This window comes from Phacochoerus africanus, chromosome 4, assembly GCF_016906955.1.
Source record: "Phacochoerus africanus isolate WHEZ1 chromosome 4, ROS_Pafr_v1, whole genome shotgun sequence".
NCBI lineage: Eukaryota > Metazoa > Chordata > Mammalia > Artiodactyla > Suidae > Phacochoerus > Phacochoerus africanus.
In genome coordinates this window covers 112,494,400-113,647,832 of record NC_062547.1, presented here as the reverse complement: position 1 = coordinate 113,647,832, position 1,153,433 = coordinate 112,494,400, and the positions used below count along the sequence as shown (strand labels likewise).

The window sequence follows — 1,153,433 nt, the reverse complement described above, 5'->3', positions numbered from 1 at the left end:
AATATGATCATGACTGTGCTATAAGCAAAAATTCTTTTTTTTTTTTTTTTTATGGCCATACCTACAGCATGTAAGTTCCAGGACTAGGGTTCGAATCAGAACTGCAGCTGCCTATGCCACAGGCACAGTAGTGCCAGAGCTGAGCCACATCTGTGACCTACACCCACAGCAACGCTGGATCCTTAACCCCACTGATTGAGGCCAGGGATCAAACCCGAATCCTCATGGACACTATGCTGGGCCCAATGATCCATAATAGGAACTCCCTAGGCAAAAATTCTTTAGCAAGACATATAAGACATTTAAATATATTGGGGAAAAAAATGTTAAATTGGACTGTAAGACTAAGAACTGTGTATTAAAGGACATAATTATAGGAGTAAAACTATAGCTCAAGATGTAAGATATTTGTGATACTGATATGCAATCAAAGATTTGGAAACAACAGTGCAAGCAAAGAATAGTGCAAGTCAATAAGAAAAAGACAATATAAAAAAATGAGTTTTTACGTGGACAGAGAATCTCCAAATAGACAATAAGCATTTGAGAATGTACTCAACTTCACCCCCCCTCCAAAAAAAAGCTACACTGAGTTAAATAAAATAAAGCTTTCCAAAAGGTACAGTTTTGTCACCTTTTAGGGTATTTAGTTCTTTGAAGTTCTTTCTCCCGTGTCTCTATGTTAGTACATATGGCCAATTAGCCAAGTGTATCAGGTAGGTCTCATGTAGTGTCTACCTGTACTACATGTACAGGTAAGGAAGGTAGCATTTAGCTCCATCCTGGATCATGTGTATAACTATTCCTTCTATCCAGTCTGTCAACTCAAAGCACAGGGTCTATATATTCTTTTCATGTGGGCTTATATGCAGGAATACATAGTGTCTGTATCTGGGCACTGATTATACAGGTGTGCTCAATTTATAAAACTGCATCCAACTGTGCTCATAATTTGTTTACTTCTCTGTATAAATGTTGTACATCTGTTATAGCTGTTATACTTCAGTAAGAAAGTTTTAAAAATCAAATAACATCTGAACTCAAATGTTAACAGGTTCTCTTTGCTACAATGCAGAAACATTGAAAGATTATTAATACAATTGGACACACATATACTCTATACCTATATTTACCAGTTGTTCCAATTTTGCTACATTTGTTTTCTCTTTCCCATTCTCCATTCATACATACATGATTTGATCTAAACCAGTTAAAATTGAGTTGTATACCCTACTACACGCCACTTCTAAATTCTTCAGTTTGTCTCCTAAGAACAAGGATATAACCACATAAATGCTACGTAACTGCAATTCTATTATCATATTAAAAACATTATTTCTTACATAAATTCTGTTTTCAAATTTCTCCATTGTCCCAATAATGTCATAGAGTTTTGGGGTTTTTTTTAAAAGAACCAGGTTCCTAACAAATCTCTTCAGTGGTTATTACTCTTCTTTTTCTGGCCTGCCTTCGGAGGGAAGCGAACTACCTTCTCTACCTCCTCACCTCCAATCTGCCGCCTGCCCCCCAACCGCCTGGAACAGCTTTCAAGCACGCACTGGCATCAGGGAGAGGAACCTGGAATTGCTATGACATCCCTGTGCATATGAGGTTCCCGGAGGCACTATGTTCTTTTGCTTGCTCACCCTCATCTTTAGCAATTCATTAAAAATATGATGGTCACTTGCATAGTGAACCTATCTTTCTCAGTGCCCTGCCCTAGGAAACCAGGGCTCATGCGCTGCCTCTTCCTGAAGGCATCATTTTTACTCATCTTTCATGATAGTTGGATGCACTGAAAATAGACCTTACATGGGTTCAAGAAAATGGCTTTATACAATATGCAGCATTTGCCTCATCCAAGGGTTGGAATAACATACTTCCCAACTTTCCACATCCTAAGAAGCAGCTAGAAGCTTACTCGGTTTTTAAAATTCAATGTATTATCTTCACAGTTTTTCTTTTTGATGCTCGAGTTGTCCCCAATTCTAAATTTTACCAGTCATGAATGATGTCCTTAATCTAGCTCTTGTGACCTTCCGACAAGTTGTCTTTTGTCCTTGAGCACTTTCCTTCTAGCTTAAGATCTTTCAGGCTCACTGTGTGTATCCTTGCCTCAGGCCTGGAGTCATTTCTCCATGGCTATTTGTTTTTTTCTGGGAGGCGGGGGAGGTAGCAATGAGAAACCTGAGCGCTGAGTGTGCTCATCACCACATGAATCATTATTTCCAGACCGTTTTAGTGATAAAGTGAAGAAATATGAGGTTTTTAAAAAAGATCCTGAGTTCATACAGATACTGCCTATTCCATTTCAATACCATCTCCATTCCTTTTTGTATTCCCACTCCCACAGTGAGAACTCTGGTTCCAAACGCTATTAGATTTAATCACTTACTTTATTCTATAATAAAAACAAAATTAGTTTAGCATCGGTATACTTACACCACTACCAATGACAAACCAATTGAATAAAATCCCAGATATCTTTGCAGTTCTGAGTGCATATACTGTGTATATATAGTGTACTGTGTTCAGATATTACTTGAATTGATTCATTTTTGTGCTCATGTTATAAATTTGATAGTGAAAATTTTAGGTTCATTTGTTTTTGTTTATATTCAATTTTAGGTTTTTTTTCCCTCCTTGTTGATATAATTTTATTGTTCTAAATACATAAAACATTGACTTGGTTCAAAGGTAGAACTAATAGTAAAAGATACACTCAGAATGTCTCACTTCCTTCCCTGTTCCTATTCTCATTCATCACTTGTGGGTAATCAGTTTAGATCTATTAGTTTCTGATTTACGCCCCCCCCACACACTCATATTTTCCATTCTTGAATTAAAGATCAGCAGAGTATTCAAGAGGATTCTGGCAGTTATCTTGCAAATTCATTGGCAAGAGAAGAAAAGTTCTGAAAAGATTTTTTTTTTCATAACATTGACAACTGACTTGAGTGATCAAAAGCTTACTGAAAATAAGATGGCATCATTTTTCAAATATAATTTTGGCTGTATACACTATTCACAATAGCCAAAACATGGAAACAACTAAATGTACATTGACAGATGAATAGATTAAGATGTGGTATATATACACAATGGAATACTACTCAGCCATAAAAAGAAAAAAATAATGCCATTTGCAGCAACATGGATGGAACTAGAGACTCATACTAGGTGAAGTAAGTCAGAAAGAGAAAGACAAATAACATATGATCTCACTTATTTCTGGAATCTAATATACGGCAAAAATGAAACTTTCCATAGAAAAGAAATGCATGGACTTGGAAAACAGACTTGTGGTTGCCAAGGGGGAGGGGGAGGGAGTGGGATGGACTGGGAATCTGGGGTTAATAGATGCAGACTATTGCATTTGGAATGGATAAGCAATGAGATCCTGATGTATAGCACAGGGAATTATATCTAGTCACTTGTGATGGAACATGATGGAGGATTATGTGAGAAAAAGAATACACACACACACACACACACACACACACACACACGTGTGTGTGTGTTTGACTGGGTTACTTTGCTGTATGGTAGAAATTGACAGAACACTATAAACCAACTATAACAGAAAAAATAAAAATCATTTAAAAAAAGAAAAATTAAAAAATAAAATAGCAGGACCATCATGTAGCCATAAATTCCCCTATTGAATTTTTAGAAGAAACAAATGATGGAAACCTAAGAACTAAAATTCAACCTGCTGTTCTGTAATACCTATCTGTATACACACAGAATAAGTGTAGAAAAACCACATTTATTCTGGACAATTTGAAACTGCTGTGACAATGGCTAAGCATCATTTGATATTCTGATATGAAAATATTTTAGTTTAATAAATCCTACTTGGATGCCCCCCCAAAAATTTTGGCTATATAAAAGTAAAATAAGGAAATATAATTGCTAGTTAAGAATCATAATAAAGATCAACTAATTTCTTCCACTCTTGCACCTATTTTTTTCTTCCTCTCTCCCTTCCTCCTTTTTTCCTTTCCTCTCTTCCTTTATTACATGGAAACCCATAATAAAGATCAACTAATTTCTTCCACTCTCGCACCTATATTTTTCCTTCCTCTCTCCCTTCCTCCTTTTTTCCTTTCCTCTCTTCCTTTATTACATGGAAATTGGATATCCTTCTATGCATGGCAGTACAGAGATGAATACATATGAAATCCCTGCTCTTAAGAAACAATTCTATTTGGAGAGACAGTCCATGAATTATAATAAAGCAGTGTAGAACAATAGGCTGCCATTCCTTTACTTTACAGTGGGTGATAATAGCAGTTAAGGGGATGGAGATCAATAGTTGCATCGTGTTAGTATCTTGGTAACCACAGAAGTCAGGAAAAAGTAATGAATGGAATGAAATTTTCTTTCTTTGTTTAACTGACCAAATTTGCTTTGACATGTTATGTTGAAGATAGGAGTACTGTGAATAAAGACTGTAACACAGAAGCTCCTCTACAAGCCAACTTTCACTTAGGAATTTGGAGAAATTAACCAAAGCTGCATTCTTGTGAAGGAGTGTCATATCAGCCTCCTCTGTGGAGAGATGGGGTCAGCAATTGTGAGGTGATACAGTGTTGGCGATTAACCCATAGCAAGTTTGTCATATGTGTGCTTTTGTTTCCATATCTGTTATAAACTCTGTCAAATCCCATTAAGTGCAAAAGCATAGTAGTACTGAATATGTTTAGAAAAAAAGTACATGATTATGATGGAAACTAAGTGATCCTGTCTCTACACAAATATTTAAACATTGTCCATATACATATTGTTCTTATAATAAACGGATCAAACTTGGAAATCTGACCTGTACATTAAGCATAGGAGCTCCTAACTTAAAAATATAGGAATCAATTCCAGGTTTTTTTGGGTTATACATCTTCTAGGAGCACTGGGTTTTAAAGTCATTTGTTTGTAAGTCAAAAGTCCACTGCAGTCAAAACAGTTTTTGAAAATTTCCAAAATGGTTTGTGTATGTAAGTTTATATGGTAATTCTGAAGTTTGAACACTATTGAGTTAGTCTTTTTAAAAGGGTGGGAGATGGAGGACAAAAATAAATTCTAAATTCTAATGGCTTAGCATGAAAATCATAGAAACTTTAAGATAATCATCAAATCCCTAAATGTAATGGAAACTGCTTTTCTTATCCTTAGACTGACTTAATGTTTTATAAGCAATAAGCACAGTTATTTTTCACTCATGTTAACTTGTGTGTTGTTTCAGAAATAAATGAGGTATATATGTGAAAGCACTTACTCCAGGGCTTAGCTCATGGTTGGTTCTCAATATACAAATATGAACTGATTCTGAACCTAAGATTTGCTTGGTCAGATACATGTGTATATGATTTTAAAAAGTAATACATGGAGTCCCTGTCGTGGCTCAGTGGCTAGCAAATCTGACTAGAAACCATGAGGTTGCGGGTTTGATCCCTGGCCTTGCTCAGTGGGTTAAGGATCCGGCGTTGCCATGAGCTGTGGTGTAGGTCGCAGACGTGGCTTGGATCCCGCACTGCTGTGGCTCTGGTGTAGGCCGGTGGCTACAGCTTTGATTCGACCCCTCGCCTGGGAACCTCCATATGCCAAAGGAGCGGCCCAAGAAATGGCAAAAAAAGACCAAAAAAAAAAGTAATACAGAAATACTCAGCTGCCTGTTGCCTATAATTTAAATATGGGATACTGCTAAACCACTGTCACACTAATGCCTTTAGGAATTGGCCTCAGAGTCCCTCAGGAGAGGTCATGCTCACCCGGGGTGGGGGTTCTCAAATAGGTATGAAAACTATATGCATTTAGACAATCTGACTAAAGAATACATGTCTCCTTATCTGTAGTTCAATGCACAATTCAACTTCTCCATCATTCTTGAATATCTCTTTCCTCTTCCATTCTCCCACTTTCTACTCATCAGAGCCCATAGAAACTTAAAGACTTTTCCTTGCTCATTTTTTCAGCATTTTTCCTCTGTAAGAATATACAGTCAGACAATATTACAAAGCTACAGTAATCAAGACAAGTAGTACTGGTACAAAAACAGACACACAGACCAATGGAACAAAATAGAGAACCAGAAATAAACGCAGACACCTATGGTCAATTTATCTCCAAAAAAGGAGGTGGGCATGTAAAATGGGAAAAAGACAGTCTTTTCATCAAGTGGTGTTGGGAAAACTGGACAGCTGCCTGGAAATCAATGAAACTAGAACAACCCTCACACCATGCACAAAAATAAACTCAAAATGGGTTAAAGTTTTTTTTTTGTTTTGTTTTGTTTTGTTTTTGTCTTTTTAGGGCTGCACCTGCAACATATGGAGGTTCCCAGGCTAGGGGTCAAATCGGAACTATAGCCACCAGCCTACACCACAGCCACAGCCATGCCAGATCTGAGCCACGTCTGTGATCCTACACCACAGCTCATGGCAACACCAGTTCCTTGACCCACCAAGTGAGGGCAGGGATCGAACCTGCAACCTCATTGTTTCTAGTCAGATTTGATTCCACTGCACCACGATGGGAACTCCTTAAAGTCTTAAACATAAGACAAGACACCATAAAACTCCTAGAAGAGAACATAGGCAAACCATTCTCTGACATCGACCTTACAAGTATTTCCTCAGGTCAGTCTCCTAAGGCAACAGAAATAAAAACAAAAATAAACCAATGGAACCTAATCAAACTTAAAGGGTTTTGCCCAGCAAAGGAAACCATAAAAAAAAAAAAAAAAAGACAATCTATGGAATGGGAGAAAATAGTTTCAAATGATGCAACAGACAAGGGCTTAATCTCTAAATATACAAACTTATACAACTCAACAGCAAAAAAGCCAATTGAAAAATGGGTAAAAACCTGAATACAGACATTTCGCCAAGGAAGATATACAGATGGCCAACAGGCACATGAAATAATGCTCAACATCACTAATTATTAGAGAAATGCAAATCAAAACTACCATGAGATACCACCTCACACCAGTCAGAATGGCCATCATTAATAAGTCCACAAATAACAAATGCTGGAGAGGGTGTGGAGAAAAGGGAACCCTCCTACACTGTTGGTGGGAATGTCAATTGGTACGACTACTACGGAAGACAGTATGGAGGTACCTTAGAAAACTATGCATAGAACTCCCATATGACCCAGCAATCCCACTCTTGGTACCCGGACAAAACTTTCCTTGAAAAAGACACATGCACCCGCATGTTCATTGCAGTACTATTCACAATAGCCAAGACATGGAAACAACCTAAATGTCCATCAACAGATGATTGGATTTAGAAGAAATATAAAAAAGAACAAAACAATGCCATTTGCAGTAACATGGATGGAATGAGAGACTCTCACACTAGGTGAAATAAGCCAGAAAGAGAAAGACAAATACCATATGATATCACTTATATCTGGAATCTAATATACAGCACAAATCAACCTATCTACAGAAATGAATGAAACTTGTGAACATGGAGAACAGACTTATGGTTGCCAAGAGGGAGGGGAAGGGACCGGGAGTTTGGGGTTAGTAGCTATTGCATTTGGAGTGGATAAGCAATGAGATCCTCCAATGAGTCACTTATGATGCAACATGATGGAGGACAATGTGAAAAAAAGAATGTGTGTGTGTGTATACATACACAGACATATATGTATGACTGGGTCATTTTGCTGTACAACAAAAATTGACAGAACAATGTAAAGCGACTATAATAGAAAAAATAAAAACCTAAAAAACAAAACAAAAAAGAATATGCAGTCTCTTGGAGAAATTCCTTTGTAATTATTTTAATTCCCAGTAATGAGATAGAAAAAAAAATAACACATTTTCTTAATTTTACTCACTTGAGTATTAATTAATTTGGAATGTAGTGTGTGTTTTTCTCTGTGCATATTTGGGGCTAAATTAAAATTAAGCCCTAAGGGAAAATATAGACTGTCTATAGATGTGTTCTTCTTTAAATATTTTTATCAATTTTTATAAGGAAATTGCAAAGGTATTATCCTTATTACAAACAGTGAGAAGACTATAAAGTGAAGATCAAATACTACCACCACCCCCTAAATTCCAATCCACTCTCCAGAGATAGCCAAGTGCTCTCAACAGGTTTGTATGTATCTTTCCAGACTTTCATCTTTTTATTCATATATGTATATGCACACATAAAAATGTCTTAGCATTGGGAATTCCTGCTGCAGCACAGTGAGTTAAGAATCTGATTGCAGCAGCTTGGGTCATTGTGGAGGTGCAGGTTTGATTCTCAGCCCAGGGCAGTGGGTTAAAGGATCTAGCATTGCCAGAGCTGCAGTGCAGGTCACAGATGCAGCTCAGATTCAATCCCTGGTCCAGGAACTCGAATTCCTGTTCCAGGAACTTCCATATTCACAAGTGCGGCCATAAAAACATGTGTGTGTGTGTGTACAGTATTGTAGCATTGTTTCTTTACCTTTAAATAACAATACCAAAATTAAATAACAATGTATTACAGTTCAATTAGTTGCTTTCAATTAATGATGTATCATGGTCAGCTCTCCCTGACCATGATCTATCTCACTTTAACTTGCTCCACACAGTATTTCACAATAATGCATGCACCACATAATCTATTTGATGGATACTTAGTTGTTCCTAGTTTTCACTACTACAAATAATGTTTCAAACAACATTATTGTTCCTGTCTCTTTGTGCACATTTGTGAGTAATTTTTCTAGGATAGATATCTGGGAATGGACTTTTTAGGTCATAGGTAAAATCAGAAGATTTTGCTAGATACTACCAAACAGTCCTCTAATAGAGGTTTGGTCATTGTACATCAAGAATGCAAGAGAATACCTGCTTCTCTCACACCCTTGCCCTCCACAGATATTGCCCTCATTTTTGCAACATAAGATAGAGAATAAATTATACCTATTTATTTTAATATGCATTGCTCTCACATTTAAAGAAGTGAACCATTTAAAACATTACCTTTATTAGTATTCATATATTTTATTCTGTGTAACATTCTTTGTATGCATTTTAAAGTTTGAATCTCTCTTTTTCTTAAAAAGTTTTAAGGACTCAATGTAATCTTGACATTGTTTTGGGTTTTATGTTACTCATCTTTTAACTTTAAGATGTCATTGCATCTTTTCAAAATTTTCAACTGTTAAATATATAGTCAAGCCTTTCATTTCTTTATGATTTCTGAATTTTGTTATCATTTAGGAGAGTCTTCTCCACTCCAGTGTTATAAAAATGTTCTCTTATACCTTCTTCCAATACTTTTCTAAGTTTTTATTTTACACAGGCAATTCCTTAATCATAGGAATTTCTATTGGTATATGGAGTAGACATCTGATCTTTTTATTTTTCCAAATAGAAAACTAGTTGATCCAACTATTACTAAATCATCTATTCTTTGCTTGTGTATTTGGAGCATTTCCCTCATCATCTTCTAAATACACCTATATACTTGGATTTGTTTCAGAACTCTCAGTTCTGTCTATGGATACATTTGTAAATGTCCGCTCCAATAATACCCTACTTTAATTGCTATATATCTTTTAAACTTTTTAAGTCCGTACACGCAGCATATGGAAATTCCCAGGCCATGGGTCCAGTCAGAGCTGCAGCTGCTGGCCTATGCCACAGCCACAGCAATGCTAGATTTAAGCCATGTCTTCGACCTACACCACAGCTCATGTCAAGGCCGGATGCTTAACCCACTGAGCAGGGCCAGGGATCAAACCTGCAGCCTCATGGATACTAGGGTTCATTACCACTGAACCCCTTTATTTTTAGCTTTTTAGGGCTGCATGTGTGGCATAACATTACATAATTTTTTGATATCTGATGGATTATGTCCCATATTGTTCTCAGTTTATGGGTTTCAAAATTCCTTGTAGAGCTATTAGATCATTCTTGTTAATTTTGTTATTTAAATACTATATACCCTTGATTATTTTTCATCTGTTTTGTCAACTATGAGAAGTTGACATCTCCTATAAAAATTGTTTTGTTGACTTTTCTTTGTAAACTTAATAAGTTCACATATCAGTAATTGTTACCATATTTCAAATCTATTTTTTCAGATAACAAAGTTTCCTGTTATGATGACTTGGGACTAATAACTTCTTGCTAAATTTAAATATAATTTTGTTTGTTTGTTTGTTTTCTTTATATAGCCACACCTTCAGCACATGGAAGTTCCTGGGTAGGGGTTCAATTGGAGTTGTAGCTGCTGGCCTATGCCACAGCCACTGTAACATGAGATCTGAGCCACGTTTGTGACCTACACTGCAGCTTGCAGCAATGCTGGATCCTTAACCCACTGAGTGAGGCCAGGGATGGAACCTGCATCCTCACTGATGCTATGTCAGCTTCTTAACCACTGAGCCACAATGGGAATTCCTGCAGCCTTTTTAAAAAATACATTTTATCTTTCAAATCTGTTGTTACATTGTTTTATTTCTTTTATTTATCTCAAATATCTGTGTTTTCCTTTTACTTTAAAAATTTCTTGTCATTTTAAATTTGTCTCTTGGTAAATAGCACATAATTGGATTTTTTTCTATAATGCTGGGTTATTTTATTTGAATTTAACTCACTTTTTTGTATTATATGTGGACTTTTTCCTTTCACATGTTTTCATTGACTTACTATTTTTTATATTTTTGACAATTCAATTTTATTTTCTTTTTTAGTATTTCTGTTAATAATTTGGAAGTCAGTTATACTAATTCTAGTCTTCTAGAAGTTGTTTTTATTTAATGGACAAATTTAAACAATTTTTTATTACTACTACTCTGGGATAATTTTTCATGTGTCTAGTTTTTTATTCTCTCTTCCTCCATCTCTCTTTTTCTCTGTTACTCCTCTCTTTTCTTAATTTGCGTTCGAGGATATTTTCTAACCTTGATTCTAGAACACGAATTTTTTTTCCAGCCTCATCCATTTTATCATTAAAACTTTCTGATTTTTAAAAAAATTACAGCAATCAGGAGTTCCTGTTGTGGCTCAGGGGTTAACAAACCTGAGCAGTATCCATGAGGACGTGGGTTTGATCCTTGGACTTGCTCAGTGGGTTAAGGATCCGGCGATGCCATGAGCTGTGGTGTAGGCTGCAGACGTGGCTCAGATCATGAGTTGCTGTGGCTGTGGTGTATGCCGGCAGCTACAGCTCCGACTCAACTCCTAGCCTGGGAACCCCCATATGCCACAGGTGCGGCCCTAAAAAGACAAAAGACACAAATAAATAAATAAATAAAAATAATTTTTAAAAATTACCACAATCATGTTTCTCATTTAAAATAAACTTTTTGTGCTTTTTAAAAAAGTATTATTTTCTTATTTCATGGATATAAGATCCTCTATGCAGAGAATATCAATAAGCTTTTTAATAGTTATTTTCTGCTCTCTGAATTATCTTTGCTTTCTCAGAAGTCATTTGTTCTTGTCATTCATTTTTGTCCTTCTTGTTAATGCATTTGGTAACCCTGGTTGTCAGGGCACTTTTATGGCTGAAAACACTAGGTTCAATGATAGGCAGTACATTGGCTTTCTATCGCTTCTGCAATAAATTATGCAAATTTATCAGCTGAAAACAAAATAAAACCATCACCTCACAGTTTTTGTCAGCCAACTGGGTCCTCTACTTAGGCTGAAATAGGGATATGTCCTGGGGTTGGTGTCTCATCTTAGAGTCCTCTTCTAAACCTACTGGTTGTTGGCAGAATTCAGTTCCTTCTTGTATGACCACATCCTTGTTCCCTTGGTGACTTTCTTCAGGGCCACTGTCACCTCCTAGAGGCTTACCACATGCAGTTCACATGATTGTTTACTTCTTCAAGGACAGTAGAAGTTCTCTGCTGCTTTTACTTTTCCTGACTTATTTTGCAAGCTCATCTGGTAATTCCAGGCCCAATCAGTGTAATTCTCTTTTTGATTAACTCACAGTCAAATTATTCGTAATCTAATCACAGGAGTGAAATCCCATCATATTCATAGGCTCTGCCCTCACTCAAAAAAAGGCGATTATATAGGAGGTGCACGCCAGGGAGCAAGAATCTTGGGTGGCATCTCGAAATTCTGCCTATCACAGGAGAGCATTAACTTTCTTTCTGTGCATATTTCAGATCTGTTTCCCCTACAGACCGGCTACTTCTTCCACAGGACAGTGAACTAAAAACTGGCAAAGTAGAGTGGAGATGGAAGCTTGGTGACTGGCTGGTTTTACAAGTTATCCAAAATAAGGAAGCTTTACATCAGGGATGAAGGTCTTTAGGACATTTTATTTCAGGATAAAGAAGTTTTTTTCCCTATTGGATATCCACTAACCATAAAGGCTCTTCTACTTCTCTTATTTCCTACACTCAACCGGGGACCTTCTTAGGTAGGTAGTTCGCTATCTTCACCATGAGAACCTTGAGTTTTAACCTATGATCAACTGTTGCTGATATGGATTGAGTTGGGGGTCTCACTGGCCCTGGTATTCTTTGTTCATCTCTCTAATTGTTTTCCTAAAAGCTGCCTCAAGACCCTCTCCTGAGCTTGGATCTGTTGTTACCTTTGAAGTTGTTGTTGGTATGTGTGTGGGTTTGAGGCTATGTTTTCTCCATTTTTGTTCCATCCACTTTCTATCATCCAGGAATTTCTATCTTTTATCTGTTGACAGCACAATTTTAAAATTTGCTTTCTTGTTCTGCTAAAGATTTATTGTAAAACATATTTTCTATTTTCAAAAGGGATTTGAAGTAGGAAAGGAGGTTAACATTTGTTCTTTTCATCATTCTGTTCTATTTCCCAATTTTGATGTTTTTAACTTTTAACACTGATGCTTTTAACTTGATTTTTAACAAAATTGAGAAATTTTTTTTGCAAGTAGGGTTAACTGTCTATATGTAAATAATTTAACCAACTTTCAAGTTTTTATCCCCATCCTTTATTCTTCTAATCTTCACTACTTTTCCCTCCTTAGCTTCCTAAGAGGATAGAGAGAAGGCAAATATGAAAATCAAGTAATGCTTCCTTCTGTGTTCATCTACTATGAAAAAGTTGATTTTGGTTGAAAATTCTGGCTATCATGGAGCCCCTCCCTGCATTATTAGTGGATTCTCTCCCCACCTGAATTTGCCTGGATAACCAGGGCACTTTCACTGCCTTCAAGTGACTGGAACATTTTGATGAAACAGGCTTACTTAATAAGCCATCAAAATAAAAAAGAAAATGGAATCAAGTTAGTAACCTCCCTTAGGGAACCAATGTGGAAATAGTGAGAGCACATCCTCACAGAGAATAATGAAGTTTCCTAACTGGGTGATAAAGTGCAGAAGTCAGGATGCCACAGAAACCAATATGACTTGCATCCATGAGGACGCAGGTTCAATCCCTGGCCTCGCTCAGTGGGTTAAGGATCCAGCATTGCTGTGAGCTGTGGTATAGATTGCAGTCATGGCTTGGATCCTGTGCTGCTGTGGTTGTGGTGTAGCCTGGCAGCTATAGCTCCAATTCGACCCCTAGCCTGGGAACCTCCATAAGCCACCGACACGCCACCGCCCCCCCCCCCCAAAAAAAGACAAAAAAATTACAGTGCAGAAGTCTTATCAAGAAATAACATGGAATAGTTTAGCTCGTGATTTAAGGGAGGGGTTTTAAAAATCAGACTTTGAAAGGGGCATGTAAGTATTATATCAAACAATATATTTAGCTTATATAAGTTAACTGGTCCAACTCACAGATGGTCAGATTTGAACTCAATTTATAATAGACTTGAATGTTAAATACATATCAGATACCACAGCATAAATTCTCAGGCCCTAAGAGAGTAACCATAACTGACATACAGGACAGGGAGAGCCATTTCATATGTTCTTTCAGCAGAAAGTATAGTAAAGACAATCAGAGGAAAAATGTTTTAGAGAAAGCCAGGGCTTGCAAAATGGGCCAGGTGAAAAAAATATTAATTCTAACATACAAAACAAGCATTCAAGGGTGAAGGACTTGAAACTGTAATCTATCCTTTTCTATGCCAGATTGAGTGCCATCCATACCATGCCAAGAAAACGATCTATTTAGGGCCATGAACACTCAGTGGAAAATTGAGTAGCATCTATCAATTCTATTCACTTCCTTTTCCAGTTCATTAAAGGCGTTAAACTAGACCAGACCCAACATGGACCCTTGCAACACCCCACTACACATTGCCCTGGAATTAATTATGCTATCATTGATGATTTGCTGATTATTTATCACCACTCAAGCATTTTAAATATAACTAGATTCTTATTCAAGCCTGTTTTAAGTTAATTTTGTAATTAAGATTTGGAGGACCCAGATACAATGATCCATTAGCACTTACATCCATCAATTAGGCAGCATTCTCTCACACTCTTCCTTGGGAGTTGTTCTGGTGTGATGTGCCTTATATGCAGATCCAGTTTTTTGTTAGGGAAATACCTCTTTTCTATTCTGGTTGCTTACAGCTGTCTCTATCAAAAGCTACACCATAACTTTTCTTTTTAAATGATTTTTATTTTTTCCATCATAGTTGGTTTATAGTGCACCATAACTTTTTAATCTGTTAACATAAGAACAACCAGATGATATTGACTCAATCACACTTTTTCCATAAACACAGGTTACACATCTCTTTTGTTCCTTGTTCATTTTTTTTTTTTTGGTCAGTCAGGAAAATATATTTTCTTTTTTTAATGATTTTTATTTTTTCCATTATACTTGGTTTCCTTGTTTACTTTTCCTATGTGTTTTCAAGCAATATGCCTTATTTTTCCATTAAAAATAACTTGATACATTTTTACCACTTATGTCCATTTATGCTTGGATGTGTTGACATACATTGCCATTCTGGATGTATTAAATGTTTTATAACTTTCTCAGACTACATTTTGAAAAGAGCTATTTTTCTTATTTTTTCCTACAGACTTTAAAACAATTCCATACTCACTTTTAAAAATAGGATACACATCTCTGCATTTGTTATGGGTTCTATTTTCTGGACTCAATCCCTTTCTAGCTCTCTGTATATTTCTCCTTTTTTTTTTACTAATAAAACATAAGTTTTATATGTACATACTTTAGAATCAAATAGTTCTACAAGGTTTTTAATGAAAACATGTAGTCTTCCATCCCTACTCCAGCATTTACCTCTCCAAGACATAGCAGATTCCAACTCTTAGCTGAATTTTGGTGTTTATCGCCATGACTTGAAATAATGTGCTTGAATTTTTATCATTAATTTTTATTGTAGACATTATATATTGCCTTCCCATTATAAAAAATAGGACTTTGTTCCTTTTTCCTCCTCTGATCCTATAATATCTGTATTCCCTTTCATTCACCTCATCCTCCCAATATGATTGTATCATTTTTATTAGGTTAATAAATATCAGGGTTTATTTTATTATGATTGAGTAAATGCTATTCATAGCTGAAATACATGGGAAACTCTTATAACTTATTCTTGCACAATTTTTTCTTTTCTCTGGAATTAATGATTGCCTTAATTTTTTGTTTCCTTGATTTTTTCTTTTTTTTAATTACTCAAATGAATTTATCACATCTGTAGTTATATAATGATTAGTAACAATCCAGTTTCACAGGATTTCAATCCCGTAAACCAAGCACATCCCCCCCCCCAAACTGTCTCCTCTGGAGACCATAAGTTTTTCAGTGTCTGTGAGTCAGCATTTGTTCTGCAAAGAAGTTCAGTCCGTCCTTTTTTCAGATTCCACATGTCAGTGAAAGCATTTGATGTTGGTGTCTCATTGTATGGCTGACTTCACTTAGCATGATAGTTTCTAGGTCCATCCATGTTGCAAAAAATGCTGGTATTTCATTCCTTTTAATGGCTGAGTAATATTCCATTGTGTCTACGTACCGCATCTTTTTGATCCAGTCCTCTGTCGATGGGCATTTAGGTCATTTCCAGGTCTTGGTTATTGCTAATAGTGCTGCAATGACCATCGGAGTACATGTGTCTTTGTGAGTCATGCTTTTCTCTGGGTAGATGCCCAGGAGTGGGATTGCTGGATCAAATGGTAGTTCTATGTTTCGTTTTCTGAGGCATCTCCATACTGTTTTCCACAGTGGTTGCACCAATTTACAATCCCACCAACAGTGTACTAGGGTTCCTTTTTCTCCACACCCTCTCCAGCACTTATTGTTTGTAGACTTTTGGATGATGGCCATTCTGGCTGGCGTAAGGTGGTACCTCATCGTGGTTTTGATGTGCATCTCTCTAATAATGAGTGATGTTGAACATCTTTTCATGTGTTTTTTGGCCATCTGTATGTCTTCTTTGGAGAACTGTCTGTTTAGATCTTCTGCCCATTTTTGGATGGGGTTGTTTGTTTTTTTGGTATGGAGCTGCAGAAGGTGTTTATAAATTTTGGAGATAAATCCCTTGTAAGTTGATTCATTTGCAAAGATTTTCTCCCATTCTATGGGTTGTCTTTTCATTTTGTTTAGGGTTTCCTTTGCTGTGCAGAAACTTTGAAGTTTTATTAGGTCTCATTTGTTTATTTTTGTTTTTACTGTCAATGCTCTAAGAGGTGGAGCTGAGATGTTGCTGTTGTTTATGTCAGAGAGTGTTTGGCCTGTTTTCCTCTAAGAGTTTTATAGTGTCTGGTTTTATATCAAGGTCTTTAATCCATATGGAGTTTATTTTTGTGTATGGTGTTAAGGAGTGTTCTAATTTCATTCTTTTCCATGTGGCTGTCCAGTTTTCCCAGCCCCACTTATTGAACAAGCTGTCCTTTCTCCATTGTATATTCTTGCCTCCTTTGTCATAGATTAGTTGGCTGTAGGTGTGTGGGTTTAATTCTGGGCTTTCTATCCTGTTCCACTGATCTATATTTCTGTCTTTGTGCCAGTACCATATGGTTTTGGTGATTGCTGCTTTGTAGTAGAGTCTGGAGTCCAGGAGCCTGATTCCTCCAGCTCCATTTTTCTTTCTCAGGATGTCTTTGGCTATTCTGGGCCTTTCGTGCTTCCAAACAAACTTTAAAATATTTTGTTCAAGTTCTGTGAAAAATATCCTTGGTAATTTGATAGGGATTGCATGGAATCTGTAGATTGCCTTAGGTAGTATAGTCATTTTGATAATATTAACTCTTCTAATCCACGAGCATGGTATATCTCTTCATCTATTTGTGTCATCTTTGATTTCTTTCATCAGTGTCTTGTAGTTTTCAGAGTACAGGTCTTTTGTCTCTTTAGGTCGGTTTACTCCTAGGTATTTTATTCTTTTGGATGTGATGGTAAATGGGATTGCTTCCCTAATTTGTCTTTCTTTTCTTTGATTGTTAGTGTATAGAAATGCTATCGATTTCTGTGTATTGATTTTGTATCCTGCAACTTTGCCAAATTGGTGGATCAGCTCTAACAGTTTTCTGGTAGAGTCTTTAGGGTTCTCTAGGTATAGTATCATGTCATCTGCAAATAGTGATAGTTTTACTTCTTCCTTTCCAATTTGGATTCCTTTTATTTCTTTTACTTCTCTGATTGCTGTGGCTAGGACTTCTAAAACTATGTTGAAGAGTAGTGGCAAGAGCGGACATCCTTGTCTTGTTCCTGATCTCAGTGGGAATTCTTTCAGCTTTTCACTATTGAGAATGATGTTCACTGTGGGTTTGTCATATATGGCCTTTATTATGTTGAGGTAGGTTCCCACCATGCCCACTTTCTGAAGGGTTTTTATCAGAAATGGGTGTTGGATTTTGCCAAAGGCTTTTTCTGCATCTATTGAGAGGATCCTTGATTTTGTTTTCTTATCACCAATTCATCCCCCGACTTGCCCTCAGTTGTGAAAAGCTCCTTTCAAGACTGTCAGGTTCAGAGTTTCTGTCGTGGCTCAGCTGAAACGTATCTGCCTAGTATCCACGAGCATGCAGGTTCAATCCCTGGCTTTGGTCAGTGGGTTAAGGATATGGTGTCACTGTGGCTGTGGCATAGGCCAGCAACTATAGCTCCAATTCGACCCCTAGCCTGGGAACCTCCATATGCCACAGGTGTGGCCCTAAAAAGACAAAAAAAAAAAAAAACCAAAACTGTCAGGTTCATTAGCATCACCTCCATTTATCTTTCTAAAGAAAGACCTTACAGCAACTTCTAAAATTGTCAGTCTGGAATGGTGGCGCTCCAGGTTTGATAAAAAACTCTTATCCTGGGATCTCTTTTCACCATTTTCCTGGCATTCCTTTTGTCTCCTATTCTGTTAGCTCTCCTGGTCCCTCAATCCTATGTTTTCCTCTTTCATGACTTAATCTTCAAGAGCCTTAAAAATAAAGGGATGGGAAGGGATGCTTTGAGGAATTTGCATGTCTGAAGAAGTTTTGTGACTCTCACCAATTGGTTGGCTGGGAACAGATACCTAGATTAGGACCATTTTCTTTAATTATTGAAGGCATCACTCTATCACCTTCAAGCTTCTGATGTTGCTGGTGAGAAGTCTGAAGCATTTTGACTCCAGCTTTGTTAGTATTTGAGCAGTTTATTTGTCTTCCTTGTGTCCTGTCCTGAAATTTAACAGTGATGCACTTCAATGTAGATCTCTTTCCACCCACATGTCTCCACACTTGTGCTCTTTCAATCTGGGAATTAAGTTGTGCAGTTCTAGGAAATTCTTTGAAGTTACTTTGTTGATTATTTCTTCCCTTCTATTTTTCTTTCTTTCCCCTTTCTGGAACTCCAGTTATTTGAACATTAAACCTACCCAATTAATCTTTTAATTTGATTTTCATTTTGATCTCTCATTTTATTTGTTCTCCTGCTCTACCTTCTGGGCTACTTCCTTAATTTTTATCTTTCAATTCTTCCATTAATCTACTTACTTTTGCTATATTTTCAGTTTGTAATTTTTAAAAAAATAAGCTTAGTTTCAGGTTCTAGTAGAACCTAAATCCTGTCTAGTTTCATATTTGCATTATCTTTTGTTATCTAAGCATATTTCCCCCAATATTTTATTACAAAAAATTTCAAAACTACATAAATGGTGAAAGAGTAGTATGATAATAACCATATACACACTTCTCAAATAACTGTTAACATTTTGCCGTAATTTGTTTTATCTATCTCTATAAATGTATATATACATGTATGTACACAAATTTTTTGCCAAGCCATTTCAAAATCAGTTGCAGATATCATGTCGCTTCACTCCCTCCAAATTCTTTGGTGGGTACACGGTAATAACTTCATCCTCATTTCCCCAGGATTTTCCTGGTTCTTAAACTAAATATCTGTGTCTTGAGAACCCTTGCCAGTCCCAGGCACACCAGAACTGTTGTTCAGCCTAAGTGGGTGACTCTAGGGATGACATTCTCCTACATAACCACAGTATGCTCATCACACCTGTGACAACTAGTAGAAATTCCATCATGATATCATCTTAGTTCTGCTCCACATTAAATTTATCTAATTGTATTTTATAGTGTGTATGATCGCGTCTATCTGCTCTGTTTCTCTTTTTGTCTTTGACTTTTTAAAAAATTAAACCAGTCATCTTATAGAATAATGTTTCATATAATATTTTGGATTTGTCTGACTGCTTGTTCTTGATGTTATTTAGCTTGTTCCTCTGGCAAAATTATATCCAGCATATTAGCAACAAGGTCTGAAGTTAAGTTAGATTGAGGTTAAACCCGTTTTGCAAGAACATTCTGTAGGTTAGACCACACACCTCAAAATCTGTCACATCAGAAGGCACAAAATGTCAAGATTCCCCACTATTAATGATGTTAAGTTTGAACTCTCAGGTAAGTTGGTGGTCACCAAACCTCTCCATTAGGAATGCATGTGACCTCCTTTGAAATTAGCAAGTAATCCATGGGGTGATATTTTAGGACCCTTCAAATATTCTGCTCCTCACAATCTATCATGTCATGATTTTAACATCTATTAATAATTATTTTTATCTGGGACATTTTTTCAAATGGTGTTACAAAATGGTGATTTTTCTAATTCACTCTTTCCTTCTTTTTGAAAAGAAACTATATTTTCTCTTAAGAAGGCTTAATAAATGTTTACTTTTTTGTCTTTCATTGCCAGTGTTCAGAGTGAGGAATAGCACTACTGCCTCCTCCAAAAGTGGAAAATTGGGTCCCCCTCCTTCTCTCTATCCAATGTGGACTTCTGTATTTTGTTGTTGTTAATATGAGAGATTTAAGAGTTAGTTTACTAAGGTTTTCTTCAAGTTATACTACATACAAAAAGATGGATGTGTTCTCCTGATGGTACTGTTTGTTTCCTGGTTATTTATTTTTTTTTTGTCTTTTTGTTGTTGTTGCTATTTCTTGGGCCGCTCCCGCGGCATATGGAGGTTCCCAGGCTAGGGGTTGAATCAGAGCTGTAGCCACCGGCCTAAGCCAGAGCCACAGCAACGCGGGATCCGAGTCGCGTCTGCAACCTACACCACAGCTCACGGCAACGCCGGATCGTTAACCCACTGAGCAAGGGCAGGGACCAAACCCGCAACCTCATGGTTCCTAGTCGGATTCGTTAACCCCTGCGCCACGACGGGAACTCCCTGGTTGTTGTTTTTTTAAACCCAAACACAACATCAGATACATTTCTACATACACTGATACCTATCTCTACATGTAGCTCCTTTTCCAAAACAGAATCTTAATGGAGGTGTCTATCTATAGCCAGCAATATCTTTTTCTTTTGTATTTGTTGTTTTAGGGCTGAACCCATGGCATATGGAAGTTCCCAGGCTAGGTGTCAAATTGGAGCTGCAGCCGCTGGCCTACACCACAGCCACAGCAACACCAGATCTGAACTACATCTGCGATCTTCACCACAGCTCATGGCAACGTTGGATCTTTAACCCACTGAGCAAAGCCAGGGATCGAACCTGCATCCTCAAGGATACTGGTCAGATTCGTTTCTGCTGAGCCACAACAGGAACTCCAATATATCCACCAATCTCAAACACCTTTGCATCTGTTTTTACCATGTGACCTTTCTCCTTCCTCTGCTCTAAAGGTCAAAGTTGACTGGACTTGGCCAGTGAGCATCTGTCCTAAATGTTGGTGATCCAACCATGGTCCATGTGACCTGCCTTAAAAAGAATAATTGAGTCAGTAAGACACCTTTACCAGGAATTTGGAATTGGGAAACTATTTGTAGTTAGTGGTGACACTGAAGTAGAGGTAAGAACAGAGAGGCCTTGATGAGCATGTTATGCAATAGTGACATGAAAGTCAAAGTTGTGGGAGGATAAACTGTGAGAACAAAAAAGGAAATCGAGTGGGTTGCTCATCCTGTTCTCCATCTCAGGGAAAGGGACCCTCATCCATCCACTAGCCCCAGCCTGGTTGCAAGACATTGTTCTTGGTCACCTGGAGTAAACGGCTTAACTTCATGCCCTCCACTCCCTCTCAAGCTGTTCTCCACAAAAGAAGTGTAAATCCAATCCTGTCACCAATGTGCCTACCCCATCCTCCACTCCTTTGAATTTCATCAGTGACTTCCCATCTTATGCAAAAGCAAGAGAGAACTCTTCACATGGCTTATAATAATGTGCCATATAATCTCCCTGCTGTATCCACTTCTTACAGTGCCTTGTTTTGTGTTCTTGGAACTTTGTATGTACTGCCCCTGTGCCTGGAAGATAATTGACTGTTTCTTAGACAATTCTCTCTCCCACTTTGCTTAAACATCACTTTTTAGGAAAACATTCCTTTCTTACAGTCTCTCACAGGTCCTTGAAACCCCACTTAATAGCATACATTATAGTTAAATTTTTTCATTTTATTTTTTATGACAATTTGAATAACATCTTTCTCTCCATTATTCTAGAAGCATGATGGCCACAATGTTGGTTATTGCTCACCATTTAATCTCAGCATCGAATACAGTTCTCAACACATAAAAGGGCTCAGAAAATATTTATTGGGTGCATGAAAAGCAAAGAAGTCAGAGGAGAGCATGAACTAACTTCTCTTTGTGTTTCCCCACACCACTTTTAATTCAATCAGTGGTGTAGAATTCACTTTCACAATGTAAATTTACACCAGAATCTGAACACTTCTCATTATCACCTATGCTACTAGCCTAGTCCAAACCACCATCAATTCTCGTCTGGACATTTTATTACCCTTTTTTTTTGGTCCCCTTTTTCTGGTCCCTACTGAGCAATTAAAGTGGTCCCTTAAAATACTGACCCTTCATAATACCCTCCAACGTCTTTCCGTGACAATCCAAATGAAGCCTTAACTCTTTATTATAGTCACGAGTCTCTATAATATCCTTGCCTACCAATTCCATTTTGTCTCATCCATCTCCCTCTTCATTCTCCCCAGTTACCTGGCCTTTTTGCTATTTCTTCTACACATGAAACCCATTCCGGCCCCAGAGACCGCTGAAATCTATATTCTGTCTGGAATATATTTCCTCATATTACTTCCTCTATTCTTTTAATATTCTATATTTCCTCATATTACTTCCTCTATTCTTTGAGACATTTGCTCAAAAGTCACTTCTTCAGAGAGGCCTTATCTGACTATTCTAGCCAAAATTGTCTTCCCCTGATTTCCATACTTTATGTCACCCACTGTCCATTTTCCTTATGGAAACTTTTACTCTCTAAATTTATATTGCATATTTATTGTCTTATCTTCCCCAGGAGGATGTAATCCTCATGAAGGCACTCTGTATTGAAATCTAGACACTCTGTACAAGTATTGCATTAACCAATAACCAGGACTCAGAACAAAGACGATGTAAATTCAGTGAATATATTTAAAAAGAGAACTAGCACCAGGACAGTGCCTGATACATAGTAGTTGCTCTTCAAATAATGTTATTAAATTTCTAAAGATATTTAACTTTTGATACCATGAAAATCCAGTTGAGAGTACACTCTCAAATTAAGACAAACATAAATGGCACTTTAAAACAAATACATGCAATGAGAGAAAGAATAATCTTTTCAATAAATGATATTAGAACAACTAGGTACCTCATGCAAAAGAATGAAGATCCCTGCCTCACACTACATATAACAATTAACTCAAAATGATCAAAGACCTAAACTAAGAGCTAAAACCATATAATTCTTAGAAGAAAACCCAAGTGTTAGTCTTTGTGATCTTAGAATAAGCAGTGATTTCTTAGATAGGACACCAAAGCACAAGCCACCAAAAAAACAAGATAAGTTGGATTTCATAAAAAGTTAAAATTTCTGTGTTTTAAAGGATATTAACAACAAAGTAAAATGACAGTCCACGATATGGGAGAAAATATTTACAAATCAAATATTTGAAAAGGATCTAGTATCTATACTATATAAAGAACTACTACTGTTCAAAAATTAAAAAAAAAAAACTTCTTTTTATGGGCAAAGAATTTGAATCCACATTTCTCCAATGAAGATATGCAAATGGTGAACAAGAACATGAAAAGATGCTCAACATCATTAGTTATTAGGGAAAGGCAAACAAAAACCATCATGAGATACACTTAACACCTACTAGGATGGCTGCTGTAGTGAAAAAAAGAATAAAAGGAAAATAAGCATGGGTAAGGATATGGAGAAATTAAAACCTTCATACACTGCTGGTTGGAATGTAAAATGCTGCAGCCATTTTGGAAAATAGTTTAGTAGTTCCTTAAAATGTTAAATGTAGAGTTACCATTTGACCCAGAAATTCCATAGTCTAATGGTGGCAGCAGTCTCCCTGTGTCACAGTACTCCATGGCCATTTCCTCAGCCCAAGGAGCCTAAGAACTCTGCATCCTCGGTGCCTTGCTTCCTCACTGATGACAGTTGAGTAGGTTCTGGGGTCCTGGCCTGGAGGGCATCTCTAGCTGAGATCTGCCTCTTCAACGGGGCCTTGGCCCTGGTGGGAGGACCCAGACTGAGTGTTGGACGAATGCTTCTGGGCAGGGTGACCAGTCTGCCACCCGGTCCCTCCCCTCTTACTCAAGTCCTAAACTTCAGAGAGTGAAAGGTGATACTTGAGATCTTGAACAAGTAAGATGAGGGGTAATGATGTCACTTTGCTTATGGACTCTGTTAAGCATTAAATGCTGCAACTGGAAGCATGGAGACAGAATTTAAGACAGAATTTATTACACCCCCTTGCCTTTCTTGTATATTCTACCTTTAGATAAAAAGTTGCAGAACAGAAAACAACATTTGTTTTGACGGGGGAGGGGGGAAGGCTGTTTATAGGAATATCATGACTTATGTGGACAGCTCCAAGAACAAAGGATCCAACTAAAAGTTTGCAACAAACAACCAAGCCCTTCCCTCACCTTTCCTATAAAAGGGCTCTGCTGAAAGCCTTCGAGGAGTTTGGGTTTTTAAGGCATGAAAAACTTAAAACTCCTTGCATGGCCCTGCAATAAACCTTTTTCTGCTCCAGACGCTGACATTTTTGTATTGTTTGGCCTCCCTGTGCATCAGGGACGTGCATTTGGTAATACTGTAGCTTTCTTTTCATTTTTAAAGTTTTAAAAATAGCTTTGAAAGACCACTATTAAGAATTTTCAATAAAATGAAAGCTAAGAAGGTGAAAAATAGAATGAAATAATTTAAAGTAGCACTTGATCGTTTTATACTTCCCATGTGGTCACTGTATATCTGAAGAGGGTTTCCCCCGGGGCTAGAGGTCTTCCCAGATCCCATACCTGTTTTCATGATGTCCTGCTGTACTGTGGTTTGTATTTCTGGACTTCCATGAGAGTCTCTTTGTATACAAAATAACCCTCATTTGGGAGTTCCCATCATGGCTCAGTGGTTAATGAACCCAACTGGTATCCATGAGGACTCGGGTTTGATCCCTGGCCTTAGTCTGTGGGTTAAGGATCCAGCATTGCCGTGAGCTGTGGTGTAGGTCACAGACGTGGTTTGGATCTGGCGTTGCTGTGGCTGTGGTGTAGGCCATTTGCTACAGCTCCGATTCCACCCGGAGTCTGGGAACTTCCATATGCCATGGGTGCAGTCCTAAAATGGCAAAATAAATAAAATAAGGTAAAATAAAATAACTCTCATTTAAGTGGACTGACATAGCTAAGTTACTTAAATGAATACTCAGACAAATATGATGAGAACAAGTATTTACCCTCTGTTTTGTAACTTCTTCACTTAATTATATAATGTGAAAAATCTTTTCAATATCAACAAGCATATATATGGATCGTTGAAAATGACTACATAGGGTTCCACTGTGTGACTAAAACATAAAATTTGACCAGTCTTCTACAATTAGACTTTTAAAGATAGGATTATCTTCCCCACTTGTCTGATTTTTGTTCTATAATTAAAAATTGAATTCCCAAATAGGTTTTCAATTAGACAAACCCTGAAGTTTTTCTTTGGAGAAAACAAAAACCTTAAAAAGATGAATGATCTATAATGAAAAGATTAAAATTAATATTCTAACATTTTATTTTTCTGTAACATGGGGCTGAACATGAACCAGATTTCAGAATCCTGTAAAAGAGACCTGATGTCACAGAGAACTGTGTCACAGAGTCTGTGTCCTGACTGGTGAAAAAGATAGAGCTCCCCCAAAAATTAAAAAAAAAAAAAAAAGAGGTGTTCCTGTTGTGGCTCAGCAGGTTAAGAATCCAACTAATATCCCTGAGGATGTGGGTTCGATCCCCGGCCTCACTCAGTGGGTTAAGGATCTGCCATAGCCGCAAGCTCCAGTGTAGGCCACAGATACAGCTCAGATCCAGTATTGCTGTGGCTGTGGTATAGGCCAGCAGCTGTAGCACAGATTCAACCCCTAGTCCTGGAACTTCCATATGCCACAGATATATTAAAAATAAATAAAAATAAAAGATAGAGCCAAACAATGACTAGACTTCTAGCTTTAGCAGAAAAGTGTGCTTCTGAAAGCCAGATATTAAAACATGGATACTACTTATCCATAACAAGGACCCTTCCATCTTCCTGGAAGCAAGTGAAGGCCTTACACTGTAACATCCCCTATCAAGGGGATAATAGTCTGCACACACTGAGGAAAGAGACAGCAAGCATCCAAACCAAAAGCAGCCCCTGTGCCAAAGACAACAACAAAAAGTAAGCCCTCATAAACTACCAAGGGGTTCTCTTGCATATAAATAGCCCTCCAGGACAACAGTAGCTGTCTTCCCTAAACTCACATAATAAGAAAAATATAAGCAAAATAAAGATCAGGAACCATTCCCAGTTAAAAGAAAAGGAGAATTTCCCAGAAGGAGAAAACAAGGAAACAGACCTACGCAGTCTAACAGAGACTAAGTTCAAAAAGGAGAAAGTGGAATTCTCATCATGGCTCAGTGGAAACGAATCTGACTAGTATCCATGAGGAGGCAGGTTCAAATTCTTGGCCTCGCTCAGTGGGTTAAGGATCCGGCATTGCTGTGAGCTGTGGTTTAGGTCGCAGATGGGGCCTGGATTCCAAGTTGCTGTGGCTGTGGTGTAGGCTGGCAGCTGTAGCTCTAATTCAACCCCTAGCCTGGGAACCTCTATGTGTCATAGGTGTCGTCCTAAAAACCGCCAAAAAACAAAAAACAAAAAACAAACAAAAAAAACCCCCAGAAATTTGTTGTATTCTGCATACCAAAAATGAAATGTTAGGAAAGGAACATAAAAATATGTTTTAAAATTACACCCCTCAAAATTAAAAACCTAGGAATAAACCTGACCAAGGTGGTAAAAGACTTATATTCTGAGAACTCTAAAACATTAATCAAGGAAACCAAAGAGGATTCAAAGAAATGGAAAGATATCCCATGCTCCTGGATTGGAAGAATTAATACTGTTAAAATGGCTATACTATCTAAAATAACCTACAGATTTAATGTGATCCCTATCAAATTACCCATGACATTTTTCACAGAACTAGAACAAACAATCTGAAAACTGATATGGTACCACAAAGACCCAGAATTGCCAAAGGAATTCTGAGAGAAAAAAAACAAACAGGAAGTATAACTCTCCCAGACTTCAGACAATACTCTCTCAGACTTCAGACAATACTACAAAGCTACAAAAATCAACACAGTGTGGTATTGGTATAAAAACAGACATGTGGATCAATAGAACAGAATAGAGAGCCCAGAAATAAACTCAGACACTTATACTCAATTTATCTTTGATGATGGGGGCAAGAATATAAAATGGTTGAAAAAGTCTCTTCAGCAAGTGTTGCTGGGAAAATGGGACAGATGCATGTAAAGCAGTGAAACTAGAACACATCCTCATGCCATGCACAAAAATAAACTCAAAACGGCTTAATGACTTAAACATAAGACAAGAAACCATAAAACTCCTAGAAGAGAACGTAGGCAAAACATTTTCTGACATTAATGATAGAAATGTTTTCTTAGGTCAGTCTCCCAAGGCAATAGAAATAAAACAACAACAAACCAATGGGACCTAACCAAACTTACAAGCTTTGCGCAGCAAAGGAAACCATAAAAAAGGAAAGAAAGAAGGAAAAAAGAAAGAGAAAACCTACAGAATGGGAGAAAATAGTTACAAATGATGTAAAGCCATAAGCACTTAATCTCCATAATATGCAAACAACGCACATAACTAAGAGCAAAAAACCAAACAATTCAATTGACAAATAGACAAAAGACCTACATAGGCATTTCTCCAAAGAAGGCCTACAGGTGGCCAAGGAGCACATTGAAAAAATGCTCAACTATTAGAGAAATGCAAATCAAAACTACAACGAGGTATCACCTCACACCAATCAGAACAGCCATCATTAATAACACTACAAATAACAAATGCTGGAGAGGGTGTGGAGAAAATGTAACCCGCCTTCACTGTTGATGGGAATGTAAGTTGGTACAACCGCTATGGAAAACAGTATGGAGGTACCTTAGAAAACCAAATATAGAACTACCATATGATCCAGCAATCCCACTCCTGGGCATGTATCCAGACAAAACTTTAATTCAAAAAATACATGCACCCCTATGTTCATTGCAGTGCTATTCATAATAGCCAAGACATGGAAACAAGCTAAATGTCCATCAACAAATGAATGGATTAAAAAGATGTGGTACATATACACAATGGAATACTACTCAGCCATAAAAAAGAACAAAACAAGCCATTTGCAGCAACATGGATGGAACTAGAGATTCTCGTATTGAGTAAAGTCAGTCAGAAAGACAGAGACCATATGACATCACTTATATGTGGAATCTAAAATATGGCATAGATGAACTTATCTACGGAACAGAAACAAACTCACAGACATGAAGAGCAGACTTACAGTTGCCATGGGGGAGGGGGAGTGAGTGGGATAGACTGGGAGTTTAGGGTTTATAGATGCAAACTGTTACTTTTAGAATATTTAGACAATGAGGTCCTGCTGCCTAGTACAGGGAATTACATCCAATCATTTGTGATAGGCCATGATGAAATATAACATGAGAAAGAATGTGTATAGATATATGACTAGGTCACTTTGCTGTACAGCAGAAATTGACAGAACAATGTAAATCAACTATAACAATTTTTTTTTAAAAAAAGGATTGGGATAGTCCCAGTTTTTATAATTAGTATTTTGAAAAAAAATCCTTCTCTTAGTCATTCTCAAGGATTGTTTTTACCATGGCTTACAGGAGGGAATTAACTCTGTTTCACAGTGAGTGTATTTTGGAATTTCTAGGAGTGTGGAAGTGAAACTGCTCAAGCACGTGCCAGTTTTCTGTTAGCTGCTACACATTATTTCATATATCAGGGAAGAGTAATTCTTTCTGATTTTCTCCTTTATTTTGCACCTCAGTCTTTTTCATTCATGATCAATCCTTTTTCCCACTACTGAGTCAACATTAGGAAACTATGTTCCCTGGAAAGTTTTATGAGTCTTTAAAAAAAAAATACCGAAAGATTTTTAGTAGGAAGCTCTTTCTTCCTCCATGTTGAGGAAGCATGTTGAGTTTGCCAAGTGGCTGGGGAGGGAAGTTACACGTGAGCCTGCGCTTCTCTACCCGATGAATGTGAGTCTATTGGTGTCATCACATAGTTTGTCAGCATCTTTGCCTTCTGCATGGTTTTTGCACTCATGCTGATTGTTTTTCTCAGCCTCAAATGTCACCCTTCACTTCAAGTTGGCAGTGCAAATCTTTGAGTCACTGTGGTTTAACAGTTTGAATAATAGTCCCTGAAATAGGGTCTCTGGGTGTTGTCTGGTTGTGCAGAATCTTTCCTTGATGCAATGGACATGCAGGCTCTGCCACGTGTAAAGTCAGGAACAGGAGGGGAGTTTGAAAAACAGAGGTTAGATTTAAAATCCTGGCTGTCTTCTCTTGATCGGGGTTGTGACCTCATAAGAAGAATAGTCTGCCTGGTGGAATGTGAGTCAGTGCAGCTTTGCTACTGTTTTAAATAATTTGACTGAGTTTAATACCAAATATTCAATTTAACACATCAGCTGCAGCCCCAATCTGTCCTAGGCACTATAGTCTTAAGACACTGGGGGATGGAGACAGGAGTCTCTGCCTTGGGTCCATTCAGTTGACCAGGTGAACTCTTGCCTGAGTTAGAGACCTCTTTAGCTGTTCCCTTTTCTCATTCACAGATACCTTAGGGATAGTGAAGTGGTCTATAGGACTATGGCAAAATTAAGCTGTTGAATCGAAGTCCTAGGGGACAATAAAAAAAGTGTAGATCAGACTACAGAAAATTAACTTAAATCTCCTTTCAAAATGTTTTCCACTATTTCTGGAACCAGGGAGCAATCACCCAAGTTTTTACATCTGAAAGCTCTAGTGCTCTACATTTCTGATATACTTGGGGGTCCAGATTGTTCCTGATGTTATACGACATCAATGTCACTGGCAGTTAGATGCTTTTATGCCTAAGTAGTCATATCCTGTCATTTCATACACAGATAATTTCTGTAGGAGACATGTACCATATTCAAAATAAGCCAAAGCCTTCATAAATTCCATATGCACATTTTTTTGGGCCATACCCTTGGCATGTGGAAGATCCCAGGCCAGGGATCAAACCTATACCATAGCAGCAACCCAAGTCACTTCAGTGACTACACCAGGTCCTTAACCCACTGTGCCACAAGAGAACTCCCTATGTGCACATTTTTGATGGGCATGAGTCACTTCTCTAGAATTTGCAAATATCATAAAGGAGTAAATTTTTCTGTAGGGCACATTAGAATATACTATACCTGAAAACAGATTTGAAATATGCACTTTATCCAAAGAACATTGGTGGGAACATTTCTAACACATATATTCTTCTTTTTTTTTTTTTTTGGTACACTGTACAAGTTGGAATATTGCTGGGCTTCTTTCAGTTTTAGTTGATCCATCTAATTTTCACTTGGCTTAGTGATAACATGATCAGCTTAGCAGCTCTTGCCCTGAATCACACATCATTTTCTTTATAGCCAGTCAAAAAGGTTTCTATTTTTGTGTGTACCCTATAAGCCTTATGAAGTTTTATTTAGTCAACTATGTTTAAACATAAATTATAATTATCCTTCTTTTGTAAAGTTGTCTCAAATTTCACTGGTGGGAACCCCTTCAAGCTGGTTCCTGTGTTCTTTTAATACACCTCCATAAATCTTTGGGTACTGATTTACTTTTTGGCAAAACAGCTTGTATTTTACCTGCCCTACATCTAATCAACCATTTCTCCAAGGAGTCCTGATTCTGTTAGTGGTAAATCATATAGAAACCAGAAGCTTTCAGAAAATCATAATGACTACATCACCAATAGGGAAATTGGGGATACTTTGGAAAATGCACTTTGGAAAATGCACAGAAAATCTGATAGAGGAGCTTCTGCTGTGGTGCAGCAGAAATGAATCCAACTAGAAACCATGAGGTTTCAGGTGTGAACCCTGGCCTCCCTCAGTGGGTTAAGGATCCAGCATTGCTGTGAGCTGTGGTATAGAGAAACCCCCATAATTTCTCCCAAGCAAACCTAAATACATATAATGAGAAATTTGGAAGAAATTATCAGAAAAATACATTGTCACTATTTTCCCTTGTGTCAGGGAAACTTCTTTTTCCTCTTCTCATTTGTGGTAGTTTCAAAATATATCTACAAATTCTTTGACCCTCTTCTTTTCAAAAGATGAAATTTAATTCCCCTCGCCTTGGATGTAGGCAGTACTCACTGCTAACAAAATGTGTCAGAAATAAAGCTCTGTGACTTCTGTCTGATTCCTTTCTCTCAGGCCACCTGCCATTGGAATCCAGCCACTCTGTTGGGAGGAAGCTCACAGCATATAGAGAGACCACATGGGTGCTTTGCTCTACAACCTCAGCTAGGTCCTTAGCCAACAGCAGGATCAACAACAAGACCTGTGGGTGAATAAGCCTTCAGAAGATTCCAGCCCCTCAACACTGTGGAGCAGGGACAAGTCATCCCCACTCATAGAAACCATAAGATATGATAAAGGATTATTATTTTTTAGGCAAGTCTCTTCAGAGAGACTGAAAAGGAAAAAAAAGGTTAATTTCCCCCTGAGATATGTGCTTAGACTTTCAGAAACACTGTGTTGACCTCCTTTTCAGGAGTAAGGACAAGAACAAGGTGTACCAGTTGGCTTTTTATTTCTTAACAAATTATCATGCTGTTCAGTTGATCATTCGTGGCTCTCTTGGTCACAAGTTTTGAAAAATTCAACCAAAAGTAGCTTATCAAATGAGGATTTATTGCTTCATGTATCTGATAGGTCCAGTGTAGATCTGGCTTTAGAGATGGCTGAATTAAGGAAATAAAACAATGTCCTCAGGACCCAGTGGGTCTCCAATTTTCCGGGGCTCTGCGACTTTTCTCTTTCTTCATTCTTAGCTTCCGTATAATGACTCTTAAGATGGTACCAATAATTTCAAGCCAATATGGACTTTTCATATCTAAATCTAATAGCAAAAAAAAAAAAAAAGTGCCTTTTTCTCAGCATACCCGGCAAAAAAATTGTACTTCATTTCATTGGCTCTGATTGGGTGTATGTCTCTCTCTGAACCAATTGCTACAAATCAGGGAGTACTATACTCTGACTAAATGAGTCACCTGATCTTCCTTGAGGCACATGAAATGAAAATGGAGAAGATGATTTTGAGAGAAAATCAGGATTTAGTAATCAAAGAAGAATAAATTGGGGAGGGGGTGTAAAAATATTTGTACTGCAAAGTCAGGTTAAACGTAACATATGGATAAGCCAACATTTTCTGGTACACATTAACAAAACACCTTTTGGAATTTCTTCCCTCCTACCTTCTCAACCTAATGAACAAGTACAAAAGGTATATTGCTCAGAAAGGTGGTTCAATAATTTCATTTTTCCAAAGACAATATTTCCCATCAACTTGTAAAGCTGTTTACAAAAAGTGTTATTTACTACTTCTGCTTTTAAATACATTAATCACTTCTAAATATCTAGAAATACCAGATATTTCAAACAAGAAATGACTTGTCTACTATGTACACAGCACTGCTAAATCAAAGTGCATGCACATAACCATGGCTGTAATCTGAGATATCTTCTAAATATGACAATTTTGGCCTTGAACCATTCCCTCCTCATTTCCTATTTTCTGCCACCCATCCAGTGGACAAGTACAGACATATGCAATGCTTAGGTAGCTGAACAAATGCGTATCTGAAAGTCATTGAGAGAAGACAAGCTTTCCCATGAATTTTAACACAAACTACACAAAGTATGCTAATATTACTAAATATTTTGTCACATAGTGGGAACATCTTTAACATCTAGAGATTAGGTGTTGCAAAATAAAAACTCTTTTTCCGAGTATGAACATACTAGCCTATTACCTTTTGCAATTTTTCCCTCCTACTGCCTCCAAACCAAGGAACACGTACAGATAAGTGTATATTGCTCACAGAGGTGATTTAACAATTCTATTCCTCAAAGACAATATTTACATGAATTTTAGCAAAAAGATATTTACAAAGTAATATTTTTCCTACCTCTCCATTTTACATATACCAGACACATCCAAATATCTAGATAAACTAAATGTTTCAAATAAAAACTTAAATTTTCACCTATATACACACATCAGTCTTGAATAAACTGCATATATGTAACATAAGTTATAATATGAAACTATCTTCAAAAAGTGAATATTCTGGCCTAAAATCCTTTCCTTTTCTCCCTCCTCTCCCCACCCCATGGGCTACAATGATCAAATCTTTAGTTTTTAAAAATATATATTTATTTTTTTCCTTTTTAGGGCTGCATCTGCTGCATATGCAAGTTCTGAGGCTAGGGGTCGAATTGGAGCTACAGCTGCCAGCTTATACCACAGCCACAGAAATGCAAGATCTGAGCCATGTCTGTGACGTACACCACAGCTCATGGCAACACCAGATCCTTAACCCACTGAGTGAGGCCAGGGATCCAAATGGCACCCTCATGGATCCTAGTGGGGGTCGTTAACCACTGGGCCACAAAGGGAACTCCAAATGCTCAAATCTTTAGAAGATAAACTTTCCCAAGAATGTTTGTGTAAAATGTACAAGTTTATTAGTTTACTAACTCTATTTTTGTCATACATTGCAACCTCTTTAACATCCAGAAAGACCAGATGTTATAAATTAGGACCCATATGTCGGTGATGTACATTACATACATAGCAAAGTAAAACAAAACACAGCTACATGGGAGACAGTGGTTAATTCCTGCCTCAGTATAAACACACTGGCACTGAGCTCTCCTCACTTCCTTCTCCTCTGCCCTCCCCTGTGTCCGGCTTAAAGAGGTGCATTGGCTATTCCCACCCCCCCAAAAAAAAATTTCATATGAATTTTAACAAAAATCTATTTACAAAATGTGATGTATTACTACCTCTACTTTTTAGCATGTATCACTTACTTTAGAACATCTAGAAAGATTAGATAGTCAAAAATGCACTTAGAATTGTCAACCATATATGCAGTAGGGAGGAACAAAACACATGTACAAAACAATAATTATAATATGAAAATGCCCTCTAACTCTGATCAGCCTGACATAGAAACTTTTTCTCTCCTTCTTACAGAAACAACTTGAACACAGTGATTCTCATCTGTATTACCACTCCTTGATTCTAGTCTTAGCATGTAACCTGCTTGTGACAGATGTCATCAATTATCAGAGCACTGCCCGCTTTTGTGCTTAGTTTCACTTCCCAATTCTCAGCCATTTTTGGTGCTCTACCATTGACCCACTGGCCCTTCCACAGGCTTCATTGGTTTGGCTCCAAGCTAAATCCCAATTTTCAATATAACATCACAATAGGTATCTCTACAGACTTTAAATTTCCCTAAGTCCTAGACAATAGGCTTTAGTTTGCTTTTTTACAAGCTGAAGCTGAATTCCAGTATAAATGTAGAACTGAGTTAGTCCTTGAAGGCCATCCTAATTGGACTTGACTTGAACAGTCTTATTATAAAACTCAGTCAACCAGACCTCTCAGTCTCTGAAATTCTTAACCATCTAGGACGATGAGAATAAGCCATAAGTATAAATTCAATGACGCTTTTTAACAGCAAGAAAATTGAACAGCAATTTGAAAATTGGACAGTTCCTATCTTTGTCATAAAGTCTTTTCTCCTAAAAATCTGCTGTATATGGCTAAATTTTAATTTGCAACATTACATACCTCAATTCAGCAGAGCTTATCTGAAAGAAGTGGTTTAATATTAATTTTCAATTATTTATAACAAAGGAATTTCTATATTATGATTTTGCTTATCAAAACAAGCAAGGATTTTTCCCCCCTTTGAAAGTTTTCCATGTTGTTTCTGTAAGTGCACTTAGAAAATTTTCTCCCCATTTTTTTGGAGTTCTTTACCAAATCGATTACAGGATGTTTTATCATCCATACGGAAATCACTAGGTAAGCAATCTGCTATGTATAATCCTAAGTGATATGGTATTTTTAAAAATGCCTATCCACTTCTGAACTACAAATATGTTTTGCGCAGTACACCAATACAAATATGATTATGAACCTATAATGAAAAAAGGCTTAAATTTATATGAATTATTCTTTAGAAATTACATAAAATGCAACCACAGAAATGTATTTATAATGACATAATTTTCTTTGTAGTTACATTTTTAAAATACATATTTTTCCAATAAGTTTTGTGCACAAATTTTAACCATCATTTTAATAAATTTTTTGCTGTCAGAAGACTGTTCTTTCATCTGCTATGTTGAAGAACAAAAAGAACCCTGAGTTAGATAAACTGAGGCTTTAGAGCTTTATATTTCAACTATGTAGAATTCTGTTTTAGCAAACAAGAAAAAAGGTATTTTATACACTGATCAATTACCTGATGTTATTATTCATGCCTCATGCAAATAGAAAATGGGTTCAGCCGTAGAGAGAGCAACCTCTTTTATTTACCAGTTAACAAATCCAAAGGATTCTAAATTGAATGTCATTCTATACTTCAAACACATGTACATTCAGGATCTATTATTATTGTTGTTACTATTGCTGATGCATTCTAGGTCAGTCCTTTCTCTACATGTCTACTGATCATCTGCTTTTTGCCTTCCATGAGGTGATTCTGCATAAAGTAGAATGTGTAGCATTGCTCCCCATAACATGGGGCTTGCAAGGTCTATAGCTGGGCTGATGACAGTCTTACTGTGCAGGAAATCTAGCACACTGTTAAAGTATAGCGGGAAGTAGTGCTCAGGTCTGACAGCCTCTTGTTTCTGTGCTCTCTAGAACTGATATTTTATTTGGTGGACCCAATGATTCCATAAATGTCATAAAGGTTAGACAGAGACAAGAAATATGTCTTGATCATCCAACATTTCTGGATATTTCAGAGGGGCATTTATGACAAAGATGAACAACTTGTCCAGGCTCTTCTGGTAGGTCTATTTCTTTTCTTGCTCCATTCTGGTTAGCATGGAAAGTAATTTGGATAATATTGTTCATCATCCTTCAGATCCTTTGTTTCTTTTACTTAAGTTTTAGGTTGGCACATCACTTACCAGTTGGACATTACATTTCTCCAGCTTGTGTTGTAGCTATGTAAGGCCAGATAGGATTCAGGTCAATGGGATGAGAGCATTAAGAAATGTGGGAATGTCTGCAATGTCCATAAAGAGAAGCCCCTTCCCTTGGGCTCCCTCTTTCCCCCTCCCACTATTGAGGGAAACAGCAGCAAGAAGAGGAGCTGCCTTTGATGGAGGGATGGAAGCTGTGTATTAAGGATGGTTAGGCCAACTCAGCAGCCTGGTCTTTGGATAAGATGTGCAGCACAGCCATCCCTCAGGTACACAGATTGCTTACTTCTGGGTTGTTACAGAAAAAAAAAAGAAAAGAAAAGAAAAGAAAAAAAGAAACTTTTTTTTTTTTTGCCTTTTTAAGGCCGCAGCCTTGGCATATGGAATTGCCCAGGCTAGGGGTCAAGTTGGAGCTGTAGCCGCAGGCCTATGCCACAGCCACAGCAACACAGGATCCAAGCTGCATCTGTGACTTATATCACAGCTAACAGCAATGCTGGATCCTTAACCCACTCAGTGAGGCAGGGATCGAAACTGCGTCCTCATGGATGCTAGTCATATTCTTTTCTGCTGAGCCATGATGGGAACACCAAAAAGAATGAAACTTCTAATTTAAGCCATGTTATATTGGGGTCTTTTTGTTACATCAACATAGGCTGTGTCCTAATTAATGGAACAAGACAGAAAACTGCTTCACTGTTGTAAGATCCAGAATAATCATCATTTTTCGTTATCCTAATGATATACTTTGGTCACCTGATGTATGCACTAATAAACTGCTCATGTCAAGATTACCATATTTAAAAATTAACAATGACAACATAGAGCATAATAGGTACAATACAACATGTGGTGAAGGTTACAATGACAATAGCAAACATACACCCTGAGCAGTGATTTTGTGCTGAGTTTTGTGTGCATGTACGGACTTCACATCTCTTCATCAGAGACCAGAGTATCAGATGGAAGGTGATATACCTACAGATCCTTTGGAAAAGGCAAGAGTGTAATGGGAAATGGGAATGGAGAGATGTGGCTGAAATAGGAAACAACAACTCATATCTCTTGGAAACACATTTGCTGCTAAGTAACTGGTACCAAAATTTATTTTGAAACTAAAATGGATAGTTTCAGTGAAACTTTAGGGCAACTATACCACTCACAGAGGGCAAAAAGACAGAAGAATAACAAGCATCATTCAGTTTGTGCCTTTATGTAAAATTCATCACCTGATCAGACTGCCATGGAACAGACCTCTTTTCTGCCACTCCCCCTTTGACCCTCAAGAGGGAAGGTTTTGGCTAAGCAGAGACTCCAGGCAGCTGCAGGCTGACAGGAATTCCTGGCAGTGAACCTATCTTTGGGTTTCCGTGGGTTATTTTAACTATTTCTAAGGATTTTTTTATGCAGCAATGGAAGATATTATAATACTTGTATTATCCACTAGTCCTGCTTAGCTACACACGAAAGAGTTTATTCTAGATTCAGGGCAATGTCCCTGGGTCTTAAAAGTTTCATAGATATGTATACTCCTTTTTACATTCTATAAAAGAGGCCAATGTGAGAATTTCTCCTTGGAAGAGAAAACAGCCTCAAGCATCTGAGACCCTCCTGCCACAAATTTACCCTCTCCTAAGAAGCTCATATCTCCTCTCCCAATGTATAAATATGTATAGAGGATCTTGCCTCTCACGCCTAAATACATGGGGTGTCTACTGCTGAAAACCCCTGGAAAATAGACTTAATGTAAGAATATGCCTGAAGCACTCATATAGAGACAAATGACTCTTTATAAAGCTCAGTAAACTGAATGTTTCTTGCCCACAGATCCTGAAAATATGAATTCTTCATTTTAAGTGCTCACATTTATAATTCATATTACTGAAATTATCATATTCCATCAAGGTCAGGGAAATTAGCGCTACTGTGACCCCTCCATGATGTGTCCCATCAGTCATTCAGTGCCTTAAGTCACTGTTGAGGGCAAGGCACTGTGACAGGTCCACGCAGGGTGAATGCCTTCACATTTTCACCAACTGTACTATGTGTTAGATGTTTCATTGAATGTAAAGTATAATGACTACTGTCTTTATTCTTTATTTCTTCACTGCTTTTCTGAAACCTAGAAGCTAGCTGAGCAGCTGACACAACTGTGACAGGTTTAACACATTTTCAGGTATTTCAAGGCCAATCATAATTAGCTGCTACATAGAATGAGTGGTCACAAAAGTAGTCAAAACTCTTAACCATGTGCCCAGCCCTGGGCCAAGGACATTGTCTTATTGTCTCACCCAATCTTCTCCACAACCTCTGAGCTATTATCCCCATTTGGAGGAAACAAATTTAGAGAGGCAAAGTGATTTGATATAACTCATGTAATCTAGTAAGTTAAGGGTCTAGGGCTAGAATTTGGACCTGTCTCCTCCAGTGCTTTGAGTTTGTGGAGGGGAAGTGACTTGATTTGAGCAGAGACTTAAAGTAAGCAAGCTTTGGCTGGGCGAGGAACATAGGCCTTCTGAGTTGGGGTCTGAAGGAACCACGGATGGGGAGATGGAGCCTGAGGTTGCCTACCTGCCCAGGAAATGCCCACAGTCCTGGGGTTGATAATATAACAGAGAGCTAAGCAGTTGGCTGTCTCTTCTATACTCACCTTCTAATGTTGAGTGAGTTTTGGGTGTAGAAAAACCTGCACTCTATAATTTAAATAAAAAGCCCTCAGTTTATGTAGAAGACCATCTGGATATTAGCTTTTCCAATTGTGCCTTGGAGCCAGGAAGTAAACAAACACATCAGAAAGCTGACTTTTCATTATGTCCTTGAGCAGGTCATTGCAATGGAAACTTTAGCCCGATTAGGGTTTATGCCACAGACCTAAGATTCCAATAAAGCCACTAAATTTGTAAAGAAGATTCTGTTCTAAACCTGATGGAAGTTTCAAGCTGCTATTTCCCAGGGTTTCTAAAATACAGTTGTCTCCAAATTGGCCCTTTGTGTAGTGCCCTAGGGCAGCATGGCAGTGTTGCAATTGTGTCTAATTAACCTCCTGCTAAACACAAAATGTCAGAAAAGAGAAACATCAAACTAGAGCTAGATGCTGGGTTGTTGTTAGTTTCAACAGGACTAGACCTAGATGTTTTAGTTTTTGAGGCAACTACTCTGAAATTTGGCAGGATGTCAGCACTTTTACGTTAGGATATTTGCATGCCAAAGATGAGATTGAGGAAATAGGTCACATTTAAAAACCAATAGTTGAGAAAGACATAGAGATAATGACAGCTGAGTATTGATTTGAGTGGAAAGTTTTTTTAACCAAGTTTGGTTCCAGGCAAAATTCTGTTCTCTGCATAACTCTAGGTGACTAGCATAGCTGGATTTTTTGTTGTTGTTGTTCAAAAAATGTGGTAGCGGAGTTCCCGTCGTGGCGCAGTGGTTAACGAATCCGACTAGGAACCATGAGGTTGCGGGTTAGGTCCCTGCCCTTGCTCAGTGGGTTAACGATCCGGTGTTGCCGTGAGCTGCGGTGTAGGTTGCAGACGTGGCTCGGATCCCGCGTTGCTGTGGCTGTGGTGTGGGCTGGTGGCTACAGCTCCGATTCGACCCCTAGCCTGGGAACCTCCATATGCCACGGGAGCGGCCCAAAGAAATAGCAAAAAGATAAAAAAAAAAAAAAAAAGTGGTAGCCAGGTGGGGAAAGAAAAAGACTTTGCATTTTAATTCAGCTGAGATAGGCTAAACTATGCTGCAGTAACAACCTCCAAATCATAGAGGCTTTAAATACCAAAGCTTTATTCTTCAATCATACTACATGTTCACTGGGTCATCTAGGACCTAGCTGGGAGGTTCTATCTCTGTACTGACATAATTGCCAACTCATTTTCTACTGCTATGTATCAAATTACCACAAACGTAGCTGCTTAAAACAACACACACTATTATTGTACAGGTTCTGTGGGCCAGAAATGTGGACACAGCTTGACTGGGTCCTTGGCTTTATAGTCTTTTACAGGCTTCAATCAAGGTATTAGGGCTGGGGAGTCTGATCTGAAGGCTTGACAGGGGAAGGATTCACTTTCAAGCTCCTGTGATTATTGGCAAGAATCAGTACCTTGCAAGCTGTTGGGATAGGGGGGGCTCCATTTTTTTTTTTTTTTTTTTTTGTCCTGTGGACCTTACCATGGGGCAACTCAAAACATGACAGTTTGCTTCCATAAAGCCAGCAAGGAAAAGAAGATGCTTGCAAGACAGAACTTGAAATCTAATGTGATATAATAATGGAAATGACAACCCACCACAAGGGACAAGGACAAGAATTCCAAGATGAGACACTCTTAAGAGTCTGTCCACCATCCACCATGCAGAGAAAAATAAACATGAGGGGCCATGTACTGACCCTTAAAGACACATCACTTCCACTTACATTTCACTGGCCATACCAAGTCATATGGCCATACCTATTTTGGGAGAGGGGAGGTATGATTCTACCTATGTCTGGGGAGAGGAGAAACAGAATATTTGCCAACAATCCCAATGACAATCATATTTTGTCTATGAAATAAAATTACTTTGGGCTCTATAGAGGGATTCACCAGTTACAAACAGCTCAATGCATAAAATAACAAGTTAAAATTAACTAAATAAATGATACCATTATACAATTGTCTAAGCTTCCCCAGAAGCAAACTCTGAAATAAGAAATTGCGTAGAAGTAGTTTATTTTAGAAATGATCACAGGGGGTAAGGATGTGAGAGAGGAAGGGAAGAAAGCAACTTTCTTCAGTGTGTGATAACTGTGGGTTACTGGGGCTCAAGCTCTCTGGGAAGACTCTAAAGCATTCTCCCACCTGCAGGATAAGTAAAATAGGCTATTTCCCTTTAACTCTTTTCTGTCATTGGTTGAGGACTGTTCCAGGGGTATTAACTGTGCTGCTTTGATTGGGCTGAGAGAAAGCACTCAAGAGTTTCAAGTGCTTGTGTTATCTGCATCTACTAGCATAGTGAGTGATGAAGGTTTTTATGGGCTGTGTCCCACAGCGTCTGGTATAACCATTAGACTTGTCGTATATGTGGACTGGAAGTCAAGGGAACTGAATTTCAGAATCAGCTGTGTGATTTGATATTTGTATCACTGAAATTCTGAGCTTCTCTCCTGCCCTGAGCTCAACCCTTAAGTGTGTTTAGGAAAAAATAAGAAGAAACAAACACTAAGCTTCTTAGTTGTAGATAATCAATATAGCTGCTTCATTACTATTATTACTAAAAGTATTACATAATAATAATTATGAGTCTGAAAGACCAGGCTGGCTCTTATATTACTGGAGGATTGTAGAGGAAGGGGAAGAAGGAGGGGAGCAGTTTTTTATCATTACCAACAATTTTCCTAACTTTTATCCACAGACAGTTGCTAATGAAGGGCTACAGAAGTTGTAAGGTCAAAGGCATTAGAGGCTGGGGAACTCCGGAGGTTGTGGAGACACAGCAACAGGAAAATAACCTCATAACCTATGGTAACTTCGGTCCCTGTGTGTTAATCTGCTAGGGTTATAATAATAGCACAAATTAGGTGGCTCAAATAGCAGAAATGGTTTAAGTGTGTCACTGCATTCTTATTTTTATTTTTTTATCTTTCAGATTCTTTTCGCATTTAGGTTATCACAGAATGTTGAGTATGGTTTCCTGAACTATAGAGCAGTTCCCTATTGACCATCCATTCCATACACAATAGTGTGCAGATGCCAGTCCCAAATCCCCCAACCCATCCCTCCTCTCCGAACTTCCCCCTTTGGTAACCTTAAGTTTGTTTTCAAAGTCTGTAGGTCAGGTTTTGTTTTAAATAAGTTCACTTGTTTCCCTTTTTTAGGTTCCACATACAAGTGATATCCTATGATGTTTGTTTTTCTCTGCCTTACTTCACTTAATCTCTAGTTGCATCCATATTGCTGCAAATGGCATTATTTCATTCTTTTTTAATGGCTGAGTAGTATTCCACTAGATACACACACACACACACACACATTTTCTTTACCCATTCTTCTGTCGATGAACAACTAGCTTCTATGTATTGGCTTCAAACAACAGAAATGTTCTATCTCACAGTCTGGAGGCTCCAAGGTATCAGCAGGACTGATGCCACCTGAGGGTTGTGAGGAAGATTCTGTTCCATGCCTCTCCCCTAGCTTCTTGTGGTTTGCTGGCTATCTTTAACATTCTTTGGCTTGCAGAAGCATCACTGTGATCACTGCCCCCATCTTCATATGATGATGTTCTTGGGTTCATGTCTGTGTCCAAATTTCCCCTTTCTATGATAGCAGTCATTTGATTCAATGACCTCATCTTAACTAAATGTATCTCCAACAACCAACCCTATTCCAAATAAGGTCACATTCTGAGGTCCTCAGGGTTAGGAAATTCAAAACATTAATTTGGGAGGGGGGGACACTATTCAATCCATAGTACCACATAATTCAAAATATATTATTTCCAAGTCCAAATTTTAACTTTCCACCTAAATCCTAAAGACGTCATGAAGTTTCTCTCTTTCTTTGTAACCCTATAGATGTTTGCCTTCATAGCCTAATAATCTGGATGTCAGTTTTAGATAATCTTGCATTCCCCTAGCCACATATGTGCAAAAGTCTCCACATCAAGTTCCTCAAACACGGAATCATGGGAAACACAAATACAAGACAGTACACCTTTTGCATCCCCTTAATATGTGTTGACAGAACATCAGGTAACTGACACCCTTTTTCAGACTAAGTTCTAGAAGAGGAATAGTTCACAGTCTTATAGAACTTTATAAATACACATTGCTGAATCCCATGCAGATCTAAAGAATCATATTTTGGGATATAAAATCAAGAAGCCTGCATGTTCATAAGCTCATTTTGTGACTTTGATGCAGCTATGCCCACAGAACAGTACCCAAGAATCTCTAGGGTCCTCAGTGAAGTCTTTTGACCACTGCCTGCCAAGTCCACTGTCAGTTTCATATATTTCTAATTTCTTCTGAGGCAATACAGAATAGAACATTAGGAGTTCCCGTCGTGGCGTAGTGGTTAACGAATCCGACTAGGAACCATGCGGTTGCGGGTTCGGTCCCTGCCCTTGCTCAGTGGGTTAACGATCCGGCGTTGCCGTGAGCTGTGGTGTAGGTTGCAGACGCGGCTCGGATCCCACGTTGCTGTGGCTCTGGCGTAGGCCGGTGGCTACAGCTCCGATTCGACCCCTAGCCTGGGAACCTCCATATGCCGCTGGAGCGGCCCAAGAAATAGCAACAACAACAACAACAACAACAACAACAACAACAACAACAACAAAAAGAATAGAACATTATTTCTTAAAGCTCCTAGGCATGATACTGGCAGAGATCCATGATCAAATATGTTTGGGAAATGCTGAGTTAATCAGAGTGAAATAAATTTCCTTACCACAGGACTTTTAAAAAAAAATCAAATCGTGAACTGGAGTAGGGAAGGATGGTATGAAACTCTTCCTATCTTCTATCACTAAAGAAACTCTTGTTTTTCCTAGAGTACCTTCCAAGACTATTCTTTTTAAGAACACATTTTGGAAGATGAAATCTGGAGTCATTCGCAGGAGGCCTAACTTCCAACACCAAAATATTATTCAAAGAAGATAAGACCTTTTTGACTTTTTTGTTCATCTATAAAATTGAGGGCATTTCCTCTAAAATATTTTTAGAGCTTGTAAAAATAATTTACTTATTTCGGACTCATATTTGTCATGATGTTATTTAATATGAAATCTTCTTTATTCTTGTGCCTTGATTCTTTCTGTTACATTAGGGAGAAACTGAGTTTGCACCATTACAAGTTCTGTGCTTGCCACTTTTGGGAAGATGCATGAGAAAGAGTAATGACAACTCTCCTCAAGGAAGCTTTCAGTCATGGAGAAGAGACAGCCATGTACATCTTTTTTTCTCTTTCCTCCGTCCCTTCTCTCTTGATATCACCCATGCCTGTCTTTGATATTCAGAAGAAATATGTGCAGCAAAAGTTGCAATAAAGTGCTATGTTATTTCTCTATTATAATTCTTCTAAAGATATGCCTAAACATGAAAATCAATGAAAGATTAACTGTCCCTTTCTTCTAATAAAGGCAATGATTTAAATGATTTCTTAGAAAAAAAAAAAATTGGCCTTGGCTCCCTTTATGATTTCCTTAAAATTAGCACAGAGAATGGAAGGACGAGAAAATACAATGCTGTAGCCAAGTTTGGACTGACCCCAAAAAACAGAGTTTCTGACATGAGAGAACTTCTGCATGTTGAATGGAGGACAAAAGAAAGTAGCTGTGCCCTCACACCCTCCTGCCTATCTCTTCTCCTTGGAGATACCCCTGTGCCCTGGAGTCATGATTCCAGAAGTGAGAAGTTTGTTTTGAGATCTTGAGAATAACCAGCTGAGCGGTAGTTCTCAAAAGATCAGTACCTCCCACTAGGATATGGTGGCAATTTTAGCAAATAAAATTATAGGATGCCTAGTAAAATATGCATTTCAGAGCAATAACATTTTAGTGAAAGTATGGGTCAAGGATTGCATAGGACATATTTACGCTGAAAAGTATTTTGTTATTAGCGTCTCTGAAGTTCAAATATAACAAAGCATCATGGATTTAATCTGATAACCCTACTCTAGGGAAATTTTTTTACAATTCGTGGAAGGAATTTTGTCATCACATCGATGGAGGGAGCAGGGATGCAGGATATTATGCATCTGCTGATTAGTCTTACACCATAGAGAATTATTCCATAGCCACATGACTTTTGAATTTTCCACTGGACATTCATGAAAACAAGGTAAGGATAGTTTTAAGGTATAATGAATTTAACATTTACAGAGTCTTAAAAACCAGAATGTGACAACTATGTAAATTGAAGGATGATTTTACTTTGTTTTGATTGGTATGTTGCCAGCAGGTGTTCATCATTCCAGAAAAACCATATCACTGTGGCAACAGTTCTGGTGATATCTGAGTCACCAGTATTCCATACTTATAGCTGAATCACTGTCATCATTTGTAGCTCTATCATAGTGATTCTACACATGTGTGTGCAAGCACCAGATTCATTATTCTTATAATATTATTGAACCCCAATTCTTATATATTAAAATATTATATTACAAATACCTTTTATTTCTCTTTCACATTAAAATGAGAGCATGTATATTTTGTTCAAAATATTTGTAGAAATAGATCATGTTACCCATCAAGTTCATTTTAGGAGAGTTAAGAGGGACTTGGGTCTGATAAGGTTAATACTCACTGCTGGAGAGGCTTCACTGGAAAAAAAAAAAAAAGAATGAAGGAAGAAAGATTCTAAAATTTTAGAAGAGGGAGTTCCCGTCGTGGCGCAGTGGCTAGTGAATCCGACTAGGAACCACGAGGTTGCAGGTTCGGTCCCTGCCCTTGCTCAGTGGGTTAGCGATCCAGCGTTGCCGTGAGCTGTGGTGTAGGTTGCAGACGCAGCTCGGATCCTGCGTTGCTGTGGCTCTGGCGTAGGCTGGTGGCTACAGCTCCGATTCAACCCCTAGCCTGGGAACCTCCATATGCCACGGGAGTGGCCCAAAGGAATAGCAAAAAGACAAAAATAAATAAATAAATAAAAAAATAATAAAATTTTAGAAGAAAAATCAAAATGGAATGACTACACAAACATTGCAACCTCTTTATCTCTTTTTCATCTCTCTAAATCCCTCTGAGTAGCAAATAATTTCAAGGTTGTTTCGGCTTTGGACATTTTTTAGATGTTATTTTTTTTCCCCTAACTTTCTGGGCAGTAATTATGTCATTACATATTGGATATACTTCTTTGCATTAATGCAAATTGTATTTTATGAATTCTGACAGATCTAAATGGAAAAGAAATGTAAACCCTGACGCTGCTTAGGGTTTATTAATATCAATACTTCCATCAACATAAGTAATGATAATGAAGATTAGAGCTTTTTAAAAAATCTACTTCTGAGTGAATTCATTGTCTCACCATGTAGAGGGCAGACCTAGATCCTGAAGCTATCCAGACATAATAGTTATATTTCATATTCTAAGATATTAAGCAATTTGTCTGGCAATTAACTTTCCATATGATTTCTTGAACAACTGTTAACATGATAAATACTTTTAGGCAAAATCAATGTTGGCACTGCAATGAGGCTGTCCTAGGGGAAGAAGGGGAAAAACTGATGCTAGTGACAAAGAGAGGTGACAAAGAAGGACAGTAATAAATCAAGGTGTTCTGGTTATCAATTGCTGTGTAATAAACCCTCTTCCAAACAACAGCAGCTCAGTTATAGCTCATGATTTGGGGGTCAGGAACTAAGATAGGGCTCAGATGGGCAATTATGCTCCATATGGCATTCATTGGAGTCACTCAAGTATTCGGCTGGAGGATGGGCTTGTCTAGAAGCTTCAAGATGATTTTTTCATGTGCTCAGTGGCTTGACAAGGATGGTTGGGCCTGGAGTTAGCCAGGCCCTTGTCCTCTCCATATGATCTTTTCTATGAGGTAACTGAATTGTTGACATGGTAGCCCAGGATTGCAAGTTTCCCTTGAAGTAGGAATAGCCCAGAAACTATTGCAGCATTATTTCTGCTGTTTTTTTTTTTTTTTCTTTTTCCAGGTGCACCTGTGGCACATGGAAGTTCCCGGGCTAGGGTTGAATGTGAGCTCCAGCTGCCAGCCTACAACACAGTCACAGCAATGCAAAATCCTTAATTCACTAAACGAGGCCAGGGATGGAACCTGCATCCTCGTGTATACTAGTCAGATTCTTAGCCCACTGAGCCACAATGGGAACTCCTATTTCTGCTGTATTCTGTCAGTATCAAAGATGGTGCATAGATTTAGAGCAAAATAAACCTCCCGCTCAATGGAAAAGGATCAAAGAATTTTTGGCCACCTAACCCACCAAATTTGAAGGAAAAATAAAGATTAATGGACACACATTCAGCACCTCAAGACGCAAACTACTACATCCATGCAGGAAAGATGAAAAAAGAGGAAAATGTCCCAGTGCAAGATGAACAGTAAGGTTGGCAGAGGTATTACAATTGTAGTCCTGGAGGAGCCTGACAAAGAGTTAAATTTACAATGTCATGAAAGGTTGCAGTATTTGTCACGTGACAATGTCATGCTAGCTAGTATAAGAAAGTACAACAGCTTAATTAATTAATTCTGAATTATTATACCACACGTATTTTATTTCTGTAAGATTACTTCTCCAAAGGCCCTCTTCAGAATGAGGAAAGAACACAGCAAAGATGAAGTTTATGTTTCCATTTGGACTTCCTCATTAAGTTCATGAAGTCCATTTCACATAAGAGTGTGAAAGAGTCAGGTTGTTTAGAGCCAATAAAGACCTGCAGTTTCCAATGAGCCTGAACTTATAGGGAATCAAAAATGAGGTTATAAAATGGACCACAGAATAGGAAGGATAAATATACAATTCTTTTCTCAAGAACTGTGACCTGTTATGCAACTTGCAGAGTTACTTACTTTTTATATGTGAATGCTGCAGAAACAAGAGGCATCTGGGCCAGAGTTCTTTGTTAACACAACCAGATCAACACCCAGAATAACATTGCAGCATGGGACTCTCCACACCTAGTCCCCTGGGCTTCTCCATGAGAACCATGGAATCTTTTAACTCATGTTGGAAAGAGGGGGCAGGTTAAAAAAAAAAAATGGATTTTCTGTTTATACACAGAAGAGAAGCAGCATCTACCGGTCTCCCAAAATAAGAGAAGAAAGGAAAACAAAAAAAGACTTTCATTGCTTTGAGATGAGGATGGAAATGATCTTGAGTTCCTGCCCTGACCATTTGGATTGTAAATAAAATCTCTTTAGGAATCAGAAAGCCTGGCATGTTCCACCTAGAAAGGTCTCTAACTTTATGTCTTTATATAGCTCTATTCCTAGGAGCTAACCTGAGTGCCTATCTCCAGATGTTTGGCTTTGGGGAGATAAGAAAAGTTTTATTATCTTTTCAGATCAGAGCACTTAGCTACATCATTAGGGAAACAAATGGCTACAGATCTAATCCTTCTGGTATGTGAAAATGTGTCCAGGGGAAGTGAAAGCCAGTATTCTCTATCTTTATATCATTTACATTTCTGTCGCTCAGGAGTCTCGGGCCATTTATGGGAGCATTAAGGAATTCAGAGAAGTTTTATTTCCCTGCCGCAGTGTAACAGTGGTTTCTAGACATAGGATGGCAAAAAACAGCAGGTAGAGGTATATTTATGGGCAGCAAGACTAAGATAATAATGGTGGTCAAGTTGACCAATTTTTATTGCTTTTAGCTTCATTTACAAGTAATTGATCACAGTGATTAAGTAAATAGAGGTTTGTTTTTCCCCCTCCAACAAGTCTGAAGAGAGTAGTTCAAGTTCATAATCAGTCATCAATGATCCAGATATCTCTTCCCTTCCTACTCTTGCCTGAGTATGGGGCGTGGTGGTTGCAAGATGGCTATTCTACTTCCTGGCATCACATATGCATGCCAGTCAACAGGAAAGGCAAAAGCTAAAGGACTTGTCAGCCTTTCCCCCACCTCCCCAAATCCTGAAAACAGTAGCTTTGGAGAAGCTGACCCAGTAATTTTCATTTAAATCGTATTGCCCACCTCTAGTGGAAGAAGTCTGAAAAGGTAAATATTGGTACTAATCACTTTGGTACACTGAACAAAACTGAGTTTCTTTTAGCAAGGAAGAAAGGAGGAAGAGCTATCAGAATCACAACCTGTAATGTCCCCCCATCCCTTGATCCTCGGTCTGAGGAAGACCATGGAAAATCCCAGGTGTGTTGCAATGGGCTGAAAGTGGAAGAGATTTCTGCCCCATTTTCCTGTCTGGGGCAGTTTACGGATATTGTCACAGAATGGATGGAGTAGGGTAGCAGGGGGAGTAGTATGTTTAGGCAGAAAGAGGACATGAGGACTAAAAGAGGCCCTAGCTGGGGTGAAGAGGATGCAGAAGAGGTGGACTTGGTCACCAGAGGCTCTGGCAAGGACAAAAAGCATCAGCATCCTATTTCTGTTCAAGCCCCTCAATCAGGTGTGACTGGGTTAATGTACCACAGCTGAAGTGCTACTGAAGCTGCTCTCTAAAGAGCTAAGGTGGGCAAAGAGCTAAGGCCAGTCCGTAGACCACATACACTGCCTCCACACAAGTAATGGTACATAAGCTCCCCATGGATCCCAGTAACACTGGGAGGAATGGAAAGAAAGGCTATGAATTTTGAATAGTGTGATTCGAAATCCTGAAATGAACCAAATGAACTGACAGACTAATTTTTAAATGAAATGTAATGATCTTCATCATTTTCCACACCATCTGAGGAAATGGTGAGAGGCAATAGGGTGGGGTCTGAGTCAGCTGAATTCAATCATGAAGGTATGAAAAAGTTACATATCTGCACACTTGAGTAATATATAAATTTCAAATCTGTAGTCATAGGGAAGTTTATGATTATGGTGTGAAAGAAATACCTAGAAATAAATGTCTGACCATTATTTTATATCTAAGTGAAGTGCAATGATCAAGCAGTCTCTTTATTCATCAAACATTGACTGAGCTTCCCATGAACAGATGCTGTGCTTCATTCAAAGGGCCAGATTTTAACTGGTCAAGTGAAGGTGCAGACTGTCTCTGGCACTCTCTGAGCATGGGAGGGGGGCCCCCACAAAGGAGACTAAATCAAGACAGCTTCCACGTGTTCACATTCTTAGTAAGGACACTTTGGGGACAAGCATTAGGAATTCTCAGCGATTTGGGGGAAGATAGTGGACCGTTTTTCTGCCTCAGTACCTAGGCCACTCTAAGAGAAAGGCAGAAATAGAATGTTTCCTCAGGGCTTAGCTGTCACTAGGGAATTCTTAAGAGAAGTGATAGGAGAGGGAGATGATAAGAAAATAATAATGATCACAAATACTTAGAGTAGCTATTACTGGCTGTAAATTTCTACTCTGTGGGAAACAAGAAGATAATAGTTATTTATTATCATCAGTTCTCACGATTCTTGCAAGGAAGGTCTTTGCTTGCATGTGAGGAAAGATTCAGAGAGATGAAGGTTCTTTCCCAGGGTTACTCAGCCAGTGGTGGTCAGGGATTTAAACCTAGGCTGGTGAGTCCCATGCCACAGCAGGGCTCTTTTCACCCCAGTACACGTACATGACTCCTGCACAGAACCAGGGAAACTGTCCTTGGTCATTTACCCAAATTCCATCACTCTGAAAGTGGGAGGACGTTGTTAGAGACAAGGACTAGGGTTTTTCCCTTTGTCCCTAGATACCCACCTCCATCCCTGTCAAAAAGACAGTTCCTGAAGGCCCCTATGCTTACATCTGGGTTCCTTACCAAGAAAATCTGAGTGCATAAGTGGGAGGAACAGGATCTTCAACAGACAGTTTTGTGGTCAAAGACTCCTGATTCCTAAAAAATACAGTCATTCTTCCTAGTATAAACACAGTGGACTTTCTGGAATTCATAACCAATTACATGTGCACTTGGGACTTTACCATTACATTCTTTGAGATACTCCCCCTCAAGGCACAATAAGTGATGTCATCCCTTGCGGGGGCCACCAGGGAGCACAGGATTTTCATGTGTCTTAAATCTGCATCCAGATTACAATAGTGTAACTAAGTCACATTATGATATTTATGAATATTTGACTCATTGTTTTCTTTGGATCACTGGAGTGCAGCACTAAAAAAATCCAAATTTCAACTTTTGGTTTATTTCCCAGAATAGAACTCATTACATCTAGAGCTTTATGAGTCCCTTTTGGAAGATAAGAACAGATCTCATCTTACTCAACACAAAAGCAAACAACTATTGACGATACCCTGTGGCTTGCAAAACTTATATCTAATTTCCTCCTTTTGTCAAAATTTCTAAGCGGTTCTATGGGGGTGAAAAGACAGGGGTGTTTGGACAGGAAAGAGAGAATTACAGTGCAAGACAAGAAAGTTTATGTTGGGAGTTCCCGTCATGGCGCAGTGGTTAACGAATCCGACTAGGAACCATGAGGTTGCGGGTTCGATCCCTGCCCTTGCTCAGTGGGTTAACGATCCGGTGTTGCCGTGAGCCATGGTGTAGGTCGCAGACGCACCTCGGATCCCGCGTTGCTGTGGCTCTGGCATAGGCTGGCAGCTACAGCTCTGATTATACCCCTAGATTATACTGTCCTTGGTCATTTACCCAAATTCCATCACTCTGAAAGTGGGAGGACGTTGTTAGAGACAAGGACTAGGGTTTTTCCCTTTGTCCCTAGATACCCACCTCCATCCCTGTCAAAAAGACAGTTCCTGAAGGCCCCTATGCTTACATCTGGGTTCCTTACCAAGAAAATCTGAGTGCATAAGTGGGAGGAACAGGATCTTCAACAGACAGTTTTGTGGTCAAAGACTCCTGATTCCTAAAAAATACAGTCATTCTTCCTAGTATAAACACAGTGGACTTTCTGGAATTCATAACCAATTACATGTGCACTTGGGACTTTACCATTACATTCTTTGAGATACTCCCCCTCAAGGCACAATAAGTGATGTCATCCCTTGCGGGGGCCACCAGGGAGCACAGGATTTTCATGTGTCTTAAATCTGCATCCAGATTACAATAGTGTAACTAAGTCACATTATGATATTTATGAATATTTGACTCATTGTTTTCTTTGGATCACTGGAGTGCAGCACTAAAAAAATCCAAATTTCAACTTTTGGTTTATTTCCCAGAATAGAACTCATTACATCTAGAGCTTTATGAGTCCCTTTTGGAAGATAAGAACAGATCTCATCTTACTCAACACAAAAGCAAACAACTATTGACGATACCCTGTGGCTTGCAAAACTTATATCTAATTTCCTCCTTTTGTCAAAATTTCTAAGCGGTTCTATGGGGGTGAAAAGACAGGGGTGTTTGGACAGGAAAGAGAGAATTACAGTGCAAGACAAGAAAGTTTATGTTGGGAGTTCCCGTCATGGCGCAGTGGTTAACGAATCCGACTAGGAACCATGAGGTTGCGGGTTCGATCCCTGCCCTTGCTCAGTGGGTTAACGATCCGGTGTTGCCGTGAGCCATGGTGTAGGTCGCAGACGCACCTCGGATCCCGCGTTGCTGTGGCTCTGGCATAGGCTGGCAGCTACAGCTCTGATTATACCCCTAGTCTGGGAACCTCCCATATGCCGCAGGAGCAGCCCAAGAAATGGCAAAATGACCAAAAAAAAAAAGAAAAGAAAAAGAAAGTTAATGTCACTAGCTGACCCAGTGTAAGAGGATATTATGCTTGAGAAGTGATATATTCCAAATAGTCTGAGCTTTCCATATATAAGAAAAATAGAACGTGGTATGTATATACATATTTATTTATTTTTGTCTTTTCTAGGGCCGTACCTGCAGCATATGGAGGTTCCCAGGCTAGGGGGTTTAATCGGGGCTGTAGCTGCCGGCCTACACCACAGCCACAGCAATTTGGGATCCAAGCCGCGTCTGCGACCTAGACCACAGCTCACGGCAATGCCGGATCCTTAACCCACTGAGTGAAGCCTGGGATCAAAAGCTCAACCTCATGCTTCCTAGTCAGATTCGTTAACCACTGAGACATGACGGGAACTCCAAATGTGGTATTTATTGACATGGTTCATGAATTAAATTTAAAACTTTGCTGTCAGCATCTCTTGAAGTAATTTATAACTCAGCCCATACTCAAGTGTCCAATGATATGGGTCAATAAGGGGATAATATCATTTTTGTGTTGCCCGCAGGACCCATAAAGGAGATTTCATAGGAAGAGAAGAAGCCCCAAAAGGCTGGGCATGATTTCATGGCAGGATGAATCACAATGTTTTATGTGGTCAATCACACCTGGGCTTCATCTGACTTGGATCTGGCAGGCGAGTTTTGCTACAAAGAGTTTCTGGAATAGACTGAAGCAAACTTAGACTGGTGGGAGAGGATTGAAGCCAAATGTTGGAGTATAGCATAAAGGATGGGTACAAAGAACAGATTCCAGTCCCCTAGAAAAGACGATAGAAAGTGCTAGGTGGGGCTTGGGCACAATTCTAGTACCCAGAGGACAAAGTACTTTAAGAAACCAAAGCAAAAGCCCAGTTATAAGCCATGGACACCCCCAGGGTGAAGGGGAAGGTCTGCAGTCTGGTAAGCCTGAAACTGCCTGGAAGCCAGCCTAGGTACCACAGACAGTGGCGCAGGTGGGAACGAGGCATTTACATGGTTCATGGATGGATGAATAGGTTCATGACATCAAGGAGCATGCGAATGGTTCACAACTCCAAGGGGCATGTGAATGGCCCTCCCTGGCCCTGCCCAGGGGACAGGACTCAAAGGGATGTGGATGATGACGTCTACTGGAGTCATCTCATGCAGTGGCTCTGAATGGGAGACATTTAGTCCACACATTTAAGCCTTTCGAATTCTTAGCCCGATGCAGATAGAGCAGAAGGTACTGACTATAAACATCTATGTATTTGTGCACATTTAGACTGATTTAGAAATAATTCTAAAACCTCTTGCTCCGAGTTGAGTACAGCATATGGAGGAACGTGAAGAGCCTGGGAAGCAGTTTAGCTGAAGCCAAATTTCCTTGTCAGAAGTGAGGATCAGAGACTTTCGAATATCAAAGTACTTTGATTCTGATCTTTGAATTTACTTGCACGAGTTTCTCGCCTGAGCCTGGAAATTTTTACACAAGGAAGATTAGCAGTCAGCTAAATGGGCCAAAAAAAAAAAAACCTGAACCCATGGCATTTCCTTGGGAGACTGCAAAGCCTGGCCAAGGGAGCACCTTTATTTCCCTGTTCCTGCATCTTCAGGAGGTGCTATGACTGTCACTCCTCACATCAATAAGCCACTTTTTTATTCCGGTGTCCAAACTCACCTTGTACTCAGACTGGAAAGATAAACCACAACCTGCAGAGTTGTAAAGTTTTGCATAGAAAAGAATTCTCCCTCAGATATTCATCTGGCTTCTTGCTCGGCCCAAAGACTGAGGCTAACATTGATTCAAGTCAGTCATGACGGCACAAAGCTAGAGCTGTGATCACTCAGCGTCCTTTCATCTGCGAAAATAAATCAAGAGGAACAGCACCATGTGGCATGGAAGTGAGGTATCCCAGAGCTATTTCTGCGGCAAGCTGGGAGAACAAGTCAGAGATTCCCACAGAGCTTGAGTCTCTCATTTTCATTGTCAGGATCAGATTAGCTACTTTTCAAAGACGCACTGTGACACTCACATGGGGGAAAGCTTGTGTTACTTGGCTCTGCTAAATATGCTGACAGGGAAAGGGTTAGGAAGGCACTTCCCCTTTTTTCCCCTTAGTGAATTGAAAGGAACTTGGAAAATAAATTTAGTGTCTTTGAACTTTTCTGTGCTTACTGCTGGCAGCATTTACAGAAGCCACATGGTGATATAGAAGCCTCATTCTTAAGAGCAAGCTGAGATGACTGAAAATAATGATCTAAATATTCTGTCCTGGTTTAGGTGACAAGGCAGGTTGAGATGACAGTGTATCCCAATGGCCAGAAACTGAGGAGCCCCCCTTTGGGGCCTTCTTCTCTCTTTGTACTCCTTCCAATCCTTCATGAGGCCCTACTGATGTTACCTCCTAAATATCTCCTGAATCCATCATTTCCATCACCACCACTAATACCCAGCCTTCAGCTTTCACTGGGATGGACACACACACACACACACACACACACGCACGCACGCATGCACGCAAGCACACACACAGCCCTGTCACCCCCAAACCATGGTCTCCATCCTCTGACGCCTATGCTCTCATGGTGCATTCCCCACATGGCAGCCAGAGAGACCTTTTTATAACATCCATCAGGTTATGTCCCTCTCCTAAATCACACCCCTTTATTGGCTTCCTTTCACACTCCAAATAAAATCCAAACTCCTGACCATGGCTTTCAAGGCCTTCAATTATCTGACTTCTGCCTCCTTCCATTTTCATTTCCTGCAACTCTCTCCTCATTCATGGCGCTCCAAACACACTGACCTTTATCCGTCTCCTTCTACTTGGCACTTCTCTCTCCTTCTAGAATGTTCTTCCTTTTGATCATGGCTCCTTTGTACCATGTAATTTCATTTAATGTCCACTCCATAAAAAGTTCTTCCTGACCACCAATAGATCTTCACTCCTTGAAAAACTGTCACATTTTTGTAGATTAATAATTTACCCATTTGTTGTTAGTTTCCAGTAGATTATAGGGTCCAAAAGAACAACTATATCAACCTTGTGCCTAATTGTAGCTGGCACCTAGTAGGTATTCAGTAAGTATTCATTAAATGGAATGCAGTGTGAATGAATGAAGGAATGACATTCTGGTTCTAACCTTTAACTCCAAATTGTGGATTCACTGTTCTAGTTACTAGGCTAACCTGCTGCCAAGTGTTATATTATCTGGCTTTACCCTGAAGACACTGTAAGACAATTTGATATTTTAGCCCTCTTCTGACCTATTCTACTTTGAGTTCTGCTTAAGACAGAGGACTGAGCCTATGTATAAGGCCCTGACAACGAGTACCAATGTTCCTTAGCCCAGTTCACTACCTACGAATGGAAAAAGATGATGCAACACACTAAAGGTTGTCACAAACTCAGTATGTGTCTGGGAGTATCTGTCCACTTCCTTTGGATCTGGGTGTGTTCTGTGACTGCTCTGACTCATAGGATACACTGGGAGTAACGTCACTGGCAAAGTCCATTAACAATTCCAAGTAAATAAAAATAGAATCTGGGTAATACAAAAGTCTAGCCTTTTATCCCACCTTGTACTTAGTCTAGTTACACTTGCACATAGGGTGCCATGTGCAAAAGCCTTGCACCTGGCCCTTCGGACCTGAGTTCCTAGTATGAAATGGCTGAGCCCAGCACTGCAGCTGAGAATACCGTGTGCAGAGATGCTGCACTGGGCACTGAGATCTGAAGCACGGGGAGCAGCGGTGCCTGACCCATAAAAACTCTGCCCCCTCCCTGCTCACAAGGATCTTATAAAGCAGCCACACCCACAGCCTTTTCAGGGAGAGTATGTGCATGAGCTTGCACTTCTCCATTATTTCAACAAAGAATAAATCTTTCCTTTGCTTCTGAACCAAAAAAAGTTCGGTCTCATTCTGTTGGCTCAAATAACACCAGACAGAAGGATGCTCAGGAGGGTTGGAGACAAAATTTTTGGTGACCCAGATGGGATGAGCTGTGACTTTTTCATCTGCACCTATCCACTAAGTTCTGGGCTCACTCTGGCTCTAGGGAGGGAGGATTTCAGAGGCTTTGGGAAGTTTACATGGGAATGATGGCCTCTGATCTTTGAGTACACTCTGACAGGGTAGAGTAGTGGCAGCCTTTGGCTGAGTTCAGAGAAACTCTGCCCAGTGACACAATACCCAAGTGTGATGCACACAGCAGAGTCCCCTTGAGGGGATCATACTGTGCCATCAGTGGGGATTTGATACTTAAACTCCTGCATGTCTGCTATTGCCTCTGGCTGACCTTCCCACAGTATTAGACACTGAGATAGGGTGCATCCTGTGGAATTGGAAGATTTCTGGTATCACCTCCTGACACCAAAACACCTGATCTTCAATACAGCCTGGCCCCAACACTACTGGGAGACTACATGGAGAGCTGGCCTATCAATAGGTCTGTAAATTACACCTTTTTATGATTGGACCTGCTATGCCAGAGACAAAGAGATGGGATGAAATTCTCTTACGTTCAGCTCTTTATGGCCTTCTATCAAAACAAGGGCCTTCAAAAGGGAGATGGGATCTCTTCCACTGAGGGAATACCCTCCTTGCCCCTCCCCCTGAGGGCCTTCCTAAGTCCTTCCTAATCCTCCTACTGCTCCTTCTCTACCCTCTTCCTTTATAAACCCTTATTTGAGCCACAAGCCTGAGGGGCCCCTTCCATACCAGCCCCCAACCACATGAGACTAACAGGGTCCAACAACCAGGGTCCAACAACCTGCCAACAAAGGTATTTCCTTTGAGGCAGGTCTCCCATGGGAGGAGGGCTCATCCAGGTGCAAGACCCATTTACTATTTCTGATCTGTCTATAACTGAAAAAGTCATAGTAAGGGGTTGAGGGAAGATCCAGGGGGGCCCCTATACCCGACTAGGGGAATCTTTCAGACCTGTGACTCCATCTGAGCTGACATCCAGAGCCTCCTCAATTGTATTCCTAACAGAGCAAGAAAGGGCCATGGTCTTTTCAAAAGCTCGAGAAGACGACGACAAAGAGAACAGAAACAGTGCAGGTCATGTTATATTCAGACTGAGGAGTCAAGTGGTCCCAGATGAGAAACCGAACTGGGACCATTGAGACAATGGAAAAGGGGGTGGAAGACAGAGGCTCACCCATTACGAAAATATGGTCGTAAAGGGAATCCAGGCAGCAGGAGAGAAATTTTCAATTGGAAGTCGATAAAGGAGATCAATCAGGAGCCAAGAGAAACCCTTCAACTTTCCTAAAGCCCCACAGGAAATGCCTCCAAACCTATCCTACCTCTGACCCTGTGCCACCATTGGAAGGGAATGCAACCCTGAGGTCTTACTTCACTTCCAAAGTGCTCTGACATTAGACAAAAAACTTCAGAAATTGAAAACAGAACCAGATACCACCACCTAGTTGAGGTTGCCTACTGAAATAACTGAAATATAAGGGAGGAAAAGTCAGAGGATAAAAAGGCCTGGAGGCAAACTCACCTTCTGGATGTCACCCTCCAGTGTCAACCTGTCAGTACAGGTACATGGGCTAACTTCCCACGGAGAATCTCCACTCCAATAAGTGACCCCAGCCCCCACCAAGGGATAGCAAACCAAGGAAACTAGGATCCAGTCAGTGCATCACATGTAAACTAGAGGGACAATGGAATGGAGAATGCCCTCGCTGTCCCCTAAGGGGAATAGAAATGGCAGATCCCCTCAAACGCAGATGGTCCAAATAAATGAAGGATGATGAGGCTGTTGGCTCCTGAGCTGGAACTCCAACTGATTTCGGAGGAGCTTCAGCTGATATTAATGCAGGGCAAAAGCTTGTCAATTCAGTCAACACCGATGCCACTTAAAAGTATAATCAGTCAAATACCTGAGACATGCCCCATCTGCACAATAATCAACCCCAATCCAGGTCCCCCAGAAGCCCTGCCCATTCAGTCAAAGGGACATATCCTGGGGAAGACTGGCAGATTGATTTCACTGTCAGGTATCTTTTGGCACTAGCAGACACATTTTCAGAATGAGTAGAAGTGTTTCCTGCTAGAATTGAAATGGAAGCTGAAGTAGCTGTGGTAACGGCCCAGCCTATGTGTCTGTAGCAACAAAAGGGATAACAAGGACCCTGGGCATAAAATAGACATTGCACTTGGCCTGAAGACCCCAATAGAGAGATCTAATCAGACAAACCTTAGTCAAGCTTCAGGAGACTCAAGAAAATTGTATTAAGTTACTGCCAATTGCCCTGCTCTGTGTGTGGTTAGCTCCAAGAGATGTTAAGTGCATTTGAACTTATGTATGATAGATCCCATTCCCCAAAACCAAGAGAAAGGACACCTCAGCCCTCTTGAAATGCAACAACTCAGGTGTGCTGTCCAGGTAGGAGAAATCATGAGACACCTGGAAAACCAGCAGCCTGCAAGACCAACTCACTCCTCAGTGGAACAGGCCCCCCCCCTTGGTGATCCTAACCACACATTTTGCACTGATGTTGCAGGGGGTCACTCTGTGGGGACTTCACACTTCAGTAAAGAGAGGCCTGAGCCCCAACCTCCTGGGAGATAACCTGGAGCAATGGCCCCCCCCCCTTGACTTTCATGTGAACCTCTCTCTGACTTGAAGCTTCTTTTCCAAAAAACAACAAAAGTGTGAGCAGTATAAAATAGAAAAACACAGCTGAGTACCTGGATGCCATTATAAGACTCTAGGTATACCTACAAGGATGGATCACCAGGGTACCAGCCCTTCCAGAACTCAGTTAATGGCATAGAGCCAGTGTGTTTACAAGAAGGATACATGTTCTTGGGTAAGAGGCTGGACATCACAATGCTTGGACACCACCACGGTAAGGGGCTATATCATCACTGGAACAGTGGGGCCAGATTCGAGCCTGATAAAAGTTTACAATCAGACCATTAACAAAGAAGAGAAGCTACAACATTCCAGAGGAGCAGCAGGAGTACAATTGCAGAAATCATGGCACTTACACGGATGCTACTGACCTTGGCTGGGAACAGAGTACACAACATTGTCACCATAAGAAGGTAACAGCCACTGTAGCAACGGTGGTCAACAGATTGGCCTCAACTTCAAGCTATCACAAAAGTCCATTGATTCACTGGCCAGGATGGTCCTGGATAAGCTAATAGCTCTAGGTTACCTATTAGCTGACCAGGGAGGGGGCCTGTGTCCTGGCCAATATGTTGACTGTTTTTATGATAATATGAATGGCCTCATTGAAGAAAGCATAGACACCACTAGAGAAAGTAACTTGGCTAGCAGAAACCAGTCGGCTGAATTTGGCCAAACAAATGTGGGGGAATGGGGGTAGGGTAAAACAGGTCTCACCGGCACCACTTGGTTTTTACCTTTCCTGGGCCCCTAAATGACCCATCATTCTCCCTCTCTCTCATTCTCTCTTTTTTCTTTTCTTTTTTTTTTCCCCCTTTTAGGGCCAAATCACGGCATATGGAAGTTCCCAGGCTAGGGGTCAAATCAGAGCTACAGCTGGTGGCCTACGCCACAGCCACGCCAGATCCTTAACCCACTGAGCAAGGCCAGGGATTGAACTGGCATCCACATGGATATGAGTTTGATTAATTTCAGCTGCATGACAATGGGAACTCCCCATTATTCTCTTGCTAATATTTGGGGCATTCATCTTAAATTGTCTGATGTTCTTTTGTCATCAAAGTTTTTATGGAATAGAGCTAGATGCTTTAGGGCCTTCCTGCAACAGATGCCTCCTTCCCCTACCCCCTCCCACCCCATCATGTCCTCCACCTGCCTCTTGCTTAGAGAAAACATTTAGCCTCCTAGGCCTTCCCTGAGTTCCAAAGAATCAATTTAATCAGGGAAGTGAGACACTACAGAAAAAAAGGAAATCAGTCAAGCAAGACAATGTAATAATAGTTTAGCCATTAAACAAACTCAAGGACCTTTAGTTCCTCCTCAAGGACCAGAGATAATATCCTAAGCCATATCCTTTGAGCTGTTTTGCAGACACTAAAAGCAAGACCAGGTGGAAGAAGTAAACTGCATGATGCCCACAAGCACCTAGACCCCAGGCCGGTTGGCACCAGAAGGTTGATGATGCTGACTCCAAAAATACCCCCATTTACCTCATCACCGACCAATCAGAAGACTGTCTACAAGCTGATCACACACCCCACAACCCTCTTCATCAGCTCTTAAAAACCACGGAAACCTGAAAGCCATCAGGGAGTTCAGGTCTTTTTAGCATTAGCTGTCAGTACCATTTGCATGGCCTTGCAATCAACACTTCGTTTTCCTTCACCACAACCTGGGGTCCGTGGGTCGGGTATACTGCACGAGGGCTGGCAGACCCAAACTTTGTTCAGTAACAGAATCTATAAAACCCCAAATGGTGGTCGCTTATGGAACAGAGCAGTAAGATCTGAGGCCTGGTAACCATCAAACCATCCAAAGGAAGCTAGGAGAAGCTCGGCTCCTCCACTCAGGGTCAAGACAACATCCAAACTCTGCTGGAAGCACTTTCAACTTTCAAAAGCCAACCTGCACCCCTCAGCACCCCTCAAGAACTAGGAGCAGGTCAAAAAACAGCAGGGGTTCATCACCACCAATGCCCATTAACACGTCTCGGGAAATGAACACAAAATCTGGATAATAAAATAGTCTAACCTTTTTTTCCTTTTCCTTCATAGTTGTTGTTTCACTCGCTCACAGGGTGTAGTGTGTAGAGACCTCCAAGCTGGTGTTTCCAACCACAGTTCCTTGTGCAGAATGGCTGCACCCACACCTTAGTTCAGGGTGTGAGCACAAGTGCTGTGCTCCACGCAGGATCTGGAGCCTGTGTGGTGCAACTGCCCTAGACCTGTGAGGACTCTGCCCCCTTTCCACTGAGGAGACCCCCCAGTGAAGCAGGTCTCAGACAGCTGTGCCCCCCCCCCACAAGAGCTCTGCCCCTCAGCTGCTGACCTGAACCCACCTGAGCAGCCCTGTCACAGCTTCTGAGAGTTGTGCTCAAGAGCGCTTGCATGTTCTTTCATCAAAATACACAACTTTCCTTTGCTTGTGAAGCTAACTGGATCTCCTATTGGCGTGAGCCACATGAGATAGAAGGGCTCTTGTAGGGGACCCACTCTGGAGGGTCGTAAGAGTTGTCTTTTAGCACCTTTAACTACCCATTCCCTTTCCTCAGGTCGTTTCTCCACATTTCAGTTTCTACATAAATTATGTTCTGCATAAATTATTTTCGTAATTCTAGTTAATTATGGTTTTACTCTATATACAATGTGAAAATAAGACACACAAAACCTAAACACCACTTCACCTATATGTCTTCAGTCATTTTAGCATCTGGATAAGTGTTTTATATTTAGTATGGAATTCAGGACGTTTTTGCTCTTCTAGAAAGAAAGGGGCAAGAGAAAAGGTTTACTAGTGACCAGCTGCTGTCAGAAAGTGAGGTCAGATTCCTTCCCACTCTTTCCTTTGGGCTTCTCACTTCTTCACTCCACTGTGCCCAAAACTAGCAAGAAGCAGTTTCAGAAGATGATCCGTGCCCCTCAGTGCCCTTCAAGAATAAGGAGCAGGTCAAAAGACAGAGAGGTTTATCACCAGCAAAGCCCACTGACAATTCTTAAGAAATAAAAACAGAATCTAGGTCATAAAGTCTAACCTTTTTTCCATTGTGCTTGGTTCAGTTTCTCTTGCTCGTAGGCAAGGGATGCAGTGGTCCTGCACCCGGTGCTTCAGACCAGAACTCCTCAGGTGAAGGGGCTGAGTCGACCCTGCAGCTTGGGGGCATGTGCGCATGCGCTGTGCTTGCCACTGCGATTCAAGGTGGCAGCTCGGCCTCAGAGTTGCCGCACCTGGCACTGCACTCTGGAGCATGGGCAGCAGCACAGCGGCACCTGATCTGTGAGAACCCCGCCCCTCCCATCCCCACAGACAAGAACACTTTAAAGCAGCCCCACCCACGGTCTCTCTGGGCTAGCATGTAATTTAGAGTGTGAACCCACACCTCTCCAGTCTTTGATCAAAGAATAAATCTTTCCTTTGCTTCTGAACCACCTCAGTCTCATTCCATTGGCTGGAATGACCTGGGGCAGGAGGACCCTTATAGGGCACTAGTTCCAGAGGGTGGGTTACAGTAACACTGTGCCAATAGCTGGGTCCAGGCCTTAGGGGACTGGTAGCTTCCACTTCCTGCCTTTGGGGAACACCCTCTCTTAGAGCCCTGAGCTGCCCTGCAGGAATTTCAGCTACCCAGTGGAATGACCATGTGGAGGAGCTCTGGAACTACAGAAGAGGGAAAGGGGCTCACCCGAGGCCAGACATCAGTCAACACAAATAAGGCACCAGGCAGATAAATGAACCCTTCAAATCCAAACAGCCACCAAATGAATACAACTGAGTGACCCCAGTCAATGCCCCATGGGCAGAAGAACTGCCTGGCTGTGCCCTGCCCAAATTCTTAATCTGCAGATTTTGAGCTTAAAGTAATAACTGTTGTTTTAAGGGATTAAATTTTGAGTGGTTGGTGACAGGACAAGCATGTACTGACTTTTATCCTTCAAAGAAGGCCTGACCCTCTGCTCCTTTAAAAAAGGTAATTGTAATCACTTAGAGTGATGTGGTTGGTATGCAAAGATACTTAAGAAGGACGGTGGTGAAACGTGGCTTCACAGGTTCAGAAGCTGATCTAAACCATGGTAATATCAAGAATATCTCCTCAGGGAGTTCCCTTCCTGGCTCAACGGTTAAGGAACCTGACTAGGATCCATGAGGATTCAGGTTCAATCCCTGGCCTTGTTTAGTGGGTAAGGATCCAGCATTGCCAAGCTGTGGTGTAGGTCGCAGACGTGTCTTGGATCCCACATTGCTGTGGCTGTGGTGTAGGCTGGCGGCTGTAGCTCTAGTTCAATCCCTAGCCTGGGAACTTTCATATGCCACAGGTGTAGCCCAAGAAAGAAAGAAAAAAAAAAAAAAAGAATATCTCCTCAGGATAACCCACAAATAAAAAAACATCATAGTATCCAATTTAATTCCAATCCAATTTTCCTCCAGGCCTATCTAATGAGCCTATCCGGATAGTGTTTAATGTAGTAATTATAAATGCACTTTATCATATGCTGATACAGGATCTAATCACAATTTCTAGGTTTATTTGAGGAGGTATAGCATTCTTAGTAAGGAATCCCAAAGAACATTCCAGCACCCTCTACCAACCCATCTACCAACCCCACTAAAAGTAGATAAGAGAAAATGTCTAGCAATTTCCAGACTTTCTTGATATTGTCTGAAACTGATATGCACTAGAATATAGTTTCTGGGTTTTTAAAAATTTATTTATTTATTTATTTATTTATTTATTTATTTATTTATTTTAGGGCCACAGGGCCATAGGACCACAGGTGCAGCATATGGAAGTTCCCAGGCTAGGAGTCAAATCAGAGTTGCAGCTACTGCATCCTACACCACAGTTCATGGTAACACTGGATCTTTAACCCACTGATAGAGGCCATGGATACTAGTCATGTTAATCACCACTAAGCCACAACGGGAACTCCAGTTTCTGGATGTTTTAATCACTGTAATGTCTCGACACATAGTACGGGCGTGGGACATAGTAGAAGCTCAATAAATAGCATTGATAAATCATTACATTAGCAAAAAAACTGAAAAAATTCTGGGAGAGGTGTTCACTCTCTTAAGTTATAAAAGACCACCAGCACCTCCTCAGGACCTGAGGAATGAACAACTGCTGTTCAGAAGATTATAACACCAATATATTTCATTAAAATTGTTATAATATTTGAGAAACTAAAAAAAGGGAATAAAGAATAATATAACTCGTACCCATATACTAACACCAGCTTAAGAGAAAATAAATGGCCAACAATGTTCAATCCACCAAGTATGATCCTACCCAGGTATCTTTCCCACTCTCCCCTGCAATGGAACCACTGTCATTAATTGGGTGTTTATCAATACATTTTTTTATTTTGTAATTTTATTGTACAGATATATATCTTTAAGCACCAATAGTATTGTTTTGCTTTATTATTAATTGAAATACAGTTGATGTACAGCATTATGTTAGTTTCACGTGTACCACATAGTGATTTGATATTTGCATATATCATTAAATATCACCACAATAAGTCTACACACCATCTGTCCCCATACACAATTATTACAATGTTATTGACCACATTTCTTATGTCGTATATTAATCCCATGGTTTATTTTTTGTGTTGTGTATATATAAAAAATAAATATATATATATATATTCTTTTTTTTTTTTTGTCTTTGTCTTTTGTTGTTTTAGGGCCTCACCTGTGGCATATGGAGTTTCCCAGGCTAGGGGTCTAATCGGAGCTGTTGCTGCTGGCCTACATCACAGCCACAGCTGGATCTGAGCCTTGTCTGTGACCTACAACACAGCTGATGGCAATACCAGATCCTTAACCCACTGAGCGAGGCCAGGGATCGAACCCACAACTTCATGGGTCCTAGTTGGATTCGTTTCTGCTGTGCCAAGACGGGAACTCCTATTGTGTTATATATTTTAAATTGTGTGTGTTATTACACTGTGTGAATTCTTCTGCAATTTACCTTAATCTACATTTAAGTGTATATCCTTCTAGAAGTTCTATACACATACCTGTGTGCACACTTACACACACATATTATACATGCTACTTTGTAACCTCATTTTCTTTTTTATGGTTTTTCATCCTAAAATAGTTCGCATATACAAAAAGTACTATAACGAACTCAGTTGGATGTATTTCAAGAAGTAAAACACTGGAGTTCCCTGGTGACTCAGTGGGTTAAGGATCTGGTATTGTCACCGCTGTGGTGTGAGTTCAATCCTTGGCCGCAGAATGCCCAAAAAAAAAAAAAGGAAAACATTGTAAATATTCTAAAAGCCTATGTATGCCCTTTCTCCACGGCATTCACCACCTTCATTTTTCCTCCACTCCACCTCCCATAGCCAGAATTTGGTATTATTTTATATTCCCCCTAAAAATCTAATATATATATATATATATATATATATATTTTAAATTTATATAGCATTCTTTTCTTGAAAGAAAAAGAAATAGTGACATTTTGAAGGTCTGGACTTTATGCAGAGGTGTCAGTTCCAACACCCTCTCCCTTTGAGGGCCCCATGTGCAGCCTCAGGTACCCCTCCCAGCCTGGTCTCCAGATGCCTGAGGATTGAGATGCCCTGGGGCAGCCTGTAGGCATTACCACCATATCGACTTTATATCGCTCTTCCTTTTTGACATTTGTAGATGTCCATTGTTTTGTTATGAGCTCATCTATACATTTTAAATGATGTTTAACTTACGCAGAATTTCTAGGTGTTTATAGAAGGAGAGTTTTTCAGAATATCCAATTTGCTAAATTTCTGGAAGTAAGTCTCATAAGTATGCTGTAAATATTCTAAATATAGTGTAATCAGCACAAGCATACCATCATCTCCCATAAGAATCTCACAATTTAAATAGCTGACAGATATTTATGAAACACCTGCTGAATTTTTTTTGAGGTGTCTTAGTTTCAAACAACTCACTTTGTTTCATTGTTAATGTATTCAGAGGATCACTTTTGTTTACATAAACACTTTTTTTTATATTTTTAAATAGATGATAAGAGCACATGCCTAATAAGTGAAAAAAAAAAAAAAAACCAGACTTCTCCTTTATTCAGGTAAAAGGAGAGGAAAATCTTTCAGAGGCAATTAGTAGAGTGGTTAAAAAAAATTTTTTTTTTAGAGAAGAACAAGAAGCAGTCTCCAAAGTGGTTAGGCCAGGAGTTCCCTGGTGGCCCAGTGGTTAAGGATTCGACATTGTCACTGTGGTAGCTGGGTTCAATCCCTGGGCTGGAAACTTCCTCATGCCATGGATGAGGCCAAAAAACCAAAAAAAACTATACAAAGTGCTTAGGCCAAGTTTAGTGAGAGAGAACATTTCTGAATTGTGCTGACCAATTCAGTTATGAGGAGGGGCTCACTGTCTATAAAAAAGGGTTTTAGTGATGATGGTACAAGCAAGTATGGATCTTAGTTATGGGCAGTGGAACTCTGTGTACACCTGGGAAGCCTTGTTCTGGAACTGCACATAGACATCCAATAGCCTATTATTCCATCTGAGGTTCAAATTTTGAGGTTACAATAGTTTTTTATTGGTTGTATGAAGTAGTCTTTATTTTGCTCTGATACTCTTTCTACATCTGAAAATCCTTCCTGATTCAGTAGGTATCCTGGCCCTCTTCCATTTGCCCCTCCTCCATTGTCTAGGCTTCTCTGCCCTGCTCTGGCCCCTGGGGGCTGATGCACTGTCAGAATGGTCTCTGTTGGGTGCTTGACTTTGAGTTGAGTGCAACCAATGAGAGGCACTGGGATGGGACTGGAGGGTAGGAAGAGAATAGGTCGGGTTATTTGTTTCCCCAGCACCCTACCTGACAGCTATCTGCATTCCTCTACCCAAAGCCATAACTCCTCCCAGGTAATATTTCCATCCAGTTACCATATTCTCATTATGGTAATTCTTTCCCTCTTGCCCCTTCCAGCACTAGGTGATCCCTTTACTTCACTACTAGTAGCCCCATAGGCCATTAACAGTGCCATATCTTTATTAAACTCTTCACAAATTATTCTACTTGATTATACCTTATAATTTTTGCTGGAACTCTGACTGATATAGATGAATGATTTTAGTATGAGATGAGACACACTAATTTTTCTATGGGGAACAATCATACCAATTTTTTTTTTTTTGGTCCTTTTGCCATTTCTTGGGCCGCTCCTGTGGTATATGGAGGTTCCCAGGCTAGGGGTTGAATCAGAGCTGTAGCCGCTGGCCTACGCCAGAGCCACAGCAACGCGGGATCCAAGCCACGTCTGCGACCTACACCACAGCTTAGGCAACACTGGATCCTTAACCCACTGAGGGAGGCCAGGGATCGAACCCCCAACCTCGTGGTTCCTAGTCGGATTAGTTTCCGCTGCGCCACAACAGGAACTCCTGTAATTTTTTTAAAAATAATTTTAAGAAAGCCAGAATGAATATACGTAGATCAATTAGAATATTTTATCACCTGCCCCAGAGAGATGAATGGTACTTGTCATGGATTAGATGAGATAGTGAACACAGCTCCCAGGTTTCCAGCTTACCTAACCAGATGATATAGTGTCTATAACATGGAGAATGCTGGAAAGAACCAGGCTTTCTAATGCAAGCAGGTGAGCACAGTGAAGAGTTCCCTTAGTTTGATTCAGAATATTTTGGTATGAAGAACATTTGAGGCATCCCAGACAAAGGCAGGTACCCAGCTGGATGTAGGCATCTGGAGCTCAGAAGACACGGTTTAAAAATGTACACTTGATCTTAGCCAAAAGGAAGAGAGAAGAGATTGGGTTTAAAGAGGTAAATTTGTGAGACATGGATTACTTGTGAGACATTAGATTACTTGGCCTAAGGACAGAGTCAAGAGGAAAATGACAAAAGGGCTGGGAATGAGATTTGAGGAATCCCATCATTTAATGACTGGTTAGAGGCCAAGTCTGTAAATGGAATGAGATGCAACAGAGAGAAAAGAGGAAATTCAGCTATTAAAATGGGTCTCTGTGTAGTACAAATACCTGACAGACTGGTAAGAGTTTTTTAACATTCAGACCCATCTCACCTGATGATGACAACCTAGGATGGCTAAGTCTCATTAAGTTTCTCTCAAACCCTGGAAAACTACAGACAGTGTAGCTAGGGCAGATTTAGGAATAGTGGCTCAGACTCAGACAATCCAAGTTTGTATCCTAGCTTCACCATCTATCCATTATGACTGCCGGCAGTTGCTTCATCTGTTATTTGTGAAACAGGGATGAATTATTTCTTCCAGTTTAGGGTTTTGTGGAATTAGTTAAAAGAATGTATTCAAAGTCCATAGCATGGTTCATGACACAGAGTAAATGTCGAGCATCATTTTTATTTTTCACACACACAAAAATGAGGTAATCACCTGAAGAAACAAAGTAAAAAGTAGAAGAAAGAAGAATAACATTTAAAAATGGAAGGCCTGGATGAACATCAGTCAAGGGTTGGAAGAACTGGGGAGTGAGGAAAAAGCAGGGTCAGAGCACCAGTAGTAGCCTCAACCTACAGAACCAACAGTTTTCACATCATCTTCAGTGCCCCACCTTATGCTTTTGCAAAAAAAGTAGGGAAATAGTCAAAAAAGAAAGAGGAAAAAGAGTGGGAAATTGAAGGAAGAGGCTGTGCCTTCCAGTATAGTGTATACTTATTTTCCTGCATTTTTTTCTACCTCACCCAAAACAAGCAAGCTTACAAAGGCACTTCTGCAATTCAGTGAAAAAAAATAAAACAAAATACGTGGTTCACATTGAAGTTTCTGATTTCAGAGATTTTAAAGACCTGGAGAGTTGTTTCATTTTGTTAAGTGACTGCTTTGTGAGGGGGACCAACTTGTCATGGTTGCCTAGAGCTATCCTGGCTTTGGAACTGAATGCCATGTCCTGAAAAACCCTTTGGTCTTGGAAAAATTGGGATGGTTGATCACCTTACTGCTATCTCCCTCTGACATTGAAGAAGAAAGAGACTTCTCCCAATCAGTTTTTATAGCAGGGGACATAACCAACTTGCTGTTTGTGTAGGGAGAAGAGTTGATCCCTATAGGATATAATTTGAAGGGTTATTAAAAAAACCACACTCCTAAACCAAACTGCTTTTTTTTTTTCATTTTTTTTATTACTCAAATGAATTTATCACATCTGTAGTTGCATAATGATCATAACAACCTAATTTCACAGGATTTCCATCCCACAGCCCAGGCACATCCCCCCACCCCCCAAACTGTCTCCTCTGGAGACCATAAGTTTTTCAGTGTCTGTGAGTCAGCATTTGTTCTGCAAAGAAGTTCTGTCCATCCTTTTTTCAGATTCCACATGTCACTGAAAGCATTTGATGTTGGTGTCTCATTGTATGGCTGACTTCACTTAGCATGATAGTTTCTAGGTCCATCCATGTTGCAAAAAATGCTGGTATTTCATTCCTTTTAATGGCTGAGTAATATTCCATTGTGTATATGTACCACATCTTCTTGATCCACTCCTCTGTTGATGGGCATTTAGGTCGTTTCCATGTCTTGGCTATTGCAAATAGTGCTGCAATGAACACTGGAGTACATGTGTCTTTGCAAGTCGTGGTTTTCTCTGGATAGATGCCCAGGAGTGGGATTGCTAGATCAAATGGTCATTCTATGTTTCGTTTTCTGAGACATCTCCATACTGTTTTCCACAGTGGTTGCACCAATTTACAATCCCACCAACAGTGTACTAGGGTTCCTTTTTCTCTACACCCTCTCCAGCACGTATTGTTTGTAGACTTTTGGATGATGGCCATTCTGGCTGGTGTAAGGTGGTACCTCATCGTAGTTTTGATGTGCATTTCTCTAATAATGAGTGATGTTGAACATCTTTTCATGTGTTTTTTGGCCATCTGTATGTCTTCTTTGGAGAACTGTCTGTTTAGATCTTCTGCCCATTTTTGGATGGGGTTGTTTGTTTTTTTGGTATGGAGCTGCAGAAGGTGTTTATAAATTTTGGAGATAAATCCCTTGTAAGTTGATTCATTTGCAAAGATTTTCTCCCATTCTATGGGTTGTCTTTTCATTTTGTTTAGGGTTTCCTTTGCTGTGCAGAAACTTTGAAGTTTTATTAGGTCTCATTTGTTTATTTTTGTTTTTACTGTCAATGCTCTAAGAGGTGGAGCTGAGATGTTGCTGTTGTTTATGTCAGAGAGTGTTTGGCCTGTTTTCCTCTAAGAGTTTTATAGTGTCTGGTTTTATTATCAAGGTCTTTAATCCATTTGGAGTTTATTTTTGTGTATGGTGTTAAGGAGTGTTCTAATTTCATTCTTTTCCATGTGGCTGTCCAGTTTTCCCAGCACCACTTATTGAACAAGCTGTCCTTTCTCCATTGTATATTCTTGCCTCCTTTGTCATAGATTAGTTGGCTGTAGGTGTGGGTTTCATCCTGGGCTCTCTCTATCCTGTTCCACTGATCTATATTTCTGTCTTTGTGCCAGTACCATATGGTTTTGGTGATTGCTGCTTTGTAGTAGAGTCTGAAGTCCAGGAGCCTGATTCCTCCAGCTCCATTTTTCTTTCTCAGGATGTCTTTGGCTATTCTGGGTCTTTTGTGCTTCCAAACAAACTTTAAAATATTTTGTTCAAGTTCTGTGAAAAATGTCCTTGGTAATTTGATAGGGATTGCATGGAATCTGTAGATTGCCTTAGGTAGTATAGTCATTTTGATAATATTAACTCTTCCAATCCATGAGCATGGTATATCTTTTCATCTATTTGTGTCATCTTTGATTTCTTTCATCAGTGGCCTGTAGTTTTCAGAGTACAGGTCTTTTGTCTCTTTAGGTCGGTTTACTCCTAGGTATTTTATTCTTTTGGATGCGATGGTAAACGGGATTGCTTCCCTAATTTCCTTTTCTGCTTTTTCATTGTTAGTATATAGAAATGCTATCGATTTCTGTGTATTGATTTTGTATCCTGCAACTTTGCCAAATTGGTGGATCAGCTCTAACAGTTTTCTGGTAGAGTCTTTAGGGTTCTCTAGGTATAGTATCATGTCATCTGCAAATAGCAATAGTTTTACTTCTTCCTTTCCAATTTGGATTCCCCAAACTGCTTCTTTTTCTCATTTCTCTTTCTGCTTTGATTCCATTGACTGATTGAATCTACCTGAAATTCTGAATTGACAGACTCTTGGGCTGAGGCTACCTGAAGCTTCTTTGCAATGCCAATGTCACCTGGGGAGGAAAGAAAGTTCTTATCAGGTTCTAACATTTTATCTCAATTTAATTTATCAGACTAGTCAGTTCCCTGGCAGACTTTGGTAGAAATGGATTAAAATCATAATTTTTAATGGAGCATGGAGCTGGTCAAGAAAGGTTCCGATCATCTAAGACATTCCACATGCATTGAATTAGGTAGGGTAAAATTGTAGGGGCCCAAATCACTGGTAGTCATTAGTTAAATGCATTTCAGCTACCTTCACTAATTAAGGTCTTTTTTTTTTTTTTTCAGGGCCACGCCCAGAGCATATGAAATTTCCCAGGCTAGGGGTCGAATTGGAACTATGGCTGCCAGCCTACACCACAACGACAGCAATGACAGGTCTGAGTGGCATCTGTAACCTACACCACAGCTCACTGCAACGTGAAATCCTTAACCCACTGAGCAAGGCCAGGGATCAAACTGGCATCCACCTGGATCCTAGTCAGATTCATTTCCAATGCTCCATGACAGGAACTCATAATTAAGGTTTTTTGTTTGTTTGTTTTTTGTCTTTTTAGAGCCACACCCATGGCATATGTGGGTTCCCAGGCTAGGGGTCTAATTGGAGATGTAGCTGCTGGCCTACACCACACCCATAGCAATTCGGGATCCAAGCCATGTCTTCGGCCTACACCACAGCTCACAGCAACACCAGATCCATAACCCACTGAGTGAGGCCAGGGATCGAACCCACAACCTCATGGTTCCTAGTCAGATTCATTTCCTCTGCGCCACGATGGGAACTCCTGATTAAGGTCGTTTTAATTATTGTTACAAGACTTGCAAGTCCTTCAAGCAGAACACAGCCTAAACTATGAGATGTTTTCCTGAGCTGTTTTCTAAGAATTTGGAGTCAGCTGTGTCTAGCTGAGCTGGTTAAGACTGGACAATACCACTGACCCTGCAACTGGGCACATGTAAGCGTCCACTGGGTGACCTTTTGATGTCACAGGCTTGAAAACTCCACCCTCATATCCTGCTAAATGCCTCCATGTTTGTAACTGCAGAAGCCTGCAACTTAGTTACACCTGTGCAGAACAACAATTACCACACCTCTTTCAAATCACCTTTCCCCAAGCCCCTCACACTCCCCATACCTCAGGCCAACAAGCTGCTTTATTCTTTATCCCCTAAATACTCCAAGCCTCTTGCCTTTGGGGAGGTCGTTCTGATATGTGTTCTTCCATTTCTTTGCTTGGCTCCCTTTTAAATAAATCTTCTCTTTGCTGCAAATCTCAGTGCCTCAAAATTTTGGTTTGTCACACATTGAGCCAAATGAACCTGGTTTGGCAACAAAACTTCTAGACAAGAATTTCTAAACATTTTTTCCTTGGAATGCTTGTCCCGCATTTCTCTATATAAAAGTGCTCTGTGGCAAATTGATTTTGGAAAATCCCACACACTCTTTTTTTTTAAGAGATGCAACACAACAATAGCATATTAAGAGCTCTGAGAATCTAGCATCAAAGAATCCTTTAAATTTTTATTTTATCATCATTTTCCCATTTTATTTTATTATTTAACCCCTTTGTGGTAGCATCTTTCAAAAACAATGTGTCATAGAACATTTTTGGGAAAATGTTATAATTTTGGAAGAAAAACATTTTTTTTCCTTAGCACATTTGAAGTAAACAGGTGCTAAAGAATAAAATAACCCAACAAAATTCTTTAACAGTTTTCTTCATGTATGTCACAGTACAGTGAAGCACACATCAATCCATTCGTTCATTACACAAATATTTATGATTGCTCAATATTTATGATCATCCACTATATATCAGACACAGCTTAAATGCAAGAGCTAGACAAAGACCTTTCCCTCATGGAGGTGTCATTCTAACAGAAGACTATAATGTTGAATCGGGACTTTTAACACCTCTTAAAACATGTTTGTAAAATAGTTCCTGCTGTGGCTCAGTGGGTTAAGATCCCAACATATTGTCTCTGGGATGCGGTTTTGATCCTTCACTCAGCAGGTTAAGGATCTGACATTGCTCTGGCTGTGGCATACGCCTCAGCTACAGCTCTGATTCAACCCCAAGCCTGGGAACTTCCATATGCCTCATGTACAGACATAAAAATAAAAATAAAATAAGTACAATAAACCTCTAGAGCCTGAGGTGATTTAAGAACCCCTATTGGTGTTTGAACAATTACCTTGCTAACTCCCAACCTCATGGACCTGGTTCTGAATCCCTAGGTCTATAAACTCTTCTTTCAACATCCTTGAACCTCAGCTTTCTCTGGTGGAATTGTCACCCTGGGTGTCAGCATGCTGAGGTATCTTTGTCAGATTAATCAGCTCCAGCTCTTGACTACAGTTCCTGGCCCTCACATTCCAGATGGATGAGCCCTAGATCTTCAGGGGGCAGAACGGTGGTGAGGTGGTAGTGCTAAGGGAGGAATTCCAAAAGAATGGGTCCTCGAAGAGGCAATTGCAGGTACGCTGAATACACTGAATAGTTGAAAGTCACACGAGCTGATAAAACATTCCATTTTATTAAACAGCAAGGGGGAGAATCACTCTAAAACTCAAACACAATTATTAATAGACATATAAAGTATTTGCCTCCAAAAGCAAGGATTCAAAGCCATGTCTATCACAGTCCTTTTCAAATGTTTCACATTTATTCCTTTTGAGGCAGAACATCTGAAGTTTTATTATTCAGTTATATAAACCTAAAGAAAGGCAAGAGGAGTTATAAAACTAATATTCTCATAGTACTTGAATTTGTAAGATTACTAGTCTTCTGGTCAATGGCCCAGATAATATGCCCACTGCAAAAGTCAGAGTAAAGCCATTTTCAGCATCTCCTCTAAGCAGTCAACATTTGAGGACAGCTGGAAAACAATGAATTTTACACTTTAATTTCCTATAAGCAAAATTCCCCATTAAAAACAAATATAATGCTAATAATTTCTCAAAATGACAACAGTCTCCATTTTAAGTTACTAAAATAGTAACAAGATACTTGTCACTATTTTATAACTTCAGACAGTAATGTACTAATAAATGTTAACAACTGGCTTTTTGAGAGGAAAATCTTCTGACGTGTAGTGTTTGCCACTTTCAATGGTGCAAATGTACACACCATGGCTGATTCCAGCTACCAGGGTGACATGGATTGCAGAACTGAGAAAATATTCAGGTAATCAGCCTTCGTGAGTCCATGACAGTGGTCTAACATGTACCACTAACTCTAAGTTTACATGTTCTTCGAAGAAATTTATTAAGAATCTTTTTTTTTTTTTTTTTACAATTAAGGGAACTGCCACCCAAGATTCTTTGATCTTATTCATGTTTCCAGAAATACAGAGGTATTCATATCATTAATCTTTTATTTTTGAAGTCTACCCAAATGAAAAACAAAAGCTGGAATTGTAACTCTTTATTAGAATTTATAAATCACATAGATATATTTAACATTTTTCTTAAGAGGCAGATAACATAGCGTGTGAAAGAATCAGAGTCCTGATTTCGAGTTCAGGGTTTATCTCTGTGATTTGGGACTGGTTATCTTATCTCTCTCTATGCCACTGTTTCATTAACGTGAATAAATAGGGCTAATTATCACATCAGCTTGTAGCATTATTGTAAGGGTCAAATGCCAAAGTGCACACAAAGTGCTTTGCAACAGTACATAGCACATAATGAAGATTCAATATATATTAATGTTATTAGTGTCACTGGCTGCTTCTAATAAAATAAACTCATAAATTGTTAATGTCAGGGTTGACTCAGCAGCAAAGGATGAGAGGCCCTTGACATTCTAGTGTCAGTGTGTAGGAGGAAATGTCCCAATAAAAATGTAGAAAGGAGAGACCCCAGCCATGATGACTAAGCAAAGTCTAGCCAATGGCCCCAACCACCCCTCCCCCACACATCTGCTTCTGTAAACTTGTTTCCACAGCTACTACCTTCCCTGAGGTCACTCTGGCCCAACTAGCAAGCATGGACCCAGAAGAGGTGGCCCATAAAAGCCTTGTGAAACCCTTCTTCAGGGCTCAGACTCTGGAAAGCGATCTCCTCTGAGCCCAACCATGTAATAAACCTGAGTTCTCCAAGGCTCGCTTGGTTTCTCGCTGCGTAAAGGAGCTAATATGCTGCGGCGCAGGACTGCTGGGCGGCTGCCTTAACATTTCTGGAGGCCCCAGCGAGATTCCCACCATTCTGGCCCCTTGAGCCACTGGAACAGAGGCAAGGCCGCCTGGGAGCTAGGGAGCCTCAAAAGGAATGAGGTGGCGCGCCACTGGACATATTCCAGGTCCTCCTTTGTTAGCGGCATTCCTGACTCCCGGGTGACCAAACCCTGACCGAACTCAGTGGAGAGTCGGACCAACTCACCAGGAAGGCGTCCGGACAAGGTAAGGCCCCAGGGCAAACCCCAGTCAGGTCCTGCCCCAGTGGGCATAGGAGGGGACTGATCACCCCCTTAGGGAGACTCTCCTGATCGGAAGCTGTGCCTGACCAGAGCAGCAGTCCTAGTGCTCCAGGTCAGAAGCCGAGGAACCTCTTGTTTGGGTGGAGCAACTGTCAGGTGTAGCCAATTGAAGGTTGTGCTTAATCAAGCTCCTAGTTAGGGACTCCCAGGGAGTGGGAGGCATTGTGATAACCCCTGAGTGTGTGTGAGAGTGAATGAGCGGCCTGATTCACTTGTGCTTCAGGTTCGAGTTTGTGGCTCCACGGTCTTAGCAACTACGGAGTCCGAGTGGGTCATAACCTGGAGTTCCGTGGTGACCTCATATGGCTTATGGCTGAAGCAGACTCTGAGGGTTCTCTTCCCTCCCTGAGAGTCCAATCCAAGTTCAGGGCTTATACAAACCAGCCAATTGCTAAGAGGCGCCTAAACTCCTGAGAGGGGGGACATCTGAATGGCCACCTTCTGAGAAGGGAACACCCTCCCTTGTTTTGTCTGCGACACCGGCACAGGGTGGCCACATGGGGTGGGACCTAACCCCGAAGCCAATGAGCCAGAGATCCTTGTGCTCCTGCCATTTGGGCCATAAATTCCTCCAAGGAGATAATCTAACTTGACATTGCCCGTGGGCCTCCAGGAACTCCTAGCCCAGATTCTAAACCAGCCGTGGGACTGCCCCTTTTGTCAGTTCATGGAGGCCCAGGATCTGAGTCCGGGAGACAAGCCTGTCATCCCCTGCTCAGCTCAGGGTATAGGGAGGATTGGGTACAAGGTCCCCTGTCCTTTGCCCAAAACATTAGAACTTGTCTGAGAGTGCCTTCCCGAGACCAGGGGCCCAGATGGATCAGAGATACTTGCAACAAAGCAGGTGCTCGCCGTGGTCATAGAGCGAGCTGAGTGGGAACTGTCTTGCTTTCAGGAGTGGCAGAGGCAAAGCTGGGGATACCACCCATGAGGTCAGAGAAAGTCTCATAATATCAGGCCATAGACAAAATCCACAGAAAGACACCATGGGTTCGCCCAAGTCTAAACCGACGGTCCTAGACTGTGCGATCAAACATTTCAAAAAGGGATTTTCTGAAGATTATGGTGTAAAGCTAACCTGATCCTTCATCATTTCCTTTGCTATTACCTCAAATAGAGCTGTGGGGGCAAAGGAAACAGACCTCTAGATGTTAAGACCACTCTGAGTTGTTACCATGCCTGTGGGGGAAAATGAGTTCATGACTAGTATTCATTCAACTTATGCCAAGTGTTTAGTCTCAGAGCCTGGGCATAGTCAGTTTTGTTTTGCTGTTTACTTTCACCCTGGTTGGAGAAATCGATGGCTGGTTCATCCAATTTACCTGTTAACTGTTGCTGAGACCAGCTTAGCAGGATGGGGCTGAAGAACGGGTGCTGTGGAACTTAAGGAAAAAAAGTTAACATAAAACAAGACACAGAGACATTTATATTAAGTAAAGGCGGGAACTGGGGGACTCAAGGTCTCAGGAACCAAGAGCCCTGCCTCAAGAAACCACACTGCTTTTATGGTGCTCTTGAGGATTACCTCAAGTTAAAAGGGGGTTGTAGGTGCAGGATATAGGGTTTTTTTAATTATAAATTCTATTATTATTTTAAAAGTCACTTAGCTGGTAGATGGTTAAACTTTTACTCTAAACTTTAGGCATTTAAGAATCATTAGCATTTGAGTTAGCTATCTATGCATAGCATTTCAGAGAATCCTCACTGTGCTTCCGCAAACAGCATGCCTATTTGCAGCAACCCTGTGTGCCTAGGTTTGCACCTTGGTTCTCTTTGCTAATGCATATTCTGCTAATGACCACTCATAAACCACTTGGCCATGAGGTTCCTCTTTCTCTTACTCTTTAGAGGACATATCATGCTTGTGCAAATGGCGTGCCAATCTGCACAGGTCTGGCTGCCTGGATGAATGTTATTACGTCCTCATTCAGCTGACACCGTGAATAACCCATGCCTTTAGGTCTTTGTTCTTAAGCTTAAGTCATTTACCATTGCCGTGACTGTTTATCAAGCAGGAAGATGGGATAAAGTAAGGAAGGACAAGATGGAGTTTTCAGCAAAGAGGCTAAAAAAATATTATAAAAACATGTCTCGCAACAAACTGTGGCTTAGAAACTTGCCTAATATTAATAGAGGGCATGTCAGAGTGAGTGTCTTAGGATTTGAAAAATCAGGGCAGTCTTTCTTAGAAAGACTCAGAAAGGCATTGAGATTTTCTGGGTTTTCTTTACCTCTGTCCAGAGACAGGCAATGGGCAGGGACGATGGGAAGAGAGGCTATGCTGGTAAAGAGTGGTTAATTCCAGTCAGCCTGAGGTAGGATGGGATATTTGACCACTAGTGTCTAGCTGCTCCATCTAAGAGAGGGGATGCCCTCACATAACCAAGAAGGGGCAGTAGGCGGTGGATGCTGATCTTTTCTCTTTTTCGGATGGGAGCCACATCCTCAAGCCTGGTGCACGGCTCAATAGCAACTCCTCTGACATGTGCCTTGATGAACTGGAGAAAGTTTGACCCTGAGACTCTGAAAAAGAAACATTTAATTTTCTTTTGCACAAAAGCCTGGCCACTATATAATCTGTCAGATGAAGAGCAATGGCCATATGAAGACTCTCTAGCTTATAATACCATTCTCTAATGAGACCTATTTGGTAGACGAGAAGGGAAATGGTCAGAGGTGCCATATGTCAGATCTTCTTTACAATGAGGGAAGACACTACACTGAGGAAGGCTTGTGGACTTTCTCAGTACATTATGCCAACTCCCTCAGGACCTAGGTGCCCACCACATCCTGGCCCAGGTGGGTCAGACCCTCCAAAAGTTAATCAGCCTTCTCCAATTCTACCCAAGTCTCCTCCCCTTCCCCCTCTACTCCCTTTACAAGAAACAGCAAATGGAGAATGGGGACCGGAACAGGTCCATACACCTATTTCACTTCAGGGCTTAAGGCAAATAAAAACAGATTTGGGAAAATTTGCTGACAACCCAGATATATTGAGGTCTTTCAGGGTCTCATGCAGTCCTTTGAGTTAGCCTGGAAGGACATCATGTTATTATTAAAACAGACATTGACTATAAGTAAAAAAAAAAAAAAAAAACAACAACAAAAAAACCATAAAGGCTTCAAAACTGCTCAAAGCTGGGGAAGATGAATGGAATGATGCTATAAATGCCAGAGGCAAATTAGAAGAGCTAGAACAAGATTCCCCACAGGGTGTCAGGCAGTTCTTATGAGCAATCCCAGTTGGTCTGCTGATGAGGGAGATAACCACAATTGGCATAGAAATCATTTTATCACTTGTATAGTTGAGGTATTAAAAGCCTCATGAGTAAAGCCCATTAAAAACTATTGAAGGTTTACTAGGGGAACAAGGGAGTCCATCAGCTTTCTTAGAAAGACTCAGAAAGGCATTGAGAAAACATACACCAAGGAACCCAGAAACAATGGAGGGCCAAATAATTCTTAAGGATAAATTCATAGCTCAATCGGTGCCAGATATATGAGAAAGTTCCAAAAAATTGGCTTTTGGCCCTGATCAGGACCTGGAGCACCTCCTCAGAGTAGCAACTCAAGTATGTTACAATCAGGGCCAGGAAGAATGAAAGGAGAACAAAAGGAGAGACAGAGAAAAGACTGAGGCTCTAGTTACGGTGCTACAGGGAGTCAACTTGGGAGTTTCCAAGGTGAGAGAACCAGGGCAGAGACCTATGCCCAGAGCCTGTTTCCTCTGTGGAAAAGAGGGACCCTTTAAATGGGAATGCCCCAAGACTCAGACCACAGATCCCAAGCCATGCCCCATATGTTGGGGAGATCACTGGAAGAGGGACTGCCCCCGAAGATGAAGGTCTCTGGGGTTGACCCCTCAGGCCCAGGATCAAGACTGACGGGACATTTCCATAATGGCTCCTGTCCTTATCACCACTCAGGAGCACTGGGTGACTCTAAAGGTAGGAAGACAGCCTATTGACTTCCTCCTGAATATGGGAGTCACTTTTCAGTCCTCCTCTCCAACCTTGGGCCCCTCCCTCATGAATCTGCCACATTCATATTTCTGGCAAACCGGTTACAAAATTTTTTACACAACCTTTGAGTTGTGACTGGGAATCCATTGTCTTCTCTCATGCCTTTCTGATTGTTCCAGAGAGTCCAACTCTTCTTTTAGAAAGAGATATTTTATAAGAGGTTAAAGCCTCAATTCACATGGCAATGGAGGATTTCCCATCATGGCGCAGCAGAAACAAATCCGACCAGGAACCATGACGTTGCGGGCTCAATCCCTGGCTTTGCTCAGTGGGTTGGGGATCCAGCACTGAGGTGAGCTGTGGTATAGATTGCAGTCATGGCTCAGATCCCATGTTGCTGTGGCTGTGGCATAGGCTGGTGGCTTCAGCTATGATTGAACCCCTAGCCTGAGAATCTCCATATGCTGTGGGTGCAGCCCTATGAAAAAAAAAAGGCACATGGCAGTGGAGCCTAATCAAGGTTTATGCCTGCCTTTGATGGAAGTATATATTGACCCAGAAGTCTTGGCCATAGGAGGAAAGATAGGAAGAGCAAAGAATGCTCAACTGGTAGAAATAAGTCTTAAAAATCAGAATTTATTTCTTTGCCAAAAGCAGTATCCTCTGTGACCCAAGGCATGACAGGGACTTGTCCCAATGATAGGAAACAGAAGAGAACAGAGATTATTAGTTGAATGTATCAGCCCTTGTAACACTCCTATATTGGGAGTGCAAAAACTTAACAGGGATTGGTTCCTAGTACAAGACCTTCATCTAATAAATGAGACACTGGTCCCATTACATCCAGTGGTGCCCAATCCCTACACTCTTCTTTCACAAATTCCAGAAACAGCAGCATGGGTTACTCTATTAGATTTAAAAGATGCCTTTTTTCTGCATTTCCTTGACCAAGGCTTTGCATATATAAATTCTCAAAACATGGAAGTTAATTAACTGGCCAGAATTAATTTTAGATTCAAGTAAACTGGGAAATATTCAGTATTAAATTAATATCTTAAATTAGAATTGAAGTTTGCTGATCTAATTAATACGTACATGTCGTTACAGCTGTCAACATTAGGTATAATATCTTATAGTACCTAGGTTTAACAGAAGTCAAATGAGACCCTGAGACATCAGTTACTAAACAGAAACTAAAGGTATTTAGAATGATTAATCAAATGATCAATATGATCCTACAAGTGGAGAGGAGTGAGCTGGGGACAGACAGAGAGGATTAGCTTGGTCTCCCAGCTTCACTGCTTACTGATTTCACCTCTTGAAGGCAGAATTTTCTCATATGTAAAACAGGCATGACAATAAAACCTAACTCATGGCACTGTTGTGAGGATTAGTATCAATACATAATAAAGCACCTAGAATAGCACCCTGGCATGCAATAGGAAGTCAGTGGACATTAGCTACAATAATTGTTTAAGGCATAGGCTGTGTTGGAGACAGAGTACATTTTAACTTGGCCAAAAGCACAAGCCTCATGTAGTGATGACAGAAGACTCTAAATATTTGTACTGCCTCCCATTGTTGTGGACGGAGGAAATGGCATGGAATTACATATAAGGACAATTGTTTGAATTAACTCATAGGAGAAAAGAAAAACAAGGAAATGAGTTACTCTCTGAAAGAGATAATTTGATATCTTTTCTGATAACTAATCCTAAATGGTTATGATACCATAGCTCAGTACTCTCTGGCTCATTCTCCATGTTGTATTCATAATTGCCTTCTGACATGTCTGAAATCGCCTCTGGGAGCTACATTGCTCCTAGAAACTACACTGAGTGTTGCAACAATCTGGATGCCTACAAACTGGTTCAGTTATTTTCAGGTAGGATCTGGACACCTGCATTGTTTCAAATGGCCCAGATCATTTTAGTATGCAGCCAGGGCTGAGAACTTCTCTTCTAGAAAAAAAGTGTTTCAGGATCAAATCAATGGTCATCAAAAACATTTTTCTCACAGCTGCTAGTTCTGAGTACTCTAACATAATGAATAATTACTGACTTCCTTTTTCTAGCACTCTACTGGAAGCAGATTTAATTTCTTTTTTTTTCCCCACTAATCAAAACGAGAAAGAAAAAATAAATTTCAACCAAAATATTTTGTTCTACCAATATTTATTGAATATCTGCTCTAGGACAAGAATTGTGTTGGGTTCTGAGGATCTAGTGATGAAGAATGTGAATTTCAGAGCCTGGGAGAGGAATTCATTGTCCAGTGCATTGCACACCCAATAGACTCATATCTAACATTGCTAAAGTTCAAAGTGCAACACTTACCTGATTAATATAATTCTTCAGATTCTTTATGCGAGTTTTTTCTTTAATTGCTTTTATTTTGATAAAATACACTTTTAAAATGTTACCATCTTAACCATTTTTAAGGGTAAAATTAGTAGTATTAAGTACATTCATATTGCTGTGCAACCATCACCACCATCTATCTCCAGAACACTTTTCATCCTGCAAAAACAAAACTCAGTTCCCATTAAACAATAACACCTCATCCTTTATTTCCCCAGACCTTGTCAATCACCATTCTGCTTACTCACTCTGTGACTTTGACTCCTGCAGGTACTTCACATAAATGGAGTCATACAATATTTGCTTTTTTGCGTCAGGCTTATTTCACTTGTATAATGTCTTCAAGATTCATTCATGTTGTAGCATGTGTCAGCATTTCCTTCCCTTTTAAGGTTAAATAATATTGCATTGTGTGAATATTGAACCTTTTGCTTATCTATTCATCTATCAATAGACCCTTGGGTTGCTTCCATGTTTTAGCTATTATGAATAATATTTCTATGAACATGGGTGTGCAAATGTCTCTTCAGTATTCTACTTTCAATTCTTTGGGCCATATACCCAGAAGTAGAATTGCCGGACCATACAGTAATTCTATTTTTAATTTTTTTTTTTTGAACTGCCATACTACTTTCCACAGCAGCTGCATCATTTTACATTCCCACCAACCATGTGCGAGGGTTCCATTTTCTCCATATCCTCATCGATACTGCTATTTTCTGCTTTATTGATAGAAGACATCCTAATGGGTGGGAGATATTATCTCACTGTAGTTTTGATTTGCATTTCCTTGATGATTAGTGATGTTGAGCGTCTTTTCATGTGCTTCTTCGCCACTCCTATATCTTATTAAAGAACCGTCTACTCAGATTCTTTGCCCATTTCTTAATCTGATTGTTTGGGTTCGTTTTGTTTCATCTTGGTCGTGTTTTAGAAGTTCTCCAAAATCCTAGATATTAATCCCTGATCAGATATATGAGTTGCAATTATCTTCTTCCATTAAAGAAAACAGTGAAATATTGCCTTTCACTCTATTGATCGTATCTGCTGAAGCACAGAAGTTTTTAATTTTCATGAAGTCCAGTTTGTCTCTTTTTTTCTTTTGTTACCTGTACCTCTGGTGTCACACACACACAAAAATCACTGTCAATCCAATATCGTGAAGCTTTTTCTCTATGTTCTAAGAGTTAATAGTTTTTAGCTTTTACATTTAGATTTTTGGTCCATTTTGAGTTAATTTTTGTATATGGTATAAGCTAAGAGTCTAACTTCATTCTTTTGCATTTAGATATCCAGTTTTCCCAGCAGCCATTTGTTGAAAAGACTCCTTTCCTTTAAGAATGCTCTTGTGGAATTCCCGTTGTGGCACAGTGCTTAGCGAATCTGACTAGGAACCAAGAGGTTGCAGGTTCGATCCCTGGCCTTGCTCAGTGGGTTGGCCATCCGGTGTTGCCATGAGCTGTGCTGTGGGTTGCAGACGCGGCTCAGATCCCGAGTTGCTGTGGCTCTGGCTTAGGCCAGCGGCTACAGCTCCGATGCGACCCCTAGCCTGGGAATCTCCATATGCCACGGAAGCAACCCTAGAAAAGACAAAAAGACAAAAAGAAAAAAAAAAAAAAAAGGTCTTGCCACTCTGCTCAAAAATTATTTGGCTATATTTGCATCAGTTTATTTCAGGGCTTTATATTCTACGTGTTTGTCTTTATGCCAGTTCTTTGGTTGAAATTTTGATAAGTAAAAGAGAACTATAGCATCCATAAAGATCAAAGGAAATATCAGGAGTTCCCGTCGTGGCGCAGGGGTTAACGAATCCGACTAGGAACCATGAGGTTGCGGGTTTGATCCCTGCCCTTGCTCAGTGGGTTAACGATCCAGCGTGGCCGTGAGCTGTGGTGTAGGTTGCAGACGCGGCTCGGATCCCGTGTTGCTGTGGCTCTGGCGTAGGCCGGTGGCTACAGCTCCGATTCAACCCCTAGCCTGGGAACCTCCATATGCCCTGGGAGCGGCCCAAGAAATAGCAACAACAACAACAACAAAAGACAAAAAAAAAAAAAGGAAATATCAGAGCTATAGAAATCTGGGCCAATATTTTATTTTTAGCCTGGAAACATATAAGCCATATATACCTATTTATAACCCAGCTCTAGCCATCTCCAGTTTGTATTGGCCTCTTTAGCAGGAGCAGAAACAACAGAATAGCCCAGTGTAGCCTTTGTTATTTTCTTCTCATCCTCCTCCTTCCTGTGTGCCTCTGTGGTTCCTGCTTGCTTACCCTGCCCTTTTCCCAATTCCAACAAAAAAGGCTGATTTGGAGGGGAAACTTCTATTTTCAGGATTTGAACCTACTTTGTGTGGAATAAATTCAGTTGTCAGTCATTTATACTTTAATGTAGCATACAGAATGCTGTTACTCTGAGATGTTTAGAAGCCACTGAGGTGTGGAGAGAAACATCTAATCTGACATCTACTTGATTCTAGAGTCAGGGTCATAAAAACACGGATAACATTCAGTGTTTTCTTTGCTCTATTGCCTCGTCATGGTGGAGACAAGAGCAAGCATTTTAGGCTCTGGGGCAAGGATTCTCAAGTACTCTGGGCTGGGTCGTGAATTTTAACAATGTGGAAAAGAACAAAAAAGAAGCTAGAAATGAAAGGCATTGTCTGCTTTTCTATTTTGCTGAGTCCAAGTTCTTGATCAAACTTAACTGAGAGGGATGAGTTGGGTATTTTGGCTTACTGAACTAGCCTCCGAAAAGCTGATGCATATGCTATTCCTACTGAAGCCTGAAAGAAACTCAGAGCTCTTCAGAGCACACATGCAGAGCGCATATTCGAACATCAACCATGGAAATAATGCTATTCTTGTCCTGGGTTTGAAATGAGGATTTCTACCTCCTGCTATTTCACATTCTGCTTGTTACAAAAAGAGAGAGGTAAAATTCTCTCACAGCAGGATCTTTCCCCATCAGTAGAAATTCTCAGGGGCATTGTGGCTTCTAGTTATTCTCAATCTCTGTAGCCTTGATTTTCTGATTTCATCATGTCAAATGATGAAGTCTAATACAAAGGACATCAATCATAATTATAGTTTGAAATAACACTATGCAAAAAAGGAGTCTGATGTACTTGCTATGTAAATTATTAGGCAAAAAACACAATCAATTTTACAAAGGTAATACATTCTCTTCATCATTCCCCATGAATTCAGCCAAAACCCAAACTCTGAACTGATCAAATTTAGGCTGAAACACACTGTACTTCTACAGTTTATTTGGACGGTCTGACTCTGGAGCTTTTTGGTTCTGCATTTGGGATTTTTATGGGCTACCAAGCTGATATAAATCTTGGTATTTCCAACATACGTGTTGGGTATGAAGATTTGTTATTAAAAATGAAGTTAAAACAGGGAGGCGACTCATAACTGCACCAATTTGAGATAATGTCTGGATGGCATTTATTCAAAAAAGATTTCTTCTGTCATTCTTAATAACTATCAGTTACAGTCTAGGGCCAAATCAAGATATTTTAGAAAGGGCTTTTTGATGCTATGTGTTTATCCTTGAAATTATTTGCATGGATTTTGCTGCCACAGATTCTAAGTGCTGTACTTGGAGAGAAATTTCAATGGACAAACATTTAGAACATTTAGAGTACTCAGAGGAAATAAGTGTTTGAATGAATCACTGACCCAAACGAGTAAGCTTCTGTATGATGTTAAATGCATCAGAAATTCTAAAATAATTAGTAGCAAACAAGAGTGCAATGGAAAATCCCTAGATCTTTGCTCCAAGAGCAAAATGCTGTATCATCCTTTTGTGACCCATTTAAAATTAAAGCTCTTCAAAACCCCCTTCATATTACTTACTGGAGGGTAGGCTTAACTTCATCAGAGAAGAGTATAAGTAATCTGTGTTAAAATGTGCAATCTAGCCAGAAAAAGTTTTTTCTTAATAACTTTCCACTTTTCTGTAAAATGCAACTTTTTGATATCACTATCCAAACAAGTCCACCAAATAAATAATGAAAATTAAAAGGTTAATTATAAATTCTAATCTGTCTGAAATGATTCATCTGTTTGAAAGATCTATTTTTGTACTTCATGAAAGTAATAATATGTCCATGAATGCCAAAAATTATATTTCCTCATCTGGATAATGGTTACAAAATGTCTTCACTTTAAAAAATCAAGAATTTAAGTATGTTTTGTGTGTATCCTATATCTCAATAAAATGTTTTTTAATAGGTACAATAAAAGCCTCTACAATAATACACTTGGAAAAAATATTCCCAGTTCACATCACAGACCAAGGGTGAATTTTCCTAATTACATATAAACCTGCTTAAATCAAAAAGGAAAAGATCCACAACCCAAGGAAAAACTGTGCAAAGGATATAAACTTACAGTTAACAGAAAAAAGAAATTCAACTGGATCATACATATATAAAATAGTGTTAAATCTCATTTATAATAAAAGAACTGCAAATAAAACTTTATAGTAATAGCACTTTTTGTTTGCCAGCTTGTCAAAAGTCAAAAACATTAAGAACACCATGTGGCAAGATCAATGAAATCAACAGACCCACTTCTAGGTTGTAGGGAAATGTAAATTGGTATCACTTTTGTGGGAGACGATTTGATGACATCCATCACATTTACAAATGGATTTTTTGACACATCAATTCCTCTACTAAATGTTTAACCTACAGTTATATTTAAGCACGTGAAAACTGAAACACAGGCAAGGATATTTATGACAGCATTGCTTACAAGAGCAGAAGATGGGAAACAATCTAAATGTCTATCAGTAGTCGACTGATTAAATAATGGTATAGGCGTACAATGACATATTCTTAACCCCAGAAAAGAATGGGAATGTTCTTTATGAGCTGATATGGAAGGATCTGCAAGATCGACTGCAGGTGAAAAATAAGAACAGGATATAGGACAGTGTGTTTGATATGCTATCATTCACACGAGAGGAGAACAGTATATATTAAGGTCTGCTTGTGTAGGCACAAATATGCCTGGAAAGATATCACAAAGGAAATTGAGTGTGGCTTGAGAACAAAAATTCATGGAGGACTTTTAACCACATGGCTTTTTTACCTTCTCAATTTTGAAATGTTGGGATGAATGTATTAATTGTTTCCAAAATAAAATGATAAAATTTTAAAAATAAGCCTATGAATTTCCGTCTTCACAAGTAATCCTGAGAGGTCTTGCTGATTGGAATAGATCAGAATCACTACAGGTACACAGGGTGATCTTATCCTACTTTAAGGGGTCAGTAGGAGAGATAGTCAACGTATGGGGTATAGTTATGTGAAATTTCCAGAGACTCTTGTGTTGTGTTGTGTTGTGTTGTGTGCTGATTTTTAGTGACTGTTCCTGTTCTTGATGAGTCGCCTTTGCTATGCAAATAATACTTGCTAAAAGACTACTAAAAAGTAAAAAATTGTGGTAGGGAATTATACAATCTCTTTCAATATCAGTTCCATTCCTCTAGGAAACTCCAGGAATAACTTAGAGAATGTGGTTGTTCAAATTCTAATTCAATTCTATATTTATTGAAATACTGCTTATCTTTCTGAAGAATACCCTTGATAGAAGGCCTTAAATAGGAGCCAAAGGACCCAATAAAAGACTGTCTTGGCATTGAGACAAACAGCTTGCTGGGTTGGTATCACATCTTATTTTGTGTTCAGCAAGCATCTAAGACTCTGAAAATAATCAAAACTGGTTTTGGCAGCTAATTATCAAATGGCAGGTTTGTACAGCCAATCTGATTGACTGTGCCAGCACCAACCATTAAAATTAAAACAGCTTAAAAAATATCAGACCACATATAGCAATGGCCTTGATTACTCTATGGTGGTAAGATATATACTTAGGGAAATTATTTCAATCTCTCATACCATTAGGGTAGACAGACAGTTTTGTAGTGATCACGTTTGGTTTTCTACATGACACAGAAATCATACATTTAGGAGTGGTGAATCTAGCATTCAAACCAATCTTTGCCAACACAAAAGACCAATCTTTTCCTATCACAATACTTTTTTGTAAGCTGCTGCCCATATTTCCTTTTTGCCAGTCACTTATAGCACTTTTCCCGCCTCCAGTACAGGGCTGAATCTAGTGATGAAAAACTGCATATAATTTGCATGCCTCTTTAGCCTCTTTTAATCTGGAACATCTCCATAGGGTTTCTTTTACAATATTGACATTTTTAAAGAATACCGTCCTTCTATATACTTTTTTTCTTAAAACAGAAATTTCCTTCTTTTGTGTTTGTCTAATGTTTTCTTTTAATTGGATTCAGTTTTGCATTCTTGGGTAGAGTATTGCATAGACAGAGATGTTGTGTTCTTCTTAAAGTATTATTATTTGAAAGCGCACAATGTGCATCTGCCTTTCATGGATGATGCTATTTTTGATCAACTGGTTAAAAAAAAATTTTTTTTTTGGTCTTTTTGCCTTTTGTAGGACCGCTCCTGCAGCATATGGAGGTTCCCAGGCTAGGGGTCTAATCGCAGCTATAGCCGCCACCGGCCTACGCCACAGCCACAGCAATGAGCTGTGTCTGTGACCTACACCACAGCTTACGGCAACACTGGATCCTTAACCCATTGAGCAAGGCAAGGGATCGAACCCGCAACCTCATTGTTCCTAGTCGGATTCGTTAGCCACTGAGCCATGACGAGAACTCCAGTTAAAAAAAATTTTTTTTTAAATAAAGTGTTGCCCAGTTTCTCCACTCTTTAATTATTGGGGTAGTTTTCCAAGGTGCAACCAATGAGCAGTCTGTGGCGCGATGCATTCAGGCTATGCAAATATCCTGTTCTTCCCTAAATTTCTAGGTCTACCATGCATTGATAATTCTTGTATAAACCAGTTTTTACCATTAGGGATACAAATGACGATTTCCCAAACCCAACACTCCCTCTACATTTACCAGAAAGGCCCAGTCATTCCACTTGAAGTAAGAGAAGTTGTCTATCTTTCTATCCATAACCAGTAAAAATTCCTGTGTTCTTGTTTTTTCAATGATTTATTACTCATTATTTTACTCATTATTTACATATTCAAATTGTCCCAGGTTTGGCAAGTGGAAATCTATTCAGGTGGCTTCTATGTCTTTGTGACATGTCTTTATCATGTTTGCGAGTACTTTTTTACTTTCTGGAATAACATGATGTTCCTGTATCATTATGTACCAATCCTGAAATCAGTTATTTCTCTGAAGAGCAGGCAGAGATAAGAAATATATGCCTGTATATATACCTGTACATACACATACACACAAATAGAAACACACGTACATACCTGTACTTATACACATGCATTAAGACAGCCAGCCTCCAAGAGGGATCCCAATGATCCCTGCCTCTTGGCGTTCAAATCCTGGTGTACATACAACATTGGGTAAGGTTTGGTCTGAGTGACCAGCAGGACATGGCAGAGGTGATGATATGCCTACTTGTGAGATTAGGTTATTAAAGACACTGTGGGGAGTTCAATGGTGGTTCAGTGGTTGAGGATCCAGCATTGTCCCTGCAGTGGCTAGGGTCGCTGATGTGGTGCAGGTTCGATCCCTGGACAAGGAACTTCTGCATGCCGCAGGCATGGCCAAAAAACCAAAAAAAAAAAAACAAACCAATAAATAAATAAATAAATAAGCCCCACAAAGACACTGTGCCTTCCTCTCTCTTTCCATTTCTCCCTCTCCTTACTCTCTCTGGGGGAACTCAGCTGCTATATTGTGAGCAGCCTATGGAGATGCCAACATGGTGAAGAACTGAAGCTTTCCACCAGCAACTCCATCAGTGAGTTTGGAAATGGTCCCTGCCTCAACCAATCTTTAAGATGACTACTGCCTTAGTCAACAGCTTGATTGCCACCTCATGGGAAACAAAGAGTCAGAACCACCCTGCCAAATCATTCCCTGATTTTTAATAAACAGAAACAGTAAGACAAAAAATATTTGTTGTCTCAAGCTGCTAAATTTTAAGGTAATTCGTTAAGCAGCAATAGATAACTGATATATGCATATACACATGCGTATATACATTTTCACGTTGATGTCTTCAATTCCAATCCCTTCCCACACTCCTCCTTTGTAAGTCCCTTCTTCCTCACTGAGAACCCTTATGCCCATCAATATATTAATTCACTTGTTTAATTCTGTTGTACATCCAAATTTATTTCAGAACTATAAAATAATTAATTTGGAGTGCCTAAGCCTCTACATTTATGGCATTTTGTTAGAGCAGGAATAGGAAGCTAATATATAAGTTTTGAATATTTCTGGTTAAGTTTACTCCTTAGTATTTTCTGTTTATTACTATTATTGTGGATAGTGTTTTTTCTTTTTTTTCTTTCTTGCGGCGTGCGGAAGTTCTGGGGCCAGGGATCAAACCTGTGCCACAACAGTGACCCAAGCCACAGCAGTGAAAACCATGGGTCCTTAACCTGCTGAGCCACCAAGAAACTTCAGGGTGGGGTTTTTCTTATTTGTTATTATCCTGTAACAAGATATTACTTGTGTATCTAAATGCTATCTATTTTTTGCAGGTTAATTTTATATGCCACTACCTCGCTACACTCTTTAATTGTTTGTGTTGGCTTCATCATTGAATCTCTAGGATATTTCAGGTATGCTATCATGTAGCCTGCAAAGAGAGATAGTTCTATTTTTCTTTTTGTATTGTTGTTTTCTCTAGTCAATTATATTGGCTAATATTGCCAAGAAAATATTAAATAGTAATGGAGTGTTACGGCCTGAATGTTTGTGTCACTCTAAAATTCATATGTTGACACTTGGCCCCCCCCAGTGTGATGACGGTTGGAGGTGGGACGTCTCGGAGGCGATTAGGAGTAGATGAGGTCTTGAGAGCAGAGTCTTCATGAATGGGATTAATGGCCTTATGAGAGTCACCAGAGAATTTGTTGGTTTCTGCTCTCTGCCATGTGAAGACACGATGAGAAAAAGCCATCTGCAATCCAGAAAGTGGATTCTCACCAGATGCTAGACCTGCCTGCTCCTTGATCGTGGACTTCCCAGCCTTTAGAACTGTGAGAAATAAATGTTGTTTGAGCCGTTCAGTCTATGGTATGTTGTTACAGCATTTCAAACTGACTAAAACATGGAAACATGGCTTATTGTGGTGCCATATAAGGCATCATGACCTTCGTGAGAATGCCTTTAAGGTTTTCCCATTAAGACTTAGCATTTCTGCTGTAGGTTTGACTGAAAAGACAAACCTACACCAGAATCTCCCCTAGGATGTTATGCAATGACAGCAAAAAAGCACAGCTATTTCTTTTGTGCGTTTATATTTGATTTGGAAGACATAACAGGTTTAAAACAACTGAAGAACTGACTTTAAATGTTACAGATCAAGAAGTATATTGCAGTATAATATAATACAATTTTAATTTTAAATTGAGGAAAAATAAGGTTAATTTTTCCAGCTATTTCTATCAATTGCACAATTCATAACTTTGAGCCTTTTAGAAGAAACAGTGATAGTCAAGACCAACACTTGTTCAAAAACACGGGATTAAAAAAAAAAAAACCTTGGGATACTTAATCTCTCAGATCCTCATTCTCATCATTACATTCTTTTAAAACATTATCTTATAGTAATATTGGATTTGGATTTTTTTTTGTTTGGGTGTACAGTTCCATGGATTTTAACATATGGAGAGATTTGTGTAACCACTAACACAGTTAGGATACAGAATAGTTCCCTAAACCAAAAAAAACCCTCTCTTGTGTGCTCCCTTCACAGTCATAACCTATTTTTAAAATTATGTATATTTATGTCAGGCATTAAACAGTTCAATTTCTTGGCCTATACCTTGATTTTTAAATATGTATCCTTTTTATTATTCCTTCAGAGATACTATATTACTTTTCTATTGCTGCATAAAAATTACCACAAAATTAACAGCCTAAAATAAAACATCTTTATTTTCTACACCTATCTGGGTCAGAACTTTGGGTATGAATTAGCCAGATCCTCTGCTCAGGGTCTTATGAAGCTGAAATTAAGATGTCCACCAGAGGAGTTCCCGTCATGGCTCAGTGCTTAACAAATCTGACTCGTATCCATAGGGATGCAGATTTGATCCTTGGCCTTGCTCAGTGGGTTAGGGATCTGGCATTGCTGTGAACTCTGGTGTAGGTCACAGACGTGGGTGGTATCTTGCATTGCTGTGGCTGTGGTGTAGGCCAGTGACTTCAGCTCCAATTCGACCCCTAGGCTGGGAACCTCCATAAGCCTTGGGTGTGGCCCTAAAGAAAAGAAAAAAAAAAAGATGTTGACCTGCGATGAGGGTCTCATCTGATGTTTGGGGTCCTCTTTCTAAGTTCGTTCAGGATATTGGCAGAATTTAGCATCTTGCATTTGTGGAACGGAGAACTTTAGCTCCTAGGGGCACTCCTCTCTATAAGCAGCTTACAACACGACTGATTTCTTGTTCTTTAAGATCCACAGGAAACTATTTACTGTTGCTTCTTGACTCTTTCAGGGGTCACCTGATTAGGCCTAGCCCATCCAGGGAAATCTTCCTTTAGACTAAGTCACATTAGGCCATTAGGGACCTGAATTGCATCCTTAATATCTCTTGCCATGAAAAGTAACATAATCATGAAAGTAACGCCCGTCATATTCACTGGTTTAGACCACACTCAAGAGAGAGGATTATACAGAGGATGTACACTAGGGGTAGAAATCATAGGGCCACACATACCACAGATGGTTTAGAAAAAAAATGTAAAATGTCCTACTTTTTGGTTTTTGAAGCATACTGAAGTGACAACAGAAACTGCGCAGGTGACATAAATCAGTAACCTGAGCCAGGTGTGGCAAATGACACAGTTTTGCTCTATTTAGCAGAAGGGGCAGCTGCTCACCTCCAAACAACTGTCCAAGGATGTGGACCACTATTGACAGATCACGGGAAATTAGAAATCTGAATTTGTATGTATAATCTGCCACTTTAAAAAATCTTGCAAACTAGCTCAAATTTTTAAAAAATATTGTGTGGGCCAGACAATGGGGACTGCATTCTGACTCCTCTATATCAGTTTATGGAACTAACTTACTGTGATCCCATAACTGTATAAGTAAAATGACAGGTGAAGAGACCTGCCTTAGCTTTTCTAAAGAACTCAATTCATGTGGTTCCTAGCACTCCTTTTACTAAGTAATTACTGAACTTGTTCTGCTGTTATATATTCAAATAACCCACTTGAAATTCAAAATGCTTTAAATAGGTTAGTCATTTCTCAAGACATTTACCTTTCAAACTAAAAAAGTCAGATCATTTTCCCTTCCTTTTATCTTGAAATCAAATACCACAGGGCAGGTTTCTATTCATGGTTTCTCTACTAAGACAAGGTATAATTTATCAAGCTTTAGTAGCATTTTGATGTACAGCTTTTGGGGAAAAAACATCTGTCAAGAGATTGTAATATAATGTCAAGATAAACAGTTGCCTACAAGTTGAAAAGCAAAGGTTCTTCTCAATTAACTTATATCACATTAGATATTTATGTCAAGTGGGAGCTTCATGGAGTTTGACATCAGGACAAAAATTATTAATAATAAATCTTTCAGGTATATTGTAAAGTATAATTTGTTACTATCTGAAGAGTGCTTTACACACAGAGATTGCTTTATAAATACCAAGTACGACTTCTCATTAATAACCTTGGATGGATATGACATTAATCAAATGTGAATTAATTTGACATAAATCAAAATTGCCCATGACCCAAGAGTAGTATAAATGGTGTCATTATAAAACTCAATGCTTCTAACCAAATTCAAAGGAATGAAAAGCAGAAATAAATACAGTTAAATACTAATCCAAAACAGTTTTAAAAACCCAAAGAAAATTGTTGCACAAGGACATGGCAAAATTGTAGGGGAAAATAATAAGATTTTGCTATTTGACTATTGCTTTGAATTAAAGTGAGGTTCTCTTCTTTTGAGAATCAATCATTTGACTTCATGTGAAAATATTAAAGGGATCAAATCAAAGAATAACTACCCCACATAAATCCTCACAGTATTGGAAGACTTAGAGAAAAAATACAAAAATCTTTTACTATTGAAATGAAGAAGAGCTCCTTTTCAAAATGTTGTCCAGTAGTTTGGAATTAAAACTGTTGCTGCTAGATCCCTTATAACTTAATAATAAAAAGAGAAACTAGTTAAAAAATGGGCAAAGGATCTGAACAGACAAGTCTTCAAAGAAGATAGACAAATGACCAATAGGCTCATTAAAAGATGTTCAATGTCATACATAATGAGATACCACTTCATCTCCACTAGGATGAGTAGAATCAAAAATTCAGATAACAAGCATTGGCAAGGATATGGATCAACAGGAAATTTCTGAGAATTGTGTAGCCACTTTGGCCAAGAGTCTGACATCTTCTCCAGAAGTTGAAATAGAACTATAACACCAATTTTCACATACTAGTATGTCTATACTTTTTAAAAATGATAATAGGAAGTGTTGGTGAGGATGCAGAGAAAATGGAATCTTCATATGTTGCAGATGGGAATATAAAATGATGCACCTACTGTGGAAAACAGTTTGGTGGTTCTTTAAAAAGTTAGATATAAAACTACCATAATATCCATGTGTTCCTCACAAGAATTGAAAGCAGGAACTCAAGCAGATATTCATTTGCCAATGTTTATTGTAGCCTTATTCACAATAGCCAAAATGTGGAAAAGACTCAAGGGTCCATCAACAGATGAATCGATTAGTAAAATATGTTGTATACACAATGAAACATTGTTCAGCTGTAAAAATCAAGTTCTGAAACATGATTCGACCTTGATGAACTTTGAATACATTATGTGAAATAATTCAGACATAAAAAAGATAAATACTGTATGATTCTAATTATATGAGGTGCCTAAAACAGGCAAATTCATAGAGACAGAAATAGATGTAGAATAGAGGTTACCAGGGGATGGGATAAGAAGAATTAAGAGTTAGCATACAGAGTTTCAGCTTAGGATGACTGGAAATTTTGGTAATACCAGTATGGTTGCATAATATTGTGAATGTAATTAATGTTATTGAATTTTACTATTAGAAATAGCTTAAATGGCAAAGTTTATTACCTATATGTCACAATTTTTAAAATTAATAATACAACCCACTCCAAACCATTGAATTACACACTTTAAATGAGTGAATTGTGTGAATTCTCTTTCAATAAAGCTATTATTAAAAAAAACTATTGCTACTGAAAACCCAGATACTTAATATTACTTATACACATGCGCACAAATAAATATATTTGTATATAGAATCTCTGATCTCAAGCAAGTTTTCCAGTGAAACTTTCATCCCAAGTTAATCCCATGTTTTTCTTTCACAGAATTTCAAATTGTGGTTGAAATTCTCTCCCCTCTCAGATCCCTTTTAATTCACTCTTGCTTCATAGTGCCTAGCACAGTGTCTGGCACATAATGGATGTTGAATGAATAGATGATTGGGCTCAGGGTTTGCATGAATAGCTATGGGTCTTTTCAGTTAATAAAGTAACATTTGCAGAATTTATGGGTTGAACAGCACAAAGGGTGTTCATAGAAAGCATTGAATAGTATTTGATTCTCAAAATTGCCTTAGAAGTCCACTCCGGGAGACATATTATAAGCATATTGAATGCAAGGTATGCATTTGTCAAAGAAAAGTTCACCCAATTGTGATTTGAAAGGTGATGAAAGGGGTCTCACCACCTAATGGTTAGGGTGGTACTTTATATTTGGATAAAAGACTGACTTAGCCATTATGTGAAAATTGAATTTTGGAGATAAAAGGTTAAGAGAATTTTAATTCTGGAAATAAAACAAAAGAGCTGTCAATTAGAAGAGAAGTACCAGAAAGAGCTCAAGAGATCTGACTTACTTAGATTAAAGAAATGACATTTCGGGTAGAAAAACATTTTTTTAAAAAGTGTGTGACTTACGAGGAAAATAGACTTTATATTGAAGAAATCTAAAGAAAAGTAAAACATGAGCAAGGGCGAATTCAAGCTGAAATTAAGAAAATACTCCTAGAGCTAATTACAGTCAGAAGGTGGAACCATGTCCCTAAAGAAATAATTATGGTAAGCTCAAAAGCGATATTCAAATGGAAATGAAATGTTTGTAGAAAATGTAGAATTCATTTCTCTGATATGGGAAGTTCTACCAGCTGACTCATGAATGCATTATCCTTGTCCATCTATCCTTTTGCTCCCTATGAAGTTTTTCATTTTATCCAAGACTGGGTCTGATGAGTGTTTACAACTGTGTGCTTAGTTGGCATTTTATATTTTATAGGATGCATTTATCTGAACACCATATGTAAAACTTCACCAAAAAGACTAGGCCCATGAATGTCATATAGTATGCTTTTCTCGGCTTGGATTCATGCAAGAAGCTCTTAGGCCAAAATTTCCCAATCGAAATGGCATTGAAGATCAGTAAAATATTCAAAGTATCTTGGAGTTCCCGTTGTGGCTCAGTGGTTAAGGAACCTAACTAGTATCCATGAGGACTCGGGTTTGATACCTGGCCGTGCTCAGTGGGTTAGGGATCTGGTGTTGCCGTGAGCTGTGGCGTAGGTCGAGGACACAGCTTGGATCTGGTGTTGCTGTGGCTGTGGTGTAGGCCAGCAGCTGCAGCTCCAATTCAGCCTGGGAACCTCCATATGCTGCAGGTGTGGCCCTAAAAAAGACAAAAAAAAATCAAAATATCTTAGACAGTTAACAGAAATATAATGCATTTATTATATATTTCAAAATATGAATGAGGACTTCTGGTTTAAGTAGCAAATTTATAACAGGTACTTATTTCCTCTCTCTCCCTAAAACTTAGTAATATGAGAGTAAAGGAATAAATTCATATTACATCAGTGGAGGAGAGATTTTGAAAAACTCTGGAAGGTAAAAAAGAATGAGCGCCTGTTCACAGATTAAACAAAGCAAAGACAGGTGTTCCCTAGAGCCTAGAGGTTAAGGATTTGGCAGTTGTCACTGCTGTGGCTCTGGCTCGACCCCTGTCCCAGGAACTTCCACAGGCTGTGGGCTTGGCTAAAAAAAAAAAAAAGAGCAAACACAGGACAAATCCCAAGCATGCTGTGGAGGTGAGAGGAGAATGCTGATCTTTTTGGCAGAAGCTCAGGGGAAGTTAATATGGGAAAGTAAGGGTGCAAAGGGGAACCAAAAGGTTGCAAAGAGTTTGAGGGACTACCTACCCCGTAAACAACTCCACGGGGCCGACTCCTCCTCTAGCTTTCTACTTCTCTGTCCAGGCTTTGAATGTTATTTCCAGGACAAAATCAGGGTGTTCTCGCAAGCATGTAGCAAACTGCCTGAAGAGAATTAGTTATTAGGGTAGGTGACTGCAGCCATTACCATTTTGACATTTGGAGCCACACCTGCCCCACAGCCAGCTCCCTCTCTGCCCCACCCCCTCAGGTGTGCAGAAGTCTTGGTTAGTCATCCTGATTACACTAGAAAACAGATGAGAAAAAACAGACACTCCAGGCCAGCTACCTGGAGCAATCCATAGTCAAACAAGATCATAAATCTATAAAGAAAACCATCAGCATAGAAGAGATAAAGATATCATACAGATAAAACGAAAATCCTATAAATACGGAACCATTGAATGTGTCTGTGGGCAAAATAAAATGGGCCCAAATAGTCAATATTCAAAGGGGAATAGATGTTTGTGATATGCTTAATAATAATAATAAAAAAAAGCATGAATGTTTTCTCCCTGGAGAAGAAAAAATGAAAAAATTTCAGGGGAAAAAGTGTAAAAGTCATGGTCCAAATAAACAAACCAGATTATGGCTGGATTTGATGCTAAATATGAATAGAGAATTCATGTAGGAATATTCATTATAAGATTACCTTTGGGAGGCTCAGAGTTATGGCAGTGGACCCAGAACACTCCTTTCCTCTTCAATGGACCATATGTACATTATGATAGAAGTGGAAATATTCTCATCCAACAAAGCAGGAGTCAAGAGAAACTTTTTGAATAAACAAATACTTTAAAAGAGGAATTGCCAAGAGATAGAATTTAAATACACAAATGCTTAAATATTCCAGTGTAACCAATAGAAGAATTAAAATAATAACTACCCAAAATTAGAAGTGGAAAATGAGCTATGGAAAAAAGTGATCTAAGTCCTCATCTTTCTTTTCTTTCTTTCTTTTTTTTTGGGGGGGGGTGCTTTTTAGGGCCGCACCCTCGGCTTATGGAGGTTTCCAGGCTGCAGGTTGAACTGGAGCTGCAGCTGCCAGCCTATGCCATCGCCACAGCCACAGCAACACTGTATCTGAGCTGCATCTGCGACCTACACTGAAGCTCATGGCAACCCAGGATCCTTAACCCACTGAGTGAGGCCAGGGATCGAACACGCATCCTCATGAATACTAGTCAAGTTCATTATGGCTGAGCCACAGCAGGACTTCCAAAGTCCTCATCTTTTAAAGCAGGCAGTAAAAGACAGCATCTTAGTGGATAAAACAAGAAAAAGCTTTATGAGCTTATTTAACAGTACGGAGAAAATCAACCAAGAAATACAAAAAACCAAAATTTTTGTTGGCTGCTCCTGTGGAGAAAAATGGGCTAGGAGATTATTACTTTCCATTATAAACCTTCGTATAAATTTCTTTGGTGTTCTTGTTGCAATGTACATATACTGATTTGATTAAAAAGTAAACTTGGCATTCCCATCATGGCTCAGCGGAAATGAATCTTGACTAGCATGCACGAGGACGTAGATTCAATCCCTGGCCTCACTCAGTGGGTTAAGGATCCGGCATTGCCATGAACTGTGGTGTAGGCTGCAGATGTGGCTTGGGTCCTGCGTTACTGTGGCTGTGATGTAGGCCATCAGCCGTAGTTCTGGTTTGACTCCTGGCCTGGGGACCTCCATATGCCACTGTGTAGCCCTAAAATAAAATGAAAAATTTAAAAAAAAGTAAACTCAAATTTGTTTTTCTGAAAATCAGAGAAGGAAATACTAGATATGATCCATCATCTTCTCATTCATGTGAACATTATGTGGTTGATGAAACTAGGGAAAAATAATACAAACTGACGCATTCATAAGGGCTTGTCCCTAAACCCCAAGAAGATCAAACGTGACCTTAGGACTTGAAGAAAGTTTAAAAGACAAACCAAAAAAATCATGCCGGGATACACATGGTGGTTTGGGAGAAGACACAGCCTTTGATTCAGAGCAAGGTGAGGCTATTGCTGGGGCTGGGGAAATCTGGAAGGTAGTGAGCATCTTGGATGAAGGGGTGTAAGGAAACATCCAAATTAGAGCATGCCAGTTTTTCCCTACCTGTTTAAAATGAGGAAGCAAGCCATGAAGGTACCTGAAAGAAGAAACTTCCAGGGAAAAAGCCCTGGGACAGAGCCCATGCTCGGTGCAAGTCTGCTCATTCAAAGGTGTTCCTAACTCAATATGTTCCCCTCAGACCCCTCCTCTTCCAGCACTCCCAACCTTAGTAAATGGAACACACACACAACCATGGCACAAGCCAGGAAGCTTGGAGTCATCCTTGTTGAGAGCCCTTCCTTCTTACATTATCTAATGCCTCTAATGCCTCTAATTCATCCTGAGGACACCCATGCTAGTCCACAGCACTCTCGTCATTTGCAGGGATTCCTCCAGCAGCTCCTCCATGGTCTTAAATATCCACTCTCATTATACTCTACCCCGAAGCACGTAAGCATGCACGTTAGAGTGTGCCTGTCTTCCCCTATAATCGAGCCTTCCAGTGACTTCTCGTGCTCTTAGGGATAGGATTACAATAATGATCTTGGCCTAAAATGTCCTGCAGGGTCTAGGCCTGCTGAACTCTCCAGGTTCATCTTGCACCTTCTTACCTTTGTTCTCTGCACTGCATTCCCAACAGCTTGCCCCCAGTGCTGAGGATGCTATTCTTTCTCCTGCCCCAGGTTTCTGGCATCTGCTAACCACCTTGTATGCCATCCCTTTAGTAGGCTATATTTTCTTAGATCTCATTTCAAATATCATTTCTTCATGGGAAATTTTCCTGATTAGGCCAGACCCTATTTCCATCACTTTCTGGGCCTTTCAATCTCTCAAGTTTTCTGATAGAAGGACTAGTGTCTATTTTGCTTATATTCCCAGAGCTTACAACAGCACCTGACATATAATAGGTTTTCAGTAAAGTAGATCTTTCCCTCTCAAGCTCCTGGCTCTCTATCAGTTCCTGACTTCCTTCAGCATGTGTAACTTTTAGGGTTTCCAGCCTCCTATTACTGCCCTCAGCAGCACTGGTCTGCAGACCAGAGGTGGTAAGCATGGCCCAGTGAGAAGAGAATTCTGCCTGGGCCAGTAAACCCCAACACTGATGCCTGACACCCCTGGTTCACTGATAGTGGAAAATTACCACTGGGGCAAGATTTCCAGCACCAGGGTCAGAGCTCCCCCTCCCTGTAGAATGGGGGTACAGGGGTGAGAGGTATGAGAGGCCATTCAAAAGTCTTTTCTTTTTCTTTGGCCAAGCCTGTGGCATGCAGAATTTCCTGGGCCAGGGATCGAACCAGAGCCTTAACAGTGACAACCCCAAATCCTTAACAACAAGCCTACCAGGAACTCCTCAAAAGTCTTTTACATAACTAATTGCTACAACAATACTTAATATTCATTGCATGTTTTGTATGAGAGAGACACTGAGCTAAGCATTTCAAACACATTAACAGATTTAATCCTATCAGCAACATGTGAGGTAGGAACTATTATTTTACCCATTTTACAAATGAGGAAACGCACTTAGAGAAATTCATTAACTTCCCTTAATCTCATAGCTAAATAACTGGCAGGACAAACTTTTCAAACCAAACCATCATGCTATAATTTGTCATTGGCAATATGGACCTTCTAATGGTAAAAGAGGTGCAAACTAATATAGACTACTGTTGCCAAAGCTAGGACATTAACTAGGCAGTCATGATATACTATTTAGTAATTTTTCTAGCAAATGGAGACCAATACCACTTTTTTTTTTTTAATCAACAACTCAGTATCTTTGCCTCAAAAATATCCATGGTTGTGTTTATTCAAACATAATACACATGAACATACATACATGATTTTAGGCGTGCCAGGTACTTCCACAAGAATTGTTATTCCAAGGCACAGTAGCTATAAATGTGTTAGAGAGGATATGAGCTCTAATGTATTTCATTATTGAAGAGTTTCCGTCTCATAGTCTTTGGGTCAATACTGACCATAAAGTTGGGTCAATACTGGATCATTCTGAACAACTTGATGTCAATCACTGTGTACTATGGTGTGTTGGAACTCCCAAATGTGAGTGTATGCAAATCTACTTCTTAAAATTAAACAGTTGCTGAGGTAGAAAGAACTTCCTTGTTTTTCAGATGTGAAAATGAAGATTTGGAGAGATTAAGGGAATAAGCTTTTTTTTTTTTGTCTTTTGTCTTTTTTGTCTTTTTTTTTGTTGTTGTTGTTGCTATTTCTTGGGCCGCTCCCGCGGCATATGGAGGTTCCCAGGCTAGGGGTCCAATCGGAACAGTAGCCACTGGCCTACGCCAGAGCCACAGCAACGCGGGATCCGAGCCGCGTCTGCAACCTACACCACAGCTCATGGCCACGCCGGATCCTTAACCCACTGAGCAAGGGCAGGGACCGAACCCGCAACCTCATGGTTCCTAGTCGGATTCGTTAACCACTGCGCCACGACGGGAACTCCAGGGGAATAAGCTTTTTAAAAAGTCATTTTCCAAAAGAAATTTCCAGAGTTCAAGATAGTTCTTAATTTATCACAATAAAAAATGTTTGGAGTGCATGGGGAGAGAATTTAGACATTCCATTTATAGACTGGTTCCACTGAGATCCTTTAGGACAGGAAAACCTCTTTCCGTGTTCCTTGTTTCTGTACCTCATTTGCCTATGGATCAGGTATAATTTTATGTTGTACAAAAGCTCTAGGCTTTTAAAATCTACCCCCCAATAAAACCCCAAACCCACCACCCTTCTTATATAAGATGTGTTGAGAATTGAACATCAGCAAGGCTGGGCAGTTAGATGACCAGAGTATAAGATGATGACTATTGAATAGAGAAAATCAATTGCCTTTCTTTCCTCCCCAGAAAGTGCCCTGTAGGGGATAGATAAGTGCAGGCTGTAAATAGTTTATTACTTGGTAGTTCTTCCTAATGGCAGGCAGCAGCGCTGAAACTGACGAGGTAACAAGTACTCAGTCACTCAGCCAAAGGTCACTTTCTCAGGCCCAGCAGCCTTTTCACTTGGAAATACAATCTGGGTCTAATGTTGATTTGAAAGGAGAGGTCATTATACCACCCAGCTCCAGGCATCAACATTCTAAAGGTTTTTAAATTGTGCTTCTTTTAGAAATGAACTCAAACCTGTGATATTTGGGCTTTATTGCCAGTGAAAAGAAATGATTGCTGTGGTTAGCGTAACTGCTTTTATCGAGAAGTAGAAGTCAAGTAGTGGAAAATAAATCTTGTGGCTCTGTGTAGGAAGTCTGAAATATAATTCATCGCTTCAGTTATCTTTCAGCGAAAAAAAAAAGAGAGAAAGATGAGGATGGGCTCTGGTTTCTTTTACGATTGTCCATGAAACCAGATAGGGAAACTGTGTGGGGTCTGGAGAGTATTACTAGGGATTTCTGAACAAAAAAAGGGGGGGTGGGGAGACCTCTGGGCAGTAGAGACTCTGCTCTAAGGAAAGACTAGTTCTGAGTCACCGTGCACTGAACAGAAAGGCTAGAATCCCAAAGACAACTGGATTCACATTTATAGTTTTGAAAAACCCCTGCCCTTGAGGTTAAACCCAAGCAATTCTACTGGGACATGGGGAGTGGAACCTACATTTAAAGATGCAGTTTTCATCTCCATTCAGAGAGAACACTCTTCCACCTCTGAATTTACCAATAATAAATCTGTGTGTTGGCTGCAGCCAGTTCACTTTCAGTCATTTGGCACTGATTCAGTTTTGGCTCTTTGGGGGCCAATTAGCCCCAGATTAAATACTGCTGATTATTATATATGATATGTTCTTCCTAGTTACATTCCCCTGTTTAATCTCTAACACTACCTATGTTTACAATTTTTTTCTAATTTTTTTTTTTTAAGGGCCTCACCTGTGGCATATGAAAGTTCCCAGGCAAGGGGTCAAATCAGAGCAGCAGCTACCAGTCTACACCACAGCCACAGCAAAGCAGCAGGAACTGAAATGTATCTGCAACCTACACCACAGCTCACTGCAATGCCAGATCCTTAACCCACTGAGCAGGGCCAGGGATTGAACTCTCCTTCTCATGGATACTAGTTGGGTTCGTTTCTGTTGAGCCACAAAGAACTCCCTACGTTGTTGGGTTTTTTTTAATTTTTTTTCCTTGAGGTAACTTGAGCTTATAACACTGCGTTTCATATATATAACATTAATTTGGGAGTTCCTGCCGTGGCTCAGTGGTTAACGAATCTGACTAGGAATCATGAGGTTGCGGGTTCGATCCCTGGCCTTGCTCAGTGGGTTAAGGATCTGGCGTTGCCATCAGCTGTGGTGTAAGTTGCAGACACGGCTCGGATCCTGCGTTGCTGTGGCTCTGGAGTAGGCCAGTGGCTACAGCTCCAATTCGACCCCTAGCCTGGGAACCTCCATTTGCTGAAGGAGCAGCCCAAGAAATAGCAAAAAGACAAAACAACAACAACAACAACATTAATTTGACCTATACCGTGCTCACCACCAAAAGTCTAGTTTCCATCCATCACCATACAATGGACCCCCTTTACCCATTTTGCCCGCCCTCCAGACACTTTTTCCCCTCTGGAAACAACCAATCTGTTCTCTGTATCTCCGTGTTTGCTTTGTTTTGTTAGTCTTATATTTCACATATGACTGAAATCATATGGTATTTATCTTTCTCCATCTGACTTATGTTGCATAATATCCTCAAGATACATCCATGTTGTTGTAAATGGCAAGATTGTATTTATATACTTTGTAACACCTGCTTGAATTTATCTCCCATATCTGTGAATCTTTGTAGCCATTCTTAAAATGGAGTTAGAACTCAGAGTTCCAACTGTGGGTTAAGAATCTGGGGTGCTGGAGTTCCCGTCGTGGCGCAGTGGTTAACGAATCCGACTAGGAACCATGAGGTTGCGGGTTCGGTCCCTGCCCTTGCTCAGTGGGTTAAGGATCCGGCGTTGCCGTGAGCTGTGGTGTAGGTTGCAGACGCGGCTCGGATCCCGCGTTGCTGTGGCTCTGGCGTAGGCCGGTGGCTACAGCTCCGATTCAACCCCTAGCCTGGGAACCTCCATATGCCGCGGGAGAGTGGCCCAAGAAATAGCAACAACAACAACAAGGACAAAAGACAAAAAAAAAAAAAAGAATCTGGGGTGCTCTGGTATAGCACAGGGAGCTATATCCAATCACTTGTGCTGGAACACGATAGAAGATATTATCATAAAAAGAATGTATATATATATATATATGTAAAACTGGGTCACTTTGCTGTACAGCAGAAATTGACAGAACATTGTAAATCAACTATAATTTTAAAAAAAAGAATCTGAATACAGTGCCGCTGGTCACTGCAGAGGTGTGGTTTTGCGCCTCGGCCCAGTGCAGTATTCAATCCCCAGCCCAGGAACTTCCATATGCTGTGGGTGCGGTCATTAAAAAAAAAAAAAATGGAGCTAGGACTAACTGCCTATTTCATAGGTCAGCCCATATTACTTGAAAAGGGAAAATGTATTGAACATGCCCAGTAATGCCTTTGGGAAATTTTCTTGAGTATGTGAATATACTTCCGAAGTGAGTTATTCAGGCTAGCTTGGATGTGTGTGCTGATCTTGTAATAACATCATAATACATTGGCCATAGTTCCTTAGTTGGACAGCCCCTCCTTGCCCTGCCTGGAGCAGCACAGCTTTATCTTGGGGCCATCACCACTATAACCTTCCCTCCTCTGAGAGACAGCATCACAGGTCATTTAGAATCACATCAAGCTGCAATCAGAGCTGCAGTTCCTATACCTCCATAAAGAAAATGTGCTCCTCAGTATTAAGCCGACTAAAATGAACAAAGGGTCAGTTCTGCTCCAAAAAGAGATGCATTTATGGCGATTTATAGATTAATTAAACCACAGGCTAGGAGAAAAACTGCCACAAATATGATGACAGGTTTATATTGGTTTCATGAAAGGAGTAATACACATCAATGAGAAAAACAATAAGACTCTAATAAAAGTATAAAGTGCACAAAAGAGACTATTGTCAAAACAGTAAATACAGCCAGTAAACAAACTTGAAGAAATGCTCAGTCTCCACCAGTAATTCAATAAATGCAAATTTTTTTAAAAAAAGATATTGTTTTCATCCCTTAAACAGGCAAAAAATTAAACAAAATTAAAATACCCAGTGCTGCTGAAGTGGCAGAGTCTGTCACACTCATATAGGCTGCCAATCACATTTTATTGGTTCACTCTCTTAAAGAATATTTTTACAATAAACAATGGGAACACTAAAAACATTAAAGTGCACACTTTTGGTTCAATTCTCCCTAAGAAAATAATGTAAAATGAAGAATAAAATCTTTGTGCATAGAAATATTCATTTCAAAATTATTTACATTAGCAAAAACTTGAAACAACCTAGTTGTTAAAAATAGGAAAATGTTGAAGTTCCCACCATGTCTCAGTGGGTTAAGAATCCAACTGCAGCAGCTTGGGTCGCTGCAGAGGTGTGGGTTCCATCCTCAGCCCAGTGTGGTGAGTACAGTGAGTTAAAGAGCCAGTGTAGCCGCAGCTGTGGCAAAGGTTGCTGCGGCTTGGATTCATTTCCTGGCCCAGGAACTTCCAAAAAAATGAAAAAAAATAGGAAAGTGTTCAGTAAATGGCACGCTAATCATAAATTAATGCAATCCTGGATATTTATTTATAGCTAAAAAATTGTTTATAAACTTCTGGTATGATAGTTTGAGTTGTGTGAAATATTCCTCCTTTACCTCAAGCCCATTAAAATTTTACTTATAATTTAAAATTTTTAAGTCCATGAATAACCTCAATTGACTTTTTCAAAAGCTCAGTGCACAAGGTGGAAGGCAGTTATGCTAACCACTATACTGCCAATACTTCAACTCAATGCACAGCCAAACTGAAGTATTGAATTGAGGGACAGATCTAGGAAACACATTGAGAATTCTAAAGCAAGATAAGGAGAGAGAAATATGAGTGAGGGGAGTTCTCACTGTGGCTCAGTGGAAAGGAATCTGACTGGTATCCATGAGGACACATGTTTGATCTCCAGTCTCGCTCCGTGGGTTAAGTATCCAGCATTACCATGAGCTGTGGTGTAGGTCACGGACACTACTCGGATCTGGCATTGCTGTGGCTGTGATGTAAGCTGGTGGCTATAGCTCTGATTTGACCCCTAGTCTGGGAACCTCCATATGTGTGGCCCTAAGAAAAAAAAAAAAAGACGGGAATTTTGAGTTTAGACGAATTATAGTGAAACCAAAGACACAGAGAAAATGTTAGAAGCAATACAGAAAAACAAGATAACTATCTTCAAAAAGACAGTAGACTGATCTGACTTCTCAACAGCAATAGTGGAAACCAGAGAAGAGTGGAAATAAGCCTGCTGGAAAATATAATTGCCATCTTTGAGTTTTATATTCAGTGAAAATATTTTCCAAGGACAGCAAAAACCAAGGAGATTTGCTACCTACAGACCTTTGCTCAAATAAAGTTCCCCTTCTGTTTTTCACAATCACTGAAACTCTTCATTTCTTCTACATGCTAGATCTTGAATATTCCCAAAATCTAGACAAGTTTTATTAGATTTAGCAAACAAAACACAGGACACCTGGTTAAATTTAAATTTCAGTAAGGTATTCTGGGAAAATTATTCCACATGTGGATGTGTTTTTCATGTATTTGTTGGAGGAGGTGAGCTCCACATCCTTCTCTTCTACCATTTCGATTTCCTCCCCCTAAATCTGAATTTCAGGTAAACAATAAACACATCTTTAGTTTCCCAAAAAAAAAAAAAATGGCACAAATGAAATGTGCACACAAAGTCCTGAGGAGAGGGAAACCCGTGTACATTGAACCATATCACAGTGACGCTGAGACTATCCAAACAAGAGAAAATCCTACAATCTGCAGAGGGAAATGTTGGATTACCTACCTAAGAGTGACAAAGTGTTCAGATAATTCACCGCTGAGGTATATTCACATAATAAAGAAAAAATCCAAGTGGAATTACTGGAAATGCTGAGCCTCTACCAGTAGCTGGGTTTCTCACTGTTGCCTGTAATCTATTATCTATGAAGGATATTTATTTCTATATAATTTTGTACTCCAATACCTTACTGAATTCGGTCAGTGTTTACATTGTTTTCCAGTTGATTCTCCTGTGTTTTCCATGTATCTAATTGTATCATCCATAAACAACAATACTTTTACCTCTTTTTATCAATGCATATTCATTTTGTTTCTTGGTCTTGTCTAATTGTGTTGACCAGAACTTCTGGGACAATGTGAAATAGCTATGGACGTCCTTGTCTCACTGGTCACTTTATGGACCACTTGCAGTACAGTCTTAAATTAATATGATGTCTCTCAAGGGTGATGATAGATTTGTTTATAACATGATAAAATGGATCTACTGATTCCTGTTTGATTTATAGATGCTTTATAAAGAATGAATGTTGAGCATTATTAAATACATTTTAGCATCAAGATGATCATGTAATTTTTCCATTTTGATGTATTAATATGATAAATTATATTAATAGCTTTTTCTGATGATGAATTATTCCTGCACTGCTAGATAAAATGTCACTTGGTCATGGTTTATTATCCTTTTAATGTGCTGCTGAGTTTTGTTTGTTAAGGTTTTATTTAAATTTATTACATAGATATTCATAAGAAAGATTGATCTGTCATTTTCTTTTTTTTTCCTTTTTTTTGCTGCCATATTTGGGTTTTTATATTGGTGTTTTCTCATTTTATGAAAAGAATTTGGAAGCTTAATTGGTTTCATCTGCTCTGTAACAATTTAAATATCATTAGAAATATCTGTCTTTTAGGAGCTAAATAGAATTCTCCTGTGAGAACATCTGGACCTGATGATGTTTGGAGGGTTGCTTTTTGACAGCATTTCATATTTTGTCTCTGGTAATGCTTGTTTAGATTTTCAAATCTCTTCTGAGATAAGTTTTTGTAATTTAATTTTTCCTATGCACTTAATCATTTTATCAAGATAGTTGTATATATTATATATATCATATTTTCTGATAGCTCATTATATCCTTATACAATATATAATCTCAAACTTACAGAAAATTTGTAAGCAGTGCAAAGAAGTTTATTTTCCCCAAACCCTTTGAGAATAACTAGTTTACCTGATGCACCATGATCTCCTAATATTAAGATACTTTCTCTATAAACAAGGAAAGTCTTTATAACCAAAATATAAGGAATTCAAGAAACTAATACTGATTTATTACTACCATCAAATCCGATATATATATATATATATACACATATATACATGATGCAGGTCATGACTGTACCAATAATGTCTTTATGGCAAAAATATGTGGTTCAGAATTATGTGTTCCATGAGTTATCACATCACTTTAGCCTCCTTCACTGTGGAAGAAAATTTATTTTTCAATGACTTCATGATCTTGGCACTGTATAACATTATAGATGAGTTATTTTGTAGAATGTCTCTCAATTTAGGTTTGTCTAATATTTTCCTGTGATAAGATTCAGATTAAATAAGAGCTTTGGCAAAAATGTCACAGAAGTGACGGGAAAATTCCTTTATTTTTGAAGTTAAATTTATTGCTCTCTTTTTTATTGTCTCTGGATGTTGAGTCACAATTACAAAGCTTTACCCACAGTAAGATTAGAGAGGTACTACCCATATTTCCTTTGGAACTTAATAGAATTTTGTACTTATATCTCTGATGAATATGAAATTTATTCTTGTGTGTATTGTAAGATTTAATTTTACCTTTACCCAAATGGATACCCAACTCCTTCTTTGTCTCAGTGATTTGAGATGCCACCCTTTTTATCTATTGGATTTCTGCAGAAATTTGAATCTCTGTCTGGGCTTTCTATTCTGTTCTACCTCTGTCTATTCATGAGCCAGTAACACACAGCTTTAATTACAGTGGCTTTGTATTATGTTTCAATGCCTAGTAAGAGTAGTCCTCATTTTTTTTTTCTGACAATACTTGCCTGTTTTTCCAAAAAAAATTTAGGACTAGCTTTTCTAACTCTATGTTAAACCTTGTTGGTGTTTTTATTGGGGTTGCATCATATTAACAAACTCAAGAAAAATATCATGAGTTTTCTTGTTTAAGAGTAGAATATATATTTTGCATTTGTTCAATTCATGTTTATGTCTTTGAGGCATGTTTTAAGGTTTACCATGTATAGGTTTTGAGCATTTCTCAACTTTATTCTTAAATATTTGTTGCTATTATAAGTGGGATTTTTCTTTATCATTGTGTAGAGGACTTTATATTGAAACTAAAGAGACTTGCTTCACCTCTACTGTTTCCTCTCTTCTTCTACAACATAAATGAGTTGTTTACTCCATAAGTAATCCCTCTACATGTAGGTACATCCTTTCATCTATTCTTTCAATAAGTTGAGGGCCCAGTGTGCTAGGCGTAGAACCACCGCAGCTGGTTTGTGTAGGTGGTACACTGCCTGTCTCCAGGGCATACCATTCACTCTGAAGTCTATGGCCCCGTAAGAAGGCCTTGCAAAGGAGTTTCTCAGCTTTATCTCTTATATCCATAAAGAAAGGACACAGTAAGTTCTGCAGAATGTGACTTTTCATAGGATTACAACTGGCATTGGCTAAAAAATATTAGTCACCTTATTCTCTGGGCAGCTCACATTAGCCGTTATTACCTTGTAGTAAATTAATTATTTGCGAAGTTCCCTTGTGGTGCAGTGGGTTAAAGATCCAGTGTGGTTGCAGCTGGGGCATAGGTCAGCAACTATGCATGTTTGATCCCTGGCCTGAGAACTTCCATGTGCCAAGGGTACAGCCAAAAAAAAAAATCTGATTACAAATCCATCTTCCTTCATCTGAACTTCTCTTTGAGAGAAATGATGTCTTAATTATTTACAAATTATCTATAATTGGCAAATAATACTAGACATTCAACAAATGTTTATAGAATGAATGAATGAGTGGATTGTGTCCATCACAAATAGATGCTAGTCTGTGTAAGACATGACTGTTGCCTCTTCTTGTGATTCTAGTTTCTATGCCATGCAAATTCAAAATTAAGATTTTTCCCCCCTCAGAGTAGAAAGAGAATATAGTATTTTAGATTTAATATGTTGTAAAAATCATTAAAGTGCTATTTCTCCCTAAAGTGTTTCTCAGACCATGGCTACTCCTCCATGGATTGTTAGAGCAATGTCCTTGATGGACGGCCACATACCAAAGCCATCTGTTCCTCACAAGCACTTTGTGTGTTTTCAGACCTCACAGTTTTTTGATTTGTTGTCATTACTAAAACTCCTCTAGCTAGACAAGAAAGATTTATCTCTGGATATAAAAACCAAGGATATTTTTCAAAAAAAGTAAATTTTAGGTGAAAACCTACTGAACATTGTGTGTGTTTAGCACAACCACATTCTTTCACCCTAGTTTTACCACCTCTAAAACCTTAACTTGAACTTACAGTGAGTTCTTAAAACTTCAGAAGAGGTGACTCAGTAGGTTAAGGATCCATCATTGTCACTGCTGTGGCTCCAGATACAGCTGTGGCACAGGTTTGATCCCTGGCCTAGGAACTTCCCCGTGCCATGGGCACAGCCAAAAAAAAAAAAAAAAAAAAGTTGCAAAAGAATACAATGCTTTCTGACATTTTCCTGGTTTTCTTTGCTAGGAGAAGAGTTGTTCAATTTCATTCTAAGAGCCATTCAAGTTGGTAAAAAGTTTCACAAATTCTATAAAGAAATATTTCCTACTTTCAGAAACATATAGCTCATTTCTCCCAAGGATTCTCAAGTAGTAAACAACACAATCAATATTCTTAGTAGTGATTATGAGAGGAAGTAGATGTCGCCACTGAATCTCTTCTCCCTTGGAGAAAGTGAGATATGAGAAGCTGGAAAAAAAAAAAAAAAGTGTCAAAGATAAAGGAAAGAGCCACAGAATGCTCTGGTCCAATCTGTCTTTTAAGTGAGTGCCATCAGCCTTTCAGAATCAGTATTCTAACAGTCATTCATCTTCTGATGGGCTTAGGTTTTTACATGGTGGGAAGTGTTACGTGAAGGGGTGGACTGTGTGATGACAAAGGCCAGCTTATTCAAGTGGGGCTAGCCAGCTCTTCCAATTGGTTGAGGAAAGCCACTGCCTCTCAGCTCTTCCGATTGGCTGAGGAAAACCACTGTCTCTCATAAACCATGAGGAAGGGGTAGGAGCAGGAACTTGAGACAGGAAGGAAGAGACAGCACTTCACTATGTGCTGTGAGGAAATGCACTTCAAATGTAAAGACAGGAAACAACTACAAAAACCAGTAGGACATGCCACTGGTGGCTCTTGCCAGACTGCAGGCAATAAAAATTAGCCTGTGTCACTCTTGTCCTTGAAAATATAGACTGTTATCTCTTGTCCTATATCAAAAATTATTTTTAATAAAGATCACTTGGCAGAGTTTGTGACGTTGAACCTTCATCTTTATAACTTTTGCAGAAGGTGGGGGGACACATTACATCTCAAATTTCCTAAAGACCACTTTTTGAAATTAAAGTCATTTGAATTTTTTTCACATTTCAAGATGTAGGCACTAAAACTTTTCTTCAAATTTAGACCATCATAAGAATTCTTTAAAAAGCACTCTTTAGGAGACTCATTTCTTTCTGAGAGACATTTGCACATTCTGTAGTCACTAGAGGTTTAGAGGCACCTAGGGTTGTTGTTTTCTAACTGATAATCTAAACTAAGTCTTGAGGACTTCCTGTAGTGAGTGGCTCAGAGGGTTAAGAACCCCACGTAGCGTTAATGAGGATGTGGGTTGAATCCCTGGCCTTGCTTAGTGAGTTAAGGATCTGCTGCTGCCACAAGCTGCGGTGTAGTTTGCAGATGGGTCTCGGATCCAGTGTTGCTGTGGCTGTGGCTGTGGCTGTGGCTGGGCATAGACTAGCAGCTGCAGCTCCAAAGTGATCCCTAGGCAGGGAATTACCACATGTATCAGGCGTGGCCATAAAAAGAAAAAAAATCAGGTCACCCAGCTGTCTTTTAAATTCTTGTAGCCATTCTCTTGACTTTTCTTATAGCACTAGAACTTTATGATACCTCAGGAAGAAGAGTCACTTTCTCTATTTTGATCAACTTTTTTTTTTAGGATCGGACAACAATAATTTAAATAAGTCCACCTTAATATATGTCAAATTGCCAACAGTCTTAAAACAAGCTTTATAAAGGATCTATAACTACTCCTTCCTCTAATTGGAAAAGAAGCAGAATATGCAAGGTAACCAACAAAATTCTGGATTTACAACCCCTGTGGTAACCATTGATTGGCAAAAATCAAAGAGGGAATCTATGGCTAAATTCATGTGATTATTATGGCTCATGCTCTGATATTACGTTGTTTCTCTTTACCACTACATAGCAAATAATTTTTGTCGTGGGGAAACAGCTGAACTGCCATGCCAACTGTAGTGACTCAACTTGTGTCTTCAGCCATGGTAGAGCTAGCACCTCTATGATCCACAACAAAAAAACAAGAATGTTCTCTTGTAATAAATATTAGCAAAGTGTATGTATATTTCTGTTCTTCAAATGACTGTGTCGGTTTAATCTAATTTTAGTTCAAAGATCCATTTGTCTTTCGTTCTACATCAGAGACAAAAATTACTTTATTTGATTAACTGTGAGGACTGAAAAGAAGTCCTCCATATATCTTAATATTCAATTCTAATGCATTCATTAGGAAGAAACAATTGCATAACCTCAAGTAAATTGTTTCAAATTGGAATGGTCAAAACAGAAATGTTAATATCCAAATAGAATTTAGTGTGTTACCTAAGCGTGTGCAGTCACCTAAAATTAAAACTAATCACTTTGTATCAGAAGCCATAATAAAAGCCAAAGTTCTGCCTCATTGTTCTCCAGTGAAGCATGAATAATTCATGATTCAGGTAGGCTTTCCATCTCCCTTGAGTCTTCCACAAGATTTTACCCATTTCATTATTCAAACTCTGTCTCTTTAGAGCACTTAAGCTACACTAGAATAGAAATAATACTAGATGTCGTACTTTCTGGTGTTACTATTTGTAGATTTGTCCTTCAGCCCTCATGTGAAGCAGAGTAGGACCCGGTTTTCCAGAACAACACAAAAATTCAAGGCCTGGTGTTGCTTTGGGGCTTCTCACCCTTCCTGAATATGGCCTGGTTCTTCTTCATATTCTCCAGTATTCTCCTTGGATTCAAATCTTTTCTCATTCAGAAGTATCTGGTCCCATTTATCCTTTCCAGAAAGCTGCCTAGCATGGAAAATTAAAATTATTCTGGAGTTCCCGTCGTGGCTCTGCAGAAATGAATCTGACTAGTATCCATGAAGGCGCAGGTTCCATCTCTGGCCTTGCTCAGTGGGTTCACGATCCAGCATGAGCTGTGGTGTAGGTCAGATGGCTCGGGTCTGGTGTTTCTGCTGCTGTGGTGTGGGCCAGTGACTATAGCCCTGATTTGATCCCTAGCCTGGGAACTTTCATATGCTACTGGTGCAGCCCTAAAAAGACAAAAATAAATAAATAAATAAAATTATCCTTCTTTATAGCTGAAAACTCCTCTTCTAACAGCACTTTTTACTTCACAATATATGTCCCTATCAAAAGCATCACCCGTTTCATCTGTCACATGTATGCATTCATGTATTATCATTACACATTTATTAGGCTTCTACTGTGGGCAATGTGCTAAAGACAGAAAACAAACAAGCAAACAAACAAAAAAACCCTCCAAAATGGTGACAGATGCAGCAGGCTGAATATTGAAACACCAGTGGTGCTATTTCACATGGACTGGAGATGTGGAGGTGTCCCAGAAAAGGACCACTTCCGCTTGTTCTTAAAAGATGAGTAGGAATATTCAGGTGATGCAGAGGAGGGAGAAAAAGGAAAAGAACTCTAGAACAAGGGAATGAATACCTATAAGGTGGAGAGTTGTGGAAAAGAACAAAGGTTTCAGGACAGGGTTTCCAAACTCCAGCAGGCAGTGTGGATGAGCAAAGCAAGCTGGGTGCAGGCAGTAGGATTTGGGGAGCACTGAGCTGACTGGAGAATGCAGGGCACTTCAAAGGTACCAACCTGTAGCAGCTACTTGGAGTGCAAGCCCAGAGAGGCCTCAAAGAAGCCAGAAATCTGGATTTTTTTATGTAGTTTTTTCATTGTTAGGAAATAAGTCTTTAAAAATTACCACTCTATGGTGGGAATGTCTTCCCTGGTAAGCTAAATAATGGTTCCCAAAGGTATCCCTATGCTAATCCCTGGGACCTGTGAATATGTTCCCTTACAGGCAAAAGAAACTTACAAGTGTGATTAAGTTAAAGATCTTGAGATTTGGAGATTATCTTGGATTTTCTGGGTGGGTCCTAAATGCCATCCCAAGTGTCCTTCTAAGAGGGAGCAGAGGGACATTTGACTGCAGAAGAGACGTAGTAGAGAAGATGATAGAAGCAAGAGGCTGCAGGGGTGTTTAAGGAAGGGGTCGGGAGCCAAGGAATGCTGGCAGTTTCTGGAAGCTGTAAAAGGCAAGAAAACAGATTCTCTCCTACAGCCTCCAGAAGGAGCCAGTCCTGTGGACACCTTGACTCTAATCCAGTGAAACTGATTGTTCTTATGGCTAATAGAATTGAAAAAGAGGAGTTCCCGTCGTGGCGCAGTGGTTAACGAATCCGACTAGGAACCATGAGGTTGCGGGTTCCGTCCCTGCCCTTGCTCAGTGGGTTAATGATCCGGCGTGGCCGTGAGCTGTGGTGTAGGTTGCAGACGCGGCTCGGATCCTGTGTTGCTGTGGCTCTGGCGTAGGCCAGTGGCTACAGCTCTGATTCAACCCCTAGCCTGGGAACCTCCATATGCCATGAGAGTGGCCCAAAGAAATAGCAAAAAGACAAAAAAAAAAAAAAGAATTGAAAAAGAATAAATCTGTGTTGTTTTAAGCCTCCAAGTTGATGGCACTTTGTTACGGCAGCCATAGAAAGCTAATACACCTTCTGATCTGATTCAGCTCTTTGAATTGCCAGTTCCGTGTGTGTGTATGTGTGTGTGTGCCTAGATGGAGAATGAATGGCAGGACATCAGACTGTAGACACAAGCCTGAACTAGGCTGCTGGCATTATTCTTATTGCCTTATTTGGAATACATTTGTACGTGTCATCTACACTTTTTAGGCTGTGAATTCCTCATGGACAGAGACTGTGTCTTATTTTCTTAATTGTCTAGCAGAGTGCTTGGCACATTTTCTTTGCTTAATAAATAAATGAAAGACAATGTAGAAAGGGAAGCTGGAGCCAAATCACCAAGGGGTTATTACTGCCATTCTAAGAAATTTGAATTTTATTCTGAAAGAGAAGGGGAACAAAAAATATTTTAAGCATGAGTGACAACAAGTTTTGCTTCTCAAAAACCGATGATACCTAAGTATAGTTTAGAAAAGCATAAGCTGAAATCAGAACACTGGTTGGAAAGCTCTTGCAGTAACATGGTAATCTTACAAACTAAGTCATTGGCAGTGAAGATATACAGAAAATGATCAGATGCTGGAGTTTAAATTGAAGGAAATTAATAGGAGTTCCCACTGTGGTGCAGGGGGTTAAGGATCTGGCATTATCACAGCTGTGGTGAAATTTGCAGCTGTGGCTCACATTCAGTCCTTGGCCTGGGAACTTACATATACCATGAGCGTGGCTGAAAAAGAAAAAATGAATAAATAAAAAAATTGATAGAAATTAGAGACTGATTCAATATTGCAAGAGAGAAGTCTTGGACAACTTTCTTATTTGTGGCCAATTTGTGGGAAAAGAGAAATTTGGGAAAGAAGCTAAGTTCATTTTTTGAAAAATTGAGATTGTAGGACTCATGGAATACCAAAATGGCAGGAATTCCTGTCATGGCTCAGTGGTAAATGAACACAACTAGTATCCATGAGTATGTGGCCTTGCTTAGTGGGTTGATGATCCCTTGTTGCTGAGCTGTGGCATAGGCTGGCAGTTGCAGCTTCAATTTGACCCCTTGATGGGAACTTCCTTATGCCTCAGGTGTGGCCCAAAAAGCAAAAACAAAAAACAAAAAACAAAATGTAAGTGTTCAGTTGATTATATTTTCTTGGGTTTAGTAGGGGAGGTTAGGTGGACAGAGCCTCTTTGAAGCCATGCCTTTTGATGACATCACACAGAGAGAGTGCATAGATCAAGAAGAGGAAAGAAGAGGAAGAGGGAAAAGTGAGGAGAGGATTAGTATATTTATAGAAGAGAAGCTCCTGAGGTAAACAAAGGATAAATAATCAGAAGAATTAAGAAAAGTCAAAAGACAGTCAAAACACAGAAAAAATCTACAAAAAAATACCAAAAACAGGGGCTTGGTTATCAGTGTCCAACACGGAGAATCATTGAGACTTAAAAGAATGAAATTTGAGGACATCCCATCGTGGCACAATGGGATTGGGGGTATGTCTGCAGTGCCAGGATGCAGGTTTGATCCTTGGCCCCTCTCAGTGGGTTAAAGGCTCTGGTGTTGCTGCAGCTGTGGCATAGGTCTCAACTGCGACTCGGATCTGATGCCTAGACCAGGAACTCCATATGCTGTGGGGCAAAAAAAAAAAAAAGACTGAAATTTGAACAAGAAATTTGGCAGCTACAAGAATATCAGTGCTCTTAGTGCAAGTCAGTGCAAGACAAGTTTCAGTGGTAGGGCGAGGTGGGAGCATCAGGCAAAACTCAGATTGCAGTTGACCAAATAACAGATGAGAGGCAGAAGTATGAAAATGATGAGCTGAGTGGAGCAATTAGCTCTGCACATGGACTGCAAGTGAATGGTAGGTATCTTGGGGGAGAATGAAGAGGTTTCTGCCTGATTAACTCATTTTGTCTGTCAAGTGGGAATTGAGATTCTTTCTCGAGAGTCATGGTGAGTTAAAATGCATGAGGAGAGTAATTAAGGATGGAAATAGTCACCAAAATCATAAAGAAAGAGAGCTGATTAGGAGAATTAGGATAAATTCCAGGCAGTATGGATGGCCAGCATAAGTTAAGGGCCACAAATCTGTAGAAGTTTCATATCAACCTAGCTGTGTGATTTTTCTCCATGGATGGAGATACAAGGGACCAAAGAGTTGAGTGTTTATGTGTCATGGATCTCTGCCTAAAGAAAGGAAGTGAAGCCAGGATAAGGCTGATAGCCTGAGAGATGTTGGAGGGATTCAGGGACAGGATATTTTTAATAAGTAAGGCAGCGAGAAAACCAAAATGATAGGATGTTTTAGTCATAATGTGCAGAGGTCTAATATTTCAGCTGGATCCTATCTGGTTCAGGGATCAGCTATGGAGAAGGTGACTGAATGGGGGGAACATCAGCTGGGAAAGAATGCAATTCAGTGACTTTTATAAAGCTCTACTTTGTGTCGGGTACTGTACTACGTGATGAGTCAGACCCTATACAAACCAAAAGAGTTCGGAGTATAACTGGTAAATATCCCATTTAGCATGGTGGTAAATAGTAATTGAGATGAAATCCCCCACTATAGTGGGCATACATAGGAAAAATTATAGTCAACAATTTGGCAACTTCAGAGAAGACTTTGTTGAGAAGACATCCTTGCCAGAGTTACTTGAGGGAGTGTGAGAGTAGGAAGTAGACAGGTGACAAGGATGAAGAGGGTTTAATGGCATCCAGTCCTTATGATTTGCAAGTGAGAGTTGCAACCACTAAAAGTATTCAAGAAGAAAATGTTATCTCCCTTCCAACATCTCTGATTGCCCTAAATTCCATCAAACCTTTCAGCACATCATTGCCTCAACTACCAGCCTTAAATACCTCTTTCAGTGCTTCAGTTTCCTTTTTTTTTTTAATTTTTTAATTAAAGTACAGTTGATTTACAACGTTGTGCCAATTTCTGCTGTATAGCAAAGTGACCCAGGCAAACATATAGATACATTCTTTTTTTCTCATATTATCTTCCATCATGCTCTACCAAGAAATTTAATGTAATTCCCTGTGCTGTACAGTAGGACCTCATTGCTTATCCATTCTAAATCAATTTCCTTTTTGAATCCTTCTATTTCTTTCCAGTTCCTTCACCATTAAAATAAAAAGCCTCAACTCTTACATCATGGAGAAATGAATGCCGTGAAGGCCTTTTGTTGTATTTTCCCGACACTCCCTGTCCAAAGGTATTTCCCATTACTTACCTATCGTGTACTTCTGCAATGTGTCATCTGTTTCCTTTCTCTCTGATTCATAAACATGCTCATTTCCACATATTTTGCTCATCTGTAGTATTTCTCCCAAATTTCCCTTCCAAATGAAGTTATTTTTCATGGTCTGGCTAAAGATACATGGGTCCCATGATGACTTTCTTTAATTATCTCTGAACTATTTTACTGTATATTGTAGTCCTTAAAACTGTATTGCCTCCTGGTATTCTCTAATAGTTCCTACATGCTAGACTTGTTTGTTCAAATAATACCCTCAGAGACTTTGTGTGATACCCCGAGTTTCCCACCATGGTTTGTAGAGTGTTGAACACAGAATAGACGTTTGAGAGAAAAATTAATATGGCACAAAGTACTTGAGTCAGGAGACCTCAATTTTTTTTTTTTTTTTGGCTTTTTGCTATTTCTTTGGGCCGCTCCCGCGGCATATGGAGGTTCCCAGGCTAGGGGTTGAATCGGAGCTGTAGCCACCGGCCTACGCCAGAGCCACAGCAACACGCGATCCGAGCCTCATCTGCAACCTACACCACAGCTCACAGCAACGCCGGATCGTTAACCCACTGAGCAAGGGCAGGGACGGAACCCGCAACCTCATGGTTCCTAGTCGGATTCGCTAACCACTGCACCACAACGGGAACTCCGAGACCTCATTTTTTAATTCAAGCTTTGCCACTCAGGCTAAATTCTCTTTATTTGTGAATTGAGGAACCTGGACCCATGGTCACTACGATTCTCTTCACCTGTTGCCGTCTGATTCTAGCAATACTAATTATTTTATTTATTCGACCGGAAACAATGATAACGCACACCATGCCCGTCATATTGCTTTTTTTTCCTAAGGTTCTATCACATACCATATTTAATAGGATAAAAACTAGATATTCAATGCACACTTGAATTGTAAGAGTCAAGCCCAAAGTATGATTTAATATAAATATTCAACAGATATTTATAAAATTTGTTCGTTCATTCAACAAACAGTTATTGAGTACCTATTATAATGTGTCAGGCACAATTCTAGACCATGTAGGACACAGTGGTAAATAAGATGGACAAGGTCTTTGCCCTCCCAGAGCTTATGTTCTAGAGGAAATAGACAGTTAGGAGGTAAATACATAGTGTCACATAAGCTGTCACTCAGGACAACATGTACTATGAAGAAAAATAGAGAATAGAAAGAAAAAGGATAGAAAGTCATGGAGTGGTTATAGATGAAGTAGTCATCTTCATTTCAGTTTCATACAGTAAAGATATGGGTATTCTTATAAACATGACATAGACAAGTATAGGTGAAAACATAAGTTCAGGTATAGATATACAGGTGCATATAGAGGTAAGCATTTCAGATACAGCACTGTGTGCCACATAGTGAGCTCAAGTGTGTTCTACTAACTAGTTTATTTAATCTTCCCAATGCTTTGATATGTACTATCCCATTTTACAGATGAAAAGCTCATATTTAGAGTTAAGCAACATATCCAAAGTCACTTTGCTAAAGTGTCAGTACCAAAAACCACAGGTTGTTGGCATAAGCAAAGATCTTATGTTGAATTTCTTGCCCCCAAATACCCTAAATTAGAATAGGAAAAGAAATAAGAGTTCCCTTGTGGCTCCGTGGGTTAAGGATCACATACTGTCACTGCTGTGGCTCTGGCTACACATGTGGTAAGGGTTTGATCACTGGCCCTGGACCTTCCTCATGCCATGGGCGCAGACAAAATAAATAAATAAATAAATAATCATGTATTCTGATTACCAGGAAAGGCAGTGTATTTAATTTTAAATATGGCTTGAAAGTTCAGACACCTTTTGTGTATTTAAGAATTGTGAAGGAATATTATATCAACATAAAATAAAATAGCTGAATATAAAGAGATTACCAAGATATGTTTTACAAGAAAAGGTAAAGTGTAAAGATGTAATATTTTATGATGCCATTTACATATAAAAGTGGATTTCTTTTGTATGAATGTGTATATGCATAGAATATCTCAAGCAGGATACAAAAAATTTTGCGACCAACAGTTGCTCTAAAGATGAATAAGAAGGAGCCGTAGTTCTCACTGTATGTAATTTTCATAACTCTTAAAACTTTTCCTATGTGCATGTATTATTTACTGAAAACTTAGTTTGAAAATCTGTAATGGAATAGTTAATATCAAAAGGACATCCTAATTTATGGATAGAATAAAGTTTTGCAATTAGATCCTTTCCTTAACTAGGCATAAAAATTTTCCAGGAGAGAGATTTCATTAATGTGTGGCCACAGTGAAAATTAAAGTTACGATAAGCTTGGCCTGCTTTATAATTGCTGAACCATCATCCCCTATAACCAAAGAATAGATGGACACTTGGACAATACCTGGAGAGCAGGGACTGGCAACAAACAATCTAAGCACTATAGTTAGGAACATTAATTCTCCAGTAGGCATCCATAGAATAATCGTATCACGAAAGTTGCTTGTAAGTATAACAGAATAAAAATTTGGCTTCTTTTTCAAACTTTTCCTCTCTAAATGACATTTTTCCTTCAAACTTTCATGAGTCCACTGAAAACTTATGAAGGAAAGTGTTATTCCCAAGAAAGTGATGGGAAAAGTGAGAAAGTATCAAATATCTCCTTGTATAAAATTATTGTAAGAATGTCAAATGCCAGTGTTATCCTGTTATTGAATGTATTTTAAATATAAAATGAAGTTTATATTAATCACGTGCTCTTTTGAGTTATGAAATGTAAGTTTTTAGCTATAATGGGTATGTAAGAAGTTTTACCTAATTAAAATGTATGCTTCTGCCTTGAAACAGGAGGTGGAGTCCAAGGTATAACCTCTGTATAATCTACTAGGAATTCAGACCTATAATTAGCCATTCTTGGGTATCACCACTTGTCATTCAATATGATGGCAACTAAGAAATCTTCTCTGGCAATAAAAAGCTTTTTGTATGTTATATGTGTCAACTTTGTATGGTTAATTAGATCTGTAATTTACTCTCCTTTATAAGAAGCTTTGGGAGAAGGTGTGGGAGTACAAGGTGATGAAATATGGCAAGTTGATGCCTTGTGTCATTTTGTAAACTAGGCACAGCACCAGCAAGGAAAAATTCCATAAATTGGAACTCAGCATTAAACAGATATTTAATTTCTGAGATTATTCAAAAACGAGTAACTATGCTTTGACATACACTGACCCTGAATCTCTAGATATGTGGGCGCTTCCCTTTGAAACTTCACTCTCAGTGATGAGGTTGCCTCTCAGTTTACTTCCTTTCTGACAGAGCAGGTGGCTTCATTGAAATCACTACCTACACTAAAAAATATATATATAGTGTACATATTTAGAGCAGAAATTTCGTCATCATAAAACTAATTGGGCTGAAATGAGGCTCTTATGACCTTACTATCATTAGCATCCTGTTGTAAGCAAATGACACAGATACCTTTGAATATTTTGTGGGTTCCATGAATTATTAAGTGGGGACTCTGGTGCCTTGCCCAATTAATTATACACGTTTTACTTCCAGAAAGGATATTATTCATCTCCAATAAGTGTTCACCATTTTATGAGATTTAAAAAAAAAAAAAAAAAAACACTTGGAATCTCCTGATGGCTCAGCAGGTTAAGGATCTGGCATTATCACTGCTGTGGTTGTGATCTGGCGTTATCACTGCTATGGCATGGGTTCTATCACTGGCCTGGGAATTTCCATATGCTCCAGGCTTGGCCAAAAAAAAGAAACCACTTGGAATTGGGGTCAGGAAAACCCAAGGCATTTACATGACTCATCAACAAATGGTTAGAATAGGAGTAAAATAAAGATTATCTGGAATAGACAAAAATAAATAGAAGAAATTTTCCATTAAAGTGATTTCACAAGAGAGGAGAAACGTATTGGAAAAGATTCCCCTTGACGAAGCATAAAGATTGGCATGGGAATAACAGAATTATGGAAAGCCGTTCTTCTATAGTTGGAAATACAAAGGGTTTGGGATTAGAGAGCTATATTAGTCATATATCTGGACAATATGCTTGAAACAAGAAATTCTTCATCCAAAAAAATAAATGCATGGAACCACCTTATGTCTAGAAGCAGACCTTATCTCTCACCTTTTGTGATGTAAGTAGATCTCTGAGGCCAATTTCCTCTAAAGCCCTGCACAGATGTAAAGGAGTCAGCAAGGAATTGCATTTTCTTATCCACTTCAATGTGGCATGACAGCATCCAGACACCTTTAAACAAAGAAGGCTTGTGCCAGAAGAAACAAAGATATATAGAAAGAAAGGCCAATAATTTTGTTCAAATCACTAGCTTTCCTGGGCTACTCTGTCATCCCTGCCTGAACAGATGTCATTTCCTTTCTACCAGACATAAGATGAGATGCTGGGAAGAATATAAAAAGAGACACGAATAATATTCTTTTCTTCTTTGTACTAAATAAGGAACATACATTTGCTCAGAGCAGATAATAACATACTGCAAGATAATAAGTGTGTATTCTCCCAAATAGAGAAGAGTAAGTGATAGTATTCGACAAGCTCTCCAATGCATGGAAAAGACCCTGCAATTATAAACAACTGGAATAGGGAGGGTCTCACGGGGGCCTGAGTTAGAGTCATGGAAACATATGAAGTGACTTAGGAAACATGAGAGGGTTGAGACAGGTAGGAAAATGTAGTTAACTCAAGGCAGCAGTTTAAATGTTGCCTGTGGGCGAGAGCAAGCAAGGTATATTCAGGAAAGAGTGACAAGGTCACTGATTGTCTTGGATTGGCTAGAGAAAAAAGAGGGGTTCAGTTGGAAGAACAACTGATATAAAATATAGAAAATGAATTTGTTCCTCTTGACATTAAACAGCCTCATTGGAAGGTCATGAGTAAGGTAGTGAGCAAGGGAAAATAAAATATTCATAGATGTAGAATTTAGCTATGTAAAAATCCCTGAAATTTTAAATTAATTATAAAAGCACTTCACTTAACCAAAGTTCACGTCCTCCTCTGGACATGGTTGAGCAAACAAGAAGTAAGCAACAAGCAGCCTTTGACTATCCAGAGGGGGGAAAAATAATTCACAAACCCATATATTAAGATCGCCTAATTCACCATGAGAAAATTGACTCCTACTTAGAGCCTGTTCACAACTATTTTAGAGAAAATCTAACTCCTCTCTCCATTGCAGATTAGAAGCAAGAAATTAAAAGTGGTGGCTTCTAGACTCAGGCATTCTGATGGTTGTAATATTTGGTAGCTAACAGTCTGACAATAAAGAAAGCAGCAGAAAAAGTATTAAAAGCAAGTTCCCGTCGTGGTGCAGTGGTTAACGAATCCGACTAGGAACCATGAGGTTGCGGGTTCGGTCCCTGCCCTTGTTCTGTGGGTTAACGATCCGGCGTGGCCGTGAGCTGTGGTGTAGGTTGCAGACGCTGCTTGGGTCCCGCGTTGCTGCGGCTCTGGCGTAGGCTATTGGCTACAGCTCCGACTCAACCCCTAGCCTGGGAACCTCCATATGCCGCGGGAGCGGCTCAAGAAATAGCAACAACAACAACAACAAAAAGACAAAAAAAAAAGTATTAAAAGCAGCCATAAATTGAGAGATGTGGTAATTATTTACTTGAAACTGAGATCAATTACCTCAGTTTAAAAAAAAGTCTTCATTAAATTATTTTAGTGCTTTATTTTCACTCTAATACTTTTGTTACTGCAATAGAAGTTCATGTTGTTCGATATAATCCAAAAAAGAATGGTTTAAAAAAGTGCCAGAAAGCCGAACTTTCTCTGATTTCCTGACCAATTTAAGATGTTACATCCTTTACTTGATTTCCCATTATAACATGTGGTTGTACTTATACTAGACATCTATAATGTTTGCTTCGAGAGAGCTGAACAAAGGCTATTGTGCAAATACAATATCTTCCTTGTAATGCTGTAATCATAGCTTTGCAGGAAATAACAAATTTTTAAGTAACAATGTTTAAAGGCATATGTGGTCCAAGAAAACTTCTTTCTTTTTTCTTACTAGGCAGAGTTCTTGCCAACACGGATTTCTTCTCATTGATTTCATATCATATAAATTGGTCTAAGTGAACATATAAAAATGGAAATTTCTTCAAGACTGAATACAGTCCCAATACAGCAGTCATACTTTGTTGCCTTTCTGTATTAACCATTAAGCTACAAGAAACTGAAAACATGCTAAAGTCTTGGGCTATCAGATCATGTCCAAATACAGCTGGAGAAAATGATGAGGATGGTGTCACATTCCTATCTGGGCCGTATGTTGTGATGCCTAAAATTTTTAATTAAAATATTTTGAGTACTTAGGCTGAAGCACTGTTCTAAGCTTATTGCATAAATTTTATTATTAAACATCACTCTTATTCTAGAGTATTTTTCCTATTCTAAATAAGAAGCAACTATGGCTGAAAGGTTAGTAACTTGACCATGATCTGGGGAACAAAAGCTAAATTCAAAAGCATGTCGAGGAGTTCCCTTGTGGCTCAGAGGATTAAGGATCCAGTGTTGTCACTGCAGTGGCTTAGGTTTAATCCCTGGCCTGGGGAACTTCCTCATGCCATGGGTATGGCCAAAAAAAAAAAAAAAAAAGCATCTCCATCACATGGGAACTCTCTCGTTTATTAATTACTATACTTTCAACCAAATGCTAAGATTTGTTTTAAGATTATACAATTGATGAGATGGTATAACATCAGCATTTCCCTAATTATTGCTTTCTGCTGTTTGAGTTTTATCAGCAGCTCAGCAAAGCAGAATTCCAAAACACAGCATCAGGAACCTGCAACATACTTGCTGATCTTCAGGAATATGTCAACAGTTGATTTTGTGGGCTCCTCCTTGCTATCTAAATCCACGATAAGACTGCTTACTTCCTGGGGAAGGCAAATATAGCCATATAATTACTCTTGAGATTTGTTTTGTGGTCATTCCCATTGTGTTATTCAGGATTCTTTTGGTTGCCAAGGGCAGAAACCAACTAACTTAAACTAATGTAACTTAAGCTAATATAGTATTAGGAGTTTATTATTGACTTCAGGTGAAGCTAGATAGGTACAATGTAAATGTGTATTCTCCATCTCCCAGTTGGCTTACCCTCATGTTACTTTCATTCTCAGCCTGACTTTAAATGATAGCAGAGTGGCTATTAGATGGTTTGGGCTTAGCAACCCCAGAAAACAGTGAGACTTTCTCTTTCCTGATAAGTTCCAGCAGAAAGTCCTAAACTGACATTTATGGCTGTGACTGCCCTGCTCGGATTGCAGACGTACCTCTGAACTATACTCTCTGGGCAGGGCATAAATTTCTCTCATCTGTCACATACTCACCACGGGCCCCAGAAGAAGGTCCAGCCCCGGCTGAATCACAGATCTCAGCTGCATCAGTGGAAGAGTGTGGTTTCCCCCAAAGGAGGATGATTTTAACTCAAATAGGGAAATAGATGCTGAAAAGGATAAACCACAGATGTCTATTCCATTCACTCTGGCCATTTTATCATATCCCCTTGAGGCAATCTGAGGTTCTCCATCAAAAGGACCTTCCTACAATGAACTACTCTGTGATCAGTTAAGACAAGATACTACTCACAGACCGAAAAATGTATGGCTCCCAAATGAGACAGGTTGGGGGGTAGGGGGATGCCTGAGGTTTTGTGATGGAAATGCTATAAAATTTGGTTGTGAAGATTGTTGTACAACTATAAATGTAATAAAATGTATTGCGTAATTTAAAAAGAAAGTATCAAAAAAAAAATTAAGGCAAGAGTGAGCCAAAGAACATCAACAAGTTCTCACTGAATTATATCTATGCAGATGTATACACAGAATAGCAAAATACCCAGCCAGCTGTCACCATCTGAGATGGTGTGGCTATTTGGGCAAAGATGACCTTTAGCATTGAGGGTTGAGAGGCATTGCTACTAAAGTATTTTGCCACACCATTGTCAACAGACAGAATTCATATGGATGACACTTGTTGTGAAAGCAGCTGCAAGTCATGCATGCAGCAGACTTGTAGCTTTGCAAATATGCAGAAAGCAATGTTGTCAGCAGTAATATCTTCAAATGCCAAGATTTCTATTTGGAAATAAAATATGAAAGAGGATTCTGTACCCTCTTGCACACAGAGTTATCCTAATTTAACTCAATTTGTCATGCTGCATAGGTTTCCATTCATTAGAAATTTCAGCCATCCAATTCAGAGAGTTCTCTTATAAATACCTTGTATTTAAAAAAATTCATTTGTAAGTCAGTGCTTTTAAAGTTGGAGTCCATTTTTCCATTGAATACTTATTATAAATGGTGGCTGGATTCCAAGGCTAGCCCATGAGTGTTATTAATCAAGTAATTTGAATATGCTAGGTATAATGCCTAGCACATTGTAAATACTTAGTAGACATAGCTATTATCATTAGTTATAATAATAATGTGAATAAAATGATTAAATTAAAATGGTTTTTTAAAATAACTAGAATTAAGCTAGTGAGTATTTAGAAAAATGACAGAGAAGAAGATTGTTTATTGTTCCTAAAAAAGGAAATTAAGAAGTTATCTTAATATTTTTAATAGTGGAGTATTTTCAAATTATTACATTGTAATTTTAATTTGGGGATACTATGTAGTTGCAAAACTGAGTCAAATATTGCAAATATAACTAGATCCATAGAGATAGGAATAATATTTAACGAACTATCTTTTCTTTACCAAGAACTTTTCAAAACTTTTCCTTTCACCTGCTTACATCTGGATGAAAATCCATTTACAAACTGAGGACACACTATATTTCTACTGCCAAAAAAGAACTGTAATGCGGACAGCCATAACTGAATTTACATCTTAATTATTTACACTCTTCTTTTTGCAGCCTGAATATTCTATGCCTACAGCCATTTTGCAAACGAAATAGCATCCATTATTAGTTATACAGATACTCTTTTGACTTAGTTGACATATTCTTTTTGCTAACTTGTGTAACTTCTCAGTAAAATTAATTTAAGAATTAATTACAGCAGTTTCCATTAAACTCAGTCGTTTAGGGACCCAGCTAGTATCCATAAGGACACAGGTGCCACCCCTGGCCTTGCTCAGTGGGTTAAGGATCCAGCGTTGCTGTGGCTGTGACATAGGCCAGAAGCTACAGCTTGTATGCAACCCCTAGTCCAGGAACTTCTATATACTACAGGTGCAGACATAAAAAAGAAAAAAAAAATGAATCAATTCCATACAAGAAGGACCTACTGTATAACACAGGAAACTATACATAATATTTTGTATTACCCTGTAAGGAAAAAGAATATGGAAAAGAATATATATATATAAGAATGTATATAACTCAAGTTATATATACATATAATAAAATTATTTATATATATTAAGTTTTATATATATGTATATAACTGAATCACTGTTCTGAACATCTGAAACTAACATGACATTGTAAATCAACTGTACTTCAATTTTCAAAAATAATGGGGAAAAGGTAAAACAAAATTTAAAAAGAATTAATTCTACAGATCTATCATAGAATAATCAGATGCTAATTTTGATATTTTTTAATTATTTAAATACTAAAGATATCTAACTGCTATCATTAATCAGTTTCGTTTTTTGGAAGGAAACTTTAAAATCAAATGTCTATTTAATGTCTATTTAATAAATAAATAAATATAGAGAATCATGGATTTCAAAAAAACTCAATGCGTTACTGTCAATTATACTGCCTTAGGAATTCCTGTCCTGGCTCAGCAGTAACAAACCCAACTAGTATCCATGAGGACGTGGGTTCTATCCCTGACCTTGCTCAGTGTGTCAGATATCCGGCATCGCCATGAGTTGTGGTATAGGTGGCTGATGTGGCTCAGATCTGGGCATTGCTGTGGTTATGGTGTAGACCAAAGGGCTACAGCTCAGATTCAACCTCTAGCTGGGGAACTTCCACATGCCATGTGTGCGGCCCTAAAAAAGACAAAAAAAAAGACTGCCTCACTTGGGTTCATACCGCTACTTTCTAGGTATCTGGCACACTGCCACATAAAAAAAGACAGAATAGAGACACCAGATTGACTGACTTTTCTTCGTTCTTTCATTCATTCAACAACTAGTTATTGAGCACCTAGCATGAGTCAGGCACATTTCTAGGCTCTAGTGGGACAGAAGTAAACAAGATAGAGTCCCAACCCTTCACAGAACTCTGAGAAAGACAGACCATTCCTAGATAGTATTATTTTTCCAGTGCAGAAAAATAAAGCAGGGTAAGGATAAGGTGAGGGAAAGAGGGCTGGTAGCCAGGGAAGCCCTCGTGGAAGAAAGTGACACTTGAGAAGGAACCTGAAGGAGGAAGTAAGTCAGGTACAATCAGATGAGATGATCAAGAAGTTCAAAGTCCCTGAGGTAGAACAAGCTCACTGTGTTCAAGGAATAGTAAGACCATGGTGGCTGAAACAAAGTGAGCAGGCAAGAGAGAGAATGCTAGGTGATAAGCCATGGAAGTGGGGAGGGCCATGCCCCATAGAGCACGCAGGTCATGGTGAGGAGTTTGGCTTTACTTTGCTTGTGATGGGAAGCCATTGGATGGTTGGGAATGGGAGAGTGACATGATACCCAGTTTGCAAAAGTGGCTCTAAGGAGACAAGAAGAAGGCCGTTTCAGTAGTCTGGGCAAACCTGACACTAATGCACTATTGCATTATTGACTCTTTTCTGCCTAATTCCAAGATGAAAAATAAAAATTATTTCTGTGCAAGGGCTCTGTTGGGAAGAGAAATATAGCTCTTTAGCTGGAGTAGTAAAAATGCAGCTAAAATAAAATACCCGTTTCTACAATGACTGTAGAGAAACTACTTACCTGAACTGCCAAGGTACAGAGGTTCTTTGCAGATGGTAAATTAGAAGAGTGTAAGAGGTCAGAATATTCTGAGACATCTACCACCTTGTCTCCCATCCCCTCTCCTACTGACAGCCTGACTCCTGGGTGCTGTTATGAATGGAAAAGCAGGACGGTACTGCTGGCATGAACACCTTCTTCCAAAGTAAAATGCTGCCATCCTGAGGTTTCCAGGGTGCAAAAATTATACAAGAGCCAAGAAAAACCTGTTCAATTTGGAAAAAAATAAGTATGTGTAATATAATTAAAACTACATACCTATGTATAAAGTTAATTTGAAAGAAATAGGAAGTAACCTGAGCAGTCTCACTCCCTTGCTTTGCTTGGCCCGACCTGCGGTCTATTAAATCAACCTGTTTTGAGTTGATTTTGAAAACTGTTTTTTGGTGGGCTGTCAATTCATTAAAAAGTAGAGAATATGAATTCATTTGGACTCCCCCCCCCCCACTTTGTAGCAACTAACACTAGATCTGGTACCTTTTCAAGTGGTAAATCTAACACTTCTCTTTCATGATTATTGACCTACTTTGGTTTTTAATTCAATTTTGATAAATTTACATTTTTCTAGGAAAACATCCATTTCTCCCAGGTTTTCAAATTCACTGTCAAAGAGTTGCATAGAATATTCTTCTTTAAAAGTTTTAGGCTCTCATTTTATTTACAATTTATATATTACCTAAAGGTTTTATATGTGATAGTTATATGTAATTTAGTTGTATATGATTTTAATCCTTAATATTATATCTTTTTATTATATATTTTATTATAGAATTTTGAGCAGGAGAATGACATATTTGAACTCTGTAAAAGGAAGACAACTGATGGTTATGTACAGAATGACCACGAGAGAAGATATGGAAATACCACAAAGAGTAGATACGGCGACTACCAGAGTTCCCATCATGGTGCAGTGGAAATGAATCTGACTAGGAACCATGAGGTTGCGGGTTCGATCCCTGGCCTCACTCAGTTGGTTAAGGATCCGGCCTTGCCGTGAGCTGTGGTGTAGGTCACAGATACAGCTTGGATCCTGTGTTGCTATGGCTGTGGCATAGGCCAGCAGCTGTAGCCCTGATTAGACCCCTAGCCTGGGAACCTCCATATGCCACAAGTGTGGCCGTAAAAAGAAAAAAAAAAAAAAAAAAAAGAAGGCAACTACCTCATCTCAAATTAGTGATGACTAGAGTCTGAACCAGGTATAAGGAGATTTAAAGGATTCTATAAAATGAAATCAGTAGGAATTGGTGATTATGGACTTGTGTTATAAGAGAAAGGAGAAGGGTTAACATGATGCTGCAGTTTCTACCCTAGGATGGATGTGTTCTTAACCAAAGTGGGAAAAGTAATGATTTCCTCTGGAGACATTTGAGCTTTAGATGGTAGAAGGACAGCCATGTGAAATGTCCAATAAGTCTAGATTTAGAAATATGTCAAAGCTAGAGGTGATCAATAAAGATGTGAGAAAATAAGTTGGAAAAAATCTACAGAGGGAGAAAAAAAGTGACTGTATTAAAATGTCAATAACTGAGGATTTTTTATAAAGACTTATACTTTCAGGCAGCTGAAAAAAAATCAGGGAGCATATGAGAGAAGCAAGGAGAGTAAAGAATTTAAAAAGAAAGTGGAGGTTTAAGAAAAGCATAGCACGAAACACATAGATTGAAATGAGGAAGAATTTGACTACACAGAAAAACCTGGATGTGGAATAAGGTGTCAAGAAAAAACTAATATAAAAATTTGAAAAGTATTTCCAACACACCTGACAGTCATAGGATGAATTTTCCTAATGTGTGAGCACTGAAAAATCAATAAGAAAGCATAAAAGAAAAAAAATGATAAACTGGACTTTATCAAAAATTAAAACATTTGCTCTATTAAAGGCTCTGTTAAGAAGATGAATGGACAATCTGCAGACCAGAGAAAAATTTTTGCAAACTACAAATCTGAAGGGAATTTCATCTGGGTATTAAAAGAATTCTCATATCTCAACAGCAAAAAAAAAAAAAAATCCAATTAGAAAATAGGTAAAAGACACAGAGACATTTTATCAAAGATGAGATATGAATGGTTAATAAATACATGAGAAGATGTTCAATATCATTAACTATGAGGCAAACACAAATTAAAACCATAATGAGATATAATTACAACCTATGACAAGGTGTGAAATTTTAAAATGGTGATAATACCAAACACTGGAAAATATGCAAAGAATCAGCACTACTCATAAATTTATGGTGAGAATGTAAAATAATACAACCACTCTGGAAAAAATTTTGGAGTTTATGATAAAAACTAAACATGCATCTGTCATACAACCCAGTAGTCACATTCTTGGGCAATTATCCCAGAGAAATGAAAACTTATGTTCACACAAAACATGTACGTGAATGTTCATAACAGCTTATTTGAAACTGTCAAAAACTGGGAGATAACCCAAATGTCCTTCAATGAATGAATGAATGGTTAAACAAACCCTGGTATATTCACACCACAGAATACTACTCAGCAATAAAAAGGAGCACAAACAACTGGAAAGAATCTCAAAGTCATTATGCTTAGTGAAAGATGCCAGTCTCAAATGGTGGCATATTGTATGATTGCACTTGTGTACCATTCTTAAAATGATAAAACTATGGAGGTGCAGAATAGATCAGTGATGGCTAGGAAACAGAAATGGGGGTAAGTCCAACCATAAATGGGTAGTATGAGGGAGTTCCTTTGCGGAGACGAGGAGTTCTGTGTCTTGACTGCGGTTTTAGTTACACAAATCTATATGAGATAAAATTGCATAGAACTTTATACACACGCAGAGAAGAGAACAAAACTAAATACAGTCTGTAGTCAGGTTACCAGTATTGTACCAATGTCTATCTCCTGGTTTGGATATTATGCTGCATCTACATAAAATGTCATTATTGAGAAAAACTGGGTGAGGCGTTCTCAGGGCTCAAGTACTGTTTTAGCAATTTCCTAAGAGCTAATAACTGTTTTAAAATAAAACTTTTTTTTCTTTTTATGGCCACACCTGCATCATGCGGAGGTTCCCAGGCTAGAGGTAGAATCAGAGCTGCAGCTGCCAGCCTACATACACCAACAGTCGTAGCAACACGGGATCTGAGCCGCATCTGCAACCTACACCACAGCTCACAGCAATGCTGGATCCTTAACCCACTGAGTGAAGCCAGGATCAAAACTGTAGCCTCATGGATACTACTGGTTGGGTTGTTTCTGCTGAGTCACAGTGGGAACTGTGAAACTTTTTTTTATCTTTTTTTTTTTAAACAAGCATTTTTTTTTTGTCTTTTTGTTGTTGTTGTTGTTGTTGTTGCTATTTCTTGGGACGCTCCCGCGGCATATGGAGGTTCCCAGGCTAGGGGTCCAATCGGAGCAGTAGCCACCGGCCTACGCCAGAGCCACAGCAACGCGGGATCCGAGCCGCGTCGGCAACCTACACCACAGCTCACGGCCACGCCGGATCGTTAACCCACTGAGCAAGGGCAGGGACCGAACCCGCAACCTCATGGTTCCTAGTCGGATTCGTTAACCACTGCGCCACGATGGGAACTCCTGAAACTTTTTTTTAAGTTATGAAGAAAGATGTTCTTGTCTAGAATGAGGAATTCCTAAATATGGAAAAAGTGCTTTTAACCTTAGGTATGTGGTATATACAACTGTTTTTGCAGTGTTCCATTTCATTACTTAATATATGAAATAAGTAAATAGAAACAGGAAAAAATCACTATGAAAGTAACACATCAACAGAAAAATGAGCAAAGATAGCAGTCCTTTCAGCAAAAGAAATACAAAATGGTCAATAAACATATGAAAAATTATCAAGCTCATCCCTAATTTAAAAAATAGGCATTGTTGTGGCTCAGCAGGTTAAGAACCCAACCATAGTTTCCAACAGGATGTAGGTTCAATCCCTGGCCTCAGTCAGTGGATTAAGGATCCAGTGTTTCTGCAAGCTGAGGTATATGTCAAAGATGCAGCTTATATCCCAAGTTGCTGTGGCTGGAGCATAGGCTGGCAGCTGCAGCTCCAATTCAACCCCCAGCCTGAGAACTTCCCTATGCAGCAGGGGTCCTAAAAAGAAAAGAAGAAAAAGAAAAAGAAAAAAAAATACAAGTTAAAATTAGATATAATTTTTGCCTATCACACTATCAAAAAATTATGATTGCTATAAAAATATATAAAATATGATATATATAATACATAATGTTTTAAATATATATAATATATAAAAATTATATTTAAAATTATATAATTTTTGCCTATCACACTATCAAAAAATCCCAGATTTGTGTGATTATGGGAAAATAGGGGTTATATATTCTTGGTACATTTTTGGAAGGTAATCTAGAAATATGTATCTATTTTTTAACTGGTTATCTTATTTAATGCTACCATTTTTCTCAAGAATTTATCTAACAAAAACACTCATACAAGTATTCAAAATGTATGTACACAGATGATCATTGCAATATTGTTTATAATAATTATTAGAAACATTGAAAAAAGGTCCATTAATAACATGCTATTTAAAATTAAGATATAGGAGTTCCCTTTGTGGTACAGTGGGCTAAGAACCTAACTGGTATCCATGAGGATTCAGTTTTGATCCCTGGCCTTACTCAGTGGGTTAAGGACCCGATGTTGCTGTGAGCTGTGGTGTAGGTTGCAGACGTGGCTCAGATCTGGTGTTACTATGGCAGTGGTGTAGACTGGCAGCTGCAACTCTAATTCTACCCTAGCCTGGAACTTCCATATGCTTCAGGCATGGCCCTAAAAATAAAAATTTAAATTAAATTAAATTAAATTAAATTAAGACATAGCCAATGAATATGTAATGTAATGGGGCATTCAGTTAATGCTAACTACTTAACCTACTCTTCACTCTAATGGCTTTACAGGCATAAACTCAGATAAATACTACAACACCAACATGAGATAGATACTGTCATTGACCCACTTTTCAAATGGAAAAAAAAAGAGCTTTAGAGTTTGAAGTAACTCATCCAAGGCATGAAGCTAGATACAGCCAGTCCTTTCTTTAAACAATAGTTCAGTACAGAAAATTACTACACACATGAATAAAGTAAAGTAATCTTGGTATTCAATGGGAAAATCATGAAATGAATTTTCTTGGAGTTCCTGCTGTGGCTCAGTGGCAATGAACCCTGCTAGCGTCCATGAGGACGTGGGTTCTATCCCTGGCCCTGATTAGTGGATTAAGGATCTGGCATTGCCAGAAGAGGCTCGGATCTGGCATTTCTGTGGCTATAGTGCAGGCTGGCAGCTGTAGCTCCAATTCAAGATGGCCTGCGAATTTCCATATGCCGCTGTGAGTGCGGCCCTAAAAATGAAAAAAAAAAAATTCTTGTAAAAGCTTTGACAACATTTTTAATGTCTTTTCCAAATGCACAGGGAAATAAAAAGTAAATGATACAAGTAATCTTTATTTAGTACACTAATTTAAATGAAATATTTAGAACTATTGAAAATTACAATGTTTTATTTCTTTGTAAAAATGGTCATCCAGAGTAGCTTAAGCACTCTTTCAGACTATATTTCATATAACTTATGGTAGGGAATGAGCATTTTTTTCTATGCCTTGGCAAATTGTAATGCCCATTTTTAAGTTTGGATCACCTTCCAATATTTTTATCCTTTAAGCTTTCTGTGTTGTGAGGTGTTTCTCACATCTCTGTGATATAAAAGTTTTGCTGGTGTCAGTTCCTCTGAGACATCTTCATCTTTCATCTTCATCACAAGCACTTTCCTCATTTATGTCAATAAATGCACTCTTGGGGTTCCATTGTAATGCAGCCCATTAAGGATCCAGTGTTGTCACTTCTGCAGCTCAGATGACTGCTCTTGCTCCTGTTCGGTCTCTGACCTTGGAACTTCTGTATGCCATGGGTATGGCCAAAAAGGAGAATGAAAAAAAAACCCCTCACTCTCACTGAGTTCCCTGGCTGCATATCTACAATCTTTCAACAGGCAACGATATTGACATTTCCACTATCAGTAATTCCTACTAGAAATTCTATTCAAATTTTCACTTCCAGCATTAAAACTTTTTGTTTCTTTCCCTTTCATCTTTGTTGGCTAATCCTCTCTTTTCTGTTACTCATTTTTTGTAAAATGTAAGTTAGATTTATCAACAAGAAACAAGGAAGCAACACTACTATGTGCTTTGCTGTCTGTGTGTGAATTCACAGATATGCAATAACAAATTGCCAACCAACTCTGAAGAAAGTGAAGTCATTGGTCACTGATCATAATATACGTCTATAATTTGTGTAATGGTCTGAAGAATTAGCACCAATATTTTTTCTTTATGCAATTACTCATGGTTAATATTTCATGGCAACTCATATCTTAACTGTGTTGTTGGGAGTCTGGTATTGTTTAACTAAACATTAGCAGTTGAAATCCATGCATAATAGACCTATTCAAAGTGAGGACTGCCTATAGTAGCTTAGCCAGACTTCAAGTCCAAGCAATCTGACACCAGTCTCTTAACCAGCAAGCAATATTGCCTGTTACAATAAGTATGGTAGATATATTAAATCTTAGAAATTTAACTTTTCCTATTGTAATAACATATTTCTAACATATTATCTTATGACCTCACATTTGCAAAGGTAAATTATTGCAAAAACAGTCATTGGTATTTTATACACATAAGAAAAAAAGCTGTAGACATATGCATCAAGTTATGATGTAGTTATCTCAGGGTTGGAGAGCAGATTCTGAGACTTTCATCTTTTAGCTTATATGGTCGTCTTTCTCCATAAAGGGAGTGGAAAATATTGAGTCAATGAAAGGGAAAAGGAGGTGAAGAAGGAGAAGAAAAAGGATAAAAGATGAGATTGTTGTCAACGCCAGAGGCTATATAATGCAAATAGGACAAAGCTGGCGGCACAGAAATGTCCCTTTTATAAATCCTCTCAAGGGTCCAGTATTTTCATTCTCCTTTCTTCTCTGTCAGCTTCTCTCCTTTCTAATATACCCAGCTATCACTTATCTTGATTACAAATTTTATATTTACTTCACCCTGTTGATTCCTCCAGTTCCCATTCTGTTGATTCCTCCAGTTCCCATTCTTTTCTTTTTTTTCTTTTCCTTTTTCTTTTAATTGCCCAAATCTCACAAATGAATATTCCTTTTCTTCTGTTTCTATTTCCTCTCTACCCAATCCTTCCCAGCATACTATAATCTCATTTTCAAAACAATATCTGCACTGAAGTTGATCTCTCAAAGGTCAGCATGGGTAGCAAAACTTCCTTTCCATAGCTACACCCTCCAAACTGGGTGCAGACAAATTCACGACATGAGCAACTGTCAGGAATGCTGAGCTCATTGTGCTGCCTGTTCGGTTGAGACCCAGTCCCACAGTGGTGTTACAAGTCTCCATCATTCTTCCCTAGACAGGAAACCAGAACTCAGAAGAGAACACAGCAACAGAGGGAGGGTGTGAAAACAGAAAAACTGTAGCCCTCAGCCTTGCCCCATCAGACCTGCTGGAGTACAAGACAGCAGGCTATGGGTTTAAAAAGGAGAAAAATCCAGAGTTCTGGTAGTGGCTCAGCAGTTAACAAACCGGACTAGCATCCATGAGGTTGCAGGTTTGATCCCTGGCCTTGCTCAGTGAGTTAAGGATCCAGCATTGCCATGAGCTGTGCTGTAGGTTGCAGACGTGGCTTTGATGGTGCGTGGCTATGGCTGTGGTACAGGTCGGCAGCGACAGCTCCAATTCAACCCCTAGCCTGGAAACCTCCATATGCCTCGGGTGCGACCCTAAAGAGACAAAAAGACCAAAAAAAAAAAAAAAAAAAAAGAACATAAAAGAGAAACATCCTTCCAAGCTCTGCTGTCCTCCACTACAATCAGTGCAGGATGAGATGTGATTTTTATTAAAGGAATCAACAGCTTTTCCTTACAAAATGACCTCTTTATTACCAAATTCAGTGGACTGTTCTCACCCCATCCCCCAACTTGGATTACCATAAAGTAATCAGAATTTCCCTGGGTGGGGGCACTCCCAGATACTACACAAGTGAGAAGCTGACTCAAAGAAGAATAAAGAAAAAGCTCGGTATAAGGAAAACTCCCTTTCCACTGGCTTCAGATGCTCTTTGTCATCATCTAGGGCAGCCAGAGGGTGGTCTGTAGAAGTCTGGTGGAGCTGTGGCCCTCAAAAGAGAGAGAAGAAACCATTAAGCCACAGCCATTGGGTCTTCCATGACCCACCCTAGCTTTCCGAGGGCTGAAACAGGGTAACAGAAAGACCCTGCTGGCTGTGCAAAAAAGGGAAAGGGACAGATGCAGAGAAGGGGCTCAGATTGCAGCAAAAGCCTTCTACCACAGAGCCAGGGATTCAGACGGTGATCTTAGGGAGGCGGGGTGCCCCAGGACTCTCCCCAAACCTGATGGTGCTTGGGCCCAAAGCAGTAAGGCCCCCGCTGCTCTACATGCCCCCTCTCTCTCCAGTGGGTATAGCCCAGTGAATAGAACCCGGAATGCTGCCTCAACTGGGTATATTGGGTATAATGGGCCCTGGGGGGGTGGGAGAAGCCCTGAGAGAAAAAGAAGAATCTCAGGAATCCTGGGATTCTGATGAGGGAAGAAAGAGTTTTGCAGAATGGGATTTTCCCACTAGCTCTTTACACACTTGGCTGTTTCCTCTCAGACCTCAGCTCATCTCCTCCCTGGGGCCCTCCATGATCTGCACAATAAGACTCCTCCAGAATCCTAGTTGTTACCTTCTTTGGGTTCTGAGGATAACAGGAATAAATTATTCTGTATTTATTTCTTTCACTCTTTTATTGATTCTTCCAAGTAGTAAGTTGCATGAGAACAGGGAGCTTATCTGCCTTGTTCCCGGCTGTCCTGGCTTGGATTACCCTCTAAACAGAAAAAGATTTGGTTATTGGAGAAATAAACCCAGGTCCAGGCAACACTGGGAAGGAAGGAGCAAGGAAGAGAGACAGAGAAGTTAGGAAAGCCAATAAAAAGAGCGAAAATGAGAAGTTCCCTTGTGGCTCAGCGGGTTAAGGATCTGGCTTCTTCACTGCAGCAGTTCAGGTTCCATCCCTGCCTGGCAAAAAAAAAAGAAAAAAAAAAAAAGGCAAGAGAGATTGGCAATGAGCAGATCACCACTGAGGGGCTAACTGGCTAATCCTCTGGAAGGTGAGAAGGCTGGGGTTTTTATCAAACATCTCCTGGGTCTCACTGGTTAAGAAGCCTTTCAGAGGCATTAATGCATCTTTGAGCACATGTCCAGGCCTCAGTAGAGAAACTTCAGAAGCCATGGGCACCAGGACTAGGAACAGTGTGCAGACAACCTCCAGAGAAGCCGGAGCAGACGTGGGCTGAACAAGAGCAGCGTCAGCTATGTCTGTGATAGCCTCAGTTCCCAGATCAGGCTCCGGCACCTGGTGTGTGATTCATAAACTACAGCCGAATAAATGGAGGCTTGAGAACTGAATGACAAACAAAGGAGAGGGTAAATGGGATTCTAGACATTGTAATGCAAAGGAGGATTGCCTGGCTTTTCTTTCTTGGTGTTGGCCTTAATTTTGATCCAAGTTCTTCGCCTTCTTCTAGCATGCTAAGAGAGGCGCATCAGATTTCTCCTGCCACACGCTCTTCTCTTCCTCTTTGCCTTCTTGGCTGCAGCTTCACAACCTCCTTCCTCAGAAAGAGGCGTTTCCCAGGCTCATTCCAGCTTTAGAAAAAAAGCGCTTTTCGACTGACTTCATCCCTGCTCACTTTTCAATGAGAAGAACATTGCTAGGTTGCTTGGAAATAAATATACATTACTTATTGATCCAGTTTTCCTGGTCTGTAAGCTATTGCCTATAAATTAGTTGGCCTACTTCTAGAAGTTGTATTAATTCTTTTGGGCCAATTGAGTACTCTTTAGTGCACAAACGGCAAGAGAAGTTGAATTTACAACATCACACACTACAACCATTAATCTAGATCAAAGCATCCTAGGGACCACTTCCTTCTTTCTTCCCTTTTTATAGTTTTTATCCAGGCTATGAATAGGACATCCTGTCCTGAGCAAAGAAGTATTGTATCTTTGGAATATTCAGATGTTTGATTAATAATAGTAAAAGTCTTTTAACCTTAAGTGAGTATTGCTCATGTGCACATTTCTTTTGTTTTCCCCACCCCAGAGGTCTCGGTCCACATAAGCTTGGCTTAATTTTATTACACAGCAAGTACTCTGGGAGAGTAATCATGAATTTGAAGCTACTGAACACATCTGATTATATTTCTAATTGTTTTCAATAGGAACGTCTCTCTCATTTATTATCATCAATCTTTTTTTTTTCTGGTTTCATAATGACCACCTGCTACAACACTCAATAATAAATGAAATTTTCCTGGCAGAGGTCATCTGTAGTGATATTTGAACTTAAAATTATTAAATAAACACACCTCCCTTTACAGTTCCTGTGATGGTAAATTTTTTGGTGTCAAATTGGCTAGGCCACGTACCCCAGTTTTTGGCCAAATACGAATCTAGATGTCACTGTGAAGATTTTTTTTTTTGTATGATTAACAGTTAAATCAATTGACTTTGAGGAAAGCAGACTGACTACCTTCCGTAATGTGGGTAGGCCTTATCCAATGAATTGAAGGCCTGAAGAGAATATATAGAGAGAGAATACACACACACACACACACCCTATTGGTTCTGTTTCTCTAGAGAACACGGACTAATCCAGCTCCTAAATCTTCAGAGGAAAGACCTATGTGACTTTCTACATGTTCAGAAGTATTTGTTCCTTGCTTCTCCATCCTTCCAGATACCATGTTGGGTGTCAAGAACACGAAGAGGAGAGTCTGAAGTTTCAATATGATGAGGTGATAACAGAGGTAGATATAAGGGAGGCAGAGATACATATTACCAGGAAGGGAGGCACTACCCAATGCCAGGAAAAGCTGAGGAAGTTTGACAGAAAAATCACATTTAAGCTGGATCTTAGGAGATTAGTAGGAGTTGACTAGTGTAGGAAGGAAGGGATTGTCTAGACAGCTATGACAGGTGGTTCAAAACCATGGCAGCCACCTGCCATGCATTCATTCAACAAATAATTATTGAGTGTATATTTTATGCCAGATTTGGTTTTTGTCTTTTATTCATTATTATTATTATGTTTATATTTTAGTGCCACACTCATGGCATATGGAAGTTCCCAGGCCAGGAGTTGAATTAGAGCTATAGGTGCTGACCTACGCCATAGCCACAGCAATGCAGGATCCAAGCCATGTCTACAACATATACCACAGTTTATGGCAATGCTGAATCTTTAACCTACTGAGGCCAGGGATCGAACCCTTGTCTTCATGGATGATAGTCAGTTTCGTTACTGCTGAGCCAGTTTTGTCTTTTATTTTGACTCACATTTTTAAAATTTACTGAAGTATAGTTGATTTAAAATGTGCTAATTTCCACTGTAGAGCAAAATGACTCAGTTGTGTGTGTGTGTGTGTGTGTGTGTGTGTGTGTGTGTGTATTCTTTTCCATTATGGTTTAGCATGGGATATTGAATATTGTTCCTTGTGCTATACAGTAAGACCTTGTTATTGATCTATCCTGTATAAAATAGTTTGCTTCTGCTAATCCCCTACTCCCAATCCTCGCCTCCCCCTGGCAACTATAAATTCGTTCTCCATATCTGTGAGTTTGTTTTTGTTTCATAGCTATGTTAATTTGCCTCATGTTTTAAATTCCACATATAAGTGATATTATATGGTATTTGTCTTTGTCTTTCTGACTTATTTCACTCAGTATTATAGTCTCTTGGTCCCTTCATGTTGCTGCAAATGGCATTATTTCATTCTCTTCAATGGCTGAGTAATGTTCCATTTTACACACACACACACACACCCCTTCTTTATCAATTCTTCAGTTAGGTTGTTTTGATGTCTTTGCTATTGTAAATAGTGTTGCTGTGAACACAGGAGTGAATATATCTTTTCAACTTGTAGTTTTGTCTAGTTATATGCCCAGAAGTAGGATTTATGGGTCATTTGGTAACTCTATTTTTAGTTTTTAGTTTTTTGAGGCACCTCCATACTGTTTTCCATAATGGCTATACAAATTTACCTTCCAACCAACAGTGTAAAAGGGTTCTCTTTTTGCTACACCCTCTTTAGTATTTATTATTTATAGACTGATGCCCATTCTGACTAGTATGAGGTGGTACCTCGCTGTAGTTTTGATTTGCATTTCTCTAATGATTAGTGATGATGAGTAATTTTTCATGTGCCTATTGGCCATTTGTATTAACTTGTATTTTTACAGCTGGGGAAGGTGTATCATATTTATCCTGCTGGGTGGTTGCCTCTCATAGTTCTGCTTCTATTAGTTACTATAACAGATGCTGGGGATGATATGGGGAGCAAAACCAAACAAATATAAAAGAGATGTTTAGGATTAGCTTTAGCAACTAGTAACAGAAATTCTTAAGTAGCAATGGCTCAAGCATGATAGAATTTGGGTTTTATCTCATCTCAATGTCTAGACCTGTGACCTAGGCTTGGAATGATAATATGGTGCTTCTTATACCTCACTTCTCTGTCAACCTCATCATGCAGTTATCACTTGATGATTCAAAAATGGCTGTTGCAGCTCCAGTCCTATATTAAGCCAATTAGGAAGGAGAAAAGGAGGAGATGAGTGTTCATCTTTTTACAGACACTTCTGGAAGTCACATACCTCACTTTCTTCAATATCCCATTTTCCAGAATTTAGTGATACAATTATGACTAGTATTCATTAGCAGCAGCCATATGCCCAGCTAAAAACTGAAGAAGAAAAGACAAATTTTGAGACACCATACTGCAGAAGGGAGAGACTCAGGATGACTATTACTCTGCAGACTACACCCTGAAGCTGAAAAATCAAGTTGATAAGCAGAAGTTAATTGTTGTTTCGATGTCTTTAAAGAGCTTCACTACATAATTACATTGTCTTAATGATAGCCATTTAGAGCAAATAGTTTAGGGGAAAAATGCACTTGAATTTTTTCAAAAGTCAGGAAACAAAATTATTTTTCCTGTGTGAATTAACTGACCAATGGTTAAGGAAACTGGTTTTTTGTTTTTTTGCTTGTTAGGGCCTCCCCTGTGGCATATGGAAGTTTTCAGGCTAGGGGACAAATCGGGGCTGTAGCTGCTGGCCACAGCCACAGCAACTTGGGATCTGAGCCTTGTCTGTGACCTACACCACAGCTCACAGCAACACCGATCCTTAGTCCACTGAGAGAGGCCAAGGATGGAACCCACGTCCTCATGGATCCTAGTCAGGTTCATGATTGCTGAGCCATCACGGAAATTCCCTGTGAGGAGCATTATTCATGGACATGTCTCTGGTCCCCTGGAAGTTTCACTCTGAGGCCACCCACTGGGGCTGCTCCTGGCCTGTGAACAAGCATGGCTGGGGTGCTAGAGCAAAAAACTGTGGATTTCCAAGCCTGGTTCTCAAAAGGCTCTGCAGCTTCTATTCTCAGTCTTCACCTGCCAACACCACATGAAGAAGCACAGGCATCCTCCTTGAGGATGAGAGGCTATGTAGAGAGAGTGGCTTAACCAAAAGCTGACACTAACCGCCAGACCTGTGAGGACATCTTGAACCCTCGAGCTCCCACCCAATTTGCCAGATGACTGGCAACCACATGAACAATCTTAGGCGAGACCAGCTAAAGAACTCCCTGTCTGAGTCCAACTCACACTGCTGAAGCACCGGATCATGAGCAAATAAAGGGGTTGCTACGTTAAGCTACTAAATTTTGGAGTGATATAAGAAGCAGCAATAGAGAACTGATACACACCTAAAATATAAAGCACAGACTGGCCGAAGATTAAAAATAATATATCCGTGGGAAATACTAACAAGATGAAAGTTCAGTATTCTATAGTAATACCAAACAAAGTAGATTTTAAGACAAAAGCCATTATAAAAAGGGTCAATGGGAGTTCCCGTCGTGGCTCAGTGGTTAACGAATCTGACTAGGAACCATGAGGTTGCAGGTTCGATCCCTGGCCTTGCTCAGTGGGTTAAGGATCCAGCGTTGCCATGAGCTGTGGTGTACGTCCCAGACACGGCTCAGATCCTGCGTTTCTGTGGCTCTGGCGTAGGCCGGTGGCCACAGCTCCAATTGGACCCCTAGCCTGGGAACCTCCATATGCCGAGGCAGCAGCCCAAGAAATGGCAAAAAGACAAAACAAAAAACAAAAAAAAGAAAAAGAAAAAGAAAAGGGTCAATACAATTCTACACTGAATATACCTAATAAACATTCTCAAAATACATTGATCAGAAAAAAAAAAGAAAGAAAAACATGGAACTACAAGAAGAAGTAGATAAATTCACAATCAACACAACTGTATTAGTGATTAGAATAGGTCAAGCAGACAAAAAAATATAAAGGAGATTTGAATAACACAGTTAAAAAGCTGGATTTAGTCAACATATACAAAGATCCTTATATTCTGTGGTAGGAAGGATCCTAAGGTGATCCCCACGATTCCCACCCTTGAGGTACACATCCTGTCTAATCCCTCGCCTTGAATGCGAGCAGGGCCTTTGAATATGATAGAATAGATACTTCTTTGATTATGTTATTTAGGACTCCTTCCTAACAGGCTGGAGAGAGAGATTATACTGATGGTTTTTTTTTTTTTTTTTAACGGCTGCACCCACAGCATATGGAGGTTCCCAGACTAGGGGTCAAATCAGAGCTGTAGACACTGGCCTATGCCACAGCCATAGCAACGCCAGATCTGAGCTGCATCTGCTACCTACACCACAGCTCATGGCAACCCTGGATCCTTAATGCACTGAGCAAAGCCAGAGATCAAACCTGGGTCCTCATGGTGGCTAGTCAGATTCATTTCTGCTGACCCGCAACAGGAACTCCTCTCCTGCTGGCTTTAAAAAAGGAACCTGCCATGTGTGAAAGCACATGCCTAGCACCAGAGTGGGCTCCCTTTGCTGAGATTCAATAACCATATGAAAATGAAGCACGCAGCTCGCAACTGACAAATCAAGGGACTAAATCCCACCAACAACCCAAATAAGCTTGGAAGAAGACCCTGTGCTGTAGATGAGAAGCCTGGTGTTGGATATTTCAATAACAATCACGTGAAACCCTAAGCAGAGAGCCCATGCTGAGACTTCTGAATTACAGAACTGGAAGGCATTAAGAATGGATGTCATTTTATTTTTATTTTTTATTTTAAGAAATTTTTTATTACTCAATGAATTTATTACATTTATAGTTGTACAATGATCATCATGATCCATTTTTGTAAGATTTCCATTCCCCCACCCCCTGAACTGTCTCCTTTGGAAATCATAAGTTTTTCAAAGCCTGTGAGTCAGTATCTATTCTGCAAAGAAGTTCATTCTGTCCTTTTTTCAGATTCCACATGTCAGTGAAAACATTTGATGTTGGTGTCTCACTGTCTGACTAACTTCACTTAGCATGATAATTTTTATGTCCATCCATGTTGCTAAAATTGCTGGTATCTCGTTCATTTTAATGGCTGAGTAATATTCCATTGTGTATATGTACCACATCTTCTTGATCCACTCCTCTGTCGATGGGCATTTAGGTCGTTTCCAGGTCTTGGTTATTGCAAATAATGCTGCAGTGAACAGGGAGTACCTGTGTCTTTTGGAGTCATGGTTTTCTCTGGATAGATGCCCAGGAGTGGGATTGCTAGATCAAATAGTCATTCTATGTTTCGTTTTCTGAGGCATCTCCATACTGTTTTCCACAGTGGTTGCACCAATTTACAATCACACCCACAGCGTAATAGGGTTCCTTTTTCTCTACACCCTCTCCAGCACTTATTGTTTGTAGACTTTTGGATGATGGCCATTCTGGCTGGTGTAAGGTGGTACTTCAGAGTGGTTTTGATTTGCACTTCTCTAATAATGAGTGATGTTGAACATCTTTTCATGTGTTTTTTGGCCATCTGTATGTCTTCTTTGGGGAACTGTCTGTTTACATCTTCTGCCCATTTTTTTTTTGTCTTTTTGTTGTTGTTGTTGTTGTTGTTGTTATTGTTGTTGTTGTTGTTGTTGCTATTTCTTGGGTCGCTCCCACGGCATATGGAGGTTCCCAGGCTAGGGGTTGAATCGGAGCTGTAGCCACCGGCCTACGCCAGAGCCTCAGCAACACGGGATCCGAGCCGCGTCTGCAAGATACACCAGAGCTCACGGCCACGCCGGATCGTTAACCCACTGAGCAAGGGCAGGGATCGAACCCGCAACCTCATGGTTCCTAGTCGGATTCGTTAACCACTGAGCCACGACGGGAACTCCTTCTGCCCATTTTTTGATAGGCTTGTTTGTTTTTCTGGTATGGAGCTTCAGAAGTTGTTTATAAATTTTGGAGATTAATCCCTTGTCAGTCGATTCACTTGCAAAGATTTTCTCCCATTCTGTGGATTCTCTTTTCATTTTGTTTAGGGTTTCCTTTGCTGTGCAGAAAACTTTAAGTTTAATTAAGTCCCATTTGTTTATTTTTGTTTTTACTGTCATTACTCTAAGAGGTGGCTCTGAGAAGATGTTGCTGTCATTTATGTCAGAGAGTGTTTTCCTCTAAGAGTTTTATAGTGTCTGGTCTTATATCTAGGTCTTTAATCCATTTGGAGTTTATTTTTGTGTATGGTATTAGGGAGTGTTCTAATTTCATTCTTTTCCATGTGGCTGTCCAGTTTTCCCAGCCCCACTTATTGAACACATTGTCTTTTCTCCTTTGTATATTCTTGCCACCTTTGTCATAGATGAGTTGGCTGTAGGTGTGTGGGTTTCATTCTGGGCTTTCTATCCTGTTCCACTGATCTATATTTCTGTCTTTGTGCAAGAATGAATGTCGTTTTAAAGATCTAAATGCATGTTAATTTGTCCACAGGAACAGAACACCAATGTAGATGCAACCATTAAAAATGCATCCTCTTCTCAACTACACATTGAATATTTATTAAAATTGATCACACACAAGGTCTCAGGGCAAGTTTCAGCAGCTTTCAAGGAACTGATGTCCTATAAACTATGTTCTTTGATCCTAGTACAATTACACAACAATCTATTCATGAGCGTCAGCAAATCCTAAAGTGTTCAGTACCTTAGTGTAGCCCAGGGCTGAGAGGGCTGATTATACATAAGGGGGAACCTAGGTGAGGAGAATGGCTGCTACGTGTGGATGTTGGAGACAGAAACATGTGACGGTGGACTCACAAGAGGTGTCTGTGCCTGAAGAGTTCACAAATGGACAGGGACGGGCTGTCCTACCCCAGTGGCCAGTCCAGGGGTAGAAAAGCAGCCCCACAACAGGAGGGCCAGTAATGTCTCCACAGACACTTCTTCCCCCACCATTCCAGAGTCAGGAAAGCCTTCCCACACCCCAACTAACTGGAGAGAAGCAGATTGGAAAGAAGAGAAATGAAAGAGTGAACAGTGAGTCCAAAGAGAACAAACATCTCCTTCAATGATGACAATGAAGACAATTAAAATGGAAACAAATGAGATACTATTGATTGCCTAGTTTAAAAAACTTGGCCCGGAGATCCCGCTGTGGTGCAACAGGACTGGCAGCATCTTGGAAGTGCTGGGATGAGGGTTCGATCTCCAGCCTGGCACAGTGTGTTAAGGATGCCATGTTGCTGCCGCTGCAACTTAGTTCACTCGGATCTGACCCCTGCCCGGTAGTTCCAAATGCCCCAAGGTGGTCAAACAACAACAACAACAAAAACAAAACAACTTGGTTATTTTGAAGAATAAGAATAAAAATTTCTCAACTATACAGCACAGGCGGCTGGTGTGTTATTTTATGCTACACCTGAGAGGATTGTGATTAACATTTTTTTTTAACACACCACACACAGTTTCCTTTAAAACTCATTTGAAAGAACAACCCTTAAATTTTAATATCACATCTCAGGACAGGTGTCTGTGTGTTAGAGATCTGTCTCTATACAAGCATCTGCAACTCAAGTGCTTAACAAGGACAAGGAAGGTAACGTAAGTGAATGAAGTGGACTAAATTTAAGGTACAATATGGTATGGGAATTCCACAGTGGCTCAGTGGCTTAAGGATCCTGCATTGTCATTGCTGCGGCTTGAGTGGCAGCTCTGTCCAGAGTTTGTTCCCTGGCCCTGGAACTTCTGCAAGTTTGGGCTAGTCCAAAAAATAAGATAAAATAAAATAAAATAATTTTAATTTAATTTAATTTAAAAAATAGGATACAGTGGAGTCTTTGGTTACCTGAGGAGCACATGCCCCAAATAAAAGCATCTCAAATTCTGTGCACTGGTTTTGTCCAGTGGACCACCATTTTGCATCTTCCACAGTATGCAAATCATACATATATATATGCATATATGCAATACATATATATGCAATGCATAGATATATGTTTATTTTCTATATTACAGCTTGATCTAATTTCATCATAGTTAAACATTGTTATATCTCTCCCATAAACAGATCTTCCAAATTCTGGAAAAGTGTTCTATTCATCTTTATATCCCCAGGGTGTATCCTCTAGCATACGGTAAGCCTGAAATAAATGCTTGTGAGGGAAACTGTGAATGAGTGAATAAATGACCAGGGGCCCATAGCAGCAAATCATCAAAATCAATGCATTAACTGAATGATGGCAGGATAATCAAATTACAGACAGGAGCACAATGCCCCTCACAACAGTCTGCCTGTCTGTGATGTGACATGCAAACAGCTGACAGTTCTCTGCTTAATGACTGTCTATAACCTGAGATTCTAGAAGCTCAGTGTTTGGAAAAGGCACTCATTTCTTTCATTTTTAATTAGGTGACCAGTGATTAGATTATTATTACTAGAGACAGGCTGATTAAGAAGTCACTGACAGAGTCATTTGTCCTCCTCAGAGGGCTGTCACGCGGGTACATTTACATAATGACAGCTTCCCGAGGGAGCTCTACTCCCTGCTGGTGTCACTTGTGGTGATAAATGCTGGTCCCTCACTGTTTGGGACTTCGGTAACTTTTTCTGAGCAGACAATCTTTCGGAGGAAATTTTTATTGAAAAACTTTAGAAATGGACATGCACCCCAAAGGAATTTGCAATGGTTTCTTGGTCTCTCTCTATTTTTTCTAGAAAATAGGTTTTGTAGGAAACCTAGATAGGACAGTGGAAGAAGGGAAGAGTTCCTCGAGAAAAATTGCTTTGGAGAACTGGTTAAAAGAGTGTCACTATAGAGGGGATAGGAAGATATAGAGGGTGTGTGTGTGTGTGTGTGTGTGTGTGTGTGTGTGTGTGTGTGTGTGTACTGGGATAGAAGTTGGAGAGTGAGAGGTGGCTGGGTCTCTCCTAAATATTGTTGTATCTGCAAAGCAGAAAAACATCTTTTCTCTTGATAAAAATTTCAAACTAAAGCAATTCCAAGACCCTAGGCTGCCTTGTTACTTTTTTTTTTTAAATTTTACATTTTCAAAAGCCTTTCAAGGCTCATTTGTGTTTCTCCATTTTTACATAAACAGTTGATTACATGCATTAAGTGAAATGTTCAGTGAGTAAGATAAGAAAAAGAAAAAGAGAGAGAGAAAATCCCGCCTCTGATAACTTCAGATTAGTGAAGCCTAGGTTATTTCCTAAATGGAATGCCATTAATCAAGTCCCTAAATTGAATCAAAAAATAAAGAGAGAAAGAGAGAGAGAGAGAAAGGAAAACTGAACCTCAAATGCAAACCTCGAAAGAGCTGAAAAATGTAGAAGAAACTGGCTCGTTTGGATTAAGGGTAACAAATTAAAGTCTGGTTAAAGTGGCTCAACTGTGGCTGGCAATTCAACTTCCAAGATAGCTCACTTATAAGCCAAGTTGGTGCTCGCTGTTGTCTAGAAGCTGAACTGAGTTTTGGGAAGGTTCAGATCCTTTCCACAAGGCTGCATGGGCTTCTTCTTCTTTTTTTTTTTTTCATTAAAAACATTTTTTTATTAAAGTATATGCATGGGCTTCTTTACAGCATGCAGCTGGGTTCCAAGAGCAAGCTTTCTAAAAGATTTGGGTGGAAGCTGCAGGGGTTCTCAGGATTCAGTCTTGAGAATTCCATAACGTCCTGTCTACTGCATTCTATGAGTTAAACAAGTCTCTTAAGCCAGCCTAGATTTAGGAAGAGGGGACTACCTCTTCTGGTTTGGAGGAAGCTGCTTTTTGCAGTAGTAAGAGAATAACAGCTGTGTATACCTGGAGATCACGGGGTCTGTGGGAGAGTATAGTTCCTCCTCTCACAGGGGGCAGACATTCTCATCAACACTTACTATTTTTTTAAAAAAATGATTATAGCTGTTCTCGTAAATACGAAGTGGTATCTCCTTGTGGTTTTGATCCTTAAGATCAAATATATATAGTATATATATAAGATCATATATATTAGATCATATATAGTATTTATGAAATTAAATGACTTTACCTGTCTTAAAAAGAGTGGTCTTTGAGAGTTCCCATTGTGGCTCAGCATATTGTCTGTAAGGACGCAGGTTCAATCCCTGGCCGCGCTGAGTAGGTTAAGGATCCGGCTTTGCCACAAGCTGTGGTGTGGGTTGCAGATGTGGCTGGATATGATGTTGCTGTGGCTGTGGAGTAGGCTGGCACCTGAAGCACAGATCTGACCCCTCCCCTGGGAACTTTCCATATGCTGTGGGTGCGACCATTATAAAAAAGTGAGAGAGAGAGAGAGATCTTGGAAAAAATTAACACTTTTGTTTCCTTAACAAGAAAATTCAAAACAGGAGTTCCCATTGTGGCTCATCAGTAACAAACCCAACTAGACGAGGGTTCGATCCCGGGCCCCTCTCAGTGGGTTAGGGCTCTGAGGTTGCTGTTAGCTGTGGTGTAAGTTGTAGACAAGGCTCAGATTGTACCTTACTGTGGCTGTGGCGTAGGCTGGCAGCTACAGCTCTGATTCAACTCCTAGCCTGGGAACATCTGTATGTCACTGCTTCAGCCCTAAAAAGACAAAAACAAACAAGCAAACAAACACAAAACCTTCATCCATTCTGTCAAAACTTAGAGAAAGTAATTATTTAAATTTTTATTGCAATTGTACTGACATAAATTAAAACCTTGAAGCAAACATTGTGTATGTGAATTCAATAAAGCCAGTATATAATTTACAGCAAGCCAAACTCCATGTGAAAGATAATTCCCTCATTCTTTAGGTGACATGTGCTTTAAAGAATTGCCTCTTTCCTTTGGTAATTAAAGCCAAGGAAATTTTTTTGTCTTTCTACTATCAAAATGAACTCCCTTTTAGGTCTTATTGCTTAATTAGAGGATATAAGGCTCCCCTGCTGATGAAAGTACTTTACCACTTGAAAACCAGCACTGCAGGATCTATTTTCTAGCCTCTGGTTGAAATACAGCATGCAGCAAGAGTGACATCTGGTGATGGTATAAGTTCATCACATACAAGTATGCCCTTGGAACTATTTCATTTGGCTATTAAAGAAACAAAGAAACAAACAAAAATAAATTTTTTTAAAAAGTCTCAGTGAGTACTTTTATATTTTATAAACTTCAAAAGTTGTTTTTGGGTAAAACTTGCAGAAGATTCCAAAAGTAATAAGGGATTTTCAATGCAAAGAAAATCAATTAGGGGATATTTTGAATTCCAAAAGCATAAAAAAATGGCAACTAGATTTATCTTATTTCAGCGTTTTTAAGTTACAAAAATATATTGATTGGTCTGAAAATATATGGGGATTTTGCAGATGATTCCTTCCACAAATCAATTTAAATGATATCAAAACAAAAAGATATTACAACCAAAAAAAAAAAAAGCAAAGAATAAAGACAATATTATGAACACTAAACTAAGGGCACATGCCTAATCTTGTCCATAAACCTCACAAGGCATCAATGAAGAATAATTCAATTTACAGCAGGATTAATGTAAATGCCAGGAGTACAGAGAAAAGGACAATGGGTTAGGACAAAACATTGCTGTCCAGTTTGGAAGAAGTGGAATTGCTGACAGAAAAATACTAAGAAAAAGACATAGAATCTAGTCTTTGGGGCCCTTTGCTCATGTTCCAAAGCAGAAGCTGGACAAGATACCAGGCAAGAGAGGTGTTCTTGACCCATCACAAAGTGGAGAAGGGATGGGGAAAATTCCTGGTACCCCTATTTTGACCTTGAGTGACAGTGGCCAGTAAAGGCAAGGCAGAGAAGTGCTGAGATATAGGTACACACACACACACACACAAACGCACACACACACACATATAAGACAAAAGATATGATGACTATTCCCCAGAGTGGTTCACTAATCATAAAGAGAAGAGAAAAACACACTGAAAGTAATATGTCCTCACAATTGCTTAGGAAATATCACCATTTCAATTCAGCTACCCTCAGATGCTAAGCTTCAACAGAATTATGAAGAAAGAGAAGGCAGAGATAAATTTCTCTGAGTATAGTTACCCATAGACATAGCTTCCTATCCATCTCATGCAGCTACGCTAACAAACAGAGAGGACAAACCAACAACATCCAGTCTTCTAGCTTCAAGTGAAGACTCAAATAGTGCCCGGAGAATTAGGGAAATAAGTCAGTAAGAAGCCACAGATGGTATTTTCAGGCAAATAATAATCCTGAATAAACCATTCTGATTCCAAGTTGAGAATAAAAGAGACAATATTTAATAATATCTATAAAAGGGAAAAGGACATTGAACACCAGCACCAATGACCATATTTTGAATGAAGTTTTCTCTTACAAACAGAAAAAAAAAATTAGAAAACAACGTTTGACAATGTCAGAGAAAAGTTTGTATAAAAGAATAAAATAAAACAGTTAAGTATTTTTTTGGTCATACCTGCACAAGTAGAAGTTCCCAGCCCAGGGACTGAAACCATACCACAGCAGCAAGGAGCCACAGCAATGACAATGACAGGGCCTTAACTCACTGAGCCAGTGGGAACTCCCAGATCTAAGTATTTTAAGAGGAAGATAATAATACTGCCAGATCTCAAATCGATTAGGGGCAAAATTTACCCTACAGAAAAATGAACCAATGACATCGAGATATGATTACAATATCCAAAAATGCATAGCAAAAAAAGGATAAAAATACTTTAGAAAAAGATAATAGATATAGAAGAAAAACAATAGAAAGCTAAAATATAAATAATTGGTATAAATAAGAGAACAGACCTTATGGAACATAAATTTTTAAACTTTCGATAAATGGAGGCATACCTAAATCGACAGATTTGAAGGGATCACTGTATTACAAATCAAAAGTAATTAACTGGAATAAACTACCCCACATCTTGTATAACTATGATTAATATCATTTATTTAATTGAATTATTCAGTTTCCTAACTGCTTTGCTAGCAGGAAGTCCAGTTATCTCCCTCTTGAATCTCTATCCTCTTACAGATCTATCCAAGAATTTTCATGACCAGAGAATCTCCAAAAGGTCAAAAAGAGGTCACTCCAGACTCCATGTCTATGCAGGAACAGAACTGTATTATCAGTCCACTCATCTTTAGTCCCCACTGTAACCCAACAGTTTACTGAAAATCATCTCATATAAATGTAAATGAGGGAAATAGCTAATCACTATTAGGCTAAACTGCACAGTAATAATGTGGCAAGTGAGAAACATCAGTGGATACTAAAATTAGTAGCAAAGTGTAATGAGAAGAAGAATAGTCTCAAAGAACCTCCCTTCAAGATATTTATTAATAGAAAAGGGAAAAATCAAAATGTCATATTGGACAAACCCTGCCAATACCGCTTTAACCAAGTGATCTAGATTAATATCATCCTCAGTAATGTGACCTAGTGACATCATTGTACCTCTTGATAGGATGCATCTTCATGAAGAGCATCTTCGTTTCTGTGGTTTGTTTTGTTTGTTTGTTTGTTTGTTTGCCAAGAATGAATATCTCCAATTTAATCATTCATGATAAAATACCAGACACACCCAAACTGAGGTACATTGTAAAAAATAACTGACCAGTGAGTGCTCCTCAAAAAGCGTCAGAGAGTTCCCAGGTGGCTCAGTGGGTTAAGGATCCAGCTTTGTCATTGCTGTGGCTCAGATTACTGCTGTGGCGTGGGTTTGACCCCTAGCCCGGGAAATTCCACATGCAGTGGGCACGGCCAAAAGCAAAAACAAAAACAAAAGCTTCGAGATCTTGAAAGACAAAGGAGGACTGAGGAAATGGGAGAAAGAGAGGAGGTGAAGGTAGCACGCCAACTAAAGCAATGTAGGATATCCAACCACTCTGGTCTGTCCAGTAAAGCCAGGGTGGCGTTACACGACAATCCAGGTGATATTCAAAACGGCTGCGACAACTTGGCACACCTGGGGCTACAGGGGGGAATTTTCATAGATTCCCCAAACTCCTGGTATGCCTGTGACATCGCTGCAGCCAACACAGGATCTGTCAGGAGAGCCAGCAAAGACTGCGGCAGTTTCTGGTGATGCGGCTTTAGCTCCACGTTGGAGTTTGATTAGCGTCCTCTGCTGCCATCTCCTGATCGACAGTGGAAATGCAGACGCCAAAGCTCCCTGAAAGGCGGCAGGACAGCAGTCTGGTTCCGGGTTAGAGTTTGCCGGCCGAGACACCTGGGAGAGATTTGGAAGGTAGAAGCGAGGCGTGGGTTCATTATTCTGCGAATGTTACTGTGGTTAGGGACTGTGTAAGAGGTGCTGGCGGGTCCCGGTTTGTACTCATTCATTCTGTCCCCACTCGCAGCTCATCCCGGTAGCTGGCTGTTCTGACCACTAGCAAAGCAACCCCAGGCCCACCAACAAAAGCTGCCCTGTAACTCGGAGGCGGCAGCCAAGGACAGGGAACAGCCTAACGTCGAGGCTGACGGCAGTCCTTCAGGATCCCATGCTAGCTGGGTGTGTGCCTGGCTCCCACAACCCTAGGACTTGTCCACCTGCGGCAGTGCTGCTAAACAACTAATCTTTTCCCTGAACTCTCCGACTCCTTTTTTTTTTTTTTTTAATTTTTTTGAGGGCCGTACCGTGGCATATGGAGGTTCCCAGGCCAAGGGTCAGATCCGAGCTACAGCTGCCAGCCTGCACCACAGCCACAGCAACGGAGGATCTGGGCCGCGTCTGCGACCAACACGACCGCTCACCGGCAACGCGGGACCCCCAACCCACTGACTGTGGCCAGGGATGGAAACCGCATCCTCACGGGTACTAGTTGGATTCGCTTCCCGCTGCGCCACCACGGGAACTCCCCGACTCCATTTTTCAAACCTTACTGCCCCAGCCCTTCTCCTAGTTGTGTACCATCCAATTCCAAAAATAAATCCTGACTCTATATGCTCATAGGGGTTCTTCCCTGAATGCACTTCACGGAAACACTCCCTCTCCAATAATCCAGGACAGCAAAATGGATGCTCTGCACCTCACCTGCTTCCCTGGATAGCTCTGTGGCGCTAAATGCAAATCTCAGGAGGTTGATGGAATCTAATCCATGTTTACAGTCCTGCAAATCAGGTAGGCACGAAATGTATGGTGTTTTGTTTTTAAGTATTAAAATGTGGAGATGGGGCCCAGCGGGTTAAGAACCCGACATAATGTCTGGGAGGATGTGGGTTCAATCCCTGGCCTGACTCATTGGGTGAAAAATCCGGTGTTGCCACAAGCTGAGGTGTAGGTCGCAGATGCGACTGGGATACAGTGTTGGCTTGGCTCTGATGTAAGGGCAGCTTGCAGGTGGGATTCCACCCCTAGCCCGGGAACTTCCAAGTGTTGTAAGTGCCCCTGTGAGAAGAAAAAGAAAAAAAAAAAAAAGGAGATGATGTTTGCCATGGCTTGTTTGAAAGGGATGGCATCCTTAAACTGGGTAGTTTGGTAAGAATTTAAGATTTGGGTAGGGTTTAGCGAACTTTAAGTGGAGAGCAATTGCAATCACTGGGCCCAGGGAATAAGGAAAGGGAGCAGATAATACAACCAGAGAGAGGTATGGCGGAGCTTTAAATATTACAGTACCTTTAGAAAACCTAATATTTTGCAAAAATAATTTCTTCAATACTCTTTTTTCTTTTCCAATATTTCTTCTTTACCCTCTGAAGTAGTTTATTATTAAAGGCACTGGGAAATTATAAAAATCACATGAGATCCATCCTTTCTTCCTTCCTTTCTTTTTTTCTCGTACCTAACATAATTGTCGTGACAACTCTGATTCCTCCCATTCTTCCATTAGGCAAGGCTTAAAAAAGTCAGGTTGGCCTAATCCATATTCTCAACTATCTCAGAAGCTTTTTATATGAGTTTAATCATCTTTTTCTACTAAAAAAATTCCATTTGTATAGTCCATATTTCTTTATTTTGCACTTGGAGTTGTTACTTTTCTTAAGAGTTTTCATGGAGCTTATTTTTGCCACGGATATTCTTTTTATCTTCTCATAGTCATAGAGACCCAAGACTGTATGCTTTTAAATAAGTTATACCATTTTATGGATGTTCACTTTGAAAGCCCTAAAGAAACTTTATGAAGATTTTAGAGATTCTGGAACAATTTTAAGGAGAATTAAAAGAAACAAAGTTTCTTTGCCAATTTTAGATTCTTAAAGACCTTAGGGAATTTTTCTAAATTAGAAGCTTCAGGAGTTCCTGTGGTGGCTCAGCAGAAGTGAATCTGACTGTTATCCATGTGGAAGTGGGTTCGATCCCTGGTCTCGCTCAGTGGGTTAAGGATCCAGTGTTGCTGTGAGCTGTGGTGTAGGTCATAGATGTGGCTCGGAACCCATGTTGTTATGGCTGTGGTGTAGGCTGGCAGCTGTAGCTCTGATTTGACCCCTAGCCTGGGAACCTCCATATGTGAGTACAGCCCTAAAAAGCAAAAAAAAAAAAAAAAAAAAAAAGGGAGGCTGAATTAGCTCATTTCTCCTTTTTCACCTTTAACAGTCTCTGACTTCTTGTAAGAAATCTGCATTAGCAAATCTTAAAGGCACTGGGGAATTAATTTTTGAGGCAGTTTTGCGTGAAGCTGTAGTCTTCCTTCTTCAGCTGCCTGGTTCTTCCTGAAAGCCTCAAGACATGAGATGGTGTTCTCTGATGAATGATATCAGGCAACGAGAAGTGTCAACTCAACCTGGTGCCACCTCGTGCTTGTGAAATTGAGGTGTAGATGAAGGAACATCGTTTTTTGAACCAGAATACAGAGTTCAAGTTTGTGTCACTACCACCTGATAACTGCATATTTGTAATTGATTTGCTTAGTCTTTCTCAACTTCATTTCCTTCATCTGCTAAAGTGGGAATCGTATCTCCTCCCAAAGAACTGTTGGCAGAGTTAAAGCTGATAATAGACATAAAAGTGCCAAATATGACTTGGCACATAAGGAGGCATTCAGAAGAGAAGCAAGTAAGTCCTGATATCCAAAAAAGCTGGCTGGGGGCTGAGCTATTAATTGGCAGGAATAAAGGATATCAAACAAGCCCTACTCTTTGATTATCCTTGACTATGGTTTTATTTATTTTTTTTAATTTTTTTGACTTCACCCATGGCATGTGGAAGTTCTCAGGCCAGGGATCAAACCAGTGCCCCAGGTCACGGCAGTGACAACACCAGGTCCTTAACCTGCTGCACCACAAGAGAATTCCCTTGACTATGCTTTTAACAGTCTTGTTATGTGCTTTCCCTGACATGGTTTCCTAACATGTTTTTCAGATGGTTTGAATGTATAATGTGAAAGTCATATGTGTAAGTCATGACTGAGAATCACTGACCTAAGTAATTTTATACTAAGGAAAAATATCATCATAACTTCCGAAACTGAGTCCACCTAAGACCAAGTTTCCTGCCAAAATTATGGTTCACCTCTCTAAGACTTTATTCCCTTGTCCCACCCCTGTTACCCCCAGGCTGGAGGAGGATCAGAGAAAAAGGGAATTGAAACTGAGCAGGACCCTGCAGGGTCTTGCCAGGTACAAAAGGCACTCTGTGTCCCCCACCCCCCCCACCCCCGTTTCCTGTTTGTAGAAAAAATATTTTAGTCTCCTAAATCTTCTCTGAGTTCCAAAGAGCAGGCACAAATAGTTACTAAATAAGTAAGTGGGGGAATGCAGAAACAAAGGAAAAACCATCAAGAAACAATAGTTAAACTATAAAACAGAAATCCTTATTCCTCCTCAAGGGATGTACACAACACTCTGACACATATCATTGAGTTGTTCTGCAGGAACTGAGAATTCCCCACCCGGGTGGAGAATGGTGACTATATTCTGACCACAAAAACGCAGACCCCAGACTGGTTAAAACCAGAAAGTTGATGGATTAAAATTCCTGGAACCGGGAGCTCCTGTTGTGGCGCAGCAGAAATGAATCCAACTAGTAACCATGAGGTTTTGGGTTCCATCCCTGACCTCGCTCAGTGGGTTAAAGATTCAGCGTTGCCTTGAGCTGTGGTGTAGGCCGGCAGCTATAGCTCCAATTCAACCCCCAGTCAGTCTGGGAGCTTCCATATGCTGTGGCTATGGCCCTAAAAAGCAAGATAAAAATAAAAAAAGAGAAGTAAAGAAAAAAAGTTCCTGGAACATCACCCTGTTATCTCACCACCAACCAATCAGAAGAAAGTCACCTGCAGCCCTCACCCCAAAAGTTGCCATTAAAAACATTTTACTGAACACCAGCTGTTGGGGCACTTCCATCTTTTGAGCATGAGCTGCCCTTACTCTTTGCTAGGCACCCTGCAAATAAATGCCACACTTTCCTTCACCACAGCCTGGTGTCAGTGAAGGCAGGCAAGCAGACCCAAGATCGGCTTGGTAACACTTTAAGAACAATTGTCCAACTATTAACAAAAGGACATGCTGCATATTAGAAGAAAATATTTGTAAAACACAAATCTGATAAAGGACTGTTATCTAAAATTTACAAAGAACTTGTTACTAAGCAAGGACTTACAGCCTGGCACACACAAAAGCCACCATGGCACTGGCTTTTGAGAAAAGAAAAAGCTTTGTTATGAGAACAGACTGCAAGGAGATAGGTGGCTCTCAAATCTATCTCCCAGGTCCAGGATTCAGGGCAAAAGTTAAGGAGTTATGGGGAATAGAATGGTATGTGGAAATGCTGGTGGGGCAGGTTTTAACCAAAGGACTTTGGAACTTGGCCATTTATGTAAGATATGGTAAAGGGGCTTCAGCCATTGGATCTTCCTGGACAGTAGATCTTTGCTTCTGAAAGGGATCCATTGTTTAGTTCTGGTCAGGTCCTGGTCCCTTGGTTCCATAGTGAGGGACGGAGGGGAGAAAATTTGGTCTAGGTGGTCATTCAAGGTCAAATTTTTCTCTTCTGCACACTGTTCAGCTGCATGACTGGTGGTTTTGTTGCCATCTCTGGAAAACAATTAAGTATCTTGTAATTGACAGAGTAGGTCCAGTTTGGGCTGGTTACAAACCTTCACAGTTGAGTAATAAGACAACTCACAAAGTGGACAAAAGATAAGAACAGATAATTTGTGTTAATCATTTTTTAAAAATATATGATGTTTTGACATCTTACAAAGCTAGCTGGCTGGGGAGAGACTGCCCTTCCCAGGAACAGCCAGTTCTTAGAGACAGCACAGGCTGGGCTGGGAGCACATCTTTCATAGACAAACCAACCAATCCTAAATCTATAAGCCCAACCACATCCTTGTCTTACTCTCACACACTAAGCTGGTATTTCCCCGGCTTAAATCCTCCCAGGGCCAAGTATCGAAGGTGCTCTTTGGGAAAATTGCAAAGTAGATGTCTATGTTTGGATTCCTTTGCAACCTTGGTGTGCTGCCCCTCACATTTCCTAAGGCCTCCCACTTTTCCATCTTCTTGTTTTTCCTATAAGAACTAAGTGCCCTTCTCAGCTTTCTAGGGTAACTGTCTTCAAGCATTTTTGTTCGCTTATCCCTTAAAATAAGTATGAAAATCTATGTACCCTACTGCTCATTTTTTTTTTTTTTGTCTTTTTGCTATTTCTTTGGGCCACTCCTGTGGCATATGGAGATTCCCAGGCTAGGGGTCGAATAGGAGCTGTAGCCGCCGGCCTACACCAGAGCCACAGCAATGCTGGATCCGAGCTGTGTCTGCAACCTACACCACAGCTCACAGCAACGCCGGATCGTTAACCCACTGAGCAAGGGCAGGGACCGAACCCGCAACCTCATGGTTCCTAGTCGGATTCGTTAACCACTGCGCCACGATGGGAACTCCACTCCTAATATCTTTTTTTTTTTTTTTTGTCTTTTGTGCTTTTAGGGCCGTACCCACGGAACATGGAGTTTCCCAGCTAGGGGTCTAATCAGAGCTGTTGCTGCTGGCCACAGCCACAGCTCACAGCAACGCCAGATCTGAGCCATGTCTGCAATCTACACCACAGCTCACAGCAACGCTGGATCCTTAACCCACTAATCGAGGCCAGGGATTGAACCCGCAATCTCATGTTTCCTAGTCGGATTTGTTTCTGCTGTGCCACAATGGGAACTCCATGGATTAAGATTATTCTTGATATTGCCCTTTCCTACCTCTATAACTTCTGTTACTCTTTGCCTTCCGTCACTCTGATTCAGTTAACACTGGCTTCTTGCTTTTGTGATTTCCGCCTCAGGGCCTTTGCACTTCCTGGACTTCCTCCCCCACATATCATCATAACCTACTTGCTTGTTGCATTTTTCACTCTGTTCAAATGTTACCTCACCAAGAAGCTTTCCTTAACCATCTTACCTAAAATAGCCCCAGTCCCCAACACATATTCTATTTGCTAAAATGTAAACCCCCTGATGCAGTTACTTTAAGACAGTTTTATGCAGCATTGTATCTTAGAAGTATGTGGTTCAGAATAGATGCTCAAGAGTTTGTTGATTTAATGAACACACACAGGATCCCCAAAAATGGATATATGTGAGTTACCACATAAATCAAAGAGAGACATATCTAAAATGTTGCACATTCCAAATGACAAAATACAGGCACTCATGGACTATCTTGCTTCATTAATGAAAGGATTTAGTTCAGAAAAAAAAAAAGTGAGTAAAACACCTGGGAACTCTGAGGACATTTGTGAATAAAATTGAACTTCTGTCAACCAGACTTCATAATCTTCAATAGCCGTGGACATTCAGAAGCTAGTTGCAGTCAAGGGTAAACCTGAGAGGAGACACCAGCGAGCTGGGCTGGAGCAGAACAATGGTGATTAACAATCCTGCAGGCTGTGTTAGGGCCCCTCATGATTATTAATTAGCCATTTAAGCGGTCTGTGGTGGGGACTTTTTTTTTTTTTTTTTCCTTTTTAGGGCAGCAAGTGCAGCATATGGAGATTCCCAGGCTAGTAGCCCCTGGCCTGTGCCACAGCCACGCCGGATCCGAGCCACGTCTACACTACAGCTCATGGCATGCCAGATCCTTAACCCACTGAGTGAGGCCAGGGATCAAATCCAAGACCTCATGCGTAGTAGCTGAGCCACAATGGGAACTCCTGGTGTGAACTTTTTATGTATAAGAAGTTCCCTTCATGGCTCACTGGTTCACAAATCCGACCAGGAACCACGAGGTTGCAGGTTTGATCCCTGGCCTTGCTCAGTGGGTTAAGGATCTGGTGTTGCAGTGAGTTGTGGTGTAGGTCACAGATGTCGCTCAGATCTGGCATTGCTGTGGCTCTGGTAGGCCGGCAGCTGTAGCTTCGATAGACCCCTAGCCTGGGAACCTCCGTATGCCATGAGTGTGGCCCTGGAAAAGACAAAAAAAAAAAAAAAAAAAGAGAATATTGACTCCCAGAGAAGTAATTTACTGTAACTTTCATTTTCCTATGCAACTAAGTTAGTGGATTCTATAAGTCTTTCCTAATGGAAAAACAGTATGTGGGTGGTGTTTTGCAATATGAAAGTATGATTTATTGGAATTCTTTGGAGTGGAAAATGCTGACATTATAGTTTTTCCCAACTGTTCACTATGAAAATAAGACAGGGAAATGAGTGGGATTTGTCCAAAACCGAAAGTTGGCCTGGAGATAAAAAGCAAATGGAGGAGATAAATGAAAAGTGTGAAAAGTTGATTTCTTAAGAATGAGTGGTAGAATCTGTTTTACTTAGCATCTTTATAAATAATCTTGAGGTAGCATCTTTATAAATAATCAGAGAATTATTGGATTTAAATTGACTTTTCCCTTGTTTAGCAGGAAGGGTTTAGATAAGAGATCGCACTCATTGGCATGTTAATGAATCCTATCTCCACCTGAGGGATTTGAATAGCCGGCTTTGGGCCAAAAAAATGCACTCTTACCAACCTAGAGATGTGTCTCCTGGGTGTATGTGTGTGTGTAGGTGTGTACGGAGGTGGTGAGAAACACACCCACTGACTGAAGTACTGACTGAAAGTGGAATGTTAAGTGGAAATTTTGGAAGACAAGGAGGCTAAGTGAGTTTTGGTTTAAAAAACTTGGTAGTTTTCTAAGAGGTAACTGAAACCTCCCCTAGGAAATTCTGACATCACCAACAACAGCCACCACAAAATAACCCAAAGATCTCTTCTTACTCTTTTGTAAAGAGTGGGCTTGTTATAGTTTGAATAGTATGTATTTTCTTCTGATTGTTGCGAAAATGGAATTTTTGAAGGGCAACTAAACTCTTTGGAAAGATATGGAAAGGAGGTGGCTGAAAGATCATGAAAATACTAGGTTGAGAAGAAAGAGGAATATAGGATATAAGGTGAGAACAGTGTTTTCTATCTTTTTTTTTTTTTTTTTTTTTTTTTGCCAGTCAAGATTTGCTAAGGTTTGCATATCTATTGCTGGTTTCCTGGGTGTAATTGAAGACTTTAAATAATTTGGATTCAAATGACCATTCCAAAATCATCTTTTGTCCAGCCTTGGACCACCACTAAGTACATCTAACAAATGTTAATTGTTATCATTATAGTTCTTTAAAACCCCATTCAGCTGTCCTGTTCAATGAAGCTGTCCCTAAGGGTCCCTCCCCCTCCTGCATCGGGATTAGCTGATCCTTTTTTCTGGACTCAGAAAGGACTTATATTAACTCCTGTCTTCAGCAGGGTGCTCTTTTCTTAGCCAATTGTTTAGTCTTCTTCCCCCCACCCCATTATTAGCTGTTCTTGTTACATTCAACTTCAAAAGTTGCTCAATATCTCGTTATGGTTTCTACCAGCTGTATTAAAAAAACAACATATTTTTGGTGTCTTTTTTTAAGGTGTAACTGATTTCTTACAAGGTTCAAGGAACATTTAAAGGTTTTAAGAGGTGGTGTATATTGTTTGTGACATTTTTGCACAGGCAGGATGAGTCATTAGTTCCTGTCAGAGGAAAATGATTGTAAAATGATAAAAATTTGTTGTCCTGTACTTTGACATATGCCTTTGGTACTTCCTCAAAATGTTCTTAGAAACTCAGCTCAGAGAAAGGAAAATGAGAACTTGAAATGAATTCTAGCTTTTTGGAGACAGTAAATCATAAAAGTGAGAATTGAAGAGCTGATAAGGTGAACCCAAATTTTATTAATTTCTCTCAAAAATGAGAATAATGAGAATTTTTTCTGAGATAAGAAAAGATTATTGCATTCTTTTTTTCTTTCTTTTAGGCCGGGCCCATGGCATGTGGAAGTTCCCCGGCTAGAGATCAAACCCAATCCACAACAGTGACAATGCTAAATCCTTGACCTCTAGGCCACCAGGGAACTTCCTTTTCTTAGGGCCGCACCTGCAGCACATGGAAGTTCCCAGGCTAGGGGTCTAATGGGAGCTACAGCTGCTTGCCACAGCCATAGCCACAGCAACTCAGAATCCAAGCTGCATCTGTGACCTACACCACAGCTCACGGCAATGCTGGATCCTTAACCTACTGAACAAGGCCAGGGATCGAACCCACACCCTCATGGATACTAGTTGGGTCCATTAACTGCTGAGCCACGACGGGAACTCTCTCTTGTATTTTATTTATTTATTTATTTATTTATTTTTATTTATTTTTTGTCTTTTTGCCATTTCTTGGGCCACTCCCGAGGCACATGGAGGTTCCCAGGCTAGGGGTCCAATCAGAGCTGCAGCCACTGGCCTGCACCAGAGCCACAGCAACTCAGGATCCGAGCCGCATCTGCAACCTACACCGCAGCCCACGGCAATGCCAGATCATTAACCCACTGAGCAAGGCCAGGGATTGAACCCGCAGCCTCATGGTTCCTAGTTGGATTCGTTAACCACTGCACCTCGACAAAGATCAATTACATAATTTTGTTCACAGAATTTTTCTCTAAACCATTGTTAAAATTTTTCAGTGACACTTGTTAAAGATGACTAAGCAGACTTTATTTAGAACCACCAGGTTAGACAGGGACCAGAGCAATGGGACTTTACAGTGGGGGAGAGAGTCTGGGTTCCAATTTGAATACAGCAGTGTGGGCAAGGGGGAATTTATAGCCAGGGAGAGACGGGATGGGTCCATGGATGGGGTATTACTAAGAGGCGTCAGGAGGATTCTGGCAAAAAACTGACCTAACAGGATTCTTGCAGAAGACAGGCCAGGGTAAACAGACATCACCTGGGGGATGGTGGGGAAAGGTGGAGGCGATGAACAAGCTGATCAGATAGTCAGGATGAGCTGATAATAGGAAGCGTTCTGGTTAAAGTCACATAGCACAGCTCTCGCTAAAATTATTTTTTACGGGGAACGTTATGGATGGACCTAGGAAAGGGTTCAGGAGCCTGACTAAAATGTGGTCAAGCCACTAAAAGTCAGGTCAAGCCTGACTAAAGTTTGGTTGCCACTATTGGTGGGAGAAAATATTTCAATAGCTTAAAATAGACATTGTGTATTAAGTTTCAAGAAATTTCAAAGTGTAGGAAACTGCATGAAATGGAAGAAATATGAAAGTAAAAGTAATATTAAAGACTGTAACAATGAAACTTTTAAGTCTTTCAACTCTCCTTAATAAAAATAGGAAACATGACCAAATTTAAATGATCTAAACCACTGCATTGAAGTATCCACTTTTTTTTTTTGTCTTTTTGCTATTTCTTGGGCCGCTCCTGCGGCATGTGGAGGTTCCCAGGCTAGGGGTCTAATCAGAGCTGTAGCCACCGGGCTGCACCAGAGCCACAGCAACTCGGGATCTGCAACCTACACCACAAGTCACAGCAACGCCGGATCATTAACCCACTGAGCAAGGGTAGGGACCGAACCCGCAACCTCATGGTTCCTAGTCGGATTTGTTAACCACTGCGCCACGACGGGAACTCCCTGAAGTATCCACTTTTGTTTTAAGTAAATATAAAACTTTGTAACAATTCTCCCATTATTTGCAAAATGGAAAACAATATTTTGTCACTACACGTTGTACTCACAACTTTTTGTCACTATACGTTGACTTATACAAACAAAACAATTTTAAATGACCAGAACTTAGTCATGTAGCTAGTAATTACTGTCCCCTTCAAAAAAAACATACACTTAACAGATTTCTAAGTATGCCATTTATACCAGCCCCAGCTGTATATCCAGGCTGCTGTTAACTGCACCCCCTGTTACTTCCCTGAGCACTGGAGCTCATAGGACCTTTGCTAGGAGATAGTCTTTAAAGTCAGAAATTCTGAAGATCAAGAATAGCTAGGGTTGGGCTGCCTAAGTGTTTGTCCTACATCAAAAACTTGTTGCCAGAGTTCTCGTCGTGGTGCAGTTAAAATGAATCGACTAGGAACCATGAGGTTGCAAGTTTGATCCCTGGTCTTGCTCAGTGGGTTAAATATCCTGCCATATAGCACTGGGAACTATATCTAGTCACTCAATGATGGAGCATGATAATGTGAGAAACAAGAATGTATACATGTATGTGTAACTGGGTCACCTTGCTGTACAGTAGATAATCAATGGAACATTGTAAACCAGCTGTAATGGAAAAAATAAAAATCATAAAAAATAAAAATGAAACAGATGGACAAAACTAAAGAAAAAAAAAAGGATCTGGTGTTGCTGTGAACTGTGAGTCTCTAATTCCATCCATGTTGCTGCAAATGGCATTATTTCATTCTTTTTTATGGCTGAGTAGTACTCCATTGTGTATATGTACCACATCTTCCTAATCCAATCATCTGTTGATGGACTTTTGGGTTTTTTCCATGTCTTGGCTATTGTGAATAGTGCTGCAATGAACATGTGGGTGCATGTGTCTTTTTTAAGGAAAATTTTGTCTGGATATATGCCCAAGAGTGGGATTGTAGGGTCATATGGTAATTCTATGTATAGATTTCTAAGGTACCTCCATACTGTTCTCCATAGTGGTTGTACCAGCTTATATTCCCACCAACAGTGCAGGAGGGTTCCTTTTTCTCCGTACCCCTACGACATTTGTTATTTGTGGACTTATTAATGAGGGCCATTCTGACTGGTGTGAGGTGGTATCTTGTGGTAGTTTTAATTTGCATTTCTCTAATAATCAGTGATGTTGAGCATTTTTTCATGTGCTTGTTGGCCATATGTACATCTTCCTTGGAAAAATGTCTATTCAGTTCTTTTGCCCATTTTTCATTGGGTTGTTGGCTTTTTTGCTGTTGAGTTGCATAAGTTGCTTGTATATTCTAGAGATTGTTTTAAGTTTAAAGCAATTTTAATCCACATGTCATCATTTTTCTCTGCGAAATAAAAGTTAGTTTGTTAAAAATTATAATTATTGGGGATAGTTGATAGCATATTAGGTGTAAGAGTGACAGAAATAAAATTGTGCGTGTGCTTTTGTTTTTCAAAAAAAAGTTTTTTTCCTTTAAAATAAAATGTGTATTTTTTAATTCCCTGGGCTCCTTTACACTTAAAAATTATTGAGAACTTCAAAGGACATTTATTTATATGAGAAATGTAAAATATATATATATATATATATATATTTTGTCTTTTTGCTATTTCCCTGGGCCGCTTCCGCGGCATGTGGAGGTTCCCAGGCTAGGGGTCTAATCGGAGCTGTAGCCACCGGCCTACACCAGAGCCACAGCAACGCAGGATCCGAGCCGCATCTGCAACCTACACCACAGCTCACGGCAACGACGCCGGATCGTCAACCCAATGAGCAAGGGCAGGGACCGAACCCGCAACCTCATGGTTCCTAGTCGGATTCGTTAACCACTGCCCCACGACGGGAACTCCTAAAAAATATTTTTTGATCATTGGAAAGTAGCAGTATCATATGCGTATCAGTCATACCCACTGCATATTTAAACAACATGTTTTTATGAAAAATAACTATTTTATGAAACCAAAAAATCTGAGAATGGCATTGTTTTGCATTTTTGGAAATCTCTTAAATGTGAAGCTTACTAGAAAAAATCCTGGATTCTCATATCTGCTTCTGCATGTAATCTGTTGTAGTATTTCACATTCATAGCCTCTGCAGTGAGAAAATGAGAATGTAAAAAGCAAATGACATTTTAAGATTATGATGAAAATAATTTTTACTTTGTGCATCCCCTGAATGAGATTTAGGACTCTGTCCTTGATATAGACTGAATATTTGTGTCACCCTGCAAATTCATATGTTGAAACCTAATCCCAGATGTGATGTGATGGTTTTGGGAAGTGGGGCTTTTTGAAGGTGCTTAGGGCAGGTGGGCAGAGCTTTCAAGTTTGAGACTGGTGTTCTTACAAGTGACCCCAGAGAGCTCTCTTGTCAGCTTCCCACCATGAGACTCAGCCGTCTATAAACCAAAAAGCAGGGTTCTCATCAGACAGTGAATCTGCCAGCACATTGATCTTGGACTTCCTAATCTGCAGAACTGTGAGAAATAGTTTGTTGTTTAAACTGCCTAGTCTGTGGTATTTTGTTATAGCAGCCTGTTAACGAATAATCAATAAGCCAATCTGTAATAGGAATAGAAAAGAAATTTATTTGAGCCAAATTGAGGACTATAATCTGAGAGACAGAGGATCAAGAAGCACTTGAATTGTGTTCCTCCAGATCACAAAATATGGGAGGCTTATAAAGGTAAATTCTTTGTCAAGAATTAGGATTGGAGCTGGCAAGAAGTAAGGGTGCTAGTTAATCGAGGATCAGTTGGGATTCAGAATGGCTGCACAGTTACAAAGGGAGATCTCGAGACCACAAAATTGCAGCTGGCAACTGCTAGCAGGCATTGTTTCGAGAGCGACTGATGGTCTTCTTGAGTCTGATACAGTTCAGAAAATTCAAGTTCTCAGTGATGCAAGTTCTCTGAAACCACATCCACAATGGCCACCTGGCTCCATTTTGAATGCCTGAACCACAGATACTCCGTTTTTATTTTTAAATGCATTCTTTTCTTTAATGGCTAAAGCAGATGTAGGCCATGAAACAGGCTGTTCTGGTTAGCATAACGTTTAAGCCAAATCATGTATAAGCCAGAGTGACTTCTCCATACCTCAATATGTGAAAATTTCTCCCATCAAGCCCAATGGATTAATACAGTCTTTAAGAAAAGGGTCAGTTTATTCTAGAATATAAAATAGTATGATGGAGAAAATTGGAAAGAGAATTTTACTTTTTTGGGTTTCATAATGCCTGAGTTTAAAAAGAGGCTATGAAATATGTTACATTTTAGTGACGATTATTCAGGGTATTTTTTGGTCATGCCCATGGCATGCAGAAGTTCCAGGGCCAGGGATCAAACCCTTGCCACAGCAGTAACCTGAGCCACAGTAGTGACAACGTGGGATCCTTAACTTGCTGAGCCACCAGGAAACTCCAAAGATTACTCAATTTTAATGGTTTACTTCCTTGGTTCACTCATTAATAACCTTCAATTATAATATGAAAGCTCATTCTTTACCTTTTGTGTTATCTGTCTACATAGCAGAAATTCTATGACTTAGCAGAATAGTTTTGTTTATTTAAGGAAAAAAACCAGTCTTTTGAAATAACTAAGGTCCTTTTCAATCATGTTATCTTATATGTCTACTTTTAAAGGCTTTTGTCACTTTGATTAAATAAGTAAGCAAGTATTGTTGCTTAGTCACCCATAATCCTATCTTCATGAAGTGTTCGCATATCCTCTGCCAACTCCTTTGAAATTTCCTTCCCAAAATCAGAACCCTAAATTTGAAAAAAATCAAATTAAAATTTTAGGATGTTTTTTACATCTAAAAGTATCTTTGGGAGTTCCTGTCGTGGCGCAGTGGTTAACGAATCCGACTAGGAACCATGAGGAACCACTGCCCTTGCTCAGTGGGTTAAGGATCCAGCGTTGCCATGAGCTGTGGTGTAGGTCACAGACGCGGCTTGGATCCCTCGTTGCTGTGGCTCTGGCGTAGCCCGTTGGCTACAGCTCCGATTGGACCCCTCGCCTGGGAACCTCCATATGCCGTGGGAGCGGCCCAAGAAATAGCAAAAAGACAAATAAATAAATGAATGAATGAATGAATGAAAGTATCTTTGGGGGTTTGTAAAAATGTCCCTGGGAAAATGACAAAGATTTGGTTTCTCACCTAATAAAAAGAGATACACTAAAAACTAATTAGGTTTGTTTGAGAGTTTCCTTTTGTGAGAATTGGATAGGAAGAGCTGTCAGATCAGGAAAGATATTCACTCTCCTCTAGTGTAGGTTAGTATAGACAGTGATATTGAGATAACTTTCAGAGCTTATATGCTTTATTGGATGTTCCTAAAGTTTGCCAGTATCCTTGCTGTCTGTAATAGGTTTTGACTCTCAGGGGAAATCATATCAAACTAATGAAAGAGTATGCACATTGCACCTCAATAGACAATTTTTTTCTTTCATTTTGATATTATTGGCCATAGTAATAAATGAACCATAGCCATTGATTTTTTTTGTAATCTACAATGTGTAGATTATAAAAGCTCAATGACTGTGAATATATCTCCACATTTTATATATATATATATATAATATAATATATATTATGTTATAGAAACTCAAATGACTGGGATATATATACTTGAAGATTCTCTTATGAATTGTAGCCCAAAGTCTGTGTCTTCAACAAATAAGGACAATCTTAGAGACTATTGGAAAGACCATAACAAGTACTTCAAACTACTGGCATTTCAAAAAACAGACCACTGCCCAGGCTTCTGAGTTGATATCACTTAGAATATTTTCAGATCTTACCAATGAACTGGTTCAGAATTTCCAGAACTCTTTTTAGTCCAGAAAGCAGACTGCTGCCCAAGATTCAGCAAAGCAAAAATTAATTAAATTAAAGAGGACTAAATGCAGTGATGGGGGAAATATCTTATCATGGTTACTTGTTTGGAATATTATTGATGTTGTGTTATTTCATTTTTTTGGATAGATTGGGAAGCCCTTTCTCTTTCTTCTTAAGCAATCTGTGATTCATACAACTTAATAGATAGTTTCTGTGAGCTAAAATAAAACATTTTACATGGTATTTAATTCTTACTGGATCCCCCAAATTCAGAACTTTTTACTAAGTCTCATTGCTTTTCATAATGTAGTCATTTGCATACAGTCAACAGGAATCTATCTGTATTTATTACCAGCATAAAATTGGACAGATTGCCTGGAACTTATGATTTGATATTAATACCATTTTAATCAGCTACAGCAGGTCATTTTTATGGAAAACAAAGGTAGATTTTTACATTTGGGCCCAATACCTGTTAAGCTCACCCCCCCAAAAATGATTTTCAGTGTCCCAGGCTTAGAATTGATAAGAAAATGTCATTTACTGACAAACCAGAAAACTTAGCCAATTTGAGGACCTCAAAAAGAATGAAAATCACTGAATTTCTAGGTACTGCAGAAGAAATCTAGTGGAGAGATATTTGGGAACTTGATTTCCTAGCATCAGATAGTAAATAATAGGAGCTTTTAAGATTCCAATTCAAGATTCCTTATGAAATTTCTCAATTAGAAGTTTGTTTTGTGTACTTAGTGCTTAAGTTTAAATAGCAAACTCAGGAAAGCTTATATGGTTGGTTAACATTCTTGCTCACAAACTTTTCTATAAAAAGCAAGTAGTAAATATTTTAAGCTTTGCAACAGGAGCAGCATTAAATGTTGCCTTATCATGCCAAGCCATTTTGGATCCGGAGGCAAAAGGAAAAAAAGGAAAAATCACCGGTATTAATGATCCTGTGTTCATTTAAAATTTTGACATTTTGGTTAATTTTTTTTGAAATTCTTTTGATTTAAAAAAAAATTGCATTGGGATTTCCCTTGTGGCACAGCAGGTTAAGGACCTGGCATTGTCACTGCAGTGGCTCAGGTTGCTGTTGTGGCTTGGGTTTGGGCCCTGGCTCAGGAACCTCCACATGCTGCGGGTATGGCAAAAAATATTGCATCAAAGTATTATTCATTCATTTATGCATTGCTTAGTTTTTGGTGCCCTCTTAAATCTCGTGCCTGAGGCAACTACCTCAGTTGCCTCACCCAGTCCTGGTCTTGTGAGCCACGTATTTTCTGTGACAGTTTCTCAATTGTGCCACTGCAGTGAGAAAGCAGCTGTAAACAGCATGTCCATGAACTAGTGTAGCTGAATTCCAATACATTTTTAATTATGGTGACTGAAATTTGATTTTCATATAATTTTAAAGTAACAACAAATTATGCATCTTTTGTTGTTTTTCGCCATTTAAAAATGTAAAACCTGGGAGTTCCCTTCGTGGCTTAGCAGCAACGAATCTGACTAGCATCCATGAGGACATAGGCTCAATCCCTGGCCTTGTTCAGTGGGTTCAGGATCTGACATTGCCGTGAGCTGTGGTGTAGGTTGCAGATGTGACTCAAATCTGGCATTGCTGTGGCAGTGGCATAGGCTGGAGGCTATACCTGTGATTTGACCCCTAGCCTGGGAACCTCCATATGCCATAGGTGTGGCCCTAAAAAGACCAAAAACAGGAGTTCCTGTTGTGGCCCTAAAAAGCAAAAGCAAAGAAAAAAAAAATTTCTTTGGAATTACCTTCAAATGTACAAGTACACTCTTGTGAATCCTTCAGTGTGGAAATTCATCCATTCAAAGAGGATTTGATTCTAGAAAGAGTCAAAACTTTTTTGGAAAGAATTTTAGTCTCATTGTACAGATATGAGATTAAGGATAAAAAAATGATGTTTTTAGATGATCTCCTTTTCACCTTGAATCTTTTACAACAAAAAAAAGTTGAAATCATCAAAAAAGCCTTTTAGCATTTTAAAGTATATAAATTATTAAGCATAAAATACTAAGAAAAATTTCCACTTAGGTCCTTTTAATTCTTTTTTTTTTGTCTTTTTGCCATTTCTAGGGCTGCTCCCACAGCATAAGGAGGTTCCCAGGCTACAGGTCTAATCGGAGCCACCAGCCTATGCCTGAGCCACAGCAATGCAGGATCTGAGCTGCATCTGTGACCTACACTACAGCTCATGGCAGTGCCGGATCCTTAACCCACTGAACAAGGCCAGGGATCGAACCCGCAACCTCATGGTTCCTAGTCAGATCTCTTAGCCACTGTGCCACAACGGGAACTCCTAGGTCCTTTTAATTCTGTTTCCCCTACCTCATTTACCACTGGTACCACTATTAACCATATGATGTATATCAACACCAAATTATTTAGGAGCTTTTAAAGACAAATGTAAATCAAAGTTTCTGTTGTGGCTTAGCAGGTTAAGAATACGACTAGTATCCATGAGGATGTGGGTTCAATCCCTCGCCTCACTCTGTGGGTTAAGGATCCTACATTGCTTCAAGCTATGGTGTAGGTCACATATGTGGCTCGGATCCTGAGTCGCTGTGGCTGTGGTGTAGGCTGGCAGCTGCAGCTCTGATTCAACTGCTAGGCTGGCCCTAAAAGAAAAAAAAAGGTAGATGTAAATACCCTAATCACACATATATTAAAAAAACAAACAAACCGTGAATCACGCGATAAATATTTTCCTAAAATTTTCCTTTCACTCATAACCATCAAGGTATATAATATAAGGTAACATTATAGGTCAGAGTGTTATCACTATACTTAAAAGACCTTATCTGGTGAGTGCAACTCATGCCCTCAGATTCTTCAGCTAGTTTCAATAATGATCAGCTTTCCTCACATCACCCCCCCATCTTTTTTTTTTTTTTTTTGCAGTATCATTTAAAAGTAAGTTGTAGGAATTCTTGGTGTGCTGCAATGGGTTAATGATCCAGCTTTTCTCTGTGGCATTGCCAATTCTATCTGGATCTCCTGGCCTGGCACAGTTGACTAAGGATCCAGCATTGCCACAGCTGTGGCAGAGGCCATGGCTTGGATTCAGTCCCTGGCTGGGGAACTTCCATATGCTGTGGATGTGGTAAAAAAAGCCAACAACAACAACAAAGATTTGTAAATACTATGACATTTCATTTTAAATCTTTTCAGTCTGCATTTTCTTAATAAAAAAGACATCCTTTAATTTTTTAATTTTAATTTTTTAGCTTTTTAGGGTGGTACCTGCAGCATATGGATGTTCCCAGGCTAGGGCTCAAATTAGAGCTGCAGCCACTGGTCTATGCCACAGCCACAGCAACTTGGGATCCTAACTGCTTTTGTGACCTACACCACAGCTCATGGCAATGCTGGACCCCCAAGCCACTGAGCAAGGCCAGGGATTGAAAGGGCATTCGGATACTAGTTGGATTCATTTCTGCTGCGCTACTACTGGAATTCCTAGTCGTAATTTTCTTTTAATGCCTAAGAAATATAACAATAATTATATAATATCATCTAATATCATGTCCATATTCAAATATCTCTGATTGTACAATTTCATAGTTGTTTTGTTATATTATTTTAAGTCAGAATCCTTGTAGCTTTTTACATTTCATTTGTAATTTTTGTTTCTTTACTCTTTTTAGATTTAGTTCTGATATCCTACCTTTTTTTCATGGCAATGAACTTTTGAAGAGTTTGGGTTAGATGCCTTATTAATTATTGCCCTATAGTCCTTTCTTTTAAACTCAGATTTACTAAGATATATTTATACAGTGTAAAATTCATCCTTTTTAATGGATAGTTCTGTGAGTTTTGACAAATGCATTTAGTCATATACACACCACCAAGATCAAGATATAGAATACTTCTAATGCCCCTCAAAGTTCCATTCTGCCTCTTTGTAGTAAACCCTTCCCCCCACAGCCAGATTCTGGCAACTGTTGCTCTCTTTTCTGTCCCTACAGTTTTACCTTCTTGGGAAAGTCATATAAACAGAATCATACAAAATGTAGCCTTTTGAGTCTGACTTTTTTCACATAGCATAATGTGCTAGAGATATTTCCACTATGTGGATGTAGTTTATCCATCAACCAGTAGAAAATGTATGCAGGTTTTGACAATTGTGAGCAAAGCTGCCATAAATATTTGCATACAGGCTTTTGTGTAAACATATGTTTCCATTTCTCTTTGGTGAATACTTAGGATTGAGATTGCTGAATCATATTGTAACTGTGTGTTTAATTTGATAAGAAACCGGTAGCATATTTTCCAAAGTGATTGTATGGCTCCACATTTCTACCTTCATGATGTTGTTTTAGTTCCTCAATCTTGCCAACACTTGGTATGTCAGTTTTTATTTATTTATTTTTAAAAACAGTTTTATTGAAGTATAGTTGATTTACAATGTTGTGATGATTTCTGCTGTACAACAAATTGACTCAGTTATAATATACACACATACATTCTTTTTCAGATTCTTTTCCCATTTAGATTATCACAGAATATTGGAAGTTCCTGTGCTCTACAGCAGTTCCACGTTGCTATACAGGCCAACCATTACATATTCCACAGTGTGCATATGCCAACCCGAAACCCCCAGTCCATCCCTGCCCGCACCTGTCCCCTTTGGTAACCATAAATTTGTTTTCAAAGTCTATGAATCTGTTTCTGTTCTGCAAGTAAGTTTATCTGTATCCTTTTTAAAAAAATTCTCCATATAAGTGATGGCATATGATGCTGGTCTTTCTCTGTCTGGATGTGTCAGTATTTTAAACTTTAGCCGTTCTAGTAGGTGTGTGATGGTATCTCATTATGAGTTTAATTTGGGGAGTTCCTGGAGATCCCGTCATGGCGCAGTGGTTAACGAATCCGACTAGGAACCATGAGGTTGCAGGTTCGATCCCTGCCCTTGCTCAGTGGGTTAAGGATCCGGCGTTGCCATGAGCTGTGGTGTAGGTCGCAGACGCGGCTCGGATCCCTCGTTGTTGTGGCTCTGGTGTAGGCTGGCAGCTACAGCTCGGATTCGACCCCCTAGCCTGGGAACCTCCGTATGCCGTGGGTGCTGCCCTAGAAAAGGCAAAAAGACAAAAAAGAAAAAAGAAAAAATTGGGGGAGTTCCTGCTGTGGCTCAGCAGTAAAAAACCTGACTAGTATCCATGAAGATGAGGGTTCTATCCCTGTACTTGCTCAGTGGGTTAAGGATCCGGTGTTGCTGTGAGCTGTGGTATAGGTTGCATACTCAGCTCGGATCGGCATCGCTGTGGCTATGGCACATGTTGGCAGGTGCAGCTCCAATTAGCTCCCCAGCCTGGGTTCTTCCACATGTGGAACCTTTGGCCCTACAAAAGCAAAAAAAAAAAAAAAAAAAAAAAAAAAAGAATGAGTTAAATTTGAATTGCCTTAATGAATGATCATGTTGAATCCTTTGTTTTGGGGTCAGGAAAGGATAGTTTCTGGACTGGGTGTCATTAGAAAAATCCTACCCACCAAAACATTAAAGTCATTTCTCTATAGTTTTTATTTCCTCCTTTGAAGCTTTCTTTTGGCTGAGATTATAAACCAAGCCCTGACGCCTGTCTCAGTCTAGTCAGAAGTCTACTAGAATCTTCCAGATCCTGAAACTTTTTACTTGCTTGTGTGGATTAGAGTTTCTCTACCAAAGGAAGAGAATGAGTTAAAATTAAGAATTGTTAGATAGTTCTTGAAAATTATTACTGATGGTAGCATACACAAGTAGCTTTATCTCCCTCTGTCTCTCATTCTCACTTTCTTTCACATACATACCTACATACCAAACATAGTCAAAGAACTGATGGTTTCACAGAAAATGTGTTCCGTCCTCATGTTTTATTTCAGAAAGTATTATTCCCCCATGAACCCACTCTTAAAAATTTCTGTTCAAAGTAATTTTTCTCCAGTTTGATCTTAGCAAATATTCCCTATAATGTGTCTGAAAAGGGTTATTAATTTTCTTCATAGACTATTCTTCAAAACTACATCTATAGGAAGAGTCTGTGAAGCATATCTCACTATTGTTGAGGTACAGTAGTACCAGAGAGAAGTATTTACTACCTGACTGTCATCAAAGAACATTTTCTCATCACTTGGCTAAGGAGGTAACATAGGGCAAGAAAATCCCATAATCCAGGGATTAATGAAGCCAGCATAACAGACAGAGAATCAGAGGAGAGGTGAGAGTTAAACCCCATCACCACTCCTGCCACCCTTCCTCTGCCTCCCAGCTGCCCAGGAGGGATTACACCTTGAAAGGTTCTTTCAGTCCTTTTAGTTTGTGGGTCCTGGATATGATTGTGTTATCTCTGGAAGGAGAGATAAAAATCCATGTTATAAAGGGAACCAGTTAGGGAGGGGCCACTTGCTAGTAGTAATCAGATTTGGGACTGGAGCAAATAAATTTGGAGCATAGACATTTGGCTATTTTTGTAATGGTACCACAGAATTCCCATTGTGGCTCAGCAGTTTAGGAACCTGACTAGGAACCATGAGGTTTCGGATTCGATCCCTGGCCTCTCTCAGTGGGTCAAGGATCCAGCATTGCCATGAGCTGTGGTGTAGGTCGAACACGTGTCTGGGATCTGGCATTGCCACGACTGTCGCCTAGGCTGGCGGTTATAGCTCTGATTGGACCCCTAGCCTAGGAACCTCCATGTGCCATGGGTGCAGCCCTAAAGGGAACAAAAAAATACTGATACCACAAATTGTCAACATGTAGATTTGTAGCTTGCTATTTCTGAGTCACCAAAAGTAATTATAATTACCTGTTCCTTCTTTGTTTATTGTGAGCACATATATAACTACTCTAAAATTATATAATAATAAACAAAAATGTAATTCAATTTAGGAGGGAAAAAACAGTAAATTGCTTAGAGAGTCACATATAGCCTAATTTTTCTAAAGGGCCTGTTTTACCAGTTGAAAATGAGAACATATCAGTTATAACATAGGAGATAGCTGGGCACAGAATGGAGGGAATGTAAATGGCAGAACATCTTGGTGTTGTGTAAATTTCATAGGTAGAGGAAAAGATAAATATGTGAATCTTAAGCAAAAAAAAAAAGTGAAATAAACCCTACATTTGCCTCAATTACCCCATTAATTTATATGAACTTGGGAGAACAATGAATTCTCTGTATTAACATTTGGTTAATTATTTCCTTTCATGAGCTTGAAGCTGCCTTTAATGAACTCTTTGGAGAGTTATGAATAATTGATTGCTTTGCTTTCTTTTTCTCTTGCTCAATTACATGAAGTCTTAGTTTCCACAGGACTGTGTTGGTGAATACATTTCCTATTCCCACAACAACAAATTGCCACAAATGGAATGACTTAAAACACCTTTTATTGTTTCATAGTTCTGTGGGTCAGAAGAGTGGCATGGGCTCAGGTGGATTCTCTGCCCAGATTCCCACAGGGCTGAAATCAAGGTGCGAGAAGGCTGTGCTCCCCTGTCTTCTGGGTCTTCCTCTGCACTTATCCCTTTGTTGGCAGAATTTAGAATTTTGCAGGATGGAGTGCTGGCCATCTTGCTGGCCATTAGCCAGGGGCAGCCTTCTCCACAACATCAGAATTTGCTTCTTGGGAGTTCCATCATGGCTCAGTGGAAACGAATCTGACTAGGAACCCTGAGGTTGCGGGTCAATCCTTGGCTTCACTCAATGCATTGAGGATCTGAGCTGTGGACACAGCTTGGATCTGGCATTGCTGCAGCTGTGGCATAAGCCAGCAGCTGTAGATCTGATTCAGCCCCTAGCCTGGGAACCTCCATATGCTGCAGATGCATCCCTGAAAAAAAAAAAAAAAAGAGGAAGAAAAAAAAAAAAGAATTTGCTTCTTGAAGGCCAACAGTAAAGTATCTGCTGCTCCTTTTGAGTCTTCCTGATTATGGGTTTAGACCTTTTTTAAAAGATTTCACATGATTCCATCAGGCCCACCCAGAATTATATTTATTTATTCATTCATTCATTTATTTTTTAGGGTCACACCTGCAGCATATGGAAGTTCCCAGGCTAGGAACTGCAGCTGTTGGCCTATGCCACAAGCACAGCAACAGCAGATCCAAGCCACACCTGTGCCCTACACCACAGCTTGCCGCAGCAGTGGATCCTTAATCCACTGAGTGAGACCAGGGCTTGAGCCAGCATCCTCACAGACCCTATGTTGGGTTCTTAACCCACTCAACCACAACAGAAACTCCAGAATAACTTCTGTTTAAAGTACAACTGGGAATTCCCGCTGTGCTGCAGTGGAAACTAATCTGCCTAATATCCATGAGGATGTGGATTAGATCCCTAGCCTCTCTCAGTGGGTCAGGGATCTGATATTGCTGTGAGCTGTGGTGTAGGTTGCAGATGTGGCTTGGATCCTGTGTTGTTATGGCTGTGGTGTAGGCAGGCAGCTGCAGCTCTGATTCAACCCCCAGTCTGGGAACTTCCATATATCGAGGGTGTGGCCCTAAAAAAGAAAAAAAAAGTGCCACTGATTAGGGACTTGAGGTGCTGGCGATTCAAGAGAAAAGAAAGTAGGGCTTAATTCTGATGGAGGTGACAGTCAACTAATCCTGAAATAATGGAACTGCAGGCTGTGGTAACTGCTGTGAAGGAAATAAACAGGGCAGTGTAACAGAGTAACCAGGGAAGAACTCTTGTGACAGGTGGTGGCACCTGGGCTGCCACCTGGAAGATGAGCATGCATCAGTCGGTCATGAGAAGAGCTGAGGGAAGAACAATGAGGTAGCAGCTGAACTTTTACATTGTGCCTGAAACAAACTATTCAATAGGACTGATCACTTCCTGAAGGGAATTCTCTGAAAGCATGCTAAGTTTTTTCTCTGTCGCTGGCTTTGAGTATTGCAGCAAAAACACAGTGCAATAGAGGATTAAATTTATTGAAATCATGGGGTGTTGCATGGTTTTCAGACAGATAAAACAATATCTTCCACCCCCAGAGTGTTCCTCTCGGCAGTCCACTGCACCTACCATGATCAGTGGTACCAATGGCACATTAACTGAACTCTACTTAAATCACTGGTACCATAGGATGTTTTAGCCACTTATAATAACCATTATTACCCAACTGCAAGCGTGAAAGCCTTTATACATGGGTGTTTTTATAGGCAAATGTGAATTTCAAACTGAATACATATAGTCTATATCAGCAAAGAAGAAAGGGCTTTTCCTTTAAACTGTTTGCAACATTTTAAATATATATTCTGGTTTTCAGTGTGAATCTGACTGTGTCATAATACATATCTACCCCAGGTTCAAATTTTTTTCAAATATGTAAATATTTATATTATAGAATCCATTATTTCACCACAGTGTTACATATTGAAATAAGTCGTATACTGGAGTGGCTTTGGTTGCTGCAGAGGCAAAGGTTCAATTCCTTACCCAGTGCAGTGGGTTAAAGGATCTGGTACAGCCGTGGTGTAGGTTGCAGCTGCAGCTCGGATTCAGTCCCATATGCTGAGGTGTGGCCATAAATAAAATGAAATAAGTCATATGAATATACAAGGCCCTATTTTGGGGTTCTTCATTTCTTCCCTATCCATCATTCCCTCCTCTACCTAACTCATAAATAAATTACTAGATCCTGAAAACTGCACATAAGACGTGTTTTTCAATCCCACCCTTACTTCCTCAGCCCCACCATGATGACCTTAATTCATGCTTTTAAGACCTGTCCATTGACTCTTTGAATAATCTCAATCCATGCTCCTGCTGAGAGCATCTTCCTACTCTGGTGTATCTTCTATATAATTGCCCAACTATTATCCTAAAAACTGAACAAAATGTCTATCCTCATGGAGTTTACACTCTAGTGGAAGAGACTGAAAATGAAAAATGATTAAACTACACATGTGATAATGAGTTGTAGAGAAAATAAATGCAAGGTAAGAGGAAAGAGTAAGGAGGGTGACATTTTATTTCAGTTTGAGATATAATTGATATATAGCACCGTAAAATTTAAGGTGTACAGCGTAAGGAGGGAGTGATTTTAGATAGAGTAGTAGCAGTGGATGATTACAAATGTTAGTGCCCCGCAGCCAAAGACGAACAGGAACACACCCATCATCAAATCAAGTTGAGTTTATTGACTTGTTACAAAAAGGCATGTCTCACACTGTGGGGAACTGTGGAAGGTGTTCTTCAGTAAGAAGATGTTGTAAAAGACTTATTATAAGACTGGATTTGTGGTAGGTAATTTTGAGAAAGGTTCAAGGCGTCCCTCTAGATTGGATGCTGTCAGAAAGTAGAGGTTATTCTATGATTGGATATTTTAAAAATTGTTATCTAGAAGGTAGGAAGAATGGAGCGAAGCTTGGCTATAACTGGTCAAGAAGCAATAATAATCCCTTATACTAGTTATAATGTTTAGTCATTTTTGTGGTTTGGAAAATGTTCTTGTGTTTACTGTGTTCAGACATGATTACACAGGCATCTTATTTTTGTCTGTTATAGTCACCAAGTGGCCATATCTGATGTTGATGTTTTGTGAGATAGTTTTTGTTCAAAAGAACCTAGCTGAGAAGGTTGAGAAGGCCCAGTGAATTGTTCTAGGTCAGATCCTGGTTGTTCAGGCTGCCTTCCTTTTTCTCACCAAGTGCTATAATTGCCTCTAAGTTGCAATTTATAACTCTGACTCATAATTTTTTCCTGAATATTTAGTATACTTAACAGTATTATTATTTAGGGTAATGCCTTCTAAAACTCATAGCTCTGGTGATGATAGTAGTAGCTTACTTAATCCTTATTAAAATACATGAGACCCTTTGCTACTTGGTGTGGTATAGAGAAAAGCAACCACCTGCTTGTGATTGAATGGCTCTGGAATTAAAAGTAAGAATTAGTGCTGTAAATTTCAGGAGCCACTTCACAAATCTCAGACTCACTTGCCTCATCTTTGTGCAAACAAAAAACTGTAGTTAGATCATATGTGTAGGAGTTCCTGCTGTGGCACTATGGATCAGCAGCATCTCTGCAGTGCTAGCACACAGGTTTGATTCCCTGGTTGGGCATAAGAATCCAGGGTTCCACTATTGTGGCATAGGTCACAACTGCAGCTTGGATCTGATCCCTGGCACTGCACATGTAGGGGTGGGCTGGGGGTGGCCAAAAAAGAAAAATAAAGCATACCATTTTTTAAAATAAATAAATAAATGAATAAATAAATAAATATACATGTAGTTCTGCTAGGTCTGCATAGTGCAGGCTGTCAATGTAATAATCACATGGGGAGCTTGTTCAAATCAGGTGATTCTAGGGCTCCAACTCCAGAGTCTAATTCAGCCTAAGTTTTTGAGATTCATTTGTATTGTTTCCTTCCTTCCTCCATCCCTTTTAATTGTTGAATAGTATTCCATCAAATGAGTATATCAGTTTATTACTTCTTCTACTGATGGAAAACTAGGTTGTAGACTTTGATGATCATGAATAAAGCTGCTTTGAACATTTTCGTACAAGTCTTTTTGCGGATATTGCTTTTATTTTTCTTAGGGTAATACCTGTAAGTGAAAATCCTGGCTCATAATGTAAGCTGAATTTATATGAAACAAATGTGGCCATGATTTTGACATGAAGTAATCAAAAGGCTTAGAACACTCTCTCCTTTTGTTCACAGTGCAGCCTGGAAGAGATGGCAAAGGATCTGTTGTGAGGCGTCAGGTAACTCCTGTTACTCTTAATCTCCTTCCTCACCAGTGAAGCTGTGGAGTCCTGGAAGATCCCTCCAAAGTCAGAAGGATGAGAGCTATGTGAGTAATATTTGTAAGTAAATATAGTTTGGGCAGTATGTTGATATAAATATGTGTGTAAAACCCTTTAACAAATCTTTGCCTCTAGGTTTCTTGGAATTCCATCTTACTGTGATCAAGCTTAGAAAGGGAGATCCCTGCATGTTGGCAGACCTAAAATAAAAGTCACTCCTGACAAACAGGCCTTTATTAGCAAAAGCTGATGGTATGTATGTTGGGTGAAGGCTGGGCTAGGCTGGCCACTGTGGTGGGAGTCAGGCAGGTTCAAACAACGGTCTCTAAGCTGATAGGTCTTGAATCTTGCAACTACCTCCTGAGTTCTCCCAGTTATCCTTAGTAGCGTTTAAAAACATAAGCCACCTCCAGCATATAACCAGGCTTTACCTAAAGGAAAATAGATGCCATCTCAAAGGAACTCTTTCACTTTCTTGCCAGAAATGTTCTCCTATTCATCCTTGATTTATCTTTTTCCCTTTCCTTCTGATCACAGCAAAGACAGCATCCATCCCAAGGTAATCACCATTCTGTCTTCTCAATATTCGTTTCATATGATCTCTCCTCATTTCCCTACCTCCTCCCTTATTCTGGCTCATTCCCATCAGCATTTCCAATTTTTCCCTTGTGAAAACTAACCCCTCAACACCAGGTACTGCTCTAGTTATTGCCATATCTCTCTGGTCACATTTTAGTGATACCTTCTAAAGGGTTGCCTGCAAAACCTATTTCCTTACTCATCTGGGTCTCCAAAGTCTGCCTAGAACTGTTTCTCGCACAGCAGTTACTGCATAACCATTTTTCAAGTACTGTATGATGGATGAATAGCTGGGACTCCAAGGGCGCAGATTATAAATTCATCTATAACTTGCAGTCTGGGATGTTGAATGACTCACTGGGTTTAGAAACTGTGTATAGATAATTTGATATATGCTTTCATCTTGAAATAGAATTTTGGAAAGTCAGTAGTCATCACAAGCAACAAGTATTTTATTTAATTTTAATTATTTTTTTTGTCTTTTCTAGGGCCGCACCTGCCGCCTATGGAGGTTCCCAGGCTAGGGGTTTAATCAGAGGTGTTGCTGCCAGCCTACACCAGAGCCACAGCAACACCAGATCTGAGCCGCATCTGCGACCTACAACACAACTCACGGCAACGCAGGATGATCCTTAACCCACTGAGCAAAGCCAGGGATCGAACCCGCAACCTCCTGGTTCCTAGTCGAATTCGTTAACCACTGAGCCACGACGGGAACTCCCACCAGCAACAAGTATTAAAACAAATGGAGAAACACTGCGGTGCTGCACTACCAGTGCGCCCCTCACGTGAAAACAGGGGTCCGCAACAGACCAGAGGTGCGCATCTGTCATTCCACCAGAAGGGGTCGGCTGGGACCCAGGTCGGCCTTCCGGTGGAACCCAGTTTACACCTCCTTAGAGGTCCTGGTCTCCAAGTCCGGAGGTGGGGGTGACGAGAGCCAAACGTCTCCCGGCCAATGGCAGTTCTTCAACTTACACCTACAGACGTCAGCGCGGCTGTGCCGACGGATGTCACACAGCTGGCTCGGAAGCGTCTCCTCCCGCCCCGCAAAAGGGGCGTGGGCTCTGCAAAGCCTGGGGCGACGGAAGGGAGGGGTGCTAGCTCCTTCCTGCGAGCCCCGCAACCTCGCCGGCCCGCTTCCCAGCAGTCCCTGCCTAGGGGCCGTCCCGGGTGAGCACCCGAACGCTCGTGCCACCGCCCCGAGCGCGCTACCGCCGCGGCTCCGCCCCCTTCTCCAGCGGGCCGCGCGCTCCTGCGGCTCGGAGCTGTGTCGCGGGCGCGCGCGCGGCCGGCGGAGCCGCAGTTAAAATGGTCCTAGCCGGACCCCCGCGTTCCCCCATCCGCCGCAATGACTGACTGAGCCACCGGGCCAGGGTCGGACTGGTCACCTAGCTGAGAGGCTCGCTCTCTCCGTCGCGTCCCCAAAGCTCGCGCCCATCGTTCTCCCGTCTTCCCGGGGCAAAGCATGTAGCCCCAATCGGGCGCCGGGCTGCCCGCAGCTGACGCCCCCCCCGCCCACCGTCGTGTGTGTGCCTGTGTGCGTGTGTGTGCGCAGGGCAGGCGACCCCGCCGCGGGCCCAAGGCCGAGCCAGCGAGCGGCCTGCCCCGCTGCCGGGAGCCCGGCTCTCCGGGCCTCCCTCCTTCCCGTCCCGGTCCCCCTCCTCGGGGCCTTCTATATGGGCCACCTTCTCTCGAGGGAGCCGCGTAACCGCCCGAGCCGGAAGAGGCCTCGCTGTTGCAGCTGGTGCCGCCGCCGTCGCCCTCTCCTCAGGCTACCCCGCCGGACCCCGGCCAAGGCGCCCCCGCAGCCGGCGGCGCCCCGGAGCCGGGACTGCTTCTTCCGCGGGCCCTGCATGCTTTGCTTCATCGTGCACAGCCCCGGCGCGCCCGCCCCCGCCGGCCTAGAGGAGGAGCCGCCGCTCTCGCCGCCGCCGCGGGACGGGGCCTACGCCGCGGCCGCCGCCTCGCAGCACCTGGCGCGGCGCTACGCGGCCCTGGCCGCGGAGGACTGCGCTGCCGCCGCCCGCCGTTTCCTGCTATCCTCGGCCGCCGCCGCCGCCGCTGCCGCCGCCGCTTCGGCCTCGTCGCCCGCCTCCTGCTGCAAAGAGCTGGGGCTAGCCGCGGCCGCCGCCTGGGAACAGCAGGGCCGGAGCCTCTTCTTGGCCAGCGTGGGGCCCGTGCGCTTCCTGGGGCCGCCTGCAGCCCTGCAGCTCTTCCGGGCACCGACGCCGCCTCCGCCACCGCCAGCCGAGCCCCCCACGCCCCCCGAGATGGTGTGCAAGCGGAAGGGGGCCGGGGTCCCCGCCTGCACCCCTTGTAAGCAGCCCCGCTGCGGCGGGGGGGCCTGCGGCGGCGGCGGCAGCGGCGGAGGCCCTGCGGGAGGAGGCGCCTCGCCGCCCCGGCCCCCCGACGCCGGCTGCTGCCAAGGCCCGGAACAGCAACCGCAGCCTCTCTGCCCCCCGCGCTCCTCTCCCACTTCGGAAAGTGCCCCCACAGAGGCCAGCGGGGACTCGGTCCGAGCGGGGGGCACCGCCCCCTTCCCTGCCCAGCAGCAGCACGAATGCGGCGACGCGGACTGTCAGGAACCCCCCGAAAACTCCTGCGACTGTCATAGGGAGCCACCCTCGGAAACCCCAGACATCAACCAGCTGCCGCCATCCATCCTGCTCAAGGTGGGTCTGGGCGAGTGGCGCAGGGATGCGCGCTTTCCCCCAACCCCGGCCCCCGCCTGGGAGGTTTTCTTTCTCCTCCCTCTCAGCGCGGAGGAGGGGGTTCCCTGACAGCCGGGAGCTTTTCGAAGGGGAGTTTGGGAACCCAGTGGGTTGGATGCTTAAGGCCTATTTTTTGAAGTAGAAAAACTTGGGGTCTACTGAATGTCTTGTAATAGCCTGGGTCTGTTTTGCACAATTCAGGGTTCGTCTCTTAGATTCCTAGACCACTGGTTTAGAAACTGTTCATAGGTTTTGTGTGAAATATATATTTTTTTAATCAATTGAGCACTTTACACTTACTGGGTAAAGACTTTGGATGTTAGTGTTTTAAAGTGTCCAAACAGTACTTTCAGATTTGATAGCTGCTAGTTGATGTCAATAACAATGAACTTTTATAGAGTATTTACCTTGATCAGGCGCTGTGCCAGAGCTTTGTATACATAATATCTCATTTAATCCTTCAATTAAAGCTGTGAGAGAAATTGTTAACATACTTACATGCAAGAAAAAACTGGTATTTCAGTGCCATGTGTTTTCAGTAGTAAGTTAGGCAGAAGTGGTCTTTACTTTTATGGAGCTTACAATTTAGTTGGGCTTGAAGAGGCTGGATGACTTGCCCAAGGTCACACACTGACAATAAGGGGCAGATCTTGGGAATTAAGGTCTGCCTGACTTGAAAACTCTTTCATGTATTCTATGTTGTATTGCTTTTCTACATTTTAACCCTTACGTGAAAGCATGCAGATTACCAGAAAGTAAGGACAAATGTATTTTTTGGGGGGAGATGGATGAGTGGAGAAGAGGAAGGTGTCCTGTCTCACTTTTAGCTAAGTAAAATTTGTGATTTTGTCAGTGTTAGGGATAAGCTTAGTTATGTGATAGTTTTTAGTAAGTTATTAAAAACTTATTTTTTCGCTTATTTTCCCTCTTCTCTCTTTTACACACCTGAAACTTTCTGGTGCTTAATAAATACAAATCTCCTTTTTCAGTGTGGATGATATTTAAGCTAGCCAGAAAAACCTAGATAAGAATTTGACTACTTTCATTGTGACTGAACTATATACTTGTTATGTAAACTTGTATTCAATAAACTTCCATTAGGCTTTTTGCATATTTATAATTCTGTGCATTTGGATCTGTTTATTGTGATATTATTATTTTTGTAAATAATATAGTAAGAGAGTGGGGAAGCTTAACTTTCCCTTATGTCAGAATTTATTTAGCTTATGGAGGGGTTTTTTGGGGGGAGTAATTGCCACCTCTCTATGTTTAAGGTGTGCATTTTAGGGCAGAGGGAACTTTCTTGAATCCTTTAGGTTTGTGGATGACATGGACAAATTAAATATCAACAATACTTGGTATAAAAGTTTGATTGCTGTCTTTGTCGTGATTGCTTACTTTGGTAAGTAAGATTGCTTAAAAACAAAGCAAAAACAGGTACTTTCTACTTTCTACCTAAACCATTATTTTATAAGTTAGAAAACATTTTAATATTTAAAAAAAAAGGACGGACACAGTTTCATAATAAAGAGAATTTCTGTAGACTAAGCTTATTTAACTGCTACATTGTTTTTGATTATATTTTTGCTGAAAACCTAGTCCTAGGGACATTTGGCTTACTCATTGGATTTACCCTGTGGTGTTGTAGTATTTAACATGTTATGTATATTTTCATTGCTTGTATTAGAAACTTGGATGAGGATACTCTGTGTGGGTTTCATAGTCCTAATGACCAGCACAGAGTGAGTTGAACTGTCTAGAATGAATTGAAAAAGTTTTGGGGAGCATATCCTCTGTTAACACAGTGTTCATTGCTGTCTTCTCCCCTAAGTGGAGTAACCTGGTACTCAGTAAATACTGATGAACAAATGAATGACCAGGTATTTGGGAAGTCTGCCCCGAGACACTTGGTGAATATGCCAGGCCTAAAAGGGAAGTCTGAGAAATGTTTCTGTCCTGAGTTATTACTGTTTTGAGCCACAACAGAGCCGTGTGATGGTGAAAAGTTTCAGGCTCTGTTTTGGGTGAGAACTGGAGGTGTTTGGCTTGGAGAAGAGAAGACTTAGGGGAGCTATGGCAAGTTTTTTTTTTTTTTTTTTTTAATAGTTAACCAGTGAGTTGTTGCTTAGAGAAGCACTGATCCATTACCCCCATTGAAAAGTATGCCCTACTCTCCAGATAATGGGCCAGTAGCTTCTATAATTGTATTGTCTCATCCTTTATAGCAGAAGTTACTATAGTTGTAGAAAAAGGGAATGTGGAGGGGAGAGAGTTTGGGAGAGAAACATGAGGAAATGTGATTTAAAGGATATTTTTAGGGAAATTGACTCAAGCTACCATACTTGCTCAGTTTTGGTTTTTTTGTTTTTCCTTCTTCACATATGACAAAAACAAAAGAGAAAAACTAAATTCTGTGGTGCTTCATAGGTACATTTTTGGCTCAATATCAATAAGGTTCTTTTTCTTTTTATTTTTTTATAGCTGCGCTGGGGGATGTGGAAATTCCTGGGCTAGTGATTTAATTTTAGCCGCAGCCATGGCAATGCCTTTAACCCACTGTGCCAGGCCAGAGATTGAACCCCTGCCTCTGCAGTGACCTGAGCCACTGCAGTTGGATTTTTAACGCACTGTGCCATGGTAGGAACTGTAAACATTTTTTTTTTGTCTTTTTGTCTTTTTGTCTTCTTAGGGCCGCCCTCGTGGCACATGGAGATTCTCAGGCTAAGGGTTGAATCAGAGCCTTAGCCACCGGCCTACCTCAGAGGCACAGCAACGCAGGATCTGAGCTGAGTCTGCTACCCATACCACAGCTCATGGCAACACCGGATCCCTAACCCACTGAGCGAGGTCAGGAATCGAACCCGCAACCTCATGGTTCTTAGTCATACGTGCCTCCACTATACCATGACGGGAACTGTGTAATCTCTAGACTTTGTAAATTTTGTTTTTATGTAAGAATTACTTGCTTTAAAACATTGAAATAATGTAGGTAAAGTGAAAGTTAGCCTTGGTTTACTCCTACCCTCCCATCTAGTTTATTCTCCAGAGGTAACTTACTGCTGGTACCAGTTTAGGTTGTTCTTCTAGACCTGCACTGTGGACAACAGTAGCTGCTAGCCACATGTGGCTATTTAAATTTAAAATAATTATAATGTTTGGGCTTATCAGACACAACTTAGAATAGATTTACAAGGAGATCCTGCTGAATAGCATTGAGAACTTTGTCTAGATACTCATGTTGCAACAGAAGAAAGGGTGGGGGAAAAATGTAATTGTAATGTATACATGTAAGGATAACCTGACCCCCTTGCTGCACAGTGGGAAAAAAAAAATTTAAAATAATTAAAATAAAATTTAAAGTTCAATTTCTCAGATATAGTAGGTGCATTTGAGAGATCGTAGTCATGTGTACAGTACTGGGCTGTACAGACCTGAAATATTTTTATCATTGTAGAAAGACCTGTGTAAAACTTCATGGCCTTTTTCCTAAATGATACCAAAATGTACATATTACGCAGTTTATTTCATTGACCGTACGATTTGGAGGTCTTTCCTTATTTAGGGTTTTCTTCAGTTCTTAAAAAATTATAGTTGATTTACAATATTATGCCAATTTCTGCTGTATAGCAGAGTGACCCAGACGTAGGTATATATACACATTCCTTTTCTTATTTTATCTTCCTGGGTTTCTTCATTCTTTTTGACTGTTGTCTAGTACCCCTAGTATTAAACCATACTTTATTTATTTCAGTATGGTATAATTCGATGTTTCCAATTTATTTATTTATTTGTCTTTTTACCATTTCTAGGGCCGCTCCCGTGGCATATGGAGGTTCCCAGGCTAGGGGTATAATCGGAGCTGTAGCTGCCAGCCTACACCAGAGCCACAGCAAAACCAGATCTGAGCCGCATCTGCGACCTACACCACAGCTCACGGCAATGTCGGATTGTTAACCCACTGAGCAAGGCCGGGGATTGAACCCACAACCTCATGGTTCCTAGTCGGATTCGTTAACCACTGTGCCACGACGGGAACTCCTGGTGTTTCCAATTTATTACAACTACAAACAGTGCTAATAGATGTTTTCTATGCACAGGTAGCCGTTTTTTTTAAGGATTGATTTCAAGAAGTGGAAATATGTGGAAATTTAGGGTTGAAGAATGTCAATAATTGAAAATTTAGAAAGTGCTTTCTAACTACAGGAGCTGTGTAAAAATGAAATGAATTATTTCTTGAAATGGTGAGCTTCACTGGTAATCATAATTAATGTGACTTCAGAACAGGAAGAGTCTTTTGAGGTCATCTGGTCACTCCCTAATTTTATGCATGAAGAAATAGGCTTGGAGAAGTGACTTACCCCAAAACATTTTAGATAGTGAATGGCAGACACTAGGCTGGAACTTAGCCCAGCATTTCCAGGTCTAGAGATCCTTTCATCATATGGTATAGGAGGGCCTGAATAATCTCAGATTTTGTGAAAGAAATTCCTGAATTGGAGAATGGGGAAAAGCTTACACCAGCCAGCGTGTAACTATATGAGTCAGAGACTAATTTTATAATTGGGCCAGTAGGATTGAATTGTGTCTTTAAATATAAGAAATTTGAGAGGCAGGGAATGGCTCTTCAAAGGTCAGCTGTGGGAATAGCATTTTCTTAAGTACATAAACCTGTTATATATGATCTTGGACTGGGTTCATGGATTGTTTTGGATCAGATAAGCTAGCTTCAGTGTTTACTACCTGTTGCCTATGTAACTTTAAGCAAGCTTGTCTATGCTACCATGGTTAGATTTTTATATAGTGGAACCACTATAACAGTTTTACCAAATGATAGTAAGAGGATATTTTCCTTTAAATAGTTGCTCTTTGAGTAACTGGGTGTTTTGAGATCTGTATTTAAATTTTAGAGGCTTTGTGTGCTATATGTTTAGATAACTTGCTCTCTGTCAACAGACTCTTCTTTCCAAAGGAAACCAGATAAGACCCAAAGTCTAGCACCCCTATTAGAAAACTGCCTCTCCAAGCATGTATCTCTGATAATGTGCCTGTAGGTATCAAATCTGTATTTTTATAGCTCTATTACCAATAGGTTGCTTTAGTGATCAAGGAAGAGTTTTTATAAGAGAAATATGCTTTGGAGGAAAACTTGTGTACCTGATCTATTTTTTTTTCCAGATGTGAAAGCAATGGAAATAGGAGTTGAAGACAAGAAGTAATGCTATTTTTTTTTAAGAGCTTTTAATGTAGATTACTAGTGGGTAAGAGGGATTAAGTTACATGTAGCATTTCATGAATGCTTTGACTTTAAGGCTGCAGTACCATATAAATTCTAGAAGGTATGTCTCTGGAGTCCTAGGGATGGTTTTAGCTGCTGCTGAAATGGGGTGTCTTTAGGAAGTCAAGTTCAACGTTTTTCTTTGCTGAAGAGTGCCAAGTAATCTTGGATAACATAATCAAATCAGACTACCAAGGAGTTCCTGTTGTGGCTCTGTGGGTTAAGAACCCTACGAAGTACCTGTGAGGATGCCGCTTCATTCCCTGTCTTCACTCAGTGTGTTAAGGGTCTGGTGTTGCTGCAAGCTGCACCATAGGGCACAGATTCGGCTTGGATCTGGCATTGCTGTGCTGTAGGCCAGCAGCTGTAGCTTTAATCGAACCCCTAGCCCAGGAACTTCCATATGACACAGGTGGGACCATAAAAGGAAAAAAAAAAAAAATCAGGCTTCTGAAAGGTGAGATTTGTTTTCTTCTAATTTTGAGAAGTGTATATGCTTTGGTGCTGTAATCAGTAGCTGTCAAGGAGGGTAACCTTGAGCTCTTCTTTACCAACTTGGGATACCAGGTTGTATAAATGATAGGGAATGTAAGGGAAGATATGTGAAGGCAGATGTGGAGGTGCTTGATATTAAAATAACAGTTTCTTCAAGAATTGCTTACCCTTGCTTAAATATCCTATTTTGTGCTTATCCAGAATCTTGAAGCAACAAGTATATATTGTCCAGTACAGAGAAATATAGCTATTATTTTGTAATGACTTTAATGGAGTATAATCTATAAACATTGTATCACTATATTATATACTTGAAACTAATATTGTAAATCATCTATACTTCAGTTAAAAGTAAAGAATCTTGCCCACGTCTTGGCCAATTTGGAATCCAAGTGATGAGGTAACGTCATCTATGTGGAGGAAGAAGCTGGCACAATGATGCAGGCTTGGTTGTCTCACTCTGCCCTCTAAAGGGTCTTTGAGCAGCAATAGTACCTGATAACAGCTACTTTACTTAGTATTCAGATCTTAGCTTCTCCATACCGTTCTCCACTAAGCAGAACCAGTGTTACCTGGAGAAATGACTTACTCCAGGGATGGGACAAGGAAAGCACAAGATAAGCGTAGAATATTTTGTACCAGAACACAAGGAGGTGCTCAGAGAATAATGGAGATATGTAAAAGGGACAAATCATTTCATATATCTCCTCCTAAAATACTTAAAAGAATCTTCTGTTTTCTTGAATTCTGTGACTAGCTTTAGAATAAAATGTATATAAACTTCCGACTTTTCTATAGACTAACACTTGGTGGTAATAGTTGGGATTTTATTAGTTAGTTGTGCTTTAAGTTTTGATAATTGTGAGAGAAAATTTTAAATTATAGATGAGATGGTCAGTATAAAATAGTCTCAGGTTTTACTTCTTTTCACTTATTTCTATAAATTGCATAAAACCTGGGTTCTCACAAACCTTAACTCCTTTTACTGGTGATACCTGATAGCAGAGAAGATCTTTCCATCAAGAAATGAGTTGGCCAAATGTAGGTGTTGGTATGGTTGATTTTTTTTTTATTATTTATTTTTTTATTTTTAGGGCTGCACTAGTGGCATATCAAAATTCCCAGGCTAGGGATTCATTTGGAGCTATAGCTGCTGGCCTATGCCACAGCAACACCAGATCCGAGCCATATCTGTGATCTACACCACAGCTCATGGCAATGCTGGATCATGAGCGAGGCCAGGGATTGAACCTGTGTCCTCAAGGATATTCTTCATCATTGCTGAGCCACATCAGGAACTCCAGTTTTTAAGTAATATATATAATATAAAATTCCATGGGATGTCTATGACCAACAGTGTGTTCTCTGGAAGCTTTTTTGTCTGATGTATCTTCTGAAACCTTACATCAGTGCTCTTGTCAAAATAGAATCTTTTGGAGTTCCTTCCGTTGTGGCTCCATGGAAGCGAACCTGACTAGTATCCATGAGGATTCAAGTTCAACCCCTGGCCTTGCTCAGTGGTTTAAAGATCCGGCATTGCTGCAAGCTGTGCTGTAGGTCACAGTTTCGATTCGGATTCTACACTGCTGTGGTTGTGGTGTAGGCCAGCTGCTATAACTCTGATTCCACCCCTAGCCTGGGAACTTCCATATGTGGCAGGTGCAGCTCTAAAAGAAAGGAAGGAAGAAAAAAGAACAAAAAGATAAAATCTTTCACCACTTAGAAATAACAGTCTGGTTCTGTTTAGTTCAGATTATATTATTAATGTAATTTGTGCCTTTTCTGGTAATTAATAGTGTAGTCTTATTGTCCATACGTGCCTCTAAAGATCAAGAATATTAGGCTTGTTTGCAACCCAAGTCTTGACTAGAAGTCATTGCTATTTTCCAATATCCATTCCCCTTATATTCTTTTTAGTAGCAGGACCCACTGTGTTCTAGCTAGGCATATGACCACCTAACTAGAAACTATTTCTTAGCCTCTCTCATAGACAGGGGTGGTTGTGTGATTAAATATTAGGTAATACGATGTGAGTGGAAACAGTGTATACAACTTGCAAGTCATACTATAAAAGGTAGCTGCTTATTCCTTGCTTCCTCTTACCTTTTCCAGGGCTAGACCACCTGGATTAAAACAGTATGTCAACCCTATAAATTAGGGCACTGATGAAAGAGCAACAAGATATAAAATGATAGGCGTCTGGATCTTCTACAGCCTTCGAGTACCTACTTGGCTTGAACTACTGTCAGGTTCAAACCATTGCTAACAGATCTCTGTTAAAGTAAGCAGTTTCATAGCTTGATGCAAGTGCCAGCTCACTTTTTTTCAGTATCATTTTTTTTTCTCTTTATTAAATAGAAGTGTTGTTCCAGGCCAGTCCTTTACAGACCCAAGTTTTCTTTCTTCAAAGAAACCTTTGAAATGCTCTTTCTCTTGAATCCCAAATTATCCAGAGATAATTCAGAAATGCCTTTCACTATATAATCTTAAAGCCAGTGAACAAATCTCATGCCTTAGTCTGTCTTCTCCAGAAGCCTAGGTACATGTGCATAGATGTTTGTTAAATGAATTAAGAAAATAGCATGGGGCAGAGTGGTTATTTTCTGGGGAGTTAGGATATGGGCACGATAGCATTTTAATGACAAAAGCGGGAATATTTAAACATGTGTTAGATATTTATTTCTGTTTAACAAATTATACAGTTTAAAGCCACAAAAACTTATTACCTCATATTTTCTTTTTTCTTTTTCTTTTTTTATCTTTTTGGGGCCACACCTGTGGCATATGGAGGTTCCTAGGCTAGGGGTGGAATTGGAGCTGTAACCAGTAGCCTACATCACAGCCATAGCAGTGTGGGATCTGAGCCACGTCTGTGACCTACACCACAGCTCATAGCAATGCCAGATCCTTAACCCACTGAGCGAGACCAGGAATCAAACCTGCGTCCTCACGGATTCTAGTCAGATTTGTTTCTACTGAGCCATGATGGGAACTCCTATTATATCATATTTTCCATAAGTTAGGAATCCCTTTGTGACTTAGCTAGGTCCCTCTGATCCAAGGTCTCTTATGAGACTATAATCAAGGTATTTGTTGGGACTTGAAAATTTTCACCCAAGCTTACTCATGTGTTTGTGGGCAGGCTTTAGGTCCTCACTGGCTCCTGGCTAGATGCTGAAGCTCCTTGCCATCCCATGTGGACTTCTCCGTGAGGCTAGGCACAATATGGCAGCCTACTTCTGGTAGAGCAACAGAGCCAGGAACGGCCAAAAGGAAGGCCACAGTGTTTTTACCCCAATCCCAGAAGTAACATGCTGTCTCTTCTACCATAATCTGTTCATTAGAAATGATGCATTCAGTAAATCCATCTTACACTCAAGAGGAGAGGATAACACGGGTGTAAATATCAGGAGATAGGGTAATTGAGGACCATTTTGTAGGTTGACTGCCACAAACCATATGCAAAGATCTATTAAATATGCATTGATATTTCAGCTTAGTATTTCGCTTTTTCACTTTTATCTAACTTTGCTGGTCTGGTTTCATTGTCTTTTGACCCACTTATTAAATTTCCCTTCACCTGAATAAGACACATCTGGGTACACCTAGATTCAGTCAAATATCTGTTAATTATAACAATCATCTCACTTTTTGGTAAAAAGCTAAGGTTTGAAGGAGGTACTGTCCAAAGTCAGACACATTTTAAACACGGTGTTTCTATATTCCACGTATCTTGTGTCAGTTTAGGGACAAATTAGCCCTTTAAAACCATGTAGTCCTTCAACCTTAAATAAATGACCTAGTCTCCATGAATCTTTTGTTTCTCCTCTATAAAATGAGGAGGATGAGCATAAAAATGTCCATAAGAGAGGCACTTGCAACTTGGGCTGCAGGAGTTTGGTGAGTCCTTTCCACTATATGCATATTTTGCCCAGTTATATACATATATATTCAGTATATATATTCTCTCGATATAGATAACTGGGCAGAATTGCCCAAAACTATTTGGGCTTTGGAAGTTGACCATAGGTAGACAGCAAATTGAGATGCATTATTCTTAGGAAAGCTGCTAGATAGAAGTCTACATCATACATCAGTCTTGCATGTGGCCCTTACTGTGCCCCCAGTACCTTTTGCAAGAATCAGGAGTTTGGGAAACCAGCAGCTTTGGTGTCTTAAGAAGGTAATTCCATTTGGGGCAGTGAGTAACTACCTGTATTTGTCAAACTAAAAGTGATGAACTTGGTAGGAAAAAAGTGGTGAAAACCCACCTATTTGCCGATCTCATGTTATCGTGCTGGGATGAATAGGAGACGAGCCAGGAATTTAACAGGTCAACTTGGGAAATGAGGGAACATAAAAGAATAATAAGGTCTTCATGTATTTTTGGCTTAATGTGAAACCATGCACATGTGCAGGGAAAACTGAGAGTATCTAGTAGAAAGCAAGGGCCAAAGCAGAATTGAGAACTGGCTAAACTTTGAATTGCTCTTCCCATCCCAGATACAGATTAAAGAGCAGGCTGGAGGTGTTTGAGCATATCTTTGCCCAAATAACTAGCTGAAAACTAGGCAACTTAGAAACAGGTTGACCTCCATAGGAAGCTAGGCTAAAAATAGGTGATGAAGAGTTAAACTTGGGGAGTTACTGTCATGGGGCAGTGAAAATGAGTCTGACTAGGAACCATGAGGTTGCAGGTTTGATCCTTGGCCTTTCTCAGTGGGTTAAGGATCCAGTGTTGCCATGAGCTGTGTGTAGGTCGCAGACGTGGCTCGGATCCTGCATTGCTGTGGCTGTGGTGTAGGCTGGCAGCTATAGCTCCGATTCAGCCCCTAGCCTGAGAACCTCCATATGCCGTGAGTACAGACCCCCGACAAAAAAAAGCAAAAAAAAAAAAAAAGAGTTAAACTTGGAGTTCCCGTTGTGGTGCAGCAGAAATGAAACTGACTAGCATCATGAGGATACAGTTCAATCCCTGGCCTCGCTCAGTGGGTCAGGAGTCCAGCATTGCTGTGAGCTGTGGTGTAAGGTTGCAGATGTGGCTTGGATCCTGTGTTGCTGTGGCTGTGGCATAGGCTGGCAGCTGTAGCTTCAATTCAGCTCCTAGCCTGGGAACTTCCATGTGCTGCAGGTGTGGCACTAAAAAAGTGCCCCCCCCCCAAAAAAAAAGAATTAAAACTTGAACAGAGACATCCAAACTGCAGGGGACTCAGATCCTCCTGTTTAAGGCCAGGGATTGAAGTTGAATAAAAATTTATGAAAAGTAAATCAGATTCCAGAGTTGCCACAATATGTTATCTAAACTGTCTAGTTTTGAATGAAAAATTAGAGACTTGTAAAGAGAAAAAAAATGTGACCTATCCTGAGAGAAAAGAAAGCAGTTAATCGAAACTGGACAGGCACAGGTATTAGACTTAGCAGATAAAAACCTCAAACTGCTATTATAAACATGTTAAAAGAATGGAAGGAAACATTATTCAAATTATAGGAGAATATGGTAACATTGACCCAACAAATGGGAAATTTCAATAGAAAGAAATGTAAACTATAAAAAAAGCATTTTTGATGCTGTTGCAAATAGAAGTGCTTTCTTATTTCTGAATTGTTCATTTTTAGTATTTAGAAATACTTAACTCTACATTTTCTGTATATAAGATCATGATATCTGTGACTACAACATTTTGATTCTTCCTATCCAGTCTGGATGCCTTTTATTTCTTTTCTTGAATAATTGCCCAGGCTGGAATCTCTAGTACAGAGTTGCATAGAAGTGGAGATAAAAGTCTTTGTCTTGTTCCTCATCTCAGAGGAAGACTTTTAGTCTTTTACCATTAAGTGTGGTGGTATCTGTGGGATTTTTATACAGGCAATCTATCACCTTAAGGAAGTTTCCTTTTATTTTTCCTAGTTTCTGAGTATTTTTTTTTTTTTTAATCAAGAAAGAGTATTGGCTTCTGTCAAATGCTTTTTCTGCATTAATTGGGATGGTAAGTTTTTAAAAAAATCTTCACTATTAATGTATGTTCAATGGTTGGTTTTTTTTTTTTTTTTGTATGTTGAACAGTTTTGCATTCCTGGAATAAATCCCACTTGGCATGGCTTAAGATCCTTTTAATATGCTGCTAGATGCAGTTTACTAATACTCTTGACCCTTGAACAACATGGATTTGAACTGTGCAGGTCTTCTTACATGCAGATTTTTTTAAATAGTAAATATTAAAATAATATGCAGTCCTTGGTTGGTTGAGTCTGTGGGTGAGGAACTGTATATCGGGAGGGTAAACTATAAGTTATACTTGGTTTTTTGACTCTATTAAGCGTCAGGACCCCTAACCTCTGTATTGTTCAAGGGTCAAATGTATTTTGTTAAGGTTTTTGCATCTAAATTCTTAAGGGACTTTAGTCTACAGTTTTTTTTTTTTTTTGGGGGGGGTGTCTTTGGCTTTGGTATCAGGGTAACACTAACCTCATAGAATATGTTAGCAAGAGTTTCCCTTCTGCTGCAACTTTGGAAAAAATTTAAGAAGGATTTATATTTGTTCTTCTTTAATCATATCGCTATTGAGGCTATTTGGTCCTTGGCCTTTGTTGGAAGCTTTTAGATTGCTGATTCAGTATTTTTACTTGTTAAGGGTCTATTCAAATTTTCTATTTTTTCCTGTTCAGGTTTTTTTGTATATTTCTGGAAGTTTGTCTTTTTCATCTAGGTTATCTTATTTGTTGTCATACTATTGTTTATAGTACTCTCTTTTAAATCTTTCTATTTTTGTAAGTTTGGTAATAATGTCTCTTTTTATCCATGATTTTAGTTATGTGAGTGTTTGTTTGATTTTTTTTTTTCCCTCTTAGTTTTGTTCTTAGCTCCTCTGTAACATACTTCCTCTTTAGGACAGTCCATAACAATGATGGCCACTTGTACTTAAGATGGTTTTCTGTTTTAAAAAGTTAATTTTTTTCTAACTAATAAAAACATTGTAATGTGCTTTTAAAATGCCTAGCACATATTATATGGTTCTTTTTTTATACACAGATATTTTCCAATTTATCCCTGGATGAGCGTTGCCTTTCTGCATCATTGGTGTGCAAGTACTGGCGTGACCTTTGTTTAGATTTCCAGTTTTGGAAGCAGCTGGATCTTAGTAGTCGTCAGCAGGTATGGAATCTAATTCTGAAGAAACACTCACTTTGTTTTGACCTACCCCAAAAGTACCTTTTTCCTCTTCAGAAATCGCTTCTTTCGCTTTACTTTTCCAAAATAGTTCAAATGACTATATAATTCTGTACTTTAGTAATAATATATATATATTTTTTCAAATTTACGGTGAAGCTAGGTTCCTGTGGCGAAGAAGGTATTTTTTAGTTTGGGTTACTTTTTAATCCTCTGCGTTCATCCTCTTTGTTTCTCTCCCACCTTTCTTTGGCTATCTTTTTTGAAAAGTTATTAAACTTTCCCCTCCTTGGAGGGTCATTTTATGGATGGTAGTTTAATAGTAGAAAATGATGGCAAACATTTGTGTAGTACTGCTGATGTGCCATGTACATACACGTGTGAGCCTTATATATATTCATTTGATCAGCAACCTTATGAGTTGATTATCCCTATTAATATATAATAATTGTTATTATACTCTTTTGTTTTTTTGTCTTTTTAGGGTTACAGGCATATGAAAGTTCCCAGGCTAGGGGTCGAATCAAAGCTGCAGCTGCCGGCCTACACCACAGCCACAGCAATGCCAGATCCAAGCCGCGTGTCAACCTACACCACAGCTCTTGACAACGTTGAATCCTTAACCCACTGAGCCGGACTAGGGATCAAACCCGCGTCCTCATGGGTATTAGTTGGGTTTATTAATGCTGATCCACAGCGTGACCTCCTCTTATAGTATTATTTTATATGTAGAAATGGAAGCAAAGTGAAAAAAGATAACTTACTTTCTTTTCCTTTTGTTTTCTTTCTTTCTTTTTGTTGCATTTTAGGGCTGCACTTGTGGCATAAGGAAGTTCCAGGCTAGGGTCGAGATGGAGATACAGCTGTCCTTGAATATAGTGATATCACTGATGTGGAAGGTGGTTCACATTAAAGACTCTTGGGATTTGGTATAAGTTAGCTCTGTCACATCACCAGTGGTATATGTGTGTGTTTATAACACATATACTTTAAACAAAATAAGCAAGTCTTGCGCATTTGTGTGTAAGTTTTCTTTTTGTTTTTCTGCCTCCTTGGTAAGAGGTTAAAACAATGTCATTACCTGCCTGGGTTCATGAAATTTGTGTCCAGAGGGAATGATGAATATTTAGTTAGTTGTGGCTGGTAGAGTGGAGAGAGGTAATGTGAAGCAGTCCATTGGCCCTTTACTTCATTCGTCTTGGATATCTGAGCTATTTGTTACAAACTCAGACTAAGAATAGCTTTTCTTCTCTGCTGGTAGTTAGGTCTGAAGATGAAAAAAGAAAAAAAAGATATGTTCTTTCCAACAAACAAATAAAGGAAGTTTGAACTTGGCTTTTACTCCTAGTACCCCTCAAAACTCCAGATCTTTCTTACTTTGTAAATTGCATCATATGTGCTTCCTCTCACCATTCATATTACTCAGAAGACTTAAATAATGTTAACTGTTTGTTTTTTTTTTTTTTGAAATATGATTGGTCAGGGAATGTGTTTTTAAAAATTGTTTAAAAACTTGAGATAGCTGAGTTTTTCACCAGATGAATTTTAAGGCTTACCTATATATTTAGCTTTGAGTCTTTTGAGAAAAGCTCTTGATGTGACTTTTGCATATAGTCTTCGGTGCGCTGATAGCCAAATGATATATTTTCTAAGTTGTGGATTTAGTTATATGTGATGTATTTGGATAGAAGTAGTAAAATAATTGAAATTTATACTCCCTGGTCGGTATCATCTAATATTAAGTGTGAAAAGTCAAGATTCATACATCGTAAGACTGATATATACTCTTTGTTCGGTTAAGAACAGAACCAACTCAAAATCTCAATACAGTTTTGTTTGTGGGGAGTTTTTAGTGAATTTGAAGGTTTCATTAAAGTAAGTTTTCCTAACAAGGATGGATTTTTTAGGCTTTTAATGAAACACGTATATTATCTCTTGGTGTTTTCTGACACCAGATGTGTGTTTTTTCCATTCTAACAACAAATTCTCCAATGCCAACCAGGTGTCCAACAATTCAGTTCAATCCTGACACTTAACTCCTGGAGTTAGTACAGACCTCAGAGGTTAATTGCTCAGTCCCAGAAGACTGTCCCCTCTTTTAATGCTAGTCTCAAGTCCCAAGAGCCACCTGTACTCTTGACTGACCAGCTGTAAATTTGAGAGTTCCTCCAACCCCCTCCTCAGGTTTGATAATTTGCTAGATTGATCAGGACTCAGGAAAATACTTGTCTTTACTGGCTTATTATAAAGGTTATAACTCAGGACCAGCCAAATGGAGAAGATGCATAGGGCAAGGTATGGGGAAAGAGAGTATGGAGTTTCTAAATCCTCTCCGGGCATATCACCCTCCAAGCACTTTGATTTATTTACCAACCCAGAAGCCTTTCACATCTCATTGTTTAAGAGTTTTTATTACCCAGGTTCCAGCTCTCCTCCCCCCTCACAGGAAGCCATAAGATGGAGGTTAAAGTTTCCACCCTCTAATCACATCGTGTTTGGTCTTTCTGTTGACCAGCCCCCATCCTGAAGCTGTCCAGGGGCCCCTACTTTAGTCATTTCATTAGTATAAACTTAGGAATAGTCAAAATGGGCTTGTTAACAATAACAAAAGACATTCCTATCACTCAGGAAATTCCGAGGGCTTTAGGAGCTCTCTTCCAGGAACTGGAGGCAAAGACCAAATATCTTTTTTATTATACCACAGTTCTTACTATGCTTTAATATCTAAGTAAGAAGGTTTTCTATTGATTGTAATTTTTATGCTGTAATCTAATTATTATTTATTGGGGAAAATTTAATAAATGGGTAGAAAGTTTCTACTATTTTAGCAAAGGTTTAAATTTATTGTCTTTTTTTCCTCCCCTCTCATAGGTCACTGATGAATTATTGGAAAAAATTGCATCAAGAAGTCAAAATATAATTGAAATCAACATTTCTGATTGTCGCAGTATGTCTGATACTGGCGTATGTGTTCTAGCATTTAAATGTCCTGGACTACTTAGGTATACAGCCTACAGGTGTAAGCAGCTTTCTGACACCTCTATTATTGCGGTTGCCTCTCACTGTCCTTTACTTCAGAAAGTTCATGTAGGCAACCAGGACAAACTTACTGACGAAGGACTCAAACAGGTAAATTTTAGCATCTACAAAATGGTTTTACTTGTGTTAACATGTTTTCTTGTAGCAACATCTTGAAATGTTGTTATGTTAAAAGTGATACTCAGAGACTAAAGTAATACATGCTTTACATTTTTATGTATTGAGGAATGTTTGGGTTAGTGAACTAGGGTACCACATGGCTATTTAAAACAAAATTAACTTTTTTGTATTTTGTAGTTGTGTCTGAACTTCTTTGACCTGCCATTCTATTAATTTATTCTTTTGTTACTTAAATTTTGTACCAGATTTTGCTTTAGGTAACAATAATATGCAGTTTGTGTCAGCGTGAGGGTTTTTTGTTTGTTTGTATTTTTGCGCTACCTCATGGCATTTAGAGTTCCTGGGCCAGGAATCAAATCCGAACTGAGGTTGCAACTACTTTGCAGCAGTGGCAACACCAGATCCTTTAACCTGCTGCAGAGGGCTGGGGGTTGAACCTGCTTCCTGGCACTGCAGAGATACCACCAATCCTGTTGTGCCATAGCAGAACTCCATCATGAAGTTTTAAAAATTAACTTTTAGTTCCCCTTTTATGTTACTAGATGATATGCTTACATGTTTTAAAATATCTTTTTTAAGGCATAAATGGAAGTTCAAGTTAAGGAGTATGAAATGAAGAAAAAGGTGGTAATTACATATATTTGGCACAGCACTTGTATTAAATATAGTATCATGCATTTTCTCTTTGATTCACTTTCTTTGGAAGTGGTGTTTAAGGTTTCTTGTCTCAGAGCGGATACTGAATGGGTTCTATGTGCCAGTCCCTAGTTTTTTTTTTGTCTTTTTAGGGCCGCACCTGTGGCATATGGAGGTTCCCAGGCTTGAGGTCTAATCGGACCTACAGCTGCCAGCCCATGCCACAGCAACACCAAATCCGGGCCGAGTCTGTGACCTACACCACAGCTCATGGCAATGCCGAATCCTTAACCCACTGAGCGAGGCCAGGGATCGAACCTGTGTCCTCATGGATGCTAGCCAGATTCATTTCCACTGAGCCATAATGAGAACTCCCACCAGTTCCTGACTTTTGAATGTTCTAAATATTTAGTAATGTTTCTACTATTGTACCAGACATGTTTTATATTTTTGTATTTAACCCTTGAACTAACTTCGTGAAATAGGTAGTATTAAACTCATTTGTAAAGGAAGAGATTAAGGTTTAGAGAGATTAACAAACTTGCCTCATGTTTAGCAGATGGTGGACCTAGGATTTGAAGCCTGGATTCTTCAAAGCCCTACTCTCTTTTCGCTTTTCCATGCCAATAGATGATACTCTTCAGACTTCAAATAAAGGAGCCTGCTCCAAGAGGGCAGAGACTTTGCACATTTATCACTATCCACAGTATCCTTGGCAAACATTTGTTTAAAAGAAGAATTAATTCATAATTCCATTCAATAATTTTGTCAGATTTATTTTTTAAATTTAGAATTGGGATATAGTCCTAATACTTCACAGTAAAAGCAGAGTATTAATAGAGTCCTAGATTTAAATCTGATCTGAGATGAAATCAGAAGTAAAGAATAAATAAATGTTTAAATCAGATCCCTAAATTTAAATATTACATATGAATTAATTGAAATTGGCTCAGTGTTAGAAGAAATTTGGAAAGACTCTATCCTAAATAGTACTGAGTGTATAAATCCAATATATGTATTAATAATGCTGCTAGAATTTATAAGGAAGCCTATTTTATCTGTAAAGGCTACTTTTGCAATAACAGTCTTACTTGAGATATTTGTCCTATCTGTTTTTGCTGTATGCTAGATTATTCACTAGCAAAGCATCTTATGAAGTTCTTAAATCTATTAAAACAAATTAATCTTTAAAGTAAATTATAAAAAAATTTATAGACATGGCCTAATTTTTTTGTTATTGAAATTTGTCAGCAAATTGTACTTCACAATGAACTATTTAAAAAATGTTTATTAAGAAATGGATTTGGAGTTCCCTCTTTGGCTCAGTGGGTTAAGAACCTGACATGGTGTCCATGAGGATGTGCGCTCGATTCCTGGTCTTGCTCAGTAAGTTAAGGATCCAGTTTTTTCTTTTTTTTTGTCTTTGCTATTTCTTTGGGCCGCTCCCGTGGCATATGGAGGTTCCCAGGCTAGGGGTCGAATCAGAGCTGGAGCCACCGGCCTACGGCAGAGCCACAGCAGCGCGTCTGCAACTTACACCACAGCTCACGGCCACGCCGGATCGTTAACCCACTGAGTAAGGGCAGGGACTGAACCCGCAACCTCATGGTTCCTAGTCGGATTCATTAACCACTGCGCCACGACGGGAACTCCAAGAATCCAGTTTTGATGCAAGCTACAGCATAGGCTGCAGATGTGGCTTGGATCTCATGTGGCTGTGTGTTGTGGCTGTGGTATAGGACAGCAGCCGCAGTTCTGATTTGACCCTGAGCCTGGGAACTTCCATATGCCGCAGGTGTGTTTCTTAAACATTAAAAACAGCAAAAAAGAAATGGATTAAATTTGTTATATGTTTAATTCTGATGTAACACAAATAAGTATCAGTTGAGCAGAGTGCCAGGGGAGTTCCTAGTAAGAATAAGGTCATATTTATGGTTGATGTAGAGCGAACCTAGAAAGTCCTTTAATGAACAAGACATGCCAGTTAAGTATTATGAATTTATCTTATATTTACAGCTGTGAGACTATGTAAATGTCCCCTAGAATGTGAGGTATTTTGGAACTCTTTAATTATGTTAGGTTAGATGTTTGCTCCAAATTTTTATGGTTTCTGAATTGTGAATTAGTTATATATGAGGTAATGATCTGATACAAATAGTAAAAATAACCTAAATCTTTTTCATCCATAGATTTCAAGTATTTGCGTATGAACTTCAGTGAAGTGCAGAGATTAATCCTTTGCTATGCTTAAGATTTTGCTGTTAACAGAGTGTGTTCTAGTTTAGCCTCTTCCATCTGAGGGAGTAGTTCTGTGGTTATAGTAGAAAGAGAATGGCTTTCATGTACACATAAGATGGAAGTAAAAGTTTCATGAAGCAATACATAGGCTTATGAACAGTGCAATTGATATTTTCTGTTCTATACTATGATTAAATAAATGTTGATCTTGACCCACTCAGTAAGTTAATCTTATAACCCAGTGGTGCTTGATAAGCTCTGCCGTGGAGTATATTACAATTTTAGTCAATTAACAATTTGAAAATGTAAAAGTTTCAAAAGGTCTAGGATGGAGCTTTCATAAAATGATGAATTTTCCTGAATTTTTTTCTTTTTTACTCATAAGCATAGCAATTGATTGAAATGTTGACTTTACAGATCAGGTTGAAAGATTTTGGGTTTTTTCCCCTCTTCTGATAGTAACACTGACAATATTTTAAAATGGTATACATGTATTTTATTGATGATATCTTTAAAATATATTTCCATCATAACTACTATAATTTTGATTGACTTGATCAAATACCCTATGAATGTATTTTTTGAATTCTGCTTATTAAAGCAATTATGTAAAGCATTTCAGTCTGGAGGTCTAATGGATCTAAAATTTAATATATTAAGTATCAGATTCTACCTCATCATGTTTCTCAGATTTAAGGTGAAATACTTAATAGGCCATTTTTGATAAACACTGTTCTTTGTGAAATAGCACTTTGAAATCCTGTTATTTTTATTTTCATAAAAATAACTTTAAATTTACCATGGAACATATTTCTATATATATATATATTATATATATATATTATATATATATAATAAAACTACAATCACTTTTTTGGGGGGAAAGAACTATTTAATTAAGAATAATAGACTTTTTCAGTTTTTCTAGTATTTTACTACCGTCTAACATTTGCAGCAGAGAGGAGATAGTAGCCAAAGTATTTAAATAAATCTAAGGAATTATATTCATTACATTAATGTTTTATGTGATGGCTTGTATTTGATTTCAGCAGTTAACACCTCAATCCAATTCATGGATCTTTGTAGAAATTCCTGGAAATGGTCACTCTTGGCATCTCCTCAGATTAAAATAGTAGAAAAATAATAGATATTGCATTAGTAGTTTTTTTTTTTTTTTCTCTTTTTAAGGCTGCACCCACAGTATATGAAAGTTCCCAGGCTAGGGTCCAATCGGAGCTGCAGCTGACAGCCCTCTCCACAGCCATAGCAATGCCAGATCCGAGCCCTCTCTGCTACCTACATTGCAGCTCATGGCAATGCTGGATCCTTAACACACTGAATGGGCCAGGGATTGAACCTGTCTCCTCATGGACACTAGTTGGATTAGTTAACAGCTGAGTCACAACAGGAACTCTACATTAGTAATTTTGGTCTTGCTGTATTATGAGTTTCTAGTCTTTAAAAATAAATATTTAGAGTAACATCAGCGAAATGGAAGAGTAGACAGCTGTCAAATCCCATTCCTTCACAGAAACATTGAAAAACAAGAAGTTGTTCAAACCAGCTTTACCAGAACTCAGAAGAACAGTTAAGGCTTGACAGCAAAGTGAATGCTGGGGCAAGAAAAAGGCAATTAAAAACGGTGGGAAAACTTTGACATATTTTTACTTGTCTGTATCCCCATACTTTCCCCAGCTTGGCAACAATATTGAAGGCAGCAGCCCATGTTCACAGTGTGGGACCCAGGTCCCTGGTTCCAGAGGGAGCAGAGCAGACTTTATTCACAAATTATTGTGTTTTTCTCTTCTATCCTGCCTGGAATAGAAGCTTTTTAAAGGACTGATGCAAGACACTCTGTTTCACCTAATTCATAAATGCATACAGGGTGGAAAACTAGTGGGTATTAAGGCAGATGCAAAAACCTGTAGATACTTGGGATAAAAGATTATGGCAGAGTCATGGAATAGACTACCTAAGGCCTGTGGGGAAAAGCCAGGAAGAGAGTTAAGGCAATTACAAGTGCCAGTGTGTATGGGGTAATTTAGAAAGCCATGTGCATGTCCAGGGAAAGACTCATGCTCAGAAAAAACTTGTGAAGACCTTAAACTTTCATCACTGGCTGCTCTCTAGGGTTAGTGCAGAAAGTGAAGGCCATGGCAGAGTTGTAAATGACATGACTAAATGTTAAAGCACAGAACAAGTCTGCAAAGAGTAGGAGAAGTGTTTTTGATTTTTCTTTTGTTTTACAGTTCTTGGCATTCAAGAAAATATTTGTCGTAACGTTGGCTGAGCACAAGCTGAAACTTCAATAAGTAAAGAAAGCAAACCCTGGCAAAGAAGGAAAATCTGACTTCCCAAGTTTTACTACATTATAATACACTATAATATTGGATTTTCCAGTTTTCAACAATAACAGAAATTACAAGGCATGTAAAGAAACAGTAAAGTATGTTCTACTCAAAGAAAAAAAAATTGATAGTAACCATTCTTGAGGAATCTCAGACATTGGACTTGGTAAAGATTTTAAATCACTTATCTTAAATATGCCCAAAGAGCTAATGGAAAGCGTGGGCAGGGAACTACAGGAATTCAAGAAAATGATGCACGAAGAAAAGGAGACTATCAAAGAACTAGAAGTTATAAAAAGGAGCTAAGTAGTAATTCTGGAGCTGAAAAGTATAATTTATATAAAGAATTTAGTAGAGTGATTTAGCATCAAATGTGAGCAGGCAGAAGAAGGACTTAGAGAACCTGAATAGGACAAATGAAATGATCATGTCTGAAGAGCAGAAAGAAAAAAAGAAAGAAGAAAAGTGAACAGAGTCTAAGGGACCTGTGGGATACCATCAAGTAGAACATTTGTGTTATGGGAGTCTTAGAAAGAAAAAGAAAGGCAGAAGGAAAATTATAAGGAATGGTGGCCCAAACTCCCCAAATTTAGTGAAAGACATGAATCTATACATCAGAGAAACTCTAAGCAACTCCAAGCATGAAAATTTCACAGAGACCTACATTAAGATACATGAGAGTCTAATTGTCAAAAGTCAGAGCCAAGGAGAGAATCTCAAAAGCACCAACAGAGAAGTGACTCATAGCAAAGAGAGGATCCTCAATAAGATTAACAACTTATCAGAAACCATGGAAGGAGTTCCCCTCCTGGCTCAGAGGAAACGAATCTGACTAGGATCCATGAGGACTCAGGTTCGATCCTTGGCCTTGCTCAGTGGGTTAAGGATCCAGCATTGCCATGAGTTTTGGTGTAGGGCGCAGATTCAACTTGGATCTGGCGTTGGTGTGGCTGTGATGTAGGCTAGGGGCTACAGCTCTGATTTGACCCCTAGCCTGGGAACCTCCATATGCCATAGGTGTGGCTCTAAAGACAAAAAAAAAAAAAAAAAGGTGACATTAATATATTCTCAGATAAACAAAAACTGAGAAAGTTCATTAGTGGATCTGCCCTACAAGAAATGGTAAAAAGAGTCTTTTTGCTGAAATAAACAGACACTATATGGTATCTGAAAGCCATATGAGGAAAAAAAGGGACATGGGTAGAAGTAACTGTAGATATGTTTGTATTTTTGGTTTCTAACTCCTTATATTTTCCTGCATGATTTAAAAGTCAGATATATAAAATGGTAATTATAAATCTTTGTTAATGGGCACATAATGTGTAAAAGTGTAATCTATGATAATAACCATAGCAACTGGGAGTGATAGAGATACACAGAAATAGGATATATACTATTGAAACTAAGTTGGTGATATTCAAATTAGGCTATAAGTTTAGGGTATTAATTACAATTTCCATGGTAACCATTAAGAAAATAACACATATACTCATGAAGGTATTAGGAAGAGAATCAGATGATATACTGCATAAAATTTACTAAATGCAAAAAAATGCAGTAATGGATTGAAGAACAACAACAAAAACACATAAGACATATAGTAAATGAATAGCTAAATGGCAGAAATAAATCCTTCCTTATCAGTTATTATCTAAGTATAAATGAATTGAAATCTCTAATTAAAAGGCAGAGAGGCAGAATGGATTAAAAAAAATAAACCATGCATATGAAGTCTTAAAGACTCATTTTAGATATACACACAATGAGGTTGCAAGTAAAAGGACGGAAAAAGATACTTCACTCAAATACTAATAACCAAAGTGAGCTGCAGTGTCTATACAGGTGGTCCCCAACTTAGGATGGTTGACTTATTTTTTTTTTTTTGATTTTTATGAAAGCCATATGCACTCAGTAAAAACTGTACTTCAGATTTTGAATTTTGATCTTTACTCAGGCTAGCAATATGTTGATTGATTCTCTCTCATGCTTGAAAGTGGCAGTTAGCTGCAGCTCCCAGTCAGCCATGCAGTCATGAGGGTAACCAGCTGATTCACTTATAACATTTTGTACCCATACATTCATTCTGTTTTTCACTTTCAGTAAAATTACATAAGTTACTCAAGACTTTATTATAAAATAGGCTTTTTGTTAGAATTTTTTGCCCAACTCTAGGCTGATATAAGTGTTCTGAGCATGTTTAAGGTAGGTTAAGCTCAGCCTGATGTTAAGCAAGTTAAATGTATTAAAACATTTTTGACTTACGATATTTTTAAGTTATAATAGGTTTATCAGGATGTAAGCCTATCATAAATTGAGGAAGATCTAATTATCAAAAAAAATTTTAAGTGAAAAAGTTTGCAGGAAACAATAAATATTATTATATATTGATAAGTTTGAATTCAAAAAGAATATATAGCAATTATAAACATAAATGAACCTAACAACACAGCCCCTAAGTATATGATGCAGAAGTGCAGACTTGGAGGGAGGAAAAGACAGTTGTACATTAATAGTTGGAGACTTTAATATCCTGCTTTAATTAATGGAGAGAACAACCAGAAGGTCAACTAGGGACTAGAGGATTTGAACAATACTGTAAACCAATTATATCTAACAGACGTATGTAATATCCTACACTCAACAACAGAAGAATACACATGAAACATTTTCAAGATGAGACTGTATTTTGAACCACAAAACAACTGTTAATAAATTTGGAAAGATTGAAATGAGACAAGTATCTTTTTTGACCATAATGAAAAGAATCTAGGAATCAGTAACATAAGAAAAACTGGAAAATACACAAAGAGGTGAAAGTTAAAAAACATGCTCTTGTACAACCGATGGGTCATTGAAAAAATCACAAGAGGAGTTGGAAAATAACTTGAATGAAAATGAGGAAATAATATACCAAAAATTATGGCATACAACTAAAATAGTATTCAGAGGGAAATTTATGGCTGTAGAAGTTTATACTTACAGGACTTGCTGTTGTGGCTCAGTGGGATAAGAACCCAACTAGTATCCATGAGGATGAAGTTTCGATCCCTGGCATTGCTCAGTGGGTTAAAGTACCTGGCATTGCTACGAGCTGCAGTGTAGGTTGCAGACGTGGCTTGGATCTGGCCTTGATGTGACTGGTGTAGGCCGGCAGCTGCAGCACTGATTCGACCCCTAGCCTGGAACTTCATATGCCGCAGCTGTAACCCTAAAAAGAAAAAGAAGGAAAAAAAAAAGTTTGTGTTTACAAAGGAAGAAAAATCTGATTTTAGTAATTTAATTGTACACGTGAAGGAACTCGGAGAAAGAGCAAACTAAACCCAAAACTAACAGAAGAAAAGAAATAATGATCAGAGCAGTGATAAATGAACTAGAAAACAGAAAAATTACAGAGAAAATCAATGAAACCAAAAGTAGTTTCTTTGAAAATACCAGCAAAAATGACAAACCTTTAACTTGACTGAGAACAAAAGAAGACTCAACTTACTAAATTAGAGATTTAAGAGTAGACATTACTGCCACCTTTATAGAGAGAAAAACTTAATATTTTTTTAAAATTTAATTTATTGGAGTATGGTTGACTTATAATGTTGCATTAGTTTCAGGTGTTCAGCAAAGTGAATCAGTCATACATGTAAATATATCCATTCTATTTTGCCATATAGGTTATTACAAACTGTTGAGTAGATTTTCCTGTGCTATGTAGTAGGTTCTCGTTAATTATTTTATACAGTAGTGTATATATATTATTCCCACCCTCCCAATTTTTCCCTCCCCCCAACAGGTTCACCTATGATAACCATAAGATTGGTTTTGAAATCTGTGAATTCTTTTTTGTTCATTTTAAAAAGTTTAATTGAATTTTAGTTGATTTACAATGTTGTGATAATTTCTGTGCAACAAAATGATTCAGTTATACATGTACACATAGCTATTCTCTTCCAGATTCTTTTCCCATATAGATTATTGCAGAATATTAGGTATTCCCTGTGCTATACGCAGGTCCCAGTTGGCCAGCCATTCCATATATGACACTGTGTATATGACAGTCCCAGGACCCCAAACCATCCCTCCCTCACACCTGTCCTCTTTGGTAACCATAAGTTTGTTTTCAGAGTCTGTGGGACTGTTTCTGGTCTGCAATTAAATTCACTTGTATCCTTTTTTAAGATTTCACATGGAAGTGATACCATATGATGTTTGTCTTTCACTTATTTCATTCAGTATGATAATCTCTAGGTCCATCTATGTTGTTGCAAATGGCACTATTTCATTGTTTTTTTTCGCGACTGAGTCATATTCCATTGTATATAGGTACCATATCTTTATCCTTTCCTCTGTTGATGGACATTTAGGTTGCTTCCATGTCTTGACTATTGTAAATAGTGCTGCAGTGAACATTGGGGTGCATGTATCATTTTGAATTATGGTTTTCTTTGGATAGGTGCCCAGGAGTGGTATTGCTGGATCATGTGGTAGTTTTATTTTTAGTTTTTTGAGGAAGCTGCATAATGTTTTCTGTAGTGGTTATACCAATTTACATTCCCATCAGTAATGTAGGAGTGTTTCCTTTTCTCTGCACCCTCTCCAGTATTTATTGTTTGTAGACTTTTTGATGATTGCCATTCTGGCTGGTGTAAGATGATACATCATCATAATTTTGATTTTCATTTCTTTAATAATTTGTGATATCAAAAATCTTTTCAGGTTTTTTTTGATCATCTATTTTCTTTGGAGAAGTGTCTATTTAGATCTGCCCATTTTTTGATTTGTTTTTTTGTTTTATAAATATGGAGCTGCATGAGGTGTTTGTGTGTTTTGGAGGTTATTTTCATGTCTCTTACTTTGTTTGCAAATGTTTCCTCCCATCCTGTGAGATGTTTTCTTCTTTCTTTACTTTCCTTCCTTCTTTTCTCTCCTTTCCTTTCCTTTCCTTCCTTCCTTCCTTCCTTCCTTCCTTCCTTCCTTCCTTCCTTCCTTCCTTCCTTCCTTCCTTCCTTTCTTTCTTTCTTTCTTTCTTTCTTTCTTTCTTTCTTTCTTTCTTTCTTTCCTGTTTCCTTTGCCGTGCAAAAGCATTTACATTTAATAAGGTCCCATTTATTTATTTATTTATTTTTTCATTATTCTAGGAGGTGGATCAAATAAGATATAGCCATGATTTATGTGAAAGGGTGTTCTGCCTATATTTTCCTCTAGGAATTTTATAGTATCTGACCTTACCTTTAGATCCTTAATGAATGTTGGGTTTATTTTTGTGTATGATGTTAGACAATGTTCTGATTTCATTCTTTAACGTGTTGCTGTCCTCAGCACCACTTATTGAAGAGACTGTTTTTTCTCCATTTTACATTTTTATATTCTTTGTCGTAGATTAGTTGGCCATTGGTGCATGGGTTTATATCTGATCTTTCTATTGATTTCCACTGATTGGTATTTCTGTTTTGTGCAAGCACCACACTCTTTTGATGACTGTTGCTTTGTAGTATAGTCTGACAGGGAGCCTGATTCCTTCAGTTCTATTTTTCTTCTTCAGTATAACTTTGACTATTTGGAGTCTCTTCTGTCTCCACACAGATATTAAAATATTATGTTATAGTTCTGTGAAGAATGTCATTGGTAACGGGATAGGGATTGCATTGAATCTGTAGATTGCCTTGGGTAATATAGTCATTTTGACAATATTGATTCTTCCAATCTAAGAGCACAGTATATCTTTCTATTTGTGTCATCTTTGATTTCTTTCATCAGTGTCTTACAGTTTTCAGAGTACAGGTTTTTTGTCTCTTTAGGTAGGTTTATTCGTAGCCACTTAACAGTATCATGACCAATTATGTACACCAAAAACTGAATAGCCTAGATGAAATAAATAAATTCCTAAAAATGTACAACCTACAAAAGCTGACTCATGAATAAGTAGAAAATATGACTAGATTTGTTATAAGTAAGGGTATTGAATCAGTAATAAAAAAAATCCTCCCAATAAATGTGAGTCAGAAATCAGATGGTTTCCCTGGTCAATCTGGTCTAACAAGTAAAGAAAAATTAAAATCTGTGGAGTTCCCATTGTGGTTCAGTGGTAATGAAATGACTAATATCCGTGAGGATGCAGGTTTGATCCCTGGCCTTGTTCAGTGGGTTAAGCATCCAGCATTGGTGTGAGCTGTGTTGTAGATTGCAGATGCAGCTCAGATCTGCTATTGCTGTGGCTGTGGCATATGCCAGCAGCAGCAGCTTCAGTTCGACCCCTAGCCTTGGAATTTCCACATGCTGCAGGTGCAACCCTAAAAAAAATAAAGAGAATTAATGCCAATTGTCCTCACACTATTTCAAAATATTTAAAAGAAGATAAAACTTGAAACTTCTATGAGGACAGTATTACCCTGATTTTGACAAAGACAGACAAATGCACTAAAAGGAAAGACAGCAAAAGACCTATTTCTTTTATGACTATAGATGCAAAAATCCTCAACGAAATAGAGCAAATAGAAATTGGCAACATGATCAAAGGATTATATACTATGGCCAAGTGCAATTTATCCCATTAATGCAAGGGAAATTCATCATACACAATCAGTGTAATACACCACATTACCAGAAGATGGAAAAACCTCCACACAACCATCTTAACTTGCTCAGAAAATTGATCTGCTGAAATCTAACCTTTCCATGATAAAAAGATTCAATAAACTATGAATAGAAGGGTACTTTCTCAACATAATAAAGGCTGTATGTGCCTAATCTACAGCTAACATCATACTCTGTGTTGTATAACTGAAAACTTTCCCCCCAAGTTCAGAAACAAAACAAGGATACCCCATTTCTACCACTTATGTTCAACATTTGTATTGGCAGTTCTAGTCAGAGCAGTTTGGAAAGACAAAGAAAAGGCTTTTTAATTGGAAAGGAAAAAGAAAATTATCTCTATCTGCAGATAATGTGGTTTTATATATGTTAAACCCTAAAAAAAAATCCACAAAAACCTCTTTGGGCTAATAAGTAAATAATTCCATTTGTAATAGCATCTATAAGAATAAAATATTTAGGAGTAAATTTAACCAAGCAGTTATAAGACTTATCCACAGAAAATTACAAAACATTTTTAAAAGAAATTAAAGGAGACCTAAATAAATGTAAAGTCATCCTGAGCTTGTGAATTGGAAGACTTAATATTGTCAAGATAGTACTTCCCAAATTGGTCTACAGATTTGATGCAATCCCTATTAAAATTCTAGTGTTTGTTTTTTCAAAATGGAAAAAATCCATCCTAAAATTCATAGGGAAGTGTCAGGGACCGAGAATAACCACAATCATTTTTGACAAAGAACAAAGTTGGAAGATTTGTACTTCTTTACTTTAAAAGTTGCTACGGAGGTGTAGTAATTAGAATCACGTGATAGTAGCATAAGGATTGACATAGTGACCAGTGGAGTAGAATTGGGTGTTCAGATGTAAGCCCTCATTATCTGTGGTCAGTTAAATTTTTTTTTTTCAACTGTAGTGCCAAGAGCATTCATTTGGGAAAAGAACACTCTTCAAGAAAAATAACTAAATGGGTTAAAGACATAAATTTAAGAGTGAAAATTATAAAACTCTATGAAGAAAGTATAGGTATAAATTTTTAGGACCTTGAATTTGGTAGTGGTTTTTAAATATGGCACCAAAAGAACTGATAGCAAAACTGAAAAAAAGATAAGCTGGACTTGATTAAAAATAAAACTTTTTTTTCAAATGGCAGTCTCAGAGAGTGGACAGATAACATAAAATGGGAGAAAATGTTTGCAAATCATGTATCTGATAAGAGTTTAATATCCAGGATATATAAAGAAATCTTATCAACCAACAACACCCTTCCCCAAACTCACTTGAATAATAGTCAAACTACACAAATAATCGTTCATCCAAAGACCTAAGTGGCCTGCAAGCACATGAAAAGCTGCTTGTCATCATTAGTCGTTAGAGAATTGCAAACCAAAGTCACAATGAGATATCACTTCATACCTACTCCATTGTACATTAAAAGAAACAAAGACAAAACCCAGAAAATAAAGTGTTCCTTTGGATGTGGAGAAAGTGGAACCTTCATACATTGCTAGTGGGAATGTAAAACTGTGCACATGCTATGGAAAATGGTTGATTCCTCCACAAATTAAACATAGACCTATCATATGACCCAGTAATTCCGCCATAGATATATACCCCAAATAATTGAAAACTGAATCAAATAGTTACTTGTTCACTTTTCATTATATCATTACTCACAACCACCAAGGGTCGAAATAACCCAGGTGTCCATGAAGAAATGAATGAATAGATTAAATTATGTCTTTGCAGTGAAATTTTATTTAGCCTTAATAGTCGAGTGAAATGCTGTACATGTTACCATGTGAATGAACTTTGAAAACATGCAAAGCTAAATATGTCAGACACAAAGAACAAATATTTTAAGATTCTACTTATGTAACATCTAGTATAGGCACATTCACAGAGACAACATAGGGGTTTTCAGGGACTAGGGGAAATAGGGAATGGGTACTTACTGCTTAATGGATAGAGAGTTTCTTTTTGGGGTTATGAAAAACTTTTCTAAATGGTAGTGATGGTTCTACAACACTTTGAATATAATGTCACTGTATGTACCTAAATATGGTTAAAATCAGTTTTTATGTTACATGTATTTTTTTCACAATCATAAAGGAAAAAATAAATATTTACTTGTTTTTAGATTCTGAATTTCTGTAAGATAAAGGAAAATATCAGTCTCACCTAATACATCTTTACATATTCTAATGATACTCAGTCAAGTAGGTAAAGAGCAGATATGTAACCTTAAAGAACATCTGCCATGTGTCATGTACTGTTCATAGAGTCCAAACTGTATATCCATACATTTCTCTTTTGCTTCATAGCCTCTCTGTGAGGTAGGTACTATTTCATTTTTGTAGCTGAGGAAGCAGTTACAGAGAGACTATAAGTAATTTATCTGAAGTAAAGTAATCAGTAATAGGGCTGACACTCATCAGTGGTATCTTGAGTTCATGCTCAAACTACTTAGCTCATTTCCTCCCCCCTTTAGATGACATGATATTCATTTTATCCCTATAATGATAATTGATGTTTATATTGAGACTGAGAAACTAGAGGTTTTCTTAGAAAACCTTCTCTAGCAAATGTGTTGTATTTAGGTAGTTTAAGAATGTTTTAAATATTCTGTTTCTAAATGAGTATCATAAATGGCAAAGGGAAGTAAATATATTTTGGGTGCTTTTTATATCACAGGCATTGTATTTTTGTACTATCCAATTTAATCATCACAGTAGCACTGAGGTATGTCATGAGTAAAAATTGCTACTCTGCTACAGATGATAAAACTAATGAATCAAACTTTGAAATTATAATTTTTATGACTTTACAAACATGAACAGTTAGCATAGTTGGGTGTAGTTACTAGGAGATACGGATTGGGTTTTCTTCACTGTTCTCTTTTGCATGTATGTAATAGTGACAGTGATGACAGCTCGGGAATGGAAAGTAGAACAAACAGCTTTCTTCTTGTGTTGAAGGCAGCATATCTCATGTTTTTAAGACCTTGGTTTTGAGCAGCTTTCATGTGACATTGGAAGACCTAATCTTGTTTTTTTTCCCAGTGGGTTCCATGTTTTGGTTTCAGTTATCTAGATTCTTTGTTGAAGTATATGCTTCCTGAGGTGTTTGTTTTATCATAAAAATAACCCAGTAACAACAGATGGCATGTTGAAACAAATTCTCTTTTGTAACTTCTCAAGGGTATTATGCAGATTTTTAATTAAAATTTGAGATGCGGGGAAAATCACCTCCCGATATTTTTTAGAAAAATTTGAAAAATACCTTTGGAGTTCTTGAGCAAAATTGTGAATAACCTTCATTGATTATTATAAAAAAGAAAAAATCAAGGGAAGTCCTTTTTATATTTGTTACTCTCATCCATTTGCAGTTCTAGTTAACTGTCATGTGCTAAAATGAACATAGATTAATGAGTGAATGGACCGGCTTTATTTATGAGATGAACTGGCTACTCACACCCTTTTCTTTACGTGATTTCCTTTAGAGACGTCTGATGAGTGCCCTTGGCACATTACTGGAGTTAGAGGAGGGCTACTATTACTATTCATCTGACTTGCACATTTCCTAGGGAATCAGGTGTTGGACTTGTATTGATACAGATTAAGAACCTCTTAAATGACATAGTAGGGTTCTTTGTCTTAGGTTACTAAGACCAATTAATTACTTGGCAGAGAGTAAGAGTTAGGGTTGTACATGGCATGAGTGTAAGGTGCAGATAGCAATGGAGGATAGATTGGGTGTGAATGGAGAAGTGTGGTTGTAGCTAAAAGTTTACAAGGTTCATAACTTCCCTTACCTGGAAGAGCCCTTAGGCAGGAGTTTGCCAGTGTCCCACCAAGGTGAGTGGTTTTGTGGGTCTAGTCAACATCAACCAGATAGGTATTTTTTATCTGATGATGAGTAGTTAGCATTTCAGAATGTCCCTTGATAAAGTAGAAAGTATTATGGAGATAATTTTGAGGAGTTTGTACATTATTTAGGTGTACTGATTTTTCTCTGGGGTAAGAGGTGTTAATAGGGGCAAATTATTTACTTGATACAAGAGGAGATCAATTCTAGTTTAGGGTTTCCTACTGTGGCGCTGGTTCCTGTGGAGGTTTCTTCTAATGGCTTTCTGGCAAGTTGTTTCTCTATATATCTGCCCTTCTCTTTGTCTAGTTCTGGGGGGCAGTGGTTTTCTCCTCAACTTCACTTTTCTGATGGATGCAGGGAGGGTGGTTGAACTTGTTCAACTTTTTACATGTTATTAGGATAGAGTAGGAACTTCTGAGTTCCTCGATGTTGGACTGGAAACAGAAGGTTGATTTTTTTTTTTTAAGGCATTTCAGTTACTTAATAATAATCTTGATTTTGTTTATACCCAGTTTTATTCTTTATTATGGTGAATCTATGGAAAGCCCAAGGTCTTTCCCAAGCCCCTTTAATTTGGAGGGTCTAGAACAGGCCTTACTCTAGGGCCTAGTTCTTTTGCTATAGTGCCACTTTTCTTATCTTTAAGCTGGATGCCAGGACTCCCACAAGGTCCCTCCATTCTGACAGGGCCAAAGCTTCAATGTCTACAGCACTCTTTCCTGGGTGAAGATTTTTGTATTTAGAGGAGTTATTTACTAATTCTGAGGCTTTTAGAGAAATATTAGTACTAAATTCAGGTCAAGCTCCAGGGGATATTCTTTTTCTAAAATTTGTTTCTTTGATTTCTATTTTATATCTTTAAATTGAAGAGTAGTTGACTCACAGTAATGTATTAGTGATTTGTAATTTTTATGCATTACCAAATGATTACCACAATGAGTTAAGTTACTGTCACCATACAAAATTATTATAATATTATTGATGGTGTTTCCTGTGCTGTACGTTATAGCCCTATGACTTATTTATTTTATAACTGGTAGTTTGTAATTCTTAATCCCCTTCACCTATTTCATCCATCTCCCTCCACCCCACAACTTCTAGTTTGCTCTCTGAATCTTTGAGTCTCTGTCTGTTTTGTTGTATTTGTTCATTTGTTTTTTTATATTCCACATATAAGTGAACTTGTACAGTATTTTGTCTTTCTCTGCCTAATTTGCTTAATACCCTCTAGGTCCATCCATGTTCTTGGAAATGGCAAGATTTCATTCTTTTATATAGCTAATATTTCACTGTGTGTGTATATTTATAAATATGTATACCATACTTATTTACATATATGTATACACACACACACACACACACACACACACACACACACACTACATCTGTAATCATTGATCAGTGAGTGGACGCTTAGGTTGCTTCCGTATCTAGGCTAATGTTGCAGGGTACATCAGGGTGCATATGTGTTTTTGAATTAGTGTTATTTTCTTCAGATAAATGCCCAGAAGTGGAATTGCTGGATCATATGGTAGTTCTATTTTTAATTATTTTAGGAACCTCCATACTGTTTTTCATAGTGGCTGTACCAACTTACATTCTTACCAACAGAGCATAGGGATTCCCTTTTCTCTACATCCTTGTCACTACTTGTTATTTATTGCCTTTTTGATAATAACCATTCTAACAGGTGTGAGATGATATTTCATTATAGTTTTGATTTGCATTTTCCTGATAATTAGTGATGTTGAGCATCTTTTTATGTTCCTCTTGGCCATATGTATGTCTTCCTTGGAATAATATCTGTTTAGTTCCTTGGCCTGTTTGAAAATTGGCTTGATTGGTTATCTGATACTGAGTTGTATGAGTTCTTCTTATATTTTAGATGTTAACCCCTCATATTGTTTGCAACTATCTTCTCCCATTCAGTAGATTGCTTTTTCGTTTTGTTGATGGATTTTTTCTCTATGCAAAAGCTTTTTAGTTTGGTGTGTTCCCATTTTTAATTTTCACTTTTATTGCCCTTGCCTGGAGAGACAAACCCAAAATAAAATTGCTAAGACTAATGTCAAAGAGCATACCAACTATGTTTTCTTCTAGGAGTTTTATGATTTCAAGTCTTACAATTAAATCTTTAATTCATTTTGAGTTTATTTTTGTATAGTGTAAGAAATGTTCTAGTTTCATCCTTTTACATGTAGCTGTCCAGTTTTCCCAATACCGTTTATTAAAGAGACTGTCTTTTCCTCAATATATATTCTTACCTTCTCTGTCTTAATCAACTGTATGTGTATTTACTTCTGAGCTCTTTTTTTTCTATCCCATTGATCTGTGTGTCTGTTTTTGTGCCAGTACCATACTTTTTTTTAAATCGCTATAGCTTTGTTGTATAGTTTGAAATCAGGGAGCATGATAGTTCCAGCTTTGTTCTTCTCAAGATTGCTTTGGCTGTTTTTGGTCTTTTGTGATTTCATCTAAATTTTAGGCATTTTCTCTGAAAAATGCCTTTGATATTTTGATAGAGACTGTACTGAATATATATATATTGCTTTGAGTGGTATGGACAATTTAACAATATTCTTCCAATCCATGAGTTATATTTCTCCATTTATTATGTCATCTTCAGTTTCTTTCATCTGTGTCTTAACAGTTTAGACCTAGAATATAGATAGGTCTTTTACTTCCTTGGTTAAATTTATTCCTGGGAATTTTATTCTTTTTTGATGCATTTGAAAGTGATGGGGTTCCCATTGTGGCTCAGGGGGTTAAGAACCTGACCAGTATCCAAGAGGATGTGGGTTCCATCTCTATCCTTGCTCAGTGGATTAATGATCTAGCATTACCATGAGCTGTGGTGTAGGTCACAGATGTGGCTTGAATCTCACATTGTCTGGCTGTGGTGAAGGCTGGCAACTGCAGCTCCGATTTGACCCCTAGCTTGGGAACGTCCATATGCCATGGGAGTGGCCCTAAAAAAAAATAAAAAGACGCATGCACACACAAAAAAAGCTAAAAAAAAGAAAACAATATAAGTATATATTTATATATATATTTATATATGTATTTATATATATATGTATATATACTGGCTTCATTCAGGGCCAATGTTTCCTTATTGATTTTCTGTCTGGATGATCTATTCATTGCTGAAGGTGGGGTGTTAAAGTCCCTGATTGTTGTGCTGTTTCTCCTTTTATGGCTTGTATTGGTTGCCTTATACATTGAGGTGCTCCTTTGTTGGTTGCATATGTGTTTATGATTTTAGTGTCATCTTCTTGGATTGATCCTTTGATCATTATGTCATGTCTTTGTCTTTTGTAGTAATCTTTATTTTAAAGTCTATTTTGTCTAATATGAGTGTTGCTGCCCCAGCTTTCTTTTGATTTCTGTTTGTCTGGAATATTTTCTTCCATCTTCTCTTTTTCAGTCTGTGTGTGCCCCTAGAACCGAAGTAGGTCTCTTGTAGACAGCATATGTTTTGGTCTTTTTTTTTTGTATCCATTCTGTGTCTTTTGGTTGGAGCATTTAATTCATTTACATGTAAGGTAATTATTGATATATATGTTCTTACTGTCATTTTATTAATTGTTTTAGTTAGTCTTTTGTCTTCACCTCTTTTGTTCTCTTCTCGTGATTTGATGACTATCTTTAGTGTCATGTTTGGATTGCTTTGTCTTATTTGTGTGTGTATCTGTTAGAGATTTTTGGTTTGGGTTAACCATGAAGTATAATATATATATATATATATACAAGATTATTTTAAATTGGTAGTCTCTATGCCGTGAGAGCGGCCCAAGAAATAGCAAAAAGACAAAAAAAAAATGGAGTTCCCTATCGTGGCACAGTGGTTAATGAATTCGACTAGGAACCATGAGGTTGCAGGTTCGGTCCCTGCCCTTGCCCAGTGGGTTGACGATCCGGCGTTGCTGTGAGCTGTGGTGTAGGTTGCAGATGCGGCTCGGATCCCGCGTTGCTGTGGCTCTGGTGTAGGCTGGCAGCTACAGCTCCGATTGGACCCCTAGCCTGGGAACCTCCATATGCCGCGAGAGCGGCCTAAGAAATAGCAAAAAGACAATAAATAAATAAATAAATAAATAAATAAATAAATAGGTAGTCTCTTAGTTTCAAGTGTCTTTCCAGTATTCTGTTTGTAGTCTCCTTATCTCATGATTTTTGGTTTTGATATCATATTTGTATGTGGATTGTTTTCTGCCTTTACTACATGTTTGTTTTTACTGGTGAGCCTTCTCACTTGTAATTTTCTTCTTTCTAGTTGTGGCCTTTTCCTCTTAGAGAAGTTTCTTTAGCAGTTGTAAAGCTGATTTGGGAGTGCTGAACTGTCTTATTTGTAAAGTTTTTAATTCCTCCATCAAATCTGAATGACAAACTTGCTGGATAGAGTGTTCTGGGTTGTAGGTTTTTTTCCTTTCATCACTTTTAACTATATTGTGCCACTGCTTCTGGCCTGCAGAGTTTCTGCTGAAAAATCAGCTGAAAACCATATTGGGGCTCCCTTGTATGTTATTTGTTGCTTTTTCCTAGCTGCTTTCAGTATTTTCTCTTTGTCTTTAATTTCAGTCAGTTAGATTGTATGTATCTCAGGGTGTTTCTCCTTGGGTTTGTTCTGAATGGGACTTGTGTGGTTATTTCTTTTAGCTAAATCTTATGAAACACTTTTAGTTAATTATTCTTCTAGTCTGTTTTGAATAATTTTAAATAAATGGAAAATATGAAAAAAATTTATAGAGAACACCCACATACCCACCTTGTAGATTGCATAATTAATATTATAGCATGTTTACTACATATCTGTCTAGTTATTCATTTTTGTTGTGTTTTTTGGTAAATATTTAGAAGCTAAGTCATATAATATTCAGGCAAATTTTATAATTTTTTTTCATTTATGCTTAGTATCCCTCTAAGAAGATTTTTTATATTAATTTACTTTCTTGGTAGTGATGTATCAGCACACTTTGAACCCTTGCCAACTCTGTTTTATTGTTTTAATTTAACTTTTTCAGATTATTTTTGCTAAAGAGGTTTTTACTGAAGTTTCTTATTTTCTTCTAAGATGACTCTTCATATGTAATACCCATAAAACAACATTTATTTATAATTAGTTTTGATCATCTAATCTCTACATTTGGTAGGAAATGTATATGATTTGTTCTTTATGATACTTAATGTTTTTTAAGGGGAACGTTGTAATTCAGTAACTTGAGATTTAAATCATGAAATCACTAGTCCTTTTTTTTTTTTTTTCAGTTTTTGTGGTAAGTGTGTAAATAAGGATTAACTAGAATATTGGCCATAGCATATTCAGTCTTTTTTTCTTTTTTATGGCGTAAATGAGATGAAAAGAAAATGATTCATTGGGGCAATCAGAACTAGAAGTAAAACTCATGAATTAAGTATTCTTTCAATCACTGGGCCTTTGACTCACTTCTTGGACCTTTGTTTTATTCCTTGGACCTGTGTTCCACTCAGTCTAACATGATGACTGATAAAAAGACTCAAGAAAAATAAAAAAGTGAATTTGAAGTGTTAAGGAATCTAGGCATCTAGGTGGGCATATAGTGTGAGGCAGTTAAAGCAAGGAAATAATTAGAAGGGGAAAAGTTTTACACAAAACTGTTTTAAATTGTAGATTGCTACAGTATGTTTTATTTTAAACATAATTTATAAACATTATTTTACTTTGTTATGTCCGTGAAAAAAATTATATGGAAATCCCACTAGATACATGTTACCTTTGTTATTTTTGGAGCATTCAGCCAAATCTCTTTATTTACAGCTGGGCTCAAAGTGCAGAGAACTCAAAGATATTCATTTCGGCCAGTGTTACAAGATCTCAGATGAAGGCATGATCGTCATAGCTAAGGGCTGTCTGAAATTACAAAGAATATACATGCAGGAAAACAAATTAGTAAGTACTTGTTATCATCCTTGTGGTTTTCATTGTTTCTAACTCTTGAATTCCTTACAACTTTGCTTAAGTTTTTTTCTGCTTAATTTCTTTTGGTGGTTTAGAGGCAAACCCTACTTTATAAGCAAGAATCTTCTCAAAACAGTAATTTTTATAAATTGATTTTAGAACTGTATGAGTGCTTGTGTTACTTGCATGTTCAGAATTCTTCATTAGCATGTGCTAGTATGTTTTTTCTAAACTCTGATAGTCGGAAAAAATTAATTGGAGAAAATTAAATTTGGTTCCCAAATATATGTATGTGGTTGTTTTTCCTTATGATTCCTTTATGTATTGCAGTAATTTTAGATAGTTAGAAATTTTTTATATTCAGGAAGATGTATGCTTGTGAAATAGAGTCTTTCACTTAGTATGGTTTAAAATGTGATTCAGTAAATTGAGTCAGATAATCTTGGTAGTTATATAGTTTTTTGATAGTTACATAGATTTTATTTTATATTTTAAGCATGTGCATTTAACTCACACTTACTGTATGTTATAACTATCTTTGAAGCCATGTAATTTTCTCTTAATGAGATATACTTGACATAAAATTTATCTTTTTAAAGTAATAAAATTTTTTAGTATATTCACAGAATTTTCCAATCATCATTAGTAATTCTAGAATAGTTTCATTATCCCCATTAGCTGTCATTCTTCATTCCCCCTTCCTCTAGCCCCTGGCAGCTGGTTATCTACTATTTCTATGGATTTGCCTGTTCCAGGCATTTCATTTAAATGGAATCATGCAATATGTGGTCTTTTTTGTCTTCCCTTTTTCACTTAGCATATTTTTTTGAAGTTCATTCGTGTTGTAGTGTGTATCAGAGCTTCACTCATTTTTATGGCTCAGTAATATTCCAAATCCATTTAGTTTCGATTTGATAGTTACATAGTACAGGTTAACAGAAAAAGTTGCCAGTGAGGAGGCATTAGTAGAGTTCTCAGTGTTGAAGAATAGTGTACTTTAAAATACCGGCAAGGTGGTCCTGAATATGTAGCATATTGTTAAAGAAGACTTGCTTTTTAATTGTATCCACAAAATAAATCTTTTTGTTGCCCCTTGGAGTTAGTTTACAAAATTTCATAAATATACCTTACATATTAACATAAATTTTGAAAGGTCTCTTAAAGCCTTTTCACTTGAAATGGGAAAATGCTTCTTTAAAAAAAGATTGCAGTTAGTAAAATTGAAACACTAAATTAAAAGTGAATGCACTTATTACCATGTAGAATAGTATTTTTCTTTGAAATGACATAGTAAAAATACTTTCCATTCCTCTTTACATCTAATACATATTTAATAATCACTTCTGCGTCAGTATGCTCTTTTGAAGAGAATAATGTCTTTGGGTCAGGGAGAGCGACTTTTTTCTTTAAATGGCCGCACCTTCAGCATATGGAAGTTCTTGGGCTGGGGATTGAATCTGAGCCACAGCGGCAGCAACGCCAGATCCTTTAACTTACTGCACTGATGAGGGATCAAATCTGTGCCTCCAGTAACCTGAGCTGCTGCAGTCGGATTCTTAACCCCCTGTGCCGCAGTTGAAACTCCAGAGAGAGTGAATTTTTGAATCCTGGTATCTATTCACTTGCATTGTGATCCTGGGAAAGTTGCTTAAGATCTCTGAACTCCTTTGCAAACGGGGTTACTAGTATTTGTATTTTTTTAGATTGTGGGGGTTTGAGGATTAAATGATAATATCCTTAAATTGTTTGCTATAAACTCTGACCCATAGGAGGCAATAAAAACTCAGTTTTAATGAGGTCTTGGCTGTATTTGTTGTCTGTTGGTTTCCACTGTATACTCAAGATAAAGGATGGTAATCCCAATTGACAGTTTTTATCTTTTTCACATAATAGGAATATTTGTTGAGTGATTAATATTTGTTTTCTTGTTGAAGAAATACAGAGAAACATTTTTATTGACCAGTCGTTTCTCAAAAGAATTACCTGTATGTTTTGAAGGTTCTTGTTATGTTCAAATTTCTTTAATACTGTGCTCCATTAGAAAGATGTTATATGTCAGACTTCCCGTATGGCTCACAACATAACTACTCGGTGTTGCTTCTACAGTGGCTGTGGCTTGACCCCTAGCCTGGGAACTTCCTGTATGCCATAGGTGCAGCCACTTGTTTAAAAAAAAAAAAGAAAGAAAGAAAGAAAGATGTTTGTTATATGAATAAATGCTAAGAGAATCAGTTTTCTATGTAGTGTTATTCAGTAAAGATTCTGATATCATTGCAAATTTGAAGTAATTTTTTTAGATCTTAAAGATTAGTTCATTGAAATTCTATGAGTTTAAAGTTCTTAGAAAGGGAAATTTAGAATAATTTGTAATCTTTCTCTTGGACAGTTGAGCTATTTATAGGTAATCTCGCAAAGGAACTTTGATTTGTATTTATGAAATAAGGAGAAATATTTGAGTTGCTTGCAAAGCTACAATTTTAATTAGTTTGAGTCTTTTCACTATGAAATATATTATTATTCCTTAACAACAAATATTTTAAGTGAGTAGAAATAATAGTCTGGTTAAAGGCAAATAGTGTTTATGTATGTATACATGTAAATATACTGTATATGTCCTTATAAACATGAAATAATAAACATCATTAAATAGGACAAATATTTTACACCAACCACTGATAGGTGAATATGGTGCCCAAAAGGATGCTAGCAGAACTTTACCTGTGCAGATATTGATCATTAGCCAAATTATTTTGCTAATCTCTTGTCAGTCTTCTCAAAAGGAATCATCTCAAAAAAATGCTGGAGTTTCATTATGCAGCCTAAAAATAATCATATCATGGTGTTTTTTTTAAAGTATAAACTTTGCTGACTTTCAGATATCAAATTGGTTGTTTTTATATACATTGATGGTATTTGACTGAGTATACATTTTTTTCGTATTGTATCTTGGCCTTTAGATGGCAGCATTGTCTTTGTATATTTCAGTGACATAGCTTTTGTGTCCTTGATGTAACTATAAAGATAAAATACTTGTACACACTTTCTGCAGATATTTATGATTTGTTTGTGATATTGTCCTTTAGGTGGTTTTAATGGGAAACTTTCTTAAAAATATGAAATGTTAGTTGCATCTAGAATGTTATAAGGTACACTGATATTTGAATATTCTTATTTGTTGTACTGAAAGATAAACTTTAGGGAAGGGATTCCTGTATTTATCAGAGGGAGTTACATTCAGGTGGAAAGTGAGGACAATGACTTGACATTTTAGGACTCAAATGACTTATGGTAAGGCAGAGAATTGGGAACTTACATGTAAAATCTTCCCCCAAAGAATGAGGTTTTTTTAGTCATTCTTGAGTGAGACACATGCCGTGTACCCACGTGGATGTATTTTGCATTTGCTACAAATTGTTTTGTAGACTATAAAGATAGATCTGAGGAATATAACTATAGTGAGTGTCCAGTAGATAATTGTCAGCCTTCTTTTAGCTACAGCGTTTATGCCACTTCAGTATAGTACTGTCTATAGAATTATTTTAAGGCCGTATTTAGTTTGTGTGTATAGTTATGGATAATCTAGAAACTTCATTAAGTATATTCTCTCTGCTTCTTTACTCTCCTTGCTCCAGATTCCACTTCTCCACTTTTTGGACAGAAGCTCTTTGGGTAGCTTTTTATTTGGTTATAAAATGATTGGATCAGGTAGATTATCATTTGTTTTCCAGCCTGATTCTTTTGTTTTTGTTTTGTTTTGTTTTTGAGATTAAAAAAATTATTTTATTGCAGTATTTACATTGTGTTAATTTCTGCTGTATTGCAAAGTGATTCAGTTATACATACATATATATATATATATTATTTTTCAGATTCTTTTCCACTATGGTTTATCACAGGATATGAATTTAGTTGTCTGTACTTTACAGTGGAAACTTGTTGTTTCTGATGTTTTAAAGTACTAGCAGCTATGATTTTGGAAAATGGTTTCTATACTAAGTCCTAAGGTCAGCATTTTGATAAATCTACATGTGTAATATATATGTTTGGGTCTATTTTAACACTTTCTATGGTCTATAAAATTGAGACATGAAATTATGGTAGCTATCTGAATTATCCAAGAGAGTAGTGATATATTATGAATACATTTTAGAAAATTTCAGGGAAATGATAACTGTTTTCTGGTTAAAACTTGATTTCCTGAGAGTTGTGACCTTTTATATTTTCAACCTCATGGTGAATTATTTTACTAGTTTTACAGTTCTGTGCCATCTCCTAGTGTTCTTTGGCTTCTGTTGTAATATTATTTGTTATACTGTTTTTTCATTTACGAGATAGGATCTAAATTCATCTCTCTAGGCTTCCTCCTTCTAGGCTGGAAGCATTTTCTTCTTTTTTTCCTTTTTTGGCTGCCCTGTGGCATGTGGAGTTCCTGGGGCAGGGATTGGATCTGAGCCACAGTTGTGATGTACACTGCAGCTGTGGCAACACCTGTTCCTTTAACCCACTCTGCTGATCTGGGTGAATTGAACCCATGTCCTGGCACTGCAGAGATGCCAGGTTGAGCCACAGTGGGAACTCTTGGAAACATTTTAAGGGATGAATGAGGCAAACACTTAAGTTTGAGTTGAACTGAACACTGTCCATCATACCTTGATCCTGCCATTTCTTAATGATGTGATTGGGTTAGTTATCTTAATTTTTGAACTTTCATTTCCTTGTTTTCTGCAGAAAGGATATAGTACCTCAAACATGTTCTTACAAGGATCAGACTAAATGAAATTGAGGTAAAGTACAAAAATATATGGTCCCAAATGTAGGAAGTCTTTAGTAAAAAAGTTTTTTTTCTTCCTCTCCTATCAGAGTTTAGTTTCTGAAGCCTACAGTTTGAATTGGGCTTTCTCAGTGCCTAATATCACTTACTGTGTTCTGATTTTATACGTTAGTTATCACAGTTGAATTCTTATTTTGTCACTTGCTGCTATTTGAGGTTGTTTTAGCATCTAAGTGAATAGGCTGGTAGCCATGTTATCATCAACTAGGGTAAGTAAGGTAAACGTTTGCATCAGATATCAAGTAGCAGTGATTAATCGAGCATTATATTAAGGCTTGCATTTCTTGACTCTTACTGTTCAGCTTGGAGTTACCATATTAAAACCTTTGGTCCTCCTAGTCTCCAATTTCCCCACTACATTCTGTTATCTTATTTCTCAAATACTCCTTGTGAAGTGAGTTTACTTGTAATCCCAGACGTAAATAATATATGTTTGTGAGTGATTCCATTTCTGAGTACTCAATTCAGCCTCCAGAGTCTCCCAAGGTAGATAGATGCCTTCATTGCCCTTTCCTCTCTTAAAGGATGAGGCATTTACTTATACCAGGAATGGTAGTTTCAGTAAAGAGATGCATGAATGTGGCATTCCAAAGAAGAAGATTTAAAGTTACTAAATTCATACTATTATTATTTTAATTTAATGAGTTTTTATTTATTAATGACTCCTGACCTCATAAATACAAGTTTTACATGTACAAGTACTTCTTCACAGAATATGGTTAGAACAAATGTAGAGACCTCACTAAAGCTATGTAAGAAACTATGAATTTCAAGAAAACAGAAACAAACAACCCCCCCAAATGCAACAAAAAAAAATGTTTCAAAGTATAGGATATCCCCTTAGATTTGAATACTGTTTTTTACCAATCTCAAGGGAAAAATTACACTTATCAAACAATTTCATTTAAAAATCACTTAATATATGTTTCTACATGGGGAATCTATATCTTTCAATGTTTAAAATTCATAGACAATTTTGTCAATTAGATAAGGTGAATCTATTTTTATTTATTTAGTTATTTTTAAATTTTAATTTTTTGTACAGAATAAAGTACATGTATTTAAACACAATTACATTCACACAGATTATTATATCATGGATCTTAAGAAACAGATTAAGTGACTCCCTCTGGAGAAGTGGAATGGAAAATATGCTGAGACAAATAGGAAATTTATTCTATACTTTATCCCATTTTGTATGGCTTTCATCTTTACTATTTAGTATTGTCTATTACATTTCAATTTTTCCCTAAAAACTAGCCTTATATTAAAATTGTGTATATTATACAACTGAAATTTATAGAGAAGAAAGCCTTATATACTATTAAATATTTTATATAGCATAATAAAGAGAATACCAACTGGTAAGAATAACAAAAATAATACACCCTCTGAAAATAAGTAAAATATAAAATGCATAAATTGATTAAAAAACAGAGTAACTATATAAATATGTCCTCTCAATTTGTTACATCTTATTGATTCTTCAGTATAGGCATTACACCATTCTAGGTGATGTGATAAATGAGACATTACAGACCTTACATTGTATCATGGAGAGAAATGGTTATTAATAATACAGTTGTAGAACTGTATTATTTAATTGTACAGTTGCATTAATTAATTATAATTTAATTATCATAAATTCTTTGATGGAGAGGAAATCAGAATCAGATCTAAGAAGACTTCAGCATTCCAAGAATGATGTCAAATGACCCCCTTCATGGTGGATTAAGCACTTATTTACTATGAGATATATTTCTTCTCCAGAGATTCCTTATTTGTGTATCAATTGTAGATTTTTGGTTTGCAGTTTTTCTGAAGTTTTGATATAAGAGTCTATATGTATATGAGATTGTTTTAAGTTGTTATTCTCTTAATTGCAAGTTCATCTCCAGTGTCCTGCATTTGTACCCACCTCTTATGATTTCTGATTTTGGTGGTATAATTGTGCATGGATGATTTAGTATCTTTACTGTATATATACCTTTACTGGTGAGCCTTGTCACGTGTGGAATTTTTGTTTCCTGTTGCTGTCTTTTCTTTTCTGCCTAGAGAAGTTCCTTTAGTATTTGTTATAAGGCTGGTTTAGTGTTGCTGAATTCTCTCAACTTTTGCTTATCTGTGAAGGTTTTGATTTCTCCTTCAAATCTGAATGCGAGCCTTGCTGGGTAAAGTAATCTTGGTTGGAGGTTTTTTCTTTTCATCACATTAAGTATATCATGACACTCCCTTCTGGCCTGCAGAGTTTCTGTTGAGAAATCTGCCGATAACCTTATTGGGGTTCCCTTGTCTGTTATTTGTTTCTTTTCCCTAGCTGCTTTCAAGATTTTCTCTTTGTCTTTAATTTTGGTTAGTTTGATTAATATGTGTCTCGGTGTTATCCTCCTTGGGTTTATTTTATATGGTACTCATGCTTCCTGGATTTGAGCGCATGGTTCCTTTCCCATGTTAGGGAAATTTTCGGCTATTATCTCTTGGAATATTTTTTCTGTCCCCTTCTCTCTCTCTTCTCCTTCTGGCACCCCTCTAATACGGATGTTGGTGCGTTTAAAGTTGTCCCAGAGTTCTCTGAGACTCTCTTCATTTGTTTTCAATCTTTTTTCTCTTTTCTGTTCCTCATCTGTAATTTCCACTAATCTGTCCTCCACCTCGCTTATTTGTTCTTCTGCCTCCTGTATTCTGCTGTTAGCTGCTTCTATTGAATTTTTTATTTCAGTTATTGTATTTTGCATCTCTTCTTGTTTAAGTTTTATATCTTGTATCTCTTTGCTCAGTGTTTCCTGTAAGTTATCCATCTTTGCCTCCAGTTTATTTCCAATGTCTTGCATCATCTTCAGCATCAACAGTCTAAAGTCTTTTTCCTGGAGGCTGAGAATCTCCTCATGGCTTAGCTGTTTTTCTGGGGTTTTTCCTTTCTCCCTCATCTGAGTCATAGTCCTCTGTCTTTTTTGTAGGTTTTTGGTGTGGTGACCTTCTCACAGATAATAGGGTTGTAGCCTCTCTTACTTCTGATGTCTGCCCCCCTTGTGGCTGAAGTCTCTAAATTCATATTATTATTGTATAATACATTTTGGGGTTTTGCTGTCATTAATATTTAAAAATATTTAATAGAAATCCCCTCTGTGGTGTGGTAGGTTAAGGATCCTTGTTGTCTCTGCTAGTGCGCAGGTTTGATCCCTATCCTGGCACAGTGGGTGAGGATTTGGCGTTGCCCCAGCTTTGGTGTAGGTCACTCCTGCTCTCAGATTTGATTCCTGGCCCAGGAACTTAGGTATACTATGGTTATGGCCAAAAAAGAAAAAAAAATACTTTTTTTAAATACTGATTTTTATTTTCTCCATTATAGCTGGTTTACAGTGTTCTGTCAATTTTCTGCTATACAGCAAGATGATCCAGTCACACATACATGTATACATTCTTTTTTTCTCACATTATTATGCTCCGTCATAAGTGACTAGATATAGTTCCCAGTGCTATACAGTAGGATCTCATTGCTTATCCATTCCAAGGCAATAGTTTATATCTGTTAACCCCAAATTCCCAGTCTATCCCACTCCCTCCCCTTCTGAAGAAGAAAAATTAATAGAAGATATCTCATTGTTTATAATGTACCAGGCACCATGTAGATTTACATAATTAATCTTCACAGCCATCATATGAGGTATCTTATTTTTATTCCATTTTACAGATGGGGAAATTGAGGTGTATAGAGTTTAAGTAACAACAGCTAAGTGTCAGAGTCAAGATTCTAACCCAGATCTGTTCCCAATCCTTGGTTGTCAAGCCCTTTGATTGCTTGGACACATCACAGATGGAGAGCTAAACCACATGCCTCTGAGCCAAGCAGTAATTGCCGAAAAAGATGTTATCCCCCTCAAAACATTTGCTGACAGGTGTTGTGAGACATCACAGGAGACAGATAATTATTAGCATGAACAGAAGATTCTTTTATTAGGATGATAGTTGATTTTAGGGGAAGTTGCTGGTACCAATATAGATACATTGAAATCTTTTCTAGGAAAATTAGTAAAATTATCAAAGGAAAAAACTGTCTTTAAGATGATGTTTATTGTACAAATATGAACATAATTAACTTTAGTTGAATTGTACTTTTTATGCAAAATTTTTTATTTTGTAAAAACAATATTTTATATTTTTTGTGAAGTTTGGATTCAGAAGCTAATTGCCGTTCATTTTGTCTGGCAGATTTAATAGAAATTTTAATGGGTTAATGAACTCATAACTTTCTTCTCTGTTCCTTAGCACTGTTTCAGATGTTGATTCAGTGTACTTCACATCTGAATACCTACTGTGTGCCAGGCACTACAAAACATTAAGAATTAAAGAGGTATACTGCTGAAGAAAAGGTATCCCTTTGAAGTGATAAGTACAGTGGAAATGCCAATCCTAAAATAGTTACTTGTGTGACAGGTTAGGGAGGAATCAGGAAATCTCATAAATAGTAGGTGACATTTGAACTGGTTCTTGAATGATAATATAGTGATGTAGTGATTGTGATCAAGTCAAGATTTTTTTAGAGGAAAGTGATTGCAATTGGGGGAATAGTATTAACATGGACAAAATAGCAGGAAAATAAGTGGAATGTTTAATACCTGGTGAGTGTTAAAGTAGGATTAGGTTTATAGCAGGATGGTGGGAGAAGTGTTCAAAGTGGGTCTGTAAAGGAAGGTAGGAGCCAGGTTGTTAAATTTCTTGAATATCTTGCAAAGAAATTCGCATGTCTTTTGGTCGCTGGGATTATAGAAAGTGTAAAACGTGGTTGATCAGATTTTTTTGATCTTGTATTTTGTTTTAAATATTGGGGAACTTAGAAAAACTGAGACTACCAGAGAGAGTAATAATAACATCTTCATGCCCATCACCTTAACACTTTGTTAGATTTGTTTCTTCTTGAATTACTAAAAGCAAATAAACTTTGTCTCTTTTGTCTTGCATCTCATGTTATTCCGCTCTTTCTAGAGGCAACTATAATGATGATCTAAAATGCTTTAAAATGCTTGAAAAAAAACAGCTTTTACAACTTTTACAGACATAAAGGATACCATGAACAACAATATGGTATTGTTTAGTTTGTGGTCACAGATAGTTTATATCTTATGTTATATAGTTAGATATCTGGTCTCACAAAGAAAATAGCTTACAATTTTCATTTTTTACTTTTAAGTTATTTTTGAGTTCTAGCAGTTAAAAATACATAATTCATTCTTTTAAACTTTTAGTATCCTGTATATGTATATATATCCTGTTTACCCATTTCATGTTGAGGGACACTTATTTTGCTTCCATTGTTTTATCATTGAAGGCAATATTGCAATAAAATCTTTGTTCAAGTCTCCCATGCTTATCTGTGAGAATTTCTCTAGAATCAATATCTAGACATGTAATTAATGGGAGCTAAGGTACATTTCAGATTTTTACTAGATCATGTCAAATTGCTCTCCATGGATAACCAAAATTATGGTTTATAAGTGTATCTTGATAATGGGTTGTCAACTCTTTTGAGGGTGGAGATTATCTCGTTATTTTTTTTATCCCATCCACCCACATATTGCCATAAAATACACATTCAATAGATATTGGTTTAGTGAAATATGGCTTACTAATGACTTGAACATACTTTAAAAAATATATTTCTTCATGTATTTTAGGAACATGCTTTAAAAGAAATGAATTTAAGTTTATAAATAAAAGCTTGAAAAAGAGGTTAAAGATGCAGAGTCAGTAGTTTTCTGACTTTTCAAATAAGTAAATTTCTTTGAGGTAATTACTGCATTAATGCCATTCTTCATATATCAGATTTATCTAGCCAAAGTCATTAATGTTCTCAAGGAGTATTTGTGGGACAATTGTTTTGTAACAACATGCAGTTCTGATCAACTAGAATATAATTTCTGTTTTTCTTGTCAGAATTACATTGACTTGTACCTTCTTACCGTTAATAAAATTGGTTTTATTTTGTTGAATGATATTTGAAAGATCCATTTTAATTAAAAACCAGAGTTTTTTGGCAGACAAGTAACTTGGCCAAAAAGTTAAAATGTTATTTGGTAGATTTTTCATTCTGAAAGATGAATACATTTTTAGTCCTTGCATGTTCTTTGTTAGAGCTTACCCCTCTCTTTTTAACCTATTGGTAGTTTTCTCCTGTAGGTACTTTTTTAGTCTTTCAGGTATCTTGGTAAGAACATAACTGAAGTATCTTTACTTTGAAAGGCACAGAAGACCAGAATGTATATTTTTTTCTTCTCCTGTAAACCAGTGTGGTAGAGACCAGGCAGTGGCTTTGGTAATATCCAAATAATTTTTCTTTGAAATGCATTAGTTTCTTTTTTTTTTTTTTTGTCTTTTTGCTATTTCTTTGGGCCGCTCCCGCGGCATATGGAGGTTCCCAGGCTAGGGGTCGAATCGGAGCTGTAGCCACTGGCCTACGCCAGAGCCACAGCAACGCAGGATCTGAGCCGCGTCTGCGACCTACACCACAGCTCATGGCAACGCCGGATCGTTAACCCACTGAGCAAGGGAAGGGACCGAACCCTCAACCTCATGGTTCCTAGTCGAATTCGTTAACCACTGCGCCACGACGGGAGCTCCATTAGTTTCTTTTTTTACCTAGCATGTTTTCTTAACTAATTATATTAGTTTAGTGTTAATAAAATCAGTTCCCAAATTTGGGGGCCTATCGACTGATGACAGGAGATGTTCAAATGAAAATAGGATTGTAGGAGGAAACTAACTTAGTATTAAAAACTCCATTACAGCTATTGCAATGTTGATTATGCAGAATTTATTATAGATTAAAAACAAGAGATTCCAAGTAGTATTTACACAATTTTTTTTTTTTTTTTTGCTTTTTAGGGCCACACCCACAGCATATGGAGATTCCCATGCTAGGGGTCGAATCAGAGTTGTAGCTGCTGGCCTACACCGCAGCCACAGCAACACAGGATTTGAGCCACGTCTGCAGCTTACACCACACACAGCTCACAGCAACACTGGATCCTTAACCCACTGTGTGAGGCCAGGGATCGAACCTGCGTCCTCAGGGATGCTAGTCAGATTTGTTAACTGCTGAGCCACGACGGGAACTCCAATATTCTTTTTTAAAAATTAAAGTATAGTTGATTTACAGTGTTGTGCCAATTTCTTCTGTACATCAAAGTGATTTAGTTATACATATATATTCATTCTTTTAAAAATATAATCATGGTATGTCCCAGGAAGTTGAACATAGTTGCCTGTGCTTTACAGTAGGACCTTATTGTTAATTCATTCTAAATATAATAGTTTGCATCTATTAACCCCAAACTCCCAGTCCATTTCCCTCCCTCCATCCTCTCCTTTGGCAACCACAAGTCTGTTCTCTATGTCTATGAGTCTGTTTCTATTTTGTAGATAGGTCCCCTTGTACAGTATTTTAGATTCCACATATAGGTGATATCATATGGTATCTATCTTTCTTATTTCACTTAGTATGAAAATTTCTAGTTGCATCCAGTTGCTGTGAATGGCATTATTTCATTCTTTTTATGGCTGAGAAGTATTCTATTTTTTATATATGTACCACATCTTTCTAATCCATTCGTCTGTCAATAGACATTTAGTTTGTTTCCATGACTTGGCTATTGTGAATAGTGCTACTGTGAACATAGGGGTACATGTATCTTTTTGAATGAAAGTTTTGTCTGTATATATACTCAGGAGTGGGATTGCTAGATTATATGGTAGTTCTATTTTTAGTTTTCTGAGGAACCTCCATATTGTTTGCCATGGTGTTTGTAACAATTTACATTCCCACCAACAGTGTGGAAGGGTTCCCTTTTCTCCACACCCTCTCTAGCATTTATTATTTGTAGACTTATTAATGATGACCTTTCTAACTGGTGTGAGGTGGTACCTCATTGTAGTTCTGATTTGCATTTCTCTAATAATAAGCATGTTGAACATTCTTTCATGTACCTGTTGACCATCCATCTGTCCTCTTTGGAGAAATGTCTGTCTACTGCCTTTTTTCAAGTAGGTTGTCTTTTTTTGTCATTGAGTTGTAGAAGTTGTTTGTATATTTTGGATATTAAGCCCTTATTGGTTGCATTGTTTGCAACTATTTTCTCCCATTCCGTATGTTATCTTTTCAGGTTTTTTTAAATGGTTTCCTTTGCTGTACAAAAGCTTGTGAGTTTGATTAGGTCCAATTAGTTTATGTTTGTTTTTATTTCTACAGCCTCAGGAGACTGATCTAAAAAAAATTTGGGAGTTCTCGTTGTGGCGTAGTAGAAATGAATCCGACTAGGAACCATGAGGTTGCGGGTTTGATCCCTGGCCTTGCTCAGTGGGTTAAGGATCTGGCGTTGCCATGAGCTGTGGTGTAGATCGCAGACATGGCTCAGATCTGGCGTTGCTGTGATGTAGGCCGGCAGCAACAGCTCTGATTAGATCCCTAGCCTGGGAACTTCCACATGCTGCGGGTGTGGCCCTAAAAAGACAAAAGACAAAAAAAAAATTATAGTTGATAGGTTATTTCTAGTGTTGTACTTCTTTTGCTGGTGCTATGTTCCACTTATATATTCGTTAGTTTAGATTCTTTTTTAAAAATGTAATATTCATTTACTTTGTCTGGGAGTGCATACAGATGTAAATGTGAAAATGCCATCTCAGTCTTTGTGCTCAAGTGTTGGCAACAGTAAAGAGTGGGTTGAGATAAAGAGCCAAGTCAACAGACTTAGCAGATAGAAACCTTATGAGGTTAGATGGCAGTGGAATGTTGGGAGTACATTAAGCCTGTCCTTTATGAGCACGCATTTTTCAGCTACCTTTTTAGGCTGTCTGTCAACAAGTGAGATGTATTGCTTGGTCCTCTGGAGAAGTTTTAGCTTCTTTATCACAGAGGTGTTAGGGTCTTAGGATATCTAAGACTTAATCCCGTTTATTATTTTAGTGATTAGGGTTAAGGGAAGAAGAAATCTTTCTTTTTCTTTTTCCTTCTTTTTAAGATGTGCCTTTCTGAATATCTTTTCCAAATTATAGTTGAATCTAGCTACTAGGTGATAAGAAGTTTCTTTTCCAGCATTTTCTTGTAGTTACTATCAAAAAGATATATTGTCCTGAAAGTGCATCTCTGCAACCTGTATGGTAAGTACTGTTAATATTCCTGCTGCAGATTTTGCTTAATGCATTTTATCTACACTGTTTTCCTTTGCTGTCCTTTCTTCAAGTTCTTATTAAAGGTCTAAACATGAAATTGCCCAGATGAGTCTTGGGGTAAAGGCTTTTCCTTGGACTGTACCTTTTGGTTTTTAGTAGCTGAGAAGTTCAGCCCAGATGAAATCTAATATTTCCTTTTTTTTAACCTTTCTATTGCTTCTTATTTTGTGTAGCCATATCAAATTTAGGTTGTATAAAATATGAACATAGTGTTTTTCTTTAATAAGTGCTCTATGTCATAATATTTTGTTTCTAAAGTATGATAAAAATGAGTTACTTCAGGAGAGTTCTTGGGGGTAGAAAATTTGTGGTGTCTATTGTGGGGTTTTTGTTGACTGTTTTGATTTATGCATAAAGTATCATTCACTGTAACATGATACATAAATGAATCATTCACTGTAACATGATACATAAATGAATACATTGAGAATTTGTAGTAAAAAATAGTTATAATAGTTATAAATCACAGTCCCTCTAATTGAACTGTACCTGGGTAATTGTTATCTTTTATTTTCCTCCTATTGAATACATGTCTCTGAGAAAATAAAGAGGAAATTATATATTTATATTCATTGTTGTTTAAATGCCCAAATGAAGGCATGCAGATCATAAAATTAATTGCATCAGTGATTTGTTTTGACTCCTTTGAGAGCATGGTAGAATTAGGTTAAGCTGTGATTTGTAGGTCCTCTGAATGGGAATCAAAATATAATTCCATGTCTATTTGCTAGATTAATGTTAACTTTAAATATTTGAAGATACTTTTGAGTAGTTTGGTATTTCAAACATTTTAAGTTGTCACAGGACACAATTTTATAAACAAATATTTGTACATATCCCTCTTCATTGATGTATTAGTATTTTTTCATCATGTGTAATTGCAGGCAGTTCAATATTATGTAATATGTACACATTTCATTAATTACAATCATTTTAAACTCACGAGTAAAGAACTTAATGGAAAACAATGTGAAAGATAAAGGTGTACTGTATGTTCCACTAAATTCAGTCATGAACTAAGACATTTCCAAAGATTGACTTTTTATTTATCATCTCCACAACCCAGAAATGCTCTTCCTAAAATACTATGTTCATCATTTCAGAAGTCTGTAGTGGCTGACTACAGAGATTTCTCCAGTTACTAGGCTCTTCTCATTAAGTTCTCAACTTACCCATTTATTCTTCCTCTTATCATCTAGTTTTCTTCCAGTATGTATTTAGGCTGAGCTAAATACTATTTTTTTGGTCAAATATTCTTCAGGAATTCTGCTGTACTTATTATTTTTAATTAGTCTGTCAGCTTCCTTTATTGTACTATTTCTTATTAACCCATTGATAATTTTTTTGTAGGTTTTAAGGCTTCAGTTTAGTCATGTAAGCTCCTTGAAGATGGGGATGAGATTGTCTTTTTTTAAACTTGCAGTTAGTAACTGACTATATATTTGTAAGTGTTTTGACTAGATGATTAGTTTTTAAGACTTATTAAAAATTGCTTTTTATGTATAAAAGCTGTAACTTTTCTAAAAAGGACTGTTAATAAAGATGAACCATTCTATAGTTAAATCCTTTTGGTTTTCTTCTGGAAAAATTCTTTCTGTGCCAAAAAGAAAGCTATTAAGTAACATTTTTAATGAGGCACATGTTATTAACTTTATTTATACTTTGATATGTACATACACTGTAGCTTTTAATATGTAAGATTCAATTTTATTAACAAGTGAATTAGTGAAATATGTTTTATTGTGTCGTGGTGTCAAGTCATTCTTGAGTAGTGTTCTTACCGGAAGAATAACAGTGAAAGTTTATAAGGAAGTGGAGTCTCAAATAAATATCTCCTCTTTAAGAACTGAGTAGTTTTTAGGAAGTGATTTCTTTTTTTTTTTTTATAATTTTTTTTTATTTTCCCACTGTACAGCAAGGGGGTCAGGTTATCCTTACATGTATACATTACAATTACATTTTTTCCCCCAGCCTTTCTTCTGTTGCAACATGAGTATCTAGACAAAGTTCTCAATGCTATTCAGCAGGTTCTCCTTGTAAATCTATTCTAAGCTGTGTCTGGTAAGCCCAAGCTCCTGATCCCTCCCACTCCCTCCCCCTCCCATCAGGCAGCCACAAGTCTTTTCTCCAAGTCCATGATTTTCTTTTCTGAGGAGATATTCATTTGTGCTGGATATTAGATTCCAGTTATAAGTGATATCATATGGTATTTGTCTTTGTCTTTCTGGCTCATTTCACTCAGTATGAGAGTCTCTAGTTCCATTCATGTTGCTGCAAATGGCATTATGTCATTCTTTTTTATGGCTGAGTAGTATTCCATTGTGTATATATACCACATAGGAAGTGATTTCTTAAAAGCAAATGTTTACACTTGTGGCTTAGTATTTTTTTCTTGCAAATTTTACTGTTAGATATTTTCATTTCTTGGTTTACATTGCATTGATGATATTTGAGTTGTCTCAGTGCTTCCACAAGCGCATTTTCCCTCTTTTGCTTTTAGATAAATCTAAGAAAAACCTCTTAAGCGTGCCAAGAACTGTGGTCTTAATACTTTTTTCATATTTAATACTTGGTTCTTGAAAAGATGAAAATTATCAAATTGCTTCTGTGGTTGAGTTTGTTTAGAAGAGCTTGCTTTTATTGTTTCCATTAGAAAGGGAAAGATTAAATATAATATTTTGTACATCTCTTGTTTGCTTGGTACCAAGAAAATGCATCAAGCATATCTGGCATTAAATTTAGTTAGACTGTATATAAGGATCTTAGATTTGAATATCATGACTTGGCTCCAGTTTTTTGATTATCTTTTTGTTCTTTAATATGGTTTTATAGAATCACAAATTAGGGAAAGAGTACCCCCCCCAATAAAAGCATAAATAGATGTCTTGTTAGAATAATGCAGTTTATTTTTTCATTTTCTTGGAGGAGTAAGTGGGATTTGGAAAACTTAAGGGAAAAAAAAATCACAAGTATTGGGCCAGCCAACTGCATTGTTTAACCTTGGAATAAGTTGTATTTTTTCATTCCAGAAGTGCTATCTTTTTCTAGTATACCTAGATGACTTTATTCTGTAAAGTCAGTTAAAATGTGTTTGTAGGCATCATCTTTTTTACATATTTAAGTCTGTTTAAAATCATCTTATTTTTCTAATACACTTTATATTATGGTGTTTTTAGATTACAGAGTCAAGACAGGTTTGTTTGTTTTTTTTTTCTTTTTTTTTTTTGAAGGAGGGTATAATTGTGCTGAGTACTGATCAGCATTAGAATAGGAGGTATTTCATGTATAGTCTTTTTCATAGGGGTAAGTCATTATAAGTTTAGTGTATGGGTTTGTCCATGTTAATTCTTTTAGAGAGCCTTTCCTTCTTCCATCAAGGGATATCTTTCCTGTTGTAGAAACTAACTTCCTCCAGAGTTATTGGAATCAACTTGTAATCACTTTAATGCTTACCTGTCACCTTTGAGAGTCTTTATTTGTACATGTCTAAGGTTAGTTTTTATACATTATAACATTAAAGATATGTTAAATTTGTGTATTATTGATCACACACTTCCTTTTTCTGACCTACCTTCCTTAAAAATATTGTGACTTAACCTTGAAAGCGATCTTAGAAGGCAAGTCTGCTTCCTGCAAATCCTATTATTGCATGACTAATAATGAGCTATCCACCAGTGTATGTGTGTGTGTGGAAAAGGTTATTTATTGATGAATATACAAGAACTCATGTAGTATTTTAACGCCAGGTGAAAAGTTATCAGTAAAATGATGTCAAAATGATATTTGACTAGATTTTTCTAGTTTCTAGCATTTGAAATGTTTGTCACATTGTTTAAATAAGAGTAGAGGAACTTATTTTCCATGCTTATTAGTTCTAAATTAGTGTGAGAATTTATTAATTAGCAATTGAAATTATTGCCTTTTCGGAATATGTGTATTATTGTAGGGGACCTTTCTGTTTTAGATAGTTAATGGCACTGAGTAGTGGTCCTCATAAAACTTTTGTGGTTTCATTTACTATTAACATGCTTTGTGATAGCTGGCCTTTAAGTAATCTCACACCATTGGTTTGAAATTTTTTCATGAAAGCTTTATAATTGAATTAAAATACATTGTGTCCTTTGTTTTCTTCTGGAAAAGGATTTAAACAAACTTTCTATTGCACTTGTTGAATATGTATTTCATAGTAACCACCATGAAGTTCGCACCATTTAAGAAGATGAAGAATCAGAGATAAAAGATACACATTCAAGAAGGCTTGGTTTCACAGTTGGCGCATAATCCTTTCTGCTGTCATTGGTACCCTAACCCTGTACCTACCAGAACAAAAGAAACTGAATTGGAAATTGTGGGAGCTGGGGAGCATTCAGTTGGCAGCTTATCGCATGGCCCATAGGCGTTGTCAAGTCTCAGTTTGATGCCCTTTATTCTTCCTGACAGATGTGAGGTAGGGTCTATGAGGGGGAAGTCATTACTAGAGAGAGGGCAGTGTCAGATCAAAAGTAACCAGTGATCAAACAAGGTAAAGGGCTGTGGAAAATAGGCTCTCTTTCTGGCCTCAACACCTGCCTGATCACTGAAGGGAATAGTCCTTATGTGTCAGGGCAAGTTGATTTTCTTTGATGTACAGTGAATTAGAAGTCAAAATGGAAGCTTAACTGGAATACAGAAGATTTTTACTTCTTAGTTTTTGAACATTTGGGATGTTTAAATTTTTGCTTTAATTATCTAGAAGTTATAGAGTCATTCTCTGTTAAATAAAATATAAAATCTTACCCATTCTAACTTTGTTATCAGTATATATTTAGAGATAGCACTAATGAACAGGCAATTTCAATGCAGTATTTTACTCAGGCTTAGAAGTCACTAAACTATTCCTTTCTTCTCAAGCATCTAATTATAACTAATCAAAACATTTATATAATTATAATGATGGATGTAAAGTGGAGGGTATTAAGCTTGGCACTAGGACCCTTCATGGTAAAATTTTGGAAGTTACCTTACTAAGTAATTCCAAAAAATTTGAATTGACTCTTCTAGTGGGAAAATTATTATGTTATTATTATTATTATAAAGTACTATTATATTTTCTCTGAGGGTAACCCTTTCTTATCAAGTCTGTTAAAAAAAATTTAGTGAGGCAGTCTGGGGTTTTGTATGTGTGGTTCTTTTCTCTGCCCATTCATGATTAGAGATAGGTTACTAAAGTGTAGAAGGAGGATGGTATTTTTATCTTTCACTAGCTTTCTGCATGGATAAATTGACAAGTGAGGCACATCTCTAAAAATTTCAATTATAGTATTTTCCTTTACATTAAGAGCAAAGATTTGACTGCTACTAGATTTCACTGTCTCAGTTTTTTTTTGTATTTTAAATACTGCTGAATTTCATTCAGGTTCATAGTTAATAGTTATTTCTCTTCAAATCTGGCAATGAGAATTTATTTGAAATTACTGATTTTGCAGTAAGAAGAATAAAGAATCTTAGTGGTTCAGCCTTTTGGAAGTGATTTTTAATCTAATAACTTATCTGTTCATCTTTGCCAAAGTCCTATATTTGTTTGATACTCAGGTGACATAACTCATCTTACTTTATATATTTAAATATATAAAAGAATATGACATACTATATTATGTTGCATTAACTTCATATTAAATTAATATTTGGTTTCTAGAATACTGTTAGGTATAAATATATTTTATGCTTGAGGAATTTCAGAATAATATATTTGAGCATACTTACAAATAGTAATATTTCTGATTTAGTTTTTATATAAACTTGGTTTATCATTAAATATGCTTGTTTAGGGTCTCCTTTTTAAGTGGTTTGACTTAGGAATTCTAATATTGCCCTTGAATCAGATGTCATAGCTTTTGATTTGATGAATTTTGTTTGGAATAAAGTGTCTTATAAATTAAGGTTCTATATATTTTTGAAGCTTTTGAAATTCAAGAAATCTTAATACATATTCATTACTCAATCTAAATACAGTTAGACTTGTGTTTTTGCTTTTCATCATTTTTTAGCATGTTTTGCATTGAACTGCTTTTGAAGGACTGCAGATTGAGTTTAATATGATATTACTCTGATTTAAGGAGGAGGATGATTTTGGTTTGGCTCTTGGTCCCCTGAGGGTATTTCTTTAGTCTGTACTTCAATTTGAATATTTGCAAAAAGGATTTGAGTTTGCTGATATTTTAATACTAGTGTTAGGAAGAAACATTTGTGAAAGGTAAATTTCTGTAGGTAAATGTCAGTTTTTTTCCAACATGTACCTTAGCAGCATGAAATTTTACCAATCATAATCTGGTTCATCACATACTGTCATAATTGGTCCATGTGTGGTCTTATTGTCTTATAAAAGTTAATTTATCTGAAATTCTTAACATCCGCTGAAGACCCTCCTGTCTATACTAAGAATTAGAGTAACACCAGTAACTTTAATCTACCTGTATATTCCTTTCTCCTCTCCTCTGCCTCCACTTGAGATAATTAGCGATAACTAGAAATAACCACTATCTTGAATTTTATGTTTCCCATTTCCCCCAACTTGTTACATATGTATGCATGCCTTAACAATAAATTACTTAGTTTTTACTTGTTTTTAATCAAATTTCTAAAGAGATCATTTATGAACTGTAAAAGTAGTGCTTTAGCAGGTATTTTAACCTGTTTGAGAGTGATATAGTTTAGTAAATTAATCTAATGAGAATATGTTTCTGATCTTAAACTTGATACTACTTAAATCTAACTTTTAAGATATTCTCTGTTGCATTTTCATGTTCTTTTTAGATTTTTAGATTATAGTATCTACATGTTGATCCCTTGAATCTTGCATCTTTCATCTATAAATTGTATTCATAAGTATGGATAATAAGGTCTTGTCTTAATTTTGGTTTGCTATAATTGTAGCAATTCCTATAACTTGTACAGGTTAGAAAAGTTACTCTTCTAGAAAGTAGGGGTAGTTGGTCAGCAATATCTAACTAGTTACTAGTTTAATATGGAGGTAAGTGAATTTTAACCTTATCAAGTGACAGTGTGTTTTAGTTATCAGTTTAGAATAACACTTGTAATTTAACAAATATAGCCATTGTCATTTTTCATAAGAATGAGATGATTGTGCTAAATTTCTTTGATTGTTTGATGTACTGTTGATGTAGTAATAGCTTTTTTGGGAGGGGAGAGAAAAACTAAATTTAAATATTTATGTGAATTTTAAGACCTTTTGGGATTTTTAGAACTACTAATTTGTAGAAAGAATGAGTGGGTGGTCCCCCCCCCCCCCCCCCCGACCCCTGAGCTTAGGTAATCAAATCAGTCAGTAATTTAGTATTGGTCTGATCCACAAGTTTTGGTGAAATCAAACCAAACAAAATATTTTCTTGATTGCAGGTGGATTTTTCTCCAGTTTAGAGTGTTTAACATATAGTATTTGTAAAATAAATATAAATATTTATATCTGCCTTTGTGATTTTGCTCATCTTTTGGAAATGTGGTTGATTATACCTAGGAATAGTTAATACTTAGAATGGTTAATGATTTGTAAATACTGAATATGCCAATTAATAAAATGTCATTGGAGATCAGATGAGCACATTTTGTGTTTGCCAAAAATTTTTTTCCCTTTGAACAAGTTATGATCAATTATATTTATAAGAATGTGGAATATAGGAGATTGTCAATCTAAATGGAGAGCCTCATGCATGTATGCGTGTGTGTGTTTATACACACATACATGTGTGAGATATATATACACACAAAATAATATAAAGTGGTAAAATGTTTTCAAAATAATGTAATTTACATTTAAAAGGGAGATAAATTTTGTTCTCTTTCTTTTATTGATAGATTATGCTTCTTTGCTTTATGAAGGAGTCTGAGATCCACACAGAGTGTTGATTTGTCTTTTCTCTCAAATGTTTGAGATTGCTTGAGTGATAAATACAATTGGCATAAAGTGTTTAGGGTTGTAGTTTGAGAAGTTGCACATAGTTCATTCCATTGAGCTTTATTCAGTGTTTTGTAATATAAAGCACACTTGAAGAAGCAAAGCAGAAATCTCCTGAATGCTTTTTAAAAGTGTCAGATAGTTTTATAAAGATATAATGGTATATAGTTACTTGGTTTTTCTTAGTGTAGAACAATCATTTAAGTAATTTAATAGAAAAAGTCATTAAATACATTGATATATTTGGAAGAATAGAAGCTAAATTTAGAGGTCAAGGTTAGAGGGTGGAATGACATTTTATAACCTAGAAAATGATATTGAATGCTTGGAAATGAATGATGTGTCATTACAAGTGGCATAATTCTGGGAAATATATTCTCTTTGGCTCCTCTATGGTTATTATTAGCTACATGGATCAATTAATTTTTTTTTTTTATAACTCTCATCTACCATTCACTCATTTATTCATTAAACATTTTTTGAATACTAACCACCTACTCAGCACTGGGCTTCTGGACCCAACTTTTCTTTCTTTTTTTTCTTTTTTTTTGTCTTTTTGCCTTTTCTAGGGCCACTCCTGCAGCATATGGAGGTTCCCAGGCTAGGGGTCTAATCGGAACTGTAGTTGCTGACCTATGCCACAGCCAAAGCAGTGTGGGATCCGAGCCACGTCTTCAACCTACACCATAGCTCACGGCAATGCCGGATCCTTAACCCACTGAGCAAGGCCAGGGATCGAACCCGTAACCTCATGGTTCCTAGTCGGATTCATTAACCACTGCGCCACGATGGGAACTCCTGGACCCAATTTTTCTTGAGTCATGCCAGCCCACTTACTATAAAGTAAATCAACTACTTTGATCACTTTCTCCCTATCTTACATTTACTTATGTGAGAGACCACTGGTGAGGATAGTAACATCCTTTTCTGGAAGCCATTGCTTTAGAGCCTCAACTCTTAGCCTTTCATATTCTGAAAACTACATTTTAAGAGTAAGAATTTGAAAATAGTGACATTTAGGTAATGTTTTATTTGCTAATGTTGATAACTTCTAAGTTAGTTACCTAATCAAGGGAAATATTTAGAAGATTAAAGTTAAAGGAGCTATTATATAGTACAAAACATGGAATATTCATTATAATAACTTGTCCTGTTTTTTATGAAGATATGTTGCTATTAAAGAAAGATTTGTTCCACACACCCTCATACATGCACAAAAATAAACTCAAAATGGCTTTAAGACAAGACGCCATCAAACTCCTAGAAGAGAACATAGGCAAAACATTCTCTGATAACAACCTTACAAATGTTTTCTCAGGTCAGTCTCTCAAAGCAACAGAAATAAAAGCAAAAATAAACCAGTGGGACCTAATCAAACTGGCAAGCTTTTGCACAGCAAAGGAAACCATAAAAAAAACAAAAAGATAACTTACAGAAGGAGAAAATAGTTTCAAACAATGCAGCTGACAAGGGCTTACTTTTTAAAATGTACAAGCAACTTATACAACTCAAGAACAGAAAGCCAACAACCCACCTGAAAAATGGGCAAAAGACCTGAATAGACATTTCTCCAAAGAAGATATACAGATGGCCAACAAGCACATGAAAAAATGCTCAACATCACTGATTATTAGAGAAATGCAAATCAAAATTACTATGAGGTACCATCTCACCAGTCAGAATGGCCATCATTAATAAGTCCACAAATAACAAATGCTGGAGGGGGTGTGGAGAAAAGGGAACCCTCCTGCACTGTTAGTGGGAGTGTAAATTGGTACAACCACTATGGAAAACAGTGTGGAGGTACCTTAAAAAACTATACGTAGAACTACCATATATGGACAAAACTTCCCTTGAAAAGGACACATGTACCTGCATGTTCTTTGCAGCACTATTCACAATAGCCAAGACGTGGAAACAACCCAAATGTCCATCAATAGATGATTGGATTAAGAAGGTGTGGTGTATATACACAATGGAATACTACTCAGCCATAAAAAGAACAAAATAATGGCATTTGCAACAACATGGATGGAACTAGGGACTCTCATACTAAGTGAAGTAAGAAAGAGAGAGACAAATACCATATGATATCACATATCTGGAATCTAGTAAATGGCACAAATGAACCTTTCCACAGAAAAGAAGTTCATGGACTTGGAGAACAGACTTGTGATTGCTAAGGGGGAGGGAGAGGGAGTGGGATGGATTGGGAATTTGGGGTTAGTAGATGCAAACTATTGCCTTTGGGTAGGATAAGTAATGAGATCCTGCTGTATAACACTGGGAACTATATCTTGTCACTTATGGGGGAGCATAATTGATAAAAAGAATGTATACATGTATGTGTGACTGGATCACCTTACTGTACAGCAGAAAATTGACAGAACACTGTAAACTAGCTGTAATGGAAAAAATAAAAATCATAAAGAAAAGATTTGTTCCATTGAGCCAAAATAGTACTTGGCTAGTATATGGCTAGCAATACTTGAAGAATTAAATATAACAAATTGACTTTTGGCATTGTTCCATTGGGTTAATGCTTTATTATTAAGATATTTATGAGGACATTGTCCTCTATATCACACGGTTTTCTCCCTCGTGAAAACCCTTAGTTATATATTCTGTCTGGGCTTGGCGTTAGAGAAGGCTAAACTTTTGAGCAATTGCTTTCCTTTTTTATTTTACTACTGTGAATTTTATAAAAGATGTTTTTTCTTCTTTCCTTCTTTCCTTTGGCATCTTAGAAATGAAGAAACAAATTAGTAATTCACAGGACAAAGCATTCAGAATTTCTCCCTTTACTGAAGAATAACTTTCTTTTTAAGCCTTATTTTCTCTTGCCTCAGTTTCTACTTGTTTCTCTCCTCTAGGGTAGATTTCCATGAAATATTTCAGTTTCTTTTTGGAAAGAGGAAGAGTTTACCTAAATACAAACCACAGTACTCATATACGTTTATTTTAACTTTAAAATCTGACTTCTTTGAATAGGCAATTGTGGTATAATGGAAAGTGCTTTGGAGCTGGAATTAGGAATATAGAGATTTAGATAAGGGCTTCTTTCTTAGTTGAGTCACTTTGGGTAACTGCCTGTGAGATGGTTGTCTAGTTTATAGAATGAATAAAAGTATTACCTCAGGTAGTTCATGTAAAAGTGAATATTAGTTATGCTGCAAGCCACATGGGAAGTCCACGAGATCCTGCTGTGTAGCGCTGGGAACTATGTCTAGTCACTTAATGATGGAGTATGATAATGCGAGAGAAAAGAATGTATACATGTATGTGTAACTGGGTCACCGTGCTGTACAGTAGAAAAAAATTAATGTATTGGGAAAAAAAATAAAGTGCTCATTCTGCTGAAAAAATAAATAAATAAATAAAAGCCCTTCGGGGGGGTGTTATAAAAAAAAGTGAATAGTAAATATTTCCTTTAATAGTAAGATTTTTAAGTTCTGCAGTGAACATTGGGGTACATGTATCTTTTCAAATTATGGTTTTTCTCCACATAGATGCCCAAAAAATGGATTGCTGTATTATATGGTTGTTTTATTTTTATGAGGGTCCTCCATAATGTTTTCCATATATAGTTGTACCAGTTTACATTCCCACCAACAGTGTAGGAGGGTTCCCTTTTATCCACATCTTCTCCAGGTAGACTCTTTGATGATGGCCATTTTGCACGGCGTGAGGTGATACTTCATTGTAGTTTTGATTTGCATTTCTCTAAAAATTAGCAGTATTGACCATTTTTTCATGTATTTTTTGGCCATCTGTATGTCATCTTGGAGAAATGTCTCTTTAGATCTTCTGCCCATTTTTTTGTTTGGGTTTTTTGGTTTTTGATACTCAGAGAACATATGTTTTTATTTTAAAAATTATACCACATATTCTGTTCTACAAACTTCATTATTGGTTTTTTTAGACTCTGCCCCTTTCTTCCCTATAAGAAATGATAGCCATGAATTTTAGTGGTTTTCTATCAGAAGAATATATTTTCGTATATATCCTTTTTATGATATCCTAGTTTTTATAAAACTAAGAAACATGTTTTCTCTGCATTCTGTCCTTCACCTCCATTCCAAGTGTTTTTGCTTTTTCTTTTAAATAGTGACCAGGTCTGCTGCTGGAGTTTTCTGAGATCATCAAATAGTTTAACACCTAGACGCAGGGATAAGAATAAACAAGATGCTCTTTAAAAAATCTTTGATACTATATGCTCTGTCATATCATTAAGGAGCATATTTTTCTTGGGAGAAATAACTGATGCTTTCCTTTGGGACAAGTCAGACTAAGGGACACAGACCTCTTCATGTTTTTCCATTTCATCAGGAACATGAGTTCTCCACTGGAGTCTGTAGCTCTAATAATCCGCCCTGGCTCCAACCTCTGGGCAAAGCCTCATGGCTATTCTGGCTCTTCTTTCTTCTTCTTTGGTTTGCTCTCCTCCTCTTTATCTACTGAATCAGAATCAGCTTTGCTCTTACCTCCCTCTGATTTATCTGTCTCATGGGCTGTTTTCTGCGACTACAGAAACTCGGCAATGAGGTCGGGGCAATCCAGGTTCTCTTCTGGCTCCCATGTGTTGTCCTCATCTGAGAACCCCTTCCACTTGAGGAGGTATTCCGCTTTGCCCTTTACCATTTGAATGTTGAGAACTTGTTATACCACATATTCTTCTCTCTCTTCTTCTAGCACCTTTTCCACTTGCTTTTTTTTTTTTTTCCCCAGCTTTTTGGTATAAAGGGTGACACTGCTCAAAGCAGCGCCCATGAGCCCAAGAGAAATCAGTGCCATGCTACTGGCCCATCACATTGGGCTGGCCGGGGGGGAATGGCGACCAGAAAAGCAACAAGCCCTGTGACTGCGGCATACTGCAGGCCATGGGCGAACACCCTCCCCTCTCCTCTCTCTTCATGAATAAAGGAAACCTGGAAGGAAGTCATTGCCAGAGCTTTGCTGGGAGTGGACATTTTTGTTATTGAGTAACTTGGCAAAGGGGAGAAGTAACTGATGGGTTGCTTTATACATTTGAGAGGGTCCAATGAGCCTTTGGTCTTATGAGGAATTTCTAGAAGAGTCATTTTAACCCCTAGTATTTGTGTTTTTTCAAAACCCCACCTACACTTACTTAGCTATATTTACTTTGCTGTTGTATTTTTTATTTCTAGCAGGTTATCCACAATGGTTATTCCAGTTGATTAATTTTTTTCTTGAGTTCCTATCATTTTATTTGCTGTGAATTCTCATTCTTAGTGGTTAAATTCTTCTACCATTTAGTGAGAAATATTGAAATCATTATGTTTGAGCTACATCATATCACCTCTGATTCATTTGATTACAAGTAACAGAAAACCTGACTCAACTTGCTTAAACGGTAAGGAGTTTATTGGCTCATAATTGCTCTGTGTAGAGGTAGGTTAGGCTTCAGGATTAACTTGATACAGTATTGTTTTTTTGGGTTTTTTTTGTTTGTTTTTTTGGTTGGCCACCCCATGGCATATAGAGTTCCCAGGCCAGGGAACAGATCCAAGTTGCAGTTGCAGTTTGCACTGCAGCTCTAGCAAATTTGTATCCTTTAACTACTGTGCCAGCCCAGGGATTGAACCTACGTCCTGGCACAGCAGAGAAGCAGCCGATCCTGTTGTGCCACAATCGGAACTCCTTATGCAGTCTTTTTTATGTTGTATTTATGGAGCTCATTTTTTTTTTTTTTTTTGGTCTTTTTAGGGCCACATCTGTGGCATATGGAACTTCCCAGGCTAGGGGTCAAATCGGAGCTGTAGCTGCTGGCTGACACTAAAGCCACAGCAACGCCAGATCTGAGCCCCGTCTTGGTCCTACAGCAGAGTTTATGGCAATGCTGGATTCTTAGTCCACTGAGTAAGGCCAGGGATTGAACCCATGTCCTCATGGAGACTTGTTGGGCTTGTTACCACTAAGTCATGCCGGGAACTCCTAGAACTTATTCTTTCTGACCCTGCTTAGCTTTTTGCTATTTCATATTTCGTCTTAAGTCTGTATCCACTTTAAGTTCAATAATTGTTGATAACAGTTTCTAAGTAAATGTTCATATATCATAGCTAATTCTCTTTTTATTGCTATGTGGTGTGTAATTTGATATTTGGTAAAATATAAACATACAATAATTTGTTTATCCATTTACCTGTTAATAGACATTTGGGTTATTTCCAGTTTTTTAGGTATTACATATAAAGCTGCCTTGAGCATTCATGAACAAGTCTTTGATGGACAAAGTTCATTTCTCTTGCCTAAATTTTGCCCGGTATTGGTAAAGCTGGGTCATATACTGAGTGTTTAAGTTTCACTTTGTAACTGGTAAAGAGTTTTACAAAGTTGCAGTGCTGTTTTATGCTACTTCCAACAAAGTTTGATAACTCCATTTGTACTACATCCTCACCAGCAGTGGTAATATCAGATTTTTAAATTTTAGCCATGAGTGGATGTGTGGTGGCACCTTATCATGGTTTTCATTTGTTTTTCCCCGATGTCTAATGATGTGAACATTTTTATGTGCATATTAGCATTACTCTCCTTTTTGTTAAGTGTCTGTCCAAATATTTTGCCTATTTATTTAAATTTTGGTTTTCTTATCAGGTTGTAAGTTATTTATATGTTTTAGATACAAGTTCTGTGTCAAATGTCAAATACATGGCATTGTGATTACTTTCTCCTTGTCTCTTTTTCCTTTCCCTTTTTATCTTCCTTTGAAGAGCAGGTTTTAATTTTGATGAAGTCAAATTTATCATTTTTCCTTAGTGATAATTGCTTTTATGTCTAAAACCTGTGGCTAGTGTCAGCTGTTTTTTCTTTATTACTGTTTGTGTATAATGCTCCCCTCCTGGAGTGTAAACTCAATAGAAGTAGAGAACTTATCTTCCTAATTCACTTATGTATCCTCAGCTTAGAAGGCTACCAGGCACGTAGTAGTTGCTCAAAAGTAATGAATGGATTTTCTTGGTCTCATAGACTTGAGAATTTTTGCCATTGCCTCTGTTACTCTCTTTTGTCCTCTGTACTCCATTCATCCCTATACTGTCTTGATTGATTCTGTGCTCCTCTAGTCTTACTGCTAACTCTTTAGTTCTAGCCCCTTTATATTTGTGTCTGAATTGCAGGATCTTCATATGCTGGTCAGGTACCACCCCCTCCCTCTTATGTTTTACCTATGAGCCAATTTCAAACAAATCAGTAGGATATTTACTCAGTTTCTCAAAAATACTACTTTGTTGTTAAGAACTGATTTAAGTCCTGTTGTAGAAGTTAAGGTAGAACCTGGCATCTTAATATTCGTCTTTTTCTTTGTTTTTATTTTCCATAGTTTTCTCCTTTGTGTATTCTTCTCCTTCCTGGAATACTGTCTCTTTCTCTCCTGGCAAAGGAAGTCCCACTTAATCTTCAGAATCATATTTTCGCCTAACTCATCTTGCTGAGTATTTAATGATACCATATTTTGCCCTTGTGGATTGTTTCTTTATTGACAAGAATTCATGCATTCTGCTTCTTTAATAAGGTTTTGGTTATAGAGGTGATGCTTCTTGGTTAATCACTCCTTTTTTTCTTTACTGAATTTGTTGGTGACACTGCATGAGAAGGCAGTGCCTTCTATCAGCTGTCACTTCTCTTAAAAGTTATTTTATGGAGTTCCTATCATGGCTCAGCAGTAACGAACCCAACTGGTATCCATGAGGAGCAGGCTCGATCCCTGGCCTTATTCAGTGGGTTAAGGATCCGGCGTTGCCATAAACTCTGGTATAGGTTGAAGATGGGGCTCAGATCTGGCGTTGCTGTGGCTGTGGTGTTGGCAGGCAGCTACAGCTCCAATTTGATCCCTAGCCTGGAAAGTTCCATGTGCTATGGGTGTGGCCCTAAAAAGACAAAAAAAAAAATTTAATTGTAGTAAAATATGCATAACATAAAAATTTCCATCTTATTTTAAATTGTACAGATCAGTCTTATTGAATACATTCACATTGTTATGCAGCCCTTCTCTAGAACTCTTTTCATCTTGCACAACTGAAACTTTTGGTCACTTAAGCAGCAAGTTTCATCCCCCTCCCAGAAGCCTCTGGCAGCCATAATTCTACTTTCTGGCACTCTGAATTTGATTCCTTTAGCTACCTCATAAAAGTGGAATCATACAATCATTTAGCAAAGTATCCGAAGAGTTTATCCATGTTGTAGCATGTGTCAGAATTTTCTTCCTTTTTAAGGCTAAATAATGTTGCATTGTATGTATATACCTAGTTTTATCCATTCATTTATCAAGGGAAATTTGTGTTGCTTACTTGTTTTAGCTACTGTGAACAATGCTTTTATAAACATAGGTGTATAAATATCTTTTTGAGACCCTTGTTTTCAGTTTATGGAGGTATATAACCAGAAGCGAAATTGCTGGGTCATATGGTCATTCTATTTTTAACTTTTTGTGAAAATATCATACTGTTTGCCGTAGCGGTTGTCCTATTTTCATTTTTACCACCAGTGCATAAGAGTACTGACATCTATGTATCTTTGCCAATACTGTTTGATTTTTTGGTGGTAGCCATGTCAGTGGGTATGAGGTGTTAATCTCATTGTGATTTTGCTTTATATTTCCCTAATGATTAGTGATGTTGAGCATCTTTTCATGTTTGTTGGTCATTTGTATATCTTTGGAGAAATGTCTGTTCAGTCCTTTGCTCATTTTTAAATTGGGTTATTTTGTTGCTATTGTTGAGTTGTAGGAGTGCTTTATATATTCTGGATACTAATATGTTAGCAGATATATGGTTCAAAAATATTTCTCCCGGAGTTCCTGTTGTGGCGCAATGGTTAACAAATCCGACTAGGAACCTTGAGGTTGCTGGTTCGATCCCTGGCCTTGCTTAGTGGGTTAAGGATCCGGGGTTGCCGTGAGCTGTGGTGTAGGTCGAAGAGCTGACTCGGATCCCGTATTGCTCTGGCTCAGGCGTAGGCCAGCGGCTATAGCTCCGATTAGACCCCTAGCCTGGGAACCTCCATATGCCACGGGATTGGCCCAAAAAATGGCGAAAAAAAAAAAATTTCTCCCATTCCATAGTTTACCTCTCCACTGTTGAAGGCGTCCTTTGATCCAGACACATTTTAAATTTTGATGCAGTGCAATTTATGTATTTTACTTTTATTGCCTGTGCTTTTGGTATCATATTCAAGAAATCATGTCCAAATCCCATGCTGTAAAGCTTTCACCCTATGTTTTTTCTAAGAGTTCTATGGTTTTAATTTTATGTTTAGGTCTTTGATCTATTTTGAGTTAGTTTTTGTATATGATGTAGGGAGAGGGTCCAACTTCTTCTCTTTTTTTGCCTGTGGATATCCACTTTTCCCAGTGCCATTTGTGGAAATGGCTATCCTTTCCCCATGGAATGGTCTTGAGATCCTGTAGAAAATCATTTGACTATATAAGTCAGGATCTATTTCTGGACATTCTGTTCTACCCATTGGCCTTTATGCCAATACTATACTTTTGAGTACTCCAGCTTTGAAATATGTTTTTGAGTCAGGAAGCATGAGATCTACAACTTTGTTCTTTTTCAGAATTGTTTCAAGGAACCTTTGAGATTCCAAATACATTTTAGAATAGATTTCTTTATTTCTGCAAAAAATGCTATTGGGATTTTGATTAAACCTATATGTCTCTTCAGAGTATTGACATCTATATATAAAATCTTGCCACCCATGAACACGGGGTTTCTTTCAGTTTATTTGTGTCATCTTTAATTCAGCAGCATTTTGTAGTTTTCAATATACAATTTTTAAAACCCCTTGGTTAAGTTTATTTCTAAATATTTTATTGCTTTTGGTGCTATTGTAAATGGGGTTATTAATTTCATTTTCAGATTGTCCATTGTTAGCATAGAGAAATACAACTGATTTTTTTTTTTGCTTTTAAGGGCTGAATTTGTGGCATATGGAAGTTCCCAGGCTACGGGTTGAATTGGAGCTGCAGCTGCTGGTCTATACCACAGCAGCTGCTGGCCTACACCTCAGTCACAGGAACTTGGGATCAGGATCTGAGCTATGTCTGTGAACTACACCACAGCTCATGGCAGTGCTGGATACTTAACTTACTGAGTGAGGCCAGGGATTGAACCTGCATCCTCTAAATACTAGTTGGGTTCATTACCACTGAGCCACAGTTTTTGTCTTGATTTTGTATACTGCAGCTATACTGAATTCATTTATTGTAGTATTTTTTGGTGTGGTATTAGGGTATTCTTTATATAAGATCATACAATCTACAAACATAATTTTTTTCTTCCTTTCTGATCATCATTCTTTTAATTTCATTTTCTTGCTTACTTGCTATGGTTATGACTTCCAGTACTGTATTAAATAGAAGTGGCCAAAAATGACTATCTTTACCTGGTTCCAGATCTTAGAAGAAAAGCTTTTAGTTTTTCACCATTGAACATGATGTTAGTTTTTTATTTTTTGTTGTGAGCCACAGGGAAGTCCAGATGTTAGTTTTCTATTTTTTTATTGAACAATATTGGTTACTTCCAGTGTACATGGTATTCTATTTTTGGACTTAAATATATCATGTTTTATTGGCATTAAATAAAGTATGGAAGCTTGGTGTTTTATTTTAGGAGCCTTATATATAGTAAGACCCCAACTAATATTTTTAATGACTTTACAGGCGTTGATATGGCACTTGTGATTTCATCATACTCTTTGGGAACATCTTTTTAAGTAATTGGTTGGTGGAGTGTCCATTGTGGCTCAGTGGAAACAAACCTAGCTAGTATCCATGAAGATTCGGGTTCAATCCCTGGCCACACTCAGTGGCTTAAGGATCCAGCTTTTTTCTGGCTGTGACGTAGGCTGGCAGCTGCAGCTCTTATTCAACCCCTAGCCTGGGAACTTCCAAATGCCATGGGTGTGACCCTAAAAAAAAAACCCCAGCCCATCCCAAAACAAAAAAAAATAATTGATGGCAATATTGTAAATGATTTAGGAGAGCTAAGGTAGTAGTTTTTCCCATTAATATATGGGAAGTGGGTGCTTTTGATTTGATTTGATTGATTGTGGCGCCCATTCCATATGGAAGTTCCCAGGCCAGGAATTGAACCATGCTGCAGTTGTGGTCTGCATCACAGCTGTGGCAGTGCTGGGTCATTAACCTGTTGTGCCACAAGGGAACTTTCAGACAAGTTGTTGATGTTTTTGCTTTTGTTTTTGTTTTGACTGCTCCCATGGCGTGTGGAATTTCCTTGGCCAGGGATCAAACTCGTGCCACAGCAGCGACCCAAGCCTCCGCAATGACCATGCTGGATCCTTAACCCACTGCACCACAAGACAACAACTGATACTAATTTTTGGAAAGGACATTGGATCAGTAATAAAATTCTTTGAAAAAAACACATACCAGTAAATCTTGCTTCTATTTATTTCCAACTTATCCCTATGGGTAACTAGTGTTTCTTATGAAAATATGAGAAAGCAGAATCATACATTTTTATGTTCTTAAATAAAACATTTACACAGGGGATGGCATATTATTTACACAAAAGTTAAATTAGTATATGTATTGAACTTTTATTTTTTCTACTTCACAGATCTCTCATAATAGAACATAAGATTGCTCTTGATTTTTTTCTTTTTCTCTTCCGTAACTATGATATAGCAGTGAACTGTTTGGGAGCAGCATAATTCAGCCATTCATCTTGGGCACCTAGTTTATGCCCACTCTTTTGCTATTGTAAGAATTGTTGGGTCAGTTATATGTTTATAATTTTGTATGAATGTAAGTGTATTTGTAGGATAGATAGAAGAGTAAGATTGCTAGATCAAAGGGTACAGGCACCTGTGATTTTGGTAGATATTCACAGATATGCCTTAGGGGCTGTATCATTTTGCATTCTTATAAGCAGTGGGTATGGATTGAGAGTGCTCCTTTCCCACAGCCTTGCCAGTAGTGCACTGGTCTTGTATAGTGTATTAGATTTTTGCCGTTTTGATGGGCAAGAAATGGTATCTGAGTTAGCTTTAATTTGTATTTATCCCATTATGAGTCTGATTGGGCATTTTTTCATATGTTTAAAACAATTTGGATTTCTTTAGCTGTGATTATTCATTCTTGGCTCACTTTGCTACCAAGTTGCTGATCTTTCTGTTCTTTGTTCCTAGAACACTTTTTAATTGTTAGTTATTAGCTCCTTGTATATGACTGGAGTTCTAAATTTTTTTTCCATTTTGTTATTTTGCTTTAGGCTTTGCCTGTAACACTTCTGCCATGAAGCAGCTTTATTTTTAAAATATTTTTAATCTATGTTTTTTCCCTTTTTTTAGCCTTTTAATTTTGAGTTACAATTAGAAAGGCAGAGAAGTGCTTTCTAAATGGACTGGAATATCCTCAGCCTTAACCACCTAAATTGTACAACTTAGTGTTTGGCAGAGACACTGGAACGTTTTCAGGACAATTGACATGCCATATATGCTCTTGTATAATGGCATTCAATACCAGTCTGCATTTCTATATCAGAGGCCACTTTATATGTGAAGAACATGTGGAGAGTGTGACTGTTCTTTCAAATCTGCATCAATAAAAGACATGCACTTAAATTGGTCAGCACTTGGAAAGAAGCCTTCTTCACTCTTCTGTCCTCAAAAAGGAAGCAGTGTAAATAATTTAAAGTTGTGAATGTATCTCTAGCCATAGTCACTTTGATATCAATTTTTTCCAATTCAGTGCCTTATTGGTAATATTTAAGTAATTAAAGATTTTAAGTCTATTACTATAGATTTGAACATACTATAATAAATGCATACATGCCACATGATAGGGAAGTAGTAGTAGTACTACTACTACTATTTTTGTAAGCAGCAACTGTTAGGCAACAGGAAAATTATGCTTATTAAATATATCATTGAATACATACTATTAGGACTCCCCTACTAGGTGAACCAGTTGGTGATCATTTATTTAATTTTAGATCTTTGTCATAAAGATTTGTTTTGCATATAGATATTAAACCCATGCTTTCTCTTTATATAAATTTGTATGATTGTTCTGAAATTAAAATCAGCAATATCTGTAAGTTGTTACAAAGCTAATCTTTAAAAAAAAAACTCCTTAAAGATAGACTACTCAAATATGATAATATGCTGAAAAGCAACTTAGGGAATTTCTTTAGTAATTTTTTTATTGCAAAATACCAGATTTTTGTCCAGAATAAGCTAGCAATTACATATTTAGTAATTGATCCTCTTATTAGTTGAAGCAGAAATTGTGGGAAGTCAAAAATAGTTTAGCCTTCCCTCAGATATGTTTAAATGAAATAAAAAATTGTCAAAACATTTAAAGTACTAGCTTATAAAGATTTTAGTTAAAGCATTTTTGTGTTCAATAGCTTTGTGAAAACGATCAAATTATTACAGTCCAATTATTTTTTTAGTCCTTTTTTTTGAGACAAGGGAGAAGCCCAAAAAAAAAAAAAAAAAGGAAAGTTGGATGCTTTCCAAGAACTCTATGTGTGTGCATGAGAAGTTCTAATCACTTGATTCGAGTCTGAGTTTTATTGGACAGGCTTGTCTGGTGGGTTAAAAAAAATCCCCTCATCCTCTCTCAGATGATAACCAGCTTGTCTTCCTGCCCTTAAAAATAGTAAGAATTTATTTTTTTATACCTATCTCTGACCTGGGGACGTAGGCCACTTTGGCTTCATATGATGCTGGCTTAAAGAAAAGAATGAAATATGAAAAGACAAAAACAAAGAAGGGCGTAAAAGATAAGGTAAGGAAAGGAACCAAGCTTAAGGTAAAAGAACAGGAGAACATTGAGGACTAAAAAAAATGAAATAAGTTCAAAGTAGTAAGGAGAGTTAACATGCAATGCTAAATGTTCTGAAAGAGGATCTCATTGTCATCTTAGAAAATGCTTTTTGAGGTAAGAGAATAAATTTTTTTCTAAAGAAAGAGACTAAAATTTTTTTAAGAGAAAGAAATGTCAAAATTGAGTAATTTTTCATGGTGTATAAATAATACTCGAGGTCAATAGATCACTTTTAGACTTTAGGACACAATTTTAGATTGTGTTTGATAAACTTGGTTTTCACTGCACACATCTCAGGTACATATATTTGAGAACAAATTTTGCTGTTCACTTTTTGGTGTTTAGCCTAGAGTCTAGAGGTGATTATCTTAGTTTTTGTAATAATACTAACAGAAGGATCATATCTAGAAATAAAATTTAAAATTTAAAAAGTGAAATTTAAAAAGTTATCACAGTTTTTAAATTACATTGTTTTTCTGAGAGATAATTTTATTTAATTAAAATAATTACTTTTGGATTATTGATTTTTGTCTATTTAAAATACTCTTAGTGTTAATTATTTTAAAAATTAGTTTGTGTTTATTTAAAACAAATATTTTTAAATATTTAGGAAATAGTAATTTAATGCTGATAGGAAAACATTAAAATCTTCATATTATTTCATATGTCTTATAAAGTAAATTGTTGAGAAATATTAAGTAATTCAAGTTGTTTCATTTGTCAATACATTTTGCCTTGCAGTGCATAACCAAAATTCATTTAATATAACCTCCCCCTAATGGCAGTTGCTTGTTCTGACAAGATTGGGACTGCTTTAATCCAAGAAATATGATATATAGCTTTTAAATATCCAGAAAAATAGCAGAGAAAGTACATCTTACTGTTTTAAAAAATGGTTTAATGGGAATTTTTTTTTCTTTTTCTATGTTGCTAATTCTGCCCATTATGCACTGAGAGTGACCATTTTCAAGAATTAGATTGGTTATGTAAATTTAACCCTATTACATGGAAGAAAAATTTAAGCGGAATATCTTATTTGAAATATTTCTGTTGTTGTCTGTGTGTGTAGAATAAAACAATTGGAAGGCAGCTCAGTTTGTCCCCACCTTGTGTCTTTCAGGGGAAGTAGGCAAAGCAGAATATTCCAGCTGTGTCAAATCAGGCATAGTTAGTCGTGGTTGGGTTTGGCCTTGGTTTTGAGATTTTCTATAATTTGTTTTTTAAATGAGTATTTAATTTCCACTGTGATTTTTATAGCTAAAAAGTTAAAAGAGCTTTTAAATTATTACCTGCAGTTGTCTTATCATAATGTGCATTAAACAATTGTATTCATAACCATCACTTGTTTGATTTGTAATTTTCAATGCTGTGGATGGAAATGTTAAATGTTTCACTATTTGATAACACTCGTATTGTATCCTTGCTTTGTGTGCCAGAGCTCTAAGTCTCTCAAGCCTATGAAATTAGGCAGCTGTTTTCTGTTTTCTATTTATGATTGCATATAGTGCCAGAAAAACTGAATTAAACACAGCTTTGGTGAAGAGGAAAGAAAATGGTATTTCACATTTGAAAAAACAAATAGCAAAAGATATTAAATGCTATCAGTCTTTAATACTAGTTTCTATGTCTTGCCTAAAATTTCAGAGCCTTTTTGCATGTTGTATGTTATTGAAGAACATTTTTTTTTGAGGGTATACCTTTTTTTTTTGGCAATATTAGTTTGGGATTTATTTAAAAATTGGAATAGAAGTATTACGTATATATTAACACATAACACAGTATAAGGAGGTCATTAAATAATTTTAGTTGATAACTGTACATCCTACCTACTGTTTAGCAAGGCCATAGGAAGAGTGTAAACCTGCTGATAAGACTAAGTTACTGGATGTGGTATTGTTCTGTTTTTGAGAATCATATGCTGTGTATAGCTCTTTTTTTTTTTTTTAACTAGTAGAAACTAATTACTACTAGTAGAAAATTATTAAGGATACAGGACATCTTTTTGTTGTATGTATGTTTTTTTTTTTCCTCTGTATTAGGAAATCTAACATTCATTTGTTAGAAAGGAAAGTGTTTAGTCTTTATAGCTATCTTTTAGTCTATTATTTTGTTGTATTTTCAGGCATTGAATTGTTTTGTGAACTGTTTCATTAAAGTCATTTGGGTCAAGAACCATTTTATTTAAGTAAAGTTTATTGTTACTTAATGACCTGGAAAAGATATAATTTTGGAAAATATAACCTAAATAAAAACAAGCCTCATGTAATTATTTACAGATAGGTAGATAGGATGCATAATTAAATGCTTTTGTATTTAAATCTCTGGATTTGTAAGGTGCTTGTACTTTTATACTAAATAATACTGTTCCGTGTGATTGACAGCTGACATTTTGTATAGATCTTGGAATAGATATTTAATCATTTTGTTTTAAGATAGTATTTTTAATATGACTAACTATTATGTGCCTACTGGTTTAATTTTTTCCAGGAATCTGTTGTATTAAGGTGTGTGGAAATGTTTTTTTATTGTACTTAATGTAGTTAACCTTTACTGTAACACCATTTAATTTTTATACCAAAATACTTAGGGTGTATTCCTTAGCAGATTGCATAAAAATTAGTGTCATCTTTAGAAGTGCTCTTTGTATAAGATTTTTTTAAAAAGTTATGACTAGGGTTTTGGGAGTATGATTTGAACAAATGAATGTACAGAGGTTTAATTTTGGGGGAATTATGTGTCAACTTTATATATGTTTTTAAAAACTTTATAGCAGAAAATTTAATAAGAAAAAAGTTAACATTTACCAGTGTACCTGTTCCACTTAAAATTTGATGGGATTTGTTAGAAGCAAAACTCAGAACTAGATAGTGAGACCATTATGTATGATTTGAAGATATTATATAGAATTTAAATGTGATGGGTAAATACACAATAATTTTTTTAAAAGATGAAGTGGAGAAAATTATATTGACCCAGCATTGAAACTGATTTTATGTAATTAGTTGGGTTTATAATAACTTATAAGGTCTCTAGTAGTTTAGTAATTTGGTGTGATTTAGTGATGTCTAAAATATCAACAGCATAGTTTTCAGTAGGTATTTTTTATCTCTTCTGGTATGCTTTTATCTAATTCATTTTTTGTTTATTGTATTTAGAACATTATTGCACTATTTAAAAATGACTGCTTAATTGGCAAGGCTAAATTATATTGAATCTAGTTTGTCTAATAATGAATAGGTGCCACTGAACAAAGGAAATAAGTGTTGTCTTTTGTATTTGAAGACATTCCTCACTTTTTTGGTTTTATATTTAAACTTTTGAATGCCTGGTATATGAAAGGATTTGTACAATGATGACTAGTGCATGTGTTTTCAAAAGATAGGTTTTTATTAATTATCTATTAGGTCTTGTCTGTTTAATTTATAGTATATGACAAATTATTATAGTGAGTTATTTAATGAGAAATCAGAATTTAAAATTCATATTATAAAAATGGTTTACATTTCAAATAAGTTATTCTGTTATTGGTTATTTTTAAAAAAACTGTGCTTGTCTAGCAGGTATTTATTACTTTGTCTCTAGTTTTTTTTTCTCCTTTAAAGTTTTTAGAGGGTCAGGTAAGCAGGATGGCTTTTACTGAGTCTTAATCTTTCTTAAAAATAGAGTTTCATTGGATTCATAATATGTCATTTTTCATGAATCATAATATATCATGTTTGAGAGAGATTTGTGTGGACCTCATTCAGAGAGGTTTCATTACTGAAGACCCTTATTATAGGTGTTCTGAGATGGCCTCAGCAAGGTGTGTGTGTTTGCAAGGCAGCATTGCAGTCAGACTCTGGTTATGTTTTGTGCCTATTTTGGGATGTTTAAAAATGAATGCTTATTGAATGCACTCTGTATATCAAAGATAAATGTTTCCTAACATCAAATCTGAAGTGTTACCTAGATTTAGAACATGTTAATTTGTTTTTAAGTATTCTATATACATTTTAAAATATTTGGAAGATATTAGATTTATACCCTAATTGAATTACTAAATGATATAGATTAGCAAGCATAGTTTCAGGAGTGTTAGGAGTCTTTGAGTTTTTAAGAATTATGGTGCTGAGTTAAATAAGCATATGCTTGACACTTTGTTGCTTAAAGGACATTTTCTTTTTTTTTATGAGGTTCTTATTTTTGGGAGAAAATAAAAGCTCTCTTGGTTGTAGTGTAATTGGAAGAAAAATAGTGAAAGAAAAATGTTACTAGATTTGGTTGAAATTATGCACATTTGGGGTAATTTGTAATGTGTTGTCTTTATTGACATAAAAATATTTTGAAATAGGGTACATTTAACAATTGATTTATAGTAATGTTACTAAAATTATACATAAATTACATATTTTCACCTCACCATTGAAAAGTACAAAATTTTATGAGGGTATCTTCATTATCTTGCTAATATATTTCTATTTTTAATGACAAATTCAAAAAAAAGTAAAACTGAGAATAGGTTGCTCAAGCTGATTTTCTCTTTGTCCTCTTCTTCAGATTTCATAGGTCCAGGTAGATTCTGAAAAATATACATGAGAATTCCTTTTTTGAATGTGTATTTATTATTTTTTACTTCACTAATAAAATGACCTTATTGATATGTTGTTTTTCCTAAGTTTTGATTATTTCTTAGGACTGTAGTGACTTTCTTACCTGATTTTAAAGTAATGAAATGAGCTAAACATATGTCATTACTCTTAAAAGTAGTAATTTCAGAAGCTGAATGTTAATTTTTACTGGAGTTTCTTTTTTTGTGTGTGTGTGCCTAATTTCTAGATAGTATAGACAGAGCATTTAACTTTGGCACATTGTATTAATCTGGATTGTTTGTAATTTGGCAAAAGAAATAGGCTACAAACAAAATTAAGGATTAAAGTAAATAGTATTAATATGGCATTTGGAACACAATATGGAAATAACTTATTTCCCTTATTGTGCTAATTTTCTGAATTCACATATGGGAAAGTTTTAACAATTTGTTTCACACTGAATTATTTTTCTTTTTAAATCTAGTCTTTGTAGGCATAATTTTAGAACTTCTTGATTAAACCATTTCAATACTGCCAGACAGCACAAAGTCCATGATTATTTGTAAGGGTATATTTGAAGTTGTAGAATTTTCTTTCTTTGAGGAGAAAGTATATTCTGAAGTGTGTAGAAAAATGTTAGCATTCAGGGCTGCTCTGTTACTCTTTAAACGTTGGTTGCATTAAAGAGAATGTTTTAAATGTTTCTTGCGGTCATTTTAGGTCTTTAATTGTTTTACTTTGAAATAATTTAACACAGGTACCTTCTATACCCTTTACCCAGATTCACCATTTTTTAAAATTGAAGTATAGTGTTAGTTTCAGGTGTTCAGTTATGTGTCTCAATTACACACACACACACACACACACACACAAAATATATATTTTGTTTTTCAGATTGTTTTTCAGTATAGGTTTATTACAAGACTGAATATAATTTTGTGTGCTATACAGTAAAACTTTGTGGCATATCTATTTTATGTATAGTAGTTTATTTCTGTTAATCTGTTAAGTGTATTCACTAATTTTTTAACATTTTTCCATCAAATATGGCATTTATCATCTCTCTTGATTGTGAAAGCATACATTTGTATTGATAATAACTGCTTCTCTTACTAAGAATTTTATTTTCACATTTTTAAAGTTAGGTTCTCCTTTACCTATGCTATGTAAATATTTTATTATAAAGTAAAATAAAGTGAATACTATAACATTGAATGTTCAATAGTAATTTTTATATATACTTTTGGAACTAAATCTGATAGGCATGACGTAAGTGCAGTGTATAGAGTTGTAAATGGTGGTGTTTATGTACATATTTTACAGAATATGTTGTCTTCTTGTCATTGAGGATATCGAATGAAGTGATAACCTTTATCTCAGTAGTGAGTAGAGAAATAATAGATAGATATACAATAATATATACATATAAATAATTGAAGACCGTCACCAAACCTGATACTGACTATGTTTAATCTTCCTCTTGCTACAGTCCAGCTCTTACTGAAATGTAAATGAGCAGAATAGTTTAGTATAGCTACTAAAGGTATATTTTGCATTTGTTAGCTTGTTATAAATGAAGGACAGAATTAAGCTCCTGTTTTCATTTTTCGCTCACTCACATGGTGGTGGGCTTGAGATGAAATGGCCTTAAGTCTCTTCTTTTTGAAGATACTTGTCCTGTCATTTTCAAATTGTAATATCTGCTCCCAAAGTGTCTATATCCATTCCAGGTGCCCAAGGCTGGAAGTAAATTTAAGTAGTAGGTAGGACATATTCCAGAGGAATTGTGAACTCAGGTATTTCTCTGAATAGAAAGACTTATGTGTACATTAATATCGTTGGAAGGATTATTCATCAGGTAAAAGGTTGGAATATATGAATTCTTCTTTATATATATCATCTTTTCTTAAAATGCTCCTGTCTATTCAATGGATAAGAAGTGAAAAAGAACCAAAAGTGGAAAATGGAAGGGGAAATAACAACAGTATGAGCATTGGACAGTCATATCTTTAGTGATTGAGATTTGACTCCATGTCAAATACTTACTTTGACTTAAAATATGACAGAAATTATCAATCGAAGTTTGTAATTGGTTACATTTAAATTCATATTTTAGTTCATTCAAGTAACTTGGGGCTGACCTAAAAAAAGGAATTGAGAGTCTCCACTGTTAACTTATTATGGTGAAATTAGAAAAGAATATATTTTAACTACTGAAATGACTGTGCATTAGCTTAGAAATGATTACTATTGGAGCATTTTAATTTGAGGGTCCTGAAGAAGTAAAGTATTTTTGAATATGTTATATAGAACAGTCAGTTTGGTCTGCAAATAAAAATGGAGTAAAAATCATCTTTGTATTTCTGCAGAGTAGTACAAAAAAATTTATCTAGTTGTATTTTTAAGGATAGAAAAAATTTTTACTATGTTACCTGTACTTTTGAAGTAACAAATTGAGAAATAGAACAACAGGCTTTTTTTCCTTAAGTTTTTAGGGGCTCTTCAACTGAAACTTAGGTTTATAAAGTTAATTTCTTTGCTCACACTTTGGCATTTGGACAGTGTCATAACATGTGTGACTGCTTAAATAGAAGATAACGTGTGAAATTACTCTCATCCGACTGTTGGATTGCCTTCCAGCAATGGCTTGGACTGCTACAATCAGGCAATCTGCTACTCAGGATATTTAAGTTTAGAAAAAGAGATCCATTTTTCCTTTTTTTTTTTTTTTTTTTATAGATAGGAGGAAAGGAAATGGCTTTTCTTCATGGAAGTGTTGCTATACTAGCTGCGATTGCATCAGAAGTATAGGTAGTTCATCGCATACAAATGAGCAGTATTTCAAGAGCTGATTTTATAAAGTTGTGCTTTTTTTAGGAGTTGAACCAAGAAGACTTTTTCTTTCTAGGAGTGTTTTATGTAATAGATCCCTAATCTGGTCCTCAGTAGCCTTTTACTTGAACTAAAATGTTGATGGTATTAAGGGAGCCAGCCAGACTTTATAAGAATGTTTCTATAGAAAAATCATCTTCAGAACACTCGCTTAGGTGGTCCAACTGATACAGTTCTGTCTTCTCGTGGTGGCTACAAAGTGCTGGCTAAAGGCACATGAGTGGGTAATGGGGTCTGGAGGACAGGTTTACTAATTTGGAAGCAAAAGCATTTGACTAGAATGCTTCCATTGGAAGTACTCAACATGTTAGAGCACACTCAACATTTCCTGGCATTAAGCCTTCATCTCTCTTCTCTTTGATAGTTCATTATTAACCTCTTGTTACCACTCATTCTTTTTGGAACTAGGATTTTTTTCCTCTTAAATTATAAGACACAAAATAGTGATACATTTATTTTTTTTCTGTCATCAGAGCAAGTCTTCTGTGTTTTAAAAGTTTTCTAAGAGTTTATATGGATACCAAATAAGTAGCAATTTGATAAAGGAGTAAAAAGGCTCCTAGGGAGGACTCACTCCCAAGAAAAAATACCAGTGGTGGCTTTTGGGGGACCTAGACACCAAAAGTCATTTTCTGTATATATTTGGAAGAACACTCAGACTTCCTTGGAGCATTCCTAAGGAAGAGCTTGAAGAGAATTAGTGATAAAAAGTACACGAGAAAAGGGTAGGTAAGTTAAATTTTCTTTATTGGGTAACTCAGGATAAAGTACAGTGATTTCAGTAGTGCTTATCTTACTCTCATTTCCTTTCCCCCTTCAGTCCCAAATTTAATTTATGTTGACCTGGTCTGGAATTCTTCCTTACTCAAAGTCAGAGTGGCAATGACTGGCATTATCTGAAGAAGTTTGTTGATAGTTTGACTAGGAGAAGAAAGGAGGTTAAGTTTCCTTAAGTGAATAACAGCAAATAGTGAAGGAAAATTATCTGTGGACTTTAGCCTTGCATTATGTAGGACATGCGTTAAGTAAGGAATGCTTATAAGTCACATATTGCCTTTTGCTTAAAACCAAAGAAACTTAAATTCCACATTACAGTGCTTGAGTGTTGGTTGTCTAATACGGCAGTGGAAGAAGGACCCTGCACTGCAAATTTCTTAACATACATAAGTTATTAATTTTTGAGTAGATATCTCTAAATTGGTTTTTTGAAATGGTTAAAAAATATCCTAAAGTTCTAATGGGGAGTAATTTTTTTAATTTATGTGATTTACTAGAATATTTCAATGTCTGTATGGTGTAACCATAGGTTATTTACTGAAGCTATACAGTTTGGTCAGTGTTTGCAGTAATTATATATTTTAGGATATAAATAGCCTAACAGCATCAGTGAACAGAAATAGGGTGGTTAAATTGCAGGCAGAGAATTCAAAAAAAATTATTTCTTAGGGTAAAACAGCTTTCACATTTTGTAACATGAAGATAACTTCAGTAGAAAAGGAATGCTTTTTTTTTTGGTCGTAATTTAAGGTTTAGGATAGGTGGATAGTGTGGTCAGTGCTTTTTTTCTTAACCTCACTGCCCTTTTGCAGCTGTTAAAGAAGGTAGTCCACTCAGAGATACTTCATATTTTGTGAGACCTTGCTGTTGTGAAACTCATCTTCTAAAACTGGAAATTCTATTCCAGAAAATCCTGCTAAAGCTTAGGAAGAACTTGAATTTTCCTCATACAGAATTGTTTAAAAGTAGTTCTTAATGCACAGAAGTTCACCTGCTTTTTAAAAATCCTTAAATATTTAATTTATAGACTGACACTTTGCATTTTGATAGAAATACTCAATTTTAGAAAGACTTCTTAGTGATTTTAGCCATTTATCATACTTATTATAGATAGAATAGTTTTCATTTGAAGTATTGTATATAGAATTTGTTGTCTTAAACAAACAGATGAAAGATGAAGAATCCTTATATTTCTTTATTTTGCTTTTTAAAATCACAAAATCAATACATCCTCACTAAAGAAAGTTTAGCAAACACAAAGCACAGATGGCAGAAATCACACATAACCCATAATCCTTTACCCAAAGACAAAAGTAATCACTCTTTGTACCTGTGTGAATGTTGTGAATATTTTTCTATGTAAGTATAATTTATATTTTCCAAAGAAGTTATACTTATGTATTTTGCACATTGTCCCCTAATAAGAAATAATCTTGATGGAACCTTAGTTCCTCATGGCTGGGAAGTATGTTTACTTGGTATTTAAGTGATATATATATATTTTTTGCTTTTTATGCTGTGGTATAATGAGTATTTTTGCACATGCATCTTAGTAGACATCTTGATTATTTCTTTTGTTTTTAAAGAATATAAAACATGAAAATGTCATTAAATTGACCCCTTTTTCTGATTATGAAAGTAGTATGTTGATGGGAATTTAGTATCAAAGGTATTTTAAAAGTATATATTTTCAGAGGTCTTGCAACTACATAATCTGCTGTTAACAATTTAGTCAGCCCCATTTCAGATATGTCAGTGCATATAGGCATATATAATAGAAATGTATTTATTTTAATATAAAATGGCTCATTAAGTGTTATTTTCTGTTTTCTTTTTCTAAGCTATCATATGTATTTTTCTCTGTTAGTAAATACAGACTGTACTACTATTTTTAAAGTTCTTTTGTATTCCATTGTATTCATGTGCTATGCTTTATGTTGAGTATTACTTATTATTGCATATTTATATTGTTTCTGACTTTTCAGTATTATTAACAACCCTGAAATGATTACTTATAGCTAGGCTTACCAGTTTTTTCTTTTTTCTTTTTTCCTTTTATTTCTGCCATTATTTCCTGGGAATATATTCTAAAAGTGAAGTTTTGGAGTCCAGAGTATATTTCCTTTTAAAATTTGCTACCTGTTGGCAGATTATCCTTCAGGATGAATGATTGTGTCAGTTTGTATTCTCAGCTACAGGATATCTGAGTGCTCATTTTCCTGTGTCTATACCAATCCATTTGTTATCCATCTTTTAATTCCTAAAAATTGGTTAATGAACAGTTATTTTTTTTTAAAAAATTAATGTTACCTGATTATTTCCTTTTCAAGCAGATATAATTTTCTCAACCAGTAAGGGCCGAGGATGGGGGAAGTGAGGGCAAAAGTTACTTAGGTTCTAAGTCAGTGAGAGGTGTCACTGCTCATTTAGATTCTTTTAGTAATTGAGCAGTTTTGTAGAATAATTGCTTACATACAATCTATAAGAGAGGTTACCCCAAAGTTAGATGAATATTTCCATCACAAATTCCATAAAGGAAAACCTGTTTTGACTGCAGAATTACCAGCAGGAGTCAGGGTTGTGTGTAGTGTTAAGAAGCCCAGGTTGGTTTTCTTTTCCACCACTTACTAGCCATGTGATCTGGGGCAAGCTGCTCCTCTCTTAACCATAGTTTTTCTAAACTGTAAAATGGTAATAATATTTTCCTAATAGGGTTATTGCAAGGAGACAATGTATGTATAATAATATGCTTAGCACAGTGCTTGCATATTCTAAGCACTCAAAAATGAAAATCACTATTATTTGTTACTGTTGTTACTGTTCCTGCTACTATTACATTTCTTAGTACTACTGCCATCATCATTGTTATTTTTACTATTAATATGGAATATTCCTCACATTCTTTAATTTTATTTGATAAAAATTAAAAAAAATGAAAAGCGAGATAGTGATAAACAGCAGCAGTAGAAATTTCCTTAGGTACATTGGGTAAAAAATGGGATTCTTTGATTTTATGGGAATAAACAGAACTGAGAACATGAATTTGTAAGGCAGTATTCATTGACCATTTGATATGGAAGAAATCATATCTGACTAGTATGTCTCCCATACACACGTCTTAAATGAAATAGTTATATTGTAAACTATATACATACATAGACAAAACTTAAAGCAAAGTGGATATACTTAGAAAACTTGTGATGGTCAGTCTTTTCTTTATTCCTAAGTATTTTATAACAACATCTCAAGTGAAGCAATATTTATTACAATGATGATACCTCCATGTGGCAAGATTAAAGGTAATTTATTATATGGACTATTTTCTCCAAAGAACTTACTGTCAGCATATCAGCCAAGTAACTTGATGACAAGATCATCTATCAGCGAATGGAAATACATATGTTAAACAGAATCAGAAGTTGATACAGTATATAATCAGACAGGATTTTACTTACACTACAGAAGAGTAGACTAAATAACTAAAGATCGCTCATTTCAATTTAAACCTTTTTTAAAAGATGCATTTTTAAAAATACCATTTTAAAGTGAATAAATTAAGATAATTAGCCTTTTCTTGGTGCCTTGAGGTCATCACTATAACTCTCTATAACATTATTATGTTTTATACTCTGATAAACACAGGGATAATTGAAAAGTATAGACCTAATTGATCTGATAGTAGCTCTAAACTATTACTTTTGGGATTTTATGATGTGTACCATCAAAAAGAGAATGTATAAAAGAACCAAAAAACCAGGACTATTGAGGAAGGCATAATCATTCAACTGAATTACATTACATTTAATGATATGGGGCAATTTAAGTTAGTGTCAGTATTTTGGATTTTTTGTGTACTCACAAATGATAATTAGGAATAGAGAGAGTATGAAGGTTCAAGTTTTTATATATATATAACCATCAAGTTGCACTCAACTAACAATACTATGACTCAGCAGTCTGTGGACATGATGTTGTAAAAATGACAGCTTTATTTCCTATATACTTAGAATGACAAAATACTTGATAAACAATACAGTGGAAGCCCCTTCACTTAAAAGTAGTAAGAATCTGGTTGGATAGCTTGTTCCAGGGTAAATGATAATAATATTTAACATATGAATCCAACACTCTGTGAAGCGCTGTGTGTGTGTGTATATATATATATATATATATATATATATATATATATATATATATATTTCCACTCCGGTAATTCTCACATTATCCCTTTGAAGTAGGTACTATTATCTCCATTTTCCAGATGAGCAAATTTGGAGTTCAGAGAGATGACAGCTAGTAAATATCAGCGTCAAGGTCAGAATCTGCCCAGTCTGACATTAAAATCCATGCTCTGTACTACCTTTATTATAGCAAATTGTTGAACCTAAAGGTTTAGACCTAAACGTAAAAATTCATCTTGGAAACCTATGTCCTTCAGTAATATATATCAAACACACAATAGTGTTTTTCTTAATCATTTCACAGCATCACAAATTAAGTCTTTAGGTCTACTTGAGGCATGGGGAAGTATATTTTCTTTGAATATTTAAATGCTCACGGAATATAACAACCATAAATACACATACATACATATTTTAATGAAAATGTATAAAAATTTACCCTCAAAGCAAATAAAAATACACAAATATAAACAATTATGGATGAGACTTAAAAGTCTAAATGTGACAGCTCTTGAATTTGGGAGTCTGCTCTGAGTACTACAGCAGTATCTTAAATAAGTATTATTCTGTCAGTAGTCTCCAGTAGTAAGTTTTCATATACCTTTATTGGACCCAATTTGGTACTCTCTTTTTTTTTTTTTTTTCTAATAGGAATGGAAGCATTCAGATGTATTACATAGTGACAGTCAATATTTTTTAAGAAACTTTATTTTAGAACTGGAGAGATAAACATATGGATGTTTCTATGGAGATTGGTCAGAACAGTTGGACCATTTAACAACTGCCTCAGTTCTGACTCAGCTACCCCCTATATGCTGAGACTGCTGAATAATTCTCTTAGTTGTATTCTCTTTATAAACCTTTATATTCAGTTCAAAGTGAGCAAGCCAAAACTCAATTGGACTGAACTCATCATCTTACCTATCCCCTTCTCTCCACCTATTTTTCTTCTGTGTTCTCATTCTTGGGTAAAATCCCTAAATGGCTTTTCTTCTCTTTTAGGATGGAGACCTCACACTCCTTAGAATGGTTGGCAGTGCCCCTCTTGGCTTATTTCTGCTTAGCAGGCCTCGGTCCTACTGTATTCTTTCAAACCCATTCTACCTTAGCTGAATCCACATGTGGTTTGCTGAACATGCCATTCACACTCACTTCTTCCTGCTCAAAATTCTCTTTCCCCTCTTTTCCACCAGGCTCATCTTTTAAGACTTGTTGATTTATGACAGCTTTGTGAGGTAGGTATTACTGTCTTCCAATTTTTTCAGATGAGGAAATTGAAGCTTAGAAAGTTTACCTTTCCCAATAACTGATCACATTTTTCTCCTGGGAGTTAGAAATTTTAAAAATGAATCAGTTCTTAGTAAAGTTTTAATGTAGATGTACAGTAGAGAATTAGTTCCAAATAGAGAAGTTTGATTTTTATTTTATCGTAAAGAAAGATCAGGAAGAGGTTTCATTCTCCATGGGAGACGGAATTGCTTTTTGTTGAGTATGTATAAGGCTGAGATAAGAGGTAACAGAAAAGAAATATGGAGTGTGAGAGGTAGAAACACCACCAAAAGGGAGTGGTTTAGGAGCTCTCTTGGTGCCTATGTCCTTTCATTCTTCTCTTGATAATTATAAGAGATTTCTTTTCTCTGGAGTTCATTTGAATTGGTCTTTTTGTACTTGGCAACACAAAGTGCAAAATTAAAGTAGTGTGTATATTTGTGTGTTCTTGCTAGCTTAGTTTTAATTAATTAGAGCAGTTCTTCACTGAAGAGTGGTTGTATTCCATAGGTTTATTTATAAATTTGATTGGAATCTAGAAAGTGGTTTCTTACAAAAACAATTACAATTGATAACTATGTTCTTTGGTTAGCTCACAAATGTTGAGTTAACCTAGGTTTAACTACTGAAAGTTACAGTGAAATAAAAATAGATAACACTATTGAAACATGGTTACTAAAGCAAAATCAATAATTCATATTAAGACTAAGATAGTTTTTCTTGAGTGCTGGTATTTGAAGAAAAACAGATTTAATTGAAGAAGCATAAAGTAGTAGATATAAATTTTCATGGAACTTTTGGCTGCCTTATATGTACTAAAAACAGCTGTGTCAAAAGTTTTTAGTGTTTGTGATAGATTTTTTTGTTTTGGGTTTAAAATTGTAATCAAAAGGGTTAGAGCTGCATGTCTTGGGGCTGTGAAGGAGGAAGAGGAGGAAGCATAGTATATAGTCTCCTCCCCATTAGATGTAGTATTTATAGGGACCAAATTTTCTCTCTTCAGTGTTTTCTCATTTGTTGTGGTTTATGGATCTCTTGTTTACATTCTTAAGAATTATTCAGCATTCCAAAGAGCTTTTGTCAGTGTTGTTAAATCTATTGATATATTTTGCATTTGAAATTAAAAATGAAAAATTTTCAATATAGAATTATGTATTTCATCACTCATTAGAGTGATGATGTCATCATAGGTCATATAATTTCTGAAAAACTTCACTGTATACTCAGAGAATGAAGTGGAAAAAGCAATTAATATGTTAGTATCATTAAAATAGTTTTGACCCTTGCGGAAACCCTGATCAGGACCAGAATGAGAATCCCTGGACTAACCTTAAAAACTGCCCCTGTAGTTAAAATACTGCAGTTTTGAAATTCTTTATTTTAAATGGGAGAAGCCATTATTTAATTGAAGTTAAAAAATAAACAGTTTTCAGAATATATCTTAGCTTGAGAGAATTCATTTATCTCAAATTCTTATTTTTCCTAGGGAAATAAAGCAATTTGACTTGTATTTGTTTGCATATGATATGATTTTCATACCAAAACTATGAAAAAAAATAGGTAGTGTTAATTGTGTGTGTATTTGGTTGAAGTGATCTGGTCAAATGGAATTGAACTGATACTAGAAGTGTGTTCTGGGTAGCTTGTTTAGTGGTGGTCATTTTGCTCTCAGTTTTTAGCCATATGTTATGGTTCAGTATATGGCTGTTATTGGAGTCTTGTAACAGGTAGTTTAGAGACCACAGTTAGTAAAGGGGCTATACTTTGAAGCATTTCTTATATGTAAGAGATCTCATGATCTTTCTAATAAGCCTTAGGAAGAATGTTCATATTAAGACTTCAGCATTTTGTGTTGTTGCTGCCAGTAGCTACATTTGAACCAGGGTCTTGAATGTAATGGTAGTATTTGCAGCTCTAAGTGTTAAGTACTCTAAAAATCTCTTTCTCTCTCTCTTACTTAATCTTGGTAACATGTTAATTTAGTTGTGACATTTTTTTGGCCTAAAGAAATTCTGTGGCTTTTTAAAAAAAATAAAATGAAAAGTTATTTTGAGCTCTGAATTAGCACTGACTTGTCTCTCAACATAAATTTTTCTTAAAAATGAAGCATATCTGTATATGAATTCCATAGGTTACATTATAGAATTCCATAGGTTACAATATAGAAAATGCAAGATATTTTATAAAAAATAACCCACAAAATACAAATGTCCTATTTCTTAAAGTATTATTTAAATATAGTAAAAATTTAAAGTACTTAATATATTTCTTAAGTGGTTCAATTAAGTATAAGGGTTTGATGAGGAAAATTGTTACCTTAATTACAGTTGTTTGGTTAGAAGAAAAATTTCAGACTTTGTATGTAGAAATTATATTTTAAAGTAGCTTAATTTTTCAAGGCTTCTCTCAGCCTAGGCAATGATAAGCTAATTTACTTTTTAAAAAGGGTTAAAGTGATTATTCGCTCTGACTAAACACTCATTTAAGGAGGCTTCTAAGACTTAGCTGAATAAAGTCAGGAAGAAATAGGTATTTCTAACTTAAATTTTAGAGTCTTGTTTGAAGTGATTATTCTATAAACCAAAGGTGAATCCTTCATCCCCCTTTTTGAGAGAAATTACTCTTCACTTACAAGTATTGATGTGTTCGTGGAAATATTTTTGACTATTCATGATGTTATATTCATATAGGGATAATCTATTTTAGTATAAACTTTTGTTTTTCCTGGGATGTATCAGTTTAGTTACATTGATGACATCTGTATTTTCAGCTAAATTAGCCTTGACCAACTGCTTTATTGATTGGTCCAAATTTGTGGCATGTTTTTCAGAAAGACTTATGATGGGTTGGCGCACAGAAATGTCATATTCCAATCACGACATGAGAAATGGTTGGATTGCCTGTCCTACTAGGAGGTATTCTTAAAATTAGTTATCCTGTTATTTCAATACTTTTATCTCCCATTAGGAATGAGAAATATCTGGATTTTATTATTAGCAGAGGTAAAATAATGATAGATACTTATAGAGCCATGGAAATTACCGTTCTAGGAATTGATGTGCCAAAGGTTTTTGGATTCCAAATTTGTAATAGTTCTACATAGAAATTATGTCTTGTAGTAAAATATTTATTGACCTACTCCATTTATACTGATAACTGATACACATTTTCCAGGAATATTATTTAAAAGGTGATTTAAGAATAAGTGTTATTGCTCCAGTGTTTGTCTTTTTTTTTCTTAGGGTTAGATCTATGGTAATGTAACTAAAAACAAAAACATAAAACTTACCACAATTAGTTTCCATTGCATTCACATAATAGCTAACGTAGTATTTAAATTTTTGCCCATTAGAAATGCGACTTAAAATGCTGCCTAAGAAAGATGTAAGAATTTTGCAGCATAGACAAGCTGTAGTAATTGTGTGCTAAAAGAAATTTAGTAAAATTGCTGGCTTAAAATTGTTTTGCAATTCAAATGATGCTAACAGTTCTCCATGAAAAGATGACTTGTTTTGTTCTTAAAATTTCCTTTATTAATATGCATTTTAAAGCTCTTAAACTCATCTTAGATTTATATCACTTAATTCATCAATATAATTATGTGCCTCCTCCATTTTAAGACAGGGTAATAGAAAACTGAGCAAAAAAGTAAAGCTAAAGGTCACAGAATTAGTAACTGGTTCAAATAACAGAATTCAAAGATCTCTGAGTTTTCTCTCTAACTTTTCTTAAAATCAGTAAACAAAAATGCAGGAAAAAGCTGTGTGTAAAATGCTGTAATTGTTACTCCATGAATTACTTTCATCTCATAGCAAAAAAACTTTAGTAGGTCTGTTACTTTTATTATGTTCATTTGTGTAAATACTTTACTACATTTTAGTCTCCATAGTCTAGTTGTAGACCATATTTTAAACTGTAAACATATTCAAACAATATTTAAACATATATAGTCTTTAATATTAATTTTATTTTACTACTATCTTTAACAAATTGTTTTGAGTCATCAGTTTTTTGGAACCAAGGAAACTTTACCCTTATTTATGTAAAATAGTTCCATATAGACTTCTATTATAAAATCCAAGGCAATAAAAAAATGTATCCAGAAATACATATCATGTTTTCCTTTCTCTTTGTTGCCTGTGTGTGTGTGTGTGTGTGTGTGTGTGTGTGTGTATAAAAGAAACTGAATTATTTTATATTAATGAATAATTTTTAGGTCTAGGAGCTGTCCTCTTGGTTTTCTCAAATTGCTACCATAGCAAAATATAACTCCATAGAATGAATACATCTCTTCTGTATATAGAGCACTGTTAAACATCCTTTACAGAAAAAAACTCTATATGGAGATAATTAAGCAATATAAAAGAAACAGCCCTTTTATAGTTATTAAATTTTAACAACTGCCCTATAATACAGTAGATCATTTGGTCCACACATTTAATTAAAACCATTATCTTTCTTTTCGGAAGCATTTATTGTACAATTCTGAAATTGTACATGAAAACAAAATCATTAATCTATTAGTCTCTAAATTGGGCCACTGAACATGAGTGGAGAGTATGTGTTTCTATATAAAGAATTCTTCATTTTAGATCTGAATATGTTTTCCTCCCTACTGTAATTTTTAAAATCAAATAGAAGGAATTCTCTAAGTATCAGTTGAGTGAAACTTTTAAAAATTATTGGAGTCCCTAAATTTTTTTGTCAGAGATATAAATATTATATCATGTAATTATTAGCGGAACCAGTAATTCACTTAAAATGTGTTTTATTTCAAGTGAGGCACTGATACCTGACCATCTATTTCTGGTTTTAAAAATTATAGATTATGCAAACTCAAAACTATAGTCAGAATTCTCTGTGAGAATGGGCACATTCCTTTTGAGCTTTAAGAAATTCATTTTCTGAAGCTTTTAAGTGTAGGGTATAAAATTGGACATTTGGGTTCATTTACCCATCATTTCAGATGTTCTGGGAAGAAATATCTAATGATTTTTCCATGACATCTACCCTTTTTTTCAGATTCTCGACTGACATTTTATCGTGTTATTGTGTTCCACGCTATTTAGTTCCTCCTGGATCCTTCCGAATTTCACATGCACTGCTTCAATCAGCTCCTGCAGAGCGGATAACATACCTAGGGACCCAGGTCTTACTGGACAAGCAGCCAATCATGAACAGGGGCAAACTGGCCTTTTTTTAATTTTATTTTATATTTTTTTGCATTTCAAAGTATATAGATATTCATTTTAGCTATTGGAAAGTAAAATCCAGTGAGTTTACTGTAGGAAATATTTATCTTTATCTATAAAAGGAAGGATTATGTAGAAATAAGCCTACCTGCTGCTTTTCTTTATTTTTTCAGTAACATTTACATTGTAACTTAATTTCTATCTCTAAAAATTAAGCATGCCTTTGTTTTCTAGTGCATATTTCTGTTATGTAAACCTGCTTATGTATATATAAAAAAAACAGGTGGAAACTTTTCTGGTTTTGCACAAAATATACTTTAATGGTATCTTGGATGGGGGGCAACAACCTCACTTTACAAAGGAAGTAGAAGAGAGGGATTTGCTTAAGGAGCTTTAAACCATGTAGCTCTGAATTGGGAATTTATTCTGTATGTCATAAAGATATAACCAACTCTTGCACCAGTTTAAAAGAAAAACAAGATTTTGGCAGAATCTTGTCTAAGTGGTTTTATCAGTATTAATGAATTTTTAAAACTTATAATCAGACTGTTTTGAAACAGCAGCACAAACTTGGGACTACTATTTCAGATGTGTTCTCATATTAAAATTAGGTTTCAGTATTGGCAGTTAGATAACAAAGGAAAATGTGCTATGTTATATTTTAATGAAATATTGGCACTCTATGAAACTGAAAGTTAATTTGAAATATTATTATTTAGATCAGTGAGCCAGAACTTCAATGTGGATATGGAAGAAAAGACTGTCATTTTAAAAACTGCAAGAATAAATATATATATTTTAAATGTGGAAATATTAAGTTTTAAACTTTTTGTTTCATTTTGACAATGTGTAAGAACTAGATTATATTTTTAATGAATGGTTAATAACAATAAATAAATAAACATGGGTCTAAAATTAAACAACTAGAATGAACTGGAAATAAGATTTCTGATACTTTAAAGTTCTATATGAGGGCAATAGTATGTTACCAAGGAATGTACTGCATTTTGTGTTGATCGAGAACATTGCTGTTTTAAAAAATTCATTTGTATGGTCTTTGATTAGAACATTGTTTCCCATGTCTCAGACTGATTTTGAGTTGATTTCCTCTTAACATTATTAAGTGAGTTAGTAATCAGGGGCATTTAATTTTTGTAAAGCAAATCTTAAGGCTTTAGGTGCTTCAGGTAAAACTACAAGCCCTTTGAAATTGTTTTGTTTAGGTTTTAGTTTAAATCCATCTCTATTCTGCCTTACTGCTCTCTCTTTCACTAATAGAGTAGCAATAACATTTATATGCACAGATTTAATACAAGAAGTAATATTTCTTAGTGTCTTCTATCCTTTTTTTTTTTGGGACATTCAACAACCAAATACTGTATGGCTTCTTATCTTCACTTTAAGTAGCAAGAAGACTATGACTTGAATACACTAAAAATTTTTGTCTGGGGGCATTTTCTATCATATAATGCTATATTTTGCGAGATTTCTGTAGTACTTTGTGCTTTTCCCTTAAGAAGAAAAAAATAGTTCTGTAACAAATACATTAAAATTGTATAATGTAAGCCCTACTTGGATATTTGTGGTAATGCAAGAGTCAGATTGTTTCACACGTTTCAGATAAGAAGTAACAACTTTGCTTTTGGTGAGAGTGGCTTACATTTAGAATTCAGGGAGATGATTGAGTTTTAAGCTGTTTTTATAAATAAAGAATATAATGCCTCATAGAAACTTGAATTTTCAAAAATATGCTTATTCTAGTTTAGCCAAATATATTAGTTTTTGTTAGTTTTAAAAACTGTCTTTCTAGCAAAAGATAGAGTGTTCAATACTTGGTAAGAATTCTAAAGCATGACTTAGCCTGGTATAAAATGACTTTAGTTGTTTCTTAATTTATGATGAACACTAGCATTATTTTTAAAAGTTTATTTCCATGTTGCTTAACATTTTGCAGTATTGAATGTTAATTTTTAGGAGAAATGTTTCAGCAACACTTAAAATGCTTTAGCGAAGTCTATGGATGAATTGGGTAGTCAGTATCAGTTTTAAAATTCTTTTGGAAGGTAACCAAATACTTTTCCTTTGCACAGTAGTAACAGTTAAAATAATGTCTATATTTTGGCTTTTCTGATGTTTGAATTTTTAAAATCGCCGCATAGTCTCAAAATGATTTCATTGTACTGCAAATGCTTTGAGAAGTGTTCTCTTTATAAATGGAGATTGAGCACCACCTATTGGTCAAACTAATGTATTTAATTTGTGAATTCAGCAAAAAAATAATTTGTTAAATGATTGCATCCTGTAACTGTTGAGGTCCTATATATTAGGTAATTCTGTCACAGTATAGATTTATGTCTAAAAATTGTACTTCATTAAATTCACCAGAAAGCCTTATAGATTATGACCAGAATGGTTATTATAGGTTAACTTTGCTCTTTGCTACTGAACTATGAGTTACTCTTTTTCTTAAGGAAGTAAATGGTCTTAACCTGGGGTTTATTTATGAAGCTATTAAAGGAGATGATTATTTTATTTGCCTCGTGGAAATTATCAAAATGAGGAAGAACAGACTGTTAGCATTTATTACCTATGTCTTACTAAATGATGCTAGATTTAGTTTTTAAGAAAATGAAATCCTTTTTATGTTTTTATTATTTAATAAAAATTTGAACTAAAAAAAGTAACAATGAATTCTTATATTAAAAATGGCAGTTACTATGTTTAATTATAATTATATAATATAATTTTAGGTTATTGGATGTTTTATTTCATTTGAATGGATTCTTACAACTCTAGTAGGCATTAATAAAACATTATTAATTTTAAAATGTTAATATATTAACACAAAAATTAATAAACTATTACTCAGAGCAAAGCAAAAAATGTCTGAAGTAACATTTGATTCTCAAATATATTAAAAATATTTTTTCATTAAGACTAGGTATAGAAGGCAACTGGGGCACTTCTGCTACTGACATCAAAGTGAGTGCTACAGCTGTATCAAAGTCTTAACCCTCATATATTAATAATGCACAGTAAATAAATCAGTGCTTTTGGGTTTTAGGGAGGTTGATCTTTTTATTTTAGGTCATGCTTTCTAAGAAATTATTCCATGCTTAGTATTAAATGTATTCTTAGCAAGAAAATAGTAAAAAAAGAGTCAAAAGAAAGAAGTTTAAGAAACTTGCAAAGTAGCTGATTTTTAAAATATGAAAATCAAGACTTACAGTGTCAGATGTATTGTATAGTTTGAAATCATGAATCATATCCCAATTCTCAACTCCTGTTGCTTTTGTTTGTATCCATTTAATGTTGTTACTTGTTAGTCTTTCAAGCTAGAAACTTAAGCCTCAGTCCTGTTCTCATCTTTTCCATCAGATTCAGCTTCTAAACTTAGGAAATGACTTTTTTTTTCTTCTCCTCCATACTGCTGCCCTACTTGAATCTTCTTCATCTTTCTATTCAGTATCTTCCTAACTAATGTTACTATCTCCAGTCTTTTTCCTGTTCGACCTATCTTCAATAACATTGAAAAGTTTTTTCCTTTTTTTTTTATTTTTTTTAAGAAAAATACTTGGCTGGACAGAGTAAAAATTCATTCTTCTTTTGCTCTAAATTCCCTCACAATCAAATCTAAATTCCTTATGACAGCATTCCCGGGACCCTACAGTTTGTTTTTAATCTAACTTTCCAGATTTTTCCCCTCCCATTCCTACCCTTTAAAATCGAATGTCATGTCCTTTGTGAAGAGTCACTTTAAGAATTAGTCATACTGATTTAAGCTTTACTAGCAATTGGATCATATTACTAGAAGATCTCATTTCACTAGAAAGGTTATCGGTTGATATATATAAATATATAAAGAGTTATGAACTCTTTGAAACAGTGACTGTGTGTTTTGTTTGTATGACCTTTGAATTCTAAGTCCCAAGCATAGTCCTTGGCACAGAAGCTGTAAACTTATAGTAAGGGAATATGGACTCTGGAGCAAGACTGATTAGGTTCAAATCCTAGCTCCTCTACTTTGTCTCCTGGAGCAATTTTTTAAATTTCTGAGCTTCTAAATGTGTTTATATATGTAATGTGCCTGGTACATAGTAAATGTTCTAAATGTTAACAGTTTATATTTTAAAAATAAAATAAAGCAGTTAAAATGTTTCAAAATTTGGAAAAGTACGCAGATTTCAAGCATAGTTCTTAAAGATTATTTTTTTGTAGTAAAATATCATATTTTAAAACTAATGTAAAATCTTTCCTTGAATATCTAAAAACCCTTTTGTAAAAAAGTTTGGTAATTGAGAATTGAATTGTGTTAAGTTTTAGTAAGCTTATCCTTAAGAATTTTAAAAAGCATATGTACATGTGTATAAGTAACTTTTATCTTTTATTAGAGTCGTTGCTACATTGTTATAGTAAAATCACTCTAAATAACTGAACCAAAATGGTTTTTTTTTTTTGAGATATAGAGATATATTGTTAAGAACATAAAATAAGAAATTGGCACCTGATCTTTTTAGGTAGAATTTTAAATTAAAAAAATGAAGACCTATCATAGGCTTTTTCTTTTCCTTTTTTCTTTTTAGAGGTAGGCTGAGTATAGTAACATTATCAATAGAAGGTTTTATTTTTTACTTTTTGTAATCTTTTTTTTGTCTTTTTTTTTTTTTTGCCATTTCTTGGGTTGCTCCCTCGGCATATGGAGGTTCCCAGGCTAGGGGTCTAATCAGAGCTGTAACCTTCAGCCTATACCACAGCCACAGCAACACAGGATCCGAGCAGCGACTGCAACCTACACCACAGCTCACGGCAACGCTGGATCCTTAACCCACCGAACAAGGCCAGGGATCGAGCCCGCAACCTCATGGTTCCTAGTCAGATTCGTTAACCACTGTGCCACGATGGGAACTCCATCAATAGACGGTTTTAAAGGACAACTGTGGGATGTTTAAAATAAGTCATCCTATCACAAGACTTCTGGTAGAAATAGACTTACTTGTGACTGACAGTGTCCTAGATTTAATATTTTGTTTTTGTTTTTGTTTTTACTTTCTTCCATCCTTGTTGGTTTGATGAATTTTCTTATCACTTCCAGTCAAGTGCAAAGTAAAGGTTTTCCTGATTTTCTTTCATTGGTTTTTGGAGGAAGGCTAGGTGGATACATAAGGAAATGTTAAGAAAACATTTTTTTTTTTACATTGACGATGTTATAGTTAAATCTGATTTCTTCAGTTAGAGATTTTTATTCACCATTTGGCATTGGTAAGATGAAGGTTAAAAGTGTCCACTGGGATCTATGCTTCTGAATCTATACACTTCTCCTCAAAAATTCATAAAAACATTCATAATGAATGAGAATCACTGAGTAGTGTTAATATTAGCTTAGATTGTAAATGCAGAGTATTTTTAAGGAGCTTACAACTTCTTGGAATTATAAAAAGTATATATTTCAGACAATAGAGTAAACAAAATTACAACTTTTGTTTGGTTGAATGGTATATTTTGCATTTAGTACCATTAAGAGTACTGTTTAAATAAATTGCATAAGTTTAAAAAAATGTAATTGATATGTATCTTTTTTCCTATGATTGAATGCTTATGTTAGAAATAAGTGTAAATTTGATAGTCTGTGTTTGCTTAATATTATGTGTATGCTTTGAATTATTTTTCTTAATGATTGACATAACAGTATTCCTGTGTGAGATCCTTGCTATTGATAGTATTCTTAAATAATTTGTGCAGTTTAAAATGAATAATTTAACTGAAGATGGTTTTCTGTTCACTTTTTGTATGTTGTTTTATCTTATGGCTGTAAAATATACCATGATTTTATACATATAATTTTGAGGGATTTAATTAAACATTTGGGTGTGAATATAGTCTAAAGAAATGAATTTAAAGTTGTATATTTTTATTTAGTAAGTTGTATATTATCCCCTCAAAGTTGTGTGAGCAGAATCAAGTAGGGTCATTAAAACTTAGAGAAAACATAAATATTCCAAAATTATTTTCTAGGAACAAAATTGTGCTTGTCTTCATGTTTGAAAATAGCTTTTAATTACTGGATTTACAATTTTCACACTTTGTTTCAAATTAGAAAATATTCAATCTTCCTTTAAATGGATAGGCCACTTAAAATTCCCGGGAGTTCCCGTTGTGGCACAGTGGAAACAAATCTGACTAGTAACCATGAGGTTGATCCCTGGCCTCACTCAAGGGGGTTAAGGATTTGGCATTGCCTTGAGCTGTGGTCACAGACGTGGCTTGGGTCCTGTGTTGCTGCGGCTATGGCATTGGCCAGCAACTGTAGGTCTGATTTGACCTCTAGCCTGGAAAACTCCATATGCGGCAGGTACGGCCCTAAAAAAGACCAAAAAAAAAAAAAATTAGTGTAAAATGTGGAGTTCCCATTGTGGCTCAGCACTAACAAACCCAACTAGTACCCAGGAGGAGGCAGGTTTGATCCCTGGCCTTGCTCAGTGGGTTAAGGATCCAGAGTTGCCCTGAGCTGTGGTGTAGGTTGCCAACGCGGCTCGGATCTGGCCTTTCTGTGTCTGGTGTAGGCCAGTGGCTGCAGCTTGGATTTAGTCCCCTAGCCTAGGAACTTCCATACGCTGCAGGTGCGGCCCTAAAAAGACAAAAAAAAATTAGTGTGAAATATTTCAATTTATATATAACTCATTAACATGCAGTATTTCATTGTATAATGAAAATTCCTCATTTTAAGATATGACTGCTCCCAAGAAATACTTTAGTATCAGTGATAACTGTATTTTCAGGTTAATAGCAATAGAAATTTACAGTGTTTATTTCAAATATTGTTTTGGTGTCTGATGAATACTGATACTATGCTTTAAGTCTGGATATTTCCCATTTAAATGTTATTTAGGAAGAGAAAGATGTATTAATAAAGAATTAAAATGAAATGTTCTATGTGCTATATAAAAAGGCATGATTCAGAGGAAACTTAGAACTGTGCTTAAGTCTTCTTGAGGGTTCATGAGTTTTGTGAGATGATGATGAATTTTATTTACAAATAACTGAAGAATATTTCCAGTAGGTAATAGAAAATAAAGAAGGGATTTTAGGTTAAAGGAGCATTTTGTGCAGAGATGTGGAGGGTAAATGCAGGGTAGGAAGAGGGACTGTGGACTCTGATGCTGAACAGAAATGTAGCTGCTTTTTGGATGTTATGGTAAGAATTTTGGGTTTTATCCTGTGAACATTGGTAAGGCTTTAAAGAATTTTGAGCAGGAGATTAACATATACCTATTTATATTTTGGGAAGATTTTTTTTTTTAATCTTCCTGTGGAAGATGAGGGTAGAAAGACCAATTAAAGACTTCACTGCAGTAGTAGAGAAAGGATGATGAGTGCCTGACAAAGACAGTGGCAGTGAATAGAAAGGGCGAGTACTGAGGTCGATTCAGCCACCAGGTCTTGATGATTAACTGGATGCTATGGTTGGAGTGATCAAGACCAACTCCTAGGTTTCTAGGTTGAGCTGCTACTCACTGACCTAGGGACTGTTGGAAAGAGGACATAGTTTTGGAAGTTGGGTCGACTGCACTTTAAGTAAAAAGGTCATGTTTGAGGTGACAGGGGACACTAGCTTAGGAATGAATGTTCAGGTAGGCAGTTGGCTGTCTAAAGATTTGGAGCCCAAGACACAGAAATCTGGAAGTTAGCATAGTGGTTCCAAACTCATTTCATCAATTTTATTTTTTAGTTTGTTAATAATTCTTGAAGAAAAGGGTGAAGTTACAAGAGTAAAGACAGTTTAGAACTTGGGTTAGAGAAATTTTGGAAAAAGAAATATCTGTGTATAGTCTATTTCAGATTTTAAGGAAACTGTCTGGAATTCTTTTCTAGTGCCAGTTTTCTGCCACCAGCTGTCTCGTGTAATCACTGAAGTTGTCTTAAGGGAAAGGAGAGCAGATGATGACCCAGCTGTTCTGGATACTTATAAATTTAGGGGAGGCCTAATTTTTTAATCTGTATTCGATTCATTTTGGTTGGTTATATGTAGTTTTGTGTTGTGTATGTCAGTGTTTCTCCCTGTTGGTGTAGGCAGTTGAGAGTTGACAATAATAAAATCAGTAAAGTGAACAAGAATAATTATTTTGGAATTCCCATTGTGGCTCAGCAGAAACGAATCTGACTAGCATCTGTGAGGATGCAGGTTTGATTCCTGGTCTTTCTCAGTGGGGTCAGGATCCAGCATCGCAGTGAGCTATGGTGTAGGGCGCAGATGCAGCTCAGAGCTGACGTTGCTGTGGCTGTGGCATAGCCCAGTGACTACAGCTCCACTTCAACCCCTTACCTGGGAACTTCCATATGCCACGGGTGTGGCCCTAAAAAAAAGACAAAAAAAAAAGAATAATTATTTTGATATCGTTACCACTCCTATTATTTATTTCAAGGTTGCAGAAGTGGAACTAGTTCAATATTTAATAATCCAACATTTTATATGTATTCTATAATATTATACTTGAGCATGGGTTTTAGATGCTCTGTGTTCTTTCTGGGACAATTTAAATCTGTGCTTCACTGTTTTACATGAAATTGTGTATGTGTTATAAATCTTTTATTTGGGCTTTGGAAGTTTTAATAATTGGCATATCATGGAAATATTTTTGTTACATTTTAAATTATGACATATAAACATACAGAAAAGCAAGATTAAACATATTAATCATATTACCATATATATTTGAGATTACTGAATATTCCATCAATTTGCAGAACATAATTTAAGTACCATTCACAACAATATGTACAAGTGACTAAAATCCATCAAAAGACATGTAGGAAAAAATTATACAACTTTATTGAAAAACCTAAGAGCTAACTAAATGGAGAGGTACTATACTTTTGAATGGGAAAGCCTCAGAATAGAAATTCTCCCCAAATAAATCTGGTAAGTTCAGTAATACAATTCTGATCAAAATCTCAACTAGTATTTTTTACAGTATCAGACACTCTGATTTTAAAATTGACATTCAAGGAGTTCCCGTCGTGGCGCAGTGGTTAACGAATCCGACTAGGAACCATGAGGTTGCGGGTTCGGTCCCTGCCCTTGCTCAGTGGGTTAACGATCTGGCGTTGCTGTGAGCTGTGGTGTAGGTTGCAGACGCGGCTCGGATCCTGCGTTGCTGTGGCTCTGGCGTAGGCCGGTGGCTACAGCTCCGATTCAACCCCTAGCCTGGGAACCTCCATATGCTGCGGGAGCGGCCCAAAGAAATAGCAAAAAAAAGACAAAAATAAATAAAATAAAATAAAATTGATATTCAAGCTTGAGGGGCAAAAGTGTCAAATGATTCTGAAGAACAATTTAGGTGAACTTATCCACCACATATGAAGATTTATACTCTGCCACAGAAAGCAGTAGTAGTTAAGTACTGTGATAATGACCCCAGTAAACAAACTAACCGCCTTATCACCCTTGTTTCTTAACTCCTCTTTGTATACAACTACAAGCTGGCCAAACTGAACTATTCATGCCAACATTCATGCCTTGGGAATTCTAGTCCTATGCCTTTGGTGTTTCTGCTGTCTACAGAATTCCCTTCATCCTTGTCTCCTGTACTTCACTGAACCTAAGGTGCATTATTATTTTATGTACAAGAAAAAACGTTGCCATTTAAGTTGACACATCATCACTGCTGGATACCTTGTGTTTCAGAGATATTAGAATATGAAAATATGTGTCTTAGGATCTTTGGAACATGCTATTGCAATGCCAGTGTCTCTACAATAAATAATCCTTGGTTTCTCTTATTTCAAAGAAAATTCCCTCATTAAGAATTTATACATCATTTAGTTATATCTTTTTGTGAAAGTTGCACAGAATAACAGGCTTTTACCCTGATTTTTCCATTTCTTAAGGTTTGTGTCTTCTACAATTCTAGTAGGACCAAGAGTTACCACATATTGACCAGCTACTGTGTGCCATGTGATGGTTGCTTTAAGGATATCTTCTTGATCCTTAGGCAACTCAGCAAGGTGATTTCTATCATCCAGATTTTTACATAGGAGACTGGAGCTTGGAGTTAGATTGCAGAACCAGGATTAGAACCACAGACTGCCTGACTTCAAAGGCATGACATGCCATATCACACTGAATTGATTATACTAAGCTATTTGAGTGCAGAAACCATGTATTTTGCATGTTTATATGCCTCATACCTTCTTTTACTTTTCTTAAACTTAGTGATCAGTATCTATTGAGTGAGTAAAAGTAGAGGAGGAGGTTAGGGCACCCCTTTAAACTGATAATTCTTTAAATATTCAGTGTTTATTTGTGTGTGGGATCGGCATAGGGCAGGCATAATTGAGGCTGGGCTTTTCTTTTGACACCAACTATTCAAGTAATAAACGCATTTCCTACTTCAATAAATTCTTCAACATTTTTGGGAAATTTTTTCAATTAAAAATGTATATATTCAATATAGAAAAACCAAAAAGAAAGAAAAATAAAAGGAATAATAATAACACACATTTACCAAAAGTATACCATGTACCAAGCACTTCACCTGAATTATCTCATTTAATTCACATAATAACATAAGCAGATACTATTGTTATCCCTATTTTGCACATGAAAGAATGAAGGTGGAGAGCTGGTCAGTCCCTTGTCTGTGATGTCATAGCTAGCAAGAAGAGACATATCATCAATTTGTCTGGAACAAATTCTATACCTTTCCCTCTCTATTTTGGTTTTCTGTTTTTTAAAATTTGATAGAAATGTTATCAATAGTAAACATTTTGCAATTTTCTTCCCCCCTAGTGTGCTTTTTGAGATTTTGTCAGTGTTCATATAGTTCCACTTCATTTTATAATTAAAACATTTTCAGAAACCAGTAAGTGTGCGTAGTTTACAAGGTATGTTTGGTTTAGAGTGAAAAGTGATACCTCCCTCTCCCTTCCTTAGTCCTCAACTGCTTTCAGCTTTTTGTTGTTATTTCTCCCTTTTTATTTACTTCTATATTCCCCCTCCCCAAATTCATGCTACCATTTCATGACTTTGCAATTGTAATTACATAGTGTCTTTCTACTATAAAGAAAATTAACATTTTCTCTTCTTTCCCCCTACCACATTTTTAATGTTCATTTTTTTCTCATTTTCTGATTTATTCATATCACGTCATTGTGACTATGTGAACATTTGGAGCAGAGCTACGTAATGTACCATGTTTATTTTCTTTTTACCTTGTGTGAATTCTTGAGTTAATAACTTCCCCCATTTGCTTAGTTTTCTTTGTACTAATTTCTAATTCTTCACCTGAACTCTGACAGAACTATAACCTCTTTTCTTTTTTTAATTATTATTATTATTTTTAATAGTTATTTCCCCAATCAGTTTTTTCCTACTGTATAGCATGGTGACCCAGTTACACATACACGTACACATTCTATTTTTGCACATTATCATGCTCCATCATAAGTGACTAGACATAGCTATAACCTCTTTTCAATATGACCAACGTAATAGCAAAATTTCTGCATTTGTGTTTCAGTTAGAGACGTTCCTCTTGGAGACCTAAGCCCCCCTGCTTCAATTCAGATTTCTTTTGTCTCTTTTCTGTGTTAGATCCCTGTTAACTGGTTTTTGTATTTTCCTTGTACTTGTTTTACTTACTCAATTTTAATTCCTCCAGTAGTTTCTTGAGAAAGAATAAGTGGGCGTTTACATTTCCCTTCTTCCCTGAAAGTTTAAAGTAATATTTGATGTGGAGTTATTTTCTAAATGCCATAAAATTGTCAATTTTTTTCAAATTGGCCAATAGTAAAAATAAATTATTTCTTCTCATTTTTTAGTTAAATAGTTTGGGAGGAGAAATAGTATGAACTGTTAGCTTGTTTGAAGTGCCGGTTTAGTGCTGTCAAAGATTTCAGGGTATTTGAGTTTAATAAATGATGAGACACATGGAGATTCAGAAAAGATGTAGTTAATATAACTCATTATATAAAAGAGGTAATGTTAGTTGTAAAGCAATGTCGTGGCGCTGTTTTCATTGATATAATGGCATTTATTTTAAGTAATTCTTGGCTTAAATGAAAACAACTAAATTGTACTGTTTAAAGGCAATTATAAACTAATTTCCATATAAAGATGTCCAAGGTACAATCTAAATATAGATAAATGAAAGAAAAAACTTTTCTAATTGCCTATGGAAAAAATTATCTAGAGTACACATGTTGGCTTATCTTTTATGGTTTTTAAGTGGAAGCTTTCTCTTTCTGACATTGCGGAGAAGGCTTTTCACATAAATAACCTCCCATAAATCATTTCAAAATGTCTAAGTAAGGGCCTGAATATATTTTTTTTTCTTGAGTAGTCTGCAAATGACATCTCAGTCATTAACTACTTTAGGATAAAAGCATTTTGCTAACATTGAGCTTCACTCAAAATTCTTAACTTGTTTAGATTGGCATATGCTGTTTATAGTATTGCATTTGACTTGTTAGATGTCTTTTTTTTTCCTTAGTGAGAAATTTTACTTTTAGTTAGCTTGTCAGACATCATTATAAATAGGGGAATAAAAATCTTGGTGGTAGATTGCTGTGTTTTATACTGAGCATTATTGATCCATAAAGACTTACAGTGTATTATTCTAAGGTTGTCATTGCTAGAAAGGATTGAGGAAGGATTAAGAAACTACATTGACAGAAGTCATCATTTTAATGACAGGCAATTTAGTGTGAGGTAACTGAAGCAGGGAAAAAAGCAATCAATCATCACAGCAAGGCTTTTCACAAATGTTTACCAGTCTATAATGAATGTTGTGTAGATCATCAAGGTCATTTGATAGCTTCTCTGAAAGTAATGTTTTCATGTTCTAACAAAGGAATTCAAGTATTTAAAATAAACTACTGTGTCCACTTCCCAAAATTTTGTGGTACAATGAAGCAATGAAATATAGAGTATTAAAAAGTTGGGAAACATGAAAAAAGAAATCCAGCTAGTTCATTAAACATTTCATGTCATCCTTGGAATTAGACATCTTTTCAACTGGTAGTTTCCTGAAGTGTTTGGCTAGAGGATCCACATGAAAAATAATTTTATGTTAGATCACATATACATCCTTGTTTTTTGTTTTCAAGTTTTCATACTGTGTTAAAATTTACGTTTACTATCTCTTCAAATTATTTTCTTTTGATTATATTGAAGGGGGTATCTACATTCAGGGCATAAATTCTCTTTTATCTGGATTCTCCATCCCCGCTAGTTTTAGGATAGTAAATGAGAAGGAGTGCTGAGTTGGGAGTTTAGATCCTGAGAAGAAAGTGAGGATATAGGTTGCTCAATGCAGAGCCAACACTACTTCTGGAATTCCTGGTTGAGAAGGCTTTAGAGTGACTTTTGAGGTGAAATTTATGTTCTGTCCTTGACTTTATGTGGTCTGTTTAAGAACTGTAACCCTTTCTTTGGCCTCATTTCCTTTTCTGCAGAATGGAAATAAAAATACCTTGCCCATCTGGTTGTTTCGAGGGTTAAACTCACTGCCTTTGTAGGAGCCTTACCATTCTTGACACAAAACAGCCCTTCAAAGATGTTATTAGTTCACTCCTTTTCCCACCTCTACTGTCTGAGAGTAAAGATAGCAAAAGAGCTGATGTCTTCAGCGGCAACAGTGGTAGGTAGAAGGGAGGCATGGTTTTACATTCTGATGAAAATAAGAGTAAGTCATAGTAGGCTTACAGTAGGCCAAGGCCACCTAGCAGGTGAAAATTGTGGCATATTTAAGAACAATTTCATATAACTGTTTCAATTTAAGTTACTTCCCTTGCACACACACCCCTAAAACAAAACAAAAAAACCTGATCTTTATTTTTATTTTTTGTCTTTTTTAGGGCCACACCGGTGGCATGTGGAAGTTCCCAGGCCAGGGGTCAAATCGGAGCTGCAACTGATGGCCTAAGCCACAGCCACAGCAACTCAAGATCTGAGCCGTGTCTATGACCTACACCGCAACTTATGTCAGTGCTGTGTCCTTAACCCATTGAGCTAAGCCAGGGATCGAACCTGCATCCTCATGTATACTAGTCCGGTTTTTTACCTCTGAGCCACGATGGGAACTCCACTAACCTGTTTTTTTGATCAGATGGTTTGTTGGAATCTGGTGTCACAACCACAGCTTCAGTCAACCAGAACTCTCAGTGTAGTTTATGGTGAAGCAAGCGTCCTTATCATCTACCTTATGAGGTATACATTTGCATTTCGTTCAGCATTCATGATAAGTAATCCTAAAGGTTGTGAATATATATTCTTTCTATTACACACACACACATATGTAAATCTGAGCGAGTTGATAGTTATGTGTGGAGGCTGTGTTCATACCGGTGAGGAGCTCTAGTTTGGGTGTTATGCAGCCTGGACTTTAATTGTAAATCAGTCATTTCCCTTGTGTGGACTTGAGCAGTTATTTAACCTCTTTATTCCTCAAGTTTCCTTATATCCTTAACAAGGATAAGAGTACCTACATTTGTACAGATTAATTGGCTCAAGGTCACATTGGCAGTACATGGAGGAGCCAGAAATCCCTGTTCTGGAGATCTTTCAAGAGTTCTTTCTTACGCTTCCTGTCTAGTTCATTTACTCAGTACTTTGGAAGGATTTTTCTAGCTGGGTAAAAGGATCTATATGAAGTATTAAATGTCAAAAAGATACATGGTGAAAACTTGCCTTTGTAACTGAGTATCTCTGAGCATGTTATTTTATAGTTGTTATGTTTTGTGAGCTATTGTTAGACACATCCCCAACTCATAAACCATGTGCCAGTCCACAAACATGTTCTCAAGAAGTTGACTATAAAAATAGTTTTGTTCATGTTAGAGGCCCATCCTTCATAGTATGTGGGTTGTAACACCTTCCCACTTTTTCCCCAGAGTTTGAATTTGTTTTGTAATGAATAGAGCTCTGTTGGCTTTGCCAGGTGTCAAGGACTCACCAACTATTTCAGCTTCCTTTGGGGTGTGTGTGTGTGTTTATGTGTATGTTTATTCCCCTATCTTCTGCTAGATTACTGAATGAGTAGAGAAAGAACAGAAAAAGCATGAGCACTCACTCATTTCATGGAATAAGTCTTGGGTTTGGTGAAAACTTTCTCCTTAATTTCTGTGCTCCTTACCTCAGTAGTTATCCTTTCTAGTCCAAGTGTAGGACCTGAAACTTAGAAAGTGCTTAATGAAAGTGTGATGAATAAATGTAAATGAATAGATGAAATGAATGTTCCCTTTAGCTTATAAGCTTTCTTATTGCAAACAGATATTGGGTATAAAGTGGGGGAAGGAGAAGCATCCACTGCACATGAATGTGACTTGGACATTTGTGGGATTAATAGAGAAGATAGATCTTTTAAGGAACAGAAAGGGAAGAAAGCTCCAATTTTAATAATTTATTTCATTGGTTCAGTGTTGGTTCATTGGTCTCACTGAAAGTGAGACTACCAGGTGTCAAGATTTCGACATTGATTTACTTAGATATAGATACTGATATTCATTAACCATTTTCTTTCCTCACTATTCTTTTCTTTCTTTTTTTTTCCACATTGTTTTCATTCACCAGATCATTTATCATTTCCATTGCTTACTTGTATCTTACCTTGAGGATAGGTGGGGGTTGAGGTGGGAGGAAGATGTGGGAAACAGAGAGGGATGTTTACCAATAATAAAGAGACTTTGGGGGTGAGTTTCAGCAATCTGTTATTTATTTTTGTGTGAGTCCCCCCCTTTTGATAATATTAAAATGGGATATGGGAGAAATAATTTAATAAATTAAATTTTAATGTAGAGCTCTGTGTAAATACTAAGGAAATGTTCAATGGCATTTATTCTCAAGGTTGATGACTAATGAATGCTGTTTTTTGGTCTTAATAGATGAATTTCTTTGGGAGCATGTGTTTTTTTTTTTTTTAAAAAACAATCTAAAGCTCTACTCCTTTTCATTATAATGGTTGTTAAATGTATGACTTAGCTGTATTTGGAAATGTGTCAGGGAAGCAGGCTCTTCTCAACCTGCCACTGGAATGGAGTGCAGAGAAGACCATCATTTCTTTGCAGGATGTCTAGAGACACTTAGAGTTTCTCAGTATTGAAGGTACCTTTTTTTTTTTTTTGTCTTTTTGCCTTTTCTAGGGCTGTTCCTACAGCATATGGAGGTTCCCAGGCTAGGGGTCTAATTGAAGCTGTAGCTGCTGCCCTACACCAGAGCCACAGCAACACGGGATCCGAGCCGCATCTGCGACCTATACCACAGCTCACGGCAACGCCAGATCCTTAACCCACTGAGCAAGGTCAGGGATCAAACCTGCAACCTCATGGTTCCTAGTTGGGTTCGTTAACCACTGAGCCACGACGGGAACTCCACTACCTTTTTTATTCTTAAGAGCTTTTTTTTTTGTTTGTTTCGTTTTTAAGAATCAATTTCTATGGTAACATGCTTGACATCCCTCCTTTTTAAATCTCCCCATGGATGTCTTCTGTATACTTGGAGATTGTTCACTTCTCTAATGTTTTTCCATCTATATGTTTGAAAACTTAGTTTCAGAGTTGTTGAGGAAATCTTTTAGCTATAAATATTTGCTGTTGCTGCCTCATCTCTTATTGAGGGTGCTATAGCCATACCAGTTGATACTGACATTTGTAGTAACACTAGGAGGGAATGTATTTTAGGGCAGTACCAAAGTTTTATTTGGTATTTCTAATAAGTAATTTGGCATGAAAAACTTATCTAAAATATTTCAGCTAACATTCTTTATTCTTTGAATATCTGTTTTGTGACAGTATTGTCTTAGGTGCTGGAGATTTAAGAAAGAATAATACATGGCCCCCTTTTTTGGGGGAGATAGTAGTCTGGGTGGTGGAAGAGGGGTAAGGAAGGAGAGGAGATCCAATACCAGTATTTTCATATTTTTTCCTTACCTCATATTGCTACAGTGTAGAGAATCATGATTCTTTTTTTGTGCACCAGTTTTTTGATGATGTGGGGCTGGTGCTGATAGAAAAATTACATAAAAATGAAAGAATTTAGAGGAGATGAATAGGCAGAGCAGAGAGGATTATTAAGGCAGTCAAATACTCTGTATGATATTTTAATGATAGATACATGCATTATATATTGTCCAAACCCATAGAATGTACTACAGTACCAAGAGTGAACCATATGTAAAATATGGACTTTGAGTGACTGTGATGTGTCATAGGTTCATCAGTTTTAACCAGTATACCACTCTGGTAGGGGATGTTGACAATGGGGAAGGCTATGCATATGTGCAGGGGTAGGAAATATATGAGAAATAGCTATAGTGCCCCCTCCAGTTTTGCTCTGAACCTAAAACTACTCTTAAAAACTAAAGTCTAAATTAAAAAATTAAGGAATTCACACATTTATTCATCAGTATCTGGAATAACTAAGTTTGCTGGAGTTGGCCCTATTGTGTACATTCTTCCTGTTAAATTCTTCCTATTTTTCCTGTCTTAGATCATCTCTAGTGAGTTGTCTCAGTACTGATCTAAGTCAAAAATTGAAAGCTTTCATAACAGTATAAGGAAAGAATATCTTCTAGGATAATTCCATTTGCACAGCCAATTTTAAAGTCCTTAAGTTAAATGCCTATAGAGTTATAACATGTAATAATTTACATCAACCTCTTGTTAGTACTGTTTATATATCTTTAAAGAAGATAAATTTCTCTCCTCTATGTCATTTTTTTCCAGGGGTTGAATTCTAACTTTTTAGTTTGATACTTAAAAATAAATTCAACATAGTTCTGATTGAACAGTTTATCAGGGAAGGAGTGAGGAATCAGGCTTTCTGCAATGACTGAAGTATTGTGCCAAGTGGCTGATGCATCTCAGAAGAAAAAACATGAGAATTTATATAATCTAAAGTTCTGGTCCTTTTCTGATAACGTTGAACCAGAGCCGTTTCATAGTTACTGATTTGCCTTTAAACCTTATACTTTGAGATAAAATGCTTTGAAAGTAAAAAGGGGACAGTGCTAGGTGAAGTTAGGAATAAAGGCATAGACACACACCCTATTCCATTAAAATTGTGGCCTCTTTGGAATAAAATGAAAATAGAAACATCATTTACTCATGATTTATTTATGAGAAGTTTGTCCAGTTGATTGATCATGTAGACCCTTTGTTTCTCTTTATTTTTCCCCTCTCCCATGTTTTCTCCATTACCTGCCTACCAGTGAACCTCTAGTTTTTCTTTCTACAATTTAAATTAACTAGTTTTGTACCTTGTTAGTAGTTATCAAACTAAGAGCCAAAATTAGTTGGGAATTATCTTTGGCATAGAGTTGTTTATGCCATCCCTATTTATCATTATAATAGAAAAGTGAAAATTGATTTTAAAAATATTTAGAAAAAGTACTTGAAGTGAAAAGAACAGGATCATTGGTTTTTCAAACAGCCTAGGGATAGGTCTCCACTCAAATGTCACTTTCTCAGGCAGGACTTTCCTAATTTAACCCTGTCTAATAGAGCAGCCCAAGTCTTTTTTTTAATGCACTTATCCAACTTTATCTTCATAGGACTTATTTCTTCATCCCTTTCCATCTACCTATATTCCGTGTTTATTGTGGCAAGTAATCTTGTTCGCTTTAGCACAGTGTCTGCCCCAGACTAGGCACAAAAAATGTGTTGGATAAACCATTGGCAAGGGAAGCTATTTTCTCCATTTTATAGAAATGGAAGTTAATTCTAAAATGTAATTTTACCAAGGTTATATTACTACTAGTAGGGGTGGATTAAGTAACACCTTGAATCTCATAATATATATCTTGAACATTGACAGTTTTTTTTTTGACCGCATTTGATGCAGCATGTGGAAGTTTCCAGGCCAGGCATCGAATCCACGAACCCATGCCATAGCAGTAACCAGAGCTTCAGCAAGACAGTGCCGGTTACCCCACTGAGCCACCAGGGAACTCCAACATTGACAATTTAAAAGCTGAATATTTTGTCATTATACATCATTTCATAGTTAAATTTTTTGTTTTTTAGTCTTTTAGTAGAAATTTAGTGTGTTTTACTAATGTGTTCTAAAGCGTGTCCTGGAAATATTGCCTTTGCTATGTTTGGAGCAAACTGGCTGTTTCAGAAATGTTAGATTTTCTTTTGTAAGTTAACTGAGAAGTGTGTTGGAAAAAAAAAAAAAAAAACCTCAAACATTTAGATTTGTGTGTGTAAACTTAGAAACTTTGGAATAACAGCAAGGGTAAACACTTTAGAAAATGCATTTCCAAACTTAATTTTTTTTTTCAGGGTGGCAAGTTTATTTAACAAACTTAGAGCTTGTACCAACACAGAAAAATATTAGGTGTACACAGTATGAAGAGTTTTCTAGAAAACTTCTTCTAAATGTTTGATATTTAGATTATATAACATGATGCCAAATATAAAAGGTATTAATAATAGTTTTCCTTAATTTAGATTTTCATTATTTTTATTTTGGACTTTCTAATGCCAGCTAGATTTTTAATGATTCTCTAATTTTTAATTTCTAATGATATCTGTTATTGGAAAATACTGAAAATATTAAGCTGATCTTTTATGTATTTCACTGATAAATACATGTTAAGTGCTTTTAATAGTAAAGTAACATAATTTTTTGAATAATTTTTTTGTGAGAACTTAAAATCGTTGCAATTTGATATGCTATAGAATAAAATTTCCCGGGTGGGGGGATGTGCTTGGGTTATGGGATGGAAACCCTGTGAAAATGGATTTTTATGATCATTATACAACTACAGATGTGATAAATTCATTTGAGTAATAAAAAAGAATAAAATTTCCCAATCATTAGTATTATTGAAAATTATTTCCCAGTGGTCAAACATTAAAAGTTAATAATGTAGTTCCTGTTAATTGTTGCACCTTGCTTAAAGCTACAGTATAAGGTTTTAAGCAAATTTGGGTTCATGTTTTTAAATCTTAAAAGTATTCTTCGAGTTCCCATCGTGGCACAGCAGAAACGAATCCAACTAGGAACCATGAGCTTGTGGGTTTGATCCCTGGCCTCACTCGGTGGGTTAAGGATCTTGCATTGCCATGAGCTGTGGTGTAGGTCACAGACGTGGCTCAGATCCTGTGTTGCTGTGGCTGTGGCATAGGCTGGCAGCTGTAGCTCTGCTTGGACCCCTAGCTTGGGGACCTCCACGTGCCGCAGGTTCGGCCCTAAAAAAAGATGCTTGTATTTAGGAATGCCTCAATTCTACCACACTCCCTCATCTATCACATTCTAAAGGTTAGAAACTTGAAAGAATTGGAATTAGTTCACCTGTGTAAGAGGAAGCCGAAGGACAACTAAAAATATGAAGAGAACCATATTACCTTTCTGTAGAAGTTAAACTTAATTACAGTTTGAACCTTGCTACTCGAAGTATGATACAGGACCAGCAGCACATAAGCATCGCTTGAAAGTTTGTTAAAAAAATGTAGGATCTCAGGCTCATTGAATCACCATCTTCATTTTAACAAGATTTAACATAAAGTTTGAGATGCTCTGGTTTAGAATAAGGTGGTCAAACAAAAAGGGAAATAGATCTTGACTGTAGGGTGATTAAATCTTGTTTTTCAGAGATTATTAAGATACTTAATAGAACAATTCCATGTGTCCTGGCGAAAGTAAGCATGTTACTATATGTGTGAGCACTGAGAGTAAGTTGATTGAGTTATCTCTTAATAATTGATAACAGAGGTTGACAAAATACATTTGAGCATTGGGGAATCACAAGTAGGATCTTTTTAGTACATGTTGAATATACTCTAGATATATGGTAAATGGGAATACTTGAGAGGAGTAAATAGTTTTGGCTATGATGGCCTTTGGTCTCTATCATTTAAAAATAGATCTAATTGGGTCAATTATCTAGATTTAAGAATTGTGTTAATATCTTTAAATGTCAAATTGAAATTCCTTTCTGGATGATGAGTACAAATAGTTTTGTTTTGTTCTTTTCCCTGATTAGATAGAATGATTAATAATCAGTGTTTCAAGAAATAAGGGAACAGCTGCCTTAGCTTAGTCATGTCATCAAAGAAAATAAAAGGGTAATGAAATTAATCAGTGACCAAAGTGGCCAAAACAGAAAAAAAAATATTTTTAATGTAAACAAATCATTGATTAAAAAATTCTAAATTATTCTATTGCATTCTCTAAATAGAGTTTTGTGTTCTTGACAATATTAATTCACATGAGAGTTTAAAATATAGAACAAACCAGTGATCATGAATAAAGGAAATATGGCTTTGACCCTACGGCAATGTCAGTAAAAGTTGAAAATATATTTCTTGACTATCATTATGATTCTCTATATTATTTTATGTTTACTAATGTCACATAGCATTAGGAAGTATAAACTAGGCATGTAAAAGAATCATTGACTAGTTCATTCATCTTTCATTGAAAGTAGAATAATTGTTCTGATAGGTACTTTCACATTAAGATGTCTTGCTGAAGTTACTGTCATAGGCCAATAAAGCCTTAAAGAGCCAATCTCATTCCTTTATTGTCTTGAATTTTTTCAACAAAGTAAGATCTATTTAGAAAGATTACCAGATAAAAATCTTGAGTAATTCTTAGTTCACCTGGGTGTAAGAAAATTTTAACTTATTTTGAATTGAATTTATTTTCATTTAAAGCCTATATTCCTGTAATTTATAAACATTGAAACATTGAACTAGGGAAGAAACAGGGACCATCTTGTATCTTACTTTTATATAATGATTCATAAAGTTGACTGAATGTTTTTGTCTATTCTCTCTTTACCAGTTTGTATAAGTTTAGTTCCATCATTGATTCTCTTTATTGTTTGGTCTTTGAGACAGAGCATCTGACTCTTTGATTGTTTTTGGTACTCAATACTCTTAAATTGTTGAGAGCAAAATGAGACCAGGGATCTTCTTTTTTTGTTGTTTTTTGTCTCCATTGGGACCAAGGCAGTTAAGTGGGAAAAAAAAGTGCTGTTAATTGAAAGAAGGTATAGAGATTCTTTAAGACAAACACATACTCCACATTAAATACTGAATTTTCTTTCTATATTGGGTAGTTTGTTCAAGTGAAGATAATTTCTCTTTCTCCCCAGTTATGTTTCTTTGAAGAATTGATTGTCATGGACTCTCTGGCAATCTGGTTAAGTCTATAGAAACTTTCTTAGGATAAGGTAAAAGCACACAGATATATGAAAATCTGTAAATATGTTTTTAGTGTATTAAAGAACTAATATTGACTAACAATATTGAAATTTTGAAATAGTAGTGAACTATGCTATTTCAGTATATCTGGAATAATTGTAGTGAGATATGGAAACAACTGTCATTTCTATTGGTGACGACTCTTGTGGTTTGTTGCCTGTATTAGTAATTAAAGTAAATACTAAGTAGAGGAAAGTGAAAGAAAATGTAATAGAGGTCAGGGAGAGTATATAAATGTTACCGAATGTAAAAATGTAATTTATTTTCCAATCCAAATTTATGCATCCATTAGAATTTATATACTCGTGTCTAAGTGGTTAAGGAACCTGACTAGTATACACGAGGATGCGGATTTGTTCCCTGGCCTTGTTCAATGGGTTAAGGATCCAGCGTTGCCGTGAGCTGTTGTGTAGGTTGCAGATGTGGCTCTGATCCTGTGTTGCTGTGGCTGTGGTGTAGGCCAGTAGCTACAGCTCTGATTTGACCCCTAGCCTGGGAACATCCATATGCCATGGGTGTGGCCCTAAAAAGACAAAAGACAAAAAAAAAAAAAAAGAATTTACATACTTTGTGATACAACTCTAATTTACCTGACAACCTTACTGAACTCTCTTATTCTGAACTTTAAAAAAATTTGTTTTTTTTGTAGGTGGATATTCATATCATCTAAAAATAATGATGGTTTCTTCCCTTTCCAATCTTTACAAATTTTCTTTTCCATTTTATTCTAACCAAGACCTCAAGAACTGCATTAAAAAGGGCAGTGTGAGTAATCTTTCTTATGTTCCTGATCTTAGAGTAGAGATGATACATTGAATATAATTTTTTTTCTTGCTTTTTAGGGCCGTGCGGCATATGGAGGTTCCCAGGCTTGTTTTTATGTAGGTTTTTACTATATAGATTATTCTTTGCTATCCAAGATTACTTGGAGCCTGAATCCACATAGTGGAGCAAGATGATCTCAATTAGTGGGTTATATATGATTCATCAGTTTTAGATAGTGAGCAGTGAAAGCTTTTTAGTGAGGAAAATTGAAAACTGAAAATTTGAATTAATTTTGTTACTAAGTTCTGCTAGCAGGTGTATAGTTAAGTTCACATGAAACATTATCCCTGTATAGCTTATACCAACTTAAGAAGGTTCTCTTCCTTTTTTTTTTTTAGGGCCGCAGATGCAGCTTATGGGACTTCCTAGGCTAGGTGTGGAATTGGAGCTGCAGCCACTGGCCTACACCACAGCCATAGCAACTCAGGATCCGAGCTGTATCTGCAACCTGCACCACAGCTCACAGCAAGGCCGTATCCTTAACCCACGGTGTAGGGCCTGGGATCCAATCCACATCCTCATGTGTACTAGTTGGGTTCATTACCCCTGAGCCACAATAGGAACTCTTCCATTTTTAATTTGTTGAGGTTTTTAAAAAATAGTGAACAGGTAATAAACTTTATTATGTGCTTTTCCTGCATTAACTGAGCTAATCATATGATGATATGGAAGCACTTGTGCATTGCAGTATACCTCATGGCATCATTATGTATTATTATTTTTGAATATAATGTTGGTTTCAGTTAGCTAATATTTTCTTTGGCAGTTACTTCTTTTTTTTTCCTCTCCATTTAATTTGTAAACGAAGTCCATATTTTCTCTTCTTAAAATGTCTGGTTTGGGAATCAAGATTCCATTAATTAGCCTCCTTTGATGAGCTGGGGAGTTTTACTCCCCTCCCGTGTCTAATACATGTACAACCTGTAATGTTAAGCCATTAATGTTACCTAAAAATTTGTTGAAACTGCTTTGTGGGCCTTGGGTTTTTAAGAGGAGAGTTTTGACTACCTATTCCAATTTATTTCATGCTCTGTAGTATATTTAAGGTCTATTTCTTCTTCTGCCATTTCTGGCAAGTTACATTTGTATACAAGTTTATCAGTTTTATCGTAATTATCAACTATTAGTCTATGCTTGTTACGACAATTAAAAAATCTCTTTAACATTTAGTATTTCCCCTTTACATTCTATATTTTGCTTCTTTGTTCCCACCTTACCCCTGTCTTTGATGAAGTCTGTCAGTATTTGATAATATTCTTAGTCTTCAAAAAAGCAATCTTTGTTTTCATGTCTCATACTACTTTTTTTGGAATTTTATTGATTTCTGTTTTTTTTTTATTTCCCAACTCATTTATATGGATAATATTTTTTCTTGTTCTTATTTCGAGTTTTGTTTCCTTTTCTTTGTTTTGGTTTGTGTTTAGCTTAGTTTGTAAGACATTAACAGATAAGATATTTGAAAAATGAATTATTTGATAACCCATTTATTTTCTATATTTGCGTTATCTTCCTTCCTGATTTGATTTCCTTTTTTGAGTACCTTCTCTAAAAATGTTAATTTGGGCCTCTTTGAGGCAAACCTTCTGTACCCTTGTATGCTTGAGTAATTTTTATTCTGCCCTTATCTTTGAGAAACAGTTTGGCTTGATAGGAAATTCTAGAGTCCAAATTACTTTTCTTCAACACTTTAAAGTGTTACTATGTTACATTGCATTCACTGTTGTTCCAAAGTTTATCTGCTTTTCTCTGGAAACTAGGAATTTTATCTTTTTTTTTTATTTATTTTTTTTTTATCCAGAATTTACCATGGTATGTCACGGTATAGAGTTTTTCTTATTTGACCTGTTAGAGAACCCTTTCATTCTGAGATATTTCGTCTTTCTTTAGTTCTGGAACATTTATTTTAATTATTCCTTCAAAGATTTACTTTGTCTTCCTTTCTACTTTGTTCTCCCCACCATTTTCCCTGAGACTCCCATTATCTGGATGTTCACATATCTGTTTCCATCTGTTGGCTTCTCTTTCATGTTGTTATAGCTTATCCTTTCCTGTTGACTTTTAGGAATGATTTCCAATACAATTTTCTAAATCAATAATTCATCCTTTAGCAGTATCCGTCCTGCTGTGTATCTCCTCCATTATATTTTGATTACAACTGTTACGTGTTTATACCAATATTTTAAAATTATTTTTTAATGATTTTCTGTTCATGCTTTACATGCTGGTATCTTTTCCTATTGCTTTTCTTATAACATGTTTATTTTAAATTATTGGCACATCACTTCTAATAATTCTGCTTCAGCAGATACATAAAACTCCTCTAATAGACCATAAAGGGAGTCCAAATTTTTAATTATATAAGTGTAAGAATGTGTGATATTGATATGGATAGAAGGACTAGAGCAAGTCTGTGCAGCCCATCAGCTAGAATTTCAGGATACTGGGATGGGGCCACATTTGTCCTGGTACTGGCTGTGGTTTGGTGCACTGTCATGGCCATTTCCTCCACTGGTTTAAATTTCCATCGGCACATTTAGTTTCCTTTGGTGAGCTCCAAGACAGCAGCAGCAATTATAATTTCTGGTTAGTTGTCTCTTTCTTTTTGGGGGTATGATTAGAAAAGCCCAGAGAATCTGGGAGTTGGAGATCCCATTTTTTCCCTCCCTGCTTGTTGAGACGGTATTGCCTGGCATGGCTTTGCCCTCTGCTTCACTTCCTATCTCCCAATCTTTCTTCACACCTACCAAAAAAGAAAGTCAATGTATGTTTAGATTTGTGTATTTATTTAACTATGAATGTTCTTCCTAGTTGTCTAAGTGTCTAGATTTCTAGATCTTTTCTTGTTCCCAGGACATAACCACTCTATCTCTTAATGTGAATTGGGAAGGGCCTAAGGCCAGCTTCTGGTTGTTGTTAATCTGGCATTGAACTCCAGGCCCCACTGACTTCTTGATCATTCATTGTCTGTTCTCTACCAAGGAGTGTAACTCTCTCTTCACGAAAGCCTTTAAGCTGCAACATAGTAGCTGACCTCTTTGCCTGATTTCTGTGAAGTGTTGAAGGTCAATGCTTTGCTAAAGTAGGAGAGGCTAAAGTAGCACTGGAAAGTTTGGCAAAACCTGTATCCTTGCAACCTCAGCTGCAGCACACTACCTGCAATGAACATAGTTTTTAAAATTGTTTCCCTTCTTCCCTCCCTCCCTCCTTCTTTCTTTTCATTCTTTCCAACCACTTCCCTCACTAAGCTATAGTTTTTCCAGGCTTGATTTTTGTGGAGGGAGCCAGTGGTACAGGGGATTTACCATCTTGATAGGAACATGAAAATATACTGCCTTATAGATAAACTACAAAGCAAGCTTCATCTTAGCCTAGGTTAAAAAAACTGTTAATTTCAACTTAGTAAATTTAAAAGTGGTATTGTATTCTGTTGCCTTCTGGTATTTAAAGTTTAATTTTATTAGATATTGAAAAAATATTAACTTAGTATCTTAGGGTACTCTCTGTATCTATATATATTTCATTTGCTTGGAGAATTCTTTTTTATCTTTAATTAATTAATTTTTTGCTTTGTATTTATTTATTTTGTCTTTTTAAGGGTGGCACCCATGGCATATGGAGGTTCCCAGGCTAGAGGTCTAATCGGAGCTGAAGCCACTGGCCGAAGACAGAGTCATAGCAACGCCTGATCCAAGACACGTCTGCGACCTATGCCACACACAGCTCATGGCAACACCAGATCCTTAACCCATTGAGTGAGGCCAGGGATTGAACCCGAAACCTCATGATTCCTAGTTGGATTCATTTCCACTGTGCCATGACGGGGACTCTGCTTTATGTTTATTTACATCTCAGATAATCACATCTTTGACTCTGAGAAGTTTTAAGGTTCTTTTGGACCTCTTAGAAACTCTCATACCTTTTATCAGCTGCATTTTTATGAAGCCCTTTCACATATATTAATCATATTCATTTCTCCCTGGCACTGGGGAGGAAACTGTAAGGCTCAGAGAAGTAGTTTTTTTGGACACAGTGACACAGCCAGTAAATGGCCAGGCAAGGATGTAAACCCAGGCTTGGTTTTGGTTCCAGGGCTATGCTATACTTCAGCCACACTCTGAGTAATTTTTTTTTTTTACATTACAGTCTTCTAAATTCTTTGGGAACTATTCCTAATTCTAATTTTTCATCGTAAAATGGGCTTCACAGTTTTCACTGTTCAGAAACTTTTAAGTCAAAGATTTCCACAAACCCATGTATTAAATATTGATAAGCATTTTTGATAGATTGTACTGTATTTTCTTTAAACCAACATACTTGCCTTGTACCTGAATCGCTCCTAGATCACATCTCTTTAATTCTTGATTCTCACAGCTTGAAAAAGTGTTGTTTGTGCTTTCTTTCTCCAATTCAAATTATGCTATGAAAATAGCTGATAGCAGCCAAGGACTTATTGTTGGAGGAAAAAACTTGCCACTTTTAAATCACAGAAACTTGTTATTTAAATGGAAATTATGTAATTGCCTTCATTATGATCTATAGCCTGCCTTGGAAATATGTAGGCTCTGGATATAGCATATCATAGTTTTTTATTATGTTCAGTTTTTGTCTTGGTTACTGGGATCTAACTTGAGTCACTGGAATGTCTTTTAAATTCTCGGTGTGTTACTATTTTAGGAATATATCCTGAGCAGACTTTTCTGGGGACTAGTTTTCTCCCACCTACATTATAGGACCCTAGAGTGTTTTAGCTGAAAAGTGAAAGATCATCTAGCCTAACTTCTTGATTGTATCTGAGCAAGTAGTAGGATTAAATGATTGGCCAAAGCCATCTCACAAATAAGGGCCCACGCCTTCCTAGAGCCCAGGTTTTCTGATTCCACCTCTTATTCTTTACTGTACTCCACTTAATCTCCTTAATGAGTGGTAAACAGAAATTTTGTGTTTTTTACTTGAATCTCTTCCTCTGGTGGGGATCTCACATGATTTTTCTTTTCAACAACTGAATGTTTCTTGGCTACCTCTTTTTCCCTCCAACATGTGAAAGAGTGGAAAGAAGAAGAGCTAACATTATTAAATCCTTTCTAAATTCATGCTCTGTATTAATCTACTTGGGCTACCATACAAAATACCATAGACTGGGTAGCTTAAATAACAGAAAATTACTTTCTCATAGTTCTGGGGGCTGGAAAGTCTAAGACCAGGATCTGATAGAATTTAGTTTCTGATGAGAGCTGTCTTCTTGCCATTCTTGCTGTGTTCACATGGCACAAATAGAGAAAGAAAGAGAGAGAGAAAGGGAAGGAGGGAGAGGACTCTTTGTTGTTGTTGTTATGAGACCATAGTCCTACCCCATGAGGGCCCTCACCCTTATAATTTCATTTAAACCTAATTACTTCTTAAAGACCCTATCTCCAGATAGAATCAAGTGGGGATTATGGCTTCAACATATTAATTTTTGGGTTACACAGACCAGTCCTGAGCATGCTTCGTATATCATAACCCTAAGAAGTACCTGGCATTCCTTACAGCTGCTGACATGCCTGACTCATTGTCCTTAATGTGATCTCTCTTCAAGGTCAAGGTCTGAGGAGATGCAGATTGAGGCAAACAGTTTCTTCTGCAACCTTTGGCAATCCACACACACAGCCTCGTACAATTGATTGTTCCCAGTTCCCCAGTCCAGGGACAGATAGGCTTTTCTTTCAAAAAACTGATGTGTCTGTATTCAAGTTAATATTGTTTCACCATTTACATTGCTGCATTGCTGTTTAAATCTTCATGGGAGGCATTGTCAGGTCATGACTGAGTGTGCATGTACATATACTTTGGCATCAGAAGGCCTAAGTTTGAATCCTGGCTCTGCCACTGAGTAGCTGTGTGACCTCTGGCAGGGTATTTGTCACTCTGCCTCAGCTTCTCATCTGTGAAGTGGACAAAATTACCTCATAGTTGCTGATATTGAGAATTAAAGGAGATAGTGCCTGGTAAATAGTAAGTATTCAGTTAATAATATTCATTATTATTATCTTCATTTGCTACTCTTCCTGACCATTGGGGCCAAAATGGCTCTAGCTTATTTACTCTCTGCTCTAGCCCTAAAATTCCTCCCTTTGTCTTTTAGAGCTCTGGTAAGTTTCAGTTAACTCTATATCCTGTCTTGATAGGGTAAATCCTTATGGGCAGTTTGATCCAGGTTTTTTTTTTTATTCTTAAAATTTTTGAGTGGATTAAAAATCAGAAATCAACTTCCAGTATTTCAATAATCCCTATTTTATAAATGAGGAAACTGAGGCTCAAAGAAGTTAATAACTTATTCAGTTAAGATAAACCAGACTTCTCTACCAGGCCTGTCTGTGTTCTTATCTTATGCTATTTCCGTTACACCACATTAAAAATAACACTTTTTAAGTGATATCTGATTAGTATAAAGTTCCGTAACAGCTGAAATGTCTGTAATAACCCATATAAAACCCAGGGAAATTTGTGACCCAGGCCTAACAGAATCTTATTCGTTGAGGCAAGGGTTTGGTAACTAAAACGTTGTTAAAAACAATTTAAATATTTGTGTTGTTCCTGAAAATGCCAAAGTGCCGTAACAATCTTAATGAGCAAAACTTCTAAAAATATCCTCTGGCAAAGAATTTGGTGTTGAAGTCACAAAAAATACTTAGGAAACTAAGCAAGGAAAATAGAGAATAACAACCACAACAAACCACCGAGACATTTATTAACCTCAGAGAAGTAATAATACTTCACTACATGGTACAGCTCTGAATATTTTTTATATCGTCATAATTATAAAACATGAAATATGAATCTAACCAAAATTATAATATAACTAGGTAGGAAAGATTGTGTGTATGTTGGATCTGTGTGGAGGAAATAAAACTTAACCCTTACTTCATATCGAAAAGTCAACAGATAATGCCTAAAACTTGAAATCAAGAAATAGCAACATAAGCGTGGTATTTAGAGATATGGAAGTAAATTCCAAAATATTCATCTGAAAGAACCGAAAATGCTTATTACTTCTTGGAAGGGGAAAATGAGGGCAAGGGCCGGGGGAGTCTGCTATTTAAAAAAAACAAACAAACCTTCTGAAGTTATTTGTTAATTCAAGCCAGATGCATATATAATTTTAATAAAATGAAAGCTAAAAGAAAAAAACAAACTTTAACCCAGTGATAAATATTTTGACTTTAACTTAGCTGATGTTTTGTTTGAATGTCAAGATAAGCATTGATTTTCTTTAGAAGGCATCACACTTAATTAATTTGTGTAATATTAATTTACTGTCTGCAATGTGCTAGGCATAGCAGGGGATGTAAATGTAAATTAGACAGTAGTCCTTGCTTCCCAGGAAGTTGTGATCTAGTCAGGAGATGAGAAATATGCAGACAACCCGGAAGGAAGCCGCTACAAAATACTTGCCAGGAGACCAGGCTTTCCTGAGCCTTCTTGACCCTGAGCTTTGCTTCAGGCCTTCGGTTTATAGTACAGCTCATATTGCCAGGGATTTTGGCCTCATTTATGATTTGCAGAGTTGGCTTCATTCTAGATCTTAATCTGTTTCCAGTCTTGATGATCTCGACCCTTTTTTCATGGCTTCTCAGCAGTTTTTTTGGGTAGACTTTGCCTAGGAAGACAACCAGTTAGAGAAATCCATTAGGCAGGAATGAATATCTTCATCAATAGCTCCATTTTTATTTCTAATCTTACTCTTACATGAGAGCAGCTGTTTTTTGAGTCCCTATAATAGGGCAGAGGTAAATGTACCGAAAGGTTACTTGTAATATTCACATGAGGTAGGAACCAGATTCTCTCTCAGATTCCCTTCCAGATTGGCTTTAGCCAGAGTCTCTTCTAACTGCAATGGTTGGAATACAGGAGTATGGCTTTGCAGGTGAGAAAACAGGCCTAGAGAGGTTTAGTGACTTATCTAAGGGCAGAGGGTTGGCTATTTTTAGAGTCAACACAGAAGCCAGTATTTAAAGTTTTGGCTAAAGTTTTAGCATGTGCCTGGTTTTTTGCTAGGCACTTTTACATAGATTCTCACTTCATCACCACTATAGCTTTGTGTTTTAAGGTGTTATTTCCTGCCTTTCCCCAATAACCAGATAAAAGCTTGAAATCTATGTTTAGTAACATCTTAAAATATAAATGATTTCTAAGTGATTTGCCTAGGGTTGCCTTGCTGGAAAGAGGCTTTAGAAAAAAGTTGATGTGTTATTTATAAAAACTTTGGAAATAAATTGTATTATTTTGGATTTTAAGACCCCCATTATCTGATCTTCAACCAGTTCAAAACAAGATAATGTGTGAAAATTACAATGTGTGGAAGTGAACTGACATGTCTCATGTGTTAGAAATGACATCGTGGATGGTAGAACTAGAACATGTTCTGCACCTGGTTGGTTTTTTCATGGATTCCTTGAGGTTAAGCCTAAATGTGAACCTCACACAGTTTTTTTCCCAACAAACCAGGAAAACCTATTGTCATTTATTGAATTGCTAAAAAAGTACTGAAACCTATTCTTTCTCTTTTATGAATTTACCTTTGAATCTGTCCAAATGTAGGAATTAATGAGCATGTAGAAAATCATATTGATTTCTAAGTTTATGATTTTAAAAAATGCTACAAAGAAAAGATTATAGGAACAACCAAATGAAAAAATTAAAATCCGTTTTAAAATATGCTGCATATTAAGCCTCTAGGACCCTGGAACATAACTTATTTTTGTTTATAAAATAATTCCATTATGCTACAATTATGTTCTGTCCTAATGTTTTCCAGGATTTCGGAAAAAATATATTTCAGTATATCAGAGAATAAATAACAAATGTGTAGTGAGATACATGCATGGAAACTTTTTCTCAAAATTTTTTTCTTTTTGGTCTTTTTCAGGCCACACCTGTGGCATATGGAGGTTCCAAGGCTAGGGGTAGAATTGGAGCTTTAGCCGCTGGTCTACGCCACAGCCACAGCAACACCAGATCTGAGCTGTGTCTGTGACCTACACCACAGCTCAGAGCAACCCTGATCCTTAACCTACTGAGCAAGGCTAGGGATCAAACCTGCGTCCTCAAGGATACTAGTCAGATTCATTTCCGCTGAGACACGACAGAAACTCCACCTTTTCCTCAAGATTGATTGATCTCTCTGACAGAAACACTACTGAACACTCTTTTCCATTACATTGTACAAGTCCTTTGTACACTCACTAAAGCCATGCTAAGTTATTTCTAATGTCATCGATCTGTATGTAAAGCAACATGTTTAGTAGTTAAATCACACGCTGACTGGTTGCAGTAAGTCTGTGAACACATAGCATGTATGTAGACAATTTGAAGAAGAGGAGGACATTAGGATTAACATAAACATTGATACTGTGGAGTTCTCTTTGTGGCTTAGTGGTTAATGAACCCAACTAGGATCCATGAAGATGCAGGTTCAATCCCTGACCTCGTTCAGTGATGTCTTTAAGACGTCTTGGTGATTATTTTAAATTCTTTCTGGATCATCAGACATATTCACATCAGTGGTTTAAGTAGTGGAGAGAACAAAAGCATGGTGGGGGACAAAGTTTTCTGTTTAGGTGGGCACTGAATTAAGGAAGAAGCTATGTATAGTCAGAGAATTTTGGAAATTGGTAACTGGTATCTTGTCTCCTCTGAAATACCAGAAAATATATAATTTAGCCAATTCAAACTCAAGGGAATCTACTTGAACATCTTGTAGGTTTTATTTATTTATTTATTTATTTATTTATTTATTTATTTATTTATTTTATCCCCTCCCCCCTCCTGCGACATGTGGAAGTTCCTTGGCCAGGGATTGAATCTGTGCCACAGCAGTTACCTGAGCTGCTGCAGTGACAATTCCAAATGCTTGACCCACTGTACCACAAGGGAACTCCAACATGTTGCAAATTTTTAAAATTTTTCCTTCTTTCTTAGAAGCAGTTTACCATTTAATAAGTTTTATCGGTAAGTTTCTTTAGTATAATGTACCTTGAATCTTGTTTACATTCGAAGTTCCAGATTCTATAACAGATCTGTGCCTTAAATAATTTGTCCATGAATTCAAAATTCAAATTTACCTAGGATACCAGTATTGTAGGAAAATGTGATTTCATATTTGTTATTTTTTTTTGTCTTTTTTTTTTTTTTTTTTTTGCTATTTCTTGGGCTGCTCCCGTGGCATGTGGAGATTCCCAGGCTAGGGGTCCAATCGGAGCTGTAGCCACTGGCCTACACCAGAGCCACAGCAACGCGGGATCCCAGCCGTGTCTGCAACCCACACCACAGCTCACGGCAACGCCGGATCGTTAACCCACTGAGCGAGGCCAGAGATCAAACCCGCAACCTCATGGTTCCTAGTCGGATTCGTTAACCACTGCGCCACGACAGGAACTCCCATATTCCTTATTTTATGTGGATTCTTCTTTACAGATTTTTAATTATTTGCCTAATTATTTTTAAAATTATTGCTAGTTCTAATTATCCTCACTAGTTAATGCTGGCTATTAGAATCAAGAAGGATGAATGTCAGCTTGTGGCAAAATCTGACCTACCCATTTTCTCTTGTAAAGAGCAAAGGAGAGAGAGAATTTTATAAGTGATATTGCTATGCCATATGACATTGAAGAAGCCATTAAATGGTGAGATAGTAGTTCTGTAATCCAAAGGCTTTGAGTGGAGAGGGGGCATCTTATGTTGTGCTTTTAAGAAATACAAAAATATTAGTAAATATTTAAAGTAATACATTTAGCAGGTATGAATTATTGGAAGCCAGTCTTCAAAGAAACATTCCACATGCTTAAGTAGAAGGATTACCGTTATAGAAAACCTGCTGAGACATGAAATGAAAATTTAAAAAATTGAAAATTAAAAAAAAAACCTTTCTTTTTTAGAGTAAAATGTCCTTTCTATAACTCATATGACTTGTATTTAAAGGGAAATTTCTTTTTTTGTCTTTTTTTTTTTTGTCTTTTTGCTATTTCTTGGGCCGCTCCCGCGGCATATGGATGTTCCCAGGCTAGGGGTCGAATTGGAGCTGTAGCCGCTGGCCTATGCCAGAGCCACAGCAACGCTGGATCCGAGCCGTGTCTGCAACCTACACCACAGCTCACAGCAACGCCGGATCGTCAACCCACTGAACAAGGGCAGGGACCGAACCCACAACCTCATGGTTCCTAGTCGGATTCGTTAACCACTGCGCCACGACGGGAACTCCAAAAGGGAAATTTCATATACAGGTTGGAAAAGATTTGCTTTTCTGCATTAGCTTCAACAGTTGCTTTGAACATGAAATAACTATTTTGAGTTTTATTCTGAGAATGTTTTGTTAACAAGTGATATTTTATTTGCTGAGCTGATTTATGATTGTAGTTCTTTAGAATCTCTTAAATCATTGTTATAGAATCTAAGTAAAGCCTTGAGAAGATCCAAAGATTCTACTCAGAGGCCTTAGATCATCTTCATATTGGCCCTTGCATTTGATAAGATGGAGGCATAATGGATTTATCTCTTGGTGGTCCATATTTGCTGTGCATAATGAGAAATTGAGAATTTTCCAGTTAGAATTAAAGAACAGCAGCAGTACCTATTATCTAGCTTTGTGAATGAAGTAGTATTTGCTTCTCTGCTGCGAGGGAAATCAGACATCTGTAAAGCTCCCTGAAGGCCTGCAGTCATTTCTGTAACTTCTTACCCTCATATAAGGGAAAGGCATAGTCTGATATGTATTTCATTTATCTTTTTATATGTAGTGTAATAAACTTAAATGGTATTAAATTTGCTGGCATATGTGCATTGCCAACTTTCACATAACAAATGATTGCTGGAATCTACACCAAATATATTATTATGCTTTTCCTGGTTTTAGTATTTCATTTGTTCCAGAAATTTTAGAAGCAATTTGAAAGTGATGTTTTTTCAAAATTCCGTTTTTCCAAAATTTGTTTTCAACTTGGTATTCTGTTTTAGCAAAACGCGTGCTGATTTGATTTTGTATTTATGATACTTTTTAACCCTGTCAAGAGCTATTCTTCTATCATGTATTATCATGTTTCCCATTGTTGCTTAATTTCTCCAAATATGCCTAAGCCAGTTTTATATCTGCTAACAAGAAAATCTCCCAGTTATGAAATTATAAGTGGAGGAAATCTTAGGAATAAACTAGTTTATAGGTACAGATTAAGAAACTTTAAAGATGTGGCCAAATTGCTTTCCATAATGCATCTGCCGATTTATACTCTCACCCAAAATGGAAAGGCATTCTTCTTTCTTCCTTCACTCCTTCCTTCTTTCCTTCCTTTGTGTGTGTGTGTGTGTGTGTGTGTGTGTGTGTGTGTTTAGGACCTCATCCTTGGCATATGGAAGTTCCCAGACTAGGGGTCCAATTGAAGCCGCAGTTGCCGGCCTATACCACAGCTCATGGCAATGCTGGATCCTTAACCCACTGAGCAGGGCCAGGGATTGAACCCACGTCCTCATGGATGCTAGTCGGGTTCATTACCACTGAGCCAAAATGGAAACTCTGAGTTTTCCTTTCTATATACCATCTCCACACTTGTGCAGGAAGACTCAGCAATTTCACTACTAGGTACCTATATGCATACATATTCATAGCTTTTAGAGGCTATTGTGTATGTTTTCAAAGAGACATGCAAGAGTGTTCATTGAAACATTGTTTGTAGGGGAGTTCCCGTGGTGGCTCAGTGGTTAATGAATCCGACTAGGAACCATGAGGTTGTGGGTTTGATCTCTGGCCTCGCTCAGTGGGTTAAGGATCTGGCGTTGCTGTGAGCTGTGGTGTAGGTTGCAGACTTGGCTCAGATCCCGAGTTGCTGTGGCTTTGATGTAGGCCAGTGGCTACAGCTCCGATTCCACCCCTAGCCTGGGAACCTCCATATGCCATGGGAGCGGCCCTAGAAAAGGCAAAAGGACAAAAAAAAAAAAAAGAAACATTGTTTATAGTAATTTTTAAAAAAATTGATAATATTAAAAATATTTAATTAATATTAAAGCCTATTAAAGAATAGGAAGTGGTTAAACTAGTGGAGTAGATTTACATGTACCAATATGTCTATATCTCAGCAACATATTGTTGAATGAAAAAATAAAGGCAAAATGTAGAAGGACGTATACAACGTAGTATTTATGTAAAGATTACAGCCTGTAAAACACTATTTTTTAGGATTGGTGAAATATTATTTAGCTTTACAAAGAGTTTATGTAATATGGAGAAATGTGTTGTGTATAACATGGCAGAAAATCGTCTATGACTATAGCTATAGGAAAGCAAGTACTTAATGTATTTACTGTTGTGTGTCCTTTTGTTTGTAACCTGCTTGTTCTAGGAATCTTATGAATTTTGAAAACCAGGTATTAGGTTTTATCAGGACAATAAAGACTGGCAGGCTGTAGGAAGATTTCTACTAAACTCTTGTTTGAATCATCTGATAGTGGATCAGGCATTTATTGAGTAGCTATATGTATCCCACCCTAAGCTATAGGGATCAGACTTGATTTTCCTGTTCTAACTAAATAAAGTACCTAAGAACAATCACCTTTAAGTAAACATAGGAGAAGATTTACATGCTTATCAATAATGAAAGAATTCTCAGTGAGAACAACATTGAGATCATTTTTACCTTGCAGGTTAATGAGAATAAGAGATGTGATAATTCATGGTAGGGGGATAAGTGTAGAGAAAAGGACACCCTTTCCAATGAATATCAATCAGTATAGTCTTTCTGGAAGTCAGTGTAGTAAAATCTCTCCAAATTAAAAAGACACATATTCTTTCACCCAAGAATCACATTGTAAGGGATACTGCAGATAACTTGCACATGTTTTTCAAAATATATGTTCTGGGATGTTTACTGAAATACTGTTTGCAATAGCAAAAAGAAAATAGGTAACAAAACAATAGATAACTTAGATGTCTATCAGTATGGGCTTGGTTAAATACATTTGTATTTTCACATGATAGGACACTTCTCAATTATTATGTAATTGAGATAGATCTATCCATGTTTGTATGGATGGATCAATTATTGTGTAATTGAGGTAGATCTATGCATGTTGATATGAAAGGATCTCTGCATGTTGATATGAAAGGATATTTTTTTGTAGGTAACAAGAAAGCTGCAGAATAATGTATCAAGTATGAAACGTATAAAATTAGAAAAATAAACAAGTGCATATACTGTACACAAGCGTCTGTGTTAAATTGTTTTTTTTTTTTTTTCTTTTTTTAAGCAACTGTAAGAAACTTGAGTGAATACCTTTGGGAATGAAAGGGAAAAAAAGATGGCTTTTACTTTTCATTTTATACTTTTCAGTACCCTTTATATTTTCTAAACTAACACATGTTTAACTAGTACGCCTAAAACATGCCAGTGAGGTTTATCTTTGATTTTCTATCTCCTCAGCCTCCACCCTTATTCCTACTTTCATGATAAAATAACACCAGCTACAGTAAGGAGACAAGCAAAAACCAGCAAGTGCTTATATAAAACAAAAAACCATTATGCTTTTAGTGAGTATAGATGGTCACTGAAAAACTCCCTTCAAAATAAGTCAGTATTAATACTTATTTATTGTCTTGTTAGTTTAAAACATGATGTAAAGTTCAGGACAGTAATGGCTGAAGCCAATTGGTCATTAACTGTGGTAATCGTTGACCTTAAAAAGGAAAATTGGTCCTCTAAATGATTTTCTGAAGTTGTTAATAACTGTATTTGAAGATTAGCAGTTATATTGTGATAGTGACAAACGTGCCAAAAGACATTGGCCCACTCATATGAAAAATTATGTTTTTAGTGTAAGTTGCAATAGCATTCATCAAAATTATTCATTCTTTCTAAAAGGAAAAAATTGATTGGTAGCAGTCACAGTGCCAAGGTTAGCATTAATGGTGCTGAAACATCTAAATTTCCTGCCTTTGAAACCTTTTAAAAACCTTTGAAGAGATTTATATGGCTTCTTGGATATGTAACAGTTCTTAAAAAATAATAAGGTCACTTTTTTCTTGCATGCAAAAAATGTGTTTCCTAGATGTAGAGGAGAGTGGTTAGCTTTTCCTAACAGTTTTTATAATCTCTTCATTCATTGGCGTTTACTTTTGGGCAAAAGAAAGAGGAGTTAGTTTCCCTGCCCTATTATGTTGGCCTCTGGTGGGCCTTTCTCTGCACTCATATTTTGTTAGTATAGGAATATGTCTAATTGTGGCCAGGTGACTTCTAATAGCCTGTTTCCGAAAATATGGGTCACATCTGTTTTGTTGTTCTCAGCCTTGCACTGCTCCTCATGGCATCTTGCTTGGGGTAGTGGATTATGAACCAAGGCCAGAGTAAAGAGCATTTCTGAATGCACGGTTGCAGTGCTCTCTTTTCTTCCTGTTTCTCTCTCTATAAGTTGCCCACTTAACCAAGTTCATGTCCTTACTAAGATAGCAGACCACTATTTAAGTGTAGAATTCTTCTTATTTGTAATTTGTATGATACTGGCTTTAATACTGATTAGTTATGTTTCTGTGAATTAACATGTTGGTACCAAATAAAGCAGTGTATTCAGTAGTGTTTGGCCTACCCTTAAGTAGGAATCAGCCTTCATTTTTTCTTACCATAGTTAAAAATCGTGTTCAGAGGTCTTCTATCAGTCGTGTAAGATGCATTCCTGGCTTGTCTCATGCCTTTCCTAGTAGGGAAAGAGACTGAAATCCTCCTTTCTTAAAGCAGTAACAAGGGTAAATCACTTATTGTCATTGTTGTGCTGGGTCAAGAAGGGCTTAGTCCTCCAGGCCAGGTGATCAACATCAGTGTATCCATTTGCTAGTTGAGAAAGAGAAAGGATTTTGAAGGGGGAATGACTAGGATGGGTTGATCCTGGCTTGTAGTTTCCTCAGCCTATGACTGAATATTTCAATATCAAATATAATTTAGAAAAATCAAGAGGAGAAGGAACATCTATTATATTAATCTGTATTTTTACTTTTTATCTTCCTCTGCCTTACTTCTCCATGTTCCAAGATTTCTTTTCCTTTGTAAGAACTGTTTGTTATTTTTTTTAGGGTAGGTCTTCTGGCAACAAATTAAGTTTTTCTCCATCCTTGACTGAATGTCTTGCTTTCCTATTCATTCCTAAAGGATCTTTTTTGCTGGATATAGAATTCTGGCTTGATGGTTCTTTTCTTTTAGCACTTGAAAAATATCGTGCCATTTCTATCTGTGTCCTTGGCTTCTGATGAGAAATCTGCTGCAATATTGAATTGTTTTTCAAATTCCAACTGTAGAGAGATTTTGCTGCTTTCAAGATTTGTTTGTCTTTTGTTTTTAGGGGTTTGATTATGATATGTTCTGGCATGTGGTTCTTTATGTTTATCCTATTTGGGGTTCACTCATCTTTTTAATTTGTAGGTTTATTTCTTTAACCAAATTTGGGGAAATTTCTTCCATTATTTCTTTGAATACAGTTTTAGTTCTACATTCTTTCTATTTTTCTGGAATACTGGTGACATGAATGTTACGTTTTTTGTTGATTTAGTAACAAGTGTCTAAGGTTGTTGTCATTTTTTCAATCTATTTTCTCTGAGTTTTTCAGGTTGGGTTCTTTCTATCTTCTATTTCCTGATTCTTTCTTCTCTTGTCTTCATTTTGCTGTTGAAACCATCCAGTGACTTTTTTCCTTTTGATAATTTTACTTTTCATTTCTGAAACTTTCATTTGGTTCTTCTTTATATAGTCTATTTCTTTACTGAGACTTAAAAAAAGTATTTCACAAGTGTCTGTACTTGCCTTTTGAAGCATTTTTATGATGTCTGACTTTTTTGACAGATAATTCTAATATCTGTATCATCTTAGTTTTGGCATCCTTTAATCTTTCCTGGGAACCAGAGGAAAAGCGGTGAATTTCCTTGATTGTCTTTTTGCCTCATATGTCCCTGATTGGGTACTGAAGAAGCTAGCAAGCTGAAAACATCAGTGAGAACTGAAGGAAAAAACCCTGCCATCCTGCTGTTTCTAGCCAAAGGATCAGAGTCTTCATGTGTTTGTTTTACATATGATGCCCAGGGTTTTTTTTTCGTTTTGCTTTGTTTTGTGTTTGCTATATATAGCAGAAAGAGTAGGATACTACATCCTATTCTGGAACCAGAAGGGAAGTGCTAGTGTGAATGTTAATCCCTGTCTTGTGGTGACTATGAATCATCTAATTTCCTAGCTTCATATAGATGAGTGATACAAACCCTCAGAAACCTTGCATACTCTGTGATGTTTAGAAGGAAGTAAAAGATAAATGCAATGAGTAAAAATTAAAATATGCTCAAAACAAAAATGTCAATTTTGAATGTCAACATTTTAGATATATTAATTTTTTAGGCATATTATGTTAAAAGTTTCAAACCTGGGAGTTCCCATTGTGGCACAGTGGAAACGAATCTGACTGGTATCCATGAAGATTTGGGTTTGATCTCTGGCCTTGCTCAGAGGATCAGGGATCCGGCATTGCCGAGGGCTGTGGTGTAGGTTGTAGACTCAGCTATGATCTGCATTGCTGTGGCTGTGGAGTAGGCCAGCAGCTGTAGCTCTGATTTGACCCCTAGCCTAGGGGTCTGCTGTGGTGCGGCCCTAAAAACAAACAAACAAACAAAAATCAAACCTCATCTTAGAAGTATGATGTCATAGTAAAAATTAACTATAATAGCTTATATTTTTATGAGAATGACTTTATGAGAATGCCCGAATCTGGTAGTTTTATTTTGCTTTTTACAGAATATAAACTGAGATACAAAAGATTTTTTTTAAATTTTATTTTATTTTTCTTTGTTTTTTGTCCTTTTTAGGACCGCACCCATAGCACATGGAGTTCCCCAGGCTAGGGGTTGGCCTACGCCGCAGCCACAGCAATGCCAGATCCGAGCCATGTCTGCGACCTACATCACAGCTCACGGCAACGCTGGATCTTAATCCACTGAGTGAGGCCAGAGATCAAACCCACAACCTCTTGGTTCCTAGTCAGATTTGTTTCCACTGCACCATGACAGGAACTCTGATTTTTTTTTTTTAACGATTTCTATTTTTCCATTATAGCTGGTTTACAGTGTTCTATCAATTTTCTACTGTACAGCAAGGTGACCCAGTCACACATACATATATACATTATTTTTCTTACATTATCAACTCCATCATAAGTGACTAGATATAGTTCCCAGTGTTATACAGCAGGATCTCATTGCTTATCCCTTCCAAAGGCAATAGTTTGCATCTGTTAACCCCAAATTCCATGTCTGTCCCACTCCCTCCCCTCTTCCTTGGCAACCACAGTTTATTCTCCAAGTCCATGATTTTCTTTTCTGTGGAAAGGTTGATTTGTACCATATATTAGATTCTAGATATGTGATATCATATGGTATTTGTCTTTGTCTTTCTGACTTACTTTGCTTAGTATGAGAGTCTCTAGTTCCATCCATGTTGCTGCAAATGCCATTATTTTCTTCTTTTTTATGGCTGAATAGTATTCCAGTGTCTACATATACTGTACCTTCTTAATCCAATCATCTGTTGATGGACATTTAGGTTGTTTCCATGTCCTGGCTACTGTGAATAGTGCTGCAATGAACATGCAGGTGCATGTGTCTTTTTCAAGGGAAGTTTTGTCTGGTTATATGCCCAAGAATGGGATTGCTGCATCATATGGTAGTTCTATGTATAGTTTTCTAAGGTACCTCCACACTGTTTTCCATAGTGGTTGTACCAATTGACATTCCCACCAACTGTGCAGGAGGGTTCCCTTTTCTCCACACCCCCTCCAGCATTTGTTATTTGTGGACTTATTAATGATGGTCATTCTGACTGGTGTGAGGTGGGACTTCACAGTAGTTTTGATTTGCATTTCTCTAATAATCAGTGATGTTGAGCATTTTTTCATGTGCTTGTTGGCCATTGAGATACTAAAGATTAAATAATGTGTCCAGGGTGGCCAGAATGCTGCCAGAATTTGATACCTGGATTTTTTCGTTCTTATCGTATATTTTGTACATTCACATCTTGGGCTCTTGTACCTCTTGTTCTTAGTGATCCTGCTTCACCTCCATACCTGAGATGATCTTTCAGAGGTCTCTCCTTTACGGCTTTTTTGCTTTTTGGCTCTGCCCATGGCATGTGGAAGTTCCCAGGCCAGGGACTGAACCCACACCACAGTTGTGGTCTGCACCACATGCAGCAGTGCTGGATCCTTAACCTGCCGTACTACAAGGAAATGTCAGTCTCCTTTGTGACTTTCAAGATAGCATTTGATTCCCACACAAATGCCTAAAACTAATAGCTCTCTCTTCTGTGATCCAAAAGCATCTTTGCATAACTATTTTAGCATTTATCTGTTATTATGGGTATCTGTGTGCTTTACCCTCCACCACAAGGGCACATGCATACGTGCTATACAGGGCCTTTATATAGTTGATGATAAATGTTTGTAAATTGAATTAAAATTAAAAGCTGACTCCCAATTAGGCATTTGCTTTGTCATGTTCCATAATCTCCTCTAAATGTAATGAACTCTACAATGTTAGCTAAGTGCAAATTGACCAAGATGTCAAAAGACCACAACTCTTCGACTAACCAAACCAAAAACCTCATTAAACAAAGATACATTTCTATTGATGCTTTACTGTTTTTTCTTTATGAGATTCTCAAAACTTAGTCTTTACCCCAGATTAACATACGACTTTTTCTCCTTTTGCAAATTAACTGATTTATTTGAAAACAGTTGTATCAAGCTTGTGTTATTATGTGAATTCTTTACATGTGTTATCTTTTTTAATCTGCATACTACTTAGTGGGTATAAGTACTATAGTAACTGTTTGAGATAAGAATACTGGGATTTGGAGAGGTTTGGTGTATAGCTGGTGTGAGGTGACGTGAGTGATTCAAATCTAGTGACTTCATATCCAAGTCAGTCTGAAGTTGTAGGGCTACCTGCCTGTCCATTTCTTTTTATATACATGCTTATACACATAGCATTTGCCAGTTCCAGATGTATATATTCTGAAAACATGAGGAAGAGGGAGAGCATTGTGGTAGGGGAGTAAGGAAAGGTGCAAATTATATGGCATCTATTCTTCATTCAACCCCTGGTTCTTGGTATTCAGTCCTATGGCTAGAGCAAGAGGGCCAGAAACTAAGGAAAATGTGTTTGGAGAGACAAACAGACTTTGTAAGATGGTGGCCCCTAAGAGAAGGGCTTTGGGGGCTTAGGTGGTGTGGCTTGTGCAAAATTAAGGAGGAGGCTGTTGGTTCCACCTCTCCAGTGCTCTGGCACTCCCAAAGACTAGAAACTCTGGCAGCTTCAGATCATGCCATGACAATGGAGTTATTATGAGAGGCAGAAAAGGCCTTAAGCTCTGTTGAGGGGCTCTGCTGCAACACACACAGAGGCAGCAGGATCTTGAGCATGTGGTACAGAAAAAGTCAGCACCTTGTGGGACAGCAACTAACAGATAATCACTTGAGCAGGAATGAGGTACTACTTTGGGCATCTCAGAAAAGACTATGGAGAAAATTTTGAGATGTAAATTTCCATCAGTCAGCCTAGTGGGGAATTCTAGCTCCCTGATTGGTTCAATAAAAGCAAACGTGACCCTATTTTATAGTTCCATGAAAGTGAGGTCTGATCTATATTATCAAATATATCCCAGGCATAAAATACAGGTGAGAAGCTGTATAATACAAGCATATTGTCACCATGTTGCTGAAGCATTTGGCTTTATGAATTTCTGGAATATATCCCTCCATTAAGCATTTATATTTGTATACATTTAAAGTACCTTTTAATTTCTAACCATGTTTTGTTTTGTAACCCAGTTATATGTTGAACAGTGATTTGATGTTTTAAATTTCTGATTTGTATTTTGGTTCTGAACTAGCGAATTGACTCTATATAGTATTCTTTACGTTTCTTAATTATTTTTAAAAATTTCATGGTTTTTTCAATATGTAAGGAAAATACATAAAAAGATTTTCAAAAACTGTTTTGTGGCTTACCCAAGCAAAGTGTAGGTAGATGTATTTTATATTGCTTTATAATACTTTTTTTCTTACTGCATTGTTTATAGAAGTTACCTTGGAAAAAATGAAGGCCAGGTAGAAATATGGTGCTAATTTATACTTAATTTTTTAATAGTTAAAAATAATTCATATTCTATTTTCCTAAATTCTGAAAAAAATTACACTTTTTTCTCAAATTTTTCCAAACTTATATGAAGATTATTTAGGTTAAAATAAGAGAGTAAATTTTTAAAAAAAATCTTTTCCCTTTTTTTCCCCCTTTTTTAGTATTTGCTTTCTGTGATTGTTAAGAGTATAAAAAATTATCGATGTGGAACTTTGGGAAATAAAACAGAGAAATTTAAATCACACATTTATAATCCTACTACCAAGAGGTAGTTAACATTTTATCTCCTCAGTTTTTTGTTCTGCATATATACCTAATAAAATGTTTATACTTCTAATAATTATATATCCTGCTTTTTCAATTACATTGTATTTTGTGACTTCATTAAATGTTTTAAGAAAATATGATCTTTCATGGCCACATAGCAGTCTCTAAAAAATATACACCATCATTTAACCATTATCCTATTTTAATACATTTGGGAAGTTTCTGTTTTTTTCATTACTCTAAAGAGTGAGTGCTCCAGTGAGCATCCTGGCCTACCGATCTGTCTGCTCCTCCGCTGAGCCTATTGCTCAGAAGTCCCCAGAAGTGCTCTTGCTGGGTTCAAATGTGTAAACACCTTTAAGACTTTTATACTGTAGATTAAATAAATGTAAATAAAATTTATCTGGCACAATGCCTGGCAGATAGGCCTTCAAATACTGAGTTTTTCTTAACAGTAGACATTCTGTAGTCTATTTGTCATTCCATCTTGCCTTTCCTAGATTTGATTCATTCATTCATGTGCTCAGTAAATGTTTATTGAGCACCTAGTATTTGTCAGGCCCTGTGAAGTTATATGTTAAGTTGAACTTAGGGAGAATGTTATGAAAATATTTAAAAACCTCCTCTAACCCCTATTTCTGGAGAGATGAATCTTTGTCCTGATATTGTACACCGTGAGCTCTGCCCTCTTTGAGCTGTTAATTTAAAAAATGAAATGAAACAGATTTGTACAGCATATTTTTTTCCCTCTGCTGAAACTGACCCAAGGAAATGCCTCCTTTACATTCTTGTTACTCAGCATGGCTTCCTCTGTGGAGGTTAAGTTCATAGACCAAGTGGACTAGGTCTGGGTGGACGACAGACTTGCCATCTTATTTCCAGTTATTGTGGAAACCTCATTAAAGGAGGTGAGGTTTTATGAGCTGTTTGAAATGTAAGAAAGAGCATTTAGTGAGCTGTGAATGTATTTGTCTGACATGATGAAAAATGTATAACCTAATTTTAGGTTTTGTTTTTTGATAATAGGTTTTCTTGTTTAAAGAATGTTAAACATGAATATGTAAGAAATGTTCTATATTCATACATTAGGTATTTGTACACTTTTTAAAAAACACGTGATTATTGGCTTTCATTTATGATTAAAACGTGGATTGCTAGCACTTTATACCTTGGTTAAATTTTATTCATCTTGGGAAGCATTTTATCTTGTTAAAATATTAAAGCCTAATCTGAAATATTTTTTGCAAACACACAAGTGACTTTTTTGAAGGTTGTGCTCTTGCTTCTATGCGTTTTCTTTTTGCATATTATACATCAGCCTCCCAGGGAGGAGGTGGTTCTTTGTTGTTATTGAATATTATACTTATCTACTCATGTATTTATGAGTTATATTCCTTATAATGACAGGTAAGAAACTTGGCTGTTTTACTTATTACCTAAGACATTGTATCTGTAGGAGCATCACAAAGCACAGTTTTGGAGTATATTATTTTTTGCACTTTCCAAAGGCTTTAACAACAGTAGGAATGTACTGTCATATCTAAGTGCTGTTAGAGTGAAATAATTTGTCAAGTTGGAACATTAAAAATAGAAGCAATAGGTATTCCTTGATGGCTTAGTGGTTAAGGATTCTGTGTTGTCACTGCTGTGGTTTGAGTTTGATCCCTGGACTGGGAATTTCTGCATGCTGTGAGTGCAACCAAAAAAAAAAAAAAAAAAAAAAGGTAGAATCAATATACTCTCAGAAAATAAAGTTATTTGGATTACTTGCTTTTATTATCTATAATTTTAGATATAATACAAAATACATGTGAACTTGTGTGGATTTAAACTTGTTACTGACATTTTACCAACTGAAAGACTCATTTAACTTGCATTTTCCCCAGATACATAATTTCAGCCTGGTGAACAAGTATAGATTAGAAAAGTTTATGTATTGTCATTTCTCTTTCTAATGGCTTGGTGGTAGGTAGGTGAGACATATCATAACAGAGATTGTCATTAAATGCTGACTTATATTCTACCAGGCACAATGATAAGAATAAAATTTTACTTTGTACAATAATATTTGAAGTTCCAGCTCCAAGGAATTGGGGAAAGGAAGTGTGTATATTGAGTAGTGGCTCATCTTTATTTAACACTCTGTATGGTATATGCCCAGCACGTGGAAATTCTCGTGGGATGCTTACAAGAACCCCATTAGTTTGTATCTGATTCTCACACTTTTTGGAATGTAAATAACTTCTTTAATGTCAGACAGCTAGTATGAAGCTGGATTGCAACCTCGGCAGTCTGAGTCCAGGGATTTCACAGAGTCATAGAATCATATGTTTATTTTTGAGATAAATAAAAAGTTTAATATCACTGATTTGAAATTAGTACAGTAATTATACTTGAAATGCTTTCATTCCGTTAAGAAAAGGTATGACACTGACCAACCAGTTAAGAAAAGGTATGACACTGGGCATAAAAGATTCAGAAGAGGCATGAGGAAAAGGAAAGGAAAGAACCAGAGAAAGGAGGTGAGGTGACAGATGGAAATGTAGGCAAGGGGAGAGGAAGAGGTGTGCAGGCAGAAGTTGAGGAACAAAGCAGAGAGTACCCTATTGTATAGGTAAGTCGAGAGCCCAGACAGTTTGGAAGTCTAAGTGAATTACCTTTGTCCTGGTGGCTTTTCCCTTGCTTTGTGAATTTTAGCATGCCTTTCGAAATACTAACGAGCTCTTCTGCTGTTCAGAGTTCTTCCCCTGTTCTTTGTATGTTAGCCTTCTGGGATTTAAGTTCATTTCACCCTTTATGATGAAACTTCCTTCAAAGTTAGATGATTCAGAATTCACGTTGTGTGTACTACTACCATTTCTTCATCTTTTCTTGCATAACACATGATACATCCATACAATCAAATTATGCTAAGTGATCTATCTGGTGGCTTTAATTTAGCCTTCAATCATATTCTTATGAATTTCTCCTTATGCTCTTGAAATGAATCCTCAAACTAACCATATCTATTAATTTTATTTAGAAATGAAATAAAGTTTGACAGAATGGAAGAGACTTTACTTGCAAAGAACTAAAACATTTTTCTGTGATATAACAAAAGAATGAATTGTATTTTATAAGCCAACTTTGTTATCAGTTACATTTACTTATTACTTAATTGATCTCAAATTTAATGCTCAAATAGATTCTTTGGTTGTATTTTAAATACATTATTGAGTATGTTGTAGTAAAAAGAGCACTGGGCTTACATGTAACCTTGGACAAGTTCCTTTAACTTCTCTATTTCTTCATTTATAAAATGGAAATTGCACTTGCCTGTTTATCTAACTGGGCAAGTGGACAGATGTATATGTACTAGAAAATGCTTTGTAAATATTATTGCTACATACAACTATGGTTGTCACGTTAGTAAATTTCTTTTTAGATTACTCCTTTTATTAATTAAAAGATGAGCAGATGCAGAATAGACTAATTGTTCTGTTTCATTTACATTACCCAGATATTGAATTTCAATAAAATAAAGCAATATTAGTCGAAGAAACCTGGTCAGAAAATTAAAGGAAAGTGGTTGAATCATACCTAACTTATCATAGATCTTTTTAATAGAGACAGATATCTATGCCATTAGTTCTGGACCAGTGTCTTTCCTTTTCACAATACTTTAATGCACAAATTATAAATCTCTTTTTATCAGCCAATCTGACTTTCCCAAACTCTGAGTAACATAAAGCAAGACCGAATGAGCAAAAATCAGGCAAGGTCAAATAAGCAATCAAATGATCAGATTCCCATTGGACACTAATGGTATTTTAGACTTTTAGAAAATGATTAGTTATGAATCTCAATGCCCTTGTTGACAAAGGGTCAGTTTTTACAAAACTGTGGTAAATTTTTAATGAGATTTTAAAATTACTGTGTTGGATTATTATCTCCATAAAACTATACACAGTTCATTTTTCATATTAAGTCTCACATGAACATTTTTGCTAAAATGTATTATGGCTATGATTTTTAAAAGAGCCTCTTTTTGAGATATACTGAAATATTTACTGATAGATGTGATGTTTTAGAAGTGTATGGGATGTGTGTACATGTATAACTGAATCACTTCGTTGTATAGCAGAAATTATCACAACATTATAAATCAACTATTTCAGTAAAACTTAAAAATATATATATATATATTCATAGATTAAAAAAAAAGTGAATGGGGCTCTTGAAACCAGGCTGGCTATGAGTTAGTAATAATTGAAGCTAGTTGATTGGTAAAGGAAATTTATCTTATTATTTTTGTTATTTTTATATGTTTAATTTTTTTTCATAATAAAAAGTAAAAATATTAAATTCCACTGCTTTGTGCTTGCGATTTACTCAGTGAAATAGTTGTATCATGCTAATTAAAAGTCAGAGTTGTACTGGTAAGTATGAGTTGTTAAATAATCCTTGTTTTTCTCATGCTATATAAAAGAATACATATTCTGGCTCTACTGAAATGATATCAGTCATATAGTTAAGACTTAGTTTAAAATGTTTGAGATAAATCTTATTTGTAATAACCAAGTATAACCTTAGTCATATTTTGGTTCCTTTCATTAACTGTATAACTATGACATAAATAGAATGTAATAATTCATTGACTCCTGCAAATGATTATATTAAAATAGTGCTCATACTTGTAACACATGTCTGTCTAACATTTGCTCTTCTCACTGGGTTGTCAGCTCCATGAGGACAGTCTGTCTTAAATCATTGCATATAGCACAATACTTGGCACATGATATGTATTCAGGTAAATATTGTTGTCTGGGAGTTCCCATTGTGGCGCAGCAGAAACAAATCCAATTAGGAACCATGAGGTTGTGGGTTTGATCCCTGGTCTCGCTCAGTGGATTAAGGATCTGTAAGGATCTGGTGTTGCCTCGAGCTGTGGTGTAGGTTGCAGACGTAGCTCAGATACTGTGTTGCTATGACTGTGGTGTAGGCCAGCACCTGTAGCTCTGATTGGACCCCTAGCTTGGGAACCTCCATATGCCACAGGTGTGGCCTTAGAAAGAAAAAAAATATATATATATATATACATAGAGAGAGAGAGAAAGAGAGAGAGAGAGAGTTGTCTGACCATGGTTTGAAAGAAAACTATGTTTCAGTAACATTCTTTTAGATTTCTTTTACAGGAAAAGTATGTATGGTACTTAACAGTATGGTGTTTTATTAAATGAAGAGCATAGTGATAAAGGTCTTACTGAAAGGATTTATAAAGCAAATCCTTACCAAGTGTTTTGTCTCTATATTTAGCTATTTCCTTTTATATGACCAGTACCAATTTGTTTTGTGTTTTTGTTATACTGTGTCAAAGGAGAAAACTATCTGGTGCATTAATTTTAAGTGTATTTACTGCACCCCGTGAAAAATATAATACAAAAAAGCAAAGGAAGGTGAAAATGAAAAAGAATCTTTTCATAGATTTTGAAGATGTGACTAAATAAATGGAGAAATTTTATTGTGTTTCACTTTTATTTATTTATTTTTTGTCTTTTTGCTATTTATTGGGCCGTTCCCGCGGCATAGGGAGGTTCCCAGGCTAGGGGTCGAATCGGAGCTGTAGCTGCCAGCCTACGCCAGAGCCACAACAACGCCAGATCCGAGCCGCGTCTGCAACCTACACCACAGCTCAGGGCAATGCTGGATCGTTAACCCACTTAGCAAGGGCAGGGACCGAACCCACAACCTCATGGTTTCTAGTCGATTCGTTAACCACTGTGCCACGATGGGAACTCCTGTTTCATTTTTAAAGCTCCTGTAAGTGTAACATATATTTACCTGATATGTAAATAAAAATTTTTCCATTTAGGATTCTTTTTTTTTTTTTTTCTTTCTTTATGGCCACATCTGCAGCATATGGAAGTTCCTGGGTTAGGGGTGGAATTAGAGTTGCAGCTGTGGCCTATGCCACAGCCATAGGAACACCAGATCTGAGCCACATCTGCAACCTAGGCCACAGCTTGCAGGAACACCAGATCCTTAACCCACTGAGTGAGGCCAGGGATTGAATCTGCATCCTCATAGAGATAATGATTTTTCCTTAACCTGCTGAGTCACAGTGGGAACTCACCCCTTGGGATTCTTAAAGTACTTCACATATTTTTTTGTCTGTTGTTAGACCTGGCTGCTTACTGAGTCTGCTGTGTGACTCAGCCTAACTGAGGTACTCCTTGGTGTGGTAGGCTGCCGTTCATGTGGGGACAAGGACCCTCTGCAGCCATTGCTCACTGGCAGTCTCTCTGAGGCCAGAATATCCCTTTAGCTGGACTTTAAAGTACACCTCTTCCCTTTATCACCCTTCCCTTGGAGCCTTTAATGAAGGGCTCCATTAGTTACGTGCCTACCATGTGCTGGAACTCAAGGAGACCTTATAGTTCTTTAGTCCCTGTATTTTTGTTACCAATAAAATAGATTCTCTTAATATCAACTCCTAATCATTCTGCCAGGCTTTCAACCCTTCACAGTCTGGTTGCTTCTTCAAATTCAGTTTCAGATATAGTCAGAAGGTCTCGGGAAACTGAACTAGAGTTTAATGCATTGTACAGACTAAAATATTCCCAAGGATCTCACTGTTAGTTGTGGTGGCTAGACTTATTTCCATCCTCCCTGTCCCTTCTGCTCTTAGAGGCAGGGACACTACCTCATTTTCATATTGTGTTAGTACTTGGCATGAGGTGCTGTGCATAGAGCCAGTATTCAAATATTTTTTTGAATTAAAGAGATTTAAGAGACTGGGTGACTCTGAGTAAAAAGAGCCCTTCATCATATGCATTATAATTGTACTTTTTAATTTTTAAGATAAGGCAGATTCTAGCCATTCACTACTATGGTCACTTCTGCTTTCAAAAAACCAGTAACCCGTTCAGATGATTATTACCTGCTACGTGGCAGAAGGGATGCTCAGAAAACCAAATGATAGCTGACTTCTACCCAGAATCATAAGGCTCTTCTGGTCCAGTGAATCTCATTGGAACATATGGAAATGTTTTTGCCCTTTGGTTATAAAGCTCGGTTAGATCCCAGCCTAAGTAGATTACTGGCTTTATTTTGCATTTAGAAGATGAAGGCACCCTTTAGGCCCACTGACCACTCTGGCTGTAAGAGATGAAAAAAAGTAATCAGAGCTTGGCAATCCTTGTGGAAAATTCCCTAGGAAGTAGGCTCACAATGCCCTTGGTCCCTGTTGGCCTAGAATTGTTCCTGAGGTCCTAAGTGACATTAGGTAGTCACTCTGTTATTTTCCTGCCGTTAGTTTTATGGTTCACTCCAGAATCAATGTGCTGCTGTCGCTTTCTTTTTGTCTCATTCTTAGCCACTGCTTCTTTGTGACGCTTGTAACCAATAAGATCAACAGTTCAAATTTTCTTAGTATTAAAAATAATTTTTAATGTGCTTCCAGACAGTACTTCATTTATTCATTGACTTTATTTTTGGAGCTCCTGATGTGTTCCAGCTGCTGTGCCAAGCGCTGGGGATTAAGTAGTAAATGGAAGGAACAGGTGGGGAGACCATCACAGCAAGAATAAGAGGAGGGGACAGTGGGGTGATGAAATGAGGTAGAAAAGTTAGGGAAGAGTCAGATGGTGCAAGGTCTTGTAGATTATGGAAGGAGTTTGGATTTTATTCTTAGAGTAATTGGTATCATTGGAGGATTTGGAATAGGAGGATCTGATTTGCACATTTAAAAAGATCGCTGTGACTTGATGGGTGGAGAAGAGATTTGTGGGCTCCGAAGTGGCAGAAAGAAGTCCAGTGTGCAGGCTGTTGAAAATGTCCAAGAAAGATGACATGTCTCAGACCATGGTGGTCTCTGGTGTCATTAGAGATGGCAGAGAGATAACCCTATGTATACCCAAGGCTATCTTCAGTACTAATACTTGGAAGGTCTAGACATCACAGACTATTACCTTTGCCATTTGTGTTAGAATTGTCTAGGTCTGTTATTTCTGCCAGGAGAGAAAACCTTTGATCTCACAAGAAACCACCCTCAGAGGGTATGATTGAGTGCAGCTCTCAAGAGCTTATGATAAAAAACATCTTTCTTTAACTTCTGCCCCCTGTATTTCTGGTTTTCATTTGCTTCAGGTTTAGCAAGTAGAAAAGCCCCCCTTAAGATTCACAAGTGGAAGCTCTACTAGAAGTTTTGTGTGTGTTTATATTATTGGAGATCTTCATGGTTCTTGTGACTCTGAAGGCACAACAGACATTTCTTACCACTGATGCTTTTCTCGTTGTATCATTGAATACACTGCCTCCTTTCCATGCCTCTATAAAAGTGCGGGTCGGCTTTTAGAATGCCAGTGTAAGGAAATGGTCCTCCCTACCCCTGCCTTGTGAAGAGACGACACAGTTCAATCTGAGGTTCATATTCTCTTTCTCACCATCAGAGCCTTGACTAAAAATCAAAATCTGCTTTGCACGCTGATCTCATTCTCCTCTAATTTTTTCATGCTCCTTTCCATGTCTGGAACCACATTTCTCTTTGCATACGAATTCTTACCTACTGTCCGGTTTTCCCACAGTCTGTGAGTAAGTATGACTCTTTAAATCAAAACCTTCCAGGTTATCTTTTCAACCAGTGGTGCTGGGACAATTGGATATTCATGTGCAAAAAATGAACCTTTCACCTTACTTCACACTGTTCACAAAAATTAACTCCAATTGTTAGAGCCTTTAATACCATCATTAAAAAGAAAAGACAGGGCGCAGAATGGAAGAAAATATTTGTGAAACAAATATCTCATAAAGGATTTGTATTCAAAATATATAAAGAATTCTTGGAGTTCCCATCGTGGCGCAGTGGTTAACGAATCCAACTAGGAACCATGAGGTTGCAGGCTCGAGCCCTGGCCTTGATCAGTGGGTTAAGGATCCGGCGTTGCCGTGAGCTGTGGCGTAGGTCGCAGACATGGCTCGGATCCCACGTTGCTGTGGCTCTGGTATAGGCTGGCAGTTACAGCTCCGATTCGACCCCTAGCCTGGGAACCTCCATATGCCGCGGGAGCGGCCCTAGAAAAGGCAAAAAGACAAAACAACAACAACAACAACAACAAAAGACAAAAAAAAAAAAAAGAATTCTTACACCTTAATAAGGAAACAACCCAATTGTAAAAATGCGTAAAAAATTAAGCTTACACTTATCATAGGACTCAGTAATTCCATTCCTAGATTTTACGGAAGAGTTATGAAACATGTCCATACAGACTTTTATGTGAATGATCACAGTAGCATTATGCTCCAAATTGGAAACAATTAAAATGTTTATAAATTGGTGAACAGATAAACAAAAGGTCAATGCTGGATCTCTAACCCACTGAGTGAGGCCAGGGATCAAACCCCCATCCTCAAGAATACTAGTTGGATTTGTTACCACTGAGCCACACGGCAACTCCTGAGTTTCTGCATTTTTATTTATTTTATATATATTTATTATATTATATTTAGATTATATATTATATATATTATATTTATCTTTTGGGGGGCCACAGCTGTGGCATGTGGAGGTTCCCAGGCTAGGGGTCAAATCAGTGCTGTAGCTGCTGGCCTACGCTGAAGCCACGGCAATGCTGGATCTGAGCCACATCTGCAATCTACACCACAACTCATGGCAACGCCAGATCCTTAAGCCACAGAGTGAGGCCAGGGACTGAACCTGCATCCTCATGGATGCTAGTTGGATTCTTTTCCACTGCACCATGATTTCTTTTCCACTGCACCATGATGGGAGCTCCATTTTTGCATTTTTAATGAGCTCCAGGTTGATGCCAGTGCTGCTTGTGTGAGGACCACACTTGGAATGAAAGGCCCTAGCACTTATTCATAACTCGGGTGGCATGTTAGAATTTCCTTGGAAAATTTTTCTAGTGAAATTGATGCAAATTTCTGCCTAGAAATTAAATCAGAAAACTCTTTAGGTGATTTTCTGCTGTACAGTCAGATTAAGAACCTTAAGAAAATGGCATTCTTTTAATCATAATAGGTCAGTGATAGACTTCCTAGGTCTTCCTCAGGCCCACCCCATGGTTTAGCCTAAGCCTCTATATAATCAGGCCTTTTAGGATAACTAGGGTGCTTTAGTAAATTGGGGTGCTTTAACTACACTATTTTTGAATTATTTTCCTACCTGTGTCGACTGCTTAGTCATGGCTAAGCATTAATATACAGAAAATTGGGGAACCTGGGATGATTATGATAACAGCTAAAACTGTATTGACCAATTACAAGGTGCCATGCCCCATTCAAAACATTAAAATGCATAATTAACCCTCATATTTTACTCTGTGAGGTAGATACTATTATATTCTGTTTGTAATAGAAGGAGCAAAGTGTAGAGAAGTGAAATGACTTGCTCAAAATCACACAGCTAGTAAGTGGTCCATCTGGCATTTGAAAAGAGGCCATCAGTCTCCAGGGTCCAAGAGAAGCTGACACTACTAGATCTGCCTCCTGCAGTCTATGCTTGTTTCTGCCAGACTTTCAGCCCCAGATTCCTAACTGATCCTGTGTATTTGGGAATGGAGCCAAACTCCAGCCAAATCTTCAAGGCTCTTTTATTGTCTCCTAAAACACATCTGAGTCTACTAAGGGTGTTTCTGTACTCCATGGACTTCATGGGGTCTTGCTTGGCTTATAGGACTTTGATGCTGGAGGCCCATCTGAGTTCTCTTAGTCTGATTGCTTTTGCTGAAAGAAAAAGATCCACCAAGCAAATTTTAATACCTTTTTTCTTCTTTCTGAAAGCTCTAACATCTTGGACCTGAGCTTCCTTGTGTCCTTAATCCTTATCTGAATTTCACTTCCCACCTTGAAAATGGACCTAGAAAAGACTTGATGTTAGGGGAGATTGGGCAGGATATTTAACGAAATGACCACATGTATTTAACCTCTGTCCCACCTTCCATCCCCCCCCCCTTTTTAAATTTATGTATGTATATATGTATGTATGTATGTATTTTGCTTTTTAGGGCCTCACCTGTGGCACATGTTGGTTCCTAGGCTAGGGGTCTCATCAGAGGTACAGCTGCCAGCCTTTGCCACAGCCACAGCAACGTCAGGTCCAAGCTGCGTCTGCAACCTACACCACAGCTCACGGCAATGCCGGGTCCTTAACCCACTGAGTGAGGCTAGGGATCGAACCTGCAACCTCATGGTTCCTAGTCGGATTTGTTTCTGCTGCACCACGACAGGAACTCCACCTCCATTTAAAATAGAAACATGTTTTCACTGAAGCTTTAGGCAATTTTAGTGCCTCAAATATTCTTTGTTAATGTAATGTTTTTAGAAAGCTGAGTGTCAGGAAAGCCCATTTTTAATTTATCAATGGCACCCTTAGTCTTAATATGCTGAAGCATACTTTACTTTTGAGGGCAGAATTAATCTTTTATCAGGTGTACCATGGATGCTATTCATTTCATTATTTTAGGAAAATGTTCTTGTGTTGTTTCAGAATTAATGCTACCCACACAGCTTTATTTTCCAATATCTATTCAGAATAGATAAGGAAGATACAAAGTGAGAGTCACCCATATTAAAGTTAATGCAAAGGAGACCTGAGTCAACTGCTGTTTGAAAAACTAACAATGATGTTTAACTTGTTGATTTCATCTTGACTGTGAGGAAAGTGAATCTGAAATTAAGCCTGTGATAGAGAATATTTGGACCTTCTTGTATAAGCTACAACTTTGTGAGACAGTGAAGAAAATGTTAGCACAATTATAGGAAGATAATTTTATACATGGGAAGTTTTTGGAGGTAGGAGGAGACAAAAAAGGAATTTCAGCCTGCCCTTTGTTTAAGGCAGGGCCATGTAGAAATGCCAAAAGCTGTCAGTGTAACTTCTTTGCAGCACTGTGGTGGCCTCAAGTTTTCACATCCGTAAGAGTCACTTTGACACTTTTTAAAAATATGAATTCTTGAACCTCATCTTTTTTGGCTCTGAGTTTTTAATAAACTCCTCAGGATAATTCTAATATGTATTACATTAGGGTTAGGCTTTTTCAGAGAATCGGAATTAGTATGAAGTGTGTGTGTGTGTGTGTGTGTGTGTGTGTGTTTGTCAAATATATTATTGTTAGGAATTGGCTCACATATTACGGAGGCTAAGAAGACCCCAAATCTGCGACTGGCAATCTGTAGATACAGGAAAGCTGATAATTTCGTTCTACTTTGAATTTAAAGGCATAGGAACAGACAGAGCTGATGATGTAAGTTGCAGTCCACATTTGAATCTAAAAGTAGGAAGCTGGTGTCTCAACTCAGAGGTAGGCAGAGAGAGATCATGAGCAGATGTTCCTTTATTCCACCTTTTTGTTCTATTCACACCTTCAGTGGATTGGATGTGATTAAGGTTAAATGGTCAGAGGGCATTCTGCTTTACTCAGTTTACTGTTTCCAAAATGAATTTCATCCGAAAACACTCTCACAGACACATCTAGAATAATGTTTAATCAAATATCTGGGCACTACATGGAGTAAAGTTGACATATAAAATTAACCATCACACCATCCAAATCTGAGGAATTTAAAGCAGTGAGGGACGAAACCAGATTTCTTGGAAGAAAAACTTGTAGGGAGAAACCTTATAAAGAGACCATTATTGCACTTGAGGAAGAAGTTGCCTAATTTCAGTTATAAAAGATGTCCAGACTAGGCAAATCCATAGTGACCAAAAGATGCCAGGGGTTAGAGGCAGGAGTTAAAATAGGAGAATGACTGGTAATGGCCATGGGGTTTCTTTTTGGGGAGTTGAATATGTTCTGGAATTAGCTACTGGTGATGGTTGCATAACCTTGTGAGTATACTAAAAGCCGATGAGTTGTTCCTGTCGAAAGGGTGAATTTTATAGTATGTGAATTATATATTAATAATCTGTGTATATAAATAGGGAGATATGAAGAAGTGCAGATAGATAGTGTTGACATCTCTGAGACATTTTCTATGAAGAAGTAAACAAACATGGGGTGATAGAGGGGAGGTGGGGTCAATGGAGGATTTGAAAAAAAACCCCACAGGAGTTATTGCAGCACGTCTGTGTACAGAGTCAAATGATCCATTGAATAGGGAAATATTCATGATGCAAAGTAAGGCAGAGGGAAATTGCCACAGCCAAATCCTTAAATTCACTGTAACGCCATCTTGACCAACTCTCTTCCTGGCTCTTCCTTAGGTCACAGATCAGTCGGTGAAAGCGTTTGCTGAACACTGTCCTGAACTTCAGTATGTCGGCTTCATGGGTTGTTCTGTTACTTCTAAAGGAGTCATTCATCTAACCAAGGTAGGTACCATGGCTTCATCTCCTTAGTGCCTCCAAGTGTCATTCATATCGGTGCCCTAGCAGTGTTAAACAGACTGGAGTGAGGTCATTATAGATGTGTAGGTAATGTCTGAAAAAGTTAAAATCAGTTTAAGGCAAGAATACAAAATCTGTCTTTTCTGAAATGGATCACTCATTTAAACAAGAAACCTTTTTTTTTTGCCTTTTAATTTGCTAATGACTATGAAATACATACATTAAAGAAACTGATACATGTGACAGTAATTATTTATGTATTAAATTAATATATCATGTTAGAAGTTATTTTGATTAAAATTTTCAGTGGTCATGTATCATTAAATCTTCTGAGCATTTGGCTTTTTTATTATTTTTTATTTTTTTTAAATTTTTCATTATTGCTGGTTTCCAGTGTTCTGTCAACTTTCTACTATACAGTATGGTGACCCGATTACACATACATGCATAGATTCTTTTTTCTCACATTATCATGCTCCATCGCAAGTGACCAGACATAGTTCTCAGTGCTATACAGCAGGATCTCATTGCTTATCCATTTCAATGGCAGTAGTCTGCTTCTAATAAATTCCCCATTCATCCCACCCCTCCCCCTCTCCCTTGGCAATCACAAATCTATTCTCCAAATCCATGATTTTCTTTTCTGTGGAAAGGTTCATTTGTGCTGTTGGATTCCAGATAGAAGTGATATCATATGGTATTTTTCTTTAATTAGGGTGATGGTGGCATCATAGAATGTCTTTGGGAGTGTTACTTCTTCTTCAACCTTCTGGAAAAGTTTAAGGAGGATGGGTACAAGTTCCTCTTTGTATGTTTGGTAGAGTTCACCTGTGAAGCCATCTGGTCCTGGATTTTTATTTGTAGGGAGTGTTTTTCTGACATATTCAATTTCATTTATAGTGATTGGTCTGTTCAGTTGATCTATTTCTTCTTGATTCAGTTTTGGCAGGCTGTAAGTCTCTAGAAAATTGTCCATTTCTTCTAGGTTGTCAAATTTGTTGTCATACAATTGTTCATAGTATTTTCTCATGGTTTTTCTGTATTTCCGTAGTATCTGTTGTGACTTCTCCTTTTTCATTTCTTGTTTGTTTATTTGCTTTTTTTTCTCTTCTCTTCTTACTGAGTCTAGCCAGAGGTTTGTAAATTTTGTTTACCTTTTCAAAGAACCAGCTCTTGGTTTGAATGATTTTTTCTATTGTTTTTTGAATCTCTTTTTTATTGATTTCCTCTCTGATCTTTATGATTTCCTTCCTTCTGCTGACTTTAGGTTTTGTTTGTTCTTTTTCTAATTCATTTAGGTGGTGGGTTAAGTTGTCATTTGAGATCTTTCTTCTTTTTTGAGGAAGGCCTTTATTGCTATGAATTTCCCTCTGAAAACTGCTTTTGTGGCATCCCAGAGATTTTGAGTGGTTGTGTCTTCATTGTCATTTGTTTCAAGGTTTTTAAAAATTTCCTTCTTGATTTCCTCATTGACTCATTGGTTTTTTAGTAGCATGTTGTTTAGTCTCCAGGTAGTAAGTTTTTTCTCACTTCTTTTCTTGTGGTTGATTTCTAGTTTCACACGGTCAGAGAAGATACTTGAAATAATTTCTATACTCTTAAATTTGTTGAGGTTAGCTTTGTGCCCCCAGTATGTGATCAATTTTTGAGAATGTTCCATGTGCACTTGAGAAGAATGTATATTCTGATTTTTTTTTGACGTAATGTCCTGAAAATGCTGATTAAGTCTAACTTTTGTATGTGTTATTTAGGATCTCTGTTGCCTTATTGATTTTCTGTCTAGAGGATCTGTCCATTGATGTGAGTGGGGTGTTAAAGTCTCCTACTATGATTGTACTCCCATCAATTTCTTCTTTTATGTCTTTCGGTATTTATTGTAGGTATCTGGATGCTCCTATATCAGGGGCATATATATTGACTGTTGTAATGTCCTCTTCTTGAATGGATCCTTTAACCATTAAATAGTGTCCTTCTTTGGCTTTCTTTATGGACTTCATTTTAAAGTCTATTTTGTCTGATATGAATATTGCAACTCCTGCTTTCCTGTCTTGTCCATTGGCATGAAATATCTTTTCCCATCCTCTCACTGTCAATGTATATGTGTCCTTTGCTCTCAGGTGAGTCTCTTGTATACAGCAGACTGAAGGTTTTTGCTTTTTTATCCAGTCTGCCACTCTGTGTCTTTTGATTGGAGCATTCAGTCCATTGATATTTAAGGTGATTATTGATAGATATGTATTTAGTGCCATTTTAAACCTTGTTTTCCTTTCTTTTTTTTGTTGGATGGTTTCCATTTATTTTATGCTTGAGTACTTTTCTTTTCAGATTTTGTGAATGTAACATTCAGTTTTGATTTGTGGTTCCCTGTTGTTAAGTATGTTAACCCCTTCCTATATCTGCTTGCTTTAACCTGATAGTTGTATAGGCTCAAACACATCATTAAAATAAAAAAAGAATCTATATTTTCTTACTTTCCTTCCCCACATTGTATGATTTTAATGCCTTTTTTTTTTTTTAAACACCTTCATGTTTAGATCTCCATCTGTATGCTGGCTTATTTAAGTGATTGCTTTCCAATTGTGGTTTCCTCCATCCTAATTCTTCTTACTTTTTAAAAATTTTTATTATTATTTTTTTTATTTAGAGAAGCCCTTTCAGTATTTCTTTTAGAATGGGTTTAGTATTGCTGTACTCTTTTAGCTTTTGTTCGTTGGAGAAATTCTTTATTTCCTCTTCTATTTTAAATGATATTCTTTCTGGATATAGTATTCTAGGTTGCACATTTTTTCCTTTCAGTGCTTTAAATATATCTTGCCACTCCCTTCTGCCTGTAGTGTTTCTGTAGAGAAATCAGCTGATAGCTTTATAGCGGTTCCTTTATAATTAATGCTTTGCTTTTCTCTTGCTGCCTTTAGAATCCTCTCTTTATCTTTAACATTTGCCATTTTTATTATACTATGTCTTGGTGTGGGCCTGTTTGGGTTCAACTTGTTTGGAGCCCTTTGTGTTTCCTGTGTCTTGATACCAGTTTCCTTTAGATTTTGAAAGTTTTCAGATATAATTTCTTCAAATATATTTGCAATCTCCTTTTCTTTTTCTTCTCCTTCTGGAATTCCTATTATGTGTAGATTGGCCTGCTTTATATTATCCCATAGATCTCTTTATTCCTTTCATTTTTTTTTCATTTGGTTTTCTGTGTGCTGTTCTGATTGGGTGATTTCCATTATTCTCTCTTGCACATCACTAATTCCTTCCTCTGCATTATTTATTCTGCTCTTTATTGCCTTTAACTCAGTTTACATCTCTGCAAATGAATTTTCTAGTTTTTCTTAGCTCCTCCTTATATTTTCTAGTTCCTTTCTAAGGGAATCTGCATTACTTTTCATATCTTTTAATTCCTGATATTCAGCCTTATTTCCTTCAGTATTTTCACTATCTCTCTTTTGAACTCAAGGTCTGTCAGACTGCAGAGGTCTGTTTCATTGTTGACTGCTTTAGGTGAATTCTCCTGTTCCTTTAACTGGGAATGGTTTCTGAGCTTCTTCATCGTGCTTGTGTTTTTCTTTTTCTGTGAGGTTGGGGAACCCAAACTGTAGTCTCATAAAGCCACTTCTATGCAAGAGCACCCCTTTGTATTTTTTTTTGGGGGGGGGGTACTGTTTATTTTTGGTGTGGAAGTTTCAGTGTTTGCTGTCTTTTTCTTGGGTGTGAGCAGGCTGTTATCCCCAGGATGCTCAGTGTATTTTCAAGGACAAAGAGGCAATGGGTAGGTCCAGCAGTCAGTCCCCAGATGCTGGGCTTTTAACAGCATCAAGGACCTGCAGGAAGGTGGCACAGGCTACTCCTAATTGCAGGGCCCTGGGACGCGGTAATGAGCTCTAGGCAGATCTCCAAGGTGACCAGAGCATTTGGCAGTGGCAGCAGCAGGGTGCGTGAGTTCCCAGGGGAGTGAGAGAAACAACAGCTAGTGTTGGACTGCAATACCATCTTGTGAGGTGATTGGAACCGCAGATGGTGCCTGTTCAGGGATCCCTAGTGGTAGCAGGCCATGACTGTCTCTAGAGTCAGTGATAACTGCAGTGGTTTGCCCCTGCCACCTGTAGACTATGCATGAAGCACCCTGTCTCACTTAGCTCACATAGGAGGTGCTGCACAGGCTGCTCCTAATTGCAAGATCCTTGGAAGTGACAGAGATCAGGTGTGTGGATACTGCCGGAGCATTCAGCAGTGGCAGCAGCAGGGCTGGTGTGTTCCCAGGGGTGCAAGAGCACCAAAGGTGGTGTTCAGCAACACTGCCCTCTTCTGTGGTGCCCTTGAGGTGATTGGGGCTGCAAGTGGTGCCTGTTCACAGACCCCTAGTGGTGGTGGGCCACCCCAATCTGTGGAGCCAGAGATAACTGTGGTGGTTTCCCCCTGACACCTGTAGACCATGCAAGGAGCACCTCGTCCTGCTTAGTCCCCACCTTATGTGCTGCACAAGCTACTCCTAGTTGCAGGTTCCTGGGAAGGGACTGTGATCAAGCATCTGGGCACTGCCCAGAGCATTTGTCAGTGGCAGCAGCAGGGCGCGTGTGCTCCCAGGAGAGCGAGAGCAACAATAGGTGGTGTTCCGTCATGATGTCCTCCTCTGTGGTCCCCTCTGAGGTGGTTGGGACTGCAAGTGATACTTGTTCAGGTATCTCCAGTGGCAGTAGGCCACACCCAACTCAGGAGTCAGAGATAACTGCGGCAGTTTACCCACGCCACCTGCAGACCACGTAAGAAGTACCCTGTCCCACTTAGCCCATACAGGAGGTACTGCATCCGCTGCTCCTAGTTGTAAGGTCTTGGGAAGGGACAGTGACCAAATGTTTGGGCACCACCCAGAGCATTTGGCAGTGGCAGCTGCAGGGAGGGTGTGCTCCCAGGGGAGTGAGAGAAACTGCATATGGTGCTTGGTAGGCACCGTGTTGCACTTAGCCCCCTGATGCCCTTAGCCCACACAAGAGATACTGGACACCAACAGCCTGCATAAGAAGTGCCCAGTATCCCGCAGACTAGCAAGTAGCTTCTCGCCACGGGCAGAGTATACCAGAGCTGCCCTGCCCTTTGAGAGCCCATGGGCATGTGCGCACACTCGGGTACCAGGAGTTTCCTATGATGGTCTTCCCCTCCCCTTGCCCTCCCCAGCAATGGCATCTTGCCTCTCCTGTGGGTCTGGACCTTCTCCCAGGTTCCCTCTGCTCTGGCATACCACTCCCCAGTGTACTGCTCCCCCATCTGTGGCGCACTGCTCCTTAGCCCCTTAGGCTGTCTCCATATGACCAACCCCAGTCCCCTCCTAGGGACTGACCTCCGGTGCCCAAGTCTCAGCTCCCAGCCCCTGTCCAAGCATCTTAGGCTGTGATGTCCCAGTTGGCAGTTCATATGATCTGTGTGGCTCTCACTCTGCTTTGCCGTTCTTAGTCCAGCTGCTGAGCTTTTCTCAGCGACTTTGAGGTCCCTCTGACTTGGGTGATCTTTCCGTTAGTTAGGTGGCTTCCCAGGGTGTGGGTTCCCTTTCTCCTTCACAGCTCCCTCTCGAGAATGCTAGTCCCGTCCTGATTCCTTTTCTCTCTCTCTTTTTTTTCCTTTTGTTCTACCTAGTTGTGTCAAGAGTTTCTTGCCCTTTTTGGAGGTTTAAGTTCTTTTGCAGGCAATCAGTTGATACTCTGTGTGAGTGGTTTTACATGTAGATGTGTTTTTTTGATGTGTTTGTGGGAGAAGGTGAGCACTTCCTCTTATTCCTCTGCCATCTTGCTCCCGAACCTCGCATTTGGCTTTTAAGAAGTGGATATGATCAATGCATATGATTAAGCGGCATGTGTAAGTTGAAAAGAGAAGTGACTTTGTGTCAAAAATTAACTTTATAGTTCAGAGAGTTTACTTATCTACCAAATATGTGAAATCTCATATTTTAGCAGTAATGAAAATGCCAATTCTTTTGTAGTCTCTCACCTGTATGCATCATCTCTGCTGTTTTTCAGAGCTCTAAAATAATTAGGACTGATTATTTTTTCTTTGTTTCTTTTTTTCCTTTTTTACAGTTTTTTTCTTTTCATTTTTAGAAGCTGATTTTTTATATGTGTTTTAGAAAACTGGCTACTATAAAATTTACTTGTATGTTATCTGAAATTTGTTACTGCATAGATTTTTACCTATATTATATAGTACTTAGGAAAATGGCTATAAGCCTTGCCTTTTCCATTTAAAAGCTGAATAACCTTTGTCGTCAGCCTTCCTTCATTTTACGACTCATAAAAAAGTGTTGTGTTAGTAGCTCAACACTGAAATGAAACAGATAAGATCCCTGGTCTCTTTGGGCCTGGTCTCTTTGGGTCTCTCCCAGTTTACAGTTTAGTGGGAAGTAATGTTTTTCTTTCCTCCTAGAAAAAGAGTATGTGTTTACAAATTACCTAGGACCATGGCAATAAAGCCCAGTAGACAGGAGTCTGGGCCCTGTTTTCAGCTCAGATTTGAATTTTGACTCTGCCGTTTGTTAGCTAAGTGAGCAAATTATTTGTCAGGGTATTAATTGAGGTAATAGGTGTAAGATGCTTGCTCAGTATCGAGACCACAGTAAATGTTAAGTAAACTTTAGCTACTATTATTAAAATAGGAGTCATAGTATCTAAATTGCTGGAAAATCAGAGCAAACTTTGAGAGAACATACCACATATCACTGTTTTAGTCTAGTGTATCTGAAACAGAGCCTGCGGTTGTTCTGTGTCCTAAATGACTGATCAGCTTTAATTGTATCTTGAGGATCAGAACCTAAAGCCAGCAGAGAGGATAGGCCTGTTATTCTCTATTATTGCTCTATCAAAACACCTCAGTGTAACCAAGACCGTATGTAACCATAATTTTTTATTCATTTTCCATAACCTTGGCCTGAACATTTTGGTAGATGAATATTTTTCTAGTCTCATCTAATGCTGTTTATAGTGTAGAGTTTCGATGAACAGATTGTGCACAACAAGTGTTATAATGACCATATGTGGGATTTTACGATCACTTGAAATTGTACTCATTAAAGACAAAACAAGAATTATTAGATCAGTAAGTGCTTCCCTGAGTATTTTGAGATGGCCAGAAATTGTGGTACACTGGTGCTTAAAAGATCAGAATTATTCTCTGTGACAAAATAGCAGCTATAGCAAATGTCTTCTTTGGAAGGCTTAATTTGCTGAGAAGATCATTCTGAACATTATATATCCCAGAGTTGGTGGTTTGGCTTGTCAGCCATCAGAATTTACTGGATTCATTTCAAAGCTGGTCCACACTGTTTTCAGGATCGTCTTTGCTGCTTAGCACAGCATTTGTTTTGATGACAAGACTGGTTTTTGGTATAATGTTGCTTAGCTTCATGGATTCAGGTAAAGGCAACATAAAGTTAGACATGTATAACTTTTGCAAAGCTATTTTAGTTGTTTTATCTCTTGAAAACAAAGGGATTGGGAGTTCCTATTTTGGTTCAGAAGTAACAAATCCAACTAGTATCCATGAGGATGTGGATTTGATCCCTGGCTTCATTCAGTGGGTTAAGGATCTGGCGTTGCTGTGAGCTGTGGTGTAGGTTGCAGATGCCGCTTGGATCTGGTGTGTTGTGGCTGTGGCATAGCCTGGGTGCTGCAACTCCAATTCAACCCCTAGCCCAGAACTTCCATATGCCATGGGTGCAGCCCTTAAAAAAAAAGAAAAAAGAAAAAAGGTAAGAAAGAAAAAGAGAAAAAAAAAACAAGGGTATAACTCAAGTTTTAATAAAATAAAATCCTTTTGTTAAAATATTTGCATTATGGAGTTTACGTTGTGGCCCAGAGGTAATGAACCCAACTAGAATCCATGGGGACATAAATTTGATCCCTGGCCCCGCTCAGTGGATTAAGGATCTGGCATTGCTGTGAGTGGCAGTTTAGGCCGACTGCTATGGCTCCACTTTGACCCTTAGCCTGGGAACTTCCATATGCCTCAGGTGTGGCCCTAAAAGGCAATAAAATAAGAATAGAATAAAATAAAATGAAATAAAATAAAACAAAACAAAGTAAAATAAAATAAAATATTTGCATTCTGTCTTTTTAGACTAAGACATTACAAAAAAGTCATTTACAGTCACATAATATTTATAAATATATGTGCTCCTATAGAGTTGTGTTGCCCTTATTATATGGTGTATGATTCTAAATAATTTATTTTCAACTTGGTATATAATTTTTAAATAAACAATTAGGGAGATATGAGATATAGAGTGTTGAGAGCTATTGATCTAAATATATTTAATTTTATATGATTTAGAAAATCTCTCCAACTTATTACTTGACTAAGTTTCTGGCTCTAAATTTGCTAATAGAGGCAAGTGCCATAAAATCTCTGTGCCTTAGTTTCTTATCAATGAAAAGAAATGCCTGTCTTTAGAGTTTATTATACCCAGGTAAATCTCTGAATTTAAGAGTCATTGGCCTGGAAGGGACTGTGAAGGGCTGTCACTGAAACTAAGTTAGAAGGAAAAATTGGAGATTTGTGACATCATAGATTTTTAATCAAGGGCAAGAAAACAGAAGATTGGGAATAAATGGAAGAATATTGATATTCTATTATTGATATTCTGTTACTGGTCTTGTAGACTGAATTTTACTTTGATGCTCTCAGTCTTGGATGGACTCATATTTTTTTTTCCCACAATATTTATTGATGACACACCCTTAATCTTCAGGTAGATTACGCTAATGTCAAACAGTACTGGAATAGGAGGACTTTCTTCTAAGCTTCAGTGACTATGTAAATGAGAATCTGGAAATAGCTAAGATTGAATGTACACAGGTTGAGAAGATAAAGTCAGCCTACTGGAGTGGGTTGGGAAATGTTGAGATCCATATTTAGGAAGCAATGATAAGAAGTCTTGAGGTCTCTGTTTAACAGTGGAGAATGTTGATGACTTGTTGTATCTGGCAGAATTGAGTCTCTTCCAACACAGGTGTGTTCTTTTCATTGCTGTGTACCTATTTATAAATGTAAGGTATTTCTATCTTGTACTCTTATTCTCCTTCTACTTCTCAAAAACAAGTTCAGCAAATGCAAATATGTAGTTAACCCCTACTATCTAGCCTGTAGTGCCTAAATATTTTTTGCTCCTATGGGAACTAGTAAGAACATGTCAAAGGACCCAACATGATGTGCCTCCCACTGGCCTAAGTTGGGACACTTTGAACATCAAAAAGGAAAATGGATGAAATGGAATAATATAAATCAAATGTATAAAAGTCATGCATTTATAATGATTTATAAAAAAAATAAACTTGGATTTCTTCTTCCAGTTAAGATGGGCTAATGGGATCAGATTTATTCTCTTCCCTGAAATGATCTAAGAAAACAGATAAAATATATGAAACAATAATATTTAAGACACTGGATAACAGACTACCAAGAACAGTAATCCCTGAGATATGAAAAACAAGTAAGAGGAGCCTTGAGTTCCATTGTGGTGCAGTGGAAACGAACTGACTGGTATCCATGAGAATGAGGGTTCAATCAATGGCTTTTCTCGGTGTGTTGGGGATCTGGCATTGATGTGGGCTGTGGTGTGGATCACAGACACAGCTTAGATCCCGTGTTGCTGTGGCTGTGGCGAGGGCTGGCGCTGCAGCTCCATTTCGACCCCTAGACTGGGAACTTCCATATGCTGTGGGTGAGTCCCTAAAAAGCAAAAGAAGGAAAAAAAAAAAAAAAAGAGGAGTCTTATGCTTGTCTTCCTCTAATGCACTTAAAGAGTTTCTGGCTCAGTACAGAGACAGGTGACCCAGGCAAAACTCAGCAGACTCTCTGAGTTGGGACAGGACAGAAATCCAGGGAGACCACAACAACCAGAATTCAGAAGGCAGAGTACCAGAGTAGAGAGAACTGTGTAGAGAACCCCAGAAATCAGTGGATGCTCTTCCTTGGTCATCCAATTCTAAATAACCCATGATTAAAGAAGAAATAAAAAGAAAAATTAGAAAGTTTTCTTTTTTTAGGAGTTACCATTGTGGCTCAGCAGAAACAAACCCGACTAGTATCCATGAGGATGTGGGTTTGATCCCTGGCCTCGCTCAGTGTATTAGGATCCAGCGTTGCTGTAAACAGAGATGTAGGTTGCACACGTGGCTCAGATCCCACATTGCTATGGCTGTGGTGTAGGCTAGCAACTGTACCTCTGATTTGACCCATAGCCTGGGATCTTCCATATGCTGTGGGTGTGGCTCTAAAAATTTTAAAAAAAAAGTTTTTTTTATGTTTTTTTCTTTAATTTTTTATTATAGTTTGATTTACAATGTTCTGTCAATTTCTGCTGTACAGCAATGTGACCCAGTTATACATATATATATGTATACATATATATACATTCTTTTTCTCATATTATCTTCTATGATGTTCTCTTAACAAGTTTTTGGATATAGTCCTTGTGCTATACAGGAGGACCTCATTGCTTGTCCACTCTAAATGTAATAGTTTGCATCTACTAACCTCAAAAATCCCAGTTTCCATCCTACTCCCTCCCCCTCCCCTTTGGCAACCACAAGTCTGTTCTCTATGTCCATGAGTTTGTTTCTGTTCTGTAGATAGTTTCATTTGTGCCATATATTAGATTCCAGATATAAGTGATATCATATGGTATTTGGCTTTCTCTTTCTGACTTACCTCACTCCGTATGAGAATCTCTAGTTGCACCCATGTTGCTGCAAGTGGCGTTATTATTATTATTATTATTATTATTATTATTATTTATGGCTGAGTAGTGTTCCATTGTGTATATGTACGACATCTTCTTAATCAGTTCATCTGTCAATGGACATTTAGGATGTTTCTATGTCTTGGCTATTGTGAATAGTGCTGCTATGTACATAGGGGTACTTGTATCTTTTTGAATGAAACTTTCGTCTGGATATTGGGATTGCTGGATCATATGGCAGTTCTATACTTAGTTTTCTGAAGTACCTCCATACTGTTTTCCATAGTGGTTATTGTACCAATTTACATTCCCACCAACAGTGTAGGAGGGTTCCCTTTTCTCCACACCCTCTCCAGCATTTGTTATTTGTAGATTTATTAATGATAGCCCTCTGACTGGTGTGAAGCGGTACCTCAATGTAGTTTGATTTGCATTTCTCTAATAATTAGTGATGTTGAGCATTTTTTCATGTGCTCATTGGCCATCCATATATCTTCTTTGGAGAAATATCTGTTTAGGTCTTCTGCCCATTTTTTGATTGGGTTGTTTGTTTTTTTGCTGTTGAGTTGTATGAGTTGTTTGTGTATTTTAGAGATTAAGCCCTTGCCATGTGTGATCAACGAATTGAGCAAAGTAGCGGGATACAAGATTAACATTCAGAAATTGTTTGCATTTCTGTATATTAACAATGAAATATTAGAAAAAGAATATAAAAACACAGTATCTTTTAAAATCACACCCCCAAAAATTAAATACCTAGGAATAAACCTGATCAAGGAGGTGAAAGACATATGTTGAGAACTATAAAATGTTAATCAAGGAAATTAAAGAGGATTCAAAGAAATGGAAAGATACTCCATGCTCCTGGATTGGAGGAATTAGTATCGTTAAAATGGCCATACTCCCCAAAGCAATCTGTAGATTTAATGGAATCCCTATCAAATTACCCATGATATTTTTGACAGAACTAGAACAAACAATGCTAACATTTATGTGGAACCATAAAAGATCCAGAATTGCCAAAGCAATCTTAAGGGGAAAAAAAACAAGCAGGAGGCATAATTCTCCCAGACTTTAGATATTATCACAAAGCTACAATAATTAAGACAGTGTGCTACTGGTACCAAAACAAACGTACAGGCTAATGGAACAAAATAGAGCCCAGAAATAAACCCAGACACCTATGGTCAATTAATCTTCAACAAAGAAGGCAAGAATATAAAATGAGCAAAAGTCTCTTCAACAAGTGGTACTGAAGAAACTGGACAGCTACATGAAACTAGAACACACCCTCACACCATGCACAAAAATAAACTCAAAATGGCTTAAAGACTTAAGCATGAGACAAGACACCTTAAAACTCCTAGAAGAGAATATAGGCAAAACATTCTCTCATATCAGCCATACAAATGTTTTCTTAGGTCAGTGGCTCAAGACAGTAGAAATAAAAACAAAAATAAACCAATGGGCCTAATCAAACTTGAAAGCTTTGAACCGCAAAGGAAACCTTGAAAAAAAAAAAAAAAGAAAAAGAAAAAGAAAAAGAAAAGAAAGACAGCCTACAGAATGGGACAAAATAGCTGGAAATGATTTTGCTTTAAAGAGAGTTTTTTGGGGGTAAGGTAACAGCTTAAAAAAAAAAGTCTCAAACTTCAGATATTTTCTTGGACCATAATCATATTTAAAGAACTTTTTAAAAAACACATATTTTTAAAGCGCTTATGGCTAAAAATATGAAATGTTTTCTAAAGAAAAACAAAATTGATTTTTTTCAGTCAATTTAACATAAGTAACTGAAAGAATGTTCATTCATGCAGCTAACTCAATTTTCATCTTCCTTTTCATGTTTATTCAGAGACTAGAAATGAAGGATGAACTTCCTTGCCTTTTAAATTTCCAAACAACTGATCAGCTTAGAATGTCTTATTTTAAAGGCAGAACATATTATTTTGCTAGTTTAGAGGTGATATTACTGTTAAGTTATAGATAAGCATTTCATTTTTTTCTGATTAATTACAGGTAGTTGAGTGATATTTTGACATGTGGCAAACACAGTCTGAAATTCATTCAGCTCTGAAATATTCCCCAGTGAGTATGACCAGTGAGGACTCTCAAGAGATGTTTGTAGGATGACCAAATGGTTCTTTTTAGCTTTCCAAAAGTGAAGGACTGAGCCTGAAACTTACTTGTTGAGAATTTAGGCCATGATTCTCTAGGCCTGATGTAATCCATTTATTGGTTTTTTCTCTATTTCTTTTCTTCTTATGGCAGCACCTGCAGCATATGGCAATTCCCAGGCTAGAGTTCAAATCGGAGTTGCAGCTGCTAGCCTATGCCACAGGCATAGCAACACTAGATCCTTAACCACTGAGAGAGGCCAGGGATCGAACCCACATCCTCATGGATGCTGTTGGTTTCTTAACCTGCTGAGCCATAATGGGAATTCCCATTAACTGTGTTTTTTTTTTTTTTCTTCTGTGTCTGCAGTGGACAGCAAATTACTTATTGTTGTCATCAAAGCTAATAGCATGATTGTTGATTGTATGACCTTGGGCAAATCACTTAATTTCTTAGCCTCAGTTTTCTCACCTGTAAAATAAAGGCCATAATAACATCTTATCTCTAGGGTAGACAGAGAGTGCTTGGCATGTAGTAAAGAAGCATTTGAAAAATAATATAGATAAATAAAGTAATTAGAAAAATATTCATCATTATGTATAAAAGCTCCTTATAACTCTAGTCCTAATCCACTTATATTCATTCATTAAAATAAAAATGTAAAATAGGAGTTCCCGTCGTGGTGCAGTGGTTAATGAATCTGACTAGGAGCCATGAGGTTGTGGGTTCGGTCCCTGGCCTTGCTCAGTGGGTTAAGGATCCCACGTTGCTGTGAGCAGTGGTATAGGTTGCAGACACTGCTCGGATCCTGCCTTGGTGTGGCTCTGGTGTAGGCTGGTGGCTACGGCTCCAATTAGACCCCTAGTCTGGGAACCTCCATATGCCGCTGGAGCGGCCCAAGAAATGGTAAAAAAAAAAAAAAAAATGTAAAATAACTTTCATTGAAATAACTCTTAGATAAAAACTTTATGACACTTCTTTCTACCTTAGTGCCAATGCTGCATGGCAGATTAATAACTGCTCTTTTGTTTTTGTTTTTTGTTCCCTTTAACACACTGAACAACTGCTCTTTTGTTTTTGTTTTTTTTCCCTTTAACACACTGAACAACTAAAATGGTGTGCTTTTTTCTTTGTTTTTTGTTTGTTTGTTTGTTTATGCACCCTTGGCATATGGAAATTCCCTGGCTAGGGGTTGAATGAAGATGCAGCTACATGCCTACAACATATCCACAGCAACACAGGGATCCAAGCTGCATCTGCGACCTATATAACAGCTCATGGCAACACCAGATCCTTAACCCACTGAGCAAGGCCAGGGATCAAACCCACATCCTCATGGATACTAGCTGGGTTCTTAATCTGCTGAGCTAAAATGGGAACTCCTAAAATGGTGTTTTGAATAAAATGATTAAAAAAATTCCTACCATAGCTGTATACTGAATCAGAGAAATATACTGTTCTGCTATATTATTATTGCACAACTAAGTCCTTTGATTTTTATTTTTCTAAATTAATTTAGGCATTGTCTACGTAAGCTGTAGCAATTTATCACATGAATTTTTTTTTCATTCTGTTAAGTTAGTTATATCTGTTCAGTGAGGCTACTCTTCTATAAAGCTCTGTTACTCCCACTCTAGTTGTAATGTATATTTGTGGTACATTTTCATTTCAGCAGCTACAATAGCAGGAGGTACCAATGTGACACTAGTAAAATAAATGAATTCATCTTTCAAATGACTCAATTTGTGAAAGTCTGAACAAGTAAAATGAACAAATGAATTTCTTTGTTGGATCTATCTTTTGATAAAATGGTTGCTTCAGGCTTTAATATAAATATATAAATATAAAATGAGGAAAGTTGGCTTTCTTTTTTGAAAGGGCCTTGCTTGATCTTGGCTTTATACTTTAAATACTTTAAATATTTTAGTTGTTTATGATATCCTCAGTTCACTCCTTGAATTTTTTATCGAACATTTGTTTATAAATTATGGGTTTTATTGCAAATATTTCTGTAAAAAAGAATGTCAACTTTATTTATCTGGTCTCTAACACATGAGGTCAGTCTTTATCCAAGAAAGATATTAGGAGATACTGCCTTCATGCTCCTTTTGACTTTCAGATTCTTTCACACTGTTTTGTAACAGAAATTTTATTTAAGAATCAGTGTGAGTCTACTTCATTCAGTCTTGTGGTTTATACATAAATAGTGATATCAGGCACTGATCGGCTCCCTTTGATGAAACAGACTACCCGAATTAGAGAAACCAGATTTGGGGCTTAATATCAATAAATTCTACCCAACATTCTGTGATAACCTATATGAAAAAGAACCTGAAAGAGAATGGATATGTATTTAACGGAATCATTTTGTTATACAGCAGAAATTGTCACAACATTGTGAATCACAGTACTTCAATAAAACTTTAAAAATTGGAAAAAATAATAGGCTATAGTGTATCTTACTAAGAAAAAAGCAGATCTCATTTATCAATTTAAAACAAACATTGAGAGTTACAGAGTTAGAATCCAATTAATTTAAAAAAATATTCAGTTGTTTAACACCGGCGGTTATATTCACTTAGTAGTTTTGAACATTTATATAATCAGTTAATTTAACAATCTTATTTAAACACTATTTTTAATGCACCTGGGCAGGTCTTATCAGCCACAGGGAAATGCCTGCATTTGTACATATTATATATTCATTTACCCACAAACTTAAACACAGTCCACACCCACAGTGTGTCAGTGATTAACCATAGCAAATCCAAATAATCAAATTTTTCTTTGCAGTTCTGTTTAACATTGTGCAGTGTTTATAATGGTGACTTAAGGGCCTCCTAGATAATGAAGAGGAGATAAATTATGTTGTGTCTTTGTTGTAGTCACATTCTTTGAAAATTGGGAATTCATTTCCATGGTAATTCTATTAGTCAAGAATTAAGTTGTCTACGCAACAGTAGAGGTGTATTTTCTGAAATTTTAAGTTGGAACCTTAATATTTAACCGGAATTTGGGCCAACATATTATTATTTATTATTTTCCATAATAGTTTTTGAAAGAAAGTTTGGTTCTGAGCTTCTTCTTCTCCCCACACACTGGCTAAATAATAGAGTCCAGTGGCAGCCATGGACTAAAGGCAATTGAAATCCTTATGTGTTTGCTCTCCAGCCCAGAGGTATCACAGGTATTTACACAAAAGCTGTTGATCACAGTGTATTTACAAAACCACCAGGAACATAGCTGCTTCTCCTACTGTAGACTTCCTTTCAATTGATTGTATCCCAGTGGGATGATTAGCCATCAACAAATTTTTTTTTTTTTCCCCAAGAAAAATCTGTCCACTGGAAGCTTTCTCTGCTATATTCACTAGTGGAAATGCTTGGTTATTATATTTGATCAGAGGTACTTTTTCAATGTGCAATTGGCTATCAATCTTGGATCTTTAAAAGTGAAACAGTATCTCTGTGCCTGAGAAAGCAGAAAGTAGCTCAGGATAGTTTTACAGCTTTCATCTGGCTCAAAGAAGAAAACAAAGTTCGTTAGCACCCTGGGTGTCTCAGGCAAGGTACGTGAATACTCTGACAGTTATTCCTTTTTGTGGGTTGTGATAATGACCTCCCATTAGACTGACTACTTCTCTTCATTGTTGGAAGCTGGCTCCCCCTTCCCCTTTCTTTCCCTTTGCTTTGTGCTGGTCCTAGGTCTGGGTCTGTTTGCCCTCTCCTCCTTTCTTCTCTCTAAGCATGCTCTCTGTATCATAGGGGGCTTCACTCTGCAGGCCGCATTTAGAGGGAAGAAGGAAGGCCAAAGGGAAGGAGAAGCTCTGGTATTTCTCTCCCTCCCTCCCTCTCTGTCCCAGGTAGCATTTCTGGCAACAGCTTCATCTCCTCCATGGTTCCAGCCCTGGACAGTCTCCTGCAGCTCCAGTTTGTACTGAGGACCACCGCCTGTGGGTTCCATTAACAGAATCTTCTTTCTGTCTCTCTTGCCTGGGGGCGCTCGTGGCTTCCTGCTGTTGTTGAGTCTGTCTTCTCAGCTCCTACTTCTTCAGAATAACCACTTTTCTTAATGAAATTTCCTGTATGTAACTTAATAAATGCTTACAGTACTTTTCTGTTTTCCTGATTAGATCCTAATATATATTCCTTTTTGCGTCATCCAGGGTTTCTTACATGAGAACACAGTCTAAGTCAGTAGACTGATAATTTATTTCCCCCCAGAGAATCTTGTAACAGTGGCGATTAGAGCACAAAGCAGAGAACTGCACATAATGAAACAGTTAAATCAGACTCACCCTTTCCTTAGGACGGTCACTAGCCATACTTCTGTCCTGGATCTAGATAAGCTTTAACTAGAGAGACAGGGACAGCTAGCTATGTGGCAATTAGGAATAATAAACCTACAAAGCCATGGTGAGTCCCAACAATAGCTTAATTATAGAAAGATTATTTTTATACATGCTCCTAGAAAGAATGAAATTTAAATGTTTCTCAGTGCTGTAATGTATAATGTCAATTCACAGAGGCAAATATAAAGAAAAATATTCGACTAAAGAAGTTAATTACTGTGAGCTAGTTATTAGAGTTATTGATTATATGTTACCAGTTAATTTAAGTTATATCCTGGATTGACAATTTAAAAATAACATGCCATCCTGTCAGTACTCCTTTTTTTTTTTAATTAAAAAAAAAAATCTGTCATGCTTTTTTTTTTTGTTGATGTGAAAAGGTGACCCAAAGTACATAATATTAAAGTAAATCATAAATTTTGATATTAGATGTACACTAGATATTGTTATTTAAAATATCATGTCAGTTGAACTCACAGATGGGCAAAATTGGTGAGAGAATTGGATTAGTTCCTTGTATCAAAGAGTAATGGAAATACTTTCAAATTTGCAGTATCTACTTTGATGATAATGTAATTTCATATTCTGCATTATTTAATATTAAGGCAAACTTCATAATTCCTTCTTTATGAGTACCATTTTTTATTGATAACAGATATACTGCTTATAGCATAGTCATTAACCTAGAATTTTAGATCTTTTACTTCCAGCTCTTAACATTGAGTAGGATTTGTCAACTCCAAATTTAAATATATTGTAAACTAAATGCTTTTTGAAATTGTTTTTATGCAACACAGGTAAAACTGAGTAAAATAAATAGGACCATTTTAATATTTAGAGAGTTCCCAATTTGGATTTTGAGGATAAATCCTTACATGCTTTAAAAAGTTTGAGTCTTCTGAGGTTTTTCTCACCTGGAAAGTCTTCATTCTTTTATTATCATAGATGATGGGGCACTTAAATAATATGATGAATAATTAAATCAAATACAATGCCAGAAATGAAGATTGGGAAAGAAAGTACTTTTTCCAAACATGCATCCTGATATTTTTCTTTCTCACTAGTAGGAGTAATCTGATTGATTTGTTTTTAGATTGTTAATATCAGACTTGTCTTCCAACTAGAAGGGATATTTGGGGCTTTATTTGGGGACTTCTGAGGGGAGGGGAGGGGAGGGGAAGAGTTATATATATGTTTTGGGGTATTTCTTCTCATAAAATGACTTGGGCATTGAGAGAAGAGAAACTTGCTAATGGATGCCGAGGTTAGTGGTTTTCTTCCTGGATAAGTCAGGGTGTCCAGACCTCTGGGGAAGGCCCCAGAGAGAAGCTGCAGGTGCCTGTTGACAGAGCCTCTACTGTTTCTCCATGCATTACTGTAAATCTTCTTCTTCAGTATGGAAGGCCTGAAAATGGGAAGTGGCTCAACGATAACACAAGTTATTGTCTTGTGTACCAGGGCTTTTTGGCTCATACTCTCTGAACATTGCCTGGTCACAGATTAGAAAGAATAATTTCTGAAATTAAGTTTTGGACAATTTTCACTCTGAACCTTGACTTCCTACTGAGGCCCAGAAGTGAGAGTGTGAGGCTAGGAGAGTTTCCATATGAAGCTGAATATTCTAAACCAGAAAGAAAGAAAGAAAAGACATTTCATTTTAGAGAGTAGCACACCATTTCTGTAACATTTTTTGAGTTGCCAGAAAATAAAAATATATGCCAGAATATTCTTTTTAAATTGGAAATCATTAATGTCATTTATTTGTTTTTCAGTTTTGCACCTTTAGAAATAAAGAATGCAGTAATTTGGCTGTTTGACCTTAATAGTGTTAAGATCAGGAGGTTAGTGTACAGGCCACTTGGCTTAGATATGATGAGCTTTTTGTCTTGAGCTAATGACATTTCAGTTATTTTACTACTTTGAAAAATAAGGTAAAACTTTGATTTGGGATATATTTTCAAAATTTTTCATACACTGAAGTGTGATACATGGATGCAAGTGACTGAAATGAGTTCAAAATTCCATGAATTGCCTTTTTAAAAATAAAATAGATGTATGAACTTGGTAATGAGGAAATGAAAGAGAAGTACTCAACCAGTCCAATTAGATGAAGTAATCTCTCCTTGCTTGCTTTATATTTGGCTTAATTTACCCTTAGTTTATTTGAGCTTTGATTTTTTTTCTCATTTAAATGAAACAGTATGAATATTTTATTTTTTAACTGAAGAGAAATTCTGTTTCTTAGCTCCTGCTGGGTAAAAAAAGTGACAGGCCTGTTTAGTGCTGCTAACTGTAAGTGCTGTTTGTAGTTTCTTCTGAGCTCTAGAAATCTTCTATGGAGAAAAGAAAGGGATTTGGTGGAGAGAAAAGTCCTAGAAAAAAAAGTCAATTAGACTGTGCTGCCTGCCAGAGTGGAAGAGGAGGAGCAGAGCATCCGTTCTGAATTGGTGTATGAAGAAGCAGGAATCCAATTAACAAATGCACATTTCTGCAGCAGAAGACAGTGATTAAAATTTTTGGTGAACTACTCAAAATTCCTGCCGCACATCCAAACTCTGACAACTTATAGAGGATTTTTTTTTTAAATGTTCTTTGTTTTAAGAACACATTTGAAAATAGAGAACTGATTGTTCTAAAGTGACCTTTGATTGTGCGGAATGAGAGTGTTGTTTCTTATTACTGAACGCTTCCACATTAGTGAAGTTTATGTTCAAATAATACCACTTTTAAAAACCGGTAGCTTCGGAGCTGCAGATCCTGCATTTGATTTCATTAAAAGAACAGAGACCTGGTTTTTGGAAACGTCACTAAATGAAATTATCTCGGAAGTTTTGATCTTGATTTCACATTTACTTCTTCAGCGATAAGGATTTAATAATTTTGTTTGATGCACTTAGGACTGTGTGAGGCACTGGTGATACAAAAGTGAATAAGACATGGTCCCTGACCTACATTAGCCTGCCTTCGATGCTTTAGTAGAAACATATGCTTAATCAGACTGAATTATAAAACAGTGTATTTAAGGCCGTAGTGGGAGAATGAGCAACATCGGTGGCTGTACAGAGGGCAGAGTGTCACTCTGACCGTGGGCCTCCAGAGGGGTTTGACAGAAGATATGTACTGGAGCTACGAAGGCTGAATTATGCTTTGACAGGAAATGAAGCCAGCCTTGGAACTGCCCCAGGTGGCTTGGGACACTGTTACTGCTAATGCGCTTTCTTTTTTCTTCTTCTTCTTCTTTTTTTTTTTAAGAATCATGCTAGCCCACTGTGTATTATCTTTTATTACTCTGGGTATGTTTGCCCACACAATAATCAATCAATTAATATTCTTTTTTACTCACTATAAATTGAAAGGCTACTCTGATTGTACCTCGCTAATCTAATGAATTTAGGACAGTTGGTATAATTAATACCTTCGTATTTTGAATTTAGAAGTGTAAATGCTATCTGTGTACTGATGAGTCCTGAACTTAATCGACATCTCTCCTTGGATCTCTAACAGGCATCTCAGACATATTCAAAACCAAACGTCTCCCTGCCTGTCCCCAAAGCATTGTAGTTCCTTGCAGTAATACCTTCCTGTTTTTCAAACGAGAAACCTTGGAGTCATTTTTGATTCCTCTTTTTCCTCTTGTGCTCCGTAACTAATTTGTCCAAAAATCTTGTTGATTCTGATTTCCAATATATCCAGAAATCTGACTGCTTCATACCACCTCCAGCTGCTGTCACTGTGGTTCAGGTCACTAATGTTGCTTGACTGGATTAATTCAATATAGCCTCTCTCTGCTTCTACCTTTGCTCTCAGTCCAGACTCACATAGGAGCTAGAATGAGCGTTTAAAAATTTAAGTTAGATCATGTCATACAGCTGCTTAAAACCCATCAAATTCCTGAATTGCTCAGAGCAAAAGCTAAAATCCTTATTTTGACTTAACAGTGTCTCATACAGTCTTCCCTTCTTCGCTCACCTCTTTGGCCATGTTGCTGATTAATTTCCCTTTTACTCATTCTTCTCCTATAACTAGCTCCTTACTAATCTTCCAGAATGCCAGACCAGTTTCCACCTCAGGGCCTTTGCACTGTCTCTTGCTCTGGGCATAAGCATGGTTTTGTTTGCTCCCTCACCTCCTTCAAACTTCTGCTCACAAATCATTTTTCAATGAGATCGTATTTAACTGCTTATTTAAAATTACACTCCACCCACCTTCCCTCTACTCTTTTCCATCTGCCTTGCCTTGCCTTTTTCCCTGATAGTGCTTAACATCTTTTAACATACTGTATAATTTTCTTAATGTTTCTACTAGGAATATAAGCAAGCATGCTGTGGACAGAGAGTTTTGTCTGTTTTCTTCACTGCTGTATTTTTAGCAGCTAGAATATTTTCTGGTGCGTAACAGATACCCCATAAATAATTACTGGCTATATAAATAATATTTTCTATATTCTTTTTTGAGTGATTGAAGGGGCTGAACATTATACATTATTTTTACACTTTTAGTAACTGGATTTAAGTATCAATTGCTATGTACTAGGGAAGTAGTTCCTTGTCCAGGCTGGGCTCAACTGGGTACCTATCATTAAATGGTAATGTTTAGTTTTATCCTCATCCAATTAAGTTAGAATATCTAAGGATGGAACCTGATCATTAGTATTTTTTAAAAGTTTCCCTGTATGATTCTAATGTGCAGCCAAGGTTAGAGCCAGGTGTTCTAGAGACATTTAAGTAAGTGTGAATGAATGAATGAAAGTGCGCCACATCTACTGCACCAGATAACCAGATTTGGACCAGATCAGGCATTAAAATTTGATGTCAAATGTTTGCAATGAGAGATTGGTCTTTAGAAAAGGCTAGTGGGGGAGCAGGGAGGAGGGAAAGAAAGGGAAGGTGGCATAATGGAGAAGGCAAAGAGGGGACTCCAAGAGGCTGCCGCAGGAAGGGAAGGTTGTCCCCTAGTCCCTTGGCAGCTGTTGCCCATTGATGACTTCTGTCTGAAGGGCATAGTCATGTTGGGACTGCCTGATTAGTAACTTGTGTTAAGGCAGGTATATTATATTTCTAAGATTCACTAATTTTCCTTTCTCTGAAGTAGTCAAGCAGTGAATGCAGTTTTACATCATGAGTGCAGCTCTCCCAGCACAGTAAGAGTAAATTCTCAAAACTTGGGCAAGAGATTGGAATTATTTTAACTTAAGATGTTAAAGAATGGTAGGGATGGATGGTGAGGGGTTTGATACCCAAGTTCTGGGATTCCTTTCTGCAGTTGAAATGTTTTTGTTTCCTAAAGGTTTCAGAGAAGATGGGAGATATGATCCAAGTTGTTTAAGGGATGTATATCTGGCTGGTGATGTGACAATAAGGTGTTAGAAAGGATGACTCTGTGGAGAAGCAGTGAGTAAAGTATCCCAGGAAGCAAAACAGAATGTGTACAAATGGTGAAAGATGTCAGATCCAGCAGGAGAATGGCAGAACCAACCAGGCTTTGGCTTTGGAAATGAAGCAAAGAGATAGCAGCCCAGTGTGATTATGGAGGCAGTGGTTGGAAAGAACACATAGAGAAGGAGCCAGAAAATTACCGTAGTAGCTACTATGGATGAGATAAGCATCCAAGACCTTGGAAGTCCTAATTTCATGGTTAGAATTAGAAATTTTTATTGTCTCTGCCAGGCTCTTAAGCTACTTAAAAGCTTTCAGTTACACCCTGGGAGAGTCTCAGTTCTATGAAGTGTTAGGAAGGATTTGCTTGATATCCTAAATGTGACTTATATCTAGCTTTTATCACTATTTCCATACTTGAATACCAGCCATAAATTATCCAAACTGAGGTTCAGCCTAACTGATGAGCAGAAGGAATGCCCTGTGTTCTCTCACTTGTCCAGCAAATTCTTCTCTAAATGCAGATAACAGCACCTGTCAAGGTATGGAAGCCTTCCTATGCTCAGGGATGGAAATTTCCTCTCTGGCCCTTTCCATTTCCAGCAGTCTCAGTTTCTTTACTATTATTTCTAGTTTTGCCATGCATGACCCATCCTGCAATCCCCTCCTTATGTCTCCCTCCCAGTCCTTAATAGGTGGCTCTCCCCAGTTTCTTATAAGAGTCTTTCTCTGGCCCTTCTGGTTCCCTGTGCCTTTGGTCTCCCTCAAAATCTCCATCGTGGCAGCCTGACAGGTGATGGGCAGATGAGTGTGTGTTGCTGATCTATGGCCCTGGCAGCCTGTCTTCACCCTTGACTTTTCTCCCTAAAGATTACAGCTGATGGCTCTGAAACCCAGTCCCAGTGAAGCCAATATCTTCAGGGCTAGCAAGAAGTAATTTAGGTACTAGTTGACATTTGAACATATTTAACCATACAGAAGGTTTTATTCTTTTCGAAAAATTATCACCTCCAACTGGCTTCACGTAAATTATCCTCGTTAGCCTGAAACAGTGGAACATCCCTGCTGCCTTTGCCAAGGAACTGTGAGTCCTCTCATGTTGCTTCATCCACCACAGTCAGCTTGCACAATTGAGGATTTTGTTTCCTTTTTTTACTTTTCCAGCGTCTTAAGAAAATTTGGAAGCCATTTGAGGTCTTTTTATAATCTTCAAAGTCTGTGTTTCCTAGGTAACATTTTAGTGTCTCATTTTATACTCAAGTACATACACAGTCATGCAATCATTGACTAATTTTAGCCTTTAACCTGAATTGGCTATAAGTAACATTTTTTTTTCCCCAATAAAAGCAGTATTAAGCTGAAAGTTGATTACCTTCATTCTGTATTCTGACTTGGATTTCTTTTAAAATGTCTTACTAAACATTTAAAATTTGGAATGAAGCATTTTGAAGATATTGGTTGTATGGCTTTACTTATTCAACTCCTCTGTGATTTGTATAACCTGAGACGCCCAGTGAATTTGTAAGAAAAGTAAGTTTAATTAAAATGTCAGTTTCCTAAATGTAATTATTTGTTTCAGACTATGAAGGCTTATTTTAGGTAAGCTTTTTATGAAACACTGGAGGGCACTATTATGAAATTCCCATAGCAAGGGAAGGAATATAATGCATTTGACAGAGCTGTTTGTGGAGTTCTGAATAAAAATGCCACATCCCGTAGAGGTGCTCAGTACATGTCTTGTAATGATGCCAGTTATCAGGAGTTAGCCTCCTGGAGCTGCCTGTCAGATTTCAGAGATGAACTGGCCAACAAGGTCATAGAGAAAGTCACATAAGCATGGTCAGTGACTGTCAGCTCATGAAAAAACCAACTTCAACTGAATCCGAGGATGACACACTCTTCAAGTTCTCAATAGAATATCGGCATGTGAGTGTCCAAGTAAACACGTTTCCTTGTGTTTGAGTTGTGTCTCATTGGAAGAGTAAAAATGCTCCATTTATGAACAATAAATACAGGGAAGTATCAGCTGTAAGTGGTCTGGTGTCATCATCTAATCCACCTTGTCCAGAGGAACGAGCCTGGGTACAAGAATCAATCAGAGTCTTATCACATGTAGATAATTTCTGGAGTTGTTACTTCTTGCTGTTCCATTAGTTCTAGGACATATCTTTGAAGTTTCCCAAGTCTATAAAATAGTTTAGATTTGCTGTCATCTCTGTCCCTGTCATTGACACTTGATAAGTTATTCAAAACTCTTTGGTCTTTAGTCTTTATTTATCTTCCCTAGTGTGAGAGTATCGAACTGGCGCAAATTAAAGTTTTCATCACTACAGAACTTTATTGTATCCTGTTATGTCCCGGTTGAGGAAGTATTTTTTTTTTATTGTGATAAAATGTACATAACATGATATTTACTTTTTAACCATTTTTAGTTGTATAGAAACTGGTTTACCATTTCGGTGGTATTAAGTACTTTCACAGTACTGTGATGAAGAGATATTTTACAGTGAAGGAAGCAAGACGTATGTAGTCATTAACATAGAAATTTTGTGTCAGAAGCTAGACCCTGAAATATACGTGTGTCAGAGATATTTACATGGCTAGAAAGAATTTTCATTATTTTGCATCTTCCTATTGACTATAAGGTAGGAAAATTGGGAAAATAAAGTGATGCTATGTGTGTATTATACATGGCCGGCTTGCTTGCCTGCATGCCTGCCTGCCTCCTTCCTTCCTTCCTTCCTTCCTGTGCCGTTCGTTAGGGATTCTTTCAGTGCTTCTTCATTCGTTCTTCCTTTTGCGTGCGTGGAGTTCGTTCCTGACTGAGGGAAGGGTGAGGTGTAGTCGTGTGTATTTGAGTGAGGTCGTATTGAGTAGTGATGTGAGTCTTTCTGGATGTTAGTACTTTCTTTTCCCTGTATTTCTTTCTTGTTTTTCTCTTTTCTTCTTTCTTTCTTCTTTCTTTCTTTACTTTCTTTTCTTTCTTCATTCTTTCTTTATTTCTTTCTTTCTTCTTCTTTCTTTCTTTCTTTCTTTCTTTCTTTCTTTCTTTCTTTCTTTTCTTTTGGATATCCTTTTATTTAACAAACCCAAGCATTGCAAATGTCCTGGCTTTGAGGCTCATCCTTAAAAAGTATCAGAATTGGAATTATCCTGGCCTCCTGATGTAATTCATGGCTATCTTTAACGCTTGACACATACACATGTTCACACATGGTGAAATTCATCCTTAACATTCATAGGTTTAATAATTATGCTTCAAAGTATTTTTAAGGAGCCATATAGGTCCATTTCATGTTATTTCTGCTTTTCTGTGGTACAGACATGAGGCCGCTGTCAGGAAATGAGCCCAGAAAGTACGTGCAACTCACCGAGGCTATTTGATGCCTTACATTTTCCCAGAGAATCACATCTTCACCAGTGATGGAAATTTTGAGGGTGTTAGGATAGAAAATACCCTGTAAAGAAGCTAACTGTAAAAATAATGTGGCTTAAGAAAATGGTGATTTTTAAAAATTGACTTATAGTTGATTTACAATATTAGTTTCAGGTGTACAACATTGTGATTTAAAATTTTTATAGATTATACTCCATTTTTAGTCATAGGACAATGGTGATTTCTGTATAGAAAATAGAAGTGTAAGATGCATAATTGAGGGAAACATTAATAACTGTCATATTTAATAGTGACTCTTATCCTTGACATATACAAGTTCATCTTAATCAAAAAAAAGAAACCTCAACCAGAGAAACTATTTTAGCCACTTCTTTAGCTCCAACACACAATCTTGTGAAAAAGAAAAGTTTAGTGAAAGTGAAAGTCAGTTACCTTGTGGTATTAAGATATATATAAAGTACATATGCGCAGTCACTGAGTATGAACTGAGTAAAAGCCAGAGGCTATGTGCACATTTTCATGAAGCATTTCTGCTAAACCTGTTTTTCCGTGATTGAGGATTGATTTAAGAAATTCAGCTCCCCCAATGTGGAGCTAACAGGAGTGCCACATCAGAGGTGCCTGTCTTCCCAGGAAATGTTTTCTTGGCCTCTAAAGATACACCTGTAGAAAAGGATGAGTGGACAAAGCATCTCCCTCTATGCTCATGTGACCGTATGTATCTGAAGCAGGGTGGTGAGCTTCAGAGTTTCAAGTGGCTAAGGATATTCCTCTTGTCTTAAGAGAAACCTGGCTTCTCTTCAAGGATACAGAGTTCCCTCTGACCTTTTGGTATTAATTTTCTATTGATGCACAACCAGTTATCACAAACTTAGCATCTTAAAACCATATACATTTATCACTTACTATATCCATGGGTCAAGAGTCCAGACACTGCAGTTTTGTTTTTTCCCAGGGTCTCACAAGGACACAATCAAAGTGTCAATAGTGGTTGCATTTCTTTCTAGAGTTTAGAACCTCTTACAAGCTCATGCATTTGTTAGGAGAATTCAGCTCCTTATACTTGTACAACTGACTTGTACTCCTTATACTTGTACAACTGACTGAGATTCCCCATTTTCTTGCTGGCCATTGGCTGGAGACTGCTCTCAGCTCCTAGGGCCTTTTTGCAGGTCTTAGCCATTCATGAGAGGTCTTAGTCTCTCTGACCTCTCAGCTGATTAGGTCAGGCCTATCCCAGGATACTGTAGTTTGATTAATTCAGTGTGAACTGGTTGAGATTTTTCTTTTTCTCCTTCAAGATTTCATTCATTCATTTATTCTTAGGGCCTGTACTTGCAGCATGTGGAGGTTCCCAGCCTAGAGGTTGAGTCAGAGCTGCAGCTGCTGGCCTATGCCACAGCCACAGCAATGCAGGATCTGTGACCTACACCATAGTTCACAGAAACAGCAGATCCTTAACCCACTGAGTGAGGCCAGGGATTGAACATGCATATCCATGGATACTAGTTGGGTTTGTAACCTGCTGAGCCAGAATGGGAACTCCCAAGGATCTTAATTATAGCTGAAGAGTCCTTTTACTTTTCCTTGCAAAGTGGACATTCCATCATATTCACAGATCCCGCTCACACTCAAGGGTCAGGGATTATACTAGGACATGGGTCCTTGGGGTCATTTTAGATTTTTACCTACCGTACCTGTTCATTTTCTCACTGTTTTTCTCAGGGTCATGAATTGGAGGCAGGATCCTCTTTGTTCTCTGTAGCCACTACCAGACCATTATGCTTTTGACACTTGTGAAAAATAGCAACAACAAATATAATTAGCAAAACATCGAGACTTTGAGACTTGGTCCATTTGACAGTACCATTGTCTCTCCCCTTTTATTTCTGTCTTTTTCTGTCCTCCTGGTGTTTCCTGCTCCTTCATGAAAGACATGGGCACTGGCCTCACAGCCTTGCCTTTGCTCCATGCCCAGCCATTAACCCTGCATGACTTCAGTTTCCACGCCCACCACATGGAGATATGTCTGGAGTTGACAGGGAAGAAAGCATAGCAAGGAGCAGGTGCATCAGCCCTTTGATTCTTTAAGTGATTTTAGTGATGTCAGAAAGATTATGGAACCTTACTTTGCTATCTGTTTTGTATTTTATATAGGATTTTTTTTTTGGTTATTGTTTATTTAGATACTTCAGAAAATTTTGTCTTTGCTGTTTTGTTTAATGCCAGCCTGCCTTATTTATGGTGAGAGGTAAAGGATAGGGATCAGGGGCCATGTCTGGATATACAGTTAGAGCTCAAGCAGCCACTTCTGGGCACTGGGTGTGGTGTTGACCATCATTATCGGACAGGGGAGTCAGGAGACCCTCGAGGAAGGGGAAACAGGGAGTCAGCCCAGGTTCTGACCATCTGACTGTTCAGCTGAATGGAACTGCTGAGGTAACCAGAGCAGTCTGTTTTGTTTTTGTTTTTAGAAACAAAAGTGACTCCCTTCCCTCACACTGCTTTGGTTGCAAAGTACTGACCATGTTCTGATACTGCTGAAGCCCTCTGACCATGGTACCTATAATAGGAACTTTGCCAGAACCCATTTCTTCTTTGCTGGTCCTGCCTCCATTCTGGAGTATTGTCCTGAGTCCTATCCTGAGTCCCACCCTGGACGGCGACTTCCTTGAATGTCTGACCGGAGGGAGAGGCCGATTGCAGAGAGTATTTCCCAAGTCTCATTCTGAACACTCAGAGTTCGGTCCTTAGTGACAGAAGCTTGCTGTCTCAATTAGAAAGAATTCCCTACTGTTGCAGACCTTGTCATATGTCCCCTTTCATAGCTATGTCACTTTCTCTCCATAGCTTTGCTGCTTGCATCAGAGACCAGTGAGCAGTGACTCTGCTCGAAGCCTCTCTGTGGGCTGACATGAGAAGGAGGGTTTGTGTGCTGCCTGGCAGCCCTGGCTCTCTGGAGCTGCTCTGTCCAGCACTGTAGCCACTGGCCACACACAGATATAAAAGTTAAATGTGAACTAAGCAACATTAAATAAGATGAAAAGATGCAGGTCCTTCCTCACACTACTCACGTATCAAGTGCTCAGTAGCCACATGTGACTAGTGGTCACCATATTTGACAGCAGGGATAGAGAACGTTCCCATCACTGCAGAAAGTTCTCTGGGGTGGTGCTGCTTCAGAGTGTTGATTCCCCACTGGTCCTACAGCAGCAGATATACCGGTGTCTTATCTTCTCTTGGGCCTCACTGCTCTGAGGCCTTTGGCAGTTAGGCTACACCTGCAAGTCAGCTTCGTGCAGGAATAATCCACTCCCCTTACAGAGGGTCTTGAGGGAGGGTGGCCTAGAGAAGACTGGCCCACCCTGGGACAGCTTCCTGCTGGTGCTAGAAATGCCATGCACTAGTTTTCTATTGCTGCTGTGGCAACTTACCACACATTTACCAGATTAAAGCAGTGCAGATTTATCTCATGGTTTATTAGTCAGAATATCAATACAGGCCTCGTCAGGCTAAAATCTTCAGGCTTGTGTTCCTTTCTGGAAGATCAAGAGGAGAATCTCTTTTCTTGCTCCTTCAGATTTTGGAGGAAATTCAGTTCCCTGAAGTAGTAGATCTGAAGTCCTGATTTCTTACTGCCTGTCAGCTCTAGAAGCTGCTCACATTCCTTGGCTCCTGGCCCTCTTCCTCCAGACACAAAGCCAATAAAGGCAGATGGAATTCCCTTTCATAATTCACATGTCTCCTGCATCTTCTTCCATCACATCTCTCTGACTTTACCTGGGAAATGTTCTCTGCTTATAAAGGGTCATATGGCTAGGCTGGGCTTATGCTGATAAGCCAAAATAGATTCCTCATGTCAAAATCCATAACTTTAATCACATTTGCAAAGACTTTTGCCATGCAAGAGCATATTAGGGTGTAGGTATCTTTGGCTGGGGTGTTATTTAGTCTACCACAGGCCTCCAATTTAATTTTTTGCATGTTATTCAGCAAAAATAGCTTATTTGAAGTGTAGTTAATTTGAAGAGGATAATTAAGATCTACCATCTTTGTGTAAATGATACTATTAGTTTTCCTTGAAGACTAAACATCAGTTGAAGACTGGAAGCATCAGAAAAGGAGTAGAGAAAATGAAGAAATGGAGAAGGTGGTACATAGAGAGAACCTTTACTTATTTATTTTATTTTTTTATGTATTTATTTTTAATTACTCAATGAATTTTATTACATTTATAGTTGTACAATGATCATCACAACCCAATTTTATAGTATTTCTATCCCAAATCCCCAGCCCATCCCCTCCACCACCCCCCCCGAACCTGTCTCTTTTGGAAACCATATATTTTTTAAAGTCTGTGAGTCAGTGTCTATTCTGCAAAGAGGTTCAATTGTGTCCTTTTTTTAGATTCCACATGTAAGTGATAGCATATGATATTGGTGTCTCACTGTCTAAACTTCATTTAGCATGATAATTTCTAGGTCCATGCATGTTGAGAGAAAACCTTTACTTCTTAAACAATGTTTTATATTGCTTTTCACATGGTGAAGCATATGACCCTTAATAGTACAATTTGAGTACATTGATGAAACATAACCAAGATATCTCAGAATTAGCCACTTATCTTTTTTAAAAAGTGAGAAAACCTATACAAAAGTGACATTATAATCAAAAGAATAAATATCTGAACTTGAATAATGTTAAAGAGAATAATCCTATCATATTTGAGAGAAATTAATATGACGGATTTAACAACTTCCCCACCTATTAAATTGCTAACTTTTGATTTTATGATGCCTCAGTAAAATCTGTTTGATTTTAATGTTTGCTGCCATTCTTATATTCACCATAGATTTCTGTCCTCATTTCTGATTTAGCATTAACATATTATGTAAACATTTAATTAATGATTCTAGGCTATTATCTGTTATACAGTGAGACTCTGTAATAAACTTATTTATAATTTTTGAGAACGAATGTAGCATTTACGTTTATTGTCTTTCATTTTATTTATCTCATTAGCTAAGAAACCTTTCCAGCTTGGACCTACGTCATATCACTGAACTGGATAATGAAACCGTGATGGAAATTGTCAAGAGGTGCAAAAATCTTAGCTCTCTCAATCTCTGCCTGAACTGGATCATAAATGACAGGTAACCACTGTGACATCTTAAAAACAGATTCCAGAGGAAAACGTGTTCTATGTACCAAGTACTGATTATCGTTATAACAAGGCAGCTCAACTCTGAGGAAAATTTGAGGTGGCTGTGCCTTCTAAAATAAATTTGTTTAAGTTTTGAAACCACCTGAATGTATACTTTTAACCCATTCATTGCTTGTATTTGCAACAAGGTTTTTTTACGTGCTAAGATTCAGATGTTTGCCTAAACAGTTAAAATAACAGCAGTCTGCTGAATTTTTTCTAGAGACAAGGAAGAAAGAAAGAAAGAGAGAGAGAAAGAGAGAAAGAAACTATTTCAAATATGCATTCAGATTCTTTCTCAAGGATGACATTTTGTTTTTTGTGTTAATAGAATTTGTTATGAAAATGAAAAATCACCAATTGACAGTTTAATATATAGTGTAAAAATGTGTTAAATGGGTAGGTTTTTGTTTTTGTTTTTTCTTTTTTAGGGCCACACCTGTGGCATATGGAAGTTCCCAGGCTAGAGGTCAAATTGGAACTACAACTGCTGGCCTATGCCACACCCACAGCAACACGGGATTATAGCGGTGTCTGCACCCTATACCTCAGCTCCCAGCAATGTTGGATCCTTAACCCACTGAGCAAGGCCAGGGGTTGAACCTGAATCCTCATGGATGTTAGTTGGGTTCATTATAGTTGATCCACAGTGGGAATTTCTGGATAGTTTTTAAACAATAATAAACAAACTTTCTCTGAAATATTGCATGAAGGAAATAAGATGCAAGAATCCTCGAAAAGAGACTTTATAATGAAAACAACTGCAGAGTAGTACCACTCTGCTACTGCCGATAATTTAGGTGGGTTCTTAAATACAGGCCTGAGACAAAATTCTTGCCCATTAAATTTTCAAGAATAAATTTATTTGAAAAGGATCTGGTGTGTTACTGATGTGGTTCGGGTTCAGTCTCTGGCTTGGGAAATTTATCATACCACAGGTGCGGCCAAAAAAGAAGAAAAAAGTTGGGCCACCAAAAAAATTTTACTTTCAAAATAGAAAGCATCATTTCAGCTAAAATTAAAACCTATTTAGATTTAAATATTTTTTACAAATTGGAGCAGTGACTCATTAAATTTGTGTCAAATAATGCTGTAAGTTCAAGGTACTTCTCAACCCTTCATTTTTAATTTCCTCTTATACTTTAAAAATAAAATTATGCAGACTTAATTTTTCCCAAGTATGGTAAATTCTAGTGACATATTTATTAATTACCCTCATTACTGTAAATTATGTGATAGCTTTTGACTTGGCTCTTTCTCAGTAAAGTTTTTCATGAAAAATTGACTAATCCAGAATAGTCACAGTCATCATTTGTAAAAGGTGCTTAGTAATTGTCACTGTGTGGGGTATATAAAAATCTAAAGAAAATTGACGAATATTTAAAAAATTAAAATCTTTCTAATGAACATTCTCCAACTTAGTCAATTGTGTGACAACTTAAAAATAATCTTTTAAGTGTTTTTCACAACAAGTAATAAAGTACATTAAAAACATCTAGTTTTAGGTATTTAGCATTAGCTTAACATTGAGGCAAACATCTTAGTAATGCATCAGATTGAAAGCTGAAAACTATTTGTGCCACAGAGTGGTTATGAAAACAATTGCCTTTCGTTGTATAACAGCTTTTTATGTCCACGTGTAGAAGAGTCAGTACTTGGAACCTGTAGAAGTAACTATGATGCAGTCCATATATGATTATAACGGTTATCTTCTAAGTTAAACATGTTGCTTAGGTTTATATCACTTGCACAAAGACATCCAGGGATTTATCTTCTTGCTCTTCAAATGCTTGTTTAGCCATAACTGGATAGTTACAAATGAAAAAGTGGGCAGCTCTCACCTTGTCTTTCCTTCCCTTTGTTATGTTTTATGTACTAAATCTCTTGCTATTTCAGTAATTTTTTTCCCTTCTTAACTAGAATGGTTATTTGGTATTTGGTCTTAAATACATGTACTGTAGAGATTTATTTGCAAGGAATGAAAGTGTATTTTTTATGTTTTTAATGGAAAAGTTTGGATTAATTGAGAAAACATGCATTTTAATGAGGTTGAGCCGTAGAGTTTTAAAGATCAAACTCTTTAAGGTTTTAATTACACTACTTGCACTTATCCCGTGTACTGTAATAGAAGTTTCAGACATTAAAACCCACTTTGCAGTATCATCTAAATTACTCAGCTCATTGTTCTTGCCATACTCTATCACTAAGCTAAGTAATATTTGTAATTATATTGGTATAAATCTAGGACTTCCCGTCAGACTTAATTATAATTTCAGCACTTAGCTGAGATGGGTTAGTAGCCTTTCATATAGAGGGCACTGGATTGCACTAATGCATTTAGCCTATCAATTAGCGTCTGTTTTACATTTGTTCATTATTATTATCCTCTAGTAAATCAGGAAGCATTTATTAACCCCCTACTAAATACTTGGTGCTGTGTCTCAGACTGTGGGACACAGCTTCCCTGCCGCTCTCAAAGGTTACTCTCTTTAGGTGACATAAGACTTAATGAGTGAGATAATAGTGAACCTTGTAAGGATAGAGGGGAGGAAAGTAACCTTTCTTACCCAGGTAATTGATAGGCACTTTACATGTGTTCCCATTTAATCCTTTCAACATCTTTTGTTCAGTGGAAGGTCATACTATTCCTATTAAATTTAGACCATTTGTTTGACTTCTGGCTTTTCCTGTTGGATGTATTTTTCCATCTTTGCTGCAGCAAAAACTGTGTGGGGACAAACCAGAAAAAGCAAATATCTAATGAGTCAATATTCCGTTTCATAACTGGGATGCACATGCAATGGACGTTTATATATAACCTTCTTCTTTAAAAAAAAAAAAGTATCTCATTTTCTTCCATAATAAAGGTATAATAGAACCTTTAGATACTATTTTATACTTAATACCCATGAAAAGGATCTATGTTTAAGGCTGCTAGCTCCATATGTCCTTTACTATTAAAGGATTCCTCACATGAAGATATACTTTGATATGCTTCTCAGATCTTCAGATATAATATTTATCCTGGGTTTAAAAATTTTTATCAATAAACTTTTTTTGAAGTTCAAAAATTCAAAATATGTAGTAATCGAAGGTCTTTACTGTTAAGCTCATGGTACCTTTTAGCATCTTGTAGTTCTTAAATTGATCTGTGTGACTAAGACATGCTGTTCTTTATCTTTGTTTTTCTAAAAGCACTTTTTGTGTTCAGAGAGTTAAACAGCATGATATTTTCTTATATTCAGAAGGATGGTCTAGTAGTCATTTGACATTTACCATTGCTTTTAAATACAAATAAAATCCAAGTGGTTCGTGAAAAGAGGACACTGACTATTTCTATCAATGATTTAAATTAAACATCTGGTTATTATGTCTCCTCCACTTTCTCTGACTGTAAGTTTATTTGAATGTTTATTTATATTTGATATAAATCTTTTGTTATTTCACATTCAATTTGGTCTTCATTTTTTGTATATTTTGTATAGAGTCCAGAAGCAGCATGCTTTGGATATAAAAAGCAGATTTGTAAAAAACCAAATGATCCTGAGCATCTTTATAGTAATAAGCTTATAATGGCTCTTTTGGTGTTTTGGGTTTTTTGTTTGTTTGGTTGGTTGGTTGGTTGGTTTTTTTTGCCAAGAAGAATTAAATGAAATCGAACTGATTTAATAGATCTTTATAGAAGCCATTTTTTAATATTTAAGTTGGCTATCGAAGAGGGAATTAATCTCCTTATTTTCAATTTTTAATATTAGTCCCGAAAACAAAGTTCAATCATGTAACGTATATTCCCATTATTTAGTATATGATTCTTTTATTGGCAGTTGACCATGCTTGCTCATGAATTAGTAGAATATAGCAATACAAAAGAAATGAAAGATTCTCTAAGTATCCATCAGCTAACATAACAAAACATAACAAAAGCCAGGATGGTCATTAAAGCAAATTATGTTGCCATCTAGTTCAACTTGCATAGCTAGAGATTTATTCTTCATAAATCGAATGAGGAGTTCGAGTCGTGGCGCAGTGGAAGTGAATCCAACTAGGAACCATGACGTTACGGGTTTGATCCCTGGCCTCGACCAGTGGGTTAAAGATCTGGTGTTGCTGTGAGCTGTTTTGTAGGTCACAGACGCCGCTTGGATCTGGTGTTGCTGTGGCTGTGGCGTAGGCCAGCAGCTGTAGCTCCTATTAGACCTCTAGCCTGGGAACCTCTATGCCACAGGTGTGGCCCTAAAAAGCAACATAAATAAATAAATAAACAAATAAATAAAAATAAAATAAAATAAATTGACTGTATTAAATTTGTTGAACATGGATAACTAAGGACACCTTTTTTTAAGGAGTTAATTTACTGTATGAATCTTTTATTTGTGTAAAGAGGGCTACTGCATCAGTGGACACTCTAAAATTTGAGGAATCTTAAAACTTAAGACTGTCGTGACCGGTTGCTTTCAGGTATAAAATAATATTTATAGTATGTTACTATTGTGCTTTATATTTGCTAGTGTTTAGAATAGTAGCTATAAATATTTTCTCTTTAAATAAAAGTTTTGAATAACATTATTTTGAAATTGCAAACTTGGGGGCCACAGTAGAGTCCAGCCCACAAAGCTGTTTTGTTTGGCCTGTATAATATTTAAAAAATTGAATTAGTTGCCAACTTGAAAAAAATTGAGGTAGTTCCCCTAAAAATTCAGAATTTTGGCCTTCTTTGGAGAAAGTTGCAAATCTAGCAACATTGGATTCACATTTTCTCATGTCAGCAGTCTTTCCAAGATGAGTAATGGGCTTTTCTCTTTGGCCATTCTCCAGTTCCTCCACTATTCCTACCAAACATGATCTGTTCTTTTATATTATCTACCTATCCCCACTCTGTATACAAATTGAGTTCTCTTTTATTAAAATCCAGAATGTAGAGATTTTTAGGTAAAGAATTCTTACTTTAAATAAAATAGTTCTTTTTAAATTGAGTCTGATAAACTATATTAACAGATAATGGAGAGTTAATTGGTTTACCTAAATTAGTTCTTCATTATTTCAGGCCTCAGAACTTTGGCCGACAGGTCGAAGTTAGAGAGGGAGACAATTCAGCTTAAAATAAGTTAAAACGTTCATTTCATCGACTGCCTTCCAAAATAGAGAACTCACTCCAATTTAATGTTCAAATGAGAGAGTTATAAACATTTCTTGAATAGAGTGGAACTAGTATACTAAACTTAGCTCTACCTTCAAGCTTGTGATTTGAAAATGATTTCATTTGCAGTGCTTAGTATTTTTATTTATTTATTTTAATTAATGAATTTTATTACATTCATAGGTGTACAACAATCATCACAACCAAATTTTATAGCATTTCGTTTGATTCCTGCTTCCTTTGTTTATCATATTAAGAAAACTCTTAAGACTGTTCTTTCTCTTATTCAGGCATAGTCCTTTTTAGTCTTTCAGGTACACTCAGGTGGAAGGTGTAAGATGACAGTTTACTCCACTACTCCTTTTGGGGAGACTGACAGCACCCTGGTTCATGTAAAACTCAATGAGGCTTTCTATAAAGATTTTTCTAACTCCCTTGATCTTCTCTGGATGTTTATTCTGTTTCTTCTTTCAAATTTCCGTTGATTCAATAAAAAACGGTGACATTTAGAAATAAAGTTCAGCAAGGATTTGAGCAGGTGTTGGTGATATAAAATATTTGCTGAGTGCCCATTGTGTTTTATTTCCAAGAATTGTTTTGTGAACATATGCTATATATTGTATTTATAAGTGTTGGAGGACTGGGTGGATAATCTACCATCTTCCTGTGAATGTCATGTCACAGTGGACTTAGAATTTTATTTCCATTTCAATCCCCTAATATTACTTAATTCTCCTAGAGACTGAGGTTTAAAGATTGCCCAAGGGGGACAGACCTATCCATTAAATCCAGCAGGCATAGCTGAATTTGAGTTCGAGAATATTTTGTTTTCTATTAAAGTTAAGTGGTCTGGAGGAGAGAAATACTTTTCACCTTGGAGTACCGAGTGTGAAGTTTGAACAGTTTGCTTCTATAAAAGCATGAAAACTTGGAAATAAAGAGATGGCAAAAATAACGCTGCCCATTGAAGCAGCTCCGTGATGGTGTTAGAGCAGCCCTCTTCTGCTTTCAGAATGCAGAGAAGTCTGTCTGCACACTTCTCGTGCCCAATTATGTGGCCAAGCTGAATTTTAGTCATTTCTATAATTTGCTACATAGTTTTGAATATGTTCTATGATATTTATTCATATTTTTGCCAAAAGAATAAATATATTTTATTGAGTTCTGGGAGGGTTGTAGGGACAGAATGGAGTCTCTCTGAGCTAGGGACACTTGTTTGAGCTTGGCATATGTTTTGTACCCTCTTTTATAGTCGCAATTATTTGTAAGACCATCCTTAGAAGAATAGTGTGATATCAGAGTACCTACTATTCAGGCCCCAAACCACCTTCAAAAATGATGGGTTTGGTGTCCTTCTATCTTTTAGACCCTCTCCTTACAACCATGATTCTCTTGTAGTGCTGCTGAGGTCACGGTATGTATTTTCTCTCTTCTGTTTTTGAACTAAGGATAACAACAGCTAATAATAGCTGCCATATATTACAATCTGTGCCATACACTATGCGAAGTGTTCACACGTAATGTTTCATGTAATTTTTACGACAACCCTGAGGAAGAAATTAACCCTGTGTTCACATGAAGGAATTACTGTCCCACTTTTCTGCGTCTTCCAAACCCCCTCAAGCTCGAACCTCGAGGGGCTCACTGTCTCCAGTACCTTATTCTGCCTCAGACCTAGAGTGACCTAACCTCCTGATTTGCTCAGGACAGTGCCAGCCCATTGCTGTTGTTCTGGAATTCTGTCAGGTTTAGCATTTGTCCTTCTGCTCCGTTCTGTGGTCCAGAGTGCCCTGCTTTAGAGGATAAATTATCTGGCCATCCTACCTCAGACCCTGCTTGATCATTCTGAATATCATTAGAGTGTTTCCTTCGCTTTTCCTCATGGGATATCTGAAAGGTGAAAGTTTCAGATATTTTACAGCATATGAAGACCTGTGGATTTTAAAAACATCTAATTTTATAATAAAAGGCACATTTTTCTCCACAGCCCCATTTATAAATACTCTTCATTTCTTACTAAGTTCCATGAGGAGGTGTAGAAAGCACTGCCCATTTATGTGTCTTATGCCACATTGGGCTCTTGCTTGATATCAAAAAGAATTTTAAGGTGAATTTTGAATAGGTATTTATTTAAGCACATGATGACACACATTTATTTTTTTACAAATATTTTATCTATAAATGCTCTATGTCTGTTGTAACATACTATTCATTGCAGCGTAAAAGAGAATATAACTGCCATAACTAATCTGTACAGTTTTCCTAGTATATGTGACTTTCCAAGTACCTTATACTTTTCTATAAAAGGGGTTTTTCTGGCAAAATGATTTGTACATCTAACCTCAGATGAAATTCTTTGTGTATTCAAATTAAAGGAACTTTTTCATTGTTGGGTACATAGAGATATTGGATATTGGTTATGATATTGGTTCATTCCATACTTGAAATTCTGAAATATCACTTTAAATGAGATATTGATTGATATGTAACACTAAAATATTTAACCTAATAAAATCACTTTAAAGGAAGATCTATATGAAATTTTCTGTATCTCATCTATGTCAGCCTACTTTGACTCTTAACTCCAGTTCTGGAGGTGGGATGGAAACTGGATATGATGTGAATGAGTTTTTCTTATTGATTCTCTATGTTCACAATATTTTGTCTTATAGAATAATGTGAATTTTTATAATGGCCCCAGTGTATAATAGTAATTTTTAATTCCTACTTTGTCTTTCAGCAATAATGCATAAATAAACATTTCTACAAATAATGATCATTAACAAGAGCTTTAAAAAAGTTGTATTATTGGTATTCCTGGCTATGCTATTCTAAATGCTACTACTGATTTTGTGTTTGTAAGACAATATAAAAATGAGTAAATATATATATTAAGCATTTAGTTTGTGGGGTTAAAAAGTATGTTTTATATGTTATGAAATCAGAATTCATGATCAAAGTATGGAAAAGAATGGGACCTAATTTATATGATGATGAATGCAGTGCTATGCACTTACGAATTTGGGGCTGTCCTATCCTCAAACCCATTTTAAGATGCCAACAATGAACAAAACCTTCATTTATTGATGAGAATGATAATAGTTTATTGACTGGACAAATTTATCACTTCCACTCCTTTCCCCTCTCCCCAGGAGTTGTCTTATTCTTAATCCCCAACCAGAAATGGTAATTAAAATAACTCACTGTTGTCAACATTTTAAAATGTATGATAAATGAAACCCAGTAAATAGTGAAAATATGAGAAAGGTGATTAAATCTGACAATTTTCTTGTAAAAGGCTTGAGATGATAAATATCTCCTGTGATTAGTTATTAATTTAGTGCAAGAGATTTTGCTTCAGCCTAAAATATTTTATGAATAGTGGCATAAAGAAATATTTTAGAAGATAGGTACACACATGTTTAACCAGAGGAGAAATTGCTGGAACTTGATTGGTAATAATTAAAAATGGCAGACCTGACATATATGTGCCTGGGCTATTTTCTGTGTGACAGTCCTTTCAGAAAATAAAAAAGAGTACATGAAGACATGGAGACATGAAGAATGACAGAGGACTTTCAGTTGAACCTTTTTGCCTCATGAAGACAGAAAGGTTTTGTGTATATCATTCGTCAGCTGATAAAATACCTAATTTAAGGTAGTACAAAATAACTCCTTGCTTACTGAGGCTGAAAAAAGGAAACTTGTTTAATTAACAGTTGTAGTTGCACCGCTAATAATTTCCCTGAAAATGAATGGGAATTCCTTTATATTTAAAGAAAAAATGAAATAATAATGGTGGTTGTGATGAAGTGCTATATCATGGTACTATGTAGCTGGAATCCATAGCACATCACTCTATTGCATGGCTGTATAACGTTTTGTTTATGAATCTCTCTCCTTGTAAGAGGGACCTGTGGTCTTCATCTTTGGCCCTCTGCCCCAACCTCAGCCCCTGGCACTCCGCATAGAGCCCAGCTCTGAGAAGTAATTTAATACCTGCATGCTGAGAGAATTATAAATGCTACTTTTGTAGGATGTGTAAGTCTGTTTTAAAATTTGGCTTGAATTCTGGCTGAAATCCAAACAGTTGTTTCAAATACCCTCTTTCTTCCAGATTTATTTATTTCAGAATAAAGTTGATACTTAATAAAGTGAGGACTTAATGTCATTGTCTGGATTCAGATAGAACCTACTTTATGTACTGCATGCTTTTTATCTGAAAGCCAGAGCTTAATTTTTCTGAACAATACACAGGTTTTAGTGTGGCATCATTGGCGTTTGCCTTCTTAATAGAGTCTTTGGAACACTTTTAAATGAAGACCCAGAAACTTCATTTGCTTTTCATCTGTAATGATACTCTGTATTAATTGAAAAGAGGCAGAGGAGACAGTTACAGTGTTTTTTTCTGTTTCTTGGTATGAAAAGAATGGCTATATGAGAAAAAGTTTGCAAATTTTTTTTCAGTTCTTCTTGTAGCACTTTTAAGTGCTGCTCTTTAAATGTATGTTTAATATTTGGTTAATTGCTACTATGAACCTAAATATACTGATTAAGGCCAGGTTCACATTAGAACAATTATCTGGTTAATTGCTCTGGTGCAAAAATAGGCTAAAAAATCATCAGAACATCAACTTGTGAAAGCACTGGCAGGAGTTTCAAAACCACCAAGCATACCTACTGCAAATCACATCAGCAAAGCAATTAATTTAGGCTAATTGCTTTTCTGTTTGTTCAAGATGCACTTTGGAACTGTCTTTTGAAATCGTGGCAATTAAGATTAGTAAGCAATATAATTAAAGAATGTTAGAATTGTCGCTATTTTTCAAAAATAATAACTATTCCATATAGTAAACCTATATAGTCTATCTGTCACCCATATAGGACTTTGAAGTCATTAAAGCAAAATAGGAGTATTTTATGTTTCCCCTAAAAATAAATTGAGTAGATTACCTTTTGAGAACTGTAGCATGGAATTATCTTTAGTCTCTATCAGGTAGAATTATCTAGTTTCAATAATGAATACCAAGGAGACTTGTTCACATCGGAAGAGAAATGTCTAACCACCAAAGACGACATTGGCTAGTGGCATTTTCTCTAGACACATGTGTATTTGGCTTCTCATATGGTTTCTCATAACATAATCAGGATTTTTAAATGTCTTAAAAACCAGATTAGGCTAACTTCAGGTTATTGAAGTTTTCCTTTATTGAGAATTATGATTTTTGCGGCATTGATTTATCTAAAATGGAAAACTACTTGAGTTTCCAACTGTTTCTTTATGAAGCATTGTTTTAACAGATCCTCAGCTGAAAAAAAAAGTGGCAAAATTAGGAATCAGTTCTTTATTGGAAAATGAAGGAATGTCATTAATGAGGGACCTAGCCCTTGCCCACACAACTTCTCTGTTCACCATATTGTGAAACAGCAAGTAGCTCTTTCCTTCCTTTCTCTCCTTCTTTAAGGATCATTTCCTATCATGCAGTTTGTTTAGTGGCATATCCTGCCCCATGAAATTATACAAAATAAATACCTTATATTGTACTGTACTGTATTGTATTAAAGGCTGTGGTTCTTGAAATGAATTGTTTAGGTACAAATATGTTGACGAAATCTTGGTAGCATTTATCATTTTGTGACTTTCTGTGGCCATTACAAAAAATTTAGGAAGATATTCGTTAAAATTAGATTTGTGCTGTGAATTAAAGATAAATTTCAAGAGTGCCAAAACAGAATTCTACTTTTTGTTTCTTTGTAGACATAAACATTATTTTCTTTGTTTTTCTTTATTTTATTTCACTTAAATCAGTTTGAACAGATCTCTAAGCCTAGCTAAATGGCTGCATCACAAAACTAGATTTTGCTCTAGTCATTTTCATGGAGAAGAACAAAAGCGTAATTATTTTTACAATGGTATATTTTTCTTTACTTCTTTTACAAAACTTCATAGTTTCTATAAGTGCTACATATTTAATCTAGATTTCTTGGTGATGCTATTTGTTGTGGAATGTGCAATCAGAAATCTTCTAGAGATTCTCACGCTAAGTGAAGTAAGTCGGAAAGAGAAAGGCAAATACCGTATCACTTATAGCTGGAATCTAATATACAGCACAAATGAACCTTTTCACAAAAAAGAAATGCATGGACTTGGAAAACAGACTTGTGGTTTCCAAGGGGGGGACGGAGGAAATGGAATGGACTGGGAGTCTGGTGTTAATAGATGTAAACTATCGCATTTGGAATGGATAAGCAATGAGATCCTGCTGTATAGCACAAGAAACTATATCTATTCACTTGTGATGGAACATAATGGAGGATAATATTAAAAAACGTATATATATATGTGTGTGTGTGTGTGTGTGTGTCTGTGTGTGCACGTGCACATGTGTGTGCCTGGGTCACTTTGCTATACAGTAGAAAACTGACAAAACACTGTAAACTAACTATAATGGAAAAAATAAAAATCACAAAAGAAAGCTTATTGAAGGTAAAAATATCAAATCAGATGGAAAGAAATATAATGATTAGCATAAGTAGAGAAGTGTTGAGGACTCTTGGAACACAAGGATACAAAGAAGCCTAAATGATGATATCAGTCACTAGGTCTGGATGTTGCTCTTTTGAAATCTGTCATTGAAGCAGCAGAACAGTGTTAACTCTAGTTTGGGGAAAACTCAAGCCAGTACTTCTTTTTGGCCTTTAAAACATGAATTTTGCAATTATTTGTAATTGTTGAAAGACTGCATCGGTACTATAAAAATTTGTCACTATTTTGCAGACTTTAGAAGATTGCAAATTATAGCCACACATTTTCCCCATCCCTAAATGCATGCTTTTGTGCAATGGGACATTGCCTATCCTTACATCTATTTCTCTATCTCCATGGACCTGGGCTGGCTTTATGTCTTGCTCTAATTCATAGGATGTAGTGGAAATTATATTATGGGACTTCCAAGCTTTGGCTTCAAGAGGCCTTGCAGCTTTTGTTATTGCCTTTCTGGAAGCTGCCCCACCTGAAGAAGCCCAGGATGGACTCTCTGAAGATGAAGATCACATGGAGAGAGTGGTCTAGCCAAAGCCAGGGCCACTTGTCAGACATGTGAGTGAGGCCATTTTAGACCATCCAGCCTCAGTCAAGCCTTTGGATTACTGCAGTCCCATGAGTGAAGCCAGTAGAACTGCTCAGCTGAGCCCAGTCCAAAGTGGTGGTCTATGCAGTTGTGAGCAAATAAGAGCTTTTTTTTTTTTCTTTGTAAGCTGTGAAGGGATTTTGGTGTGGTTTGTTATTCAGTAAATGGTGATTGAGGCACTGACTTTGTAGCTACTCTATTTTCGAAATTTTGTTTTTATTTTTATTTATTATTATTATTATTATTATTATTATTATTATTATTATTATTATTATTTGTCTTCTTAGGGCCACACCCATGGCATATGGAGGTTCCAAGGCTAGGGGTCAAATTGGAGCTGTAGCTACTGGCCTACACCACACCCACAGCAATGCAGGGTCTGTGCTGCATCTGAAACCTATACCACAGCCTATGGCAACGCCGGATTCTTAACCCACTGAGCGAGGCCAGGGATCGAACCTGTGTCCTAATGGATGCCAGTCAGATTTGTTTCTGCTGAGCCAGAATGAGAACTCCTTTTTCTCGTATTTTATTTATTTATTTTTTTTGGATTTTGGATAAAACACTTTTCCAAAAGTGTTTTATTTACTCTCCTGTTTATAATTATCACATCAGCTCTGTGACATAGGTATCATTATGCCCTATTTTATAGATGAGGTAAAAAAAAAAAAAAGGGCTCAGCAAAGCAAAGGATCTTGCTGGTGATCACAGCTTAGTAAGAGCTCTCAGGTTTGAATGCAGAGCTTCCTGACCTCAGTCCCATTTATCAAACTGCCTCCAAAAGCTTATTCTAAGTTTAAAAATACATTTGGTTGCAATCAGCAGTTAAACCTACCGATAGAGTCTATTGAATATATATACTAGCTAAATAGCCTTATAATAAAATAAATACCATTGATTAAAATATATATTCTAATAAAAGAACATCCATTTGCTATTTCTAGTGTTACTATTTAATCTTAAGTATGCACCTAAACAATATGTGGGAAAAAGATAGCTGTTCTGGTCTCATTATGGCCTTGAGTCTGAAAGGAATAGAGTGAATGCAATAAAAATACACTTAATATAAGGCCTTGATTTTACATACATTTGCAGCCGTGTTTGGTGTTTTGTATTATTCAGGATACATCCTTTTCTACCCTATTGTCAAGTTAGGGAGAAGTGGAAAGGAGGAGACTGCCTCCTAGAAGAGTTGTGGCTGAGGCTTAATCACCATTACATTTGCCTTCAACATCTATGTTTTCTAATAGTAAGTCCTGTTAGGACATAACTTCTATGGCATAATAGTAGTAGGTACTAACACCGACAGTGGCAAAAATCCCAAAAATAGAAGTGAAAGTCTTTTCGTTTTTTGAAATCTTTTATTTTTAATTTTAACTATCACCTTAAAAACCATTCATGAATCGACTATTTAAGACTAATAGGTGATTCTGACATGTATGTTGTAGCTCTTCTTACCACTTATCATAGCAGCACACTAATCAGACCTGCCTTAGGGCTTTATTACCTGTTAAATAAAGCCTGAGAGCATTTCCTCCATGATTTATTATGATATTTTGAGAAGCCATTTCATTTGGGAAATATAGTTTTCATTTGTTTTTCTTTTAACTTGAATTTAAACTGGATTCCTATTTTTGGTTTGGACTCATCTTTTTTTTCCCGTTGGCAAATGACCGGTGTATTTTAATATGTTCATTCACAGAGAGATGAATGTTTTGTTTTTGTGTGAATATATATCTTGAGAATCTTATTTTGCATTTAGGAAGAGGAGAGAGAGGAGGTTGCATTTTTGTTTTCTTTCAGCTATACTTTACACTCAAATTACAAATTTCTTAGAATGTGACATTGATAACAGCATAGAAATTAAAAATGTATCTTGATATTTTGATTTTTCTGTAATCCAGGGCTCCTAACCAGAAGTTCAGTAAATGTATTGATTGATTAGATGGCAATCAAATCTAGTAAACATAAGCTTATGTTCAAGGTAAAAGAAGAAAATGGACTGTTCAAGTTGGTCAGGAAACAGAGCAAATCAAAATAAGTCATTCAAAATAGTCAAGTTCCTTTTATGAGTGTAGACATAGCCTTTTAAAATGTTTTATAAAAGCAATTGAAGAGTTAAAGAGACACACATTGAATTCTCTAACAGAGAATTATGTGGTTTATGTGTGAGGTACATGGATATAATTTTAGTCGGATAACATGTTGACCTTACTGGATTAAAACAAACAAACAAAAACTGAATGAAGACAAGGGAAGAAAAACCCTGGAGAAACATGGTATCCTTGTGGCAGCAATTTATTTGGAAAGGGGATGACAGCATATGTCAAGACAATGCCCTGGTTTTCTTCATTAAATTTAGTAATGAATTTGGAAAAAAAAAAAGTTTTCTGTAGCATTTTTTCCCTGCAAATTAATAGACCTTTGTGGAATAAATGTCTTCAAAGAAATACATATTACTTTCCATACAGTTAATGTTTTGGGTATTATGGTCTTACTGGAATTAGAAATATTTAGTAATTTATATCTTTAAATAGGTATGCATCTTCTCTTTTGATTCCAAGATTTTTCTTTCACAAATTTATTCCCAGTACTGAGATATCATTATGTTATAGAGAAGTTTTTTTTTTTTTTCTTGGTGATAGCTTTGGCAGCCATCCATCTCCAAGTACAATGGAACATGTAAAAAGCAGTGAGGCTTGTTAGATGGGGAGACGTATAAAGTATCCCTAGGCAGGCTCTGACAAACATGTAGACATCTACACAGACATTGCTGCTATTTGATGGTTGTCTCCCATTTGAAATGGAGACATTAAAGAGGCACAAGATCACAGTAACTTCACACTCGTTGCTTATTGTATGCACGTATATTTTACTTGTGATTCTTTCGCCACTGACAGTATTTTTCTAATGTTTGATCGAACTTGTCACTTTTAGTCGTACATCACATTGCAATCCTCTAAATAGGTTCTGTATATGCACACTTGTTTGGTAAAGAATTCAGAATTCGTGGTGATCCACACTGATGAGCTTGGGAGTATGTATGGGGGAGAACCTGGGATAGTAATTCAAGGTGGCAGGACATCTAATGTGCACCTCTCTGTTTTTAACCCTCCCCTTAGCATTGATTTCACTTCTTTGTTGGGAGAATGGTGTTCTTTAGACATTTAGGTGGAACAAACTGCCTAGGGTTAAACCTGGGCTATGGCTAATCTTCATTGCAGTTCATCCTCAGGCAGGTAATCAAACTGTACACATGGAACTCCCTTGTGCTGCAGTGGGTTAAGGATCTGGTGTTATCACTGCAGTGACTGCCTTGGCGAGGGTTCTATCCCTGGCTCAGGAACTTCTACATGCTGTGGGTGCACGTGGGTGTAGCCAAAAAACAAAATAAAAGCGTACATGTGTTATTTTGAAAGTTCTATTAAAGTGATTGTTTAAAAGTGCCAATAATATAGAGAGAAAAATTCCAGAATATGCCAAAATTATATTCTAATCATCAGTATCGAGGTACAGTCATTTATTTTAAGAATCACATTTGCAAGCTAGGTCCATTTAAAATAACTATCGTTTCAGTGTACAAGTAATTTTCTTAGTGGCATCACTTTTTAAAAAAAATTTGAAAAGAGTAGACACATCCAATTGGGCTTTAAGTATTTGTACAAGTGAAACTTATTTTCAAAGACTTCACAGCAACTTTCACAAAAACTTTCGATTTTGGTTTTTTTTTTTTTTTTTTTTTTTGGATCTCTTTAGTTCTGTACCTGAGGTATGTGGAAGCTCCCAGGCTAGGGGTGAAATTGGAGCTGCAGCTGCGAGCCTACACCACAGCCACAGCAATGTGGTATCTGAGCTGTGTCTGCAGCTTATACCACAGCTCATGGCAATGCCAGATCCTTAACCCACTAAGTGGGTCAGGGATCAAACCCATATCCTCATGGATACTAGTGGGGTTCATTACTGCTGGGCCATGATGTGAACTCCAACTTTCTATTATAAGGGCAACATGGAGGGGATTTTTGTTTAACTTCTGTTTTAGTTGCTGTGACTGCTTTTGACATTCACATTATGGCATTCATTCTGACATGCAAACCACTGACTTTGGGATTCAGCTCTGAAGCACTCTCCCAGGTGCTTGGACATGTTGTTTGGTCTCCCCCAGGAATAATAGGGCGATTTCTAAATGAGACATCATTGTTTTCCCATAAGCCTTTGTAAAAGGAGTCTTTTTTCCCCTTTCTGACCCATTGATTCTCAGGAAATTTCCCCCCTTTATTTTGTCTTCTTTCTGTACTTAAAGCCATAGTCTGTTTTACTTTTTTGTATTACTTTTTTGTAAATGTATTCTTTGATGACATTTTCTCGGGTAATTTTCCCCCCTTTAACTTGGATCTTCTTCCATTCCTTAAATCTGTATACTGTTTTCTTTTATTGTTGTCAGTGTCGCTGATGACATTTTCATCTGATTCTTGACATATTCATTTTATAATACATGGCATTGTATGGAGTTTTGGGTCAGTGACATTTTGGCAAACACTTGCCAGTGGCTACCAGAGAAGGTCATTTAGACTCAGAGCAATGAAATAAATTACCCTGAAAGGTTTCTCTGCAATACTAATGAATAGGGCTTGCAGGGGACTGTAGGGGTCTGAGGTCCTTTGTGTTGTTTTTATTGTTGTTGTTCTTCCAGACTTTATCATTGTCACTCACTATATAACCTTGGTAAACTTATTTAAGATCTCTTTTATAAGATCGGGGTAATGAGAACCTATCTTAGTGAAATGTTTGGAGGCTTAATCATGTTTCAAAAGCACCTTGAGTATGAATCATTAGTTCATTATTAGAATGGTGGCTTGGGTGGTACCATCCATCATCGATGCTTTATCATCATTGTAGCCTCATGGTTTCCTGCAAACTGACAGCAAAGGTCTTAAATCAAACGTTTTAAAGACACTAGCAGGTTCTTGAAGGTTACTTATTGCTTATTGTAGGGTAACACTGAAGTGTTCACAATTTTCTGAAGAAAATAAGACAATCAGTGTGTACTCATTATTATATATTTTCATAAATGTCTCTTTATTTTCAGAATAAATGGGTGAAGTGTTTTCAGATTCATCAATACAGATTTTTTTTAAAGTGATCCCTGCTTCTGTTTCCATAAAGTAAAATTCCTTACTGTATAGCTACTTTACCTTTGTGAAATGTTTTTTCTCTTGCAGTTTTCATCCAAATATATTTTAATAAGTTACACTTTTCTCAATATACTTTAACATCATCTGTACACACACATATTCACATACGTTTGTTGGACTAGACAAGGAGATTAAATGAAGTTCAGGATATCCCAGGAAGCATATTTCTAGTTTAGCTGAGGAAACGTAATGATGGAAAATTAAGGAAATTAACTATTTACTTGTTTTTTATATGTAATTCTGAGTTTGACATATTATAAGAATCATAGGGTTTGATGTAAATTAGTTTCAGAGGATGATTAATTTAACCTTCTACCTACAAGCTGTTGGCTCTTCATCTATTGCATATACATAGTTCTTTTTTGTTTTCTTCCCATCTTCCTACCACTTTTTCCTTCATCTGTCATCTGGGTCTATTTAGTTACCATATTAAATTGCACTCTACCTGACATTCAAATTGCGTCTTATAACTAAAAGATCAGCACTTTCTGAAAGTATTTAAAAATCAGATTGCTTGTACTCAGTTAAAAAAAAAAAAAACACTACAACACATCCCAGAACTTTAGAACTTGGACAGGTCTTTGAGAGGTTTTCAAATGCAGAGATGTCTCCCTGGAGCATGTGTTTTGCAGGAGCGGACTGGGGATGACACAGCACACTGCCAGGGGGCAAAGTGCTAGGGGGAAGGCTGCACATGCTGAGTTCTCTTTGCTCTGTTTTGCTCTGTTTTTCCAGCCCTGTGGCTGGCAGGTTTATTAAAATGCTAATGGTGTTCATTCTCTTTTTATTGGCAGCTCTCCAGATTTGATTATTGATATATCTGAATAACAGTGAAATACAACATCAGAGTGTCACTTGACTCTTTTCCTTAGATTTTTGTCAGTAGAAATATAAATACCACAGTGTCAGAGGGATCATACTGTACTTTTTTGTCTGTATGGAAGTGAAATGTTATAAGAGCACTGTCACCGGTTTGGAAATGAACTTTTATTGGGATAGTAAGGGGTCTCCTGTGGATTCCATCCTTAGTTGAGTGTGCTATCCAACTCTGAGGAATAACTGTATTTCTAGTAATGAGTGCCTGAGTGTGTTTGTGGGTTTTCATTGCTGTTCTTTCTTTCTGGGCCTTGGTATTTCACATCTAGTACAAACTCTCCAATGTGCATACTAGTAAACTGCAAAGTAATCCACCTGTGACTGGCAAGGAATTGAGGAGCTGTCATGTTCCTACCTCCTCATTCTGAGAATTTTAACCACAAACCCTTGGGATTAAAAAAGACTACTGAGAACAGCCCCTGTAACACCTTCACTGTGCTGTTTTGAAACTCAGGCTCAGAGATCATCTGTGACTTGTCCAGTTTCACACGGCTTGTTAGTGGGGAAGGTGGAGCCTGAATGCTACTTCTCCTTGGCTCTTGGGCTGCTGTGTCCCACTTTGCTGAGCTTCTCTGTCTCATCTTTCATCACTCGCCACTTATTTGCCTCCTACACTTGTTTTCTTTCATGGCCTAGAATGGACTGGAGGATCTCTGGATTGTGCTCACTTGTATTTCTTTTATGCCCCTTTGGCAAAGCAACACCATACACACAAGGAGGTTTTTCGTAAAATATAGTAAACATTAAAAAAATGGAGACTAAAATCTCAGTATCTAAGCATTTCCATTGTTGACATGGAACACTGTGTGTACTGTTTTGCAGTCTGTTTATGTCAACAATGTATTATGGATTTGTTTTTATTTTAATAAATATAGATCTGTGTCACCACTTCGCATGGATTTATGGTAGGATATTAGCAAATTTACTTAACCCATCTCTTATTGATAGACATTCTAATTATATCCGGTTTTTACGCTTATGAATTCTTTGAGCTATATCTTTGTATATTTATAATTTTTGTCTCCTTAGGGTTAAAGTCTTGGCATGGAATTTCTATATCTAAGGGTATATATGTAAACTTTTAATACATCTTGCTTAATTCCCTATAGAAGATTATATCAGTGTGTAAATCTATGGAGAAGAGTATTTGTTTCTCCATACCTTTGCCAGCTCTGGGTGTGAGAAGCAACTATTTTGGAGCATTGAGAGATGACTTTAACCTAACTGAAAAAACCTGTGATAAATTATTTAGGCACATGTATTTCCCACTAAGCGTCAGTGATGGCATTGTAGTTATGAGCACAGGATCTGAAGCCAGACAGTCTGGATTTGAATCCTAGCTCTGCCACTTTCTGCTTGTTTGTCACAAGGCAAGTTATTTAACTGCCCTCTGTTTTATCTTCTTATCTGTAAAATGAGGATTGCAATAGTATTTACTTCATGAAGTTTTTGTCTGATTTAAATGTGATTATACATGTAAAGCCCTTAGGATGGTTTCTTTCACATAGTGAGCTACTCAATGCATGCCATCCATAATAATAATTATTATTATTACTGTCAGTGAGCATTTGATTTCTCTGTACAGTTTATGGTACACAATGTTGGAATGTGAGGTTTGAAAACAAACTCGGGGAGTTCCCGTCGTGGCGCAGTGGTTAACGAATCCGACTAGGAACCATGAGGTTGCGGGTTCGGTCCCTGCCCTTGCTCAGTGGGTTAAGGGTCCCGCGTTGCCGTGAGCTGTGGTGTAGGTTGCAGACGCGGCTCGGATCCCGCGTTGCTGTGGCTCTGGTGTAGGCCGGTGGCTACAGCTCCGATTCGACCCCTAGCCTGGGAACATCCATATGCCGCGGGAGCGGCCCAAGAAATAGCAAAAATACACACACACACACAAAAACAAAAAACAAACAAACAAAAAAACTCGGGACACAGGTATCCCGGTGATCAAAAAACCCACGATATACCAGAAGAAAAAAGGTATAAGTTAATAAAAAGTTACATAATCAGGTTAAATAACAACACATATAGTACATCATGAGAACAGACATGAACTCAAACATTGTTAATTACCCAGTGCTGTACTCGTGAAAGGGGGGTGAAGAGCAGTACCAAAGTTCGCTCTACTGTTTTGTATTCTTTTCTTCCAACAGGACCAACTCCTCTTGTGATTTAGGGTGATCTTATATCTCAATTGGTGCCACACAGTCCTGGTTTGTGTCAGGCCTAATTTCATGGTTGGATGATAAATTGTATGGTCACCTTTTTTCCGACTGATATCTTTCTGTGGATATCATGGTAATGAGGATGTGAGGTCAAATTCTTGCTTTGGCCTGGGAGCTATTTTGACTAATATTTTTGCTTATTTGTTCTGTTTTGAATCAATTTAATAGTTTAATTTAGAGGACCATCTTATTTCCAGGTGCTCAGGGGAAAACTCATTCTTATCTATCACTTACTGTTTACAAATGTTAGAAGGGAAACTCTAGGAAATAGTTTATTGCCAGGTTATGATGATCTAGCATGTTGCATCATGGTACCCATGGAGACTTTATTTTTCTGAAACCAAAGGAAGGAATATTTCAGGGTGAATTATGGCAGTTAGGTAGACAATTTTAAATTGATAAATAAAATAAATCCATTCTTCCCTAGAGTTCTAAGATACTATTTTGCACATAAGTGTGCTTGTAATGCTAAACACATTTTCAGCAATGTGTAGTTCTCCACATCTTCAGTACATGTTTTAAAAAATGTTTTAATTTCCTGCATTATTGACACCATAGCCTATTTCCCAATATTTGATTGTCACTTGAACCTTCTTATCTGCTTTCCTTGCCATTGATATTACACTAATACTTTTTTTTTGTCTTTTTGCCTTTTCTAGGGCCACTTCCCGAGGCATATGGAGGTTCCTAGGCTAGGGGTCTAATCGGAGCTATAGCCACCGGCCTACAGCCGCGTCTGTGACCCACACCATAGCTCACGGCAACACCGGATCCTTAACCCACTGAGCAAGGCCAGGGATTGAACCTGCAACCTCATGGTAACTAGTCGGATTCGTTAACCACTGACCCACAATGGGAACTCGGTCACACTAATACATTTAAAGGATTGAAAGTTTAGGGTTTCATTTTGTTTTGTTTTTTGACTTCAAACAAAAGGAATTTGTCCTCTCTCAGCTCTAGAGGCTAGAAGTCTGAGATCAAGGTGCTGGCAGTCCGTGCTTCCTCTGAAGGTTCAAAGAAAGAAGTATTCCTTGACTCCTCCTAGCTTCTCGTGGTTGCTGGCAGTCTTTGGCATTCCTTGGCTGGCAGCTGCATTGCTCCAATCCCTGTCTCATTCGCTGTGTGATGTTGTCCCATGTGTGTCTCTGTAGTCAAATTTCTCTTGTCTTATAAAGACGCCAGTCTCTGGATTAATTCAGTTTGACTTCATTTTAACTTGCTTACATTGTCAAAGACCCTTTATTTACTTACAGTTGGAAGTGATGGCATTTATAAATCCTTCATTTGATCTCTTCCAACTACCAGCTTTGCTGAGATCAGAATCAGTGGTGAATTTTCCATAAATTCCTTCTGTTGTCTTTTCTACTTTGTGGCTATTGATATCTAAGAAGCAATGGAATCTGAAGTTGGAGCAGGTGAAGTGCAGGGCAAGAGGGAGCTGGGGTCTGTCTCCTCCTGGACAAAGTGGACTTCATGCTGTTCCTGTGTGTGAGTCCAGCTGGCTCCTTGATGGAATGGGCGAGGCCATACCTCCCCTCAAAAGTTTAGTTTCTGAATGATGAATAAATGGTAAGGAAGAATATAAAGGAATAGAAGTTGACTCTAAGATGAGCCCTGGCAAAAATGAAATATTTTAAGTTCTTTCATTATAACCATCTCAATTAAATGTTATCAAATGTTAGAGGAAGAGGCTTGTCGCATTTGAATTCATTGTGTAGAAAATTCATGGTCTGAATCATAAAAGGTCTAGATGACTTTTTTCTGATCTAGATGAGAACATTGAAATATTATAATATTAGTGTTGGATTCCATGTAATTTGTATTCCTTTTTTTTGGAGGGAGAGCATTTATTATCTGCCAGGCACTGTTTTTAGTGCTGGCAATACATAGTTGAATAAGAAATGGTGTCCGCCTCCTGGGGGTGGGAAGAGACTTATAAGACCAGTGAAAAGCACTAGAACTTTAAAACCTCCCTGTATATTATTATAGCATAACAGCAGAAACTACTATTACTTATATAGCACCGACTCTGCTAGCTGCTATTCTATGTGCTTTGCATATAGTAAATTTTTAACAACCCTGTGAGGTAGGTACTGTTGTCATTCCCATCTTTCAAATGAGGGAACCAAGGCACAAGAGATTAAGTAAGCTGTCCAGTGTCATGTAAGTAAAATACAGTTTTCCATTCCAGGTGAACTCTTCAGGGAAGCAGAATTCACATGTCTCTATTTTGTGTCTGATAAACATTATGAGCTGTAGTTGCTTGTGTGATCCAAGAATTTGTGAGAGTATGATTTTGTATATTTATCATTTATTTACTTACCAGATATTTATTAAACATTTACCATGACCGAGCATTTGGAGTAGGGCAGCGAGCAGAACCATCATATTCCCCCTCTTCACGAAGGTGATAATTAGCAACACTCGGCTCTAACATAATCAAGGGATTTCTGGATAATTGTATAATACTTTCACTACTTTTCATTTTCATCATTTCTGTTCATTCCTTTTAGCTCTGTTGAGCACACTCGGAAACCCCATTTACTATTCCTATAACTGAGGGAATTAATGGTCCCCAATTTGCACGAGTAGACAGTTTTTAATTACTGTACATTCCATTTTGTGTAACCTGAACTTTTACATTTGGTACATTGACTTCCTGAAACTGCTGTTTATATTCCAAATTTCATTGCTCTAGCTGATGAAAGGTAGTCTGTGGCTCTCACTTAGATTTTCTAACTTATTTTCGGTGATGAATAGGGATATAATGTTTAACTAAAATTCCTATTGCGTTTTAAGCACTGGAGCTAATATCCTCCATTTTAAGAACTGGAAAATGAGTAAGCTTTTCCTGTCGAAATGAGAAGATAATTCTGGGTCCCGAGTTAATTTATCATTGCTTGGCGGTGTGACTGTTTGCCAGCCACTGCAGCTGGCGGGAAAGAGTCCGACTTCTATGGAGACTTTGGGAGGCTATTGGGTAGCTACTTGTGTTAAGAACTCACCCACTGGTTGAGTTTGCATTGTTTTTTTCTTTCAGCATACTATGCTTCTCTCCCCAAGCTCTTGCAGAGAGACAATCAGTTCTGCACTGTCTGGGCTGCTGAAAAAGAAATCTCCTTCTCCCACCTCTCCTTCAGGGACCTAACGTTTCCTGATGTGGAGGCAAAAAAGTTTAGGGGCTGGCTGACCTTCACCTGAGACCCAGACACAGGGTAGAAGAAAAGCTGGTTGCTCTTAGGTAAGGGAAACGGCCTCCTTTACAGCCTCAGCCAGGAGTCCTCTGGGACAACTGACTGGCAGCTGACTTTTCCTCAAGACCCCTGGCAAGACGCTCACCTCCCTGCTGAATTATGTGGGCATGAGCAAGACATTCCTTCAGGACCGCAGGTAGGGATTTTATCATTATTATTTTTAGATCAGGAATAAACCTCTCTTTGCTCCTGCCATCCCTCCATCTGTCCCAAATAACATCTTAATTTATTTTTTTTCTTGGACTTTGAGATTTGTTTTCAGGATTTTTTTTTATCCTCATGTAGAGGGACTCCCTTAAGTATGTGAAAAAAGACTTTCCTCTGGGATTTTTGTCTTTAATTTGGACATTAAACTAAATGGAACATAATTTATGAAAAACTATTTTTCTTATTGATGGCTCATTTTTCCCTGGTAGAATACCAACCCAATTTTACTCTGCATTCTCAGAGCTAGTGACTGAGATCTTTCTTCCTCTCCTCTTTATTTCAGAAGTAAGTAGTGGTTTGTCTAATTACTGTACTGTAGTTACAATTATAGAGAAAAGGTCAGTCTAGTCATTGCCAATTAAAGTAGGAAAAAGCTGCATTTATAACCACTAAGAGCCATTATGTCAATTTAATGCTGTTCATCAGTGCGTAACCCGTTTTCTAGGATATATAAATCTAATCTTGGTATTATAGTACACTCACCCTATTAAAGGCCTTTGGTGCTGTGGAGAAGAGATTATTGCAAGTGACTTATATTAATTGTACACCCTTTCACTGTGTTTCATCATAGATTTTAGGATCTGGACTTTATAAAACCTGGTCGCCATAATGAATAGGAATAGGCACTCCCTGTCCCTGGTTGACCTTTTTATTTTTAATTATTTGAAAAAATAAAGTAACTTGTGATTTAGGTTTTCTAGCTTTTTTCAGTGACTAACATGGATATAATGCTTAACTAGAATTCTCATTGCCATTATGTTTCATCTTATGTATAAGAAAAATCTATAAACTTTTACGATCTTTTTTTTACTGCTTTTTAAAAAAATTACAAATTGATTTACAGTGTTGTGCCAATCCCTCCTATAAAGTGACCCAGTCATTCACACACACACACACACACACACACACACACACACACACACGTGTATATATATACATGTTTCTATATTCATTCTTTTTCTCTTATCATCCCCCATCATGGTTCTATCCCAAGAGACTGGGCACAATTCCCTGTGCTGTACAGTAGGACCTCATTGCCCATCCGTTCTAAATGTAATAGTTTGCATCTACCAACTTTTACTCTCTTAATGAGAAAATAATCCTGGGATTTAAGTTAATTTGTCATTGCTATTTTCACTTCTGTATCTTCGTATGTTATTGAGAGATTTTTAACATCATGGATTGAGTACAAGTCAAGAAAATATGATTGAAAAAATATTTGTGTTAATTCCATCTCTTATGAGAAGTCTGAACACTTCTCATTATATTTATATGCTGTGCAGGGTATATCATCTATCACCAGGTTTTTGCAAATCTGAAAGGTTGTCCTCCTAAGTAAATGTTTTGTTTTAGTAGTTTTTTGAATAAAATTGCATAGTATTTTGAATCAGAAAAGGGAGGGTAGGAAAGTTGGGTTTGTCTGGCTGAGACTGTGAAGGATATGAGAACATACCTTTATTGTATTTCAGAGTAGATTTCTCTATTCAGACTAAGCGTCTGTGATATTGATCAAGGATATTCTGATCTTTATTCTCTGTGACTTTATAAATCTAGAAGATGGGATTGATAATTGAAATACCGCTATGTACTTACTAGGGACCTTCCTATTATGTCGGTTCCTTTTCCTTTGTCCCCTCAAGGTTCAAGGTTATACCTTCTTTGAAGCTCCTCCCAGCTGTATTTGCTTCTTTCAGTGTCTTCTACACGCAGGAGAAAATGTAAAACTGAGTAGAATTACCATGGCTTTCTTTTCTTGTTTTATCTCTTAGGAGCTTTTGTCTTAAATGCCCAAATCTGAATATGTCCTAGTTGATTACAGTTAACCTCTCCACTGAGCCTACTTTGCTCTTAATCAAACTGGGGCTGAAATATCCCAGTTTTCTACACAAGGACTGTTTTCCTCATCCTCTAGAAATCAAAGTTTTGATTGAAATGATTTATGGTCTTTAATCTTTGGTCTATACTCTATTAATGCTTGAGTAATAATACCAGCGACTGCAACAATCCTCCTCACCCCCAACACACACACAGACATCATTTGAAGTTGGGTTGGTTGTTATTGCTTTATAGTTACAGTTATATTTGTGGAGTTTGTAATATCTTTAAATATTGTAAAAATAGGACTTCCTATTTGCTTAAGCCTCTCTTTTTTGATGTTTATAGTTTTCTAAAAACTCTATAATAGGACCTATATATTTCATATTAAATTTAGTTTTATGTATCTGGCGATTTTATTGCTATAGTGAATGGTGTCAATTTAATGTTTTTAAATTGATTATTATTGGTAAACGAGAGTACACTTTTTATACATTTTAAACATGCTTGTGTATCTAAATTTTGTCATTGACCATTTTTCTGATTTTACATAGTTTCTAGTAGTTTGATAGTTGATTCTCTTGGGTCTTAAAGGTAGATAGTCACACCATCTGAAAATAATGATAAATTTACCCTCTTTTCTAAGATTTTGCCTTTTATTTATTCATATATTTGATTGTATTTTATAGAATGTCAAGAGGCAGGTTATAGTCCTTAAAGCTTAATTTTAAGAAATCTACTGCTTGTTTTTCCTGTAAACTTCCTCTGTCCTCTTTTTTAAAAGCAGATATAGTAAATGAAACAAAATGGCAACAAATATTAATGGGAAATAACCTGTATCTGAGTATTTAGGGTTGAAGAGTGACTTATAGGAGTAACTGGTGCATTCATTTTACTTAATAATGAACATTTAAAAAAATAAACTGAGTTATACTTTTGTTTTTGGCTCCTATCAGTTATAAATGTATTAGCTTTCAGAGATTTTTTTCTTTTATCTTTTCTTTTTCTTAGGTAGCTGCATTTCTTTGGTTCTTCTCAAACAGTGTCATATAATTATTTTATAATAGCATACTGAAACTAATAATGCATCTATACTTTTTAGGGGATTTTTTTTTGGTAAGTAAAATCAAAGTTGAATTCACTGGTTTTTGTCAGACTGTTCCTAAAACTCTGTAGAACACAGCAAACATGATCTTTCAAATAAAAAAAGTGTTGCATTGGGTTTTGCTGCAGCATTTTTTTCTTAAAGCAAACCTTTCTTTAAGAGATACCTTGACATATTTCCATGACTAGATCTATATAAAACATACTTTATAGTAGTGATTCATAATTTTAGAATTTTTGTTCACAGAATGTATTTCAATGACTGTAAATTGCACCACAAAATGAATTATTTGGAATGGAAAAATATTTTGGAAAGAAGCCTTTCCCCCTTCATTTATTTATTTTAAAAAATTCCCTTAATTATCTCACATTTGTATGTTGTCTTTAGCTTACTCTTTTTCCCAAGTTTGTTCAGTGCCATTCATAGGAACACATGAAGTGAAAAATCAAATACTACATGATGCGTATTATCAGATGGTGGATATTTGCATACCTAACAGCTAGATCTAACTCTTATGTTTCAAATCATTAAAAAAGTAGATTTATTGAAACTCTTGGTTTTTTAACTTGAATAACAAATCATTTCAGGAATGCTTAAAATAAAATGATATAATTTAAATTTAAAAGATTGTTATTTAGTCATTTATATAACTAATTATACTGGTCCCTACTATTTAAAATTTCTTTGGTATCTGTTTGCCATGCAAAAGAGCCAACATGTACGTTAGAACAAATTATTATTCTTGGAACTTCAGATTAGAGCAGAAGTGCTGCTATTATTTTTTTGTTTTGTGATATGTAAAGCTAGAAGTATATTTTAAGAAAAACTCCATTTTAGATAGAATCATAAAATAATTCTTAAAACCTGTTTTATGAACAGATGAAAACTTGTTGATAAGTGTTTTTATAACAACACATTTATAATTTCTCTAAGTGAGGAAAAACAAACAATAGGGGTTGATTCAGAGGGAGATGCTAAGCTGTCTGCAAGCTTTGATACTTTATCTACTCCAGAAATTTTTAAATTCCCAAGTTGTGAGAACTGCAACAGTAAAACTATTCTTTTTTTTTTTTAATTTAGTATAGTATGTCTAGAATATACAAATTGGGTTTTCTTAACTAGAACCACAGTAATGTATATTTCTCCAGAAATTATTTATTGATATCAAGTACATAGATTTTGTTCCATGAATATTAGTTTTATTAAATTAGTTGACCACCAGCTATTTAGAAGAAAGTGGCAAATTTAGGTTGATTTTCTTATTAAGTCTGAAGGGAGGCCTGACTTCTTGTTTATCTCAGACCTATCTTGCTTAAATTTATGGAAATCATTGGCTTTTGGATTCCAGTCTTTGGTTTCTTACTTTCAGAGCAGTCTAGGGGTATTGCGGTCATGCCTGATTTCTCTGGTTGTTGGTTCTATGGGTAAATCTCCATATTTCCTCTCCTCCCCCCTTTTTTCCATCTTCTTTATTCTTGTCCTTTGGCTTCTTTTTTCCTCTCCCCCTGCCCACCCCAGCTCTCTCATTTCATCTTTGAGATTACCTGTAATCCTTTCTATACCATTTTTTTCTTCTTTCATCTCTTGATTTTCCCAACTCTATCTCTTTATTATTCCTCTCTCTTGTCTTCCATTCTTCCATTTTGAAGTCAGTCTTGTCTTCCAAATTGAAGATTACATCTCTGGTTTGGTAGAAGATGGATCACAGTAGAGTAATTCACTTGTAATAGGTCTTAGGCTGACATTCACCTGATGTACTAGTTAGATTTGACTGTGGGCCTCAGGGCTATGTAGGAGCTCCTGCACAGCTCAGAGAAGGAAACATTGCCTTCAAGAAGAAAATTTTATGAGTTGACTGGGCCCTGGACAACTATGTAGGACATAATACCAATGTCAGAGGTATTTGAGTGCTTTGGATTTTAATTAATTAATTAATTAATTAATTTTATTTATTTTGTCTTTTGTCTTTTTGAGGGCCGCACCTGCGACATATAGAGGTTCCCAGGCTAGGGGTTGAATCGGAGCTACAGCTGCCAGCCTAGGTCTCAGCCCCAGCAAGGCCAAATCTGCACTGCATCTTTGACCTACACCACAGCTCACGTAACGCTGGGTCCTTAAGCCACTGAGCGAGGCCAAGGATTGAACCCGCAACCCCATGGTTCCTAGTTGGATTCATTTCCGCTGACCCATGAGAGGAACTCCTTGGATTTTTAAAAAAAGTTTTAAATACATTTTTACATAGTAATTAATCATCTGTAGACAGTCCTGCCACTAGTGGAATTGAGTGTTCTTGTGAATTTTACCCTTTATCAGAGGATGGTCCTGAGTTGGAATAAAGCTTTGTGTTCAAGAAGGCAAGGTAGTCCTTGATGTTTTTTCAGTGAAATTTCTTAACTTTTAGTCATAGTTGCGATGGCCCCTGGATCAAGTGGGTGAACTGTGGGTTACCACCTATTAGATCAGCAGTGTAGATGTTGACTTCCACAATAAAGGACTGCTTTATCTTAAATTTTTATTTCATTAATACTTATACCTCCAAAAAGATCTTCAGAAATGTTAGGTTTTTTTGTATCCTATCAACTCTGCAATGTATGTAGGGCAAATAAAGTATACTGAATGGAAAAACTGAAGTTCAAAGGAATAACTTATTTAGTGTTATCCAGTTAGTTGGTGCCAGAATTATATTTGAATTCAGTTCATTGCCTTGTATCAGAATGCTTCCTACTTGTTGACTAGTAATTTCAAAATAGTAATATAGGAATTTCTTATTTAGATACGCATTTCAAGATTCAACTTATATGCTACCTACCACTTCAGGATTGCCAAACAAAATATAGGATGCCTAGTTCAATATGAAATACAGATCAAAAACAACAAATACTTTTTAGTATGAATATGTCTCTTGCAATGTTTGTATTTTCGTTTGCTAAATCTAGTACTCTATACCATTTCCAGGGGTATTTTCCAAATACTCTTTTCCAGAACAGAGGAAGCTCTGATCTCCCTGAATTCCAGGATTTTTGTTTTCTCTCTATGGTACTTTGTATTTCATTTTACTTCTTTGTAAAGCCGACTCTTCGTTTCTATGAGACTGAAAGCTCCTGGAGTAGAGGTATTTCTTTTTCAAAACATTGGTGTTTCATTCATTGAAAACTGAGTCTTAAATCCATTGTCCTACTGAGCTCTATTAGAGCCTCAGAAAAATATTTAAAAATGTGAGTCCTTATGTACACTTATCAAAATAGTCTCTTACATTTTGTATCAAGTGGAAAAAGTTGACAAAAGTTCTATAAAAAAAAGTCAACAAAAGTTATGTGACTGTGGATAAAGAATATTGTCCCATCTGTTGGCCACCATGTTTGACCCTTATAAGCCTTTCTGCTGGGGAACAGCCTGCTTCATGGCCTGGGAGCTGATTGGGAATGACAATTGCTGTTGCACACTTAATACAGGATCATAAAACAAAAAACAATGAATATCTTTGTTTCAAATTTTGGTATTTTGTTTATCATGGAATTTTGCATTAATTTTTATTTTTTTTAAGTATTGCATCAAACAATTTTTCTGATTGCTAAGTATTTTTGGTACCTCTTTAAATCTGATGTTTCTGGTTGAATCATTTGAGAGAATACAATGAGTTGTTTTAGTATCTGCTCATGCTTTTATATCTTACTCACCTATAGATTTAGTTTCATAGATGACCGTGAATATAAAATCTTTAGTACTTATCAAGTCTAAACTCTTTTCTCATGGCTGAAGAAACTGATCATTGTAGCAAAGCTGAGACTAGATTTCCTTCTCACTGTGGTTTTGGCTGACCGTTTAGGCTTCCCTATGGAAGAATGCATCATTTAAGTCAGACATTTTTTTTTTCTCCTATGATATTAAAGTTTCTGAGGATAAAGAGTGTAATTGGAGCATATTGTATTCATTACTGGAGGCAGAAACGCACATTGTTCATTCCTCGATCACATATTTTAAAAGTCTCCCAGGTTTCTCGCAGAGGAAAAAAATATGTAAGTGGAAACATAGGTGTCCTTATTTAAATTGCTTTTCCACTTTGCATAATGGAGAGATCAGTTTTGATTTTTATGGGTAACATTTGAGCCTAGGTCACAGTTACTTTCTCAAAAAGTTCCACTGTCGTAATTATCTGTCTTAGCCAAGTTTCTTTTAGGTGTCTACAGAGGCTCTGCTCTTCCTAGGACTGCCCTCTTGACTTCTGATTTGGGAATTAAGATTTTGATAGAAACCTTATCTCACCTTCCTCTGTAGCTTGCTTCATTAGAGCTGATAAAGTAAGATCCACAGCAAATACAGAATGCTGAAGGTATGACAGACAACCTGGTACAAATCTTTTAGGAGACAAGCTAAGAGTTTGATTGACAGATTGTCCTGTAATTTTGTGAAGCAAAGAGAATTTTCTTTATTAACCAGTGAGACAGATGGGCTAAAGTTTGATGGGCTAAGTTTAGTTCGGCTTGTATTTTGATGATTTTTTTCTTTTTATAGAAAGTAAGGCGAGCAGATAGAGTTTTTCCAATGTGAGCGATGAGGCAACTACTATGTAAAATACTGTAATTGAAGTTCTTACTCTAAGAAAGTTCAAAAGATTTAGAAAGGGAAAAAAGGGGACCTTACGTTGAGAACTTCGACAGACTATTACATTAAAGCTATAGGCTTCACAAGAGAAGCTTATGGTACATTCCTTTAATAGGCATTCTGAGAAGGACAGATTAGTTAATACAGCAGCCATAAGGAATGAGGAGCCCACTTAAAAACTAAGGTTGTCTGATTAATCAATGATGCTAAAATCATTGTGTGAAAGTTGTTGGGGAAAAAGTTTTGTGACCCCAAAGATTAATTGTGAAGGGTATAAGTTACCTTTGCAATGCTATAATCCTGCAGACATTACTGTAATCAAGTAATCAGTAGTAACCACCAATAACAGGGAGAATTGGGCATTATATACCTTTAGGCGTGATCCTGTGGAAGTCTGATAGAGGAGAGAGGGTATAGCAAATGGGAGGGCAGGATGCTGCTGCCTTAGCAAATATTTATTCTGTTCTCATTTCATCCTGGATCCTTCATCAGGCTTCATTTTCTTGTAGGGAAAATAGAGTCTTAGGGGTGGCAGGAATAACTGACTCTCCAGTAGTTTTCTAGATCTTTGGTTGATGGCATGAACCCTATAACAAGTCTTTATGACTTTTGAAGCTTGAAAACCAGGTTGTTGCAACTCAAAAGCCTGGGTTTATGAAACTCGAAGGAGAGTTTGATGATCATTTTCCTGAGATTCCTTCTCTAAGGCGATGGAGTGGATTGTCCTAGCCACTTGGACTGGAGGAAGGCATGGCATACCAGAAACTGAGCTGAAAGAGGGCAACTCCTGTTCCTGTGTCCTGCTACAATGATAACAAACCGAAAGGAACTCCAGTTATCTTAGAGGGCATGAATTAAAATAATCCTCACTTAAATGGGATTTGTAAATCCCTTTTTTTTTTTTTTTTTTGGTGCCAAAGAGGTGACAATTTAATTCAGATTCTAAGATTCTGGTTGCTTTGGTGATAAGAGGCTTAATAGCTTATTCTTACTGCTGCTATCTTTGTGCATTTCTCTCTCAGTGTTGATAATGATTGTCTCCAAATTGTAAATAACGTTTTTGTAAGGCAACAGAGATGTAGCGCTATATTCTGTAGAGGTGCTTTCTTTGTCCTTTAAAAATAGTCTTTGGAAGCTGAGGCACCTAAAGTTCTGATTTTAAATAACCCTTTTAAAACTGACCTCTCTGTTTTTTAGACTAATTCTCTTTATCTGGTAAGTCACTTTACTTATTTGCCCAACTGCATCTAAAAAATATAACCTGGAAGTTCCTGTTGTGGCTTAGTGGTAATGAGCCCAACTAGCATCCATGAGGATGTGGGTTTGATCCCCGGCCTCGCTCACTGGGTGAAGGATCTGGCGTTGCCATGAGCTGTGGTGTAGGTTGTAGATGCAGCTCTGATCCCGAGTTGCTGTGGCTGTGGTGTAGGCTGGCAGCTGTAGCTCGAGGTCAACCCCAGCCTTGGAACTTCCATATGCTGCAGGTGCAGCTCTCAAAAAAAAAAAAAAAAAAAAAAAAAAAGGCAAAAAAAATATATATAACCTGTTTTATATCCTTGACTTCTTCATAGTAATAAACATCATAAGACACTTCTTAACTTTTGTGTTAGTGAATGAAAGTAGTGGGAGAATGAAGGAAACTGATGTGTTAGTAAGTGTTTACTTAGGGGGAGTTAGTATGTGTTTAATTAGGGAAATTTTAAAATAAGCTGGTTTGGTGGGGAGATAAATGAAACTTATCTTGACCTATCTGAAGTCAGATTATACAAACTTCAAAGTTCTGTCTACCTCTGACAGTTCAGAGAGAGGGGATCTGAGATTCTGGAGGCTTTTTTTTTTTTTTTTTTGTCTTTTTGCCATTTCTAGGGCCACTCCTGTGGCACATCGAGGTTCCCAGGCTAGGGGTCGAATCAGAGCTGTAGCCACCAGCCTACGCCAGAGCCACGGCAACGCAGAATCCGAGCCGCATCTGCAAACTACACCACAGCTCACGGCAACACCGGGTCCTTAACCCACTGAGCAAGGGCAGGGACCGAACCCACAACCTCATGATTCCTAGTCAGATTCGTTAACCACTGAGCCACGACGGGAACTCCTGGAGGCCTTTTAAAGGAGAAGTCTCCTTGTTGCCAGGTGATCCCTACTCATTTGCTTTCATTAAGTTGATAGTTTTGTTCTTGATGTATTTATCCTACAATTATATCTTAATGTACAATATCAGTATTAGAAAATGACTTGTCAAGTAAACTTCATGCATGCTTTTAAATCATAAATTATGTTTCTCAAGTAATCATTGGCATGTGTCATAAATCAGAATTCATCAAAGTACAGGAAAACTTGTGTCCTATTGTACTATTAAAAAAAAACTTTTGTGCAGCTGATAATGAAGCAATTGTTTTCACTATTTAATGCCATTAATTTCTTGGCTCTGGTGGGTTTAGACTGAAAATACCTAATTCAAAAACATTATGTTTAAAGTGTTATTGTGCTTTTCTATCACATTTGCATTTTTAAAGTTTAAAAAATTATTGAGACTAACTAAATTACTTAAATATTAAACATTTATTTTCAGTATATATGGAGATTTAGAGTCATAAGCTCTATTTTACCAGTTACACCAGGTAAAACAGGCCAAGTAAAAGATTTTGTCAGTTTCATTCCTATTATGATTTAATTTAGTTTGAGAATTTCAGTAGATTATTTGGGTTAAGAAAGCTTCTGATAAGAAAAAGTATGCAAAATTTATTAGACATACTGTATGTGTAGTGTTTATGAAATAGTTTAAAATATATTGGCAGTACAGAATTACTGGGTACAGTTTTTTTTGCCTATAGCAATCAACTATACGATGATGAGAAACGTTGGAATGCTTGGTATATCTTTGAAAAGTCCATATATCTGCATAAGTCTGTATCCTTGGCGAGTTGCCAAATTCATGCATCACTATATTTTAATATAATTTTATTCTTATATCAGATTTTTAAATAGTTTAGCTGTGGGAAATTGCTTTCTCCAGTTGAAAGATGATTAAATGAGGGCCTTTTTATGTTAGAAGTAATTCTGGTATATTTATATTACCATGAGTATACATAAATCTAAGCCCAAATGATTTAACATTGATTATATCATTTTGGATTCATATAGGATTAGCTTATTAAACACCTTTTAAAGATCACTTTCCTTAATAGCACATGCATTAACTTTTGAAGTCATAAGAGTATAATCACATGGACTAGATTACATTACTCTGATGAAGTAGAGTTTCCCTTGTTTGAGAAATGGTTCAAATAAAAAAAGTTTTAATTTTGGATTCTTTTAATTTAGTCTGAGTGTGTTGGAAATACCAATGAATTATAAAGCAAACAGGTTTACAGGGATATCACACACGGTTTTTGTCATCTCAGAGATGGGGAATGTTCCTTCTTCTTCAACCTTTTGGAAAAGTTTAAGAAGGATGGGTATAAGTTCTTTTTTGTATGGTTGTAGAATTCACATGTGAAGCCATCTGGTCCTGAACTTTGTAAGGAGTGTTTTTTTTTTTTTTATTACATATTCAATTTCATTTCTAGTGATCGGTCTGTTCAATTGATCTGTTTCTCCTTGATTCAGTTTTGGTGGACTGTTTGTCTTCAGAAAGTTGTCCATTTCTTCTAGGTTATCGAATTTGTTGGGATATAATTGTTCATGGTATTCTCTTATGGTTTTTTTTTTTTTTTTGTATTTCTGCAGTATCTGTTGAGATTTCTCCTTTTTCATTTCTTACTTTGAGTTCTTCCTCTCTTCTTCTTGGTGATTCTGGCCAGAGGTTTGTCAATTTTTTGTTTCCCCTTTCAAAGAAACAGCACTTGGTTTATTGATTGTTTTTTGAATCTCTATTTTATTGATTTCATAATCTGATTTTTATGATTTCCTTCCTTCTGCTGACTTTAGGGTTTTTTTCTCCTTTTTCTAATTTTCTGAGGTGGTAGATTAAGCTGTTGATTTGAGTTTTATCTTCTTTTCAGAGGAAGACACGTACCTCTATGAACTTCCCTCTAAGAACTGCTTTTGTGGCATCCCATGATTTTTCTATGTTTTTCCTTATTATTTGTCTTGAGGTGTTTTTTAATTTCCGTTTTGATTTTCTCATTGACCCATTGGTTTTTTTAGTAGCATGTTGTTTATCCTTCATGTGGCCAGTTTTTTCTCATTTCTTTTCCTGTGGTAGATTTCTAGTTTCATGCCATTGTGATCAGAGAAGATGCTTGAAATAATTTTCATACTCTTAAATTTGTTGAGGTTAGCTTTGTGCCTCAGTGTGTGATCAGTCCTTGAGAATGTTCCATGTGCACTTGAAAAAAGTGTATATCCTGGGTTTTTTTTTTTTTTGGATCTAATGTCCTGAAAATATCAATTATGTGTAACTGTTGTATTGTGTCATTTAAGGGTCTCTATTACGTTATTGATTTTCTATCTGGAGGATCCGTCTATTGATGTGAGTGGGGTTTTAAAATCTCCTACTATTATTGTATTCCCACCGATTTCTCCTGCTTTCCTATCATTTCCATTTGCAGAAATATCTTTTTCCATCCCCTCACTTCAATTTATATATGTCCTTTGCCCTAAGGTGAGTATCTTGTAGATAGCATATTGTAGAGTCTTGTATTTTTATCCTACATGACATTCTGTGTCTTTTGATTGGAGCATTCAGTCCATTGACATTTAAGGTAAGTATTGATAAATATGTATTTACTGCCATTTTGAACCTTTTTTCCAGTTGATTCTGGAAAAAATTTCTCCTTTTTTTGTTTCTTTTTTGTTGTTGTTGTTGGATGATCCTTTTATTTTATATTTATGTCCTCTTCTTTTTAGTTTTTGTCAGTGTATCATTTGGTTTTAATTTGTGGTTGCCCTATTTTTCAAGTGTGTTAACAGCTTCCTATATCTGCTTCTTACTCTAGTCTAATTCGCATATAGGCTCAAGCACATTATTAAAAACAAAAAAGAGTCTAGATTTTCTTGCTTTCCTTCTCTACATTTTATGATTTCGAGTTCCTTTTTTTAACATCTTCATGTTTATCCTTTTGCTGTTCCTTGTATTTATTGTTGCTTTTGCACTAGTTTTGTTTTGTTTTGTTTTGTTTTGTTTTTCCTTTTAGATCTGTATCCTGGCTTATTTATGTGAACTTTCCAATTGTGACTTCCCCCATCCTATTTCTTCTTACTGCTTTTTTATTTAGCAGAGCCCTTCCAGTATGTCTTTTAGAATGGGTTTAGTATTGCTGTACTCTTTCAGTTTTTGTTTGTTGAAGAAATTCTGTATTTCTTCTTCTATTTTAAATGCTATTCTTTCTGGGTAGAGTATTCTAGGCTTCAGATTTTTCCCTTTATGAACTTTGAATATCTTGCCACTCTCTTCTGCCCTGAAGTGTTTCTTTAGAGAAATCAGCTGATAGCCTTAAGGGGGTTCCCCTATAATTAAATCTTTATTTTTCTCTTGCTGCCTTTAGAATCCTCTCTTTATTTTTAACTTTTGTCATTTTTATTATAATATATCTTGGTGTGAACCTCTGGGTTCAACTTGTTTGGGGCCCTCTGTGCTTCCTGTCTCTTGGTATTTCCTTTAGATTTGGAAAGTTTTCAGCCGTAATTTCTTCAAATGTATTTTCAATCCCCTTTCCTCTTTCTTCTCCTTCTGGAATCCCTATTATGTGAAAATTGGCCCATTTTCTATTATCCAATTGATCTCTTATATTGCTTTCATGGTTTTTCATTTGGGTTTCTGTCTGCTATCCTGATTGGATAATTTCCATTATTCTATCTTCCAAATCACTAATTCGTTCCTCTTCATTATTCATTCTGCTCTTTAGTGACTTTTACTCAGTTTGCATCTCAGCAAATGAATTTTCTTATTTTTCTTGGCTCTTCCATCTATCTTTTAGTTCCTTTCTAAAGTAATCTGCATTACTGTTCTTATCCACTCTTGACTTTTTCATATTTGCTCTTAAGTCCTTCAGTATTTTCCCTATCTCCTTTTCGAATTTGGTGTCTGTTAGAATGTAGAGGTCTGTTTCATTGTTTGCTTCTTCAGGGGAATTTTCCTGTGCTTTTAGCTTGGAATAGTTCCTGAGCTTCTTCATTTTGCTTCTATTTTTCTTATCCTCTGAGTTTAGGGAAAACAATCACTGTAGTCTCAGAGTCCTATTTATATGCAAGAGTGCCCCTGGGTATTTTGTGAGGACTTACCATTTATTTCTGGCATAAAGGCTGCTTTTGGTTTGGATGCTTGCTGTCTCTTTCCTCAGTGTGTGCAGAATGTTATCCCCTTGATAGGGTGCTTGTGCATGCGTCCAAGGAGATGGCTGCAATGGGCAGAGCTAGCAGCCAATGCCTGGTTGCTAGGCCCTTGACAGTGGCAAGGACACGTTGGAAGGTCACGCATGCTTCTCTCAGTTGTAGGGCCCTGGGAAGTAGGAGTGACCTTCAGGCAGGTGTAGGTGGCATCTGGAGCATTCAACAGTGGTAATGGCCAGGTGTGTGTGTTCCCAAGGGAGTAAGAGCTACAATGGATGGTGCTCAGTTGCAGTGCTTTCCTCTGTGCTGATATCTGAAGTGACTGGGGTCGCAAATGATTCCTGTTCATGGACCCCTTAGTGATGGTGGTCCACACTCACCTCTGGAGTCTGAGATGAGTGCAATGATTTGCACCCCTGCTGCCTGTAGGCCATGCAAGTCGTGCCTGTTGCATTTAGCCCATGCAATACACACCTAATTGCCCATAGCCCGGCCTTCTAGGAGTCCATGCCTGTGCAGAGAAAGATATTTCTATGGCTATTCACCCCTCCTTCTCTTACCCTCCTCACCAATGGCACTTTGGTTTTCCTGTGGGCCCAGACCTCCTCCTGGCTCCCTTCGCCTCTGCACTCTACTTCCCAGCTCTTGGCACACCACTCCCTAGCCCCTCTGGCTGTCTCCACACAGCCAACCCTAGTCCTCTCCCTGGAACCGACCTTCTGAGCCTGAGTCTCAGCCTCCAGTCCCCTTCCAAGTATCTCAGGCTGTGGTGTTCTGGGAGTTGGTACTGATGATCTGTGTGGCTCTCTCCCTGCTTTGCCTCCCCTCAGTGCAGCTGCTATCCTTTCCTCTGAGGCTTTGAGGTCCCTCCGTCTTGGCTGATCTCCCCATCAATTAGGTGGCTTCCAGGGTGTGGGTTCCTTTCCTCTTTCACAGCTTCCTCTCAGGAATGCTATTCCTGTTCTGATATCTTTTTTTTCTCTCACTCCCCCCCCCCCCCGCTTTTGTTTTACCCAGTTATGTGGAGGGTTTCTTTTTGGAGGTTTAAGGTCTTCTGCCAGCATTCAGTAGTTGGTCTCTACTAATTGTTCTACATGTAGTTTGTTTATTTGTTTGTTTGCTGTGTTGGTGGGAGAAGGTGAGTGCCACCTCTTATTCCTCTGCTGTCTTAATCCCATCCCTCCCAATTAGTTTTTAAATGCAATGATTAGTATTACTTATTAGTATTACCTATATAGGCTCCAGGGGAAGAATCAGTTAACAAATTGATATATATTTATAAACATACATCATTTTAGGACAGCGGTTCTCTTGTGAATGCCAGGGTACTGCTGCTTTGAATTTATTTAAGGAAATAGTAAAGAGCATCTGGAAATTCGAGCCCAACTGATTTACTGTTTACTGTGTTGTATCGGGTCTGTACAGATTTAGCTCATTAAACACCTTTTAAGAATCTCCTTTTGTTGGAAATAGAGTGGGAAAAAATTCCCCAAACAGTCTTTGAAAAATTACTGTTTGCAAAAAAGATTACAGGGGAAGTACAACACTGAATTCAAAATAATTATAATTAGAGTGTAGCTTCTTATAGTTTCTAAAGTGCCAGTGCAAAAATGATAAGAATAGAGGGAGGGAATATTTTTAGTGTAGACAGATTAATGCCAACTTAAGTAATTTAGAATGTGTTTGTATTTTTTTGTATTTGTACATGCTTGTCTTCTTACTCATTCTGCTAGCAGGTGAAACGTAGAATTTTACGTGTCGGAGATTTAAAGGTAAATGTAACAGCTCCTGCTCTGTAAGAGCTGACATTGTGGTAGGAGAAAAGAATTTTTAAACAAATAATTAAAGTGCATGAGGTAAATGGAAAATATTGAACTATGTTAATGTACACCGGAGGGCAGGTGAATCGCCTCAGCCTGGGATGAATGGTGAGGTCAGAAATGTTTCATGGAGTTGTGGTGCCCAGACACTGAATGCTTTCATGCAGGCATAATGACTGGAAAGATGAGATAGGGACACTGGAGGAATATGGTACTTGTGTGTACAGGCCTGGAGGCATAAAACCACAAATAGTTGGAAATTGCTGGAACGTTTGATTTGAGGGTAAAGGAGTTGAAAGTGATTGTGGAAACGCAAACAAGTTTCAAGTAGGTCATATGGTGACTTAGATGCCATCTGGAGGTATTTGGAAATTCCTTCTGAGGGTTCTCGTTGTCTTCAGATTAATTAGAGGAGTCACCTGATCAGATCTGTTTTTAGAAATAGAACTTATATAGGTATATGGAAAGAAATGATTGGAAAGAGGAAGGACGAGTGCCTTTTTTCATTAAGAAAATATTGATTGGTTCCTAAATGGCTTCAGCATGATTCGAGACGCTGGAGTTACAAAGCAAAGAAAACCTGGCCTGGCTCTGTTCACAGAATAACAGGCAAATAGACGTTCAACACATCAGAATGTAGTGTGGAAAGAACTATTGTCATAGCAGTCATTTTGATAAAAGGAGAAAGAATGTGAGAAACTGCCAGGTCTGTGTTTGTGTCAAGGGTAGGAGGTCAGGGGAGTCAATCTAAAGGTTTTTGACACTAAGAAGGCAGGAACACTTGACCTGTGACCTAGAAGCTGAGTGGACCTTTGTCAAGTAGCTGAGCCATTCTGCCAGGTAAATAATCCACTCTGGGTAGACAGAACTAGACCACAGGAGGGAACACCAGATCTGGAGGAATAGAGGTAGTTCATTGTTCCTAGTGCATAAAGGATAGAAGATGAAATAGAGAAATAGACAGGGCCACCCTGAAGAAGACTGACTAGAGAAGTGACATCATCACATTTCCATGTTAGGACAAATAGGAGAAGTTCAAGATTACGATTCAGGAAAATTGATGAAAGGAGACAATTTGGGTGGTCCAGGTAAGAGATGATGACACCTAGACTTAAATCAGGAATAGGGAGAAAGGATTAGGGAAAATAAATTTATGAATTAGTAGATGGAATTAATGAGTCTTGCCATCTGATTTAATGTGGGGAGTGAAAAAAAGGATGGCTCATGTTTCTTGTGCATGTAGTTGGGTGGTGCCATTCACTGAATAAGGTGAATTTTTGTGGGATATCCTTGAGTTTATATCTACTTTACTACTGAATACAATGGGTAGAATTTGGGAGAGAAATTGGAGCCATGTTTTGGGAGATGTCAGTACCCTTCAGTAGCTGTTAGAGGAGCCTCAGGTGTGGATATGCTCTCCTAAGGTTACTGTAGTATAACGATCCAGTTGTAACCTCAGCGAACACCATGGATAACAGGTGGGGAGAAAAAGATGAAACTCCAGAGAAAATGAAAAAGAGGAATCAGAGTTTTTACTTGAAACCAAAAGGAAGAGAAAATTTCAAGACGAAGGTGTCAGATGCCTTAGACATAGTAAAGGACTATGGAAAGGCCTTTGGATTTAGCATTTGGGATGATCTTGATGACTGTAGGGAAAACTGGTTTAGTAAAGTGATGGGAAGCAAAACCCAGGTGATAGTAGATTGAGGAGTTTGGTTTACTTTTTTTTTTTTTTTAAGGTGGCTTAGACTTGAACTTGTTGAGAGGCTGAAACAAACATGTTAAGAGATGGAGAGATATTTGAGTGCGTGGAGGGGGAAATTCGTGGAAGGAGATCTAAGAGGAATTCAGGGGACATGGTTAGGGATAAGGGAATGTCAGGAGGAATTAACCTTGAGAAGGAGAGATTGATCTCCTTTAGTTCTGAGAGTAGGGGATGGATGCTGATTAAACATTTGTAGGGTTTGTGGAGTAGAAGAAGTTGAATGAGTTACATGCTTGATGGCCCCTAATTGTTATTTGAAGCCAAACAAGTTCTGAGATAAAAGCCTGAGGCAATGAAGGAATTGGGGAAGGCCCTTGGGACCAGAGCTAAAATTTGGAAAAGCTGCTGCAGAAGTGGCAGAGGGAGCTGACCAGCAGAATGTAGAAATTGCTGAGTGGTTTTGAGAACTTGGAAACCATAAATTTGTAGTGGCACTAGTCCACACAATTGTTGTACTTCCTCTAGCAGAATTCTGCTGCCCAGTTACGAAAACTCAAAAAAATATTGATTGAAACTGAATCTGGAGCTGCTGTGAACCTAGTAGGGTATAAGACAGCTATCAAATTCCATAAATTCATATTTGTAGATGACAGTGTAGATTCAGTGACTCTGTGAATTCTAAAATTAGTAAATGCGGTACTTCAGGTGCTAAAAGGACATACTTTGTTTCTTATGTATTGTTTTCTATTTAGAATATCCTCACTTAAACCCTAGATCACTGCACATGCCCCTTCTCTCCCCACTTTCTCTAGCATGTACACACACACTCACACATTCACACACACTCTGATATGGTCTTAATTCTTCCAGCTCCTATTTTATACATGGAAGCTTCCTTATTTCAATCAGATTATTTAATCTGAGGGTTAAAGATTTCTAAATTGGTTCTGTAAGACTACAGATTTCTTCCTTGATGAATGATATCCTTTTAACAGAGATACATGCTTATTCCTTTTTTTTAATTTTTATTTTTTCCATTATAGCTGGTTTACAGAGTTCTGTCAATTTTCTACTGTACAGCAAGATGACCCAGTTACACATACATGTATACATTCCTTTTTCTCACATTGTCATGCTCCATAATAAGCAACTAGATATAGTTACCAGTGCTATACAGCAGGATCTCGTTGCTTATCCATTCCAAAGGGAATAGTTTGCATCTGTTAACCCCCAATTCCCAATCCTTCTCACTCCCTTCCCCTACCCTTTGGCAACCATAAGTCTGTTGTCCACATCCATGATTTTCTTTGCTGTGGAAAAGTTCATTTGTGCCGTATATTAGATTCCAGATATAAGTGATATCATATGGTATTTGTCTTTCTCTTTCTGACTTACTTCACTTAGTATGAGAGTCTCTAGTTCCATCCATTTAGCTGCAAATGGTATTATTTTGTTCTTTTTTATGACTGAGTAGTATTCCATTGTATATATATACACCACATCCTCTTAATCCAGTCATCTGTCAATGGACATTTACATGCTTATTCCTAATGCGTTAGTAAATCTGAGGCATTCTTACCTCAAAGTCTAGCTCTTGTGTGACCATCTCCAAAACTTGCCTCAGGTCTTTTCCCCCTTTGGTAGGCTACCTGATCTCCTCTGCCTGCCTGTTCTAGTAGCCTCTTTTCCATACCTTGTCTATAAAGCAAATGTCACAGAATTGCATAGTTTTTTCCAGACACTTTTGAGTCCTGTGAATGCAGGGACTGTCTTACTTGTGTATTTCCAGTGTCTCCCTGTTGCCTTGCACAAATTAGAAACTAAATCAGCAGTAAATAAATAATAATGGCCTGAATAAAATCTGGTAATAGATGCATGGATGACTCATTACCTCCTCCATGTGAAGGCCATGAGTGAGAGAGAGGAAAGATAAAACGTTATCTGTGCGTAGCTATTACTTCTCTTTGCCTCTTCTCCCTGTGGCAGTTCCTCTGTTTTACCTTTGCAATTCAAGAGGAGGTGTTTACTTATCTATCTGATATCCAGCCCAGGTATGTTAGGCATTGGAATAGTATGAAAGCATAAAATTGCATACACTCCCAAAGCCCACACAAAATCTTCTACCAAAATTATTGTTAATTAAAAAAAAATTCTGAGAGTTTTAAATTTTCTTTTATTCTCTGTGCTTATGTTCTATGAATAATGCATATTTAGAGTAAAGCTAATAAAAAATTAGCCAGACATATCAGGAAGACAGAGAAAATGGAAAAGAAGTAAAGGTTTTCTGTAAATGTTCATAATCTTAATGTTTGCCATCCAAATCATATTCTCTTTGCTTGACCTCTTTTCGCTTTTTCTCACAAGACCCTTTCCCTCAGTTAGATAGAGTCTTTTTAAAAAAACAACTCTGGACAAGTTCCTTAATAATACATTATCTTGCCAATAGTCTTCTTGTCCTTTTGACTTTGAATCTTTAAATGATCTTTGTATATAAACATCCTAGTCCTGAGAACATTTATGGGAAGTGACCAAAAAAAAAAAAAAGCTCAAAGACTCTACAGAAATAAGACAAAGTAATCATTATAATTCAAGTAGGAAGCACTTATAAATAGTTTTAATAGCTGTGGGATGTTTATCTTAGAAGGGTTGTACCCATGTCATCAGTAGTCTAGGCATAGATAGTATATTTCTTAGCAACTCATCCAGTTCTCACTGGACCTAAAGTTAACTGTGCTACTACTTTTTTTCCCATCATTTGAAGTTTCACACTGTTCAACAGATACTATATAAAATAAATGTATAAGTGGCCATGTTAGACTATTTAATTTGAGGAAGAGGGGCGCTACTAAGATACCTGTCCAGGAATTTTGGTTAGTGCGTTTTCTGAAGTAGATATTTGTTGGGCGGTGATCAGTTCTAGAATAATTTAATATTCTCATCCGTGTGCAGATATCGTCTATGGTAGCTTTTTCAAAAGAGCCATGCCACTTTGTTCTCATGCATGGTTACCAGCAGGTGATCATGATCGGTTTTTAAAGACACAGAGGTTATGGGTGATGGTCCTGACTTTGTGACTATGAGTGATGAGGAGATGGGGAGCTACAGGCCCTTATGTGGAGGGAAAGAGCAGGGAGGGAGCTTTTCCAGATAATGCAGAACGGAGAGCAGTGGCTGATCCTCATTCTCTCCCACCACACAAAACAGCCTTAGGTTATATCACGTGTGGACAGCCAGTTTCCATAGAGTATACTTATGAGAAATTACACTGAACATAATTATCCTTCTTTAAAAATGACAGACATTTCACAGTTTTTCCATATTTCATGATTTAACATGATTTTCATCATTAAAGGAGATGTATTTAGCTCATAGTTTCTGTTAAGGGCAATTTTTATAATACTACAAGTTAACATGGAATTTCTGGGGATTCTTGTTTTTTAATTTTTGTTATTTTTTTGTTTAAGTGATTAGATGATGTTATCTGATCACCAAAATCAGTTTCTTGGAATTTAAAGTAAACGTGACCTTTTATTTCCCCTTTGGATGTATATATTTCTTTATATATATATATATATATATATATATATATATATATATACATACATATATATATATAATCTTAAGTTAGAGTTTTTAAATAATAAGTTAAAACCTGATATCAGAACAACATCAACAGCCCTGGATTCATTAACTTTTCTTTCTGTGGCGTATTAAGAAAAAATGGAATGATCAAAATAATTTTTTTATACTAATTTAGAAACAGGAGGGCTCCCCTGGAGTTTATACCACATTCCTAATAACCACTCACAGAAACTTCTGGCATTATCAAGTCCCCTAAGTTTTCACTAGATTGGGCTCTATTCACAGTGCAAATTTGGTATCATTATAAACTTTTCTTCTGAGGGATCAGTTTTATATATATATATATATATATACATATATGAGTATTGTACTACTAAATACTAATTGTGCATGTTTGCATAGATTGGCTGCAGCAATTTTTGTAGCTACTTCTTTGATCATAGTCCTTCATGCCATATTGCTTGGCTGGGCAAGAAAAACTAGTTCTCATATTCACAGTCCGCTTTAGGACATGAAAAACCATTGTTTAGACTTGATTACAGCATACCAAGAGACATATTACTGAAACTTGCTGTCACTTCAACTTAGTGGTTTTGGATCTGATATAGGAATACTTTTTTTTTTTTTTTTCACATTTAGCGAGCTTAAAAGCCCGTTTTCCTTTTTGTGAGAGTGAATGAAACTTATTCAGAGGAAATGAATGATTCAAGAAACATTAGCTAGTAGTGATTTGAATTAGTTCTAGAGTTAAGCTCATAAATAGATTTAGGAGGGTCTTTCCATATTCAAATGTAAGAGATTTAACTTAGCTGCAATGTTTTTCTTTTTCTTATCCATGTATACCATACACATTTAGAGATACAAATGAAATGTTTTCTTCAAAAGTAATCTTATTTTTTTCTTCCTTATTTTGAAATAGCAATTGTTGCTCATTGATGATTCAACTACCCCTATCCTTGCCATGCTTACAAAGAACTGTGTTGAGGCATTGACAACTGGATGGTGTGAGAGGAAAAAGTGAATATTTTAGGACTTCTTTGTCTCCATCCTGCTGCCTCCTAAAATATTAATCTAAATATTTCTTTTTCTAAGAGATCAGAGATGGTCAACTTATTATAGAAATTCAAATGATTGACTGAAGAGGAAATAACTATCTTATTTATCTATCCCTGATTCCAATAAACCCCAAATTCAAAATGGAGAAGAAGAAAAAAAAAAAAAGCCAAATGCAAATGTCACCTACAAAATAAAGATCGTTTTACCCCCCTCCTGTCTCTGGTTTTCTCAAAATCCCACATGTAGCTAAGTTCCTTGCTATTTAGTCAGAAGGAAATTTTTTAGAGTGTAAAGAATTGTTAAGGAGATAGACAGTCGAAAAACCTAGATTTGTTCACTTCACTACTCGTGAGTGCTTAAGGCATTAGCTGAGACCCCAATCTCTTGCAATCATGCTTTGAATCTCAAGGATGCGTGAAGTTAGCCAAGTCCCTTTTCTCACCAAGATCCAGATGCCTGTATAATTCTTACCCTTTTGAATGTCAGGGTAAAATTACCAGGAATAAAAATAGCACATCGTGAGTAAGTGTTCTCTTGACTCCCACCTTCGCTCCTACTCCTTACTGAAACTCTTCTTTTAAACATGAAGGAGCTGTTTCAAGGACTGGTTTGTGGGGGTCTTAGCTCCCCTCAGAACCACCACCAGCTTTCTCACATACCATACAAAAGCCATGAGCCAGCTGTATAAACACACTGGTGAGATGATTTCCATAGATACTCCCCCACCATCTGATTGACACCCCCAAACCCCTTTTCTAATGACATTCTGAAGCTGCCACTAAATATATGGAGTATATTATGTGGTTGCTGATCTTTTTAAATCTGTATTTTTCTGATCACAAAGCATTATTCTGGACTGTAAGAGAAAGCAATAATATTTTCTATCTAAACATATAACAGCAAAAAATATGCTGTGACTATGAAAATATAAATTCATGAAATACTTTTCTAGAGTCATAGCAGCTTTTTTTTTTTTTTTTTTTGATCAATAAGGAAGAGAAAAGGAAGGAAATCTAGTGGAGGCGTGATGTGTAGCAGAACTGGGAAGGGTAAGGAACCATGATCTGAGAATTTCAAAGAAGAAGCTGCCAACCTGTGGGTGATTTCAGGAGCCAGGAGGCTGTTGGAATTAGGATTGGAAATCAATGGTTACATCAATATAGTACACATCTTACACATACGTATGGTTTAAAAATCTACTCTTTCGTGGAGAACTTCCAGTATTTACTCTTGTCACAGTGTTAGTCTACTGTGGTGCCTCTGTGGATACAATGTGCTTTTCTTTTCTTCACTGTGCTGTGCCAGGCACTCCTTGGAAAGAGAACTCTGCTATTATCTTAGAAAGAGTGGCGACAGTTCAGTTTTGTGGTTTGAGGGAAAAATTAGTTGCATTTTTTATTTGTAATTTTCTGAAATTACATCTATCTGTTACTTTTAAATTTATGGGTAGACACACAAGTATGCCCCAGTTTAAGAAAACCTGATGTATTAAGTTATAGAATTAAAAATAAGACAAATTTAAGAAGGGGTTATTTTCATTGTAAAATAATTTGTTTTTGTAAAACAAACAAAAAAAAAAGGATTTGTTCTTTGACTTTGCTGATACATTTTCTATATTTATTACTACATGTGTGTTCATATACTTGCCTCCAATTCTAATTTTGAGATGAAATGAAAGGTTTTTCTTCTTACGTATAATTTCCCTTAGTTGACTATTATGGTCATGTAACAAATACTAGAGGTTTTTCCATTAGACTTGGTCTTAAGATTGCTTTTTATTGTTTTTTTTTTTGCCATTTTTGGAAAAAATGAAGTTAGATCTTTGGGCTTTTCTAAATAATGGTTATATATTTTCCAAATGGCTAATAAAGGCAGCCAATGTTTACTGATAGTGTTTATCTTCATAGTAATAGGACATTATAAGTGATTTAAAAAGGTATATTCTTCAAAGAGTATGGAACCATTAATAGGGCAGCCAGTATTTACTAAGTACCTGTTATGTTTTGGACTTCTGCTAAACCTTTTACAGATGCCAACTCATTTGACTCTCATTTTAACTGATAAGGAAAAGGTAACATAAAAATTTAAATGCCTTCGACCTGTAAGAATAGACAGCATTCAAGCTGAGATATTTGACTCTTAACACCTAAGCATTTTTCACTCTTCTTTGTTCTCTTCCTCTTCCTTTTCTTTCCCTTATTTTCATTTGCTGTATACAGACCACTCCCTTTTCCTTCTTTTCTCCTCACACTTCCCATTTCTTTCTTTCTCCCTCTCTTCCATCAAATCTCTATACACACTGTAAGGATTACTGATACTGTAACTGGCACTGGGAATTTAGTGCTCCCCTCAGGAAACTTAAAATTTCATTCTCTAGAATGGGCTGTTTGTTTATGCTCTGAATGAATGCATGAAAGAATGAATGAATGGAGAAAAGATAGAAGCTTTAGATTTCGCTTATAATTTCAAATAGCTTTTTTTTTTTTAAATTTTTTTATTTTCCCACTGTACAGCAAGGGGGTCAGGTTATCCTTACATGTATACATTACAATTACATTTTCCCCCCAGCCTTTCTTCTGTTGCAACATGAGTATCTAGACAAAGTTCTCAATGCTACTCAGCAGGATCTCCTTGTAAATCTATTCTAAGTTGTGTCTGATAAGCCCAAGCTCCTGATCCCTCCCACTCCCTCCCCCTCCCCCTCCCATCAGGCAGCCACAAGTCTCTTCTCCAAGTCCATGATTTTTTTTTCTAAGGAGATGTTCATTTGTGCTGCATATTAGATTCCAGTTATAAGTGATATCATATGGTATTCGTCTTTGTCTTTCTGGATCATTTCACTCAGTAGGAGATTCTCTAGTTCCATCCATGTTGCTGCAAATGGCATTATGTCATTCTTTTTTATGGCTGAGTAGTATTCCATTGTGTATATAGACCACATCTTCCGAATCCAATCATCTGTCGATGGACATTTGGGTTGTTTCCATGTCTTGGCTATTGTGAATAGTGCTGCAATGAACATGCGGGTGCACGTGTCTCTTTTAAGGAGAGTTTTGTCCGGATAGATGCCCAAGAGTGGGATTGCAGGGTCATATGGAAGTTCTATGTATAGATTTCTAAGGTATCTCCAAACTGTTCTCCATAGTGGCTGTACCAGTTTACATTCCCACCAACAGTGCAGGAGGGTTCCCTTTTCTCCACAGCCCCTCCAGCACTTGTTATTTGTGGATTTATTAATGATGGCCATTCTGACTGGTGGGAGGTGGTGTCTCATGGTAGTTTTGATTTGCATTTCTCTTATAATCAGCGATGTTGAACATTTTTTCATGTGTTTGTTGGCCATCTGTATATCTTCTTTGGAGAAATGTCTATTCAGGTCTTTGGCCCATTTTTCCATTGATTGATTGGCTTTTTTTGCTGCTGGGTTGTATAAGTTGTTTATATCTTCTAGAGATTAAGCCCTTGTCGGTTGCATCATTTGAAACTGTTTTCTCCCATTCTGTAAGTTGTCTTTTTGTTTTCTTTTGGGTTTCCTTTGCTGTGCAAAAGCTTTTCAGTTTGATGAGGTCCCATGGGTTTATTTTTGCTCTAATTTCTATTGCTTTGGGAGACTGACCTGAGAAAATATTCATGATGTTGATGTCAGAGAGTGTTCTGCCTATGTTTTCTTCTAGGAGTTTGATGGTGTCCTGTCGTATATTTAAGTCTTTCAGCCATTTTGAGTTTATCAAATAGCTTTTTATTGCTATTAAGTAAATCAGACTAACTTGGCCAGTAGAATTTAAAACAAACTATTAGGAAATATTAAAATGCAGTATGGTATGAGTTAATGCCATCCTCCCCACCACAGTTTCCCCTTTGGTAACCCTAAGTTTGATTTGGAAACCTCTGAGTTTGTTTCTGCTTTATAAATAAGTTCTTTTGAATCATTTGTATTAGATTCTACATATAAGCAACATCATATGATATTTGTCTTTGTCTGACTTTTTCCACCTAATCTGATGATCTCTAGGTCCATCTATGTTACTGCAAATGACATTATTCTGTTCTTTTTTTTATGGATGAGTAATATTCCACTGTACATAAGTACATTTTCATTATCCATTTGTCTCTTGATGGACATTTAGGTTGTTTTCCATGTCTTGGCTATTGTAAATAGTGCAGCAGTGACCAATGAAGATGAAATGAACACAGACACACTACTATATATAAAATAGGGAACAAGGACCTACTGTATAGCACAGGGAGGTCTACCCAACATTCTGTAATAACCTATATGGGAAAAGAGTAGATACATGTGTATGTATAACTGATTCACCTTGCTATACACTTGAACCTAATATAACACTGTAAATCAACTATATTCCAATAAAATTAAACAATTACATATATAGTGTAATAAAATCTCCATGGTGACCACTTCTCCCAGGCATAGTACTAGTTGGTGACCCCTTAAAAAGGAATCCAACTTAATGTAAAAATTTTTAAATATAGATAGACAGAAAAGGGATAGTTCAGAGAAGACATTGTTTATGGCAAAAATTTAAAGTTTACTTTAATAATTTCATGGTTTTTAATGTGTTTCCAACCCATTATCAATAGCGCTTTTCTGTTTTCTTTTTTGACTGCCCCACGGCACATGGAGTTCCCAGGTGAGGGATCAGATCCGAGCCACAGTTGCCACCTAGGTTGCAGCTGTGGCAATGCTGGATCCTTAACCCATTGTGTCGGCTGGAGACTGAACCTGCGTCCCATTGCTCCCAAGATGTTGCCAATCCCATGGTGCCATATCAGGAGCTCCAATAGTGCGTTTTAAATTGTAATCATAGTATTTGTACAGTTTCACTAATGTTTGCCTCCATATTCCTCTAGAATCTTCAGAGTGATCATATTCATGACTAGTCACATGTGCCTCTGAGTGGATGTTTACCACAGTTTACTGGTCATTTATATTTCCCTCTTTGAAGGGAAAATTTATTAAAATTATTTCTGATTTTTCCCACTGCTAATAATCCTGCAGGCAACATCTTTATACATGCAATCGTTCTTTCTTTTGGTTCCATGTTTATATGCTGAGTTTGAGGTAATCTAATCAAGGGCCCCCAAATGGAGATAGACATTCTATGCATATTTGGAATTATGGAGTATAGGTGAGGCCCAGCAAAGTAAACTTAAATGGTTTTCGATGCTGTTTATGCAGGCTGCCCTGGGAAATCAGATTACTTTTTATACTGTAAGACCATCATTGCTAAATAGTTAATTAAAGTGTTTGTTAAAAGGAAGTAATAATGAAGGTAAAGATATTTTATGGATCACTGTTTGCTTGAATGAAAGGCTACTGAAGTGTAAACTTTTTAAATTTGCCAATAGAATTAATTAGAAAATGAAGTCCCTCTGAAGTAATTCTTAAAGAGAAATGTTATTTGTATAACTTTTGAATATTTGTTATAAATACAACATGTTAAGTTTATTCAGTTAAAAGAACACACAAATAATATGTGTTCACTCTGGCTAATATCCATTAATAAAGAATAATCAGTTGTGTCTTAACTAGGATTTTCCACTCTTGTATTAACATTAACAACAGTACACAGATTTCTGGAGTTCCTGTCGTGGCTCAGTGGTTAATGAATCCGACTAGGAACCATGAAGTTGCGGGTTTGATCCCCGGCCTTGCTCAGTGGGTTAAGGATCTGGCGTTGCCATGAGCTGCGGTGTAGGTTGCAGATGTGGTTTGGATCCCATGTTGCTGTGGCACTGGCGTAGCTCTAATTAGACCCCTAGCCTGGGAACCTCCATATGCTGCAGGTGCAGCCCTAAAAAGACAAAAGACAAAAAAAAAAAAAAAACAGTCCACAGATTTCAGTCTGTTGGTTATTATTAACTGTATATAAGAGATCAATTTGAATTTTTAGAGCTCTGTGTAACTTATTTACACTTTTGCATTTCTTAAAAGGGACGTCCTTCAGTCAAAGTTAATATAAAATAATTCTTTTGGAAAAACACATGGTTATGCTTCTAGTAGAATACTAGTTTGAGTATGATTATATGTATAAATGTGTGTGCCAATTATTCTAAAGAACTAAAATGATTTCATGAAAAAATTCCTAAAATTCAGCCTTGACATTTATTGAGATAATTTTAGATATTATAAGAGAAAATTAGAGGTTATAATAGAACCATAATTATGACAGCTATATAATAATTAGCATTCATAATTATAACAAATAGTATAATATTACTTCTTTTTTACTAACCAGTCAGTGTTCTAAATTCCCTCTGTAGTGAGGATTTATATTTTGATGAAAATGTGGTCTCTTGCTGCTCTGAGAATATAAGGGAATTCACAGTGGTGATTAGCTTGTAAGGAGGATATCTTCTCCCCCCCACTTTTTTTCCTAATGGAATGTTTTATTAGGATTTTCCTTCAAAGGTGTGGATTCTCATTATTAAAACCAATAATGCTCGTGAAGTTGTCTTTCCATAGCAGCATCTGCCTCACCACAATTTTAAATCATTTATAGTCATCCTATTAATGAGGACTCTGGGGGGGGGGGGTCTCTTCATTTGTGATTTTAATACCTAAATTTTTGGGTTGCTTGAAAATCTTTCCCAAATCATTCTTAAAGCAAAATATTATTACTAGTCATGGATTTACTTATAGTAGAATTCAGAACTTCCAGTGGCAAATAATCAAGAAAACACACGTATTATTCAAGATTCATTAGATGCTCAAGGAACCTTTTAATGTAACTAGGAAGTAATAATTTACTGGAATCAGAAATAACTTGAACCAAGAAGTTTGTGTCAAAATAGGCATAAAACATGAGTAGATCTAAACCTGACAAATCATTCCTGTTCCTGTTTGAAATATGATATTTATGTCAGTAGCAAAGTCAAGAACTGCATAGAGATTTACGTGGATAGTATGTCTTGAGTTTTGCTGTTTTGCTAAAATTTGAAGGTTTAGAAAGACTTGAAAAATCTGAAGAAAATTATTACTTAGCCTACCTTCATTTCCTAGAAAGTCTAAATGAGAATTATATATGTAAATGAGGACTGTAACTTTAAAGGTTAGGTCACAACGATATGGGGCTATTAATTGAATGTGTAAGAGTCATCCTACATTCAGACACCTGGCTAATGTGGTGGTGGCCTTCTCTCTGAGTGTATAAATCTTATGTAGTTGGAACACAATTGACAGCCTATATAAAGTTTAAAAAAAATACAGTGGGGAGTTCCCATCGTGGCTCAGCAGTTAACCAACCCGCCTAGCATCCATGAGGACGCGGGTTCCATCCCTGGCCTTGCTTGGTGGGTTAAGGATCTGGTGTTGCCGTGAGCTGTGGTGTAGGTCACAGACACGGCTCGGATCCCGCATTGCCATGGCTCTGGCATGTAGGCCGGTTGCTAGAGGTCCAATTGAACCCCTAGCCTGTTAAACCCTGGAAGTTGATAAATGGTCCTCTAAGGTAGCAATAGAAAATAATTGACGAGAAATTTTCAGTGTGCAGAAAGGCAGTCTTTACAAATGACCTTGTTCTAGGTTTTTATATATAACCACTTAGAGTAAAATCTTGAACAGAAAGCATTTTTTTCTTTCTGTTATCCATATAAAGTGAATTCACATATAATATCAGCCCTTGACTTCCCATCCGTAAGCCTAATAATGACATTGACATACAATCATCTCACTGTAGTTTAAAGAGTATCTGTAGAATTATATGACTATATCCAAATATTTATGAATTTTTTCTTCTCCACTCCCACCTACAGCTTCTTGATTACTAAGAAATGTGATGTTCTGCTAATTTTAAAGGTTTGTGATTCTTACTTTAGAATGACAATTTCACATGTGTATGTGAGAGAAATTTTCCTTCCTCTCATTTCTTTCCTATTCTGAGTCTCGGTTTTGATTTCACAAAACCTTTTTAATGCTTTTTTTTACCTTTACTAAAAATTATATATTAAAGGCTAATTATATTTTTTATATATTCGTGATTATATAATGATGTAAGACAAAGTCTGGAAGGGAACATGAAAAATGAAAATAGTTTATGTACAAATACCCTTCCTTTAAAACAACTTTATCCTGTTAAAATATTATTATTTCAATTAAAATGTATGAAAAATAGGATGGTTTAGATAGATTTATCAGAACTTTTGTCAATTCTCACATGGCCTGGTCATTTTCATTAGATTATTAAGCAAGTGTGACTAAAAGACATTTTTTACTTAGATAAAAGACTATGCAAAAGTCTCTTTAAAAACCTATCCAAAGGTGATAATTTAATATTATTTTAAATTTTAAAGATTTTAGAGTACCAGATTTTTATTTTGAAAAATCTTTGTTCTAGCTAGGTTTTAGAATGAATTTTAGCAATCTATCATGGTAATGAATTACTGCTTTAAGGAATGCTATTAATATATTCTCAGGAGTTATGCAACTCCTGTGACATATTTTTATTCAGTAATTTTCATCTCAGTAGAGACACATTTAAATAAGTAATGTTATTCAAAACTGTTCGTGAAGTCTTTTGACTCTTTTTCACTGTATAGAAAATATTAAGGTTAAAACTGCAAAGTGATTGAAGCTAAATGGGAGCCTACTTTGATTATAAAGGAAAATGATATTCAATTAGACAATTTCATACCTGTGAGACTTTTCAACAGAGAGTGGTAGGTTGTCTATTTTAAGAGCATAAATCAGACTGCAAATGGATTCCTTAGAAATATGTGTATGCAACTCTGCTTGAAGATGCATCCCCTTAATTTACAATACTGTCATCCTGTGACTGACAACTGGTGAATACATTGCATTGATTTCATAATACCTGACAGCCTATACAACCACAGAACAAATTGGTAAAAATCCTACTTCGGGAAAAGACCGTGCTAAAAGACCCTTTCTTTCGGTGTTCTCTTTTTTAACTCATGTGCTCCTTTAGGATGCAATATAGGTAGATTGATTGCTTACAGTTGAAAGAAAATACTTAAATTCAGATTTTCTGCCAACAATAATCAAGACGAGTGCATTTTTAAGTCAATCTGTTTGATGCAGTTCTCTGAGACTGCAATTCTCAGTAGCAATTGGTATCACATCTACTTAAAAAACACATCAACCAGAAAATTTCATTTAAATAGCTAGATGGGGAAATGAATTCCTACAATACTATGAACATAAACGTAATAATTGAACTTGGTTGAGCTTGTTTTTATATTACAAATATTTAAATATCCAGATGTTTCTGCTGAAATTATATATAATATTGAAAAGGTTATTTTCCTTATGGTTGGCATTCTCTGTAGAAATATACATTGGAAGCTGTAGTCCCTAGTGTATCCCACTTACTTTCTTTAGCTAGTGTTGCACGATCTATATCTCATTAAAATTTTAAAATGCTGGAAAAAAATTGTGCCGTGGATCTTCATGTAATTTTCAAGTGTGCTTTGTTGATTTTGGTATTTTAATCAGCTATCATGACAAACCATCAGAAGTGTTGTGTTAAAAGGAAGGTTTCTTGGTTGTTGTTTTTATCATAGAGTTTCTGTGTATCACAGAGCATTATAATAAGGTGATAAATTATTATTGGTGTATTAACCCTTTCACTTTCATCTATTTCATGGCCTTCTTTCTAATTGTAATAGTATTTTTAGCATGGAAGCTGACCCAGGCTAGTTGACTAAAGAACCCTCTGTAGCACAGCTGACCATTACTTTTAAAGGAAACAACACCAGAAAAGCATAAAACATTGCCCTCCCCACTGCCCATAACAGACAAAAATCCAGTGAAAGCAAAAAATTATGCCTGGATGATGATTAGATTTTCTGGTTAATGGAGGGTTATGGAGAAATTCTTAATAAGTAGAGAAAGCAGAAAAAATATTGTTTCCTGAAAACTTGCAATTCTGATTTTAAAATCTCAGGTGGGCTTATTATTTAAACATTTTTCAATGTTTACATGATTTTCTACATAGCATATTTAAAAGTCCATTTTTAATCCATGCTTGTTTTTTATTAGATTGGTTTCATTAAATGTAGTTGGCACTAGGAAAGAGGATTTTTAGAAATACTAAAAACTGTGATCTCTATCTAGTTCATATTATACTACACATAGTTTTTTGAAAAAGAATTTTAAAACTCTGTTAAACAAGTTGTTTTTTTTGTGTGTGTGTCTGTGTGTGTATGTGTATATGTGTGTGAAACAATAGCCTGCCACAGAATTTCTCCTTCCTAGTGTCTTATGTTTCTAAGCACCTCTTTCCTCATCATCTTCCTGAAGTACCTCCCTTTCTCCAGGGGAACAAATGTTCTGTGTCAATAACCAAAGTTCTATCAGTTATGCTGACTTTGCATTTCATTTACATGGGTAGAGTGAGCATTGATGGCAGTTTTGAAAAGGGAATCAAGATGCATACCCCCCTGTGCCTGTACAGCTTTTCTACACGATTTTCCTTCGTATTACATCTTGGAAAGGACAAGGACAGCGGTTTGGTATGAGTCATCATTGTCGCTGAGCATCAGAATTTATCACTGTGAACTCACCACAGCCTCACTTTGTGCTATAGTGAAGATGACAGACAGTCTGAAAGCTACTTCTGCAAAGACATACATGTCTGAATCTTTCAAATTTATAATTACTTTCTTAGCCAAAAATGACTTCTTAAATTTTATATTTCTTTGTTTCTCCTTATTCCTGTTGGTACAAGCCAAACAGAAACGAATGAAGCGTCATTCAGTGATGCCAGGACAGGACAAAAACAGGCTTCTGGTGACTTCGAATGGAATCTGTGTGATGTTAGAATCTCCTCTTCAGTGACTACTGAAATTTTCTCCCCTGAACATGTCTTCCAGCGAGCTAGAGAACAGGGTAACCCTGGTTATCTAAAATGTTGTGCCTTGATAGCTTTAATGACAGTAAGCTTTTTCATCTGACCCTTCTTTTAGAAAACAGGCCCTCATTTGACCCGTGCTATATATTTGCTTTAAGAAATAATGATACATTCACATATGTATGAAATAAAACTATGACTTTGGTAAAAATATAAACTGGTAGTTTCTCCAAGGGTCTTAGCTGTCTAGAATGTTAATAAAATCATTTTTAATCTGAAGTAAAAATAGTCTGATTTGAATTGGATGGAATTTTCAGGTCTATTACTTAAGCAGACAAATTTTCAAAAAATGCTTAGTGGTTTAACAATAGAAACTGAATCTTAAATGAAAAGAGAGAGAAGTGAGTGAACCTAATCTAATTTTACCTACAAAACCTCTAAAATAGTTTCTAAGAAAATGTGCCCTTGGGCTGAGATGTCCTCTGCGACGTGCTAGCCTAGGGCCCAATTTTTTTTTTTTCTATCTGATTTTTAAACCGATCAAATTAGAGGCTAAATTATGCTCTCTATTTTAGTTAAGCCATGTGCCATTAGCAGGGCGCTCGAGGACTATCTCTGGTCTACAGCTGACCAGAAACTACTTACCTCTGCATCTCTCATAACTGCATATGATTGCTCTAGAGAAAATTCCCCAAAGCCCCATTCCATCAGAGCAACCTAAAATTAAGAAGTTGTGATATAGGATTTTTACATTCATGGGCTTTCAGCATTTTTGTTGACTATTTTGGGCTCTTTGGATTATGAGGATATACACGTTTTGTGTTTCACTTGGTTACATGTCTCAGGAAAATGGAAGAACATATATGGACTAAGGAAAGGTTTTTCTAGCTCCTTTTGGGGTTTGGATATTATTTGAATGATAATACCGTAAACTCATCCAGCTTAGAAAGGATCCCCTCCCTCCCAGGCACAAACTGTAACATAGTTTTGGTAACAAAGTGAAAATTATATGCAAATGTCAGCCAAAATATCCATTGACACAGCCAACCAAAGCTATCGCTGTTGATCAAAACCAGGGTTTTAAAACTGCCATTTTAAAAAGGTTTCATAAAATGCCATTACGTATTCCCCTCCCAAAGACTCTTATATTTACTCATAGACATAGATATAAATCCAAAGCCTCTCATTCAGGCAGTTCTCATTTCTGTCTAACCTAAATTCTAATTGATGTTTAAGTCTTTCTCATTTTGCTCAGTTTTGACCCTGACCTACTTCTGATTTTTCTAGAACTCTTGCAAAACCTTTAAGTTCTTTAAGTTTATTTTTATGTACATTAATCTTGTTATTTTTTTGCATAGTACAAATAGAAAAGGCTTTGAAATTTACTATCTTTATGTTGCGTTACATTTTCCCTTGGTGTATCACTTAGATATTTCTATAAATTTAAATACATTCCTTTTAAAAAGTAAAATGTAGGATTTTATAGCTTCTAGTATGTTGATAACATGGACAATATTGTCCATGTTTCCAACCTACATCTCTTGTCTTTGGGTAATTAGCCAGATAATTTTGGAGGTAGAGTTTTGTATTTTGCCCTAGTCATTTTTCTTTCTCAAAAAGGGGATATTTGATTGCAGTTAAATTGTGAAGTTCTAAAGCTATGTTAGCTAAATTTTTTACTATGTCAGCAAGCAGAATATTGTTTGCACTTCTATGCTTTTTAAATGCTGCTCAGGGAGCTGCGTAAGTTATAATTGATGCACAGAAGAGATTTCGAATTTTATATGCCTATAAATTGGCACTGCTACATAGACTAGAAAGATGAGATTGGAGAAGTTATTTTCCCGTGAGAATGATACAAATTACTGTCAAACTGTTTATGCTTGCTGTGAAAATATTTTCAATGTACAGGTATTTGCTTACTAGGTGGGTAGCACTCTTATTAAAGTAGAATCACATTTTGAGCCAAAGCGAAATGTTTTCACTACCATTGCATATTGTTGTAATAGGCCAATTTAGTCATTCCAGGGTTTCAGTACTAGTAATTATGTTTGTTCTTTAAAATTCAGATAAATTTGCTTAAGTTTTGAGTTTAACATTTTAAAGAACCATAGAGTTTATCTGGGCTAGTCTTATTTTACATATGAAGAAACTCAGGCCCAGCAGAATTAAGAAATATACCAAGGTCAAAGACCTAGAAATTAGCATGAATGAGACCAAAATTATGTTTTCCTGCAGCACTTAAAGTCTTTTCAGGCATATCTCATATTGAAGAAATTATTGTGACTGATATGTATTTATTTCAAGAATATAAATACCTTTCTCCTTATCAGTTTAGCTTAATCTCTAGATGATCCAAAATTTGCAGTGTATAAGATGAATTTGTAGGACTTATTTGGTAAAGTTGGCCAAAACTTTAAAACCGTAGTCTAAAGTAAGCATAAGCAAATCCAGTGTTTATCTTCCTTTGTCTAGCCAGTTTAGTAATGTCAGCATCAGAAGTGTGAAGTGATTCTTTACCTCAAATAAATTGACAGTCATCAACTCAAACTTAGTGCATGTTTAATACAGTTTCAGAAAGACTGGTTGTTAGGTGCTGTCTTTGGAACTCAGGAGAAGAACTCACAGCCCAGGGTACACAGGAATTTCAGTTCATTTTGTGAGTGTCTTTAAGAATAATGTGATATTGTTTTGTATGTGAAGATATGGATTTGGACTCTTTTTCCAAGTGTAGGCTTTTGGTTTTGCTTCCCCTTTACCCAATAGTAGGATCTAGGAAAGTCCTATGTTTTGCAGTGATTTATTTTTTCCTTATTGGTATGTAGAAGAAACACAGGACCAGGAGCCTCAGCTAATGAAAGGTGACAACGAAACGACAGTTTGAGGTGTGCTGAAATAGGATGAAACTAGGGTTTGCTTTCCCTTAGACTGTGGGGTTTTTTTCTTTCATTCTGGAAAGTAAGCTCCAAGGAAAAGGCTCGGTGATATGTCTTTACTGAAAATTCAGTACTACGAAAACACCAAAATGTAATTTGTTTACCTTTAAGTGATCAATGGAAATGTAAACATAGTAGCTGCATATGTTTCAGTGCCCTCAGTGATGTTTGTTTTAAGATTTGTCTTTAGGAACTGGCATACACACATGATTGCTGATCTTTAGGTAGCCTCCTTCAATTATTTTCAGAGTGTTTGATGTTACTTTTTGGAGCTTTGCCTGTGCTGAAGGGGGGAAAAAAAAAAAAAGGTGAGGCTGAGAGAAATTAACAGGCTAATGCACTCCCAGGAGAAAGCTGTATTAAAAATAGAGATATTTGAGTAATTCTTACAGAATCTTGACTTTCCTGTGGAAGCTTTTGCTGTGTGGTAGCAATTAAAAAAAGAAAAAGGCAAAAAACTCAACAAGCACATACATACAGTAAGGAGCCCCCCCTTCCTAAAAGATCCAGCATGAGGAAGTCGGAAATCTTATATGCAGCAAAAGAATAAAGAGTAAAAATCAGACTAGAAGATGAGAAATAATAATGCTCAAATCCTACAGCCTAGATTAGGGTCATGTGTTGGCAGTATTAGAAGCAGGTGTTCTAATGAACTGAATGTGATAGCCCCACCAATAACCAAGGGTGACCGTGGGAGCTGGCTGTTTCCTTACACATGCTTTTCTAAAAGGCTGGGGGATTGAGAGCATGCCCTGGGAAGCAGCTGGAGCAGAGCTGTCTGGGCAGCTCCTCATGGGTATTTTCTGTAAAGCCTTTTGCCAACAGCTAATGCACTCGCCACTATGGAGAGTCATTTGCACTTGGCTCACCGACTTTGTATGGTACTCAGAGGTCTTGTTTTATATGAATACAAATGGGCATATAGTTTTAAATCCTTGAATGTCGATTTTCTAATTTTAGATATTCCTCCCTAAAGGTTATGTCTGTTTCTTTCCTCCTGGATGTAGGCACCTCCCATTTATGGTAGTAAAAATTAGGTGCACATTTTAAGGGAAATTCATAAATGGATTTATCAGAAGACACTGCAAATACTTATCTTTATGTTTCCTAACAATGGACCTAGTTTATGATGCTTTCACAAAAAATTAAAATCCATTTTTCTATCAAATATAGCATAGTAATTAAGAACATGAACTCAGGAGCCAAACTATCTGAATTTGAAAACTTGGCTTTGTTGCTTACTGGTTATTTGACTTATTAGCAAGTTATGTAATCTCTGTGTGCCTCAGTTTCCTCATGTTTGAAATGGAAATGACCTATCTACCTCATAGGATTTTTGTGAGGATCAAATATATATGTGTGTGTGTGTGTGTGTGTGTGTGTATAATTTATATGTGTGTATGTTTGCATATGTGTATGTGTATATATATGTGTGTATATATTGGCATTTTATTTTAGAAGTTATACAAATTATATAAAATTATCTATATGTGTTATAGAGGGTACCTACTTAAAACATAAAAAGCCATTTCTAAGAGTTTGCTATTGCTGTTGTTGGTGTTTTTATTCTGAAGGCCTAATATACTTTCAAAATTTGACTTATAATTCAGAGAATAATATTTCATTGCTCTTTAGTGACACTTTTTAGTCAGACAATAAACTAGTAAGTTTTTTCCCTCCATGATATAGGAACTTAACTGTTATAATTATTAATAACATACACATATACCTTTAATACACAGAGTTCTTCTTTTACCTGTGTCATGGCAGTTTTAACTTCTTTTGACTTTTTTCCTCTTCCACGAAATACCTGTGTTTTTATAGCTATACTTAAATCTGAAATACCAGTTCTTAGGAAGGCGAAATGAAACACAAAGGAATTTTCATAGAACTTTCATCTTCATATAAGACACCTTTGTCATCAAACTTGGATAATAAGTTGTGATTTGCTACCTGATTTAAACTAGCTTTATTTAGCCTATAGACTGATCTTTTTGTTCCAAAAAGGCTAAAAGCTGGAAAAGGGAAATTTTCTGCCCCCTTCCTTTTCCACAGGGAATTTGTATTACTCGTAATGACATTAAGGTGCAGCTCTCAAGTAAATTTCCCTTCACTGAGCACCTAGCTTTTGGAATGGGATGAGGGGTAGATGAATGTTAATTGTAAAGGCGATGCTAATAGCGCCAGTGCAACAGGTGTGACCTCTGTAGCAACTCAATGGTGAATGCACAGTACCAAGCAAGTCTAATGCCAAGGCTTGATGAAGCAGTGCCCAGAGACACTGGGTGGCAGAAACCACTATTTGGGGCCACCTTCTGAATTTCATCAAGTTCTAGACCATGTAAATGTAGTCACAGGTAAATTTTTAGTAAATCTTGTTCTCTGGAATCATTTCAAAACAAAGAGAAATGATCAAGAATTTTTGTTATTATTATAATGTAGGGAGACTAAATAAACCTGAAATGAGTACATCAAGCTATTTTGTATTCTCATTATATAGAAACTTCTGCAAAGTATGTAATTGATAAAACAAGTTACTGTACAGCCATCTCCTCATTAGAATATTAGGTACACTCATTTAATTTTCTGACAAAGATATGAATGCTACCATTTCACTGATCCTAAAGGTCTGCATTCTAGAGTTTTCTTCATTGAGTTTTGGAGAGATGGGAAATGCAGTCTTTCTCAAGTTGAGGCTCCTGATTTTCTCAGTGTTAACAATGGGCCCTATTATGCGGCTTCCAACTGAGCAAGACTGGGAAGAACTTCACAGCTGGCTGGGCACCTGACATGCCCAAGGCAGGTGCTCTGACCTGCTCATACAGCCCTGGTTCCTCCTGGGGAGAATAGCAGTTTCTACTCCCTGAAGTGCCTAATTTATTCCAGGCTATGAATAGAATGAGCTTGTTGATCTGGGACTAGTGGCATTCCCGTTGCACAACCTCGGGACATGATTATCCACGCCAGGGTCAGGTGGGAGCTTCCCATCTGACCCTGTGCAGTCCTCACCCGGGGCACTTAACAAGAGTGATAAGAGGCTTTTGAAATGGCACATTCCCTCACATTTATTTATATTTTTAATAAGGTACTGACATCCTCTTTTGCTCTTATACAAGCCTGACTTTCTAGTAACTTGGTCACAAAAAGTGCGTTAACTCAGTGACTTGTGAGATGAAAGATATTAATACATGAATCGAGAAAATCATAATCTTGGAATATTGCCTTTTAGAAACCGTGTGTTTTTTGAGTTTGTAATGTATGCAGAGCACTGCACTAGGTTCTCTCAGCAACAACAGAAATAAAACAGGAAGCGGCGTTCCTGTTCCTTAGAGGCAAGGAAAAAACCTGGAGCCATGGAGAAGTTGAGAAACAAGGAGAAGGAAACAGTGAATAAAACTTTATATCCTGAGTTCTAACCTAATGCCTAAGTTATATTTAAACACAAAGAATAAGTCACAGAAAGTGGCTAGGAAAGATTTCTTGTGGATAGTAAATTGTACTATAAATCTTAGAGTGTTTAAGCAGGGTCCAAATGGATGGAAGACTGGCTGTCATGAGTAGTTTTTGCCAAGTAGGGGAAAACTGCAATCTTCCTAGTGGGTCTGCATCTCTCCTAACAGAGCGACTTTTACTTTACTGGTTGCTCAGTAAATATTTGTTGAATGGAGTCAGTTTTCCCCTTAGTGGAAGAGACACTGAGGGGTCTGATACTGTCAGCAAAATCAGCCTAAGCCCTTCAGATCCTAGCATCCTTCAGGAATATGGATTTGTGATCAAGAGAGACCTATGTTAAAAGTAAGGTATTTTGGGAGTTCCTGTCATGGCGCAGTGGAAACGAATCCGACTAGGATCCATGAGCTTGCAGGTTCGATCCCTGGCCTCGCTCAGTGGGTTAAGGATCCAGCGTTGCCATGAGCTGTGGTGTAGGTCGCAGACACAGCTTGGATCTGGCGTTGCTGTGGCTTTGGCATAGGCCAGCAGCTACAGTTCCGATTAGACCCCCAGCCTGGGAACTTCTGTATTCTGTGGGTGTGGCTCTAAAAAGACAAAAAAAAAAAAGGAAGTTATTTTGAAATGTCTGTGCATTTTGTGCTTTAGTTGTGGAAGATAGAAGGGGGTATTTGTGATTTACAGTTTGGAAATAGACAAGGATATGAGATGGGCATTTCTGGAGTTTCTAAGAAGTTTAGAATAAGGCAAGGAAACAAATGGTCAAATTACAAACTTAGAATTTTTAAAACTTATTTAAAGAAATATTGACTCAATTTAGGTACAGTATTAGAGATATAACATTTAAAAAAAAAGAAAACCTAGAAAATAATGCATGCCACCTCAGTCTTAGTGGTCAAGGCAGCTATAGAAAGCAAGGAATTTGTAATGAGTGATTTTTGTATATATAAATAAAGTATAGTGATTCAGCACAGATAAGGAAGTATACCAAGGACAGGGGAGGCTCCCCAGAGGAAGTGACATTTCATTTGAGTCTAAATGGATGTGAGGAGTTTTTTGGAAGAAGAGAATAGCAAAGTTATTGCAGATGAGAAAACTACAAAAGATAGAGGGATTTAAAGGGTCCTAGCCTATACTAGGAAGTGCAAGAAGCTGGAAGTGTTTAAAACACAGGATAAGTGAGGAGGCCATAGTGAGAAAGTGGTTTAAAGAGGTAAACAGGAGGCAGAGCATGAGGGACCATGGATAGCCCAGGAATTTGTTATATATAGGCATTTGTTATATATAGATGATGGGAAGGCATTTGAATGGTTGATACTGAAAAACAAAGTAAAACAGCCACATACAAAGGATCAGAGGGAGCTCAGAAGCAGGGCAGACCAATAGAAGACTATTGTAGTGGTCCAGGGGGAAAAATCATGACATCATGAACATCAATAGTAAAACGCAAAATGGAAAGGAAGGATAAACTTGAGAGCCATACAGGTCTCAGTGATACATAGGCCTCTTGAGGAACATGGGGGACTCTCGAATTCAGCTTTTGGCTTGAGCATCTGAGTGGGTGGGATGCTGTTGCTAAATTGTGGAAAATTGGAAAACCCCAACAGATTTGGGGTGGAAGAGAATGAACTCGGTTTTGGACATAGTGAATTTGTACTTAACACGGTCACCCAAGCAGAGATGTTCCTTAGATACCTAAAGAGTTTGATCTGAATCTCAAGATGGAAGTCAGGACTGGAAATAGAGATTTTGGAGCCATCAGATGTAGATCATAGTGAAAAATCATTTATATGGATGGGGATTAAAGAAGAGGCTCAATACTCTGCAAAGCATAAACAGTGGTTTTGACCTCTGAGAATACATGAACCTCTGCTGAGACAGAACTATCCCATTTCATTGAGGCAGCCTACCTGCCAGCTGTAGCCGTGATGTTACCAAATAATGGAAATGGATCCTATAACTGCCTTTTCATTCCTCCTGTTGTCAAAGAATCCTTGAGGGAGTTTTCCACAACTATCTAATGTTGGGTTCCCCAAACTCTGTTCCATGGAGCACCTTCTCCAATTCTGCAGATGTTAATAAGCATTAAATAAACTCCTGCATTAAAAAAAAAAAACAAAACACCCAAATGAAACATTTCTTTATGCAGGGATTCTCAAAACCTTTAATAATGTACACACACTATAACGTTTCAAGAGAGGTATGTAGTTAATAGCTCCCTCCTGAGCTTTTCTTTTTTTCAACTATAGATACTTTTTCTTTGTGAGATAATATTAACATTTCAAGGTATTACAAATAATTTCTTGTTTGGAAACGTTAATGGCATCTCCACTGACACTGGGCTTTTAATCTTTGAGGGTCATTTATATTTCAAAGGAATACTCAGATTTCCATGTGTCTTTAATACACATCTTTTATAAGTTTATAATCTTAAAGCTGAGTTTTTATAAACCGTTAAGGTCAGTTTACAAATCTTGTCTTTTTTAAAGCTAGTAATTTCAAGTTATATTTAAATACTTACTTTCATTTGTTCCTTGATTAATAATCAATTAGCTTATAAATTTGACAGACTAAATTCTCCTCAATGTTTCATACCATGTTCAAACTTGATTAAATTCCTTTAGACATTTCAGATGATAACCTGCATTCAAAAAGATGCTTAATTTTCTCAAGCACTTTAAACCTCTAGCAAGGTAACCTTACAGAAATCTTCTTAAGCACTTAAACGCCACTTACAAATTGAAAACCTAAATAACCTAATGTATGTATTAGTCGGTTTTCAAACGCTCAGGGTAAACTTAATCAATCAGATTATCTTTAAATATTTCAAATTCAAATCTCAAGCTTACTATTGGCCAACGTCTTTTAAATGTTTTCAGCAAAAATCACAAGATTTCCTAATGTGTCAGATTCTCTGAAATGTTTCAAACACTGTAAATAGCAAGCAAAACATTTCTAGCCCTAGGAAAAGTATATAAACTATCATTTTGATCCACTTCTATTATTATTTTGGGGGGTATTTTTGTCTTTTTAAGGCCGCACCCATGGCATATGGAGCTTCACAGGCTACGAGTCAAATCGGAGCTGTAGCCATTGGCCTACGCCCCAGCCACAGTAACTTGGGATCCAAGCTGCATCTGCCACCTACACCCAGCTCAGGGGCAACGCCGGATCCTTAACCCACTGAGTAAGGCCAGGGATCGAACCCGCGTCCTCATGGATGCTAGTCGGGTTCATTAACCACTGAGCCACTACTGGAACTCCTCACTTCATTATTTTTGTATGCATCCCTTCCATCTTCAAGGTTGCAGGGTCTTTCACCAGACCAAGTGCAGAGAACCATCATCCCAGCCTGGCTGAAGCTGAGAACTCAGGGCTGATGGCTGCAAGGGGAATTGAAAACCTGGGTGTTCATCCCCATGGGGATCTATCTTAGCTGCTTTTTAGTGATGTGGTTTTTTTTTTTTTTTTTTTTGTGCCCATGACTTTTTCTTGAAAAGTGTGTCCCTCACTTTTCATCCCTCTTTCTTCCTTTCTTTCTTCCTTCCTTCCTTTCTTCCTTCTTTCCTTCTTCCTTCCTTCTTTCCTTCTTTTTTTCTTCCTCCCTCCCTCTCTCTTTCTTTCTCCCTTTCATTTTTCTTCCTTCCTTCCTTCCTTCCTTCCTCCCTCCCTCCCTCTCTCTCTGTCTTTCTTTCTCCCTTTCATTTTTCTTCCTTCCTTCCTCCCTCCTCCCCTCCCTCCCTCTCTCTCTCTTTTTCTATTTTTAATTGTCCAATCTGGACTGATGTTATTCTTTACCCCTTCGTGGGTTATTGTTAATCTTTCATTACCTGACTTTGTCTGGCACTCATTTCCCTGTCTTTCTCCTAGTCCTTCCTTCTGGAGTCATTTTGCGGATGTCAGGCCCAGGGCTTTATTGTATTCCCGATTAAGTGCCTCTGTGACTTTAGGACTTCTCTCCTTTCCTTCTGTCTGTTCTCTTTCTGGTTTACTACATTCTTTCTAAGGAGATTTTCTTCACTGTCTTCCTCATTTCTAAACCTCTGTTTTTGTTTGTTTGTTTGTTTTTTTCCAAGCCAGTATTTATTCAGTAAAATTTCTAAGCCAATGGTTGTTTAGCTTCAAAACAAACAAAAAACCAGTTGTGGAAGATGATCAACCTGTGTTATGTTATTTAATTTCCATGTGACTCTGAACAAGTTCATTTTATTTAATTTTTTTTATTTTATTTTTTTATTATAATTTTTTTATTTTCCCACTGTACAGCAAGGGGGTCAGGTTATCCTTACATGTATACATTACAATTACATTTTTTCCCCCACCCTTTTTTCTGTTGCAACATGAGTATCTAGACAAAGTTCTCAATGCTATTCAGCAGGATCTCCTTTGAACAAGTTCATTTTAATCTCTTTGAGACTTGGCTGCCTCAGCTTTTAAACTAGAGACTGTCTTACCTGTCTGAAAGCAGGGGGCCAGATGAGACGCTGTCCTGGGGCCTTCTCTCTCCCCCATCGTCTTGATTACTCCTTTCCATCTTGCTCACTCTCTCATTATTGACACAGTCTATATATGTGGGTCATTTTGTAGGACTGCTCAAAGAAATAGGTGTTCAACTTTGAGTTAGTTGCAAAAATTTTTAAATGGGGAGATTTTCTATTCTTTTTTCCTAAAAATTGGAAGATGTGGAAAACTGTCTGCATTCCCCCTTCTCCCCCTGCAGCCTGAGCTGAATATTGGCCACTACCTCTGGATGGGCTGTGCTTTCCAGTTTGTCCCAGTCATTCCCACCACACCTGTGGTGTTTACATAGAAATGAATTTTCAGAATGAAGCTGGTTCTTGGATTTCCTTTATGGCTCAGTGGGTTAAGAACCCAGCTAGTATCTATAAGGATGCCGGTTCAAACCCTGGCTTCACTCAGTGAGTTAAGGATCTGGCTTTGCTGTGGCTGTGGTGTAAATCTGCAGCTGTAACTCCAGTTCAACTCCTAGCCCAGGAACTTCTGCAGGTGCAGCCCTAAAAAAAAAAAAAAAAAGAAAAGAAAAAAAAAAGAATCTGGGTCTAGAAATTAAGGACTTAAATATAAGATAATATATGCATTTTAAAGAAAAAAGTTTAATATATATTTTCAACATATATACACACTAAATTCTCATAGTCAACTTAAAAACTGACTTAGGTTTCAAAATAAAGAACATGTGTCTTCTGTTTTTTTGTTTTTGTTTTTTCCCCCTAGAAAGAACTTACTGATTTTACCATGGGAACTTGGAACAACATACATTTTTGTTTATATAACTTGAACACTTTCCTGTTCTAGTAGGTTATTGCACCTGGACATGTATTTCTCAGTTTTTTTCTAATATGCCTTGAATTTGCCCAATTTTCAGGTGATTGATGCATTCATTTAAACAATTGCTTGGGGATTGTACTCTTGTATATGCTTAAAAGAGTGTACACCATGTTGAACTGGCTGTGTTGTTTTTAGACTACATTTCTGTATAGGATTAGAGGCACTCTGTGAATATTCCAGGTAAGAAAAGAAATCTGCAACGTGTTTGTCATTTACCTTGGTTTTCTGGACTGAGGACATGAAATTCTGTCCAGCAGCTTGGGAGCAATATTTAAAAATGATGTAGCATCACAAGCCAATGATAAATATGTTCACCCTACGAATTTAAATGTGGTGAGTAGATGCAATAGTGTGATTAGCATTCAGTGGCCTATCTCTAATTCCCTTTTCAGGCATTGAAAAGCCAACCACGCTTGAAATGTGCCAAGCATTTGTGTGCTTCATTCAGTATCAGGGTAAATTTTACCCATTTGAATGTCTTTCTGATATACATAGTTTCAAAAACAAATGGCTACGGTTAAGAATATAAAAGTCATGTAATATCCTACACCATGGCAAACAAAGAATGTGGGGTAACCGAACAAACAACAACTTTATTTCTTATTATTGGCTATAAAATTATTTTCTTGCCTAATTTGTTTCAATCAGACATTTAGTGATGTGTACCTAATTGTCTTTCAATAACAATAATGCTCAATTAATATAAATGATGATTTATGCTTGATGTCATACTGAATTTATAATAATTCAGAAGCCAGAGACAACAATTTAGAGGGAATTGAACGAAATGTGTTCACTAAGATACTAACAAATCCAAAGTATTTTAGGATTAAACACATTGTCAGTATGCACAGTAAATCCATGAACAATTGTGAAGTTCTAGAAATTGGAGTATGTAATATCTGTATGTGTTATATTCACAGAACAGTGTATAAACTCCTGGAGGGTGTTTTCTGTTTATTTATTACAGATAATGGTAACCAGTATTAGCTTTATGACCTTCGTAGAGAGCACTGCTGTGTAATCCAAATAGATCTTGCCACAGGCCTATTTCTATAAATGAAAAAAATACACATCTAGGATTATTGTTTGAATGACTCATAGTGTTTAAATGACTCAAACTTATATTGTTTAAATGACTCATAATTAAAATTCCTTCTACTTGTAAAAGTTCTAAAAAATAGAAGTCGAAATCTGTATTTCTTAATTATTTATGCCTTAATTCTGTTGTACTCTTTCTTTCGAAAAACCAATTTTCTGAAGAATAGCTTACACAGCTACATTCCTAGGATGGCTATTTCATGTGTAGTGTTCAGGGATTATTTCAAGGCAGAAGGACATGTTGTGTAGAGATTCTGGGGACAGACTTTCCAGGTTTTCCTTTCCTTCAAGGAAGGAGGATTTTAAAATAGCCATCCCTAGAAATGGATCATTTTAATGTGAGGAGTGTACTTCTAAGGTGACATTTCTCAGAGACATCAATTTTTGATGGTGTCTTGGTGTCTGTCATGAGGATCCTTCAGTAGTATTCCTGCCCCTGAGAAAGACATCTCAGTAGTACTTTTTTCTTTCCATTTGCCAGTATTTCTCATTTATTTTATTGGATTGATTCACAGATATTATCCCATTCATATTTCATCCTATATTTGATATATTGAATGCAAAATTTAAGAAAATAGAATTTACCTAACACATTTGATATTACCTGCAATAGTTATTGACTTTGTTCTATAATTCACTTTGGTCATTTTAAAGTTGCTGTGATTATATTCTTTGGTAAACGTCTGATGTTAGTAGCAGTAAACCAGCCTATATATAGGACATGGATTAGGGCAAGGCAGTAATATTTCTCTGTTTCTCAGGGCATATCAGCATAAATTCATATTTGATACTAATAAACACTAGGTCACAACTACTTTAATGAAAGATAGTGTGTGGTTCCCCATTCCCATCTTGCCTTAGAGAGTTCTTCATTCATCTATGACCTTCTAGATTGCAGACATGCTGTAACATCCACCATTACGTCCCCACTACCTTACCCCTGTATCTGACATATAACAGAAGACTCAATAAATACTTGTCAATGAATAAGTAAATCTTTCACAGGAGGTGACTGGTGGAGATAATCCGAAAGTTTTTAAACTAGATATCCAGGACTAGAAGGGATGGCATATATGAAAGGGGGATTTTTTTCATCTCTTATCCTGTGCTCCCCTCTCAGTTTACACGTATTCACCCACTCCAGGAGTAGCACGGCATATGTCCATCTGACCCATTTGGCTTAAGAGGCCTCATGTTCTTGAGGTCCTTGCACAGAGGCAGAGCCCATGTGGGAGCTAGTGTCTCCTGATGACCTGCCTTTCCTACAACACTGACACATCTAGAGGATAGAAGTCTAGATAAGAACAAAAGTATGAAAAAGATAGATGAAGTATTGAGAAAAATCTCCATTGACTTCAACTGGATCACTGTTTGCTATGTAATTTTAGAGGAATAACATTCTATCTGTAAATGGGGGGAGTATGATGAGAAATATTAGAAAGATCAGGACTATGAATGACAGATTAAGAAAAAGTTTGGAACCAATGAAGTGTGATGTAATTACCTATTCTGGCTTGGCCCCTATTTTAGATTTTTTTTTTTGTCTTTTTGCCTTTTCCTAGGGCCGCTCCCGTGGCATGTGGAGGTTCCCAGGCTAATTGGAGCTGTAGCCACCGGCCTAGGCCAGAGCCACAGCAACGCCAGTTCCGAGCCACATCTGTGACCTACACCATAGCTCTTGGCAACGCTGGATCCTTAACCCGCTGAGCAAGGCCAGGGATGGAACCCGCAACCTCATGGTTCCTAGTTGGATTTGTTAATCAAGGTGCCACGACGGGAACTCCCTATTTTAGATTTTAAGTGTCTGAGGAAGTCAGGGAAAGAAGTTAAAGATTTATTAAAATGTAATATTTGTTAAATATAGAATATTTTCACCTCAAAGCATATCAGCATACCATTTCATTTCTAGAAGTTTAATTTGGGTCTTTTTATATCTTTCATTTCTCTCCTGATCATATTCATGTTTTTTGTCTCCTTCTTGAGCAGCAGTACATTTATAATACCTGCTTTTAAATATTCTTGTTCTCTAATTCTGTTGTCTATGCCATTTCTTTTTATTTTACTGATTGATTTTTTTCCTCGTTATGGGATGTATCTTCCTTCTCCTTTTCATGCCTGGCAATTTTGATTGGATGCCAGATGTTATGACTAATAGATTGTTGGGTGCTGACTTTTTAAATTTATTTATTTTTTTGGTATTCCTTTAAATGTATCTGGACTTTGTTCTGGGATGAACAAAGTTACAAGCATCTGTGCTTGATCATTCGTTGCTTGTTTTTAAGCTTTGTTAGGTGGATCCAGAACAGCTTTAGTCAAGGGTTAATATGGCTACACTAGTGAGCCATTGCCCATCTGAGGCCTTGAGTTGATGCCCTGGGGATTAGCAGGTATTTCTTTCCTGGCTAATAAAAACCTCAAGTAGTTCCAGGCCTTTGTGAGCTCCAGACATTGTTGCACTTACTATTGAATGATGATTCTTTCTCTGGCTTCAATAGTTTTCTTTCAGGCGGAACCAGATCAGTATTCAGTCCAAGACTGGACTGGGCTCCTGTGCTTGTCTGCAGAGCTTGCTCACTTGCTCTTTCTGTGTAGCCCCCTCCTTTCTGGTACACTCCCTTGCAGTCTGGCTGCCTTGGTGTTCTGGAACTCTGAACTCTGACTCTTGAACTAATAAGCCAGACTGTTGAGCTCTGTTGGGGATATTCTCCATGCAGTGATCCGGAGGCTCTCTAAGCAGTGAGCTCACTTGCTCATTTCCCTGCCTTCAGAGATTACTGTCCTGCATTGCCTGTTGTTGTGTCTAAATTCGGGTCTTTTATATGTCTAGCTCAGTGATGTTCTGCGGTAGGAGGGTACATCTGGTTCCTGTTCTCATTAAGACAAGAAGCAGAAGCTTCAGAATCCATGGACATTGTATTGTTGTAATATTAAAAAATCTTTAACCTTTGATTCTTTTCTCATTAGGACAAGAAGCAGATGCTTCAGAATCCATTGAAATTGTATTGTTGTAATATTAAAAAATCTTTAACCTTTGATTTAGTTTATTTAAGATTCTTGGTCACTTAATCAGAGCCCGAAGAATCAGAGGCGTTTGGTCAGCTCAGGATATGCCATGGGGCCCTAGGTTCAGGACACAGCTCTAATGTGAGCCTGTGCTGGGTTCTCTGTGACCACTGCCTGAACTTCTATAAACTTCTCAAGGGCTGGAACTGAGTAATCAATCCATTTGGCAAATATTCAATGAGAGTTCATTCTGTGATAGGATTTTGTTAGTCACTGGGAATAGAGAAATGAATAAAGCATGATCCCATATTCTAGCAGAGAAAGCTGGCATGTACAATTTTTTTATCCACTGACTAAAAGATTATAAGAATGGAGAAGGCTCTTTCTGGAGATCAGAAGGTCTTAGAACACTGTGTTTGCAGGATGTAGCATATAATTAGATCTTATACACAGTAGCATTCAATAAATACTTGTGGTTGAAGGATACTACAGCTAGTTTATAGGTATATTCTGCTTAGAAACATGTTAACATAGTTTTTTCTTAGTTCTGTGGAAAAGATAGCTTAAATACACAATAAAATATGATTTATGTTTTAAGAAAAAGTTAACTTAGTGTAGCTTATACTCTCATGAATATTATTTTTTAACAATTTCTTAAACTTTAAATGTAGCATCAATAGCTGTTATGTAGACCTGCTTTGTGTCTAATTGTCATATCAAACAGTTGAAAAATACCAGTTCAAATAACCCCCCCTTTTTTTTTGCTTATTCCTGTTCATATTTTGAAAAGCAGCATCTGCAGATAGTTATTTATATGTATGAATTCACTGGTTCATTCTAGTGCGAAATAGGTCATTCTGGAACAGTGAGAAATGTGATTGCTGAATTTCAAGCAGTTTTTGATGCTCAGCTGGATCTGTAGAAAAAGAAAAAGGGTCAGGCCAGCACTTGTTGAAGATTTCTTGTTGCCATTGTCCTGATGAAAGAGACGTGGTGCTGGTAATAGGGACTCTCTTCTGGCGTATTGGCGAGAGGGAGAAGGAGGCTTAGACCCCAGGTTTATTAACTGTTAGGATATTTTATTTGAACCACTAATTACAATCAAGGAAACATAAAATGCTATCTTAATTAAAGTGTGTGGGGCCTTTGCTTAAGGTACAGCAAATGGTAGTATGATAGTTGTCAGGCACAAATACACTTTTTTTTTTTTTTTTTAAGTATGCCAATGTACTACAAGGAAAGAAAGCATACTGCAGTAGGATGGACAAATGATGATTCTTATAAAAAACAACAAATTCTTAAATATTAAAGAATACTTTGAAAAAAAATTCTATGTTACTCAGCATTTGAAAATTGCAGTCATTTAAAACCTTTTTTTCCTCTGTGTGGAAATGAGGGCTCTGAATAGGAAACTGCTTTCAAGCAGTAAACTTTATTTACAAATGTGAGAAAGGGCCTATTAGGTAAAAACTTAATTCCTGTAGTCAAGTGGCAGTTTTGTTTATGATACATGTATTAATTCATTTGTTCCATCTTCTGTGGCATGTGAAATTCCCAGGCCAGGAATCGAACCCTCGCCACAGCAGTGGCAACGCCAGATCCTTAACCTGCTAGGCTACCAGGGAACTCTTATTTGCTTTTTTGAATGTCCTGTAATTATTTCTCTTAATATCCAGTTAAGAAATATCAGAAATTCTAAATTTGGAAATAAATATTTTAGTTCATGACACTAAATAAATAGCTTGCATTAGTGAAGAATTTCTTTCAAATTAGACTCAAAGAGAGGATCTTATAGGAGATTAATTAAAAATTATGCTTTTGGTCCCTGAGCCAGAATAAGCTCAGGCCGCCCATTCCATCTAGGAATTCGGCATTGTCCCTCCTATGGCACAGGTTCGATCCCTAGCCTGGAAACTGCTGCATGCCATAGGCATGGCCAGTGAAATAAAATAAAAGGAAATTTTCATTATTAAGAAAATGAATTCTTTCTCTGATTTTAACTTAGTGGGTATATTTTACCTCCTACCTCTGCCCATTCCCCCACCTCCCACCCCCCACCTTCTTTGGACTTAATGTATTTGATGTGTGCAAGGTGATTCAGATAAAATGTAATATTACGATAAAAAATATCACAGAATGCCTTAATCATGTATTTATTGCTCTTGTATTGCTGTACATTGTCTACATTAAGCACATGCAATAAAATAATGAAAGTTGGAGTTCCCATCTCAGCTCAGCAGAAACGAATCTGACTAGCATCCACGAGGACACAGGTTCAATCCCCAGCCTTACTCAGTGGGTTACGGATCCCACATTGCTGTGAGCTGTGGTGTAGATCGTAGACGCGGCTCGGATCTGATGTTGCTGTGGCTGTGGTGTAGGCCAGTGGCTACAGCTCCAATTCAACCCCTACCCTGGGAACCTACATATGCCATGAGTGCGGCATCCCCCCACCAAAAAAAAAGTTCATAAAAACTCCATGTTTGGGAATTCTGGAGAACTGGCCAGTATTCCATTTTCTCCATTACTCTTTGTCTTTCTTTTTGCAAACCTCAGGTGTTTTCCTGCCTATTTTCCCTTTCTACTTTCCCAATAGGACTTTTTCTAAGGGTGTGAATTTTTGGTCCACTTAGGAACCAGATCTAATGGTGCATTCCCCAGTTTGTCTTCTTTTAAGTAAAGACACAAATCCAGGATCTCTAAGGCGTGTTCTGCTTAGTGCTGAAAAAATGGCGAGGGTTAACAGATTTTTTTATATGTAATGGAAAAGGCCAAGGAAATTTTAAAAATCTTTAGTAATAGTTGCTAATTTCTTTATTCAAATAAGGAGACTTAGCCTGATTATCCTTAAACACAATGACTTCATTTGTTTGTGAATCCATCCATTTTCAAACTTAACTTGGTGCATTCATTCATGAATTTATTCTTCGAACTTACTAGGTGCTCAGCCGTAAAGGTACTTTGATGACTCCTATATCCAAAGAGTTCATAATATTTCATCATTTCCTAAGTACTTTCACTCAGGTTCATCTGATTGTTTATTTATTCAACACATACTTGCTGAGCTCCTTGTTCCTTTTTTTTGCTTTTGCTTTTTGGGGCCAAACCCGTATCATATGGAGTTTCCCACGCTAGGGGTCTAATCAGAGCTACAGCTGCTGGCCTAGGCCATGGCCATGGCAATGCAGGATCCAAGCTGTGTCCGCAACCTATACCATAGCTCGTGGCAATGCCAAATCCTTAAACCACTGAGCGAGGCCAGGGATCGAACATGCAACCTCATGGTTACTAGTCGGATTCGTTTCCGCTGAGCCATGACGTGAGCTCCCTGTTCTTGACACTGATGAACCAAGCCTGCCTTCATGGAGTTACATTCCAATAGGAGGGGGGGACGATGAACAAGTAAAAATATTCTTTACATGAGATAGTGGTAAGAAAAGTACTGTAGCTTAAGTTGATGTAGGGAGTAGGATATGTGCCTGGAATTTTTTTTTTTTTTTTTTTTTTTTTTTTTTCAGTCTCTGTAGGCTGGTGAGAGTCTGCCTCACTGGGGAGCTGGCCCTGTAGCAAAGACTTGAGTGAAGTCAGAGAGAAAGCCAGTGAATCATTGAGGAATTATTGAGTACAAAGTCCTTGAAGCAGAACCACATTGGTGTGTTTGAGAAACAGAAAGGAGGGCAGGATAGCCAGAGCAAACTCAGTGAAGGAGGGAGAGTGAGGAAAAAAGGTTGGCGTGCTAGCTGGCAGGCACATTATGTGGGGCCTTATAGGTCATGTGCAGGGGTCTGGATTTTTTAATGTGGTGAAAAGCCTTTGGCAGGTTTTGAGTGAGAGAATGGCGTGGTCTCATTTATGGTTTAAAATAATCATGCTGGCTGATGAATAGTGAATAGATAGTACCAGGGAAAGGATGGAAGCAGAGAAATTAGTTGGGTGGTATTAAAATAGCTCAGGTAAGGTATGATGCAGTGTGGACCTGCGTGGTAGCAGTGGAGATTAGCATATAGTTTAAGGCGAGTGCCAAAAGCACTTGCTGCTGGATGACATGTGGGAACCAAAGAAAAGAGAAGAAATGTCCTCCTTTGATGACCTGTGCTGGTCCCCATACAACTTATGTAGCCACTCTACACTGCAGCTCTGATGGAATTTCCAAAGTGTCAAGTACTTTTCCCGAGCTGGTTGTGTTTCAGAACCTTGATTAGGTCTGAAAAAAAATCATTAAACTCTTTTTCTGGTCCACTGTCCTTTCCATTTCTTTCTATTCAGAAAACTAAGATAAAACCATCCTATATTTAGGCAAGGAGGCAATATTCAAAGGATATCAAACAATGTTATGAATACATTGAACACATTATTGTATCACCATAAGGACTACAGAAATTTTTATCATATTTTTGGGGGGTGGAGAGGGAAGCCCGTACTCAAGACTGGAGGTCAGTTTCTTTAAGTTTGATTCCTCCTTTCCATTTCAAGTGATGCTTCTTTTTTTTTTTTTTTGTCTTTTTGCTATTTCTTTGGGCTGCTCTCGCGGCATATGGAGGTTCCCAGGCCAGGGGTCGAATCAGAGCTGTAGCCACTGGCCTACGCCAGAGCCACAGCAACTCGGGATCTGAGCCGCGTCTGCAGCCTACACCATAGCTCACGGCAACGCCGGATCGTTAACCCACTGAGCAAGGGCAGGGACCGAACCCGCAACCTCATGGTTCCTAGTTGGATTCGTTAACCACTGCGCCACGACGGGAACTCCCAAGTGACCCTTCTTTTAAGTAGTATAGCCATGAATAACTGACAGACACATGTAATTTTAGAGGTAGAAAGAAAAACTTTGAAAAGGTTCTTAGAAATCAGGAAAGGATAGAAAACGGAGGCAGTAAGTAGATAGTAAAAAGGAACACCGGGAATTAAGATAACTCATTTACAGACAGGATTATCTTTGGTGCATATTATCATCTTTCTGTAGGGAAGGACTCAGCATCCCTTCTTCTCTTTGATAATGGACCCTCAGGGTGGTTTCAGTGGAGGAGGGCTTTTCTGTGCTCTGTGAGCCTGTATACTCAGCTGAGTTTGGGCTGACCCTAGCGCAAGCTGCACATTAAGGAAGCGACTGCAGACCCTTCTTGTTTTCATTACCAAAGAATTAGCTATTTCTTTGGCTGTATTCATGTTTGTATGTACACGGAACTGATCAAAGTGCTTTACATATATTAACTCGTTTAATATTCACAGAAGCTCAAAAGGAGGCTACTATTACTTTCCTTTTTTTTTTTGTCTTTTTGCCTTTTCTAGGGCTGCTTCCCATGGCACATGGAGGTTCCCAGGCTAAGGGTCGAATCGGAGCTGTAGCCACTGGCCTACTCCAGAACCACAGCAACGCGGGATCTGAGCCGCGTCTACAATCTACACCACAGCTCACGGCAACGCTGGATCCTTAACCCACTGAGCAAGGCCAGGGACCGAACCCGCCACATCATGGTTCCTAGTCAGATTCGTTAACCACTGCGCAACGACGAGAACTCCAACTTTCCTATTTTAAGATGAGGAACCCGACCTCAGAGAGGTCAAGTGACTTACCTTGGGTTCATAGGACTATAGGTAATGAGTAGCAGAGCCAGGGTTAGAACCCGGGAACGCCTGGCTCCACCATTCTGCTCTCACCCTGCACCATACATCTCAACAGGAATAAGCACATGTGTCAAATCAAATGAAACAGGAGAATGTTATGTACATTTTATGGTATAGATTTTTAAGTTTTAGAAAAACCTTAGAGAAATAAAAGTTTAGAAAAAAATTTTTGCCTAGGATATAATTAATTCAATTTTAACAAAAGCAGAATCAAGTAAGAGTGTTTGTTGGCAGACATCCATTAGGAGGATACCTGACATCAGAGATGAGGAGAAAGAAGACGTGGGAAGGGCTTACGTGAGCCAACTCTAAGGAAGTGGGTGCCTAACCTGACCCATCAAAGTCCTTATGGCTCCCAAGAGATGTATTTACTTTATGTATGTGTCATCTGTTCCTTTAAAAAATATCCTTTGCCTTATCTCTCTATGCATATTCCATTCAAATGAAGTATTTTATAGAGACAGTTTGAATTCTCTAATTCACCTTTTTATTTCTCATGTCTTTAAGACTTGTGGAGTGAAAAGAGTGGGGTTTTAAGGGAACCTAGTGAAATGATGTTTTCCAGTTGCAGAGGAAACTGAATTATAGAACAATGCTTAACTGTAGTTTAAAAACTCTCATTTCTTTACCCACTTAATAAAAGATTTCAAATAATATACTTTTAACAATTGTGTGTAAAATTCAGAGATAGGAAAAAAACTGTATGACTTATTTTTGTAATATTTTCTATTTTAAAATTTTTCTATTTCTTTTCTTTTTTTCACTCCTTTTAAAACTAAAAGCTTTTTTTTGAGGTACGTGTCACATGCCATGAAATTCACTGTCTTAAGGTAGTGTTTATTAAATTCACAGAGTTGTACAACTGTCACCACAATCTAACTGTAGGATATTTTCCTCAGCCCCCCAAAACCCTCTGTAACCAAGAACAATCACGTCCTTTTACCCCCTTGGCCCAGCCCCTGGCAGCCACCAGTCTGCTCTCTGTCTTCGCAGATGTGCCTCTTCTGGATATTTCATATCAATGGAATAATATAATATGCATCCTTTTGGCCTGGCTTCTTTCACTTAATGCCAAGTTTTCAGTGCTCTTCCATGCTGTAGCATTTATTTGTACTTCATTCCTTTTTATTGCCAAATAATATTCCATTGAATGGATATACACACACACACACACACATTTATGTATACACACACATACCACATTTTGCCTATCATTTATTAGTTGATGGACCTTTGAGTTGTTTCTACTTTTTGGCTATCATGAATAATGCCATTATGAACATTTGTGTACAAGTTCTTGTGTGGGCATATGTTTTCATTTCTCTTGGAGATACTTTATGTGCGTGCGTGTATATATATATATATATGTGTGTGTGTGTGTGTATGTAACTATCTATCTATCTATCTATCAATCTATCTGGAAGTGGAATGGCTGGCTCATATGATAACTTTAGGTATAATATTTTGAGGCTCTCCCAGAGTGGTCATACCATTTGATAGTCTCACCAGCAGTTTCTGAGTCCTCCAGTTTCTCCACATTTTTGCCAACACTTGTCATTTAAGTTGTACTCTCTTTTTATATTTAGGAGAAGGGGAATCCTGTCTTGCTTTGGTTATTTGCCACTCTCAGTTTTCCCCTGAGACATACTGTGGTGGAGGTGGTAGCAGTGGTGTGGCAGAAAGAGCCCTCAACTTCAAAAACTGGCTTTCAGGCCCAGCTTATTACTTACTGCTTGAGTGACCTTGAGAGAATCAATCACTCAACTTCTGTGAGCCTCAGTTTTCCACTATTTCAGGGAGGATTAATCTCTGACTTTCTGGCAATAGACCAATAAAATAATATATAAAATTAATTTGCAAATTGTAAATCATCAGACTCTTCTTCCTGTTCCTTCTCCGTGTCATCACTTTTACTCTCTCTTTGATGCATATTCTTAAGTAAATAAGTAGAGAGAGATATTAAGGTTTTTTTGCTTCTATGGCCTTTTTCTAACAGAATATAAACTCTAAAAAAGCTTTAAATTTCTTTATTTGTAGTTGTTAAATAACTTTGGTATAGTTATATCAGCAAACATTTTGAAAGCAAAGCTTGTCTCTTGTCCTATTCCTTTTGGGCAGAATCTTATAATTTCATGTCTAGGGTAAGAAATGAAGCAGATAATCTATATACACAGATAATTAAGAGTTAAATGTAGCTCTCTTTCTTTTCTAGCATTTAAAATTTTTCCCACATTTTTCTTATTTGTATTTATAACTTAGGTATGTATCCAGGGAAAACTTTGTTTTCTCCTTTACCTTCTTTATAGTTACACATGCAAGATCTAATGGCTTAATAAAAACATTATGCCAAAGCCTCTGCCAGTTTACAACAGCCAGACTTTTCTGCTATAGTTTTACCCAAATCACCTCCTGAAGCCTAGCTGGCACAGTTACAATCTTCTGCAATCGCTAACAACTTTTCTTCCACAGTGCTACATGCTTTCTCTGCCTCTCCTGCAAGGTCAACGCCAGTTCTGCCTTTTCCAAGAAGCCTTCTCTTCACTCATCTGAATCCAGTTTATTTATTGTTAGTTCTCAGTTAATTCATGCTTAAGCAACTCATACTTCTAAAAAAAAAAAAAAATCAAACGTCCAAATTGTGAGAAGAAAAAGGTAAAATTCCTTCTTTTCTCCAGAGTGCTCTGTGTGTATCATTCTAGTCATTTTAATGTCTTTAATAGAAGTGGAAACATCCTATACATGTTGTTATGTGACACTTGCTTTATCACAAAACTGTGAATCATGTATTACACTCAGTGAATGAATCCTTTATTCTTATATCTGTTTTTATTTAACATTTTCATGTGTGTTCATCTTTCTCATGTGACCAAAATAAGAAGCTTCTCAGAGGACAGAACCTGCATCTTAAGCTCTTGTTCTTTCTCATCAGGGATGCACAGAGGTCTGTCCTGTAGGAGACACTCATAAGTATTGTTGGTTGAACTGGACACTTGGAGCCTATATCTTACTGTGATCGTCTATAAATTCAGAAGTCTTGGAGAACTGATTATTTTATTGTAGGTAATCTTCCTAATGAAAATAATATGTGGAAATACAATTCCATGTCAAATTAATACTTGAGTGAGGGAGAGAATAAAATTGATCAAGGGAGTTTGAGAATGTATGGCACAAGCCCTAGTGTTTGATACAATCTGCTCTGTGGAAGCAGGGAGAGGATAGAAGCTAGAGTGGACTAAAGAGGGAGAATCACCAGAAGAGAGACCTGGTTGTGAACTGAGATAAAGGATGAATGAAGGGAAACTTTGTGAGAAGTAATATAAATACAGTCAATACAAAAACTGAAGAAGAGACATATTATCCTAACTATAAAAATAAAGACCTATGGAGTTCCCATTGTGGCACAGTGGAAACGAATCCGATTAGGAACCATGAGGTTGCTAGTTTGATCCCTGGCCTTGCTCAGTGGGTTAAGGATCTGGCATTGCCGTGAGCTATGGTATAGGCCACAGACAAGGCTCGGATCCTGCGTTGCTGTGGCTGTGGTGTAGGCTGGCAGCTGTAGCTCTCACTGGACCCTTAGCCTGGGAACCTCCATGTGCTGAGGGTGCAGCCCTAAAAAGACAAAAAAAAAAAAGAAAGACCTATGACTTCCAAAATATGTTTCATCCAAGTGAAAGAGATATAAGCATGGTGGTAAATGAAAGAGAAAATATCTCGGCCCTGAAACAGTTGAAAAATAAAAAATTTTACTGCAAGAATATGAGATTGCCTGATAAAATATATATGACATAAAAACTTAAAATTAATCTCCTCACAAATTTATCTTTACTTTTGGTGCTCACAAACCTCTGCCGATCAATTTTGTTTTTTCTGCAATTAGATTACTAGTGTTTAACACTAAAGTTTTACATTGGAAATATTAAATAATGGGATCCAGTGACCAAATGATTATTTAAACAGCAACAACAAATATACTGTTTTTGAAGCCGAGTCAATGGCCCAGCCTTGTGTGTGTGTGTGTGTGTGTGTATGTTTTTTAAGTAATGCTGTTTGAATGTTCTTCATGCTGCCAGAAAGCAAAATGGCTGCAGCTTAAAATGGTAACTGCAGGAGGTTTTCTGAAGTTTCAGAAATTGAATTACTGAATACAGGTTACCTTCTGCATAATTGTGTAAAGCTGAGGAAATGGGTCTTTTTTGCTCTGATTGCTTTCCAAATTCTATCCAAGTAAATTCTCAGCTGATGGTTTTAAGCAGAGTAAGGACAGATTAACTGCAGAGTCAGGACAGATTAACCGGCTCATATAAAATAAAACCTTTCAAGATAGAAAAATTAAATAGTCCTACAGCTTTCCAAGATGTTATACATATTTGCAAAGTACCCAGTAATTCTGATGGCAAATATCTTTTCTTCCCCTCTGATTGGCTTCATTGCGGTGTTTATCACATATTTACCTTTTCTAGCTATCCAGTATTTCCTCTTTTATTTAGTCTTTCAAGTCTGACTTTACAGTGTTTAGAATAGTAAATGTTATTAGCAGAAAAAAATGTCATGAGAAAACTGCTTTGTCGTAAGATTTCTAATCTTATAAACGATGTGATTTAAATATTTCTTCTGCCAGGAATTCTTTAGTCAATTAAGCATTAGTGATACACAGGGGGAAATGATGCCTGGGTTGTTTGCAGAACCATCTTCTCATGAAGGTTTTTTTTGTCTTGTGTTTTTTGTTGTTGGCTCTAAATATGTTCAGTGATGAACTTGAGAGAAAAGCCAAGAGGGCCAGCAGTAAGACAGTAGCTTTGGACTGGAGCATTTCTCATCAACAGAGTGGACTAAGCTGAAGTGGAAAGATCCCATCAGCATACACGCTCTAAATTCAAAGCACCAATGTAGGCACTATTTCTGTTTTACAAATAAGGGAACCTGTGGCCAAGAAAGATTAAATGATTCGTCCAAGTTCCCAGTCAGTGGTCGAAATCAGTATTAGAACTCTGCCATGTCTGATTGATCTTTTATTTCTTTAATTACCACATTCTTGATTTTGTTTCCTCAATTCTAAACATTTGCTGGAAATAAAGCTTGTAATAATTTGGGAGTTTCCTTTGTGGCTCAGCTGTAACAAACCCGATTAGTGTCTGTGAGGACTCAGGTTCCATCCCTGGCCCCGCTCAGTGGGTTAAGGCTCTGGCATTGTGGTGAGCTGTGGTGCAGGCCAGCGGCTACAGCTCTGATTCGACCCCTAGCCTGGGAACTTCCATAAGCCACGGGTGTGGCCCTAAAAAGACAATTAAAAAAAAAAAACTTGTAATACATTATTTTCCTAATTTGAGACTGATATGGTACTAAAAATTTTAGTATGTAAAAATAGCACATGTCAGTTATGAGGATTTTGGGGGGGAATCGGCATCTCTAATGCCCCTGTACCTCTCCATATTCCATTTTCACGAGTCTCAGTCTTTGGAGACAGAAACCCTTTCATTTATAATAGCCACTCATTCTGGGTGTTGAGGGGAGAAAGCTGTGTTTCATCCTCATTCCTTGAGGACAGGCTGCCAAGACTGATTCAACTCATCTCATTTGCGCCCTGGCCACTAACATTCTGCAGTGAATGGACGCCCCAGCCCTGGAGCCAGCTGCCCTGGTAACCGGTGAACCCAGTCACACAGGTCTCTGTCAAATACAGCATTTTCTCAAGAGTTCTTTGCTTCTGTGATGTCTGTTTTGAACTTTCTATAAAGTACATCCTTATTATTTCTCCCTACTGAAGTGGCATCCTTTGTACATTCAATTCTGTGTTTTTTAGTGGTTTTGACAAGAAAAATTGTTAATTAAAATAAAAACAATAGATCAGTATAAATGATGATTAAAAGTGCATCCTTCTTGTCCAGTTTCCCTGCCCATGTGCTGTTCAAAGCGTGGGAGAAGATTGCTTGGAAAATAACTGTCACAAAGTATATTTAAAAATGACTAATTATCAACATTTTCTCCTTTTTTGTGTCAGTTAATGTTAAAATACAGTGGAGAGGTAACTCAATTTAGTTCAAAAGCCATTTTCTAAATGAGAAGAATTAGCTGGGAACAGTGTTACATTAATAGACATTGCCAGCGGCTGATTCTGCATACAAAACACTTGTTCATGTTTTCCTTGAACTCCTTTGATTGGGCCCAGCACTAAGTTTATACTGAATGGGCTCAGTCTGGTCCTTGGCAAGCATCAGGGAGTAATGAATAGTGGAACATCGAAAGGCTTAATGTCCTGGCACAAGCTCCGTGTCGGTATGATGAGCTAACCAGGGCATTGTTCGATGAGAAGGCCCTGTGTCCTTTTGGAAATAAAATCTTGGCCTGTGGACAGAGGTCTATGTACACACATTGAAATTCTCTGTCTTCCTGCTATGCTATTCCATTCATAATTAAACTTTGAAAGCAAAGTTCTGAAGAGGTTCTTAAATGCCTCTCCTCCTAGCATGCCCAGAAATAAGTGGCTGATGTAAAAATGACATAGCCTTACCCTTTTATTTGGTAGCTCTCCGAAATGCACATCAAAGACTTGAAGAACAAACTCTTTAAGCTAGAGAGTAGTGTAGACATTCACTGTTTTCTCCCCCCTCCCCCAATGTCTTCCCTCTGAAAGCTGTGGTAATTTACCACAGATTTTTGCTATGGAACTTCTGATGTTCTGATCTTTTATGTTTACAGCTCCATCTGTATTTGTAGGGAAATGTCTAAATTTGTCTCAGTACATCTAAATTCCAGGAATGAATTGATCTTCTTATGAGTATTTTCGCCTTGAAAGCAAAGAAGGGAGGAAAAAAATTAAGCTTTGGTGATTGATTAAAACTATGACATTATAACTTGCTTTTTCTTGCTAATTTTTCCTCCTTAAAAGCAAAATAAAAATTCTGTAATCAGAGCCTGCCAGAAGGTACCTGAAGAAGCCAGGAATAAAAACGTATTTTAGCTGGGTTAAAACTGCTGTTGGTTTTATAAATTATCAAGAAGAGCTTCCTAGGAGTCCTTGTAAAATATATTTTAGTTCTGTGTTATAAAATCAGCCTCCTAGCAGAGTATTAACATACTAATAAAACTGCATTTTGTAGGTATTAAAAATCCGAGGATCTTTTAGAAGTTATACCTTGAAATACAAATATAATTTCTGTGATTCACTTAAAAGTAATTTGAAGTGGAGAGGGGATGGTGGAGACATACCTTAGCACGTAAATGACAGAGGCTTTGCCACCAGTTGATCATTGTTGGCCTACAGAGGTGCATGCATGAATGTTTATTATATTATTCCCTCTCCTTTTTAAAAACTTATTTTAGGTCTTTCATAATGGAAAGGTAAAAAATAATTTCTAGTGGTTTTTAAATGATGGCTTCATTTGAATGAAATGTTTTCTTACTAAAGAAAAACCAGAAATTGAAAGTCCCTTAAAAATCTTTTTCTGATATGCAAACAATACTCTGACATCTAAGTAATAGTTTTTCCTTTAGTGAGTGCATTTAGAATGCTAGTGGTGAATATGGATATGACAATCTTACTGCAAAAAGTGTGTTCACTAAAATGCTAATGTTCTTGAGATAATTAGGATTGTTAACTTAGTCTCTAATATTGATTATCCCCAGATGAACAGTTTTCTAAAACATTAATATGTTGCAGTACAGACATTAAACCCATACCAGGCATAACCTATTCTCTATGAGGTAACTGAGAGAATGGTTGCATTTTTAGGGTGATGACCTGTCATGCAATGGTAGACATGGAAAAATTTCGATAACCGAGCATCAGTTAAGAGAATGAAAGATGTTCGCTGTACCAAAAGCAACTGATGAGCATGCCAGTGTCTATTCATAGCGCGTAAACTATTTTATACTTCATTTTTGTTTGGCTTACTCTGAGCACTTACCAACTGCATTAGAGTTTAGGTTTTAAAGCTTTGTGTCTAGTATTGCCTTGATAGGAAATAGGCATATCTTCGTGGATTCCCGGTGGGGAAGCTTTACTCCAGTGGGGTTGTGAAATTTGGAGTCAGTGGCAAAGGAAACATCAGGGAGATGCTAATAATTTTCAGGCAGCATGTTGAGTCTTCACTTGTCTCTGTTTTGATCTGGTGCTACTCTCAGCATTCCCCTGAGTAAAGTAGTTAAGAGTCTAGATAACTGGTCATCTATTCTTTGAATAATGCTACACCCTTCACATATTCATGTTTACAATCTTTTACTACCTCCATTCCCTTTTTTTAAGAGTCATTATTTTCTTCAGTTTTAAATGTTTGACAGCAATCTGTTTGAGAATTTTTTTTTCTTTTGGTCTTTCTAGGGCTGCACCCCAGGGAATACGGAGGTTCCCAGGCTAGGGTTGGCCACTGACCTACACCACAGCCACAGTACATTGGGATCCAAGCCGCGTCTATGACCTACACCACTACTCATGGCGGCAATGCCTGATCCTTAACCCTCTGAGCAAGGCCAGGGATCGAACCCACATCCTCATGGATGCTATTCGGGTTCATTAACTGCTGAGCCACCGCAGGAACTCCTGTTTGAGAAATATTTTTTAAAATATATTTTGTAAAATATATTTTTTAAAATACATTTTTTAAAATATATTTTTTAAAATATATTTTTTGAAATATATTTTTTAAAATATATTTTTTAAAATATTTTTTTCTGTGACAGGTTAACTCCAAATTCAAATGGACAGTAGGTGAATGATCAGAGATCAAAACAAAGCCCTTTAAAAAAATGTGTCTACTATATCATCGTGAACTTTTATAAATAGTTGATGAAAATCTTGTCTGTTGTACATGGTAGTCTGAATTAAACTTCCGGTGTTTAAGGAGTACAATCAATCATCAACCATTTATTGAGGACTTAACTGAAGTAACTATGTTGTCATTCATCTGACCATATACTTGTCAGTTTTTTCATTTGACAAATATTCATTCAGTGTCTACTATGAGTTTATTGAGTGTCTAGGAGATCCGGAGGTCGGTAAGGCAGGCAGTTTCCTGCTTTCATGAAGCTTTTGTTTTAGGGGTTGTGGGTAGATAAATAAGTAAAAAAGCCTATCAGATAGTATAAAATGTCATTTGGATAGTTACACTAGCTTCGTGTGATGGAGAGAGATGTTGGGGGGACAAGAAGGGCAACTCTGGAGATACAGTCTTTACCTTGGGATTAGAATGGCACAAAGAGCCCTTCACGCACAGATGAGTTGCTTAGTTCTTTGTGTTAAAAACCAAAATCTTAAAGCCGTGTCTCACTTTCCTAGGGGTAGAGTTTATCCAAATGATATGTACTTGGATTCTGCTGACACATCAGTGAACCGGCCGAGGATTCCATAGAGGCGCATTTAATCCATGCCACTCCCTCATCAGTGACACACCATAGGCTGGCTTTCTTTCCCCTGTGCATTCCACGGGCCTCCTTAACTTCCAGTGTGAAACTTGAGCAGGACTGTTGGGTTTGGCATGCTTCTGCCAGCCTTCCAGCCATTGCTGTGGGGCCTGCCCTCTCTCACTCAGAGCTTCACACTGACCCCCTGATTGTCCAGGCACCTCCCTACTTCCTGATCTTTTTTCTTCTGTACTGACAGGCCATCCAGGCACATCCCCTATTCCCTAAATAAGGGAAAACTATTTTGTTGTCTTCTGTCTGCTCAATGCCAAGCTTGTTCTTCTAAGAGGTTACTCCTAGATAATCTGATTTCTGAATCTGGGCCAATATGTGAATATAAGAAAGCTTGACCTTATTCTGCATCCCTTGCTCTCTATCACGATCTCTCCCTTCAGGGTAATATAAACTCATTTTCTGGTGGTCTTTTGGGACAAAAGTTTTGCCCAGAAATTTGGTGTTCATTTTGAGCTGCCACCAAAGCATCCTGGGGAAAATGGGCCTTGTAACACTAAGGTTGTCCTATGTTAGTAACTGTCTAAATTAAAAGTTCTTTCTGCTCATGTCTGAAGAACTCTGTTTTCCATTTGCACAGGAGCTGTGTTATTGATAATGAATCAATGGTTTCTTACTGAGCTGAAAAATCATTTTGCTAGTGTTTCATATGTGGGTTCTCCATGCCTAAATAAATTGGTGTACATATGCAAGGATAACTAGCATTTATATATAAAATCAGATAGGATATTTTGTGTTGCAGTAATCGATCATGATTTTTGGACTCTTTAGCATTATGAATTTGCTAACAAGCAAAAGTGTTTTAAAATACCAAGTCCCTATCTAGGAAGATAACTAGATTGATATGGTAATCATCCTATTTAAACGGACTCAGAGCATTTTCAGCTCTTCAGAATTTTAAACTTTGAAACAACAATTCTATCTATATTTTTAATGCTGTGTTTTGGCATAGACAGCATGTCTGTGTTCAACATTGATTTTACCTGTCTGGGAAATTGATTTATCAGTTTTTCTTATTTCTAAGAAGACAGTTCTCTTCATAGAATTCCTAGTTCTTTTCGAACAACTGAATATATGTCATTTTGTTTTGACATCTGATTTAAAGGTGAAAACTCTTATGAATGATGCCATCTACCTTCACACTGGCCCTCATTGTAAGTAAAATGTAAATACATTTGCCATTTATTACCCCGGCCTAATATTGGCAGTGATAAATTATACATAAACGTTCTTAACACAACAAATATTAAAATGTGTTGATGGGAGTTCTTGTTGTGGCTTAGCGGTAATGAACCCAACTAGTATTTATGCGGATATGGGTTCGATCCCTGGCCTCACTCAGTGAGTTGAGGATCTGGCATTGCCATGAGCTACAGCTTAGGTCCCAGACGTGGCTCTGATCCCATGTTGCTGTAGCTGTGGTTCCCTAACCTGGGAACCTCCATATGCCATAGGTGCAGCCCTCAAAAGACAAAAGACAAAAAAAAAAAAAAAAAGATTTGTTGAACAGAAAAATGACCTCAGTTATCAGGAAATTATCAAATCAGTTACATGTGGATTTCTCATCGTGGCACAGCAGAAACATTTCCAACTAGGGAACCATGAGGTTTCGGGTCAATCCCTGGTTCAGGATCCAGTGTTGCCATGAGCTGTGGTATAGGTTGCAGACGCAGCTCGGATCCTGTTGCTGTGGTTGTGGTGTAGGCCGGCAGCTGTGGCTCTCATTGGACCCTTAGCCTGGGAACCTCCATATGCCGTGGCACCAGCTCTAAAAAGCAAAAAAAAAAAAAAAAAAGTCACTTAGATATTAGATAACACCTTGTTAATTTGAATAGCTACTCACTGGATTTATTCTGTTGTATATCAGGTGAAGGCTGGTAGAGTCTTCTCTTCTCCACTTTGTTTATTAATAGCTTACTGAAATAATTTATTTAAATTTTATGCAGCTTGAGTTTTCTGACATAATGGATACAAATATTATTCTCTCTCCTTCTTCCTAACAGTGTGGTAAAGGTTAAATAAACACCACATATTAAGTGACAAAGCATCTGAGGTTCCCACTGATTCCTGTTCCCAGTTCTCCATTTTCATGTTGTAGGTAAACAGCTTTGCCATCTGATGGTATTTATAAAACTTGCTTAGAAATCTTTAAAAGCAGGAATCTGAGCACATGTAACCTTCTTAACAGGAAGAAATGTACATGTTCTCCTGCCCTAAATGTAAACACATGACATGTTATGATTTTTAAATGAATGTCATAAATGACACATTCTAAAAAGAGCTCACTTATATATGAAATAGAAAAGCTAAGTGTATCACTTATCATATTTGGCCAGAGGAGCAAGTTTTTTCCCTTGGTGTGATGATTGGTAGCATTGGTTCCCTACCAATTTTGAAATGTTTTGATAAAATGCATAAGAAATGAGCATGCCAAGAAAAATATTCAGTTGATTTATCATAGAAGGTCACTTAACTGGTTTATTTTTTGGTAACCTTGTTTCTATCAATTTTGCTATAAGCCTTTCAAAATTTAGGCTTTTAAAATCATTTTTATTTTCACTTCTGCTCCCATAAGTTTTCTAATCCTAGTAAATCATGTAATAATTAGTCCCCAGAAATGGTTTAAACAGTAACATTTTTAGAATAGAATATGAGAGCCCTTACAGGTTTTGAAAGAAATATATTTTCAATTACAAAAAGACCATATATGGGAGAAAGGTCTTTTTGTAATTTAAAATAGAGGCGCACATTGTCAGCTTTTGTTTGTGTTATACCACAGACACATTTTTGTACATGAATGGGAATTTCTAAATGTTTATTGTCCATGTAAATGAACAGAATGGTGTTTAGAAATAGTTTTGGTATTCTTGAAAGATATAGGAGAGAAATAAATGAGTGAGTAGGGAGCGCTTTCCTGGTTTTTTTTTTTCTCCAAGTAGCACACACTGTTTACATAATGTTATATACTTGTCCTGCTGGCATCTGTATTAAGGAAATTTGATCATATAATCGTAGCCTCTCCCTTAGAGAATTGCTGAATTTACCACGGTTTGGACAAGCTTCTGGATGTAAGATACACAGAGATACATAATTAATTTTATCCATTTTATCAGAAAGATGATTTTGTAACATGTTTGTGACAAAGAGCTTTTCCCTTGTGTTTTGCCCTTGCTTCTAGATTAACTAACTAACTGGTCGCAGGGAGCTTAATTTGCAGAAAGTAATGACTGAAATAGTGCTCGGCTAACTGCCGTAGATTATGTGTTTTTATCTGCGCTCTAATAATCATTTTAAGAGCCCAAGGCTTTTAACTTAACTCAGGTTTCAGAGAGCATTCTATGTGCAAGTACAAATTTTGATGTTTAAACCGTAGACTTATGCTGCTATTTTAGAACATTGAGTAACTGAGAAACCACAAATGAGGAGAATATGGACATCTACCATTAAGGATTGTAGTATCCTATAGGTGTGTTCTGACTCCAGCATCCTGAATTTGTGTCTTTCTAAGTCCCTAATGGCTTTGATTTTTAAAAATCCTGCTCTACTTCTTTCCACATTATCATACATTTACTTACATCTTGAAATCAAGTTAGGCATTAGAATAAAACATAGACACCCTACTGAGTTAAAAATTTTAAGTCTTATTCTATTGTCATTACCCTTAGATAAATCTACCCACTTAACTGTCTCTCAGGTCTGCATAAAATCTTTGCAAATATAAATGCAGTGAAATTACTACTTCAGAAGATGTTAAAATCTGTCAGCGCAGGATTGTGAACTTGAATGAGTAGTAAAGAAAATTCTTTTAAGACACCAAGATGCCAAACAGTTTGTGCTATAATATTTTTTCATTAGTGACCCTTAGGAGTATCTAGCAGTGTAAATTACCTTTTTAGCTTTTGGAGACTGTCAAGATGGAGTTACTTATTAAAAATTCAAAGGAAATCTTCTTTAGTAATCATTTTTTTATCTTTAGTAATCATTTTTATGCTCCATATCAGTGGATTCACTTTTGCCTCCTTATAAAGTTTTGCTTTTCCTTAGTAAGTTACTGACAAAATGGGGGAGAGGCTGGGGAGGTGGGCAAGATGCAGGATTGAGTTTTCTTACAAAACTCAAATAGGCAGTAGTTCTGATGGGAGATAACTAATGCCCTAAATGATTGCATTTTACTTTTTTAAAGTAAGTTAAGATTTTTTAGTGGAATCATTATCATAAGAGCATATTATGACATGTAAAATTCAGAAAAGGGGATTTTTTTTTCAATAGGGAACTATTTACCAATTTTAATAAATTATGAAAATTGAATTTTAATTGACTCTCCACAGTCCTATACTTGGAAGTATGTATGATGCACAGTATTGGGGGCAGGGAGAGGGAGAGGGGAGGGAAATGGTGTGAAGAAGTCTGTATGTGTGAGTTTAAAAATTTAATTAAATATTTTATTATTTGTCTAAGTAAATGGTTTAGAAATGTTTTACTCTCTTTTCCATTGCTGATTCCCTGGATTAGTATCTCACAGATTGATTGTATATTTATTTAATTTGGGAATTGAAGGGCACATACTGCAATTAGCTCTTCAATTCATCGTCTTTGCTTTCTTTGAAACAAAACAAAATCCCCCAATTTTCTAAAATATATAGTACATCTTAATAGTATGCATAAATCTAAACTACTTATTTTCATTCTCTTCCCCTTGAGAAACATTTGTCCCTATGGTATTTAGTTGAAAAGACCTGTTTGCATACTCATTTTAGGAAAGCCTTTAATGAGACCTATAAACATTTCTTGGCAATGAAAACATCTCCAAATATGCATGTATATATAGACCCATTTAGCTCCATTCTCACGCTCTAGCGTCTCATAGCTGAGTGTTGGTGTCCTTTGGCTACTGTCATTGCATTCACCTTTCCTTGGTGTGTGACAAGTGATTAGAGAAAAGTCCAGATGTGGACTGGTCCATACATACAAGCTGGAGGCTCTGTAGAGATACTCTGATCTTTAATCCCCAAAAAAGACACTGGTTAATTTTTGTTGGCACATTCAAATAAATTTTAGCATGTAAAGTAACATATGGAACTAGAAAATATTTGATGTCTGAAGTCACAATTTTTCTTAGCCTAGCAGATTACAGGACAATGCCAAAGCCAACGCCAGAATATAAACAGAGGAGAGATATTGTATTTTCAGGCAGAGAAGTTTGACATATAAATTAATGAAAAAAAGTTATAGATTATTTTTTACTGTTACTGAAACTAAATATTTTATTTTCCTACCAGATATTATTCTAATCTGCAATGTAATGTAAGAATTAGAGTTTATCAAATATTTACAAGAATTCTTACATGCACCTCAGTTTAACTGAAATGCATTTTAAGCACATGGAGATTTAAGGAGTTCACAGATAAAGTTAAAAATTCACTTTTACAAGCAGCAATCCATTTCTTAGGGCCTGCTGTGAGCTGAACACTGTTTTTGGAGAGTATGTGGGATATTTGTTTTGTATGTAGGGAGTGAGAAATGTAAAGGCATAAGGTCTGATGCCGGTTCTCAAGCAGTGTCTTTAACAGCCTGCCTATAGGAGAAAGGAGGTTCACATAAAACAAACAGCAGAGTAGCGAATTGTACCAAGAACATGCAATATAATGCCCAAGCAGGTAGCATATACAAGGAAAAATAAAATCAAAACAGATCTTTTCAATTGTATACAAAATGCCAAAATGGAAAACAGAGAAATTTTTTTTAACTATAATGTTGTCATACAAATTCAGATGTATATAATATTTACTCAGGAAGTAATTCAAAAAGCCAAGGGGCTGGTATGTAGTAAGGACTCAACAAACGTTAACCACTTTTGCTGGTAGTACTCTTATTAGTTTTAAATTATGTGTTTGCATGGCATTTGCAATACAGTCGTGGCCTCAGCTTCTCAGCTTTCAATCTATTTCTGGATTTTGTTCCGGTTGTACATTTCAGAGAAAAATCTGGATTCACACAAATAAGTAGTTGTACATGGAAGGTTTTATTTGGTTTTAGTAGTTTGTTTTGTTACATCGTGATGGTCTTTGTTTCCATCAAAACGGCAAGAGAAGAGATTCTTTTAAACCGAACCCTCCTCCCCAAATGGGGGGAAAACCTAAAACTTGGTGGTGCAAGTTAATTTATTGGTTATTTTAGCATACATAAAAAGGGTATGTACATGTGTGTTATGTTAATGCATAACAACCCACAAAATAAAATAGAACCAGATATATTTGAGAACCCCTTAAAATACCCTTATGTCATACATAGTTAAGGCATGAAGTTTGTTTCTTTCAAGACCCAGGTCATCACACCACATCCTGTAGTTCAAATCTGGTGTTCCATCTATATTTCTATGGTCCATGAGCTAAAACTGTTTTTTGTTTTGTTTTGTTTTGTTTTAATATTTGAATGGTTGAAAAAAAATAAATAAAAAGAAGAATTTATCCTGACACATGAAAAGTTTGGTGCAGAACCAACAGGACTTGATGATGAATTTGGATGTGGGGAGACAGTGAAGGAGAGGGAGATATCACGAAGACTCTTTGGTTTGGGTTTTTTAGTACAGAGTGAATGGTAGTGCCATTCTCGGAGATGGACATCCTAGGAGAAGGGCTGTCAAGAGTTGAGTCTTTGGCGTGTGGCATTAGAGGTGCCTTTGAAACCTTCGTCTGAAATGTTCTGAAATTGGTCTGTGTGTAAGCGGATTGTCTGTATTTGCATTCGTAACCTGTGGAGAGGTGCTGCTGTAGGAAACCATGGGCATGGCTCTGAACACCAGGGAGTGCTTAAGAGTGAGAGGGGAAGAGAGCCTTGGCCCAAGCATTAAAGGGTATCTTTTACTGACCGGTTAGGATAGAACGAGCCTAGAACCAACAGAATAGATGCAGAAAAGCAAGAGTAAAGCTAAAAGAGTGTTGGAGCTCCTGCTGTGGTGCAGCAGGTTAAGGATCCAGAATTGTCTCTGCAGCTGCTCAGGTCACTGCTGAAGCATAGGTTGAATCCCCAGCCTGTGACATAGCTCACAGCTGCAGCTCAGCTTTGATCCCTGGCCTGGGAACTTCCATATGCCTTGGGTGCTCAGGGGAGTGTGTGCTGGGGGCACATAAAAAGAATGTTGGGTGATAGAAGTCAAAGGAAGAGAAGTGTCAGGGGAATGACTAAAGAAGTCAACAAAAAGGAACGGATGAGTGTCCATGGCTTTCGGGATATGAATGTTTTTGATGACTGGAGCAAGAAATATTGTGATGAGGCAGTGAGAATAGAATCCCCAAATTACTGTTTCGTGATGGTTATTTATACTTTTAACAACATTTGTTTTAAAAAAAATCTGCATTCCCAGGTGTAGTCTTTTTATTGTTCAATTGATTTCCAACTTTACAATGGCAGTTAATTAAAAAACGGGATTCGCTTAAAAGAAATACACTTCACAGCAAATTTTGATTGAAAACATCTATTTCTAGCACCTAAATACTTAAATCTTACCCAGATTATACAGCAAATCCCCTTTAATAAAAAAGAGCAATAATGAGAAAAAGGTTGTTGTTGCAACATTCAAAGTGACCTTGAAAGAAAGCAAAACTGATGACTCTTGGGAAATACCACCTTGCCCACAGGCCTTGTCAATTTTAAGTAAGTTTCTGGCCACCTTAATTGTATTACTCCAATTTGTTAAACAATGCCTTTCTCCTTTACCAGGATTTCTATATGTGGGAGAAGGAAATCGTATTATTAAAGAAAGGTTGAAAAAGCAGAGGGGTGGATAGGGCAGAAGAAAATATATGTTAGGCATTTTGTTTATAGGGATTTGGTGAGGATTTTTCTTAGGCAGTTTCTCACACACACACATCTATGTTTTTGTGTATGTGTATGTTTTTGTTCTCTTTTCTTATTTGTTATAACATGCTATAATGTGAAAGTTGACACTCTTGGGTTCCTTGGCCCCAGACACTGGGACGGAGACTGGCGTCTAGGATGCTTATTAGGGATCAACTACTGTGAAAGGAAGTGTGAAGGGAGAATGGGGCAGAGAGGAAATTCAAACTGTGATGTTGGTGCAGTCAGGCCTTGGCCTGGGCCAACTCTGTAGTAAGTACTAGAGCTAGCATTGCCTGTCGCTCTCTGCAGCTGAGGCCGGCCCTCTAGCCCAGGTCAACAGCCCAGGCTGGTGCTGACCCTGTCACATATTTGGCAGCAAGTCTTGCCTGACGAGGGATCGGAGCAGCACATTTCTCCTCTAACACACTATCTTGTAATTTTCCATGTACTTGAATTGAATACCTTGCATACATTAACATGGCTTTGGATTCTTTGTGTTACAAGCAAGAACAACCACTTGCACTCATTCATTCGGGGACTTTATTGGCTCAGTAAACAGAGGCCAGAGGGTAGCTGGGCTTCAGAGTGCCTTTAATCCAGCAGCTCCAGCTTTATTCTCTGAAATTCTCTTGAGTTGGTTATGTTCAGTGGATCGAAGGCTTTTCCTGCTGGCTGACTTCTCCACTGGTGGCAAAGAATCCGATGTCCCATGTGTACCACCTGGGCCAGAGCAGAAGTGAGTATCTGGTGGGGCCATGCAGAGCTTCAGCAGTCCTGGGATCACCCTATCTGGATCATGGGACTCAGTCCAGAGCAGAGGTAGAGGAGGCTCTTAGCCAAGGTTCAGTGGCCTATTCCTCGAGCTAGAGATAGAACCCCATGGATTCCTAGGAGAAGTCAGGAGCTATTGAAAAGGGAGGGGAAGTCATCAACAAATACCATATGGGTTTTTGATAAATGTCCCTGACTCTGCTGTTGTCTGGTAGTACTAATTGTTTTTCCTTACCTGTTTCCTGACTCCAGGCCAGGTGATATACCAGAAACTTAGTTCCTGAAAACCCAGTTCTCCTTATTCTTTGAGCTTTTACTTGGGAGATAAATTAACTTGTCAACACTGAAGCCATCATAGAATAGGATTATCCGGTGCAGGGACGGAGGATGGAGGGACTATGCAATACCACATAACCAACATTTGTAATTGACATGTTTGAGTTTCATCTTGTCTCTTTTGCACTGGTTCACCTCTGGGTGGAGACAATAATGGTGGGTGTAGAATGAGGAGGTGAAAGAATCAAAGAGCTTAGAAAACTCAAAGCTGTAAACCCCAGTTAAATCACTGAAAGCTGACTTGTGGGTCAAGTTGAAACTCGAAGAGAAAGAAAAATGAATAAAACTAGCATATAAGAATTGTAAGTGTTAAAATATTTATTCACTTAACAAGTTCCTAGGCCCATCTGGGACACCTATTGTATAGATGGGAAGTAGACTCTATAAAAATTTCATTTTCTTGGTGATTTTATTGGAGTTTTTATAAAACATCAGCATTTGATTTCTCTTCCTTTACTAAAGTGGTCGAGATTGCAGACTGACACTTATTAATTATACCAGATTTCTAGTTTTAATTAGAGAATCTCTTCTGAGACTAAACCTTTTTACCATTAGGCTGTTTGAAACCTATGAGATAAAAGGGAGAGTTCTTTCAGAAAATTATTTACATGATTTTAATTAATGATTATAATCTCCATGGTCATTTTTGCAAAAGAGCATTTAATCCCTTAACCAGTTTTCATGATTTGCATTTTGCAAAAACATGTCAGCCCTGCAGGCTTATTATCTCAGAGTTGTGTTTTTTTTCCAGATGAAACTTATTTGGGGTGAGCTTTTAGTTTGCTACTGCTTGGAGCCCCGTTTCATACCTTAACACCTGTTTCTCATGCAGAGCAAACCGATTGGTAGAAAAGTAAAGTTTGCTTCTTTTTGCCAAGACATAGCCCTTGGCAAGGTTATCTTTGAAAACAGTTTTTCATGCAGAGACCGTATACAAGTAGCATTGCTGTTGCCAAGATTCTCTGACTAATGAAGGGTCGGAGAGATGGTGTATTCTTTCTCATTGCTCGCGGCACGTATATGTAGCATTTCTTCTGAGAAAAGGCACTCTAGCGTTTCAAACAGAAGCTAGAAGTTTAACCTTCCAGGAGGAAGGTCAGCGTTAGTTTTTATTGATAACACAGAAGAAAGCCACTTTATAAGAATATGAAAGATACATTCGTTGCTAAGTAAAAACGATTAAACAGTGAGTTTCCCACCTTTCTTATGAAAATCAGTCGCAGCCTATTTTCCATTTTCAAAGTTGCTTTTTTCCTTTTCCTGGCTGAGGTGTGGAACAGGTCCCTCATCCTGATGGTGTTGAGTGCTGCTGTCCAAAGTGTGGTGACTTGGCCTGGAATCAAGGCCCAGGTCCCTGTATACGGCTGCCTGCTCTGTTTTGGTGCAATTCTGCCATATATATACTTTCAGTTGTGTTCAATTCTATTTGAATAGAGAATATTTGCATTTCCTGTACACTTTAAGCAATCTATAGTTTAATGCTTTCATAAATCCTGAGATTGATGCTTTGTTTCGCAAGTAGGAAAACCCTGGAGAGCAGTGTTTTGTGAGTGTACCTGGGGCTAGGGAAGAAATGGAAAATGCGTATTCCTATATGCATGATCAAAACAGTTGCTGTCTCAACTCTGTTTGTGTGTGTGTGTGAGAGAGAGAGAGAGAGAAAAGCCATGGAGAAGGGTCTAGTCTTTCTTGCTTTATTTTGCTTTTCCAAAAACAGTCATTAGGTGGATGTTTTCCACCATTTAAAGATTTTTCATATTTTTTAACCTTCTTAAATATTGACTTTTTTTTGAGATTATATTTTTCATTGTTTTTTTCTTATATTTTTCTGCCCTTTCAGTCATGAACAAGGACAAAATAAGGCATGAATTCCATAAAGTTTTCACAATACTGATGCATAAGTTTGCCTTCCTGAACAAATGCAGGTAGCTGATTGACACCATTTTTTTTTTTTTTCGTCTTTTTTACTTTAGGGCCACAACAATGGCCATGGAGGTTCCCAGGCTGGGGGTTGAATCGGAGCTGTAGCTGCCAGCCTACACCACAGCCATAGCAACGCCAGATCCAAGCTGCGTCTGAAAGCTACACCAGAGCTCACAGCAATATTGGATCCTTAACCCACTGAACGAGGCCAGGGATCGAACCTGCATCCTCCTGGTTGCTGGTCAGATTCGTTTCCGCTGAGCCATAACAGGAACTCTGACACCATTTCTTTAAATAAATTTTATCTTCAAGATACTAGTGAAAGGCTTCGCTTATCCCTAGATACTACAAGAATTAAACTATTTTCCCTTTAGTTTCACAATCTTTTCTTACTGCTTTTGGCCAAAGATGACCTGATCACAGCATAGTTCAATCTGTTCATCAAAGACTGGGAAATAAAGTCTCCAAAAGGGACTAGAGACCAAATGATTATTCTCTTATTTTCAATTTTTTTTTTCATTTTCATCATTATTATTATTTGCTGTTTCACAAAAAAGGAACTCATGGATCACTCTGGGCTGTCATCGAAGCTTGTGTTCTTATGCACATTGCAGATTATTAAAGAGTTTTTCCAGGAAATAGGGAAACTTGAAATAAGTAGAATAGATTACGACTCTGTAAAATTTTGTCTACTTTAAAATAGAGTTAGCAAGTCAGGTGGCCCCTGTACATCTATATGTGGTTGGAAAATTTTAGAATGACAATGAGAACAACTAATACATATTGAACATTTGATATGTGCCAGGCATTATTCTAGGCATTTATTACCAATATTGAATAATTTAATTTTCATCACAATGCTGTGAGATATATCACCATTTTAGAGATGAGAAACCAGGTATTTATTGCTGGGAAATGGACCCAGCTGAGGTGTGAATCAGGCATTCTCTGCCTGTAGCTTCAGGTTGAACCACTGCTCTTTCTTCATTACAGCATTAGTGCTTTGGTACCAGAGGGGACTTTGAGAAATTTTCTGTCATTCTTGTTACTTTCCACATGTCCTTACAGGTAAATATGAAACTGCCTTGGAGACAATGAGTAACTTTCCCAAAGTCAGAGAATAGGGACAGAGGTGACATTGTGGTTAAGCCCGTGTGCTTCCTGATTCCACTTTCCTCACCCGCTGGAGCCCTGCACTAGTAACAACACTGCAGATCTGCTCTACCAGGAAGCCTTTATCCTCAAGCTGTTTATAGAAGTGTGAGTTGAGCTTAAGCTTTTTCTTCTTGATGACTTGTAGCCCAGAGGGTCCTGGAGTTGAGCTAAGTAGGCAGAGTGGAAATTTACTTGGACCGGGGAAAAAGAAAAGGAAAGCCGGATGGTTTCAGATGGAGTGGGGCCTGGGGAATGACTTGGACATTATTTGCCAGGCAAAGCTTGAGTACTATCTAGAAATACTTATATGATTATAATTATATGATTATAACAAATAAGGCCTTATTTGTTACTATCCAATGCCTTTTATCTTAGCAGGTAGGGCCCTAGCTTCTCAAACTGAAAAGGCTGTGTACATGCGTGGGCATGTGGTATGTGACTGCTAATTCCAGATCTTGCCTCTACTCACAAAATGGATGATTTCTTCTTAAAAGAATGGGAGATGCACGCCCTTGTTAAAGCTTAAGGATTGTTTCCCCATGCCAGTTTGGGAGGAAATATCTAATTGTAGAGGAAAATTCGACTCTCACTGTATACCGGAATAATCCATAGGCCAGATAATTATCCTTTGTATTTCTATGAGAAAATTAAATTTTAGCTGTAGTTAGGCTTTTGTTTTAAAAAGTGCCTTTTAATAAGTTGAATTTATCCGGTTTTAATTTTTCTCCAAGATATTTACTTTAAATCCTATTCATTTCCATCACCCATACCCCCAGTGTCACAGGGATGCACTGAATAAATCAAGTGCCTGTAGACAGTAGGTGGTGGTGTTCCATCCTGTCGGAAAGTGCTGTGTGATATAGAAATAGTGTGCTTAATATCTGCCTCCCTGCCTGGTTTCTTAATTGGATCCGTGCTCTAGGGGGCATTAGGTTGAAGTGAACAACAATGTAGAAACAACATTGCATTCCTGAAGCCAAGTCAATTAATCACACAATGCATTTCAAAGGAGTTACTTCTAAGTAATTGTTGTGGAAATGAGGCCCTTTGCAATTGCTGGGTAGTAAACAGGAGACCAGCCTGCTTTATGCTACCAGAAATACAACGCAAGTTTGCCACTTCTAAACCTCCTGTGAGATAATCCTTCAAACCTCAGTGCTCGCACCCACAATATAACCACACAGGTTTTTTGGTTTTGGTTTTGGTTTTTGTTTTTTAGAAACACGTTGATTATGCTTTCCCAGTGAGCCTATAATTACACATTAAACTTTTTCAAGCAGGGGTTAATAATGATGGAATTTTTGAATTTGAGGGGATTTTAATGACTTTCTCTGGTTCTGGTATAATGCTGAAGATTAAAACGCAGATAAGCAATGTCTTCTCTTTAACAGCATTGAAACTCCACCCTGTGGCGTCCATCACATCAAATGGTGAATACATCATATGTTTTTATTTTTAATCAGGGGTCAGCGATTATATCCTGAGACTTCCTATTTCAAGAACATGTCCAAAACTCTAACAGAGACCCTTGTGGAGAGAATTTGGGGATCACTCTGCCACATCATTATACAAATTATTTTGCAGCCACATAGTCAAGGGGCTCAGAACAAGTTTCCCACCAGCCTCACTAGCAAGCACCCAGCTTTCCAGTAACCATGCCCAGGAAGTGTACTTCCTGCCAAACCAGGACTCAGCGTTCAACCTTTGTGTTCCCATTTCATCGTCTTCTCAAACATTACATGGGTTTGACTTCAAACCTCAAAGGTAGTGTTCCTGACAGGGCTTGCTGAGGAATTATTCCAGATCCGCTGTAAACGGATAGCTCAAGCTTCCCAGTCCAGTGAAAATCCTGGGAAGGTGTCAACCCAGAGCTTCCTCAGCTATGGTTCAGAGTTGTGGAGAAAATGATTCCCAAAGAATGATGCCAGTGTTTAGAGAGAGGCAGAAAAACTCAGAGAAATTAGAACTTGAGTATCCCTGCTTCCAGTCATTCTGAATGCGTCTTCCTCTTGTGTGGAACCTAGCCTATTGGCATTTTAATCCAAACCTGCTTCTAATTATGGTTTCTTTCACATAAACAAAGGAAACCTGCTGGGTTAGATACTTCTCCCCTAGGTTTCTATAGCACCCCCACAAACCTCTGTGATGGCACTTACCAGGTTTCTCAGTATTTGTCTGCTTTCTGTCTTTATTGTGCTTAGCACAGAACCTGACATTTAATAGGTAATAGGTAACGGTTAGATGAAGAATGAACAAATGAGCAACTATATAGGTTTCAGTGTTCTGCTCCTTTTCTAGCAAGAAACAAATTTAGATCTTGATTTTGCATGATCTGGTCATACAACGGCTTATTATCAGGCACATATAAGCTATACATTTTTTTCATATTATACAAGTTTTCCAATAGTATTTCCAATACCATAAAACTGTAATAGTGTCACCTCCCCACCTCACCCCTTTTTTTCTTCTCTCCTATCTAAAAACTCCTGGGGCTTGGTTTCATGAGATTGACCTAATCCTTAGTAAAAATTTTATAACTGGTGTTACTCCAAGTATAAGAAAATGCTGTATAAATATAGCACTGAATGCTTTCCGTTAAAAGGACCTTAACATGGTAGATATTTAGAAAAACTAGCTTATGCTATAAAGCCTTGTTAAATTGTTTTCTCATCTTCATCTGCTGAGCCTTCCAGGTAGAACAGGTTAATGATTTTTTTATTTTTCAGTTTTGGTGGTTGTTCATTTCCTCATATGTACTCTTTTTCGTGGTAGGTTTTGACTCAATTTAGGTTCCTATAGATAATACCTTATAATAAGTAAAATTTTCTTTCGTCTTATTTGTTTCAAGTTTCAAGTCTTCACAGATATTTTAGAAAGTAAGCAAGGTATTAATAGATATTTAAAATACTGTTCTCACCCCCCCACCTCTTATACCCACTTTAACTCTGAATTTCAAAACCAGTACTGTTCAGTTTTTACCTATTAAGTTTGGTTTCCCTGTGGCTTTGATGTTATTTATCGTAGGAGTATATACAGAGTTTTTCATTTTTTAAATTTTGTTATTTTTACTCTGCCATTTAACCAGCTATTGCTATGAAATAGCATTAAAATATAGCCTTACTGGTATTTCAACTTCTGTAACTTGACATAGGACTTAAAGTTTTTTTCCTGAAACAAAAAATGTGTGTAAATGAAAAAAAAAAGCTATCCTAAAATAAGCACATGTATTTCCATAGTTTTATGGATGTGATACCATGTACCTTTATTTTTCTCACTTCAGGTGTGATCCTTTTACTCATTCAGCTCTACGACTCTGCTAAAAGTAACGAATTGCCTGTAAAGAAGGTTGAGTGCCCAGTAGCCTGCCTCTAGATATCTGAAATGTTTCTAATGCAGAAAAGTTAATGAGGAAGGAGTTATTGGTTATGATGAAGACATGGCTGAGAACTTTGTCATTCTCCCTAGGAATGTTTCTGCAGATCTTGACTTTGTAACCGTTCATGACTTGTTTTTGCCTATGCTTGAATTTGTAGTAGTAACTCTCTCATTTATACGATATATTGTAAGGAGTCGGGAGTGTTAATAAGAATGCTTTTGGTGTTCTCACTTAACTCTTTACATTGTCAAACGAACTCAAACTTTAGTTGGGTAAAATAAGGTATGGAGGATATAGATGATGATTGGTTTTAGACATGCTAAATCTCAGCTGAAGTCTCTCTAGACAAGTGTTGCAGGCGTGAAGATTACAGATAAAGATCAGGGCCAAGGATGCATTTGGGAGTCATTCAGGAAGAGGGATTTACCCATCACTTGGAGTAAGTGAGTTACCCCAATTCAAGGGAGCTGAGGAAACACTTCTAACAGATGTAAGACACTATTAGGAGGATAGAGGAAGAGCAAATCTGATTCTGCCAGAGAGAAGTGGGCTTCATGCATGGGGTATTTGGCAAAATCAGATATTGTTGAAGCTGTTTAAGGTGAGATCTTGAGCTAGACTTTTGATTTAGGAACTTCTGTGACTTAGGCAGTTTTGCTGGAGGTGTAATCTAATATGTATGGCATAGAAGCTAGATTATAATGTACCAATGAGTAAATGAAAGATGAGACGGAAGGGACAGCAAGTTTCAATGATTTGGCCTGTATTCACGAAGGGAAAGCGAAATGAGATAATGACTTCAGAGTAAGATAGAATAAGGGAAGTTCCTTTTAGAATTGGAGAAACTCGAGCATCGAGAAAGAGAGAGACAGAGAGAAGCTGACTGAGATTGGGAGAGTAGAATAAGAAGAAAAAGATGCTCAGGTTTGGAATGATGTGGATAAGTTCTGCTCACAGAACTCACAAGAAATACTTTACTTACTAGATTACTGGTTTATTATAAAAGAACATAACTCTGGAATAGCCAGATAGACGAGTGCATGGGGCAGGAGTGAGGAAAAGCCAAGGAGTCTCTATGCTCTCTCTGGATGCACCACTTTCTCCAAATCCCTACGTGTTCACCAACCCAGAAGCTCTATGAACACCATTCTTTTGGACCTTTATGGAGGCTTCTTTACATAGGTACTATTGATTAAATCATCAATTAAACCTCCAACTCCTTTACCTCCCAGATGTGGGGAGAAGAGGTGGGGACAGAAAGTTCCACACCTCCAGTCCTCTAATGACACAGTTGGTTCTCCTGGTTCTCCTGGCAATCGGTCCTCTCCTTAAATGGGGTCCAAAGCAACATCATTAACATAACAAAAGACACATTTCTGTTTCTCAGTGCTTTGGAAATTCTAAGGATTTTAGGAGCTCAGTGCCAGAAACAAGGATGGAAGCCCAAATATGTGTTTCTTATTATGCTTCAGAATATCACAGCGGGACTAAAGAGATTAAGCTTGGGAAGTATGGGTTCAAAGCTACTGCCTCTGTGACAACAGGGCAAGTTTAGAAGAGGACAGAATGATTCTCAGCACCCTGGGCTTACAGGTGTTGTGGATGAGAAAGGTGACCTGGAATCAGGTTGTGTCACTTTGGATCTGGACTGAGATTTGGCACAAAGAGGAATCCATTCCGTTAAGTCATCCTCACAACTGGAGATGCTAGCAATGAGATGAAGTTTTCTGTCTAGTTTCAAGCCTACACCTGAGATATGTGACACAAATGGTTTTGTTTTTCATATGTTACTGAGTCCTGAAGCAGGCATTTCTTCTTACAGACTTGCTTCATTGTCTTTTACCTAAAAACTTCATACAGAGAGATTGAGTATAATAGAATCATGAAAATTTTAGTACCTATATTCCTACTTTTAAAACAGGACATATAAAATGCAAGTTTTGGCCAATCAAGCCAAGAGTTACACCTTGGGAATATCAGAGAGATGACTGGGCCGTCTATGGATAGTAGTGCCATTTATATCTCAAAAACAGGGTTTTCCCAAATTGATTGTTTATTTTGTGAAACTTTACCTTAAGGTGCTTTGGATTCTAATTAGCTCAGAGAACTCCTTCCCCATCAAGAAACTGCTTTTGGTTGGTTTTAAAGGGAAAGTGTTGTGACAATCCCTTATCTGCTTCATCTGTAAAACTACTGCATTTTTTTCTTTTTCTTTTTCTTTCTTTCTTTCTTTCTTTCTTTTTTTTTTTTAAGGATTCACTTTTATTTACACCAAAGAGTTTCCTTCAAATCCTGCTGCAAATTAAAATTGCATTTCCCAGTGGTAGTTACATGGGAGTAGGTATTCTGGATTTGTGCCTTTCTATTTAAGAAGGCCTTTATGCTCTGCTGCACTCTAGAACTATTCAACCCTAAATTATCTTCATCTCACTAGTCCAGATAATAAAGACCAGGGTTGGTAAAAACTGTCCAGAGCAAACTATATATTTTTAATTAAGTGACATTAACTTGAATATCTTTATATCTATGTTTTCAGAAATGCTGAGATCCTTGCAACTGAGGTTTGGTTTACCCTAATGAGTTTACACTAATGAGTACTGTTCAGATTTATGCAATAGAATCGACAGTAGGAAAGACAGATGCATCTTGTGAGTTGTGTTGAAAGCATTTGTAGTGATAAAGTATACCCTTATTAAATAAACCTTGTTTGGTGACTTAAAAACAATATAGTTTTTCAGTTTTTCTTTTAGGGCAGTTTCTTTCTTCATGCTATCATGAAAAGTTCTTTGCATTTACTAACATGTAAGATAAGATTTTTAGTAATAGGAAAGAACTGTTAAGTGTCTTTAAAAGTTAATGTCTCTGAACCTAACAGTGTTTTTTTTGTCTTTTTCTTTTTTGTTTTTGTTGTTGTTGTTGCCATTTCTTGGGCCACTCCTGCGGCATATGGAGGTTCCCAGGCTAGGGGTTGAATCGGAGCTGTAGCCACCGGCCCACACCACAGCCACAGCAACGCGGGATCCGAGCCGAGTCTGCAACCTACACCACAGCTCATGGCAACGCCGGATCGTTAACCCACTGAGCAAGGGCAGGGACCGAACCCGCAACCTCATTGTTCCTAGTCGGATTCGTTAACCACTGCGCCACGACGGGAACTCCTGAACCTAACAGTGTTTTTTAAAGACAACCGCATTTTGTGAAGATGAATACAGTCCTGAAGGAAACCTCCATTAACCTGATCTGAGCCTTGATATTAGATGTGTTATTGAATCTTTTGCAGAATTTGGCTTTGCGGGGCCTAATTGGGCATAATGGGTGACATAGTGAAGATAGTAATTTAAGATGAGATTTCCAACATTGGTAGATTCATTTACAAATCAGTTATAAAGAGAAATAGTTCTATTTCATCTGCTGTTTAAATGCATAATATTTTCATGTGAAATATGTGCAGCGTGTCCAAAGAAATATCTTAAGAATCAAGGAGAAGAATCAAGCAACTAACTTAGGTGAGTTGAATACAAAATACAAAATATTCTTAGATGTGTTGAATACAAGAATAAAAAAATATCCTTCTTTGTAAGAATATTCTACAGATTAGTTTTTTTACTTGACCACTGGAGTGCTATCTAACTTCAAAATAATTATATCTAGCAGTCTAGAATGTGAAGTGAAAAAATCATTTATTAGCATTATAGAACTTGATTTCAGGCATCTGTATGAGAAAGGTTTTGAAATTAGATAGGTATACATGTGGAGTTGTCAGCTCTCATTTCTTCCTCCAATTGTATGGGGCATGACACCCTTTGAAACCAAGAAAATGAAGACAGCTTTCTTCACTGTCTCTAACCACTGGGGTGGGGTGAGGGGAAGGAGTGGGAAAAATAAAATAATCTTCCTTTTTTTCCGTGGATTAGCAGGAAGTTTAATTTACCACTGTGATTTTCTGACTTACAGGTTATGGAATCTAGCTTTTTAATGAGGATAGTTTCCTTTGCAACTTTCTCCTAGGAGTTCTTATTTTCTGTTTATACCTACTGTTTATACCTACTGTTGGCATGATGCGTATACATGGAAACACAGTAACAGAGATAACATAAAATCATCCTTTAAAAATGATTTTTTCTTATTCTTTTTCTGTACAATTCGTCATTCATATTTTGTATCTTCTTTGGCTTAAAAAAGTCATGTCCTTAAAATTTTCCTATTTTCAGAATAAAATAAGCATTCTAGAATAGCCTTCCTGTAAGTTGAGCTGTTAAATTAAGTCCTGTTCTCTTAAATCTTTAGTGTCCACTTTTTAAAACATAAAATTGCTGAAATTCCCTTGTGGCACAGACGGTTAAGGATCTGGCATTGTCACTGAACAGCTCAGGTCACTGCTGTGGTATGGGTTTGAGCCCTGGCCTTGGGAACTTCCACATGCCACAGCATGGTCAAAAAAGAAAAAAAAATTACAAAATTTCTTAATTGATGTGGATATAGCTTAATACAAGAAAGGAAAGCAAATGACGTAATAGTTGTAGTAAAAATGATTCACTTGTAAATTTTAGGGCATATTCTCCGTGTAGTTTTTTCTTATCTCTCTTAGCTTCTTCTCCTCAAACAACAAAATGTCCTATGAAACTGATCAAAATATTCTTGCCATAGTGCTTGTTTGTGTATGTGTGTGTGTATGTTGGCGCATGCATGCACACACATGCACATCTGTACGTGTGTCTGAGTTATTTCATACTCAACACCTTCAGGCATTTGTTTTAACAAAAATCTCATGCTCTTGTTTTCAGCAGAATCAGATGTTCTTTAAGTATTTTCTTACATCATTCTAAGGCCAAGCATATTCTAATCACCCCATTAACCTAGCACTGATATATACGTTTGACATTTTTTGTTAAAACTGTGTCAGTGTTTCCATTGTAAATGAATGCTATTTTCCAGGCATCCATTACTCAGCATCGGTTGTAAACATTCATTCGGAGCTAACACTTGTCAAAAAAAGTCTGTTAGCAATTAGAAGTATTTATATTTTATTGGTGTAAAGAGAACTTTTTTTTTTTTTTTTTGCTAGCTTTAACAAAAACATCATTGACTCCAAGTATTTCATAGTGCTTTCATGATAGCTGACTTTTGATATTTTGGTAGAATAAGTATGTCAAAATATTTAACTGAAACTTGAATGTTATATGTGTATTGTAGTTATGGCACATTTTTTAACGAGACATATTAGATCACACAGGCAGAAACAACTATGATGTTTTACATGCTGAATGAAACAAAGAATTGAAAAAGGAATATCAAAGTGTCTGTTTGCTTCAAGTACCTTAGGCTATCTGAAAATGTGAATAAATGTGAAATGTCAACACATGAAGCAAAGTAAGTGAAGTACTAGAGCAGCTGTTAACTGTCAGTAAGTGTACAAGCATAATTACCAGGAACGAAAACTACAGTTTGAGAAAATGTACTGATACCTAATTGAAATCCCGCCACATGATTTGTTAGATGGTAAACTGTATTTCAGAGTAATGTACTAACCTGTAACTTAGAATTGGTCCTATTTTGATTTTTTCAACAAGAAATGACAGATATTCATAAATGTAAGCTAAATCTTTGTTACTTGCCCAAATGCTGGTTTGCTTTCAATTCTTGCACTGAGGTATGCTCAGTGCAATGAGAAGCTATGGAGGAGCAGATCCAAGTTTTCAGAGCCTGCTGCTTTTATAACTTTCCCTCCACCTTTTAGGACAAAGTTACAATTAAAAATTAGGCAAGGAGGAGGCAGTGGGATGGACTGGGAATCTGGGGTTAATAGATGCAGACTATTGCATTTGGAATGGATAAGCAATGAGATCCTGCTGTACAGCACTGGCAACTATCTAGTCCCTTGTGATGGAGCATGATGGAGGATAATTCGAGAAAAAGAATGTATATATGTATGTGTGACTGGGTCACTTTGCTGTACAGTAGAAAATTGACAGAACACTGTAAACCAGCTATAGTGGAAAAAATAAAAATCATTAAAAAATAAGTTCTAAATATACAGTATTCTAAATGACTATTAAAATATCTTAGGAAAACTTATGACTGTGTGACTGCAAAGCTAGGACCCCTCCCAGGTCTTGGAAGGGCCTCATGCAGTCTGGAGGCCCTCAGACTTAGAGATGATAGGACAAACATGCTAGTAAATATCATTATTCCTTTAAGTTTTTGTTTTCTCCTTATGTATAATAGTACTTTTTCTCATTTTATCACCTACTGTGGGAGTGCTTTAATATGTTTTAACTGAAAATCGAACTTACAGTCAATTCATTTGTTCAGTGTTCCCTGAATGATCATTTACTGAAGTAATATTTATGAGGGTGGATACTTACTAATAGGAGTACAATGATATGTATGTTCCTGGAAAGAAGATAAAAGAAGGACATATAGGAGTTCCCATATGGCTCAGCAGAAATGAATCTGACTAGCATCCATGAGGATGCAGATTTGATCCCTGGCCTCGCTCAGTGGGTTAAGGATCCCGAGTTGCCGTGAGCTATGATTTAGGTCACAGATGTGGCTCAGATCTGTCATTGCTGTGGCTGTGGTGTAGGCCAGCGACTACTCTGATAAAAAGACAAAAAAAAAAAGGACATATAACATATAACTATGAAATGATATGAGGTAGATATTACCTATTTTATGACTCAAATATACCATATAGTTAGCATATAAAAATCCATATTGTTATAATAATGATATAAACATTTCTATTTTAATTATTAATGATTTCCATCAAATTTATTTTAGAATATTCACTCAAGGACATGAGATATAGTCTAGATCATGTCTTTTAAGACCTCTATTTAAAACATAGTGTAGATTCAGAGTTATATGATACTGTGACCTTTTTTTATTGTTACATAAGATGAAAAATAATAACTCATTTTCAGAAGATTCATTTTATTTGTAAAATATATTTTTCTTTAAACTATTACTTAGCTTTTACGTTTCAGTACTCAGTGCTCATTTTCAGGATCTAAATGCTTTATTTACTTTCATATATAATGATCTCACTTATTTTTATATATTAGAAAAAGATACTCTAAAGACATATTTGTTGTGTTTTGAATAATTGAGAATAAAAGTGAGAAATTTTTAAGTCCCACTTCAGGTAAACTTTATAAAATAAGTGATCGCCTTGTGAAAATATGCAAGTTTGTAAAAAAGTTAATAAAGTGGAGGAAATTTGTAATAAATTGCTGGCCTTCCAAAATTATAACGTAATGGAGAGAACACATATTTTGACACTATCCTTAAGTTTTAGATGCAAATTGCACACTTAAAACCCATTTTATATTCTACTTTATTCAGGAGAATTAATATATAGGTAATTCAGAAAATTATATTCTGGTTCTCTAGGATTATATAAATTATTTGAAGTCACTTTAGAATGGAAATTATTATGATCTATCCTTTTGGTTTTTGATAAGGCATCGGGGCTCATATATATGCATCAGGCCATGTGAAGTATATATCCCAAACTTTTCAAGTTAAAAGAAGGTTTAAAAGGTAGTCAGTGTCTGTTGTTTTCATGTTACACAAATTAACATTAATGGTTATTATCTCTTGGATACTGAAAATGTTTTTTTTCAGCCCAACATAGTGGCTTCATTACTAACAGTATTGGTTAGCAGACTGTGAATGATCTTTAAGATTTAATAATCTTCCTTATAACCAGTGTCATAGTATCTCTCTTGTCCTCAATAACACTTTTTGGGTTTGGAGACTGAAGTTTCATAACCTAGTCTGCCCAGTTTCTTTTCATCTTTTCTTGCCATTTGGAAGAAGTCCTTATCAGAAATGGTATCAGTGAAAATTCCTGCTAGAAGCCTATTCTTCAATAGTTCCCAGTACTCTCAGGACACCTTTCTACCCCAGGTACCCTCATCTTTTCCTTTGACAGCCATTCCTTCCTCATATGAGACTCTATTGGTAACTTTAAGATTTCCTGTTCAGACCATCCTGGTAGTTTTACTTTTCTTACTCTTTCCTCTCCTTTTCTCATCACATCTTGCTTGAGAGGAATTTTGCCATGAAACTCCAAAATTACTAGAAAAGGAGACCCTTTTAAACCCAAAGTTTAATATCTTTTCTTTTGGAGTTCCTGTTGTGGCTTAGTGGTAACAGACCTGACTTGCATCCATGAGAATGTGGGTTTGATACCTGGCCTCACCCAGTGGGTTAAGGATCTGGCATTGAGGTGAGCTGTGGTGTAGGTCGCAGATGTGGCTCAGATCTGTCATTGCTGTGGCTGTGGTGTAGGCCTGCAGCTGCAGCTCTGATTCAACTCCCAGCCTGGAAACTTTCCTTTGCCATGGGTGCAGCCCTAAAAAGAAAAAAAAAATATTTCATGTTTGATCCAGTTATTTTTCTTTCTTTCCCAACGACTAGGCAGTTTACTCATGTAATTGATGGCCTGTTTTCTAGAGTTCACTAATCAATTATACACCTTGAATTATTAGCTTTGAGAACAAGAGAGTAACTAGAAGCAGATTTTACTAGATTTGAATTGTTTTTTTCCATCTGTAAAGGTTCAGAGTAAATCATTCTGTGGTTACAACATGCAAGGAGCTAATTGCTATGTTGTGTTTTTGCATTCCAAGCTTTAACCATTAAAAAACATGACAAAAATTGGCGGTACTTTCCAAATTAAAAATGTGAATACTTTTTGACCTAGATTTCCATTTCAGCGTATTTATCTAACAGATGAACTCTCACATGTGAGAAATAATATGTAAGGATACTTACTACTCTATGTGTTATTTGTATATCTAATGTACATTTTAAAACTAGAAAGTTCTGTATATAGAAAGCTTAAAAATAAAATGCTGAAGCAGCATATGGTATTTATAGGGAGACAAATAGCATATATACACATACATATGTATGTGTGTGTATATGTACATACACATATATAAAATACACATATATGTATACACACACATATGGCACATATTTGTAAATGCATGTATTATCTTTGGAAGGCAACTCAAGAAATTACTAGTAGGATAGCTGGCCTCCAGGGAAAGAGACTGAGCATCTAAAATAAAAGAAAGAGGTAGATTTCATGATTTCATTTTCACTATCTTACTTTTAAATCCTTTCAATGTAATGCCCATCTAAAAGTAGTTAGAATGTTTTGGTTTTGGTTTTGGTTTGGTTTGGGGGTTTTTTTGGTTTTGTTTTGTTTTTTTTGTTTGTTTGTTTTATTTTTGCTTTTTAGGCTGCACTGACGGCATATGGAGGTTCCCAGGCTAGGGTTCGAATTGGAGCTACAGCTACCACCCTACACCACAGCTATAGTAATGCCGGATGTGAGCCGCATCTGTGACCTACACCACAGCTCAAGGCAATGCCGAACACGTGGCCCACTGAGCAAGGTCAGAAATCCAACCTGCATCCTAATGAATACTAGTCGGATTTGTTTCCACTGCGCCACAACAGGAACTCCTAAAAGTAGCTAGATTGTTTAAAATTGTATTTTAAAAGTTGATATGAAAAAGAAGCAGGCTGATTAGGAACCTCTGACAGGAGAAAATTGTACGAAGGAAGATTGCTCTGAACAGATTAAGCCTAGGAACCCCGAGATAAAATCACCAGGCCCTCTAAATCTAACAAACACTGTACTAGATGTTTTTTTGTGGGTGAGAGTGCACTAATCTGACAAGACCAGAGATCCAGCTTACATTACAGTAATGTGTCATTCTAAATTAATAAATGAGAATTATACAGGAATTTGACCAGATCCTGACCGTGGTTACCTAGATGAGGCGGGCCCCGAGAGCCTTTCCAGGCTCCACTGGGCACCATAGGTGCCCCCTCTTCTCCCCAACTGTAGCCCAGCTGGAGGCATATGTCATTCACTGCCCATCCAGGGTCTCCCTGTCTTGGATTTTTGTTTCCACATTTCAGTTTTTACTTCATAGTAAAAAGCTGAGCTCAGATCCCAAGAGAAGTGGGAAAATGAATGCTTATTATCTCCATTACAAATTGTGAAATTATTTCTGAGAAAGTGAAACTTGATGGACTCATAAAAGAATTTTATCTCTATGCAGAATACCTCAGAATAGAATAAAAAATACAGTAAGTGATTGACATAAATATAGGTGTGCCTGCAATATATATTAATAAACAGGGCCATGATCTTAGGGGCCAGAAGCAATCTATTTCATATTTAAAATATCAAGTAAAAATTATCTCCACAATTATGAATCTTTAAACAGTACTGTGGCTTCTCAGTATATAACACATGCAAAGATACCACATCATTTTTATTGCCAAAAAGGAAAAAATAATTAAAACTATAAAAAGCTGTTCTTCGTGTCATTTTAATATGTCTTTGTTATTGCCATTTATCTCTGAGAGATAATATGAAAAGAAATTGAGAAATAATGCATCAGTAGATGATAAATTTTATTCCTAGCAAACTGTTTGAAAAGAAAAAAATCACTATTGTTTTTCATCCAAGAGAATGACAGAGAAAACGAGAAAGATATATCTCTTATAAACATCTATTTTGATTTCACATCATTTAAAAAGTAAAGGTTGGCTTTTTTTCCCCTCCAAATTTTCAATTTAGTCTTCTTTGTGTGATTTCCATCTTACCCAATTTTCTTAAACATAAGGAAGAATTTTATTCATTTTAGTGAATTCAAACAGGAAGGAATTTCTCTCCCGTGCAGACTTAAAAGGAACACACACAGATCCTTCACTAGTGAATCTGACAAATTGGAAATAGTAGTTCAAAGATTGGGCTGCTTATTTCCTTACACATTAACAGCAGTAGGCTGAGGGGCCCAGAGGGTGGAAGAGCTGCCAAAAGAAATTGACAGTTGAGGTCTTAAAAAACCCAGTTAAGCTAAGGTTACTGAATAGCTTTTACCTTATACTTAATCTCACCTTGGACTTTCCTATGAGATATGAGGCCACATTCTTGGATAGGTAACTAGGAGAATTCTGGCCCTTCTCTCAGTTGAGATACGCATGCACCATGGCATCTACTTTTCTTGGAGTGCTCCAAATAAGACCATCACCGACATTTGTCACGCCATCAAGGAACAGTCTGTACGACAAATGACAAAGTTCTGCGGAGTGTCAGCTTTCCCCTGTGATAGATAAAGCAATTTTTTGAAAGAAAAAATAAACTTTAAATAGAAACACACATGCTCTGGTTATAAAATGCTTCTTGACATAGTAAGTGAAAAGAGCATGATGTATTGTTGTGTCTCCACTATAAGATTATATGAGATGCAAGAAAGATAAACAGACATATGCACAAACAAAAAAAGCTAGGTATTGGGAAACAGTAAAAGAAAATATATAAGAAGTGACTCCTGACTGCATTAGACTCATAGGATTATTTTTCTTTTTTTCTCATTTCACTTTCCCAGCTCCAAATTTTCTTCTATGAAGCTGTGTTGCTTACATAATAACAAAGTGAGAGGAAAGACTTGTCTTTAGGAAATTTGATAATTTTAAGTTCTTTATGTCTTTAAAATGACTTGTTTGCATATTCTCTTAATATACTATAAATTTATGTATTATATGTCGAAAAGAAAAAATGAGAGAGGAAAATAAACCCTAGAAAGGAATCAATACAAGAAAAAAAATTAAATAAATGGTTTATTGACCCCCAAAATATTGGTCTAAAAATTGCCGTAGTGTTTTAAATCCTAAATTGAGCATATGAAGTTTCATTCAACTAGGGAGTTTATCTTTTTCATGTTTCCCATAGCAGAGAATCCAGCTCACTCCCAGCTACTGGGTAGCTTGTGATTATTTGTGGCTCTGTTTAGTGATTCTCTCCTTGTTCCTTTCTTTTCCATCCCTGATGGGATAGCTGACTCCATTGTTTGTAAAGTTTGTATTCTTTTTAATTGATACCTGTACTCTTAAAAATATGAATTTTATATAAATGGATTTCTAGATTTATGTTCGATAGCCCTCATACCCATGGCCACATAAGCACGATATCTGTATGCTAATATGCTTACTTAATCTTTCATACATTATATTTTAATAATATAGGAATGCCAAGCTACAGAAGAGCAAATGAAAAGGTCATTTTTTATTCATGTACTACTGAATGTACCTTCTGCTTGTAGCTTATTATACATGCAGTGGAGCCCATTTTTTTAAAAGTGGAAAGCATACCAAATTAAACCACAAGTTTTACAACTGATGTTCCTTTTGTAAGAGGAGTGCTCTCCATCTTTTCAATTTTATTTATTCTGACTGCTTGTTACTCATTTGTGCTTCTCTCTTACAGTCAGAATTCCTAATCCTATTTCAAGCAGAAGGCTGCCACTTTTCATCAGAGAAGAGGCAATAAACACGCATCACACTTATATATTTGGGCTTTCATCTAGGGTGCTCAAAGTGTTTTATGCATAAGGAGTGTTTTCCCTGGCCTTTTTTTTAGGTAGGAAAAATGAAGCCTAGAGAGCTTAAATGACTGCAGAAAGCCCACACCTGCAACAATGAAAGTCATGATTTTAATTAAATATATAGCAGTGAAAATCTCAGGATTTCTTGACCTGAGTATCAGTTGATATGCTGTGCTTGAAGAGTAACACGGTTCTGGAGAGTAAAAACTGGTACTAGCACGTTCTTGTCGTGGCCCAGTTAGGGGAAATGGTAACACAACAAAAGTGAACTTTAACATGGGGAAACTGTATGAACCTGACCATTCATTTAATGCCTTTAAATAGTCAAACTATATAAATACCTCAACTGGAAAGAAAGTGTTTTCAGGTTCAGACTTGAGTTTTGTGGCTATGGTTGAGAGGGCCAGAGAAAGGGCAACCTTGGCTGGGGTCTAGTCGGTGCAGCAAGACAGGCTGATTCTCATTTAATCTCTCTCTCTCATATTCTCTCTCTCTCTCTCTGTCTTTTTGCCAAAGATATGAATGATCTCAACAGTGCTAATTAAAGTGTGGATTACTAGTTGTTAAAAGCATGAGTAAGAGACTAATAGAAAATAGCCAATTAAAAAAGACCATCTTGTTCTGAGGATGTCTGGAGGTAGGTCTGTGATTCTTAACTTGCCTTGCCCTGGATCTGTGAGGTAGGGCTTTGGGGATGTAGAAAATCAGAGGAATGAGGAGTTCCCATCGTGGCACAGAGGTTAACGAATCCGACTAGGAACCATGAGGTTGCGGGTTCGGTCCCTGCCCTTGCTCAGTGGGTTAACGATCCGGTGAGCTGTGGTGTAGGTTGCAGACGCGGCTCAGATTCCGCGTCGCTGTGGCTCTGGCGTAGGCCAGTGGCTACAGCTCCGATTTCGACCCCTAGCCTGGGAACCTCCATATGCCGCGAGAGCGACCCAAAGAAATAGCAAAAAGACAAAAAAGAAAAGAAAATCAGAGGAATGAGGACTCAGAATGTGTTTTTCTCACCTCCGGTTTTGGTGGTGGTGGTCAGGCTGGTTTAATGCATGCATGTGGGGTGAGGGGTGAAAGGAGGCTGGGAAATTTGACTTATGTTGAGAAGGGAGGCATGAGGTTTAGGGGCAGTGATGGAATGAGAAAAATTAAACCCAAGGAACGCTGTGACTTTGAGAGAATGATGGTGGAATTTAGAGATTTAAATGTAGAGGTTAGAGGTCGTTGCTTTCTGTGATGAGTGGGGCTTTGGGAAGATAGATTTCTGAAAAGGATTTTCAGAAGCGTAACTAGATAGTGAGGGACTAGTGGCCAGATAAAGTACTGCTAAGTAAGGGATTACTGAACTCGCCGGCATGTGACACTTTTTACCAGGTGGAAAAAGTATATCAAAAAGTGCTCTCAGTGATGGGTAGCTGAGAACCAAGGATATCAAATAACAGATTGGCTGGACAGCAGAGGAATCCCCATTTGACTTCACTGTACCTCTTTACTATTTATAATGCAAAGAGATTAAATTCATAAATAATATGATTACCAAGTCAACTCTAGTAGAAACTCTCATTTCCATTTAACTGAAAAATGCATGAAGAATTTACTAATGCCAATCAATATATTTTTTTAGCTGAGATATATCTTTATTTACACATATATGGATATAGATATATGTATTTTGATAAAATGCAGATACATACTTAGCATAGTATTACTCCATATATAGCAACTTAGAATTTCCTACTGAATTCCAGGATATACATATATATGTGTGTGTATGTGTGTGTGTGTGTATATATATATTTATTTTCCTTAGAAAACCACTTGAAAATCACTCCCTCTATAGATATCATGAAAAGTACTTAACTTTTCCCCCCCGAATTGTCCTTATAAAATTTAGAAACATTTTTGGGTGTTGTAAACCACTTTAAAATCACTCCTATAGATACTGTGAAAAGTACTTAACTTTTTCCCCCGAATTGTCCTTATAAAATTTAGAAATATTTTTGGGTGCTGTCAGTACAGGAGTTGGGGAGAAATTGTTGGATATATTAGCCTAGAAAAAAACTTCTTAGGGTGTCAGACACCTGTCCGAGGCGCCTGCTGCAAACATTTCAAGTTCAAAACTGCAAAGCAAGAAGGCAGAACAACAGCATCTTGAGGCAGTATTCTGTGGTACCCACAGCTCCTACTCTGTAGCCTTCTACCTGTTGGTCCTGGGCCAGACCAGCAGAGAATGCCAAGCTCTGGTGGCTGGGGAGCCTCTGACTTGGCCTCCTGCCCTGCTGAGGAGAGGTCATCTCTCATTATTAGCAGTACAGCCACTTCCCAAGGTCCTAGGATCCTGGAGCAGGATCTCAGTCCCTCTGGGCTCTTGCTTCTTTATATGTAAATGAAGGGATGATAAGACCCTTAAGGCCCTGCCAGGTCTAATATCCAGAGATTACCCCATTTAGTCTCATCTGCCTGGGGCTATTTCTTGTCTATTCCTTTAGAATAATAGTACAGGTCTGTACTTTGTGGATAATGTCCTAAAGATTTCACTATGCAGTAATCATCCTAAGAGAAAAGCACAGTGTGTTTCATACTCATAGGTTATTTTGAGTCAAGTCTGAAATATCTGAAGTTGTTCCCTAGAACATTAATAGGTCTTACAATTGCCAAACACTTGGTCAAGTAAAGTGAAATAGGCCTTTGTCCTCAGAACTTTTTTTGTGCTTTGTGTGTATTGTGACTCCCCGATCTGAGGGTTCCATACTGCAGTGTTTTTCCAACTGATTTGAGTGGCCTCCCCTTTTTTATGTGGGGAAAGTCTCTACTACGAAGCATTGTTTTTGTCTGTTTTCTCTCTATCCACAGCCATGTTCAACTAATCCATCATCATTTATAGCAAGTGGTCCTCTTCCTAAAATCTGCTCTTCTAGTTTGCTTGGGCCCCCAGGAGAAACTAATGCAGAAGCACCTCGAGTCTTTGGGCTATACGTTCAGGGTTAGGCAGAAGTGTAGGAATTTCTAAAAACTAAGTATCTACAGACCTGTTCCAAATTTACCTGGTGTTTTAAATTCATTCCCCTCTCCGTTCTCATATAAGACAAGTGCCCATGTAGGAAAGGAGTGCTTATCTTAGCGTGAAGTTTTTTTCTTAGGGAAAAATGCATGAACTTTGTAATTGCAATCATACTGACCTTAATTTAAATCTGCCACTTATTGGATCTAACTGTCAGACTGAGTTATTGTTCTACACTGTAAAAATGGAGATGGTAAAAATTGTAGAATGGGTTTGTATTTTACATAATTAAATAAGTAAATATTTGGCAAATTACCTGCCATGGAGTGTTCACTGATGTTAGCTGCTTTATTTCTTTCATTGTCTAGCAGAGAGGTCCTGGATCTAAAAGTTAATAATCTGGTCTCATTCCATTAACTAACTCATTACTAACTATTTCAACATAGAATATTGTTGGCCCCAGGACTTAATGTCTCTATAACTCAGTCCCCTCTCTCATCAAGTGAAGATAAAGCCACCTTATTTGGTGTTTTAAAGTATTAACTAAGATAATAAGTCTGTAATTAATTTCAAAAGACTTTTTAAAGTATCAGTTAACATTCCATATTTTTAGTAGTTATAAAATTATTATCGACTTTTAGTCTGACAATGGAAAAAACTTTTTGTTTCCAGCGCAACGTCTATTGTAATGGAATTGCTGAAAGAGCATACTATTCTAATAAAATCCCTTAGGACATATTTAAGAAAAAGTACTGAGCCTCTTGTTTTCCATCTTACACAGGAAGGTTTATATACTTTTAAACATTTGTATACAAGTTCTTTCATCTTCAACTGCACAACTGTAAAAGATTTAGAGTTTTTGAAGATTGTGTGTTTAATTTTTAGCTGAATAGTATATAGATCAAATCCACGCATCAAAAAGTCTACAAAAAGAGAAGTTATAGTGCTTGGGGAGATGGAGTTAAAAATTTACAAGACTTTGGGACCCTTAAATGAGAAAGATGTGAAAAATCTGTTTTTGACATGAAAACCACATTTTAGAACTGTGGGAAACTAACTCTGTAAATTCTTACTTGAAAATCATACTATTGATTTCTTCTATCACATTTAAGATATGTCATTATTAAATCTTTTAGTTTCACAATGCAAAGATACGATTGGCCTTAAAATTTTGTTCAAGTTATTTTAAAGGATTTTCTTTTGAAATTAATTTCTGATGGAAAATTTTGATAGTTTAGTACAAAGAGCTTAGGCCCTTTTAAAGAAAAATTAGATTTTAAATTTATTGTATTATTATGTTTATCTTATCTTATGTCAAACACTTTTTTGCCTAAGTTTTTCATTTGTGTATCTGACCTCTTGGAATAGACTAATGGTTTTGAAGACATTTGCAAAATGCTTTTGGGTAGTAGATAGCTTACCTGTCTTTCTTGATAAATCTCCATTTCCTTGCTGAATAATTTAGGAGAGAGATCTAGATTACCAAGTATGTCTCTAAAGCCCTTGCTGCTTATTCTGTCTTCTAGCTATCTATTCATAATTCACTTTCCAAGTGCCAAGAGCCAGGTGGGCATTTTGTAATTTCCTGTAGGAGTTAAGTGTGTAGACAGAAAAAGCCTTAAAATTGTATTGAAGAAAAGATTTCAAAACACGTAAATCATTGTTAACCTTGTGTACTATCTAGGATATGTTTAAAGTGGTGACATTTCCAAAGATCATAGACCAAAGATCTGTCAATGTTCACACTATAAATGATGGCAAAGATGCTTCATAGATATTTTTCTAGGACTTCATTGGAGAGTATATGAGTTCATGAACTTCTATACGTTCAGTTCTATTTCTGGGCACAGCACTATATCAATACCATGGCATGAGAAGTCCTTTCTTCTTAGCATCCAATAATGAAAATTGATTAAACCTGAACCTCCTTTGTTGGAAGGAGGATCATCCTCAGGTTGCGACTTTAATATAAAATACTGAAAAAAAAATCTTAAAATACTTAGTAAATATATATTTTCTGATTTAGAAGTATTTAATCATAGCTAGCAATTAAAATAACTGAGCATTTATGAATACGAAGCACTGTACATATGCAATTTTATCATTATTATTATCCTATGCAGTCATTACCTCCCTTTTATTATGAAGGAAATAGGCCACAGAGGTTAAATAACCTGGTCCTTGGTCATACATCATGAGATGAAACCAGATTTGAGCCACAGTCCCAGATTCCAAATTCTGTACTATAATGCTTCACATTTACTGATACATTACAATTTTTTATAGCTGCTTCATTTCTCAAAATACCTAAGTAATATCACTCTTACATTTCCAACTTTGTACTTTGCCTTTATATTCTTACATATTTAATGTCTGTTGGTCAACTTTCATGGTTAAAAACCTTACACCCACAAAGCCTCAGATATTATTACCTTATTCCACAGATCATTTGACAATTATTGTTTTAAAAGAAAGATAATGAACCCAAACCAAGTTAAAAATACATAAGAAATATAACCGTGTAGAAAGAATCATATTATTATGCTGCTTTGTTCCTTTCTTCTTTTAACACTATTTTTTGCAATCTTTACATGTCAAGGAAAATATGCATCATTTTATTACATACCTGCATCTGGATACCCTAACTTATTTAACCTATCCTATTTATGTTTACAGTAATAGAATTTCTGGTTCATAGGGTATATTATTTGAAAGCTTTTTTTAGTTTTGTTCATTCTGTATTATTAGGATCTAGTATATCTGTTGGCATATATAGTGGCCCATATGTATGTAAATGAAGGAATGAATGGTAAATATACCAGACTACACTTCAGAATGGTTTTGCTAATTTGTGTTGCTGCCACATGTGTATCAGTTTCCCCTCCACAAGGTACTGAAGTGGACAACTAAGTCCACTGTTACCTTTGTTATAAATTAGTTGCTCTTAGACGGAGAGTAGCATGCTCCAAGTGATCAGAGTCTCATAGCAGTGACTATTTTGGGGTGGCTCCTCAAGGGTGATTGTACAGCCCACTGGTTTTGAAAGAGGCATTGGTCTGATTTCTGAGTGCTTATTCATAATTCAAGGTTCTATTATACCTAACTATTTAGTTTTTATTATTTTGGAAGTTTGGCTTAGAGAAAGTATAATATAAAGTTTTCTCTTTTGTTTCTCAAGATAAAAAGTATTATGCTTCAACAGCTTTAATATTTTTAAATAAACAAACAATGTCATTTTTAAATTTAGGATGATGAGAAAGTCTGGCATGGGACTTTAGGCACTAATTGTATATTCACTTTATGCTGATTTGTTGCTTTGTCATGTTTTCCAATAGCATTGAGAAGAGGCTCTATTTAAATCAAAACTATAGCAAAATTTTTTTCATTGAGATTCATTTTTTTTCTACTTTAGTTTATTAGAACACAAAGACCAGGATTTGGGGTAGCTTTCTGTGATTATACTATTGTCCCCAAAGTGTGTGTGAATCAAACTCAGAATTATGCTAATGTTAATATTCAGCTGCATTAATGGAGAAGGATAATTTTTACCAGAAAAGATATTTAAATTCTAGGACATAATAATAGTGACTTTGAATATTTAACATAACTTGTCTTTTGCTTACAATGCTATTGTAAGCATTGTTTTTCCTTTAAGAGCAAAGTTCAAAATCATCTTTTTGTTACAACTAGCTAAAATGAACATTTCCTTTCATTTTAAGCTACTGCTAAATCTTTTGTAAAATAGGGATAATATAAATAAGTAAATCGTCACAGCTATAGTATTTACTAAGTCTAGTTGATACCAGTACATTTTATTGTATATTTTGTCTTTGGTCAAATGCAAAACATGGCTTTTTGCAATTTGGAAAAGCCTCTAACTTCTAGATTATATTTATTGAGGCCATAGTTGGGCCATTTGATTTTCATTATTCAAACTGTAAAACATTGTATCATTTTCTCAGTTTATACCACTTTAATCTTATATTACAAATTAATCAAATAATTGAAGTAATATTTTGAACAGGATTTTAAAATATAAGTAAACTTTGGACTTTGGTAACTAAAAAAGAGGTCCAAAAGTTTTGTTAAAGAGCCAGGAAGCAGAGTTCCTGCTGTGGTACAGCAGGATCAGTGGTGGCTCTGGAGCCCTGGGACACAGGTTTGATCCCTGGCCTGGCACAGTGGGTTAAGGATCTATCTGATTTAGTCGACCAAGTCATAGAGACTTATTTAGAATTTTGGGACCAGAAGTAAGTATCTAGGATTTCAAGCTACATTGAAAGAAAGAGAAAATTTGAACCCTCAAAATGTAGCAAAATCATCTTGGTCCAAAAGCAGGGGCATAGGGTATTCTCCGTGAAGTAACATCTGGTTGATAGAGTCAGGCATTCTGTTGGATTACCATTAAGCACACCAAGCATATGCGTAGGTATCACCACCACAAACTCAGCATAAACAATCTGAAAAAAATATGTAATTAGGCTTTGGTCTTTCAAGAATTATACAGTTTTGTGGATTTTTAAATTATTGTTATGAAGTTACAGATGGAAGCATAACCATATTTTTCTCGAGGACCCATTACCTCTGCACACAGTGGGTCAAGGATCTGGCATTGCTGTCACTGGCTTGGATCTGATCTCTGGCCCAGGAACTTCATATGCAGTGGGGTGGCCAAAAAAAAAAAAAAAAAAAAAAGAAAAGCAATGAAGCAAACTTGTGGCTTAGTGTAGTAGAAGCCCCTCTTTTCTGCTCTATTAGAGATTAGTATTTGTTTACTGAAAGAGTTAAGGCAGGAGGATTGTAAAATAAAATCTTCAAGGAATTTGTGTCATTTAAACCTATGTAAATGTCCATTTATTCATGAGGCTTCTGCTGAAGGACCACAGCATTTTATTTGTATGAGAGCATACTGATGGCAATTACACTTTTCTTCCTTAAACCACAGCCCAATTGCATCATCAGTGATTTCCAGTTTTCAGCATGTTAAAGTGGGGTGAGAAAGACATTTGTGAAATAAGTAGAATCCTTCTAAATTTTACAGACCTTCCCTTAAACATTTTATTATTTTTTAAGTTTTTACATTTACTTGCTTGCTTAATTAATGACATTTATATATGTTATGAAATGATCACTGTAAGTCTAGTAAACATGTCTAAATCCAAAGTTATTAAATTATTATTGACTATATACCTCATGCTATATGTTATCCTCATTGCTTTGTTTATTTTGTAACAGAAGATTTGTACTTCTTAATCCCCTGCACCTCTTCCTCCCCTCCTTTCTGGCAACCACCTGTTCATTTTCTATATCTGTGTTTTTGTTTTGTATAAATGAGAACATATGGTATTTGTTTTCGATTTATTTCACTTAGCATAATACCCTATATATCCATCCATGTTATCACAAATGACAAGATTTTTTTAATGTCTGAGTAATATTCTATTGTATGTATATATACCACATCTTCTTTATCCACATGATCTATTGATGGACCTTTAAGTCATTTCCACTTCTTGGCTATTGTAAATAATGGTGCATTGAACATTGGGTGCATGTATCTTTTTAAGTTAGTGTTCTTGTTTTAAGTAAATACCCAGAAGTGGAATGGCTGAATCATATGACAGTTTTATTTTTAATTTTTTGAGAAATCGCCATACTGTTTTCCATAGTGGCTGTACCAGTGTACATTCCCATCAGCAGTGCACGAGGGTAGCCTTTCCTCCACATCCTCTACCACATTTGTTATTTGTCATCTTGTCATTATTGTGATGGGTGTGAGGTGTATCTCATTGTGGTTTTGGCTTGCATTTCCCTGATGATTAGTGATGTCAAGCATCTTTTCATGTGTCTGTTGGCCATATGTCTGTCCTTTTTGGAAAAAATGTCTATTCAGGTCCTCTACCCATTTTTAAATCAGGTTGTTTTTTGATATTGAATATATGAGTTTTTTGTATATTTTTGGATATTAACCTGTTATTGGACATATCATTTGCAGCTATCTTCTCTTATTCAATAAAGGACCTTTCTGTCTTGCTGATAGCTTCCTTCACTGTACAAAAGCTTTTTAGTTTTATGTAGTCCTATTTGTTTATTTTTTTCTTCAGTTCTTCCCTGAGGAAATAGATCCAAAAAAAAAATATTTCTAAGACGGATGTCAAAGACCATACTGTCTGTTTTCTTCCAGGAGTTTTACGATTTCAGACATTACATTTAAGTTTTTTATCCATTTTAAGTTTATTTTTTTATGTGTTGTGAGAAAGTAGTCCAGTTTCATACTTTTGCATATAGCTGTCCAGTTTTACCAATACCATTTATTGAAAAGACTGTTTTTCCCCATTTCATATTCTACCCTCCATCAAATAGATTAATTAGCTGTATAAGTGTAGGCTTATTTCTGTGCTCCCCATTCTGTTCCATCAATTTATATATTTGTTTTTGTAACAATACCATGCTATTTCTGATTGCTGTAGCTTTATAGTGTAATTTGAAATTAGGGAATGTCACACTTCCAGCTTAGTTTCTCGTTCTCAAGATTGCTTTGGATATCTGGTTCTTCTTGTTTCCATACAAATTTTGGAATTATTCTCATTCTGTGAAAAATGCCAGTGGCACTTTGATAGAGATTACATTGAATCTATAGTTTGCCTTGGGTAATATGGTCATTTTAACATTATTAATTTTTCTAATTCATGAACACATTTGTTTGTATTGTCTTTGGTTCCTTTTATCAGTGTCTTATAGTTTTAGAGTACAAGTCTTTTGCCTCCTTAGAGTCATTTTCTTTGGTATGTTATTCTTTCAGATGCTGTTTTCAGTATGACTGTTTTATTCATTTCTCTTTCTGATAGTTTGTTGTTTTTGTACACTAATAACAAACTATCTGAAATTTCTGCATTTTAATTTGGAATACAAATTACTTTACTGAATTCATTTATTAGTTCTAATAATTTTTCAGTGGCATCTTTAGGATTTTCTATTTATAGTATCATATTATCTGCAAACAGTGACGGTTTTACTTCTTTCCAATTTGGATTCCTTTCTTTTTCTTGTCTCATTGCTGTGGCTAGGACTTCTAATACTGTGTTGAATAAAAATGGCAAAAGTGGGCAACCTTGTTTTATTACTGATCTTAGAGAAAATACTTTCAGCTTTTTGCTCTTAATTAATGTTAGCTGTGGGTTTGTCATATATGGCCTGCATTATGCTGAGGAATGTTCCCTCTTTATCCACCTTATTTAGAGTTTTTGTTTTATCATAAATGGATGTTGAGTTTTGTCAAAATTTTTTCTTTATCTACTGAGATGACCATATGATTTTTATTCTTCAGTTTTGTTAGTGTTGTGTATCACATTGATTGGTTTGTGGATATTGAACTATCCTTGCATACCTGACATAATTCTACTCAATCATGGAGTATGATCCTTTTAGAGCATTATGAATTCAGTTTGCTAATATTTTGTTGAGGATTTTTACATCTGTGTTTATCAAGGATACTGGCCTATGATTTTCTTTGTTTTCCTTTTTGTGGTGTCTTTGTCTGGTTTTGGTATTGGTGTGATGAAATTGTGAAATTACTTTAAAGCATTTCTTCCTTCACAAAGCTGGCCTTGTGAAATTACTTCAAAGGCATTTCTTCCTCTTTGATTTTTTGGACTAGTTTGAGAAGGTTATGCATTAACTCTTCTCTAAATGTGTAGTACAATTCACCTGTAAAGCCATCTAATCCTGGGTTTTTGTTGGGATTTTTTTTTATAACTCAGTTTCATTACTGTTAATCAGTCTTTTCATATTTTCTATTTCTTCTTGCTTTAGTCTTAGAAGATTGTACATTTCCAGGAATTTATTAGTTTCTTCTAGGTTATCCATTTTGTTGGCATATAATTGCTCACAATAATTTCTTATGATCATTTGCATTTGTGTGATGTCAGTTGTAACATTCATTTCTGATTTTATTTGGACCTTCCTTTTTTCCTTGCTAAATGCTTGTCAGTTTTCCAGATAAATGCTTATGAGTTTTGTTTATCTTTAAAAAAAAAAAAACAGCTCTTACTTTCATTAATCTTTTCTATTTTTTAGCTTCTATTTCATCTTTGTTATTATTTTCCTTCTATTTGAGTTGTTCTTTTTCTTCTAGTCCCTTTTTTTTGTCTTTTTTTTTTTTAGGGCTGCAACCATGGCATATGGAGGTTCCCAGGCTAGGGGTTCAATTGGAGCTGTGGTCTCTGGCCAATGCCACAGCCACAGCAATGCCAGATCTGAGCCGTGTCTGTGATCTACACCACAGCTCATGGCAATGCCCGATCCTTAACCCACTGAGTGAGGCAAGGGATCGAATCTGTGTCCTCGGGGATACTAATCAGATTCGTTTCCACTGAGCCACAATGGGAACTCCTCTGGTTCCTTTTTATGTAAGGTTAGATTATTTATTTGAGATTTTATGTTTGTTTGTTTCCTGATGGAAGCTTGTATTGCTATAAAATTTTCTTTGAAAACTGCTTTTGCTTCATCTAATAGATTTTGGATTTTTGTGTTTCCATTCTCTTTTGTTTAAAGGTATTCTTTGATTTATTTGGTGACACATTGGTTGTTTGGTAGCATGTTGTTCAGACTCCAGTTGTTTGTGGATTTTGCAGGGGTTTTTTCTGTTGTTTTTGATTTTTAGTCTCATACCATTATGGTTGTAAAAGATGTTTGATTCCCCTAAACTTTTAAAACATTTCATGCCTAATTCAAAAGCATTTTTAGTGATTTGTTTTTCTCAAACATATGTGAAGCATTTAGTAGTCTTATAAAAATATCTTAAGTTTTACATTTCATTTAATTACATTTCATTCAATTCATTTCATTTGACATAGCACTTAATTAAATTGCACAATCAGAATAACAAATATGATTGGCATAAACAAATTTGAGGGTACAAGTATGAAATCCACAAGATAAAGAATTTTTAAAATATAATGTTTATTGTGAAACATTCCAAACACATATAGAAAGAATCATGTAATGAACTCTCTAACTCAACAATTACCAACATTTTGCCAGTCCTATTTCATTGATTGATTTCCCCAAACTTATTTTTCTCGAAGTCATTTATTTATTTATTCATTTTTTATAACTAAAGGATTTTTAATATAAGCACAGAGATGTACAACCATAACCATAAACAATTTTTTTTTTTTTTGCTATTTCTTGGGCCACTCCCATGGCATATGGAGGTTCCCAGGCCACGGGTCTAATCAGAGCTGTAGCCGCTGGCCTACGCCAGAGCTATAGCAACGTGGGATCCAAGCCGCATCTGCAACCTACACCACAGCTCACGGCAATGCTGGATCGTTAACCCACTGAGCAAGGGCAGGGACCGAACCCGCAACCTCATGGTTCCCAGTCGGATTCGTTAACCACTGCGCCACGACGGGAACTCCAACAATTTTTTTATTTAAATGTTTCTTTTTAAAAGTTTTTTATTATACTCGATTTACAATGTTTTGTCAATATCTGTCAATTTTTTTTTTTCACATCGTCCTCCATAATGTTCCATCACAAGTGATCAGATATAGTTCCTTGGGCTGTGCAGCAGGATCTCATTGTTTATCCATTTCAGATGCAACAGTTTGCATCTACTAACCCCAAAGTCCCAGTCCCTCTTACTTCCTCCCCCTCCCTTTTGGCAGTCACAAGTCTGTTCTCCATGTCCATGAGTTTGTTTTCTTTTCTGTAGATAGGTTCACTTCTGCCATATATTAGGTTCCAGATATAAGTGATATCATACGGTATTTGTCTTTCTCCTTCTGACTTACTTCACTTAGTATGATACTCTCTAGTTTCATCTATGTTGTTGCAAATGGCATTATTTTGTTCTTTTTTATGGCTGGATAGTATTCCATTGTGTATGCATACCACATTTTCCTAATCCATTCATCTGTCATTGGACATTTAGGTTGTTTCCATGTCTTGGCTATTGTGAATAGTGCTGCATTGAACATAGGCATGCATATATCTTTTTCAGTGAATGCTTTGTCTGGATATATGCCCAAGCATGGGATTGCTGGATCATATGGTAGCTCTATACTTAATTTTCTGAGTTTCCCAGAGGAATTTAACTGAAATTATGGGCAAGTATTTGCAAATATTTCAATTATCTCTAACAGATGAAGTGTTTTTTTTTTAATGTACATATGCAATACTATTATTACAACTAACATAATAATTTCTTAGAGTCTTTTTTCAACCTATTTATTTGAATTAGGATTCAAACTAGGTCACATACTGCATTTGGTCTCTTTTAATGAATAATACCACTCTCCCTCTTTTGCATGGTATTCATTTGTTGAAGAATATGAATTGTTTGTCCTTCAAAATTTTTTACATCTTGGATTTAGTTTTTTTCTATGGTGCCATTCAATATGTTTTGCTACCTGCTCATCCCCTATATTGTCTGTAAGTAGATAAATTAGAGTCTAGATTAACTTTAGGTTCCTGGTTGTAGGCAACATGCACAGGTAGTGCTGGCTATGTCTTATCAGGAGGCACATGTTGTCTGGAGATAATGGAAACCATAAATAAAGTACTAATAGCTAAGATATGTTTCATTTAATTTGTGTAAAGCACTGTTCTAAACACTTTACATATATTGTTTCTTTTAGTTCTTGCAAAAGCCCTTTGAAATAGATGTTCTTATTATACCTACTGTGTGAATAAGGAAAATGAGGCACAGGGAGGCGAAGTAACTTGTTAAGGTTCCCAAATCTGAATTTGGTCTGGTCCCTGGCACTGAGACTGCTGAGCCTGTGCTCCAGAGCATCCTGCCATTGTGCCTCTGGAAGGCAGCAACGTTTTTGTGTACCAGACCTCTCCAGTAAACATACTGTCTTAATTCTATAAGCAAATAAATGTTAAAGGGAATATATTTTAAATAAAAAGTACTTTGAACCACGTTGTTTACCACATCTGCTTTCTTTGGAAATAATACCTTGTAAAACCCATATTTATTTTCTTACCATGACATTTACTCTCACATCAACAAATTGTGATATTTTCCTTTTCCTGTAATGGAACTTTTCATAGCAAGTAAGTTTACTTCCCTCAGGTAAATATTTATTTTGCCACATCAAGAAATATAAGGTGAGTTCCTTGAAATTATTAACAATTTGTAATTTTCAAATAGCCACAGCATTTAAAAAGATTATCATAGGTTTTGTTTCCTTTGCTCACATAAGGATGAATATCATGATTTCTTCTCAATCAGTTTGGCTTATCTATTGTAGGAAATATTTTTACTAAGGGAAATTAAACAGTTAAATAGAATCTACTTTGTTTCCATTCTTAGCCTATTTTTTATATTTTTAAATCTACCTATCTTCATGTACAGGTTTTCTCCTTTTAACACCCTCTATATTTTGTTAATATTTGATCTTTATCCTTTATATGTATACACACTTTATGTATATATATTTATCTTTATAACTGCAAGTAATCCATTCCTTGTGCCTAAAAATAATGTTCTACTTTGTTGACATATGCTTAATATAGATGGTTCATTTACTATTTTATTCAGAATTCTAAGTATATACAACAGCATGTCTTGTTTAATCAGCTCACATCAATCCTTCACTCAGAACCTCTCTTGAGCACTCAAAGAACCTCTCTTGAGCATCTCATCAAAGATCAGTAAAACATAGGCCCCATGACTGGCCAGACTGGAAGTCAGGTCAGGATGATGAGGTATATTTCATACAGTGGTCACAACAGAGGGAGAGAAAACTAGGAGTCAAGAGTAACTGTCAGTCTGAGAAGAGTCCACTGCTTGGGTCTGATTTAAGGGCTTTAAACCCATGTGGATGTGATATAAATGGTATTTTCAGAGGTTGCAAATTTCAATGTCTATAAAGGCCAAAGGTACAATGTAAATGAGTAAAATGGGTCAAATATAACATTAGGGAATGGTAGGGACTATTACAACTAGAGAATGCATGACTATTACAACTAGGAAAATCATCCATATTCAAGTGTTTTAAAACACTGACTGGAGTTCCCATCATGGCACGGCAGAATCGAATCTGACTAGGAACCATGAGGTTGAGGGTTCGATCCTGGCCTCGCTCAGTGGGTGTCAGGATCCAGTGTTGCCATGCGCTGTAGTGTAGGTCACAGACGCGGCTCAGATCTGGTGTTACTGTGGCCTTGGAGTAGGCCAGTGGCTACAGCTCCGATTCAACTCCTAGCCTGGGAACCTCCATATGCCGCGGGTACCCTAAAAAAAGGACAAAATAAAATAAAATAAAATAAAAAATAAAATAAAACAGTGACTAGCCACACAGCTATGACCAGGATGCCTATTTGTAACTCTGGTGAGTTCTGAGTACATAAAAAGTTTAGTGTTATAAGAAACTGTCTATGTAATAATTGTTTAGTGCACCGAGTCAGATAGACTTATGTAGAATTTTTGCACTAGAAGTCAATAGGGTTTCAAGCTACATTGAAAGAAATAGAAATTTTGAACCCCCCAAATGTAGCAAAATCATCTTGGTCGATAGAAAGGGGGCCTAGAGTGTTCTGAGTTAAGTAGCATGTGGTTAGTACAGAGTCAGACATTCTGCTGGATTACCATTAAGGTACTAAGCACATGCTTAGCATATCACTATCACAGGGACAGCATAAACAATCTGAAAATATATATATATATATTATTAGGCTTTGGTTTTTCATGAATTGTACAGTTTAGTGGATTTTTAAATTAATATGATGAAATTACAGATGGAAGAGGAATCATGTTTTTCTCCATGACTTATGTCCTCTGCACACCTTAATCTGACCTGAATAAGCTAATGAAATGTGAGTCCAAGCATAAAGGAGTTAGGTGTGTGGCTGAGGACCAGACTCAGGGTGACTTGGCATGGATGTTGGAAGCTAGGCTTGATCCATAACAAATATGGCCCTAACAACTTTGTATCAATACACAACCTGCTGGCCATTACAGCTTTTTTTCTCCTCCAGATAATTCTGAATGTCTCTTTATAATTAATGTTTGACCTTGGTTGTACTAGCTATTAAGAGAGATTTCCAAACTCATAGATTTGGACTCTGTGTTGATTTTTGCAATAAACATGCATTTATTATCCCTTTGTAGGGATTTATAGATATTGATTCTAGCCAGTGTTTAGAGTTTACGAAGAATTAGGTTAAATGTTGTAAAAGTTACATAGCATAGTTAAATAATATAAAAGTGTAAGATGACTTTTAAAAGTTTTCCTACAGTTAAGGGAGTTCCCGTCGTGGCGCAGTGGTTGGCGAATCCGACTAGGAACCATGAGGTTGTGGGTTCGATCCCTGCCCTTGCTCAGTGGGTTAGGGATCTGGCGTTGCCCTGAGCTGTGGTGTAGGTCACATATGCGGTTCGGATCCCGCATTGCTGTGGCACTGGCGTAGGCTGGCAGCTACAGCTCCAATTAGACCCCTAGCCAGGGAACCTCCATATGCCGCGGGAGCGGCCCAAGAAATGGCAAAAAGACAAAATAAATAATTAAATAAATAAATAATAAATAAAAGTTTTCCTACAGTTAATAACTTTGCAGTTATTCCTCACTAGTATCCATTTTTAAATATTAATCTTTTGAAAAATAATATAATAGTTATATAATGCTTACTATATTTTTATATATTTGTGAAATAAAGGTATAATATCTTTTCCTCTTATTGAATACCAGACTTTGGTAATATGCATCATGTTGTTAATATTTTCATTGTTTTTATATTATATCTCATAGATATCATCAAATATAGAAACCCACACTGTGCTTGACAATCTTAATACAGCTGTTTATGAACTTTTGTGTGTTTTGAGCCTCAACTGAATGCTCAACTCAACTCTTAAAAGATTTTGCCCTCTTTCCTTGATCCTATATGAAAGCCATGTTTACAAAGAGTTCTTTAAATTTCTGATGTTTGGTTACTTAACACAAATCATCTAGATCATAGGTGAATCATTTTATGTGAGACAAAAATAAAATTTACAATGAAGTGAAAAAAGACAAACTATCAGGTCAAGATTTCTTTGATCCGTTTTGTTCTGTGTTTAGTTAGGATTAGAGAAAAACATTGACCTTGTCTCTTCAGCAGTACTAATCTTTATGTTCATTTCCATGGTTTTCAGCATGTTTCAGTGAAGTCTTTTATTTAATGTGCAATGCATGTAGCTATTAAAATCAGCAGACTACATGATACTTAAAATTGGAAAATTTCCTTAGATAATTAGTAATAAAAGAAAGGGGAAAGATTGGGGCAATCTCTGCTGAGAGGTCCATGATATCCAGCTTTTTTTTTTTTTTTTTCTGATTAATGCCAAAATCCTAATTCATTGTGGAGTTCCCGTCGTGGCTCAGTGCTTAATGACTCAGACTAGGAACCATGAGGTTGCAGGTTCGATCCTTGGCCTTGCTCAGTGGGTTAAGGATCCGGCATTGCCATGAGCTGTGGTGTAGGTTGCAGATGTGGCTCAGATCCCACATTGCTCTGGCTGTGGCGTAGACCAGTGGCTACAGCTCTGATTAGACCCCTAGCCTGGGAACCTCCATATGCCACTGGAAGTGGCCCTAGAAAAAGCAAAAAACCAAAAAAAAAACCCCAAATCCTAATCCAGTGTGTCTGGAAGCACATTTTTTTAAAATGCTCTTGGTGATTGGGTAAGCAGTCTACCTTTTAAATCAGAACATTATGTAATGAATGTCTTTTACCAAATATTCAGCTAGGGTAGGAACTTAAATGATGTGCTTTATGATTATAGAGGAGATCATAGTTGGGGGCTGATTTTAAAGTGGTTTTTAACTTTTAGTTCAACTCATGAGAGATAATGTGGAAGGCAACATATAATGTTGAAGGCTAAGAAATGACTTGAGAGCCCTTTCCTGAAGTTTTCTGGTTATTGTTGGATAGTTAGGTTGCTTGGAAAGAAGATGATAAAAGAAATCGAATTAGATATCTCATGATGAGATCCCAAAGAACCAGCAGGTGGAATGTTACATCTGGGCCAGAAGTCAATTGCAAGAAGTCTGGAGCAAGTAATGTCTGTTTAATGAATAAATTATATCATATAAATGTACTTTTATATAGTATGCATTAAAAAATTCTAAAAATATACAAATTAATTTTATAATATTTACTGTTTCCAGTTTTCTACTATTGTGTATTGTATTAAAAAATAAAAGAATGTAATTGTTATTGTGATGGAATCTTTGAATTTTTTAATGTACAACTGGTCTTTATTAACATACTCGAATAGCTAAAAGTCTCATAACTTCTCATTGGATTTGAAGAAACTACAGTTCTTTTAAGTGTTGATGGGCATGTAAAATGATATAACAACTTTGGAAAGAGATCCATTCATCTTCTATGTACATGCTACTAATACTCTCTGACTTAACCATTCCTCTCCTAGGATTTTACCTTAGAGAAATGAAAGCTTAACACCTTTTATTAGGCACTGTGTTCATTTCCTGTGGCTACTGTAACAAATTACCACAAACTTGGTAGCTTAAAAGTAACAAATATTTATTCTCTCACAGTTATAGAAGTTAGACCTCAAAATTTTTTTTCTGGGCCAAAATCAAGGTGTCTCCATCTGGAGGGAAGAATCCATTCGTTTTCTTTCTGGCTACTGGTAGCTACCAGTATTCCTTAGCTTGTGGCCATGTTGCTCCAGTCTGCCTCTGGGGTAATATTGCTGTCTCTTCTCTGTGTCACTTCTCCCTCTGCCTTTCTCTTGTAAGTACCCTTGTGATTGTGTTTAGGGACCACCCAGATAATTTAGGATAATCTCTCCATCTCAGATCTTTAATTACATCTGTGAAGACTCTTTTTCCATTAAAAAGTATAAAGTATATGTATATAACATTTATGGACTGTAAATGGGTTAGGACTTAATATCTTTGGGGGCCACCACTCAGCCTCCTACAGGCAGTTTTTAATGTTCTAAATTCCATGCTAGGGCCTAAATAATAAGTAACATTTAATTGCTTACTCTGTGCCAGGTTCTGTCACATTACATTATTTTTTTTTTTTACTAAGGAAAAATATGAATTTGATTTAACATGAGCTTATTGGAGAATACATTTCTTTCTTGCAGGTGTCAACTATTAAAGCCCCAAAGTGCTAGTTTTCTGAGAAATGTACTTTAGGAAATTCTGTTCTATTTGAAATAACCTTGTCTTATTTTTGTGGAGGATGTTAAGATTGACAAGATTGTGAATTCCCTTTGGGAGAGACATGTCTTATCTATCGTTGTATCTGTACAGTTAGGGGCATAGTAAGGGTTAGTAAATGTTTGTTGAATAACTAAAAGCACCTTTGCAAACATTATGAAATGTAATCTTTACAAAATCCTTAGAGATAGATATTGTAATTTCCATTTTACAGAAAAGACTTAGAGAAGTTGAAATATATTCCCAACCCCTGGACTGTATCTTCTACACACACACACACACACACACACACAAAACAACTTTGATAGTCTGAGCATCTGAAACATTTCTGTTATCCGTAACTGACTGATTTTGTACATGAAGCATTACAGTTTGGTATAATTTTGATACAGCTAAATTACATGCCTATTTTAGTATTGTATTATATTACTAATAATGTTCAATATATTTTTAAATTTTTAACTTTTTTGAGAGGCTGTTTTTTATGAATTAAGTCCACAGTGGTGTTAAGAAGGAGAAAGACAATTTCTAAATGATAGGGAATATTTTAATATTTTTTAAAACCTTTAGGCTTTCCCCAGAACTATGTCAAGCCTATCTAGCTTTTTGTATCTTCTTTTGAACATCAGATTTTTAAAAACTTATTGATATTAGGAGTTCCCGTCGTGGCACAGTGGTTAACGAATCCGACTAGGAACCATGAGGTTGCGGGTTCGGTCCCTGCCCTTGCTCAGCGGGTTAACGATCCAGCATTGCCGTGAGCTGTGGTGTAGGTTGCAGACGCGGCTCGGATCCCGTGTTGCTATGGCTCTGGCCTAGGCCGGTGGCTGCAGCTCCGATTAGACCCCTAGCCTCTGAACCTCCATATGCCACGGGAGTGGCCCAAAGAAATAGCAAAAAAAAAAAAAAAAAAAAAAAGATTAAAAAAAAAACTTGTTGATATTATGAATCTTAGAAATAATCATACTTCCCTCTTTACTTTGATTCCCTGAAAGCTTATTCCACAATCTTAGTCTGCTTATAGAAGCTTTTCAGTATGAATTATATGAATACCTTCAGAGTGAGTATATCCTTGACTTTATTATTTTACTTTCCATATGTTCTACCTTCTTTGCCTCTTGGAAGTACGTGTTTTATAGTTTTGTATGTGTTTCTAGGGAAACAAGGCTGGCTATAAGTAAAAAGGTAAAATAAACTTAGGCTCTTTAGTAATTATGAAATATGTGAATATATTATTACATATGTTATATATAATAACATATTGTATAGATAGTCTTATGTATTGTATATGTTGTTTTTATTCTTTTTCCTCTTCACGATATTCTTGGTACAATTTTATGTCAAGGCACTATTTTAATGAAAGCTTCTCTGAGTATATGTTACAGTTCACTGACTTGCTTACACTGTTTATATTTTCTTTCACCTTTTTCAAAGTACGATATGGCATTGAATTGTCATTAATTTTCCCAAAGCCCTAAATTTTGCTAAATGACCTCAGTGTGTTCTGTGTCTGATGAACATGTAGTTGCCTTTCAGTAACACATCACAAAAAGAAATTTGTTCTCTAACTTTTTTTAAAAATACAGTTCTATCACAACCAGGGCAGCACTCATGATACCCTAGGACCCATAGAAACACAAAGCTGATCAGCTAACTCCAAGCATATTTACCTGTCCCTTTCAAACACCTGGCATTGCTCTTGCCTCCTTATGCCACTAATGACCTTTGAAAACAATCCAACTCTCAATCCTGCTTTTTCCTTGGAATACCAGAATGTATTTCTTTATTTACCTGGGTACTTGAGAGGCATGTTTTCTGTCTGGAGCAGAAATATTAATACTATTATTGCATTTTGCTACATGGTTTGTTGATTGTGCAGGCAGAACAGTAACTTTAATAATCAACAACAGAGCAATTTAGAAATGTGCCAGAGATGAGCTGTTCATTCTGATTTACCTTTTAAAATAACATAAAGCTGAAGACTTGGACTGGCAGTGTTGCTTGTTGCTTGTTGGCAGTAGGAACTGGCTGTCAGATATGATGTTGCCTGCAAGGTACCTGCTGTCTGAAACAAATAGTGAAATGTGCTGTCTTCCTGCTCCATGCTTACTTACTGTCTTACTTTTGCAACTTTCTGCAAGGAGAAAATGGGTTATGCTTCCCCCCTATGGTTTCTATCAGTCTTAGCACTGGTTTCATTAGCTTTCCACCATTCTCCCAAGAACAGAGAGATGTGTTTGCCCTTTGTAGGAAATAGGCTGAGGACTAGTCCAAGCAAAGCAAACTGCATTTTAGTGATTACAGCAGTTCAGGGGCTAGGCTGTTAAATTCCTTTACCAAGGGCATTTGCAACAGATTTTTTTTTTTTGATTGAGATAATTTGTTGATCTACAACAATTAGATATTTGTTGATTGGGAAGGGAAATATATTTGTAAAGAATTATATTTATAATTGTATTTATATACTGCACACATCTATACTGCATACCACTTTGAATATAAATTAATAGTGATAATCTGTCCTTATCATTGATGGATTAAAGAGTTAAGAAAGAACCCTATAGGCAATGGATTTATAGGGTAAGGAATCGTTGAACTGGCCTGATAAAGCTAAGTAAATTTCAGCTGCCTTTCTCTTAAATTTAAACATCTTATTTTTCTACTGCATTTACTTGAATATGATTTAAGAAGAAAATGTGGAGGAGTTTGTTTTTCTATCTTTCAGAAAAATAAAAATTAGCTGAAAAAAGTTGTCATCCTTCCTATAAGATATTAAAAATGTTAACTGCATGCTTTTCATAAAAGGATTCTCAGCTAATGCCCCTTATTGTCATTTATAGACATATATGAACTGTTTCTTTCTTTTTCTATTTTTAAAGAAGTGTGTTATTTTTTTCTAAGTAAGATAAGAAAGTTATCTCTTTGTGTAAACATAACGTGCCAAAATAACTAAATGTGACCTGCTGTTTCTCATTCCCATACATGTTAGAGCAAAGATTATCTTACCTCTGACATGAACATTAATATGTAATGATGTGGGAGAAAATAGGAATAAAGCAAAGGCAGTCCCAGAGCTTAGGAAGCAGGTTTTATAAATGCAGTAGTGATGATCCCTAAGCCTCAAAGGGTTCAGAGTTCAATCTAGCTAATCATCAGTAAGGTCAAATTTATGTAGTGTCCTTGTCTTCATCAAGCCGTGTGATCTTTCTCCTTTCTTCTTTATGAATGAATGTGTGGGTTACTTTATTCTCACTGCCTGCCCCTTCCCCACTCCCTCATCTAGAACTCCTTCCTCATATCTTCTTTTTTAGAAATTAATAACGAGCCTGCACCATTCCCTTCTCCCATTTGCAAGGTGAATTAGTTTTTTAAAAACTGCACTTAAGATCACCTGTAAAAGTTCTTTGATTGGCTTTTGCTCAAGTTAGAAATTTGCTAAGCTTAGAAATTAATGACAGAGTGCAGGCTTCCTGAATATGAATGCTTGAAGCATGTGGGAAATGTTTGGAATGGAGAATGTTGACCTGTTTGCTTTGGGTCTTATTACAGCTATGTAATTATAAGCTTTCAAAGATATCAAATTAGATGGCCTCTTCCTTGCATTTTAAAATAAATACATCTTTTTTTCATATTGCTAAAACCATTTGCTCAAACACAATTTTGTGTGATACACTGGGATGTCCAGAATCTTGTTAGCTAAAGTGAAACCATTCTTTTGACTTTTATAAATTGTCTTTACCTGCTGTGTTTTACAGTCTTCTGAGAATTTGGCTTATCCAAAAAGAGATTCTGTGCCTTCCCAAGTGAGAAGGAAACCTTTTGTCAGCATCTTGTCTGAGTTAACTCCTTGGCTACACAGGTCATGGGAGGTCTCTGTTGAACATCAGTCTTTGGCTCTATCACAAAACTGGTATTGAAGCACAGGCCAGCTCCCTGAGTACAGAGGTTAAAGAGGCAATTAGTCACTACAAAGCCGACTTGTGGCGTCTTCTGGTTAGGAAGTGCTTAACTCTTTCCTGAATGAGGCGAAATCTCATATTCTGGAAGTTTTTATAGTTCACTAAATTAGTTTTGGCTTATCCATTTTAAATTAAAGCTGAGCTTAAAATATATGATATATTTTGCCTGACTTTTTTTTTTTAAGAAAAAGAATGGCCTCTGTTGAATCACAACTCACTGAACTGGGTCACAGTTTTATATGTTTTTATATTCCTGGCTTATTTATTTCTTTATTTTTTAAGGGCCTGGGCTTTTGTTTCCACACAGTAAATTTTTGTCACATGTAGGATAATAAAATCTCTTCTGCCCTCTATCTTAAAATATGCCAGAATACCATAAAGATAGCACCACTCTTAACTGTATCAACACTGTGCAATGCCTGGATTCCCTCAGAGATACTAGCTATAAATTGATGGGGCCCTGAAAACTGTTAGGCAAGGAGGAGATGTCTTAACTTCTCCTATTTCACAGTAACTACCTTTTTTTTTTCCATTGAGAAATGACTAAACTGATACATTAAGAAGTCTTGCCTTTAAATTTTTCCCTTCCCTTTCTTTCTAGCATTTTCCTTAGTCCTGAGATATAATTCTTCTCAGTTGATTTTCAGTAGATATATAGAGAATGATATGCCTTTTTGGCTCCTGGGTTAGAACATTTATATCAGCCATGGCAGCCAAAATAAATAGTAGTTGATCTATCAAGGTTATAAGTATTATGCCCATCATTGTATAATAATGTGGCTTTCTGAGTAGATCTTTTAACATTTCTAATACATAGTTTGCACCTTATAAAATCTTGTTGGAATAAATAAATAAGGAAAAGCTCAGAATCTTTTTTCTGCTTCTTGCATAGTCTGAGGCAAGCTTAGAAAAAGTTCAGGTTATTATATAATGATTTAGTGTAGCTGTGGTAAAAGGATGGAACAATAGCTAAAATTAAAAACAAGACTTTTGGATAAATGTATCTGAAATATTAAAGCCAGAGCCAAGTTTATCCAAATGTGTTAGTTTGATTTCCTCTCCCCCGCCCCCTCACTTTGGAAAAGCATTAAACCACTTTCTTTCTTAGTAGCTTAAAGAAAATGTGCATTTAAAAGAAATGTTGCAGACTTCATTCTATATGAAAAATATTTTTTAGATTTCTCTAAGAAGCATTTAGATTACATTAAAACATGTTTTGCTGTATAAATGAAGAGAGAAACAGAATGTTTCCGTAAGAGCTGGTTTGTGATGGTCTCTCATACATATGTTAAACATATTATACTGCCATTGTCTTGCTCCTTTTTCAGTGCTGACTCCCATTTACTCTCCAGTTAGGAAACCTACCTAATGCTAGAGAATGTTCAGGGGAAGAGTGGTCCAGAAAGAATCATCAGATAGTAAGGTCTGCTCCATTTCATTCGAAAGTGTGACACCTCTAGTAGCAAAAATGCAAACCCAAAGAACTTAAGTTTTATTTATTTATTTTTTTAATTATTTATTATTATTTTTTTCCCACTGAACAGCAAGGGGGTCAGGTTATCCTTACATGTCTACATTACAATTACATTTTTCCCCCAGCCTTTCTTCTGTTGCAACATGAGTATCTAGACAAAGTTCTCAATGCTATTCAGCAGGTTCTCCTTGTAAATCTATTCTAAGTTGTATCTGATAAGCCCAAACTCCTGATCCCTCCCACTCCCTCCCCCTCCCATCAGGCAGCCACAAGTCTCTTCTCCAAGTCCATGATTTTCTTTTCTGAGGAGATGTTCATTTGTGCTGGATATTAGATTCCAGTTATAAGTGATATCATATGGTATTTGTCTTTGTCTTTCTGGCTCATTTCACTCAGGATGAGATTCTCTAGCTCCATCCATGTTGCTGCAAATGGCATTATGTCATTCTTTTTTATGGCTGAATAGTATTCCATTGTGTATATATACCACTTCTTCCGAATCCACTCATCTGTCGATGGACATTTGGGTTGTTTCCATGTCTTGGCTATTGTGAATAGGGCTGCAATGAACATGCGGGTGCACGTGTCTCTTTTAAGTAGAGTTTTGTCCGGATAGATGCCCAAGAGTGGGATTGCAGGGTCATATGGAAGTTCTATGTATAGATTTCTAAGGTATCTCCAAACTGTTCTCCATAGTGGCTGTACCAGTTTACATTCCCACCAACAGTGCAGGAGGGTTCCCTTTTCTCCACAGCCCCTCCAGCACTTGTTATTTGTGGATTTATTAATGATGGCCATTCTGACTGGTGTGAGGTGATATCTCATGGTAGTTTTGATTTGCATTTCTCTTAAAACCAGCGATGTTGAGCATTTTTTCATGTGTTTGTTGGCCATCTGTATATCTTCTTTGGAGAAATGTCTACTCAGGTCTTTTGCCCATTTTTCCATTGATTGATTGGCTTTTTTGCTGCTGGGTTGTATAAGTTGTTTATATATTCTAGAGATTAAGCCCTTGTCCGTTGCATCATTTGAAACTATTTTCTCCCAAAGACCTTAAGTTTTAATAACAGTTTGCAGGCCACTTATTGTGGCATTTCTCATTAAAAAACAAACAAACTGCTCTTCTCATTTTGTAACCTTTCACTACCTCTTTCTGATAAGATGGGTATCAGTTCTCCACTGTTTAAGTAGCAAATGGCTAATTAATCTTAGATTCATTAATCAGATACTGGCTTTCCAGAGAATAGCACTTGGTAAGTAAGAACTTAATGACTGTCCCAAGATAATTGTTGTAACTGGTGGAGCTAGTGAACATTTTGCATGTCATTCCACATGTTTGCCCCTGTGGTACAGAGTAAGAACATGCTTTAAGCAAATGCTTTAGCGTTTTAATTGCAAGTCAACGCTAAAAAAAAAAAAAAAATTCTCCGTTGCTGCGAACATCTCTTCTGCAAGATTATCTTTAGATGTTTACAGGAAAATTGGCTTAAGTATAAATTTGATACTGTGCTGTTAAAGGGATAAAATAAGGAACATTTACAAGAACGTGTACCATAAAATACAAAGGGCGTTCAGCTTATCACTTTGATGCCATGTGTTACTTTCCCCAACTAGTCTTTCATTTGTCGTTATGTACATGTGTTTAAGTTAAAAATTATTATATGGAATAACTCTTTTACTGCTTATTGGTTTAAAAAAATTATTATATGCTTATAAGATTAAGGTGCCATGTTATTAGATCTTTCTAATAACCTATGAATGGAATGTTCCTAAATGAAATTATATTCACATATAAAGAAAAAGGTACTATTAGTAAATTGTTGAATTGATTCATCCTATAAATTTTTTTTTGTCTTTTTGTTGTTGTTGTTATTGTTGTTGTTGTTGCTATTTCTTGGGCCGCTCCCGCGGCATATGGAGGTTCCCAGGCTAGGGGTTGAGTCGGAGCTGTAGCCACCGGCCTACGCCAGAGCCACAGCAACGCAGGATCCGAGCCGCGTCTGCAACCTACACCACAGCTCATGGCAACGCCAGATCGTTAACCCACTGAGCAAGGGCAGGGACCGAACCCGCAACCTCATGGTTCCTAGTCGGATTCGTTAACCCCTGCGCCACGAGGGGAACTCCCTTATAAATGTTTAACTGTAGATTTATCTCTTTTTGTACATAGAAATCTTTTCTATAGAGCACTTTTGAAAGCAGAGTATACCTGTAAATCATGCCCATTCATTTGCTGCACTGGGATTGGATTATTCTTCGGTGAAACTTGATTTGAGGCTTTAGAAAAATCCATCAAATATCATTACTCGTTCTGTAAGATGCCAAATTGTGTTTTGGTGACCTCTGCTATCATTTAAATGACCCGTTATGAGTTAGTCAGGATGAGCTTTCATAACACAAAATTAGACCAAGTTTGCCCCTTGTTGCTCTCTTTAGATCTTGTAAATCCTTTCTATTCCTTTTCCACTTTGTGTGTGTGTGTGTGTTTGTGTGTTGCAGCCTCAAATGTTCTTATCCACTTATAAACTGTATAACACAGGGTGGCTTGTTGGCCTGTCTAGTTTCAGAAAAATAATGAAAATCAAGTTCTATTTCTAAAGCCCCCAAATAGATCACTTTTATGATGCGTTTGCATTTCAGGAGTTTTAAGGTTTGATCTACATGTTTATTCAGCCTTAAACATACCTAGCTCCCTGTTGCACTTATTTGCCAATTACTTTACTGCACTATTCATACTTTTTGTTTTAAATCTGTGGGTCGTTTTTGTCTTATTGCATTTTTCTTCTGCTTGAAGATACACCTATTATTCAAATATAAAAGCAACTTAGGAAAGAACATCCTGAAGTTTATTTAGAAATTCACTAAGCCACATACTAATGCATCTCTAATGGGGACATTTCTTTTCACACCTCTAAGGTGATTGAGCCTGTCCTTTAAAGTGAGATTTGCAAACCAGTATCTGGCAGCTCCAATTAGCTTCTTTTGGGTTTGAAGCACATCACAAACAGTAACAAGGTCTCCTAGGACACTCCTCTTGCAAGCAATGTAGTCATATTTCCTCATTAGTTCTTTTCAATTGTCACTAATGCCATGTTCCAGCTTTTGAGTAGGAGACAAAAAACATAAAAATTTGGTATGTATGTAGAATGGGCCATTGTTTTCCATAATTCAAGGCTCTTTTGAATTCCTTTGATAGTTTTGAAGCTTACACAGCTTAATTCATTAACCTTTCCCCTTCACATAAATCAGGTGATTAGCAATCTATTGCTAAGGAGACAGATTTTTCTCTCCACTAAAACTAAGTAATGCCTTCTGGAAAAAAAAAAAATCCTGATTGCTCACTAAAGTAACCTTTTTGTTGCTTTTCATATTCTTCAGATGTTTCAGGTGGATTTTAGAACATTATCAAAAGCAAGTGAGCATAAAATCACATTATTATAAAAAATAATTCTGGATGCTCTGGATACTTCAGACCAGGTTTTCTGGCCCTTTTCAGTATTCTAAAGGAGTTTATATATATGTACTCAGCAGCTGTTACTCAAGAATTTACAATGGTTGCATTTTTAAAAATTCTCTTCAGAACCTTGCCAAAACATAAAAGCAAGAAAATAATCTGAGGGGAGGCAATTCAGAATGAACTACAATATATTTAAATGAACTTAGGATGTTTGATTTGGAGATACTCTTCATATAGGCCCTCATTTTTGGAAAGAATGATCATGTCGGGCTCTGAAGAAGTAGGGGGTTTTGAGCAGTTTCATGGAGGTGAGACTAAAATGTGTGTCTTCTGATTCTTTATTCTCTCTCGTTAAGACATGGCTCCTCTTGTTTCTCGAAATCTGGAAAGAGGGTTTAGCAGGCTTGCATTTGTTGTTCACGGGCTACTTTAACGCTATTTGATATTCTTCTGCATTTCCCCACTTTGCCATATTCCTGTATTAAGGAGTTTGTTCTTGATCTTATAGATTATTACTTTCATTGAGGATATTGTTCTTTTCCCAGGGTTGATAATTCCTTAGGTTGTCATGCATGAAATGGGAAATCTTTGCATGCACTGACCCATAGAGAATGTTGGTCATATGGTTTTCTGAGATTTTCTCTTTAGGGATGGTGGGGATAGGGACGGGGGGGGGATGAATGGGAAAAATCTGAATTCTAGATTCTCATTGTAAGGACTCATGACTTCCTCCTAGGGCCAAGACTATAATGTATCACTGAGATTAATGACTCTTCTCCTCTTTGATATCTGCAGTTAGGAGAGAGGCCAGAGAAGCAAAGGTTTAAAATGTTGTCTTTGGTTCTTTTTCTCTCCTTCTCATTTAGACACTATGACTTTGCAAGCGTTTATTGCTTTGGGGATACCATTTTAAAATACCCCTTTAAAAACTTACATGAATACTTGTAGTCACAAAGTTACAATAATGATGAAGTTTTATCACCTTGTTTGTTGCCTGCATACAGTTAACAGGGAAATGCTCTGATGTAATACATTAAAAGTCATGACTAGAGCCAAGATTCTTAAAACAGAGTAGAATTACTTGGAAGAAATGTGGGCCACAGACTTGTGTTTATTAGGGTACTCCCTGTAAATAAGCTCTAGAATGGACTCTAAAAGTTTCAGGAGGAAAGAACTGTCTCCAGCCATGGTCTCTCATCATGATACACTGTCACTGAAGGCTGCCTGGGAACCTAGACCTAGACTAATCACAGGGCTTCAGATGCTAGCCAGGGACCTGATGTGTGTTCCATTTCCACCATTTTGCAATAAGAGAATAATACAAACCACTTCCATTTTCAACTCAAAACAATAGCTATTTACCTATTATCGAACCACTCAATTTTGTGTTTTAACATGATATTGAGTTTCAGTCCAGGGTTACAGAACTTGGGGGTTCTCTCCTCAGATAGCACATCCATGAAAGATGTGATATTTAAATTTTAAAACATAAACTTTGCTAAAAATTTTCCAAGGAATAACTTTTTTTTTTTCCTCCAGGAATTACTATTTGAGGAATAGTTCTGTGTTGTGCATAACCTCCAGCACACTGGCTGTGATTACAGGGTAATTAAAAGTATTTGGAAAACTTTATGTAACTGAACTTTCAAAAACCGAGCAAAAATCCTAGGTGATCCTTTATATCAGCAAAGTACTTTTCTCTCTCTCCCTCTATCTCTTTTTATGGCCTTACTCACTTATATGGAAGTTTCAGGGCCGGAGACTGAATCTGAGCCTCAGCGGCAGCTTACACCTTAACTGTGGCAACACCAGATCCTTAACCTACTGCGCCGGCCCACGGATCAGACCTGCACCTCTGCAGTGACCCGAGCCACTGCAGTCTGATTCTTAACCCACTGTACCACAGTGGGAAGTCTGTGCTTTTCTCTGGTAATCTTTTTTTCTTTCTTTCTTTCTTTCTTTCTTTCTTTCTTTCTTTCTTTCTTTCTTTCTTTCTTTCTTTCTTTCTTTCTTTCTTTCTCTTTCTCTCTCTCTCTCTCTCTCTCTCTCTTTCTTTCTTTCTTTCTTTCTTCCTTCCTTCCTTCCTTCCTTCCTTCCTTTCTTTAATCTAAAAAAAATATACTATTTAATTCTTAGTCGTGTGTTTTCTCTTGGCTATTGCCTTTTGAGTAAGCTAAATATATTTGTGATATCTCTTCATAATAACTTTTCTCTGTCATGTAGAGAGGAAACCTGATGCTCCTGGCCTTTCATCAGTTTTAGGACAGTTTTCATCCAGTGATTGATTATCTTATTTTATGTACATACTGGTTCTTGTTGCCTACCTATGAAATAGCATTTAATCTGGCTAGTAAAGTGAAATCAATTTGTGTTATTTGCTGTCTGTAGTATGCTCTATATGTCTTTAATGTTCCCGTGTGCTTGTAGCCTATCTAATGTAGACTCAAGTGGCAGGAACACAAATAGGATATTGTATTTGTTTAGAGTTTTTCCATAATCACATATAAATTTAGGTGTTTTGAACTATTTGAAAAGACCATGAGAACAAAATAAATGACATGAACATGATTTCTGCACTAACTTATTGCATTTTATGGTAATCATACAGAATGTGAATTTGCTAACTTTTTGGTAGGTGGTAGAGGAGGACAGAGAGCTATGTAACTTTAATATCACAGAAAGTGGACTGATTTTTTATTAACTCTTTATGATATTATAATTATCTAGGGCCTTTTTTTCTTAGTATGTGAAAATTAGTATTTCAAGTCATATGTAAAACATGATTGTTGCATGTAATGTTTCATTTATGCTTTTATTTTTCCTTTTTCATGACTTTATTCAAATGTTACATTAAAGCCAGATGACATGGAATTAGGTTTAAGAATTTCCCTGCATAATAAGCTGTATCAATCATAATTACATTGTTACTCTTTTAAGTTTCCTTTTGTAGCCATGGAAGAGCTTATCCATTTTTATCATAAATCTTTTTTGAAAAAAATAGTCAAAAAGAATGTTTATTCAGTTATTCTGAGGAACTCAGAAATGTTTATCATTCCATTAAAACAATATTCTATAAAAATATTTTTAAAAGAAAAATATGTCTTCTCCATAACTAATTTAACCTTCAGTAATGAATTCTGTGAAGTAAAATTGTATAAAATTTCCTGACATTTTATGAAGATACGTACAAATAAGCCAGACAGCAAATAAAATATCTGAAAGACAAAGATGGATACTTAGTAATTTTTTGATGGATTGTACACATAGGTATCAAATTACTTGATCCTTACTTCCTTGAAAAGGTTAATGACTCTTTTTGCTTTTACCCTTTTATTTAACTGTTTTTTATAAAGATTAAAATAGGAACTGCACTGAGGGACACATATGTCTATGTGTCAGTATGACTGTATAGGTTTTTCTGATCTTATAGGGGACTGAGCCACCAGGTGTATAGCATTGTTAATCATGATTTTCAGTGTTCATTCAGTTCTGTGCTACATATTCCACTATGGCTGTTAGAGCAGAGTGTACCATTCAAAACCCTTTTAACTTAAATGAAATCAGAAAAGACTTTAAATCTTACCTATCTATATTTATATTTTTAAAATAGCCTATAGGTATGCAAGAATTCATTTAAAATATTAAGAATAAAACATTTTAGAGGAAAAGATGTAAAATTTTTTTATGTGTACATATTTTTCTTTCATCTTTAATCGGTATGTTACAGATTTTTAAAACATTTTTATATTGAATAAAGTTTCAAAAAATGGGTATTTCATTGTTATCAAACTATCATTAATAACTGAACCATATGCAATATTACCATCCACTTTTAATGACATCCATGTGTATTCTAGTTTCAGTATATTTATTTTATTATGTAAATGACAGATTTATTATATAGCACATATTTACTTACCTTGTATTATCAAACATAACGCTATCCTTATAGGAATATCTTTTTCATTGCTTTGGTTTTCAAAATATGTTAATCATACATATATTTAATTTAAGTCATTTAGGTATTAGAGCACTTGGGTTTAAATCCAGGAATATAATACCCTTTCCTGAAACACCTTGAAAGAGGTTTGTTGAAAGAAGAGAGCTGTGCATTCATTAAACACTGATCTCTTCCTGATATAGCTGTGGCCAAACTCTTGCTGATTTAACTTGAAAGCCATTAGTATAACTCACCACTTATTGTGTGTGTTTCAGGTGTGTGGAGGTCATCGCAAAGGAGGGACAAAACCTGAAAGAGCTGTATTTGGTGTCCTGTAAAATCACAGATTATGGTATGTAATGAGCCATTGGCCTAATCATTTTCAAGAACAAAAAGGTACAAAAATCTTTGAAAGCTTTTTTAAAAGACATCAAAAGCTACTCTCTCATAGAGACTATTTATTTTTTTCCCTGTACTAACTCTGATCATACCCCCAAATCAAGAAATCATGAGACTAAGAATCAGAATAAAATTAATATGTGTATCAGTTTTTCACCACATGCAATCATACATGCATATGAATTTGTACACACATACACACTCACATAGGATTTAAAAGTATGGTTAAAATAAATATCAAGATAATGAAACATTTGATATAATAAATAGAACTAAAGAAATTATTATGTTGATTTGCTTAATTCAATGTCATAAATGTATTCATGTTGACATTCCAAATGCCAACCTTCTTAATGCTTTAAATTTTTTAAACACTGGAAACTTCCAATAGGAAGATTAGCTATGTAAGAAGTATAGTGTATACATTTGTTTGTAAGATTATTAAATTATTTTAATTTTAAGTATCCCTTTAAAATGGAGAAAAGCAAGTTGTTTTTTAAAAATATGAAAAGTACAAAATCATTCTGATGGAGTCATAAACACAGATAACCTAGCCTTTCCTTTTTTTGTTCAGCTTTATATAATTTTTCCTATTAATTTCATATTTAATTCATCATTAAGAGTTTTAATGATATTTGGCTTTATGAGAGGTGGTTTCCTTTTCTCTTTTCTGATTTTTAAATTTATTCCATTAAATTGAAGAATATGCTTTCTACCTTGAGGAAAACTAATAATCCATTAAGTTTTTTATTGTTAACTCTGACATATGCTAATAAATGATTCCAATCCTAGGATGTCATACTGATTGTCTGCCCTGGGTAAGAGAGTTGTATTTTATCAGCTACTAAATTTATCCTTTGGAAGAACTCTTATGAAAACTATAATTAAAAAAATACATAAAGAGATTTAGCTTAAAGGTAATTTTGTTTCAGAGTTCATTGCTTGAGAATGGCTAATGTCTTAGGTGGATTTATCCGTAATGTTTCTGGGTTGTTGGTTTTTTCCTAATTATACCATGAGGAGAAGAGTGTTTCTTCCCTTTGTAGTTTGTTTTCTGGTTTGGCCCATTAGATTGCCACTTGGATGTAGTGAGTCTAAAATGTCCATTATCTTCCTATTGTCTAGGCCTTAGCAAGTTCTCTTTGCCCAACATCTGGCATATCCTCAATACTTATAGATTTGTTAATTAACTTGGACAGTCATTCATTCCAGAGTCTTTACTTGGTGTTCAAGGTCCCCTATCGGCCTGTCCAATCTTATACGTCTGCCTTTTACCTGTTTGCTGCCAATGTCAGATTGTTAACAGCCAAAAGAGCTATGGATTAAATTCCTTTGAATGAATGAATTCCTTTGAATAAGTTCCTGCAATGGAAAATACAGCTAAAATTACACTCTGTTCCAGCACTAGTGATGTTAGCCAGTGCAAGGAAATGTTCCAAAAGGTATGAAAAAGAGAAAAAGCTTTGGTCTTGGAACAAATGTGGGATCAAATTCTGTCTTTGTTCTTTGACTGTTCTTTGGCCTTTGGGAAGTTCCTTCCCACCTCTGAGGCTGGTTCCTCATTTGTAAATCGGGGAACTAGTATTTGACTTCATGGTCCTGTATGAACCTGGTACCCTGTCTAAGGATTAGCACAGTGTGTAATGCTGAGAAAATTTGTTCTCCTACAGAAGGGGGACAGAGAAAAGATTCACACAGAATCCTTCTACTTCCTTTCCTTTCTTTGAAAGGAGGGTCTTGGAAAAAGTTTTTGTTGTTATCATTGCTACTGTTCATTGCTATTGTTTAGTGATATTCTCGTGTTTTCTGGTGTTTTAAGATTTGTGGATTCTTTTCCTCCTGGTGAGGTAAAAATTATGTTAAAACTTTGCTCATGTGGTTTGCATGTATTCATATCTGTGAATATTTTAGGTCAGTGGTTCTCAACCCTCTCTGCACATTAGGATCACCTGGGGAGCTTCTAATACATTCTGATGTCTGAACCTTACACAAGACTAATTAAATCAGAATTTCTAAGAGGTGGGGCCCAAGCAATAAAATCTCCTTAAGTGAAATTAATGTCAGTCAAATTTGAGAACCACTGATGTAGTCCAGTTGAGAGGAATTAGAAGTGAAAATTTTGAGGACTTCCTCCATGGAGACAAATCTATCACAGTTTTTTCCATACCTCATTGCTTCCAGCTAGCTTCCAAGCTCTCTTTTGCACCTCCTCTCTCTTCCTTCTTTCCTAGGAAAAAATCTCTGTGCGTCTGTTGGTTCTGTCTTTCAGAATGTTGGGACACAATTGAGGATGAGGGGGAAAAGGTTAATAGTTTATGAGATTGTATATAATTGCTACTTGATTATAAAATTAAAAGAAATTACTGAATGCTCAGCTCAGCTCCTCTTTTTTCCCTTGGTACCATGCCAATAACACATGAACAATTTTTTCAAAAAGACAGCAAAAGGGATTAGTCACTGTAACCAGAGAAACAGCATGTTATTGAAGGTAACTGTCCTGCTACGGGAGGCTATCTGTGATCCCTTGCCCTGTGTTAATTATCAGTTTTAAGAAGGAAAAGGAGATGCCTTTTTCCTTCCTTAGCTGGATAATTAGAGACATCTTCTGTAGGATTTTTGGGTTACTGAGTCTACTTAGAAATTGTTAATTTTTAAAATTATTTTTTACAATTTGTGTTTATATTGAAGTGTAGTGTACTTACAGTGTAGTGTTAATTTCTGCTGCACAGAAAAGTGACTCAGTTATACATATACATTCTTTTTCATATTCTTTTCCATTGTGGTTTATCACAGGATATTGAATATAGTTCCCTGTGCTATGCAGTAGGACCATGTTGTTTATCTATTCTATAAATATATATATAATAGCTTGTATCTGCTAATCGCAACCTTCCCCTCCATCTCTCCCCCATCTCCCCCTTGGCAACCACAAATCTGTTCTCTGTGTCTGTGAGTCTGTTTCTGTTTCATAGATAAGTTCACTTGTGTCATAGTTCAGATTCCATATATAAGTGATGTCATATGGTATTTGTCTTTCTCTTTCTGACTTACTTCACTTAGTATGATAATCTGTAGGTAGATCCATGTTGCAGAAATTGTAAAATTTGATGTATACCCTGATACTGAGGAATTTCATCCTTCAAGAGACCACTCCCTACTTCTCCTTCCTATTGCTTTGCTCATATTCTAGCTAGTCTCCTTCTCACCTCCTCTTTCCATTTCCATGGTGTTGTGTTTGTACATGCTCTCAGTACAGTATCTCAAATTTTTGAAGTTTTTTTCAGGAGGCATTGATTCAGAAACAGCAGCTCGCCTGGCTTATCATTTATAATTTTTGTCAAGATTCTCACAGATGTTGAATGTGGTATTATAGTATTTAGCAACACCTGGACAGGCTGTTATGAAGTTATGTTCATTTTAATTGATATATGATATTGTTGTCACAAAGAAAACTATCATTCTAATAGGCTTCTTATTCCCCAAATTGAACATAGATCTTTGTGGTAAAGGATAGCAATTATAAACAAATCAATAATTCAGGCACCGCTAAATGGAAAATACAGTCTTGGGAAATTGCTCCCTAAAGAGAAATCTAATATTGTCACTCTTCTATCACTAAACAAATAAATGTTATAGGCTATATCGTAGAAGAAAACTCAAACTAAGGAATTAGAGAGTTAAGTTTGAATTTGCTTTTTCTTTCCTTTGTGACCTTGAGCAAATGACTTAACCTCTTAGTTTTGTCATCTGTTAAGCACATGATAATAAACAACATAAACATAAAAGGTAGTGAAAATGAATATAAAACATCTGTGTCGAGCTTGGTGACATACTGGATACTCACTAATTGGCAGTTGTTATAGCATCACCTCTTTCTGAAGAAGAATCAGCCTGCCTCCTACTCTAAGGGTGCCTTTCTGTTTGTGGGAATCATTATTTAGAAGTTTGATCTGTATTAGTCTATACCTGCCTAGTTGGCTTCCACACTTAAGCCATCAAAACCAGATGCTTATTAATAAGGAATAAAAGATTCAGCAAAATGTTTAAAACGTTTATTTTGTCTGCCTATCATAGGTTTCCTCGCTGTCTCTTCTCTCTGTTACCTTCATTTTTATTTGGATAATTTTCTCTTGGCTCTGCTTAGGCTTTTCTTTGTTCTAATAATAATTCATCACCTAATAATTTCCAACGCATCTTTCTGGTCACTTTCAAATACTTTTCTGTTGAAAACTGTCCTCCTTTAGAAAAGTTTATCCTTAGGATTAAAAGGAAGACAAGGAGGAGAAATCAACTTGTATCACTCAAGCCTATGGAGGTCAGAGTCATTCTTTATCAGGGTGCAAGGCATAGAATGTGCGGTATCATAAATAGGATGGATGAATAAAGCCCTTATCTCCAATGGCCCCTCCGTAGTGAAGGTTAGCAGTGTCATGGGAGAGTTGTAAAAAGGACCCAGGTTTCTTTCTGGCTTGTTATTACATTTCTGTTAACTTTAGCACTCCTGAGGACCCTTGAAATATACTCTAGAGGATATCTTTTTGCTTCCCATCTCAAGTTGTCAAGTAGCCTTTTAATTAAAGAAGACTGTAAACATTCACCTATTGACATTGATGTCTGGGGCCTCCAAGGTCACTGACAAGCTACAGGCTCACTCTGGACCCCTCCATATTCTCTTCGGTCAATTGCACAGGTTCTGGGGCTGCTCTCCCGGAACAGTCTGTGACTGCCCCTTATTCTGCCTGCACATACTCTGCTGCCTGATCTGGGGCTTTTCAACCTAACACCAGAGTGGGCTACAAAAGCTTTTGCATTGTTCTAAGCAAAAGGTCTTCCAAGACAAGGTGGTCATTGTCCCGTGGTTATCCTGTGAGATGTAATTTCTGTTGGCTTGTCACATGACAGGTATGATATATATTCATTCTGTCAACAAATATTGATTCAGTACCTACTGTGTGCTGGGCCCAGTGCTACACGTAGGAGATGCAGTTTCCACATTCCTGGAGCTTTCATCCTAGGAATGAAAGGCAGGGCTGGCCTGCTTATTAAAAAAAGAGCTGGTGGAGTGGGGGGCGGGGGGGGGGGGAAGGTAATGCATCTCCTTCTTCCAGACAAGCAGAATGGCAGGGAGTGCCTGCTGACATTAATCTTTGCTTTGGTCTAACCCGTGCCTCACCCCAGCCTTGTTGACCTTCTAACGCTATTGAAAGATTAATAGGTTGTACGTTCGCTACCTCTTCTTGGGATACCAGACCTCTTTAGCTATTGGTTAACCCCAATTGGGACCCAGGATACATTATCAAAGTCAGCACACAGAAGAGACAAAAAGGAATCCCAATAAGCACTCTGGGTTACACTAGCATCAAGAGTGCTTCATTTTTTTTCCTTGCCAAACCAACACTGATACATGATTCAAGAAAAGAATCTTATACCCAAAATAATTTTGCTCTTTCTCATATCATCTTATTTTTCATATTATTAGGTATGCATTACATACAATGATGTCCCGTTTACAATTAAATTCTTGGTTCTTTCCTTTTATGTTTTGTTTCATTTTCAAATTGTATTTCAAACTGCTCCAAGATTGCTGGGTATGATTCAACTCCTTTTGTCAGCAGGAATAACTAATAGTTGTAAAATGACAGAGAAGAACTTTAGAAAATCCATTTGCAAGTCAAAAAGAATGCCTTATTGTTTACTGTTGATTATTCTCACTTTATCTTCATTCTGTCATTTAAATATAGATAGCTTTTATTGTTTCTAACAAAATTGCACTAAATTGCTAAATCTTCTATTGTTGCCATTTCCCTTGTTTATATGTCCACCTTAAAAGTTATTCCTCTCCACTTCTAATTCTTTATTTAATTCCTGGAGTTCCTCACTGCTGGGTTTATATGTCTACTATTGTACTTAGCAATCCTTATGTTCTCTTTTTTCTTTCTTTTCTGTAATGGTCATGACTTTTCACCCCGAATTTAGTATTTAACTTCAAATTTTTCTAATTTTTTTTTTCAACAACGAAGAAAATTGTTTTTTCTTCCCTACTTCCTAGGTCATCCTAAGACTGCAACTGTATAACACTGAAATAAAAGACTGAACAATAAGTGCTTATTATAATAGGCTTTTCGTAATAGACTACACATCTCAAATCTATTGAGAAGCCCTTCTTAAGACATTTCTTTAGGTCTCCTGTAACTAGTACAAAGGCCAATTCTAGCTTCATATATGATGAGCCTTTTTAAGTTAAATCTTTTAACTTACATTTAAAAGAGAAATGGATCAATTTCTGTGCTTGACCCTGAACTTTCTTTTACTTCCAAATACATTAATGTTGGTCCAAATCAGTTTATTAATTTTTATAAGTAAACTAAATTTCCATATTTAACTGAATTATCAACTAAAATATTAACTTTTCCACTTTCCTTTTCTCAATTACTTTTAGCATTCCTAAAATAGAATGTTTGATTTTAATTTTAATTAACTATTTTTAAAATGAATCTCATGAAACAGTTCTATCATAGATAAAAAACAAGTTGTTCCAAGTCACATAAAAAGACATTTTTTGGACTCCTCATTGCTTAGTACCCTTGAATGTGCGGGCTAGGCATTTATTTTCCTTGAACTACGCTGTAGAATGAATAGAGATTTCATCAATCATTATCAGTGTTATATCAGCGATGTGTAGATCTAAAGGAGATTGCAACAAACATCAGGACATAATAATAGATAATAATAGATTTCCAGTATCCTGAAAGAGACAACTTCTTAATGTTTAAAACTTCTTGTAAATAGATGTCTCGAGTGGTAGTGAGCTCTCTATTATAAGAGTTATTCAAACTAAAACAATCTCTTTTAAAGAGTAAGGAAGGATGGACACAGTGGGTAAGGAACTGACCTCTAAAATGTTTAAATTTCTTTCTAATCCTTGGGTTTATACTGGACCTGTTCCATTCTTGTTCCATTCAGCAAGTGTTTACTGTATGTTGCTTGTTGGGTGCTGTGGAGAATACAGAGATGATTGAGAAGTGCTCTTACACAGAGAAAGAAGATAAAAGCACTGAAAATGTTTCCCAATGTATTAAGCAACATGATGATGTCAAATAAAAAATGAGCCCTATGTGATATAGAGGCTAAGGAGGACAAAGTCTTGAGAGATCAAAATCTTTGGGGAAGGGTTTTTGCTGGAAGAAACACAGGAGGACCCATATGAGAGGGAAGGGCATTTGAGGTAGTACAGCCCTAGGAAAGGCTTAGAGCAAGAACAGGTGTCTGAATGGATGAGTTTGTATGCATTGGTTAATCTAAAGAAAGAACAGAAATCATCCAAAGTGATTACGTGCACACACGGGCAAATTTTGAAGAAACCTTATGAAAATATTCTAGTTGAAAATTCAGGGTAAGTTCCAACTTTCATCTCAACTTTTCCTGTCTTATTCACCATTCCCATGGTAACAACTTAACATACATAAAAGGAAACCCTACTTTGGGTTCTAACTACTAATCAGTACCCAGTTCAATTGAAAGAAGTCAAGTGCAAATTTTCATAATAATATTAATAGGATAATTAACATTTATTGGCTCTTTTCTATGGGCATTATTCTCTTAATTCCCTTAAGAGATATGTACTATTAGCACTTTAGATATGTACTATTAGCATTCAAGCTAAAAGATGTGGAAACTGAGGCCAGGAAAACCTCAGGTTCACACAGTTTGTGAGAAAGGGTATGGAAGGGATTCAATATTAAATCAGTCTCTTGGGTAAACCCTCATAGGTCAGTGATGTGCTTAGAAGTGTTTTCTATTAGAAAGCTTTTTTAGATTTTCCTAGTCGTCAAAGCTTAAACAATATAACTGAATCTCATGATACCACGTTTTTCTGTGTATATATAAAAAAAGTCAAAGAGAAGGTACCATATGAAATCTAATTATATAGTTATAGAACTTAATAGGCTTAATGTACTTATTTGCTATAATTTTGTTGTGCTGGCACCAAATATCACTTGTGTTCTATGATCAAATATCCCCTAGCTGGAAGTTAGAGACTCATTGATATTCAGTGTGTCTTCATGTATTCAACAATTGTTTTCTTCATAATTTCAAAACTGTATATAATTCTTCATGAGTTAATTTTTCTTCTTACACTCTCTTTCTAAATTATTACCAAAAGCTTATGAAGGAGGCAGAAATACTACTACTCTTTTTTAATGGGTGAGAACATTGAGCCCAGGCAGGTTTTAATTAATTAGCAGAACTTTAAACAATAATATTCCTATTCCAAATCATGTATTGGATTATGTGCAGATAACTTCTTAAACTTCTCTGCTTTTCATACAGAAATGAATTTCTTCATTTAAATAGTCCTTTAAAAGTAATTTTACCCAATACTAAATGACCTGATTTCATAGCGTTTTTCTAAAGTGCTGATATTTCTAGATACACACAGTTGTACTGTTCTCAAAAACATAAGCAGTTGTTCTCTTAAGTTCTTCTCCCTTAAACCTGTGCTCAGAAGTTCCTGGGGCTTCAATGTCATCATCTGCATCAGGTGCCCTTTACTTCTCTTAGGAGAAGTGATCTCCTAAGAGATTGAATCTCCTAATTGAGTCTCTTCTGTGTGGCTTTGCTCTCTGCCTTCTTTTTGCTCTTTACCTTCAGTGTTCCTCATCCTCTGAGGTATCATGAAAAGTAGGAGCAAAAAGAGGGTTAAAAAGCCAAGGGCTACATCTCTTCCTTCCAAAGCGTTAAAACTTTATCTCTTCCACCTAGTAGTGCTTCTTGGGACTTAACTTCTCTTTAAGATAATTTTGTCCTCCCCGGCTGTGTGTTTGACTAAATCTTCTTCACTATTTGCTGATTAATTAGCCTACTTAAGATCTTTGGCATCTTATTTATTTCAGGGGGGGAAAAAACAAACAAACAAAAAAAACAAACAAAACTAACATGTGCCAAGTTTCCCATTAGAAATTGATAGCAACATTCATAGCAAAATATAAATTAAACTAATTGATTTTACTGTATGGCTTTCACTAATTAGGCTCACATTATTATATCCACTAACACTGATGAGATTAAGCCTTATCAGAAGTTCTAGCTCTTTTTACTTACTAGCAAGGACTTCATTATACTAACAGCAGCTATCCTTTATTGATTTCTTGGTTTACTTGAGTTCGGTTTATATAGGAAAGGAAGGAATAATACATGATTCTTTCTCCTTATTTACGTGTTTTCGAAATACTAGTTTAGTTTATATTATCATCCAAAAATGATCAATGATGAGTTATTGGTTTTTTAAAGTTATCATTATAGACTCACTAATCCATTGTAGTTATTTTTAAAATTGATACTCAGATTGTCCTGTCTTTGGTAGCAGAAGTTTCTTTAAATTGTTTCCCATGTCCATTTGACATGGGCTGATTATATTAAAACATACCAGGCTCATCTTGTGCAATTCATGCTGGAGACATGGCATCAGCCTTCTTTCTGGAGGACTTTGGTTCTTTGAATGAATTAGGCTTTTAAAAAACTTTATCTTCTTGGAGTTCCCTGTCGTGGCGCAGTGGAAACCAATCCGACTAGGCATCATGAGGTTGCAGGTTTGATTTCTGCCCTCACTGATTGAATTAGGGATCCAGTGTTGCTGTGAACTGTGGTGTAGGTCACAGACACGGCTTGGATCTGGCATTGCTGTGGTATAGGGCCGGTAGCTACAGCTCTGATTAAACCCCTAGCCTGGGAACTTCCACATACCAAAGGTGCAGCCCTAAAAAGACAAAAAAACAAAACAAAACAAAACAAAAAACCAAAAAAACAACAAAAAAAACCCGCTTTACCTTTTAAGTCTGTGCTGCACTCTGAATCTTATATCACTGTATTTTCTGCCTTTTATACCTCCAGCTTAAAACCTATTGTAGATCTCATCACAAGTCCACACTTTCCGTTACAACTCAGCAACATCAGCCCAACTGAGTGTTAGAAAGTCCTCATTTAGGGATTCTCAACACACTGGAAACATCTAGTTCCTTATACAAGCACACCTCATTTTATTTTGCTTTGCTTCATTGCACTTTGTAGATATTGCAGTTTTTACAAATTGTCGGTTTGTGGCAACCTTATGTCAAACAAGTCTATTGGCACCATCTTTCCAATAGCATTTGCTCATTTTGTGTCTCTGTGTCACATTTTGGTAATTCTCAAAATATTTCAAACTTTCTCTTTATTGTTATACTTCTTATTGTGATCTGTGATCAGCAATCTTTGATATCACTGCTGTGACTCACTGAAGGCTGAGATGATGGTTAGCATTTTTTAGTAATAAAGTATTTTTTAATTGTTATATACCTTAGTTTTTTTAAACAATGCTATTGCACACTTATTAGACTACAGTATAGTATAACCATAACTTTTATGTGCACTGGGAAACCACAGAATTCATGTTACTTACTTTATTGCAATATTCACTTTATTGTGACAGCCTGGAGCCGAACCTGCAGTGTCTCTGTATCCAACATTCTCTTAATTCTACTCACTGTTTCTGCTTTGGGATAAATTAGGGATGGAACTTGGGAAGAAGTACTTCTACATTTTAGCTACCCTATTAATTTTCTGGGGATTTTCTTCTTTCTTTGTCTCTGATGTTCTGCATTTGTTTTAGGTAGATGTTAAAATATGACCTCTTGGACCCACTTGGGAATAAATAGAAAAGTATTCAAACAATATGATGTTACATAATCTCTTTCAGGGGCTTTTAAACTTTCTTGTTCTACAGTGAAAAATATATGTCTCATGTAAAGTGCTTGTTGGATTCTCCCTAAAGTGATTTCATCACTTACTAGAATAACTAGCAGTTTGAAACAAAAACACTGCTCTAATTCATCTTCCCCTCCAAAGTATAGATAAGAACTAGATCTGTCAGTGATTTGCCTTAGAGTAGAAAACTGATGGATTTTCTTGGTATAAAATAGACACTATTCTCAAGGTAGAAGGTGCAACCTTCCCAAGCTCATCAAATCCCATATGTTGATCTTATTATCTATGAAATAAGAGGTTAATATTCCTTTCATCTCATATCTTTGAGAATAAGAGAATCAAACAGATTCTCTTTTTGATTTTACTTTAGGGTAGATATTAGATGGAACATTCTCCTGAGGCAAAAAAAAAAAAAGTAGCTTGAATAATTTAATTACCTAATTAAGTCAAACTTAGGTTTAACTTAAATATTAAACTGTTCATCTTAACCCTTATCCTAAAACATTCCCTTGACTTTTTAAGACTCAGTCAATTAGAATTTATCTGTCAAATGTGTTCTTTTTCTTGGGTTTATTTGCATGACATTAAATAAATAGTTTGAACTTTTCAACTTTTCAAACAATTGTGTTGAGTTGACGTGGCTGATTCAGCCTATGTGCCTCTGTGTGCTGTGCATGCCAAATGCCTGAAAGCAACTTGTCTTTCATTGAGAATGACTGAGCGTGAGCAGAGAAAAGAGAATTTTACAAATTAGAAATAAGGAGTAAACAAAAGAAAATTCTCCCTGTTTTTAGGGAGTTGAGGTACTTTTTTATTTATATATATAATATATATATTTAAAAAGCCATGTATATGATATATATATCATGTATATAAAAGGTATATGTATTAAAATATATATATTTTTAAATTAACGGCCTTCATACTGATATAATGTAAATTTTGCTTGCCAGAATACTTTCATATGGTAAATAATTCTTAGAAGCAGAAAATAAAATATGTAGAAAACTAGCTAAGCAGTATTTGAAATGTGATAATTGTATATGTATTTTAACTAGGTACTGTTTGTTAAGTGATAATTGTATATATATTTTGATCATCTCAATTTCTTTCTTAGGTTAACTTTCCCATTTTTTTTTTCTTTCTACTATCTCTTTCCTCACATATGGCTCTAGGAGTTTCTCCAAGAAAGCAGTTTTGCTTTGAAGATACTTCATTTCCTCTCATAAAGACTTCTTCTGTTCTTTTAGATTTAAAATCACAATAATGCCCTCATAGGATCCAACCCCTTTTCTGCCCTCTGTCTGAGAATCTTTCCAAAGTCAGCCTGGGAAAATCAGATTTGGAGATTTGAAGTCCAAAGATGCTGCTTTGTGGTACTGAGGATGAGACAGTACTCATGACCAAGACAAAACCATCTAGAGTGACACTTTCGGAACCTGCTTGAGGGGAATATATTTGAAATTTTGAATCACTTATATCCTATGGTGGTAACCAGAAACTTCTTTTAAATGAATGAGAATATGTAGTTCCTCTCTTATTTGTGGGTATCAGTTACTCATGATCAACTGTGGCCCAAATATATTAAGTAGAAAATTCCAGAAATGAACAGTTTGCAAGTTTTAAATTGTGTGACTTTCTGAGTAGCATGATGAGATCTTGCACCATCCCATCCCAGCCAGGAGGTGAATTATCCCTTTGCCCAGAGTGTCCAGGCTGCATACCCCACCCACCCATTAGTCACGTAGTAGCCCTTTTGGTTCTCAGATTCATTATTAGAGTATCACAGTGCTTGTGTTTAAGTAGCCCTTAGTTTATGTAACAAAGGTCCCCAAACGACAAGTGTAGTGATGCTGGCAATTTGGATACTCTCTTATTGTGCCTAATTTTAAATTAATCTTTATCATAGGTGTGTGTGTATAGGAGAAAACATGTATATGGCTTGCTGCTTTCCAGGGTTTCAGGCATCTTCTAGGGGTCTTGGAACATGTTCCCCACAGATAAGGACAGACTGCTGTTTTATATATATATGTGTATATACATGTACATATATATATATGAATGATAATACCACACATGTATATCATAATAGCATACATATATGATATATATACATATATATCATCATAAATAAGAGCCAAGCCAAGTCTGAACAGCAATGAGGAACTTAACATTTCAGCTCTACAAAATAAATGAAGAGTTTGAAATTCAATCAGTCCTATTTTATGTTTAGGCAAATGTACTTGGCTTTTTATGAGAATCATACCTTCTGCTCTGGTTTACATACGAAATTGGGTGAAATTCTCTAAAGCACTCGTTTTCAACTTTGCCGTTACAACACACCTTGCAATTAAGGTTTGCAAATGATTTTCTTCCTAAAAAATTATAAATAAGAACGGATTCAGTGATTTCTTCTTTTCAGTCACTTGGATTCTGATAAATTTCCTTGAGTGGCAGAAAGGGAGATGAGGTTAGCAGGCATGCTGAAATCTGCACATAATTTGGGGCTTTTTTTATTGTCATAGCTCACCAATATACCATTATTAATTATTTACATGCTTACAAAATGTATTCTTATGAAGGCCAGCCCTCTACTTCCGATATGCATATTCTCGTAAAATTTATGTCATGATCTTTTGCTTCCACAGTATTTGGAGGCTGGAGCAAATTCAGGGAATATAGGCGAGTATGTGTTTCACATTCTCAGTATTATCCATCACATTCATCAGTCAGCGGGGGAAAACACTGATTCTAGAACTGGGGGCAGTGAGGACAAAGAGGGCACCAAACACAGCACAAACCTGAAGAAAGGTTCCCCCCCCCCCCCACTGCAAACAAAATTATGAAGAAAGGTAAATTATGTGGAAAAAGCTTTTCAGTAATTATGCTGCTTTTCTCATGTAGCACACACTTCATATTTTTGTTAAATAGAATGTTGACTTGGAAGCTGTTTTCTCAGATTTATGAAAAAATAGAATTTTAACTTTTTATTCAAGAAAATTACATTTATCTTTAATAGCCTGCATGGCATATACTTTTAAATTAGTTATTTTAAGACACAGCATTTAAATTAGACACCTACTGCAGTTCCTTAAGGTTTCCTGATATATCGTGAGGCTCTTAAAACACTTTTTTACATGCGGTGGGCTCTGCAAACATTTACCTCTTTTTTTTCAACTTCAGGAAGCCAGTTGAAAATTTTAGAATTAGAATTTGGAGCTGTGGAGAGTATTTTCGGACTATTACAAATCTATCTAAATCTACAACCTGCTAGGAAAGATCGAATCCCTTCCATCTTGTGATTGTAATATATGATTTGTGCGGACTTCAGTCTGTCTCCCAAATATGTTTAGTATTTTCTAAACTGAGGTTCTGTTCTGTGCCAGGGAGGTTTCTAACTGTGCGTGTTCAGTCCACTGATTGACTGACTGAGAGCTAAATTATTCTTGCTAACACATACTCAGTTCCTAACCACTGTAGAAAAGAGGGACTCCAAGACCAAAATTGGACCCTCACTAACAAAGCCTGCTTTCTGCCGCTAGTAATCCTTACACAGTGAATGAAAATTCAGTGACCTATATTCTTCCATTTAAATCCTTAAAAATTTAAATTAAAACTTTGTCAACAGTAATTCTAACCATACTGAAGCAAAAAGAGCGTTCCCTGCAATCTGGCAGCACTAAATGTAATTCATAACTATCAAAAATCCGTTTTCTCTGCATAACTTTTAAGAATGCTCCTGATGTCTTGAAAATTCCATGCAATTTTCTTTAAAAGTTGGTTTGGAATGCCACTGTGCATCTTGAAGCCCACATACAGTGAGTTAAATTACAGCAATAGCATATTTCTCAAGCACCATATAGTTGCAAATCCTTTATCCTGGAGTACATAGTAAAGGATTTTCTCCTTGAACAGTGAAGGAAGTTGAACTTTGGGGTTGTTTCAATTTAACACATGATGTGCTGCACACTTAAAGATGTGTTTTGCCTTTCCTGCCTTTTCTCCTTTATTTGTTCTTGCCTCCCATAAAAGGAATTAAGTATGTAATGCCGATTTTAAAACTGGATTCTCATTATCACTATTCTCAAAGCATCATTTCCCCACACTGGCTTAAGTAAGTACCTGCTTTTTAGTGGGTTAATCTAAATGCAGAGTGGAAGGCTCTTTACTCTTCACCACATCTTCCACTTCTTTGTTACCATTGCTGGTCTTCTCTGACTCACAAATGGCATCACTATTCAGTTTGTGACTGCAGCTGAAACTGACATGTCTCTGATGCTTTACTTTTCTTCATACCTCTCCTTAGCATCCATTAACAAGCCAGGTCAACTCTACCCTCAAAATGTATCTCAAGTTGAGGTAGCTCCATGGTAACTGCACAAGCCCCTTAATTATATCCCTTATTTGTCTTCTTCTTACTTTACAGTCCATCACAGAGCAGCTACAATGAATCTTCCAAAATATTCTTAGATGAATGAGTAAATTACAGTGTTATTAAAATTAATTTGTTCGTGATTTTAACAATATGTTATTTATCCTGGGCTGCATATAGACTTAAAACCAAAAGAAATGTTAAACGTTTAAGTACCCCACCTACCATGAGGTTGTATTAGGTTCAAGTAAACATTTAGACATTTAGCTATCATAGTCTGCTAGAAAGGGTGAAGGATGGGAATCTCAGCTTGCCCTAGAGGCGGTCCTGTTCTGTAGGAGGCTTTGCAGTGGCTCATGCCCCAGTTCATCCCACCATAGGGAAGCATCTTTCACCACCAAGTGAAGGTTCACGTATAAGGAAATGAGAGCCATGTAGCATGGGTACAGGTGCTGCCCTAGCTTAGAAGCTTCAAACCCCAAGAACTAATAGGTATAGAATCTAGCATCCCTAAATGTTACTTGCTCACTTATAATTAGTGTACGGAGGGAATCTCAGCAGTGGTGTCCCCATCATATATTTACAGTTCTCTCAAACCAGACAGATGCCATCTACCAATTAGGGGATCATTGATACTACAAGCAACGTTGCCTAGCAACATGGTTATTGTACCATTTTAGGAGAACACATCTAGAAAGTTAACAGAAGGTCGTAGTCCCATTCAGAAAGGGAATGGTTTTGTTAGTTTGTAGTTTGTTTATTTTTTTATTCTAGAACACAGGAGAGCTAATCCCAAGAGAGCTAAACCAAAGAAACTAATTTCTTTTCTGTGCTTTTAGCCAAAGAAAAAGATTGAAAGAAATACATTTTTCATTTACTCAGATATTTAAATTCTGATTACTTAAATTCTATTTTGGTCATTGTAATGAGCATTAACTCTAAAATTTTGTAATGATGAAGTCATTTAATTAGAAATTAGTTCCATTTTGGATACTTGGTTTTGGCTTGTCATGCTTTCATTAAAAACATAAAAATATCCACACATACCATCCTTAGTTCTCTGTTTGGAGTTTTATTTTCTCTGAATTAGACTGTAGCTGGTAAATAGTTACAGTTGTTGTACATACAAATATTGCAAAACTAACAAAGTCTACTACCATATATGAAGAGAATTTTTCTTTCTTCTACTCAGGTTATTTAGGGTTATGAGGACAACATTTTAATATTGTTATTTCCTTTGAGGTTTTATATTTTTAGATCAGTTTAATGATTATGCACATCAGTTATTTCATAATTCCATGTGTCCATGGTAAATGGAAGTGAGCACAGGTGTTTGTGATTATGTGTCACCTACGAGCGCTTTGTGAACCCAGGGCTTATGTTATATTCCACCTAGTAGATGGTGTTACTTCACTGGCCAAATGCTTTAAAATAATTTATTGTGCTATATTTCTCTTTTTTTCTTTACAACAAACTCATTTTTGCAAGATCTTCCTAAATGGATATTGTTTTTGTTCGTAGTGAATTTCAAGAGCTTAAGGTTGATTTAAATGCTTTTAAGCAATCACTTATCATTAATGCACTGAATCATCATGGAAATGTTGAGAGCAATTTAAGGTTCTGCTATATGATATCCTCTAGTGAGATTTTATTGTCTTGAGATTCTGGCTTATCTACCTTAATAGAAACTTGAAGATAGAGTTTTTATTCAGGGCATGGATTACATTAGTATAGGATATTATGAAATTTACTTTTCCATCAAGCATACATATTAAATTTTAGCAGTAATCACATATCCATTGTCATATATGAAATATTGTCATTGTGCTTCTGAGTATACCATATGAAGAACAGACCTGATTTTCCTCGTCACACTCTGAAACAAACAAGCAAACAACAGAGGTGATGAACATATAAATGTGAGAAAAATTTGGCCTTAATAATGCTGACGGAAGGAACCTGTCCTCATGTCCTCCCCACATACTTCCCATTACCAAGTGTAACCACTTCTTTATGTTTCTACCCCAATCTGGTGAAGCCTGAGCAGTAAGTGTGTAAGAATCATCTGGTTAAGGCAGAAGTTGGCCTCATCTTCAAGGCTGCCAGAGTGATATTGTTGTGTAAGAATCATCTTCAAGGTTGCCAGAGTGATGTTGTTGTTATTGTTATTATTATTCCCATATACATACACGGAAATAATAAGGCAGCTTCCGTTTTAGAGCACACCATACACTTATGGCAAATCTGGAAAGGAGGGAGCCCTATCCCCATTTTATAGATAAAAAAAACTGAGACCCCGGAAAGTTCTGTAATTGGCCCAAGGTTATTTAGCTAGAAGGCAAATCTGAGTTTATAAGAATTTAGATCTCTTTTGCTTAACTTCTGTTATGTGACTACCTTGACCTTTTGGTTTGGAGAATTTCCTGTTTTTTACCTACCTTGTCTTGCCTTTCATTATCTCTTTTCTACTTCTTAATTGGCACTGCATTTCAACTTGTTTCTTTGCTTTGCCTGTGGTATATGAATGCATCTCTACTTCAGAATGTTGAGTAGTTTGTGCTCAAGCACCAAAGAGCACGAATAATCACTTATCTATTCATTTAATCAACTAACAAGTATTTATTGAGTATCTATTATGTGTAAAGTACTCTGCAAGACACTTTAGTGAGCATGAAGGTTGTTAGACCTGCCTTCTTTTGCCTTTGTCCTCCTTGAGAGCAAGGCTAGAGAAATATAAGAATGAAGGGAAGAATAAGAAGAAACACCCAAAGGAATCAGAAGTAGTTCATTTCAGGGAATAAGATTTGGAAACGAGGAAGTATACAGCATGAAGCTACTGGTTTAACTTTTTTAAACAATAAATATGCATTATTCTGCTAGAGCTAAAACCAGATGTAGACAAATTTCGAAAAGAAAAGCATTCCAAGCTGTGGTGGGACAGTAGGGATGTAGGAAATTGTTAGATGTTTCCGAAGTATATGAGTCTTATGTGGCTAGTGCCTAAGATGATGGAGGAAAAATCCATAATTCTTCCAACCAATAAATACTTAGTGAACATCTAGTTCATGCTGTCACTGTACTAGATACTAGGGACACAAAGGTAAAGATACCAAGGTTCTTATGTTCATCCTACTCCCTCTCACATTGGTCTTGGTTGGAGCCATAGACCTGTACAACATAACATGGCGATGGGGATGTATGATGAAATCCTTGTACCAGATGCCTGAAGAATATAGAAAAGGCCATCTCAGGTGACATGGGGATGTCACTAAAGGCAGGGAGAGCTCACCTGCAGACAAGAAGGAAGACAGGGGCAGCAGAGCCATGAACAAGTGTGATATGATTGAAAGGGACAAGGCTTTCACCTGCATCGGAGAATTCTCAGAGATGAGAGTGAGTGGAAAGTTAGTTTGCAGTGAGATGTTGGCAAGCTTTAGTGCTAAAAAATTTAGACTTTATGCTATAAATGTTGGGAGTTATTGAAGGTGTTTGAGGAGGAAATTGACAAAATCAAGTTTACCTTCTAAAACAGAGCTCTAGCAGCCATATAGAGGATGAGTTGCACTGAGAAGAGATCAGAAAGATACTGGAGCAGTTTACAAAAGAAGTGACAAATCTCAGTTTTCTCAGGGATTTTGTCTTTGATTTCTGACCTCAAAATTATATATATATTTTTTGAGTAATATATGTGTGTATATGTATGAGCTCCATATTCTAGTGACATCTGTGTCATTTAGAATTTGAATTTGTATTATTTATTAGAATTTACATTTATAAGATGTATTAAGAATAAAGTAGCCATATATTTAAAAATAAGTTCTTTAAATCTTTGTAGATCATAATCTTGAAGAACAAAAATGTTTCAGGTAGCAATGTCACATGCTAAATACCTGTAGTATAAAATCACATCAACATCTGTGATTCAAGAAACAGTTTGCAAATAGAATCCTTAATGAAGTTTAGCCCCTTTTGTTTGAGTTGAAGAGAGTATTTCTCATATATTGTCACTTGCCTCAATATCAAATATCTTTGATTCTCATTCTAGGCCATCACTATTCAATACAAACGTAATGCAAGCCAAAAATGTGATCTACATATGAAATTCAAAGTTTTCTAGTATCATATTGAAAAAAGTGGAAAGGAACTGGTGAAATTCCGTTTAATGTATTATATTAAATAAAATATATCCCCAATATTATCATTTCATCATGCAATCAATTAAAAATATTATAACTGAGCCCGTTTACATTTTTCTTAATACATAGTCTTTGAAATCTGGTATGTATTTTACCTTTACAGCATTTCTCAGTTTGGACTGTCTGTGTTTCAAGTTCTCACTAGTTACGTGCATTAGTGGCTATCATGGTTAGTGTCCAGTATATTGGAGAAGGTGGCTGTATTAACTATCTTTAATGTAAAACTCCATTTCTGAATTTATTCTAAATTAGTGAAGTATGAGAAAAATGAATGTCAGTGTGACTTCTCTTTGTCTTTCTTTGTGGCAAAGATGCAACCCGTCACTGGAAACGGATTTTATTCATTTTATTGCCCTGGTGACTCAGGGTGTTAATTCATCCATCTAGTAAAAAGACCTTAAGTTTACCTCCTTCTTCATCTTTCTGAGGCTTTTTCTTTCTTTTTATCATCTCGTCCTTTGTTCTCAGCTGTAGTATCATTTATAAATAAACAAGACTATTCATCTGATATCTTCGAAGACAGATAGGAGCAAATCAGCAGAAATAAAAAGGAAACCATCTCCTTCATAACTCCTTGCCCTCTTATAATGAAACCTGTATTATTTGATATGGTAATGAATTCTTCAAATTGTTTTCAAGATGCCGTCTCCTTAATATTCTTGGGTAATGAATAGCATGGAGCACTGTTCTCTCATTAGGATGCCTAGAGGGGTCACGGAAGCCCATGTGGAGTGGATCCCCTGTAGAGACATCCATCTGATTTCTGGGCTGCACTTCACGATGAACCCTTGGAAATGAGGCAGTGACAGTAGAATACCAGAGTTCAGCATTTCAATCTTACATATAAATTGGGAGGGAGCAGAGAGACTAGCTCTGAGTATTTTGTTGGTAATTTAACATGTGCTGGATCCCTTAGTCTTCACATTATGGACCTTCAAAATCTGTCTATTATTGTTATAATGATAAGGAAATATGCTCAGAATATTTGAAAATGTTGCCTAAGGGTATAAATTAATGGTAGAGAAAAGGTTTAAGCCCACATCTCTCTGATCCTAAATATGGTACTCTTTCCACTACAATATGCTGTCGGCTTAGATGATAATCTTTTGCCCTTGAACGCTGTGCTGTGAGTGTTCAGTGGAGCATGGTGCACAGGAGCCAGAAGACAGTTTCTAGTCCTTGTCCTTCCGCTGACAGTATGTACAAGCGTGTGCAAATTCTTTATCTTCTTTCAAATATTTTATATCTGTATCTGTCTCAGGTAATGTGCTAGGAGTAGTGAAGTTAGTAATGCATTCCATTTTCTAGGAGAGGTATCATGGTAAAATATAATTCTCTCTGTCTTCCCAAATCACCATCTGCTTGAAAGCAGAGGCTTTATTGCTTTGGAGTCTAGCAGGCCCAAGTTCAGGACCCAATCTTGGTTCTTAATATCTGTGTAAAGACAAGCAAATGATTTAGTCTCCCTAAGTCTCAATTTCTTCATCTGTGAATCAGACCGTTGTGAAAATTCAGTGAAAAAATGTATTAGATAAGATTTATCCTTTCTTTACTTTTTCCATCAGAAAAAAATGAGAGTTTCATTCAAAAAAAACACCTTTTACATGAAAGTTAAGTTCTTAGTGTAAATTCAGAAAAGGAAAAAGATAATTGAGTACAAGAGTCTGATCAGAGAAGGGTTTGGAGAGGGTGAAGATTAAAGGCTGGTGGAAAAAGGAAGGAAGGGTTTGCATAGAAAACTGGGCAGCAGAATGAGCAGTGTCACATGAACAAAGGTGAAAACCAGGCTCGGCGGATATGAGAACATTCAGAATTTGTAATGATTTATGAGCATTTCAGCATGGTTCAAGTTGCTGAGTTTTTGGTCATACGCTAACCATAAAATTAAGTAGCTTCTTTTGTTTGAGTATCTAACTCTGTTGTGGTGAGGTGTCTCTTCCAGACTCAGCTACCGCATTGTACTTCATCAGCCATGAATTCCAATTTTTTGACTCCTTTAATGTTTGCATTTTTCCATGTCTGCATTTCTTCATTTTCCAGGTTCCATGTCCAGAACTTTCACCTTCTTTTAGAACAGCTTTTTTATGCCTTTTACTAGGTTTCACAGAACTAATTTAAATGCTCATTGATGTAATACTACTTATTTATTTAATTTATTTAATATCATTTATTTTTATTTGATAATTTTATTAAATTAAACTTTAAATGAGACCAGATTACTTACATTTCTTACATCTCATATCACTTTTCAAAAAAATAATTGTTTTAAAAATCTTGAATAATTTATAAACCCCTCAAAAGTTTGAGTTCATTAAGCTTTTGTTTACGTTGGTACATATGTATGTACAAACTCTTCAAGGACAGGTGATTTTTTTCTTCCCTTAAAAGTAAGGGAAGTTTTGGAGTTCCTGTCGTGGCGCAGCGGTTAACGAATCTGACTAGGAACCATGAGGTTGCGGGTTCGATCCCTGGCCTAGCTCAGTGGGTTAAGGATCCAGCGTTGCCGTGAGCTCTGGTGTAGGTTGCAGACGCGGCTCAGATCCTGCATTGCTGTGGCTCTGGCATAGGCCAGTGACTACAGCTCTGATTGGACCCCTAGCCTGGGAACCTCCATATGCTGCGGGAGCGGCCCAAGAAATGTCAAAAAGACAAAAAAAAAAAAAAAAAAGCAAGGGAAGTTTTGTAATCTCTAAAACAAGGCCTACTGGAATTGATGAGGAATATATCCTTATTTTCGGTTCTTTTGATTCACCTGATATAGGTTAAATATCCTGTACTGAAGAGTTTATTTAGCCGTCTTTACCCTTGATGGAAGCTAAATCACATTCAAAATTATTTCTAATTCCTCAAAAGTGCATGCATTTTAAATAAATCAGATTAAATGGGAAATGATTGGCCTCGTACACCATTGAAATTAGAACAACCACTTCTGTATATTTTATATATGTGTGAAGATATGTACTCATATATAAAATTCAGAAATAAGCAAATGCTGGGTGATACAGTGTGAAAATGGTCTAATACCATTTTAATTCATTTTCTGCTTTTGGAAAAAACCTCTACGTAAAGTATAGTGACAGTGAACACACACGTTCAGTGAATCCCCACAAACTGAATATGTCATATAACCATCCAGATCAAGAAACATTGCTAGTACCCCATAGTCTTCACCCCCCATTACCCTTTCTAGTCATTACCTATCACAAGGGTAGTCACTATCATTCCTTCTGACAGCATAGATTAATTTTGCCTCCTTCTCAGCTTAAAAAACATTTTCTTTAAACATGCATGACTTATAGAAATATCTAAATAAGTTTTATAGTATGCTTTTTGTCTTTTATGTTTATATTTTAATATTCAATTTTAAATGCAATCTTCAGCCTGAAGATAAATGATTCATAAATGAATTATCTCAGGCTTCAAAGGGAGGAAGGGAAGCTAATACACACACACACACACACACACACACACACACACACACACACACAGATTTTGCCCTACCACAATATCTTCTGAGTTAAAGCAATGCCCATATTAAGAAAACACACCATTTCACTGATTTTAAAAAAATCAAAATTATTTGTCATAAAAATGGAAGATTTTCTTTTTAAAAACAATTTTTTGTGATACCATGTCACTCACCTTTATTAGAAATAATTTTGAAACCTTCTTGAATAGTTAGAAAAACAAGCCAGCTTTATGAATCAGTGTTTATTCTGTTAGGGAATCAGTGTTACTCTGTCTCTGCCAAGCCTTCTGAGTTATTCTTTTTTTTAATCTTTAAAATTTATTTTAAAATATACTGAATTAATCATAATGATAATTTTAGCCTAATTTTAATATAACTTTGAAAATCTCTACTTGCTAATTTTTACTCTTCAATTTCTGCACTGCAGCCCTGACTAGGACACTGAAGGGATCATGCTTTCTTGAGCTAAAGGCTGTTAGTCTGAAGTGAGCTTGATCTGGTAGGATCTGGTAGGATCCAAAAATTGGTTGGCTGTGACTATCAGATATAAATTTTGGTGTTGGAGTTCCCATCATGGCTCAGTGGTTGATGAACCCAACTAGTATCCTTGAGGATGCGGTTTGATCCCTGGCCTTGCTCAATGGGTTGAGGATCCAGCGTTGCCGTGAGCTGTGGTGTAGGTTGCAGACACAGCTCAGATCCCGTGTTGCTGTGGCTGTGGTATAGGCCAGCGGCTACAGCTCTGATTGGACCCCTAGCCTGGGAACCTCCATATACGGCATGTGCGGCCCTAAAAAAAAAAGACAAAAGACAAAACAAACAAACAAACAAATAAATAAATTTTGGTTTACCACCACATTTTGTTTTAACATTGCCATAACTTAACTATTTAGGATAATGCCATAGTACAAAGAAGTACAATTTAAAGGAAGATTCCTGGAAGAACAGTAATACCTACCCACTTTTTTATCACAAGCATTATATTAAAAGAAGATATTACATGTAAAAATGGAACATCCTATGAAAATATATATATTAAAAATATATATTTGATTAAATAGTTAAAGGAAAATATAAGAAACGTTCCTATTTATGTGGGCCTTGACTTTTAGATATGTGAAAAGCATCTGCCTACACTATTTATTACTTTGTCAAATGTATGTAAAAGTGGAGGCTGCACTGACATTGAACTTTCCTGATACATCAAAATGTCAGAAAAATTACACGTTTAATAGCTTTGTTTAGAACATGTCTACAAATGGGGGTTTAGTAAACCCCTGTATCTCTGTAATTTCTTACCTGATGATCTGTATGATAGAGCTCCAGAGTATATATCAGAAATACCCATGGATAAAGAATGGTCAACCACCACCTTGCCATGCCAGTCTAAAAGAAGCTTTTTTTGTCCAGGCAAGTTTGTAAAAGAATTAAAACATAAAAGAAAAAAATGTTAGGAATGAAAAAATGTAAAAGAACTATGCTTTGAAAAAAGAAAACAAAATCCCAATTATTCAGGTGCAGGCTAATAACTTGATGAAATGCCAACCCCAGCCTCCACCCCCAGTGATATGTCATGCTGTTTGGCATTTGCTTTAATAAAACAGTCCAGTCAGTGTGTGCAGTTTAGACCGGGGGGTATAGGTAGGGGTCTAAATGAAACAATTTTGCCTATGCGTTGATTGTTGAAGCTAGGTAATAGATACATGGAAGATTATCATATATATATATATATACATATATATATATTTACTTTTGTGTTTGTTGAAAATTTTCCATAATAAAAATTTTAAAAAATTTCTCCCCAAAGCACTCTTAGAAGTGACATGGGTAATTCTTCCTGTTTCAAAATCTGCTTAATTATGGCAAGGGTTTTAACATTAAAAAAAATAATAATAGAAATTGGAAGAGTCAGAGCTCTGTTGATGCATCTTTCCCAAGGCTGTCGGTTTTTGGATTCTAGTTTCAGTCTCAAGGAGACAAAGTATTCTTGTCCGATGTGCTATAATAGAAGATTTCACTGTGCTCTCTCTTGAGTACTATACTTTTCATTTTAGTGCAGGGTATTTGTGATATGTTATATTTTCATAATCGAGAGTTAATTTCTTCCTAGTCTGACTAGGTCTGTTAATCATTAAACTGCATAAAGAGAGATGGTTTGTACCAAGTTCCTCCTAGTTCTTATTTGTCGTAAGGAAAATCCCAGCATTATGTGGTCATACACCTGCCTGCCTCAGTTTTATATTTTTAAAAGTCATTGTGTGTGTATATAATTTTTATCTCAGTATTTTTAGATATGAACAGTTGTAGTCATATTTCATCACTTCTCTCACTTCATTTGGAAGAAATTCTGATTTAGTTTTTATTTCATTAAATACTATGATTAAATCTCCCTACCCTAAGCAATGGAATGATATGTTAAAGTGTGTTTTATAGAACGAACCCCTGAAAACAAATTACGTGATTCCTCCAAGCCAATGACAGGATATTGTAAAATAATGGATAAACCATGCAGGATTGTTTTTCTCCCAGCATAAGCAGTATCTAAATACCAAAACCGGAAAGAGACAAAGTAGTAAGAGAAACTTAGATCTGAAAGAGCAACCTTCAGGGGGAAGTGGATGAAGGAAAGTGGATGAAGGTTACATAGCACGGCTGATGGCCTGGAGTTTAATTTGTAATCTTATCTGTAACTTGGCTTCATCCTTGATTAGGACGTAACAAGTTATATTTGTGTCTTCAGTCAGTGCTGTAGCTTACGCAGAGTAAGAGCTCAGGTAACATCTTCCGGTAATGACAATGACATGTGGTCTTGGCTTTGATGCACAGACATCACTTCCAGTTTAGCAATAAAATGCTCAGCAGGAAAGCATTGACTGGGGCTCAGGGTACATAGTCCTGACTGTATTTAGGATCGCTTGGGTGTGCATTGTAAAATACCAGTTCTAGGTGCCACCCCAGAAGAATGAAATCAGGGTGGCTGTGGCAAGTGGGGACTTGATGATCTAAAGATCAGACTAAGCTGAGTGCATCCAATCCTGGTACTGCCATCAAAATTTCCAGGTAGCTTTGTGGGGAAAAGGGAGTACAAATTACCATCCCTATATCAGACCTACTAAAAGCTGACCCTTGGCAGGGGTTCGGTGAGGGGATGAGGGTGGCAGGCAGAGCTCTGTAGCTTTTTGTTAATGTTAATTGGTGTTTTGCTGGTGAGTTTTATGATGAGTTAGGTTTAGGTACCACTGCTCCAGAGAACACTATCCTCTTTCAAATTAAAAAAAATAATGTAGATTTAAAAACATAGACATCTTCTATGTGTATGATATTGGCTTTCCATGACACTCCCTAGACCTCTAGGACTACACTCTTTAGCCTCAGCCTTGTTTCTTGAACCCAGCCTTTCACAGTCTTGTCTTTACTTTCAGAAGCTGTGTAGTCCTATCAGACAAATGAGACATAGGCTTTTAGAAAACAAGCCCCCACCTTTGAAGATGGACACAAGGAGCCAAAAGGATGTTCTTTGTGTTTTGGGCTTCAGTTATTTACAGTCATGTACATTTTAATTCATCTTCTTTCACATGCCTATTAATACTACCACTTCTTAAAATCTTTCGTTAGTAAGGTAGCATTGAAGTGTAAAATTGGGCTTCTTTATGTGGTATATATACACGATGGAATACTACTAGCCATAAAAAAGAACAAAATAATGCCATTTGCAGCAACATGGATGGAACTGGAGACTCTCATAATACGTGAAGTAAGTCAGAAAGAGAAAGACAAATACCATATAACATCAGTTATATCTGGAATCTAATATACAGCACAACTGAACCTTTCCACAGAAAACAAACCCATGGACATGAAGAACAGAACTGTGGTTGCCAAGTGGGTGGGAGAGGGAATGGGATGGACTGGGAATTTGAGGTTAATTATTGCCTTTGGAATGGATAAGCAATGAGATCCTGCTGTAAAGCACTGTGAACTATATCTAGTCACTTATGATGGAGCATGATAATGTGAGAAAAAAGAATGTATGCATGTATGTGTTACAGGATCGCCTTGCTGTATAATAGAAAATTGACAGAATACTGTAAACCAGCTATAATGGAAAAAATAAAAATCTCATTAAAAAATTGGGCTTCTTCCAATAGAAACAAGATTTTAGCCAGTTAGCCTCACATTTGATTTTGCTTCATTCTGGAGTTGATGTTTATTATCAGCGTAAAATTAGGTTGTTAGTAAGATGGTACTGCACCTTAGGAATCTTACTTAACACAGACAGATCCCTCCAGTCCCTAAGAGAGACACCTGCACAATACCATCAGTCAGCTTCCCTGGCAAGGACCTTTTCTTTCGTGTTTGTCTGCGTCCTCCTTTGCTTAGCTGCTGCTTAAGCAAGACAGTATTATTTATATTTCTTATAATAAGTTATCAGTAATAATATTTATTGAGCACTTGTGTGAGGCCCGTTTTGAGGGTTTCCACATTTATTACCTTAATTCTCACAACAGTTCTAATAGAGAGTTATTATTGTTATTATTCTCATATTGCAGATGAGACAAACTAAGACTCCAAGAGATTAAATAACTTGCCCAAAGATATGCAGGTTCTATGATGGAGCTAAAATTCAAACTTATAAGAACTGACTTCAGAGTTTTCACCCTTATTCATTACTCACCTAATAATTAATTAGTGAATACATGATAATGACCATCTTTGACACCAAACCTAACTTTTTTTTTTAAATCAGAGAGAACTCTGACTAAAAAATTAATACCTGCAATTATCCTTTTGTCTTGATTGAAGGACCGAGTAGCTTTCTGCCCCCAGATACCAATCTTAGAATTGGTAACCCCCCTAAAACAAAAAGACACATCCATCTGTACTCTGGCACATTTTTTGTCCCTGGGGCAATAGCTCCAGTTCTGGCTGCCCATGTGGAAGGAAAAGGAATAGTAGGGAGGGTGCTGAGTGGAACCTCATGGAAAGTTGCATGGAGAAAGCAACCACCACAGCTGGTAATGAAAAGCTCATGTCTCTTTAGAAAGTTTCATCCTTAAGACATTCTGCTTAATTATGATCCTGGAATCCAGTGTCAGAATCACACTCCTCTCCCCTGGAGAGAAAGGAAGAGGGGTTAGGAGAGGAACAGAAAGGAACTTTGAAGCTTTCTCTTAGAGCCAGCATGGTGGTCCTTTTTGAGTAGAGATCCACGAAGAGTTTCAGCTGGGAGAACTTGTGAACTTAATTCAGGGAGTCACAGCATGTCATTATTTATCTAGAAATTTTATAAACTCCACATTCATCAAATACACTCTTATTTAGATGTTCAGATGACAACACCCCTATGGGTCAGATAGACAGGATATAAAGTTAAATAGCCATTTGAGTTTATTTCTTTATTATTAAGTACAGTCAAGAGTTGACTTCTTTGCACAAAATTATTTCTTTTTCAGATTTTATTGCTTTCTAAGAGAAAATTTAGCTTGGCTTAAATTTCAGGTGAGCAGTTACCTACATTACATGAGACAAAAGAGCATGTCATCAAGGTGTTTTTCATTTTTACATTCAATTAATGGATCAAAAAATTCAAATATAGCACCATATCTGAGTACTATAAAGTTGAGTTGAGAAATTTTATTCTTTTAATCCACTTAAGCAAAATTTTTACATTTAAAGACTTAACACCCAAATTTAATCTGTATCAGTGGTACTACATTTGTGTGTGTGTGATATTTCATTCATGTATGGTACGTGATCTTTAATTTAAATTCATTGCTCTATTTTTTTTAAGATCATTTCTTTGATTCTCTGCTAGAATACTACTCCTAAAACTAAACTACTTAGAAAAGGACTATTTGTAGCAGCCTATATATTCCACTCATATCAATTTTTCAGTGCTCTAAAAGTGTTGATTGTGCTTATGAAAGCGTTAGCACCCTGTATGACATCTTCAAGGGGAAATGATTGAAAAAAATTTTTAAGTTGCAAAAGCGGAGGAAAAGTGTTTGACCAGTAAGTTCTCAGATTAATCTATTTCTGCAGTAGAAAAAAGTGGTAATGATTTGAAAGGTGATATCTTGCTAGACTCTTGGATATAAAATTACTTGGTTCCAGATTTATCAGAGAATTCAGGATGTTGTAGCTATATTACATATAGCATATATAATGAAGAAGACATTTGGATTTTTTGTCATTTGATCTTAAATTTTTAAATTATTTTTCTTTTAGAAAGAAAGGAATATATTAAAATTGGCACTGCGCATTAAAGTAAACATGATTATACGCAAGTTTGTGTTGGTGATTGAAATTTATCATTAGTAGATTTTGGTTCGTTTTCAAACATATATGTACAAAAAATAGATCCAGCAGTGTTTCATTTTAGCTAATATTTGTACAAAAAAGAGCTAAAGAGTTTAGAAAATAATTCTCTCAGGTATCAGCATCAATTCAATTTCACCTAATACATCCATGACGAATTAAGCACTATCAAAGTATTCTCTTTATCATTAAAATGGGTATATATTTAGTCATTATTCAGCCTGACCAGACCTTTTCATTCATTCCTAAGGACACTCAAACCTATTTTCCAATTTTTCCCATACCCAGCCATGGTTGCAGAACATCTATTCAACATGTGCTAAATTATGCTAGATTTCTTGGCTTTGCATATCTTTATTGTTGACATTACTTAAAAACAATAACAAAATGCCCACTGAAGACAGGTTTTGTTTTCTAGAAACACAACACACAGAGAGCATGAGCAGGCCTCAGGCCAAGTCACTACTACTGTCTTAATTATGTGTCTTGAGCTATTAAATTTACATGAGCCCTTTTTCTCACCTGAAAACAAACTGATTTAGGAAAGATGACATGAAAGAATTTATAAAAAGCACCTGGCTTATAGTAGATTTCATTCTGTAATTGATTATTATTATTTGCTTTTTAGGGCCACACCTGCAGCATATGGACGTTCCCAGGCTAGGAGTCAAATCAGAGCTATAGCTGCCAGCCTACACCACAGCCACTGCAACAGCAAACATGGGATTCGAGCTGCATCTGCGACCTACACCACAGCTCATGACAATGCATAACCCACTGAGGGATCAAACCCACATATATTAGTTGGGTTCGTTACTGCTAAGCCAGAACAGGAACTCCAATTATTTTTATTATTTTAAAATGAAAAATTTTTTTTTTATCAGGATAGGTCTTAGCACCCAGAGGAAAAAAAAATTTACTTGTCTGACCATTGTGAAAAATTTAAGAGAAAATGAGTGTTGGTTAAAAAATTAAGCAATAGCAGAAATAAGTAGCTGAAAATCTACACTGTTTATATGGTTTGGCTTTTATGTATTTCTCAGAAAATATCTTTTTTTTATGCCACTTTTTTTTCAAAAAATAAGTATTCTACAGGCAAAATATCTAGGATGTATGAGCTATAGCATATTTTAAATTCCCATTTCTGTGTTTTCTCATCTCTCTCTTCTCAAAGGAGAAGATCATATCAGTGATTCTTTTATAAATGCCTGAGTTTACTAGTAATTTTTTGCCTGAGTTTACTAGTAATTTTCAACCTTAGATATCAATACATTTGTAGAGACTTTTGGAAAACCTAGTAGATTTTATATTAGAAAAAATATTGCTCAACCATATAAACAGAATTTTCCCACAATTGATCTTCAGTAAGGTTAATATTTTATTATTTGTTAGATATTTCCATCCTCAAATGTGATTATTGAAATATATTGTTAAATTTTGAGTGGCTGATAGTTTTCAAAACTGTCATTATAAAGAGGGCTGCCCATTTGAAAATGTGTCACTCTATTAACTAGAAAGTTTAGTTTGTTAATTTATAATATGCTTTATTTCTTAATGAGAATAGTGATCAAGCTGTCAAAATAATTCCAACAAAATATAATTTAATAGACTATTCTAAGTGATTTAGGTCTGTCTTAAATAGTTTACTTGATTTTTGTGTATTCCTGTTATGTCCAGAAGGCTATCAAGATAGAATATTGAGGTTTGAGTTTTTTTAGTATAAATAGGAATACTTCATCCAACCTTATTCACATTGCAAATAAAATGATAAATATAGCTAAATTAGTGTTAGGCTTATATTGTTCTAATTTTTAAATAAACTTCTTTTTTCTAGGTGTTTAATCTTTTAATTTTTCTTAGCACTAAGAAGGTTGATTTGAGAGCACTGATATCTTTTGTGATTAGAAGTTAAACATGCCAAGAAGAAAATTCACTATAAAATGATAATTTCAGGTTTCCCTATATTATCTTCATTATGGTTGGTTTGGCAAGGCAAGAAGTAGATTTATCAGTATAAAAAACATATGTTAGACACTGAAATATTTACTCTAGCTACAGATATATTTTATCTCATAAATTTATTATGGTTACTCTGTAAGGGAGATTCAGTACAGATGATTCAGTAGATTACATTTCTATTCTGTAAAGTAAATTTATTTCAACCACATTAGATAATTTTATAACCTTCTAAGGTTGCTACATTTTATCTTTTTAAAATGTTTTTATCATGGAAAATTGCAAACATTCACAAAAGTCTCTACAAAAAAACAGTAATGAAACCCTAAATACCTATTACCCAACTTCAACAGTTACCAATAGACAGCTAACCATGTTTCATCTCTATTCTCACCTTCTCTCCTCTCTTCCCACACACAGAGTTATTTTGAAGCAAATCCAAGAGAAAATATGATGTTACAATTAGAAATTTGTATGATATTTAATCATTTTATTAATTAGTATTTTTGGCTACATTTGATATTTGGCTATATGTTGGCCAGCACAGATGTATAGATGGTTGACCATTTACCTCTTAAATAGTGTTATTGTTCTCAGACAAATGGAAAGCATTGAGAATTCTCTTTGGAATTAGTTGCCATAGTTGATTACAAGATCATATTGACATCTATAAATCATAATAAAGGTGAGAAAAGATATGTGGATATAGGTGGCCTGATAAAAATGCCTGAAATTATATTATGTTTCTTAGCAGTATGGCTGAGTGAAAAAAAAAAAAAAAAAAAAACCTGAGAGGCCAGTTTCAGAAGGTCCACTTAGGGCAGTCTGAAAACACACATCAGAGGCACAAAGAGAATAGGTATCAGACTCTGACAAGCTTTCAACAGAAAAGCCAGAATGTTCTCTGAAGTAATCCTGGAATAGCTACATGGTCTGCACCACCTCCACTGAACTTTTTAGCTTTCTCTGGAGACACTTGGCAACATGCCATATCAGCCTGATGCCAGCGGTACAAGGACTAATCATCCTTAGACGTGGCATGCTCTGAAGGTGCATATAATTCTTTCAAAAACTGAAATAGGATCACAAGAGTGAGGCATCTATTTCCAATTAATTTGGTCACAGGAGTTTATCTGTCATCTTTGTTCTGTCACAGCAGTTTGTGGTAAACCTGCTTCACATGGATTATCAAATATTAAGAACAGTGGATTGCAGAATTTTCCCCCCAGTCAATTCCTATTTTGTCACTTTTGGTTTAAAGTAGATGAAACTAGCCATGGGTTTAAAAATGAACTTGACATTTTCAAACTTCCATGAAAAGGAATTGGTCAAACTTCTGGCATGATGACATAGTAGGTTATCGTATACACCATACTAATTCATTCTGATTTTCTACAAAAGGTTAGTATAAAGTTTTTACTTTAGAAAAACATATACAACTTCAGCAAGAAAATCACTTTCTTCTTTTTGTCCCAAAATGCATATATGAGGATTCTATGCATAATATTCTTAGTATATGTTAAAATGAATATTAATTGTCTGAGTAGTATCTCTCAATATTTAAATATCTTTTAGCCACCTTAAAAGCATAACAAATTATTTTCCCCTCCATGATCATATAATCCCAGTGCAAAACAGGTGGGAAGTTAGATGGCAGGATGACCATTTAAAATTTTTATTTAACTTTGATTCAGCTGTTTTAAGCTACTTTGGTTTCAAGAAACAAAACCTTGTTTGGGTTCGAGCAAAGGGAAAGGTCATTAGAAGGATGCAGTGTGTATTACAGCAAGTGAGTACCAGGAACTCGGGCCATTTGGGGACTGAATTTGGGTGGTTGGCTTCCTGAACCCTGGAAATAATTCCAGAGTACCTCTGGGTACCTCACAGGATGAGGGAGTAGACCTTTGTTAATATTGTCATTCCAATAATGTGTGATCATTTGTTAATAGTTAATATACTATGTCTGAATTTTAGTAAGAATTAAGTACAACTTAAGTTACAAATGTACAAAATTAAACAGCTTGAAAGTTCAAAATAGGAGATAGAAATGTGACTGGGACTCTTGGAAAAAGAAATTTTTGTCTTTTTAGGGCCACATCGAGGCATATGGGGATTCCCAGGCTAGGGAGTCTCATCAGAGCTGTAGCCGCCGGCCTACACCACAGCCATAGCAGCGGCAGATCCGAGCCTCATCTGTGACCTACACCACAGTTCACGGCAACACCAGATCCTCAACCCACTGAGCAAGGCCAGGTATCGAATCTGCGTCCTCATGGATGCTAGTCAGATTCATTTCCGCTGAGCTATTGCAGGAACTCCCTCTCTGAAAATGTTTTAAAGATTTAAGTGTGTTTTCATAACAGCTCTGGGAAGTTAATATCATTGTCCCTGGGTGCTTTGTCCAGTGTGACGCAACCAGCTCACATAGGGAAGAGCTGAGACTCAAAAGCCTCACCTGTACAAACCCGCAAGACTGTCCTTGCTCACAAGACCACACAGTCTGCCTGTGATGGAAATAACAAGACTTTTAAAAATCCCTCATGTCTGAGGAGCAGTATAGGCTACTCCATTTCTTCTTTTTAGGTCTTCAATTTCTTTTGTTCACTTTGAAGCAGGTTAAATCCATCCAGACCACCCTTCCACCATCTTTATCATTGTTTTCCTCTTTTTCCTGTGCTCCTCTTTTGTTTTGCCCTGTGCTGCCTAATCCTTTCTCTTTCCACTTCTGATATGTGTTACTGTGGGTGGGATATGATGCATGCCACACAAAAGAACTTGGGGAACATGCCAGGGTCCACTTCCAGTCCTCTCCAGGCTCTGCCTTCATCTTGTGGCTTTGCTGTTGTGACATTCTTACTGTTAGAAGTGCTACTTTGGCATGGACCTCAGAGGCTATAGTTTTATCCTCTGAATTTTCTGGTAAATTCATGATTGTTATGTGGAGAGAGGATCCCCATCAACCGTATTCTCCTGTCCCTTGGCCATCTTCATATTGGTTTTGTGTCTGAAGTTCATTCATTGTTATTCAAGAGGCAAAGAATGTTGACACTGTGCAGTTCAGATACAGGGCAGCCAGGTCTCTTCCAGAACAAACAGCAGGGAAGCAACCAATTCTGGGAAAGGAAATGGGATCAAAGAGAAGTCATCAGGTCCACGAAGGAGAATAGGACTCATAAGAGGAAGAAAGGTGGCTGAGAGCAAGGGCGAGTAAGCTAGGAAAAGAAAGGGAACAACTTGGTAAAAACGGAGGTTGCTGATAATTAAACAGCCAACTTCCTAAACTTTTTTTCTGAGACTGGCCTCATAAGTGCATTCCCCACGGCCCCAAGTGCCAGCGGAGAATGAGGGAGGGCCCTGTGGTCAGGGCCAGGAAACATGAAAACCACGGCTTTTTGCTCCCTCCCTCGGAGGAGTCTTGATTATAATGGAAATCCTGCCAGGCCCTTAATTATGAAAGTACAACAGGGCATTAATATAATTCATCACCTGTTAGAAGGAGCACTTGTGGGCTATTTACTAGAAATCTATTAAATATGACACGAAGACAGATTGCACTCCATTTCGTAACATGACATTCTAATCAGGACGTATGCTCAGTAAAATGGTTTATAGAACCCTTGTCTGTGAGTCCTATCAATTAACCTAAATTCCGCATAAATGAAGTGCTGCCTGTGTAGCACCCTGAACAAATGGATGTGTTTTTCCTCAGGTTCTCAGCAGAGGAAAGTTTCATTTTGAAATGAAGGTGTTGTTTTCATGGCAAGTTCATTGATGCACTGAGTGAAAGAATTATAAAAGAGGACTCACTTCACAGTTGTGTAACTGAATGCTGAAGGATTGATTTTCATATGAAGCTAGTTCATTTCCTTGACATCCTAATGTTGAAATCTTTTGTATAGATAAGGTCAATATTGATGGCCCAGTACTATGATTCTGTAAAGTATGCCCTGCTGTACCTTAAAGTGCAAATATGCTTTTTAAGGTTTTGTGTTGACAAGTCAAAGAAAATTCATTTATGTATTATCTGCATACCAGTTAAAGATGAGAATCTCTCTGACTTTAAGTGGAGAGTACATATTTTCAAATGTATTTACCCTTGTGCTCAAGGTTCATTCTTGTCTCTTTTTTTTTTTACCTAAAGAATGAAATGTGAAACTCTCATCATGAAGTTATCCTCATCATGAAGTTATCATTAAAGTTAGGACTCCACTCTTTGTTGCTGTAAAATTATGTTAGAAATGTTGCACAGTGAACAAGGAGTCAAGTTTAACATTTTCATCATCAGATGTGGTTCAGATCTCTTGGTATGTCTTTCTGTAATAAAGTTATATGCAAATAGCTTTATCCATAGAGAGGCATTGTATTTTTGGCCCCAGTGAAGGAAAGTAGTGGAAGAGGTCAACCAACATGATGGAATAAAAAAGTCATCTGGGTGTGGCTCAAGTATACTCTTTTTGTTTACTCACTGTGTTTATTCATTGGTTTTTCTCCCTTTCACAGGCTGGCAAGAATATCAAGGAGGATGTTTTTCTTGCATAATGTCCCCTGCTCTGGTGCTGTCTTGTACTATGCTTTAATATAGACTCCATCACCACCAACCCAGATTTCTTTAAAGAGAACGCGCTTTCCGGAGTAGAGCAAATGTCCATTAGACCAGTGGGATATTTAAAGCTCAGTGGAGTAGGTGAGGAATGACCTAGTTAGTCCTTTTCCTTCTCCTTGCCCGGACTCAGGGCATTTCCTCTTTCACTTCTGCTCTTAGCAAGGGGTTACTCCCTCAGCCAGAACTCTATCCTTGTGGACACAGAGAAGAGCAATGACCCACGGCTCCTTGTCAACAGCTTCTTAGGTGTTTCTGTGACTAACACAGGACTGCAGAAATAGTAAAGAAAAAAATTGCTGTGATGGCTTCAGGATTCTGGTGGAGAAGGCCTTTGGTTGTCAACAGAATGATCAGACCCATAAAATTCTTGCCACCCCCAGGTCTCCTATTCACCTTATCTCCTGCTTTTCTCTAGCTTGAACTCCTACTCAAGCCAAGCTGGGCTTCTCATTCTCACCCACAGCCACCTTGCTTGGGCCCCAAATATGTTCTCTTTTCTCCTCATGATCATTTCTCATCTCCTCTTTGGATTATCATTTCCCAAATAATAGTCAAGCACTTACTTTTGTACGTCTTCCAGAGTTTACTACAGGATATTTTACTAAGATCACATAAGTATCTGTCAAGTTAAAAATGTTATTTTATTAAGTAAAATTTCTGTGTAGTTTTAAGTCTATAATAGCTTTAAAATTAAGGTTAAGGATTTGTGAGAGCATGAAGATGTATTTATATTTAAAACTTCTTGTTAAAGGTTATTTCTTCATTTTTTCGTCTCTTTTTCTTTTATTTGTATATCTTCAGTATAAGTAAACAGGATACATTTGTTGCAATCCAAAGGCATGAAAAAAATAATCCTTTCATTGTGTTCTTGTGTATCACATGCATCTAAAATTAATGTTCTCTGAAGGATAGTTCAGGGTTCATGATGAATACTTGTTAAAGTGAACAATAAAAGCCCTTAGTTAGCTGTTAGCCCCAAAATAGAAATGGTCATTATCAATAATCAAGCCCCTATAATAGATTCTTACTCTTTTAGAGGAGACCACAATGTTTGCTGCCTCATTTCCAGAAGAGGCTTGTGAGAGAATCAGTGCCTGAAGTCACAGCTGTCAGACTCTGGAGTCTCAGCAAGGCATGCTGGGTTGGAAAACCAGCTTTCCAAAGGGTCAAGGAAGCAGAAACTGATTTCTCACACACCATTACACAGTTTAGCTAACATAACAAATGCCAAATAATTGCTGGTACTAATGGGTAGGTGGATGTTTACTTTGTGTGGTTACCATGGATTCCCTTAGCATTGATGGGCCTGCTGCGATTGAAATGCTGCAAATTTAAGGGACTAGCAATGATATGATTAGCTTGACTCGATAATTTGAAAAGGGTTTATTTATCCGAAAGACAATTAAAACTATATAATATCCAAGTTGCTTTGATTTAACATATTGTCCTAACCTATGGGAGTTGTTTCTGTATTACATAGTTTAGTTTGTGTGTGTATGTGTGTGTGTGTGTGTGTGTGTGTGTGTGTGTGTGTGTGTGTAACTTTATTATATATCTTAACATGTCATAACTGGAATAAGCACTTTACATGCGTTATCCCTTTTAATTTCATTAGGTATAATCATCCCCACTTTACAGACTAGAAAACTGAGGTAGAGCATGGTTAAGTAATTTGGCAAGGATCCCACACTAGTGACCAAGGATTTAACCCCATTGGGCCTCAGAGCTTATGCCTCAGCCCTTATGAATGGTTCCCCATCCAGCAGCAGCAGCATTACCTGGAAACTTGTCAGAGATGCAAGTTCTCAGGCCCCGCTACAGCTGACTGAATCAGAAACTCTGGGCATGAGTTTAACAAGCCCTGGGGTGATTCTGATCCTGCTGAAGTTTGAGAATCTCGGCCTTCCACTCCAGTGGGCTTCCCCGCTTGCCTCTGCTCTGCCCCCCCCGCCCCCCCCCCCCGCTTCGTACCCAATCTCTCCAAGCCCTTGCTTTAATCATCCTGCTGTCTTTAATGAATCCAAGCATCAAGGAATATAACTTAACGTTTATTGAAAGAACAAACTAGGTGCTGGCTTTCTCTTTTGAACATGCACTTTATCTAATCATTATTTAATGAAAGGTGTGAACCTCCTGCCCGGAGAAATGAACGTGTGTACATGTAGAACTCATTAATCCTGCTTTCCTGGCGCTAGTTCAAGGGATGACCATGATGTTCAGGTGAAGATGCTCAGGTAGTGGCTATAAAGTATCGTCAAGGTTACATCCAAAGCCCCTAAATGCCCCTTACAACACAATAAGCAGTTCATCTCTGTTTAGTAGTGTTTTTCTTTTCAAAAAGCCTGACCTTTGTGTTCAGTGCTATTTTTTCGTTAAAAAAAAAAAGTCTCATCTCTGACACTTAATTATCTATGTGTGAACTTAAGTAAAACTAACCTTCTCTGAGCCTCCGGGTTTTTTGGTTTTTTTTAAATCTGTAAATTAGAGGTAATGACACCAACCTTGTAAGATCATTGAAAATTTAGAGTAAAATTTAAAGCATCTAACATTAGAGTAGGGCACTTTTGTGTGTGTGTGTGTGTGTGTTCCTTATCAATTGAAAAATATAGAAAATTACACATGAAGTAAATGATAACCCATAAAGTAAATGATAACAGAAATAATCATAGTTTCTTCTCATTTTTAAAAGATATTTGGGATATGCACAGTTTAGTAAACCCTCATTTTTACTAAACAGTATATTATGATTCTTAGTAAACCTGCTTGGAAAGATTATCCCAATGAATAATTTAGTATAACATGCAAATAAGACTTAGCCTGCCTACATTCAACTATACATTCTTTGTCCTATAATAGTAATGAGGATTAGGCATTTTTTAACTTTAATTTGGTACTTAAATAGCAAACATTCTTGAAATTTACAACCTCCTTCTGTAGTCAATCCCCAGTGGTAATGAACTTGGAAAGAGGGAAGGGAATGGGGGTGAATGTGGATTGAAAATATCTCTCATTTTCATACGGTATCCTAATACTTATAATTTCCCCTGGCAAGACTAGAATAAATTGTGTTTTATCTCTAGATGTAATAGCTCAAGACCTCAGTTTAAACACTATTTATTTCTATTGAAGTCTGTTCCATGAACTCTTTTACTGTCTTATCCTTCCCCTCCCCACCACTTGCTTGCCAAAACATGAAATGTCTCTAAAAGTAAGAGAAAAAGAGTTATTAAAGCATTTTTTTTCAAATAAAATGTGTTTCCTCTACTCACATCTTATCTCTCATGGTTGTTTCTTAATTGTTATCTGGAATGGGTGTCCCCAAATAGTCACACTGAAAGCCCATACTCTACAATCAAGGGAAATCACAGGCAGACCCCTCCTGCCCTCAGATCCCTGACACCAAGGTCACCCCCACCCAGTCTTTGAGTTTATACACCATGAGCCCTGAGAAGGAAAGGCTAGGTCTTTTTTTTTTTCTTCATTTTTTGTCCAATATCTAGTACTGTGTAAAATTAGTGATTTTCGCAGTAATTCTTTGTTGACTGAACACTATGCATTAGCTTCAAATAAGCATGAACATTCAAGTATCTTCTATCCTTATATTTCAGACATTCTTATATCAACTTCAATAATTGTTGGTTTAAGGGAAATTCAGCAATGAGAAGAAAAATTGCATATAGAGAGTTCTAGATTCTTCAGCTTCCTTAATACTTAAAAATGTTCTTTATACTTGTAACCAGTGAAGATAAGATAGACTTTTAAAATAAAGTCATAATTCTTCCAAGTGGCCATATATCAACCCTGAGAGAAGTCAGCTTGTAGCATATATAACATCTGGAGATTTATGATCTCTTGGAGAATGCTACCAGAAATCTTCCAGCCTTCTCACAATTGTATTTGGCTTTTAAACTTTTTTATACTTAATACCTTTTTATTAGTCTGTAAACATGATATCTATTCATAGTCAAATATTTGAAAAATATAGAAATTATAGGGGGAAAGGTCACCATCACCAGCATTCAAACATAACCATTCTAACCTTTTCTTAAATGTATTCTAAAGCAAAGGGTGGAGTAAGCTAATATTTAGCTTCATTTGATATTATGCAACCGTTTTACAACATGCCCACTACTGGTGTAATTATCTTCATGTTAGAATATTAAACATTCCCCCCACAAAACTTATGTCAACCATATTTGTTTCTTTTCTGAAAAAATCTGACTTAATTAAACTAGGAAAAACAGATCAATTTAGTAAGAGCAAGACTCCTCATTGAATCCTACAAATGGGATCATTGGTATTATTTATAAACTTATTTTAAAAACTTCAATATCATTGTAACAAAAATGAGCTGTTAAATTTGAGTCTAAATTGATTCAGATTCCATGCATGTTTTTTCCTTTGGATTTCTAGAATTCCTTTTCGAAAAAAATTTTATTGGGGTATAGTTGATTTACAATTTTGTCTTGGCTTCAGGTTTACAGCAAAGTGAATTTGTTATACTGCACACATATCCATTCTTTTATCCCATATAAGTTATTACAGAACATTGAGTAGATCTCCCTGTGCTATACAGTGGGTCCTTGTTATTTATTTTATATAGAGTAGTGTGTATATATTAATCCCATCCTCCTAGTTTACCTGTCCCCCTACAGTTTTCCCTTTGGTAACTCTAAGTTTGATTTTGAAATCTGTTTCTATTTTATAAATAAGTTCTTTTGTGTCACTTTTATTAGATTCTACATATAAATGATATCTCAATTTTTGTCATTGTCTGGCTTACTTAATATGATAAACTCTAGGTGCACCCATGTTGCTTCAAATGGCATTATTTCATGGTTTTTTTATGGCTGGGTAATATTCCATTGTATATATGCATCACATCTTCTTTATCCATTCCTCCGATGATGGACATTTAGGTTGTTTCCATATCTTGGCTAGTATAAATAGTGCTACAATGAGCATAGGGGGTGCATGTATCTTTTTGAATTATGGTTTTCTCTAGATATATGCCCAGGAGTAGGATTGCTGGGTCATATTGTGATTCTATATTTAGTTTTTAAAAGAACCTCCGTACTATTCTCCATAATGGTTCTGCCAATTTACATTTCTACCAGTGGTATAGCATACCCCCTCCAGCATTTATTGCTTGTAGACTTTTTGATTTGGCCATTCTAACTGGTATGAGGTGATACCTCACTGTAGATTTGGTTTGAAGTTCTCTAACAATTAGCAGTGTTGAGCATCTTTTCATGTGCTTTTTGGTCATCTGTCTGTCTTCTTTGGAGAAATACATATTTAGATTTTCTGCCCTTTTTTGATCAGGTTTTTATATATATATATATATATATATATATATAAAGCTGCTTGAGATTTTGTATATTTTGGAGGTTAATCCCTTATTGGTTGCTTCATTTGCAAAGATTTTCTCCCATTCTGTCTTTTTGGTTTCTTTTATAATTTCTTCTGCTTTGCAGATGCTCTAGAGTTTAATTAGGTCCCATTGATTTACTTTTGTTTTTATTGTCATTATTCTAGGAGGTAGATCAAACAAGATTTATTGCTGGGATTTATGTCAGAGAGTGTGCTGCCTGTTTTTCTCTGGGAGTTTTATAGTATCCAGCCTTATGTTTAGGTCTTTAACCCATTTTGAGTTTATTTTTGTGTATGGTGTTAGAGAATGTTCTAATTTCATTCTTTTTGCTGTCCAGTTTTCCCAGCACCACTTACTGAAGAGACTTGTCTTTTTTCCATTGTATATTCTTTCCTCCTTTGTCATAGATTAGTTGACATAGGTATGTGTGTTTATCTCTTGGCCTTCTATGCTATTCCACTGATGGATATTTCTGCTTTTGTGCCAGTACCATACAGTTTTTTATTGCTGTAGCTTTGTAGTATAGTCTGAAGTCTGGGAGCCTAATTCTTCGAGTTCCACTTTTCTTTTATAAGACTATTTTCACTGTTTGAAGTATTTTGTGTTTCTATCCAGATTTTAATTTTTTTTGTTCTATTTTTGTGAAAAAATCCATTGGTAATTTGATAGGAATTGCATTTTATCAGTAGATTGCCTTGGGTAGTAAAATCATTTTTTTTTTTTTTGTATTTTTAGGGCCACACCCATGGCATATGGAGATTCCCAGGCTTGGGGTTGAATCAGAGCTGTAGCCACTGACCTATGCCACAGCCGCAGCAACAACAGATCCAAACCATGTCTGCGACGTACACCACAGGTCACGGCAACACCAGATCCTTAGCCCACTGAACAATGCCAGGGATTGAATCTGTGTCCTCATGGATGCTAGTCAGAGTCATTTCCACTGAGCCATGATGAGAACTCCAGTAAAATCATTTTGACAATATTGATTCTTCTAATCCAAGAGCATGGTATATCTTTCCATCTATTTGTATCATGAGAATTCTTTGTGTATTACCTAAGAAAGCAGTAAGTTCGTCGTACACATTTCAATTAAGTCAAATTCCACCAGTCCTAATGCCATTATAGTGAAAAATATTGTAATTAAAAAAATCTAGATCTCAGGCAATGACACATTTTTTTCAAGTTCCCTTTAATGGAATAGGTTGTTCCAAGACAATTTTTTATATATTAATTTAAAAAAATTTCACCTACATCTTTTATCTTGAATACTTTATAAAATTTAAAAAATCATACAGTATTTAGTAAGAATACATTATAAGCTGACAATGTATTTGAAATTGTGTATTGTGATATTATTTATGTCATCTATTTACTTGACCTTGGACTTAAACCTACTAATTAAACATATTTCAAGAACTTAATGACAAATAAGATTACTATAAGGAAGTGAATTTCTACAAGTTTTTGGCAAGGCTTCTAAACTGATCGATTTGCGTCACCCAGCCTGTCTTGTCCTGGATGTGCTAATGAGCAGTCAGAGCTAATACATGAAAAAAGGAAGGAAGAAAAGAAGTATTTCAGGATATTTATAGGCTAATCCATAGCTCAATGACTAGACATTGACTATCTGAGAATTGATTTTATAAAATGGCATAGTTTAAGAATGAGAACTTTCCCAAGTTCTTTTACTCCCAGAACAAAGACTGTTATCTTACTATATTTTTAGGACGGTTGTCTAGGGCAAGCTTTTGATATAAATAAATGATGCATTAACATTATATGCAGACAGAGTGTATATGCCAGCAGAAAACTAAATGGGAGAGAATTGTATGTTTATGCAATACAATTTCAAGGTCAGTTCACTAACTCTTTGCTGAACCTCACAGCTCAGATTATTTTTTTCCTTTTTTGTTATATTTTCCTTTTTCTGTTAATAGCAGATATCCCTTTATCAAACAATCCATAAATCTGAGCCTAGTGTGGTAATTTTTTATAATTCTCCCTTGACCCATTTCTGTGCATGCAGTTTTGTAAACATCTAACAAACAGTAGCACAAAACAACCTAGTACTTAAAAAATGAACCTAGAACTAAAAGAAATTAGGAAAATTTTCAAATTTTCAGTCAATAAATGTTTCGATTAACTAACAAACACTACCCTTTAAGGATGTTATTGTTAATTGTCTCTAGATCTACTGTTTATATCTTTTGGAGATTGCAGCAACAGTGATGGAAATGTCTGATGGAAATATTCCGGGATCAGATATTTTTTAGTGGAAATTAAATTTACTTATCTAGTTAAAAATTACCAATGAAGAAAGTCTTTACAACTATTGACATAATCACTTTACTCATTTTTAACTGTATAAGTAGTACTAGTAGTAGTACGAGTGTTATCTAGTTTGAAATTTAGAAGCTAACAAGTTTTTTCAGCTGAATACATTTAATTTTAGTTACTTCTCACTAGTTTTTGCTTTTCTCTGCAGTCACTCGCAAAGCGTTTTGTTGAATCATTCATCAACTTCATCTCATGATAATACCACTATCGCAATTACCTAGATTGACCAAATCTCTACCTTGGGTTTCTTATATTGACTTAGAAATCTTTTTACATTTTACACTTTTAATAGTTAATTAGGTATGGATTTATTTTCGAGTTCCACAGTGACAATAACCAGTATAAAAAAGAGCATCATTGCAAAACCTCGTTTATGATTTTATTGTTCTGCTTTGCGAATAGCAAGTCTGCCCAAAATGGTATAATTTCCTTCTGTGCTAAAATATGAACCCATAAAGGCTAAATGAAAGCAATGGATAGAGTCATTATCACTTTACTATTACTTTTAATTCCATCCCAGATATTACTGCCCTTTATCAATAAAGATGAAAATTTTTATTTAAGTAGATCCCAAGACAATCAAAATTAGGTAAACCTATTTTTTAAAAAAAGGAAATTTAGGAGCTTTACCCTCTACAGTCCTCTAGGCTGTAAAGGCTTGTTAATTGAAGCTCTTAAGGATTCAGTTCTGGTGCCCATGTTAGACTCCGTTCTGCATTTTCATAATTTCCTGGGTGACAGAATAAAAGGCATACTGATTAAGTTTGGAGATTACACTGAGCTAACAGGGGCTACAAATGCTTGGAAAGCTAGAACTAGAATTTAAAATGCTCTTAATAAATTATATAAATCACATTTCAAAACTATGGAACACATTCAAGGTTATATCCTGAGAGAGAAAAGCAAACTACACTGCCAGCAGAAGGAAGGTTGTCCAGGCACAGAGAGGACAAGAAAAAGACTGAGCTCAAAGTCAGTCAGCAGAGCAGCACCGACCCTAAAACAAGTCTACAGGGGCCAGCTTTGCCCTGCAAAAGTCATGTGCATCTCCTTTGTGGCCAGAACCACAGAAAATTAAGATGAGGCCCACCTGGAAGCAGCTCCACGCACCCAAGCTCTAGTTCGGGGAGCTGGTGGGAGCAGAAGGGAAGGTGTAGTATGTGCTCAGGGCGCCTCTGAACAGCTGTCCACAGAGAGAGTGTGGGTGCCCGGCACTCCTCGAAACTGCACCTTCTGGGAGCGCATGAGGACCAACAGGTGGTAAGAGCAAAGCACATGATAGAACGCCTATGATACTACAATTTAGAGAGTTAGAAATCAATCTTTTGTTTTATGAAGCTTTTTTGTTGACTTTGAATTTCCACATTTGAGAAGGCAGTGTGAAGACTGGAAAAGGTCTATAGAAGAACAACAAAAATGCTTAATGGAATGTAAAATAGGTCATGTGGGAAAAGATTCAAGGCATTTGGTTGCTTAGTCAAGAAAATAGAAAGCTGAGAGATGACTAATACGTGCCTTATAGTGTATCAGGGTTGGTCCTAAGAATGCAGACCAGTTCTCTATCCCTACAGAAGAAAGGACAAAAGAAAATTAGTTTAAACTACTGAGGTGTAGAGCTTGCTTTTACATTGGAAGGGGTTTCTTGATTATAAAATATCAATAAGCATTTTCTAAGGTTACCAAGAGACAGAATATAATCTTTGAAGGTGTTTAAAATGGAATGAACACCCACCTGGGTTGGAAGACTTAAGAGTTGACCTGCTTGAAGACTTAAGATTGAGCCAGACAACTTCTTGAGGAATTTAACAGTTCTATCGTGGCTATAAAATATTGTAGTCATCTTCCTTCCTTATTCATCTATAAAGATAAATTTCCATTATTAATATTAAGGCTTTATTTGATAATTTCAGGAGATGACTCTGCTCACTGTTTTCCTATCTCTAAATAAATGCACATTTTTTCCTGTTTGATTTTCTTTCGTGTATTCAACAATGCTGAGTGCCTGCTTTCTGAAAAGCACTGCTCAAGGCTATGAGTGATACAAATAACTGGACCCAAACATTTGCTGGGCATGTACTCTGTGCTAGACATGAAGTGACAGCACGCTCAGAATTCAAATACAGGTGCAAAATGGCACTAAAGAGCTTACAGGATGGTGAATGAGAATAATAAGTAAACAGAATTGCAGTGTGAGATGATGGGGCCTGTGCCAAAGGTATGAACTGGCAGCTTGGAAACATATGAGACAGAGTGGATGCATCTAATACAGACTGGGATCTTTTTTAGAGATTTTAAAGGGTTTGCTGGAGGAGATCATGTCCTGAGTTGAATTGGGGTGTGGTGAGCAGGGAGCCTGGTGTACTCTAAAATGCCAGGAGGATTATCACATGAACTGATTGTCTCTACCCAGCCTGATACATAAAAGCATTTGTTTCATTTTGTCAACTGAAATGTTATTGATTCTGTCCTCTGCCCTTTCTTGGATCTTTAATAAAACAATGAAATCTGATTTATAGTTAGTTCTTTTATAAGGTGACATGATTCTAAATTCATCATTCTTCACAGAAAATGAGAGCTTAGAGGAAAAATGGGGTTAGGGACAACTACTCAAAAACCTCATTAGGGGCACACAAAATTTTTAAAAGAGAGAAACAGTAAAAATGGTACCATGGTTTTGCACACATTAAATATTTGAGGAATACCTACTACTACTACAAGTACTACTTAGATTCTACAACACTATGGCAGCATACCTTGAAAAGCACCTGGAGTTCTCTTGTGGAAGTCATGTCAGAGGGTGAAGTGATGAAGGGGGGCAATCTGAAATTGGGTGGAAAGTCATGACGGGAGACAGGTATGAATGTGGCTAACTGAGTCATAACACAGGAAGTGAAATGAAAATATGTGTATTTTGTCAATTTCTCCACAGTTCGTTCAGCTGGGGCCAGTTTTCTGTGCTCACCTAGTGTTTCTCACCCAGAAGTTGGCGTAAAGCAAACGTGAAATTTGCATTATGCTCAAACTGTTCCCTAATACATCAATTCTGTTGGAACAAATTTGCAATTCCAAAACAAGCCTTATTGCAGAACTAACGGTATATTGTTGCAAATTAAGTTCATAATTTTTTTTTACTTTATCTCCTAAAATTTTTAACAGTGTATTTGGATTCTATTGGACACATCAGGATTCCTCATGAATCCAGTTTCCTACTTAACTCATGGTGATACAGGTGACTTCCATATTTTCCAGAGGTAAATTTTCCCCTCAGCTTCTCTAACAGGAAGCATCCACAGGGAACTTGGCAAAGCAGGTGAGGGCCATGAGAGTGCAGAGTGTTTTGCAATCTGAGCCTCCATGTTTGTACCAGTCCATGGGGAGATGCAGTCACAGGGAGAGCAGGTATTTTTTTTCACTATGACAAGGTAAGTGACCAGAACTGCAAAAGAAAATCGCAGGGGTGTGGGACTTTGACTGTGAATCAACCTCTGCAACCAGGTACGCAGAGACAGTGATGCCTGCAGGAATCACTGTTGCCTTTTAGTAGGGAGCTAGTAGATCCAAAGAACTAGTCTCTTTTTCTGCTCTCTCCATTCTGGTAGTGGGCATAGATTCTGTCCTAGGGAAAGATGAAAACCCCACTGAAGGAACTGGTTAAGGGCAGAGGACACCTCTGTAGCCAGGAAGGCAAGCCAGGCAGCCCTTACTGGACCCCTATCTCCTTTTGAAATCCTCCCCTCCTCTCCAAAAGAAGATCCAAAAAGGATGATTTGTTTTGCTATCTCTCCACGTGGGGGTTATTTTTTTTCGTCTAATTCTAGTGTTCCTACAAGAAAGGCAGCTCATAGTTATCTGAGACAATAGAGAAGAGTTTGGGGTTTGAATTGGGTAGCAGAGTCATCACAGGCGTGATGGTCTTCTGGAAGTGGCTGGAGTCCCTTTGTTCATGCTGAGCCCTGGAGTTGCAGGCCCAGAGAGAAGGGAGGGTTCTGTCTGTCCACACCTAACTCCCAGATCGACAGCTCCATGTAAAAATTGGGAGCTGAAGGGTTAAATTCCACCAGCTGATAAAATCCTTACATAGCCTCAAGCAAACATTCAGCTGACAAAAATGTTATTGTATGTTCTCTCTTGAAAGCTTTAAGATATGCTTGGGTTAATTAGATTTCCAAATATGCAAATATGCCCTAGTGAGGTTTTTCTGAAATGCACCATTTTAAAATTATGTAGCATGGCATTAGTGTTCAAAATACTGAATTGTAAGACTTAGCCTGAATAGCTTACTAACATATCATATAAATTCATAATTGATCAAACCCATTTATTCCCCACTGTCCACATTATACTGTTCAAATTGGGTTAGAAAGTTTTATGGAAATTAGGTTCTCTAGCATGCTTTGGGGGAAGATCAAGGAGTAGTTTAAATTACAGTAGTAGTTCTTCAGAAAATGCCAATTCACTTGTCTGATATCAGTGTTTCCAACATGCTCAGTTTAGGGAACATGAGGCTTTGAGAGCCCTGAGACTAAGGATCACCTGAAGGAAATTAGAACACCAACTTTGATCGTAAAGGGAAAAAATCCTTTAGCAAGTGCATCTGAAATGATTTCATTTTGTTCACCTGCTTGTGCCAGTGAATAATTCTATGGTTTCAACTTCTGAATAGTTTTTTCAAAATACTAGATTTTTCCTTCAGAAACATGTCATTTAAGAAGTTCCCATTGTGGCTCAGCGGTAACAAGCCCAACTAGTATCCATGAGAATGCAGGTTTGATCCCTGGTCTCGCTCAATGGGTTAAGGACCCGGCGTTGCCGTGAGTTGTGGTATAGGTTGCAGATGCGGCTCAGATCCTGTGTGGCTGTGGCTTTGGCTCTGGCTGTGGCAGAGGCCAGCAGCTGTAGCTGTGACTAGACCCCTAGCCTGGAAACTTCCATGTGCCGCAGGTGTGGCCCTTAGAAAAAAAAGAAAAAAGAAACATGTCATTTATTTGGGTGTTCTTTTATTTGGGTGTTCTTTTATTTGGGTGTTTTGGTTAACAGAAATGTTTGAGCTGTGTTGATTAAAAAAAGAATCCTTTTTTTCTGGAAACTGATCTAAAATACATTGTGTCCTTCAATGCTTTATTAAATAGTATGTACTGAAATATACTAAAGAAAAAAGAAATATACTGAAGATAAGCCACCAATTTATGGGTAACTCAGGTGTGCTGTGCCCACAGGGCCTAGTGAGTATGGAAAGGAAGTCATCCATGTTTTTAATGACCTTGACCTCGGGGTCGAGAAACATTTTTCTGTGAAGGGCCAGATAGTAAATGTTTTAAGTCTTGCAGGCCAGGTGGTCTCTGTTGCTACTGCTCAGCTCTGCCCCTGCGTTACGAAAGCAGCCATGGCTAATAGTGCATGAGCATAGCTGATTTCTAATAAAACTTTGTCACTGAATAGGCAGTGTCTGCATTTAGCTTGCAGGCTGTGGTTTGACAACTTCTGACCTCAACTACCATCTTTCTTGAGTAATTTATGAGAAGTTTGTTATTGTCATTTCTTGATGTTTTGATGTCCCTGTATTCTTTCCTTTAGCAGTGTCTCACCCTTTTCTTTTTATTGCTTTTGATGTGGTTTGGCCTACAGGGAAAAAAATAAAAATCTAGCTTGTTGGATATGTACCTAAAATAAGAAGCACTGGACTCCAAGGGAGGGCAAAAGGCTTTCTAGTAAAGGAGGCACACAGTGCATTCACTAGGGCTTTCCTTCTCCATGCTTGCTCCCAGGCCATTTTTATTTCTTTTCAGGTTCTTGAACAAATTGTTAATAGGGAAAATAAGTTTTGTGTTAGAAGAATTTTGTCGTAGTTCAATGGGCTTTTGTAACCATATATCATACTCACTTAAAAGTAAAAACAAATTTTTCAACTATGTTTTTGTGGGCATAATTTAATGTATTTGGTCCAGTGTTTTCCATATTTATGAATAGTTTATCAAGAGGAACAGATGTGTCTACTCTAAGAGACTAAATTGCCTTCCAGATGAGAAGAAATTGCCCTGTCCTCACTATGATCAGTGTACTATAATATTTTGTGCTTTCTCTAGTTTACTTTATTCATATAACCAAACTTTGTTTTTGAGTTATTTGGAACTCTTTCATCTGCCCACATAGCTGAGTTGTTGAAAACACTGAGTTTTGAGTTCACATTTTAGCTCTATCTCTTACAGTGGTGTAACAGGCAAGTTACTGTATGTTTCTCAGCCTTAGCTCTTTCTAAAGTAGGGGTGACAAGGGTACCTACCTGAGAGAATACTTGATCTGTTTCTTTGATGCTGTTGCCATTATTATTCCTCTCTTATCCTCCTCCTTTCCTCTAGGGACATTCAAATCAATCATAGGTTTAAATCTTACCATGCTATTTAAGTTACAATATCCCTTTAAGGCCCCACTTGTTTTCCCCAATTTATCATTGAAACAGGTGATACCCGAGATTAAAATATAATCCGTCTCCTTTAAAATGGTGACACAGTGATGAAGTATAACATAAAAAGCCACATCCATGTACAGAAAATGTAATTTTATCATTTTTGCTATTATATTACTAGATGTTTAAGGTATTATCTGTATATAATTTAAGGCGCATGCTCAATAAAATCTTGAAATTTTTGTATTCAATGGGCCCTAAAATAAAATTTGCCAGTTCCAGAAGGAGAGAAATTTAGCTGTCAACACTGGTCAGCAGGTTCTTCTATATCGTCACATCCAAGATGTTCTAGAATTGTAATTCTATTACTCAGTTTCCTAGTTGCTGTCACCATGGGCGTTCAGGAAGATCTAGTTCCCTAAGCACCAACTGTCCTAATAATTTCTGCAGAAGTTCTACCGTTCTAATAACTTCTACAGAAACATGATTCTCAGTCTCTTTGGTATACACAGTTTCTTGTCTACCCCCTCAAATGACCTAGACTTGCAAGGACTCCAATAATGAAATGAGTGGTCTAGTTGATGGAAAGTGCACTGTTGGTTCATTAGGTAAATCACATTGGTACCCTGAGCAAGATGCTTCCTCTTTCCAAGCAAGAAAATCTTTAAAATAAGAACATGGGAATTTAGTTTTACAATGACAGAATAAAAACATTTCTGCACCCTTCTTCTGAAAATCACCCTACAACTAGAAAAAAAGAAGCACAAACATAAAGTTCAATTATGATTACAGTAGAGAATCACCCACCATAGGCTACGAACACAACCTGTGAAGTTGGAAAGCAGATGGAAGAGTGATAAATGATTAAAGTGATGGGAAAAGTCCTGGAAATAGTGTTGATGGTCGTACAATACTATAAGTCCAACTGTTGCCACAGAGTGTGCCTTTCAAAATAGTTAAAATGGTGAATATTGAATATATTTTTTGCCACAATTAATTTTTTTAAAGATATGCTTGTTAAAGATAAAAGATATCTTCTTAAAAGATAATTTTTTTAAAGGGAAGTAATTTAGTAGAGAGAAGGGAGGTGAAACAAAAATGATTGAAAATTGAGAGTACCAAAGAACAGCTAACCACTTTGCCTCCCAGAAAGATCACGGATAGTTTTAGAGGGTGAGGGTGGTGAAAACAAGAATCGCTTGAAAATGTATCCAAGTTGCAACTAGACCTCCTGATCATCTCCACTGTCCCTGGTCAGATGACCTCACCACTTCCGGGCAGGAGATAGTTCTCTGGGGAAGACAGAATCAGAGAATCTCAGATCTTGGAGAGCACCGGGCCTACGGGGCGGGGCAGGGGCGGGTGCGGGTACCACACTGAAAACACAGGTGCAAGTCTAGAAGTACTAAACATGAGCCTTGAACCTCCTCCCCTGATGAGCCCTGAAGTGCAGAAAATCAGGCCTTATCCTTGTGAGCCATCTCACTAAAGGAGCTGATTTTAAAATATGGAGCCAGAGAAGTAATGGCTGAAAAAGTTGAAAATCGTTTCCTCTGGGAAGTAGTTGGGGAGGGCATGGGAAAGTACCTGTAAGTATTTGCCAGGCCTTTTATTATCATCTGATTCCTGAACTATATGCATGTGATACTTTGCTTTTTAAATGATTAGAATACCTTTAAAAGACATGAGATAAGGAATAATTCCTACCTTGCCTGTTGTGTGCTTTAGTCCTTTATAGAAAGTACTGTTATTAGATTTTTGACTTTGTTCCAGAAGGGGAAAAAAATTTAGCAAAATAACTCTTTCCAAGGAATGCTAATTGATGTCATCCTATTTTTTGTGTAGAGTATGTTTGTATTTACATAGATATTTTTCTGCCTAGCAATTATATGTCTGTACACTAGACTATGCCTACTTCAAGATCAGTAAATTGGTCCTAATACAGAATGTCCAATGATATAACTTGAGCTGAGCTACCTTCACTTAGATTTTTTTTTCCTATGAGGAAACCATTTACTAAGTAATGGAATAGGGTGTATTTAAAAACATTTTTGAGGGAGAAGTGTCCTATCTAATATCCAGCCGCTGTGCATTTGTATAGAAAGTGTGTGCTAATTTCAAAAGTCTTATCTATACCATCGAGAGGGAATGGGATTTTATATTTTGCGCCATCTTATTTCCATGTAGAGATGCCTTATTGGCCTGTTCACTAACAGGCTTATATTTTTTAATTCATTTTTATGAATCTAAACAATTAGTTGATTTAACGGACATTGTTATAATAGGTATTTTTCAGCAGGCTACTGCAGTTGATTTATGCAGTTCTTTATGTTTGCTCCAATGAAAAGACCATTTTCATCTTTTGTTTTTATTTTCCAAACATACAAGGGTCACTAAACCTCTTTAGAAATTGCCTCTGAATAGTCATTCTTTGTGTGGAAAAACTACAGTATATTCCTTAAGTGAAATTCAATCAGACTACTTTTGTGGTAACTGGGCTTAAAAGACATCAGTGAAAATACCCACACAAGCTCTTAAGATCAAGGCATTTGTTTCAGCTGACTTTAGTATGTACTTATCCATTGTGCATCAAATAATGAGCAAAATAGCCAGACTTCTAATAAGCAAGTACAATATAGACAAAAGAGAACACTGATTTAAGGTCCTAGTGTCAAATGTGGTAAAACACTCTGTTTATAGCAGGTCAGGCTTGGGTTTACAATTAGCACTAATTACTGAGAAAAAAAATCAAAACCGCAGCTTTAAGGAAGGACACTTTTCACTGCAAGATCAAAGCCAGTCTCTGCAGAATAGGGAAGCCTCTACCACTTAATTGCACTGAAGTGCTAATTGGATTGTAAGGAACTTTCATGAGTTCCTCCAATTAGCCAGCCATCCCTGACGAAATCCGAAAAGAAGAGATTATGAGTTCTTAGAGCTTTTGTCTATACGGTTGCCATTTGTATACCTGAGTGAATGTAGCCTTGCCTCCTTTTTATGCAAATGGAGGTCTTTGGGGTCTCAGTTATTAGCTTCCTATAAATAGCCTTGAAGGTAAAGCTATCCATTCGATATAAAGTCTTAACTGTGTACTAATGATAATGGGACAACATTTAATGGGAACTATCATTTTAAGATTCTTCATTTAGAATATGAGTAGGATGCAGCTTCTTGGCTCAGAACTGTCATCTAGTTAGGATATTTGTACTACATTTGATATTTGTATTACATTTAAGTGCTCTTCACTTTGGGTAATTTTTTTGAAAAGAATAGATAATCAGTAATTTCATGGTGTTTCTTCTCTAAGTAATAATTTTTATCCCTGAGAATTATTCATGGCTCTAATTGTGCTTTGCCCATACACTGCATCCCCTGTGATTTTTATTGTTGTTGTTTGATCATATAAGGCAGCAACAAATTTGCCAGCTCACCACATGAAAGCTCATATGACAAAGTGATCTCTTTGGGCAAAATTATCCATTTGGGTAAGGAAAATGGGAACCTTTGCTTGATGCCAGGACCTTCCTACATAAAGTGAAGAAAAAATTGGCAGCTGTGCCATGTATTCACCTGTCTACATTAGATTAGGTCCAAAACAAATCTTAAGAAGCTCTTACTGACATAAGACCTATTCCACTTTATTTACATCCCTCAAACTTTATTTGGCCTCCATGATAAGTGTGTTTGGTCTCCTTTGTACTGGCAAAAGAAGACAAACTTAAGCACTTATCCAGGATTTTAGATGTTCTGAATTACCTGATTATGAACTTCAATCACTAGAAAAGAATCTACTTCTCATACGTTACTTTCTATTATATAAACCCTAGAGTGAGTTTTCAAATAATGAACCTGTTGATTTGCATCTCCAAAATTTGAGTATGCTAAAGCGTGTTAGAGTAGTAATGAGATTTTCCATGCTCCCAGAGTCCAGTGTGTTTTGTGCTCAGTTTTGTGTGTTTTTATAATAAATGGAGATATTAAAATAATGGTTCCGACTATGTGTGCAATTGGTACTATTAGACATTTTACATACTTTCTTACTATAACCTCCAGAGAAAAAGTAGCGCTATCCTCATTTCACAGGTAAGAAAACAGAAGCTTAGAGAGGCTCAGGAGCACAGCTATTGAGAAACCTAACTGCTGACTAAAGAAGCCGGGATTAAAATCCAGTTTTTCTGACTTCAGAGCCTTTGCTCTCAGTTTATTGAAATTTGTAGCAATTTAGATTCTTCCCCTTATGTTTAGTCTTAGCACCTTGTACTTTTCTAATATAGGATTTACAATTTAAGCTTTATGTTGTTTCTGTTTAATTTGTCATTCCCCATTTTGAAGCAAGAGATTTTCTCTGTCTTGTTCTTCAAGGCCTAGTGAGAGGGTCTGGCACACAGCAAGTTCTCAATTAATGGGGCAGGGGGACATGGGTGTGCCATTACCAGAGCCACGGAATTCTGCACCCAGATCCTTCAAGCATTCTGGTGAAGTCTTGGAGATTATAAAGTATGTGTCATTTATTAAAAGATCAGGATTTTACAATCCTACAAATAATAAGAAAACATTTTGTTTTTTCATAGTGTGTGATGACTTCTTCCAAATATATTAAGTGTTTTTTCTCCTTCTCCTCATATTTTTCTGTTACAGTTAAAAACTTCCCTAAAGGAGGATGGGTTTTATACCATGGAATTTTTCAGATGACTTTTTAAAATTAGATTATTGGGTGGCATGCATTGTTTAAAATAACTGTCTCTTCTATAAAATATTATGCTTTTGCCAAATTCAGGCATATCCACGAGGACTCTTGTATGGATCTTGAAATTACCTAAGTCGTTAAAAGAAATGTATCAGCTATGTAAATTTATTGATACCCACTTCTCTCTTCTAATTTATAAAGAAGAATAATTAGCTTATAGTTAGACAAGTTTCCTTAAAATAAAATGGAAAGTTGCTCATTTTAAAAAACTAGCATTTGCTCTGTCACTTATTTGCAGACAAACTGGGCCACAGATAGCTTCTAAAACACATTGAAGAATTTGAGAACATTTTAAAATCCCATTTGGCAGGCAAGGTAGTAGTGGTAACTTCTATGTAAAGGTCTCTATTTTTGCATGTAAATGATATTTCTTATCGTAATAGTATATATTCCTCATCTGTAAAGTAGGAATAATACCAATATCAAAAGGGCACCTGTCATATGTTGTGTAGGAGGCCTGATAGAGTTGATGGTTAATAATTGATAGTTGTTTATATAATGGAATGTTAGTCACAGTGAAAGCACAGGTATTAAATAATGTCATTACTGATGGTTTACCCTATGCAAAGTACTATAAATGCTAACTTTTATGTCCAGTTGGCCCTTAAACAATGCAGGGGTTTGGGGCGCTAAGTCTCATCATTGTCAAAAAATCTGTGTATAACTTAATAGTTATGTATCCATAGTTCTGGATCCCCACATTCAACCAAGTGGAGATCGTGAAGTACTGTAGTGTATATTTATTGAAAAAAATCCACATTTAAGTGGACACACACAATTCAAATGCATTCAAGGGTCAACTGTGTATGTATGTATGTATATAGGGTAACTTTATTATAGATTATTCAATTTATTTGTAAAATATGCATAAAATTTACCATTTAACCATTCTAAGTGTACAATTCAGTGGCAGTAAGTACATTCGCAGTGTTGTGCAGCCATCATCACTATTCATTTCTAGAACTTTCCAAATAGGAACTGTTAGGTGTTTTATTTTAGATTTTAAGTTATCCACTTTTAAAGAACTAGACAACAAAAACTATTTAACAGATCTGGAGTAAACATTTATTATCTTCCTTTTTTTATTATTCCAAAGGCATTTCACTGCTTTATGAGTCACATTTGCCACAATGAATTAGTGAATAAAAGTTATCATTAGGAGTTCCCTGGTGGCTCAGCAGGTTAAGGTTCTGGCATTGTCACTGCTCTGTCACTGGTTGCTGCTGTGGCTCTGATTACAGCTATGGCACAGGTTCAGTCCCTGGCCCCAGGAGTTCCACATGCCATGGGTGCAGCCAAAAAAAAAAAAAAATCCAATTAAAAAAGTTATCTTTATAAAAATCATGATCTCTTCTCACCCAAACTGTAAGAACCCCTCCTCTATCCTTTGTTTATCCATGCCACTTGAAATCGAAAAATTTAGCTGAGAAAGCTGTGAAATGGAGATGGGCATTCTCACATCCAAACAAAAGCGTTGTCAAACCAGGCGTCTTTCAAGAAACAAGTATTTATTAGGAAAAACATTCGACATTAGTTCTGTTTTATCCACAGTGTGCAGGGCTTGACTGACTTTGATTTAACTGTGAGTTTGAATCATCTCCTTTTTTCCCCTGGTCCTGCCCAACTCCTGGTGCCTTTCCCTTGGTTCACAGACAATGACTACACTTGAAGATCCCATGTAGAGCCTCTTTCTATATTGCCTTTTCTGCTCTGTTGCTCCTCCCCAACTTGAACCCCCCCTTCTTTGCCTCCAGGCCGGTTGTTATGACCACTCTGTGCTCAGCTCAGACTTCATCTTTTCAGGAAAACCTTTTCTGGCACGTAGCCAGCCTGCCTCTCCTGTGTACTCCCCTAACTTCCCATGCAAAACCCCTGGTAATCTGTCCCACACCCTGCTGAGAATAAACACCTACTGCTTTCTTTCTCTCTAGACTGAATTCCCTAAGGTTTGGCAATGTGGCTTAGAAATGTTTGTAACCCTATCTCCTAGCACAGTGCCTGGCACAGAGAAGGTAGTTAGTAAGTAGTTATTTAGTCAATGTTACAGTATTAGAATTTTTCCACTTGTAGTCAGACCCTAGTTCAGTGGACTGCTCTATTTGTATTTTCAGTCTATCAGAACCCTTTGGGGGTTACTCTTGAGATAAGAGTAGATAAATAGGCAACTAGGCATGTCAAGAGAACAAGTCAAGTCCCAGAACCATGGCTAAATGGATGAGCTCTGACCCACATGAAAAGCAAAGCATCCAAAGGAGCAAAAATAAAAAGGAATCAAGATCCAACAGGAACCACAAAGTTCTCCGAATTTGCCTTCTTTGCCTTTATCATTCCTGTTCCTGATTAATCTGACTATGAGTTTCCATAACAGAATAAGGCCCCCGGACTTGTGTGTCACATGAGAGGAAAGCACACAGATGAATTTTACTCACTGAGAACAGATCTTCTGAAACATTCCCTGCAGTAAGTATGGATGTTATTACAAAGTGCTGAATAAACCTCCCAGAGCGTTTCTTGCCTTTGTGAGACCACGTTAGTTCCAAAAACCAAAAAAAGCCCCCCAAAACAAAAAAACATAGAAAAAGAAACAGGGAAATCAGAGGCCATTTCTGGCCACAACTTTAGCAAACTCCTGTAAGCTCTAGTCTTTGTCAGTTAAGACCATGTTAGAAGGAACCACAACTGATGTTTTCAGTAGAAAAATGGTAGACATGATCCTCATCTTATAAGAACCATTATGGCAAAACTTTGCACATTGGATGCGTGAACTTTTTTGCATAGTAAGAGTTACTCCTATTAAAACGTAAAATATGGAGTTCCTGTTGTGGTGCAGCAGAAACCAAACCAACTAGGAACCATGAGGTTTCAGGTTCAATCCGTGGCTCGCTCAGTGGATTAAGGATCCAGCGTTGCTGTGAGCTATGGTGTAGGTCGCAGACAAGGCTGGGATCTGGCGTTGTTGTGGCTGTGGTGTAGGCCGGTAGCTGTAGCCCCGATTAGACCCCTATACTAGGAACCTCCATATGCTGCGGGAGCAGCCCTCAAAAAAAAAAAATGTAAAATATGGTTATGTGATTAGCATGCTTTTCACAATGTGATCGTTGAAACGTACCAAGCAAATAAACCAGTGAATTTGATGAGAACCAGGTGAAAGGCAGGTGAGGCATATCCCAATACGCATACAGAAATAACATCTATCTGAATAACAAAGAGTTGCCTGTGTGCCTTTGAGTGTGTGTGTGTGTGTGGTGATTTAGCAGCCCTGACTATTAAATAATGATCGTGACTCAGAACGCTTTAATTTTCTGCGTAACTGAATAAAAAAGTTGAAAAGACGTGAGGTTCTTCTGAAGGATTCCTGAACACTTCTCTTCCTATAAAGTAGTCATTGTACTCTGCTGGGTCCAGGGTTCTGTGGAGAGAATTTCACCCATCAGCATCTAAACTAAAGTTAGTGATCAGCTCTGAGTGCAGAGGGCCCCCACCAAAGCGGAGAACAATTCCACAGCCCAAGCACTCATCAGAAATATCACGGGGTATTGTGCCTGTAAGAGAAGGCCCTTTGATGTAAGCACCAAGGCTGTTGCCATGGAGACCACATTCAAGTCACTTCCTGACACTAAAGCACCTGATCTTCATGTCGCCACTAATTTCCACAGAACCTTGACCATACTTGACATTTTTAACTCTAATATGACAGAATTCATTTTAAGAGAATGTGTGATCTCCCCATCATTCATAAAACCAAGGGTGCAAATTTTGAAAGATGTGCACTAATCCCTATAAAATTTGGAACTCGATGTGATTTTTTTCTTCCTTATTTTTTAGCATCATGACAGGATTATTTCCTACGTAATTTTGAATGTTATTGTTTTAATTTAGGAGAAAGCACAGGTCTGTCTAATGTTGGGGAAATGGGTCACAGGGCAGCCTGGGAAGAGACAAGGACTGGAAGAGGCTGTGGTTTAGGGGTGTGCCAGGAGCACCCAGAGGCTTGTTCATTTTAGAGCCTTTGCACCATTCCTCAAAGGGGTGAGGCCAGAGTCTGGGTGATCCCAAAGCTTCCATTACATTTATGTCACATGTAGGCCGTTGATGAATGAGTCACAGCTGGAGCATGAGCAGTGGTTATAGAAGGGGGCGTGCATGGAAGTGGAAGGACTGGCAACTTTTCATGGGGGGGGAGCTTTTAATATATTTTTTGAGGTGCACAAACTGCAAACATGCTACAGGTCCCATTTTTAAATAAATAAAACACGTGGTTTCTTGTGAATTCTAGTTTGTCATATTACTTTTGCTAAACTCTAGTTGTGTGAAATGAATGAGTTTTTTTAGAGTGAAGCCATAGGACAAAGGAGCATGTAACAGCTCCATATTTAACAGCTAAATCATTTGCATTTCATTGTTTTTTTAAGGACAAGGTAACTTGTAACTGGCCCCACTATAGAGGGATAATTCATTTAGGCTTTTTTTTCTTCACAAAAAGAGGTAGAAAAAGATATCTTAGATGTTAATTCTCAAATTTTGAGCAGGCTGAAGTGAAGCTTACTGTGACATCTGTACAGTCTGTCTTTTGTTCTAAGAGTAAAGATTTTATGTTAGTCAATTGGGGTCTTCAAACTAAATAAGAAGGAAGGTTGATGGCTTATGAAGGGAAGGGAAATGTTTAAACTTAGCAAAAAACGGGGCAGGGGGAGCAGTTCAGGATCTCTTTGTGCTGAGAACAACTGACAAAAAGACAGAGTCTGGGCTCTCTTTTCTCCTATTTTTAGTCATGAGTCACTTTTTTTAAGCCACTTCATCTCTATGTACCATACCTGACTCATAATCATAGGGATATAATAATGCTGTCCACCTTTATCACATGGCCATTGTTCCATTTCAGTTTAGCTTTTATCCCCACCATGTCACCAGTTAAGAGTTTATTACATAGACATAGGGCCTCGTGCCCTGCACAGGATGCCTGGTTCCCAAACAGCTGTTAAGAATGCATCCTACACGGAGTTCCTGCTGTGGTTCAGTGGTTAATGAACCTGACTAGTATCCACGAGGACGCGGGATCCATCCCTGTTCTCACTCAGTGGGTTAAAGGGTCCAGCGTTGCCGTGAGCTGTGGTGTCGGTCACAGCCGAGGCTCAGATCTGGAGTAGCTGTGGCTGTGGTGTAGGCCAGCGGCTACAGCCCCGATTCGACCCCTAGCCTGGGAACCTCCATATGCCGCAGGTGTGGCCCTAAAAGGACAAAAAGACAAAAAAAAGAATGCATCCTACATGCTGATGTCCATCACTTCATCACTGCCTCGAATCTACAGGGTCATCCTGAAACTGCTCAGTAAAAGTGGGAATGGGAGTTCATGTAAAAACACTTTTGGTTTTTCTCCAATCCAAAGGAATCACCAGAGATTCCACTGCAATTTGAGATATTTGCAAACTATATTCTCTGTAGTTAAAATAAAATCAAAAGTGCTAGCTTATGTCATATGTGTATAAAAGTGTGGGCTTGTGCTCTGTCTGGACATACAAAGCAGGCTAGGAGGTACCTGAGTTGATGCAGACCGAGAGCTATATGGTTATGCTAAGTGGGGATAAAAAGAGTGTGCCCCGATTTGAGGAATCAGATACACCCATTGAGTTAAAACCTGTATGAAGCTCTCTCTGAAAGACAATATGCAACATTTTCTTCTCTAGTTTCAGTTTTAAGTATACATATTTTTAAGTAAGGTATTTCTAAATGTATATTCCAAGTAGGAATTAAAGATTCTCTTCCTCCTGAGTGATTTTTTTTTATTGTAATTTGGCCTGAAGCCAATTTTTCCATCCAATGAAAAAATTCTGTTTCCTTTCTCTCCTTTGCAGTGTTAGAACTGTTTATTAGCATGTTACTTCCTGATCACACTAATTGGCTGAGTCTAGTGGAGCAGTTGGTGGAACCAGATGTTGTTTACACCCGCTCTGCCTGGGTCTATATCCCCATTTTCCTCACCTGTGTTACTTAGAAAGCCAGTGCCCTTTGTCCTCCTAGCTGTCTACTTCTGGCACCAGGATTCTTAATCAGTGACGCTAGAAGGTTGCGAAAGCACAAAGGAAGGAAACTAATAATCAAGAAATGACTATATTAAGCAAAGCAGTGAAACCATGTAAATTTAAAATTAAAGGAATCAAGCACAGACCTGAAGGTGACACATTATATCCTAATTTTAAATGTGAAATTGATGCTAATTCATCTGCTACCTTCCCAGCACTATCAGTGCCTAGATATGGCTGCAGAGAAACTCTAAAAATCCACCTTTGCTTTAGAACCATTTCTTTTTGGTGCTTTTCTTGACTTTCCCCTGAACAGTTCTCTCTTCCCCACTCCCACAAAATTAATTTTGTGAAGAATTGATAACAACATCTCAGCATTTTACCAAATCACCTTGTCTTAGAGAGTTAGGAACACACCATCCCAGAATAGTCAGTTTCTTTCTTGGCTGCTGTTTTGAGGTACGTTTTGTGGATCAGCTGCAGAACAAGTTAATTATCACTGTGAGACTGAACTAATAATATGATCTTTAAGAATCCCCTGTATGCCAGACTTAACGTATATTTTCTTTAATCCTAAAATATCTCTATGAGATATTAAAATCCTTATTTTCAAGTCGAGGAACCCAAATTGCAGACAGTGGAAGTTGCCTGTCCAAAGTTAGGTGGTAAAGGGAAGACAAGAGCTGGAGCCTTCAGTCTATCTGAACTCTGACCACTACACCTTCATGACTTTGGAAAGCAAGCTAGAGATAACCAGCATCATTCTGTACAAAAGTGAAGTGGCCCATCAGTCCTTCTACAACAGTAGTTCTGAAACCTTGTTGTGCAAAATACTCACAGGGGGAGCATAGTAAAGTTGCAGATTCCATGCTGCTGCACCTGCAGAGGAATTGGAATATACCTCCGGGAATCTGAATTTTTAACAAGTACCCCAGGTAATTCTGAAGCAGGTCTACTTTGAGAATTGCTTTTCTAAAGGTATTTATAAAATCATCTGTATCTATCTTTCCATCCATCCATCCACCCACCCACACACCCATCGATGTATATGTATCATATGTATCTGTATCTGAAAGAGTTTCCATAATAGCTTTTACCTGAAGGAAAAGAAACAGACTTCTCTTGCTGCATGATGGTTAAGTTTTTGATAGTTTCAATGGCAATCCCTTCATAATCTAAGCACTCCTTCTTGTCTGCTTTCTTGCTCCCAAGAAAGCTAAAGAGTTGATTTCACTTTCTTCAGATTAATTCAAGAATTCATTGGTTTTTGTGAGTCAAATCTTTTCAAGTATTGCTGAAGATAGTGTCATTTTGATAGGATCAGAATTTTATTTAAGATTAATATGTATTAGTGTTTTGAGAAACCTCTTTTGACACCTTTAGCCATAGAGATTGATTTAATTAGTGAACATAACTTACTTTAAAAGATCTTTGGGAGGCAGGCTGTTCTGAAACCAGATATAAGTAGAGGCTATCTTGCAAATCTGTGTCTCTGAAATAATAATGAATTGGGGAAAAATAGGTGTAGCAGCACATCTTTTGTTATGAGAAATTTTTAATTTAAAAAATATGTTTTCCATAAGCCAGTGCATTTTTCATGGAGAAGGGCTGTTGGTGACACTTACTAAAGTGCTGCAACATTTTGCTAATTTAAAAAAGTTCTACTTTAGATCGATCGCGACCTTATCAATAGGATGATCTCATTCATCTCCTTCAGAGACTCTTGTCACAGGGGCCAGCAGTAGCTCGGAGCTGCCTCTACTCTGATTGCAAAATCAACATTCAAGAAGGTTTCAGGAGTAGTTTGTGCTAAAGTGAAGCATCTTTGGGATCTTTGTTAGTTATCAATTTTCTAAAAGCGAAACATCTTTGTAATATTTGTTAATTGTTCAAAAAAATCACCAATCCATGCTGATATTATTCACTCTGATTTCTTTCTGTTCTTTCTTTTTGTTTTTTCTTAAGACTAAGAGCTGTTTAGGTAAAAGGGAGAATGATTATGTGGTCCATATTGAATTTATCTTTTGGATCTTTTGGATCAGTACTTCCTCCTGATTAATGCATTGTTTGTATAAATCATTCTGTTATTTGTTAGAAACAATTTCTAAATATTGGCAAATGTAACCAAAATGAAATTCCACACAGTTTACTAGTTTTCAACATTTACTCCTTCTAAAAAAATATTTTATTTTTGAAAATAATAATTTTGTGTCCTTGAAGTTGGATAAAATTTAGAGTTGATTTTCAAAACGTATCCCATGTTCCATATTTAACATATCTAAAGTATGTCATAAATTAATGAGATTGAATTTCTGTGTGGATTTTGAAGTAAATCTCTGGCTTTAAAGTCACTTTTTATATCAGAGCAGTACTTGTTCAATCTATAATTCCTTGAGCCTAATTTTATAGAAAATAATAAAAATGAGAAAGTCAGTTTTTCTATAATTAACCTTCTGCTTTTTACATTTATTAATTTTGTCCTAACCATTTCAACTTTCTATTATTAGTTCATCTCAATTTTCCTTCATTTCTAGCCGTCTGGGATCAAAATCATTTTCTCTCCATTTGATATGTTTTCATTCATCTCTCCTTTTAAAATCTGTTTCCTCTCCTGTAGACTCATGAATATGCCATGGTATGTCAACTTTCTCTGACTAATTAGGAGAGGGAGAAGAATTCTTTACTTTTGAGATTGGCATTCTCTTTGTGTACCAGTAGAACAATTAAAATCAGCTGTCTCTGCCTATTAATGAGTCCTCAAGTTAGACGTGGGAAATTGAAATAGGATGTTTTCCTTGTGAGGACCCCACACTCTGTAACAATGCACCCTCTCTTGTACTCCAGGCCGTGGACTGCTGTTTGGTGCATATAGCTGAGCATGCTTTCTGAACTGATCTTTCCTGAGACGGCACTGACTGCTTAAAGCTGTTGCTCTTTCACTTTATTTTTGTGTGTTTTATGCATGTGTCAGGAAAAACATTATTTAAATGGCCACATGTTGATAATATCCGTAATACTTTAGAGTTATTTTATATTCACTTTATTTTGTGCACATCTATTTACGTTTCTTCTCACTTGGAACTATTACATTAAATGAGATGTTCTTCTAAGATGAATATTTATTCAGTATTCAATGTTTTTCTTTTAATGTTTGAAAGTATCAGAAAATATTTGCAAGCATCCTGTTTATGATAAGATCTATGTCAGCCAATAATAAGTTACAAAGAATGTGATTCTATACAACAAGAATTTTTTGAGTACTTACTGCATGGATAAACTTTTCTAGGTCTAATGACAATTACAAAAATTTTAAAGTTTGGTAACTAGTGACACAGTAAGGTATATATGATTAAGCCTCAAAATAATTGATAGACCCAATCAGTTCTCTATAATTTCAGAAGAGAAATCAGTATGCATTGATGACCTTGGAAGGATTGGTTAGAGAGATATTGTTTATTACTTGTCCTTGAGAGATGGGTATATTTCTATATTATATCCATACCAAAGACATGCTACTGATTATATTTATAAAATAAAAGGGAGGAGTCAAAGGTGATGTTAAGATTTCATACGAGGATAACCTGGAGAGTGAGATGTCATTAGATGTCACCAGAGGTGGCTTGAGAGAGAAGGTCAAGAATCTGGTTTTGGACTTTGAGGTGTGATGTCCAGTAAGAAGGCAGAGATACAAAAGACCAAATCACACATCAAGGATAGAAATGGATGCAGAATTCTATAGTGGTGAGGAGACAGCTGGAACTACAGAGACCCATGTTCGAGGTAGTGCCCTGCTTGATGCCAGTGAGGCAGGTAAATTTAGTCAAGCAACTTCATGGCTTCCAGGCTCCGTTTTCTTACATATAAAGTAAGGGTCCTGAAATTCCTTGCTTTTTAACATTCCATAAAGACACATTTCAGGATTCACCACACATAAGTAATAGTTGAATCCATAAGAATACCTCTGCCCTCTGAGGAAAAAGAAGAATATTTAGTGAGAGTAAAAGAATATTCTTAAAGAGTAATATTTAGGAACGCTGATCATGGAGAAACACTGGAGTCGCGAAGTGGATGAAGACAGCAGAAGTGGATGTGTTGTCATGGGACAGATGATAGTGTTAAGGAGAGAGAAGTAACCTGTGTGATGACAAAGAGAAGAGGCAGAATAAGTCAAGAGTGGCGGTTTATCCAGTCTGTGTCTGGGAAGATGGACATCCTGCTGGGACACTGCAGTAATGTTTGCTGAGAGGATATAATCACAAATCACAAGATATACATATGGATTTCACCTTGCAGTGAATATTTCCATATTTTGCATCAGGAAAGTCAAATTAACTTTTGACTACTCTAAGAAAAGCTGGACTTCTTTAGGATGAATCATATTCACATGCACAATCACAGATACAGTATAATCAGAATATGTGGATATATGAAGATGCCATTTATGCCATTAAATAGTTCAGGTAACCTTGCTTTCATCTCTGATTACTTCCTTCAGGTCTTTGTTTTAGGAACATGACAATATATTAAACAGAAGCGCTGAAAACATCATTTGATTATCTGAGCTATTTGATGGTGTATGAAAATAACACAAACACACGTGTGAACCCCAAATTTGACACACTTCAGAAAACCATAGTTTGAAGAGGTCATCAAAGGCCTAGCAATTTTTCTTTCTTTCAAATTTAACTCTTCAGTAAGAAATTATTATATTAAAATACTCATTATTTCTAACCAATTCTGTGACTGGAGTCTCAAGTAATTAGTTATTTATCCCCAGAGATGATACTAAGATAGTTTCACTCACGTTGGAGGCAGACGTGGAAAATTGCCAACATCCAAAATATCTATTTTAATTTCAAAACTATTGGCATGCAAAAAAATCCAATTTTTATCCTATCAAAAGAAAGACAACCATAGAAAGGTCATTTTATAGAAGAATGCAAAGAGTAAATGTACAGATATTTGAAAGAGAGGACCCATCAATGTATGTTTCTACATGTAAATTGACAGATAGTTCCAAACTTAAACCAATGACTAAAAGTTAAGAAGGAATTTGTTTTTTAAAAAAATTTGTTTTCCTGTCCTTGAGGTTCTGTAAGTGTTAAAACAGTCCAGATTTTAAGAAATTTGTTGAGCTAAAATGAGGCAAGAAATATTAATTCTACTTAGTATTTACTTTCACGAGAATTTACTGTTTGAGGACAGACTTTCTCTTTGAACCATTGTGTGAAAAATGATAAAAAGCCAATTAGATTTTAAAAACTTGCTTTGGGCAAGTAAAGGTTATTTGCATTTACCTCATAGAGTGCTATGCAGAGAATTTCTGTTTCCCCCTTTGGTCTATGAAGAATGACTATCATGGGCTTTTTCTGTATTTTCCCTTACCTCATACTTCCCAGGCCACTTTCATCATTAAAATGTATTTGATGCAATAAATTGCCTTTTTTTCTTTTTTAAGTACAACTATGTACTAAATGCTTTAACACACTATTTAATTCCCACAACTGGTTTTCGTTTTTGCGGAGAGAGATTGAGACTCAGCTGAAATAAGTTGTCCAGGGTCACCTAGGCTAGTCAATGGCAGAGCCAAGAGTCTAAGCCTATTGGCTTAACTCTCTTCTACACTGTCCTTTATTCCTAGCCTATCCATTTTCAGGCACCATGTTCAGTGCCAGGGTTGCAAGGATAAAAAGAGACCTTCTCTCCGATCCTTCTGACCTCATGACAGTCAGTCTAGCAGGCAGGGTCATTGCCTTTCCTTGCACAGTTCGCCTGGCAGTACCAGGCCTGCCAGTTCCTGCCAGAGTGGTTGTTCTCCCAGATAGTGATATCAGCTAAAGCCCCTGTTCTCACAGACTCTGCAGGCAGTTTTCTATGTTAACTGCAAGGTGACTGTTGCCTAAAGCAAGCTCTTGCTGTGCCACTCCCTAGTATTTCCAAAGACATCTGGTATTCTCTCAACCAAAAAATAAGGGAGAAATATTGCACAAGAGTAAAGAACAAGTATTACCCATGTACACTGAAAATGTGTATATGCCGTAGGAATCAGAATTCTTAGGCATGCCAAGCCTTGAGCCTGAGCCGGTAATGAGACTGACTTTTTTCCAGCACCCTCTGACCTGCTGCCTGGCCAGTCCATTATGACAACTGCAGCAGCAACTTTGTTGAGCTCACCACCTGATGACAACCTTTCCAGTGCGTGCTTACCATTTATTAGGACATTAATGGTCAGCCATCCTCCAGATGCCCAGCCGTGACTATCCCACAAAGAAAACATTAGCTTTCTTGGATGTGGCTATTATAATTCGAAAATTAGTTTTGCCTTCATGGCCGCATCACATTTGGAATCTCTCTTTGATGTTGTTATTAGTTTGGGCTCATGGTGCTCATGATAACTGTCACACATTAATCACATCCATCATGTGATTCTTAATTTGCTCTATTATGACAAATGGATTTAGACACAAACTTGCAATTACCTATTTTGAGGTTAATAGCAGATTTGGGGTTGTAATTGGTTCCCAAATATTCAATTTAGGGAAATTATTTCTCACCCAGCTCTAAAACATGTTCTAAATGAGCAAATTGTATTTTTTACTATCGCTGCAAAATTGTGCCAGATGAGACCATATGAATCATCTAAGCATAGTAATACACCCAAGAGTTTTTATCAGACCAGAATATCTGTGCATTCTGTGGGGTGTTCTGCTCTTTGCCATTATCTTATTTATCCACCCCATTTTTATATAGATCTCAAATTAATTCAGAATATTTTACTTTATAAACTCTCTCCTTATAGGGAATATGGTATAGTAGTTATTCTGTTTTCAGAAGGTTAGCAGTCCTCATAACTTCCTGCAATTATTATTTTTTAATCTAGGTAAGAAGCTATATGTAAAGGGTACTATACCCTTTGATTTTTCTCTTAGATCTTTTTGTTAGGTATTGCGTCTTTTTTGGGGCGGGGGGCACACCACATCATATGGAGGTTCCCAGGCTAGGGGTTGAATCGGAGCCTCAGCCACCAGCCTACACTACATCAGAGCCGCATCCACAACTACTTACACCAGAGCCTGCAGCAATGGTGGATTCTTTAAGTCAGATTGAGGCCAGGGATCGAACCCACATCCTTGAATATAGTTGGGTTTTTAGCTTGCTGAGCCGCAACAGGGACTCCCATATTTTTAATGAATGCATATCTAAAACCATTTAAGAAATTGTCTTTCTGAGTGAGCAGAGGCATCTCTTGTAAGGTCTTTTTTGATTATAAAAACTGTTTTTGGAGGGTTTGCGTAGACTAATATTCCCCTTCTGCTACAACTCTCTCTCTCCTTACATATGCATTCCTTTACCTCTGCAGGAAATGGTACCTGTTCATCTATTTCAGAAAAACTTCCTTTCCTAGCAAATCTTAGTATCAGGAAATCAACAAGTGACTGCAGAAAGTGGTGAGAGATGGAAACATGGAAATTAGATTCAGAAGGCACCTATTTTAGAAGTTGGCTAATATGAAGGCTGAGACTCAAATTCTGGAGCCCTGCAGCATGAACTTGACCCTTGTATGGCTGTTTTCTGTTGAACTGTGGGCAAGTCACTTAACCTGTCTCAATTTCCTCATCAGAAGAATAGTGGTATCTAATCCATTCCAAAGGCAATAGTCTGCATCTATTAAGCCCAAGTTCCCAATCCACCCAACTCCTTCCCCCTCTGCCTTGGCAACCACAAGCCTATTCTCCAAGTCCATGATTTTCCTTTCTGTGGAAAGGTTCATTTGTGCCATATATTAGATTCCAGATATAAGTGATATCATTTGGTATTCGTTTTTCTCTTTCTGACTTACTTCACTCAGTATGAGAGTCTCTAGTTCCATCCATGTTGCTGCAAATGGCATTATTTTGTTCTTTTTTATGGCTGAGTGGTTATTCCATTGTGCCACACATATATGTCACATCTTCCTAATCCAATCATCTGTTGATGGACATTTGGGTTGTTACCATGTCTTGGCTCTTGTGAATAGTGCTGCAATGAACATGCGGGTGTATGTGTCTTCTTTAAGGTAAGTTTTGTCCGGATATATGCCCAAGAGTGGGGTTGCTCGGTCATATGGTAGTTCTGTCTATGTATAGATTCTAAGGTACCTCCATACTGTTCTCCATAGTGGCTGTACCAGCTTACATTCCCACCAACAGTGCAGGAGGGTTCCCTGTTCTCCATACCCCCTCCAGCATTTGTTATTTGTGGACTTACTAATGATGGCCATTCTGACTGGCTTGAGGTGGTATCTCATGGTAGTTTTGATTTGCATTTCCCTAATAATCGGGATGTTGAGCATTTTTTCATGTGCTTGTTGGCCATCTGTATATCTTCTTTGGAGAAATGTCTATTCAGGTCTTTTGCCCATTTTTCCATTGGGTTGTTGGCTTTTTTTGCTGTTGAGTTGTATAAGTTTGTATATTTTAGAGATTAAACCTTTGTCAGTTGCATCATTTGAAACTATTTTCTCCTATTCTGTAAGTTGTCTTTTTGTTTTCTTTTTGGTTTCTTTTGCTGTGCCAAAGCTTGTCAGTTTGATTAGGTCCCATTGGTTTATTAGCAATGGGTTAGCAATGAGATGCTGCTGTGTAGCACTAGGAACGATGTCTAGTCACTTATGATGGAGCATAGTAATGTGAGAAAAAAGAATGTATACATGTATGTGTAGCTGGGGCACCATGCTGTATGTACAGTAGGAAAAAAATAATGTATTGGGAAATAAAAATAAATAAATAAAACTGGAGTTTCCACTGTGGTACAGTAGATTAAGAAAAATTAAAAATAAATAAATAAAAAGAAGAATAGTGGTATCTATCTTACAGAGTTGTTGTGAAAATTAAATGAGTAATTCTGTAAAGTTCCTAACACATCACCAAGTGCTTAGTAAAAGTTAGCTATTGTTATGTAGCCCCCCCTCTTATAAAAAGGGAAATTCTTTCCACATGGTTCTTGGAGGATAATATTTCAGCCTGAACTTAAAACATCCCCTATGAAGAGCCATTTGTTACTCTCCCCAGTGTTTCCCTCCTATTGTTTAATAGTTCTAATAATGAGAATTGAAGTCTTCTTCCTTGTGACTTCTATGCTTTGGGTCCAGCTCTACTTATCAGGATATATATAATGTATTTTCTATAAAAAAAAAAAGGTCTTTTCAAATGCTGAAATATGATGGCCATCCCCTCTTCTGTCTTTTCTCCCAAGGCTAATGACCCTAGTTACCTTAACTATCTCATATATAACATTGTTGGTGGGATCCTTACCTTCCTACTTTGGTCTTCAATTCACATGTTAATGTCACTATTAACATAAAGTGAATAAAGCCAGATATTATCTAACCAGTGTAACATGTGACTTCTCTAGTTTTGGATATCAGTATTCTCATAATCTAAGATTTGAGGTGGTGTGGAAACTACTGTGCTCTTTTCTCTTAGATGCTAAAATCCTAAATCACCTAAAGTCCTTTAAGTCTTTTCACAGTAATTATGAAATGGCCTAAGCCATTTGGGGTGCTATTGATATTTTATCCCAATTGTAAGATTTTATATTCTGTATTTTTTAGTATTTATAAAAAGCTAAGTTAAATGTAGCAACCCCCTTGTTAACAGAGAAAAGGGTATATGTTCAGAGAAGTATTCGAATGGGCTCATTAGTTTTCTGAAGTGCCTAGCTTATTGTAACACACGAAGTAGATGCTCTATGAGTCTTTATTGACTATAAAATATTCACACAGTTAACACTCATTGAGTCCTTGCTCTGTACCAAGAACTATATCATATAAGTGCTTTACAGGCAGATTCTACTTCTTAGCTACACTTTATAGCATAAAATTTATAATGGAAAGAGAGATCCTATAACTTGCTGAAGCTTACATGGCTAGTTAATGATGGAAAGGTATACAGGAACTAAATCCTGTATGCCCTGAAGGCTAGGAAAGTATAGATTTGATTCAAAAGCAATTGATAGGACATTGAAGAGTGTTCCCTCTGGAGTGGCACAGCCAGGTCTGTGGGTTCTGGCTGTTCTGCAGAAAAAAAGATTGGAGAATGGCCAGAGTCTAAGCAAGACATGGCTAGGCGGGCAGAAGACCAGCAGAGAAGTAGGTGGTTGATGGTCTATTCTGGAATTTGAGTCCTCAGGATTCGGTGGTGGGTTGATGTGTGGTCAAGGAAAGGAAGGACTCTGGGGGCGACTCTCAGCTTTCTAGCTTCAGCCACAAGATGAGAGTGATGATTAAAAATACCCGTTAGTTAAAGAGACCTAATTACTTACATGATGATGTGCTCAGAATGTCTCTTAGTGGGTGACTAAGTGAATGGATGGTTTATATTAAAGTTACAAGACTGCTTTCCAAATGTTTACTTCTCAATTACCTCATATTTTTAAGGAAAATTTTATAAGACAATGTCCTCATGAGAAAATAGAGCCTTTTTTTTTAACCATAATACCTAGAGAGATTTTTTTTTTTTTCTCTCTGGAAGAAAGTGCCTTTTTCCCCTGAGGAAAGTTTGGCAGGCAGCAGTTCCCATTTGTTCCCTTATGTTTCCAAGCTTTTTAGTCTTCTCTGATATACTTCTATGAGATTAAATCATGGGTACATGTGTCTAAACATATCTGTTCTGTTACGAGTATGTTTGAAATGTTGTGGTGAAAGAAGGAATAGAGCTGGAAAGAGGTAGAAGAGAATAAAAGGAAAAGGAGGGTCCTAGAATTTCAGCTCTCTAAGGAACCTTATGGGTAATGTCTACTAAATTGCTTATTTTAGAGTGGAAGAAATTAAGGGCCAGAGAAGTTGTTCTTCCTCCAACATGGAGCCTCAGATCCTCAGGCTAGGGTTCTCTTACCTGCCATGAATTTTCTTGAAGCTATCTTCTAGAACCCAGCTCTTTGGAAAGGCGCTGTGGCATAAGAACCTAATTCTCAGTTAAGGAAGAAGTAGCTTCCACCTGATTGGTGGAAACAATTATAGAAAAAAAAATGTATCAACGAGAACTTCAATTTTAGTGTCCAACAAGTAAGACAGGTAAGAAGAGAGGGGAAAAAAGCTTAGATTCTTTAGTGAGAATCAGCAGCACAAGGTCAAGGTCAGTCAAACTTATGACAGGATAATGAGAGTCAGTAAGCACCCAGAAGCCTAGGTGTCAAGGTATGACGAGGTTGCTAAGTGGACTGGTAGGCATATTTAAGACATCAAAAGAAAGCTGAGCATCTTACAGCCCAGGCAAAGCTCACTACTTTCTGAAGGTTTACTTCTCTATTACCTTGTATTCTTAAGGAAAATGTATAAGACAGTGTCCTTGTGAGAAGAGCTTAAGACTTACAGGAGCTTAAGACCTACAAGCAGAAAGCAATAGGCATGAGGCATTTCAACCTGGGAGTTAAAACCAGGATCTTAGAACATAGGAAGCCGAGCCCTTGAAATTAGGGTCTATAAGCAATGCCAGAGTAATGGCAATTGTACTCCACCTGTCAGGTCTGACCTTAAGCCCCCATTTCCTGATCAGTCCATGAAAAAGTTTATGTAGGCATGATAATGAGCCAGAACTGAGGGAAGAAGATAAGGAAAATCATGTAAGTTTTATAAGAGAGAAGCTATGAAGGTTATAGTAAAAAGTCACCCTCCCAATCCTGGTACTCTGCCCAGTAACCCATTCCTGCTAACAGCTAAGTGCTGTTCTGATTTATCCTGTGTGTGTATTTTTCTGCATATAGAAGCCAAACAAACACAATATTCTTGTTTCTCTTCATTTTTTTTTTTCAAAGTGGTACTGCATCAGGCACACTGGTCTGTACCTTACTATTTTCATCTATTAAATAATCATAAGGACTCTCATAATACAGAGTCATCTCAAAGCCATGGTGTATCCAGGGGCTTCTGTTCCTAAAGAGAGTTTCAAGACACATTTTGGTCATTCAAGATTAAGACTGAGGGAAAGTAATAATGTGAGGACATTGGCCATTGTGCTTGAGAAGGGCCCTGTTTGATTATTCTCTGTGTCTGGGGTTGTAGCAGCTTCAGTACAGACCCAGCTCTTTTTTTTTTTTTTTTTTGTCTTTTTGCCTTTTCTAGGGCCGCTCCCGCAGCATATGGAGATTCTCAGGCTAGGGTCTAATTGGAGCTGTAGCCACCAGCCTATTCCAGAGCCATAGCAATGTGGGATCCGAGCCACGTCTGTGACCTATACCACAGCTCACGGCAACACCAGATCCTTAACCCACTGAGCAAGGCCAGATATCGAACCCGCAACCTCATGGTTCCTACTCAGATTCATTTCCACTGCACCACTAAGGGAACTCCTTTTTTTTTTTTTTTTTTTTTTTGTCTAGACCCAGCTCTTCTAACTCTATCCCTCGCCAGTCAGACAATATTGAGTGGTTGAGTTATCCCTGACATTTTCTTATTTGTAAATGGGACAGAGCTAGGCTAACCAAACTTTAAGATAAATTCTAATTCTAGAACTGATAACGCTGTCTGAGTAGTTGAAAATCTCACCAGTTTGTCATCAGGTACTGCAATAGGTCTGGCTGTTTAATTAATTATTGTGGAGGTGCATGTTATGGCAGTTTCCTTCAAAAAGAATTGTCTTCACAGTGATTGACTTTTTAAATTGTCAAAATACTAGATATTCAGTAAAGCATAGAAGGGAGTTCTCTTGTGGCACAGCAGGTTAAGGATCTGTCATTGCAGCAACTGGGGTCTAATCCTTGGCCTGGGAACTTCCATATGCCACAGGCACAGCCAAAGGAAAAAAGAAAAGCATAGAAAACAGTATACAGACATCAGTACACCTTAGCTTAAAAAACAATGATTACCGAGACAATTAAAGCCCCTCATTACATCACTGTCTTTCCTTTCCTGATTTGGGTGTTTCTCATTCCCACACACATCTATATATTTTTGCTTCGTTTCTATCTCTGAACACTGTAGATCATTCCTTTGCAGGTTTTAAAATTTTATGTAAGTGGTATTTTACTATATATGGTTTTATTTTTTGCTTCTCACTTGTTGTGCTGTTGTTCAGCATTATGCCTTTGAGACTGATCCACGTTGTTGGTGTGTGTGTCCTAATTGATTGGTTTTTGCATTCTGTAAACAATCTCAATTTAATTATTCATTCTCCAATTGAGAGACATTTAGGTGATTTTTCTCTTTTCTGTTACACACAGCGCTGCAATGAATATCCTTACATGTTTCCCTTTGTGTCTAAGAATAAATGTAGGAGTACATCTTCAATTTTACTAGGTATTGCCAATTTGCTCTCCAAAGTTGTGCTAATTTACGCTCCCACCATCAGGTATAAGATTTCTCATTGCTCGACGTCCCTGCCAACACTTGGTGTTGCCAGACTTTTTAATGCTTGCCAATCTGATCGGTGTGAAATGATATTGCGTTATGGCTTTAATTTGTATTTGCTTGATTTCTGATGAGGTAGAGAATTTTGAGGTATGGACCTTCAAGTTTAGCTTATTTTGGACTGCCTACTCATATCTTTTTGTTTGTTTAGGAGATTGCTTTTATTTTATTGATTCGTAGGCTTTCTTAGACAATCTGGATGTTAATCTTTTGTTAATTATATGCTTTACAAATATCTTCTGTGAATCTGTGGTTTGATTTTACCTTGTCTATGGTATCTTCATGAACAAATTTCTCATTTTAATGTAGTTGCATTTATCATTTTTTGCTTCATTTTGTTCCATCTATTTTGCCTTTTAGAGGCCTTTCCTATTCAAAATTATGTTATAAAGATCATTTTCTCCTAAAAGTTTTAGGTTTTTTTTTTAACACTTATATGTTATCTACCCAAATTCATGCTTTAAAACGCAGTTAACCATTTCTTTCCATCCTTTTAAACACAAAACACATTCTAAACCATGTAGCATTCCCATAAAAAGTCAATAGCCTAATAAAGTATTTATTTTTCTCAAGATGGCTGCCATTGCTCAAAATGTTTTTGACATTTATCTCTTTAAAATTACATTCAGCAACTACCACCATTAGTAAATTTTTCTTTAAGTGCAGATTTAATTTTTGGAAAGAATTAGAACATCTTTAGAATAAGCTTGGTAGTGAAACTAGAGAGTGATTTTTATTTAACTTGAAATGAGGTGTACCTGCAAACTGTTAAGCTGACTTTTTTAGTGTGAACATAAAATGACTCTGAAGGCAGACTTTTAGAGAAATTCTCAAACTACTTTGAAATAACAGTAATCTCAATATAAATAAAGGCATAAAATCTCCATTATGTTTAATCCTGGTATAGTTATGACTTATCAAGGCATCCTGATCTGCGGATAGCTGAATGAATGAAATACTGAGTGATGAATGCAATATATATATACACACACATGCACACACACACACACACATATATATACACACAAAAAAAATATGAAGAGCTGTGGAAATAAAGAAGGCATATAGGGAAGATCTGACCATTGAGAGGAGTCAAGGAAGGCTACATGGTAAAGATGACAATTGAACTGAGCCTGGAAGGATAAAGAAAAATCCTTCAGATGAAGGACGTGATATGCAAAACATACAGTATAGACATAGAAGGGTAACACTGGTATTTATATGCAAGGCACCTTCAAGATGAGTTTATTTAATGTGGTCATAAATGGTGCATTTGGCAACCACAGTTTAGTCCCTCATTGCCAGCCACAAAAGTCTTTTAAGCATGGAAGCAGTGTGATCAGCTCTCTACTTTTGATCAAAATCACCCTGACAATGGTGCAGTTGGAGAACTTTTTCTTTAAAGGGCCAGGTTGTAAGTAATTTCGTTTTTGTGGACCCTTCAGTCTCTTTTGCCATTGTGGCATGAAGCGAGCCATTGATAATACATAAATGATTAGATGTGGCTGTGTTCTGATTAAACTTTATATACAGAAAGAGGCAGCAGGCAGGATTTGATTCTTGGCCATAGTTTACTGACCACTGGAGTAGAAGATAAATTGAGGAGACAAAATTGATTGGACCGGATTGTTCCAAACCAGGACTGTGAAAATAGGGATGGAGAGAAAGGGATGGCTAAGGAAATGTTGTGCAAGTATACCTAACAAGGTTGGTTATGTTCTGGAATATGGTGGAATCTGGTAGTGAGGGAAGAATCGCAGTGGAACCTGCTTATGGGAAGTCTTGAATGTCCTTGGAGAACCCCCTACCTCTTCTCTGAGCTCTCCAAGAGGACAAAGTCTTGTTTTTCCTTTAGAACCCACCTTGTCTGACTTGAGGGACCATGGTGGTAGGGAAGGGCCTAGTGATGACATGTTAGGTATTCTGAGAATAATCATGGCAGCTCAGTGGATATGCTGGTGTTGCCTATATCCAGCTTTTAGCCTTATTTGGGAGGTAGAAACTCCACACAGGAGCATTGATGCACAGTGACCTTCTGTGGGCAGTGACCCCCATGGCACCTATGATTTGGAAGCAGACATTTTCACATGCAGCTGCAACTCTTAGCCATTTGAGAGCCAACAGTCAGAGCCTGAAGGACCAAGAGCTAGTAATTCAATAACAGAACTTTTCATCATGGTAGTTGCTGAATGAAACCCACAAATTCTGTCTTCCTCTCTTCTAACCGCTGAAATAATTTAGCTATATTCTGCTACATGAGCTCTTGGGGGCAAGGGGTGGGGGGTAAGATGCTGAATTAGGTTCCACTTGGATTCTTTAATCCTCTAGATGCTGAAAGGTTCTTCTTATCTTTTGAAATGTGAGTGCTAACTTGAAGACAGTGAAGAGTTTTTCTTTCTATATCTCTAACATGGGATCAGGATTATATCCATCCTCAGCCACCAAGTCTTGTGTTAATGGAACTAAAACTCTCTGGGGAAGCATCCCAAACCTATTTAATGTTCCCAAGCACTAAAGTTTGCATTAGGACTTTTACATTAGCTGAGGTGTCTATAAAAATACATGGTTGCAGCCAGGTCCCCAGTGGCTTTACATCGAAGAAACCGTGGAGCAGCTGTCATCCTACCCAAGTGCTGAAATAACTTTCAGTGTAGCAGATACATCCCTTACAATTCAGCTAAGAGCAATCTGCAATTGCCATGGTAGAGTTTAGCCATAATTCTGTAGAAACATATCAAAAAGATATGTTTGATTTTTTAACTGTTGTCACCCAAGATGCATTGATAAAGAATTGTGGAATTTTAGGAAAAGAAGGTTTTTAAGATAAGTATTTGATTTTCTTTTTACCCCCTTTCAATGTCCTTTCCACACTGTTTTGTCCCCTTGTGATGTAACTTAACCCTTCAGCCCTCTGGCACATATCTTGCCAGCAAATCCTTACTTTTAGCGTGTAATCACAAGAGAATTTTCTTTAAAATTTTCTATTTGATTTAGCAGCAATTTTGTTTGAGTCATTGTTTAGAATCGTATCTTAGGTGAGATCTTCTGAATTGGGGGTTATGTTTTGCTGTTTGTGTGGCAAATATTTATTAAAAGTACATTGTTAAATTTTATAAATTATACACTAGAAGCTGAGAAGCTGTGTTTCCCAGCCTAGGCTGCATATTTGAATCATCCAGGGAGCTTTTAAAAATACTGATGTCCAGGCCTTCCCTCAGATTAATTGAATTTGAGTCTTTGAGAGTGAGGTCAGGGATCCAGTATTCCTTTAAAAGTTCCCCTGATGATTCTGCTGTACATCCAGGTTTGAGAACCCCTTCCTTTTAAAAGGCAAATCCACTTGTGAGCCTTCACACTTTAAAACCTTTGTCAACAGAAAACATCCTAACTGCTTAGCATTTAAGATCCTTCCCAGAATGGCTCCACTACTGGCCCAGATAAACTCATGCTAGTCTGCTCTGTATACCCTCCAACTAATCCACTTTTTTCTAGTTTTATTGAGATATAATTGACATACTGAACTGGATAAAGGACACAGCATATATATATATGAACTTGATTACCATGATAATACTTCATTTTTTCAAACAGGCAGTCCTACCTCATATGTCAATGTGTTACCAAATATTTTGGAAAAGAGACCCTATCCATGCCCACCAAAGTCTTTCTGTTTTTAAGATGCCCCTTAATTAAACATCAGCCCCCTTCCTTACTTAGCAAGCTTTCCTGGCTCTCTCAGGTGTGTTTGCTTCTCTTTGCATTGTGCATCTTTATCTCCCTGAGTGTTACCTCACTGAGCACTATTTAGTTAGACAACCCTGTTCTCCAAAACACTGAGTTACTTGAGAGTTGGAGTTACTATTCTTTGTATTATTATACAGTGCCTGAAACATAGTGAGGACTCAGCGTATGAATGAATGAAATCTATGATAAAAATCCATTTTATAGGGGAGCAGTAGCATATGTTATGGAGACAGACTGCCAGGGTTCAAATGACAGCTCTGCCACTTACTTTCTTTGTAATCTTGAGCAAGTTATTCAGTGTTCCTAAGCCTCAATTTCATTATCTGGTCAGTGGGAGTATTACTATTTCCAACTTTACAGGCTTGTGTGAGTTAAATGGGATACTATTTGTAAAGGGGCTAGAATAGTATCTAATGCATAGGAAGCATTAAATAAATGTTCATTGCTGTTATTCTCATTATCTCCTAATTGGTTTCCATCTGGATATAACTCTGTGACAGGGATAGAGCATGAAATAGGTGAAACATGGTCAATGAAGTTTGTGTTTTTCCGGTCTGTGTTGGTTGAGCCCCCTTGCCCTTCTATTCCAAGGCCATATCAGCTGGCTTTGAGAAAAGCGTACACAGAGAGCTACATGGAAGCTGGCAGAAGACTTTGAAAGACAAAGAGAGGGCCCTGGATTTTTAAAGCCATAGCAAGAAAGTGGAATAATTGAGATTGTGTATGAACAGAATTATTCTATATGATTTTACATGATAGGAAATAAGGAATACTAAAAACAGGGTGATCTCCCCCAAAATCTGACATGAAATGATGAGACTCTACTGAGAGTGGAGATTGACTCTGAAGTTCCTACTCTACAGCAGTTCGAAATAAAGAATTATATAGATATTAATTCTTGATGGCTACAGTCATCCTCCCAGAGGCATAGGTTGAGACCAGATCATCACAGCCTTTCCTGATCTGAGGAGGTTCTGGTAGTTAGAAGGCTAGAGGAAGAAAGGTGGAGAAAAAGAGAGTAAGCAAAGAGTCAGATTATTAATTCACCCTTTCTCATGTTATATGCCTTAGAAGCACGAGGATCATCAGGGTTCTCATATATGCAGAATCGCCATTGTGGTAACTGAGAATTACATTGAATTCAGTCTGAAAATAATGAGCTGTAAACGTCATTCCTACATTTTTACCTATGTTTTACATGTAGGTAAAATGAAAAATGACATGCCATGTCCCGTAGCACAATACCCAGCATATATCATCTATACTCAGTAACCATAAACTGTTGTTGATATCACCAGGTTGATGATGATTAGCCATGACTCATTCATCAATAAGAGAAAATCCTCTTCCAGGGCATACTTAGGCACATTTGTTGGGATGATGCATTACAGTTCAAGCTAAATTATGTTCAAACCCAAATGTAAATAGTAATTCCATCTTGATATTCGAGCTTAAGATTTTCCATGTTCTAGAAAAGAAGCTTATAGCCCCTAGAAGTGCAATATTACAAATAATAGGGATTACATTCAACTGATTTTAAAAGAATTTCTTGCGTGTATAATTCCTATAAATGTTTCAGAATCCATAGAAGTGATAACGACCAAAGGATAAAGAAGGGCCACTATTATTCAGGTATAAAAGTGAGGCATATGGCTGTTTTCTAGAAGATATGTTTATGGTAATATAACATATGGGTAACATATGGGGAAAATCAAGTTGAAGCCCTCTGGAGATAAGACTAATATATCACCACTAAGCAGATGTAAATTGCATTGCCTTAGTCACCTACTATCTCCTTAGAATTAAAAGGAGCTTTTTAATAGCTGAAAGTGAAGTTATTTTTAAATGTAAAAATCATTTAGATATGTATGTACATACAGTGTATTTATTTTTGTCTTTAGTATTTGAAGATAATGCTGCCGATTCTGACTACCACTTAGGAAGGCAAATATAGCTAAAAGACAAATAAGTGACTAATAACCCTTTCACCCTAGATTTATAGAAACAAGTGACTTTGATGCCTAGAATCATGTTTTCCCACATAATTTTTCTCAGTATGAGCTGTCCCATTTCTTGATTACTGATAACCAGATTCATCTCAGCTTCTGTTTTCTCAGAACTTTTTTTTTTTTTTTTTAACAGCTTGGCTGTATCATTTTGAATGGTACTTCACTGGGTCCTTTAAAGAATTTCTAATGCTCATCCGGCTTACGTTAATCCCATTTCAGGTCACCATAAAGCAGTTGTCTTCGTGTCTAATCGGCAGGCTTGCATAATCCACCAGAAGCCTCTTGTCAAGTACACTTCTTCAACCTAGTAAATTTGCACCCATCTGGGACTGTTTTATTTGTGCTTCTATCTCATTGTTTACTATTAGCTAAAGTAATACTCACAGGTGATGCTGGAGAGATTGCACATATAATCAGATGTGGTCGGTCCAGGTCTCTAGCTACGTACTAGAAGGTTGGACATTCATCACTTTGATCTTGACCTTGTTGCTACAGTGAGTGTGCACCCTGCCTGCCCAACTCAAAGGTCATGCTGGCCTTCTTGATTTGATTTTCTACTCTGTCAGTCAGCACACCATTAGGCAGAGTGCTGCCAGTGACCCCTGTAATCTCAATATTGCCAGTGAGCGGTGTGTGGGGTTCTGCTGCTGGGGACAAGTATGTGATCTCATGCTGTAAATCAATTCAGCATCTACTTTCTGCACACCTGCCGTTTGCATAGAAATACCCAAGATGCCACAGGATAGAGAGAAATACAGGCACATCTTCTACCTTCAAGGAGCTTACAGTGTTACTGCCTTGCTGATAAAAATCCATCTCAGGATTAGGTGAGGCAGGCAGGAAGTGCTGATGGAGGTCAGAGTAAGCTCTGTGGCATTTTGGCCACTGGATTTATTCTGCAAAAAGGTCTGTAACCACAGACTGTCTTTCTGTGTGTGCATTTTGAAAGCTCCCACGTCAGCCTACAGCAGCAGCCCTTGAATGACCATCTCACAGGCTTTTAATGATATTCAGAGCTGTTAAGTGGAGTTTCCCAGAAGACAAAAATCACAGTCTAACACAGGCTTCTGAGCCCTTTATTCTGCTCTCAGAGAATAGCTGAACACAATAGATGGAATGAGATGGGGCTGATTTGCATCCCTGCTTCACCGACTGGTGACTGAGCCTCCCAGCCTGTTTACATCCAGATGATTACTGGATGTTTCACATACATTGTATAAGTTTTTATCAATTATACCCTTTTGTGTTTATAAATGACAACATGGTATTTTTGCTTAATAATAGGACTTATTTGTTACCCAAGATTTATCTTGACTTTTTCTTTTAATGTAAGAAACATTTTCGTATGCTAAATAACATTGGCCATTGTGGTTTTTTCTCAGCTATTTTTGTTATCCATGGTTATTTTCAGTGATGAATTGTTTAATTTTTGTTCCTCTTTGAGTTTGTTTATGATGATAAACCCCTGCTAGCCTGTTTAATATAATACAAAATGTGTTAAATATAAGTTCACGTTGGGCAAAGGTGATCCCCTTATTTCTCTCATAATTTATAAGCTGGAGAGTGTACCACTGTAAATATTTAGGAAAGTGATCTTGCCACCCAGCCTCCTATTTACACATTGGGATTTAGTGGTCCAGTGTTAGGTCAAAAGTCAGTACGAAACAGGAATGGAGGCTCTGATGTCTTGTCCCTTGAAATGTTTTCAGAAAATTTCACAAGCAGATCACTGTACTGTGAAAATAATGGGCTGCTCAGCACATCTCCAGACTTCACCTACACAGGGGCCTTTGTGTACCACATCAGTCAGCCTTCTAATGCAGAGTCATCAATAGTTCCAAATTCAAGAAAGTAGGACAAAAGAATACGTGTTAGATCTGCCAAGGTAGGAGGTGGTGCAAGGGGAGGAGGAACAGTTAGCCAGAAGGCAAAAGAAAAGCAACAAACTTAAGAGGATTCACAGCCTCCAGGGATAATTTTAGAGGGAATAAATAGTAAATTAAGTCACTTACAAGATTCTTTGACCCCATTCAACAATAAGTTGAATAATCTTGCTATATAAAATAAATCATAGGAAAGATTTTAACTTGTTCAGTGTTTGGAATTTGAGCACATTTAAGACTTTAAAATAGTTACATAAATGTTGATGCCATAGGATGCCTTAAGGAGAGATTATAAAATACTGCAATTGAAGAATCAAGTTCATTTTCAAACTCATCTAATAGTGCAGTTAAGGCAAACTAAGAAGGAAATATTGGTGCAACTTTTTTTTTAGCAGCTATCATGTTTGCTTTGATATTTGATATAATGTAAAGAAATAAGACTTCTTTGGAGCAGATGGCATCCAGCAAAGTGGCTGATACAAACTACGGTATTGTTAATATATGGGTGTTGACATTATGACTGAGTGTTACAAATTCCAAAGAGAATTCCCAATTAAGTTTCTCTGTGTTACTTGACTCCTAACTATCATGGTATCTATAGGTCCACTTTGATTTTCAGGGTTTCTTGAGCTTGCAAACAGTTCTCCTACTTGATTAGCAGGTGACATGTGGTGCTCTCCCTCCTCCAATCCCCATGGTTGCTACGGTGATACAATCTTAGCTCCCCCTCCATTGCTTCTTCCCCTGTTCAGTCTGATTTGCAGAATGAGGTGTTGTGAACCTATTGGACAAACTGGCGCTGGCATTTCAGTTCCGACGCATGTTACCTAATGTTCTTTGGCTTACTAAATGGAAAATGGCCCTTCATGCCAGCTTACATGCTTACATTTTACAAAAGCGTCGGAAGAAAAAATGGTGTATGTAATTCTATTTGCTATACCTTTTATTTTATCATTCCTTCTAAGATACTAGTGTATAAAATGTTTTTAAGGCAAACCTTGAGAGCACATTCACCCTCTTTCTTAAAGATCCCTAACAATCACTGTGAAAAGTGTTCTATTACCACTGACAACACTTTTTCAAAAAAATATTGCATAATGTTTTGAGATGAGGGGTGTGTGTGCAGAGAGAGAGAAATGTGTGTGTATGTATGCCTCTTATGAGAATTAAGAGCATTGTTTTGTTTGCTTTAGTTTTTTTTTTTTTTTTTTTCTGCAGAAAAGCTCAGGCAAGTCTGTTATATTTGTATACATTTGCTCTGGTCTCCTGCCAATGTAAAAAGGACAGCAGTTACTTTCAAATCAACTCTTAAGAGTCCTTGATTCCTGAAGGCTGCTATTCATAGCGAACAGAGTCTAATATAGGCACATCTTCTGTAAGGAAATAGACATGTAATACATAAAAATACCACGTTTTATTTAAATAACACCTTGTGTGCACAAAGTGCAATAAAACAAAGGACATCTTGTTGATCTACTGACCATTCTTTTCTGTAGGCAGATAACAATGATAACCTCCTCAAAATAAGTTTAACACACCACCTGACTTGATGTCCATATTTTCAGAACACATTTTATTTCTAATTTCAGCAGTACTATGTTTGAGGCCAACATTTGGTGTCTACCTTTATAGCGTGACTTGATGTACTTTACAGAGTACACTGTAGTATATGATAAAATGTGTATAAGTAGTTCAAAATGTGTTTCCATACTTTTATAGGAAATTCAATACATAGTAAGAAATTCTAGGTCTTAAGACTCCTAAAGTTAAGGGCTTATCTGAAATGCAATTACAGCAGTGGCTGGGGTTTTCCTCTCCACCTACACCCAACAAGGACATTGGGGATCTACATTTCAGATAGAGTATCTAGAGCCAGCCTGCAAAATAGTGTTTAGTGAAGGAATGAAAAGAAAATGAAATGAAGGAAAGAAAGTAAGAAAACAAGCTTTAACATTGTATGCACCTAGGTTCAAAAAGAAAAAAAAACAAAAAACGAAAAACCTTTGACAAAGTTATCCAAGAAAGCTGAACTTTTCAATAATTATAATGTTGGAATAATAATCTAAAAGTATTTTCTGAGTATTGAAATATTATGTCTACCTATTCTATCATATTGACTATTTTAAAATTAAGAAAAAGATTCAATTTGTTTATATAAAACTCTCATTCAGTATATAAGATGACCATCAGAAACTGGTTAACTAGACTCTTTGTATCCGAAATCTGCAATACAATATATATAGTCAAATATGTCATTTGAGATAGGATTTTTGCTCAAACTTCACTTTTAGATTATTCTACAATGAAAATAATTCTTTTCCCACAGCCTAGATTTGTCATGGAAAGTAAAAGAGGTAACTCAAATCTGAGTCAGTTATAGCAAGTAGAATTTCAGATGCCACGAAGTAATGTGGAATTTTTTCAGGCCTTACGATGTAGCCCCTGCAATGTCAAGACAGGCCGTGCTTAGACTCCTTTAGTTCATGTTACATGAAAACGCAGTAGCAGTCCCTTGCCTTTGAGAATAAACACAGGCCTCATCTCATCCTAAGAATCCAGACCTCTTCCTTTATATAATTTTTTTATGAAGCTGATTATGTGGAAAGAGTTCACATCCTTTCCTCCTCTCTGCCAATTGCTACCTTTTTTTTTTTTTTTTGTAGAGTTTCTCAAGTGAAAATAAATGTAATGGTCAAGCTCAGCGAGATAGAAATGTATTGTAGAATAAATCACAGATTTAAAACTTTTAATACCACCTCACACTTTGCAAAAGAAGGAATAGCAAATCAAGATGAAAACCCACAGGCAGAATCAAAAGCAAATTGGTAAAAAGTAAGCAAGTAGAATTGGTACTTTCAGTGACTATGTTGTAACTCTGGGTGATGAGGTGTTATTTAAAGCCTATATACTTACCACAGATTTCTTATATTTGAAATAATTGGGAAGACAAGAAAGGATTTAGATTTTCCATTTCTTTGAGTTCTAATTAAGTTGACGTAATGAATACTTGAGAAGCCTGTTAAGTCACTTTACCTTTGGTGTAATTTAAGTTACTCTTGCTGGTAAGTTGATAGTTGGGATACATCTTCTCATATTGTGTTGGTGGAGTGATTGGTGAGAGGATGAATTTTGTGCAAACTGGTGAAATTGGATAGAATAGCAAATGTAAATCTCTTCCATCTCATTCTTGAGTCATTGATCCTATTTCTGTGCCTCTGCAATGGTAACCCAGTAAGAACCATCAGCCATTTACAAGGCACTCATAATGTAGATTATAGCATGTCCCCAGAATAAGTCAGTGATTCTGTGCCATTTCACTCCTCAAATAAGAAAACTGAGACTTCTTCAAAGTGACTTGGCTAAAGTAACATTAATGTAATTTGAACGTGTATCTTCTTATCCTCAACCCTGTCCTTTCTTTACTGCTGCTTCCCTCTGTCTTTTCTTACCATTCAGTTTTTCCTTTTCAAACTTCTCTATCCATTTTGAGCTTTCATAACAACCAGGACCTTATACTTATTCCTAGAATACCTGGTTTATATCCACAATCAACATTGAACTAGACATTCTGTGTATTCCTTAGTAGGCTTCTTGCGTTTGGTGGTAATAGATTTTGGGGGCTTAGAAGTAATTTGGACTCTAAGCACTGATTTAGAGATAGTTTATGAGCTTACCCCCCGACACACTCTGGTATTCTTTCCAGTTTCTCTTTAAACTTATTTTAATAGGTATCTCTTATTTTGAAATAAATCATATTCAATTTGTATATAAGATTGTCTCTGATTCTTAAAAATCATTTGCCATGTGCTAAAGGAGAAAAAAAGGCTGCCTTCATTCAGTGACCTGAGATATGATAATGCTTTTAAAACAAATAAATCAATATGTTTGTTTTATTAAACATATTTGGAGTTGAGAATTCAGTAGGCTACAGTCAACACTTTTTTTCAAACGGTTAATGGAATTGCATAAAATAAGTCGAGTAGTAAAAAGTGCTTTTATACTTTTCATGGTAATTCCACCTGCTGCTTGTCACATGGAGGTCATTAAAATATCCAATTTCATTGTATTCATAGTAAGTTTTAAACACAAACATATTCCTTAAATGTAGTCTTTTTTAAAAAAAAATAGTGTTGGCTAGTATTTCTCTTCAAAAGATGTATTACACCAATCAGAATATTCCATTAGATATTTCATAAAGTCATAAAATAAAATTTCTATTCTCATGAACAGTTCGTTCAGTGAAAATTTATTAATGCCTGCAAGATATCAGGTCATGTGCAAAGTGCTGATGGAGACATTAAAAGTGTAAGATAAAAGTCCTTCTGCTAAGGAGAAAAGACTAGATCAGTGATTTCAGCATGTGTGCCTCTTTTCATCAACATCCAGGTCACCTGCAGAGTTTGTTAAAAATGCAGATTCCTAGACCCCTCCCCCCTCAGACCTATAGAATCATAATTTCAGGTAGGATCCAGGAATCAGCACCTTTGAATAACTTAGCCAGTGATTCTGAGGCTTTTTAATTTGAGAGTTACCTCTGTATATCAAGAAGCTGGACACAAAAAGAAATAAGTATATCACTGATTGATAATTATTGTAATAGAATTGGCATTGATAAATATTTTATTTAAATGTATATTCCTAATGAATGTAAAATATGAACATGTGACCTCTCCCACGGAGGAAGCACATGGATAAATATTTATCTAGAATTCCATGCCTTACGTGCCTTTACATCTTGATAGAAATTAATTAAACAGTGTTCTAGAGATTCTGTTTTGAACTAGAAATGTCAGAATGAAGTCATGTTTGCAAGGAGTAGGAATAAATCTGCCATACAATAAAGTAGAAAGATACCCCTGTTTAAATTACTCAATTAAAAAAATATTTTTAACATGAATAGCTCAAAAATGCAAAAGAGGTCTTGGCTTTTTAGCCATTTCATAGTAAAAGCATTATCAAGTGACTCTCTTTGAGGCCAACACTACCTCTTCATCTGTTTAGATGTGCAGCTAGCAGAGTCTCAGAAGTATCTATCTATCACTTACTTGGGTTTTACTCTTTTGCTCAGTTCAGCCAACTGCTCAGTTCAACCAAAAGTGGTTGCTCACAAAGGCTGTATATAGCCCCAAGGAAAGATGTCCTTATTTACTTTTTACCCAGCACAACAAAACGATAGAGCTAAATTCCAAAAGATGCTTGTACAGTCTTGAAAATACTTGAAAATGTCAAGAAAGAAAACAGTGACAAACTAGTATAAGAAAGGTTTCCCCCCCAAAAAAGGACATAGCATTCTAATACTTACTAGTAAAGCCCTAATTTTACAAATCAGTTACTTTTCATAGATCAGCGGGCAGTAACTATGCTGTAGGACAGTATTATGTATAAATAGGTAGTGCTATGCTGTGAATATGAAAGAACTTGAGGATGCTGCTAGATTTCCTGTTTACCTTACTTCATTCTTTTATATTTATTCATTTATGCCAGGCACTGTCCTAGGCTCTGGAGCTGCAACCTAGAATAAGCACACACCATCGTTCCTACCACTTGGGATTTGTATACCGGTTGGAGAGCAGTCCATAAAAACATGAACAAACCAAGTAATGAAATAATTCTTAAGGGAATTTATAAGATTCTGTGACAAGAACAACAGGGTAGGGGTCCAGCTTTACACAGAATTAGCAGAAAAGGATACTCCTAGAAGGGAATATCTCAGCCCCAACCTGAAAGATGAGAAGGAGTCTGGCACAAGAAGCATTGAATAAAGAAAACATATTTACAGGACCCCAGACAACAGCTACAAAGACCTTATAGAGGGAGAATCTGGTGAGCTGAAGGAACTGACAGAAGACCATTACAACCCGAATGACAGGGAGAATGGACAAGAAGAAAGCAGATAGATAGGTAGATTGTCCTGTGTAGGCAATGCACTTAGTTAGCTTTTATTCTAAATGCAATCAGAAGCCATTAAAGAGTATTATGCCGAGAAGTGTGATCAGAAATAGGTTTTTTTTTAATAATGATTTTTATTTTTTTTTCCATTATAGCTGGTTTACAGTGTTCTGTCAATTTTCTACTGTATAGCATGGTGACCCAGTTACACATACATGTATACATTTTTTTTCTCACATTATCATGCTCCATCATAAGTGACCAGGCATAGTTCCCAGTGCTACCCAGCAGGATCTCATTGTTAATCCATTCCAAAGGCAATAGTCTGCATCTATTAACCCCAAGAACCCCATCCATCCCACTCCCTCCCCCTTCCCCTTGGCAAACACAAGTCTATTCTCTAAGTCATAATTTTCTTGGAATCTAATATAAGGCACAAATGAACCTTTCCACAGAAATAGGTTTTTAAATTTTATTTTGGCTCCTGTGTACAGAGTGGATTTGGGCGTGGAGGCAGTGTGGTGGAAAGATGACTACTGCTATGGTCTGAGGATGGATTTTGGCGCCAAGGAGATGGACAGAAGTGAATGAATTCAAGATATTTTTTGGTGGTAGACTAAACAGACTTTACTGATGGATTAAAGTTTCTTCTGGAGTTTACATGAAATTGTTAGAGCATTATTTTCAGAAGGAAGATATATAAATCCAGACTTTATAGGTATAGAAATGTAGGGAAATAGAGAATAAAAATTTCGCAGCTGCTAGCTCCCATCCTTTCTCCACCCTAGACTTTCTCCTTGTTGGGGTGGTCACCACAGAAACATTTTACCTTTGATTAGACAGATGAGGGAGAAGATGGAGCACACACTTTCCTATACAGCCTTTCTCTCTTTAATTCCTCGAATGAAGATCTGGAAGCATCGAGGGGCTCTGTAATTATATCGGCCAATGTGTGTTAGCATCATTGTGTTTCATAGGTTCCTGATCCCAACTCCTATTTTTGCCTTTTATACCGTGTTCTTGTTTTTAATAAACCAACATTTTAGATTGAGAGTAAAATCTGAAAAAAATCTGCTGAAGCACTTAGAAACTCTAAATATCAGGAAAAAAAATTTAAATATATATTTTTACTAGCATACACTTATATACCCTATCATTGTTAAATGTTGTTTTTATAATAATTTAATATGTTTTCCCACTAAGTAGTAGTAAAAGTAATTTTAGAGCATTTACGTTAATTTATCAGATGTAATAATGTCAAACAAATATGGCTCATTTAAGTAATGAGACTAGAGTAGGAAAAGAAGCATCAGGAAAAATTGGAAATCACAGAATAATTAGATTTAGGCTTTCAAAAGCACTTGGCTCCATATCCTGCCCCCCACCCCAAAGGAAATAAAAGGACAAGCCATTTAAAAATGAATTTTTCTCTGAAGACTTTCCCTATTGTGTCTGTTTAGTCTGAACAGTTTTCAATATTGACAGTGAGTTTCTTTTCACCACCAATATGGCAAGTTCCTTTGAGGTAGAGAGAGATTTCACCTTTCATTGCCTTGTGTTATTTCCCCTCTACTGAACTATGTAAAGAAAGGTAAATGGTAAAATGGCAGTGCAGAGATGGAGAGCCTTAGATTATTCAGTCCTGTACAAGGAGATTGTTTCCTTTTTTCTAGTGTCAGTGTACATTGGGGGGAAAAAAATGTCTGCTTTAGCAAGAAATTCTTCTTCCAGAGAGGTAATTAGGAAATATGTAACTTCAGTTTTAAGAGCACATTCTCTGCAAACGGCTGCATGCATTTACAGTGATGACTGTGTAATCAAAGGCGGGTCCACAGTCATATAACAGATGAAGGAAGCTTAGTGGAAAGATTAGGGATACATGCCTTTCATCCTGATAGTAATCATATGTTAGAAATTAATCCTGTTCAAATCACTACCTCTTTCTCTTCAGACTGTCCTTCTCCTAAAATAAAATGTTGAAGCTATTGATCAGTGAACTAACTGCAAACTACGTGCCTTCCTAAATCTGAGTATATCGGGTCATGTAGAAGTAAGAGTAATTGGGTTTCAGTATGTAAAATTAACATGTAATATTATTTCTAAATTCCATGTAGCCTCTTCAAAAGGAATATCTAGCAAGTATTTTGGGGAGGTCATCTTTGCTGACCTTTTTAAAAAAAATCAAAGTAGCTTTCTGTCTCTTGGAACAAATCCTAGAGAAAAATTCTCTTAAGTAAATAAAGGTTTAGAAGAATAAATGTTTCACAACTAAGGGTGTGATGGATTGCTACTGTATATGTATTTTCCTGCAAAGCCAGTCAAAGGCTTTTTTTTCCCCTCGCTTTCTCTTTAATCTTAGTGAAACGCTTTCTTTAGAGCATGAGCGGGCCCCATAGGAGCCCTGTTTTCTCTTTGTGTGTTTCTACATGCAGCTTCTCTTTACCAGATTTTTAAGAAATACTCACATTTTCTATACCAATGCTCAAAGAGAAATCATATTTTCTCATATTAATTATTGTTTAGAATTTCCTTTGTTGTGGTTGAGAGGAACTGAGAACCTCTTTTCCCAGGGTAGCCTTAATATTTTCAATGCCTCTATAAATGGATGGTAAGAGATTACTTGTTTTATAATATCATCTGCCATCCTTAAAATATTTGGGTATTAAATATCTACATGCCAAAAGAGGTCAGTTTAAGAAGAGGTGAATTTAGAAGAGTAATTCTAACATATGAAAAAAAGGTCATGTGCAGTCTCTTTCATTCTTGCTCCTTAACTTCTTGGAATACATGTAGAATACCAATCAGCACATGTCAAGAAAAAGGGTTGGTTATGTTGGGTGCCAATTTATTGTCATAATTAAAAAAAAAAGGGTTTTTTTTTCTCTCTGTAAAGAATATTTTGAAATTACACAATCTTTTCTTCAGAAGAAAATTACCATGCTAGTGAAAAACAACCTTGTGATAGATAATATGCTCTTTTATATCCAGTTTTATTTACTACAGAATCGTTTTGTGTTTGCAGTTAGTCTTATGAGAGTTTATTAACTGGAGAAGTTCTTTTCTGTATGTTTCAGTTTTCACATTTGGCTCATAATCTTTCACATAAAGGAAGTGATTGTTCTTAGCTTTTGGGCAGATGGAATGCTCAAGAATCAAAGACTTTAAAGCTTTCTAAAGAGTCTTAAGTACTCACTTGCTCTTGTACAAAACCTTGGGTAATATAACTCTGAAGTAGGAATTATCGTTGTATTTATTCCTCATATGGCTAATTGCCAAGAGCATGCAATGTGACTCTGAACTATTATTTAAATATTGCTGTTATGTAATGTAGTTACAGTTATTAGAGGCCGTTTATTTACAACATGTCACTCTGTCATGGCTAATTCACCAAAACAGATTAACCTTTTACATTTTAAATATCTGAAGAGAAATTGACTTAGCATTAGCTTTTCTATTTGGTGTTGTTTATTAAAAGTCAATGGATTTTAGATATATATATATATATATATATATTTTTTTTTTTGTCCACATCTGCCACGTATGAAGTTCCTGTGCCATGGACAGAACCTGCACCACAGCAGTGACCCAAGCCACTGCAGTGACAATGCCAGATTCTTAATCCAGTGCACCAGAGAGAACTCCCTAGAGACATCTTTTTTTTTTTTTTTGTCTTTTTGCTATTTCTTGGGCCGCTCCCGCGGCATATGGAGGTGCCCAGGCTAGGGGTCGAATCGGAGCTGTAGCCACCGGCCTACACCAGAGCCACAGCAACTCGGGATCCAAGCCGCGTCTGCAACCTACACCACAGCTCATGGAACGCCGGATCGTTAACCCACTGAGCAAGGGCAGGGACCGAACCCACAACCTCATGGTTCCTAGTCGGATTCGTTAACCACTGCGCCACGACGGGAACTCCGAGACATCATTTTAATAACCATTAAAGATCTGTTCTATAGATAACTTAAGGTTTAGTGTATTTTTAAAAAGTGCTTTCTCACCTGTGTAATTTACAATTATTGATTTTAGGTACATCATTTATTGCTTTCTTTTCTTTATTATTATTATTTTTTTATCTTTTTAGGGTCGCACCTGCAGCATATGGAGGTTCCAGACTAATTGGAGCTGTAGGTGCTGACCACAGCAATGCCAGATCTGAGCCACATCTGCAACCTATACCACAGTTCACGGCAATGCTGGATCCTTAAACCTCTGAGCAAGGCCAAGGACTGAACCTGTGTCGTCATGGATGCTAATCATATTCATTTCCGCTGAGCCACAATGGGAACTCTCTCTTTAAATGTTTGATCGGTAATTTTATTGTGCTTTGTTTTTAAACAAAATCCAAGTCAGTAGTCCAACAAAAATAAATGTTTCCAGTTAATGGACTAAGCAAAATCACTAACCTATTGGAGAAGTCAGTTATAGATGGCTCAAAAATGTATATTAGTAACTGAAAAAAGTTTTTTCTTGAGTACTAAATGTTCCTAATTGATTTTTAAGTAGAAAAAAATATGCCTACACTACCCCCACTGCCTCTCTCATGATAATAGTAAAGGAAAGACATTTACTTCTTTACATGGCACAGACAGGCTAGTTATGCTGCTTCCTTTGACCTGAGAAATGGCTATTAAACAAGCAGGATATTTATCAGGGATCACAACACACATTAATCACCAAATTAAACATTGGAATGCTGTCACCGTATACCAGGCAGACACCTGAATTTGCTTATTCAAAAGATGCCAGGAGACAGAGCAGAAAAGAATGCATGTAGCCAGAAACGTTACGGCTAGTATAATCAGTAAATGAAAATGCAAGTAATGCAGATTGGGGGTTTGTTTGTTTGTTTGTTTTCTGGTGTGACAACAAATACGTTAGCAACCCCACATATTTCTTAATCTCTCTGCAAGCCCAGAGCAAAGAATATTTTCCTTCTCATATAGATCATCTTCTAGTAGAGTGTGGGGTTAAGAGCTTGAACTCTGGAATCAGCTCTGCCACTTACAGCAGAATCATTGGCAAGTTATTTACCTTTCATTATGACTTCATCTGTAAAACTGAATTTAGGCAACAGGTATTTTATGAATGCCGGATATATTTTAGGTACCATTCAAAGAGCTGAGGCTTAACAGTAAAGATGGCATAATAGCTAGCTTCTGTGCTAGGTAAAGAAGAAAATGTCTCGTCTTTATTATTGTCATTATTATCATTAAAAAGCTAACAATATGGAGGGAGGCAGTAGTGGTAAAATTTAATTCTGCTTCAAGATAAATTAGGACTTTTAGTACTTCACGTGAACAGTGAGCAGTGAAATAAAGTCTATACCTTCAATAGTATCTGTGTCACAAGGCGTGGAGAGCGTCAACAGGATGTAAAGTTGGAAACAGTGCAGAATATGGAGGACGTGCTCAGGTGATGTCAGGTTCTTTCTTCATCATTATTAATGGCACATTTTGTGTGCAAAGTGCTGAGTTCAGTGTCATAAGAAATACAAAAAAAAAAAAAGGCTTTGCACTGTATCCATCCTTTATCATGAATCATCTCTATAGATTACTTTAGGTTGTTAATTCCCCAGAGTAGACTCTGAGGCAAGGATGTGAGTACAAGTAGTTATTTAGGAGGCTGTGGCAAGGTAGCGGGGATGGAAGAACAAGCAAGAAAAGAAAGCCATTGGAGGGGTACATTTACCAACACATTACTGCCGTGGGCAATGGGCTCAGCCCCACTTGGTGGGGGCGGGGGGTTCTCTGGAAGATGACATAGAACATGTCCCTGAGTTGTCTCTCCAAGGAGAAAAGAAAATGGAGTATTTATCAACCATTGCCTTGCTCTCATTGGCCAAAGGCTGCTTCTGGGTAGTTAAAATTGGCATTTCTGACTACACCATGGACTGCCCAGGTATGCTTTGGGGCCAGAGAGCACTCTCAATGGAGTCACAGGTGCTTGCAATAGAAAATAGTGGCTTTTTCAGAAACAGATTATAGAAGGGACATAGGAGGGCATGGATAGCGTTGGCTACATAGAGTAGAGGCTATGTGGCAAGTTCAAAAGACATAGAAACATAAGAGGAGAACATTTATATGGTAACACAGCCCCTGAATTACATAAACGAAATACACTTGAGAGTTTTTCTTTCTAAAAGCATTACATGTAATTGTTTGGCACTGAGGAACATTTTAGAATGGTCGCCACTTTTTGATCAGCTCTTTTATCAAATTAGAACTTAATTACATAACATCCATATGAAAAATCAATCTCCCCCCCTCTTGGTTGCTAAAGCACTTGGACACTCCAAAGTAAATTGAATCTTTACATCAATTTTCCAGGAAAAGAAGCGATAAAATCTTTGTCCTTGAGGTTCCACTTGACAGGGTCAAAAGCAATTCTTTCATTGTATTATATATACCATAACACAAATCAGAAAATGCAAAGATTTCAGAATTGCTCTATTTCGCATATCCTCTGCAGCTGAACAAGGTGTTATTAGGCACAAGAAATTTTGTTGAATTCTTAAATTGATCTCAAGAATTTCGTGATGGATGGTTTACTCAATTTAAAACAGATCATCTGGTGAAATTGCTTTTAGGTTAAAAGGAGGGTTCCTCAGATTCTTTTCAGGGCAGATCGTTTCAATTACTTAGTTAAATCCAGAATTGCTAAGCTGTAAAATACGTAGACTGCAGGTACATTGGTGGTGAATATGATAAAAAGAAAATTCTAGAAGGAGAATAGAGCAGCCTCAGGCCAAACCTTTTCTGCTTAAAAGTTTTCTAGAGGGTTAAGTCCTGGCCTGACTACTTATTTGTCTTTATTCAAGCCCGCTTATTCTGAATACTCTAACCCTTAATTAATGATTATTAATTTGCTATGGAGCACTATGCAAATGCCCAGATGCCATCTGGAGTACTTTACCCAGCTACATGTAATAAATATTTCTTTAATAAGACTCCTTGTACCCGATTGGAAATGTATGTGGCTCTCTGCCATAAAGCTTAGCTTTTAGTGGAACCTAAGCCACATGAATGCAGGCAAATAAAAAGACACTTTATGTATTTTCTTCATATCTTTGGTATTTTCTGGTAAAAGCTACAAACTGAAGTCTCAAAAGAACACACTCTCCAAATTCGAGTCTCACTGAGCTTTTACCTCCTCAGGTGGAATGTCCCTAGTTATTCCATAAAATAGCCCCTTCTCCTGGCCCCTCATCTTCATTGCCTCACTCTGTTTACTTTCCTTCAGTGCATTCACTGCTCTCTCGTGTTCTTTATTTATTTCTTCTCGTTCCTTTATTCGTTTGTGTGTTTGTTGGACTTCTCCCACTGGAATATTACCGTCATGGAGGAAGAGAATTTATCTGTCTTATTCATTGTTATACCCCAATGTCAAGGACAGTGCTTCCCACAGAGTAGGCGCTCAATAAATTTTTGTTGAATGAATCAATGAAAGAATGGATATTAAGAATCCTGTGTCCTTGAAAATAAATGTAGCATATCAAGTACCTTAGTGTTGTAGGAAAGAACCTTAACTCTTTCCAGCTTTAAAAAAAAAATGCATTTTCTTTCACTGTAGCAATAATTTAAAGATCTGAAACAGAGGCATCCTCTCGGATGTAGAATGCAGAGCTGTTGACCATGGGTTTTCTGACAATGCAGCACTAGGTGAGGGGTTTGGAAGATGGCCAGGTACAGTCACTCTTGGTCAACGTGCCAGGCAGCTGTGGGAATATAATTAGGAAGTACCTGGGAGTTAAGATGACATGAAATAGGAGGAATCAAAGACTGAAAATATCTCCACTTTTTCATGGCTGGAGCAGCCCAGCCATTCCCTGGTTCCAGGGGCCTATTTACTAAGACCAGAGCACAGGTGAAAATGTGATAATAGGCCACCAGAGGAAAGCACAAGCTGGGTGTATTTAGGGTAAACATACCGTGAGACTTCAGAGCAATCCAGTCTGTGCTGTCCTGAAATGGTAGGTCATTTACTCTTTTAAAAAATATTTACTAAACGTCTTTTGTCCTCTAGCATCATTTAGACCCCAGCCTCATCCCTTCCTTCTCCTCCCAACCCCAACACACTTGCATACCCATTGCTACAGAGTCACTGTGCTTTTGATTTCATTATTCTCTGGCTTCTCTAGTAAAATTTGGTCTGGAAAAAGGGATTTTCCACTATAACAAGCCTGCCAAGTCTTCTCTGCACACCTTATTAACACTAATAGGGAGTGCTTTGGGCATGAGATAGAATACAACTATTCTGAACACAGAATGAATGCTGTGTCCCATTGGAATATTCCCTTCTGCCCCCCAAGAAACTGGGAAGTCTCCAAGGCTGTTCTTGACATCACATCATTTATGTGCAGCCCTCTTTTTTCAAAGGTGGCAGATGACCTTGTGCCTTTGGGTAATTGAGATTGAAAGTTAGGTTTCTGCCTGTTGTGTTAAACTGACTGTGGTTTCTTATTTGACTGAATATGAAGAAGCTGAGCTTTTTGGATTGCTTCTGTTATATTTCCCAAGATGTGAGTGTGACAGGAAATTTTATTTTAAAACAATGCTGTGATCCATGTACTTACTGACAGAAGACATCAGTTAAAAAAAAAAAAGGCAATGTCAATCTTAAAGAAGTTGGTTGCAGCTAGACTGTTAAACAGACAAGTCAATTGCTGAAGATACCTCATCTTCATTCATTGAGCTCTCAGGGAGAGTTTTATTAACCTACTGTGTTCTCAGGGTCTAAACAGTCTTTTGCACGGTGGGCCATTACCTGGTGGGATTGAACTGGCTGAGATCCTTGCATAGGCTCAACATCTTCTTAACTAAAATGAAAACAGTGTCATATTGCCTTTTGAATCTGTTTGAAGGGAGAAATATTTTTAGGAAAAAAAAAAGATAATTGAAAAGCTCTGTATTCATCTTTCTGTGCCCTAGGATATTGATTTTTCAGACATTGTAATGTATTACATGGTGAAATAGTCCTGTGGACTTTCATACATATTAGTGACTCTGGTGCCCACAGCACACATTGCAGATATCCCACATTCAGAGATGCAGCATGCCTTGTGGTATTTCTTCCTGACCTCAATCCATTTGGGAAATGAAATGTTCTATACACTAAAGGAACGCACATCTTATTGGCCTTTCTCTGACTTTCCTGCCATCACTTGGTACCTGTGTAAGGAAGCAAGCGAAGGCATCCTTGATCAGCATCTGCCTGGTGATGCCTAGGTCTCTGCCACAAGCTGTAGGTTCCCAGCAGTCCTGTCCTACCTGTGTAGTCACAACAGATGTGAGCTTTGTATTCAGCAGGTGCTCCATAGATATTGAAATTGAATTGAATCAGGACTCAGTAAATCCGAGCCAAATCAGGTTTGAGTTATGTGACTTGATTTTCCCTGGGAAGCAAGAGGGGGAGGGAGAAGCAGCAGCAATTGCAGAAATGGGCATAGAAATCAGTCTTTTTCAATTTCAGGTGTAGGCGATCCAAGCCTAAATGAGAAGAGGTCTTCTTTATGTACAGATTGAGGAGGGAGTGTCCCCTTCTCCCATCCTAGGCTGTGACTGTGACTGTGTCTGTTTGTCCCTGGCCAAATCTCTGGCCCATGCTTGGTTTATTGTTTTGTTTTGTGTGTGTGTGGTGTTTTTTTTTTTTTTTTGGTTGGTTTTGGTTTGGTTTGGTTTGTTTTTTTTGCCACACTAGTGGCACATGGAAGTTCCAGGGCCAGGGATTGAATCTGAGCCACTGCAGCAACAGCACTACAGCCTTAACCCACTGTGCTACAGGAAAACACCATTGGTTTCTTTTATTAAGTGCTTTTCTTCTCTCTTCCCTCTCAGTCATCCTGCTTCATGGCCAAGATCACAGACAGGATATGATACAGTGTTGGTCCTGGGGCCCCTTTCTTGATCCCAGGAAATTACCCCAGCCAACCTTAGCACTCACCAATGGAGAAACATTAGTATTGGGCTGTTCACCCTGGTAGCTGTCACTTCCCCTTTCTGGTTTTCAGTGTCTATAATGACAATTGGCTTGGATTTAACACTTCAAGTTCTGTGTGAAGTTGTATTCTGTATATTAAGTGAGAAAAATTTGGCTTGCTGTCTCCATTTTCAACATTCCTTTCTGCAACAAGCCCCTTCCTTCATGCCAAGCCACCTGCTGTGCCTTTTGCCCTTTGCCATCCTGCTTTCCTGTCTTCAATTGCAGTGTTTTCTGCTATGAAAAACATATCAGAAGAGGTCATTGATACCAAGTTTTGTGCCACTGCCGTCTTAATACCATACGTGAAAATATGGAAATATATGGGGGTGGACATGAATATGGGAATATATGTGCCCACCCACTGTCCTCAGCATCATATATAGTACTTAAAATGGAGATGAGGAAGATGAGAAGTAGATCAGATTCCATTTTTAAAGGAAGCACTCTCTGACAAGAATCCCAAGTTGTAATCAAAAGTTGGAGCTGGAGTTCCCGTCGTGGCGCAGTGGTTAACGAATCCGACTAGGAACCATGAGGTTGCGGGTTCAGTCCCTGCCCTTGCTCAGTGGGTTAATGATCCGGTGTTCCGTGAGCTGTGGTGTAGGTTGCAGATGCAGCTCGGATCCCGAGTTGCTGTGGCTCTGGCGTAGGCCGGTGGCTACAGCTCCGATTCGACCCCTAGCCTGGGCACCTCCATATGCCGCGGGAGTGGCCCAAGAAATAGCAAAAAGACAAAAAAGTTGGAGCTAAATATTTAGAATTTCAAAAACTAGCACCAAATGTCCTCTTAAAACTTTACATTAAAACCCTTCCAAAAGATGCTCTGAGGTAAAAATCTGAGAAAGGTTGCTGTTTATCATTAATGATAGAAAGCTCCTCAGACCTCACTGGTCCTCTTGTGACTATTGATAAATAGTATTGTTGTAAATGAATATCTCCCTGAAAATGGACCCTGACATCAAATATTTGCATGCATATAGACTTGCACACTTTTAAAAACTGGTTTGTTTTTGTTTTGTTTTGTTTGTCTTTTTAGGGCCACACCCATGGCATATGGAGGTTCCTAGGCTTGGGGTCAAATCAGCGTCATAGCTGCTGGCCTACACCACAGCCAATGCCAGATCTGTAACCCAGTGAGCAAGCCCAGGGATCGAACCTGCATCCTCATGGATACTAGTCAGGTTTGTTAACCACTGAGCCACGACAGGAACTGTTTGTTTGTTTTTAAAGCAGAATAAAAGGCAAATAAATCTTTGCCAACTGTGTCTTTATTTATTCTTCTTATATTTTTGGCATGTAAATACAAAAACGTTCTCTTCAGATTCCTTCAACATTAATTTTGAACACTATTGCACATGGGCAAATTTAGCACACATTTTCTTTTTTAACTAGGATGACGAAAAGAACTCAGGGATGTTCAGCCTTACAAAATTCCTGAGTAAACCTCAAGAACTCTAAGACTGTGCTAATAAGAATGGTGAATAATTAACTTTTGACTAGATTAGAAATAAAGATTCAGTGACCATCTCCCTCATTCCCATTTAAAACCCAAACGGTAATCAGAATGTCTTGTTTTTACTCAGTTTATTATAGTCAAGCAGTGTTAGTTTTCAAATATTTTATCTTTTGAATTTTCATATGACTACATCCTGTGGCTTTGTAGTGTATATAATAGCATCTCTTTTTTTCAACAAGAAATAAACAAAGAAGTGCTGTGAAAATAGAAGCGAATTGTAAACCGTGATCCTTACATGATCAACTTAGTTCCTAGTGGGATTGGGGAGCAATTTTCACGGCTTTTAAAGGAAAGCAGGAACTTGTAGTCATGATAAATTATACCATGGAGACCTCTTAAACACTTAGCCTTGGTGAACATTAAACCTGTCTCTTCAACAGGTTTATTGCAGGATTAGGCACTTCCTGGAGAAAGATTCACTCTGCCTTTGGCATTGATGTAAATTTGGTTTCTGCTAGATTTATAAAAGGTGCTATACAGAAGTCATTCAATTTTCTCAAAAGTTCACTTCATAATTTGGGGTGTGAATTTAGTCATATCCCAGATATCATTTCATTGTCCTTTAAAGTTAACCGTCCAAAAAAACCTTCAAATTCATATTTCACTCAGTTGTCCCAATCCTTTGTAGTGATTCGTAGTCACCTGAAAATTATGTTAACTCTTTCTGGCCACCAGAGTTTTGCTGATGAGGTGACAGAGTCAGTGCTGCTGTGACTGGTGGCCATGTATTAAGATTCACATCCACAGTTTAGATATAAATGCGGCGGGCTCAGTCACTTCGGTTCTCCATTTGCTGGTTCCCCCCCCCCCAAAAAAAAAAAAGAAAAAAGAAAAAAAAAGGAACTAATGTCACTTTGAAATATCTGACAGCTGAAAGAGAGTCACAAAACTAAAAACTTTGCTATTTGGCCTTACATTTTAAGTGTGCATTCTGCAACTGTGGCATAAAACTAGATCTTAAATGTTTACTTTGTTGCACTGTTTAGCCATCTTTCACTTATTCTTTATTTTTTAAGAGTTGTACCCCAGGCTTGTCCTAGGTGCTGAAGATAAAACAGGGAAGAGGCAAAATTCTTGCCCACAAGGGATTTATATTCTAATGTAAGTAAGTAAATAGAATCAGATAAGTGTTAGAAGACAAATAAGACCAGACAAGGGAAATAAGGGAGGCTAGAAAGCAGTGCTTTTTTTTTTTTTTTTGATTTTTTTTTTTTTGGCCTTTTTGCCATTTTCTTGGGCTGTTCCTGTGGCATATGGAGGTTCCCAGGCTAGGGGTCTAATCAGAGCTGTAGCCACTGGCCTGTGCCAGAGCCACAGCAACGTGGGATCTGAGCCACATCTGCAACCTATACCACAGCTCACGGCAATGCCGGATTCTTAAGCCACTGAGCAAGGCCAGGGATCGAACCCACAACCTCATGGTTCCTAGTCGGATTCGTTAACCACTGAGCCATGACGGGAACTCTGAAAGCATTTAACCAGGGGATAGGGGGTGCTCACTGAGAAGGGAACTGGGAGAGATCTGAGGGAGGTGGAAGAGGGAGCCAGGAAGATTTGGGAGAAAGGATTGAGCATGTCTGGGTGAAGGGAGCTGTAGGTACAAAGGCCATGAGATGGGAGGACGATTTGTTTGTTGGTAGAACAGTAAAGAGGGCAGTAATGCTGGAGTGAAATCAGCAAAATCAAAAGCAGAAAGAGTAAAGACCCGGAGGTAAAGGGGACCAGAGCATTAAAGCCTTTAAGACATTACTCTGTGTGAGGCACTGAGGAGGGACTTGAGCTGATTCACTTTAAAAGATCCATTTTGGCCATTTGTGAGAATGGTTTCTAGGGAGACAGAGGCAGATGGAGAGGGACTAGTTAGAAGGCTGTTGCAATCATCAGTTATTCAGGTGGGAGAGGAATTTGGCTTGTACTCTAGTGGTAGCAGAGGAGGTGGGGAAAAGCACTTGGATTCTGGATCGATGGAAGGCAGAGCCAACAGAACTTGCTAATGGAGCAAATTTGGATGTGAGAGCAAGAGAGGAGTCAAGACTGCCAGCGTTATAGTCCCAATTACTTGTTATGTAGTAGCCACAACAAGAAATCCAATCTCTATTTAGTCAGGACCCTACGTGTTTTTCCTCTTTCAGACTCAGTGAAAGTCTGTTTCTCTGTGTATAAAAAGAAAAACATGATTCAAGGAGTATTTGTTGCAAAGTAAACAAAGTTTTTCTATGGTGTAACATAAAACAGAGATGCTGCTTGAAACTTAAGTTACCAAATGCTGAGGTTCTGTAAATGTACCATGAGCACTCCCCACCCGCTGGCCAAAAAAAAAAAAAAAAAAATCCATGAATAATGCCAGCAGAGGGACAGAGGGAAGGTCAAGTTTGAAATATAAGTAGAACAAAAGTAAGAGCTCATGTGTAACTTCCTTGAATCAGGAGACAAAATCCAGAGGAGGGCTGAACAAAGATTGCTTGGTGTAGTTACTTAGCAAGGCTAAGCATGGAAATCAACAAAGGATCATGACACATTGTTATCTTTGAGGAATTTAGAGTCTAGTGAAAGCATCTTGTCTCCCATAACTCAGTGGAGCACTAGGAGTTATGGGAGGCATAATTCCTAGTATTATGTATTTGTATCATTTATAGAGATATATGTCAGTAATGTTAACTGTTTCAAATATAAAGATATATTAAATATATATCTGTATAGATAGATATTTAAATGCATGTCTTTTATGTTTACACAGTCCATCAATATAGATATGTGAGCACACACTTAATGCATAGTCTTGTTCCAAGTTTTAGTCTTTAGAATTTGCTTGGCTGCTTGATCAGTAAGAGTACTTGTAAAGTGAGGATAAAGCTGAACAAAGTTTTTTGCCCACACACCAAAAAGATCAGTTTGGAAAGTTAGTACCTAAATTAATGAGAAGACAGTGATCCAGATTCCTTGAGAAAACCTGGTACTTTGGGTGACAGGGTGCTGTAATCACAACTCTCTTAGAGGTGCTGAAAGTGCCCCTACTGCCACTCCTCCTAGCTCTGAAGGGTATCCCTGCTTGAGTTGCAGCCATCCCAGAAGGTTGGAGAGCAGCAGTGTGCTGACTCTCTGAACCACTTTTGGCTTTGCCGCCATGAGGCTCCCCCAACAAGGAAGAACTGCCCCTCCTTCTTCAGAGCAGACCCGCATTGGTCCAGCTCTTCTCCATCCAGAGAGCTGAGGGAGAAATTTGCTTTCCTAAGTGTTAGCAGGTCAGCCTCTACCCTCGCTGGAAGGCTTCGTCAGCAAGGAGCCAGGGACATTAAGCCGGCAGACCCAAGTCAGAAGGTGCAAGACCTTAACTGAGATTTGGCGTTAATATTTCCATGACCCTGTGCTGAATAGAAATATGCATTTAAACCATTATTCCTCAGTCTGCCCAATGAAGGTAAAGTCAATAATCTACTTGCTTCTGAATTTTTCTTGTGAAATTTTCTGTTTAACTCATGTAAGTTCTTGAGTTATTTTTTTCCCTCCCCCTCCTAGGCTCTAAGCTTCCTTTTTAACTCATTTTGGAATAAGCTAAAATGAAACAAAAATCATACATTCTAAATCGAGTGCTTAAAACGGAACTGAGTTCATTGATTAAATATGAAAGGGAGCATCTTTTGCAAAATGAAAGCCAAGCTTTTAAATCTTCACTGAGCATTGGTTAATCTTAAACCGTCCTGGCACTAGTTTCCTCATACGATTTTTGCATATCAGGTGTTTACAGACTAAATAGTAGATGAGCTCCAAGTACACTATGTCATTTAATGTCAATGAGCTAACCCTGTTTATTCGGCTCTGCGCTTAGCAATTGAAATAATCTGCATAGAAGTGCTCAGTATGCTACAATTAAGAAGCATGCTTATGGAAGGCACCGTCTCGGTTCATTTTTTAAAAAGACCATCTGTTTCTTGGTATGCTACTTGCGCAGGTTTTCCTTTCATCTTTCACCTTCTTTAAAAAAAAAAAAAATCCACAGCTTTCTAAAGCTTTTGATATCATTTCGTTCTTAGGCTTTATAGAATGTTCATTCTCTGGATTTTCAGTTGTGGTTTTACCAGCATCCTCACAAGATCATTTTAAACCTCAGGAATCTTAGAAATTAGGAAAAGAAAGTAGAGAAGCCTCTTACACACTCTATATGCTCCCTTCTAGGAAGCTGACGGATTCTGTCAGCAGCCAGTAATCATAGTTGTAATTGTAGTAGTGGTTGTCATGTTGGTCCCAATCTACTACTATTTGCACATTAACAGGGTTAAATATATACGGTTTTTATATTCAAGAAACTTTTACTCATTTCTTTGCCGTACCCTTAGGAAAGGATGCAAATCCCCTGACAGGCTATGAAATAGGAAATACTCCATGGGATCTTAGAAAAAGTTCCTATGTCTTAGTGACACATCTTTGGTCATGCTCAAAGACTAAATTTTTAGCATGTTCATAAAATGACTTCTCATTCTGAGGATTTTTGCTTCAGAAAACAAACTTCTTTAACCACATATGTTTGAGGCCTTTTCTCATTCAATCTGTACTGAAGGTGAAAGATGTATGTTATTTTGTGGGCAATGAACAGGATTAAAGGCAAAAGATATAAAATAGTCTTTAGTTAAATGGCACATTTTATGCCCAGCAGCCAGAGGAAATAGGATATCTTATTTAAGAAGTTTATTTTCTTTTATAAGAAAGAAGAAAGATGTTTGTATAGCCTGTGCTCTGGAATAAAAATAGCAAATCTTAGACTTGACTTCATTTAAAATGATTAAACATAATGCCTATTTATTGTTGAATTTCTTGGAGGAAAGAACGGTCTTTCAGAAATCATATTTCCAAATCTCTTATATAGTGTCATTTTTATCTCACGAAACTGCATTAAAAAAAAAAGGTAAGCAGGAAGTGATTCAACTTTAAGGAAAATGACAGTGTCAGAAAAGAGACTGAAATAAATAGGATAACTCTGTGCATCCCTATGCTCGCCTAGCATGTGGGTCAGATGGAGTTCTCAGAGCGACTTGAGCCACAACTGAGAGCCTTCCCAGTATGTGTGGTACATTTTGTTTTCTACTTTAAAAGTACTGACCTTAAAACATGTTTAGGTGGTCTTACATTTCATAAAACCTTGTGAAAACAAGAGATTGATTATTATAGTCCCAAACCACCTAGTCTTTATTGAATAAATATGGACATAATACTGGGATCTGGACTTAGTGTTTACCGCACCATTTCCACCACCCAGTGGGGCATAGGTGAGGTCTGCTCTACACAGACGATCTTTAAGCAACCAGCTTAGGCTCTTATTGGACTGTGCCACCACAGGGAGAAAAATCTACTGTACGAGGGAAGAAAGCTTTTGTATACTGAGAGAAAATACCTGCAAAAAAAAGAGGTGCAAAGTCCAGAGGTACCTATGGGTGAGCATGCATATCTGGCACCAAGCGTCCTTTGTCTGCTGGCAGATGTGTTAAGTTCTTTGAAGCAATAGATGTCAGTCTGATTGAACACAGATGGGAGACAGCGAGAATGCGCAATAATGATGAAATGTTTGGGAAGTCAAGTTTGGATTAAGGTATTTGGTTCTAGCCATTGAACAAGGCAGCAGACAAGGCTAGAGTAAGCACAGCTCTCCTGTTTAACTATTGATTTATTATAAGCACCAAAATTACTTTTATTTTTACATTCAAAAAGGTACATTTGGGTTCTAAAATTATATGTCCCAAGACTAGATTACGCAAGAACAATGTGGCTCACTGTAAATTTCTTAGAAGCTAAGGGGGAAAAAATCTCGTTACTTTCATAAGTTCTTGCAGAAAAGACTGTTGCGTATTTTTCCAGACTATTGGTGGAAATTTTTCCTCACATGAAAAGAATAAACCATCCCCCCACCCCAGCCCCTACTCAATCTGGGAAACCGCTCTTATGAAATAGCAGTTCTCTAAAATAAAAACACCAAAGACATATTAACTAGGGTTCTTTTTTTATTGTTGGCATTGAATACCAATCAACATTAAATCTGAGACCATTTTTAGTGTCAGATTCCCAGATCTAAAATAGGGTATACAAATAAAAAAAAAATTGGCAAAAATGTTTTACTTATGTTTTATGCAGCTTGTAATGGTTGAGACTCTTCATTTAGAATTCAAACATCCCCCCTCCAGATTCCATATGGCATAAATTTTAGGAAGTTCCAAAAATAATGAAGGGATGCTTGGGTCTAAGCAAATAATATATTTTAAAATTTCAATTATAGTAAGAAACTAGTTTTCCTCTACTCAAAAGATAGTTTATTAGCCTCTCCATCAAAGACTGAAATGTAGTTCAGTCTTCTATTCATATTTATTTTAAAAACCATTAATCACATGAATGGAATATTGTCAGTTATGAACCTTTCAGTTGCAAATTAATAAGAACACCAATTCAGCTGATTTAAACAAAAAAGGAGGGGTGGATTTATTTGTCTCAGAGACTTGAAGAGCTAGTTCTAGTTACCTGTGAGGTTTGTGCTCCCAGGCTCCTGTTCTGTTTTCCTGCAGTTCTTTCCTTTTTGCCTCCCTTAGCCTATTGGTATTGTCCTTAGGCAGAGTCTCCTTGTGACAGCAAAAAGGGTTATAGTAGTTATAGACCCAATACCTTGTCATTACCATCCAAGGAAAGAAAGAATCTGTGTCCCCGTATTCCCAGCCATGTCCTGGGGTTTACTCTGGTGGGACTGGCATGTATCAAATGTCCACTTATCACTGTGGCCACAGGGATGGAATGCACAGGTGTGGTTAAGTTCTTCAAAGCCTAACTCCAGGATTGAAGATGGGTTCAATCCAAACTCAGTACAGCTAAGAATTTAGGGATTGGTTGATTCTTGAAGGAAAATCTGAGCATTTTTGGAACAAGGGAAGGATGGTGAATAATTAGGAAGCAGCCAGAAAATTATTCTCTGGAACTGTGTCCTTAAAAAAAGGTTGCAGACTTAGGTCCCTAAGCTTAATCTAAGAATTACGCCTTTTGTACCCAGTTGGGGAAGTTTATTTTGCCTGTTATCCCCTTCATCTCTTAGCAGAGAGGTCATCCAATCCCATTGTTTGGGTATTTCTAGTATTGCTATTGCAACCTTACTTCAGCGTGTTAATCCTTAATACATTTTGAAAACAAATTCACTTTTCAAAAGAGGACTGTAATCAGCATGTGTGTGGAATCTTCCCTAGTGACCCCACTACCCCATCATTCTACATTAAATTGGGTTATAGTCTGTGATTTTAAATGCTGTCCGGTTTCAGTGAACTACTTGTAGGGCTTAGGAAAGAGCTAGATTTGATAAACATTTTACTGGTTTTACATTTAGATTTTCTACTAACTTTATAATGACATTCCTGTAGAAGGCTGAACTTTCATATAGTGGACTCAGAGTTGCACTTTATACTCATGCCATGATGAAAGAAAGAAAGAAAGAAAGAAAGAAAGAAAGAAAGAAAGAAAGAAAGAAAGAAAGAAAGAAAGAAAGAAAGAAAGAAAGAAAGAAGAAAGAAGAGAAAAAGAAAAGAATGAAGGAAGGAAGGAAGGAAGGAAGGAAGGAAGGACGGAAGGAAGGAAGAGGAAGGAAGGAGAGAAGAAAGAAAGAAAGAAAGAAAGAAAGAAAGAAAGAAAGAAAGAAAGAAAGAAAGAAAGAAAGAAAGAAAGAAACCTTAGAATGAAATCTGAATTCTTTCCCTGTATTCTTACTTTTAATTTATGTACGCCCATCCAAATACATCCATTTCAGTTGTACGGCACATGCTCTTTTGCTATTTTTAACAGTCCTAAAATTGCCCTCGCTTGGCCCTAAATTGGTTTTGAATTTCTACCCACACTGTCAGTGTTTGCGGAATGAGCAGTGATACCACTGCCCTTAGGAAATAGGATCCTCCCATGCTGAGTTTGTAAAGCTAAGCCCTGAATGCTGTCCTTAGACAAAGTGAGAAAAGGCTAAGGATTAGAATGAGGTCTTTTGGAGTTCCCTTCATTACTCAGTGGTTAACAAACCTGACTAGTATCCATGAGGATGTAGGTTTGATCCCTGGCCTTGCTCAGTAGGTTAAGGATCAGGCATTGCCGTGAGCTGTGGTGTAGACTGGCAGCTATAGCTCTGATTGGACCCCTAGCCTGGGAACTTCCATATGCCATGGGTGCGGCCCTAAAAATACAAAAGACCAAAAAAAAAAAAAAAGAATGTGGCCTTTCATCCCTCCTGACTGCACCCCTAGTCTCCAGGATGTGGTATAGTAAAGAGTTAGTGGATCTGCTTCACTAAAGGATCAGAGATTCTCAGGGAAGCGCTACATCTTTTGTACCCCAAGTAGTGTTCCAAGAGGATCAAGGAAATTTACAGGGTGACACCATCATCATTGTGATCATCACCATCGTCAGTATCACCACCAACTCTTTTACAGATCTTCCTGTCCTTTGCTCCTTGCCCAGAAGAAAATGTCACTTCTCTAACCCAACAGCCTGCACACTGCTTCTCTCATCCATCTCCTCCATCCTACTCCAAGACTTGATGCCATTTCTACACCTCCCCCTCTGCCTACTCAGAATATATCAGAGGCAGCAAACTGAACCTCTCTTCAGTCTCTCAGTTCCACACAAATAGCCTTCTCTTTCTCCTTCGTGGCAACTGTCTTGATAGTCAATACCATAGTCCATCTCAGCTTCCTAAAACTCCAACCCTCATGCTCTCACACAAACACATATCCTCCTAAAGCCTCTAATAATTCAGTAAGTATTTATTGTGAGCATATTGTGTGAAAAGCTAATTACTGTCATGATGCAAAATATGGCCTCCTCTTTTAAACCACTTACAATCTTTTTTTTTTCATGTGGAAGTTCCCGGGTCAGGCATGGGACCCAAGCCACAGCAGCAACCCAGGCTGCTACAGTGACAACACCAGATCCTGAACCCACTGCACCACAAAGGAACTCCCAAACTACTTAAAATCTTATGATAGGTATTTCCTACTCTGGTCAAGTTACTGAAACTCTCTCAGAAAGGGTCCCTAGGAGTTCCCATCGTGGTGGAGTGGAAACAAATCTGACTAGGAACCCTGAGGTTGCAGCTTCGACCCCTGGCCTTGCTCAGTGGGTTAAGGATCCAGCGGTGCTGTGAGCTGTGGTGTAGGTTGCAGACGCAGCTCAGATCTGGCGTTGCTGTGGCTCTGGCGTAGCCCCGCACCTGCAAATCTGATCAGACCCCTAGCCTGGGAACCTCCATGTGCCATGGGTATGGCCCTAAAAGGACAAAAATACAAAAAAAGAAAAAGAAAAGAAGACAAAGGGTCCCTAAGCACCCACCTAGACACCAAACCTGAAGTCTTTCCGGAGTCCTTAAATCACATCTCTTTACATTTGATTCCTTAGCCAAATAAAAAAATAAATGGCAACCTTAAAATCTGAACCCAAGTCTTTTGGGCACCAAGTTGTGAACTCTCTTTATCGTTACATTTTAACTGTACTAATGAAATATGAATACTTTGTTCTTTAAAAATGTGTATAATGTTACAGATAAAACTGAAATTCCTTTCGGCTTTCATTTTTCTTCCCTAGTGGAAAACACCGTGACAAGTGTACTTCTTTCAGGCCACTGTTGTGCATATTCATATGTATGTGCCTTCAATGTTAACAACATTCTTTTGAGATTCATCTATATCAATCTATATAGGTCTAGCTCATTCTTTAACCACTTTATGAATCTCATGCAAGGAATATGACATGTCATATTCATCTCTTCCCCTATTGTCGAAGATTAAGCTCTTTTTCATTTTTCACCGTTAAAAATTCCTCAGTGGATCTCCCTATGTCCATAGAAGCAATATATTTTGCTAGTTAGATTCCAGGTCTTGACTTACTTTAGCTAAGGGACCTTGGATGAGTTACCTAAACAATCTAAACGTCATTCTCCTCATCATAGAATTATTATAAGGATTAGATTAGTTAATATATTTAAGGTGCTGAGTTACAGACTCAGCACATAGGCACACAGTAAATACTCCATAAAGTGAGCATTTATGATCCAGCATAAACATTTGGATCTTGAGTAATGCTCATTTTTAGTTTAACTGGTATCTCCAAATTGTCCTCCAAAGTGGCCACAGAGGTGTATAATTCTCTCAGCAGTGTAAGAGTGCTCATTTTCCTAATTCTTCCCTACACCTTGTATTATCAAACCTTTTTATTTGCTCTTCTGTATGATAAGAAACATCCTTTAAATGACATTTTCATTTGCATTTTCTCAATTCATAGTGAAGATGAATATTTTTATGTATTTATTAGCCGATTTGACTTCATCCCTAAATTATTTGTAGCTATTGTTCATTTTTCTATTTTTATTGATTTCGGTCAGATTTAAAAAAATGTTCTTGATACTAATTCTTTGTCACACATTGCAAATAGTTTCTCTTCATCTGCTACTTATTTACCTTAGCTTAAAATATCTTTGTCTTTAAAGAGGTTGAATTTTACAGGGCCACATTTATAAATCTGCTCTTTAATGTGTGCTTTAGGCCTTGAGTCCAGAGATTTGAATTCCAACTCTGCCATTTACTGACCTTGAGATCTTAGATGATTTACATAACCTCTTGATGCCTTCATTTCCTCAGCTGTAAAATGAGACTAATAATAGTATCTTTCTCATAGGTGATTGTGAGGTATGTGAGTTAATACATGCAAAGTCCTGACACAGAGTGAACACCATTTTCTATTGGTTTTTGTTGTTGTTGTTGTTCCCTATTATTAAGTAAACCCTTCTCAACACAAAATCAAAAAGATATCTTATAATATTGTCATTATTTTGGTTTTCTTTTTTTAGTTTAGGTTTCTAAGACCTGGAATTTATATTTTTACATGTGAGGTTGTGATCTGCATATTTTTATTTAATTATGGTATGTTGTCTATCAGTTATTAACATCTTTTCTCCTCTAATTTGATATGGCTCTTCTCTCATAGACAGAAGTTGGCATGTATTTATAAGCCTATTTCTGGAATCTCTTCTATTCTGTTCTCTATTCTGTCACCAACACTTTGCTATTTTAGTTACTGTAACTTTATATTATAATTCAGTATTTGACAGTAAATCTAGTAGATTTATATCCCTTAATTATTTTTCAAAATTACCTTTCTCATTCTTATTCAGTATTTTTTCAGATTAATTTCATAAGCAATTTTATAAATTTTATTTAAAGCTGTTGGTTTTTGGAAGGATTGCATTGAATGTACAGGTTTTTTTAAGATATATATATATGTATATATATATGTGTGTGTATATATATATATATTTTGCCTTTTGTCTTTTTAGGGCCACACCCATGGTATATGGAGATTCCAGCTAGGGGTCTAATCGGAGCTGTAGCTGCCAGCCTACACCACAGCCACAGCAACATCAGATCCGTGCCGCATCTGCAACCCACATCACAGCTCACAGCAACACCAGATCCTTAACCCACTGAGTGAGACCAGGGATCACACCCACAACCTCATGGTTCCTAGTCGGATTCATTTCCGCTGTGCCACAAGGGGAACTCCAAGATAGGATATATTTTATAGCATTGAGTTTTCCTGTCTATAAATTAAGTACAAATTTCCATTTTGAGTCTTCTTTTATGCCCATTAGTAAAGTTTTATAATTTTTTCCACAAAGCCATTTCATATTTTGTTAGGTTTATTCCTATATAAAGTGGTTTTTTATGTGTTATTGTCAGTAAAATCTTTTTTCTCTTTTAAATTCTAACTGTCTGATGTTACTATATTGAAATGCAGTTAGTTTTATGAATCTTGTAACTGGCAAACTTACTAAGCTTTCTTAGTATTTTTAATAGTTTTTCATTTGAGTCTTTTTTTTTTTTTTGTCTTTTTGCTATTTCTTGGGCCGCTCCCACGGCATATGGAGGTGCCCAGGCTAGGGGTCGAATCAGAGTTGTAGCCACCGGCCTACGCCAGAGCCACAGCAACGCGGGATCCGAGCCGAGTCTGCAACCTACACCACAGCTCATGGCAACGCCAGATCGTTAACCCACTGAGCAAGGGCAGGGACCGAACCCGCAACCTCATGGTTCCTAGTTGGATTCGTTAACCACTGCGCCACGACGGGAACTTCCTGAGTCTTTTTTTTTTTTTTAGGTAATTAATCATATCCTTTTGAAAAATAAATACCCTGTATGCTAGGAGTGTTAGAGACTTAGCTGGCTAGTTCCCATTTTTAATAGACATGCGTTATTGCACCTTCCAGTCTGATGCTTGCTTTGGGTTTTAGGTGAACACTCTTCAGTAGAACTCTGTCAACTACACGATGCTGTTTCTCACTTTGAACTTGTGAAGACTAAAACAATTAGCCTTAAAATTGTGTCAGCCTTCTTCATCTGTAAAGCTGAAGTCCTAATACATTTACTTGTAATTGGTCACTGTTTTAAGTTTTTCAGAATGAGAGCTTTTTAATTTACTTCATTTGCCTCTACGTTTTAAAAAGAGTCAGGCCCCATTCCCTTCTTTCTTTGCTTTCATGGTTCTTCTTTTCTTGACTTCTTTGAATGGTTTGTCCCCCATTCTCCCTTGGCCAGATCTTCACCCTCTCTGGAATGTCTCTTTCCACAACCCCCATCCCATCTCTGAGCAAATGACATTGGAGATTCTAAACATCACTTATTTGAGTGGCTTATGGTGAGGTTGCTTTAGTTCAATGTATATAGCGCTCCAAGAAGAATTTAGCGACTTTACTTTCCTAAAGAGGTAGATTCTTAGAATGCAACCAGCATATACCCTGTATATTAAGCCATTTAGCTTTAATAATAGTAAGGTAAATATAAACATATTTCTTTACCTTCCTCAAGATTGACTTTTATCCCTGAAATATTTAAACCTCCTGGTGTAACAGCTCTGGTCTAGTCCTAGTGCCTGAGGTGTAAGGCTTACTGAATTCTGAACAAGATTCCTTAGGGAAAGTTAGCATTGGTTAACTTTAATAGCATCCCCCATCTTTGGGGCTGCATCCATGCAGCCCTCCCACTCACTGGTCTTGTCTCTGCACACAAGATTTATGTTGTACTTAAAGTCCCAGAATTCACTGGGCAAGGATGTGAAGGAGATGCTGCCATTTGTATTAACAGTTTTTTGTTTTGTTTTGTTTTTTGAGCAGTCCCTGAGGCAAAGAGGCCTTAATTAGTGAAGAAAGTAAGAATGCCCTACTTAGGCTTATGATGCAGGATAGGCTGGAGAAATGTTTTAGTTCAGGGGGAAAATGTTTCAAAGCCCTACGGAACTAATGGCTATTCTTTGTACTTCCATCATTCCTATTGTTGCTTAAGGATTTCGAAGACGATTTCATTCAACTACCTTCCTAAAGTTCCATGTGCTCATTAGGCAAGGCAGCTAATTATGGTTTGAAGCTCTGTTAGTCCAAAGAATATGCAAGTCATGTGTAGCCACTAAGCAATAAACATTGTTCACATACAGTAGGTACCATTATTTGAAACTAATTTGACAGTCTTGAGACACTGTGCACAAATTGTGGTTCTTTCCGTGGAAACTTGGCGCAATTGTTCTTCGTGAAGTACTCAGGATCCACTTAAAGGAGTTAATAATGAGTCTTCAGAATGGTCTGGTTGGAAACACTGCCTTCACTGTGTTTTTACTTAATCTACATTAATTCGCTGTATAGAATTCTGTTTAATTTGGTTCATTCTTTCACCCAGAATCTCAGTATAAGTTGCTGTAAACATCTATTTACGTTCATTTAAGTATACAAGTGAGATTATCACAGGTTTGGTTAATCATAATTAACATGGGACAGAGTCTGTCACTGTGGCCACTTGCTATGCTGCCGTCAGCAGAAGTGTGTGTTGGCACAGCAGCAAGAGCCATTTCAGCAGGAAATCACTGTCCCAGATCCATAAGTATACGACTGTTGGAGGCTTTCAATACAGTTCAGTTTCCCAGTCTGGCATTTAAGACCCTTGTAGCACGAGCCCAGTCTGTTTTTACAGCCTTGATACCCACTGTTTCTCTCCATAGATTCATATGCTCCCTGATAGGCTTGAGGAACTCCATCCTACCAGGTGCTTTCCCACCCCAGAGCCTTTTCTTTTCTTTCTTTTTTTTTTTTTAAGATTTTTATTTTTTCCATTATAATTGATTTACAATGTTTTGTCAATTTCTGCTGTACAGCTAAGTGACCCAGCTATATATTCATATACATTCTTTTTCTCACATTATCCTCCATCTTGCTCCATCATAAGTGACTAAATATAATTCCCTGTGCTACACAGCAGGATCGCATTGCTTATCCACTCCAAATGCAATAGTTTGCATTTTGGAGGCTCAACGGAAAGTCAGAATAACAACTCCAAAGTCACTGAGATGTTATGAGCCTAAAGTGAAAAAAATATAATCCAAAAAAATGTATATATATATAATCCCAATCCCATGCAATAGCATGTTTTTTTTGTTGTTGTTGTTGTTAAAAGAAACTAAAAAAAAAAAAAAAAGCATTATTGTGACTTTATTTTCTTATCCCTCTTCCATTGGACGAATAGACACGTGTAAATTTGCTTTCCAGTCCTAAGAGAAAACATGTTGATGGATAACCCGCAAAATCTGAAAACAATGCCATCATTGCATTTTGATCCTAAATATTCTGTAATGCTTTATACAAATTTTGCTTTTGGTATTTGTCACCTCTCCATTCTTTCCTTTTCATTTTCAGTTACACCATCTTCATCCTATTCTTCATTATTTCATAACCAAATTATTAAAAAGCCACCTTCCTTGCCTCTAGTCTTTCTCCACGTCAATCCAGCCTATGCACTGTGAAAGGCAGATCACCCTTCTAGGTTGCTTTATCATGTCCTCTATTTCTCATACATAGTCACTACATCCAGAATTCATGGAGTCATTATACTTAAGGGTTTTTTTTGTTTGTTTGTTTGTCTTTTGTCTTTTTAGGGCTGCGCCCACGGTATATGGAGATGGGGGGGGAGGGAGTGGGATGGACTGGGAGTTTGCGGATAATAGATGCAAACTGTTATATTTAGAGCACACAGACAAAGATGTCCTACTGTACAGCACAGGGAATTCTATCCAATCTCACTTGATAAACCATAATGGAAAGGAATACCAAAAAAAGAATGTATATACATACATATATAACTAAGCCACTCTATCTATCATATGAAGAAATTAGCACAAAATTGTAAATCAACTATATTTTAATCAATTTTTAAAGAGTGGTAATCAGAAGATATAAAGATAATACATATATGTATATAAATAAAATAATAGAGTTAAACATGCTCTTTTAAAACCTTAAGTATGGAGTTCCCATCATGGGTCAGTGGTTAACGAATCCGACTAGGAACCATGAGGTTGTGGGTTTGATCCCTGGCCTCACTCAGTGGGTTAAGGATCCAGCATTGCCATGAGCTGTGGTGTAGGCTGCAGATGCGGCTCGGATCCTGTGTTGCTCTGGCGTAGGCCAGCAGCTACAGCTCTGATTAGACCCCTAGCCTGGGAGCCTTTGCTTTTCTTATTCGATTGTTAGAATGCCCTCTTCTCACTTATCAGCCCGTTTATGCTTCCTGATCCAGCTCACAGCCTACTTCTACAACGTCTTTTGTTGATTATTCCAGCATACATGGGATTCTCCCTTTCTTTGAACCCATGGCTCTTTATAGGGAGTTAATTGTAAACAGATTTTTGGTCATATGTCTAAGTTTTTATATATATTCTTTTCTAGAATAGGCCTGAGGTTCCTTTACATTTGAGTAGATAGACATTTTTTTTTTTTGGCTTTAAAAATCACATATTTTTTTAATCTATCTCCCATCCAACCTATTCTTTCATTTTCCAGTGCCTAAGAACTATGCCTAGAGCCTAGTAGATACTTCTGATCATTTGTTGAATAAATGAATGGATTTCTATGCATGCAGAACACAGTATTTGTCTATCAGTGAATTTAGCAAATAAATCTAACCATGACTAAATAGACAGGAGATTTAGTTCACATATTACTTGGTGTAGGAGATACCAAATGGAATCCTGTTGGTTATTTGTTTGCTTGGTTTATTCCATTTTTTGTTTGGTTTGCTTTGATTCGAAGAGAGATTAGTTTGCAGCTGTTCAGATTTGGTACTGTACTGAGCTTACAGTGTTTTGTACTGATCTTATATGTACTTATTGTGGCTGTTGCGTATGAAATTGCTTAGTAGCAATGCACAAAGGATGTCTGTAAAGTAATGTGACTGATCTGTAATCAACATACCAGAACTTTCCTGTTTAGATCACTGTTATCGCCTTCAAATTAGTCGTCTTTTGAGACTATTCCTTACTCATTACACTGTAGTCACACTTCATAGATCTTTACACAGTAAATGTGTGAAGTGTAAGTAGATGATGTGGTCAAGGAGAGGTAGAGGACAACAGGGAAGGAAGGTGCAAATTAGCTTTTAATATTTTTGCTCCATTCATCAAAGAATTACTGTCTATGTCATGAGAGTTTTATCTATTTTACTAAGATATTAATTGTGATTCAAAAGTTGACTATATTTCTGAGTCTGACTGGGAAATGTCTGCCCTTGCCATCTAGTATGATATTACTTCCCATGCAGAATGGAAACTACTCTAGAGGTATGTCTAATTAAAAGAAAATTAAGTTTAATGTAAGAGTAGTAGTTTAAATGACTCAAATATTGCATAATGTTTATGACTGTGTAGGTTCTTAGTCTTATTCAGACTATTTAAATGAATGTCCTTAGCTGGCTTTGAATCTCTTTTGTTACTTTAGTTTACTATTCATAACAATTCATATGTTCTCTTCCCCCCACCCCAATCCTGTTGCCTTCTTTTCCTTTATGGGTTGTATGTAATTATCCAGTGGTAGGAGGAGCGATGTTGGAGACTGGGACAATCAATAGATCTGGGCTACAGCCCTGCCCCCACCCCTTCTTAACTGTGGTCCTTAACATGTTCAACCTCATCTGAAATGAAGCCTCCTCATTTATATGACACTAATAGCATTTACTTCACAAAAGTGAGATGAGGATTGAGTAAAGGTATATAAAAGAACTCAATACCATGTTGACAAATATTCATAAACCATCACTCCTTTTGTTGTTATGTCTCTTTGGTGGATGCCCTGTTGCTTTATCTCTTATTTTACCTTTATTGAAAATACTTTTTAACCTGTTATGCTTTAGTATATGAAGATTAAAGTAGTCAATTCTAGATGTACAAGCTAAATTTAACATGTCTTGGATACCTGTAATGTTTAAGGAACATGCTTTCACAAAATTTCATTAGTAGAAATTATTCTCACTATTTGACTGGCCTGTCATCTGGTTTCCAAGGAAAGGTCAAAATGTACATTTGGATCTAGGGAATTTAACCAGATTTCCTAAACTGTCCAAGAAAAAAAGGAGTGCTTTAGGCATAGAGTCTACGTCCTTGCCTTTTCAGTCCATTTGGGCATATTAGATTGGTTCCCAATATGGTTATGCCCTTCTATTCCTGCTTAATTTGACTGCAGTTTCATACTTCATTCTTAAGAAATGTTGCCCAGAGGCACAAATGTAGATGCATAAATTACCACGGGGGACCACAAGCTGCCTGGGGCAGGTGAAGCCCAGAGAAAATATAAAACATATAGAATGTATTAAAAGGCAAGTCTCCACCCAAATCATATTATATGAAATTCCACTGTGAAAATAATTCCAGATGGACAAAGTATCAAAAATAATCTTTTTTTTTTTTTTTTTTTTTTGTCTTTGCTAGGGCTGCTCCTGTGGCATATGGAGGTTCCCAGGTTAGGGGTCTAATCAGAGCTGTAGCCGCCAGCCTACACCAGAGCTACAGCAATGCAGGATCCGAGCCGCATCTGCAACCTATACCACAGCTCATGGCTACGCTGAATCATTAACCCACTGAGCGAGGCCAGGGATTGAACCCACAACCTCATGGTTCCTAGTCAGATTTGTTAACCACTGAGCCACGACAGGAATTCCTCAAAAATAATCTTTTAGTGTAGGTAGATTGTAGCCTCTACTCTGTATCCAGAGAGGAGATGTATGTATATGTGTACATATGTTTTGTGTATATCCATATGTTGAGTATTGTGTGTATCTGATGTATGTATATATGTACATCACATGTGTTGTGATTGTATGTTCTGATTTACCTGTTACTGGCTGCAGTTAATTATAAATGTTGGCAATTGTGTGTATCTGATGTATTTTAAGGACTAATTTTCACAGTAGATACTAAGTACTAAGTATGCACTGTTCCACAAATAGTAAACAAATATTAACAAAGAAGTCTGAGGAGGTACTCCACATACCTTGTTTTAAGGATACATTTCCCCATTAATCAAAAGTAGACTATGTGAGACATCAAAGCAGAAGGAATTGATCACAATTATATCAGTTAGAATCTTAAGTTGAAGATAAGCTTTTCAATTATATTCCTTTTAGAAATATCTTAGAAAATCTTTAAGATACAGAATAGTTTTATATTTATGAAAGATTGATATTGTGTTGGTGATTATTTAGTTAAAAGCTCCTTCATTAATTGCTATACATTGAATTACAACATTTTACATCAACTCTAAATTTTTAGACTATAGAGCAGTAACTTTTAAGTTACTATTTAAAGCATTATTACTCTTTTATAATTAAGTCTTATGAAGAGCTGCAGTGTGTTTAGCAAAAGAGAGTTGTGTTGCAGTTGCAAGTATGAAACCAGGAATTCAGATTGCCTGGGATTTCCCTTCCTTCCTCCCTTTGCTTTCTCCTTCACCCTCCTCCTTCTGCCCCATCCTTGAAATCGATGAAGTAGAAGTGGTGAAGCAGATTGGTAATGATGAGGCAAAATTCAGGGTTCTTTAGCAATCTGCTGGATTGTTGCTCCTAGAGTATAAAGTCTCATAGCAATTCACTGTAATCTCAAACTGATAATCCATAAGCATTGAGATAGTTGTTATTGTTTTGTGCCTTTGATCCTTCAATAAATTTATTTAGGAAAAACATGCTTTTGTTTTGTTTTTGTTATTTTCTTTGATTATTGTCATGCATAAACTTCCCATTAAGAACTTAAATTTATAGGCCCAACCTGGTTGTCAGTGGGGTTACTTACCTGCCCCCAAATTGAGGTGTTTATTATGTTCCTGCTCTTTGAGGTTTAAGCCCTAAACTAGGCTTTGTAAGTAAATGAGGTTGCTTTTTCATCTTTTAAATATGCTTGTTATGACTAGAAACTAGGGTGCTTTTTTCTATGAAGGCAAGATTGAAGTAGGATAAGATTGGAGGCAGAGAAACTAATTGAACTGGGTTGTTGGTCAGCAAGAGATGATGATCCAAATTAGCACAGAGGCAGTGGAGATGCAGGCGCTGGGGGGAAGCTGAAAAGCTATTTACGAGACAGAATCAGTAGGAAGTTACTGATTGGATATGAAGGCTGAGAAAGAGGAGTAAAGGATGACTCTCCTGGCTGTGATAGGGCAATCCATTGGTGCCATAACCGTATAAGGAATCAGAGGAGTGCTAGGTTTGGCGTCAAGAATGATGAGCTTATTTTTGGACATGTGGCCCTTGAACACCTGTGGGGCATCTAAGTGACGTCACAGATGCAAAAGTGCAACGTGGAGCTCCAGAAAGGGGTCTAGCCTTGGAGTCATTAATGCTTTACAATTTCATTCTTATATAGTGAGTTGTACTGATATCAAATTGAAAATGTTCCTCTTATAAATGTGTGACTATAGGTGCATTAGGGAAAGTGCCCTCGGTCATAGTCCTTGGATCATATAACTGAGGCTTCCCCTCCCACCAACTTGTAAGTTGGTGCCTCGATGGCCTCAAGAAAACCACTTCAGAGGGATGAAGAGGGAAAGAGAAAAGTTGCTTCTGAAGTTGTAATAGTAAAACTTAGACCATGGTGTAAAAACCAATGTCCCATCGTTTTGTACTTTGTGGTGTGATGGTTTCTATTTTTCCTGGTTAATTTTGATACTGTCTTCTCCCCAAGCAAACTGTAAACCTCTTTTGGTTAAGGGACTGCCTTCCACATTTTTTTTCCCTTATTCTATCGTCACCTATCATCGCACACCCCAACTACAGCTCCTTAATATAAGAATACAGGGTTTGGGACCAGGTCAGCCCAGGTGCGAATCCTAGCTTTGCTATTAACTGGCTCCATGATCTTGGAGAAGTCATTCCACCTCTGTCTGCTCAGTGTTCTTTTATGTTAACATTAGAGTTATGCTAATCCTACTTAGGGTTCAGTTATTTGCCATTGCTGATATTTCATCTGTAAAGACAACAGTTTAATATGGTTCAGCCCTGTAATGTGCATTGTTACAGTAAGGAAGAGATAGTGTTTAGAGTACCTTCAAAGGTACTCAGTAAAAAAAGTTTTCAATAATTATTATATGATTGACTGCTACCACTGTAAATATGCCCCAACTTGAGTTCCCATCATAGCGAAGCGGAAACGAATCCAACTAGGAACCATGAGGTTGTGGGTTTGATCCCTGGCCTCGCTCAGTGGGCTAAGGATCCGGTGTTGCCGTGAGCTGTGGTGTAGGTCACAGATGTGGCTCGGATCTAATGTGGCTCTGGCTCTGGCTCTGGCTCTGGCATAGGCTAGCAGCTGTTGCTGCAAATGGACCCCTAGCCTGCGAATCTCCATATGCTGCTGGTGCGGCCCTAAAAAGCAAAATAAATAAATAAATAAGCAAGCCAGCCAGCCAGCCCCAATTAACTTTTTTCAAATGATATCAAGGAAAGTTGAAATTGCTTAAATTGAAATCTAAAGTAAAATAAATTTTGTAGGGGGAAATGTCTCACTATAAGATCTCTAAAATATGAAATATTTTCCGGAAATATGTTGCCTACATCTTTTTTTAAGCTTAAGATTACAAATCAAGTTACAATTACAAAGACAAAATCAAAATGACTTAATGGTTTCCATTTTTATAATATAAAGGCTGATGAAATATACAAGAAAATTTCTTCAGTCTCATAAATTACTGAGATAAAGCACAACATTTCTGTTCTCTTTACTTTTTATTCAGTCAGTGCTGTGAATGATGATTTTTATTATACAAACTACAGTAAAATTTCAATTGTCTGGAGATCAATTATCAACCAACTTCAACTAGAACACAAACCAAAAAGCCTGCAAGTTATTTTTAAAACAAACCCTGAGCAATTAAAAGAGATATCACAAAGTGCATGCATAAGATCCCTTGTACTTTTGTTTTTAAATTTCCATAATAAGAACTTTTAAAAAATAAGTAAAGGTGGATGAGAAGAAAGTAAAAAAAAAAGATATTTTTAGCTGGTCCTCAGGAGTGCATCATCATCAGATGGCTGCTTTACTTCAGGAAAGAAAACAACTTCCAAGATAGCCATGCTCTGCTTAGGTACTAAAGGATAATCCTTATTCAGCTTTTTGAAATCTTATAGGGTTAGGGATGTTGACTGTAACTCTTACCCTAAAATGGGATACTGTGAGAGGGTAATGATCCATGGCACCTGCTCTTCTTGCCTGTCCCTCTGGCACTCCTAGTTGCATGAATATTGTACCAATAGTAAATATTTCTTTAAAACCCACCCTGTGATATCATGTTGGAATCAATAAAGACAATTTAAAGATTTTCAAAGAACCCTCCTGTCCTTTACTCCCACAGAATCCATTCACTCCAACTTTATATATTGTTGTGACAAGTGAGATTATCTGATTTCTCAAGCTGTCCCAACAACCTGGAGCCACTGAAAAATAGCTATGACAACAGGGAAGAAAGAGAAATACATAGATATAAAACTACACAGCATAATGCAGGAACAATTAGAGCAGAGATTCCAAACTCTTGCTTTATGGGCCACATTCATCTCACAAACATGTTTTGTTTAGCTCCCAGTCTGTTGATCTACACAGTATTTTTGTTTTGGTTTGTTGGTTTTTTTCAGTGGCTAACACTTAAATCAGGTGATTCACATTTTTAAAAAATTGACCTCAAGCCTCCCTTGAAGATGTGGACGTACTGACTCTACATTCCTAAAAGGCCTTAGTTCTCGGAAGCTTAGATTAACTGCAGTATATTGACTGCAGACTGTGGAATCTGATTTTCCTAAAAATGAGGACAGTTCATTATCCTCAGTATCCACTCATACCCGTTGTCTCCCCAACATTGAAAATGGTGTGGGTTGCCTATTATCTACAATCTAGCTACCAAGATACTGAAGAAAATATTTGTTATATCTAGTCTCCATCTAAAGTGAGGAATGGGAAGGTAAGTTTAGTGCACTGAGTGGTATAAAAAGAAAGGGAGCCAGTGCATTTTTTTTATGAAGGAGAAGAATATTTCACTATGAAGTATGTAAACAAAGTGTGTCTGTATCAAAATAATGTAAAAAAAGCAACTTTACTCATTTATTGCATCCACATGGCCCTTTAGGCATTTGAGCTCAGTTAAAAAGTCATTCTATAGCTTGGAGCACAGCTTCTTATTACAGTAACGTCATAAAATCAAGGAAACGTTTTGCTAGGTCTGATAAATGCTGTTTAAAAAGATAAAGAAATAGATAAAACTTTCCAGAATTATTTGTATCTCAAATAGTTAAAATAAGAAACTTTCAGTGTGTAATTTGAATCATGAAATTGCCAACATTTCATAATTTTTGACCCACAAAAATGGTAGCTTCACATTAATTAACCTACTATAAAATAGTAGGTTTCTGTGACCTGTTTATTTCACTTACATGGAATTCTTTCTTTTCCCACATTATCAAAAAACAACAGTGATTTATATGGATTAATAAAATTCATAATATTGTGCAGAGTAGTTGCAGATATTATTTGAAGCTTATAAAAGCAATTAAAACCTACAGTACCATGTTTCATAACAGTCTGAAATATAGCTTCTGTACATGGATGTGACAGTATACTCTGAGTGTAATGATTGAAAATATTTTGCAGTTGATAGCTTTTCATTATGAAAGGATAGTAGCTCCAAAAATCTTCTAATCCCCTGAGATATAAAGCTTTCTCTATTTAGCATATAATTAATATATTCTAGAACTTAACTACATTACACTTTGTTAGTTCTCCTCCGTGGGTGCAACTTTTGCCTTTAATAGGCTTCACCTTAAAAAGAGATCATCTCCTAAAATTCAGTAGACTTTATAAGAATATTTTATAAATGCAAAGGACTTAAATAGAAACTTTTAGGGATGCAGTTTTATTTAAAATCTTTCATTTCTTAGCAGCTGAACAGTTCTTCCAAGTAGTTTATTTAGTGCACACAAATAATTTTTAAGCACATAGTGATTACTCTATGCTGCATACATGTCCTTAAAAAATGAAATGTAATAATTAGTAGATAGAGAACCATATTATCTGATATTCTTTAGTTGGAATGGTTTGTTTTTGTTGAAAGCATAACATTCCAGAGAACTAAAATGTTTAAATTCAGCTTTTTAACTTTCAAAGCTATTATCACCAAGGATAAATTGCATTTCTTAAACTAATAATAGTTTGTTTATAACTGTATATATAAATATTTATGATATTACTGATTTGAGGAAACTGTCAATCATAGTCTGTTTTCTTGATGACATCTCTCTCTGGACCTGAAAAATAGTTGGCTGAGTTTAATGACTATTACATATATTGTAGATAGATGGTGGAATGAATTAAATGCAAGCACAATACTATTTCACCAAGATTTGCTGCAATTAAATTGAGCTGAATTCTTTTTACCGAGAAACACACTGAATCGTCATGTTAATGCACTAATTTAGCAAAAAAAAAAAGTTCTTTTACTGAAAATATCATTTTGCATAAAATGCCAGGTGTTTGCTTGTTTATGTTCAAATATCTTGAAATAAAAATATTTAGTGTATTAAGGTTCTGGTGAAATCAGAAAAAAAGTGTTTAGAAACTATTCTTTGAGAATAGAGAATTTTCAAGCATCTGGAATTCAATTTCAAATACTGTTTTACTCAATGGTAGGTGTATTACTCCAGCTGATAAAATAGGTAAAGTATGTCCCAATAGATTTTTCAAGTAATCTATTCACTGACATAGATTAACCTCAACATAGAGCAAAATAATGTAAAATATAGAACAGAGTAATTGAGCAGGAACTAGAAAAACTAAAAAGATACCATTATTTAATTATTAGGTTTACTTATATTTTCCAAGATATACTGCTTACCTTCGAGGTTAAATTGTCCTGCTTTTACTCTGCCTTTAAACTTTGCTTTTAATAGTCTAAATATGTAACACAAATCCGTAAAGAGATATACCTTTTCTTTAATTATATCATTTATTCAATCCCCAAAAAAGCAATTTTTAATGAATGCCTAAAACTGGAAACAATTAAGAAAGACCATAGATTTCCCATGTTCTTTCTCATCAATTGAAATGGCTGATAGACCACAGGCCTTTATCTGCTCTCCCTCCAAAATCTTGCTAAAGTGACATCAAAAGGATTAAAAAAGAGAGAGAGAGAATAGGAAAGGAGATAAGAGAGGATGAGAAACGTCAACACATTTTTAGAAAACAGGAATCAGAAGGATGAGTGCTAACTGTCTTAGGAGAGCGGAGGAACTCATAACCTAAGTGTTTTCAGAGAGAGACTTCATGACAGGCGAGCTTGTTGCACGTGACCCTGTGGGCCTGCAGAATCCCTGTAAGGCTCAGAGGCATCAGATATGTTAAAAACAAAGAAAAAAAAAAAAAAACCTCCTATATGGTCAAAGATCCTTAAGTGACCAGTCATTTGAGAAGAGCTTTTAACATAAAAGAGAGAGATGAAAACAAACAGAAAAATGAGGCTAAGAGGAAGCAGAGGCAATGGAGATAGCAGAGAAAACATTAAAAACCTTAATACTATTCTCATAGATAAGAAAAGTAATTACATCCTTGAAAAAGAAGAGGCTGTTCTGAAAGAAAGAGGAAGATGAGTTTCCAGATTGAATGGGCCCACCAAATGCCCAGCATCATGTATGGAAATCAATCTACATGAAGGCACATCATCATGAAATTTTATATTGCCAAGAGTGAAAAGGAAATTCTAAAAGTTACCCAAGAAAGAAGACAGGATTCATGCTACAGATCAGAGATAAGAATGGATCCAGAATTCTTAAAAGCAATACAAGTGGTAATTATTTTGCCATATATAAGTGTATCAAATCAACATGTTATATACCTTAAACTTATACAATGCTCTATGTCAATTTTATCACAATAAAGCTGAGGGGGGGGAAACAATATGAAAAGCTAGAAGATAATGATACTTTCAAAACTGAGGAGGAATGGTTTTCAAACTAGAATTCTACACACTACTCAACTATTACTTAATTGTGAAAATAAAGATTCCTTTAGACATTTAAGGATTCAAGTTTTATCTCCCATTAACCCTTTGGAAGAAGTGTTTCTTCAAAAAAGTGAATGAACTACAATAGGGGAAAGACATGGGATCCATAGGAGAGCCTAAAAGGGAAATCTTAGGTTGTCTGTGCACTTACCCCTCGTAGTCTTCAACTCAGCAGGAGAAAGAGTTTGGAGGACTTCAGAAGGGAGGGCATGGAGATAGGAGGGTGTGGTTGGGTGATGGAGCTAATAAGTTAATTTATGTATTTAAGCTTTTGTAAAAATATTGACAGATTTGAACTATCTGTAGGAACATTCAAAAAATAATGATATATGAAAAAGTAAGAGAATAAAGTATGAGCCAAATATAAACTCTAGATAAAAACTGAAAAACAAGGGTTGATCATAGTACTCTATTTGGCTCAGCAGTGAACAGTATTTACTCAGTCATGATAATATAAATATGTTCTATTTCACTTATTCTCCCTAACCACACTGAAAGCAAGGACAAAGACTTTTTTTTAATTCATCATTTGCATGCAGTAATCATACAACAAATATTAGTCAAATTAACCTGCAGTTCAAGAATCTCTATGTAATTGTTAGCTCTCAACATTATTGACTCTGTTTAACTTCATAAATCTCACCAAAAAAAAAAACCCTTGGGGGTACTTCTGATTAACATGAAAATAGGTATCCCCATTCAGAAATGCACATCTAGCAATTTTTAAAATTTGAGCCGTGAATCTCCAAGTCCAGTTCAGAGTCCCAGTGTTGCATTCCAGAAATGTTGGGAAAGAGGTTACTAAAAGAGAAGCCAGGTTGATGAACTGTCTGTATTGTCTACCAACTTGCTTTGTAATGGGGAAGACTATCAGAAGTCAAGTAGGAGAATCAGGGGGAAAAGAAGCAGAAAGTTCCAAAATTCAACAGAAAGTGACCCAAACAGTTTTGTCATTAGGCGTATGTTGCATCTTGAATGTAGAAACCTAAGAGGACAGAAGAAATAACAGACTTGTGGTGATGATACTAGACATAAAGATTCCCAAGGAATTGCTGCAAATAGCTCTAGCTCATGACTTACCTCCCCACGTTCCCCACAGGTAACCAGTCCCAGTCAGTCAAAGAGTCAATTTGAAAGGAACAGACATGCAATCATTTACAGCATCTGTGACTGTCCTTTTCGTGGGGGAATGTAGAGAAGTGAGGCCAACAGAACAAGAGTGAAATACATGGGTCCTGTGTCTAAAGAGTTTTGCAGAAAAATGAAAAGGGTCTGACATGTTCCAGGAAAATAAATGACTACAGAATAATCAAGACATTTCCCGATAAAAGTATTGATTCTAAGAAATAAATCATATGTGCTAGACATTAAAAGCAAGACACATATGAAGGAGAAGAAATCAGGTTGTAGTTAGGTTTCTGCACAGCAAAAATGAAGCAGCCTGAGTGTGAAGCTCTGAAAATAACAATAAGTATGACCCCAAAATTTAATCCTTAACCACATTGTTCCTTAAACATGAGTAACCATCTTTCTCAGGCATTCAGGAACTTAGGAAATATATAATGAATCTTTCTTTTTAAAAAAGCAAAACTACTTAAAGGTGCTACCTAGCTACCCAAGAGATTAATCAGGAAAAAAAAAATGTATCAGGAATAAAAGAAAATCATGGAGCAAAACTCATGGAATTTCACCCATCAAATATAGAACCAGGGCAAAACAACTATGAGAATTGTGGTTAGAAAAGCAGATGGGGAGTTCCCGTCGTGGCGCAGTGGTTAACGAATACGACTAGGAACCATGAGGTTGCGGGTTCGGTCCCTGCCCTTGCTCAGTGGGTTAACGATCCGGCGTTGCCGTGAGCTGTGGTGTAGGTTGCAGATGCGGCTCGGATCCTGCGTTGCTGTTGCTCTGGCGTAGGCCAGTGGCTACAGCTCCGATTCAACCCCTAGCCTGGGAACCTCCATATGCCGCGGGAGCGGCCCGAGAAATAGCAACAACAACAACAAAAAGACAAAAGACCAAAAAAAAAAAAAAAGAAAAGCAGATGGAAACACTGAAACCTGACAATGTAAAAATAATAATATAGCTAACCAATATGAGAGGAGGAAGGAAGAGATAGAAATGCCTGACAGTTTTCTCATCTTTCCTAATACAGAGTAAGCAGATTAAAGTGTAGAATTTTTTAAATGACTCAGAATTCTTAAAGGTTTTCATGATTTCTTTTCTTAATTTATGTAAACTCTTTTAAGGATGATTATCTCTTATGGTGAAGAAATATTTAACTGAAATTCTGTGATTCTTTTAGTTTGAATTTAATTTATTTTGGTTAAATTCAGGTAAAAACCAATTAAATACTTTTTTAAAGCATGTATAATTATATACGGTATTTCTAAAATTATTTTTATCTTTATTTTGCTCAGTCTATATGCAGAATGCTTACCAAAGTTAGTGATGATATTTATGGATAGTGGGATTTGGAATAATTTTGAAGCTTTCTTATACTTTCCTTTATTGATTTTATTTTTATGAAAAGTTGTGCCACTTTTCTACCATGAAAAGAGTCATTGTTTGAAAATCATGGAACTAAAAAAGTTATTCTAGTTTGACTGCTAAAAAAGTGAGTACAGGTATTTCAGTAACATCTACCAACCAAGGAAATGTTTCTTAATTGAGCCTTATTCATATTTTCTGCTAATGTGACTCTTTCAGCTGGGCATTGTTGAGACTCCTTTTGGGGTTATGTTATTATAGAAAATAGGAGTTCCCATCATGACTCAGCAATAACAAATCCAACTAGGATCCATGAGGACGCAGATTGGATCCCTGGACTTTGCTCAATGTGTTAAGGATCTGGAGTTGCTATGAGCTGTAGTGTAGGTCACAGTAGCGGCCCAGATCTGGTATTGCTGGGGCTGTGGCATAGGCCAGTAGCTACAGCTCCAATTTGACTCCTAGTCTGGGAACTTCCATATGCCGCAGGTGCAGCCTTAAGACAAAAAAAAAAAAAAATTTTAATATTATAGAAAATAACTGAGTCGACATGTTCATGGTTTTCTGTATCAGTTAAGATTCTTTGGCTGCAAGTAACAGAAAAAAAAAAAAATCATCAGAGGCTACTTTAAGTGAAAACAAAACCAAGAACAGATGCAAAGAAATTATTGGATAAAAATAGGGTAACTCCCAGAATCCAAGATAAAAATGAAATAAGGTACCTTGGGAAAGATAAGAACATGGAATCTCTAGTGAGCTGGGACTAAGGTGAGCCTCTTTAGGGAGACTCCCCATCTCCAGACCCCCAACTCCCACCCCCTACCCTCCAACCCCTCCAACCCCCCCAACCCCCATCCTTCATGCCCCCCCCTCCCCCTGCTACATTGTCTCCAGCTGGTTTTCTTCTTAAGTCATTCCAGGTAGAATTCAGATATCTGCCTGTGAATGTGCTTAGTCAAGTTTAGGACACATGCCCACCTACGACTCAGTCTAGGAAGGGAACCTTTGATTACAGTCCCCAGGGTGCACCTGTGGAAAGGAAGATGGAAGGTTTGTTACCAGAAAGTGAGAATGAATGGGGGCAGGGCAGATAAAAAGTCCTGATGCCCCCCATCTTTGCCTCACTTTAGACATGTGGTAAAGTAAGCTGCTCTCTCACTCAGTATGCCTCTAGAGGAATTAACTGATTTAGTTTCTTTATCAGATCTGTTCCTTCATTCCTTTCAAAGTAATTACAGGCTGCTTCTTCTCTGTCTCATGACACTGATTATTAGCTAAAGCTAATTCATCAGCTAGATATAGGTGAAACACCTTTAGCTATCTTTCAGGAAAAGCTTGGTAAATTATTTGTCATTCTCCAGCCCAAGAAATGTTCTCCCTGTAAGTAAAAGTTTATTAGATACCGTGAGAGGTCTCTGGGTTCAGCCATTTTCTGTCCCAGCTATAATTAGAAAGCTAGACAAATTATATCAACTCCTAGGGAAAAAATCCACACACATACTCTTTTTAATAAATCCAATTTACTCTATTTGCTTGGTATTAACAACTGTTAATGTTATGTCCAAATTCCCTTCCTTCCTCGTTGAAAAGAACTCTATCACCACAGCCAGTACATACAAATGGATAGTTAATTACTCGGCACAGAGGGTTATGTGATTCATCACTGCAATGTGGAAGTGAGTGTTGCCAATTGTCAGCTTTTTCCAAACTACATGGTGTTATATGGTTTCTGTCCCAATCAATAGTGGCAAAGCTCCAGAAAGAAATACTACCTAGATGTCAGGGACTCATTAAGCTGATCAGTCTGTAGTCCTTCATCAGTGATTTCCAAACCTGGCTGTGTGTCAGAATCACTTGGTGACATAAAAAAAAAAAATTTTTTTTTTTAATTTAAAAAAAAGAGGAAGGAAAAGATGAAAAGATACAGACTCCTGGTATCCACACCCAAAGCCACTGAATCAGAATATTATGGTTTAGGTCAGGGACAAATTCAGGATTTTTCAGGGCCTAATGTTTATACATTTTGGGGGTTCTCTTTAAGAAAATGAATGCATGATATCTTGCCTTCACAGATGTTACAAAAAATATATTATCATGGGAGTACATTTCTAGAACCTAGGCCCTTGTAAAAGTCCACGTATTTGACGGACCCTGAAGCTTAACCTTCATTAGCTTTACGGTCAGCCCACCTATGGGCCAGGATCTGGAAATAAATGTGTGTTTGCCTGTCTGCATCTGTATGTGTGTGCACAGTTCAAGCTCCCAGGTAAGGGGATCCAGGATCGGGACTCTCCCTTCTCCCTCAAAAGCAAAAAGGATAGAGAAACTTTAGTGTTCTCTACTTTTTCGTCTGGTTCTGCACTGAAGTTTAAAATCTCAAATTGAAAAACTATGAATTTCATATTTTTATTTACTTTACCCTTCTTAGGACAGAAATTTCTCATCAGCAAGATTTACTGCCAGTATCTTAACTAGTCCACATGCTGGACAACAACCGCGAATTACTGCTGCTCTGGTTACAGTCAGGGAGGAATAATCGAGCTCGACTTTCCGCGTTTAGTTTTAGTTTGCAAAGAGCTTTTTGCTTTTTTTCACACGATTTCACATGATTTTAGATACTGAGTTTTGGCACCAGTAAGTGTGCGTGTTTGCCTTGAGGAGCACTGGGTTGGAGAGAAATGACATTATAGGAAATGTCAAGTTCTTTACTTTACTCTGGTAAAATTAAATGATCTGTCCAGCAGCACCTTTTAAAAACCTGGCTTTTAATCCTTTTGCAAAAGTAAAACATGCCTACTGTTGAATATTTTTAAATGTATAAATATTTAGGGGAAAATATATATTACCTGTAATCTCCCCAAAGATACCAACAGTCATCACAGTGATTGACATACTGTAGCTATTCAATAAATGTTTTATAAAACAACAATGTGAATTCTAGAGAATACAAGCAAGACCTGTTGCTGAATTTTTTCACCAAGTGCCTATAATTGTGATATCTAAGATTAACACATATTTAAATAAACGCATGTTGAGTACTAACAAGTAAAGGCCCTATGCTAGACAATGATGATATAAAGATCAATAAAGGGGAGGTCTTTGCTCCTCTTAGTGGAGTTTATATCCAATAGAAGAAGAAACCAATAAATCTCTACTAGTAAAAGGACGCATAGACAATAAGGACCTCAAGAGCAGCTATGTAAAATTCCACGTAGGAAACTTCTTTCAAATCTAAGTGCCCCAAGTGATTTCTTTTCTCTTGACATTCTTGACTCCTCTGTTTCTCTCACTCCACATATAATCCATCAGCAAATACTGTTGGTCCTGTCTTTAAAATCTACTCATAATTCACCTCCTCCTCTCCATCTCTGTTATGCTGCCCTGGGCCAAGCCACTATCACTTCTTGTTTGAATAATTGCAGTGGCTTCCTTTCCGGTCTCCCTGTTTCTATTCTTGCCGCCTTACAGTCTGTTCTCAATCCAGAAGCTGGAGAAGTCCTTTGAAAATTTAAGTTAGCTCATATCACTCTTCTGCCCCCAGTTCTACAATGTATTTGTGTTTCATTAAGAATGAAAGCCAGTGTCACTAAATTAGCCTATGATTTTGTCTACCCCCTTTTCCATCAACTCCCCAGTCTAAAATCCACTACTTGCTACCTTGCTTCTTCCCACCTCTTGGCCTTGGCACTGGGTGTTCTTTGCAGAGTGCTTTTCCTTTAGATACCTGTATGGTTGATCCCCTATTCCTTCAGATCTTTTTTCAAATGTTACTTTCTCTGTGAGGCCTTCCCTGTCCTTCCTAATTAAAAATAGAGCACTCCTACCCCTGGTCCCTGCTTTAGTTTTCTCCAGGGCATTATTACCACCCCAAAATTATATATTCTGATTATTTATTTGTATTCGTAAGACAAGCTCCACAAGGGCTGGGATTTGATCTCTTTATCCCCAGCTGCTAAAACATTCCTTGGTGCATAGTAGGTACTCAGTTAGCATTTGTTGAAAGAAGAGATAATATATTTACTCTGCTGACATCCCCACATACTCCTCTCTTCCTTTGGTTTCCTTCCTTTCAATATCAAGATACTTTTTACAATGTTTACTGGACAGTCCCACAACACATACGTTGTCACCAGCGTTGGTATTTTTTAAGTGGTAGTCACTGAAATCACATCCTACTTTGTGCTGCACACTGGGACAGATAGACGTTTATATCTGAGACCTGCTTGAAACTGATGCTCTGTCTTTAAGGTGGTCTGGAAAATTCAGAAAGGTGGCCAAGGCAGATAAATGATGGAGACACTAATGTACTTTTCCGTATCTACGAACCAACATATTTAAGCCCGGAATTCACTTCTCATAAAGTGAGAAAATCTAATATAATGTCAGGATTTTGAAAAGGATGCATAATTCTTTGATAAGTAATGTATGTATTTATGCAGGTTGGAATAAAAAAGAATCATTGAACCAGGGACTTTAGGTTCTCAGCTAATGTTAGAGTGGTAAGGCTTTTTTTTCTTCCTCATCTTGAATTCTCAAGTTTAGTAAGGAGATTGTCAGGGGAACCTAACGTTGCACTCAGAGGGTTGGTTACCACCAAACACAGCACCGCTGAAAACCAGAGTAGTGGATCAGAGTCCAGTTAACTGAAGGTTAGTTCTACATACACCCCTTCTTCTTTATATTTTTGGAAGTCCCGTATTCAGAAGTAGTTTCTACCTACCCAGTCAGATTTTTGTGTTTCTGCATTAAAATAAAATAATTGAGAAGAGATAAAGAGGAAAAATGTGTATATTTGTTGGTGATGCACTAAAAGACCTTTATTAAAAAAATTCTTTCACTTGAACTCTTTCTTTTCCACCAACTCATTTATCTCATAGGAAGGAAAACAGACACAGGCTATAAATACTGCTTGCATTTCCACGTCAGGATGTATAGGGCCAGGGAGCCTCTTCCCTGAAAGGTCAAGGGCCATGGCCAGCTTGCTCTCTTTGTGACTCAGACAATACCTGCGTGTTGCTAGTCTGAACTCAGTAAGCAGAGTTATGTACAATAAATGCCCTATGTACAGCATCTGGAAAGTTCTAACACAATCCCGACATTTCACTCTAATATTATTGGACATTGTTGGACAGTCTTCAGATTTATTTTTCACTTGATTTTTAAATTGAGCATTTGGAAAGTTCTCTATAACCTCTCCCCAACCCCACCTAATTTACTTTCTTATTTTAAGAAACTTGAAGACTTTTCATGTCTCCAGAGGACAGACCAAGTTTATTTTACTGGTAGTTTCCTTCAAATTACATGGAAAATTATCTGTTGTCTAGAAAGCTATTCTCTGCTGTAGTCTAATAATAGAAAAATTATCTGTGTGCTTTTCCTCTTCATAAGTTTAATTTAATAGATATCTACTGAGTACTGACAAGGATAGTGGCACTAAACCAGATTTTTTTTTAATGTGTAACACCATGAAAAGTTGGATCACATCATTATTCTGTGGGGAAATGAAAATTAAGACCCACAATGAGGTGCCACTTTCCATCCACTAGAGTGGCTATAATGAAAGAGACAGACATTACCAAGTATTGGCACAGATGTGGAGTCACTGGAACTTTTATATATTTCTGGTGGGAATGTAAAATGGTACAGCCACTTTGGAAGATGTTTTGGCAGGTTCTTTAAAAGTCAAGCGTATACTTAACCATATGACCCAGAAATAGCACTCTTAGGTATTTACTCAAATGAAGTAAGAACATATATTCACACAAAGACATGTATGCTTATGTTCACAGCAGTGTCATACCTAATAGCCAAAAAGTGGAAACAGCCCAAAAGTCCATCTATAGGAGAAGGGATACTTTTCAGCATTGAGAATGGAGGACCTACCAGTAGACATGGCCATGTAGCTGAGTCTCATGACCAGAGTGGACAGCAAAGGTACAAGGTGGCAAGTGTGTTGGGTATTTGACTCTGTATGAAGCTCAGAAACAAAAATATTAATCTGTGTGATGGGAAGTCAAGATAGTGGTTGTCCTTTGCGGGGGGAACAGTGGTGACTGGAGTCTGGGATGAGGGTGCTTTAAGGGTGCTGGTTATACTTTGTTTCTCAGTCCAGATGCTGTTACACAGCTGTGTTAACTTTGTCACAAGTCATCAAGCTATACCCTGAGGATTTGTGCAATTTTCTGCATGTATGTTATACTTTCAAAAAATATATTAAAACTATAGAAATGAGTGACCATTTAGTCTCAGAGATTCAGGGGTCCTAGGAAAGTACTCTCCACATTTGCTGCCTCAACGACTCTGCAGTCTAATGGGAAGCTGGGCATGCTGATCAATAATTCTAATATGAAACAAACTCTGATAAGTGATGCATTAGAAATATAAGTAAGTGCAATGAAGGAAAGGAAAACATGTACAAAAAAAGGACAACTTGGAAAAGAATTACAGAGTGTAGTCATTGTTGGGTTTACTATATAATAGTAGGAGGAACATACTAACATATAAAAATGGAAGGAAGGCTATAAATGAGAAAGGAATTAAAAGCATGGGATTATTGACTGTTGGAGAAGCAAAGTTATTTTAAAGTGTAAGAACACATAAGCTATTTATATCCTTAAAAATGAGTTCTTTTGTTTTTAGGTGACTGACTTTGCCAGAGTTGTAGGTTATTCTGAGTTCCAGGGGTTCCCAGCCTGACTGCACATTGGGATCACAGGAGCTTTTATGGCTTCTCCTGAATCAGAATCTCCTGGGGTGGGACTCGGGCATCTGTACTTTCTCTAGGCACCTGTGATTCTCCTAGATTGCAGGACTGGGAATCACTGCTGGAGTCCCTGCAGGGTAGAGAGAGCCTTCGCTGGGACCATCACACAACAACAAATGTCTCTGAAAGTGTCATTTCTTTGTTTTTGGAGCTTCTGTGGCTTCCACACAGAAGAGCACTTTTCATATTTATCTCTTTGTATCTGTGCCAAGAAACTTCTTTGCTAATGGCTTTTATCCAAGTATTACATGAAAGATGTTAATCCTACTGTTAAATTTTAACCCTAATTCTTTTAAGCACTAGGGTATTTCTTCTGATTTTATTACAGGTACATAGATCCATAGCAGACGATAGAACTGGAAAGGACAAAATGGCACATGCAGGTCACTTGTTAATGCACTCATATGACTAATCTTCCTCCTATGAGGAAAAAAATGTATTTTTAGTCCTAACATTTATGTCTTAGATTTTACAGTGTGAAAACAATACCTGCTTTCACTTAGAAAGTTTTAGTCTTCTACTTGGTTCATTCACTTGTTATCTATTATTAGCTTATCCGTGTTTTTTTCTCTTTGTTTTCAATAAGTTTATAGTTATAATAAAGTTGCCAAAGTACCAGAGAGTTCATGTATACTCCTCACCTAGCTGCTTCTTAATGTTGACAACTTATATAACCATGGTATGAATATCAAATGAGGAAATTAACATGAAACAATGTTAACTAAGCTACAAATCTTATTTGGATTTCAGCAGGTTTTTTTCCCCTAACTTCCTTGTCTGCTCCAGGATCCAATCCAGGATCCCCACATTATGTCTGGTTATCATGTCTCCTTAGACACCTCCAATCTGTGACAGTTCCTCATTCTTAGACTTCATTACCTTGACCCTTTTGGTGAGTGCTGGTGAATTATTTTATAGAATGTTTCTCACTTTGGATTTGTGTGATGTTTTCCTATGAGTAGATTGAGCTTACTCATTTTGGCAAGAATACTGCTGAAGTGATCAGAAGATACATTATGTCTGTATATGTTATTTTTGACATGCCCTCAGTCTTCTTAAAGCACTTCTTTTTTCTAAAGTCACCAGATATTCTAGACTCATCTTGTTTTCCCTGCTGCTGTCCTGTAACCAGCCTTTTCTTTAAGGAGCCCTGCTTCCTTTTATCTCTTTTATTGGAGAATGATGTTTAGAAATTAAGATCTCAGTGCTTACTAGATCATTGCTCTGGGGAGACCTTGCTCCTAGTGTCTCTCAGCAAAAAAAGGCTAGGAGATATATGTATGTATACTAAACCATGCATACATGCACATACATCATATTTATTAGTTATTTCTGTATGTATTTATCTCTATGTGTATATAATAAAAGATGAGTTCCTTCTAATCTCCGTTTCCAATTCAGTACCACAAGGTTCATTATAAGCCTTTCCCCTTATTTGTAACTTCTTTCTCTAACAGTGAAAAGATTGGCTCTCATTATTTATAATCCTAGATTATACAAAAAGTAGTTACTGAATTCCTAACTCAGACCCCTGTGAGAAATAGGTTTACTAACTAGAGTGCAGTATTTGCTGACAATTCTTCTTGGTTTTCACTTTACCAATATCCAGTCAAAATCATGTTTCCCAAAATACTTAATTCTTAATCACCATCCCCTTCAGGGTGGTTATATTATTCGTCCAGGTCATGTGGTTAATGTTTTAACACGATTAGGTTCATTTGTTACTCTTGTTATTCCACTTCCTGTTCCCCATCTTGCTTGGTTTTAACTTCTTATTTTGGGAGATAGGTAAAGCATTACAATGATTCGGACTTAAAACTGTATCCAAGAAGATACTCCAAGAAACGTCTGTCCCTTCTCACACCTTCAGCTCTATATGCCATTCCCCTTTCCTTCCTACCCTTTTCCACTAACCCCCTATAGCTCAAGAGTCTCTGTAGTTTCTGGTTATCTCTCCCATATTCCTTTTTCTCAGATGAGCAGATTCATGCTTTTTAAACATTTTATTGTCTTTTGTATGGTGATAGTACATCATATTAATTCTTTTTGCACTTTGCTTTTTTCACTGAATGATTTGTAAGTTCCTATTAATCTTCTCCCATTCATTTTTTTAAATATATAAATATATATATATATGTATATATATATATAGCTGCATAGTATTCATTTGTGAGGATTAAGCATAGTTTATTTAACCACTCTCCTATGTATAGGCTTTAGGCTATTTCCATTGTTTTGCAAGCACAAAGTACAATCAACATTTTAATGAATAAACTTGTAGATGGTATAATTTTGTATAATTTAAAATATATTTCAGGGTAGATTCCTAGGGAGGGAGTTTCTTAGTCAAAATTAATTATGTGTGTGCTTGCTTATGCCTATGGAAATGCCTTTTAGTGAGTTAATGTATATCCTTGATCAGCATATAAGTTACTGAATTACAGCTTTTAGTTTGGATAACTTTAAAAACTGTATTAGTTACACCTAGCACATTAAAATTATATTAAAATTTCACTGGGACTAGGAGTTAGTCTTGCATAATTTATCCCTGTTCAAGCCTTAAAAATACCATTGTAATGTGTCAACAACCCCTTAATGAAGGTAGAAATCACTCATTCCATTCACAGCCCTGTCATCCCAGGTTTCTGATCGCTGATGGAGGGTAGACAGTTCAAGAACTCTGAGAGAAAAAAAAAAGAACTCTGAGAGCAACATAATGACTTAGTGCTTATATAATGCTCTCTTTACTCAGAGCTTTTTACTTTTCAAAACTCTGTCAGGTCTTTTCATTTTATATCAGCTACACCCTGCAGAATGGTTTGGGAAAATATCAGATAAGTCATTACATTTATGTAGTGCAAAGTCCTTAACATGTCTTATCTCATTTGACCAATCCTATGAAGTAGGCAGAACATCGAGTCAGCATCCCCATTGTGCGGGTGGAGAAGCTGAGACTCAGGAAAGTTAAATATCATCCTGAGGTCAGACATCTGTTGAGTAGTGAGGCCATAAATGAATTTGAAACTCTACCAGAGTACAGGTTTCACGGCTAGCTCAAGGAAAATAATGAACACAATATCCAAAGGGTAGGATATAGTCATAGAGAGGTGAATTATTTTGTATACATTTTGGAATTTACAGCTTCTATTGAACCCCGTTTTATAGTCCCAGGGTAAATCCTTGGCTACCTATAAGCTGTAATGTTTAAATCCTAAATTGGGGTAAAGGGAAATACACTCTGAATAGCCCCAGGCTCCTCGACCACCCTGGGTGCTACTTCTGTGATAGAAAGAGCCCTGGCTTTGGAGCCAAACAAACTATTTCAATTTGTACCCTAGTTTTGCCACTTAATAGGCCTGAGGCCTTGGTGAGGTATTTAACCTCAATCTTCTCGCCACTGCAATGGGTATTATTTTTGCAGTGCCGGGGGGGGGGGGGATTAAGAGTAACTTCACCAATTACTTCTACAAGACTCTTGCTGGTGCCATCTAGATGTTATTCTTCCAGTGAGCGTTCCCTTTCCTTCAGGGCACTTGTTACAATTTAGAATTATGTATATTTGTGTGTTCCTTTCACATCTTTTTCTCCTTGTAGAATATAAGCTTTATGACATCAAGGATTCTTGATTTTTGCTACTCTTATGCCCAAATGCTACTAGCCATTGAGTAAATATTCCTGGAATAAATCTGCCACTTCCTTGCACTTGTTTTTATTTCAGCCACATTCAGCTGCACAGATTGACCTGCTGCACAGCTACACAGATTGACCTGCAGCTCCCCTATCCCTACACATCTCTCTCTCCTTACACATGCTATTTTTCCTTGGCCTGACATCCCCGCTGTCACTCCTTTGTTTTTCTGGAGAATCCTTACTCATCTCTCAAGGCCCAGCTCTGCTCTTCCATGAGGGCTCCCATGATCTCCCTCCTCCCCTGAAGAGTGAGGGCTGCCATGCCCTTTGGCACGCCTCCGTAACTGGCCTAATTACACTGCAGTCATTGGCATGTTCAGCTGATATTTTTAAGAACTGACTGTACCAGGCATCTGCTCCATGCTGGGCATGTAACACTGAATAGGAGCTATCCTTCTAATGGGAGAAGGTGAACCACAAAGCAAGTATATAAATAAATAAATAATGACATTTCCAGTAGCAGAAAATGACAGGGCAATCGGTTCCAAGAAGCTGATCTTTGACTTAAGATCTAAAAAGTGAGGAGGTAGGAGTGGGAGGAGATGGGGACCAGCATTGTGTTTTGACTCTTTACTTGTCTGTTCCTCATTTCCTGCCAACCCTCCCTCCCTAACCCCCCGCCAACCCCTCCCCCTCGAACCTGGGCTCTGAGCTCTGTGAATCTCTGGCCCCAGTACCCAGCACAGGCCCAGTGCATCACACCACAGTGTTTCGGAATTCCCGGGTGACCAGCCCCACGATTCTGGTTTAGTAGATCTGAAGTGCAGTCAGGGCCAGGAGCCAGCTCTCAGCTTACTATCCACTCCTCCACTTACCGTCCTGTGATACTGGGAAGGCTGTTCAGTCATTCTGTGACTCAGTTTCCTGTCTTTAAAATGGAACCCACAATAAGACTGTAAGGCTGTGGTGAGGATGAAAAGAGATAATGCACCTAAAATTTTTAGCCCAATGCCTAGCACATGGATAGTCAATAAATATTGAAGAACGTACTCTAGAACGAGTGCTCCTGAGGTGTTGGTTGAATAAATGAATGAGTTAAGGAAACATGAAATTTAATTCTTCCTTCAGTAAGTAGAACCATGGCAAAACAAAAACTGCGTACCTTGATGTATCTTCATTTGTCTCATTTACTGGTTAATTTGAACAAGAAAAGAAAATACTGAATACTGGTAATTTAGCACCTAGAATATCAATAGTTATTAACTCTTCATTTGCTTATAAGGCAGCCTCAAAAAACTCCTTGGATCATTTGGTTTACCTTTTCTTGGATAGTGCAGGGTTTTCATGTCCTAGTCTCAAACCTCGAGAAAAGTATGCAACCCACCAGTATGGTGTCATCCTGCATCTTGTGCTCCATCTTTTGAAATCACAGTGTGAGCACTTTGTATTGGAAGGAATTTCTTAATTGTCTTCTCCTTTTTTTTTTTAACCATAAGAGATCCTCAGGATATTGTAACCAATGAAATTTGTGACAATACCAGAGATAAGTTTTCTTAGATCAGTGGGACAAACCTGCAATATTGCTTCTATTGTGTGAAAATATCACCCAAACCATTCAACAAAACTTTGACAGATTCACTCTGCCTGGCCTCACTTCTTTGGAAAACTGAAATAGCATTTGTGCAGATGAGAGCATCAGCAAATTAATAACATGAGGAACTTGCAGGAACTTTTTTTTTCTTCTTCCTTTATAGCATCTTCACTGGAAAACAATGGGGTTGTGCTTATTATTTTTATAAACTTTAACATATCTGGCCACTTAGGAGTACTTTGATACTTGAATGCATGAGCACGAATTTTCTAGTAAAAAAATTACTGAGATAATTAGCAAAAAGATCTTTGCCAAGTGTTTTTTCCTGTGAGCTGTAAGAGTTAACATTTATTTACATGAGTAATTCACTCTGCTCTTATCAATCTAATCAATTGGAAAATATCATCCGCTTTTAATGCCACAGAAATCAACGCATCCTGTCTTAGAATGAGGAAATAATTAGCAAACAATTTATTTTTCCTTTTTAATATTTGCGGCATTGTTTTCAGGGTTTTCATTTACAGACCAGTGCAGCCTAAACTCTTTCACTTGTTCTTCTGCACCGCAAATGTAGAGGTGTGCGTGTATTAAATCAGAAGTCTGTAGCAAAAAGTCACATTCACCGACTGGTCGCTCTGACAGGGTGATGGGTTATGGAGCTTTGCAGTGATAAGTAATACACATCATAGATTCTGGGATAAGCCTCTGTACTTCAGTAGGGGCACAATGCTCAACAGTCAAGAGGACCAGAGATACCGTCAGAGTGTTCAGATGACAGGCTTCATTTCATGTGTTAATAGAAGGATGGCTTCTGATATGGTAGGGAAATGCACCATAACAAATGCATTCCCTCTACTCTGCTCCAGCATAGCACCAATTAAATTCGACTGTATGTATAATGTCTTCTTAATTCCAGGCAGTCTCAAGGAGGACTAATGTGAAAAACATTATATATTCTTACATTTTACAGATCACGAACAGATGGAAAAAAACATGCCAATTGGTAAAGAAATTCACATGCGGTGTTACCCACCTCAAAATGGTGTTTACATGGGTTTTTATCTTTAAAAATTATTAAAGTTACCTTAGATAAAATTTAATTACAACTTGGGGATTTCCTGTAATGTTATATGTGTAATTCATTTTAATTTATGCCTTCTGAAGATATGAATGTTTGGAGGTACAGGTAACCTTGTAATGAGTGAAACTGATAAAAGGTTGTGTTCCAGTGAAAGGGAAATTATGGAATGATTATTGACTTTATGAAAGGGTTTGTCATAGGGCAAGCTTTCCTAAAGCATTTTAAATTGAATTTAGTTTACGAAACATTCATTTACACAGAACATTTCAGGAACAAATTTAGTGAGGAAATGAGCAAAATAGTCATAATAAGATAGAGATCCCTTGTGCTGCTAACATTTATGTTTGCTTTCTTCCTCTCTGCCCCTCCTTACAGCGCTGATAGCCATTGGGCGATACAGCATGACTATAGAGACTGTGGATGTTGGATGGTGTAAAGAAATTACGGACCAAGGAGCCACCCTGATTGCACAGAGCAGCAAGTCTCTCAGATATTTGGGACTGATGAGATGCGATAAAGTAAGAGTTGTCTATCAAGTTTCTTTTTTGCATATCGGTGTAGTTAATAGGTTGATATGATATTCTTCCTCTCTCTTTATATATATGTATGTATACACACACACTTTTACAGCTATGCATTGTAAGAGGTCCGGTTTTCCAAACCAATCTGAGGCTAGTTCTGAATTCCCTTGTTTAAAAATGAATTTTATGCTTATGCAGAAAGAAAAAGCTATCACACACACAGTCAGCTCAGATTTTGGCTTCCTACCTATAAGTACGTGTGACCACAATTAAAAGTGTTTGCATGGCATGCTGCACTGTGCACGGCCTAACAGGAAAAATTGTGTTCTGGGCTCCAAGTTTTCTACAGCAGTGAGGTGGAAAAAAAGCATAGTGCCAGATTGTTTTGTCGCCAATCTGAAGTGTGCAATTTCAGTGCTCACTGTCTATGTCTTCTGGCCATTTGGGGGCAAGAAAGGGACATTGAGGCCATATTATGTGGGAATTTGCCTCTCTACACACTTCAGATACCACTTTTCGCACATGATGAGAAATGGTCCCGGAGGTCCCGATGGAAGTGGGTGGAGCTGGCCAGAGATGTGAACATGAGTTTGAGAAATTGTGCTGCAAAATTTAATATCAGGGCCCTTTGATGACTGAGAAAAGACCGAAAAAGAAGATACGAATCCGTATTGATAACCAAGCATTAGAGAGGTGCTTTTCCCTTTGTCACTTTTATGTTTCTCCTGTAACAAGTCTAGGAAATACTCTTTTGTATGGTGAAGGGGAGAAAAGGGAGTCTCAGAATGACCAGGCACCAGCCCTAGGCCACTCATTGAAGACTTTTACCCCAGATCTTCAGGTCTGTATCTGATGCCTGCGGCACACCCCAGGGGCTGTCTCCAGGCACAGGGATGCTTCCCTAAAAAAAGACTCACCTCAAGTACTTGCTCAGAAAGTGCTGGCATCTTATAATAATCTATACCTGTGTGTACTTTGTAAGTGGGTGATGAGAGACAAATCTAGCAGAAGAGAGTGAAACTAAATAGACATGCCTCTCGAAGGACCTGCATTTTCTATATGTAGCAAATTTGAGGGCAAATCTGAAGAATGGCCCAAATTCTTTGTGTGCTTTGTCATTTTTGTTAAATGACCTAGTTCCTTTCTCCATATGCTTTAAAATCCCAACTTACACTAGGCCTTTGCCAGTTAGTTATGTTTAGAGAGATTTTATTATATATTCTTAGCCCAGCCTAGAAAGCTGACTGACTCTGTTACTAAGCAACAGCACCGAGACCCAGGGGTTGCAAGTCTCCCTCCAATTTCACTACTAACTAACCTAACACTGCTCCTAACCCTGTCGCTTTAAAATACCCTCTTTTAAGATAAGTGAAAGGGTCCACATTAGGCAGATTGTCTAGAAACACTAAACAGTGACAGCAGAGCTCCTCACCTTCTGCCAGAAGGAACCGCTACAGGAGAACAGCCTAAGCAAGGATACCAAAATGTGTACATTTGAAACGTTTTCCTGGACCCACAACTGTTCTCGGCTGTCACCACATTTCTCCCCATACTCTTTAGATTTGTCGAGATCAGCTCCACCTTCAGAGATAAATTGTAGGAATTTGTGTTCCAGTTAGTGCAGAAGATTATTCCAGATATTTGCTGACCAGCATTTTGCTAATTTTTTAAGAAGTGGATCCTTTTCTACCTAAATGCAGATTAGTCCAAAATGAGATCAGAAAGCAGTTATGATGAGCAGTATATCCCTGAGGGTTTTCGCTCTTTCCTTAGGTGGCCTCTGAATCCCCTCTCCCACCAGCCAGCTCCTCTGAGAGCCCGCTGGCTCTGACATGATGCCGTCTGACCATAGTGCGGCCCAGCCCTGCCGTCTGGCGTCCTCAGGCTTAGTGCAGCTCAGGGCCAAACACGGAAGGTTCCATGAGTTGCCAAACCACACACAAAGTGTACGTAAAGCCTTGCACTTTAAAAGCCTGCTTGTTCAGTTAGTTGGGTGGAAGTCTAGCGTATGTGGCTATTCTGTCTTTGAAATTTGTATTGTGCTATCCATCTCCAGATTTTAAATTGCTATGGAGATTGAAAAAAAAAGATTTGGCCAGCAAGGAAAAGGAGTTAGTAGTTGAGGACATGGCCTCTGGAGGCGGAGTTCAGGTTCAGATCTGGACTCTGCACTTAATTGTCAACCTGGGCACTCGTTTAACCTCTCGGTGCCTCTGTTTCCTCATTTGTGAAATGAGGATAATAATTGCATCTACCTTGCAGCTGTTGTGATCATTTGAAGGAATGAACACATATCAAGCCCTTAGAATAATACTTGTTATATATAAAATGCTCAGTGTTAATGGTTATTCTTATCCTCAGCCTCATTATATTAACTTGTGTTTTGATATTCACATTTCCAAATGAGAAAAAGTATTGCCTGCTATCTCATTTTGAAAGGATTTTTTTAAAAAGGAAAAAAAAAAATCTCAGAGATGTTGCCCTTTTAATCTTTTCACACTTAAATTTAAAATTAAGACTATCATTTTCTATATAAATATGTTAGTAATTATGTTTTAAACACATTTAACAAGGAAAAGCAAATGCCTTTGTGGGACATTCTACATTTGAAATCAACTTACTGACCCAGGCATCAGGCTGGAGAAAGATTTGCAGTGGGGGAAAGGGTGAGTTGAAGATAAAACAATTCAAATAGGGAAACCAAAGGAGAGTAGTAAGAAAAAGAATGGAGAAGGAATATAATGATAGAAACAGGAAACAGCAGAATCACGATTAGGATACAGAGACGAAGAGCCACTGTCCATCTCAATGTGATCATCTGTGACAATGAAGAATTAAAGAACAAAAATAATTTGGGCCAATCCCTCTTCTCCCTGTCCCTTAACCCAATCTGCCAATCACGAAAAACCTCTTCATTTGAGTTCTCCATCCCCTTGCTACACACCAGCTGGAGCCAAAGGAGGGCAAAAGCCCTCACTGGTCTACATAATTAACCCCTTATCAGGCATGTGGTCAGTGGGATCTTTGCACTGTAGAGAGATGAGGTTTGTGATGTCTGTGCGTCCAGGGCTCACGTTCTGTGACCCTGAGTTCCCAGAAATAGTGAAGGCTAGTTATAGCTACTTTCATGTGGGGCCACTTATGTTTGCTTTGGAAGCTATATTTGACCAAACCTCTGCTTTTTCCCTCACCTGAGCTTTTGAGGAGCTATAAAAATCACAAAATGCATTGTATTTGTTGTAGGGGGAAAAAAGTGTCTTTCCTGTTTCTCTCTTTCTTTCTCTTTCATTAGGTAAACAAAGAACAGATGAGACACATTAAATGTATTCTTTGCAGATGAAAGCAACATGTACTTAGATTATCAGGCAATGTCTAAGCGGCAGTAAATTTGGCTACACAGTGGTGACTCCTCGGAAGGAGTCCTCCAGCCGTCAGACAAATGCAGCATTCCCTGCGCACTTGTAAAATTAGGAAGCACATTAAGAAGCCCCTGTTTGAGTAGCTTTTCCGATTGCTGGATGGATAAGCATGTTAGAGGCATTACTTTGGGTTTTGAAGCCGACGCCACTTAATCTCCTAAACTTTAGAGCATTGTAAGAACCAAGAGAAGAAAACGCTGTGTGAGATGGCTTTGATGAATTGGGGTGAACTTATATTCTTAAAGACTGTTCAAAGGCTTACTTGACCTTGGGAATTAAGAGTTGACCTAAAATCACCTATCAACTTAACACACATTTATTTGGTGATTTAGTTAAAATACTTGTATAACCAACGGGACTCTCTAATAAGAGCAATATGCTTTTTCTGCTTTCCACAGTTAGAGACAGAGACTTTGGACATAGAAAGCATTTTCACAACTTCAGTGAATTCTAGGTTCTACACAGTTGTGTTTCTTCTAATAATATGATATTTTCCTCACTTCTTACAGAGCAGTTTGGACAGAGAACAATACTAAAATGGACCAAAAAAAAAAAAAAAATCCTGGGAAAGCTGTAGGGCAAATGGAAATGAAATGTTCAAGGTTAATGAAAAATGTTTGGGGTAACAAGGTTGATGAAAAGGGAGGGAGCCCAGTGGCATGGTATTGGCTGAGAAACCAGACCTCGCCAGAGGCAGCCTGGCTGGTTTGGGAAACCTCAGTGATAAAATGTCGCAGTGGAAACCTCTGCAGCGTGTGTTAATACAGAAGTTTGGAGACAGAGGGCCTGAATTATGAGCAGCGAATAACATCATAAATGTAGCAATTCTCAAATGCCAAACCCTTGTGAAAAGCAGTTGGATGAAGAAATGCTGGAGCTTTTAAAAGCTCCCTTTCACTTTCTTTTTTTCTTTCTTTCTTTTTTTTAACTTCATGCAGAACTAATTTTATACACTGTTCATTTGATTTGAAAATGCCAGCGTCTGGGGTATCATTAAAGAGCGTTATTGAGGGAGCCACTCTTGGCAAAGCTTTTGGCTTAAAATGCTTATTAGTTCTTATGTTCCTGCAGAGTTGTAGATAGGAAGGAGAAAGGGTACCTCGATTTACCTAACTGCGCTCCTCTGCTTTTGCCTGGGAGACCCCCTTCTGCTGGGAAGCTGCCTCTCCTTGGCCCGTGGAGGTGCCAGGAGGACCATGCGGGCCACTTTACTTAAGGAACAGACACAAATAGATTTTGAAAGGTCCACCCCAATGTCCTATGACCAAAGCCTCTTGGAATTTCTTTGATTTCTCGTTGACATAAATTAGAATTACACAGGCGTGAAGAGTCCGCCCAGAAAAGATCAGAGAGGCTGTGGGGGAGGAGAGGCCTCTGTGTGATCCTATTGATTATCCAGCTGCCTTCAGGCCAGGGGCCTCTGTGGAGGCTGACTATTATTGATCCATACCATGGAAATAATCAAATTAATTCATTTCTCATCAAATTGCCACTGCCAAGACCTTTCTCCTCACCTGCCCTAATTCCTGAAGCACTTAGTTGAGGAATGAAACAGATGATTTCTTTTAATAAGAAATGATTTCTTCAGGTCATAAGAAATCCTCATTTTCACACAGAGTTCCTCATTTAAATGGCAGAGACATTTAATCAAATCAATGAGAAGCCAACACAGAACGCAAGTAATAGAAACCAGTCTGCTCTCGAAAGCCGGAGATCTGCTTTGCAACCTTAAACTATCAAGGGCCAAGGTTTGTGTGCCCCACATAATGTAAAAATATTCAGGAAAAACAAAACAAAACAAAACAATCTGACTACCACATTTTTTTTCAGGAAGTGATTATGGGAAGAGAAAACCTCGACAACCTAAATATTTCTGCGGAGAAAATGGAGTTTTTTATCAGCTTGTTTAGGAATCATGAGCAGGAAAGCCCTGTGGGGAAAATAATATAGGAGTCTGTAACTAATAGACAGAACTAACTGGAAAAATCAGTTTAAGGGAAAAATAATTTGTGGGGCACTGTGTCCAGGACTGTTTTGGTAGCAATTCAGCCATGAAACAAAGTGTGTACCTGCGGGGGCTCCCCTCTCCTCGCAGCGTAGCCACAGCTGTTTCCAGATTGCCCATAGCCAAAATTTAAGATTGCACATTTATACCTTATCAAGGAAAATAAAGTGGAGGAAAAACAAAAGGTTTTCCTTCCCAGGAAGGCAGGAATGGTCTGACTGTTTGAGATCGTGCAGCCCTATAGGTTGTGGGAGCCAAAACCATCCCCCGGACAGCCCCGCAAGGCCACGCACTCCATGAGAAAGGGGGAGTGAGAAGAGGGGAGCGTGTGGCCAGGGCTCTAAAATCTGAACTTAAGTCCTTCACTTGAGGTATCAGCATCTTGCTTCTTCTGCTGATAAAACAGTTTCTTCCGGGGATTTCCGCATAGGAGCACTTTAAAACACATTTTTACAACCCTCTCCTGATTATTCCTGGTAATTGAAACAGGGAAAAACACCTCAGCTGAAATTCAGAGGTTATCTCTCAACCTCATTTTAGCCAAGTTCCCTCCTCCTCTTCTTCTAATCCTCTTCACCTAAACTTTGAAGAAGGGGTAACTGAAAGGCCTTTCCTGAATTTAAGTATTAAAGCAAGAAACACTGGCACGGAGCTTTACAGCAGGTTAAAATGGTGAGCACTAGTGTCAAGCTGCTAGGTTTTCACAATCTGCATCCCGTACTTCACTGTCTTTGGCACTTTGGACAACTTAATCCCTAAAAGCCTGCGTCACCATCTGAAAAATGGGGGTAATATTCACCCCACAGGGTTGTTATGAGATTAAATGAGATATTACAATAAAGCACTTAGCCCAATGTCATGTACTCTGTAAGCACTCAATAAATTCAGCTACTATTATTATCATTATTATTTATTGATGTATATGTGCCTGCTCTGGAATCATAGCTGATGTTTAGCCATGATGTGAACTACTTAGTTCATATATTCTAGTCATGAATATAAATCCACCTGCTATGATCTGATAAAGAAAAACTAAGTCCTTAAGACACAGACAACTTAAAAAATAGAATCTTTTAAAAAAAAATAGTTAGGAGCCATTAAATTACAGTCCAGCCTAAGAATAAGAAACCTGGGGACCAGCAGGGCTCAGTCCTTTCTTGTGAACAGAGAGTGACGACTTGGCAAGTCAGAGAGCTGGTCAGTGTCCGGGCTGGTTTGTTTCTTTAGGAAAAAACAGCCTCCTCCTAGAATCTTTCAAGAGAACGTGCAAGTAGCTGCTTATGTTTTGTTCACTCCTGTTACGAGATTGATACACAGTGAACTTTTTTTTAAAAGGGGGAAGGAGGAGTTCCCGTCGTGGCGCTTTTTTTTTTTAAAAGGGGGAAGGAGGAGTTCCCGTCGTGGCGCAGTGGTTAATGAATCCAACTAGGAACCATGAGGTTGCAGGTTCAGTCCCTGCCCTTGCTCAGTGGGTTAATGATCTGGCGTTGCTGTGAACTGTGGTGTAGGTTGCAGACGCGGCTCGGGCTCGGATCCCGCAGTTGCTGTGGCTCTGGCGTAGGCCGGTGGCTGCAGCTCCGATTCGACCACTAGCCTGGGACCCTCCATAGGCCGAAGAAGCGGCCCAAGAAATAGCAAAAAAAAAAAAAAAAAAAAAAAAGGGTGGGGGTGGGGAGGAGAGGGGCTACTATTCCCCAAAGGCTGTAAGGTGAATAGAATATTATGTTGGAGTTTGCCCGAAGGCACCCTGGAGCATCATTGTTTTGCAGTAAATAATCTCCTTGGAACTTTGATTTGGCTTAAGTGATTATAAGAAAGCATTAGATTGCAGGATCATATTACTTTTCTAATTTAGAAAAGGTAACTGCAGTTTTTTAACGGAGCTCAGGACTCCTAAGCATGGGACTTCACAAAGTAGAGACAAGGGCACCTACCTACCGTGGCTCAGGAGACTAGGAGCTGCTGCTCTCTGGGAAGGAACCGGCCAGGCTGTGTGAGGTGCAGCCACGCAGCAGCAGGTTTCTGGGACCTGCCATGCTGGGTCTAGTGAAAACTTGGTTTGGCAAGTAGTTTTCCAAGAGAAAAACCTAAGCTCCCTCCCTCATCCTCACCCTCCCACAATTTTTATCACATAGTTTATCCATTTATTCAAGAAATATCTATTGAACTCTTTACAATGTTCCAGTAACTGTTTGGGGGGCAGCTCAGAAAAAAAAACAGTGGTCAAAATAGAGTTCCTACCCACATGGAGCCTGGAGCTTGCTGGGGAAGATGGAGAAGCAAGTGGGCAGTTACAGTGCTGTAAGACTGCAAATTAATTTTCAGGAAGGCACCCCAAGTTTTGTTTCTTCTGCATGAGGAACCTCACTTTGGTTCCCTACAGTTCTATCTTGCTGCTACCCTACTGTTAAATTTCTGAAAAGGAATGAACAGTTGTCCTTACTTTTCACCACTCCATACAGTCTATTTCCATCCTCACGAAAGCCACTGATTCTGCTCTTTCCAGGGCCACCAGTGGTTTCTGTGCACCCAATCTAGTTTCCACTTCTCTGCCCACAACTCACTCATCTCTGAGCAGCTGCTTCTACATGGGAAGCATTCCCTCCTTAATGACATTGCTTTTCTCTTGTCTCCAGTGTCACCACCCTCTTGGCTTTTCTGACTCCATCTCCCATACTGCTTCCCTGTGCCTCCTCTCCCTCCTCTGTACAGTGGAAATAAAAATAGTCCCTACCTCATAGGCTATGCAGAGATTAAGTGAGTTAATACATGGAAAGTTCCTTACATGAAGTAAGCAATAAATATTAGCTCTTACTTGGCGGTGTTAATGAATTCTTACCTTCTCATCCTATGACTCTCCTCCTCATTGGAATATAGGGTCCATGAGTTTTTGTTCTGTGTTGTACTGCCGGGCCCTATCATAGTGGCTGGTACATGGCAGATGCCAAACAAATATGTATTGGATGATGGATAGATGGGCTGGATTGTGTTTCTCATCTGCATTCTGTGTGGCCCCAAGATTCCGAGAAGGTTTCTCAGAGCCTCTGGGGAGAAAAGGGTGGCTAAGAGTCCAGGGTGCATGGTCCTTCCTTGCACCTAACTTCAGCCAGAGCGACCCCACTTTTATTGCTTTATTTACTTGTTTTATTTGGCTTGTTTACTTATTTATTACTTTAACTTTCAGAAGTATTGTACAGCCAAAAGCAAGTTGGAATACCACTGGATCCCACTGCCTCTTAATAATTTGGTGGATCATAGAAAAAAATACCTAGACAGAGGGAAATAAATGAGGAAGAAAAAAAAATGACACCTTGGATTTAATGCCAGTTTCCTGTAGCTGGGGACTTCTGAGTGTCGCCGAAAGCCCCGGGGGTTCAAGAGAGTCAAAGACAAACTTCAGCTCTGCTGCTGTGTGACTGGACAGCATCCTTCAGAGCCTAACCCTGAAAGGCTCTGATTTATGTAGAGTCTTTTCTGGAAACCAAAAATATCACTTGCTTTCAAGTTTTTTTAATCTACAGATTTTCAGATCACTTTTATGCAGATAAATTTTTGCTGATAATAAATTTGTTTTAGGAAGCAGGTCAAATCCATAAATTCTACCTGATGGAAACTCAATTTTAGAAAGATATTTTTTTCATCAGGTGTCCACCAATGATTACCACTGCCCTAGGCTTTAGGAAAGAAAATAAAAACCAAAGTCAAGAAAGCCATTAAGCACTAAAGCCAGACATCATTTTTAGTTCTGAGAGTTTCCTCCCTCGATTGTGTTATTCAGCTTAACTTTGCAAGTTTAATTTAGCAGTGCACAGATGTGTTCCAGAAATACATTAAACTCACCATTCAGTTAGTGACAATGTTAATTATCTTATTAGGGACCAGGTTTCCTGAGAGTCCGTTTTCTCTGCTGAGTCACTTAGAGCGCCACCAGGACTCCCCAAGTGACCTTTTCTGTCCTGGCGCCCCACACATGGCAATTGGGGCTCTCACTTGTATTGCATGTGCAAATCTATACCAACAATGTACAGAGGTGCACAGTGGGTCACTTCCATGGCCATCAGTTTGGGGCCTCAGGACGCCCTAGGTGAGACTGTGACCCTGGAGCTTCCACTTGGCTTGAAACATCCTTCTGGGTGGAGGATCGCTTAGTGAACCAGGGAATGAACATGTCACTAATTTTTCTCTCTGACAGTCTAGTTGTTGGACTCCTCTCACACTAATCTCTAATTAGAGGCTTTAGGTTGGCGAGCCCTGATTCTCACTTAACACTGCAGGCGTTTCTGTGCTCCCCGTCCCCCCAGGTTCTTTGCAGCTTTCTCACCGTGCTAATTCAAGTGAGTAGAAGCAATGCTAGTGTTAACAGGCAACCCACATTTCATGAAAAAGAGACAGCATGAAGCCAGGCCTGTTGTGTTATTGACAGAGCATAGCACTTGCAATCATTGCAGATTCTGAAATGGAATGACTGCATTTGACAAAGTTGACTGAATTTATGAGCCTGCCTCTGTCGGGTTCATTGCATTCTCAGTATCTGTCTCTTTCAGTGCTTTGGGATTTTTAGATGAGTTTTTTGCCACCCAAGAGTAATATTTCTTACTTCTCTATAAAAAAAAAAAAAAAGTCTTCTTAAAGGCCTCAGGCTATTGGTATGAGTTTCGTGCCTGAGGCATTGTGGGTGGTCTATAATCAGCTGACACGTGTTTTTTAGCAGGTGGCTTTTAGGCTCCAATAAGGTAATCATTTTTCTTCTCAAAATTATATCAGACATGTAGTCCTGTGTGCCTTGTCCTCCCACCTCATGAGTGGTCCTTGCAGAAGCACGAGGTCCTTGTGTGAACTGGGTTTAGGGGAATCTTTCCTCCTGTTAGCTGTCAGGAAGGTTGGGTCGCTGCCCCCTTTGGCTCTGCCCAGTTGGAGATGGAAAACCAATACCAAAGGACAGGAAACCAGTCTGATTTTATGACACTCAAAGAACATACCTTTAATTTCAGGCAGCGAGGAATATTTGAAACAAGGTGAGCCAAAAACTATAGGAGAAACAGCTTCCTTCTTCCAGCATCCCTGACTCAGAGTTTTATATGGAGGGCGACATGGGAGGTGGCTGGGTGGTTGCTTCTTACCTTTAAATGATGGTGGTTCAGACCTCAGCATCAAATTCCCAAGTGCAGAAACCAGCCTTGTCCTTGGAGCCCTTTAATCAAGCGGAACAGCACATTGAAATTTCCTGGGAGCTGTAAAAAATGCTAATGCCTGGGTTTCACTCCTTCAAGATTGGGACTCAGTCTGGGATTTGGCCTGGGCCCTGGGAGTTTTAAAAGGTCCCCAGCTGATTCTGAGGAGCATTTGGCTTGAGAACCACATTGTATATATATATATTTTAAGTACGCAATGAATTTTATTATTTATAGTTGTACAATGATCATCACAACCCAATTTTATAGCATTTCCATCCCAAACCCCAGCCCATCCCCCCACCTCCCAACCTGTGGAAATTATAAGTTTTCCAAAGTCTGTGAGTCAGTATCTGTTCTGTAGAGAAGTTCATTGTGTCCTTTTTTTAGATTCCACATGTGAATGATAGTATATGATGTTGGTGTCTCACTGTCTGACTAACTTCACTTAGCATGATAATTTCTAGGTCCATCCATGTTGCTGCAAATGCTGTTATTTCTTTCCTTTTAATGGCTAGCTAATATTCTATTGCGTATATATACCACATCTTCTTTCTCCATTCATCTGTCAATGGACATTTAGGTTGTTTCCATGTCTTGGCTATTGTATATAGTGCTGCAATGAACATTGGGGTACATGTATCTTTTCAAGTCATGGTTTTCTCTGGATAGATACCCAGGAGTGGGATTGCTGGATCAAATGGTAAAAATGGAACCACAGTATACTTGTTTGTATTCCTGCTTGCAGACACAGTTTGATTCATCCAACATCTGTAAACATGTATAAAGCATTTGTTTTGTATGAGTCATTGTGGGGTTGATAGAGAAGGGCCTCAGTTTGACTGAGAAAGGAATCTGGGAGGAAAAGCATGTGAAGTTGCCTGTAGAGTGAAAAAAAAAAAAAAAAGAGGAGGGTGCTCCACTCCTGCCCATAATCACTTACTTCCATAGTCCAACTCACCAGCCTTTCCCTTTGCTGTGGGGTCTGCCTCTTTCTGTCTGTAGAGCTGTTGGACTGTGGGGAAGCTTAGGCTTGTGGCTGAAGGGAAAGAGGTAAGAGATTGGGGCTGGATGCCTGGTGTCTTGGACCTCCCTGCTCTGAAAATTGGCAAATGTCAGCCAGATGTGCTTTGTCACCCAAATAGGGTTGAGACATCCTGCTGCAAAGGGAGGGAAAGAGAATCCTAAAAATCCATGCCGGCCTGTGAAGAGCCAGTGCATATTGCCGGCTGTGCAGGGTCCTGGAAAAATCAATGTACTATCTGCTCTTTTCCTCTCCTCCTAGCGTCCTATTTAAAATATTTTAAATTGCACTTAGATGACTCATCTCATTTACATGCAAATTTGAGGTCTTACTAAATTCACATCATCCTTATTTTATCCTTTTTAATATGTGCCCATCTTGGGGCCAGTGGGCACTTGCTGAAAAGGGCAGTTAGGTCTCATTTGAATTTGCATTGTCCACGACGACTTCTGCTGGCACCTGGTGAATGCCAGGTTCCACGGAGAGCCAGCAGTGTCCCAGGGAGCCAAGAAGCTCAGGGGGAGGCAGACTCTAGGGGCATATTGCCCAAGAGACAACGCTCTGCCTCTGGGCCGCCAGGAGTCAGCCTGTGGGGCTCTTAGCAGTGAGTGACATTGCCCAGGGAGTCTGTGAAGAATGACAGACCATCGTGAGGCCAAGAGCCCTGAAATGGGAGGCAGAAGTTAACTATGCTTTTGCAGACTTATTGTGGGCACCTTCCTTTTCCCACCTGCAGAAAGGGGGTCCATTCTCTTGCCGCTGCCACCCCGCCCCCCTGCCCCTCCTCAGAGCAGTAGTATTTGAATATCACCTTCCTGAAGTGATAGCAGCTGAGGAAAGAGGCTCTTTTTTGCTTTTTAGGGCCACACCCGTGGCATATGGAGGTTTCCAAGCTAGGGGTCTAATCAGAGCTGCAGCTGCCACCTTGCATAACAGCCACAGCAATGCAGGATCTGCAACCCACACCAAAGCTCACAGCAACGCCAATCCTTAACCCAATGAGTGAGGCCAGGGATTGAACCCTCATCCTCATGGGTACTAATTGGCTTCACTTCTGCTATGCCCACTGCTCTGGAACTTTGAGCAGTGCTATTTGAAACAAGAGCTTACTTCAGTTACACACCTGAGTTTGTTACATGGGCTGGAGAAATACTGCCTTACAAAGCTTACAACGCAAAAGACGGAGTCGTTGTTTGATTCTGGCTCGTGAGCGGATTCCTTTCTCCCATGAGTAATGTGTGCATATCGTGTGCGTGTGGTACACAAGCTGATACCTCCCTGTCCTTCAAGAGTCCACTTAAATATCACGTTTTTTGGGAAAGCCCCATCCAACTCTCCTGGCCGGGGGGGCAGTGCCTGCTGTTGCTGTTCTATCTACAGCAACCTGTACATTCCCTGGAAAGCACTTCTCAGGCTTGGCTGTTGTTGCTGTAATTGTCCATCTTCCCTACTCCAAGGGAGCACATCTGTCATGCTGGCCATTCTGCCTCTGGAACACAGAAAAACGTTCTGAAGAGTCAGACATTGGAGAGAAAGCAATGCCAGGTTACGGCGGGGGTGGGGGTGGGAGGGCCATGGGCACTGCCAAAAGGCCCCTTCTTAGCCTCCAGCTCCATCACATTTGCAAGTCTCGTGCAACAGCAGTTCCGCAGCAGAATGCTCCACAGGGCCACTTGAGATCTGTTATAATTTATGTTCACATAGAGTAGCCCTTTGGAAGAGATTGTAAAGGACTTTGAAATGTGTTACCATGTAAACTGCAATCATTTTTTAACCGTTAGACGGAAAATGAATGTCAGTGAGCATTTTACTGAGTGGGTGCTCGGCTAGGCCCTAGTCTGACACTTCATGTACCACGTTGTGCACAGGGCAATCTGGACCAGGGCAGATAGCGATTGTGTTTTGGGGTCCTGGATTCAAATCCTAGCTGTCCTTTACTAGCTAGCTGGCCCTGTGTGAAATATTAATTCTCTCTGAGCCCCAGGTCATCTGTAATCCAGGGTATTAATATTTGGAAAATAGTAGATGCTCAAGGAATATTGTTCCCTGTTCCCCCTCTTCTTCCCTCCTTACTGGAATGGGAACATACTTTTGTTTTGCCTTACTAGTCATTAGGATGAAAAATTGACACATTGTTTTCAAGTGTTTTGCCAAAATAAACCATGCGGAAGGAAAGAAATGTGTTTAATTTCTCACACGAGGGCCTAATGCTGATGAGTGCAGTTTCTCCATGGGGAAATGGGGCAGTTTCAGTTGGAGAATTTTTCCCTTTGTGGGACTAGACTGTTCATTGCAGTATTGTCTACATGTTCTCTGGGACAGCAAATGCCAATTACCAATGCAATGACAAAACCAACCAAAAAAAAAAAAAAGAAAGAAAAAGAAAAAAAGCCCCTCAGGTACGAGTGAAGTAGAATTGCTAAAGCCCAAGAAATCGGAAGGTGGAAATAGCATTATTTTGAGTCAGGAGATCTGTTCACACTTCCCCCTGTCACCAGGTAACTTTGGCATCAGAAGAAAGCTTAAACATCACAGAATTTCCAAATCTTCTGTGGGGCCACCCTGGGTCTGCCACCCTGAGCAGGGCACTGATGCTGCAAGTTCAAGTATGAAATCTTCTGAACCATATGGGGTTTTTGCAAAGTTTTGGAAACCAGCACGTCCAGTGGCCACTAGCATGTTTCTCAGTGTTATCTACCCAGTGTAGTGTGTCAGTCATCTCCAAGAGGAGGGCTGCCATCAATTAATCTCAATTAGAGCCTGGTCATTTCCTGAGTGCTGCCCACCAGCCACATGAGCTAGCAAAAATTGCTAAACCACCATCATGAGCTGCTTTGGTCTCCTGTGCAAAATTATTGGAAAGCCCAGGCAAAGTGTATCTGGAAAGAAGCACCCGGTGATGTCAGATGGAAAGGAGAGTAGCACAAAGAATTACCTTGGGTGTGAACGTCAAAGGATTAAAGGAGTTTGGAGCTGCAGTAATGTCACGACCGTAGAGACTACCGCCACTCTAGCTGACTGGTCGGGGGACAAGGTGAGCTTACCTCCGTGATTTCTGATACAGTGCTATTTGGTGCCTTTTTATTTACCCAGTACACACTCTTTGAACAATTGCTGTGTTAATTTAGCCAACAAATATTTATCAAGTACTTATTTTGTGCCAGGCATTCTCTCAGGATGGGTTAGGGATTTGGTAATGAGCAGAAACAACAAAAACCTGTCTCATGAGCTTATATTCTAATGGGATGAGAATATACCAGATAGTGTATATAGGGCTGAAAACAAGGAGATGACTAAAACGCTTCCTGCTGTCAAGGAACTTACAGTCTAGGAAGAATGCAACACATCTATGGCTTGTGGTATCTTAAACAGTGTTCACTTTTTGCAGAGAAACTTTCTCCATTAAAAAAAAATGATTTTAAATGGTTCATTATATTCCTAAGTGCGGTTTTAATATACTTATAGGTGTCACATATTTTTCCCACCACACAAAAGATATGTTCTATTTTATATCATGGGTCAAAGAGGAAATATGAATCACTTAACATAAATGGTTTCTTCAGCAAATTTCGTCAGAAATTCTATTTTTTGAATAATAGGTATCATTGGGGAAATAATTCAGGATGAGGCTTATACTTTCTGGAATTTTCCAGGGGAAAGTGTTGGCAAGGAGGTGAAGAAACAGTATGATGGTCTAGATAAATTGGTTAAACTCAATCTCAGAAACTCTCACGGGTCTCTCCTCATCTTTCTATAGTAGCAGCAGCAATAGGATGAAACTACAGTATGATTTACCTTAATTAGATAGCAATTTGCCTCACATTTTCAAAAAGTGCTAATAGATGTTAACTCAAAATAGATTAAAATACCAGACAAATTGCTACTGCCTTAAAAAGAGTTATAATAATTTTGAAAATGTAAATTATGGTTATGCAGTCTTTGGAGAGAACTATGCAATCCAATCTTTCTTATACTTAAAAAAAAAAAAAAACCCTGTGGTACATGCTTTTTCCCCCTTTAATCACAGTAATTTCTTCAAATGACACCACTGCATATTTCTTTAAGAAGATACATTACATTTTTCAAATCCTAGGTGTAATATAGGAATTGCCATTGATAGTTTTCAGCAAGAAAAAAAAGAAATTGAATATAGGAATCCGGGGATCATAGGGAAATTTTTAAAAATTCATTTCTATGCTCCTTTTTATATTGCATACATTTTATGAGTTGGAAGAGAGAATAGTTTTTTTCGTTCTAGGAAATGGAGTTGTGCATGACAATATGTCTGCAAAAATGTGTATGTAGGTGTAACCAAGTGATTTAAAATGATTTGGACCCTACTGGTGTCTTACACCCAACTTTTTCTCTAAGGCACCAAAGTGCTTATGGAGTCTACACAAAGAGGTGAGCGTAATATATACTTCTGAGGAGTAAATGAAAATAACTTTAGTATAAAATTTGTCTCAGTGTATCACCAGGAGACACTAAAAGTAAAAGATAGAACCTTCCCTAGTGGGAGCACATGTATTTCCCCTGAATAGCCTCTACCCAGCAAAGCTCCAAAATGGAATGTTTGCATTTCCCCTACTGCTTTGTTTTCTAGAATTTACAGAACACAGCAAAAAGATTGCTGAGAAGACACATTATATCCACAGAGGATTACCTGTAACATTTTTCATATGGCTATACAAAGCCAAATCACTGTGTCTTCTTGCCCAGAACCTATGAAAGCCAGAGACCTAACACACTCTGTATTCTCAGCTACAGATGAGCCTTGCTTTATACAACAGAAATAGGTAAATTGAATTTTGGTAGAGTACAGGATATATAAACCACATTAGGAGCGCTGACAAAATAAATTAACCCTACCATGAAAGGCTTGCTAAAGTGAACAATTATCCCCTAATTTATATACTTCATAAATCCTTATCTTCATGTATCAAGTTTGCTTAAGGTGAATTTAATCTCTCTTCTTGCAAAACAGTTATCATATAGTGATATTTTCTCTTTTTAAAAATTGGACCTCCAAAACAAAATGCCTGTCAACCCTCATATAAAACTTTGTACGGCCCCGTGTGTAGATTAGAGAAGATGTATTGTAGAAGACAGGCCCCATCTTTACGGTGGGTTTAAATGTTTTCTCTTTCCCCTCTGTTTTTCATCTGTCTTCTGTTAGTTGTTCCTTGAATGCTAAGTGATTTGGACCATGTTTACTTCCTTTGCATTTCGGTGCAGATTTTCTGAAAGTCCTCAGACCAGACAACCTCAGCTCTCCCTAGTGAGACCTGCATCCTTCTGGGTTTGTTCATGGCAGAGGGAGGATGGTAACTTAACTATAACCTGGGGAACGTCAGGTAAAGAAAAGGAAGGATTTCCTGAAAGTGGATATTAAAACCTATACTGTGTTACTAAGAAAAGTCCTGAAATCTCCGCCAGAGAGCACTAAGATAGAATAGATTCTTATTGTACATGAAGTATGTTTTCAGGATTCCTTCTTGCCTTGTGATTATTTTGAACATTACCACTAATGTTATCAAGGTTTGTTTCTGAAATATCTCAGCAATGGAAAAATATTGAGCATCACTATAGAGAACTGGTCACCCTAACATATAGCATTAATTGACTCAGTAATTACCATTTATTAAGTGCCAGATGCACCAATAAGAGCTACCATTGGGAGACCTTTTTATGTCAGTCATAGTGTTAGGCATATTATTTAATCCTTATAACAATCCTGTGACATAAGTACTTTTATCCTGTTTCTACAGTTAAGGAAACCAAATTTTAAAGTGAAACTGGAATTCAGACCCGTTCCTGTTGACTCGAAAGTCCATGATATGAACCACAGTTGCCCGATTTCTTCCCTACTTTGTGCACCACTCCATAGCCTTAAAGATAAAAATCAGTCACTGGTTCCAGGACTTTGTTTCAGGTGGGAGAGAGAGGCAAGTGAAGAGGTGACTGCAATGCAGTGTGAGAGTGCTTAAATAAGAGACAAGCCTTGCAGGTGCCCACCATGACTGTACAGAGATGGGGTCGCTACCCCAACCTTCTGGGGAGGTAGACTTGCTTAAGGAAGGCTTCCTGAAGGAGGGGATTCCTGAGCTGAATACACGATCCTCAGGGAATTGTGGGTCTTTTTGATTACTACGTTAGTGTCTGGCTTTGCCTTGCTCTTGGCTTTCTTTTTTTTTTTTTTTTTTTTTTAATCCGTATTTTGCTATTGTTTTCCTATTCATTCACTGATAAGTAGACCTAGCTCATGAATACAAAAATGATCATGGCTCTTTGTGGGTCTTACACTGGAGCAGGAGTAGACATTAAACATAGCAATTATAAACTATGAAGGTACTATGAAGGAAAAGTAGGCAGTGTTGGAAGAGTAACCTGGAAGCCTGGCCTAATTTGCGGAGGGGAATAGGGTGAAGGCAATGATCCAAGTTCCCTGGGAAAATGACATTGAACTAAAAATAAGTAGGAAGGAGGCATGAGAAGGGGACTATAACTGGGAAGTGGATTTGAAAGTATTCCAGGTAGAACAGCGTGTGGAAAGATCCTGAGGCTAGAAAGAACTTGGACAGCTTGATAACCTAAAATTAAATCAGGTGACTGGATAGTATCAAAAATATGCTAGAGAAATAGGCATGGCTAGATGCTGCATGCCTTTTTTTTTTTTTTGTCTTTTTTGTCTTTTTTAGGGCTGTACCCATGGCATATGGAAGTTGCCTCCCTGGCTGAGGGTCATCAGCTTAGAGCTGTAGCCACTGGCCTATGCCACAGCCTCAGCAATGTGGGATCTGAGCCGCATCTGTGACCTACACACGGGTCCTAGCAATGCCAATCCTAGACCCACTGAGCGAGGCCAGGGATCGAACCCAAGTCCTCATGGATACTAGGTCGGATTTGTTACCACTGAGCCGCGATGGGAACTCCTGCATGACTTTCTAAGTGTACTGTTCTAGAGCAGATTCAAGCAAGGAAGACTTAGAGTGGGAATTTAAATTTAAAAAAAGTTAAAAATTACATTGTTTAGAAATCCTTTTAAGATTGTCAGTTGATGGTCTCAACTGGGATTTGTATATCAGCTTTTCTTTTTTATTCAAAATTTTTGTCTTCACGTTTTTGAAAACAAAATAGTAGGCATTGTGTGTTTATCACCAAAAGAATTAACTGCAGGTCTTGGTTAAATTTGGAATGAAAACTGACCTTAATACATGAAAGTCTTAAATAGAAATTCTGACAGAGATTAAGTGTCATCAGTGCAATGTTGAAATACCAACTCTAAATTTAACAAAAAGATTATATATAATGTAGTTTACCAAATCACCCAGAAAACACCATGTCATTTCAGAAAAGTGTGGATGACTGAATGTCATGGCCGTCATACTTCCAAGCAGATTTTCAAAGCAAACAGCAAGGATTTAACGTTGTTTTAGGTTTTTCCTGGTGATCCTGATCTTTTTCAATAATGGGCAGACATGGAGAGGGAGCACAAAAATGTGTATCACCAGCCCCTTCTTTCAGACCAGCTTACTCACTATAAATGAAATATTGATGTGTTTGAAAATGCCCAAGTGCTCAATAAAGATTTTAAATAAAGCCACCTAAAAGTTGTGGTTCTTAGGTTAATCATTTATTTATCTAAAGGATGAGGGAAGCTGTCTATTTCTGTGATATAAACTGCAATCAGCTTAAAAATAATTGACAAATTAATCCCTTTACAGCACAGCAATTGTAAAGGTGTTAGTTTTAATTAGGCCTGTCTGATTGCCTTGTCTAATCAAGAATCAAGGTGGTATCTTTGATGGTTAAAGTCTATTGGGGCCATCCCTGACCTGCCAGCCATGTATGTTTTAATTATTGATTCCTCACATTTCAGCCCTTTTCACGAAGGGACTTGAAGTTGGCAGTACCTTAACATTTAAAGGGAAGAAAAATCATCATTTCCCCCAACACTTCTTTCCCGAATCCTCTGTATCCTCTCCACTAAGCTACAGTTTTGTCCTAAAAAAGCTGTCAGGTTGATGAGGAAGTCAGAGGCACGTTAGGATGCTGGCTTCCTGCCACCTCACCTCCCAAACACTCAATTTCCAGTGGACATTGTTAAGATCTTGACAAGTCACAGTCGCTTATGCTTTTAGAAAACACATTTGATTTCTTGATATCATACGTCTTTTACAAAATCCCTAAGGGCGAATGTAGTACTTAGGGAATGGGGGAGGTCAGACCAAAAGCGGCACTGTTTTCTCACAAAACACTTGCTCTGGAGTTCCGTCGTGGCTCAGCGGTTAACAAATATGACTAGCATCCACGAGGATGCAGGTTTGATCCCTGGCCTTGCTCAGTGGGTTAAGGATCCCTCATTGCCATGAGCTGTGGTGTAGGTTGCAGACGCAGCTCGGATCTGGTGTTGTGGAGTAGGCCGGCAGCTACAGCTCCGATTCGACCCCTAGCCTGGGAACCTCCATATGCCACAAGTGTGGCTGTAAAAAGCAAAAACAAAACAAAACAAAAAATACTTGCTCACACTGCTGAGGAGACAGGAGGTGAGGGTCCCCAGGGCCGTGGTGAGCACACCAGTGAGCATGGGCAGCTGGTGCTGTCAGTGGTCCCTGTGCCTGATGGTGGCTCTTCTTTGGTTGCAGGTCAATGAAGTGACGGTGGAACAACTGGTGCAGCAGTACCCCCATATCACCTTCAGCACCGTCCTGCAGGACTGCAAGAGGACCCTGGAGAGGGCCTACCAGATGGGCTGGACCCCCAACATGTCTGCAGCCTCCTCCTAATAGCCCTGCCCACGTGGAGGACCACACAGATCACCCATCAGGGCCGAGAGCAATGGTAGAGTTGGGGTGGGTGGTCTCTTGGAAAGGTTTTAGCTGTCCCGTGTCTACGCGTGTACCTTCACATGTGTGTGTTTGTGTCTCGTTTGCATATTGCATAGCATAAGCGCCACTGCTATTTGTTCCCAGGTGAGCTGGGTTTTTTCTTAAGAATTAAAGATATGGAAAGCCACAAACCTTTTGTTTTTAAGTTCAAAGGTTTATTTCTCTCTAAAAAAGATTTTTTTAGTGTAGAATCAAAAAAATTGGATCCATTATTTCAAGCTTCTAATTACTGCCTCAGGAGATGCCCCCCAGACAAGGCAACTGCCTTCTTTTTTGATGGGGAAGAAGTGTGCGTTTCTACTGATGGCGACCAGAACAGGCCCAGCATTGCACTAATTGGAAGCCTAGAAACCAGTACTTTTCAAAATTTCAAGCACATACACACATATAAGTTCTTCTACTCTTTCATGTATACACACCCCAAGGCGCTTTCTTTCTAGATCATTTTCTGGCACAGGGACCTTCCTCCAGGCCACTGAGGGAGCATGTCATTCACTGTGGCTCTGCCTAACTCACTGTGCCCACAGGTGGCCGATCTGCTGACCAGTGGGTGACTTAGAGACTAGAGAGAATAATGCCTATTGTGAAGTTTTCGCATGGAGGCAAAAATCTAGACTCCCCCAACCAGCTCACAAAAGTTAATTATTCATTATTCTACAAATGTGTTCTATTGAGTGTGAGTATTTCGAGTTTCTTGTTAACATTGTGTCAGCTTTTAGTTCATGGGTAGTAACTGGTTTGGATATATTTTAATGCTATTTGGAGCTAATCTCAGCATTATGCACATTAAAGCCACCAGTGTAATTAATAGTGTGCAGTTATTAAAAGAAGAACCTCAGATCACTTAATTATTTTTGTTAATTTTGGTAATTATGAAAGTATATTTCTGAGATTTGGGGCTAGTCGCATTATTAGAAGATTAATGAGTGAGATATAAGTAGACAATCTATTGTTTTTTTGTTTTGTTTTTTTTGCTTTGTGCTTTAGGACAGGTTTTTTTGGATATATGCATGTTATCATATACAGTTCTTATGCTAGAACAGCATAATTTTTATGCTGTTGCAAAGGTCTTGGTGTTGTATGAGTTAAGAAAGATTAGAAAATCTTTTCATTAAGATTATTAAGATTCTGTTTATACTCATCAGAAATAAGCATTTCTTTGTTTAATTTGCCAGTTTTCAGTTTAGACTATATCTGTTAGTAAGTGAATCTATGTTTTAATTTCACACATCTTTACAATTAATTCATAGTCGTGACTCAGGCTCAAATAACCTTTCCTATGTCTAGATTTATAATCAAGACATCGGGGGCCTTTTTAATCTAAAGAGTGATTCTCTTTTGCAGTAGAGTTAGATACACAAAACCCTGACTTGGGAGTGTATTATTTATTCTTCCCCAGTGTGGACATAACTGTTTTTTTGGTCTTTAACAGTTATACTGAGATTTGAGTTTCACTTTGTATGTTCCAATGTTGCTAAAGTGATACAAGCTGTAAGAAACAAAAAATAGCTTTACATTCAAATGTCATTCACTTATTTATAATAACTTTTTTTCATAAGCAACTGTTTCCTTTGATTATGTCAACATGTTTCTTGATGTGGCATGTTTTTGCTTTTAATCCCAATCAGTTTGGAAAATCTTGTCACTAAGCACCAAGGGTATTTTTTTCCACCACTAAATGGGTTACTAATTGAATTCGAAGGGGATAAAATTTGTGTAAGAAAAGGAGCTATTTATTATCAATAAACTACAGTTCTTCTGACACATGGAACTGTATCCTCTTCATATTCATCTCCCCACCACTGCAGAATATCTTAAATCACAATATTTTAACTGGTTTTTAATCCAAAACTAATTTATAAGACAATATGTATAGTAATAGTAGCTTGAGTGAATAAGCAAAAGTTTAATTTTTATATATGTCACACTATATTTTAAATAGTTAAAAAAGACAAAAGAAGGGAGAGCCATCAACAATATAGATAGTGCCATTTCAGTTCAAAGTTGTAATAATCTTGGAGTGTCACAGTTTGGTTGTCAAATGGTTTCAGAAGTGTATAATTGATTTTTTTAAAAAATGTTGCGTTGTTTGAATCTAAAGTACAGCACTATAACACGCTTTAGCTTGGGGTGGGGGTGGGATGGGGCAGGGGACTTGCACTTATACTTTAAGATGTTGACTAATCCAGAAAGCCTGATGCATCATAACCTGGAAAACTGCTTTGGTATATTTGTAGGAATCTGTAGAAATATCATATCCAGCCTCAAAGCATTAATCTCAAAAAGCAACCAGAAAAAGCATCACCTTGAATGATCCAGTGATGGTTGTTGAATGTGTTCTCATTAGATGCTTTGAAATAAGGCTTAAAATGATTTTTCTGGGCAATATAGACTTTCTTTGTTTTTTGCTTAGAATGTCATAAATATATGTGAACATGTTTAATGCAGGGCTTTTTATCCTCTCCAAAATGTCAACAGTATTTTCAGAATAAAGACTATGAAATATATTGCTATTGTGGAAAAGTCTGGTCCTTTGTCTTTAATGTCTTTTTGAGTGGATAAAGGAAATTCATCTGGTTTGTAGTTTCTATATTTCTGTGAATCTTTTGACCTTGCAATGAGTTGCAATAAAAGAGAAACAAAACACGGTGTCTTTTGTTTTATTTCAGAGACAATAAATGGCCTCCTCAATGCTGGTTATGTGTGATGCATGCAGTGGTCCGTGTCCTTGTGTGTTTCACTACAGACTTTATGTAGGTTCAACTAACCCAGAATAATAAACAAGTCTGAATTTAGGAGCTTCTCATTTGGCCAGTGAGATAAGATTAAAACCTCAAGGGTTAAACAAGTGGTTTGTTTAAAATACAATTCCCTAAACAGTCATTCTCTTACTTAACCATTTATTCAATTTTCCAAAAGTAAATAATAAATTTATTGAGTCAAAAACATGTGCCAGGCACCAGGCCCTTAAAGATAAATAAAACTCGTTCCCATCCTCAAGTTCGTTCATAGCCTAGCAAGGAGACATGCTTAAAAACCAAGCCATAGCACTGAAGCACAGTAGGTGTAACAATGGCCATAGTGTAAGGGAGCAGACAGGGAACAGAATAGCAGCCTGGAGAAGGAAGAATTTCACAGAGAAGGAGTTTAATAAGGGCTGAAGAAGTAGCAGGAGTTTATGAAATGTACTGTGGGGAAGGAAGGGAGAACAGCCTGGAAAATGGGAAAATACGTGCAAAGGCTTGAGGGCATGAGTCAGCAAGGCAAGTTCAGGATGTGTTAGGTAACTAAGTAGGAGGGTATGTTCCATAGGTGCAGAGGGTAGAAAAAGGTTCTAGAGAAAAAACAAAGGCTAATCATAAACTTTTCATGGCCTACCAAAGAAAGTGGACTTGTGAGACAGAACAGATGTGCTAGAGAAGTCTTGCCCTAAATTCCTTCAAGAAGTGGAAATTTAACGGCAGGACTTATGTTCATGGCAATATGGTGAAAGGAAGATCCTGAAAGATATGTATAATGGAGTTTCCATTTGTGATGGAGAAGGAACAAAAAAGTTTCAGAGAAGAATATCAAAGGCTCAGTCTTGGAGGAGTTAATTTTGAGATGCTCATTAGACATCCAAATGAGAATATTGAATGTGCAGTTGGGTATAGGAGTTCAGTTCCGAAGAGAGGTATACTGATGGCACTGAAAATCATGAGTCTGTCTAAAATTGTCTGTGATCATCATCCATTACTTTAGGTAGAAAATGAAGTCTAAGGACTGTGTCTGGTCCCTCCAAAATTTGGATGGCAGAGAGAAGGAAACTCTTCAAAGGAAACTCTTGGAAGGAAACTGAGATGGAATGACCCAAGAGGTAGGAGAACAACTAAGAGTGTGTTCTAGCCTAGAATAAAGTGAAAACAAGCACAATTAAATAAGCTATTATTTAGGGACACAGTGTATTAATGAAAATGGGAAAAGGAAAAGGTGGCAATTACAAAGTTTCAGAGTGGTGGTTACCCTTAAGGGTGCAGGCATGGGACCAGACAGAGGATTTCACCTGAATCTGTTGGTTCTACTTCATAAGTGGAAGAGTGGCTTCACCAGTGTTTGTTTTATTAAAATGCTTCATAATGTATGCATATGTAACCAGTTATTTTGTATCAAGTATTGTTAACTTTAAAAGAAAAGGTTTTATACTCTGTTTAAATTGATTACCCAGACTTGCTAAACCTAGGTGCAAGCTTCCCTACCTATTTGGTGTGGAGGTTCGCTCTATGTGAAGCAGAGTTGGCGCCACCCCATGTCTAAGTAGGTGGCAGTAATGGGTGGACATGCTAGTCTCACCCTTCTGTCGTGCCAGAAGTTGCATAATTCCCTGGGTTTCTCTCTGACCATCACTGAAATTTTGAGCGAAACAGCTGTCCATGAGGCACAGAGACAGCTGTGAGAATTCTTGTGGCATATCTGTCATGTCATTACCACAGGAATCAAAGAACTACTACAGTGTTTTGTAAAGCTTCGGGTTAAGGGGGGAACTTTCATTATCACTCCATTTTTAATAGCACAGACAAATCTGGCATCCAGACCTTTTAGTAATACAGAGACGTGTCTGATAATGTGATAATCTATAGCTGAACAGTCAGTTAAGGTCATGTCTATCCATTTCATTATATGACTAAATCACAGTGTATTTACTCATACCACCATCGGTGGATATTAGGTTGTTTACTATTTGGACATTATGCTTTTAAAAATTAACCCCAGTTTCTTGAAATAGTGGGTACAAATATAGCAATATAGTTCCTCGGCCCCTGAAATACAACCTTCTGTCTCTAAGAAATAAACTTCAGAAAACCAACATCATCTCCTAAAGAGCATCTCCTTTCTAAAAGTTTTGCTTGGCTCACAAAACTATGTATGAGTGCCACTAGCCCAAGAAAAGAAGAACATCCAAAGGCAAGTGTTTATTTCAGTTCCTTTCTTTTATTTGTTTGCTTATTTTTCTTTTTACGGGAGCACCTACGGCATATTAATTCCCCAACTAGGGGTCGAATCCTAGCTGTAGCTACAGGCCTATGCCACAGCCACAGCAACACCAGATCCAAGTTGCATCTGCCACCTACGCTGCATCTTGCAGCAAAGCCAGATACTTGACCCACTGATTAAGGCCAGGGATCAACCTGCATCCTCACAGAGACAACATCAGGTCCTTAACCCACTGAGCCACCACAGAACTCATCTCCTTTATTCACCACATGATGGATGCATGTTTCTTACACTTTTTGCATAGTTTGGAACCACTTGAGAGACCTGGAGATGGGAGGAATCAATGTTGAGTCGCATAAGAGTACATGGCTAGACCAGGATGATGGGCCTGAAATCTGCTGATGATGTGGCTATGTATATACATTTGTGTGTGAGGGCTCACGTGTTCACTGAGCCATATGATCATAAATGATGTCTACTGAATGCAAACTAGTTAGTCTTCTTTTTTCCTTGGAGCTTTTAGTGATTAATATGATGGAAAATGAAAAATTAATAACTCAAGAAGTGTTTCTTTTAAAAGAAACCCATGTATATACACACTGCCTCAATGGGCCTGTGTGTATACTGATAAGCGGCTACTGACAAGAGTGATTTTTATAAATATTAAAAAAATGAGGAGTTCCCGTCGTGGCGCAGTGGTTAACGAATCCGACCAGGAACCATGAGGTTGCGGATTCGGTCCCTGCCCTTGCTCAGTGGGTTAACGATCTGGCGTTGCCGTGAGCTGTGGTGTAGGTTGCAGATGCGGCTCGGATCCCGCGTTGCCGTGGCTCTGGCGTAGGCTGGTGGCTACAGCTCCGATTCAACCCCTAGCCTGGGAACCTCCATATGCCGCAGGAGCGGCCCAAGAAATAGCAACAACAACAAAAAAAAAAAAAAAAAAAAAGACAAAAAGACAAAAAAAATGAATGGAGAAAGCCCAGCAAGCTTGATTTTGTTAACAAGTGATTCTACTGTAATTTAAGCAGCTGGATTTCAATGACGCTTATAGAGCTTATATTAGTATTTCTTCAATTCCAAATCAAGAGATGGATTACTATTTTGGGTTCATGGATGGATATAGAAAGACAAAGACTGGGAAGCACCCTCATAGATAAATAAGTGGGTTTAATGTGAAAATTAAGTGACTGGCACCCCTTGTTATTAGATCATTTAAATGACTAAATGTGCTCAAATATATGCTAATGGATGTTTAGTCCCCTTCCTCACTCTTGCCTTGTGGCTGTTGTTGAGAGTTACTGTCCCCATTTCCTCCTCACTATACTTTATTCTTATAATTAACCATAGAAAATTAGTGATCAGTGTCTTCATGCCTCCAAAGATTAATGATACGTTTGAAAGTGATCCCCAAACATACACTTGGGGAGGAGGCAGGGAGAATTAAATGAATTATGTTTTAAAACAGTTTGTTGTGAATATAGTGGAGAAAAGGGTATAACACATACGGCTGTAATAAAATTGTAAAGCAAGCACCACTTAAGTCAAGAAATGGAGCAACACTGGCACCCTAGAAGCCCCTATCCCAAATACCCTTTCCCAAGCCCAGGCATCTCTCCCTTTCCAGATATAATCACTCTCCTGGCCTCTATGGAAATAACTTTTATGCTTTTATTTTTGTTGAACCCATTTAGATGCATCCTTAAGAATGTAGTTTGGTTTTGAACTTTACATGAATAAATCATATTGGTTTGTGAGTTTTTTTACTTGGTAGTGTTCACAGGAGCCATCCATTTTGTTGTGTGGAAGTGCCATCTCCTACTGAAAAGCACTTGGTTTGTTTCCAGTTTGGGACAGTTGAAAGTTCTGCTGCCAATAGCATTCGCATATGGGTGTCACAGTGCACACAAGCACACACATACCTGGGAGAGGAAGTGCTATTATTTCATGTCTTCAATTTTATTAGGTGACACCACACCATTTTCCAAAGCTGTTGAATTAATTCACATTTCCACCAGCAGAATATGAAAGTTCTTATTGATAATCTATTTGCTTCTGATTGCCATGTAGTGTCTTAGCATGGTTTTTGTCTGTATTCTCCAGAATATTAAAAATACCAGGTACCATTTCATATATTTATTGGCCACATAGGGAATAATGGTTGTGAAGACTTTCAAACCAGTGTTTGCCTTCCTATTTCAAAGAAAAGAAAGAACATAGACAGGAAAGGCCTGAGAGGATTGCTACAATTTCACTATGGATCATAGCTCTCGGGGCAAAAGCTATGCAAAGAGGACAAGTAAAGCAAGGGACCCTTTAAGAGATTTATTAATTAAAAAGACAAAGCTTTCTTTCCCTTTATCTTCCCATGACTTTATCCATCTTCTTATGACTTTGTTATATTTTTTTGTATGGAAGAAGGCCATTATCTTCCATTTAAATGAGAAATTACAGGAATTTCCAGAGTTCCCACTGTGGCTTAGCAGGTTAAGAACCCGACTAGTATCCATGAGGATGTAGGTTCAATCCCTGGCCTCTCTCATTGGGTAAAGGATCTGATGTTGCCACAAACTTCAGCATTGGTCATAGATGCGGCCCAGATCTGGCATTGCTGTGGCTGTGGCATAGGCCAGCAGCTGCAGCTCTGAAGTTCCTAGCCTGGGAACTTCCAAATGCCAGAGATGAGGCCCTAAAAAAAAAAAAAAGAAAGAAAGAAAGAAAGAAATTACAGGTATCTGAGCAGTGCCTCCGTGCAAAATTGTATGGTTATTGTTGTGATGTAATTAAATTAAATATCATGTAAACCAATGAGATAAGAATGGGGAAAAGAGGGTTGTCACTTCTCTGCCATGAAAGCAAAGTTGGATGCTTTGGAAAACTGGATCAAAGGAGAGGCACAAAAAAATCTTTCAGGTTAGTTATAGGGCACATAAGATGTAGAATGTGGAAAAAATTATAAAAATTTACAAGGGCTTTGCATTTAGATTGCTTCAAAAATGAATCTAATTTCTTACTCCTTTTTAAAGAAATTGAAACTAGAAATCACAGCCATGTTATGGAGATAGTGTGTTCAAGAATGACAACATAGACCACAAAGAAAAAAGGCCTTGTCTATATATCAAAAGATTAGCAAGTGAATGCATCTATATGTTCTTATATTAAAAATAAAAAATTGAAAAAATGTATGTACATATATATAAGTGATTTTTAAGAAAATTTTAAAATCAAGTAGCCAACTAGCTGTCCTTACTGTGCTGATAAGAGGGATTTTATTGTACCTGCTTAGACCAAAACAGATACCCAACTGATGGGAAATCACGTTTTAACAAGTAACAGTTTTCTTCAATTGAAGTATAATTTACCTATAATAAAATCCACATGTATTAAGGTACCATTCTTTGCATTTTGACAAATATGTAGACATTTGTAACAAACACCTGAAACAAGCCATACAAAATAAATAAAACAAGCTATATAACATGTATGTATGCATGTGGGTATACACATGCAAATACATATGTGTGTGTGTTTATACCACCCCAGAAATTTCCCCAATCCCCTCACCCACCACAGCAATCATTGTTCTGTTTTTGATTACATATTATTATGCCTGTTATTAAACATCTTATAAACGAGTGCATATTCTTTATGCTAAGTCCTTCCCTCACATGATTGTTTAGAGACTCATCCTGTTGTATGTATTAACTATTGCTGAGTATTCCATTGTATAACTATGCCACAATTTATGTATTTTCCTATTATAGACATTTGGGATATTAGCAGTTTTTGAGTAATATACCTAGGGAGCTATCAGCATTTTTGTAACTCTTTTTTTTTGTCTTTTTTTGCCTTTTCTAGGGCCGTTCCCATGGCATGTGGAGGTTCCCAGGCTAGGGGTTTCATCAGAGCTGTAGCCGCTGGCCTATGCCAGAGCCACAGCAACTCGGGGTCCGAGCCATGTCTGTGGTCTGTGACCTATGCCACAGCTCACGGCAATGCCAGTTCCTTAACCCACTGAGCAAGGCCAGGAATCAAACCCACAACCTCATGGTTCCTAATCAGATTCATTAACCACTGAGCCACGACGGGAACTCCCATTTTTGTAACTCTTTTTATGTGATATATTCCTAGGAGTGAAATTCCTTGGGTAAATACCCAGGAATGGCATTGCTGAGTCATAGGATTTGTGTATAAACATAGACCTTATAAAAAAAAACCTCTCAAACTGGTTTATAAAGTGGTTATACCCATTTTCAACTACTACCAGTACCCGTGAATAAAAGTTTCAATCACTCCACATCCTAACTAGTATTTGATGTTGTCAGTCCTTCAAATTTAGCCATTTTAGGGACCCATTAGAACTCATATTGGGCTTTTATTTCAATGTCTGGATAAATTTGAGAATAATTAACATCTTAACAATATTGTCTTATTATCCATTAATATGGTATATGTATTTATTACAATCTTCTCTAATTACTCTCAGCAACTCAAAGTAGCTTTCAAAGTAGAGGTCTTGTACAACTTCTATTAAATTTATTCCTATGTATACTATGCTTTGATGCTGCTCTAATGGAATTTAGTTTTTCATTTTTGAAGTGTTTGCTACCAGTATATAGAAGTGCTGCTTATTTTTGCATATTGTCTTGGTATCTGACAACCTCACTAAATTCACTTATTAGTTTTCAGTAGTTGTTTTGCAGATGCCCAGAATTTTTTAATCTAAGAAAATCTGCAATAATAAGGATAATGCTTATTTATTTCCAATCTTTATTCCCTTTCTTTCTTTTACTTGAAGTATTGCACTGGCTTGTAAACCCCAGTACAATATTATACATGATGAGAGCTGACCTCCTGTTGCTGCTCTTAGGGGAAAACATTTAATCTTTCACAATTAAGTGTGACCTTAGCTGTAGGGTTTTGCAGATATTCATCATAAGATTGAAATGATTCGCCTCTATTTTTAGTTTGCTGAAAGTGTTTATTACATATGGGTGTAGAATTTTGTCAAATGATTTTCATAATATTTTAATAGATGTTCATATCTATTGCTTATTCTAATATTTTTCTTCATTCTAAAGAATTTTTTATAGTATTTCTTGAAATTGATTGATATGATCACATAGATTCTTTCATTTATTTTATTTTTTTTTCAGCCACACCCATGGCATATGGAAGTTCCCGGGCCAGGGATCAAATCTGAGCCACAGCTATGACCTATGCCACAAACATGGCAACACCAGACCCTTAACTCCCTGCACTAGGGATTAAACCTGCACTGTCAAAAAGACAACAACAGATCCTTAATCCACTGTATCACAGCAGGAACTCCTCCTTTATTTTATTATGTTATACTCTAGCCTCTTAATGTCCCTCTATTTTCTGAAAGAGTATGTAAAATTGGTATTATTTATTTCTTAAATGGTTAAAATAATTCCCCAGTAAAATATGTTCTTGTATCAGGACAACACAAAGTGTATTTTTCATTACATCTGAGTTATAGAATATTGGCATAAAGTTGTTTATAATTCCTTGTAATCTTTTTAATGTCTGTAATATCTATAATGATACTCCTTTTCAGTCCTATTAGTTATTTATGTTTTCTCTCTAGCAAGGAGATTTGTATTTCTCTCTAGCCAGGCCTTCACAAGGGCAAGGTCATCAGCCAATAATATAACTACCTAATGGAAAAAACTTAAAAAAAAAATCAACAGAGGCAGATAACAGAAGCCAGAACCTCTACAACATTATGATAAAAAAAAGTCCTGTGTATAATCAAAAACAAATACAAAAGTGAAGGAAAGGGATATCTAACTCATATTCAAGAAAAAAATCGGTCAGTTGAAATAGACCTGATATAATCCAGATATTAGAATTAGCAGACAAGAACTTGAAGGAAACTATTACAAATATGCCCAAGTATTTAGAGAAAAAATGGTCATAATGAGTGAACAGATGGTAAATCTCAACAGAGAAATAGAAATTTTATTTAAGAAATGGAAACTCTCATAATGAGAAGTACACTATCTGAAAAAGAAAATTTATTGAATATGGATTTAAGAGCAAATTTGAGTTGGCAGAAGAGTCAGTGGATATGAATTTATAGCAATAGAAATGATCTAATCTGAAGAATGGAGAGAAAAAAGTTGGGGGTGGGGAGAGAGACCGAACAAAGCCTTAGTGGTACGTAGTATAAGTGGCCTAATATATGTGCAGTTTGAACCCTAGACTAAGCAGAAGAAAACAATAGAAGTTGAGGAGTCCCCTGTGTGGTGCAGTGGGTTAAAGATCCAGCTTTGCTGCAGCTGTGGTATAGGTTGCAGCTGCAGCTCAGATTTGATCACTGTCCTGGGAACTTCCATATGCCGTGGATGCGGCAAAAAGAAAAGAGAAAAAGAATAGAGTTTGAAAGAAAATTATTTGATAAACTAAAATAATAGCCAAGTCTCTCTAACCAGGAAAGACTTAAACTCTCAGTTCTTTCATACCCATGTTGGCAGAGCTGAAATATCTTTTTTGTCTTTTCAGCCTTCCAACTATTGCTTTCACTGGACTCTTTATAGTCTCCCACATGCATTCACAGAACAGGAGTCAGTCAGGGGTTAGCCCAGAGTTTATATGCAGATTCCTGTGGGTCTCTTTCATTTCCAGGATTTCCCATTCAATTCCCCATCTCTTGGACTCTTCCCTGACCTTCAACTCTCTATGTAATATTAGCTTTCTTCTCAGGTTCTGACCTTCCTGGTACCATGTAGACTGAGGCATTCCCGCAAGGGAAAAGGCCTATAAAAGTGGATCTCATGCAATGAGTGTGCTTCCTTTTCTTCAGCTGTTGAATTTGGGTTGTTCTCTAGGGACTTCAAGAGATTTTTTTTTTTTTTGCTTTCATTTTTTTTTTTTTTCCCCTAGAGTTTAATTACTATCTGAGGGAGGATTAGTCCTGTACAGGCTGCAGAACCGTTACGAGAACCTTAACTCCTAATGTGTTAGTTTCAAAGAGACCAAATTTAGTCCTCCCAGAGGAGTGAGTGCTTCAAAGCTGTGTATATACTTCGTACATGGCAGATGGCTTGTTGCCTCCTAATACCTGGATTCTCTTTCTTCCTCAGGAATAGAACCCTGATTTGATGGAGAGTCACATTTCCCAGTATCCTCTGGGGCAGCATAAGTTCTGGCCAGTAAGATACAAGCAGAAATTTGGGGGAGAAATTTGTGGAAGTCTGCTTCAAAGAGAAGGAAACAGCAGAAGAAAGCCCCTTTGCCCTCTTTATTTTCATCTTCTAGCATCTAGTGAACATAATTGTTGGAATTTCAGCATCCATCTCAGGTCAAAAATTGACAATAGAAAGATGGAATCACAAGTTACAAGGAGAGTGGGTCCCTAATTTCTGTTAATTCACTACACCATATTTTCCTACCACCAGCCTTCTTTTAAAGGAGCGAAATGTCAAAATTTATATTTGCTTTCTCTAGCCACTGTGAGTAGTAGTTGATGTTCGTCCTAACTGATGCAGATGGAATGAGGCTCTCATAAGAGCAATACACCAATTCGTACAAGTATATTTGTTGTATAAGACTTTTATTAGGTGAAGAGAGAGGTCGTTAGCCACAAACCAGGAGACCTGAATTCTAGTCTTGCCTCTTCCCACTATAGCTACATAATTTTGAGCAAGTTTCCCTATCAGGCCACAGTTTCCTTATTCCTGAAAAATCTCATTAAATTAAATGATCCCAATTTTCCTTCCCCCATTCCACTAAAACTCTCCTTGATGTAGATCACAGTGTTGCTATTTTAAACATTTGTAGAGTTTTATATACATTTTCTTTAATTTGATCATGAGTCTTTACTTCCAAACAAAACTCCCTTAATCCCTCAGTTTCCAAGAACATTTTGTGGCCAGAATCAAAGAATCCATGCTGCCATTGATCTTTGTCTGTTGACCTTATGTTTTGAATGGAAAAAATACATTTTTGCAGGGTACCTCTCTGCTCACAAATATTTCCCTAATTTTTTAAGAGGCTGGAACCAGTCCGTGGTACAAATCAAACAAATAAAACACGTTTTCAATAGCACTGAGCCTCAGAACTGTGGCTGAGACGATGAAATGGTTTTATTTTCTAGATGACTATTTTTCAAACTAGAAATATGTTTTGCATCAGTGATGTGTTAAGGTCAAGTCAAGAAAAGAGACAATATGTCCCATGTCACGGAGACCAGGATAATGAGAGTGTTCTCTGGGAGCTGGCTCAGAGGCTGTTCATTTCACCGGCAAAAGGTTATACCAGACAGATTGTTTCTCATTTGATGTCTTAAATTAAACTGCTGACATGGCCTGCCTCAAAGTAAGAAACATACGTGTTTGCCAAACAGACCCTAAAGAAAATCCCTGTTGGAGAGAGTTGGTTCCTTTAGCTGCAGCCTTTGAGGCTTTTCTGTTTTTAAGGTAGGCTTGGGACTTGAAACAAGTTTTCCACAGCAATGCAGCTCCTAGAGTGTACATCAGGGAGGCCAGGTGGATCTAAGGCTGGGTGACTTGTTGAGTGCAGTGGGATAGATGTTAGCAAAATACCTAGCTCTTAAGTACCATTTAGAAATATCACACATCCAAGGAGAAGCACTGAAGATAGAAAATCTTACAAGATTCATTTTAGCCATTCCCCTCCTTTCTGGCCCTGCCTTGCCCACCTCTTCAAGCATTTCCCCCCACCACCAGATCAGAGCTAAAGGAAAACCAAATGTCATAGCGAGTGGTCCCCAGACCAGCCACATGAGTGTCACAGGCCCTATCCCAGGCATCTGAATCTGTACTCAAACAAAATCCTCTGATTCAGAAGTCCTGGTCCATACATTTCTTTTGTTTGTTTGTTTGTTTTGTCTTTTTAGTTTTTTGTTTTTTTGTTTTTTTTTTTGTTTTTTTGGTCTTTTTATCTTTTAAGAGCCACACCGGTGGTATATGGAGGTTCCCAATCTAGGGGTTGAATCAGAGCTGTGGCTGGCAACCTATGCCACAGCCACAGCAACACAAGATCCGAGCCGCATCTGCAACCTACACCACAGCTCATGGCAATGCTGGATCCTTAACCCACTGAGCGAGACCAGGGATCGAACCCACATCCTCATGGATACTAGTCAGGCTCGTTAACCACTGAGCCATGATGGGAACTCCCTTTTTTTTAAATTGAAGTATTGTTCATTTACAATTTTTGTTAGCTTTAGGTGTATGGTTAAGTGTATTTTTTCCTCATTCTTCATTTCAAAATATTGGACATAGTTCTCTGTGCTATACAGTAGGCCCTTGATGTCTGTTTTATATATAGTAGTATGTATATGTTAATCCCAAACTCCTAATTTATTCCCCACCTTCCCCTTGGGTAACCATGAGTTTATTTTCTATGTCTCTGGGTCTGTTTTTTTTTTGTATTAAGTTCATTTTTATCTTTTTAAAATTCCACATACAAGCAAAATTCCACAAAATTCCACAAATATCACATGATATTTGTTCTTTTCTGTCTGGCTTACTTCATTTAGTATGGCATTATTTCTTTTTTATGGCTGAGTAATATTCCACTATATATGAACAACATCTTCTGTATCCATACACCTGTGGATGGACATTTAGTTGCCACCCTCACTGAGAGAGGAAAATTTGAACTGAGATATGGAGGAAACCAATGTGTGAGTGACTGGTCCTGGGTCTCCACCGCTCTGTGGAGTGCAACACTTAGCAAGATGCTTAAACTTCCTAGTCTTTTGTCTCTTCATCTGTCAACTAGGAGTGAAAATACTCCTTTTGATGAATTTGTGGGTGATTTCAAAGATCAGAAATGGTGCATATAGAGTGCTATTAACCCTATCAGCCAGGGTCTATGCTCCTTGACCCTTTGCCTCTGACTCACAGAGAGACAAAATTGGTGTGATTTAATTACAGGTGGAAGCATAACAATCGAGGTCTGGGCAGTTAGTCTTCTTCCCTGAGCACCATACACAGGCTGTGGTTTCACTTCCCAGAAGAGGGAGCGCCCACATGACCTGCCCTCACTGATTTCCTATGTGATATCCTCCCTACACTTCCTCTCCCTTACAAGCTCACCTGCATGCCCAGACCTTTAGGGTCCACTCTCCTCTGCCATCCCCAGGTCACCTTTTCCCCAGACGATGGTCCTTCCCTAGCGAGAGACCACTTCCACTTTCTTCAGACAGTTGAGAGTGTTTCTCTCAATGCAGCAGCTCTTGCCGAGTCTATGTGGCCTCCGTACTTGCATTCATCTTGGCTGTACCATGTGTAGCATTGGTCTGCTTTGTGGTCCTTCGAACTACAACATGGCCCTCTCCCATTGAACATAAACTTGGGATGCTCCGTCTCTGTCCTGATTGCTGGGTCAGCAGGTAAAGGGACAGTGGAGCCAGAAGGGGCCCCACCAAAGTGACGTTTTGGCGGAAGAGAGCCCTAGTCAGCGGCTGTGCAGCGATTTACGTAGACTATTTTCTTCACTAACAATCAGTTCTTTCTGGTTAATTTGAGAGAATGTCTGTATTTGGTGTTTCTGTAATTTTATTTTGTGTTTCAGTTGAGTAAGTGTTGCTGAATATCTGTAGAATGTGTGATAATTTTTTTTTGTAAAAAACTCAATAAAAGAAACATTAGCATAGGAAAATATTTTATGTTGTGTAAAACACTTGGCTGAGGAAATGTTTTAATGCTTTATATCAAAATGCTACAGACGCTCAGCAGCTAGATTACAGGAGCGAGCTGTGTTTGGCACTAGAGGAACCCCAACTCAGCCCTGCCAGGTTGGGAAAAGGGCACTGGGGGAGGCCTGGATCAGAGAAAAATTGGGTGTCAGAGGTTTCTTTTCAATGGAACCAGCATTTATTTAGCACCTTCAATGCATGCACTTTTCTAGTCTCCTGAGAAAACATATCAATGAAAAAATGCACTCAACCTGTCCTCCTGTGGCTAACAAGCTAGACATGGACGAGAAAGAAACATGAACTCATGTGGCTCATCTTTATGGGTGTTACTGTGAACAAAGCACTGTACAAGATGCAGAGAAATAAAGATAAAACTGAGATGGACTCTGCCTCAGTTCTAACAGGGGTGAAAAAACATGTTCAGGAGTTGTCATAAAAATGTCAAATATGATGAGTGGTAGATTTTGACATTAATGATTTTATATCATATTTTTAAACCTAGCATTGCACAACCCTTCCCAGCCCTGTTTAATGGGCTTTCATTATAGACTTCTGGTGACTTACAGAGTAGCAAAGGTCATGCTTCCCTTCTGTTGTTCATGTAGCCAAGTTTCACTGAAATGCCCTCTTACCCCTCATGCCTCTCTTTTCAGCTGACCTCATGGACACCTCTCATAGTAAAGGCTCAATAGATACGTGAGCACAGTAGGAGCTGGACCTGCTGTGTGCTTGCCGATTTTATCTTTGTGTCCTCCTCCACTTAGTGCACATGCCATCTCCTGACCTTAGTCCCAACTGGAGCTTGCCTAAAATCCACAGTATGGAAAGGAGACTTTAATAATGGCACTGCTCCCCACCTCTGAGGATATAAGGTCCAATATTCAGATTTCTGTTCATAGTCTCAAGGACTTCCTTACAGAGCCTGAACACTTGCAGAATCCAGACCACCAATATCTGACATGTTTTTTTCCTTTGAAAATATCTGGTTCTGGACAACTTAAATGTCCAATGACAGATGAATGGATTAAGAAGATGTGGCACATATATACAATGGAATACTACTCAGCCATAAAAAAGAACAAAATTATGCTATTTGCAGCAACATGGATGCAACTAGAGATCTCATACTAAGTGAAGTGAGTCAGAAAAAGAAAGACAAATACCATATGATATTGCTTATATCTGGAATCTAATACACAGCACAAATGAACCTATCTATAGAAAAGAAAAAAACTCATGGACTTAGAGAACAGACTTGTAGTTGCCAAGTGAGAGGGGAAAGGAGAGGGATGGACTGGGAGTTTGGGGTTAGTAGATGCAAACTATTGCATCTGGAGTGGATAAACAATGAGATCTTGCTGTATAGCACAGGGAATTATAGTCACTTGTGATGGAACATGTTGGAGAATAATGTGAGAAAAAGAATGTATGTATGTGTCACTATATCACTTTGCAGAAATTGACAGAATATTGCAAGTCAAGTATAATAAAAAAAAATTTTTAAAAAAAGAGAAAATATCTGGTTCTGAATGGTTGGGGTATTTAACACCAACCCCACTTCTAGTATTTTCTGCCAGCCCCTCCCTTCTGTTATATTACCTGACCAGAAACTTAATGAACTTGAACTGTCAACCATTGAGGGCCAGAAATCTCAATGCAACCTATCTGGATACAAGATCTGAATTTTTAGGGGCATGTAGACTTGTGGTTCTAAGTCCATACCATTCCAACACTGTGAAATTTAGGGCTGCAATAACCTCTACTCCCATCCGAGAAAAAAAAAAAGCTGAGCATTTTAGCCCACTTTCAAAGGGTTACTGATCCCTTGAACTACACAAATGCAATAGTCATTGGGAAAATGTCATAAGGGAGGCCTAGGATATTGGAGCCTTACTAACCTGCAATTGAGGCTTTAAAAAAATTGTCGTATGACTTAAAAGCACCAGTTTTTTTTTATTATTTTGCATAAAAATAATCTAACATTGAAGTAAAAGAAATAGGAAGTATATCAATTTTTAATAAATACAAGCCAGAAAATAAATTTAATAAATTATAAATGATAAAATTATTGAAAAATTAAATATTAAACATTCTCACATAAAAATGTAGAACATTTATTAATTAGGGAGTATTTTCAGAGTAATACTTGCACTTTAAACTGCTTTTAACTTTTTAAACATGCAATGTTGTAGACCTATAGTAAGTGGTCTCACTACGTTTGCACGGCTGGTCACACTAAATGGATGGTGCACTCACTCAGTTTCCTGTGGGATGGTTGGTGGGGGGTGAGCACAAGATGGTTGTGGAGAGGGTGGGAAATGGGGCCAGTGGTGGGATTCCTAGGACTCAAGTTTATGAGACAAGAAATTTCCAAATACAAAGAAGAGCTGTCATCATTTGGACTTAACTTTTCTGGCAGAAATCTGGAAGAAAGCCCCCCTACAAACAGGTCAGGTTCTTTTCCTTTAAGGAAATTCCTAGTCCAGATGCTTTTAGTCTGGGTCTTGTACTGGAAAGGATAGAGAAGAAAAGAATGCAACAGGGCATCTGAAGAGGGGCAAACTTTTGTTTTTCTGCTCAGACTGTTGTGGTGTTTCTTTTCTTCTTACCTCCTAATTTACACATAATTATGCTTGAGGTCTTCCCCATCCTGTTACGCTTTCTTCCACAGGGGGAAAATAAAGGGCTCACTTTGTAGAGCTCAGAGCCAGGAATCACATCCTGGCTTAGGGCCCATGCCTACCTCAGGCCCTGTGTAATGCCGCAGCCCTATTTTGGGAGGTCCCTGAGGAGAGCGAGGCAGTAGGCATGAAGGTGCGCTGTGCAGAGAGTCCTTCTTGGAAGACTCCCTGGTCAGCTCCAAGGAGGAGGTACCGGGAACAGCTAGCCTCCAGGGACTGGCTCCTTCAAGAGAATCCACTCAGCCCATCACACTCTTCCAGGGCAGCCTGTACTAGGTTCTACAGACAATGTCCATGCCAGGGCACCTCCTAGTTTGGCCAAAGCTTTCTCAGGCCTGCATCACAAATTAGCTTCTTCTGGGACCCATCCTGTCTCTTCCCCCTTTCTTTTTTAGGTGTATTGATCTGTAATAGCCATCTTGTTCCCCACACGCTCTCATTGGGAAGAACCAGCCTGGCAGCCATTGCCACTGAGAGCAGTATGAGAAAGCAAGGGATCATAGACGGAGTTTTAAAACTGAATCATTCACTGCCAATTAGGGCCCATTTTCCAGCACCAGGTGGTGGTCCTACAGTTAAATTTCCTCAGTGGTGACTTGGGAGGGTGTATTTGTAACAGGGAATGTACTGGTGAAAGCGATGTGTAAGGCACCTGAAACTTATGAAGAAGTAGCCCTAAAGGCAGTGGGACTGGCTGGCTCTTGCCAAATGCTGTTGCTACTCCACAGAAAGATCATAGACACCTGAGGATGAGTACCAGGCAACTGAAAACCAGAGATGAAAGCCCCAGGCCTCTGCTCCCACGAAATGAAGCTCTCATCCTTTCTCCCTGAGAGCGCAGCAAGTCAAGGGCCAAGCCCAGGATTTCAAGTCAGAGTGGATGAACCAACCAAGACAGGTATGTTAACAGGGTCAGGGCCTCAGCTGGGAAACCTGGGACCTTGACACATGCAATAAGAACTTCTGGGTGGATGCCCTCAAAGAGTTATGGCAAGTCACGGTGGGAGGACAACAAAGCAGGCTCCTGGGGTTCTGGAACAAAGCCATGTTACCTTCCGTGCAGAGTTATGCACCTTTTGAAATACAAGTCCTGGCATACTAACGGGGCCCTCCTGGAAACAGAATGACTGACTAGGGGTAGGTTGATGAATGCATTCTGGTTTGCCCGAGACTTTCCGAGATTTTCAGTTTTAGCACTGAAAGTCTTTCATCAAGGGAAATCCTTCAAAAGTCCGTAAACTGGGATCGATGGTCACCCTAAGCACAGGACATTTAGTTACCAGGCAACCTGCATCAGAGTTTGGGTCTTGTCTGACCCACTACAGCAGAATGCCGTGTTGGCCTATCAACAGTCCATCTTGAGATGGGCATGACCCATCAGGAATTAAGTACAAGCAGGACCTAATACACAAGCAAGCTCCATGAACAGGCAGCCCATCGGGAGTTCCTGTTGTGGCGCAGCAGAAACGAATCTGACTAGTATCCATGAGGATAAAGGTTCCATCCCTGGCCTTACTCAGTGAGTTAAGGATCTGGCATTGCTATGAGCTGTGGTGTAGGTTGTGAACGCAGCTCAGATACTGAGTTGCTGTGGCTGTGGTATAGGTTGGCAGCTGTAGCAGATTCGACCCTTAGACCCCTATCCTGGAAGTTCCCATATGCCACAGGTGCGGCCCTAAAAAGTTAAAAAAAAAAAGGCAACCCGGACCCAGGACACCCGCCAGTTTTGCACATGCCCCCGCCTCCGGTCTTGCTAAGGAGTGTGTAGGACATCTTGTACAATCAGCTGAAAATAGAGGGAAAAGCCTGAGTTTGGCATACAGATGGGTTGGCTCAGTGTGGGGATTTAAGCCAAAAATAGATGGCAGCTTCAACATAGTCTCAGCAGCAATGGACTTGGAAGACAGTGTCAAGGGAAAAATCTTCCTGATGGGCAGTTTCCAGTGGTGTACCTGGCCAATAAATTGCACAAAGATAAATGACCCAAGATTAGCATGTATGTTGTAGGCTAGATATAGCAAGGGTCATGACTTGCTGGTTAGATGCCTGGTTAAAAAAAAAAAAGGTTAGGATTCCAGTCGTGGCTCATTGGTTAACGAATCTGACTAGGAACCATGAGGTTGCGGGTTTGATCCTTGGCCTTGCTCAATGGGTTAAGGATCCGGCGTTGCTGTGAGCTGTCGTGTAGGTTACAGATGCAGCTCGGATCCTGCGTTGCTGTGGCTCTGGCATAGGCCGGTGGCTACAAGTCTGCTTAGACCCCTAGCCTGGGAATCTCCATATGCCGCAGCAGTGGCCCAAGAAATAGCAAAAAGACCAAAAAAAAAAAAAAAATAGAAGGTTGGGGATAAGATAGTTTGGGGCAGAGACATGCAGATGACATGTGGGAGTGGCACCAAGGGTGAACAGCCTCATGCAACATGCTAATGCCACCAGAGAGCAACTGCTGCAGAAGAAGCACTAAACAACCAAGCAGACAGAATGACCAGGCCAGTTGACATTATCTAGCCTTTGTCATCAGCCACATTAGTGCTGACATAATGGGCATATGATGTAGGGGCTGCAGAGACAGAGATGGAGTCTACAGGCAGGCCATGCAGGATGGACTCCCAATTTCCAAAGCTGACCTAGCTACTCCTTTGCTTGCTGCCCACCTCCCAGTGATAGAGGCACAGGGAGAGGGGTGCAGGGAGAAGGCCCTGGAGGATGTGAAGATATGCAGCCATAAACTGCAGAACCACCTCCCTCCGAGCAGCCTAAATGGCAGGTGCCACAAGGCTACTCTGCATCCCAGCCCCAACTTAGCCCAAGTCCCTTTGACTTCCTATTTCCTTTGATGTGGAATAAAGTTTCCTTAATCATCCCAATAGTATACATTCACTTATTTGCAATTAAAAATATGATAGACCATTTTTATAGCCTTGTAGTTAAAGGAACTAAGTGTTAAATCTGCTTAGCAAGAGTCTCTATGCATTTATACAAACAATGTACTAAGACAAAAATATATTTAAAAAAAATAAAAATAGGTACAAGTTTGACTTTCCTACCATCAGGCCATCAGCCAGCAGTACTCCCCAGGGGCTTGTGTGATAGTTGATCCATTGGCATAGGATCTCATATAACACTGCATCGCATCAGGAGACCCACTTTACAGCAAAGGTATGTGGAGTGGGCACACGGTCATGGGATCCATAGGTTGGTCATGTCACATTCCATACTGCCCAGCAAGATATAATACATGCGTTGGACCACAGGCCTTTCCAGGGCACCATGTCCCTATATCACTATGCTCTCAATGGAAAGACTACATAGATTCAGGAACCAACAGGTGAAAGTGGCATGAACCCCACTCCTTGTGACTCACTGGGAAAATTTGTGCTTCATGTCTCTGCAACCCAAAATTGTCCCAGAGGGGACAGACTTTCTCTAGGGGACATGGTAAGAATCCCACTGGGTTCTAACTATAGTTGCTGCCTGGGCATTTTAGGATCATTGTATCCAGGGACAAGTGGGCAAGGTCAGTGTGGGTGTAGCTGACCCTGATCAGTGGGGTAGGTGGGCTTCTGTCACACCATGGGGCCTGGGGGAATATGTATGAAACCAAACTGGTGCCACCTTTTTCTTCCTTGCCCAATTGTAACTGTGAAGGAGGATTCAACAACCCCATCAGAGAAAGATATGGTGACCTTTGGAGAGGATGGTCTGGGTCAACTGAGGTGGTACTCGAGAAATTGGACAAGGAGAAAATAAGCATTATCTCTGGGCACTGAAAGCCCTTGCCTTGCTCAGGAATTGCTTTGGGGACTACAACTGTCTACCTATTTCCCTATTCAAGAGGCCCACAGAGTTCTGAAGGTGCTATTCTCTGAACATTTATGGAGAAGTGGACCCAAGAAGCCCGAAGGGTGAACTGTGGTGGACCCTGAGCTGTGTCTCCCAGGTCCCTGCCAGCGATGGGTTTCCTGTCCAGCTGTGAGGAGCACAGCAAACACAGCTCAGTCATTGTCTGCAGGCCTAGCTCAGGGTCATGCTCTTCCTGGAGCCCCTCTCATTTGGTGACCAAGCAAGGAGGAGCAGTCCAGAGGCCTGGCCGTGTACTGGGTTAGTTGAGTTTGATTGGTCCTGCGTCATAGTTTCACTTCTTCCTCTGCCTAATCCTGCCTTCTCTGCCTTTTGTTCACAGCCATTATTCTCTTTAAAAAAAACACATCTTGTTCCCAACATCCATCTAAGTGTCTCCTCTAGAGAACTCATTCCATTTCAAGCTCTGAAGTGATCTCGGAGACAGAGATGAAGACTGCCTTCCAGTCCCTGCAGCTGATGCTCAGACAGCAACTTGCAGGTAAGGGACTGTCCTGAAGCCACCCCTGGTGACAGATGGGGAAAGGAGGGCTGCCATATGGCAAGCAGAGAGAGAAACTCTGACCTAGAGTTTGCAAAGCAGAGCCCTTTCAGGGACTGATGGATCCTTGGCTGTGAAGGTTTGGAGCATACAGGACAGGCACAGCCTGCTAACATTGGACACAGGTGTGGTAGACAGAGTCCAGAAGAGAGCATAGCAAGAAGCTGAGGAGAGATCTGCAGATGACAGTGGCAGGCCCTGTGTTCACCTGGCCTGTTGATTTGTCTGTCTCACCTCCCTGCCCACTTACCCTGGCTCTTTCCATGGCAGTGACTACGTGCTGCTCCTTGTGATCACTACAATAGCCGGCATAGAGCATATATATAGGAAACATGTTCATCGAAAGACTAAATAAAAAAAAACCAGCACTTAAAGTAGCCAAGAAGGAGGCCCTTTAGCTCAGATGAGCCCTAAGCTTTCCAGTAATACCTTAAGAATCAGCGTGGACTCCTGGAGGTGGTCAGTAATAAGAGTGGCACCAGTGATCACTGGGGTGATTTGGTGGAACAAGAGTTTCAAGGAATCTGTGTATGGCTTTGGTTAAAAACCACAGGGGTCTTTTGCTGTGTTTTGTTTCTTGTGGCTGGCATAGCCTGCAAAATAAGTGGTATATCTGTTTGTCACATGGATAAGTGGATGAATGGAGGGATAGAAATTAAAAAAAAGATACAGAATGAGGGAGGCAGATAACCTCTTTTGTAGTATATGGGTTATGATGCTTTTGCCTGAAAATGAAAGAATATAGGACTGAAAATGCGAAGTTTATTATCTTATATAAGAAGTCCAGTGACAGACTCCTCCAGGATTGTCCTATGGTTCAGTGATGTTATCCAGGGCCCAGTTTCTTTTGGTTTTTGTGTGTTGGCATTCTCCTCTGAAGTGAATTGATTCACAGCCCACTCCTCACGGCTGCAAGATGGCAGCAGCAGCCTGAAGTGTCAGATTCTCAGAAAAATAGTCTCCGGGGTAAGAAAAGAAGCTGTTCCTTCTTACATCTTTTTTCTCAAGAGAAAGAAAAGCTGTATCTGTCCTAAAAGAATGGATTGTACTGCAGTAACAAATAACTTCCAAATCTTAGTGGCTTAAAAACAATAAAAGTTGGTTGCTTGCTCATTCTCCATGTCCCACACAGATTTGCTGCCTCACTGTAATAGACCCAGACTGGTCCATTGTTGGGGCTCTCATCTTTAAAAGAACTTGAGGTTTCGTGGTGGTAAGGGAAGAGAAGGCTGCTGGCACATTTTTGAGCCTGAAGAAGCTTCCTCTTAGAGTTCGTGTGACTTTCTCTTAGATTTGTTTGGCCAGAATGTGGCCCTGGCCCTGCCTCACTTATAGGGGAGAGGGAGGCACAGTTTTCCATGTACCCAGAAGTAGAGGAGAACTAGATATTAGTGAGCATTACCTGTGTCTTCCAAAACAGCTTTTCCTAGAAGTTCCAAGCCTCTTAGCTCTCTTTGTCCAGAATTGGGTCATGTGATCACGACTAAATTAAAACCTTATCCAGGAGAATGGAGTAACTGTCAACCCTGTGGGGCAAAGACACATTTGTGCCAGCAAGTCAGGAAGTGCACTGATCTGGGTAAGCAAATATCAGTACCCACTGCTTGCTATCAAAGGACTTGTTTGGCAATACCCGTGAGTCAATTTGAAAGGTGTTTTTTTTTTTTTTTTTAACTCAGTGTGAATTTTATTTTATTTTACTTTATTTTTTATGATTTTTATTTTTCCATTATGATTTTTATATTCTTTTTCTTACATTATCCTCCATCATTTTCCATCACAAGTGACTGGGTATAGTTCCCTGTGTTATACAGCAAGATCTCATTGCTTATCTACTCCAAATGCCATAGTTTGCATCTATTAACCCCAGACTCCCAATCCATCCCACTCCCTCCCTGAAAGGTCTTTCATGAGAGGGTTTCCTTTCAAATTTAGAGAATCATGGCTTCTGTGGGTGACCACCATGCTCACTGACCGTTCCTTAACTTTCTTGGTGGAATTGAGCCAAAATAGATCCTGCAGTGGATACTGTTAAGGATTTTGCCTTCATCCCCCTAATAGCTTTGAGGGATGAATGATGAACGTTAGACAGTAAGAAAAGCTCTGGATTGTTAGATTTCCCAGAAAAATGAATTCAAAAAGCAACCAAACAAAAGTCTCTGAAGGAAGGTAAAGACTCCTCTTACTCAGTTCATGAGGGACCGTTGAATTCAGAAGGTTCTTTTAGTTTCTTCCTCTCCCTTTCTCTCTACCCATCCATCCCTCTCATAATGCAAAACAGCATAAAGTACATTACCCAATTTTGCCATGGTTTTAGTCCTCAGATGTTTATGATTCTGTGGCAGCATGGGGGCAACTGAAGTGAATGGCTGAAAGGGGAAGGGGGGAATTGCAGCAGATGGTTGAAATTCCAGAAAAGCCAGCCACGGCACCCCCACGAAGATTTCAATGGTGCTATTTCGAGGTGGGTACAAACCTGGAAGCTTTTTTACCTACAGCCTCCTTAAAAGAAAAAGCAGAGGGTTGGTAGAAGAGCCTAACGTTTCTAGTACCAACTTGATCCCAGCCCCCAAACAGGCATGCAGTGTGTGTGTGTGTGTGTGTGTGTGTGTGTGACATATGGCAATTTGAAACAGTTAAACATATGAAGAATGTTTTTCATTCACAGATGGTTTAAAAAAAAGGCATTTATTTTTTCATATAACACATTCCCGGAGTTTGGAGCCAAGTGCCTCCAGGGAGGGTCACAAATCCACTCGGTGCCCTCAACGACTCAGGTTTATGTTTGAAGGTCTGCTTCAGCAGAAAGATGAGTAAAATTGTGGTTAAGTCAGACATTCCCTGGTGGCTCTGGGGACCTAGGGGCACTGGTTATTTCAACAAGGCTATATGAAAAAGTCCAATTCGTAACATTTGCTTGAGATGGATCCACCTGTTCAAGGCAGCCGAAGGAACAAAATTTATCCATTGGGCTAAATCCTTCTCATGGCACTTAGCCGGTGCCTGGTACCACAGCTCTTCTGGGGCTGCGGAGAGGGGGATGGAGGTGGTTTTCCTGTGGTAACTACATAGTCTTTCTCTCCACTGAGTAAAGCGTTGCTGCTTTCCAAAGTTTTTCCTGCTGTTATGAGAGCAAATTGGGTATCCAGAGTGTCCAATCAGGGCATCAAGGCTCTGCACGATTTGCAAAGACAATTATTCCACAGAGGCTTTTGACAGTGGGAAAGGAGAGTTAATTAAATCTCATTGTAAAATTAAAGAGCATAACTATATATTTTAGAACTAGTGCAATTATGCCTTATCTTGGAGTGTTGTAAATTCTTTGTGACTGTGATGTATTATCAGAAATTTTCATAGAATTTTAGAACTCCAGGGGCTTTAGAGATCATGACGTAGAGCAACTTCCTTTTATAAAGATGAAAACAGACCCAGAGAGGTTATGCGACAGACTAAAACCTATGACAAGCCTCCTGACGCAAAACCGGGCACTCTTGACATTTCGTTTGATTTGCATTTTGCACGGAGATGAAGCCAAAACCAGGTGAAAATAGCAGATGGTCAAAATAGCCTCTGAAAATCTCTTAGAAAGTCACCATGCTGGAAACAAACATGTGTCCTCCATTGAGTCCAACACGGCCAAGTTTTCCTTCAGAGGAGAACGTTGTTCTTCAGTTATGCACCAATGAACTAGTGGGTTGGGAGATAGAAGCCCTGTTGTGTAGAGAAGGGGTCTTTTAAGGTCAAAAATCACCGTTTGTAAAGATGTTCCAACCATGAGAGCCCAGAACTCATGGACCAGGAGAGTCCTTACTTCAGTGAAGATCCAAGCAGACACTGCCATCTCCAAACTTTCTCTGAGCTCTCACCTCTCTGGTACTTTGCCCTGTGAACCTTGCCCTCCCTGGCCTCTCAGAATTCTGACCTATGTCTCCTCAACTTAGCAAGCCTGTGGGCTCTTTCGAGTCTCCCTCCCTGGGCCAGAACCTGAAGACTCTCCCCAGGCACTAGGCTGTGGCCACCACAGCCTCCCCTTAGTTGTTTCTCTCCTTTCTGGGTTTACTGTTGTGTTAGGGTTCTCCAGAAAAAAACAGAACCAACAGAATATGCTTGTGAGATTTATTATGGGGAATTGGCTCATGCATTTATGGAGGCCAACAGGTCCCAAGATCTGTAGTCAGCAAGCTGGAGACCCAGGAGTGCTAATGGTGTAGTTTTGGTACAAGACCAGATGCTTGAGAAGAAGATGGGATAGTTCTAGTTGAAAGCTGGCAGACTTGAGGTCCAGGAAGAGCCAGTGTTTCTGTCTGTGTCTGAAAACAGAGAAAAAAAAAAGTCATAGCTTGAAGTCAGTAAGGAGGAATTCCCTAGATAACAAATGAGATCCTGCTGTAAAGCACAGGGAGTTATATCTAATCACTTGTGATGGAACATGATGGAGGATAATGTGAGAAAAAGAATATATATGTGTGTGTGTGTGTGTGTGTGTGTGTGTGTATAATGAGTTCCTTTGTGGCTCGGTGGTTAACGAACCTAACTAGGATCCATGAAGATGTGGGTTTGATCCCTGGCCTCACTGAGTGGGTTAAGGATCCAGCATTGCTGTGGCTATGGTGTAGGCGGTGCAGCTCCAATTTGACCCCTAGACTGGGAACCTACATATGCCAAGAATGTGGCTAAAAGGCAAAAAAAAAAAAAAAAAAAAAAAAAGAATGTGTGTGTGTGTGTGTATAAAACTAGGTCACTTTGCTGTACAGCAGAAATTGACAGAACATTATAAATCAACTATAATTTTTAAAAAGAAAAAAAGAAGGAGTAATTCCCTCTCACTCACAGGAGGGTCAGATTTTGTTCTTCTCAGGCCTTCAACTGATTGGATGAGGCCCACCCATGTTAGGGAGGGCAAACTGCCTTTCTCAGCCTGTCAATTCAAATGCTAATCTCATTGCTAATCCATTCCAAAGGCAATAGTCTGCATCTATCAACCCTGAGCACCCATCCATCACTATGCTGTACAGTAGAAAATTGATAGAACACTCTAAACCAGTTATAATGGAAAAAATAAAAATCATTATATAAAAACAAACAAACAAAACAAAACAAAAATGTTAGTCTTGTCCAGAAACATCCTCACAGATACACACAGAATAAAGTTTATCCAGATGTCTGGGTACCCCCTGGATCAGTCAATTTGACACATGAAATGAATCATCAGAATTGTCCTGTGCTACTTGTTGTCTGATGTCTAAAAACTTTTGCTTCAAATATTTCTCCCTTTTTCTTGCTGCTATTTTTTAAGATGAAAAAGTAAATTTGTTTTTTCTGACTGTATCATGGCTGAAAGTGGAAGTCTGGCAGAGTCATTGTTATTTACTTACAAAGGTTCTACCTCTGGAGCTTACTGTTTTGCACTCTGACCAGCCGTGAATGAGAGCCCCTCTTTGCCTGCCTCACCAACAAAGTATGTTGTCCTACTTTTGGATTTTTGTCAGTCTCATAGAGAAAATTAGCATCTCTGTATAGTTTTAATTTGCTTTTCTCTTGTAGTGAGCGACACTGATAATCCTGATATATGTTTTGCCTTCGTGTTTCTTTTTCTACAAACTGTTAGCTCGTGTCATTTGTTCATTTTTCTATTTTGGATTGTTATCCTCTTTTTCTTTTTTAGGAGCTCTTTATATAGAAAAATTAGCACTTTGTCTATACATGAGTTACAATTATTTTTTCTCTTTGACTTGATACTACTTTTGTATAGAGAGGGCTTTTTTTAAAAATGTAGCTGAATTTATCAATCCCTTTTTTTATGAATTCTAAATTTTTAGTCATCGTTAAAAAAGTCTTCTCAATACCAAGTTTGTAAAAGAATTTTCCCGTTTCTTTCTAGTATTTTATGGTTTCATTTTGCACATTTAAATCATTAATTTTGCTCTATGGTGTGAAGTATGGATCCAGTTTTATCCTTTAGCGTATGATACTCAGTGGTCCCAACACCCTGTATAAAAAGTCCATCTTTATCATGTACTAAATTCCATACGTATTTTATTCTTCTATTAATTTCTATTCTGTTCCAAAGGTTTGTCTCTTCATGTGGAAGCATCACACTTTTTTAAATGTTGAAGCTTCATATTATGTTCTTATACCTACCAGAGCTGGTCTCTGTCATCCCCTGACCTCTAAAAACAGATTGTTTATGTCCAGAAAACAACTATTAGTACTTCTTTTGAGCTTGTGTCACATTCATAGCTTAGCCTAGGAAGAATTGGGATATTTATGATGAGAAGACTTCTTGATCAAAAACACATTGGGTCCATCATTTGTAAAATGTCCAAGGGATTCTGATGGTTTCTGACCACTACCCTCCAGACACTGCAGTCAGCTCCACTGGACAAATATGTACTATGTTTTACTCAAAGGCTGTAGAACCCAGAAAGCCAAAGCTGGAGAAGGCCAAGTGTTTATAGGATGTTCTAGTGGGATTTCTACCTACATGGATGTTAATAATGTGGAACACAGAAGATCTCTCGACTGGTAGATTATTCTAAATGACACCTCCACATGGCTCAGCAAAGCCATTTCATTACTTTTGAATAAGAGCAGCCCCATGGAAAATTATGAAGTGGTCAACTTTTGGCAACCTCGTCCTTCCCAGTTTTCATCATTTCCTCCAACACAGTATTTCCTCCTTTCCTCAAGGCACTATTCCAGCTCTCAATAATAGTTCCATGTTCCCTCTTATTTTCCTCTTATCAAAAACCTATCTTTGGGAAAAAAATCTGATATCAGTCATTTATACCTTACTCTGAAATTCTTCCTACCCAAGGGTGGAAAGAAATGTTGCATTTATTCAGAAGAGCTCTGAGCATCTGGGAGCAATTGGAGGAGGTAGGCTAAGAGCCTTTAGGTGTCACCAAAATATTACCAGGTAGATCTACACCTTCTCAGGCCCCGCTTTCAGGTGTAAGAGGACCCTGCTGCCCCCAGGAGGTGCTCCTGTCACCTTCCTTCCAGCGCTCTGAGAGGAATTCCAAGGCGGTACAAGTGATTTCATTGTGACCACAAATTGCAGGGAGGCTGCCCAGAAGGAATACATTTCCTTTATCTGGAAGGCCTGGCAGTGAGAATCTGGGGCCAGTGCACTCTCCTCTTAGCCAGAAACGGTGTGATTAGAAGCAAAAATATGAAGTGCATTACATGCAACTTCTCTTATAACACATGCAAAGTAATCAATCTCAACCTCTGGCAGCCACACCAGGGAGCCTGTCTTTCCCTTTTTATTTATTGACTTGCCCTTGGCCAGCCCTTCACGTATTTGTTTTTGTCATTCCAAGGTTTTTGCTTAAAAATCAGCCAATCCCGTTTCCTTCCTGGGATGTAGATGCCTCATCTGTCAGCTTCCTTTGAAGCTAGTGACCAACACCCATGCCGTCCTGTAAAATAAAGCCCGCTTTACTATGATTTAGGGACCGGCAGTTCTTTTTCTGGCTTAGCTGTTCAACTTTTTAATGAGCACAGAGTCTCCTCTTTGGACTCAGGCTCTTTCTGGCTCCAGTTGGAGGGTCTGAGTCCACACAGCTCCTCGGAGGCTGCCTGGTGGAGGCCTCGACATTGCTCGGGACCTGGCAAGAAAGCCTTGATGTGCCTCAGGCTCCATTCTCCACCGCTACTGCTTTGGAATGGAAACTTTGTGCCAGGCTCAAAACACTGCATTTGAACAGTTGAAAAACCCCGAGTTTCACCCTCAGGTGTAAGGGGAGTCTTTGGAACAAATGTAAAAGGAATGCGAGCTTACTGAAGTGCCTGAATGGGAGGCGTTGGGAGGTGGAAACTGCTCTTCATTTTTAAACACCTCGGCAGAGCTCCTCTGCTTCAAGAACTCACTGCAGTGCACGGTATGAAAGGCCTCAATTCCCTCTGACATGCCTTCTCTTCTCTCAGCTTCAAAACTTAAACAGAAGTGGAAGTGAGACTTGGGAAGGGAGCAGAGGGAAAGCACTTCCGATTGTGGGAGGCATTCTTGCCCTGATAACTTTCCGTTCCAGCAACACCTCTCCTGTATACTGTTCTCAGGCAGGCTACCTAGTTCATCTCTGGACTTTTTATTAGGTTCTGATAAGACAGCACATCACAAGTCAGGTATGCAGGAGGTATCATAGTTTATGTTGCTTTAGCTCTGATTAATTTTACTTAATTGTTTTTAAATTTTCTTTGTTAGAGTTGATTGACAATGTTGTGCCAATTTCTGCTGAAGTGACCCAGGCATTCATGTATATACGTCCCCTTTCTTATATTATTTTCCGTCATGGCCTATCCCAAGATATAGTTGGGATATAGTTCCCTGTGCTGTACAGTAGGACCTCATTGCTTATCCACTCTAAAGGTAAGAGTTTGCATCTATTAATCCCAAACTTCCAGTCCATCCCACTCTGTTTCCCCTCCCCCTTGGCCACCACAAGTCTATTCTCCATGTCTTTGTAACTGTAATTTTATATTAAGCCCAGGCTCTGCTGAGGTAGAGGAAATTTACCTTTTGACCATCATCTAAGGTCTTACCCTGCCTTTCTTGGTGGGAGTGGGGAGCAGCAGGGTGCATCTGAAGGCACAGATGGGCCATGCAGAAAGAGGGTCAAAGGAGATTCTTTTGATCCTTGGCTCAACTGCCACTCTGGTTTCTGCCTAGAAGTCGATCAGGCCTTCTGCTCCTCTGCGCCTGGACTCTTGCGTCAATCCCTCTGCTTCTCGGTGCCATGGCTTGATACTGGAGTCATCATTGTGCTCTTTCCATGCCATGTGCCAGGCTGAGATGTGAAAATCTCTGCGAGACGATTGTAGGTCCTGTCCTGTCTACCTATGCTCACTGTAAGGCCATTTCAGCCCTTGGGAAAGGGCACAGCTGCTTTCCAGTTTCATATTTTGGAAAGTGCCTTGGGTTTTCCTGCTTCCACAGGGCTCAGCCCAGGAGTCAGAGACAAAAGACCTTTCTGTCCAGGAGCCACCACCATCTGTCTTCTCATGGATTCTTCTCTGTTCCTCTTTCATCTTCTTCAGCCCAGGGAATTTTTTCTAGTCTGAGGAGTTAAGGGTGAGGAGGAATACCTTTTCAAAATTCCCCCTCACATCCTTAGCCCCCAAACTTGTTGTCACTTCCGCTCCTCGGGACACTCGGGGACCCCAGCTTTTGGATGACAAAAACTAGGAATGCAGTTTTGGTTTCCACCCTGTTGTAACATCCTTCCTTTGAAGCAGTGACCTTAAAGTGGCCCAGCTGCTTGAAAGTGTTGATTAAAATTTCAAAAATATTGTTCTGCCATAGGAATAAAATCACTTATGAAACAAAGATCTCTCCTGAGAGGGTCCCTGTGATGCAGCTCCTAATGATAATGCCTGTTTGCTAAAGGGCAAAGCTCATTGTATCAGGGTGAAGGCCCTGGGCAAACTGTGAATTTGGGCACTAGGTTTTCCAATATGGCTGCTGTTCCACACACAAATATTTGTCCCTACTTTCTGAAATAGTTGTGTTCTGAGGTCCCAGCTGAAGCAAAGGATAGCTCACACTTTCTAAGGCCCATCACAGGACTCTTTCTATGATCTGCATTGTTCCCTGCTGGCCTTTGTTCTTCCTAGTTTATGCTGAGGGCAAAATTCATATGAAAATGGAGTGTAGCCCTCAGAAATGTTTTGCTCTCTATCATTTTCCCTAATATCTCTTCTAGTATTTGACTTTAAATTTCTCCCACTTGGAAGTCAATATTTTCTTTGGTGTGTGAGTGAATTTGTGAGAGATACCCTTTTGTATGTGCCTAATTTTTCAGCATATGGTCAGATAAGCTATAAGTAAATAGAATTCATTTAGACTTTATTTTTTAATTACAAGTCCCATTTACATGTTTTGGGGTCAGGAATCCCATTTCTTTTGTTTTTGTTTTTGTTTTTGTTTTTGTTTTTTGTCTTTTCAGGGCCGTACCCGCAGCATATGGAGGTTCCCAGGCTAGAGGTCCATCAGAGTTGTAGCCTCTGGGCTACACCACAGCCACAGCAATGGCAGATCCAGGCCACATCTGGAACTTACACCACAGCTCACGGCAAAGCCAGCTCCTTTACCCACTGAGTGAGGCCAGGGATTGAACCTGTGTCCTCATGGATACTAATCAGATTTGTTTCCACTGAGCCACAATGGGAACTCCTAAACGTAATATTTCTTTTGATTGATTGTACCAATTAGAAATAGAAATAGCTATTAAACATTTAAAATGACCTATGTCAAAAAATACAAAAAAGGAACTTATTTTGAAATTCCTAATTGAAATGTGGGAAAAACCACTGTTTGGCTCAATATTCAATGGTATGAATATAAAGGTATAAATCTACACATCCATATGCATGAACACTTATAAATGTACAGATATATCTGAGTGTGATAATATAGAGATGAGAAGTGGGTGAATCATGGAATAAACAGGAGAATGGGTCTGGTAGGGAGGAAAAGAGAATAAATTAGCATATAGGAGTACCTGCTTTGTGCCTGGTACTTTGCAAGCCTATGATGAAGATACCGTGACCCCCATTTTGCAGAGAAGGAAACCAAGGCTCAGAAGGGGTAGGAAGCTTGCCCATGTCCACTTAGCAACAGCTTGGCTTTGAATCTAGGTCTGGGAGACTCCAAGACATCCTCTTTTTTACAGAGTGCCAATATTGGGTACTTACCTTGGGTTTTTAATACTTATAAAAATCAATACCAAAGATTAGCTAGGAGTACAATGGAGGGAGATAGCCAACTATATGTCCTTAAGCATGCTATATCCATTTCACACATTGAAACGAGGTTGGGTACAATAAATCTTCTTGAAGGTATTGATTTGATCAGTGCAATCTTTCAAGATATGATCCAGGTCTTTAGCAAGAGCTACACTATTTTTGCAATCCATTGAGTGGTGACAGGAGTTCACTTCACACCATCACAAATTTCCCACGAGAGCTAACAAAAGCTTGAAGCTTGGTAACATGTGGGAAAGTGCAATATTCTACTCATAAAGTAAAAGTAATATGTCACCATCGCATGGTATGGTAATAAACTACGTGTGTATTATAAGTGAAATGGAATTGGGCGGAGGGGGCAAGAGCAAGTCTTCATACAGAAGATGTATTGTGAATTCAGAAATAGTGGGAGATACTGCATTTCTCACAACAGATTCTCTTCTGACACTTAGCCTAGCAATCTGTGGTATAAATACCTTTGTTTCCTAATCTTTAGCACAGGGCTGAAATTCAGACACTTAATTTTTTTTTCTTTTCTTTTTTGCTTTTTGGGCAGCACCCGAGGCATATAGAGGTTCCCAGACTAGGGGTCAAATCAGAGACACAGCAACACCAGATCTGAATCTGAGCCATGACGGTGACCTACACCACAGCTCATGGCAACACCAGATCCTTAACCCCCTGAGCAAGGCCAGGGATCGAACCTGCAACCTCATGGTTACTAGTCAGATTCATTTCCATTGCACCACAATGGGAACTCACATTTTAATTTTTGAATCAGTTTTTACAAGAGTCACTCCTTTGGTGACACTCTTGGTCCCCATAAAATATGCAATCTTTATACAACTAATGCCTTGAAAACTGACTTGAGAGTTTTTTTATTCCTTCATTTAAGAAATAAAGCAAAAATGGTGTTCCTGCTGTGGCACAGTGGGTTAAGAATCTGACTGCAGAAGATCTGGTAGCTGCAGAGGTGTGAGTTCAATCCCTGGCCTGGTGTAGTGGGTTAAAGATCTAGTATTGCTGCAGCTGTGGCTTAGGTTGCAGCTATGGCTCAGATCAGTCCCTGGCCCGAGAACTCCTGTGTGCTGTGGGTTCGATCATAAAAAAGAAAAAAAGGAAGAAAGAAATGAAAAATGTAGATGACCCATGTCCAAACCATATGGCCTTTTTTTTTTTTTTTTTTTAATGGCCACACTAGGAGATGGAATTTCCTAGGCCAGGGATCGAAACTTTGCCTTTACAGAAACCCAAGCCAGGAGTTCCCATTGTGGCTCAGTGGTTAACGAATCTGACTAGGAACCATGAGGTTGCGGGTTCAATCCCTGGCCTTGCTCAGTGGGTTAACGATCCGGCGTTGCCATGAGCTGTGGTGTAGGTTGCAGATGTGGCTCGGATCCTGCATTGCTGTGGCTCTGGCATAGGCCAGCGGCTGTGGCTCCAAGCCTGGGAACCTCCATATGCCGTGGGAGTGGCCCAAGAAATGGCAAAAAGACAAAAAAAAAAAACCAAAAAACCCAAGCCACTACAGTCAGATTCTTAACCCACTGTACCACAGCAGGAACTCCTGAACCATACAGCCTTTATGAACATTTCCTCTCTCTCTCTTTTTTACAGCGGCTCCTTTATTTCTTTTCTAATTAGTATCTTGATTTCCAAAACTGAAAATTGAAGGGGAAAATTTTTTTAAAAGATTGTCATTATCTAGAAATGGAACAAAGAACTAGTAAGCCAAGTAAAATGTAGTTAATCAGCTGCTCATCCACTGCCAGAAAAACTGCTTCAGGATAAATTCATTCTTCCCCAAGGTATATATTCTCCTTGAAGTCGCAAGGAAGAAGTCAAATATTCCAAGAGCACTGGAAAGTTCTAGGTGAACATTTTATTTCTAGTTTTAAATACAATTCAGTGTTTGGTGCAATAGCTTACATTACTCCAGAGATCTCCCAAGGTGGTCTCAGGCAGAAGGAGCAACACGAGCTCTTGCATCAGGAGGGTCTCAGTCTTGGAACCCCACTTCCTAACCAGGTGATCCTTAGACCCTTGACCTCACAGAGCCTTGTTTCCAAAATTATAACAACTGAGATCTATAAGGCTCTGCTCTCATGGGGTCAAATGAGGTAATATTTGAAAGTGGTTTCTATATTCTGAAAGTTAGAACAGACTTTTTTAAAAAATAGGAAACTCATATCTGAAATGGTCCACATTTACAGCAGTGCAGTTTCTTTTCATTGCACATTTTTTTGGCATCGTAGGGAATTTCAATCACATTAGGAGTTAAATAAGCTTCCACATGCCTAGCCATATAACCACCACCACTGGTATGAATATTCTTTCTTCATAGAAAAAAAATGTGAATTGATTTCCAATCAAATAATGAGTCCCTCTCCCCTCCCCCCCCTTTATTAAAACACAAATCCGACTTGTTAGTTCAGGATTCACCTATTTTATTCTGCTCTGAGTTACCTGGAATGCAGGGCCCTTCTCTGAAGGAATTTTAAAGGACTCATTCTTCCATAAACTTGTTGAGAACAGGGGCCATTTTTGCATCTCTTGAGCATAGCACAGTGCTTGACACAGAGAACATTCGGTAAGCGTTGGTTGAACTCAGCTGCTGAAATGAATGGGAGTGAGATGACTGATACATCTGACAAGAAAGTGAGAGGCTAGACCAGGAGCTGACAGAGATCCCATAGAAATGCCTGGCCTGGAGACAGCAGTAATCACCCATCAGAAGGCAGCAAAGCCAGTGGTGGAGGTGTGTTTGCTGTTTATGTGTAAAGGTAAAGTGCATTCTGAATCCTCTGAGTTTATGGGTATGCTCTTTTATCTGCGTAAGTGTGTCTATCGATACATGATATTAAATGAAAAGCATACAGGTCAGAATTTCGATGGCTAGCTACACATGCGAGTCCATTTAAGTGACATTTGATTAAACTCTGTTCTCTAAAAACGCTCAAGAACCTCTTCCTTTGTCTAGTTGTTAAAGGTTATCTACCTTCTCTGTTCATTCTGACTTTCCAATTTGGCTTTCCAATCAAAATGTAATTTTACCATATTACCCTGGCTTATAAAAATATTTTAAAAGAAACCTATTACAGACAAAGAAAAAAAAAGTCTATTTATAAATATATTAATGTGTTTCATTTCACTCAGATGCCTCCCCGGTCTGAATTACGCTGTAATGGGGCCAAACACTGAGCTGAGCGTTGGTTTCGTGGGGAAAAGCCAAGTAGTCAATTTTAATTACGTGTTGCCATATCCTTAAACAATGCACCAAGCGTGGAAATGTTCAAAATATCTTTCCTTCTGTCTGATTTCACTTTAGTCAATCCAAATTTGGCATCACTGCTTTCTGAAATATTTTTGATTGTAGAGCAGTTGGTGATTTTAATAATTTAGTATAGAAGAGAGAATGAAGAGGAAGAAATTGGAATTTAAAGCACAATGGCAAAAAAGTTAATTTAAAGTGATGTTTGGTTTAAAAAAGAAAAAAGGTTCCCTTTGAGATGCTGTTGTGTAATTGAATGGATTAAGGGAACTGACGGGAACTTCACGGGTGTCTCAGTGGAGGTCTCCGGGGTCAACTCGCGGCTCTTGGGCCTCCTGTTAAACAAGTTTGTCAATTTTCCATCAGATTGATTTTTCTCACAGGTCTAAAGGCCTTGTTTTATTTCGCCTTATTTCCACAGGGGTTCTTAGCATTGCAAACTTCCATTTACTTTTGTTTCAAATTGTGAGGAGTGCTTTTTTATCTCTGAGAGATTATCAAAGGAGAACCCTCTGGAAGTGGAATCCCCTGTTTAATAAGGGACCATGTTGGTCATCTACCATTTTCCTTCATTATTTTTCTATTGGAATGAATCCCGCCTCAAGGATAACCATGCTTATCTAGTTTGCCTAGACATCGGTCTTTTGCATTTGGTGTCTTCAAATACCTACTTACAACAACGATTTTGAAGGAGATCAGATGAGTCAGCCATTTTTAAGTAACTATAACAAATTCCAAATAGGACCCTGAGAAACACAGAGACTTACTAATATTTAGGAGCTGCTCTCCCTGACCCAGTGACATCTGTGAGAACTCAAACAAGGAGGAAAGAAGCTAGTTCCTTTTTTTTTTCCTTCAAGTCATGTTCTGTTAGTTCCAAAAAAGAAAAATCATTTTTACTCCAATTAAAAAAAAAAAAAAAATCCTTAAAATGACTTTTAGTCTTATGACTTCCTTTGAGTTTTTTGGAAAGTGTATAAGAAAAACACCACATTTACATAAGCAGAATCAATTATGACTTCCATTGCTGTCCTTACACGTGCTTGTCTATTTCTTATTTAAATAGGAGGCCACAGAAATCTACACGTCGTACACTTCTGTTTTCTTAACCTTTCAAATATTGTCTTCACATACATGATCTCATTTGTTCCTCCTACATTGCTGAGACTTAGGGAGAATGGGTACTGCCATCCCCTTCACAGATGGCATGGTGCGTCCTGCCCTGATACTCACTGGTAAATGCACCATTGGATCTAGAACCCAGCTCTTCAGAATCCTCAGCCTAGGCCCCTTCAACTGCATCTTGCTGGCTGAGAGAGCCTGTCAAAGACTAAGGGCTTCTCAAGTAGACTCCCTGGCAATTTTTCTTTAAAAAAAAATGAAAATGGTTTCTTCTCAAACTACGATCACTTCATCACATTAATAGAGAAAATCTTCTCATTTCCAGACTCTTGACAAATAGTTCCCAGTGAAAAAAAAACATACCCTGCTCTGTTACCTGCTAATGTATTTGCTGTTTTCACATTAATATCCAGGACCAACCTTGGGAGGAGGCAAAACAGGTGTCCAACATGCCTGAAATTTTATCATTGTAACATTTCTTACTTTGCCTACCTTTGTCCTCAGTGGAAGTGCAAATAATTCTCAAAGAATCATGAAATATTAATTGAAATTTTACTATGTGCTAGTCTCTGCAGCTACAGATGCAAATAATAATTACATGAGTTGTTTTGTTTTGCTTTAGGTTTTTTTGTTTTGTTTTGTTTTGCTTTGCTCATTAGGGCCACACCTGTGGCATATGGAAGTTCCCAGGCCAGGGGTCAAATCAGAGCTGCATCTGCTGGCCTATACCACAGCAACACCAGATCTGCGCCATGTCTGGGGACCTATACCACAGCTCACGGCAAAGCCAGATCCTTGACCCGCTGAACAAGGCCAGAGGTCAAACCCACATCCTCATGGAAACTAGTCATGTTTGTTACCACTGAGCCACAAAGGGAACTCCAATAATAACATGAATTGAGTTTTTATTACCATAAGGCACCATGCTTGGCATCTTTCACCATCTCATTTAACTATAAAACAACTCAATAGGTATGTTCTATTATTATCCTCATTTTATAGATTAAGATATTGAGATTTAAGTTAAATTGAGATTTAAGTTAAATGTGTCCAAGGCTTGCAGCTAAGTAAAGAGATAGGGTCAGGATTTTGAAACCAGTGAGTTAGGCTCCCAATCCTTTGCTTCTATTCATCATGCTTTGTAGGAATCACATTTTCCACCTGTGAGAAGCCCACATTATGTTCAGAGAGAAAATGGTGTAGTGGGAGCAGAGAGCTATGGGACACAGAGGAAGAAGTACCTCACTCTGCCTGTAACAGAGAACACTTCACTGAGAGGAAACTCGGGCCTGAGGTCTGGAGGATGGGTAGCAGTCCTCCAGGAGGGTAAGGGGTGAGGTGGGAGGGGAAACCAGACAGAGGGAACAGCCAGGATAGAACAGAGGGACATAAAATATGTGGTTTGCTTGGGAATTGCAAGTAATTTGGTGTCACTGGAGCAGAGACATTTAGGAGTCAGAGCACTGACAGAAGACAGGTTGAAAAGCTGCAGGTAGATGCCAGATCACAAGGACCTAGGGTACTCTGTATCAGCCCTTTAGAATTTTTCTTTTGGAGCAGTAACAGTCCATAAAACATTTCAGTAAGGTGGATATGACTGGATTTGTGGTAGAAAAAAGTAGTGTGGAGTAAGGATGCCATTAAAAAAAATTTTTTTTTTGAAATAAAATTTGGTTTTGGAGTTCCCATTGTGGCTCAGAGGGTTAAGAATATGACACAGTGTCTGGGAGGATTTGGGTTCAATCCTAGGCTTTGCTCAATGGGTTAAGTATCTGGTGTTGCCACAAGCTGCAATGTATGTAGCATATGTGGCTTGGATCCCACGTTGCTGTGGCTGTGTGTAGACTGGTAGCTGCAGCTCTGATTCTACCCCTAGACTGAGAACTTCCATATGCCACAGGTGCCACCATAAAAAGAAAAAAGAGTATAGTTGGTTTACAGTGTTGTGCCAATATCTGCTGTACCCCAAAGTGACCCAGTCATACATATACATACATTCTTTTTCTCATGTTATCTTCTATTATGTTTTATCCCAAGCAATTGGATATATTTCCTTGTGCTATACAGTAGGACCTCTTGCTTATAAGGATGCCATTTATCAGACTGTTATAATATCTGAGAAAACAGAACTGGCTGTGTTATCTATCCTGTGTAACAAATAAAGCTTAGCAGCTTAAAAAGATAAGCATTCATTATCTTGCAGATTTTCTAGTTCGGGAATCTGGCTTAGCTTAGCTAGGTATCTCTGACTCAGGGTCTCTTGCAAGGCTCTAATCATGGTGTTGCTAGGGCCGCAGGCATCTCTATGCTTGACTGAGGGAGGGCCCATGTCTAAACTCACTTAGATGGCTGTTGGAAGGTCTCTGCTGTCCCACTTCCGAGCCTACCTGTGTGGCTGTGACAAGCTGCAGGCCCTTTTTGGTTCTTGGCCAAGACATCAGGTCCTTGCTACACGGGCCTCTTGGCAGCACTGCCCCCAGCAAGACAGCTGGCTTCCCCCCTCCCCCTTTCCACACCCGCCTCCCCAACCACGGGCTCTGAGAACTAGAGTGAGCAATGGAGAGACGGAGAGGGTGAGAGAGCAAGAGAGGGCAGGCAAGACAAATGCCAGAGACTTTGGGAAACCTAACCTCACAATTTATATCCCACAACTCTGGTTATATTTTGTTAAAAGTGAGTCACCAAGTTCAGCCTACTCAAGGGGAAGGAATTTGTATCAGCCAGCCTTTTGAATGTTGATTTCGAGCTGCCTATGGGACCTTAAGATGCTCATGTCAATTGGGTAACTGAAAATATGGATCTGATGTTGGAAAAGGAAGTTTGGATCAATCTGCAATAATAGCATGTGAGGCAATTATTTAGATAGTCTGTGGCAGCTGTGGCTGAATATGGACCATGCCATGGTCTCATTTGTTTAGTAAACATTCATGCACCTTCTGTGTGTAAGACACCATGCTCGGCCTTCAGTAGTTCTTTAGCATGTTGCTTTTCCATTTTTTTATGGGACTCAACTTCCTGTGGCCTTGTAGTACTCAAAGCCTTCATAATGGTGTGAAAATGTTAGGTTACAAGACCTCGTACCCTCCTGTAGAATTGTCTAAACAGGGCCAGAGGAAAGGCCAGGCCAGGGAATCATGACCTTGGCAAATGAAGTTGCTCATATAACCAGCCCACATGAAGGGCCAGGCTAAGGAAAGACAGTCCTTAGAAACAATTGAACTACACTGGCTGCAAGATGATCTAAACAAATAGCCTAGCAGGCAAAGCTGACTAGGACAAAGAGCCTGAACTCACTGCTACCTTCCTCTAGTGAATTTAGAATAAATAATTTTGTAACAACTGTGATCTGACTGTGGCAGAGTTCATGTTCTGCAAATCCAAATGCAGGGGCATTTTCAGCTTGTCTCTATTCAAGGTAGATTATATACTTAAATGAAGTGATAATTTAAGGCCATTTTCTAGATAATTCAAGCAGGTTAAATCCAATTATCACAGATACCATTACAATAATAATGGCATATACAACAGAGATCTAATGCCAAATAATGAGTTACTTCTTGTAAACAATATTCAATATTCAAAGTAATTAGGACAGTGTCTTAAGGTTCATTGAAACTGGATTTTTCTTATATCCAGATAATTAAGATGAGTCAGTGGTTTCCCTGAAACCTCCAGATAATTGCTTCATTTACCCTTTTGGGGACACATGTGAACAGCTGAATCCCTGTGCAACTTAAGGAAGAGTCCCCGGTGTCTCAGAGAAGCTATAAGTGCCTCACACATTGGTACAGAATCCAATTCATTACTCAAGAAGCAAAGAAAGTACAGCAGTCCTCAGATAATTAAATGCCCATCCTGTCAACACTCAATGTGATAAATTAACACGTAAGAAACTACAGTGAATTATAACTTTCTGGAGAGATGTATGACTAAAGCTATATACAGCCAAGTTTGGGGGAAAAAATATTGCCAGAGCCAGGGAAGTAATATCACCCTTCTACCTAAATCTGACTCCTGACCTTCCATTGCTACTAATTTAATATGTATCCTGTTAAATTGTGCTTTGTTTCTCCACTCAAGACTGCTGAGTTTGCGGCATGTAACGGAGCTGTGGCTCCACTAGGGCAGTGGAAGCCCTGTTTGTGAAGTGGTCTTCTCTACCATACCTGGTCTTTGGCTTCATAGAACCTTCCAGATGTCTGGTCTTGCTTGGTTCTCCTAGTCTCTTCTCTTCCTTCTTCATGTACCTCTTCATACAGCTTGACTTCCAATATGCCAGTGGTTGGGGATATTGTTATCCGAATCACTTATGTCTTTCAATCATCAGGTTGTTGAAGCTGGTGTCCCAAGCATCTCTAATATCTATAACACTAGTGGATTTGGATGATTTGAGTGGAGTACCCAATCTGACTTGAGATATGCGTATCATAATCATATCTTATATTTTGAAAGCACTTTTTACTTTTCTAAGCCTGCAAATATTTATATGTTTAAAAATGTTTTTCATTGATACACAAGGCGAGTATTACTGAGTTTGTATTTTAAAGGAAGAAATGGATACAGAAAGTGAAGTCACCTATCTAAATTCACCCACATTTGGTGGTAGGACTGGGATGATATATTCTTCACGTCCTGCTGACCTGCTCCATCACCTCTTTTCTTCCTCACTCCCGACCCAGTCTTCCCTATGACAGTGTCAAGGTGTCTACCTTGCTGTCTAGAATTGCCCTATTTCAGAAATCTAGGTCTATCATCTTTTTCCAGAGTGCTCTCTTTAACTCTTTCACAGAGTTCCTATCGTGGCGCAGTGGTTAACGAATCTGACTAGGAACCATGAGGTTGCGGGTTCGATCCCTGCCCTTGCTCAGTGGGTTAACGATCCGGCGTTGCCATGAGCTGTGGTGTAGGTTGCAGACATGGCTCGGATCCTGCATTGCTGTGGCTCTGGTGTAGGCCAGTGGCTACAGCTCCGATTGGACCCCTAGCCTGGGAACCTCCACATGCCAAGGGAGCGGCCCAAAGAAAAAGCAAAAAGACAAAAACAAACAAACAAACTCTTTCACTTCATGGAAGTGCCTATCTTTCCCCCAAATTTTGCATCCCCTGAAGTTCTTTCACATTGTGGCCCTTAATCCTCTCCCATCCAGTAAACCTCACGACTGGCAAGAGGGTTCAGAGGCTGTCCTCTCTGCTTCTTGGTGTTCCTCCTTGACTACACTTGCTGACCTTTCCCTGCAAGCCAGTTCCATCGTGAGCTCTATGCTTCAGCTTTATGACCCTGTCCCTTTCCAGCTGCTTTCATCTCCTGACCCTGGGTTCCTCCACTTTACCTTTCTTCAATTTCTTTCTATCTAGCTTAGACTTTCTTGACACATCTTTTTAAAAATACATTCTTTTAAGTATCCTCAACTCTCAGATACCTCTGTTTTCCTTCATGGTGTCTTTCCTGACCATCTGAGCCCATAGACACTGTTTGTTCCTAAACTTCCACATCAGTTACCATTACTACTATTATGACTATCATTGCACCACTATCATTGCCGGGACCACGACTACTATTACAAAACTACTGCTTGTATGACTGCTAAGTGCCTCACATGAATTATCTCATCCAGTCTTCACAATAACCTTCATCTTGCAAAACTGATTCTCTGTACCCATTGAACAACAACACTCTTCTTTTCCCCTCTCACCAGTCCATGGTGATTTTATGGTCCCTGTATTACAAACAGTGTCTGGAATTTAGCAAGACTCACTGTCCATAGCACTTGGATGTAGTTATATGAATTTTCAATACAGTGGCTCACACTCATAGCTCAATTAGTTGTCATCAATGAAGGTGACTTCAATGTAATTCAACACATTTCTAGGAGGATCAGCTATACACCAGGTTTCTACCAAACACCAGAGATGCAATGATAAACAACACAAATAATTGCCCCTTCAAAATTTATGGTAACATGGTGAAGACAGATAATTAGACATGCAATTGCAGTCAGGCAGCCACATATTTTGGGGGCCAGACAAGAGTACAAATAGAGGCCCACATACCATATGTCTAAATATTTAAAGCTAATAAACTGTAAAACAAAATATGTTCTATTTTTCCTTACTTGAAAAACATATTTCATACAAAGTTGAAAAATACGAGCAAAATTATAGCCTTTCTATGACTTAAAGTTGGCAAAATGTCAAAAACGACTGAATTAATTGTTACTGCATATGTCTGAGTGTTATGTTGATGAGCTGGAGATATTTGAATAAGTAATAAAACAAAGACATACATAATTCATAAAATATATTTTTTCCCATAAAATTTATTTATTTATTTATTTATTTTATTTATTTATTTTTTTAGCTATTTCTTAGGCTGCTCCCCGCGGCATATGGAGGTTCCCAGGCTAGGGGTCTAATCGGAGCTGTAGCCGCCGGCCTACGCCAGAGCCACAGCAACTCAGAATCCGAGCCGCGTCTGCAACCTACACCACAGCTCACGGCAACGCTGGATCGTTAACCCACTGAGCAAGGGCAGGGACTGAACCCGCAACCTCATGGTTCCTAGTCAGATTCGTTAACCACTGCACCACGACGGGAACTCCTAAAATTTATTTTTTGCCTTCATTTCAACAAAATCATTTGTTTAGATGTTATCATCAAGATTTTTTCTATAATTTGTGTTCTACTGAAAGTAATGCCTAAATAATTAAAATATTAAGATATAATATTAAAATACATATAATTTGAATTTATTTTTATAAAAATGTAAATGATAGCAAAGGTTAAACATGAAAGAAGTTAAAATAGTCTTATATTTTCACAATTTTTCCTTTAGCATAACACAGAATGGTGGCTGCCATGGACTGGTGAGAGGGGGAAAGAGGAGTGCTATAGTTCAATGGGTACAGAGAATCAGTTTTGCAAGACGAAAAACTTCTAGGATCTGTTGTAGAAGACACATATAGTCAGCATTGCTATACTGTACACTTAAAAGTGGTTAGATGGTAAATTTTATGTTATATATTTTTTACAAAATTTTTTTTATTTTAAAATATCCAAAATCTATTAAAAGTTTGAAAAATTAAATATACATTATTCAAAGGCTAGATTTTTAACTTTTAAAATAGAAATCTTAAAGAACAAAATAATGCCATTTGCAGCAGCATGGACAGAACTAGAGACTCTCATACTAAGTGAAGTAATTCAGAAAGAGAAAGACAAATACCATATGATATCACTTATATCTGGAATCTAATATACGGCACAAATGAACCTTTCCACAGAAAACCAACCCATGGACTTGGATAATAGACTTTTGGTTGCCAAGGGGTAGGGGGACGGAGTGGAATGGACTGGGAATTTGGGGTTAATAGATGCAAACCATTGCCTTTGGAATGGATAAGCAATGAGATCCTGCGGTATAGCACTGAGAACTATATCTAGTCACTTATGATGGAGCATGATGGAGGATAATGTGAGAAAAAGAATGTATACATGTATGTGTGACTGGGTCACTTTGCTATATAGTAAATTGACAGAATACTGTAAACCAGCTATAATGGAAAAAATGAAAATCATTTTAAAAATAAAATAAAATAGAAATCTTACCATAAGAAACTATTTGCAGCTCCATTATTAAATGTCCATCTAGCTGTCAATGTAAAGAATCGGTATCGTACTCATGTTCCATATTGACCCGTGTATATATACAAATGCGAGAATAAGACACATTAGCAGCCAGGTGTGACCATGATGGATGCCATGTTAGTATGTGAGTACCTTGGGAATCCCCAGTTGGAGAAAGAAGAGAAGCAAGTAAACGGGCACTTGGCACTGCCAGGAAACAGTGCTTGCTTATGTGAGAATCCATTGCATTTGAGCTTTATGAAGGGAAGAACTTGACAGGTTAATTAATTTGTCATTTCTTTTACCAAAGAGCTGGTGATGATGAAATTCTCTCATATTTTGAGGCAGAGTCCATCCCTTCTAGCTCCCACCTTAGACGCAGGACTGCATGGCATTTGGACGTGGTTGACATTTCTTTTGAGGAACTAGGACAAGAGAAGTGAACACGAGTTTCCCTGGGGCTTAAAGATTGTGTTCAGGAGAATGGATATTTGGAATTACAGATAGCCAGGTGCAAGCACTGAATTTAGGATCCCAAAGGACTGAAGGCCCTATAAAGTTGCTAGGTAAATAAAATGTAGCATCCTCTGGCTTTCCCCATCTCTGGAGCTCCTTTCTGCAGCACTGGGGGTTCCACCACCACTGTGGACCCTTTCTTGTTGGGGTCCATGTTCTCCCCTTTCTCATTACTTTCCCGTCACTCTTTCCCCTACCAGAACTTCTTGTACTTCACCTATGACTCTTTCTCTATCAAATGCTGAGAGTAGATGACTTAGGAAAGTTTCTTCCCAGAGTACATTCTTGGGTTTGATTGGTGACTTCTGGATCCACTGCCTTCTCCCCTGAAGGTCTTTCTCAATATTCCAAATTTGGGTCACCAGATCCTGCAGTTGGGGAACATATTTTGGGAAGGTAGGTGGGACTTAACATCTCCAAAACATTCCTTATTAACATGTAACAATTGTGGGTTCTTTCCCAATTCAATTATTTTTATTTATATTAACTAATTCCATCCCTACTAATCACTTTATTATTGTTGGTCTTACTTCAGTCAAATTTTCCAGGGTCAGGTTGATATTGCTTTTAACACCTCACAAGGAAACTCCTCGTGTTTGGAGTTTCTTCCTGCTTAACAGTTGATCTTTCAGAGACATAAATGAAGTCAAGAAAATGGCTGGGTCTTTGATTTGCTCCCACATTCTGACTCATCAATTTGATAAATTATACTTGCACAAACCCAGATCATCATATGTCACACATCCTTTAATGTCAGGCTTTATAAGAAACCCTACTTTATATGCCAGTGACCTTACATGACCACAAAAGTAACATTAGCTATGGTTGAAAATGCAATTTAAGGATGGCAAAAAAACTAAAAATCTTTATGAAAGATAATAAAAGTTAAATTCTGCAGACACTTTTCAAAATTAAATAGTTGAGACACCTTACATTTTTCTCATAATTCTAAAAATAATTAGATCACAATGTGGATTAATTTCTTGTCACATTTAATTTTTTAGACAAAAGCTGTTGTTCAAAAAAAGAAAAATGCCCAAAGAAACCATTCAGACTATGTTCCACCACCCCTTTCTCTCTTTACATCTTTTTTGAAGAAAATAAAGATTAGGCCTCCTAGAATTAGGACTATAGACCAAGATGGACTTTTTAATCTGGTTGCTCATTTTCTTAAAAGTAAAGGTCATAGAATAATCAGATTGTTGATCAAGAAAGAAATCTTGGAGTTCCCGTCATGGCGCAGTGGTTAACCAATCCGACTAGGAACCATGAGGTTGCGGGTTCGATCCCTGCCCTTGCTCAGTGGGTTAACGATCTGGCGTTGCTGTGAGCTGTGGTGTAGGTTGCAGACGCGGCTCAGATCCCGTGTTGCTGTGGCTCTGGCGTAGGCCAGCAGCTACGGCTCTGATTAGACCCCTAGCCTGGGAACTCCATATGCCGTGGGAGCAGCCCAAAGAAATAGCAAAAAGACAAAAAAAAAAAAAGAAAGAAAGAAATCTTCACAATATTTCAGGTAATAGATTTGCTCAAAAATCTTACTTTCATGAGCCCAGAATGGAAAGAAATTATACGCAAAGTATCATGGCAGCCACAATAGGCTATTAATAACCCATAGAACCCTAGGTGTTTAAAAAGATCCAGGTTCTGATCCTAGCTCCACTATTCACTCCCTGGTGACATTGAGTAAGTGCCTTCCTCCCCTTGAGCCTTGGTTTCTTCATCTATAAACGTGAGGTATTAATATGTACTCATCCATTACTCTGACGATGAAATGATATGATAAATGTAGGGCACTTAACCCAGGTCAGGGTTCAGTTTATTTAAGAAAACTACTCTGGGATTTCCCAGTGTGGCTCAGCAGGTTACAAACCTGACTAGTATCCATGAGGATGTGGGTTTCAACCTCTGGCCTCACTCAGTGGGTTAAGGATCCAGTGTTGCCATGAGCTATGGTATAGGTGGCAGATGTGGCTGGGATCCACGTTGCTATGGCTCTGGTGTAGGCTGGGAGCTGCAGCTCTGCAGTTCCAATTCGACCCCTAGCCTGGGAACTTTCATATGCCATAGGTGCAGCTCTAAAAAGCAACAAAACAAAACAAAAAACAAAAAACTATGCCAAGAAGACAGCTTGACTTTCAGGACAGAATAAAATATTATCTACCTGACATCAGATTAATACTCACAGGGAATGAAGTAGCTTTAACATAGAGAACTTGCGTGGGACCATCTAAAGCCCAGGCCCAGAAGAAGATACAGGACACTTTAGATCCAAGTAGGTGGTGACAATTTTAGGATTGTCTCCTGTATTTCCCTGGAATTATGCGACCCTTAAACTCACAGCCATCTGGCCTCTCACCTGTTATGCAGAAGCTCCCAAGAATAGGGCCTAGGTCAGAGGTGACTCAAGGAAGCCTGTGTGGGGAGGTGGAGGGGACATCTGAGGAAACATTCAACAGCTTGAACTCAGCTGTGCACTGCTGGGGAGGGCAGTCCGAGTGTGTGGGCAGCATCTGGGAGGGTGACCAGCCTCATTCATTGACTAAAATATTCTCTAAATAGCTGAGATGGAGGTGACCTAGTGATAAATCCCGAAATCTGGGTCCCTTCAGCCCGAAAGGAAGAAAGGATTTCCATACCCCCTCAACTCATTATCTTCCACTGTCTCCATCTTCTTCAGGCACTCTGCTGTCCTTCTCTGTCACCAGGCCCTCTGTGTGGCCTCTCCCAGCCCATGCAAGCTAGGGAAGCGTGGGCTCTAGAGTCAGACCACCAGGGTTCAAATCCTAGCTCTGCCACTCATCAGCATTTGGCAAGTGACATAATCCTTTGATTCTCCATTTCATTCTCTATAAGATGGGATCAATTCATACCATTTATTATTTCACTAGTGGTTGTGGAAGATTAAATACAAACTTCTCAAGTAATACGGGCTCTCATAAAACATTAAGGGATGGTTATCTGCTGAGTATGTGTTGTGTGCGGGGTAAGTGCAGAAGTGGGAGATTCAGCAGGGAGGAAAGCCCTTCTGCTGACTGTCCTCTGGGAGAAAGGAACAAATAGCAATAAATAATCATACAGTGACAAAGGTGATGCGGAGAACAGGTCCATGTGCAGTGAGAACTTACGAGGAAGGGCCAGGAGGGCCACCCACAGAATGCGACACCTTGGTGAGTCCAGGGCCAGCATTAAGCAGGCCAGAACTTTTGTCCTCTTTGGGAAGGATCCCTCAGTGGAGTTGTGCCTATGCATTTCCAGTGAATGTGTGTGTATTTTGGGAAATGATCTTTGATGGGGCCAAGGTTCAAAGATGACTCTTTGATAGGATATTTAAACCATGAGAGATTTAAACTCTCAGGGTAGGAGTTCCCATGATGGCTCAGCTCTAAGGAATCTGACTAGTATCCATGAAGACGCAGGTTCAATCCCTGGCTTTGCCCAATGTGTTAAAGATCTGGCGTTGCCATGAGCTGTGGTATAGGTCGCTGAAGTAGCTCAGATCCTGCATTGCTGGGGTTCTGGCATAGGTCAGCAGCTGGAGCTCCGATTCTACCACTAGCCTGGGAACTTCCATATGCTGCAGGTGCAGCTCAAAAAAGACAAAACAAACAAACAAACACAAAAAATCCCTAAATAAGTAAACTCTCAGGTTAGCCTACCTGAGGTGAACAAGAACATGGAGGGATTCTTCAGGTGACAATCAAGGACTGTAATTTTGCAGCATTAACCCATGGTTACCACACACTTTGTCCAAAGACTTCATTTTCTCACACTTGTATTCCTCTTCCTGGGGTGGTACCCTCTGCTCCAGCCCATGTCCCCAGCAGACACCCCGTGCCTTCGTGGATCCACTCACTCTTTCCTAGACCTGCTGGAAATGCGCATCCTCCTGCCTGAACTCCTGCTATCTCTGTAGCCTAGACTGCACTGTGTCCTCTCTGGATCCTTCCCAACTTTCTCAAGTGCAAAATTGGCCGCTCCATCTTCTCTATCATCCACTGACAGATCAAGGCCAGGAGATATCCTCTTTGCATTCCCTATGCCTGGTCCATAGTGGCACTCAGTTAATTCCAATGAAATGACTTAATTCTCTTTGACCATCCCTGCAGCTCTGACATCCTGTAACATAAAGCCTCAATTTTCATAAAGCAATAATATTTAGGAAGAAAATACCACTTCTGTTATATTACTTCCTTATTACATCTTGGCTTCCAAATCTTTAATTCTTTCACATATTTTCCTTATCCCATATCCTACCCTCATCTGAACTCTGAATCCATTCCTGGTACTTTGTAAAAGTTAATAATAATGCATTTTATCTTATATTTATTTGCCCCAGACTATTCTTGAACATGTATGTATATAGATGGAGGCATAGCAGAGCCCCATAGATATTTATAATGTTTGACTCACTTCAGAATGATTCTTGGGATTTTTGCTGGGTCAGCCATCTGGCCCCTGTACTATGGGCGGTGTGGTGTCTCACGGCGGTGTCTCCCAATCTTCCATCAGCTCGTTTAGTTGGGTGACAGCTGGTTTTGGTGGTCAAATCTAGCCCCCACCTCCTTGAGCTCTTCTCCCGCACAAGCCAGTCGCTGAATGGTGATAGTGGGCAGAGCTGAGGTGGTGGCCACATGTCAGAGGTGGAAGGTGGAGAAGGAGGGAAAGCGGGAGCTCCCAGCTGCATGACTGTCAGGGGCTTCTGGTGGGGGACTCTGAAGGAGTCAGGAGGTGAGAGGAGGACCAGCTGCTTAGCAGCTATTTATAAGACTGTCATATGGGGAAGTGTGTCTGGCCGGCAGAAGCGAAGGGGGGTGGCGGACTGAACTGGCTCCGTATTTAGCTTTATGACACACACGCAGCCCAACTGTGAGAACCCACTCTGTGTGGAGACACCTGGTCAAGTCTGCCTCCGCCAGACGGTGGGAAAGAACACTGACATTTCTCAATGGAATTGAAAAATGGCAATGCAATTGAGGTTTCAGCAAGAACAATAAGCTTTTTCTACCTTCTTGTTCTCCCTGGCTTAATCTTTGGGGCCTCTCATCAAAGTGACTGGTGTTACCCCCCACTACCCCTGCACCCAGGAGTCCATCCCCCTACCCCCACCCCCATCATCCTGGGGCATTAGCCAGGAAAAGGGAGGGGGCGGTGGGGGGGAGGTCGACTCTGCTTCCAGCTGGAGAGGAGCAATCAAAGGCTGGAGATTTTTTGCAAAACCAGTTAAGCAGCAGGAAACAGTGTCGGTGGTCTCTTGGAGTGGAGGGAGGTTAATAGTGTGGTGCATTTGGGGTCCGTTTGGGGACCAATGTTATTTAATGTGTTGATTATTGATTTGGAGGAGCGAGTGGATAGTAAGTTAGTGAAGGCTGTGGAGGGCACTAAGTTATTTCACTTAGTAAACACCACAGAGAGTTGTGGAGAATTCAGGATGGATTTTCCATGGAGTTAAAGAAATTAGAAATGAAAACGTCTTGTTAGATGGTGTATTCCATCCCAAGAGGCCAGCATAGAATTGTTGCCGACAATAGAAAATATTTCCTAGCATTTAATTCAACCTCAATTTTCAAACGCCTTGAGTCTGCTCACCTTCCCCTGGGAACATGGAAGTTCAGTCTCTTCCCTAATGCCTGTCTCATATTTTTCTTTTTAAATTCCATCTATTATACCTTACAGTTAGACCATGGGGATGAGTGCTTTTTGCTGCATTTTCAGTATTTCACTTCCCTCACAGCACAATAAAAATGGACCATTAACATTCCTCCTAGCCTTTTCTGCTCTAAAGTATTTCCTTTATCTTTTCTTAAGCCATTTTGTCATTATTCATTTTTCCTGGTCCCCAAATCCTAATAGTTATCCCATATCCTAATTTCCCTTTTAGGTCCCCAAAGTAGTGGGGTTCCAGGTCTGGCAGTTTGTCCTGATGGCCCCATCTAGGAGGAAGAAAATTATGGAAATTTTATACAAATATGTATTTTAAGCAAATATCTATTTGTATATCCGTCCAATACAATGGCCTGTGTTAGGCTGAAGCTCAAAGACCTAGAAGCCATGTTTGCCAGGTAAGTAAGTTGAAAACTCATTTCCAATTTGCCATCTAGGTTCTCAAGTTCCAAGTATTTTTCTATCTGTATTTGTGTTATTGCTTAGTATCCCACAGTGAACTGGTTTACAGTTTTAAATTCCCAGAGCAGGGAGCTTTAGGCCCCAGGAGCCGTTCTTGTTGTTTAAAATATTCTTGAACAAGCCAAGAGATGGAGCGTCTTTGATGAGAGATGGCTTTTTAAATAAATTTTAAAATATTAATCATTCTTGTCAGGAACATGCTAAACATGATTTGAGGATGAGAGTAAAGTGTAATACGTGTCCAGCCAAGTCAAAGGAGGAGTTTCCAACTTTTTACCTAATTTTCAAATAATTTTTTCCCATTTGCAGTATCTTCCTATTTGTATCCCTCCTGCTGTTGTATGAAACCAGTGATTGACTTGCCTAATCTGCATCATAGACAAGGGAGAGATGGCAGTGGAGAAGCTGTATGGAAAAAAATCTTCCAACTTTGTTGTTATTTAGGGACATTTAATTAATTTATTTACTTATTACTTATTTACACTATGCCTGCAGCATGTGGAAGTTCCTGGGCCACAAGATTGAATTGGCACCATAGCAGTGACAACTCTATGTCCTTAACCCACTGAACCACCAGGGAATTCCTAGATAAGTTTTATAAAGCTTTTATGCTAGCAAAATAACTTCTACTTGGAGGTCTCCTTGCATTGCTTGCTCTTGTCTGAGAGGAAATCTGGTACTCCCAGCCCAAGGTAAACACTTGGGTCCTCACAGAATGCTACAGCCGGAGGAAAATTTTAATTAACCCCTTCATTTCTAGATGCTGGAATGGAGGTTTAAACTCTCTGTTAGAATGCATGATACAACTCCAACAATTCATCCTTGATTATGAGAATCAAGAAGGAAATTTAACAAGTGTCAATCAAAGAACTACCACTTTTTATGTAGTTGCATACAGCTATGAGTGGAACCCGTAAACTTGTTTCAAGCGTGTAGCTGGAGAGCTCTGCTCATTTATGTCTCTTATCAACAGTTACTTATTTTCTCTGTGGAAATACACCTTCTCAAGCCAAGTGTGCAGGTTGGGAGGAAATGTGCAAGGACCTTTGGGGGAAGAATAGGGTACAAGGCCAGCTGGCCAGCTAAGCTTAATCAACGCTGGTAATTGCAGGGTGACATACATGTCGAGGTCAGATCACTCTCACACCAAAAATGAATAAAAGTCAAAAGCCATTGTCAAGAGCAAATGTGTTGATGAGTTAATAATAGAAAATGAGTAATTTCTTATCTTCTGAAGTACTCCCCAATCTCCCTCTCAGAATCTGTTTCTGTAAGATACTGTAGGAGGCTGTGGCATGGTCCCCACCCCCCCTTCAGGACTCCAGCTAGCAGGAGCGTGGACAGAGGTGGTCAGCTGACTCACTCTGGGAATTAGCCTAGGGCCAGAGAGACCTGCCTCGCCACCAGTCACATCCCTGCCAGGGAGGAGATAATGACTGGTCCATTTTATTCCCTCCCTTTTTCAAATGGCTTATCCTAAGAGCACTCCCCAAAAATTCCCTGTGCTGTCCCTCCCAGAGTCAGCTTACTAGGGAACCTGACCCAGCGTAGATGTGTAGGACAGATATTATTATCTCCACAATAAAAACGTAGGACTGGAAGCTGAGGATGGTCAACACTTTCCCTTTCAAAGCACCCATCATATTGCTTGTTTCATTATATCTCTCTCCCACTTCAATCAACAACCTTCAGTATCACTGAAACTTAATCAAAATTCACAGGCCCAGGGTCATACCTAGGAGAAGCTCCCCAGTTCTATTGACTCGGCAACTGTGTTTTGCGGAGCTTCCCAGGCAACTCGAAGGGAGGTCCTTGCTTGATAACACTTAGGAAGAAGGGGCCAGTGTTTCTTACTTGTGGTCCTCCCCCAACAGCTAAGACAATGCCCGGCATAGGAGAGCACTCAGTACATGTTAAGTTAATGAATGAATCCCCCAAAGTCATAGATTGGTTCATAGCAAAGCCCTAGAACGTCTAACCCATTGCTTTCACGGGTGGAGGTATTTAAAACAGCAACAACTATCTTAGCAATATCTTAATCATCACTCCTTTGGCAATTGTTTATTTAACTTAAAATTCCTCCCAGCAATGGCAATAGAAATAAAACCACAACAAAGCTGCATGCTAATTGGGCTTAGTAATTTTACCACCAAATTTTATCATACCCTCTCCACTGCCATCCCCCACCTCAGAGTCATCTGTGTTAGAAAGATGATAGATACGCATATTAGTCTCTGGTTGTAATGAACACATCCATTATAAAAGCAATAGTAGCTGCAACGGGGATTATGTGCTTGGTGAAAACATCTCCAGTGCCTTGTAAACACCTCAGCCTTCTGGCAGCCCCCCTGTGGGCCTATTTACTGCCTCTACAATGCAAGGTAGCTACTGTCTAATTATACACAACTGGCTTGGTTAATCCTGTATAATAATAATTAAAAACAATTCATATTTTTTTTCTTTTACTCTCTTTATTAACTTTAAACTTTTAAAAGCCTCAGAGGTCCCTGTAGAATCAAAAGCTTATTAAAATATCAAGACATGCGAGCCTTTTCAAGTGCATATTATTACATTTGTTTTTGTTAACATGACAAGGCCTCAAAGAAATTCAGCTGACTTTTGTATATCAAAACAAAGGCATTGTGAAAGAAGCTGGAGCGCCTGTGCAATGTCACCCATAGTCATCAGGGAAACAGCAGCCCGAGGAGCCTCCCTCAGCAGCAGGCCAGGTGGGCAGGGCACCTCAGGGGAGAGAATAGGCAGCTGGGAAAGTGCCCCACGCTGACAGACCAAGCCCGTGGCCCTTGGGTACTGTCCTCAGGGAGGCCTCCTGGGCTCCAGGGCCTTCTGGCTACCTTGGCGACTTGCCCCGTGGAGCCCTAGTGTCAGATTCAGCCCATGGAGGGGAGGCCGAAGGCTGCTGGAAGATCCAAGTGAACAGGTGAATGAGGCAGCTGCTTAGTTTATGGGAAAACAAAAGAGTGAGTCTTATGTACACAGACCCATGTGCACATTCTGGGAACATAAGGGCAATGGATGTTCTGTAGCCTCTCCAGGGTCTGTTCTCTAGGCCAGAGGCTTCAGGCTCCCCATCCTTGACTTCTTTCCCCTTTAGAAACTGCCTTCAATTTATTTCACCTCCTTTGAGGCTTGGGAGGTGGGGAGCTGGAGCTGAGTGCTGTGCACGGTGTGACGGAGGTACTGACTTCCCGGGGGGTGGCCTCAGGCCCTGAACCGCTCTTGGGTTAGTTAGCCAGGTAAGACTAGTTACTAAACCCTGAAGTGGTTCCCCCTTACTCCCCAACCAAGACAGAAATCCATCTGTTCTGTGGCTATTGGAGCCTGAGACGGAGAAGGTTGGAGTTGTGGGGAAAGGGAAGATTCCCTTGCTTACCCATACTCACTAATTAGCCCTAAGTAATTTTAATTGGTCTCAAGAAACAGAGGGGAGTGTGAATCCACACAGGCCACACACAGGCCATGGCCCAAGCCGCCAAGCAGTCACGTTATCTCTCTGAGTGCCCTCTGAAGTCAGGCCCTGGGCTGGGTGTTTTACAGGTGGGTGCCCTCCCACTGGAGGTAGGGAACCAAGTGTGCCTCCAACCCAAGCCCCTAGTAGAGTGAATATGGTTAGTACACAGTTATCAGTGGAGGAACTCATCTATAATCCTCACAATGACCTCACAGGAGGCATTCGTAGTCCTGCTTAGCAGATGCAGAAAGTGAAGTGTAGCAACTTACCTGAGTTCCTGCTTCAAACACTTTCTTCCCTTGGCTTTCATGTCACCACATTCTCGGGGTTTCCATCCCCCACCTCCTTCACTCATTCCTCCCCTTTTCCCTGATCTCTTAATTTTGGAGCACCTTCTTTTCTAAATTTACTCCATTGGAAATCTCATTGAACCCCGTGGCTTGAAATACTGACAGCTCCTTCACTTCTATTTCCAGCCCAGACGTCTCTCCCACACTCCAGACGCGTACATGCAACTGCTGTTCGGCATCTCTCATCTCGGTCTGGAGGTCTTTTAGATATTTCAATCTCAGCGTGTTGAAAATGAAAGTCCTGATTCTCCTCTGTCAGATTTACTTTGTGTGATGTGCTCCCCAGCCTAGTGATGGCAATGCCACCCTCCCTGTGGCTCAGGCCCCTCCCCAAAAATGGCACCATCCCTGGCTCCTCTCTTTCTCTTGTACCTGTCCATCTTCTATCTTCAAAATATACCTAATTTTGGACTTCTCATCTGTCCTCCCATATTGACACCATGGTGTGTCTGAGCCTTCATTATGGCTTGCCTGAATTTTGATAGCAGGTAGTCCTCTCCCTTCCTCCAGCCTTGTCCCTCAACACTGAAACTAGATCATGCCACTCCTTTGTTCAAAATCCTACAATGCACATCATTTCTCTCACTGTCAAAAAAAATTCAAAGTCTTCAACACCTGTGCAGCACAACATGCCCTACTACCCTCCCTTAACTTCACAATCTCATCTTTTTCAATTCTCCCCTCATTCCTTCAACTCTAGCCATCCTGTCCTCCACCTTTGTTCTGTTTGTTCCCTCTACATGAAATAATCTTCCTGTGGGAATTCACAAAGTTCACTACTATGCCTTCAATCCTTGTTTAGATGATACTTTCTCAATGAGGCCTCACTGTATTTATCTCATCAGTGAGATAAATACAGAAATCAAGAGTGTATAGGAATTTTCATTTTTATTTTTATTTAAAAAAAAATTTATTTTGAAAAAAATTTATGGCCATGAAGTTCCCGGGCTAGGGGTTGAATCAGAGCTGCAGCTCCTGGCCTACGCTATAGCCACAGCAAGGCCAGACCCAAACTGCAACCTCTGCTGCAGCTTATAGCAACACTGGACCCTTAACCCACTAAGTGAGGTCAGGGATCAAACCTGTATCCTCATGGAGACTATGTTGGGTTCTTAGCCCACTGAGCCACAACAGGAACTCTATGGACTTTTTATAGCAGCTTGTCATTGCCCCAGCATCCATGCATGTGGTCTCTTGAGCAGGGTGCAGGGCAGCCCAATACTATTGCGCTTGGCAGTGAGTCACATGGCGAGGTAGTCATGCGTGGTAGTCTACCCTAGTCATGTGAGGTAGATCCAGGCACTGGTCCACAACAGACTGGGATATAAAAAGGTATTTCCCGGCACAGTACGTTTGAGAAGAACTGACTGTTGTCTAGAGAGCACATGGGTGTTGAAGTCACTGTTTGGTGTTAAGTTGGGACTTGGAGGTTGGGAAAGAATCCTCTCTGTGGCCTCCAGCTGACCTGACACTTTCAAGCACCTACAAGTTTATTTCTCCTTTCTTCTCTCATTTTACCCAGGACCTTTATTCTCTTTTTCCCCTAGAAAGTTGTATGTGATCCAGTCAGTTAACTTGGAGAGAGAAGGCAGAGAGGTAGAGCTACAGAGACAAAGAACACAGCTGCCGAGCTTGACAGCTGCTGCTTCTGTTACTGAAACTGGGAATTAACTGAATTGGAGAGATTGGATAGAATTAGCAAGCTGTTGGATGGATCTGCTGGGAATTGGTTCCCTTTGAGCTGGTAGGGATGGGGCTTTGGGAGGGGCTCTGGGCAAGATGCTCCCTGAAGACCCCATGGGTGAGCACTCACCCTGATTCAGCTGGAGCTGCAATCAGCTCTCCCCTGAGCTCAGTGGGATTGGTTTCTCCAGCTTCGCCTTCTTCTCAGAAGCATCACCTACCTTCCCCCACAGCAGACATTTGCTTCTTTGCCTTTCTATCACCTGTGGTAAAGTAGTTATCTTGATCAGGGAAGCATGAAGGGCTCTGACATTTTAATTATCATCTGTCTCTTTGAACAACAAGAATAAGAGGAAAAACAAATCCCTTAAGAGTTACCTGCTGGAGGGCTTTGCCAGGTCTCCTTTACCCTACTCCTTGATGTGGAGTTAAGCAGGTCTGGGGTTGGGAGTTACAGAAGGGGGACCTATGAAAATGCAAATCCATGGGTGGCCTACAGAGGAGCGCTGAGGCGGACCCTGGGAGGCCATGTGGAGGGGTGTGACAAGGACAGTGCCATCTTGGCTCCATTACTGAGCACTTGTGTGGATCTTTAAGCAAGTTCCATAATTTCTCCTTGTTTCTATTTCCTAATCTGAAAATGGGTCCAACACCAATATCACTAGATGGTTGTGAGGACTAAATATGTACAACCCCCCCCCCAAAAAAAACAAAAAAAGCGACAACAAAAGCCATGCATAAGTCCCTATGTATGTAAGAGACAGGTGGCATCTAAGTGTTCAAACAGTAGGCAGTGGTATGAGTTATGTTTATGTGCATTTTCCCAATTTCTGGACACCCTTCACCCTGGTCCTCTTTCAGTGTAGTGGACAGACTAATGCCCCCCTTTCTCTCCCAAGATGTCTACAGCCTAATCCCTGAAACCTGTGGATACTATGTTATACTGCAAAGGGAGATGAAAGTTGCAGGTGAAATTAAGATTGCTAATCAACCAGGGTCATCACAAGTGGAAGAGGGAGGCAGAAGAGAAGGTCAGAGTGATGCAGTATGAGGAATGAACGCCCTGGGCTAGCTTTGAACGTAGAAGAGAGAAGCCATGAGGCAAGGAATGCAGGCAGTTTCAAGAAGCAGGGAAAAGCCAGGAAAGGGATTCTTAACTAGAGCTTCCAGAACGAATGCAGTCCTGCATTCCATTTTAGCCCCATGAAACCCATTGCAAACTTCTGGCCTCCATAACTGTATGATAATAAATGTGTGTTGTTTTTAGCCACTAGATTTTTGGTCATAGGCTATAGCAGCAATGGAAAACTGAAATACATCTCAGTCTGTGTGATATTTATGGAGTGGCGGGAAGGCCAAGTTCTTATTGAATATTCACTGAATGTTCAGCCCATGCTCACTGAGCTCCTACTATGTCTATAGCATTGTTCTAGGGTCTTGGGAAGAATGAAAGGAATGCAAGACTGTCTGCTAGGACTTATCATCTAATCGGAGAAAATAGACATGTACATATGAATTTTACAATACAAAGTGAATGAAGAGCTGCAAGAAAGAAGGGGTGCTCACTATGGGGATGTGAGTTTGAAGGGATGTCTAGATCTGGATATTTCACAGACTTGACATTCAAGTAAAAGAATTATGTATGTTTCATGATGTACATATGAAAGAATACAGCTGGTTTGACATTCTGCCTTTATGAATGGCAGAGATCAACAATGGGTAGAAGGAAGATTATGTCCTCTGTTGCTTCTTAGCTGTCAACCCTAGGATACCTCACTTTATCCTCTTCATCTATAAAACCAAGAGTATACCCAGAGGGAATTTATGTGGATTAAGCAAGACATGACCTCTGAAAGCACTTTATAATCTATAAAAAATACATAAAAATAAGCTCTTTCCCTCTAATCTCTTTTGTAAAAGTTGGTAGTCTATACACCATCCTCAATAGTTAGGCATAAAAACTAATGCAAGCAACTTTTGGCTTCGTTCAGAGACTGTCAGATTAAAGACTTAGGGGTGCTTTTGGAAAATTGTTAATTACAGATGAACAGCTCCCCTCCTCTAAGCCAGGCACCTCTATAACCACCAGAACAGGGCAGCTTCTGGAAGAGTACTTTGGGGAAGTAGAAACCATTTGCTCAGGATTACAGGATAAGCCATGCACAGCATTTGGCAGGAAAAGGCAAAACATTTATGATTCTGTCTAGTTGTGAGACTGACTTCATGAAGGCAGGAACTTCAAGACAGCTACTTCACTGTACACAAAACTTTCTGGAGGTGGTGGTATAAGGATGTGCCTGCTATTAGAGCTTTGTCTTGACAAGGAAGTGCACATAAATCCCCAGGGACTAGACTCCAAGGCAGTGTCTTGCCTGACATTATTTCTCATTTTCTTTGGTCTGAGACCATACAGCTCCACAGGCCAGCAATCACTTTCAGAACTTCCCAGGGGTCCAAGACCACGGTACAAAGTCATCATGAGAAACAAATGAGCTGAGGCTGCAGAAGAGTTTGGAGGCTGGAAGGCAGTGTCTCTCAAGGTGTGATTCTAAACCAGCAGCAGCAGCAGCAGCATCACCTGCTACAAATGCAAATTCTCAGCTTCCATCCCACACCACTGAGATACTTTGGGCATGGGATCCAGCACTCTGTTTCAACCAGCCCTCTAGGGAAGGCTGGTCCCTGCTAGTGGTTTTAGAACCATCACTGACCACTTAGAGTATTACTTCTTTTCCATTGGGTTTCCCAGAACCTCTACCTTGGAATATATCACTCTTACCTCTGGTCTTCCAGTTAGGAAAATTAACAGTCTTGGTTTGCTTGGGATAGTCCAAGTCTTACCACTTCAGGTTCCTAGAAACCCCATATCTCCAGGAAAATCAGGGTGGTTGGTCCCCCTTGAATTGATTTCACTAATGCTCTGTCTGTAGTTGACCACTTTCTCTCCTGTTGGCCCTCCATCCACTTAGCCCCACAATCCAAGTTCTGACCTTTATTGTGCCTATCCTTGCCTACTGAAACATCTTCCAGCCAGCAGAAAGCAAGAAATGGGCTTTACAGGAGACAGAATTGACTCTGTATTGGCTCCATCCATCCATCCGTTTGTTTGTTCACTCATTTATTTATCTGAGTCCATACTCATACAGCAAATACTACCTGGGCAAGATGTTAAAGGGTACAGAGATAGAGAGCTTGGCAATTTACTTAGCCAGCTCTGTCTGAGCTTTCCCCTCTGAAATTAAAAATCCCTAGCAACCTCTTCAGAGGGCTGTGAGGATAAAATGAAACAACAGATAAAAAACGTGCAGCTCAGATCTGACATGCTCAATAAGTGCTTGCTCCTTTTTGCACACTGTCTCTCCTCTCCAGGTCCTCCTGCTTTGTCACCATGGTCCAGCATTGATGGTGTCACTCCACTCAAAGACTTCTAGAGGCTCTCATTATTCAGTTATCCGAGTGTCCACTCCTCAGCCCTGCATTGATCGGGACCCTGTGCCCCCAACACCCTATAAACTCACCGATCCCTAAATGCACCTCAATTTCTGTCTCCTCCTTTTGGAACACATCCCATGTCTCATTTTTCCTGTGAAAACCTTCACAAAGTACTTCGGATGTCAATATCTCCAAGAAGCCTTTCTTAATCTCCTTAGGTTAACAATGAATATGGCCCTTATCCAATTTTATCTCATAGCTTTTCCTGTCTCTGGGGAATAGGTTGTGCTTATTCTAGTTTCCTTCCAAGACTTGGCAGAGAGTAGGGGCTACAAGCAAACCTCTGGGCAGCAAACATAATAAGCTGTCATCATAATGTGACATGAAAAGTACAATGGCCGAGGGAGGTACAGGGCCCTGTGAAAGGACACCAGACTCATCTTCAGAGGTGCAGGGGAGGCTCATAGATGAGGGCACCTAAGGCCAGGCAGAATTTTGCCAGCTGAAGGGCATTGGGCCATGTGTTCTATAAGGTCAGAGTCAATTCAAACACCTACAGGTGTGAAGAAGGGAACACGAGGGAGGGTGTGGGAAGTGCTGCAGACAGAACACACGCTGTGGCGTCTAAGGGGGCAGGGTTCCAGCCTCGTATTTCCCAGTAGGAGTGCCTGCCCTGTGTGGTCAGGTTGTCCACTTTGGTAAGAGCAGCCAGAACTTCTGATTGCTTTCCACCCGTAGATGTCCTTCCCACCCACACCTGTGTCCTCACGGCTGCACTACCTGCTCCACTGACCCTGGTTATAGGGCTGGGGGTGGTTCTTTACAGAGTCTCTGGAAGGACTTATTCTGATAGCACAAGGAACCAGGGAAGTATGGCACATCTCACCGCCAAGGGACTGTGAGTATCCCAATTCTCCTTATGACTTGTGATCATTTATTTCTTGACTGTGGCAAGTGATAGGATGGTTTTTGTGATTTTGGTAGATGTATAAGGAATAGGCACACTGAATTTAATTTTTGAGATTTTTAAATTGAAGTATAGTTGATTTACAATGTTGTGTTAATTTCTGCCGTATGCAGAGTGATTCAGTTATACATATATGTATATTCTTTTCTTTTGCATTATGGTTTATCACAGGATATTGAATATAGCTCCATGTGCTATATAGTAGGACCTTGTTGTTTACTTATTTTGTAGATAATAGTTTGCACTTCTAACCCCAAACTCCCAATTCATCCCCCCTACCCCTTCTCCCTCCTTGGCAACCACAAGTTTGTTCTCTGTCTCTGAGTCTGTCTTATAGAATCTATAGGTAGGTTCATTTGTGTCCTATTTTAGATTCCACATACAAGTAATATCATTTGGTATTTGTCTGACTTAACTTCACTAGCGTGATAAAATCTCTAGGTTGTCTGTGTTGCTGCAAATGGCATTATTTCATTCTTTGCTATGGTTTCATATAGGCATACTTAAATAGGAATTTTTAAGATGAAGACTATGTTGGGCGAATTCTTTTCCAAGCAACATTGTGTATTTGAGGTGGTGCTATTACTACACTTAAAGGTGGAATTATTGCTAATATTTAATTTTCCAAATTTTCACCTTTAATCTTGATTTGTCTAAAAAGTGACATTTTGGGAGAATTAAAACTTACTCAAAAATGTTCCTTGCATGCACAAACACACTCTCACAAACATAGACTTGTGTATGACGAGACCATGCGGTCTGTTTGCCTGAGATTATTTTTTACTCTCTGTTATTTTGATTGGCTTGTCTTGCTATCCAAGGAAACAATCAACACCTTATGTTTATTAAGTGATTAAAATGACTTCATAATAAAACTAGTACAATTTTCACCTTGATGGCTATGAATATTAATGAACATAATTTTTGAAAAGAAGTATGAACGTTTTGGGGAGAAAAATATTATAAAAGGATATTTAGCCCCATGAAAATTTTAGGCTATGTTGATTGAAATATCAGTCAGAAACCATGTAAGGCTTACAAAAATAAAAGAATTGCTTTAAATTCTGGTCTGTTTATTTTCTCAGCTAAATTGCTTCTCTATAGAGAATACTACTGACAAAAAAGGTGAAAATAGGCCAAGAAGTGCTGTGGAAATTAATGAAAGCTCAGAGTGCTCTTCTGAATAGAAGGTATCCTCTATGAGTCCAGGATTTACAAAAGTGAATGAATCCAGTGTTGTACAAAATGCTCCCATGCAGTCTTTAACTTCATGAGAATTTTGGCAGAGCAAATATTTTCCGATTATTTTAGTGATGTTGTCAGTCATGTATTGACTTTAAACTAGTTAACTCTTGGGTAGAAAAAAAAAAGATTCTTTGGAAGGACAGGGAGGAAAAAAAAAAAAAAGCCAAACCAGTTGTAAGCCATAATTACTTCTGTCTTGCTTTAGAAGATTTTTCAGCTTTTTAAGAGAATTAGCATAAAGTATTTCCTGGGCATCTCTCAAGGCTGAAAACTGAAGAAAATTGAAATAATGGTCCCTGTGTTTGGCTTCCTTCCTCCATAACTGAAAACTCTTCCATATGTTTGCTGTCTTACCCCTCCTCACCCTCCACTCAATCTCTTTGATTTCCTGAGTGGCTGATCTTGTTTTCCTGGTTCTCAGTTTCGGCACTATTATTTGAGAACAGCAGAATGTCCACAGGAACTGCTCTGTGATGAAGCAGAATCTTTCTGCTGGTTGGGATGTTGTGTTCTTGTGTCAGTGATTAGAACTAGAATCTCAGGGGCTTTGACTGTTTACAAGGGTATAATGTGCATTTTGTCATGTGCATCCTGAGGTCTAAATCCCTGTTCAGATTTCAAACGACTGAAAGAAAAACAGTTCTTTGTGGGCAGCAACAAATGTGGCTGCATTCAGGAGTCAGGAGACAGCAGCAAACCCACCTAGGGGCAGACCTCTGTGGGGCCACTAATTAGTTAGCAATAACGCACTGACCACTGTTTCTTCACGGGCTTAGAAAAATGGGTGTGCCATTTGGGCAACAGCTCAGACTTAGTCAAGTATAGGGAGGTGACCATGTCTGAGCACCTGGCTCAAATTAGAGCTTGTTAAGGGGCATCTGGGAGCCACATTGAATAGACTTGCCTCATGCCAGGGATGATTTAATGCTGAGACCCGTCTGAACTCTTTATTTCACCCAGAGTCAGGACATGCATTAGAATTTAAAACCCTATCAAACTCATTACAAAAACTCCTCTGTGAGGGCAAAGTCCACCCCTAAAGCTTCACATCCCCATCGCATTCCAGACTCAAATGTAATGCACACATCTAAAAGCAAACTGTTGAAATGCTATACTTAGGCAATTTCTGTGCCTATTACCTGCTAACTTTTTTAGTTAGCTGTTTTTCTTTGCTCCATGGTGTTCACCTGTGCTCTTAGATTTGGAATTGCCTTTCCTCTGTGGAAAGTGTGGTTATTCAGAAGGATCTTAAGTCGGCCATTTCTGTCTTAGGGAGAACAGGAATACGTCTATCACTTTCCCCAGATATTTCTGTTTACCTAGAATAATTTAAGCATGCAGAGGTAAATTTTAATGATAAGGAGGTCTTACATTCAAACAGGACTGAAGTGAACTTAGATGTGTCATAAACACTTTAGTTCTCTTCCCCAGCCATTCTCAGTTAGGAGCTTGACATCTTCTCTTGGTGGAATATCCTTGAGTGGCCAGGCATTAGTGTGAAGGCTCTCCTGCTATTTTCAGTGAACCATTTAGAAGTTCTCTTTCTTACATTCTCCATGGGAATCCTCTCCCCTGCAATGTACAAGTTAGGTAACTTATGCTCCTCAAAAGCACAGAATAAAACTTAAAGAGGCCTGAAGGTCAAGGAGCTAAGATTCACAAATCTTTTCACCTGCCTTTGTAACACGTGGGTTGCCATGGTGATGGGAGGATGGCAGTTAGGAAACAATGAGGAGACGCTGTAAAACTTTGGTGAATGTTTCCTCCTCCGAGTCCAGCCCAGACCAAGATATTGCTTGATTCTGATTACGTGAGGAAGGGTAAAAACACCTGAATTCTTGCTCTTATCACCTCTGCCTTCTCCAGGCTTCCCTGAGACCTTAATAGGAGCAGCACTACCAGAGGATGGTGCTTCTACATTTTGCATTTTGAGTCTTATTTTTGATTGTGGAATGAGTCTTATTTTTAATTGTGGAATTTTAATCAGAATTTCAAGCCTCATCAGGTGTGTGGGTGATTTTTGATAAGGCTTGTTGAGGAGAATGTGTGCTTGAGGTTGCTTTGTAAAATGAGTAAGGTAGACTTTGCTCCATCCCCAAGATCCATAGCAAGAGCGCAGGGGGACGGGATGAGTCTTTCCTTGTATTTTCCTAATAAATAGAGAAATTAAGCCTTTTGAAATATTTCTCATTGACCAAGCACTCTCAGTTGAAGGCTACATACATTTTATGTAAAGAGAGATGGCCAGAGCCCTTGGTCACCATGTCTTTGACCATTGTTGAGAGACAATCCACATTTACAAGGGAAACCCTAAGCAAATGCACATATTTCAAGTCTAGAGGAATTTGGCCCAGAAGCTTCCATGGAACTCTGGAGAGCTATGGGCCCAAGGCTAATGGCTCAAGTCTTAGAAGTTCATACTAGGGTTGGCCTCCTAGGTCTTATTAGTCAGAAGGCAAGAGAAGACAGGAAATGGAAGATACAAAAGTAAGAGAGAGAAGTCTTCCATCTGAAGCCTGGAGCATGTGACCTCTGCCACCTACTCATGTTCCTCGTAACCGAAGCCCAGCTTGGACCCACCAGACTCTTTCCAGGAGAAAAGCAGTCTTCCTCACATGGTAGAAGAGGTCTGACTTCCTTCCTTACACCACTGTGTGAGCAGGACAGAGGGACTGAGTCGGGAGATGATCATGCCCATAGAGAACATCTGAAGAGAGTATTTGTTTAGACACAAGAGCTTTAAACTTCTTTGTCTCGTGGAGTGTCCCACAGTCCTGAGGCTAATGGCCTAGTAGTTTCTGTGGTCTTGCCTCCCGACACTGTTCCTCCTCCTCCTCAGAACTCCTTCTGGACTAGGGCTGTTTTAGAAGCCCTGATGCTTACATGGTCTAGGCAAGTTAATGTCAACCTGTGAGAGAGGCCAAGAAGGGACTGGGCAGGGGGTGGGGTGAGGGTGGGGGGAAGGATGGGATTGGAGGACCCAATTGGAATAGCCCCTCAATTCCAGCTGATGGTTGCCATGAGAAAAAATATTGCCAACTTCCCAATTTTTAAAGTGAAGCTAGCTAGGAATTCAGATTTTTATGTGACTCTCTTGTTCTTAGAATGCTAGTTCAGTTTTTACAAAAACAAAACAAAATGAAAAAACTTTATACAAGATAAAGCCTGTGGATACCAGTTACCCATCTTTGCCCTGAGGCTTAGACATTAAAACAACATTTTCCAAGACTGGTCATAATGAATGTTATATGCAAAAGTATGTTTGGGAAATTCAAGATAGATTGAGTCACATATGGTGAAGGCCATGCAGCAGCTTATACTTTAGGACACAGGAACACAGCTCAAGAGGAGAAGAGCCTCAAAAGCATATGTCTTGACTAATGGCTTCTTGCTGCCTTGCTACCTTGGTCCAAGGCACCCTCATCTCTTCCTTGCATAAGTGCAATGACCTCCTAAGTCATCTGGCTGTGTCTGTAATCACCCCTTACCTCAACACTGCAATCAAAGAGACCTTTTCAAAGCACAACAGATCATGTTCCTCCTCTACTCAAAACACTGCAGTGGCTCTCATTTCACTAAGACTCAAGTTTGAAACCCTTACAGTGGTTTTAATCTCACTTTGACCTTGTTTCCTACTACTCTCTCCCTTGCTCATTCTGCTCATGTACCTCACAATGCTGGACTTTTGCACTGACTATTCCCACTGTCTTAAATACTCTTCCCACTACTCTTCATACACCCTCTTTAATAAAGAAGGATGCCCTGACTACTCAATTTAAAATTTTCATTCACTTCCCCCCTTGGCCCTCCCTCTCCTCTTTCTCTGCTCTACTTTTTCTTTTTATCCATAACACACATCCCTTCCATCATAAAATATAATGTATTTTTTATGACTGTTGTTTATTATCTTTTCCCACTGGAATGTAAGCTCCATGAGGGCAGGAATATTTGTCTCTTTCGTTCACTGGTATATGTCCAGTACATAGCCCCAGGCTTGCACAAAGCACAGTGGGAGCCCTCACTGTGTCTTTACTGTGAATAAATGAATGAACATAATAATGCATGAAAACCTATCTCTGGAAAGCCCCAGTGCCCTAACGGGTTGCAATGCTATAAAGGATAATCAGCACAGCCTGAGGCCTGTTTTGTGGCTGGGTTGAACCCAGAGATTTGATGACTCATTAACGTGACCACACAGAATGAGTGCCAAGAGAAAAGCACAGGCTCCTTGAGTTGTGCTTTTGTGAAGGTGCTACAGGAGTGTGCGAGCCTGGAAGAGTTTGGGCTAAACGGTATATAAGGAGCAGAGCCCCACACTTCCCCTGACTCTTTGAAATCTGGTCTAGGATGACGTCTCCTTGGCGAAAACTTGGTCCCCACAGCCCTGACTAATGCTCCATTAAGACCTTGAGGTAGCAAAACCATTTGTCCCTGGAGCTTGGATTGAGCACTGGCAGAAAGACAGGCCATTCATCCCTGAGTGCTGGCAACTGGCCTCTCCTCAACATCTGTTCCTTTCCTTTTTCCTGTTACCACACACGCGCCAATTAATTTTTAACTCCATTAACACATACTTCCTGCCACACCACCCACCATCCTTGCTCTCTTCTTGGGGATCTTCCTTCAGACCCACTCTTGGGGGGAGGGAGCATTCATTCTCAAGGCCTGATCCCAAGTGAACTTAATGGAGAGAGTTGATGTATCAGTGGGATCTTATTTCAACATTAGCCCCACATGAACATGTTTTAAATGAAAATAGCACACAGCACAAGGCACTACAGAATTTACTGTCAGGACTTTTAACTTGAAAATGAGGATTGCTTACCATGGAAGGAGGTCCTAATCCTGACTAAAATTCTCCTCCCATCACCTATCAACCTAGTCCTACCTAGAGAAAGCCAAGATTGATGACTACTTGGGGAAGAGCCTGAAAGCCAGCCAGAGGCTACAGAGCTTGGGAAAGAGTTGGCAAGGAGCTGACCCATAAGAACTACAGATAGTCCTTAGTTACCTTGACAGATGAGTCCTGAGAGGACAGCTTTCAGCCTCTGGAACTCCTGAGAGTTAGGAAAGGAAGCAGATTGAATCACTTAAGTGGTCTAATGGGAGGAAAGGTCAAGAGCTTCAAGGTTGGCCTGGTTGGTCTTTCAGTTGGGCTGGTCTCACATTCTCCCCAGTTTTGATCACGTTTAATCCTCCCTCCGGGCCTTTGCTCACGTTACATGTCCACCTCTCAACCCAGTTTCATCGATTTTAAAAGCCAGCCATCTTCTCCCTCTTTTGTGGACCCTTCTTGAATACCCTAGTCCAATAAATCCAACATCTGGAGATTGCCTTGAATCCTTAATCCGTTTGACACACAGTTTAGCATTCCATTGCTTTGGGTTATTTCATACATATTGAGTCTTTCTCCTATTACCTTATCGGATAATATTCTCCATTATTCAATGCCGTTGCAGTAACATTAAAGTGAGGACATCTGAGAGGTTCTGGCTAATCAGGATAGTGTGACATAAAGGGATGGGAGTGTGGTTCCCATCTGGAGAATAATGATATCCACATTGGAGGCATGTACCCTAAGGGTTTCACAAGAGGATCCACTCAAGTAAGGGAAGACAGTATTAGAACTTCCATTTACATTTACTTTTTAATTTTATCCTCTTGAGATTTCTATTGAGTGTGTGTACTTTACAACACATGTGCTATATTAGTACAATAGTATAAGTGTACATAATTTATAATTAATACATGTACTTTGGAGGGGGATAGGTCAAAATTATTTTAGAAATAGATGTGCAACCAAAAATCCTTTGAGAGTATTGGTATAGAAGTGCAAGCAGGAGTTCCTGTCGTGGTGCAGTGGTTATTGAATCCCACTAGGAACCATGAGGTTGCGGGTTTGATCCCTTGCTCAGTAGGTGAAGGATCTGGCGTTGCCGTGAGCTGTGGTGTGGGTCACAGATGCAGCTCGGATCCCTCGTTGCTGTGGCTGTGGCGTAGGCCAGTGGCTACAGCTCTGATTAGACCCCTAGCCTGGGAACCTCCATATGCCCACGGGAAGCGGCCCTAGAAAAGACAAAAAGACAAAAAATTAAAAAAAAAAGTGCAAGCGTAAACATAAATATCTCAATCTGTCTATATATTTCTGAAGAAAATTAGAAGAGATAATCAGACTTGAAAAGGAATCAGACTGATGTATCATTGTAAAGTGTAACCCCAAACCATCGGCATTTCTTGCTATGATAGGTGCTGTGACTTCTGAGGAATCCTCCCATTTAAAGGTGTTGGTTCTGATGTTTCAGAATGTAGCAATTTATTGATATGTATTGATATTTGTGTTGCAGGACCATAAAGAGTATTAACTCCAAGTAAGGGGAATCAGTGAGTTGGAACTAGATAGATTCTCTCAGATCTTCAATAGCTAAATGTTGCCTTCCGTCTGTGAGGATGGGGATAAAGGGGTAAGAAATGTTGACTGCAGTGAGACTGACAATATATGTTACAAATTTCATGTAATCTGATTATTCAGTAAAGGGTTAACTAGCAGGCCTGGGTTTCTCAAGCCCATATTCAAACCTTTATTTCATATTCCAAGGAAAGGACTAGCCCTTCTTTGGCTCTTGGGAGATAACCTCTAAATCCTGAGAATATTCTGTTTAATAAGGATGATGTTGCATAGCTGGGGCCTTGGGTCACCCCAGATAGTTTATACTAGTGATGTGATTGATGGTGGGAGCCTTGGGCCACACTCTATCAGTTTGAACTTGGGAGGAATGGGAGCTGAGTAACCATGGTCATCCTTTTGGGTACTCCATACCTAATGACCAACCCCCAGTGGCAGCCCTGGACACCAAGGCTCAGATGAGCTTCCCTGGTTGGCAAGATTCTGCACATATTGTTCCATGTCATCACTGGGAGAATTAAGCCTTGTCTGTAGAAGAAGGTAACTGCAACCTCCATTCTGCACTATACTCCTCCTGATTTTAATGTGTATCTGTTCACTACAATAAGCAAAAGCCATAAGTAAAATAGCATTTCTGAGTTCTGAGTCCTTTCAGTGAAGAATCGGTGGGTGGACTTGGGGAACTCCAACATAGTGATGTGTATAATCTATTATCTGATCTCATTGCATGCATACTTGAAGCCCAGAGATGGAAGTGACTTGCCCAACGTTGCACAGCTGGAAAATAAGAGCCAAAGATCCAAATCTAGGACTGTTTAAAATTAAAATATGTACTCTGATTTCCTTTAGTCAAATACCAGCTCTGCCACTTAAGCTGTGTGACTTTGTTCAAATTACTGAACATTTCTGTGCCTTCGGTTGCTCCCTCTGTAAAGCAGAGATGATGAGAACAGTCTCAAAGGGCTGTTGCAGTGAGGGTTTAATGAGATAGTGCATCTCCAGATATTTAGAAGAATGCCTGGCATATGGTAAACACTTAGGTTATTATCTTATGTAATTATGATAATGAAAGTGGTACTTGAGACTGTATTTAACTAAACAGAAGAAACAGACCACTAGCTATACAGATGTGTGTGTGTATATATAAATATACATATCAGCTATTGCCAAATATCATCCCTGCTGCTCCTCCACACAGCTATTTTCTTCATGTGTTGTTTGTCCAGTTTGACCCTATCAAACTGAAGAGAGAGACCTGGGTTCTGTGCTCTTTCTCTCTCCTCTTGGATGTAGCTTCCATTGCCAACAGCAGCCATCTCTGCCTTGGGTGGAAGTGGATGCTGATGGCAGAGTGAAGAGACAGAAACATCTCCTGATGATGTTCTTGGTCTCTGCAATTCTTAGATGCTGTGCTGCTTTTAGATTTCCTGTTATAAGAGATAATACATTTCATTATTATTTAGTCATTTTGAGTTAGGGAAATTTTTTTTGTTTGTAACTTAAAACCCAAAGCATCTAATACAATCCAACCCCTTTTGTTTGTTTATTTATTTTTTGTCTTTTTTTTTTTTTGCCTTTTCTAGGGCCACACCCGCGGCATATGGAGGTTCCCGGGCCAAGGGTCTAATTGGAGCTATAGCCGCCGGCCTATGCCGGAGCCATAACAACGCTGGATCCGAGCCACATCTGCAACCTACACCACAGCTCATGGCAACGCCAGATCCTTAACCCACTGAGCAAGGCCAGGGATCGAACCCTCAACCTCATGGTTCCTAGTCAGATTCCTTAACCACTGAGCCACAATGTGAACTCCCCCTTTATTTTCAACTTTGTTACTCTGTCTTAGTGAATATCATGTGTGATTTGAGGGGGGCTCTCGCTCCACTTCTCTGTTTGCCCAGCTCCTTCTTTCTCTGTGACAGCTTCATCCTCAACCTGACCTTGTAAGATAACTATACTGGTGCTGTATGGTGCCCTACCAGAAGTCACCCCCACCCCCGCCACCCTTGGCACCTCCACACATGGTGGAACCCTACTTTTGTTTTGTATGTAGAAGAGATTCCCTGATCCAAGAAAAGGTGGGTCCTAGGTCTGGTTTAGACATAGATGCATAGCCAGCCCTTGTCCTGGGGTGACTGAGAATGACACTTTTTCATCCCTGATGGGAGGAGGGCAGGAAGGCATGTGAGGACAAATAATGCCCTGTGCCTTGTACTCCTTTACCCACTGCTGCTGAATATGAATGTGTGAGGATGGAGCTGCTGTAATCACGAGGCCAAGTGAATCATGGAGATGTTGCCTCAAAAACCACTGAACTCATGCCAGCAACCTTGTACCTCTGATCCTCTTATTCTTTTAAAATAACATACTACTTTAATCAGATAGTTTGGTTACTTTTAGCTAAAAGCATTCTTGACTAATACAGACTATCAGCAACAACCAGGGTTACAGCTTCCTTGTTCAAATCCAAGGAAAGAGAGCATGTTACTAATTCTACCCCCTGAATGAAAGTCCTGAAATTCATTCCAACTGAACTATTTGTGCACCACAGTGGCCCATGACCTACTCCTGATAACCTTAGTCCAAAAGGGAATCAATCTCTCCCAAGCCAGAAATTGGGGATGTGATGATTTGGGGAAAATAACCACAATATTCCCCACACACTTCAAATTACATAGGCAAATCTTGTAAGTACTCTGGTGGATGTGGAAGGGTACTGCTCGGATGTCTCGTCAAAAGAATTTTTGTAAGTGTGTATTCAGCTGACAGCCTCCAGCAGCAGTGGTAGCTGCGGACCAGCCAGGATGTTCATGCTAAGGCAGGAGGGATAGATTCAGGCCCCTTCTGCTCACTGTGGGACTCCTCTGCTGTCAGTCAGTCTTGCTTTGGGGCTCCCCATCAGCCTGTACTGTACATTTCCTCCTAACAGATCTTCTGTCCTTCTCTCCTGTCACAGGGATCAGACCTGCCTGTTGGTCTTATGAGCCCCCTCTCCTCTTCCCACATACACCCATTCCTGCTCCTTATTCCTCTTCCTCTTTTAGGCCTTTCCTCCAATGAATCTCTTGTACATCCAATTCTTTCATGGCGTCTGTTACTCATAGGCCCAAACTGACACAAGTACCCACTGGACAGTTCAGTGCTGCACACATTTGAGCCCATCATTCCCCTGAGAGTGAGTGCATCCTGGGGCCCCATTTACCTCCCTAGTCATAGCCCAGTGACAAAGTAAATATTTTAGGCTTTGGAGGCTAAACAGTCTCTGTCTTGACTATTCAACTCTGTCATCATAGAGTACAAGCAACCATAAACAATATATAAACAAGTAGACATGATATGTTCCAGTAAGACCTTATTGGCAAAAACAGGCAGCATCCCACTGGGGTCTATGGGCCATAGTCTGCTGACTTTTGAGAGAAAGGATTGATTGGAGGTTAAAAAGAATGTAGAGAGTCAACTAGAGTATTTCAGATGAGAAATAATGATGGGCCAACAATAGAGAAAATAAAATGAAGGGGAAAGTTTTAACTTTCTTCATATTAAATAGTTAATACATGTTAATATTTTTAAAAGTATAATTTATAGAAAAATATAAGGAGAAGAAATCCCCCAAAAAACCATGGCCATTTTTTTTTCTTCTGTGTATATTTCCTGTCTGTAATTTTCTAATTTTCTGGCAATTTTCAACAATTTTCAATGACTTTCAGTAACATTGCCAAATTCTCTATAGTTACATATTATTTTCACTCAATATTATTATATCAGCATTTCCTCACACTATTAAAAATCTTTAAAAGGATTATTTCTGATGACTGAACACTATTCTGTGTATTCTGTAATTTTGCTATCCTTTAATTGATTTAAGATTGATTTCAATATCTTGGCAGAAAGGGAACCTGGAAACTAACTTGATACAACCTGTTTTCATGTTTTAAAAATATCTTTTTGAATGATTTCATGGTTTCCAATATTTGAGAAAAGTTCGAAGCATTTTCAGTAAGTCCCAGTACATGCCAGTATTTTAAAAAACCCTGAGAATCCTGTAGTGAAGAGGTGAAAACTCCTTCCCTTGTTTTAATCCAGAATTTGCCAAATATGCTTGCTCGTTAAATCCTACTTCTCTTCATTTTGACTGAAGACCTACAATATACTGCAAGACTCTGATACTTCAAGAAACACACTTGGAAAAAGCTGCTACAGGGATTTTCCACTGCAAAATAAAATGAGAAAGAAAGCATTGTCAGCAGAATGCAGTTTTATTCAAAGTACAAATGATGTGGTGACTTTTAATAGGTAAACCTTCCAGTGTATAATCAATGAATGCGAATACAATACATGTATTTTGTTTTTATTATTTCTAAAGATGCTTTTTATTGAAATTAAGAAGGGGATTAAAATATGTCAGATAGAAATTATAGGTGGGCACTGAACTGAGGCAAGAAAAGAATTTATTAATCCTTCTACAACTGCAGTCTCAAAGTAAATGAAAGAGTTAGAACTCATCAGTTTAAGAGTTATAGATTTCTTTAGTTAGAAAGGAATGATAAATGCTGAGAATCAGTAGGATAATTTCAGCATGGAACATAACAGCTGAGTATTATTTATATTTTATTATATATCAAGAGTATTGCTGTGTTAAAATTTCATCTAGAAATATAAATCTAAAGACATATTAATCTGTACCTGTATTTCTGAAATAGTGAAATTTCAGATGAAATTGGCACCCTGCTCATTTGTCAGTTCATTGATACTCTTGTCATTTTGTGGAAACAGTGAAAAAGGAAAGAACATTTTCTGTTTTCCAAGGAATTCTGCTTTATTGTTTTCGTGAACTTACATAACCAACAACCAGTTGAATATTCTTTGTTTGGATATGGTGACTTCAACAGCTGTCTGTGAAAGGCAATTACTATTTTATAGTCAATGACAAAAATTAAGTTTGCCTTTCTAAACACAGGGAGGCCCACCAAACACCTTCAGAGCCATTACAAAAGGGAAAGCTCCAGGCTATATCCTATTTAAACAACTTTTCAGATTGTCATATTAGGAAGGCAAGGAGGGTTTTATAGAGTCTGAATTAAATGTCCTAAGTTTTGCAAATGGGATCACAAAGCTCATATAATATCTCAAGTTCCTAAACTAGTCACCTGTACCATAAAAATCTCAAAAGGAAACAAATAATATTAGAGAATTACTTGGTCTTACCTCATATAGATGTCATCCTTGCCCTAAATTATTAGGCAGAAAATGATAAATAGGAAAACCATGTGCATATTTTATAAGTAATATGCATTCATATTTATATACGTGCATGGATGTGTCCATTTTTGTTGATACATCAGCAAAATGTCTATGCAAAAGATTTTCCCCAGTGGTCTGAATATAGGATATTAGGATTTATATATATATATATATAGTCAAGGGATCATATTCAGAATATGTAAAGAACATCTATAATTCAATAACAAATCAAAAAGTATGATAAAATGGGGGCTTATCCAGAATTAGCTAAGTTTCAAGGCTCAAGGGCACAGTTTTCCACAAGACCACCCTTATTTCTGACACCAAGTTCGGGGTTGAGGGAATGGTACTGAAAACTACCTTTAGTTTCAGTAATTCTTGGGAAGTATTCACAGAACTCACTGAAAGCTGTTATAGTCATATTTACAGTTTATTACAGAGGAAAAATCCACATAAAATCCGCCAAAGGAATAGAGCCCAATGGCAGAGTCTGAGTGGGTTCCAAATGTGAAGCTTCTGTTGTCCCCAGGGTGCATTACCTTCCCAGCATTGATGTGTGACAATGCCCACAGAGTATTGCCAACTTGGGAACTTCATCTAAACTTTGAGTTCAGAGTTTTAATTAGGGCATCACTCCATTGGCATGATTGATGGATTGACTGCCCATATGGTTGATATCAGTCGCTAAATCAACTCACTCCATGTGACCTAAAGCACTTACCCTCTCTTCATATGGTTGATCGTTGGTGGCCAGCACCTGGCTTAAATAAAGACATTCCTATGACATTGCTTTGTCTTCTGGAAGGTAATCTAAGTCCAGACCTACTCTTTGGCAAGACTAACTTTTTTATTACAAAGGACAAAAAACCTCTGTTAAGAATAATATGTATGATTGGTCAACGTGTGTACAATGTGTTGCACAACATTGATAGTCATCAGAGAAATATCAGTTAACACCACAGATACCACTGCAATTCATGAAATTGGATGAAATTAAAATAACTTGACAAAATGAAGTATTGCTGAGAATGTGGGACAACTAGAGTTCTCATACATTTCCAATGCAGGTATAATATTGTCCAAAACTTTGCTTTATAAAGTTAAAAATACATCTACCTATGATGCAACATTCCACTCCTATGTATTTAACCATGGATATATTTGTCTATAAAAATAGATATACAAGATTTTTCATGCCAGCTTTAGACATAACAGTCCAAACTAGGAATAACCCATGTGTCTACCAACAAGAAATAGATAGACGGCTTGTGGTGTGTTCTTACAATGAAACACTATTCATCAAAAATAAATGTCAACAAACAAACCAACCACTTTTTACCTAACAACATGAATTAATCTCAAATAATTTATGCTAAGAATGAAAGAAGCCATATACAAAAGAGTACATGATGTATGATTCCATTCATATGAAATCATAGGACAGGCCAAGCTAATCTACGGTGGTAAAAATCAAAATAGCTTTTGACATGCAAGAAGGTGAAGGTAGAAGTGGATAGTGACTGACAGGAAAGGAGCTTAAAGAAACTTTCTAGTGATTTTCTAGTGATGCAAACTTCCATAACTTGATAGGGATGAGGGTTACAAGGTATGAGCAGTAGTCAACTCATCAACTTGAACACTTTATATATATTATACCTCAAATTTAAATACGTCTCCAAAAGGTGAGACTCATTCAGAAACAGACAAGGTATGTATACTTTGTTTGGACTGGTCGGGGGCAGCTTTGTGTAGCCTTCTGCTAAGCCAGTTTTGATTTAGAGAAACAGAGGAAGTTATGCAAATCAATAGCTGGTCCAGAAAAACCCAACTCATTAGTGGTAAGGAACTGGCCCAGCCTCAAAACAGAAATTCTACTTTTTAAAAAGGCAGAAAACAAAGGCAAAATTACCAACTGTTATGGACTGAAACTGTATCTTCCCCAGAGTTTATATGTTGCAGCCCTAAAGCCTCCAAGTGACTGTATTTGGAAACAGGTTTATAGAGAGGTTATTAAATATTGTAGGTTAAATAGGATTAGGAGGGAGGGGCCCTTACCCAGTGGGACCATGTCTTTGTAAGAGGAGGAAGAGATACCACAGTATGCACACAAAGGAAAGTCCATCAGAGGACACAGTGAGAAGGCAAGTCTTGAAGGGAAGCTTCAAGAAAAACCAAACCTGCCAAAACCTTAGTCTTGGACTTCCTCCATCCAAAACTATGAGAAATAAATTCTTGTTGTGTAAGCCACCTAGTGGCATTTTGTTATGGCATGAATAGCAAATGAATACACTACATATAAAGAACACACTCACAAAATATTTCCATAAAGAATATGAATATAGCTATAAAATATTTCTCCATTATTTTCTTAAAATTAAACAAATCATCTCCCGGGACATCACAATATAGAAATATAAAAACCATAGAGAGAGATGAGCCAAGAGGAGAGATGAAATATGACCCAGAAGAACCAAAGAAAAGACTAGAAGAATGAAAGAAAAAATTCATAGACGTAAAAATAAAATCAGAAGGAGTCCAAGGGAGAAAAGTCAATAAAGAATATATGTTAGTAATGTTGGTGAAAGAAAATAAATTTTAAAAGTAGTTGGAAAGAGGAGTTCCTGTCATGGCTCAGTGGTTGGTGAACCATGATGTCTATGAGGACACAGGTTCAATCCCAGGCTTTGCTCAGTGGGGTGGGGATCAGGCATTGCTGAGCTGTGGATAGGTTGCAGATGGGGCTCAGATCCTGCGTTGCTGAAGCGGTGGTATGGGTCAACAGCTGTAGCTCTGATTTGACCCCTAGCCTGGGAACCTCCATGTGCCACAGTGTGACCCTAAAAGGACACACACACACAAAAAGTAATTGGAAAGAAAATGTATACATACAGAGACAAAGGAGATCCGACATCAACATAGAGTTCACAAAATTGTAAAATCAAAATAATGAAAAAATAAATATTTAATGAAATAACTCAATAATGTTTATCATTGTATGTATGTATGTATTTGCTTTTTAAGGCCACACTAGTGGCCTATGGAAGTTCCCAGGCTAGGGGCCAAATCAAAGCTGCAGCTGCTGACCTACACCATAGCTCATGGCAATGTCAGATTGCCAACCCACTGAATGAGGCCCAGGATCAAACCCTTATCCTCAGGAATACTAGTTGGATTTGTTTCTACTGTGCCACAATGGGAACTCCCTGTTTTATCATTTTAAAAGTGAATTTAAGTCTATAAATTGAATGGGCATCCTGTATATCAGAGAAAATTGAGACTACAAAATGGACTTATAAAGATATTTATACTTAAAGAACTATTTGGCCAGCAAGGCAAAAAGGTCATATCACCTATAAAGGGAAGTACTAGCTTGCCTGGCTTTGGATCTCTCCAAAGCAGTTTTCAACACTCCAAGACATTAAGATCTTTAAGGAAAGAAAGTATAATCCAATGATTTTATATTCATCCTAACTTTTATTTCCAGCAAGTGTAAAGACTATAGACAAAAATTTTATAATGCATAACACAGGGAATAGGAGAAATACTTCCAAAATGCAAAGTAAGTACGTCCAAAAATCCACTCCTTCATGAAAACAAAAAAAAATTGGAAAAGATTGCCAAACTTTTCAAAATTCTGGAGATTAACCAGACTTACGAAAGTCTGAGGGATATTTACTTAAGAACATTGGTTGACTATTAGGAACAAAGATAAACATAGGTTGAAGGTAAAAGGATAGAAAAAAATATACTGTGCAAACACTAGCCAAAAGAGTTTTGAGAGGCTATGCTATTAGAGAAAATAAATCTTAAAAATTATTTCTAAAGACAAATATGGATAATTTATAATGATAAAAAGTCAATCCCTAAAGAAGACATACAGTTATAAACATATATGCCCCAAGCAACAAATCTTTAAAAAAAAACCAAAAACCCAAAATTGAAGGGAGAAATAGAAAATTCAATAATAACTGGACACTTAAATACTTTATATTAAATAAAAGGTAGAATAACTAATCCCCCCCCAAAGAAGACTTGAAGAACACTATACAGTAGACCATAAAACAGGACTTGAAAATTTTAAAATTGAAATCATACAAAACATGTTCTCTGACCACAATAGAATTAGCTTAGAAATCAACACCAAGGAAAACTTGGAAATCCCCAGATACATGGAAATTTAAAAACAAACTTCCCACCCTCCATAACGCATTCAATAAAAATTTCATGAAGGAAGTTGGGAAATACTTTGAAATAAAAAATGAAGATACAACATACCAAAAATTATGATATAAAAATAAAGTGCTTAGATGGAAATTGTAACTGTGTCTACATTAAAAAGAAAAAAAATCCCTCAAATATACAATCTAAACTACCACCTTAAGAAACCAGAAAACAAGCAGAAGGAAGAAAATAATAAAAATTAGGCAGAAATAGGAGTTCCCGTCGTGGCGCAGTGGTTAACAAATGCGACTAGGAACTATGAGGTTGCGGGTTCGGTCCCTGCCCTTGCTCAGTGGGTTAAGGGTCCGGCGTTGCCGTGAGCTGTGGTGTAGGTCGCAGACGCGGCTCGGATCCCACGTTGCTGTGGCTCTGGGGTAGGCCGGTGGCTACAGCTCCGATTCGACCCCTGGCCTGGGAACCTCCATATGCCGCGGGAGCGGCCCAAGAAATGGCAAAAAGACAAAAAAAAAATTAGAAATAAATGAAATAGAGAATAGGAAAATGATGGGAAAATCAATGGACTAGAAAAGTTTGTTACTTGAGATAATTTTTTTTTAACTGACAAATCTTTAGTTAGAATAGACCCCCCCCCCCAAAAAGGGTGGAGAATCTCAAATAACTAAATTCAGAAATGAGAGAAAGGGTATCCTACCAACCTTATAGAAATATGAAGTGTTGTAAAGGAATACTATGAACAATTTATGCCAACAGGCAAGATAACCTAGTCTAGAAAAAATCCTAAAAAGACACAATCTACCAAAGCTGACTTAAGAATAAATAGAAAATCTGAAATGTACCTTAACAAGTAAAGAAAACTGAATTCATAATATTAAATTTTCCAAAAGAAAAGCCCAGCAACAGATGACTTCACTGGTAAAACAAACAAAAAACCTTAACAAATGTTCAATCAAGAATTAATATGAAATCTTCCTCAAAAAATTGAAGAGGAGGGAAAACTTTCCAACTTATTTTATGAGGCCAGAATTACCTTGATACAAAGATCAGACAAAGACTTCACACATACACACAAACAATAAATCAATATCCTTTATAAATATAGAGGTAAAAATCCTCACTAAATTTGTAGCCAACAATATCCAGTGACATATGAAAAGGATTATGCATTATGACTAAGCGGGGATTTATCCCAGGAGTACAATATTGGTTTAACATCTGAAAATCAACAATGTAATATTAATAGAGTAAAGGACAAAAGCTAACATCATCCCAGTAGATGCAGAAAAAAACATTTGACAAAATCTAAGACCATTTCATGACAAAAATCCTAAAAAACTAGAAATGAAACAACTTTCTCAACTTGATTCAGGTCATCTCTGAAAAACAACTTATAACATCTTATTTAATGGTCAAAGATGGAATGCTTTCCTCCTAAAATCAGAAAGCCGAAAGGTGTGCTTTTGCCATTTCTATTCAACATTGTATGGGAGATTCTACCCAGGGCAATTAAGCAAGAAAAAGAGAAGGCATCAAGACTGGAAAATAAAAAGTAAAACTATCTGTATTTGAAGATGATATCTTGTATATAAAAAAGCTTAGGGAATGCAATCATATACACATAAGAGTATTAGAACTACAAAATGAGTTCATCAAGGTTGTAGGATATAAAAATCAACTATATTTTTGGTATACTAGCAATGAAAAAATCAAAATGAAGTTTAAAAATCAGTTCATTTACAATTCTCCAAGGAAGACATAAGGATGGCCAAAAAACACATGAAAAGATGTTAAACATCACTCATTATTAAAGAAAGGCAAATCAAAGCCACTATGAGGTACCACCTTACACCAGCCAGAATGGCCATCATCAAAAATCTACAAACAATAAGTGCTGGAGAGGGTGTGGAGAAAAGGGAATCCTATTACACTGTTGGTGGGAATGTAAATTGGTGCAACCACTGTGGAAAACAGTATGGAGAATCCTTAGAAAACTAAACATAGAACTACCATTTGACCCAGCAATCCCACTCCTGGGTATCCAGAGAAAACCATGACTGGAAAAGACACCTGTACTCCAATGTTCATTATAGCACTATTTGCAATAGCCAAGACATGGAAACAACCTCAATGTCCATCGACAGAGGAGTGGATCAAGAAGATGTGGTACATAGACACAATGGAATATTACTCAGCCATTAAAAGGAATGAAATTCCAGCATTTTTAGCAACATGGATAGACCTAGAAATTATCATGCTAGGTGAAATCAGTCAGACAATGAGACGCCAACATCAAATACTTTCACTGACATGTGGAATCTGAAAAAAGGACAGACTGAACTTCTTTGCAGAATAGATACTTACTCACAGACTTTGAAAAACTTATGGTTTCCAGAGGAGACAGTTTGGGTGGTGGGGGGATGCGCTGGGGGTGTGGGATGGAAATAGTATAAAACTGGATCGTGATGATCATTGAACAACTATAAATGTAATAAATTCATTGAGTAATCTTAAAAAATCAATTCATTTAGAGTAGCATCCCCAAAAAGTAGTAATACATTAAACAAAGGAAGAGCAAGCTCTTTGAACACTGAAAACTAAAAAACACTGTTGAAAGAAATTAAAGGAGACCTAAATAAATTGAACAATGTCTTATGTTCATGGATCAGGAAGCCTAATAGTGGTAAAATGGTGATAATCCCCAAATTTATTGACAAATTCAATGCAATTCTTATCAAAATTCTAGCTACCTTTATCGAAGAAATTGATAAGCCGATGCTAAAATTCCTATGGAAGTGCAGGTTACTCAGAATAGCCAATACCATTTTGAAAAATAAGAATAAAGTTGTCGGACTCACATGATAATTTCACAACTTACTATAATGCTGGAGTAATAAAGACAGTGTGATACTGGCATAAGGATTAAAGTCATGGAATACAACCGAGATTCCAAAACAAATGCTTACATTTATGGCCAGATTATTTTTGACAAGGGTGCCATAAATGTTCAAGAGAGAAAAGAACAATCTTTTGCACAAACAATGCTGAGCCAACTGTATATCCATATGCAAAAGAATGAAGTCGGAGTCCTTCCTTACACCATATACAAAAATTAACTTAAAATGGGTCATAAATCTAAATATGAGAGCTAAACTATAAAATGCAAAAGAAAACATTGGAATAAATCTTCACAACCTTGGGTTAGATAATGGTTTCTTAGATATGACATAAAGATATAAGAGCAAAAGAAAATATATCAGTAAGTTAGATAAATTGCACTTCATTAAAATAAAAAACTTTTATACTTCAAAGGATATAATATGGGAAAAGTTTGTAAATCCTGTATGTGGTAAAGGACTTGGGTAGAATGTATGAAAATTATTAAAACTTAACAGTAGAGAGACAATCTATTTTTTTAAATGGGCAAAGGATTTGAATAGACATTTCTTCAAAGAAGGAATACAAATTGCACCTTTTGGTGTGTGCAACATCATTAATCATGAGACAAATGCATAGCAAAACCACAAGGATGTGTACGGAGACATAGAAGTCCTAGTGGTGGAAGGTTTTGATCCTCTGAGTCTGTGACAGATCAAGTGGATCAAAACCTAAAAAAAGAGATGGGCCTAACAAACATAATCAGTATAGTTGATCTGATTGATAAGCAGTTTCATTATTAAGGGACTCTGGGGCCCTGTAATTTAAAGGACTCTGAATTTTGCAAACACATAAAATTGATTAAATAATGCACAGGAGCCTCTTTCTCTCTGAATCTGATGCTCAGCACTGGCACAAAATTACTAGTATTACATCCATCTTTTCATTAACACTATCCAGGCCCAGAGAAACATTTTCTACATCTCTTGCCCTATGTCTTTGAAACAAAAGGGAACTATTTCCAAGTGACCTGAAAGTTCAGAGTTTGCACTCTCTACATCACAGATGGAGATTGCTTCTGAGGGGGAGGAGCACTGAGCTGAGAATGCTTAGTTATAAGCATTCAACATTGTAACTAAGAAAAGACAAATTAAGTAACTTGTCAAATTATTCCTCTCTAGTAGCATAAATGTTACAAATTCTACTTTATAATGTATTATTTCCCAGGTGCTAAGCAGTGCTGTGCTTTAGCTAGCATGAGCTCCCAAGAGCCAATGGTTAAAAAGGCAGGAATTTTGCAAGCCAGTTTTTAAATCAGTGGTAGACTGAAATGAAATTTGTAAACACTCATAATCAGGGTCCCTCCTCTCTCCCCCTGTGCTGGTTTAGCAGTACAATACTGGTACAAAGTATCCATTTTCTTGTGTGTGTGTGTGTATATCTAGTCATGTCTCTTTTCATTGTTCTGGAGGTACCCACAACACAGTATGGTATTTGTAACAGTTTCACATGGTAGCTGAAGAACTTTTTGCAATATTAAATAATGTTACTATGAAATTTGTGTAATGTAGGTGTCATATTATAAACGAACATTGAATGTTAAAGTTATGTTTTGTAAAAATAATAACAAAAATTTAAAAAGTCAACTTTATTTTTAAAACCTTATGTAAAAGTTATATATTCAGTAATTGCAATTTATATTTTGCTTTTTAATTTTAAAATATAATTTCAATCTTGTAGAAGAAAACTTTTAAAAAATAGTTAAAAGCTAATTATAAATGTTTCATGTTTAGTTTTTGATGAAAATGTATTGAATTTCATATATTTGATTATTAATACCTTTTTACAATTAACACCTAATGATTTTTGGCAAAACAACAAAAAATTATTAAAAATATTAAATATTATAATTTTGTTCCTGGTTGCCAGGATTTGGGGGAGTGGGAAATAGGGTGTAAATTCTTAAGGGGTATGGGTTTCGTTTTGGAATCATGAAAGTGTTTTGGAACTAGATCCTATAGTACTCTAAATACATTAAGAGCCATTGATTGTTCACTTTAACATGGTAAATTTTATACTATGTGAATTTCACCTAAATGAAAATTTTAAAACATAAATAAAGCAATACAACTTTGTTGAAAAGAAGGCAAGAAAAAAAATTTAGGGGATAAATATATAATACCTTATGAATTATAGATGTCTTATTATTCATCCAAACATCAGCAGCACATCAGCAAAACATCCAGACATGTGCAAAATAACTGAATTCTGTCATCTTTTATATTTTACTGACTTCTAGTTGTATAAAAACTATTTCTTTTATGCATTACTCAATTTTGGTATTGAATGAACATATATTTATCAACATAGAAGAATAAACATATTGAGTGCTAGTTTTACTGTATAACTTTCATAATTTTTAGACAAAATGTGTAACTTTTAAATATTTAGACATGCTGTGTTGGCCTCTATGTGTGCTCCTCCCTCAGACTACACCTACCAAAAGCTTGACTGGGCCTGTCCTACAGTGTGTGATGTATCAAAGTCGGTGAAAAGGACAAAACTCTGGGCAGTTGTGGAAGCAGTTCATCCAGTGATGCAGGGGAGAGTGTTAGATAACATGAAATACTTACCAAGTGCTATTTGGGGATACAATTATGGATTAATTTTTTAATCTGATTTCCATATGTTTAATGTGTGAGTCATTTAGTGGCATCTCAGTAGGCAATTTACAGAGGGAAGGAAATTTTAGAAGTTTATTACACCAGCAATATCATTCCAAAGGACTTGGCCAATCTCTTAAAAATGTGCATTATGATATATGGACTCGCTGAATATCAGTACTTAAAATAGACAGTTGTTTATCCATCAGTACATAGAGGTTTACCTACCTACTGATTTCTAAAGTACATCCTCTAAGACGCAGGTGGAGAAAATATGAGAAAAACAGAAAAGAGTTGTGTATTTACAGGGCAGGTGTGTACCTTAATAGGTATGGTAGAACATGACTGCCATAGAAAAGCTAAAAGAATGAATGCTTGGTAAATTTCATCTAGAGTTGTTGGTGCTATTTAGAACTGTACTTTGAAATGGCATTGACCAAAATAACTTTTTTTTTTTCCCCCTGTCATTACACACGATTTTGTCATCATGAAATAACCTTTAGCATATGACAAATATCCTCTGGTAGCTCCAACTACAAAATAATTGTTCTTATCAGTCCTTAACAAAAAGTTAGAGACTGCAAACATTTTGAAGGTCAGAGAAATGACCTCCATTTCTTTTGTAGCTAACTTTCAGCACTCATGACTCCAGCTGTACTGAGGGCTGATGTCACATTATGATTCTAGGAGAGTTTGATTGACAATACTGCATGATAGCCCATCCAAAAAATTAATCTGTGTTGGAAACAGTGAGATGCCCTCAAGACACTCAGTCAGTTGGTTCTTTTTCACTTTTTCTTAGAGATAGTAAGGATTATAGCGATTCTCCTCAGTCCTTAAGAAAATATCCCACGCAGACATCAGAGCAGCATCTTATGTCCGTATTTTCAGCAGGTCAGCCAACTGATCTGGGAGCTTTAGTCTTCTTCACAATCATTCTGAAATGTCAGTTTTGTCAAAAGATAGCATCACATCCATGCCGAATGTCTGGGTGGTGGGGCCACACTGAGCCGTGGCAACACTATCTATGATGATGGAAGGAGCTTAAAAGGTGATCACAGAGGCATTGTTGCTATGTCCAAAGCATCTTCCTTTGTCAGCTCTTCAGAAACTCCTTCATAAGCATGGAGTTCGAAATAATCTTTCATGTGAAACATTTCAAAATGTCACATTACAATTGTTATTTTTCCAGTAAGGGTTGAGTTTCATGGAGCAAAAAGAGCAAAGAGGGGAAGTGCTTTTGAACATCAACCCCGAGAAGGCAGGAACCAATCCTTCTTCATGATCTGACAGCGATTTTAGTTCTCAAAGATGCATAGAAAGATCCAAGCTCAGGTATAAAATAACTTTGAAGTTGTCATACCCTAAAAGATTGGAATGGCCTTGAAGGTGAAACCTCACCTCCAACCTTCATGCCTCCTATTTATTTTCTCCATTTCCTTCAGCTGCAATACACACTCTTTGACATAATCAGCAATTTTTTTTTTCTTTTTCTTTTTAGGGCCACACTCAGCATATGGAAGTTCCCAAGCTAGGAGTCGAATCAGAGCCACAGCAACACGGGATCTGAGCCATGTCTTAGACCTGCACCACACCTCATGGCAACGATGGATCCACTGAGCAAGGCCAGGGATTGAACCAGATCCTCATGGATACTAGTCAGATTCATTTTTGCTGAGCCACAACAGGGACCCCTTAATCAGTGATTTTTGTTGTTAAACTGGGTCTTAAGTAAAACCAAAGTCTTAACTCAGTCATTATACTTCTGCTCCTCCTACTAACTCTGAGACCTCTGAGAATGACAGGCCTGCCTTGTCTTGTGTCTTGCAAAACACAAGGGAAAATACCTTTGGAGAGGAGAAATAAGTGATACGTGTGTGTGTGTGTGTGTGTGTGTGTGTGTGTGTGTGTGTGTGTGTGTGTGTGGAGAGAGAGTAAATGAGCTGTCAAAAAGGGCAAATGACAAGAAAAGTCTTGTTCATTTCTCTCCTGAACTATCAGAGAAATGATAGAGAACAGAACTCGAATACAATCCCTTTGGGTTACATGGCAGAACTTAAACTCTGCCATCAGAGCTCTGCCCTGTCTTGAAGGAAAAGATCACAGCTCTTTCACTCAGGAAGAGAGAAAAATATCATGTGTAGAAGAGCGAGGCCTGAGAGCTATCATTTCCCCTCTGACTTCTGCTCGCTTCAGTCTGCTGAAAGATGTTATGGCTGACCGACCCTCAAAAATAGCCACTGTGATGGTGATATATTGTGGCCCTTGAAGAATTTAATTGTCAAATTGACATTTATCAAAAGCTTTAGTGCATTTGAAAGATAAATTGTGCAAGTTTGGTTCAGATCAAAGAGCCCCTGTCCTTCTCCATTCATAGCACAGGCTGGCTACAGCAGGCAAGTCATGTGTGAAAAATGATCGCCTTCCACTCCCAGCTCCTCTAAGCGCTGCACTGGTGACAGATAATCACAAATTTAAATGTTAGCCTCCTCTTCAGAAAGTTCTTAAAATAATGGAGAACCCATTGAGACCATTTGTATTTGAAAGGAATGCTAAATAATTTAGTGTTCCGGAGCAGGATGCACTGTGCTGGGCAGATAAATGATGAAACCCCAGCACCGACTCTCTTCAGCATTTGCCACACTAATTACAGATCAATTACTTCCCAGTTGTTTGCAACCTTATCAAAGAATGGTAAATTTACTGAGAGCAAAGTGTGATAAGATGACTTTTCATTATTACAGTAGATTTGTTGAAACAGCTCTGACACTGAGATTAATAAGAGCTCTCCCAGAGGTAATAGGATCCGTGTGCATATAGGGAGAATTTAAGAGCTGAAAACCGGATGCTAGACACTATCATAAAAACCCTTCCTCTCATTAATTGTTATCATGAGTGTGTTCGCAATACAGAAGTAAGGCAGGGAAATGACCCATTCACAGAAACTTGCTTCAAACAATGTAGCTCTTCACTCCCAAAGAGGCATGCTGAAAATCAAAGGAAAATAAAAGCGTTTGGGTTTGGAAGCAAGAGAAGAATGTGTGTGTGTGTGTGTGTGTGTGTGTGTGTGTGTGTGTGTGTGTATTCCAGTGAATTCCATTTTCATTAAGACAATCACAAAGGGATGGTCTGTCCAATGTCACTATAAAAGGATGTGTCAACGTTTTTGAGGTGGATGTCAGTAGAATCACTAAGGAGCTGAGACCAATAAAGATTTGGGGTGACTGCTGGGGTCACATATAACAAGATTCCTCCTGGGAGCAGAGGTCTGGGAGGAAGCACAGAGGGTTCCTAGAGGCCAGGGCATCTTTCAGATTGGAATAAGTAATTCATAATATTCTTCACACAGGGCACAGCATCCATGAGACCCTGTTTTTGTTTTTAATTGAAAAATGACTCATTGATGAAGATAGATGTCGGGTTAATTGTAACCCGCGTGTGCCAGTCTATGGACCTTTCAGAGGCCATGTCCATGCCTCCCGATAAGATGAGTCTGAGTGGGCACTGGAACACTTGTGGAAGTTGTGTATTTAGTTTTGCAAGCTCCTGGCTATTTTAAATATATGCTGTGGTCAGAGGAACTTTGGGAAATAAAAGAGAAATGTTCTCCCCAACTTGGTGAACTAGAGTCATGTTTCCACTCCCAGTGGAAATGGATAAAGAGAGAAGCAGGGAGGCATGAGCAAGCATTTGAGGGATGGACAGTCTTTTCTAAGACATTTTAATACACTGTTTTATAATTCTTTTCCTAACCTTTAAAGGAAATAAGAAACCATAGGGTATAGGTCAGATTTCTTTGTGCATCGAAAACCAACTAGGGAAGGGAACGACTTGCTGGGTTTGTGAGGCAGCATTTAGTGGCAGGACCTTCATCCTCATGTCCTTGCTGAATGTTGCTGATGAGATTATGAACTAAACACAGTTTTTTGTAAATGACTTTTAACATCTTAGGAATTCTATTCAATTAAGCTCTATGTGACTAACCTATTTTTGGAATAGATACAAACAAATAAACTAAAGCTCAAAGACGGAAAATAATCCTGCCCAGATTACTTTCACTATCAAATTTGAAGGCTTGTTGTGGATGTTCAGTGATTCTGTTCCTTTGAGGATAAGCCATGGCAAATTTGAAGGCTTTTCAGGCACAACCAGGCAAATTAGCAAAGAGACCAGGGGAAAGCATATACCAATTAATTTGTACAAGTGAAAGGAAAGACGATGATGATGAGGGAAAGCTAATATAAACTTTGTCAACTTCAAATTGAATTCTTGTACATACAAACTTAATTCTTACACACCCCTATGGAAGGGTCATAGGAACAATCGGTGACCAATTGGTACATATGTTTTCTATCAACCTAAGCCACAGACACCAAGAAAACAACATGAAGAAGCTAGTCACTGGGGTATCAAACAATAGTAATGCTTGTTTTTGTGGCTTCACTTTGTATCTTTTTGCCACTTCAGAGAAATAAAGCAAAAACTATGCAAGAATAATAAAATATCCTTTTTAGCATTTCTCTCCATCTTCTAGAAGAAGGTAGCAAGAAACCCAACATAAATATTTGCAATCCTCTTCTACTCGATAGGCTATTTGTAAGGTGATAATAGAGAAGGGAAAGCTCAGTAAAGCCTTTGAAAAACCACACAATGGAATTTCCAGCCTAAACTTCGCTCCTGCTCCCTCAGTCCCCTCCCTTTCCCATCTCTCTTCTCACTGGCTGAATTTGATTTATTTCTCTCTTGATGGTTATTTGGACATGGCAACATAGTGCTTTTCACATTCCTGCCGCAAATTTGTTTTCCTCCATTTTAAAAACCAGGCTGGGAAAACTCTGGTGTGTGTCTGTGTGAGCTGCTATTCCATAAAGGGGAGCAGAGAGGAAGGGAGCTGGCGTGGCGTATGAATTACACATGGTGAGAATATTTAGCATGGACTGTCTTGAAGCAGATGTGTTTGATGTATTCAAACACGTGCATATTCAAAACTCACGAGAGGTGTTAGGAAAGCTGATCAGTTCTCTCCCTACTTCCTGCCCAGAATGTCAGAACAAAGGATCACTTGATGAAATTGAAGGGCAGAGATTTATGAGGGGAGGGGTACAAAATGAAAGGAAATTCCACTTCATATTACATACATTCAACCTTCTGAATCTGCTTCCAGGGAAATCCCTGATTTAATATTATAGTTGGATTTTAATAAAGTTAATTTTCTTATTGATTGGACCCCATGTACAGGCTTGGCTGAGAATATGATAAAAATAAGAAAATCTCTTGCTTTGGGTTATAAACCATCCTCTGAATGATTAACTTGATTCTGCGTGTAGTGTTGGCAGAGTCATTTGAGGGAAAGGTTGAATTTATTTCCCCTCCTCAGAGGCGGTGCTTTTGGATCATTACTGCGCTGGATGAACCTTTTTTCGCTTTAGAAAATCCTGTTGGTGACAACCTGAAATCTACTTTGTTGAAGAGACTGCTTCATTTTGGCATTAGCTGTCATTTTCTAAAGCATTAGGGCTAAGCCCCATTTTAAAAATGTATGCTTCTTTTTCATTATAAAAGTAATATATGCTCATTTAAGAAAATACAGAAAATTAAGGAAAAAAGAGAAAAACATATAACCCAGACAGTACTACTCTGAACTTTTCAATGGATCTTCCCCTAATCCTGTATTTCCTGTACAAAGGGTTTTTTTTTTTTTTTTTTAGCTTACTGTATGGTTTGTATAATGTATAATCATGCTTCTTTAGGTTTTTGGATCTTGCCTTTCCGACAACATTTTAGCATTAGTATTTTCGATGTTATTGCCTAGTTTTTATAATCATTGCAATGGTTTTACAACATTTCACTGAAATCATAAAATGTGGTTTACTTAACCATTCCTCTGTTAATTGAATATTTAACATGTTTTTTTATTTTTTTGCTATTGTTTAGAATTGTTTCCTTAGAATGAATTCCTGCAAGTGGTGTTACCAAGTCAAAGAACATGAATATTTTAAAAGATCTCACTAATTTGAAATGCAAATGACTAGAAGAAATAGATTGATAGGTTTGTTTGATGCCATGTTTCAATATTCAAATAATGAGGCACTGCTTTAGGTAGGAGAATAACAAATACATCAATTGTAAGCCATTTTGAGTGAACCGATGTCTGCCTCATTGTAAAGATAGAACCTGAGCTCTCCGTTGTGTACCAGTGCCCTTTATGGCACCCATACCGTGCCAAGTGGCCATCAGTTTTATGGGACATCAGCTTCCAAAATGGTTTGTTAACTCTTGTTAGCAAACTTTTGTCATTTTTACAAAGCACGTTCTCAAATTCCCCTTGCGGAAAACATCTACAATTGCTGTGCTGAAGCTTCTTGAGGGTATTTTTCTTTCAGTACTTATGTAAAATTGAATTTGCTTTCTTTTGTCTCTTAGATGACAGAGTAAACTCACCCAGGCACACTCAAGGGCAAATATGCTAACACAAAGAGAGCTGGGCTGGGTTTCTGAAGGAGTATTTTAGGATCGGGGAAAGGGTTTTAAACCATCTGAAGTTGATTTTTTTTTTTAAAGGATAATTAGACCATTTTCTGATCTCTTACCACTTCCCTGGCCTGAGAGCCCCTTCACAGGAAGGAGCATTTCACTAGAGAGGGACAGGGCTGTTCTGTGGCATTGGGTACCATCCCAGGCCTGCAGCCCTGGGTGTCCCCTTATACTATCACAGAAGCAGATCTTGGAGGTCAAAATGCCACTTTCTGTCTATGCAAGAATGACACCATCCTCATCCTCTCCCTGCCCCAGAGCCCTGCTCTTCTTTTGCCCTGGATATGCTTAAATTTGTGTAGTGATGTTATGTCAGTGTCTGTGCCAGCCTGGTGTGTGGCATGGGCTTCCTGCTGGGAAAGACAGGGGCAAAGGAAGGTCTATTTCAGAGTTCAGAGAAGCCAAGGCATGCAGGTAAGGTTAAAACAATGATTGTCTTCGGCGAGAGGGCTTTTATGGAAGAAAAATAAGGCTTCACTCTAAAGCAGCCAGTGGGCAAGATTAGTTAGTCCAGTGCTGTTAAATTTTTAAATAAATTGTGAACCTTTAAAAATTAGACAAGTGCACAGGACAATTTAAGTTTCTTACTTCTCATTAAAAAATCGAAAGGAAGGACTTTTCCGCTGTGGTGCAGTGGGTTAAAAATCCACACATAGTGCCTTGGGTCGCTGCAGAGACGTGGGTTGGATCCAAAGCCTTTTACAGTGGGTTAAAGAGTCAGGCGTTGCTAAAGCTGCAGCTCAAATTTGATCCCTGGGCCTGAAACTTCCACATGTTCTGGGTGCAGCCATAAAAAAAAAATTCAAGGGGGTAACACTAGGCTGCATTTCTGTAACATACTAGTCTAGGTGGCAATCCCACCCCCAGATCTTGAGACCTATTTACCATGGTTCCCACTTTCCCCTATTCATTTCTCACACCTTCCCACTTCAGTCATTCAGTTTCCTCTCCTGGCCAAGTAGACACCTGAATTGGCAACCTACAAGATTCACGAGTGTGCCTGGGAGGGGTTGTAGGGTGCAGTAGCCTATATCAAATATGACAATACCTTGCCTTTCTCGTGGATGCCACAGTCTTTTTGTTGGTGTCCAATGCCGCCAACTCAAATTCAAGTTCCTTTGACCATAACAATATGGTTCAGAGCTGTTTGTATTTAACCTATACAAATCCTTGATTGTTGACCTGCACAATCACATAATCCCGTTGACATTAACAATGGACTTGACTTCACATCATCTTAAAAATACATCATGGGGGAGTTCCCCTCGTGGCGCAGTGGTTAACGAATCCGACTAGGAACCATGAGGTTGCGGGTTCGGTCCCTGGCCTTGCTCAGTGGGTTAACGATCTGGCGTTGCCGTGAGCTGTGGTGTAGGTTGCAGACGCGGCTCGGATCCCGCGTTGCTGTGGCTCTGGCGTAGGCTGGTGGCTACAGCTCCGATTGGACCCCTAGCCTGGGAACCTCCATATGCCACGGGAGCGGCCCAAAGAAATAGCAAAAAGACAAAAAAAAAAATACATCATGGGACTTTTCCCTTTTTAATGAACTAACATTCTGTGGGCTGTTTCACTCAATGCCTTGGGGTGATGATAATTTACAAAAACAATATAGCCCAGTCACTAAGTACCTGTGTCTATGAGAAACTGTTGACCATGGTTACTTAACTCCAGGAAGTAAAACTGAGTCTAGAGTGGGAAAGAGAGTTCCTTTCTATCACTGCACTTTGCCATGTATTGATTTTTTTCCTACCATATAAAGTGTAATCTTCATTTACAAAAAGCTAATGGTCATTTTAAAATAACACGTGGGAGAAGGGATTTAACTCTGAATGAAACAATTAAGGTGCAGTATTATATATTTTATGAAAATACCTGTAAAAAGTCTGAAAAGGAATAGTTCACCATGTTACTTGTGATTCTAAGTGATGAAATACAGGTAAGTTTCCTTCCTTAAAGTATATTTTGTTTCTTATATTTGGGTCAGGACTATTTTATCAATGAATATTTTCCAGAAATTCTTATATTTAAACAAACAGAAATAGCATTCCAAAAATCTTTAGAAAGATACCAATTGTTAGTCTCTAGGTCTGATATGGGACCAGCCTCTTTCAAAGACAACACGCCTGAGGAAATACCAGGAAACAGGGACAAGAGGGGCTGACAGTGTATCTCTGGTACACAGTAGCCTGGGATACTTTTCAGATAAATAGCAATTCTACCACACTCTTTCCCTTCTGGGTTTCAGGGAAGAGGGATGCACAAAAATGGCCAAAGGAGTTGAATGTACAGAATTCATTCACTCTTTTGGAAGCTGAACTATGTCTCGTCCCTTTATTGCTTGTGCCATGTGACTAAGCATTTCTAACAATGTAATGAGAAACTGAGAGGCAGATGATGACAAGACTGTTACCAAAGTGCGGACCATCTTACATAGAACACTTTTATGTTAAGCATCACAGTGGTAAAGTTTTTCACTTCGAACTCTTGTTAATAGATATTAAATATTATTTATCAACAGGAAAACCAGATCAGAGAATTAAAAATAAACATCAGATTTAACAACGTCTATTGAGATAGTTCAGCATGATATTAATGGTAGAGCTCTTAAAGGGGAGAGTGTTCCAGAACCTTTCCCCAATTTATTTATTTTACCAAGAAAAAGCACTGCATTGGATCAAAGTTAAGCTAATTACCAGAATGTATTTAGACATCCCTAAACAGAGGCTGGGATCTTTATAAACATCTCTTGCACTCTTGTCTGGAGATGAAACAGGAATAGACCATTTAGAAGGCCATGTAAATTATTCTCTCCAAATCACTGAGCAAGTTTGAAATGACTTTACAGAAAAGTTTCTCCCTCAGGTACCAATTGTGTCCGGGTGCCCAGAGTGCTCTGTATGCCTGATCAGCCCTCTGGGTTCTCTCCCTGGCTTCATCTCTTTCTCAACCCCTACTTCAAAAGCAGATGATAAAGGCCATTCTCCCAGGCATATTTTCTAGCTGCAACTATTAGCATTTTCTTCTCATTCTTTTTTTTTTCCAATTAAAAAAAAAAAAGTAGAGCTCTTTTCCAAAATCATTGCATTCCTTTCGACTACAGATGCGGCCACCTGCAAGTCATTCTGTTTTTTGTCTCCTCAGAGGGGAAAAGAGGCAGGCATTGTGTTTTCTGCTCACCAACTTCTCATCCTTGTGTCTCTCGAAGGGCACTCCTGAAACACGATTGTCATATTTTAAGCAAGTGAGTGGAAAGTAAGAATTTGAAACTTCCATTTTTTTTTTTTTCCTAATCAAGGAGCATTCTGTTTTGCCAGCTCCCCTCTGGTGGAAAAGGTGTTCGGGTCTGACAAGTGTGTCTCCCTTTGTGGCAGGGAGGCCCAGGGTGACACAAAGACAGACAGGAGATGGACCAGAGCTGGCTTGTTCCTTCATTAATTCAATGACCATGAAAAGTAAACTTTCCTGACACAGTTTTGTGGTTCACTGCTTTTATTCCCCCTGTCCTCTCTGAGCATAGAACAACTTTTAACTTTACCTCAGTAATTAGCCAGCCTCAGGCAGCTGAAATTTAAGTCCCTCTGAGAGGTGGTAAAAACATTTTAAAGAGCTATGACTAAAATCCATTAGCCTACACCACATTTTTAGAAGCTTCTGAAACCTCTTCTTTTTCTTTCAGAATTCTTCATCTTTGAGTTTTAAGACATCGGAACCTGGACAGAGTAATAAATACTTAATTCTCAATAGATGGTTCCTAATTTGCTCAGGCCAGATTGTACATAACTCAGCCTGCAAAGAAAAATGAACCACCTGATCCATTTACTGTGCCTGTTAACAATCTAATTTCCAGAAACATCAGACTGTCAATACCTTAAGAATCTATTGCTCTCAGGCAAAATGCCAGTCACCCTATTAAAAATCCTGAAAAACAGATTGGTGATTAAGACAAAAACCACACTCTACATAAGGGACTAGCGTCTGACTTTCCACTTGCCCCCAGATGAAGACTGGCTTCTCATGTAATCCATCAACCATGCCTTAAATAAACCAGTATAATACTGGTGAATTTCAAAATCACTAGCAAAGGCAAGTTTGGAAAGAAATTCTGGAGTAATAATGCCCGTGGATTTTGCCAGTACTCCATTCTTCTTTCTCAGAAGCTCATCTCCTGCATCCCTTTCCCTAAGTCAGCACCCAGCACCCCGGGGCTCCCTGTCAGTCCTTCATGTGGTTCCCTCACCCCCTGCTCCAGACTCACTGCTGCTTCTTCCTGATTTCTGCTGAGCAATCAGCCTCCTCGCCCTCTCTTGAGGCAGATCCAAGTTTCCTGCTCCTCTCAGAACAAAGTCCAAATCTAAGGCATCAACTCGACTCTGATTCAAGTTCTAGGGGTGCATCTGAGAGGATCTGTTGATCTCCTCTGTCTTCAAGAGTCTCCTAGAAACAATACCCTGTCTTTACCTAAATCCTAGAAATGAGTGTAATAGTAGAGATTCCTTACTAGCCCAATTGCAAAAAGAAGGCAGCTGCCAATTTCTCCCATGTAGTGGGCCAGCCCTGGTCATAAGTATATGTGTGGGAAATGGAATTGAAGTTAGTAAACCTAGTATTTACCCTGACCTAAAATTATTTACTTGGAGGTCTTGTTGATGCTCCTTTTCTATCATGCTTTATAAACACAATTCCCTAAACCTATTTATGCCTTTCCTTTTTCATCTTTGAGAGCTATTCTCAACTTCACTTGCACTCCACCCAGGTGTGTCATGATCACTTGTGAGATGTCACAAGAAATTTGTTACCAGTAATAGTTTTTCTGAAGCCTGCAAAGTATTTGCTTTCTTTTCTAAGAGGAAAGTTTTCTAGGCTATAGTAACCATCTCACAGTCTTGTTACAGCTAGAATAACCCCAACAGCACCCCTGAGAGTGTGTTGCACATGTGAAAGTCATCAACCATGGCTGATAAGGAAGAAAAAAAGCAATTGACAAACTCCATGCTATAGCTTTGGATCCAGTAACTGAATATAAAGGAGATTATTAGATCATTATTCCAATGGACTCTTATTCAATTAAACCATATGCTTAGAAGAGCAAAGCAGATAATTCATAGAAAGGGAGAGGCCGCCATTATGGCTCTGTGACCTAGAGAACATGCCAGATCAAAAAGCATAGCAGCTCCTTGGCTCTGGCTGAATGCTCTCACAAGAGAAAGCAAGCCCAGTGTTGTCAGCACTCCCAATTTTTCCATAGAAACCAGAAAGGCAGATTTTAATGTGGAATATCTCCATTTGTAAATGCAAGAATGTATGTAAAACATAAAACCTGTTGAGTTCCCACTGTGGCTCAGTGGTTAACGAACCCAACTAGCATCCATGAGGATGCAGGTTCCATTCCTGGCCTCGTTCAGTGGGTTAAGGATCCAGTGTTGCTGTGAGCTGTGGTGTAGATCACAGATGCGGCTTGGATTCCACAATGCTGTGGCTATGGCATAAGCTGGTGGCTACAGCTGCAATTGGAAATCTAGTCTGGGAACCTCCATATAACCTCCACAGTTGCAGCCCTAAAAAGACAAACAAACAAACAAAACCATAAAACCTAATTCATAGATTGCTAAACACTATTTGTGCCAAATGATATACAACTGGCCAGGGTCGTCTACAGGCCAGAGTTTGCCATCTCTGGATTAAACAAAATATTAACTAGCAAGACTCAGTTGGATGCTATTTAGCATACAGAAATGAGTGAGATCCAGTCGGTAACTACAATAGACTAGTAACAGAGAGAAGGAAAGTGCCAGACGTGTGTTACATTTGGCAGATATGGTCCCCTTCCTTTGGAGATGAATACCTATAGTTGAGCTAGGAAGCAGGGCTGCCAGAGTCCGGAGAACTAGGGTGTTATCCAGTGTTTGCCTGCATCTTAGTGTTCTGACAGAGGCTGTGAAAAGTCTGACACCTGAGCCCTCTCACAGCAGACAACAGCCTCCAATAGATCCACCCCCACCTGGTATTCAAGAGCAGATTCAGGAGTTCTTAATCAGGGCCCCCATTAGCCTATTGGGTGACTTGGGGACACAGCTCCACATGTGACAGGGTTACAAGTGGATGACATATTTACACAGAGTAGGAAAATAAAGTCCTCTTCCTCTAGGCATTTGTATCCCCATGACAGGATGTTCAGCTTGGCTAGCAGATAATGCACTGGATTTCACCCCCCAGCCCAGTCTTTGGCTGGGCATGCTTTAGCAGGATACAAAATACAGGGCATATTTACCAAGCGGCCCAGCTTCTTACCAACTTAGGTGTGCATCTTTAGATGTGTGTGTGTGTGTGTGTGTGTTTAACCTGGTAAAATGTAGACTGTGTTGAAAATTATTTTCCTGCAGCCTTCCTACCTGCCGTGTGGATAGAAATCAGGAGCCCTAGGGATGTGGAGCTATTTAAAAATAAATGTGGCATATGTAACTATAGCAAGCGATTATATCAATTCTAAATGGACTTTGCCCTAAGAAAAATAAAAAGCCAAGCTTTGGGGTTTTATTTCATTTACCAGAACCCAAGTGAATTGAGCGTGATTGAAGTGCCTGTGTTTGGCTGGGCTCCTCTCTGTAATGCTGGCTTGTTGGACTGGTTTGAGTGGACCCAGCTGTAAAACTAAGAAGCCCCTCTGGACACAATCTCTTCCCAGATGCCAAAAATACCTCCCCTTTGAGAAGCTGGAGGAATAATTCTGCTCCAACAATAGGACATTCTTTCTTCTTGAAGGTTTTATTTTTGCAGGGAATAGGAGTGGAGCAGGAGGTTACTCTCTGCCACAAGGCAATGCCCAAAGCAGGGCTGAAGTCCTAACCTAGTTAGGAGACTGGGAATTTGATCCAGCATCCCAAAGAGAAAATTGTTCTATGTTTCTCTTTAGACACAGCACCCTTGTCTTTATGGAACACCGACTGTGTGTGTGTGTCTGTGCATACAATCATACATGCATGTTTGTCAGTGTGGCCAGCTAGGGATGAGAATCACTAAGATTCTTGCAACCCAACTTTGTTTTTATTTCTGAAGGCATCTCACTCACAGAGTTCTTTTAAAAACATCAGTGCTGAAATACTTCACCAAGCCGTATTGCAGCATCTTGCATTATGCTGCGGGAGGTATGTACATTCTCTTCCTACACATTGCTCTGTGAATTGTTGTGTAGCCATAACCTCTGATGGAAACCTTACCCGCTCCTTTACTTTTCTCTCAGGGTGTTCTCAGCAGTTCTCGCATACAACCTTGTAGAACGAATGTCTCCCAGTTTTATTTTAGCTCACCACTTAGTTTGAAAGTCTTACTTCTTGATTCAATTTGAACAACTGTGAGAGTTCAGATTGAAACAAAACAAAAAAGCATTACCTCTCCGTCTGATGTTGACTTTCAAATTGGAGAGAGGACTCCTGGGATTAAACAGAAGATGCGTAGTATCTTCTTGTAAGGATCACTTTTTTCCCTCTTTCTTTTTAATAGAAAATTTCTGACTGAGACAAAGAGGCCAGGAGAGTCTGTTGAAAAATCAGAACATCTCATGTGGCTCTTCCAATGGAAAATAAAAAAGAAACACGGATCTTGTATAGCACCACAGTCCCTATGCAGGAACCATGAACTTACAGAGTTAGTGGTGGTAATTCACCTCACAAGGGATCTGAAGCAATTAAACGGTGTTGCAGACCTCAACTCTGAATGGATTTAAGGTGTCACCAGGGATGTACAGTCCCTTCCTTGGGAAGAAAGTGAAAATACACATTTGGAGGGCAAACAAGATAGCTTTCCATTTGATACTGTAATTCTTTATAGCATCTCCTTCTTTCTGTCTCTCACATTTGAGCTTCTCTTCCTTATTCCAGCAATGAGGAAGCAATGTTAGAGCTTGTTATGTCGAAGTTGTGAAGGAAGCATGTACCTAGCCGAGAAAGCAGGTCGTTATTTTTCTTAATTATTTCAGAAATGTCATCTCCAATGCCATCCTGTCCTTTGTAACGATGAGGAGAAAATTGAATAACCACCCATTTCCCTAGAACTGCTTTAAAAAGTTTATAGTCAGTTTTTTTTTTGGATGGCCATGAAACAATTCAATGATATGGGTAAGCTTGCAGGATGATAGGAGAGCCATTACATGTAATCAGGAAAAAAATATTATGGTGTATACAGGCAGACTGTTTCACATAGTTCAGTTAGTTTAGGTTAAGAAATGTTTTCTCTCAGGAAATGCCTTTAAACCCAGGCTACATTTTATTTAATGATGTGGAAAAATTCCACAAAATATCCTTATGAGAAATGTATTTAATTTTCTCTTTTTAAGCCAGTCAGCAAGTAAAGTGAGCTGCATATTGCTCACATTACTAACACCGCCTGGCAGAGCACGTTGAAATATGCCTGGTCATGCACATTCGGAGGTAATGTTAGTTGGGAGCACTTGGTATGGTTGCTTAGCACTTTCCAGAAACTGATTGACTTCAGCTGTTGAAAATTTCTGCCAGAATATTGACAGATGTTGAAACCCAGGGTAGACTCCCCTTGCCTATTTCAGTCCTTAAGTACAAAGGAATATGAAGAAGTGCACCTGGGCGTCCTTAAACAAGATGCTCTCCTTCTCCTGGTGTTAATGACTACACCAAAGAAAGAGCATGTACGCCCTGATCTAAAAGAGCAGTTCTCAACCCTGGCATCACCAGGGTGTGCAGGGGCAGGGGGGCCAGACAAGCTCAGGAAGCGTGTGTGTGCTCCCAGTGGGCGTCTGCCTTCCCTCCCATGCTGCCTACTATTCTAACTCGATTGATCTTGTTCAGAGTTTAATCACAAACAGGTCACACTCTGTCCTTCCCTGGGTCATTTGGTTTCTCTTTCTGACCTTTGGTGGAGATGGGCTTGTTCCACTCTGCTCTATAAACACTGCAAGGCAGTAATGTCATTCTCAGAATATGTGGGATTCGGTTATGAAAACCACTGGGTTGACAGTGATAAAACAGGGTGCTAAATTATCTCTTCCCCCTATATTTACAATTTGCAAACTTTCATTTTTACTCCAGGTAAAAAGTAAACTGGAAAGATAGGCTGATTTTTGATAGAGGTAAATGTGATAGAAAATTCTTGTGCAAAATGAAATGTATCTGATTTAGTTAAGATTTCCTCTCATTTGACCTTCACTCTTGCTTCCAGCTCAAGGCTACTTGCTTGAACACTACAAAGGGAATGTGTGTTTTTTAGAAGTCAGATATGCAAAGGAAGGATTGTATCGGCAGGGCTGCTTAGGCATTTTAATTCTATTAAAGCTGTCACAGGCTAATGTTTTTTATAGGATCAACTTCTACAAAGTTTAAATATGTACACTGAGCCTGAAGACCATACATGATCAGCAAATTAATAGAAAACCTATGTACTAACAAAGGTTTGAGCACAATGAAATGATAGACTTTGACCCTGGTAAAGACATTAATTTTAATTATTTATTTTCCCCACAAGGTTAATTGGTAGGAGTTTTCAATGTGCTAATTGCTCTTAAGGAGGATGTCAGCTATCAGTTAAAATGAAGTATTGCTGTAACGTAGGAAAAGCTTCTGCCCTCTAGACTGTTGATTGACATTAGGCCAGGAAACTTTGGGATATAAGACTGGTGCAGACAGTCACTTGAAGCCAGGTATCTGATTTATCTTAATCTAATGGGAGCAAGAAAGGAACCAGTGTCCTGCAATACAGTGTATCATCTCTTTGACCTGGAGCCAGATGGTATCTCATGCATAGAAGAGGTTATTTTACACAGAGCTTTCAGTTCCCTGAGAAATATACTAGTCTTCCTGACAAAGGACCAGGAGCTTCTTTTAAAGAAAGTATAGCACAGGTGAAAGCTACTCAATACTGTGTAATAACCTATAGGGGAAAAGAATCTGAAAAGTAATGGACATATGTATATGTATAACTGGTTTACTTTGCTGTACTCCTGAAACTAACACAGCTTTGTAAGTCAACTATACTCCAATAAAATTTATATTAAAAAATCTTGCAAGACAAATAAAGATCTCCCATACATGATTAAATATTTGGTGCCCCTCATCAGGGGTCCTGTTTCATTAGTAGCTAACATCCAATAATACCAAAAATAAGTTGGCCATTGGCCCCACAATACAATAACAAATGGTATGTGTGATATTTCTGAACAAGGGCAATACATGTAATTTCTTTTGTAGGTAATCAACTAATGTCCTATTGCTTTGGATAGCTTCACATGACCTACAAGAGAGATTGATAGAATAATAATTTTGTACTTGTGGAGGCAAATATAATTAACGATCACAAAATACCTCCATGGTTTTCCCACCAAAATCTTTGACACGATAGTCTATACTTTATATAAAGTGAAAAATTAGTTCATATTTTTACTAATTTTCTTTCTTTTTTTTTGTCTTTTTTTTGTTGTTGTTGTTGCTATTTCTTGGGCCGCTCCCGCGGCATATGGAGGTTCCCAGGCTAGGGGTCAAATCGGAGCTGTAGCCACTAGCCTATGCCAGAGCCACAGCAACGCGGGATCCGAGCCGCGTCTGCAACCTACACCACATCTCACGGCAACGCCGGATTGTTAACCCACTGAGCAAGGGCGGGGACCGAACCCGCAATCTCATGGTTCCTAGTCGGATTCGTTAACCACTGTGCCACGACGGGAACTCCTAATTTTCTTAGTTAATAATTTTATACAGTGCCCTCTTTTTCCCCTTAGCACAAATAGGTTAAAATGTGGAGTTAAGATTTCATTGAGGGCTTCAATAGCTCAATAAACTATCTAATAGTTTTACTCTATTCTAGAATAAAATTTATGCTAGACTGTTCAATTTCATACCAGTTATTGGACCCTCCATCTTATACTCTCAATTTGGAGTCTTAATTCAGAGTGGTCACCTTAACTCATTATACTTCGAAATCCTAAATCTTTCTGAGCAGAGCTACTACAGTTACACTCTTTAAGATAAATACTTTAAGAAATGTTTTAATATTGGTATATTATAGTTCTTTGTTTCAACCCTCTTCACAGACTGTGGAAATAGTACATATTCATGATGGAAAATTTGGGGGAGAAAACAGAAAAATATAGATCACTTTTAGAAAGTAACGTTGGATTATTTTCTCCCCATTTTGTTGTCCTTCCCCAGAAAGAATTTAAATTGAATATTGATTTTAATTTTTGCTTCAGAATATATCAAGATTATAATGACATATTGATTCAAATAATCTTTGAAGAAAGTGTTTTAGAATTCAAGAGGCTCAGAGTTTTTAAATTTCTTCTATCTCCTGAGGACAGAACACCTTTCTAATTTCCAGAAATAATTCCTCTGCACTAATAGATGATGGGACCCAATTCTCAAAGCTTTGTGCAAGAAAAACTCCCAGTGGAGCCTGATGTTTAGCTAAGAACAGAACTTTGAGACTGGATTTTATGTCCTGACCAATACCAGGGCCATTCCCATATGCATCCTCCTGGGACCCCACAATGAATACCATCTGGCTTGGGAGAGTTGAAACACTTACATGTCTTAAGTGCTACGTAATGACTTCCTGGTAGACTTTAGTCTCCGTCAACATTTTACTAAAAATGACTGCAGGAGAACTTTTTGTTTTACCTTAAACTTCTTTTGTTGAAACTCGTCTCTTAAATTCTCTTATTCTTTGTTAAATTTATCTTTAGCAACAGAGTTTTTCATCTAGCTTCTAAATTACAATATGTAGTTTTCGCAAAGGTTCTCCACAATCTATCTTTTGTACCATCTGTTCATCTACTCCATCCCATCTGAATTTAATATATGTATTTAATACTTCAGTGGCTATTATTTTTTACATTGTATTGTACTTTAAAGAACTTCTGTCTTCTTTCTGAAGAAGTCATTTCTCTGCTTTATCACACAGGGACTGCTCTTTCTCACCCTTTGGCTTTACTTCTCAAAAGTAAAGTGACCCTCAGTTCCTTTAACTCACTATGCTTATACAACCTCAAGGCTAATTCTAGGCAGCTGAGAAGAGGGAGGAGATAGGTTTTAATTTTTATTGTTGGTCTTGTTTTTGTCTCTTCTCTATACTAAATTTGTCCACTGGGCTGTTGCTGCTGCCACTTACCATGCCAAGAAGTGTAGACTCTCACTCAGTTTTGAAAGGCTTCTCTTAGGTTTATTTCACATAGTGATTTTTAATCTTTCCTATCTTATTTCTGATGAAAGCGACTAAATTGTTAACTTCCTGAAGGCAAGAGACTGTTCCTTATCAATAAAATGCTAATGTAAATAGCCCCACATGCCTAGCACAGTGCCTGATGTATGAATTACTCAGTAAATATTGAGTTAAAGAATGAATGAGTGTCCCTGAGTCTTAGCTGAATCAAATTGCTCACCTTTTCTCAAGGTGAACTTTTATGAATTTATGAAAATATGTGTCACCTATGGACAGTGTTAAAGATATTAAAATTATGCAAGTATTTGTGGGATTGAGCTTTAGTGCTTTCACTGAAGCAAAAACAACATTTAGAATATAGAACTGGTCCCAATACCATTGCAAGTGAAAATGGAAATTGTGAAGAATAAATCCTTTAGAGTTATTCTGAAATCCTGTGTCTACTTAGAGACTTCTTGAGCCTATCTGCTAAAAACCATCATCTAGTGCCATTGCCCTCCTACCATTTCTGTTCTCCTGCCCAGGAGGAATCTCATGATTTCCTGCCCAGCTGCACATCTCTGCTCAGACAAGCCCTCAGATGGCACACACCATCCCTCAAAGCCATCCTTCCCTTATTAGCTCTATCAATAACAAGAATAACAACAGCTATAATCCCTGACACATGCCAGATAATGTCAAAGCATTTTAGAACTATTAATTCATTTAATCTCACAACAGCACCGTAAGAAAATACTAGCCTTAATTCCATTTTGCTGATTAGAGAACTGAGATACCAAGAAGGTAAATCATTTGTCCCATATCACCACAAGACCTTCAAACCTAAGCAGCTTTGCTCCAAAGCCCATGCTCCTCACTGCTCATGCTATTTTATTGTCTAGGAAATTCCTTACTATAAGTCTTGCTCTAAAATCTTTCTCTTGTAACATCTAACCCTTCACACAAGTTTCAGCTCCTTTCACATGACAAACTTTAAACTAACTATAATGAAACAATAAAAATCATTGTAAAAATAAAAAGCAAAAAATCAGTAAGTAAATCAAGTAAACATTCAATATCACAGCTCCCCTGAATTCTCTCTTCTTGTGGCTCAGTTGCATTTTTTTTTCTATCAGACCACAGACTACATGAGAGAGGGCCCTTTGATCCCCTGTATCATACCCCCTTCCCCTGCTTTAATATCTTTATCATAAACTGAACCTAGTTTGCTGGAAGAATGGGTTAGATGATAAGAGCCTCATATTTGGAGACAATATCTCTCTTAGAATATCTAGAAATTGGGTCACTTCATCTCTTGATTGGCTCAGTCTGAATTGAGTGTCTTCTAAAACTCTAAAGTAACTTGCAAGTATATGCTATTTTGGCCCTGTCCCTGCCGTTGCAAATAATTCCCCTAGTTAAACTGTCTGAGCTGGTGTGAACACCTCTCTGGATTATGATCAGTCATCTAACATACTCAGTTGCTCTCTCACCATGGCCTTTGTGATGGGACCCACAGGTCACGCTATGTTGTCCTTGCTGCAGGTTAGTTTGATAGTCTGATCATTGCCAACCCTTCTGTGTTCCTCTTATGGGCACAGGAACAGTCCAACTCTTCTCCTCCACCAATATCAGGGAAGCTTAAGGTAGGAAACTGGCACTCACCTTGCAGACACATCAACTACGCTATCCCCATGCCGTGGCAGCATGGAGACATCTCCAAGATCCCTCCCCCCACCCCCAATCTCAAGGTTTAGGAGGAAAGAAGGGAGTTAAAAGCAGTTCCTTTTCACAAGGTAATAGACATCCTAAATTGAACTGCCATGAAACCCTATAATCTAGGAGGGGAGTGGGTGGAGGGCACATACACTGATTAATTTGGAGATATTTGCATTAGATTGAATTGTTGAAGCATTGCAGAACTGTAGAAGAGATAAATTTGAGATTAAAAACCATGCCCAATTTTTATGGGAGGCTGTGGTATCACTAGGGTTGCCACTAGACCAGGAACAATTGTGGAGACTTTGATACATCATCTTTTTATGCTTGCTTATAAAATGTAGTAACCAGGCCGGCTTATCAGGAGGGTAAAGTGATGAACTGATGTAAATCAGTTCCACAAGGCAGCCAAGACTGAGAGAAAGATATGGCTGTCGTTTTCTCTTTTGTGTGTTACCAGGGTGTGTGAACAGAGGAGACCCTGGGACTTACCTGAGGGTGAGCCTGCTTCGTGGAAGAGACCTTAGCCTCATGATTTTCCAAAATTTTTATAAGTCGAAGATTAAACAAGAAAGATCTGTCTACCACAAAAATGAGAAGGATGTGAAGACTGCATGGAAATGGTCTCTTATCCCCGTATAACTAGTCCCTTCTGACAGGAAACGCCTGCCCTGAGAAGCTGACTCTTCTTCCCAGCATCCTCAGTAGTTCTCAGGTGTGGTCCCCAGAGCAGCAGAGTTGACATCACTGTTGAAATTCAAATTACCAGGCCTACCCATTCATATTGTATGGGAAAATCTGGGGGTGGGGCCCAGAAATCTATTTTAACACTCTGCCTACCCCGGGGGATTCTGACGCATGCTAGGAGGATTCTGATGCATGCTATGGTTGAGAACTAGTAGTTTAAATCAGAGAAGTATAGAAGCCGTCCTTCTCTAACCCCAAACTGGGTTTTATATGTATCAGCCAAGAGGCTGATATTTGGTGAAAAAGCCGAACTGTAATTCCCAACCCAGAGTCACAAAGACATGGCCTGAAATTCCCTAAATACCCCTTGAAGCTTCTAGCCTTTTTGTTCTTCTGCCTTTCTTTTATCTCTCTTATGTACAAGGAAAACTCCTAGTCACCCTTTAAAGTCTTATTTCACTGACCTTTCCTTTGTGGAAACTTTGCTGCATTGTCTTCTTCCCACCCCAAAAGCTGGAACGGAGTTGTTTGTACCCTCCTCGATGTGCTTTTTGTCATTTGTACTTTTGAGATCTACAAATATTGCTCTACATTGTTCCTCCTCTGGCTTCTTTGCTTGCTCCTCTTCCTCAGCCAATCACTAAAGTGTGGATAACCTCAAGGGGCTTTCATTCATTTTCTCTCGCTGGACCATCTTGTCCACTGGCATGGCTTCAACTACTATCGTTCAGCTGATGATTTCAAAAACTGTATCTCCAACCTAGACTTCTTCTCTGAGCTTGAGACTTCTATTACTAGATCCAAGGATGCCACATAGACATCCTTACCTGAGAAAATCACAGTGAGCTTTAAATTCAACATGTCTGATACAGAATGAAATATCTTTTCTCACCTACTTCTCCCAACCCCTCATTTTCTTCATCTCTGGTTCCCCAGAGACTGCCATGCTATTCACTCTGTGAAACATGCTGGAAACCCAGGGACTATCTTGGACTCCTTCCTGGCCCTCTGCCCCATGATCTAACCATCACCTACTGCAATGTTATAGACCTTACCCTGTTAAATATCTCACATATGCAACAAGAATATTTTTTTAACTTGTCTCCTAGACTGAAGTTAGCTCCTATCACTATGCCTACAAATCACCCTGTACCCTTCAGGCAGAAAGGTCATTCTAAAATGTAAATATGATAGCAGTGCCCTGCTTAAAAGCTTTCTGGATCCCCTGTCCTACACACAACAGAAGACCAGACTCACTCATCTTGATCTTGGCTCCCCATTCAGCCTTAACTTCTTTTTCAAACATTTTATTACAAAAACATTCAAACATCCAAAAATTTGAAAGAATTTTACAGTGAACACCCACATACCCTCCATCTAGACTGTGCCACTAACATCTTACTCTATGTAGTTTATCACCTAACAATCCATCTATCCATCCCTCAATGAGTCTATCAATCCATCTTAATTTTTACATATTTCAAAGGCAGTACAAACATTAGCACACTTTACCCCAGACATTTCAGTGTGCATAGTATGATTTTTTTGTCTTTTGCCTTTTGAGGGCCACACCCACGGCATATGGAGGTTGCCAGGCTGGGGATCTAATTGGAGCTGTTGCTGCTGGCCTACACAAGAGCCACAGCGATGCCAGATCCAAGCCGCATCTGTAACCTACACTACAGCTCACTGCAACACCGGATCTTTAACCCACTGAGCGAGGCCAGGGATTGACCCGAAACCTCATGGTTCCTAGCTGGATTCGTTTCTGCTGCACCATGATGGGAACTCCCTCGGTATACATGTTATTAACTAGGGTTCGACATTTATTTACGATGTTGTTTTTATTTGAAGTATAACATATATAATGCACAAATCTTCAGTAAACATTTCATGAATTTTGTCATTTATATGACACAAACCCCTATTCAAATACAGAATATCACCAACACTCCAGAAATGCCCCCCATGCCACTAAGGCACTCACTGTTCTCACATAAATTACTTTTGCCTATCCTAAAATTTCTATAAGTGAATCTTTGTGTAAGGATTCTTTCCTTCAATACTGTTTTTGAGATTCATTCATATTATTTTCCATAATTGGTATGGCTCCCCCCCACCTTTCTTGCTGTATTCCACTGTATGAATAGAGGAGAGTTTATTTCTACATTATCCTGTTGGTGGACTGTTTCTAGTTTTTAGCTATTATGAATAAATCTTCTATGAATATTATAATACAAGCCTTTGTAGACACATGTTTTAACTTATCTTGGGTAAATACCTAGGAATTTCTGGGTCATGAAGTAGGTCGAACCTACTCTAGGTTGTGCTATTTTTCACTCTGACCATGCAGTGTTTTCAAGTTCTAATCACTCTACATTGTTGTCACATTTTGATGTCATTGGGTTTTGTTTTTGTTTTTCCCTCCTTGTGGATATGTCATGGTATTTCATTATAGTGTTAATTTGCATTTCCCTGATGACAAAAGAGGTTAAGCATCTTTTAGTGTACTTATTGTTCACTCACACATCTTCTTTTGGAAAGTATCTTTGAGTTATTTGCCCTCTTTCTTTTTGAGTAATTTGACTTAATATTACTGAGTTGTAGATGTTCTTTATTTTTGGATACCATTCTTTTGTCAGCTACTTATTTTACAAATATTTTCTCCCAGTCTTCAGTTTGCCTATTCATTTTCCTAGCAGTGTCTTTTGATGGGAGAAGCTTTTCATTTAATGAAGTCTAATTTATCAAAAAATTTTGACAGTTAATGTTTCTTTGTTCTATTACAACAACTTTAGCCCACCCCCAAATCATGAAGATATTCTCTTATATTTTCTTCTAAAAGTTTATGGTGTTAGCTTTCATATTCAGGTCTGTTATCCATCTTGAATTAATGTATGTGTATAATGTGAAGTAGAGATCAAAGTTCACTTTTTCATTATGGATATCCAATGTATTGATATTATTTCCTTTTGTTTATTGTACCACTTACAAGAATTCCTTTTCCTGTTGGATGACTTTGGCATTTTTGCCAAAAAAATCAAATGACCACCAGCTGAGTGGAAGTCCTGTACTGGCTCTGTGTTCTGTTCCTTCACTCTGTGAATCCTTTTGCCACTGTCACACTGCCTTGATTATTGTAGCTTCCCAGAATGTTAAATTCAGGTGGTGGAAGTCCTCTTTGCTTTTTTTTTTTTTTCAAGATTTCTCCAGATATTTGAAGTCTTTTGCATTTTAATATAAGTTTTAGGATCAGCTTATCAATTTCAACAAAGCCTACTCATCCCACTTAAACTTTTTTTTTTTTTTTAGGGCTACACTTGAGGCATATGGAACTTTCCAGGCTAGGGGTCAAATTGGAGATGCAGCTGCTGGCCTACACTGCAGCTCACAGTAACACTGTATCCCCAACCCACTGAGTGGGGTCGGTGGGGTCGGGGATCAAACCCACATCCTCATGGCCACTAGTTGGGTTCATTACCACTGAGCCACAATTGGAACTCCCTAATTTAACTTTTGATGTGCTGCACTCCATGCCCACGGTCCCTGCCCACTAGGGAGAGTGAAGAACTGCTCTCTTTCATAAACTCTTCGCTATGTAGGGTTTTAGCTAAAGGATAGTATTTTTAATAGCATATTTAAAGTTTGTTGTTAATTCTAGGTTAAAAAATTCTCTTTTTCTTTTCCTCTGACAAAGCATATGACCTCATTTCAATTTTATAGTGAATTTTATAGTGAATATTCTTCTACAAAGAAAGATAAAGGAATGCACCTAAATGCTTTACCATAATATAATTTACCCTTGGGAGAAAAGGATTTTCTTATTTTATCATGAAACCATTGTTTCCTCTTGGGAGTCTCTTTTAATAAGTGTTATAGATAGAGAATCTAGCTAATTTTCTTCTTCATGCTCTTCCTCCTCCTCTTCATCATTTTCATTCTCATCATCAGCACCATAGCTGACATCTGTTGCTCCCTTACTCCTTGCTCCTGACTCTATGCTAAGAGATTTTGTCATATCTCACTTAAACTTCACATTGGCCCTGTTTGCTCAGACTTTACAGATGAGGAAACTAAAGCTCAGTGAAGTGAAGGACCTGCTCAGTGTCCGACAGAGAATAAATGGTGATGCTGGGGCTCACTCTCAGGTGTTTCTTACTCAAAGACTGATATTTTAGATATCTTCTATAAAAGGAAGCTTTATTAAATATGTGCAATAGTATTTCCTTTGTTCATCCTAGGATCCTTTAAAACTTTTATCATTACTGTTGCTATTTCTGTAACAAAGTATCAAGCATACCCTGAAATCATCTTCATGTACTCTTCCAACTTCTATAATTATGAAGTTCTGAAGATATCTGGACAACAAAGTTGGTTCAGTTGGTTTTTGCATTACATGGGGTTTCATAGCCAAAGTAATTTAACCTTCCTCTTTTTTCCTCACAGTGGTAAACTATTTTCATAGTGTCTAAGGATTCCTTTATACATCATGCATGTCTCATTCCAGTCCTAAGCTATCTTTATGTATAACTCAAAGTAAAGATTGTCATGCCCCACTGATTTCTATCATCCAAACATGTTGCTGAATTCCAATTATGATGACTCTTTCTGACTCACTCATATAAATTCAACCTTACAGTTTGAATTTTTAAATTTCACTATTAGCATAGAGATAGTCATTAATATATTTTTGCATTAATTCATATTTAACACTTTGTTCTGAAGTCTTTGTTTTGCTAATAATGGAAGACATGCTTCATTATCCTTGCTCCTGAGAATCCAAACTTTCCTTAAAAAAGGAAATACATGTGTGTGCACATGCGCGCACACACACACACACACCCCAACTCTAATATAATTGCATAAGTAACTTTAGCAATCTGTGCTTTTTAACGGACTCTCAAATGGGGAATTCAAAGCTTGCCAGGTGTCTATATTGATATACAATAACTACAACCAAGATCAAAATGATGATCTCTTCCCTTGATATAAACAGAGAAGAGTTAAAGGATTCACACCCTGGGATCCTGGAGAAAATGGCTTTTTCTGAAAGTAAATGGTATAGGAAGAAAGAAGCAATGACCCAGAGGAAAATAGGCTTTGTGTATTAACCACTGGCTACAAATAGACCCTCTATCACAAGTTCATAAGATGGTGAGAAATATATTACAGTTCAAAATGAACATGAATACAGTAGTTGGCATAAATACTGCTTTAAAGATGTGAAATTAAATACATTGATTGTCTTTCTTGTATCCAGTCATTTTATTAAACAGACACCATATTTGTAAGCTCAGTGGCTTTGGCAAAAAGCGTAATGAAAAAAAGTTGGTACATTCTCAGTTTAAGTTTATAAAGATCACATAATAATGGTGACAGGTGGAGCCATGTGGGGGTAAAGGCAAATTGGTCTTCTGCCCCAGATGTCAAAGACATGCTGCAGACATCAGGGAAATGTCTCGTGGTTGGGAAAGGTAAGGAAACTCAGCAGGCTGGTCTTTGATACCTAAGGCTTTCATTTTTAATTAAAGAACATAGCTCTGGTGAAAAGTCATCGTATCATCTATTTTATATGGGGCTTGAATGATTGCTCTGTAAAGGAGATAGTGATTGGGAATATGCCTAACATAGTACCTAGAAGGTGCTACATAGCTAATAAAATAATAAAAATGAACATTTATTAAGCATCAACTCAGAGACTACTCACATCTATGTGAAGAAGGCACAGCTACCATCCCCACTTTGCAGATGAAGTGCTGAGTAACTTTTCTGGGGTCGCAAAACTGGGGAGTGGGTGAAGTAACTAGAATGTCATTTCAAAGACTGCATCTGCCCCCAATGCCGTATTTCAGAACATTTCTTCCTTCTTTGGGTTATAGATTAGATCCCTAACGTGTGTTTTCTGAAAGAGTTTTCTCATATACTGTGGCAGAATCATTTATTTTTCTACATGTATGACCTCATTGGAATAAAAACCCTCAATGAGCGTTATCTCCAATATCTTTTCTTTCAGCCAAAGTATCAACCTGACCCAAGTGGAGAAAGATGTCTCTCCTCCCTTTCTTTGACAACATGTTACCACTCCCCACAATTTTATCAACTTTGGAGTCTAGAGACTTTTCCTAATGTCTCTTCATAATCTCTCATGAAGTAACCCAAAACATTTGTCCTGTTCTGAGTAAGAACATGAAACAGCTGCTCACTGTCTCTCATATAATAGTTTTTTAAGACACTGAGAAACTAAGAACTAACATTTCCTGCCCCTACCTTTTCTTTCCTGAGTTGAGTAATTCACTCTCCTCTTCTTCTTTGTCCTCCTCCTCCTCCTTCAAATATAAATTACTTCCACATAGGGCCTATTTCCAAAATTGCTAATCATTTTAGTTCCTGTTCTCCAGACTCTTTCAGCATCTGGATGTTCAGAGGGTGTCATGAAGACATTGCCATTCAGTGCTGAAATTATGGCATCTGGGAAAAATTTTAAACATGTCTACAGGAATATTTTCTGTTGTTTTACAAATTACAGGCAAAACATTAAAGAAAATTATGGTTTTCCCAGTTCTCAGATGGGGTTTTGCCTAGACTAATGCAAGACAAGACAGGTGGAGCAGTTTATATTGTTTTCCTTGTGGAGGAAAGATGTGGCCATTTTGGAAAGATATTATACTAAACTTAGTAATTATTCACGTTTGTGTATTTGCACATATAACATGAGGGATGCCAATAGGCTATAGGAATTTAGATGTAAAAGAAGTCACTCATTTAAAAGAATCAGGAGAGGCTTCTCAGAAAAGGTAGTATTTGTGATAGATTGTAGAGAATAAGTGGTATTTTTTTTATAACAAACTTGTAAGGAAGAGAATTTCAAAGTGGAAAACCTTCATAATCAAAAGCTTCAAAGAAATTAAAATTTTTTGCTTGAAGAAGAGGGAAATGGTTCCATTTTGTGTCATCCACTTTGGTTGGTATGTCAAGAAACATCAGGCATTAACGCTAGAAGTGGATTTTGAGGTTAGATTATTTAAGATATTTAAGCAAAGTTGAATTTTCTTTAACAAAGTAATTCTGGCAGTGGACTATACAGTGAATAGAGAGATTTTCAGTAAGGAAATCTGTTTTGAAGTTGATGCAATTGTGACAACCAAGACTGATATATACTGAGGACTTATCATGTGCTCAGTAGAAAGTCAGGAGTAGAAAGTATAATATTAAAAGTCTGTGGTTCCCAGTAAAAAAAAAAATAATAAGAAAAGGATTTTGGATTTGATGTTTAGGAGATGGAGATCATTGAACATCTCTGAAGTTATCAGGAGAATGGAGACAGGTGAGCCAAGATGGATCAACTGGAATGAAGTAAAGTGATGTGGTGTCAACTTGAGCGTCTAGGGACATTTTCTTGTTGGTTGGTTTCTAGGATATGAGATTAAAACTTTTGGGGGGAGCATGAGGCTATTGGAGAGAGACACATTAAGGAAGCAAAAGAAACAAAGTTCCCAAAGGGGATGACAAAGATAGAGGCATGGTCTTGGCAAGAATAAGAGGTATGTTTTCTGAGATAATAACAAGGAGGGATTTTGAGGTCACAAAGCGGGAAGTTGAGGGAGAAGCTATTGTCTGACATTGATTCTTTTAGTTGAATGAATGAGGAGTCATCCATGAGTAGTGATGGAAATAAGTTATATCTGGATTTTTTTTTTTTTGGTCTTTTTGCCATTTCTTGGGCCGCTCCAGTGGTATATGGAGGTTCCCAGGCTAGGGGTCCAATCGGAGCTGTAGCCACCGGCCCACGCCAGAGCCACAGCAATGCAAGATCCGAGCCGAGTCCGCAACCCACACCACAGCTCACAGCAACGCCGGATCATTAACCCACTGAGCAAGGGCAGGGATCAAACCTGCAACCTCATGGTTCCTAGTCTGATTTGTTAACCATAGCACCACGACGGGAACTCCTATATCTGGATTTTAAGTGGTAAAGAAGAGATGGTGAAACTGTGGAGAAGCAATAAAGAGCAGTTACAAAATCAGTTGCCAAGCAGCAATGGGTGCCCAACCCGGAGAGGTGAATGGCTCATACACAGAATGAGCCATTTGTAGGGTATTTAATACAAGAACAGCAGAACACCTGCTAAGTTCTTCGTTTGCGTTGTTGATGATTTCATCTCTCAGATGTAGGGGAATTGACCAGGGAATTAGTAATCTCTTCATATTTCTGGTCAACAAGAAGAAAAATGCTAGGAATGACAGGAACCATGATTATTTCACCTGAAAGTGTATAGCATAGTTGGATAGATAGTCTAGATATTAGGCAAGTCAGTGTCTGGAAAGTCCCATGAGCTCAAGCAGTGTATGAATACAAGTCAGGAGTGGCACATAACCATGGTAAATATGAAGAGAAGCATAAATCAGTTTGAAAACTGACATAAATACACCTAAATAAGAATAAATTGGGGGAGACACGGCTTAAAAAGAACATAGTGAATATTACTTCAGGAAATTGAAAATATATCCCTTATATATCAACGCTGTGATGTGGCCTGTGCGAACTTGAACTGCATTACTGAAGGTAACGTGCAAAACCAAGTATAGCCACCCGACTGGACAGAGTTTGGGTTGCCACAACCAAAACAATGTTAAGTGTAATTCTACTGTTGCCTTAGATTTTTGCAATAGGCTCCAAAAGACGTGAACAGTACAAGAGTAGCCAAGTCCTCTCATATCTTAAAGGAGTGTGTTAGATCCCTTTCACGGAACATATTAACAGATCATAAGTCCAGTTTGGCCAGCATGAGCCCATCACTCATCTTAATAGGAGATAAAAGAGAGGAGCACACTCTACTCCTTAAGCCAAGGGAAGGAGGCTTCAAGGGAACCGCTTGAGAGCTTGGCTTTTATCTTCTGAAGCCTGAGATACAATGACATTCATATCTGTATCTCCCTGTAAGTCTAAGATGGACAATCTAGGTGCAGGGACCCCTGAGGAGCACAGCAGTGAGAAGATGTTGGGAGGGAAATGTGCTGCCATTAGCTACAGGCAAAGTGTGTTTTCCTGGGATTTATTTGTAGGCTCAGCTTAGCAGGAGAACACAGGCCTAGAGGTACAATGTGCCCAGAAACCCAGGGTATGAAGAAAGTTGCAAGGGACAAGCCAGAGGAGAGGGACCATTGTTTAGATCACTGTTTCTCAAACTTTAGTCCTCATCAGAATCACCCAGAGGGCTCGTGAAAACAGATTCCCAGGCCATACTCCTAGAGATTCTGATCTCTTGGGATAGAGGGGGCTCTGAATGTGTATTTCTAACAAACTCCCAGGGAATAATAATTTTGTCATTTTGAGAAGCACTGGAGTAGATATCACCAGCAGAGCATCTCAGAGGAACAGGCAGAAGTGCCACAGAGGAGAGTCAGCTTTGTATGTCTGTTATGCCTAGGGAACATCGACAGATTTAACTGTACCCTCCCTTTTCCCTTAGTCTCTTCTCCCTTTGCTCAAACCTGGAGTTCTTAGAAGTAGCAGCTGAGGAGAAGAGCTATGAAACAGGAAGGCAGGCAACCACTCTCTGTCTCCAACTCTAGGCTTCCAAGACTGGGTCAGATCTGATAAGGAACAGGGGATAAGCCCTAGAGTGGATATGTATTTGGAATTTTTACTAAGTTGGGGTAGATTGGACTAGAGTTACAGGGTTCTTAGATTTTTATTTTTTTTAATTATTATTATTATTATTTTTTTGTCTTTTTGCCTTTTCTAGGGCCACTCTGGTGGCATATGGTGGTTCCCAGACTAGAGGTTGAATCAGAGCTGTAGCCTCTGGCCTACACCAGAGCCATAGCAACACAGGATCTGAGCTGCGTCTGCAACCTATACCACAGTTCATGGCAACGCTGGATCCTTAACCCACTGAGCAAGGCCGGGGATCAAATCCTCAACCTTATGGTTTCTAGTCGGATTCATTAACCACTGAGCCATGATGGGAACTCCAGTTCTTAGCTTTTTAGTGCCCAAAGAGACTAATATTATTTCCTATAATGAAAAAGCTATGGAGTCTTTGAAATTTTGTACGTAGATGGAAAAAGGACAGGTTTGAGAAGAATGGATATGAGAATAAAGCTGCTTGAGCCCATCTTGCTTAGCCAGCCAATTACACATGTCTTAAGAATGGTGTTTTTCAAACTCTTAGCAAGTCCAGAGTAGTAGAGCCAGGACAACAGGGCACGGGAAATCTCACCAGAGGAGCACCCATGCGAGGAAATAGGGAGCTTCAGCATGGGGAAGACTGAAGAGACATAATGATGGACTTAAAATACTAGAGGGCCACCTTGTCAAGGAAGAATTCACCTTCTCTCTGGGGACAGAAGCCAAAATAAGTTTAAATTAGTGGATGTTAAGGGAAGAGCCTACCTGGGCTCCAAATAAAGAAGATATAAGAACTCAAGACACATTATTGACCCCAAGTGATGGCTACTTGCTTGGAATGTTGAAGAGAGTTTTTCTCGTGGTGGAGATTAGGTTTGGGGAGCACCCTAAGCACATCAGCTCTACAGCAACACTTCACAGCAGGTATGGTGAAAGGCGGGTCCTCCAGACTGAGGTCATGAGGACCTGTCTAGCTCCCTGTCCCTGCTTCCTTCCATCGACTCCGGCTGAGACACCAGCCCTGTACTGCAACTCAGCCTTCCTCAGGCTCCAGGACTGCTCCCAAGGCAACCTGGGGGCAACTCAACCCAGGGTTCAGACCAGGGTGATTGCACACTCATGGTTTTTAGTCCTGCTTCATTGAAATTTGATAAATGAGCCTTTGACATCAGGCCTTTCTCTAGTAAAATTACAGGCTAGTCAGGATGACCAGATCCTGCCTGGAACTCAAGGCCCTGCCTTGCTCTTGCCAGTCCCTTCCCTGCTGTCCTCAGTCAGCACCACACCAAGAGCACTGTAGAGATGACCAGCCACAGGTCTGGAGATGATGAGAAACCAGGGCAGTCAGAGGTAGGGTGAGACCCATGGATAGTCCAAACAGACAGGGCAACTAGAAAGATGCTGAGCACATACAAGGACAGAGGTAGAAGGAGGAAAAGAAGGGTAATACAATACTGTACCTGACTATAAAATACAGAAGTATGTTTGTTAGGCTTTGTTTATACTCTCACCCATAAGAACAGTGATGAGTTATGCCCGTCAAAATTTTGAGCAGACAGGAAGGCTTTGTGTCTCTAGCTCAAATGTTGACATAATCATATAATAATCTGGGATCAAGAAATTCTTAATCCTCTACCTCAAATAGCTTCCAAATGTCCACAGGGGTGCAGAAAAATATTAGTGGGGTCAGGTGACCACAGGAAAGTGATTGTGACAGCTGCAGGCCTTGGCATTTACTTAGTGAAACAATGGCTTTTAGACAATGTCCTTCCAATTTGTTTTCAACATTGCAGCCAGAGTGCTCTTTTCAAAACACAAATCTGATCATGTCACCAACCTGCTTAAAACCCTTGAATGGCTTCCCACTGTTCTTGGAATAAAGACCAAATCCTTAACTAGGAGCTGCACAGCCAGGCCCCTGTGGGGGTTTAGCGTGGGGGTGGCATCCACCTTTGCGCATGCTCTTCTCCGGAAGTCAGATGCTCCCCCCTTTCTTGGTTAGCTTTAACTCGACCTGGTTCTTTAGATCTCAGCTCAAACAGCTCTTTCTCAAGGAAGGCTTTTAGCGTCTCTGCACAACCCCCACCCCCCACCTTGAGTCCTTTGTTCTTTGCTTTTTAGAGGGTTCCATTCTTTTCTTTCAAAGCATTTATCTCAGTTTGTAATTATACATTCATCATTGCCATTATTGTTTACTGCTCTCCCCCTCCCCCCACTAGCCTCTCAGCTCCAAGTGTGACAAAGGTCTTTTTTGTTCACCATCTCTTCCTAGAGCCTAACATTGTGCCTGGCTCATGGGAGGCCCTCAGTGCCTTTTTTATTGAATGAGTGAAAGCACTGCCTAAATTGTGCTTTCCTTCTGAAATTTGGAATTCTATTAAGAGAGGAAAGTGTTAACAAGACATCAGAACAAAATTCTTAGTAATATTTCCTCTGCCTCCATGCAGTGATTTATTTTAAAATGCAGAACCGTATGAGCTCTAATCTTCCTTCATATTATATAGAAATCAGTTCATCAGAATAACCCTCTAACTCTACCTGGTATTCTCATTTATTCCTCATTTTCTCTGGAATGAATTTAAGTAGTCCTTAGGATTCATCTTCTTTTAGGAACTCGTATAGAGAACATTTTATTTTAGGTTAATTCAGTTGAGATTTTATTTAAAGGCACCCTAAGTTACAGACATTGACAGGTAAATGTTTATTAAAAGATAATATATATATACACTCAGTATATGCATAGGTCTATCAATCCACCTAAAAATATGTGTTTTCATGACATAAGATAGGAAAGATTGGATTTAGGCAAGGAAATCATTGCAATGTCAAAGTTTCCACCCCCAGAGTCTTACCCTCTCCAGCTAAATTCTGCAGGATTTGGTGGAATAAGCAGATAGTCGTGATCTCCTGATGACTGGATGAAGGACATGTAGTTAGTTGCCCTGCTAATGAAATCCTCAAGTAGTGAGTCATAATGTCAGAGGCCTTGTTCTCCAAGACTCCATCTCTTCCTACTTCCAATCCAAATTCTGAGAAGAGCACAAGTCTCAGTGCAGCCCTGTAGATCTCCACCTAGGACTGAAGTACAGATTTCCTTTCCTACTTCTCCCTCTCTTGTATCTTCTGCAGCCAACTGACAGCCCCTGTGCAGGAGGGGTCAACTTTAGTGACTGTGATGACGGCAGAGAATAAAGGACTCACTGTCATTTGCTGACTGTGTCAGGGTGGTGAATATCTCTGAAAGCCACAAAAATGGACATTTACTCATTTACTGAGTCATGTTGGAGCCTAAGCCAAATAATCTAGACAAACACCTCCTACTTTGACTATCTACAAGTGGCACAAAACCTGGTTATTTCTTTCACCATTATCCATCTGTTACTTCTGCCCCTCAGAAAAGACATTTTCTTGAGGTATCTAGAAAGAGAAAAGCAATCCTTCCTTTTATTCTATAACACCCTCTAGCTATTGTACTATTTCTCACTGTACTTTCACAGCCAGATTTCTTAAAGAATGAGTCTACATGGAATTCCCGTTGTGGCTCAGTGGTTAATGAACCCAACTAGCATCCATGAGGATGCGGGTTCAATCCGGCATTGCTGTGAGCTGTGATGTAGGTCTCAGATGCAGCTCAGACCAGGGATTGCTGTGGCTATGGTATAGCCCGGCAGCTGTAGCTCTGATTGGACCCCTAATCTGAGAACCTCCATATGCCGTGGGTGAGGTCCTAAAAAGACCAAAAAAAAAAAAAAGTGGGTCTATAAACCCTATATCTTTTTCTTTACCATCTAGTTTTCCCCAAATTCCTTGTTACATTAAATGACTAAATCTTTTCCCACAAAAATGCTAGAAATCTACACCAATAGGTTTTTAATATTAGTTTCCCAACTTAATCTTAAGGAGTTGGGTTTTCCAGTTCTTTCTTTTTCATTATTTTATTTTATTTTTCCTAATTTATATCTTGTCCTTTATTTTTACATAAAAATATGTAAACATTTTTACATTGTTTTTTACTTAATATTGTAGCAATATTAAGTAAACCTTAATTTTTTATATAGGTAAATCTCTTCTTGTTCTTCCTAAAGCCTGTAGTTTCCTTGACCCTGAGGCTTCAGGGACAGCATTTTTCATTAGACGCTTCTCTGGATTTTTTTTTTGTCTTTTTTAGGGCCACACCCATGGCATATGGTAGTTCCCAGGCTACGGGTAGAATCAGAACTATAGTTGCTGGCTTACACCACAGCCACAGCAACGCATGACCCCTCGCCTATGAGACTTTGAAGGTAGCCAGTGGAGAGAGAAAGTGATTACTTCATATTCAGAAAAGGGCTTTGAGCTTTCCGAGTTGAGAATTGAGTGTCCTTTGTGGAACCCCTATTCCCAACAAAATGCATGACTTTATGGGCATTGGCTTTAGAGTCTACCCAAGTGGTGAGAGCCTTAACAAAACTCCTATATGCCACTTTGTCTCAAACAGCAGAGTCACAGACTTTAAGTGGCTATTACGGGCTCAGTAATTAAGAATGGTCAGCATCTTCAGACTGGAATAGACAGAAGTCTAATTTCTTTTTTTCTGGACTCCAGGTAAACTCCCAGATTCTGGTGTGATCCTGGAATGGGAGACAGCAAAGTAATGATTGAAATGACTGGATTGCCCTCCAGTTTCTGGTTATCTGGTTGAGATCACCAGCAGGTTGTATGGGACGTCTCATTGGCCATGCCTGAGCAGGGGTCTGCTAGGATCTGTAGAAAAATACACAGTCAGGTCCAGAAAACACACCTTTTTATCCTACCAAGGGCATTCCCCAGAGGTTTTCTTCATTCAAAGATCTGTCTGAGTTGGGACATTCTTTTTGTGATACCCTGTGTGAGTGCATGCTAAAGCCAAAAAACGACCCTGTTGTTTTCTTTGCACTCCACCCACTTAACATCTCTACACATACCTTGGTAAATACTATCATCACACACTGATCCTGACTATTTAGTTTATGTGTGTGTGCTTTGAATAAATTCTAGACGATATATGTCTTGACAAGAATTATGTCTTCCACTCCTTTCCTATCCTCAGCTGTCTCTTACACCTCTGTACTTAAGTGCTCTCTGAGAAATGTTTGAGCTGAAGTAAATGGAACTGAACTCTTGAATTGGCAATAATCACCTCGATGACTTTGTGTAACTGGGTACAGGTGGACATCTCAGAGCCCTCTTAGTTCCAGAACTCTAAACTTTCCACTTCTCCATAGAAGCACAGAGAATGCTGTTAGCCTCAAAGTGTTCAGAAAGCAGCAGGAACAGAGGCCATGCAGCCCACCATATTTTTAAAATTATTATTCCTAAGTAGGCACTATTGGTTGTTTGACCTCACATAAAATATAGGTTTTAAGGCTGTTCCCTGCTAGGCTTAGTTCAGTTTTGTTTGTGCCAAATGAAGTTTTCCAAGAATGTCCATTTAGAATCTTGGAGGATTTATTAGGGATGTATCTGTTACTGTTAGAAAAATTAAATTCCAAAGAAAATCATTCATTATGTAATATGTGAAAGAGCAAATCTAAAGACAAAAGTCAACTGTATTTGAGCGAATTATCCATTCATGTTGGGCTCTGTCTCCCTATTCTTCATTAAGAATTTATCAATTTCTTAGGAGGAAAACCTACTATACAGTGACTCCATATCAATATTTAATGTAATAGTGCCTGGAGCACTGGATTGACTTTCTTATTGTGACAACGGGAAAGGAAATTAAGACTCTTCCCTAGTTTCTAATGGTGGGACCCTCAGATAAATTACAATTGTGCCATTGTTCTTTACATCTTAGGAGTGATAATGATCAGGTTCTTTGTGTTCATTGATATGTTCTTGCTAGTTTCATTTTGTCAAACTTAACTGCAGCGTTTAATGTTATTGATCAGTCTGGAAAGTGCTAGATGGCCTCACACTCCTATGGTTATAAGGCTTTGCTCGACCTTGTCAAAAAATGTGACTTATTTGTTCTCTCCATTGGATTCCTCAGATACCCACTCTTTCCCCACATTCTCTCAAGTTTGTCCCTCTTGTACTGATACTCATAACATAGTAGCAAAATTCCCAACACATTTTTGCTTTCATTTTTACATCTACTACATTCAGAAAAAGCTTAATGCATGCCTGACAATTGACATTCCTCTTGTTATTTCTCTGCTGCCTGCCTAGCTACCTTTCAGTGTAAGTAAGATATGGTGATCCTTCTGCTGCTGCCTAGATATTGCCTCTGATGTAACATCAAGTTCACTTAACACAAAAGACAGGACACTGTAAAACAAGAACAGGAAAGGGAAAGATGCTACCCAATATATATACAATAGGCACACAGTTCAGGCTGAGACCATATTATATTCCTTGCGGTGGTCAAGCAGGAGGGAGGGGGTCCTGCCTTTGTTACTCTTGGCTTTCCTTCCGGGATGCCTGACAGCATAGACATGAGAAAGCTGTTCTTATCCGGCAGTCAAACCTTAGTCATTGAGTCTGGTTATAAATGATTCTAGAAAAATTCTATGATATAAAATTTGCCAAGATTTTCCTCTGCCAAAGCATCCCCTTAAAGTGTTCCTTAAGAGAATTCTTTCCAGTGCTCACTGCTGGCCTCTTTCATTAGCATATTTGCACAAGTGAGTGGGGCTTCTTCACGGACTTAAATGTGGTTGGAGCAGATAAAATTAAATACATAGCAAAGTACCTTGGTGACAAAGCAACTTAATCATTAAGTGAATTTGGAGAATCCATCTTTGGGAAAGCAATTCAGCTCCAAAGGTTAACAGATATACTAAAACCAAATAGAGCTCTTGTTCTTATAGCTTTAAACCTTGGCATTTCCTGTTGCTTTAAGACCACTATGTTTTGGACCATGTATTCCTGTTGCCATCCAAATGAATCAGGGCCAAGCAATTTTCTCTTCATAGCAGAAGAGCTCACCACAAAATGCATACATGATACCCTCACAAGTCATCTATACACCACTCTCTTGCCCAGATTTCTGTGGTGAGTGGGTTTGAAGTCAGTGGTCCAGCTGCAGAATGGAGAACACTCATTAGTCATCCTTATAGAAATGCACTTCAGAGGATGCATTGTGTATCCAAGCAGAGCATTGCTCCCAACGGCATAATAAATGGAGAAATATATATCTATATACACATATATATGTATACATACATATGTATATATGGTATTATATGTATTCCATATATATACAGTAACTGATTTTCTAAATGTAGATATAATATGAATAATCTTTGAGGTGTGGATAACAAAATATTGAGAAAACACTTTGGAGCCTATACTGAGAGGTAAACATTTTTATTGGGTATATAAAATATCTATTCATTCTTCTCCCTGTGATAGCATTGTTACCTTTGAGATTCTCTCAGGTCATGTAATTTGGGTGAAGCAGAGACTGGCTCTAGCTTCAAGGGAGGCTTGACCCAGGCTGTCCACCCAAATCATTCTATCTCCTTGGGTCTAATTTAGAGATGGGCTCATGATCCTGTCAGGAACAATAGGACTCAGTTCTAGGATGTCAGAGTTACCTGCTGGGGGGAAAACTCCCTAACTGCTGGTAGACATCTTGATTCCAGGAGTAGAGGGACGATGTAAGAAAGGAGCCAACACAGAGGATGGTAGAGCCATCTGAGGGTATAGAATGTGCAGTTAGGTGAACTTATACATTATCTCTTTTGCTTATTCTACTTTAAATTTTAATTCTGTCATTTGAAACCAAAGTAGAACTGAATAATACATGGATTTACTAATCGAGTAGGTCAAGAAAATGCTGCGCACACAGTGTGTTAGTATTTCAGCAAGGAATCTGACAGCATTTCTCATGAAATCCTTGTAGATAATATGCAGAAATGTGGAGTGGATGCAAGTATAGTCAGGTGACTTCATCAATAATTGAAGAGTCATGTCCAAGAATGCTAATTCCGTGTCATCCTGAGGGAAGTTTTATAGCGATGTGCCTCAGGGTTCTTCCCTGGCCCTGTCCTTTTTGACATATTTATCAAAGGTTTGGATGAGCATACTGGTGGCCTTCCTATCAAATTCTACAGATGACAAGGTGATTGGAGCAGTAGATAATATATTGGATAACAGAAATCCGTTTCTAAAACTTCATAAGCTACAGCAGTGGAATGGAATTTTAAGAACAAATGTAAGATATTTGAATTAGATCCATCAACTAATTATACAAATAACTAGGTAACACTGGAAGCTTAGTTAAACGTAATTTCAAAATGAGTCAGCAATGTGATATAGCTGTCTACATAAATAAATTAATAAAGCTACATTACATTGCATAAGTAGGACACAGTGGTGATGGAGGCAGATGTCATATTGAAAAATCATTGTTAGGCCAGTAGGGAAGAAGGATATAGAGCCAAAGAAACTAAGTTTTTCAAATATTTCTGTCTGAATAGCTAGTGATCTGCCTCAGTGTGCCAAATCATGTAAATAGAAAGGATAAAATTAACACTGGGAGTGTTCTTAGCCCCCTCTCTCCACCCACTTACTATTTGGATATTCTGTTTCCCCCTTCCCAAAGATGAAGGGTTATGTTTTCTCCAGGAGAAAAATTAAGTAACCACAATGTTATTGGATCTGGAGGCAGACACGGCTAATTTATTTGAATGCTACTGATCAACACAGTACTGGATGTTTTGGCCAATGCATTCAGACAATAATTTGAAATAAGAAGGATAAAATTTGGAAGGTAGAGGAAGGAATTGCCATTGTTTGTAGGTTATAAAATAATTTACATAAATAAAAATACAAGAGAACTAATAAAATATGAAAAATAATAAGGAAGTTCAGGTCAGCGAGGTTGAAAAATAAAACATCATTAAATAAAGACAAATAGCAATTTTTTTATTGTTTCATTTTTTTATTGTAGTTGATTAATAATGTTTTGAATTTCTGCTGTGCAGCAAAGTGACCTAGCCATACATATATATACATTCTTTTTCTCATGTTATCTTCTATCATGTTCTATCACAAGTGGTTGGATATAGTTCCCTGTGCTGTACAGCAAGGCCTCATTGCTTATCCATTCTAAATGTAATAGTTTGCATCTATTAACCTCAAACTCCCAGTCCATTCAACTCCCTTCCCCTTGGCAACCACAAGTCTGTTGTCTATGTCTGTGAATCTGTCTCTTTTACATAGATAGGTTCCTTTGTGCCATATTTTAGAGTCCACATATAAGACAGACAGCATTTTCTTATATCAGAAATAACCAATTAGAAGATACAATAGAATACAATAGAAAATAAAACCTCATTTTCAATAACACAAAAGCTCAAAGCTATATAGAAGCTGATCTAATGAAGATCTTTCTAGAGAAGTTTTAAAATTCTATTAAAAGAGGAGAAAAGGTTGAACTAAATGGAAAGTCACATCATGTAAATTGATTGATATCTTTACAATTCAAAGGCATAGATTTCCATAAATTGATCTACAAGTTCAATGCAACTTCAATAAAAATTTCATCAGAATATTTTGAGAGAGCTGGATAACTTGCTTCCAAGATTAATATGGAACAATAAAGGCCCATAAACTGCTAAGACAGTTTTGAAAAAGAATAAAAACTTGACTTAAAGATATTAAGAAATACTAAGGATAGTTAAAACAATATGTCACTAGGGAAAGAACAAATGATAAATAAATAATAGAGCTATGAAACAGACTCTTCAGGAGAAATTTTGGGACCTCAGGACAGAAGAAGATGTTATAAAATAGACCCTCAAAGTAAAATCCCTAAAAAGAGTAAGGATGGAATTTGACTGCATCAGAATAACTCAAGGTTCCTATTAAACAAGGGACACTACATACAATATTAAAAATTTACTCTTCGCAACATCTATAACTGGCAAACATTAACTTCTAGAATACATAAGAAATTCTCAAAAATCTTCAAGGAAAAGACAGAAACCCAACAGAAAAAAATGGGCAAAGAGTATGAATAGACAGTTCACTGAAAACCTAATGATGAGATACATTTAAAGAGATGTCCAATCCCACTTATAATCGAAGTGTCAATAAAGATTATAAGGTGATAACACTTGATACTATTCATATTGGCAAAATTCAAAGCACTATTCATCTGTTTAGAAAAAATATGGGGAAATAGAAACCCTCCTATAAACCAAGCTGGAGCAGAATCTGGTGTGATCATTTTGGGTTACAGTTTGGTAGGATTTTCTAACACTAAGTGTATATCCTGTGATTCAAGGACTCCATTCTTAGTACAATGATATACAAGGGAAAATGCAAGGAGGAAAACTGCACCATTGTTTTTGGCAGCGGGGGGCAACATGTGTCCCTCTCTAGAAGAATAGCTAAGTATAAGAGAGGACTTGCCTAAGATGGAATGATGTGCAACAGTTAAAAGAAATGAACTAGCTCTTCATATAGTGGGGTTGCCAATCTTACAGTGGTGTGTGTGAGTGTGTGTGTGTGTATATATATATGCAATGGAATACTATTAAGCCTTTAAAAGGAGGAAATTCTGCAATATGTGACAACATGGATGCACTTTGAGGACATTATGGTAAGTGAAGTAAGTCAGTCATGTAAATTTAAGTGTCACATGAGTCCACTTACATGAGTTATCTAAAATAGTCAAATTCATAGTATCAAAGAGTAGAATGGTAGTTGCTGGGACTGGAGGAAGGGGAAAATGGAGTGTTTTTTTTAATAAACCATCATCAAGTTTTAGTTAAACAAGATGAATAGGTTCTGGAGATCTGCTGAACAACAGTGTACCTATAAGCAACAATAATATATTATACACTTAAATTATTAAGGTAGATCTCATGTAAGTATTCTTACTACAACAAAATAAAAACATACTGTTAAGTGAAACAAATGGCATTTATAGCACAATAACAGTTATGTAAATGTCAAAAAATTCATACATGCTAAACAATATTTTTACATATATACATATAATCAAATGTTCAGAAGGTAAATTGGAAGAATCCACATTGCAAACACAAGAATAGGGACACATGTAAGGATAGAAAATGGGACCAGTGATGGAGATGAAGGAAGAGAATAAATTAAAAGGAGGGTCTTCACAGGGTCCAGTTAAGTGCTATGAACTAAAGAGGGGAATTAATTCTGTATAAGCCAAGATGCCCCCCCCCCAAAAAAAAGGGGAAGATAGGGGCAGGAAAAGTGAAAAAAGTGACTACTTATGAGACACCAGCTTAGGATATCCTTCTCCCTTAAAAACATTTAAGCAAGGTTTCATTATCTAGATTTTAGCAATGACTGCTTTTAAATAATCTATAGAGGGAAGAAGTATCCTTTTGTTCCTGGGTCCTAAAGTCCAAACTATGACTACATTTCATGTGACGTAGCACGTTAAGGATCTGGTGTTGCCAAAGCTGTGGCACAGGTTGCAACTGTAGTGTGGATTTGATTCCCTGGCCCAGAAACTTCTGCATGCTGTGGATGTGGCAAAAAAAGTGTGCAAGCTATCTACTTAATTTATAAATTATGCATTTTTTCTTCCTTCACTATGTTTATCCATCTGGTTACATCCTAAGGCATAATTATTCATATGATGTCATAGTAAATAAAACATTTTCATGTGAGCTGTACCATTTAATCTTCACAAAAATATGTAAAGGTATTATTAAAGGTGAGTCAAATACTATTATTATTGTTGCTTTTGTTGGATTCCCCCTTTGTAGATTGTGAATGCTCTCATTTTGCCCAAGTCACATCAGCAAAAAGGGCCGGAGCCAGGGACTGAATCCAGATCACATGACATAAAATCTCATCATCTTTCCACTGAATTCATTCTGCAGAGGTGAATGCACCCGATACACTATTTTCCTTACTAATGGAAATGTCTCTGGGAGGAAGGGATTCTTATAAAACAAAGAAAGTGTTTTTACCCCAAATCAGGGAATAACAGTTGCAGGAGGCAGGACTCAAACTCAGTTTCTGTGCCTTAATCAATAGAAGTCCAACACTGAAACAACATCAGGCCAGTGGAAGCAAATGTTTGAAAATTTACTAGCATCTCTGAGTCCTACTGGGGCCCCACTGAGCCTTAGAGGCTCTTGAAGTCTCTAAAAATCGACTCTGGTTTGCAGGGAAATGCTGCAGGCAGTGGAGCCAGGCTCACAACTGGAATCACCTCCAGGTCCATCTGTTAAAGCCATTCAGCTGTTTTGCTCTGAGAGCCAGAAATCAAGGATGATGTTTTCCCTGTATTGTGACTGACTAAATTTAATGGACAGGCAGGAGTTTAGATAACAATATGTGCTAGTTCCTCTGTACTTAGAACATCCCTGCCCAGGTCGGTGAAAGCTCCTGAATAGGTCTTAACTCCTAAAACAGTCTTGGAAGGTCTATAATCAAACTCAAGAATTGTTCTCAGTCCTAGGTGGATATTTGAATCAGCTGAGAAACTTAGAAAAATACTGATATCTTTTCCTAGTAAACCATTTAAATCAGCATCTTTGAGTAGAACCCATATAACAGAACTTTGTTTAAAATCTCCCTAGATGTTGATGAAAATGTTCTGGAATTAGATAATGGTGATTGCTGTACAACTTCGTGAATAAATAAGAACCACTGACTTGAACGTTAAAGGGGTCATTTTTATAGTATGTCAAACTTCAATTTTAAAAAATACCTTCTCTAGTTACTCTACGGCCTGGGCTAAGAACCTCTATGAGACTGGTCAGTGTTTCCCAATCTGCACATTGAACTCTGCTAGGGAGCTTTAAAAACTACTGAGGTCTAATCATGACCACCGTAGATTCTGATGTTATTGGTCTGGGTAACAATCTAGGCATCTGGTTTTAAAAACTTCCCAGGTGACAGTCTTGTGCAGCCAGGGTTGAGACCACCGACCTAGAACAGTGGCCCTTGATCTGTGTTTCCCAGATAAGCACCAGCAAACTGTGTTTTAATTATCACTCCAGGTGATGCAGGCTACAATTTGAGAACCATTGCTCTAGCACTCAAGGAATTTGTAGTCTAACCCAGTCATTATCCTTAAATTTACATAACCCCTAAATATTTGTGGAGAGCATGTTCCAGAGGCAGAAAACTTTTTCATACCTAGCACTATGCTAGGCAAGAATCACTTAGGGTCCAGTTGGAGAGTGACCCACATGGAACCAATTAGTGAGAAGGAAACCATGCAGGTTGCTGGCTTATAATGTTTCTTCTGCAGTAAAGGGTGTTCATTTTAGTTCTCACACCAAATCTTTGAAATTAGAATTACAAAATACCACGTATGTGGTCTGTTATTTCTTTCCTTCCTGTATTTTGAAACACAAAATACATTTTTGCAACCTCAAATCTTTCCTTAACCTTAGCCTTTTGAGCCAGTGATTCTCCTTTTTCTTGGTTTTGATCAATAAGTGATTCTTCTTTTCCCCTTCTGCAGCCATTTCAGAACATTATTGGAATGGCTTTGACATTTTAGAAAATACATAGCTTAGAATTTTGCTTTCTAAAAGTTTGTATTGAAAAACCTAAATTTAAATCTGTATTGAAGGTCTTGAGATTTTTTCCTACATGCCAGCCTAGTTGTGAAGTGGTTTCTGCGTCATTAATTATGGACTCTTAAGGAAGCATGTTTCCCACTGTGCAACATTTGTGGGGACATATCCCAACAATATTCATATAAAATCAGTCAGTGAAGAAATGCCTGGATTATTTATCCTATATAAGGGCACTTTGATATGACATGGTTGCTGATAATTATTCTCTTTAAACAACCTCTGCAAATAGATGACTCAGAACCTAACGTTCAGCCTAGTTTACTTGAGAGCACAATGATATTACACACACACACACACACACACACACACCCTTCCAGGCTAATTAAAATATGACAGAGATGACACAGCAATACTTCCGGGGGCTGAATTTTGACTACCCTTTCATTAGAATAGAGAGAGAAGCTGCAAAACCAAGATTTATTTCCTTGAAATAGTGAATTGAATTTGGCTTCCAAGGCCTGTCAGCATCAGAATATAGTTTTCTATGCCTATGTCTACCCCCTATTCTCTCCCAACTAAGAGAGATACATGTCTCAGCCCTTGAGTCCTCTCCCATTCCCCATAGGGCCTTGTGTGGTACCCCATCACCATGGTGACATTCAGACATCTCTCAAGAGGCTTGAGCTGGTTAGTCAAAGCATGGAACTCATTATCCCTATAGAGTCAGAAGAGAGAATAATGTATAGAAGAGTAGTTGAAAATCATGGAAGAAAAGTAAAAGATAGTTATTTAGAATCATTTATGGGAATTCTTTAGAGGGTAGTCAATTAAGTAAAATCAGGGAAGAATGAGGTTTAAAATAATTGGAAGTAAGGTCAGTAAGTTTGGTAAGAAGGAAATACTCTCTAGTAGAGAATGAAGTCTTGAAACATCAGATGGCCATTTCTATAAATATATTGGGAATTACTTTTTAAAAAATCATATGTGAAAAAATTCTCAGCGAGTCTATAAGAAACTTTCTGCCTTGGAGACCCTAGGAAGTCTTTTTAAATATGTTCCCCCACTGGTTCTCAGGACTTCTCAAGTCTTGAAAATCAATTTCTGCTCATTCTTCATGGAGTTCATTGTCCAAATATCATTGGTAACATTTTTGAAAAATTACAATCACATATAGTGACTGATCCATTATCTTTCATTCGTAGCATATCAATAACCCCCCAAAGAAGATAATTATATCATTATATGCAACATGATCTCTAAATCCAACAGGTGCAGTTAGAAGGAGAACAGACTAGATGACAGCAAAAGATCTACTCAGAGATGAACAATTTTTAAAGAAAATTACCTAGTTCTTCATAAACATTACCACCTGCAGATAATCAGAAAATATACCTTATACCATATAGTTTGCTCTGTTTTTATTCTGGTAGTTGAATTACTTCTTCTGTAACAAAAAAATCACATTGAAAAAAATGTTATAACTGAACACGGTGTATTATGTATTAGCATTAAAGTGAAATTATATACATGTTTATATTCTTGCAAGCCTAAATAAAAGAGATTAATAAAATAAATGTTAGAATACTTTTTAGAGCCTCAGTAGAAATATCAAGAAGCTATTTTTAAGTCAGTTAATGAAATATTTTCCTCTCTAAAAATCAGGAGAGTATTATATGAAATTGTGAAATGGAAATCTTCTATTGTGTACTCTCAAGTATCATAAGAAGAGAATTTCTTTATATTTCTGCCATGGAAAGAAACATTGCCTCAAGGCTCAAAAAATAAGAAACCTAAGTGGTGTTAATGAAGAAATTGAATAAAATCATCTCTCTAGTTTTCACGGTTCAGTGTATAGGGAAATTCTAAATGTAAGTGTGAAAACTGGTTTGAGTTTTCTGAAACGTCTTTTTAAAAAATTTAATAAACTTTTTTTAGAGCAGCTTTAGGTTCACAGCAAAACTGAACACCAAGAGAATTCCAACATACCCCTTATGCCTACATATGGACATCCTCCCATGCTATTGAAACATATCCTCGCCAGTGTGGAATGTTTGTTACACATGATGAAGCTACAATGACACGTCATTATCACCTAAAAATCATAGTTTACATTAGGGTTCACTCTTGGTGTACATTTTATGGGTTTGGACGAATGTATAATGACAAGTTTTCATTACAGTATCGTACAGAGCAGTTTCACTGCCCTAAAAATGCCTCTGTGTTTGCCCTCCTCCCTAACCCCTATAATCACGGATCTTTTACTGTCTCCTTAGTTTTGACTTTCCCAGAAAGTTAGTCATATAGTTGGCAGAGAGTATGTAGCCTTTTCAGGTTGGCTTCCTTTTCATAGTAATAGACCTTTAAGATTCCTTCATGTCTTTTCATGATGTGATATCTCATTTCTTTTTAGTGCTGAATAGTATTCAATTGCCTGGATGTGCCACAGTTTTTTCATCCATTCACCTACTAAAGGACATCGTGGGTGCTTCCAGGTCTTGATAATTCTGAGTAAGGCTGCTACAAATATTCATATGCAGGTTTTTTATGTGAATATAAAATTTCAACTCATTTGTGTAAACACCAAGGAGAGTAGTTGCTGGGTTGAATGGTAAAGTATGTTTAAAATGTTTAGTTTTGTTAAGAAACCACCAAACTTTCTTCCAAAGTGACTGTGCTATTTTGCATTTCCCCCAACAATGAATGAAGATTCCTCTTGCTCCATATCCTCGGAGTTGTCAGTGTTCCAAATTTTGGCCATTCTAACAGATTAGTAGTACTATTGAATTGTTTTAATTTGAATTGTTCCTGATCTTTGTAGGAAAGCTTTGAGTTTCTCGCCATTAATTATGATGTTAACTGTAGGTTTTCCTTATCAAGTTGAGAAAGTTCCTCCACTATTCCTAGTTTGCCAAGAGTTTTTAATCATGAATAGGTGTAAGATTTTGTCAAATGCTTTTTCTGCATCTATTGATATAGGCATGCAATTTTTTTTTCTTTTTAGCCTGCCAATAGCCTGAGTGCATCAATTTATTTTCAAATGTTGAAACTACTTTGCACACTTGGTATAAACCCCACTTGGTCATGATGTATAATGCTTTTTATTACATTATTGAATTCATATTGTTGAGGGAGTTTACATCTATGTTCATGAAAGACATTGATCTGTAGTTTTCTCTTCTGGTTTTGCCTTCATCTGGTTTTGTTATTAGGTTAATGCTGGCCTTGCAGAAAAGTTAGGAAGTATTTCTTCTGCTTTTATCTTCTGGAAGAAATTGTTGAGAATTAGTATAAGTTCTACCTTAAACATCTGGTACAATTTACCAGTAAATTTGTCTAGTTGTGGTGATTTCTATTTTGGAAAGTTTATTATTGATTGTTTTTTTTGTTTTGTTTTGTTTTGTTTTTTGTCTTTTTTCCTTTTTCTGGGGCCACTCCAGGTTCCCAGGCTAGGGGTCGAATCTGAGCTGTAGCTGCCGGCCTACGCCTGAGCCACAGCAACGCAGGATCCGAGCCATGTCTGTGGCCTACACCACAGCTCACAGCAACGCCGGATCGTTAACCCACTGAGCAAGGGCAGGGACCAAACCCGCAACCTCATGGTTCCTAGTCGGATTTGTTAACCACTGCGCCATGACAGGAACTCCCAGTTTTTTTTTTTGTTTGTTTGTTTTTTAATAGACATAGGCCTAATCAGTATCTATTTATCCATGAGTGGGTTTCTTTTTTCTTTTCCTTTTTTTGCATTTTCTTTTCTTTTAATTTGCCCTATACATTACTTTTTTTCCTACTGTACAGCATGGTGACCCAGTTACACATACATGTATACATTCTTTTTTCTCACATTATCATGCTCCATCATAAGTGACTAGACATAGTTCCCAGTGCTACACAGCAGGATTTCATTGCTTACCAATTCCAAAGGCAAAAGTCTGCATCTATTAACCCCAAACACCCTACCCATCCCACTCCCTCCCCCCTGGCAACCACAAGTCTATTCTCCAAGTCCATGATTTTCTTTTCTGCGGAAAGGTTCATTTGTGCCTTATATTAGATTCTAGATATAAGTGATATCATATGGTATTTGTCTTTGCTTTCTGACTTACTTCACTCAGTATGAGAGTCTAGTTATATCCATGTTGCTGCAAATGGCATTATTTTGTTCTTTTTTTATGGCTGAGTAGTATTCCATCATGTATATATACCACATCTTCCTAATCCAATCATCTGTCAGTGGACAGTTGGGTTATTTCCATGCCTTGGCTATTGTGAATAGTGCTGCAATGAACATGTGGGTGCATGTGTCTTTTTTAAGGAAAGTTTTGTCTGGATATGCACCCAAGATGGGATTGCTGGATCATATGGTAGTTCTATGTATAGATTTCTAAGGTATCTCCATACTGTTCTCCATAGTGGCTGTACCAGCTTACATTCCCATCAACAGTGCAGGAGCGTTCTCTTTTATCCACATCCCCTCCAGCATTTGTTATTTGTGGACTTACTAACGATGGCCATTCTGACTGGCTTGAGGTGGTATCTAATGGTAATTTTGATTTGCATTTCTTTAATAATCAGTGATGTTGAGCATTTTTTTCATGTGCTTGTTGGCCATCTGTATATCTTCTTTGGAGAAATGTCTATTCAGGTCTTTTGCCCATTTTTCCATTGAGTTGTTGGCTTTTTTTGCTGTTGAGTTGTATAAGTTGTTTGCATATTTTAGAAATTAAGCCCTTGTCAGTTGTATCATTTGAAACTATTTTCTCCCATTCTGTAAGTTGTCTTTTTGGTTTCCCTTGCTGTGCAAAAGCTTGTCAGTTTGATTAGGTCCCATTGGTTTATTTTAGTTTTTATTTCTGTTGTTTGGGGAGACTGACCTGAGAAAATATTCACAGGGTTGATGTCAGAGTATGTTTTCCTATGTTTTCTTCCAGGAGTTTGATGGTGTCTTGTCTTATATTTAAGTCTTTCAGCCATTTTGAGTTTATTTTCATGCATGGTATGAGGGTGTGTTCTAGTTTCGTTGGTTTGCATACAGCTGTCCAGCTTTCCAGCAATACTTGCTGAAAAGACTGTCTTTTTCCCATTTTATGTTCTTGCCTCCTTTGTCAAAGATTAATTGACCATAGGTGTCTGGATTTATTTTTGGGTTCTCTATTCTGTTCCATTGGTCTGTATGTCTGTTTTGGTACAAGTACCACACTGTTTTGATGACTGTGGCTTTGTAATATTGCCTGAAGTCTGGAAGAGTTATGCCTCCTGCTTGGTTTTTGTTTCTCAGGATTGCTTTAGTGATTCTGGGTTTTTTGTGGTTCCATATAAATGTTTGGATTGTTTGTTCTAGTTCTGTGAAAAATGTCATGGGTAATTTGATAGGGATTGCATTGAATCTGTAGATTGCTTTGAGTAGTATGGCCATTTTTACAATATTAATTTTTCCAACCCAGGAGCATGGAATATCTTTCTTTGTGTGGGTTTTTATAGATTGTGTCTTTCAAAGACTGGGACCATTTCATCTAAGTTAACAAATTTGTGCAAAGAGTTGTTTGTGTTTCCTTATTATCATTTTAATGTCCATGGAATCTGTAGTGATGTCCCCACTTTCATTTCTTTTTTGTGTTGGTTTTTGGGTTTTTTGTTTTTGTTTTTGTCTTTTTAGGGCCACACCCATGGCACATGGAAGTTCCCAGGTTAGGGGTTGAATCAGAGCTGTAGCTGCCAGCCTATGCCACAGTCACAGGAACATGGGATCTGAGCCTAGTCAGCAAATTACACCACAGTTCGAGGCAATGCTGGATCTTTAACCTGCTGAACGAGGCTAGGGATTACACCTGAGTCCTCATGCATACTAGTCAGATTCATTTCCTCTGAGCCATGATGGAAACTCCCCCACTTTCATATCTGATACTATGTCTTCTCTCTTTTTTCTTAGCATGATAAGAGGCTTATTGATTTTTCTTATCCTTTTTGAAAAATTAACTTTTGGTTTTGTAGATTTTTCTCTTCTGATTTCCTATTTTCAATTTCATTGATTTCTGCTCTAATTTTTATGATTTATTTTCTTCTGCTTCTAGTTCTAAGGTTGAAGCTTGGATTGCAGGTTTTAAATCCTTATTGTCTAGTACATGTATTCAATGCAATAAATTTCCCTCTTAGTACTGCTTTTGGTGCATCCTGCAAATACTGATAGGTTGTATTTCAACTTTTATTTAGTTTAAAATATTTTTAAATTTATCTTGCGCCTTCTTCTTTGACCTATGTGTTACTTAGATGTATGTTGTTTAATCTTCAAATATTTTAGGATTTTCCAGTAATCTTTCTGTAGTGATTTCTAGTTTAATTCCAGTTAATTATAATCTGGCTGAGTGTACATGTTATGTGGTTTCTATTCTTTTAAATCTGTTAGGGTATATTTAATGGCCAAGAATGTGGTTTATTTTGATGAATGCTTCATGTGAGCTTGAGAAGAGTGTGTAATCATCTGTCGTTGAATGAATTAGTTTATATATGTCAATTATATCCAGTCAAACAATGATGCTGTTGAGTTCAGCCATATCCTTACTGATTTTATGCCTGTTGGATCTGTCTATTTCTGATAAAAGTGTGTTAAAGTCACCAATTATACCAGAAGATTCATTTATTTCTTCTCGTAAATCTTTTAGATTTTGTCTCAGATATTTTAATGCTTTGTTATTAGGTGTATACACATTAGAAATGCTATATGTTCTTTGGGGTTTTATTATGTAGTGTCCCTCTTTACCCTAATAACTTTTTTGCTTGAAATCTGCTCTATCTGAAATTTGAAAGATACTCCTACTTTCTTCTGATTAGTGTATATCTTTCTCCATTTCTTTAGTTTTGATATGTATGTGCCTTGATATTTAAAGTGGATTTTCTGAGACAACGTATAGTTCAGTAATGTTTTTTGATCCATTTTGAAAATATCTTTTAGTTGGTGTATTTAGACCATTGATTTTCGATGTTATTGTTGATATGGTAGATTAATATCTACTGTTTTTGTTACTCTTTTCTTTGTGTGGCCTTTATTCTTTGTTCCTATTTTTGTTTTCTACATGTTTTCTGCCTTTTGTGGTTTTAGTTGAATGCTTTACATGATTGCATTTACTCTCCTTTCTTAGCATATCAGTTACACATTTTAATAAAGTTTTTTCAGTGCTTAACCTAAAATTCACAGTATATATTTACAACTATACCAAATACACTTTCTTTTTTTTTGTCTTTTCAGGGCTGCACCTGTGGCATATGGAGGTTCCCAGGCTAGGGTTCTAATCCAAGCTGTAGCCTCTAGCCTACACCACAGCCACAGCAAGGCAGGATCAAAGCTGCATCTGTGACCTACACCACACCTCACAGCAATGCCAGATCCTTACTCCACTGAGCAAGGCCAGGGATCAAATCTGCATCCTCATGGCTCCTAGTCAGATTCGTTTCCATTGCACCACAATGGGAACTCCACCAAATACACTTTCTGATGACACTACACTGCTTCATGGGTAGTGTGAGTACCTTATAATAACAAAATATTCCTAGTATCTCTCTTCTGTCCCTTGTTTCATTATTGTCATTCATTTCACTTGTATATCAGCATGTAGAGTCATGTATTTTCAGAGATACAATTATGTATCGTATATAATTATATATCATAATATAGTTATTTTTGATTTACGCATCAGTACATTGTTGCTACTATTGTTTTAAATAAATTATTATCCATTGGATCAGTTAAGAATGAGAAAAATAAAAGTTTTATTTTACTCTCACTTATTCTTTCTTCAGTGTTCTTTCTTTATGTAGATCTAAGCTTCTGATTTATAGAATTTTTCTTCTCTCTGAAAAGCCCCTCTTAATATTTCTTATAAGGAAGATCTACTGGCAAAAAAATTTATTTACTTATTTTTTTTTGGTCTGAGAAAGTCTTTATTTCTTCTTCAGTTTGAAAGATTAGTTAGCAGAGTACTGAATTCTAGGGTGGTGGATTTTTTTCCTCTCAATGCTTTAAATATTTTACTCCATTATTTTCTTGCTTAAATAGTTTTTGAGGAGAAGATAGATGTAATTCTTATGTTTGATCCTCTATCATTAAAGCATTTCCCCTTCCCCTTGCTTCTTTCAAGATTTTTTTCTCTATCTTTAATTTTCTAAAGTTTGAATAGGCCTAGAGGTAGGTGTTTTGGTATTTATCCTTCTTAGTATTCTCTAAGTTTCTTAGATCTGTGGTTTGGTGTCTGACATTAATATGGGGAAATTCTTAGTCCTGCTTCTTTTCTTTTTCTCTTTCTTCTCCCTATGATAACCCCTTTATGCATATGTTACCTTTTGTATTTTTTCTAGAGTCCTTGTAAATTCTGTTGTATTTTTTTCAGGTTGTGTTTTCACCTTGATTTTCAGTTTTAGAAGTTTTTATTGTTATATCCTCAAGCCCAGAGATTCTTTCCTTGTCTATGCCCAGTCTACTAATGAGCACATTAAAGACATTCTTCTTTTCTATTGAAATGTTTTTAATTTCTAGCATTTAAAAAATTCTTTCTTTGAATTTCCATCTCTTTGCTTATGTTATCCATCTGTTGTTCTTTTATGTTATCTTACCTTTTCCATTAAATCCCTTAGCATATTAATCATAGTGGGTTTTGTTTTGCTTTTGCTTTTTGGTTTTTCTTTTTGTTTTTTGTTTTTTAGGGCTGCACCTACAGCATATGGAAGTTCCCAGGCTAGGGGTCAAATCAGAGCCGCAGCTGCCAGCAACAAGGGATCCGAGCTTCATCCACGACCTACACCACAGCTCAAGGCAACACCAGATCCTTAACCCACTGAGCAAGGCCAGGGATCGAACCCACGTCCTCATGGGATACTAGTCAGGTTCATTACCTCTGGGCCGTGAAGGGAACTGCTTAATCATAGTTTTTAAAAACTCCTTTCTGATAATTCTAGCACCCTCACCATATCTACCTATGGTTCTAATGCTTGTTTAGCCTCCTCAGAATGTGTTTTCTTTGTCTTTTAATATATCCTGCAATTTTTTGTTGAATGGTGTACATGATATACTGGGGAAAGAAACTGCCTTTGATAGTGATGATGTAATGGCAAGGCAAGTGGAGAAGAAAATCATTTTATAATTCTATGATTATGTTTCAGCCTTTGATAAGCCTGTGTCTCTGGACTGTATACTTGACCAACACACACCCACTCACCCACCCCTCTTTCCTCACTGCTACAGGATGCTTGAGTTAGGTGTTTCATTTCCCCCAGGTAGGTTATGCTCTGATAACACCCTAGCAGGTTAGGCTCTGGTAAAACAGTTTCTCCTCAGAAACAGTTTCTCCTCAGAGAAGGCTGTACTAAGAACAATAGAATGTTCTGCTATATTTCAAAATAATTTCCTTTCCTCTCCTCCTGCCAGAAGCACAAGGAGAGATTTTTGTCCAATATTCACTATGAGGACCTGGTAGAATACCTAAAGTTACAATGAAAGTATTGCACCTGCTATGACTGGGACCCCCTGTAGTTTTTAACTCTCAGACTTTCTACACTGAGCCTCCAACAATTCATCAATTGCAGTTTAGGTATTCTTACTCTAATACTGGGTCTGTAGAGGTTCTCACTCTAGCAAGTTGGGATATTCTGAACTTGCCTGTCTATCTCTCCAGTTTGCTCATGACCTCACTTCTCTGAGAGATCTAGGAAGAGCTGCTGATTTTTCAGTTTGTTCACCTTTATACTTATGTGAGGAGGAAATGGCATCTTCTAAGCTCCTTACACCAATAAGAAACACAAAGTCTCTGAACTTACTTTTACGGAGAAACCTAGAATTGTCTCTAGATGATGTTTAAGTAAAGAAAGTTGCATTTATCTTTATCAAATGTCAATAAGAAAACTGTTTTCAGTCTTTGTAGTTCTAATACAAAGCATATACTTGCACAACTGGTAAATTTTGCTTGTATTTTTTTTCAGCCTCTTGAATGTGATTATTGATAACCCAAGGGCCTCTTTCATTTGCAAATATATTTTGCTTTTAAGGGCTTATCACTATGATGGAGAAATTTTTTAAAATGTATCCTTATTCTTCCCATGTGATGTGCAGTTGAATTCATTTCATTAACATGCAAATCATATTGCGTTTCAGTGCATTTTTCTACTATGTATATAATTTACGTCAAATTTTAATTTTCGTTTAACATACATAGAAACAAAAGTACGCAGATCGTAACTATATAAGCTGAATGATTTTTCACAGAGTAGATATCTCAATTTAACTAGCCACCAAGTCAAGAAACAAAATGTTACCAGAAACCTAGACGCCCTCCTATGTCCATTCTCATCTCCACTATGCAATGGACTGAATTTTTATGTCCCACCAAAATTCATATGTTGAAATCCTAATCCCCAGTGTGATAATATTAGAAGATGGAGTCTTTAGGAAGTGATTAGGTCATGAGGGTAGAGCCCTCATGATAACATTAGTGCTTTATAGAAGTGACCCCACAGAGCTCCCTTCCCACTTCCACCGTCTCTGAACCAGGAAGCAAGCAGGATCTCACTAGATATTGAATCTTCTAGTGCCCTGATCATGGACTTCCAAGACTCCATAACTGTGAAGAATAAATGTTTATTGTTTATTCCATCTTATTTAAAGTATTTTTGTTAAAAAACCCTGAACAGACAAAGACATCCCCTTTGCAAAATTGACCACTGATTGTTTTCTGATAGTTTGGGACTTAATATAATAGAGGTTTACAACATCTATTCCTTGTCTGTCTTCTTTTCTTCAATGTTATGTTTGTTAGATACATATATGTTGTTATATGTTATTGTAGTTTATTCATTTCATTGCTATATAGAATTCCACTGTGTAACTGTATACCAAGATTTATTTCTCCATTATCCAAATGACATTTGAATTGTTTCAAGTTTGGGGCTGTTACAATGAGTGTTTCCATGGATATTTTACATATATTTTGGAAACATTTAATTGCATTTCCATTGGATATATATCTTCAAGTGAGAGTACTGTGTCGTAAGCCTTATACACTCTGTTAGGTTTAGTGGATATGACAATGGAGTTTTTTGATCTCCCTAAAATTCCACTTGAAAGCAAAACAAACTAATAAGGACTCTGTGTGTATGTTGAGGGGGGAGATTATGTATAACTTTTTTTAAAACTAGGTAAAAAAAAATCACAAAAATTCTTAATAGGGATAGATATGGACAAAGCACCAAGATCTATAATTGTATAATAGTAGGAAAATAAAAAGATATCTACCAACGTATGTTACAAGCCAAGGAAGCAAGTCATCCACACATACCACCCCTTCAAAGAAGGGGTATTACACCTCCTGGGGGGAGAATCTGATAACAATCAAATAAAGTGGGAAAGGCCCTCAGAGGATTCAAGTCAGAAATAAGTATGACAAACTATTCTCTTCAACAGTGATGTGTCAGACTGAGCCCTTCAGAATCTCACAGATATGCTGAATCTTCCTGCATGCAAAATATATCCCCCCATTCCATCCTAACAGTCCCCAAAGACTGTTAACTCATTCCAGCATCAACTCTGAAGGCTAACATCCAAAGTCTCATCTAAATATCATCTATATCAGATATGAGTGAGACTCGAGGTATGATTCATGCTGAGACAAGATTTCTTTCCAGCTGTGAATGTGTGAAACCAGAGAAGTTATGTGCTTCCAAAATACAATAGTGAGTAGACATAGGACAGACGTTCCCTTTCCAAACAGAAGAGAGAGGAGAGAAGAGGTGACACGCTCTAAGCAAGCCCAAAGTCTAGCAAGGTAAGACGTACAGGGTCAAGAATCATCCTTTTTTGATGGATATCCTGCCTTCCAGCTCCACTGAGGTGGTCCTCTGCAAAAGCTCTGCCCTGTGAAACAAAAGCGGAAACAGGCTTGCCTCCTGGGCTTGCGGCGAGAGTGACCACCCGCCTCATCTCTGAATAGCCGTCAGGGTCATTCTTCCCTTTGCTTGAAGACTAGTCCACATTCGTAGCTGAAAAGCTCTATGGTCACAGCCTGTGGAATCCAAGAATTCGGAGAGCTTTCCTTCATTCTGTCCTGCTTTCACTGTCCCTTTTAGTTCAAGCTGACAGTGTCTCTGCTGGTATATTTCCATCTCTATTCCTGGCTTCTGCTGAGATGGCTAGTTAAGTCCATGAGTCACATGTGATCTTTTATCAAGCGGTTGTTCAGTCACACCCTTAATGTTCTCTTTGGAGAGATCGTTCTCCTTTTTATTGCCATATGGATAGGCTGAGAATTTTTCAACCCTGCACATTCTGGTTCCATTTTGCTTAAAAATTCTCTTCAGTTCATCTCTCTCCTGTCTCATTTTACTCTGAGCAGTCAGGAGGAACTGGTCTATTACTTCATAACTTTGCTTAGAAAACTTCCTAACTAAACAGCAAATGTCTTCACTCAGAAGTTTTACTTTCCACAAAATACTAGAACACAATTCAGCCAAGTTCTTTTCCACTTTATAACAAAATTACCTTTCCTTCAGTTTTCAACAACCTAGTCTTCATTTCTGTCTGAAATCTCACTAGAATGGCCTATGACATCCATATTTCTACCTAGATTTTTCTCTCTCTCTTTCTCTCTTTTTTTAAGGACCACACCCTGGAGGATCCCAGGCTAGGGGTCCAATCAGAGCTGTAGCTGCGGGCCTTCACCACAGCCACAGCAATGCGGAATCCCTAACCCCCTGAGCAAGGCCAGGGTTAGAGCGAACCCACATCCTCATGGATATGAGTCAGATTCGTTACCATTGCACTTCAATGGGAACCCCATTATCCAGTTTCAAAGCCTACACTTTTAGGTCTTTGTTACAATAGCACCCCACTTCTCAGTTCCAAAATCTGTCTAATCAGTTCAGGTTGCCATAATAAAATATCAAAGACTAAGTGGTTTGAAGAAGAGAAATTTATTTTCTCACAGTTCTGGAGGCAGGGAAGTCCAAGATCAAGGTGCCAGCCAATTCAGTTTCTAGTGAGAACTCCCTTCCTGGCTTGCAAACATCTGCCTTCTCACTGTGCCCTCACTTGGCAGGGAGAGAGAAAGTGAAAGAAAGAGGGAGGGAGAGAAGTGAGAGAAAGAGACATCTCTGGTGTGTCTTCCTATAAGGACATTTATCCTACTGGATCAGGACTCCACCCCTATGGCCCTATTTAATCTTAATTACCTTCTCGTAGGCCCTATCTCCAAATACAGTCACTTTGAGGTTGGAGCTTCAACATATGAGTTTAGAAGGGACGCAATTCACTCTATAGCACCAGGGTTCTGACCTTGGTCCTTCTCTCTTCTGTGTGTGTGTGTACATACAATCTTGACTGTTATTATAATCACCAGGCACATTTTTATAAATCCTGATTCCCTGGCTGTACCCCAGAAAAAATTAAATCATATTCTCTGGGGAGGGGAACAAGACACTCATAATTTTTATAGCGTACCAGATGATTCTGCTATATAGCCGAGATTGAGAGGCTCTCTTATATAATCCCTTTGGGTGACCTTCTTCATTCTGGTAGGTTCAAGTACCTTCTATAACAGTGGTACTCAACCCTGGCTGCATATTAGAATCACCTAGAGGGCTGTCTTGGTATGTGTGTGTATGTGTTTAATCAATGCCTGTGCCTACCATCCTTAGAGCTTCTGATTTACTTAGCCTAAAGTGATATAGAAGCATAGGTCTTTTTCCAAGCTCCTCATGGATTCTAATGTGTAGCCAGAGTTGATAACCACTGACTCCAACAATGATAAATCTCTAGCCCAGTTTTTTCTCTTGGACTTCAGCCTATATATCCAGTTGCCTTAAGAGTGTTCCATTGGCCATATCATGAATATGTCATTCATTTAGTAAAATCTTTTTGCTCCAAGCTCCTCCTGAAGCCAGTCAACTTTGTGTCATTTTTGGCTACCTCCATTTCTATGGATATGAGGAATAAATGCTCACCAAGTCCTACAAATTCTTCCTCTGGATGAATTTTAAAAGGTTCCTATTTATGTTCATCCTCACAACCTTTATTGAGTCATCTCAAAATTATTGCAACAGCTTTTTAACTAGACATCCATCCTGCAGACTTGCACACTGAGGCTTGTATAATCTTGAAAAACACTGTGAATTTGATCATTTACCCCCCTCTTGCCTAAAACCCCTTAATAGTGCCCCATTGCCTTAAGGATAAAGTCCAAAGCTCTGATATAAAAGGGTCTTCATGATCTGGTACCATCTATCTTCACCTCTCCCTCCTTTACATTTATCATCTTCCCTCTCTTCTAGGAAGTGTGAGGATGTCTTCCTAAGGGATGTACAAAAATGTAGGGGATGGGGTTGTGTATACTTTGAAAAGCTTATAATCTTTTGATAGATATTTCCTCATACCTCTGTGTAGAAATCCCTACTCTAAGTCGTAAATTTCTTGGGGGCAGTAATTGTGTCATTCACCAGGGCATCATGCTTATCACATTTTTTGGCACAATCAGCAAAATTATAAGTGAATAAACATAAATAAATGCATAAATCATTGCTGGCCGATTGAATGACTGTGTCTGCTATAGTTGTGAAAACCAGATTACTAAGTATATTAGAAATGTGTCTGAAGTAAGAGCAAACAGGCACTGAATGAGAATCTGGGGAATTTACCAATAAGTAAAATGAATTATTGTTAGTCTGTGAAGGTTTTGATATATAGTTTGACTGCTAAGTGCTCTAATTTGCTTCTTTTTTGACAATTGTCTACATAAGGTTAAATGTGAATGAGTAAAAAGCATGTTTTTAAAACTTTTTAAAAAATAATGAAATAGGCAGTTACAAAATTAATACATGAACCCTTCACAGTTTCCTCCAACAGTGACATCTTATGGAGCTGTAGCACAATATCAAAACCAGAAAACTGATGTTGTTATAATACTATTTATCTTTCACCATTTTTTACATGTACATATTTGTGTGTTTTGTTTTTGTCTCTACTGTTCTTGAAGTTTCGTCCATGTATAGATTTCTATAACTCTTACCACAATCAAGATACAAAACTGGGAGTTCCCATTGTGGCTCAGCAGGCTAAGAATCTGACATAGTGTCCATGAGATTTGGGTTGGATCTCTGGCCTCATAGATACCGCTGAGATCCAATGTTGCCATGCCTATGTCATAGGCCAGCAGCTGCAGCTCTGATTCAACCCCTAGCTGAAGAACTTCCATATGCTTTGGGTGAACCATCAAAAGAAAGCAAATAAATAAATAAATGATGCATCCTACTTTAAAACAAACAAATATCAAAAAAAACAAGACACAGAACTGTTCTAGAGTTCCCGCTCTATTGCAGTGGGTTAAGACTCTAATTGCAGTGGCTCACGGTCCTGCAGAGGCACTGGCTCCATCCCTGACTTAGCACAGTGGGTTAAAGGATCTGATGTTGCCACAGCTGTGGCATAGGTTGCAGCTACAGCTGGATTCAGTCCTTGGCCTGGGAACTTCTATATGCTGTGAGTGTAGCCATTATTAAAAAAAAAAAAAAAAAAAAGGTGCCAAACTGTTCTAATAACACAAAGGAACTTCCCTATGCCATCCCGTTATTAGTCATACCTATCTCCACCCACCCTTTGACAACCCCTAATCTCATCTCCATCTCTATAGTTTGTCAATTTAAAGATGTTGCATAAATAGAATCATAAAGTATATAACTTTTGAGATTGGCTTTTTCCACTTAGCATAATACCCTTGAGATCCATCCAAATAATTGCATGTAATACTATGTTTTTTTACATGAGGAGATGCAAAAGAGATACCAGTTGAGTTCTAAAATTTGGATGAAATTTCTTTTATTGGAAATATATTGATTTAGATCTTTTAAAAGACATTTGGGTTTATTCATCCTAGTTAGTTATTAGCATTATATTTTAAAAATTCAGGTGAGGTTAATTTTTACATTATTGGAGAAATATTAACTAAGGTTTCAGGTATCATTTGGAAAGAAATACTCAGATAGTGTCATTTTGAACTTATAGTCCACAACTTGATACATACATGCAATATAAAAATTCACAAGGTAAACTCACTTTGCCATTGCTACAGACTGCCAAGGGCCAGTAAGTATTTTATTGACAGTTAGGTTTGGTGGAATTATGATTCTGGTGAGACTGATTTGGGAGCTTATTTAATTTGAAGAAATTTGAAGAAATTGTCACCTCTCTATGAAATGCTATTATGGTTCCCATATTCAAATGCATTTTCAATTTTATTCATATTTTTCAGCTACTGACAGCTATCAGTCTTGTGACAAGTAGCATTTATGATAATATACTAACAAATTGTTTGAAAGAAAAGGAAAGTGAGTGATTTATGTCTTGGGTGTAAGGAGGTTAAATTTGATTTCACTGTAATAAGACACTTCGAGACAGACTTAGTTTTGCTACCGTGAGCTTACTGGAGTTATTATGCCATATTGAGCAAAAGCTTTAATCTATGTTTAGCCAGGAGACTTATTCATTCTGCAAAAGAAAGATTTCTATCGTCATCCAAAGAATTGACTTCTTGTAGATTTTGAGAGAGCCTTTATCCTGCTAATACCCTGCTTATGTAATACAAATATATGGGAAACTTCCCAAAATACATCCTATCTGCGAGAACCCTTTTCTTCTAGCCATCTCCTTCTCAATTGCCATCTTCAGCTACATGTGCTTAAGGCTGCATGAATTGCCAACCCCTCTGACCCTTATTCTTCCACTTACCTTCCCATTCCCACATGTTCCTTCGCACAGATATGCATAATTCGCCAAATGAAAACAGCAAAAGAGAAAAAGCATTTGAAAATTATTGGCCTTAGCCTTAATTTATTAAAGTTCTTATACTTTAATAGGAAAGAGAAGAAAAACCCAATCAAAACTGGGGGGAAATAGCATGAATTGGCCATTCACAAAGAAGGAAATAAAAATGCCAGGATTCAGATGAAAAAAATGTTCAACAATATTAGAAACATAACACTCAAATTTAAAAAGCGATGTTACCTTTTTTTTTTCTTTTGATTGCTGAGGATTTTATAAAAATGACAATTTCCAGACTTGGCTAAGACTCAGTGAAACAGGCACCTCATGGAGTGTCTGGTGTAAATGTAAATTCAGACAGCATTTCTAAAGGCAATTTGGCAATAAGAATCAGATACTTTAAAAATATACAAATATTTTATATCATCATAATTTATATTATTATATTTTAAAGATGTTCAATAATAAGGTAATAGTAAACAAATCATGGACCATCTCTATTATGACATGTTAATTAAAAATGATTATGTACATAGGAATATACTATTAAGTAAAAAAGTGGTTCAAGCTTTTATGTATAGCATGATCTCAATTTTGTCCCCCCACATATATAATTGGTGAGAGAGAAAAAACTATAAGAATTCCTAATTAAATATCAGTGGTGATTATTTGTGTGTAGAAGCGTTGTTGATTTTTCCATTTGTGTCTCACCGTATTATCCAAATTTTCTAGAATGTACATCATTCATTTAAGAAGATAGTAAAGCAGAAAGGACTTTGAAATGATACCATGCAATATTCCAAAATGAATACGGAGAGTTGAATAATATGTTGAAAAACCTGTGTCAAACTATTACCACCTCTCTTATTGTTTTATTTTTTTTTAACCATCAGAGACCATATTTCTTATTCTCTCCTCATACAGACATGTTTTGAAATATTTCCTCTACCAAACAAAATTAAGATTAATTAATACATTGTCTCACTTTTCTCCAAAAAAAAAAAAATGATATTTGCCAGTCATAGCTGAGGAAATAGTTGGTCCCAAGCTGAATTGATATAATTTCACACAAAAAACAAACAAAAAAAAATCGAAAAGACACTCTTTCAATCACTAAGCATCCTTGTTACAGGAAACCATGCCCAGGCCTCCCAAAGTCAGACTGAAATTAAGAAGGACAAGGACCGCCATGTCCTGAGATAAGCATTTTTGCCTGAGGTGACTAAGTTGTTTGAAAACCTTGTAACTTTTATTGACTATCTCTCATTTTTTTTGTTCTGCTCTCTATATAATTTCTTCAACTTTACTTTCTATGAAATTTTTACATTTTATCTTTTTTTTTTCCCTGCCAAAAAATGATTTCTTTTTCTCTGTTTTTTTGTTTTGTTTTGTCTTTAATTCTTGCTTTCTCTATCATGGATGTATATATCCTCGACTCTTTGGGGAAAAATGATAGTCTGTTTTGTTTCATTTTGTTTTGTTTTAGAAGTTTCTTCAAATATGTCATGATCCGAGCTGACCTTATTTTAACACTTCAAAATTTTTCATTGAGAATAATGTAAGTGCTATAATGTGCATTGATATTAAATGTACAACTTCTTGGATTTTTGTACATGTATGAGCCCAAGTAACTAACAGATGGTCCAGACAGAGAACATTTCAGCATCACAGATAAGACCCCCAGAGAAGTATTCACTATTCTAACTTCTAATACCATAGATGTTTTGGCCTATACTTAAATTTCATATAAATTGAATTATGTAGTATATATATATATATATTTATATCTGCCTTTCACTAAAATATGCCTGGCAGATTTATCCATGTTATTGCCTATAGCAATAGTTCATTCTCTTTTTAAAAATATTATTATTATTATTTTGTCTTTTGTCCTTTTAGGGCCGCACCCACGGCATATGGAGGGTCCCAGGCTAGGGGTGTAATCAGAGCTGTAGCCGTTGGCCTACACCACATCCACAGCAATACCAGATCCAAGCCGTGTCTGCAACCTACACCACAGCTCACGGCAACGCCAGATCCTTAACCCACTGAGTGAGGTCAGGGATCGAACATGAAACATCATGGTTCCTAGTCAGATTTGTTTCCACTGTGCCACAAACGGGAATTCCCATTCTTTTTTAAAACTTAATAAATATGCTATACTTTCTTTATCCATTTTCCTATTCTTGAGTATTTTGATTATTTCCAGTTTGAGGTTATTGCATATAAAATTACTATGAATATTTTTTGACATATATTTTGGTATATATATAAAAACTCATTTCTCTTGAGTATATATCTAGGACTAGAATTGCTGAGTTATAGAATAGATATGTATTTAGATTTAGTAGATACTTCCAGTTTTCCCAAATGGTTGCACTCATTTATAGTCATATCAACTAGCAATGTATAAGAGTTCAAATTGCTCACAATCCTCACCAAAATTTGATATAGCTACTTTTTTAAAAAAATTTTTAGCCATTCTGGTAGTTTAGCAGTGATATCCCATTGTCATTTTAAATTATATATCCCTGGATGACTAGTGATGTTGAGTAATTTTTCCTAGGCTCATTGGACATTTGGATAGACTCTTTTGCAATATTTACTTTCAAGTATTTCAGTTAATTTTTACAAATTAAGTTGTCTTTTATTTATTTGAAGAAGTTCTTTGCATAGTCTCATAAGTGTTTTGTCATATATCTGTATTACAGATATACATATTTCCTGTTACTGTCTTTATCTTTTACTTTCTTAATGTCTGTTGTGAACCAAGTTCCTTAATTTTAAAGAAGTCCATGATATCAGTTTGCCCTTTTTTTATTAGTGCCTTTTGTGCCCTTTAAGAAAGCTCTGCTGAAATGCAAATCAAAACTACCATGAGATACCACCTCATACCAGTCAGAATGGCCATCATTAATAAAACCACAAATAACAAGTGCTGGAGGGGCTGTGGAGAAAAGGGAACCCTCCTACACTGTTGGTGGGAATGTAAACTGGTACAGCCACTATGTAGAACAATTGGGAGATACCTTAGAAATCTATACATAGAACTTCCATATGACCCCGCAATCCCACTCTTGGGCATCTATCCAGACAAAACTCTCCTTAAAAGAGACACGTGCACCCGCATGTTCATTGCAGCACTATTCACAATAGCCAAGACATGGAAACAACCCAAATGTCCATCGACAGATGATTGGATTCGGAAGATGTGCTATATATACACAATGGAATACTACTCAGCCATAAAAAAGAATGACATAATGCCATTTGCAGCAACATGGATGGAACTAGAGAATCTCCTACTGAGTGAAATGAGCCAGAAAGACAAAGACAAATACCATATGATATCACTTAGAACTGGAATCTAATATCCAGCACAAATGAACATCTCCTCAGAAAAGAAAATCATGGACTTGGAGAAGAGACTTGTGGCTGCCTGATGGGAGGGGGAGGGAGTGGGAGGGATCGGGAGCTTGGGCTTATCAGACACAACTTAGAATAGATTTACAAGGAGATCCTGCTGAATAGCATTGAGAACTTTGTCTAGATACTCATGTTACAACAGAAGAAAGGGTGGGGGAAAAATGTAATTGTAATGTATACATGTAAGGATAACCTGACCTCCTTGCTGTACAGTGGGAAAATAAAAATAATAAAAAAAAAGAAAGCTCTGGTACTATAAGGTCCTAGATACATTTTCCTGTGATTTCTTCTAAAAGCTTAATTTTCAAATATTTGGGTCTATGACCCATATTTAATTAATTTTTTATATGGCGTGAGGTAGGAGTCAAGGCTTATTTTTGTAATATGGATATTCAGAGGAAATTTTCTTCAGTCTCCATTGGTCTTTTGTACATAGTCAGCATTCAGTGAAAAATGAGACACAAAAAAGCAAGGGCAAAGCAACCTATTGGTTAGAGATAAGGCAGTCAATAGAAACAGACATCAAGAATGATGCAGTAAAATCTGATTGTAAGCACTCTCTGTACATGAGTGGGACTTGTAAATAGGCATCACTGTGTGTGGATTTGGTCACCATCTGGCTTTTTTTTTTACTTTTTTTTTTTTTAGGGCTGCACTCATGGCATGTGGAAGGCTATGGGTCAAATCAGAGCTACACCTGCTGGCCTGTACCCAGCCACAGCAATGCTGGATCTCAGCTGCATCTGTGAACTACACCACAGCTCATGGCATCGCTGGACCCCCAACCCCCCTGGGGCAAGGCCAGAGATTAAACCTGCATTCTCGTGGATACTAGTCAGATTTGCTTCCACTGCACCATGATGGGAACTCCCACCATCTGGCTTTTTTATGGAAACCCATAATGTCAATTATTGTAAATATTTTTTCAAGGAGATGTGATTTCTGCCTTAAAGATTCCTCCAATCTTCTGACCCACCTGATGTTTAAAATCTCCTTTCATTTGGTGTGATAAAAGGGAGCTGGAGGTCTAAGTTTTTCCTCTATGGTCCTTTAGCAATTATTCAGCCCTACTGCTCACTCCTTTCACTCTTAAGTTACCTCCAAATACTTAGTTTTTGGGAGGAGTTGAGGGGGCAATGTGTCCTCCTTGTCAATGATATTCCCTTCTCACAGATGTGGAAGTTAGATCCTTTGGGTTAATGCTCTAGTTTCTATCTCTTAAAGCTTTCTTACTAACCTACTTTGCCTCAGAATCATCACCTACTAAATGGAGACAGTAATGCTACTAACCTGATAGTGTTGTGAGGGTTTGGTGAATTAAATTATGTGAAAATTTTATGATGATGCTTAGCACATAATTAATGCTCAAAAACCATTAGTTATTACTAGCTTCCTCCATTCAACTCATTCAGTTACCACTCCATTTTGCTTCATCTTCAAAAGACTGCATAGACATTTATCCTTGGCTACTGTCTTCTCTCACATTCTCTTTGTTCTTTCAAATTACTTTGTTGTAATTTTTATGAGATTTATAGAGGAATTTGATGGAAAAATATGTTCACATATTTAACTAAAATTCACCCAACTGATAAATCCAAAAGTTTCAATTTCTGCACACTCTCTTTATAATTTTTCCACACCATAACTGTATAATCACTGAGCTAAATGATTCTAGCTCAGAGATTCCTAGCTCTAAGACTTCTCACACCTCAAAATTTTATGAACTGATAACATAAAAAATGATGCCCATAAAATGGTGAATTTCACCTTTTTAAAAAAATGCTCAAATCATTTCCTTACATTTTTTCTCCTTTTTCCAGCGCTCTCATTTTCCTACCTGATTGGATATTAGTTGATTGATTGACCAGCATGTAAAATAAAACACTTTAGGCAGCACTTTGGAAAGGACATGGAAAGCTGTATAAATTCCTTGATCAAATTTAAATACCCTTAAGTGACCTCCATTAACCTTGAACACCCCAAGCTATTCCCCCAGGCTCTACAACTTACTCAAAGCTCAAACCAAATTTAATGTCAGAATGAGTCCATCTACATGGAAAGTATGAGTCACTCTTGTTTGAGTGTTCAAACATTTATTCAAAAAATGTTTGAATAAAATAATTTCTATAAATATATGTCATTAGCACCATATTGTAAATTTATATTATTTATATTGAACAAGCTATAATAACTCTATATTAAAAAATCCTATTACTTTAGTCATGTACAATAAATGTTTTATTCACAAAGTGAAATAACATTTAGGTTTATTGTTTGTTGCCCCTTTGTCAGTTTAAAAGCAATAAGTTATTGATTTTTTTACATGTTATTTTATCAATGAATGACCTAAAAAATTTTTTTCACATAAATACATTGTGACTGTGTAATATTTTCTAATTGTATATATGAGTACATGTGTGATGTGTGTGTTTTTGTGTGTACATATGTATATAGTTAAATATGCATGTATCTAAGTATATATGTGTATGTATGTATGAATGGGTGGGGGGACTGTAGCCTAGCCAAAAAGACCCAGACTCAGCTGGATATAATCATTTAAATGTATATTGTACCCATTTAAAATTAAACTCAAATAGTTTTAAGGTGGTTTGGGGAAGTACAAAACAGAATAATGGAAATAACTACAAAAAAATCTATGGGGCGAGGCGGGGGCAGACTCCCCTAGCAGTTAGCTATTTTAGACTGTGAAGCGATACCCCAAGAGAAACCAAGGAGTCTCCATCACTTGAATCACTTAAAATTGGACTAGACTAAGCTCGAGAGAATATACCATTGGGAGTAATCATGCTTTGACAGAGAAAGACTGAGAGATCTTTTCCAATTCTAATTGCCATGATCCTGTGTAATTCAATTTGAAATGGCCTTGCTATTCGAATTCACAAAGATCCTATTTTTACTAACTCTTTCTTTTTCATAATCCTGCTTCTGATATCACTACTCCTTTAAAAAGAAAAAGAAACCCTCGAGCTTAGTTCCCAAGTATTCATTGAATTACACTCCTTATTTCCCTATTTTTTTTTTTTTTTTTCCCTTCTCTAGACAGACTGTTTTGCAGACTCAAGCACTGCATTCAGGGCTGGGCAGACAGTGATTATCATCACCCCCTGCTTTCATCCATTAGAGCTGGGCGTTAGCAGGTAAGGGTGAGGGCTGACAAAGAGGTTTTCAAAACTGGTCAGCATAAATGCTTCCAGGAGGCCAATTCAGGATAATCTATTGAAATATGGATCAGAAATATTACCAGCCGAGTGAGGCTGAATACCTCTATCTGTTGCATTTAAGCCAAAGCAATAGAATGCTTTCATGGGAGAAAAACAACAAAAGCCATAATTACATGTGGAGAATTGTCTGTTCACATCATTTGGGGGTTAATTTTATGAAATGGTTGCCATTCTGTCTCAGCCATTTTATTTGTTTGGAGATGCTTCAGGGTTAAGGTCCCTGGAGACTTGAGTCCAGGGGCCTCTGGTTTCCAGGAGCCAATTTGTGATAAGATCAAAGGGGTCTATAGTCCCAAGAGCCTGAGTTACACTTTGGAATTTACAGGTGTGCCTCATTTTACACAGCATGTCTAGCCTGAAACATAGAGGAAAATAAATTTTGGTGAGTTGAATTTTGTTAACCCACTCATCCGTTCCATTGGTAGTGGCTTCTGATCATTTAATTGATCAAAATTGAAGTGAAGCCATGAAATAAATTTTGTTATAAACTAAGAAGGCTTTTTGTGTTTTATGGCTCATTTTCTTTCCCATGTAATTTTTATTCAACAATTTTGGAAATGGAAAAGTAAAATTTTAAAAAATCATTCTCAAAATTTGAAGTAAAATTTCTAAACACAAAATGGTGATTACAATGCCTTAAATAAGTTATACGTAGATAATATTTAAATTATTAGAGTGATATTTTCCTGCTGTGCTTTACTAATATTCTTTATTTTGGAATATTTCGAACATACATACAAATATAAAGAGTAATGTACTAAATATTCATTACCCACTACTCAGAATTTTAAAATACTAATAAGTATTGTATTGTTAAAAAAAATAAACCTGGGTTTATAGAGTTGAAGAATGTTTAAGCCCCTCCCTGGTGTTATTTCCCTTCTTCGCTCTCTAAAATAGCATCTCTCCTAAAGTAGAAATATATCTCTGTCTATTGTCTGCATTTTTACTAAATGTATATTTTACTAATTTTACCATAATTAGTAAATAGTGTTTTTGTGACTTCTTAAAATGTTCATAAACAATGTCATACTTCAGTCTTGCTTTTCCCCTCAGTATTTTGTTTTTGATTTCTATCTATATAAATACATGTAGATCAAGATTTAAATAAATTTACTACATATGGGACTCTCCATAATTATTTTTTTATTCATTTACTAATGATGTACATTTAGGTTGTTGCTTCCAACTTTTCACTACTGTAGACTCCAGCATGTCTCCTTTTGTATAAATGGTCAAGTTTCTTTAAAGTCTGTTAACAGCAATTGGATTTTCTGGGTCTAGAGTATATGTATCTTCATGGATACTACTAGATTGCTCCCCAGCATTGCCGTGAGCTGTGGTGTAGGTCACAGACGCGGCTCGGATCCTGCGTTGCTGTGGCTCTGGTGTAGGCCGGTGGCTACAGCTCCGATTAGACCCCTAGCCTGGGAACCTCCCATATGCCGTGGGAGCGGCCCAGGAAAAGGCAAAAAGACAAAAAAAAAAGTTATAACTTCTTGTGTGTTCACATTGATGTCTTTAATCCATTTAGATTGTTTTTTTTTTTTTAAGTATGTGAGTTAGGGTTCTAATTATATTGTTTTCCATATGGATAGTGAAGCTACTTTAATGATGTCTGCTGGTTCTTAAGGTCACCTCTGCATGCACTGCAATCTGGTGAAAGACTGAGTATTTCCATTCAGTGATAGATCTGGCTTCTTTTCCACTCAGTGATATGGTGACCTTCCCCTAACACTACATTATTTTAGTTGATGTAGTAGTACATTACAATCATTCATGCCATCTAATGAAACAAATCTTTCCTTCACTTTTTTCTACTTCAAATTTGTCTTGGTTATCCTTGGAACTTTATGCTCTTATATGAATTTTATAGTCAGTTTTTAAGAAATCCTTAATATGATAAAGCGGTAATTAAAATGTGTAATATAATCTATTCTACTTATATCAAATCACTAAATCTAATTTATTGCTCATTAGTCAATATTAAAGATCTCCTGCCATGTCCTGACACTTAAAGTCTTTGAAAAATAAGCTTATCATGTTCCTTTTCTTCTACAAATAATTACTTGTTCTCAATTTCAGTAATTTTCATGTTATTCCCATTCTCCCAGCTCATGGACCTCTTAATATCCATTCCAGCACCACGTTAATAGATTCACTTCTTGCTGTCCTGTTGTGACCGTGTTTTGGGAATGTAATTCTCTGTTTTGGTCTTCCTCTATTTCCTTCTCCAATCAGTTCTACAGAGAGGTTGTAGAGCAACTGTTTTCCTGTTTTAATCATGCCTCTTATATGACCACGAACTTAGACTCTTATTTGCTATAGGTCTTGAGTGACCCTTTGAGGCCAAGCGTCCAATTTCACAGGTGAACAACTTTAGTCCCAGAGAGGATTTGCCCTGCCCAGATCTAGTCAGGAGAGGAATTAGGACTCTGGAAGTAAAACCTAGGTCAAAGCCCATGTCTTCTGACTCCTGAACCAATTCTCTTTCTACCTTGCTCTCCTCCTCCCAAACCTTCAGATATTGTTCCCTAGTGAATTCTACTTCATAAAAATCTCCCAGTGGAACTTCCCTTTCTTAGTCTTACCTGAGAATGTAACTTGTTCCTTCCTGCTTCTTGGAAATACAAACTTTCACCTTGAGATCCAATCTCCTTACTTTCTACTGAGCTAGGTCTCACCTTCTTAGACATGTTCCTTTTTCAGAATGTGTAACTACTACCACCAGTACTACTACTTTGTTACTGCAGTTAACAGTAATGATAAACCATCATTTAGTGAACTCTTACCATGAATCTAGCTTATGAAAGGCATGACTTCACCTTGCTTCACTCTGCAGAAGCAAGATGGGAAACCCAGAGAGGTGAAGCAACCTTCCCTGGATTCCACAATCTGGAGTAGAATCCGAGTCTCTAAGAGAACTCCAGCTCCCATAAGCTTACCACTCTGTTCCGCCCCTCCTAACTCTCTAAGAATTTGGCATTTTTCAGCACTAGCTGTCCCTTAAATTTGGTTGCACACACTTGGCTGCTTTGGGTGTGTTCTCAGTGTTGTCATAAACATAGGCCCCATCCTTTTAACTAGACTGCATAACCTCTGAATACAGGATTGTTTAAAACTTTTTTTAGATTGCCCTTTCTCCTCAGAGCCTCTAGTGAGAAGCTCTGCTCTGAGCCTTACCATGACTGATGACAGTCTAATTAGCCTAGCGAGTCTCTGACAACCATCCAAGAAGCTTCTATGTTAAAAAATCTCCCATTGTGGCAGAGATTAAAACCGGGACCGATCATTTTTATGACAGGGTGAATAGAATGCCACTGAGAAAACAAATTTACTACATTTTAGCACAACTTGTTTGTGGTTGCATAGATAAAGTCCAGTAAAAGCCCTTTGATTCATTCTAACTTACTGCTTCTTTAGCAAATAGTATATGTTGTTCATTAGAAACCAATTTGGCCTGTCATGTAAAATGCATTATAAACAATTTTTTTTTTGGTCTTTTGTCTTTATAGGGCCGCACTCACGGCATATGGAGGTTCCCAGGCTAGGGGTCTAATCAGAGCTGTTGCTGCCGGCCATGGCTACAGCCACAGCAATGCCAGATACGAGCTACATCTGTGACCGACACCACAGCTCACAGCAACGCCAGATCCCTAACCCACTGAATGAGGCTAGGGATCGAACCCGCAACCTCATGTTTCCTCGTCGGATTCGTTTCCACTGTGCCACAACGGGAACTCCTGTAGACAATTTTGAGTGAATTTTATTTCAAAAGTGATTTAGTGAAAACAGAAAAAAGCATGTGGAATCGCTGACATGGAAATGCATAAATACAAAACACATTGAGGTCCACTATTCACAGTGCTCAGATTGTACTTTCCAGGAGTCTGGTTGAGAAGGGTCGGTGGCCAGGCTTATACAAGGAGGGATTTCCTTTCCTTTCCCCTCTTCATCTTGAGCAGGCATCTTTGAGCAGTAAATGAGCAGGTAGCCAAATAGTCATTAAAAGCCCAATTTCAAAGACACTTAAAGAATTTTAACTTTCTTGACTTTTTTATTGCAAAATTGACAGAACAGATTTTTTAATTTAATAAACTTTTTTAGAGTAGTTTAAAGTTTACAGGAACAGTGAGCAGAAAGTGCAGAGTTCCCTTATTCTCCCTCTCTGCCCACAGCCCTGCATGCCACCCCTCAGCGTCCCCTCTTAGTAGCATCTTGCAATAGTGTTATATGTATGATACAACTGATGTGTCCTTATTGATGCATTACTGTTAACTAAACCACAGCTTACACTGTGTTCATTCTTTATGTTGTATATTCCACTGGTTTTGACAAACACACACTGCCAGGTACTTACCATTACAGTATCATCCACACAGATTATAAGCTAATAGTATAAAAGGAAGACTGGAAGAGACCATTTTGAAATATCTAACTGTGGTGAAACAAGTTAAATGAACTAAAACTCAACCAAAAACTTAGCGAACTTATTCTTTATAGTTCTGGCCAGACAGAAAAGCAATATAGTGAAAATTAAGTAGTCTTGTCTTTGAAAATTGTAGTTATTTTGATAAACAGTGGCTGTCACAAAGAGCAAATGCAAACACCACATACTCCAGCTCATTCTCTCTAGTGTACTGTTCTCAAGGTTTGGTGTGAATACTTCATAGTTAAAGTATGTCTTCCCCTGAGGATCACAGAGCCATTTAATTTCTGTTCTGGCATTTGGCCTATTGTGTTTATGAGGTTCTATTGAGAAATGGGATTGATGATTTCTTCCATAACCACAAAGAAAAAATTGAGAGTTACTGATTTCAAACCACTGTTATAACCTTTCATGTTTTTCTGGAAAAATGTTTTCTCTCCAAAATGGGGGAGAAGAAAAGGATTTCCTATTAAATGTCTGACTGGTTGGTATCATCTCATTCTTCAAGATGTTGAAAATTCACCTCAGACTTGGCCAGAGAAAGACTAGAGTTCCCCATATGTAGTCTGGAATCTACCAGATATTGATTGCTCCCTGGCCTGACAGATCTCTATTGGTTTCTGCCTCTTCTGGCATTATTGTCAAGATGAGTGGATTTCACATCTAGGGTTAACCCTGCCTGCCCGCCCAGCAACTCTCTTGTCAGTATACTTTCACTGCTTTTGTCTCAAAGACTTACTTCCCTTCCCAACCCCCACAGTTCCTTGAAAACTGAAATGAAGCCCAGTGGTGATTTTTTTTTTTTTTCCAGTATCCTCCCCTTGTGTGAAGTGCCAATTTAAGACTTTGTTGGAGAACCACAATCCAAGCTCTGATGTACAACATTTTCTCTAGAGCAATGGCTTTTAATTAGGGGCAAATTTGGCCCCCAGCAGACATTCAGCAATGTCTGAAAATACTCTGGGGTTGTTACAAGCTCAGGAAGGTATTGCTGGCACCTAGTGGGTACAGGTCTGGGGTGCTGCCACAGTGCACAGGACATCTCCCCACATCAAAGGATTACCTGACGCAAAAGGTCAATTGTGTATACTGAGTTGAGAAGCCCTACTCCAGCATTTCGGTCAGTCAGCCATTTTTGCCATCCCATGTTGAAATATGCTGCTTTTCAAAGTATTGCATTTGTTGAAATATTAAAGCATTACATTCTGACTTTTTAAAAAGATATTGTCCAGTAATAGAGGAAAAGAATGTGTTTTTCTATCACCTTGTTCAAGAGTAAAGCTACAGTATTTGCAAAGTAGAAAACCCTACTTGCCACTCAAAATGTAACCTGTCATGAGGGATAAGAGATTAACTGATTTCACTGCTAACTTTTATAGTGTTATTATTTCCCTTCTAACTACCTTCTCAATGTCTTTGCTGACAAAGATGTTTTAAAATGGAAGACAATTAGAGGCTTTTTGTTTATGAAAAATGAAGTGTTCGGGCTCAAAAGCACGCACAGTGGACCTCTTACAGAATGCTTAAAAACTCCTTTCATTAAAAGATTTTCTTAAGTGGCTCTTTGTCACTTAATAGGAATTTCTGTTGTTGCTACTGTCATTTTTATGCATAAACACCAGCATCTGAAGATTTCCAGGATATCCTTCAGAATTTCACACCCCTTGATGTCGGGTTGCCTCAGATGATTTTTCCGTCTTAAATATCATGTTTAAAATTACGTAGTAACTTGTCTGAGAATACACTAGAAAAGCCACTGCAGGGAGCTCCCATTGTGGCTGAGCAGGTTACAAACCCGGCTAGGATCCAAGAGCATTCTGGTTCTATCCTTGCCCTGGCTCAGTGGGTTAAGGATCTGACATTGCTGTGAGCTGGAGTGTGGTTCTCAGATGTGGTTTGATCCCCAGTTGCTGGGGCTGTGGTGTAGGCCAGTAACTGCAGCTCCAATTCGACCCCCTAGCCTGGGAACTTTCATAGGCTGCAGTTGTGGCCCTAAAAAAGAAAAAAGAAAAGCCATTGCAAACTGGTAGCCAGAAAACCAGATCCTCCTCACAGATGAGTTTTGTTTATCCGGAATGAACTACACATGTTTTTAAATTAGTTATCGATATTCTAAAAAATAGTTCATGAGAATCTGGACATCTCTTTTTTTCTTGAAAATTGGAAATATCTAGCATTTGGGGCCAGCATTCCTTCATGGTAATAATCAGCAGAGAAAGGACAGTAGCCAAACACTTTCTACAAGGCAGGGGCACACCAATTTGCTCTGGTTCTGCCCAGGCTGCTCCATTCAGTCACTCTGCCTTCTGCCCCCAGTGATCATTTGAATTTGCAACTCCTGCTCCTCTATGGAATGATTGAGTTCTGTAACTGCAAATGTCAGTGGTTAGCTGTCAGTGGAACTAATTTTTAGCTCATAAACCAATTTAGAAACTCCTATTTGAAGTCAGATGGAGACTGAGGCAGCTTAGGAGGGTGGTAGGAAATACAGGGAGGAGAACAGACCCCTGGAGATGTGACTGAATGGACTGGAGGGTCACGAAAAGAATCATGCTTTAATGTGAAAACAGACTCAGGGGCTCCAGTCTGCTCTCTGACATCAGTTCTGGGGAGAAATCTTCTGCACGTTGGTGAGAAGAGAGCAGGCCAGGTAGTAGACATGAAGAAAAACTGACGCCATTTCTGACCATGGTCAGAGGTTCTTTGCCATTGATTCAGCCTGTATACCATCTTTGCCCCAAGTGCTGACCCGTGTTTGTGGGGAATCACCAGGATCAGAAATGGAATCCAGGAAGAGCTCTGTGTGGTGAGAATCAGCCCAGGATGACTGGACGGGAGCAGGATGTGTTGGGATTAGGGTACAAGGCAAAAGTGGAGGAAAAAGAAAAACCCAGTACTAAAGCACAAGCAGTATCAGATATAGGCATTAGGGTACTAAGTTTAGGGCTTAGGCCAGAAGAAAAGGTCAGATAGGAAAGATGCAGATGCCGCTTTCCCGCCTCTGCATTCCTTTGCGGGAACTCTGCAATTGGGGTGAATCTGGAAAACCCGTGGTCTCCTCTTTCTACTGGGGGTAGTCTGTGTCTGCACTCTACTGAGTCTCCATTTGACAATGTCTGATTCCCTCATCAGCTGCAGTGGTTTCCTTGGGGATGCTGTGCTTGATAGACCATATGTCTAGTTATCCAAGGTCTAGAGAAAAGCCAGGGGTGATTTAGCTCCAGAGAGTTTCAGGATACTTCCCTCACACCTTGCTCTCAAACCGGACAAACTAGATAAAAGTCTTGAAGCTGCAGCCTCCTCTTGAACTCCACGAACAAGGAGATGAAGGCAAAAATGCTCAGGGATGTGAGGAGGCGGTGGAGTGAGGGAATGGGCAGTTTGGAGGGTGTTTAAACTTTATCCGATGAAAGAGAAAGAAGAAAGCACAGGAAAGAAAGATATTTGAGGAAGGAAGAGAACCAGAGAATATTAAAATTGTTGCTGGAAGGAATCCCAGGAAAATACTACGCTAGACTAGGCTGGGTTTTCCTTGTTTAATATGTGTAGAGGGACCATATAATTTACCATCCAAACCTGGACTCTTTTAAGAGTGAAAAAGGAGCTATTAGTAATTTTTCCACGATACCAGCAGGACCCTGGACTGGCCTCGCCAGCCAGGGCATCAGATCTTAATAGTCAGGGACAAAGTAAGGAAGCTCCCTTCAGATTCATGGCCCTGGGTTTACAGACGAAATTGTAGAGGCCTGGAGGCCTCCACTGTAAAAGCAATTTTACTATGATGTACAAAGTTGAGACTCACACTTGAACTTGGTGAGGATGAAGAAGAGAGTGCTTCTCATCACTAACTAAGCATTAGAATGACCCAGAGACTTTAAAACATTACAGAGGCACCGGAATTCAATTTCAATTATTCTAGATTGGGCCGAAACAAGAATTTGAAGAGTTTATTGTGCAACTCCCCAGGAACTCTACAGATTCCTCCAGGTTTCTAGGCAACCTACCCGCATCTTCTCTTCCCCCTGGATTGCCCTGTGCTGACAAGACCAGGGGATCTCCTGCAACTAGGAAACCTGGGGCAGGAGGAGGTGGGAGCTGCAGTAAAGTGACCTGTGTATTTATACTGAGAATGTGTATTTCTTGTCGAGGACAAGTGAATATTAAAAAACAAAGCAAACAAAAACCTGCACACGACAGCGGTAAACCAGATCCATTCTAACTCGGCCTTCCAGACAGGAAAGTTGAAGGGTCATGCTTGGGCTGGTACCTTATCACTACCTCCAGCCACACAGGCACATATATTCAATCGGTTGGCGTACCTAGTCCGTGTTTGGAGATGCCGACCTCAAATCTACCTTCAGACCCCAAGAATTTTTTATTCTAGCCCCTCTTTCTGGAGCATCTGCTGGTGTGGGTGCTAAAACCACTGTAGGTGCCGCTATGCTACAGAAGGGCTCTGTTCTGCCTTCACTTTCCAGCTTGAGTTGCTAAAGTCTCACCAGGAGCCCAGAGAGAGCTGGGCTGCTTTGAACTGTCCAAAGATAAAGTGAGGCATAATGCAAATTTTAAGAGTTGGAGCAAAAAGCCATTTGGATCAGGCAGCACCAAACCAGAAATGGTAGGAAAGACTTAAGCAGGAGCAAAGAAAGGCAATTATTTGGTGGTAGTTTAGAGCTGAGTTGGCTCTTTGTGATTGGTTGTCCTTAGCATTTTGGTTTTCTAACTTGGGGGCATTTACAGGCTTAAATTTAGGTTTGCCTGCTGGCCAGCACAGCATTAGAGCCACATCAGTCTTAAGGCCTCATTGCTTAATTAATTTAACCCAGCGGCCCTGTCCAGTGTCAGCGGTTACAAAACTGGTAGAAACACCAGATAGGCAAGAATTAATGACAAACATTTTAAATCCTCATTGCAGCCTCTCAGAAAAAATCACCAAGGGATTATATAATCCTCAACAAGTCTTCTTGGGATCTTCTTGCCTCTGCTCATCTTGGCTTCATCTCTCTTCTCTCTCAGAATCTCATCCCTTATCTATAGCTCAGTATTTCAATTTCATCTCAGATCTCAATATCTTGCACAGCTCGCCATGGTAACTACTCTTCTCTGTTTCCTTTATCTCTCTCTCTCTCTCTCTCTCTCTCTCTCGCCCTTTCTCTCTCTCTCTCTTTCTCACTCTTCACTCATCCAAACTCAGCTTCTCAACCCTGGCAGCTATAAGCTTTTCCTTTTTTCTCCTTCTCCTCCTTCTGGGATCTGTTTCTGGGGCCTGGGCTCCATTTCCTTTAAGATGTAAATCCTGCAGCTCAGCTCAATTCTAATCAGCAGGACAAAAGGCCAGGCTCAGAGCTGCCAGGGCTGCTGGCTCCTTCCTCTTAGAGCCTGGGGGTGGGAAGGGGCAGGCAAAGGCTGTGATTGCTCCAAAATGAACATATTTGCTGTGCATATTTTATATGCAAGCATGTTTGTATACGTGTGTATATATAAGCATGACTACTTAGGGGGCCCGAAGTATTGTGGAGGATTCAGAAATGATTTTGTGTAATAATGATATGTATGATATAGAAATACATGCCAGATGAGTGCTTTTGAATTCATTTTTGGTACTGAACAACTCTGTAGTATATTAGTCAATGAAATTTTTCCTAAAGGAACTAAAAATGCCTTTCAGTATCCCATTGCTCTTAATTTTCACAATAGCAAAACAAATTATTGTTTATTGTGCTAATAAGGGTCAGATGTGGAAGGTATATACAAACTCTTTGAAAGAAAATTATAACAGAATATTGTTTTAGGTCAGTGCAAACAATATAAAATGCGAAACATAATAGTTGGCAAAATTTGTTTTTGCTTGTATTCGTCATCAGGCTGTGTACTCCTCGATGGACTGGATTGTTTTGTTCATCATTCTCACTAGCACCCAGTATGGTGCCTAAAATATGAGAGGTGATCATGGAACAAATAAATAATACAAGCTGATATTTGCTAGGTAACTGGTGTTATGCTATAAGCACATTGTCTCAGTCTCTCAGATTTTTCAGTCCTTGGTGTTATTACAGAAAAACATTTATTCCAGTGTGTGATTTTTTTCAGGCTTATATATTTTCATTCTTAAGGATTCTTTTTCTTTTCCTTCCTTCTATCCTTCCCCCTTTCCTCCTTCCCTCTCACCCTTTCCTCCTTTCTCCCAGTATTTAAGTTATTTAGGTAAGGGCTGTCCTATAGAAGCGCAATGTTAGCCACAAGTGTGAACAACAAAATTTAAAATTTTCCCACAGTGACACACTTAAAAAAATAAAAACAGATGAAATTCACTTTAAAATTTTTTTTATGTAACCCATTGTATACAAAATATTATTTCAACATGTAATCAATATGAAAAAACCCTAATGAGGAGTTCCTGTTGTGGCTCATTGGGTTGAAGACCCGACATAGTGTCCCTGAGGATGTATGTTCCATCCCTGGCCACACTCAGTGGGTTAAGGATCCAGCACCGCTGCAAGCTACAGTATGCCCATGCGGCTCAGTTCTGGTGTTGCCATGGCTGTGGCATAGGCTGCAGCTGCAGCTCCTGTTCAGCCCCTAGCCCCTGAACTTCCATATGCTGTAGGTGCGGCTGTAAAAAAGAAAAAGAAACAAATTCATAATGAGATATTTTGCAGGGGTTTTTTTTTATATTGAGTTTTGAAGAGTATATTCTATATATTCAGTGTATCTCAATGTAAAATAGATATATTTCAAGTACTCAAGACCCACATGTGGTTACTGGCCAATTGTAGGGAAAACAGAGTTTTAGACCATCTGAGTTAAAGATCAAAAGGGGTCATCAGTCACTCCAAGCCGTTTTGTGAATAATCCATCCTTTCTTTACTTTCATCCCAAATGAGCCCTTTATTGATATAGTGATAACTTGTAAGTATAGATAGCACTCAGAACACATTGGCAGAATGAGTAAAAGACAGAATGACATTACGGATCATTTTAGAAGGGTAAGATACTAAAGAGCGTCAATGCGGGAGAGGACTTAACATTAATAATACCTACAGTATTGAATAGGTGTTGAATCCCTGACTTTGGACCAGATACTTAATAAACATTATCTCCTGTACTGCTCACAGCATATTTTATGAGACTGATATGATTAGACTCACTTTTACAAAGCAATTAGAGCTCAGCAATGTGTAGTAAGTTCCTCAAGGTTAGAATCATAGTAAATTGCCGAACCAGATTTGAAACTACGTTTGTCTGATTCCAGACTGAACCCTTTACCACACCATACTGCCTTTATAAGATAAGACCATCAGGCTAGAAAAATAGCAGGCAGAGGATGTGTTCATTCTATCAAGTGAGAAGAAAAGACCATTGCTTACTGTAGTTGCTGAAATGTTCTCTCTCAATTTAATAGAAAGAATGATTTTTAATAGAGAGTAGCAAACATAGTCTTTCATTTTCACAAGCTTTACAATTTGCTTCCAGAATATTTGTCAGAAATGCATTTAGAAAATTATTTTATATTTCTATAAAAAGAGAAAGAACATGTAACATATTTTATGACTTGAAACCATAGTTAGTGATTAAATAGTTTCACAAGGATAGGAGGAAAACCAAGAAGTCACCATTATTACATCCTTCTTCTGAAACTTATCTAACCACCAAAAAAAAAAAAAAAAGTCCTCTTTAGATTGAGGTTACAAATTAGAATGCTAAATTGGGCAAGTCTCTTCCTTACCTATTCTGTAAGGTAGGCTGCCTGTTGAAAGCAGAAAATAATGCATTCCTATGCATATGTAATTGTACAGATAATTGCCTCTATCATTTAAAAATATCATTTGCCAAAATGGTGCCTATGATTAATTATGTACATTTATCACTGAGTCGACTGGGTACATTATAAAATCCTTTCCCTAAGCTCATACATTTTTTCTCTCTTCTTATTTCTTTCAATGTAAGTTATTTTGTAATTCAAAAATTTTTTGTTATTCCTTAAGCTATAATTCATCTGCAGGGGAAGCAGAAACTATTTGCCCTCTGGCTGCAGAGGGGTTGCTTTTTGACTTTTGACATCAAGGAGCAAGGGTAACAATGTTTTAAATCTCCCCTCTTGTGTCTTGCTTCTAAAACACAAATCCTGGAGAGGGATCATTTATTGATATGCAAGTATCTCTATTACCATTTCCTCAGCTCCAAACTGTACATTGTTGGTCTTCATGTCAAATGATACCAAGGAAAGAAAAAAAGTTGATTAAAAATATAAAATATATAGTGATCTTGAAATTCTGACACATAGAACTTAATTTAATGTGAATATCATGTAGTTAATGATAATAGCAACTAACCAAGAACAGATTTTGCCTTTAACATAAGGCCTCCTTATTGTCTCCCAGCTTCTCTGCTCTGCCCTGGATTCTCAGAACATCCAGATTTATCCTCTGAAACCTCAGTCTGACCCTCAGCTATGAATCCTCTACTCTTTTCCCATCTCACTCAAAAAGTCACAATCTTTCCCAAGGCCTGTGATGCCTGAAAGATCTGCCCCTGTGACTCCCTCCTAAGACTTAATCTCCTTCTGCTGATCCCTTCGCTTACTCCCCCACCCAAGGTGGCCTCTTGCTCTTTCTCTAATACTCTCGGCACTCTCCCTACTCAGAGCCCCTGTGCTTGCTGTTCCCTCTGCCGAGGCTGCTGTTCCCTGTATTCATGTGGCTCTTCCCTTACCTTCCTAACATGTCTCTTCAACTGTCACCTTTCTCAGCAAGGTGCTCCCTGACCTTTCTAAGATTGCCATCATATCTCTAGCCAGAAACTGCCTCCTCCCATTCCCTGCATTATCTTTTTCCTTGGCATGTATCACTGTTCAATGTACCTTATATTTTACCTATTAATCTTGTTTATTAATTTCTCCCTCCACTAGAAAGGAAACTCCATAGGGCAGGGATTTTAATCTATTTGGTTCACTGATGAATTTTCACCTTTTAGAACAGTACCTGCCACATAGTATATGCTCAGTAAGTGTTTGCGGATTGAACAGATACTTGTGTATTGTATTTTTATTTGTTATATCTCTCTTCCCCAGCATAGGCAAAATGGTTGCTGGCCAAACCTATATCTACATAACTCAAAATCCCAACAAAAGAGAAGCCCTCTTAATCCTGCCTTCATTCACAAATCTCAGTGAATCCTTGACTGACCCTGTAGTGGTGATGGGGTGTGGTGGTGTGGCAGCATGCTCTGTCATGACAATGGACAGCTTCAGCGGGATCAGAAGGACGAGAGAAGGAGAGGTTCTCTGAAGAAAGGATCTTAGACAGGCAGGCAGCATTAGTAAACTATAAGACCCAACAATTTTATGGTAAATGGCTTTCTTAATTGTTACTTGATAGACTGTAATATAAACTCTGTGAAGTCAGTGGCCGGCTGCTTTGCTTACCACTAAATCTTGAAGGCATAGCACATATTAGACACTCACTAAATGTAAGAATGAATGAATAAATAAGTGAATGGCAAGTTACATGGGAGGCAAGTCATTAAGTTTGGTGGCCTCAGAACAAAGGAGAACATCATGTGAGTTAAATATTTATGGTATGTGCTGAGACCATTGGGTGGAGCTCATTACGTTTTGGATATACCTGTCAACCTGACCAGGCACCCACCCCGGGACTGCTACTCAGGAATTAGAACTGTGAATTTCCCTCCATGCATTTTATTTTCTTTGCTTCCTATCTGAATGGCTTCCTTTGAGGTTGCTGCCATCCTTCTTTAGAAATGGAGAGACTCTCTGTTAGGTCTGGGTCTATGTCGCAAGTCCTTCCTTAAGACTAGTTTTGTACAACTCTGCTGGGGTTCATTGTGCAGAACTTCTCTGCTTAAAACTTCCAAGGGAAATCCTTCATTTCCATGTCTTTGAGAGGCACTTAACTGTCCCTCCCTCTTATCCCTGCTGCCTTTTGTATAACCCTGAGATCTGGTTCCTCACAGGAAAACACAAGGGAAAACACCATGAAACGTACTCTGAAGTACTGACAAAACAACACTGAGTTTGTGGATTAGCCTCCTTCCCTAGATGGCACATATTAGAAACTTGAGCTAGTAAACAGACTTAGGGGATTGCACATAAGGGACCTTGACAAAAGCCTTCTCCCATTTTAGAACTTTATAGGAAGAGAAAGCTTCATATATAAAATTTCATTTTATATCATGCTTCCTGTACCTCCCCTGTGCTGCCATGGCTGTCAGCCAAGGGCAGAAGTGTTATCATTTGCGGGTGACAGCAAGATGATCCTCATAGGGTCACTATGTGTTCTATATTGTGGCAGACCCTTCCGCTGAGATATGGAGGTGCCGTGATGTTCACTCAACGCAATGCATGATGTGGAGATTTGAGATGAAGTTAAATGTAGCTTCTTTTGATTTTACCTTTTCATTTTTTTCCTGGCTGGAAACACTGTAGAAGAAAAACTGCCTCTGGATAAATCATCTTTTCAGCTTTGCTAGTCTAGTCAAATGATGTTATCCTGAGAGGATCAAAAGGGCCTGGATGTTAATTGTGTTCATTTATGGTTCCATATAAAGTTTTTGTTTTTGTTTTGTTTTGTTTTGTTTTAAATGGAAGTTCCCAGGCTAGGGGTCGAATCAGAACTACAGTTGCCAGCCTATGCCACAGCCATAGCAACACAGAATCCAAGCCGCGTCTGTGACCCACACCACAGCTCACAGCAATGCCGAACCTCCAACCCACTGAGCAAGGCCAGGGATTGAACCCATATCCTCAAGGATTCTAGTTGGATTCGTTTCCCCTTTGCCACGAAGGGAACTCCCATGTAAAGTTTTTATTGAAGGAAAAAAAAAAGACTCCGTATAACATTGATAAAGTAGCAGAAACAAACATTCTTGTTAGAAACATTCAGAAAGCCATGTTGCCAATGACAGGTTTAGCACCAAGTAACTCAGTAATGGAAATCAAAGTTGTGAAAGAATAACATTTATTTGAGCTGAATAATATCCAAAATTATATTTCCAATAATTTAAGAAGTAGATATGCCTGTTGTCTATTGCTATATAACAAACCACCCCAAAATTTAGTGGCTCCGAACAAGGATCATTTGAGGATAGGATTCTTTAGATGGGCAGTTTAGGCTGGGCTCAGCTGGGAAGTTCTTCTAGTCTTGGCTGACAATTTCTCATGCAACTGCAGGGTTAACAAACTAACCATTCAGCTATTTAGCTCTGGGACAATAGGGGGGCAAGTGGGGGTGAATAAGCTACATGTCTCTCATCAATCAGAAAGCTAGTTTCAGCTTGTCCATATGGATAACCTATCACTGTCCATAACCTATCACTGGCCATTGGGCAGGGTACTGAGAGCAAGTGGAAGCTTGAGCACCTCTTGAAGCATGGCTCAGAATTGGCGCAACAGTCTTTCAGACAAAGGAAATCCAAGGTCAGCTCAGATTCAAGGGGTGAAAAAATAGACTATTGATGCAACAGGCTAACTGCAAAGGTGAACTGTTAAGGAGAAAGAATTTTGACTATTTCATTGTTTACCACAGAGTGAGAATAATTGTTACCCTATTTGATTCACGCGTTGGTAGATAAAATGTACAATATTCGAACAGTACTTTTAGGAGAGGAAATAGTTTTTTAGGGCCACACCTGCAGCATATGGAGGTTCCCAGCTAGGGGTCAAATTGGAGCTGTAGCTGCTGGCCTATACCACAGCTGCAGCAATGGGGGATCTAGCTGCATCTGTGACCTACATCACAGCTCACGGCAATGCCGGATCCTTAACCCAAGGCTAGGGATTGAGGCCAGGGATTGAACCTGCAACCTCTTTGTTCCTAGTCGGATTTGTTTCTGCTGAGCCACGGTGGGAACTCCCAAGGAAATAGTTTTAGTTTTAGTTCTGATGGCAGTTTCAAACTAGGACCTCCCTTGCAGCAACCAGTTGGCATGAGCTTTTACTAACAAAATATTTTTGAATTCATTTTTGTATCTGTAACTATAAAGAAAATTCTCATATTTTCTGTGGTTGTTAGTCTAGGTGTGTGTGACGTAACCTATCACTGACGAAGCAAGTCTCCTTGATGGCAAGGAAGACTACTTATCTGCTGGCCTGGAAATTCCATACAAAGATTTCAGAATTGCCATTGGGAAAAAGACATTTCCGTGACAAATAGTGCTATTTCCATTATTTTCTGCCCAATTTTAAACCCCCTCTTATTAAAATGGAAAATTCAGTTTCCAGAATAAATTGAACAAATGAAATACATAACTGGAAGTTACAGACTTCACCACTTCACTTTGTAATATGTAGACATCTTATAGATGCAAGGACATTTCATGGAAAGGGAGTTTTAAAATTACTTTGTATGCGTAGAGAGAAAATAAAACTTTTTGATGTCTTGGCTCAAACTGAATAGGATCTCACTTAATAGCCCATGTAGTACTTTAAGATGATTTATTATTATGCTAATATTGTAATGTAATATTTATTAAGCATTGGAAGTGTGCAGAATACTAGATAGTCCACATAAAAGATCCTGATGGATTTCAAGGAAAAGGGCTAAGAAAGGCACTTAGCTAATCCAAAGGAAAGGAGGGTAATTCAGAATCTAGCTGAACCAATAAATCCTATTTAATTTAGTATACATCATATGCCCCCCAAAAAGGTAGACTAATGGAAATGGAGAGTAATAATCTCTGATTAAAAGGTAGTCTTTTTATAGCACATTTTCCTCCCAGACTTGAGTATAGAGAGAGTCAGTTCAGCAAAATATTTTTCATTTTAAAAGTTTTGGCCAATAATCCTCTGCATTATTATCTGATATTCTAAAATCATGAGTTAACAGTGGTTTCTATAGAGACCAGCTTTATAACTATTATCCCAAACTACAAAATGAAATGCCTTTTAAAAATTATACCCTAACTGTAACTTTACGGCATCACAATAAAATTTACAGTGTTGGCATAAGGTATTAGGAAGTCTCAGACTAGAGTTATAAATCTGCAGTAAGAGGACACTTTTCCTAAAAAATAAATAATACACTTTAAAAGATTATCTCTGCCATGGCCAAAAGAAATGAAAAAAAAAATTATTAAGATGACTGCAAAAATAAATCCACACTCCAAAAATACCAGTACACAAATTCCCATAAAGGAGCCTTTTGGGTTAAAGAAAAAAAAAGCATATAATTTGAGGAAAAGAGTTCTTTAGTTTGCCATAATTCTACTTTGCTTAGGCAGTTTAGATCTGGGGAGAAAAAGTAAAGTCAATGCTAAAAAGGGGATTAGAAACAGCATTTCCTATTTCATGAAATCATGCTCACTGACTAAAGGTTATATCCTCTGCTTGTCTTTAAATAGAGTTCTCACAGAAGTTGATGAACCTCTTGGGTGAAGATTGATTGAAAATAATTCTGTCTGTATATACGCTCATAACTATGCTATACATATATGTGTGTATATATATAATAGTATCAATTAAATTTTAAAAAGATGTACTAGCTATTAAGTGTTCTCTAAACAAAAGAACATAAAAACAAAAACACACAGCTTACATGCTTTTTGGGTGGTGGTAGTTGGAGCTGGTGGGAGAAAAGTATCCTAATTATTAGTTGGTGTGTGTGTATATATATATGTATTATATGTAATATGCAACATAATATGCATATATACATATATACACAATATATATATGCAAAAAAGCACAAGTTAAATTTATTTCTGAAAAGGCTACTTACAATCTTTTTATTTAAATAAAGATATGCTATAGATATCTGTATTGCCATTGTAATAAAACAGGCTTTACAAACTTTTTATTTTTATAATACACATTCATGGTAAGGTGTATCCTTTTAAGCAAGGAATGCAGTGTTATTTAATAATTCACAAAAGACATTTTAGAATAGTATATTTTATGCTAGTTGATCAATTAGATTTTTTAAAATGCAGATAGATTTTATTTGGTGATTTGTATTTAAAAATTTGAAAAAGGGAAATACAAAGCAGTAAAAGTACACATGTGTTCAAATAATAAAAGACAATGCAAACATTTTTATGGGACTAATATCACCTACCAATTTTGGCTATGGTATATATACTGATGTCTAGATAATGAAAAGTGATGTGGAAACTGGTTGAATCAACTAGTTCTTGTTTGCTGCCTTTGAGATTACATGTAAGCACATACATATTTGTAATACACAGAAACATAACACATATTTACATATATGCCTAATTACATGGTTTAGTTTATCAAAATGACTGCCCCGAATTCTGTATATTTAAAAATTTGCTATGCATGTCTTATTTAAACTATGTTTTGAGGAGTTCCCGTCGTGGCGCAGTGGTTAACGAATCCGACTAGGAACCATGAGGTTGCGGGTTCGGTCCCTGCCCTTGCTCAGTGGGTTAACGATCCGGCGTTGCCGTGAGCTGTGGCGTAGGTTGCAGACGCGGCTCGGATCCTGCGTTGCTGTGGCTCTGGCGAAGGCTGGTGGCTACAGCTCCGATTAGACCCCTAGCCTGGGAACCTCCATATGCCGCGGGAGCGGCCCAAGAAATAGCAAAAATAAATAAATAAATAAATAAAAATAAACTATGTTTTGAAATGAGCAAAGCAGCACATAGATAGTTGATAAATAAGACATTCTAAAAATGCCTCTTTAAGAATGTTTTGGGAGTTCCCCTGTGGCTCAGTGGTTAGTGAACCCAACTAGCATCCTTGAGGACACAGTGGGTTCCATCCCTGACCTCGATCAGTGGGTTAAGGATCCTGTGTTGCCGTGAGCTGTGGTGTAGGTCGCAGATGCCACTTGGGTCCCGAGTTGCTATGACTGTGGCGTAGGCCAGCATCTACAGCTGGGATTCATCCCCTAGTCTGGGAACCACCATATGCCGCAGGTGTGGCCCTAAAAAGGACAAAAAGACAAAAAAAAAAAAAGTGTTTCAGCCACTTGTAAAACGGCCTCTACTTATCCTACAGACTTCAAGAGAAGGAATGCTGTGAAACAGACTCCAGACAATTAAAGAGAGAATGAGGAAAAAGTGGAAAATTCATGATATAAGTTAAAGGTCACAAGCTGAGGATAGAGACATGGAATTCTATTTAGTAGAGGGACTCTCCCCCTTTTAAGCTGCACCCCAGAGAGACAACTAGATCAGAAATAGAAAAGGAGCATGTCCTAAGGTTTGTAAGGAGAGAAAAACAAGAGAAGAGTTATTTCTAAAGATTCTGAGAAAAACGTTATAAAAGAGGGTGAAGAGGGGAGACGCCTTCATTAATAACTTCAAATAGTCTGAGCACAGGATAGCTGGGTGACAGTTTGGTGATAGAACCTGGGTTCATAGGACTTTGAAATGAATTCTCAGTTTCTAGGAAAACAGCAGGGTTAGCTTAAAGGCCAGTATGTTAGTCACCTGTTAGAAAGTTTTGTTTTTGGGGGGAGGGTTTCTAATGATTATTTCTTTAGTGTTTGCTCTTGAGTTTATTTCCTTTATTAGTTCTTTTGGGTATCAGTTCTAATTTAACTGCTATATTAAACAAGAGTTACTCCTCTGTGGACTGTGGGGTCTGATTCACTATCTTGTTTCATTTATTTGTTTGGACACTTGACTCAGTAGATCTCCACTTCTATCTGGTGGCAGCTAATACAAAAAGGAAGTCCAAACTACTCTAAAAGGAAGATGAATCCATATTTAAAAGTCATCTTTGAAAAAATAAAAAAGTAAGCTTTGCCCTGCAATCACATCTTAGAGATGGCATTCTATTTTGTGTCAAGTAGAAATCATTTTTAAAGTATCACTTCATTTTCGTAGAGAGGATCATTAATTTAGTTTTTAGATGTATCAACATTCCTGCCTTGATGGTTAGGTGGGACATTTCCCTAGAGAAATTAGTATGGAGCTTACTTTTTTGCCTAAAATATTGAAGTAGTTAATGTAAAAATAAATTACCTACATCAGTGATTTGCAATCCTCTCTGCTGATTAAAATTCCCTGGGGAGCTTTTAAAAATTACAGATCCCAGGTCCCCACCCTTAACTAACTAAAACAAGGAGTGGTGGCCAGGCATGGTTCTTTTTGTTTTTGTTTTTGTTTTTATTTTTTTAAAAAAAGCTCCTTAGGTGATTCACTGCCTATGTTAGAACACCCACCTAGATAGGTCAAGCCCAAAAATTAATCAATCGATCATTCCCCATTTGTGTTCTAATTTGAGGCATTGCTTCAATGTGATTTGTTTTAAAACCACAAGTGATCTCTCTTACCTGTAGCTTTAAATCCAAATATATTTAGAAAACAGCCATTTTACTAACCAATTTTTCAGGTCTCAGCTCCCTACAACCTTGTTTCAATCTTGTTGAACTCAAAGCCTTTGAACACTCCCTGAACTGTTATTCCTCCATGTTTGAGCTTCTTGCTATTTTCTTTCTGACACACCTGAATCTCTTTCTATACTTGGCGAAATTGTACTTGTCCTTTAAAGGCCAGTATCATTGTTTCTGACACTGGGCTGATCATAATAATTTTATATAATGCTGATTTGTATAAATTCAAATCACTTGCATATTTTCCTGGAGACAAAGTCACGTTATCTAGTGATAAGTATACAGTTAATAATAGCTCTCTTCAAACTTTATCTGTGTATCTATCATATTGCCACTTAGTTACTCCAATATCAATAATGACTTAGATATATAATTCTAGATGGAGGCATTTGATTCAAGTTTATGAATTATTTCTCATAGACGTTTGAATTATGTTCTGAACAGTTGCAAATTCCAATGCCTTTTATTCTAGCTCCTTGAATCATTATAGGAAAACTATAACATATGATTTTTTTTTCTGCTTCAAATGGAACTATCCAGACTAAAAATTAGAAACATTTAAAATATTGACATCCATATTCTTTTGATATGTTGATTTTTCACATTTGCTTACAGTATGTGTTTCAAATAGGAAATAAGCGGATATGATTTCTTTTTCTTTACTCCTTTCAGCTTTGATGCCACAGGAAGCCAGCTTGCTAACTCCCTGATACCTGATATTTCCCTGACTAAAAAGACTCTCAGATGAGGAGGATCAGCATTTCCCCCTAGATAGGAGTTGTGAATTCTCATCTTCCTAAAGATACATATGTCCCTTAAAAGGGTCCAGAATATTTCCTGCAAAACTGTCTCAGTCATGGGAGCACCTATTAAAGCTATTATCAGAAGGCTGAGGGAAGAAATGCAACCTTCCTACAACAGAAAAAACAAATGCATCCTAAAATAGGCCAGGAACTTGAACGTCAGCAAGATTAGGAGGGGAAGAAGGGGAGGAAATAACGTTTTAAATGAAAATTTGATTTAAAAATTAAAGCTTATCTTTCATTTCTCTAGGTTAAGCCTTCTGGCTTCTTTCTTGCTGCTGGAATTTCGGGAAATGTAGAAATAGTAGAGAAGAATTTGTGTTAATATTTTGAGTTTTTATTTCTTAATTTAGGAATATTTTTGGTTTGTTAGGGTGGCCTGTAGCACAATCTAAAATTACACAGATTGCAATTTACATCCAGTCACCAACAGAAGAGCTAACTTTTCTAGGACAATTGCAAGATCTCTTCAGATAGGAAAAATTTCTATAATTGAGAAACTACTCAGCTTTTAGACAGGAGCGCATAACATCCAGGTAATTCCATGCCCATGTCGACTGTTCCTTTCCTCTAAAGTCTGTATTGTTCTATCTCCATAGAACTTCATCCCGGTCAAGCTACAGGCAATAGCCCCCGTTAGGTGCGCACTGCAAGCCCACCACTGGAGGGCGTCTGCACGCTTCCAAACAGCTCTGAAGCGCCTGGAAAGCGACTCGAAAGCGCAGGAGGAAGAACGTGGTATTTGATTTTATTGGGCTAATAAGTAAAGGGGAGAACAGGCAGGTTTGGGAGCAAAACTAAGCTACTTTCTTACTTCGGATCAGTCCTTCTCTGTGAGGCAGCAGATTCCCTAGAGAGCAAAAGAAAATAATACCACGCAGGACCGAGCCCGCGGAATCCCACGAGGGCGAGTCTCGGGGGTTTGCAACCGCGCAGCGCCCGGGCGTAGGGCTAGTTTACTGGTCGCTGGAGGACACCAGGACGTGTCCCAAAGCGCGGGGACCGTCTCGGCTGTCAGGCGATCGCGCGACGTTGGCGGCCCGGCCGAGGCGCTGCAACATTTTCTAGAAACCCAGGAAGGCAAGGCCTTTTTCCAATAATAAAAGAACTCCTTCCCTGACCTCCATTTCTCCCGCACCGGATTCTTTCAAAGCATTTTTCTTTTGGAGAGAGCAGCGAGTCAGCCTCGGAGTTGAAATAGTAAAGGTGTAAGGTAATTCGGTTGGTCTTCGCCGCTGTGTTCACTTCCTTCCTGCCAAAGGTTCGCAATGAATTGTAATTTTATACTGTGATTTTCTCGATTAAAAAAATAAAAAATAAGAATTTAAAGAAAAATCTTGCTCGCTGCTCATAAACCTTTAAATCCCTGGTAGAAAGATGGGAGTTGAAAGGCACATGAGAAATGCTCAGGTTTCCCGATAACTCGGTGCCAGACTGAAGAACGGGACAGATATTTACAAGAACACGTATTTACTATGGTTCCCTGCCAGCCGGCTCCTGGGACTTCCTGTCACTTGAGGGGTCAAGGAGACAGATTTCGATTCTCCGGCTACAGTATGGGAACTGGTTCCTTTGTAACGGAAAGACCCTACTCTCAGGTAAAAAGATGTCAAATCACTCCTCAGCCCAGAAGGAAGTCAGCATCCAAAGGGTTACGCGCGACTGCTGGATTTGGGCGGAGGAGCAGGCGCCTCGGCACTCCCAGTAATTCAATTAGTCAGGTTTCTGGAAGGTGGGGCCGGGAGGGGGGCAGAGGGCGTGGAAAAGGGAGGAGATTAGGAAAACGCCTCTTTCTCGTGGAGCAGACCAATCCGGTTGGAGTAAAGAGAGAAAAAAAAAACCCGATCTGTAAGCAAACAGCAGGCCGTTCCCTGACTGGCTGCTCCAGCCACCCCACCCCTTCCCAAGTAAACTGCAAGGAAAAAAAAAAAAAAAAAAAAAAAAAGCAGCCCACATGACCCGGGCCCGGCGGCAGCAGCGCTGGCTGGGCGCGGGCTGGCGGCGCCTCCCCCTCTCCGTCCGGACCTCACACCCGCGCTCGCGCAGCCTGCTTGCCCCGCGCCCTGTGCTACACGCCCACCCCCCCCTTCTCGACGCCCTCGTCCACGTTCACGCGCGCGGCCTCGAGCTCTGGTGTGGCTGCTGCTGCTGGGTCGCGGCTGCTGTCGGCTTTACACGCAGGTCATTAACGAGGGGGCGTGCCCGGGGAGATTTTTCCCATAAAGCATTTTTTCTCTCTCTTTTTTCTCTTTTGCAAAACTGACTTTTACCCCTTTCCACTTCTCGCCAGTCGTTTCAATTCCTCCCGGGCTGCTTGGGCTGGTGCTGCTGCACTCAAGTTTATTTTCCCGCCTGGTAAAGGTTTGTGGATTCTGTTGGTGGTTTTCACCTCTTGCTGCTGCTGTGACCAAGGAGGGAAAGAGGAGCAGCTGCGGGAGGAACGGGGAGGTTTTCTGATGTAGTCATCGGGGAGGTGCCACACGCTCGTGCGCTCTCTCTCTCTCTTTTTTCTCCTTTCGCATTTCAAAACTGATTGATGCATCTCTACAAGTTGCCGGGCTTGGGGTCGGACCAGTCGGAGTCGCAGAGACACTTCTGAGAGCTCACGCAGGGCTCTTGGCACCGCGTCTGGGGCCTCAGTTTGCTCCCGAAAAGCGATCGGAGACTGACATCAGCCCATCCAGGAGTTAGAGGGATTCATTTGAAAGTGATTGTTTCCCCTCCCGCTCTCCAGCCGAACAGTTGGCTTGGCCGCGTCCTGCAGGTTTCGGCATCCCAGCTCCGCCTAGCTGGCTGGTTTCTAACCTCTGGTACACTCATTCCTGGCCAAGAAAAGCACGCGCGAGAAATCCCAGAGACCCGTCAGAGGCCGGGGTGTCGCCTCTCGCCGCCGCCGCAGTCCGATTCAGCCGGAGGACCTGCCGGAAGACGTGAAAAAGCCAAACTTTTCTTTGAGGTTTGCGAGGCAAGACTACTCCTCGCCTGCTTAGCTGCCGCTTAACCAGTTCTAGGACGCCGGCGGGGCTGGGTTTGTGGCTCCAGATCCCCACCCTTCTCGGCGCACCGCCCCGAACCCGCAGCACCAACGACTCTGCCGAGATTTCCAGGGGGTCACCGGGTTAAGGCACAGAGGCGGCGGGGGAAGGGTATCCGCAGACTCCCGGGGCCACAAGCGCGAAGCCCCCATCCACACGGAGCCCTCCTTCAGCAGTTTCCCACAGGCCGCCAAAGTAACTTGGAGCAAAGCGAGGCGCAGTGCAAGGGCCCTGGGCGGCGGCAGAGCCGTGAGCAGCCCGCGGCGCCGACGCTGAGTGGGGCCCGGCGGGCCAGTGTATGTCTCCCCGCGGCCGTGGCGCGCAACTCCCGGTGACTGTGCAGCGTGCGCCGCCGCCTGCCCCGACCCGCGCTGCCGCCGCCCGGCCCGGCGCGCACCTCCTTCTCCCGGGGTGACCGGCCTGCTGCCGCCGCCGGAGACACAGCTTGGCACCCCTTCCCCCGCCCTCGCCGCCGCCACCACACACACACGCACGCTTCGCTCCATCTTGTGATTCCTTTTTTTCCTCCTGAACCCTCCAGTGGGGGTGCGAGTTTGTCTTTATTCCCCCCACTCTATCGCCTTTTCTTCTCGCTCTCCTCCCCCTCCTCGGCTTGGTGTGCGCCTCTTTTCTGGCCCCTCTTCATTTTTATTTATTCATATTTATTTGGCTGCTGCTCCCTCGCTCTCTCTCTCCCCTTTCCTCACTTCCTCCCTCCCTCTGGATCCCTGCTCTCTCCCCGGAGTGGCGCGTCGGGGGCTCCGCCGCTGGCCAGGCGTGATGTTGCACGTGGAGATGTTGACGCTGATGTTTCTCGTGCTCTGGATGTGTGTGTTCAGCCAGGACCCGGGCTCCAAGGTGGTCGCCGACCGCTACGCCGTCTACTGGAACAGCAGCAACCCCAGGTAAGGCAACGGGGGGGGCAGAGAGCCGGGGCTACCCGGGCCTCGGGGCCCTGCGGAAGGAGCAGCGGCGCCGGGGACCAGCGCGCATCGGCCGACAGCGGCGCGCGCTCTCAGAGCCTGCGTCGCCTGGGCGCGGATGGCTTTCCAGGCGGCCGCGCGAAGCGCATCCGTCGCACCCCTCTTTGTTGAGGCGCGGCGGAGAACCAGAGCCCCCCTGGGCGTCAGTGGAGGTGCCCAAAACCGCTGCCTATGCGGAGCGCGGGGGGAACTCAAAAGGCGGGAGCTCGGGAGTAGGGACTTCGCTTCCCACCCTGGCAGGCTGGCCAGTATCTCGATCCAGGAGCAGGTCTTGGGCACAGGGAACCCCGGGTGCACGTCGCCAGGAGCTCCCGCTTGGAGTATGGGTGCTCAAAGGCTGCGGGGAGAACCCGCCAAATATACCTAAAGTTTTTTTTTTTTTTTTTTGTATTTTTTCCTTCCCCTTTTCCCGGTGCGCTCAGAAAGCGCACTGACTGGGGGAAGTGAGGGGGGCTGGGAAGCGGAAGCTTTAGATTTTTTATTTTCCTCTTTAACTGCGAGGAATTCATCCGGCAACTAGGTCTGTCTGGGCCCAGCGCTCTTGGCAGTAGAGAGGATTCTCCCACCTCCTCCACCCCCCGGTGGGCTCAAGGTGCCAGAAAGTTTGATCTAATGCCGGGTTACGTCATGCGTACGGAGCTAGCTGCTGGAGTTGGCCGAACCAGGAGGTGGGAGCCCTTCGTCTGATGCCTGACAGTGTGCAGCAGGAGGAACACGAGCGGTTACCTGGAACCGTTTTGCGGGTGTTCCTGAAGCCTGCGGAGTGCTCGGGAGGCTAGAGGATGGGTGCCGGGGGCCGGCCCAGGTCTCCAGCTGGTCCCAGGCCACCTGCACACGTTCCTTGTTCACGGACTGTGGAAGTGGGTAGGGGTGGGGGTTGTCCAGAGTGCCAGGCGGACCCCTTCTGATCCAGAGCAGGTCCGAGACCTACTTTCTCCCGGCAGCGGTCGGCCCCGCTGGGCCCACATTGCTCTGCTTCTCTGGGACCGAGGCCAGCTTCCAGCTGTGGGTTGGTCTCAGTGCCCGCCGAGGAGGAAGGAAATAACATCGATTATTCCTAAAATCCCAGGTTTTTCCCGGGGCTGAAGTGGAAGTTGGGAGGAGAAAGGCGGGAGGCCAAGGGGAGAGTTTGTAGTTGCTGCGCGCCCTGCGCGCCTGAGGAGAGGGGGCTGGCGGACGCCTCCAGTTTTTCCTACCTCCCGGTGGCTCTCCGCCGGCCTCCCGCCTTCCTTTGTTATGCAGGAATGGGAGGGATCCCCTTGCTAGAAGTAATGTCCTCTCTGATGAAGATGGGCAGATTTCCTCACCAGTGGTCCACGAGTTGCCAAGCAGGGGGAAAGAGTCTCCCCACCCTGCTCCCCAGGAAAGATAATTACACTCAGGTAGCCCAAGTCCTGATAAAACCGCCTGGCCCAAGTGGAGACATCCCTCCAAATTTGGGAAAAAAAGGCTCCTGGAGGTGGGTGGTGGGATGGGAGACTATTTCTTCTTTGACATGCCACTTGCCACTAATAGTGGAAAAGAGAAAGAGAAGCCATCCTGCCAGAGGAGATGCCTTTTATTAAAGCTGACAAGACAAATAGAGCAAGCTTTCTAGTTGTGATGGCGTTAAAAGCAAGTCTCATTATGTTGGTTTTATTCCCCTTTGGGCTTTATTAGGCAGCCTATACGAAAGAGAGGAATTTATATTTTTATATTTCTAAACTTTAGGGCCTTTTTAAATAAAACGACAGTGAAATTAGTTGAATTTGGGACATTTGGCTCTGGCTTGTCTTTTCTTTCCCACTCCAAACTTCACAGTGGAATCTTTTTCTCATGGTGTTAATTTATTTGGATATGTGGGTATTTCAGGCATCCTGGGATAAAACAGAGTCAGCAACATCCCCACTCTTCCCCTCCTCCTTAACCTGTCAAGCTAGTCTGAGTTAGTTTGAGGACATTTTATCTTAGGTTATCTCTGTTTTATGCTTTTTGATACTGTTGTTTGGTTTGAGATTAGCACATTGATTTTTGTTACAGGTCATGTTTTTTAATAGATTTGCCCTGCCTGCAGAAAACTCTTCTGCTCAGGATGCCATGGTGGCTTTCAACCTGCCCAAAGTTAATCTGTAGAATTTTAAAATACCATGAGTATTCGTAAGTCCGGATTCTAATTTGAAGTTTGTGGAAATACCTCTCTATTTGACCATTATCAATTTGATAATGTTGAAAGAATGATTAACATCCCCCACCCCAAGAGATTCAGCTCTAACTTATTCTTAGGGGTTTGCGGATGTGTTTATCTTTATAGGTTAATGCAGAAAAACTTACTTTAAAAAATTATAATTTTAAAAGTAGGAATTGGTAGGCAGATTTATTTTAGAAATGTTGAATGAGATGGTGCCTTTTTTTGGGTGAATTAAGAAAAGTCAGCTTGGATGTAATTTAAAAGGAGCCAAATGCAAAATAAGTGACTTAGAAAGAAACAGTTTATCAAAAAGGTAATGAAGAACTGTTTTAGACAATTTGTAGGGGTCTACTAAATTTTAAAATTTAATGTTTTACATTTCCTTCATATCTCTTATCATTTTATAGCATAAGCTAGCTATGCCTTTTGGTTTTACACAAATCCTGTCTTTTAAGATCTTGCTAAAGTAATATTACCAGAGGACTTCAGTCTTCTGGAAAAAAATAGAGAACTTTAATTGCAACTTAAATAGACTTAAAACATTTTTCTCTTAGAAGGAAAGTTCAGTGGGCACATTAAGCTGATAATAAATGGATGCTGTGGCAAAATGAAGTAAATACACTTTAGCTTATACCAATAAGTATAAATACTCACCAGTACTTTGATTTGAAATTATGTTTAGATAAAATTAAAAGTGGGTATTACACCTTGATCCCAGAGTTTCGATATCTCATTTTGTAACTTGTGTAGTCACAGGAGTTTATCAGCTGCATTGGGTTTCATTACCGACTTCTGCAGTATCATAAGCATCCAAAGATCTAAGTCCACAGAAGAAAAAATATAAAACTTATTTGCCATTTGATAGTTTTGCTGTTAGAATCTGTCTTCCCAGGTATTCACTTCTGGAAATTAGATGTTCAGTTTTCAAATGATGGTAACTTCTTAATTGTCAATATTTATTATTCGGAGGTGGGCCACACTAATTTTATATGTTGACTTACTCCAGATCTCTAAAACAGCAACTGAAACCTATCAGTCTGAATGGAAATATGTAACATTTTCATAAATGCATCTTTCCTGTTTAAACATTTGAAAAGTTGTATCAGTTTCACCTAACTAGTGAGTGTAGCAGAAAGGTCTTTTTAATGTTATGCTCAATCCTGAACTGGCCTATTACTAAGTAAGTTTGAATAATGAAAATCCAAATCAAGGAGACTCTTACTATTTGTCCCTAATTTCTTTAATAATGTAAAGAGCTTTTAAGTGACTTTTAAAAAGACTTTCAGTAATAAAAACTTTCTTTATGTTCTCCCTTAGTAGTTATGTTTATAAAGCTAGAGATGACTCAGTATCAGTAATAAGCCTTTTAATCTGAAGCATGTTATAAACACTTTGGTCCTTCCAAAGAGAATATTCTTTCAAATGCTATATATATTGTAAAGTTATTGGATTCATTTGACCAGTTATCAAAATGATGCTAGGATAATTAAACATGTCTCCTACTGGTTTGGCATTAATGAATGGAATAGTAAAATAATACAGCGGCAGATATAACCAGCATACTTTAAAATGCTGATTCTCCTCAGTACGGTTTGAGTATTACCAATTTAACATGTTATTCTCTTATGGAAAAAAAAGTCTGTAATTCATCTGGGATTTTCTGAATTTCAACCTAATCATAAGTTTTCTTTGGACTTGTAAATTAAACATTTCATGTTAGGGCAGCAGGTAATTGACACTGTTTAGTTTTTCTATCGTGTAATCTCGTAGTTGCGAAAGTGATGTGAATTTTAGGTCAACATTCCCAAATCTTCCAGGCAGTATATAGATCTTACGTATGTGAATATGTAGAGAGAAGCAGTTTTTCCTAATTATAACCCCTATGTATTTCTCCTCTTTCAAAATTCACTTGTTTGATTTTGCAAAATCTGAGCCACCAGTGTTTTATTGTACTTACCCCAGTATACCAGTACTGCGCCTTTCCCACTGACAAACAAATAAAATCAATTTAGTTCAAATCTAAGAACTTGTTTTGAAGAAAGTTGGAGAGTTGATCTTGGTTTTGAATGAGTTTCATCACCGACCTTGTCAAGGATTAACTTTATTTTTAAAGATTTAAGTGTTTTAAATAATATTTCCTATCTTAGAAACATAAAAATTCTTCTAATAAAAGGAATTACTTAGACTCTTTCAACTTTATTAACTCTCAACCTCAGTGTAATAGATCAATGTTATTAGATATAATGGGGTGATTCTGTTATTTCGATATTTATATCAGAGTTTGTGTAAACATCTGGATAAAAATAAAGCAGTATGATGGACATTGATAGCCTATGTTTTTGCCCTTACTTGTAAGAGACATGAAATGAATCCTCTTCCTTTTACGCTTTTTTGCATCTAGAAATTTGTAGAAGAGAAATGTGGTTTTTATTTTTGGCCAGTTTTCTATAGAGATTTGAAGGCAAAACAAGTTACTGAAATGTTATGTTCCATTGATTTTATGCATTGTGTTATATATTCATAATAAGCTCTCAGAAATAGCTGCCTTTTTCTTAGGGGCCTGGAACATCACTGGCTGTTTGGAGCACACTTAGCTGTACAGTCTCATTTGGCGTTTCCAGTGTAAGACTAGGGTCAATAAACTCCTTATGATTAAAAGAATCAGAGAGAGCCTTCAGTAGTTCATTACTCCCTGTTCGTTGATTGTAGTGGTGTTAACTAAACCATTGGTTCACTGAAGGAATATCTTGTTGCCATGTGTGTTCTGGCTGATAATCAGTAGCTTTAGAGGCTTCCAACTTAAAGGTTGAGGATCAGATTTGGAAGGAGCACTTAGTTTGGGGCAGGGGGAGCAAATTAACCTTGTGAATTTCTTGCCATTTAATCTTGCAAGTTGCTGTTTGAAGAGGCATCCCATTGCATTCTGTCCACTGGCCTGATTTCCTGTTGGATAAGAACAGATAGAGATGAGCGCTTCCTCTTCTCCCCTGTTGCTATGAGCCTAGCAAGCTACCAGCTTCATGCTGGGCCAAGAAAATGAATGAATACAATTAGTCCTTCAGGAGTCTTGGTCTTCGCAAGCTTAGGAGTATATGCCAAAAGAATGTACTTTTGAGAAAGAGGAAACATTAAAATATAAAATGAACAAAACATAAGAATGTGTTAAGAAGAGAATTTTACATGTGGGTAGCACTTGGTTTATTGTTTATTGTTTCTTTTCCCAATATAATTCACCTGAGTAATAGTTTTTTTTTTTAAATACCCTTCAACACTCTTCATTTTTTTTTGTAGTTGTTTTGAATAACCTCCAGCAGTAATGAGAATTTTAAAAAGCTATGATATTTTAAGTAATGAACCACTCTTTGTTAGCTGATGCCATGTAATTGATTTTCTTTTCAGAAACAGTATACAAACTGTTAAAATAGCAGCCCTGATTAGAATGTCCATGTTTAAAAGGCAGTTTGTAGGTCCCTAAAGTACAGTGAGAAAGGCCTGGCCACTTATCCAGGACCCTCAGTCAGGACCAGTCTTCCAAACTGAGAAAAAATTGCCTTTTGATCATTTGTGACAGATAACACCTTCATATTCAGGTATAAAAGCCTCTCAGAGGAGTATAAGAAATGAGATAATAATATTCACTTTTAGTAATTTGTCTTACAATGGTGGTCTTAGACAGCTAAACATCAATAAATTACTGTCTCTTTTAAGGGCCTGATTTATATTATTAGATTTATATTTTAGTCTCCTTCTCAACCTATATCCTGAGCTGTTTTGTAGAAAAGTTTCTCGTGATTAATTTGAACTTCTACTGTTTCTGAATGGGATATTACTCACTACCAGGAGATCTGTTTCCTCTGAAATTTGCCTGCATTTATGTTTTCAAAATCGTCAGTTATAAACAAGGCAGCACAATGACACAGAGCCACTTAGTTTAAAATTAAAAAGTAGTAATATGGGTTTTTCTGTGTTATAACTATTATGCCTAGTTTTGAGCATTGGCGAAAAACGTTCTTTATATTTTACTCCTTATTGTACTCTGAAGGATTTATTGTGAACTACTGAACTCTCTACACTATTTTCTAATCTGAAATGTGTGTCGATGGAAACTCTTGATTTTGAGGCTGTTGAATATAGTATTTGAACAGGGAGCCATGCATTTCAATAAAACCATTATTTTAAAATAGTGAAAACTCCTCCTTGAGTTAGGAAGTTGCTGCGAGACAGTGGTGTACCACAGTGATGGTTAGCTCAGCTTTCATTCAGGTAAAATTCTATCATTTTCAATAAGGAAAAATAAACCTTTGTCATCTTTAGAAACATCCTTCACGCAATTGACACTTGACAGGTTGAAGAATATGTTACTGTCAGGTCTTATTTTCCCCTCAAGTGAGAAATAAAAATAGTTTTGAGTGATCTTTAAAAAAAACTATTGAAAAATTATTTCAAAATGGGCAAAACTGTTTTTAGTTTTTATGTGTATGTCATAGAATTAATCTGCCACTCGTGTCAAGGAATGTCATCAGAGTACAATTCCAGCGGAGGCTGTCTAAGACCTCAGGTCCCAGGATGCTAACTTTAAAACGCCAAATACCGTTGATTCGTTAGTAACTGGCTATCTCTGGGCATTTTACGATGGAATTCTGTAAGAACTATAAGATATCGATACTATTGCTGCTACTGCTTCTCAAGTGACCTGATTTTCATGACTGATGATCATGATTCTGGTATGAAGTATAAGTGGGGATTTGGGTTTTGTCACATTTCCATGCATTTGCATTGGACAGTCACATCATTAGCACACAAAGATCAGACCTTTTTAAAAAATTGCTTTTACTATTAATAATTTCCAGTAACTGAAAAGCATACTCCATAGATTTCCATGTGGAAGTGCGTGACTATAGACTTGGAGATGAGGAAAAAAATATGCCCAAGTTCTTGTTTCTTGATTTAGAAAAGCTCGGTTTTTGGCTTTCGGGTTAAATCAGCGTTTCTTTTCTTTCCCCCTAGAAGCAGCCATCTTGTTTTAAGACCGATTTTATTTCTTTCATGAAAATGGTCCGGAAATGAGTATGGACGCTAGGAAAGGACTGAACCACTTTATAATCATTTTGGCAGGGCTCTACATTTAAAGGTCTGTCTTATCTGTGAACTCACCGACATGCTATCTTCTTGTATTTGGTTAACAGAGAGAGGGTATTTTAACTTAGTAGTAATGTATTTTAAACCCAGGCATATTATAATTTCATGTTACATGTTGGGCTGTACCATGTTTACATATGTATGTTCCTTTTGAAGTTTATCATCTATTGTTAATTTCTAAGTAATATATTAACAGCCTCTCTTATCAGCGCCCCCCCGCCCCCAGTCCTGACTTGCGTTTTTCTGACTGTGCTAAGTAGTCTTTTTTATTTGTTGGTTGACTTTTTTTTTTTTTTCCAAATTGCTCAGCGGTACCAGGAATCTTTCTCTATCTACTAAGTGGTACTGCTAAAAATGTAGTTCCCTCCAGAAATGAAGCATTTGGGGTGCTTTAGGAAGCCAGAGATTCTTGTCCCTGGAAGACAGGCTCTCACTCTCTCATTCTTGTGGGTTCTTATCGAAAATAATTTGGGAAGTAAATTCATATTTGTTATTAAAAATTATGAGCATATACTAATTGAGTCTGTTATATTTCCCACCATGTTTTGTATTTCTGAGTACATTTGGAGGAACATGTGGCCTAGTAAACTTTACCAAAAATTTATACTATGCTTCTTGCCACTGCATCTGTTTGACGATGGCTGGCAACATTATTCCCGTATAAAAACAGAACTTCTTACGATTAATTTCAAAATAACCTGACTCAGTCAGTGTGATTAAACCTGGCACAGATTGAATACTTCTTATGCCACAGATTGCTTCAGTTTCTTAGAACTAGGATTTTTGGTGGTTGTAGATACAATGTAAAGGTAGTAAATAAAGTTCATGTTTTAACGATTGAGTATGTATCTCATGGACTTCTCATTCAAGTCCAGGTCGGAGAGGACAGTTTTTGTACCCAAACCCTTTCCTCAGCTATCCGTCGTCTGTTTTTCTTTGGCGGATGGAGAGGACTAAAATAACCAAGTGTTCAAAGTGACCTTTTTTGCTTTAAATGAACTGACAAATACTTTTGTTTTTCCTTGCTGTTTCTAAGATGTCAGAGTGTCCATTCTAGTTTGATAAGTGATTTATTTATGTATGTAGAAGCTACAATTAACAATTCGTGCTTGCCTCTTCCTGTGAAAATACATATTGTGAAAGTAAATGAAAGTTTCTCCTGTTAAAAATGCAGTTTTGTGGTTTGAGTCAAATCAAGTCATGGCTTACTTTGGTCAGATAATTATAGTGCTAATTGTTATCTAGATTTCGATGGTGGTGGGCCTGATAGTTGATGTTTTCTGATACATAGAAGCCAGTGGCATACATAGCTCTGCCACATTTACCTAACTTTAATAATATACAGGGTAATAACTTTTGGTTAAGTTTTTAAAAATAGTATTTAATTTTATGGAGACACATGGGAATAGGAAAAAGAGGAAAAATAATTCTAAATCTGGGGAGATTATCTTTTGTGCTTAACAATTAGGTTAAACAAAGTGGGAACAAATGAGCCTCGTTCCCCTTATATTGTTTCAGGGCAAGAAAATACAGACAGATGTCGGAATGTGGAAGCTGTGACCTCTGACCCACACAGCATGGCCACTGCCGTGGCACACAAGTGTCCTGAGCCACCATCGTAGCAGCACTTTCTGAAGTGACTGACACTCTAGTTGGAGACCCTGAAACGGATTCTGTAGCTCTTTGCAGCTCTCCGAAGTCTCAGTCTTTTTAGCTTCAATTTTAAGTTCCTCACCTTAGCTTTTATGAAAAATGTTTCTTTGGCTTAAACAGAGCTTTTGTGACTTCTGGATGGGTTCTGTATCCTGGGAGTCACTATCAGTCTTTGCCTTCCCCCAAATTTATTTTCATTGGGCCTGGAGAATGGAGGGGGCTCGGATGGGTGGTTCTGTTGCAATAAAGTGTTTGTCTGCTTTATTTAGCTAATATGTATTTTTTTTTTAAAGACAGATGAAAGCGGTGGTTTTGTTAAGGGCCTTTTCTTTTAGCCTCTGCTTTGCAATCTCGTCAGTAACCCCTGGGTTCAGACAGACCATTAATGTTTTAGATACTGTGGCATTCAGTATTTTCTTCATATATTTGTTTACTGTTACTGCTTCAATAAACTTTTATGCCTATTTCAGTAGTTTTCTGGCAGGGGCTCCATTTATTAAAATTTAGTGACCCAGCACTAAGAGGGGTACAGTTCAAATCATGGTGCTCCTGACAGGGTTTTGTGTCAAACTAAAGAAAATAATAGGGAAATGAAAGCTGCCAAAATGTGTCTCCCAATTACTAATTAATCAGGCGAGAAAGGACCTCAGTGACAGATCTGGTGTCTGCCATGACAGCAACTCGGGGAATGCCTTATTTTAAATACTGTATAAAGCAAATTGAAGTAAGCCTCAGGGAATATAGCACCCAGATATTTGATATCACAAGTGCTGATTTTTTTACATCTGTGAATAGCAAAGCAAAAAACCAAACTTGAAACTGAATCTTTTTACTCTTCACTGAGATATCAAAATGTGAAGGTACTCTTTACATATTTTGCCCATTAATAAGCAATGCTTTTATTCTTATTAATATTTTATTACAGATATGATAGTATTCTTGCTTTTAATATTGATGTAGCATTGTATACATACTTTATTGTTGATGGAGACTTGGGGAGAAATTAAAAATTGTTTCTATCATATGCCTGCCATCAATATTTTAAGAATTATTATAATCGAGGGACAACCCCCCCCCAAAATATATGTTTTTGCTGTCCCAGAAGTTCCATTCTCTTCTGGCAATGTTCCTACTCTGGTTGCTGGACCCATAATTAAATGCCTGTTATTAGTGTATTTTTTTCCATAGCATTTACAACCTAAAAAGAAAAGGGGCTTGTATAGAACTATAGCTGTCAAGGGAACAATGAAAACTAATTACACACTTTGCTATCACCGTTGTCAACTATACTCTTGGGAAAACAACAACATGACAGTGTGTGTGTGTGTGCACGCGTGTGTGTGTATGGGGGTGTGTATATGTATACACGGTATTTCATATGAATATATACATATTGGGTCAGATATACCTCATAGCTTAATTTTAAACTATGGGTTTCCTAAAGCAAAAAAGTATATATGGAGGGTGATTTAATTCAGTTAATATAAAAACAAAATTTTTTTGGGGAGAGGGTTCCTGTCCTGCCTTTTCTTGGGGAGAGGGTTCCTGTCTTTTTAAAATATGGTCTAAGATAATCAGCCGTATTTATGACTAAATATCTTCTTATTTTGAGTATCATTTTGGAATGGTCCTATTATTGACACAGGTATGCTGTTGTATTTCATTATTTATTATGTAATGATCTTTTTTTACAAATCGTTATATCTTTACTTAGCTCTAGTATTTTGTATTGGTATCTGGTTATTTGAGGATTAATTACTATGTTTATCATGGATGATAACCATCTCTCTGTCACTTTTTTTTTGATGGCTTTGGCCATTTCATTGTTCAGTAGGTGGTTGTGAAAAAGAAAACACACCTAAAAAATGACATTTCTGAAACTTAGCCACTTTCGTGCAAGATTTGGTAAGAAAAGACTTTGAGGCTATTGAATAGCTTGAGGTTTGGGAATCAGTTTTGGATTTCAATCAGCTATGCCATTCCTGTTCTCTGGTACCACACAGAATCAGGACTTGGCCCCATATAATGTTTTCCATTACTGTTTTGGTTCCTTGGGTGAATTCTCTTTACTGTATTACAAACCAAAGCCAAATGGGCAAATTCAGGAGTTATATATTGATTTAAACTTAGTTTTCCAAAGTTTTCACATTAAAGCACTGTTATAAGTAAATAACAGTAGTGTTATATTCCTATGGTGAATATCTAAAAGTTACAATTGATAAAATATTCATTGAGTGATATATGTGTACATAGTGGAAGACATACATACAGTGGATTTGGAGATGAATAAGCATCTGTACCCTTAAGGAACTTGCACTTTTGTGTACATTTATGAGTTGTGTACACATAATTACAGTACAGAGTAGAGACTACTATAAGAAATCTTCACATCTGGATTTATTCAGCAAATACTTATCCAGTGTCCACTGTGGACCTGGTAGTGTTCTTGGTACTGGAAATACAGTGTGTAAACGACACCCCTGCCATCATGAAGCTGTCTAGTCAGCGATTACTGCTTTTCACATACTAATGTACACACAGGCCGTCTGGGGGGTTTGTTGAAATACAGATTTTTGATTTAGTAGATCTGGGGCAGGGCCTGGCATTTTGCATTTCTGGTGGGCTCCCAGGTGATATTGAGGCTGCTGGCCTGGGCAGCAAGGTGCTAGATAAGTCATTGGGAAGAGAGCTTACTTCTGCTTCCTCCTCCAGGGCTATTGGTTGTATTTACCCTGAACTTTCTGTGTAGTTCTACAATTCCTTGAATGGCTTAGTATGTGTATGAGGGCAAGTTATTTGTCTTAAGGCCTACCAGTCTTCATTTCTAGTGACTTTCTCCCAAATATCAGACAAACAAAAGGGATTTTTACATTGAGGTTTATGCACCATTAAAATACACCACTCACAAAAGTAACAGGCCAGGGATTTTGTTGTAAGTCTTGCTCTTTATAGACAAATCTACTGGAGTGAAAATATTGCCTTGGTACAAAAAGTTTAAGGAGGATTCTGTCATAAATGTATAAATGTATTTGCAAACCCTCCCCAGAGATATTTTCTGTGGCAATGCCAGCATTACACCTCAGGAACAGATTTTTAACACTTTCCAGTTTAAATCCACGTGGTTAAATGAACCCCAAATGTTCATTTTACATTCAGCACAGAAGATGACGAACAATTTTTCTGCTTCCACTGGTGGGGTTCCTTGGAGCTAACTTTAGCAGCTTATACTTCCATAGAGACTTGGGGCGAAAATACCCTTCTGCTCTAAAATTCCACCATCCTAGTGTCCTTGGTAAGAAATTTGTTTCAGTAGTCTCAGTGATACAAAGCCTATAAATATGCTTCTGTTTTTTTTCCATTGCATATGTATCATTTGCTTTTGCCAAACAATTATGTGATGGTTATATTAGCAAGGATAGAACTAGTTAAATTGAGATTTCTCTGCCTGCTATTGTTGTTCCTCACTCTGTATCTATAAATACAATATTACTATGCTCCTAAGTGAATTTTAAAGTCTTTGAAAGCATAAAGGAGACTTGCTTTACCAATATACCTTGGTGGAACGATTATAAAAAGATGAATCTGTTTGTCTGAACATCAGCTGTATCTGAATGACAATAAACCAAAAGTAAGGAAGGATGGTACTCTTTTAATTCAGGTATCTTTTTGTTTTTAATAACAATTTTACCAACACTTTTGTGTAATTATCAAACAGAAACAAATCTTTTCATTTTTAAATCCTTAGTAAAATGGATTTAATTAAAATATTGTGTAACTTTTATAAGAATTATAAATATCATTAAGAAGGGTAAATCAAGCCATGTCTGTTTATTTTATTTTTTTTTGTGAGTTTATGTTTATGCTCATTTTAGTGTAAATAAGAGTCTGAGACAGTGACTCTGAGGTGATACCCATTCAGAGTTTGCAGTTTTAGGATTCTCATAGGTAAAGAAATTTGAGAATCTTCTGTGACTATGTGTGAATTTAAGTGATTCCTAAAAGTCTGCTATGGGTTTAGAAAGATTATTAAACTTAGAAATAGGATATCTTCATTGAATAAAATGAAGCCATTTGCATATCTCTAAGGAACGATTTTGTTCAAAGTGGAGTTGGTATACCTAAGACTTGTGGTCATTGCTGTGTTGCGATAAAGTAGAAGATGCCCAGTAGTTCTAATTCTTTTAAAAAGGGAAAATAACTCAAGGCGATTAACAGTGATTTGTTCTCATACACTGAACAGTTTTTAACTCAAGGCTATTAACAGTAATTTGCCCTCAGATTAATAGGTTGTAACCAAGTTCTTTGATACATTGATATTGGTATGTTTACAGATGGCTTTTAATGCATAAAATAAAGGCATTGAATGTATGTACTTTTTGTTTTGAGTTTTTATGATAGCAGCTGTTTTGGATAAAACTGGGTTTGGATGTTGTCTAGGCAAGGCTCAGAGAGTGAGATGTTAAAAATCCTACATCAGGTTAGATTTTTCAGTTGTCTTTGTTAATATTTTTGGTTGCATTTCAGGTGTAGTTAAATTTCAACTCTAGTTGAGTCTAAGTATGCCATTACATTCATAGGGATGAATTTGAACCTCACTTTCTTCACCCTAACAAATAAATGGGCGTAGTAAAAATAATGTCTCCCTTGTATCTGTGAAAATTTGAAGCAGGATATAAGAAACAATTACAAAAATTAGAACAAAGATCGAGGGAGTCAACTTACTATGCACTGATGCATCTCACTCCATAATTTTATATGTTTTTATAAGTTGCATAGAAAATATAGCCTTACAAATTCAAATTTATTTTCAAAACATCCTGGAAGAGTTGCTTGTCAAAGATCAGGTTATCCTATTTTGCAATGTATGTTGTCTCTGATAGATATGATTTGTGCATTTCCATCAGATTTTCTTTTAAAAGAATTCACATTTTAGGGCTTTAACTTACGGTTTCTACTTGAGTAATAATGTGCAAGGAATGACACTTGAGAGGCAAGTGAGCTAGGACCTTCTTCCAGGAAGGAATCTGAGGTCTCCTTTGTAAAGTTGGTCAAGTTTATTTTTAATATCCTCTCAATTTGTCTTTAATATATTGTTTCCTCTCGACTTCTGAAACCCTAATATTTTGCTTTGGACTTCACAGGTATAATGAGATAGCTCCATCTCAAAGGAGAAATTAACGAATACCGACACCCTTTGGGAGAGTGCTTGTATTTCCAATGAGGAGCTTGTTGAAACAAATCAATTCCTGTCTGAGGCTGTTCTTCACAGGCAGCCTGGCTGTCCCTGGGACCCTTGGATTTTTTCTGAATCCTCCTGCTAGGAGAACAGAGGTTAACCTCTTGATGTCTCTGTGCTTAAAAAGCTCCTGTTGTCAGCTGCTTTTAAACTTAGTACATATTAATTACACACACATTGATGTTAGGAGCATCAATAGTTCATAACAGCATCTAGCTAAGAAAGGAAACAGAATTTGTCCAGGAATGCATATTTTAATGCACTGAAACCTGAGTTTCTTTAACACATTGCTGTCAAAGGGCTACTTTCCGGTAGAATTGTCTCGTGGTTACTCAAAGCATGTTTTTTACCTCACATGTTTATGGTTATTCAGGCGTGTGTGCCTGTTAACTTGTTTTAAAATCACAATCATATACTTATATTTTATAACATTTTGCTTTTGAAGGGATAAATCTCACTTAAGCCCCAGAAAAATGTAATTCATAAGGGAAATTATCAATGATCCTAATGTGGTGTACTTGGAAATTTAGTGACAATTAAGGACAGCACTTGGCCAGTAGCAATACAAATATTGAGGTTAGCATGAGCAATACCAAAATTATTTGAAAGAACATTGATAACTCTGTGTAACTGATTTCCCTTCATAGTTCAGTGTTTTTAATATTTAGAATTGCTGTGCTCACTGGAATATCAGACTGACCTCTATAGCTCTTGTAGCATTTCATACAAAAGTGGGTTTCTTTTGTCCTGCTAATTGGAAGTTAAGATTTGTCATGGGAATGAGCTTGCTATGAATTTATTTCAAGTTTTAAACTTTGTAGTTTTCTGTTCCTTGGATTTAGTGTCTGAAGAATGATTTATGATTACAATCCCGTCCCTGTTCCAGCTTTCCTTTCTTGGCAAAAGCGTTGTCAAGAAGTTTAAATTTTGACGACTTACTGACATATTGTATCACTGAAAAATAATTCCTGATAACTCACATATCAGTTAAAAAATATCAGCAAGAGCCTTCATTTCAGCTAGGTTGACTCAGTATTTTCTTTCCACGAGAGCATGTTGATTGATCAAATTGAGTGTATAGCAATCCAGTAATTCCTTAAGATGTTGATATGATTAGATTGAGTTGCATTTTAATTATTCAGCTTTTATTAAAATGGTAAAGCATGTAGTAGAGATTTGAGTTGAACGTATTTCAGTGCATTTGATGAATCTAAACAAATGTAATAGAACACGCTGGTCCTAATATACCTAACCTTTTACCTCATATTTTTTGAGGAGGGACAGTTTGAATTCTCTTCATTCTCTGTACCAAAAAATGGTAAATTATATCAGTTTTTTACATGTTTAAAATATAGACATATTCAACCCCTAGCTTGGGAATCTCCATATGCCGTGGGTGCGGCCCTAAAAAAAGTTAAAATAAAAAAAATATAGACCATGGTGAACTGCCTTTTAATACTAGGTCGTCATAAACTAGAATTTTTAAGTTTGGATAGTTGCAAATCCTCTTTAATTTCTCTCCTATTAAAATTTTCAGATCATCCGACTGTCCTTATGGATATATTTTAAATGTGAATGGAATGTACAGTTAGGTCCTTAAGCAGAAAGGACCAAGTCTATGTATTAATTTGAGTGGAATAATAAGCATTATAATTGATTTAGAGCACACAGCTATGAATTTCTTTCCTCAGGTAGCTAACTGAAATCTCTAGTAATTTTATGTGGCCTTAATCATTTTGGTAAAATTTCCCAACTGGCACTTCAGGTTAGCTTTCTGACCATTGACTTCGTAAAAAAAAATTAAACCAGCTGGGCAAATACAAAGTGATTGCCAGTTAAATAGTTTTATTCTTAATAAAGAGACTATCTCCATATTTACGTCAATAAAAGGTAATGCAGACTTATGGGAAGATTCCTGTAATACAGTATTAGAACCACTTCCCCATCCCACCTCCCACCTGCCATCCCATAGTAAAACCACTGTCACTGGTGGGAAGAGAGTGTTTGTGACTTTTTCTTTTTTCAGTTACTCTCATCTGCCTTCTCAATATTGCCAAGCTAGCCAACACCCATACTAGAATTTACCAGAGCATGCTCTTGGTTCTGGGTGTGTGGTAATCACAGCTTCTTCTTAGGACACCCTTGAGTTGGTAGTATAGGTGAGATCTGGTTTGGGAGTCAGTCAAGGGGTTTGGCTTAACCTTACCCAGGGCCCTTGCAGTGTTCTTCCGGACAGAGTAGGCAGACACTGGCAAGCTTTGGGTGATTGATAGGATCAGGGCCCTGCTCACAAGCTATGCAGGGGTCACATTAAGTGGATTTGCACTGCAGCCTAATATGGAGTTTTAAGACTGAAGTACAGTGATCGGTGTTGGAAGACGATTGGTTTTTCTTGTTATAGATTGCTAATTAGTCTTGAAAGTCTAACCTGTTTTGTTGAACAGCCTCCCTGCTTTTCCCTGAGAAAGTGGTTTGGACAGTAATCTATTTACTCTGCCTCTATACCCCACTTCCCTCTTGTTAAAATAAAATCTAGAAACCTCTGGGGACTCCCCACTGTGGAGTTCTGCTTGGAAGGAGCTTTAAAACAGTGGCTCCAAACCGAAGTAAATATTGACTGGGTCTGGGGCTGGCGGAGGCCTGCTCAAAGCCTGCTATTGTTCCTGCTTAGTCAGCACTCCAGAGCCGGCTCAAGTACGCATGTGTTAAGAGGGGAAGAAAGGCTGTGGAGGGAAGGGAATAGGGCCGGCAGCTGAACTCGCAAATGTACCATAAAGAGGAAAGGGAAGCCGACTACAAAGCCAGCAGGAGCTTAGGCTGGGTTACAGAGTGCCTGGGAGACAGAAATGCCACCACACTCCTGGCCCTGTCTGTATCAGAGAAGTTGAAGGTACATGAAGCTGTTGGTCTTGGTGGGTCCAACCTGTGAAACCTGCCTGCCGGGGCTGCTGTCTTCTCAAGGGCAAATGAAATGTAGCATTTTGGTGGAATTGGAAGAGAGATGAAGAGTAAACCTGGATTCCAGATAATCCTTCTCCCTGCCTGATACCTGTTCTGATGCTTCTGTCAGCCTCTCCAGCTCCAGCTGTCATGTTGGATTACACACTCTCTTGGGTCTCCTAAGTGCTTTGGCACCCCTGGGGAATCAGATGGGTGAGGGAAAACCATATGCCATCTGAAATGCAAGTTCTGAAGTTCTGAAGAGATGTTCTTATTCTATGAAAAATTTAAACTTTTTTTTTTTAAGGAAAATTCAGTCATTTAAATATGGAACAGATTCCCTTGTTTAAAGTGGAGCACTTTGAGTAAAAGCTGACTGTATTTTTGCCATTCAATTCAAGAACCCAAACAAACAGCTGGCTAACTTTATGCTTTAGTAAAAACCATCCCGGTACATTTACTAACTGGAAAAGTAAACATCCTTAAAATGAAATTCTCATGTGTCCTGACTACAAAGTGATTTTTAATAAAGACACAGTAACACCAATAGCATATTTGGATTGTTGTTCATTTTGACTGATACTCTTAAGCATCCCTTCATCTTAAATGCCTCGCCTTCTGTGACATGTGAGGTGAACATGTCAGTGCTAAAGACCACATGTAGCCAAATACCAAGACAATTAGAAAACTCATTATTTGTCAAGGCAGTGACCAAAATGTTCTGCCTCACTCAGGTTTTTAATGAACAACAAACATAATGTTACCATAAAGCAGGGAATAAAATGGGCAGAGAAAGAGGGGTATCAGGAACTGCTTCCTGGAAGAGGAATAGCATCGTCTAGGCCTTGAATGATGAATATGACTTTAATAGAGATGGAGACAAGTGGCGGAAGAATGTTCCAGGGATTCATAGCAACAGGAGGAGAGAGATTATTGGCTATAAGTTTGTCAGTGGACCTGCGGGATATACAGAAAGTATAAATTCAGGGTGAATGAGATCTGGTGTTAGATCAGAAGCTTGGGATGGAATGGCTCAGCTCAGTTGCTGGGTCTCATGGTGAGCCTTCTGATATCAAGGGGGAAGGTAATTTTGATGGATTATTCTTTGTAGCGGGTGAATTATCAGAGTTCTCATAGATAGTGTAATTGTTCTGTGCTGTTGTGTATCTTAGCCACTGTAAAATTGCTTTGCAGATATAACTGAATACCGGAAAATGTTGATGGTCTTCAAATTAGGCTTGGTTTATACATGATTAGGTGGTAGGATGATAAAAATCAGGGCCATTTTCATATTTTCACATTTTCAGATGGAATCTGAGGGTGCTCCAGCACATTGAAATTCTTTCTCTGATTTATGGATTAAGCATTTGTTTTCAAACTCATTTTTCAGCCAAAAAAAAATTGTCCATAAAAATCATTAGCATAAAACTAATATGTTAAAAAAAAGAAAAAGAAAAGAAAAATGCAAACCATCAAATAAACCTCAGGAGAGTTTTTAGAAGAGATTGGGATCTGGGGCTCTTCCTACCTCTTGTCCCCAGCTCCTGAGATGCTATGAGGAGCCCCTATGGCTTTTGATTCGATTTTCAAAACCCTCAAGTAACACCTTGGTGCTTACTCAGCAGAGGTAGGATGATTCACCTCTCACAGACACAGAAGTGCTTCTATGCCCATCCAGAGACAAAGGACTTTCTGAATAGCTCCCATTTATTGAGCACTGACTGTGTACCAAGCACAGTGCTTTACAGACTTCACAATCATTATCGTGTGTTTAAGCCTGACAACACCTTTTATGAAGAAGGAACTAAAATGATCCTTCTTTTACAGATAAGAAAACTAAGCTTTATATATTTTGAACCTGGCCAGTTAATGGCCTTGCACCTCCTAGCTGGGCTGTTTGGAGTGACACATTCTGTCTAACAGAACTCAGTGAAATGTTAAAAGGTGACCTTTGAGACAGAATTTTCAAGGCGGTGTGGTGAAGGAGAATGATGGAGACTGTATGCTAATATGAAAGGAGGACCAAAAATGCACACTTACATTCCTCCTTGTTGAGCATTTAATGGACTGAGAGGTAGCAAGCAGCAACTGTTGCACCTATAGCAGATAATTAGTACCTGGAGGTTAAATGTTTCATGGACTCATTCGTTGGAGCTAATTGTGAGGCCGTCCATATGCACATACACACAAAATGTGTGTTGTAGATGAGGAGGGATCAGACTCATGGGAAATTTGCATGCCAGCTAGTTTTGTTCCTCTGCATTTGGGTAAGCTTGATTCCTGAGAGCTATCTAGGGTATAGAGCTATTTTTGAAGAATTTCAGGAGAAATTCTGGAATTCCTTGAATAAAAGTTTCAGAGTTTAAGAATCATACCATCAGGAAATTATCCCCATATTTAATCAACATTCCTGCACTTTCAGTCAGCTTTGGTTTATATAATATGTGGATTTACTTAAAAATTTTTAAAGGCAGCTTTTAACCTACTCTATAGTACATTCATTCTAGAAGCAAGAAACACGTGCTTTTTTCAGCTATAAGGGACTCTGTGTTCTTTTGTGTCCCACATCCCACCCCCAATTCCCATCTTTTTTCCCTTCCTGTTGCTTCTTTTCCACAGTTTTTTTTTTTGCCCTATAGCTTAACAGCCAGTAAATTATTCCTGATTACTTTCAAAGACAAAAGTTTCCTGATAGGATGTGGCTGGATCAGGTTGCCAGCTAATCTCCAGAGAGACAACATAGAGGGGGAAGAAAGAGTTTTGGCACCTTATCCGTTATGGACATCTGCTGTGCCAGACTCACCCAGGTCTTTAGTTGAAACGTGTACCTGGAAGCATTAGATGATTCATCGCTGCAACAATCCTTTGTGCCTCTGCAGGGAAAGTTGTTACCCTTCTATTTGAGCGTGTATGAATAACATTGGTATATGGATAATAGTGGTAGTTTGTGTGTACTCTCTGCATCTTTGTACATATTCTGTTCCCTAGATTATAAGACTCCTGAGGTCAGGGATGGTAGTTTACATGCAGATTCACGATATTAAAGGGCCGGCTCCTGATGGGTAAGAGTCTGAGACAGGTCCTCGGTATACTCAGCTTCTCCACTAACTAGATGCTGTGGTCCTGGACAAGTTTTTTAAACTTTCCCTGCTTCATCTACCTCATCTGTAAATGAGAATCATAATGTATTTCTTTGATAGAGTTATCTGGTTAAATGACATATTACATTAGAACAAGGTCTAGTACAGAGTATGTGGTTAGTAAATGTTCGCTTTTAATAAATACTTCTGCATGAATTTCTTTATTTTCATGATCTAAAAAGTCAGAAAAGATACAAAAAAGATTTTTTATGTACAAAAAATATCAGAATGATGCAGAGATATGTTGAGGAGACAGCATTGACTAACTTTGGAGTCAAGATGATCTGGGTTCAAATGTTGACTCTTTTCTTTTAACTCTCAGTTTCCTCTTGCGTAAAATAGAGAGGGTGTATACTTTGTGATGATCCAGTGAGAGAGTAAATGGATGTAAAATGCCTTCTGCCTAATATCCCTTCAGTGAGATATGGGTATTATTATTATTATTAATTGGAGAATTAATCATTCGAGTATTAACCCATGAGACATATTGTCTGCACATCGACTTTGTTTCTTCATTTCACTTTCTTATTTGCCTGTAGTCAAATGTTTTGGTAGCCTAATTGAACTCATATGTTAATTGTGTGGAAATTCTCCATTCTGATTTTGTCAGTTTGAAAGATAAACTAATATCTTTTTTTTTTTTCTTACCAACTAGATGTTTGGCCTTAAGCAAACCACTGGATGCTCCTCAACCATATTTTCATCTTGATGACAAGGTGATTGAATTAGTTGATCTCTTATGCTAGAGCATCTGACTCGAGGATCTGAGATATGTCAAGGCTTTGACACACTACTTGACTGTTTGACCTTGGGCAAGTCACTTAACCTTGGTCAAGTCTGGTTTTCTCATCTGTGAAATGAGAGGATTGTTGCCCTCTGGGAGGTCGTTTCAACGTCATGAATCTTTTGGTCTCTTTAACTTCTTTGGTTAAAACATATAATGTACTTCCCTTGCCCCATTTTGTTTGATCAGTGTAGAGGAACTAACACATATCTAAACTTTTAAAAAGAAGACACACATGATTTCTCTTTTTCACTTTCAAACTTTAAAGAGTAAAACATCTTTTTTTTTCTTTTACTTCTAAACATGAATTTAAGGATTTATTTGAAAGACCATCCTGAAGTTACAGTTAATCAGTAAGAAAAATAATGTACCATTTCATAGCTTTGGGTATATGTTTTATACCCAAATCAGCCAAGTCACCCTCATCCAAATTAATGATTCCAATCCTAGATTTGACCCAGGGAGATTTGGACACAATTTTATCTCACGAAACTCTCAATTTAGCTTGGTTCTAAAAATTAAGAAGAATTTTTAAAAAGTGTTTCAAAAGAAGAAAAAGAAGGACTTAGAATAAAAAATTTTTTTTTTTCATTTCATAGCTCTGAGATCTCACTCATAAGTTGATTTACTGAACTGTTTGGTTTTCATTTATTTTCACTTTGCCTTTGGAAGGAGATATGAAGTAGAATAGGGAAGACTTTAGAAAATTAGGTCAATGTGTAAGTATTGGGCACAGCATACAATTATATAGTTTAAATCTTTATCATAAGTTATATAAATAAGACTCTGCTCTCATAGGTTTTTTTTTTTTATCCTGTGTTTTTGCTGTAGGTCATCTAATTTTGCATACCTATTTCAACATTATTATTAAAAATGTAGATAATGTCACGGTAGACTTTGTAACATGAAGTAAACATGTCAAACATTACTTCAATAATCACTAAAAACTGAAATGGACAAGACATGCTGGATCTTCAAAGTAAGTTCTAAGATGGCAGTTTACCATACAGTATAAGAAAGAATGATTCGGCGAGAAAATCAGTTAAAATTTTAAGTGAGTTATGCTGTTGCATCAAGATGATGGTAAATGAGAGAGAGGCATAGAAAACAGTAATGAGTAATTATTAGCTAGCTCACCTGTTTTATGCTTTCCTTGTATTACACCTGCTCACAAAGGAGAAATTGTCTCATTTATTTGGAGATGCCTGGCCCACTTTAATGCCTTTTCTCTTAGTAGTTTCTAGTCAAATTATTCCTAATCAGTTTCATGGGTAAATTGGACTTGCTTCACCCCATTTCCTGTGGCAGTGTGGGTTTTCAGTGGACTAATCACAATCACAGAGCACGAAGATGTGTCCTCTTAGAGGTCAGGCCTTGTTCTCATCCAAGTAGATTGGTTTGTGAGCAGCGGCCATTACTGACAGTGGCTGTGAGTTTGCCACTGTTTCTGCATTTAGTAATTTGTTGGACATGAACTTAACATTTTTCATTTTCTTTGCTGTCTAATAAAAGCAGTCTGACTAAATTGAAGAACCCAAGTTTAACTTTTGTAGCATCTGTTTTTGTTTTTTCCCTTAGCTTGTAATTTTGTAACCTTTGGTTGTTGATTATCAGAATGAGTATTAAAGTAAGTTTATTTTGCTAATCTTCATTTCTAGTTAACAATATAATGATGTTGATTAAAAGACATTCTTAAAATGAGTTCATTCTAATAACAATGCTGATTATGAAATTATGATTTTAAACTTTTTTTTTTTACAAGTAGTGAATAGTGAATTCCTATTAATCCCTTATGGACAGTTGTAACCACGATGAAATTGTGAGATGCTGAAGAAAGTGTATATATAGTAGCTGCATATGTTGACTGAACAGTTTGAGTGTCTGGTTCCTGATTTTCCAGAATTGCATAAGATAGAATTACACTGATGTTAGTTAACATGCAAAATCGAATCATTTTATTTAAATACATACATAAACTGTATTTTATCTGCAAATTATTTCATCTACTATGTCATTTGCTTTTTTGTGTTATGTTATCAGTGTGACATCATCTCAAAGATGCTACTTTTGAAAAAAAAAGTCAATACTTTGTATTATAGGGCCTTTATGCATAACTTTCATTTATGTGATTTTTACTTAAACCTACTCATTAGCTATGTACAGTATGCTGATAATATTCAAAAGTCCTGATTCCATAGAAAAATTATTATATCTGGAGACACTTGGAGAACTGATCTCAAATATGTATACTTTACACACACCAAAAAAATCCTGCGTGGTAAATCTTTTCAATAAGATTTTTTTTCTCCGTTCTTTGGAATCAAGGCTATTCCATCTTAAGAACTGCATTCAGCGACAGTATCCCTGGTAATAAGTAAAACTATTCCCAGCCCTACCCCCATATTCCTGTGAAAATATTCTGTTTTTTCAGAAGCAGTAGTTTTAACATTGTCTTAACAGCTACATCTTTCAATGGTGACACATAAAACATGAGCTAGTGTGACTATTCCTGTTCCCATGTTTACAGGGAGACCCAGGAACTCAAGTGGATTTGTGAGAGAAAGAACTAGCACCCACATGTTTAACTACTGCCTTCCTCCGTTAGCTTTTGCATCTGTCAGCAGTGACTCTCACCGCACTAAAGACATTAATTATATCAGGTACACTGTAATCACCATGGTGTCAGGGTTGAGCCTTGTTAATCTTTGTGTTTATTATAGTTAGCATAGTGCTGGGCACATAGTAGGCACTTGGTAGAATTTTTTAAACAAGAATAATAATGCCATTAAGCATGTAGCATCAACTGCGATTTTGCCCATGCTTCCTTTCATAGAAAAGGAACTACGCTTTAGTTAACACATTTTGGGCTTGATAATTATAAGCCACACTAACCTGTGATTATTCTTCACAGTACAAGTGTAAACAGATCTTTATTCATTGTTTTTCTCGGCCACATTGTTTGGTCTTAGCCTCTTAGGTCTTTGAAGAGATGGATTGACGATGGCAAAGCAGGTGACAGGCTTCAGGCCACAGGGAATGTGTGGTCAAGTGAGCTTAGCTTTCTTCATGTTATTGAATCCTCCATATTTAACCTGTAGAAAACAGTCAGAGCTAAATGGCTGATTTGGTTATAGCTTTGGAAGGGCCTTTAATGGTGCTTGTGTTTTTTGTTTTCGCAATCTTCAAATCAAGAATTGCATCTTTAAAAATACGTATTAAATATTTGGGGGCTAGTCTGTAAAGGCTTGATGACTTTAAGTCTGTGTAGGGTTCTCAAGAGTAAAGTCAAAATGACATTTTCCCCCAGATCATTTTGTAGTAAAATTCATGCAAAAACAGCTATTGGGTCTGGTATTTTAGGGCAAATTTAATGTTAAAACAAGACTAACTATAAAACCTGATCCAATATATTGTGTGCAGATTGGTTAAGATGGCACTAAAAACACTGTCACATACATACAGAGTTTTGACAGAAATAAATTTGGTAGTGACGTTAACACACGAATAGTGAATGCCATTTAGGGGGACTTTTAAACAAAATGTCATGAATGGTATTATAAATTGAATTTAGTCATTTCTGGATAAAATATGAATGAACAGTTAGTGTTACAGAAGTTAAAGGTGGCTAAGAAAATACGTCAGCTTCTGCAAAGCAGATTTACTCATCTTCGTCCCCTTGTTTGGAGCTTGTCACATAATAGACATTTTTATAATTATTTTATAATTAAAAATCACAATTTTTATAATTTTTTCCAGATGAATTTAACTCATACTCAAACAGTCGAAAACATTTTCAAGTCGTGACATTCTGTAACCTGACAGTTTTTTCGTCTTTAAAAGTAAATTATAGGGTTTTTTTTAATTAATTTTTTTCCCCGCTGTACAGCATGGGGGCCAAGTTAAACTTCCATGTATACATTTTTTTTCCCACCCTTTGTTCTGTTGCAATATATATAAGTATCTAGACATAGTTCTCAATGCTACTCAGCAGGATCTCATTGTAAATCCATTCCAAGTTGTATCCGATAACCCCAAGCTCCCCATCCCTCCTACTCCCTCCCTCTCCCCCTGGGCGGCCACAAGTCTAGTCTCCAAGTAAATTATAGTTTTAAAAACTTGTTGCAGAAACTCACTTTTTAACTCTTGAGCATCTACCCTGTGTTAAGTACTGACTAGGTAATTAAGATATTTTTGCATACCAAGATCAACAATTATTCATGAATCAATAACTGAATTTATCTGTTTGTTTTGCTTTCCAGCAACAAGTTTGTGTTTACATATGGAATTTCTTTAGATAATGTTGCTTTTTTCACTTTAAAGGCCCTTCTTCTCCAGGCCATGTTTTCCTCATTAAGTTGTAGAAATACGTTTTGAAATGAAGCAAAAGGTTCTCATATTTTTTTTCTAAGTGTTTCTTTTTCTTTCCTTTTATTTATAAATAAGCACTAGACTTTTTCTGAAGCTTACCAGGGGCAGACAAGTAGCAGAATAATATTTGTCTGACGAATCTGAGCCAAGGTGACTATTTCTCTCTAATAGAGGATGACAACGGCGGATTTAAGAAGTCATCCCCTATTGTCTCCGCACAAAAACCTTCCGCCTGCATCTTGCAGCTTGTATCACTTCTAAAGGATCCATGGGCAAACTGCTGAATTTTTATTAATCAGCTTAACTTAATGAGATGAAAAGACCTTTTCAAAAGAATGAAGAAGGGAGAGACAGATACTGAGAGCTACTCTAATTCTTTGCCATGAAAAAACCATTTTCCTTCCAGATTTTTTGGGAAGACACTTTCAGTCCTGTTTCCAGGTAATTCATCTGGCTCGTCTTTCTAATTTTCACACACTTAGGAACTCTCTCTAGCCATGTGCTGCCTTTATTATTATTTTTAAAGAAAGTAGACAGCTATAAAGAAGAGTTAATGAGCGTTGAGGGGGGAAATACCTTTGGGAAAGAAGGCAGGAAAGCTTAAGCTGATAAAACATGACTCCTTTTTGATGGGGGCTCTGTTTGGATAACTTGCCCTCGTCTAAATTCTTCTCTCTTCCTGTCCTTCCTGCTCCCTCTTCTGTCCCTCCCCCCATCTTGTCAAGCCTATTTCATAAACGGTAGCAGCTGGAGATCTTTTAGTGGCATTCAGGGATTATTTCCCTTCGGGGTTTTAATAAGCCCTGATGTCTGAAACACAGTATAGACGCTTGTGGAGACAATCACCATTCAGGCTGAGGACCATGGAACCTTTCAGGGCTCAGATGGTTGGGTCCAGGCAGGACCCCAGGATGCATGGAGCACAGCAGATCCCCATAGCAGGGAGTCGCCAGGCCCTGGAGGAAGACTGGGGAGGGAGCAGTCAGTAGAGGGGGCTTCCCATGATTTCTCAACCCACTTGACTTGTGCTCTCTTAAATTGCTGGATTTAGATCTATGACCAGCCAGAGGCGCCACCACTCCAGTCCCATGGTCCGCGGTCTACCAGAAGCCCCATGCTGGGAAGCAGACCCGCAGTGGGGACACTAAGATGGCCAAGATGTTGACCTCATCAGGTAGATGTCCTGAGGTGTTATTTAAAGAGCTGAGCCCACTGGAGGTCAGGTGGTGCAGAGTGCCTCAGTGTTGGAAGAGAAATGTCTTATTGCCACCTAGTAGCTTTCTTATGGTATCTCTCAATATGTGGGTTCAAAAATTTAGTTCTTAGAGTCAATCAGGAAAACTATATAAAAATGGTTCCATGGGGGTTCTTCAAGTTCATCAAATTTTGTTTTGTTTCTGTAGGTGAGAAAAATAGGCAAAATGACATTTTAGATGTCACACAGAGCATGGATCTGTCTTTTTACCTGTGATTTCTGAGATGTTCTTCCCCTTGTTTTCCCCTATGGAAATCCGTGTTTAAAATCATCTCTGAAAGAACTTCTAGAAAACCCATGTGCCAAGCATTATGGCCTGTCCTCATACCCACTTTTTCTCTCTGTATTGCACATGTCAGTTCTCCTTCTCTCTCCAGTATATCTTGATATCATGTAACCTGGGAAGATAAGAGCACGTGCATTTCAGAGGATGGTATAATGCCCAGTTTTGCCACACTCTTTAGAAGTCACATGGGTTCGAGAGAGAGGACTTCTGTTCTAAAGGTTGGGAATCAGTTCCCTCTCAACATGTGTTGGACTTTTAACACAAGTGGGTAAAATTTTTCACTAGGACACAAAATAAGATAATGATTTTTATTACTAGTGCATTAAGTGATGATGGTGGCAGAAGCAGCCGGCCAGGTCTGCTCTTGTCTCCACTTAACCTACTTCATGGCTTTCAGAGAGTTACCTTCTCTGGCACTTTCAACTGGGGGAAGTGAGAGGGTGGGCACTTTTAGGCTCTTCTTTGGGGGTTGAAGCTGGGCTCATTGTGAAGTTGGAATATTGAGAAACAGCTGTTCTTTGCCTGGGTGGACAGTCATTGATTTTTAAATGCTTGGGCCTCCTGATGGCATAAAAACCCATTTGTGCCTCTTTAGATTAAGGTTAATTTTTGTGGTTGTGAGTGCAGATGCAATGAACAGATGCTGCACACTTGCTTTGGCTTTTAGACATACTCTATACTTTAAAATGAAATTTAATTAAAAATTAAATGCATCATTAGATCATAAAAAGAAAATTTAAAAAATCTCTGATTAGAATGTATTGCATCAAATAAAATCATGGTCCCAGTAAATGTGGGGAGTTGATTTATTAATAAAGTTCAAAGATAAAAGTTAACTGTCCATTATGGATCCTTTTTCTTCTCCCCCCAGCCAATAGTTATAGCCTACCCTGCTCTTGCATAATGATTTCGTGAAACCATTTTAATCATAATCAAACAGTTACAAGGATTGGAAAATGGTGTTTATTCATTTTCTCCAACACAATGAAAATCACAGCTCTCAAATTATATGTGAGCTTTAGTTTATGTATACATACATTTTATTTATTTAGACATGAAGAGAAATGTACCCCAGGCTGCCGAAATTCAAACTCAGAAATAAAAGAGAAGTGACTGTGGTGTGGCTTGCTTAGGTGTGTCCAGCAGGACCCCCAGATCATCTTCTCCTGGGGAAGGAGAAATACCAAGGTTGTCTGGGAGGTTTGTGATTGACCTTGCATGTGCCAGCATTCTCATTTGTCTTTCAAAGTATCTGTAGAGTGGTTACCTCTGTGGTTAAGAAATCATTTGTAGCTTAGAGTTGTAATGCTGCGAGACAGTCCGCTCACCTGCAGATAATGTTTCATTAGCCTCTTTCAAATTGACAGGGCTGGCTGCGTCCATGTATTCCTCTGGTGAAGCTGAATGATCGCTCTGTTTGTTTTGTACTTTCTTGTTACAGGTCACTTTCAGTAAGGAGTCTCCCCTCAGGCCTTATTAAAGGAACAACCAGATAAACAAACAAACTATACTTCCAAATCAAGAAGAGGGACGATGGGACTTGAGATCACTAACTCACCTTAGTTTTATTATTATGAATTTGTTTTCCTTAGGGAAGTAGCATCACGTTAGAGAAACATTTATACACAGTTCTACAACTCATGTTGGGGTATTTCTATTTGAGCTTTTCACATATGCTTGGCTATTAATTAATTGATTGCATCTAGCTTTTTTCCCCTTAATATTGTGTAATAAATATTTTCTTTTTTTAGTAATAAGTATTTTCTCATATTGCTGGAAGCAACCTGTATAATACTGAAAGTTATCCTTGTCAGCGACTGTATACATTTTCATCAAGATAGTTAACCATTACTTACTTAACCAATACTTTTCCATCTTATTCCACAGCACTCTAGTTCAATGAGAAATAGTAGATACTAACTACTCTTTTCCCCAGAGTTTCTATTACCAATATGTTTGGGAAAAGCTGGATTAAAGAAATGACATTATGTCTGAGCCTTTCAGCGCCTTTAACATATGAATAATCACTGACAGGCCATGATGGAGAAATCTAGTTATATGTGGCATATTCTAAACTTACTGTTTAGAAATACTGAATTACTGTTCCTTATTGTTAGACATATAGCTTTTCATAATATAGTTTTATGTGATATAAAGACATAGGTCACTTAATTTTTTTTTTTCTTAAAGCTTTCCTTATATTTTGATTTTTCTCCAGGGTAGAAAAATAGGATTATTGGGTTGAACAGTATTAACATTGTATAATTCTTGGTAATATTGTCAGATTGTTTTATGGTTTCATTATACTCTTAGCAGACCTGGGTATTTTTTTTTTTTTTTTAAGGATCTCATTTAATGAACAAGAAAAAGCTGTTGTTTTAATACACATTTCTTTGATAGTAAGTGAGATGAGATGCTTGTGTATTTATTTGCTCACTGTTTATAAAGGCACTGATAATTGCTAAAGCTTGCTCTTGCTAACCTGTGCCTTTAGAATAAAAATACTACTACTGGCTACTACTGTGTTGGATCAGCACTGTGCTGAGTGCTTACTGTATTCATAGTCTGCTGGACAGCCTTAAAATAAGAAAACTTTTACATAGCTCTTGCCATGTACCCATCTCTTTTCAAGCAGTGTGCATATGTTAAGTCCTGTAATTTGTTATAATAACCCTACGAGGTAGGTTCTATTATTGCCACCTTCATTATGCAGTTGAGGAAACTAAGACAGATAAATATAGTGGTGCAGATTACACCATTAGTAAGTGGCAGAATGGGGATTATAAACCCAGGCAGTCAGTTCCAGAGACTCAAAAACTCTGCTCTGAACTCTAACTTTGCTGCCTCGGCTACTACAGTTATAAGCAAGTATGTGTTGTATTCTTAAATTTACCAAATGAATGCTGTGGTGTCACTGCCCTGCCATTTTCAAAGTAGTTAACAGTCTAGAAAATGTAAATTATATCCCGTATTTTAAAATCCCAATTTTTGCATGCTATTCTTCTGTATGTGAGGTTATAGGATGGAAAAGAGTGGGAGTGTTAAATGTCCACAGTGATATGCTGCGCTTTAAAAAAAACAACTTTGTAACCGAAGGTTGGATTCTTACTCCCTGCAGTGCAGACTGTATGCTTCTGCAGTACTCCACAATTTAGCACATGGGAGTATCTTTCATAAAATGAGTTGTGTGGATTGGACAGTAGGCACTTAAATGCAGTTATATAATTAAAAGAGATGCAAAAATGACCTTAAAAAGACATTAGCTTATTTTTCTCTTTAGACATGTTTACATTTTAAATTGATTTTATATAAATGTATGTGTGTATATTATGGCATATGTATAGCATTATATTTTTCTCCTATTTTGAGAATTTTCTTTAAAAAATAATAACTTGTTCATTATCTATATTTGTAATTCAAAAACTCATACTTGAAAAGCAAAAAAAAAAAAGTGCTTTTCAGTTCTCTGTGACTATATGGTCTTGAACCTTTCTAATAATATGCTTTCTCCTTCTGAAGCATTATTCATCTCCTGTTAGCATCTCCTGTGAATTGAGAGTTAGGTTTGTGATTTTCTTGACATTTGCTGGAAGCAGGATGGAGTCACAGGACTTCTCTTGTCATTCCAAATATTATACATTGAAAGGACGTATTTTAACCAAAAGTCTTTTCTGGGAGTGGATTAAAGATCAGAGAGGATATGGCAAAGAGTTTAGTTTTTTCTAGACTTTTGATCCCCCTTGAGATGCTACAAAGTTTTTATTTTTGGTTACGGTTTAACAAAAAGAAAATGACCAATACTAAACTTATTTACTGTCGTTGGCTCTTTAGAAGAAATTTAAGCCTCCCACATTAAAATTTAGAGATAGAATCTTTGCTTAGTTCAGCATTTAGATATTTGTAGTGGTCATTGCTGGCCTGAGTAAAATAAAGTAAACAGAAAGCAGGCAAATTTTAGAAAGATTTATAGTAGGATGTTCTTATAAAACCAGAAAGTTTAAAATATGGTTGATTTAAACCAGAAATGCTTGCTTGGTCCTCAAATATTTATAAAATGCTAAATACTTTTCATGCTCTCTTCTGACAGTTAACAGATTATTGCTCTCTTATCAGTATCATCACACCCACTTCTCTGTCAGAACCTTATAACCTTCACAGCTGGTTATTATGGGTCTGTGTTTGCCCATGTCTCACTCTTTCCCTTTTAGATGGTCTCCATGGGGTTTAGCTTTTAACTTTTCTAATAGAAGTGTTGCTATGCAAGACCCATGGCTTATGCCATCCATATTTGAGAACATAATCTTATCTTCTTGGGAAAAAAATTTGGATGTGACATTCCAAGTTATTTTAGCTGTACCAAATCATGTAATTTGATATAGCAACTCTCCTGGAAAGACATATCAAAGTAAACTGATACATAAATCCTTTGTTTCAGATTTTCCATTTCATTAATTGCTTGAGAGTGTTCTGAAGAAAGTTACCTTTCATTTGATTAAAGCTTGTCATGGATTCAGAAGTTTCTCACAGTTTGGGGTTATTAATCTATAAAGGATAAGATAAAGCATTTCCTTGTATTGAATTTGAACATGCTTTGTGCTTTGGGCTCCATGAAATATTAAATTCTGTCTGCCATTTTTGCAGGCTAGCTGGGCAGGAAAACTTATGCACGCACATGGATAGGGAAGGGATTGAGGTCATGGCATCTTGATTCAAGGGTGTGTCTTCTTTTTTCCTTGTTGAACAGTAATGTTAATTGGAATGTGTTTTGAGAGTCATATGGGTCACAAATATATATACAAAACATGCGTTTGGAAATACACATGCACATATATGTTTTCATGATAGTTTTCATTACTAGCATTAGTTAAGACCATGTAGACTGCTTTTGTCTGAAACTATGATTTCAGAATCAGAGTTGTAGCATGCAGAATATCTGATGTAGTAGCTTAAATGACATATTTAGAGAAAAAAGTTTTAAAGTCTTAAAAGAGCAAGAAGGAGGGGAATGATATTTAAAGCCTTGATGCTTTCGATACTATTTTCAACCAATATCCCTTGGATTTAATTGTCCCCAGGAACTTTCATTTGCTCACAGCCTGGGTAAACAATCTTGTGGAATGCTGGCTCACTCAGGAGACCATCCATCATAAGGATGAGTGCTTTTACCCACCTGGACTTCACTGTCAGTGTGTCTGCAAGGATCTGAACGGATACATCTCCATTTCTTAATGAGGAGTTTGGTCTTAAACGTAGTGAACCCTCTCACTGTGAGACTGTCTGTTACCTAAGGCTGAAAATCTATCATAATTATCATTTCTCTTAAACACCCATCATTAAGGAGTGCACAAAATGCTTGCCTTAAAAGGATAGTTTCATGGAGATTGCTTCTTGAGAATGTGTCAGCACAAAATGAAATCCTTGGGGTTAAGAAAAAAGAAGCACTTACACAGTGAAAAGTGGTAAAAAATCTACAAATTCAAATACTGCTGACTAAAAGGCAGTTGATGGGATGCAAGTTGGTGCAACCACAGAGGTGGCTAGCTTTGTGCCCCAGACTGGTGGGGACATTTCTCTCCCTGTTAGTGGGTTGATGCTGAAAAGCAAGAACACGTTTTGTGAGAAGTAGCTTGTTTTGCCTAGACAAGAATATACATCCAACTTCGGGCTCAAAATGATAGGGAGTTGGCTTAAAGCAAAAAATAAAATGAAATAAAAGCAGTCATACATTAAAATAAAAACCCTGCATCATGATTTATTGACTTTGGCCATATCAACTTGCTAAATCATATGGATGCGATTTAAGAAGAATGTTATTTTAAGAAGCTTTGCTCCCCTTTAATTTGACATGACTAAACCTGAAGCCTTCTGGAAACCACAATTCAAAATGGTTTTTCCCCCTAGAGTTTTCATCAATTTGCATTTAGAAATGTAATATTAGCTCTCATGTAGAATAAGGATTAATTTTGGAATATTTCTAGATAATGGGAGCCTCATTCCAAAAATGAAGTTGAGTATCATTTGACGTGAATTAACTCTTGCTATTCTCCTGAATTTCATATATTTTAAGGTCATCTTTTGATTTATCACCATCCCTACAGTGGTACCTCATTTTATTCTTTTCCTTTCTCAGTGCTGTGTAGAAAGCTAGGATTCTTCCTTTTTTTTTTTTTTTTTGGAGCATAAGAAATGTTGCATTATACCTTAGGAACTATCTCCATAAAGGCAATGAATAGGCTTGAGGCAATTATCTGAATTTTTTCAGTTTGAAATCATTTTAAAAAAAGATTTGGAGGGGAGGTGTATACCATTAAAGACTCATAAAATTTAGTTTGCCTGTGTGGATAAGGAACAACATCCTCCTGGTATTCAGCAGCTGTCAGTGTTGCTGAGTTTTGAACTTCCCAGTGCATTGTTTTCTCTGCAGTTTTTGACCTTAAAAGTTTCTTCTCATCTGTGCATTTTCAAATCACTACTTAAAACATAGAATACTAATAAAGAAACTTGAAAAGGGTCTGGATCACCGTGGAGAGAAAGGGTAGTTTAAAAGAGACCAGCAGTCTCTAAATCTGTTGACCCCCTGCCAGCTCCCAATTATAGTTTATCATCAAATGAAGGTGTAGTCCCTGCGAGAGATGCCAAGTTTGAATTTTGTTGAAATTTCAGTAGCTTTATACATAGAAACAGTGTCTTTTGTCTTAAGCCCTTTGTAAATGTAATTGTTTACCTTTTCCAGGAAGGTCAAAGATGCCAAGGACTTCCTCTATATTTTTCCCTGAACTTCCTGGGCTGCATCTAGGGCCAAAAATCAACAGCAGTTGTTAGGATCTGTGGCCTTTGCGATTCTTGACCAGTTTTTGCAAGTGTGAATACTTTTGTGAGCAGTTCATTTATTTTGCTTCTTTGCTCCCAGCAGATAGTGAACAGGAAGGTTCACTGGTGAGTGTACGGTGGGCTTTCTCCAAACTAGTTGTTAAAACTAGTCGACGTTGGTGCCTTTGAATCTTCGCCGAGCATCCCGTTCCCCTGGCCTCCTATCAGTGGTAAAAGGAACATGGCACGTAGGTGTTTAAATTATTTATCGTCATAATCGGCCTTTATGTTAGACTGCCTTGCCAGGCCTCTGTTATTCTAGTGCATAATTGATGGTGCTCACAAGTGGAAAAGTTAGAAAAGCGGAAGTAATGTGCCGCAGCAGCACCGCCGGGAGGCCGTGGGGCTTGGCGGGTGGGGCGGGGAGGAGCCACTGCCCAGCGCCCGGGACGCCCCGCAAATTCCGGGGCTCATTTGGCATCTGGTCAGGAAATGTTTCCTTTCTTCCTTTTTTTTCGTGCAGAAGGGGACGGGAAAGATGGAAAGAGTCACCACAGCAGATATTTGCAGCCTAATTGCAAGCCTGATCCTGACTCTTGAGTAGAGCTTGCTGGTTTACTTTCACTGGCTGGAAAAACACACGTATAAGGTTTTTAGAGGAGGGATTCCCTTCAGAAAACGACCCTGAGTTTGGCCTGAGTGGTATTAAGGGTAACAAATGACTCACAAATGATGAAAACAGAAAGAAATTTTTTAAAAAGCGGAGTGGCCTTAAAAAATTCAGTTTAGACTACTGAAGAATTTTCCCCCTCTGGTTATACCTCTGTGTGCGTTTATTGGAAAGTAAGAAATGCAAAATATCCTGCATTGTACATAAAAGTGCACTTGTAATGAGCATGAGTTTAGTGCAGATTCAGTGCCTATAAAGAAACAAAAAATACCAAACTTCGAGGTCAATTCTGCAATGTGATCTTGGCCAAATTATTTTGAAAGGACGGTTTTTTAAAAAAATATATTTTCTTGAAGTATGGTTTACCTAGAAAGTTGTGTTAGTGTTAGGTGTACAGCAAAATTAATCAGATATATCTCTGTCCACTCATTTTCAGATTCTTTTCCCATATAGGTTATTACACAGTATTGAGTCGGTTACTGTATGCTATATTGAAAGGACAATTTTAAAACTTAGTTTAAATAAAGTATTTTGAGGCACATGAATAGATTAAGAAAATATTTTAGAAGAATATTGCCAGCAACCATAGCAGAGATCTCTTATGGTGAGTAAAGAGAGTGTTTTTTTGAGACACGTCATCCCAATTTTCTGCTTATAGGCTTGCTAACGAGAGGAGAAAAGATGGGAGAGGAGTAAAGATGGGAAAGGAGTAAAGATGGGAGAGGAAATGTTTCCTGGATAAAATTTGGTGAGATTTTATGTTTTTTGAAGAGGAAGGTTATGGAGACCTAGTTAATTTTAAAATCATAAGTTAAGCGAAAGCCTAGTTCATATAACTCAGCTAGTGTTATAAAGATGGAGAGAAGAACAAAGGAGTAGGGGCACAGATGTGGGAGAGGTGGATAAAAAGAGAGCAGAGGAGAGTGTGCTTAAAAAGAGAAATAAATTGGAGGTGGTTGGCTCAATGGGGAATTGCGGGTGTAATGAAAAAGTCTTTCTCATCTACTGTATCTGTGTTTGTCCCGGCTGGAATTTTCCCAAAGTGTTATAATTTGGGGTATTCTTGGAGAGTGTCAAGGCTTTTGTGGAAGGGACAGTTTACAACTACGTAAAATATGTTAGAGGAGAGGGAGGGACAGGGAGGGAGAGAGAAACTTGGAAGAGAGCAGAGAAGAGCCAGTGAGAAAAAGACAATGAGAGAAAAACTGGGCCAAACAAGAAGAGTGGGGGAAAGATGGCCAAAAAGACCAAGCCTTTGGGAAGAGAGAAGGAAAAGGAAACAGGCAAGGGGAGAGCAAAAGGAGAGAGGAGAACATTTTAGAGAAACTGCTGTGTTGTTTGTGCATGGCAGTGCCTCTTGTCACCCTGTCCCCTCTTCCTTCTCTCAGCCAGGTGCTGGTGGCTAGAAGGCTGGGTGGTGAAGCCAGCACCTCCCTAAGGCCTCCTGGAGGACTTTGCACAGGGGCTCCCTTTCAAGTGGCTGCTTCCTTGCTTCCTTTAGAAACTGGCACCCATTCCATGATGGACTAGTGAAGAAAATCAGAGTGAAACCTAAGAAATTTCAAATAAATGTGAAATCTCCAAATACATGCATTACTTGGGTGAAATCTGACCCTAACCAAAGCCTGGAAAAACTCTTCCGATAACTTTACTTTTCCGCTTTCACTTTTCCCTAGGGGAAGATTAATACTTTGTCTTAAAATTTTTTTTTTTAAGTGACAATCTTTAAAGTATTTTGTGCTGTAGAGATAATTTACAAAGATATAAATAAGTATCTTCCATTTTTTTAGGACGATATACATCTCTGCCTCTCCACATTATACTTTATTTGCATTAAAAAAGTAAGTCTAAAATAAACATTTGATAGCAATTATTTTTTATCCATCAGTGCTCTATAGGAAGAGCTGTTCTTGTGTTTCCACATAAACTAGTAATGTTTTTGGTATCCAGGAAATCTGTGTTTGCTCTGTGGATATTTACAATTATACCCCTTTAGTTTTACCATGGGCAGAATTTAAATGTATGCATATATGTGTATAGTCTCCCTCTCGATGTGTGTGTGTGTGTGTGTGTGTGTTTATGAAATAGAGAGCTTATATATATTTAAGTATAGGTTTATATTTTTCTCCCTGGCCCATTGTTTTATATATAGAATATTCAGAATTATTTACTAATCATTTATTAATTATTTAAAATAACTAAGTAGAATTTGCTCAATATTACAATTTTGGACTGAGTGTAGACTGCCACTTAAAATTTTATTTCTATTAAAATAATAGGTAATACATGAGCAAAATAATTTTCAAACAGTACAAAAGCAATTCAGAGGTACAGAATGAAAATGTCTCCTTTCCTACCTTTTTCCTTTTCACTAGAGGGAAATATATGAGACTTTTAGAAAGTCATTTAGATACCTAAAAGAAAATCATTTAGGATACCTAAAAACCACATTTTGAGATAATATACTAGCCTTTTTGCTTTTATTTTCTGTATAATGGCTTTTCCATCCTTCCTTCCTCATGTCTTTTTCACAGGATTAATTTTTTAGCATTCTAATATTAATCAGGGTTGAAGTCATTATCTTTCCCAGACCTCAAAAAGGTTACCTTCCTTTGTCCTAAATAAGGACTTCTCTTTTCAGAAACCTTAAAGATTAAGGGACAGCTTCAGTGGGACTCACATCCATTTTGTTTCGGCTTCATATTTCATCTTTGAGTTACATTGTAATTTTGTTTTCACTTGTCATTACTCATTGTCAATGTAATATTTAGTATTTATCAAGGGTTCTCTGGGTACAATATGGTGTGGCATTTTTAATAATGTATAGATTAGCTGCTTTTCCAGACCATGAATAGATTGTAGTCTAAGTAGGAAAAAAAAAAAAAAGAAATACTCTCCATATTATTTATACCTAGTGACAAATTTTCATAATGAATGGATTTGGAAAAGTGAAGGAAAAGTTACTCAATTTATACAAAGTATTTATTCTAGTTACTTTGTGTTTTGAGTTTCATTTTATATATATAATAGTACATTTTTGAGACTATGTCTAATATGAACCTTCTAAAGTGCTACAGTGTACATAACTTAATAAATCTCTTATTCTATTTTAAAAATTAGAGTTCTCCGTGCTGTTAATACACAGCCTTCGATTCATGTAAGACTTCTTAAGAGGCATCATGACATACTGACTTCATTTAGAATTTGGCGCTTAAGCTCTAGAACTAATTATCTGCCATTTAGTAGCTATGTAGTCATAGGCAAATTCTTTAACTTCTTGGCTCACCATTTTTTTCCCTATCTCTGAAATAGGGATAATAACACTACCAACCTTACAGTGTTATAATATGAATGGCATTGCATTAATATATGTGAAGGTTTTAGGCCTGTGCTTGACACGTTGTAAGAAATTAACAAGCATTAATTTTTATAATTTGAGTGATAGATTTCTGTGGATCTAGCCTAGTTAATCTTGATGCTTTACTTTAATTTATTCTCATTGAGTAATGACATATATTTTGAAACTAAGTATTACATAGCTCTAATGGTAAAAAAAATGTATTTCATAATTGACAGTGAGCAGTGCTAATGAATAAGACTTACTCTCCTCTAGCAAAAACAAATGTTTGCAGTTTGTGTAAACATCATGTTGGTAATTGAAATTGAAATTCATCATAATATAAAATACATGATTCAATAAGTGAAACATTATACTTAAATATATGTAAATGTATTTACAGCTGAGAGTTGGTGCCTTATGATACAGAAACAATGGTGTAATGCCCTTAATGCTAATGTATTCTCATCTTAAGTCTCATCCTCAGTTATTTTGGTGTGTGTTGTAAATGACCAGGCTCTGTGTAATAAAGCCTTGGCTTGCATTCTGGTGAGGAGGAGGGTAGCTCTGGTACAGGCATTTGCATGCTAAATGCTCCTTTGGTGACAATTCCTCAGGTGATAAAGTAGCTAATAACATTTATTATTTTCTCCCCACGTGCTGGGAAGAAGAGAGATGAGAGCTGAAATCACTTAATCCAGGGACTCCACTAGCCCTCTTGAGTCACATTTTTTTGTTAATGTCACCAAAGTTAACAGAAAAAATAAAAATAAAAAATGGAAATAAATTGCTTAAATGTTACTGTGACAAGAAGGCTGAAAAGGGGGTACACATCATTTTTTTTTACTAGAATAAAGCAATAGTTAATGAAGTAACAGGAATCATTATAGCATATTTGAAGATACTGTGTAAAATCTAATATTAGCCGTGAAGAAAGGGAGCTCAGCACTGTTTGCAAATAAGGCCAGCTTGAGAGTTAGTGCTGCAGCTTTGGGCTGGGGCTGCAGGACAAATGGTCTGGAGATGAGGCTGGGGTTTATAAATCCTTCACGTTCTTAAGTAACAACAGGGCTCAGGGCTCTGTGATTGTCAAGGAAAATGTTATTAAGAAATATTTTTCCTTAAGTTAAAAAATCAAATCCAAATCCCCAAAACACTGGAAGTCATGCTGAAACAGCCTTAGTTTCATGAAAGTGTTCTTTGAGGCTGTTTATAATGTACGTAACATCAGAATGATACTTTATCAGGGCTAAGCACATAATGTGGGCTCTTGGTCCAATAAAGCTGCTGTCCCCAGTATAGATGTCTCATGTAGCAAATTTATAGAAACTATTCTGTGTACTCTTCTGATTTCTAGTATAATGACTTGTGAATTTTAATTTGGTGCTTCTGTTTTTACTAAGGCTATTAACCATCATTTATGCACAATAACACATTTTAATTGGACTAGGGCTTCTGCTTCATTCCAGGACCTATGTGTAGCCAGTGCTTATTAGTTAAATAGCATTGCTAATCAATTCATAAGATCTTTCTTCAGTAATGAATGATCATCCATCATGGTAGACTGGAAACAGGTTTGTGATGCTTGAATTTATCAATTATTTTAAGCCAGAAAAGAAATTGACTTTCACTATGTCTGTAAACTACAGTGTTGAGGTATTCATCGAGCCTATACCCAATGTCCTATACTGTAATTTAAGAAAACCAACCTAACTATGTACAGCCGAATGGTACATTTCATTAAAATTTGAAAATCATGGTAACAAGGCAGGGATTTCTGAGTTATAATCAATAGGACTAATTTAATTTAGGGGTAGCTGAGGAGAAAGACGAAAATCAAGTACTGTAGTTTGAATTATGGAAAGTGTCACATTTAATTTCACAATTGGTTCTGGTGTGTTTGGGGATTTAGAATAATTTTATACCTTAACATTCAATCTTTATTTTACAGTGAATAAGCTAATTTTAGATGACTGCTCAACCTGTGTCTGCTTGCTATTATGGAATATTAGCTTTGGAATAATCTGGTAATTCTTACTTAAAACAAATTAATAAGGAATTAGAATTATAATTTTTGGATGTGAACCGAGTACTTCAAATTATCGCATGTTACGTAGTTTATTTAAATTAGTATTAGTGACAGGAAAAGAAGCAAGAAAGCATGCAGCCTGATGATTTTTTCATTTGTCTTAGTTCTGCTTTGTACATATATGTTGGGAGAAATTGGCTAATTGTGAGTTTAAGAATCATGATAACTTATTGGTGGTTGCTAAATACATGCATGTACATGAGCCAGCCTCAAAACACTTCACCTGTCAAATTAGAGCAGATGTCAGCTAAGGTACCTGAAGTCAAAACATCCAACTGAATTCACTAGATTGAGTCAAACAACTGATTATGCAGGGGAAAAAAAGAGCTTCCTTATTTATTAACTCTGAGTAGAATTTTAAAAATTAATTGCTGTAGCCTAAGTTTAGAAGGTTACTTTGGTGAATTTTTTTTTTCTCTTAATTGATAAATCTCTCAGCCACATTTAGATGTTCACATTTTGAGTTGCATTAGGGCCAATCCTGTGCTTGCTAGATATAAGCACAGAAAGTTTATGGAAACATTAAAATTAACCTGATTTTAAAAAATCACTGAAATTGCTTTTGAACTGCTTGGCTGGACTGCATTAAGTAATTGGCAAGTGACTGTTTATGTGTAAAATATAATCTTTGTGAAAGCCCTTTTTTTTTTTCCCCTTAAATAATGCTGTTTAGGAAGTTTTAAAGGTAAACAATACAGCCCTCACATAAAGCAGCCACTGATTTAGCTAAGACTAACATGCTGTTACGTACGCATAAGAACACTCTGCAGTGAATTAGCTAAAGTTGCTTATGACTTTGGTGGGGTCCTTTTCAAAACGACTGCTCTTTTGGGGTGAAGTTAATCACTTGACCTAACTTTCATATGAAAAAACTATTTCTGATACAGAAATTCACCACCATCAATTGCTGAAGTTTAGAAAGAGAGTATTTCCAGTCAGCAAAGTTAATAAAAGTGAATTGCGGAATTTGACAAAGAAATAGACACCCTGCTGGGACTCTGCCTACATGTTTAGAAGGAGAGAGTGAAAAAACCGTCTTTTTAAGCTAAGCTTAAACCAAATAAGTGACCTACGTTGTAGTGGTAAAAATTATGCTATCAGCAAAATTATTGTGTTCTAACGCACCGTTAGTTAAAGCTTTTGAATGTTACTAAGTCTGCAGTCATAGTATATGGAGAAAGAATGAAAACCACATGATGTCCCTGGTTATCTGGTAAGGTTGCTTTAAGGAAAACCTGTGGGGGGTGTTTCTTATGCAGGTGGAAATGCTAAACTTTGACTAAGACTTTTGTCGTAATAACTTAGTCTGTGGTCACTGTCAAGTTAACATTCCCTTTTAATTGCAGCAATAACGGTTGTCCTGATTTTCCCTATGAAGGATGGATTCCTTGACAAAATTAGGGTAGCTGTCTGTGGTATTGTGAAATCCAGTTTCACAGGATAAAGGCCTATTTCAGAGCTTATTTAGATGATTCTGGAGCAAAAGAAACTCCATTTTAAGGATGTCAGTTGGATAAAGTAGTGGACTCTCTCCCTTGCATGTTGGATAAAAGTTCTACAGTTTTTTTTTTTTTATTTCCTTTTACTGATGTTTTTTGGCCTTTGGGGAGGGGGTGAGTTGGAAACAATACTATGAACAATACAATGAACTTTTAATATCCTATAAGATTTTACCCCCAATTTTTTCCATGTTATTTTTGGGTGGCTGAAAAAAGAATTAGCACATCCTTAGAGTCATAAAGGATTTCTCTGCCTTTGTAATTTATGGCTGACAAAGTAGTGAAGTACTTTTTTGATAAGAGACTCCCAACCCCCCTTAACAAATGTTTTTGCAAGTAATAGGCAAAATTACAAACGATAAATTATTGTAGTATTGGCTATTCACCAGCCTGCCCACCCATTCATGCTGTACAGTCCTTCATGGAAAGTTATGTTTAATGTCACATAATGAGTCCTTAGAACTGGTGTGCTCTCAGACACTTTGATGGGCTGTTAAATTTACAAATGTTCCAGGGCTATAAATTATCATTAAACATGAGGAGAGAAAGAGATGAGTTTTTCTGTGCATTTCACATGATTTATTTAAACTTCTAAACCAGGAAGTTGAAAATAGGTGAGGACTTGGTGCTTCTGTTCACATTTTGGAATTTAATCAGAACTTGGAAGCTTTCTGGATCTAGATCAGAGATAAATTTGCATAGAATCCGGTGTAAACCTCTATTTAAGTAGCTGTACATAATAGTTAAAAGAAAATGGCTTTAGTAAGTTAAGTCCATTGTTGAGCAAATCGTAGGACCCAGGATGTAAGGTTAACTCCTGCTTATTCAGAGGCGATTGATGTTAAATATCACCAGTGTCCTCCTCCTCTTCCTACCTGCCCACCGTCTCACTGCTAATTAGCACCTCTAGAAGAAATGAAAGCAAGTAAAACTCATCTGGAGAGAGGCGGTACCCTGAGATGGTTAGAAGTGCCTTGCATTTAGTCAGCCCTGGGCTTGAATACTAAACTATGGGGCTTAACTAGTCAATTACTCAAACTCAATACACCTCAGTTTTCTAGGAAGTTAAAATAACATGATGATATTGACATCAGAGTGTTGTTATGGGGATTGAGTTAGAAAATGAATGTGAAATGATTTGCAAGGAGCCTACAGAGTGGTATAGTGAAATATTCAATAAGGGGTAGCTGTTATTATTGTTTTATATTAGTTATGGCATTTTTAAAATTTAAGTATAGCTAATATAAAGTATTAGTTTCAGGTGTACAACATATTTATTCAATATTTGAATAGATTATACTCCATTTAAAATTGTTATAAAATAGTGACTGTATTTCCCTGTGCTGTACAATATATTCTTATAGCTTATTTATTTTATACATAGTAGTTTGTATTTCTTAATCTACTTATGCCATTTAAACAGAAGTCTTGATGGATTTAGATACTGAATAATATAATGGGATAATAGTGATGTGTTTAAATCACTGTGTTTTTAATCCTTAGTTCACATGTTTTGTCACCTGGGGAGCTTTTATTTATTTTTTATTTTTATTTTTTTTCAATTACATAAACATACAACTTTTTATTAGGTAAAGAATAGTATTTAGGAGTTCCCGTCGTGGCGCAGTGGTTAACGAATCCGACTAAGAAACATGAGGTTGCGGGTTCGATCCCTGCCCTTGCTCAGTGGGTTAACGATCCGGCGTTGCCGTGAGCTGTGGTGTAGGCTGCAGACGCGGCTCGGATCCTGCATTGTTGTGGCTCTGGCGTAGGCCGGTGGCTACGGCTCAGATTAGACCCCTAGCCTGGGAACCTCCATATGCCGTGGGAGTGGCTCAAGAAATAGCAAAAAGACAAAAAAAAAAGAATAGTATTTAGTATGTTTATTTTTATTTTTTATTTTTATTTATTTATTTATTTATTTGTCTTTTGTCTTTTTTGTTTTTAATTTTTTTTATTACCCAAATGAATTTATCACATCTGTAGTTGTATAATGATCATAACAATCCAATTTCACAGGATTTCCATCCCATAACCCAAGCACATCCCCCCACCTCCCAAACTGTCTCCTTTGGAAACCATAACTTTTTCAATGTCTGTGAGTCAGCATCTGTTCTGCAAAGAAGTTCAGTCTGTCCTTTTTTCAGATTCCACGTGTCAATGAAAGCATTTGATGTTGATGTCTCATTGTATGGCTGACTTCACTTAGCATGATAATTTCTAGTCCATCCATGTTGCTAAAAATGCTGGTATTTCATTCTTTTTTGACGGCTGAGTAATATTCCATTGTGTATATGTACCACATCTTCTGGATCCACTCCTCTGTCGATGGACATTGAGGTTGTTTCCATGTCTTGACTATTGCAAATGGTGCTGCAATGAACATTGGAGTACATGTGTCTTTTCGAGTCGTGGTTTTCTCTGGATCGATGCCCAGAAGTGGGATTGCTGGATCAAATGATAGTTCTATGTTTAGTTTTCTGAGGAATCTCCATACTGTTTTCCACAGTGGTTGCACCCATTTATAATCCCACCAACAGTGTAATAGGGTTCCTTTTTCTCCACACCCTCTCCAGCACTTATTGTTTGTAGATTTTTTGATGATGGCCATTCTGGCTGGTGTAAGGTGGTACCTCATAGTGGTTTTGATCTGGGGAGCTTTTAATACCCCTTCCTAAATACCTTGTGTTCATCTCAACCCATGCAAATTAGATTGAGGTATTTGAGGGCAAGACATGGCTATTAAAAAAAAAAAAAGCAAAAAACTTCCTAGGTGATTTGTTGCAGCCAAGTTTTTAAGAACCCTGCTATTCTGCCATTGCTCTGGATGTGGCCTGTGTCCTCATGGCTCACAATGGCTGCCAAAGCTCCAGTCATCAGATTCACTTTTTAGGCATCAGGATAGAAAAAAGTATAAAGAGGATCATGTCCCTCCACTCTGAAAAGTCCCATACATATACTTCTGCTGTGTCACATTCGTGGTTACTTAAGCACCTATCTGCAAGGGGCCTATAAAAGGAAGTGGTTTATTTATTTATTTTCCAGGAAGGCATGCATTCAGTTAAAAGTTGGGGGAAATGGGGATTCATTAGAAGTCTAGAAACTGAGTCTCAAGCCAAGGGAAAATCAATTATCGGAGAAGGGTACTATCTCCTATCTAAATACCTTTATCTCTAACACCATACTCTCTTCACTCTAAAAGTAGCCGGTCTAAAACTAAATTTACATTAACTTGTTCTGTGTTCTCTATACTAATACAACTGTTTACTAATCAACTTAAATCTACCAAAATTGTACCTGTGACATCCTCCTCTCCTTCTTCTTTCTTCTTCCCCATTTAATAACGATGATGATGATGGTGTTTAGTTTAGTTTTCATAATAATTCTCATAACAAACCAGTGAATTTGGTATTATTCTTATTTGACAGATGAGAAAAGCAGAATAGAAATTGAGATCTTCATGGCCAGGAAGCTCAAAGGGGTGCAGCCAGCAGATGTGTTTAGTCTTGCCCACTCCAAAACACATCCCCTAAACCTCTGGCCTCCTTGGCTTCCCACATGTCAGTTATTGCATTTTGTTGACTTGACCTTAACCCGGCTACATTTAGTTGGGTTCTTTCAGTTGAAAAGATTGAAATAAGAAGGCCTGGCACTCATGTTTCTTTTGACCTTGAATCAAGCACCCACCCTAGTGTGGTGAGTGACCATCTCTGGGTAGCGAGTGGCTGGACCCTGCTTCCTGAGACAAGGACCCTTGTCAGTGGCACAAGGGCTGGAATTGGAAGTTGGTTGAGCACAGAACAGAACTCTGGACCTCCTGGTAGCTTCTGTGTCTCTTATTCTTGCCCCTTAATCCATTTTCTGCTAGATTTTTTTCTGCTAAAGTTATCTCCTATCAAGCCTATTTGACTAACCTGTTTGGTTACCTTTGAAAAACATGAATAGGATCACATCTTTGGTTTTTGTTTTTTATATTTGTTGCTCGTGTATGTTTTGTTGAGGTATAGTTGGCATATAATATTAGTTTCACGTGCACAGCATAATGATTTGATTTTGTATGTCTTGCAAAATGAGCACTGCAGTAAGTTTAACATTAGTCACTGTACACAGTTACAAAATTTTTTCCTTGTGATGAGAACTTTTAAGATTAACTCTCTCAGCAATTTTCAACTATACTATCTAGTGTTGTTAACTGTAGTCACTGTGCTGTACATTGCATCCCTTGGACTTATCTTATTATTGAAATCTTGTTCCTTTTGATCTCGTTCACCCATTTCACCCACCCCTCGCCTCTTGGCCTCTGGCCACCACTAGGTATCATGAGCTCATTTTTTTTTTTTTTTGATTCCACATGTAAGTGAGATTATATGGTATATGTCTTTTTCTGTCTGCTTTATTTCATTTAGCATAATACCCTCAAGGTCCATTTGTGTTGTTGCAAATGGCAAGGTTTCCTTCTTTTTTATGGCTGAATAATATCCCTTTATCTGTCTATCTACACATAGTATCTTGTGGGTAGAGAGAGAGATATACATATATACATGTACATTTCACATTCTCTTTTTCCATTCATTCATAGATGGACGCTTAGGCTGGTCCCGTGTCTTAGCTGTTGCAAATAATGCTGCTGTGACTATTGGAGGACCACATCTTTCTTTTGCTTAAAAACCTTTGATTACTCCACTTTTCCTGGAGGATGGCTCTTGACCTTCTGGGCCCATCTTCTCATACTGATGTTTACCATTGCTCTCCTATCCACTGTTTTTTGAAATATCAAGTTTTCTTTCCTTCCCTTTAAGTTCCATGCTTTCTCACTCCCTTTCACACATGGTGATCCAAAACTGGAATGTTCTAACCCTCTTCTCCACCTTATTGGTTCCTATTCATTCTTCAGTTCTCAGACCACAGTAGTTATTTCTGCTTCCATATACCTGAAGTTTTACATACAGAACCCTATCATTGTACTAATTATTTTATGTTGTAGTGTTTGCCTTTCTCCTTCTTTCCTCCCTCCCTCCATCCCTCTCCCTTCCCTTTCTCTTGTATCTTATCGTCCTTCTTCCCTTCCTTCCTTTGTTCCCTCCCTCCCTCCTTCCTTCCTTCTTTTCCTTCCTTTTTTTTTTTTTTTTTTGCCTGTATATTAATAGTAGGGACTTGCCGAGTATCCCTACATTTCCTGGATTCTGTTTCCTTAATCAAGGCTGGTAGTGGGCACATGGAGTTCACATTCAGTGAATGTTAACTGAAGAATACATATCCTGAAATAACTAATTCTTGGGATTATGGTGAAAAAAAGAACCTTTTGGCAGGGATATCTTAAATCACATTATGTTACATTTGCCCAATAAAGTGAAAAAATACATTTGTCTTTGCTCCTTTGAAAAGGAAAAAGATTGTAAAGCCATGCTGAAAATACAGACTCTATATTAAGCCAGAAAAATGTATTTTTTTAAGTATGTCTTTTGGTTGACTTGGCACATCTGGTTTGGGAGACAGTATGTATAGACTTAGGCAATAAAGAAATGATTTTTAACTTTGAGGCCATAGCACTTATAAATATGTAAATGTGTGATCAGTATAAAGTAAGTAATTTAGAGTATTTGGTAATTTATGGTACAAATATTGACAGATTGTTGCTGAATTGGTGGTGAAAGTAAGTGAAACGAGGCCAGCACATTTAGGAAGTGCCCGAACATGGTGATCTTGTTTTTGTTTTTTAGAAAATGAGAGATGCCACGTGTTAACAATGATTGTGTCAATATTCTTTATTGTTGCAGATTTCTGCAACTTCATTTATAAATGAAAATCATATGAAGGTTGACAGCACTGGGGTTGTTAGATTACTTGGAGGAAACATGTCTAAATAAGGCTGCCTGCATCTCCTCTCTGAGAAGCTTATTTGGGGTTTGCAATTGTCAGAGTGCAGCCCTCCTGCAGACATCTACAGCCATTAAGTGCCCTCGGGCTGATTTCTTTTGGAGATCTCTTTACACATGGGAATTGGAGAAGTCAGAGTTTTGTAGCCAGAGGTAGAAAATTGAGCCTTGGCTCTGTGTAGTGCCTTTTGGAGAGCTGATTAAGCTGTTTCTTCTTTTATTTGTAGAATAGGATGCTGTGTGTGTGTATCTGGGGCATATATGGTGGTGATGAAAGACAGAGGAAAGTCCAGCTCACATAGACATCAGGAAGGAGCCTGATGTAGATCACAACTTCCAACTTGTGTGTTAATTTCTTTTTTTTTTTTTAATTTGCTAAGGCAAAGGTATGGCAAGGTAAGATGACATCCAAGGTCTGATGGAGGCATGTCATGTAATATATTCAGCTAAGTCTTGGTTTCTTAACATTTTTGTTCGATACTGTTGGCTCATTAACTCATTCAACACACATTTATAGATGGACCCAACTGGTGCGAGCTCAGTGGGAATATGAAGAGGGGTGATGCTGGGTGTATCCCTGGAAGAATGGATAGGGTGGTTCTTATAAGCAGAAATACTTAAAGATACCTTAATCCTTTTACTCTTAGTGGATGTTTTCCAACTGGTATGTTTCATTAATTAGGCAGTCAGGCATTTTATAACATTTTTATCAAAGACTCAAGTGGCATGTCATGCATTTCCTCTCTTTGCGTGTAGTGGTTTCCTCCAAAATAGCAGACAAAAGTGTTTTTTTCTCCCCTCCTCATTCTAACTTGGACTCTGAAACTTTGGTGTGCTAAAACTGTCAGGAAAACTGTGCCTATCCTGTCATCGCCAAACCTGACATTTCTGAAGATTATGCCAAATGTATCTTCTGACACATTTCAGTTGATTCAAGCTGAGAGGTACTTCTTATCTTTTGATTTGTCAGTCTACTGGCCTGAGGAATATGGCTACAGTCCCTGGGAATCAGATGACATGCAGAAGCTGAATCACTGTTTTCAAGTGCTGTCAATTAGTGTTTGGAAATGGGGTGGGAGGGAACAGTGCATGAGAATGTCTCAAATTCATACAGTGAATTTTGTTTACAATGAATTTTGCACTCATTTTCTTACCAAGAGACAGTAACTGAAATATATTAAGATTTTATTATTGGATTAGCACTGAAAGTGTCAAATTTCCCTTCTGTGGCCTTACCTGTTCAAAAGAGGCAGAGGAGAACTGCTGGCAGAATTAAATATGAAATTGCGCATATATTATTCCTGTAAAGATATTGTGCCTAGAATGGGCTTGGCAATAGTAGGAGCTCAGCAAATCTCTGTTCGATGAGAGAATGAAGAATTGCAGAGAGTGTGCTTTGGGTATCTTTTTTTTTGCTTCTGGAAATGCATGCTTTTTAATCTAGACATTTAATATGTTCATTTCTTTTAAGTGGATACCTTTCTGTATGGAAAAAAAAGGCTATATTTTGTTTTTACTTCTGCTTGAATTTCATCATGGCCCCCAGCAGAGCACTCATCCTGCTTTACACATCTTGCAGTGCTACCATAGTAGGGAGGAAAGAGGAATGGTGCTTATCTTGGTAGTGGTTTTCAATTCTTCTTCTTTACTTTTGAACATGTGCAAACTCTTTGGGATAAATTTGTCTTCCAGAATTAGGTTTTTTCCCTTTCTATTTTACTTCCTTATCATTGTAAGGTCTAAAGTTGTGGATAACAGCTGGGCATGTTGTGAGCACTGGGTGAACGGTGGTGTTGCTGGAGGTGACTCTTAGAGGTAAACTTCCTAGAACTGAAGCCCATTTTATTGAATTTAACATCTCTCCCAGTTTATGGTGCAGTGACCAGCATCACGGGGTTAATCTTCCATAGGCTAAAGCTGGAGAGATGCAAAAGCCTTTAGATTTGGCTCTTGAATGTACTTTAATGGTTAGATCAGAGTTTCCTCCGTAAGACTGCTGATTTGCCAGCTGCCCTTGGATGAAGACAGGCAAAGGGTTAAAGATTGATCCCCTAATTGGCTCCTGGAAGAGAATGAAAGTGTGACATCTGATTCTTCTCAGATGTAGTCAAAGGTACCTCAAACTCATCAAAATTAATATTTGGATTTTTTAAGAATCTAAATTGTGTTTGATGAATTAAAAAAAGATTGGCTCCTCAAAGTTTCTTAGGGGCATTTTCTAAGACCACAACTTGAAATGAATATAGTGGATTTTGATGTTAAAGAAGTCTTTTTGGTACAACTAATTAATTGCTTAACATGTTCAGGTATGTCTTAACTGGCAAGATACTTTCTGTTAGCAACTGAAACATGGCTCTTTCTTCTTCTTCTTTTTTTTTTTAACAGAGAAGCATTAGAGCTTTTTTACTTTTTTATTTTTTAAGAGAGTGTTTGTGGACATAGATAATATATATAGATATATATATCTCCCACACTGCATTAGCTCTCAGTTACCCACATGTGGTTTATTCAGCCTTGGGAATTATCTGCAGAAATTTGTCAAATCCCAGGCCGCTCTCTGCTATCCTCATTTGTATGAATTATGTTAGTGTCATCAGTGTGTGCTGTGGTGAAGCTAAACCAAGCATAGCTGGGAAGGCAAATCAACCCATCCCCTCTGTATTATATTCTAAGGCAAAATATTCATCATTTTTGTCCATCTTTTGCCCTTTGGAGTCATTCTACCCATTATTAGCATTGTTGACTATTATATGCAGTCTGATTAAAGATAAAGCACCACATAATATAAAATCTTATAATTAATTGAATTCTCCAAACTTTCTTAGTGAAATTAAATCATTTGACCTGATTAAAGGTGCTACCTGGAAAGATCTGATTGAACTTGGGTTATTGGTTTCAATATAATGCTTATTGGATCAAAAACATAGTTTCACTAATGACCTCTCTAACCCCTGATTTAAATAAAATAGCAGTTCCTGAAGTGACATGTAATTTGGAGAATAATTTAAAAATGGAATTTTCTTTCTTTTGGATATTAATCATCTTTGGGCTTTAACCATCCTCTTTCTCTTTCTTATTCTATGTAAATAAGATAAAGTATATCTAGTTTCTGACCTGTTCAGGATAAAACATGGCTTTTGGCATAACTAGGGGAAAGAAAAGATGGAAGAGATCTTGCATTGTGCCACTTATATCTCCAACTGACTAGGCTTCTGATCATGGGCTAGAAGACCTATGAGTCAGATTTTAAGAGAAGCCAGCTTTTACAGTGCAAGAGAATTTTTTTTTTTTTTCCAGTCTGCTCTCTAGAAACCAGAGAGGAAAGGATGCATAATGGGATGCTGTACTTGTGCATTTCGGCAAAGATCTAATCTTTTTGAATTCATTGCTTGTGAGTTATTATTTCTAATCACACGCTTGATTGACTCCAGCTAAATGACTGTCTGACTGCAAAGGCAGGGGTGTTAAATCCAAAACCATAAGTGTGCATTTTAACTGAAAATAGGGATCATCACAGAATGCCTTCTCAATCAGTAGTGCCTGACACCCCCCCTCCCCGCCCCACCCCGAATGTATTTTTAAATAGAAATCCTCTCGCATCCTTATGTAGGAACAGAACATCACAGAGCATGATTGAGCTCCAAGAGAGAAGATTGAAACCCTGGAGGGTCTATCAAAATGATGAAAACTGAGGCTCCATTGGTGCCCCAGTGAGTGTAGTTAATATGCCACTTTAGTCTGACAAGCCAGTCAGGTGCTCTTTAAAACCGGAGATTACTTTGTCATTTTAAAGATTTTTTCTTTTTTATAAAAGTGGAAGTTAGTGAGGTTAGTGGTAATAATTTTGGGAAGCAGGACTTGGGCCATTTTTCTCAATGCTTTTTGCGTTAAAATCTAGCAGATACCTTATTATTATTTTAGTGGTGGTTCACATATGTGTTTTCCAGCATCAAAAATACTGTGGCTCCTGAATAATTTGTTTTCATTCAAAATAGAACAAGATAGAGTGAAATCTCATGTAGAAAAAGAAAACAGCAATAAAAATCTGAGCTGTCTCTCCACGTAGGCCTTTTTTTTTTGTGTGTGTGTGTGTCACATTTAAAAAATGTTAAAGAGTGGTTTGAATGTTTAAATATACCATTCACAGTGTTATGACTTCCTGATAAGGGTTGTTGATTATATGACTGGGATTTTTACCTTTCTTGCCTTAATATCATACAAATATTCACCAGTTGCTTCTGGATTTTTGAGAGAGAATATTTGCAGGATTTGGAAGCTAATGGGAAATTCATGTGAATGTATCATGTGCTTGGCTCTCCTCAAAGCTGAAATAATCATGTGTCTTTACTAGAGGAAAGGACCTTATCTAGAGTCAGCTGCAGGTGCTCAAAGATTGTATGTGTATTGCCTTCAAAATAAGGCAGAATTATAAATGGACACATGATAAATGGTCTGAACACCTTTCTGCCTGGGCAAAAGCCAGTGAAAGCTAAGTGTTTTCATGTATGACTGGCTTATTTTTTTTTAACCAGTATATTTCAGTGGCACTCTAAAAATAATTACATAGATTTTACATTAGATAATAATTTGTATATGATTTAAGATTCTTTAAAACACTACCTGATTTTATGAAGCCACTTGAAATGTAAACACCGTCAACACCAAGTTAATATGTGGAATATTCAGTGTTTTATAGTTTAAAAATAAAATTTTTATTTCATCTCGACCTCACAAAGCTTCCTTTGGGAGACCCATCCCTTTCTGTCTCAGGCCTCAGGAGGAGATTGAAGTTGCTATGAACCGGTTCCAGCAAGAAGCATTATCTGTGTAATTAGCGCAGCGAGGACTGTGGGGGATGTGGATTATGTGTGTAAACTATACAGGGTGTGAGAGTTGGGTGTTAATCTTTTTATGAAGGTCATTGGATGGTGAGTAGGAACAGGTGCTAGGATGACTCTACGTTCTCTAAGGATCAAAAGGTTAGATAAACTGCTTTTAGGATTTATGCAGGGTAGTGATTTCCATGTCAGTTTAATTACCCTTATGTTTTACAAGACTGTCAATCATGATGCCTAGAAATCTTAAGGAATTGGAGGCCTTGAAAATTTTTGAGGTCTCTTCTGATTGGGTTTATTTGATAATCATTCTTTTTCGTGCTGACCTCTGTTAAAATGAAGAGTTGTTAGAACTACAAGGCCTGCTTTAGTGTCAGGAGAAGATTTAATCAGGAGTCTATCATCCAGTGAGAAAAATGCCTTTCATTCTCTTTTCATTTATTTGAAATTACTTAGTGATTCAGGAATCTCTTTTTGGGGTCATTACTTTGATTTTTAACTTAGCACTGTAACTCTTGAAATACTTTATGTAAATGATTTCCTTCAAGGTGCACTGTGTTTAAGAAGCTATCAATCAGTTGAAAATTGTTTTTAATTTATTTCACTGTAGAAGCATGATCTGTCAGAAAGAAAGAGAGAACAGAAGTTCATACAGCAAGGGTCATACTGTGCCATCCAATCACCAATTTATAGTGAATTTTCAGTGTTTTCTTCCGTTTTAGGAAACTTGAAACATCTTGAAGATTATGTTTATTTTAATTTGGTGGTAGTAATTACACTGGTCACATTATAGTTAATAACTTGCATGTCATTTCTTCAACCCCAAAGGCATGAAAATAAAAAGAAACTCACATGATATTAAAAAATACCCTCAGCAGTTTTTCCAGGCCTGTTATTTTTATAAACACTTGAGATTTTATTTTTATTAGTGTGAGATACTTAGAAATGAGTAACTAGCAAATAAACTGAGTGATATAATTCAAGTTTATATTGCTTAGTTAATAAAAAGGAGCAAAATCACAGCCTTACCTAAGGTTTACCTTCATCTCTCTTTTTTTAATTGCAAAAGAAAATGGTTAAAGTTATAGAATTTCACATCTTTTAGGAAATTATCTTTAGTTTTTTTGTGTTCCTTTATAACTGTTTCTAGATGATGAAGCAGATTTTGTGGATTTTTCCAAAGCAATGAGTCCTTCAGAAATTTTATTTGGAAACAATTTCTTTTATTCCCTGTTTTGCTACTGAGTTTGTATGTCTAGAAGGTTATTTTCTTTAACTTTTATTCATCTAAGAGGATTCTGGGATCTTATTGCAGATTTTACAGTCTGGTAAACACAAAATGTATTCTCATAGTGGCTCTCTTCCGTTCTCAGCAGTTCATTAAGTAGGCTTCCCCTGTATTAATAAAGTGACTGACGGGAATATCACAACCGGGGCCTTTATGTTGGAGAGCTGCTCACAGCTTTGTTCCAGGTTTTCAGTGTGCGCTGCAGTGAGTGCTTCTCTTTGCATCTATATCCTGATTAAACAAAGAGCATGCTCTCCTTGATAACTTTTAATACTAATTCTACATAGACCTCAACAGTTACCAGTGAGGGCTTAGGGTCCAGTAAAGGTAGATATTTTAGATGAGCTTTTTTAAAATTATTATTATTGTTTCAAATTCCATTTTTGAAAAAGAGAATTTTCACTTTCAGGGCCCATGTTTTGCTTGCTTGGGCTATCGATGATTACATGTTCTGAAACATCCAGGCTTTTCTGGTTGTGAGAGTCTAGAATCCGTAGATAAGATGGCCTTAGACATTCCTCAGTGATTCACGTATTTTCTTGATTCTGTACAGTTTCATTAAATCGTTATAATAAAACTCATTGTAAATGGCATAGCTGTTGCACTTAATCAAGTTTCATGTTTATTAGATTTACTTCCTGAGAAACACCAGAAATGAATAAGAAGAATATAGTTTTAGTCTAATAACCTGAAATAATTTTCAGGTAGGTGTCTATATATAACATATGCTGTTGCAAAAACATAGCTTGAAATTCTTTACTGAATGATGATATTTAAGTAAATGTAAATTTCATGTTAAAAGTCTTTGTTAACTTCTGAGAAGAATAGATGCATCTGAAGGATATCTGTAAATCACCCCTAACTCCAAATTTCCTATCCTATGCTAATGTTAGGTATGTTGTCAAAATGGTTGCATCAGTTAAGTCTGGAAGCAGTTACCCATTCGGTTTCTTTAAATGAAATCTAGCAGAGGAAAGGATTTGAAATAACTACTCCTGGCATATTCATTCATTCTTTCTTCGGTTGCTGCTACAGTGCTTTTCATTACTAATCGGGTCAAAGATGTGGGTTCAGGTTGCATTAGAGTAACTAGTTTAATTCCTTTCCAAGGCTGAAAACGCCTGTCTGCTGCTCACCAATTTTTGTCTTTGGAACTAACAAAATATCGGTATGACTACAGCAGCAAAAAACCCACATCCTCTCTGGGAAAAAAAAAAAAAGTCGGCTCCTGCTGTGTGTCTGTCATATTCCCATACTTGCAATTAGAACCTAGAATTCTTATAGGAAAAAAAAAAAAAACTAAAAGAAATAGTCTTATGGACATATGTGCCTGTCATGAGATAAAGAAAACCTCATATGTTTATATTCAAAATTTGAATGTTCATTGATGTAACCTCAGCCGCCGTTTTCTGAACCGAGGGCCATGTTTGCGTCAAGACTGGAGCAAATTGTTTTATTTTGTCTTACACGGAATTTTGACAGACTTAGATTTTTGTAGGTAATGCGTGATTTTACATAGCAGAAAAGCACATGCTAACTCAGTATTCGGTTCACTGTGGGTTTCATTTATACCTCCCGATTGAATGTAAGATTGTTTTAAACATTGTCTTTTGTGATTTGATTTTTGTAGCTTTTCCTTAAACTCTGGTGTTTCCAGCTCTGTTTTTATGTCATTATTTTTGTTCGTGGACTCTGGCCTCATATGTGTGGTAGAGTGATAGAGCTGTGTTGCTAGGCAGAGTTCTGCCAGGCAGTTCATGCTGAGCTTCATATCTGTCATTGCCCCACTTTCATGTTTCTATGAGGATGGAAATGAGTTGAGACAGAATATCTTTGGGAATAGGCGCATAGTTAAGTGCCCAGGTCTCCTGATTCTCCATTGAGTCATCATGAGTGTCTCTGAACAGCACCAGTGGTATTCTTGGCACGCAAGGCTCAGCGGGAATAACACTGAAATAGCAAAGATCGAAACCTGCGTTGCTAGAATATTCTCTGCTTGCTCTATGACCTTTTTGGTCTCCCGCCTTTGAATATGTGCCTATGGCTCGATGCCGCTATGGAAAGATCAGAGCTGCCATAAAAAGTGCCAGGGAGAAGACGGGAAAGATGCGAATAAAATGAGCAGTTGGTCATACAATTGTGTTAATTTTTTTTTTCAATGTTCATAGAATTTATATCAGAAACATGGGACTTTGACATCACACGTGTTGGAAAAGAATCAAAAGATAACTCTCTTTTTTCAATAGCAAAATTTAAGAAAGGATTAGAAAAGAGATGCTTTTTGTGACGATTCAATGATAGCATGACAGTTCTATAAGTGTAGGGTTGGCCCTAAATAATTTGCCTTCATAAAGGCAGAGTATCGTGTTGCGTCTTAGTGGTCGACAAAAATAACCGATTATTTGCTTTTTCACTTAAAATGTTTGGCTGTATGTATCTAGAAATCAACACGATCTTGCAGTTGACGTCCTATGTGTTTATTAGGCTTTTCAAAATGTCTGCCAGGCTTTGGCACCTCAGAAAGGGAGGCGGTGCTGCATGAAGCTGGTCTGCTCAGCACTCCGCTGTAAATGCTCCTCTCATGATATGCCTGAAAACCTTCAATATTATAATAATGCTAATAAAAATGGAAAACTCTGAATTCTTTATAGATGCATAAAGAAGTGTAATTTCTCTGTGACCTGAATAACTTCGAATCGCGGCTCTGGCCCTTTGAAAGAAGGCGGCTCTACTATACTGCTTTGTGTTCCTTTGAACATCTTGCTCTCTGACTATTTTAAGGACAGAAATAATAGAAGGGAATGTAACTCTGGGTTATACTCTGAGGGACAGGTGGGATTCCTTCCCACCTCTGGCCCTGCAGTTTTTCCCCCTTCCCAGGCTACTGAACTGTGCTATCTAGCCTAGCTTCTTAAATGAGAGGTGATCGTGTTGATGAATAAAATTAAACGATAATACAGTTTTTCACTTATTCAGACTCCCCCACCTTTTGACTTTGGCCCTTTGAGAATCGTAAATTGGATTTGTTATTGCGACCTTTCAAGAGGCACCGCTTAGTCATCCTGTTTTCATCGTTGGCCGGCCGGCAGGGACCTGGGTGGTTGGCGGGGTGCTGGGGAGGCAGACAGAGGGCGGTGTATTTGGAGATCTGTGGCCTTAAGAAGCAGGTAGATTGAGGCAGAAATAATTCTAACAGCGACCCGTTCTCTTTGTTGAAGGCTGTTGATGGAGTGGTGGGTGGACCCAGGGCAAGGCATCTGCGGTCGAACAGCCTCCGAGATCCACACTGGCTGGGGTGATTTTGCTTCCCTCGCTTTACATGGATCAGCATCCGGGGCCCTTGCTGTGTTTTAAGCCCTCTTCTGCTTAGGAATTATTTTTCTCATTTTGACGTGGATCTACTACTTCTGCCACTAATGTTAATAACCAGGGGAGAAAGATCAAAGGAGGCCAAGCCCCGGGAAGACGGGAGGAGGGCCGCCTGGGCTGGCGTGGCAGTTAGTTTTAATGTCCAGTTTTATAGGTGATTTTAGTAATGACAGATTTTGGTTCTTGCTTAAATGAATGGAAATTATTGATAGTACATTTTCATTGTTTTTGTTTCTTGTGGGATCCCTTATGCTGGCATAAAAACCGTACCGTCCTGCGAGCGGTAACAACCAAGTGCATTTTATTAGAAATTTAGAGAGGACACCCTTTTAATTACACTGTGTAATTTTAGTTGGTCTCCTTCCAATTTCCTTCTTACTTAATTTAACAGCCACTTGATTATTTGAGATTTCTTTCTTTTATGAATTATTGTAGCTGCAGATAGATGTGTATGGAATATATAAAATCCATGCTTTACAAGAAGGAAGATTACACCCAGGACTCACTGTGTGAGGAAGCCCAGGAAGTTTTGTGGTGCCCATTTATTAAGGCTCTCGCAGTTAGAAAGCACTGTTTAGGGTTAATTTAAAAAGTCTCGAGCCCTGCAAATTGGAGTTAAGTGATCTCTTGGCTGGGTTTTTGGACACTGACAGAACCTGAAGTCTTTGCTCAGCGTTTGGAATCAGCCGAGCTGGGCGTGGGCTGCCCGTGGCCATCGAGAGCAACCTTGAGGACCAGGGGGAGGCTGCGGCCACGTGGGGCTTTGTTGCTCTTGGTGGAGGGGGAGCCTGCCTGAGTGTGGCCCTGTCTCACCCAGTAGGGGGATAACGATACGAGGTTGAAGTTGCCTGCCTCCCCATTCCTATAGCGAGAGCTGGACGGGGCCTGGGAGCCTCCATCTCTGGCTCCAGGGAGCCCCTCTCTTGGGGACTGGGGACCCTGCTGCTCTTGGCCTCCTGGCTCCATGGCACACAGGGGACAAAGAGAACTTCTTGCAGAGGGCATATTCCGCTGAAATAGTCGGGCAGAAAGACCTGCCTCCATTCGACATAATGTTCAAAAGAGTGTCACCATGAACAAGAGGGGACCCTAGAGTGTCTCTGGTGAATTAGGATGGATATTTTAAATGGCGTCTGAGCCTGTGGGCCATGGCCTGGGAGTCTGGCTTTGTTTTGTTTCATCGGTGGATGGCTAGATCGAGTCTCCTAAGACAGTTGCTCAAAGGTGGGGGGGGGGGGTCCATTGTGAATCACAGAACGGGTGAGGGGGACTGAACCGAGAAGCTTATATTGTGAGTGGCAGACAAGACACCTAGAGGCCGCCATCCGGCATTCAGTTTTTGAAGTCCTTGTTTCAGTGCAAGCGACATGTTTCTGTATTAACAACTCCTGTTTCAGAATTAGCTGCAGTAGCAGTGATGTGCACATTGCCAGCCCTCTTCAGGCAAGAACTGGGTCTGTGTTCCTTTTGGCTTTGTTGACTGCCGTTTCCTCTTATGGTGCTGAATTTTAAAAACTCAGGAAAATTTGTGAGCAGATGGATAGTAGGTGGCTTGGACTTCCAGGCTCTGACAGCTTATCTGCATTTTAGTGTGAAGGTGGCGGCTTTGGGAGAATGTGATGAAGGCGTGTTAGGGAGACGGGAAATGAAGGATGACTAGGTTTGTCGGCTCCAGGTCTGTTCTTAGAATGGGCCATAGGTGGTAAGCAAGGTGAGGCCCTTTTTGACGCTGAATGTTTATTTGTATTTTATCCTCTTCTCTCCTGTACCCATCCTGACTCTTCTCTCTCACACAAACTTTTTTGAGAGGCAAAGAAGAAAAAGAAGACAAACTTTTGAAAATTCAGCTGAAAAGATGCAAGGTCAGCTACCAAATATCATAGTCTCTGTCATAATGAGTATTGATTTTTAAATGTCACAACCGATTATTTTTTTAATTGTTTGTCATATAGGTTAGTAAGACCTGAAATCCATGGGGGAAAACATCATTAGTTTGAAAAGTTTGTACATGAAATGACCAGAAAGTAAAACAGACAGTATTGTCTTAAAGCAGTTTTTTTAAGATATTGATTAACTGGGCTCAAACTGTACTGCAAATGTTTGGCGACGGAGAGGAAATGAGTGCAGTGGCGTCCCCAGAAGAGAGGGGGTTGGCCCGCTCACTTGTTTTATCCAAGTGTGTGTGAGTAGGCATCCCTCCTGGAGGTCAGAAAAGATCACAGACCTCCCCCATTTTTCACCCTGATGTGCTGAAATGTTCTTAGTCCTGGTAGTCTGATTCAGAAACGTTTTCATTTGAACTTGTGGACACTCTCTTTTAGGACATAAACTATATTGGCTTTCACGGCTGTGGGAAATTTGTAACCTTTTAAATAGAGCTTTAAGACGCAAGGCTAATGACAAGATAACTATAGTTTTGTTTCAAATCGCTATCTATTACTAATAAATTTACAGTGTATTAGATCTTGTTACTTTTAGGAAAGATTAGAAAAACAAAGGAAACAGCCATCTACTAAAGCTGTGAGATATAGATTTATAAAAGAAGAGATAAGTACTTAAATAAGAAAGGGGCATCAGCAAACCCCAGAAGATACTCTTTCCTATTCTTTGATCTGTAAAGTCTATATTTAGAGGGTATTAAAGTGCATTGTTTGGGGAGGGGGAAAGGGTGGGAACTAATATTTGTGAAGTGTCTACTCTTGCTGGGCTGGGATATTATTTGGTAGCCCTGTGAGCCAGTAATTATCATCTTGATTTTGTGGAAAGGGAAAACTAAAGTTTTGAAGATACTATGGAACTTGCCACAGTCCTACAGCCAGGATGTGGCTCAGGTATAAATTCTGCCACATCACATTACTAGCCATGTGTATGTATGTGTCAGGCATGCATGTGTGTATCTTTGGTCAGGGCAGAGTAGCAAGGGCTAAAGTATGAAAGCAATTAAAACAAAATGAAACAGTCAGGTGGATAGTTGGATGGATGAGAGAGAGGGAGGAAGGAAAAAAAGTTTTTCCTTGTGAATCAAGGGGATTCACGTATTCATTCACCCAGTGGGAAGAGAAAAGCTATTTTAAGAGTTAAGACCAGCACTGTTCTAGTCTGTTCTTTATTCTGCATCAAAGCTTTAGGCATAAGCAAGTGAAAGCCAGAGACAGTCAGTTTCGATGGCTATTCATTATGACACAGGTGATGATACCAGAGTTTGGGCAAGTGACTCAAAAAAGTAAAATGTGACTTCACTGCATTCAGTGGTTACAACAGCAGTTTTTCTGAGCACGAGGAAGTGTTAGATTTGCTGTATTTGAGTAGCTGGAGCGTTAGGTGGAGGGCTTGCTTGTCATGCTGCGTCGATTTGGAGCCTGTGGGCTGTGTTGTTTACTCTTCACAGGTCTCGGTCTCCTGCTCTTGTCTGTGTTTTTGATCACCTTCTCACCTTGAAGTGACCCGAGGCATATTATATAGGAAACAGGAGTTTTATTAAAATAGGAGTGATACTCCATCCCCTCGAAAATCATCTAATTCAGTGCCAAGAGAAATAGAAATACCTCCCTGCCCCCTGCTTCCTTCCAGTTCCCCATATTGGCTTTACAAGGAGGAAAGAAAGCCCGTTATTGAGGACAATATTGAAGGGAAGCGAGGTCAGGGCAGGCAGGGGAAAGGAAGGCTCTTGTAAGAACAATACATTCTCTGTTATTTTAAATAGTATGTGACATTAATTCTCAGTTAAAGCTTCAAGTCAAAGCCTCTTGAAATATGTATGGATCAACAGAACCACTTTTGCACCCAAGAAAGGAGAAAGGTGCTGGCAAGGAGCCATGGTGAAATCTCGGGTTGAGCGTTTGAAGGTGGTGTTGGGGGAGAGGAGGGCAAAGGTCACAATAGCAACAGGATGTACCATCTGCAGACTGGTAGGTCAGCTTTAAATCTCCAGTTAGCTCAGGTTTAGTGTTCCTGTATAGTTTCTCCTAGTTATCATGACCCCTATCTGCCAGCAGTGCAATTTTCTGCTGTTTTGCTGTATTTAGATAGCAGAGGATTTTAAAAAAATTATCAAGTAAAGGTTAACAGCAGTTTACCTTCTCCTCCTGGCAGGTAACTTGTGTCTCAAGCGTGCCGAGTTATGGTCTCAGGTCCTGTGTATGGTTGAGAGAGGCTCTTCTCTCCATAGTGTCGTATGCATGCTTTCCTTCCTAATACCCATAAGAGGCTTTGGGGAAAGGAGAATATAAACACAGAAACCACATCCTAACAGCTGCCTCTAGTTAGCTCTGTTCCCCCCCGCCCCGCCCCCAACTTTTAAATCTTAGAGCAGCACCTAATTTGTCCCACATGGCTTTCCTCCTGGGGGAGCTGCTATCCTTCCCCGGTACACTCTTAGAGCAAAAGCAAGCAGTTATGAAGAATTAACTAGTTCTGCTAGTTTAGATCACTGCCTTTAGGTTGCTGGTTAGCAGGTGCCCAGAAATAGGAACGAGATAACCATTTGTAGATTGGGAGAGATTGAGAGCCAAGTCTGAACCCATTTAGAGGCCACTGGACCTATCAAAATGCCTCTGAATTAAGCACTTCCTGACATTAGTTGCCCAAATGCAGGAGGCGGTGAACCAGTGAGTGGACTACTGTGATGTGAATAGATATGTGGTTTTGACCTAGAGTGACTGGTCAGAGTCATCTAGGATGTTTAAAAAATTCACATGCATGCCCAACTCTTTTCTCTGATGCTCTTCCTAATTTTAATAAGCCTTGGGAGTGAGGAGTGTAGATTTAAACAGATCAGTGTTCCAATATTTCTTCATGGGAAGTGGATTGCAACTTACACTAATTATATATATTTATGTATATAATTTTTTTTAGTTCTAGATTCTTTCTTTCTTGTGTGCTTTATTCATCTCTCTATTCCCTCTCCCATTTTTTTTTTGTTTGTTTTGTTTTAATTTACAGTGAAGACAAGGACAGATGCTTATAGGGCCAGAAGAATACTGAGTTAAGTTATTTCCTTCACTGAAGCTAATGTTCTGTTTCTTCCTTCCAGATTCTGTGTATTTCATATTGCTGCCGAGATAGTAAGACATGAAATTCACACACCCTGTGTCTTTTTCTTGTGACTTTTAAAAAGTGAAATCTGTCCAGTTTAAAAAAAAATAAGATTAGTGTTAGTGACGGGAACAGCCATTCTCTTACAGATTCAGCTCTCCAATAATGTCTTATTCAAGATTTATTGGTTATCTGAATTTTATTGCATAGATGCAGAATACTACTGGTTCGCATCCTCTAAGATGTGAGAAACGTGTCCTTCACCTTGAAAAAGAAGTACCTGAATTAGTCCTTATAAAATCACCTCGTCTTGAAGATTCTGCTAAAGAACTGATAAGTCTTTTTGTAAAGTAAGGAATAAACTTATCGCAGCTCGCTTTAAAAGGTCATTGTCTCTTGCAAAGTAGATTAGCTCACTTTGTTCTTTGAGCAGGAACCATGCTGCAGCTCTGTAAAACTATACATATAAAGTGAATCTGTGCTATCATTCTGGCTTGCTCTTGTAAAAGAAATTTCATGCCTACCAGTTTTCACTTGCTAATATGTCACAGCTCCTCATGGGTAGAATGGCAGGACAACCAGGACGGTGTCTGCAGTGTGCTTCCGCTTTTAATGTTTCTCTGCTCTTAACAAAATGCAGATTGCCAAGCATGGGAAACATGTGCAGAAACACGAATGACAAATGTGGTGATTGAATATTTGTGATGTTGTTGGGACCAGTAGTTAGTAGGTGAGTCATAGCCGTAATTGAAATGACTAAGTTGCATTTTACGGAAGTAAATGACTGAAATAGGATCTTTCCCTCGGTTTATGTGTATCGTTTAGAATGGGAGCACTGTTCTCCTGAGGTCCTGCCTGTTAGTCTCTGTTAAGGCTAAGCCCTCGTGTAACAGAGACAGTGATTTATCCCGTCACTTAGAAATGCCTGCAAATGAAAAGCCTTCAAATGTATGTGAAAGTAAGGGATAAAAATCGCCATATATTCTTGAAGGATCATCATTAACTGTGTGTATTCTTTCCTTTCTAAGCTAAAAATGGAATGGGCCAGGGTCAGGGGCAGGGGGCAGTTCCACTGAAAGGAATAGTGACTCTTTGGTACACCTTAAACTGCAACCTTCCTCTTAGTAACGAATTCATCTTGAGTCTTTTGGAAGGAGGAGTTCTGCCTAAATCTGCTTAATCCCTTAAACAATGCAACATTTATAACTGCTCTCGTTGCAAATGGTTCTAAAATGTCACAGTCATTACCAGACATGGTCCGGTAGAGTATGGTGAGTTTTCTCAATGAACCAGGACCCTCATTAAGAACACCCGTTATTGAACAGTTTGGTAATACTGGAATGCACTTGGGAGCCTTTGAGGTCTGTAGGTTTCGCCTGACTTTTTATGATGTTTCCCAGATGGCCAGTTCTCCTGCTTGTTGCCAATGTCTAGGGCTTTTATCCCAAAGCCCACGGCCTCTGGTCACTGTGCTCCTCTAATTAGTATTTTTTTTTCTCTTCTTTTTTGCTCCCTTTTCATAGTTTCTCTTCTCCTCTGCTACTTTTAAACCACTTGGAGCCTGCTCTAACTTCCAGAATCCCAAACTGGTTTTTCTTTCTTTTTCCGTTTATAACCTAGGACCAGGGTAAGGATTTCAGGTTGAATCCACATAGGAATTACCTTGTCATTAAGTAAGGTTATTAGTTTTATCCCCACCTTGTGAGGTGTTCGGTAGGGAGGAGTGGGTCTGACCGCCTTCCTGTTACATAAAGTACACAGGCTTTGTAGTTGTTGCATTCATTTACCTTGAATGTTCCTTTGTTTTATTCCTGATGTTGTGGGTTTCCAGACTAAATTTGGACCCCCAAACAAGAAGCAGTTCCAGTTTCCCTTCTAATGGCAGTTAATAGGCTCTGATTTCTGTCCATGCCCCACAGTTTCTTTGCCTTTTTTCCTTCCTGGAATGGGTGTTTGTTAGGACTATACATCCACATACATTAACAGGCCTGTTTAGAAGGAATAAAGGCCCAGTCCCTGCCCTCTAGACCTTCAACAATATCTGGAGTTAGCAATGTTTAATAAGAGGCTGGGTTTTCGAGTCAAGGGGAGTATCTGTCGATTTTCCAAATTTAACTCCGGTATGAAATGGAAACTGTGAAGGGGCTACTCAGACTGAACATGTCTTTGCTTTGAATTCCATTAATAATGTGCACATTTCCTGAATGATCATAAGTTCCCATTCCTTCTTTGCTGCTTGTGAGCTCACATCTCTCTCCCAAGATTAACCAGAGTGTTAAATTCAGAGAAATGCTCATTGTAAGTATTCAGTAAATAAAGGAAAATTTAAATACATGCATTAAGGCTAGAAAGAGAAAAAATAATTAGTTCCTGGAAAGCTGTGAATTACTCTATCCCCAAACATAGGTTTTTAAGAAAGCATCTAATGTGTGTAATGAGCATTTTGGCATGCGGAGCTTATTGTCTCAATGAGTCATCATTGTGCAGTCACATTCTCAGGGCTCCAGGTTACTCCCCCACTGAAATTAATCTTGCTTCCCCCCCTTTTTGTTCCTGTAAAGATATTAATCAAACATAAAAGGAGAAAAATGTGGAAACAGGACTTAAAGAACTTAGAGCACCTGGCACGGCGTCTAGTGAGTAGCAAGTGCTCAGTTCACACCCTCAGGAAATGTTTTTCATGTCACTTTCGGCAACCCTTTCTGTTTTTAAATCTCAACTCTTTTTTAAAAAGAGGATCATTGCCTTATCCTCCCTGTTGGCTGAGCATTTTTTCCTGTTATTTTGCAGTCTTCTTGAGATTGACTTATATACATTTCCTAACCTTGTTTATTACTTTGGTACACTTGATTCATTTGGGTTGATTTTTCAGAATGGCGTTTATTTCTACAGTCCTGAGAAGATGGTGTAGCCCGGTGCAGTGGTGAGCAGAGACTGGTAGTGAATTGCCTTCTGCACCACGAATGCTGTGCTTTGAGGTTCACATGACTTTCCTTTGAGATTTCCTCCTCTGTCAGTCCTGCCAGCGGACCTGAGAGCCAAGGTAGAGATGGGCACTGTGAGTTCTTTGCTTGCTGGGGAGGGCAAAAGACTGGGGACAGTTTCCTGCCCTTAAAATATATTACATATGGTGATTATTTCTAGTAATAATACACAGTGAATATATTTCCCATGAAACAATCTATATACCTCTTTGGAAGTCACTTTCACATTCAGCATGAACCCCCCTGGGGGAGGTAATGAGTTCTCTAAGTTTGCCACATATTTTATAAAGACTGCTTGCTTTTAGTTTCTCCTATTTACCAGGTTTGAAGGTAATAAGAACTTGATCATCACTTTTCTGAGCTTTCACTCTTTTAGGGAAAGGGATTCTTACCTTACTAAGTCTTCTGGACCCTCTCCCTATCTTGAGCACTGTGATTTCTCTCCTCTGCACAGGCTTCAGCTCTTTGGGTCGTAGGGTCCAAATTTAAGATGGAACACCAGGTGTAAACATACTTTAGGTCAGTGGATTAAGAGGAAAACACTTTGAATAACTTAGCAGATTATCTTCAGTTTATCATTGCCTTTGGGGTACAGCAGTGCTATTAGGTTGCAATCTTAATGTGGATAGCCATCAGTGGCCAACAGTTCCTCTTTTTTGGGTTCTGACACCTTGTAGCCCGTTGATCATCTGCCGCATGTAATTTATATTCATCTGCCTTAAATGCATGCCATTACAGTTGCCTACATTTCAGCTCTGTGCCACTGTTCTGCCTATTCACACAGCCCTGTGGAATCTACCACAGTTCACCTCTGGTCACCTTGGCATTCAGTTCCCTTTTGTCACCTTACTTTGGCGCAGATGCACTTCCCCTGGGAAGTAGCCTGTGGTGGACCCTGACAGACGCTGATCACTCATCATCCAGGTAATATGTCATCCATGAGGAATGTCAGTATCCAAGTATTTCTGTCCTTCTGGGCTTAGTTGTAATTATCATTTCTTGAGTCCATCTACTTCATATTTCCTTTGATGAGTTTGGAATGTATTCAAGAGACTGGGGAGGGTCCTGAAGGGAAGCTGCTGCTTTGGACCTAAAGCAGACAGTCAGGTTTTTCCAGGTGTGTTCCCAGAGGCGCCTGCCATAGAGTGTCTGCAAGGCCCACCCTCGAAGATGTATTTCTGAAAATCAGAGCTCAAGCTGGAGTCTTTATAGCAAACTCCCTACAGTAAGATTTTCCTGGAAACATACATTGGCAATTACTCTTCTTTCCTCAACAAATCTCCAAAGTTTTGTCACATGCTGTATAGGGAACTACTTTTCATTAATTGATGATAAGTCCTAGACTACAGTAATGTTAATAATTACTGCATATTATCAGAAATTTTCTATCAATTTCTAATTGTCCATAGAACTTCTATTTGATTTTACATTTTCATTATTAATATGTTCAGGAGGTTAAAAAATCAATGTAATGTTGAAATATATGTGTTGGAGTTCCTGTTGTGGTGCACTGGGATTGGTGGCATCTTAGCAGTGCCAGGACGCAGGTTCAATCCCTAGCCTGGTTAAAGGATCGGGCATTGCCACAGCTGCAACAAAGCTTGGATCTGATCCCTGGCCTTGGAACTTCATATGCCATGGGGTGGCCAAAAAGAAAAAGAAAAAAAATATATATGTATATCACCTACCACATTTGTCTCCATCCCCTGCTCCCTATAGAGAGAGATTCTTTAGGTAGAATTTTGAGTATTCCATTTTTGCATAAATACGAACACATGCAGTATGTATTATCTGTATGTGTAATACAAGTATTTTACTCAAAGCATCTTATACTCAGAGCATGTTATTACATACTCTGTTCTCTATCTTACTTTTTAAGTTGGAGATTTAAATATGGAAATCCCTTATCAGTACATAGAAAGCGTCCTCACTATTCTTTACAACTCACATCATTTTATTGTGTGGATGTGCTACAGTTTATTTAGGTGGTCCTTAGTGATGGAGCCTTGGGTTGTTTACAATATATTTTTATATAAATAATGTTGTAATATATAACTTGTGCACACCTCATTTCAAATATATGCCCACTGATCTTTATCCTGTTTCCTTGCCCATGTCCTTGTAGACCTCATAAGGCAGTGTAAAACTGAGTAAGCATATTTTTATCTGCTTTAATATATCGACAATATTTCCCGAATAGGGAAACAATGTGTTGAACTTCAGGATGCCCCCAATCCAGAATTCCTCTGTTTCATTTGAATCTCAGTTCTTTGGGCATCCTTCACACATTGAATTAAGCTAAAAAGACAGTGAATATAATTCAGAAGTATTCCATATTCAGGTACATTAATGAGTTAAACTCTATGATATTTTACCTTACAATTAAAATTTTAACTAGATTACCGCCTACTTTAGAGAAAAAGAATGAAAAATGTTGTATTGCAGTTAAAGAATTGAGAATTTATATGTAACTGGATGAGCAACAAGTTAATGTCAGAGTTACACTGGTCAATCGGGGTTCGTAATTCTGATTCTGACTTTTATAGACCTTTTGTATGTTGATTTCTATGCATTTATGGGTTCAGAAGTTGCTTTGTGGGTACACTTAAAACATGTAGCCTCCCAAAGGAAATACTGTAATCTTTTAAAGTGAATAATTCTGTTTTATTCTCCAGTTTTTCTTTTTTCTTGTATTTCCCATCATTCAGACTCTGCAGTCCATTATGAATCTTGCTTGTTCTAAATTTAAGCGTAACTCATCTTTCCAGAATTTGACTTCTTCCATTCAGGGGTAAATTCTGTTTACTGCTTATCCTCTATCGTTTTGGAGTATTTACTGTCCCACTTGGTTTGCTGTTAGAGCTGATAAGATGTCACTATGGATAAGATGTTAAAAATAATGCAGAGGCCAGAGCAAGACTCAGGTAAGGAAAATTCCTCAGCTCTTCTGAGTTGAGTAATTTACAGAGGAATCTCATCTGTAAAATGTGCATAATAAACACTGTGTCTCCCCTTCATGGCCCTGAGAGATGGGGAGTGATGGAGTACCCAGCATCACGCTTGACACATGCGAGGCTCTCATTCAATAGCATAAGTGGTTGATGATCTACAGTATCTCCTACATACATTACTCTATGAGTTCCTTTTGTCTGTGAGGACTCCTAAGGGGTATTGTAAATGGTTGAATAAATTATTCGAATAGTCTTTAATGATTTTCTTATTCAAAAACAGGAAAGTGACTGTGTTAGAGATCTGTATTATTGTTCTGTGATCGTTTGTTCTCTAGAGTTTGTTGAAAACGTCTCCATTTTTCTGGCAGTTCATTAGGAATTCTGTTGGGGGATGCACTTTCTATCAGCACATTATCAGCAGCTGAAGAATTTTCAGTTTTCTGCTCACTCAGTGCTTGTAAAAATTGAATATATATCGTTTCCCCTTTATCATGTTGAAAATCTCTGGTTCATGGTCTGTTGAAATTCATCTTGTTATATTCAAAATGCATCTCCTGGAAGCAGCAACAATGCACAAGGCTTGAGTACACTTAATTCTCAGTGTTTTTGTTTCAATTCCTTTTATACACTTTTTACTTGGAGATATTTTGTTTTAATCTTCTCTTCCCCTTTTCTCTAGCCAAGTTTTTTGTTTGTGAAAAGTAATATTTTTCCAAGCTACATTCTGTGTGATACAATATGGCTGTGTTTCAAGATGTTCTTCAGCTCTTGCATCCAGCTACTAATTCAGGGCTCTGAAAAAAAAAAAAACAACAACAAAAAAAATGAGATGATGTTTGTGGTGATGGGTCAGTGCCAGTGGAAGGAAATAATTTTGCGGAAGATGAATCCATTTCCAAGTAATGTTGGCTGAGTAGAAGCTTACATTGGAATTTGTTAGGTTGTCTGATAGAAACCAAATTTGACCAAGACAAGGCTGTATTTATATATGCTATTTATCTTTGTCTGCTCATGTATACCTTATGCTATGTGTGTGTGTATATATATATATATATATATATATATATGTATATATGTATACATGTATACATAGGGTATAATTTCATTTTGGTAGTTAGCTTTAGGCTTTAAAAGGGTTAGCATGGTAGCTTTTATTCCCCTTACTAAATTTTTTGGTGGGTATTTAGAAAATATTTTAAATCAAAGTTTATAATAATGAGCTGTTTTGTTTTCTAAACTAGCTTTTTTATGTGGCTGGCTGTTAACTGTATTTCGTTTGATCATCACATCAGTACAGGTGACGAAATAAGCTCAGAGAAGTTAAAGAATGTATTCAAGGACACTGAGTAGTAAGTGCCAGAGCTAGATCTTTACGTTTTTGAGTCTTGGGGTCTTCTTCATCTCACTGATCCAGTTTTTGATTGATTTGTCCTAGTGAAGTGCCAGTCAGATTTCACCTTAGCATGTACTTTCTGCTGGTTTTCTGAGAGTATAAAATCTCAGTAGTGACAAAAACAGAGTCCTTAGTATTTTCCTCTTGTCTGCTTTGGGTGGAAGAGCATGGAGGAATGTGGACATAATCTGCAAATTCCATATATCCTATTGTCAAGAGATAGAGAAATTTCAGTTTTACAAGTTGAATAACTTTTCAAGCATTTTGAGGCCAAAGATAAATTTGGGCTCTCTTCCAAATCATCAAAATTATTGTTACTCAATTAATAAAAAAGAAAAGACATCTGTCATCGCTTTCTGCTAAGAAAATTGTTAGAAGAAAATGTTGTTTTCTTCCAATAAAGTAGTTTTAAGTAAAATTGTAGCCTGACGTCTTACCCTTGAATTTTATTCTCTCAATCTTGATTTGACAAGCAATGGTAGGAAGCAGAAAATGTTTTTTTCTAGACAAGAAAAATAAATATTTGTAGTCTTATGATTATCACCTACTAGGAATAAAGTCTTTTTGCCTATTACCACCAGGAAATAAGTGCCTCTTCCTCCCACTTTTACTTTTTTATGGTTTGTGTATCATTTTCTCTCAGTAGACATTATTTATGGAGTATATTGTATCTGCATTGACAAGATTAGGGAATCGAGTATTGGAAGGTGTAACTAACTTCCACGTGATACATGTACAGCTGGCAGTGGCAAAGCTGGGCATGAAATCTGTCCGTCTGATCCAGACCAAATCTTGTACTTTTAATCCTGTTGCTGCAGTGTCCGTGCTGAGGAGGAGTGGTGTGACTTGTGGCATTGTAGAAGGCTACTCAGAAGTGAACGCTTCTCGAAATAAGCTTTATAATTTTTGAGGAAGTGGAGTTCATCATAAATTATTTTATTTTCTGTGCTCAACTTCCCCCAAATGAGTTACTGCCTCTTTTTCTGTGAAGGATATTTGTTGAATAATGGATTTAAAAGGGTACATGGTGATACATAACAACTGAGCTTCATGCTAATGGTATATTTAAGCTTTTGCTGATAGGGTGAGTGGTTTTAATTATTAGGTTTTGGTACAGGCTTTTATCAGACATATCCATTTCATAATGCGCCCCCAGTTGTATAGAGAGTCCTGCCTTTATTAAATTGTACAGAGAAATTCCTTTGTAAAGTATGGCTGACTTTTCTTCCTCTTAGGAAGACAGATTAATACTTTTTCACTATTAATGAGGTTTCCATCTGCTCATCCGGCTTTCCATTCTAAAGGTTATTCTTATTACCATATTCACAAACCAACCCAACTGTATAATCAAAGTTAAATTTTTTTTTTTAACCAAAGATTCAATCTTGGTTTTTATAATGCATTTTTTTGGCTACTACAGAGGGGCACCAGTAAGTCCACTTCCTTCTTCTGTGTTTTCTTTGATTCTGTTTCATTTCTTCTTGTCATCCAGCCGTCCACCACGAATCACACAAATGAACCTCTCTGATATAAGATACAGCAGTAAAAGAAGGGGCGCACCCACCCAGCCGCTGTTCTGGCCGAAGTCTCCTTTGGTATCTAGGTCACGAAAATGAGCAATGGAAAGGCCTCAGTGTCATCTGCATGTGGGAATAAGAATTCGTTGTCCATTCCTTGGTGTTCTCCTAGTTTCAAGCAGGGCGCCTCAGCATCTGTACAGCGCACAGAGCTCCCGTTTGCTGAGGCCTCCAGCAGAGCGTGTCTGTGGGATACTGTGTGCGGGCAGGAGGATGAGAAAGCGGTTGGAAGAAAGTGGCCCCTGACTTCTTAGCTAAAAATATGAATAAATGAAGTTCCATACCACAAATTGAGTAAAATTTGATGACAGGGGATTACTGGAACATTTTATTAACTTGGGTTTTGCTGTAAAAAATTAACTTTTGAAAAAAAAGTTGAACCTCTGGCTTGTGGATGGTGGTGATTACAGCAGCTGGCACGGTTGTCCAAACCCCTTATGGTCACACCCTGCAGTGACGGAGCTCATTTTTTCCTCTCTCCTCCTGCCCCCCTCTTCTCTACCCCCTGCCTGCTCTCTGCCTTCCTGCTTCCCTTCCTTTTCTTGGCCCCGTGCCTCCCAGGACCACCACCAGATAGCTTTTCTTGTTACCCCTCATTATATGCCTGTGCTAGCTTTGCTGACTCATCCAATCACATTATTTAGAAGGTAATTACGAGTAAGTGTCAGTGTACATCATGTTTAACAATCTACCTTAGCTTCCAAATTGGTCTTTGATAAAGAGCCTCACAGTCTCCAACACTATCCCCAACGTTGCTGTTTTCAGTGCATATGAAGCAGGTTGTATCAATGAAGCAAATATACTCAAGCTTACAGTATTATTTGGAGCAAGATGCCCTTCCATTGGAGTTTAAGTGTTCAGAGAGCCAGGAATGAAAAGCAGTGAGAGCACAAGCACATGCCTTGTTCTGGTCTTACCCTATTTACTGATCAAAGAATTTTTTTTTTTTTTAGAAGCAAAGATTCTCCAGTAGATAGAATACCCTTCTAGTTGAGTAGCTTAAAAACAAAATAAAAGTAGATTATAAAGAACTGAAGGATATTCAGGTGAGAAGAGGCTGATAGCCAAGCCAGGAGAAGAATCAGAGCTGAGCTGCCCTGGGGAACCCAGGTTCATAATTCTTTGGTGAGGAAGGGGGTCTGTTTACAGCAACATCCCATCTTTTCCTCTGCCTTTTTCTGGAGTTAGTGTTTCCTTCCTGGTTCTGTTTCCGTTTTTACTCCTCCTAGATCTGTGATTCTCAACACTGGCTGAACATTGAGAATCCCTTTGCAGGGAGGGGAGGGAGTGCTGGGACCCCAGCCTTGGAGCGTCTGATTTGATTTGAATCAGATGAGACCTGGGTATTTGAAGAGCCCTCCAGGTGATTCTGATGTGCAGCCAGAATGGGAGAACCTGTGCTCTAAAGGTTTAAAATCTCAGCCGGAACCGGGCATGCCTTAGGAACTGCAGAGTAGGTGGGGTTTTAAGTCAAAAGCACCGAAGTTTCCCCTCTGAGGTCTCAGCCTTATCGACCCCATTAGAGTAATCAAGCAGATTGGCTGGAAATCTCTCCTTCCAGAGAGGACGGTTTTGTTCTCCTGGTGCACAGCCACAGAATGGCTCACCACTCAAGTCCGGTTCTGAAATCTGGTTGGGAAAGCGCTGCCTCCTGGAAACAGCCTGGCCTGGCTTGGACAGGGGTGGATGGGTGATTGACAGCGGGGAGTGCACAGAAGGACCGTGTAGTTGTATGAGTATTTCCCCCCAGTCATGGGCTCACTCAGCTGCTCTCAGAGCTGTTTGAAAGCAGGTGCTAATGTACATCCTTGGACAGCCAGGAATTACACAGAAGCTGCTAACAAGGAGCGTGAACAGAGATCACATGCTACAACTTCTTCTGGAGGTTAGTTTCTCACATCCCTTTTAATACTTTTCACTGCTGCTTTTGTGATACGTTACATCTGACAGATTTTGCTTCAGTGATGCTTTCTTGTGGTTACTCAGAAAAAGTAGTCCAAAGAAGCTTGTTTTTTTTTTTCCTGTTTCCACTATAATTTGTGAGCTGAACTCATCATTCATAGGAAAAATGGCAGAGGGTCCCATTAATTAGTCAGAGACTGAGAGTTCCCCTTCCCACCCCTTGCTGTGTAGCCTCACACTGCTCACCTAGAACGAATCATCCATGGTGAAAAGGCCCTGTCTCATCTCCTTCCCTTCTACAGGGGTCCTGCTCTGTAGGAGTCTGTTTCTGAGTGTTCTGAGGGGGGGTCCCCTAACTTCCATAGCATTTAAAGTTTAAGCCATCTAAAGTAAGTCCTGTCATTGGTTTGCCTCATTTCCTTTCCTCGAGGCCAGTGTGGGTTTTTTTGTTTTCTTTTTGTTTGTTTGTTTGTTTTTGCTATTTTCGGATCGAATCCGATGCTTATGGAGGTTCCCTGACTAGGGGTCGAATCGGAGCTGTAGCCACCGGCCTATGTCACAGCCACAGCAACTCGGAATGAGAGCTGCGTCTGTGACCTACACCACAGCTCACAGCAATGCTGGATCCTTAACTCACTGAGCAAGGCCAGGGATTGAACCTGCATCCTCGTGGATCCTAGTCAGATTCGTTAACCCCTGAGCCACAAAGGGAACTCCAAGACCAGTTTTAAATAATTTTTCAAGCGGCAGATTTTTGAGTGCAGTCAGATTGTCAGATTCTAAAAAAATGAGAGAATTTGTGGCGTATTAAAAACCTGTCCGTGTTACAAATAACCATGCAGTGTTTGGCATAGCTTTGCTCAGGAGCGGCGGCTGGACTTCATCAGTTGGCTTCTTGGTCAGATTTGGGTATCGAATATGTGCTGTGACTTAGTAGAGATCGAATGTTGGTATGATTGAAGGTTTCTCTCCACCATCTATTTTTAACGTGTTGGAAACCCACTTGAAAATACACTTTCCTATGTCTTTCACATGAATAGTAGTAAAAGTTACTGCTTTGAGAAGCAGGCTGGAATATATTTGGGGCTTGTCTCTGATGGTTTTAAAGTTTGATCCTTCATTGACTCGTTCAGTAGATCTTTATTAAGCATCTTCCAGGTGTTAAAATTCCTTGCTCTATACCAGGTGTCTGAAACTCAAATGCTAATAAAAGCCGAGAGGGTGACAGAAATTAGGGAGCCACAGAGGGTGTTGTAGAAGGAAATGAGGATTGTGGTCAGCTGGAGAGCATAGGTGGTACCTCACGGGGCAGCTGCTCTTGGGCTCTGTGGCTGGGCATGAATATTGCTATGAACAGTGTCATTGCACGTTACCATGTTGTTTTTTTTTTTTTTTTTTACGAGAAGCTAATAATTTAGATTTTTAGGTCAATGCAACACTGACTTTGAAGTCCTGTTTTAAAAAAAAAAAAAAAAAAAGTGCGGCGTTCTCGTCATGGCACAGCAGAAATGAATCCGACTAGGAACCGTGAGGTTGCAGGTTCGATCCCTGGCCTTGTTCAGTGGGTTAAGAATCCGGTGTTGCCGTGAGCTGTGGTGTAGGCTGCAGACACAGCTCAGATCTGGCGTGGCTGTGGCTGGCAGCTATCTCTAATTCGACCCTTAGCCTGGGAACCTCCATATGCCACGGGTGTGGCCCTAAAAAGGACAAAAGACAAAAAAGGAAAAAAAAATGCTTTGTCAGCTAAGTAAAGCATGTACCTAGGCTGAGAATTTTTGTGACCTCTAATTTTTCTTAGCTCTGTTATCTGCTCCCCACCCAACTCCAAATACATGGAAACTACTGGACTAGGGTAGCTTCCCTTTAAATATATCCTCTGCACTGAGAATTGCATGTTAAGTAATTAAAAATCATTGAAACAACAGATGGTAATAAAATATGTACAATGATAGGTTCACTTCACATGTACACTCCCCTCTTGACCCACCCACACAACTGTTAAAATTTTTACATTAAGAACCGAACTGGTTACAAGCATCTATGATTATTGGTGTGGAAAGTGCTCATAAATATGGGCACATAAACTATCCAAATGGCTATCTAAATGAGTTCTGGTCGTATTATTTCTCAAAACAATTTCAGAAAGCAGTTGTGGTTGCCGTGAGCTCGGTCCAGCCTTATGGCCCTGGAACATGTGAGATTCTTGCCTTCTGCGCGCATGTCATTTGCTTTAAAGATAAAATCATACCAGTGACAGGAGATCCCAGATTGCTGACACTTGACACAGAACTATAAATTCCCCTCCCTCTGGAATGGAACGCATTTGGAAGTATTTCAAGAATGTCATTCTTTTCCAAGGTTGTGGTTTGGAGGGTAGAGGTTAGGATACAGGAAGGAACTACCACTCTAAGAGAGGAGATGAATTGGGCCTGTTTCTTTAGCACCTTTATCAGAGTCTTGATGGCCTTCCTTCGTTAGAATTATCATCCTAATTGATTGGATAGACGGTACAGGCAAGGAAAACAAGGTAAAGAAGCCTGATTTGTCTATCCAAGATGACAGTCTGCAGTGAGAGCCAAAATTAACATCCATTAAGGCGTCTCTGGGCCACCTCATCCTCCTGTTGGAGCAGACTGTCATGCTGAGGTGTGTAACCTGCTGTGTGGAGAGTCACAGATGGAGCCAGGGTGTGGCGTATGAGTAGCCACGTTCCCCAGTCCTGTGTAAATACTGTGTTGGTCATATATTTACATAAGACAAGGTAATAGAGCAGTCGATTGCCAAGAGAAAGCAGGAGCATGAGGAAATTCTTCTCCCTGCAGGGTTTATAGAGGGAGAAATTTAGGAAATTGGAACTGTAAGCCAAGTGAGAACGACCCGAGTCATTTAAGTTGACTTGGCAAGGGGTAAAACTCAAGCCAACAGATCCCTGAGTACCTAAGATGATTGTTTCCACAGAAACCCCACTCTTCCTTGAGGATCAACATCGGTAACCAAGGGAGAAAGGAAACAAAGAGTGTTAGAGGAGGATCTCTTCTGGACTTTAATAATAATGAAGTAACAAAGATACAGTTAAACTGCCTCCTTTTCATTTCAAGTCCCATCTGGGAGATGTACCTCCTTGCAGAGGAAACTTCATGTAGTTCAACTTCATTCCACAGTTTTTAAATCTTAACTATGGAAAAGAATATTGATTCTCTTTACTGGGGGTAGGTGGGTGTCTGTCTATGTTTGTAGTTTTCAGTTTTTGGAGACAACTTAATGCTCTTGGATATTGGCAGAGCCCTGGATTGTATCTTTTCCCTCCTACTCGTTTTATTTAGGTATTCCAGTCACCTGGCTTTTTGCAGTCTAAATAAAAGGGGATCTGGGAATTAAAGGACTGATTCTGGTTCTTTAAGCAATTTGGATCTTAGTTCGATGAGAAAGTTAAATCTGTTGCTTCTGTTTAGTTTGTGGCTCTCTGTAGACTTAATTCATTCGTCCTGCTCCTCCTTGTCAAGCATAATTCAGTTGGCTTAACATGCCTAAATCCATGACTATCTGCATAATTTCTCTTTGAGTTTGTTGTGTTTGCCCCAAATTTGCAGCCTCTTGAAATTGCAGGTCTGTTGGCTGTCCCTAGACTAGGTTTCACTCTTACGATGCCACATACTTGGTAGGGGCTTGGAAACCTATCCGCAACATTGAAATGTTGGAAATCTTGTTCAGAACAAGTCGAGGACCTTTGGTATCTTTTACAGGAGCCAGAGTGGTGTGCATGCTCTTCACTTTGCACTGCAGCCGGAGCACCTGTTCAGTGAGAGGAATCAGCTAAATTACTAGACATAATTGATGTTTGTGCAAAACATAGAACATTTGTTTTTCTCTCCTTGTGGTTAATGCTCAGCTTGATAATTTAAATGAGTCTTTTTCCTCTCTTCCTGTCCCTCTCTACATTCTATTGAGCACATTTTTTTGCCTCTTAGCCTTTGTCTCCTAGGCACTAACAGTTGCTATATGTTTCTTACGGAGGATAATATATTTAGGAAACAATTTCCATTCAAGACGGTAATGCTACCTGGCCCCTTTTGAAGGAGTGTTCTTGGATTCCCTTGTGAACTGAGAGGCTTCACTTGAGAGAACAGAACTGAGATGGTTCCTTTAAAGATGGGTGCCTTTCTATAAATAAGAGGCCACTGGAGCTATGATACAGTTATCTCCCCCAAGTTGAGTCGTTTTAAAGTATATGCATGTAATATATATTTTTAAATAATCTCTCTGCTGTAGAGCATAAACTGGTCTATGAACAAGGATGGCTGATGAAACTTGCTTCCCGGTAAACATGGCTTGAGCGGAATCAGCCAATTTCAAGGCGGATTAGTGTCAGCGCAGAGAGACCAGCATAAATAGGTGAGGAACATCACTTGAAGAAAAGAGAAATCATGAGAAGGTCCTCTTCCAAGACATGACAATGAGCCTCCCGGTTCTGTATTCTAACTGTGCAGCAACATGCTGAAAGCCATGGCAGCTGCCTCTATTGCTTTTTTTTGTTTGTTTGTTTTTTATCTTTTTGGGGGGTTGGTTTTTAATAAAAATAAAATGTCATTTTAAAGACTAATTTCGAACATGTAAGCAGCAAGTCAAATTTGACTATTCTTCCCAGATAGGGGTTTGTCTAGTTTCTTGCCAATCCATATTTTTAAATGAGTTATTGAGTGAGCCCAGGAAGGTCTCAGCAAGTGTTTAGCTTCATCCTTGCATGTGGTGAGTGGTGTAGCCCTCCCAGTTTGTCTGACTTTGATCACTTTCTCTTGGGCACGTTGGTTTGTGCCATGCATCCTAGGGCCTGGGGTTGTTCATTTAATGCACTGAGGATCCACCTGCCTTAGCACCTCATGCTGTCTGGATTGTCTTTCTGCTTGTTAGAGTGGCAACCCCAGTAGAGAGGAACAGTCATCATGTCTTAAAATTGTCGGTGACAAAGACAGAGTGGTGATGACATTGTCTTAGTGCCACAGAGCATAGTCACTTTATATATAATAGTTTCAAGTATAAATGCCTGATTGTCATACCTCTAAAAACCTGACAGTATTTCTGCCACTTTCCCTCCCTCTCCTTTTCCCGCCCAGCATACAAGTAGGTCAAGAAGTCTTCTGAGAGTCCTGAAATAACTTTCAGGTTTCTTTGGAGGCCAAGAGGCTTCCACTTTTACTACTTCCCCAATTTTCCATCCAAAGGAGGAGGAGACAGGACAGGCAGAGAGGTGCCCAATTGGGTTAGCCTATTATCAAGCATTTTCCTCTTTAATACATGTTAATCATTTCAGTGGCCTTGGACTACTCTTACAATTTTACTTAGAAAATTAACCTTATGTCTCATTAACCCTATGTCTCCTCTTTTCCTATCCTCTATAATTCTTGAATATAGAGATGAAAATAAATGTGATCCCTAAGAGATTTGGTGTATCCATTTAGTCTACATGGACTTAAATTTCTGGGAGGTTCCATAAGAAATAATCTGATCCCTCTATGTCTGTGTAAGTTTGTCTTTTGTCTTTTTTTGTTGTTGTTGTTGCTATTTCTTGGGCCGCTCCCGCGGCATATGGAGGTTCCCAGGCTAGGGGTTGAATCGGAGCTGTAGCCACCGGCCTACGCCAGAGCCACAGCAACGCGGGATCCGAGCCGCGTCTGCAACCTACACCACAGCTCACGGCAACGCCGGATGTGATCGTTAACCCACTGAGCAAGGGCAGGGACCGAACCCGCAACCTCATGGTTCCTAGTCGGATTCGTTAACCACTGCGCCACGACGGGAACTCCTGTCTGTGTAAGTTTACACCGAGTGATATCTGAAAGGCATTCGTTAACTCCAGGCATAGAGACTCTGCAGTGTTCTTTGGCAATGCACTGATAATGCCTAAAAGCTAAAAACTTCTGAAAATTGTCTCTGATTTTTAACCTAAATTCCTCCACTAATTGATTTTTGAAGGAGTGTTCTTGGATTCCCTTGTGAACTGAGAGGCTTCACCTAAGAGAAGAGAACTGAGATGGTTCCTTTAAAGATGGGTGCATTTCTATAAATAAGAGGCCACTGGAGCTACTTCCCTATTGACTTGTATCATAAAATTGAAAAGCACATTTAAACCACTCTCTGCATTTAAAATGTATACGTTAATAATAATTATTTGGGGAAGAGGGGTAGTGAAAATAGTCAAGTGAAAAAACATTCTAGGGATACTTGAAATACAGTAGCACAGGATACGTTCTCTGGAGTCTAGATGCATGGCTAGAATGGGGTGTCCTACATTTTTACATTCTGTTCATGGTTCCAGATCCTGTCTCATTCTCAGGCTTTTAGCTGTTCTTTCCAAAGATGAATTTTCCAACCTGACTAGGGGTGGAGATGTATTTATTTAGCATCTTTTGTTTCTTCTTTCTAGGAAAGGCTACCCTACTTTTCCTGATTTTTAGGTATAAACTGCCTTTACAAACCATTGCTATGAACACTGCAGATCTCTAGGTAGTAAGTTTTTTTAAGGGGGCTCTATTCTTTATTGAGCATGATGGAATAAAACAAAAATACCTGAATTTGAGCAATCCTTTGAGTCAACCCAAGAATTCAGAAACAAAGGGAAATAGAGTAAACATAATATTTTTCAGTCCAGTGCAACGAGAAGCCACATTTTAAAAATGCACACACTCCAACATTGGTTTGACGGGGATTTTGATGTCAGTCTGATTTTTCTCTTTGAGTGATTTGCCTTACATAGTAGTCTTGATTTCAGCAGTTTTACTTACCATGCTATCCAAAGCATTAAACATACCAGTGAACTAAACTGTCCCCAAAATGAAATTTCATTTGATACCATATAATATCTTCCACTGATTTATTACCATCCAGATGTTCTTATGTAACTTAACTTCTAACCATAGTCCGGAAACATTTAGGGCTAATTTCTGCTATGGCACTGTCTCAACTTCTCTCATGGAAAGAGAATTATCTTTTCCCTATTTGAGTATTGACTTAATTTTAAAGAATTCACTAACCCAACAAAATCTCCTCCTGCCCCCCTTTTTTTGTAGTTACTTCACCTGTCTGGATAGTGGATGTCGTCTCTGATCTGATGTCCCATTTTTTGATCCATCCCAAATTTGTTATGAAAACTGTTTCTTTATTTGCAATTTTCAGGTGCAAAAAGGATGCTATCCACAGATTTAACTATTTCTACATATGACCTAATATTATTTAAAATTTATCAACACCCTAACCTGTGATTGAACTTGGTACCATTCTCTCTTTGTAACTTTGTACCTTGTAACTTTGTAACTTGTAAAGTTTGTAACTTGGTACCATTCTCTCTTTGGGGATAATTTATCTCTTCCAGATCCCAAGTCTACTTGTTCCTTGCCTTCAACTGGCTACTGCTGTTACTAGAAATGGCAAGAAATTGAGGCACCCTTTTTGCCCTCCTTGTGGTGCAGTAGGAACGATCTGGTGGCTTGGGTGCCAGAGAGAGGGTCCTTGGCTTTTATGATTTATAGAAGTTAATTTCAGATTTCTGTTCAGCAGGAAATTGAGCCCATTGCCTTATTGCCATGGATATTGCATGAAACCACTCTTCAGATTCTATCCTGTTTTTGTCCACATCCATTGGGGGATGACTTCCCCCTGTGACCCCAATCAGGAAATACTCTCCATCAGATAGGACTTTTTTTTCCTACAGTAGAATAACCAGAAGACTTACTGCTATGATGATGACTCCTACCACCACTTCTGCTCTTGCCTGACAATAATTGAGTATCTGCAGTGTGTTAGACCCCTTCCCTTATGTGGAGCCTCAAAATATTCTAGCAGCAACTCAGTTCATTCATTTATTCCACAGAGATTTATCGAGTACTTATCATATACCAGAAAATTTATACAAGATACCATAGCGAGAGCAACTATGAAAATTATTAGCAAGTTGCTCATCAGCAGTAACTTTAGTAAATGTTGTCAATTGGGAAATCAAACATTAATTGTGCCCATTAAATTTCTTAATGGTTGAGTTTTATACTAAGACTGGCAATATTCGTGAGGTGATGAAAGACTGAGTATTTGAAATAAAAATGTTCGTTTTTCACATTTAAAGGTTACTAATGCTTAAATAGTACATTTAGGAAACATATAGATCTTAGGGAAGATGCTGCAGCCAGCCATCTGGACTGTGGCTTGGCTGGGCTCCTTTTCATAAAAGGGCTGAATTCTGAGCAGACAGGTTTGCTATAAGGCCATCAAAAAAAAAGCATTTAGGAGTTTCCTGGTGGCCTAGAGATTAAGGACCTGGCATTGTCACTGCTGTGGCTTGGGTTAATGTTACGGCACAGGTTCGATCCCTGGCCTGGAAACTTTCACAGGCATAGGCGTGGCCAATTAAAAAAAAAAAAGGTTACAACTTAAGTAATGCCAGTTCCTTGGTGTTCAGAAGCCATTGGTTTAGGTGAATTTGGTGACTAATTGAATTCCACTCACCTTGAAAGTTTGAGGTTACTTCAGAGGATAACTCCATCAGTGTTCTTGGCTTACTGCCCAGTTATTTGGTCTCTTAAGAACAGAGTTCTGTTTTGTAAACTTCCTAAGGGGCTTCTGATTGGTTCTCTGGGTAAAAAATCCTGGTATTCCCAGAGCAGCCTGGCCCTCCTTGGTATTCCCCAGGAGCTAATTGGAACCACTGGGAGTATTTGCATGGGGTCCTTCTCTAGAGATGGGCAGCTCCCCTATGGACCCTGAGGCTGCTTGGATCCACGATGGAGTCCCTTCTGAAACTGTGACCAGGATCTCTGTTCTGAGGTGTGAGTTAAACATACAGCTCACTGGTTCATCTACCTGGATTTGACCTTCATCTGTCATATCTGTGCATCTTTTAGAGTTGGTGGTCGAAGGAATGAAAACAACCGAATTTACCTGTGTGTTATTGAATCATCCAATGAAAGACATATTCCATTCTAATTGGATAAGAGCTGTCTTTTTCCAAATAAGTACTTGTTAGCAATAGCATTTCTCCTGTCTATAGTCTCAAGATACAAACCGGTTTTCTGTGGCAGTTCTGGCGTCCTTTTATATAGACCTTTTTCCTCCCTTGTGTCTGTTCTGCTTTTGCCCCCCAGTCATAGCCTGGCCCTTGCTGGCTTTCAGGGAGTGGGTATCTAAGGGACAGGTCTGAACCTATAGGGTGCCCTCCCTGTTCTAACCAAGCAAGGGGCATTTCCATTAAAATGCTTACTCATTGGAAAGTCTGAACCTCTTTGCAGAACAGATGCTGACTCACAGACATTGAAAAACTTATGGTCTTGGGAGGAGACAGTTTGGGGGGTGAGGGGAATGTGCTTGGGTTATGGGATGGAAATCCTGTGAAACTGGTTTATTATGATCATTATACAACTACAGATGTGATAAATTCATTTGAATAATAAAAAAATAAAAAAATAAAATATTCTTCTCTTTAAAAAAAAAAAAAAGTCTGGAGAAGCAAGGTCACATTTCATGAGTGAGGAAATTATACCCCTTACTTTGCCTTTGCCTTGCCAGTGCTTGGTACGTTGTCTTGCATAATTATAATTAATATGTCCAAATTATTATTGTTCCAATAATACCAGATACTTTCCTATTTTCTTTTTTAGGTACTTCAATCTGAACCCAGATTTTTGACTAAGTTTTTCCTACTTTGTTTTTCAGTTGTTTTAAATGTAGCCACATTTATTTATTAGGTTGCTATATTTTGGAGAGCGGGGAGAGTCGCTTCTGAGGACAAAGGGTGCAAATTCATGTTAAGCTAGCTTCTCACTTTTTCCTCAGAATATTTAGTTCTGAGAACTTTGGGTCTTTGCTTACCTAAGTTTTATAGGATTAAAATTCTTTATCCCGGTTCTTTATTGCTAGTTCATATATATAAATGTTATACATGTGACCTCGTTTTTGAACTTCAGAAGGTGTCCTGTTGTTTCCCTGTAGGAGGGAATTAAAGTTTTTGATTAGGGAAACTTAGGACTCCTGTTGTTTTAACCTTTCGAGTCATAAAGGAATCCTCCCAACTAGATGATAGTTATTTACAGCTGTTTCCTTGCAAAGCTAATCTTCTATTCATCTGTTGTTTGAGATGGAATGTGGAATTTATTGACATTGATCTGGCCAGAGAGGAGAAGAGGAACAGAAAGAAAAAAGAAAATGGGCACATTTGTTTTTACTTTTATTTATTTATTTTTTGGGGTACAAGATTATCATAAATTTTCCTTAGAAGTTATGCTTAGCTTCATCCTCAGTCATTCATTTTTTTTGGACAGGATGAAAATAAAAATAACATTTAAAAATTAGCTCAGGAGTTCTCCTTGTGGCTCAGTGGTAACAAATCTGAACCCGAGTAGTGTCCATGAGGATGTGGGTTCCATCCCTGGCCTCACTTGGTGGGTTAAGGATCTGGCATTGCTGTGAGCTGTGGTGTAGGCCATAGACGCGGCTTGGATCCCATGTTGCTGTGGCTGTGGTGTTGGCTGGCAGCTACGGCTCTGATTCAATCCCTAGTCTGGGAACTTCCATATGCTGTGGGTGCGGCTCTAAAAAGACCAAAAAAAAAAAAAAAATTAGCTCAAAGGAATATCATCTGAATAATACTGGAGGAGTTACTTCTTTGTTCCCAAATATGATACTCTGGGGCCCGCAGCAGAATTCAGTGGAAAATTATTTCTGATTACTTGGGTTGAGCAATACCAGAACATTTTTGGCTTAATTTTGTAAACTAGCAAAAGATAAGTAATATACAAGTCTTTGTGTCTTCAGAAGGCCCTGGTCTGTCTGCAGACATTTATGAAGTCATTTGCTATTTGTCATATTTTTGTATATGCTCAAGTGAACAAAGCATAATCCTAGGCTCCAATGAATTTAAATTTCTCATGCAGATACATTGAAGGATTTGTAATACAATTAGTTGTAAAATACCTGTTCACTCCACCAACACTTATGAGTGTTGTCTGCCAAGCTGGGTGCTAGGTGAACACTTTAACATACCCAAGGCGCATGATATTACAGTTCACTAAAAAGTGAAAACAGACTTATAAGTCATGTTGTCCTTTTCACACTCATCTTCCACTTAAAAATGATTCATTTGTACCCATGTACTCAGAATGAGACTTGGCCGCATGGGTTTGGCCAGGTGCATGCAGAAGGCGGTTCTTCTCCTTTTCTTTGAAGAGGTAGGGATTGGGATGCTTTCCATCTCTGATTCTCTTCTACTTGTTTGCATTGACCTCACTTGATGTCAGTGATGTGTGGAGAACCCACAACAGACAGCTAAAGGCCCTTCTGAATATTGAGCAGAGCTGCTTCGGCTGCTACCAAGACACAGGAGTCCTAGTTCTCTTGAGGCCCTAGGACAACAAGTTCGTCTCCTAAGACATAAAAGGATCTGTTTTCTCTGCACTGGGGACGTAGTCTCTACCCTCTGTTCCCATTTACACTCAAAGGCGGGCAGCTGCACAAGTGGAACTTGAGTCTAAATCACAGGGTGTTGTAACATATGAAACTTGAATGTGGCAACTGTTATTGTCCGCAGTAGTGAACTGTCTGGGGAAATTCAATCTCAGCCTTGGGCCTGACGGTGGAAGCCGCAGCAGCCCTGGGTCACCAGTGTAGATGACTTTGAAACCGATTTTAAACACTTCATTGGAACTGAAGCATAATTCTGGCCTGCAGCTTAATCAGATATTTGAGGCGTTCTCCTCCAGTGGAATTTTCTCGTGTTTTTGGCTGTTACCCTCCCTCAAGACACAGTGGGTCTCTGGTGTTCTTTGTTATTCCTTCACATGTCTCGGGGGTAAAGGACCATGATAATGAATAATCTCAGAGGATCACACCACCGGGGGAATGAAACTTGAGCGAGTGGGGAATGAGGTAGACCAAATAGTTTCTGAGGCCACTTTCAGGGCTGTCTGTGAAACCGTTTACCCAGTGTTAGCGTGTTCCGAGGTGAAAAATAGGATGTTACTGCAGGCAATGAATGGAATTTGGGCTGAGGTGCATCCTGGGGAGGAGGGAGCTTCATCTGAGTTCCAGGGGTGGATGGGCCGGCTAATGTGACTCACAGCCTGCATTGCTCCACTCTGCAGAGCTCTTGATACAGTCCTGTCCTAAAGTGTTTTGTACACACATGCACACAGACACACACGTCTTAGAATTTGCTCCTTCCAAGTCATTTTCCAGTTTCACCTCAAAGCACAAACTTACAGTAAAAATTATTCTCAGTATCCTGGCTGGGTGCTGAAATCAGGAAATTCCCTAAGCTTTTTTTTTTTTTTTTTTTAAACATGCTGATTTTCAGATGAGATTTCTACAGTTGGAAAGGCAACAAATGGAGCAAAACAGCCAGCTCTTGTGTGGACATAGCTAATGGACTAGTAAGACACAATGTGTGTGGGTGCTTGTTTTTGTTGTTTTTCTCTCTCTCCCTCTTTCTTTTTTCCTGTGAAGGGTATAGGAATTGCCTATCTTTTTGCTTTGCACTTGTTACCCCCAATTTATCATCATTTCAGATAATCCTGAAGAGAAGATGATCCCTACAAGGGGAAATAAATAGCAGAGGAAAATGAGTTTATTAAGGTATAGAACCTGTTCTCACGCACAGGTCCCTGATTTTTAAATTCCCATATAGAATTTGGTCTATTATCAGAATGGCCTCTAAAAGGAATATTCCTCCCATTGTTCATGGGGTCTTGTCAGAGATTTAACTTTTAGAATTAAGTATCTTCAATTGCAGTGGCAGTTGGTAACTGAAAAGAGCTCTTTAAATTGTAATTCGTATGTAGCTATATACGCTTGTCAAGTACCTTCATAAGTGTGATTATGTGGTCCTCTAATGTACCTTTCTGAGGGGCTGAATTACTTGATCAGGTCCTCCTTAAAGGCATATAAAGTCAGCCTTGAAAGTCCAGGAAATGCTATGGGTGACTGCAAACTGTTAAGAGATTTATGGATGAAGACTTCTATTATAAATATTCTGAGTTGTGGTTGATTAAACATTCTACCTCTTTGTTATGTCATTGTGATATTGTAAACAACCGCAGAGAGGTGGATTCACAAGTGAAAGCACCGGCTGAGACGGGTCAGGAGTGCACTCGGTGTTACTGGTGAGGCTGGTGGGGCTGTCCTGCCAGAGGTGAATCAGGGTGCTGCCTCTTTGGTGGATGAAAGCTTTTTAACTGAACAATGAATGCCCCATGTGTTTTCTTAAACCCAAATTACCAAGTCACACTGCTGATTTCTATAAGAGGCAAAAAGAGGGCTATGGCACTATTAAGGGTGACTTAAACTTTTTATCTATTTTAGGTAGAATGATTTTGAAGGATAGTCCTCCTTTTAAAGACTGAATCATCCAGTTATGGAATTCTTTGGACTTTGTGTCTGTTGTATAGGTCTAAAGAGGAGCATGGTTGCCTGAGGAAAAAGCTTTAGCAGCCGATGTGGGTTGGAATTTGTGTTTAGCCACTAGCTGTTTAACCTTGGGCAATAATAATGATTATAGGAATAGCCACTCTTTATTACTTATTCTGTACTGGGTTCTGTGCACACATTCTCAGTAACTCAGCCCTGAAAAACTAAACCTTGCTCAGGATCACATAGTTGGTTAATGGAGAAGCTAGAATTCCCACTGAGATGTCACTGTCCCTTAAATTCACAATCTCTCTTCTTTGTACAATACAATATCTATGTAAGTAAGACAGGCACATGTTGATAGTTACTAGAGCTGCTAGAATAGAGAGGTTATGTAGAGTTCGTGGCATCTGGGCTGCCCACAGAAATCTGGGAGGTTTTGATCAGCGCCATAGTATGTTTTGCCTAGCCCCCAGCACTTCTGTCTTCATGGGCCCTTTATTCCATAAGAAAAATATTAAAAATTCTCTCTTAAGACTGTGCTGGTATAAAAACAAATACAATGAAGAATGGATTTTATTCATGTTTTCTTTTATTCTAAAAAAAATTTAAATGTTGTATAGGCCTTGGGCACTGGGTCTGCCGTGCCCAGTTATAAATTGGCCCGTATCATCGTAGGCGCACCATCACTGTTGTTTTCTTTTGTGAATCATGTTGCTGTTAGGTCCTGTCACTGAAATATGAATTCTGCCCAGCAAGTTCACATGGGTGTGAGTATGTGTATTTGGGAGAAATAGAAATCTGTCATCATTGGTATTAGCTGGACAGATGTTCTCAACAACGGGTGCTTGTGCGGATGGCTCTTGAGTGCTGAGTCTGGCTTACACTGTTTATCTTTGGTTTGTTTGTTTTCTGGTACTTGAAATATCTTACAATTTTTGGAGCTCTCGTCTTCATACTGAAAGCTCTTGATAGAAAGATCTGGAAGAGTTTCTCACTTTTGTTTTCATTACTGACCTTACCTGGCAGCTGATTTTGGCCCCACATCCTTTGGACCTGCTGGTCCTCTTGCCTTATACCCCCTCAAATGCACAAGCAAACACTAATTACATTCAGCACCTTTCAACTTTCAGAATGAAACTCATGGTTACTTCAGACTTGGTGGATTTGAGCCTAGTCCACACACCTGACCGGTTTGATGGACTCATAACCAGTGTAATTCCTTGGTATTGGGTTGGCTTAGATCACAAACCTTGCTTCAAGAGGCCCTCCTGCATTTTCTCAACACTGAGACATTTAATAACTTCTTGTTGAAGGGATGAGTGGCTGGCAAAGAACCGGCCAGTTATGTTAAAGATGCCAGTGTGATTGTGTTTGGACTTAGTCCATTAAAAACTCAGCTCTCTTGCTGAGGCTCCCACTCCTTCTCCAAAGTTGAGAATTTGAGAGAAACCTTGTATAATCTTATCAGGATCCAGGCTCTGTTCTTTGATCAGTTAAGAGAAAAAATACCAACTGTCAGGCATAACCCAAGATTTGGAAAGCCTTCCACAGCCATGTCTGAACCCCAGTGCTCCAAAAAGGTTTTATCCCTCCTGTGGACGGCAGACAATATGCTTGCTGATGCAGCCGGTGATATAATTAAACTTTTGACCACATGCATGACTTTCGGCAAAAAAGTGGCTAAAGCTCTGTGTCTAACGTGATTGAAGGGTGGAATCCGATGCTGACGCTCCCCCGACTAATCTCTCCTTTGAGCGTTCACTAGAAGCAGCCCTTCTGGGGGTCCGGAGTTTACAATAAGACCCTTTTATACTTAAAATGTCAGCAAAATACTAAGACCAGCTCTTCCCGATACACGAAGGGGTAAGCCTGTCCATTCTTTCCTCTTGACATTTGGTCTCATTCTGTCTCAGATAAGTGGGTGTTGGATGTAATCCAGCTGGAGTGGGGCATCCTAAAATTTCCTCGTTTCCGTGTGCCCTTTGGATCTAACCCTTATCGCTAAACCTTCCCTGGGTTTTCTGTGTCTGAAAAGGGCACATAGCTCGCCTTTTTTTTTTTTTTTTCTTGGCCTGTAGTAATACCTGATATTTAGATTTCAGCAGAACTGTGAAATGTTGTTCATAGACACAACAGCCCCGCCGAAAACCTGACTTCATCTGGGAATGGCAGATTGCCTGTTTTCCCAGGCTCTTTGCACAAGCAAGGTTGGAGTTTTACATTCACAATTGACTTGTTTCAGGGTGACCAGGTGGCCAGAGTGCCTCTGAAAACTCCCTCCGGGCCTGAGAAAATCTGTATTGGCATTTATGTTAGTCCTTTTTGCAGGTGAAAGGTATTCTGATTTACATTTCACAGTCCGATCTGCAGCCAGCCAAGGGTGGAAAAAAAAAAAGCTACGGGTGCAGTTGGCCACTAGGTCTTTTTGAACTAAGAGTGAAATACGCATATTTACTATTCAGGTGAAATTCTGTCTCTGAGGCTTCCATAGGTGGGCAGGTTGAAACAGATTTCTCTGTTTTGGAGCGGAGATAAAACCCTGGAATGTTAATCCATGGGGTGAAGGAAATTTGTGTGGGTGCAAGGATTTAACTATCAGGTTGTGGATTAGAGAAAAGGTTTCCTCACCCTTCAGTATTGTACAATCTCAGCAGTTCTGAGATTCTAAAGGAAGGAGGCAAAAGATGTGTAGAGTAGCAAGCTTCTCTGGTTGTGGTCCCTCATCTTCATGAGTAACAAATTTTGAGGTTAACAGATTTCTAAGAGCCTTTATAAACAACCATTGATGTGTTTGCCTCTCCTATAAATCTACTCCAACTTGCTAGGAGAACAGTGTTAATTAATAGGCATATATCCCTCTTGATTTTCATGGGTAGGTGTATGATTGGAAAAGTATCTGAATCTGTCTCATGGAAGACGATGCCAAAAATATCAGCTTAGCTCCTGAAGATGCATTTTTAGTGTAATTCTTTTGTATTTGGCATGATTCAAAATTGATTTTATGAATAAGGCTGCAGATTAACCTTTCTGTAACAGGCTGGAAAAATGATCACTTGAAAACATAGTCCCCCTAATAGCATTCTTTGTAGCAATCAGAGATAATCTGCTTGTGTGCAGTCAAGTTATTAGCTCATTTCCTTAAGCTGTTTCCTAAACTTGTTATCTGATTGCCAGGATGGTCTCAGTTATTGGATTGGGGGAATAGTTCCTTTGCTGGATGTAACTTTGCTCAGTACAAAGGAACATGATACTGACCATGGAAATGGACATTCTGTTAGAACACTGTGGTAAGAATAGAAGATGAGAAAACATCCACTGAAAACAGCCCATTTTGTACCATGCCAATACCAATCTTCTTTGGAGAATAGTTCTGGGCTGTCATCCTTTTGGGCAGATATCCTTGGGTGAGTGTTGAGCGCAAACGTTCAGCTATTCTTTACCCTGTATTTCCTCGTTAAGGAGACGAGGTAGTTCACAGAAAAGAAATTAAATAAATCCTGCCTGTCTTTTTTTGTTTATTGCCTTAGAGGTTTCCATGAAAATTTATATTTCTGGGGACTGCTAAGTATATCTGCGATCAGCCAATGCTGATGTTCTCCTTAACTAAATGATTTTGGAAATTGGTAGTAGAAGTAGGTCATGCTAATAAGTAGGCGGAATCCTAGACCTTGGGATTTTTTTTCTGTTTGATCTCTTCCTTCTTGATATTTTGAACTTTTACTGAAACTTTACATTCTTTGGTCCAGTTTTCCTAGTACACTGTGAAGTCCTTGAGGGTAGGGACCATATGCTATACAGCTGCTTTCACTGTGCATAGTAGGTCTACCATGGAGTTGTTTGTTTGTTTGTTTGTTTTTTAATAGCTTGCAGGATTTCTGAGATCAGGACTCACTTGCTTTAAACAAAACAAAAAATTTTTTTTTTCAGGCAAAACTGATCAAATTTTCACCAGTTTGTGAAAGTGTTAATAGAAATATTACAAATGATATTTTATGTACTAACTGGTATTTAAAAAAAAAAAGTCTTCCTGGGTTTAAAAGATGCCCAGAAGAAAGTTTTCCCCTTCAGAAAATATAGTATGTTTCCTTTGACCACAGAGTGAGCCAGATATTTTGGGGGAGATAACTCGTTAGCTTTCTGAATTTTTAAAAGCAGCTGAATATTCTTAAAAATTTTACTATGGTCAGTCTGTTTATAAAATAGGATCTTTTTCCTGACTTTTCAAAGCTTACTTTCTGTCCATTGGGGAAAGCGTTTCTTCCAGATTAAGGGCTGTTTTTTGACCTCTCCGATCTTTTTTGATTAACCACTTGTTATATTTATACCTCCAGAACAAGACCAAAGGAAAATTCCATTTTTATTCTTGTTACACTGAAAGAATTAATGTGAAAGAACATTGAGTGTTGTTGGGATGTGATTTTTCATGCTGGTGTTAGCAAAGCAGAGCTAGTCCCTCTGCTGTGGCTTTTTACCATATTAGACTGGGATGTCCTTTACGTCTTGGGTGATGATGGGCATAAATCAAATTGAGAACAGTGGTATGTAGTGCATTTAGCACAACTGCATTTTTTAATATGTAAGTAGGCTTAGGTTTTTATCTCCCTTATCTTAAGCCCCGTCAAGATCAAACTCAAGCAAGCATTCACATCCACAATTGAATCTCACCAGCCTTTTTCTTTAAGTTAACATTAGTTCAAACTCTCCCCACTGCTTCTGTCAATAGATCTTTTAAAGGCAGGCATTAGAGTTAAGTTTGCCTTAGTCTTCTTTTTTTTCCCCCCTTCCACAGCTTCAAGCCCAAGGGCTTCTTTTAATAGGCATTAGTTAAGGCCCAGAATTGAGTAGACATTTGTGAAGGAGACTTGAAGTTTGGAACAGAATTGGCCTTTATAGTTTTTCCATGGGGGGAAAAAAATCTTCTTATGAGAATAAAGGCTGCCTACTAATCTGCTACCATCTGGAGAATGGAGAAGCCAGAGGTTGTTGGCACCAGGTCACATCCCTTATGTAAACTGTCACATTCTTTTCATATTAATGGCATATTGAGGCTAATCTAAAGGGGGTTGGTATCAGTCAGAGTTTATTTATTGATTTCTTTTTTTTCCGCAAGGGAGGGGTCTTAGTATTGTTGCAATATGAGGGAAAGACACTTAATGTCCAAAAAAGAGGTTTTGATTCTCGATGGACATTTCCTCATACTTACATGTTGCTTATTATCATTTAGCGACATTTAAAGCCATGAGTACAAATCGTCGGAGTTCTTCCAAGAAACCCTTTTCCACCTGATCTTCCTGAAGAAAGGTTGACTATGTCTTAAATTCAAAAAGAAGGCCAGTTGACAGCTGTCATGCTTATCCCAACACTTGAAATAAAGCAATAGTGAGCCTAAGATTTTGTTTGCCTTATAATTTTGCACACAGATGCATGTGAGTATAAGTATAAATGTGCATTTTTGTGTTGAGGGTATAATAGAACAGCTAAAATCACCTCAAATCTTCCAAGGTTGCTGCTTTTGGAGTGGCAAAGAATAAAAATCCCTTACTTTGTTATTATGAAACCTTTCGCCTCCTGTGGACACAGGGCCAAACAGATTGTGAATGTCTTGACAACTCTATTCAAAGCAGAAGCTTATTCCCCAAACTGGTACCGATTGATTTTGCTCATTCTAAAATTGTTCTGCTCACCTTCTCTTATAAATAAAAATAGACCCATACACTCACTTTCAGACCTTTTGATAGGTAAAGGTTGAACTCTCTAAACCACAGCATGGAAGCCCAAATAATCATGTTTTTCCCAGGGATAGACATCTGTAGTACAAGCTAAAAGAAGAGGTGAATAAAAACATTGTTGTATTATATATTGTCCACAAAGGATATTTTGGCAAAAACAGGTCTAACATTCAATAAATGTTCATTGAGCAGATAAATAAAAGAATGACTACAAGCCCTCTTTTTACCTGGACAACCTTTTGGGTGCATAAGGAACATGAAGAAGTGAAGCCTAACCATTTCAGCAAAGATGATCAAATAAAGAACAAGCACTGAAATTTCCAGCTTTTGGAAATTCTTTTTAAATTCTCAAGTGAGAGCATTTGTCCTTGGGACTTGTATTCCATTGGTACTTCTTACCCCCTGATTTCATATGTAAACCAGAAAGTGAAAACCAGACCAAACGGCCCAGAGGACATGAAGCATGTTTGTTTTGCCCATTATATTTCTCTGCTCACGCCTAGATGGCTTGCCTCCTCTCTCCCCTGTGTTTGAAGTTGAGAGCTGGGAACAGACACAAGATTGAGGTCCCAGGGAGAAGCCAAGTTCAGGCTGAACTGGTAAACTCACTGGGAGTAAGGGCAGACACTGTAGCTGAAGATAACGCAAGTATGACATTTGTGCCAGTAGGGGAGAGACCCACCCGGCCTTTACAAACAGGTTTCTCTTTGGCCGTTGGAGCGGATGGAGCCTCACTGAACATCCTGGCCATTTTCCTTAAGTAAGCGTTCCCAGTTGATGACGGGAGGAATGTGCTTACACTTGAGCCCATGTTACATAGAATTTTCTGCCAAAGACGTTGAATGCTGTTTTGAGGGGAGTCGTTGGAGGACAGTGGGCTGATTTTTACAAAACATCAAGCCCAACAGCGAAAGAAATGGAAAAAAATAAATAAATTAGGTGAAAAGAAAGAGAATCGCAAACTTGGGGGGAAACATGAAAATATCTCTGTATAATAGCATCATGTAAAAGTGAAACAATGAGAATGTGGAAGTTGATTTTAGTCTTATGTTTTGTTGGCATTCGGTTCTGCCCTTATATTTGAATGTGTTTTAATCCACTGTTGCAGTGTCATATACTTGGGATTTAAATAATTACTATTAAGAATGTCATAATAAACTCTTGCCTTTAAAAGGGTAGCCAGGATTTCCTCTAGTGATCAAGCACTGTGTATGTGAGTGATTTGAGATTCTTTTATAGTGGGGTCTGTTTTGTATCCCCTCCCCCCCACTCCCAACTTTCTAAACTTGTCACAGGCAAAACAGCAGTCATGGTCATATTCATTCTTTTCAGCCAGTCTGGAATTTATCTGACTGCAGAGAACCGTGACTGGACAAAGATTGTGGCTTTGGGCAGTAACTGTCCTAGGACTGGACATTTTGCTCCCATTGTGTGCTTTATAAGGGACTCGCTCTGCCAGGGCTCTATGCCCCTTAAAACCCTTTTCCAAAGAGATCTTCGGGCTGCTTGGAGCCGGACCAGGAGGCGGAGTTCAGCGCAGCGGCCAGCAGGGGGTGCCCTTGCCAGATAAGAACAGGTTTCTGTGCCAGAACAACTCAAATCACGTTCTCTGCCAGTCTGTCCTTTTCAGTCAATTTGGCTCCATATCTGACCCCAGAAGCATTTTATTTTGCCCTCTCAGGTCCCAGCCCACACCTGTATACAGTGCTGTCCACATTGCTGTTTTCAGTTTCTTTTTTGTCATTAACAGTAGGCTCCACTTTGCCATAGCTGCTGTGTGGTCACCTTTCACTTAGAAATTGGAGAGTGGTTTTCTTTCCTGTCCCTGTATCTCAGGTCAAGTTGAAGGGCACCGTCACCTGCAGGGAACAGGACCGCATGTGTTCATTGAACATTTTGCTGTTTTACATGACCTAGCCATAAAGCAATGTCTATGGGAAAGGAAAAACCTGTTTCGTAACGCAGTGCCCAGCTTTGTTTTCCCTCATCAGGGTGACAAGCCCTTTGGTTCCTGCCAGTGGGTATGCGGCGGGAAGGTGGGGAGACTGGATCATGAAAATTCCATGGGCTGGTGATTGCTCATTCTTTAGCCTTGTAGCCGGGAGGATACCGTCTGGTTCCCAGGGTGGCTCAGTACAGTATTTAATTCAGAGGGCCCAAACCTATGTGATTAGCATTTTATTCTTGAAAGAAAAAAAAAAAAAAAAAGGACAACTCTTAGCAATTTTTAAGCAGCTTCAGCATAGTCTGGTGGGAGGGGGTGATGTGAGGAAACGTTTTGTTCCTTGAAACTTGGATTCAGTGTACGTGTCGCCTGGACTGTGCTGGGTAATGCTTTCCCCAGACAGTGAGCCAGCCATCTGCACAGGGAGGGTTCACCAGGCACACCCGGGGCTTGTTGCCACAATGTGGTGCTTGATGACTGAGAGCCTATTCTTGAATGCCTGAACCTCTAGGTGCCTGTGCCCCCTGCCCCGTGTTGGATTACAAGCTGCCCCGACGCTGGAGCAAATCCCACTCTGGCCAGGCAGGCTGGAGAGCAGAAGTGCTGACGCTCCCCATGTCCTTTTGTGCAGGCCCTGCAGCCCTTCTCCTTGCTCGCTCACAGCTCCCCAGATCCTGTGATCCCGTAATCCCGATTCTCGGATTAGTTCTCAGGCAGCTGCGAATACTGATGTGCTGTCTTCCTGCATTTAAAAGAAAAAAAAAAGAAAAAAAAAGTCCTGTGCAACAAGTACCCCCCAGGGAAGAATGTGAAATCCTTCAGCTCACATCTTAGTTGGCTTTCAGACGTCTGTGTTCGTGGGTCTGGTTGGGTTTATTTTTACCAGAAACTAGTTATTTAACAGCATCAGTTTTCTTTGTTTTCAGGCCCCTTGTAAAGTAACGGTGTGGCATTTCAGCTGTATTAAGGACGTAGAATGAAAGCTCTTTGCTATCTACCAGGTCTTAATATGCTCACATAAATGGATCTGTTTACCCAAGTCTGGTGCAAAATAGAGTTCTGAATTTAAAAAGTTTTTTTTTTTTTTTGAAGGAACTGAATTTATTTTTTCTCCTCTCCTCCTACTAGTAACAAGTCGCTTTCATTCCTGCCTTCCCCCCAACCCATGTGCATTTTAAAAGTCATCTTTAGTAGCTGCCCTTGCTAGAGCTTCATTGTCCATGAATTATGTTGTGAATCCATTTGGACACCGACCAGGAACTCGCAATAATTGCTCACATGCAAGTAAAAGCTTTCTCTGTGTATTAATTAGTTGATACAAGGGATTAAGATGATTATATGAAAGGCATTGCTGCTTCCATCTGAATAGCTAGACCAAGGTGGGTGCCAAGGCATCATTTGATCCCATTTGCTCAGCATGTTCCCTTGATAAAGGCACAGAATTCGAACAGTGAAGTTTCCTGAGGCAGCAGAATATGGGGACTATTTGGATTCACTGTTTCTGTTGATGTGAAATGTGGGATATTAATCAAGGCTAATTACATGCGTTGGGTTTGGAACAAACTGAAGGCCAGTTCAGGGCATGGTTCTCTACGTAATTACTGACTTGAAGGTACCAGGGTAATTACTAGAAATTAGAGGCCCTTCCTTTATGAGTCCTGCTTCTCCAAATATGGAAACAGTTCTTTCCCCATTAGGAGGTAGCCCTCTGCTCTGAATTCGGTGTTACACAGATCCAAGCAGCTTTTAAGTAGGCCTTAGTTATGCTATGTCAAATTGCTGGGGTTAGGGCAAAAATCCAGGTAATTCTGGTCTATTTTTCTCCTGTCAGAGGTCTTCTAATGTTTGAGTTCAGAGTAAAAATTAGGAGAGACTTGGCCTACGGAGAGGAATTTAACAGTTCATTGTTCTAGCAGAGCATTTCCACTAGTAGTCTGGGGTTTTTTTGTTTGTTTGTTTTTAAAGGTAATCTGCAAAGCTTTCTGCTAATAAAGTCAATACTACCCTTTTTTACTTGAAAAACAGTAGTGTATAATTGCTTCTCAGTATTTAAGTGTCTGAGTGTACAGCTGTCACTTTTTTTGGAGGTGTCTCTCACCTCAAAGGCCCTTCCTGGTGGGCTGGGCCAACTACCTTTGTGTGACACATAAAGGGAGGTAAGGAGTCACCTTCAGGACAGAAAGCCCCAAAGGCCAGATTCTGTTCCCAGGGGATCTCTAGCAGGCATGTAGCCTAAGCTCGCCAATCTCCTGTCCTTGCCCATGGGAGGGACATAGAGAATCATGGATACTTCGAGCTCCCTCATGGACGGTGGTCTCTAGTGTCTGCTGATTGGGCATAGAGTGGCTGTGAGGTCTTGAATCCAGCAGTTGAGCAAAGAGTGACCAAGCATGGCCAGGACTATTAGCTCCAGTGGCTGTCTTCTTAAGTCAGAGTCTGTTTCCCTCTAGCCTTCCAGGAGGTTTTTTGAAAGACCTGATTCTCTTACAGGAAATACCTTGCTGCTTAAGTTCTCCAGTGTTGGCTTCTATTCTGACTAGTATGAGCACCATTGTAAGTGTCTGTATGCTTCTCCTGGAGCTAATACACTAAGCATAGATTTAATTATATACGCATATGTATACATACACACATGCATACACATGTACACATATATACATATATTTATATGTATACATACTCATACATGCCCATAGCTATTTACACTGCACACTTTGTGTGTATATCCGCATGTTATTTATAAACTCGGGGGAAAGACTTGGTTTCTAGGCTAAAAACAATCAGGGTGGGAAAAACTGGTGATTTGGTATAAAAAGTCATACTCTGGGCTATCCTGACGGTGTCCTTTCTTTTTTAATTTTTTTTTAGTTCTCTTAATCTAGCATTTTATTTCTTTTTAAAAATTTTTTGTTGCTATTATTTTTTTCAATAGTTTTTTGCCCAATACAGTCTTTTTCTCCTATACAGCGTGGCGATCCAATTACACATACATGTACACATTCTGTTTTGACACATTATCATGTTCCATCTAAGTGACTAGACGTAGTTCCCAGTGCTACACAGCATGATCTCATTGCTAATCCATTCCAAAGGCAATAGTTTGTATCTATTAACCCCAAGCTCCCCAACCACCCTACCCCCTGTCCCTCCCCCTCCCCCTTCCCCTTGGCAACCACAAGTCTATTCTCCAAGTCCATGATTTTCTATGATGGCATCCTTTCTAAAGTCTTTCAGAACTAGGTCTCATCCTAAATCTGCTAAACCTGAAAACTGGAGGGCCTGTAATAATTTTGAGGGACTGAGGTTTTAGTGTTTTACTGCAAGATATATACTCTCTCATAATAGGGTGTTTTTTTTTGTTTTTTTTTTTTGGTCCATGCTAGGTCCCCAAGTGCTAGGCCACTAGGGAACTCCTTATCAAGTTTCTAAAAGCCTGTTTTTTCAAGTAGTTGATTTCATCACAAAGCTCAAACAACCAACAAACTCTTCAGTTTTGTTGATGTTGGCACTTCTGATTATTGCACATGCCCTGGTTATTTACGTGTCTTCCATCTGGGGAGGACCTTGCTCAGAGGAGCTTCAGCACATTTTGGACCCAAGTCTAAGAATGAGCAATGGGAAGAGTGATTGCATCCCTAAGTTGGGTCAGTTAAGGACCACAGCTGTTGGGTGCTCTGAGGTTTCCACTTTTGCTCAGTTTTTATTCTTTGCTTATGCAGTCTCCACCTTGCTGCTTGTGGGCATTATTTAACCATTCCTTCCTTTTACCCACCTGCCTTGGCAGGACCTTGCAGATTCCCCCAGTCCACCCATCTCTTAGCTGTCTTTAAAGCTCTCCTATTGTTGCTCTCTCGCTCATCTTTCCTCTCTCTCTCCTCCCCCTTCTCTGCCCCTCCCCCCAGGAAAGTTGATGTATACATTGAGCTTCACACAAGTATATATGTATACAGACAGAGGGCTAGATGCATGTTGGTCTAACACTTGAATGTGGGTATGAGAAACACATACTTCTTTGCAAGCCACAGGCTGCTTTGCCCAAGAGCTCACACTTCAGTGCCCTGCCTCTTAATTTCCTAGAAATGCCACCTAGACCTCAACCTTAGGTTTTCCCTTTCCAGGCTTTAGGAAGCCTGGCTATTGGTACTTGAAGGTCAATGGTCCCGTTACCCTTATGAGATCAGAGAGAGAAAACTCTTACAGAGGTATGGGAATATCTACACTTGGTCCTTTCTTGGGAGCTTGTGTGTCTTGGTTTCCCATCTCCCAGCCCCCAGGCAGGCATGGGGAGAGCACTTTGTCTCTAATTCCATTTACCTGGCAAGGAGTTCTCCCCCCTGGCCAGAGTAGACAGCTGACTGGTTCAGGTACCAGGGCCTGAGTATATGCACACTTACATTCCACTTCCAGCAGGAGGGTAAGCCCAAGTTCATGGGAGTAAATCAACAAAAGTGGAAGCCAGGGTGTTTTTTGTTTTTTGTGTTTGTTTTTAATGTTATTCCCTACAGGCACCCTCATATATTCTTGAAGAACTCGTATACATTTTTCCCTCTCCTGAATTTTGAAGATTTATTTTATCTACAGTAATACAGAAAGGAAGTGGAATTTGGTCTGTGGGGACTATCAGTACAGACTATCAGTGACATCATGGAATGACCAGAGTCCTGCTTTTTATTAAAGGACACATGGAAGATTGTACTATACATACGACAACTCTTTCTTATCCTGTTGACTTAAAATAATTCATAGCTAGTTTTCAGTTCTTTTCAACAGTTTGTACAAGTTCAAGTAGCCGTTGAATAGAATTTTGTGGATTTTGTAAAGCATTAACTTATCAAATTCGAATGTAAAAAGAGAAACTGTAATAAGGTTATTGAGGACAGTACATTTTTGGCCATCTTAATTCTTTAAGGGTCAGCCAAGATAAAGGAACCTTAAAAGACTGCATATAGGGACCTATTTGGCAGTATGCATTGTGTAGTAAGAATAAGGAATTTGATCAATATTCTGTTCCTTCATACTTTCACACTTTTGTAAACATAACTGGAAAAGATCCAAAGCTTAAAACTTGAGCGATATTGCAGACAGTGTTTATCGTCTTCTGCTTCCCCTATAGTTGATAAAAGATTGACTGATGGGATTTGAAAGGAAGCCAGGAGTCTTTTTTCATATGTGTGTGATGTCTGTAAAGCTGCAGTAATTTCAGGCGATCCCTCCTAAAAAGATGTACGCATGCGTGACAAGGAATGCAACATTTAGGAATTTGCTTACGTGTTTTAAAATACCATTAACAAAAGCATTGGAACTGATAGCTGTGTTTTCCTTTTTTAAGCTGGACTGTCTTGAGGTGCTTTATTCCAAGCTGCTTTTAGCAAGCTGGAAACCATCTCCACTGACACAGCCTCTCCCTTTACATTTGAACTTTCCTGGCAGAAATGGCTTGTCGATAGAGTCCAAGCTAGTTCATTCCCTTTGTGTGTAGAGAATTAGACACATGAATGCCACAAATTAATCAAATGTAAGTCTAGAATAGAAGGCTCTCACCCACTAACATGACTGTGAAAGCCGCTTTGAATAAGCGGGAAAGGACCCATCAAATATACATGAAAAATAGCAAGTTTATGAAGGCCCGGGAATTGTTGGGCTTGACTGGACCTGCATGCCACCACTTAGGGGGGCAGGAGCAGAGGGTGGGAGCGAAGGGACCACCAGCCCTTGAGGTAGGGTTTTCTTTTTTTAAATGATCTTCTTCCATTGAGAGAAGCTTCTGAGAATATCAATGAGCCCCCTGCTGAGACAGGGTTGGAGGTCAAAGTGCAGGGCCAGCTGCCAGCCTTCCTGAGGGACAATAGCAAAGCCCTTCTGTACATATGACAAAAGGATATTCCCAAAGTGTTTTTAGACACTGAATGAAACAGCAGTTAAATTAAAATTATGCAGCCTCATGTAAAATTAACCTTTTCGCCTCCCTCTTTCTTTGAGCTGAAAGTTGATTGATGCTGCTCTTCTTTTTTTTGATGCCACCCACTTATTTTGTGATTTACAGAACTTTAATCATTTAGCCACCAAGTTTTAAGAAAATTTATGCCCCCTTTAACACTTAGAAAAAAGAATGTGGTAGAGAAAATAGTTCCCTTGAGGTTTTCTGTGTTGAATATCCCTAATATTATTCAGCTTCTATACATCGGAAAAATTACATATTTCTAGATGGACATAAATTATAGACTACATAAAGCAACTTTTCTTGTGGAAATGATGAAAACACAGTATAGAAAGACGGTAATGTGACTGAGTTAAATTGATACACTCAGGTGTTATTTCCCAGAGAAACATGAAAAATCAAAAGTTGAACTCCGATGAAAATATTAACAAGAATTACCCACGTGTTTATTCTGAGATGCTCCAAATCTGGATTTGATATAAATGTAATTTATGTAAACATAAACAGAGATGAAATATGAGAAGTCCTAATATTAATGTAAAAACAAAATGAGAACTTGGCACGCAAGTCCCGTAACATAGCTATGCGTACTATTTTCCTGACTCTATCTTGATAAAATTGAACGTTACCCATAAAAATACTACTTTGTGGTCTTTCAGTTCATATTTTTTGTTCCTGGTGTGGTTTCAATTTCATATTGTGTTTATTTTTCTTCCTTCTCTTCGTCCTCACCCTGAAACCACAGAACGTTTTCAGTGGAAGGGAGAGTATTGGATCACACTTCCTGGTCGGTGCCAATTAGTTCCAGTGTGGACTTTTTTTTGTGGCTTTCCGTTGGAATGGTACCATATTTTTGGTCTTCACATTTGCCAGAACAGTTTCAGTTTTCCATCTTCCAGCACCAAATCCCTGAAAAGGTCACCTAAAATTGAACTACTAGCCAGGCACACATGTTGAGGACTGTGTGGTTTCTTGGGAAGATGACTAAGAGTGGAGATTTGGGGCTTTTCATGTTCAGTCCTTAGAGGTAACACTTAGGGAAGTCCTCCAGCTAAAGACCTCACAGATCAGAGAGTGACAGTAAATTAATGCTAGACATTTATTACCCTGTATCCTTAGCACATGAATAATTCTAAACCTGAAAAAAGAAGCCTTGGGGAGTTCCCACTGTGGTGCAACAGATCAGCAGCGCCTCTGGAGCACTGGGACACGGGTTTGACCCCTGGCCTGGCACAGTGGCTTAAGGATCCAGCGTTGCCACACCTGCAGCGTAGGTGGAAATTGCCGCTCAGATCTGATCCCTAGTCTGGGAACTCCATATGCCGTGTGGCAGCCAGAAGATAAGGATCAGGATGAGAGGTCCTGGCTTCCAGGATTGTTCCTTATGGTACTGTTGGGAGACGTACATTGAACTATTGTCTGATGAAGCATGTCAGATCAGAATACTAATCAGAACAAATGAGTGTCTATGGTTTTAACCATCTTTTCTTTGATAGTGTGACATTTCACAGACATTCACTGGGGCCCTTCAGTATGAGTTAGGTGCTTTGGGGACAAACATTCTAGTTTATATCCTAATCATGGGAACAGGAAAATAGATTATCATCACTGGCTGGACTAATATTATCAAATATGTGGCACATGGTTTTAGGATTTAAAGAAAGGGGGAGAAGTCTCCTGTGATAGGGTGGTCAAGGAGGAGTTCTTAGCAGAGGTGAGTATGAAGTATTAGGATTTTGAAATGCAGAACAGGGGGAAGGTTAGGAGCCAGGACAGAGAGACAAGAAGATCTGCCTTGAACAGAATTTTGGCAAGCTACTTTGCCTGGAGCATCTTCCAGAGTTATTTATACAGGCCACTTGCTCAGGACTAGGAAACAGCAGGTCCTGCCAAGAACACCTCTCTAACCCAGGATGGGCTGCCACCCCTAGTGCCACTCTCTCTCCTTCCCTGTAACCCTTTTGGAGCACCGTAGTTGATGCCCCCCAGCATAGCCTGAGTGAAAAGTGATTTATACAGGAATCGAGTTGGGAGCTCTGATGACCTTTGAGTCAGAGCTGGGGTGTTTTGAAAATGGTGCTTTAGGAAGAGTAATCCTATAGGGAGAGATTGGACATAAAAAGCCTAGTTAGAAGGCTGCTGCAATAGTGGAAGAAAGAGGATGTGGATTTGGATACAAGTAGACTCCAGGCAAGGAGAACAGTAGGTGTCCTAGGACTTGGGAAGAGAAGGCATCTGGCCACAGGAGGGGCACAGAAGGAGCAGGTGGTGATGTCCACATGTTGAGGCTGAAGGCGGGTGGGGTGGGGGATGGTGTCTGGAAAAAGTCAGACTGTGCTTCAAATTGGGAGCTGGGATAAGGTATTGGTGTGAAGTCATTCAAAAATAGAAAATCAGAGTCATCTCTCTGTAAAAGACTTTCTCATCAAAGGGGATGAACTGTTCATTAAACCTTTTTTTTTTTTTTGGTCCAAAGAAGTTGGACTGTTTCTTTTCACAAAAAGTTGGGTTCATCTTTAAGAAAACACTTGCTTCCATCTCATGACATCATTGCACAGTTGTGGAGCCAGGGGGAGATTATTTTCATATCCCACTGACTTTCATGTTGGTTTGTGAATCCACTGAAAATGAGGCCTTTCCCCTCACATTTTACAATACAAACAGTCAGCCCAGTAATTTAATGTTGGTTCTTCCAATATAAATATTACGTTATGAGTATAATTTCCCATTATTACCACAAGAAATTATCTGGATGCTAAGAATAATTCGGCTTTATAAGGTCATATACCAATATATTCTTTCCAAACCAAAATGTAAAAAAATGAAGGGAAGCTCTTCTTTCTCTTATTTTTGTATTAGATTAAAAATTTCTCGACCAAGGAGTCAGTTTTCCACAGAGTGTATTCTCAACAAAGGTTGTTACTCTGGGGTCTGGGGCATCTACTGTGGATTTGGAAATAGTTTTGGTTTTTTTTTTAATATATTCATGCTCATTTACTTCCTATAGAGTCCATTCATTACTTGAAGTCTATTTCCAGTGTTTTATTAACCATGCGACAGAGTGGAATCACCAGTTGTGCTTTATTCCAATTTTGATTTCAAGTCCGTATCTGTTATGGAGATACCTATGTGTGTGAGACAGAGACACAGGGAGAGAGAGAGAGAGATGAGATGGAGGGAGAGAGACATGGGGTTGGGTGGAGAGAGAGATGGAAGGAGAGGTTAGGGAGACAGACATGGGGAGAGAAGAATTAAGAGACAGGAAGGGTGGGAGGAAAGAAAATGATAAATGAAAATCTAAAAAGGCGGGCTTCGTTTCACTGGTATTAATTTGGTAAATTATCCATAATTTATTAGAGCTTGTAAACATCGTGGCAAAATCTTTTGCCCTGTCAGTAATGAATGGCTACATCATTAATTTTGTCAAGGGATCAGGAAACAGCATTGCTGAGCTCAAGGAGAACCCCTAGCTGAATGGAGTTAAGTCTGAAGCTTCCTTGTGGTTAAGGAAACTCAGCAGTGAGTCTCTGTGACTGTTTCCTGACAGGGGAGATCTCTTCTAACCAGAGGCAGACCATGACCGAGACAGGTGGCAGGACCTACCGACCTGGGTGGGAGAGGGAGGCTGCGTAGTCCACACTGCCTTGGGGTCCTTGTGTTTGGCTTTGCCACCTCTCTGGACCTCAGGACATAGATGTCGTCTTCATCGTGGGGAGAGGATTGACTGATGTACTGGGATATATTTATATATAAGTGGCATCTATGAAGCCATAGATTAAAAAGATCTTTAAAAAAAAAGTCAGTGGAAATAAAGGTGATAAAAGAGGTCAGAAATGAAGGCAAGAATATTTTAGGGAGAACTTAGTGGAAGAATCTGGGCTATCGATGTAAGTGGAAAATTTGACTTTTAGTGTCCTGGTGGCTATGGGAAAAGAGAGACCTGATTGTTGATGGAGCTGTCACCAAAAGGTATTTGTCATGTGGCTTTTAATATAAGTGGGACCAGGTAGGATAAAAGATTTTATTTTGTTTTGTTAATCTAATTTCATGGCTGTGTCTTATTAATGACTCTTGAAAGACCAAAATTATGGCTTTGAATTGGAGAAAACATTTCAGCAGGAAAGGGAAGGCCAGTTACAACTGTCTAGGGTGCTGGCATGGCCCATGTGTGGTTCATTTGGTTATCTGGCCTGAAATAGGAGAGCGTATGGAACCTAGAGGTGTGAGTAGGGATTTAATCCCTCATGTTGCTGTTATCTGATGCTTCGCCTGGTCTGCATGGCTGTAGTTAATTGACAGTTAAATCCTCAGTGTTCAAAGCCGTTGACCAACAAGCATAGTCTTTGGACACCTGATGTAGAGGTCCCACTCCCTTAGAGAACCACATCCACAAATAACCTAGAGCTGGGCCTGTGGGGACCCTTTAACTGATCCCTCTTGTGCCTCACCTTCAGCATTCTGGTCTCAGGGCACCTCACCCCAAGCTCAGTCTAGGCAACAGCTGTTGCCGTGGATGAGGTCTGTCCCTCAGTGCTACGTGGCATGGTTGGGACTTGGGCCAAGGGGAGCCCAATTCTAATTCTAAGCCAACCTTTTTGAAAGATGAAGAATCTGATATTCAAGAGCACTAGGCCACACACCCACATCCCCCATCTAGGTAGTAGCATGCATGAAACTAGATATATAAAAATAGCTTGACTTATATTTGTGGCCACAGGTTAAGCCTCCTTTAAAACAGTAGGTGGGAGATGGTGCAAATAGTTGAGCGGAAAGCACGGATAGGCACTGTTAAAGGTGTGAATGTTTGATCAGGGTATTTTCACTTATTTTTTTACACAAAGAGCCAAAGTCACTTGCTCTTTATGGTTGGGTCCCTGGACCCAATCCTAGCGTTGGCAGAGTGGAGGGACGTTTCCTCAAACTAACAATCGATTCTCAGAGACGAGCTGGGTGTCCTATAATTCAACCCAATTCTGACACTGTCTACCTGGAGACAGTGTAACGTTCCTCAAAGCTGATGCTGCATCCCTCCAACTCCTCGCCTGCCGCTTCAGATGCCTGTTGTTAAGTCCAGGTTGTTGCCTGTACTTCTGACCACCCGGCTATAAACCAGAAGTTCTTTCTACCCCATCCTTGGGTTGGTTTACTTTGCTAGGGCGGCTCGCAGAGAAACAGGTTACTTAATAATAGATCACTGGTTTATTCTAAGAGGATGTAACTCAGGAACAGCCCAGTGGAAGAGATGCATCAGGACAGATGTGGGGAAAGGGCAGAGAGCTTCCATGCTTCTCCAGGGATGCTGTTCTCCTCCCCAGTTCCACATGTCACCAACCTAAAGCTATCCAAACCCCATCCTTGAGGGTTTTCCGAAGGCTCCATTACATAGGCATAATTAATTCAATCATTGGCTTTCCAAAGGTTTGGGGGGGAAGGTAGCAATCAGCCCCGGTTCTGAAGCACCCTATTAACATATCAAAAGACATCTTTATCGCTGGCTACTGTTAGGAAATTCCAAAGGTTTGGAGAGGTGTGAACCAGGCACCACAGAGGAAGACCAGATATTTATGAGAAATATATTTTGGTCATCGGAATGAACAAAAACATCTGTTTTTCTTAAAAATGCAATATTGTGTTACATATTACCTAAGCAGAAGAAGTAATTCTATCAGTTAGTTACCTTGTCTAAGGAATCAGATAAACTTTTCTTCTCCCTGCCTCTCTCCACTTTACATTCCTTGAAAAGCTTTGGTTAGCCTGTTGTTTTTAATAACATAGCCAATGACTATATTTTAAGTAAAAATTGAATCTTCATATATTGGCTGATGAGCATTATTGTAAAATCTGAAGTTGAAAGTGATTCATTCTTTAACATTTTAATATAAAAGCGATCTTTTAAAAATAAACTTTCAGCATAAGATGCTTGAATCTTCGGTGCTGGAGCATTTGAGAAAATAGAGTATCTAGTTTTTATATAACTACCCTAATACTCTTAGAATACTGAAGTGTTTTTACAGTAACAAGTATGAGATAGGATCCAATATGAATATATTATCCTCCCAGCAAGCCTATTCCTTTAGTCAATTTCAGAACACATATTAAGCAAAGCAATATATATGCACAATTGTCGTTTCAAAGTATATTCATGTTCTCAGATTTGGGGGGTGGGAGAAGCATTCAGAAAGAAGTATTTTTTAAGGCAAGTAAATTCCCTAAAGGATAATTGCTCTTCTAGAGGCATCAATATATATTTCAATGTTTATCTTTGCAATGTGGTACAATTCTATTTTCTTGCAGTAATTTCAATCCCAGCACTAGGATGGCTGCAGGAGGACGCCTTCCAGAGATGTAATGAATGACCTTTAAGCAGCTCTATTTGAGACCATATTTTCCTTCAGAGAGAGTATAAATATTCTTTGGATTGTGCGTATTACTTTGTGTAGCGAAGTGAACTTAAACAGATAGAATCTCCCTTAAATTTTAAGTTAGGGGAGTTCCCGTCGTGACACTGGAGAAGCAAAACCAACTGGTATCCATGAGGATGTGGGTTTGATACCTGGTCTTGCTCAGTGGGTCAGGGATCCGGCATTGCCATGAGCTGTAGTATAGGTCACAGATGTGGCTTGTATCCCAAGTTGCTGTGGCATAGGCTGGTATCTGTAGCTCCAGTTTGACCTCTAGCCTGGGAACTTACATGTGCTACAGGTACAGCCCTGAAAAGCAAAATAAATAAGTGAAGTTAGCTTTCTCTCCGAATAGGTTGTGGGAGAGACAAATTATGAGGTGGGTCTTTAGAGAGTACTCTATGCAGACATCATTATTGCCAAGAAGAATTCATTCATTCTGTCATATTATTCTGTCTGTAAATATTCACTGATAATTATGGCCCTACCACTGTTCTGTGTACCAAGAGGGTTGCAAGTAATTAAGACATCCTCAACAACTGTCTATATATATATTTTTTCTTTTTAGTGAAATAGGCATAGGGGAGAGAGTTAAATGACAGTTTAAGAAGAGTCACAATGAATGATCAGAAAGTAAATTCTCAGCAGGAGTCATTGAGAAAGAGGATTTTGCAGGAGGTGGAGCTGTGCATGGTTACAGAGGTGATGGTCATTAGGAGAGGAGGGACGGGAAAGGAGTGCTGCTTTGAGAGGTAGGGCCTCTGGCCATGCTGTAACCAATTCACTATCCCAGTGACTTATTAAATCTTTTTCTATGTCATTTCCTTCAAATGTAAGATTACGTCTGATATCTCTTCTTGCCATTCTGTCATCTAAGCACCTACCTGGCTATGGAATTCTCTTCATATCTACCTCCGATTTTTTGCTCTACATTAAAGTAAAGAGACCTCGTATAAACTAATTTTCTTTTGTTCTCTTAGATTCAGCTTGCATTTTTTGGCTCCATAAATATTTCCCATTTAGATAGTAATTATATTGAAAGAGAGCTATACGTTCAAACACATATGGCTTTCATGGTTGCATAATAACTGAGTCTAAATTGGGTAACTCTCATTAATGAAAGGACAAGACATAATTAGGTCACAGCATCTGACCATTGTGACTTAACCTTCCCTTTGCCCTTATCTGCTACAGCTTTGGCCTTAATATGGACAAAGAGCAATTTAAATCTCTTTCCATTCCTATCCTTTTTTTTAGCACAGCTTCAAATCTAAACCTCTAATAAAGAAAGAGATAATAAAAGAGCAGGGAAAATATAATAGGAATTATACTGACTTTCACAGAAGTTTTGGAAGAGAAATAGATTCTCTTCCTCAACTTTGTAATAATATAATCATGGTATGATTTCTACTTTGCTAGAATTGGGACTATTTGGAAATCTTTAATGAATATAATCATGTAGTAAGCATTTAAAAATTACTATTTCCTGAAAGCCAGGAAATGATTTTCTCAGTGGAAAATTGAAAAGAAAAAGAAGAAAGCCAGCTCCTTCTTTTTTTTTTCTTTTTCTTTTTTTTCTTTTTTCTTTTTTAAATAGCATGATCCATGTGTCAGCGTGTGATAGAGTCAAGGTTGGGAAATAAAGCCTGAGTTTTAGCCTTATCTTTGAACCTTGCAGTATAAACTTGAATGAATTATGTCATCTTTTCTGGCTTAGATTTTTTTTTTTAATTTCAAAATAATAGCAAGCATTTATATTTGTCATGTGCTAGGTAAACCAACCTTTCATTTTTGATCACTTAATCCTTTGAATGACACTGTGGAGGAATTCCTGCTCTGGTGCAGTGGGTCAAGGGTCTGGTATTGCTGCAGCTGTGGCATAGGTTGCAGCTACAGCTCGGATTGATCCCTGGCCTGGAATGTCCAAATGCCACAAGTGTGGCAATTAAAACAAGAAAAAAAAAAACACTCTACAGTGGATACTATCATGGGATTATAATTTAGTTCTTTATCTTCCCTAACATTTCAGTAAATGATTTGAACCCAAGTCTCTGGATTGTAAATCTGTGCTATGAGCCACTATGCTGGACTGCCTCTTTATTTATATCATTTTACTAGAGACCAAACACTTGATTTATTCAAAAGTGAGCATGTTTCTAAACATATACAATAGTAACAAAACTTTGAATATATAAATGACCTTGTCTTTAAAGGGACTCTGAGAAAGGTCATTTATTATTTTACTTAGCAAAAAAATTTCATATCAGTAATAGAAGAAGCCACTTTTCTTTAATCTCCCTCGTACAAAGGAGAACCACAGCACACACAGAGAAATCCTGGGAGAATGGAGGAGAATCTGGCAACTAACCAGGACTGAATTCACTCCTGTATATGTCAGTTGACAAATACCATCGTTGAGAAATCAGGAAGCAAAAATAACTTTTACCACATTGCCCCAGGGACCACACTCTCTGAATTCCTGTCAGCCTTCTGCATTGGCTGCGAAATTCTTGAGGTAGCACTTGGTCCAGACTCATGCTAGGATGCCTGCCCCCTGACCTCAATCCTTCTCTCACCCTGCTCACCTGAGATATTTTGCTGGGTGCCCACCATGGACAGGTACTGCGCTAAGGACCAGGGCCAAGGTGTGGCTGGTAACAGGCATGGCTGCTGCCGTGATGTGGCTTACAGTTCAGTGGAGAGGTCGGTATAAAGGAATTAATCATACGAAAGGACAAAAATCCCAGGTATGCTGAGAGTAATAAAAGGAGAGAGATGCAGGCAGTTTCAGGAGGGGGATTTGGGGCAGGAGCCTTGAGGTTTGAGCTCAAGCAGTCTTTAATTTCATCCTAAGTGTTCCAGCCTTGATAGGAAGAGTCTCCCACATAGTAGATAATTTAGGGCAGATGAAATGTGCTAAAGGGATCTGAGTAAGATCACAATTTTGATCAAAAATTGTCTTCCTGTGGATTTTCATTAGTGGAAAGTGTAATGTTGAATAGGCTTCATGAGAGCACTGGTTCAGGTAACTTTCTCTTGCTACAGACCAACACCAGATTGGAGAAGTTTATTTAAGAAGGCTGTCATGGGCCGGGGAACAGAGTTCCAGGTCAAAGGATAGAAAATGGGAATTTTAGGAGTTCCCTTGTGGCTCAGTGGGTTAAAGATCTGGTGTTGTCACTGCAGTGGCTCAGGTCGCTGCTATGGTGTGGCTTTAATCCCTGGCCTGGGAGCCTTCACATGCAAAAAAAAAAAAAAAGTGAATTTTACTTTGTGCTTTGTCACCAAACAACTGGTTTGGGTTTTTTTTAGTGAAATCTAACAAGACTTTTGTGACAATTAAGAAAGAAAGTATATGGAGTTTCCATCATGGTGCAATAGAAATGAATCTGATTAGGAACCACGAGGTGGCGGGTTTGCTCCCTGGCCTTGCTCAGTGGGTTAAGGATCCGGTGTTGCTCTGAGTTGTGGTGTAGCTCACAAACACAGTTCGGATCTGGCATGGCTGTGGTGTAGGCCAGTGGCAACAGCTCCAATTAGACCCCTAGCCTGGGAAACTCCATATGCCACAAGTGCGGCCCTCAAAAGACCAAAAAAAAAAAAAAAAAGAAAGTATACAAATGATAGTTCACACAGGGCCTGGCACATAGTCAGTACTGATTTAATTCAGTTCTCTTTGTTACTAGCTAGTATGGGAGGAACCAAGGTGGGTAAGACTCTGAAGAGTGTGGAAAACCTTGATAGAGATCTGATGTTTATCCACAAATGGGGCAGTTCATGATAGATGTGAACCAAAAGGGCTTTGGGGTTGACTTTGAAATAGGGGTAAGTGGTATAGGGGCTCAGAGGAGAATATTCTAGAGGGGCATAAAAGTGTAGTGAAGGGAAAACTTAGGTGTGTCCAGCAGCAGAGATTCACTGGTCTAATTTCCTGGAATGCCTGATCCTCATGGGGGAGGACTGACAAGAAAACTGGGTGGTGACCCTTCCCAGGGGCCAGGACATCTCACCCAGTACCTCAAAGGAAGCTTTCCTTTTCCTCTCAGCCTCCTGGCTGGAAGATGAGACGTTCTAGAGTGCTGTTTTTACCCTCGTTCTTGAAATGGAGCTTTGCACTGGTTGGTACCTTACAAAGCAGTTCCTTTCTATATTCTTAGCTGCAGATTGAAGAGTTGTAGTGCAATCAGATGAGCGGCGGTATAGTCACGTTATGGAAGAATGTGTATATCTTACATCTAACTTGAAGCTCTTAGCCATTCTTGGCATTCCTTTCTTCTGCCACAGGTTAATTAAACTCCTGTTGTGGTCAGTGCTGACTTAGATGGTAGAATCTTAAACACTTGGTTTAAGATGACGACTAGATGCGCTGTAAAGGGGTGAGAATCAGTGCCTTGACGTCTCAATGGTAGAATAAAATACTGATGAATTTAAATAGGTCAAAAAATACAAGAAAAATCTCCGGTCCCCTTCCATACACAAAATAAATGTACAACAGCAGACACAAAAGCATGAAGCAAACCTTGAACATGGGTAACTGCACAAACAGGATTAGAAAGCTGCACGTTGACTGACCAAACAGATTAATGGGTGATGTATATCAGGCTATCTGAGGTTCTGAAGGTGTACCAGAGCAAGATAATAAAATTGCCTGTCAGGTAATCTGATTTGAGAATTGCAGTCACCTGTGAACTGGTGTGTGGGCTAATAAGCCAGGGGTTTGCCAAGACTCGTTCGCTTTTAAGCTGCTCTCCCACTGTACATCTGTCTCTGCAGGAGGTGTGAGACTAGTGTGCTGTCCCTAGCAGGAGGCAGGGAACCCAGGCAGGGTCCCCCGGTTACAGGAGGTTGAGAAGTGAGCCAGCTGCTCACTCACAGCTGCTCAGCAGACAGTACAGTGACCTAGGTACCTCCCGGCTGGCAGAAGCTGCTGTTGCAGAATCCGATAGCAAGTATCCCTCCAAAGGTGGGCAGCATGTAGGTGTGTCATTCTGGGCCCTGACATAGGGGGGGCGCTTTTTTTTTTTTTTTTTGCCATTTTTTGGGCCGCTCCCGCGGCATATGGAGGTTCCCAGACTAGGGGTCTAATCGGAGCTGTAGCCACCAGCCTACGCCAGAGCCACAGTAACGTGGGATCCGAGCCACGTCTGCAACCTACACCACAGCTCACGGCAATGCCGGATCCTTAACCCACTGATCGAGGCCAGGGATCGGACCCGCATCCTCATGGTTCCTAGTCGGATTCGTTAACCACTGCGCCACGACGGGAACTCCTAGGGGAGCGCTTTGACCTTGCCCATGATACAGAACCTTCATGAGACTCAGTTTTCCTTTCTGCAAAGTGTGCCCAGTTTAGAGGGTTGTTGGGATTAAAATTCATCTCACAGTATTTGGCACACAGTAATCGGTAGGTATAATCAAAGGATTAAATAGATTGAGGACTCTTTGCTCATCAACATTTTTCTTTGCCTGTCAATTAGTTTCTTCCCACTACTTTTTTCCCCCTGAAATGATTACAATTGTTTCCTTCTCTTTCACTTGATGTTTCTATGAGGATAGAGAAAGCTCACAATTACTTAACTATTAATACATTTTTGTTTTAGGAGGATCTTACGTGCATTATGCAAATATTCATTGTTCCCATATCAGTGGCATAGAAAAATCACTGGCAGTAGTATTTTGGGTACAAGATTCAACTGGAACATTCAAATGGGAGGATTCTTAAAAAGGTGCTCAAAGCTTTAATTATTTTTCTTTCTAATACAAATGAGGTACATGCTTTTAATATACATCTGTTTATATGCTAGAGTAATTAATTTCATCCTTTTGTAATTTGTTAGCTTTGAAATATTTTATAGGAAAAAAAGGAAATGCCTCAGTAAATGAGCTGTAATTGTCGGTGCCATTTCAAAAACAGTGCTAACAAATTATAGGGTGATCAACCAGCTTTCTGGACATCAATTGCTGCTTGCCTTTTCTTTGAAATAACTCTTAATTCTGCATGCAGAATTTATCATAAAATTATTCTACTTTTTAGAGGAATTAACTTCTGAACTCTTTTAAGTATTAGTTTCCTTTTATAAAGTATCATAAAGGATATTTTCACAAGGCAGGTAAAATAGTAATAAAAAAAAAAACCCAACAACTGTAAAGATAGACAGGATAGTGCTATGTGGAAGAACCTACTAGGTGTAGATGTTTGGGCTTTCAAAGAAAGCATTTAAGTGCTTTTTCACTGATTCTGTAAAGAATTAATCCCATAGAATGATTTAATGTATATAGCATTTGAGGAAGAAAATCTTTCAATATAATTCATTTTAGTAGAAGGAAAATCATAATGGAAATCAGCTTCTCATTTCTATTATCTATGCGGTGAATTCTATAGAATTCTCATTGGATGTTGAAGATGACACATTACTGTCCCTAGCATGACCACAAAGTATAGTGTCCTGCCAGTTAATTGCTGTACGACTAGGCCAAGGCAGTCTGTGTTAGGCCAGCAAGAGGTTCTGTTCAAGGTCAAGGTCTCCCCTGAATGTTAAAACAACTAGCCCTCAGGGAGATGAGAAGTGGTTGCTCCCCTTTAGGGATGTATAATCTCATGGATGGGTTTGCCTTCCCTGGGTCACTGTGGCATTGAGCTTTGGAGTAGATGATGCTTAGTTTGAAAGCAGAGGGTGTTTGGGCATTGGTAGAGTGGGGACAAGATGGTTTCTGGTTCCCATCTTTTCTCAACCTGGGTCACAAACTCTTCTTCTCTAAGGTTATAGCAGGGCTACAGTGATCACATAGCAGGTGTTTAGTGGCCACCCCATCCTTGAGGACCCCTGTCTGCCTGCAGTTGAACAGGGTCTCGGGGAAAGCCAAGTAAATCCCTAAAGTTCTGGGGAATTTAGTTGAATTGGATCAGTGGCAATTCTTTTCCTCTCCCCATCACTCTTTCTTTATTGGTATGTGTCCATGTTGTAACATGGTTCAGATTTCCCCTCTGGAGGGACATGTATATCTAAAACCTAAATCCTTAGAAGAGAAGTGTAATAGGGAGTTCCTATCATGGCTCAGCGGTTAACAAACCTTACTAGGATCCATGAGGTTGCGGGTTCTATCCCTGGCTCTTTGCTCATTGGGTTAGGTATCTGGTGTTGCCGTGAGCTGTGGTATAGGTCATAGATATGGTTCAGATCTGGCGTGGCTGTGGCTGTGGCTGTGGCTGGCACCTGTAGCTCCAATTTGACCCCTAACCTGGAAATTTACATATGCCGCAGGTGTGGCCCTAAAAATCCAAAAAAAAAGAGAGAGAGAGAGAGAGAGAGAAATGTAACAATTTAAAGTAACAAGTTGCATTTTTTTTTTGTTTATCCCTTCAGAGTTTACAAAGTATCTTTTGTACCCTATACTATCAGAGGTAAATTACTATTGTCCTCATGTTACAGCCTAGGGAAATTGTTGTTCAAAGTGGTAGAGCCAGGAACAGGACCCCCAAATCCTTTTCCATGACATGGGCTAGTCTTTTCCACTTCATCATTCCACTGGTGGCTGCGTGCAATATCTGGTGCCATGGACAACATCAAAATATATCCTTTCCTAGATTTTTAAATAGTCTTTATATCCCCTTGGCTTGGTAATATAGAGAGCTTCATGAATACATAGAGTTCTGTGATGAGGAGATGCCCATTCACATAAATGGTCCTCAGGGCAATAGAATTTGAGCTATCAGCATTTTTAATGGTGCCCTGCTCTAAGGAGACACTGTACTGCTTCATTAGTGGAATAGTGAGAAGAGTTCACATAGACCTTGAAGCTAGCAGTCATATCCTTAACTCTAGCCTATCGTGTCCCAGCTTTCTTCTCTCTCATGAGTTACCTAACCTTTCTCTGCCTCAGTTTCCCCACCTGTTAAATGGGGATGATAATAGTACCTTCCTCGTGAGTTGCTTAAAGATTGAATGATTTAATACATGCCTAGAACAATGCCTGGCTTGTAATCAGTCTTCACTTAATATTGGCAGTTATTATCATTCTTAGGATCATTATTGTTGTTGTAATTCTTTCTGCTCACTTCTGCCATTGGCGTGACTATAAAGCTAGTATGTGGCAGGTGCTTAGGCATTTTTTCACTTTTCCTAGCAGAAGTTACCAGAGACCAAGAGAACACTCTCCTGCAGGTTTTGGCCACAATGAGTGGCCAGGATTGCATACCTCTGCCAAAGCTAGGGTTTGGGGGGGGGGGTTAGTCATTTTTTATAGTGTATATATATTTAGCAATTTTGAAAAAAGTTTGGATGACAAAAAAAGAAAAGTTAATAAACACACTTTTAGCTGAATGCATTGGTCATGGGAAAGACCTGTAGGGATACTTTCAGCTTTGTAAAATCTGGCAGGCTTTTTCTTTTTCTTTTTTTTTAAAGCTTACATATTTTGCTTTTAGTTCCTTCTCAGAGTTAAAAGAATTATGTCTTAGGGGAAATTCTAAAATAAATGTTCAGAGACATCAGTTCTGATGGGATAGGACAGAGATGGAAAGAATCAATAGTATAGAGAGGGGTAGAGTGAGTGTCATCACCGCCTCTTTGATAGTCTTATTTTGTAAGTGTGCCATTGGGTGATGGGGAGCCTGGGGATGAGTAGGGAGCTGCTGGAGGAGGTGAGAAGGAGTCCTGTGGATCCCTAAATCAAGAGTCCAGGCACGTGAGTCTCTTCTAGTCTCTGCTGCTACTTTAAAGGAGATACACATTCTTCTTCAGTTTTCTTGTTCCAACAGGAGATGGTAGTGAGAATCAAACAGGTTACATGTCAAACAAGGTTGAAAATGACAAAGTACTTGAGGAGTCCGAAGAGTGTATCAGTTTAGAACAGGTGCGGGCAAACTACACATGAGGGATGGTCTATGGCAGAGGCCATGTGGTCCACAAAGCCTGAAATACTTACTCTCTGGCCCTTTGCATAAAGCTGCTAGAGGTGTGGTTTAGACTGTGGGCTCTAATGTTACTGGGCTGACACCGTTGGAGTCCTTGGGCTGCTGAATTAACCTCTCTATCTCAGCCTCTTGATCTGTATCCTGAAGATGATGACAGCATCACTGCCATGGCCTGGCTAAAACTGTGAAAAGAGTTAATATACAAATATACCCATGAAAAGCTCCCAGGGCAGCAGCTGGCACTTATTAACTGCTATATAAGGTTTATGTGATATTAAAGCACCTTGCTAATGGAGGATTAAAGGACAATTTTTACAAGATTCTGATCATAAAACATTTGATGTTTACATACTACAGCTTTTAAAATTTGTTCGATTGACAGGGAAACTGACTATGGCTTTTCCATTGCACCTGGCAGGAATATTACCTAGAATGTAACAGTATTTTACCTAGAATGCCAGAATACTGATACGGCCTAAAATATTCTAGGAACTGTGGACATCTCACTGGAGATGACCACGTTATGGCATTTGAGGTGACTTCAGCTGAGACTAAGCTACCTTATGTGGTTGGACAAACTGAAATAAAATGGAAATGTTTGGTATTCTATTTGAGTTAAAATGTCTAATAAACTGCATTAATTTTATTTCAATATAGAAAATGGAGCAAAAACTATATATGCCTCTAATTAAAGTACATCACTTACATTTTTTCATTTAGTCCCAACACCAGTACTGCAAGGTTTGTGTTTTTCTTCCCATTTAAGAAATGGAGAAATTGAAGCTCAGAAAGATTAGCGTAATCTTTGCCTAAATGTAGATGGGAAGGGTATAGCCATTCTCCTCTACAGCACGATCAAAGGGGAATAAACTCCAGTCTCCTGTGTTCATATCTCAACAGTCATAAAGAGATAGATAAGGAAAATGATAGATAATGCAAGTGATAATATAGTATTAGCACTGTTTAGTTCAACCATAGTAAAATAAGTATTCTAAATTGAGTTGTTAAAATACTTCCATGTTAAATTGATATTTGACATCGCTGACAATATTGTTGGCCAAACTTGCCGCTAATGTGTGAGGTCCAGCAGTTGTTTGTACCCATTAGAAATCAGAGTACATCTAAAAGCATCTCTGCATTTAGTTGGACTGGTTGAGGACACTTGGCCATGATGAGACCTAGGTTAGAGTATTCTTTGCTAACTGTCTTTTCTGCTCTGAGAAGACCCAGTTACAAGCAGTCTGCTATTTGAGTACAGCTTGGTGTCCTAAGAGTGTCTCTAAGAGGCAGAAGTCTAAACACTGCAAGGTAGAAATACCTTATAAGGAATGTCTTTCATTTTCAGAGAGTTGCCTATGTTCTCCCTGGGTGGTGCAGCCCAGTGGGTAGAGAACCTTGAGAGTATGGGAGGCTTAGAGGGATAGGCTGCTTGTTCCTTGTGGGGAGGCAGAAGTACTCTGGGCAGCTACACTCTAGCCTGGGGCAAGTCCCCGTTCAGAGCAAGGGCTTGCACGGGGTCACCCCTTCGCTCTTAATAGTGTAGGGAACTAGGGACCCAACATGTTTCTGATAGTATCTGAAAAGACGGAATGTGGCATGAGATACTAAAAGATGTGGGTGTGCAATGTGGATGAGCACGGACTTGATCATTCCAGGTCTGTTTGTTCACAAAAACCTCAGTTTATTCTTAAGAACTAAAAACTTATCTCTTACTTTCCATCTGCTCAACACGACTGGAAAGCTGCCACGTATTAGCTGTATGAGCAATACAGCAAATTATGAATATCCGTTTTCTCACTTAGAAATGAGGATAATTCTTGCCCTGCCCATCCAAATGACCTTGTGAGGATCAAATGAAATGCTGTGTGTTATATCTTATGTAGCGGGATTATGGCATATAATTATTTCCTGATTAATTACTGGGCAGACTGTGATTGGTGAAGTACCTATATATTTGAAAGCCTCAGTGCTTTGACTGTTGATGGTTAATCAGAAAGAAAGTAAGCATTCCTGAAACTATCATGTAAAACAATTATAGTTTGGGCTTAACTTTTTTTTTTTTAAATTCTGAAATGTATCAGGGTCACTGTTTTCAGAAAAAAGTTTCTTGTCAAACTTTACGTGAATTTGTTATTCTCTTTGAGTTGATACAGGAAAGAACTGATCCAGCCTTCAGAGTATATATGTGCAAGTATGTCTTTTGTCCTGCTCAGTGTATGTTATGTTACTTTAATTCAGACACTGAAGGGCTTGGGGAATCTTAGTGTTGGGAGAAAAATTCTCTCAAAGACTTGTTGGCTCTACCAGATTCCCCTTTACATGGTTGACATTGGTGAAGAACTGGGCCTACCACTAAAATTCACTAAAGCCAGCTCACTTTTTTTTTTTTTGTCTTTTTGTGGCCACCCTTGTGGCATATGGAGGTTCCCTGGCTAGGGTTTGAATCGGAGCTCTAGCTGCTGGCTTACACCAACAGCAACACCAGATCTGAGCCATGTCTGTGACCTACACCACAGCTCACAGCAATGCTAGGTCCTTAATCCACTGAGTGAGGCCAGGGATCAAACCTGCGTCCTCATGGATGCTAATCAGTTTCATTTCCACCGAGCCATGACGGGAACTCCCCCAACTCACTCTTGAAAGACTGCTTCCTGCAGATGAGGAAACTGACAGGTGGTGTCACATCTGGTCCTAAAACAAAGGGGGTGATTCAACAGATATTCAGCATCGGTCTCTGTACATACCTCTGCTAGAGATTTGTACTGCTCACATCTCCTGACAGCTATGCACCTCTGCTCTGGGTTACTGATGTGACAGTGTCTTGTAGCCAATTTTTATTGCAAGAAGCAAAGCAAGTATTTCCCAAATTTCAAGCTTTACCTGTTGATCATTTCAGAAACGTATACTCCCTACCAAAAATGGTTTGAAAGTGTGTCTGCAGCTTTCCTTTGTTTTGAGTTGTTGCCCTTTAAAAAATAATCATCTATGAGGCAGAATTGTAGGGGAAGGTATTTTGATCATGAATATCTGCGTATGTGATATCCAGTTTTCCCATACAGCTCAAGTGTGGGAAAATAGATTGTTTCAGAAGTCCTTTGTTTTAGGAAGTTCATGTTGCTTTTAAACTTCAAAGAATTAAAAGGAAAGAACACATGGCTAGCTTTCTCCACTCTAACCCAACTAAAATAATAATCCCATTTTGAGGTTTAACTTTGAATCTGATTTCAGCTAGGCTAGCCGTATTTCCTGGGGTAGGTTAGTTTACCTATTTCTCATATTCCTCATTGTAAAATCAAAGTTTAGACCACTTGATTTTTGTGGCTCTTAACTTAGACAACCACCACAGAATTTTCTGGAGACCTTATTAGGAACTACATAAGGAATTAACCACCTTCTCTGGAATGGAATGTTATTTTAGGCTATCATATTTGTTTGTTCAAAAACATAGTGATTCCATCCAAGCCAAAGCATTTATTTTAAACTATCTTACCAAAGTTCTGTTACCATGCGATTTCTTACGGGGCTGAGGGAGGGAAACATAATTATATAGTCACCTCTTTTAATCATTTGCAATTAGTATATATCATCAGAAAGAAAAATACTGGGTTTGTTACCAGTTAAAAATCACAGGAGACTTCATATGAATATATAATCCACTTAATGTCTTTTTTAATGTCCTGCAGCCAACTCAACCAAAAATGTCCTGCCAAGGGTAAACGCTAATTCTGTATTTATTTGCACAGCATGCCTCGGTTTCATGAGGTAGGCTTCTATTTCTTTGAACAACAGCAGTATCTTGCCCCAAGTTTTCAAACGATAAGCTTAAAAACCCCTGACTGAGAGAGCTTTGTTGCTGGAAGGCTTGGAGGACCCATCACACCTGGGTTGTGGTCCCAGAAGTTTCTGCTGTAGGGAGGAACAAGTGTTATTAAAGAAAAAGAGCAGAGCCATCTTGCTTCTCCTCTAGAAAGTCAGATCTCTCACGAAGACGGAGTGTGAATTTCCAGTTTTGGCATCTCTGGGAATATGCCTGGCTTAAACCACCTTCCTCCAGAGCCCTGGGGGAAGCTCTGTCTTCTCTGCTTTTTCTACTGCATTTCATTTTTCAACCAGGCCGGTACAGTACAGACTATCCATGATCTATGTGTACAGTAGGAGAATGAAGCCACAGTAAGTAATACAAAAAGCCACTTCTTTTGCTGATTGATTAAAACAATCTACTAGTAGTTGCTTGGTTGTCAGCCTGAGCTTGTCTCTGTGACTTCTTCTCTGCTGCTCGCTTCCATCCATCATTGCAGAGAGCACAGAAGAAGGAGTATATACAGTGCCCTGTGCTTGCTTAGGCCTTAGCAAATATCAATTCATCACCAACTTGACTTTAAAAAGGACCATTCACTGGCATGTTAGAACATTACAATTTACCCAGTGTTCCCTGGTGCCAAAGGAGTCACATGACCGGATCTGAAAACAAAAAGAATTCCACAATATGTTCTTGGAGTTACTAATGAAAATAACTGCTGGTTGACAGGAAAGGCATATGGCAGATTTAAGATGCATGGCCACAGTATTTTTTTTTTAATTCTTTCCTACATTAGAGATTTGGATGTGTGTATATTTATGTGTGTTATGTACCAGAAAAATCTCCAACCCTAACAAGCCATTGATGAGGTGTTTTCTGTCTTCACGAGCTTCCTGTTTCACTGCTCTGCCATTGAGCCCTTGTAATACTGCGATGAATAAATGTAATCAAAGCAATTGGCTGCCTGAGATCTTTTTTAATGCACTGCTTCGGACGCAGTACATATGCTGTGCAAATAAATACAAAATTAGTGTTCCTGTTGGAAGCGTTTGGTGAGAATGAGTGATTTGTCTTGCTTATGAAAGGTGCATACATTTCCGCTCATAGCTGTTTATCAGCAGGCCTCTTTCTGCTTATGGATTCAGAGATGGAATTCATCATTTGTCAGTGTGGAAGCAGATGTGCTAGAGATGATCAGATTGATCTGTGAGGATGGGCAGAGCAGCAGCACCACTGCTAGAGGGCGGCCCCTACAAATTGTATTATCTTTTGAGACTGTTGTGTACGAGCTCTTTTCTATGCTGTGGAACAAGAAGGAAGGCTGTCTCTTTCTCTCTCTCCACTTCTGCATTTGAAAATACAGCTACTTTGGGATAGCTTAACAGAAATGGAGAACAATCTCAGTCTCTCTGTATAGTGAAATCTACTGAGAATGTATTTTTCCAAAGGTCTACTCTCTCTCCTTCCTGATCACAAATACGATTTGATGTTGAATTCCAATTAAAAAACAAAACACTCATGTCAGGGTGGCTGAAGTGTTATTTGCTCTTTTCAAAATGTTGCTGACAAAATTTTCTCTTAGTTCATAGAAGTCATTTCCACAAGGACAACATTAGGAGCAAAGGATAGTGTTTTGCTTGGAGAAAACTAATGACTTGGCAAAAGTTTGACTTGCTTTCAGTCTGTGCAAAAGGCCTGTTGAAGCTGAGTCGATTATAGAGCCATCCAAGGCCCTCTTGCCAACAAAACTCCTTTGCACTTGTGTGCTGTTGAAGATTACCATCTGATGCCAGCAGATTGAGGAGCTGAACACAAGCTGCTGAGAAACTGTCTGTGGCTTTCTAACCATAGGTTCTTGACCTTGGCCTAAAGTAATTAACCATATAGGAGCCACAGTGTCCTCTAAGGGCATCTGAGGGGAGGAAGTATATTCTCATCCTTAATGAATGGATGCAAGTGTAGAAGGAGAGCTTACTTGATGAAACAGGATTAGGACTAACCTTCGGAAATTTACCCAGGTGGGGCTAAATTTGTGTGTGTGTGTGTGTGTGTGTGTGTGTGCGCACGCACGCGCGCGTGCGCTCATGCACATGCATGCTTTTGTTGCCTCTGTTTGGCTTCTGGACTCCCTTAGTCCCTCCGTGAATATTTTCCTTTGGGTGATTTATTTTTCGTCAGATTTGTAGAAAAACAATTTCATACTCAATATAGCCAGCATATAAGACCGTCAGAAACACTGAATGTGTTTAAAATGGGACCCATAGCCCTGGTCTCATTTGTCTGGCTACAGCCGATGGTACTGACCCAACACTAAGGCTTTCAGCCAAGCCCTGACACTGACAGCAGGTAATGTTTGTGGAAGATGTGGCTTCGATGAATTAAGGAAAGTAAAAGTTTTCATGTGTGACTTTTCTTTCCTCAGTTAACTGACACCTGGGCAGGGCTTTAGCAGGTAGAGGAGAACATAGGTTTTCACTTGTCATTCACCTTTTAGAAGTTGTCAGTTTGTCATCAGTGATTTTTTTGTACAGGTCACATGGCTTCAAAGACAGCATCAAGGATGGAGGGAGGAGAAGTGGACGAAAATAACTACAGTGGTGTGCAGACATGTTAGAGGTGAACTCTTAGAGATGATGGCCATGTTTCAGGGTTTGTTTATTACATACCTGAAGAGGTTCTTGAGGTTTTTTTTTCACCATATATTTATTTAGCAATTAAAATGTGCCAGGTGTTCTGCTAAACATAGGCATTGAGATGTGATGAAGACATTCTCTGCTCGCAGGGTCCTCGAGAGAATGGCAAGTAAATAAATGACCACAGCCTTGAGTGGCAAGTGTTCTAAGGGCAGAATTGTCAGGATCATTGAGGATGGGGGTGGGTGATTGTGTGGGACCAGCTTCTGAACTGCTCTTACCCCTTCCCATCCCTTAAGTAGGCTCTGCTCTGAAGATAATGTTTTAGAGCTTAGAAGGATTCACTGTTTGCCTTTTCTAAGTGCTGCTTTTGTGCAATTTGAAGTTCAGAGTTCGATATTCATTCACAGAACACAACATCTCTCCAACAACCAGCTTGTTCCTGGTTTGCAAAGAGGCCACCAGAAAAAGGCCTCCTCCTTCTGCCTGGTTCTCAGGTGCTCAAGGACAGGGAGAAGGCAAGGGGATGGCTCTCTGATGCCCTGTGCCGTGGCCTCTATGAGGTTTTTCAAAGCTGTCCTGGGGGCTGAGGCCCAGCGTTTAGTGGAGTGTGTTGTGCTGCCAGTGCTGCATCTCGATCACGGGGCTGTCACTGGAACTGTCTGATTGAACACCAGCGAGTGCACGCTAGGAGGGAGATCCTTATTACCCATTTTCTCTGTTTCCTAAATGATCTTAATTGCCCGGGTAAAGAGGCATCCATGCTAAATCTCCTTCCCACCAGGGGTGATTCACACAGTAACAAGGTTTAGATTACCCCAAATGTCAGCACCCCCGCAGATATAATGGGCTTCCCTCCAGGGCCCACCTGACAAGCATCTTCTCTCTCAAATACCTGCACTGCCCAGAACTCGCAGCCTCTTGGACTATACACTGACTTCCTGCCCCCTTACCCAGTTCAGGAGCTAGAGCTGACTGCGGACCTTTTGATTTTTCTAATTTCAGAATCTGTGGAATGAATGCAGTGCTGATATGGGAGGCATTTTGAATCTCATTTTCCAGACATATTACCTATTAAGATAGATGTGATAGCCTTATCAAGGGTAGTATTTAGGATGTGGAAGTTAAGAGTTGTAATTTATGTGTCATCTTAATGGTCTCTTGAAAAGTTGGAAATTATTATTATTATTATTATTATTATTAATGCTTTTTTTAGGGCTGCTCCTGTGGCATATGGAGGTTCCCAGGCTAGGGATCTAATTGGAGCTACAGCTGCGAGCCTATACCACAGCAATGAGGGATCTGAGCCGTGTCTGTGACCTACACCTCAGCTCATGGCAACGATGGATCCTTAACCCTCTGAGTGAGGCCAGGAATCGAACCCACATCCTCATGGATCCTAGTCGGGTTTGTTAACCACCGAGCCACAATGGGAATGCCCAGATAAGTTGGAAATTATAATTTTTTTTTTGTCTTTTCTAGGGCCACACCCGAGGCATATGGAGGTTCCCAGGCTAGTGGTCTGATCGGACTGTAGCTGCCAGCCTACACCACAGCCCACGGCAACGCTGGATCCTTAACTCACTGAGTGAGGCCAGGGATCGAATCTCCAACCTCTTGTTCCTAGTCGGATTCGTTAACCACTGAGCTACAATGGGAACTCCTAAAAATTTTTTTTGATTATACTTGGATGTATTCATTACTTTGCCCTCTGTGCGGTCTGTGTTCTTCATTTCTTTTAGTCTGTTGTATTCCCAAACGGTATCCTCAGAAAATTTTGTACACTCTCTATATAGAAAGTTTAATTAGTCACAAGTAAATGGAAAACAGCTAAATTAAAATGAACACTGAGCAGACATTTGAATTACTTGCCCTTGCCAAGATACTCTTTGTGTGAATTTCTGGGTGAGGAAAGTTTCTTCCCCCTCATTTGCATCAAGCCTTGAGCAAGTTAGGGGTAGAAGAGCATTGTCATATTTGAGAAAGGAAATGATTGACAGTGTCACTTAAATTCAGATGTCTCCTTAAAGAAATATAAAAGGGCCTTTGAAGAAGTTGCTTTGAAAATCTTAAAAAAAAAAAAAAAAAACCTGGAATCCTCAGCTTCTCTTCCCTACTACTTTGTTCGTTCAGACTGATAGGTGAACTTGGCTCTGACCACAGTGGAGGCTCTGGGAATGGTCACCACACGTGTCAGATGTTGTGCAACTCTGCTGGGCAGCCCTGCCGGGACGGGCTTGGAGCAGACCGTGGGCGCTGCCCTGCTGGTCTCTTCCACTTGGGAGCCCAGGCCTCTGGTGCTGCCAGGCTGTGTGGCAACAGTGTGAAGTACCTAAATGGCCTGGTATTAGGCCACTGCTTTCGTTTTAACTTGGGATAGTTCCTCGGTTCTCTGAACCTTGGAGCCTCAAAATCAGGACAGCTACCTCTTAGGCTGTGAGGCAAGTCTGTTGACTTCCTCTTGGGTGGTTAAAAACAACTTCCAGCAACTGAACTAATATTTATTACAAGCGAGATGAGAAGCACATTCTTTGCCCAGACGTTGTGAAAGCAGCTGATAGACATCTCTCTTAAATTCCAACCAGTTTCTGGATACTTGTTGTAAAATACCAAGAGTCGTGAGTGATGCTGGCTGATGACCAGGTGAGCGCTTTTCGCCTCTTTCCGGGACACATTAGTCATATGTGCCAACAGAGAGGGCATGATCCTGTGCATTTCCACCCAGCCCCTGCTTTTGTACCACAGCTACACACATTTCAGAAGTAAAGTGTGTGGTTAATGAGCAGCCTGCTTGCAAGCAGCAGACCCTACCAACTGCACTTGAAAATCAGAGTCTGTCATTTTTTGTTTCAAGTTCAGACCCTAAATAAAGTTATCATCTTAACCATCTTTTACTAATTCGATACCAGTTGTACTTGCCCCTTCCACAGGACATTGTCACTCTGTCCATAGGACTAGAAAAAAATGGAGCTCTTATTAGAGTTTACTCAATGTCCTCTTTGGCAATTTCCTTTCTGTACCGTTTGGAGGGCAGGGGGTTCTTATTTCTCATTTAAGACTTTAACTTTTGGTAAGCAACCTTAGGATATTAAAAGGTTTTGAATCAGATAAGATTTAAAAAGACAAGCTGTGACAGTGTATTTTTTTTTTTCTCCTGAAGCATAGCCCCCTGTGTGTACTCAGCTCTTTGAGCAGATGGGAAATCGAAGAATTAGGTCCAATCAGATTTTAACAGTATTATTTTTTTTTTTTTTTGGAAAATAAATTTTTTCATGAAATCTTTGCAGTGTTTTTAAAGATAAATCATTTGCTTGGAAATACTTGAGTTTGAAGGATGTTCACCCTGTACTGTAACAACAATGGATTAAGAATCCAACTGCATGCCAGTTAGAGCATGCCAGTTAGAGCACCAGCTCGAAAACAAGCAGGGGACAGGACAGAAGTGTGTTTGCTTCTGAACGGGTTTTGCCAGGGCCTTGGGTCATTATGGAGGCGAGGGATCGATCCCTGGCCCAGTGCAATGCGTTAAGGATCTGGTATTGTCGCATCTGTGGCTGGGATTCAGTCCCTGGCCCAGAAAGTTCCATGTGCCTACAGTGTGGCCATTTTAAAAAAGAAAAAAAAGTAAAATGAGTCTTATCTAACAAACGCTTATAGTACAAAAAAAAAAAATAGTGACTGACATACAGGTACAACAGAGAGAATAATTAAAATGTTGGCTGTCCTGTTTCTACAGGTCAGCCGTGAAAATTCCATAAATGGAATTCAGTCAAGTTCTCCGAAGATAGCTCTTAGTTTTTCTCTATCCTCTTATCAAGTATAAAATCTAGAGTTGGCTTCCGGCTACTTAGATCTTTTTTTTCTTCCTTACAGTTTATTGGGCTTGAGGCTAAGGAGGGCCTGCCTTAATCTGGGCATGCATGTATAGACAAATGGTGAGACATTACCACCTAGACTTTTTTTTTTTCATTTTTTTATTACTCAAATGAATTTATCACATCTGTAGTTGTATAATGATCATAACAATCTGATTTCACATATAATCCATAACCAGTATAAGTTCCAGGTCAATACTATGTTATGTTAGAGAAAGTTGACCACATCTGCACTAATCTAATTTTTTTGTTATTCCTTGATAAATAATTCATTGAGTAGCTTTGTTGTGCTGTTTTTGGAGTTATAGACTTTGATTAAATTTTTCTGATTATAATATTTATCATTTGTAACTGATTTGTAAAATTCCAATGAGTTAAAAGTAAAATAAGAATCCATAGATAATTGCTGCTAGTGTTTTGGTGCATTAACTTTGAGTATTTTTTTCTGTATACATATGAAAGCTTTGATTTGTTGTTTCTTCTTCCTATGTAGTTGTAATCATACCATGAAAATAATTCTGCAACTTAATTTTTCTCAGTTAATAGTATAATTATTTATACCTATCATTACAATCTTTATAAAATTTTCTTCATTAAAAATTTTAAACAGAAATCTCCATGTTTTGATGATTTCTTTGGAGTGGATTTCTAGAATTAGACTTTCTTGGTCAAAATCTCTGAGCATTTGAAGATTCCGAATGTATATTGATTGCCTAATTACTTTTAATAAAGGTCTTACACATTTATAGTCCTAAAGTATGTGAAAGTACTGGGTGATCTTTGTATTAGCTTTAATAATTTGTGGTAAAAGTGACTTTCCACATCTTTGATGACTGCACTGATGGGCATTCACATGTGTATTATACATTTGCATTATTTCTTCACTATAGTCATATTCTTGGCAATGATGTTTTCATAAAGTTAGCAAGAAGGTGGAAGAAAACCAACTTTTTTCAGTGACATCCTTTTCATCTTAAGATTTGTTCCTTTTTAAGCATGTGAAATAGGATTTTTTAAAATAGTAGCAAACTGTTACATAAACAGGTTTTGTCATGCCTTCTCTATCTGGTTTTAGATTATCTCAGAATAACTACTTTATGCTTCTTTTCTCTTGACTATGTATCTTAGTTATAGGCATATTTGTGTGTATTCATAAAGCTTAAGGCGTGGCATGCCCTTTGTGTTTTTCTTATCTGCTTTTTGACTCTTGTCCCCTCCCCTACCTCACGCCCAGGATAGAGCCTCGGGGCCTTCCTTGAGTTGGACTGTCAGGTCATCTGTCTAAGGAGTTAACATTCCCTCACCCTCTCAGAATCACCCAGAACAAAAAGTCATGGCTGAAGAGAATCATAGGAGCCTTTGTGCATGAAAGGCAGACTTAACACCTTAACCATCCCTGTGTGTCTTCAGAGGCAAGAGCTAAGATGTGATTTCACAAGCCTGTTGTGACCTCTAGCTGTGGTACCTTCTTTCAGTCATACCCTTCTCCCCTTTCCCTTTGAGCAGAATTTTCTTCCAGTGGTATGCAGACTGATGTGAACCCTTTTAAGAGCTTTCAAACTCCTCTTGCCCCAGCTCTCCTTAAATCTTGTTTCCCTTCCAAGCATCATCTCCACACATGTGGTGGTCATGGGTGAAATAAATTACCAGCAGCCAGTTCACAGTTAGTGTTTTCCATTGGGCTTTTTTGCCTTGTGTTTGGAGGAGCAGGGGGATACAGAGCTGGGAGGAGCACATAGCATTCTCCCTCCCCTTGCAAACATTGCGGGCTGTTCTTAATACTCTAAGTGACATGAGCACCTGTAGCCTTGAAACAGTCTAGGCACGGAAGGCATGATCTTCGGAGTAAATGATCAGGGCCACAATAAAAGGACCCCGGTCTGCCAGGCAGCTCCCAAGGACAGATCTGTTTGGCATGATTTTTCTGGGCATGAATGGGATTTTAAAGTCCTGTCATTAGTGCTCTCTTGTGCATTCTGTGTATTGTGCTTTGAAAGTTGTGAATGTTGAGATAGTGGCTTTTGTTCCCAAGTGTGCAGTTGTTCACTTTATAAGCCAGAAATGCACAAACCACATCAAAGCAAAGCAGCCTTAACAGAAGAGAAAAGCTGAGTGCCTCAGAGGAACCATTGCATGAAAAGGTGTGTGTCCCCTGTCTCCCCCCACCAGCCCCTACACCCAGAGGGGGATGCTCGTATGATGTCACTGTAGCCAAGTCAGGACCTTACTGATGGAATACAAAATTATGAAAATAACATAGACTTTTTCATCTCTTCCTGAACCTTCTATCCTTGGCCATACAATTCGTGGTGAAATTTCTATCTCCAGTGCCTTACACAGTTCCTACACAGACTAGACCCTACACAGGCTGTCAGATGAGTTTACTGAATACATTGTACTCATCCCATCACTCTTGCCTGTGCTCTTAACTGGTCAGGACTGCCATCCCAGCATCCAGCTCATCTAAATCTCACTCCTCCTCTATGCATTTATTACACTTACCGCTCAGACGCTTGTTTCTTAGCCACGTGATACTTAATTTGAGCATCTAAATTTTTGCGTCTGTACTCAATGAGCAATTGAGTAATCTATTGGAGAGTAAAGATGGTGCTTGGTACTTGGCAGAAGGGGAAGCATAGTACTTTGCACATCGTAGAGGCACAGTAAATACCTTGATCATTAATTTGTTCATTTTTTTCTTTAAGAAAATGGATTTGAATGGATAAGTTTGACAGGAGAATCCAGGTGTCCCCCCTGTAATGAGTTAAGCTGGCTATCGTCGTAAAATTGGTGATGCGTATTTGCTGGAATTATTATTGAGCCTGAACTTTCAAACTGACTGTAATGAGAAGCATTATCTATAGAGCTTCTGCTTTCCTTCTTCCTGCTTACCTAGCTTTACCCATCCTTTTAAGACTCAACCCAGAGTCCACCCTATAAAAAAGCCTTCCCCACCTTTCTAATCTGAATCTGCTCCTTCTTTGCAACCCTGTAGGGCAGCTGACTCTCCTCTATCATTTATTTAGTATTTGCAAATTCTACAGTGTATTATATTCTAATCATTTGTGTATCTGGCTTCCTTCCATAACTAGATTGCAGCCTCCTTTGAGGTTTTAGGACCATAGTTTAATCTCTTTGCATACAGCACAGTAATTAGCACGATGTTTATCCCTGGATTTAGGGGGAAGCATTCAGAAACTTGGTTTACATGGCTCTGTTACTTAGTAATGTGTGAGCTGAACAAATCACTCTACCTCTCTGAACTTAAGTTTTGTCATTGGTAAAATGATAATCTCTTCCAGAATTTTGATATTAAGATTATGGATGGGCAAGTGTTACAGTTAAAATTGTAAACCAGTGTACTAATGAACAAATTATTATTGTAAATTTAAAAAATTTTTTTTTTCTTAATCCTGTGGAGTATGAGTTTCTTGTGTTCTCTATATCTCTAAACTGAGAATCATACCTGGTGCATTGTATGAAAGTTTTTGTTTTTGTTTTGCTTTTTAAATAATATATTAGTAGGCTGCTAGGAAGACTTTGGAGCATTTGTTTAACATATTTATAATAAGAAATACTTTTCTGCCTTAAGAATTTTGTCGTATTGTCTATCTTCGTTTCAAGGTTGGTATGTTGATCATCCATTAAAAATAATAGATGGTAAGTAATGTCCTCAGTGTGCTTGGAATACATTTTTAAATATTAAATAATTTTTATTAATATTCTTGGCCACAAACAATATACAGAGCAGTTGAGTGGCTTGTGGTAGGAAATGAAGGAAATGATTTGATAAAAGAAGTTATAATTCATGGAAAAACAATAAGGTCCTGCTGTATAGCTTAAGGAACTATACTCAGTATCCTGTGATAAACCATAATAGAAAAGGATATGAAGAAAAAAAATGCAGGAGTTCCCGTCGTGGCACAGGGGTTAACGAATCTGACTAGGAACTATGAGGTTGCGGGTTCAATCCCTGGCCTTGCTCAGTGGGTTAAGGATCCGGCATTGCTGTGAGCTGTGGTGTAGGTTACAGACGCGGCTCGGATCCCACGTTGCTGTGGCTCTGGTGTAGGCTGGCAGCTACAACTCCGATTCGACCCCTAGCCTGGGAACCTCCATATGCCGCAGGAGCGGCCCTGGAAAAGGCAAAAAGACAAAAAAAAATACATGTATGACCGAATCACTTTGCTATTCAGCAGAAGTTAACATAACATTGTAAATCAACTATCCTTCAATACATTTTTTAAAAATTAAAAAAATTTATAATTCTGTCAGTAATTTTCTATCCGAGTTACATATTAGAATCATCTGAATTGCCCCCGCCCAAAAAAATTAAATACTTGGGCTCGAGGCCCATTTACTCAGGTTTTCTTCTTTGTGTAGAGAGTTAACCCATCGTGGCTACAGGTGAATTGTGTGAAAGGAGCAGGTTATTTGAAGATTTCCACTTGCTATCATTTAGTGTCTTATTTAACCAGCTGCTTCTCTGGCAGTAAGAATACTGCAAAGGAATAGAACAGGGAGAGTGGAACAATTAGATGATGTCATCTGAGTCTCCTTAGAAGTTCAGTGAATGCTGTCTCTATATGAGGTATGCTGTGCTAAGTTTGCAGTCTTGCTCAAGCAGTGATCCCTACTGGGGACCAGGGTTTGGTTCGTGGGAAGAAGAATGGAGAGGATGCTGTGGAGTCCGAGGAGAAGACAGGGTGCAGTGTGCCTTGAAGGAACAAAAGACTTCAGAGGATGAAATAGGACCTTCCCAGATAGTGGAGAAGCATAGACTAGACTTCCTGAATGAGGACATAATGGCTATTTGCAAAACAAGTGATACTAGCATTTGCTCTAGACCGTGCCTGCAGTGGCTGTTCCAGCAGTGTTAACTGTGAGCAAAGACAATGACCTTCACGACTAAAATTAATTGCTAACTCTTTTAGTCTAAAAGGACCTCAAGAAATAACTGTCATTGAGGAAGAAAATACACCAGACAGTACATTCTTTGCATAACTTTGCCAAATCTGGAAATTTTTTCTTATTACTCATTAAAAAAGTATTTGTTCGATATTATCCTGAATTTAAGAATGCCTAATTTCTGTTCTCTATAAAATATTCTTAGGTAATGAAGATTGGTATTTTTCTTTTCAGACTTAACTACTCCATCCGTTTTATTTTCGAGTGTTAATTCTTGACTGTTTGTTCTGTTTTTTACCCTTAAAGTCGTCATAGTCTGCAGAAGAGTACATCAGACCCATATATTTTCCAGAAATTTTCAGTATTATTTATCTGATACTACTGATACATTACTCTCTTTTTAAACTGGACACTATGTTGTTGGTTAGGCTGGGGCCATTAGGCCTCCATTCTTGTTTCTGCTGTATCTTCAGATAGTCACTGTTCACCTGGTACGTTTGACATTTATTTTCCTTTCTAAGTCTGTAGTCCGCTGCCTACTTACCCACCCACCACTGATGAATGTCAGCTTTCCCTCCTCCCTTGAACAATACAGGTCATTACCCTCTGCTTATATCCCCAGGTATGAGAGAGACCTAAGTGAAACAGATCCTAATATCTTCCCCTTTTTTCTCAGGAAAGTATCCAGGTAGGAGGGCATATCATACTTTTCTCACAAAAAGTATAGAAAGTCATTTTTACAAAAGAAGACGGAATATTTTCCTGCATGACAGACTTCCATTACGCTTTTATTTATTTATTTCTCATGAAAGAAAGTCATGCTTTATAAAATCGAGCTCCCTTTGAAGCCATACTGTTCTGCTTTCTATCAGTTTTGTTTTCCTTTGGAACATCCCTTGGTTCATACATTCCCCAGTATTCATCCTGTTGAGCTGTCAGATTTCGATAAGCTTTCTGGGGAGCTCACATATACTGTTCATTTTGCCCCAGTTCAGCCCTGTTTTCCTTATCTGTGACCCACCAGAAGTAACTTGGGGTTAAGGCTTGGCACTTCCTCTTGGTGTTTTGGCTTTGGCGCTGCAAACGGATCATAAAGCAGACATGATATGTGTACAAACAGCTAGAGACACTAGCAGAATCTCATCGCCTAAAAAGCAGAAAGGCATCTGAATTGTGGAAGAAAGACAGTTGTGCTGAGGACACTGAGGATAGCCTGCTTGAGTTTATCAATGAAGCCACAACGAGTATTATGTATTAAAAAATGAACAAGGTTTATATGCTTTATCACCTTTGCTCTTCCACCCTAGATGTTAAAGTAATTAGCAGCTTCATGCAGTTTGCACGTGTTGCTTGCTCTTAGCTCATGTGTTTACGTGAAAGCACTCCCACATATACAAAAGGAAAGAGGCCTCAAGTAATTGTTCCTTACATCAGGGAGATAGCATCAGACCTCTTTGAGTTTATATGTATATCCTCAAACTCTCTGGTGAAAGTCAGGATCTTGAGGTATTTGCTGCTCCAAGGTCTAATTGGTTTTATCTGCTGCTATCATAACAACCTTATCTCTAGACAATTGCATGGATAATATTTGGAGATCAGAATGCAAGCCCAGACATATAGTGTCATCCAGCAATTAAATGTTATTTGATAGTTCTGTGTGTGGCTCAGGTGTTGGGGAGCTCCTGCCTCTGGTTGACAGTCTTTATGGCATCATAAAATGGTTCTCTGGGGAAATCCAGATGTGGAAAGCTTTCTGATTAGAAATGGCTCAAAAAGCCAAGGCAAAAGTGCAGTTCAGGCTCTCCTGGTGGTTCCAGTCATTGACTATTGTCTAATGACTATGCAGTTCAGGTCTGAGAGATGTTTAATCATTTCTCTTATTGTATTTTGGGGAAAGAATAAAGAAGTGTTCCAGCTTCGTGGCATGGATGCTGATGTATATTTTGGGGGAGTCCATTAAATGGATCAACGTTGCTTTCCACATGCCCAATTTAATCCCTCATATGAGAACTACATAAAACATACTCTTTATAAGAGAATTTTTGATGGATGTTTAACTGCATAGATCTAATTAGATGCAGTGCAAGGCTTTCCCCAAATGATTAACTGGCAAGATTAGGTAGACCTTCCTTTGTGTTGTTGGGATTTGGGCTTTCTTCCTGTAATATTCCTTTTTATCTTTTAAAATGAGTTTTTGAACGCAGAAATGGAGGCAAGGCAAGCACTTGACACAGCTAAGGTTTGAAGAGTATTAGAGTTATTCTTCTGGGCTTTTTCAGGAGTGGATTACCTCTTTAACTTCCTCTGGCCTGTGTGGGGGAGATAGGGAGAAGCCCAATTCAGGCTTCTCTGTAGGTGATGCGCTAAAGTGTTCCGCTCATTATATGTTTTAATTGCTCAGCTGTGCCTGGAATGTAGATTAACTCTCTAACACCTGAAAAAAGACTTCCCCCTTCATATGGAGAGCAGCGAAGATGAGAGACAATAGGATGACAAATGAGATGGCTAAGTGGAGCCCTGATCAATAGAGAGTGCTGTCCATTTGGGTAATGGACATCCCTGTCATCTCAGCTGTTAAAGAATTCAGCAGAGATGAGTCCCCAAAGGTCTGCAAAGTAGAAGGCATCCACTACAGGAAACATTCCCACCTTCCTTCCCCAACCCCAATAAATAAAAAGGTGCATCTCAGGAACTCACTCTTGAGCTGCAGTAGGTTGTCATGCATGGAATTTATCGTACTCTATTTTCAAAAATCGGTGCACAAGCAGAAAGACAACCTGGAGATGGGGAAGGGGGCGGGGAGGGGGATGGTCTTTGTTTTCCCAGACATAAATGGTGGCATGAACACCTCAGGTAATCTTATGTGTGGCGAGGAGGAAAAATCTTGCGATTGAAAATGAGGAGGTTGTTTAAATTGCTCTTTTAAAATGTTCTCCCTTCCACCTGGGAGGAAAGCCTGCATATTTGGCAACCAGGAGGCTTGACGAATCGCTTTTGTCAGACAGCCATATGGCAGATGGGGTGGAGGTCACTGCGGTGCCCAGCCTTCCTCACTCCGATGAGTGCCATTCGGTCCACACGTCCAGTTCTGACAGAGAGCCGTTCATGCTTTTCCCTTTCTAAATACCTTCAATATGGTCAGTTTCTCCTTCTCAGGAACTCCAGGCTTCTTTCATCCCGAGTTGCGTGGTGGCGGCTGGATGCAGCCTGTGTCTTCATCTGTGTTGCCCCTACCCCTTCCACCTGGCAAGGTCCCCGTGGGATTGTCGCAACCACAGCCAGCCTCCTGCTGGAATGTGCATGTGAGGATTTCCGGATGGTTGGGAAGAAGAGGCCTATCTCCCTGGGCAGTCAGGTGTGGGTCATTAATTTTCAGTGCTGTTGTTTAACTATTAATGAGGTCGTGGCCCCAGGGCCAGACTGACTTCACCTATCCGATGTCGCCCATCTCCCAGCAGGGCCGCGCCCTTTTCATCAGAACTTGCCACTAATAATTGTCCCAGGCGCGTTCACACGCCATTGCCTCATCTCTTAACCTTAGCTTCTTCTAGAGAAGAAATAATTCCTCCCGCCCGTCTCCCCGGTCATCCATCTTCAGTAGGACCCATAAAACAGAGCCGTCCCCATTTTCCATTAACCCCTATGTCCTGAAACTGAGAGCCGTCTATGCTGTCTCTTCCTTCTCAGCAAGAGGCATCTGTGTGCCCTCCTTCTCAGGAGGTCTTAAATTATGCAGAAAAAGCAGCCATCACCCCTGTTGACCTAGCTCCAACTTTACCTTTTATTTCTCTCCTATTTACCATTGGAGTTGATCATTTGTGGAGCTCAGTAAAGTAATTCACAACTGTCAGCATCTTTATTATATTGCAGCCAGCAGCAGAAATCGTAACCTGAAGGGATATCTACCATATCAAGATTTCTGTAGCATAAGCAGCATAAATGAATTCCTGCACATTACATTATTATTTTTATAATGTCTTTATTAAAAAGAAAAGGAGAAGATGCCTATTTAGAACAAGTACAGCACGTCCAGAGCCTGATAGATGCTTTGGGTTGGAAAAAAAGCACATTCAACAGCCTAAGCTCTGCTCCAGCCTATTTGGACTTGCCACTATACCCACAGCAGGTCTGCGGCTGGCCTCGATCCCACGAGCAGTCAGGGGCTGATCATGACTGCTTCCTCCTCCTCTTGCCCTCTAGAGCAGCTCAGAAGAAGATCTGTTCTTCATGACAACCTTTCAGGTATTGGAGAACAGGTGTCATATTTCCTGAGAATCAGCTCTCTTACAGCCTACACATCTCCAGTTTTTTTCTGCCATTCCTCATTTGTCATGCTTTCTGCAGGCCCACCATTGTGTCTGCCCCCTTCATGTGTCAGTATAGTTTCACAAGAGGACACTCTAGGCGCTATAGTAGTCTGTTGTCTGACTGCATCACGTGGAAGTTGAAGGTTACCTCTCTTAGTCTGGATTCTAGGTTTTGACTGGAGGTTAAGATGACTTAGGGTTTAGGGCACAGCCCTGTCTCACTGGTTCATGGTGAGCTTGCAGTAAACCTCAAGACTAATGCATGTGAACTTAAGTTAGAGACTCTGCTCCCTTTTGGCCCTTTGTAGGTGGCTTTTTTTGAACCTGAGTGCAGGGCTTTAAAAAATGCCTTTATGAAAGGGCATCTTGTGAGATTCTCAATCTATCATCTTTTACAGTTGTAGTTTACTAGCAAATTTAATTAAAAAAATTTTTTTGTAAAGTGATACATCCCTATTAGTAAAGTACACAAATATGGCAAAAGGAAACAATAACACCTGGGTGCCTTTTTATAGGAGAGTTAATGCACAGCTCTTGGAAAAGAACCATCAGCGCCAGCCGCCTTTTATCAGTGCATCCTATCTGCCAGGCCCAATGTGGAATAGGAGCAATTATTTCTCACCCTTAAAACAAACCTGCAAGGTGGATTTTTGTTTCCCCTTTTATAGATGTGGGAACCAGACTGGGGTACATAGACTTAGTTGAGGCCATGCCATTAATAAATGGCATAACCAGAATCTTAGCCCAGATTTCTCTGTCTTTGCACTCTGCTTTGAAGTCTGTGCTGCATTGCGTATACTAATTTGGCTTTTAAAATAAGTTCTCAAATTCCCCCAGTATTTCATATGGTCTGTTTGAAACCACAGAAAATCAAGAATTAGAGACCAAGAAGTAAATGTTTCCATGGTGGAGATAACTTGCCTCAGACATCATCTGCAGGAGTCATTCAGACTTTGCCTAAGGTTTCGTTCTCTGACTTTGCAGAGATGAGGTAGAATAACACTTCCCAACCAACTTGAAATGTGGTGTGATTGTTTGAGTAGCTGTGGACTCCAAAAGTGAGTGGACGTGACCCATGTCACTTCTAGGCAGGAGCTTTAAGAAGTAGCGTGTACTTTTCCATAGCAACCATACTATTTTCTACCTCCGGCATGACCATGAACAGATATCCAGATAGTAGCTGCCTGTCAACCTAGTCCATGAGTGACGCAAGGAGCAGAGCCCCCTTACCAACCTGCACTCGGCACGTAGTATGAGCAAGAAACACATCCTTACTCATTTGGGATACTGAGTTTTTGGAATTGGTTGCTACTGCTTCACAGTCTAACCTATCATGACTATTCCAACTAGATAATAAAGCTCACACGTAACAGAGATGCTTGTAATGAATCCTAACCATTGTTTAAGATTAAAAGGTGGAAAATTTGCACTTAACTGGAAAAACTTCTTGATATGAAAACATACAAGGCAATCTCTATGTGTAGGCAGTATCTGAAACCTTTATTTTCTTATTATCCATGTTACTAATGCGGAATAGAATCAGTATTTGTGCCGATTTGCCTTTCTAGAAGGAAGAGTGTGAATCACTAATATGTGTGCTAACTAACACTTTGTTGGGGAGGGAATGGTTGATGTGGAAATTTCAGAGAAACAAGAGTGGAGAAAAACGAATTGAGGCAGGAAAGGTAGAGCAGTACAAGGTGATAACGTTATTAGGCTGAGCATGGCTTTGGCACAGAGCAGAAGTGGTCACTTGGTCATGTGGAATGGCACCAAAGAGACTGTATCTCAAAACCACTCTGCCTTGGACCAATCCATCAGAGAGAGGAAAGGCAGGCAATTCTTCTACTGGCCCTTTGCCTTCCTGTCTCTCACTTGTCAAGATCCCATGCATTTACAGTCCTGCTGCCTATCCCCTCCTAGGCAGCTTCTGGGGAAGCCAGGGTCTCTCGGGGTACTCTCTGGACTGTATGCAGGCATGGCTGGCTCATCTTGCCAGGTGGTTTTCTTGGGCTGTGGTATGGTTAGCGGTGGCAGCAGATTGATATGGCCTGATGCATAAATTGAGTCTAATACTTGAGCCAGGGGCCCTTCTCCACTCAAGATTTCTATTTCCTCAGCCTGTGAACAGAATACAGTGGACTGGATGATATAAAAGATCCCATTAATTCTAACATCCCAATGTTTTCATCTAGTTTTTCAAATACCAACCATTTGTCTATCAATATTGGAATGGTCAGCTGATTATAATTTAATTGTTAAGAAAATTGAATAACGTGAACCTGAAAAATCTTAAAAACACAAAATTTTTAGCCTTGATAGGTAAAATCACCCTTAGTAAGAAATTTCTCTTGTCCGTGTTTGGGTAAACACATATACACAATACACATACATAATGAAACCAAAAATATCACAGAAGAATACTTCCCTTACCATAGATAAGTAAAAGGGATATGTTCTACTGTTTTGTTGTTTTTAAAATGCTGTGACCCGGTAATGAGTCCTGATCCAGTTTGAAAAAGCTAGAATATGTCTCATCCACCTGTCTGTCACATTATGATATAATCAAATGTATGATAAAGTAATCCTTTACACCTAAATCTATGTATATGATAAAACTGAAACGTTAAATTTAATTTGTAGTACTTTAGACCATAGTGGCTTCACAGAGAGAAATACTACACATTTAATTTTCAAATGGCTTTTATTTGTTTTATTTAGGAAGAACCTTCCAACTGTGAGAAGATGGAGAGAGAAAATTAATGAACTATTAATACAACCGCAACAGAAGTGTATGGCAGTTAGCTGGAGGGTTTCTTATCACTTTAGACTCATGTACCTAGAATTGCCATAGTTGAACTGAGTGGTCAAGCAATTCTCCTCCTTCCCTTTTTATTAAATTTGGAGTTTTACTTTTTTTTTCACATTAGGGCATTTTTAAGTGCACTTAGAAGATGCTCTGAGTAAATTAAGTTGATGTTGATTGTGATGGCAAAAGAAAATTTTCCTAATCATGAATAAGGTACTTCGTTAAAAGCCATCGTTACATTTCTCGTAATAACTTATGTCCCAAAGAGTAAGGACCAGAAGTTTTGTTCCTGGCTTGGTTTTAACACCACGCTCTTTGGATGAAGAAGGATGTTTTTCTGAGTCCTCCCAGTCAGTGGTCATAGCAGCCCTGTGAGGGGAGCAGGGTGGGTACTGCTATTCCGTTTTACAGATGACTAAGGGGCTGAGGAACTTTCTCTGGAGTCACTAGCCCTGCATCAGTTTAGAAAGATGGTTTTGTGTTAACAGTGACAACATTCTTTCCTCTACTTCATCTATTCGCCAGGCTTTGTTTCCTGAAAATCACTTTATTTCTTGGTGTTTGCAATAACATCTGGGGAGAATGATCTGAACAATATCCGCTTCTGGGGGAGAAAGTTGTGGCATTATTCATGTTGGGGATGGGAGGATGGAGGCAGGAATGGGACTGGCTGCCCATGTGGTCAGTGTCTGTCATTATCTGACTTTCCTAACATCCTTTCGTGTTTTCCACTTTAGTTTGGACATGTGTTCAATGAAGTTACTGCACACTTTCCATACCTGACACATATGGTGGTTATGCATCTGAAATAAGAGAATGTTTTTGAGAATAGGTAAATTAATTCTGTCAGTATAATGTATTAATGTTGTTCTTTTCCTATATCCCATTCTCCTAACACACACAAATGTGTGTGCGCGCACACACACACACACGAAGAATAGGTGTCTTAAAAAGTCATTTTTAAAAGAAAGTTGATCTGAATAACCAGTTTGCAAACAAAACAAGAACATGGGATATTTGGGCTTTCTGGTTCTTAGACAAAATGTAACGCCACTTTTTTAGGCCAGATACTTAGAGGGGAAAGAAATACATAATTTAATTTTTCCAGCACAAAAGGATTTTCTCCTGCTAATTTACCCAGGAGGAAATAAAGTAGAAATCTGGTATTTTCTAGTTAATATAGCTGGTGATTCTGTGTCAAAAATGTGACTACCTGTGGTACCTCTGGTCATTTTATTAGAAGAACAGCATAGGCAGAGTCCCTTTGTTTTCACTTTAAAGCATCTTGTCATAACTTGTAGGCTTTTCTTATGGCTTGGCAGTATTTTTATGGCACTCTCAGCTATCGTATCACTGCAATTGAAGAAACGAGAATGTCACATTGTACTTACAGTTTATCTTCATACTCCTGTTTTTACCATAATACTTTATTATTTAGGAATTTGCTTTCCTGTTCTCCTTGGGATGACTGGCTACTCCATCGATTTAGTTGTTAGCATGAAATAATATATTTTTACATTCAGAAGTAAATCCTGTTCTGTTCTTCTCTACACTTTTCACTTGGGAAACTATTTAATCAGAGAATCTATTTATAAGCCAGGACTGAATATAAAAGCAGATATGAAAGTGATTTCTAGAAAGACAGAAGCCACATAGCTTTTGCTTATGGAATATAACAGAGTAACGATGGCAGAGGGGGTCCGTGTTCAAATCCATCCAGGTCTGGCTGTTTGCTTTCTCCTGGCAGAGCAAATGGAAATCCCATGTAAAGCCCAGCCCTGGTTTCAGGAAGAACATTTCTGTGTAAACCTTAGGTTGAAATGAACTGATGCAGAAAAAATGTTCTCTGACCCATGGACTGAGAAGCAGTATCAGTCTTCTCTTCTGTGTTTGAGTCTTCTACATGAAATCTTCTGCTGTTACAAAAAGCAGTGTCTTCCTTCTAAAATCTGGAATCTGGATTCTAGGATTATTCTAGAATGATATAACTTACTTGTCCTGTTAACTTCCTGGATAAGCTAATAAATTTCTTTTCTCTGTGATTCTATACTGATGGGTATAAGCAAAGTGGTATCATGCCTTCTTTTGCTAGACTTTTTGGGGCAGTTTTTAGTCCTTTTGCAGGTCCATCATAAACATCTTTTATAGAGCAATCTAAATTGTGTGTGTGTGTGTGTGTGTGTGTGTGTGTGTGTGTGTGTGTGTGTGTGTGTGTGTGTGTCTTTTTAGGGCTACATCCGCAGCATATGGAGGTTCCCAAGCTAGGGGTTGAATCGGAGCTGTAGCCACCGACCTACGCCACAGCCAGAGCAATAGGGAACCAAACCGCATCTTTGACCTACACCACAGCTCACGGCAACACTGGATCCTTAACCCACTGAGCGAGGCCAGGGATCGAACCTGCATCCTCATGGGCACTGGTCAGATTCTTTTCCACTGAGCCATGTCAGGGACTCCAAGAGCAATCTAAATTTGATTTCTGGATTTCCTGTTGTATGTAACTCAGCGGTAATGAACCCAACTAAAATCCATAAGGACACGGGTCTGATCCCTGGCCTTGTTCAGTAGGTTAAAGGATGCAACCCTGCCGTGAGCCATGGTGTAGGTCATAGGCATGGCTTGGATCTGGCATTGCTGTGGCTGTGGCCCAGGCTGGCAGCTGCAGCTCCAATTAGACCCCTAGTCTGGGAACTTCGATAGGCCGCAGGTGCTGCCCTAAAAAGACAAAGATAAATAAATGAATAAATGTGCTTGCTCACTAAATAAAAGCTTTGAAAGAAAATTCAGAAATAGGTTTTAGGAAAATCAGAGCACTTCCTATCGATTCAAATTTGAGTGAGGTGCTCAATGCTCAAAAAAACCTTGAAATTGAAGTAGCCACACTAACATACGAAGTAGGGTGAAAAGAGACAGGAGAGCAGCATACCTTCAGACTATGCCATAAACACGACGTTTCTACCCCCATGATGTGTGCTGGCCATGTAACCATTAAGTGCCAAGAACTGTGCTTTCTGCCATATGTTACCTCATTAATCGTTCAATCGTGTTAATCTCAGACCTTCACAAGTTGTAGTGTAGTTACCTTCATTTTATGTAAGAAATGGAGGTTCAGAGAGGTTATCTTTTCTGTCTGAGGTCTTCCAGGCAATGCTGGATATGAAAGAAAATCCCTTCAGGATGTTTCTGAATCCAAAGCTCCTGTTCGTTTCCCTTATGCTGTTGTTCGAAGATTAATAAATATCATTCTGAAGTGCAGTCTGTGTATCACACACACATATATATGCCTAACCTTCATTAACAGTATATATTTAATTAAAAACCAAGAGCTTAAATGATAATACTTTTATAAATTTAATTATTTACTACAATTTCAATTCCTAGGGTGATGCTTTTATGACTTAGAAGCAACTCTCCAAAAAGTTAATTGTAAAGTAGCATCACTGGAGGCAAAGACTGAGGGATACAGGTAAAATAGAAATCCCTTCTGCACGTCAGATTTTCTTCTGGTTCACCATAGGCCTGAAAGGATACCAAGTAAAATTACCTGCCCTTGAGTTTCATGATGAGGTCCAACTATATCTAATGTATAAAAGCCCATTTGGGCTTTGGGTCAAGCAAATAAGTTTAGAGTTCTTCATCTTCAATGTATTGTGAGTCTCACTAGAGCTGCATTTAGTTAGGTTTATATTAATGAAGTGAGTCGTAGTTGATGCGTAGTGAAGTGAATAGTAAGTAGATGATGTGTAAATAATATGAAATGCCCTTGGTTTTTCACCTACCTTAAGCTGCTGTGGCATTTTTGAATGACTTAGACTCCAGTCTACTTTGAGGTACTTTCTGCTCTTCTGTGACTCATCTTATCCCTGTTGGGGGCCTTTGTTCTATAATCAGGCAAGCAACAGTGTTTTGTTCTTACTATAATATCCCTTCTTGCCAGTTGAGTCATTGTTCCTACTGGGACAGCTGGTGCCAAGAATGGCCTTTATGTTAACCTCACTGAATTTGGTGCTCACATATCTAGTCTACCAGTGACAAAAGTGAGTAACTTCAAGTGGAAGAGTTGGTAACTTGAAGTTCCAGGGCATGTAACCCAGTGACTACATCTGCAGTAAAGACCAGCTGGGCAGAAGAGGTTAAATAGTATTTTTTTGGGAGTTCCCATCATGGCACAGTGGTTAACGAATCTGACTAGGAACCATGAGGTTGTGGGTTCTACCCCTGGCCTTGCTCAGTGGGTTAAGGATCTGGCATTGCCGTGAGCTGTGGTGTAGGTCGAAGCCGCGGCTCGGATCCCACGTTGCTGTGGCTCTGGTGTAGGCTGGCGGCTACAGCTCCGATTAGACCCCTAGCCTGGGAACCTCCATATGCCGCAGGAGCGGCCCTAGAAAAGGCAAAAAGACCAAAAAAAAAAAAAAAAGTTTTATTTTGGTTGACTGACTACATGAATTACAAAACAGAAGAACCCAAAAGATTAATTCTCAAGATCCAAACTAATGGCATTAAAAAAGAATGTTTTGGGGAGTTCCTGTTGTGGCTCAGCGAAAACGAATCTGACTAGCGTCCATGAGGATGCAGGTTTGATCCCTGGCCTTGCTCAGCAGGTAAGGATCTGGCATTGCTTTGAGCTGTTGTGTAGGTCGCAGACGAGGCTTGGATCTGGTGTAACTGTGGCTATGGTGTAGGCTGTCAGTTACAGCTCCAATTCAACCCGTAGCCTGGTGACCTCCATATGCTGCAGGTGCAGCCCTTAAAAAAAAAAAAAAAAGAGAGAGAGAGAGGGAGAGAAAAAAAAGAAAGAACCTTTTAATTGCTATCTCACACCACCTTTAAGATATTCAGAAACCAACCTGTTACTTTAAATTGCCGCATGATTGATTTAATTATTTTCTATTGGAAAAGTGAAAGGAACTGGAAGAAAAGAGATATATCTGCTCTTGTTAATTGCAAATGGTACTCCACAGACTGCTTCTGCTCCCTGTCATTCTTCCCCACCAACCAAGTGTGAAAGCACCCATGAATCGCTCATCTGTGTAAGGAGAAGGAAACTTTCATATGTTATTACAAAGGGATTTATTTCAATAAAGAAATTGTAAAGGGATGTAAGATAAGTGCACTTTTAAACCTTCTGAGCGTTATGGCAAGCTCGGAGACTTTGGGCGCCGAAGATGATCTCTGCATTCTCCGTTAATGCGGGAGCTTCTTGGTCAGACTGATGTTGTGTCTGGCACCATAAGCCTCTCTTTTTGGCACTTCATTGCTTCTCAGCAGACAGGAAACGCAAACTCATTGCCGATCATTTCGCTCTCCACCTGCTCGCTTCCTTGTGGACCGGAGCTTCTGAGAGATGTAGCCTTTTGCGTATTTGCACAAGGGGCCGGACACATTTGTGAGCTGTGTGCCTGCTGCAAAGCAGAGGGACAGTTAAACACATCTTAGATTGTTTTGCATTTAAACAGATGGAAGACAAACAAATTAAATGTCTAAGACTATCTCTAAAAATAAAAGGAAGCATGCATGTCCAGTTTTTGTAATTGATGGATCATCATGGTCATTCCCCAACTCCATGTAATGCTAAGGTAGCTGCCCTTCCGGAGGGTTCTGGCGCATATAAAATGTTTCAAAAGCAAAGGTAAGAACAAACCAAAAAGGGGGCAATATTTTACAGGCTGTGTAAAGACCTGCCGTGGTTGTTTTTTTTTTTTTTAAACGGTAGTAATGGAGCTTAGTAGCATTAACTTGGTAAATTGAGCCATTTTGTCTCTTTTCTTCATTTGTCTTGTTGAATCTTTATCAGTGCAAATTAAATGGTCTTTAAATTGGGTGAGTCTTGTTGAGGTATTGGGAATACCCTTCTTTTCATGAACAAGACAAGGTCCCTGTTTCATTTTGAGCCTTTAAATAAAAGAACAAGAGAACTGTAGATGGTGGTGATGTGAATAGCAAATAAATAAAAATGAGAGATGTGATACAGAAGAAGAGGTGGAGGAAAGTTGCTGAGTGGCTTGGGCAGTCAGCAAAGATGATGACTCTTGAGGTGGTAATACTTGAACTAAGACCAGAAAAATGAAAGCTAGGGGTACAGGTTTTAGTGACTTGGGGCAGGGGGCATAGAGTCCTGGGTGACCTGTGGGTGATTTAAAGGGGTCGTCACATCCCCTAATGTTGTAGAATTCAATGGTGGATTATAAAGTGTGTGCACATATGTCTTAGAGGTATACATACCATTATTCTTCAAATATGCATGCTGTTGGGATTAGTAAAATATAAATTCATATAGGAAAATTATTGCACTTAGAGTACTTTTTGTCAGTTGGTGTCTTCTTTTTTCTTCAGATAAAAGAAACACAACTACTTTCATGTAGGAGTTTTCCTTCTTTAAAAGACTGGGAAACACAGCTATATAATAATTACTGATTGGTACATTTCTGCTGCATGAACTCTTCCATTAGAATAAGAGTATAAACTAATCTATAGGCCTAATGATAAAGTGGTATACATTCATTGTCCACTTAGATTCAAATCATATTGCCTTTATCTGATATGTATGGACTACATTTAAGAGGATGGAAGTTTGGAAAACAGACGAAAATGGTGTCTTACTCAATGTAATTTATTTAAATATGATGTATGGTTATAGACCTAAGATATGAATAATGACTAACTACCCAGTACTGTCACTGTAGAGATAACTTCTTAAAAGATGCAGCAAAAACATCTTGATCGGTAGTCCTCACTATTAGTTCACTCAGCTTTAAGCAGACCTGAATGGTACCGAGCAGACAGAAACATGATCTTACACACATTCCTGAAAACTTCCTAATTGGAGTTTGAAGGCTAGATCTTCTTATACTGTCCTCATTTGGAGGAAGATCTTAAGAAGGCAGAATTATTCAGTTCTTGGTAACAAACACTGAGTTTTTAAAAAATCTAAATAGGAGTTTTGATCTGCCTAACAGGTAAAAAGACTGAATAGTTGTTTTCAGCACAGATGAATGCTCAGTATTTTGTACCTGTCCTCTTGAGAAGACCATCAGCTTGAGTATACCAAAGTAGCTGTGCAACTGAAATGATCCTAATTCATATATATGCTCAAATGAAAAGTATTTGTATTTCATACCTGAGACCGTTTTAGTGTCTTGATTTTTCTTTTTGGTAATCAGCTCCTTGAATTTTTTATTAAGAGGGCTTTACTGTATTGAGAACCAAGCCTTTGCCCTTTTCTCGCCTTCTGTGATGTGTTGCATTTGTAAAGCTTTCAGTGACGAGCCAGATGTGGTATGCAAACAGACTCCCCCGGCAAGTGGAGCAGGAGAAGGCCTGGTACAGTACATGAGAACAGCTTTTGTTAGACCAGAGTGACACGGTGATTTATGAAGTGTCAAACCCTCTTGCCTTTGAAGAATTCCGGCCTTCACATCTGCCTTTCAGTTGTCCTGGTGATACACTGTCCCCATAAGCCCTAGAATGGTTGTGTAGACCTTGTAGCAAATGAATGGAGGGTCCTTTCCCCCTTTCTCAAAAGGGAAACAAAGCTACAAATGAGAAATCAGGAGAGGATGGGAAAGTGAGTCACTGCGCTTGGTCACTGCTGCACAAACTTCATCACACCTCACGCAGCCGGACAGTACGCATAGTTCCGAGGGGAAAGGAAGCATTCCTTCAGAGGTTGAATTGCAGTTTTGACGGTTCAGAATGAAAATGCTTCCACAACCCTCTATTTTCTTAAAATTACCTCATTTTTCCAGTGAAAATATTGAAATACATTCATTTGTGGCACATTGCCTTTTTTTTTTTTTTTTTTAAACTTGAATTGTCTTTAGAATACCTGGCTCTGTGGCTTATTTACGGTGTTTGGTTAGATGTCTGATTTTATATTTCATTCTGCACTGCATGTTTTGAAGGGGAGTATGTCTTTCAGGATTGCAAAGAACATTCTTTTTTTTTTTTTTATTTGAAGACAAAACACTCTTTTAAAGATCTCTGTATATTTTTCCCTTAGAACTTTGACACCATACACGTCTGTTTATTGTTTCAATGTTCTATGAAACTCTGAACAGAGCTTTCTATAGGATGAAGTGGATTAAGTGGGAAGAAGTTTTCCAAAAGGATTAAGCTAGGAAAAACCTGGAGTGACCTTGTCAAAACAAGATTATTTTTATTCCTTTGCCTTCAAGAATGGCCTGTGTTTTCAGGTGAAGGAGTCATGAAAAGGTAAATTTCCTATTTGGTAAAATTCTACATTTTGGCATATATACACCCATAGTTTTAATTGATGTTCTGTGAAGCAGAGTCAGCAATTGCATCGTGATTCTGCTCACCAGGCTTTGACTTTTAAGAATGAGGGAATTTTGCTGGCTAAAAATTTGCCTGGAACAGCTGATACGGGGTCGTCTCATTACTAAGTGGAAATCTAGCACAGTAACAGGAAAACACAAGCTCTTACAGCAGCTATCTTTTGTGTACCTGAAGAGTGTGACATCTTCCTTGGCCAAAGTCCTGTTCATTAAACTCATCTGATAACATACCATGGAAATGGATTTATTCTCTGTAACCACATATCCCAGACAGCATCCTAGCAAATTAAACAGGCTAGATGTTCTTGTTCAATTTGGGTCACAGGAATAATTGGGAGTAATTAACGTGGTTCCTCTCAATGACTAGAAATATGGAACATACTCTTTATTGAGTTTTTAGGAATTCAGGTATGACTGGGAGACGAACATCAAATTTGCTTTGTGATGTCAAGCTGTGTTTTTTTGTTTGTTTGTTTTTGTGGGGGTTTTTTGCCTTTAAGACACAGCTAATGAAAAATCACATTAGCATACGTTATAGAAACCAGGATTTCTTTTCCAAAATGACCAGCACTTGAGCAGCTCAGAAGGATGCTTTTGGGATCTGGGGTTACTGAAGTGTACCTAATGGAAATGGCCACAGGGTGCCTTGCCTTTGGCAAAGGAAGATCCTTGCCCTGGGAGTTTTTTGTTTTCTTTTTTTGGCATGGTGTATCTCAGCTTCCCAATGGGTACTAATTGACTGGGATGTCATTTGCAACCTTGAACATCCTTCCACCCACCAGTCCCCCAGGCTTTGCCTGTTACATTGTTCTCCGTAGTAGCTGCCTTTCTATTAAGCATGGTCAGGATTCTCCTCTCAAGAGATGAGTGTGCATTATCAACCCTCCCACCAACACCCAAATCCTGTCAATCACTGTGACCTTTGGGGACCTCTAGCAAGCCTGGTAAACAAGGGACCCATGTCTGCAATAGCTTTTTATTCACTTTTTTTTTTTTTCTTTTTGGAGTGGGCCTTTCTAATTACCCGGTTGTGTATGCAAACACTGAAGGAGAATTAGGCGCATCAAGTGGGGCTCTGCTTTTATTAGGAACCTCTTTTATTTTCTAAATAGAATATGTCAAACATATTCTTTCTTTTTTAGGCAGTTAACCTTTCATCTCTCCTGTAGCAGAAATTCCAGTCTCTGGGGCTTGCTAATTTTGTATTTGAAATACTCTAAAGCAGAAGGAAAATGCTGTTTACAGTGCCTTCATTAAAAAGCTTTTAATCGTGTTTTGTTGCTGTGTATATAGTTTGGATCCCTGCTGGGTACACTTCATTGCACGAGAAAAATACAGTATTTTTAAAAGACACACCAATAAACCCAACCCCATTCTACTTTGACCCTGACAATTGGGTAGACAAAGTACTTTCATAATGTTCGTACTTATTGGATTATAATGAAAATATGAGTTTAGTAGATCCATAGGAATGTGTTTCTAGGTGACCTTCTGCCTCTTGTTTTTGAAAAAAAATCTTTTTATGTAGCCTACTCAATTTTTTCACACATTATCACATACATTTTAATAATATAATAGTACCACTTAGAGTGGGACTTGTCACAGAAAACACTTGAGACATAATGCAGCCCGATTCACGTGTAAGGCATGCTTCCCAACTTTTCTCACGTCTTGACAGAAGGCGGAAACCTGTAACATTCATAGTGCACACAGGGAGGGGCTAAAGGGATAATGATAATAGTGAACACTTAGGAAGTGTCTGGCACTTTATGTATTTATAGCAACCTTATAAGGTAGGTACTATTATTATTTCTGTTTACAGACAAGGAAACCGAAGCACAGGGAGTGCCTTGGACTGACTTGCTGTGAAATAACAGTGGTCTCACCCCCATTGGACCTAGATAGCCCGGCCTAGAGGTCACGTTTTGAACAGTGCTGTGTGTGGTAACATCCTCATCGTGGATGCAAAGCCATAATCTGTGTGATGAACACCGAGCTGGCCATGTTTTCTTCTAATCCCTCCCCACATCCAACCATCATAACTGAGAAGCTTTTATAGACACCGGACTTTTTTCTCACTCTCACGCTTTGCTTAAATCAGCTTTATTGAGATGTAATTTACATTCAAGGGGTTTATGTGTGTAATTTAATGAAGTTTAGTATATTTACAGCATCATACAATCTAATCACCACAATCTAATTCTATAACATTTCTATCGTCCTAGTGAGAAGTTCTGTGCCTGTTTACAGTTGTTGCCAGTGCCACCCCAGCCCTCGGCAATCTCTCATCTACTTTATGTCTCTAGATATTTGCTCTTTTGGGATGTTTCGTATGAATGGATCCGTACTACATAATTCTTTTAGGTCTGACTTTCATTGAGTGGGATGATTTTGAGGTTCCGGATACTGGACTTTCTTATAAAATGTTTCATTATCTGCCAGCCTCTTTCAATGTCTACTAAACCTGCCTCCATCGAAGTAGAAGGAGTGCTGGTTTTACTAACTCAGTGTTGTGGTTTGTAGCTGTCACACCAGGTTTAGGTGGCCCTGCTAGAGCCTTGAAGGGTTTCCCATTGAGGAGAAACATCATCACCTTCCTAGATAATTAATTAAGGGCTTAGATGCAAGCTTCATGCTGTTTAAAGCATCATTTTATTTCTCAGCTGTATAGGTACTAGGTTAGATAGGCAGTTTGAGGGAGGCAAAAGCTGTGAAAGAAGTTAATTGAGGTAATTATTTATTGTGTTAAAAGTTAAAACCCAGGGGTCGTGGCAAAGCAGAAAACTAGGAACCATGAGGTTGAGGGTTCGATACTTGGCCTTACTCAGTGGGTTAAGGATCAGGTGTTGCCATGAGCTGTGGTATAGGTCACAAAGGCAGCTCGGATCTGGCATTGCTGGGGCTCTGGTGTAGGCCGGCGGCTACAGCTCCGATTGGACCCCTAGCCTGGGAACTTCCATGTGCTGTAGAAGCGGCCCTAAAAAATGCAAAAAAAAAAAAAAACCCAAAAAGTTGAAACCCTTGTTTAATTAATAGATTAGCAGACCAACCAGTTTGGGGGCGGGGGGTGGCATTATGTAGACACAGACTGAATCATTCTATTCCTGGAGGATTTTCTCTTTGACTTTTCTCAAAAGTCCTAGCTCCCTAAAAAACCCAAAACTACAGCGTTCAGGATTGTAGGTTATTTGAATTGTAAGGATAAGTTACACAACATAAAGGGTAATTCAACAAATGGATGATATAACAACGTGTATAGTGAAATCATCTTTGTTCATTTTAAAACTACTTTGCCATTACTTTCAGCTGCCTTGGCTTGGGTTCTCCTGCATACAATATATCTCCTAGATTGATAGCTACCTTTGGGGCATAAGCATGAGTAGGATGGGGGTTATGAAATTAGGAAGTACCCAGAGTTCTATATTATAATTCATTGATATGATTTGTGGAGTCCAGGCCTTGCACAGATAAAACAGAGCACTTTGAAAGCCACTGTTCATACCTTCCTCTCATGTGGAAAGTGGAATCACCTGGAGTTCCCTTGGTGGCTCCGAGGGCTAAGGATCTGGCGTTATCACTGCTCTAGCTCGGGTCACCCCTGTGGTGTGGGTTTGATCCCTGGCCCAGGGACTTCTGCATGCTGTGGCCCTAGCTTTAAAAAAAAAAAAAAAAAAGTCAGTGGAATGACATTTTCAGTTGCATATCATTTGAGAAGTTTCTCTTGTCAAAAAATAGTAAATTTCATTCAAAAAGAACTATTTATTGAATATGTGTAGTGAGCCAGGCACTGTCCTCTAAGTGCTGGGACTCCATTGATGAGCTAGTTCAAGTGCTGTAAAGCAGGGCAGGGTGAGGGCACGAGGGATCTGGAACCTGTCCTGGGTAGGATGGCTTCCCTGAGGAGAAGTGGAAGTGTGGGAGGCAGTCAGCCAGGGTGGTTTCTTGGAGAAGACAGTTGCAGGCCAGAGTATGTTCCCCGTATGATTGGAAGGAAACTGCTGTGAAGGGAAGAGACATAGGTTTTCAGATGTGGAAGGAGGGGCCTGGGGGGGCAGGTACTCAGGACCTCGTAGGACCATTGCAGAGACCTGGGCTTTTACTCTGAGCCAGGCAGGAAACCACTGGAGAGTTCTGGGCATTTGTTTCACCCCTTTGTGAAGAATAATGGGTCTGGGGTTTGTTTTGCTTGACAATAAAAATGTTGGCCTGTTCCTATTTTTAGGGTTACCACTGGCCGCTGCATTGACAGTTCCCTTCTTGTGGAAAAATAAATCTGCCCCTTTATGTCTGCTTCACCGGGTCTCTTTTCAGGTTGTAGGGAAGTTTGGATTAAAAACAAGCATTTCACACATGACTCCCATTCCAGGTGGGCCGATGAGATCTCTGCCCACCACGGGAAGGGGGATTTCACATCACGTGAAACGGTAACCTTTTCTTCCTCTCCCCATTCCTCTAGGAGCAGAAAAGCACACAAATGCTTTCTTTCTGATTGTGTATTTGGAGTTTTCTTTAAGATGAATTTCTGTTGAATTCCCGAGTGAATACTCCAATCTGTATTTAGTCTCCAATTCTGAGCAAAGAGGAAACCTCCCCCTTATTGGGGGGGCCTGGTCTCCACACTGTTTTCTTTAGCTTTGGGAGATCAGGGGCGTTCATAACTCAGCGCCAGGAGAGAAGGGAACGTTGATTAGGGTTTTATGAGGTGGCAAGGCACATGGCTAAGTTTGGGGACAGGGACATTTAGCATGACAGACACGGCAAAAAACAGGAATGTGCTTTATCTTCTTGTTTTTGTTAGAGCAATGTGAGGTTTGTTATTTCCCCCCCCCCCCCCCCCCCGTGGTCCTGGCTGTTTTTGTGTTCAGCGCAGATGTTCAGGAAACAAATTCCAGCATCAGCACCTGTGCAACACTGACCCAGGCTTGCCTTGCAACATCCCCAGCTTGTACTGCATCCCACAGATCAGCTTACATGGGACAGTTACTCCCTCTCTCCTCTGCTCATCCACCCATAGCTACCCACCCAGCGTGTCTGCCCCTCCCTCAGTTTTTGGACCTAAAAGAAAAACAATATGGAGCCCAGTATCTCAGTGGCGAGTCTGTTTTTAACAGAGAGGTACCACTGGCTTCTGTTTAGAAGCATCTCATCAATCCGCCAGTGCAGTTTTGCAGGTTTGCAAGAAGCCAGTGCCCCACAGCACCCTTCATGTAGAACAAATACATGAACAGTTGATTTCAGTGGGGTGTCAGTGTCCTATTTTTAGAATACCGTGTTTTCATCCAGAGCCATTCAGGTAGTTCTCATATTAAAACATCTGCCCAACAGACGGCTTCTGGCATCTGGCTTCCACTTGCTATACAGCAGAGACACATTGACTAATATCCCCATCTTTGCAATGGGACAGTACTCGTTTCTGAAATACTCTGAAGGGGCACGGGGCGGCAATTGATGCGAAAGCATATTGGAAGCAAAACCCACAGAATCAACATGCTCATTGCATTTTATTATTCACCAGCTCTCAAGTAAGTGTTTTCTTGTAAATCTTAACAGGCCTTTTTAGTTTATTTTATTTTATTAGGAATTTCAACATTCATTTCTGTTTTTAAATTTTGTTGACGTGGTTGATTTACAGTGTTGTGTTAATGTCTGCTATACAGCTAAGTGACTCAGTTACACATATGTACTTTTTCATATTATCTTCCATTGTGGTTTATCAGGGGAGAAGGCATTTTATCTTAATCAAGCTTCCCTCTCTCCTCTTGGCTCAGACAGGTGCTAGGCTGCCTCTGGAGAAAGCCCCTCCTCTTTTTCTCCCACTCTAGGATTTCTGACTACGTTTATGCTCATGCTCAGCAGCACTTCATAGCTGAGGTACTTGTTCTGCAGAGCTGGGGTGCCAAGGCAGGGGGGTAGGTGGGAAGCACACATCACCTGAGATGGGTGGGCGCCCCCAGCCTGGCTCCTGGTTTGGCTCCAGGCTCCTATGCACACAGCTCCCACCAGCAAGGGTCAGAGCTCCTAAAGGCAGAAGAGTTCAATGGAGAAGTCTGAGCAAACTTACTTGGTAACTAACTTCTTCACCAAAGGACATAGACTTAAATTCACCGTTGGTTTTCTGTACAGCAATTTGAGGTCTTCGGACAGCTTCAGAATTATTTTTATTACTTTTTCTTGGTAAGTAACCCATGTGGTGGTAGTTTGGAATGAATAACCCGAGGTGCAAAAGAGGTTAAGTGATTTATTCAGAATATAGTGGTTGGCAAGGTTACCTTTGAATTCAGAACAGCGTTCTCCGTGCTTACTGCAAGATGGAGCTGGCCCCCTAGAGTTGAGGTCCTGTATATTCCTTCGTGAAAACACCATGGTACTTGTGTTAACTCAGACAAAACTTTATCTCATTGCTCTATTTTAATGGCAATAATCACTGAAAGTCCACACGATATCCTCAGCTTCTTAACCTGAGTGAACTATTTCAGCTTTGTGCCTTCTGAGACTGTCATAATGGCCTACTAAGAGCCTCAAGCTTCTAGAGAAGCTAGAAAATAAGCCAGAGAGTCACTTCCGAGTCTGAAGAAGAAACCAGTTTTTGTCCCCCCTCAGCTTGCAAATCAGTTACTTCTACCTAGACTGTTGGAGCAATTTACACCCTACTGAGGAGCTTACGTGGGGTTCTTTAACCACAGAGCATGGATTGATTGACAGCCCCTGTCTTGAGCTACAACAGAGATGGAGTGAGCGCTTATACAGGCGCAGTGGGGTGGGACTTCCCTGTTGAATGCTGCTTTATGTCTTTTCAGCCAAATGCCATTTACATCTGCCCACCGTTTGAAATCTCCTTTGACTTTCTACTTCTTACAAAAGGAAGTAAAACAAGTGTCGCAGCAGCCATAGATAGCATCATGGCATTTCCTTCAGTTCTCCCCAAATGCACCTTTTGGGTGTTTTGTGCACGAGATCTTAAGGAAAGTAGGTCTTTTCACATGAAAATTCTGTAAAGTCTTACGATGATGTAAGCTAATGAAAATTTAGGGGAATGTATTGTGAGTGGATGGGGCTATAATTGCTTCTTTGCCCTTTGAACAAACCACATCTGCACATAACTGTTCGTGAGCCACATTATTAGTCGGTTTGGAGTTTTTTGTTTTTTGTTTTTTTTTTAAGAGGAAAGTAAATGTGTATGCATTGCTGGACAATAACTGTTTTGTGAGTTTTTTTTTTTTTAATGGACAGCTTTGATATTAAATAGGCAGTTGTGGTGAGGATGAATTTAGAGCTTTGTTATCAGACTATTTAAGGTAATTTACAGCTTTAAATGTAAAGGAATTTTGTACTTTTGTGTCTGAGCTTGGGCTATCACCTTTTATGAATGGATAGGCATAGAAAATCGCTGCAGCAAAATAAGTATACATCAAAAGCAAATGTGTTTTGCAAGATGGAGTATACCATTTACTTGAAAAAAATGTGTTCAAGATGCCCTTGATCGCAACATGATTTTTTCAAAGTGTGTGGGAGGATTAAGTCCAAGCATGCAATTATGTTGAAATAATGATGCAATCATCATGATGACCCTCCAGCCCACATTGTTGAATTTATCATTTAGTTTTGCATGTGAGAATATTCTAAATCAAGAAGAGATTTCTGATTCTGACATATCCCAGACTGGATGGCACCCTAGTCTTTCTGTGTAATTTTGGAGAACCTGATCACAGCTTTTGTCGACCCCTTGTGAAAGCTTGCCTTCCAGGAGATTCGAAGGAAAACACTGGGCAGTTCTACTGGTTTTCAGGAATCTTTTTTCAAAATATCCATGTAGTCTTGAAATGATGATGTCTCAAAGACTCATTTTTCTAAACCCTGACTTGATCTTTGCAGTTTATTTATTCATCCATTTATCTTAAGAAAACTTATTAAGCACTTTCTTGTCATTAACATTTAATAATTTCTGACAGCTACCATTTAAAATGTTGATATTGTAGCCTATGTTGAAATGGTGATGGTGTAGCATATTAATAACTAATGGCCTCACCATTACCATAAATTATTCAGTCAGTTAAAATGCCTATTATGTGTCATTCACTACACAGATATATTTATTGAGCATCTACTATGTTTCACGAACACTTCTGGCTTCTAGGGCTATAGCAATATATATAACAGGCAAAAATCTCTGCCCTTGTGAAAGCATATTCCAGTGTTTCTGATACACATTTCAAAATCATTTGAAAACCGTTCTGACATATATGATTGTGTTTTCAGTGAATATAGGAGAAGTTGGCCCATGTTTGTTCCTTTGTGTTGGTTTTTTAGGTGAAAAGAACTGGTAGTTGTATCAGAATCTGAAAGGGCTCGCTAAAGACATCTAGTTTTGTATTTTAAAGGCATGGAAGGAAAATGTAGGCAAAATTGTAATAGAGGCTAAGATGTCATAGTAGTTACATGGTTATGTAAGTGATACAAATTTTGATTAGCTCCAGAGCAAACCTATTCTATAAATAAATTTAGAATATACTGCTTTGTCCAAATACAATTAAAAATTGAATTTTGCCCCTCGATAATTTACATTACCTGAAATATCCATTTAAATTGAGAAAGTATACATATCAGAATAATATAGCATATAGTGAAGAGATACTACAAAAAAAATAAATGTGTGAATGGTTAAATGAAATGTTTTAAGTAGTGGATAAGCTTAAGTCCTTAATGACACTGGACATGAGGAAAGAAGTTAAATAATTAAAATTAAATATTGAAACATTTTTAAGTGAAATTAACTTGTAGAAATTATTTCCTAACATAAAGACTGGACTTATTCAGTGTTGGACATAGTTGTATTACTAGCTTCTTATATACTTATTTTCTCTTTGAATATAGCATTGGTTCTAGCTTGATTTATCCACCTTCAATTTTGAGAAACATCTAAGTAGATGTTATTGCTATATCATAGTACCCAAGATGGTTAGGAAATGGCAAAATTGGCCTTAATATTTTAGTTCTTGCCAGTTTGATAACATAAAGCTGTTCTGAAAGTTTGTCTACAGTTCCTGTATTTAAGTTTCGCATAATATAGGCAAAGCCCACATTTTTATTTAAAAAGCATATAACAAAGTTGAAGAAGCCATGCAGTATTAGACATGAATGGAAATAGTGTCTGTTTATACTGTTAAAAAACAAAACAAAATTCAAATGAGTAAATTTCAAAGACCTAATTGGCTTTATTCAACACTTTATAAACTGGGCAGCATTCCATCTAGCAAATAGAAAGGAGCTCTGAGGAGCTGTGTGAGATCGAAGACTTTTATAGGCAGAAACTGTGGAGGGACAAGAAACGAGTGGATTGTTGCAAGCAAGGTTACCTACCTTCCCTTAGGCGACACAAGTGGTCCATTAGGTAGATTGCTCCACTGGTGCTCACTCGGAGATTCCAGATTGACGGGTTACGATCACATTCCTGAGGAAGGTTGAAACTGTGGTTGGCTTAGGTATTAAGTCTGGGTTTGGTGGTGTGGGCTTAGCATAAGTTATTCCATTTGGGGCCTGTTGTGTATTTTCTAACAATACCTAACAACTCTGTGATGATATCTATAGTGTGTGGTGTGTGTGTGTGTGTCACTTATTTTTCCAGAGATCTGCTTCTGTGATCTGGTGACCTCGTGCTCGAGGACCTAGGATGCTCACATTGTAACTGTGGTCACTGCAGGTGGATGCTTTTCTAACATAAGGACTGGTGTGCTTTCAGGTATATTCGCAGAAGCCATCCATCTGCACTTCACTTGGCTCATGTTTCCGCAGAGAACGAACAGAAAGATAAACTGCAAGTTTAGTTCATGGGAGGAGAAAGGAGATCTGATTGGCCTGCAGGCATTGTATTTTGAAGTTCCAGAGATGATGGGAGAGAATCCTTTCTCATGGGTAACTCCCAAATTTTTTCCTGTGAGATAACATAATGCCTTGAAGACTAGTCTTTTTTTTTTTTCTCTTAAGATCCTTATCTCTGTAATGGTTAGATTACATCTTGTCTTCTTGCCTGGCCTTCCTGGGCAGGCCAGAGCCCAGAGCCAGCTAATCTGCTGGCTCTTCCTCTGGAGCACCATTGTCCAACAGAAATAAAATGTGAACCACCTGTCATTTTATGTTTTCTAACAGCTAAGTTAAAAAAAAAAAAAAATAAGGGAGGTGAAATTATTTTTTATGGTTAACCCTGGGTATCTAAAATATTGTTTCACTACCTAATCAATATAATAATATTAATACATTTTTTGTTTTACATTTTTTGTACTAAGTCTTCAAAATCTGCTATGTATTTTACATTTAAAACACATCGTAGAGACTGAGAACATCTAGAGGGCACGGGTTGGCATCTTTACGTATTTACATCTGAAACTTCTTCTACCTCTGCGTTGCCTGCCTAGGGTCTTTCTATTAGGCTGCTGAATGAGTGAATGTATGTTCCATTTTCATTAGCCCTATTGTTTTAATCTTTTAAAGCTTATGTAGATAGTATTAAAGAGTAAAAATTTGTTTTGTAATAGAAAATATTTTCATAGTGTAGTCACCACTATAGTTATAAAAGACAGCAGAGGCAAAGCAGAATTAGGAGACTAGATCTGTATTGTGCATACTTGCAGCCTTCTGTGTGACCTGGGGCTGATTGCTTAACTTCTCTGGTCCTCTCAATTTGATTATCTGTCAAATGCTGTGGGATTAAATTTCTTCTAATGTACTTTCCCATTCTCTGATTGTACAATTTATTTTCCAACAAACATTTTTTTTCTTGTGACAGTTTATATTATAGGAGAATAATAGCTCTCCTTTGCTGACCTTTGCAAACAAACCTGTGATCATTTTTATGAATTTCTCCTATATTCCATCTTCTGTACATTTTCAAATGTTGAGACTCTGATCCCTGGAGGTGATGGCATCACTTCTGTATACTTAGCACATAGGATAATACGGCAGCAATGAATGTTAAATGGATTTTTATTTACATTAAAAACTCTTGGTTATCTGTAGTTTTCCTGATGGAGGAAGTTGGGATATTTCAGCCAGTGGTGAGTGTAGCAGCTGCCTTTTTTTTTTTTTTTTTCTTCTTACTAAAGAAATTCTGAGTAGATTGTATCCTTAAGATTTTGATTTTTTTTTCTTTTTTTTCTTTTTTTTTGTCTTTTCAGGGCCACACCCACGGCATATGGAGAGTCCCAGGCTAGGGGTCAAATTGGAGCCATAGTGCTGGCCTATGCCACAGCCACAGCAATGTGGGATCCAAGCCGCATTTGCCACCTACACCACAGTTCACGGCAATGCCGGATCCTTAACCCCACTGATCGAGGCCAGGGATCAAACCCGCCACTTCATGGTTCCTAGTCAGATTTGTTTCCACTGCGCCATGATGGAAACTCCAAAAAAATTTGATTTTTCATATTTTTCCTGATTAACTTTTGTCTTTTCCTGCAGCCCAAAATGTTTTTCCTCTCGCTTTTCTGGTCATGTTATTCTTTTTTTCTTTTTCTTTTCTTTCTTTTTTTTTTGAAGTCAGGTGGCTCAACTGATTTATTTATTTATCTTTTTACTAATGCCATTTATTCTTTTTTTTTTTTTTTACTCAAATGAATTTATCACATCTGTAGTTGCATAATGATCATAACAATCTGATTTCACAGGATTTCCATCCCACAGCCCAAGCACATCCCCGCACCCCCCAAACTGTCTGGTCATGTCATTCTTAAGCTCAAAACTCTCCAGTGTCCCAAAGAATACACTGGGCTTCCCTATTTGGGCATTAAAGCGACTGGATACGCACTGTAGCCGTCAGCCTACATTTTTCACTTTGCCTGACACTGAGTGCCCCCTGAATCTGCTGTTCCTGCTTGCAGACCGGTCAGCCTGACCTCACCTCGACATGCCTCAGGCAGTCCTGTCTCCATGCCTTTGCCCCTGTTCTACTGCCCCCAAGACTGCCTCTCTTCTTCTCCAATTATCAGAATCATTCCCCTCCTTAAGGCTAAAAAGAGTCCATTTCAAGCTCCATCTTTGCTCCAATCCATAATTTGGCAACCTGTGCTAAAAGAACCCTTCTTCCTTTTTGTCATTAATTACATGCTGCCTCTAATAAGCACAAACATATATACCAGTAGATTTTGGACTATTTCTCCTACCAAGTTGCAATGTTCTAAAGAAAAATTAATCTCTTAATTACTGCCCCAATTGGATGCTGGATTAGAGGCCAGTCCCCAAACATAGAACAAGCAAATGTGTAAGCAGGTGGTTACAATATACATGTTAGGTGCAAACATTAGAATAGGTACAAGGCGCCTTGATGGACCAGAGGGTGGGCAGACAGCTATTCCTGAAGGAAATCTGGGGAGGGTTGACGGGGCTGCTGAGTCATTTCAGGCAGTGGGAACTGCACTGTGAGGTCTGAATGCCAGAAAGCTTCAGTGTTTTCTGCCTCTCCTTTGTGGTTCTGCTTGACAGCAATGTGGCCTCGTGATTGGGAGTGCAGTCTGGAGTCGGAAGGCCTAGGTTCATGTCTTACCTCTGCCTCTTATTAGCTCTATCGATTTGGGAAACCTATTAAGTCATTTTGTACTTGAGTTTTCGCGAGTAGAATGATGGTAATTTGGGGAAAGGTAGAGAAAGAAAGCAAAGGAGAAAGGAAGGAGGAGAGGGTTTAAGCGAGTTAAATAAACCAAAGAATTTAGACTAGAAAGTGCTTAATAATTGTTATTTTTATATTTCTTGCACTATGGATTCTCACCATAGTGCCATGTATATAATAGGTGCTCAATGAATATTTACTGAATGGTTGAACATTGCCACCAGTCAATTAGTTATATATTCATACATTTATCTATTACAGAAGGCGGCGTTTATCTAATGATATCTCAGTGATATGCTACTTGTTTGAAGGAGTGGGAAGGGGTGGGTGGGTGTTAATGACATACACTGGGTTCATTTTGGTTCACTAGGGGAAATTTTCCAATTCTGAGATCAATGACCTGAAACTTCGTATCTGCTGTGATTTCTAGCTGCCTAGATTTCTGATACAACATGCCATAGGCAATGTTTGCTGATTTGTTGCTTGGAGAATTAGTACACAGTGCCCCTTAGAGTTTCACATCTTTTGTGTGGGATTCAGTTTCTTCTTTAATATATATGAAATTCATCACATGGGGTTGCCATGAAGCTCTTCAGAGTCATTGTGACTTAAATCATTTGATCTTATTTAAGATCGCCTTTTCTATAATGAAGAGTAATTTTTTTTCCTCACAGATGTACAGTGTCTACTACTTCACAGACTATAAACTATGAATATTTACTTAGTATGTAACAGGTTCCCTCATCTTAAAATTCAAAACATTTTTGCCTTAAACTGAGACTATTGCCAAGTCCTTGTTGGGTACTTTATACAAACTTAGTCTTTTATTATTAACGTCAGTCATTCTTCAGAGCAAATGGCATTAAAAAATACGGAAAACAAAGGCTACTTTTTTGGAGTTCACGTCGTGACGCAGTGGAAATGAATCCGACTAGGAACCATGAGGTTGCAGGTTTGATCCCTGGCCTTGCTCGGTGGGTTAAGGATCCAGCGTTGCCGTGAGCTGTGGTGTAGGTCGCAGACGAGGCCGCATTGCTGTGGCTGTGTTGTATGCTGGCGCTACAGCTCTGATTAGACTCCTAGCCTGGGAACCTCCATATGCTACAGGAAGCAGCCCTAGAAAAGGCAAAAAAAAACCAAAAAAAAAAAACAAAGGCTACTTTTTTAATACATATAATAGCTTATCGAAACAATAAATGAGTAATAAATATAGAGCCATAATTTTACTAATAATTATATGTAGATAATTCTATTCCAGCTATTTTTGAAGCATTTTAAAATAAAGTGGCAAGAATTATTCCTAGCAATTAAAATTCAGAGTCTACTAATAGAGTAATGAAAATCATTAGAATTGTATATTCACGAATACGCACTACACCTTTTAGGCTCGGTGTATAAACAGGCTTCATCAACACTTTTTCCCGGGCTCTCACCAAACACCTGGGAGATAGTTAGGGAGCCTGTTCTACTGATTTTACAGATGGGTAAACTGAATCACAGAGCAGTTAAATGATTCGCCCAGGGTTATGTAGTGATTGGGTATCTGTATCAGTGCTCTTCTCATTAGATGATTCTGCCGCTCACAATGTTTATTTCTATAAGCATACAAATTGTACTTCTGCAAGTCATTTTCTATTTTTATATAAGAAGATAAGAGAGGGTAGCAGATAAAGTTACATATAGAGAGGGTACCTATTTTAGTACCATGGGTCTAGCATCTAGTTCTTTTTTATAACATGTCACTCATGTCCTCCTTGAGAGTAGAAACACATTTCATCAAGCTCATTAATGGCATATATTTAATAAAAACTTTGTTTCGTTTTAAGTCAGCAACCTTTTAAAACAATTACGTTAAAAGATACCTTAATTCTTTCACAGTCTGTAATGCAAGCCTAAAGAATGAAGCTCTTCTTCAGATAATTTTAAATAGTCTCTCCTGCAGTTCCCATTGTGGCTCAGTGATAATGAACCCCACTAGTATCGATGAGGATGTGGGTTGGATCCCTGGCCTCACTCGATCCAGTGTTACCTAGAGCTGTGGTGTAGGTCACAAATGTGGGTCAGATCTGGCATGGCTATGGCTGTGGCATAGGCCGACAGCTGCAGCTCCAATTTGACCCCCAGCCTGGGAACTTCCATATGCTGCAAGAATGGTCCTAAAACAGACAAACAAAAAAAAACCCCCAAAAACAAAACCACTATCCCTAAGTATCTTCATCCTGTCACAAAAAAGACCTTTCTTTTGGAATGTCTTTGCTGCGTGGCAGAGAGTTTCTTATTGCAAAATACCTAAAGAAGGCAGAAAACTTTTCAGATACTTCTCACATAACTGATGTTTAAAAATTTTAGCCTGATAAATGAAAATAAAATTTCTGTAATGTAGTGTTTTTAATCATGAAGAATAGGGAGAATTATCTGAGTATTAGTGTTAAGGTAGTTACATGCATGCTGTCCCTGAAATGTTTAGTTTTTTTAAATGCGTAAGCAGGTTTCACTTGTGATAAATATTATTAACGATCAGAAGGATAATTTAAAGTGACTGCTGATAGTTTGTATTAAAAATGGCCTTATCTTTTAAGACCTTATCTCTTTAGAACTTAAGTGTCTTTACATATTTTGCCTCATTTACTTTTACAGCATCCTTATACAGAGATTTGCACGGGTGGCACAGTTCTTACTATGTAGGTAGTGAAACCCAAGCGTAGGTTAAAGGATTTACTCTTAAATTCATGCTGCCTTTTTTTCAGGCAATTTCGGAGGCTTTATGATGCCATTATTCTAAGTAATGCTTAGAATTCAAAACAGTGAGGAATTCTGGGGACAGAGTCAAGAACACCACTGCTTTGAAAATCACGATTATTCAGAGCCCTTAATGACCTTTCCCTCCTAAATGCATGAACGGTTAAGACTGTTAACATTGTACAAACTAAAACGAAGGTGTTGTGTGGGAGTTCTCATCATGGCTCAGCAGTTAACGAACCTGACTAGGATCCATGAGGATGTCGGTTCAATCCCTGGCCTCACTCAGTGGATTAAGGATCAGGTGTGGCTCGGATCCTGCATTGCTATGGCTGTGGCATAGGCCGGCGGCTGCCTTGGACCCCCTAACCTGAGAACCTCCATGTGCCGTGGGTGCAGCCCTAAAAAGCAAAAAATAAAATGAAGGTGTTGTCACTGGGCAAAGCATATTCAAAATACTGGGTAGTATTCTGTTCACCATACCTATGATCAAGGTAGATGTCTTCATTAGCTGATGATGATTGTACCAATTCTGGAAACTTGGATAGTGACGGCAGACCATCCTGCCTAGTAGACAAGATTCTTGGAAAGAGATGACCTGGTAGTAAATAGTGAAGTTCACAGCCGAGACTTCATCCCATGCCGGCCCTCTCCCAATGTGCTCTGATACATTTTGAGCACTTCAGTTTTAGTTTCCATTATCCACCACCCAAGTTCTCAATTCAATTTCAGACTCAGGCAAAAGCCTGTAATTCTATTTGTTTTGGGTAAATTTAGCAAGCTGCTCCTGATTACACCTTAGCCAGAGACCATCTGTTGACTGGCGTGCCTCTCAGAGGAGTGGTTTCTGTAGGCGATGAATGGGAAGAGGATTGGAACGCCGCTGCTATTAGTAAGCAGATGCACCGTATCAGGGATAGTCCTTCCCGCCTTTCAATCTGCCAGCTCTCTATATTGATGGAGTGTCGTATGCCTGCTAGTCATTCCAACCTGAGGCAGTGAGAAGTGCTCTCCTAGGGGCCATTTATCAAGTGCTTCTGCTGGCATTTGATGGAAAGGAATTTAGAAGTCATAGTTTGATACACTTAAAGCACGGCCACATTCCCCTCTTGTTCTTTCCAAGTATGTATGTGTGTGTGCATGTGTGTGTGTGTGTGTGTGTGTGTGTGTGTGTGTGTGTGTATCAACCCCGTGTTCATGGTTTTGAGAAGCTATAGTCAAAAGCCCCACAGACGAAACAACAGGATACAGCTGTGCTCTGCAGTGTACTGCGTAAACCTCCTCGGGATCAGGCTCACAATTCTTTAAAGCGCTGCTTCCTCCACTAAAATTATTGCCGGTTCATTTGCATCAGATGGGGAAGATGTGCTAGATAAATTTAGAATGTTGAGGAACAGTTTTGATGCTGACAGCGCTATGATGAGGGTGCTTTCTAAATGATGATGGTATCGTTAGCTCATGGCTAAGATGAGACTGGTCTAAACACAACACAGACAGAGGCTTCCTGTTGCAGTGAGGCATGAGGGGAAATGGAGAAAATGAACATAAATTAGCTTCATCTCATTTTCTGAAAGAATTGAAAGAGGGAGGTGAAGGAAGGAGGCAGTGGATTGCCAGGGTGCTTGAAAACTGAAATTAGATCAGTGAAGTGAGAGGATTGGTTTCCGCCCTGTGTTGGGAGAAAGGGAATGACGCCTCGGTGCTAACAGCTGCAGGTTGGCGTAATTAACTGGCTTCTGAGGAAGTGCCCAGGGTCATCTTAGAAACCCATCAGAGAGGGTTTTTCCTCCTAGAGTTCAGTATCTGAGGGTTGCAGGTGGTGGGATAGCATTGTATCCCAGCTGTAGTACTTTTCTTTAAGGCAAGAAAGAATTTAAATTTGATAAAAATCTCACAGGATTCTAGACCTGCTACCTTTTTTGCCTAATTGTTATCTACCATTTTCACATTATGGCCTCTCTCTCTCTCTCTCTCTCTTTTTTTTTTTTTTAAATGCCATGAATTACAGTCCAATGATTTCCTCCACCCCTGTCTCTTACCTGTAAACTCAGCATTCTTTAAGTCCAGTTATGAAAGTCATGGCAGGTTCAGTGAAGTGAGGGTTAAGGTACCGCAACAGAAATGTAGTCTAGGGTATATCTCCTAAAATCTTTAAACAAATAGTGAATGACCATGCAAAAGAAAGTCCTGAACTATTTTTTAAAGGATTAAAATTACCAATCTTGAATGAGAAAAAAATAGTTTCTGGGAAGTTCTTTGCTAATCAGAGCAATTTTGATTCATTGCTACTGAACTGATGAATGTGAGGCTGATTTAATAAGCCATAATATTTGCATTTACTAGTATAACAGGATATAATATATTTAAAACCACAGCAGATCATCACCAAACCACATAATAATTGTTATACAAATTTGTTAAGAGGGTTAATTTACAGAGAAAGGCTGTAGTTTGCTGATTATATTTTTATGGTATGAAAGCACTAAGAAATACCCTGAATGAGCAAAGGAATATTTTAAAACGATGTTTAAAGATCATATAATTGATTCACTTTCTGTGAATGAGGTTTAACCCATAAAAAGAAATGGTTTTAGCAAGGGTCCACGATCTTGAGGAAATGGCACTTGATGGATGTGCCGAAGGCCTGTAGGAATCATCTTCACGTTAGTTTATATTATGCATATGATGCTTCCTTACCTAGCTTGGAATATACCCTAAAACAGGAAGCACGAATCCAAGATGGCACCAGATACGAATAAATACTTAGGTTCGAAAAAAAGCTTCTCCACTGTGAGTCCTCCCCACTAGTTCACACGTTTCTTCGTATAGGCTCCAGGATGAATGATCCTGGCCGAAACAGTCCTGGGAAACACTTTTTAAAAAACTGCTTTCCAGCTCTTGCTGAGAAGAAACAGAGTCAGGGTGATTTAAGGGCAAGGCAAATAGCCCTTAAAGACCCTTGTCATAACAAAGCTCTCTGATCATATTTGAACATATGCTCAGTCGCCTGCAGTGTCTCATGTTCTCATCATGGCAGAGCAGGCTAATTTTTAAGGGACTTGGTAACACAAATAGGAAATAAATAAGACTAACAAGTACATTTTCAGGAAAGACCTAGAAGAAGATGAGAAGCAAGACAGCCACACCTTATGAGGACAGTGCTGAGTGGACATAAGGCCAGGCTAATAGAGAACCTTGTCTCTTCTCATCTAGGGATAACTGAATACAATTCAGTAAATAATAAGGTACTGTGGGAGAGACAAGTATTTGATAGGTCTCTGCTTTGTATCAAACTTAAAGGGGACTCGCTTAGGCAGATTAAATCATTAGAGAACAAAAAAGACTGCAGAGTTCCCACTGTGGCACAGTGGGTTAAGAATCTGACTACAGCTGCTTGGATCACTGCAAAGGTGTGGGTTTGATCCCTGGCTCGGTGCAGATGGTTTAAAGGGTCTGGCATTGACACGGCTGTGGCAAAGGTTGCAGCTGCAACTTGGATTTTGTTCCTGGTCCCAGAACTCCCATGTGCTGCAAGTGAGGCCATTAAAAAAAAAAAAAAGAAAAAGGACTTGACAATAAAATGCTATAGTAAGAAGCCTATGCAAAGCCATACATGCATTCTTTAGGGGATTTATATATCCCCTAAAGAAGAGATGAAAGATCGGCCTTCATGCCCTATAGATCACAGTTACTAATGATAAGTTTGCATTAGTTTTGCCTTATTGCAAAACCCCACAGAACGGATTATTACTGGGGTTCAATTTATAGATAGAGATTATGCTGTAGTTGTCTCCCTGGATGGAGCATCTGTTTTGAGAGATGCTACCCAGGAGTGGCATTTGGGAGAATTAAAAAGAGTGGGAGTTGGAGTTCCCTTTTGGTGCAATGGGTTAAGGATCCAGCATTGTCACCATTGTCACTATTGGAGCTTGGGTCACTGCTGTGGCGTGGGTTCAGTCCCTAGCCTGAGAATTCCCACATGCTTCAGGCACTGCCAAAAAGAAAAACAAAAACAAACAAAAAAAAGAATGGAAGACAGTAAAGCTTTAGTAAAAGTATTGTCAATGCCAAGTCACAACTGCCGTGTGCAGTGGATTCCTCCCTGCAGGCTACAGGATGGACGATTTGGGCTGAACTTGCCCTGTGCCCTGCGGAACTGAGACCATGACCTGGGGGCTTTCTCCTTCTGGCCCCTCTGATAGTCCAGTTGGTGTTGCCAGCTTTATAGTCCGCATGGGCCTATTTACCTTGCTGTAATTTGCACCTGATGCATTTATATTGGTCTTTTTTTTTTTTTTTTTTCTTGTCTCCCTGGAACCCTGAGATCTCATTTATTCACTAGTGCAGTAAAAGTGGTGGAGTGAAAATCCCTCCTTAAAGCAAGGCGAGGAAGAATTGTTTAGGGAAAATAGCAACTACTCTAACTGCAGCTCTAATTAAAACACCCGAAGAAGCCTTGTTCTCATTTAGAGGTGGCTTATATCTGCATCTCTATGTGCATATAGGCCAACATTAGTCCAGTTTGTGGGCATTGCTGCTAACTTTTTTTTTTAAAATCCGGTGTCAGTGTGCTTTCTTTTCAAAACAAAACAATAACAGCCCTAGCATTGAAACACAAGGATTCTTTGGCCACAGCTTGCGAAAACCATGCTTGGTTGTGTGTGTAGGGAAAATTACTTTGAATAACAAAAGCACAAACAAGAACTGATAGAATAATAAGCAATTAAGGTGGATTAACAACAGTTGCTGAATTCCAGCTGTTGGCTGCAGATGCAGCCTGGCTTCTTAATTCAAACTAGTTGAAACCCGTTGCTATTCAGAGACCAGGGGAGGAAGGGAAGCGTGCCCATGACAATGCCCACATCAGGCATAGCTTTGTTGTTGTCTACTGTGGGGGATTTGAATATAGTATGTAGGGCATGTTTTACTTTCTCCTGATTTCTTTTATTATTTAACTTTCTTTGCCTTCTGTTATTTTGACATCTTCCTACATATTTTGTGTGTCCTTTTTGATTTAGAATGACTAACCAAAATCTGTGTGCTTGCCGGTTGGTTATGGCAAATTGAAAACCAAGAGAAGAGAGCAAAGGACATGTTTGTTTCCAGTGGGAAAGAAGAGCTTACAGTAAGAGAAATCATAGGTTCCTCTGGCTGCTATAAGTAATTACCTGAGCTGTTTGCTGGGCTAGCAGCTGGGTCACATCCAGAGCCTCCTTAAGGAGAACAGACTCATGTAATTATAGGCCTAACCACACAAGCCCAGGAAATTGTATGAACAGGTAATTTGCAGGGTAATCAGCATATGCAGTCAGTGCCCTGCAGCCTTATCACATTGTTTCATTGCCATCAAAGGTGAATCCTTGGAAAGCCCTGCTATTGGGGATCAGGAGTGGGCCCTCTCATGATAATGGCCAGGGTTCCAAGGTGCAGGGTCCGCTCACATGGGGGCCCATGCTCCGTTCAGGGCTCCGCTGTCTCCATCTCAGAATTTGTAGTCTTAACTCTGAACCAGTGTTCTGTAAGTGGAATATGTGCTTCAGGGGAAGTGGTAGATAAAACGTGTGTTCGCCCTTTGGGGCACGGTTGGCAAAAAAATGTTCACAGTGCCCCATAAACATCCTGTGATGTGTGGGGGCTCAGGGACTCCAGGCAAGGGCCAAGTCAGTGTGTTACGGCAGCCACCCTATCTTCATAGAGGATGGTAGAACACACATGCATGATGAAGTAAGATTTTTTTTTTTTTTTTTTTTGGTTTTTAGGGCCATACCCATGGCGTATGGAGGTTCCCAGGCTAGGGGTCTAATTGGAGCTACAGCTGCTGGCCTACACCACAACCACAGCAACGTCAGATCTGAACTGAGTCTGAAACCTATACCACTGAGCGAGGCCGGGGATGGAACCCTCAGCGTCATGGTTCCTATTGGATTCGTTTCCACTGCACTACAACGAGAACTACAGGAAGTAATATTTTTAAATACTGAGATTGTTTCAGTTCAGTTAGCTTCATAAAGTGTTTCCCACCTTCTTGGTAAGCATAGAACACATGCGCATGTGTGAACTACAACATACAAGGCATGTCATTTGGTGATTCCACATATAAGTCAAACTCTTTTAGGTTTGCATTTAAAACTGTCATTGAACCATATAGAGGTAAATGGTAAAACTGATGTTAATAATTAAATATTTTAGTTTTTCTTTATTTGGAACAACATTAAGGAGCAAATAAAAAAATCATGAGGAATTGAAAGAGACCATGGAAGAAAGGAAAAAGCTCTATATTTTAGTTGTACTCAATGGCACTTTTTTCCCCTGCTTTTTGAACAAAGGACCCTTCGTTTTTGTTTTGTACCATGCCCTGCAAATTATGGAGTGGGCCCTACTCGAGGTAGTTGAAAGTTTCAGATGAACTGGGTCTAATTGAAGAGAATGTAAGATCTCATGCTTCCTAGGTAGCCTGTGAGAAACAGACACCTTTGCCTTCTTTGGAGCCTTAGCTGGTGTAGAGTTTCCCATTTAACGTGATCCCACCATATTTCAGAATTTCTACCAGTTCAAAGAAATTTTGGCAGACTTTATGTTCAGTCAAACTGTCTTTGCATGGCTGTAATTTTCTGCAATGATATGAAGGTCCTTTTACCTTCTAGACATGGTTACCTTTAATAATTCTGTACCAATGTAATAACATTATAATATAAAATACCCCTCCCTGCCTGGTCTTTGCCTCTGACCCTTTCCCGACATTTCTGTTTGCAGCAGAAAGTGTGCTTGTTCCTGCAGAGGAAATACAAGGTACGGGTCTTGTTGATTGGTTGATTAAACATGGACAGCACTCTGATCAAGCTACCACAGACAGAAACACTGTCTGGCTAACCCTTGGCACATGCCATGTGTAAGCTCATATACCACTCTTGCCCAAGCAACTTACTAACCAGCTTCTAGGTTCAAACCGTGTTACTAAGTGGAAGCAACCTTGAGGAGCTGGTTATAAAGCCACAGGTCTGTACTTGGGCCTTAGGAGAGCTGGGCAGGAGGAAGGTGGGCTATGAGCTGAGCAGAGGGGCCCAGGGGACGTTGCTGCCAGGGTTTAGCACAAAGCCAAGAATGACTTGCTCCAAGGAGCCAGCCACACCAAGTGTCTACTTGATATTTTCCCCAAACCCTTTTATTTTAGCAGGAGAGATTATGGCCTAGGGTAAGAAGGAGAAGCCAAAAGCCCTATCCTCATCTGGTTTATGTCATTGGTTTTGCTGACCCAGATTGACCTGGCATATTCCCTCCTTAGGGATCAGTCAGGCCCTTAAGGAAGTTGCAGTTACTCTTTTTTTTTTTTTTTGTAATAGTTGATTTACAATATTCTGTCAATTTCTGCTGTACAGCAAAGTGACCCAGTTACTTACATATATAATATATATGTATGTATGTATATATACATACGCATTCTTTTTTTCTCACATCCTCTGTCATGTTCCATCACAAGTGACTAGACATAGTTTCCTGTGCTACACAACAGGATCTCATTGCTTATTCACTCCAAATGCAATAGTTTGCACCTATTAACCCCAAACTTCCAGTCCAACCTACACCCTTCCTCTTGGCAAGCTCAAGTCTGTTCTCCATGTCCATGAGGTTTTTTTGTTTTTTTTTTTTTTTCTGCAGATGGGTTCATTTGTGCCATATATTAGATTCCAGATATGTTATATCATATGGTATTTGTTTTTAAGTATGTAGACTCGATTGCTAGGCAAGCCCTACACAGTCTGTATCAGCTGTTGTCTTGATGAGAGATTGGCAACATTTCCCCAGGGGAACCATTTTTGTCTCTTCTGCTACAGATATGCTTTCCTAAGGGCAGGAGGGAGTGGAAGGGCCCCTGTGTGGGAGGTAGTTGTTATAACTTGTCCCCTCCTTAGGCCAAAGGGTCATCCTCTATTGAAATGTAGGCAGCCTAAAAATAGAGTAACACACCAAGATATTACCTCAGAAACTTGATAGAAACCAGAACCCCTCATCTTGTCTGTGGCAGAGAGCTGCAGAGCAGAGTGTTTGGATTTTGTTTTTAAAACTGGAGGGATTGTGTGGAAGCTGGAGGAAGCAGAGATGAGAAACATGGACAGGCCATCAGGAGGGTGACTTCTTGGTCTCATCTCAGGCCAGTACTGGACAGGCCCAAGGCTTTCCTCCTGCCTTGGAGTAGAGACCGCCTGTTGCCTGCAGTCTGTCCTAGAACTCAATTCTTTGGCCCCTGGACCCAGCAGCCAGTCAATACCAGGAGCCATTTAAAACCAAAGGCCAGGAGTGTTAAGAAGAGCCCAGGCGGCTTTTTAATATTGCTTTATTTTTATTTCCTTTATCCTTTTCGAGGGCGAGGAGAGGCCAAGAAGTGTGAAGCTACTTGAGAACATATGATATTTGTCATCCTTTCTCATGCTCCTCTCAGATAGCTGACACAAGACTTCGCACATTCTAGAGATAATTTAATAAGAATGAGTAATATTAATAGATCAGGACGTCATGGATATGTTCAGTTTCCTTATCATTGAAATGAGGATGATAATCGTGTGAACTTGAGAACTGTGTCTATGTTCAAAAGTACTCTCTGTTGATATTATTCTGAAGGTCCAGTATGCGGGCCAAGGGAGTCACAAAAAAGAACTGATAGCTCATCACCAAGCTTGCATGGGTAGGTAGTAAAGTTAATCGCTTTGCACATGAAGTTCCCTTAAATGTACAAGTTCATATTCTCCTGCCACTTAGCAGTTGGCAAACACAAATAAGAACACTGTAAATATATGACTTGGATTTTTCACAGTCTTGTTAGTGATTTGGTTTTTCTTCTTGGAAGAGGAATTTGGACCTTGGAACCTATTCTACTGAGGCAACTTGATTTCAGTGCCTGCAGAGCTGTTGGGTGGGAATGTGATGGCTCTTGGTGGAGCCCATCTGAACGGAAACAAGGTGTGAGAAACACTGCAATTACCTTACACATTCAGCTCCAGAGTCCTTTAGTTTTTCTTATCAGTAATTCACTTCAGATAATAACTCTGGAGATAAAATAGGCCTTAGGGGGGGCAGCTAAAGGGAGGTAGAACAAAGGTTTTATTGGTCTTTTTATCTCCTGTTTACTAAAAAAGTGTTTGGTTGTAAAAGATAAAGATGAAACTATTGTTTTCTGCTTGAGAAAATGAACAAATAAAAATAATTATTCAGAGGGGCATTAGCAACAAGTAGGGTGTATTTACTTTTCCCCAGCTGGTGGCTTCAAATCTCTCCTTCATTATTGTTCAGCACTTTTTGGTCTTCTCTTTGAAAATCAAACACATGAATAGGCCCTAAGGCTAATTTTCTTGCAGGGTGAAATTGAGGGACCTGACTGACTTATCCTCAGCCTAATTTTCTTCTTTGAGGACCATAAACAGGTGGCTTCTTTCTCTAATGGGATCCCAGTGTGTAGGAATGAATGATGTGGGTTGTACTGAAGAGAATCAGATGATCACAATAAATAAAGGAAATAATATGTGTTGGCTTAAATGCTAAATATTTGTCAGGAGTGGAAAAAATAATAGACTTTGCTTTAAAAACACTTTTTAAAATGTCTAACTTTTGTAATATTGAAGTAGGTAGTGCTCTTTCTGGCTTAATAGTAATCATAATGAAAAGATGACATAGACTTTGTTAATAGTGTGCACCTAAGTGCAGTGTTTTAGATAAAAAGTCTTGGAAGCACTTCCACAAAATCAGTTGTGAAAATTGGTATATTTTTATGAATTCTTTTTGAGTTTTGGTCACTTTGTAAGAATGGATGCTTTCCTTTAAATGTAGTTTAGGAGGATTGGTTTTTGTTTTTTCTTTTATATAGTCTTCTAAAATTATGGGTTTTTTTTTTTTTTTTCTATTTTGAGTGTGTAATATATGCGCATGGTACAAAATTCAAAAGCTGTGTAAGGGTTACAAAGTAAAAACTGTCTCCCTCCCACTCCTGTTCCCCCAAGTGACAAATCTTTGTTCATAGGTTTGTGGCTACACAAAGCCATACAAACTGCAGGCTTCTCTTATTTTCCAGTCCCTGAGGAAACAACAACAACAACAACAAAAACCATAATGGAAGGCTTTTGTATTGCCACAGAGAAAATACTAGAATTAAGAGTCCCTGCTTGGGGCACATCCCATCTCATAATTTTTAAAATGCCCAGAGGAGGAGCCTTGGCTTCTAAACACTACCCATGGAAAAACCCCGCATGTGTCCTGTCCCTGATGGTGACAAAGCCAAGGGGCCCTGGACATTTTATGACTGAATTTTGATGACACTTGTGCTTCCTAATTCATAAATCATGTCAAGATCTAGCTTGAATGAGAATAAATGTAAAACGTGTCCTTAAGCTTTAAGCAGGCGTGAAGCCTAGTTTGCTCTCTTGGAGCTGGGTTGTAAAGATCATTGAGTAAAAGGGTTAATGACATCTCATCCTCTTTGCAAATGTGTAATGAGTAGGATCTTGGAAAGCTACTGTAACATGGCAGGAATGGTTAAGATAGTGTCATGTTGGAGTTGGTGTAATTCAGATTGATAACTGAGTTTCTTGTCCTCAGTGATTGGTGGCCCAGCAGGTAAAGGTGAAGCAGAGCATCTCCTGTAATGCACTGAGTTTGCGTGCACACATGCATCTTTGTATACCTGTGTCACCATCCTCCCTCTGTGTAGTGGCAGACACAAGTCAACAGCTAGGGATCCCCCCCACCACCAGGGCACTTCCTGTCAGAGGAACTTTGGTGTGTGGGCTGCCCCTGTCCTGCAAGTGCGGTTAAGATTGCACCCCCCTCACTGGCATCTCAGTGCCTCAAGGTGAGGGAGTAATAAATGGTTAACTTCTTTTGAAGTTATTGACTTGCCGATTCTTTTTTTGCAAAGTGTGAAACTATTCATAGAGTGAGAATAATGATTTAATTGAAAGTATGAGTGGGGTGGACTAAAAATCCACAGGTGGGTGCTTTTTCTCCATTTGTCAGAAATAAATGATTTGAATAACTGCTTATGTTCAGTTGCAGGCATGAAACGTTGATGTGGGTGGCAGGTGTGAGTCAGATCAACCAAGAAATATTCAGAAGCTTCAGGGTCCCATGAAAGTTCTAGGTACCTTCTTAGTTCACGTTGGAATAATGTGTTCTCAGATACTCAGATATTCTTTTAAAATCAACTCGGGGCATTTTTTTTTTTTTCCTTTTTGGGGCATATGGAAGTTCCTAGGCTAGGGGTCAAATTGGAGCTGCAGCTGACAGTCTACACCAGAGCCATAGCATCAGGGGATCTGAGCCACATCTGCAACGTATATCACAGCCCATGGCAATGCCAGATTTTAACCCACTGAGTGAGGCCAGGGATCGAACCGTCATCCCCAGGGATCCTAGTCTGGATCATTAACCACTGAGCCACAAAGGGAACTCCCCAAGGCAAATTTAAATCTGTGAAGTTTTGTTTAAATTTTGTCTAGTTCAATAGGTGAGTTTGCTGTTAGGTAATACAGTATGTGTACTTTGAATTCTGCTTCAAATATGTATTCTACTTTGGAAGATTTAAGACTGAGTTTCTCAGGTTTGAGTATTGGACAGTCTCTTAAGAGAGAGATTCTGTTTTCACTCTTAATATTCCTTTTAAGGATGTCATTTCACTAGATCGTTTTGTGTGTGTGTGTATGTGTGCGTGCGTGTGTGCATGTATAATCTTAAGAGGAGGCTCGAAATAAAACTAGGTCTAACTTCTAAATGGAGTTCCACATTTGACTTGGGATTCATAAAATAATAGGACGCCTGTAGAACTACATGTCAACAGTCACGACTTTAAAAAAAAAAATGTTTCGACAAGGAGAGACCCCTTCACGCTTTTCTGCCTGATGTGAGTAATCAGAGATATTTGGGAACCAAGCACAAGAGAAGAAACAGGCACATGATTCCTTCATCTCACTCCTTATCATTGCCTTCAAGGAGTAAGTGAATATAAGAAGGTCAAAGTGAAACAAAAAATAAAAACAAACCTAGATGGGGGATCAAATTTGCAAATCTACCTCATGGGAAAACAAATCTTCCTCTCAAGATTTGTTATTTTAAATATACCACCATTTTCTGCAGGACTCCAGACTCAAAACATTGCTTTATATTAAAGACCCTGAAACCTGGCAGTTGGACTACTAAACTCTCTTGGATTTTCACTCCCGAATTTCCACAGGCCTACCCCCCTTTAAATCCATTTCTCATCCAGTGCTATATATAATGCAACAGTCAGCTAGTTTGTCTCTCCAACCTCACAGCATAGGGAGTACTTTTGCTAGAATTAAATCCAGCAAATATTTGTTGGCACCTGTTATACAAACACTGCGCTTGTCGCTATAGGGGATACAAATATGATTAAGACACAGCTCCTGTTTTCAGGGAACTCTTGCAGTCAAAGGGCAAATCAAAGTGGTGCAAACATAGCTGTCATTCAAGGCACAAGGTGCTATGAGGCGGAACCAAATTTTCATCATTTCCCTGCTGAAGAAGTTATAATGACTCCCTATCACCTTTTGGAACAAATGAAAAATTCCTGGTCTTCATAATTGGATACCATCCTCACTGCTTAGTACATTTGTGTTTTATTTCAGTTTCCTCCTTGGCTCCTGTCCTCTGCCTAATACTGCCCTGAACTCATCCATCCACACTTCCTTCCTTCCTTGGTTCATTCACTACCTCTGCAAAGACCACTGCCTGTCAGATACTGTGCTGGGCACTCTGGGGGACACAAAAGAGAATCAGTCCCTGCCCTGAGCAGCTCACCATCTGGTAGGAGGAGAAAGACAAGGGAACAAAGTTCTTAGGGAGCAAATGTGTTGCGTTGTAACAGATGCACAGAGCGCTGAGGGAGGACAGAGGAGATGGAGGCCTCACAGAGGAAGGGGCTCTTGCCAGCAGGTGAGGAGGGGCTCACCATGGAGGAAAGGAGGGGAGAGCAGCACAGACAGAAGCAGTGGGATGTAGAGCAGAATGTGGCTTGGTCAGGAGGCCGGGGGCGGGAATAGAGCACAGGACCAAGAGGGCCAAAATAACACTGGCAAAATCCAGGAGCCAGATGATCATGGGCCTTGACTCCTGTGCCAGGGAGTTTGGTCTTTATCTTTTGTGTTAGGAAGAGCTACCTGGAGTGTCACACACACAGGTGAGCAGATGTGGATCTTGAATGCTCTGGCAGCAGAGTCGAGGGTTTGAGTGAGAGATGTTGGAGGCAGACAGCCTGGAGGGTTGGAATACTGCCAGCCACAGGGAAAAAGGCAATGAGGAGATCCTAAAATCCTTTTCTGTTCCATCCCCTATACTTTCCCTGCTTTGGGATACATATAATTTTCAGGATCGGGTAGTTGATGCTGCAGTAATAGCCCCAGGACCTCAGGAGGGTTAACAAAGTTTATTTCTTACTGCAGGTAACTATTCTCCAGTCAATGACCCAATATAGCTTCAATGAGGGGGCTTCAGTGTTGTGGCTTTGTTATCTCAGCACGAGGTTCCACGTAAGAGAACATGAAGAGTCTTAACTTCAGCCCATGAGTGACTTAACTTCCTTCTGCTCACAACACTGTCCACCTCTAAGATTATGGGAGAGGGTGTGATACTCTCCAGTGCTCAGAAGGAGGAGAAAGTAGATATGTGTGAATTCTAGTAATGCCTCCCACTCCATAACTGATTGTCATTTTTTTTCTATTTCCTCAGGACTTCTGTATATTACCCTTTCCGTTCTTTACTACTTAGTTATGCATTTTCTTAGAATGATCATGTTGATACTTCTCATGCTTTATTTCTCTAGCTGTCTGAACTGGTAAGTTCTCAAGCATGGAATTGTACTTTCTACATCTTCTCTCATTTTTATAGCCTTGCATGTCCTGACACTGAAGGACAAGCCAATAATCTAAGAAGCTGCTTGTAAAAACACATGGGATTGAATTTTTCAGGTTTGACTTTTTTTTTTTTCTCTCTTCCTATTGAGGCCTCGATGCTTTTACACACACTTAGGAATCATCTGATTTTTTTGTTGTTGTCGTTGTTGTCGTTTGGGATTTCACATCCATCAGATGATTGAAATCTGATTGGAACTAAAGTAAGTCGATTGAGGTTCCCTCTGTTTCACTGTAAAGCGTTTAATGTCACTTTGCCTTGTGAGACCCTGAGTCTTTTCCCGGCCTCGCAAAAATTGCACATTTACCCTGAGTGTGACATTGCCTTGGCATATTTTAAAGGTGAATCTGAAAGTTTAAGGGCATCTAAATATGCCATCCTCTCGTCAGCATCCAGTTGGCAAGGTTCAATAGAAAACAAATCAATTGCCATCCCCTGTTGAAAATAAACACACAGAGATCTCGCTTAAAAAGAAATATTGCAAAATGAATTCATATGCTGTGGAAGGTGAGGTCAAGACCCACAGCGTACTTTATCTGAAACAGTGTTTGCTTACCCAGACTGCGCATTTCATCCTTTCTTGGTCAATCTCTTTGACTTTTTCTTCCCTACTAAGCCTGACTTTTAAAATAAGTGAGAGTCAGTGAAGCAAGCCCCGTTCCGATTAGTTCCCCATAGAATAAAGACAGACTAAGTGAGTATCTGTAGCTTTTGAACCTAATCCATAGGAAGTAGGTAGGGCTATAATTATTTCTGGCCCAACACAAAAAGCTAACAGATCAATTCACTCTTTCTTAAGGACCAATTCTACCACAAACATTTTCTGCCCTGAAAAAGAGATTCATTCAGTAGTAACTGGGCTAGCTGTTTATCTGTCATCCACCAAACTTGAAACACTTACATTATACTACACACCTCGGGGGGTTACTTTCCAGCTTCCACTTCTGCCTGAGAATTCGCTGCTGTGAAGTGTGTGTGGAGTCCTGCTTTCTTTTTCACATTGAATTTGCATTTTAACATTTTTCATTCTTCATAGCTAAGAGGGAGCTTTCTTTTCTCCCATCATTTCTACCTCAGGACTGCTGCAAGTGGAAACTGGGCTAAAACTGGGCCATACAGTGCAGGCAGAGTTGAGATGCAGAAAAGGGATTTGAATAGAAGATGAAGGAAAAACAACAGGATTAGGAATTCAAACCCTCCTCTTAGGTGTTTATTTCCTGCCTCCCCCCAACCCCACCCTTGACACCTTTTTAACTTTTTCCTTGTCATTCTCTTTCTCTTGAAATTTTTTTCCTTCTTTCTCTCCCATCTTTTTTTTTTCTTACTTTTTGTCCTCCTTAGCATGTTTTTTTTAAAGATACATTTCCTTCTCCATCCACACCTCATTGTAGTTGCCCACCAGCTCTGCTGTCTCAAAATTGTGATGTAAATGCAAAATCATTGTCACACCAGTAACAACTCCTCATCTTCCTTGTGCCCTGCTGAGCTGCCCTGGGCTTGAGATGCACTCTCTCTGTAACCCTTTGTCATCATTCTTAATTAATTTGCCTGAGCTCTTACAGCAGGAAAGTGGCAGAGCTGGGTTTCCTAGTGGTCTCTCAGTGCTGAAGTTATTAGAGTAAAATCTTAGATAGTTTGCATCACCACCGACTCCTATACATTAAAATCAGAAGAATTCTCAGGAGACCATCTGGTGCCACCCCAGCTTTCTGCATGTCTCTCAAACTCCAGTGGACCACATGCACAACATCAGCTGCGTTAGATCTATTTACGTCTTATATATTAGTTCTGAATCAGATCCTCCATGTGATTTGGAGGCCGTGCAGTGAGAAGGAAATTTCTCCTGTGTTCTCGTTGCTGGAACCTGGCAACTTCTTATGCTGACTCCATTAGTAGGAGAAGCAGCAGTCTGGAGAACCAGGCGTCCCTGCCACAGTGGGCACCTATTCCATAATTCTCAGAAGCTTCGAAGCCATTAACCTTGGCAGGGGAGCAAAGAGAGCTCCTGAGCTCAGCTTGATAGAGATGCTAAAGGGGTTCAGCAGTTGCAAAGTCGCAGCTGTGTTACCTGTTTTGCACTAATTAAGCGTTACCATGAATCTGCTTGACAATTAAGGACAGAGTGAACTTTAAGGTGGATCGGTGCCATGGGACGGTAAACAGTTCTCAGGCAAGCAAAAGGAAAATTTGCACCAAGCACTGTATTTTACCGAGACTATAAAATGTCTTCAATAATATGGACACGAATGTCTAAATGGAAGTCTAACGTAGGTTTTCTGCAACTTGGAAAGGTTTCTCTGAGGGAATAACACTGCGTTGAATCCTTGGTAGTGCAAAAGTTAGGTACATGCTACATCACCCACCAGATGAATAATTGTTTCAATACTGGCCTTAACCAGTTCTTGAATTTCAGTTGCTTGGCTTTGGACTAATATCTTAGAGTTGTAGGAGGGGAGCCATGAAATAGCTATCCAGAATAGGAAGGCACAAAAAGGTTCAATTTCTCTTGAAAGTCATACCCAATGCGCCATATTTTAAGATAAAACTTTCCTAGGTTAAGTTTTCTTTTTTTTTTCTTTTTGTCTTTTTGCCTTTTCTAAGGCCGCTCCTGTGGCATATGGAGGTTCCCAGGCTAGGGGTCGAATCGGAGCTGCAGCTGCCAGCCTACGCCAGAGCCACAGCAACGTGGGATCCAGCCGCGTCTGCAGCCTACGCCACAGCTCACGGCAACGCCGGATCGTTAACCCACTGAGCAAGGGCAGGGACCGAACCCGCAACCTCATGGTTCCTAGTCGGATTCATTAACCACTGCGCCACGACGGGAACTCCCCTTTTTTTCTTTTTTGTTTTTCCCAGGTTAAGTTTTCTGTGCTTCCTTGCTTTGCTTTTCCTCCAACTAATTTGTGCACACATGGATCCCTTTCTATCCACCAGGCTTCATGTCACGAGGGCCCTTAAATCATGTTCTCCTGGTGGGCCGTAAAACTACCTGAGGGCGCATTTGTCAGGGCTCTCTTCTTGGAAGACCTGACGCTAAGTTTTAGGCAAGCCATGATTGCCTTGTCATCATCCAGAAGCTAAGAAAGAGACAGCAGTCTGGATGTGACTTACAGCTAAGATTCCGGAAGATGTGCAGAGTTTGGGAAAAACCTGCATGCCATGAGCTGTAGTTTGAACACTGTAAATATAATTAAGCCAGGTGGATTCCATGACAGCAAAGAGGATTAGGGCCTGGGAGGATCCTGTAGACCATTGAGACCTCTGCGAATAGATGTCAGTTTATTTCTACCCCTTCTCCCCGGGGGAGAAAACAACAACAACAACATAGTTTGATGTCTCAATGAAGTAATCTCTAGAAAGAAAAGGGAGATTATATTTGTTAAACTGTATAAAAAAATCAGAAGATAATATGGCTTTGTTCACAGTATTGCATAAAGAAGATTAAAGACGAGGAACAAGCTGCTTAAACACTGTAAACTAATTAGTTCTACGAATTGTTTTCCCGAGGTTCATGAGATATGAAACATTGGCACCAGTGCGTGAAATACACTCTGCCTCAGTGCTCTTTTCAATTTATTTTTCCGTTAGTGTCATATGTATATAAAAAAAGAGCAGCCAGAAAGAAAGAGGTTACAGAAGGAGTCCAAAGCCCGTCAGATGATGGAGGCTGACATTTTGTCATCTTAAGCCTGGTGTGGGAGGGTACCCTTCTAATACCCTGTGTAAATACCAGCTTCGTTTTCTGGCATCACGGGCTACATTGAACAAATGATGTCATGTCAAGGCCCGGAGGAATTCCTGCTGCTGCTCAGAGCTCTGTGGCGGCTCCCAGCAGCAAGGCCCCATCCAGTGGGTGCACCCTTGCTTCCCAGAAACTGGGTCTTTCCTGCACAGGCAAGGGGCACCCAGCTAGAGGGTGGGCCCAGGGGTCTGCCTCCCTCAACTTCTCATGCCCTTGTTCCAATTAGAAACATACTTCCATGTTTTGTTCTAAAATAAATATTTTCTGGGTGGAGAACCAGCCAAGGCTACGTTTTCATTCCCCAAACCACAGTTAAATAGATTTCCTTAATGTAAACTAGAAAAGCAAGCTTTGTTTCTTTCTATGTTGCCCATTTTCTTTTTCAGAAATTTAACCAAGAGACATATCACTAGGACAGAGATGAACTTGGTTGTCACCCTGACTCTCCATCATCTCTTTTCTGCTTCTCTTCCTGTGTGTGCTGTACAAACACAAGGAACATCCTTGCTTCCTACTATAAGCTTTCCCAGACAACGAGGTTTAAAACTGTGCATAAGAATTCCACCCCCTTTGTTTTTATTTTACCATCCAACTTTTTAAAGGTGCACCTGCTCCTGTGGCTTCCTCCCTGGCCTCGGGCCTGGCCCTGTGGAGGAGGCTGTCTCACCAGCCTCCTTATTATCAGATTCATTGATCTCCGTTCTCCTGTCACTCCCAGCCCCTCCAGCTTTCAATGCTGTGGCCTGGCCTCCTTTCTGAAACTTTCTGGAATCCAGGAGAACTGTGGGTTTCCTTGCTTCTGGCTTTTGCCTCTGCAGGAGACAGTAATTCCGTGGCTGGCCGCACACACCTTCGATGTCTGTTTTGTTCACTGTTAGAGCCCCAGATTCTAGAACAGTGCCTGCTATGTGGTAGGAGCTCAATAAATACATGCCAAATGAATTAAATACATGACACCCCCCCCCCCCCCGAGAGGTCCCCCTGTCAGCGCCTCAATCTCAGGACGTCAGTACCACACCTGTTTCTCTTAGCTGCCAAACCTCCCTCTTACTCGTTCGGCATGTAGGGCCAGCTTGCCTCCTTCCCTGGATTCAGATTGTGGTCCTCCTCTGTGCTGCCTGATAAGCAGTCCCCATCCTGTGAGGGCAGCTTCCCCACCTTCTCTCAGTTCCTCCACTTGTTTTCACTTCCCGGTTCCTCTGTTGGATGGCTGACTCCAAGGGGCTTGTACCTGCCTTCCCTAACATCTCCTCGCCCCTATTCTGCTGTCAGAATTACTTCCCCCTGTCATGAATCTGGATGTATCAAAAAACCTAAGATCCCTCCTTGTCGTAACAAAGTCAAGACAATCCATGGTTAACAGCATCCAAATCTCCTTTCAATCTGGCACTTGTCTGTCTGTCTCACTTCAGCCTCTCCTCTTTCTGTGTCCTCCCCTTCAAGCCCAGTCCTCTTAGTGTCTCAGCAACTCAGTTCTACTTCCGTTGTGACTTCTGAGAAGGCCTCTGTGAAGCCCTCCTTTAAGGTTTGTTTGCCTTTTATGCACCTATCAAAGGGAACCAGGTGTTGGCATAACTGGTTTATTGACCTTCCCCACCCTCACCCCCACTAGAAAGCCTCAGGGGAAAGAGTCTGTGTTGTTGGTCTTGATGCCATCTAGCAGCCTAGGACAGTGCTTTGCTTGTAGCCTGGTGCATCACGTTAAGGAAACTTGAATTCTAACCTTTATTATACTCTATCTTATGTTGTAGTTGATATTGGATAGTTGGCATTTCCTGCTCCTGGACACTAAACTCCTTAGGAACAAAGAGCATCTCTGATAGACCTTCATAGCCTTTCTTAGGGCAAGAAGTAGGTTCACACAGAATGGGGTTAGCTCTTTTTTCCTATTGCTTAAAGTTTTATTGAAGTATGGTTGATTTACAATGTTGTGATAATTTCTGCTGTACCATACAGTGATTCAGTTATACATGTACATGCATCCCTTCTTTTTCAGATTCTTTTTTTGCGTGTGGTTGAATTTAATTTTAAGTAGAAAGAGTGGATAAAGATACAAACAGTGCTAGCAATATGTTGACTTATTGGGAAAAAATTCTTCGAATTTGAGGATTACTATATATTTCATTAAGCAATCATATTAAAAATAGTAATGTCTTGGCTTTTCCAATTTCAACTAGAACCTATGTGTATGAAGTATATCTATAGGGCACTTTGGGCATAGAAATATGTATTATCGTGTGTTTTCTAATGATTTTTTTTAACTAGATAGAAGCAAGCACTTGTGGGTTTTAGACATTGTAGAATTAAATAAGTACCATTCCAACTGAATTTTAATATTTTACTTAAATATTTTATTTTCAAAACTTTTTTTCTTTTTTTCTTTTCTGCTTTTTAGGGCCACATCCTCGGCATATGGAGGCTAGGGGTTGAATTGGAGCTATAGCTGCTGTCTATACCATAGCCACAGCAACACGGGATCTGAGCTATATCTCTAACCTACACTACTGAGTGAGGCTAGGGATCAAACCTGCATCCTCATGGATACTAGTTGTATTCGTTTCTGCTGCACCACAATGGGAACTCCCAATATTTTCCCTTTTTTTAAATAGAAGCGTATTTTCAGAGTGCAAGTATTATACTCTAGAAACCCTATTTGTTTTATCTTGTGTTTCAAAATACACTTTTTTTTATTACTTTCAGATAGTATAGCAAATTAAGAATGAGCGCTCTGAAGTCTGATGCTCTGAAACTCAGTTTCCTTCTCTGTAAAATGGGGCTAATGAATATCCTACGTCATCAGGATACTGTGAAGATTTGAGATACTACCTTTAAAGCTCTTAGAGTACTTGGCAGACACTTGCTCAGTACTTGGTTAGGTAACATTCTTTTAACTGGGATTTGCATAGGGAGGGAGTTGTGTATTTGGTGGGGGAAACCAGGAAGAAAAGTCTCATGGACTTCCCCAGTGCTTTCTAGTTCCTGAACAGCAGTGGTTGAGACTCCCCTGTAACTTTAAAACCCTGTGGCACAGTCATCAAAACAGTGTGGTACTGGTATCAAAACAGACAGACAGACCAATGGAACAGAATAGAGAATCCGGAAATAAACCCTGACACCTAGGGTCAATTAATCTTTGACAAGGGAGGCAAGAACATAAAATGGGAAAAAGAAAGTCTATTCAGCAAGCATTGCTGGGAAACCTGGACAGCTGCATGCAAAGCAATGAAACTAGAACACACCCTCACACCATGCACAAAAATAAACTCAAAATGGCTGAAAGACTTAAATATACGACAGGACACCATCAAACTCCTAGAAGAAAACATAGGCAAAACACTCTCTGACATCAACATCATGAATATTTTCTCAGGTCAGTCTCCCAAAGCAATGGAAATTAGAGCAAAAATAAACCCATGGGACCTCATCAAACTGAAAAGCTTTTGCACAGCAAAGGAAACCCAAAAGAACACAAAAAGACAACTTACAGAATGGGAGAAAATAGTTTCAAATGATGCAACGGACAAGGGCTTAATCTCTAGAATATATAAACAACTTATACAACCCAACAGCAAAAAGCCAATCAATCAATGGAAAAATGGGCAAAAGACCTGAATAGACATTTCTCCAAAGAAGATATAAAGATGGCCAACAAACACATGAAAAAATGCTCAACATCGCTGATCATAAGAGAAATGCAAATCAAAACTACCATGAGATACTACCTCAAGCCAGTCAGAATGGCCATCATTAGTAAGTCCACAAATAACAAGTGCTGGAGGGGGTGTGGAGAAAAGGGAACCCTCCTGCACTGTTGGTGGGAATGTAAACTGGTACAGCCACTATGGAGAACAGTTTGGAGATACCTTAGAAATCTATACATAGAACTTCCATATGACCCCACAATCCCACTCTTGGGCATCTATCCGGACAAAACTCTACTTAAAAGAGACACATGCACCCGCATGTTCATTGCAGCACTATTCACAATAGCCAGGACATGGAAACAACCCAAATGTCCATCGACAGAGGATTGGATTCGGAAGAAGTGGTATATATACACAATGGAATACTACTCAGCCATAAAAAAGAAGGACATAATGCCATTTGCAGCAACATGGATGGAGCTAGAGAATCTCATACTGAGTGAAATGAGCCAGAAAGAGAAATACAAATACCATATGATATCACTTATAACTGGAATCTAATATCCAGCACAAATGAACATCTCCTCAGAAAAGAAAATCATGGACTTGGAGAAGAGACTTGTGGCTGCCTGATGGGAGGGGGAGGGAGTGGGAGGGATCGGGAGCTTGGGCTTATCAGACACAACTTAGAATAGATTTACAAGGAGATCCTGCTGAATAGCATTGAGAACTTTGTCTAGATACTCATATTGCAACAGAAGAAAGGCTGGGGGAAAAATGTAATTGTAATGTATACATGTAAGGATAACCTGACTCCCTTGCTGTACAGTGGGAAAAAAAAAATAAAAAAATAAAAATAAAAAATAAAAAAATAGGAGTTCCCTGTCGTGGTGCAGTGGTTAACGAATCCGACTAGGAACCATGAGGTTGCGGGTTCGGTCCCTGCCCTTGCTCAGTGGGTTAACGATCCGGCGTTGCCGTGCGCTGTGGTGTAGGTTGCAGACGCGGCTCAGCTCGGATCCCGAGTTGCTGTGGCTCTGGCGTAGGCCGGTGGCTACAGCTCCGATTCAACCCCTAGCCTGGGAACCTCCATATGCCGCGGGAGCGGCCCAAGAAATAGCAACAACAACAACAACAACAAAAAAGACAAAAGACAAAAATAAATAAATAAATAAAAAATAAAAAAATAAAACCCTGTGGCAATAGTAAATCACTTTTTTGTCCTGAATAAAGATAGCTATAATTTGGCTTTTTAAAAAATATGTTTTCATTTATTGAGGTCAGTGCATTTGTGTCGAACGGTTGAAACCTGACAAGAAAAATCAAGGGTAGCCTGGGCACTGCTCAATTATTACTCTGATCGGATTTTAATTAGCCCCAGATGTGGGAGGAAGTGCTATTTTTATTATCCATTGCCATACACTTGCTTACATATTTACCCTGGGGTTAGAGGTGTTTTATTAATTATTTTTGTTGGCAACCAAGACAATAGTTTTGACTTCTGAATTGAAAGTTGCCAACCTATTTATACACTAATAACCATCTTAAAAAGTGAGCAGTGCTGTTTACTAAACAGGAACAAACTTCTACAAACTAGAGTAATTTATTGTTCAGAGGAGGTCAGCCTTAGCTTTTATTTACGTTTATTCCAGACTCCATCACTAACAAATTACTTTTAAATCCAAATTAAAATTATTTTTAATTTGAGACCTTTTTTTCAGATTTATTGGGGTATAACTGACAAAATTGCAAGATACTCAAAGTGTACAATGTGATATGTTAATTTGAGGCCTTCTAGTCGATATGACTTGTCAACATGTATCTGCATCTCTTTTAGTATAGTATACCTTCCCTATCGAAAGGTGAGTATTGCTTAATTATGTGTTTTTGGAGCAGTCTGAGAGAAGTTTAACAACTTCCATAAATAAAATGAAGGTTTCATTTTAGAAAGCAGACTAATGAAGTATGAGCAAATCTAATGACAGCAGTAAATGGAAATATGAAAAAAATTCAGTCCTTTTCCGAAAATAATTAAATACTAAGGGACTTCTATTGGTTCCAGAAGTAAACTCAGGTGACCCTGTCTTATTTATTGAGACTGATGAGCTCCAGTTGGTATGTTTATTCCTTTGCCCCTGCCACTTTTCGGCATTTTTTTACATGCTGTCTAGAAGTTTGCAACTTTCATGCTATATATTTTTTCCTGTCTGACTTTTATGACTTCCCCCATAAAATGTATTGGTTGTCTGAGTCTCACAAATCCTAAACTACTTAATGGCTGTGGCTGCATCCATTATGCTGTTCTGTGTGTTTGGGTGTTTTTCTCAGACATCTGTGTAGATAGCTTCTGAAATTTACAAAACCTTTGTAACTAATCCCATAGGTTGACCTGAGCAGGGGCAGTGTTTGTTGCTGCTAATTACACAGTGCAAACCTTTGGGAAATAGGCCCTTTGTTAATGATGAATTTGAGCAGCAACTAAACATTCCTGAATAATGCTGAGACTATTACTTGCCGGGGTCTTTATGCCTGTGGATCCCTGTTTGCCTCTTCCTCTCCAACAGTGTCTGGCCACTGTGCTTGATGTGCATATTAATCGTAGGTGAGGAAGAGAAGAGAGATGCTTTCTTTGGCAACGGGGTGTAAACAAATAACTGGGAGATAATGGACAGTGGATTATTAGATATGCCACAGTAGTATTTCTGTTGTGGTGTTATACATCTATTGGTTTTTGGGGATTTTTTTTTTCAGGCTTTTTCCTTCCTGGGAAACCACGTCTGTTGCAATGGTTATCCCTAAAAATGGCCAGAAATCCCATTGCTACTAATCAGTTATGCTACCTCTAAAGATCAGCCTCTGATTGATAGCTTATTAAATCGAGTTTCAAAACCAAGGGGAACTCTCTTTAGAGTAGGTATGTATTTGATTTAAGGTGGATTGATTTGCATAATCTAGCAAATAAACTGCTATATAATTAAAGGCCTGGAGACATTTACTCTTACCTAACTTAAAAAAAATCATATATCATGATCTGGCTTAGTCATATAAGAACCATTCTGTAAAAAGGAAATAGCAAAGGAATTCCCTTCATGGCTCAGCAGTTAATGAGCCCAACTAGGATGCAGGGGGATGTGGGTTTGATCTCTAGCCTCGTTCGGTGGGTTAAGGATCCAGTGTTGCTGTGAGCTGTGGCGTAGTTTACAGATGCGGCTCAGATCCCACATTGCTGTGGCTGTGGCATAGGCCAGCAGCTGTAGCTCTGATTCAACCCCTAGTCTGAGAACTTACATGTGCCGTAGTTGCGGCCTTAAAAAAGCCAAAAAAATAAAGGAAACAGTGCCCCTGGAAACTGGTCAAGAGAACCCAATAGGGAACTTGAGAACCAGTCACCTAGTGGCTTGGTTATTACTCTCAGTCCACACAGAAGAAAGTAGGATTATATAGAGAAGTAAAAAGGACTTAAAATGTGTATCACCAAAAGACACCTGAGAAACAAAGGAATGTACCAAATGTAATTGCCAAAGATTCTTTTATAGTTACAAATACGATATAGAAAACTTTTTTCTAGAGTGGTAATACTTCACATAAATAAAGCCTTTTTCTGGAGTTCCCTGGTGGTGCAGTGGGTGAAGGATCCAGCATCGTCACTGCTGTGGCTTGTGTTGTTGCTGTGCACAGTTCGATCCCTGGCCCGGGAATTTCCTCATGCCGGGGGTGCAAGCAAAAGTCCTTTTCCAATATGCCCTTTTGGCTGTTTTATAGTTGCATATGGAATTTTAGGCCTTTATTTGCATCCATAAACAGTCCAGAGAGATAAGGGTTTCTCCCCATGCTACTTTAGTGATTTCTTAGTTCAAAAGTTGACAAATTATTTAATCTGTTTTAGGAGAAAAGAAAGCCCTAAGATAGGTACACTATACAGATAACTCTGTTTTAGTCCTCTTACTATTCTGTTTAATATCTGCTTTATATAGGTTGACCTCTGCATTAAATTTCTCCTCAGATTCTTACCAAGATCATTCCCTCTCTTGGTAAGCCAGTAATCTCCCCCTTTGACGCTGTGTGATGCCTTGTTCCCTTTTTTGTTTGTCACTAGGAAGTTCAGCTAGGTTTTGTGTTAGCTTGCCACACAGCTTCTTCTATTCACTGCCCCAGGCTTACCAGCCATACTTGCACATAGCAGTACATATTCAGTAAATACACATTCTGTCAGCAAGTGCATGACCTGAAGTTGTTTTCCGTTAAAACTGACTTCCCATCCTCTTTATATTTGGCTTTTTCGCTTTTAAGCTACATGCTAATGGTTTCATGTGGTCTGATTCTTGTCTGTGAAATGCATCAAATCACTTCATGAAGGAGTCAGGATATATTAATACACTTGAAAAGAATACGCTTTGCTCTATATATGATAATAGCATGGTTTGGATGTTACTCTGTGAGTTTGTGTGTGTAAAAATACACATTTTAAAGGAAACTAAATGGGCTGAGAATAAAGTGTTTCTTTAAGGAGTTAGACTAAAAAAAAAAAAAAATCTTAACACATAAAAGTGGAGTTGATGGAAGGTAATGAAGTATTCCCCCCCAAATTCTACTCAGCTATTCTCATTGAACTGGTCATTTTCATTTATTTTATAGTTAATTAAACCAGAGGAGAGAAACAGTGGGAAGAGAAGGATCTGTTTTGAGCCTATAAACAAGCCAGTTGATAGCTGTGTTTATCAGTAAAATGGCACCGGATCCCTGCTTCATAAGGGAGTTATGAAAATATAGACTTGTAAAGGTTGACAGATTTCCATTCTAACTATTACGTACACTGTTTGGCTCTCAAGAATGTAGTTCTTTAAATACTCAAGCCACCCTGGTATCTTCCATCTCATGTTTTATTGATTTTCAAACTATACCATTTCAAACAGGTGCCATGCTGTGAAAAACATGAACACAGTTTGAAATTCACTCTTGTAAAATATTTTGACATTAGCTGTTTTAAAAGGATCTGGGAAGTGTTGATATTAATTAACGACATCCCATTGCTCCAGAAACAATCAGCCTGGGCATTTTTGAGACTCTGAAGTAGTGTAATCTGAGGTAAAGGGCTTTCTTATTTCAGGGTGGTATGAATGTGATAGTCTCATGAGGAAAATGTTCCAAGACTGGGGATGTCTTAGAATAATCCACCTTCTGACGTACGAGTCCTCGGCAGAGTTATAATGCTGTTGACAGAGTCGTTGAGCAGCCCTCAAAATTACACTGGCTTTCAGGCTCTGTTCCCCTTTTTAGCAGTGCAGCAGGTTACCATAACTTTTGAAGCACTCTGAAAATACTGTATTGCTGAAAGCCTTAAAATCTCTTGACATTTTTTTTCTCCACAGCCTCACCAAATGCTTTGACATGAACAAGAGTGGCATTTTGTTTCTCTTGAGCTCTTTGGAAAGTTAACATAAACCATCATCCTTCCCCCAAACCCTCATGGTTAGCTGTGCTGAGTGTTCATAGGGCATCAGTGAGCTCTACAGACCATCTGCTGTTTCACACTCAGCTATCTGAGGTCAGTGATACTGATAGCTCGGTAGGTGTGAAGTGTGTGAAAGGATGAGCTACCTCACAGGAGTGGGGGGAGGTTGTGCCAGGAGCTGTTTGAGAAGATCAGGTGTGTTCATTCACAAAGACAGATTAATTATTAACATTTAATACTGTATAACTTACAGGGGGAAAAAAAGATTGTTTATTCACTGTGCCACTGTGACACCGTTGTTCAACAGGGAGTGTGTTACAAATGCCACCGGTAATGACTTGAGGATTCATCCGTTAACATCTTATTAGTAGTCATTTCCCGGTTAAGTAAACATTTTAGTCCAGAAGTTTATTTAGTAAGGTGCAGTCATGGTATAGAAACAGAAAGTAACCTCAAATGGCAACAATCACTATCTTAACAGTGGGGCAGAATTCTGATAGACAGTGATTTTTATGGAAATTGAATAACCTTTGCATGGTTGTAGCCTGGACAATTACAAGTTACCGTAATTTGTCCTTTCACTTAGAGTGGCCTCGAATAGTCAGACATCACATCTACACTGTCTTTGATCTTCATGGCTTGTGCTTGCTCCCCACTGCTGGCAAGTCAGCCAGCATCATTCTGGAACAGATGCTGGTCTTCCCTCTGTCTTTAGAACCTAGAGTGACTCTTGGCTGGAATCTTGTGGCTTCATATCAGTGATTTTCATCCCCAAACAGATAGAGCCAGATCAAAATGGTATTCTTTAAATTAGCCAGGACTTGATTCAGACCTGGCATCTCATAACAAAGTCATTGACCTAGAGATAAACTCTCTAGCATGTGAACACCATCGCAGGATGCTGCAGGTGGAAGTCTGCACTCGAGCCATTCCTCATGGCCGTCATAAAGATGCACGGCTGCGTGGTAACACTTGCCTGTATTGCGTTAGTCATGCTTGGAGGAAAACTCAACAAGGGTTTCTGAACCTCGGGGAAATTTTTACATTCAAAGTTGGAATTTGGACTGTCTGCAGTCCTTAAAAACTCTATTCTCTGGTTGCTCTGTGCTGATGAGTATTTCTTTTTTTTTTTTTTTGGTCTTTTTGACATTTCTTGGGCCGCTCCCGTGGCATATGGAGGTTCCCAGGCTAGGGGTCGAATCGGAGCTGTAGCTGCCAGTCTACACCAGAGCCACAGCAACGCGGGATCCGAGCCGCGTCTGCGACCTACACCACAGCTCACGGCAACGCCGGATCGTTAACCCACTGAGCAAGGGCAGGGATCGAACCCACAACCTCATGGTTCCTAGTCGGATTCGTTAACCACTGAGCCACGACAGGAACTCCTAATGAGTATTTCTTAAAGTAGAAGACAATCTGCAAAATATTATTGATTACATGGAAAAACCAGAGAAGTGACAGAGACAGAGATTCTTTGGCAGAGAATGCAAACTTACATGGCTACTGCAGCCAGGCAGATAACTCTGAGAAAACTGGTGAATAAGGACCTTGTTGAAATGGATGGCTGCTTACCTGTCCTAGCAGAATATTTCCGTGGAAGAAGAATATGGAGCCAGTGATGCCAGATCTTTTCATTTTTCACTAGAAGGCATAAATCTGCACTTTAGATGAAATCTCTGGCTTTCTAAACAATGGTTCAGAGTAGTCTGAAACACTGTATTGGCCAAAACTTAGACCTATGGAGCTGAAATTGGTCCTTGGGCCACCAGTTTACAGTCTGTCTTTCATGGAGTTTTGTATCTAAACCATGACGGTGGTACATTAACTATGTGGATAGTAAGTCAAATGAAAATATATTTGTTAATCAATTAGACCATTGAATCAAAACATGTTCTGGAAGAGTGTGTCGTGGTGTGACATTAATCCCACATGAAATTATCGATGACTAAGTGAATTGCGTTTTCAGAGGCTTTGAGATGTATATATATATATACATCTATCTATCTATCTATCTCATAGTCACAATTCCTGACTTTGGGCATAGTTCTAGCAGCCTCTTCAGTGGGCTGTAGTTAATATTATCACAAGACAGCACCACTTGTGATAACCTAGGGAAAACAGCCTGTTGATCATTGGTGAAGACACTTAGCTCTTCTCTCTGTATGTACACAAAGTACAATCAGTGGAATCCCTGAGAAGCTGAGTGCTCATTTCCAGGAATTAAAGAATAATAAGAACAAAGGAATGAAGAAAATACTTTAAACACTCAAACTCCACTAACTTCCCTAGAGCCAGCCCTGGAACACAGCTTTGAGAAGGATGTAGCTTCCTGGAGCCAAGATTTGAATTATATAGTGTAAGTTCCAGAGGCAGAGTTTCCAAGTGCCAGCAGTACAAAGGCTACAACTTCAAACACAGCCTCTATCTCTGAGCTAGATTCCATCAGTAAAAGTGTCTTGGAAGAGGGCAGTGTTGTTTGCAGAAAAATAGTGGGCAGGGTACTTGCAATGAGTTGGAGCAACCCCAGGGAGGTAATGCATAGATGAATGAAGAGCTCAAGCAGGTGCTGGGGGTGGATTCCATTTACCATGTTGAGATTCTTGCAGAGGCTAAGAATATCAAAGGTTTATTCAGATATCCCTCAACCTTTTCATCAGCTCGACATTTGCATCCCTTGGTCCTACAAGCTTTTTTCAGTAGAGAGTATGCTCAGATGACAGTGCTGCTCATGTTACTGATTGCTATCTGTTTGTCATTCTAGCCCTCGTACCTCCCACATGAGTTGTACCTTTTTGGTGCAAACAAGCTGCCCGGGCCAGCCTGGCTTGATCTCTGTGCTGCAGATGTCTTTAATTAACTTGATTGAGACAGGTCCCTGGGATCTTATTGCACAGTCTGACAGGTCCCCCTGTCCTGGGAGGCATTATCCCAGTCACCTGATGCATGCTTCTTGCTAATATCCTTTGAGAAAACTTTATTAAGGAGTAAAGTCTTCAAGTGCCTGTGCTTTTAATATGAAGGCTGTGGAGTGATGGCTGCTAATGAGCAACCGGAAGAATGCAAAATGTATCTTGTGTTCTCCTTTGGGGTCTGAAAAAAAATCCCTAGGGACCTTTACTTTATTCCAGTGTGTTAACTTCTAAAATGTTTTAAGTTTTATCATTACTAGTACTACTATCATTATTATTTGTCATAGCTGAGAGAAACCTGGTCTTAAGTCATTGCAAGAGGAGACCCTTAAATGACTCAGTTGTGCAATAGGTGATAAAACAAGTGTTCAGAAGGACTGGTTTGACTACTTCTGAGATCTACAAGATGTCCAATTACTGTAGGTGAAACCAGCCTCAAGCACTGTAAGGATTGGAGTTGTTTTTATTCCCTCAACATCTACCCTTATTCTCATTTTTTTCTGGAGTAATAAATCATTCAATTTCATTTTATATTTTGTGTATGTGGTTTTGTTCATGCATGTATGTGTTTTCTGTAAGAGCTGTAGCTTTTTCTACAACTCTGAGAACTTCTGTATATAGAAGAGTCACTTATGAAGTGTTGAAAGAAGTAATAGAGAAATCTTCAGCTATGAATAAGAATATCATACCCATAATATTAATGACTTTATTATTCATTATAAATATGATGCCAAGCTGTGAAGGGAAATACTGAATTCTTTGATTTTTGAATTCTCTTTTCCTTGGTTACCATTTACATCTGAATTGATCACCAATACACCCTCTTGGCACCTTTTAGTAGTAGGCATACTGTCTTGAATCACTGTTCCTGAATGGAACTTGGGTCTACTCCGCCAACGTGCAGCAAAGCCAATCTGTGGTACCGGGTTGTGGTAAAGGAAAGTACAGTGTTTATTGCAAGGCACCAAGCAAAGAGAAGAGGCAGCTAGTGCTTAAGAGAGCTGAATTCCCCAGTGACTTTCAGGCAAGAGTTTTTTTAAGGGAACATTAGGGGTGAGGGTGACCAGGTATGTGATCAGCTCGAGGACATTTTTCTGATTGGTTGGAGGTAAAGTAACAGGGTGATGTTTTGGGAATCTTAATCCCCAGTCTTCTGATTCTAACCAGTCTGGGGTCTGTGTCTTTGTGATCAACATATAGCCATCATCCTCCATCTACAACACAACTCAAAGATAAGCATCAGATTGTGCTCTCTGTCCCTGCAGAAGGAACTAGGAACCTGTGACTCTATTCTTCTAATCATTGACTGCTTGAGTTTGCTCTTTGGAACTTGGGGAAGCCCAGATAGAAGCAGTGAACACTGAGGGACTTGTGCCTAGACCCCACAGAATCCTGCTTGGTTTCAATCTCCACTTTACTTTTTTATTCCTCAGTCCTGGGGGGATCAGAGGCAGGACAAGAAAAAGAATTATGCTTTGGATGGAGAGGTTAATCATAAACTCAGCAGGGGACTTCGGTTTTAGGGGGACTTGCTTATATCACCACTATTCATGCTCTGACATCACTAAGCAAAGTGGTCTTGCTTTACCCATAATTTGCGAGTGGACTAACTTATTAGTCGAAATAGTTCATTATCAGACATCCTTGCTACATAATTCAGCTTGAGGACTAACATTTGTATCCTCAACTGAATTTGTAGACCACATACCCTTAAGTGAAGGATAAAGAGAGGATGATGACATAGTTCCTATCAATGCAAATAATGTAAAATGCAATTGAGGATTTTCCGTTGTGGCTCAGCGGAAACAAACTGGACCTGTACCATGAAGATGTGGGTTCAATCCCTGGCCTCTCTGAGTAGGTTAAGGATACGGTGTTGCCATGAGCTTCGGTGTAGGTCGCACAGGTGGCTCAGATCCCGAGTTGGTGGGCTATGGCATAAGACAGCTCTGCTTTTACCCTGGAAACTTCCATATGTCACAGGTGTGGCCCTAAAAAAAGAAAAATAAAAAAAATAAAATAAAATGCAGGTGAGACCATGCCCCAGAGTTAGTAAAGGTCATTTCTGTAAATATATGTTTCCCATGTAATAATGATCTGGGGTCCTGTTGGATCTCACAAAGGAAAATTCTTTGTGGGCTATGAAGGTGGGGAAGGCTTTATAGAAGAGCTCAACCACTGAAAAAAGCTCAGGGGAGGACTAATGAAATGGGAGGCAAAGAGAGAACCAATAGCAGCCTCAAGTGTGAGTTCCCAGGGCAGGAGAGGAGGCCAGGTTGGCAGAGGAGTCTTGGGAGTTGAGGCTGGAGGATATGAAGGACCAAGCCTGCATTAGATTTGCTCTTATGTAATAGGAGTATTCTGGGTTCTTCACCTGGGCAGGCCTGATGAATTAGGAAGGGAGAATGAAAAGGAATAAGGGAAACCAGCTAGAGGGTGATGATGTTAATCCACACATGTACTATAAGGCCTGTGTGGCCTGTGGTTAGAGTGATTCTGATAGCTCCGAGCAGGAAAGAGATCAGAACTTAACAGATGAGCTGGTATAGAAGAAAAGAGACCAGAGAGAGAGAAAGAGAGACAGCTTTCTCCTGATTTCATTTAATCATTCTTGTGGCCATCTCTATCAGAGAGAAGGGAAGTTTCCAAATTTTCATTTTATTCATTAGCGGTAATGTTAAGCTCTGAATGAAAGGGGAGAGGGTTTCCTTTATGGATTGTTTAAGGTCTGCTAAGAGCAAGAGTTGTTCCAGAATTTAGAGGCACATTTTAAACTTCCATCTATGCATCATTAAGAGAAAACATTAGCAGTTGACTGATTCTATCAACTTCTCTGTTTAGTCCTCTGATTTTAATCAAATAAGACCGAGACAGGCATTAACGGTTCATCTCCTATTATACCACTCTCTCTGGTCGAGTCTCAATGCTGACATGCATATGGTAATTGGAGATTAGTCATTTCCTGGGATACACTTCATCATACTTAGAAGCCATACAATGATGATTGGGTGTCATTTGCTCTTGGTCCAGCTTGGAGGCTTAAAACGGCATCTCTGGCTATTCAGATAAGCCTTGTTCAGGACTGGCCGGCAGCCCTAGTGCTGCGAGTTAGTGGTCCCAGGACCCCCACTGCAGCCATTTTTCAGGAGCAGAAGCAGACAGCCTGCAAGTGCCTGTGTCGGGACCGACGGGGTCCTCCTTACAGGGAAGGAGGGGCTCCTCCAGCTGTGGGTGTGCTTCTGAGTTTTAGAGCCCCTCCTGATGAATTTTAGTCCAAGAATCTCATTCTCCTACAACTATCACTTGAGAATCAGAGTAATTATTTCCTATTGCCCTTTGTGGAATACAGTTATAATTGCATTACTGTTAACGGTGTTCGCATTAACGCTTAATTGTTAATGTCCTCCTCATTTGGAGAAAATCATCACCTCTTCATTTTTCATTGCCAGAAAGAGTTGTTAAACTCAAAGAGGATCGTTTGAAGCTTCCAAATGAAGACATGAGGAAAGAGGCTGGCATTTAGGGGCAGAATTTGTGGGATGACTTCTTTTCCTGGTGTGTGTGCACGCGTGAATGGGTGTTTGTTTATTTACTTTTAAGGTCCTGTATGTCTGCTCCATTTTGAGGTTAAGCCACAGTGAACAGTCAATCACTCAAAAGTAACAGGGATTCCTGTGTGGCGTGGAAATGGCTCTGGGGTTCAGAGTAGGAAAAGGGCAGAAACTCTCTCTCATAGCTGACATCCTGTTTGAGTGTTGAAAGACACATTAACAAGAAAAGAAAGACGCCACTGTGGCAAGGTCAGCCAGACGGTGGTGGGCTACAGGCCTTGACTTTCAGATGATTGTGAACTTCTTCCTTTACAATATACTGAACTGCCTGTTGTTCGTAACCAAGTGATGCCTTGGCTGAGCTCTGAAACCGGAAACTGAAATATTTTGAGAAGTCTTTATTCAGGCTTGCCAACAATAAAAAGGGAAAAAGAGAGAGAAAGGGAAAGAGGAAATACCAGAATTTTATCAGTCTTTGATCTATTAAGGGAATATTATTTGGGATGTTTGAGGATTTAAGCTCCAGATAACTTGGACCAAAACATTCATTGGAGCATAAGATGGGCCCGTCTATAACACTGGTTTGGAGAGAACTTTCCTAGGGGCTGGAAAGAGGAATAACAGACTACATGTATGTTCAACCCGGGCAATCACACAGGGCCTGACATATGATATATTATGCTGCTGTGGTCTTGAAAATCTTAGTAGTTTTTGAGTAGGAGGTCCCACATTTCATTTTGCCTCAGGCCCTGCAAATTACCTAATAGGTCCTGCTGAGCACTTACTGGTATCTGGGGCAGAATGTGGTTTAAATTTCACCAAGTGTGCTAGAAGCCAGATTCTTCTCAACCACCCATGAGTAATTAAACGCTGTACTCTTATCAACACCCAAACTGGTTTGACAACATTGCAGGCTGGTTCCTTTTAAAAAATGTCATTTAGTTAAGCGCTGTACTTCCTTGATACTTACATGATACCAAATAACCTGTTTGACCTAATTTTTTTTTTTTTAACTTTTCAACTGGGTGTTTCTATATCCGGTGTAAGCTATGGGTACCTGCTGGAATATGAAACAGTAATTAATGAGTTTAGTTTCACAAGTTTTAATGTATATTTCACCAGAAAGCGCTCTTAAAGCTGGCAGAATATCAGAAATGGTGAGGTTTTAACATTCACACACCCTGGGGCACATTCCTTCATTTCTAAGGGTGTGATTGCTTAGACCTGGAAGATTTCAAAAGCACCTTTTAAGAAAGGTCACCTGGCACTGGGTTAGTGCAGCACGGATGTTTAATGATTCCTGCTGGCTGAGCTTGGTTTCTTATCAAATTATGTACTGACAAGCGAGGAACTACTTCATTCATTTTATTTTGCTCTGTGACTCATTAGCTTTATTTCTCATAAACACCCTTCCCTTCCAACTACAATCTAAAAAGTTCTGTCATTAAAAGCAATTTTGTTTTTCCTGCCTCAGGGAGACTATTTTCAACAAAATATGTGCATTTTGACAATGTGAATCTTGCCCATTTAAAGCTGTAAGTATAATTTCTTTTTTATTGGGTGATAAACTTTCTTTCTGACAAAACAAAGGACGGTCAAGATTTCCTCCCTTTTTAAAAAAATTGTGATTTCGCATTTCTTTACATGTTTTAGGGCACATTTTACATAACTCTTTCTTTTAAAAAAGAAAGTTATATGGCTGTGGGTGATCAGTTCTACAAGGATGTCAGTGGTGATGAGCATCAAATGAAGCATAAATAGGTCGTGAAAAGAAAACACAATGCTGCGTTGCATTTGAAAATTGGGATTTAAAGTCCTCAGTCCCGGAACAATAACATGATTACAAATTTACCATAGAAAACCGGAACCCTGGTTTTGACATCAGCATGTATACATACACACTTTTCTTACTTTTTCTGATTACTTGTGACCTACTGTACAAAGGAAAGGACCTGAGCTGTCGGTCGCAGATCTCTTTCCTGAGAAAGTCAGCATGGTGGCATTTCTGTGCCCCACCTCTAGGTCTGCTGCCCTTAGTGCTCAAAGCTGGCTTTCCCTGCTGACTCTGGCTCTTAGATTTTATTTCCAGGTCACTAAAGCCAAAAGCTAAAGTTGCCTTATGAACAGGCTATGAGACAGAGTTTCTCAAACTTTCAAAATGTTTGCTATGTTCATGTGTCACCTCTGCCAGAATTTACTTCATATATTTAAAAAATTGACCATGCTATTTTTACCTAATATTTTTTCATGGAAACTTAATATCCTTCTCCCAAATATCCCTTTGCCATGAATAATCATTTGCCACAAATAAGCCGACAAAGCTCTGTTCCTGAAACAATCGATTTGGAGTTCCCTTGATGGCTCATCCGTAGTGAACCTAACTAGTATCCATGCAGATGCAGGTTCAATCCCTGGCCTCACTTAGTGGCTTAGGGATCCAGCATTGCCGGGACCTGTGGTATAGGTCACAGACTCGGCTTGGATTCCAGCTTGCTGTGGCTGGGATGTAGTCCTGGAGCTGCAGCTCTGATCAGACCCCCTAGCTTGGGAACTTCCATATGCCGCTGGTGTGGTCATAAAAAGAAAAAAAAAGTAGAAATTAGCTGGTGGCTGGTGGTAGAGAGGTGTTAGACCTGTTAGCAACATACTGAGATTTTCTCCTTGACTACTAAAAGAGGGCTCATAAAGAACTCATTTTCTCATCCTGTGATTCATTTTCATTAATGGTGTATCCACGTATCACCTGTAGTTCTCCTAATACTGCTGGGGGTCTAGGTGGCTCACTCTGAAAATACTGTCTTAAGTGATGAGATTTGAGAGATGCTGAAGGGGTCTCTCCCTTGTCATGTTATCTCAGATTGCACCGTTAAAATCATTCTCTTAGATGTATATTTCGATTTTGTTCAGTAATTACCTATTTAAATGTAAATTACTCTGTAACCTCTTAGTAGTCTTCTAAAGATTGGTTTTCCTCATTGAGACTAAGGCTCCAAAGAAGGACACTGGCTGCAGGAGGATAAAAGAAATACTTCAGACAGACAGACACTCTTTGCAATTAACTTGGAGCTATAGTGGTTCTTCTTAGGCACCTCTCTCAGCCTAGGGTAGTCTCTCTCCTGTCCCACTGACTCTGTCACCCTGTCTACAACACTGGGCTCAGATGCCTGCATCTCTGAGCCGTTCCCTCATATCCCTGCCCCCCCACCCCCCAGTGTTGAAGTCTCTATGCTTCTTGCTTACAGAACTTACCCCGATCATTTATATGATAGCTAGTCTGAGCTTGCCTTACAGACTGGTAGACACTGAGTGAGGTCTGTATCAACAGGAGATCTGACTTCATTCATTGTGATTAAAGGAGAAAAAAGCCAGTGTCACCAGCCAGTTTCCCTAACCTGATTTCACAAGAATATTCCTCATGCAACACAGCTGGGAAGGATGGCATTCCATTCACCCAGATTTGGCCCAGTGATATGAACTGTGTTCCTGTGTGTATGAATCATTAAAACTGGCGGACACTGAGGCTTGCTGAGGTGTGGGAGTTGGGGAGGGAATTTGGGACAAAGAAACCGTCTCCATCGTTTCAGCTCTGATGCCCTGCTCCGTGTGTGCTGTCTTTCTCCAAGCCTCACTGACTGGCTAGAATATGTGGACAGTGAGGATAAAGTATTATCTCTGCAAAGCATAGCAGTGACTCAGCATTTAATACCTGCATCCCTGACAGGGACTATGGCTTAACACGATTTATGGGCTGTCCATTGTCTCTAAATCCTCCGTGCAACTTTGGTATCATAGCAAAACACTGGTAGTGCAAGGATGCCTGTTTTAGCAGAAGGACTTATCTCTGAACAGCTCGAGGGCACCATCTTTAGAATCATGGCATCATGAAGTGTGCTTTGGGGTCAGAAACCCCTTGGATCAAATCCTAGTCCTGTCCTTAGAAGCTGGGTGGCCTGATGTGAGGGGTAAGCCTTCTGGTGCCCCAGACTTGCTCTTGTAAGCTGGAGATGACAGTGGGATCCTGGGTCTTCCTTGCTGGATGTCCTAAGGCTGGCAGGGTGGCGCAGAGCTCCCCGCACAGTATCTGACTCCAGCAGTCATAGAACCCACTTCACTCCCCTTTTTCTTGGGTTTTAGTGAGGATCTCAGGCCCCATTCTTGCTTAAACTGTGTGTGTGTGTGTTTGGGAAACACCCCCCCCCATTTTTTTCCCAGTATACTAAGACGCTTAACCATATAGTGAAAATGAGGGAACATTTCTGAAAGCAAACTAAAATAGCCAGAGATGGGGGAAGAGTATCATCATAGTGTCTTGTACATCTTTTTGTGCTACTTGCGTGGATTTGCTTGGGAAGAAAACTTTGGGTAACTCTTTAGCGATCTGTTTATTGGGTTTTCAATTGTGATGGACTCGAGTTCTCACAGACTAACTGCCATAACTTCACAAATGCTGTGGTTTTGCTGTCCTACTGGCTCATGCTTTAGTTTGCAAAGTCACAGGTTTATGCAGTGTCTGTGGAGTAAAGCAGTAGACCCTCAGTGTTCTGCCCTGTTAAGAGCAGTCCATGACCCCTTTTAGGATGTCACCTGGCTATATTACGTCCTCTAGTGTTCTGCATAAGCTGTGACAGAACAAAATCTAGGAAAGAGGAAAAACTGCATAGCGTTGTCATGACATTCAGCCAGTATCTCGAGAGGCTTAAATTGATGTTCACTCTTCATGTATGCAAGAAAAAAGACGGCCTTGGGAGGGACTTGGAAAGAGGTGAAGGTGAAGTCTGGGATGAGCCATGATGTGCGTCACATTTGAAAATGAAGAGCTTTTCTGTCGCTGTTGGTAACCAGTGGCCTAAGGAAAAGCAATGGTTCAGAAACTTCTCTTGAATTGTTTTTCTTTAAAAAAAAAAAAAAGTCTCACACAGAATGGAAAGTTTGGGTCACAGGTGTAAACCCTTAGGCCCTGCTTCCTCAGTGAGCTTGGTGCTGGTCTCAAGGACAAAAAAAGAGAGAGAGAAAAGAAGTTTTGCATTAAAAACAGATTTACCTCTCCAGGCGGAGGCATGGCTGTGAACACAGTCTCTGTCAGGACCTGGAGTCAGGAGGGAGAGCTGGAGGCAGTAGCCATGGACTGGCCGTGTTTATTGCCCCTCTCCTCATTCCTGGCATGATGAATTTGGCTCATGGGTTTGCTTTGACTTCAGAGTGCTTTCTGTGTGATAAGTGACGCTGAGCTATTTGGGGACTTGGTCGTTCATTTGAGCCTAGTGGCAACTCCCCTCTTGCCTGAGCTTCTATTTGTAACATTTTGCTCTGTGGGTTTAACTCCACTGTCAGGACGGTGGAGGGCTGCTGAGTTATTAGAGCCCATCGCAGAAAGCTCAGGTGGGAAATGAAACTGTTCACCACCCCAGAGAAAGGAGTTGTGGCAGGGAAGGAGAAGTTGGTGTCCAGAATCCTCCGTGATGCTTTGTTTCTCTGGAAAATGATGTGCAGAATTTCTCCCCTTGTCCCCTGAGGACCTAACAGACAATAGATTTTGAAGTAGCATCACCTCCGTGTTTTGCCCCCACCTCTGCTAGAGCACAGACTTGCTCTAGTCTGTTCTGCGTAGGGGTGGCTCAGATGTTGTCCTCTTATCAGAAGGCATTCCAGGACCAGAGCTGTGGCAAGGATGCTGAAAGGTATAGGGATAGGCCTAGCCACAGAGCCCTCAAGGACAATAGAGTGGACCAAGCTTCCTCTGGGCTCTAGAAACTCGAGGCTGAATTAATGGTAGCCTGGTCTCCAGGTTTAGAAGTTAGGGCAGGGTGTACCTGAGTTACCCTCTCCTCTTGAAACCTCGTGAAGTTCTTGTCCCCTTTCTGTACTCATTGCCTTTGTTCAGAGATTGATATTACAACTTCCTAAAAGCTCTCCTAAAGCTTTAACATTTTTTTAATGCTTTCAACCACTTCCCTTGCTGCTGTCACAGAGAGTAAAACCTTGATCTAACATGGGGTGGTTGGGGCTGCCTGTGAGGTTCTCACAATCAGATGCTTAGATACAGTTTTATGCCCTTGATGTCCACATTAATAAATTCAGATCATCCTTGCAAGGGAGCAAAGTGCATAGATTTTGTGGAAAGAAAGGAAATGGAAGCATATGAAAGAATAGAGAACAGCTCAGTCTTAATGAGTTTTAATTGATAACGAGAAATTTTTTTCAGCTAGAGCTTCCCCAAGTTAATTTAAGTGAAAGTTTTAATTTGGGGAAGGGGTATCCTGAGTTTATCACTTTATTGATGATCAGAACTCTTCTAAGCCCTCTAACAGATTTTAATTTTTATTTGCCTTCTAAAATGTTTAGGTCAGTTGTTTTTACTAAGTGTCACAATTTCTCTCACTGAATCTCAGTGCTTTTTAAATTATACACACATACACATATATGCCTGTGTGTCATAAATATTTGTTGGGGAAATCTTGGAAAATAATTTTAAAAATAGCTAGGTATAGTAGCTTCACTTTTTCATTCCAATATTATTTTTCCAATTATAAAATAGATTCATTGTCACTGAAGAAAATTGGAAATATATTTTAAAGTGCACTGATGAAAATAAACTTGATTCCTAATACTACCATTCAGAGTGTTGATTTTGGAAATAGGGTTTAAGATACCCTGTGTGTGTGTGTGTGTGTGTGTGTGTTTTAATATGATCAGGATTATTTTATAGATTGCAATCTGCTTTTTCATTTAGCGATACAACACTATTTGATTTTACTAAAGAAATGACCAAAGTGAACTTTCTCAAAATCTTTGGCAAATGATTGTGGTTATATTTTGGAGCAAAATAAAAAGTATTCTACCTTGGAAAGAAAGGATTTACAACTAGAGCCTCCTCCCCAGTCTCATTTCAGTACCCTCCCTTCATAGATAAGGAAACTGAACCCTGAAGAGTGTATGACATTCTCAAGGTCTCTGGAAGTTGGTGACAGAATGAGAGCTGGAAGCCAGGTCTCCTCCCTCCATACCAGCTGGGTTTTCTCTCTAGTACAAATCTTTGTGTGGTATGTTTCTTTCCTCACATGAATGAAACTCAGGTTGAGGGACTTTTTGAATCTTAGCACAAAGAAAGGCATGAACCATCCATTACAAGGTATCTGAGGGTACAGGGAAGAAGAATGAACCCAGCTTCATTTAGCCCAGTTAGTGGAGTTGCTTACTAGGCAGGTGGCGATGCTTCTTGGCCTTGGAGGCATGCATTTTGGGTAAGACCGCCCCCTCATGGTGAGACACAACTTTATACTTTGCTAGGTGTTCTCAACTCTCTTCTCAGTTCTGGATCATTGTTGCCATGATTGGTGGAGATGGTGTCTCCGTTAGGTTAGTGGTTTAAATTCTGAGCCTCATGGAGTTCCCGTCGTGGTTCAGCAGAAATCAATCTGACTAGCATCCATGAGGACACAGGTTCAATCCCTGGCCTTGCTCAGTGGATTAAGGATATGGCGTTGCTGTGAGCTGTGGTGTAGGTCGCAAATGCGGCTCAGATCTGACATGACTGTGGCTGTGGCGAAGGCCAGTGGCTACAGCTCTGATTTGATCCCTAGCCTGGGAACCTCCATATGCTGCAGGTGTGGCCCTAAATAGACAAAATAAATAAATAAATAAATTCTGGTACTCAAGGATATATTAGCTATGCAGAAAGCCTTGGGTCTAGCTCATAGCCTGGATTTGGGGTGTCTACCATGGATGAGCTTTCTGCACTGTGGGCGTTTATTATGGAGCAGAGTTTCTACTTGAAATAAAGATACCAGTTTCTCAGTATAGCATCTGTTCCTTTTGTTCGCTTGATTTCTCAACGTAAAGAATTCTCTGTGGAGAGTGTTTATCTAAACAGGAGGTGCTCCTTTCTGTTTCTCCCTTTTCCTTCTCTCCCTGATTCTTTCTGCAACCCCCCTCCACACATTCTATCCTCCTGGTCTCTTCAGAATTCTCCCAGCTCTTCACTCTTTGCTGTAAAGACAACAACATCGGCATGCATTTTAGGATCGTGGAGTTTCAGAGTGTTAGTGTGTATATCCTGGCATTTTTCAGGACCTCTCCAGTGATCCCAGGACCTAACAACACACCCTGCAAAAAGAATATTCTGACAAGGGAAGGTACAGGAAATAATTGATCAGGAGGTTGGTCTGTGCGGGGCATGCTAGAATTTAGTTAATGTGTAGCCTGAAGCAGAAAGTGCCTAGCTGCTCTCACAGCCCTTTGAAAATGTGGAGGAGTACTTGGTGAGAACTTCAGAACTCACTTAAGCTATCTTTGATTCCAGAGATATCCCCAGGGCCAGTGAATAAATTACAGATACTTTAAAAAAATTTTTTTTTACTTAATGCCTATATTAAATAATTGATTTTTTATGAACCAACATGACTAAATAGGTTAATCAAGTTATTGCTAGATTTGCTTAATTTTCCCCACCTTTTTTTTTTTTAATAAGGCCTTGTTTAAAGAGACCGTAACAGGATCCTTTGTTATCCTTGTATAAAATTAAGCACTTTTGACCTGTAGAAGCAGTGCTGCATCTACATAAGCTGTGTCCGATCTGTTGAGTGGAGTTGTGGTTCACCTTTCTCTCCTGTACTCTCTTGCCTAGTTTACAACCTGCGGAAAAGGTCTTTTTGTCTGTATTTAATAACTGGCACATGGGGCCTCTCTTTAGAGGTGTATTGACTGGATTCACAAAGATGCTATTTGGGGCTTGAACTTAGTGACTTACTAAGTGGTACCTTTGTACCCTTAAAAAAGTCTATTGAATAGCTTTCTCTCTACTCTTAGGCAAGTTCAATTTCTACATCTGTGTGCTTTGTCTTTGCTTCATCTGAAAATTGTATAGAACTACATGTTGTAATTATGGGTATTTTAACCCATGCTTTTGCTTGCAATCCCCCTTTTCAGAAAATCTTAACCTTTCTTGTTCTATCTCTTATTTTTAAATTTCAAGGTCTCTGGGAATTGGAGAAACCTTAGTTTCATGTAGTCTGATTCCTACTTCTTTCATTTCAATGAACAGTTGGTCAGAATTTAAAATTTCTGTACTCAGAAAATGTAAAGAAATATGAGGCAAGTTTCAGAAATTGTGGGCTTCTGGGCCTGAGGTGGGTACAGTTCCTTTTGGTTTTGACCCCTATATCCACCGTATTTGCATAACAAATGCGGAATGAATACAGAGTATCCTTTTGTTTTTCTCATTGAATATCCTAGGATATTTCCAAAGGAGGGATTAATGAGAAGTTCATTTTCTCTTGATTTAATGGCTTAATATATTCCTTTTAACCGTCATAGACACCCAGATGAAGGCACAGCTTTCCTTAGGGAGTTTGAAATTGACTAGCACCTCTGATGAGCCTTCAAACTTTATGGAAATGTTAGTACCATTTTTTCCTCCCCTCCTCCTCTTCCTCCTCCTTCTTCTCTTTTGGTAAAGAGAGAGGAGGTAGCTGAGCTGTATTATGGCAATTTCAGCTTTTTCCACATTTGTAATTGTGAAGTCTGTTTGTTCAAATTTGTTTTTTCTTAACCAAAAAAGTAATTAAAAAAAAAAAACAACCAGCTGATACCTTCTCTTAAGAATGAGACTTTACCCAGTCAAGTTTTCGATAAATCAGTTACACTGATATGCTTGCTGTGTGACAGACTGCAACTGAACCTCATTATTCATACATGTCTGTGTGATGTTACTGAATCAATTTGTGCTGTATCCATTTTGCACTCATGGATAGTTCACGGTCCCTTATGAGCAGAAATAGTCAGCAGGCAATAATAGAAGACATGGATCTCAAATGGATGGGGCGCATAATCCTTTGCTCCCCATGACGCTGGGGCCATTTTAAAAATTCATTTTCAGTGTCTTTTTTTTTAATAAAAATTCTGGTTTCATCCACATGAGTATGGCATCAGCAAACTCAAAAAGCAGATACTTTCTAAACCTTTACAAAACATTCTGCTTTTATTCTGATAAAGCTAATGGTTATTGCCTGCACAGGGTCTCAGGCCCTTCCAATGAGCAGAGCTGGCCATTCCTGAGTGTCGTTCCTTAGGGCATGTAGGAGTCGTCTGTGTGGCATAGCAGCCTTTCCTGATTCAGAAGGCATCACGAAACCAGAAAAGCCAAAACTGTGCTCCAAACTACTACCTTTGCAGTGGTGAACAGTTCCAAAAGACAAAAAACTGTGTGGCACAAACAGTAGAAGAAGGAATGTGAAATGCCTGTGGCCTTGCCTGTAGCCACCCAGGTGAGGCAGGTTCTGGTGTCTTTTGGCAGCTGGAGAATTGTCACCATGAAAATGAGTGCCCCCATGAGGCATCCTGCAGGACCCATTGTCAGTTGACGTCCCTTCACCAAGGAAGTGGTGTAAACTCACCCATCACACTTGAAGCTCAGAACTTGCATCTGCCTCTGCCATTTTTTGATGACTCGATTCTGACCATTCCCTTCCTCCACTTGGACATTCATGATGTCCCTGAGAAAGAAATTATCAACCAGACAGGCTCTTCTACTGTTTTGTACTGACACAACTCCAGGAGATAATTCTTATAACATTGTCCCGAAACTCAGGAATTCAGTCTGCTCCTAGCTCTGTCATTAACACACCTGAGGGTCTTACCGAATGAGTCTACCTCTCTGGGTGTCAGTTACTCAACTGTAAAACTTGGGCATAGGATGAAGGATCCCCAAAGATCTAAGCTCTAAGCTTCGCTGTGTTTGTAATTCTAGACTTTTGTTCCTTGGGGGATTTCATTTTTTTTCTGTCCTGGACATTAAAAAAAAAAAAGTGTTTCAAGTGATATTTGAGGTCCTAAAATAAAACACTATAAATTTAAAGGAAAGAAAAAAAATATTCCTTGAGTCAAAGAACAAGGATTTGTCAGATGAGCATTTTACAAAAAGTGTATTTCAATGTCAAGGTAAAAATAAAGACATAGCTAAGGTGTCTTTATAAAGAATCAAACCTAAAAAAAGAAGATCTAAAATACATTTATTGGAATATCAGTTGAAATTTCTAGAGAAAGATTACAATTACCTGTTTTATTTTTTCCCCTGATATATGATGGATGGTGAAGTTTTTGAGTTTCTGTTGCACATAACAGAGAGGCAATAAAAAAGTACTTCTTAAAGAGCTCACTCTTTCATACAGAGACTTGGTCTCTTTAACAAATGTTTTAAAAACAGGGTTGTGAAGTAGAGTGAGTTTGGAGCTTAGTTCCCCTTATGATTTCAGCAAATAATTCATGATGCTGACCTGCACTGAGATTTCCCAGCACTCTGTTTTCTGCATCAGGAAATTGCTATAACAAAGCATTTTTTTTTTCATAGCCATGGTTTATTGTCTCCTACTTCCAAAAAGGCTTTAAGGGTCCATGTTCCTTGCATCCTGTTTTTCCCCCTATGCTTTTTTTTTCCTCGTGCTGTCGACCCTGTCTAGATTGCTTCTGCTGACTTGAGAGATGACTCTTACTCAAATTTTGACTCTAGGAAGTCTTTGATTGCCAAGGATATATTTAGGATCCCATCTTTACAACTCAGAATACAACTACAAGTGTATGTGTGTGTGTCCCCATCTAGGCTGACATTATGAACGCAGGAATGAGGTCTTATTCATCCCAGTACCCATGTCCGACTTGATAGCTATCACTTAGGTGGAGCTCAGTGAAGGCTTTTTTTTTTTTTTTTTTGTCTTTTTGCTGTTTCTTGGGCCGCTCCTGCGGCATATGGAGGTTCCCAGGCTAGGGGTCGAATCGGAGCTGTAGCCGACGGCCTACGCCAGAGCCACAGCAACGTGGGATCCGAGCCGTGTCTGCAACCTACACCACAGCTCACGGCAACGCCGGATCGTTAACCCACTGAGCAAGGGCAGGGACCGAACCCACAACCTCATGGTTCCTAGTCGGATTCATTAACCACTGCGCCACGATGGGAACTCCAGTGAAGGCTTTTGAATGGCTAATTAAAGGCATGTCACATGAGACTGTTCAAATAGTAATAATAATAAAAATTGTTGGAGTTCCCGTCAAGGTGCAGTGGTTAACGAATCCGACTAGGAACTATGAGATCACAGGTTCGATCTCTGGTCTCGCTCAGTGGGTTAAGGATCCGGTGTTGCCATGAGCTGTGGTGTAAGTTGCAGATGTGGCTCGGATCTGGCATTGCTGTGGCTCTGGTGTAGGCCGGCAGCAACAGCTCTACTTAGACCCCCAGCCTGGGAAACTCCATATGCCGCAGGAGTGTCCCTAAAAGGTCAAAAGACCCCCCCCCCAAAAAAAATTGTTAATATGTAAAGAGATGAGGGAAAACAAATACATCACAGATAATACCTTCTTCTCTTTTGGCTCTGAGCTGCATAGCAGTTAATCCCAATAATAAATATAATGTGCTCCGAATGTAGTAGAAAGCAATGTGGTTTAAAGCAAGTAGCATAGGATTTGGAGGGAGAAAGAAGGGGGTGATTTGAATCCTGGCTCCACTCTGTACTAGTGACTTTGGGCAAATTCTAGGATCTTTCTACATCCTATGACTTCATCTGCAAAATGGGAATAACAACACTACTTCATAGAGTCGTTCTAACGAAGAGATGAATTAATGTATAAGAAGTGAATACAGTTGCTGCTGAAGACAGGTAATTCAAAGAGTCTCTAGGGGTTTTTTCTTTTAAACTGGTAGACTCTACTTTTTAAAGCGGTTAACTCCTTTTTTCCCCTTAAGTTAACCAGATAACTTATTTTAAAAATATGGTAAATATATAATTAATAATGTCAGAGGCCAAGTAAAGTGCCTTTATCTCTAAAGACTATTATCAGGCCATTTTCTGTCACCTCCATGGAGTGCAGTATTAAGTCTCAAATGAGCTCTCCATGGGAGAAGATAATTTGAGACGTAACAGGTCAGTGATAAAAGTTAAAGCAGGAAAAATCATGAAGGTTGTTTTTTTCAATAGCATTTGGAATTTAGAATGTACACGCTTTTTAAGTCTTTTAAAAAATGAAAGAACAAATGGACAATCCCAGAATGTATACCCTTTTAAGTCTGTTAAAAACAAAACAAAACAAAATAGGGAGTTCTCTGGTGGCTCAGCAGGTTAAGGATCCAGCATGGTTGCTACTGTGGCATGAGTTCGATCCCTGGCCTGGGAACTTCTGCATCCCTTGGGCACAGCCAAAAAACAAAACAAAGCAAAAAACGGTTTTTGTAAGTGGAGCTGAGTGGGTTATTGAGACTATTCACACGTAGGTTGACGGGAGGGCCTGTGAGTTTGTGGGCCCAGCTGACCTGAACAAAGAAGAAATCAGCATAGAGCATTTGACCTGCCAAGAGGGGAGACCCCAACTGGAAATACACAGTCAGCATGAAGGGGAGCGAGCAGTGGACAAGGGCCAAGCCACTGTGCAAAGAGTCAAAATGGACTTTCAGGGTCATGCAGATTCTAGGAAAGCTCTCTGAATATATAAACAGCATGTGTCCATAAAGGAAGTTGATATTAAAAGCCTCAAGAAAGTTGTTTCAGGGCCATCTTGAGCAAGGGGAAAGTTGGAACAGGCATGGGCTCACTTGGACGGGAGGAGGTGAGGGGAAGGAAGCAAACGCGGTGATGGGTCAGCCAGAGCAGTAGCCAGGCCAGATTGATTTGCTGGAATAAGCGTGGTTTGTTCACTAACACAGACAAATACCCCAGCCACTGGCATGGTTGCAGCAATCTTTGGTTTCTAGACATCTCTTCCTAAAATGAAATGTTTTTCAGCTCTTGAGAGGCTTAGCAAGATCTGAAAAGATTTTGCTTCCATTTACTGGGCTGCTACACATGCCACTTTTTACACCTTTACCTAGGTGGAAAGCACTGTAACCCACTGCTTTGCATGCTCAAGCAAGCCTGCTTAGAGAGATGACGGTGCAGAACAGCTGGCTTCTGCAAGAGCTGATTTGCACTGCCATGGCGTTACCTAAACAATCATTATTTACTTTTTTCTTCCTTCAGTGCTTTAGCAAGTTTCAGCATGTTCGAAAAGAGGTATGTGGGAAATGGCCTAGAGCCCTGGGATAAAAATATATGTCACACCCTAGTTAGCTTAGGTCAGATTAACTTCAGGTTGATATATGTGGATATCTCCTTTTAGGAGCTGAACCACACACTCACCACCCCAGAGCTCTTCATTAGCCCTCCATGTGTGGAATACAGACCTATAGCCATCCACCCGGTTCCTCATTCTTTTTCTTAGAACTTTAGAGTTCTAAGCTAAAGGGACAATTAATACCTAACTTGTGCTGTGTATCCACCAAAGCCAAAACTGTGTTAATCAGACAGCAGCCGAGTAAGGAGCATTTCCAGTCAGTCAGTGGTGCTTCTCTGCAGGAGGTACTCAAAATCAGAAACTTGGCTGCACCCAATCAGGGCAACTGTGCATTCACATTGTTCTGAACATATGCTAATGCTAACTGGACCGAAGTGTTAGTTTTACAGATCATTACAATGCTTGCGAAAAAGAATAATTAACACTGAGTAAAGTGGAGAGAATTATCCATTACCAGATATTGCAATAATGAGCTTTAACAGCAAAGAATCAGGGATGTTTGGGATGTCTTGTATTACATGCCTGTGTGCCGTCCTAGGGAGATGGAATCAAGATAGGTTAAAGGCAGAGAGTGAGGAACTTTCCATCCTAATCTAATACAGTATTTTAAATAATTTATTCGATAAAAGCAATGCCCACTTCTGATACACACACCCACACACACACTACACATAGAGACAGAGACAGAGAGAGAAGGTGGGAAGCGGGAGAGAGAGAGGATGAGGGGAGAGAATGTCAGGTCTTCCCTTGGTGAAATCTTTCCAAGGAAAGTGTTGGTTATTTGAACACCACATATTCATGAGTTCCCAGGGTGGCTGGTTAGTAATTCCTTATCCCACAAAGAATTTGAAAAATGTGTCAGCTTAAGGAGGTCAGAGGCTAAAGCATGGAGGTGTTTAATGCACATTTTTTTTTTCTATCTCACTAATAGACTGTTGACATGGGTCTTTTGTGAATTCTTGGGCTAACTAAATATATTCCTGATCTGAGTGAGGGGAGGAGCAGAGATGCTTAAATTTCAGGATGTAAAGTTTTGTTGAATTTCAGTCCCTCCTCTGTAGCTGGCAAGTACGCCAGATGAAATGCCTCCTTGGAACGAGCTCGGAGATCTTTAGGTCTGTGTATATAAATCATCTTGCCTGCCACGACACCCCATCCAACAAAGCCTGTTGACACTGACAGGGACCAGCTGTGTAAGGCCATGGCAAAGACATTAGGTTCTGATATCAGCTGACTGACAGTTACATTTGGAGGCACCAGTCAAGGGTTTGAGATTTTGTCAAGTCGGTCAGGTAGATGGAAATCACATTTAAAGTTATCACAGGCCTTTAAACACTTACCCGAAGATAAACCCACGTCTGTCCCTGGAACTGCACTCAAAATAACCTAGTTTTAGCTCCTCAGACCTCAATGCTTCTTTCTCTCTCTTTCCTTCCCTCTCTCTCATAAACTCTCAGATTTCTGTAGACAAAGCTGGAAGAGAATTTAAGAAGTAAAAGTTGTATTTACAAAACAGTTACAAAATGTTTTTTTCCTGGAATGCTGTCTGCCTTATTTCATCTCTGTCCATTTCTAGATATACTAAACATGATACTTTACGAGAAAATAAAAACTAAACATAATATGTTTCACATTTGCACCTTATCAAAATGACCTTAAATTTATCACAGTTGCTGAAAATGTTAGTATTTGCACATTACAAAATTTCCCTAAATTTTCAGTTTCGACAGCTTAATGGCTGCTGGAGTTTTTTGTTTCTAAATCTTGAAGTTTAAAAATCACTAACATAGGAGTAGTATTTGGAGTAGATTACTGTTCTTAGTAAAGGATTCTCCGCACGAAGCTAATGAGACGCTGGAGTCATTTTCATCTAAAATTGAAAGAAACTGAAGATCACAAAGTAGAGCTTCAAATGATGAATTAAGCTGATTTTAATGTAGCATTTGGAGTTATTAAATATTTATTCCTAATCTTTATTTAAAAAATAAAGCTATATTTTTATTTATTTTCATCAATATTTAGCTGAAAATAAGTGGGAACAGTTAAGGAAACAGTTTCATTTATTCTAAAACAATTTCTCATCAAGTTTAGCATAAACCGTTTTCAAATAACTTGTAAAAAGTAGGTTATAGAATTTTATGACTTCAATTTTCAATCTTCAAAATTGCAGTGACAAAATATGAAGACATTTTACTTCTAGAAAGCGTGAATATTAGCGTTTGCTTTAGTTTGTATAAAAGCAGTTGTAAAGTGATGGAATGAAGATGTTCATACTAATTATGAAGGAAATTATTGGCTTTGTTCGTCTTGGTTTGAAGAGTGGGTTGAAGGTGATCTGCATTGTTTCAGCTGTGCATCCATCATACACAGGCGCACGCACACACGTGCACACGTGCGCGCGCACACACACACTCCCCCCCCTCAGCTGGCATTTTTGCCTACAGGCTGCTGAGAGCTGATTATTCTTCTAATCAAACCCGTCACAATCAGGGGAGACAATTAGTCAGGTTAGGCCTCTGCTGATTTCAAGCGTGGTCCTCGGCATCAGATGGCCTTGAGCACTCTCTTCATATCAACAAGTGTTTGAATAATACCTCCTCTGCTCCACCGGCTTCCGTTAGGGTCTGCCTTTCATCTCTGGAACTGCTTGAGTTGGTGAGTTCTTGTTTATTTAAATTGAGACCACAAGGTACTGAAATTTTCAAAAGTGGAAACTTGGCAACCTTCATTGCTGGTGCCATTTTAAAATTACTCAGTCAATAGCTATAAAAATCGTGAAATCAATTACCTATAAATAGGTCTCTCTTTGTTTCTGTACTTATTATGCACTCATGAAATTCAATTTATAGGGTTTGATTCCTATGTAAAATGCATAAATACACAGTGTGTAAGACAGAGTCCCATGTATAATAGGCCTAGCATATTTTAAGCCTTGCTTAAATCCGACATAAAACTCATTTGACAATAATACATTTTCATATTTTTTAGACAAAATAAATTTTGTTCTGAATATAAGATTCATTTATTATGTTAGTCTGGTCATTGTTTGATTTTCCAGATACTAGAAGTTTTATAATAAAAAAGCAATCCTTTTATCAACTCTTTTAATATCTAACATGTCCAAATAGTCCTCACATCTTTCTAGTTGAACATTCTGCCAGTTTTAGAACCTAATCTAGAATGTAACTGTGTTCTAGGGGTTTGTAGTCAAATCCATATCATTTATTTCAGTATCGAGCTTAAAGAATAGATTATTATTTAAAAGTAAAGTATCTTTAGGATGGAGCCAGAAGATTAAAGAGAGATTTATTTAAAATTGTGGGGAGCTTGTTATTCTTATGTAAGGATGCAAAATTCACGTTTTTTTTTTTTAAGGAGAAAGGGAAAACCCAGAAAAGCATTCCTTTTTAGATATTTGAAAGCTAAAGGTATTTTACTGAAACAGTCATTTTATGTTTTTGAGTTAGGTCTTCATGTGAGCTTGTTGGTGTGTTCCTGAGTTTTCTCATGTGTTTGCACTACAATTCTTACATGATTCTTACATTTAGCTAATGCCTCTAACAGAGTTTCTAATGCAGGAACTTCCACATGCCATAGGTGCAACCAAAAACAAAGATTCTGTAAGAGTTTAACATTTAATGAGTTTCCATTGTGGCACAGCAGAGACCAATCCGACTAGGAACCATGAGGTTGCAGGTTCAATCCCTGGCATCACTCAGTGGGTTAACAATACGGTGTTGCTGTGAGCTGTGGTGTAGTTCACAGACATGGCTTGTTTCTTGCGTTGCTGCGGCTGTGGTGTAGGCCAGCAACTGTAGCTCCGATTTGACCTCTAGCCTAGAAACCTCCATAGGCCGCTGATGTCACCGCCCCCCCCAAAAAAGAGTTTAATATTTAAGAAAAAGAAATAATAATTTGTTTTATATAAAGAGATTTTTCTTTCATAGTTCTGATCATTTAATGAAAATAAACTTGAGTTTTTTCCAAGCAAATGTCAGCTTCCTATGTCTGACATTTCTTAAATGGGACCAGGCTTAGGTAATTTATGTAATTTCCTTATGCATTTATTTATTCACTCATTCAAGCTCTCATTTATTTATTTATTAATTCATTTATCATAATTCATTCTTTGTATATAAATAAATCTACATACATAAGCATATGTTGAGAATTCTGTACCTCCCTAAACAGTGAAGTAGTTACCATCTCCAGGTGTATTTTTAAGGTTTTTATTCTTTCCATTTCACAAAATTTAGGAATATTTGTTGGGTCTGTTTGTTCATGGGGATCATATTTTTATCCTAATTTCTGCAGTTTATAGCTTGAACAGTCTTTGGGTTTTGTTTTTTTTGTTTGTTTTTTTGCTTTTACACATATGCAGAGATAGCTAATACGAACCAATGCAGCTGATTTATCTAGTTGCTCTATGGGCAATTAAACCAGGAGTATTATCTCAGCAGGAATAAGTGGGCAAATTACATATGTGAAGTAAATGGGTCTTTGAAGCTTGAGCACATAGGTATTACTATACACGAGGCTATGTTAAGATCCCTGTAGAGAACAATGGGGGTTTATTGATGAATACCAGAGAATAGAGAAGTGATGTCATAAACTTTTAATAGTCTAATAAACTATATTTAAGGTTTTCCTTCTTGGTGAGGTCTACAGCTTTTATGCAATTGATGAGTGTTATCCTGTCCGCATTGAGAAAGCTTTCTGACTTCCAAGGGATTAAGCCCAAGGGATCAAATGCCAGGGCCACGCAGCTCTCAGTTTCCTGCCGTTGTCTAAAGAAAATGAAAAACCTCTAGAATCATTACCTTTGTTCTCTTCAGAAACGTGATGAATGATAAAGCGTTGTAGCTTTTTAAATCTTGCTTATGAGTTGCAACATATAAGCAAAAACTCTCAGATCCTTCTTGGTTCGAATGGTCTCTGGTTGACCTCAAGTATACCATATAATTTTAGAATTCTCAACACCCCCAGTGTCTCACCAAACAGAGTCCAGTTCATGTGAAATAATGAATACTTTGTTGGAGGATTTAGTAGACGAACCACATACATCCATTGCCCTGGTTTTCACCCTCAGCCCTCTAATCGCTTAGTGTTTCATGCGTTTATCAATTTCAAGCAAAATTTAAGGAGTGAAAGTAGAAAAAAAAAAAAAACCTTTGAGTTCATGAGCAATATTTTGAGGCATTAGGCTCTCAGGAATGTTATGTATGAATTATAGTTTTGAACATGCTTAAAGACATCAAGAGGAGAAAATATTCAGTCAGCAAAACTAGAAGAGAGAGAACGGCAGAAGGCGTTTCGCAATTCAAGGCCTAGGACTTAATTTAAAGCCAGTCACAATTAGGCTGATAGCACCAGTTTTCCAGGAAGTGAAGATTTTGCTGTCACCCAGAGAAGCCAAGAACTTTGTCTTTGGAATCCTAAACCTAAACATACAGAGGTCTCCGGGTGTTGAAAAAGCCATTCTGCTTCAATGAATCAAAATGACCAAAAAGCATTTTTGTTTGGCACATCCCATTCCCTCTCTAATAACCCCCACACCCTTTCCTCTTAATGCCAAAGTTGAGGCGTATACAATATTTCAAGGCTCTATGTCACAGTTAACCCAAATTTATTGCCAAAAATAACAGATCATTTGAAAAGGACATGATTTGCCTCACCTTTGGGACCTGGAGGCCCATCTCCCATGCATAACAACAAAACATTTTATGTCAGCATATCCGCCATCAGAGAGCCAGAAGGGAAAGTTCAAGAAATAAAAGGAAAGACCTCCATCTGCTTAACATATTGTCAACAGTTTTGGAGACAGACAAAATCTTAAATTACTTCTGCACTATAGGTACCTAATTACCTTCCCAAAGACTTTGAGAGAGAAGAAGTTTTATCTGTCCAGAGAGGGTAATACAAATGTGGGGTTTTTTTTCCCATTGTTTTTCATAGGAGGGAACAGGTGTAAAACAATTTTGATTAAGTGCACATTATGTATTTATATCCCTGTAACGGGGATGTTGGAACCAGGAGAGCTCCTCAAGGACTTTAGATATTAAGAGACCCCATGGAACAATTCAGAAAATATTTGGGGGAAAATTTCTAAGTGATGACCTCTCTGATTTTTTTCTCATCATTATGCTTGCCATTTCCTGTTGTGTTGCTTCACCCCTCAGTAGGGTTGAGAGCAGGTGTGGGGGGAATATCATGGTGTAATAAGCTGTAACTACAGTTTTTCTTAAAGCTTTTCATCAATGGTGACGTTCCTATGGTGACAGTTGTCATTACCTAAATGTCCCGAGTTCTGACATTTTGCAGGGGAAAGGGTGGACTAGTTTTCACGACTTTAGCCATATTTTTGCCCTTCCACCCTTTAATACCTGACACTAGACACCCAGTCATTGTGAACCCCCTGGGCACTGGACACTGTCAACTTGAGCATTTGGTTAGAGCCTCATGCTACTGAAATAGATTTAATGAATGGAAATCCAGGAGTGGAATTTGGCAAAAATCTTAGTGTTTCAATTTTGTCTTATCATTTAGTTTCTGAAATGATGGAGTCACCAAAAATGTACTAACTGATGGTTCTGCACGATGTCTATGCTGACCCAAAAGAATATTGTAGAACCTTTAGGACATGCAGTTTTTAATTAATTTATTTAAAAGGTAAGATACAGAGAGGTTAAATGACTTGACCAATCCACACCATATTTAAGGCAGAGATAGAATTTAAACCAAGGTCTTTTAACGCCACCATCATTGTTCTTTTGATCACTCCACATTAAGTTTTAACACACGCAGTCATACGCAAGCACTGCAAAAGATCAGATGTTAAGGCTTACTTTTAACCTTCTGATATTTCTGCATCTCTGTAACTTCTTTTGTTCATGTCCTTTTCTTTAAACCCACAAATACCTAGCTTCAAGCTCCTTACATTTAGGCAGTCCAAAAAAGCTGAAGTGAAGAATTTGTGTCTTGAGTCATGTTGTAGCTTCTGCAGTACAAATTTTCTTGTGCAAGGTAGGACCTCTACATATAATGGTTGCATGGATGAATAAGTGATTCCTTTATTGCCAAGTATGCGGGAGTGAGGAATCATCAACTGAAGCCTGCAAAGTCTGTGTATTTGTTTGCCTGGTCTATTGCAGTAGATTCCTGTGATCATCTGGCTCCAGGCTTTCCCCCACCCAGCCATCTTCTTGTCTTCTCCAGGGGCCAAGAAAATGATTGTTTTAAAATACGTATGCAATCATGTACTGAGCATTCTTAAAATCTCCACTGGTTCTTCATTGTCTTCACCAACTTTTTCAAAATAAAAATTTCACCTCCCTCTCTAGCCTCCTTTGCCCTGTCAAAAAACTCTTTGCTTTCAAGCCTCAGGGTTTGTACTTTTCACCATTGCCTAGAAATCCCACTTCTTCCCTTTTTCTCACAATAATCCAGTCCATCTTCCAAGACCTGGATCCTTTGTGAGGTCTCCCTGAACTCTTTCAAAGTCTGTTGCTGTTTCCCATTTTTTCCACAGCATTTGGTACAAATTTCTCTTATAACATGTATTGCATTTTATGGCCATGATTTATTTGAGTGGCAATCTCCCCCCACTAGATTATCAGTTTCTTTAGGGTAGGATTACATCTTAGTTCATTTTTGTTTCTCCACCTTGAAGAACAATGCCTGAGAGAGTTCCCTGGGGTCTAGTAGTTAAGAATTTGTGCGTTCACCACTGTGGCCCAGTTAAATCCCAAATCTGAGAACTGAGATCCCACATCAAGCTTCTGCACACCACAGCCAAATAAAAAAAGAAAAGAAAAGAAAAAAAAAAAAAAAGAACAGTGCTTGAGCCACAGGAAGCAATCAATATATTTGTGTTGAATAAATGAATGAACAAAGAAATAGGACATACATATGTGAAAAGTCAAGCAAATTAAGGAAGGATGGAAGGTCAGTCTAGTATCATAATGTTCAAATGAAGAGTAATTGTAAAGTTTAAGTTAAAATAGGCCTTCTTGTAGAGAATACCATTTGTTCCAATGGAATATGATGACACTGGTCTATAGAGCTGACCTCAGCAGAGTTGGGAAGTCTCAAGTGTTTCTCTAGTATCTGGCCCTATACCTCTGTCATCCGGTCCAGTGCCTCTTTCCTGAGACCTATTCTCCCATCCCTCTGGGCCACTTACTCTTTCTGATCAAAATTTACCCACTGTGTCCCATAGTTTTTGAGAGGACTTAATCCTGCTAGGTGACAGGTATTAATGAGTCGGAAATGAAAATATGTTAGTGCATTAGCAGGCAAGTATCATTTTCCTGCCAGGTAAAATAACATGTTATGCAGTTAAAAACTCAAAATTCCCTCTTAGGAAGGTATTTTTGTTTAAAGATGGCCCTGTGTCCCAGAAATCACACTACCCAGGCACCTGCCCATCTTCCCTCCATGTATTTTTATATCCAACACATCTCCAGAAGGCTGATTTGTCCTTGTGTATGCACATCCCCTACAAAGAGTCAGTAATTCTCCTCAACCCTTCTAGAACTTTGTTTAGAAACCACTTTTTCCTGGCATTCCCATCATGGTGCAGTGGAGATGAATCCAACTAGGAATCATGAGGGTGTGGGTTCGATCCCTGGCCTCGCTCAGTGGGTTAAGCATCCGGCATTGCCATGAGCTGCGGTGTAGGTTGCAGACACAGCTCAGATCTGGTGTTGCTGTGGCTGTGGTGTAGGTTGACAGCTACTGCTCCGATTAGACCCCTAGCCTGGGAACCTCCATATGCTGTGGGTGCAGCCCTAGAAAGACAAAAAGCAAAAAACAACAACAAAAAAAGAAATCACTTTTCCTTATTTCATAAACAAAAATTTATTATCATTACACTCTGCCTCCTCAAGAGATGTACATCTCTCAAAATTTTTATTTCTAAAGATCTCTGAAATTCTCAAGAAGACATGTTTCTAAGTAGTAAGGTTGTCTTTAGCTATCTAAAAAATACCTTTTCAGTTATATAAATAATGAAATTGTACATGTTCCTCCTATCTGTTTGTCAAGCACTATCTAAGCACTTAGAGTCAGTCCTGATTTTCTCCTTTAGTCATTTGATCATAACAAATACCCTAGGAGTGCAGTGTGAGTCCTATGCCAATGCTGCAGATGAGGAAACTGAGGCATGGAGAGATGAGGCATGGAGAGGTAAGGCAACTTGCCAAGGCTATGGAGTTAGTTGTAGCAGGAGCTTGGCAGACGGCTCTCTCTCTCTTGACCCCTTTCCTGTGCCACCTGCCACAAATGATGAGATAGTCGTCCTTCTCAGTTATCAGATGGATGTCTGTGAAGCCTGGAAAAGGAAGATAAAGTTGAAATATCTTTAATCAACTCTGATTTCCTTGATAACCACCAGACATTAGCAAACTTTGCAAACCATATGTGCAGAAAAAGCCAGGTGCCATGAGAAGGACTGGAAATGAAATTTTCTTTCGGCTCTGATTTCCACTTTTTATTAGTGACACCTCCCAAGTGATTCAGAGGATGCCTATTAGTGTTTCTGGACATCTTGTACGATTTGCAAGCATCCTTAGAGAGGTCTGGGTGGCTGAACTCCACACTTGCCAGGTGTCCCTGTGCCCCTGTCGACATCCTTGCCTGAGCAGTTCTAGAATGCTCAATAAGCTGAGAAGTCTCCCTGTTCAGAGGCGCAACCACTTGTGATTTCCCGTTGTCAAATCCAGGCTGCCAGTAATCATCCTTCAGGAAGACGGCAGCAGATTCTCCCCGGATTTTTACATTTCCCTGCTTGCCTATTTGGACATAGGTAAATTAGTGAAGTAAGAACAAGAAGAAATATTTATAAACCTTTCAATAAAGCACATGTGTTCTCTGTACAAAGTAGATGAAAATACTCTGGGGGTTAAAAATCATCTCTCATAATGGAATGTTTTGTACTCTTGTCTTATGATTGACAGCTTTTGGAGGACTTCATACCTAAATAATGATTTTTATCACTAGTCTCAGGCTAAAATTAAATTTTTTTACTTGGAGTTGCCGTTGTGGCTCAGTAGTAACGAACCCCACTAGTATCCATGACTATGCGAGTTCAATCCCTGACGTTGCTTAGTGGGTTAAGGATTCCATGAGCTGTGGTGTAGGTCACAGACACAGCTCGGATCCCATATTGCTGTGGCTGGAAGCTGCAACTCCAATTCAACCCTTAGCCTGGGAAGTTCCATATGCCACAAGTGCAGCCCTAAAAAGAAATTTTTTTTTTTACTTGAAGCTTGCAAACGGAAAACATTTAGACTAACAAATACTGAAAAATATGTGATGATGTGTACATAGTTGTTTTTTTTTTTTTTTATTCCTCTAGAATGCAGCTCTAAAAAAAAAAGTGTTAATTGAGACTGGGACCAAATAAATAGCAAACTGTATATGAAAAATTTCTAACTCTTTTGCTAGTTTTTGCAGTAAAGGTTATTTTACTTCCAAGTTTGCCTGTTTTACACAAATGGGTTTGGAAAAGGCAAGCCATTCCTGCCTGCGTATAGCAGCTGTGCTTAATAGTTTTATAATCTGTAATCTCAAATTGCGCTTCTATTTTAATTTCAGTGTGCCTAAAGCACAGGATTCTTTTCAAATGTTCAGATATGACTGTTTAAAAATGAAAAGTTCAACCATTAAGTATTCTCATCTTCCCTAAGATGTTCCCTCTGATGTGATGAAGTGAAATACTTTTCACGTCGCCTATAATTTCTACTTACACCACCATCTTGCTTATGTAAACTTTTAAATAGGGTGTAGATGCAAGAGCATATAAAACTCTGTAGTATACATTTTGTCTAGCTTTGCGTTATTGTTAAGTCAGCGAGGATTCTAATGGAGTGCAGAGGATGAGACAACAAGAATCCAATCAATAGACGCAAAAGGCAAATGAACTTGCATAAATTAGCACTCTAATAAGAAAAGATAAATGCATGTTCCCTTTCATCTTTCAAGCAATACACATTACTAAAAGTGGTCTAACAGATACCACTCTGATTTATTTTTACCTTTTTTCAGGGGTGCAAAAACTAGAAGCTGTAAGTAAGTTGAGTTCTGGACCACTGAGATCAGATCAGTGTATCCAGTATAGTACGTAGAACTCAGTAAATTGGGTCCACATGGATGACAGCATCCAGTATTGCTCATAGAAATATAAACACAAAGATCTCCAGAGGACGATCTGTTCCAAGACCAGAGTTTGTCTTAAAGGAATAAGTCTCTGATGCTGACATTCAGGCATTTTCAGTGAACTTTACAATTACACCATATCCACTCAGGAAACGTCAGGAAGGCTTTGTCAGATTGAAGAATGGCTGGGTGGCTAGGACCTGGGCAATCACAGATCATCTGCCACTGCAGCACCATACAGTCATTTCATTAACCATCACTGGCTCAACTCAAAGAATTCTTGGGGAGTAATAGCCATGTACTCTGTTCACCATTATATCAGTTATGCTCTGCTTTGGGTTGGGAGCAAGAGAATATGGTAGCTCTGGCACAAATGTCAGAGGGTAGCAAGAATCTGGCACTACAGCCTTTAGTCTTAATACAATTAACAACGCCCAAGAATTTTCTCCTCCACTTCTTCCTGTGCCCTCTAACTCTTTGTTGACTGCTTCTATCTATGGGAAAGGAACTGGGTGTGTCAGAGGCTGCCAAGTACCTTTGTTTAAAATCCATTCTCAGCCATGGATTTGCCCTCTCTCTTGGGCAGCCTTCAGTCCAGCCCAGCACCCTGATCTTTTGTGTTGCTGGTTGACCTAATATGGACCAGTAAATTCCCTGGTGCTTTCCTAATGGCACTTCTCCCAAGAGCTCACTTAAGGACAGGGAGAAACCTGCACCCCGAGGGAAGATTTGGATGTCCTCTTTTATGATGTTAGGGAAGGCTCTGGTTTGAAGTAGGCACTTTTTAGGATAAGATATGTGTGAAAATCACATTGTTACTCTCTCTCTTTTTTTTTTACAGCACCTAGAGAACACTTACTCTTTGGGAAACCTTCTAGAAATTCCATCTTAGGGGAAATACATCAGTATTGTTGGAAGAGAAAGAGGAATTAACTTGTCAGTGTTGTTTTGATCTCAATCCAGAAAGCCAAAATGAGTTTAAAAAAAAAATGTCTGCTGAGTATCAGCATTTCTTATCTTTTTTCTTTGCATATTTTTAAAAAAGGCATTCCTTAGCTCTCTTCCATTATTGTTGTTAACTGTAATCAGTACTTTATGGTTATATTATATAGCTTTGTTTCATTAGGGCAATGAAAATGGTATTGAACAATAGCAATATAATGCAGGAAAACAGTTTGTAATTCAGTTGGAAATTGCTAATGCAGTAGACAGTCGATAATACAATCAGCTCAACTTTCCTAGGAAAACACCAGCTAAATTTCCTCTATTTTTCTCTCAAATATTCTCATCGGGTGGGAGTGAGGGGAGTGCTCTGAACAACACTGGAAAGCTGGATGCCTCTGAATAAAGGATTTCTTTATGCATTGGATTTTGAATGACCTCACATGGCCTAGGAAGAGCTACTATTTAAGACTCAAATTCTCCCGGGAGATTTTTTTGGTAAGAGACTAGATAATTAATGGTCCTGAAAGGAAACAGCTGAATGAGATGGTGCTTCAACATTCCTTCCACTAGTGTGTGTCTCTTTAGTCTTGATGCAGAAGTAGGGGTTTTGGGAGTTCCCATCGTGGCTCAACAGAAACAATCTGACTAGTATCCATGGGGACGCAGGTTTGATGCCTGGCTTTGCTCAGTGGGTTAAGGATCCGGGGTTGCCGTGAGCTGTGGTGTAGGTTGCAGGCGAGGCTCAGATCTTGTGTGGCTGTGGCTAAGGCTGGTGGCTGGCCTGGGAACTTCCATATGCCGCAGGTGTGGCCCTAAAAAAAAAAAGAAAGAAAGAAGTAGAGTTCTTGTAAAATTATTACCAAAAATTGTGTCCCAAGGGAACTCCTAGAGGTGATCTCTTTACAAGCTTGTGTCATGCATGCTGTGTATATTGGGGAATTTAGAATTACTGTAGGGTAAGACTAGTCAATGTGAGTAGTGTCTAGGACTACAGAGGCAAGCAACTGGTATTTTTAAGGAGTGATGGTTAGGATATTGTCACTCTTGATGCTGGTGACCTGGTTATGCTTGTTGTTGTTGAGTCAAAACCAGTTTTAGAAAGTTTATTGTGAGGGGAGGTCAAAGATTAAATAGCATACATAAATACTTAGCTGCAAATACAATGCCAAGAATTCCCATTTCTAATTCAGTGGCTGCTTCAGGATGCTGGCTTGCAATTTACCATTAAGAAAAATAGGAGAGATATGTCTAATTTTGAATTGCCCTATAAATTTTCCTGGTCATTAGAACCAACACAGCCTCCTCACATATGATAGGAATTTTTAAATGTCCTAATTGTCTAACAGAGAATACCAGTTTCAGATTTCATGTTTCCATCGACTTCTACACATCTCTGACATCTTTAGAGCTATTAATTATATCTTGAAGCTACCACCCCGATTTGAAAAATAAAACTGGAGTTCCTGTCATGGCTCAGTGGTAACAAACCTGAAGAGTATCTATGAGGACTCAGGTTCGATCCCTGGACTCGCTCAGTGGGTTAAGGATCTCGCGTTGCCATGAGCTGTGGTCTAAGTCCCAGACATAACTCAGATCCCACATTGCTGTGGCTGTGGTGTAGGCCCTCAGTTATCATCTCCAATTCGACCCCTAGCCTGAGAACTTCCATATGCCACAGGTGTGACCCTAAAAAGATAAATAAATAATAAATAAATACACAAAATAAGCAAAACTGAGTATAAGACTCCACCAGGAAGGGCTGGTGGGCATATCTAAATTGATTCCTTCAGCTTTCATGCCAGAAACTCGTATTTAAACTGAAACAAAACCCAGAAACATTTCCCATAGTGCCTGCTTCTGAATTCATTTCCTCTCATGGGTTAGAGTGGCTTGTGACTTCACAGCTCTGTTGAGGTATGTGGAAGCTTCAGACCATAACCCTGTCACGTGACAACTTGACCTCTCTTCACTGCTGGGACCAGCAGAAGCCCTTTCTCCAGCCATGCATATAGTACACGTCACAGGGCTGCCTCCAGGGCACCAACAGTGGGTATGCTCTTGCCAGCCTTATAGACAGAGCTTCTAGGCTGCCCAATTGGCCAGCACATGTCATTTGTTGCTTTCTGTGGTCATGTTCATAAAACCATAGTAACCAGCACTTTGAACAACCAGGACTCAGGCTTTTCCATTAATGGCTGAATTCATTAAAACATCCTTAAGTGGGTTCTGGCTGCTAGGAATCTTTTCTCAGCTATAGGGCGCCTAAAACAGAAAATCAGAGAGTGCACCCAAGTGAATCTCCTGTTTGGTTACACTTTTACTTCCCAGAGACAGGGTGAAAGGTATATTTTACATGCATATATCTATTTAAATATGTTTTATATGTAGAATGGAAAAAATTGAAGTTGCTTTTAGCATACCGCATGGGTTACGGTTTAAATTAAATATTTGGCATACACAGAGTGGTACCCAGATGTTGAACTAAAACATTAATAAATGGAATTCCCTGGTGGTCTAGTGATTAAGGATCTGGTGGTGTCACTGCTGTGGCACGGTTTCCATGCCTGGCTCAGGAACTTCTGCATGCCATGGGTGCAGCCAAAAATATAAAAAATAAATAAAACATCAATAAATGAAACTGCCCTGTTTTGTAAATAAATTGATCAGTGCAATCTAGTACCGTTTTTCTCCACACTGGATGCAAATTCTGTACGAAGTTCCAGGTGCATTTAGTAGCTCCCATAGGTTCCGAACGTACATGCTTTTGTTGTTTTCTGACCCACCTCATCAGCATCGAGTTGGTCACGACATAGTCACTTCCTTGGACTTGAACAGTTTGAATGGCAATAAAATGTTAATGGTCATGTGGAAGAAACTTGGGAGTTTGGGGCTGTACTGCTGAGTGCTGAACAAAGCTGGTTGTGACCCTGGCCTTTCGAGGCTCACAGTGCTGAGTTGTCACCCAGCTTGGAGTGCCCCTTATCATGTGCTTGTTTCATCATCTTTGGGCCTTGGCATGAACCATCCCTCTGCAATCTCACAATCTCCACAAGTGGCTCCTTCAGAGCTTGTAGCAGGACCAAAAATTCTGCAAGTTCAAGAGGAGGGTCATGTGCATTTTCTTTGAACTACAGTCTTTTTCTAAGGTGGACATTTTGAAAGTAGAGCCTGCTAAGATGAAAGGGGAGGAGCAAAAACACGACTCTGTTCTCTGTCATTGAGACTGACAAGCATTTAAGTAGGCAGAGATATTATAGCACTTGAGAATACCCTAAAGTGCCTAGATTTATTTCTGAAAAATAAATGGTGAATTGTTTATATCTTTCTCCCCCTTATGTTTCCTTGGGATAGAGCAATTAGTTTCTTATTTTTTATGATTGCATTATTCTTGCATATATCTTTCTGTGGTCCAGGCCATAAAAGTAAATAGAGGATCCAGCAGTATGAATGAATATCCTTTTAATGAGTCTGGGGAGGAAATAATAATACTAAGTAGTGCAAAACCATTTTTATGTGATGTAGTGATGTAGCGAAGTACGTTTGTTCCCCAGCTCCCCAGTCTTGAGCCACAGGCCACCAGTAAACATGTGCATAAAATGAGTTTTATGTGTTCTGGTGCAAACAAAGGTACCTCGCAGTCTGTTTTGTCCCCAGAATGCACTTAATATGATTTTCGAAAGGCGGTGGCATCTTCTGTTTTAATTTCCAGGGTCAAGAAAGGGTAAAATGGAGTATGTGACTTTTCTGTAACACCCTTCATTCTATCTTTGGGCGAAAGCCTTGCTGAAACAGTGAGATAACACAGTTGCTGGGTGATAATACAGTCATTTTCGTGGTGCCATGAGTTAATTTCAGAGGTGAAACTATCCTTCCTTAGGAACATAATGTGCCTTCTCCCCTCAGACCAGCCACTTGCTCAGAACAACAGATGGATCCTGGGTGTCCGTCGCGTGGGGCATTGTGGGGATACCAACAGTGGCTTAACTCTCTTCCCTCCCTTATGCCCCTCCTTCCCTCCTTCCTGGCCCGTTGTTACCTCCTTGTTGTTTGATAATTCTATCTCTGAAGTCCCTGGCAGTGATGTAATTCAATGGCACCCACACCCAGCTCTACCATTAATTAACTTTTCAACTGCCTGTATCAGTCTGCTCCAGGCTACCATGACAAAATACCATAGACTCGTTAGCTTAAACAGCAGAAATTTATTGTCTCACAATTCTGGAGGATAGGTGTCCCAGATCATGGTCCAGCAGGGGCAGTTTCTCGTGAGAGCTCTCTTCCTGGCTTGTAGAGGCCCACAAAGGGAGGGAGAGAGGGGACACTTGCTGGTGTCTCTCCTTAGAAGAACACTAATCCTGTTAGTTCAGGGCCCCACCCTTATGACTTCTTTTAACATTAATTACCTCCATATCTATCTTCAAACGCCATCACACTGGAGGTTGGGGGCTTCACTGTATGAATAGAGGGGGGACCCCAAACATTCAGTCCATAACACTGCCCAACAAATAGAAGAAAAAAATCCTAAAATAGAGAACCATCAATGACAGGAACTTTGTAGCAGTTAGAAAACTTTTAACCTTGGACACTCTGCTTCCTCCTCCTAGTAATACCCTGTGTGAACACACTCTCATTTCCGTCCCAGGGGAGAGCTTGAGAAGTCCCGGGATAAAGCCAAAGGAAGACTTTACAATCCCTGTTTGCCTTCCCACCTCCCAACAGCAGAGGGATGAAAGGGGAGATTTCTAACCCCCAGAAATGCCCAAGGACAAGGGATTGGTTCTTGTCTTTTTCTGCAAAGATTTGAGCGACTCTTGGGTAGCTTTGAGGTGATGAGAAAGTTGCTTTTCTCTCGAGACCCTGGCCCTAGGAACAAAAGCTGGATGTCCTGACAAGAGAGGCACAGTCTGATTCCCTGTGACTCCTGCGAACTGGAGCAAACCCTGGGCATATCCCAGCCTGGTCCAGGCCTGACCTGAGCAGAAGGGAGCCTTAGAACCAAAAGATTCCCGGGATTGCCAGCTTGCGGTTGCTGGGACACAGCTCAGAGCAGAACAGTGGTTGGCAGAGTCTGAAAGGGAGCCTTGGGTGTTCCTGCCAATGTGATAGGCGCTTGCAGGATTTTGTGAAGCAGTCTGATGAACCCTCTCAAATAGAGGCACCTAATGCCACTCAGCTGTGTAATTGGGATGGAAATGGGCCAATGAGAGGCCGCCGTTTGTGCTTAACCTTTTGGGAGTCTTGTTCCAGGAGACTGTGTGTGGGGGGAAAAAGACGCATTACAAATAATAAGCTTCTCCGCCTGATTTGTAATGAATTAGTAATAAATGGCCTAGCACGCTACAAAAGTCTGACGATTACAGAGCAGCTCCAGCTAAGTGCACGGGACCACATCTTATTTTGATCAGCTGTAGCATAGCAAAGACATGTAATTATCATAATCTAACAATTAGCCTGGCATCACTTTCCAGTGTTTAATTACCCCGATAAATGGTAATTGAATAGAGGACTTAATGACAAGAGAGAAACTTTCATTCTGCCTTAGGTGCTTAAGTTGTCTACTCGGCTAGGCATAATTTTCTAGCATTGCTTGAACAACAGACCTGATGATCATTTTCCTTTCAGCAGTCAGCCATTATTTTGTTTCCTGATCTTGACCTTTGTCTGTAATATTATTTAGCCCTTCTCAAAATTTGATCCTGGGACCCAGCACACAGGAGGAGATTATTGGGCACTTGGCACAGTTTTTCATTTTTTTAAGCATTGTGTCTAATATCCTTCAGCTACAGTTTCCTTTCTGGGGCGTGGTCACAAATCCCTACGATGTGCAGACACTGTACTGAGTACTGGAGACACGGAGATGAGTAAACACCGGGACTCCCTTCAAGGAGCTCTCTATATAAAGAATGGAGATCTCCATAATAGTTCTATCAAGATAGTTGCTGTGATCTGCTATGAGTGCAGTCTGCTTTCTTCTACATCTGTGCATTTACTTTGAATGAATTCATTACTTGGCTATGACTCCACCCACCAGCTAATTTCTAACAACTCCAGACTCCAGATCTCTTTCTTCTCACCTTAGCCTCATGCCTGGTTCTAGACTGGTAGCCAGCTGCTCACAAGATCTTAACCAAAGCAAGGAAAAGTAACGACTCCCGTGCCAGTTTGCAGAGAAACAGCAAACTTTGTATGAAACAGTATTGTTATTATTGCGCCCTAGCATTGCAAGTATTTGCCTCCCCTGGTCCCCCTGTCCTATGAAGATCGAACAGAAAAGAAAGCCAGCAAACACGTGTTTCCTTTCTTGCAGCTTGTTGGGTTTTGCTTGTTTAACAGTAAACTAATACAGATTAGTCCCGTGCCACATATATCTTGGACATTGCACCCCAGCTTTTGAAAAGTCAGGGCCAAATTTCAGACTTAGATGGTAGCAGTTCCAATAGGTTATTCTCCAGCCATAGTACAAATATTTATTTTACTGCTTATACAGGAGGAGTACCTAAGAACCACAAAATCATCATTTCAGTTGGTTCATAAGAAGGACATTTTCTCTGTAGCTCTTTGGTAATTGTTCTTAATTTTGAAACTAGGAATAACCTGAAATTCCGCGGGGTCACTCCATTCCCATGGGATACGGAACGGCTCCATGTATGTAAGCAGTTTGGAAAGTGGCTTGTTTGTTTGACTGAGTCCCACATCCCCTGAATAGAATCAGTTTGTTTAATCCTGTCCTCCTAGGACAATGGCTGGATCACCTGGTCAATGATTTCCTGCGTCTGCTTTTGGCTCTGTGCGTATATGGCAGGTACTCTGTCCCTCGTTCTTGACATGATATAAAACTCCGGATAACTTAGGGCATGAAGGGCAGCTTTGTCAGGAAGCTCCTGGCCTGTGGGACTCGAGAAAGCCTGTTTTGCTGTGTGGAAGTGACCTCTGTTAGGCCGTGCCGATTGCCAGACAATAATTCTTTATTTTATTTTAATCCCTTTTGAAAACCATTTGCAGTGGTCTGCGATGTGTCAGATCTGTAGAACTCTGCCTGCTTAATTCTTTGGCTGATTTAGCCTGTTGACGTTGACACATTCTTACTCCATGCCCGAGGCCTCTTTGGGGGCTTAGAAGCAATTAGACTGTCACCCAAAGCTCCCAGTCCCTTCCTGAAGGAAAGTCTTGTTTAGGCTCTGCCAATTTAATGCTTTGTTTCCTTTGGAGCTCCTCAGTCAAGCTAATAAAACAAACTCCAAATGAGTTAAAACACTGGCAGAGAGAGCGTTTCGTGGGCCCTGTATTTGAAACAGGTACTCCTCCTGGGAGATACCAATTTTAAGAAGTCATTCAGCCTGATGCGACTTGTAACTAGCAAAGCAACAAGTACAAGGTATTTGAGATTTCTATCCATTTATATGATATGAGTAATTAGTGCTAATTGAGGGATTTTTAAAACTACTTGCTTTTAAAGCATAGTGCAAACAGAGAGAGGGGGGATGGGAAGGGATGACCTCGTATACTAAACTACTAATACGTTCTGCGTTCTGCGTATCTGATCAAGTAAACTACATCCTATTCTCATCACCAACAGTTACTGAATTCAAGACAGAGTGCTCCATGCTGTAGAAACTGTGTTTACCAAAACATTTATTTCCTTCCTTGCAGTTTGCATGTGTAAGAACTTTACTGGAATTTTCATTAATAGATAAGCAGAGCACCAACTCTGGGTTCTAAATATTTTGTCAGTATCTTGGGCTTCATTGAATGAAAGCGTGTGGTAGCTTACAGCATTTCAACTGTAGGAAACATCTCTGCAGTTCATCCTTGAGGAAGTTTGGTTTTTGTTTAAGCTTGTAAATCTTCACTTCGGTTGGAATTTTAGTTGTAATTGGTATGTTCTAGAGCCTGGACGAACTGGATTGGGCTGCCTGATATGATGTGATATCAGGTACGATACCTCATTGAGCCTTAACAACTGACCTGGTAACAGCGAAACTGTCTATGACTCTGCCTCAGAAAGGAAAATGAAGGTCTATCACCAATACATTTGAAGGACTGACAATGTCGCAGCCTGTGAGAGAGAAGGCACCTTTCAAATCAGCACAACAAATCTTTTTTCAGCCCCTCTGATGCTCATATGATTTATCTACCCCACATTTGTTTGGCCACGCCCTTGGCATGTGGAAGTTCCCAGGCCAGGGATCAGACCCGAGCCACAGCAGTGACAGCACTATATCCTTAACCTACTGAGCCACACAGGAACTCCCCTACTTGCTGTATGTATTTCTTGCTTTAACCTCTACAGAAAAAAAAAAAAAAAAAAAAAGAGCATCTTTAGATTTAGGATCTGAAAGCCAGCATAAGGCTTGCATTCTGTGCTGAAAGGAATAACAGGAGACAAGAAGCAGTATGTTATGCAACAGAGGCTGCTGTCCTGCCCATCTCCTCTGAAAACATACTTATAAACCAAATCCCATGTCCCAGGCCCTTCAGGACAATTGAGAAATTCTTCTGGTTAAAGAAAGACATCTTATTCTGAAATTAGCCTTTAAATCCATAATAGAAAGACTGTGCTGTCAAGGCATATGCACTCTAGATTTAGTTTAAAATTTGGGAGGAACCCTGAGCTGATAAATTTGCTTAATCTTTTGACCATAAATCATCTCCTTCTCTTACATTTCAATTTCAGACTGTAATACATTAAGTTGCCTTGTAATTAAAGAAGTGACACTGTAGTTCTGTTCAAATAGGGATATTAAAACAATCACCTCCTTGACAGATTAAAATACATTTAAAATGTAATAATCAACTATCCAGCTCATGAGAAATAACATTTTCATTATTGAGTCCTTTAAGACATTACATGAAAGGGGGATAAAAGTGCCTCCCAGCTTCCTAACCTCTAATAACCACTCTGGCTCCTTTCAGTAACGCTGTTTCTATATTTATGGAGTGGAGCAACTTCACTCAGGAGCTGCTTGATAAAATACCTCAGTACATATTTCCCTGGAAGTAGGCTCTCTGCTCTGCCAGCAACATATGCTAAAGGCCAATTTAGAACGTTTTAAATATGCACTGTACCCTTCCTTTTCCAGCTACTAAAATGAAATGCATTTTGGCTTTAGCGAATGAAGATGGAATGAGAGGAGGAACACTGTGGGGGGGGGGAGTGGCTCAGATGAACTCAGAGAAGGATGAGGATGATGGGGCTGCTTCACACAGCCTGAACCCCAGGCCCTGCCTGTTTGTCCTGTGGACTCAGCCACCCTACTGTCAGGATCCACAACACGAGAGCATATGGCGGTAGAGGAGGGAGTGAGGTCAATGACATGAAAAACCATCCCACAAGGAAAGAAAGCTAGATGATGTCTCCTGGCCATAGCAAAGAGGAACCAAGGACGGAGTAAGATGACACCTTCCACCTGAGGTCAAGGATTGGAGTATTCCTGTGCTAGGCGTCCCCGGTGGACGATATATTATATTATTGGAAATAAATTATTTCATTGGAGGAGCAATTATTTCAAGTTAACTCTGGTCGAGAGACAATATTTTGGTCGCTATCTCAGTAGAAACTTGGGGGCACGTAGTTGATAACTTAATGAAAAGTCAGACTGTCAGCTCTTACTGCATCTCTGTCGTCTTGATTTCATCTGAATTCCAAGACTCCGTCATGATTCATTTTCTCCTGACAGGTTAAATAAGGAGAGAGATATTAATAGTAGTTTTACACTTATAATAAATGTATTATCATAATTAATGTATTTAGCTGTGGACTTCCATCAGGTGAACACAGAAGACAAACTAAGACAAACACACATATGCATGCATATAGCCTTTTTAGCTTACCTCCCACCTTCATTTATAGCCCTGAGATGTGTTTTTTATCCAGCCCTCCAGGCAGCCTCAGGGTCATTGAAAACCATCATCAGGTGCATAATTCATTTGTGGTAGCTGAACTGATTACAAAGACTTTGTTGTCATGCTGAATTTTATTCTTCCTAATTAACTAAAATGACCCTTTCATAATATATATGACATTCTCAGCCAGTCTACTGCCAAATTTTGATAAATGTGTACAATATGTTCTTCCCATAACACACACATGCATATATAATTCGTATATGTAATTGCTATATATTATATGGAACATTGACCCGAGTAGCCACCAAACCCAGTGGAGAACAAAGGTCCATCACTCTATGCATGTGAGATATTTCCTGGCACTCGCGACTTGCATTGTGAGAAAATAGTCAGGGAAGTAATCATTTTACTCAAACACAATCACTTTTCTAAGGTGTTAACCATGTGTGCTTTTACATTGTAAACCACTGTGATAATTTAGTAGTGATTGTATTGTAATTATTGTTGGCATGTTGGTATGCAGCCAGAAATTCTTTTTCTTTTTTCTTTTTTTTGGCCACACTCTTGGTGTATGGAAGTTGCAAGGCCAAGGATCAAATCCAAGTCACAGCTGGGGCCTATGCCACAGCTGCTACGTAGTGGAACACAGTGGGTTCCTTAACCTACTGCACTATAGTAGGAACTCCCAGAAATTTTTACAGTTCATAATATGCAGTGGTTTCAGAGAGGTAAAGAACTACAGATACAATGTATGAAATTAAAGATAAGGAGGAGTCGTCGTGGTGCAGTGGTTAACAAATCCGACTAGGAACCATGAGGTTGCGGGTTCGGTCCCTGCCCTTGCTCAGTGGGTTAACGATCCGGCGTTGCCGTGAGCTGTGGTGTAGGTTGCAGACACGGCTCGGATCCCACGTTGCTGTGGCTCTGGTGTAGGCGGGAGGATACAGCTCTGATTAGACCCCTAGCCTGGGAACCTCCATATGCCTCCGGAGTGGCCCAAGAAATAGCAAAAAGTCAAAAAAATAAAATAAAATAAAAAATAAAACTGTAAAAAAATAAATAAAAAATAAAGATAAGGAGGAATAGGAGTTCCCCTTGTGGCTCAGCAGAAACGAATCTGACTAGCATCCATGAGGATGCAGGTTCGATCCGTGGCCTCGATCAGTGGGTTAAGTACCTGGTGTTGCTGTGAGCTCTGGTGTAGGTCGTAGACGCAGCTCAGATCTGGTGTTGCTGTGGCATAGGCCAGAGGCTATAGCTCTGATTCGACCCCTAGCCTGGGGACCTCCATATGCCGCAGGTGTAGCCCTAAAAAAAAAAAAAAAACCCAAAAAATATAGGGAGTAAAGAGGAGATGTTTACAAGAAAATTTCCCTGAAATTTACAAATGTTTTAAAATAGTGGCAGGCTACCCATGATATCTGTAGATATTGGCATGTGGAATCATTCTTCCTGGAGGTGAATTTGTTCATTTAATATGAGCTCAAGCTCATGAAAGCAGTTTCCTGGATGGAGAAAAAGATCCCTTTCTGTGAATAGCTACCAGGCCTAACAGCACTTTATCCTATGAAAGGCCGGAATGATCTGCATGAGTCAGGAGCTCACCCTGTGATCTGAGGCTTACTCTAAATGTTGCTTTCGGTGCAGGAGTTTGGGATCAACCTAGTGGAGAAGGGAGCAGGGCCCAGGACCCCTTGTAGCAGGCTTTCCTAAAAGATCCGTGTAAACAGGATGAGAGGAATTTCTACCAGTTAAGCTTTGGGCCATTGGGTGTGGGAAGAAAGTATATATGCTTCAGGGCCCTGTTGGAATCCTAACTCTGCTACTTACTTCCTAAACTAAGCACATAACAGCTTCTCCAAATGTCATTTTCTCATTGCTGTAATGAAACTTATTATAATACCCAATAAGGATTTCATGTGGCAACGTATGTAAAGTTACAACATAGCAGATCCTGGACATGACACATATTTGTTGCATCAGTGAATGAAGGAGGGAACTGAAGCCCCATCAAGAAGGAGAATCATCCCTCTGGGGAATACAAAGTAGACCTAAGAACTTGACTTTAGAAATTAAGTCTGGGTTCTGAGGTCAGACTGCCTGGGTTTGAAATCTGCCTCTACCTTTTACCAGTCTTGTAACACTGGACATGTTGCTGGACTTGTTAATCTCAGTTTTCTCATCTCTAACTGGCTGTACTAGTGTCTATTCTGTGGAATTGTGATGGAGATTAAATTGAGATAATGAATGTAACATAACAACCACTCAATAATATTAGCCAGACATATGTGCTTCTTTAGTAAGGCTAGAAAAGAATGATTTCAGCATTACTTCGTAGCCAGAGTGTGTAATTTGGAGTAGTCTTAGAACAGCTAACTCTAAACCTTTCTTTGGATTGTACTTGGCTGCATTATACAGATGCCTTTTATGAGTCCCAGTTTATTATTATTATTATTATGTTTACATTGTCCATTTTTTAAATTTACTTTAGTAAACTAATTTATGCAAATCAAATATCTGAACCAGAAGTGTAAGTTGACTCTACGCTAAATCATCATCTCCTTGTCATATGGTCAGAAGGGTGCAGGTACTCGTTGCTAGGACAATCTCATATTTACAGTCGGCTCCACAGTGATATACCTAACACCTCACACAAAGTAAACTGTCACCAGAAAAGGATGTAAAATGGGTCTTCGGTCTCATGGTTTGCCTTATTAAAATTATAGCAGTGTTAACAGGGATAAAAGTTAGAAAAGGGTAGCTATATTTGAGGCATCAAAAAACTATGACAATTGGTGGGATAAAGAAATAACAGAATGGGTCTAGACAGTGGCAGTTTTTTAATTTTCACTTTTAAGCAGTGTCGAGTGCTAGTAGAAGCTAAGATGAGTGACACTTAGGGAAAGGAAAAACTTCCCCCTTGAATGTCTTTAAAATCTATAATAATAATATAATAATATAAAGTGCATCTGGGCATTGCCTTCTGCTGCAGTTCTTGTCTGGCTCTCATCCAGAACTGTCAGCCTCCTCTGAGTGCTGATGATTCATATCCCAGCACCCTTTTATCTGAACGTTGCAGTGTCTTTTCTTTGTACTTTGGCAGTGATGTTACCTTGATGTTCAAAAATCTTTTAAAAGCAACACAGGCTTTCCTTGCATCTTGACAAATCGTTGTCTGCCAGTAATGAAGAAAAAGTAAACCTGGATTCATGATCATTGTAAATATAAAGGAATAAATACTTCTGAGGGGTCTTGTTTTTGTTTTTGTTGTTTTTAATGGTTATGTATTTTGAGATCCTCTAACCGAAAAGTGATCTGATTATCTTTCCTTATCCCTCATGCATAAATCAGCACTCTGCTTTTCAAAAGCAGGGAGCAAGAGGAGTTTCTGGGGATCATTTGATATTCGAGGATAGAATTTAGAATTTTTGCATGCTTTTGTTTCTTCGGGCATTTTTAAAAAGAGAAACCTAAAGATTATTTTCATTGCTGTGGAATGCTCTTACTGCTGTTGTTTAAAAATTAATTTTTTTGTTATTTACCCATTTTAGTATTCTTTAATATATCCTGATGATAATAACACATGCTTCACCTACATGTCCTCATATAAGGCTTGAAGCAGCCATGTGAGGTCAGCAAAGCAGATTCTCATAATTATTCTACTTCACATCTGAGGACACTGAGGCTCAAATGGCTTCTGACTCCCCTTCTCCACCAGCAGCAGATCAAGTCCATTAATAGGTCTGCTCATTCAAAGTGAGAGGGCACTTCTGTGTTTACCACGGTAGATTTTAGAAGGGAAGCTCGGCTTTGCCCATGAATATTTAGCATCCAGAGCAAAAACTGTATGTAGCTTTTCTATTGGGCTGGTTATTGGTCACAACACCCCATCCAAGGTCTTTGTTAAGCTGGGTGCTACATTTTAAGAAGAACACAGGGAAACTAGAAGACATGAAGAGGATCAAGAAACCCAAATGATGAGCCTGGAAACTGTACCTGAAAACCAAAGGAATTAGGGTTTTCAAGTCTAGAGAAAGGAGGATAATGAGAGACACAGCTGACATCTCCAAGTGTTTTATGGACTAGCTGGTGGGAGAGGAATTAGATTTGCTCTTTGTAATTACAGGCAGCAGACGTAGGATACTGGATGGAAATTACACAGAAGGAGATTTATGTTCAATATAAGAAGAAACTTGCTAACATTTAGAGATGTCCAAAAATGGAATAGACTAGCTCACCGTCACTGGGAAGTGTTCTCCCTGAGACTGTGTGACTTGAAGATTATATGACTTGAGAGCCATTGTATTTCAGCAGTAACATAGTTTTATGATGACCCTTCTAAAGGCTCAGAGAAGAATTTCCTAACCAGCTAAAAACAAAGGGGTTTTGGAGGCTTTTCCACCCTGATTTTAGAAAATTGTCTACATAATGATTCCCGTTTCACACACCACTAGGCCCTGGGAAAAACTGTTCAGTTGATGGGGAAAGGCACATTAGCTAAAACAAATAAGCAAAACTTTGTAAGATAAGAGCTGAAGCAGACACTGTGACATGTGCAGTGGTGTGTATATGCATACATTTTAACTCTTTCAGGAGGATATTTGCTATTTTTATCTGGCTTATTAGTTTATGGCCTTTATTACTTTATGTTCTTTAGCCCTAGTATATAACCTACCTATGAAATGGAAAGAAATGGGGGTGAAGTCTTTCCACTTAAATGGCTTCAGTTTTCTTAACATGGGAAGGACTAGGTTATCAAAACAGATTGGCTGAAAGGAGTTTGTGACAAAAGCAAATTTACTAAGGGGGGGGGGCTCCTAAATAGAATCCCACGTTACCATTCCAGGTCAAGCTCAGTAGCTCGGTGTTTCATTATTATGTCTTAGGGGGGTTTGGGGGGGTTTTTTTAGGTTTTTATTTTTTCTATTATAATTGATTTACTTTGCTCTGTCAATTTCGTTGGTACCGCAAAATGACATATACATTCTTTTTCTCACATTATCCTCCATCGTGTAACATCTCAAGTGACTAGATATAGTTCCCTGTGCTATACAGCAGGATCCTTAGGGTTTTATTTTCCTCTAAAGTGGAAGTGTTGTTCTAGAGATTTCTTTCCAACTTTTAAATTTTATGATTTTAATTCTCTGAATTTTATGACTCTAATTCTCCATATTTGCAAAGGAAATTAAGAAGGGTCTCCATTAGCAATTCTCCACAAAAAGCAATTCATTCGCTTATTCTTTAAATTTCTTATTCATTTATTCAAAACCATTTATTAAATGAATCACTACTTTAGAAATATGAAAACTTTGCTTCAATATATGTGATTTTGTAAGAATGAAAGGAAAACAGTACATCAGTAGCTTTAATGCTTAAAATGAAAGTGAAGTACTCCCTGGGAAGGGTATTTTGAAGGAAATATAGCAGAATCCCTCTGTAAGATGGCTTGCTGTTATTTAGGTTTGGAACAGCAGCATTTCAAACCATGCCTCACATCATATGGCATCAAATAAAAACTTACCAACATAAATCTTTAGTCCACGCACTATTAAAGGGTTCAACTGCTGATTCTAAGCAGGAAGGCTTTCCTCTAGAAATAATCCCATCTTTTTCTTCTCCCAACAGATTCCAGAGGGGTGACTACCACATTGACGTCTGTATCAATGACTACCTGGATGTGTTCTGCCCTCACTATGAGGACTCTGTCCCAGAAGATAAGACTGAGCGTTATGTCCTCTACATGGTGAACTTTGATGGCTACAGTGCCTGCGACCATACTTCCAAAGGGTTCAAGAGATGGGAATGTAACCGGCCTCACTCTCCCAATGGACCACTGAAGTTCTCTGAAAAATTCCAGCTCTTCACACCCTTTTCCCTAGGATTTGAATTCAGGCCAGGCCGGGAATATTTCTACATCTGTGAGTATACTGAGATTTATCGTGTTGTGGGGCAGCTGCAAGAATCTAGACCAATTTTTCAGCCATGTTTCAGAGAATTGCAGAGAGCTGGACTCTGCATTACAGATGTCTCCTTGTAAATGTACACATTGGGATCCCCAGATACATTAGCTGGGAATTGAGAGCACAAATTAGATTAAAGACACAGCGCCTCTCCCTGTATGAAATTGCGTGTCAGCCTGTTCAGTGAACCACTGCTGACTTGTGTTTCTTTTCAATGAAAATTGCTAAGACTCCTCCAAAGCTCAGGAAAAGAAAAAGAGATTCCTGAAGAAAAATTAAAGGAAATAATTAAATTTGCATAGCTTGGAGTCATTGGATTTCTTATTCAGGTGTCAGCAACATCCTTTCAATCATCCACATTTTCAGCGGAGAGAAAGCCAAAACTCTTGCAAATGTCAGCATGCTGACGATAAATGCTCTCTTTGCACCAAGGCGAAAAGACAATTATTAAGAGCAGCTGTGTCTTTAAACAGGAAAGAGCGTGAAGAAGTATCTAGAAAGGGTTCCCTGGGAACGGATATAAGTGCGTTTCCCACCTGTGAGCATTAAACGACTCTGTCCGGAGAGAGCTCTAAAACTTCCCTAGCAAACCTCTGTGTTAATCACATTGCCACGGCCTTGTTTTTTCTCTGTCATGTTCACCATCATTCCTTTAGGCGTCATCCTAGTCATAGATTCTATGTAAATGCTTCTCAAACTCCACTGTGCTTAAGTCACCTTGGGGTCTTATTAAAATGCAGATTCTGAGTCAGGGGGTCTGAGATGGGGCCCCGAGATGCCGTGTGACAAAGCTCCTGGGCGATGCCACTGCTTCTGGCCTATGGACCACATTTCGAGTTGGCAGGGATGTAGGAAATACCTAATTTAGGCAACTAGTTCCTTTCACTCGTTTCAGAGATTTAAACTTACCTGACCTTTCCCATATATTTTCACCATCAGCTGAAGGAGTTAAATGTTCAGAGTACTTTGTTCAAAAGTGCATTTACCAAAAGTGCATTTACCGACCAGCTTGTCATGGCTCAGAAATTTGGGGGATGCAAGATGACAAGACACTCCACATCCTCAAGGAGTGACCCTCTAGTTGGGGGCAGTCCTGTAAATGGACAGTGAAAGTGGAGACAGATAGTTGCTGAGAACAGATGAATGCAGGGAGCAGTGGGGATCTGGGGGAGGTTGGACGAATTCAGAAGTGCAGCTGACCTGGTGTACACAGGCCCACTCGGTGCCTCTGGGTGTGCTGCCCCTCCCTCCACCGCCACCACCAGGCAAACGAGATAAAGAACCTTCCTGGTTTTCTGACTCATGTCTCTACTCCTAACCCACATGTTTTAAGTCTACAAGGATTTCTAGTCCCTCTTCTCCAGAAAACAGCTTTCTAATCCCCATCAGAAGGGCACTCTCACTTATGTTGGAATTGAATGTAAAAAGGAAATTGAACAGTGCCAGTTTCATTATTTTAGGACATATTTCAGTCCTTAGTCATGAGAAAACATGCAAAAGTCTTGATATTATCTCACATTCGATCCATACAATCAGAAAAGGAATATTGAGACCCATGGACAGAGAAAACACACTTTCTCAGGCAGTGGGCTTTTGTTTTTTGCAGATTTTTTACTTTGTGAAAGACTCTCATTCAGCAAATGAGGCAGAGGAAAGACGAACACTTCAATTGTGGGACAGCAACTCATTAATTGCCTAACTCTGAAATATCATACTGACGGAAGAGGGAATTATTGCCATTTTCAAAAGCTTCATATTCGTTTCTCAGATTAAAAAACAACAACAAAAGCAAAAATGAATAGAGAGCACTAAGATGGGAACCATACCCACCAGCTAACTAGCTGATTGCATGATTATTAGACATTATAGAATCCATTGAGGTTCATAAGCAAGATGTTATTATTCAAATATACCCATAGTGCTTATGACTGGTTTTTCCTCATTTGTGGTTAAATTCAATATTTCACTAAAAATCATTATGTGTCTTCTATAACATTCATTTAACGGAGTCATTTAACTGTCAAGGGCTCCTGTCAAAGTAATTGTTCCAAAATGCTTCAAAATATCAAGAGCTTTTTGCTGTTCGGCTGAGTTTAACCTGAATTACTTTTTTTTTTAATGAAAGGTAAAATAGCACAAAATTAGCAGCAAGAAGATGTTCATTTACAAGAAGCACGGTGGCCGGGTAGTTGGTTAAATTGAATTTTCGACCATGTTTTAGACCACAGGAGCATCTTTGCCTGTCTTTTTAGTGGGGAAAGGTTTTCCTCTCTTTGTTTCACTGCTGAGAGCAGGAGCAGCTTACAGACATTTCCTACATTGTGGCCATAATTAAACCAAGGGATTCATAGGGGAGAATTTGCCCTCAGTTGAATTTTCCTCTTTGCTAATATGCATGGAATGAACAAGATGATTGGGAAATGTCTCTTTTCACAGTTACTGCATTACAAGAAATTCTTTTGCTGATCTCAGGAGCAGGCCTGACTGCCCACTCGTCAATTTTATAAAATGTCCTTACTAGGCCAGGAGTATATTTCAGCTCCTCAAGGCCTTAAAATCTCTTCCAAGTTTTCCGAGAGAAAAAAAAATGAAAACTGTAGGCTTTTGGCGATCCTGCTTTAGGCTGGTGGGGGAAGGCTTATGTTTAGTGGCAACTAGAGAGAGTCCACATTCAGATTCAAACTTGGATTTGGAGTAAGGGAGGTAGAGTATTTTATAATAGAAAATCCACCACATCCCTTAGTCTCAGGACACAGATCACAGTGTTCTCAAATTCTGCTTTATCTTCAACAAAATTTATTTCCTTCTTAATTTCTCCAAGTTAAACAAGATTAAGAAAATCCAGTAGTTTGAAATATCTCATGTGACGTTTCCTGTTTACTTCAAAAATTAAACGCCTTTCACAGTTCGAGCTCCTTTATTTGTCTCAGGAATGACTTTATGTCTGCCTTGCCTTGGGAACAGGCATTGTATTAAGTTGCTATGATAACGTGTTACTGGTCAGGCAGACTGGGCCCACCCTGTCAATCTGACAGATACTGTGTTTAATTGACAGGAGTTATTTGGGTAGGGGACTGGTGCACCAAAACACCTACAGAAGGCCGTGGTTTTTCTATCACTGATAGATTTGCAGAACCTCCCATCAGTACCTTATGGCAGTAGTCATGTGTCTGGACTTGCTTTGGCAGAGAGTTGGTTTAGAAACTTCAGAAATACTCATTTTAGAAATGACTCTCATCAATATTAGCCTAAGAAGGACGCATTTGAAAGAAGTTTTGTGTTGTTATTTTTAAATTAGAAGAAGCAAAGGGGACCAAATAAGGGTGCTGTAAGTTACTTTTAAAGTCACTAGAAATGCTGATTTTGAACATTCTCTTTTGTAAAGTAAGGAAAACTGATTTCTGGGCCTTATCTGACCCTAACTAGGTATACGATGATGGATCAATGATTTCATCTCTCTGGATTTCTAATTCCACATCTGCAAAATAATGAGTCTGCCATAGAGGATTTCAGACTTGCTTGGAGTTTTAATATCCTCATCTTGTTATATTTCATCTAAGAGTCTGCACACTAGAGTGAGAGATAACATCTATAAAATGGCCCAGTCCAATACCTTACGTAGTTTATGTTCAATACCTGCCAGTTAAAGGGATATTATTAGGGGAATTGATGAGTGGAGCTTTTGTATTACAATTAGTGAACTAGGTCTACCTTGGCCACCTGATCCAAGCCACCATCATCCATGGTCTTGACAATGCAGCAGGTTATCTGTATCGTTCCCCACCCCACCATGTCACTGCTCTGTCAAGCCCTCCAGTTACTTCCTGTCTTACAGGGGACAAAATCCAAAGTCTCAAACCTGGTAGACAAGGTCCTCTATGGCATGTCCTCTTGGCTTCCTTACCCTCAGCTCTTGGACTGTGTCTTCTACCATTCTCTGCCTTCTTCTCTCTACTCCAGCCACCTGCCCTCCTCGGTGTTCGTCACACCTGCCCAGCATCCCCTGACATCAAGGCCTTGGTCCTTATCTTTTCTCTGCCTGGAGTTATCACTGGCCCAGGCATCCGTGTCCCTTGTTCTCATCTTCTTTAGATTGGGCCAAATAATGTCTTTACCTGAGAGGCTAATCTGACCTCCCTATATAAAGAGTATTCTGTATCATTCTGTATACTCTTAGTCTGCTTTATTTTCCCTGGAGCACTTACTACATTACATATTTATCATTGTTTGTTCATGGCTGTTTCTGCTCTATTAGAATGTTTGGCACAAAGTAGATGACTAATAAACAAGACTCCCTCGTGTTTACATAGTGCTTACTCTGTTCCAGGCACTGTTTTAAACACCTGTAATTTTCAAAACAGCAACAAGGTACTGTTCTTAGTTCCCATTTTACAGGTGAAGAAATTGAGGCACAGAAAAGTTAGGTAACTTGACACAAGTTCACAGAGATGAGAAGTAGCTGATCTGTGAGGAAATTGAGTGAATAACTAAAAGGAAGGGAAGAGATAAAGTCCTAGGTCCTATATGTTTAAAAAGGAAAAATATAGTTTATTTTGTATTTTTAAAAAGATTAGAAATGATTTTCTGTTGTCTAGAAAATATTACTGTTGTCAATAAAAAATATTTTCTATTGTCCAGAAAATAATACTTTATATAAGCTCTACTGGAACCCAAATCAGGTAGTAGCAAGATACATGTTAAACACTCTCAGCTCTCCAAAGGATACTTTTCCATCTCCAAAAGTCATTTCAACTGTAACCTCCAAGATGGTTGACCTTTTAAATACAATAACCTCAAAAGTCAGAAAAGTTGTATTTTCAAAGAAACTTTCCTTAAATCCACGGAATATTCTGCATCCAGACTAAACCTTGATTGCACACTTGATTCTGGAAGTGAGTGATTTTTAATGAGAAACCTACAATAAAGAAGACAAGTGTCATTTTCTTAAAATGATAGGAAAAAGGCAAAGAATTTTGCTAGCATTTTCCACTTCTAAAAAAAAAAAAGATACTCAGAGTAAAGATAGTTTATAGTCCTAGCACTCAGATGGAAACTGGGAGTTTCTGGGAAATTACTAGGGAACACTCTTCATAAGCTTATTGGGAATTAAACTTGAATGCACATTATGCTTTAGTTTTACTTCTTCATAACTGATACGGTGATAGAAGTGTGGAGGCAAACGTCCATTTCCCTGAAGTTAGAATCCTGAAAATCTCAGCAATGAAAAGAACTTGCAGGGAGCTAAAGACTTCTGCTCCAGTCCTTTTGTTATACATGTTTTTGAACATTAGAAAGGAAATCATGGTGACGGTCTGTTACCTTGGGCATCATTCTTAAATCTATACCTGAAAGCATGTGGTTAACTGCTAATTCTCTAATATATATCCTTTAACTAAAAGATTACAGGCTTAAGTTATGAAGTAATTTTAACATGTACTACACATTTTTAAAGCCAACAAAGCCTAAATTCTGATGAAATGATCAAGATCAGCTTCAGAAATCATTTGATTGAACAAGATAGTTACCAACTCTTCCATTAAGAGATGTAAAAATATTCAGTATATCCAGAGAATACTAACATAAAGAAAGTGTTTCACTTGCCAACTGGCTATGCTCCAAAAGCTTATTTACAGGTGAGTTGTTGGGAACTTCGAGTGCAGTTCCTCACACAAGTGTTTCTAAAATCAGGCAAGCTCTCCATAATGTGGAAAATCTGCTTAACCATAATATTGATTTTAAATTGTATATTTTAAATGAAAATAGTAGAAAACAGCATGTAGACGAGTTGTTGAGTAGTTGTTGAATGAGTAAATACCGTATTAGTAAACCAAATAGAACAAAAAAAGCAATTAAAAATGTTCTTAGATGCTAATGTTTGAGAAAAGCGGATAAATTAGGAGCATTAGATTTTTGCAGCATTCCCTAGTTTCTCTTATTTTGGCTGCACCCACGGTATGTGGGAGTTCCCAGACCAGGCCTTGAACCTCCACCACAGCAGTAACCCATAGTAATGTTTTTGGTTTTTTTTTTTTTATTAAATCCTGGGGATTATATCACAAAAGGTGAGGGATGGCATTACATCAAAGAAGAGAGTAGTACACGGTTTAGGGAAAAAAGGTACAGACTCTGGTGAATGCTTTCTTCTTGGGCTCAGATCACTCTTCTCTGCTCTTAAATAACTATGTGACTTGGGGTAACAATCTCACTGAGCCTCACTTTGCTTAGCGGTAAAACAGGTATATAATAATTATTATCACAATTTCCAAGCCTCAATTAAAGAAATATTTTTAAAGGACCTGTTGACTCCCAAAAATATAACTTTGATAATCCACACCCAAAAAATTTTGCACTCTGTGAAAAGTTAAGGCAACTTGAATGGCCCTGATTGATAGTTTAGTTTAAAAACTCATAAATGCCTCCTAAAGACTCACATCTTAAATCCATGCCCTGTACTCTTCAGGAATGTTATAGCAGGATTACATATGCCTAAGGACGTCTTCATCCCCCTTTAGATGTCTGGTTTTTCAGCAGCTTACTTTTGTAATCTACATTAAGAATTATTTTGGTCTTGACAGTTCACATGAATCCGCCTTTTTTCTGAGTTGTTCTTACTGAAATAGAAGAGTGTCAAAACAGCACACTTATCAAAGCAGGAGGTAATCTTTTTCATCTTTCATAGTCTTTTACTCTTACAGGGGAGGTGACCTGTAAGTACAAGGTACTTTCTTAAATGAACAACTCAATATTTGCTTCAGAGAATGCGTGTGTGTGACTGTGTGTGTGTGTGTGTGTGTGTGTGTGTGTGTGTGTGTGTGAAAGGGAGAGAGAGAGCATTTTGCTTTTATTATTGAAAATGTTTTTGATTACTGGAGTCTTATTTTAGCATTAAATGTTCTAGCACATACTTCAGCTGAGATTCAAGGGGTTTATAACTGAAATTTCCAAGACTGTGGTCCAATACTGGTTCACTTTCTTCAGTTTTTTTTAGGTATGTAGACTCAGTATGGTATTCAGCGAGGCATATTTATATATAATAGAGAAGAGAGTTGAAGGGCAGTGTCAGGAAGTTGAAAATGTGTAATATTTTCTAAAGTAGAAAAGAATGACTATGGTACAGACATAAAATAGTAATTGCTCAGATATAGATACAGAGTATATCTTAGTTACTAAAGTTTAGGGGTGGGGGGTTGAAGTTTTTTAACAATTTTGAACATACCATGAAACAGTTTTTCTCCACTTAGGCACTGGAAGTTTGTCTGGGGTGATATCAGATTTCTGTCTGAAAATAGTCATTACATTCCCTTTGTATACTTCCAGGGGTCTTTAGTGAACCTGCAGGAATGTACCTTTTTATTTAAAGAATGAGTTTAGAGAATTGTGTCTGTTTCAAGTTGTCCCTAGCCATCTTTTAGGAAAGCTTGAATGGATTTCAAGGGCTCTTAAATGAAGGTTAAATAAAGAACATAAAAGAGGATATTTAGGGACTTCAGGATATCTTTCTGTCTTAATTGTAAGTTTCTCTTATGATAACGGTTGTTTATTGCTGGGTACCCTGTTCACCTTTGGCACAAGAGTGCTCAGCAGCAGCTCAGGCACCGCTGGAGCACGGATGCTACACTCGGCATGTTTCAGATAGTCTGAGTAAGATCAAAGGTGGAGGAGACAATTAATAGGAAGAAAGGATATTTTAAAATATTTTATTAAAAATATTTAATAAAATTTTTCTACAGTATCATTTGTTTAAGTGAGGAGAATTTTAAAAAGAAACACGTGCCCTATTAAATAACTGAAGGCTGAGGAGCAGTTAAAAAGAATCAGAGAAATTAATGCTGGGTCTGTGAAAAAGGAAACTGGGGCAAGCATCACCACTTAATAGATTTTGACTTTGGGAGCATTCCTAAAGTGTGCAAAGGGAGCCTTAAAAGCTATTGAAGAATGGGGGCTTGATGGCAATTCATAGTATCCACCATAACAAACCCAAGACTCATAAGAATTCTTCCCATTGCTCAAAGTTTTCAAAGGCTGTGACACGCAGATAAGAAGTTCAAAAACAAAATAATTTTTATGTGTGTTCTTTTAAGAATTTAAAATGCTACATTATGAGATTAAGGGCACACGTCAAGCTCTGACTTCCTAAGGAGGGGGAAAGATGTTTGTCACCTTTTGTTTCCTTTTACCCCACTGAGACTAAAGGCTGAAATGGAAATGAATGAAAGGACTGTTTTTTTGCTAAATGTCAAAAGTGGCCACATCTTCGAGAGAAATAATGCACCTGATTAATTGTGTAATTTCATAGGAAAGTGGTAATTCTCAGTCTTATAAACATGTAATGCACTAATTTGGTTTCAGTTAACTGAAAACAGTTTAATGAGCTGCTGTATCGTGTGTATGTGCAGTGTTACATAGAGCAGATGCCAGGAGAAATGGAAATAACACGCCAGTGACACTTGGAATAACAGTGTTTATACTTCATTGACTTTGGGTTGTCAGCATGCTATTCTCTGTGTTTCCCTTAGTAACTTATTAAGGCAACTGAACTCCAGTGTGATGATGTCTAAGTGTCATTTGTTGTAAATTACACAAGCATGCACACTCCAAAAGCACAGTCTATCTTCAGGAAAAAAAATTCTATTTCCTCACAAAGACGACCAAAATATTAGCCATGAGACATACGCACAGAGTGAAAGGTGACTCTCTCAACATTGTGCATGCTGGAAGAGCAGCCTTTCATCAGAAGAAATACTATTTCTACAGATTTTCCCACTCATCTATTCGTGCTCTATTTTAACAGAATGGTCGTGTAACTCTTGGTTTGAAAGTTGTCAGACAGCCTCACAGCAGGCTTATATTATCTACAGAGTTCTTTATGAGGAAATATAAATCACCACAAATGAGACTTTTCACAGCCAGAGATATGTAGAAATTTGTGTCAGTGCTTTGCTGGTTCGCTAAAAAATATCTCTAGGCTCCAAAGCTCTCTCACAACTCCTCCCCATTCCCTAGCCTTTTGGGAAGCAATTCTCAAAACTTGAGATTTATGGTCCAGAGAGCTGATAGTGGCCATAAAGTTTTCTATTTTCTTTTTTCTTTAATATTAATGCAGAGAATGAGGCATTATCATTCATTATTTTAGTTCATGAGTATCCTGTGGGCTTGAAATATGGTTGGGGGTAGGGCTTACCTCTATTTAAGAGGGGAAATATGTGGACTTTGGCAACAGCCTTCTTTTCCATTAAATATTTCTAGGCAGGTTGTAGAAAATCCACATTAGGAACAGAATTTTAATATATGGGCTGTATCCAGGTTTAGTTTTAAAATTTAAAGCTTTACAAAATATTAATTCATTTTAAGCCCACAAAGTAAAATATTATGAATTGGAGACTAGTCAGCCTATCTATTCTTGTTAGAAATTAGAAATATGATATCTTTTTTATTATTTTCAGAGATGTGCAGTATTTCAACTAGCCTTATCTACATTAATGTTAGTTAGACAAGTTTTTGGTTTGTAGTTAGCACTCCCATTTGCACCCAAATCTTTAAAAGCAATGTCTCTGAATCAGTAAGAAAGATTATATATTGCTTTTACACATGCCCAAATTTTAGTATCTCCAATACCTGGCTTCTCATGTAAATTGGCCTTTTCTGACTTTTTTTAACAAAAATTTTTCAGCGTTAATTTTTCTCCCTACATACATTGTTACAGCTTCTGACCAAAATCTGAACTGATGAGATTTCCCTGTATGGTTTGCTTTAACCATTCCAGTTGGTCCTCAGCCTTGAATTCAGAACTTCTTGCTCTACCATAGGCCTTATTCTTAAGGAATAAATCTGAACAAAGAGAGTGCAATAGAGCCCAAATATAAGAATGGGTGATTTTTTTTTCTTATTTTTAATAGATTGCTTAAAGGTCAAGCTATATCCACCACAGAAGCTCAGTTCAGTCAGTTCTGAGACCATGCAGTGATTTAAATAAAGTTTAGTTCAGAGTAATCATTATTGTAAAAGCAACCTTTTGCTGAAGGCTTACTTATACATTGACTGATAACTGCTCCCCTAACACTTGTTGTGATAATCATAATGATAGTGATGTAGCATTTATTGCAGGTTTACTATGTGCCAGGCACTGTATCAAACATTAGTTTTAACTCGTTGACTCCTCATCTGTGAGATAAGTACTATTATTATCCCCACTGCATAGATGAGGCTGAGAGTGGTTAAGTAACTTGCCTGGGATCATGTAGTTAGCAATGGAGTCAGTATTCCAACCCATGCAGTTTCACTCCAAGTCTAAATTCTGTTCACTTCCATCATAATAAATATTTTAAAAGAAGTTGAAGGGAGACAGATTACTAGCACCCCTGGCAAATCATTATGCAGGTCCTACTTACACCCTGGAATTTAAGGCAGACCTAGCTCTAAGAATGGCTGCTGGGATGTATAGAGGGATGCTGCATGTCACCTTATCCCTAAGATTCACATACTAGGAGGTTTATGGGTTTTTAAACCAAAGTAGAGCACTTATTGAATGGTTTGTGGGGTTAGGACAAGATGACATAATAAACTGTGTCATTCACTCTGCCTGCTTCAATTGTGATGAAGACATTTAATGATTAGCAAAACTGTTGAAAGTATATGTCCCTTTGGTACCCTGAGTCATTTTTCAGAGGTTGAAATTTCACTAACAGGATCAATAGTACAGTGTAGCCATTAGCGAATACTATGCAAAGCCTCATGGCCAGCTCTCAACATGGCAGCTTGTTAACATGACACGTTGGGGGTTGCCTACTGCCTTCCCTGTCCTTAGGCAGCACAATGGTTGTTTTCATTATTATTTAGTTGTACTTGCTGTTGCTGTTGTTATTACTGAAAATCCACTCGTTTTTCAAAGACCTGGTTATTGTACATTTTTGCAAATTCAAAAAAGGGGAACAGAGATTCTATGAGAAGAAGGGCCACTTTGAAAACTTAAAACATGTGAAATCTTGAGAATAAGGTTCAGGAATTGCAGCTGCTGTGTGCAGCACCGAGATTTTACACAGAATGAGCCCTAGCTCTGGTTCGTGAGGGCAGTTGAGTTGCGAGGCCACCCGGCAGCCCTCCTGAGGAGCTTCTCACAACTTGTGGGATTTCCCCTCTCACCTGCCTCCTTCTCCTGATAAAGAAATCAGAACAGCAGAGATTCTAGGATCAATGAAAAGACAGGTCTGACTGGAATGGAAAGTATTTGGAAAATAAAACTGGATAGACTGGGCCAGCTTCTGCAAGACCATTATGTCTGGTATGAAGAATTTGGAATTTACCTAGTAGGCAGTAGGGGATGGTGTGTTTCTGAAGGGGAAACTCATTTGGGTTTTAGCATGTAACTACACTGAAATAAAATGTTTAGGGTTACATGCAGGCTAGCTATCTAATAATAGCTAGCAGGAGGTGAACACTTCTCCAGTCTACATATGTTGTCTCATCCATCCCTTATCTCTATGTGTTAGGCACCATTATTGTCCCCATTTCATAGATGAGGAGACCAAAGCACAAACAGTCAAATAGTTTAAAATTAAACTCTCCATGTGTGATGATGGCCAGAGTTAAGCAAAGGCATCCGGACTCCAGCATTCATGCTCTTAGCTCTTTTTTCCATGTATGGCAAGTAATGTTTGGAAGCCTCTTCCATAAATAGTACCAGTTCATATGAAGAAATTATTCTCATCACAGAAATATGAATACCCTTTACTTGAATTTCTATTGTTTCTGAATTGCCTTTAGCTTCTTTGCCATTGCTGCAGAGTTTTACATTTTTTCTTTGCATAGGCTTTTATGATGTTTTTATTAAGTAGAATTGCTAAATCAATAACATTTGCTGGATTATTAATTTAATCAAATAACCGAAGTTCTGGCCTTTTGATGTGATACGTTAGTTTATTATTAAAGTCCATTTTAGGAGATTTATTATGGCTATTTCCTAAAATATTTATATTAAAAATGCTATACAAATCCATTTGTTAAACTTTACTTGGGCTGTCAGTACTTGTACATCATTAAATTTGTAGAAAATCTACAGTGGCTATAGAAGAACACCCTTCGGTGTTAGGTATTATATTCTCTTTTTCTTTCTTTTTTTCTTTTTCTTTTTTGGCTGCCCTGCAACGTATAAAGTTCCCAGCCCAAGGGTTAGATCCTAGCCACAGTTGCGACCCACACCACAACCACTGAAGCACTGGATCCTTTAACCCCCTGTGTCAGTCTGGGGAGCAAACCTGCGTCCTGGTGCTGCAGAGATGCTGCCCATCCTGGTGCACCACAGGGAGAACTCTGTATTATTTTCTGATAAGTCAAGCCTCCAGTACTCAACTGTCTTTACCCATCAGGCCGGTAGCAGATACCATAGAGTGATGATAGAAAGTATTCAATGTAATCTCTGTCTTCCAGTGGTCACAGTCTAATGTAAGAGAAAAAAAAAAAATCCATGAAAATAATAGCAAAAAAGGAATAAATCACAAGATGCTACTGTCCTTAAAAAGAGAGAAAGGAAAACACTGAAGACATGACATGCTGATTTGACAGGCAAGGTGAAACTCAGGTCTTAGGGCTGAAGATACTCTCCTAAGTTTAGTGACCCACCAGCATATGGTGGTAAAAATGCACAGTCTTGGAACCTACTTCCAGAGAGTCTGACTCATTCAAAGCAGTAGGGAACTTCATTTTTAACTAGCTCTCCAGAAATTCCCCCCCTCTCCCTGCCCCCGCAGGTGATATTGGTATCACACTTTGGGAATAGATGGGCCTAAATTTACCACATAGAAGAAGTGGGTATTGGGAGATTCGAGTGCATGGAACAGCAGCATTGATGTTGAGAGAAGGCAGCCTTTGTTAGGTGAATGTTTAAACTGAGGAATTCAGAGAGAGACCATGCTAGTCCTAGTCTAAGATAAAGACTAAGATAAACTAAAATTCTAGGAGTCGGCTCGCTCACCAGGTCATAACAAATTTTCCTTTCTGCCTCACAAAGCAAACTGTCTCACTTGCTTCATCCATAAAAAATAAGACACAGTGTCACCAGGCTGATGCAAACAAGAACCAGGTAAAGCTTTGGGTTTTGGGGTTTTTTTAATTATTATTATTTCTTACACAATCATAAGAGTTTTTGTTATAAAATGAGTTCCATTTACAAAGTGGTAAACTATTTTAAGTGAGGATTAGAATCAGAAAGCCCCATAAAAACAGAGAAGAAACAGGCAAGATGGCAAGAAATATTCATTTTGGACAATGGTTTAGAAGTAAAATGGGTGCTTGAGGAGGAAGAAAAGAATAGTGAGTAGTTCCTTTAATATCCTATTTATATAACATGAGATTTTTGGAAGGTGTGTTGAAGAGGCAGGTGCCTATTGTCTGTGACCTTTCGTGCTTGTCAGTTTATGTTTCCTTCTCTCTGATGGTTAGTTGAGTCTGATGAAAAAAGAGTCTATCTAAATGGAGCCATGATTTGGTTTTGATTAAAGGTCAACAATGATGTATATTTAATCACTATTTACTACTTATATATTGAATTAGACAGCAATCATATTTTTAGCCATATAATATGTCCTGAGTCTTAGAAAAATAAGACCTGGAGTTCCCGTCGTGGCGCAGTGGTTAACGAATCCGACTAGGAACCATGAGGTTGCAGGTTCTGTCCCTGCCCTTGCTCAGTGGGTTAACGATCCGGCGTTGCCATGAGCTGTGGTGTAGGTTGCAGACGCGGCTCGGATCCCGCGTTGCTGTGGCTCTGGCATAGGCCGGTGGCTACAGCTCCGATTCAACCCCTAGCCTGGGAACCTCCATATGCCGCAGGAGCGGCCCAAGAAATAGCAACAACAACAACAACAACAAAAAGACAAAAAAAAAAAAAAGAAAAAGAAGACCCTTATTTAATAGGTTCCTTTTTCAAATATTAAGTGTAGAAAAATAGACAAAAATGAGATCTGGGTCTTGAGGCCATCACTTATTTGGTGTGTTAATTTGGACAGGATGCTTCAAGCCATGCCTCAAGTTTTCCATATATAAATGAGTTAAAAGTGCTAGTTTAATAAATGGTATTCTTAATATTGATATTTGAAAGGCAATTAGTTACTTTCTGAGTTTCTGTCAAAATTAATGGTAGCTACCATGACAAGTTTTTATGGGTACTTTAAATTATACATTTACATGTGTCAAAAATAGTTCTCTCATCTACTAGTTTGAAATACACTGGTGGTCAGAAATAGCTGACTGTCATTTACTCACAAGGGCATTTTTCTCACACTCTTTCCAGAATCAAATATGACCAAAATGTATTAGGTCAGTTCACTGTGGTTCATTTAGAATGTTCTGCAGGGGTGAGGATACAGAAATACCAGTCTGTCACTTAGAGAACCATTCTTTGGGTCACGTCCAAGTCTGCAGTGGTCAGTTGCATTTGTTCAAAATATTTTCCAGGGCTAACTGGTAGAAAATTGCTTTACCATTGGCAGGTTTTATGCACCTGTTCTTTCCCCATAGAGTCTCATACCTGAGAAATATGGAGAAATGTTCTTTTCCTAAATTGAAAAACTCAGCTGTAGTCTAAATGAAATGGGATAAATTATCTTTTTCACAATTATCCATTAAAGGGAGAATTAGAATTAATATTAATCACAGATGTTTCATCAAGTTTTATTATCAACCACATTGACTGCCAAAGTGCTTTCTGGAAGACATTTTCTCTCCCTCCCCCACCTGCTACTGAGAACAAACCGTTATTATGGGTCCTTAGATAAAGATTAATGGTTTTGGCAATTCATTTGAGGAAATCTGTATTTTACTGTACATTCCACTTCAGCTCAAGGCGTCTCTGAAAAGCATGGCTTGTCATCTCCTTGATAAAGATATACAATGAAGACACAAGACAGTATAATTCTTTCCCTCATCAGAAAGAAATTAATCAGTAAGGGGCCCAAGGTTTATATCACCTGACCCATATTTTTAAAATTCTGGCAGGCCTATTTATATATTAAAATAAGCAAAATGCCTACCTCATCCTGGTATACGAGCAGCTATAATTTTACCTATCACACTTAAATTTCATTTTTATGTAGACTCTCTTTCTGGAATAATTCATCATAAGCTGTGTGACCCTTATAATAATTACAAACATTTGATAATGCCCCTCATCCATTTGCAAAGTACCCCATAGATGAGTACTTATCTATTCACTAAGGTTCTCTGCTTGTAAACAGTTTTAATCAATTCTAGCTAATTTAAACGAAAAAATTAAAATTTTCTGTCCTGGAGTTCCCATTGTGGTGCAGTGGTTAATGAATCCAACTAAGAACCATGAGGTTGTGGGTTCGATCCCTGCCCTTGCTCAGCGGGTTAACGATCCGGCATTGCCGTGAGCTGTGGTGTAGGTTGCAGACGCGGCTCAGATCCTGCGTTGCTGTGGCTCTGGCGTAGGCTGGTGGCTACAGCTCCAATTAGACCCCCAGCCTGGGAACCTCCATATGCCCGCGGGAGCAGCCCAAGAAATGGCAAAAAGACAAATAAAATAAAATAAAATAAAATTTTCTGTCCTGGGGGATTATTTCAACTGCAGACCTCAAATGGACAGAAACCAAGGCAATGCTGGGGATCTAGAGCATAGAAACAAGTAGACAATTAGAATTATCTCATCAAGACCCAACCATTGAATTTTCTCAACTTTAACATTTCTCCGTTTCTTGGGAGAATCCTCTACTCAGGATTCAAATTCCTGGGGAAGAGAATTTGATTTGCGTATATGCCTACGCTTTGGAAAGAATGAAGAGCACTTGACTGACAAACCCACCAAGATTATATGGAATAAGGAAAGGGGAGTTCTTCAAAGTTTTGGTTGTTCTCGTTTGGTTTTTAGCCCAAAGGATGGTAGACAGTGATGCCAAGTATGGGAAAACCGCCACTGTCCAAAACAAGGGTATATTTCATTGACGGAGAGTAGCATAGAATTTGTGGAATTGTTCAAAACAGAGGGAGAAATCTATGTAATAAATCCTTTAAGTGCAACTGGAGCAGCGTGTCAGTTTAACATTTATACTTCTGATTTGTTGCACAGTAATATTTTATCTTTGTCTAGCACTTTTGTTTCAAAAAATTAAAGAATGTGACTCATTTTTCAGTTAAGATTTCTCTCACGTTTTATTGCTTTTCTTTCTCTTAATGGCAATAACATGAGAAAGCAAAACTCCAGACCTCCCTCCCCCCAAAAGGGAAGAACATCCTATTTATTGACTTCTAGCTTTATTTATTTCATTGACATCAATAGGATATAAAAAATGTCATGGAATGGGTTAAGTCGCCTTTCTGCCACTGCCCAATTCTAGTCAGGTATGAGTCATAAAACTTGAGTCTGTCTTTTTCAAATGTAAAATGCAGGGGGTAGGCTAGATTGGAGATCCCAAGGTGGTTCCCAGGAACAAGATAATTATTAAGATGTTATAATTTCTGACATGAAGCTTAAATTTGGAAGTTCTGGATTAAAGTTAATTTTTTTTTTTTTGCCTGCAAGACTTACTGGGCCTTAAATTTGATACTATGAAATGTAACTCTCCAACTCTCTAAAGAGAGTGATACAAATATATATCCTTCACCAAACTTGTTAGACTTTGGAACTTTTTTTTTTTTTTTTTTTTAAGGGCTGCATCCGTGGCATATGGAAGTTCCCAGGCTAGGGGTCACATTGGAACTACAGCTGCTGGCCTACACTAGAGCCACAGCAACTCGGGATCCAAACCACATATGCAACCTACAACACAGCCCACAGCAATGCCAGATCCTTAACCCACAGGGATCAAATCTGCATCCTCAAGGATCCTAGGCGTGGAACCCTTTTTTTCACTGCTGTATTTTGAGGGACCTGGCTTCTATGGGATAAGGTTAGATTATTTATAAAATCCCATTCAGCTTTAAAATATAGAAAGTATATATTTCACCCACTTGTTAAAATGTGAAATACATTTTAATGCCATTCGTCCTCCATCCCTCTTACTAGTTAGCATAACCAAACATGCTGTACTGTTGAATCCACATCCTTGTATCTAATCCTCTTTTGAGATGAGCAACAACTACAGGCTGGTTGTTGCTTCCTTCAAGGTGTCATGTGTTTGTAGTGAATTTGCTGCTTAAATTCCTCTGACTGTTCCTATGAGAGAAGTTTTAAGTTTTAAAAATAACTTTTGCCACTTTTCTGGAGTCTTATTTTAAATGTCAATCAAAACATGAATATAACACTTTGATTAGCTCTGATAAATTGACTGGTATGATGCATTTTGTAGTCCACTGTGAGGTTTGTTTTTCCTGAGATTCACCTGTGCTTATAGTCAGCCATGCTTCTGTCCTGTGTTGTTTTTATTGAACTTCATCCCAATTTTATGGACCAATTCACTAGTTGTCTGTGAGTACTAGTTACCAGACCAGGATAATGCTATTGATAAACCTATTCTCAAATCCATCTCACATCCTTTTGCTGAAAATATTAAGTAATACTTCAAGAATGACTGAGCTGGAGTCTAGAAGGGAGGCACTCAGTAATATGCTTTCACAGAAAGTCCTGCACATTTGATAATGCTTTTTTTTTGGGGGGGGGGGGCCACACTCACATCATGCTGAAGTTCCCAGGCCAGGGATCAAACCTGCACCACAATAGTGACCCAGGTCGTTGCAGTGACAAGATCAGATCCTGCTGCACCACAGAAGAACTCCTGGTAATCCTATTTTTACAGGGAATGACTAGCTAGTATTACACTCTCCAGTGCAAAGTAACAAACTTTTTACCTAGGACATGCCTTTTCATCTAACAGTGTTTTCCTCATGCTGCCACACAGCTGCTCCAGGCATTGGCCCTGCTGCTCCCCCATGGATGTGAGTGGAAAGTGCCCCCGGTGCTTTGAATCATGAGGTTCTGCTTGCTGGGCCCAGAGGGTTGCCAGATTCTTGATATCTTTGGAAACTCTTCTGGGATGTAGCTATGTAGGGGCTTCCTCCACTAGTGATCCCAAAATGAGAGGTGAGGCGTAGTCCCTGCCCCTGTGAGTTCACTTCTAGGGTGACATGGAATTAGGTTTTCACCATGTGCTTTTTAACTGTTTGTGTTTGGTCCTCCTTCACATTAGCAAGAGGGCCAAGAAGCCCTCATTGAACCTACCTCCTTGGAGACTTTTAATGTCTTTGTGCCCAAGTTTGATGGAGAATATAGCACATTGGATTAGGTTCTTTGGTTCAAAGTTGATGGACCCACCACTCTATTCCATACAGAGCTTCCAGCCTCCATCTGCCTATCAAATTCTGCTTCTTCCTTCAGAACCCTGATGACAATTTCACATTTTACATCATACCCTCTGAAATGTAAGGTCCTGAGAGCAGGGACAGTGTATCTCTTTTTAATTGTAAACATAGTGGCACAGGGAGTGGAAGGGGGGATGGATAAAAGAATCAAACTCTACCTCTGTGAGAGTTCAGGGGATTCAGAGTCCACCAAGGCTTTGACGGTGAGGATTCCTTCTTTCTAGAATGTTTGGTGCAGATTCAAAGAATCTAACACAGACCCTGTTACATGTTTTTTGAAAATTCTACTTTCTATTCTACAGGAAGTTTCCAATTGAAATGGGGTAGAAAGAATTAATGTTGATTTTATCCCCTTGAGGCAACCTGAACAGGTCTATATCATTTTAAACCAGCATGACATACGGAAATGAGGATTTTACAAAAGATAAATTACAGAGTAGTGATCATTCCCTTTACAGAAATGGAATTCTTTTCAATAGGCCTCAAGCAGGTTTTTTTTTTTTAATGATTTGATTTCTAAAAATCCAGTTTACATACATTTGTCAGTATCAAATTGGTTGTAAGGAGCAAAAGTAGTTGAAAATTTTGAGAAGACGGCTGTAGGGAATGGGAAGAACATTTCTTTGAGGGTGGGATGAAATTCTAGATGCTGGAGAATGGGGGTAAAATTTTATAAACCTTTTCCTCGGTAAGATGGTGGCCGTGGGGGTGGGGCCATGTGTGTTGCATCGTTGAGGGCAGGTTGGGGCAGGAGCTCTCACCTTGGCTGAAACTGTACATGTTAATACAGTTTTATGCTGTGCAGAGAGTAGGGGCTGGTAGCTACTTATGAGAAATAACAGTTCTATAACTTCATTAGTTTTTCAAATTAGTATCGCAGACAGCTCCCACTTTTCACCACTGTGCTTTCTGGAAATAGAATCATAAAGCAGAGAAGTGTGAAGTGCCTCCCATTTTCCTCCAGGAGTAATATCTTAATTGAGACTGTGTCTCTGACCATATATTTGAGAAAAAATAAATCATAACCACGATCAGCCCTGTGTCAGAGGCAAAGATACAGTGGCCATAACCTTCCACAGTTATTTAAAATAGTAAAATTATACTCTTTTCTATAAAGGGGACATAAACGTATTAGACACATTGATTTTACATGCACACTAAAGAATATGCTCAGCAAATAAAAAGTTCACCTAGACTGTTTCATAAATTATAGCAGAACTAGCTATACTATAAATTCATTAAATATTTAATTCCTTATAATTTGGTTCTTTGTATTTAAAAGGAGCTTTGGGGATGATTTCTTTGCGCTAGTTATTTCCAGGGTAGTCTGGTCACATTTCTTGCTTTTGATAAATGCTCCTGGACCAGTTCACCCTGTTCAAAATCCATCTCCCAAGTAAGATGGACTTTGGTGGACTACTTGGTGTCTCTGAAACCCTGAAGCTCAGTTTCTTAAACTCGTAAAGTGGGCAGATTGAACTAGATGGTCCCCAAGGTTCATAATCTTGAGTTTAGTGATGCAGTGATTGAGGCTTGTGGGTTGATGTGAGGATGCAAAAGTGCTCCGTGTTTAGCTGTTGATGATGATGGTAATGAGATTCGCCTCCAGGTCACTAAGCTTATGCGTTTTCAGGCTAATCAGGGCTGCTGCCCCCCAGCATTACTCCAAATAAAGGCCACCGGCAAAACCTGACCTTCTTCTTGCACTTGATACCTGGCTGATACTTTGTCATCATCTGCCTTCACCCTTCACAGGAATGCCTTGAAAATAACCATCAGGTTATTAGTAGAAGCTTTTTAAAAGGTACTTTAAAATCATTTTGCTTTATACGAATATGTTTTAGTGCATCTTAATTGAATGTGGGAGAAAAAACTCCACTCTATCTTGATAAGTAAGCCACTTTTATTTACATTCACATTTATAGCGGGATTAAGGACCAATTTACATTGCAGGGAACTCAGATACCTACTCCGCTATTGTCTTTTTTATTTTACTTTTTCTATTCTGAACTTGTGATTTTGTAGGCGTTTATAGTAGATCAGTGAGCAAACAAGCATTTTCTTGGGGTGATCTTGTCTTTCACTCATTTATCCTTTCTTTCTTTCCTTCACTCAACAAATATTTATTGAGTGCACACTGCTGACCAGATATATTTTAGACTTTGTGAATACAGTAGAGGAAAAAAAAAAAAATAGGTAAAAGCCCTGCTTTACTAGAACTACACTCTGATGAAGAGCCAGGAGATGGGGAAGGAGATAAACAAGTAAATAAATAAAGATGAAATATTTCATGTAGTTGGTAAATGCTAGGATAAAAATATAAAACAGAATAAGGAGAAGAGACAATATAAAGGTAGAGAAATCACTATTTTATATACATTTGATATATATTTAAAATATGTGTTTATATAGGGTAATATATTTAAGATGATAGCTATACATATTGATCAATATAAATATATATTTATATAACTATATAGAGGTGATAAATAGAAAATGATGATCAGGAAAGGCCCTTCTGATAGTTAATACTTAAGGAGAGACCTACAAGAAGTGAGGAAGCAAGCCATGTGCCTATCTGGCAAAAGGCTTCCTGGGCCAAGGACCACTAAGCGCCTAAGGAGAGTTGCCTGCCTACATAGGCAAGGTTGGGACGGGATGAGGGGGGAGAGCGCTGTAAACGTGTGCAGGTGGGAGTGATGGATTAGAGGCCGGGGTCGTGTGGGCCCAGGGTAAGGAGCCGGGATTTCATTCCCAGTGAGATGGGTGCTGTTGGAGGTTTTGAGGTGAGGAGTAACATGATCTGACCTAGCTTCTGCCGGGATCACTTAGCCATTGGTCCAGAGTGGAGCAGAATCTGTTGTTTCTCTGTCCAGATGGGATCCTTTGGATTCAGTCCACCAAAGGGAAGAATTTCTGGAAAGTAGATGGTGCAGAAAAAATGCTACTTTTGTTGTTGACTAGGACATTCATAGATCAAATACCTACACTGCAAGAGAAAAAGAACAGAAAGATACAAATACACCCTTGGTGCATCTTATTAATGAACCCATATCCTTACTGAATTTAAGGTAAAAGCTAGTGTATCTCTGCTGTATGTCATTTTTCTGAGGCATCAGGAAAGGTCTGTGACTCTGTATGTAGATAGGCAGGAGGCGTTGGGCTCAACAGAGAGACCCCTCTCAGTTGGGTTTTGGATACAAGCAATTTCTGCTTTACGTGTTAATTTTGATTCCAGTGTTGTCAGCTAATTCACTTCTCCTTCAGGCCAAGGCTAAGGCACCACAGGGGTGGGAGTGGGAAGAGCTGCCCAAATCCCCAGGGTTGCCATGAGGTCAGAGACAGCAGTGCCAGGCTGAGAACTCTCCCCTTTCACAGGCTGTGTGTACTAAGGACATTGCCCTTTTTCTGTTTCCTTTTTGGAACACTGGGTTACTGTGTTTCATTTTACATTTCCTCCTACAAGGGTGCCTATGGGTCTTTAGGATTACATCAGTTACTATGATATGATACTAAAAGGCTTTTTCTTGACATGCAACGGATTAGGAAATATGCACCATTAGGAAATATGCACAGGGCATGTCTGTGCAGCAAAACTCACTTGGTTGTTCTTACTGAAACCTGTTGCCAGTGCTTAAGATGACACAGTCTAGTTCCACCAAGTTTTGACCTACCCCTATACTGTCTTGGAAGGATTTTTAAGAAGTTCTGGGAAATTATGAAACAGATATTCAAAGTGGGGCTGCTGTCATGAAGAAAAGTATGATTTATACCATAAACTGAAGTTGTGAGTTTTGGCATCAGGAAGACTTGGATTTGAATATCCACTCTGCCATACACGAGCTCTGTCAGTCATCAGCTAACTTCTTATCCCTCTAAGCCTCAGTTTCCTCATCTCCACAATGAGGATAATAATACCTGCCTTGCAGAACTGTTGTGAGGATTAAATTTAATAGACCTGGCACAGTGCCTGGTGCATAGAAATCGTAGATAAATGGTAGCTATTATAATAATATTATTATTAGGCATTCTGAAATGAAGTTCCCTCCCACAAAGTTCCATATCAATTAAGACATAATTTTATGTTTCTAATTTGTATTTGGTCAAGTTAAATAGAGAAAAAAGAAACCTTATGGGGAAATAACATGCTAGAGTAATTGGTGCCAAAAGAATCCTAAAATAAAAATATAGGTCTTGTTATTAATCCCTTAAAACAATCATTTGTAACCATTCCACGACAGATTTACTGACTCCAGCATTCATTTAGAAATGCTAACCTAATGAGAACTTGGCCATTAGTTGTGATAATGGTCTATCATTTTGAGCTTGAACCATGTGTACTTGTTTGGCCTCATTTCAAAATAATAAATTATTTCAAAGTCATTTCATTTCTTGAAAATGTCTCTATGATTTAGGTCATGCTTTGGATTATATGAGTACTATCCCTATAATCTGTCATCCAAAATAAACTGTATGATTCTGGGCTTTTTTAAGATTGAGAAACTTCAAACTTTTTATTTTTTTTTCAGAAATTGCATAAATGGTTACAGAGGCTTTTCAAGCCTCTAAATTTATCTTTTTATGCCTATGTTTGATTGTTATTCCATATGAAGCTTTATTTTCCTTTTAAAATAGCTCTGCACAAAGAGAATATACTGCTTAATACTACTGCAAGGGAATGTTTACAGATGCAAATGACTTCTATTTAAGGAGCTCCTGATTAGTGATTAAAACTTGAAAGAATGTAGCACTAGAAAGCATGTGAGTAACCTTTGAAAAAATCTCACAATGGGACTGAATACAGGATATTTATGATCTAGGATTACAGCTATAAGGGTATGTGTGAATATGTATGTTCAGTATACTGCAAAGGATGTCACATTGAAACTTGCTGGTCTAATTTAGATAAATTAACCATGTTATTATTGAGAAACTGAAATGTGGAATCAGCTCATTGCCTGCAACAGGTGAGCCTGGCAGTTTCCACAATTCCACCTCTCTGATAGAGACAAGCTATCTTTCTGATAAGTTCTTCCCTGGTCCATTTCAATCTCTCAGAGATGCTTTGAGGCTTGAAGTAGATTTCATTTTTTTTTCTTCTCTTTTTTATTGGTCACAAAGCAGGCTGCTAATAAAGTCAGAAAAAAGCTGTGATCATTGGCAGACGTACTTTTTTTTTTTCTCTCTGTTGGTACTCGGAGACGGTCAGCTCTTTGGCTTCTTGTTTTAAAGACTAATAACCTTCTGGGGTCATCCAAGAGATCAGGATAAGTTGTGAGTCTCATTCCGGTGGAAATCATGTCTTTGACTCCTGGGTGTAGCCAGCAGTCCCAGCTCCTGCCCTGCATATGGGTTCTGGAGGATGGCCTGGTTCTGGCCCAGGCTGAACAGGAAAACTAATGAACATGTCAGGCGCATCTCGAGTTTTCCAGGCTCTGGCACAGCTGTGGCACTTTCCCCCCCTGCTGCGAGGCACAGCACGCTGGCCATTTGTTGGCAAGTTCATATTTCACACGGCAGGGAATTGGAATGATTGAACAGACAGAAGAGAGTTTTATTTGCAGTAGCCTACGTATCCCCAGACTCTGATTTGGCATAAAACATCTGCTTCATGATCTGCTTCAAGGCCAGTTCCTTTCCTCCAACAAAGGTTACGACTTCAGGCAAGCTGTGCTTCCACTGGCAGGAGGAAATTTGCCCGAAGACTTGATTTAGTCAGAATCAAAGCATCCTGCCACAGAATTTCTTTTTTCAATTATCTCCGAAGAGCCAGCCAGACTGTAAATGTATCAGTATAATAAATGTAATGAAATAAGGCAGCCACTCCTTTCCCCCTGTTGCTGTCAAGGGGAGGTGCATGTCCAGTTGGGTATCCGCGCCCCGAAGCCTGTGAGACGTACCTTGCTGTCTGTCAACACGCATATTTTGGCAACAGCACATTGTAAGGCTGGCCCCTGGATGTGTTCCGGGCCATCGGCATGATGAATAAGCACATGCGTTGGTTTTACCTGCAGTATTTACATCTCTCCGATTACAAAAGCAAATTGGCATGATGCTGAATGTAATTATTACTATTTTTCATGGCGAGGAAGAATCATATAGCCTTTGTTTTGTGTATGGCCCTAATTTCTAATTATATTTGCCTGTGTGATTTTCGTTGTGCATCGTCATATTTTTCGTTCAGGCCAGCCCTCGCTAGCCTTCCAGACATATATACCAAATTAAATCCTGGTATTTTATTATGCTAGAGCAATTAGATGCCATCCTCATAATGAGAAACATGACATCTTCATTGCTCTCCTCTATATTTTCATGTTGTTTTAATGCAGACATTTGCCAGAATTGAATACAGTCTTCCTCCAACACACACACACACACATACACACACACCCTAATTGAATATCTGCATATCTCCAAGGAGTCCTGTGGGTGAAACCATGTATTCATCTTCTTTAGTTCTTAGGCCACTTTGGTTTAAGAGTAAGAACTGTTGCTTTTATGAAGTGCCTTTTTCTATAAAGTCAAAACCTCACAGCAGTGCACAGAAAGCCGATGGTATAAAGGAGCTAAGTAGAGTCTTTAATAGAGAGAGCTGGGTTGTAAGTGTTTTTGTTCCTACGGAGCAGATAGATTTGGCTCCATCTGTTCCATATTCATAACAAAGGAGTGCACTTACAGGAGGGCCAACTTCCCCAGAGCTGCCTGGTAATGATCTTTTCACCAGAATGAAAGCATCTGAACCCAGTGGCTTGGCCCTCAGAAAAGCAGCTAGCAGGATCGCCCTTCAGAACCCCGATTTCCTTGTAACTCAGGTTGACATAAATTTTCCCAATATGTAGAATGCACAAAAAATGGACTGATTTCTCATCTCCCTTCAGCCCTGTGTAGTTGGAAAGTTCAGAATGCGTGAGTTTTACCTCCTGCTCCTACAACCACAAAAGATTTATTAGGTAGTATGGAGAAAATTTGCACTTGAAGTATCACAGGGGAGAGGCTGTTCTTCAAACTTTTGTTTCTCTTCAGACTTTTTAATCTTTTAAAAACTGGGGTTAATGAATAGAAATATGAGTTATACCAAATAAGGAAAAACCCCTGTTGAGTTTTGTAATTAGCAAAACTTCAAAGCCAATTTCGACTGGGACCTCTTAGATTAAAAAGATAAGTTGACCCAAGTACATACTTTTTCTTCTGCTAAGCAGAAGAAAAATAAAATGAATTTTTTACTCCAAATGCCACATGATAGCCAAAAAAAAATTTTCCTGTTTATATGACATACAGAGCCAGCCTCAAAATGTGATTCCTTAAAACTTAAATAGCACATTAGTATTGATATCATAGGTAGTGGATGGAATGTATATGCTAGTTTCATAAATTTCTTAAGTAATAGGAACATATTTTGAAGTATCGTTATTTTCTCCTTTCTGTGGACTTTTTTCAAATACTAGAAACTTTTAAAAAGACACTTCACTGATTTTTTTAATAGACTTTCTATTAAAATCATAATGTATGAACCTTTTATTATCTATCTTGGTATCATCTGAGCATTATCTGCCTGATAAACTAACTAGGCTTTCTGGCAAATCAAATAGTAAACAAATGTCTCCAAATTTGGCTGTAGCAATAAAGTGGCCAAAGTTGCCATCTAGCTTATGAGATTGCTCTGCATCTTAGCAAGAGGAAATATAAAAGGTAATATTCATGGAGTGAAAAACATAGCTGATGAGTCAATGAAGATTTCAAGTTTCAATACCTTTGATTATTTTTTTGGAATATATGGACCTAAATATTTCTGGCTTATTCAGAAGCTAGATGCTCCTTTTATAGGTCCTAGTATAATGGGCAGTTAGATTTGTTCGTTTCCTGGTTTATTGTCTTTCTCCCAATTAAACTGTAAGTTCTAGAAGTAGGAACCATCTTTTAACATACCACAGTGTCTCCAAAACCTGATATAGTGCTTGGTATAAAGCAGGCACACAAAAACATATTTTTGAAGGAATGAATGAAGTAAAAACTGAATAAGCCAGAAATATTCAGGATAGTTTTTGTCTTAGGAAAGATTATCTAAAGAGTTAGTTTGAATTTAAAATTTGATATGTGACTTATTAGAGTAACATTAAAACATTTTAAAAATTGTGAATTTTACCTATTCAAATTAGTTTATACATCTTACTATTCTATATATGAGTAAACTTAAAATATTTGGCTCTATTTACATACTTGGTTAATTAAATTCCTTTAACCACTAAAGATTTAATATATTCTTTCCTTTTTTAAGAACTTAAATTGATTATAAGACCCGCCCAAATACTTAAGCAATTCTTACCATCATCATAATTTAAACTTAAAAATATGATGGGGTTTTAGTTCTCTTAAGTGTTTTAAAACTGCATGTCAACCTAAAATTTCACTTAGTCACAGGTCTAAATCAGTGTTGTCCCATTATATATATATATTTTTTTATTTTTATTTTTATTTTTGTCTTTTTGCCTTTCCTAGGGCTGCACCCATGGCATATGGAGGTTCCCAGGCTAGGGGTCTAATCGGAGCTGTTGCTGCCGGCCTATACCAGATCCAAGCCGTGTCTGCAACCTACACCACAGCTCACGGCAACACCAGATCCTTAACCCACTGATCGAGGCCAGGGATTGAACCTGCAACCTCATGGTTCCAAGTCGGGATTCGTTAACCACTGAGCCACGAAGGGAACTCCCATTATATATTTTAAATTGGAATTAATATGTCTTACCTGTTACTTTAAAACATTTCCACATTCTCGGGTGCTTTTTTGACACAAAAATTACTAGCTCTGTGGTCCTGATTCTCTTAAAAATGCCTCTACTTAGTTTTTAAACTCAGCTTTGACTAAACCACAGTTATATCCCCTCAATACAACGTTGGGATTAAGTTAGCTTTCCAGGTCTTCTTAATGACTAGAGGGTTTCAGCCGAGATGGCTTCACTCTCAGCTCTGATCATAATCACCAGAGTCATCACTTTCCTGTCCACCTGAAAGCAGCCTGTGGTCACCTGGATTCTTGGACCACCTTGCCTTTATTCTCCTGTTTACTGGAGGGGCCTGTGATCCCTACTCAGCCTGGTCACTTGATGAGATTTTGCATATCTTTGGCTCTAAAGATGCCCACATTTCTTTCATTTACTTCATATCTCTTAGACCACATACTCAAAAACATGAAAATAGTGGCTGCTTGAATTTTATATGTCTCTTTGGGCTTTGGTTATTAGGTCCCAGTTTCCAACATCATGAAGCCAGCAGAGAGAGCAGAAGAACCTTCCATAAAAGGGGACTTTTTTTTTTTTTTTCTAATCTTCCTTAACCACTCTCTCCATGTTTCTTTTTTATTCTAATCCTGAGTTTCAGTTTCTGTTTGGTCAACAAATTACTTCATGGCTATACATATTTTTGTTACCTGTAGACTCGTTCTTCAAATCTTTATCAAACAAGTTCTGAACAAAGCAGTGGGCTCCCCAGAACTGAGACCCCAGCATGGCTCCTCCCCACAGGGAATTCTGTAGCTGAGATGCAGTAACAACCAGCTCTAAGACAAAATAGAACATGGGGTGTTTGCTACCAGTGAGACAGAAACAGATGAGTGTAAGAACCCAGAAGATTTTTGTGTTGGAGAAGTGGAGAAGTATCTCATGTAGCCAGAAGGAGCTGGGATTTTAAGAGGCAAAGGGAAGGTTATGTGAAAAAAGGGAGGCAAGGAGCTTCTGGGAGGAAATGTTGGGGCCAGTTATCGATGTAGGGAAAAGAACTGGAGAGATAAAGGAGGAAATCAAAGTTGGGGCGGATTATGAAACACCCTGGCTGCTGTTCTGTGGGGTGACGCCCTGCAGTGCACAGCCATTGACTTTCCTGGAAATGGTCCTGCTTAAAAGTAGAGACAACCAGAACAAACTGGAATTCAATCTCTGTCGTTGGCTTTGATTATACTTACTTACTCCATCAACTTAAATTCTTCATCAAGGAAAGCAGTTTGAGTGTAAAACAAAATGTATAATCCTGGTACCTAAATATCTTCCCTCCTTGGTAGAACTTAATCTTCCCAAGAGAAATTAATTTGTTCAGAGTTCCATTAGGGACCTGCTGTCTAAGCAAGTGCTGCTCCTGCCCAGATGCTTATCCTACCACCAAACATGGCAGACAGTGAGGGGAACACAGCCTACTGACTTAAGAAAAACAATCAGAGAAACAGCTGATCTGTGTAAACAGATATTCACCCAAATAAGATGTAAAAGAATGTTAAAGACAGGAGAAGAAGCCATTTACAGCAATATAGGATCCACAGACAGGTGTGGGCATGGTGCCGTGTTCCCACCCACCTCTGGACCGGTTTTATTTTAGGCCATTGCTGTAGCATAGTTAGTTCATGCAGCTACAAAGGCAGTTTCAGTGGCCAGCCTGGTTACTTCTCTGTGGGGTTCATGTCCATGTTTGACAGTGTCCCTCTAATAAAACAGCCTGTTCAGACTGTTAAAATGGGTTGACACAAAGAACTCACGGAATCTTAGAATGATTTCTCAAAAGGACCCTTCCTAATTCTCTAAACTCTCAGCCCAGCCTCGGTATACATCCTCACATCCCCTCGACCCCCAACCCCTGCACACGCCAAACTATGGTAGAATCTAGCTTTTCTAATGTAGGGTAGAAATGAAGGTCACACTTGTCCTCCTGGTTTTCCTTATGACTCATACAGAACTTTTTATCACAACTAACCAGAGCCGATCCCTCCTCCTCCCCCTATAAATCTACCCTTTGAACCAAAGACTGCTTTTGCTTAGGGAAATCACTGTGCAGAGGGAGCAGTGTGGGCAGAGCTGATGATGTCAATCTGTGCAACAGTGAAATGATATTCTGGATCTATAGGGATCTGTAACTAGAGTTTCCAAGTGCAGTATAAAAGTTCACAGCCCTTTTAAAGTAGGTCACACTTCCAACTTTTTTTCTAGGGGGAAGGCTCATAGGAACAGCAAAGCCTAAGTCGGTTGATCAGCTGACTGAAAGCCACAAAATAAGTCAGAATGAGTGAATGAAGGAGAAAGTTCAGATCAACATTGTACAAGCTCTCAGACCATTCAACCATGTGCCTTCCAAGGCCCTTCTCCAAGAAAGATAAGGGTGACAGTGGTTATGAAAGGTTCAAAGAAATACTAATTTTGCTTCCAGGGGTTTCTTTGCATTGTATTAACTTGATGATTTATTAGTAATTCACTGCCATGCTACAGTAGTACTATATGATAACGACATTGTTTCTGTTAATACTGTACAAATGAGTCATGGGCATTTGTGGCTTTCATTGCTTACTAGTTAACAGTCACCCCAATGGCATATCACAGAGGTGACCCAAGGTGCCTGCGGTAAAGCAATAATATAAATAGTTCCTCTCTGAGATTCTAGGAATTCTGTGTATATCTGAGTTTGTTTTTGTTGTTTCTTTATTATGCGGCTTCTAGCAGAAGTGTTTTTGTAAGTGAATCATTCTGCCTGCTTTCGTTTGTCAGGTTATACCTATTTGATAGAGCAGGTGAGATTTACCAAAATTACCACAGACAAGAAATATAGAACTATCTCACCCTACTGGCCTGGGACAGTCACTTCAGTAATATGGCCTCAGGCGAGACTAGGTCTCAAGAGAGTAGTTACAATACTGGCTTATAATAGGAAACTTTTTTCCTTCCCTAACTGTTCAAAGATGTTCAATGGATTTTAAAAAACAGTAAAATATCCAACTAGGAACTTAACTATATTTCCTCCTATTTAAGTTTTTGTTAACAGTTCAAATAATATCTAAGTGTCATCTTGCATTCTGTGTTTATGTGGACTGGATCTTGCCATTCATATGGAAAAAGAAGAAGATAAAGTTTAGATTCTGAATCTGAGATTTAAGCTGACTTAATTTTTTTGAGAATGGAAATACCTCTTATAGAGGATATTTTAAAAGCACTCGCTGAAATCCAGCTTATTTTTTGGTCATTCCTTCATGGATATCAAAGTACATGGGACATAGAGCCTTCCTCAATAAGCAGGAGAAACTAGTTTGTTGTCACTGAGCTTTAAAAAGCAAGTAGAAGTTTGCCCACATTTCAAATAAGTGGGTACAAAAACATGATAATGTCTTATTTGTTTATTCCTAGAAATTAGTGGAAAGAAACTTGTCCTCAGCCATTTATTTGAAGTTGATAAGAAAAAGTAATTGACCTACGGAGGCTTAGCTGCTGGAATTTAAATAATACTTAAGTTAGCATTTGCAGTAGAACTTTCCCTAAGGGGGTAGAGAGCCGGGTGTGGGGAGCCAGGGGTGTGATGGGTGGGTACCTCCTGTTTTCTCTTTTGTCTGCAGCTGCACAGCTGGAATTTATTTCGCTTCTCTCACCCTGAACTCTGCTCTAATTTTCTGTCGCTGTTACAGTTCCCTGGTGTTGAAACCAAGTTTTAGCTCACAGAGTGCACTCTACCCTTATTTTATTGTTGGGAACTGCCTATTCCTTTTCTATTTTTTTTTTTTTAAGAAACATAGTGCCATATCAAAGTTTCTACTATTTACATGATCATTTGCATTTCTCAGAGGTTTCCACCTTTATTTAGTATCTTTGTTTCAGTTTTATATCTGGGACTTTGACCTTAACCTGGCCATGATTTAAGTCTTGAGACACTGTGGAGATGAATTATGTGGGCAAAGTAGCCAGCTGCTGAGGTTGCTCTTAGGATACAAGCTTGATAAACCCGGGGCCAAAAGCGGGTTATTAAAACATGGGACTCTGAAATCTTATAAGGTAGACTGGTGAGATGTATTCCATCATAACTGGTGATTTTGTTTTTAATATGAAAATTAGGTACTGTGCTGGTTTTTTAAAAAAGGGGCAGATAACCAGCTGCAAATTGTTGCTGGGGTCTTCTTTCAAAAGGCCCAACTTTTGTTTTAAGACTTTTTCTGAGGATCTGGTAACCATTTTCCAAGAAGTCCATATGGCTTTAGTTAGTCTCTATCCTATTCCCACAACTTCTGTTCCCCGCCTATACCCACAAAGGATTTTATTGATTCATTAAATTCTAAAAGACTTTTTTCAGTAGTACCATTTATTTAAGTAGGCTTTACTTTTTCAGCATTTATTGTGAAAGGAACATTAATGCATAATTCTGCTGTCACCTGTCTAATTTACATTATCTGTGTTGTATGTTAAACCACATGCAAACCCACAGAGGAAGAACTGGGCTCTGCTAACAACTAATAGCCTATCTTTTCTTTTGACTTGCACAAATTAAGAAATATTGCCTGTGGCAAACATAATGGAAAACTGCATGTTTAATGCCCCCAAACACACTCAATTCTTTAAAAAGAATGCAGCTGATTATTTTGAAAAATAAAATTTCCCGGAGTACCCAGATGGACACAGGGATACAGAAAAGGAGAAAGACGTGGCTTTTGGAATTAAGATTTGAAGATGAATAAGAGGAGGCAGGGGGATAATAAGGTGAACTAATGAGTACAGTATTGGGCCTGAAAATGTGATGAAAATATAAGAATCTCACTCTTCTGCTAAACTTTCAGTTCTTCATGAGGCAGGACATGTGTTAACCTTGATGACTTTTAAGTTGCTTAAAATCTTATAATGTTCATATTTAATCTGATAGCCTGTGTACAAGGTAAATTAATAGTTTTTTGATACAAAGAGAAATTTTAACTTATCATTGAAGTCCTTTTCTTGCCAGTGTGTTCAGCCTCACCTTCATATTCTATTTCTCATATTTGAGGAAAGGCATTCTCGCTTGTGATTGGAGTTTACATTTCGTAGCAAAGCTCATTTAGGTTCACCCAGCAATGTGGAATTTTAAAGTGAGGCATCATGCTAATTACAAGAAATGGCACAGGATGGCTGCATTAGCTAAAACAAACTAAGTGGCATGGGGAGGAAAATGGAAAACAGTTTTCAAATGCTGGAGTGAAAACAAATAGATACGTCTTGTAGTGTGTCCTCAACAGCAGTTTATAATTACCTCTCTTCGAGGCCTGTTTTAAGTGGACTTGTAACAGTAGCTGGAAAAGTAAACTCGTAAGGGATGCGGTTGTTTAGACGAGGCAGAAGAATCGGGAAGGAGCTGCTGTGTGAGAGCTTCAGTCCTAAGGTCTTAAGTCAGCAAGGGAGGCCTTTGGTGGCAGAGTTGTTTGTACACAGCATTCTGTCAGTTAGCTCTTGAATAACAAGTCACCCTGAAATTTGTGGCTAAGGCAGTATTTATTATTTCACAGTTTCTTCAGGTCAGGAATCCAGGAGCCGCTTAGCAGGGCCCTCTGGGTCTGGGTCTCTCCCAAGGTGACAGTTATTTCAAGGCTTGGCTGAGAAGAATTCAATTTCTAGCTCACTCAGGTGATTGTTAGCTGGATTCAGTTCCTTGTGGGTTGTTGCACTGAGGTGTCAGCCCTGGCACACTCTGCACTGGAAGTCCTCCTCTGTTCCTTGCCACGTGGGCCTTTTCATTGAGAACCTCACGGCACCGCATCTTGGTTCAGAAGCGAGACAGCAAGAGCAGGAGTGCTAAGGTCACAGTCTTGACAGCATAATCACTGAAGGGGCGTCCCATCACTTTTGCTGTATATTCTGCTCATTAGAAGCAAGAAACTAGGTCCAGTGCACTCTTAAGGGGAGACAGATACACAGAGCACATGGGCAAGGTGGGGGGCATGGGAGCTAGTCAGGAGTTGCCTACCACAAGCATAATGATGGGCCCACGGTGAATTGTGATGTGACAATGACAAATATTTGCAGTTCTAACTACAGACTTTGGAAGTACTCATTTGAGGGCACTGTATAGGGTCCCCTTTATGTTCAGATTGGCTAATAAGTGCTAAGCCGTGCTCACCTGAGCCCCAGGAGAACAGGGAAAGAGGTTTTCAGGAATGGCTGAGGTTAGGGCCCCTGTCTGAGGTCATGAAACATAGTGAAGATAAGCACTCCTTTATTAGCATGATTCTCTAAGCACAGGGAACCAGAGTGCTCCCAGATTATATTTCATTATGTGCTATAGGGTTGTGATTGGTACTTTGCAGATCATTAGGGGGAAAGGACCCTATGGATTGATTTATAAAGCTGCTATTAAGATTATGGTATGGGAGGCTGTGCTTGTTTTAAAGGTCCCCATACTCCTACTCTCAGCTTCCTGATTCCAAATGCACTTTTTTTTTTTAGCAGTAAACTGAGTAAAGGGATATGAATTTGGATCATGTGACAAATATTTAAGATAGATATTTAAGACGTGACAAATATTTAAGAATTTCTCATTTTAATCTGACAAATTCTATTAGAAAACCCATGCATCTTTTTTTTTTTTTTTAATTGAAGTATAGTTGATTCACAATGTTGTGTTAGTTTCTGGTGTACAGCAAAGTGATTCGGGTATACATACATCCATTCTTTTTTAGGTTCTTTTCTTTTTTCTTTTTTTTTTTGCCTTGTCTAGGGCCGCTCCCGCGGCATATGGAGGCTCCCAGGCTAGGGGTCTAGTCGGAGCTGTAGCCACCGGCCTACGCCAGAGCCACAGCAACGCGGGATCCGAGCCGCGTCTGCAACCTACACCACAGCTCACGGCAACGCCGGATGGTTAACCCACTGAGCAAGGGCAGGGACCGAACCCGCAACCTCATGGTTCCTAGTCGGATTCGTTAACCACTGCGCCACGACGGGAACTCCTAGATTCTTTTCTGAAATAGGTTATTACAGAATGTTGAGTAGGGTTCCCCTGTGCTATACAGTTGATTATTAATTATCCTTGTTGATTATCTGTTTTATATAACTGTCACTACTTTCGAGTGACATGATGCTAGAAAATCTTAAAACTACTAGAAAACTATTAGAGCCCATGAATTAACTTGGTAAAGTTGCAGGATACAAAATTAATATACAAATCTTTCATTCCTATACACTAACAATGAAAGATAAGAAAGATTAAGAGGGAGTTCCCGTCGTGGTGCAGTGGTTAACGAATCCGACTAGGAACCATGAGGTTGCGGGTTCGGACCCTGCCCTTGCTCAGTGGTTAACGATCCGGCGTTGCCGTGAGCTGTGGTGTAGGTTGCAGATGCGGCTCGGATCCCAAGTTGCTGTGGCTCTGGTGCCAGTGGCTATAGCTCCGATTCGACCCCTAGCCTGGGAACCTCCATATGCTGCAGGAGCGGCCCAAAGAAATGACAAAAAAAAAAAAAGAAAGAAAGAAAGATTAAGAAAACAATCCCATTTGCCATGGCATCAACATATAATAGTTTGTGTCTGTTAACCCCAAACTCTTAATTTATCCCTCCTTTCCCCCTTTCCCCTTTGGTAAACCTAAATTTGTTTTCTATGTCTGTGTTTCTATTTTGTACACAAATTCTTTTGTATCATATTTTAGATTCCACATATTAGTGAGATCATAGGGTGTTTGCCTGGCTTACTTCATTTAGTATGATAATCTCTAGGTCCATCCATGTTGCTGCATATGGCATTATTTTTTCTTTTTATAGCTAAGTAATATTCCATTATATATATATGTATTACATCTTCTTTATCCATTCCTCTGTAGATGGACATTTATGTGGCATCGATGTGTTGTCTATTGGAAATGGTGCTGCTGTGAACATAGGAGTGCATGCATCTTTCTTTTCAAATGATGGTTTTCTCCAGATAAATACCCAAGAGTGGGATTGCTGGATCATATGATTGTTTTAAGTTTTTTAAGGAATCACCATACTGCTTTCCATAGTGGCTGCATCAGTGTATATGCCCACCAACACTATAAGAGGGTTCCCTTTTCTCTACACCTTCTTCATCATAGAAAATCCATCTGTCTTTATAGGAAGAGTTCAGGTCTAGGTTTTCTTCACCTGTAGTGTGTTAATACCTCTTTTTGGCTACCAAAGGTCCAATTTGGGAACTTGAGGATCAAACATTTTTAGTCTTTTGTCCCAGTTGCTCTTGGCAGGCTTCTGGAGCACCTGTAAAACCTGGATATAATTCTGATTAACACTCCCAGGACACCCTCTGACACTCAGATGAGGCTATGCTGGCAGCTCACGGAGACCTCAGTTACCACAGGGATTCCCCCCTGGTCTCTAAGCCCTGTTTCCTATTTGTGTTTCTAGCTGGAATAAGCACAGCACAAGGACAGAAAGTTTGTCTTACACATCTTTGCATCCATAGCACCTAATAGGACAGCTGAAACAGTAGGAATTTTAAAAGTGTTTGAGTAGATGGATAAAGCTGTAGCACCGTATAATAAATATCCACTATCACTTTTCAAACATTCACTAGTAATTTTCTAAGGAAAGCAACCCAAGAATTGATAAATTTTGTTTCAACTAAAATAGTGTTGCTTGTTATAATGCCATATGTCTCCAGAATCATAGAGATTAATATTACCTATCCCCTGATAAAAGCCAGGTACATTTTAAGGTTTTATTCCCTCATGTCCATCTTCAAGTTTGCTCATAATTATTCCTGAGAGGGTTTTCCGTAGAAATTTACTTGTCTGAATATTACATTTTTCAATTCCTGTGTTATTTTTTGTTTTTAATGTTCAAGCCTCTGCTTTTTTGTTGTTGCTTACTTGTGACTAGTAAAGCAGTTTCACATTACCTAACATCTTCAAGTATTACTAATAATTAATGATTGCTATTTATAAGGCACCCTTTATTTGTCAGCCAAGGACTATGGGCTTAAGAAACCTGAAACATGACGTGGAATAAAGCCACACTCTCACTTTGTTAAACCTTGCATCAAAACTTGAGTTTTGCTGATAGGTAGAAAAGGTTTTTGTGCCTTTTGGTGTCATTTTTGTTTTTCAATGTGGCCAATAAGGCACCTAAGTTATACTGACCTAGCAAGGCACACCCTCTCAGGTTGGCCCTAAGGGTTAAGAGTTGACTTCATGAGAGGTCAGAGGTCGTGGAGTCAACTGATTTAATGTCACCTGTATGGTGTCTTCACGTTATATGTTCATATTCTTTGCTCATCAATTTTTCTAAGGATTAGAGTATAATAGTCAAACAGTATTATAAGGTGTCAGTCACATTATCATTGTCATACAGCTTTTCTGGCGATAAGAGGGGAGGCATGGAAGTAATGGAGAAGTTTGGTGGGGAAGAGAGGTCTTTATTTTATATACACAGGAGAATGTAGCTCATGCAGTAGCAAAGCTGATTGTCTCTCTCTGTCAGCTGGCGAGAGAATTCTCTTGAATTTTTCCCAGACAGCTTATCATTTGTTGATGTTTAGTTATTCCAGTGTGCCCTACAATGATGTTTTATGTCCTGGATTTAAAGGATTTCTCTTGTATATAAATGTGAAAGACCTGTACTAACTCCAAAAAGTTCCCCTACTAAAACAATTAAACATTTGATCCAGCCTTGAGCCTGTTATGTCTTATAGTATTATCGGTCAAGTCAGTTATCGCATGTGGCAAATCAAGCTCACGAAGCTTGTAGTGAGTTCATCGCAGCTCAAAAATCTATAGAACAGCGGCGTAAATACCCATGTGTCACTTTTTCACACCACCTCTCATGAATAAGACATAAAGTACCTCCAGAACCATGGTTTTTCTAATGAATTGGAGTCACCTATGTGTACTGGGTTTGTGACATGCACATTTGCAGTTGGGGTCCACAGGAAGGACACCATTTCCTGGATCAAACCACAGAGTGCAAATACTGTGCCCTAAATAACACACTAGTTACTGTAAATGTCAGTAGAGGGAGTTTTTCCGACTTTGATTTAATGAAAGCCTACAGCAAAGCCAGCTGTTAGCACTTCTTAACTGCTTGTCAGAGCGAAGGGGAAGAAGGGGAGGGCCGAAAACATCTCTTCTGTACCTGCTTTGGTCTTGGAATTAAGAGTTTTTCCAACAGGTGTTGAAGAGTGACAACGGGGTCCTTTGTAGGTTGAGGTCTTGTGGGTGGGGACTTGCCAAGTTCTCCTCTAGGCTGTGGACCTGCAGTTACAGGAGGAGATTCATGGAAAATCAGTTTGGAGGTTGCATCTTGGATCCTGCAGGATCAGCATTTTGGTTTTCTGGGCCCCCCATCACACAGGAGGAATAAAGGACAGAGATGGGATGCCAAACACCAAGCATGTCTTTGTCACTGAGGGTATTACCAAACTAATTGTGAGCCATGTGTGTTTTGATTGATAGCATCTGCTTTTTCTGAACAAAGAAACCACTTGAAGCAAACACACAGGGGGGAAAGTATGCGGCACTCATTTCTGTAATTTTTTGTCATTTCTAGAATGCATTTGTAAACATATGGGATGGTTAAGGGTCTTACCGCCTTGGAAATCCCTTTGACAGTCTGCCGGGTGAACTGAGGGGAGATAATCTTTCAAACCCAGGGAAAGTTTACGGTCTTATTATCTTGAAGAGGAGAAGAAAGTTTCTTCCTCAAATGATTTATAACTTGAAACATGTTGTCATGTTTTGGTAAGCCCACTTTATTAATTCCATCCTTCTCTGTGGCAAATTTTTAAAAATAAACGTACCATCGCAACTCTGTACTTTCTCAATAGCATATTGTACTTATAATAGCCTGATGGAAGTTGCTGGGCTCGGTTTAGTCATATAGAATATGGAGCCAAGTTCTGAGTAAAACCTCTAATTGAATTACCTGCGAGGCACTGACAGACAGGCTTTCAGGACAGACAAAGCTTTGCTTTCCTCAGCAGAACTAGGTCATGTTTAAGTTGGCCTTGGAACTGTCTGTTACTGGGTTTTGCCAGCACTTTCACTGTGGGCTCTAGTGGGCCATGGGCCCCTTCTCCTGCAGTGGGGCGGCGGCGGGGGGGGGGGGTGCCTCTATGAAAGCAGGAAAGCTCAAGCACTATCTTCTTCTTCTAGAGAAAATTGATAGCAAATTAAATTGATGAAGCTGTGAAATAAAAAGCCAAAATATTTTTCTGAGGATTGCCAGCATTCCCAGGTGATTCTTTTTTTATCGTATGGAAAAGGGAAAATAGGGATAGGAAGATAGCCCTTTCTACAGCAGTCAGTGTCAATCTGAAAAGTATTTGTGTTCTGCCTTCTTGGAAGAACTAGAGTATGCTCCCATTGCTCATCAAAGAATTTGTTGTAGACCATGTGCATTCGAAAATGAAGAGTAATTTGGTGTTGTTCTCTCTTTTCTCTCTTGCTCTTTTTATCTTTTCCACAGCCTCTGCAATCCCAGATAATGGACGACGGTCCTGTTTAAAGCTCAAAGTCTTTGTGAGACCAACAAGTAAGTTCACTAGAATGAGCTTCTGAGGGTGGCTTCACTGCGCATGCTTTATATGTGGTCTGGTTCACAGCGGTACAACTTTTTTTTTTTTTTAAACTGTAAATCCTGTGTGGTATCTGTTTTGTATATCAACATCCATGTTTTAGTTTTCATCATATTTTCTCTCATCATTTTTTCATGATGCTTTTATTTTAAATACACAGCAGTTGCTAACTTGTTGTTTCTTAGCCTGTTGTACGTGCACAGCAAATGGGAACAATATTGGCATTTGGATACATGCCATTGATTGTAAAACAATCTCTACATAAATAAAAGGAAAAATTAGAGAGAAAGAAAACAAGAAAGAAACGGGAGTTGAAGGGTGTCTTCACTAACATATTTGGCTGTTATCTCTATTTTTGTTATAGATAGCTGTATGAAAACTATAGGTGTTCATGATCGTGTTTTCGATGTTAACGACAAAGTAGAAAATTCATTAGAACCAGCAGGTTAGTATGCGTAGAGAATCTCTTTTAACAAGTGCATCTCTCCCTGGTGCTTCAGTACTTTTTTTCCTTTCTTCCTCTCCGCATGTTTGCATGTTATAGTTGCTCTGCTTTTGCTCATTGCTAGCAATGCCGTTATTACTTATATTCTACCTCATTCCTCCAGTATCTTTGTGTAATGCATGTTAGATAAATTATGACTTTTCTTTTTTGGACATGGGTTTGATGTAACACAGTGTCCTAGTGTAGAAGCCCCCTCAGAATGTTAAAATCTCACTGCTTTTTACCATCTCCTCCAAGCATGCTGGTGAGTCATGGTGAATATTAATGGATCTGTTTTCATAAAAGACAGAAAAAATTTTCTACTAGATGCGCTTATAAATTTTTACCTTTATAATATATCCATATCTATGGATAAAAATAATACTGTTGCACAAAATAGCAACTCATTCAACATACCTCGTTTTCTCTGGAAATTCGCAAGCATCATTGACCTGACCTAAAGAACTTCATTTCAAATATTATCTGTGCTGTTGTCAATAGAAATAAGTCTGGAGAAGTTTCATTGTGTTGCCTCCTAACAGCGCAAATTCACGCACCTGCCCCAAACGTGGTGGCAGTGGACTGTCGAGCCAAATCTGATCCTTGATCACTGAGGCAAAATATTAGGGATAAATCATTTTTTTTCTACTGCTAACTTTTGCACACACCCAAACCACCCCATCAGGATGAAGAAAAATAAAATCTACCAAAGGGCTCATGGAAGCCTTTGCACTGCAGCATACTATGGATAATATAACTCTGTAAACTCTCCATTTGGTTACAAATTCACTGTGGCTCTTTAGTGCACCTAGACTGATGGTGAGGTGGCGGGGGCCCTCTTCCACTGTTCGTTGAGGAGTGTGCCTCCAGGCCCCTGTATGCTCACCTCCCTATGGTTTCCTCTTCTTGCCCTACCTGCTCGCTCTTCACTGATTTCCTTACTCCTCTCCTGTGACTATCTCAAAGCTTAAGGACAATTAAATTATTTCCTCTTCCCAAAAGGTTGTTAAGCCCTCCCCTTATGTAAACAGAGCCTATGTTTCATCCCTTTGCAGTAGGCTTAGGGTCCACGTTATCCTTTGAGTATTGTTACTGGGACACACAGTCAGTGAGCCTTAGGGAAGCTTCCCCCAAGTAAATGTGGTGCCTGGGGACATTATTGCAACATTGTAACTGACAGAAAGAGTTAGGTTTTTTCCCTAAGCAATCCTCTTTTTCTAAGGCAGGTGTTTTACCCAGAGCGCAAAGGAGAGGTGTATACAGTGCTCGCAGAGGCCTTAATGGCTCCCCAGAACTCAGTTTTCTGCTTTAGAAAGTTGCAAGGAATGCATGCTGACATGGAGACATTTTAATTGTGTCCTGGAAATCTGGAAGTGTTACTTTTCAAGGTACCAGACTCCTCACAAGCTATAGGACTTGGGCCACAGTAAGATCTGTGAGTCAGATGCGATCTCTGTTAAGGACCATGGAGTCTCCATGCTTCCTTTTATAACTGAGACTTGGCCAGGCCACATGGCTAGTTACACATAGATCCTGGTATAACAGTTACACACAGATCCTGGTGTAATATTCATATCTCTCAACTCCCATTCCTAAGTTAGTACAAAAATAGGATTGTCTTACCCCGGTAGACATATTGATGTCCATGAAGAGAACTTTGACTGTCTCAGCTTTGTTCATAAACCTTGATGAAGACTGACTGGTGGGACTGGGCATGTTATGAGTTACCCTGAGTTAAGATTTTTTTGATGCATGCTGTTGTAAAATGTAGGCAGGGCTTTCAAGAGTCTTTTTTTTCCAGGTAAATCCCATTGCCTGTCGAGCAAGAAAGAGGCTGTTGAGGGACATAACAGATTGCATGTTTTTCACTGGTAATAAAGAGGTACACTGAGGACTAACTATTCTGACATTATAGAAAAATCACTTCTGAATTCAAGTAAAGATAAAATCCAAGATACTAAGATACATTCATACCTGAGCATATTTCACTATCTTTTGGGAAACAGGCTCTTCTTCTTTAAGCATTTAAATCCATGATGGTCCCCAAATCGTCACACCTCTAAGTGATGGAAGTTTGCAAAAATTCATCAGAATTTGGTCAGGCTGTGTGTGTTGGGGATGGACATGCAGGTGTAAATGCTGGAAAAGCTCCGTGACGCAGTCTTGACTCAAGGGTGTTCTGGTGAGCATCTTTGCTCAAAACATAAGACAAAATTGAGCTACGATCACTGGCTGTGTGAGTGCAATGACAAATTGGAGTACTTCCCTGTATTCCTTAGAAAATTCAGACTTGCAGCTCTGCACCAGTGTGTCGGATGGTTGAGTGTAGACCCGGACTTTACGAAGCCAGCAAGGCTGAAAGGATCCCACTGCATGTTCTCAGCGATGTATACTAATTCACCTGTCTTTGGAATGTATTTGTCTTTTTTGTTTGCTTGCACACTCTGCCTGCCAGTTTCCTATCATCAGGGACACAGGATTATCTCAGGGCAGACATATGCCACAAAATATGCTCCAAAATATTCCTGGTGTTCTCTCAAGTTAACCAGTGAAACCCTCGTGTTGTGGAATCCTATGGAGGCAAGACCTGATTTGGCTTCTGAGGAGAAAGAGTTTCTTTTCCCAAGCCACATTTACTGTTGCAAGCGCTAGAAATTCTCCCATATGTAGAGGCAATTTACATTGGGATAGATTTTACTTATAAATCCCTCCCTAGCATTTTGAAATTGCTCCGACGTATCCCAGTAACAACTAGTTTTTCATTTTGCTTCTTGGGCGGGGGGGCATAGAATCTCCCCACACTGAGGCCCTGTTTAATCAAAAGATGCTCTATAGAATCCTGAACCAGGCCCAACATGTTGGACCCAGAGGAGAAGAACCATGGTGCCCTGAGGATCCGATTTTTTCATTTGCCAGCAAGATGGCACTTACTTACTGGTTGGGTTGCTTAGTAAAAGTCTCATTCCAAAGATGGCCATGATTCAAGGATTGCAAGGCACATTTAGCCTCATGCTTCACTTATATGATAAACAAAAGCTTTCCTCTTAAAGTTCAGGAAGGTTCATTCCCTTGACGTGTGCTGCATGGGACTTCAGTATGGAGAGGCCTCGCTGAGCACACAGGCCTGATGGGGAAGGCGGGCCCCCTTCAAGCTCACACTGAATGTCACATGCTATCTTTTATCAGCACACTTCCAAACTTTACAAGGAAGAGGATTGGGTAATATGTTACTGAAGATAAGATGGAGAAAAACCCAGTAGCTAATGTAATTGCAGGTGTATAAATATAAATGGTATTTCAAAATGAACTCTGGAATCCTCAGGATTTGTGGTTCTGTCTCAATGACGGCTGAAGTACTCTATTATTCTGACTGACAACAGATTGGTGCTCTTAAGACAGTGATTTGGATTTTCCTTTCAGGGCTATTAAGGGCATTTACATTTACCTCCTAACTACAGATTTAATACATTTGCAAGGCTGAGAAAGAGCAAAGAATCCACAAGTATTTGTCTACATGATGTGGGGCTTTATAGTTTTCCCTACATCCATTTAACTCTTCATTCTTGCTTCCCAACCTTTCTGGTCTCCTAAGCTAACAGCCATTCCATGCAGGTTTGTTCAGGTCCAGGAGAGGAGAGCAAATTTGACACAGGGATGCAGCAGTTTCTATGTGGGGACAGGCTAAGTGCACTCCTGAGCAGAAACCTCCATGCAGAGAAGACATATTTCTAAGTTATACTGGGGAATGAATGTGATGAACAGAAACAGCCCCCATGAGCATATCTGAAGCAGAGGCCAGTCTGTGAGCCTGAAAAGTGTCACTTCAGGACAAATAATAGGCAGTGCGACTCTACCTAATCAAGGAAAAGCGTCCCTATTGTGTTATGTTGTGTGGTGTAAAAACGGAAGTGAATTTAAAATAAGAGCGTTAGTCCACTAAGGGGTGCGAAGTGGGTCACTGAGGTTTACAGAATTGGAAACCACCATGAGAGTCTCCCTTATTCCCATTCTCTCTGACCATTGAGTGACTCCAGCATGACAGTTGCTGAGCTCCTACGGGAAGGTCCCCTACTGCTGCAATAAAATCGACCCAAGCACGGCCCTCCCCCCCGTTGGGCCAGCATGTGGTTCAGAGATGGCTTAGTCTAAAGAGCACCAGTCAGGCCAGGAGGAAGGAAGACGACCGGCAGTACTAGAGCATCGGACGGGTCATAGCAAGCCTCCGTTCTATCTTTGGGTACTAATTGCTGCAAAGTTCCTGTTTTGAAGTTAAGCCTGTTAATCATGCAGATCAGGAAGGCTATCCAAAGTCAGAGGCAGCCTCCTAGAATACTTTATAGCTAAATAAAAGAAGCTTACCTCACTTAATCCATTTTCTTTAGAGGAAAATTTGCATCCACGCTGATCATTTATGTGCCCAGCTTCAGCCTGATAAAAATAAAAATAGTCAAGTTCAAGTAATTTAATCCCGGAGATACAGGGTTTGTAATAGAAATAGCACCATAATTGATTCCTAATTGTAGGCAAACCAGTGGGCACCGATTTAGTTAGGTTTAGTGAGCATTATGTATAGTTTAGTTAAAATGCCGTTTGTTCTGGCATTTAATTCTTCATATTTGAAAATTCATCTAGGCATCCAACAACCAGGCATTTAACACTAATCCTTTGAAACCATTAAAAGAGGAAAATGGGCAGCCCGTTCTTGTTAACCACTAATACGCCAACGTTAACTGCGCCCTGCCGGCCCTGCCCCCTAACTTGTCCCTTGCTTCTCCCTGTCGTCCGGGTTTTCGAAGGCACACGCAGACATCAAGTTTGTGCGCTAGCAAAGCAGAGTAGCTCACACGCCAAGGGTTACAGTGTGTGCACATTTTTCACCTCCGTTTTTAAGGCAAGTATTAATATTGCTGAGAAAGTCCAATTTTCTCTGCCTCTCCTTTGTTTGCTGTAAATAATGAGTGATTATGCAGACATGAAAGTCAATGGTGGCACAAGGTTCATTACCCTACTTTGCAGAGGGTGGCGAGGTCTGTTAACAGCAGGCTGCTGCAAGAGAGTTATTAAGGATGTGAAATCTCATTGGAATGTGTGCTTTCTATTTGAACAGATGACACCGTACATGAGTCAGCCGAGCCATCCCGCGGCGAGAACGCGGCACAAACACCAAGGATACCCAGCCGCCTTTTGGCAATCCTACTGTTCCTCCTGGCGATGCTTTTGACATTATAGCACAGCCTCCTCCCATCACCTGTCACAGAAAACATCAGGGTCTTGGAACACCAGAGATCCACCTAAACTGCTCATCCTAAGAAGGGACTTGTGATTGGTTTTTTTGGCAGATGTCAGATTTTTGTTCTTTCTTTCAGCCTGAATTCTTAGCAACAACTTGGGGCCAGGGGGGGACTAAAGTAGTTGCTGCCTCCCTCCCCCACCCCACCCCACCCCCTGCCCTGGCCCCTGACTTCCCTCACCCTTTCCGAATTAAATGGACTCCAGATGAACATGCCAAATTGTGGTAGTGACACCAGTGGTCGTCAGCTCCTGTGCATTCTCCTCCAAGAGCTCACCTCCGCTAGCGCACTGTCAGCGTCTATGGACAAGGAAGGATAGTGGCAGATGCAGCCAGTGATGGCAAGGCCCAGGAGGGTTTTACTCTCCCATACAATATTTATGCCTTCTTCATTCAGGACTGTAAGATGATCGTGCAGGGCATCATGTCACCATGTCAAGTCCAGAGGGGAGGTATTAAGAATAGCGATAATATTACACCATTTCCTCTAGGAGTGTATAAATGAACAGGCTTCGAAAAGGTTGAGACACTGGCTTTTTTTGAAAAAAAGATGACTGTCTTAAAGCATCCTTGACAGCAAAACTTGTGCTCCGTAAAAGAAGCCTTTTTGTCTAAGAGGCAGGTTGGGTGCTGGAATGCTAGCACAGAGCAAGTGTGAAAACAGAAAACTAGGTTTGTGGGGATATATGTACGTATGAGTGCCTCTCATTTTTTTTTTCTTTTTTTTTTTTTTTGGTGACGGGGCAGTACACACCAGATGTTTTTTTCCTCTGAATACTGATCACCATGGTGCTACAACTTTTCTTTTTCTTTTTTTTTTTTAAGAAACAAAAAGAGGCATTTTTATGAATAAAGTGACCTTCCCCGAGGCTGACAAGCCAGGGTTGACGAGTATATATGAAATAGCTTTGGATACTCCTCTGGGGGACAGTGTGTACCAAGGAAAGGATGTCAGTGGCCAGAGGAGATGTAATTTGGCTTTGCTGGAGCGCCAGTGTGCTGTGGCCTTTCCCCGACTCCCACCCTAGTACCCACATTTTGCTCCACATCCCACGACTACAGGGGCTCAGACACAAACCCCTGTCCCCCGGAGAGTTGGTCAGTACTACTTGGGAGGGATAAAGGGAATTTTGGAATAAAAATTCCAAAGTTTGGAATGAAAAAAATTCAAGAGTTGATTTTATATTCTTTCCCTTTCTGACACAGCCTGAAGCATAGGGGGAACATGTGTTTATCTGTGGGAGATAAACAAGATGGAGTCCCAAAGACTTTAACAAAATATTTTTTTAAAAATCCACTAGAATAGAAAATACATTATTTAGATATACTTTATGCTGAGAGTGAGTATATATGCTTGTCCTATTTAAACTTGTGAGAAAAAGTGGTATCCCTTGATACATTTAGAAATATGGGGGCTATCTTGTTTCATTGTGGGGGTGGGGCAAGAGGAGAGCAAACACAGGATGACCCTGTTTAAGGAATCTTAGCATGGCCAACAGGGATGTTTCCAGAACATTACCAGGAGATGCACGCCTTGGGGGTTTCTACTGGGGAGGCTGTCATGAACTTTGAACTCCAAAGCCTAGACAGGGAAAAGTGTCAGACATGTGGAAAAGAAATCAAGCCTTTTTTTTTTTTTTTTTGCTATTGCAAGACACATCAATAGAAACCATGCCTTTCAGAACAAAACATAAATGCAATGATTGTGTGAGATGTGAGCAACTGGAAGCATTCCAGCACAATAAGGATTTTTTAATATATTTGTTCTTTTTAAATGTACATGTTAACAAAAGGGGGGGGGGTCATATTATGGACACACTTCATGAATGGGAATTTGCTAAGAATTGTGAATAGGTATGAATCAGAGAAATATGTGAATGAAAGGCAGCTGTACAGGCACTGCACCCTGGAGAGTTGTACACATGTTGAAATGTAATCTGGGCTTACCTGATCCGTTTGGAGTGGATGTTAATGCTGGGTCTGTTCGCACTTGGAACCATGTGAGTCGGGTTGCCAGCCTCGCAGATACAATCAGTCCTGTTCCCCCAGACATCAGGAACTTCTCTGGAGTGGCAGAGTCTTATCACGGAAGGCAGCCACCATTTCACTGAAACAACAGTTCACAGCATTGGATTCTTTTTTGCATTAACTCTTTATATACTCAGTACTCTCAGTGATATCCAGTAATACTTTTTATTAATAGTTACAGGCTTGTTGGTCCAGTGGGATTTGGGTAGGGGGAAAAAAAGCTACCTTCTAAAACGGATCAATAGTCAGAACCAAAATAATACTGCATGTTCTATAATCACAAGGAAATCAAATGATCCTGTAATGATTCCAGTTAGTCATAACTACATTAGCAGTGCTAATTTCATTTTAGAAATGGTGACTTCTGTGGTTTTTCTAGCATTTGTCTCTAACAAATGATAAAATAATTACTCATGGCCCTCTCTGCCATTGTCTTTCATTTTCACAGTGAAATTAGACCCCTTTACTTCACCATTGTGCCACTACAAATTAAGTGTAAAAAAAGAAAAAAAGAAAAAAAAAAGCAAGACTATCCACACCAGTAGACAATGTGCTTCTCTACCTATAAGTGACGTACGTAATTGTAGGTAATGCTTGCCACGGAATTTTCAAGAAGATGATTGGTATCAGACAGTTTTCATCTTGTCTAAAACGTGCTGGTGGCCTTTTGTGATGGTGTTACAACCCTCAGGGGGCTTAGGAGGATGTCGATGCGACTTTGTAGCAGCTTTTAATTTCAAAAACAATTCAAAAGTCTGAAGGGCAGCCTTCGCTGCCTCTCAGCCCCAGTTAGTCAAACCCCAGCGACCTTTGCCCCTGGTTGCCAAGGGCTTTGCAACACGAAGCAGGGAAATAAGGATCTGTCTGTTTAGTGGATACCGTGTATCCTTTAATAGACCAGGTAATAGTCCGTGTTAGTTTAGACTATTGTTTTGTACTGTACTTTCTTGGGTGGCAGAGGAAAGAAAAGTAAAACGTTTAAAAAAAAAAAAACTGCGTTCTTTAAATTCTGTATTATTAGCAACCTCTGTTGTATATAGTGTTTGATAATAAAGTATTAATTTGATTCTTATGTCTTTTGTAAGTGAGAACAATAGCCTTTCAGGATACAAAACATGCATTGAGACTTTGAAACATCCAATGTATATGCGGCTAAGAAGAGTCACAAATGGCCGAAACACTGCTCCATACAGGACTCACGTGTGGTCATCGCCCTCCCAAATCTTAAGACTCCACCATCTGGGGACCTGGAACAACACGACTTTTTTTGATCGCTATTTTGTCCTCAATGTTTTCAAGGTCTGATGTTGGAGCCCTGTGGTGTATTATCCCCCCAGCATGTTGATTTGAGAAGGTTTAGGGCATTTAGTCTCAGTTCTGTACTCTGGATTTTCTCTTTGTGGTGGTTTTCATACACTGTTTTCATTTTCCCCCCCGAGAGTCTCGCCAGTATCAAGCGCAGCCCACGCATGGGAAAGGTTGCAGACCAGTTTGTTTGGGAAGGTTAAATGAGGGTTCTTTCTCTCTCTGTCATTGTGAAAGGAAGAGTCATACAGTACCTGTGGACTTTCCAGGACTTCGTTTTTCTCTGGTGCCTTAGCAACGGCAGCAGCCATTTTAAATAGTTTTCCCTAAATTAAAAACAAAACAACAGTTTAAACTCCCTCCCCTCCATTCATTGCTCTCAGAGCTATGATCACTAGTTTTTCTAGTTTTTTTAGAAACCACCTCCACCACACCCCGGTTTGCCTACACACACCCCCTTTTATTTCTTTTTCTTTCTTTCTTTCTTTTTTGTGTCTCTTGCCTTCCTCCCAAGTTTTATTTTCCCTCAGAACCGTGAATGGGCAGGTCTGTCTCTGGTTTGGCATCACTGAGTTTTTCCCATGCATTTGCCCCAGAGCTGCTCGGATGTGAGACAAATCTCCCTACAATGGGCTTGCTCCCATTGTCTGTACAGTTTAATAGATGCTGGCATGTTGGAGGTTACCCATGAGTCAAAATCCGCTTTCCATGCTTACTCTTGACACCCCATTGAAGCCACTCATTGTGTGTGCGTCTGGGTGTGAAGTCCAGCTCCGTGTGGTCCTGTGCTTGTACTGCCCGCTTTGCAGTTCCTTTGCACTTACTCATCGAGTGCTGTTTTGAAATGCTGACATTATATAAACGTAAAAGAAAATGTTAAAAAAAAAAAAAAACCAACCCACACACAAACAAACCCATACGATCTGTATTTGTATATACACGTGTCCGTACAAGTATACCTAAATAAAAATTAAAGATTTTCATCATTTTAATTGGAGCCCTCCTTCTACTTCTTTGTTCCTTGAATGACGCCTTTATTTCAGGGGCTACTTGTACTCTGCTGATTTTTTTCAAAATCTTTGTGGACAGAAAAGATAATACCACATGCACAAGAGAAGGCCTGAGAAGGTCAAAGAATGCAGGGCTCGAAATGGCCCAGTATCTAGGCACCTTCCAGTTATTCTGATGAGAAAATGGTGAGAGTTAAGCCTTGTCTCAGTATTTGAGCCTTAAAATAGGCACTATGACAAGCCCTGCATCCTAAACCAAGTGTTAAATACAAGAGCTAAATACAAATTATGTTCTTTTACTTTGCACCTATTTTTTTCACCCCATCAAGAAAAAGACAAAATAATCATTTTACAGCAAACATGTTACACTTCCAAAAGGAAGAAGGACAGTAATAATAATAATCACCTCAGTACAACCCAAAACAGCAATTCTCACTATAAAGGAAAAATTAACTTACTACTGTGTGACCTTGGGCAAGTCACACATTATCTTTGGGACTCATTTCCTTATCAGTAAATAACAGGGTTGTATAAATGATTTGCTTGATTTTTTAAATATTGCCCTTCCTGGACACTGCAAAGCTCATTCTGCATCTGAGTGATGTGAGATTTTGTCTTTGATGATGACATTGCTATAAGCACAATTTGAGAATTTCAGCCGTAGAGGGAAAAAGCATCAAATGTCTAACATAATAGATGCCTAATGCATTTCAAGACTTGGCTTTAATTATACCATGTTAACATTAAACTCATTGAAAGCTTTTTATTATACTTAATTATTTGACAGGGCACTAAACACTAATTATAACTTACTGTAACCTTTTTTTACTAATGAAGAATGACAGCTTTATAGAATGAGGAACAACTCATTAAAAAAAAAAAAAAAAAGATGTACTGGACTACCTATGTGCTCTTTTCAACCAGAACAGCATTACGTGGTCATTATCATCATCACCATCATCATCAAAAGCATTTAAATGATCATGACATTGTGCTCAGTGCTGTGCAGAATAAAGTTGATGTTTACAACCTGTACTTGTAAAGTTTACAACATAAGGCAGACATGATGTGTAAGCAAAACACTGTAATGCTTTATCAAGAAAATATAAAATTCAAGCATGTATGTTATACATAAGGGAGGAGATAGATGTTCAAAAAAAAGTGAGTGAAAAAAGATTGAGATTTTTAAGGAAGCTTAAGAGAAATCATTTCTACATATAGTCAAAATGGGGTTAAGAGCTTCCTACAAAATAGAAAACCTGGTGTGTTAAAAAACCATCGTGGGCTCAGAAAGGACAGTAAAGTGCATGGAGTCAATTTCCGTAGCAGCAACAGAGGTAACTCTGGAGATGAGAAAACCTGAGGATCACTGAAGCAAATTAGGAGGAGATTGGTCCATAGAAATCACCCCAGTGCCCTAAGAAGGTAGGGGAAGTGATGAAAAGATGACAATTTCAGATTCTGCTTTAGAGAATAACCCTATACCTGTTCGTGAAGCAGAGACTGTATCTACACTGAATTGAGAGATGTCCAGGACCGTGGCCAACATGAAGCCCACATTTTCTCAGATTAGAGCAAAGGGATAAAGTGCAGAACATGCAAAAGAGGGGACTAAGCATTTGAAAGTGACTGTGAGTCCCTGATTAAAAGGTCAGTTCCCAATAGATAGTGCTGCATGTATAAAGGGAAAGCAAGAAGGACCAGAGACGGGACGTGAGCAGTGTGGCAAGAAGTACACTTTGTTTGGTAACAAAGTTTTTGGAATCACCTAAGGTGTTACTCAAAAAGAATCAAAGGAGAAAATGTGGTGAATAAGACATGTATGTATCTGAATCCCTTATCCCAGTGATAATGATTATATCCTTTTATCTCTTCTTATAGGCAAATGCCACAAAGGATGTTCAAGATAATTCTGATTAAACGTTCACTGGCCATTCTAACAGTTTTTTACGAACTGTTTGAAAAAGTTTCTCAAAGGTTGTTTGCAAAGCTTAGTTTCATATACTGCTGATAACATAAGCATACTTCAAGAAAGCACTGGCAAAAGTGCTGTGGAAAGCATGATGATTTTTGCACAGTCCCTCCAGAAAACAAACGCTTCTGAAAATGATTATGAATAACTAATCAGGCCAATATTCTCTGTCAGTTTTTCATTTGATACAACCCACTGTATTATTCAAGTCATTCAGTGGTTAAATGCACATGTGTGCCTATTTTAAAAGCGAAGTTGTAGGAGTTCCCGTTGTGGCGCAGTGGTTAACGAATCCAACTAGGAACCATGAGGTTGCGGGTTCGGTCCCTGCCCTTGCTCAGTGGGTTAACGATCCGGCGTTGCCGTGAGCTGTGGTGTAGGTTGCAGACGCGGCTTGGATCCCGCGTTGCTGTGGCTCTGGCGTAGGCCGGTGGCTACAGCTCCAATTCGACCCCTGGCCTGGGAACCTCCATATGCCACGGGTGCGGCCCAAGAAATAGCAACAACAACAACGACAAAAAAAAAAAAAATTAAAAAAATAAAAACGAAGTTGTAACTGCTGACGGATGCTGTTAGCAGTAAATTTGCAATACTTGTGTGTCCTTTTTTTTATATGGATGATAAATGAATGTACAGGGTTTAAAATAAACAAAAGGGGCAAATAATTGCGTTGCCCAAAGAATTGGTCAAGGGCAACACCAAGGGTTCGTGTGCTTGAGGGGAGGGTTAATTAGTCGAACCACTCGAAAAAAAAAATCCATACACACACACACACACATATATATATTGCATCTAAGTAAAAAACTGAGTTTACTATACAAATGCTGCTTCCAGGCAAGTTCCCCCCCTCCCTTCCCCTTTCCAAAGAGAAAGCAGCTTCTAGGCCCTTCCTACACTATCCATAATTTCTAGAGTGACAGAAGAAAGGGGACCAAAGGCCTTGTGTACAGATATCCCACCATAACAAGCCTTTTGACCATTCCTGTCAGAGATCGTCACACTCTCTTCCCAAGAACCTCAGTACATGCTGAGAGTAAAACATGATTTCATGACTTTTCATTAAAAATCACCCCTGGTTCCATTCTAAGTGTCCCATGAGTTCTATCATCTTACTTCTAGAAGTGGCATGAGTTAGGGTCCACCCTGAAGGTTAAATAAAAACTTTCAGTTCCTCTTCTTGCTGTCTGCTTTTTGACTCAGTTTAATTCCTAAGTGTGGGGTTTTCTGAAACATGAATACAAGAAACCTTTTCGGTCACACAGTTGCCACCACAACACTCTGCAACGGGGATGATCAGAGCTACGGTGTGGACATGGGAAGACCTGACAATTTGAGGTAGAAGAACTACCTCCCTGAGGTTGTCAGTCAGAGTTAATTCAGAAGAATGCAATCTAGTGGGTGGCTCTCCGAGTCAATAATGTGCTTTGAAATATCCTGGATTTTAGTCATGATTATTCAAGCAAGAACTTCATGTCACTTGGAAACACATGGATGCTTGTCGATCCTGACAAGAACACAAAGAGAGGGACCAAAAAAAAAATTCTCTCAAAGAGATTACAATGGCAAAATAGAACACAATATTTTTGCAGGCTGTTTTGTTAAGTGCCAGGTGCTCCCTCAAACTGCCTGTATCTTTTGAGATGCAGGTAACCGAAGTTGTTTCCTTTCCATAAGGGCCATGAAACAAGACACTAAAATCAGATAAAGAACATGTTTCTTCCTATATATATACTAGAAAATTCATTTTATCAACACCCTAGTATCTTCTTTTTGTGTCTGGAGCTTGTTCTGCTGGACCAAATCACCACAACAACAACCCCAATTTGTGTAGCACAGAGTGTGAAACTCACAACACCTCTGAAATCTGTGCTTTGCTTTACTGGATCTGGACACATTTTCTGCAGCAGACAGAACAAGAAGATCTGTGTCTTTTTTTATTCCTTCCTAAAGACAGTGTGCCAGCCAGAAAGCTGACTCCATTTATTTCTCCTGCAGGGAGCCAGCATGTTCCTTCTCCTGGAAGATGCAGGTACTTAAAATAGTAATAGGCTTTGTGGTTTATTGAGAGTATTTCATCCCAAGATCTTACGGGCATAAAGAATAAAACATAAACTAATGGTTCTTTCCCACAAGCTTGGGAAGAATTAAATGGAAAGGAGGATTGTTATCACTCTTCCCTGGAGATGCAAGAAGAAAGTGACTTTCGTTAGGTAGCCCAGGGAAGGAACCAGAGGCAAGCTGATCCAAAATTTGAACAGAGACCCCCAGTCTGTTCCTTTTCATTCCTAAAAACTTGATTAAGAGCTCCAGCTGAAGGAAAACCAGTAGGTATGTTTATACCATCTTTAAGACATTTCTAATGCAACGCAGTTGTGAGAGGGTCATTAGGCAACTTCCTCTAATTTTCTTGTCTGTGAGTCAATGGTTTTATGATAAAAGTGGACTTCTCAGATGTAACTTTAATTCTTTAATTTCTCAAGGTATACCCAGTTTCTGTGCATATTCAAACTTACCTAAACATTATGAAAAATGTGAGAAGAATAATTTGTATTATCTCTTCTTTCAGTAGTTTTCCCCTGCCCCCCCCTCCACTTTCACGCTTCTATATTTTTTCTAATTTTATGTATTCACAGCACTTTTTTTTTCCTTGACATCATCTATGCTAAGCAGTGTAAAGACACTGAGGGTCACTTTACAAACATTTAAATGTCAGTCTGATACCATCTAAAGCCATAGGGCAAAAATGTAGTGGTTAAAAGAAATCCTTCTGGGGGATGGCCAGCCAGCCCTGTGGTATTCACAGATCTGACCACACCGTAGACAGTTTCCCAGAACACAGGGCATTTTGAATCCTTGGTGCCTTTTCCTCCACTCAGCTGACCTCCACATCCCTGGAGTTCCCCAAGTTCCAGGGCTGGGCAGAGCCATCATTACACAAATGTTTGGGCCCACAATGTGCTTGGTGGGTCTCGCTGACTAAGTATAAGGGCATTGACCATGAGCACCAGAGGATCAGGATCTATTCCTCCCAAGGTCTGACCAACCAAGGCACAAGGGTCCAGATGGATGACAAACATTCATGGTGATGGAGGACTTCCTTCAACTCTCTCTAGGTTAACCTTAGTCAGAACCAGACACTGGTGCCGATTACAAATCCTCAATTTACTTCTCCTACAGATTTTGAGGCTACCATGAATTATTAGAGTGCCCTGCATTCTGTGTAAGTCTTGCCCTTCTCCGGTCCCTGTCAGTATTCAACAAAGCAAGTTAATCTCCCTGGTAAGTGACAGCTCTGCCCCTTGTAACTGGCATAGAATCAATTTTGTAACTTGATTTGAGAAGTGAGGAGTATCGAGAATTCAGTACCAGCTCATGGATTCATTAGCAAGCTCAATCAGTTTTAGCTGGAATCTGTTTGGCTGTCCTCATCTCTGTTCTGCTTTTTTTTCTTCTTCTTCTCACTTTTATCATTGATCCTGCCCATAAGACTTATCCTTTACTCTGTCTAGTGGGGACACCAGGCTCCTTGGCTAAGGTGTTCACAGCAGACTCACACATCCCACTGCTCCAACCCAAGCTTTGACAGCTCCATAGAGAGCAGGAGGCGGAAAGTGGGGGAGCACTACATTTCCACAGAAATTGACCAAAGCTCCCCTGAAGGCCACAGGGAAGGAAAAGAGACAGCAGAAAAGGAGTAATCGGATTGCCAAGTTATTGTGTGCGCAGGTATATATGCCCATTCAGAAGTAGCCCCCAAGTACCAGAAAATGTTTTTCATTCAAGCTATATGGAAAGAACCAAGAACCTAACTCAGGAGTTCTGGTCGTGGCTCAGTGGAAATGAATATGACTAGCATCCATGAGGACACAGGTTCAATTCCTGCCTAGCCTTGCTTCGTGGGTTAAGGATCCAGTGTTGCTGTGAGCTGTGATGTAGGTCACAGACATGGCTCAGATCCTGCATTGCTGTAGCTGTGGCGTAGGCCAGTAGCAATTTGACCCCTAGCTTGGGAACCACCATATGCTGTAGGTGCAGCAGTAGAAAGACAAGAAAAAGAAAAACAAAACAAAAAAGATCTAACTCAGAGGAATAGACATTCATTTTTTTGTTGGGTGATTTGCAAAAGGGAAGATTGATTTTTCCACTCACTACAATATTTCCTCTGCTTCTAATCCCATTCTCTGCCCTGATCAAGTTTATGGATGTATAGGCAAGAACAACTGCATGGTGATTATGGGATGGTAGGCACACCTAGACAAGAAGAGGCCTTTGTCCAGTATAAACCTGCAACTGGGACTGCACATCTGTGCTGCCCTCTGTGGTCACAGAATCTTGGTACAACTGTCATTTGGAGAACCTCTCATTTGGGAAATCCACATAAGGGACTGAAGCACAGTCATACAATGGGCCTGCAACCCCAGTGAGGGGCTGACCTGGTCTCTCGCCCCAACTTCTATCTCCAACAGCTGTGACGCCTGTCTGTGGCCTCTGCCGAGCACACAGTTTAGTGGGAGGAGTTAACTTTGTGAGGAAGGATCTCCAGGTTTCCTCTAAAGAAATGGTTCCCCACCTCCTTGAAACTAGAATACAAATTTATATTCTCTGGAATTCCCATTGTGGCTTGGTGGTAACAATCCCAGGTAGTATCCATGAGGATGAGGGTTTGATCCCTCGCCTTGTTCAGTGGGTTAAAGATCCAGCCTTGCGGTGAGCTGTGGTGTAGGTTGCAGATGTGGCTCAGATCCCGTGTTGCTGTGGCTGTGGTGTAGGCTTGCAGCTATAGCTCCAATTCGACCCCTAGCCTGGGAACTTCCATATGTCACAGGTGAGGCTCTAAAAAGCAGATATATATGTATATATATTCTCCAAAATAATTTGTTCCCATGGAAGTTAGTGGGGGTTTATTCTAGTCTCCTCTAGAGAGTCACTCCAGGGAGTCGCTCCAGGCACCTAGAGAGAACAGCTGGAATCACAGCAGGCTTCTCATTTTAAAATAAGATGTGGCTACAGACTGCATGTCTGTGTACCTCCAAAATTCATAGGTTGACGCCTGAGTCCCCAGTGTGGTGTGATCTGGAAACAGGTCCTCTAGAATGTGATTTGGTCGTAAGGGTAGAGTCCTCATGATGAGATTAGTGTCCTTGAAAGAAGAGACGAGAGAGCTTGCTTCTCTCTACTCTCCACCTTGTGAGGACACAGCAAGACAGCCGTCCGCAAACTAGGAAGAAGGCCCTCACCAGAACCTGGCCATGCTGGCACTTTAATCTCACACTTCTCAGCCTCGAGCTCTGAGAAATAAGCTTCTACTGTTTAAGCCACTCAGTCTATAGTACTTGTTACAGCAGCCTAAGCTGACAAAGACAGTCTTCACATCACAGAACACTAACTTGATGACTTTACCACAAGGTCTTGATTGCTAAAGATCAAGAAAAATAATCTAGTGTAAAGGACAGAGGGAAGGTGAGATACACCATTGCTTTACAATCTAGAACCTTCTGTAATTTCTTGCTGTTGGCAAATACTGAGATCAAATCACAAGCAGACCGCAAGTTATTTCACTTCACCTAACACAAATCCCGACAAAGAGGAATATTAAGATTCCCTTTCTGAGCTTGGGCTTATCAGACACAACTTAGAATAGATTTACAAGGAGATCCTGCTGAATAGCATTGAGAACTTGGTCTAGATACTCATGTTGCAACAGAAGGGTGGGGGAAAAAATGTAATTGTAATGTATACACGTAAGGATAACCTGACCTCCTTGCTGTACAGTGGGAAAATAAAATATATAAATTAAAAAAAAAAAGATTCCCTTTCTATTTAGATATACTTCTTGGAGCACATACTATATGCCAGAACCTGTGCGAAGCACTGTGGACATTTTTCTAATAGGAGACTGACTGGCTTCACCCAGGTAAAGCTCCCAGTCATTATGAGTCATACACATTGATTATAGAACCTGTCATATCCACAGTCACCTGGAAGGAAGTGAAAGGAGCTATGTGTTCACATTCATGGTCATAGTTGACTGGACAGGGAGGGGGCACCTGACTCAGAGGCAGGCAATGCAAAGGCTAGTCAGGGTCCTCCATGTGTCCTGGGAAGGAAAAAACACCCCTGACCTTACTTACTATTTAGTAATTACCCAGGACAATTAGTATGGCCTTTTTAAGAGATAGTCTAAGTAGAATGAGTCAGAAGAGAGGGGGATAAATTAAAAAAGAGCAGATATATGGAAAACATTTTGGTCACATTCCTTCTACAAAGCCCTAACTTGTACCTGCTCAGATCCACAGAGCTGTTTCCGTAAAAACAGAGCCACTTTTGAGTTCTAGTCACTGGTCATTATGGCTTCTGTTTTGAAGTTTTCCTGAGATTCTGACTCCATTATTGAAACAGGCATCCTTAAAATAAGCCTTCATTATTTGAGGTAGCCTGAGTGAATCACAGTTCCTTGCAAGCAAAATAGTCTATTAAACAAATATGATAGGCTGAGAGGGCTAGGAAGAAAGTGCAATCGAAGCACAGAGGGAGTAATTAACACTGCTAGAATTTTTAAAACCTGATTTTGAATTTCAATGTCATAGTACTGAAGGAATTTGCCATATTTCAAAGGTCACGATATCTAAATTGACACAAGGAATTATATAAAATGATACACTTGATTTTCCTGAACACTTTTCACTTTTTTTTTTTTGGTGTGGTCAAATATAAAAAATAGTGAAAAGAGCCTCTTCTCTCTGCTGATATACCATATCAGCTGGAACAAGGAGAAGGTACAAGATTAAGTTTCTAATTAGAACGTATTTGAGATGGGCCAACAAACAATGAGAAGGATGCCAAAGACCACCACAAATGAGCTCAAGGATCAAGAGTGGGAAAAAAAAGACTTCCACAGGAGCAGACCAAGGAGAACCTTCTATAATTGGTCCTCTGTTTGGGAACCTGGAGCACTCTCCTATTAACGTGTGACATTTCCTTAACAAAGTGATGTACACAAGCAGCCAGGCTAATACCTGGATGGGTGGTAACTTGTTTCTACTTGGCACAAGCTCCTCAGGGAAAGCAGAACTTGCTGAGCAGTCAATTGTAACCAGTATTTTCCAGCACCTGTTAGCTGTTATGCAGGGAAGGAATCTCATTATCCAACATAAAGGCTGTCACAGTGGCGTGGAGGAATCCTCAACCAGCGTAGGCAAGAGCCACGAGACATACTGGTATAAATATTTTCTCTCTACAAGCTCATACGGTTTAAAAATTCCTTTTCGGGGCTGAGAATCCTTAAGCGGAAAAGGCAGGAAAGAAACGTTTCAAGGCATGAATTTGAGGTGCAAAACAAAAGATGCCCCCACTGGTTTCAATCTGTGTGCTCTGAATGGGAGGGGTGGCAGTGGGGAGCACATTATTCCAATTCCAGTGGGCTGCTGCCGAAGTTTGCTGGGTTCTCTTTGACTCCCATGAAGAGCTCTCAGTACTGATGCAGAGTGCATGGTTTAGATAAACTGGATTAGCAGAAGAGAGAGAGATGGATATAATTCTTCCTTAGACACTAAAAATGGGATGGCCATCTACTATAATAAGACCAAGAAAGGAGTCACGCTTATCTCACCTCCAAACTGACGTCAGTAATTATATGGAACATGAGAAGAGAGGTCCTTGTTAACCAAAGCAGAGGGTTTATCTGGCCTTTGTAGGCTCCTGGATAAATCCATTAGCATTGCTGCCCCTTAGTCCCTCTCTTGTAGTACAGTGTTTACCCTTATCTTCTGCTTGACACAGAAGCACAATCAAGACAAAAAGGAGGAATGTGTGGCTCTTCACTGCAAGGGAACGCCTCCACTGCTTATCTCTTTTAATTATTATTTATATTCCACATTTGTTTTCAGGTTAAAATCAAATAACAAAAAGTAGGAAAGCCACCCTGCCTTTCCTGAGCTCTGGTCTCATTAGCCAGATTTCCTTAAAACTCTTGGTACTTCAGAGAAGTTTTGCCAAGTGGCTAAATGAAATGCACACAATTGCAAAGTGTTATGAATATTTATGATGGTTTAATGATGGGATTTTTTTTTTTTTTTGCATCCATGAATAATAAAGACTCTAACAAGAACAGATAACGAGATGGGGACAAAACGGTGAAGTGGTTAATACAAGAGCGGCTCTTGGAGGGACCCCACTGAGCACAGCGGGAGCTGAGGGCCTCTCCTTCTCTCTTACCAGAACCAAGTGCAAAGCAGGGGCACAGGGGTTAGCCTATTTTCCCCACTCTTTCTAACAGATATCTTCAGCTAAAATAAGCATTTTATCCCTATTCTGTGCCTAAGCTCATGGTCTCCTCTGGAAGTAAAGGAAGATCAGAGTTCTAGAGGGATCCTTGTCAAGTGACCTTCCACTTGTAACAGCACTATTTCAGGCTTCAGTTGCCAGCAGGATTTGCTGCTTTGCCTCTTCTGAGCCAGTTAATAGTTAAAAAGCACTCCATGGAGGCTAATATTGCTGGGCCCTTGCTCTAGAAGCTGCTGACTCTCTCACAGGCCACAAACCTCAATTTGGGAAGGGCCTTCAGCAGAAGTTTGCAAGAGGTAAATGTTAAAGTTGTTGTCCCCACCGATTTCATGTATTAAAGCCATTAATTCCCTGTGTGACCCTCCCAGGCCTCTCTCCTAGCTCCTAGCCTCTTGCAGCCTGCCCTGGGAGCATACTGCCCTCTCCCACAAAAACCCTGCTGGTGACCCAAAGGACAGCTACTGACACAATGGGGGATTGGATCAAGGAGTTCTGGGCTAGCTGCCACCTTTGGCATAGGTGATTTACTCATGTGAAGCAAACTTGCCCCATCTCCCAAGATCCCTCATTCTCATTCAGTGAATATTTACTGAGCAACTACTCCATGCCACAAAAAAACACGAAGGAAGAAGAAAAATAATGGCCTTGTCTCAAGCATCTTACCAACTGGTGGGTGGAAAAGAACATCAAAAATAAGCACACCAAGTAAATGGTGGATCCTTAATAAACCAAGTAAATGGTGAGTCAAGCAACAAGGAAATAGGACTTCCATGTTTTAACTTGGTAATAAGCTTGCCTGATGTCATAAATATTAAAATCCAGAAAAGCTGTATGAAAATCAAATGATATTTTTAAAGTCCGTAAGGAGTGTGTGTCTTTAATACAATCACATGATGAGTACATTCCTTCAATAATGACCATGTCCTGCTTTATCTCCTTTGGGAATCTGAATTTCCATATATTGAGTCTGGTGTACACACACATAAATGTCCACTCTTCATAAGCTATCCTTGGGATTGCAAAACAAATACCAAACAATAATATTGCCTAATATTTGGTTAACCCTTGTGTTAGGAAATGCACAACCATACTTGTAAATCTATTGATGCAAATTTATGGGAAAACAATTCTCATCTGGAAACTTATTTAGAGAGTAAATTAGGCGCAGAGAAAGAATGGCTGAGAAGCTTCTATGATTCCTTCACTTGCTCTCCATCTCTATATTCTCCATCAGTATCTCACACAATCCGCCATCCCTGCCTGCCAATTTTATTAGAGCCTGCTGTGTGGGAATTTCCTTTCTCTGCTTTACTAGCTACCAAGAAAACCCCGTCAACGTGATTTTTCACACATTTTCTCTTCCTGTGTTTTGCATCTCAGCGAAATTTCATCTCCCTGACTCATTGTTAAGTGTTTCTCATCTGAAATCACACTCACTCATAATCTCAAATAAAGTGCAAAAAGAGGAAGTCACAAAAGGAGAAATTACAGACCAAAGTCCTTCTCCCGCCAATTACTCAGACATTAAGCAAAAGCTACATAGGAATTGCCCAGCCAACCAAGACTGAGTACCAACATCTACGGAATAGAATATTAGTCTTGGCATACAACATGCTGCATTCCACAGCCCTTTCTCCCTCAATGGAGCACATACATCTGTCTAGGTATTAAAGTCCGAGGAGCTGCTGATGGGTGTTTCATAGAGTGAAGAGTAATTGGAGGGAGTTCCCACCATGGCACAGGGGAAACAAATCCAACTAGGAACCATGAGGTTAAGGGTTCGATCCCTGGCCTTGCTAAGTGGGTTGAATATCCAGTGTTGCCTTGAACTGTGGTTGTATGTTGTGGACACGGCTCCGATCTAGCATTGCCATGGCTCTGGCAAAGGCCAGCAGCTGTAGCTCCGATTAGACCCCTAGCCTGGGAACCTCCATATGCCACGAATGTGGCCCTAAAAAGACAGAAGACCAAAAAAAAAAAAAAAGTGATTGGAAACTCATCTGGATTCTTATAAGATAGACTATAGACTGCCTCCCAAGTGGATTAGAAACAGAGCTTGAAGAGGGAAAACTAGAAAGGAAGGAAGAAGAGAGGATGGAGGGAAAGAAAGCAAACCCAATGAAAAGAAGACTAAGAAGTAGCCTTGGAAGGAAAGACTCTGTTCTTGCCATCTTAATAGCTCAAAAAACTCTTAGAAGAAATAAGCAGACTTCTTTTTTTTTTTTTTTTAACTGTACAAAACAAAAGGCGTAATCACACCAAAAGCTGAAATCAATGTAGGTACATTCTAATTCCAATGGATCAAATTTCATGGACTAGGAGCCCCAACAATGTACTTGAGCATGTACAGTAACAGCTGATAGGACAAAAAAAAAGATTGTACATCACAATGTTAAGCCCTCAGGCCTGACTTTTGCTTCTGACGAGGGCATGATGGTCATACTTGGTCAGTTGGAGATCCAGTGTAGGGCTTAGCTGGACATGAGTCCTACTATCAAGGACTTGATGTCTAAAACCATAGATAAAACATTCAGGACAGAGACTGGCAGAAAATGACCACTTAAAATAGGCTGTTTGAGTAGTTATGTGGGGTCAGAAGGCCAGTAGAAAAAAGACTTTCTGCTTTACAAAGGATGAGTGGGGAGGGATGTGTGGGATGAGAAAAAGAAAGAAAGAAAAAAACCTAAGCAATAACAGTCTGTAGAAAAATATCAGTGCTAGTCTATGTCAACTATTTCCATTCAACAGGTATTTAATTAATTAAAATAATTAATTGTTAATGGTTGCCTTTCATAGCATAGAAGTATTGAGGTCATGGAAAAAACAACGCATGAACAAAAAACCTATGAGGCAAAAATTTATACAGTCTTAAAGTGAATCAATCAAATAAAAAGTACTAAAGAGAACCATAATGACTACCTAATTTCAATCTTATTGTGGTTCCCTTGACCCCAAGCATGTACTTTAAGATCTCAAAAGATGGGCCAAGTCTAAAATAAAGGCATATGATGGAATCCACAGAAACCCCATGAAAGAGGCTCAGAGTGACAAACAGGCTGTCATAATCCCATAACAGACTTTGTTGTATCTAAACTTGCCATTTTATGAAAGATGACCAGCGAGATGCTGATTTCTATTAGCTTCTTGGTATGATTTACTAGATCACTGGCTCTGGTATTAGAGAAGCAAGAGTTTGAATCTTGTCTAGGCCATTTACTTACAATAAAAGACTTTCTCCACCTCTTTACCCATAAAGAACTGGGAGGACACATTCCTTAGATGCAGTTATTGGAAGAGTAATGCAGAACATTGGGTCAAATAACAACCATGGCGACTGGCTCATGGTAAATATTCACTAATAATTATCACCGGCAAGAATATTTAAAACAGTAGCTAGCAAGTATTTGAGTACAGTAACTACTTCCTCCTATTTTGTCTTATCTTCTCTGGCTTTCTCTTTCCTATCTTTCTTTTTCCTTAACTTGAGATGCAAATGTCTACCAAATTCCACCCCGATCTCTATTGCTTGTCATACTCCTGAAGAATGGAGGGAATGATGAGAATTTTCTTGTCTTACAGAATCAACAAGGGTCTATAGATGGTATACCTTGTAGTAGAACTTTATAAAAAGAAACTCATCACAATGTATCTGCCAAATTAGAATCCCTTGCTTATGGACAGTGCTCTGGAGGCCATACACATGCTCCCAACGTTGCTACCTTTGTTGAAAAAGTTTTCTAAACATTCCCCTTTTTAGCTGTTTTAAAAATCTTTCAGTGTCTTCAGTGATAAAATTTGTGTGTTTTGAAGGTGCACTTCATTTGGAGACATAGCCAAAAGTTCTTGAAAGCAAAACTGATAAATACAGAAGATTGTCTAACTGGGTAGTACTGTTTTTAAGCAAAAATGAGATGCAGTTTGCGAAGCATTCATGTGATTTTCTTGCATGGATTTTAAGCATTTCCAAGACATCGAGTCCTAAGATTTTGAATAAATTCATTATATTTGGAATGAGTATGAGTTTCTCAAGTTATTTCTTGGAGGGACAATTTTTGCTACTTAATTTCCTTTGTGTTTGCTTAAAATACACAGTCACAATCATCACTTTATAATCTTGTCTTATAGACACAGAGATGGTGACATTTCTCACATCTATAATATACCCTGTAATAAAAAAAAGTGTGAAAAAATTAAGAAATTAGAAATGTTTACTACAGAGTGCATCAGATTTCTTATTTCTCAGCTCAAGATGTGCATTATCTGTAGTGTGAAAGTTCTTGCGGCCTAATGGCACCATCTCAAACTAGAAACTAGTTAATAATACTTGCAAGGCATGTGAAGATAGATAGCACTTAACAGAGCAATATTCTGTTACTGGGCTTTTTATTTACTAGTGTTTTTTGGCAGAATAATAAAAATCTCCCTTAATTATGGTCATTCCAAGGTACACAGGATAGCAGACTTCATGAAACATCAAAAAAAAAAAAAATGATGAAGCTTCTTGTTCAAGATGGCAAGCCAGACACAGAGATACATTGAATCTGCAGCTCTATACAGAACAATTTCCTCCAAAAAAAAAAAAAATCCAAAAGTAGCTGAGTGTCACCTATATATGAGGCAAACGAGAAAAACCCCACAAGTAGGTAGGTGAGGCTGAGACAATCTTGCCATATACCCCACCTCTGGCTAAGTGATCCAACATCAACAGGGAATTCAAAACATTGAACTTCTCCCTGAGCAGCACAGACTCTGAAGCCCCAATCTGGCACATAAGCTTTTAAGACCTGCACCTGAAAGATCAGCCCCCAAAACATCTAGCCTTGAAAGCCAGTGGGGCTTGCGTCCATGAGACCCACAGGACTACAATAAACCCAGCAAACTGAGAAGCAATTTTCAAAGAGCTCACATATGCAGCCTTACCCACCCCCAGGACATGGCAGGAAAAGCATCTAGACAATCTGAGAAAGAGACTTATTTGCTTATATTAAAGTACAGCCCTGGCGGGGCAGGAAAGAGGGAAAGCATCTAATTTAACACACATCTAGGAGACTACTGCTATATTCTCCAAAGACAGGCCATTTTGTACCTTCCCTCTCACTCCTGCTCATCAGGATCTCTCAGAGAGAAGTTTATACCTTTGTCTAGCACTATTATTTGTGCTGTTGCCACCCAGCAGGGTTTACTCTTCGGGGTCCCATAGAATTTGAACCAAGAAAGAATTCTTACCAGTTATCACCCCAGAGCTCAGAAAACAGGCAAGAGACTGGCACCCATGCTTCAGTGAAAGAGGCTTATGAGTTTGTCTTCACAGCTGAGGCCCAAGGGGCAGAATTCTAAAGAAACAGACATCTAAAGGTGGACTGTACTCTTCTACAGAGACCTTGCAAGGTGAGCACTATCCTCATGCTCTCCCTCTGCCACTCTCCCAAGAGCCAGTAACTCCTAGACGGGAGCTTGAACATGTACCTGGTGCCCCAGTTTTCATATCTGGTGCTCCATTTATTGGTTGTCATCACAGGGGTGCCCTTGATCACCTTGATCACCCCATGGGGGTGGCCAGTGGGGTCCATGTTGACAAGTTCAATGGGACGGTGGAAAAGAAACTAATAGTTCTTACCTGGCAATCACCACATAGCTCAATACAGAGGGCGTAGAAAGAAAAACCCATCTCCCAGTCTTCCTCGAAAGAGGTTTTAAAGGCCATTGCCCCAGAGTCTAGCTTCCAATCAGCCTGAATCTAGGTGATA

The 1,153,433-nt window shown here is 38.4% G+C and overlaps 2 protein-coding genes across 3 annotated transcripts; both read left to right on the top strand.

Annotated features, from left to right (window-relative positions):
- Nucleotides 1-183,073: 183,073 nt before the first annotated feature.
- Nucleotides 183,074-677,256, top strand: FBXL17 (F-box and leucine rich repeat protein 17). Its single transcript, XM_047778392.1, has 9 exons — nt 183,074-184,490; nt 197,330-197,452; nt 200,339-200,596; nt 222,095-222,226; nt 334,621-334,728; nt 365,727-365,857; nt 513,706-513,782; nt 654,097-654,239; nt 674,507-677,256. Exons 1-9 carry the CDS (start codon nt 183,495-183,497, stop codon nt 674,645-674,647), a joined length of 2,109 nt encoding a protein of 702 aa, XP_047634348.1. The 5' UTR covers nt 183,074-183,494; the 3' UTR covers nt 674,648-677,256.
- Nucleotides 677,257-852,023: 174,767 nt separating this feature from the next.
- On the top strand, nt 852,024-1,137,413 carry EFNA5 (ephrin A5). 2 transcript variants are annotated; one of them, XM_047778390.1, is made up of 5 exons: nt 852,024-852,571; nt 1,088,374-1,088,666; nt 1,127,206-1,127,271; nt 1,127,679-1,127,759; nt 1,132,906-1,137,413. In XM_047778390.1, the coding sequence occupies exons 1-5, from the start codon at nt 852,447-852,449 to the stop codon at nt 1,133,025-1,133,027; spliced, it is 687 nt and encodes a 228-aa protein (XP_047634346.1). In that variant the 5' UTR covers nt 852,024-852,446; the 3' UTR covers nt 1,133,028-1,137,413. The 2 variants fall into 2 exon arrangements, with proteins under 2 accessions (XP_047634346.1, XP_047634347.1); XM_047778391.1 differs by lacking the exon at nt 1,127,679-1,127,759.
- Nucleotides 1,137,414-1,153,433: the final 16,020 nt, after the last annotated feature.

Coding starts and splice junctions, on each gene's coding strand:
- FBXL17 (XM_047778392.1), top strand. CDS start 183,495: ATGGGCCACCTTCTCTCGAGGGAGCCGCGTAACCGCCCGAGCCGGAAG. Junction 197,453..200,338: donor ATCTTAGTAGTCGTCAGCAG/GTATGGAATCTA, acceptor CCCCTCTCATAG/GTCACTGATGAATTATTGGA. Junction 222,227..334,620: donor ACATGCAGGAAAACAAATTA/GTAAGTACTTGT, acceptor GCTCTTCCTTAG/GTCACAGATCAGTCGGTGAA.
- EFNA5 (XM_047778390.1), top strand. CDS start 852,447: ATGTTGCACGTGGAGATGTTGACGCTGATGTTTCTCGTGCTCTGGATG. Junction 852,572..1,088,373: donor TGGAACAGCAGCAACCCCAG/GTAAGGCAACGG, acceptor TTCTCCCAACAG/ATTCCAGAGGGGTGACTACC. Junction 1,127,272..1,127,678: donor AGTCTTTGTGAGACCAACAA/GTAAGTTCACTA, acceptor TTTTTGTTATAG/ATAGCTGTATGAAAACTATA.